The sequence below is a fragment of the Helicoverpa armigera genome, chromosome 2, assembly GCF_030705265.1.
Source record: "Helicoverpa armigera isolate CAAS_96S chromosome 2, ASM3070526v1, whole genome shotgun sequence".
Lineage (NCBI taxonomy): Eukaryota > Metazoa > Arthropoda > Insecta > Lepidoptera > Noctuidae > Helicoverpa > Helicoverpa armigera.
This window is the reverse complement of record NC_087121.1, coordinates 4,191,279-5,344,711: the sequence shown is the minus strand read 5'-3', so window position 1 is coordinate 5,344,711 and position 1,153,433 is coordinate 4,191,279. Positions and strand designations below refer to the sequence as shown.

General features: G+C 35.6%; 65 protein-coding genes, 4 long non-coding RNA genes and 1 other non-coding gene across 107 annotated transcripts; 33 read left to right on the top strand and 37 right to left on the bottom strand.

Moving 5' to 3' along the window:
• Positions 1-97,462: 97,462 nt before the first annotated feature.
• On the bottom strand, positions 97,463-140,451 carry LOC110377187 (uncharacterized). Its single transcript, XM_021335937.3, has 6 exons — positions 140,081-140,451; positions 112,190-112,356; positions 109,098-109,281; positions 105,394-105,533; positions 98,857-99,079; positions 97,463-97,825 (listed from the first exon to the last, which is right to left on the bottom strand). Exons 1-6 carry the CDS (start codon positions 140,133-140,135, stop codon positions 97,740-97,742), a joined length of 855 nt encoding a protein of 284 aa, XP_021191612.1. The 5' UTR covers positions 140,136-140,451; the 3' UTR covers positions 97,463-97,739.
• Positions 140,452-210,289: 69,838 nt separating this feature from the next.
• On the top strand, positions 210,290-211,324 carry LOC135118714 (craniofacial development protein 2-like). Its single transcript, XM_064041382.1, has one exon. It carries the CDS (start codon positions 210,290-210,292, stop codon positions 211,322-211,324), a length of 1,035 nt encoding a protein of 344 aa, XP_063897452.1.
• A 30,817-nt stretch (positions 211,325-242,141) lies between these two features.
• Positions 242,142-243,257, bottom strand: LOC110377432 (uncharacterized). The gene is made up of 2 exons (XM_021336330.3): positions 242,793-243,257; positions 242,142-242,271 (listed from the first exon to the last, which is right to left on the bottom strand). The coding sequence occupies exons 1-2, from the start codon at positions 243,088-243,090 to the stop codon at positions 242,264-242,266; spliced, it is 306 nt and encodes a 101-aa protein (XP_021192005.2). The 5' UTR covers positions 243,091-243,257; the 3' UTR covers positions 242,142-242,263.
• On the top strand, positions 242,566-312,253 carry LOC135117878 (uncharacterized). Of its 3 annotated transcripts, XR_010277218.1 has the most exons (6): positions 273,071-273,512; positions 275,765-275,948; positions 276,756-276,925; positions 277,426-277,498; positions 304,383-304,536; positions 312,115-312,253. It is a non-coding gene; the product is annotated as an uncharacterized LOC135117878 (long non-coding RNA). The 3 variants fall into 3 exon arrangements; XR_010277220.1 differs by lacking the exons at positions 273,071-273,512; positions 275,765-275,948 and adding an exon at positions 242,566-242,760; XR_010277219.1 differs by lacking the exons at positions 304,383-304,536; positions 312,115-312,253 and adding an exon at positions 278,328-282,221 and having other exon boundaries at positions 273,076-273,512.
• LOC110375314 (vivapain-1) lies at positions 248,371-250,097 on the bottom strand. Its single transcript, XM_021333387.3, has 2 exons — positions 249,745-250,097; positions 248,371-248,486 (listed from the first exon to the last, which is right to left on the bottom strand). The coding sequence occupies exons 1-2, from the start codon at positions 250,037-250,039 to the stop codon at positions 248,467-248,469; spliced, it is 315 nt and encodes a 104-aa protein (XP_021189062.3). The 5' UTR covers positions 250,040-250,097; the 3' UTR covers positions 248,371-248,466.
• LOC110375304 (uncharacterized) lies at positions 254,357-255,797 on the bottom strand. Its single transcript, XM_021333374.3, has 2 exons — positions 255,426-255,797; positions 254,357-254,466 (listed from the first exon to the last, which is right to left on the bottom strand). The coding sequence occupies exons 1-2, from the start codon at positions 255,718-255,720 to the stop codon at positions 254,447-254,449; spliced, it is 315 nt and encodes a 104-aa protein (XP_021189049.3). The 5' UTR covers positions 255,721-255,797; the 3' UTR covers positions 254,357-254,446.
• On the bottom strand, positions 265,285-298,127 carry LOC110375283 (sodium-independent sulfate anion transporter). 2 transcript variants are annotated; one of them, XM_064038265.1, is made up of 12 exons: positions 297,867-298,127; positions 296,262-296,445; positions 292,444-292,639; positions 291,910-292,130; positions 288,487-288,667; positions 284,921-285,085; positions 282,228-282,389; positions 277,377-277,517; positions 275,786-275,931; positions 273,675-273,989; positions 267,707-267,851; positions 265,285-266,487 (listed from the first exon to the last, which is right to left on the bottom strand). In XM_064038265.1, exons 2-12 carry the CDS (start codon positions 296,436-296,438, stop codon positions 266,441-266,443), a joined length of 1,896 nt encoding a protein of 631 aa, XP_063894335.1. In that variant the 5' UTR covers positions 296,439-296,445; positions 297,867-298,127; the 3' UTR covers positions 265,285-266,440. The 2 variants fall into 2 exon arrangements, with proteins under 2 accessions (XP_063894335.1, XP_021189016.3); XM_021333341.3 differs by lacking the exon at positions 297,867-298,127 and adding an exon at positions 296,768-296,914.
• LOC135117876 (uncharacterized) lies at positions 286,314-286,970 on the top strand. Its single transcript, XR_010277217.1, has 2 exons — positions 286,314-286,681; positions 286,835-286,970. It is a non-coding gene; the product is annotated as an uncharacterized LOC135117876 (long non-coding RNA).
• Positions 306,096-328,125, bottom strand: LOC110375320 (serine/threonine-protein kinase ATR). Its single transcript, XM_064038257.1, has 29 exons — positions 327,817-328,125; positions 327,528-327,653; positions 325,963-327,430; positions 325,318-325,884; positions 323,766-325,236; positions 323,418-323,620; positions 323,054-323,190; positions 322,856-322,945; positions 322,586-322,770; positions 322,252-322,370; positions 320,751-320,854; positions 320,121-320,311; positions 319,682-319,821; positions 319,186-319,344; positions 318,561-318,787; positions 315,700-315,853; positions 315,434-315,544; positions 315,003-315,169; positions 314,715-314,844; positions 314,183-314,343; positions 312,104-312,260; positions 311,523-311,762; positions 309,658-309,895; positions 309,015-309,260; positions 308,587-308,743; positions 308,447-308,511; positions 307,965-308,148; positions 306,726-306,912; positions 306,096-306,397 (listed from the first exon to the last, which is right to left on the bottom strand). Exons 1-29 carry the CDS (start codon positions 327,951-327,953, stop codon positions 306,269-306,271), a joined length of 7,650 nt encoding a protein of 2,549 aa, XP_063894327.1. The 5' UTR covers positions 327,954-328,125; the 3' UTR covers positions 306,096-306,268.
• A 1,458-nt stretch (positions 328,126-329,583) lies between these two features.
• Positions 329,584-343,306, bottom strand: LOC110377474 (hepatocyte growth factor-regulated tyrosine kinase substrate). The gene is made up of 13 exons (XM_021336398.3): positions 343,147-343,306; positions 342,796-342,880; positions 341,924-342,027; positions 340,957-341,117; positions 337,846-337,961; positions 337,480-337,600; positions 337,226-337,336; positions 333,359-333,512; positions 332,815-332,984; positions 332,422-332,552; positions 332,200-332,326; positions 331,901-332,098; positions 329,584-331,815 (listed from the first exon to the last, which is right to left on the bottom strand). Exons 1-13 carry the CDS (start codon positions 343,178-343,180, stop codon positions 330,271-330,273), a joined length of 3,057 nt encoding a protein of 1,018 aa, XP_021192073.3. The 5' UTR covers positions 343,181-343,306; the 3' UTR covers positions 329,584-330,270.
• On the bottom strand, positions 333,914-335,776 carry LOC110377485 (targeting protein for Xklp2). Its single transcript, XM_021336409.3, has one exon. The coding sequence runs from the start codon at positions 335,615-335,617 to the stop codon at positions 334,196-334,198; it is 1,422 nt and encodes a 473-aa protein (XP_021192084.3). The 5' UTR covers positions 335,618-335,776; the 3' UTR covers positions 333,914-334,195.
• LOC110377494 (U6 snRNA-associated Sm-like protein LSm5) lies at positions 336,562-337,037 on the top strand. The gene has a single exon (XM_021336422.3). It carries the CDS (start codon positions 336,702-336,704, stop codon positions 336,990-336,992), a length of 291 nt encoding a protein of 96 aa, XP_021192097.1. The 5' UTR covers positions 336,562-336,701; the 3' UTR covers positions 336,993-337,037.
• A 657-nt stretch (positions 343,307-343,963) lies between the features above and the next one.
• LOC110377439 (ATP-sensitive inward rectifier potassium channel 12) lies at positions 343,964-347,984 on the bottom strand. Its single transcript, XM_064038221.1, has 3 exons — positions 347,802-347,984; positions 347,299-347,733; positions 343,964-345,258 (listed from the first exon to the last, which is right to left on the bottom strand). Exons 1-3 carry the CDS (start codon positions 347,903-347,905, stop codon positions 344,649-344,651), a joined length of 1,149 nt encoding a protein of 382 aa, XP_063894291.1. The 5' UTR covers positions 347,906-347,984; the 3' UTR covers positions 343,964-344,648.
• A 3,015-nt stretch (positions 347,985-350,999) lies between these two features.
• Positions 351,000-376,342, top strand: LOC110376475 (G protein-activated inward rectifier potassium channel 3). Of its 8 annotated transcripts, none has more exons than XM_021334972.3 (4): positions 351,000-351,174; positions 357,083-357,521; positions 367,433-368,490; positions 374,375-376,342. In XM_021334972.3, exons 2-4 carry the CDS (start codon positions 357,220-357,222, stop codon positions 374,647-374,649), a joined length of 1,635 nt encoding a protein of 544 aa, XP_021190647.1. In that variant the 5' UTR covers positions 351,000-351,174; positions 357,083-357,219; the 3' UTR covers positions 374,650-376,342. The 8 variants fall into 8 exon arrangements, with proteins under 8 accessions (XP_021190647.1, XP_021190674.2, XP_063894257.1 ...); XM_021334999.3 differs by lacking the exon at positions 374,375-376,342 and adding an exon at positions 371,743-372,683; XM_064038187.1 differs by lacking the exons at positions 351,000-351,174; positions 357,083-357,521 and adding exons at positions 358,254-358,479; positions 366,894-367,152.
• Positions 375,265-419,027, bottom strand: LOC110376460 (G protein-activated inward rectifier potassium channel 3). 4 transcript variants are annotated; one of them, XM_021334943.3, is made up of 9 exons: positions 418,572-419,027; positions 406,386-406,921; positions 383,819-384,263; positions 383,032-383,211; positions 380,982-381,171; positions 378,954-379,078; positions 377,600-377,705; positions 377,000-377,393; positions 375,265-376,787 (listed from the first exon to the last, which is right to left on the bottom strand). In XM_021334943.3, the coding sequence occupies exons 2-9, from the start codon at positions 406,760-406,762 to the stop codon at positions 376,709-376,711; spliced, it is 1,896 nt and encodes a 631-aa protein (XP_021190618.3). In that variant the 5' UTR covers positions 406,763-406,921; positions 418,572-419,027; the 3' UTR covers positions 375,265-376,708. The 4 variants fall into 4 exon arrangements, with proteins under 4 accessions (XP_021190618.3, XP_021190627.3, XP_021190635.3 ...); XM_021334952.3 differs by lacking the exon at positions 383,032-383,211 and adding an exon at positions 382,629-382,808; XM_021334960.3 differs by lacking the exons at positions 406,386-406,921; positions 418,572-419,027 and adding an exon at positions 388,724-389,347.
• A 4,118-nt stretch (positions 419,028-423,145) lies between these two features.
• On the top strand, positions 423,146-426,618 carry LOC135117846 (uncharacterized). Its single transcript, XR_010277209.1, has 2 exons — positions 423,146-423,338; positions 426,116-426,618. It is a non-coding gene; the product is annotated as an uncharacterized LOC135117846 (long non-coding RNA).
• A 2,093-nt stretch (positions 426,619-428,711) lies between these two features.
• On the bottom strand, positions 428,712-428,783 carry Trnae-uuc (transfer RNA glutamic acid (anticodon UUC)). Its single transcript has one exon. It is a non-coding gene; the product is annotated as a tRNA-Glu (tRNA).
• Positions 428,784-434,140: 5,357 nt separating this feature from the next.
• Positions 434,141-436,275, top strand: LOC110375662 (protein yellow). The gene has a single exon (XM_021333876.3). The coding sequence runs from the start codon at positions 434,316-434,318 to the stop codon at positions 435,657-435,659; it is 1,344 nt and encodes a 447-aa protein (XP_021189551.2). The 5' UTR covers positions 434,141-434,315; the 3' UTR covers positions 435,660-436,275.
• A 20,963-nt stretch (positions 436,276-457,238) lies between these two features.
• On the top strand, positions 457,239-467,471 carry LOC135117843 (uncharacterized). 2 transcript variants are annotated; one of them, XM_064038168.1, is made up of 5 exons: positions 457,239-457,687; positions 463,077-465,339; positions 465,767-465,909; positions 466,015-466,407; positions 466,793-467,471. In XM_064038168.1, exons 1-2 carry the CDS (start codon positions 457,668-457,670, stop codon positions 464,632-464,634), a joined length of 1,578 nt encoding a protein of 525 aa, XP_063894238.1. In that variant the 5' UTR covers positions 457,239-457,667; the 3' UTR covers positions 464,635-465,339; positions 465,767-465,909; positions 466,015-466,407; positions 466,793-467,471. The 2 variants fall into 2 exon arrangements, with proteins under 2 accessions (XP_063894238.1, XP_063894235.1); XM_064038165.1 differs by lacking the exon at positions 465,767-465,909.
• Positions 467,472-487,703: 20,232 nt separating this feature from the next.
• LOC135117842 (uncharacterized) lies at positions 487,704-493,394 on the bottom strand. The gene is made up of 4 exons (XR_010277207.1): positions 492,702-493,394; positions 492,431-492,493; positions 491,812-492,353; positions 487,704-490,174 (listed from the first exon to the last, which is right to left on the bottom strand). It is a non-coding gene; the product is annotated as an uncharacterized LOC135117842 (long non-coding RNA).
• A 1,037-nt stretch (positions 493,395-494,431) lies between these two features.
• LOC135118713 (uncharacterized protein K02A2.6-like) lies at positions 494,432-497,772 on the bottom strand. The gene is made up of 2 exons (XM_064041375.1): positions 497,370-497,772; positions 494,432-497,229 (listed from the first exon to the last, which is right to left on the bottom strand). The coding sequence occupies exons 1-2, from the start codon at positions 497,770-497,772 to the stop codon at positions 494,432-494,434; spliced, it is 3,201 nt and encodes a 1,066-aa protein (XP_063897445.1).
• A 612-nt stretch (positions 497,773-498,384) lies between these two features.
• Step (steppke) lies at positions 498,385-542,352 on the bottom strand. Of its 4 annotated transcripts, none has more exons than XM_021335200.3 (9): positions 542,155-542,352; positions 541,955-542,028; positions 514,374-514,506; positions 507,697-507,895; positions 506,523-506,784; positions 504,766-504,884; positions 503,503-503,614; positions 502,492-502,622; positions 498,385-500,853 (listed from the first exon to the last, which is right to left on the bottom strand). In XM_021335200.3, the coding sequence occupies exons 1-9, from the start codon at positions 542,231-542,233 to the stop codon at positions 500,508-500,510; spliced, it is 1,455 nt and encodes a 484-aa protein (XP_021190875.2). In that variant the 5' UTR covers positions 542,234-542,352; the 3' UTR covers positions 498,385-500,507. The 4 variants fall into 4 exon arrangements, with proteins under 4 accessions (XP_021190875.2, XP_021190857.2, XP_021190865.2 ...); XM_021335182.3 differs by lacking the exons at positions 541,955-542,028; positions 542,155-542,352 and adding exons at positions 536,301-536,614; positions 538,355-538,556; XM_021335190.3 differs by lacking the exons at positions 541,955-542,028; positions 542,155-542,352 and adding exons at positions 536,301-536,614; positions 538,421-538,537.
• A 798-nt stretch (positions 542,353-543,150) lies between these two features.
• Positions 543,151-550,507, top strand: LOC110376617 (ubiquitin carboxyl-terminal hydrolase nonstop). The gene is made up of 7 exons (XM_021335170.3): positions 543,151-543,580; positions 544,742-544,977; positions 545,247-545,412; positions 546,968-547,078; positions 547,321-547,460; positions 547,542-548,180; positions 548,341-550,507. The coding sequence occupies exons 1-7, from the start codon at positions 543,461-543,463 to the stop codon at positions 548,393-548,395; spliced, it is 1,467 nt and encodes a 488-aa protein (XP_021190845.1). The 5' UTR covers positions 543,151-543,460; the 3' UTR covers positions 548,396-550,507.
• Positions 550,508-551,313: 806 nt separating this feature from the next.
• Positions 551,314-556,847, bottom strand: LOC110376580 (spermatogenesis-associated protein 20). Of its 3 annotated transcripts, none has more exons than XM_021335106.3 (6): positions 556,577-556,847; positions 553,986-555,611; positions 553,704-553,912; positions 553,244-553,464; positions 552,799-552,934; positions 551,314-552,292 (listed from the first exon to the last, which is right to left on the bottom strand). In XM_021335106.3, the coding sequence occupies exons 1-6, from the start codon at positions 556,723-556,725 to the stop codon at positions 552,147-552,149; spliced, it is 2,487 nt and encodes an 828-aa protein (XP_021190781.3). In that variant the 5' UTR covers positions 556,726-556,847; the 3' UTR covers positions 551,314-552,146. The 3 variants fall into 3 exon arrangements, with proteins under 3 accessions (XP_021190781.3, XP_021190790.3, XP_063894219.1); XM_021335115.3 differs by having other exon boundaries at positions 552,814-552,934; XM_064038149.1 differs by lacking the exon at positions 556,577-556,847 and adding an exon at positions 555,763-555,876.
• A 13-nt stretch (positions 556,848-556,860) lies between these two features.
• On the bottom strand, positions 556,861-561,994 carry LOC135118711 (uncharacterized). Its single transcript, XM_064041370.1, has 2 exons — positions 561,490-561,994; positions 556,861-557,858 (listed from the first exon to the last, which is right to left on the bottom strand). Exons 1-2 carry the CDS (start codon positions 561,992-561,994, stop codon positions 556,996-556,998), a joined length of 1,368 nt encoding a protein of 455 aa, XP_063897440.1. The 3' UTR covers positions 556,861-556,995.
• A 1,655-nt stretch (positions 561,995-563,649) lies between these two features.
• Positions 563,650-644,437, top strand: LOC110376738 (rhomboid-related protein 3). Of its 2 annotated transcripts, XM_021335319.3 has the most exons (10): positions 563,650-563,843; positions 564,919-565,459; positions 565,708-565,731; positions 566,998-567,096; positions 567,214-567,279; positions 639,937-640,049; positions 640,888-641,005; positions 641,926-642,111; positions 642,341-642,613; positions 642,825-644,437. In XM_021335319.3, exons 2-10 carry the CDS (start codon positions 565,205-565,207, stop codon positions 643,056-643,058), a joined length of 1,368 nt encoding a protein of 455 aa, XP_021190994.2. In that variant the 5' UTR covers positions 563,650-563,843; positions 564,919-565,204; the 3' UTR covers positions 643,059-644,437. The 2 variants fall into 2 exon arrangements, with proteins under 2 accessions (XP_021190994.2, XP_021191002.2); XM_021335327.3 differs by lacking the exons at positions 563,650-563,843; positions 564,919-565,459; positions 565,708-565,731; positions 566,998-567,096; positions 567,214-567,279 and adding an exon at positions 634,096-634,340.
• Positions 644,438-645,151: 714 nt separating this feature from the next.
• On the bottom strand, positions 645,152-647,795 carry LOC110376728 (CDP-diacylglycerol--glycerol-3-phosphate 3-phosphatidyltransferase, mitochondrial). Its single transcript, XM_021335307.3, has 7 exons — positions 647,046-647,795; positions 646,729-646,896; positions 646,314-646,522; positions 646,137-646,207; positions 645,918-646,013; positions 645,608-645,734; positions 645,152-645,387 (listed from the first exon to the last, which is right to left on the bottom strand). Exons 1-7 carry the CDS (start codon positions 647,638-647,640, stop codon positions 645,262-645,264), a joined length of 1,392 nt encoding a protein of 463 aa, XP_021190982.3. The 5' UTR covers positions 647,641-647,795; the 3' UTR covers positions 645,152-645,261.
• Positions 647,796-648,131: 336 nt separating this feature from the next.
• Positions 648,132-651,169, bottom strand: LOC110375785 (probable isoaspartyl peptidase/L-asparaginase GA20639). 2 transcript variants are annotated; one of them, XM_049843505.2, is made up of 7 exons: positions 651,064-651,169; positions 649,715-649,959; positions 649,444-649,640; positions 649,252-649,365; positions 648,986-649,154; positions 648,797-648,898; positions 648,132-648,533 (listed from the first exon to the last, which is right to left on the bottom strand). In XM_049843505.2, the coding sequence occupies exons 2-7, from the start codon at positions 649,899-649,901 to the stop codon at positions 648,352-648,354; spliced, it is 951 nt and encodes a 316-aa protein (XP_049699462.2). In that variant the 5' UTR covers positions 649,902-649,959; positions 651,064-651,169; the 3' UTR covers positions 648,132-648,351. The 2 variants fall into 2 exon arrangements, with proteins under 2 accessions (XP_049699462.2, XP_049699461.2); XM_049843504.2 differs by lacking the exon at positions 651,064-651,169 and adding an exon at positions 650,533-650,618.
• Positions 651,170-651,647: 478 nt separating this feature from the next.
• LOC110375412 (E3 ubiquitin-protein ligase SMURF2) lies at positions 651,648-660,866 on the top strand. The gene is made up of 12 exons (XM_049843562.2): positions 651,648-651,804; positions 651,910-651,948; positions 652,159-652,300; positions 653,129-653,229; positions 653,630-653,888; positions 654,136-654,348; positions 655,045-655,184; positions 656,348-656,580; positions 657,043-657,228; positions 657,615-657,854; positions 658,025-658,212; positions 658,461-660,866. Exons 1-12 carry the CDS (start codon positions 651,750-651,752, stop codon positions 659,107-659,109), a joined length of 2,445 nt encoding a protein of 814 aa, XP_049699519.2. The 5' UTR covers positions 651,648-651,749; the 3' UTR covers positions 659,110-660,866.
• A 631-nt stretch (positions 660,867-661,497) lies between these two features.
• LOC110376671 (uncharacterized) lies at positions 661,498-676,320 on the top strand. Its single transcript, XM_021335236.3, has 4 exons — positions 661,498-661,853; positions 671,386-671,517; positions 673,288-673,474; positions 674,620-676,320. Exons 1-4 carry the CDS (start codon positions 661,679-661,681, stop codon positions 674,675-674,677), a joined length of 552 nt encoding a protein of 183 aa, XP_021190911.1. The 5' UTR covers positions 661,498-661,678; the 3' UTR covers positions 674,678-676,320.
• Positions 676,321-677,803: 1,483 nt separating this feature from the next.
• LOC110377374 (uncharacterized) lies at positions 677,804-685,614 on the bottom strand. 2 transcript variants are annotated; one of them, XM_021336255.3, is made up of 7 exons: positions 685,335-685,614; positions 685,043-685,257; positions 684,521-684,841; positions 684,280-684,385; positions 679,315-679,430; positions 679,101-679,162; positions 677,804-677,989 (listed from the first exon to the last, which is right to left on the bottom strand). In XM_021336255.3, exons 2-7 carry the CDS (start codon positions 685,226-685,228, stop codon positions 677,917-677,919), a joined length of 864 nt encoding a protein of 287 aa, XP_021191930.1. In that variant the 5' UTR covers positions 685,229-685,257; positions 685,335-685,614; the 3' UTR covers positions 677,804-677,916. The 2 variants fall into 2 exon arrangements, with proteins under 2 accessions (XP_021191930.1, XP_021191919.1); XM_021336244.3 differs by having other exon boundaries at positions 685,043-685,246; positions 685,335-685,613.
• A 9,875-nt stretch (positions 685,615-695,489) lies between these two features.
• LOC135117821 (uncharacterized) lies at positions 695,490-698,190 on the bottom strand. The gene is made up of 4 exons (XM_064038050.1): positions 697,706-698,190; positions 696,074-696,166; positions 695,842-695,922; positions 695,490-695,554 (listed from the first exon to the last, which is right to left on the bottom strand). Exons 1-4 carry the CDS (start codon positions 697,992-697,994, stop codon positions 695,505-695,507), a joined length of 513 nt encoding a protein of 170 aa, XP_063894120.1. The 5' UTR covers positions 697,995-698,190; the 3' UTR covers positions 695,490-695,504.
• A 104-nt stretch (positions 698,191-698,294) lies between these two features.
• LOC110377343 (probable basic-leucine zipper transcription factor P) lies at positions 698,295-701,671 on the top strand. Its single transcript, XM_021336210.3, has one exon. The coding sequence runs from the start codon at positions 698,655-698,657 to the stop codon at positions 700,434-700,436; it is 1,782 nt and encodes a 593-aa protein (XP_021191885.3). The 5' UTR covers positions 698,295-698,654; the 3' UTR covers positions 700,437-701,671.
• A 64-nt stretch (positions 701,672-701,735) lies between these two features.
• LOC110377364 (uncharacterized) lies at positions 701,736-702,943 on the bottom strand. Its single transcript, XM_021336233.3, has 2 exons — positions 702,602-702,943; positions 701,736-702,405 (listed from the first exon to the last, which is right to left on the bottom strand). The coding sequence occupies exons 1-2, from the start codon at positions 702,876-702,878 to the stop codon at positions 701,798-701,800; spliced, it is 885 nt and encodes a 294-aa protein (XP_021191908.3). The 5' UTR covers positions 702,879-702,943; the 3' UTR covers positions 701,736-701,797.
• A 114-nt stretch (positions 702,944-703,057) lies between these two features.
• Positions 703,058-707,859, bottom strand: LOC110377354 (zinc finger protein 665). Its single transcript, XM_021336222.3, has 8 exons — positions 707,662-707,859; positions 707,378-707,507; positions 706,563-706,698; positions 705,929-706,086; positions 705,243-705,382; positions 704,536-704,737; positions 704,157-704,275; positions 703,058-704,076 (listed from the first exon to the last, which is right to left on the bottom strand). The coding sequence occupies exons 1-8, from the start codon at positions 707,751-707,753 to the stop codon at positions 703,926-703,928; spliced, it is 1,128 nt and encodes a 375-aa protein (XP_021191897.3). The 5' UTR covers positions 707,754-707,859; the 3' UTR covers positions 703,058-703,925.
• Positions 707,860-708,234: 375 nt separating this feature from the next.
• Positions 708,235-714,151, top strand: LOC110377381 (zinc finger protein 729). The gene is made up of 10 exons (XM_021336269.3): positions 708,235-708,477; positions 708,576-708,702; positions 709,021-709,150; positions 709,302-709,498; positions 709,885-710,063; positions 710,391-710,586; positions 710,926-711,041; positions 712,166-712,425; positions 713,740-713,767; positions 713,847-714,151. Exons 1-10 carry the CDS (start codon positions 708,347-708,349, stop codon positions 713,917-713,919), a joined length of 1,437 nt encoding a protein of 478 aa, XP_021191944.2. The 5' UTR covers positions 708,235-708,346; the 3' UTR covers positions 713,920-714,151.
• On the top strand, positions 712,835-848,971 carry LOC110376519 (serine hydroxymethyltransferase). 7 transcript variants are annotated; one of them, XM_064038062.1, is made up of 8 exons: positions 712,835-712,866; positions 840,781-840,996; positions 841,145-841,260; positions 842,225-842,385; positions 847,138-847,333; positions 847,562-847,833; positions 848,073-848,292; positions 848,580-848,971. In XM_064038062.1, exons 1-8 carry the CDS (start codon positions 712,844-712,846, stop codon positions 848,816-848,818), a joined length of 1,443 nt encoding a protein of 480 aa, XP_063894132.1. In that variant the 5' UTR covers positions 712,835-712,843; the 3' UTR covers positions 848,819-848,971. The 7 variants fall into 7 exon arrangements, with proteins under 7 accessions (XP_063894132.1, XP_021190693.3, XP_063894143.1 ...); XM_021335018.3 differs by lacking the exon at positions 712,835-712,866 and adding an exon at positions 839,879-840,246 and having other exon boundaries at positions 840,764-840,996; XM_064038073.1 differs by lacking the exon at positions 712,835-712,866 and adding an exon at positions 840,115-840,246.
• Positions 762,262-763,155, bottom strand: LOC110377030 (peroxiredoxin-5, mitochondrial). Its single transcript, XM_049843685.2, has one exon. The coding sequence runs from the start codon at positions 763,067-763,069 to the stop codon at positions 762,479-762,481; it is 591 nt and encodes a 196-aa protein (XP_049699642.1). The 5' UTR covers positions 763,070-763,155; the 3' UTR covers positions 762,262-762,478.
• LOC110376794 (uncharacterized) lies at positions 786,951-811,026 on the top strand. The gene is made up of 4 exons (XM_021335399.3): positions 786,951-787,242; positions 806,538-806,643; positions 807,280-807,378; positions 809,540-811,026. Exons 2-4 carry the CDS (start codon positions 806,628-806,630, stop codon positions 809,683-809,685), a joined length of 261 nt encoding a protein of 86 aa, XP_021191074.2. The 5' UTR covers positions 786,951-787,242; positions 806,538-806,627; the 3' UTR covers positions 809,686-811,026.
• Positions 791,448-797,879, top strand: LOC126056556 (uncharacterized). Its single transcript, XM_049849994.2, has 2 exons — positions 791,448-791,877; positions 792,455-797,879. Exon 2 carries the CDS (start codon positions 792,478-792,480, stop codon positions 797,683-797,685), a length of 5,208 nt encoding a protein of 1,735 aa, XP_049705951.2. The 5' UTR covers positions 791,448-791,877; positions 792,455-792,477; the 3' UTR covers positions 797,686-797,879.
• Positions 811,877-824,812, top strand: LOC110375425 (uncharacterized). The gene is made up of 13 exons (XM_064041236.1): positions 811,877-811,987; positions 812,305-812,462; positions 812,868-813,021; positions 821,465-821,658; positions 821,842-822,039; positions 822,150-822,302; positions 822,411-822,627; positions 822,706-822,881; positions 822,967-823,219; positions 823,434-823,585; positions 823,705-823,867; positions 824,152-824,255; positions 824,674-824,812. Exons 1-13 carry the CDS (start codon positions 811,979-811,981, stop codon positions 824,810-824,812), a joined length of 2,070 nt encoding a protein of 689 aa, XP_063897306.1. The 5' UTR covers positions 811,877-811,978.
• LOC110375418 (uncharacterized) lies at positions 816,404-819,737 on the top strand. Its single transcript, XM_049843723.2, has 9 exons — positions 816,404-816,620; positions 816,775-816,924; positions 817,188-817,386; positions 817,695-817,870; positions 817,955-818,207; positions 818,577-818,728; positions 819,008-819,161; positions 819,413-819,516; positions 819,601-819,737. Exons 1-9 carry the CDS (start codon positions 816,433-816,435, stop codon positions 819,689-819,691), a joined length of 1,467 nt encoding a protein of 488 aa, XP_049699680.2. The 5' UTR covers positions 816,404-816,432; the 3' UTR covers positions 819,692-819,737.
• LOC135117811 (lipase 3-like) lies at positions 830,225-831,844 on the bottom strand. The gene has a single exon (XM_064037980.1). It carries the CDS (start codon positions 831,733-831,735, stop codon positions 830,401-830,403), a length of 1,335 nt encoding a protein of 444 aa, XP_063894050.1. The 5' UTR covers positions 831,736-831,844; the 3' UTR covers positions 830,225-830,400.
• Positions 835,492-837,854, top strand: LOC110376843 (lipase 3). The gene has a single exon (XM_049843683.2). It carries the CDS (start codon positions 835,989-835,991, stop codon positions 837,363-837,365), a length of 1,377 nt encoding a protein of 458 aa, XP_049699640.2. The 5' UTR covers positions 835,492-835,988; the 3' UTR covers positions 837,366-837,854.
• A 562-nt stretch (positions 848,972-849,533) lies between the features above and the next one.
• On the top strand, positions 849,534-856,582 carry LOC110375589 (ras-related protein Rab-40C). Its single transcript, XM_021333751.3, has 5 exons — positions 849,534-850,055; positions 850,567-850,704; positions 853,458-853,651; positions 853,882-854,104; positions 854,380-856,582. Exons 1-5 carry the CDS (start codon positions 849,947-849,949, stop codon positions 854,589-854,591), a joined length of 876 nt encoding a protein of 291 aa, XP_021189426.2. The 5' UTR covers positions 849,534-849,946; the 3' UTR covers positions 854,592-856,582.
• A 98-nt stretch (positions 856,583-856,680) lies between these two features.
• LOC110375597 (uncharacterized) lies at positions 856,681-859,362 on the top strand. The gene is made up of 4 exons (XM_021333764.3): positions 856,681-856,900; positions 856,986-857,193; positions 857,666-857,881; positions 858,165-859,362. Exons 1-4 carry the CDS (start codon positions 856,784-856,786, stop codon positions 858,386-858,388), a joined length of 765 nt encoding a protein of 254 aa, XP_021189439.1. The 5' UTR covers positions 856,681-856,783; the 3' UTR covers positions 858,389-859,362.
• Positions 859,363-859,498: 136 nt separating this feature from the next.
• On the bottom strand, positions 859,499-861,063 carry LOC110375606 (rRNA methyltransferase 2, mitochondrial). The gene is made up of 3 exons (XM_021333775.3): positions 860,760-861,063; positions 860,481-860,682; positions 859,499-860,297 (listed from the first exon to the last, which is right to left on the bottom strand). The coding sequence occupies exons 1-3, from the start codon at positions 860,912-860,914 to the stop codon at positions 859,902-859,904; spliced, it is 753 nt and encodes a 250-aa protein (XP_021189450.2). The 5' UTR covers positions 860,915-861,063; the 3' UTR covers positions 859,499-859,901.
• A 138-nt stretch (positions 861,064-861,201) lies between these two features.
• LOC110375433 (DNA topoisomerase 3-alpha) lies at positions 861,202-869,093 on the top strand. The gene is made up of 15 exons (XM_064037978.1): positions 861,202-861,542; positions 861,627-861,836; positions 862,074-862,326; positions 862,557-862,727; positions 863,425-863,600; positions 863,672-863,954; positions 864,094-864,305; positions 864,381-864,492; positions 864,888-865,117; positions 865,464-865,602; positions 865,864-866,027; positions 866,414-866,891; positions 867,232-867,478; positions 867,779-867,897; positions 868,488-869,093. Exons 1-15 carry the CDS (start codon positions 861,369-861,371, stop codon positions 868,658-868,660), a joined length of 3,141 nt encoding a protein of 1,046 aa, XP_063894048.1. The 5' UTR covers positions 861,202-861,368; the 3' UTR covers positions 868,661-869,093.
• Positions 869,094-869,253: 160 nt separating this feature from the next.
• LOC135119054 (protein chibby homolog 1) lies at positions 869,254-870,033 on the bottom strand. The gene is made up of 2 exons (XM_064042489.1): positions 869,748-870,033; positions 869,254-869,477 (listed from the first exon to the last, which is right to left on the bottom strand). Exons 1-2 carry the CDS (start codon positions 869,929-869,931, stop codon positions 869,263-869,265), a joined length of 399 nt encoding a protein of 132 aa, XP_063898559.1. The 5' UTR covers positions 869,932-870,033; the 3' UTR covers positions 869,254-869,262.
• Positions 870,034-873,072: 3,039 nt separating this feature from the next.
• LOC110375462 (major facilitator superfamily domain-containing protein 10) lies at positions 873,073-878,593 on the bottom strand. The gene is made up of 8 exons (XM_049843924.2): positions 878,359-878,593; positions 877,863-878,270; positions 876,307-876,465; positions 875,746-875,928; positions 875,414-875,660; positions 874,847-875,038; positions 874,248-874,385; positions 873,073-873,355 (listed from the first exon to the last, which is right to left on the bottom strand). The coding sequence occupies exons 1-8, from the start codon at positions 878,359-878,361 to the stop codon at positions 873,264-873,266; spliced, it is 1,422 nt and encodes a 473-aa protein (XP_049699881.2). The 5' UTR covers positions 878,362-878,593; the 3' UTR covers positions 873,073-873,263.
• A 263-nt stretch (positions 878,594-878,856) lies between these two features.
• Positions 878,857-882,380, top strand: LOC110376347 (splicing factor U2AF 50 kDa subunit). The gene is made up of 8 exons (XM_021334800.3): positions 878,857-879,015; positions 879,093-879,671; positions 879,870-879,952; positions 881,157-881,279; positions 881,359-881,446; positions 881,561-881,714; positions 881,922-882,006; positions 882,092-882,380. The coding sequence occupies exons 1-8, from the start codon at positions 879,000-879,002 to the stop codon at positions 882,221-882,223; spliced, it is 1,260 nt and encodes a 419-aa protein (XP_021190475.1). The 5' UTR covers positions 878,857-878,999; the 3' UTR covers positions 882,224-882,380.
• Positions 882,358-883,972, bottom strand: LOC110376355 (uncharacterized). The gene is made up of 3 exons (XM_021334813.3): positions 883,813-883,972; positions 883,019-883,102; positions 882,358-882,897 (listed from the first exon to the last, which is right to left on the bottom strand). The coding sequence occupies exons 1-3, from the start codon at positions 883,856-883,858 to the stop codon at positions 882,740-882,742; spliced, it is 288 nt and encodes a 95-aa protein (XP_021190488.1). The 5' UTR covers positions 883,859-883,972; the 3' UTR covers positions 882,358-882,739.
• Positions 883,973-884,729: 757 nt separating this feature from the next.
• On the bottom strand, positions 884,730-886,840 carry Mrps23 (mitochondrial ribosomal protein S23). The gene is made up of 3 exons (XM_021336447.3): positions 886,656-886,840; positions 885,253-885,417; positions 884,730-885,086 (listed from the first exon to the last, which is right to left on the bottom strand). The coding sequence occupies exons 1-3, from the start codon at positions 886,697-886,699 to the stop codon at positions 884,810-884,812; spliced, it is 486 nt and encodes a 161-aa protein (XP_021192122.3). The 5' UTR covers positions 886,700-886,840; the 3' UTR covers positions 884,730-884,809.
• On the bottom strand, positions 885,461-886,647 carry LOC126053451 (uncharacterized). The gene is made up of 3 exons (XM_021336442.3): positions 886,192-886,647; positions 885,901-886,101; positions 885,461-885,787 (listed from the first exon to the last, which is right to left on the bottom strand). The coding sequence occupies exons 1-3, from the start codon at positions 886,458-886,460 to the stop codon at positions 885,622-885,624; spliced, it is 636 nt and encodes a 211-aa protein (XP_021192117.1). The 5' UTR covers positions 886,461-886,647; the 3' UTR covers positions 885,461-885,621.
• Positions 886,841-889,531: 2,691 nt separating the features above from the next.
• On the bottom strand, positions 889,532-895,564 carry LOC110377056 (uncharacterized). Of its 3 annotated transcripts, XM_064037953.1 has the most exons (12): positions 895,113-895,562; positions 894,560-894,935; positions 894,196-894,363; positions 893,662-893,817; positions 893,185-893,303; positions 892,591-892,789; positions 892,206-892,320; positions 891,731-891,913; positions 891,467-891,555; positions 890,713-890,900; positions 890,242-890,364; positions 889,532-890,074 (listed from the first exon to the last, which is right to left on the bottom strand). In XM_064037953.1, the coding sequence occupies exons 1-12, from the start codon at positions 895,350-895,352 to the stop codon at positions 889,922-889,924; spliced, it is 2,109 nt and encodes a 702-aa protein (XP_063894023.1). In that variant the 5' UTR covers positions 895,353-895,562; the 3' UTR covers positions 889,532-889,921. The 3 variants fall into 3 exon arrangements, with proteins under 3 accessions (XP_063894023.1, XP_063894024.1, XP_063894025.1); XM_064037954.1 differs by lacking the exon at positions 893,662-893,817 and having other exon boundaries at positions 895,113-895,563; XM_064037955.1 differs by lacking the exons at positions 889,532-890,074; positions 890,242-890,364; positions 890,713-890,900 and adding an exon at positions 890,981-891,264 and having other exon boundaries at positions 895,113-895,564.
• Positions 895,565-895,771: 207 nt separating this feature from the next.
• On the top strand, positions 895,772-897,218 carry LOC110377077 (BTB/POZ domain-containing protein KCTD5). The gene is made up of 2 exons (XM_021335774.3): positions 895,772-895,994; positions 896,079-897,218. Exons 1-2 carry the CDS (start codon positions 895,794-895,796, stop codon positions 896,529-896,531), a joined length of 654 nt encoding a protein of 217 aa, XP_021191449.1. The 5' UTR covers positions 895,772-895,793; the 3' UTR covers positions 896,532-897,218.
• A 53-nt stretch (positions 897,219-897,271) lies between these two features.
• Positions 897,272-901,789, bottom strand: Pkn (Protein kinase N). The gene is made up of 2 exons (XM_021335738.3): positions 900,202-901,789; positions 897,272-899,492 (listed from the first exon to the last, which is right to left on the bottom strand). Exons 1-2 carry the CDS (start codon positions 901,503-901,505, stop codon positions 897,668-897,670), a joined length of 3,129 nt encoding a protein of 1,042 aa, XP_021191413.3. The 5' UTR covers positions 901,506-901,789; the 3' UTR covers positions 897,272-897,667.
• Positions 901,790-903,069: 1,280 nt separating this feature from the next.
• LOC110375802 (glucose-induced degradation protein 4 homolog) lies at positions 903,070-905,440 on the top strand. Its single transcript, XM_021334062.3, has 4 exons — positions 903,070-903,505; positions 903,731-903,898; positions 903,978-904,210; positions 904,823-905,440. Exons 1-4 carry the CDS (start codon positions 903,359-903,361, stop codon positions 904,884-904,886), a joined length of 612 nt encoding a protein of 203 aa, XP_021189737.1. The 5' UTR covers positions 903,070-903,358; the 3' UTR covers positions 904,887-905,440.
• Positions 905,441-905,511: 71 nt separating this feature from the next.
• LOC110375793 (uncharacterized) lies at positions 905,512-943,457 on the bottom strand. Its single transcript, XM_021334050.3, has 5 exons — positions 943,130-943,457; positions 919,317-919,387; positions 909,427-909,714; positions 909,006-909,200; positions 905,512-908,891 (listed from the first exon to the last, which is right to left on the bottom strand). Exons 1-5 carry the CDS (start codon positions 943,440-943,442, stop codon positions 907,770-907,772), a joined length of 1,989 nt encoding a protein of 662 aa, XP_021189725.3. The 5' UTR covers positions 943,443-943,457; the 3' UTR covers positions 905,512-907,769.
• Positions 943,458-972,477: 29,020 nt separating this feature from the next.
• On the top strand, positions 972,478-975,741 carry LOC110377106 (pupal cuticle protein 20). The gene is made up of 4 exons (XM_049843895.2): positions 972,478-972,625; positions 973,728-973,879; positions 974,782-975,027; positions 975,500-975,741. Exons 1-4 carry the CDS (start codon positions 972,614-972,616, stop codon positions 975,543-975,545), a joined length of 456 nt encoding a protein of 151 aa, XP_049699852.1. The 5' UTR covers positions 972,478-972,613; the 3' UTR covers positions 975,546-975,741.
• A 1,826-nt stretch (positions 975,742-977,567) lies between these two features.
• On the top strand, positions 977,568-979,370 carry LOC110377202 (pupal cuticle protein 20). Its single transcript, XM_021335993.3, has 4 exons — positions 977,568-977,856; positions 978,032-978,249; positions 978,446-978,691; positions 979,170-979,370. The coding sequence occupies exons 1-4, from the start codon at positions 977,842-977,844 to the stop codon at positions 979,216-979,218; spliced, it is 528 nt and encodes a 175-aa protein (XP_021191668.3). The 5' UTR covers positions 977,568-977,841; the 3' UTR covers positions 979,219-979,370.
• Positions 979,371-981,506: 2,136 nt separating this feature from the next.
• Positions 981,507-983,029, bottom strand: LOC110377039 (pupal cuticle protein 20). The gene is made up of 4 exons (XM_021335725.3): positions 982,869-983,029; positions 982,493-982,689; positions 981,953-982,198; positions 981,507-981,691 (listed from the first exon to the last, which is right to left on the bottom strand). The coding sequence occupies exons 1-4, from the start codon at positions 982,881-982,883 to the stop codon at positions 981,643-981,645; spliced, it is 507 nt and encodes a 168-aa protein (XP_021191400.3). The 5' UTR covers positions 982,884-983,029; the 3' UTR covers positions 981,507-981,642.
• A 3,404-nt stretch (positions 983,030-986,433) lies between these two features.
• Positions 986,434-989,635, bottom strand: LOC110377618 (pupal cuticle protein 20). The gene is made up of 4 exons (XM_021336565.3): positions 989,475-989,635; positions 988,717-989,018; positions 987,906-988,151; positions 986,434-987,031 (listed from the first exon to the last, which is right to left on the bottom strand). The coding sequence occupies exons 1-4, from the start codon at positions 989,487-989,489 to the stop codon at positions 986,944-986,946; spliced, it is 651 nt and encodes a 216-aa protein (XP_021192240.2). The 5' UTR covers positions 989,490-989,635; the 3' UTR covers positions 986,434-986,943.
• An 8,885-nt stretch (positions 989,636-998,520) lies between these two features.
• Positions 998,521-1,000,965, top strand: LOC110377628 (uncharacterized). 2 transcript variants are annotated; one of them, XM_021336585.3, is made up of 4 exons: positions 998,521-998,660; positions 999,148-999,271; positions 1,000,029-1,000,286; positions 1,000,606-1,000,744. In XM_021336585.3, exons 1-3 carry the CDS (start codon positions 998,622-998,624, stop codon positions 1,000,280-1,000,282), a joined length of 417 nt encoding a protein of 138 aa, XP_021192260.1. In that variant the 5' UTR covers positions 998,521-998,621; the 3' UTR covers positions 1,000,283-1,000,286; positions 1,000,606-1,000,744. The 2 variants fall into 2 exon arrangements, with proteins under 2 accessions (XP_021192260.1, XP_021192251.1); XM_021336576.3 differs by lacking the exon at positions 1,000,029-1,000,286 and having other exon boundaries at positions 1,000,606-1,000,965.
• Positions 1,000,966-1,004,947: 3,982 nt separating this feature from the next.
• LOC110377649 (uncharacterized) lies at positions 1,004,948-1,016,502 on the top strand. The gene is made up of 4 exons (XM_021336604.3): positions 1,004,948-1,005,108; positions 1,015,291-1,015,411; positions 1,015,753-1,015,852; positions 1,016,220-1,016,502. Exons 1-4 carry the CDS (start codon positions 1,005,067-1,005,069, stop codon positions 1,016,335-1,016,337), a joined length of 381 nt encoding a protein of 126 aa, XP_021192279.1. The 5' UTR covers positions 1,004,948-1,005,066; the 3' UTR covers positions 1,016,338-1,016,502.
• A 1,402-nt stretch (positions 1,016,503-1,017,904) lies between these two features.
• Positions 1,017,905-1,019,653, top strand: LOC110377654 (uncharacterized). The gene has a single exon (XM_021336617.3). The coding sequence runs from the start codon at positions 1,017,905-1,017,907 to the stop codon at positions 1,019,651-1,019,653; it is 1,749 nt and encodes a 582-aa protein (XP_021192292.3).
• A 7,939-nt stretch (positions 1,019,654-1,027,592) lies between these two features.
• Positions 1,027,593-1,118,871, bottom strand: LOC110377663 (extracellular serine/threonine protein CG31145). Of its 2 annotated transcripts, none has more exons than XM_064037933.1 (12): positions 1,118,607-1,118,871; positions 1,091,630-1,091,662; positions 1,051,078-1,051,419; positions 1,039,025-1,039,273; positions 1,035,272-1,035,396; positions 1,034,291-1,034,369; positions 1,032,257-1,032,349; positions 1,031,662-1,031,905; positions 1,030,539-1,030,619; positions 1,029,754-1,029,866; positions 1,029,108-1,029,248; positions 1,027,593-1,028,980 (listed from the first exon to the last, which is right to left on the bottom strand). In XM_064037933.1, exons 3-12 carry the CDS (start codon positions 1,051,284-1,051,286, stop codon positions 1,028,791-1,028,793), a joined length of 1,524 nt encoding a protein of 507 aa, XP_063894003.1. In that variant the 5' UTR covers positions 1,051,287-1,051,419; positions 1,091,630-1,091,662; positions 1,118,607-1,118,871; the 3' UTR covers positions 1,027,593-1,028,790. The 2 variants fall into 2 exon arrangements, with proteins under 2 accessions (XP_063894003.1, XP_021192304.3); XM_021336629.3 differs by lacking the exon at positions 1,118,607-1,118,871 and adding an exon at positions 1,094,328-1,094,435.
• A 3,384-nt stretch (positions 1,118,872-1,122,255) lies between these two features.
• LOC110375613 (zinc finger protein 271) lies at positions 1,122,256-1,139,748 on the top strand. Of its 6 annotated transcripts, none has more exons than XM_021333808.3 (22): positions 1,122,257-1,122,705; positions 1,122,776-1,123,000; positions 1,123,789-1,123,942; positions 1,124,705-1,124,808; positions 1,125,495-1,125,569; positions 1,126,326-1,126,478; positions 1,126,914-1,127,120; positions 1,127,477-1,127,647; positions 1,128,127-1,128,263; positions 1,128,544-1,128,641; positions 1,128,819-1,128,957; positions 1,130,146-1,130,297; positions 1,131,203-1,131,370; positions 1,131,783-1,132,010; positions 1,132,410-1,132,590; positions 1,133,269-1,133,436; positions 1,133,790-1,133,957; positions 1,134,168-1,134,335; positions 1,134,684-1,134,847; positions 1,136,965-1,137,112; positions 1,137,336-1,137,420; positions 1,137,757-1,139,748. In XM_021333808.3, the coding sequence occupies exons 1-22, from the start codon at positions 1,122,646-1,122,648 to the stop codon at positions 1,137,883-1,137,885; spliced, it is 3,282 nt and encodes a 1,093-aa protein (XP_021189483.1). In that variant the 5' UTR covers positions 1,122,257-1,122,645; the 3' UTR covers positions 1,137,886-1,139,748. The 6 variants fall into 6 exon arrangements, with proteins under 6 accessions (XP_049699871.1, XP_021189506.1, XP_021189483.1 ...); XM_021333790.3 differs by having other exon boundaries at positions 1,124,705-1,124,856; XM_049843914.2 differs by lacking the exon at positions 1,133,790-1,133,957 and having other exon boundaries at positions 1,122,256-1,122,705; positions 1,124,705-1,124,856.
• A 3,707-nt stretch (positions 1,139,749-1,143,455) lies between these two features.
• LOC110377389 (charged multivesicular body protein 6-A) lies at positions 1,143,456-1,144,705 on the bottom strand. Its single transcript, XM_021336280.3, has 2 exons — positions 1,144,246-1,144,705; positions 1,143,456-1,143,944 (listed from the first exon to the last, which is right to left on the bottom strand). Exons 1-2 carry the CDS (start codon positions 1,144,546-1,144,548, stop codon positions 1,143,627-1,143,629), a joined length of 621 nt encoding a protein of 206 aa, XP_021191955.3. The 5' UTR covers positions 1,144,549-1,144,705; the 3' UTR covers positions 1,143,456-1,143,626.
• A 374-nt stretch (positions 1,144,706-1,145,079) lies between these two features.
• On the top strand, positions 1,145,080-1,149,889 carry LOC110376384 (luc7-like protein 3). Its single transcript, XM_049843915.2, has 9 exons — positions 1,145,080-1,145,363; positions 1,145,951-1,146,146; positions 1,146,277-1,146,374; positions 1,146,524-1,146,675; positions 1,146,879-1,147,016; positions 1,147,517-1,147,864; positions 1,147,956-1,148,065; positions 1,148,178-1,148,261; positions 1,149,407-1,149,889. The coding sequence occupies exons 1-8, from the start codon at positions 1,145,259-1,145,261 to the stop codon at positions 1,148,222-1,148,224; spliced, it is 1,194 nt and encodes a 397-aa protein (XP_049699872.2). The 5' UTR covers positions 1,145,080-1,145,258; the 3' UTR covers positions 1,148,225-1,148,261; positions 1,149,407-1,149,889.
• The last annotated feature ends 3,544 nt before the right edge of the window (positions 1,149,890-1,153,433 follow it).

The window sequence follows — 1,153,433 nt, the reverse complement described above, 5'->3', positions numbered from 1 at the left end:
ATACATACATGTCTTGAAATTAAGTTCCTGCGTTACTAGGTTACAGAATGACAACGTAGGACTCATCATTATAGGCACCGAATATTTCACAAGAATAATGTTAATTTGTTGCTCGTAAAGCCTCTTGAATGAGTGTTTGTCACCAGTAACAACGAAGAGCCCTTCACTCCACAGCTTCATTACCATACACCTGAACATTATTAGGAAAACACAACTTACATCTCGACGGGGATCACTTTCTCTTAAATGTGAACGTAAAGATTACCATACAGCCATAATAAGAAAAAGTCGCATTCGCTGCTATGTACGTAAATATGTTTTTGTATTAGTTATAGGTATTTCAGAAACTCTATTTGAAACCATCATGTGCAATCATAAAAGTTACATACCGGTTTAAGGTATAAAATTATACGTATATACCTCTATATTTGCAGCTGACTATAAACCGTTTTTGACCTAGGTCTGAAATTATACACGAATCCATTCATCCTGCAAATATGCACTAGAGGATATTAATTGACTACAATTCTAAGACCAATTATTGTTCAGAGGACACTTCTTAGATGTTTATTAAAACACGTGAAAGGTAAATACAGTATATTTTGCACAAACATTTTACAAAGGAATTACACGGAGATTTACGTGTCTCCGTAGAATCAGTATGCGTACCGCATATTCGTGCTTTCAGAGGTGAACAAACGATAAGTGCTAAGAAAACGACTGCTGTGAAAATGTATATGAAAATCATGCGAATTTCTTGAAGGCTTTAAAACTTTAAGGCTGCCTTGAGAGTTATAAATGTTTCGCCTTTTATCATTGGGTATAAACGTTAGCATTCGCAATATTATGATAATAACAATTTTTATTGTTTGTAAAATTTTCAACGGTTATTGCATGTAGTTTGAATACTGTAATAGTTGTTATGATTAAACTAGTTTTGTTGCTTATGTTTTTAAAATGAGTTTGGCAAACTTTATATTAATATTGAATAATTTATTTTACACTCCCTTGTAAGAGCATAAAACTTTAAATATATTTTTTTTATTCTTCACATTTTTACTTGAAATTCGAAAACAATGGTGATTTTTATAATTTCTGAAGGATGATTGGTGCTGAATCCAAAAACCTGTAAAGCAGAATAAAAAATGCCATTTTAAAATACATTGGAAAGATATTGCCATTAATGGCATGACTGGACTAATACCTATTGCATCAATTTTTTATTAGAGGGAGTTCCTACTTAGATACTACTTTACTAAAATTACTACTATACTATACTAAAAAAAGTGCGGAATTATATTCCTCTATTTTTGCCACCAAAAACGTCAATTCGAAACAGCTCATTAGCCAGTGCATCAATTAACTCGGGCCTGCACCTCCGTTGACAATTGCACCGCAACTGACGTCTGTTTAGTGACAGACCATAAACAACGTGGTGGGGATTGAGTCAGTGGCACGTGCGCCTAACTACGCCATCTGTTGGCAGTCGGCGTTATGATGCCGAGTCTAAACTGTTATTGTTAGGTACAAAAATATTTTGGACGCTGAAGTACAGTTGAAAGTAGAGTTGTTTTAATATGAAATAATAATATTTTTTGAATATATTGTCGTTACGACATAAGTATGTGTATTTTAAGAGATATAAATAATTATGTGATAGTCATTTCGAGTCATGGTGGTGGCTCAAACATTTTCATACATTTTTAAATTGGCAAGTTCGTCAAAACATCATAGCACGTATTTTCATGCGCTTTCCGTTTCACTCGATTACACCACTTGACGTAAAAGTTCAAACGTACTTCAGGATCGATTCAATTCAGTTTAAACCGTCGATTACAGCGGGCGCGTCGATGCGAAGCGCAATTTTAAATGCTTGCGGTTGGCACAACCAGTTTGTTCTATCTACTATTACTCTCCTACGATTTCGGCCCAAAATTCGGGAAAAGCGCTGGCGTCGACCAACGCTGCCCATTCATTTGGTCTTGCCATTAAAAGGGAGCTTTTAACTACAGCTAATTTATGCAGCGCACGGTTTGCCGGGACAGATTACAGAGTGGCGTGTCCATTCTGTGCACAGTTTGGGCCTGAATCACGCCTGTCGAATGTGTTACGTCTGGTGGAAAATTTCTGGCTGTTTATTCGTTTGATTTGTAGCCGTGAGCAGAATTTGTGCCAGTAGATATTACTTTGTCGAACGTAGGTGTGCCTGTTCTAGGTGTAATTACTGTTGTGTGTAACACGTCCATTCTCCGCTACACAATGACGTGTGAGAGCCTTTATAGAACATTTACGAGGTTTTAAAATAAATCAGAAAAGTTGAGTGGAATTTTGAAAGGCACCGAAGGCCGCGCGTTACATGATTCATCAATATTAGTTGCCGTTCACGGGACTAAGTTAAAATCGACAAAACGTCAAAAAAGTATGGCGTAATTGACTGATAGCTCCCAGTTTGAGTGTGGAAAAAAATAAAAATTAAGATCCTGAAAAATTTCGAGGCAATTAAGATTGATGTACGCCGCTAATTTGTATAAAAATAGTCGTAAATGATCAAATGATTTGTGATTTCTATGTAATATAATTAAGCTTCTAATTGTTTGACAATTAACAAGGGTTAATGTTAATAGTCAGGGGAAATAATCAGGTAGATGGTAATTTGTTTGATTAGTAAAGTTAAATATTTACTTGATATAATTCCCCTATTCAAAGGTTCTTCCTAGAATTTGATAGACGGTAGATGTTGTTAGATGTTAAATATTGGATTTTCAGTCTAATGGGATTTGCGTTATTATACCTAATTGTGAAATGATTACTTTATAATAAATTCATACACACTCAATTGGGTTACTATTTCAAAGTCGATACATACAACTTTTTTAGGTAAGCAAACTAGAATTCTGTACCTAGAATATTGAAAAAATAAACTAGCTTAAGGCATCAGAAAGGGTAGCGTAGCTTTGTTGTAGGCAATCGCAAAGGAACGAATGTTGGGGAAGGATAAATGGTAGTTTTTCCTAGATGCATGAAGAATAGTTTCTTCGGAGTACAAGTGAGAATGCGGCAAATAGCTGAACACTGAAGATTCGAATACTACCACTGAACACGCACGTCGCAAGCACGTCGTGGCTACTTCATTATAAATTGCTCCTTAATAAACGTATTATTGTTTCCTTCTTATTATATACGTATAGGTACTAATGAAAAGTCCCTAAATTGCCCGCACAAGGGTCTCCTACCGTAAAAGGTTGACATTAATCAAAGAAGTTTATCAAGTAAGTTTATAAATTACCTGTAACGACCAAGTTTCGTAAGCAAAATACTGAGTTCGGAATGAGAAATGGAAGTCTATTATTATTTTTGTTTGTGGTGGTGACCAAATTATGACTTAAAAAATACTTATGCGGATTTTGATTAAGTTCCTGTGTTTGTATAAATCTGTTGGATTCGAAATGAAATACGTTACTAGCTTACATATTGAAACAATAAACTACCAATATATAGACCACGTAACTCATTCCTAGTTGCACTGAAATAGCCAGCAGAAGGAAATAAATGCAAACAGAAAGCGCATAAAACAAAATTGGAATCTTACAAAGTTTATTTTTCGATTTATGCAGAATGAAGGAATAACAACTCGATTTGCGGTCACAATCGTTACTTACAATTTCATTCTTTGTTGAAAAAAAAGTTTAAAGGGGAAACAAGGCGGTGCCCGTGCGATCACCAGCCTTTCCGTCAAAAGCGATCCAATCGTTCTCTTTATTGAAACAGCCGTCTGCCGTCTTTGTTGCGGGAATTCCCTTGAATCCAATTTATGCAAAGTATTTACGAGTGACAAGAATTTATTTGACGTGCCAATTTTGCACCCCAACGTTCCAGCTCACGAGCCACATTTTAAAAGCGCTCGGCATGTTAGTGATTGAACGGTTTACATGATATTTCGTTACTAAAGCACGACGTGAGCGTACGTAGATTTTCTATCAAAGTACAAAGAACGTCAGCCATTAGAGAGGGTTTTAATTTGAAGCTAAACATTTTCGAATTTCGAATCTGTGGTGGAGACAGTGACAAATAACGTGAGTGTCATCTTTGAGGCTGCGATGTGATGGCGGAACGACAACGCGACGGCGAGTCGCCTTCATACTGATACAAACCCGTAAACAACAGATTTATGGCATCGTGTAGCCACGCGCTGACGAAGACAGATGGCCTTATTATGTAACTAGCCGTCCTTCAAACCAATTATGAACACTGTGATTGACCGCAGTAATTAAATTATGTATTTTTTTATTAAATTTTTGTAAGGAAACAAGCTGAAATGAATTTATTAAAGTTCTAATGTTTAGGAAAAGTTTTATACAATAAACAACACAGTCTAACCTTATCTAAAGACTATTTAAGTACAATAAGTACAATAATATCCATATTTGATAAATAAAAAACCTTTAGTCAGTATAGAAGCATAACGACATTGTCCTAAACTTCATGCGTATTCAGCTAGCTCTAAAATACTTTGTGTCAAAGATACTGCCGCTTGAGTAACAAACGTTAAAGTTATCTCAAAAAAAATATTATTATCTTTGGCGTTCCACATCGTACAGCGCTTAGAGGGTATTTGATTAACGATCCGTATTAATTTCATCCAAAATCCCCGTAACGAGGCGAGCGAAGGCAGGTACAGTCGGCTGGCGCAGAAATATCGTCATACCTATAATCCTCGTTATTAATGCTAGTCATTCACCGTCTGAGATGGCCATCAAAAACCTTCCAAGTTCCGCCCTATACGATATTATCATTAAGTGGATTGGTTCGGTGTTCATTGCGGCTGCGAACATTCGATTTGTGATTAAACACGATTTAATAACAGTGCTGACACTATTTGTTGTAGAAAATGAGTTGAAATTAATGTTTACGTTACACGTTTATTTGCGGCGGCGTCTGTTATCGGTGCGGTGGTAGGCTCGCCAGTAACCGCTGGAGTTCGTGCCGGCCGGCGAGTGAGCGAACAACGTTGTATAAAGTATGGTTTTAATTGTGCAAGATGTAATCCCTCTTCGATCGGCGAACGTTTTGGGAATAATTATGTTCGTATAATCCTGGCCGTGTCTCTGATGTCGGTGCTCCCCCCTCCTCTCCGATGTCCTCGCCCCCCTCCCCTGATTGATGGCGCCGGAGATTGCATGTCAGGATTACATCTGCGGAGGATGTACGGATTATTTAGTTGCTGGCAGCGGGTAAATAGAGCAAGCAATATTCTGATAAAAAAAACTTACACAACATGTCGGATAGACGGGTGCGAACGGCGCGGTAATCTCGTTTGTGTCTTTGGTGAAAATTTCATCTCTCTATTTCATCACAGATGACAGCGTACAAACTATTCTTTCATAAAACCCTTTTGACGTCTTTATTGTGTGTTTTTCATATTATTTTGTTGTTTGTGTTAAAATGTAAGATAAAGTAGGTAAGCTATGTTTGATATCTGTTGTTTGTTTTTAAAGCCTTTTGAAATTTATTCCCAGACAAAGTTTCTGGCTAAAACAACATTCGTTAATTCCGAAAACGTTTCCTAACCGTCTAAATTAAATGCATTTCCACGAAAACGTTCTAGAAATAACACAGCGCTCGTAATTTGTCACTAGTTCTTTGAAATCCCAGTATAAATAAACTTAAACCAAATAGGTGACGACAAAGAGAAATCTCGTGGGAGAAGAATAGCAAAGCGGCGGCAAAATTTAATTTCACTGCTGTATACACCGCGTCAAAGAAACACAACTTAAATATTCTTAAAATGTGATCTTTTATATAAAGAATCGAGAGTGCTGTAAACACGGCCGCGAGAGAGTACATCCTGTGTCTTTCAGTTTTGTTTGTTCACATGTACGTGTACTTATATAAAATGTTATTTTGCACTCACACAGCTAAATCCCTAGAGTTACAGATCTTCTAAAAGGCATTCTATACAAAGCGTGCCATAGATATGTAGGAGTGTTTAGAATGCTGACGGCACACGATACCAATGGCCTAAAATACAATCGGAACTACTCTGATCTAAGCTATATCGGCATTGAAGTCAGATGCCAGTGACTGCATATCCATTTCATCTGCATACGTGCTGAGATAGCCAGGAGGCTTGAAAAGCCCAACTTTGAAATTGAATAGAACCTTATACCTATTTATTTTACTTTTCAAAATGAATAATATTTTAGATTTTTTCTAGTACCACCCTTTATGATGACGGTCTTTGTCTCATTTTTATGAGAAATTTTATTCATATGTCCGACATTATTTCCGACTGAATAGAAATATTTCCAATAAGGACCGAGTCAGATTTTGCATTGTGTCGCCGCGATTTTCTTTCGAATATCAGTTGGGGAAAGTGTTGGTATTTGCTAGTAGGTATTGTATTGTATTCGTCCTTTGATGTTAGAAACAATTTCATTATATTTTATGGAAATGTAGCGGTCGGGTGTCTGCGAGAGTCGCGATAGTTCCGCAAAGCTTACGTGATATATGAGGGAACATTTTGATGTTTTATGTGTTAAGGAATATTAGGTTATGTTTGTTGCAAAATAGTTTTGTTATTGGTATCGTTTAATGTTGGAGGAAAGTGTTCTAAGAATATTATTTACTACGAAAATGTCAAGCGTAATCTGTGATCAGCTGATATGTTTCTGTATAGGGAGTGAGCTATTCTTATATTATTTACCTATGTATTTATTGAGATTTCCAAGAAGGTCTTTTAATGACCTTCTTTTCGTCGTAACCAAAATGAAGAAGATCGGTATAGTTACTTGGGAGGCAGGATACGAACCAATTATAAATAACTTTGTTTTGTTATCATGGAAGGCAATATCGGATGTATTACTTACATATTCTTCGTAAAATTATCCTGCTTACCTTAAAAAAAAAAAAAACAATGAATTTATAAATGTATTATTCCAACTGTTGCTTCGATAAATCAGAACATTATATTTTTTCTCCCTTGGTCATTTATACATAACTTGTAGTTTTATTTGTATTTCACACGAAATACTTACCGACACTGCGGAATCATTTATGTCTATGGGTCTTTAAGAGTTGAATTACTTAATTTGCAATCATGCAAATACAATTTTATAATCATTTACGGGACACACAGCACAGTATATTGTTCTAACAATTTATTTATTGTACATAGAGCTTTATGTAACGATACTAGAAGCTCGTACAGGGAAGTATTAAATTACCCGCACCACCATACCTATTCTGTCGTCAAGCAGATTTGCTACGTTCCGGTTTGAAGGCTTATTTATTAGTACCGACGTAATTACAGGACATATGAGACATTTCAGCGTTACCTTTCCCTTATTTACGTACATATAAATATGTGACTTCCGTAATATTTTATATACGTTCTTCTTAAGTCATGTTTCTAAAAAACTTTTGTCACATTAAATTAGGGAGTTCTGACATTAAGGCGTTTAAACAAAAACAAAGCATTCTAAGTCTGAAAAATTTCCTGTATAATTTTCTAAGTAACCAGCTTTCTAAGTAACGCGGCTGTAACTCTCTAGATCTTAACCCAATTTGAAGGCAAGACGTCAGCTAAACTTATTGCGGCGGTGTATTTCCTAAGTATTTGGATTTCTGTAGACTTCAATGGTGCGTTAAACGCAAAGTCTGCCTCGGATGCCTATTGTGTGGAAAACTGCTGCACGATGGATGATTTCAATTCAAATATAGGCAAAGAAATTTGAATGGAGTTTATTGGGTATAACTTCTATAAATATATTGTGGTTTTTAGATTGCCATATAGGAAGTAAAACACTCCATAATCCCAAAATTTCAAGTCAAAATATCTTTATTATTTCCTCCGGTGGCATTCAGAACACAATAGCTTCCGCACAATAAATAAAACAGTAACAATTATCACAATAATCCCATAAAAATTTGGAACAACAAAAACTGTTCGAAGTCGGCTAATAAATGCGTCTCTCTATTTAATAAATATACCATTATCCGGGCTCACCCCACTACAGTAAATAGAGGAATGGGCGATCATTCGCCTGAGAGAGAGGCCGCATCTGGCGTTTGCCAGATTATGTTGGTAAAATTCAATAATCTTTAGAGAGCCATCTGAGAAGGACGGCCATTGCAACTTTTTTTTTTCGACGGACGAAGGAGTTCTGACGACTTTGGTAATCAAATTTGTGTATGTACAGGCCCCCTACAATTGAGTTCAGTGAAGTTCGGCGGGACGTTTTTTGTATTCGAAATAAAAAGGCACCAAACATCAATTTGGACATTTATGTGCGTTTGGTGTCTGAGATCATAATACAGTACAGTATATTTTCATAAAAAAAACTATTGACTATCAACAGCTCGTGATTTTTTTAAAGATAAACAGGACCTATTTCCTTATACCTAAAAAACATAGGTTGCATCACAAACAACATAGAACCACGGAATAATTGTTCACGTTTGGCATATGACACGTTAAAGTTCTTTTTTCTTTCTAGTTTTCTTGAGAAAATTACTTTTTAATCTTCCTTTTTCTCATCAGCCTTAACAACAAAGTGCTCAGTATCGCTTACCATCCTCTTAGCACTAACATAACCTTAGCTAATCGATTAATAGTTCATCGGTGGTAAGTGTCGATCTGACCCATTTTCTTACACATAAAAACAATGAGGACCTCCTTATCTTTACCCGGAAGCTATAAGCTTTAAGTGGAGGAAAAGTTATTGTTAAGTATAGTTACATTGTGTGCTTAACAATATATTACATATTAGTTCCTTTTATGTCAGTTTAACGCAGTACTTGAAACCATTTTTGTAACATTTCTTTAAAATTAGCGTAAGAGCGAAAAATAATTTTAGCTTGTGACATACTTGATTATTGATATTGTCTCATAGGGAAACCTCTTAACAGTAAGTTTAAATTAATCTCCGCTCAAATCAGCTTTTTTCGGATTAAAAAACATTATTAAACTAAAATGTCTTCAAGAAGTCAAACAGTCCACATAATTTCACTATTCACAACACAAATCGAATACAGCAACTAGAAGGATGGGAACTAATTACGAATACGTCAGGCGAGCATATTAAATGAAATGCCACAGATGCATTCAATGACATTCATATCAAAGTGACGCCTATTCTATTGTGAGCTACTTGATCAAGTCAATCAAGCCGGCATGCCTCGCTCAATGATGATTTGATTGCTTGCTAAGCATTCGCCATTATTAATACACGGTATAACTTAGCCACCATATTACATTACATAGAGTGGGTCAAGTAGCCATTTTGTTGCTTTATAGACATAATAAGGAGGTTATCACAATATTGATAGCTTGGGCGTCTTGAGTGTCAATTATTTTTTATGAGTCGTGTATTTATTTTCGCGAAAATGTGGGAGCGTCATGCCATGTAATGGCTGTTTGTTTTTTGTGTAAACCGTACGTTAGTCTGAGGACGTCTGAATATTTTATATTTTCATTCATGTTTTAGGATTCGTTTGTGTTGTTTGTGCAAGTGTCAAATGAGTTTGTTTAGGTGTATCTTCTTAGATGTTAGTCGAATAGGAGATGAAATGTAATTTGACGAGATTAGCTCCGCTTCTCAATATTTATGAACGATAATCAGGTAACATGTATTCAGATACGCCTACGTATTACTCCAGTCTTTGTTTATATAAATAAGGACCTCAAAATAAAAAAAACAAACTCAAAAAATACAAAACCCACACAGCTAAGAAGCTTACACAGTTATTATGAAAATCACGATCCCCATACGTACATAATTTGAACATCAGTATTTCATCAATACATGCACTGGGGCTTCGAGGCTGGCCGCCGTCACTAAATCGTTGGCTCTACACATAATTCATATACCTATTACAAGCAGGGCATTGACCACAGCCCGGTCGAAAATTCGGTCTTGTATTTTATTAATAGGTATTGTGTACCGATGTATAGAACAAACGTCGACACCACAAAATACATAGGTACAGAAGTCAATCTCATGTATGTACTTCACTTTTCATGCCTAAACTCGGCGGTCGCGCTAGGGTCGTCAACTTTTTATGCGCATAAAACTAACGTGGTAGTGGTACTCGTATCTAATTATTTGATTTATTGTTGAGAATAAAACAGGAAAAATGAAATATAAACCAATAATAATAAAATATTTAATGTGGCATACATGAGGTTAATAAACACTTTCAACGGAAATTCGTTTGAACGAGATACCGAACTTTTTCAGAAACCGCAATTTATAATTTTGTTATTCATACATATACTTATAGGTACTTACTTATTACTCTTTACTTGTGAAAAAAATATTTTTGTATGTAATGGGTTGGTACAGTCCCTGATCTAAGCTTGCTTCTACCTACAGAAACCTTGATTTGCGAGTTTTATTTCGTCTACCTTACAACATACTCTCGCCATGAATTATCAACTCCTACTACTTAGTAATAATCTTTGAGGGTAGGTTGGGCGGTTCGCCTGGGCCGACACTAGCAAAACTTATGACGGCATTGGGCCAGAGGCCGCCAGGGCGCTTACCTACCCGCCTAACTGTACCTACCTACTGCGTTTATTAAAAGAACCATCGAAATATGAGAAAATAAGTAGGTCCATATTATAGGTAATACGGCAGGCTAAAAAACGACAGTTCACTGTTTATTGTTGTATTAAAAGAACCGTCCACTGAACAATTACATATTGGCTATGTGCGCGACGGTGGCGACGCGTAGCGTTTACAACATTTGCGGAAGCTGTCAAATAATAACCATGTAAACATTATAATTTTCTTTGCGAATATAAATAAAACCAAAGATTATAATAGTGTTGTTGACATTATTTAAGTGCAATTTATTCAATAGTTTTACTGTAAAATGAATATAATGATAAAAACCGGGTTTGAAACATCCGCATTTGTTTCCAATTTCTGCCGTGTTGTGCGCTGCGGTCGTTATTGTCCGCCGCTACTCGCTTTGCACATAGCCAATAATACGACTTTTTTTGTTACTCCATTATTACTTTTTCTTTTGTTATTAAAATTAAAAATATTACAGTCAAATTACAGTTAGGTAGGTATCAAAACGCGTGCACATTTATCTACCTTGTGTGTGACGCGCGTATCTCAAGAAAACGGCAGCCCCGCTCGCACTGTTTTGAGTTGTTTTGAGACAGCGCGTCTGTGAACACGCACACATAGACACCTATGTCTGCGTGACTCGAACGCGCTTTATATGTAGATTGACTTCTGTACCTATGTATTTTGTGTCGACACTAAAACTGTTAAGCTTAGAATGTGTCGTAAGTAGGTATTAGGAACTGTTCAACTTGTCCATGGTTCAACTGATAGCTATTTTACAGGAATGTCACACTTTTTAAGGTCTGATACAATATAAAGTTGAGCAAGCGTGGTGTTTTAGCTCGGACCTTCTCTGTGTGAGAGGAGGCCTGTGCCCAGCAGTGGAACGATATAAAGTTTGACGATGATGATGACAAAAAAGTTGAGTATTAAGCAATTTTTAGATGATTTTAACACATATGATTTCGTTACAATTTTGAGCCAACTAAACTACATTGTTTAATATTGGTTCTGAAATGTTTTTCCTACGCCTTTTGGATAAGTGATAACACGCCCTACACTCCATATATATAGTGTAAGCACTTTATTCGAAGTAAGTGTAATGCCACCTGTGCACTATAGAATATGATGTATTACTTCTCACACAGCTGTTACAGTTGTAGATAACAAAATGTAGACATGGTTGTCATTTGTAAGTGCCGACCGAATACGAGAATGTTTACGGAAAACGAAGATGTCCAATAGTTTTAAAGGATCAACCTTAGCATTCATATAAAAGCTGTAAGTAAGAAGATTTTCAACCTTGTTCTTCTAGTTTGACTCATACAATGTGGCACCACATTTTTCTGAAATGTATGCACAGTTACAATACAGGATTTGCAAATATGAAAAGATATCACATTTGAACGTGTAAATAATATAAGACATCCACTCACGTTGCGTTTTCTCGCGTTAACTTATACAAATGTGATTCATAAGCATACAGACATACACCATCCATCTGTCGGGTATACAAATATTTGCTCCATGTGGGAATCGGGCCTCTGCCTCAAAGTGCAGAAAGGCAATCACTCAGTTCCTACGCCAGTTGAATCGGCAGTTGCTACACTTATAACTTTTGACCGATTCCGAATCATTTTAGCGGTGAATGAGGTGCGAATGTAAGCTGCGTAACTTTTTTCTTTACTCGGGCGAGTTATGACTTAAATAATGTGATTTGTGGATGATTTGTGTGTTTGATTGTTTTTTGACACTTGAACATGTTGTTTGGGAAATAAAAAATGTATTCGAAAATTATAATTTTAAATCGGCAACAAGCATTATCAAGGGGGTCCATATGATTATGATTTTCTTAAGCTTTGTACCCATGTAAAATACCGTGCATCGAAATAATTTTTGATTTTGTTTTCACAACTTATTAAAAAGAGTGATACTATAACAATGAGCCCCGCATATCATTTTAGACTGTTATTAAGCTGTTATAAGCATTAATTTACATTTAAAAAAACCCAGTTAACAGCAATTTTTAATTACAATTAATATTAAAAAGAAAAATTGAAAATTTAATGCTACCATGAAAAATACATAGGTGTTCTCTTTACAAAAATATGATACTGGTACATTTTATTTGCTCTGTCATCAAAAAGTGTTTTGGCCTAACGACAGACCCCTGTAATCCGATTTACGATTCCGCGCGATTTCGTAATTTATAATATCGCGATAGCTGACTGTAATTTCAAAGAATTATCACATTTTGCATAAAAATAAATCTTTCGGCTCAGCGATATGGGGTGCGATTATAAATTACATAGATTGTTTGCCAAAAGTATCTCCCAGAATACCTACATAATTTTATTTTTCATTACGCTTGGTCAGTCAGGATTACGCGGAATCATACAAATCCTAGAATTACTCACTGATAAAAGTTGGTTGGCAGAATCCATAAGTGAACCAATATTTAAAATTAAACAATTCACAAAAGTTTTAGGACTTTCAATGTAACCGAATGTGAAAACCGAAAGTGCAGTCAACTTCAATTAACATTTTCAATGTAAGTGTTTATACGTATTCAAAACAGGATTTTGCTTCTAGGCAACTGCTAGCTCTAGAAACTTAAAATTGCGAACGAAAATCTTCATGAACCTGAATGCCTCAACTAGGAAATCCAAATTAAATCCTATTCAACCACTTCACTGTCCATTACGCAGACACAATAGTTAAACAATCAGTGTGTATCATACATGACTCATAGGACAGGGAAGTTATTAAAACAATTATTTGAGGATTAGAAACTGTGGTTAAGCAAAAAGCAAATTATTACAGTATATTATTTTATCAGTAGCATTTAATAACTTCATCAATGAACAGATTTATCACTGCAGCTGCCATATATTTTTCACAGAAAATAGATTCACCAAACTTTGTTTCAAAGTATCGATGCAATTTCAAGGAATACAGAATGTTCGCTTCAATCTCTTTTACGTGAATTCAATGTCTACTTTGGCTGCTTCAATAAACTGGTAAATGGTTCATATTACTTAATAGTGATGGAATTTCTCGTGAAACAGCAATACTTTGAATAATAGTGGAACGCCACTCAATTTTAAGGACCGTTCAAACAACATTCTACCTCCGTTGCGCTTAGAGTTTTCACACTGGTGGATTTTCCTCTTAGCTTTTAACGTCAATTGTTTGCTAGAGCAAGTAGACCAGAAGAGACACTTATAAGCGTCACATTGCCGCAAAGTGCCGCACAACGTCTGAATCTCACCTTAAGCTCGTCAAAACATACCTGCAAAATCATTAATCAGATTTCAACCCTGTTATTTCCTTTTACTCAGAAAATTTCCCAAAAGCGCCTTGTGATTATAGCACTGACGTCTACCACGCGTGCTCCGGTACCACTTTCAGGAGTCTCCAAAATTGACGGAGCGACCTATCAAAGCGACCATTGTACGCAGTATTGGAAACTTGATTGACACTTTAATTAATGTCTCTGTTATGTTCACCTTTGCCCCAAGCGATGTTTCTGTTAGTTAATTAGCTTTTGATGGCTTCCACTAAATTTAGAATGTAATCGCTTTAAATAAGATGCTCGTGTATTGTCTGTCATTAACTTGGTTTGAGAACTTGGTTGCCGCGAGGCTTTTGTTTTAACTTTCAGGTATTTGAGGCGAAAAATGAGATGCTTGTGTGTAATTTTAGCTTCATTATGTACCTATTATTTTTGTATACTTTGTTTGTGTATTTGCAACCTTATTATTTACACATTTGAGTATATTATGTACATTGTACATATTACTTCTGCACTATCTCTATCCTACCTATATCAATGAGACCTTTGCCTGAGGCTGCCATCAAATGGCAGTATATTCATAAATATTAATTCAGCTATGGGAAACATCATGCGTCACTTCAGTTCAGACGGTGTGTCTCAAAAGGCCAGCTAGGTCCACCCTAGCTAGAAAAGCTAAATGGAATTTGACAGACTTTTTCCTAAGCAAACATGGGACCTCGCCATGGCCGATAGCCCTATCAGCTGCTTATCTTCTTCTATCCTTATCTTAACAAGAAGACACCACACCAAGAACATTGTCACACCATCGTTGATAGCAAAGACGGTAAGCTGTAACGGCTATCTGCACCTCAATCAACTGAATTGCTAAATTCAAATTAGTATTCTAATCAGACCTTATCAGTATACTATAAACTAAACTACATGTACGAGATGAGCGGGATATAAACCAATAATAACAGGATTCAGATTCAATTTCGATTATATTAAATTCTATACATGTAATATCTTAAGCATGGCGTCTGATTAAATATTTATGGTTCCGTTAATAGACATATAAAATACGGTATCTTGATAGCAAATCAGCGTTGGTTAATATTCATGGGAAAAATATGTTTGTAATAAGTCCTCATGCATTATGGGATGTGTGTATCTTTTGATCTAAGACTCCTTGTTATGAGCATATGAGCAAACATTCTACCAGTTTTACAGTGAAGGAATCGTAAGTAACACATTTAGTTTTCTACGAGGTTCTTTTGTTTTGTAGCTTTTCTTTTGTTTGAATCAAAATTCAATTTATTTCTTTAAATTCGTGCATTAGGCTATAAGCTTTGCCACAGTTTCAAGGCACTTCGTGATATTAAGGCCTAATCTGTCCCCAGGTTGAAAGCTTGCATGACTGAATGCTAAGTGCTAATGCTAATTGTACTGTATACCCGCGATAACAGTTATTCGAACTAGGGTGTGTTGCAAAGTATTTTAAAATAATTACTGTAGAACTATATGGCTAGGTACTCTAGTTAAATGACTTTGTTACGTTTTTTTCCTAATGAATAGGCACATAATAAAATGAAATGTAACTGAGATAGATAAAAAGTAATTGGCATATTGATGAATTGAGTTTGATATAAGTTTTGTTTAGAGATCATCATCTGCCTAGCCTTTTCCTATGTTGTGCTCGGCCTCCAGTCTAATCGGATGCAGCAGAAAACCAATGTTTTACTTATAGTGAATGCCTTTCTGACCTCCACATACGGAATAATTTGAACACAAATGTCCCAAAATTCAAGGAGACATCAACAACATTAAAATCAAGGAACGTGTCATATTTAGCTGCAGTTAGTAACATGACATACCACAACTAATAGCCATGTTATTGATCCGCAAATCTCACTCAGCGAAGTAAAACGTACCACCATGCTTTACTGTAATAATTTATAAACCCGAGAACGGGTGATATAGAGCCATCGATCACTAAGACGCCAACATCGGCGCCACGTGGATACATCGACTGCCGAACACGACACGCGATTAATTACAATCTTACCTCCGATAAAATTACATGTCCCGCAAGATTTGTTGAGCCCAAAATAGCAAGTTGATGTCAAATTATAAGAGCAACGTACCGTAAATTTTTGAATAACGCACGTGTGAACGTCAAATCAACGGATGGTATACAATGTTCGCTTTGTTGTGAGAATTTCGAAGCTTCGGTAGATAAACAATAATATGTTGTTAATAATAATAAGAACATAAAATAAGGTCGAATGTTCTTGATTGAAAAACAGAATTACGTGTATCTAATGCCTGAATGCAACCATAGTGCTCTATTGAAATAGCCTTTAGGTGGTTGATTGAGACTCTAATCCAGTTTCTCAGGTCTACAACAATTTACATTGTAATAACAATACACGAGTTTTTACACTTACTGATCATCTAATATCCCTGTAAAAGCCATCCTGTTACAGCCTTATTATAATCCCAGGCCTCCTCTCACACGGGGTAATATTTTTATTGTAAAGGAAAATTATAAACAAAATTATGTAAAATTCTCAGTAACAAGAATATTATGTTTCGAAAATGAACGAGGAAACGTGTTTGTCTAATAATGTTTTTAATTAAATAAGTGTTACGCCTACCTCACGGGTGACGCACCTGGCAAATTATCTCGAGAACTTCTTAAAATATATCGCTTTATTATATTTATGAATTTTATAATATTTGACGCGAAAATTATGCTTTAAAATATGTTTTCTTTTTTTATTGAAAACCGGGGCAGTGACTTTTGCTATAAATAAAATAAGAAGACAAAACACATTTCTATCAATCCTAATAGATAAGAAAAATACTCAATAGGTACCTGTGCCCAATTGTCGGCTCTCCCTCAACGAAAATGATGATCCTTCATACTTACCTTATTTACAAAGCCAAAGAAACAATGTCGGAGTTATTAATAAATTACGACATTATAAAGCAGAGAATATTCATCGCTGGAAACCGAAACATTATAATATAAATCAAAAGCGATAATTCACCCCATCATCCATCACACAATGGCTTTTATATGCGGTGTACCTGACGCCATGACGCTCTCGGAATGTAACAAACCGGAGACGCCACTGTCGTGCCTCGTATTCATCATTTATTTCACTAACTTTTTTCGCGCGGTTTATCTCGTATCCTGACAAAATATAGCCTAATATGTTAATAAGGGATAATGTAGCTAGCTAATAGTGAAAGAGTTTTTCATATAGGTTCAGTAGCTTCGGAGCCTTTCGTGTACAAACTAAAGAACAATTTTTTTTTATTATATTTCTATAAGTATAGATGTGTGCGTCAAGTTCATGTTTGGTTTTGTCATTTTTTTCGCGTGCATCGATAACGATGTGACTGAAAATGTATAAGCGAACTATCACTATTTGTTGCGTTACCCCGCTCCACAAGCGTAAATTGTAATTTTTTTTTCACGTAAAAATTTGTGCTCATAGCGTATCCCGTTAGCTAAATGCTCTAAGCTGACGTATGATATAACAGGGAGTACTCGTTCGTAGAACGTCACACCGCTTTCGAGGCTTAGAGAGCTTAACTTGAAGACGCCTTTATATAATGATGGAAATATACCAGCTAACTGGTACATAAGAATATCGTTTTTCACCTTGTTATACGAAATCATGATTATGATAAATGAATTGTTTTGGTTTTATATCATAGAGGTGGTGTGATAGACTTATTAAATTATATTTGGTTTCGTCGGGATTTCCTGAGTCCTGAAGACAAGTAAGGGAAATGTTTTGGTATCGAGTAGCCATACAAAGGTATGTATTTACACTTATGTTCCTTGAAGACAAGTCTTGAAGAACAAGCTTTGTTACGGAGTTGAGGAAATCGGACCACCTAAAACCTCTTCTTTACACTATTATTAACTTCGCTTTCCAAAAATATATCTACTTACAGCAAAAAATACACGGTAGACCTGTATTGGCCCCACAAACTTCCTCTAGCCCTACACCGTTTTAATATTCCAAAGATTGATCCTTTAAGCCTGTAAATTTTAATTTACTTCCGTGTGCCTACGCGTGTAATTATTTCAAACGATTTAAGCCCGGTTTAGTACAGCGGTGTGTACTATGCTTTAGAGTGAGTCTACACGGTGAAAATAGCTTGTGCATGTTGAGATACATGCGCAGGTTACATGCATTTTAAAATATCTGCGGATCCAGCGACTCGCGCATGTACCAAAGCAATATACCCACAAGTGTGCTCAGTTGCGTGCGCGCGGGTCACTTGCGCATGTTAACTTGCTCCAGCTACATACACCGTGTACACGCACCCTTAGTAAAGCGATGTATTCTCCAGGGCATTATTGTATAATTTGAGGTCTGTGTTCCAGTAATTAATTATACATGTTTCATTTTCTTCGTTGTATGTACATAGATTGCTGTTAGTTATATTCTATGAGAGCAAATTCGATTTTGAAAGGTTATAACTACTTTCTAAATAGGATAATAGTCAGAGTATGTCTAACAGACAATGCCACACCAGTAAGGCATAGATAGTGTATATCAACACACAATTTAAATTGTTACTTTTGAAAGTTCAGGGCGTTTACTAAAAACGTCGGACAATAGCAATTTCTCATGCTCTCACAAAATCATGATGATCATAAACGGTTGGTTACATGAACACATTCATCAGGGATAAACATTATTCCAGTTAAGATTCATACCTATTTATTTTAGCATTCAAGTCAGTAGCGGCGGTGCCCTAGCGCAAAATGTTCAGTAGGACAACGCTGAAAGATTTTTTTCTTATTAAATACAATGTCAAAGCTGATGATTTCTTCCCGAGGGAACCTCTTCCCGTACACGGATAAAATATACCCTATGTCTTCCGAGGAAAGTGTAGCATCACAACAATTAAATAATTTTTCAAGTCGGTTCAATACTTTCAAGTATGGCAATCATGAAGAATCCCAAAATAAAGAGATGGATTTCATTAATGCAATATCCTCCCCACTCAGAGACATTTAATGATTACTTAAGTTACTCCTCAGTGACGGAATGTCATACAAATTCTTTACTAAGGAATGGCTTAAGTAACCATTAAATGTCTCTGAGTGGGGAGGTAAGTTTTAATTTCAATTAATTGTAACTCCTACGCATATGTAGATACTTAGACTGGATTTATATTTACCCTACCTGAAGGTATGATGTAAGAATATCTATCATCAGTGGTATTACTGCATAAAAACATACTGTGGCGTAACCGCGGCGTTCCATTTGAATCTCTAAAACTCTACAGTGAGTGTTTGCTGTAAATTGTAGCGGATGCATTTCGTGCATGTTCGTGGTTTATCTTCGCAGCCTGATGTCTTGAATATGTGATGCAAAACGTTATCATGCAAATGTCACTGGTTATTTGTTATATGCACTCGGTATGTTAGGGTTAGAAATGTTACGTAAGTTCTATATTCAGTATTTATGGAATCAGGCTACTAAAACGATGTTTTCAGTTAATGATCATTGCGTCAGATTCGCAGGTTCTATATAGAAATAAAAGTATGTTTAATACCGGCTTAAATAAAGTGCCATTTTTGTGGGAACTATCCAAAATGTTCATAAACAAGTGGAGAATAAAAATGCTAAAACACGTGAGACTTTTAAATCGTTTAAACGAAAGTCGTACGTAATTTCTTGTCCTGCAATAAGCGTTAAATAAAAATGTCCAGAGATATAATTTTGGCGTTCGCTGCTAGTTTTTTCAGTTCTGCAGCGTTTCGTTTCGCATACCGGCCAGTAACCACGCGGCGAGAGAAAAAACAATATTTTTGTACAATTTAAATGCAAAGTTAAATCAGAAAATGGTTTAGCATTTATGTTGCATTTTTGAGTGTAAAATGCATGCTCTCAGAATTTTGAACTTAGATACTTCTGGTGTAGAGGAAATTAGTTTCACGTTACGTTACGAAACCTAAAATTATTTTCATTTGGAGTAACTACCTAGCTTTTCATTTATTTTTGAGGTTTGATAGCCGTTATGCTCGATAGGATAAAACAATTTACGCAATGCTAACAAAATACAAATTCCACAATAATCTACCATGGGATTTCAAATGTTTAAATTGTTCGAACAATATAACAATAAGCCTTGAAACTGTTTAACCCTATCTACGGTCATAGTACGGAGTTTATACTACAATACATAGTCGTACCTATATTAATTTAGACAACAGTAACTTTCGTTGCTGAGGTGAATAAATAAATATTTAGGTATCCAAGCCCCCGCATGATTTTATAGCCTACATTTATATTAATTTTGTTTCCTTTATGGATAAAACGATTGCTTGGGTATTTTTTTTTATACTTACTGATTTCTTTATTTTTTCTGTCTGGTTTCTATGTAAGGTGAAGTTAAATCAGTTTTAAAATTTCTATTTAACTATCCAGCTTAATGATAAACCTTAATGTTTAAGTTAATTAACCATAAAAGTGACTCAAGAGAACGTTAAAATGTCTTTCAAAATCCGCGCAAGCGACATATCAGGTTTAAAGCAATAAAATCTAATCTCTGAAACCACTAAGTACTCGTACATTGTCTTTGAAACAATGAATGTTGATAACATAAGCAAGTATATATTAGTATTTAGACTTATACCTGAACGTTTACTATTAGTCGCAATCAGAGTAACGGCGAATCCATTAAATTGGATAAATGGATCCAATCGTGGAAGCGATACAATGGTATCTAGCATCGTGTTGTCAAAGAGACGGCTATATTGCTGACCGAGCATTCAGCCTGTTGCAATTAGCAATATTCTCATAGAAACTATAGAAAGGCAGTTGTGAGGCCCTTGGTGGTTATGCATCAGAGAACATTTTGTCAGTAACCTCGTCTTTTGATCTGCATCAGCTTTATCACAATGATTTCATAGAACGGCTTGTGTATCTATGCATTATACATCATCTATTATGTGACCAACGCTTATATTGTCACTTGAGATAGTTGTCTCATATTTCAAGAAACATTATATGTTATATGAGCTTCAAGTTTTGGCAGTAGATACTTGAGAATAATAATTATAGGTAAAACCCAAGAAACAGCTCAACATAACATTTTAGAACAAACACTTCTAGATATATAAATGGTATGTTTGATATTGTTACCAATAACTGCCGAATACAACTTTTACATATTCGGATGAAAATGCATACAATTCCTGATGGATACCTCGGCCCGTCGGCCATAGTATTGTAGATACCACCTCCGCAATACTCCAAATGCTGCATTGTGGCGACATTCTTTTGAAGGGTGGCATACCGTATATGTGAACTATTTCAAACTGCTGGTCAATTTTATCACATCTCTCTCTCACTCATACTCTCAGACATAGGTACTCATAGAACATTTGAAGGATATCTATTCTATAGGTTACAAATGTGACTAAAGTTTGATGAGATAATGAGTGAATATGATGGTCAGTCAACCGTCGAACTTACCCTTACAATTAGATTTGTTAGTCTTTGTATGAGTATATAAAATTGGTCATAGTATAATTATCGGCACGAATCTTGAGCTCTGACCTTCACCTGCGCAGAAGTAATTTATTGGGTCCCTTTTGTGGTATGAAGTGAGGCGCGGGGGCGGGCTAAAGCGGTGATTGGCCCGCAGTGCATCGTGTCATAGCTGTCACTCGGGATTGGTTCTTGCTAATAAATCACTTCTGCGCAAATGTAGGTCAGAGCTCAAGATTCGACGCCACCATCGTGGCGGTAAGTCCCCTCTTTGAGGAGTGGCTCGGGAGGAGTCACGGCGCCCTCACGTACCGCATGACGCAGGTCCTCACCGGACACGGTTGTTTCGGGAGGTACCTGCACCGCATCGGTCGTGAGGAGGCGCCCGGGTGTCACCATTGTGCGGACAGCCCCGAGGACACGGTGGACCACACAGTCCAGGTGTGCCCCGCATGGGAGGGGCACCGCCGGGTCCTCGCCGAGGCTTTGGGCGGCGGCGAACTCTCGCGTCCGGCCCTGGTTCAGGCCATGGTCCGGGGCGAGAGGGAATGGGATGCCGTCGCCTCCTTCTGCGAAGCGGTCATGCTCGAAAAGGAGGAGGCGGAACGCCAGAGAGTTCGCACCTCTCATCCCGGCCGCCGCGCTGGACCAGGTAGACACCATGGGCGCCGGGTGTCGCGAGATGACTCCCGGCCACCGTAGGCGTGGGTCTGTGGGCGGTGAGTTCGGGTGGCTCATCGTCCCTCTGTCTTTCTAGACGACAGACCCGTGTCGACGGCGCGCGTTGTTCCACGCGCTCCTCAAAGAGATGTCAGCAACCCAGCGGGCCCAGCAGGGCAAGGCCTGCCGGGGCTGCGGGTTGTTCGAAAGAGATACCGCGGCCCTGGTACATAAAGGGCCTATGACGGAACACGACGATTTTAGTCAGTAAGAGTCTGACACTCCCTCACCGCTGCTAACCCACAGCGGGAGGGGTCATTTGATGATTTTACGTCGATAAAAAAGCTCAAGATTCGTGCCGATAACTATAACAGAAAATATTAGAAAAACTTAATATAAAATGAGCGTTTTTCTCAATTTTGATGGGAATGCGTCATAAAGTAGATACACTCTACTTACAGCCAAAGCTAGGAGTGCAAATGAGATCATACTGCATACTGTATTCCTTTAGAAGACTTCAGCTTATCCTTTTCGCATTGGCATGCTTAGTGGGTGGAAAATATGCGAATATAGATGCGAGTTTTATATAAATGCTGGCCTTCTAAAATTTTGTTTCGTTTTTGAAGTATAGAATTAAGCAAGTGTATATTTTTATACATTTTGAACATCCTTGACAGTCGTTACGGGTAGTCAGAAGCCAGTAAGTCTGACACCAGTCTAACCAAAGGGTATCAGGTTGCCCGGGTAACTGGGTTGAGGAGGTCAGATAGGCAGTCGCTTCTTGTAAAGCACTGGTACTCAGCTGAATCCGGTTAGACTAGAAGCCGACCCCAACATAGTTGGGAAAAGGCTCGGAGGATGAGGATGATATTTTTATACATTTTACACTGTGGTTAAGATGGATCTTTGGTATGAACAAAAACTGGCTTCTGAACGACTAAGCATTGGTGCGACACATACATAGGTAAGCAATTGGTAAGTATAATAAACTTAGAGTTAATATAGCTTATTTCCTTCTATGGTTCTTCTTTAGTCAATGGATAAAGGAAAATGGCAGAAAACTTTGCTTATAAGTACGTAAGGCGATGGATATAACATTATTTTTATGACAGATAATGTATTTCTGATGCGCCTGGCTTCTAAAGCACCTATAGTAAAATGAAACTACTGCGGGGATAAGATAAAGTTTCCTCAGTAAATGTTGTCATAGATAACCTTTAGATTAGTACCATTACCTATTAGATATGTTTGTAAGTAAATCCGTAATCTGAAATTAAATAAGCATAAAGATACAAACTGAACTAATTTCACAAATATGTTGTATTATTGTAGTTTCATTTAACTATGTAAAGTTTCATCGATACAATTTTTTTGATAAATAAGTTCATAAATACGTAAGAAAACACAAAACTTTGTAAACATAAACTTTGTACGACAAGGCAGTTACTTCTACTCAAATATCATATTTTTGTAACTCATAGCAACACTTATTTTTACTTACTCCTCGATAATAATCGGAATTGGTTTTATTCGATACCTACTCGAAGAAAAGGTCAGATGTAATCGATTCGCCGTTGGTGCTGAAATTACACGAGCCTGCAATGTTATCAGAATATTTGAATTGAATTTGGTGGGTCTAGCTACCAATTATGTTTAGATATAGACTGTGAGAGCATACATTATGTACCTTCATATCAGATCTGGTTTTGGAACATCATGATACTTTGGGCGCAACTTGCAATGTGTAATCTGTTGACGATGAAGGAAATATTTGCACTAGTAATATGAGAGATATAATATACTCTATTTTTATCAATCACTTTTTATCGTATGGATACCTACATTATCGCATGACTCCTCTGGTAGTCTGTCCCGTCTTTGTGGGAGTATTTAGGGTTTAGAAGATTTACCACCCCTGCGCTGTAGTTACGTTCACGCATTGCGTTATTCTAAACGTTATGTTAATCGTGTTCAAAGTTACGTCATACTCATAAATTTTAAAACTCTTTTACATTTAAAGTCGGATAAAAATCGAGTTTCGGTAAAAAGCTCCAGTTATGATCCGTTAAAACTTACAAAGAGTTGCATATTCGAATTTCGTGTAAATACATGGTATTAAAAACAGAGACTATAAAAGCCAAATAGTGATGAGCTTACGTATATTTCTGATCTCCGATTTCGGTAAGGCCGGGTGCACACAAGCGGCTGCTGACCAAGGAAGTGTTGAGGTACCGCCGCATCTTTATCTCGGCCGTTTATCAAATAAATTCACAGTCCCCACTGAAATTTATTAGTTTTCGAATGGCCACCTCTGCAATGTGACTTGGCGTTATTGCGGGGAGAAGAAATCGCTCGTGAAATGCGACTTTCCTATCCTTAAAGTTAAGTTTTTGTGGGGTTATCTATGTGTCTGCATGGAAATGGAAATAAAAGGGCCTATCTTTATTTCGGGTTTCTTAGAAAATGTGGTATATTTAGGCGATATTTTTGTAAGTAGGTAAACTTGAAGTATGGTGACTATGTTTTGATATCAAATTGTGGCTTTTGTAACTGGAATATAATATAATACGTTCGTAATATTGAAGCTGCCGTAATATGCACGAAAATAAGTAATTTAAGAGACGTATATTGATAAATGTCTGTCTTTTTTTCCTGGAAATAATTATACCGTTCATCGTGAGGCGTATAATTAATGTCAATTTACACAATGTAAATGAGTAAAAAATAAACCGTACGTATATTTTGAAATTCGATTCTTCACCAACCGAATTTTACTTTTTGTAAAATTCACTTTACCCAGGTTATATGATAGCGTTCATATTATTTTAATGGATCCATATCCTTCCACATCGGTGGAGATGAAACATATGAACTGTACGTAGTGCAAAACAATTCTCTCAATTGGCCCGAAAAAAAAAAAAAGTTTATACTCCAATAGTTTTATACATTTTGGCTGTATTTCGAAATTGTTTAATATTCATAGAGGGTTTATGTTACAGTATTAATATAAACCGGATAAAAAGGTATCCGGGTAATAATAAAATGTGTTTGTGTTTTTTGATGATTGATTGTAATCATTTAGATTGGATTTTTTTGTACCTGTTGGGTTGATTTGTTTGATTCTATATTATTTCAGTTATATAAATGATGAATATTTACACATAAATGTAAAAGAGTAAGGAAAATTAAACAAAATCTAATTTTTTCGAAGGTTTACTTTTGTTAGCCTTATGATTAATATCACTCGATTCCAATTTTGAAGAGCACTATCTTTACGATCAACATCACTCGCCTTTAGTTTTGAAGAACACTGTCTGTCTAGCCATATTGTGCTCTTTTACTTAAAAATTAAAATATGACCTATTTTTCTCCTTTTTTAGTTATTTTTGTCCTTCAACGGTTAAATTACACTGTCAACACAACTACCATTACCATCACGGCTTCACTTCTACCGGCTCGCGATGACACATGATGCGTTGCGTTTTGGCGCGCAATGCAATGGCGGGCTGTCAGATTTGACAGCACTGTCACAGATTGATTACTGACCTAACGCACGGCGCACTCGCTCCTGCTAACATTTTGCACCATGTGTGTTCAATGAATATTGCAGGCATGTGAAGCTATGGAAGCTGTCGATTTCTGATCCTTGTGTCTTTTAATTTTTTGACACGCTTTGATACCTTACTCTTTAGTTATATGTAATTCTATGTGGCGATAATTTTTTGGTCGAAACTCTTTCAACTACGGACAAATAGGCGCTACAGATAAATACAACGTACCTAAGCACAGGCGTAAGCGCCTACTCCAAAATTCTTGGTGTAAGTATAAGAAAATATAATTTATGAAATGTGACTTTCACACGGAGATTTTATGGGTAGGCTTGACAAATCACAGGTATAGCACATAGCACACATCTACATATATTTGACATCGCGGGCATTCCAACGTAACCAAGATTTAGGTAGTACAGGTGTAATATAACAATATGACACCTAATGGCGGAGGAACGTAAAGGTGAGATGCAAATAACCTCTGGAGCTGAGACGTGCTTCGCAAAGTTTGAAAGCACGAGGTGAATACGAAAGTTACGGCGCCCGTGCACTAGGATAACTGGCACAAGTGACTACAATATACTTTAAAGTCAGTGTAAGCCAGGGAAGCGGTGGCCCTTATCGCACACGTGATTTGAATTCCTCACACACTTTTATTCGACCAATATGACAAAAATGTTTGCGACGACTGCGCTTTGAATACATAAACACACTGATTTTAAAAATTTTCTCCTCTTTATTTTAGTTGTTGGGGGAGTAAATTGCGACTATTGTCTCGTTTGGAGTCCTTTGGGGTACATTTTGTTGAGAGAGTAAGTATTTTCGTGGATGATATATTTGTATCGAGTTGCGAGACGTCTACCTGATACAAATAGCTTGGTACTTCGTATGCTGATCGAGACTCCGTGCTACACACTACACAGTCGGGACAGACAATTTTATTCTATAGTTTGACACAGACCCGGAATTTTATGTTTTTACTTAACCATGGTCATTACTCACTCAATCTACCAACCTAAAATTTAAGTTTTAACTATCAATTGTTCGGTAATTCAAAAGTAAAAACATCTGAGAAAAAGAGAAAACTTATTTTGAATTCGAAATTGTTTCACAAGATTTTATTTATTGATCAATCAAGTGATTAAAGTAGATTTTATTTTATCTAATTTATTTTAAAATAAGTATAATGTACAGATTTTGAGGTAAAATAAAGTGACTTCCCTTATTGTTTTGTACCTAAGGTTAGGTTAAAATCTGTAACTTACCTTGTATATTTTTAGAATATATGTAAGTAAACGGGCTATAATCATATACTTCCTCTCCCCTTTTCACTGCCTGACAGTAAAACAGCTTCAGAAGAATTTACTGTTGCCACTTTGTATGTTACAATTCCAAGTAAGCACCTTTGAAATACGAATCACCTAAAACACATTTCGAACCAGAATCCCTAAAGTATGGTAATAATCTTACGATAAATCATAAAACGAACGATAAAATAAAACAAATAGCTATAAAACCATAATAAAGTCAAAGTAGGGTTTCTGTATCAAAGAAAAAACAGTCCCAAGCGATGTTGAATGTAAACATCATACGTTTGAGGAGTGATGTATCTACGTAGGTTTCATACAGTGTGTTTGAATACAATGGCGGTCTCGAGGCGACGGGGGAGTGCCCAAGGCTTCACCGGTACTCTCCGAACAGAACTACCACCGTATCTTATAAGATATGGAATTCTTAAAACATGTTCAGATGTAGGTGAATTGGATTTTAAGATTACCTGTGTAGGGACAAGTTTTATGTTCGCGGCTTGTGTTTGAATTTTTATTAGATTATTTTTTTTTGCAATATAACAAGATTTTATCTTAAAAAGGTTTTACTGTAAATAAAGCAATAAAGTGAGCAAGTAATACTGTAGGTAAAACTGTAGCAAGTTGAAATAAAATATGGTTTTGGTTTACTTAGTTCTTTAATTAAAACTAGCCTTTGCACTCATGTTGTGTCATAAAATAAAATATGACATTTAAGCGCAACGATGTAGTTTATTCCTTACATTCATTTTGTAATGCACATAGAAATAAAGATAAGTACGTCGTAAAGTTCGTAGCAGCGACACAACTTTGGTACCTATCGTTAAATTTTCAGAAGAATAAAATTTTGTCTCCTATCCTTTAATTTATTACCAAACTACTATCTGCAAAGTAAATATAAATCCATAAATTTTAAATAAAGGTGACTCGGTGCTCGAAAACAAACAAACTAACGCTGCCAATTTTCCACGTAATATGAATGAACCGGATTAAACAAAGTTATATGATATTCTCATTTTCTAAAGCGAAACATGCAATCACGCTACGCCAATAAGCAATTTAACTTTCGAACTAATGAAACGCTTGATAGGTTAATTTGAACGAGCGGAGGGAACAGAATGAAGTGTCTTTCACAAAACGTCGGCATGCGAACAAATAGCTCTTGTGACGACAAGCCAAGAAACGCCATAGATTTACACTGGTATAGAGAGACGCATTTGCGTCCGCATGACGCGGGCGGCACAAGTTAAGGCAAGGATGACAAGTGATGTTTTGAACGCAGACAATGAAGACGAGTATCGTCGCACAGACGAACCACCGCATGATAACAAGACAAGTGTTCGCAAAATTGTGTGTACGTTTTTAGGCAAACTCCCCGAAGAAAAGGAGATACAACAATGCTTTTGTTTACTTTCATCAGCCACTGAGTGATGTTTTTATTTGGTATTATGAAATTTGTGTTAAGGAAACAACGTTAGTTGTGTCCCTTGTTATATAAAGCCTTGTAGTGGACAAAGTGGTAAGACAGGATCCATGTTTGCTATGAGATATTTTATTTGTTCATGGAAGTAGAGTTAATATTATTTGTGTACTTAATAAGGTCAAAGTATAGGTTGCTGAAATATAGCTTGTACCTACAATTACTGTAAACTTAAAAAAAATTTGAAACTGGTATTCAAACACCGTTTGAACACCGTTCGAAAAAGAACATTTTTCTAAGCTCGTATAAAATATTTTGACTTGATCAACTTAAAATTGTAATTGCTCCAAACACTCATAATTAGTACCGAAACCCTAAGGACACACGCAACAGCTACAAAATAATGTGCGAAAGAGTTATTACTTTTAATTAATCTCCAGAACATTGATAAAACAGATATATGTTTGTGGGAAGGAAAACCTTTACGCCGTCGGACCCTTTTGAAGAGCGTGCGAATCCCCGACAAGAAAGATTGGGGCCTATCTTTATAGAACCAAGGTGATATCGACCTTAGTGACTTTCGTATAGGGTATGTTTTCCTTTGTAAGGATATGTAGAAAGTTTCGAAAGTCCTTGCAAAACACACCATGTAACGTGACATTCTCAGAATTATGTTTCATTTTTTTCGTTGCAAATCCTAAAATAAAGGTGCGAAGTTGACTCCTAAACTGACCTTCGCATTTGTTATTTCTTTTGTGCCTTCACAGCTTTATAAACAATTTTAGGTGGTGTGTGACTTATTTTATCATACGTACGTGTGAGGTTTTCTTTATACGTTTTATGTTGTTTATTGTATTTGTATGATCCATAAGTTAGAGTGACTTAGATATTATATGTTGTTTTCTTTTAGCAAAAGGACCTGTGCTAGGTCTTGTGTTATTTAAAAAAACTATGTTTGTATGAGATATCTGCTAATTACCAAAACACACCAACTTTAATATTTAATAGCATAATAACAGAGTATTAAGCACATAGAATGGTAATGTTTCGTAGAAATTATTAAAATTACAATACCAAAAATATACTAAAAACTTTTTCGAATAAAAACATGGTAAATGCAAGAGTAGGTAAGCAAAGGGTTTTGTTTATGTTTAAATAATAATATAAAAGTGCTTTCAGTGGTCGTTATTCTGTAGTTATGCTTGCAGTGTAATGAATTTTAAGCATACATTTGATGGCTATATTAAAGTACTTTTATGAGTCTTTTTATTCATGATTTTTGACAGCATTACACTAATTACTGACAACATTTTCACACTGGCAACTTTTGTGAAGTTAAGTTTAAACGGACGGAAAAAAAGTGTGAACATTGCACAATTTTAGCTGTCCTATGTGCCTATTCTTAACACCAAAATTTAAACTATATTTTAAGCTTTGTGTTTATTTTCCAGTTATATGCAAATAAGAATAATTCTTATACGCTCGAATTTTTTATATTTTTCATTCATAAATTGTGTACTAAGAAAAATACAAGATTTATTTTATTTTTGATAAATAGTCTAAGTAGGTACTTACTTTAGAATTTCCAATCGATTTGAATCGTGAAATTAATTCGAGCGGGCATAGACGGTCATTATGTAATTTTGCATGCAAAATAGTCAAAGCAAAGTTTTCTTAACAGCAATAAGTTGTCCTCAACATGCCAAAAGAGCATTAGTTCATGCATTTTCAATGTTCAAGTAAATGTAAAATACTTATAAAATGGTATGAACATGCTTTAAGTTCAGTGATTTATATTTTAAGCCCTATTAAACATTAAATTATTTTTAGAATAATACTATGTTCAAGTTTATAAATTTCTAAGAATATTGCTTAAAAAATAAGGCTTATATTTTAATTTATTTGCAGACCTTTTTTTAGTAGAATGCGAAATCTGATGGCTTATGAGATCGAACACCTCCAAACCACCTTTAGTACAAAGAAACATAAAAAAATACATAGTAACTTCAGAACGACAGATATTGTAACTTTAACAGACACCATGTACCTAAATTAAGGAAAAATAATTATTATGTTATAAAAGTACTCAAAAATAAACAGAGATTAAAGTTTTTTTTTAAGTTAAGAATTAGTAAAAATGCAGATTTCAATTATCGCGCTATTAGTTCAAACAGCATATATATATCCTCAAACGAGCAGCGATTTTAAAATAGAATAATGTTTTCGTTTTTATGTATCTGTGTGTGTACAGAGAGCAGCAAAGCTTATAATAGCAGGAATGTTTGTGTTATTTTATTGGCAATACTAACACAGTTGCTCTTGACTGTGACCACGTATTTCGTAATAGTTTTACCTGTAGTCTGTATGCAACGTCCTTTGAAATCCTTAAAATTGTTTGTATAATTCTTGCTCAAAATTACTTTATTTCGCTATCTGTGAAATTATTGTTCAATTCAAACGTACCCAAACCTAAAAGCTTTTTCATATCAATAATTGAATTCCCACCGGCTTATTTGATTAGTTATGTTTGGTTATTCTGTATAATCGCTGAAGGTGATAAAACTTTTGATTGCCTGCATAATAATTTAGTTTTCAGTACATATTTAGATTTTAAGAGTAAGGTGAAAAAGGCCCGCCTTGACTGTCAAGACCTTGAAACATCCAAGACTATATATAAAATTTATAAAACTATAGCACAACAACATTATGAATATAATTGACTGCCCCAAGCTATCAGGCTTCGTACTATTATAAATTTTAATCACTAGCCATTACTTGTTACAAAGTTCTGAACAACAATCTTATTTGAAGCAAGCGAAGTTACCCTTATCTGAAGCGAGCGAAGTTACCCTTATCTGTTTGATGTCAATAAAATTTTTCTTCGTTAGAAATTCAGACATTCACTTTTATGAGAAAAGAGTTATGGGCACTTGTTCTTGAAACTTTGAAAAATTTTAACGAAGCAAAAATTTTATACCTAACGGTGTGTCGGGTGCGGAAAAGTGCTCTCGATCGAGAGACTATGAGATTTTATCTTACATTGTTGACCCATAGCGAAGTTTCTAGCGATATTAGCTTTGTAAGAAAATCATTTGAGCAGATTTTATTACCTAGGAATATATTTTTCTACACTTTTCTCTTTTAAGTAGCGAATCTTTATCCTTTTTTAAGTAGATAAGTTCCAAACGTGTATACTGTCTCCTCGTTAGTACTTTGAAGTTTTTTTTTTTCAAAAAATGTACTATTTATTTACTTATGCGCGAAGAATATCCGCGTTACTGGTGTTGTACCTACTGAAAAGAAGGAAGTATTGTTGCCTATTATGCATGAGCGTACAACCTCTATTGGTCAGAATACAAAAGCTCCTTTGTGAACGTTGACAACAGAATATTCCTATTATAATCTTGAAAGGCTTTTTAATCCTTCTTTTGTTGTCAGTTAAAATTATAAAAATATAGAGAAAATATATTGATAAAATTAAAAGGCACGTTGAGACCTTATTCTGAAGTTTTAATTATAAAGAACAAATGGGAGAAAGTAATAACAAGTCGTTTTAATGATAACGTAACGAGGAATGAACATTACTCGACCTTTTGCATCATGGGAAAATGTACACCTGATACCTACATTAACTGGTTTTAATTGATTCGTCTACTGACGTGTATATTTTTGGAGTTCGATGAGGAACGGGCTTTTATATCGGCTGTTACAGATTTTTTAGGTTATTTTCTGATCGTCATTTGTTTTTGTCTCGTGAAATGCACGGTGAGAGTACAGACCTAAAATGGTAGGTATACTAATAACTTTCATGTCAGCAACTCTCCGCATTATTGATGTAAGTATAGGTCAATATATGTACATTAACACCTTCACAGAAACAACATCTAATAACAAACTTATCATTGTTTCGTTTGGATATTATTCCTTCGTATTAACCTTACCTACCGAAACTTCCGCCTTTATTAATACTCTTGAACACACGTGCAACAATATTCCGTTCCATCTGAAGGGCCCTTAGATGAAGTGATAAGGAAATATAGCAATATCCGAATATCGGTTCGAATGATAATGACATCGGAACAACGCGGCGAGTTGCCATCGTAAAACTTAAACTAGTAGGGCTTGATGTCTATATGTGCCACGGGTACTTATTATGTAAAGTTGATATGGTCCGCCCATGGTTGACATTGCTGGTTGATTTTAAAAATGTACTGTAATTAAAATAACTGATGTTCGTAATTATCTTCATTACAGAAATAATATCTTAGTTAACTTAGATTGCAACATCGAGAAAAAGGCTTAACTGAATTGATTTCGGAGTATTATGTTTCATGTTTTGAAAAATTCGTTGCCCTTTCATATACCGTATCTTTCAGTATAAATTCGGCAAATCAGGATAACGCCAGCTCCACCCGCCTACCAGACGTTGTCTACCATATACATTACATATCTAGTTTACTGCACAGAAAGAAAAAGATAAAACTGCTTCAGGAAATGGGCCATTCGGCGCCCTTTCCCACAGCTATCGAGTACTAGCAATTTGCTTTGAATTAGACACTCGGCTCCTAAAAGTATTGGGGAAGATAAGGAAAGAGGACTTTGATAATTACCCCTCAAAGCGTTTACGGTAAACGCGAATAGAACGAGTGCGATGGGACAATTAACTGTATTCCTTGTGCAGTAGTTTGTAATTTGGCTTGTTTGGCACGAAATTGGAGGTAATTGCATTAAAGGTGGAAGATAAACAAGTTGTTTCCTATTTGCTATGTCTTCGGCCTTTAGGCTTCAAGGGCACGAGCTGCCACAAGACTCATTAATATTAGCGATTCAAACTTAAAGTAATCTAGTTGTATAGGCATTTAAAAGAAAGAAAAGATAAAGTTGAAATTAAGAAATTTAATAAAGCATAAATAATTTCATAGCCATTACTTTCAATGACCATCTTTCAACTCGAATCACCGAAACACCTCATTTAACATACGAGTTCCTTCTATTTTCTCCGATTCATCAATATACGGAAACAGAACCACTAATGCCGGGTAGGGTAACTGAAACTTTAACTGCCAGACCCGTATCAAAATACAGAGAAGGGTGCTTCTGACCCGACCTTATCAGTTTCGGTACTGAATACCGTATCATTATCACTGTTATGCAAAAACTGTGAGGTAACTTGTTGCTGGCCATATGGTTTTTACCCTAAAGTTCGTTCTATTTTTAAATACTGTTTGATTCAATAAAAAAAAAAAAAACACCAATTATGTTTTACATAGACTAGACGTAACAGAACTTTTTATAAAAAGTTAACTTTGGAATAAAAAGGTCGAATGGAATTCCTTTGCAGCGTATTCGACATTCTTGTATATGTTATGGGCCATGTGATTAATTCGGGCATTATTTATAATGCCCGAGCATTATGAATAATGTCTAGTTTTATCGGGCCAAGTGATTAATAACTATCTTAACTTCATTATTTATCACATTGCACGGGCATTATTATATTGCTACATGATAGTTGGGCAAAGCTATATTTTATGTGTTGCGAGGGTGGCAGTTGTTCTAATAAATAAATCCTGTTACTTGCTACATATTTTATGATTATTGTTTTAAATTATATGTTCTATTTTAATGAGAAATTATAAGTCTAGCCACAAAACTATTAATTTTACAATCGTCATCTAATTTACTAACTCGGCCTCGTTTTTCTAGATCTCATTTTTCTTGGCTCGTTTTTTTTATGGTAGAATTTAATTTGGATTCAAAACATTGTATTAAAAACTGAACTTAGTGACGAAAACGAATCGCTGCAAAACCGACTCCACGTAGTTTTGTCTGCCCTACCTAGTGCAATTCAAAACCGCGTAGGCACGGAGGGGCGAGGCGGCCTGCGAGCTGAGGCGCAGGTAGTTGGAGGCTGGCCGGCTGGGCCGGCCAGCAAGCCGAAGCTGCGGTGGTGAGCGTGAAAACCATCTGCGACGATAAGCTCGCATGGGACCGCCGGAGCCCCGCAGCGCCGGAGCCGTGACAGAAGCCATGCTTGCTGCATGTTGCATGCTTACTTCTATGCTCTGTCAATTGATATGGGATGTGTTATATTTAGTTCATTTTAAGTTAAATGTCAATAACAGTAAAAAAATGAAATTAAATATGTTTGTATTACTTTGCCCAAAAGGTCACGGGCAATATGTATAGTGCCCGGTCAATTTGATTGTTTGAGTAATTATTATCAAATTGCACTCTCATATTGGGCATTATTCATAATGACCGGGCATTATGTATACTGCCCAATTTATCACTTGGTCCATAACATATACATTTTGTAACGCCCCAGGATATTTAAAGTACTCATCATCCTCTCATCATCCTCTGAGCCTTTTTCCCAAACTATGTTGGGGTCGGCTTCCAGTCTAACCGGATTTAGCTGAGTACCAGTGCTTTACAAGAAGCGACTGCCTATCTGACCTCCTCAACCCAGTTACCTGGGCAACCCAATACCCCTTGGTTAGACTGGTGTCAGACTTACTGGCTTCTGACTACCCGTAACGACTGCCAAGGATGTTCAATGACAGCCGGGACCTACAGTTTAACGTGCCATCCGAAACACAGTCATTGGTGTCTAAGATATACTTAGAAAGTACATACAAACTTAGAAAAGTTGCATTGGTACTTGCCTGACCTGGAATCGAACCCGCGCCCTCATACTCGAGAGGTCGGTTCTTTGCCCACTAGGCCACCACGACTTTATAATTTTAGGATATTTAAAGTACTCATAATAAAAAATATAACATTTTCAAAGTAGAACTTGCTTCCCAGTTATTATATTTTTAAATGACTTACATGTTTTATTTATAATTTTTAATCTAGTCCAGCCGCTGGCTTATGTTTTGACCCCGTGTCCGGCAGCCAACTACTCGTATTATGCATTTATTCATTTGTTTCTAAAACTAGGACAGGCAACATAGGGGAAAAAATGCGTGCTGCTAAAATATTCTGTTTGTATGTGTCTATGTTAGTTACTAGTGCGCTGATTCGGTTTTTGAAAGCCAAACGCTGTTGTTTCAGAGAATTAAAATGTGCAAAGAAATATAGATATCGTAAATAATGTTTTTGCAACATGGTTCTGACTGTTATTTCAACTCTGTGAATGGATACCCAGCCCCCGTCTCTAAGAATCCAACAATACGTTTCATATATATTATATACCTACATATTTATTACAACTTTAAAAAGGAACAGGATGATTTCTGCATTACAGATACGACAACATGTATCACGCTTTTGATCAGCTAATTAGCGAAAACAGATATTCCATTTCCTCGAAAATTTCACACACCAATAGATGACGTCATAATTTGAAATCCTCACTCCGCTAACTCAGAAAATTTACGATTGCCTCACAGACTTTACCCATTGAAGTGAGTTAAGTGATATCTCGTTAATCAGGCAGCTTGGTTCATCACTGTGGATTCCTCTGTAACATACCATTTCGTCTGTAAGTGTACCAATGTCGTAATTAGAGTGCTTCTGAGCGAACGCGGCTTCAAAGGAGTTTATATATGGAAGATAATGTGAAGTTAAACTTCCTTCTATTTACACTACGTGTAAGGAAATGTGGGCGACAATGGGTAGTTGTTGTACTTGGTGTAATTTTGTTTTATTTATGACTTGTTTTGACTGTTATTATAATAATATCAAAAGAATACACATAATGCAAAAAAAAGTGTTACTAACTAGGTGCTGTCGGAATAACGTAAAATACATCTTCATTAATTTACGTGAGATAATAAGTTTAATCAATGCTGCGTTATTTTAATAACAAAGTTCGTTTATTGATTTTTCAACATATTTTTTACATTTTTGAATATTAAATTAAAAAAAAACATCATTATTTTGAGTTACAATAAAATATTAATAATGTTGCTCTAATAAGCATTAAAATTGAAAATTATTTGATCAGTTTCTTTGAAGAAACATGAATATAAAGAAGTGCCCATTTAAATGGACGTTCAAATTCTCTCGTAAACCCCTCTTGGTTTTGACAAATGAGGGCTCACTTCATTTATCTTCGTGCACTGAACTGACGAAACGGATATCTTTATAAAAAATCAAAAAGATTTACCAACATTTAGAAAATTGTTTACAAGTTTTATAAACTTTATTAAATGTTTTTTTAATAACTTACTTGTTACAATACATGAAACATTCCTTCATCTTACAAGATGACAAAACAATTCGATCATTTACAAAAATGTTAACTATGTAATTAAAAATATTTTGAATCGTTGTCTTCATTACAAACAAACTTTCACACCTGAAAACGACCATCATTAACGCCACTCTAGTTAATCAGAAAGCTACATCAACAAATCATAGTCGTTCAAAACCCTATAGAAAACAAAGAACTCCCATTCAAATGTATCAACATCAGAGAGAGAGACAAAAGCTTGACAATTTGTTAATAAATAGAAGAATAAAGGAAGCGGCCAAAACTGGCGCGGATTGATCACAGCCGTAGATTTGCGGCCAGCAAGAAACTTCCCTGACAGATTACATCGGACCATGAAGAACAAAATCACTAGCGGAGATGTCATAACGCCAAATCTCCTAAGAAAGTAATGCGGAGGACGAGGAACGTAACTAGCTACCGTTACACGCCTTACATGGAACTCGCTCATATTTAAATAAAAAAAAACATCAGTCAATCAAGATAAATCTGTGACAGATTCGTTTTGATTTGACAAGGAACCCGCACGTCTGGATAGTTCTAGTAGGATAGGTCACGCCTACAGCTCATTGGTCGACCTACAAGAAAGCGCCTGACCTACCTTCCACAAGGCATCTCCGCTAACTTTCCTTCCTCCGTGCATCGTACGAAATAAATCAAAATGTCTATAGTTTTTACGCTTCACCGACTTCCTCCGAAGTTCCAATAAAGAATGGTTTGTACATTTATGATTTGATTGAGTGCAGAATTGATATTTATTGAACAACTTGCCGGTTAATTGACGCTAAAGCTGTAAGCGTTGTTGATTGATTCACTGATCAAGTCTCTCAAGGCTGATCAGTGAATAGTTAATGCGATCAACGAAATTTAGTTACATAATCATTGTTTAGTTATTCAAGAGATAGTGACATACCTGTCTATGTCGCTTGTTTACATAATTCATCGTATAAATCGGGAATAGAATCTATTCTAAAGTCTACTTATACTAGTACTAGTATTTTAGTTCTATCCTTATTCTTCTAGTCTTATTTTAGTTTTCGAATCATATATTTGTAGAAAATGGTCAGGTTAGATTGTACTATAGGCAATAAATCATAAGACATTTGATTGTTATTGCTTACAAACGTGACATTTTAGTGATAGATTTGAAGGCGGATCTCTGTCCGCAGTAGTAACAGAATTTACCAATTTCACATGGCGAAACTCAGAAAAAAGTATACGACGAATGTACAAGATAATGGACAAAATACAGCTGATGGGCTCATAAACAGCGATATCACACTAGCGAATGTTTTCCCGCGTAAATGCTCGGTTTTCTAAACATAATGGAAGATCCGCTAGTGTGTAAAGCCCAATACTCTATGAGGCTCTCATTGATTGTCTGTGTTAGGTGCTTTTGTTTTATTCTAGAAAATTTACTATATTTTTAATAGGTCTTCAGTTGTTTACTACAGCTTCAGATAGTTTCAATGAAATGAATTTGTAAATAAGGTGAAGCAGTTCTAAAGAAAACAGTTTGCTTTATTCGCTATTGAGTAAGGTAAACTCGTCAAAACACTTAAGACTAGATTTAAACTTGCCTACTAATAGCCAATGGGATATAAAGGTAAGTTTATACTTAGCCGAACTTTCTATACCTAGGGCTGTTGAATTATTTGAATTTATCACTAAGTTAATGTAAGTGCTTGCGTTGTAAGATTAAGTGATTAGTTTTGGAAACATAGTGTAAATAGATATTTAAACATTTCCAGAAGAATATATTTGCACTTTTTACCTCGTTGATCGTTATGCGTGCATAAAGTTCTATACCACGCTAGGATGCCTTGATGGCCCTGGTTTTGCTTATTACAAAGTAACAGCACGTATTTTTAAGATTACATTTAGCAGTAAAATTGACAAAAGCGTACAATGAGCAGCAAGCTTTACCTCACCTGAAGTCACCAAGTAAAAGAAGATACCAAAAAAAACAAAAAAAAAAACGCTGGAAATTGTAAAGTAGCTTTCCCACATTACGTCAGAAATATGGAAGTAGCACAAGCCTGTATCCGCATTTAATCCAGCAATCAGTACTTCAAATATTGGCATTGGTAGCTCTCGGCTGCCGGCAACACTCGCACTTGGCCGATTGCGATTTCATTAACGTTTATTTACGTTGTTTATTTTAATTTAGCATTTCTATTTTGGGCTCAAGTATTATGAGGGATTACTTCCGTAAACAAAGTAATGTTACATTTTCAAAATTGAGTTTTTTTTTGTAAAGTTGAACCCCAAAATTAATGAGGTTTACAAAGGTAATGCAGCACATAAGCTTATAATATTCTGTTGAGGCAATAATCATCGTACTTACAGCATTGTAGCATACTCTAATTCTTTGTAAAGTATTTGAAGTGCCTAGGTACATAGGTACATTTCATAAGGGTATAAACAAAAAATGACAATGGTGTTGCAACATAAATTAACACGATTAAAAACAATTTACTTAAGTAAATCATATCCATATTTATTCACTCTGTCATTACATTGACGCGTACAAGAAATGCCAAAAATTAAAATGAAACAACCGGTAAAAAGGTACACAATATGCCACCGAATTAATATAATTGACAGCAGACAGACACGAGGTACATTTACGAAGTAATATTACAAGTACTATGGGATGGATTCTGGACAGATTGGACCGAAAGTGGTACAATTTCAAGCCCTGTCAGCATTTATGTAGGAGCTAAATAGAGTGGGCGAAGCATAGTATGATGGATCTGAGAATCCATTAGGAAGATTGAGGCAACTATACGTAGAGAATGTACCTACATGACGTACTATGAACGTAACCACTAGGTTGTTTTGGATTGATTTCCATTATAGAGTTAATGGAGCTTTTGGCAGCTTCCGAAAGAATGATCGGGTAATGTATTGTTTTTGTGCTGGAAATAATAAAGGTATCATTGTTAGATTACCTACGTATTTGGAGATTTGTGTGACCCATGTGCATGTTCCTGCTACTAAGAGGAGGTCTCTTTGTTCACCTTTAAAAGAAATGTAAGTCAAACGGTTTTTAATCTTGAAATCTCCGTGTGTATTAGAAATACGACTAGGTATACTTATTTAGAAATAAATGCTATTATATTATTTAGAGAAAGATAAAATGAGTGTAACCTCCGAATGAATGCACCAATCTTGCAACTTTTATTTTAATACTTAGTTTTTACCTTATATAATTTTGTCGTTTGTGAGTTTTTTTTTAATCTTCAAAAGAAACTAATATTGCCCTTGAAATGACATAGCCACAGGACATTAGAGAGGAAACAAAAGTCCTGAAATGTAAAACACGAAGTTACCATCAATACTGATATAAACAAAAAATAAATATAGTTATGTATAGTCGAAGCATCCCACACAGTTCCTTTTTCCTGGAATTCTTTTATTGATGAAAAAGGTCAGATCAAAATAACCCAGACCTATTTCTCTTAATGATTGCTTACAATTGAAACATATTCATTACTCAACTTAAATTTTCAATTTCGTTTTCGTACATAATGGTTTATAAAAAAATATTGCTCTTTTACTTTTATTTTGTTGTAAAAATTTAAGGATCACTTAAAAATGTTGTCCGATAAAAAGAGCACTCCCTTTGTATAACGGAGTGGTTTTGTATATGTACATATACGTAGGTATATATAAAATAGGTATTCAAGATATGTTATGGTAAATTCTTACTCTAATTTAGTAATATTAGAAACCAAATGATTCTACACTATCCGACTCGAATTATTGCCTTTTAATAAAAAGCCAGCTAAACTAAATAGACAAAGCTGCAGACCTTTACATTCTCAGTATAGGTATCATTGTTTAGAAAGGTTACTTCAAAGAAATTCTCAATCACAATATGGCCACCAAAATAGTTCTGTTATTACAGAAACCGTTTTTTATTGATGGATATTTGATATTTATAATACAAGATCATTGCATTGTTTGTAAACAATAGGCCAAATTAGGTCAAAGATATAAGTAACATCGATATAGATAACTTTATAACAGGTATGTGATGCTGAAAGGAACCCCAAATAATATCATCAAATTAATAACTATAAGAAATTGTATTGGGAATAAATAAAAACATTATGTGCAAAAAAAATAGATATTTTTCTCAAAAAACCTGCATTACCTATTCAAAACGTCGTACTTATAATAAAATCAATTTTTCGATCAATGTATAGTACAACATTATAACGCTTAGTAATCACCACGCCACGTGTTTTATTTGATCAAGCACGTATTTGTTCCCGCTGCGTCGACCAGAGACAAACATTTGTGTTCTACCCTCGTGCATTAAATTTCTTTCACTGCAAACATAATGACGGCTGACATTATTGGGTAACATTATACTTGGAAATTATTGGGTTTTAATTGTACGCTGTGTTTTTAAAAGGCGTGTGTTTCTCTCAAATATTTAAACGTGAAGTGATCAACGTGCATATAAAGAGACCAGATGTGTGACGAGATTTATAAGTGTGTTGAAATTCTAACATCTGCTATTTAAAGTAATATCTATTTAATTATTTAACAAATACAACTAGCTAATATTCGTATACAAAAAACAGATGTGCTTAGAGATACATTAAAGTAAAGGTTACTTCTGACATTTTCATTCCCTATTTAAAATTCAAGTTTAATTGCGCTAATGAGATAACTGGTTACTTATTCATGCTCTCGTCTTAAGTGCTAATAGATTTGCCTTTTGGAGTTATTTTCATGAATTTCTTAAGATGTTGAAGTGTTAGCTGTAGTTAATATTAACTTTACGGCCCATCTTCCGCCTACGCCTGCGAAAAACGTCATTCAATGAAGATGTTGGGAGACGAGAAAGTTCTAGAAGAAACAAACTCGGGTTTATAGTTTAATTGTCTTTTAAAGTTTTAAGAACATTAGAAACATTAGTTTTAGAAATTCAACACAAAAACTTAAATTGATATCAAATATTTGCATCAAAAAACTTGCTCAATTTTCTTCTGAAATAAATCAACAAAACAACCAACGAAAATCTTTGCAACACAATAAATTGTGGCCGTCAGCTGTCAGACAAACGAGCCCAAAAACTACGACCGCTAATTATCAAAACTGGGAATTATGAAAAACAAGACTGATACAATTTCTAACATCAGTCAAGTCACAAACAAGATTACAATGTAATCAATCAGGGAGTGGGACGAAGACGTCGACGGCAATTAATCAACAGCCGAGCATGGCGCAGTCTCCCCGAGCCGTTAAAAATGTAACAGACTGAAATGGCCGCTTTTGACGTAACTGCACTAATACAAGCGAACTAGTGTTGTGAAACTGTTAGCCTGCTGATGGCTTGTTGCAGTGCTGTACATAATTGACTGCTGATAGGATAAATGTCTCCGTAATTCTGCATATGGTCTATGAATTCGGGGTGATGTCGCTAGGCAGATTTTCTATGGAATTTGATACTTTCTCCGTATTGACAACAGCCTTATAATCGGATTAAAGTCTCCAGCCTTTTTGTCACGTACGTTGTGAAAAGAGTGACATTTTGGGAAGCAGCATTTTTTATCCATTTTATAAAAATATGGAAAATACGAGATATATCTAGAACCGAAGATTTTATTTGGAGCCCAAATAAGCCCGTTAAGAGAGAGCCTCCTGCAAACTAAACTGTCAGTCAATAGTTGTTCCGATGGTTGGTTGACAGTTTATTTTGAAGGTAATCGTGGATCCAATCAAACTATTTAGTATGCCGGATATCTAATACTGATTTATGAGCCAACTAAAACTTTGCTGTGTACAGAGCTCTCAATATAAACACGGACAAAGATAAACCACAATAATAAAGTTACGTCTCAGCGTTCACAAGAATTCCTGGATTTGATTTCACAAGTTTGTATTTTGGAATGTTTCGCAAAACTTCATTGGGAGTTGAGAAACTGTCGCAGCTAAATCAGTAAGTAGGTTACTGCCTTCCCTCGCCACATTTCATACTCGTAAAGCCTAAAATAGGGGCTGGCTTATTCATGACGTCATTCCATTTATATCGCCCTATGACTTTCGTTTTTGAGCTCTTTATAATAGAATCAGTTCCCGTTTACGTCATTCGCAACATGTAGGTATGTATGTCAACAAGTTGCGTCACACTTGTGATTAATTAATGAATGATAGCTTTTAGGGGTGGTATAGTGTTTGCAGTAACCTTTTACTGCTGAAAATATTACTCACATATTGGCAACACAAAAAATATCACGATAGTTTGTAAAATTATTATAAGGCGTTGAAAAACCTAAATTAATTAATCACAAAATTACAAAATGACAAAATAATTACATTACAGTCGCTGCTACTGACATCACGACAAAGTCAAACACATAGAAAGGCTAGAATTTCTCGAATTTAACCCTCGCAATTACAGCCTTAATTACAATTAAATGGCCCTCATTAACGGGCCTAAACAATACATTAATAAGAAAATGTTTAAGTTGAACAAACAAAGCTCTTCAACGCTTCTAAACGAAATTAAGGTTTCTCTTTCAATAAAATCTAAGAGTGAGTCTTAATGACGGCAGTCAGTCCAAACCCAGGCAATTTGACAAACAGAATTACTTCGTTTTATTTTTGTAAGGGTGAGCTTAAGATATCATGCGAACCACTTTATTACATAACAATTTGTTTTGCTAGATTTTCATTTTTTATTTAGACTTTAAGGAAATTTATTAAAAACTAGCTTCACATTTTGCTATCCATACGATAGCTGAGTATGAAATATAGATTTTATCTAAATAGAATGTATGAATATCAATTAAATTGCTGAATAAGAGGGGTATCAAAACAAAGCTTCGCAAATATTTCGAACAAACAGATAAATACCATTGCATTATAAAACAAAGATTCAATTACAAAGCTTGAAACAAACATTATATTATCTTAATAGGTTTCGGCGAATTTTCGCGAAAAAACGTTTATCTCCGTAATCTTGTTTAAGCTCATATAAACAGTTGTTCCATCTAAATTTTTTGCTCCATAACATGTTTAATTTAGTTTATTACTTAAATAAGTGCTAGATAAAAAGAAAAAAACAAATAAATGGTGACAGCAGTATTTTTTTGTAATGGCACTATATTTTTGTGTTACTACAAATGAGCTATTTACTTTATCATTTAAGTAAATTAGCCTGTTTAATAGCAAAATCTTGTGTTGAATACGAAATACTTTGTAATCTTAATATGTCATTATGTTTTTGAGGCACAAGACGGATTTTTCTATGAAAATAATAAGGATCAATTATGTAAAAAAGTGTATTGTTCAAAGGAAACTATATTAAGATTTTTCTCCATCTAAATCATTAAGATTAAGTAAGGCATAAATAGAATACAAGATACAAAGATCAAAAATCATATCATACGTATTAATATTTCAACTAAAGTCTCGTATCCCCAAAAGTCACATTATCTTCTTTGTCATTTACATAAAAGCAAGCCAAATACATTACAGAAAAATGGTTTCGCCCAAAACTAGGATTACCTGGGCCTCGACTATCCTAAGTACGGTGCCCAAAATAAACATGCTTATCAACGAATCGAACCCAACCTTTAACCCTTACTATCGCGTATAATGTAACTACAAACGTAAGAACGGCTTTATAATAAAAAGTATTATGTTTTTACCTTGTTTTATCATAGTTCGATAAAGTTGTTTGAGTTTTATACAAAAAGGTTTTTGAGTACATTTGCAGATTGTGCTGATACCATTTTATCTTTAATGCGAGATGATCGTGTTTTGTTTGTTTGAAAATAAACCATAATCCTATGTACTCAATTTTCTATTAAAAGATAAATCTAATGTCATTCAAAAGTTATTCTTAAAGTTCGCTTATACACTACATTATCACTGACAAGTAACCTAAATTATTTACGAAAACAAAACCTATTTTGCAAACAAGAAGTGACCTTTCCAACAGTTTGCGTCAAAAGTTTGTATCAAACTTAAAAATTCCCGCTTCCAAAGAACAAAGTTTAATTAACTCACCACGTTACAAAAAACAAATATGCTTTTAACAAGGTTTTCATAACAAGCAAATAACTAGGGTAAAGAGCGCTCGTATTCTTGTCAAACATTTTTCGAACGTCAGTCTTATGGCACGTTTAGACCGACGGCCAGAGAGGAAAAGAATAATAAATCCTCCTCCGTAAAACAGACTTAAAGTATACTCCGAGAAAACAGCCGACTTGAGAAAAATAGGTGGGTACTGCTCACGATAAAGCTACTGCAAAAGTTTAGAAAAAACAGTATCCTAAAAGACAATACAATATATTTTAAATAAACAAGTGAATTTTCTGTCACTTAATATGTTTAAAGTCTAAAATATACAAAAAGATAATAATAACATCGACATAGGTACACATATTTTCACCTATCTTCATACTAAGTTTGGTCTAAACGTTCCATTAGAGAGAGCAAGTTGCTCATTATCCTATTTCGTTCATTTCGGAACGCAGCTGCCTCGGGAACCACCATCTTGCATCTACGGAGTCGAGTAACGAACTTAAGTGAAGTTAATGACTACCAACTTCGCTATTCGCTTCTTCGGTCGAAGAAGGCGATACGAAGGAATTGGTCGGTAGAAAGTTAACCCGCAATCGGGGGATGTATTCGTGTGAATTGTTTTTTTATTGGATACTTTTTCTTGTTAGTGTTTTGTTTAAGATTTGTACTGGAAGCGATAGTGGGGATTGAACATTTGGCAGGTTAAAGGAGTGGTAGTCATGGATTTAGAGATACAACCCGATAATGTGAAGCCCTTTTCAACCTGGCCTTACTGACAGCCAACATACATCTACTGAACACCATTTTTGGAAATCGGTTAAATTAAATTCGAATGCATGCAAGACATTCAATGTAATACATTTAGTACCTGCATAAACTATCATAATTTCCATACAACATAGACGATAACACAATAAATTATTGTTGACTTTATGTGTCTTCAACAAAGTATAACAATATGATCTTTAGCCTTACTATAATCGCCAGGCAGCCGCAGTATAAAATACAAAGTTTATTCCAGTCAGCCGGGCAAAAGATGAACGTAACAATGCAGTAGCTTGCTCCCCGTTAATTAGCAAGGAAATGCCGCAATTGCGCTAACTTCCCCCGGCTTCAAAGTGAAAACTTTACTACTAAGTACGCGAAAAGTGATAGTCGGAATGAAGAGGTATTTCAACTATATAACAGCCAGTTTATTGGTCAGATAAGTCGGCTTCAATGGTTTGAGTTTTAATTAGGTTAGCAAGTAAACATGCATGAACATTTCGTGGTTAGCTCCAAATGTTTGTTTTGTAACATGCAATTTGTTCGTGCGTCGCGTCGTTTCGTTTTATATATTAAAGCGATGCTTCCTTGAGGCCACTTTAAAGTTTTCCTTTAGTTAAGACGTAGTATTGGTACACGGAAAGTTACTATTTTAGTTACGAACGTTGAGAGTACTTAAATTAAATGTTATTTGCAAGTACTACTTTACGACTTTACGTTTGTATCTTTTATGAAAGATATATAAATAATGATCATTCAACCATCTTGATTCTCGTTCAAAAAATGTGTTTCAAATTTTGCATCCTTGTTTGCAATCGAAAAATGAGTATGCGAAGGCGCGAGTAGGTACTAGTTTGTTTGCGCACAAAAGTTGCAATTTCGCGGACATTTCAGTAATGTTGCTATTTGCTATATCCCAATCATTTTATTTACTGAACCCTCATCTGAGTGTTTTTTCCTCAACCATACAAAAATGTCCGGAAGAATAGGTATACGTTTATCTGTTTTTGTGTACATATACTCTTTCTCAAATGGATTTAAGCCAGTGACAGACACGGGATTCCTAAAATTCCATTTTCACGCAATTCTTTTCAAGCGAGGCTGATGGGCGTCATTCTCGGAAAAGAAAAAGTTTATTTTTATTGCTTTATAAAGAAAACTACACTTATATGTCTCGAACCTACAGTTTCCCACACGTAAATAGATTTTGACTTTATAAAAGTATTATAATACAATTGACTTTAAGACACTATCAAAGAAACACAACATTTACATCAAAAAATCAGTCCTAGACTAAAATATAAAATACTTTAACAACCTCGAACAAGATGTGTTGCCGCATTCATGAATTCTTACTTTAAAAACATCTCACAATTTATTTTTCTGCGAAAAATATCAAGTAACTATCACGTACGATACTAACATACACATGTAATACTTTAACGTTATCTAATAGCATTCATAAAATATATATAAAATGAAAATTATTGTCTAATATAACGTACACATACATAAAATGTAAGCTGCCACTTATTCTTATTGTATGTAGTAAAAATTTTAAGTACTTTTACCGTGTCAACTATTTTCAGAGAACCATTTCATTTTAAACTTGATCGTTGAAACTTCAAGCATTCGAGTCTCGTCCATCAGCGGTGAAAGAAAGAAAGAAATTCATTGGCTTTTTGTCCACTTTCTTAATAAGTGGGTCGATGAATCAATAGGTATTTAAAGTACGCAAGTGAAACAATAACATTTATTGTAGATGGTAAATGTATTCTACGAAATAATTTGCTCTTATAAAGTGTCGATCATATGCATGTCGCAGTATACAAACATTATTCTTGTATTTCACTTAGACTGAAAGTGACAAGTTGCTCATATGGCATATAATTCTATATAAAATTGATTGATTGTTTTGTTTCATTTATTAAAAAAGTATTGTTTGCTCCTCTGTGTACTGCGTAACTTACAGACACATAGTTAAAATGTTAAGTCTTCTGTAATTAAGATTAAAAGCATGCTCTGGTGCCAAAAAAGGTATTACTATAAGCCTATGAGTGTAGGTACATATGTAGATATACATACCTTCTACAGAATATTGTAATCATTAGCAGACTCAGCATGTAATGAAAATAAATGAGGACTACGCTTTCAGTGGAAGATCTTTCCAAACACTACGAGATTTATTTCAACCCCAGAACGGTAAGGAAATGTAAACAGAATTTAAATCAAGGAATAATGGAATATTCATGAGGACGTCACCTTTTCTGATCGTCGAGTGTGGATCAATGTAACAGATTTTAAAGAGAAAGCATCATTGATTTTTGCTGTAACATGAGTTCTGCTGGTTCTTTTAGTTTGATTTATTTTCAACACGCTTATTCTCCTTTATGAGACAAAAAAAATGAGTAACTATAAATAATATGGATGTAGCTGTGTATGATCATATTGAACAAAACAGTTTATAACTCTACAATGGATGAGCAGATGAAACGGATCTAAAAACTGCCGCTGGTAACTCATCCAAATCGTATCCATATCGGTTCATCCGTTTAAGATCAGGGGATAAAAATCACTCTGATCCGATATAAGATCCACAATGAAGCTTATTAACATAAACGTATTATAAAGCCCAATTCGATAAAAGCCCACGAAAAACTAAAGTGAACACATGTACTTGAACCTGCGTTTTGAATAAACGTCAAGACCAACCCAAATATATTCACGAATGTCGTTTCATCGTCGAATATATCATTTTTAGACGTTAAAGGTTGATTTATATCTACATAGAAATAACATTTCAATAAAACGAACTCTAGGTAAAATATTACGTGTGTTGAAAAAACGTATTGACTTCCCAGTTCAAAAGGACAAAGATTTGATTTCTTTAGGCATGATTTCTTTCAATAAGCGTGACTTTTGGAAAGCAAACTTTCAATTTTGATTGTTTCTAAAAATATCCTGTTCCTGTTACAGCCTTTTTATCGTCCCACTGCTGGGCACAGGCCTCCTCTCACAAGGAGAAGGATTGAGCATTAATCTCAATTGATTGATTGATTGCGGATTGAGCTAAAAATATATTTTTTACAAGTAACTAGTCTCCTGATGATATCACGAATAATACATACTCCAAATGCAGGTAACTTATTACTTTATAATTGGTAGAAACATATTATAGTTTTGACCGAATACCAAAACAAACGAAGTCGAACTTACGCTTTCCTGGAATTTCCCTTGCCAAAAATAGAATATACCCGCCTACAACTCAACAGAGCAACTACCGATTTCCCTTCAACAAAATATATTCAGTAATGTACTTAGGAGTGAAACAGAGGAGCTAGTATGTATGATCCAATTAGTTATACCTACCAGCATCGATCATAACCGTGACGTCACACATGCAAGTCTTCTTGAGACTCTCAGGTCGCAAATTCAACACGAAACACGAAGTTCGTTATGTTTGTCTGTTCAATTCGGTGGCGTTTGCTTTACAATTTAAATGCAGGTTACGACGACGCTCTGGAGAATTCTAGGTTTATACTAGACATTTGTATGTATGTGTACCTGCTTGTAATCAACGAATGTACATAGATATGTACATATATTCGAAGCGACGCCTTTTGAGAATCAACTGGACTGAGTGCTCGACGGTATCGCGTTGAATTTACAATTTTTTGAACCCGGTTTCGTGTTTCTAAAGCATGAGCTGTGTTATAATGTGGAGAAACTTTTGCTATTGCGCTTTTGAGATGCGATAGTTTCGTATGGAGGTTATACTTATTGCACTGTCTTGAAATATGTATCTGTATAAAACTTAAATCAAGTCAGGCTATGTTTGAGTTGTAGCTTTAATTCAAGAAGTAGCCCTTAAAATGTGCTCTTTAGAAATAAAACAACAAATTAGAAACGTAAATCATTTTAGCTGCTTTGTTACATAACCACAATACTGTTTACTCTAACATAAAAACTATTCTGCGTTGGTAAATAGTACATAAAACGGTCGCCAGAACAAGATCGTTCCGAGGACAATTTGCTACTCACAATCGACTATTTGATAAATTGATCTCATAAAATTTGTCTGTGCCATCAAAGGAATGTCTCTCGCTACAAATGTGTTCACTACAGGGGCGTAAAAAGTGCCAATTCAGGGAAATGTAATTACAGTTTCGCTTTTTATTAAAGAGAAAAGGTAAGTTTTATCGTTGAGCAAAAGGAATGCTATTTCATAATCCTTTTGTTGAATTGCAACGTTATTTTGAAGCTAAACTGTAACTTTGATGAAAAACCGGTCAAGTTAAGCACTGTTGCGTTCCGGGAGTTCCGTACCTGCAAATATTACGAAAGATGGAGATGAACTGTACGGACGAATAAACTTAACCTGTTCTCGTGTCGATAAAAACGCGGCGCTAGTATAATACCTCATGTATATATCTGCTTTGTAATCGTAATAAGTACAATAGGTATATTGCCTTAACTTCAACTTTGTGGACCCGGGAACCCTAAAAAAATGAAATGTCATACATATTTTTCTCCATTTCGATTTCCTTTTAACTCTTTTTCATGAGTATCGATTCCAAAAGGAAGTGGTTCCATACTAATAGAGAATTCGGTTTCCAGTAAAAATATTATCGTCAAATTAATCCTGATTCGTCAAAGAGATATCCGTAGCTACAAACATGTTGGGTATACAGTTAGCGGCACTTGAAACGCCAATTCAGCTAAATGTAATTGCAATCTCGTCAGTCGCAGCCCGTCAGTCCCTATCTGTACCGAAAACAATATGGTCGAGAGGATAAAATAAAGATTTTCGTAAAAAACATTTTCGAGAATTCGCTGAACAAAATCGTTTTTTGATTAAAGAATTTATTTTTCGTTCGTGCTTTTTGGTGGAATGTTTTTTTGAGTCTTATTTTCGATTTACTAATAGTTTTTCTTAGTACTCTTTTTTAATTTTTTTATAAAATCTGCGTAGTTTTTCATAAGCTTTGGTCCTTACATTAAAATTTCAATATATTCATGGTACAGCGAGGCATGATATAGAGGTATGTATGTATAGCCGGCCGCATTTTTGTTTTTAGTCTGATGCTGTTCTGACTTCTTGTAGAAAATAATAGGGAAGAAAAATAATTGTCACCAATCTTTTTTCTCTTTAAAGTTTTGGAATGGTTTTGTTTTATGTTTTCGGTGGTCATTAAATTCCAGTGTTATGTCAAAGCTGTTCTGAATTTAGAAGCAAGGCATACAGTTCCGTACTCGGATTTCCTAAGGGAATATAATGAAACAAGCGTATATTTAGGGAAGCAAATATACTATTAACATTACAATCTCTACAGTGTATTCCCAAATAAATTCACACAGTTAAACTCTATTTTAATGAGGTAAAATCACAGTAAAATAAATATACTAGTGTCTACACAGCTGCATCATTCAGCACGCTAGCAAATACTGCAGGCAATAAACAACACTAAAAAATGTTCTATTTATTTTGTAGAAATGCAGCAAACATTTGTATGTACTTGTCTAGGTACCTACATAATATATTAAAATGGCGCATGTATGTAATAAGACTGCGCTTACGATATAAAACAAAAGAGAAGCGATCTAAATTCAAAAATATTCGGCGCACTAGTATTCCACGTATGTTTCTCAGTAGGTACCAACCTACAGAATTAAGAAACGTTTTTTTTATTAAAATTGTGAGCTCAGAGATGCGGCTACCATTAGATTCGGGAGAATTCACTCATAATACAAATAAGGTCTAATAAATTCGTAAAAACCTCCCGGTATCTAACATGAAAAGCCCAGTTTGGGAACTTTGGCACAGACACCTAATTTCTGGTTCAGTAAATGAGGCCATCCTTTTTTTTAATCCAGACTTTTTGATGCAAGACTTATTTATGGTTTCTTTGTATTTTTAAAGCCGATGAACCTTCTCATGTGCTCAATTAATATGAGTACAAAATTACCTTAATTTAAAATTAAAATTCTACGAATTATTAAAAAGTAAATTCTCATGAAAGATTTATTATGTTTGCTTAATTATTGTTCTTAATTAATTAATAATATGATATCAGTAAAAGTACTTTATAATATAAAAAAAAACCATTATATTATTACATGCGTCAAGACGTGACCAATCCCACATCCTCTTTTCCATATGCTTTTTTCAAAATCAGTTGGAATGATCCAATGTTTCTTTAACCGTAATTTATCATTGATGAACCCGCGTGGCTATTACTATGCTTAGTATACTACTTTACTTAGTTACAAATATAATAAAAAGAAAAATAAATTCAACCAGATTTTTGCTAGAACAAACGCGTCGTATCGTTAGACAAAAAACTGAAAAATCTAGATTTCAAAAACGGAACGTTAACGTATCTGTCAGTTAAAAAATACAAAAACCTACGTTCGCTTACAGAATAAATCGGAAGGGATGGATAAAACTACATCGCTTTCCCTTCGTGAATTTTCTCGTCAGTTTTTGGGACCAGTTTTGAAAAATCATTTTTTTGGATTTTACTTTTACTACCAGTACTTATCTAACTTTTCACCCGACTGTCAAGAAGGGTAATGGTTTGATTCTAAAGCTAAAATTCTGTATGAATTAAACATAATCAGTAATTCATACTACCAAAATACATAATCAAACTGCCGCTTTTCCATCTAATGTCAAAGCAATCTATATTAAATCCCATGAAATTATAAAAGGAAAAAAAAGATAAACAAGACGGTCCCAAAGCCGATATATTTTTGTCATAGCAACAAAATATGGCCGAACCAAATCCCACGTAATACGCAATAATCGGTTTCGAGATAAACCGACAATACCGTTTTTGAATCCGCACCGAAATTCTGAACGAAATTAAGCAATGAAATTTCAAACGCAATTGATATCGTGACCGTTTTATCGCGGTTTATGTTCATAGACATAACACCACGGATTAGGAGATATGCGCAGAGATGCCATAATGTACGTAGGTCAAGCGCCTTCTTCTAGGTCAAATACAGGACACACACAGGATTTGTTATGGTAACTAACAACAGTGAAATACTTATTTTTAAAAGTATATAAGATCGGGTCTTAAGGAGGCGTTTAAGGGAAAAGCCAGTCACGTTCCCTGTCCTCCGCACACCCGTATGTTCTGTATGTATCTTAGGAGATTTTACGTAATGGCACCTCCACTAGTCATTTTGTTCTCCATACACAAAACAGACCAGCAATGCATTTGTATCATTGACAAACAGATATATTGGTAAACAAAGCTACAATTGAAAATCAAATATTAACGACTTCTGATTCTGTGTAGCCAATCAAATAGTTCGATGGGTATTTGTTGTGTGTTGTAAATAATTTGTGTAGCAATTTGTGTTGGTAATAGTCTGATTGTCAATTTTAGTTCAGGGAAATTGATGTTCTAGAATTTTTTATTTTGTTTCACTGAAAAACGCTATTTACAGTGAACTAAAAAGCGTTATCTTAGATACAACTCGCTATACATTTGTGCACTCATGCTCAGTCTGAACTTCTGTTCTTATAATAATTTGATAATATTTAGCGTTGAACGCAAAGAAACTTAAAGTATTAGGTACACATGGAGTTCTCAAATATTTTAAATATGAGTGTAGTACTAAATGTTAGATCGTAACTAAAACAACTGAATCTGCTATTAGCAAGTACCTACCATTATCTTCAATTTACTTTACATCTATTACAGCATAATATCCATTTTTGTTATGATATCCAATATACGACCTTTCACGTATTATATCAGACAAGGAACCATATCCTCATTCTTTATTCTCTCTATATCAATATTCCTTTGTCCCTTCGTGTCGTGCGTCAGTCCTAAGCTAACCTGTCAAACATGTCCGCCACGAGACAGTTGACTTACCATATAGAATGCATTCGTGATTTGTTCCAGATTGAAAATGAAAAAATCTACATATTTTTATGTGTAATCTTACTGATTTCATATTTCATCTGTTCGCAAATCAATCTTGCGTAAGAAAATTTTGTACAGAATAGAAGCAGACATGCTACGGCGTAGCTGACGTAGCTATCAACCACAGCTACGGCGTAGTAGGTTAACTTGATAAATACATAGGTACAGCATAGGTGCACACTATCAACATATTCTATGTATGTCAGTGATTGTACACATTCCCTTTAAGAAAATAGGACTATTATAATTAAAATTAGATTACTAATATTTTATCAATACAGGGTTTATTTAACTCAATATTTTCCTTTCATTTCCACGATTTCCTATCTATAGAATTGACCTTATAATTTACTTTCCATAGAATTTCTTTCATTCCTTGGACGGCATAACAAATGAATACACCGTAAATTGAAGACCTGACCAGGACAGATAAAGAAGAGAAGTCGATTTGTGGAACGAGATAAGGAAATTCCCCGAAAAAAATACATCAGAATTAGCCGCGGGACAGAAAATTGTGTATGAAGAAGTTGACAATAATAATTGGAAACAAACATCTCCGAAGTATAAAGGGTTTGTCGGAAGAAACGCGAAGTTTACCATGATCGGCGAATTGTATTCCAATTAAACTTTATTATAAGGTATAACAGGGAACTCGGAGTGTTTAATTAAAATCAAGTTGGTTAATTTTGCCATCTGCCACGGATAAGCAAACTAGGATTAATTAAAAGTAAAACATGAGTGGTCGTCTGTTCGCCTGTTCGGTGATTAGTTTTGTATTGTTCCGATGCTAATTAATTTTCTGTTGTGACGATGTATATTTTAATACCAGACCTTATATTTTTGTTGGAGAGAATGTATAAATAGATATGGCTTGCTATCTACTGTGTTCTTCTTGGTAAACAGTAGGTATAAGTAATTGAGTTATGCACTTTGTAAGGTATCTTACGTTATGTGCAGTATAGTACATAATCTAATTACGCCTGTAAGTGGGCTAGTTGCATAACGGATCAGAGTGCGTAACATGCCTATTGGTTGCTTTAAAATATCAATCACATAGTCAACGTCACTGTATTACTGTTAACTATATGAAAAACTCGGTGGACACAAAAAACATTATCAACATTTTGCAAACAAACGTATCACTATAATCCTTCAAAAACCAGCAAAACGAACCTTCTAGCACACTATGCTTCTCGCACAAAAGATTGCCAAATTAACCCGGCACAGTATAAAACGACTATACATACCTATATACAATATACAGTGTAGGTACTTGTATATAGGCAGGATGCTCGTCAAAAAGAATAATCAAGACAATAGTTGTGTTAATGTAATGAGAGCCACCGCACAATTAACGAACCGAGGCGCGGGAACGAAGTAGGGCTGTCACTCGGAATTCGATTAAATGTAGCTGTTTTTTTTTTCTTTTTTGTGGAGTGCAAGTTCTGTTGTTTTCTTGGAGGTTGGTTGTTTTTTTTAATTCTGTTGAACGGGTAATTGTTGTAGGGAGGTAACAAAATGATGTAAAGGTTTTCTATCTTCAGAAGTCTCGCTGTATAAGATGATCCATTTTTCAAATGCGGGGAAAATATTCCCAATTTAGTAGAGAAAATATATAATGAGTCTGATAGTCCTGATATTTAGAAATAACTGATCATAAAACACCCTGTATCTCATCATGAAGCGGTAGCTATAGCGATCCTGTGTAACGATCCTGAAAAAAATAACACAACATTGCACAAAGCAACTTTTCAACCGCACCAAAGAAAAAACTACAGCCCGTCACTACAAATGCGGTATTTGACATCCCTAACGAGGGAGGGGACGAACTGGAATGTTGAATTAAACCAATCCGTTACAAAAACTTGGTCGGCTAGGTAAATAGTAGCGACAGATAAATGTGTCAGGCGTCCTCTTAAAGCGCATTGTTACGTGTCGCTGTGCTAAATTAGTAGCCAACACTAAATATTAGCGAGCACAATGCAATACTGACGATACTTGGCAAAGAGGTGGAACGACCATTCCTTGGCCAAGCGTTGCAGATTCCAAATTTAAACCCTGACATCAACATGTGTGCGCAAGTACCTAAGTCTGCGAATACGTAAGAAATGGGAAAGGTTTTTAATGTTCATTATATTTTATCATGATACTCAACTGTTCTTGTTCTTGGGTTATCTCCTCCTGATTGCTGTTTGATTTGACAGTTTTATCCTTCGAATCCCTTCCCTAAAGTCTCAAACTGTTATTTCGAGCATTGAACAATACACAATTCCGAAACGAAGTTACCCTTCCTGGTAATTATGAGCTTAAATACGCCTTTTAAACGACGCCTCCTCTTTGCACAAGGAAAGGAAAAGCTACACGACGAAAAAAACTGTTAAAGTTAAAACAACTGAAAGCATCAGTTTGTTAATTATTTTTGCCGTTTTTTCCTCATAAAGCAGCCTTTCCGAAAAATCTTTTAAAATTAAAAGTGCTAGTATTAACAAAGGAAGTACTTCGCCTTATATTCTGTTGAACGCAGAAAAATGAGTTGCTATTATAGTGGTCGCATTTTTTGCTCGATGGGGCAACATTCGATGAAAATGAGAGTGTTACCACATTATGTCGGACCAAGCGTGGTACTTACGGCAATGTAGGACAGAATTATGGATATTGCGTGCGAAAATGTTCGATAACCGTCTTATACGAAATCATTGTCATATAATAATATAGAGTGTAAAAAGTGCTTTTTGGGTCAAATCGAAAACGTAGTACATACTCACATGGATGGAGTAATATCACATATTCAGATATTCTAGTTTATAAATACAAAAACCTACTCTTAATGGTGTATAAATTTAATATTATTTTTACCGTTTGTAATGTTTTTACATAAAACATTCGTTAGTTTTGTTAGTGAACGAAACTTGCGACGTTTCGAAATGAAATTTTCGGGAAGTAAAGTTGCAATTTCTTTGAAATCTCAAATAAATTAAACTGAGATATAACTTTGAAATTAATGAAGTCGCTGCTAAAAGGTATTTGGGTGGAAAAGGAAGATAGAATTAAAAGATTATGAGAGTTGACTAAATGTGGCTTGCACAGGTTTCTTATGTTTTATTAAAAATACATCGCAACCAGTAAACAATGTACAAGCTATTAACACAAACTTATTTTTATTAATAAATAGAAACACAGTAGATAATACCTTTCTACTAGATAATTGTAGACTGCTAGAATGAATCGTATTAGAATCGGATTAGTGATCGAGCGAACGCCTCATTTAATATCTTCTTCATCAATTTCTAGGAAAGTAGGTAATCTACTTTCCGCTTCCGCTGGCCGAGTTTTTATTGATCTTAATGAAAAATAAAAATCGACTATTTTAATCGCTTTTGCAGCGTAAGAAACCAGAAAATATCTAATCCATCAGTTGTGTTGTTGTGATCACTCTTGTTGAAGGTTTTGCTTATGATTTGAATGAGTTCTTAAGTGTTTCGGAAGCCAGGGTAAGTCAAATAGGTGGGCAATATTGCTTATCCTGGCTACAATTTGAACAGTTTTGACTGTTGTTACGGGTATTTAGAAAGTCTGACAATCGGTTACTCGTCGGGTATTGGATTTCCCGGATAAGTCGGTTGAGAAGGTCAGATGGGCAGTCGCGTCATGTAAACTCTGGCTGAATATGCTTAAGACTGAAGCCGACCACAAATATAATTTGGGAAAAGGAAAGGCAGATGATTATGAAGTCGTGGCTAAGTAACAGCTGCACATGTCGGTTGCTTGAAAATAATGCTCATAGAACTCGTACAGATTAAAGAACAATAAAAGAGAATATCTGCAATAATTAGGGCTACTCAGTAGTATAGAGATATACTCCTCGTAGTAAAACCCCGCTTAGTAATATAATTAGGGAACTTGACTGTTAACTGTTAATTTGCTTTGTTAGCGCGCTCCAAGTTAGTGTTAGCAGCACTCAGGCTACAAATTAATAGTTGCTTAATGTGATGGCTAGGCCAAATACTCGCCGCTTCTACATAGTAGCTGTTTCTTGCTGTTCCAACTAAGTCCTGGGGGAACTTACTTTGTGAACTACAAAAAGTATACATATTATCCTCTCTCTATGGTTCGTTGATTCACCCTTGCTGTAGTAGGTTAAAGTAGAAGAATACATTTTATAAATACTTAAATTCATATTTATTACAAGCCACGGGCTAAAACTATCTAAAAGATATATTTTAGTTTAACTAACTTAAACCATTGTTGTTGGTAAGAGAAAAAAAAGCTGTCATATTCGCGTATCCATAAATAATAAGTTCTTAAACACAGTAAAGTCTATAGCCAAAAAAAAACAGTACCTAAATAAGATTTCGCACCCCATTTCAACTAAAGCAATTCACTAGATTTATCTAAACAATTCATTATGGCAACACTTTACTGCAAATTATTCCAGTAAATAAATAAATTAAGATGACACCATAGGGCTATGAAAACACAAAAGAATAAAACATACGCAGAACATTATTTTTAACATTTCTCATCCGCGATTCTTTACGAGGATAATGCAAATAAACATTATGTTAAGAAGATGAGTAAACGGCTTTAACGATACTGTCATGCATTATATTATATTTTTCAGACCATAAAATAATTTGAGGAGTCTGTTTTTTGTTACTTTTATTTTAAATGTATGAAGATATTTGAATAGCTTGTGATGAGCTACAAATATGATGCTATATTCTCGATAATAATTATATATCCAAGAAAAAACATATAAATCGATGTATGTACATGACAGCAAAGTGTATTTCTTTATCTTCAAAAAGACTTAATTTTCACATGACATAAAAAAATATGTGAGTTCTAGTATTGAATCCATCATATAATCGTTTTCAAAAGTGCTAAACACTATTGTAATATCTACAGTTCATCAGTTTAATCTACAGAACCATAACTTGTATACAAAGGACGGCAATATTTGCTACCGAAAGAACTCAAAGGCAGCAACATCTGACGAATTGTTTTGATGATTCAGGGACTCTTCGCTAATTGTGCCACATCTTTCTGCTCCATTAACGTTCTTAGGGAATCAATCACTTGATGGATTCGCCGAATTAATCTGTAATGTGAATGATTATGGTCGTTTGGTAAGCAGGGTAAATACAGGATAAAAAATATGGGAATATTTCACCTGCGACTTTGTCTGTCTTGGGACTTCATCCGGCTTGGGATTTCATGCACACTGAGAAGAAACAGTCGGCCTATAGTTGGCCGGAAGGTAGGACAAAAATATTTTTCTAAGAAAATCGTGAATTCAAGCGTCACCTGTCGACTTCAAGCAACAACGTTCTAACATCAGTTCGGACGAAAATAATGGCCGGCCGGCATCAGTAACTGCGCGCGCGGTTAAAAACTAATTAATCGGTTAATTATTTTATCTCTTAGCCTGTTTTTAACACGCTTTTATTAGCTGCTCAAATCAGTACTGAAAATCAATGATACACCTTAATTCAATGTCAAGGTCATCTATTTATATTTTATGCTTGTATATGTATTTCATTGTCACATAGTCTAGAAACGCAGGTGCTATGTTTGAATTGAAAAAGACTAAAAGTAAGACAAATGAATAATGTATGCCGTATTATGAATACCTTCGGGTTTTTAACCTATTGCATAGCTTCTATCGCAGGCCTTGAGCGCGGGGACCAAATCCAGAAATTCCGTAACGAAAAAACTTCACGCTCCCCACTCCGACGGGCACGGAGGTGTGGCTTGAAGGCCGTGCATCGTCTAACGTCGTGTCAGTTCGGCAGTCTTCGACACGGCGCTGTGTGTCGTGCGATTATACGGAACTCGCCCGAATCGAGACGAGCTGCTCCGAAATCGGACGAATACAATACAGAATGCTATGCAATAGCTTTACCGCGGCAGTGCCCGAGTGCCACACGTATTTTTTTACTATATTTTTTTATGCAGAAAACTTTTACAAATCGTAATAAGATTTTCCCAAATGACAACTCTATAATTTATATACAGAAGATTGATTTGAAATTATAAATTAAATAACAGTCACCCTTGCTAGAGAGCAATGTTCTTTTTAATATTTTAAAATAATAAATCTTTCACCTGTGTTTACTCTGAACATTAGAACAAAGCCTTAGTAAGCCTTGTATAATTAATATTTATTCTTATTATAAGGGCTCTGGTTAAGTAAAAATAAATATATCAACATACTTATAATTTTCTAGATCTACTGACAGAAATTGAACGATTACCCACGTTATACTTAGAAACAGGTCAAGGTTAATTTCTTTTGTATAGTAACTAACACAATAACAAAAGAAACTTCTTTGTTTGTGCAAATACCCACATGTATTTCTTTTATGTTTTACTTACAGAAGTAGGTACCTATGTAGTATCGCGTGCTATCGAGTTCAGTTTTACATATTTATAGGTACATCCCAACTAGCACACTAGAAATAGCAGCCTATTTTGCAACTGTTAGCTGTACAGTAGTGCTTTAGGGGTTCCGAAAGTATCTTTAAGTTCTACTATTGCTTCCGTAGCTGCTCATGGCTGTAAATATCACTAAAGGCAGCAGAAACTGAACTAAATGTCACTCTAGGTTTTACAAGAGATCATTCTACAACCCATTTGCAGCCTACATCTTAAAAAGAGAGTTCAAACAATTATGTTAAAGGTTAAAGCTGCTAAAAAGTTTCTATTGCCGCTGATGTACGCGTTAGAACTGCATAAAGACTCTAATTGTAGACTTTTTAACGGAACTGTATAAAAGATAAAAGATATAAAAGATATAAAAGTCGTGGTGGCCTAGTGGGCAAAGAACCAACCTCTCGAGTATGAGGGCGCGGGTTCGATCCCAGGTCAGGCAAGTACCAATGCAACTTTTCTAAGTTTGTATGTACTTTACTTTCTTAGACACCAATGACTGTGTTTCGGATGGCACGTTAAACTGTAGGTCCCGGCTGTCATTGAACATCCTTGGCAGTCGTCACGGGTAGTCAGAAGCCAGTAAGTCTGACACCAGTCTAACCAAGGGGTATCGGGTTGCCCGGGTAACTGGGTTGAGGAGGTCAGATAGGCAGTCGCTCCTTGTAAAGCACTGGTACTCAGCTGAATCCGGTTAGACTGGAAGCCGACCCCAACATAGTTTGGGAAAAAGGCTCGGAGGATGATGTATAAAAGATATATTTATCACTTTTCTGTCACTAAAGGTTTCATTGCAGAAGTGATTTGTTCTTTTGTGCAGGCTTAAGTAGGAATTTGATGGACAGATGCAAAGTTCTTGTTTATTTTGTTGTGCATTATAAGTTTGAATTATTTTGAACGGTACTCTGAAAACAAGGTAACACATAGTACTTAAGTGTTAAACAATTAACAATAATATATCATCGTATTATAGAGTTTCCAACGACTTCTACGGATCTCTAAACAAGTAGCCATTAATAGTATGGTTTGATATCTGCAGTATCACAGTGCAGACATGAACTGCAATAGTAGTACAGTTATTACTTGGACCTTCAGAAGAGTGAAGCTTAGCGCTATGACGCGCAGAGAGGAGTTTTTAAGGTTGAAGTTGCAACTTAAAGCTGCTTTCAATGGGCACCATGTTTATAAGATAATTATTTATTAGTAATGGAGAAATTTATAGGTTTTTATCGCATTCGTAGTAAAATATATCTAAATATCGAACAAGCAACTTACTAAAAACGAATGTAGTCCAGTATGTAATTTCAATATCGTGTAGGTATGTGATATAAAAATATTTATATAATAATAATATATTTATAATTTATATATTTTACGATATTCTGAGGTAATTATTGAGGCGCGTTAAAAATATTTCAACAATATCAACAATATGCACGATAAACTGATCTGCGTTTATAGCTACTTGCCATATAATACAAAATATAGCTCAAAAACACTTACCTTCACTTAATATTTATTTGTATTCAGTAATGTCTGACTCAGGAACAACAAATATATTTTATAAATGAGAGACAAGGTGAACGATCAGTAAATTTTTCTTCGTTCAGCTAAATTTGTCGTTCATTCAATAATCGCCATAAGAGCTTTAGTATGGTGTTAATTATTAGTTGCCGCTCCTGTATCACTTTTATGCCTCTACTATGAAGTTCTTATGGGACTATAGACTGCAAAAAGTTGTGCCCCTTTGGCTGCAAAGCTGCTGCATAAGGTCTGTAGAGCACGCTCTGGCGCTTGAGCTTGGCACCTTTGGTAATAATCGGATTGGCTCTAAAGCTCTTAAGCAACAGTTTTGTGCTACTTGGGATATTAAATAACTTACAAAGTGATGATTTTCTGCATTGAAATCAATAAATTATAGGTATTTATTAAAATACCTGCAAAATATATTTCGGAACTCTATTTTTACAACTTAGAACCGCCTACATTATACCTATACAGGTTTTTATCGAGTTTCCTCAGTTGATTCATCAAATGACTGACTAATTGCAAGATAAAATAGCACGTCAAAAGTGTTTTAACTTATAGGGACTTCAATATGTTTTCATTGGAAATCAAAGAATTATCTTTTAAATTACTTAGAAACCCTTCTCTTTTTTGAAAGTCAGTTAAAACTTATTACTGAAAGTGCAAAGGTAGCGTGCGTAAGTCTACGAAGTTAACTTAGCTTCTATTTAACCGATATCATGATTGTATTCTTCGTTAATTACAACTCACTTAATGGCTTCAACTTTAATGTTATTGCAAAAGTTATTTTATTATTGTTAAGTTAGGATTTTGTTTTAGAGTTACGTGAAATTGATTATATCCATAACTAGATGATCCACTCGGTTTCACTCACGTCCCGTGAGAACCATTTTTAGTATCCGAATTAAAAGTAGTTATACCTCTCAAGATCTTAACTAAGGTAAACGCGGGTGAAGTCGTCATGCCCCAATAGTCGTCAATTAATCTAAAAACTTTTATTTATTTTTTCTATTGAACTTAAAATGGGCCGGTTTACATGTCAACATATTGTTGATAACTTATAGCACAATTGAAATGACAATATGGGGTTTTAACAGTCATGGTATCGGAGATATGTTAGTCGAAACGTGTGTGCCCTAACAAAATCGTTTTTTCGTGAAGTTCAGCTGTCAAAAGTGAAGCTGAGCACGTGGTTTTGTGTTTTGATTTACATGACTCCAGTGGTGTCTGTGGTATGTTTCTTTGTTTAATTGGATAGTTAAGTTTATTTGCTAACGATGTAATATGCAATTTGGAATACTTTTAACATAGAAGATATATTTTTTTAATGTGACATCTATTGGTACTTTAAAACTCCCATTTGACCCAAAACTCGTCAATTTTAGAATTATTATGACGACTTCTGGGACATGCTCAATAGTTGCACCTAAACTCGTCATAATGAGGATATTTTGTGTTTTACAGTACAAAATGCGAATAAATAGCTAATATCGGGACTTTTACAAAATTGTTAACTCTCTAGGACAAACATATTTAAGGTTTAGACTACAATTGTTGATAATACTGTGTTTGACTTGACTGTTCTTATACTATGCTTTTTGTTCGAAATAACTGCATGTCGTCACGCGTATTGTACCGCGTCTCCCTAACGTGTCTTCGCCTGTATAAAAATTATGTCATTCAACTATCTAACTGTTTTGATGCAAAAAATATTAAAATCAGTTTTAAAACTAAGATGACATAGCTTCCAGCGCTGTCACTTCTTTGCTTGTCGTATTCGATATTGATGGGTAAAGAGTAATCTTAAGTAAAAAAAATAATATTTAAAGTTGTATGTACCTAGTGATTGCATCATCGTCATTTTAATAGCAGATCATGACAGTAAGAAACTACAAGCAAGAGGGCCTTTTAAAAGTCATAGAAGCTGTTTAGAATAGAATAATGAAATTCTAAACCGCCGTGGAACGCCGGCTTAGAATTGCGTTCCCCCAAATCATCTCGTGGGTGTCGTAAGAGGCGACTAAGGGACAAACCGGAGGTCGAGCAGCAGCGCCCTTCGTGTACCGCACACCCTCTCTGCGATCGCCAACCCGCCGAAAGAAAGAAAAGCGGGAAAGAAAAGCGGTGATGAGTTGAGAGAGGGGCAATTTGGGTATGGGCAACAGAACCCTAAGGGACAGAGGCTGGCCGACTTTCTTGAGAAAAAGGGACTCTTCATGATGAACTCTTACTTCCAGAAACCGCCTCACAGGAAATGGACCTGGTTAAGTCCCGATGGTTTCACGAGAAACGAGATAGACTTCTTCATGACCGACAAGAAACGGGTATTCAGCGACGTCTCTGTGATCAATAGGGTAAAAACCGGTAGCGATCACCGAATCGTAAGAGCCTAGCTGAATATTAATGTTAAACTTGAAAGGTCCAGTCTGATGAAGTCTACGCTCCGACCTACTCGGTCCCATATTCAAAACCCAGAAAGCTTTCTACTCGAGCTCGAGTCTAATCTAATCGCTTGGCTTGCCTTGAGAACCTAGCATCAGTGGACGAGATCAACGACGGGCCAGTGGAAACTGTCCGCCCGGTAGGGTCTAAGTTTTTTAGACCCTGCCTTAAAGATAGACCTCAAAAACTGACCGACCAAACCTTAAACCTCATGACTGAATGATGCTTGCTACAGTTGCAGTCTTCCAGCGACGCGAAGTCATATAGGCAGCTCAATAGACAAATATCTAAGTCCTTGCGACACGATCTGCGTCTCTTTAATATAAATCGTGTTAAAGAGACCATACAGCGAAACCAAGGCTCGACGCCTTCAAGCTCCTGGAATGGGATGGACTTGGCATCAACATCAACGGCGAATACATCACTCACCTTCGGTTTGCCGATGACATTGCAGTAATGGCAAAGTCGATGGAGGAACTCAGTATGATGCTCGATGGCCTCGACCAAGTTTCACAACGGGTGGGCCTGAAAATGAACATGGACAAGACGAAAATTATGGCAAATGTCCATGTTGAGCCCATCCCGGTCTCTGTTGGAAGCTCGGTACTCGAAGTTGTTGACTCATATATCCTACCTAGGACAAGTAGTCCAATTAGGTAGGTCCAACTTCGAGAAAGAGGTCAATCGCCGAATCCAACTTGACTGGGCAGCGTTCGGGAAACTACGCGTCCGACATACCTCACTGCCTCAAGACGAAAGTCTTCAATCAATGTGTATTACCAGTGCTGACTTACGGCACCGAACCGTGGTCTCTCACTATCGGCCTCATCTCAAAGCTCAAAGTCGCTCAACGAGCTATGGAGAGGGCTATGCTCGGGGTTTCTCTACGTGATCGAATCTGAAATGAGGAGTTCCGTAGACGAACTAAAGTCACCGATATAGCCCACCGGATTAGCAAGTTGAAGTGGCAATGGGCAGGCCATATTTCTCGCAGAGCAGATGGCCGATGGGGTCGAAAAGTGCTGGAGTGGTGACCACGGACTAGTAAGCGCACGCAGTGTCCACCAACAAGGTGGACAGACGACCTTATAAAGGTCGCCGGAAGACGCTGGATGCAGGTCGCCTCCAACAGATATCTGTGAAGATCCAAGGGGGAGGCCTATGTTCAGCAGTGGACGTCCTACGGCTGATATGATGATTAATGAATGTGGCGTTTATTTTTTGTGAAAACTGATTATTTTATTTTACAATTTAAAAATTTTAATAGTAATAATTTTACTCGTGCCACATATGCACATGACTGCACGGTTATCATGATTAAAAAATATATAGCTTTACAAATTCAACCACAAAAAAATGTACATAACTTGAACTTTATGTTCAAGAGCAGAGAGTTTACATTAGCATTAAAAGTTGACGAGTACTGGGAATATTTGACGAGTATCCGTACAAATCAGACGACTATTGGTACAAATCGCCCTTTTTTTACTTTTGCCTTAATAAGTATATAAACCCATCAAAATGATTAAAAAAACATTAGTTAATTAGAATAACGAATAAATACTCTATCACGTCATGCAAAAAATTTCATTTTCTATTGAGTATTTAACACACAGTAGCGCTTCAAAGTCAGTGATTTCCGAAATCCGACGACTATTGGTACGTTTACCTTATCTGTCTACCTGATGATTACAAAATTCTTCAATTCAAGTTAATGAATTGACTAAAGATTGCAAAAACAATATCTTTATCACGCCAAGCTTATAAGTAGGTACCTGGTAATTAACAAACGAACCACATTTGGTGCCAAACAAGGCACAGCCATACATCTCGTGATCTCACCCTAACACGGGTGCTAATGGAAAAGATGTAATTACAAACTTTCTACGATCGCGTGGGGGAACCTCTGTCAGAGGTGTTGAGGTTGAAATTAATTCTGTAAGAGACTCGTCAAATACCACTCGACGATTTAAGTATAGTGAACAGGCACATTCCGGGAAACCGGCTTTCCGCTACCGGATAAAAAGTGGCCTATATCTTCTCTAAGGCATCTCTAGACTATCTGTGTGACCTCTCACTTTGCATGAAAGCGCGACAGACAGACTTTAAGATGACCACGAGTATCATCATTTTATTCGAGAAAAATAATTGGCGACGCAATCTAAATATAATTCAGAAACCTAACTCGAGTCAGTCATAATTGAAGACATTCCTTGTTACATGTTCCAAAATAAACGTCGCTCGTTATAAATATCTAAATTTAGAAGATTTACAAAGGTTACTCACACTTTATTGTATAACTTCTATTTCAAATGTAGTTATTTTCGTGACACAGTACAAATTCCCGTTGACATCACGTCTTGAAGACTCGTTGTCACCGAAAAGCTTTGTTAGACAAACACAAGTCAGTCCAAGTTGACAAAACTCGTATCGAGACAAATATTTGTATAGAGCTATATGTGTGTAGGTGTATTATCCTCCAGGATCTGACACAATATTTACTATTCCTAACCTTTCTCTGTGGCATTATATAACACACATTCTACCAAGAAATGAGTAGGAACATAATAAAAGCATCTCAATATGTACATTGTACAAATGTTAGATACATGACAGCGACACTCCAAGGCGTTTCGGATCCTGACTGACAAAGACTAATTGTGAGAAAAGAAAAATAGGAATTTAATTTCGAGACTCGGGTGACGATATCAAGGAAAATACTCTCCGAAAAAAAGGATGATTTACGTTCTGGTTGAATTTGTTTTATTGGACTAGAAGCTTTGTATTGATTTCAACGTACTAATTTTAAGGCTCAAGTTAGACGACCTACTTTTGCTATTAAGATTTTATACGGGTATAGTACTTTGTCAAATTAAAAGATCAGTAAACGGGTTGTCAACTTCCTTTCTCCGTGCAGTCATTTACAGATAGTTTCTCAACTTTTCCCTATGTGCAAGTGATACCACATACTTGTCCCTATCCCTCAACGAACACACGTATGTCTGCTATCAAGAACACATCAATAACAAAACAGGTAACATAATCACAGCTCAAAAACACCATAAACAACGTTATTCTTTACGAGAATCTAAAAGATAAATTACGGCTGGCAATAGCACATAACAAATACAGAACGGAACACAACTACATTCTTCTAAAAGTCATTTAAAACCAAACTGTATCTGACCAGCGGGTCGGACCGTGGACGACGTAAAATAAGCGTTCCATTTTCTTCGCCCTTTGTTGCTGAAAAAGAATTGTTACCACATTGCACTAAGAAATGTCGTATATCATCGAGGAAATGCAATTTAAAACCTTGTGTTATCGGGACCAGGGTTAATAAAGCGAATTATTTTTCTTAGTGATCCAATCGATTCTGATTGGTGTTCTAATTAAAATGGTCCGTAAATGGGTCAGTTTAAGTGCCGTCGAATTTAGAATAAGGTCGTCGGGTAAACTATTTTCTGGTCTGTATAAATCTCATACGTGGGGTCAGTTTTTGTCAGCATCAATAATTTCAACTAAACAACACATTTCTAAGGATCGAGAGGTGTGGAAACAAAATGGGGAGGCCTTTGCCCAGCAGTGGGACAATAAGGGCTAAGAAAATAAAATAATTTCAACATACATTTTTCAACAAACATTATATTTATATAAAATAAACTACATTATAATGTTAGGTAAATAGGTTTCTTGTTATGAATATACCGTATTGCAACAGCATGTTTTTGGCACTCTGACTCCGACTCAAACCTTAACGAAAAAAAGAATACCTACTTGTTTTAGTTCCCAATGACCTAGAAAATAAAAACAAAAAAAAGCAAACAAACGTTTTCTTATCTACCTGTAGCGTTCATCTCCGCAGACAACAAAGCAAATTCAAGTTGTTGTAATAACACAATTTATTTATTTTCTCTTGTCACTTAAGAAATCGCTGAAAAGATTTCCGTTTATTTACTTAAGGTCCGTGTTTAAGCATGTCTACGCAGGATTTGAAGTTTAAAATCACAAAAAGCGATCTGTTTTTGAGGGCTGAAGTGTCAGTTTGTCAGTTTAAAGCGTTTGCAAATAACTCCGAAAATAGGTCAGCGACTAAGAAAATATAGATAACATTTCAAAATGTAGAAATTCTTAGTGACTTCGTATGTATGTACCTTCGTTCTCTTTCGTTCCGCTCGTCTCCTTTTGTAGACAGCCACTCTAAATCTGAGCCGAAAAGGGGTCCTGGCGTATGGCCAAGAACATGCAAGAATTACAGGAAAATACCTCTTCAAGTTATACGAAAATGTAAACAGATAAAGCATAATTTCCGATACATTTTAGAATTTAATGTGTGTAGTGCATTAAGGAATTTCTAGCGTTTCCAATATGATGTGTATTGCTCCCAGCTATGCGCGGCAATATCGTGGTTGGTAGAAATATTAGGTTCGTGCTCAGCGCGTGTTCAGCTGTTAGCACGGTGTTGGCACTCCATACATTGATCTTGTACCTACATTTTTGTAACTCACAGAAAAGACTGATCCTCTTTATTGGCAGTTTATTGGACTTTGATATTCGAATTCCACTTGTTTTTTTTATGTAAAACGTAACCCTTCTTGGATTAAAAAAGAGTAAGTAACTTAGTAGAAAGTAATAGGAGGTCGAAGGAAAGAAAGGCGTACGTAGTCGTGAATTAAAAAGAGGATTTTCCACTAACTTTGGCTTAGATGTTAAAAAACGCTACTGCTGAGTTTGACTTCGATATTTTAAAATTAGTTAAGCTTGTGAATTATGAGTTCTTCAATGGAATCCAAAACCGAGTAAAAACTCTATATAAATTAGAAAAATTGATTTCGTAGCGAGAGTGGTATATTTGAGAAGGTGCACTAACATTGCATATTGATATCATTTAGTCGATATCGTATCTCGATTGCATAAAGGCCAAGCAAAGGTTATGTAACCCGACCATTAGACAGGCTACTCCGCGATTCCACTCCATTTCAGCAGCGTAAAGTTAAGATAAAAAGGCAGTCAAAAAGGCAGTTTTGAATGAAATTAGATATTCAAAGTTCTTTCTACTCCGGTTACCTTGCAGAAAGCGATGCATTGAAAACTGGGCAATCGGTTATAAGCGGCAATTTTGCATAAAATTCTTGGGGAACTGCATCTTAAACCTCTTATACTGGTCGTTTTCCGATATCTACCGTACGGTCGTAGATTCAAATTGCCTTTGAATCAATAAATAGATTATGCAGTTGGCAAAGAGCGTTTTAAATAAGTTTTTAATCAAGACTTCGCTGCCGTGGCCTTTTGAGAGGTCGTTTGACTGTGATAGGTTAATTTTGTTTTTAAGGACTGGCGACGAGAGCGCAGCTTAATGTTCTGACCTTTACCTAGATGGAAGAATTTTTCTATTACAGAAATAAAACAGTATACAAGATTGAGTACACCTTTGCTGTCAAATCTAAGTTACAATTTTGGTGATGGAAAACTAAGTCAAAAATAGCTAAGCAAAGTTGTATGGTGTCAACAGAATAATATGTAGGTGTTGGTACGTAGAGAAAAGAACTTTTATTTTATCTTTTTACGTAAAAGATTACACACAAAGAAATGCTCAACTATTTTCGTCTGACGGAACAGAGAGTGTCGAATTCCTGGGTGACCAAGTGGAATTTGTCACTTAAGCCTGACAATGTTTTACCTTTTTCACGGCTTCACGCTGAATACAAATAAACATATCTTTACAGAAAATAATATTTCTACTGAAATAGAAGTAAAATAGGTGTTAGGTACTTCACATTATAATAACGCTAAAATATCAAATCCGGTTATAAACAAAATATAGGTATAGTTATTTTTGCTCTAATAATAGACAGAAATAATTTGACAACACTGTTAACCAATACAGGAATGGGTCAATTATTTGAATTCCACGGTAATGGATTTCCGAACATTTAAATATTCAGTAGGTATTTCTAAACGTTTTATTTACATAAATATTGTATTCAATATTACTGTATCACATAAATAATGGAATTTTAAACATGACAATAGTTTACAACAACGCTGCATGTGTGAGAAAAACGCCTTCGCAATCATCATTCCCCTTTTCTGATCCCAATTTTTCATGTTGGATTGGCACAGCAAAGTCTTCTCTCTATATTTCTATTTTACTAATGCCATTATTGCCTTCTAAACCTTCTTTCACACAGTCCATCTGATGTTTACTTGGTCGTCCTTTTCCTCTATGTCTATCCATATTCATGCTCAACAAAAAAACCTTCCTCTCAACATGATTTTTCTTTGATTCCTTTTCTAATAAAGATAGCCGGTTTCCACGCTGTACTCAATGCCACTTTCATCTTCTTCTTACACACACAGTTCTTACTCTGTTCACTGTCATAATACCATTTAATCACTAACACAAAACGTAAGCATTTATTGATAAACCTCAACCTGAAGTGTTGAACGATAATTCCTCTCGTTCCTTTTTATGCTAATTGACTTAAACAATTTTAAAGAGCGCTGCCTCTTATCAGGCTAAGAGTTGTCGTGCTACAGATTTCAATTAAAATTCGAGCTTGATTGACCTATCGCTTAACAACTGAGTAGTATTGACCCACTTATTATGTCGGAGCTACTACTTCCAACTGGATTTTATATCTGAATTTAAATTCCTTGATTGTGGGTGATTTTTTAGTATTCCAGTCATATTTCTTTCTGAACTCGTTAGGTGATATCTAGGTATTATCTGTTAGTTTATATTACACTAGTTTGCAGTTCAGCTTTGGCTACGTCCCTTGAGGTTTTTGCGCAGCTGGTTGAAAAGAAACCTTCCTTTCTAAATAGGCTATGTAATCCTAAAAAAAACATTAAATTTAGACCCTGTAGTTTCTGAGGTAAGCCCATTCATGCAATCAAACCAAAACCCTTATTAATATAGTTATAAATTCTGCAAGCTACTGCAAATTGCTCCTCAATTGTATTATTACTTCTTTGATAAGACGAATCAAACTGCAAAAAACAATTTAAAATCAATTTACTTGCAAATTGCTGCGACAGTAATTTAAATAATGTGATTGAAAATTATAATTACTTAATCTTTCAATCTTTAAGTAATTATAAAATAATTTACGTACTCTATTACTCAAAACATTAAAGTTAGCTCATGTAAGTATAAGCAAACATCAAAATTAGAACCTAAGAAGTAGTATTCCGAGAAAACGTTAATAACCATTTTAAATCGTACCTAACACAACCTTATTATTACAGTTTAAATATATTCTCTTGTATACAGTTGTGAAGCTACGTACCAACGTTCGTAACAATGTCACACACGCATGTGATCGATGCACGAAACTCAGTACTGACAGCACTGGTAGCGTCAGGTTAAGCTCGTCGATGCACATGAGTGTGTGAGTGTCATTTTTACGAACACTAGTAGACCTTCACAACTGTATAGCTTTTATTCTGTGTAATTATGTAATCTCCGCCATCTTTGTTCTGGGGATTGTAAAGTAAATTCTAAATTCTACCTACGAAGTACTAAACCTCATACGTTATTTAAAGTCTATTAACACTGAGTTGAAAACTGATCTTTTACAATGTTTGAAAAGGAGTCTGTATAAGTCAATCTGCTAATACGGCTTGCGTTACGTAAGCTCGTATAGAAATGTAGGTAAGTATTAGGTTTTACTTCGAATTGCTAAAAGACTGTCTCAGTTGGAGTTGGATACAATTGGCAGTTAGATAAGCTGGTATTTAGCTTCGTATTTTATACATTAAACGTTGTAGTTTCTATTTTGTGTCTCATTTATATAAAGCTGTTTCATTGTAAGTATACATTAGAGAACCTGACGGGATTCGAAAAGGAATTGAATTGAAAAAAGTACGTACCAAAGAATCTTACACAAACTAGTTTAAAAAGGCAAAGTGAGTTATTTAATAAGCCCTCCAAAGCTCTTGTATTGCAGTGTTATTACATTATCATATTTCTGAGCTATTTTCATGAATTAAAAGTTTGTAAAAACAACTGGAATAAACCGAGCTATCTCGTCGACTCGGACTTTCTCGTGTTCAACTGTTTTCGTTCAACATTTTTTAGCTTTATCAAAATTACTTTATGAAATTGCTCAGACTGCTCCTCGATTAAGACTTCTGGAAAGTAAAATGATTTCAGAAATGAGTTTCTCAATTAGTTAAATGTACTTCATGGCTTTGGTAATTATGTTTCTTAATTTGATTGATGTAATGCTGGGATTACAAATGGCTGATCTACTTTTGAAACTTTTACGTTTGACTTTTGGGTTATCTGTACTTTTAGATTTCTTATCATGTTTTAGTTTTATCACATAAAAATAAATTGAATAGTTTTTGAGAATACCTATTCTGAATATTCACAAGAATGGGTTGTTGTAAATCATTGTAACAAACTGCAACCAGGTACAGTAACAGTAACATACAGTTTGCTTACGTTACACATTTGAGACAATACGATCTCAGCTTCAGTGCAGTTGACCCGCCCGTCCAATCCGCCAACAATTTCCAGGAACATTGAAATTCTAAGCAAACTTTGCATAAACATAAGCTAGACAAAACGTCATGCAGCTTTTAATATCGCTACTACAGAAACAAAAGCAATGTTTATTTAATCGTATCGTCCGTAACAGCCCTTTGTTTGGAGAGGAAACACTACCTTCAAACGGTGAAATCTAATTTTAGTGAATGGAGCAATCGAATGGGCGGCCACTCGAGAACATTGGCGTTGCGGCATTGTTATGATTTCATACGCGTTTGCCAGTTCAACGCCATTACGGGATCACTCCGCGTAATTATTTCTCCACATACCTGTCAAGTACTCGACGGGATTATCTACATGTAAATTTTAGTGGTAGCTGCTCTTAATGGAATTATGTACTTTGCGAATGTAATGGAGTGCCTACTTCAAAATTATGTTCTATTTTAGGCGAATTTGTGTTATGAAACAAACTATTATTTACCGTTATCTCATATTAATTTAGTTATTTGTATATTGTAAAAGATTCTGCATCACATCATCATCACATCTTCACTTTTTTGATCTTACTCACTGTCAGTGCTTTGCAAATGATGATATTGCAAGAAAAAAACGAAAAACGTGTGAAGTTGCCTATATTTTTGTATCAAAAATCTATTTTATCACCACAGTTATATTAAGTAACTTTGGCAATATTTACTGACTGACTTACACCCCCAGTCAGCATAACATCTCAAACAATCAATGAACCGCAAGTCACACAAACAAAAGAAAAACACAACTAATAAGAAGTATTTCTTTGATCTTTTCCAATTCGAGGCAGAATCAGAATGTAATAAAACAATATCTGTTTGTCTTTCGACCTCATTAAAGTTGTCTTGTGAAGGACACAATAGTAGTTCGCGGTCTACTGGACCCAATCAATACAGTCTTTTGAGATAAAGTATATATTAATGACCAATGACTGGAGCGAAGAGCAAGCTATTGGGATTTCCGAACTGTCTTCTAACTAATAGCTTAACGTATATATCAGAGTATCTTTTATGTCTTTTATAGGTATGTACTCAGGTTTTTTCCAGCATGGATGGAGGTAAAATGCTTTTCAATTTAAATAACGTTGTCTACCTTGAGTTACTGCTCAAATAAATTACTTGATAACTGAACAGGGTTATAAATCTTAACCATTAAATAAAAAAAAACGTTAGCATTTTTTACAACTACTTCATTCATCTTGCACATTTTTCATCAATTCATTTTCACAATTTCATCTTGAAGCACACATTTGCGAGTCAGCATAACCCCACAATTCATACAAATATTATGCACAATGTAGTCCTCGTTAAACGAAGCATTGTCGAGCATAACCGTCCGTATATTATAGAAATAAACCCGCACCTTTGGGACTACGGCCCAACAAACAAACTACTCTTATAAAATTATATGTTTAAGGTCTAATTTCTTATAGTTGCTTTAAAATCGCTTTCATTATGTCAATGTTCCTTATTATGGCACAATATAAGAAGATTTGGCTAATATTACCTTTACTCTTATAATTTGGTTGGGTTAACCACAACAAGTCCAAATTACATGATTATAATAAGGATTGAAAATGTGTTATTCTCATAAGCGCATTTACAATGCTTTTAAGCCTTATAATATTCAAAACCCTATAAAAGCTTTTCATTTGGCTAACTGTTCTTATAATAGAAATACATAAGCTAACTATGATACTTTTAAACTCATAGGAGCATTTCATAAGATGTCTACCCAACAAACAATATTCTGCATTTTATATGGTCTTTACAAGAATGAACGCAATCCATAATCACTTACATAGTCATTAAATACTTATACTTATAGTCATAAACCCGATACCAACAAATAACTTGAGGGTTCCGTCAATGATTTTATGGAAGATGACAATGAAGTTAAGGAAATGAGTCAAGAAGAATATAACGGTAGTGGTAGTGAAGAAGACATAAATTTTCAACTAAATTTGAGTTGAATAAGATGGATATCGGTGGTGATGTCAAAAACTGGGCAGTAAAAAATAATATTTCACAATGGCTTTGAGTGAGATCTATTAAAAATATTACAATCTATTTATTAAAATATCTATTTATATACTTTTTTTATTAATTAATTAATTTAATTAGCCTATGCTGCCTTAATTAGCCTTATTTTTTATTACTATTGAGAAATGTGTAATAAAATTATGGATTACAATATTCACATTCATTTTCAATAAAGATCATAAATCAAATACTCTTTACAATTTTGACCAAAATAAGAAAGTGAATAGTAGCAAAACTTCTATTTTTTCACGACCAATCACAAAGTGTGAAGGGGTATGTTTGACAAAGTCTGATAATTATTTGCAATGAAAACATTTTCTTCGTACGATAAAATGTGTCAAATTCCATGGCCATCTCTTGTTTTGGACGTGAGATCTTCTCCGTAAATACGACCATTGTGATAATACCTAAAATGTAATATAGCTAATATTAATAGATACAGCTACGGAATGATGAAAGGAACCCTAACGGTAGATAAAATGGCGATAGCAGATGGAATAAATGTTGCCATTACAGAGCTTATAATCTTATAGATTTCTAATAGACGTTGTGAGAATGATATTACCCTTGTAAAAGCGTTATACAAAACATGCCTTAATAATTATTCACATTTTTACGTCAAAACTACTGAAATTTAAGGGCGCGTTGATATAATTACGCTTTTTGTACCACATTTTATCATACGTTTGAATTCCCACACAGTTTTCTCAATAAACAAGCACAATATACTCTCGGATTCAGGTACACAAAAAAAATAAAAGAAATTAATCATGGCTCTTGTTTTTCTTTAAAATACTCGTTGACGCTGCCAAACTGTGAAAAATCACTCAACAAAACACTTGTTGCAGAATCTCAAACACTGATTTTTAGGCGAATAGCTTTAAAATAGAATTTGTCTTGCCGCTATAAGTTTTACTCCCTTGTTGCTCGCCATTATAAAACATGTATAAGGTTGGTTGGCTTTTTAAGAGCAAATCCTTTTGCTTTTATTAGTTTGACTCCCTTATCGCTTGCTATAATAAAGTACATATAAGAAAAAGAAGCTGACAATAAAGCAAATACAAGGGGGGTTTGAGGTTATTGTTCTTGTAATTTGTGCCCAAACGCACCCTTATTAGCGTTAATACGGCTTTTATAAGAAATTTATTTTTGGCATTTTTAACCACTATGAGAGGATTTTTTGTTTGTTGGGGGGTGTCTATAAAACTATAGAATTAGTTATGTACAACCCACAGTTCCCTGCGTGTGTTAGAATCGAATTTGGAACTACAGCACATATAAATAAAACTTTTTTATTGCCCCTATAGAGCGGCAAGCGGAATACAGATATTAACTGGTGGCCTAAACTTTTTATGAGAACAGATATGTATGAAATAGTCAGTTAGAAATTGGTGCAACTCCAATTTATAACTGACTGTTTCATTCGTTATGAACAGTTTTCTGCTATGAGCAATTTTTTGATTAGGTGTTGTTTTTCAGTTTTAAAACTTCGAGCCGTGAATTCGGGATTTGTTCAATCACAAATCTGTGTTACTAATTCAAAAACCTCTTAGTAACCATAATGTATAGTATTCATTAATTTAAATGTCATCATTACAGCATGAATGCTAAATACACATGACTCAAACTCACCTTATTAATATTAAACCTTTGTTCTGACTTAATTTTATCATCCTTTAATATTTTGAGGTAGCTTAATTAAAATGTAGAATTAACCACTGCTTTTAGAGTTTCTAATTTCAGACTACTAAGATTTATAATCAAAATAAATGAGGACCTTGTTTTAGCCTACGCCTCTTTGTAGAAACTCTAAACATAGCCTAGGCTGAAATACGAAAGTAATGTTTTTTGTAAAAATCCTCACTCCAATATTTCTGTATTCACAGGCCGTAGTAAAACTATCTTCAAATTTCTAGGTCCTCATTCAAATATTTTCGTATTCCACAAAAACAGTTGCTCCCTTTATTCATGAACACTTTAAACCCTAGTAAAAGAATACCGAAGGGCGTTAAGCTTTTCAAGTTTACACACAAATAGCTTAGATTAGGAAGCGTTCGCACCCGCAAACCGGATAGTTCCGTCGTAAAGGCCGACTGAAATAGTTTCGGTATTCGGCCTATGTTTTGAATTGAATGCGACGTTCTTCGTGGCCATGATTCGTATCCGACCGTTTTTCCCTTGGAGCGTGGTCACCCTAATGTTAGTGACCAACCTTCTTGTTCTGACTAATTGTATTAAGTCTGCGGTTGTTGGGTTTCGGCTTTTACTGTGTCGTCGACGAGTGGACTCGTAAAATGGAGGAATTGGTTTCGTTTTATTTATTGGGTGTAGTCCTATTCTATGGGGAGCGAGGGCGTAGGTAATCATTTTCTATTCGCTATTAGGATACTAATGCGTTTCCCTAGATTAAAATCTAATCTGATAGGAATGATAATGAGTAGGGTTTTTCATTTAGATTTCTAATTATGTCGTAAAACATTTGGTAACATAATTAGCCTTTGTCAAGTCTGGTAGTTTGAAAGGAAAAAAATATATTAATAAAGTATACATATATAAATCCACATGCAATTATTTTAAATCCTGCAGCAAAATTTTTAATAACTTGAAAGTTGAATCCGACTCCACTTGTCAAGTTTTCTTTCATATGTCATATGCAATGTTCAAGTTAAATTGGGTTATGGAGGACTTTCTTGAGTATCAGAAAAACTGTTTGTTTTTATTTGATCTATTGAGAATTAAATATGGATTTTAGCAAGTAAAGAAATTCGCAAGAAAATGAATTACAAACTTTTGCACTGATATAAGTATAAACTCGACTAGGTACCTCTTTAAAATAAGTTTAAATTATTGAATTAACATGGATTTAATAGGTAGGTACTCTAAATAGCAATTATAATTTCTTAAAAAAATGAAATTTTTAAAACAACTTATCAAAAAGCAAACACACAACAAAGAATTATTATGACAGAAACAAAAAAAAATATCACGACAATTTAAACATCCGTGTTCCAACATAAAAAAAAGAAAAAAAACAAAAGACCCACTAATAAGCCAGTAGATAAGCCAACAAATAAATGAAAAAGCAAACGTACATTAAATCCCATTGCAACATAACGCTCATTTTAAACAGCATTTCCCTTAACAGTACTTAATTAGGTACAAACTGCGCTCATAACAGGAATAAAAGATTCACTACACATTGCAGTGAATTAGTAGTACAATCCGTGAGTACGTGCATTTGTTAATTACCAAGAATTTACCCCGCTTGCTACTCAGCCTTAATGTGAACACAGTTAACTTCAAGTACAAAGTTTTCTTTGCCTTGTAAATTGGTTAGGGTGGGCTCACATTGGTTTTGTTTTACTCTTGCGAGTGTGACTGCATTCTAGTCGTGTATGTTGTTTTGATTCTATAGAATATTTTATTTTTCCGCATTCGATATTCCGGGAAGTTAGCTTGTCGCTTTTCACCGATTCTCACAAAATATGACATTGTAATGTTATGAATTCATGGTTTTAGATGGCATGTCTGTTTTTTATATGTTCCAAAATATTTTTCAACTGTTCGGAAAAATGATTTCTATCTTTCTTGTATGGACGTAAATTGCCAAATTTCCTCATCTCTTCATTGAAACATCTGCTGCTAACGTAATAGTCCAATTACCTGTCGCCTGGACACGTTTACGCTCGCTAACTTGGCCATAACTTTACTTCGGACATATACCGTTAGTTGGAATTACTTTGTTAACAACAAGCCGGGTAACCGCCACTTTAGCAGCCTTAACTTTTGAGCCTTATTCCGAACTTGCTCATACCTATTAAGTGCAGAAACGCCTGTTTGCACGTAACTTTTATGCACAGAAATTAGTGTCAATGTTTTAGAAGGAAGGGGTACGTTTTATGACGTAGTGTTGTTCATTGTTTGAGGGCATAGTTATATATATTCTTATAGGACAGATCAGAAGGGGTAGACATACATTAAAAACACATAATTCAAAGACATACAACCGTGCAAGTTTTATTGCTTACAAACATTACTTTTATAAATGATTTAACGATATCAAAACGAAGTTATTAAAAATACAGCATTGAAGATAATTTGGAAATCATGTCAATTCTGAAGGTCTGTCATCGCAGTCGACGTCTTAACTTCTTCTTCTTGCCAGCCTGCTCGGTGCAGGTTGGGCGCAAGGAGGATTGACATCTAAAACGGCCGTTCCTGACGGCGTGGCGTCCTCGACCGCATCTTCATCCCCGTCGTTGACTGCACCTTCATCCACGCTTTCGGATGCACCATCATTCGCGTCATTAGCCTCAGGTCTTCCCCAAGGGAACCAGCATGAGGTTGCTCGTATTCTGAAACATATGTGGGAAACATATGAATATTCTGCCCGGCGTCGTGAATAAGACTGAAGCATACATCTTGAAGAAAATAAAATAAAACTTCTTTTTACTTTTATTTGTTACTCGTACGTACCATGGGCGCATGTGTGCACTTCAAGCGCCCACAGACAAAAATGTATAAAAAATTGTTAAAACAAAAAGAAAAAATAGCTTCAGACTTATCACAAATGGAAAAATATGATTCAGTGCATAGTGAATGACAGAATCCGGTTTTCCATCACTCCCCATACACCGCCGGGTGACAGAGGCTCCCAGTTTGCATGTCATTTTACGCCTTCATAGCATAGGCGCGCAATTAAGCCATTTAGGTTGCATACTATGACGACGTGAAACAGAGACAGAGGCTCCCAGTTTGCATGTCATTACACACGCTCATAGCATAGGCGCGCAATTAAGCCATTTAGGTTGCATACTATGACGACGTGAAAGAGAGACCCATGCCGTCGCATGTTCTCTCAGCGGCCTCCAGAATAACACCGCCACGGTAACAGAGACCCATACCGTCGTATGTTCTCTCAGCGGCCTCCAAAATAACACCGCCACGGTAACAGAGACCCATACCGTCGTATGTTCTCTCAGCGGCCTCCAAAATAACACCGCCACGGTATAAACAGAGACCCGTACATTCATACGTTCTCAAAGTGGTCTAGACAACTGGCACCACCAGTGTGTCAAAGTCAAAATCAAAGAAAAGACCATTTCCAAGCTTAAATTACAGTCAAGGTCAAAATCAGTCATTGAAAGTAGGTCCAATTAGATCAACACATCAATATTCATGCAACCTTTCATGGCACGCACACAGAGACTCATGTACATTCGAACGTCGTCAAAGTCCTTGTCCTTGTCAAATTGCCTCGCAGCTCTCAAAGAAAGCTGAGGAGGTGTCCACTTGCTTCGCCACAGCGGAAGCAGTGGCGTTCTAATAAACTTTTATGAGGGGTGCATTTCGCTCGGCCACTGCTGACCATTCATTTGAACGATTTAAGTTTTCAAAGAAATAAATCCATGACTTAATTATAACTTTGACATCATCACCATCATCATCATCATTGGCCACAGAGCATCTTGGTCAGATGATCGTGGCCAGCGCTTGTCTATGCGGTTATTAGTGCCGCAATCACTTTCTTTTATGGCTAAATAAGCCAATAGCTGCACGACACACATTACTTTGACACATAAAATCAAAATAGTAATCCAAAATATCATCGTTACTCATCGTTGATCACGTGCCAACAAACATAAGAGATCAACGGTTAAAATTGACACGTATGCAGTTTTAATCATCTTTTATAAAATAATGGTAAAAGGTCATGATGGGATGGGGTCAACAAATTGAAAGAATAAAAGATCAGACTCCCCTTAAGACTCCATATAAGGTTATTTCGATTGACGTTGCACCACCAACAAGGAATTAGCCAGCAATATTGGGCCGCGCCGACACGGCCATTCTGCGCTTTACACGTCCTCGTGTAAGTGCACTGTAACAGAAATAATACCAAGGAATATCTTTTCGTTCGGTCACTTCTGACCATAACAAAATATCGATTGGTTCATAGTCCCCAACAGTTCCCCATTCCGTGGACACACTAGAACAAACAAACGAGTACGTTTCCAGTTGTTCGAAAGAACCGTAAACACACGGTATTCACTAAGTAGTCAGCAAAAACGTAACTCTAAAGGTCGGACGTAGCGAGATATATCTTTAAAGCTACACAGGCACTCTTCGTCGCTTAACTACTAGTAACACTTGCAACTAACAGTAGTTTTTGCATGGGTACTTGCTGCTGAGCATTGATCCAATGTAACGCACAATATTTACCAGTGCCAGTACGAGCCACATGAGGAATTACGAGGACTTAACTACCAGGCCTACCTAAAACTTAGTGAATTTTAACTTAGTCTGTTCCATAATTGAGCTCGGCTCAATAAGTTTTATTCGTAAATGCATTATTATGTGACGTCATCTCACGGGTATCAGAATTCAAATACTTATTTCAGCTAAGAGAAAAATTGTCTCGGATGTATGACTGAATAGCGTCTAAACCAGTTGCTGGTCATAACAGCAATTCTCTCTAAGTTGATCAGCCAGCTGCGCAGAGCACACTATAGCTCACAAGCATTTGGGCAAACACAGATGCACTGTTACTCTCATATTTCGTTGAGACGGTAATCCAATACAACCGGAGAGATATCAAGCGCATGATCAACATTTATAAACTCACTGATGGATAGGTGTCTATCACGAACTTATAGATTTCGGGCTACTTTTGGGAGTTTCTCTAAACCCACAAAGTGATTTCCGCCCGACCCGGGGATCGAACCCGAAACTGGACAGCAGTCGTGCTGTGCGTCTGCCAGACAATGAGGCCAATGCGAACTCAACTTGAGAACCACATGGAAAATAAAACAGATCACCTGATCGCCTGAATGCATGATATACCAGGCATACTATCCACTCGCTCTCATCATTCGAGCAATGTCGTGCGATGTGCTGACCGTCGGCACTCCGTAAAGCATGCAGGAATAAAGCAAGTGCAAGTGAAACTGTAGCACATACGTCGTCAAATTATGTGCTTCTCACGTAGTAAATCTCATTGTTTTCTGGTTTCAGTTTATCTCCGATATCTGTAGACAGAAGGTTAAAGAAGTAGGCTTTGGGCCAGATTCAGGCATCTGAGTACTTAAACATGAATTGACGAACTCTCATGCATTATTAGTAAGGAGTATAAGTGAACATAATCATTTTAATAAGAAAGTGAAAACTAAGCTGTCATTGTTAGTCAGGCTTCCAGATTGTTAAGAATCATTGCCATTTACTAGGAGTAATCATTTCAATTAATGCCTTCCTCTAAACAAATCTTACATTAATGCTGTCTTCCATGCCTCAGCTATCAGTCCTCCAAACCTTCCAGGGACTTTCCCGGGAGGCACCAGAGCAAGAGTATTACAAATATGAAACAGCTCTATACTCAATACTCAATTCTTTAATACACACCATCATGTTTACAGTTGTTGTTCTATAGGTAATTTATGTCACAATTATGGACCCTGTTGCACATACAATAGTAGGAGAGAGGAGGAAGCGTACTGAGTGTTTAAAGCTAGCTCTATTCCCGGTCGCCGCGATGCCAATGCAAAGGCCTTACAGGGGTATATTCCGAGTCACTCCTTAATTAAACGTAGGTACACCAAAACATAATGTTAAGTAGATTTATGAGGTTAAATGTTAATAAAGTAAAAACTCGTAACAATTAGTAGTTGGTAATGTACTGGACGTGAGACTTATAAATTTGCTAGAAAATTAAGTTCCCAATTTCAATATTCCAGAATTCGCGCAACTTAGTGCACACTTCTGCTAAGGCCATTGACATTTTCCTTTGTCAAGTATAAAGTAATCTGTGGCTAAACGGTGAAGAACCAGTAAGGCTAAATTGTGAGCTTCCTAGCAAGTGATGTCGTAACAACAAACTTGTTTAGTGATTGTGAGTGTGTTACTGTGACTGAGTACTGAGAAGGTATAGGTAATTCTACACCACAATCTGAAGTCTGACGCACAATTTGAAGTATACTCAGCCAGTGTACGTTATAAATAATAGGTAAGCAATTGCTCAAAACTGGTAAGGAATTGGCTAAAACAACGTAGTTACACCATGGTAGCAGCAAACTGATATTTCTGTATTTAGTAGAAAGTGTCGTAAATGGGGTAGTATATGAAGCAAATTCATTGAGCTCTGTCTAGTCTAGCTTGCATGCAAAGACATTTAGTTAAATGTGAGAAGCCAAAACATTTCAAAAGCACATAGAAGATGTATCTCTTTGCTTCTACTATTTAGCCATCATTATTGCAGTTTCCACTGTCATGCAAACAATTTCGCAAACTTCAAAACATAGGTTTTGTATTAAGAACTAAAATTAATTGAGTATTTCTGGCGCATTTCGAGAATCGAACCCGAGTCGTCGCGCACTGCAAACCAATAAGAGGATTTACCATAGTTGCGTATGACTGAACATAAGAACATAAGAACTGGATTGATCTCACCAGGCATTATCACTCCATGCTTCTTGTAATATCTCTGCAAACAGCGCTAGGTCTTTGCGCTTTATAATCAGCAGGGAGTCACATTATGTGACACCACAGCGAGACAAGAGTAGAGGTTCCTTACACACGAAAAGCACGAGCGACCTCGCGATATCTTGATGAGCTGCTTCACTCGACAGACAGGATACATGTTCCCAGCTTACGTATTAGATACTATTCTCGCCTTAAGACAAATTAACCACATGAAACATAAAAACACAATAACTGGATAACGACTTTGATATGTCACCATGGAAACCGGTGATGTTTTTTTTTGTAGCTACAACCGGTCTTGTTATATAAGTAGAAATTATTTCCCATTATTTCTTAAAATGTATCCAAGAATAATGGAAACAACACCGATACTCTTCTTTCAACACAATTTTTAGTGCAGGAAATCATGCATCGCACAGAATATTCAATTTGTTTTAATAGTTGGCAGTTTTAGGGCTTTATGTTGAAATCATTTTCTAAAAGCGTGGTAAAAGGTAGCGACACGATACAGCGCTTCTTCCTTCCTTCTCAACGCTAGACATACTTGTACCTCGTACTATGATAAGTTGAAAAGTTTCAGCCCTATCTGCAAAATTCATAATCCAAAACTGTCCAAATCATAAAATATTGATCATAAATTTATTATGTGCAACTTGTAAAACTTCAACATGGCTTTTCAGGGCCACTGTCTTCGAGCTTCAGTGCTTTACACATCCTGAAAAAGAAATCCAAGAGGTTCACTCTAAAACAAAAATCTGCTGCTGTAAGGAATCTTCGTAAGATCGAACTGAGGCAGTTCCAGCTGGTGGGCTATCTTCAGTATCTCCAGCATTCGATCGCTTTTTGTTTTACAAACAAGACACAGCAGCTGTCACTTTTCCTCTCGCAATTTCTAGTCAAGACTTCGACCAGTTCTCTGCCATAATGTTGATGTTGTGGCTTCCAATGTGCTGTTGGTTATATCGTGGTTGTCTCACAGCACATGAGGATCATTCATAGAATCGCAACGGTATCGGAACTATAACTAGTTCATACTTTTTCTTCGGAATACTCTCGAATGTAAGAAATAAAACTTATTTACGGTTGAGATGTAGTTTCAATAACATAACAAATAATTACTGAATTTAGACGGCAAACGAAACGGTAAAGAACGCGTGGCTATCCCACTTCTGATCTTATAGGACAGATCAGAAGGGGTAGACATACATTAAAAACACATAATTCAAAGACATACAACCGTGCAAGTTTTATTGCTTACAAACATTACTTTTATAAATGATTTAACGATATCAAAACGAAGTTATTAAAAATACAGCATTGAAGATAATTTGGAAATCATGTCAATTCTGAAGGTCTGTCATCGCAGTCGACGTCTTAACTTCTTCTTCTTGCCAGCCTGCTCGGTGCAGGTTGGGCGCAAGGAGGATTGACATCTAAAAATATATATAGGTACTTACTACAAAGTACTGTCATATATTTTTCTACAAGCTTCTCAGAAATACCTTAATCTTTCCTCTTTTTTTAAGAAACTCGTATTGAATTGAAATGTTGAAATCTGTGTACCTAACTTATATCAGTCTGGCTTTAACTTTCTACATGAAAACGAGAATAAATAAATTTATGTCGCGAGAAGTGTCTCTAAAAACCGACTCATGAATAAATTCAAACCTAATATCCTTTTTAATAACAAACTCGTTATTTTTATGCTAATTTAAGACTGAGAGTCCCGTGTAATTTGTAGGGAGTCAAATTAATATTAAAGTCAAGGTTCATAGCTTATATAAACATATATTACGTATTTTCTTGTTTACATAAACTCAAAGCAATGACCTCGGTAAATTTTTTTGTAGAAAAAGAAATATAGGTTGGTGGGACGTTATACTATGTCTTATTATTTTCATCTTGATTGTATCCGGGAAAAAGAAAATAATATACTTGTTTGGTGAGTGATTGAAGTATGTTGGACTTTATTTGACAAAGGGAGGCTAACATTCAATATTACATTATTCATATTAGTTGTTATAAAAGAAGGAAAAAGCATTTATAAAATTGTCACCGACTTAAAGTAATACTTACTTAATTTTTCATTAATATTTTAACCTTTTTTCATAATAACAAAAATAAAGATTTGCACTAAAAATCCATTCACAACTACATTACAACATTCGTTAAAATTTATTAAACCGCAATTGCCTGCTACTGAACATTTACAAACGCCAACAAAAACATAAACGACTTGATGAACCCCCTCATTCAGACAAAGCAAATATAGTTCAACAAAAACAGATTATGGAATAAACAACAAAGCAAAATAAACACATAAATGTTTATCATCTAAACATAGTACCCAGTTAAGATCAAGGCGCGAATAACTTTCATGTCAGATTTCATTTCGTATGCAAACAAAATTAACAGTTCAAAAGGCTCTCATTTACCAGTGGGTCACCGCGAACCCTTGGCTCATTTTTTATGTAGATTGCGTCGAAGAAAAGTTTTACAATATCAGTCTGAGGGAGGCTTGCACCTCTTGGGACGCAGCTTCTATTAAATTCGGCTGTTCTTCTATCTTTCATTCGGATACTTTTCAAGATGTTGTAACGGCGTGATATCTTTGCAGTGGTCATAAAGGGAGGTTTACACTACTTTTTTGTAAAAACTCAAAAGTGGAGTTATTTTATCTGACTTTTGAAAAAGATTTCAGGCACTATTTAGGATATATTATGTACTTAAGGATCATTGAGTAAAATTTATGTTTTTCTTAAAAAATTAAACCGTTCCATGTCATGAAGGCTGAGTTTGAATCTCTCATTATTTTCGGTACAGCTACATTTATGAATAGCTGATTCAAATCACAACTATTGGTCACAATAATAAATTACAAAACGTTATTTATCACATCATTGTCGACATCTAACAGGAACATGGAACACGAATTTAAAAAAAAAGTACTAATAAATAAAACGAATACCTGTCAACGTGTTCGCTGAACACGCTAATGATTCCCATGCAACGTTGAGCTTTACCGTGATAGTGTTAATACAATTACAAACAACTTACAAACTATTTGTTTTTTTTTTTTACGATTTTGTATACATAAAAGATGTGTTATAAATAATTGGATTACTAACTTAAGCCTTTATAAAGTGAAGGAAGTAAATACAACGATACTTTAGTATGTCACTCTACGAATGCACGAGGAAGGCGGCCATCAAAGAGGAGTGGCGGCGGGTTGTAAAGCTTGCCACCAACACCTGAAGTGATGACCACGACCACTCTGTCAAGAGTGATAACGACAAAGAAGAACTTTAGTATGTGGAAGAAATCCCAATAGTTGGAGGTATCTCGTGCAAATTGTTATAAGGTTGTTGGACTTTCGCAATGTATTAATTAAAATTAAAAATTAATTACAGAAAGTTATTGATCCCATCAATGTCCAGCTTTAGCTAAAAAATAAAACGAATACCTGTCAACGTGTTCGTTGAACACGCTAATGATTCCCATGCAACGTTGAGCGTCATCAACGGACGACACGTCCTGTGTGTACTCGGCTTTACCGTGATATTGTAAATATCAAACTGTTGCTGTTTGTTTTTTTATAATTTTATAGAGGTAATTGTACCTTCAATGTTTGTATTGGGTAGTTAAAATTAAATTAAATATGCCTAACGATTCATATTCTATCAAATTAGATATTTAGGAAAGTTTTGCCTTTACAGCTTTTTTTATGTATTATTTCATTCATTCGTGTCGATACAATAAAAACCCAGTAGGTTAACCTCGTTATATCTTCATAAAGCACAAAGCGTAATTCAAAGAGTAACTTATTTTTTAAAGCAATAAAAAATGAGTTTGCCGTATCGGAACACAAGCCCGGCCAAAATGGAACACGTCCAAAAAGTCTTGAAGTCTCAGCTTACAGGAACTATACTAGTACTAGCGTTGTACAATGTTCGCCGTATATCATTTTATATGCTGTGTAATGAGCATAATTTAAATTACATACCATAATACAGCTAATTTTCAGCCAAGACTCAGTTTCAAGTAAAATACGGTTGGCCATTAGCCGTGAGCGGACAGTATGCATCGCATCGTACCAGGATTTTGCATTTCCATCTTATTGTTGCTCTGGCCTCGTTTGGATGCAAATATTTTATAGTTCAAGCCCGAGCGAGCCGTCCCGCATTTTAGTTTCTTTCGCTTCCTGTAATTTGCTTTCGCGATGTTTTTTCTCCTTTTCATCTCGCTTATTCCAATTTAAAATGGAACGTGCATAAAAACCTTGGATATTATTCGACGCATTTTGTGAATAGTGGACTATGGCGTTTATCGTTGTCGCAGTAGGACTCATATTCGTATGTTTCGCGGGACCGCGATGCTATTCTTGCGAAGCATGCCAGCGAATAACCACGCAACTGTCATTTTAATTATTCATTTGTAATTCTCAGTTAGGAAATATAGTAGCGTTAAAATGTTCATGTTTAAAAATGGATGTGGTCTGTTAGTGAGGCATGCATTATGTACAGTTGGGTTGAAAATGCAATAGGTAGTCAGTGACCTGTTTAATTTCAGTTACGATTACCAATTGGGATACCAATTGTCCCTATTGGAACAAAAAGGTATATTTACTAAATGTAGCATAAAATTTCGATTCGATCATCAAACTTTTCGCTTCAAAGTAAAAGCTGGAGCCACTCAACAAACGTTAATATTAGCGTGCTAATCTAGAATGAGAAATAGAGCAGCTTATCATCGGGCACAAGTGAGAGTCTGTAGCAAGTGGGTCAGTAGGTGACTGTGTGGCAATAGATTAACAAACTGCCTCCTCTCGTGGCCCACTGAGGTCTTTAAGCTCAACATTTGCTGACAAACTAGTTGTGAATTCGCTTGGAGTTCTGCTTATCTTAAAACAATCTTGCAGTAAAAAACTAGAGCATGAAATGTCAGAATTAAAAAGTTTTAAACTTGGAGCGGGATGTGTTTTCAAGGAGAATGAATTCTTATGTCAGATAAGCATAATTTTTGTCACTTTGACTAAAAAGGGTTTTTTAAATATTAGTGTACTCATACTGTGGATTAAAATAACCGACCCATCCGTTGTTTTTAGACACGAGATTGACATTAGGCATAATTTATATGAAGCTAAAATCAAAGTTCGATCCCCAATCGCAAAACAATATATTGGCTGTTGTGACACAATAGCCTTATGTTATCGTAAAATTATAAAAATAGTGTTGCTCTCAACGGTTTGTTATTACCAGTGAAAGCAATTAGTGTTAAAAAGTATGCACTTGAGGTACGCACCCGCCCCGTCACGGAAAACAGGGGTGAAGTTGTGAATGAAAACAATACTTTTGTTATCGGCTGTACATTTTGTTTTTACTGAAGTTAAATAAAAATTGTTTTATCATAACAGTATAATTAAGTAAGATGATTTCGCAAAGAAATGTCGTTTATGCCATTGCACCCTTTTGGCCTTAAGGCATCTTTCTTTACAATATTCCAATGATGTATTATTATTAAATTATTACATTATTTAATTGAGAAAATATTCGGAATAGTCATTAATGTTAATTTAATTATTTAGTTTAGTTTTTATTTATGGGTTCTCTAACAGTGCTTATTCATGTTTCAACGCTACACCTCACGAAATAAAAACATGAAACTTCTCATTTCATACATTTTCATTACAATTTGTTTTCATTTCCTTTAAGACAAGAAGGTAGCATTAATAGATTAAGGAGCATGTAATAATCATAATATAATGTTATTAAATTTGAATGAGCGGAAGATGATTTGTCAAATTCCGTTTGTTTATATGAATTTATGTCAAGGATTTTTGTAATGGAGTAACCCAAATAAACAAAATCAATTTCGAGATGTGCAAAGGATAATCGCTTGAGAAAGACTCGACCGATTTGGACGCTCTCGTTCTGTCCGTATTTGTAAGGAAAGAGCTTGTTTGATATCCTTTTTTTTATAATTCACCGGATAAGTCGGAAATTTGATTTCGTTTGTATTGTGGGTTGTTTTGCTATTATGACGGTTTTAAATATATAAAAATTATATTAAAATTCTTTTTTTCCGCGGGCTGCGGAACGGGATACCTATTAAAACCGACATAAAGTCGAGAAGGTCAAACCTACCATAATGTATTTAAAATTATATAAAATATTTCGATTATTAATTTTAATTTATCGGTCTAATAATAGTTACAACTTATTTATAGCCAGTTTAAGAACATAAATTCAAGTGAAGCACTATATACTTCATCAACGAACCTCAAGATAATTTACGCTGAATTATCACAAATTCTAAATTCATTTGAGAAACTTACAAAAAAGGTGTCAAGAATTACGTTTTCCAAACCCACAAATATTTTCTGAGCAAATGATTCAAATGTTTGGAACGCGTGTCAAAATAACGAACTGCTAAAACAATTTCTTTGTAAAACCTGTCAAAAGTTACAAACACCTGTCGGGGGCGACATTAGCATCGCATTACATTCGCATAAATGTTACACGTTAACTCGTTTGTTCCCTTTATGACGTGCACATTTACCCGCGTACCTAAATTAGGCGAAATTTCAGTCTCCCCTGCGGCGAATACGACCCTTTTATTTCGCCGCTGTAACAAGGAGTTGATAAAAATCTATCGTGTGGGTTCGTTGACAAGCCGCCAGCCTGGAGGCGCGCCAGACCATACCACGATGCAGTTTTTTATACACGCACCAAATTTCCTGCGCGAAGTATACTTCGTTTTAATTTACCCATTTTGGCACGTCCCGACGGAACTGCGGATCATTTGTATTAGAAATACGGATAATATGATCCGAGAGGCGACGACTAAATTACTCGACGCCCCTTGAGAGTTAGTCGTTTGCGTTATTACGAGCCTTCGCGAAAGCCTTTAGTTCCTCTGTAAACATAAAGCTACGGTATTTCGGAAAAATAATTACACAGTATGAATAAATTATCTTTATGGCCGATTCGTGTTGTATTATTTTGTACGATACGTTTTGACTTTTATTTTTATTTGCGACTGCCGTTCGATTATCGCGTATCTGTTTTATCTTTTCTCGCATTGAGTTGGCCCGATATACGGATATAGCTATAATTCAGAGTGATTGATTTCAATGTTTTGACATCGATCATACAGCTACGTAATTTAAATGTAAAATTGGGAATTAAAAGAGCTCGGAACCAAATTAAGGCATTTTGAACTTTAAGGTAAAGATATTTGTGATTGAATTCAGATATCCTTAAGCCATGTTAATTTTCATTTAGCAGACAGTTTTAACTTGTTACTTCAATATTTATACAGGTGAATAGGTATTATTTGTACAAATTGCTTAATTATGTCCAAGTACATCCTAAGTAGGTAAGCTATATCCATACACATTACAAACTTTCGCATTTGTAATATTACTTGGATTACGAGTTTATTCCTATCTTAATAACTTTTAGGACCAATTCACCTGAGTCCGGAATAAAAACCTAAATAAATAATGTCACCTCAATTCCTTGTAATGGTAGGAAGGCAGAGACTTTATAGTCCACTCGAAAATATCAATTTCTGTGGCTCTTTCAAAATAGAATAGATAAACCAATTTGCTACGGGTTTCAATATTACCTATAGGTACATATCTATCTGTCAATTTGCTCACTAAAGATAGGAATTTGAGATAACCAGCCTTTTTTTTTTGTTTCAGCTGAGGAAAATGCCTGACGCATACACACACCGCCCGGGGAGACGGTGAGGTTATGTGGGGCTTGCACCCACTAAAAACCTCAGCTTATGTGCCGTCTTCTGCTTTTTAGAGAGGGGCCGCGAGGACCAAAGACGACTTTCGTGACCATGAGATTACTAGCCTTTGTGGGGCTTATCAAACTCTAGTCTATCTAGCCAAAATTTTATCTTTAGTAAGCATAACAACAGAATAGATAGGTTATTGAAATCCACGGTTAGATAACATCGTCCAAATGCAGATCAAAACGTGTTGATAGAAACAAGGTCTTTTTATCCGCGAAAGGTACTTCGTCTTAAGCCACAAGAAACAGCTACATTAAAACAAAACAGAGAATTTCAGCCAAGAAACAGCCAGTACTATGTTAAGAGTGCGCGCACACTACCAACTTTTAGTCGGCCGATAGTTGATTTAGGCTCATAGATCAGTATGAAGTTGAATGGAAGTACCTACACACATAACAAAGATTGTTCGGTATTAGATTGTGTGAAATTTGTCTAGAAAGAATGTTACTTTCGAGATTACGATAGATTGAAGAGTACCTATGGAAGGAGAAAACAAGCTGCGCCGATCTCAAATTAAGTTGGGATAAGGGCAGGAGAGGTTTAGGAGAAGATGATGATTAGACCGGCTAAAAACTTTGATTATAAATAGTAGGAAATAAACCTACCAACAGGCCGACGAGCCGGAACGTCCGGGAGTCAGCCGACCAAACAGTCTGCAGTCTGCTAGCAAGTTAAGAAAAGGCACAACGGAATCCGCACAACACTGTTACACTAGGGACCGCTTCCTTATCCAGATAGCCGACAAACTGTAGCGAGATGTACACTTAATTTGATTCCGTAACGTATAGGCCGTTTAGAAGATTTCTTGGCGGAGTATAGCTCTGTAGTTTGCAGATTAAGCAATTGTTGGTGAGCGGGGATTAAGGAAGTAATAGGGTTTTGTGAAACATTTTTGAAATGGTTTGAATGGAATTTCAGATGGGCTGTTGTGGTTACTGTAACTGTTTGTTAATTTTAAGGATATTAATATGACCTGTAAATAGGATTGTACTAGTTAATAAAGACGAAATAAAAAGTTCTTAAGTTTCTATGGAAAATCTTTCTCAATATTAGATACGTTTCGTATATCAGCAGTGTGTTTCAAATGCATTATATGTAGATATGTCATACATACTGTTCAAATGTATGATAATTAATATTAAATCATTAATTGCCAAGGCTTCATACGCCATCATAAAATATGTATGTATACATAATGATACATTTCATGGTATTGTAACAATTACACAAATTTGAACTTTATCATAATTATCATCTTTATTTCAAGTCACGCAATAATCTAGAAACATACTAATATAAGTGCTTTCAGGAATTAATTATTTCAAATGTTTTGTGTAATAACACGAAGTAATTAATGTCACATGTTCAATTCCGCTGAAAAGTGGAAACCTGAAAAAACATTCTATGTAAAAATATTCAGTTATTGTCAGTTGGCATAATTTTGAATAAACATCTACTCAAATGTGAAGATGTAAGTATACATAGAATACAAAATTATCTACGAAGATGTTCAGCCTAAGTACAGTCTAAAGAGACTTAGAAAAAGTGTTCTTTTTAGTTTAAACTGTATCATGTAACAAGAACAAAAACCATACAAACCGATCTAATGACATAATCCTTTGTACCATAGGTATTCCATTAGCCTGACTTCTGCAATCCAACATCAATGGAATTCAATCGCCTTTAATTCTGCTCCAAACAGAACAATTATGACTAACCACATTGGCTTTCGTACTAGCTCGAAAATTGACATAATCTATTCAATTTCATAATCGAGGTAAACACCATAGCGATACCTCTTAAGTTCCCATTCACTGTTATAAACTAAGCTGTGTTGATTCTAAGGTCACTAAGAGCATGTTTATACTACAATCTTTTAGTCGGCCGATAGTTGGTTTCGGTTCATAAATCAGAATGAAGATGAATGAAAATACACACGTAATAACAATCAGGCAGTAATGCGGTATCATCATCATCCTCCTGCCGTTATCCCAATTTTTATATGGGGTCGGTGCAGCATGTTTTCTCCTTCCATAGGTACCTACTTTTCTGTCTGCCTTCATCTCGCAGGTAACGTTCTTTCTAGCCATGTCAACTTTTACACAATCCTTTCATCGTGTTTTTGGTCGTCCCCTTCCACTATATCACCATTGATCTACATTCATACTCATCACCTTCCTCACAACATGGTCTTCATTCCTCCGCATCACATACCTACCATGACAACTTGTTTCCACAACATAGATTTTCGGTTACCACTGCCACTTTCAAATGCAGCATATATCCGATGACAGTGACAGACTGAGTCAAAACTTTGATATCACGAATTTACAAAAAAAAAAATACAGCCACAGGGCCAACAGTCTGGCCGACTGTTTAGTCTCCAGTATGTAAAGCTACTATTAAGTTCCTATTCCCTGTTATGAACTATGTTGTAAGCTATGTTGAATCTAATGTCACAAAATGACAATGAACAACGCCGGGTCATCATAAATAACGCAGGGCAGAACCGTTCGTAGGGATTACTGGCTGCGAGTAGTAATTACAGCTAGGATTAACTAAGCTGCAATTGATTTCGGAGGCTTCCGTCCCGTAATCAGTATGTTTCGACTATTTGATTTTAGCGTAATGCTTTTATCATTTCGGGTTTAGAGCAGGATTATAATAGTGATGGAATGTTTGATTTTTAAACTTTAAGTTTTCTTAGATTTATTTTATTTGTTTTCGGTTTTAAAATAAATTTTTAGTATAATAGTCATACAGAGCATTACATTTTACACAATATGTACATTGGCGTTGTTTCTAGTATAGTGCCATTTTATCTACATTTATATCGTCAAATTCTTGGATTGCTTTCAATATAACGGTCATCTCTTCTGCCTTGTTATCAGGTCACCCATCCACAAACCGACAGCACCAAACGTTGCTTAACTTAATGACCAATACCCATGCATCTATAACTTAGCCACGAGCTCCTTTCTAAACACAGCAGTACAATATTCAAATATGAATCCAATAGTTTTGCAAATAATACAAAAACAAAACTTTGATACTAGGAAAACAAAATAGGAGCAAAACAAAAACGAAACTATTCTATGTACCTGCGAGGATTTTGTTGGTGTGAACGAAAGTGGAACGTGGACTAACTTTGTTCGCTCGGACATAATATCCTCGATGGATGAACAATGAGATAGCAAACTATATTGAGCGATGCTGATAATTCTATCTTACTTCTGAAACTCGGTTTTTAGGAGCTCGATAATGTTATCGGCGACTGAAAGGTCAATTTGCTTCGATACCGTCTTTATTTTTGTGCAATATTCTCTTTGGACGGATTTTTCTATCTTCTTTTAGTGAAGCATTTTTACTTTTTAAATAAAAGCTATGTTATGAAACAGAACAAAAGTTATGGTGAAGAATATATCAGTCAATTATCGGTTCATGAATAGGTTAAGGAATAAGTAGATTGTACATCGGTAATGCCTGAAATAACTGAAGTAATGGGATAAAACATTTCAAACAGGTTCCTATATCTCCATTAAATAAGATAGCTTTTAAAAAGAACATTAACCCGTAAAACAACTCAATCCATTTCAGTTTCGTTATATTGCTGTGGGTACTTACTTTCAGGTTTATTTTCAGCATAAACTGAAACGTCGGAAAATGTAAAAGATGTCAAGTTGCCTTTTTGTGAATCAGGCTTTTTGCTGTGGCCTAAAAACAAAATTAATGTATAGAATATTTTTAGTAGTTTTTCTTTTTCGATTTTCAGGCTTTAGAATATCTAGGAATAATAATGTTTAGCAACTAAGAGAAGCAATAGCTTTTATGCTTTCTTTCAGCAATTGCACGCACTTAACACTGTATAAGTTAAGTAGCGTACTGTACATAACTGCTTTTTCTCAAGCGGAGATTAAAATGCGAAAAAAAATGCGCGCGATTATTGTGTATCTTTCTATTCTATTTTCATTATTTCGAGATGACATCCCTAAACACCACTTTAAACGTTGCATGACGTGTCCTCGTGAAAATTGAATATATTATTTCAAACTATAGATATCAGTATCTATGCCTTATAGCCTGTCGGTGATACAACGTGATAATTGGATGGCGTGGATTAACGTCCCATGGGACTGGTACAATTGCAATCCATGTGTTATACAGATAGCAACAGAATCGATGCATGGGAAATTGTTTTAGTAAACAATGAAATTCGAATAATATTCTATTAAAATGGCGTGAATAATGCCCGGATTTCGTTTGAGGTTAAAATTTCCCTACATTTTAACGATTTTCGATTTTGCCTATTAATAAAGAGTTCCTATAGGCTACATTTAAAATAGTCCACAGTAGCTAGTAGTGGACATGCGCCGCCCCTAATTTTTTTTTGTATTCGCGAACTGTTTTGATGACAGCTTGTCCTAAGATCTCATCTCAAGACTTTAAGTGGCGTTTACAGCCAGCAGAGCAGATCAAAATATAAGAAGCATGTGGAGTATATAAATCAGTTTGCAAAGTTTTCGCGATTCTAAGTGGCACCTTTAACGACTTTACTTGGTCTGTGCGCAATATCAATGAGGGTTTAAAGTATAAAGGGTAACGTTTATAAAATTTCTGTGTGTAGTAATTTCCCAAAATACTGCCCAATGATTTTGGAGAAATTTTTATTTAAATTATATTAAATATTAATTCATACTTACTATTTCCATATATTAAGATATTAAAGAGAACTGTAGTATTTTAATCCATGAAATTCCAACGAAATTATGCATTTCTATAAAATTTTAAATTAAAACAATCTTTTTCAATAAAGTACGTGATGTTTTTTGAAATGAATGTAAGCAGTGCACTAACGTCCAGACGCGATTGAATTTTAAATACACGTAGTTTTTTCCAAGTGTTTGAATAAAGAATATATTTTAAATCGACCAAAACCTGCATAATTAACTGGCACTTAAATAAATTGCTGCATTCTAGCGAAGCAATCCATAACAAAATCAATTAGCAAAACAGATGTCTAGACTGAAATCACAGCTTTCATAGCTTCGAATTTAGAATCATATTTAATAGATCCATAGTTTGTACAGAATATTTTATTAGTCGTGGAGGCTAAAAATACCTCTCAAGTATGAGTGTGCCGATTCGACTTCAAGTCAGCAAAAATTAATGTAGCTTTTTATGCTACATGTACCTAAATACTTTCTAAGCCTATCATGGGCATGAAAAACTGAGTACCTAAAGATCAAGGAAAATATCTTGAGGAAAGCTGGATTTAAAGTCTAAAATTACCAATTCGACCAATTTTGAGAACTGGGTGGTGATTATCAAACTCCTTGTATGAGACACTAAAAGTGCTGCCTACTCGTAATTATTGTTTCGATTCATAAATTCGTGGACACTAAAACCCAAGAGACAGTGGTACACGAATACTTATTTATACATCAAATAGTTTAAAATTGCAAACGAATTTACATAGCTACGGACAAGTTGGAACGTTTGTTAACAGGTTAGTTAACTGTCCCAAGAGTTATTAAACTTGTTTTAGCACTTCAGCGCTCTGTTTACTCTTTCTGGGTTACCTACTATAAAATGGTAAGAGTAGATAGTTATAGTCAGGGCCAATTACTTCTGACTGCATATTGCCGTGGGAATTAAAGGACTGACATTTTTAAATTGTACACTTTTATTCCGCTTTCATCATTATTTGTACATGTTGCTGCAAAATTTAGCTTGAAAGAAATAAGATCTCAATTTGATTCTGACTTCAGGGAGAAAAGAAAAAAATGCAACTACAATTTGTATCATAACTTTATTTACGTATCCCAGTTAAAATTTACATTAATACAATGATAATAAAAATTATACCAAACTTAAAATGAAAACAACAATTCGTGTCACTGTACATTTATATTTAAAAAGATGATGTAGTGCAAAGAATTGACGTTACCTTAAGTGAAAACACAGCCATAGATTAACGACTATTTATTAAAACTATTAATTTTACTTTTTATGTAAAACTAATTAACTCATCAATAATTTTGAAAGTGTAAGGCCATACAAAATGAAAAGGTGCGTGACTCGAAAAAAAAAACGTAATTAATAAAGGTTTCAAAAAAACATGTTTTATTATATTTTTCAGTATTGAAAACTGCTGTGCTGAAGCTCTCAGGCCACTCACTGAAAAGGGTCACTGACCTTTCAAATTATTTTGATTACTTTCGAAACACAAATGCCTTTTAGTACTATCTAATAATATTTCGTAAGTACTCCTGAGCCACTTACATATTAAATTTTAAATAAATCGTCATTTTTATTTTCATTTTAAATAAATAACTATTATTTCAAAACAACATTTGTTTTCAATAACTTATCTTTATTTTAATATTTAGGTATCTATCAACTTATCAACAAATTCACTTTATACATTTTTGATGATTTCATTAACGTTTCAGAAACGTACAAAAAATAATTATATTTTTTTCGCGATACATCATGAATGAGGTCTATGGGTATATTTATTATTTACTTTTTATTTCTTTTTAGATTTTTCTACTGACTTATTCTAGCCATCGTAGCGACATCTTCTTTCTTCGTTTTTCTTTTTAGTCGAAAGCTGTTTTAGTAGATTATTTGTTTCGGAACGTGGTTATGATACAAACATAGGTTTCGTAAATTTTATGACTTTTATAGCAGTGATTTTTAATACGAACGTCAACATAATATAATTTTTTATATTATTTTCTCCTAAATTATAGACACAATATTGTTTTTTGGTATTCACTTTACAAAAGTTATAATACATACATAATTATGTAAAATTGTCTATAGGTATTCACAATGACACTGTTTCATATATGGCAATAACCAAATTGCAAAAAGATCTTTAAGAAAGTAAGTTATTTTTTTCAAAACTTAGGCAACTTAGTGACAGATTGTCAAAACTTTCATAATAGTGAATCAAATTCAGTCTGGTACAAAAAAAGTAATGAATTTCTATCATCATATCAATGAATGATTTTCACGATTTTCTTAATACATGATGGAGTTTTCGGTGCGAACAAAACCTGTATCCGCATGTTTTGTATACATAGTTACATTTTTTGTATGTTTATACAGGCCGTTCCAAATATTTTATCTACACTTAAAACTAATATCACCAAACAATATTACACACCGAATCTCATAAGCTCGTCAATCTTGATATTTCAATATAAGTCAATAATATAACTGTCGCTATTAACACGCCTGGATTGACTACTTTTGTACCTGGAACAAATGAAAAATGAAACAAATAAACATCAATATATTAAACATACAAAGCTGACATCCCTTTAGGTAAAAACGGTGTATACAATTTTTTGTTGTCTCGAGTACGAATCGAATCGAACATACACCATCTGATCTACAAGGCACAATCTCAAAAATAACATTCAAACTTCAAATTCCTTGAACACAAATCAAAGGTCGATATGTTTTCATTTCTAGGAATATCTACTACGGCATAATCGTAGAGTACTCGGTATTTGACTAGAGGTCAGATGGCAGACACTCCATTTAAAATATCGATATTCAGTTTCCACTCAAACCGGAATCCGACCTAACCTAGTTTGGGAAAGGCTATGAACTTTTATATGGACATTTAGACAATGTCTCTGAGATATATTTATAAACTTTGTTGAATAATTGCTCTTATTTTGAATGAAATATTGCATTAATAATTAAAAGCGTGAATCTAGGAGGCGAGAGGAATTTTAACACTTCTATGCTCAAAGTGCTTTCCAAAATTATTGTTTGGCGAATTTCAATGTTCAATGTGTTTTCAATGTATATTTCGGCTTCCAATAACTGCACTGTAAGAGCTCAGCTTAAATCATTTACTTAATTGCATTATTTCCGCGTAAATGTTAAATGACCTAAATAAAATTATATCGTTAAAGCGCTTATCGCTTTTTCCCACTTTAATCCCTTGTGGTGTAAACTGACACAGCTGAATGTAGCCATAAGCAGATATAAGCTGACTGAACATTTCAGCAGCCCACGATTTTGAAATCATTTTGTTAATACCCTGTAATCATAGTACAGTCAGTTAAAACCTACGAGTAATTTTGTACGAAGCAAAAAACTTCAGCCTTTGGTAGACCCGCTAGAAAAACCTAGAGCTTCAAGTAAAATATTTATGTAACGAAGTCTGTAGTAAAGTGGATCTCGTTCATAAATCATTCATCAGAATTAGTCCATAAAAATACCTGGAGTAAAAATAACAATTATTTTTAATCGTAAAAAAGTGTAAAACTTACCACTATTATTAGACACATATTTAGAAAGCTGCGTGAGCGAGTGTATAGTGATGACGGTGCTCGTATCCTTCACCACTGGCGGTTCCACTAGGAGTATGGACTCGCATCGCACGCGCATCGACCCACTCGCGGTGGGGGGGACGCGCACGCGTAGAACGCGCCATGAGCGACGCAGCCCGCCCGGCTGGTGGCCCGTCACTTCAGTCTTCTGCCATGCTTCGGGCTGCAAGCGCAGAATATTGTTAGTTATTTCGTATTGATGTAATCGAAAATGGAGTATTTTGAGACTCTTTTTGGATACATAATTAATTATTTTAAAGATTTTTGGACTAATAAGTAATTTCGCCAAGCTTGTCGATGCTCTACTGTTTTATTTTTACCTTCATTTCATCACGTGCAAGAAAACCAGTACACATAACACAGAAGTTTCAAAATTATTTAGTATGAGATCTAAGTAGCTTGGACTTGTAGGTACGTTTCTAGAACGTCATTATTATCAATTTTACAACTCGGTTTATACACCTGGAGCTTTTTAAGCAACAAACACACCAAATAATCGGCTTACCAAATCGAAAAAAGGTGCATTTCGCTTGTTTATAAAAATATGAATGCTAATAAACCCTTTTCCTAGTTATGCATTATAAACAACAATATTGTTATAGCAGATAAGTCGCTTTTAAGTCGATTAGACCTCTAATGGATTATCCTAGAGCAGTGGACACAGCCATTATTAAACTAATGAAATAATACCGTACTGCAATCTATTCGCCTACCATACGCCAGATTACAATTAAATTGAAGCGATGGATGTTCCAAATTTAATATACTGGTGGGCTATTTTGGTAATGACAAAGTTGTGTTATTATGTTTTACAATAATTTTATTTGAAACATGCATAATTGTCTAATTATTAGCAGTATATGGCCCATTTTTGGGATGTTGATATACCTATATTTAGAAAAAAAAAGTATTTCCATATCGATAACGCCACAATACCTATTACATGATACAATCAGAGTCTGTTACAATTCTATTTATATGCTTAGTTAAAGAAAATAAATTCAAGGAATATTACCTAGCTGCAATAAATAAAGGGATGTAAGCTACTTTTAATTATTTTCGTAAATAAACGGTTTAATTACGTGTTATAAAAATAAACTTGACGAGTAATTATCGTGGCACAAACAATGTTAACAGCACGTTTACTGAATTTAATATACGTACTACATTAAAACAAATTCTGAATTTATTGTTGCAAATATAAATAATTAAGTTATTCAATTACAAGGAGTTGTTAACGAGGCAATAATTATTACGAATATACCTATATGTTTACATAGAATTACCGAATAGGGCACAATTCTTTGGTGAAGCATTTTGCTCTAAGGAGCATCTTTTTCGTATTTGTACTCTAGTATGTAGGTACTTTCAATCTTTGGTTACTTCGGTGTAGATATATGAGGCGCAGGTCTCTTTCGACATCATAAACTTAGGTCATTAAAATTTTCAGTTAAAGGGCCATTGGATATTTAAATATTCGATGTTTTGAACGTTGGCATTTTACCCACAGTTATTTTAATGTTCGACGTTCATCAACAATCAACGTCGGGGAACACTAAGAATGAATAGTTACTGCTTTTAATTTATGCAACCTTTAGGGGATAGCACCTACCTAAAAGTGGACATATAAATACATAGGTGGACATATAAATATAAAGGGAAAGACGATGGAATATGGGCATGATTGAAAAACCATTAACGCAAACTGGAAAAGTGGCATCTTTGCTACAAGGTACAAATTATGTTTATTTAGTCAAAGCTTTATCTCGTCATTTTGAACTTTACTCTGTAATACTTGTTTGTAAACAAATCCACGAAACAATATTTTCCATTACCGAGACAGAATTATTGGAAAAAAATAAAATAAATAATGGATGATAAACATGAAAATGTATGAGAACTTTGATTGACATATTCATAACGAGATCAGATTCAGAATAATTATAATTCATGAATATTGATACCGTTCAATGCCTATGTAACTATTGCGTGTTTTTCTAAAATGATATTAGAATTTTGATATATGATCTTTATTGAAATTTTCGTAATTGCAATATAAAAGAGTCATAAAACACCAAAGTCATTTTCAATATAAAAATTTGAAACGAATTTTTTCATGTTTCAATTCAGCAAATAATGACAGTTGCAGTTTTACGAGTATTTACGTGTACGTAATTGCAAACATAGGTACTTGTGTGTGTGCAAACCGTTTTCTCATTGTAAATTACAAGTACTGAAGCTAAAATATAACAGCCATGCATATCCTTGGAGAAACGCTCCAAGACTGTAATTGGTTCCGTATCAAATAGAAACTGTGTGTCTGGAATGTTCACAGTTCAATCACAGACAAGCTATGCACTACAGATATTTAACGAACCAAAAATAAACTATTTCATTTGTACCGAACGGTTTTCAAATATGTTATTTTGGCATTGGCACGTACCTAATTCATCAATATTATATTTTCGACACACAAATGACTATTAAAGCATCACAAAAAAATGTTGTCGTTCCCAGTAACAACGATGTCATTATTAACAGCGACAAAAAACAGAAAAATAACGATCACTAATATAAGTTTGCTATTTTCTTCTCGGAATAATGAACCAGGTTTTCAAGTTAATTGATTCATAGCTTTTTAATTAGAACCTGGAAACGACGCCACACCGAGTTTACGTTTAATTTCGTTCATATTTTATGGAAAATCGAAAAATGTGCAAAAAACATTTATTTATGAGGTTTTCTGGTAGTTTGATAACACTACGCTGTATGGCGTATTTGGTTACTTAGTTTAAGTAATAAAACATTTGTTTAATTAACCCATTAGAGGTCAAACAAAAAGTGCTTATATTATTTTGGAATTTTCTTTATTTTCATATAGAATTGGGAACAGAAAAACACAAAATACAAGAAATTTAGAAATTCATAGTTTTCATGAAATTACAGGGGTGTACTCAACTGAGTACAATGACCCCCTGTGTATAAAGATGTTCGAATAATAATTTTTCGATACAAAGTGTTTTTAGATACGTCATACACTGCCAAAGAACTCTCGAATGACAAGTTACACGTCGTAGCTGTTTTTCTATTTTCACGGAATAGTGTTCAACTCCAACTTGATGAAGGCCATCGACTATTGATGCAGCATGGCGCGATTTTATTCGTTCGTTGTATCAGCCGAAAGAGGCCCACAGCTGGACAAAGGCCTCCCCTCACGTTTACCACATTGCTCGATCTTCAGCAACCCGCATCTAGTGCTTCCCGATGACCCTGGCCAGATGTTTCGTTTTTCTAGTCGAGGGATTGCCCATGCTGCGCCTTCCATGTTGTGGTTTCCACTAAAGAACAGCCCCATCGGTCATCTGTTCTGCAAGCTACATGCCTTACCCATTACCACTTCAGCTTTGCAATTCTTCGGGCCAAGTCGGACTTTGGTTCTTCTGCGGATCTCCTCATTTCAATCTCGCAGAGAAACTCCTGGCATAGCCTCTCGTTGCTCTTTTTTTTTGAGACTGAAACTTTGAGCTTCCTCTCGAGGCTCATAGTTTACCGGCGACTATTATTGGTTCACCTTGGCGAAAATGATATCGTGCGATATGACTGCGAAACTATATAGAACTACTATTACTCCTTGCATAAAAAGGCCACGCATTAGCAAATGCCATGTACAGTACAGCAATTCTGTCCAGTGAGACAGACTGGTAGAATTCATCCACACGTCCCATATTGTTATTGTTTGTTTGGAATAGCCCGATATCGCTATGGCTACCTTCTCCTTCTTTATTCACACCACACTATTACACCATCTTTTGATTGTCCTCTGTGGTTCAATAGTGTCATAGTTGATTGCCATGGTATCCAGATGATATCAATAGTACCAGCTACGTCTCACGGTTGTCGATATGCTGCTGTATCCTTATTAGGACTCTCCTCTTCATCAGGCAATGCACACGTGTACAATATAAAACGGCTTCAATAACTTCTTCGAACCCCTAAGTAGCTTTTTATTCAGGAAAATGTTGCTTCTAAACAGTAAGAAATTTGAATAAATAATAGTTATTTTACTTACCTATGTTGTCATTGTACTCAATCGAGTACAGTCGTTTTTATATGAACCTAGTTTCATTTGAGGTACGAATTACTTATTATATTGTTATTTATATATTTCTTTGACATGTATTTTGAAATAATCTTACGAAAAATACAACTAAAAAGTAGCAATAATAAAAAAAAAACTAAAAATGACAACATACCTCAACAACATTTCGGAAGCACAACTTCAACTGGATTTTTTGTGAAAAAAAAATCACGCTACGCACATAATATTTTTCATATAACAAAAGGGTGTTATAATCAAGTAAAATAAAAAGGTTAACTACATTAACTTTACGAGATCTGTTATTTACACTTAGGAATATGACTGTACTCAATCGAGTACAGTGACTTCTAATGGGTTAAAATGTTATACTTGTTCTCAGACTGTTCACTTTCATAAATAAAAAAGCGAGCAAAAAGTACTTTGTTTCAAAAAAAGAATTACACATTTTATGGCAACACAAAAACAGAATCGAACAGCCAGCATCCTTAAATTTTCCGAAATCTAATTATAAACATTTTAAGGTTTTATTGCTGGGAATAAAGGAAGAGCATTTCGGCGAAATATACTGGCCGTTTTAAAAGGCCATTAGCGAAGATTTAAAGAGTACCTCGGCTGCTTAGAGTCGCTTAACAATGAGCCAACGTAATGGCAAACAATGCAGGTCCACTTCATACAAAGGAGAACGTAAAGTGGGAAGTCATAATAATATGCAAGGATAAACCACCTGCATTATTATATTATTGCCGTATTTAGAGCTCAAGAGGTAATAATCTCGTAATATATTGCTTTTGTAATGACTTTCACATTTGATTTCAGGATTATGGAGTTTAAGTAGGTACTGTAAACAAGATTTGAGTACAGAGCTTAAGTGTTATAAGAAGTTGGCAATTGCTGTTACGGTAATTAGCACTGAAATATTAATTCTTAGCGAGTTACTCGTAAATAAACATGAACTCGATAGTAAAATCACTGCTTCGCATATGCTTTCGTGTAATAATTAACTACTAAATTACCTTTTATGACCTTGAATTTTTTTGGTTCCAGAAAAAAATACCTTAAACTAGCAACTTCATAAAACTTCTAGATTCCGACATATTTAAGAGATAAAAGTAATTAATATTCACATCATGAAGCTCACTAATATTCAATAATACAACATGAAATCCAAATAGATTTAAATCTCTCAAAAACACAAAATTCAATCAATGTTGATTATTATTTCTAAGAAACCCAATATAAAAGTAATCACAAGAGTAGTTTGCATTATAAGATTTCTTATAAATTCAGGATTTCATATTAAAAGTAATCTTCTTTCAGCCTACGTGAACCAGAAATATAGACTATTTACAAATCAAGACATTTCTGCTAAGGTAGAAAATGAAAATAGGTCGTTCGCTAAATTAAATCCGGGTCCATTTTGCGAAACTTAATAATAGTAGAAAAGTCTCAGCCTAATCATAAAAATATTTTGTGATACCGGCTTATTTTTATTTTCTCGCAGTTTCTTAACCATGCTATGGTCATGTATATACAAAGAAACTTATGTAAAATGATAAATTTAAAGTTTATATTTATTCTTACTTATAGAACATCTCCTAAGAACGTTGATTTACACTCTGAAAAAATAAAATAACTTGCACAACGAATGCCAATTAAGTATGGAAATAAATCTATTTCAGTAAATAAAACTTTTATATATATAATAACTTAATAAAGTAGGTACCTGTACAAAGTTGGGAGGTCTTTTATTTTATTATTCTGAACCTCAGGTTGAGAAACATAATCCTCTCAAATTGGATTCCTGTGTGACATGAGAACGAACATACCTATTCACTTCGGACTGTAGAGTATTGTTACATTACAATAGAGATATTGTACAATGTAAAATTCATTTTCGTGTCAGAATTATGTCAAATATATGACACTATAATGGATACGTGGAATAGTTGTATAGCTTGTAAAGTTTTAGTATAGAATTATTGTACTAAATGTGTAATTTGAATAGAAAGTGAATGTAATGGTATCTGACAGCTCGAATTCAATCGACTTATCAGCTATCTAAATAAATGAATTGTTTATGATATAATTAGTGTGTCTAGATGTTAATTTAATTAGTCAAATAATACGAAACACAAATTCATTAATAAGAACATACCAAAACAGGCAAAGCAAATGAATTCGCCTGTGCAATCTAAGTTATAGATAGCGATCGAAACACCATTGGCTTAGAGCCGATTTCGGGCTCGGTTCGACGAAACTATTAATGAATCTAAAATCGCATTGCAATCGCTATCTCCCTTTATGACTGGAATTCTGCCCGTAAACCCAATCTCGAACAAATTAAGCAAATCGATAGCTATGTCTGTTGTTGTACAAACCTTTTGTAGCTCCTCGTCGATGTACCAATTAATATCTGAGGGTGGCAACGAGAAATCGGACGTGCAGTTCAGGAACACCTGCTCCCCAGGTTTCAACACTTTCGGCGCTCCGATTATCACGGGATCCGCCTGTGGCATAGCTGAACACAAAATTGATTTGAATACATCGCACAACCCAACATCTAGGTGTCATAACTTCGTTACAAACTTACACTAACCAAATACGGCGATCGCCAAGGGGAATCGGGTATCACAAAGTCCTTTGCAATCGCAGACTTGGATGCTGAACTTAATTAAAAGCCTTAAATTCAAATTGTCGAGTTACGCTATTGTTAGGCTGAGGCCATATTGATGTCGGCGGCTGGCGGTTTGTGCTGTTCAGATAATTGCTCCGATAAAACTTGTGGTTTTAGAGGCGAGCGTGGTACGACTATTAACGGAAGCTCGAGCTAGACGCTATTAATGTCATCGATGTGCCTTCTACCTAAAAGCGAGCTATTTTACAATGCAGGTTTAGGAGTACTGTGAAACAATTAACCAAGTCCTGTGTTAATGAAGATAAAAGTCATCATGATGGATACCTTTGTGGCTTCTATCATTGTGAATGTATTTGTTATGGTTGGTAGCGTACATCACAAAGCTAATCAAAGCCCTTCCCTTTGTGTGGAATGAAGTGGGCGGGTATTTGAGTACTCGTGGAGTAAGCCACTTCACGGCAATAAACTAGTACAATACGAGTATGTGCTTCTAAATAAAGTAAACGTTTTCGTTATTTATTTTAGTAACAAGTTAAGGTAAATTTTTCAGGATTTATTTGATTACATGTCGTCACTAAAAGTGATAGTTATTTTTTCATCCATAGATATAATAAAATTCAAATTCTTTTCCTAGAATTTCCACAAAAAATAAGCGCGAGCCTGTTATTACGGTTAGTCTATATTCTATTAATTAAAGCCAGCTCACTACTAATCATTTTCAGATTTTTCTGAACAATTTAGTCGTTAACATCATTAATTGAAGAATTATCTAGAAGAAATGGGGATGATTTATCAGAGTTTCTGTTTTGAATTCGATAAGACATTTTCAGTGTCATAAAAAACCATAACTAATTTTGTCGAAAATTACTTTGAATATTATTTAAAAAAAAGTCCTTTTCACCATGTCAGTTTCTTGAAAGTGAACTCAATTACCAGACTTTAGTTAGCTCACACGAATCGGAACACAGAAAAGCCCGCGGTAAAGGCAAAAAAAAAAAAACGCTCAGCTACTTTTTGAAGGAAAACTGGCTTTTGGTTTCCCTCCAACGTCATTCCCTGTATTTTGTTTTTAAAAACAACAACACAGAGTAAATAAATCGTTCATCATCATTAGCATAGCACCGGATAATATTTTTATTTGACAGTTAAATGGATGGGACATGAATTATTTGGGTGTTAAATAATATTTTTAGAGTTTCGCATTTGCAAATGGAATGCCGAAACACTTCGTAGTATTGGGACGTCCCATCTGCGTGTAATTTATCCGTTTGTACGCTATTTTGAGAACCAACATACTTTTTCTCTGCTCTTTTCGTAACTACATGAAAAGTTCTTTTGAGCTGCAATCATATGGTAGACTGCATTGGGACCGATGCATTAATTAAGTCACGGAATTTCTGTACTTTTTAATTTTGTGCTTTTGCAGATAGCAAAATATCAGAATTATTAAGAAAGGGAGGATTAAAACTCTTAATGTTAAAAAAATGATATTATTAACTACTGATAAAAAGCAGGACTATAACTTGTAGTTTAAGGGGCTGAACTAGTAGAAGTAACTATATGTACGTTATTATTTAAAAGTCCATTGAATAAATCGTACTAATCATTTCTTTAACTAGCCATATAAAAAAAAAACTTGTTAGTGCATTTCACAACTCAAACAAATCCGTAGAATATAAATATTTTCATACAATTTCGTCATACAGTGCCTTAGTTACCGTCTGATGTCAGCCTCCGTTCGCGTACTAATTACTATAACGTACTCAAGGCACGTTTGATTGACTCTCCCAGTCTGTGGCTATTGGATCTGGTTACAGAGCCTTATGCGCAACCTGGATACCTAATGCCTTGTGGGCTTAAAGGAGGTCATGTGATACGCTTACTTGCTTCTGTTATGATGGAATGTTCGAATGGTATGGGAATCTATGGTTACGTAAATAGACATGAAAGGGACGTCCGACAGCATGCGTGTCTTTTGATCAGAACTTAACTAATGAAATTAAAATGTAAGCAAATAAATCGATACCACAATGTAAGAGTAAACATTTTTTGTTTCTTTGTACAAGGCTCCGAAACTATTGGATCGATTTAAAACATTCTTTAATTGTTGGGAAGCTAGACCATCTCCAAGTAACATAATTATTTTGTCTGGGTGCGAGGAGTAGTTCCCCCGGGCTACGGGTCTAATCGCGGGGAACTACTATCTAGTAATTCATAAACTAAAGGAGAGCTCATAGGTACGGTAGGCCGCACATCAGTGGTAACTCTCATGCACCTTAACTCAATAGTAATAAGTATGATTTTCCTATAAAACTGTTACCACTGACCTGAAGTTGACTGTACTCACTGCCATCCAAATACATAACCCTCAAGCATCTACAAAAAAATCCAACATCTCAACAGCACATTATTTGATACAAGAGTTGAATTTAGGACCTTATATTAAGTAAGCATACGGCTGTCGACACAAACAAGAAAAAATAATAAAACATTAAAAGGACATACACGTTCCCCTTGTCACAAATTGTGGCTTAACAGTGGACATGTGACATTAAAATAGAATTAAATACCGTTAAACCACCTTTTGTGCCTAATTAATACCGTAAATAATATAATAAGGATTATTTTCGTTGGGTTACGTAAGTATGATCCACTTTTAACGGAGCACGTTGTAATAAATTGAGTAATTTAGAATTATAATTGTTACAACAATAAATATTTGTCTGCTCTGAAGCGGATACTTTCGGTCAACGATTATACATCGATCACCTATTTAATTAAATTGGTGATTATAAATATTTAGGTACATATTATAATTTATATTTACATCATTGAGACTCAATCGCGATATAAATACATGTACTTATTAATATAAAGGTTTACATTTTTAAGCGTATATGTGTTTGACAAAGTGAATTAACTCCGTCATTATCAAGCTACATTAATGGAATATTTGGTTACTAGGTTTAAAGCTTCATACCTACTTTCATTAAAGGGAAGGTATATCGACCGCCAGTAAAGGAATTTGAAGTTCAGTTTGGTGAAGGAATTGAAACCTGAGCTAGAATTCAGACACCATGAAGGTTAGAATGGGCCATGCATATGCATGCATATCGAATCAAAATGGTAATATGATTGATGATGATAACTCTTGACCGTTTCAGTCAGGGCCTAAACTTCGTATAGACAATTTTACACTATCCCTAGTGCGCAAGGTGACTACAATTGATTGCCCAACACATACAAGTTATGAACCTTGTGCTTAAATAAACGTATATAGTGTAAATATAAGTACAACTTTAAGGTTTTAAAAGAGCTTTTATGTACGAGTGAGTATCTATTTGAAATAAAAAATATTAGTTTTGAGTTTTTTTCAATCTTTTAGTACCTATTGACCAACGTGCTCCATTAACAGTGAATCATACACAAAAACAGTTCTAATCTCACCAACAACAGTCATATGTTTCGTCTTCCTCGCTATCTGGAACCTTGGGCCTTCAGTCGACACCTCGCAGGTGTATGCTGCCCTGGTAGAAATGGGAGGGGGCATGACCCTCACCACGCAGTAGTCAGGTTGACACTCGCCGCCTTGCACCATCACGTCTGATATGTTGAAGAGACGGATTGAAGGCTGTTGGGAAAGTAATATGGGTTAGTTATATACAAGAAGGGGCATACAAAGAAATCTAAATTATGTAAATATGAATATCTTTCTGTTCAATTCGATTTTCGTTTACTTGGACAATAGTACTTCTGACTTGAAGATATTCAGGATTTTGTTCCTGTTTCAGATTGAAATACAGTGGGATCAGGAAAGATATTTAAATTCTTCATCAAATGATTATTTACACGATAGTTGTATAGTACCTAACAAAGTTGTAAAAACTTCAACTATGCACCCAAAGAAGAGATTTATCCTCCACATCGTTAGCCATCAAAAACGTCACCCTACAGACATTCACCATGTGACCTATTCAAAAGCGCCGTCCATTTTCATGTACCTACAGCATGTTTCTGTTTCTGTTTTCTATCGGATCGACTTCCATTATCCTCGAAAACAGATCGTATCGATAACTGCAACATCTGGTGATAACAACGCATTTCATATTGAATGTAGAACGCGATAGAAACGACCAGTCGAAATAGGGTCATATCTGTATCGAACGTTGACGATTTGAAATGAAACTTCTGTTAACGACGGCAGTTCAAAAGTGTTGCAACAAAAAAGTCCAATACTTAGAAGGTTTTAAATACCTATGTATTTTTTTCATATAAACTCATCCTAACGATAGATAGGTGACCATATCTGTACAGATATACATCTCGTATTCTCGAGTTTTCACGACTCACTTTTGTTTCTGTCGAAATGCACACATTTTTGACTGGTTTTGACAACCCTATGGATATAAAGCGATGTTTCTCGCACCATTAGGCGGACTTATGAAACTCCCAGGCTTCAAAATAATGAGTCACAGTACGAAAAGGTACCACGAATCTATGCCTCTTTTGAAAAAGGTAGGCGCTCGATAGTAATCGAAAGTTTTCAGAAATCTCATCATATTTTCGAAAAAAGTCTTCAGTTAGTGAAAAATATCGTAAGCCAAACTGATTCAGATAAATCCTTTTATCCAATGAAGATTTAAGAGGTATTGATATTTTTATTATATCTATCTACTTTACCTATTTACGAAGAATCCCATAATATGTTGGAAGGATGTATGAATAGTCTTATTAATACGAACAGGGACTTATCTAACTAAACCGACGATGGATATCTTAACTAAATTCAGAACTAAGTTACTAACTTCAGAGATGCTTATGCTCGGAATTGTAATGAACTTTGATAGGTTGAATTGATTGGTTTCAAGCAGACAACTCTATAACTTACTCAAGAATATTTTTTGACTATTATGTATACATAATATGTGTTCATCATTATAAAATAAAATTTGGTTTGGAAAAAAATAACAAAATATGCAGATTTTTTCGGTATTCCTACAAAAAATGCCGGTTTGAAAATATTTCAGTAATGTGCAAAAAATGTGGATGGGATAAAATAAGGATAAATAAAATAAAATTTTGAAAACAAATTGAGATTTCCTGTAGCCTATGTAGAATATCTTATGACTGAGTTGCAAGTTAGTAAACAGCAGTTATAATGCCATGCGAATGTCATGCAAATACATTTTCAAACCAAACTGAGTACCAATCTGTACCTATTTCCACGCAGTGACAACTTAATAAGTGCTTTATTGTGACGTCAAACAGTGTTCTATTACTTCTTCTTAAATATTCTGTATTTTACTCCCACCACATTTGAACGTATCTTTACTGTGTAGGCCAGGCCGCCAATAAAACGCGAAGTTTGTGCAATTTCCCAAAATCTACATAGATAAGGTGCTACGTAGGTGGGGTACTTGCGTTTAAACAAAATATATTCTCCAAAGCGAAATAAGATGGAAAGAAATACCTTCCAAAGTTCCTGTTTACTTTGCAAGGGACATGCGCCAGTTTAAGATTGCCGTGGGAAATCAAAATACGTTTAGTATCTTCTGGGGATAAATAAACGACTGGTATGGAATAATAAAACGTATTTTACGGCACAGTAAACAGCTTTTATATATATTTTTTCCATATAAACTGTGGAAGTAAACTGTCTTACTCCGTATCAGTGAGAACACTTTGGAAGCGGAATTATCTTTGTTTTCTTTTGTTTTTTATTACTATAATATCCAATATTTGGCAGTAAAGTTTTAATAATAGTCCGCCTGGAGCGAATGGAGGGTTGTATATAAGTATGAGTGAGTATATAGACTCTTACAGTACATACCTAGTTTATTTTACTGCCTGCCAGAACAGTACTCGCACATCACAAACATACTACATTTTAGTGCCTAGAAAATTCAATATTGCTTAGAAAGATAATAACAATCTCCTTACTGAACCTTGATATGATTTCTGCTATGTTTTTAATAGTATAAATGGATATAAGTACAAAGCATAAGAGTAATTGGGTTGCAAATCCATTATAGTTTCAATTAATTACGATCATAATTAGTAGTCAAACGTAACAAAATGAAATAATGATTAATACAGTCCATTGGCTTTTTGTGAAGCAGTATTGAATAAATGAGTAGAATAAAACCAGGTGTTAATTTATCCGAGAGCAAATTGGTAGGAAATAACTTTAATAATACATTGCTTTTATTAATGATGGTTGAGTGACGCAAATGATAAATAAATCTTTATATTTCTGATTAACAGCAACACCCACGAATTGGGTTCGATTTTGGCAGAGTTTTTCAAATAGGAATTAATATTAAAAACATAACCAAAACTAACTCAACCCGAAAACGGCTTTATGAATTTATAACGACGAATACATTAAACAAAAATCGTTAGCAAAACTGCGACCACAGAACACGAAGAAAATTCTCGCAAAAACTAAACGAGCGACGCCATTCCGCAAAAACGGTACGTAACTTTAAAACAAAACTGTATCGTGTACAAAACGAGTAAAGAGAGTGGAACAAACGCACCTGCTGTGTTGGATTATATCTGAATATCTCGTTAGTGTCGCGGTACCACTTGACAGAATGGAGTTTCTGTTCATCCATCTTGAAGTGGCAGCTGAGTTCCGCAGCGCGACGGGGGTCGGCGTACAATGGCACCTTTAGCTGCGATATATCGTGTGCTGATGTTATTGCTGGGGAAGAAAGAAAACATACTTTTATATTATGATCGACACATATACATCATCGTTTGAATAAGAAAATTGTCTTAAATTGGGTCAAACACATGAAACATAATACCTAATCGCTATATATTCGCGTTGCTTCAGGTACCTACCACTTTCGTATATTATTGATTGATCATTGAAGGTACATAGATCTCAGCAATTAGTGCTTCATGACAAAATAATACTCCTTATTATTGTAATTCTACCTATTCTACCGTTAGCTTAATATTCTCATAAATACGGCAATTGATGAGCCAGACAAATTATCTTCTCTAAACCCTATCTATAGCGATGAATATTAACCTCTTTTCCTAACACACATAATATTTACTTTCGATAGAGTGGTCAACAGGAATAGTGACTGTAAATACAACCTACATAGCCTGAAATAAAAAACTCCGTCGTTTTGTGAACAAATACGGGTATGTTTGCCTTCACCTTTACTACCTAGTCGACAGAATAAATAACTTTATAATTCAAATGTTTCTACAAACATTTGTGGTCTGCGGTAAACATGTCAAGTAGGAAGCAGTAGTTCTAAAAGTTATATAAAAAAAAAACCGGACAAGTGCGAGTCGGAATCGCGCACGAAGGATTCCGTACCATTATTTAGAAAATGAGCAAAAAAAATCAAGTTTGTTGTATGCCCCCCAAAATATTTATTTTATTCTAGTTTTCAGTATTTTTTGTTATAGCGGCAACAAAAATACATCATATGTGAAAATGTTACCCTTTGGGTACGGAACCCTAGAAAGAAGACTCTGTCTTTTCACAGGCTCTCCAAACTGGTACTCTACTTGTGTACGTATGGAAAGTTAATTTGCCATATGTAAGTAATAGTAAAATTATTCATTAGTGTCACTTTGTTACAATTTTCGTAGAATTCTTTCAATGAATAAAGCTTTGTTCACTTTATTATTAAAAGATTCTCAGAAATGTTATAGGATACATTGCATTGTATTTAAAATAGAAACAATAAACAATATTTCAACGAATTTTTATCGTTATTCATACGAAATGAAACAGTTTTATAGGCAGGGGCCTACGTTGCTAAGTCAGTAAGAACTTGAGCATCATGGAGAACGAAAATATATTAAAGAAGACCTTTAGTACCTACTTAATACTTCAATGTCGTGCTACATATATTTACTTTTAGTATGAATCGTATCGTATCAAGTGCTTATAAATTTAAATATGTCAATATTATTTCAGTTTAAAAATTAAAGGCACATGGAATATTTATTGAAATCCTCACCAATAGTTTTAACAACAGGGCTTCCCATGAGGGTATTTGCGGCTGAAAATAAATAGCAAACTGCAATATTATGCAAGAATTAAAACAAAACTTTACCAATATGATTTTTACTCGTTGAAACATAATAATATTCAAAAACGGATCCTTTATTTCTTTAATGTAGGTATTTCATATCATGGTTTTCCATTCAATGATGTTAAAATAATAATATTGTGAGGCAAATAATCAGAGACTGCGAGTATAAATGCAAATGAGTGCTGTAATTAAATAATATGAAGTCTGCCGATACGGGCGTGACAATTTATTTATTCGCCCGGATAATTCGTAGAAATGACTACGATTACGTGCTACGCGCTAGGACGTAGACGACTACGAAGCTAACACGATGGTTCAGGAACAATAAGCTTGCCTTATTGTTGGTGATATAAAGTAGGTTATTCATTTAGTGGAATATACTGTTTTCTGGTATGTAATTTTAAAATTTAATAAAAGTCATGGGATTTAGCTTGATGATAGTGTACCATGTACCTGCTTCTCGTTATTGAGATGTGATCTTTGACAGTTCATTACCCCCAAATTAGTAGAGTACTTTTCAATAACATATTTGTGTTGGAAAAGTTCAGTTTTCTCATTTATATTTTCTAATAGACAGTCTGTTTCATATCACTGTGCTGTTCATCATTACTATTGTCTTACTCACACCTAAGTTACATTGGATACCACAAAATTTTCCTAACTCCATAAGTAAGAAGGAAAGTGACATCATAAAATGTTCACAAAATGTAGAAAGCGAGGCAAACATGGTATGCCCAAGGGCGACCGTTTGAGAGGCTATCCTGCAAACATACAGCTGCGTATAATTTGTGTGAAAGCCGACGCAACGCCAGAAAAGTTTGAGCTCCTTTAAAAATGTTATTTTAGCCTCCCAACAGCCGAGCAAAGATACCCGGCTGTTTCTAATGTCACCTTATTTAATTTTCATGACGGATGAAAATAGCCCGTGTAAAAATAAATTTGGGAGTGTGATGTAAGTTTGCGTTATTTTTACATTGGGTTTTGAATTTGAGGCAGTCTTAGGATACACGGTTTTTCAGATTAACTAAAACAACAACGGTTTTTGAGAAAAATCTAATCCCAAACTAAACTGAATACTATGGGCACTAAGTTGTATCATGGGCACGAGGCAACTGATAGGTAAATGTATTTATATAATTTTAAACGCAGTATGTATTTACAAAATACCTACACTACTGCACCACATTATTGTTTCAAAATAAACAAACCTATTGCAAAATGTCACTTGTTCAAAATCATGACTAGTGTGCTATAATATAACCAGACATTTACATTCTATGTCGTTCATCTGTTGTGACGTCATGACTTAGTTGCCTTAAGAGGTTAAACTTGAGCGGTGCTTACGGTGGCGCAAGCAGTTTATTGCAAGAGCTTGTACTTGCAACTACAAGTAGATTAAACGCGGTTATCGCACACTCAGTGATATGGATGTGTGAATACTGCTTTATAGACACGCAATGCTTGAACTGGTGATAAAGATGTGATACGTACATATAGCTATTAAAAGAACTAGTGGTTAGTGTGACAGTTCAGATTGTCGTGATTCTGGTGCCGGGATCAATAGTCAAATTGATGAGCTTTTCATTAAACTTTAATTAAGATATAGTGCCCAAGGGCAATAACCTGTCTTTCTATTACAAAGTACCCACTCGAACATGACAGTTCAAATGTCAATGTAGGTGGATACATATTTTACCAGTAGGTACTGTAGCGCGTGGCGCGCTAGGGACCGGGGATCTTCAGGTTATTTAATTAAAAACATTCAATAATAACTTTAACTTTGCGTTTATTCGCTGACTCGGGGTGAAGTGACATACTTCAATATAAAAAAACTATTCTATTTCAAATCGAATCTATTTACATTATTGTCCGGCCAGGTATAAAATATAAAACACCAAAGAGTATCTAACTATGTAACTACCACAACTCTACAGTACATATTTTCATGACCTTTCAAACAAAACAAACGTGATGTTACATTACTAAATGTCACTCTGTATAAAAGCATTATTTACAGGTTGTTGTTTATTTAATTTTGTACGGAAAAATCCTCTAAACTTTATCAACATCGGTTGTAAATTGAATTGGACGGCCTACAGATGGCTGGACGAGGAAGCCGAAAAAAAACGTAATTCTATAAAGTCAGCATGTGGAGATTGTCCATTGCCCTTTGCCAGTTTTTTTTTGCTCACGTTGTAAAAAGCTTGACCCAAGTTCTACGATACAACTTTATGTGAAAGGATTTACTGTTGTCGGGTACAGATACTGTGCAATTTTCTTTCTTTTTAACACATGAAGATTATAGAAGAAAAATTGAGAATAAGAAAATAGCTGCTTATGCTGATGGCTGTAATTAGTTTAAATCTATATTTATCAATGGAGGTGAGTGAGATGTGCTAGGGATCAGTAGAAAATCCATATTGAATGTCGATTGCCGGTGTCATCAAAAGTGCAACAGTCACTATACTTTCTGGCTTTGACCGCCACACGAATAAAATTGAAATAAATGAAAGGAACCTCGAATATAACCATATCAACTGCAGCTCATCCTCGATACATTAGCTGTGATATATAAATTTAGGTAATAACAAGCCTTTCCTAACGCTGCCGATTACGACGTAAGCTTAAAGATATTCTGTTGATGAAGCCTCTCGCGTTAAGCATGACGACCTTGCTTAATGTAGCGTGTGTTATTAAGTAAAGCGCTCCACAGCGCTAACATCGATTTATGTGTGTAAGCAATTTTTACGTAAACGTGACGAGAAATCCCAAATAAAGTTCGATGTTTGTACAAAAAAACTAATGTGCACTAACATTTTAAATAAATTGTCAGCGAAGTTTCTATTAGATTTTTCGATTCGATCTTCAAATTTAGTTTTCTCTGAACTGAAATGAAATTCGAATAAAATGTTTTTTCGCTAAGTAAATGTTTAAGGTTAACAGAGTTTAGGAAAATATCACGTCTTGTACGTTCTTAGAAATTAACGTGGTATACCAAATTCTGGGAATTTGGTCTAACCACATTATTTATGAAAACATAAAAATATACATAGGTACCTATTATTATGCTAAGCTTTCAAGTTGAAATATCTAAATCCGACACTAATACATTTTCTAGGAAAAGAAGCCGCAACTAGTAGAAAATTAATAATGAAATAAAAATAGAAGAATTGGTCCAAAACTTATGAAATCAAATATTTAGTAAATATGAATGAATAGTGTTAAAATTTAGACTCAGCATAGTTTGACATGGAAACCAAAGTTAAATAGAATTATTCTCAATCGTTTTAATTACATTTCCAGTGAATATATATTATAAACTATTATTTGTGTTTACTAGTTAGAACGAACTCAAACAACCAGATATTTATAAACATCAAATAAAGCGTAAAGCTGCATAGTTTAATCACAATCAATACGGAATTGCAGTGTTTGCATTTACAATAGTTACATAATGTTTTGTTGGTTAGGGAGTATTAGATAAAATCATATCAATTGATATTTGGACATGGTGCATTTTTTTGACAGGCTTGGAAAAATACACTTTTTTATCGAGTGTATATTTAAACATTGATAATCTCCCAAGTTCATGATAGGGATATTTAAATTATAATTCTTAGCTTTATGGCTCTTTTGTGGCCAAAACACTTTTGTTTGCCGAAAAATATTGGTGGCTCCCCCGGATATTCATTTATCATCGTCTTAAAAGAGTTATTTACTATAATATTCTCATATAATTTATTCCCGAAACGGAAATTCCAGTCCATTTACTCTACTTTAGCACTTTGGTTCGTCGAAGGGAAAGAAATGCTTTTAATAAAAGTAATTTCGGAACAAATTTACTCGATTTGCGTCGGATAAAGGTTGAATAATAATTATGGCGGAGGGTTCGAACTAAGTAATTTGCTTAAGTTGCTTTGCTGTGCGCTTCGTCCTATCGACCTTACTGTCGCGACGCTCGCGCTCAAAACATCAAAAGTTTCCAGTGAACTCGCTCCTACTGAATATTCATTGTTGTAATTGTTTCATTAGTTCAACTAACGTTTTTATTAATCCACTGAGACAATAATTAATAAAGCCATTTGTATTATTATTAATGCCGACGCGTCGCTTTGAATTTGTGTTGAAACATAAGCAATTCCCTTAAGGCCTGTGACAAATTTTATTTTCACATTACCGAGATGAAGTTGTCAAAAGAATAAATCGATTTTGCGGGTGATAACGATTGAATTTTTTTGGGGATTGTTAAAAGAAATGACGCGTGATAAAATATTTTGTGATAGGTTGGCATTTTTTATTTTATATCGAAGAGGTCAGACATTCTTAAAAATACTTGGGTACCGCAATTTCTAAGCCTTAGTATTTTGTAATTTTAAAAGTGATGAAGTTCTTACAAAAATACATTAAAAAAAAAGGAAGCTAAAAATTTAAAATATCATTTCCATTCGTTGTCAGCAAGCAGGTAACATTTTTACACAAAAGTGCTTTTTGAAATAATTCCTGATTCCGCACGAGCTTATATTATACAACATTTACGTCCCTTCGTAGGAGGTTAAATCAACCAAATAAATATTACTTTTCATTAAAAAAAACGTCCCACACTTCAAATGACGTAACAGAGGCGCGTTTAAGTTACCAGGAAAAGTCATCGTCCTCTTCGCGTGTAAACACTCAGTGTCAGCATCCTCTGGGACCCTGATAAACTAATTTCGCAACAACTAGAACATACATACCTTATTGGTATGTATGTTCGCTTCGGTATTAACCTAATTAGTTTTTATATTAGCCTTTATTTATTTGTCGGTTTTGCAGTTGATTAATATTGTATTGGGGTGTCATGTGCGAAGTTTAATTGAGTTTAATGGTAATGGAATTGGAGGTGCGGTTTCGTGTAGTACTCTTTACAACATATTTGTTACCTATATGTATATTGTATGGTGTTGGCGTGGTGCTACTTCGTGGCGTAGATAAGAATTTTTATCATCTCTGGAGAATCATATACTTCTATATCCATGGTTTCATCAATCCGTTTATCTGATTTCCTATAAAAGCTTAACAAGCTGATTTGGTAATGGTTTTTGTTTACAATTTTCGATGTAATTAATAAAATTATTATTCAGGCTGGGTTTATAAATACACAGTTTATAATCGGTTCAGGTTTTCCTCTTGAATTGTCATTAACAAACATCCAAAATGAGAGTACGTAAAACAGAATTAAAAAGATAAAAAAACATATTCGGCTACCAAAACTAACTACTTTGGCGTTGATAAAAATTTTAAATGTTACAAACTGGCCACAAACGAAGTATGTAAAACGTTAAAAACTCTCGCATGTCCGACGTTGTGTCACGAATCCAACGACAAATTTTTATTTTATTTTACGTTGAAATATTAATGGTCACATTCAAATGGTTCGGCGTTTCGTTCTGGTTTTCAAAGATAAAAAAATACCTCTGAAAGATTCGACTCGCTTTGGTTTGCGCTTCATGGTCCTGCTTCTATGATACCCGTATATGTATAATTTTACAGTCACAGAAGTGTCAGTCAATGGCAGAAAATGATCTTGGGAAAAATACGCGAAAAGTAGGCTTTGCGAAAAAAACGAGCATAAAGCGCTGATTTAATTTGTTTGTCACGCATGTTAAGTACTCACTTTCCAAAAACAATACAATAAAAAAATTATGTTGAAATATAAATTATTTCGACCAGCGATACTTCGCAGCTTCTGTTTTTATTAAAAGTGTACTTCAAAATTCGCAGTATTCGAAATTCATTATGATTCAATGCAGCAAATCCTAGAAGACTAAGTGATAACTTAATTGTCACTTCAGCTGCTAGTCTGATTTATTATTCAATGATTGTTCACGCTGCCAAATATTTGCTTTGTAAGCTCCAATTCTGTTGAATATAAAATGAGTACCAATAGACCAACCCAGCTGTTTTGTTAAATAAACTTCGTGGAGAATACTTTTACATACCTACTCAGCTATATACCTACCTTTATTTAATAGGCGGAGTTATCAAATGACCCCTTCCCTAGTAAGTTTAGCAGAAGGGAGTATTAAACAGTTATAACAAAAGTTTTGATACCAAAAAGGCGTTAGTCACATGTTTAAGAAAATATCCACACAACATTTGTAAAACACGTGACGAACGTCACCTAAATCCATGTTCCTTCTAGAGCCCTTCGTCTTCCAAGGCAACTATTCCAAATAATTCTGCAGCCCCGGCAGGCACTTACACCTATACATGTGGGACTATCAAAGACCCAAAAGGGGATTGAAGAACAAGACTGCCCAAGAATTAGCAAGCGTGGCAGTTCATATAAAGCAAAAGCAAGCGTAGTTTACTACTATTTCAGTTACCTGCATTAAATTAGGATACACGTATTTGCATCGAAAATTATACAGGTATACTCATATACAGAAACTTGTGTATACCGATATCATATCAATTTGCATAAACCAATTAACTGATTTGAAGTTACGGTTCCAAATTATTCTACCTATTCTATTGTTTTGTTGTAGTAATTGGTTATAATGCAAAATTCCGACCTTAAATAACGATGTACTTACTCAAGTATAAAATCATTATTTTAGTTTAAGACTCCTCCGTCAGCTGTGAAAGAAAAACCCTCAGACATTGGATTAACTTGTGAAGAAACACGAAGAACTTTTCTATGACATAACGTTTGTAAGTTATAAGCTGAGCTAAATATAAGGTTGTCGCGCAACTGTCAAATTACTACAGCAGCACTGAAACGAAAACACGTTTCAGCAAGGCACGTGTATGTCTGGCTAAGGTAAGACGAGTGGAATCTATACTAATATCATAAAGCTGAAGAGTTTGTTTATTTGTTTCGTTTGATTCCTGGAAAAAATGTTTTAGTTTTAGATGGTCCATTTATAGGAAAAGTCTCTAAGCTACATTTTATACATCCCGATGTGGGTGAAACCAAGGGCAAAGGCTATTTTATAATGTTATGCAATCTGCAGAGTACTGAATATAGAAATCTATATACCTATGTAAAATAAAGTCGTGATTTGTGAAACTGCGGGAAGAAGCTAGTAGGTAATAAACAGAGAGGTTACGAAATGTCGTTAATTAATTGTGAGTCCTGCAAATTTTTATATAACAATCGCAATTGACTTCTGTTAAATCGATTCTAAATCGTTTCAAACATCGTCATTAGAGTATCTATAACGCCACGTTGCACTCGCCGTCCACTATCGGCACTGACCCACTTACTTACACAACTTACGTGCAATAAGATAAGCAGGCTAATGCACTTCTATTGCTTCCCCTGCATTCGTACCCGAGAAGCCAATGCAGGATGACGCTTCTAGAAATGTGGCTCGTTTAATCTTGTTACAGGAATATGTTCTAATCTCTTTTGTTTTACCTTGTTAGTGTTCTGTTTATAGAGCCTTTGAGACTATGGAAAATTTCCAAGCCACTTGGTTTTTGCTATAAGGAAACTTTTTGATAACGACCTTAAATCTGATTTGTATTTTTAGTGCTGTAATATAAACTCAAATTCAGATAAAATGTTTACATGTGGCAGCGGGATTCACGCAAAAAGGCAAACAACAAAAATATTTTCCATTCAAAACTAAAAAATTGTGTTCTACAAAACAATATGAAATGCATTGAAAATAAAACGAAAAAAAAATCGGATCATCGTCACTCCGCAACCAGATTCTATGCCAAGCGATATCGTTCCATGTTAAAAAAATAACGGTTACATCTAGTGTTATCGACAGGGGAAATATAGGAGTATTGTCGCTGGCTTTGGCATTCAGCCAGCGTCTAACTGTCATATCATTACGCTCATATTGTCCTTGTATTTCACCCTTCGTGGAACCAAGGACGACGGAGACAAATAGTTAATGATGTCTCTTCTATTATTGCGATTACGCTAATTATTTCGCCGAAACATTACGTGAAGACTTATTTCCCCAACGCAGAAATATATTTAAGAACGAAAATAAAGCAAGACGTCTTGGTACACCTACATTTAAGCTCGGTAGAAATAAATAATGCAGCATCTACGGCTAAGAGTGCTTTCAAACGTCTCGATTTCAGTCGAGTCCGAGAGGCTGCTTGAATCGATTTAAGGCGGGTCGTCCGAGTCCGTTGGGTCCATATATCGAGATGCTGCGTCCAATGATCCGTTACACAATTAATCGCGCCGGTTAGGTGTGAAATTGAGATGTAGGCACCTTTAGACGCCTAGGTACCTTTCCGTTTCCAATTACCTCGTTTTTGTGCTAGTAAGCAAAAAATATATTAGGGATTTTCTAGAGCCGCTGTGTATGTGATTTGTACGTGAAATAAAGAGCATTTTACCAACGTTACTACTATTATTACACATTAAGTTTATTGAACGTGGAGGAAAATTATACCCTTAAATAACTTTTTAGTATTCTGTAACAATATTTCCTGTTAGGGACCAGAATAAGAACTTTTCTCTTTTCTCGAACCTCTTGCAGTAACAATACATTTTGCAGCTACCGAAAAGCGTTCCGTTCTCCATTTCTTTGAGTAGTTTCATTCGATGGCTTATCTGACTGCTCACTTCTGAAAACCATGTTCGATATTTTCAATGACTGGTAACCTTTTTTGAAAATCCTTATAAATGTTAATAAAATGAGAATCCATCATACAACGTACGATGGCTTATGTTTTATCTGAAAACGGTAGATTAAAGGTGAACTGCATTAATTATTATATTGAACCCATTACACAAATTCGTTCTGTTTAAGTATGTTCAACAGTAAATTGCTGAGTGGAGATTCGAAAATGAAATAGTGGAAATAAAATGTTTGGAACCGAAATATCGAGGACTTATTTAATCCGTTAAAAATGTGTGTTTAATTACCTGGCAATAATGGAAAGTTTATTAAAGTAATTGAAACAAATACAATATTTAATATCATAGAGTATTTCTTAATTATCTGAAAGAATCTTGTTCATTCACCTATCAAAGATGCATAATCTATCAAATTACTAACACATTAGGAGATCTATCAGATTTTTATTCCTTGACTTTATTAAAAACTAAAATATGTAAAAGACAATAATTATGTAATGTCATAGGCAATAGAGGCACCCACTACCAAAAACAAAAATAATTGATACTCCACATATGCATTTACGATTCCATTAGTTAAAATTGCCGATACCTATATGAGCGGACTTGTCAAATGAATTTCACCGTATTTCACACGGACCCAAGTAATTACTACTACGTAGGTAATGGACGGAAAGATCTCGAAGGGTAAATGGTAATGAATCGACGTATCCGAACTGCGGCAGCTAAAGAATTCGGCGGTTCCATTGGCTACCGATTAAGGCGTAAGCTACACTTTCCGGGATTAATAGTTTAATTAATCTTTGTACGAGTTGAATAGGCATGGGTGAAGACTGGCCTTACCCTTGTGAAGGCTATTCCTGAGCCTGCGTCGTTTGTTCAAGCCATGGAGAACAAAATGACTAGCGGAGGTGCCAAACCGAAAACCGCTTAAGAAAGTAACGCGCGAAAATGCGGGTGAGCAGAGAAATGTTACTGACTTCCCCTTATTACGCCTTTGGACCCGACCATTTTTTGTAATACCAAAAATCGTAAACAATTATCTCAAAGAACCCGAACTCCTCGTTTGTTCCCCCTTTATTGACTTTTTGGTCAAGCCAACAACCGTACGAATTGTACCTAGAAGAAGGCGCCTAGGCTACCTGCATTATGGAATCTCCGTTTACCTTTCATTACTCCGTGGTTGGAGCTATCGTCTGACCCTAATTCCAGGGTTTATAGGTTTAAGATAAAGTGTGGTGAATTATGACGTTGTTGACTTTGAATGACCTTTTAGATAACGCTTTTGTATTTAGGTAGTATTGATATCTTAACTAATTATTGTACTATGTTAGCTTTATCAATTAATTGGTCAATTAAAATATTTGCAGTATCCATAGTTGAGCAACCAAATTACTGCCACGGTATTAATTCAAAGACATATTAGATGACGTATTACGTATCTATTAATTAATCATGTATGGTTTCAATCAAAATTAATTTGTCGACTAAATTGTGTTGATATAGAGCTGTTTTAAGAATAATCCTATAAGTTGTAATTAATTTTAATAAATAATTTAATCATAACGCGATAAAATAATTAAACATCTATTCACGTCCCAGTACGTACCTATATAATAACAACAAATTAACAAAACAAATATTTGAAAAGATATCATACATTTTCAAAACACGTAGGTACATATCTAGTAAGTCACAAATCAGTAAAACACACTCGCTGCCTACCCCCCGAGGCTGCAGGATAAATGCCCGCATCCCACTTATCTCTACACAACCTAAATTTAGAGCAACTACATAACAATAGAACTAAAAACTATGTCATCTTGTTAGTTGGATTGCCTTTTGTTTTAAAAATATAAAACGGTGGCTTCCCATTGTGTCTCTATCCGATAGTGTCCTATTTTCACTGTATTGTCCCAAAAAAGTAGTGTTCGCAGAAACACTTATGAAATTACCTGAATGTCTGGCTGTCGCACTGTTTTATCTCGGAATAGCACACTCGCTGTGACAAGACGTTGGACTGAATTATTATATAATATTGCTACACGGCATAGATGTCCGACGATATTACCGGATAGTTTGCGAAAAGCGAAATACTTACGTTAAGTTGTGTGGGGAGGAAAAATAAATTGAAGTACTTACGTTTTTTCCGTCAACATAACATCTTCGGAATTAATACATAATGTGACATTTTTTCATAGATACATAGATATATTTTTGTCATAGAAGAAAATTATTAAATTAAATGATTACATTACTTAACATACGAAAATCTGCATCTTACAATTAGTAAATTTTTATTATTAGTGCAACTCAGACAAAGCTAAAATATCGAAATATTAAAAAATGCTTGTAAGAAAACATTTCAGTTACCAATATTATAGAAGCTAATTATTATTTCCTACGTGTATGTTTGCTGTATTTTACACGGGAAATTCTTGTCAATAATCAGCTACAAACAATATTAAGTCCAAAACTAGGTTTATTTATTTATTCATATCATAGAAATGCTAGCTTTCTAACCTTCATATTATTATGTTAGTAACATTAGACATCTATTCCACGTGTACGTTTGGCATCAATACGACTCAGTCTAGCATAAATCATATTATATTAATAGCGGTCATTAATAACTTTCTGCTAGGACGACAGAACTTTGAGGGAGTTAACATTTTACAGAATAAAAACCTTTTCGTTGTTTTTTTCTTACACGTTTTAAGTTCAGGTCGTGATATTGGTAGGTAATATAGGTGATGGAGATTTGTATTGTAAATGGTAGTAAGTAATAAGAACTGGGATTTCTAATAAGTAAGTATGTAGTGCTATTTATATAAATAACACAATAAGAAGCAGACTTTTTGCAATTTTAAAATACTTTTTCTAGAGTTTTTAGAGGAAGCTTTGTATTAACGAGTATTCGCTTCTTTATTTCGAACTAACAAGTATTTTTTTTTAATATAGGGCAGGTTAATTACATCTCATCTTTACCCCTGCTAATTCTAATTATTCACCCCATCCTAAAAACATCATTTAATCAACCTTTTAATAATTAAAAATATAGCGCCTTTACACAGAATTTTAAATGACAAATTATTTTAATTATAATCCGTTCTCATTAGAGTTACGGCAAATCTCATGTGGGTAATCATCAGAGCATTGAGCTAGAATGGTGATTACCAGCGTCCCGGCTGATAACTTTTGGACCTTGGCGTAGATAGCACATTAATATTAATAGGTTTTTACTACGCTGGGATCGTACCCTACTTATTATGTCTTGTTCCTGCCCACTTTAGGTACTATGTTTTTTTTGTAGCTTCATGTTGGAATAGATTTTAAAAATAATTCTGGAAGTGTATAAGGTTTTTTCGGACTCTTTTTTAAGGGATAGCGTGTAATGCCAATGAAATATAAAGCCATAACGGTAATTATCATTACCGCAGTAATAACAATCTGTATATTATTATGGATCATATTAAACTGCATAAAAACAATTTTCAGCTTTTGAATGAATGAATTTTATGCGTATTAAAATACTTTTCAACCATAGAGCGTAATTGAGCTGTAATCTCTGGCCGCGACGTTTGTATTACAATTATTTTTATTCAAAAACATTAACATACATTTTTATTATTCAGTAGCAAAGGTAAAGTAAATATTAAAGTTTATGATCAGAGATCATATTTTTTACAATCATAATATAGTTTTTTTAGGGTTCAATCAACCTAAGTCCTCTAAACAAAAATCAAGCTTCCGTTTTTAAAATGTGAGATTCATGTGACTGATCTAAGTGCCTACGTACAACCGCATTGCTCAAGCATTGACATTCTATTATACATATAAAACGAAGTACGAACTGAATAATGTTGTTCAAGGCATCTCTGCACAGAGCTCTTATACCGACCATTTCTATATAAACCACATCGTTTGTTCGCTTGCGGACTTTGCATTGGCGCCTCCATATGGAATTCAAATAATGGAAATTCAACGCTGTCTATCCACAGTTTAGTTGAACATATCTCTGTATTTGGAATAGCATTCTCTTAGTTTAAAATAGGAATGATGGAAGCATTCAACCAATATGGAAAATTGAACAGCGAAACGAACGTTGTGTTATGTTTTCAATTTAAATGTGTGATGGGAGGAATAAAAATGATGCTAGCTCTTTCTGTGTTACTTGGAATAAGGTTTTACTGAGGCATTTTATACTAAGGTTTAAGGTCACGTTTCAATCAATATTATAAATTCGTCTGACTGATAAATCATTCATAACGATGTTTAATTAAGCTAATTACATTTGTGTCAAAAGGTAATATTACTTTATAAAGATAAAGTTATCATATTTTACTGTTTACTTACTCTTACACTGTTGAGCTATCAAGCTAGTAAATAACATGTATTTCCCAGAATAATAATGAGTCTTCGTACAAATCTATTTAACCCTCAGAAAAAAGGCCGATCTTTTATATTGTTAGTTAAGGATAACAATATTCAGTGTTCCTCATATTAATGTAACAAGTATGGTCACTTGTTTTCCCCTACGTTCTCACACTGTGTAGTCCTGTCACGTAACGGATCATGTTATTGTATACAACGAAACACGTCCTTCTGTATGTACCAACACCTATTTATATAGTAACGTATATGATGAGAAAACTATCTATTTTGCAAGCGACAATGTAGGGAGATTTATTGGCTGATGACATAAGGTACACGAACGACGTAAATATATTGAATATGTTATACGCGAATGATATGGTGTTTTGATTCAAGAAATCATTCTAATAGGTGTATTACTCACAGTTTATTTGGCACCTATGTGCTTATATGAATGGCCGACTTTTATCTTTCTTACTTATTTAGTTTATTTATGTGCAATATTTCATTGAAACTGTTAGGTGTGTGCTAGCTTCAACTTAGTACACAAATCACTGTTAAGTTAGTGTAAGTTATAATAATATTTTGCTAACCTTGTGCCGTGTCGGATGGAGGCATACTCAAAGAAGCGTATCTCTTATAGTGTAGAATTTCTTACCTATACAAAAACTAGTTTCGAGAGTTCAAAATTCCAAGAATTATTCTAAAACATATACTGCAAGAAACTATTCCACTTTTGAAAAACTCGTAATAAAACCCACTAGTTTAAACCTAGATATAAATAACAAAGGTGCTAGAACTGTCTAACATTTTTAAAGTCAGCGCTCAACCGCGCACGGTTCTGCAGCAAAAACGTATTGTATGTGCGGTTTTCAGGTTACAAATGAAACTCGCCAAAGCTCGCATATCAATATCGGAAGCTGTATGTTAACAGAAACCTCGCATAACTATGTCTAGGATACGCTATGTATTAAATTCTGAATAACGGAACTCCACTATAACATTTTATAGTGTATTGAATATCGGCACGTCGACCTCTTGAACGCTTATGACCATACACTCGTATTTTAATCGATCACATAAATAGGAGTAGGTTCGGAGTGCGCCAGTTTTATTATTATGTCTTTTGTGGGTGGTAGGTCCCTATAATCAAGTACAGGATGTCGTAAGAATCTACCAAAAACGTTTTTACTTTAATGAAATTCTGGCAGCTAACGTAACTCAACTCATACAGTGGAATAATACTATACAGGCCGACTTTTTAAGAAAATTTAAAACACAGTTGCCGTATTACAAACTTGTAGACAAAAGCGCTTGGAATACTCGTTTACTATAAAGATCAGCATATTTCATTAGTCCATATTGTAATTATCCAATAATTTATAGGTATATATTTGCACCGTTCGTGCAGTTTCCCATTGTTGACGTCATACGTCATATGTTTTATTCCCGTAGAGCTCAGAATTTGCATGCACGTAGATAGTGTTTCCAAGCCTGAATATTTTGTGAGGTTTGTGTTTGGAAACGCACCCACGATACAGGAAAAATCCAATTGGTAGGCAATTCTTTTTGAGCATTTTTTGGATTCCTGGCTTTTTGTTGAAGGTCTGATATCTGAATTGTGGCGGATTGTTGAGCTTCTCAAACAGGGTTGACCTACGTGATAAAGGACACACGGTTGCCATCTGCGTTGGGGTAGGTCAGTGGCAACAGGCATAATGAATAGAATATTTTAATACAATTTTATGTTATAAAATATTATGTGAGAGTGCGTATTTTAAAACAAATAACAAATACTTATGTACCTAGATAAAAACAAATTTGAATCATTCAATTTGGATGACGACTTAAATGCATCGGTTTTTTTAAAGTAAATCGCCCTTTTGCAAATGGCACAGCAAAAACTAAAAAACTAAAAATATCAAAGGTTTTAAATAAAAATATTCCAGTTTCTGTCGATGATTGTATTTCAAAAATGCATATCAGTGGTACTGGCGATTCTTGCATGCCAGTGAGGCATCAACTGGTCATTAAAAGCCGTCGGGCTGCCAAATAGTCAACATAAAAAATGCTCTTGGGGTACAGCCAATAAGCTGTGCTTGCGCCCTTAATTTTAATGTCAGCGTGACAATTCTAAAGATATTTTGCATAGTTTTGCAAGCAATTTTAATAGCAGTCATAGTTTATCGAAACTCGTGACGGCATTACAATATTTTGTTTAGGATTTTGAGTCTTTTGAATAGTTGAAATTTTGTTTCAGGATAATTAGTTACAGATATTTAGTGAACTTCGAATTATGTGCTTAAATAACCTTAAAACCTAATTTTGTATTATCTTATTCTACAAAACATAGTTTCAAGATTAATTCGCAGAAACATTCATCTTCAGAATTTTATAGTTAACAACTCGAAACTGTAGTATTTATATTTTATCTTGATACTGTGTTTAATTTGGAAACTGCTTAAATGTCACGTTTCTTGGAATAAACTGTGGCTGAGAATCGTCGAGTCGTGAATTTCCTTTTGAATGGGTACTAAGTAGATGCTTATAGACTAAAGCTTAAATCTTGATAGGGATGTTTGTTCTAGATTGTAGTGTATGTACTTATAGTGCTGGAAATACGTAACATATGTCATGTTCAAACCGAGGAATATCACAGCTGTTACAACCTCCGGCGGTGGTCGGTCAGTCTGTTGCAGTTTGTGTTTTTTACAGGTTAAAAATCGGTCGAATGTGAGTTGAACTCCTAGACGGTTTTAATGTTATAGAGGCAACACACATCGTCTGTGAACATTTCAACGATCCATTTCGACCAACGAACATACCAACTTAGTGAAAAGCCTTTTACCATTAATAAACGTAACTCGAAAAAGTAGTATACAATACACTATCACCAGGCATCTATCAAGAATTAACCAAAACAACGCCTCTTAATACTTAACCTTTTTAATAAACCCTCAAGAAAGCTAACCTTCATTTGTCACACGTTAAATTCGTGACGTTTGATGCACTTTCCAGCATCACTATTATTACGTCTTGGTTTGCCGTCGAACGGATAGGATCAGGCTCTGCTCGGAAGATGCGATGCGACGTCGTTTATTATGCCAAAGACTTAAACCTTTTTCCGACCGATTTAAGCCGATTCCTCGTCGATAAGTGTGGGTGTGGTGAGTAAAAACTTGGAAGAATAGCACTCCGATTAGAAGTTAGTTTGAGCTTCTGTTACGACCGTAATAAATTATGTGATTACCGAAGACGTTGAGCTACATTTGTAGGTACATATTTTGAATAACTCGGTAAAATAGGCATGGAACAACCTCGTTACTTTTTCACATCGGATGACCAATATCTAGTGCGTCAAGTTCTAGTCAATCATTAAGTATTAAAAATTGAAATCTCTGGAGAGCGTTCTTACAGATTCTATCGCAAGCCAAAGCAATGCTATAGCTTACTAAAAGTAACAAATGGTTTATTTTCCAAGCCCAGCTTATCCTGTCTCTTGAACATTGCACGACGTTTCCCATATACCATACAATAATGTCACTTTTGCCCAACAAAAGTATGTATAAAGTATGTATACATAAGATTATTGTGTCGCAAACACGATCCATCATTGTTGGTTTTTGTCCACAAAGCTGTACACAGTTACCATCCGAGTCTTTGTTGTGATGACATAACGATATGGGGCTGAGTACCTATGTACGTGCTAACTTATATAGGGAAAACAAAAGAATCAGGGTAAGGGTTTCCAATTGTATACAATGTATCTTTCTTCTTAATTACGGAAAATAATAGCTTTTTTTAAATCTAAAGCCGATTTAACTGCTAAGTAAAGAATTCTATTAAAATAATTGTATTTACTTTATCAGCGTATTTTGTTCGTTGTAGCTTCTCATCAAATTCTTATTCTGTACAAAATATTACTTTGTTTTCGTAAGAGTACAAAAACTATTCTGGGAACATGTTAAACGTTTTGTATGTACAATACTTTTATTTAACACAAGCTGTGCTCGACATGCAATGCATTGCAATGCCTCTTTTTGTCAGAAACATAGGCGAGGCACTACAAATTACAGTTGGTTTAGGCACGCATACGAAAAAGCATGCATTTTGCCCAATGTTTTAATGTTAAACATATAAAAAGGTTTAGGTAAAATAAGTTCGTGGTTTTGCCAGGTTATAATTTCCCGTATATAAAAGTCTGTATAATAGAATTATGAATAGTCAGCAAATAACATTCCCCGTGTACGAAAAATTACATAAAAGGAATAAAAGAAATCCAACTATATAAATCTTATAAGAAAAAATCTACAGTAAAAGCAGAGTCCGCTCTTTACAATGGATGGCCGATAATGAAAAAGGGATAATGGGTATGTCACGTGCTCACCGTAATTTCTCCACAAAATACCGCCGACCAACTTTACGTTCACGTTTGAGGGTATCTAATTTGGCTTCTAGCAAGGATTTATCATCAATGAGCCGCTTGGCACGATGCTCCGCCCAGTCTCATGCATCAAACTGTTATTTGGCTGAACCGACCCACTGGCTACTCTATTATAGCTTACACGATCGGACTATTACTTACTTTATCTAATTCTAGAACAAACCACACAGTTTTGCCATAGTTTGTACGGAATTAAACTTGAGTTTCCAAGTTCGCATTTCAATCAACTTATTTATAGATATAGCTCGTTACGAGTTGCTTAACGTATACTTTCATGAAAATCAAATAAATTATGTTATTTACAGTAACAAAATAAAAATAACATGAACGAATTCAGATTTGATCCTCCATTTTCGCGTAAATAAATCTTAGAAGACGTCGAATTTGGATTTTTTTTTTCGCTCAGCGGCTCGTAAAATAACAATTGTAAACATTTGAAAAGGGGCTCGAACGTCGCACCGGTACTTTATACCTATTTACGGATTTCCACCGAGCGTGTTTCAAAGAATAAACGGTCATTACAGTCGGTCGTTGCACACGAAAATTCTTTCGTGTCTATTCAGTCGTATTCCGAAGCAGTTTGAATAGTGCACCAGTGAAAATAATCGCCATAGTAAAGCACAATCGTTGACTGGAAGGGTGCCAAGTCGCAGCGTGCGCGGTGCTACGCTTCCTATGTGTTTCGCTCCAATAGAATTAACAATTTCCCATGCAATCGCCGGCGGGTAGCGGCCGCCCGCTGTCAATGAGTATCCGGTTATTTATAAAAAGATACCATGTTTTATTTACGAAATCTGCCTGCGCGCTCGCGGGAGGCTTCATAAAATACCTGCAGGATTGCGGCATTTAATACTTTATTTGTAGGTAGAAAAACGTAATATGATATTTTGTAATTATAAAATAATATATGTTAATACCAACTTTGAATATTATGATGTTTTACTTAATTTCAATTATCAGGCAATAAATCGTAGCTCTTAATTAATTCCTGCTCAAAGATAAGGGTTCTGTCTGAATTTTAATTGGATTTTCCTGAATTTGATGCTTCGGTCGTGTGTCAGTAACTCAAAATTTATGATATTTTCTTTGTATTCGCATTCACAAGCATGTTGCTGCGTCCACGTAGACAAAGAATAAAGTTCTGTATAAAATAGAGGCTGGCCGCGAGCCAGACATCCCGCGTTGTCAAGAAACGACAAACTTCGTTTAATTTCGTCGCCAATTGACAAATTTTAAATGAAAATTAATTTAAGACGTTAACGAACTTGTCAGCGGATGTTGTTTCAAGTTCCAGGCTTTGACGGGATTAAAATACCACGCCTTTGTAATTACGTCCACAATAACCCTCTTACATTTAATCCCTCTAGAAACCCAAAAGACGGAGCCGTGATGAATTATGCCTAATTTTAATGATACCGCCTCTTTTCTTATTTTGAGCTTCGTGTTGTTTCACACTTGACTTGGCATGTTTTTTCTGCACAATTTGATATGTGGGAGTACACACAACACATCTACACACATTGTACGTTTGCCGCGGTAGTTTTCCGATAGCTTTACGCTGCTCCAAATATCGGACGGAGAGCTGCCTCGTTTTAAGGCAAAACCTTTTTATGCTTCTCGAGGTACGCAGCAACATTTGCTCTTTGCCCATTTTCTTTCTAAAAAGGTTTTGTAATTTTGTTTCTGAGCCTTAGTTATGCTGGTCCGATTTTCTTTGAAACCCATAAAAGGTAAAAGAATAATTAGAAAGAAAATTACTTTATAACTGAACAGAGAATCGGTAAGTACTTAAATATGAGTGCTTCCAAGCTTATATTTACCAAAAGGTTAAAATTCCCTCATTAAAAATAAATACCTATAAGGGTATTCTTTGAGGCTTGATAAACATATTTTTTTCTGAATAAAATATTATAATATTACTTTCCCAGGTAATTGGACATCCGGTATGTTCCGTCAGTCGGCCCTGCTACCAGACAAAACATTGATTTTCTTTTAATATCCTAGTATCGAGTAAATCCCATACACTCCCTGTACAAGGGCCACCTAATTAACATGGCTAACGAATTCTCAATAAGCCCAAAATGACACGATCTTGAATTTTGTGGCATTGAACTCCATTAAAACTAGACTTCAAAACGAAATATCGTCATCAAAAAAATATTGACCCTTGATATGAATTGAACAAAAACATATGACCGTTATTAGAACAAATATCTGAACATTGAAAAGCGACCGCAGTCCTGTATTTTATATCCTTCCCTCATAATATAAGGCTACCCTTAAGTCACGTCACATAAGGAAAAAGAGCGCACACATAATTCAATAAACATCAAAACAGAAGTCGGCTTCCACTAAAGTTACAAACGTTACGACTTACATACGTATATACGTACCTATATATATGCTATATACGAACATACGAGAGTTCATGTGATGCCCTTTAATAATTAACTTAGTTGTAACTTACTATTACCCCTCAGCTTAGTCGTGTAGTGTTGAAATATAAACAAGAGTTTACATACCGTGTTCTGTTTCGTTAAGCAAAAGTTTCGCTTTACTCTTCGCATCAATCCGTTTTTGAACACTAATAGACTGAATTAGTTGAGGATTTACACTCGTGGTTTATGTAGCCCGCAGTACTTTTCTTTGCAGGTTATACCTAGATAGATTAGATAAGTTTCGTATATAAAACAAAAACAGTTTAAAAACTAAAAGCCCGTCATCTTGGGGAGGCCGCCATATTGGATTTGTAACGAGGTTTCTTCGCTAGTCATGTATAGTCATCAGAAATAAGAGCGTGTCCAAAATTGTATCCTAATCAAAGACCGAAATGTGGGGCAAATTAAGATTCCAAGATTTACTTACATACATAGTTAGTTACAAGTGAATCTAAAAATAACAACTTAAAAGTCCTTTAAATAGAATCAATATTTTATAAATAATAAAAAATACATTAGTAGAATCTATGTAAGTACGTCAAATCACCCAATTTGTCTTCTAGTAATATCCATCGCTCGAAAAATAATATATCAAAAACAGTTTGAAAGACATTGAAGGTCTTACGATAATCAAAAAAACTATCTTATTACGAATATTACCAAAGTTATATTTGATATTGAAATGTAGCTTTTTTAGTATAGTTATATGTTCAACTAGCCGCTTTCAAGTGGTTTTACTCGCGTTCCCTAAGAATTCTGCCCGTACCCAGATAAAATACAGCGCATGTTACTCGGGAACAATGTAGCTTCTCGAATAGTGAAAGAATTTTACAAATCGGTTCAGTAGTTTCGGAGCCTTAAGGGTTCAAACAAACACAAAACTGTTTCTCTTTATTACCTATATTAGTATAGATTAGATAATTGTTAGAAAATAAGTATTTTCTTCCTTGCTTTCTCAAAGAATCGAATACAATTTAGACGGACTGATGCCCAGTATCCAGTAGTTTGAAGCAATCAAACAGATAGATAAGTCAAACCCAGGAGTTAACGCGTTGGCTGGCTACCAAGTTCTGCTGCTGTAAATCGCGCTTGATTGAATCGTTTCATATCAATCAACTGGTCGGTTATGGTTATCAAGACTTTTAGGATTTTCATAACATAATCAAGTCATTTTCTTTTACAGATGTCGAGAATGTGAATCTCTGGACCGTGCAGTATAATTAGGTAAGTACATAAATATACTTTCTCTGGCAAATTTTAACAGACTAAATTATTTAAAAAATGGGTCAGTAAAAAAAGATGGTTCAAAACATGCTTTTTATATAAAAAAACTAGTGCACTCATAATTTATCTTATAACTATTTACAAACATATCCAAAAAGGCAACCATTTTACTCGCTCGTTTCAATTAAAAAAACAATACATTTAAAAAAAAACTATGACAGACATATTATAATTAGGGAGGTGCATCCGTTCCTGACACGGGGGTCAGTTGCATTGGGGCCGAGAAACAAGCATGACATATGTTAGATGACGTCATAACATTCCCGTCCCTATAAAAATTAATCAAGGTTACCTTTAGGGTTGTTACCGGTATATCGTTGCATGGGGTTGTACTAAAATTCAATTGATGAGCTGTGTTTAATCATTTTTTTTTTATTCTAATATCATGCCGGATGTCTGAGTACTGTATTAATCAGACAACATACTAAAATATGACTTTATCATTTTATTTTTTGGGTAACATTATCATTTTATTTTTCGGGTTACTTTATCAGCTTATTTTTTGTAATTTTATCAGTCTTCCTTTTACACCCTACTTCCGTTTACATAAATGATTAAAGAGTTATATAGCATTGGTCTGTGCTATTGCTCTCCCTATAAATGAAAAGTATTCTTTGAATAAATAATCTCCATTCATTGCCTTTGATTGCAGATATTAGATAGATAACTCAATCCTGATTACACAAAGAAACAGTAAAAGCGTCCGTAGTAAAACCATCGTTCACAAAAGTGAGTTTTAAAAGAGAGCTTTATAAATTTACCGAAAAAAATGAGGCTTCATTCTAAAAGCAGAGGTCAGGGAGGGTCTTCATAAAAATACTGCTTCCCTTATTACACGCTCTGTAACATTCTTCATTGCATATTTTCATGCTGAACTAGAAAATGTTGGATAAAAACAGTCTACGAGTCTAAAGACTTACGCAATAATGCTAAAGAATATTAATTCTGAAAGTATTTTTGTACTATGAACTTAGTTCTTTACAAAAGGTATTTTTTTGCTATAAAATCATGAATACTGTTTTGTACAAGTTTTTATAGTAAAAGTGAGGCCTTTTGTATAACAGCCTGTAATATAAATGAAAATGTTTACACACTATAATTGATCATTATGACATTACAAAATAATCGATGGATAATTTAACCAAAATATATGTAGCTACTAAATGCAAACGATAAATATAGGTCATTCGATAAGATAATTTTTGACTAACAATACTCCCAAACATATACATATGTATATTGTATACCTACTGCATCATAACACCAACATACATATAAAAATACGGATGATGACGAAAAAATTACAAAATGTAACTTGATCCGTAGGTAAAGATCGCCAAGATTGTTTTGATGGACAAGCAAATGAGCCGGTGTAACTAAGTATATTATAATATAACTAAGTATATTATGATACCCTGTGATGATGCTTGTACCCTTATTACCTGTTGTTGACATAATATTCCAATTATTATTTCTCTAACTTCTTCTTCTACATCAAAACATTTGTAAATGAATATTCGTTTTTCATTTCATAATCGTCAAATTCCATATTTTTATCAAGTCTTTTCTTGGTTTAAAAGTTTCAATCCAATACGTATCAAACATACAAAGTAATTAATTTCTAAATAAGTTTCTTAGCGATTTTCGTCTGTTTTTAATTTCAATTATTTATTTATTTATTTATTTATTTATTCTTAGGAAAGCTTACAGACTAATGACAATTTTAATAACTTACTATATTTCTAATTTGCTAACAACAAGCTTCCGCCAATAAAAGACATAATAGTACTTATAACTATCGTAGACCTCATATAACAACAGTTTTGGAAAAAAAAGGAGTAAACATTAACAATTAAGTGATACAATTTTTTTTTTTTTTTGTAACATTAAAGTATATATAATTATGTAGGTATAGTTTTTGGCAACGCATTAAGGATATTAAAGATCAACATTTATAGACGCGAGTCAATCTTTAAAAAAAAAAAATATTCGCTAATAAACGTTTCACTGTGAGAGCTTTTGTGCAAAAGAGATCTACATCCAAGTCTTCTGGCATATTATTGAATGCATGTGCTGCACGCAAGAGAAAGCTATTTTTTCTATAGTTAGTAGAAACAGAAGCAATCTGCATAAGTGGCCTACGCCTGAGCCCTAGAAGGTTAGTACGCAAGTGTAACTTGGATAATAGTTCAGGACAATCGATCGACCCATTGGCTATATTAATGAAACTCGTTTACTTACTTCTGTAAAGTTTCAAAATGTAACAAACAAATCCTGTCTTAAGACAAAAATACTGTTTTGTAAACAAAAGGAATCTTATAGCGTTGTGTTAAGGTAGAAAATCGAAAAAAACTGCTTGTGTTTTTAATTAATTGACACTTATTTTAAGATTCGTAGATAAGAAGCGAAGTTTTCTAACTAATAGTACAACATACAACTAACTTATTACCCAAATATATACACTTACTATAAATAAAAATATTTAAAAAATTGCATCAAAAAACTCCTCATCGCTGCCCACCGGGAGTGTACCCAAGAGGCTGGCAGCATTGCCACGTTGTATGGCAATGCTTACTTTTTGGCCAAAATAAAAACCAGCCCTTGGGTCACCTGAAGTGTCAGCAAGTCGCTTAGCGATATCCTTATATAGGAGATGAGCACTTGGACCCCACGGCCCGAGGGTTTCAACCCCAAACGGCTCAAAGGTATAGTTACCCACCAGGGTACTATATTTGTGCCGTTTGAGGTCCTCTGCAGCCGCAGCAGCGGAACCAGCACATCGCGCCGAGCTAGGAAGGTGAGATGGTGCAAGAGTATCGACACAGGTCGCGTCCCATACTAAAGACCTACCCATCTTCCACGGGAACAACGACATACCGTCTGGTCTCTTGCCATCGTCGCGTACCAGACCACTGGGTTCTAATATGGCTGGAACGCCGACGGCAACAAGAGCGCGACGGATTATGTCATTGATATTCGCATGCCGTGCAAAACGGCCGGCGCTGCGGCTACATGACAAGCCGTGGTGTCCAAGGCTGCTGACAGCTTCACCACATGGGCAGCGGTGAGGAGAGCAGCACGGAGCACCCAAACGCAAGCAAATAGCTAGCCGGAAAGTGGTGTCATCAAACAAGGTGCCTATGTTTGACGACGGAAGTGCCAGAAGCCATAAACCCGACTCCCATTCGCCCACAGCCAGAAGGCGCGCTCGCTCTGCAGAAGAAATTGACGTATTAATCAGATTATTCCGTGTAGCTCTGCAGAGCGGCTCATCCCACTGTCTCTGAGAGGATGGGTTGACGGTTTTAGTTGTATGTTGTATATATATTTATTATTAAGTTATTGTAAAAAGTTATTTGTAAATTAATGATTCATTCTTCTAAAAAAAAAATTAAATTTTTATACTAATAGTAGAATCGTTTCCAATAAGACTATTTGAATCTAGTATTACTTCAGTTAGGCTAGAGAGAATTTTGTATTTACACATTCTGAACCGATTGACAATATACCAAATCTAATGTAAAGTATAATAGTATCGCATACAAAAACGTACTATAGAATCGAAAAGGATAAAACTACCTAACTAGTTTTCCTAAATCTATAGGGACAACATACACGTGTTCGTACTTTTTCAACATTGTAACGTCGGACTATCTATTTACGGATTTCCCCTAAGGGCCGATCTATAGAATCGTCTCTAGGGAACACAATATTATGTATAACTTTGATGGTTTAATCTCATAACTTCGTCCCCTTGGACGATGACAAAGTGAATTCTCATCATTCTACAGTTAATTATCTACTGACTTGCGCATCGTACTTTTTGACTTTGATAAATATTGAGTAATGACTTAATTTATTCATGGAATTTTTATTAAGATTATGTTTTGATACAGTCACCTACTTTGTTTATTTTTTTCTCATCCGGATATTAAATGCCTATACAACGTGATATGGGTATTAACAATGAGTGATTATTTATCAAATATTTTTATTAGATACATACAGATATATTTTACCTATGTGAAAGTATTGGTATCCAGTTAGGAGCAATTGGTAAATAACCTCGTTCAAAGAAAAAGTTTGCAAATTAAAGAAGAACTCTTTACTTCGGAAGAAAACAATCCATTTCCACTTCAGTTACTAGATACTGAATCCTTTCGTAATCAAATAAATTTCCTTACCCTTCAATCAATGCGAAAACTATTACTGATTTAGAACATTTCTATAAAGAGACCGGAATAAATAACTATGCAAAATCTTGTAGCCTACTGTCCTAAATGTTTAATATTGTTTTGCTTATCATTATACTTTTGTATATCCCATTATTTAAGAATATAAAATTAGACTAGAGAGTGTACCTAAAGTACCGATTACTTTATATACTAAAGCAAAACATCTATACAACCTACTAATAAGAGTCCGATAACATGAAAAGAACGCTTTCCATTTATATTTTGTAGTCGGTGAAAATCATAAGGAAAATTGTTAACAAACTATGGGTAATCATAGCTTCACATACTACTAAAACAAGAACGTAGGTGTAGAAAACTCAACACTCTACGTAAATTAACGCTACCTACGTAACGAAATCAAAACGTTCACCACTTTAAAGGCACTGTAATTTCAGTGGCTCCTTTTGACTACGACCACTGATTTGAAACTCCGGCCGAAAACGTGGAATTCGAAGCCCAAATCTGTACGGTACCCTTTTACGACACACTGTAACGAGACCAACCTTTAACCTTTCATGTTCCCTTAGTCGGACTATTCCGCTGGTTGATTTACGTCCACAAAAGGGGTGTATTTTAGAAATATTTTATAATAGTAAATATGTGTAGTATTGACGGCGGGTTCGCACCCGGCTATCGGGACCCCTACTAAAACTTGGGCTCGTTTATTGTGGGTATAATCATAAATCTCACGCCACGTTATTGGCAACGGCCTAGGGGTTACGTGGGTGGATAATTATGATAACTTAGGGGTAGTTTATATTAGGGACCCGAAAAAATGTGTACCCAACATTATCTCGCGTAATGTTTGGATTATGTGTCATATTTCCTCTTTTGCCGTTTGTTTTAATAACTGCTTTGACTTAGTAAGTTTATAGATATTTTGTGTCTTTATTTTTTCATTGTTCTGTCTGTCAAATGTTATTGTTTGCACCATTGTTTCAGAACACAATTTAATTTAACTTATTTTAGAATAATGTGCACTTTTCTACTCACCACACAACGCAATAAACGCCAAAAACTTCATTTTTACGTAATCAGAAAATCTCATAATTACATAATTTATATAGTCTAATTCACAATAAAATTAAATAAAACTCAGTCACATCATATCATATACATTGACACTGTTAATCGTATCTTTAAAAACAACAAACACACAGTGGCACTTTTTCCATTTTATCCTGGACAAATTTTGAAACACAATTGTTGATATTGGGAATTGTCGAGTTAGTTTAGTAAGTTTACACTTGGCTTACACCACCGTTCGCGCGCGTATTCCATATTTGAGTGGCGCGGGCAACTGAGCCGTGCTCCCAGTCCGAAGGCTGTCCGCCTAATGTCCTTGGTGTTTCCCGCTAGGGCAGCGTCATGCGCACTGTGCACTCCCCTTTAAGGGCCCTTAAGTGGATTAAGTTTTAAAACTTTGACAATTGATAAAATGAGATCCAGTTTGTTTTGATGAAATCGTTAAGTGAAAAGTTGTAATGCCAGGTCTTTATTTGATAAATTAATGCATTCTGGTAAATTGTTAAGTCCGTGTGCCTGGAATATTTTACTACGCTGTTAACCCCTTGTTTCTGAACTGCTCTTAACTGTAAACTTTACAAAAGTCATCAAATATTTAAAAGATAATCATTTTTATTGGTAGCTAAAAGCATTTTAATTTGCGTAATTTACAATAATCATTTATTTTATCTTTTTTCGTAATGCTTAATAGTTATTTTATGTAACAAATCAAATGTTTGTTTGGGTGCTTCTGTAAATAGGTTCATCGTTCTATTTCCACCGTTTCTATAATATACCCTTGGGAGCGTTCATTGTTGGTTTATGAGGTGAAATTTCAGCAATGTGCGCGTTGCAGATTGGTGGTATAGTAAGTTCAACTCAGTCGTGCGCGCGGCCCTATGTGTGGGTAACCCTTGTACATATACAGTGACTTTGTGTGCGTGACAAGAGGTACAGTCGGGTACAAATACAGTTATATACGGCTGTTTAAAGTACAGTTATTACGTAATTTAGTTTATTTATTTATAATGATTCTGTATCGCTACTTGAAAAATCAAATGATGAATTTTCGGATTCGCTACTTTCACCAATATTAATTATAAATTCTGACTCCATGTCAAAATGTCTATAGCATTCTTCTTTTTTCTTTTGTACATGTCGACAAGTATTACCCAACATCCCTTCATCAATTTGACTTAAACGTTCATTTATGAGTTTCATTATTTCCGTCTTATTTTGGTCGACATTATGCGAAGCAATATAATTTTTTTAAATTCCCCACACATTTTGTTTCCATTATTATACTAAATTATAGGTCTTTTTATATTCTTAGTCCACACATTTATTTATTGTCCGCGTACCCCGAGCTAGAAAATATGTAAGGAGTATTTAATTCATCTTAGATATTTCACTTCATTTATTTATTAGATACTGTCAATGTCAATTTGAAAAGCCGTATGAGAAAATAATGATAAACTGTAAAATGTAATAATAAAAAGCTTTGAATGTTGTTTCATTTTTTGAAACGCTACCTGACTCCTTAAAACATTTTCTCCGTGAAGAACTAGACATTTTCGTAACTATACCCATAACAAAAAGCGATGAGAACACGTCATGCTCGGACGACGTCACCACAAAATACATAGGTACAGAAGTCAATCTCATGTATGTACTTCACTTTTCATGCCTAAACTCGGCGGTCGCGCTAGGGTCGTCAACTTTTTATGCGCATAAAACTAACGTGGTAGTGGTACTCGTATCTAATTATTTGATTTCTTGTTGAGAATAAAACAGGAAAAATGAAATATAAACCAATAATAATAAAATATTTAATGTGGCATACATGAGGTTAATAAACACTTTCAACGGAAATTCGTTTGAACGAGATACCGAACTTTTTCAGAAACCGCAATTTATAATTTTGTTATTCATACATATACTTATAGGTACTTACTTATTACTCTTTACTTGCGAAAAAAAATATTTTTGTATGTAATGGGTTGGTACAGTCCCTGATCTAAGCTTGCTTCTACCTACAGAAACCTTGATTTGCGAGTTTTATTTCGTCTACCTTACAACATACTCTCGCCATGAATTATCAACTCCTACTACTTAGTAATAATCTTTGAGGGTAGGTTGGGCGGTTCGCCTGGGCCGACACTAGCAAAACTTATTACGGCATTGGGCCAGAGGCCGCCAGGGCGCTTACCTACCCACCTAACTGTACCTACCTACTGCGTTTATTAAAAGAACCATCGAAATATGAGAAAATAAGTAGGTCCATACTATAGTAGGTAATACGGCAGGCTAAAAAACGACAGTTCACTGTTTATTGTTGTACTAGCTTTTGCCCGCGACTTCGTTCGCATGATATAGTGACTTCCGGCATATTTTTGGTTTGACCAATAGATGGCGCTATATGTCCGGAATAAATTTTATTTTCTATTTTTATATATTTTTTTTGAAATAAAAACTATCCTATGTCCTTTCTCAAGTTCCAAACTATGTCTGTACCAAATTTCACACAAATCGGTTCAGTAGTTTAGGCGTGAAGAAAAGACAGACAGACAGACAGACAGACAGACAGACAGACAGACAGACAGACAGAGTTACTTTCACATTTATAATATTAGTTAGGATTAAAACAACCGTCCACTGAACAATTACATATAATACGACTTTTTTTGTTGCTCCATTATTACTTTTTCTTTTGTTATTAAAATTAAAAATATTACAGTCAAATTACAGTTAGGTATGTATCAAAACGCGTGCACATTTATCTACCTTGTGTGTGACGCGCGTATCTCAAGAAAACGGCAGCCCCGCTCGCACTGTTTTGAGTTGTTTTGAGACAGCGCGTCTGTGAACACGCACACATAGACACCTATGTCTGCGTGACTCGAACGCGCTTTATATGTAGATTGACTTCTGTACCTATGTATTTTGTGACGTCACTGTCACAAGAATGAAAGTTGTATATTTACAAGCCGACGCACACATAGGGCCGCGCGCAAATCTGAGTTGAACTATCTATAATAATGACAGCTTATATCATGTTCTCGTATCGAAATTGAAATGCGACCAAAATCTCACAGATAGATATTTAGTGCACCTATTACCGTGACGAATAAGACGACTTAAATTGAAAGCGAAGATTTTATCTAGTTTCAAATAACTATGTTATTTTCGTTGTCATTATTATAACCATGACTAAGCATAACACATTTTCCAAAAAAAAACAAAACATTGTTTATTTTTATCAGTACAGCTTGTAAAATATAATAATAAGCTTTTTTTATACATTTATAGCCAATTAGGTTGATGGAAATCCTTTTCAGATCCCCATTGGCCAGCCAATAGCTGGTTGTTTCTCTCTTTGTCCTCAAAACCACGTCCCATCGGATATGGTGCATTCCGTACTACAAAGTTTCACGTAGTCGGGAGAGCTTAATTATTCTATGTAACTATGGGATATCTAGGATGATTAAACATCTAGGTGGTGGGATACCTAGGCTGATTATCGTGATCATGTATGATTTCTATTTATTTATTTATTTATGTTTTCTAGATTATGTTTTATAGTGAGTCGTTTTTGTTGAAATGAGACCTACCAGTTCTCCTTAAAATATAAAGCGACCTTATTTGTGACTTTATAAATATCACACTGTGCCTATTAATTGATCAACTTTTAATGCATTTTCACAACACGATTATAAATAATGGGGATGTCAATACGTTAGAAATCGACATTTTCTTTAAACTACACATAATTACTTCCTACGTCTGGCCTTGTCACTTTTTTCATGCCATTATCTGATAGAAATTTGACTTTCAAACCCTTATCACTTGGATTTTTCTATAGAAATTCCTATTATAATATTGTTATTACATCCTTGCGGGTTTATGTTAGCATAGATTTTGTATAAAACTCCAATCATATCTAATATTGGGTCGACCGTTAAAATTAAGTATGGACACGATTTTGTAAAAAATATCATGAGATTAGTGAACACAGTAATATTTTCGGATTTCGGCATACGTATTTGAAACATTTGTTAAAGTAACAACTTGCATGTATAAGTTATGTTCGACATTTTTGAAATGTCATTATTTACATAAGACCTATCAATGAAAAAAGTTGACGACTAATGAAATATGTTTGATTGATTAAATTTTGATATCGCTGAACAAAAATTGAATCATTTCTTATCTACATATGGTTTTTTTTTAATACATTAGTTGATTGATGAGCAAAAACTTTTGCATATACAAAAAATAAAGAAAAAATACAAGCAGTTTTATTTACGACATCGGATAGGTACATTATTCTTAAACAACAATATTCAAAAAACTTGAATATCAATCGTGTGTAAAAACTCCAATACGCGGGAGTGGCAAGCTATCAAACTACAATAACTCCTTGCAACACCCAAGTAAACAATCGGGGAAGGATGAAAAAAAATGTTCGAAAACTTTGAACAAACATTCGACGAGAAGAAAAAAGTAATTTATTCGTCGTACGTCATATTTTTCGCCCCGGGGCCCTCGTAAAGTTTGCGTACATAACGCGTCGGTGTAATAGTAGCATTATCTACGTGACAAAACATTGGTAGACTTCAATTTTGTATATATTTTATGTACTTACCTGCTCCTGTGTCCTTTTTATCTGATGCCTTCGTGGTAAGGCATAACGACGAAATCAGATGACTAGTACATAAATTCGTACGTGATCGAAGATACATTTTTCTTCTTTAATACATACCTATCTGACTGTCTCTCTGTCTATCTGTTTGCAATAGTTCATAAACGGCTGGCTAGGAAGATGGAAGTGTTTTCATCTGTTGATAACGTTGTTGACAATAATTTCATTTTAAAAATAAAACCCCTCCACGTTTGTAAATTTTTATTGCACACAGAGTAATTACTAAAAAGCAGAATTCAAAATAATAAAAATGCCGCGGGACATGAAATCAAACATTGATTTAATTTATAACTGAAGCAGATTTTTTTATTCAATTAATTTATGATACAAAAGAGATTGGATACAAAATGTATTGTTGATACAGTAAATAGCAGCCTAACAACTGCATGGAAGTCTGTAATCCCATTGTATCGATTGCATTCCAGTTTTATCTGGTATTTGCTTTGGGTCAGTGCAACGGCCCGGCCGCTGTTCGCCGATTGTCAATCACTAGGAAATGTGAATAGTTCTTCAATGGAGCCCTGTCAGGACTACTGGCAGTTACGCTCGGTAAAGCCTTGCTGAAAACCAAGAGCTATTTTTGTTTAAATTGTGCTAATTGGAAAGAGAAACGTTCGGTTTGACGTTAACACTCTCTTCAACTCTCCACTGTAGGTTTTATTCTTGACAGTTTTGAATTTTGTATGTTTATGTATAGCAGAAGTATGCTTGTATGCTGTTCTCAATTACATAGATATAAGTAGGTTATTGATTGCTTTAGCAATTAAACTTTTGATTTTGTGAATGCCTTCCTACTTTTTTGAGTACCTAGTCAGGCTCAATAATAGGTAGGTATCAGTACTCAACCCAATACAATTATCGGCTATCAAAAATTGCCACATAGAAAAACTCCAAACGCACTCCCTAGAGATAAGAATGAGTCCCACATTTCACCACAAAAAAAAAATACAAAGACAGAACCCCGTTGTATTATCAGGCTTTTCAAAATATTACTCACTGTATCTATATCAGAAAAAGTTTCCTCTAACTCCACGTGAAGGGGTTGGATTTAGCCGTGCCGGATGCGGCGCTCGGCGAGAACGGTCCGGTTATACGAGCACACTTTATTCGAATGTTAGTGGCCGTAAACCGTCAAGTGCCCTGGTCTAAATGAAGGCGATACATGCAGTATTACACCTGTCCGACTCGCTTTTTATATGCCGTAAAGTCGTGTCCATGGTTGGATTGGACACGAATTGCTTCTATAAGTAATGTTCATTGAAATGGTTGAAGTATTAATTCTATTTGTCTCCCGCGTTCCGTTTTGAGAGAACAATTTGACAAGTATCATATAATGTGTATAAATATGTACCTATACATTTTCTGACTCCCAAGATAAAGGACATAGTTTAGTTTTGGGAACAGTAAAAGTGTACGCTTATGCTATTTTTTAAAGTTTGATTTGAAGAATTATTTTATCTGACTTTCCCTATATAAATGCCCTTATTTGCGCATGTCAGTCCCAGAAACGGTCTTTGTATTCTAGTGTTAAAACACACTTTATTTAAAACTAATTTTTTTTGTAAATGATTGACGTAAGTAACCAAAAATTCGTCTTCTACGAATTTTGAAGTTGCATTTTTAAAGCTAGTAAATATGTGTGGCTGTGTATGTAGGTAGCTTTTAGTAAAAGAGCTTTTCCTAGGAATTGCTACCACGATTCATGCTTTGGCTGCCTCTACTTTGTCCAAATTCACATAGTATGGGCAATTAAGTTCCTGGAAACAGAAACATTTCAGCTTTGTACATGAATGGCAATAAATATGTTACGACTTTGATGACCATTTACTATGAAATTCTGTATTCACTTCACTAGAATTATTTTGTAATGATTTTTAAAAACGCGTACTTGCAGTCAGCTAAAGCCGACATTTGAAAAGTACTAAACTTGAACCCTGAAATGTTTTCCTAAAGTGTTATTACTCTTCTTAAGCCATATCTTATTACTTTCCTACAGATCAAACAGAATAGTGTCGATATCATCAAAAGATATAGCTTTAGCGTTGGGGCGTACATAAAATATTATAGGGGCACTTACTGATGCGGCATAAAAGGGAAATACACAGTCATAATATTTTAAAATTAAGTTTTATGGCCAGCCAGTACTATATAGTACTCATTTTATAAAGATTAACGAGAAGGACTTGCTCCGTCCATCCATTAGCAAACTTGCTTCGTAATTTTAAACTAAAAAGCGTATTTTTAAACTACCGGCCTTCGTGAATTCGATGCTATGCGACAAAAAAGTCTTACTGCTCTACTTATGAGTAAGTTTGGTTATTTTTTGAATTCTATTTTACTGCAAACTAATTGAAAAGTGAGTTTTAACTTGCGTTATAAGTTCACTCATTAAAAACTTCTTAGTGAAAGATCAACTGCCAGAGTGCTAAGTTGAGGAATCAGTCGAATTAGTTAATCAGTTTCTAGAAAGAAGGTTCTATTAGAATAGTATCCAACTTCTTTTTTTACTAGTCTTGTTTCAATATCCACACATGTCTCTTTCAACAACATACCTTAGGGTGCGTGTACGTACACGGTGCATGTAGCTGGAGCAAGTCAACATGCGCAAGTGACCTGCGCGCCGCGCACGCAACAGAACACGCGGTGGGTATTTTGCACGCTTTTAAAATGCATGTAACCTGCGCATTTGGCGCAAGCTACTTGCACAGTGTAGACGCACCCTTACTGTAACTATTATATTTCGTTAGACGATCGTAGTAGGGGTAATGTACTCGGACGTATTATAGACTCCGCAAATTAATGATATTATCAAGTGGTTTCCGAAGGGTTGGGTTGAAGTGCACGTACTATCGTAATTATATTCTATACAAAGGCCGCGTTAGTGACGAACCTACGCATATTGCTATCAATTCAAATTTTGATGGAAATTTTGTAACGTGAAAATCAAACTGTCTGCGCTATGAGGTAAACGTTTTGGTAACAATTTAAAACGAAATTCAAATTAATTTCTGGAGGTAAATTATTGTTAATTGCTGGCAAAAATTGAGTTGCCTATGAAACTTAATAGGGTAAGGTTCCTTAATTTTAATTGTGAGACAAAATTCGAAGACCAATAAATTTTTATTCGCTTAAAAAGTGATCGTGTCTCGTAGTCTAACCAAATCCCAGATCTGCGAATTCTACCAGATTCCTTTTTGGGGCACTATCGGAAGAGCGCGGCTGTTCGCTGATTTGAGCTCGACAAAAAAAGTCATTGGTGTATATATTCGAGCGAGTAAAGCCCAAAATCCAGGGTTAAACCTACCTAACTAGACGTATCAGAATCGGGCATCCTTTCGCACTGTGTTGTTTTATTGCCTACCACTGTACGTACACATGCGTGCAAATTATTCGACACACTTCACAAAACCTAATATATTATAGTGCCACTTAGACTGATTTTAGTACTTTGGTATTTTGTGATTTTAGTACCTAATATATTATGTAGTAAATATATATTTATTGATCCTTTCGTCGTTTGGGTTCTGTGACTTTCATAGCAGTAAATTGGCACACTTTACTCAGTTTATGAATCATTAATATGTTGATAAAATCTTTGACACGTTCTCAGGTTTTGTTCGAATTAACATTTAGTTAATCTAGAGCAAATATCTGAAAATGACAAATTTTTGCTCTACTTTCAGATGTTTGAATTAAACTATTCCAAGTATTTGTTTTTGAATTAACAATTTAGAATATTTTATTAATTTTGAAATCAAGTTACATCTACACTTCAAGTGTTTCTTAATTTTGTGTAAAAGTGCTTTTCGTACAGTTTAATCATAGGTATACTCGTACATTACTGCTATTACATGCATTGCTTAGCTATTTTTCGGTGGTTTCACGTCATATAAAAATTGAAAAGAGTCTTTACGTCATTGTATTTTCAACTTCCAGGTCCAAGTTACTTTTTAGGTATATTACAAGAACCAGCTAATAGAACCACGATTCTCAAGCACACAATAATTTCCTTAATCAATGACGACACACTCTCACTTTATTACGAATACCATCTTTAAAATCTGCATATACAACTCAGCATGTATAAGAATCTGTAACACGAACGCTAGATATTTCTTCGAACTGAACAAAACAGTTGCAATCGTAACGACGTTTGTACGTTGTTCAAGCCATCTATTTCGACATAGATTCATCCCAAGAGAAATTCCGTAGTGGCAGAATAACGCTCAGTGTAAAGCTTTCAATCCTAGCCCACTTGAATGGGATCAAACATAACTCCTGTCTGTATATGCTTTTCCAAGTTCTCTTGTATGTAAATCTGGAACGTTCGTCATTTGTTTACTGGGTCATTAATTGTTCTAATTTTAAAAATAAATTAGGTAGACAATACTGACAGTACCAAACCTCAGTTAAAAGTTAGTGGGGACTAAATTACCTATGTATTTAACAGCCGTTCAAAATATTATAGAATTTCGACATTAGCCCTATACAATATATAGTACCTATATAGAAAGCAAAACCAGCGATAGAACATAATTATTGAAATAATATTGGGAACAACCGTAACTGATAAATTTCAGATTGCATCGATGCAACTGCAAAACACGTAAGCGGCTTCTCATATTTCCCCTTCATTATGCGAAAGAAAATATTTTCCGCAAATACTCCTAGATTTTTATCGTCAATTGCTCTTTCTGCCGTATAATATCACCGTTCCTATCATGCGAAACACTGAATACGCAACCGTGGCTGTAACGAGTGGTTCATATTTTTTGTTTTTAAATGTTCACGTCGCTTCACGATTCAAATTCACGCCTTGTTTATTTGTCGATACACTGAAATACGAAATGTCCACAAGAAGGGCAGAATTTTTTTGTTTTTTAAACAACAATTTAGTACTGTTTTAGTGTATTGTTTTAGTAAGGTGCACTTTAGTACGTGATGCTTCACCAAAGACAGCTTGTACGATCCTTGTTTTTACTAGACAAGTTAGATAAGATAGATAAAGAGCTTTTTGATAAATCTGATAAATTCTCTTAACAGGAATCCTAACTAATATCCTAGTCTATAAATCTGACGGTTGTAATTTTCACGACAAAATCACTGAACTGATTTGTAAAGTTTACTATATCGTCTAGAGCTTGAGAAAGATCATAGGCGCCTTCTTTTTCGGGTGCGGAATATAATTCCCTTGAAAGGCCAGTAACCACTGGGAAAATATAGTAAAAAATTACTTTACTATTATTGGAAGTCAAACTGATAGATAATTGGATTTAATTAGGTACAATAACTATGACAGCTATGAAACTTTAGTGTCTTTAGGTATAATTTTATCTAATTACTCGGCTATGCGTCAAAACCCACTTCTTGAGCGCTACAAACTACTAAGCGCTCTAAATATGCATGTAATTTATCCTGTTTGACTTTATGAACCGAAACACACAGTTCACTATAACATTCTGCACGCATGATTTCTGATTTACCGCTCCCAGGCTAAATTACTAAGCATTGACTGAACTATGCTTAATTTTCATAATAAAGTTGTGTAGTCTGTAGTTTAGTGTAATATGAGAACATTCCTTTGTGTTTTCATAAGACTGAGAATATAAAGTGTATTACTTTCTCTACCTTCATATTTCTCGTATGTATCTCTGCATCATAAATAATTAGATATTTGTATTTTGGCCCAAACTGGTTCAAGTAAAATTGTAAATACACTATTGCATTAGGTTCCCCTGTAATAACACTTGTATTTTGTGATAAATAAATAAATAAATAAAATAAGTGCTATTTGAACAAAGTTACTTGTTTGCTTCAAAAAAAGTAAAACATTGTAAAACTTCAGCCCTTCCAACAAATACCCCAGCATTACATGCACAACATCAGACCTATAACATAAAACCGTCACAACATTTCACCCACAAAACATTAGTCTTCCCACTAACACTTAAAGTAACAAATTGCAAGTAAAACAGTACAATATAATCTTTGTTTACGCGGCGTCGTTTCTCTAAAAAGTCCGTAGAACGCTACCCGTGTTCGCTCGCATACTCCTTTAAATCCTTGGACTGAGAAAATAGGGGCAGACATATCGTACGTTACTTCCTTGTTTCTATTCGAGACAGGTTAAAGTGAAACGTGCTGTTATGCTTTATACTGGGGCACGATTTAAACTTTCATACGTATCATATTGTTTATGATTGTTTTATACTTGCTACTAAATAGATTAATATTGTGTGGCGAATATAGCCACTATTATTAGATTTCAATGATCGTCTTCTTCGTACATCTTCGTATTTACCGCGATTGATTCACGAAGAGAGATTTAAGTTAAGTTCTTGTCGTCTGTTTATTCGTATGATATTGTACGGTGGGATATGTATAAAATAAAAACCATTAACTTTTTTTTATTCCATAAAATGTTACCCATAGAAATATTGATCAGGTTCCTTAAGAACATCAGCGTCTGCACCAAGTTTTACATTTTGTCCCGCAAAATTCTTCTTATTGGCTTCAACAACAGTTTTCACAAACCTATAATAATGGATCGTTTGTTCCAATTTTTTGGTAAAATTAGCTTTTCCGAATCTTTTAACCCATTCTTCGTATAAATCTTCCACTTCGTTCAAGTCGTAGAGGTGCATTTCTTCCAAAAACTTGTGTTGCTTTTCTTTTCGTGCTATCGCTTCTTTCTCATCCTCTACGTGATCATCTACAATTAAAAATTATTTACTTATTGAAATAAAATTTTTCACCATGGTATTACTTTAACGCATAAACGACACTTTCAAGAAAAATATACTATTCAAATCATATCAATTTTATAATAAAAAGGGCCTATTTCATAATGTGATCAAAAGAAATCAAATTGAAACAGAAATCCATCGTAAAAATAGCCAAAAACAAAAATAAAAAAGCACTTACAAGGTAAAATATCTATCCCAAAATGCTCTTTAATATCAGCTGGGTCCAAATCTGCATACCGGTTCAATTGATAAGCAATAACTCTACCTGGATGTTCCTCGTTTAGTTTTTTAACTTCATTCATATTTTTAAGAAAATTGGCATACCCTTTCTGTTCACTATACGGATTAAAATACACACGGTGAAAATTGTTTTTGAATCTATTAAAGAATACTGTGGGGTCGTCCTCTAATTTCACAAGCTTTATTAGTAGAGTTATTTTAATTAACGCAGTTATAATAAAAACTATCATATTATTGAAATCCACTCTTTCCCGAATTTATTTTAAAGTGAACTACATTCAGCCTTCAAAATTTAACAAAACAAACGATTAGTCTAATTAGATACAGAATGGTGTTATATTGGTAAATATTTACAATACAATATCAACTGAAACTGATTATAAAAACAAAGAACCGTTTCATTGACCGAAAAATCAATAATGTTCAATGCTCAGAACTCAGTGTGTGCTATTTAATTAGGCGTGACACAGACGAATTGAAATTCTACACGGTTATAAGTGGCAAACAGTCGTCTTTATTAAATCTCTTGTTATCTGACATTGTATTGATACAAAAGGAGATTCCGAGAGTTCTCAACAGAATGAGGAAAATTTACATTACAAACAAAACGAGAAAAGGAACATCCCAGACGTGAAATTACAACCGTTGGGATCGTATCATGGTTCAGTGAAGCTGGCGCAAAATAATATGGCCTTAGAGGGCCTATTGAACATTTGGTACAGCAGCTTTATTTATCACTGACTTCACAGATCCACCGACCTTCCTGGAAAAAGATTTCATTGGAAACTATAAACAACAAATAGAATTCTTGGTAACATCGGTATTTGCTGTCTATCAATCCTTAATAATATTACAAAAGCAAACAATGAACTAAAATCAATGAAGAATCGGCTTTTTGTGTAAAATATGTTTGGAAAAGGGCAACGTTCTTATAACAATATGAACTTTCTATTCAGAGTACAATCGCATGAATTCTAGTGTGAACATAATCTATATGTAACTGTTAGCTCCAGTCTAGCCAGATGCTGTTGAATATCAATATTTCAGTCCGACAGATATCTGACCTCCCAAACCCCGGACTACACCTTTGTACATAGTAGACTTGTACGACAACCGACGTTCCCTAATGTATAGGTAGTCTTAATGTCTAAACATACTGTAACTGACAACCGTCAAGGTTAGCTTCAGAGTTTGATCAATAAGCACAACTGTTACTCATCCAGAAACAAGAACGCGACGTTGATCTACCTTTCAAGCCCTCACATTCTCGAAACAAAGTTACAAAAGTAGATAGAATGATCAAAGAGCAAACTTCTGAATTCCAAACGGTACACGTTACGATATTGTGCATACGGACATCAAAGCCGGTATAATCGAATTTATGCATACATAATATTCATAAGGAAGACCTATGCTATCAATAGTAAGGGCACGAATTTAATTTAGGCCCTTTGATCTAATATAATATTCAGGGGTCGAACTTTAAATGCGTTAGACCCAACGGTAATCTCTTCGTGTCCTTGCGATTAAAATTTTCCCATCGTTAGAGCCGCCTAGTTGATGGAATTTGATGAATTAATGGTGCTTTTATTAACGTTAATTTGTACGTCAACTAACGAACGTACTTAAAGGAATGACGCAATAAAACGCTCAAGTTCATCAATTTATATCCACAGAATTGAACAATTCATAAAAAGTAAAGTTATGGATCGTATAGATTCAGATAATAAATAAATATATTACCTACGCGACATTCGATACATCGATCATGTTGAAAACATGAACACAGGTAGAGGTATTCAATGAAATATACGACGGTATAAATCTACCTCAATGGAACATATTACTCAAATACCTTTTCCGATACAAATAAACGTTTCTAATGTAGGTTAAGATAATGTAAATAGCATCGGAATTTACTTTATCATACTAACAATAAAAGGCTGAATTACAGCAGATAACTGTCAATAAAACAAGTCGAAAACTTGTCGGACAAACATGACAATGTAGGCGATGTCACAACTAATAGTCAACTAATCAGATAACAGAACTTGTTCATCGCAACCGAACTTTGTATCAATATTTTCGCTCAATGTTATGTCCACGCCCGTATTGACTCCATTTTTTCATCCGACCGAACTTGTATACGACAGATTTTATGTTTACGTCCCTTTCCAAATACCATCAAGCTCAAACCAGAGATGATTTATTGTTGAAATATCGATGCACGTATCCGCCGCAAAACGATATGACGCCTAAAAATGTATTGCCAAATAATAGCACCTCATAAATCTCTGTATTTTATAACGCAAATGAGAAACCGCTATCGAATAAGCTCGTAAAGGGATCGCGCAACGGATGACGTCATCATAATTATTGAGCTTAACAAAACTGGGCCTATAATTGCGAATGTCCAACCGTAATCAGAATCCCTTTGGTAATCAAAAATTTTTGATCTCTGCAAATTAACAGAAGGATGAAAACGATTGGAATAACGATTGGATAGGTATGTTCTTACCTGTCGTTAACATGGCGTGTTTACGTTTAGGCGTACATAATATCATGACGTGATCGGGATCACCTATCTTATGACGCTATTATTCTTTTAGAAGCCGTTCAACGTACATAATACGTGACTTTTTTCACAGATGAGAAGACTGGAGCTCACGGCTAACACTCTATCGGCGAAAATTGATTTTCCAGAGGAAATATTGTAAATTTTCTAGCTGCGCCAAGATGAACGCAGTGTCAGCGAAACGTCACGGTATAGGTAGGATAGGTACTTTGTGACTCGGTAATAAATACTTCTCCTCTCGATTTAAGCTTGGTATCGGGACGTTAAATATCAAAGAGTAAATATCTGACCTATTTCTGGCATCATGGCATGAATCCTTTTTATTTCGATGATAGTATAAAGTTTCAAACAAAAAAGCCTCGCATTTGATCTCATCGCGTCCTCTTGTCTCTCACCATCGGTATTAAAATTTAGTTTAAACTATGGATATTGGAGGGTAACCAAAGTATAAACAGACTACTCTCAGTACCTATTTAAATGTTCCAACTTGGTACTGGCTACGTGAATAAGCTTCAATTAATTAGGATATTATCCACAAAACCGTCGCTCAGCTTTATAAGTATAATCATATTTTTAGGTTAAAAGGTTTTTACTTACTAATTGGATCAGCTCTTTAAGGCTTTACCTTGTAGGAATGTAAAAATTTTGTTTATGTACACTTGTTTAACTATCATTAACACACCTACCTACTGTCAAAAACACTAAACTTGCTTGATCTAAGATTTTAGTGCGCAAAACCTAACGCAGTCATCATCGGTCACAGACCAAAAAAAAGTAGACATCCCATGTCAGTTCGCTAATACGCGTTTGTATAAGAATAACTTACTCAGCTGAATCCGGTTAGACTGGAAGCCGACCCCAACATAGTTTGGGAAAAAGGCTCGGGAGATGATGATGCGTCTTTGTCTCCTAGAAGTATATTCTTAGTTGCGCCTCAAACTGTTTCTTATAAAGATATTATCAGGAACAATAGATCAGTTTACTGAATACACGAAACAGTATCGCAACAAATTCATTACCAGGCACGAGTGTTTGCCTCCCCAAATTACAAAGGAAGTTCTATAACATTATTAATACTTAATAACCATCTATTATAGAGATACATAAGCCGAGTAAAATTTACTAAGAACGGGATTTATTAGGATTCAAGTATGATGGGCTGATAATATACAGCTACAAGTTATGTATGTGAATGCTAAATATTCAAAAATGTCTGGTAATGTACCTAAGTATTAGTTAGTATTTATTTAGTCCTATTATCAGTCACTATCTTTCTATGTTAGTAGTTTCTCACCTCATTGCATCCAAACATCTTTCTTCGATTGAAAGACCTAAGAACTGTAAAATGTTATCAATGTAACTCGAAAAATCGAAGTTTAACACTGACAGAATAAAAGAATGATGACAAAAGCTATAAATTCAGACGACCCTCAAAATTTAACGATTTGAACTTTATACATCTTTCGGACTTCTCGTATCCTGCGGTTTGTAACTCCATGAATGCTCACTATCTCAAAAGTCGAACCCTAACATAAACAAGAGCAGTGTTCGGCCAAGCTGTAGATGGCAGCACTTTGACCGCTCGACTCCGTTCGCTACGTAATAAAAACGACAGATGTACACAGTTTCCTAGCAAACATGTTGATGCTTCTTGTTAAATCACCTTTCAAACTTGTAACCCAAGTTAACCCTAGGATACTTAACCCAACCAGCCGCAACATAGTACGGGAGACTAAGCAACTTAAGTGCTTTGTCTCTTGAATTCAAAGCTGAATTTAGAGTTCGTCAAGATAGTGTTACTTGTTAGTGTTACTTGGTAAATGTTTTACATGTGTTATTGATAAATTGTAGTCCTTTTCGAAGAAATTGGCATCAAACAATACACAATATTCTCTCTTCTATTTGTAACAGTAGGTAACAGCTTTCCCTAGCATAAAATTAAATACATTCATAATTTATTTAAAGGATTCCGGAAACTATGTTCAGTGACACATATTGACAGTATCAGTAGTACAATAGGTCGAGCATTCCTGGAATAATTTTTTGGGCGATGCATCAAAATATGCACCACAGAGCGGTATCCAATACAAAATATATTAACAGACCGCTCCAAATACCAAATTTATGTGTGTCTAGTGGCCATAATTTATTCCAAACAATGGCGATCTCAAAATAATATCTGGCGGCTATAAAAACATCACACAATAGCCGGCGGACGGGTGAGAACTAAGTCCCAAACAAAGTTGCACGTATTAAATAAAGCGTTGATGTATGGCCAACGTGATTAACCCTCGAATTTCGGCGCAGAATTACAGCAGTTACAGACGTCGCCAGAACTTTTCTTTAGGTGATAAACGTTCTCGCAAATTGCCCACATTTATTCGATGCGCCAGGAAACCGCCGCTAATGTGGACGAGAGAAATTCCTCTTTGTGAACCACCATACCTCTTTATACACTATGCCGTATTCATTCATACAACATTGAACTTTACTGAACACTCGTTGCAAATGAATTGAGTTGAAATTGCGCTTTAAAATCGTTTTATGGTTCAACGCGAGATTATCGGAAAATGTTTCCGTGGAATTAATTTAATTTCAATTATAATTATCGCGTGAACGATATGCTGTCGTTGTGGCACTGTGCTGTGTTATGGCGTGTTAATTGATTGTTTAAAGTACTTCGATGGGCTGCCACCGTTTGTAATAAAATTTTCCTCTAATTTAATTCGCTGTAAATTATTTCAAATTGCCTTATTTAAAAATGTAGCGTAATCTCTTTGTAATCATTCGTCCGAGTCTCTTTTTCAACTGAATCTGTTTTACTTTCACCGTAACAGGCTAGTTCCATTGCTTAAAATATAACAAATATCCCATTGGAAATAAAGGCACGGAGAAGCGCTAGTGTATCTCAGTAATAACCGTTCTCGTAAATGAATAAAATATTCTAGGTATTACACAACATTCACATGAAAAAGCAAATAAAACACCAATGTTAATTTAAATGTAAAGTAACCAACAACAAATAAAATAAATGAATATGACACTCGTATTTAAACTTATAAATGTACTTTGATAAACATTGATTAACAGTGGTGAACCGCATCCATAGCGACACGCAAGCAAATACCAATTGGTAGCAATATTATACACGGTTCAATGATTACATATCAATAACTGATCAAACAGAATTAACTTAATACACACTGAAACATCATCTAGGTACTAAATGAAGCTTTAGTACTCTATGACCCTAATAGACGTTTCAAGTCAAACATCCATCTATGTACCTACTTCAGTCTACGGACCAAGATTTCATGAGCTTAACCTTACAATTAATTATGCCATGCACTTCACGTATTATAATTTGAAGACTGTCTGGATTCATACAATGTATTTTACTTACCCTTCGTCCATATCGTAGCTTCATGTTTAGTACGAACTCTGAATTAGTCTACATTGTAAGGCTACCAGAAACATTTTGGCTTTGGCACGTTCCCGGGAAAACAAGCGGGAAAAATCACCTGATAATTCTAGACCAATTTTATTTAGCGTTTATTTCCATTTAGGTCAAGGCTTAGAATATTCGAGAGCTTCGAAGAAACGTAGGTCGGTCGGTAATCGGTTTTCGGCTGTTAAAGCAATTTTTTTATAATCTTGTTTTACCAATAAATTGTTCGTCTTGAAATCTGAGTATTCTCTCATTTATGTTGCGATTTACTGTCTTCAGTATTTTGTTAAAACGGTGTATGGAAATTGCCGGCCGATTTCAAAGTAACGTATTACAAGCATTTGCCCTAAAGAAACACGTATCGAACATTGACTTCGTATCAGTCAAGAGATCTATATTCTGTATGTAAAATATTTACGAAAAGCCAGATATTTGCATATAAATCTTAAGCAATGCAATAAGCGATCGCAATCTCACATGCCATAAAATGAGCGAAGCAATCAACTATAGAATATTTCTCAAGTCACCGGTACCCACCGCGTGTCGGTGCGCTGCAGAAATTTGCAATTTTTCCTCGCGTAAAATCTATTCCGGTGAAAAATGCATCGGGGGCTGCTTTTGTCTTCGTACGGAAAAAGTCACGTTCTATAGACAGTGATGGTTACCGAACGGTTATCGAGTAGCTGCGGCACGTAGACTTTGGAAAACTGGAACGTTCAAGATTTGAATATTAACGTTACTCATATTAGCTACCTAATAATCAGAGATCAGGCGATCGTGTTACCTTTGAAAATTTTGCATATCTCAACAATTTCTTTTTAAATTATTAAAAAGTCTCTTATAATAAATATTCTGAGTTTCCTTCTCCTTTTGAGAGGAGGCTTGTGCTCAGCAGTGGGACGATAAAAAAGATTGTAACGAATCCTGAGTTTGTATAGCATAGGGCCGTTAAGAGCGTGTACGTCAACCGCGCGCCATTTGGCCTAAAATGGTACTTTTCAAACCACTGTTTCTCAGTAACTACTTTTCCTATAACTATGTTATTTTTTAATAACGCAAGGTAATTTCACTGTTCATATAGTTAATTGAACATAAATTTCAATTTGTGTAGTTTATATACTTAAAACCCCTATAACGTAACAGATGTTTTATAAAATTCCCGTTCAGCGTCTATTTCGAAGCTTAAATTCATGTGAAAACAGTGGCAAATCTAATCATATTTATTTTTTTACTCATAGACGAAATCCCCATGCCTATAGTTAGTTGAAAACATTTTTTGATTTAGGTCTCTATCTTTCAGAAAAAAATATTTTAACAATGTGAAAAATTGTGATTTTCAAATGCTTTTTTTACCTATCTATCTTACTTAATTTAATATAACAATTATTTACTATAGTAATATAACTCTTTCTTTAAAACATAAACTTTATATTATAATTTAATCTCTCGTTTTATTTTTTATAAATTATTTAAAACTACTATAAAACCCTGCACGCGAGTCAACTCAAACCAGACCGCCGCAAGGCTTCACAGAGAGGACGTGTCGCTCCGTCACATCGCGTAGGGTGAATAACCTCTGCCGTGGATACCGAGAATAGAGTACATTTCAAGCGCGACCAACAAATCTTGATACATTACTATTTTATTTAAAGCTCAATTTTGAAGCATATTTTTTTTATCCATTGAGTTGAAATTTTGTTTGAATGTTCAGTTTTAATGACAATGTATGATTCTATATCCAATATGGCGGTATACCCAAGATGGAGAAAAAAATGTTTTTAATGCATTCCTACGATATGGGTATCAAATGAAAGGGCTTGCTATGAATAACTCGAAAAAAAATGTGTCGCGAGTCTAAATCCAATATGGCGGACTCCTTAGGCTAGAAATCACTTATTGCAGATGTCTGTTACCAATCGAGCGATAATTTTTTTTTTTCATTTTGGATGTACCCAAATTTTGACTTTTGATCTCGAATAACTTTTGAAGCATATAGGATAGATAACTTAAAACTTTATTTGCAATGGTAAACCCAAGCTCTTCACCAATATTTGGCTTTCCGGCAATTGTTGTTATTTGACCACAATTTTTCGGTCTGGATGGACTGGACCATTCATATAAACAATCAATTTTTCAAATCGGTCCAGGCGTCTTTGAGAAATCGAGAACAATCAAATTGAGAACAATCACAAAACAATCTTATTGAAACCTCCTCCTTTCTTTTTTTGAAATCGGTTAAAATACAGAAACTCTTAACATTGTCATTAATCATCAGTCGACTATTTAGTACAGTTGAAAATTGTATGTAATATACAGAAAGTCCTCAAAACCAAGGTTTGCATAGGTGCCCGATTTTTTTGCAAAAGAGTGTAAGTATTAACGACTTATTTTCATGCTTTTATATTTTAGACATCCATAGACTTACTCTATTTTCCCGCTATTAACTATTTACTAAATAATATATTTTTTGTTCTACCAATTTCACTCGAAAGGATCAAAATGGTTTGTGTGACTATACGTGAAGTATGATAGGCACGCACACAGCCGCGACGCTAGTCTGCGCGGTTTTTTGCGTTGAATTACCTAAAGTTGACATCGCGCGCCGAGCGTACACGCTCTTAATGCCCTATTGGAAATATCGAAAGAATTCATCATAACTATACTTAACTGTGCCGTTGCATAGCATCACGAATTCGATACTTTGTGTTCGCCAAATTGCTCAGTATTCCTTGAAGGTAGGTGCACAATTTTGAACACTATGTATCATGCAACGTAACTTTGTTCGCGAACGCTTACACGGCTTTCAACACAACTTGCTGAAGCCAAAAATATCTCATGCAGAGATGAAAATTCACAAGCAATTGTTTCAAATGTTGCATTGTGTTTTATTTATCATCCTCATGTTTCAATAAAAAAATACATGAATTAAAAAATAATAATGTTATCCATGTTTCGTAATGTCTATAGAAAGGCAGCTTTAGGTCGGCTAAATCTGTGGCGTGACCATTCACAAAGACATTCCGCAGACAAACCATCGTACGCGGATTATGTTTCTCCATTTCCAATAGAACAAAAGAATGCTTTAGAAGTTTTGACGCCTTTCGGATATTTCCAATTTCCAATATTATATCAATTCGAACATTCGTCATAGTGAAAATGATATTTTTATTAAATTCTCATGCTCTACATTGCGAATTTATTGTCTTTTTGATATCCCAAAAGTTTATATTGGAATGAATCGTAAAATTATGATCGAAAATCTTTGATTTTTAATCTATTTTTGCTTTGCTTGCTTTCCGATACCGATAGCGTGGATGGACGTTTATGAACTATATTTTAAGAAAACAAAAGAAAATCTGTGAAAAGCCTTTTCTCTTGATCGAAATGAATTTATCAGGAGTTGGCTATGGTGGGTAAGGAATAACGCGCTATTATCGTAAACAATTACTTGGTGCTCATAATCGCTCACTTTACGAGGAGCAGGATATTGAGCTGCCCAACTTTTGCGTCAACAAAGCAGTTTGATGTAGTTCACCCCAGTTAGACAAGCAGAGGCTCCAATATTTATGACAACTTCCCCGCTTGAATACAAACATGAAGTTCAAAACTAGCTTAACCCTTTGGGAGAACTCTCATCTAGCCGGAAATCCGAACAATTTGGTAGGAATTGAACAGTTCTGTTTCATCCTGAGTTCCACTAACTAATATAATAATTCGGCTGCTTCAAGTCCTACTGTTTCTTGCATTATGGTGAAATTCTAGGAACATACGAAAATTATGTAAAAAACTTAGAGTAAAGATGGAAGCTGTAGTTTGATCATGTGTGGTTTACTTTACACGACTACATATACAATCACATCAGAAATACTGCGTATCAAAAACAATTGAATTCAGTTAAGATCACACAACGTTTTGTTAATATAGTATAACTTAGGATAGTGATAAAAACCTACCAGGAGTTGACACAGACTAAAATTACTTGCTTGGTACACTTTGAATTTTATTCAGCTATAGTACATTAGCGTTTTCGACCATAGTCTCTTATACCATATCCAGTTGCTTTCTTTTTTGAAGTCTTCGAACGCAGCGGCTTGCGATGACGTCTGAAAAATAATGAGTACAATTTACTAACTGAAATTGTTATACAATGTGTTGGTTAGGTATTATATCTCATCTTTTTGTTCATAATAGGTATTAATGTATAACCATTTTGCGTAGCCAACCACGATCTTTCACAAATCACGTATAATAAAATAGTATAGCAAAAAAAAATATTAATTAAATGAATATGTAACGTACTTGGGCTCATCCTTCATTCTCAATATAATTTTTAGTTCGGGATCAATTTTTTTCTCAGTTTTCCTTAAATACGCTCTTCTTTCTTCGTCCGAAAAATCAGCATATTGATTTGGAAGAACCTTCTGTTGCGTAAATGATTGCGCGTTTATACTATTTATATATCTCAGAGTTTGCACAAAGTTCATATATCTCTGGTTGTAATCGTATTCACTGTCAAACGTTCTGTGATATCTCTTTATGAAATCTTTGTAAAGTTCGGGCGCATCCTTCAATTGGAATACAAAGTTGGTTCCCGTATGAATAGGCTTAAAATTAATTATGACTAGCCCCAGAATAAAATATTTCTCCATAATAAATATCTTCATTAGCAATAATAGTTTGTCCGTCTTCACTGACTTTTTCATCAAAACTGTATTGGTTATCTGAAACAAAGCGTAAGCGTGACATTTCAATAAAAACTCAATTTGCTGGTCTTATCTGCAAATGTCATCATAAAGAGTTAGGATAGTCGTAAAAACTATAGCTGAATGTGGGGAGTTTCTTTTGGGATGTCATAATTACCATGATAACACGCCTTCGGCTTCGTAGGTCGACCCTTTCCATGTCATGGGGCCGCTGGTCGACCAGCGACCTGGACCCGCCCACAAAAACCCGGGATTACTTGGCATTTTAACATATTTATCGACATTCAAAGGGCTCATGTCGATGTTAGATTAGTTCATCATTTCCTGATATCATGACTTTGCTGCTTTGAAAAAAAAGAATGATTTCCCTTGACTTGGATTAACAATACTGTAACTTCTGCTATGAATCTGTGTTCATTCATGAATGAGTTCATTGATCCTAAAATTTCAATAAAAATGAAATGTTATAAAACACTTGTATACACTCACTTACATACTTACAACCTTGTTAGGAGTTGAAAAATCTCATACAAAATACACTCATATAAACATATACGTCTTTACAGCGAAGGTCGTGAACAGTCAGGCACATTACTTCTATTGCTATAACATATCCCTACAAAGGACGAATTCAATGTTATGGACGCAATTTATTCCACACCAAGATTCGATCCCAATGACACTCAGGCATTCGCATTTGTAAAAGTCAATGAAATATCTCAAAGGCAATAGAAACGTACCCATCCGTTTGTTCCGTCGTTGGTGGCTCACAGCGAGGGATATTCGCCAAATAAATGGATATAAATGTATCGTCGTAAAGAGACTGAAGTTACTCGACTGTGACCGGAATATGCCCTCGAAAATAGTGTAATATGAAATTCAAACCGCACGATTTATAGCATTGTTATTAGGAATTTCAAGAATTTCATTCATACTTTCATTCTTTCACGAAAAAACTTATAATAGATCTGCATTGCTCTCATCTTTAGATTACTATATTGAGGTCATAGGTGTCATCATGCCACCAACGTTTTTAGTCAATGACATTCTTTACATATTTTAACTACATAAATTCTGCTTATCTTACTCAAATAGCTATCGCCGTCGTTCTTATATACTGTTCGGAAAATAGTCTCAATAACGATTCTTCCAACCAAAGTCCTTCTAACAAAGTTCCAATCAAATTCGCATATCGCCAAAAATACGGAGCCAAATACCGTTTGAAAGACATTACGTTTTACGAGACGCTGAAACAGCTCTGTAAGTGCAGTTCTGGCGGGTCAGTGTGAGTGGTGACCACTTAATGGGCTGTGTGTACCTCCCTTTTCTTGTACCTGAGAGAGAGACACCTAGCTTTCGGTTTTCTGTTCAACTCCTCGTTACGTTGGCTCACGTCTCCTCTTTTAACAGAGCGCTAGGAACTGTTGACTTTACTAAATATACGGAGACTGTGCTTCTACGTGTTTAAATGTATGTAAGTTGAATGTTAAGGTGGAAGATTGTTTGAATTCTAATGAAGGCTGCATTCACGGTTCGCTTGAAATGTTTGCGCTATAGGTAAATGAGAACTATCGATGCATTAACTTCTGAAGCTGAACTGCTTTTATTAAAATTAAAATGCAAAGTAGCTTTATCTAGAACGTTGACGCAATTTGTTTCTTGCTCACTTAGTTTTTTTAACACTGGAAAAAAATACATTTTCTAAACACTCTAGCCAACAGTCAGAAAAATAAAAACTCCGTAAGATCTACCAGATTTAATTTTCTAATTACGCTAACAGAAACCTGAAATAAATCCGAGATTTGATAGCAATAAACAACTTAGCGGGGGTCGACTCTTATCACCGTCTTGTACAAGACGTTATTTTTATGGGTCCTTGCAAAATGGAAGTTGAATTACGAATTCTGGCTGCGGCGAAGGGACATTTACACGATCTTTAGGTAGAACTTCGCTCGTTATCTAAAGAGTAACCCGGAAAGCGACTTACATGTCTTACCTAAGGTTCAAGGGATCGGTCTTCGCCGAGATTAAAATCAGTGGCCGAAACGAAAACCGATACCATTATTCTTAAGAAAACTTTGCCTTGGGAAAATAAGGTTTAATTAAGTCATATAATATAATATATGTTTTAGGAGATTCTTACTATACAATAGTTCATAAGGCAAGCAACAAAGCATCAACATAGGTGTAAGAAAACGTGGAATGTGTCTTGAAGACGAGTCTTTGTAGTTTAATTAAGCAAATTGCAATAAAGAAAATGAGAGATATGTCTGACGTGGAAAACTGTTTTCATAATGAACACTAGCTTTAAATATTTTCATGCTAACTAGAGTAGCTATTCTCAAATTTGGTTTAACAATTCACAACTTGCCACGTATCTAAATATTCGCTGCACATACTGCACATAAACCTACCTCAAACTGTCAAATTTCTTCTATAGATTTTCAAACTTATCACAACAGCAAAAGGTTGGTTTTTGATTGGTAAAATTTGACAGATTCAGATAGATTGACCTGCTGTTGTAACGATGATGTCAAAAAACAAAAGACGAAAATGAAATACTTTGAACAGAAAATAAACCAAATAGCTGCTTGGTCAATCCATACACAGTTGAAAGTCCAGATCGCCAAATATCAGTACCTTTCGAAAATCAATAGAGGTGAAGGAGCGCAATCTATCGATATGTCGATGTCGATAGCCGCTATCTTGTCGAGAACATGAAAGATGCGGGAAGGTATGGCTCCGAAACTTTGTATTGGATTCTTACCTACTCGTACCTTTTGATTCGTATTATATTGAGAATTTCGTGTTATTAGTTAAGATGTGTGTAGATCTTTTTATTTTGTTTTATTTTAATGTAACATTAGTGACGTGAAAGTTTATTTTTGCAGTCTGTAATTTTGTTTAAATAATAATGTTAATTTTTCATTACAAACACAAAGATCGATCATTTATCGTATTCAGTTTCATCATGACTAATTTCATTCAAAAACCGAATTCGATCTAAATATATCCAAAACAGAACGTTACACACGGTCTGCGTTGTTTTGCTCGTGAAATAAACGTATTATGACAACATCCATCCATTATTCCATTTCTCTTTATTATGAGTGATCACTTTAAAGTTGTTCCCTGTAACGTGTGTGACCACGTTTGTCGAATGAATTGAAGGATATCGTTTAATTTTAATCTGAATTATTTCATCAACACTACCTAATAAAATAAAATGGAAATATTATTTTGTTTGTTTGTGCCCTAAAGAAAGGCTCCGACACTACTGAACCGATTTAAAAATTATTTCAGTTAGAAAGCTACACTCGTCCCAGGTCTATACTTAATGTATATTTAGGTAGTCTATATTTAATACCGGTAATGACAGTAGTTCCCACGGAACGCGGGTAAAACCGCGTGGAAACGGTTACTCAATAATAAAAACATCGACATTTACTTATCTTTTTGTCGTACGAAATTTATTAAAACTTGTGCATTTGCTTTTCACAATTTGCAAGAGCTACAATTCGCAATAGCATACAATTTATCGAAGTCTGTCAGCAAGATGTTACTCGTATGTAAAATGAAGTTCATACATTGTTCAGATTAATTCTGGAAAGCAAATAACTTTTGTCTGTAGAAGCTCCTTGGTATACGTTTACCTAATATACGTTATAAATGTTACTTAGTATATACAATATAATAAATAATATGTCTTTCAGTTCCATTTTAATGTTTAATGTTGTCACTTAATGTAAAATGTCCTTTAAAAACTATAGCTTATGAACAAAGTCTCTAGAATGAAGACACAAAAAGAAGCGTAGCTGACCGATACTTGCTACGAAAGTGTAGCTAATTTCGTTTTGACAACATTGCGTAACAACACTGCGCCGTAACAACAGAGATAATAATTGTATATCAATATTCCCAAGGATTAATGTTTTAACATTATAGATAAGTTAATACTTCACATATTATTTCTGTTTCTCTGAATGCATTCTGTTTGGTTTATACCAAATTACAAGTTATTATGAATTGAAACATTATTGCGAAAAATCCTAGTGAATAATAATACCGTTATTTTTTAATGAATACACAAAAAATAATGTAACTATCATAAATTATTTCCATCATAAAAGCACCAACATTTACAAAAACACTCATAATTTGTAAATCAAACTTCATAAATAAATCCTTCATTAATTAAAATTGTTCTCCAGCTAAATAAAATTATAAATTAACACTATAACGGATTACCTAATTGCATGTACCTCTATACTTACAAAAATAAACATTAGTACTACGTACCTACTCTTGCGCTATAAATTCAAAACACAACATCTGTTCAACGCAACTTGTCGGGAATCGTACTCGAAGAATCGTGGCGGGAAGTTTTAGGTACCTAAGCATGCAATTATTTTAGGAACTGTCTTACAAACGACTTGCTTTTGTTTCGGTAGGTGTGCTCATGTACCTAATATTTTGTTGTAATCGTTTATCAAATTCTTGAGACGATATATTTGTTTTAGTAAGAGAGTGCATGTGTGATTGGAATTGGACCGGCTATGTGACATTTTTAACTTTAAGTAAAACTACTTAAACTTACCAATTTTAATGTTGATAGGAGTCAACAAATAAACTTACTTTAATGCCACCTGTAAGAGCAAATAATTATATTCGTTTAACTGAGGTAAGTTTATTCTTACATAAAGAACCTCTTTGCAACGAGTATTATTTGAACTCAAACCTCGATGTAACAAGCGGCAGGAATCAAAGCTGCCCTGTTCAAAAAAAGAACAAAAAAAACACGAAGCAGAAAAACGGCAACAGCAAAAATATTAGTACATTTTTATTCACTTGCACCTTATTTCGCTTTCCTTTGTAGACAATGCGCTTTACAACCAAGGCAATCTACGTAAATAATGACGTCTTTTCTTAAGTCCGCTACAACCTCTGGAAGTATCTCTAAAAGCTGCGTCGTATCTCGTTAGGTTGGTACTACTGCATACAGTTTTCTACCAAACTAGGTGTGAAAGGCCAGTGTTTTTCTTTAGCACGTCAGTTTACAAGTTGTTATTAGTTCCAACGCGTAGCTTTTAGTTTTTAGCAAGGTTGTCTTAAAATAGAGTTTATTATGCTTTTACGTACGGCCAGGCTTGCATCGTTGTTTTTGCTTCTTATTTATATTTTTTAACTAACGTGAATTTTATAGTCTTTATTCTATATTTTTTCTATGCTGCCAGATATTTGTCTCACACAATGTAAAGAGTGTTGTATACTCACAGGTTTTGACAAGAATGAATTTCTCGTACAAAATAAATTGCGCCATTCCTATTCTTACGCAAACATCATTGCGTAGTAATTTCCGTATACAGCATAATTTTATTCCAGTACACTCACTTAAATTTTAATAGACGTGTAATGTACACAGTTAACGGAGCTTGTCTTTATTCGCGCCCATTTTTATGTCCGCCATCTTAGAAAATAATAATATAAAGCACCACAACGACATTACACACGTTCTTGGGTAACTAGCCTTTCTTATTTACATAAAAGAAATCCTTTTACGTTAAAAATGGCGGGAGAAATTGTGAGAATGTTTTTACGGCGTTTGTAAGTGCATCATAAATATGTCTATATTCTATGGAAATGGAATGTATTGTCAGTCTGTGTTCTTTGGAATTATGTGGGGCTGGGTTCGAACTGCTTTACATAAAAATATAACGAGCCGGTAGCAAGAGAAAGCGGAGTGTTGTATTCAGAAAGCTTTTTGTATGTTTTCATGAACAAGAAAGAAAGGTTCTGAGTATTATTGTGAATGGTTTCAGAACTAGAAGGTTCGAAGAAGTGATGAATGGTTTTAGTAAAATGAGAACGAGTAAATAATGGAATATAGGCTGATTAATAGAAGTGTATGCACTGACCTAACCCAAATGGATTAAGAAAGGAATTTGAGGGTTTCAGCAATATTCAAAAAAACTATAATTCATAATACTGTCAGATTTTCAACAAAAACATAATTTCACTAGACAATACACAATTTTAATTACCAAATTATGTTGCCAACCCAAAATTCTTTTTACCCCAAAAACAGAGTCAAGCCACACAAAAACTCAAGTAAGTACAAAAAGGTTCTATGAAAATAAATGCCTACGTTCTGACATTACAGCTCTGTCGACTCATTAAGTTCCAAGTGAGAGCATTCGCCTTTGATAACTTTGCTTTTTACGAGGCCACAGCCGCGATAATGCTAATGCAAACTTTAGTCGCTACCAAGTAATGGATAGCATATTAACGAGGATTTAGAAACTTGGATTCGGATTCTTGGAGTTGATTAAAAACGTGGAATGGCCAGTTGATAATGTAGGGTGGTGAGGAGAGGCCACTGGCCTGAATAATTTATTCGACTATTACGTATACTTTATTTTGGTACCAGAATGTTTTTGTACGGCAATGAATGTAACATTATTAAACCCTTGGGATTTATTTTCCTTGATTTTTGTTACAAGTGCTTTTGGCTATAGTGATTTCAATACAACTTTGTTTCAAGAAGTCATGAGTAAAATTAATGCATGTCATTATCATCAACTTTGCATTCACTTTGACGCTTACCAAGAACTTGTAAAGGATAAAAGTTATTGTACACAATTTTATTATTTGTCAATAAAAGAAATACATTTTTCTTCATAATTTATTCACTATCTTTCCTCAAATCGAGCTAAAAGTCTCAGACTAAAATGAAATTTCCATGAAAATGCTCCAATTCGTTACCAACATTTGTATATAGATGAGCGCAATAATTGCTCTCACCTTGAAACAATATTTCCTCAGCAAACATTGGATGTATATCAAATTAAATTAAAGTCGACTAGTTCTGCGCAATATTCTAGTTATTAATTTTGGAATAAACATCAATATATCTTGAGGAATACTCAACGTTATATAGACAATACAAACAGTACACAAGAATGTTAGGATTATAGTAATAGAGTACTAAACTGCTTCATTTCCAAGAGTTTATTTTATATGATCAACGCAATATCTGCTTAAACAAAGTACAAAAACACCATAGACTTTATTCACAAACAAGGCACACAAAGCTCGCGTCTATATTTTAAGGAAAAGTTATAGTCAAAGGAGGGAAATTTTATTACACAGTTTTCCGGAGACACGTTAACTTTGTTATAAACTTATAGTGTGACAAAAAATAATGTGGATGGATGTTGAAAGCGAGGGACCGCCCGATAAGGGCCAACGTTAGAAGCTGATGAATTCTCGTCGAGGATTAGCCCTTACAATATGAGCACAATTTCACAAGTGCCAAGGGTCTAAGGGTGACAAATGCCGTCGTGAAAGTCGCACAATTTATTCGCGGTATCCTATCTCGTATATACCCCGTAAGTATATTTTCTAATAAAAATGGTAATATGTAGCATTTTTAACGATGTTATTTTTCCCGGCGTGTTACCGGCGGTACGTTTTGCCGCTGAATAAACATTTTAAATAGGTGAGATTGTTTGAGCCACGTACGTTTGCTACTTCTTCATTTGCTTCACCTTAAATTCTGTCTGAAGACAACTTGATAAACGGACGCTGGTAGAGTTTTCTCATATATTCTTTAAAAGTATTTTTGGTTGGAGCAACATAATTTGTTTTGTGCATGAGGGAGTTTCCCCAGTAGTATTACTTGCTCACGGACTAGAATACAAGTTACGTGTGAGACACATGGATTTCAAGTTTAGTTTTAATATTATTATTATAAATATACTTAACATATAGCAAGTATATAGTAGTAGCTCGTTCTATATAGTAGGTAAGAAGTTCTACTTTGCAGACAAGAACAAAACTAACAAGATTTTGCCTAAAAAGGCTGTAAAGCACAATTTATTTAAAGAAACACGCACACTGTTTCATAATAAGCTTTGAAAAATATTCAAACTGAACGTTCAAGACATAATTTACAAATGTGTTAATTAGATAATACTCCCACAGGAAATCTTAAAATGCGAAGTCATCTAATTTCTTTTAAAAACTCTTGACACGCGCTCCATTTCAAATGCTAATAATCTCCATACTAATTTGAAAATCTCTCAAGAAGATATTGTAGGTAAATGGCCAGAAATAATTCTTTACTCAAAACTGAAGAGGATAACTTCTTATGAAATTATTGGATCAGGGAAAATAGTGAAGAAAAATAACAGCATTATATTATTACGTTGGAAAGTTAAACAACGTCTACTTCTGCTCTAACAAAAGTGGTAATTGGTTTCCCTAAGGGTTGAAGAGGTCAGAGGCGGGTAGTGCGCATAAAACCATAGCCTTGGTGAAGTTAATCTTTAATGAAGAAAAGTTGACGAGAACATTGCAGTCACACAACAAAAGGCTGTAATCGAAAAGGATATAAAAATATCACTCAATAGTTACGTAAAGGGACAGAATCACATATGGTACGGACAAATCACTCGTTACAAATGTTAGAGGCCCATAAAAGTGGGCGGGTTCAATGCCATCAATTTGTCCAATGTCCAATCTAGATTTCGGGCTGATACTGAGAATCTAGATTGAACATTTTCGAACCAATAAAAATAGCGTGACCCTTAAATTGAAACCGAAATCTCGGTCCCAATGTAGTCAGAAATACTCAAAAGGCAACAAAAAATTGCTATGTTAGAAAATCTAGACTATGAATATGTACATATGTTACCCAGATAATGCTTGGCGTATTCATAGCAAAATTGTGGAGTCAGTACAGTAAGCAAAAAAAAAGGAAAATACTCGTAACAGGGTTGATGGAACGCGGTGTTTTTGCACCCCCGAGACCAGGCCGACTGTTGATCTAATTTGTCGATGTCCGTAAAGTAAGGCCGAAGCCTGACCAAAGGTTTAATTTATTAAAGAATTTTTTGACGCGAAAATATTTCGTTATGGTCCTGGAAAATGAGAAATGATTATGAAATGTAATATTAAAGTTGAAGTAGCGGTGGTGTTTTTGCACATTTAAATTATCAACTAGGAATGTTTATTCGCTTTTTATCATGAAGTTAGTATAAGTACCTGATACTTATCGTTGGTTAAATAACATTCCAGTTTATTTATATATTTTTTTTATTTATGTTTTACTCTCTTGATCTATAAATCCTTTAATTTACAGGTTCATTACGCAGAGCTATTGAAACAAAAAAATCTCTTTACTTACATAGGTAAAAGGAATTTTAAATAGCAATGGTATTTTTATATTGATAATAGGATACACGTGTAGCATATCTAAGCCTTTATGAAACATTGAGGATTACATGAAACATGAATCAGTAGGTATGTTCAAATAAAACGTAAGAACGAACAGTATTGTTAATTAGCTACGCCTAACCAACTGCGGATTCCTAAACTTATATAAAACATACACCACAACCTACTTTACATGGATCTAATGTCATTTAATTTCTTATCTCAATTTAACAGATATAAAAGAAACCTAACGTTATTCATATCTGAATATCTCCTTAAAAATGGCATGTGTATCTGTGTTCTAAGCTTTATTGCATTTGAATTTTGTATTTATCCATTATTCCAGCGTGTTTTCATTAAAGGATTAGAAAGCGCTAAATGGATTAGAATTTTATACCTATTCAAATCATCAATTGTAGTGGGTATAGTAAAACTGAATACACCAGAGAACTGACGCAGCTGCATCAGTTTAGACCGGAAGCCGACCCCAACATAGTTGGGAAAAGGCTAGGCAGATGATGAAATAGTATTGGGTATAGCGTGGTCATAGTTTTGGCTGTAGGTACTTTTATGTAAGTATTATGATTGATATGTACATTGACAAATACTTAACCATTTTAATATGGTCGGTCATGTATCACAGAGTAAATTGACCACTTTAATCTAAATTGCATTTCGCTACTTTACAACTAAGTACATTAAGCCGAATTAGATCTGCTTATGTAGGTCACGTGACCCATGCGGTTTTGGTTACTGGTATCGACGATATAACACAGTTATCGCTCTATAACAGCCCTTGACTAACATGAGTTCTGATACATAATATAGGTGAGTTAAGGGCCATAATAAATTATTATTTAAAATAAAAGATATGTAAAATAAAGGATTATATTATTAAAATCCTTTATTTCACATAGCTTGGAAGAATGTGTTAGGATAAGATATCCTGTAAAGATAGTTTAAGGTGCTTTTAAATAACTAAATAAAAAATAAAAATGGCTTTTTCACACAGTCATCTATTATATAATCGGAAAAAATATGGAAAATAAAACCAATTCATTTTAATAAAAAAAGACACAATAATAAACTTTTACTTAGCTCTGAGAAAAGAAAACTATAACGTTATTTCTTAGAAAAAGTAGCAAGTAATTACATTTCATTATGAAGTATACCTACAACAAAGAAAGCACATTTTCCCACCAGTTTTGAAACAAAACAGACTAGGTCATATTTTTTTGCTGTTCACGCTGAATATCGAAAAAAGGTGATGTAATTAAAAACAAGCCAATCTGAACGTGGAGACGACATGTTAATTAACGGCGCTTCGTAATAATCAATTAAGTGCCTCTTCAGCACAATTAAAATTAGCTCAGTAATTGGCAACAGTAATTACCTTTTTAAAACGTTCGCTCAAACGCTTTCCGTAGGGGATTGAATAAAATGCTACTGATTGATTTAATCGTTAAGCAATCGTCTGTTGTTTCAATTAATGAGCTTACTTTGGTATTTTTTTCATACCTGAAAATAAATATTTTTGCTTATGATTGTTTATTTTTAATACCCCTCCAAAATAAATAATAAAAGCGTGCCGATATAACTGAAAACTGAAAAAATATGTAACATAAATCTTGGAATACATGCTGTTAAAGTTAATTGAGTGAATCGAACTATAGTGTTCACAGTATTAACGAGAATATAAATGAATTTACAAATTGAAACGTCACTGCACCAATGAACCGAAATCCGAGAACAACATGACAAATAAAAACTTTCATTAACCAAGTTTAAAACCGAATTTAAGAAGTTTAAGTTTCTTCTAGAGAAGATAGTTGAAACAAAGAACTCTGAAATAAAGGAACTCAAAACAGTAAAACAATGATATAAAATAAATGTTAGGATCGTACGAGATGAAGCGAAATGATGGAACGACTGCCATTTACGTCGCTCGTATGAAAAATATTTCTACTGATCTTGTTTACATTGACACAGTAATCCGTACCGGGTGTAGGACGAACGTTTTTACGCTTTACCGAACAGCTGTGGCGCAGGGCTGCCTCAAAATTACGACACCAATTTATAATATTACGACGACATGTGCCTCACTAAGTTCCGGAGTTTACAAATACGGAAAACGTGCTAAATTATGTGTAATGTGTTTAACACTTTTTTTTGTAATGTTTTTAGGCTGGTCGTGTTTTTGGTTTCGGTGTTTCGCCTTTTGTTTTTAAGCTGATTTATGTTTGGGTCTAGAATTTCTTGTGTTGTATTTATCATAATCAGTTTTATGTACTACTTTTACTTTTGTATAAAGAACTGTGGTAATTTTAGCTTGCTACGAAGCAAAAGCTGTCTTTTACTGTCGGATGTTTTTTTTATGGTTTTTGTACTCAAACTTAAATTGAGGTCCAGGTTGTGTAAACGATTGTGCCGTAATATTTCCCTGAGCATCACCAACGAGATGAATCAGTAAATATCCACTTTTTTATGAAGCAATAGAGAGACTATTAGCTGGCGATTGTTTATCTTGCTTTGAGTAAAGGATTAGATGTTATAAATTTAAATGCAGTAGGTATTTCAAAATTATAATGTTGTCCCTAACTAAAACACATTGCAAATACAATAAATACATACATATAATATTTTTTTAAAGCCATTGTGATGTTTAAAGAAATTAAGTAATCAATTTCCAGTTCTTAATACAAATATAAATATTCCAATTTCTGAAGTGCATCGCAATATTTCGTACATAAAACACCGCTATTCTATACGTATACTTCCATTTACAACTGCCGTATCAGTTTAAAGTCTTACTCCGTATATTTAAATAAAAGGTAAAAAAGTCCATTACGGAGTAACAGCCCTGCATTTATTCGTAAAAACGGCACGCGGGAATCAAAATCCTCTTATCGGGCAGGAGCATAAAGCTTAAAATTGAAATTTAATAACTATACGCGGCAATCCTGACGTTTTTGAAACGCGTTCCGTACTCACCCTCGTGCATTTTCACACTTATGACGAATGAATTGAATAAAACCTTCATTTTTATACATTAATTTTTAATAATCTAGTCGATTTGCAGATTGAGATGCTTAATTATTTGAGAGAAAACAACTGGCAAAAAATAACTAAAAAATTATATTAAAGGAAATATTCCAGAAAATGTCGACACAATTACTGGTATTGTGCAAGCCATACTCTTCGGACTGTCAATCAGGCATTCTGCGGTACACTGAATTATAAATCTCAAGAAGAAACATCAAAAGGCGAACATCCATTTTTAATGGCCCAAGCCGGGACTGTGCCCCTTTGTATGAAGAATTCAGAGCCTAGAATATGGACACGAAATTGGTAAACTGAAACATGTTCCGGCCATATTTCTAGGAGGGCTATATGATTTGAAATATTGCTTCTTTTAAAAGCGTATGAGATTTCTACATGGTTTGGCTCTAGACTAGTTTTTGTCAACTGTTTCTGTCGGATGGTGGATGGATATAATATTCGTCAAAAAATCTTGCTTACTATTGCATTTATGACCTAGTAAGCAACTTAGAATAACAATACACAAAACTCGTCAACAATCAGAAATTAAATAATAGTGACGGAAAACTTTAGTTAGTAGAATAGAGCTCAAGAGGCTCTAATAACGCAATATCAACAACCAAAATAAAACCCGATGCTACTAAATATTATCATAAACTGTAAATAATCCGTCAATACGTAGCATTGAAAAGAACCAAAACAGTGCATACCCATACAAAGCGGAACACCAATATTGACATACACTCAGCTACATTGAATAAGGGTTACCAATAAACTGAAAAAAGTTTATTTACAAGGCAAACGGTTCGTTCAAAACCTTTTGTTGGTTATTTCGTGCGACCAAACTATTGTACCTATGCTTTTGCAGATCAATTTATGGTAGACTTTGGTCTCGAGTGCAATTAGATTGCTCCGTTTACGCTTTGCGCAAACTATATGGAGCTGGTAGTTGGTTCCTCCAGCTTTTAATATTGTAATGCTATTTCAAGATTGCCTACAGTATTGGGAATATTCGCTTTGCGTTTCCAGTGTTGAATGTTTTATGATAAGTTACTGAACAGAGGTAGGTACATATCCTAAAGGCACCTAAGAGAGTAAGGCCTATGTAAACACGTGGCGAAATATTGAAGGAAGAATTTCTCACGTGGTAAAATAAATTCGATATCAAAAACAAACAGCAAACACGTTGAATGGAATTAATTTGCCAAATTATTTTTAGAAACCGTCACCGTGATAAGTGAAAACTGCTTATAAAATGAACTCATTCATTTAACAAACTATGCTGTTGTTTAAAAAAATTTAGAATTGCTAATTAGCATGGTAAACTTCCATAATGAGAACATTATGAAAATAAAATATCAAAAGCAGACGTTGAAAGTGACACTGTTATTAATAAATTAAAAAAATAACAAGAAGTCCTAAGTTAGCCCGCGGCTGTTCAGTAGTAATTATTGTTTAAAACCTTTTTTGCAAAACTTCGCCGTAATATTCCTCGTCTCTTCATAAAGAAAATGGCTTCTAGGGTAATTAAATCATTGCATCGCAAATACGTCTGCTTGTATTTTTCATTATTTATTGGCAACGCGGAGTCCCAACGGAACACTCTTTCATTTATATGTACGTGTTTCCAAGAAAATTTCATGTTCCATTCATGCATTTATGTGGGGGATATGACAGATAGCTAGAACACGTATTTTGTAACTATGTAGGGTATAACTAGAAGTAGGTACATGCTCTACACGTATAAAGAGTAACTGCACATGTTTCTAAAGGTAAGTTGATAAATTACAAACTTCAGGGAAAACCTGTACCCTATTCGAATTAAACAAAATGCGTACTGATAAGGTGCAGTTAGACATAAATACTTATAAAGCACCTACGTAACTATCTTAAGCATCCACACGAATGTAACAGTCACACGATGCTTGTAATAAATTTACCGAAGCTTAGGTGCCGAGCTAACCCCAGCTCGCTTATTTTATTAATCAAAGTCAACCGAAATTTATGTCCGGTTTTATTCGAAACTACTTCTCGTCCTCCGGGATGTACCGGCTTTTTAATCCGGCTGGCCATTGTCTTTTTAGTGGATGTCCAACTTTTTAAATACAAAAGTTTTTTAAATAAAGTTCGGTCCTGTAATTGCTGTTTTCGTTGTTTGCAAATTGGATTGATGAATATACGACTATTGCTTTCCAATTTCTTTGGGTTTCTGTGCACTCAAAATTGCAAACACATAAGTATATAATTGACTGAATTACACATCAATTTAGACAAAATATACGTTAGACCTGCATATATTGCTCAATGGTTCGTGCAAAATTTTCCCAGAAAACGGTAAATGTTTCCAAGAAAATCTAGGTTCGTTGCTTGTAATTTTCCACCATCATGTACAGTCCTGAGAACACCTTAATAGGGTTCTCAAATTCCTCTACCTCCCTAGAATTTCAAGACAGGCAGGTAAGTAAAATCCTTATTCATGCTCTAACTAAATCTAAGACGAGGGTTTGAACTAAATATCAAGTTTCGAGTACCTTAGCAAATGCGGCTAAGTGACCGTATTTTTATGGATGAAAAATAAAGCGACCTTAAATAATTTTGGTTTTGAAAGAATTATGATAAAAAATAGTAGACATTTATCGAGAGTTTGACCGACATTTTATAGTGTGGTTATCAGATGATGGGTATCATCATAATATATTAACGAAGACGAAAATACATGAAAAGAAAACTCTCTGAGAGCTTACATTAAGGGCATAGTGCAGGCTAAACAGTCGGCCGACGGATTGGCCGATAAAGGAAAACATATTTTTATTAAGAAAATCGTGAAACCAATCAAGGTTTTCAGTCGGCTTGATTCTGGCTAAATCTCAATACTAGATCTTTGTAAAGTGCGTGCTTCTTTTCATCTTCATACTGATTTATGAGCCAACACAAACTATCGGCCGACTAAAAAATCTACAGTATGCTCTAAAAGTACCATACATCGTAACATCAAAAACACGTTTCAACAGTTTTACCAAAACTGCACTTCAGTACTTCGGAACTAGCCTCGAATATAATATGAATGGCAATTTTAAAACTGTAAGTTTGTTTTGTGTTGCTCTGATTACTTTACTTCGTTCAGTTGTTACTGAAAAACTATACTTGCCAGACTTTGTTATTGTTACGTACAAAACTGTAAACTTGTAACTAGCTTGCGGTTTGTATAGAAATGCTGTGTTTGCGTTTTATGTATTAATTTTCTCTAAATGAATGCTTGTTCGTTTTTAATGTCCGGTCGCTTATTACCTAAGTATAATAATTTTCCTCGGGTTTTAATTAAAGATCAATCAGCTTGACCTGTTTCTTATCCAAATTGTACTTCAAAATTGCCTCATATATAAGTAGCTACAACTAACAAAACTATAAAACTTAATTTGGAAAAATTAAAATAAAATTACTCCTTCTTACATCTGAATAAACCAAGGTACATGTACACATCTTCATAAATATAGCTCATCCTCCGAGCCTTTTTCCCAATCATGTTGAGGTCGGCTTCCAGTCTAACCGGATTCAGCTGAGTACCAGTGCTTTACAAGAAGCGACTGCCTATCTGCCCTCCTCAACCCAGTTACCCAGGCAACCCGATACCCCTTGGTTAGACTGGTGTCAGACTTACTGGCTTCTGACTACCCGTAACGACTGCCAAGGATGTTCAATGACAGCCGGGACCTACAGTTTAACGTGCCATCCGAAACACAGTCATTGGTGTCTAAGAAATACTTAGAAAGTACATACAAAGTTAGAAAAGTTGCATCGGTACTTGCCTGACCTGGGATCGAACCCGCGCCCTCATACTTGAGGTTGGTCCTTTACCCACTAGGCCACCACGACTCCACTAGGCCACCACGACTCTTCATAAATATAGCTACTACAAATTAAATCACAAGGAAACCAACCATTCAAAGCTCAAGTCTCAAATTTGAACATAGTAGGTAGTAAGTTGCAAAACTTATCTGTTTCACCGCAAGTCATAAACATACATATGTATCGCCTTAATCCTTCTCGAAGTAAACAGAGCATGAGACGAGCACTTCAAGAGACGGGGAGCAACTTTAACCAACGTACTACTGCGTGTTCGTACAACTTCGACGTTTCATCTTCTCACGCAACTTGTAATATTGCAATGAGTGAAATAATGTGGCTTGAAATGTGGCTTAAATGTTTTTTTAATTTGATTAATGTGCTTTTGGAATTAGTGTTTTTATTTATACTTTACTAATTTAAAACTATGTTTAGGCGTATGGTTTGAAAGATCTAGGTTAAGAAGTTTGCTGCGGTCAGTGACTTTATAAATCTGATACCTTTAACGTATCTGCCTATTATATTTATCTGCGAGCAACGATGTTGCTATTTAAAAACTTATATGCAGTTTTAAAGTCCCAAAACAATTTCCTTTAAAAGAAAATATAAGGAGTATGTAGCACCAAATAAACATCTTTTTAAACACAATTTAAGTTCGCAGAATCTTCTATTTACATCAGTAATGCTTCGTAAACACATTACGTACTTCACGGAAACGGCCGAATATTGACGAGTGTTTCCGAGCCGAGGTAACAGAGACAGGAGCACCAGAGATTGATTTTCATGAAATAAAAATAAACGAGTAGAGATAGGTACCTCTATCTGTAATCGAAAAAGTCGACCTTTCATAAAAGAGTTTCGCAATGATTGTTAATACTTTACGTTATGTTCGTCTATTCAACTATGACATTAATTTTGTCTTGTGATTTAGAAATAAACTCTCTGTCGAGTTCATGCTCTGTGGTCTAACACCAAAGCCTCAATGAAAGGGGAACTGAACGCTTTATGGGGGCTTAAAGTGGACTTTCGAAAAGTGTAATGGCCTGATGTAGTTAGGAGTCGGGTTGATTAATTACGACATATTTTGAGAAATGTATGCCAGGGTATGTTAACGAATACGTACCCTTTACGTAGGGTAATGGTGAACGCACATTTATATCGGAGCCGACCGCGCTAAAATTGCCCAACGAAATGATTTGAAAATTATTTCTGGGTCCGCCTATAAACCGTAAATATTTTTTTATATAAATAACTGGCCGTTTTCCCGCGGTTTTACCCGCGTCCCGTGGTAACTACTGCCCGTACCGGGATAAAATATAGCCGTTGTTACTCGTGGATAATGTAGCTTTCGAATGGTGAAAGAATTTTTAAAAACAGTCCTGTAGTTTTTGAGCCTATTCATTACAACCAAACAAACAAAGTTTTCCTCAATATAATATTAGTATAGACTAAAGCCCGGTCTATCTTCTAAATACGTCTATAAGAAATGTTCAATGGTAAGTCGTGCGAAAATTACGGATATTCCTGTGGTAGCATGCTAGGCAGTTGATTACAAAAGTTAAGATCGTGCAATCCTCCTCATTCCTCTCATCCATGATCGGCATGGTATGTAAAATTATGGTAAATTTCCAATCCGAGCCGAACAAACTGCAGTGTAAGCAAAACTTTCTTAATTTCACTAAAAACCTTATTTAGAGTCCAACTCACCATTCTAATTTCAATTTCCGAGTATAAAAACTTTAGTTGGGAAAATAAAAAAGTTTGCAATTGCTAAACATGGAATCTTGCGCTTCTTGGTACGGTTCTTGTTTTTAGAACTGCATTGCTGTACTGAATCGTTACACTAGCGTATTTACTTCACATACCTTGTACTTTTTTTAAATATGATAAATGGTTGCAGTATTTTTTTATTAAGGTTTTCACTGTAACTTTTTTTAATTGATGGAAACAGCTGTTACTTTGTGAAAGTCCATAACATGAAAAATACGTAGCGTTAAATACCGCAAGATAGACGCGTAAATGCGCCCGAGTGGTCTACTAGTCAACATCTTCTGAATATGCAATGTACATATGTAGTCTGAATATAAATAGTAATGTGGAAGGGCGAAACACGTGTCGAGTATCCAAAACGCGGAAATTAACGCTACATATTTTTCGCAATCTATTTCTGGTAACTAAGTAGTTGAGATTAACATTCGTTAGTTCTTTATACTTACCCAAATAATCGGGATATGAGATACACATCTATTCTTACTTATTACTCGATGCGGGTATTAGATATATCTTTACTTTTTAAGGAAAACGGTGAGCTACTTTAGGCAAGATTGTGGCCGCGCTTTTGAAAACGCAGGTAACATTGATATCTTTAATTTTAATACAATGCGGGATCTTTTGTATAGCTGTCCGAATTTTATCTTTATACGGTGCGGGCGATTTCCTTTTCCTCTTTGATATTTTCTTTTTCTTTTATTATGTTGTGTTTTTGTATTACAGTTTCCGTCAACCTTGGTTGTTTTTGTGTGGTTGTTCAATGGCGTATTTTATGTAATGAAGACCGCAATCACCAATGAAGGTTACTTTTAGGGACTAATTTTTCTTTTGTGGCAGGAACCTACATGTGTTTTACCTATATATTATCAAATTCTAACTAACTAATGGGATTAAAAACGCGATTGTTGTTCACTTTAAACTCCAAATTATGTAATTTGTGTCAAATAAAAAAAAAATCTTGACGACTTCCCCACCAAAAAAGTAATTCAAACTCCCTCAATATTTTTATACAATTAGTTACGCAAAAGCTTTGAAAGAGTGCTGAATACGAAATTTTGATACGATCTAAATCCAGTGGAAAGGTTTTTGCGATAAGTATTTTCCATTTCATTTGATAAATGGTGTTTCCTAAAACGAATAGTCTTTTTCAAATCAATAATAGAACGTTTTTGTATTTTAGTCCCGTATTTTGAACAGTCCTGAATTATATTTATAGCATTTAATTTATTAATAGTTTTTCGTTCACTGTACTAGTATTAGTACGTGTTTTGTTTCTTAATTGTGTAGTAACACAATTACTCGGTACAATATCTTACTGATCTACAAACAAAGTTTGTACTTAAAATGACTTCTAAACTAAATTAATTATAACTAAACAAACGAACCCACAACCTAGAGAAACTAGCTATCAAAGTCTTAATTATTATTGTATAGTCTAGTAAATCATTCTGGTGCATAACCAAACAAATCCTAAAAACAATAAGCCGAATTGTGGGCAGAAGCTATTTCAAAATTTTCCACCAACATTACGGTTTTCAAAATTCACTTTAAATGACTCATCTCGCAATACAAAGTTTGGGCGGTATCCTTTGAAAACGCGACGGTATAGCGCCTACTCCAAACTTCAGGTCACGCCATGAATTTCGAGTTAATTAACTTTTACTGGTCGAGAAAACTTACTTAATAATAATAAAATCGTTAGAAGAGTTTATCTGTACAAGAACAAACTTATCGAGAGTTTCTCTTGCGTCTTTGGAAAGTTACAAAAGATTTTTCGGTTTTGTATTTTTGTAGTAATTTTTCTGCAATATTTTATGGGGCCTTGTCTTTTTTGGCTACTTGTATATGAATAAAAAGCTGTTGTACATTCCTACCCAATGTCTTTTATCGTTATATATTTATTGTAGTAGGTACTTATTTATGGTGTTTTTTAAAGGGAATTTGCTATCATAAAAAACCCTATTCATTACATGTATACAGATTAAATACAATCTGACGTTGTTTGAAGAAAAAATGTTCAGTCACTCACACGCTGATTAATGCATAAAATCTTTTTTGAGCAAAGTATCGCAGTATTACAACAGATTATACCTAAATGTTCGGACGTAATATTTCCGTAAATAATAATTCAGCTATCATTACACGTTATAGTGCTTTCAATTCGACCTAACATTATTGATTGACTTCACCAAAACAGTCAAAAGAGCACTTCCCAACCAACAGTAAGAAATACATCAGCGACCCGTAACGACTACATGTCAGTTAAATTAGGAAAATACACGGCCGGTCACCGCTGCGGCTTGACTAACCGACTTTCATCAATCAACCGATGCTTATGTACCACTCACATCAATCACATGAACACACATACGTATTCTATATGTACAATAATATACGTTCAGATCGATCCGCAAAACTTTCTTAAAAAGGTGTTTCTCCTTTCGACGGAAGCCGGCTCTTAGTTGACATGACTTTGATAAATTATTTGCTTACCGAACGATTTGGAATTCTCGAAGTACGAAATGAACGTCTCCATTTGATCTTACGTATTCTCTTTTATACTCGTAACGTTACTTTTGTGGTGGTTTTCAGGTATTTATTGGGTTAAATTCCGGTGGATTTTGTATTCTTTGGAGGTGTTTTTGCTTTGAGTAATGTGAATAATAGAAGAAGTTTACGTTGATAAAATGTTAAGTCTTTTAATCCAGATTTAAGATGCCAATTCAGAGCCTTGACTTTTTTACTCTAATCTAAGACCAAGATTAAAAAAATATTCGAAAGAGTTACAGACACCCAATTAATTTGGTTTTTAATCACTTAGCAGCTTGATTTAATTAGAATTTAATGTAGAATATTTCAATAGGCTCTGACATACAAATTGATGAAATTATAATTGCATTAACAAAAATAAATAGCTGAAAACACGTGTTTAGTTACTCTTTTCAAGCTTTAATTAAAAGCTATCAATTTACTGTTAATTAATGACACTCGTTTTGTGTGAACAACATGATTAGTTAGTACAGGCCATTTATTTTACTCTTTAACAAATAAAGTATGTAAATAATTATATGTATTTAGAAGTAAATATATACTACTAAAATAATTTAACAAAAAGTGTGATAATAAATATTCCAAAATCGTATGAAAACTCAATATTTAAATAAGCTCAATTCTTTTAAAACTGGTTGAAAATAGTCATCACGTTAAAATATTCTAAATAAGCAAAACTTTTCAAGAAAAATATACAGCAAACATACAGTGACAACTTACCGCCCGCCATTTTGTCATAATATTTAACCGTTTCCCTTCCTTGTTGTGTCGCGTCTTATATTCAAGGCACGTTGCAGGCTATTTAACACGACACGTATAGTATAATAAATACGTGGTAATATTCACTTAATGCTATGTTTCTACCGCGCAAAGCTAAATAAGTGGTTTTCATGGACAATCATTTGTAAACAGTGTAGATATTTGGATGTCATGATGTATTAGGAAATTGCGCTTGGTATTCGGAGGTATGTGTTGTATGTTATTATAATTTATCCAAAAAAATATGAAAAGAGCCGTATTCTTAAGAAATAAAACTTATACACAAAGTAATGCACCGATGAAAATATAATTTGAACTCTATACATTGAAAAAAGGTAAACGTTAAAGACTAATATTTATAAACGTTAAAGATAATTATTTTTGTATCAACAGCCTTCGAAAACATATGAAACTACATTTGTGTTGCATCAGTTCGCGTCCTCTTGGAGTCCGATTTTAGGTTCCTACTACTATTGTTCTAGATGAAACTAGTTCGTCTGAATAAAGGGAATGGAATTCGGAAGGCTATCAATCACAGAGAGATGAGAGAACGATGCGGGTATACAAACACACACAGGTTAGCTGTTGATAAATGAATAGAATTGGCTGACGATACAGAGATATTCTATGAAAATGCCTAGAACTCAAATTCAGGCTCTGCGCATTGCATTGAATGATTTTGATAGCTGAAAGACTATGGCATAAGTCCGCCTTTGTACATGGTTCATGTTGCATAAGGTTTAAATAAATAAATAAATAAAGACATTCAATTAAATAAATAATATAATCTATAGATAAGTTTCACCAGCGAAGCCCACGTCCCATAAAAACTACATAATGCATGCGTGGATAAAAGTAGTCTAATGGCCTTACTATCTCACGCTGCAAGCAATTTTCAAATCAGGCCTTAAGTTTCTGAAATATGTTCAAACAATCAAAAGCTTTATAAAATAAACCTAAAATCTCTTTGAGAATTCCCAGAAGCACAATCCGTCGTAGTTGTCATTTGTTTTTTGACAGTAAAGTACGTATGTAGTAAGGTCGGAAAATACTGTGGTCTATGAAGGTAGATATAGTCACTAAGTCTGTGGTGCTCCGAACCCAAGGAGACTGGAAGCTAACTTTAACATTTCATGAAGTTGCGAAGAAACTAGGCACATGATCCATACTCAATGAAGACGCTAGTACGAAGCCCAACTGACCGAAACTTGGTATAACTGGTATAACTATCAACTTACTGAGTAAAGGAATGTTTGTTAGTATATTGTGTATGGAAGAGATGACTATAGTTTAAAACTAGCCTTATATTATTATTCTCGATCTACATGAGCTCTGAATAAATAAGGCGATAATTCTTGAATTCCTTTTTAACATGCGAACATGGGTGTGTCATTCTATCACAGGATTTTCTAAATATGGTTCACATAGGTGTATTTTGTACGTAAATACAATTGAGAAACGTAATGAAAATATTCGTCAATTTTGCCCTCTTAAAAAGAAAATGGGCCATATCTTACAAAAATATAAAAACTTATTTTATCATCGCTTTTTTCTCGGGTGCTGAGAAGCTATAAAGATTTTAACTCTTACAAGTTTATCAAACTCGTTTAGGGACCAAAATTTAGTATATTCGTTTACCAACAAGATTTTACGAAATATAAAAATATAGGAGACGTAAAGTAAGCCTGTAAAAGAAACAACTGAACAAGAATTTCAATTCCCGAATGTTCCAGAAAGTTGTAGAGCTTACGAACATACGTACTCATTTAGTGTCGTCGTTAACTCTAATTTCTTTTCCGCTATTGACCCTAGTTTTTTTAAAGGGTCTGTAGGGTGGTCACTAAGCGCCGAGCTAAGTGCCGCTTTGTGAGCGCACCGCGTGTAAACCGCCCGGCAAAGACCGGCTTGCATTTAATTTTTCTCATTTTTATTTCCTCTAAAAGCTTTTACACAGGAACTGGGCGTTCAATTAAAACTCCTCTTTTTTACCAAAGCGTCAATAGATGGAGCTGATTGCTCGATTCTTCTGTTTTGAATTTGGCGTTTATCCCTTTGTTTCTACACGAAATGAATATTTTAAAAACAATAAAATGTGTTCGATTTACAAAGGTTTGTTGCCAATGAAATCTATTTACAGAATGGGTTTCGAAGTAATTCAATTTGTGCTAAATGTTTTAAATTGCTAAAGAGGGTGACTCGTAACGGACGCTCCTTTTTAGCGTAAAGAACTCATTAAACAGTTCGCCCTAAATAGTTAGGGAAATAAAATGACTGTTGCTATACCGGGGAAAAACAAGTGAAACAATTTCTGTATTTGCCGAATTAATATGTACTTTAACTTTCGTCGGTTACTTTTATTGGCAAGATTATGTTATTTTTCTTTAAGTACCTATTACGTTTAACAGTAACTTCAAATTTCAGTGGCTACAAAAAAGTAACGTATGAACACTGAAAACTTACGGACTTTATACTACTTACGTTTGCTATATAGACTGCGGAGAGAAATGTTGTTGAATTTAAGCATCGGGCGAAAGTATCTCGTTTCGTTAGAGGCACTCAAGTCTTTACTTGTGGTTTCACGGTATCACATTTCTATGTGTTTGGTTTAAACTATAGTACTGTTTCATATTATGGTACTGCAAGTAGCTTTAAATAAATCAGTATAATAGTCAAAGAAAACCAAAAACTAGAAGCGTTTATTCAAAGCAGACTGGAAAATTAGCACTTTTCGAACGTCATCCATTCATTAAACAAAGGTATCCATACCAGCATTTTTTATCGCCTCGTAAAACACCCACGGGAAGTATTTACCTCAGTGAAAAAAAGTAAAAATTGCTAATCGAATATCAAAGTTGCATACTCGGTTCTTACTTCACACACATTCGTTAGCTATGCCCCGTTGATATGTCTATGGCAATGACATGGCACGTTTCATTTCGCCTTTTATTTTTGCAAATTTAATTTCTGAAACGCTTTTCACATGCGGCCGTGGCCAGTGTAAATATGCTTACCAAATGTTGGGGTCATTCGAATGCCATCTGTCTTTGTGGTTTGAAAAATCAGCAAGCTTATAGTATTCTTTTTTTGAATGCAAAAGAAAAAATATTGTTTTTTTAGGTTGCTTGATTACATTTTCGTCAATGCCAGTTACACATGCTTATTCAATTAAACCATCAATCATTGAAGATGATTTCGACTTAGTGATTTTGTAATAAAGAATGATAGTAATGGATAAAGAAGTCATTGATCAAAAGCTGATTGACTTAAGACTTACTTAGCACAAATAAATATTACTATGCCCTATGTATTTGACGATAAAGTGTAGTAACTATGTACTTATAAGTACGGGTATTACGTGGCGTTCGTAGATCCCAGTTAAGCCATGTGGTCGATGACGTCATTATGCTTATCGCGATGTGGAGCCACATTAGGTTAGAAGCAAATTATGCGATAGCTATACGTTTGTGTAACACCCCGGTTCGGACACAATTATGTTACTGTAATAGGTGTATGTTTAAGTAATAATAATGTTCATTTACGTCTCCTATATTTTTTATACAAGCAAGAAAAAATCCATATGAGTTTTATATATTGTGCATTTTTCGAAATAGCTCGAAATCAAATTCCTGAAAATAAAACATACACAAAAAGCACTCTAATTGAATCTCTGTCGCTAGAACATAAAAGCAGAGTTTTCATTTAACAATTTAGCTCATTCTTTTCATTTAACAGGTTTTTCAGTAAATTCTAGGAAAACGGTTAACATAACTCGCATAAAACGAGCTCTAAATATTCTCTGTAGCATTAAACAGCGCAACAAAGATCTGATACACCGAACCATTATATTCTCCTTAAGCTTGAGATTAACAGAAACGAACTTAACTTTTTCTTTAGAAAACCTTTTAAGCCACTTTAAAGGAAGCCAACAATAATAATAATTTCTTTGTCGCTCGGTCGACAGACAAGCACATAGTCAAGAATAAAATGTGGAGAAAAACTTTTTCACGCCAACCTTAGCATTCTATTTCCTCGCTTGAGATTTAAGTGGACTCTTAGCGAAAGAGATAGGCGGAATTTTGCTTTTAGCTGTAATTATAAAACAAAGATTGTACGCGAAAATAAAACAACTATATTGTGCGACATGATTGCCCCATGTCCCATGTAAGTCTAGTGGGCACAAAAGTTACTGCTAATGTAAATAACAATGTATGTATAATTCAATATTCAGGGTCACTTTTAATACCTCAGATTAGATGAGAGAGGCTATGCTACATGAAACTTACATGCTCGACAAAAATATATTATTATTTGCGTAGGTAATTCTAGTTTTTTGAAAATCAAACAGAAGTTATTTGGATATCAAGCGCGGTATTATGTTTTTTGCAAAATAATAAACTTTTTAATTCACAAAAGTTTTCTTAAACGTCCCATTATTAATTAAAGGGCTCTTAGCCACAAATAGCTTTGCTCACACAAGCAAGCCATTTGCACGCACACTAACACATATACCTCTCAGTTCACGTAGCTAAATGCATCCGCTTTTAAAATTCATGTTAATAGGGCGACTTTCATACAAATATAAGACGTTTTTGAATGAACAATTTTGATAAAAAGCGACGAGCTCAGAAATTTCTGCAGAATTGTTGAATAATGAAACTGCAGTTGTTCACTTGTTAATTAAAATATTAGAGATGCTAATTTAAAATGTGCACTTGATGGAAAGAAGCTTGTGAAAAAAAAAGTTTTTACTTCACATAAATGTTTATTTCAAGTTATTTTTCTTATCTTTCTGCTATCTAACAATGTATGTAAAATAAAATCAACTTACATGCCAACCGTTAAATTGACAATACTTAAAATAATCTCCGGATAATCAGCATTTGCTACGTTCAATTACTCACGCTTTACTCTGTATTGAATAAACAAGAAATAATACCTAACAATCGGATATAACGAGAGTAATCAGCATAAACAAAACAAATGACTGTTACGCAAAGAACAATAGCTGGCGTAACATTTCGACTAAACAAATTACCTTTCTCAAAGAAATTTATTTTAAACACCAAAAGGTGTAATGTCCTCCAACTCGAACAATAACAATACAATTATTTTTTTTACAACCAAACCATCCAGAAGGGATCTCGTGAAAAATAAAAGCCCGCTCCAGTTTTGTTTTGAGTGCTTTCTTCGAGATGGTTAAATGGCGCACCGTTTTAAAAGGAAGCAAATTTTCCCAAACTTGCCTGAATCTTATTGAAGCCAACGACTCGCTCTCGACAAAGTTAGCGTTTCGAAATCGAGTTAAGACCCATTAACTATTCGCGGTTTAATTTTCTTTGAGATGAGGTTTTAATTCCACTCTTACTTAAACTTGTTTCCTCTGAATCTTTACAAGCGGCGTGTTTATTAAAGATGAAAGCTTATTTATGATAGAAAAACGAAAACAACTTTAATGTCTTCAATCTTCACTTGAACTGAACAGAAAGTAGCAGCTCCGCAACGCCGTTCATAATGTAAGTAGTTTACATCAACAATTTCCTTTTCAATATTGAACAAACATGAAAACAATCAGTTCAGTTTATAATTGAATATTATTAAGTTACACAAAAAATTGTCGCCTGAACAACAAATATGGACCAAACTGCAAAAACATTCGACGATCGAAAAAAAACTAGTCATTGTCAGTATTATTTTTTTGATAACTTTTTTTTTCATTGCGCTGTCAAAATACACGTATTGAATAAAATATCCCCGGACAAGAACTGAAATAATATTACCACTGTACACCATACAAAAATAGGACGAACATTTTTAGTATAGGCGTTGAATTTTTACGGGTCGTCATAACAACGTGAAAACGCATCACAGTACATAAACCCGTGTTGATTGTGGCAGTTGACGCTGAAAACTAAATTATTACGCTACAAACATTCAATTTGACGAATAAATTCTGAATATTAAAATTAGTATGAAAGTCTGTGAAACGAGCTACTGAGTGCAGTAACTCGGTGATGCAGCTAATCCTTTTAGAGGATAAGTCTCGATTTGAACGAAAATGAAAATATTGCTTGATATTGAGTTATAGATGTTTTTCACGAGAATATCTGAGAAACATTTGACTGTTTGAATGAAGGTGGGTATGTGCCCATTTTCTTCATATGACTTGGTGACTCGGCTTCTAGGTACTTAAGCGCTCAAGAGCTTACGCATACCTACCTACATACATGTACATTTGCACCAGCTTTCGTGAAATTAAAAAATCTGAAACATATCAACTTACTGAATCTGAGATTTTCAAGCAATCAAAACCTGACAATCAGAATTAAGATAAACATATTTTTGTGTCTTCGTAAGTGTACTAAGTATTACTTACCTCTGATATTATGTTTAGTGAGTTCCTACTTTTTACGACCATATTTCAGGTACATAATTGATTTATTTATATTATATTAGTACTAATATATAAATACACTTGTTCTAATATATACAAAAAGAACAGTCAACCAAAATAATGCTGAGTGAACTAAGACATAAACTGTAAAAATAATGTAGCAACAGCTTCATTTGTAATTTTAAAATCTCCCCTCTTGTTGTTTGTTTGTCCGGGCAGCTTTGCAGAGGGAAAACATAGCGGTTCAGCTGTTTTCCTTCCGCGAAACTACGGAAAATATAAACCGTAAATCATCGTGTCACAATCACAAACCGACTATGAAGTTATCTCAAAATATAACCATTTTTAACAACCACTAAGCGATTTGCCTACTATTAATAAGGCATTTTTTTGTTTAGAGTGCATTGCGATGCAGAACAATAAACAATATCATTTTCAATTGTTTCATCCTTAAATAAAGGCAACGGCGTTCAAACGGTAAAAATAAAGTAATTTAAAAATGGAACGTTAAATCTACAAAGCTTGCCTATAGCACAATACGGGGTTTTCAATTGAAAGGCGATCGCTACAACATTTATTATCGACAAAGTCGAAAAGCCAACTCAATAAGCCTGTACTCAATTTATGCAAAAACGCCAGTTGATTTCAATAAAAATTCATTCGGCGTAAACAAGTTTGGCAACGAGCACGAAGTTCACGTACAGAATCATTTCAAACCGTTCGCGGAGCAAAACGGCATCAAATTTGTCGTGTACATAAATTTGTGTGTAGTATTATAACAGGGTCAACTGCAAATTTATGCAGATTGGGTTCGTTTCATAGCTGTGCTGTGCGTATACGTTTGCCACTGGAGATAACGCTGGATTTATGTTTAAGACTTTATTACTTGGTGTGATGCGCTGTTTTCGCTGAGTTAAGCGCTTGTTACTGTGATATGACGATGTATTCTGCGGTCTCACTAATTGTTTCGCTCCATTTTGCACTTTCCGAGTGACGTTGGACGCGAAATCATTTTCCGAGCCGTGGCAATTACTGGACTTGTCCTGTTTCTATTTTGAGAAAATAAATTGTTCGTTCTGATTTTTAAATACATATTTACGAGTATTACATAGAAAAAAATAAAAATTATTAAACAAAAAAATAACATACCCTGATATAAATTCAGTATGGAAATGAAGTTATATTTGGTTGGAACACCTGAAATATAATTTTGATTAAAAATCTTGTGTTCTTCTAATTATTTTATCTTTACTACTGAAACATACATTTTTACTTCAAAAAACAATAATATTAGTAAAATTATAATTCTAATAAACTACAGCTTATTTATTTCTTCCAAAATAAGCTGAAACAAAAGCTTTCCTCCTTTCTTTTTGCAATAATTTCCTTATTTCTTTTTATTCGCAAGTACACTCATTAGTGTTCAAAAGGCCCTCATGTATTCTGTCGTAAAAGGCATTAACGTCGTTAGTACGCACTTAATACAACACAATACATTCAAACACATTGCCAGATAAAAAAATAATTTCCTCCTCAAGTAACTCAACAAGCATAAAGGAGTTGTATATTGAATATCGCAGGGAATAATAACTCTTGCCACGAATAATATGAAATTGTGAGGAAAGGAAAAAACGCGGTTTATAATAAAATTTTCTTTTGGCGCGTTTGTCGTGACGACATCCCTTTCCGTCGGTAAATTTTCTTGATGGAACAACGTTTATTTCTGGGGGGAAGACAAACCGTGGCGCCGTGGGAACGCTCATATTTTAATCATTTCGTCATTATGCTGGATAGATAGAGCCAGATGCGAACTCGAACGAAATACATTTGGCGTCGAAATTCTTTAAATCAGTGAAAACGTTTTGTAAGTGCCAATTGAGTAGGGAGGGTGTTTTGTATTATATAAAATAGGTACTAATTTGGTTTAACTTTAGTTAGTTAGGTGCTCTATGAAATGCTCGTAGGTCAATAAAGCTGTTGTAAATACCGCCTATAGTTAAGTACAGCTACTGAATTTGTAGAAACAAGCTAAAAAATGTGAAGCTCCCTTTTTCCATCATTTATTTATCTAAAACATAATAAGAATATGAGGTATTAAATTTATAATGTGTGTACAATAATTCATATAATTAACACCGTTACCCGACAACAATGATAATTGACAAAACGTAGACAACAGTAAAACAATGCTTAGTAGTACTTACTTAAGTTATTTCTAAAATTGCCCTCCCTTTAACATACATTCAGCAATAGAAGTACTTAAGCCTTCGCTTAAGGAAAACAAGACGTACCTTAGCACCATACGTAATTCCAGCATACGACTCCCATCCATCAATCTCCAGGGCTTTAGAATTTTCTCAGGCTTAGCTATGTCGATTTCGATCTTCAGACGTTACATATATAGCTTATTCTATCTATTTATGCCATTTACCCGCGGTTTCACCCTCGGCCTGTGGGAACTATTGCCCCTACCGGAATAAAATATAGCCTATGCTACACGCAGATAATGTAGCTTTCTAATTGTGAAACAATTTTTAATATCGGTCCAATAGTTTTTGAGTTAATTCATTACAAACAAAAATATTTTCTTTTCCTATTTGTAATATTAGTATAGATGGGTAAAATAGGTAGGTATATCGGTACAATTTGTATTACGATACCGTAGAGAACTAGAACCGTATTGAAGATGGGTATGAAAATAATATGGTTTCAATATGCCATCTCGAAACGAACAGACCACTTTCAAATTGTGCTGGAAAGACATGTTTCTCGATTGGATTTTTTTCTTTGGGTAAACTGGTAATAGTTTGTATTGGGTTAGAATGGAATCCTACATAATAATAAACTTCAATAATAGTAAATAGATGGCATAATAGGTAGTTGTAACACATCTGTTTAAAATAACTTAGGTACCCAAAACATGTATCAATTTAATTCCATTATGATACAAAATTTTAATTAAAAGATAGATAGGGATTTAATAGATACTAATATTATTAAATTATTATATCAAATTAACCGTTTAACGGCATGCATGAGTGACCGCCAGAATTAATAGTTCATTAACATTAAATATTTGCATCAAAAACATTAGTCGCGGTGAATTTAATTTCTAATGACTGTATCATTAATCATATTTTCAACAAATAGCTCGATAGTTGGATTTTTAATTTGATCCGCTTTCAGTTAGGTACCTACTTATAAATTGTATCTGATAGGTACCTATATCTTTTAGGGCCGATTTTTCAATCTCCAGATATTTTTTTACTGAATAATATGTTTGAAGTTTTCACAGCTTTCTGATAGAGAATATGTCAAACTGACAGTTATTCCTCAGATAGAAGTTAACAGATGAAAACTCGGCCAGTCGGCCCTTAAGTAAGGATTATTTTTATTCATAAGCTTCCCGTAGAATTTTGATAGGAAAGCTTCCATACTTAGATAGCATACTGCAAATTATGCAATATAGAACAAAAAGAACTTGACCATAAACTCAAAACCGTACTTCTCAGAAGGGCTGGCGACATATCGCTGAACAATGAATGCCAAATATGAAATATATTAATACAATAATAATAAGTATATGCGAGCAAATGTGTATGCCAATATTTGGTGTAGCAAGGAAAACAAAGAAAATCATTTTAGTTTATCATGCCGTGCACGCTCCACGAGTCAACCAGAGGAAAATGGATTATTATGGTGCTCGGGACCCAAGGGTCTTGTCACTGCTTGCACGCTGCGATCTCTACTTATTAACAGTATTGCGTAACAGACAAAACTATTTTCATATAAGGCTTCGGAAATAAAGCAACAAATCCTTATTCAAAAGACAAAAAAAAACAGACGCGACCCGCGCTAAGTCGATTCACATGTTTGGGGACACGTCCAAAAAACTCGTTACAAAGCGGAATGTGGCGTGAAAATCACTTGGGAGCGAAACGACAGTAGGCATTGCAACGAAAGCCTAGTTTCTGTGTAAAATAATACCGCGGGTGCACATTCATTAACCCTGTAACTGCGGCATGCATCCGCTCTCCATACCAGCGTCTATTAGGATAATGGAATAGTGGTGTAAAGCTCAAAGAATGGGTGTCTGGCGCGAAGCCAGTGTGTGGACTGAACAAATCGCCGCTTTGTCTATGATGCCATTCTCCGTCAGCTGACGCGTGCTGCCAGACCTGCCGACGACGTCCTCATGTCAACACAAAAGAACAGCCCCCACAATGTATGTATAAATGGATTAAGTCTTCATATGCGTCAAGGAAAATTGAAATTCATGTATTCAGCTCAATTTCAATTTCATGATTGAAAACATGATACACGCTCGCTTAATAAGGCTACCTTATCCTTATTAGATATATTGTTGTTTATCTTTATGCTCATCCACAACATTTTACCCTCTTTCTATCTTACCTTTCCACTGCGGATTATATAAATTTAATACAGCTTTATATTAAATAATTATCTATCTTGAGCTCAATCAGAATTCCGCTAATATCGAACAATATTAATATTACAGAAGCTAGGTAACTAACCAGCAAATTCTCTAATTACATAATTTACTAGCAACTAAATTGCTTCGTTATACAATATTATTTTGTTGGTCGAATGAAGCGGCAAATCACCAAGTTTCTTGGAGTAACACAGATAATAAAGTAAAAATAATAATCAAGTGTGGAAAACAAAGCAAGGAAATCGATTTCTCTAGCTTTGCCCTAAGGGTTGTCATTCTTTAGATAGGGTAAATATTAGACCGGAGGTTTCCTTTGAAACCCTTCATAAACAAAAAGCTGCCTGATGAATCTTTGATACCAATTTAAAGTTGGAGGAATTCGTAGGGTTAACTCTTGTCTGATGTCCTGTGAGGGTATTTCAAGTTAAAACATAAAACAGAATTAAGTTGTGATTAATCGATATCCCTACCCAATACCTAAGCTTTAGGATAGTCTTAATTCAGACTTAAGCTTGGCATTGACCAGCTTATAAGTAAAGAATATGGAATATAACGTTTAATTATGAATTTTTCGAGTTCAGAAATAGTGATATAAAATTATGCCAAATGTATACTGAACCATACTTACTCTTATGATGTCTCTTGTGATATCAGCTGCAATTAAAATTTTTAATTACCCTTAACCCGTAAGAGCAGATACTATAACAGACATTTAAAAATAAACCTTCTTATAGTACTTTGATACATTACGGTGTTAATATCGCAATTAACATCACAGATTTTACACAAACTTTGAATTGACGCACTACAGATGGGCTACCGCTGTACCATCATAAAACTACAATCCATGTTCTGCGTTTTTATTCAAATTGGTTACGAACTAACAACGAAATAATAATCAAACTTTTGTTTCACGAAACCCTTTGTAAGGAACTTTTGTAGCCGCTTTTTCAAGTTGTTTGTTATAGAAATTAATTTGTTCCAAGTAAAACAATATTGAGAAACAAATACTTAATTTGCAATGTTTTCGATATAATGAATTGGATCTTTGATTAATTTCGATTTTGCAAATAATTTTCTCTATCTATTTTAGTTGTTTTGAGTTCAAGTCCATTTCTATAATAAACTTTTCTTGTCGACGAGAAATATTTCATAGACAGGTCTGAATCAAAGAGGTTGAACATTTTAATTCCATTAATGTAACTGGTCGAAAAAATCCGTGTCGCCGAGATAACTGATTAGTACCAACAAATACAGAAACACCCTTGACTGAAATACCCAAATTCGTATCTATTCAGTTGTATCGCGGTACACTTATCAGGGCCCAGACAGAGGCAGCATCCGCCGGAGATGTCGGATTTCCCGAGATAACTGTACGTACCATCACTAATACGCGTACTTACTAGAGTTGCGCCCTCGGAAAAAACGTTCGACCCGATTGTCTTAATGCGTTCCATCACGAAAGGGAAAAGGGTGCGAATGATAATAAAGAATACACGTTTTTCGCTGTTTTGGTTTCATTAGCACTGATTAAGCCGACATGCTGTTACGAGATATTAAGTTTTTGTTTCTGCAAAAATTTCATTTTGCATTCAGTAGCTTATGTTTTTTCAGCTGCGGAGTTCGAGGTACTTAAGTCATTATATCTTACTAATACGTATTTATTTAATTTTATTGCACTTCTTTCTGTAGCAAGGTCTAATGTAGATTTTCACGAGTTGATACTTATGTTCTTACAATGGTATCCCTTTGACACCGTACAGAAAATTGGTTAGCCCATATTTTGAATCAAATGAATGTCTGTGATTCCTACGTTGCTGTCATGTATTGAATTCCAAGAATCATATACCTATACGGTACTGTTTCTCTTTAAGGTGAGACATTGTTTTACGCCATCGTCAATCGTTGTCTTAAAAGCGACGTCAATGAGGATGTTACGTAGGTAGTACCTTCTACCCTCAGCCTACGTAACGGCTTATTTCGAATGATTCAATGTATTTTTGAACGCGTAGGAGGACAGCTAGATGGACCAACAATGTGAGTGAGGAAACAAAAGCACAAAAATGAAATTAAAACATTCAGTCTTAATATAAAAATGTTGGTGGGCGACTATGATACGTCAAACTGTTTTAGCTGGTAAAAGGACCTCACTATCTAAACATATGATTAATACCTACGACATTTGGTTCACTCTGATTTCAAATGTTCTTCATAAAACCCCCCACAATTCAATCCATTTAAAATAAAACGTCACGCCTTTTATCTTAAAAACTTTAAGTCATTTTCACATAAAATTAATTCATTAAGGTCCCGTTCTTTTAAACTAATTAATACCTCTGATATGAAAGCAGTGCAGTCACTCGTATTTCAAAAATGTATTTTGTGAAATTAAAATCACTGAAAGCTTCTTATTTCTATAATTTATATGACGTTGGATAACTTTTAAGCAGAATTCGACTATGAAGATAACGTAATTCTAATAACTATTCTTGTGTGACGATCATTTATCTCAAAACAGTTGAATTATATTTTTTTATTTCAAAATCAAATTGGAGGTAACAAATTCGATGTTGAATCAAATAACGTAACGTCCCTGAGCCTCGTTCAAACTATTGCAAGAATAAAATGGTCCTCAGGTGACAAAGAGCTGCAAGAGCGTAACCTGGTATGGAGTATCGTAAGTCTACTTGAAGCTCAGTTAACACAAACTATTGTGTGTTCGAAAGAATCACAGAGTGCTTGTTCTCGTTTTCAATATCAGTGGAGCGCGGTTGGCTTTTCTTTTTCCCTTACATTTTTGCTTGTTTTCACAGAGGCCTAGCTGTCGCTCCGGGGAGGAAAAATGGGCGAGTCACAGGTCACGAGCGACCGAAGTGCGGATCGTTGTATGCCGTTAACTTGAATGATTTTTGTGTGGTTTGTCAGTGATTTTTCACCTCTAGACCCAACCGTTATGGTTTATTTACTCGCTTTTTCACCTTTAGCGTTTGTAAGTCTCATTTTTTACCGGCTAGACAATAGCTGGTTATGACTGGACTCATTGTTGCCAAAATTTGGGCGATTTATTCGTCAGCTGTCGTACACGAAAAAGGCTTTACGTTTTTACGCCACACAAAAGGTAAATCTATGACTATTGCGAGATTTTTCGCTGTACACTTCTGATGTAATTTCATTGATATTAATGTGATTGTATAAGTATTTTGTTTACATCTTAATGTTCGATGTGCATTCTCACGTTTATTACACGATGTACAATAAATAAGATGCTTTGCATAAATAAACCTCATTACACACTTAAAGTCTTTAGAACAAATGTGATAACATCTATACCTTTCTCTCGTTTAAAACAAACAAGAAAATTGCAGAACGTTAAAGTGATTGTAACAACTGTAAACTTTGTAATACGAAAATGAGATAAACCATTTGTATTATATGACAGTAATAAATGTTTCGAAATGTTGATAAAATTACTTTGTTGAATGGCACACTTAGTTGGACAGTTTAGACGTACTGCGTACACAATTATGCAAAAGTTTGAGTCAACTCAAAGAGGAGACAGCGAGACTGCCAATCTAGTCCATCCGGAGTGGCACACATCTTACAAAACATGGAGGAGCAGGAAAGCGACACTTAATTAACTTTAAAGCTAGGTACAAACTTGGTCGTAGGCCGCGGGGAGGCGGGGCTAGGCTTTCCGACACATCGCGTTATTTGGCGGAGAGCGCCGACTGAGAGGTCAAATGCTGCGAACTTAGCTCCTTCAGTAAGTGTATTGCGAAGTTCCCTCCGACTCCACAACTCTTACATGTATATCATGTCGCGAAGTATGATGTTTGACTGCTCGTACTCTGTTTTTTTTCTTTATTTGCGAGCAGCGTGGCTAATGTCGCGTGTGTCGCTCGCCATCTCGAAACTTAGCTCCATATTGTTTATTCTTTATTATACACGAGCTCTTGTTTCAGTGCGTAAATATGTGGAGTTGTTACATTTGTCAAGCCAAGCATTTCAGTAAATATGTACTGTTCCAATATTCGCAGTAGACAAGTGAACCGTAATATTAACGATAAAAGGGATTAGTTTCATGTGCCGTAACTAATTGGAGCACAGACCTTTCATGAAGGATAGGTGTCGGGTTTATAAATGGTCACCCAATCCTAGTTTACGAGGCCTCCATAAAATTACATATATTGTGACACAAATAAATAACAAACACATTTATTGTTAAAAGTTTAATAATATTAACGAACAGAATCGCCTAATCCGATTATAATAGTTGGAATTAAATTGAGCTAAACGAGTAATGAAAATTGGATTGTAATCTACAAAATTTCATCGATTCATCCAATCAACTGATTACGTCATGACGTTAGGCTAAAAACAGGCTTTGGATTAATCCGATGATAGCGGGTGTGTCTATTACATAGTCGGGATTCTCCTTGGAAGCCCGCTGTATAGGAGGCATGTTTAATTAACAGCCGAATTAAAACCACAGCCACTGAGCGACTAGCTGTTTCTGTATTAGCTTTATTTATATCGCCGATGCGTCTCGTACGTGAAATGTCATGGTTAGAATTACGTGCTGTTAATAGCGTGATTATGTTATGTTTGTTATGGCATCGAAGTGTAAGTAGGCACTGATTAAACAATGGATGATTTTTAACTTATATTGTGTAAATTGTGTAATAAATTTTTATACCATACTGGACAATTAAGTATGAGTAGATAAATGACATTAATGAGTAAACAAATATAATGAACATGAGAATTTTTAGGAAAAATGTGACATAGCTTTCAGTAGCGGTCATTCAAACCCTTTTTGGATAAACACGCAGAAATTACGCTTTAGATATCGTATGTTTACAAACACGAAAGACAAATTACGTAAATGGGTAAGTAAACATATATTTACCAAAAATATTTGCCTAAATAACATCGTTGTGTTTCAATAGACACTTGGTACTTCTATTACAGTTGATTGGAACCCCGCCGGTCAAATTACGACCCCTGACTCTTGAAGGACAGTGGTCCCTGTGATTGATCCATTTTACAAAATATGATTGAGCATGAAATATCTTATTACTTATCGGTAAAAACGGATTAAATACAGCAGTATTTACACTGCGAAATAAATATTCGTTTTATTTATTGCAAATAAATTACAGAAGGTTTTCTCGTATCTCTGTTATTTACTACTTTTTTAATAGTGCTTGAAGGAGGCTCGAGATTACGAAAGGCTGTGGAAACAAACAAAGGATTTATTTGATTTCTGTAAACAGATCTATGTACAGCAAATATGTACAAATAATAAATAAGTAAACAGTGACTGTAATAAATTTCGTTATATTACGCCAGCACACCAAGTAAGATAATTAAATCCGTTTATGAGACAGTCGTAAAATGTGCCAAATGCCGATTTTATTGGGCCTCATAATTATATTCCGCTAATACTCGGTCCTCAGCTTTCATAAAATAGATATATTTTGTATTTAATGCTACACTTCAGTTTAATTCGATTCTGTGAGAAATACCACCCGTAGATATAAACAGTTATTCTATTAGGTACCATTGACTTGTTTCGTGCGGCACGTAGGTGTAAGTAATCATGGGCAATGGGATATATTAAAAAGAGCAGTGGACCAACGTAATAATCAATTATTTATTTTTGACCCGAGGGACGAATGAAGGCATCACATCACTACAAAATTTTAAATTAGATACTGTAGCGACATCTACAAATATTGAAATTACCCACGATTTGTACCGTGTAACCAATTTTCAGAAAATATAAGAATGAAGAATCATTTTGTTATCTAAAACAATACAGTAATTGAATTTTTCAGAATACCTATAGTGCTAATTAAAAACATTTCAAAACGAATTTACTAATTAAAATGTTATTTAAATGAAACCATATCGTGTGTTCAGTTAAAAACTTAATTAAAAATATATTTTTCTTTTGTTTTTCTTAACTCAATATTGTGTTCGGTTAGCTGTTTATGTAAGTTGAATAGAAAGCAGCGATATTTTTTAATAAAGACATGCATTTTTAGAAACCCTATAGTGCCAACACAGGTCAAAAAACTAAGGAATCTCTTCAAAAATGTGCTTGAACAGCTTTACATCGAAACTCAAAAAATGTGAAGGCAGCTTTATCATACAATTGACCCCACAATATATTATTGAACAAGATCAGTGATGGGAAAGCATTTGAATAAAACCAAAGAGTATCGTCATTGCATTGCGTTTGGCCTTTGTTTTTATTTTGGCCGCAAAATAGAGAGACCCGAAAAGGGTTTCAGCCCGATTCGGTTAATGTATAACGAACCTTTTCTTAAGCGAAAGAAGGGAAACATGAAAGGGAAGGATTTCCGCATGCCCAATTTTATTTTAAAATGCACTTAGAGTAAGCACTGATGGGTTTGCGGTCAGAGGTATTGGGACGGAATGGAATCGTCACCGATTTAATGTTGGGTTCACTGAAAATAGTTTCCAAGAAATTTGTTTGGGTCTTATTGAAGAAAAATACAAGAATCCGCGTTCTGCGTATCCGTATTCTTGGTTAAAGTAGGTGCAGAATAAACTTAGTTATACTTAGATATCATTGACTAAAACAAATAGCTTTATCGTGAGGTAATATGAGCTTATTGGTACGAATGTCTACAGAGTTGAGCGCAAATACACAGTAGGTACAATATTATGTCATACTAGCAAAGCTTGTTGTTGAGGAACCATTTCTGAAACCATACCTATTTATTTTCTGAACATTGTGGTATTGGGTACTAAGACGGACAGAAAATGGTACATTTCCTTAAGAGTTCTATTTTCAGGCTTCCTTGTATTTTAATTTAACAGATCCATCCAAAGCAAAATTTTATTTGAAAATTTTTCTTACGTTGTTTTGCCCGTAAACGCAATTAAAAATTATCCCAACTGAGGAAAGCTCCTCCTTTTTGGAACTCATTTTAAAAGCAACTCTGTACGTTAACTAGCATATAATGACATTCATACCCCAATGCAAGTTCAGGAACTAAAGCAAAAAGCGTGGATAGTGATAAAGATTTACGTGGCAATAAACTGGACCACGTTGGATCGGCTCCAGGCGTCAATTCTATTTGCACATGTAAGAGCGCGCCTACTACAAACTTTTAGTCGGCCGACTGTCAGTCTATTGGTAGGAAAAAAATATTTTTTTAGAAAATCGAGAGTTCAAACAAAGCTTTTAGTCTGTCTGATACCAAACCAAAACGTGGATCGTTTACTTTCACTCCTCTTCATACTGATTTCATCATCATCTTCTGAGCCTTTTCCCAACTATGTTGGGGTCGGCTTCCAGTCTAACCGAATACAGCTGTGTTTTACAAGGAACGACTGCCCTATCTGACCTCCTCAACCCAGTCACCCGTTCAATCTAATACCCACTAGGCCACCACGACTTCATACTGATTTAGGAGCCCAAATCAACTATCGGCCGACTAAAAGTTTTTAGTGTGCGCGCGCTTTTGAAGATTACAAGGATCTCCCAATCGGAGTTCGCACCCTGTGGAATTGTGCAATTTTTCCTAGTAAATTTCAATGTTTTTGCAAGTAATGGTGTGCTGTACTGTGACTCTGTGGCATTAGGTAATTACTGTAAAATATAGGGCAATCAACAATTGAATCCAAAGTTCAATATTTGGACGATATCTACGTTTTTCCAAACTTATGTCCCTAGGTGGTTTAAAAAAATCAATGTGCTTACGAAACATAAAGACGAAACCACTAATGATATTTATTTAATGGTAGGTATTTTTGAGACTTCTATATGCTTACCAGTGTATAAAGCGTCATCTGTTGTATCAATTCTGAACTAAATATTGATAAAGCTACTTGATGCAACAAATTATGGCTCTTTTTAGCAAAGTTTTCAAGAATTGTATCATCTTCTTGAGAGCTAAAGAGGAAAAATGGCAATTTTGCAATATGTCATACTCAAGTATAACTTTACCTAAAACAGAGTAAATTGTCTCCTAGAAACCCAAGCAGTTTTTACGCAGTTTTAAACAATTACCACGCTAAATGACTACGATGAATGGTCAACAAAACTTACTTACGTTTAGTTCGGCCCATAACCCCCTCGTATATCTTACTGAAATGACAAACAGCTGACGTTTTCATCATCTCTGTTTCACTAATAAATATAAATGAACTTAATTTACCCGCATTTAAATAAAAACGAGGTGCTAGAGAGCTATTTAGCTTTTAATAAAGCATTAAATGCGTGGGCTCTGTCATTTTGAATAATAATATCAGCATAAAATGAGGTTTTTGGAGCGCCGTGAAAATAAAGCTTTATTTGCTTAACGGTTATAATTATTATGTTATTATAAGTATAATGTTGAATATCAGCATGTTTCCCTAAAAAATAAATTCCGTTGTTTGGTGCATTTTTATATTAGAGAACAAAAATAAAAGCAGAAATTCATCGAAGAGTTAGGACTCATTCTACCTCGTAACCAGGATAATAGTACTTAATAAGATATTTCCTAGTCCTATATTTTTATTGTTAGTTACATTTTAATAATTGACTAATGACCGTTCGGTAATAAAAACTCACTGACCATAATATTGATTTCATCATACTATTTGAGAGTCCACGGAGGTATTAAAAAAATCAGGTGGCATAATTTCAAGTGATCCATTAATAAAATTGCAATCAATTCGTCAGACAGATTAAACTATATTATACCGCATAAAACTAGTGACTATGATTATATACGCAATCACACTATTGTTTCATGGTTGTATGACATACAAATGGACATAAATTCTTTAAACTATAGATATTTGTTGGTCGCGAATGAAATATTTGTTTTATTACCAATAGAATTTTATCATCACGCAGTTATTGCAGTAAACAATTCCACATTATACTTAGTGGTTTACTTTATGATTCACTTTGGTGCCAAGTTTCATAGAAATCGTCGCAGCCGTTTCAGCATGACTGAGTAACAAACTAGCAAATAAACTTTTAGATTTATTGCTATAAAAAATATCGTCTGCAGCTAGAAATCTCGGGGTTCTTTTTTAAAACTTTCCTTCGTCGGATCGAATGGGTTTTATTTTTCATTTTGTTTTCTTATAACGTGCCTAATTGGTTGCTCGGGGAGACACTTATATAAAGTGCTTATTAAATATGTATAGGTACCTCTAGTATTCAAGTATTAAAAGGTTGTGAACAATACATTTTTATAATGTTTTGGTTCATGTTTCGATGGTACATTAGGGGATTATTCTGAATATTTAGTTGGAACGGCGGCGCGTGCAGGTAATGCACATAACGCTTAAGCAAACGACCCACTGTTTTAAAGGTTTATTCCATTTTAATCTCACTTCGTATCTGCATAAAATTTGTCTAAACACGAGTGCACTGTAATGTTTCTATTTATTTTATGACTTGTTAAAGTGTAATTTTGAAGCGTGTAATTTTATGTTTTTCCGGTAATTAGTTGCATAGTTTGTTATGTTTGTTGTTGATAAAAAAGTATTTTAAAAGGTAAGGTTTACGGTTTAAGTATTAACGATAAGATTTACAGCTCTATATTCCAAGGGCAATGATAACTTATAAGTATTAGTAACATAATTTGAAATACATAATGCACCCTTTGTCATCCTACAAAGCTGCTGCATATAAAATACTTACTTCACTTACATACTCAAGACACAAAATCCAGCTTATTATCCACATAACTTCGGAAGAGACAATCTCGAGCACAATATTCCTTATTTATCCCCCCATAACACTCGCGGACCGCGACAACTTAATTCAGTAGCATCACATTATCGTTAGCATAATCAGGGGAGCTACACCTCAGTACAACCAACAACCAAATGAGAATTTAAAATGTGCCTTAATGGGTTTCTTTTCATCGAACACAACGGGCACCAACTTCCCACCAAAAAGGAAATAACCATTAAAGTTTCAGATGAAGAAATGTGAAGTTTCTTTAACGTTGTTATTGAGTTGTACGAGAATTTCTCGAAACATTGTTATTACGATATGGATTGAGCAAGATACCCCTTTTTTGCTTTCGTATTTGTATGCGGCACTTTGCTGAGCGATCGTTAGTAAGTGCAGGCGATAGTGCTACTAAAGACTCTGCTCTTGGAAATAGCTTAAGACTGCGCGTAAAGGATCGTAGGTACTGTAATGATTCTAGCACAGAACAGGTAAGTACCTAAGTATTATTCGCGTGCGATTTACCTACACTAAAATAGGTTTCTTTTTTATGCGGTTTAGTTTATAGACTTATCTTCATACTTTCTTTATGCACTTAAATTACTATTCATTTCAATTAGATACATATTATCGCCGCAACACAATAAATAAACACTGGGGACCCAAACTGATGCATTTCAACCCCTAATTAATAAGTCAAACCTTCGTTACAAGTCAATTATCTTAATTCTAATAATAAACACTTATTCAAAGCATTACTTAACTTAATTGACAAATCGTGTTAATACAAACACACTTTGAAAGACAACATTATTTCTGCAACAAAAAGATTTGTAAATTAAAAAATAAATTCAAATTACCACGTTGTACCTAAGTAAAAGTTTGGTACGAAGACGAAACCAAGAGTAATGTTCGTTTTAAGGTGTAATGGTGTACAGCACTTCGCTCTATGCCGTAATGAGAGCCATTTGGCTATAAATGAAAACAAGTGGCTTAACCGAGACACCGCATAACGATGTTATTACCCGACGGATGGCCCAGGGCAAACGTGGCAGGGTTGTATTGTATTTAATTGTGTTTTAGATATTGTTGTAATAGGATAAAATGTAGGTATATATTCATGTAAAATGTGAAGGTTTTAACGTGTTTAGGCTTTTGGTAAACAAAACTATTGTAGTCTTTAAAGCTAGTCTAAGCCTTATAATGTTGCAGATCGTGCTGATTTGAAATCTAGAAGTACGAATGTGCCCAATATGACCTACTTGTCTTTCGACCTTTTCATATCACATGAAGGTTAAAAGATCAAGTTGAAACTCATCCCACTAACTACACGTAATATACTCCAAAGAGCATGTAGACCTATATTATCTACACAAATAGTTAGCTGACGACAGTATTAAACTTTATGACATAGGTGTGGAGCATATCGCCCCTTTTTGGGCACTATTCCAAGTCACTACTACAAACGAAATAGATGTGAAATTAATTTTAAGTACTCACAAATACTAAGCTTTTAATAAGGCATAAAAAACCTGGAGAATTCTTAAAACTAAGTTAATTTACATTCACGCTCAAAGTAATTTTATTTATAAATTCTGTGTTTATTTTGTAAGACTTGAAATAATAATTAGCGAGATTTACAAAGTGTAGCAGGTGGCTGGAACACGGAATAACGACCTTTTAATTCACACAAGGAAGACAGGAATAGCTCCACCTACACCGATACACGGGGAACTTCACTTATTTGTGTTGCGCACAAACTTACTATTGCGTAAGTTAATTCTGTAGCGAAGTCCTGATTGCTGGCTCTTTGCCAAACTCATTGACTTCACAATAAACACAATCTTCAATTCTATATTTTAATCTCTCGCAAAGTTTAATATTTAGAGTTGGAATTAGTACTGTCATGATAACACCTACTATCATGTAAATGATGTCAAATCTAGCCTGACCTATTTGCCTAAACTTTACATAAAACAGTAAACAGCTCCACGCTACATTATGCACTATTAAAACATGATATTTATGACAACCAGCAACAGTCGATAAAATTCATACAATAGAGCCATTTGAAATTCTAATTAACCCGTAACCAATAACTAGTTATACGGCAATATACGAATACATGACATGATATACACTCGCATTATCTGGTCAATTTAATACAAATTGTCAACCTCCATAAATTAGAGTGGTATCTAGTCGCGCCATCGAAGCAAACATACTGATATAAAGGCCAGGAGTCGATATCATTACACATAAATTTCACTTATCTCTACATTCGGCACAATTTGGTCGGATGCCTCCGTTACCGGGCTTACAATAGCCCTCACATACCTAGCTCCACATTTAACTGGGGCTCGCATTTCACTCAATAGTTCTCAATCTAAATCAAGTCGAAATCGTGTGCAATCTTTAGGACTGTTCGCTTTATTGCGAGCACTAAACGCTGGGATTTGTTCGAGTGGTGATGAGTACTAGTGCTTGCGTACTTACCTATTTGTTACCAATATTATGAGTAGTTCTGAGTATTCATTCTGTTTATAGGTATAGGTAAATGAATGTTCTAGATAATGCTTTAGTACAAAGCGTTATTCACTACGGTAATTCACAGCTATAAAATAAGTGTTTTATTCTGTAGCTTAAACTTCATTGCTTACTAATATAATTACACATAGGGACATCATTTGTAATAGTAGGTACTTATATACACTCATCCTCCGAGCCTTTTCCCAATCATGTTGGGGTCGGCTTCCAGTCTAACCGGATTCAGCTGAGTACCAGTGCTTTACAAGAAGCGACTGCCTATCTGACCTCCTCAACCCAGTAACCCGGGCAACCCGATACCCCTTGGTTAGACTGGTGTCAGACTTACTGGCTTCTGACTACCCGTAACGACTGCCAAGGATGTTCAATGACAACCGGGACCTACAGTTTAGGTACTTATATACACTGTTTTTCTATTATTAATGAATTTCAAACAACAAGTATTTTTAGTTAAATTTTATTGTTTCATAATTATAAGGCTGTACAAAACTCTTTCATGTGTTTCAGACCCAATTTTGAAGTCTAAAATAAATTAGAAAAGTAAGATTCGGCTCGTGCCCAAAATAAAAGGTCGACTCTCTAGCTGCATTTACTCGAACGCGGCGTATTTCTGACGCTAATTTAGCCAAAACAAATTTACTTCAGGTACGATTGAATAATGCAATAAGATCTTTCAACTGATTTGACGGTAGTATAACGAAATAGTCTTTCAAGGCGTTTTTTCCATTGCTCTGATGGAATAAATAATATATGTTCTGAATTTCACATTTGGGAGGTAATTTTAAATTGGAGTGAATCAGCGACCCTAGAAAATCTAATCAATTTGCTAGCCCAGTAAATGCTTTTGTCAAATCAAAAATTAGCAAAGTTATGTCTAACACATTTTAGATATTTGTTGCTGATATTGAGTCTTCAATGTCACAACAAAAGGTGGGCCTTTGTATAGGAAAAAGTTTTTTTAGTATATCAGGTGACAAAGATAACACAACCTCCGCCCTCAACTTGTCTAAAACTGCTAAGCTCATTCGACTCCCAACATTTTAATTAGGACGTACCACCACAACTTTATATATAAAAACAACAACCCATCAAAAAACAAGGACCAGAATATTCTCAACTTTAAATCTATCCGTACAACAGAATCATTTTTCACACAACTTTTGAAAATGTAACATCGCACAAGTTCCAACTTAAACTTTAACTTAGTTTAATAATTTTGAAACGACACTGAACGCGACTCGACACGGTCTCGAATTTCATTAAAATCGTCCGCAGAGTCCACGGATCAGTTTGCTAACAAAAACTCAGTAGTTATAGAAATACCGGGTTTTTTAATAGCTCTAAAAACTTCAATTTGAATGCATTTCCATTAGGCAAGTGCGGGCCAGGCGTGAATTAATTGCTCGTAAGTTTGTATGAAACTATAATTACTTTTTCATATTCATTAAAAGCTTGTTAGTCCAGTTTTAGAGTGAACCGCTTGTGTGTACATAGCTGATATACTGTTCCGGGAGATTCGGGGAATTATCTAATTAAGTACTAGCTTTTGTTCACGGCGCCGCGCGTACCTACAGGTATTCATACGTAGCTTATATCTTATCTATTTACTTAATTTAAAACATAATCATTATCATGAGCAATTTGTTACAATTAATCACACAAGCAGCCTTATATACAAGCTTGTTTATACTGCTTCTTAGGTAAGTGCTAAAACATAAGTAGGTTCTATGAATCATAATGACAAACAACCTTGCTCTAACGACTAACTCTTAGCTAAGATATGTATTGTTTACATAAACGATGAGGAAAATAGTCTTTATATTCCGACATAAATGGAGAACATGTTTTATTCTTTTGTAATTTGTTAGTCTTAAAGTAACGCGTTGAATGGGACAAAGGATTGGTGACTTACAACTAATTACTAGTGATTGGAAATACCAATCATGCACTTACTCACCGTCCATAAATAAAAAAAATACTACCTATTTGCTCGCGGCATGTTTATTTGTCACAGTAATTAAGATTATATATTTAATGACCAAATAATCCATAGCGTTTTACTCTTAATCACATTTTAGGCATGCTAACATTATAATAATATCGGTGTAACAATAAAATGCATATCATTATTATAAACGTCATCGATACAGCCCCGTGGATGTTTGCTAAAAATAATTGGTAAGTATGATTAAAAAAGACTAGAAATCACAAACGTAATTTACGACAGGGTTAATAAAAGAACATGCTCATAAATAAAAAGGATTTATGTGAAAAAATCCCTAACCCGTCAAACGCTACTTTGGTAGAAAGCGGGTGACAAAAACCCGAAACCTCAAACTCGTTTAATTTTAATTAAAATTCCCACTGCAAAATGGGACGCATTAACAGCGAACCTTTGTGTTCCGACCAACAGAAAGTATCTATCGTTATTGTTATTTTTTAATTTCTCTAGCGGAGTTAACGGCTCTTATAAAGGGAAAATATAAATCTGTTACAATGAACAATAACCTCACTTTACCAGAAAAGGGTTCTTTAAGATAAAACGTTGCTTGCGAAATTATTTTCTTTTGTCTGCTCAAAATATTTTCATGTGGTTATGTAGTCTTTTAAATAGGCACTTAGACCCGTATTACGTATTGTGGTAAAAGAAAGAGAAAATATTGAATCCTTGAGCGAGATGGCAACAGCGATTTGAGAATAAAAAGACAAATACTCAGTGGTTTCAAGCTCGCTGGAGTTATGTGGAATAACTTTTTAAACTTTTTTAGTTAGGTAAATGCAATTTTCGATTCAGATTTTTGTTTGAGGATGTCGTGGTCTTCCTAATAACGCCATAACTATTGTACTTCAGAAGATTTTCGTATGATTTTCTTATTGCTAAGCGTTCATTGATTTCAAGGATAACTTTAGGTTCAAGCAAGTTGAATATACATAAAAGCTTTTATAATTTTCAATGTACCAACACTGGTCGTTGGCAATATTCGCTCCGAATGCTGTAATTAAAGCTAAAAGCCTGATAATCAAACTCCGAATGTATCGTAACCAGTTAATTAACTTCTGATGTGTTCAGCGTTTCCAATTTATCTTTTTAGTCTGTAATCGACTGTACATACGTACGAACTTATTATGCAATGTTAAGTCCTGAATATTCGATGTTGTTGGAAATTTTAAAACTATGGTCGTAATGAAATGTTTATGAACAAGTGCCTGATAATGAAAACGATATTAAAATTTTTTCATACTCGTCAAATATCCTTATTACGGTAATATATTTGGGGTCATAACCGTGACCCCGTCTATACGTATCCTTTTGCTTAAAGTGATCTTTTTACTTCTAGGTAATGGCAGATTTAATTAGGTACATAGTAAATTTAAAAAAATATTTTTATATTAATGCTGTGGGAAGTGGACAAGGGTTTTTGCACCAACCTGGGCGGGTGCAATGTAAGAAGCGAGTCCGGGAAGTAAGATTGAGGTATGCAAGTTGGAATGTAGGAACGATGACTGGAAGAGCCAGAGAGTTAGCGGATGTATTTAAGAGAAGACGAATAAATGTGGCATGTTTGCAAGAGACTAAATGGAAGGGCACGAAAGCTAGAGAAATTGGGGAAGGATACAAGTTTTATTATTGTGGAAGTGATGGGAAAAGGAATGGGGTAGGCATTGTGTTAGATAAGAACTTGAAAGAAAGTGTGATAGATGTAAAGAGAGTGAATGATAGAATAATAGTTGTTAAAATAATGTATGAAAGTTTGATAATAAATGTTATAAGTGTGTATGCTCCTCAAGTCGGTTGTGATGACAGGGTGAAAGAACAATTTTGGACGGATTTCGATGCAGTAATGATGAATGTGCCGACGAATGAACAGGTATTTGTGGGAGGAGACTTTAATGGCCATGTTGGCAGAATGAGAGGGAATTATGAAAGAGTGCATGGAGGGTGGGGGTTCGGTTGCCAGAACGACGAAGGTGAAGCCCTGCTACAGGCTGCTACTGCGTTTGACCTAGCAGTGGTAAATACGTGGTTTCAAAAGAACACCGAACATCTAATCACCTATAAAAGCGGTCACCACGTGACACAAATAGATTACTTTTTGGTCAGACGCAGTAGTTTAAAGAACATCAAAGACTGCAAGGTGATACCAGGCGAAGCTGTAGTCTCGCAGCACCGACCCCTAATTATGGATGTGATTTTAACTTCCCGGCCAAAAGCCAAAGAGAGACGGCCCCCCAAAATCAAATGGCATCTGTTGGGGAAGGCTGAGTTGGCCCGGGAATTTAGAAAAGTAGTGGTTGATAAGATGATTGAAATGGGAGAAATGAATGAAAAGAATGTGAATGAAGGCTGGAGTGGAATGGCGACGTGTATAAGGAAAGCGGCAAGAAGCATTCTAGGAGAATCAAAAGGGAATGGAGTGATAGAGAAGGAAACTTGGTGGTGGGCGGAAGAAGTGCAGAGTGTATTAAAGGAAAAGAAGATGAAATTCAAGGAATGGCAGCAGACGGAAGACAGTGATGAAAGTGAAAAAGGCTGAATATGATGAATGTAAGAAGAAAGAAGAAGGTTTCAAGGGCAAAAGCGCACGGAAGACTCAGATAGCCCAGCTGGTCAAAATGACTTTACCGATTGGTTAAATCTAGGAGAAAATGACAAGAGATGTATGCCAGATAAGGTGTGTAAAGAATGGAGACGGAACGGTCCTTTCGAATGATGTGGAGATTAAAGGTAGGTGGAAGGAATATTTTGAAAGACTGATGAATGAAGAAAATGAGTGGAGCGGTGTGCTCCATCATAAAGCGGTGAACGAGGGCCTTGTAAGAAATGTATGTGAGGATGAGGTCAGATTAGCAGTGAATGGAATGAAAAATGGAAAAGCGATAGGGCCAGATGGAATACCAGTGGAAGTGTGGAAATTATTAAAGATGGATGGATGGAAATGGCTGACTTTATTCTTCAATAAGTTGTTGCAAGAGGAAACCATACCAGACGAGTGGTGCAATAGTTTCCTGGTGCCCATTTTTAAGAACAAGGGTGATGTGTTGAATTGCAACAACTATAGAGGAATAAAGCTAATGTCACATAGTATGAAAGTGTGGGAGAAAGTTATTGAAAGGAGGCTGAGAGAAGAGAGTGATATCGCACGAAATCAATTCGGTTTTATGCCTGGTCGGAGTACAACGGACGCTATATTCTGTATTCGCCAATTGTGCGAAAAGTACAGGGGTGCACACAAAAACTTGCATATGGTGTTCGTTGACCTCGAGAAGGCATATGACCGGGTGCCTCGTGAGGTTTTGTGGTGGGCCCTTGAGGAGAAAGGTATACCAGGGAAGTATGTGCAGTTGATCCGAGCGATGTACGGCAGATGCCGTACAGAAGTCCGGTCCGCAGCGGGCACTACCACCAGCTTCAGTGTAGGTGTTGGCTTACATCAGGGGTCGGCCCTCAGCCCGTATCTCTTCCTGCTTGTAATGGACGCGCTTACGGCAGATATACGGGAGGAGGCACCCTGGTGTATGCTTTTCGCCGATGACATTGTTCTGGTGGGGGAGAGTGGGCCAGAGGTCCAGAGTAGACTGGAGGCATGGCGGCTGAGACTGGAGACAGTGGGTTTAAAGGTGAGCAGGAGTAAAACCGAATACCTTCATTGTGATTTTGGCGGTATTTCGGGACCCATGACCATAACCCTAGCCGGCATGCCCTACCAGTTTGCTCCGACTTCCGGTACCTTGGTTCACTCGTCCAAAGTGACGGTGAGGTGAACAGGGACGTTACGCATCGGATCAATACTGGATGGATGAAGTGGCGACAGGTAACTAGCGCTATTTGTGACCCGCGGATGCCCCTCAAACTGAAGGGCAAAATTTACAAATCCGTCATTAGACCTGTCGTCCTGTATGGATCGGAGTGTTGGGCATTGAAAAGAGGGACGAGAAGAGTGCATGTAACAGAAATGAGAATGCTGAGATGGATGTGTGGTGTTACAAGAATGGATAAAGTGAGGAATGATTACATTAGAGGAAGTCTGAAAGTAGCGCCAGTTACAGAAAAGATGAGAAGTAGAAGATTGTCGTGGTATGGACATGTAATGAGGAGGGATGATACGCATGCAACAAAGTGTGTGCTAAGTATGAATGTAGATGGATGGAGAGGAAGAGGAAGACCTAAGAAAAGATGGATGGATTGCCTGAAAGATGATATGAATAGGAAGGGAGTGAGTGTCAGTATGACGAGTGACAGGGGAAAATGGAAGAAAATGACATATTGCGCCGACCCCAAGTAACATTTGGGAACAGGGCAGGAGAAAGAAAGATTTTTATATTAATGCTATGAATTTGATCTATTTAAATTCACACGTGAATACACATATTTTATACATGTGGTCGACAATAATACATTTAATTTTACCTATTACAAATACATAAATATCGTAACTAAAGACTAAAAAAAATATAAGTCTACTTTTACGCTACCCAAACAAAATAAATCCAAACTAAGTAAGCTATGTCTGGCTCTTGAATAATTGGATCAAATATATCATTTTAGAGACAATAATACGACGATAAACACTACTTTGCTAACAATAAAACGTTATTACGAACATAAACGAATAACAAAAGTAGTATCCACCAATTTTTATTACATGTTGTAAAGAAATACCAATATTACGCCACTTGCAAACGCCGTAACATCATTGGTATTTCAACGATGCAATACCATTTGCGAACATTTTATTTGTACGTGGCATCTATCATAAAAATGTTAAATGGATGTGTTTATGATAAATAAACGAATGAACAACTACCTCGAATTGCGACAGCTATTTCAAGGCAGTAGGGTCCCATGTATCCTTAAAACAAATTTCACAAAACTTAATCCAACCAAATTAATGTATCATTATTTACTACTCATTTATTACATAGCGTTTTATTCTTAGCTAGTTATCACTTAGCAGAACCTTTATAATTGACACAATTCTAAATCTGTCTTTCAACCGATATGCGCGAGCCACGATTGATGTTCTATTGTCTTATAATTACCGGCACACGAGCTGTTTTTCCAGCTGTGGGAAAAGACTGTTGTTTTGACCTTGAACTTGACGGCTCATCCTTTTCGTAGACGTGACGTCGGATTAGCCGGTAATGCCGTAATCCCTGATTGAATGAGGTAACATACAGTTTCTAAAAATAGGTTCATATGTAGACATGTAGCTAATGCTAAATTGTATTGTGTAAAGTTTACTATCGTGCCTCCATTTGTGCATGACAATGATTTGAAGTGTACTTACAGATAATCACGAATGATTGCGAAAATAAAGTTTTTAAATATTTATATTAGGAAAGTTTTATATAAAAACAACTCCTTGACTTTGAAAACATCGTGAGATAAACGGTACATCGATAAACACTGACTTCTTAATCAAGCGCCAAGAATCAATTAATCTACATTTTAATCGAAACGTAATCTTCCAAAAGCCTTATTCTATAGAAACACAAAACTGCATTGAAAAGCTAAACAGAGACAGAAAAGTTAACAATACAAGCAAGGCAAGGGTATAAATCATTCACTTAGCACAGATTACAGGCCGTTGTAGCCCGGCCCCATTTTATATCTTTAATTCTTATACAAACGCGTAATCTTATAAAGAGATTGCTAGGAGCAATACATTTGCTAAATAATACTTATATACTTAATGGGCTATGACAATGCTATTGTGAGCGGGTATCTCACATCGGGGTTATTCGTTAAACTTGATTTATGAATTGGAGAAAACGAGGCAGCAGACGGACTGACGAGATAAGCGTACTTATTAGCCTAATCCATCTTTTTGTTGAGAATAACACATTTTTTGGAAAATACCTTAGCTATGATTACTCATACTGGAGCCTGAAATAACGTAATGGTTTTTCCGAAAAAGTCTTATTACAATGATTTTTGCGAGATCAAACTATGTGTGTTCAGTAACGACCTTCGAAATTGTTTTAATTTTATTCCATAGTACAGTAACAAAGCGTTATCATATTTATTTTGAAATATGTAAGTATATGTATACCCTTTTTGTCCGACATTTCATGTCTTGAAAAGTCGCTCGTGTGCAACTTCCCATAGTAAATTATGAAGGAAAATCGCAACAAAGACTATGTAAAGCAGTGTTTTGAATAGGATGTTTTATTTTCCTGAATTTAGTGGCCGCCGCCTGCAGTTTTTCTTTTCGTAAATCGTAAAATATGAACGGTGCATGCTAATGAATTTTAGTGGAGACTATCATAAATTTTGATAATTGATATTTATTTCTATCTTTAGTTTTTCTACTGATTTTTCCTTTACGGAAAACCCTCGTGGAAAGAAGACGGCCATATTCAAAATTGTATTTCAAACGACTTAAAAAAAAATTGATGTTAAACAGCCAGCATCCGATGTGGCTTTTACACTGGTAAAATTGCCTAAAAAACGCCGTTTTCCCTAAAATCATGGATCACCAAATTAATAACCGCAATTATATAACCCATAGTCATTTTGCACAATCACGAAATAATATTGAATAATTTATTTGATGATAAATTTTGATCTCTATTACAGAATTAAATAATATCTGCGTAGAAACGATCCCTTTTTAATAACCTCTAAAGGTTAATGACGTAAAATGAGTAATTAAATAAGCTTATAACGGTCTAATGACGAACAAAAACAGTTGTAAATAATTCCTTTGCTCACTGATACAGACTAATTACTTACATTTAGGGAACCGATTTAAATGAGAAATTGGTTTTATTTCATCAAAGCGGAAAAATACGTTTTGATTGCTTTCAAGGATGTTTGTATTTTAAAAAGGTTTTGCCAAATTGTAAACAGTTGGGTACTTGAAATATTTAGACTCAATATTATTAATTTCTATGCTTTAATGGGGGTTGATTTTTTATAATGTGGGTGGAAAATTCCTACAAATAAATAAATTATTTACGGTGAGGATAATGTAAATTTTATAACATAGTTATTTTTGAGAAACAATTTTATGGTATTTTTTAAATATTGATACTACAAACTTAGATAAAACTTCTGTAGAAATTACCAGAAACAAAATATAGTGTTACCAACTTTTTCAGTTATCACTCGTTTTCTCAAGTTTCTTAATTTTAAAATTCTCCGTATTTCAATTACACGAAGTACTCGCGATTTTATCTTGAAAATGGTAAGGTAATATTCAACTCTTTTCATCTTTTGCTTGGCAGGACCTGGAGGCAAAGGTGCTTCTCAAGCAGAAGTAATTGATTACGTAGGTCTCTGAAACTTGCCAACTACGAATATAGCGTTATCGGTCATGACCCTTATTACGAAAGAGACATGGCAAGGATATTCAATTCAATTGTTAAAATAATGATGACTGATATTGACGCCTTATCAACCCTTGTGTGTAGACGGCGTGACCACTGTCCAATGTTGAAACCTTCTTTGTGAGATGTAGCCGGACGATTCCTTCCTTCCGTAACCCTGTTGACAAGACGTCAACAAAACTTCTCCCAATTAATTAATTTAATTTAAATATAATTTTAGTGTTATTTATATAACTTATAATATTAATTCGCAATAATAACAAAATCTTATTGCTGGGACGGTAAATTTTGTGATATAATTGTGTTTTTACTGTGTAATTATAAATAACCAAATCTCGACCTGTCAAAGTTCGAAACTTGGTAACGATCTTTGAAAGTTTTGAATTAAAGTGCATTGTCATCGTGAAATCCTGTAAGTACTATCTTTTTCAACTTTATTTATTACTGAGAACTCCTATTCTTCATCAGTGATTACTGGAGAAAATAATTTTCATCATAATAGTGCATAGAAAATAGTTTCTCACACAAACTAAAATACTTTCGTAAACATCCACCTGAGTTATTGTTTTTTCTGTACAAAATGGAAAGAATAATGACCAGGAAAGCCACTGCACGTTTGGAGGAAGCTAAACTTCAACAAACATTAGTGGAACTTAAGAAATATAAGGATTTGTGTGGGGATCTACAGAGGGAACAGGATGACAATGAGAAGGAAGTACTTCAAATTTTAAACAATAATAGTAAACTCAAGAGTGAGATGGCAGAACTACATTGTCAATTAGTTAACATCACAGAAGAACGGGATAAGCTCCAACACATTGTTGACCAGTTTGACCGGTGCAGCGATGAGTTTGACACAACTCTCAAACACAACGCTGAACTGAAGTGTAGGTTGAGTGAAGCCCAGGATACTATTATCAGGATGGAAAGTACCAGCCAGAAACTTCAGACAGAGCAAACCAATGCACTGTTTGAGGAACTGGTTGGTACCACTCCGGTGCGGTCTGCTGACTCACTCTTGAATAATAGTTCTCAAATTGTAACCATTGACCTGACTACTGACAATAGTTTTGCATCAATATCTCAGGTAAAGCAAATCATTGGCAGCAAAAACAAAGTAAAGAAATATGTCAAAATAAATAAATTTATTAAAAGGACTCAAAAATTAATAAAAAGTAACAAAAATAATTTCACCAAAAACCACAAATCTTTTAACAGTTGTAAAAAATTACAATTAAATTTTAACAATAGTAGAAAAGAATATGAGGTTGATATACAGGATCTGCAGTCAAGGATTCTCCATTTACAAGAATCATTGATGGCAGTTACATGCAAATATCAAACCTCACAAAGAGAAATGGGTGAGTACATACTGGCAATGAACGGCTTGGTAGATCTGTGTAGTGAAAATGAGAAAATGTTTAATTCATTGACAAACAATCGAACACCAGGTTGTCAACAAGATCTGCCAGGCTGTTCAGGGTTAGATGATTCTCATCAATCTTCTCATTGTATTGAATTAGATGGTTATAAAAAAAGTACTTCCTTCGACACACAAAAAACAATAAAATTAATACAAAATGAAAATAATAATTGTAACAAAATAGTAATGTTTAGTGATGAAATTGGACAAAACATGTGTCACAAATTACATCAATATTTAGGTGACCAGGTAATAAACTATTGCATGCCTGAAGCTACTTATGAACAAATATTAGACAAAATATTAAGCAGTAGTTACTGTTCAACTACTACTTTAGTTGTACTAATTGGGAGAAGAGGAAATGCCACTGTTAAAACAGTAATTAAATACTTTGAGTGTTTATCGCAATTAAATGTAAATAAAATAGTTTTATATGCTTTTCCCTATGGTAAGGGCTTGTCGCAGACAGAAAATAACCATAGACATAAATGCAATCTTAAATTACAAACTATGACATTGTATAATGAAAAATTCAATTTTATTGACTCTAATGTACTCATTAGTAATAATTATTTTATGACAAATGATAATTTTTATATTTGTAATTTTTATAAAGGACAAATAGCAAAATCGCTATTTTATTGTATTTTGAACAAAGCCAAATGCTTGGCTAACGATACTGCTCCTATTGAGCAGTCTAGTTTATTTTTTTCACAGAACTTGGAATTAGTTCCAAGTGATTTAAACTCCACCACCAGACAATAGAGCCAATCTCTAGCAGTCAATCAATTATTTTGAATTGTGACATAAATGCAATTATATGTTCAAATATAAATACCACAAATAATGTTGTTACTTCTAATCCATCAAACCCTTTGAGTATAAATACTAGAAACAAACACAATCTGAATATATTCCATCAAAATATTCAAGGTTTGATTGGTAAAGAATTGGAATTGGAGTTGTTCATGAACTGTAATAATATAGATATTTTATGTTTAACTGAGCATTGGCTTAAAGAGCATCAGTTCATGTTTAGCTTCAAGAACCATTGTGTAGGCAGCTCGTACAGCAGAGTAAATATAATACGTGGTGGTTCTCTAATAATTCTTCGCAATACTATTAAATTCAAAGAACGGAAGGATATTGTGAACCTTTCTGTTGAGCGAGTAATTGAGATATCATGCGTTGAGCTTGAGCAGTTCATTGTAATGAGTGTATACAGGCCCCCATGTGCAACATATACAATTTTTGAGAAGCATCTGGAAGATGTATTATTCAAAATTTCTAACAATAATAAAACAGTTGTCGTCTGTGGAGACTTTAATATTAATATACTGGAAAATACTGCTATTGTTAATAATTTTATAACTCTCTTTCAATCATACAACTTGTACAGTACATTTCTCGAGCCGACTAGAATAACTAGCACTAGTGCTACATGTATAGATAACATTTTTACTAACTTAAAACCTTTAAACAAACATATTTTAAATGTGTTAGATTCTGATCACTCTGGTCAATTAGTTACCTTTCCCATGAAAACTATCAGAGCTCAGAGAAAAAATGTAAGTTTTATTCCTGTAAACAAACATCGGTTGGAACTTTTTAAAAATAACTTGATTGAAAAACTGCCTGAATTGCCCTATCATGATAATCCTGATCAAGCTTACACCCTTTTATTCAACTTAATTAATTGTGAATTTAAAAGTTTTACTACTAAGTCCATATCTGTTTGTGATCAGGTAACATTTAGTGATTGGGCAACGCCGGTATTTACAAAAGTAGACAGAAGTTATTTGAATTATACTATGAAAGATCATTCAATCAAGATGAAACATTTAAACAGTATGTTAAAACTATTCAAAAATATTTAAAAGAGCCTGCACCTCCGCTAAATCAATACACATAAAACATAAAATAAAAGCTTCTGGTAATAAAATAAAAACTACGTGGAATATAATCAATTCAGAAATAGGCCGATCCACTGTACGGAATCGAGACTTCCACTTAAAAATAAACAATGTAGACGTTAAGTCGGACTTGGGGTAGCATCTGAGTTTGAAAATTTTTCACCAATATCCCTATTTTAACAACCAGAACTCTTATGTCGTCTTCCAGTTCGGCTTTTACAATATTAAAAAATTGTGTTGCGGAATGTGACAAAGGTTTTGAATTCTCAGTTGTTAGCTCTAAGGATATTATTCAAGCGTATAAAGATCTCGATGTAAAAAAGACTGCTGACCTTTGGGGATTGTCAGTTCAGATAATCTCATCGATAATTGAAATAATTTCACCTTATTTAGCAACTGTGTTTAACTCTTGTGTTGCATCTGGTGTTTTTCCTGACTTAATGAAACTTAGTAAAGTAATTCCATTGTTTAAATCTGGTAGTACAACCGATCCATCAAATTTTCGGCCAATTTCAATTTTACCCACTTTGAGTAAGATTTTTGAGAAGTTAATATTACGTCAATTGTTGAGCCATTTTAATAGAAACAATTTGTTGCACACTAAACAATTTGGATTTACCAAGGGTCGTTCTACTACGGATGCGGGCGTGGAATTGCTTAAAATATATTCGAGGCCTGGGAGGATTCGCAGGATGCGCTCGGTATTTTCTGCGACTTGTCCAAGGCTTTTGATTGCGTGCACCATGATATACTCATCAGGAAACTTCACCACTATGGTATCAAAAATAGGCTCTTGACCTTCTGACTTCTTATTTGCATAATAGAATTCAGAAGGTAGATGTCAACGGTAAGAGGTCTTCTGGATCTACGGTCACCATGGGGTTCCGCAGGGTTCAATTCTAGGCCCTTTTTGTTCCTTATTTATATTAATGACCTTCCTTATCACATAAGGGATAATCACAAGATTGTGTTGTTTGCTGATGATACTTCACTCGTTTTTAAAATCAAGCGCCAACTCGACAATTTTGACGAAGTTAACAATGCACTCTCTAAGGTTGTTCATTGGTTTAATGTCAATAATCTTCTTTTAAATGAGTCTAAAACGAAGTTAATTAAATTCTCAACGCCCAACGTAAGGCAGTTACAAACTAATGTACAACTAAATGGAGTAGAGTTGAAGCCTGTTGAGTCAACGGTATTTCTTGGTTTGACCGTTGATTCCAAACTCCAATGGGGCCCACATATTGTTAAACTGTCAGGAAAACTTAGTTCCGCCGCCTATGCTATTAAAAAGATCCGTCTAATCACCGATGTGGACACAGCCAGAATAGTTTATTTTAGCTACTTTCATAGTTCAATGACGTATGGGATCCTCCTTTGGGGAAACTGTGCGGATGTTGAAACTATATTTATTTTACAGAAAAGAGCTGTTCGAGCCATTTATAATCTGGGTCCAAAAGTTTCTCTCAGAGAGAAATTCAAAGAAATAAATATTCTGACTGTTGCCTCTCAATACATTTTTGAAAATTTAATGTACGTTCATAAAAACATATCAGACTTTGTTCAAATGTCTGATGTTCATAGCATAAATACTAGGAATAAACATAATCTTGCTGTACATGCTACTCGCCTCCACAGAGTAAGCAACTCGTTCATGGGTCAATGTATACGCTTTTACAATAAACTTCCCAAAGCGGTTCGTGATTTGCCTATCAAGAAATTTAAAAATCATATAAAATCCAAACTTTTGAAAAAAGGATATTACAAAATATCTGATTATTTAAATGATAAAAAAGCTTGGGAATGAGCTGCTCGCTTAGTGAGTGATATCTTTTCAAATGCCTGTGTATTGTTACTTTTGACATTTAAATATATATTATCATCAGATAACATTTTATTAATGACATTGTTTATTGACATTTATATATTATAATTGTATTTTTTTTATATATTATTTTTTTTTTTATTATTATTATTGTGAATGTGAGTATCGTGTATGCGAGCAACATTAAATATTCTTATAACATAAACACTGTCTGGCGGGTTTGAGTATTTTTGAATGGCCTACGCAAATGTTCTGCAGATCTGGTATCGTCGTGTGACAGGTCGTTGAGCTCCCTAAGATATGGTTTGAGCTACACGACGACTGATGCATGCGTGCCGTCTGTTGGGACTGGTCAGCTCCAGCCTGATGTGGCTCTTTCCTCAAAAGGCCATTCCAGACCGCGTACATGGTGACGCTCACACATGATATTACTTGATTTATAACATGTTTGGACTTTAAAAGAGACTATGACCCTTGAGTTTGTTTCGGCGTTTCTTCTCAGGGATCAGTCAGTTAGGAAATGCCGACCTCAGCATTCTTAAAATGACGTGTAAAAGTGATGTAATGTCCAACTTGCAAAATAAACGATTTCATTTCATTTCATTTCGTAGCCATAAGAGTAGTTAGGACAACATTCCTTCAGTTTCAACGGAGGATTATTTATTAATATTTTCTTTAAACATGACTACCTAATTTATTAGGTCATTTTTGTACCCTTAATATCATTTGAGTGTGCCATCAATCAACCCACCTTAAATTTTTCCACATCTAGAGAAAACATATCTTAGCGATCTAAATCGAATGAATACGAATAGATGTGTTCCCGGTACACTTAACAACTCTATACGAAAAAGGGAAAATAATTGATGTCCCCTCGGAAAAACCGATGAGGCTCTTCAAGAGCCTAACAATATATTATGTGGTGATTAATGACCAGACCATCCAACATCGGGATAGCGTTCCAAAATAAACGAGAAATCGATTTGTTTAATTAAAAATAATGATATCGGAGTACGACTGTCGGATTTTTAGCGGTCAAGCCAAGTAATTGCTGTATGAGTACTAGTTGAGTGCTATGTATTTTGACAACCTAAGTTGATTGCGTTTTAAATTAGTTTTAATATAATTATGTACAAAACAAAATAGTATATTTAGTAGATGCTGTGATTGTTATTACATAATTATGTTTAAAACCCTCAGCAAAATACACTCAATTCTACAACATCACAAGTGAAAATAAAAATCGGAACTCAATAGTCCACATTTCCTTAATGACCATTATAGAAAAGTTACAAAGAACAACTGGTAACACAAAATGCAGAGATTAACAACATTTTCAATTTCATTTAACAAGATGGCAGCCCACTAAAATGATGTTATTTAAAGCGCTTCGTTACTAGTTACTGCTGCGTCTATTTTTAATACAAAACGACCATTGTAGCAGGAAGCTATTAAGTAAAAATCTTTGTAATAAGGAGCGCCGTTTTACATTTTACCTTTTTTTGCATCATTTCATGGCATCCGACAGCTCATTTTTACACAGAGGTTTTATAACTCTTTTTCCATAATGCCATTTATTTATAGTCTCTCAGAGAAAGGGCTATTAAGTTTGTTGCGGCGATGTTAGATCTATCTTTATGTAATAGTATTTAAGTGGTCTGGCAACACAGAAGCCAAGGGTTTGTTTTATGCGGAAATTGTTCTAACATCACGCTCTTTGGAATAGTAAACATAAGCGAGTGGATTTGCTGTGCACGTGTACGTTTTGAACGATTCCTTATTTTATAGCAGCGTTCGCACTAGTGGCTTTTCTTCTTGGCTTTTCATTTCTGTGCCGGTATACGGGTTTTGATAACACTGCCCGTACGAATCGGACGGTGTTGATAGGAAAAACCGAGCGGAAAATATGCCAGTGTGGAACTTGAGAACATAATAAATAAATAAATAAATAATTTTTCCATTTCTATCGAGACTTTTTGAAGTCAAAAAATATAATGAACTTGGTTTATACCAATTTACCTATAACAATGCTTAAATCTGTAGCTACATACTACACTTAATCAGAATCCCCATACTGAAACCGCTACTTAATTACCGTTAAGGTATTATGGTATAAAGGCATTTTTGAAAATTCCACGGAGATCAAACGGCAAACCTCAAGAATTTCCGCCTATTGATTCCTTATTATATAGGCAATTTCCGTTAGGCGTGTTTATGAATTCCCCGCTGTGTCAAGTGATTAACTTAGGGGGAACATGAATAAGTCTGTGTAGGGACGTTCCAAGTTTCTCAGTACATAAATTATTGGGAACAAGTCTCCCCCGAATTTATGGTCCCCGCTCTCCAATGCTAGCGTGTTTAGATAGTCATAATTCAATAATACGGCGCGGTATGGTGACAATTGACAACGGAAAATATTGTTCGCGCGAATATTGGGCTAAATGGATTTGTAAATAGACGTTGTAAGCGATCGTCGAGCTGTGTAGGTGTTTTGATACTCGCCTCTCTGTTATTACTTAGTGTTTGTAATTGCTGAAACGGGTGATATTGTGTTTGATGATTCATGGTAGTGTTTTTGTACTATTTAAACACCAAATACGTAAGCCAGATGAAGGAAAAATTTGGGAAACATTGGTGTAAACATCATAACAGCTGTTATGGAATATCTACCTCACTAAGAGATTCCAAACGGGTGAAGCAAAAACTTAAAATAGTCGATAAATGAAATTGTAAGCTAGTTAAATTTAGACCTTCAAAGAAGTAGGTACCATCTGAAAATCCCAATACAATCGAACACCTAATCAATAAAACAGCGATTAACCCTACTCCGAAAGCGGCAAACTAATCTATCAGTAGAAAACTTCACGACAACTCTATCCCATTTCTTGCCAGCTTTTCTAATTGTAACAAATGAGAAAACAAATACACAATCACAAAGTACGTAATAGAAAGGTTTCCTGTATTCGTCCCGCGGGACTGTAGAGAAGTAATAAATCTACGTTGTAGGTACTTCGCTCTTTCTGATTTACACTCGTTGCTTGAGCCCATTGAAAACGGCTGTAAATAATAAAGGGAACAACATCCCTGCTCGCTACTTATAAAAACAATTATCATAATTTATTGGCATGGACTGCTACTGGGAATTGATGATGCAAATTGTTTTATGATGTTCTTAAAGTGATTGGGAAGAGAATTATTTGTCTTCGTCGCGCTTTGGTTTCGTGTATTTAGCTTCCTGGTTGATTTCACTTTACTAAATAAATAGGTAATGATTTTTAATGTACCAAAACAGTAAGTATGAACGAACATATATTTATTTATAACCAAATGATTTCACTTTCGTTTAGAACTCTTCTTATTGCTCTTGTAAAAAATAAAATATTCTAAGAATTAAATGCTTTTAAATTGAGTGCACAAGTTGTGTAAAATCCACAGCTCAAGTTAAATAACCTTTTAGTTGAAATCCTACCTTAACAACTGTTCTCAAATAGTCTTAGCAAATAACTAATTACATTAAACTCTGTTAAACTATCAAAAACTCTTTTTATATCCAACCCTATTATTCAAGTTAAATTAAGTCTTCGCAAACTTTTCTGTACGAATAAAAGTACCGAGGAGTTGAAAAGAAAAAAAATATACTTATTGGAAAACATAATAATACTCATCTGTAATTGGATAAACATAAAGTCTCGCTCACAACCGAAAGCGTATTCATAAATACTCGTATCGTACGTGAATGCTTCAAGTTTTCTAAAGACGACGACATTTTTTAAGCTTCCAATAAAAGAAAACGATGGATAACATACTCGAAGAATTTTCTTTGGCACATAACATCACGTACGTTTTGTTTTACGGGTTCGGAAGATGTCTAGTTATAGCAGGATTCTCTTATTAGGACTTTTTTATGACCCAAATTCTTTAATTTTGATTCTGAGAAATCTCCTTTAAATTGAAGACTTTTCGGAACAGTCCAAACGTTACGATTTTATCGTGAAGCGGCAAAACTGAGTTCGATGTCATTTGATATTCTGGAGACGGATCAAGGTTCTTTTTCGCTTAGGATATGGGTAAACCGGTATATTATTACCATATTATTTTAAAAACAATACAAGTATCAAAATTCCAGTTCGAAAGCATCTTCGCTCGTTTCTCATCTCGATATTGTTATCTTCCTGTATTTAAGACAATTAGATCATAAATTCCATTATAAAGACCTCACTTGTAAAGCTTCTGGTTACGAAGATATTAGCTATTGTTTACTCCAACGTTGATTTTGCACGAAATTACGACGAAATTGCTCAGTTTTGTTATGTTGAAGAGCCCTGACTAAAACCTCCAATCTTCACTCTGTTGTTTATGGAAAATGGCGATACGATAAATTCTACAATTAAAGCTTGAATGACTTTTTAGCCAACTAAAGTAGAAAACGTAATCTTTATTTATTGTACTTCAAAATGTATGCACTTGCACCACCTAGACACATATGACACAAACCTTTAAAAAATCCTATTATGACCCCATGATATAGCTCAATATAAAAATAACATCCACTACCTCATTTTCTATTACGTAACCTTCCAAAAATATATTCTTCTACTAAAACCCATTAACACTTCATTGTTACACGCATTTTTCACTAACTCAATTATAGCGTACTAGGTACATCCATTGTTCACACGTACCCTATAATAAAATTACGTCGGCAACTAACGCCACTATGATTCTATCCAGGCTCGCAATTGTGTCCATTTATTCACGCAACCGGGTCCAACAGGGGCCGGCTACCTGGCAAATGTGTATCAGTAAAGTGGGCCCCACAATGTACCTAAGTGCGTAGATTAAACGCCGAAGCTCCACGTTACACCATACCTCCCATCTCTGTTCCTTATTATTCTTTTATTACACAAACGTAAGTAACATTATGAGGGTTTAAGAAAACGTATTATGTAGCGTTATGAACAAATGAAAGTATCTTTCGTAGAACCTTTGTGCAGACCTGTATAATTCAATTATTTGTCACTTAGATGAGAATTTCTGGGTTATTACGGAAGCGACGTTAAGACAGTGTTATGTAACCGAGTAATAAAGGGCTGCTACTATAATGTTTCACTTAGTGGAAACATCAAGTAAAAGCTAAAATATAAAAACGTTTTCGAAATGGAAAGCATTTGCATTACTTTATTTAAAAATAGCTCATTTTTCACTTTCGGTACATAAACCTAAACTATTTAAATTCCTAAAATATTCCTTTAAAAAAGAACCCTCGTCTCTGTACCGATATTTGAGTCAAATAAAGCCGCAGACACTGAAGTAAATTTTTATAACGCTAAAATATACTTGCCATAAAGAAAAATAGTAATAAATAAACAATTTTCCACATCATAAATCGTGTATAACAACAAGAAAACTGCAAATTTATGCAGATTTCATAGCGAAGCCGCGTGTCGCGCGCGTTTCGAGAGTCCGATGCCCCAAGATAAGACGGGACTCCTACGTATTTATGTAAATATGACTACATTATGTATATTAAACCGAGATTTTTCTGTTACATTCGCGTATGAATGCATAAAGCGTATCCCTGCTGCTTCTTGTTTACATTATCCGTGGACAAATTATTTTTTAAATTGTTACAGCATGCTTACAAAGCGGTAAGATAATTAAAGTTTTTGTATGCTCACGGGGTGCATTCAGCGGGGGCTAGTTTGGCTAACTAATTAGTTTGTACCCTACAAACGGAAGCATACTTTGCCGTTTTTGAATAAATTTTAGTGGCCAAGTAACTTGATAAGAATCTGTTACACTACAACTGAATGCCAGCCAATATATCGTCCTTGTCACATTGAGTATTCCCGAGGAAGCAGCAATGTGTCATCATTTGTTTCGTAACATCTGATTTAGGGCCCATATTGACAATTTATGCCTGGGCATAGTTCCAACCTTGAACTACCGCTTTTAATAATTTATACTATTTCTTGTATTTTGGCTTCAGCAGTAATCAAGAGAACAAAAAGCCTTTTTAATTGACTCTTCTGATCCTAAATTCTTCGATAGATCAAAGTTGATCTGACCAATTTTGATTCCCTGAATATTTTCTAATTCATCACTTTTTCCATTAAGCCATGAAATTTAAATTTATAATCGAATCTATTAAAGCTTTGTGTTCGCAAAATACTTAGAAGACAATCCCTTTGGAGTTGCGGGAAAGTGTTTTAATTAACCTCCACCCGATTCTGCCTTCAATTAATATTCCTGTTTGTATTTACTTATAAATCGGTATAAATGGAATCGGTATGTATATCTAAGTGGCATTGTTCCGGTGCGCTTAATCCTTTTATTTTTACTACCATAGGTAAAGATTATTTCAATTACCTACTTACTTCCAAATTATTCATTTCCTGAATAATTACAAATCTGGTTAAAATAAATTAAAATTTAATCAATTTAGCGTATAATCAACCAATTTTCAGCATAATCCTGCACGTGCAAATAAATAACAAAACTGGAGGTATAATAATGGAAAGAATCGAGGTATGAAAAAAACAAATATAGTCATAACATGGTAACAAAGTAAGATCTGAGCTTCCCAAAACCACATAATTTCACAGTAAAGGAAGCGATTACGGGAGCTAATATTTTTTCTACATAAAAGTTGAGAATATAACAACAATACTTACCTGGATGGAGTTTTCATGTTTATCTGGAAGTGGAAAAAATTGCCACAAAATACTGGCAGGTTTTGTAAAAAGTCGGATCGTTAAATTGGCCGTGGCACTCTGAATTTCAAGAGCACTGTCATGATTCGTTTGAGGTACTATTTTACAAATAAAGCGACGTTTTACAAAAGGTGACAATTCGTTAGTGTTTTGTTAATGGATCCATCATGGGTCTGCATCGCAGTAAAATATTTCGACAAAAATGCTTACACACAACAAATTTATACGTATACAGTGAAAGTATTCTTAGTAAAGAACAATTAAGTATTTCAAGTTCTTCCGCTGTTATCTTCTTCGGACATCTAAGTTATTTCATTTTAAGTAGTTACAAAAATCAACACTTACAAAATTAAAAGATAAACTATTTTTTCATTTTCTCATTATCATGTAGAGATGATTACCTATCTATTTGAATCACGAATAACCTACCTTTATAACCTCTAAACTATACCCACTTAACGTTTTACCAATTTACCCCATAGCCGCATAAGGACAAGTTATAATTTTGGCCCTATTTATTTGTTTGCACTGGTATAAATAACTCACATACCTAAATATAAAATAAACTGACATACCTACTAGAAAATCCAATTTAAAACCATAAACAAGAAAAAATCTTCCATATTCATATACAACTACCGTATTACCCTAAAGTTTTAGTCTTATTTTCGCGAAAATGTTCTACATTGTTGCCTTTTTAGAATGCACCAGATGTTCTTCTGTTCTAAGCATATCATAACAGCAGTATAGGTTACCTAACGAGCACCCCAGCTCGTCTAAGCAAACTAAACGCTGGCAATATGCCTGTAAATGGAAGAAAGAAAGAGATACGTACAGTTTTCAATATAAATCTTATCTAATAAATCTAGTAAATGCACGTCGGTACTTCAAACAGCGCGGTCCCCATTGGCAGGGATCCAGACTTTCGAAGGTGTTGGCGTGACGCGTGACGTGTGGAAGGTGAATGCAAAAGTTCGATTTTGGTTAGTGCATTGTATAGAGATAGAAAAATCACGGAACTTTAATTATGCTTTTGTTCATGCCTACATACATCGCATAGTACATAATTCCTATTCTAAGTTACTCTGTTTAACCGTCTGCCTGTCTGACCGAATTTCATGCCAACACTACTGAACCAATTTAAATGCAATTTCGTAAACTGATAGCCTGGAGCCTTAAAATGCATAGAATAGACCTAGGCATAGATTTTCTTATATCTTTTCGATGTATGTTTTTACTGGGTGTGCAGCGCACGCAATAATCATTGATCTTCTATCACACCTGTGTAGTGGAACAACTGTTCAAATACTACCAATCTTCTATTTGTAAGGTCTGACACTGATCCGAATTATGATTGAATCCAAACCTATTTGAATGGCTCCTTTGTTGGGAGAAACGCGCCATCATTACCTTATGTGAACGGTTTTAGCAAATATTATTTCTGTCGGAGTTCAGTTCTGAGTATTTTACAGAGTTTTTAGAAAATCCATGATAGGTTATATTTAATTACATATTCTGTGTGTGGTGCTTGTAGTTTTAGGTTCAATACTTTTACCTGGAAAAGTAAAAACACTGTATGCCTGCGTTTTTAGTCTCTGTTTTTACACACTAGTTGCACGATTAAAAAAACGGGATTCCTCGTCGGTTTTCTATACAAAAATAAAGATTAATATTGAAAGCACCTGTACAAACAAACATTTAAAGCTGTTTCCACAGGTGTAAAATTAGGACATTGACACTCTTCAATTTGTTGTTCATTCAATAGTAAAAATAAACACAGTTGTATCGATCACTTTACAAAGCAGAATGGTTCGCATCAGGAAACAGTTTGTTTCGATGTTTTGCGATGCACCGACAACCTGTTACTGTTCGTGTGATATTTAGAACGTTAAGCCGACAACGTTGTTTGCATGGCGTTTCTAACGCCCGTTTTATGGATATTGTGCACGAAAATTGGGAAAGATTTCGTTAAATGTGACCAATTTGCCGACATGACAAACGAATCTGCCGATGTTTGACAGTTTAATGAACCCTAACAGCCTTACTACAAAAACTTAAACATCTGGTGAACACTTGTCTTTAAAAAGTGTGGCTGCAAAACGGACGTTGTTTCAACTCATAATCTGCCATATTTTTAGACACGTGTTAAACACGTGTTAGACGTTTAAAAGTTTTTGTGATACGACAGTAAAAGTTTTCGAAAATGTAAACATTAACGAAAAATATTACGTTAAATCTACGAAAAACCAGAGGTAAGATAAATGTGTGACAAATTAAATATATGTGATGGAGGAACAATATGTAATTCATGAGCTTTTAAAGCTCCCAAAGCCATTTCCGATGCGGGCCTCGGTCACTCACTGGCTTACTGCAATGCAGTTCTTGTGAAGACCTTTCATTAATTATCGTCATTAAATGCTTTACAATTATTATATCAATAAGACCTTTTAACCATTAGGTAAGTAAATCATCTTTACACATGAAAATTGTTTTTTTACATCCCAACTAATATTATAAATGCTTTAGTAACTCTGTCTGTCTGTTACATTTTTACGTCTAAAACACTGAACTTATTTAAATAAAATTCGGTACAGACAAAGGGTTGACATTGAGAAAGAACATAGAATAGTTTTTATCCCGGACTTTTGAAGAATTGTCTTGGAATCGCGATATAACCGAAATCTACGCGGGCGAAGCCGCGGGAGGATGCTAAACTTATATACAAACAGCATACAGTCCGCAGACATACTCTAAAAATCTATACATAGTTTTAATATATTCTTACATTCGTGTCGGTCTGTATGAATTTTAAAATTCTACGTGAACTTATTCCGAAAACACTAACATTTGAATTCAAGAGTTCTGCAGACGGCATGGTGGCGTGAAAAGATCTATTGAAACGTGAATGCCAAGAACATGTGTAGACATTGATGGTTAAACTCGCCTTTGTACGAAATTCTGTGAAATCTACATATTGATATGATTAATAACATTTCTGCGGGAATTTTATTGCTGTTTAAATGGTTTTGTTTCGTTTGTAATAGGTGTTATTTTAATGGTATTGGTATTTTTGTGAGCAGAAAAATATAATCTGTGAGCTATAGCTACCTTATCAGCAACTCGTGGCCAAGTAAACATTTAAAAATTAATCAGCAATTTATGTAATTGCTAAATATTTAATTATGTGGTCTGTACTTTACAGTAAAAAATAATAACTTTCTTATCAGTAAAATGTTCCGTTAGATTATAATTTTTTACGTCCTAACAACATTCGAAGTGCCATAATATTATTTATGATTTTATGAAGCACTTTTGTCGTAATATTCAGTTACCAGTTATATCAAATGAACAGTGGGAAAAAACCTATAATGAATGCAATTGTTTTCAATACAATGTAAATACATTATGAGCTCACATAAGTTTCAGTTAGCTACATAACTGATAATCAAAACAATGCTAATACATAATGATGAAACCGAAAGATAACTAAATTAATTATTAATATGGAAAACGGATTCATAATTAAATTCATCCATGTTTTATCTAACATATTACTCATTCGTTTGAAGTAGGTGGAAAGATAATTTCCGACAGTTTAATAGGTTGAATTATTTTATAATGATAAGCTTTATTTAAAACAAACTCACGCTGTAATTAACAGCCGAAAATGATGTAGATTGAAGTAAACACCGCTTCGTAATTAAAAATGTTTCGCTCATAAAAGTCAAGTGTATCTAGGTTGGCCGATGGTTGGCCCCACTTTTTTTGAAAAAGAGATTTTTAATTTAGTTTAGGGCGGAATAATCTGAATTTTATCCTTTGAGGGATCTGAGTTTTATCATTTAAATTGGCGTCGCGCAGAGGCGGGGCTGTGCCAAAGGCAGTTGGCGTCAGCCACCAAGTACTCGCAGAAACTTCGATTAACGAGTTCCCAAGATTTAGTGGCGCCGTAATCGTACAAAAATTACGCTCTTCGAATAATTCACGCTACGTTGCTGCAAGTACGTTTGTTGTTTTCTTTCTAAAAGTAACATTTAATAACGAACTATCGCAGTGGTTTAATGTACTGTTAACATAACTAAACCACAAATTAGAAAAGTTTCGAAGTGTAATAAGAACGTTTTGTGTCAACAAAGCAAGTCTATGTCACCGTTATACTGGGTAAAACTAAACGCGGTCCCAGAGAATCTACAATTAAGTTGGAAACTTATTTGTTCAGTTACAATCGTGGAGATTCCTCGAGTGTTACACGAGGCTGCGGCAATATTACATCTGGCGACAAACTCCTATCTCTGCGGCTTGATCTTTGAATTAGCTCTCGCGACTCACTAATTATCATAAAGTTTTAACAGCGCCCAACTTTTGGCAACACTATCAGCGTTTCAGCAGAAATTCTTGAAATCTTTGAATATTTAGCAAAGCTTTTTTTGGCTCCGATAATCCTCATTAAAATTCTTGACCTTAATTAAACTTTAATACCGTAGGTTGTTTTCTTAAAGTAATATTCCTATATATATGTTATGGACCATGTGATTAATTCGGGCATTATTTATAATGCCCGAGCATTATGAATAATGTCTAGCTTTATCGGGCCAAATGATTAATAACTATCTTAACTTCATTATTTATCACATTGCACGGGCATTATTATATTGCTACATGACAGTTGGGCAATTTGATAATAAAGCTACATTTTATGCGGTGCGAGGGTGGCAGTTGTTCTCATAAATAAATCCTGTTACTTGCTACATATTTTATGATTATTGTTTTAAATTATATGTTCTATTTTAATGGGAAATTATAAGTCTAGCCACAAAATTATTTATTGGACAATTGTCATCTAATTTACTAACTCGGCCTCGTTTTTCTTGATCTAATTTTTCTTGGCTCGTTTTTTTTATGGTAGAATTTAATTTGAATTCAAAACATTGTATTAAAAACTGAACTTAGTGACGAAAACGAATCGCTGCAAAACCGACTCCACGTAGTCTTGTCTGCCCTATCCCTAGAGTGCAATTCAAAACCGCGTAGGCGCGGAGGGGCGAGGCGGCCTGCCGTGACAGAAACCATGCTTGCTGCATGTGGCATGCTTACTTCTATGCTCTGTCAATTGATAAGGGATGTGTTATATTTAGTTTATTTTAAGTTAAATGTCAACAACAATAAAAAAAATGAAATTAAATATGTTTGTATTACTTTGCCCAAAAGGTCACGGGCAATATGTATAGTGCCCGGTCAACTTGATTATTTGAATAATTATTATCAAATTGCACTCTCATATTGGGCATTATTCATAATGACCGGGCATTATGTATACTGCCCAATTTATCACTTGGTCCATAACATATACATACATCGTACCTTTACCAGTTTTAATACCAATGAAATTCCATGAAAGTTAAGCTCTCGTTTTTATAAAAAAATATTTAACTTACAAATTGGTAAAAGAATTCAGAACCTTGTGAATTCGTGATTGGTTTTCGTGTTGAAAAAAATATATTTATTCGTTAAAAAAACTACGTTTACATACCTACGCTATAATCTGTAATGCAGTTCTCATTTTTTGCTTATGCAAATATGATAAATACAGATATGTTTATTATATCTACACGGCTACCCAACATTAACATAGGTACATTTTTTATAAACAGTTCAGACGATAAGACGAACAAAAAGACTCATTGACATTGTCTATTGTCCTCAGTTTATATTAAAATACATCATAATGAATACTTAGACAACAGTTGTTGAGTAACTAAATTCTCGCGAAGCACTCTTGACTTCTCGTTGTAAATCAAAGTAAAACATGCAACGCTTATTTAATTAAATCAACGTAGACATCTCTCATTACACTTTAAAAAGTTCAAAGTTCTTAAAGAAATATTAATTTCACTGCACTTTAATAGTACCGTCAGCTATAAAACTTAGTAATTATTCTAGGTACCTAGTTCTATTAAAGAAAAGTTGTTAACAAATTATAATAAAGTGTAATACAAAACGTCTTATCATACTAATCAGTTCTTTGAAGTGACCTTCATATTTGTGACAGTTTATTCCAAAACAATGTTATTCAGTAAGGTCAGTTTATTTTTTATTTTGCTCATAGGCCGTTACTAATAGCTGGTATGACGTATGTGGAAATCACAGATCTGTGTTTAAGGTAAAGTACCTTATTTACATTATTTATCTGCAGTGACAATAGAAAAATGTTGCTTTTTCCCATGCTTGAAAACCGCAACAATTTTATTCAATTAGACAAACATCCTAGAAGTTCGCCTTTACAAATAACTAAACTATTAAATATGAGTCTTTTTGAAACTGTTTGAATACGCTCTATTATTTTTAAAGACCTATCTGTAAGAATGCAAAACAATCATTAACAACGTTATTTAAGTCGCTTGTACATAATATAGGTATCGTTAGTACCTACTCAGTGCAATAATATTAGTCAAACAAGTCATTAATGTTAGCTACTACTGACATAAAATATGCAAACAGGTAAACAAGTTTAAAGTTTTTATTTGATTGTGTTTGAGCAGCAAATAAATAACTGAAGTTTAGGCTACTAGAGTCTGCAGATTTGGGCTCATTCTTAATAGGTATAAATTAATTTTAAAATTAATTACCTATAAATTAATTTAAAAAAACTTTAGCAACTTAGCGTTAAAATCTTTTCTTTATTAGTGGGAACAAATTTACCAAGAAATTAATCCGGCATGAGCTAAAAGTCAATATGATTTCCTAAGAAATCGACTGCCTTTGCAAATGCAATCTGAATTAAGATTCTGCGAGCGTCAGGCCAAAAAGTCCATTAATTTCCTAAGAAAATAAGACTAGTTCACACTAGGCGTGCAGTGAAGCGTGGCGGGTGTCGGCTCATTATTATTTCTTCAGCAAACGCCCAAGTTCGAGGGCCGCGGCATCTTTGAAGTTAATTAAACGGCTCTCAGCGAGGCGTCTTCATTATTGCCAGACTGCACGTTTCTACAGACGTAGCCAACCTGCGAGTTGTGACGTACTCGCTATATGTGCTATGTGCTGCTTTTCTAATTTACTTCAACTTTGTGTGTTTCACGGAATGACGTCAGCTATATTATGTTTGTGCTAGACGAACTTTCCAGTTATAATTAGCTGGTTTTAATGAAAAACTTTTTACGAAATCTTTTTGTGTTGTATATTTTTCTACACCTCTTCTTTACGTAGCTTGGTTTTTGCTCCGAAATACGTCATCATTAGCATGCAGGTATCTTTCACCGTATATTAATTTCCCAATGAGCATTTAAATCACAGAACATGCTACATGAGACAGCACAAAGGCTACTCAGTGGTATGATCGCTGAACAAGCCCGCCCCGCGGCTGCGCCCCACTACAAGACTACAGAACGTATGACCCTTGTTAGTGAAACACGCGTCCCCGGTAGCGAGACTCCGACAATGATGCGTGAAGCATAGTTATATGAGCTTGAATGCAATACTGTTTATATTATTAGTAACTGTTTATTGGACAAGTTACGAGAGAACTACTGCCCGTACTGGGACAAAATACGGCCTAAGACGCTCACGAATAACGTGGTTTTCTCTTGTAGAAGAATAATCAAAGTCGGTTCAGTAGATATTGAGATTATCCCATACAATGTGGGAAACAACCTTTCTATAATATGAAGCAAAGCAGTTAATTAGCAGCTTAAACACAGCCGGATAGCGCTGCTAAGCGAACATGGTGGATTATTTTATATGGTGAATTATCATTTCTATTTATTATTCAATAAAGAAGACAGTTACGTATGTGAAGTCATACTTTTGGAAGTATTTTTGCACATCATAGATAGATGAGAATGTGATACAAGTTGTGTCAGCACTGCAGCGTACTATAATGCACTACTTAAACGTGTATTGTAAGACTTCAGCAATCGCCTGTTCTTTCTACAATAGGTATAGGAACAAAAGAAAGACTGTTCAGACCAGTGTCACGTGGAACCGTCATTACGTCGAGACGCACTGCCAAATCCCATTCCCGAATGTATTGTGAAATAGCACTCAAATAAAAATGAAGTGAACGAGAAATTGAGGTAAGACAAAAGAACACCGTCACTGTTGTATTACCTAGGTATTATTTTTAATGTATTTTTTGGAATATTTTTGTAGGTAAGTACGTTATCTAAGTTTCATTAATTATATGTCGGTACCTACAGTAGGTATTTTATTGCAGAAAATACTTTCAACTGCAATAAGAAATTACATGGCTCATAATAAAATAATCATGAGACTAATCCAATAACGTGAAGAATTTTAAACACTTAGGTAGATATTCTAATTAATTCGAATTTTATACCTATTGTACTTCGATATCGTCTACCGAATCCTTTTCTAAGGAAGGTTCATTATGCAAATTTTGAACCATAATCATTACTGTGTCAATAACCGTGTCAGATAGAAGCCATTATTAACTTAGCCGACGACTTAATAGGGTGCTCACATCGGAAGAATTTTCCATAACGCATTTTGAACGATCGCCAGTGTTCTCGTAAATGCCGCGTCATCTTTCCGTTCGGAGGCTTTTCAAAATAAGATAAACCTCCAGGAACTCAGCCCGTTTCCGAAGAGCATTTTACGAGGGTCCGACAAATCCCCGGAATGGTATAGCGTGGTGCTCAAACTTGCCGATTCGTGTCCCCCAACCCGCGTTTCAATTTACCCCGCGTACTCTTGTCGGCTCAAATAAAACGTAGCATTTTGTTTTTCAACAATCAACTAGGTCCTTGGTTGTTATTTTTATGGCTTACGTTGTATACTCGCCGGGAACATTACTTTTTTTGTAATATACGAAGAAAATGGAAAGTTTTTATGTTTTTATCTTCCGAACGCTTCAAAAGTACTTGACAGTTTTTCCTTATCCATATTCATTACTGCAAATCAATACAGCGTCCACTATAACAAGAGTCCCCCGACTTAACTAGAGCGAAGATTAAGCTCCAACTTTCTCTAACAAGAAATTTTCGAAGTCATAGTAAAAACCGCACCGGCATCAATCTATCTGGCTAATCTGTCATGTTGTTTAACAGACTTGTCCAGGATCCCGATTATCGAATTCATTGGATAAAAAGTATGAACTATCAAAGATAATCTAATGATTAGAATAAATTCATGGATCTGGAGTTACTTATATTCGTACTAGCTTCTGCCAGCGGTTTCACCCGCATCCCGTGGGAACTACTTCCCGTACCGGGATAAAAAGTAGCCTAGAGCCTTCCTCGATAAATGGGCTATCTAACACTGAAAGAAAATCAAATTCAAATCGGACCAGTAGTTCCTGAGATTAGCGCGTTCAAACAAACAAACTCTTCAGCTTTATAATATAAGTATAGATTAAAACAACTAACTTTACCAGCAGTTATTATTTCTACATGTAGAATTCTATAAAGAGGCCAACGCATAACACAGATACAATTATTATAAAATGCTATTCAACAAACACAAATACTATCTTATACCAGTATAATGTTACACAGCATATGTGTAGTGGCATATGTGTAGTGATTCGTTTAAAATAACTGATACCAAATTAATATAGTATTATGTTTGTCATACAAAGTGCATTCAGAAAACGATAAAAGTAACATTTAATATTGTTGAATAAACGATAAGGATAGTGATATCTTAGTTAGTGGCTCAACAGTGTAACTGTTAACTATGTAATATAATTCTCTGGCAATGATAAAAAAAAAGATGCGGTAATAATGAGTAAGAAAATCGAGTAAACGACATTAACAATGTATTTCAATTGACAAAATGCATTAGGAAATAATCGTTACTTAAGCAACCGTTGACAGTGAAACCTAATTATTTCTTATGGAAAATACCATTTAATTAAGTAGTAGATAAGTCACATCATACTAAATTTGAAATGTCCGTACAGTTTCGACCTATGTACATGGAGTAAGTATGTGGGCAAATAAAAGGTCTACTCTATTATTATTTTTTCAAATATATTATTATGATAGGATGACCGTATAACTTATAGAACTCCGGTAAGCTTAACCCTCTCGAATGATTCTCAACCTTTAACTGAAAATGAACTTGAAATTTTAGTTTTGAATATAGAACACGAAAGACGAATTCGCGACACAAATTGTCTACAAAAATATGCATTTGTTTGAAAAGTTCTCAAGCATTTCTTTTTCTTTTTGTATGAGAATCATCCAATATGTAAAATATGTATCCAAAAGTAATAATATATGATATAAAATAGAGTTCTAGTTTATATGAGGATGAAGACGAGTTGAGAAGAATTCCCGCGGGTCCCGAAGAGATCGTAACTACAAATTGCCAATAGATACGCGTATCCAAGGAGCGGTAAAAAACACGCTTTTTATAGAAAAACGAACTAAAAAATAGGAAATAAATTTTAATGAATTTAAATTAAGAAAACAGTGTTAAAAATTTCAATGAATATAAATTAATAATAGTGTGAATACAAAAAAAATATTTAAAAAAAAGCGTGGGGTGCATGGTGTCAATAGTTATAAATATTTTATTGACAGATATGAGTACAGTGATTTTCATTTCGATAATATCTTAAAAAGCACCCCACGCTTTTTTTAAATATATATTTTTTTGTATTCACACTATTATTAATTTATATTCATTGAAATTTTTAACACTGTTTTCTTAATTTAAATTCATTAAAATTTATTTCCTATTTTTTAGTTCGTTTTTCTATAAAAAGCGTGTTTTTTAGTTTTTTTAAACTATTATTTATTTTCTACTTTTTAGTTTGTTTTCAAACTATTATTTGTTTTGTAGAATTAAAATTCTCTTTAGTATACAAAAATTTGTCAATATTAGAGAAAACGGCTAAAGATTATAATTATTGGAAATAAAAATTAACATCGAGTCCTGCCTTATCGACTGTAGAGAAAAATTCTAGAAAATTTTAAATAATTTTCTTACCTTATCGACTATAGATGAAAATTATATAAATTAACAAAGATCATATTTTGCTAATTGAAAAGCCTTGAAGTCGGTGTCTAATGGATGTTACTAAGTTAATTTTGCCACCGACTTCTAGGCCGATGCACCTAAAATTAGTTTTTTTTAGCTTTTTAGTGTTTTGGGAACTCGGTTTAATTTTTTTGTAAAAAGGTTATTTATTTAAAGCTTTTCAGTGATACGAATAGTTGTCACTATCCATACAAGTGGGAAGTTCTCATCAATACAAAGAATATAAGTCCAAACGAGGTATTTTACATATTCAGTTGTCGAGTTCCCTTGACTTTCTCTGGTCTCCATCATCAGGTCAGCTCCAAACCTTCACTGTTGCATAGGTCTTGTCAATACGAATAATTTAAGCCCAAACACGAGGTAGTTTACATATTCAGTTGTCGAGTTCCCTCCATTTTCTCTGGTCTCTATCATCAGGTCAGCTCCAAACCTTCACTGTTGCAAAGGTCTTGTCAATACAAATAATTTAAGCCCAAACACGAGGTAGTTTACATATTCAGTTGTCGAGTTCCCTCGACCCTCTCTGGTCTCCATCATCAGGTCAGCTCCAAATCTTCACAGTTGAATAGTGCTTTTAGGCGTACACCTAAGTGTCAAGTTTTTACCCTATGTATGCCTACAAGTTTTGAAGGTTGCCCTCGATTTCTCAGGGTTTCCATCATCAGATCCTGACCAGATGAATATGGGACCATCTGGCAGCTATTCCAAGTCGAACAAAAAAAGAATCACGTAAATCGGTCTATAAACCTCGGAGTAATCGATGTGTATGTGTAACCTCCTCCTTTTTGGGAAGTCGGTTAAAATGGAATAATTTTATCAAATTAGTGTATTGTCATCGGTCCTCAATAAATCTACAAAGTTTGAACGAAATCTGGCCGTTTAAAGTGGGTCAAAATCGCGCCCAAAGAAGTCGGTTACAAACAAACATACAAACATACAAACCTACAAACATACAAACATACAGGTGAAGCTAATAAAAAGCGTGTAAAAAGCTGACAATCGTTCCGTGTTTCCCACTATATGATGATATTTCTTTACTATTTATTACCTATGAAGATGCAAAGTAAGGACAAAGCAGAGCAAATATCTATTCCAAGATCTAAACATCCTCCGAGCCTTTTCCCAACTATGTTGGGCTTGGCTTCCAGTGTTACCGGATTCAGCTGAGTACAAGAAGCGACTGCCTATCTGACCTCCTCAACCCAGTTACCCGGGCAACCCGATACCCCTTGGTTAGACTGGTGTCAGACTTACTGGCTTCTAACTTCCCGTAACGACTGCCAAGGATGTTCGATGACAGCCGGGACCTACAGTTTAACGTCTAAGATATACTTAGAAAGTACATACAAACTTAGAAAAGTTGCATTGGTACTTGCCTCACCTGGAATCGAACCCGCGCCCTCATACTTGAACCCGAACACCTCGTTAGTTCACTGGTAACCGTTCGTTTTGGTCATGCCCACCGAACGTATTTGACCTAGACCATGGTGAACAAAATGAGTAACGGAGGTGCCATAACGGAGAATGTCCTAACAAAGCAGCGCGCCCAAATACGGGACTGCAGGTGACGAAGAACGGTATCTACTACATTCGTCCTTTTACGAATTCTTTAGACCAGACTATTTTTTGTAATACCAAAAATCATTGACAGATATCTCATAGAACCCGAACGCCTCGTTAGTTCACTCGTAACTGATCGTTTAGGTCATGCCCATCGTATGAATTTGATCTAGGAGAAGGCTCCTGACCTAACTGCATTATGGTATGTCCACTCATCTTGCGTTACCGTGAATCCAACCATCATCTTTCCATTATTGACCCAGGTTATCTTTAATATTTAATGTATACTTCAAATATTTTATCAACGTCCTTACATTGAGATGACCAATTACCATATTTATCTCAGAACTAGCTACATTATACAGGGTTACTGGTAAGTAGACCGCATCCTTTCAGGAGGTGATAGTATAGGTCAATACGGACAAATTTGACCCCGGGATACACTGGGCAAAAGTTGACCCGTTTCAAGATAATCGAATTTCAAGATCTTTTCTTTACAAGTCATCTAGGTACACGAATACATTTTTATTAAGAGGACGAATTGGAATTTTTGGCGCCAAGGATGTCAATTTTTCTCAGTAAATACAAAACGGATCAAAATACAACTTGGTTACCTGAAAGTTCATGATATAAGCCTTATTTTGTTAGTTGTAGAAACATGATTAGGTAACTTTTATAACAGAGAAAAATATATCAAACATACCTCTTTTTAAAAAGAGATTCACATATTATGGGCAAACGGGACCGATTTAAGCTTCTTAACTTTTTTAGTAGTTGAGTATATACATACTCTTTAAAATGGTAGTAGGAATTTTTATTAAATTATCATTTCTAAATATTAAAATTACAAAACCATTTTGTCGCTTACGACTTTTAGTTATAAGCTAGCGCGCGTATTGTTATCCTCGCCCCGCTCAGACGCTCCGACCCCTTTTGGCGCCTTAGATGCGCGTGCCGGTTATGGAATTATTGTTGACCACTTCCTCGCCTTAATAGTTAAAAGTCTCGTTTTTGCGGATTTTTGTGTGTTTTGTGCCTTTTTGGATAGCTAGATAGATGTAGATGTTTTTTTAATATTCTGCACAAAAAAATGAAGAGTAACATTTTTGAGAAAATAACTACTAAAAAAGTAATTGCTGTTCGCTATAATTTCCTCTGTGATTTGTACAGTTTTATGTTTTGTTATTATGAAGTGATTCATCTTCTATCCAAAAACACACAAAAATCCACAAAAACGAAACTTTTGACTAATAATGAAAATTTATACGTATACCTAGACGACTGATCTTGAAATTCGATTATCTTGAAATGGGTTAACTTTTGCCCAGTGTATCCCAGGGTCAAATTTGTCCGTATTGACCTATACTATAACCTCCTGAAAGGATGCGGTCTACTTACCAGTAACCCTGTATACGCAACAGGTCCACTAATTGCTTAATGGAATATTAATCAGTATTTAATTACTTTGTTCATAATTACGAAGATGACGTAGATAATGTCCTATGTCCATTGACCCAATTTCGTGAATTAATTTTGAAATACAATTTGTTATTGCAACACTGGAGGTTAACAAAAATGCGGATATGCAGTATTAATGCATTTAATATCAATTTATCGAGTGCAAAACAATACACATATAATTTATTATTTGAATTTTTCCATTATAAAAATAAACTTAATTAATTTCACTCGCAGTGTATATAATCCTAGGGGCCTGAAACAAGAAAACAATAAGTATTAGACTTACAATCAAATTACTCCAATATCGGTTTTATTACAAAATACCCTAATTGAATGCCATTATTAACAGTAAAATATAACGCAGTATTAATAAATCAATCATAAAAGTCAATAACAAGTTCAGTACAATGTATTCACGGAAAATATAATCTAATTTCCTGTTATTTAAATCGTCAAAATAAAATAAGCTTAAAAGACACGGTTCCAAGGTCGTACGTCTATAAAAAGTTCATCTCTTTGTCTACAAACGTCAAACATTTAGGTTAGGATTGTGTTTATTTACCCAATGATACAAAACATATCGCTAATTTAATGATACGAGTCTTTGTTATCGTCGATGCATATAGTAAATTCAACTCTCGATACCAGTGATAAGGTGCATATTAATGAATCACAAAAGTGACGTCATCGCCGACATTAAACATTGAATGCGTAGTAGCTGGACAAGGGCTTTCTGAATTAGGTAGGTATGGAATTTAGCAAACTATAACTTACGTTTTAATCCAAACATATTCTTCCTCTCTTCTTCAGTGTAATCCGCGAATTTGTTGATTCCATATGTGGCACTGTCGCTTTCTGCGTTCAGCTTATTGATTTTTACCAAACTGTCGACAAAAGCACGGAAATGTGCTTCCCTGTCGGCGTCATCTTTGTACACTCTGTTGTTGTCCTTGATAAATTGTTCGAAATACACATGAGCATTTTGTACGTCGTAATGCGGTTTGTCACCAGCGGGGGTGGAGCTCGCCATTGCAACCAGCACGAGCATCAACACTATACTGACGGAACGCATCTCGATAACTTGTTTCTGAGTTCGCTCGGACGCTATTTGTTGTCAGTCGAGTACAATGTTGCTTATATATAGGGTCACTGAATGACTAAACAAGTATTATCGATGATTTTAGTCGCCTAATAAAAGTAGTATATAAAACGTAGGGACTGGTTTGCTCGTTATTACGAACGTCCGATGTTACCAGTGTCGAATATTTTGACCTACATTGAATGATTTTAATTTTTTTCATACTAAGCTAAGTATGTATGAAGTAGACATTTAATAAATTTACAGTACAAATATTTATCCGTCTGTGGCAAAGCCTAAAATAAGGAAAGTGATGAATTTGTCATGTACTGTTAGCATAATGAACGAATCGTAGCCCTATTTCCTACCCAGAAACTAAACGTGATATGTATAATGTTAATCCTGGCGCGTTTAGTAGTTCCTACGCCTCTTAAATGAAAACGATCGTAGCGCACGCCGATGTAAAAATGTACAACAAGTCAGTTAATCTAAGTAAGTCTCGTTTTTGGGGTTCCTTATCCCAAAAGGGTAAAACGGGACCCTATTACTAAGACTTGGCTATACGTCTGCCCAGTTTTTACAATGACAATGATGACCACGGTTTCTGTGCGAATCACTCGCCGTAATCGATAAAATAAGATCCTGACATTCACAAATAACAAAGATTTCCATTGATTCATTTTTCAAAATCGGCTCAGCGGGTCCAGAGATTACCAGCCTGCCAGCCCAAAATTTAAATAAATAACAGTTTAAGTAAACAATTCAATACACATAACACAACAGTTATTAATTTGTAGTTTAATTGTTTTGAACATCCATCCATATAAACTACGATGCGCAAGAAGGAGAGCACCGATTTGCATGACTCTAGCGCCGTCTTTCGTTTTGTCTTTCACGAAACGAAAGAAAAGGATCAGGGAATAATGATAGACTCACTTATTTCAGATACATTTTGTATTATAATTGGTTCTGTCAAGAGCAATCATCAGTTACAATTCTTATCACAATGATTACTTTTTAACACAGAAAATTATTTAAAAAATTTGTCATGGAACATAGTTCAAAACTTATTTACCGTAACCAAATTTTATTTAGTACCATCATCTCTGTTGACGATAGTCAGTACAGCAAATCTGACTTTTAATTAATTTCATCGACCTGGTCGATCCGTGTACACCGGTAGTAGTTTTTTCCATTCTTCTTCAGTAAAATCAGAGAAATGGTTGACACCAAAAGTATCAGTGTCGTTGTCCCCATTTAGCTGATTGATTTTCGCCAATGTCTTAACAAAAGCTTGGTAATGTACTTCTCTATCGGCATCATCTTTATACACCTTGTTGTAGTCCTTGATAAACTTCTCGAAGTACTCGGGAGCCTTGTCTAAGTCGTAATGTGGCTTGTCTTCGGCTGGCGCGGCGCTCGCTATGGCGACCAGCGCGAACACGAGCACTATACTGATGGAATGCATCTCTGAGGTAACCGTTTCTTTGTAAACTCAGCTCCTAATTGCTGAAAATCTAAGAAAACTTAGCTTATATGGTAAAATGAGTGACTAAACAATTATTTATGGATTGTTATAACGACTTAACAATAAACTGAATAATTACAATTTATATCCGTAATTAAAAATGAATGATTAGTAATTTGTTACACAAGAAAGCAATGTTATTTTTTAAACTTGCGCTGTCGTTACGAACAGCGCAAGCTAAGAAATCTGTTTGAATTTGTGTCTGTCTTTGAGTCAAAATTGTGAACAAATGAAAATAGGTCATCATCCTCCGAGCCTTTTCCCAACTATGTTGTGGTCGGCTTCCAGTCTAACCGGATTCAGCTGAGTACCAGTGCTTTACAAGAAGCGACTGCCTATCTGACCTTCTCAACCCAGTTACCCGGGCAACCCGATACCCCTTGGTTAGACTGGTGTCAGACTTACTGGCTTCTGACTACCTGTAACGACTGCCAGGGATGTTCAATGACAGCCGGGACATACAATTTAACGTGCCATTCGAAACACAGTCATTGGTGTCTAAGATATACTTAGAAAGTACATACAAACTAAGAAAAGTTGCATTGGTACTTGCCTGACCTGGAATCGAACCTGCGCCCGATCGAACTCGAGAGGTTGGTTCTTTGTCTACTAGGCCACCACGACTTAAAACAACTTAAACAAATTAAAATAGGTCATTCTGATAAAATGGGCACTTCTAAACTAACTTCAGAACATATGTATGTATGCGCAGGTGGTCAGACTCCAGGTCATCATGGCCAGTACTCAGGTCCAAAATTCCGGAAACCCAACATACATACTTAACCCATCTAGTTTATCCTCCAATTAGGTATGGGCTATACTCGGGAAACTGCGGAACCCTGCACTGAGCGTGGCCTGACTCGCTCTTGGATGGTTTTTAGGATTCCGTACCCAAAGGGTGGCCGTACAGTTACAGTCTTCCAGCGACGCGAAGTCATATAGGCAGCTCAATAGACGAATATCTAAGTCCTTGCGACACGATCTGCGTCTCTTTAATACGAATCGTGTTAAAGAGACCATACAGCGAAACCAAGGCTTCAAAGTGTTCGCAATGGACAAGTCTATAGGGCAAAGATAGATGACTAAGCTGAAACGGGAGGATGGCACCATAGCGTCGACCAAAGCAGAGGTTTTAGGCGGGATCGAGATTTTCTATGGTTTCTATGGTTATACACGTCGGTCGCAAAGTCCGTTGACAGCTTGGCAGGAGATCCAAGAGCCAAGCTGTCCCGACATTATATCGAAGATATCCCGGACATCAGTCTGTACGAGATTAGGATGGCCCTGAAGCAGCTTAAGAACAACAAGGCGCCGGGTGTGGACGGAATCACTTCAGAGCTTCTGAGAGCGGGTGGAACACCGGTACTTAAAGTCCTCCAGAAGCTCTTTAATTCCGTCCTGTCCGAGGGCAAAACGCCTGAAGCATGGAGCAGCGGTGGGGTGGTGTTGTTCTTCAAAAAAGGTGATAACAGCCTATTGATATTAAAAAACAACAACACATTAGATTATAAGATCCAGTACCTACTTACTCACCTATACACATAAAGTAAGTCGCAAGTTAGAGTCAGCGTTAGCCCGAAGTAACTATTCCACGCGGACAAAGTCACGGGCGGACGCCAGTTACTAGATAAGTTCATACATATAAAATGTTTAAACCTAAATACATATGAATATGTTTTACAATAGTTGCATACAAACCAACGCAAATCAAAAAAGTCCTTTGTTACATAGTTTTAAAAACCTAATCAAATACAAACAGCACATAACTGACCAGTAAGCGGCGACGGCGACATGATCACGAAATAAAAATGATAAATATTGGAATGCGCGCGGCGCGTGGGGCTGTTGAAAACCCTGAGTCGCTTCGGGGCCGCGGCGGACCAGCGAGCGGTAGGCCGTCGCGAGTACGTCGAGTGACAGAGGCCCTAACGCCTTCTTCGTTACACGTATTGATTCGCCTCAGTCTGACGGCGAAGGGTCGGTAGTGTGGCGTGATTTGTATGGTGCTAGCGCCGTCTTTCGTTTTGTGTAATGGCTCATAGAGGGATCAGGGAATAATGATAGATTCTCTTGTTTCAGATTAATTTTGTATTATAATTCGTTCCGTCAAGAGCAATCATAAGTTAAAATTCTTATCACAATGGTTACTTTTCAACACAGAAATTCAAAAAAGTTATTTTCATGGTTCAGAAATTATGGACTGTAACAAAATTGTATTTAACATCATGTCTGTTGAAGATACTTTACTGCAAATCTGACTTTTATTGATCTTGTGGGACAATCGGGAACGCCGATACCATTCTCTTCCATTCTTCTTCTGTATAATCTGAGAATTGGGTGATACCAAAAGTGGTTATGTCGCTCAATTCATTTAGCTTATTGCTTTTCGCCAATGCCTTAACAAAGGCTTGGTAATGTACTTCTCTATCGGCAGCATCTTTGTACTTTCTGTTGTAGTCCTTGATAAACTTCTCGAAGTACTCGGGAGCCTTGGCTAGGTCGTAATATTCCTTGTCTGGTCTGTCTGGCCCGGCGCTCGCTATGGCGACCAGCGCGAACAACAACACTATACTGATGGAATGCATATTTGAGGTAACCGTTTCTTTGTAAACTCAGCTCCTATTTGCTGAAAATCTAAGAAAACTTAGCTTATATAGGTAAAATGAGTGACTAAACAATTATTTACGGATTGTTATAAAGAATTAACAATAAACCGATTAGGTACAATTTATATCCGTAATTTGAAATGAATGATTCGTTATTTGTTTTACAAGAAAGCAATAAATAGCAATAAAATGCGTAGGTATGCGCAAGTGGTTAGACTCCTCACGCACGTCTCCTGACCGACTGACACCTACTCGGAAATGATGAGCGCTCTAACACTCATAGTACATGGCGCGAGGAAGTAGTGCAGTGGGGTGAGCGCCTCTTGCGTCGACAAGTTGAGGCGCGCAGAGCTCCACCAAGTGTTAATGGGGGAATGGGAGCAGCGACTTGCGCGACCCACGGCAGGGAACGCAGTTATCGCGGCGGTCAGGCCCGTTATGAAGGAGTGGCTGGAGAGAAACCACGGCACCCTCAGCTTCCGCCTGGCACAGGTTCGTAACCGGACATGGGTGTTCCTCAAAGTTCCTGTGTCGCATAAGCCAAAAGCCAACGTCCGAATCCCACCACTGTGGCATCTGCAGCGATGACTCGACGCTGCACACATTGGTGGAGTGCCCAGCATCGGTAACGCAGCGCCGTGACACGTCAGTGCACATGCAAAAATACACCTTACGCCAGATACCAAGTACCTGCCCGATTTTCAGTGTGTTAAGAATTTGCTCTCCTCTCCGAGCCGGTCTATCTGAACGGACTCTTAAAACTACGCAACTTTTTTTTAATAGATAGAGCGTGTGAAGAGGAAGGGTTATATTAATAAAAAATAAAAATAGTTTATTGACTCAAAAAAGGTACACACAAGGGAAAACACACGTCAGTTATAACACTCTTCATGTACAATAATTTTGTTGAACACTGGTACAAAAAGTAAGATTTAACTTGTGGTATATTGTAATAAAATGTCGCTAGTATTATAATAAATTACTTTTGACAAATCAAAAATATACTTAGTCCAAACTGCCCGTATCTGTACAACTACTACAGGCCATAAGCCTGTTAGATAAAAAATATATTAAAAAAATAAGGACATTAAATACCTAACAATATTAGGTATATAAGGGAATATAAAAAAAATCAAGACAATTTAATACCAATTGATTTTATTACATAGAATCTTAAAGACAATTTTAAGTCATTCATTTTCACTGATGCATCCATCCATAACCCCAGCGTTCATGTTACGTCGGTTTTGGAGTTACTGAAAACAACACACGTATGAAATAACAGCTAATGTCAGTAGTCCTACCTAAAATCAGTAACAAGTACTTGTAATGATTAGAATATTAGATGAACAATAAAAGATCATGCGGCCAACTTTATAAACAACAAAGCCCATCATGTTCCTTCCTAAGCCCTACGGCCCTACGTTCGTATTCCAAAAATCGGGAGTTATTTCATGATTTCCCATAAAAAAAAGCCAACACGCTAAAGCTCTTTTAAAGCAACATTTAAGTAATAGTGACACAAAACGACACTTATCAATATCAATGTACCCTAGGACAATCGCCGATTTGTGCAAAACTATTGCTAACTATGGAAAAATAGTTATTTGTTATACAAGAGTGCAAAGTTGCTTTTAACCGCGGGCTCAATTTTGATGACCGAGCAAGCGAAGGATTCTAAAATTGAAACACGAGCGTAGCGAGTGTTTCAATAATTAGAATCCTGAGCGATAGCGAGAGAATCAAAAGAGCACAAGGTGAAAAATCTTTGCACTCGAGTGCAACACGTAACTTTTAATACCACCTCATCGAGGAAATTACTAAATGCAATAAAACAAAATGGCGCGCACATGAAATCGCAACGATGCAGCGATGGGGCAACGGAGACATGAGCGGCTGAAGGGTGAGGTTACCTTGGCGGACTGTAAACGCAGATCACGCGCTCCGTGTGTGTTCAGCATCACCGACCCAATCTCCACTAATGACGAGCCATCTTCCGAGCAGGACTACTAACCCTCCTCTAGCGACTCAACTCTAGTCGGCCAATGAAGGCAAGCCAGAGGCGGGATAAAAATTAATAAATCGCAAGTTTTTTGTAGATTAGCTAGTGGTGCAGCACATAAATTATAGAACAGAAGCATTAAAAAGTATTTGAGACTATGCTCTGCTCCGGACTGCTGACCTGAGAGAGATCAAGCGTACGACCAAGAACTGCGTACTCCCAAAAGCACGGTTGTATGACCACAAACGTACAGACTCCGAGCTGCTTCGTAAAAGTTAATTACAACTTTCAAAGTAATTTCTCCAAACACGTAGTGATGTTTGACAAATAGTAAGGGCAAGCTCTTCTAATTGAAATTAACTTTTTTTTTTTTGTAGGACAGCTCATTTCCGCTTAAACGAGATCCCAGTGATGGCTTACAAGCTTCTTCTTAAGGCCCATAAAACTTAGGCTTGTGCAACTAGATTAGTAGCACTATATCTATTTATATCCGCGTTTAAGTAATTACTCACTGAGTCCGAATAAATTCTTCAGTTCTTCTACAGTATAATCAGCGAATTTGTTGACATCATAAGTGGCAGTTTTGCTCTCTGCGTTATATTTATTGATCTCCACCAATGATTTAACAAAGGCTTGGTAATGTACTTCTCTATCGGCAGCATCTTTGTACACCCTGTTGTAGTCCTTGATAAACTTCTCGAAGTACTCGGGAGCCTTGTCTAAGTCGTAGTGTGGCTTGTCTTCGGCTGGCGCGGAGCTCGCTATGGTGACCAGCGCGAACACGAGCACTATACTGATGGAATGCATCTTTGCAATAACCGTTTCTTTGTAAATTCAGCTCCTATTTGCTGAAAATCTAAGAAAACTTAGTTTATATAGGTAAAATGAGTGACTAAACAATTATTTATGGATTGTTATAATAAACTGATTAGGTACAATTTATATCCGTAATTAAAAATGAATGATTAGTAATTTGTTACACAAGAAAGCAAAAAACTACTCTTGTGCACATGGTCACCGCGTGGGTGATTGGTGTCGCCGTGGTCTTGCGACTGTTCGTCGGCCAGGTGCGGTCCGACGGGTGAGCTGTGACAGCGTGGCTGACCCCCCGTGGCGGCTACCGCCTCCACGCTCCTCGTTACATGAAGACGTCAGGTACCTTGTGTTGTGCGTGAGTGCTGTGAGACTTTTTTGACCTGTACGTTTACCCCGGAGGACACTATTTCCGTGTGGAAATAGTGTCCCCCGCAACTTACATAGCCATATACTTATACTACTTATATTTCACCGCAATCATTTTTTTTAGGTTAGTTTACTTTTACATATTTCTAACCATGTATTGTATCTTTAACATGTATTCTTTCAATTAAGAAAAAAAATATAAAATCGGTTCACGCAATCCAAAATTACCACGGAAAACCCAACATACATAGCCTATCTAGTTTGTCCACCTATTAAGTATGGGCTATACTCGGGAAACTACGAAACCCTACACTGAGCTTAGCCCGACACGCTCTTGGCCAGTTTTTACCGTTAGTTTTTTGTGTTAGTCACTTTCGTGGCCGATTATTTATTCACTGATTCATTTCACTATTTTTTATTACTCATGTTTGTTTGCATTACTGCTTAGTTTTATTTGCTGAACTAGTTATAAACGTGCAATTTATAATTTTTCATTTTTTGTATGTAAGGTACCTGGGGGTATTAAGGCCTAGCTAAGGGTGTAATAAAATGAAAAATGACCGTCATAATCAACAAGTTTTATTAGTAATCAGTCATTCACTTAAATAACTACAAAGTTTAAACAAAAAATAGCATCTTCTGCTTTAAATTAAAAGAATATTTAACCTTTTTTTAAAACTCTCTCTGAAGGCTTTATTATATATATCCTTCCTGTCTGATCATTCCTTTATTAATTTATTTTCATGCTTTTTATTTTTCTTGTAATTACTAACATTAGGATATAAGCTATATGTAATACTAACAACACTATGGATCTTTGTTGTCCGAAATAAATGTATTTTATTTATTATTATTTATTATACTAAGGGAAGGTAAAAAGGCCTATAGTTAAAACTATCTAAAAATCAACTTAAACTTTGTAAACTGGTATTTTTGATATTAATAATCATACAAATGAAGTAATAGGAACATAAATGGTCTTGGAATATTAAATAAATTGCCTCTATTCGTATCCACTAGGGTACAGAAAGTCATCAGTATGTTCTATCGACAAACCGACACACTGCTCATGATACCACTTGACGCATTGCGAGCATTGTTTCATTGCCAGTTCACAATGTCCGTTTGGGAGGCGTCGTGATTCTTAGAACTGAAAACAATCATAAATAAATTAGACATATATACATACCCATACACATACATGCATTCCAAAAATACAACCCTTATTTATAAGTAGTTTAAAAAAGTCGGAGTATAATAAGGCCTACAGTCAAATTTTATAGGCCTTAATATCTGCGAACCGCGTGTTTACAAAAAACAAAACAAATGTTTTTTTTAATACGATAAACCCCTTAATATGGTAAGGTAGGTGCAAGCATACAATAATTAACGAACAGACAGTCAATGCAGGTGTGTATCTGAGATATTACAAAATTTACTTACGTTTTTCTGGAGCCAATTTTTATAATTCCGGCCGCGCGACCACTCCTCAAAATGTTTTCGACGATACTGGCGCCGTGGCCAATGAAAGAGCGCGTCCGCCGCTTCGCAGCGACGTGTACACGCGCTGTGCATGTGTAAGTGTAACCTCGATCGTCAACTGTTATATTTCGTACGATTTTTTACATTTAGGCCTCATTAGGCACTTGTCTCACCGGCAACGATTAACGAGTAACGAGTAGAGCTAGAACTAGAAACGAGTTAGCGAGACGCGGGGAGCGAGTGCATAGTTCCGATATTTGTGTAGCTCGGCTATAAGCGAGTGCGCGAGTGAGGCGGGCGATTACTCGCATCACTCGCTCGCTAGATACGCACTGTAGAGAGAAATGACCACTGGTTGCTCTCTCGGCGTGAGTTCTAATCGCTTGGCGAGTATCGTCGAGCGAGTGTTATCTTTCATAGCTCTTGTCGCTCAGCGACAAACTAGTGAAGCGAGTGCTCGCCGGCAGTGTGAACAGTCAGCGATCAACTATTTGTATATGCATCTCTTTTATTCACACGGAAAGTATATCTATTGTACGTTTCTTGAGCGAGAAAATAGCCGATAGTTAGTCGTTTTCTCGTCTTTGGTGGGACAACTGCCTTATCCGACCGGCCTTAATACCCGCGGGTACCTTACTTTCTAAGTATATCTTAGACACTGTTTCGGATGGCACGTTAAACTGTAGCGGCTGTCAATGAACATCCTTGACCTTGACAGTCGTTACGGGTAGTCAGAAGCCAGTAAGTCTGACACCAGTCTAACCAAGGAGTATTGGGTTGCCCGGATAACTTTACTGATTAGTTCAGATAGGCAGTCGCTTCTTGTAAAGCACTGGTACTCAGCTGAATCCGGTTAGACTGGAAGCCGACCCAGACATAGTTGGGAAAAAGGCTCGGAGGATGATGAATTTATAATTTTTAACTTAGGTACCAAAACCGCTATTTATAACTGCCTCTTCAAATCGGTACGGTTCTCAAATAAAACCACGACAGTACAATCGCCCAGATGAATTGAAAAAACGTATTAGCATTTTTAATCTATACTCTTATTTAATATATATAATATAGTATAATAAAGGGGAACTTTTTTTTTGTTTATTTTGTACACTCTTCACATTTTTGCGGGACACAGGTGAAACCACGGGAAAACGGCCAGTTTCTTGTGTGTTTCTAGTTTATTTGTGACGGATTGATAAATTCAATTTCTCACCTATTACTCGCTTAGGAATCCGAATATTTCTTTCCTGTCTTCTTCTGTAGAATCGGTGAAAAAGGTTGAACCAAAAGTGACAATATCGCTTTCTTCGTTACACTTATTGATTCGCCTCAGCTTGTCGGCGAAGGCTCGGTAGTGTGGCGTGATTTGTATGGCGCTAGCGCCGTCTTTTTGTGTAATAGCTCATAAAAGGATCAGGGAATAATAATAGACTCACTTGTTTCAGATAAATGTTGTGTTATTATTAGTTTTGTCAAAAGCATTCACAAGGTTTTAATTCTTATCACATTAATTACTTTTTAAAACAGACAATCAAAAATATTTTTTTTCTTGGTTCAAAAATTATGGATTTTAAGAAATATCTAAAACCGTCATCTCTGATGATAATAGTTTAAGGATAAACGTTAATTAAACTATTAAATTTTGCCCATTCTTCTTTAGTGTAATCTGCGAATTTGGTGATACCAAAAGTGGCACCCTTGCCCTTAGCCCGTATAGTAGCTTCGTTATTGCTATTGATGGACTTCAAATTTTCAACAAAGGCAAGGAAATGTATTGCTTTATCTACGTCATCTTTGTAGACTCTGTGGTAATCCTTGATAAATTGTTCGAAATATACATATGCTTTGTCTAAATCGTAATACGGATAGGCTTTTGCAATATTCGCGGCACTCGCTATGGCGATCAGCGCAAGCACCAACACTATACTGATGGAACGCATATCTGCTGCGATGTCGATTTCTTTGTAACCTCAGCACCAACTACTGCTAGTAGAGACAAGCTTAGCTTATATACTCACCTAGATAAAGTGGGTGACTAAACAATTATTCATAGATGACTTGTAATGATTTAACTACGAACTGATAAGAAAATATTATAATTTATATTCGGAATTTATCAATAAAAACAATTGATTGAATCTGAAACTGAATTGGTTTTTAACTCACCCGCAATAAAAGTATTGAAATATACAATTGAAGTCAGTTGAAGAAATATAAAGAAAAGCTAATAAGTAGCTGACGTACCTACTTATCTACTGCTTTTTTAACAGTACCTGTTAGTTTCTGAAATGCGGCATTTCATTTAAACAAACTTTTCAGCTTTATAATATTAGCATAAATTACTTTTGAGAAAATCAAAAATACACTTCGCCCATACTTACTGTATGTGTGCGGCATTTGTATACCTAATGCAGGCAATATAAAAATATATGGGGGAATATTATTAAAAAAAACTCAAGAGAATTTAACACCAATTCACTGATTTTAATATATAGAATATTTCTACTCTATTTATGTCCACTGATGTATCCATCCATATTCCCGGCGTTCATGTTACGTCCGTTTCGGATCCCCTGAAATCAAAACACGTGTAAAATAACAGCTTATGTATATACCTACCGAGAATCATTAGCAAATATTATGATTAGGCCAACAACGAACGATCGTGCGGCCAACTTCTTAAAAACAATATATACCTATATATTTTTTAATTTTGTATGTGATCACCAGACAACTTTAAAGTCATGGTGACACAAAACATCGATAATCCCTGTAGGTATACTTACCCTATATCTATGCACCCAAGTACAATCCCCGGTTTGTGCTAAACTATTGCTAACTATGGAAGAAAACTATGTACGTGGGCTATTTAATAGGATGTAAGTGGGTTAGGATTTTGGATACACAGGGGACTATGTCCACACCAGCCGATCACATTGTCCCCCCTCGCTAATTCGGAACAAGGGGGCAACGGAGACATGAGCGGGTGAGGGTGAGGTTACCTTGGCGGACGCGACGCGCAAACGTAGATCACGCCCTCCCTGTGGGTTCAGCATCACCAACCCAACCACCAACTCCACTTATCACGAGCCACCTTCCTCTGGCGACTCCACTCTAGACTGCCAATGAAAGCAAGCCAGAGGCGGGATACAAATCCTACTAATATTATTATAAATCGCAAGTTTTTTGTACTTACGATGTTTGTTCCTCTTTTACGCAAAAACTTGTCGATGTTTTTGGCAGTTTTATAGACTAATATCAGAACGACCATTAAATATAATCAATTTTTGAGTAATTTTTGACAAGTAGTTAGGGCTCTTCTTAGGGTCTTCTTATTGATAATAACAATTCTTATGTAGGTACATAAGTAGAAGAGCTCATTGCCACTTAAACGAGATCCCAGAGATGGCTTTATAACCTTTCATCTTATGTAAAACTTAGGCCCATAAAACTTAGGCTTATACAACCAGACTACTATCACAAGCTAACACCTATAGCTATCTTTATCAGCGTTAAGAAAATAATTACTCACTTATTCCATTCATATGATTCCATTCTTCTTCAGTAAAATCAGCGAAATTGTTGATATCATAAGTGTCCCCGTCGTTCGAATTATTTAGCTCATTGATCTCCACCAATGATTTAACAAAGGCTTGGTAATGTACTTCTCTATCGGCAGCATCTTTATACACCCTGTTGTAGTCCTTGATAAACTTCTCGAAGTACTCGGGAGCCTTGTCTAAGTCGTAATGTGGCTTATCTCCGGCTGGCACGGCGCTCGCTATGGCGACCAGCGCGAACACGAGCACTATACTGATGGAATGCATCTTTGAGATAACCGTTTCTTTGTAAACTCAGCTCCTATTTGCTGAAAATCTAAGAAAACTTAGCTTATATAGGTAAATGAGTGACTAAACAATTATTTATGGATTATTGTAAAGACTTAACAACAACCGATAAGGTATAATTTATATCCGAATATAATTAAACGTCTAACGATGACAAATTAATGTAAAGTAATTTTTCAGGCACCAGCGTTTAACTCTAAACTTAACGTCTTGACCAAAAAGGGCGACTTGCAAAACTAACTTCCGAACATTATGTAGGTATGCGCAAGTGGTCAGACTCCTCACGCACGTCTCCTGACCGTCTGACACCTACTCGTAAATGACGAGCGTAGTAAATTAATTTTAGGTGCATCAGCCTAGAAGTCGGTGTCTAATGGATTTTCACCTAAAATTAGTTTTTTTTTGGCCCAAATACGAACTATTTTACATATTCAGTTGTCGAGTTCCCTCGACCTTCTCTGGTCTTCATCATTTATTTATTTATTCATTTATTCTTCAACCTTATCACTAACACCAAGATATACAATCCAATGCGTTAGTGAGGCACTTATCTAACTTTTTACAAAATCAAACAAACATTCAAGTCATAAAAAACACAAGATACACATTTACACAAAACAAAATTAAAAATTATAACAATCAAATAATAAAATTAAACAATAAAAACAAAAGTAGGTACTACAAGCCTAATCTAGATAACATAATATAAATAAAATCATCTTTGCGAATTCACTGAACTGGCTAGAAAAAATGACAATATTTTTCTGGATTTTGTTAATAGTATGGATCGCTCGCGTGAGAGGCGTTTTGGCCAGAAAGTTGGTCCTGGCGGTTGGCATTAACAGCAGTGGCGGGCGCCGTCGTCTCTCCACGTAGCGGACCGGCACAGCACCGAAGTACTCCGGGATTGTGTTCCTTGCCATGGAGTAATTTTACTAAATAATTCATATAAGATAATTTATATAAGTGCAAACTCTCGTCGCACCTTCAACTGGTTGTACCCGACCATACCCAGCACAAACAATGTGGGGTACATAAGCGGGTACAGCGGATACACCCCGTTCAGCCTTCAGTACAAGTGGCGCATGAACTTGTTCTGCACGCGCTCCAGCATGACAGAGTACTTGGCTTCGTGTGGAGCCCATATGACACCACCATACTTCAAATGACTTCTAACGTACGTTGTATAATACCCTTACTGTTATTATATTCGTAAAGCCCTGCGACTGGCTAAGTACAAAGCCTAGGTTTATGTACACCTTCTCAGATATATTAATAATATGCTCGCGAAAAGTGCGTTCTGGATGAACCCCCAGATCACGCACCTGCGCATTCGTGTCATGGGTGTTGCCTCTGCTTTGTACTCATAGCAGACAGGGCTTCGCGAAGTGTAAAGGATATTACCGAGCATTTGGATACATTGACGTATAGTTTATTGTCATGACTCCACTTCACCACTCTGTCAATGTCATCCTGGAGTCGCGTACAGTCCGACTCGTCCCTCACCTCGAGCAGCAACTTGAGGTCATCCGTGTACAATAAACACGAACCTTTTCTAAGCTTGTATGTACTTTCTAAGTATATCTTAGACACCAATGACTGTGTTTCGGATGGCACTTTAAACTGTAGGTCCAGGCTGTCATTGAACATCCTTGGCAGTCGTTACGGGTAGTCAGAAGCCAGTAAGTCTGACACCAGTCTAACCAAGGGTATTGGGTTGCCCGGATAACTGGGCTGAGGGGGTCAGATAGAGCAGCTGCTCCTTGTAAAGCACTGGTACTCAGCTCCATGCGGTTAGACTGGAAGCCGACCCCAATATAATGTAGTTAGGAAAACGGCTCGGAGGATGATGCCTTCGTTTAATACAAGCTATACATATAAAGAGTTTAATAAAGTTCGTAAATTTCATATACGACTTTCTCTTTTTCGGATAATTCTTCGAAATCCAACACCAAGGGTGTTGAGAGAGTCAGACAGGCAATCCCTCCATGATAAACACTTGTACTTAGCTCCAACCGGTAAGACGGAAAGCCGAGCCCAACAAAGTTGGGAAAAGCCTTTGCTGATGATGAATCTGGGAAAGATTGTGCAACGGGCATCCAGATTATTAGACTAGTTTGGATAATAAGGACTTATTATTTGTAGGAGCCCAATCAAAAAAACTCCGACTGTTGCTTCGCCTAAACGATTCACAGTCCAGTCAAGATTGCTCATTTTAGTGCAGTCATTGAAGCATTATTGCTACGATTTTTTTTACTGTGAACCGATTTGCATGAAATTTTGGAATTAGGTTCATCTTACCCTTAACTTCAAAAGTGAATATGATTTGAACTCCGCCACCCCCCCTGGGGGTGGTTGACACCCCTTCTTTGGGGTGAATATTTTTTTTGCAAATAACCTCGGATATCGATAGAAGACCTAATTTTAAACTAAAGTTGTCTTTAAAGTTTAAAAAAAAATCCAATACTTTTCAAGTTATTGGCAATTGAAAATTCGCAATTTTTTCACGTTTTTCATCGTTTTTTTGCAAATATCTCCAAAAATATAGGTTTTATCGAAAATTTATAAAGAACAAAATTGTAGCAGGTAAAACAACGAACAATTAGTTTTTTTATAAAAGGTCCTAAGTGCAATATTAAGCTAGATATTAAAGATCAAAGCCGTTTTTTATTTTGTCTGAAATTTAATCGTTGTGGTCAATGCCATGTAGCGGCGAGCAGGTGCATTTTATACATTCTAATACAAATGGGTTTTGTAGTGCTTGAAATAAGCTTTAAGATGAGCACTATTAAAAGTCTTTTGCACGTAAAATAAGTGAGCTGTATTGCAAATAAGGGGAGCATCTTATATTTTTTCTTTTAAATCAATGGGTTTCATAAGTGCCATTTCCACCAAAATTAAAATTAATCGTATTCCGCCTAGGATTAACTTTATTATGAAGAGTTTGATAGATAGTATCAGTTTGGCTGCTTCAGGACAGATATTTTTCAAAAAAGTCACGATTAACGAAAAGAACAAAATTTCAAATTAAAGAAAAACCCACTTGTTTTTCATAATATCTCAAAAATTACGACAGATACGTATAAAAGTGTACTGATAAAAAAATTAGGTATTTTTCTGACAAACAATTTGGTTTATTTGTTTTTTCTGTCGAACAAAAATTGACGGAGATATGATTGTTTAAAGAGCGCGTGGCAGCGCAATCACAGCCTCTCTTAAGCCCTTTAACCCTTCACCGTTTTAGAAAAAAGTTCTTTACTATATATTGCAATGATGGATGTTGTAGCTCTCTTAATTACTTTTACAGTGGTTTTTTATAAATTGTGATAGCATGAAAATTGAAGGAGTTACGGTCCAAAAACTTGTCATATTTTTTTCTACTTAGTAACTGAAAACTTCGGAGTGTCAATATTTGGAGCAATGTGAAAGTAGGCAGTATAATAAAGAGTCACAACTATTGTAATGTGTATATATGTCACCGGAAAATAATAAAACTGGTAAATTGATCAACTTACTAAAATAATAGATGGCATAAACTACGTCGACTAAATTTCAGACAAAATAAAAAACGGCTTTGATCTTTAATATCTAGCTTAATGCACTTAGGACCTTTTATAAAAAAAAAAACAAATTGTTCGTTGTTTTACCTGCTACAATTTTGTTCTTTATAAATTTTCGATAAAACCTATATTTTTGGAGATATTTGCAAAAAAACGATGAAAAACGTGAAAAAATTGCGAATTTTCAATTGCCAATAACTTGAAAAGTATTGGATTTTTTTTTAAACTTTAAAGACAACTTTAGCTTAAAATTAGGTCTTCTATCGATATCCGAGGTTATTTTGCAAAAAAAATATTCACCCCAAAGAAGGGGTGTCAACCACCCCCAGGGGGGGTGGCGGATTTCAAATCATATTCACTTTTGAAGTTAAGGGTAAGATGAACCTAATTCCAAAATTTCATGCAAATCGGTTCACAGTAAAAAAATTCGGAGGTTAGACCGTATTTTTCGCTTCAATGACTGCACTATTTATAGTAAACTAGCTTTTGCCCGCAACTTCGTTCGCGTGGAATAGTGACTACCAGCAGATTTTTGATTTGACCAATAGATGGCGCTATATGTCCGGAATATTTTTTTTTTTAATAAAAACTATCCTATGTCCTTTCTCAAGTTTCAAACTATGTCTGTACCAAATTTCACACAAATCGGTGCAGTAGTTTAGGCGTGAAGAAAAGACAGACAGACAGACAGAGTTACTTTCGCATTTATAATATTAGTTTGGATACGTAGTAGCCTATCCTCTTACAAAGTTAAGTATAAACGTATTAAATTATAATACGTTCCACCCCGTAACAAAAATATTTTGATTTCGATTTTCCCATGTTTCGTCATACCTCAAATCTTATTTACCTACTAATTTCTATAATGACTCTTATCGGCGCATACAATTGTAAGCATGAAATTGCTTTGAAAAATATTTTTATTTGGTTTTAACTTCATCATCATCATCAGATATCGCAGTCCACTGCTGGACACAAGCCTCTCTAACTTATTTAGCATAAAACCAAGTTTAACTCAAGGTTAAGTTTATAAAGAACTATGGCTTCCATTAAAAAAAAGTTAAACTTAAAAAAAGCGCGAGCGCATGTCAGGATCTATATATTTTTATGTTGTCTCACAGGTAGGTACAATAAAAAAATCTTAAGTTATATCTTAGATTTATTCAGTTCAGGCACGGAGAATATTTACCACAAACTAATTTCATATAGCTTCAAATGTAGTGTAGTGTAGTTCCACATCATGTTCAATAAATCTTTCAAAGCAACAATTATTATAATAAAACAAAAAACTGTTCGTAGTTTGTATGTGTGTTCTCAGGCATCTGAAAACCAATCATAATAATTGTATTAGTTCTCAAATAAAACCGAAATCAAATAAAAAATGAATGGAAGTAGAATAGCCGTATTAGCATTTTTAATTTATTCTTCTATAAAGAGGCAACATTTTTTTCTGTGATTTTTGTACCTACTCACTCTTCCCGAGTAACACAGGTTATATTATATCCCGATACGGGCAGTAGTTTCTACGGCTAGTATCTTCATATAATGGACTGTTGTATTCAATTTCTCACCTGTTACTCGCTTCGGAATCCGAACATTCTTTTCCTCTCTTCTTCTGTGAAATCGGTGAAATCGTTTACATCAAAAGTGGCACTATCGCTTTCTGCGTTATACTTATTGATTCGCTTCAAACTGTCGGCGAAGGCTCGGTAGTGTGCTTCTCTATCGGCATCATCTTTGTATACCTTGTGGAAATCTTTAATGTATTTTTCGAAGTACTCCTGAGTTTTGTTTAAGTCGTAATATGGTTTGTCTCCAACTGGAGCAGCACTCGCTATGGCGACCAGCGCAAGTATCAACACTATACTCATGGAACGCATGTTGACTGCGATATCTACGTATGTCTATTCTCTTGATGAGCTCACCGATATCTGTTCACAGACGAGTTCCATGTCGCTTATATACGAACAGTGAGTATCTAAATAATTAACGATAAATGGCTTTAAAACCACAACCTTGACTGCAATACTACAAACTTGGCAAAAACCAGACTGTTTTATAAAAAAAGTGTGATACGATGGTTAAACAGAAGCGTGGTATTATTACATCACTGTATGACTTTTGTAATGTAAAATGATAATTAATGTTTCCTTCTCCTAATATGTGGACATTTGACCATGTTTCTTGATCAGCTTACTTGAAAAAAGATGTTTCTTGTTCAGCTTACTTGCTCTCTGTATTCGTGCATTCATTTGAGAACATGGGTACCTACAGATATTTCATTTAAAATAGCGGATGTCCGGCTCGGTTTTTTTAGCGACATCGTTCGGTTCGTACGAGCAAGACTTATTGCTGTAAAAAGTGGCGAAGTTAACACATACTTTCCAATGTCACATTTTAAACAGTATTCCATTCGATACTACCTTTTATTATATCATAAACATGTATATGTTCTTCCTTATTATGTGCTCCCCTTATGTACTCCCTTTTTTACTTTATTATGTACTCCCCTTATATATTTTATTATGTGCTCGCCTTATGTACTTCCTTATATATTTTATTATGTGCTCCCCTTATGTTCTTCCTTGCATACGCCCCTTATATACTTCCTTTATCTTATGACTCCCTCTATGGACTTCCTTATGTACTCCATTATGGACTGTATACTGACTGGAATTCTTTTGAGTTGATATGTAAGTAAATGATAAATGCCCATTATCTTCTATTCACAAATTATGATGACAGGGAAACTAACACATTTTAAACGGTTGTACAGGACTCCCTCTAAAACGTAACAGTTCTCACGACTTTCTTAAATTGTAAATTGGTAGCAGAAGTTACGGGCGTTCCTCGTTCGAGGTCAATATTAAATTACATGTTTACATTTCGTAGTGAAATATATATTTTGATACTATTTAATCAACACTGTTGGACATAAGCCTCTTTCCATTTAACCACTTCAATCTTGTAGGTTCTTCAGTCTTGTAATCTACCTGTTTATTTTTCAGAAATGAACTAATTACCTATAATGCAAATAGCAATTAAAATATGGGAGTAGTTTTGCAAAGAAAATTAAAAAAACAATGAGTTTATCGAAAATATGTAGTCGATTTTAATGAAAGTTCATAAATATAATATGCAAACAAGTCAAAGTAACATTGTAGTTATCTGAAGATTTAACGCTGGATATATTTTGATAATTTTTCAACTAAGTGCTTCTGAAACAAAATAAATAAAATATTAGAAAGCTTTATAGGGATATTTGTGACTATAATAATATTAAGTGCTAGTTATTATGGGTCTTAATATTATTATACATACATATCTATGTTTCCTTATCTAAGACAGATGGGCGACCATTTCCTTAACCTTCCGAGAACCCGTGCCTCAGAAGGCAGGCTAGCCGTCAATCTCATGTCTGATTTTCTTAGTATTGTCGGATCGCCGTCAAATCGAAATAAAGGGATTATAGTACTTCTATTTCTGAGTTCCTTGAACTCCATAATACAATAGATTAAGTCAATATTTGGACTTATTAGCTAAACAATAATTAATACAAATGATATCGTACAATACTTTTTTTTAATACAATCTGTTTCCTGAAGCCCTTACTTTTTAGGTACTAGTACAGCCCCTAGGGTCATTTACAACCACGCTGAACATATGCAGCAGCTTAAGCGGGAAAGTGTGATAAACTGGCATTTGTAATATAAGTTAGTCTACTATAATAACATAAATTAGAGCAAGGAGTGTTAATATTAACCTTAAAAATCTGTGCTCATCTGTACTTACGTTCGTGCTAAATAAATGGGCGCTTGAATAAGTTTCATTTTATCGAGCTGAGCTGGCGTGTAATCTGCGTATCTTGTTATTTCAAACTCAGATGTAGTACTTTGACTATTCAATATGTTCATATCTATTAATGCTTGCTTAAAAGCTTCATAATGTATCAACAATTCATAAGGAGTCTTATAAGAAACCTTAAAATCGGTTAAGAATTTCTGATATAGTTGCGGTGCCTCTTTTAAATCGTAAAATATCTTTTTACAACTGCCTAAGCTGACTAAAACTGCGAGAATAATACCAAACTGAATAGCTTTCATGATTAACTAGCGACTGTAACTTCTCTTCGACAAATCCATATTAAGTTAAAAGTATGGATATTTATACAAAATGTAAGAATGTAAGATAATAAAATTGATTTTATCAGGATACCTAAATGGCGTGTATTTTTAATCATGACTCGTTGCGCCCGCGATTCTGGCCATATTTGGTTTCATCAGTTAGGAATTTACCTACGCAGTATATATCTAAGTAGATTATTTATAATCTAGAACTGAGATTAAACATATGAACAGAATGAACACAAGTTTTGAATATCAATAGTTACTATCAATACATTTGCTTTTTTTAAACAATTTTTTATGCTTAGTTAAGAAAATTATTTTTTGTATCAAAAGTATATTAAGATAAAGTCACATTGTATTATGTGTTTGCCATAATTTAATCTTATTTATAAATCAAAAGAGTCGAAGTAATCAAGTCTCAGAACATCGGTAATTTGTGGCACTTTCAGTGTGACAGCCACGAATAACTACCACAGTGATACCAAGGATAAATATTATATTATCCTTCGATATTGCAGTTCGGATTGTTCATATTTGATCCTTCTAGAATAAACCCACGTTTATATAAATCACATCATCATCATCATCATCCTCCGAGCCTTTTTCCCAATCATGTTGGGGTCGGCTTCCAGTCTAACCGGATTCAGCTGAGTACCAGTGCTTTATAAGAAGCGACTGCCTATCTGACCCCCTCAACCCAGTTACCCGGGAACCCGATACCCCTTGGTTAGACTGGTGTCAGACTTACTGGCTTCTGACTACCCGTAACGACTGCCTAGGATGTTCAATGACAGCCGGGACCTACAGTTTAACGTGCCATCCGAAACACAGCCAATGGTGTCTAAGATATACTTAGAAAGTACATACAAACTTAGAAAAGTTGCATTGGTACTTGCCTGACCTGGGATCGAACCCACGCCTTCATACTCGAGAGGTTGGTCTTTTACAAATCACATCATCACTCACTCGAAATATTGCCTGGTTCGTCAAAAGATACATATTATCAGTTTTTTTTTACTTCGATATATCATTACGATCTTGCATGTTCGTATGCAAGGCGTGATCGTACCGATGAGAAAATATACAGTTTTCCTTGTCATTAAAGTGAATTAAAGATATATATTTCAAACATTGATGAGGAGGTAAGGTTACGATACGTGTTTCTGTAGGTAGATTCGTATCTCAGTATGCTTATTTAAAATTAAAAAATAAAATTCTGAAAATTATGCAAATGTAAATACCTTGAGTTTCATGAAATTGTATTCGAATACCTCATTCGCTGTTATTTCATTAATAAAGCTTGTCTTTTAGCGTTATGTGTAGGCTAAAAAGCACCAAAGAATAACATTTGCGCAATTGGATTTCATTTTCAGAAAACCAGTAAACAGGGATAATTTAGTTTTCCACTGTCACAACGTAGTTATTTGTAATGTTTAATATACAATTATTCCTACAGCAATAAGCGTTGTACAAAGAGCTAAGTAAATAAAACAAAAGTTATGTACACATATTCTTTATTGGTAATTAAAACCTACTATTTACATACTTAATACAACATCTTAATTACATAACACAATTTATATCTCAAGCTATTAAAATGTATACTAATATTACAAGGTTTGACAGTTTATTTGCGCGCTTATCTCAGAAACTACTGAGCCTTCAGTGTTAGAAAGCCCATTTATCTAAGAAGGCTACATTTTCTCCTGGAATGCGAAGTTCCCAAGGGATGCGGGTTAACATCTTTTAAATTCAAAATTCCCTTAATCTAGGTACTATTAAGAATATCATAATGTAACTGCTAAACTAATCTATTGCAAAATCGATCACAGCTGTTAGCATTAAACATTTTTACAACAACGACATTATACAAAATATGGTAAACTACATACATTTATAAGTAAATATCACACTTACACATTGGCCATCATTTCAAAATTGTAACGGTAAACAAAAATTCAGACATCGTAGTCATCTCCTCCGAGCCTTTTTTCCCAATCATGTTGGGGTCAACTTCCAGTCTAACCGGATTCAGCTGAGTACCAGTGCTTTACAAGAAGCGACTGCCTAGCTGACCTCCTCAACCCAGTTACCCGGGTTGCCCGGGTTACTCGTAGTACAGTAGTACAGTAGACTGCACATCAGTGGTAACTATCATGCACCTTAACTCAATAGTAATAAGTACGATTTTCCTATAAAACTGTTACCACTGACCTGAAGTTGACTGTACCTACAATAAAATAATACCTGCCTATGTATAATGCATTAACAGTTTATTATGCATTGAACTGTATTTTTTCATCCTGGTCCCTCAATTATTTCGGATTTTGAATGTTATTTAAAGTTGCTTTAACAATGCACGAAGAGTAATCTAGGTATATTTGTTTATCTGTATCCATACTGACGATGTTGCCGGCAGCAGCTAGTACTACAAACTAGAAGTATAAAAAGCCTTAATATTCATAAATAAATATACCTAAATAATCATAATTTACATTTTGTTATCACTTTTCTTATTCATGTGTCTTCAACAAATTACATAGGCTTTAAGCTAATAGTTGCCCTTTGTATTATAGAAATACAATGCGATTACAATCATAATAGGGTTCAGTTAACCCTAACTCTAAATTGAGACAGTTTACTTGAATAGCTGTCAGACTAACTTCAGTTTAGTTACGTATGATAAGTTTTGAAAATGTTCTGAAATGCATGAATGTAAAGTTCGCTGTCAGACCATTCACATTTTCATTAGCATTTCTTATTTTTCAATTTTGAGAGACTATATATAAACAATTTATTTATGCATAAATAAATGGCTTTAGACAGAACTAAATAGCTTATCAGAAAAATCAAACTCCGAGGACATTTTAAAATAATCACTAAGAGCATTTAAGGTCCAGATATTTGTTCATAAAATCTAGTCTAAAACACCAGAAAAACCCAACAAATAAACATCAGGGATTTGTTCTTTATTGTCGCTATTAACACATACTTATTTTAAATATTTACAAACTAAAAGGCTGTATCATTATTGGTAGTCTGCATCTCTTCGCTGGGGCCTGCAACAATCACGACAGATTGAAAATTGAATGTCGCACTATATTGTGGGATGCAATCGAAATAATTTGTCCGCCAAACGAATTATTCTGATTGCATATTAAACCACCGATTGGCGTGATTCCAATAATGCTTAATAAACCATACTGTACTATCAATATGTCACGTTCAATTCAACTGACAAAATAATGAGTAATGCTTATTGAGCTTAAAGAGTTTCGTGTTATGGTTCGCGACTGTCCGTTTTTATGTGACCGTATAAAGGCAATCATTAAGTGTCGGTTTAAAATACCAGTAAACAAAAATAATATTAAGCAGCATTGGATTCGGAATTAAACGATAAAAAAGGATACTCATTTGGTTGGTCAGAATGCCACAATAAATATCAACTAAACAGAATATTGGTTGTATGGTTATAAGACATTCTTTTACGTTTGAAAAATAAATACATTTGATAAATAAAGTAACTACTCGAACTATCCCTAAACTGATCTCCAACCCCCATACAACCGATAGGTACTATAAGTTTCTCCATTATTTTTTACGACAGGACCATTGACTACTGATATAACTTCACAAGTATTAGCAATCATAGAAAAACAATTGAACAACACAACTCGAAAACAAAAGTAATCTGATTGAACTCGTTTGTATGGAAATACAATAATAATTATTATCCATAAGAGAAATACATTGGACATTTCATATAATCTTATACAAAGCAATTCCATAACGTATAGTGCTTCCATTTAACGTTTCACGCATTAATATTTGGAAACGCTACGTTTCATTTGTTAGATGAAATTCATGCGTAACTGATTAATAGTGGATGTTCTATTGAAATGCTAAACTATTTAAGCATACTAAATGGATCACAGGGCAAAACATGGCAAAACATGGCTAGGTATTTAAACACAATTGACTAGTTGACAAAATTAAACAATAATTCCAAAATGCGACTTCGCTAATTTTCGCACTTTGGCTCTGAAAAACCCTAAATCATTTAGCTGACTAAAAAATGTACCTTAGTTGTTTTACAATCATAAATAGATCATGAGAATCTTTTGTTCTAAACAAATCTCAAATTGGTGAATTTGATTTTTTCAGAAGTCCTTGAAATTGGGCCACTTAGTTCTATTTTAAATAAAAACCTTCGATTTTACAAGAGGAAGATATTCGGCTCATTTTCAAACTATAAAAGAAGTGTTGAATATGACTTACCACTTAATAAACTTTTCAACTGAACACTGTCACAGAAGATGGGATCCGTCAAGACTGAGCTCAGTTGATCTCTGACCGACTGTCGCGCGTCGCACCATATCACGCGACCCGTCCGGGACCAGTCCATTACTAACATTTTCATACTCTGAAAAATTTACAACATTTTAGATGAAAATATAGTCTGTAGGATTTATTATAATCGTATATTATAGTCGTATATTATAATCGTATATTATTTAACATTGAAAAAAGAACATTAAAACAGACAAAGAAAATCTGTATAAAAAAGAATGATCATTACATAACCGGTAAGAGTTTTCTTCAATAACTCGCCATTTCAAAACTTCTGCTAAGTAAAGAAAATACTAATCAGAAAAATCTAGTTACTGTAAAAAAGACTGCGCAGTACTCTAATAATCTGCTTCCATTCATAAGAAACGTACCGAATAGTTTTTATTTAATCCATCAATACTGAATGCGAGTAATCCTGAATTCTGTCTTCATAATCTAGCTAATGGCTTGCTGAATAAAATCACTCTGTAAACTAACGCTAAGAAAATATTTACATATAAAATGCAATAATGAGTTTTCCCCGGGACCCGCTTATTGTGTTGAATATTCAATGCCTTAACCCCTTTATTCACTTCCAAGATATTGTAAAAACCGATGTTGGTTAAATAACTGGTTGTTATAATGGCTATTCAAATATTGATCGGTCAAACATGAGAATTACCCACAAATTTCGCGAGTCATCTTTATATTCCTACCATATACAAATCTCAATGTCACTCGTTGCTATTTACTCACTCGTAGGTACATATTATTTAGATGTGACCATTTCTGGTTTAGGTATAAGTTTATAAAATGAACGGATAGCTATAGAAAGATAGTCATCAAAACAGTTTTTCTTTTAAACTTATCGTATGTATATGTCAATCTGATTGATACAAAAATAAGTTAAAATATTTGTGATGAAATGAACGAGCAGCTACCAACATTTTCAGATACTTTTAATCGATTCTGTTCACACGAACCGAGCATAATGACCCCATAAACCATCGCCGACCAACAAGTAACATTCATAAAAGTTGTAACAACTTTGTACATAAAATTATGAAATTAAATTATGCACATACGCAACGAATACAATAACCCCACACTGAACGTGCTTGCGGATAACATTCGACTTCAGCGAGAGGTGAAATTAAATGAAAACAAGCACTTTCGAAGCTTTCGCGTAAACAAAGAGTTAAACGTCCAAAAGATAAATAGTTACGAACGAATAACAATTAATTAATATTAATTATATCTGTTGCAAGTTGCGCGCCTATTGCACGTTTTAACTCGCGCTGTGGTCGCCACATCAACATTGCATATGATTTGACGTTGCGGTTTGCGGTCAATGGAATATTAAATTGACGCTAATTTTATACGCCCTGTTCTAGTTAGATATCCACTATTATTTTCTGTGCTTAAGTACCTACTTAGGGGTGATTTTTATACAATAAATAAATAAAGTCACTTCAAAGAGAGCAACATCTAACGATCACTTTAAATTCTATCTTCTCTTTAATTTTGACTTGAATTTTATACTTTGAAATAAACCCCTCGATAATGAGTAGGTACCCACTTCTAAATAATAAAATACCAATAAGTATCAGTTTTATTACTAAACAATGCTCTTACGTGCACTCGTGAAGCTTAAGTTACTGAGAAGTTGTAGTACTTACACGGTCCGTACCTAGGAGTAAAGTGACTTTACGTTACTTGGAATGGATGCTACAGGCTTTTTGGGTCCACTTTATAAGTTGAAAAGTCCGAAGTACCTGCCTACGAAAGTACGTGATACCGACCCCTTTATTCCCTATTTTCTTTCGTACACAAAGGGATAATTTCAATTTACGTAGGTAAACGAAAACATTTCGTAATTTAGTTGTTCAAGAACTTTGTTTTCCTATTTTAAATTGTTTTAGAACAATGACGATCCTACCATTATACGAGGCAGACTCGTAGGCTTTTTAAGTACCTATAGACGAATTACAGGAGTACTTAGGTACTATTACAGTCCAGATTTTGAGCTCTAATATGATTGCACTCTGAACACAAAAATAAACATTTGTTTTATTTTAATTGATATCAAAGTTAAAAGCGGTTTGATACTTCTAATAAACATTATAAGGGACACCTCACCTTTTACGTACTTAATTAATTGTTAATTTGTTATGTAGGGATAAAAATCTTATTATATTTTTAGAAGCCATAATTCAATCTCAAAAGGTTTTCATGGAAATATAAACTGTAACATGTCTCCTCAAAGGTCAATCAACCAAAGTCTATTCCTAAAGGGATAACTTCGTGATAACACTGCCCAAAATAGAATATGTAGGATCCGCTTGACCACCTACGATAGAAATGTAATATCGTCGGTGAACCTTACAGGGATCCCAGCTATCTAAACAATTTTTATATGCCGTCGGGTGGGTCCCATCAACCCTAAAGACTTTGTGATCGTACATCATAGATTTACGATACGATATATCATTTTACGACCCTTTGCTCTCAACTTTATATACGCTGTATTTAATATTATTCGTTTGATGTCAAATAGAATACCTAAATGGTTTATTTAAATAACTTAGCACTTTGAGGATGGGCAATAAAAACGTGGTTTACAAACGTCCATTCTATAATGTCCGTAATTCAAATCACTTTTTAAACGATTTGTTTTTTTTTTGTACAAATGAATCCACACATCACTTAATGTTTACCCTAATTTATTTACCATTATTTTGAAAACAGCTTCCCAAAGAGACACACTTTCACAAATACAACAATGAATTCCGCCCAAAGAGACGGTCTCTTAAATTAGATTTTCAAAACAATCAAGTCCCGTTTGTACTCCAAAGTAAATTGTACTAAATGCAATGTAATTCTTAATTCGACAAGCTACAGCCACCGGCCAGTTCATTAATTAAAATAAAACACAATTAATATTAACAATCATAATAATTTGCTTTTTGCTCCCTTGTTACGCGACATGGAAGATGTTTGCTCTTTAATATTATAAGGTCCTTTTAAGACAAATTAATTATGCTATGAGTGCTAGGCTACACGAACAGGATGAGGTTAAATAAAATACAAAAACGATGGAATTGCAGCAATCGCTCACAAAATGTTAGGTGCGTGAAACATTTTTGGTCGATTCGAAAGTAAAACTATCTGTACGGTTTTTATGGTTTAAACGCTGTTTCCATATAAAAAATCGGTAAAAAAACTTTTAAGTCAAACGGTTTTATCTTATGTGCACTGAAAACTAGAAAATAAAAAAATAGTTACTTACCTGTCAACCTACGTAGGTGGTCTTGGTCATATTAGACTAAAATAAAAACGTGGGGCCCATTAACTGTTGCTGTAGTACTTTCTTCTAGAGGTATAATAGGTGTGGATTGCATCGACTTACTATAATCGTAACTGGAGATTTTGACAATCAATAAATCAGCCGTAGCGGCTTCACCAGCGAACGCCGAGCTCATGATCTACCAAAGTATAAAGATATGCTTTGCCATAGGTAGGATTTCAGAGGGGCCCCACGTTTTTATTTTAGTCTAATATGACCAAGACCACCTACGTAGGTTGACAGGTAAGTAACTATTTTTTTATTTTCTAGTTTTCAGTGCACATAAGATAAAACCGTTTGACTTAAAAGTTTTTTTACCGATTTTTTATTTTCTAGTTTTTAGTATTTAATGAAAATGCCTACCGAACATTCCTCATTCTATCTAATTCATTTAGTGTATCATTATTACACGGTCTCTTACCTGATAATTTATTACAATCTAATTTAAAAAAAAAGTCATTTTTTTAACGACGCCGAAAATTATCAAGTGACCCCTCCCTGGGTCAGCAGTGGTGAGGGAGTGCCAGACTCTTACTGACTAAAAATAGTTGTTTCGTCGTAGGCCTTTTATGTACCAGGGCCACGGTAACTCTTTCGAACAATCCCGCAGCCCAGGCAGGCCTTGGCCCTGTTGGGCCCCGCTGGGGTTGCTAACAGTATTCTACTTGTGTAGCCCTTTCATTTGATACCCATATTGAGGGGGTGGTGGAAAAATATGTAATCTGCCATTTTGTACCGGCGGCCATATTAGATTTACAATGTTATTGATATTACTATATTGTATTGTCATCGGAATTAAAAGTGTATACAAAATTTCAGATTAATCGGTTGACAGGAAGAGGGTGAAATTTGAATTACTTTTGACCCAAGAATAAAACAAATGGGATCAGCTAAATAAAACCGTTTAAAAATTGTTATCAGCCATTTGGTAGCGGCTGCCATCTTAGATTTCAATTTTGCATAGTAAATTGTATTCTACTTGTTGAGACCTTTCATTTGATACCCATGTTGATGGTACTGATAAAACCTAAGTTATCCGCCATTTTGTAGAGGCCGCCATCTTGGATTTGAATTTTATATAGTACATTGTATACTACTGGTTGAGCACTTTCATTTGATACCCACATTGATGGGATTGATAAAACCTACGTTATCCGCCATTTTATAACGGCGGCCATCTTGGATTTGCAATGTTATTGATATTATTATATTGTATTGTCATCGGAAATACATGTGTGTACCAAATTTCAGATCAATCTGACAACAGGAAGGCACTGAAATTTCAATTTCTAAATTTGACCCAAGAATGAATAAATAATAAATAAAACAAACGGGGTGAGCTAAATAAAACCGTTTAAAAATAGGTCACATAGCTCAGAAGCTACAACAATATATTATCAGTGATACAAAATAATGGTAATTTATACATACAATGGTACCTATAACATAAAATAAGTTAAATCCAATCTTCAGTTTGTTCGCAAATTCGCTGTAACTTGCAATTTAATTTAAAAAAATGTTTGGTCAAAATAATAATGAAAAAAAAAGGATTCTAGTTAAACATTATGACAATTAGTAGTAAAACATGCGCTGTCCATTTACCCGTAATGAATGGCTAAATGATGCCTGGCCTAGCTACTGACCCAACACTGAACATTATGCGATCGTTACAGCTAACATGTTCAGCTAAACATGCGCTAAAATGGTACATTTGCGGCTTTTGTCAACTAATTATTTCATTAATCTAAATTAATATCATTAAACTGAACATTTAGAAAGTATATTCTAAAAAAAAATAAAAGGTTAAAGTGTTGTCATTTATGAAAAACCACGACAAGTTTTATCCCGCATCGAAATTACCGAAATGTTTTTGTTTTTTAATGATGTACAATTTAGGTAGGTTCAGGTTTTGATAAATAGTAAATTTTGTAAAAATGTATGTTATCCAGAAGTGGCTTTAATGACGGCAGATAGAAGAGTTTGGAAGAAGAAAACATGCTGCGCCGACCCCAAATAAAATTGGGATAAGGGCAGGAGGATGATGATGATGATCCAGAAGTGGGTTTAATAGGAAAGCAAACATGATCATTCATTTTAGCACAGTATACCTAATCGTATTATTCCTTATCAGAACTGAATCGTTAAAAGTTGCACATGTACACATACAGAAGTCATCATCGTTCCACCACCGTAATCAATCGATTATAATAAAAGTATTGTAATCAAAATGAATAACGTCATAAGTACTGAAACAAAACGTGAATAGTGTAACCAGTCACCAGTGTTATATTAAACTGCGCAATACACATTTTATACACATTAAACCTTTTTATGCAAACAGTTCTCTTAATTTAATTTCCTCTAAAAAAATATTTCGATGGGGGGAAAAGTGTCTAAACGAGCTTTAATGTAAGTTTTTTTTTTTTTATTATTGTAACAAATATATAAAAATAGTAAATATTCGTTCATCTCTCGTAAAAATGCATATTTTCTGTGCCTAGAAAACCAGGCATAAAAAAGCTAAAGTTAGAATAACACAAGACGCGTAAACCATAACAATAGAAAACATACCTGTAAGAAAGTGTAGTCCAATCTGTACAGCGCGTCACAGTATATGACAAGCAGGTGAGCTGGTCTGACTCCCAGAGCTTCCACATCATTCCTCCTGCTTTGTACCGACACAGCTGCCCCATTATGTGGTACACTCCATTGCAAACTTCTTCTTGTTTCGTTCTCTGGTATATTGTTAATAGTGTGTATGGTAGTGATCGGAGGGACGGGTTTGGATTTTTGTAGGGTGAACAGTTTGTGACGAACGCGTTCGGCGCCCGCAAAGTGGAGACCGCCTACGGGACGGATTGCGTAGTGAGGGGGAAGAATGCCGTCCTGTTGAAAAATTTTGTATTTAGTGCTTTACGTTTTAGTTTTAGCGAAGTATCCAAAAAAAACATTGATTTTGAATATAATATAATATTTATTATTCATCTAGGCATACCTACTTAAATCAAACTTTCACATTTTTAATTTTAAATCAAATGAAATATCGAACTTTAAAATTAACTACGATCATAAAGAAAAACGAAGAGAAACTTCCAGTGTGCATGCTTGACTCGCATTTGATAGAATTTTATTCAAACTTGCTGCAAAGTTGCACGTTACGTTCCGAGATGCCTTTTCACACCAAAACTAAGTTCAAACGCTTTAGCCGTTTATTCAGAGTTATTTAGTGGTAAAACTCTTTGTGGGAGAAGTGAGAAGATTTGGATAGCTTTACTGAAGATGGGGTTAATTTGTAAGTTTGTAATTAGGACATCAAATGCGGCGCTTGATGACGAACGGTTCGTGGTTGACCGCAAATCATTAGCATCTCAATACGCAGCAAAACGTGTCCAGTTGCGTCATCACTGTGTGGTACCTTCATCTACTGCCTATATTCTAGACTAACATGACTTGTGATCAGCTCTGTAATTTGGGTTTAGTCTACGACATAAACGTACCTAAATCATTGTTTTATAACGGAAGAAGCATTTTTCTGTTTCCATTGATAGAATGATCGTCAAACCCCGATGATCGCATCTCAAAAAGGTTTGACACGAATTTATGCCATCACTGTGAAAAGGCAACAAGAGCCTATAAAGTGAGCAAAGTGTTGCAACAACGAATACTGCTATTCTGTTTTTGCAGCGAGGCTAGTGTTGCAAAAAAAACGTTTTTTTTCTAGTGTGAAAAAAAACCTTGAAAAAAAACCAGATAAAAAACAGTTTTTTTTCTGGGCCTTGTTTTTTTCAAGAGTATAATAACTCTTAAATTGTTAGGGCATTTACCGTTAAAGATTAATACTTAAGGTTACATAATAGAGTCTTAGGTTTATTCTTGAATCTACGGTACTTTTCTGATAAAACAGAACCAAATTTCATGACAACATGGCAACATTCATTTATATTAACTCAACGAAAGGGAAATTTTGAAAATTGAACTAAAAAGTAGGCTAGAAAAAAAACCAAATTTAGAAAAAAAACAACGATGCAAAGTTTTTTTTCATGTTTTTTTTCAATAAAGTGAAAAAAAACAAATCGTTTTTTTTTCATTTTACATCACTAAGCGAGGCTATTACTGTTTTGACACTTGACGATCCTCTCTCCACTGCTTTATGAAGTTTTTAATGCCCAGTGAACGTTTTGAAAGGGTGCGTTTCATTGTTATAAGGATCTTGTGTCATCACTCTCCCTCAAGCGTTTTTGCAACGTAAGCTAGTGAAAAGACCACTGATAAAATAACCGAGCAATACGTAGTTGCTTCATAATCAGGCACTTTAGTATATTTTTCTTCATATCGTTACCACCTTTATTACTTGCATCCTGATAATTCTCCAAACTAGATTTTCATAAAAAATATCCTATAAAAAATTATCATGATCGAAGACTGCCATAAACATTTTGTATGCTTTGCACCGCACAGGACCGCACAGTGACATAGTGCATAGTGAAGTGATACTAACATAGTTTTAAGTTTTTTTATATACTACTTATCAATTTTGTATGTTAGTCATTAAGGTATATATCTATGGGCCAATGCAGCCTGAAAATAAAGGTATTTGATTTTGTTTTTTTTTCCATCAAAATTTTGGTTACACTTACGACGTTTTTTTTTATTTTAAATAGAAAAAGATAGTGAATACTTACATCAACATACTGTACGTCTAGCGGTGGACGGGAATGGTAGTAGAGTAGCAGAAGTGCGTCGATGCCAACTCCGCACACCAGACCGATCTCGATACCCAGGAATAGGCAGCACAGGAACGTGCCCAAAAGCGGGATGATGTCCAGCCCTGTTTAATTGTAAACTGTAAGTTCTTTTATGTACTTTGGAATTATCAAATTCTAAAGAGGTAACTTTATAGAGGGTTTGGTAATGAGGTGAAGAATCTGATGATTGGGTATATTAATTTTGCACATTATACAAAAAAAGCTTTTCCTCTCTTTACCGGAGAGATTGCGCTGCGCAAAGCTTCATCAGTATGTACAAACATGATACCAAGGATGTCAGAACGCAAATTTTGTAGAAAACCAGTTTATAAGTTAATAAGAGTGAACAGCTTATGCTTTGCATCAAATCCTTTGAACACACAAAGTAATAAGCATTATGAAAAAATATAATTAACATCACACATAAGCTTGTTCATTTTCTCCCACATTTTAATTAAAACAGCTTAAGCCTGTAGGCGTGACAACGAAGCATACTCCTATATTAAAAACTTCTTTCTGTTCGCTGACGGGGCCTTAATGAACTTAATTCCATCAGTTCCTTAATTTTGTAAGCTGCTTCCTAGGTTAAAACGTGTTGCGAGTACAAATTCGCGGTTAGGCGTAGGCTTTAGATTATAGCCACGCGACAATACCCTGGAAGCTACGAGGTTAATACTAATTGTTTGTCTTTGTAATATAGTCACAATTTCAAATTAACGTATTTTACAGTAACCCAGAAATTGGTGTGTTTGCAGTTTGATGAATAATTAAAACACAATGAAATTTTAAATTAGATTCACTTTGTGATCGCATCAACTGCCCCACAAGTTGTTTAATAAAAATTCTTAGCAGACCCAATTTAAATGTTTCAATACGAACGCTCTGATTGTTTTTCTTAAATTTCCAGAATGGGGAGACACGAAATAACAAAAGCAACAATGGATGAAACTTGGCAACTCTTGAACTTCGTCGTCTACCATCAAGTGGAATAACATTATAATCTTTAGTGGGATTACAAGGGGCCCTCCAAGTACCTGGCTGAATACGAAAATGGAATTTAATGGAATACTATAGTAGGTAAATATTTGATTTTCCTCTCATTCAAATTATTCCAAACGTTCTTAAGTTGCACGCTGAAAGCCGTTGCTGCGTAAATTATGTTTATTAATGTCGAATTATGCGTTGTTCTGAACATCTATAGTACATATCTAATATTTAGTTTAAATGATCTTAATAACATATGCTCATATGTTTCACGCAACATGTATTTGAAAGCTACACATTTTAAAGTTTTTAAAGAACAACTCAGGAAGTGAAAGCTTTGCGGAATCAGCTAGCTCATTTCAGAGACTTGCAACAAAATCATTGACGAAGGGTATGCACTCACGCCTGCTGACGTTGCGGGAGTGTTCGAAAGACCACGGGCCTAGTACCTCACGCTGCACTCACATCGGGGGAGGTCATTTCATATGATGATAGATGATTTCCCACCAAAAAAAAAAACGAAAAGAAAAGGGTATGTACTCACGGCTTGTCTTCCACATTTTCTTGATGATATTATAATCCACCATCTGCAGCACGGCGCACACGATGACGGAGGCCAGCGCGGCGCGAGGGATGAAGTAGAAGTATGGCGTCAGCAATACTAACGTCAGTATCACTATTATACCTGTTTTGTAGAAATAAATATACTGAATTTTGTATCAATGAATCAGTGATAATTTAATTCCCATACGGGCTAATATGATGGATTAACGCTCAAAAGGAGGCTTGAACCCAGCAGAGGAACAATTAAAAAGGCTGTAACTGTAACGTGCTAATGTGAAACAACAAAATGATCTGAAAGAAGGTTATTAAGATAATGTATCAGTAAACCAGATAATTATATCTGACATCTAAGAAAAATCCTAAAATTTGAATCAGTGGCTACAAAAAAAGTCTAACTCTAAAATCTCTTTGATAGTCAGAACATTACGAACTCGTAACGTTTAAATAAATCCTTTGAAAGCAATGACATATTTCTAGCAGTCTCAGTGAGCCAAAACTCGACGTGAGTTATTACATCTTTTAACCATAAAGATGAACTTCTGCATCAGATATTTGGAAGCAAAAGCACGTGCATTACCTAGAATCTCGTACTTTCAAACTTTTGGGAGAAACTGCATCGAAGGAAGTCACGCAGTAAATAAATTCAATCTAGCTTACAGCCAACGATCAACGGTACGCTTGTATGTAGATATAGAGCTTGATCCCTCTTCACATAATTTTATAAATAATTATATTGGTCGCAGTATGTTGAACCCCATTGTATAATATTGTTTGTGCAGGCTTTATACAGTAAATACATCGACGATACACGATAAATTAATACAAGTTTATAATGAAACCTATATTCCACCACGGGAATAACAATTATGGGAAAGCGTTCTATGTTCTTTGTTTATGATACCAAATCATAAATTATTGTTTCACATTTCAGAAGCAGAATGTACCCAGTTCTATTAAACGGAGCCACAAATGGTTGTAACAATTAATATCAATAATTCAGCTACTAATTCCGAGTGTCCCTATTTCAACACACCTGTATAGTACTCCTAATTAATACAGGATCTATTGAGAGATTAACACGAACGTTAATTGCATCGCTATTATTACGATTACAATCGAGACGTGACACTGAAGGAGAAATAATGGCTTGTTACGATGTGCTATAAATAAATAGTTCTCAAGATAAATCTGTTACTGATAATAATCTTCTTTGTGACATATAAATTAGTCTGGACTTGGTGACCTGTAATAATTACAGTAATTAATTACGAAGAATTACAAGCAATTGATATAAATTGATTTGAAAAGTTACGTTTTGAAGAAGTGAGGTTCCATCAAAAAAATATGAGTTATAAAGAACAATAACAACAGTGCAATGTGCATCATAACATACAAATCCAGATGGTGTTATGACAAAGGATAAGTCGAAACCAATCACACAAACTATAATAAAAACAATGAAATCGGCAAATCGCCATGAATACCCGAAAAGGTGAATGTATTCAACACAATAGAGTCACAAATTTACGTGACAGACAGATAAAGGGAGCCTCTTGATATTTCAGACGTGTATTTGAAATTGTAAAACAACACAAACTTGGCTATGACAGTAAACTACGATGCAAACTTTTAGATTTATGAAGTACCCACTACATAACTCCACCGCGCTGTTGTCGCACATGGTAAAAATGATTTATGTCGGTAGATTTACATTTGTCTTACTTCAACCACCCATTTCTGTTAAAACTAATCCTAAGATTAAACGGCGGAGATTTCGCGTCTCCAAAATTAAACAACCCACAAATCACCCGTGGTTGTTCGAAATTCAAAGAAGTTTCGAAGGATTTCACTGAACTGAATTTAAAACCCAAGCAGGCGATAATATTGCATCATTTATTGGATGTCTCTTTTAATGTATTAATTATTCAACCGATTAGAGAAACATTTCAATTCGTGCTCTTTGTTCGTTAATAAGCTAGATCATGACGCTTTAATGTTTCGTCGTTCTATTTTGTGAATCGAACTATAAACACATTTTGAATAATAGATAAGTGTTGTGATTAAATTCAATAACATAGAACTATGGGAGTGTAAAACATAATTGATTAATTACGCCTGTTATGGATACAATATAATTCACAACATGATAGTCATTATGTAAGGCAACATAAGATGTTGCTTCTACTTACATTAATACAAAAAAAGAGCTGTTTACCCAAGTCAAGGCTTACTCTGATTTCTCCAAATAATCCAAGCCACAATGTTAATGTCGGACTAACAAAACTCTATTGAGATTCAATTGGGGCGAGTAAATATTCATTGGGAACACCCTGAATAATGTAAAGTCGAAACAGACCAAGTTTGCAGGTTGACATAATGCGACACACGATCTTTGACCTAAGATACGCAGGAACAAGTTTATATATATTAGAGGATTTAGGATATTAAAACCAAAAATAAAATTGATAACAGATTATAATAAATGAAAATGTAAAATTGACTGTAAACTTTGGGTATGTTAACTACGTAGTAGAACCACATCACTATGTTCAAAAAGATGGCGAAATGAGTAAATCATGCCAAAACATTAAAAAAATAAACAGATGGTTTGTAATGAACACCTGTGTAGATACCAAAATGCTGCATGACACGTGATAATATAACACTGTCCGAAAGTGTAGAGTTTAACCGTAGAGTGTGCGTTGGTTTCACTTGAGTCAATATTAAAAGTGTGACTTTGGTTTTATCGCTTGGCTGCAGCCTATAAATGTAAACAATCGAATAAAGTGTAAACTAAAAAGTGAAAATTATATACACAATTAAATATTAATTATCAATGGACACGCACTACTGACTCATACGTGAGAAAGTCCCTGAACAGAAGACACATACAGTATACAATCACAATAGAACCCAATTAGGGAGGTACGTACAAAAGACAAAAACAAAACACTGTCAAAACAATGTTCCTAGAAAAACTAATCTTGAAGAAGGATCAAGTGTGATATAAAACGGCAACGATAAAGTTATCTTTTGTGTAAAGCGAATGCGATAGAAGTGGAAAGGAATGAAAAATTGCAAGTAGAATCGCTCCGGTATTAAGGTCTTTAGCGATTTATTCTATATCTTTTGGTGAGTATATTGTTAGACCTATTTACTTTTTAAATAATCTGGAAAGGAGTAGATCAGCAACTTATTTTCTTATTTACAAACATTTAAAACCAAAAATTATAGACATTGATCTAAATGAACTAACTATACTACACTTTTATGAGGGCAAATACACTTGGGCCTGCGTTCGTTATACAGAATACGATTATATCGAATTTGTGATAGGAAATTTTCAAGTAATAAATGCAAGTGCTATCGATAAAGACAGCCCCCTAGCATATTAGTACCTAACGCAATCACTGACGAGCGCGGACGTTGAATGCACGATGCATGAAATTACAATTCCACGAACAGTATTACATCCAAAGTTTTCCCCAACTTTGCTGTAAAACCACCGGGAAATGAAGTACGGTTCAATTTGAACGATGTTTTCATAAAAACAAAGTTGATTATTGCACTTAAAACAATCTCAAAAGTTAACAGGCTAACAAACACGGAATGGACCCGTCAAAATGACAAGTGCCAAAAGCCGTCGCATCGTCAAAACATTACAAAGTTAAACAGCTAACAAATTGTCACAAAATAAATTGAAACAAAGAAAGTCGTAAATAGCCAAAGATCGAGGAAGCAAGATTTATGTCGCGTTTTTATACATGTTCATCTGTTTTTCCAGAATACACGAGCTAAACGCTAGTACGATGTACCTAACTTATGTAGGCTGAGATTTAGTTTTGAGCCGGACGTGTGTGTAAGTTTTACGTATATAGCAACTTTAAACTTCGAATAGCAATAGATTTAACCGTCATAAAATCTAGTGTTAGTTCAAGTAAAATGCAAATTCAGCATAAATATTATAAATAGAAAAAAACCCCTTAAATACTAAAACTTTACTTTAAAGTCACACGTAAATCTCTTTCTCGCCGTGTATCGTTGTTTATCCTTTCTCGTTGTCGTAGAAATTTACGTTAAACGTCATGAGTGGCGTTTCAGTATTCGGCCATCATTATTTCAAAAGTCAAACTCATAAGGAATTGGATTCGTGTTCAGGATTTCTTTACAGATCAAACCTTTCATGCGTAAAGTGAAAGTTGTCAGATCCGTATCAAAAATAATGCCGTACAAAATAAATGTACCGAAAACCAATAAATCAACCGCACAAACCGGCTAATCACATAATCCCTCATAATCCTAAAGGTACGTACGTAATAAATGTAGCTACTAACATTGAACACGTTTATCCTTTCACACAAGCCGGTAGCGTATCTGGTGCAAAATTATACCAATTGGAGCAAAATGCTAGTCTTACAAATACTACATTTGACCTATTTCTAGATGCTGCGGGATCGAAAGAGTTACCGCGGCCCTGGTACATAAAAGGCCTACGAAGGAACACGATGGATTTTTATGGTCTCTGCACACAGCGGGCGCGGCGCGGCGCGGCGGGACGGGACGGCAACGCGACACAATGTACTAGATCGTCACGTCGCGTCGCGCCGAGCGGGACGGCTCTGTGTGGCGGCCTCCGTAATATCTAGTACATTACAACTGCTCAGCGTCGCGTCGCCGTACCGTCCCGCCGCGCCCCGCCCGCTGTGTGCAGAGACCTTTAGTCGGTAATAGCCTGACACTCCCTCACCGCTGCTAACCCACAGCGGGAGGGATCATTTGATGATTTTTGCCATCGCTAAAAAACCTATTTCTAGATTTAGTGAGTACGTACCCGTGTAGATCCCGGAGCCGGGCGTCTTGACCCCCGAGGCGTCGCTGACGGCGCTCCTGGAGAAGGAGCCGTTGACCGGCATGGACTGGAAGAACGCGCTCACTATGTTGCATACGCCCAGTGCTACTATCTCTTGGGTAGCGTCCACTGTTTTTCCTTTGGCTAAAATTATGAGAAAATAATTTATTTCATAAATGTTTTTCTAGAGCCTAAGCATGTCATGCTATCGTGATCTCAGAGTTCATCTTATAAATCTGATAACGATAATCCAATAGAACCTCTATACGCATTTTCTTCGTATGAACATAAATCGAGTTATTGTTGCCATAAACAAGTCAAGTTTCAAATTGAAGATACAAATTTGTTTATAAACTCAATTATCTTATCCAATTTGGAACATTAGTTTTATGAAGTTCGCTAAAGTTGATTTACAATATCATCCACTTATTTAAATGGTTACTATCGTTCTGACGTGACCAATCTATTGCCTATCTACTATCTGAAAATTAATTTAAACATTCAAAGTAATAAAACTATCAAAGCTATTAAACTCGTGTTAAATTTATGTCGATGGTACTTTTAACTTTATAACCGTTGTTGAAGGTTTTCTAAAACTTAATAAAATTATCAAGTAGCTACCAACAATATGGTTCTATAATGCTGATTCAGTCAGTTCTAAGACATGGCCGAGGGCTGTCTATAAATAGGTTCATGCTAAAACTAGATACGTTTACGGAGTGCTAACTTATTATAATGACGTAAACATATTTTGTTCCAAAATTGTATTGATATTACCCATCAAATCAGTTGTATCCATTGTTAAATGTAAAAATAAACTGAATAAACACTAACTACCCTGTACTCCCAGTTTGATGTTAAAAATCGGCAAATATTGACATCAAATCATACTGAAATGTTGGTAAATCTATCAGATCAGTACACGCCCGAACGTTTGCAGTAAAAACGAAACGTCACTGGATAAACAAGCTCGCATACATTTTTACTTGGCAGTTGAAATTGCATGGATTTTTGAATAAATTTCACATCGGCTTAACTGACATGAATCGACAGACATCTCTTTTGTTAAAATCGTATCAGCAAACATAATAATGCAATGTGTTTACTGTACTTTAAGATTTTAACGCTTTACGGGACGTATTGTCAAATTATTGAAATGTATTTATCTGAATTAAATACTCTCCGATTGGGGCGGAATTGTAAAATATTATGATGAATAATAAATATAATATTGAATTGCTCACTTGTAAATTGAACACAGATGTTTATATTTCATATAGGTACTCATCTCAGCTCCTCGTGCGCAAGTAACAAAAATACCATTATGTAATACGATGAGCCCAGTCATAATGCCCGAACAATTTTGTTTTACATTGAACGTATTTGGTAATGTATACGTCTTAATGATACCATTCATTGTTTCCCTTAATATGGGATAAGGCATACCAACATATCGAATGGCCCAATAATACTGCTACTTTTATTATTGCTCCGTAGCATAGGTATCTATTTAATAAACGATAGAACAATCATAAACCTCGAGTTAGAGAGATGAAATAAAATATTGAGATGTTTATTGGCTCGGGAAATTGGAATGTCCAGGTGACAATGAAAGCGCAACGGAGCAAATAAACGTACTTGGCTTGGAGAACACAAATAACAATAGAACAACGAAAAACAAGAACACTGATATTTAATTATCACCTGAAGGACACGGAGGAAACGAAAATTCATTATTGCTCTCGCTCGCCCGCGCTCGCTGTCATCGAACTCGAAAAGATATTGCTACAATACCTATTGTAAAACTAAGAATGCTCATCGGACTTCGACCCTTCTCGTTCATCGAAGATACGAAAGTAACTCGGTATTGTGAAAACAAAAGCAGTGAAAATATTTTTTATTTTGTTTTTATTATTAAATTCAGCACTTTTATTATAAGAACAGTGATTAGAAGTTCTTATAAATTCATTATTTTATGTCAAGCAAATATTTTTTAATTTATTTAGGTATAATAAATTCAAAAATATTTCCAAGCATTCTGCGTCCCACAACCATAGACTCTAGAATTAGTCATAGATTTAAACCTCTAGCTTAAAAGCTTTTTCACATATTTTAGACTAGGTACTAATCCATTATTTAATCTTTCACATAATGTAAAGTTAATACTTTGACCTAACAAAGATATGTAAAAGCTTTACTATTTCGAAGTTCCCCTCGGCATAAACTCGATTACGCGATATGTGTTCCATGATCCACGAAATATGAGTGTACAATAACGTACGTGCACGCGTCACAATGCAGCCGTGACGTGTGTATTTATTTAGGCACAGGTCGCCAGATTGCAGCTATTATTTTCTGTTACGTATGTATACTGTTGCTTGTAAAATATTGCATGGGAGATGCGCTGTAAAAGTTCGTTTCGAATAGAAGATTTTTTAGCGCTTTTAATTTAGACTTAAAAGGGCTATACTTAAATCAATATTCTGCACCGGCTCTCATACTAAGTTTTAGTATCTTCTGCGCTACGATATCATTGCTTAATGGACTCTTCGGGATTCTTTTGTCTCATTTATTTATCTTTTCGACTTATCCGACTTTTTCAATACAAATTATATCTTGTTGTACTGTATCTGTGTTTTCCAAAAAAACTTCATAGTTATCTAGTAGTTACTTACCAAAAGCCTTAGCAATAGCAACGTTGGACAGGATAGCGACAATGGGAACAACAGCCAATCCGGAGCCGAGATGTGAGAGCATATCGCCTCCCGTGTACGTTGTATTCCCGACTGTAGTTTCAAATGCCGGCGGACGGACGGCTGGCAAACCGGCAGTTATTGTCCCTGGAAAATTTATTAAAAAAAGGTTTTACATAGCTAGAAAGAAATAAAATAATCGTTTAATTGTTCTGCAAGGTTATACTGCGCTTGAATTGATTGAGTCATGGATGGGTGCATGTTTACGCATTGAGACTTCATCATGCTTCAGAGAGCATACAAGTTCATTATTAAATAAGGACTTAGCCACAATATGCTATGGTAGCTACATTTAAATTAGTAATGCCTAAAACAAGTTATTGTCGTTTTTTATTTGATACCCTACACTAAATGACTGTGTACTAATAAAATTGAATGGCACTTTGACGTCATACTCAATTACAGCTCTCTGAGGCAAATCCATTACCAGATTTATTGTTTCCTTAACAGGCTTCAGACTGACGCAAAAAAAAGATGCAAAAAAACGTTATAACAAAATCATTTATAAATGTATTCTTGCAATTTATATTTCTGCATTTCAAGGGCGGCCGGTTAGTTTCAAGTGCAAAACAAAAATGCATAAAAATGCGTCTCGTGTGTATGTCAATTAATTGCAAAACTAGGCCTGACCACAATCGCTACGTTTGCTCTTGAAAGGCCAAGGTCACGAAGGCAGTGGCCGAACACACCGACTATAGAACCAACTGAGAAGAAAAAAATATCGAATCTTTGCAGTAACTGCTGTACGAGAATTGATATAAAAAGCTATCAATAGCTGTATCGAGCATCCATAGTATACTTAATATGGCAATTCGTACAAGTCAACAAATAAAAATAAAAAACAGCCCTAAAAGAGATTTAGTTAACAAATTCTTCTAAGAATATTTGAAAAATCCCACTTAAGCCCTGAAATAGTTACTTAATTAAATTAACAGTTCAATGAATTCCGATAAGCCTTAAAAATAAATTCAGTCCCTTAATGCCATGTATTTGATAACTACATTTTGTTAAGCTCTTTGTACTGACGAAGGGCCAGTAAAACTACATATAATCTTATGCCCGTTTTCACCAACAACCTCTTACCGTTTCCCTATCTAAAAGCTACTTTTAATAAGGACCCCTCCCAATTTGACACCTACCTAAATTCATTTTCACCACACTTGTACATGGATCCCTTAAGTAAGTGACAGATTACTAGTTCTACAAACGATAATGCAAAGTCGATATTTTATCGATAAAATGATTTTTCTGTACTTCTTAAGAAATAAACGTCTATCGAGTATATATTACTAAAGCCTGTGAGTTTTTGTTCTTGTGATGTTATTTTAATTTAACTTAAACTACATTACGCTATGTTTTATGCAATAAAACAGTAAAGAGGTTTTCTATAGGTGAATTTTTACCTATGTCATTCGCGCGTTTGTCAAATTGACTGATGTGTATGTGTACATAGAGTGAGGTTAATTTTGGGTTTATTATTGTTGAATAGATAAGTTTATTTTGGCAGAGAAGAGAAAACGAGGATAAACCTTTCTTGCAGAAGAAAAAGACAAGCTAGTGAAATTGCTGACGTCTCATAGAGACACAATATTAATCAAAAAACGGATGGGACCACGAACGAAGCCAAAAACAAAGCTTGGATCCAGTTACAAATAGTTTTAATGCGATAGGAACCGATTACAGGTAAATGTGAATAATATCTGTGTATAATAATATAAGATATTGCCGTTCAACTATGTTCCTTGTTTTACTGTCGACTTCATTGTATTTTTGTTCTCCATGAGTTGATGGATTTAAGTATGGGGTTAAAATTATACATTTATTATATTTATTTAGTTTCAGGTGGTGCGAGAAATTGGAAAGACGTGTAAAAACATGCTGCGCCCAGCCCACCTCAAATTGAATTGGTGCAGGAGGATGATGATAATGTTTGGTACATCATATGAGGACTAATATTAAAATATTTGTTTACTATCTTTGTTTTAATTTATATATTTTATTATGTTCAATATTAGCCTACTTCTTACCTCCAGCGGGTATCCCCTATCACCTAGGAGATAGGCTCCTCCATATTCACCATTTTCGAATCATTGGTATCTACTGCAGTTTTGGTATTTAAGGCCAATTCAAACCTGAGCGATATTCGCTGCCGCTGTGGGTAGAGGTAGATACCGCACGGGTTTCGCTCAGGTATTTAGTATCAAGTATAGTTACCGGCACGGATATTGAGCTCTCGGCGGAAGAGTGGGGATCGCTTTGCGCACTGTACACAAGGCAATAAACCAATAAATGGCTTCTGCGCAGGTTAAGGTCAGGGCTCAATATCCGTGCCAATAACTATACCTACCGCTGCTAGAGCGACCTGAGCGATATTCACTGCCGCTGTGGGTAGTACATACCGCGCGGCAGCAGCGGCATACGTCCCGAACATCAACAGTAATATTATCGCATACCCACTGGGTTTTCTCTGTCGCAGGTGGTAGCGAATACCGCTTAGGTCTGAACAGTCATATTACCGCATACCCACAGGGTTTTCTCTGCCGTAGACGGTAGCGAATACCGCTTAGGTCTGAATAGGCCTATAGATGTCCCGATTACCAGATTTGCATCTGTTATGGTCTGTATATTTATGGACATGCAGGACTACCTATTTTTGAATAATTCAGCGACATCACGACCTAGCAAGTGCATTCATAGCAAGTGATAACCTATAATCTATATCTATACTAATATTATAAAGAGGAAAATGTTTGTTTGTTTGGTTGTAATGGATAAACTCAAAAACTACTGGACCGATTTTAAATATTCTTTCACCATTAGAAAGCTATATCATCTGCGAGTAACATAGGCTATTTTATCCCGGTGCAGGCAGTAGCTCCCACGGGACGCGGGTGAAACCGCGGGAAAACGGCTAGTCTTATAAAAAAGTCATGATCATCGTACTTATTTCTCAGTAATCTGCTCTTTCACGTAAGATAGGTACGTGGTCTTCTAATGATTATTATTTTACATATCCACAACCTCCACAGCTTCTAAACTTTCTAAAAGTTTACGTTTCATTTTTTTTTTGTATTTTTTTGCTTTTATAACATGGTATTTTTGGTGTTACATAACATATAAAGGTACATTTCACTATCCACGGTTCAAAATATGTTTGTATTCTGTAATGATAATGATAGGGGTTGTTTAAGCAGGCATCAATCGGGCCCCCAAGTTGAAGTCAAATTTTAAGGTTATAATTTGACACCTAGGCTTTGGTGAAAATGAAATTCTTATTAAGTGTTCCGTAAATGCTCCCTAAATTTAGGTATTCGTTGGTGAAAACGGGCATTAGTCTATTAGGCTATGGAATAGCTGAAAATAGATAACCCGAGGCTTAAAATGGCAGTGGGCAATAATAATTGAAGAAGTCTGAAATTTCCTCGTCGTCATTTGTCAATTTCCTTTATCTATTAAAAACGACTTCCTATAATGTGTGGGTAACTTACCAGTTAGAAGAAACGGGTCGTATTTATCTTCATGCAGGATGAAGGCTGTGACTGATGCTAAACACACCACAACAGCATTTCGAGCCACGCCGGTAAACCACAAGAACCTTTTCAATATTTTTGCTTTTCGGCTACCCTTTTCGTCAGCTGCCTTATCTTTGATTTTGATGTCTTTAAGTGCCTGAAAACAGAAAGATTTTAATCACACACTAACCAATATGAAAATTTATGTAGTACGTCTGCTTTTAGTAATTATTGATAGTATCATAATTTCTCCATACGGCATCTAGATTAAATACAATGTTACATTATACCCTAACTTCACTTATCGGTATGTTTACGTATAAGAAGACATTGTTATGTATATGAATGCCCGCATGGAATCTCATCGCGTGATATAGGCATATAATTTAAGCAACATATCGATAACATCGCGGATAGGCTTAAAATTGAAGCCCTATTTTATATCGCAAACTGTGTACAAGATTACTCCGAGATAGAGTAATCCGTGGCAGATGTGAAAATTAGTTGCCAAGTAAACTTAAGGTACATCGGTTGAAGTATATCTAAAGTAAATTATGTATTAATCTCAGCCGATGGAAGATTTTGGTTGAGTACGGCAACTTACGAGTTACAAGAGAGCTTGAATAAATCAGTTTTCAGTTGACTTTGATTTAATTTGATTGAAACAGCTACAAATATTGATTTATTTATGAACTCCAAATGCACGGTAGTGAACTATGATACAAGTTATGTAGTCGTATCATGGATTTAATAGTTCCCTCGTTGTTAATAGTTCGACTTAGGTGAGTTAGTGCAAAGTTAGAAGGGATTTAATCAGCCGTCGGTCCATCTTCCGTGAAAGTTTCTCTTTTGCGCTAAATAATAAAATAAAAGGCCTTCGTGGTTAACTATGATAAAAGTTTATCGGTTTTATTTGCACGAATGAATCTACCAGGCTATCTATCTACAGCGATGAATTTCAGACGATGCCCAGATAATTACTGCGGCTGAGAAAAAGGTTTCTCTCTATATTATATTATAGTATCTCAGATAAAGAAAATGCTCAGTGTCGCGGCAATGTACATATCCTTCTCGGGCATCTACAATAATATTCTCTAAGCTCAGTATATCTGGAAAAGTGTAAAATATTTTACGCTAAGACGTGTCACGTCTGACTGAACTGACTTGAGCGAGTAAGTAAAGGGAAAAAATATTTTTAGGTAATTATATTATATTATTACTACTTCAACCTATTAAGGGACTGTATTTAATGAGTTTATTGCTGTTAGCTAAGTATATTTATTTCTGTATCAATCCCTCATATAGAGAAATTGAATATCTAAACTATTGTTAAACTTTATGTACTTTTATTATTTGAATTGAATGACTTGTTGGGGGAAGTCACTTATTATTATCTTTATTTGTATTATCTCATAAACCAGGAACACAATATCAAAAAGAAAAAAGTAATTTTGACGAATCGTGTATAGAGTACAGTCTGAAGGACAATAAACAGTTGGCTGGGACACGACATAGCAACAATATATTATTTATATACGAGAAGCAAATACTGTCTGTTGTGAGATATTGAACAAAGACTATGCTAAATACTGCAGCCGATGTTCTTCTGTTTTAGATAAAGGAGTAAACAATAGCCACTTCTTCGTACAAAGGTATTATCACTACAGTGCATTGACAATGTTTACTATAATAAACTGCATGGTAACAAAACATATCCTCGTGGCGCTACGCGAGAGAGTATCGTAGCAACTCGCGTAGCACATTTTTTCGTCTTCATAATATCTATGAAAAAAATTGATGAACACTTTATTTTACGGCAACTATTACTGTACTCAACAACTCAAAAATTTATTAAAATGCTTCAACATTATTATCTGCAAATTTCAAAAAACAATATTTTGCAGATGCAACATAGAACAGTTTACAAGGTTTGCGTCAGGACATACTGGTCTTACCTAATACATAATTACATACAAGAAATGCTGGCCCAATTCTGTTTACAGTTAAGCATATATGTGCCGAGACGACAATCAGACTTAGTATTTACTTTGTAAGGGAGTTTGTCAAGTTGCGGCTACGTCGGTCGCTCACAGCTACCGAACGTGTCGTATTGAATTATCGACGAAATTAACAAATAAACAGTCCAACTTGCTCCTAAGTGAGTGAGCTCACGTAGTGTCTCATAATATATGGATTTAACTATAGGAAACCGTAATTAGTAGGCATTTAGGACTTAGTTGAGAATTTATAATGCTTGTACACGGTTTATTGGGTTCTAGAGATTAGCCACTAAATTATTAGGTACTTGTTAAACGTTGAACGTCTTGATAGGATGAAGTCAATAAAGACGTGTGGAATATTCAACAGAACAAATTACATGTTTGTAATGATACGATATTTACGTGAAATTGCTTATTTCATTTTAATTTACTACCTGATGAAACAGTGACCTGATTTACGTGATTTAAGTATATGATTTACCTAATTCCAAAAATATTCAGCCAGATTAGTTGGACAAAAAAATAAGTCCTCTTTTCCTACAAAATAACATAGAAACGTAAACGGTACGTATCTTACAACAATAAATATGTAACTAGATTGGTTTCCAATCTATAGGTATAAGGCTCTCTAGAAAACTTTTCTAAGTGACACGACAAAGCCTTGTAAACATGTTGTCGGATAATACAAGAGGATACATTTAGTTAGGCGACCGTCTACAAATGTTAGCTTTAGCGTTACTACTGTAACAAGTAATAAAATATTTGTTTTCTGACTAGAAAAGGTTAACGCTTGTGAAAGTTGCCACTTAGGATTATAGCAGCTGAACAACATAATTTTATATGTTGTGACCTATTTTATTACATTAAAATAAAAATTGTATTATCTATCCAATTATGGGTCGACAAAATAAGATTTAATTCACCTAGGACATAAAGGTACATAGGAACACGTGTACATAAAGGAATTTTGTATTAGACAAACCGTAAATAAATACGCGAAGACTTTATAACATTATGAAACAGAGTACGAGTAGGCGTAACGTGAGTAATAAATAAACCTATGTTATGGTAATATACGTACATTATCTTTAATAATGTTGCCAGCGCCCATAAAACCAGCAATCCCTTTCCTCAAAATCCTTCTACGCTGATGTGGATTTACCAATATACATAATATCGAAGCACCCTAACACCAACGTTCGTGTAATAGGCCCTTATTGGTAGACAAGTCACTAACATAAACATGATAAATATATAGCATACTGATATGATTTCACTTACAAAATATTGCGATATGAATGCCATGTTGAAGGCAGTTAGTTACCTAGAATTGACTTCAAAGCTCCTGAAATACAATTGAAATATTTGATTCACTCTTAAGAACTAAGTAAGTACTCACCCTCATTCCTATTAACACAAGGCAGCATCCCAAGCTGAGCATGGAATCAGTTAATCTCGTCTCATGCACGTGCTTGAAGAAGTTCGCCCAAGTCGTCACAAACGTGTCTGCGTTATACCGAAGACCCAGCAAGCCTTTTACTTGAGAAGACGCTATTGTGATCGCAGCTGCCGACGTGAAGCCCGATACTACAGGCAACGATATGAATTCCACTAGGAAACCTAGAATAAATACGTCATTTTAGTAGATAGATAGACTTTTAAATTAAATATTATACAAACTTATTATCTTTATACAAATCTAAAAATAAAATACTATATACAAAATATATTATAAACATAAAACATATATGTATAAAAGAACATCGATCAGGCGTAATAGGATTAATTAAGACCTTTCTAAATTGAAGACATGTGAACGTTTTGCAACATTGTTTGATTAGATAGAATTTCCTCCAACAAAACAAGGGGAACATTCAACTCTACATCAACAAACTCCAGCATTTCCACTAGACAAAGTATAAAGGGACCTTACCAAGTTGTGCAACTCCGGCCACGAGTTGCACGATACCAGCCATGAGACAAAGAAGTATGGCGAAGTCTGGATTAGTCCCATTTGTGTACGTGAACGTGAGCAGGGATATTAACGCTGACGGACCGAGGTTCACCTGGGGACTAGTTCCCATAATCGCATACACAAACGGACCCATGAAAGAAGAATAAAGGCCATACTGAAAGAAAAAGTACATAATTTTATGTACACAGTAAGTGAATTTCTAGAAATAATTTGCCTCAAAATCAAAATATAACAATGGATGCTCTACCTAATATAATCTAGAACGAGTAGTTTATCCTCATTTCAATTAAAATTAAATCTATTGTTTTATAATTTATTAGATAAAGATTTATTGCAAGGCTATTCTCGAGATGGCAACTGCTGTAAAACCATTTTTATAGGAATTCAAGCTAATGATATAATTCATAGAAATCAGAATATTAAATAGAGGGTTACAACCAAAACATAAAGTTGTTTGTGTTAAATAAAACCATCGGAACCTCTATCTAGTAATTATCAAAACATGAGTTATAATCAAATATTAAAATCATTTACATCCTCTAGTAAAAGTCGCCGACCATAATGATAAGATTATAATACACTTGAGTTCACAAAACAAAGTGGCATCAATCGTCGTTATGAATGTGTGGTGTTGTTAATATTTTTTATTATTTCTATATACAAGGCATCATTTACTAAAAATTTTTGTCTAGCTTCGTAAACACGTAGGTATGTATATGCAGTTAATGTGGGAAAGAGACATCGATAAATTATTTTGATTTAATATAGCTCATCTATTGATTTAATACCTATGTTTTATTATATTTTCAAAGAAAACAGCATAATTGTTAGGTACACGTGTAAATAAATTCAATGACCAGATATTTACCTACAAGCCTGCAGATTAATTTATTACAGTGAAAACCACAAAGAAAAATAACACTCAATGGTGAAAACAGTTTCAGTATAATTTGCCTATTGATTGTTTAAGTAGGTATGATTTCCACAAATGGCATGGTAACCAGATGGGTTACCGATATACCTTCCTTGTGGTAATAAAAATAACTGTCAAAGCCACCAACTAAAGATAATAATTAACCGGAAATCAATCCAATTTATTCTATAAGGATTCGGCCTCAGTTGAAAATAATTTTGGTAATCTTACAGCTGAGATTTACCTGTTTCTCTATTCAAATAATATAATCTGCTAATTCTACAAAGTAATTACCTTGTACCTGAAATTATTAATATTTAACTGTAAATTCCGTATTATTTAATAAGTATAAATACAAGTTTCTGTGAATCATAAATAACGAGATACCTACTTATTTCGCGTCGAGTGGTAATTAATCTCTGAAACGTACAGAAGATTACTTCGGGGAATTGAGTAGGTAGGCCAAAGTATCCGTTTCCTACAAGCGTAATAACAAAACTTTTACATTAGCCGCGATTACAAATACAGGTGCCGCGGTATGTACCACCAACAAAACAGATTTGTGTATTACTAAGAATAAGCACCTTTGCTCAATGTTGACTATATTCATTGTTATAGCGTTAGACGAAGATTATTGAAGATTTGTATGTACACAAATAATAAATAAAACGTGATCTGAAATCATGGATATAAGTATATTTTATTTACACCAAATACACACGTAATACAATAAAATATAAATATGTGTTTGTAATGATTCAAAGAAAAATATATTTGAACAAACTTGAGAGAAAATGAGCAGGAAAATTTCGGGTATCTAAAGAACTCGTTATCATTGGAATATTACGAAAACTTTAAATGCTCACTATTAAAGCACAGCTTGGGATTTAAATAATAATACTAGAGACAGCCCGCGCCCCTTGCATGTATAATTTCAAGATTAAGATTCACGTTGACGCCATCTGCATAGCAAATTCAAACTATACCTTAAAATTCAGCTCAACATTTTATTTTTATGACGTTGAGACATGATATTTGTATTTATATCTATCCATAATCAGATATCAAGAAATAATGACAGTTAAGTACTAACTAACTTGTTTTTTTACATAAAATGATATATTTTTGTTTTGAGCACAGGGAAGTGCTAATAATACTCGTAACAAATTTTTATTGGCTTTTCCTATGGAACACAGAAGCTATTTTTGGAATTTCAGTTCCAACAATAGACACAGGATAATTTTCTTGGAAATAGTACCTAACGTGTTCAATTTAAGTACTCTTCCGAGAGACCTTTTAGGAAAAGTTTTATTTTTTCAGGTTTCCATTGAATTAGTCATCTTTAAAAACAGTTTTCTTTAAAAAAATGCCCCCTAATAAAACTAAGAAATACGAATGGAAGAGTATTTTATAGAACTTCAAACTTTTAAAAACAAATGTGTGCTTCACTTTATTCTCGCCATTAGCACATTGAGTGAAGATCCCGTTACTAGCGCTAACCCTGTGTCTCTTCACCCCATACATAAATTCATCGGTGGCGATCTAGGGCGGTCCTTGAGAGAGAGAGGAACCAAGGCCGAATACGTTTAAAAACACGGAAAGAAGTCGCTAGCTTAAAGAAAATAATGCGTCTGCTGTCATAACTTGCAATTTTATTGCATACATTTTTCAATTGGGTCAAAGATATTTTAAAATTAATAAACAAAAACTAGGCACCTGTGAGAAATAAAAATTGCTTAGTCGATAACAGTCTTGTATTTAACTTATTTACTTAGTAGATATTGTTCATAATTAAAAGCATTAGAAATACCAAGATCGAAACGATTTCCTTACAAAATAGTTTCACGCATAAAGGAGAAGGACAATGAGTACATACTACACGCATTTTGAAACGGCGGATGTTATCAATGAATGAAAGTCCGTTATCGTATTATGAGAAGCCCTACAATGAGAATGATTCTCATCTCGGTAATATTTGTATAGGTTGTTTTTAGACTACTTTTACGATCGTCAATGGAGCGTGAACTGATATTTCTTTCGCGGTCAAACTCAAGAAACAACAACTCTGACAGACTTGTGATTGAATAGCGTTATTGTTTAGTCAAAAGGCTAGCTGTGCAATCAAACGTCTATTTCAAGCAGTCGGCTGCGATAGGTACAAAAATAGAAAAAAAACGTGAATTAAAGGCTAATAAAAATAATTAATTTCCTTTTAACTTTTCTTTCATCTTTAAATGCTTTCACGCTTCGCGATAGCGGCAACTCCGCTATCGCAATTATTTATCAATGGAAATTACTATGATATGATAATCAATATGATGCAACAATTAATTGATTGGAAATAAATCAAATCCTGATGACTTTTTGTTTACCAGATTTAAAAGGGTGATAATAATGTATCTCTCAAGTGTCCATGCGTCTACTTAATTAATGGAACACAACTTTATTCTACAAATACATAGGTAAGTACATTATGTATAATTAAAAATTATTTAGACAATGTTTTCTTAAAATTGTGACATTGGAAGAGGCCGGATCGCAATCTTCCGGAAAGGTCATAAATAATTTAAGGCCAAAGGAAATATCTCAGGGAAAATTTAACATCAACTCATTTTCCCGCATAAATTATTAAACGTAAAATGTAACTAATTAAGCGTCGTATTACTGTGTTTCTACTGAATTATGGTAACACATTTACCACCTCGTTAGGTATGTTAATTAAACGTAAACACAGCTTCCCTCCATAAATCCGATCATAACCTTGGACATGCCTTTGACGTGTTACATGTTCATTCATGTGGAACGATTGATGCCACTGTGCTCATGTGGAAATTTCGTCAACTATACAAGTGTGAGACGGTACCTGGGGTTCAAATCCTGCAAGGGATGCGTACGCAATAGACTGCGGTACCAATGTAAGTGCGATGGTGATACCGGCTATCAAGTCCCCAACCCCCGCTCTTGCGTCGTAAGTCCTCGACCATTGCAGTATGGGAAACACTCTGCGTATCAACTTCTTTGGATTCGGTACCTTCAACATGTTTGAGCTGCAACGAAGAAACAGCTTAATGCACATACTCGTCGTAATAAAACACGTACCTATTCTTATTTAATGAAAAGCATATTATTTAACATTACAACATGCATTTCGAAAGTTTAACTGACATTATTTGTCAAGCCAGAAATAATAATTCTATATTCTGTCTTTGAAGTTCTTAACAAAAAGATCGGCTTTTTTAATTTATGGATAATTTGCTAAATTGATCTAAAAATAATCTTCGCTTTTAAGCATTACCTACATACATCCCTATTTATTTTGATCGTCACATACGGTAACGCATATTTTGATAAATTTATAACAACACTTACAAGCATTTTTTAGGATGGAAAATCCTCATTTTCTCAATTAAATCACAAACCTTTAATACGACTGTAAATGTTAAAATAATTTATTGCACTGACGAAGGTAAGAAATAACATTATTAACTATAAATCGGTATCGGATCTTGATCTCCGATTATCACGATGTCCTGAGATATCGTAATGGAAAACTTGAATGATCAATTTGAGGCCATTAACATTGCACTGATAATGGAGGTTTTTATGTTACTGTGATACCACATACGAAGTAGAGGTTCTCAGCAATATATTATTGAATTAAGAAGCATCTTTTGTTTCAACTCTTTACCAGCAGCACTGTCTCTTGGATTCAATCTTCGACTGTAAGAACCATGTACTTATTAAATACGTAAGTATTTCTGTTGGAAATATACAACAGGTTCTACAATACTCGCTGGCACCGTCGGTTTCGCGCGTATCTCAAGGAAACAACTTAGCGCACCTGAATAAAAAATAGCCTAATGGAAGGCCTCACCAGACCAAAGCAGGTTTAAATATGTATTTAAAAAATCCCTAACAGTGAAGACTTTAATTTATATCATATTACCGGCCGATACGGTCAGAAAATATGTTAATCCCACGGACTAGTCCATTCCTCGGGTAGAACTTAAATGAGGATTGAAAAATCGGCCCCAGATGTGTAATGTAGTAGCAAATATACCTATAACACAAAATCCCAGTATTTCAAACAATGATTCACGTCATAAAACAAATATTTGGTTGTATGTTGTTGTAAGTTTACCGGTCTCAAATATTATGATCATCTTTGCTTGTCAATGTCTCACACTTTGATTAGTCTCACAGTGCTTGAAGAAAAACACAAAGACAATAATGTGCGGAAACATAAAAAACAAACTTCATAAAAAGCTAAACTCAAAAACTTGACAATAGATAGACACAAAAACACAATCATTAACCAGAATTACGTGGCTTCTACGACAATTATAGTGATTTGAATTCATTGCTCATTCCCATCTGGCAGGCAAATTACAGTCCGGCTATTTCCCTACTATGTCTACTTCTACATGAAAGTCAAGGACGCTCAGGTAAAAAAATACTTTTAACTCACCTTTCATAAACATATATTTTGTACAAATAACCACTAATAAATTAAATAACATATAAATAAAACAATAATATCACAGAACACCACTAAAAGCTGCAATCCATTCTCAAAAACAACATTCGAATTTCAAAAACGCACACCACAGACACGCAAACTACATAGGCAAACAAAGTTTTCCCGCCTTTATATCGGCAACCGCGCATGCGTCGCAAACTTTTTTAACCAGCGCATTCGACAACGACGTTATACAAACTGCCTCATGGCAGACTGACAACAATCTCGCAATCAGTTAATTTCCCTGTTACGGTTTGTAATTCCACTTAACGTAGTGACAAAATTAAAGCGCCATAAAAAGTTTGATCACTAATGAAGCGCTGAAATAATGTGCTAATTATATTAATCACTGTTCCACAGAATAGACGGGCTTTTGCATATAACTAGAATTAGAACGCTGATGCATCCATAGAGTTAGGTCCCTCCTTTTTCACGATTTTTTTTTCTTTTTTAACTTATTGAAAAAAGAGTTTCCGATTTATAGGGTAGTTCTCGTTCTATTAATTATCTTACTTTCTGAGAGTTTGGCAAGAGAGTTTTTTTTTCATAAAGGTGAAGTCGGAAAAGTCAAGAAGTCTCAACGCGTAAGCCTTCTCTCTATAGCAAAGTAAAGTGGAAGCGTAATATTAGCTGTAGATTAACTAGTTTTTTTTTTAATTCTGAGAGCTAATAGCATAAGTTTGCTTTAATTTAACCAAGTCAACTCAACTTTTCATACATTCGGAATCCTCAATACGTGATATTGCAGAAGGAAGTAACAAATCAGTCAATTTATTTCAAAGTCAATAAGTTATTATTATGTTTGAGGTTCTATTTTTAAAAGCATTATCAATTCGAACCGTGATTGTGTTGCAATTAATTTGTTTCGCGGTCAAATATCTTATGAAATCTTTTGTAATGTTAAATTCGATTTCTACGATTTTTTGTACTTTGAGAGAACAGGTCCGTTCTCGGTAATTTTTAAATGAACACTTAAGTACTTAGTTATTAACACATTCACTGCGGCAGCGTTAAATCTAAACTTTCTACTAGTGCGATACGAGACAAATGCTGCCCGTATCTATATTTCCTGATATGCGTTACGGCTTCTATTTTGCCGTACCAGAACCTGACTTTCAAAGCCTATACAGACGTGGAAACCACCTATATCAATGGTTTTTATCAACAAATCGATAGACTATATCCTTGTATACACCTAGCTGCAGTCGCCCCGGGTTCTCTGTTATACTTTGAAAGATACAGAGATTTTTCAAAATCTTTCATTCGCGGCAATATATATGCCGTACAGCGTAGAAGTGAAAAAATGCTAGGGATGGGGTTTACTTCTGGAATGATAGTCGATAGTTTAAAAATATTTTTTATTGTAGATAAAATATTCATATTTATCAGTGTTATATTATTATATAAATCAACATAATTATGTAACCTAATTATATAATATGTATTTATATTCTACCACAATCACACTATAGCGCCACCTAGTCCCAAATACATATAATGCATAGTATAGTTAGAAAATACACCCAGACCAAGACAACTAGACAAAGAATGTTTGATTTGTGTGGGAATCGAACCCACAACCACTACGCCAACAGACCAATTTTAAAAAAAACTAAAAACTATTAAAGGACGTGTATGAAACTTAGTAAGTAGGTAGTTATTCCACTGGATTATTTTCACACTTGACATCTTTGGCATCAAGATGATGATTTCCCCTCTCTCTCTCTACTCAAATCCAGTTTTTTATGTGAACGTCTCATTGTAGCAGAACCGCGTAATATTTTTCACAAAAAATATTGTTAATATTGTCTTGCTTACGGCCAGCACTAGCGCACACTGAACCGCCGCGCGGACGCATGCAGTGTGGTGCGGGGTTGGGGGGGTACGGCAAGATATTCGCCGTACCGCACTGAATGAAAATAATTATTTTACTGTGCGTTACGGCAACTATTTTGCCGTATATTGTTAGTGTACAATATTATTATATTAAAAGCAACAATATTGAAAATATCACTATCTCATTCCTACGCGCAAGGGAACTTAGATAAATCGCCCCCGCACAGTACGCAAAACAAGGACAACGAGCTACCGCACTGGCTGAGAGTCAAATACGGCCAAATACTTGCCGTAACGCAGTGAATGTGTTAACTCAGTTTGTTATCGGTAACACTTTCGGTATCGGAAATTGCATCGGTTGTCAAAATATATCCTTATTCAATTCTTTGAATTCTTTATGTGTCACCCTTAACAAAACTTCCAAGTTATTCTTGAAAGATAGAGTAGATGCAGATGTGTTTACAGCTCTTTACAATTTTGAATGTATGTGTAAAACGAACAGCATAATATGGGCTACGTATCTAGTCCCCAAAATGGCGTGGTCCGCGTCAGTCTCAGGGAATCTCTCGTTCTTCTCGAGCCATAAAGTTGACGCCATGTCAAAGTTGTCGAATGTCAATTATAGTTTGGCCGACTGACCTTATTTAAAATTATTTAGTTCCTGTGTCTTTTAGAAAATAGCCTTTGCTAATCAGCGGGATAATAAATTGGCCGAATAGAATAGTAGAGAAAACGATGGTTAATTGGTTTAATTGAAAGCCCTCTAATAGTGAATAAATACCTAGTTCCTCAAATTTATAAAGCACTAATTGTTTCTAACAGACCATTGTCTAGCTAGCTAGGTAATTGTCGAGTTTTCATCAAGGTTCACCTGTATTTTTCGCATTGAGATACGAAGTCAATACGGAAGTTTAAACTATAGGTACCTACTTATTAAGGTAGCAGTTAGTATAACCATTCTGAGAATTAATTTTACAAACATGCGTACTAAGTATATAAATTCTTGCATTTGTCGAATAGGTACCTAAGAGTTAGAGCCAACCTATTTTCGGCCATATATTTAGATAACTAACAGAGGTGCGTCTAATCAAGAATGGTCTAAAATATTTAATTGGCCGTGTGGAAAACAGCAATTAAACTAGCAAAAGCTTAAAATAGAACGAACAAAAATAAATCCATCCCTAATCCAAATCAATATAGGTAAACACACTAATGCATTTTTCGAAGTCCAACTGAAACCGCGTGTAGTACTAGTGCCTATACTATACAACTAACTCATGAATTACGTAAACAGACAAGGTCGAAGTTCTCTCAAGACGTTACATCACTGAAATAAATTATTTTTCCTATTATCTTTATAAGGATTCTCCAACTAACAGCCACAGCTCACTACTGCACTATAACACCAATCAAACAAACAAACGAATAAGTAGTTGTAACGTAGAACAGGCGGTAATTACAAAAATAAGTGTGAATTTCGTGGATTGGCCTTTATTGTTTGGGCAAAGTAATTATTTAGAAGACTCCTTATATTCATACCACTACAAAGTCCTCTTTTATCGATAAAGCTTTAATACGTAAAACATTCAAAGCTACTCAATATATAGTTTCACCCATATATCGTGTTAGTTGAACATGGTTTCTTAATAACTCGTGGACTGTTTATAATCTTTTATCTAAGACTTTTTTTTCAATATCCATCCTTCCTATGATTATCATGAAGATTATTTACCATCGGTAAATTAATGCCAGTCTGTCAGTTATAATACTTGAGCGCTTGGCATTTCACAAAAAAGTTATGGGAAAAACCGAATGTAGATAAAATGGTTGTAAGTATAAATAGAATAGCAAATGTTTTTCTGGCGCGCAAAATATTAAGTTACCTATACTTAACTTTTTCCTTATAAGCTCTTAACTTGCATAATAAGTAGGTGTGTGGCTTAAAGATGCTAATGAAAAGATATATATTTTTTTAAGACCATTTTAAATTATATTTGACTATATTGGGTTTTATTTATTTTCTTAACTATAAGAAGCAAGTCAAAATCAGCTCTTCAAAGTTCCTGGTTAAACACGGTTCGCTGTCCTTTCTTAAAGTTCATTCTTTCAGATATCCACCCATATCTTCTCCACATATTAATTCTCCTCATTCGTTTCCGAAATCAAATCTCACTAATGTATCAAACAATACCTATACAAGTAAGTACAAAAAAACATCAGTTAATATTTTCCTTTCTTAAGGATAAACGTATCTTTGAAAAGGAGCAAATGAATCCGACCCTCGAACAATAGGGGCTGAGTCAGCTCACGGGCAAATCGCATAACGCGTGAAGATTTAAAAAGGAGTGTCCAAAGGGAAGGTATCACTGTAGTATTATTTCTTTAGCTGAGCTGGTAAACACGCGATTTGTAATCGTAGAGAATAGACAACGACTAAAATATTCAATAGGCTTTGCTATGAATGTATCGAAAATCTCGAAAGGAAAGCCTATAGACGCTCCTAGGATATTTTTCCTTTTTTTATATCAAGACAAGACTAAACTAAGGGTTGACTGGTGACTTGACTTCTGTGTTACCTATACTTTTAATCTTGTTGACAATGAAGGAACCACGAAGGAACCCAGACCTAGTACAATTTAATTGTTCCTTCATATAGAAACACGCCAACGCAAGCGCAAATAGATTACAAATACAACCTAATCGAAAATTAGTGACGGGGTCTTAACATTTGCGTATGATGACGTACTTTGCGGTTATTCCGCAAACTTGTGATAACTTTTTTTGTAAATAAATATGAAATCCATTTAGAGCAACTGTAAAATCAATGAGCGTATATTTCCATCAAAACCCAAAATCGTCGGACGATGTAAAAATAATTTAATTTGTTTAAAAAAACTAATTGTAGACCCAAATTACTTCCTTAACATATCTACAGACTAAACTAGATGCAGCACGTGAAAGAGATATATACATAAGACATGCATACATATTACATAACAGATTAATGACATAATGATGCTAATTAATACTTTTTTACATTGTTTTCAATACTCGTGTGGGTTACAATCGATTCATAAATAACAACCTATTCAATGGGAATCCCCGACATCGTCACAAGTATCATTTGATTATGTATGTTGTTATAAAGTTACATCACCGATTTTTTTGAAGGAAATCGTGCAGAATGATATATAGTGTTATAATTTACAATATGTTATCTTTCTGACTAATTAACCTCATCTAAGAAACAATAGAGGTAGGTAGACTTCGTACTTTGATCTAGAATCTGGAGCATCAATGTTCTTTCTATGTCAGAAACGTAGGCACCAATCTGCGTACCAATCATCAACCAAACTTAGGTACAAGTCACAAGCCACCAGCCGCTAGGAGAAAATTGTAGCACGACAATCAAAAAATGATAATTAATGGAATGCATTTCTTGTCTGGAAAATTGAAATGATGCTGATATCTAGTACCTACCGATGTTCTCAGTCAATCAGTTTGTTGTTTATGTAGAGTAGGAAGCTGTTTTCCTAGCACCTACCTACCGGTAGCGATCTAGAAATTCTTTACAAGGCTTATATAAGGTAAATAGGTTAATAACCGAAGGAAGTATATATATTTACCTATTAAATCTACATCTTCGAGACATAAGATTCAAAACACTTTTTTGTATAAGTTGATTTACTATGAAAAACGGGTATTTCCGAATAGAATATTGTTAAAACCCGCTTAGCAAAAAACATTACACAACACATCAATTTTTTATCCGTAAAGCAATGAGTTAAGTTGAGCATCAATTACTTTGCTTACTTGTATAATGAATATGTATTATGAAATCAATTAGCTGGGTACCTACATACTTAGGGAGATAAAAAGTCGTCTGATTAGCCATAGGTACTTTGGAAATCAATAAACTGTTGAGAAAAATTGTATGATCCCTACAATAAATTATATAAATACCTAGACCTACGTACCTACATAATGGTGCGGTAATAGCAATGACCTGCATATAACTGACACACACCAGGCAATATAATAATAGGAGACAATACCTTCGACGTTTCCCGTGTGTTCGCCGCTTTACAATATGTTTTCATGTCTCTATAACTTATTGTGATAGTATATATTTATTTATTGTACCTGTAATATGAAACACGATGTATTCTGTTCACGTTCGAGCTAAGTAAAGACGGTTTCAGACGTCGTCGTATGTATGCACTTGCACATAGCTTAGAGACTTGTCTTTGATCTCTGATTGTCGACGGCAGAAACATGACTTCTGTTGTTATAAGTCTATTAAATAAATGAAATAATATTATTTCTTCATCATTATCGACCCGTTCATTTTGGTATAGTTATGCAATTTGAAGATGCTAGCAGCATAATCAGCGAGATGCCAGTTAAATATCAAATTTTCAGCAAAAAATAAAGGAAGAATACTTACGCCAGACAACTCACAAATAGTTTTATCGAATATCTGCGAAAAAGGGGCAGCTTTCGCCTGACCGGACCCCGATCAGTTTACAAGATACAGAAATTCTCTACAAATGGATTTTAACCTCTGTTATTCTATCCGGTTCGATCTAAAATGCGTTTCTCTTATTTGCAGTTTTTTTATTTCCTCAGCGCTGAAGCAGGAGCTGAATGAGAGAGGCCAGACCGCATCGCTGTTCAGAATCCGCAATGAGGTGAACAATGGATCATCCGGATATTGCCTGTCAACCGAGCTACCTACACGCGCAGCGCTAAACGATACTAGGTCGACCGCCGCCGGACCGAGGTAAAATGTTTCCATAAAACATGAAGCTAATACAAAGAGCTGTTTGATGTGCACATACTCTCCCTCTTTATTTCCCTTTTAAAATAATAGGCCAGTCTTTCATACATGTTTTAATATAATCACTCAAGAATAAAGAGAAGACTTCTTTTCATTTCGGATTAGGGGATGCTCACAATAGCCCATCTGTGCATATGGTTACATTATTACAACCCTTACATAATAGATGAATAATGTTCCTTAAATATTTACCTCGGCAAATATTTTGCTTCTGTCAAAGCCAAAGAAAGTGCGGTAGCTAGAAAATATTTTATTTATGTATCGGTATCGAGATGTTATAAAGGTTGACAAAAATAAATGATCCACAAAGCGTTGAGGACAATCCTAGAGGGAAGGGTCACCCAAAACGCGTGAAGAATTCACAATGAACGAGGTCGAATATTTATCATCCGTTCAGCTATCAGCGATTAGATTGCTCCGCACAAATACGTGCTCTATAAATGTATAGCGAAATTATTTCGATGGAAACCCCCCCACACTGTCTTTCATATCGAAGAACCAGTACACGCAATTTCGTAAAAAAAATACTGTAAATATCTAAACCTAGTGCCTAGGTAAACATCTCGGGAATTTTATGTAGATGAGCAGATAGATACTTAATTTTCCGTATGATGATGTCATAAATAATCTGCATGCAAAGTAGTGGTGTTAATTTAGAAATTTTATACCAGAAGAACAAAATTACACAGGCTACGTTTTGAATAAAACGTGATCTCCCTTCACGCGGAAATAAACCCAGGTATGGTAGATACTTATGACTTCTTATTTCATATCCACGTTTATTTTTATTGCAAAAGTAAATCTGTGCCTATGTAGGCTTATTACGATTACAATTCCTAAACGCCCTGAACATGGCATAAACCTATTACAAACAGCTTTTGTATGAAAAATAAATTATCTATATTTCTATGTAAGGAAAATAAATACGATATATTAATAAGTAATAAACTATGTAAAATAAATAATCACAATCACAACGACCTAGGAAACAAAACAAGGCTGCATTGACCGCGAAATAAATAATGAAGTTCATAACACGCAAAGAAAAAGTCATCGTGGATCCGATAGACCGAGAATGTACCACAATAGACAGTGAACAATGCTCTTTATTCGTCGCACCTGCCAAGTGATTTACTTATCTGGCGTTGGAAAACTCATTACTCAACTCGGGATGTCGGTATTTAAGTATGAAACATGTGTTTGTTGCCTTTTATGAAAATGACTGTAATGAAAAGGTATGGTAGCAGATTTAGCCTTATTCTCTAGGTCGAATATAAACCTGTTTTTACGAGGATGCGTAATTATTTTACTGTCTATAAGAATTTTCTTTTCAGAATTAATAATTGTTATCAAGGATGGTAATAAACATAAACATATTAAATATAAATTGTGCTACGTGGTTATAGAGGCACTATTTTTGGTTTGGATTTAGGAAAAAGTTCATAACTTCATTACACCAACCAATGAAACGAGTAAATGATAGTGAAAAAAAAACATCCGAGTAAGAAAATTATCATTTATTTTTCAACTTCCATTTTTGTACAAAATGTGATGTGTAATTTTATAGTCTTTTGACTTGACTGAACTTTACTCTTACAAATTATATTTAAGCTTAACAAAATATAACAATCACAGTTTTTGAGGCACTATTTTTGGTATCAAAGTAAGATTTTCTTCACAAGAAAGGTCCCCATCCGATATACATCTGGCAGAGATTGTGAATGCTGGTCGCTTCCACTATCAGGTGTTCCACTTGACCTTCAGGAGACAAGGACAGTGAAAGCTGCTTGTTCTTCGTCCTCACCTTGAAAATAAAAACATAATTATAACTTTTTCATCGTCGAGACACAATTCTAAGAATGGCGTCAAAATGAGATATCACTTTACAGTATACTTTTTCGAGTGTTTCAACAGGCTTGTTTTGAAAATTACTAGCGGTTTCCTGCGGTTTCACCCATGGTCCGTGGGAACTTTTTCTGTACCTGAACAAAATATACCCTATGTTACTCGAGTAAAGTGGAACTTTCTAACAGTGAAAGAAGTTTTCAAGGAAAAAAGATCCTCCTTTTTAATCAGTTCTTTTTATAACGCACATATAAGTATAGATGACCTATCACCAAGTTCTAGATTACCATTCCATTGAGCCGTTGCTTGATATGCAACAAATGCTGCAACGCTTGCTCGTTGGTCCGCTCGCCGCAGTCGACGGGCCGCACGCGTCCCCACGACACGAGCGGATCGTACACAAACGGCTCGATCACTGACATTAGTGCCGCGGTTTGCGCGCGAAGAGCACGCATTACTGCTTCGCAACTTTTCCTGTTGCAAATAAAGTTTTTTTACATCAGTTTATGGGGTGACATAGACGTTTATTCGTTTTTTTAAGGTGGACCCCTACGTATCTATCGGTCTACTATCGGACCGATTTTTTAAAGGACGTTCTTTAGAGGATTTTCTGACTGACTTTTTGTATAACGTGAGATGATCTATTGCTATCAGTGTGTTCTATTTTTCTCCTACAAAAAAAATCGGTCACCGATTGGACGTGGGAGGGCAGCCTAAACGTCACATATGCAAGAACAGTTAGGTAATCGAGTCGAATCCAGTGATACCCTGATCTGATGAATGGTAAGATATGAGCTAATAAAGATTACATGCATACAAGATACCGTTCTTGACAGTCGGGTAAACAAGAGACACGGGTAGAACAAAACTTTTTTAAGGTTGCCATTGCAAAGTTACAAGGAAAAAACAAAGAAACCCTTATAAGGTTCCTGTTTTGAAAGAGTTTTATATTGTTGACATTTCCGCTTAGAATTGTTAAGGTTGTTACCGTTTAGTCTTGAGGAAATCAAGATATTTGCTTGCAGGTCAAAAAATCGAAGAGGTTTGTTTTTATAATGTAAATACAAACAATGTATTTTTGTTATAAGCGATATATACAATCAAATGTAAGTTTTTTTTAAGATTAAAACCACCTACATTAAAAAAGAATTTAGCTTCCGTATATAAGGTACAAAGGTAATTTTGCGCAATCTCGTGAGAACTACATAATCACACCACTGAATTGTATTCATTTATAATGTAAGTAATTTTAAAATGCCCCGACTGTGACATAAGCGTAAAAACTTATTTAAAACTATGCTACCACAACACAAATTCGTGCTTGATTTAAAAGTGGCAAAGATCGGTCATAATTAATATTTTCAGCGATCAGGCATAACTATTTAGCTTTTATAAATGAAAGACTGAATGCAGTCCAAATTAAAATTCCTATTTAAAGAAAATTGTGTCTACCGTTCCTATACTTACCCCTTTATTGTATTACATAGAAGTGAAAATGACTTACGATAATATTTTTATGCACCTACCTGAACATCCCCTCATGTTTGAGCGGTCCCATAGCAGCTTCCATGTTATGGGTAAGTCGGAAAGGCACTCGCTCGGGCCACTCGAACGCTTCTCCCTTGTTGAACAAACAGTTGAAGTCCACATGTACCGTGTCGCCGTTCGTCGAGTCGAAGGAAATATTCTCGCCGTGACGGTCTCCCAAACCTGGTCCAATCCAAACAATTGTTTAAGAAATTTATGGATAAAGGCTAATATGAGAAGCCAAGTTAAAAGAAATAATTATGTGAAAACTGAAGCGATACCCTGGCGAGAAAAGGGATGCTTCATACGTTTAAGAGTTACGGTGCCACAGATACACATAGTGATCAAAGTTTACGGGGTTAAAAAAGGAAGACATTCAAACATATACTACCTAGTTTCAATTGCCAACACTCGTACACAACATGACTTGTAGTGACAAGACACATATTGGTGGCAACTGGGAAACAATGCTACAACTTACCTAAAATGTATCCAACCATAGACATCACAGCAGTAGTTCTGATGTAAGCAGATCTTGCCTGATACCTGCAGAGGTTAAGAATTACTATTTTGCTCGTGTTAAGTTAATACATATAGCTTAGAGATCAAGGTTTTACTTACCATCCATAAGGGTCGGAGAATGATCTTCGGAACCACTCTTGGAAGACAGGCGGGTGTCGCGGCAGCAGCTGTTTCTCGTAAATACGACGCTTCTTCTCGACCGGGTCCTTGTTGGCACACATCATCTCTTTTAGCTCACGATTACTTGTGTGGATTCCTGAGATAAAACAACAATTAAAACCGAAGTGTTTCTGGAAAGAACTTTAAGCAACAACATTGGTCTACAAAATCAAGTATGGAATTTTCAGTAAGAAAAAGTAGAACACAAGGGGCCTTGCGAATATGGGAACATGGAAATCTTATCCTGGTTAAAAAAGTTCAGGACAATCAAATATTCTGTAAATTCTTGTGTCTGAAATTGGTATGTCGACTTCAACAACTCAATTTCACTGTATTTCATATTTACATAGTTCGCAATTATTCCTTACCTTTCTGCTTATAAATATGCATCAATATTGGCCTGAGTCCTACCAAGTTGGGCACCCACTCTATAAGGCCACACTCTTCATTCAAAGGCAACACACTGTATGTTCGTATGTAAAGTCTTCTCCGTCTGGTCTCCGGCGCATCTTGTAGGAAACGATTCACAACCGCATTGAACTCCATGAGACGATAGTCTTTCCGGAGATCGTCGCGAGGTTTCAGCATTATTATGTAGGATTTGCCGTCGGAACCTAGAGGTAAAAGAGGGATATAAGAACTTGCTTAGCTCTGCTACTCTCAAGTTCATCAATTTAGAAAATATGTACATAGTTTCTTAAGTTAATTATTAGCCAAAGATAAAAAGAAGACAAGCAAAAGAACAGTGCCGAATATTTACTTCATTGCTTTAGCTTTTCTTTTTGATAGAACGAAGCTCTGCATCATAAAGAAAACCAAATTCCTGTATTGTGACCTGTACCAGATCTTAAAAGGATTTAATCAGGACCTCACAGGATACTACCTCTAATGCTCAAATGATGGTAACTACCAAAATCTCAATACTCAGTTCCTTATTAGCATTCCATGTGTTATACGAGTAGTCCATATTTATATGATTTTGGTATACTATCTTTATTTGATCTGTCTTACCTTTCAAAGTAACTTTTCTAGGCTTCTGCAAGGAAGGCAGTATACTAATCTGCTCTTCAATGCCAGCGATATACACCGGCGGTTCGGTGGGTATGTTAAAGTCTATCCTCTCTTGTCGCGCCGCCTTGGACGGTAGCACTATCTTACAGAACTCTTGGAATGGCATCATTATGTGACTGAAGTTCTCAGCAGCGAGGAGACGGGGCAATGACCGTACTAGTGCAGTCACTGTTGTAGTCTGCAAAGAAAGGCATATTGCAGAGATCCATGATTCGTGATGTAATGTGGTCATTGTATTTTTTTGTAGGAAGTTCTAACTAGGATTTTCTGACTGACTTTTTGTAGGACGCGTTGCACTATACATTGCTATAAATGTTTTATTTTTCCCCTTTTTAAAAAACCGGTCGCAGAGTAGGCGGGTAGCCTTAGTAACTCACTCCTTAATAGTATAATGGTCAATTTAACAAATAAGTTTTCCCAGTAAACCTATAAGAATATACATAAATTCGTAAGGAACATTCAACAACAAAGTACATATTACGCACTATGCATAAATATGGTCGTTATTTGCAGTTCGGTTTGACACCATCATGGTAAACCAAACATTATGGGCATTCCGACAACTCTAGTCTCGTCATAGATCAACATTATGAGGCGCACGTTAGCGTGTTTAGAATTATTGTATAAACAACATGATTAAATATAGAAATTCCAAAAGTACGTAACAGTATGTATTCGACACTGATGTACTTCACCAATAAATGCGCATTTTTACAATAGTACTGGTTCACAATACTACCAGGGAGCGAGTCCATTAGGAATCACCATGTACTTATAGTTCTTTAGAAGACTAAAGAACTGTGAGCAAATACATACTATAAGTACAAAACACACTTTGTTGTAAAATGTGCATGGTCCTTATTTAATAAGTTATCCGTGTTGGTAAATCTGTACCTACTAACGTTTGTGCGGACGGGATTGTTAGAAAACTAATTGTTTGGATAACGTCTGCCGATCATAAATATCAACGTGACAAAATGGTTCGTGACTTAAACCGCCGCGATAATGTGCAAGCCAGACGAAATTACGTTAACTACTTCTAATAAGTGACCATCATTCATTGATCAAACTTAGGAGACCCCACATAGCCTTGTAGACTACCACAAATTAGTTAGTCTCGTTTTTTCATACAAATATGTAGTGATAATAATCCAATAATCACTACTACTCTAATTTTGGAATTGAGGATTACCATAATGGCTATAGAGATAAGGAAAATCTAATAATGTTCACTTTTACTATTATCGAATCATATTCAATCAATTTTGGCAATGATATCTCTATAAATACTATAATTAATGACTGAATTAAAACATCGTAAAGATAACGATCAAAGATAGATAAAAGATTTTAATTTTTCTTTTGCTTCCACACCGCTATCAGTGTTATTGAAATAAATAGGGACCAAATTAAGAGCGGAAAATCATTACTGAGATTGTATCAAAAAGGACTTTAAACAGGTGACCAAAGTTCCTACCTATTACTCAAAGGAGATATCCTTTTCCTTACACTTGATATGGTAATCTACTGTAATGATAAGCATACCTACTCATTTATGAGTGTGAATAATTATACAGTCCCAGCTTTACGGTATTGTGATAGAGCTAATCATTGAACGTAATGCTGATATCTGGTGCAAGGCCATCGAGCTTGCTTCTCACAATCGAAAGGGGTGGAAAAACCTTTTGCGAACCCTATGTCCTTGATGTCATCGTATAGTAAGAGGATGTCATCACCATCAACATAGTTATGAGCAGTACATTATGATGAAAATTATACTCCTAGATAACGAATGTCGAACTTACCGAAGAACTCCCAGCAATCGGTTTATTGCACAATTCGATCAATTTCTCAGCCAGTTGAGTGAAATCACTGATCAGTTTGAGCATGCTAGGCTCTTTAAGCCTGGGGTCGGTGAACACATCGGCACAGCGTTTGATACGTTGAGGGTAACTGGATTTGATGACACTCATCATCATCCATAGAGTGTGTTGGGGGTACGCTAGGATTAGCTTCACTATAATCGCTTTTAGCTGTAGGTAGACCTGGAAGATAAGTGTTTTACTGAGAATCGTTTACTCATTATTGGGCACTTGGAAAAACCAAAAGTTAAGAAAACAATAATTCATGCATTAAAAACTTATAGCCTATAACAGGTTTCTATGGATAACCGTACAACAGTCTTGCTGTGTGTGATTAAGTAAAAATTATTTGTTTGTAACCCTTTACTCTAATTATTAAAAAATACTTATTATACAATGTATAAACCTCTTTGTAATTACATAATTTTTCACTAATGTATATTTGCTATATTATTTACATTTAAACTAAAATCCAAATAGTAAAAACCAAAAAAAAACTACCTTTATTTATTTATAATAATTACCTCTTTAACAGGATGGCAGATTCTGGACACGATTTGTGAAAACGCCGTCAGGTACAAATACAGAGGCAGTCTCTCCGAGTACGTCTTGATGATTTCCGTCATCTGAGCCAGCACCGAGTGAGCGCTTGTATCTGTTGATGTTACTTCTACTTCTAGCCTACAAATAAAATTATTAAAAGATCTTCAAAAGGTGAAAATCAGAAAAAAGCGAAAAATGCGGTAATGAGCATCAAAAGTTATTCTTTATTTACCCTATGATTTATTGATCTTTTAATTTTTTCGCCGAAGTTAATGGCGGATCGCAGCCAACTTCCGAGCATGGGTTCGCGTAGTTAACCTATGCGTACCTGCGTGTGAGGTGTACTTTCTACACCTGAGTAACCACTTTTATATCTATTTCTGCGCAGCTTCTTGTGCGATGTTCCGAGCCGCCGTAAAGTTTGACACGATAAGATCTTGTGTCGTGTTTATACTTACCATATAGAGAGCATCCTGGGCATGCTCTGGTAGAGATACTTGTGTCCGTACTGCAGCGCCTTGCCGTAGCTGTTGAGTTGGTGCTGACACTTACCATATAGAGAGCATCCTGGGCATGCTCTGGTAGAGATACTTGTGTCCGTACTGCAGCGCCTTGCCGTAGCTGTTGAGTTGGTGCTGACACTTACCATATAGAGAGCATCCTGGGCATGCTCTGGTAGAGATACTTGTGTCCGTACTGCAGCGCCTTGCCGTAGCTGTTGAGTTGGTGCTGACACTTACCATATAGAGAGCATCCTGGGCATGCTCTGGTAGAGATATGTACTTGTGTCCGTACTGCAGCGCCTTGCCGTAGCTGTTGAGTTGGTGCTGACACTTACCATATAGAGAGCATCCTGGGCATGCTCTGGTAGAGATACTTGTGTCCGTACTGCAGCGCCTTGCCGTAGCTGTTGAGTTGGTGCTGACACTTACCATATAGAGAGCATCCTGGGCATGCTCTGGTAGAGATACTTGTGTCCGTACTGCAGCGCCTTGCCGTAGCTGTTGAGTTGGTGCTGACACTTACCATATAGAGAGCATCCTGGGCATGCTCTGGTAGAGATACTTGTGTCCGTACTGCAGCGCCTTGCCGTAGCTGTTGAGTTGGTGCTGACACTTACCATATAGAGAGCATCCTGGGCATGCTCTGGTAGAGATACTTGTGTCCGTACTGCAGCGCCTTGCCGTAGCTGTTGAGTTGGTGCTGACACTTACCATATAGAGAGCATCCTGGGCATGCTCTGGTAGAGATACTTGTGTCCGTACTGCAGCGCCTTGCCGTAGCTGTTGAGTTGGTGCTGACACTTACCATATAGAGAGCATCCTGGGCATGCTCGGGTAGAGATACTTGTGTCCGTACTGCAGCGCCTTGCCGTAGCTGTTGAGTTGGTGCTGACACTTACCATATAGAGAGCATCCTGGGCATGCTCTGGTAGAGATACTTGTGTCCGTACTGCAGCGCCTTGCCGTAGCTGTTGAGTTGGTGCTGACACTTACCATATAGAGAGCATCCTGGGCATGCTCTGGTAGAGATACTTGTGTCCGTACTGCAGCGCCTTGCCGTAGCTGTTGAGTTGGTGCTGACACTTACCATATAGAGAGCATCCTGGGCATGCTCTGGTAGAGATACTTGTGTCCGTACTGCAGCGCCTTGCCGTAGCTGTTGAGTTGGTGCTGACACTTACCATATAGAGAGCATCCTGGGCATGCTCTGGTAGAGATACTTGTGTCCGTACTGCAGCGCCTTGCCGTAGCTGTTGAGTTGGTGCTGACACTTACCATATAGAGAGCATCCTGGGCATGCTCTGGTAGAGATACTTGTGTCCGTACTGCAGCGCCTTGCCGTAGCTGTTGAGTTGGTGCTGACACTTACCATATAGAGAGCATCCTGGGCATGCTCTGGTAGAGATACTTGTGTCCGTACTGCAGCGCCTTGCCGTAGCTGTTGAGTTGGTGCTGACACTTACCATATAGAGAGCATCCTGGGCATGCTCTGGTAGAGATACTTGTGTCCGTACTGCAGCGCCTTGCCGTAGCTGTTGAGTTGGTGCTGACACTTACCATATAGAGAGCATCCTGGGCATGCTCTGGTAGAGATACTTGTGTCCGTACTGCAGCGCCTTGCCGTAGCTGTTGAGTGCGTACAGGCGCCGCGACCACATCGTGTTGGTGCTGACACCATCGCCTGTGCTTACTTTCTCGTAGTAAGCTCCTAGGCATACCTGTGAAAAAAGTATTATAAAAGGAGTAAGTTATGTTTAAGAACAATTGTGCCTTAAACTGCCTTGAAAGATTATTGGCTCATAATTTTAATTCGTCAAAAATATTGTTGACAAACCCACCCTTAGGTGTAGCTCAGGCAGAACACAATGGCGGCTCGCAACTAACTTCAGAACACAAGTACTCGCATGTGGCCCATTCCCCTCTGCACCTTCGCCACCCGTTGAAAGCGTTGAAGTATGTTTCGTAGCAACTCGAGAAATTTTTCGATCCAACATAAAGTTTCGCTACTAAACTAGATACATCTCACACAAAGATGGTAAAATGTCACACCAGCCATAAATGTAAGTCTGAATGTTTATGAAGCACTTACCAAACTCTTCTCCCACTGTTTGAACACTTCTACAGACTCTTTGTAGTATCCGATATTGACGTCAACATCGACGTTTGTGGTCTCGTCATTATACTTGGCTATCAGTAGTTTTGCTTTAGCACATATTTTCCTGAAATTACAAGTCAAACATTGTACAAAGAAAAAATAAAGATGAGTCGATTTTGATACGGTTTTCAGCATAGTAGTTGTCAGACTTACGAAAAGGTTTTAGGTATATTATTGAATTTAGTATTTTTCTTTTACGTTTAAAATACAGTGGAGACATACCTCTGATCATTATTGAGCTGTTCCAACATCGGATACGTATCGTCCAAGCCTCGTCTCAGCGTAGTGAAGGCGTGCTCATGCTGTCCTCGCGCCCAGTACATCTTGGACTTCTCTATGAACAACTCCTCGGGCTGGTACTCTTCAGCATTCAGCACGTACATGTATGACTGGAAGAAATGTTATTGGTAACTGTATTCAAATTAAGAAACTGGGTAATTTAACTATGGTTATATAGTGATATACCTTCTAATATAAACCTACAAATCACCACGCTTTGTTAAAAATAAACTACATTTACTGGGTTTATAAATGAGGTTTACAACTTTCAAATAGCTGGTTCGATGTATGGCAAGCAATAGCGCGATTAGGGCCTTCCATAAATAATATAATATAGTTATGTATTTGTAATAATAGTTTAATTAATTAAGTACCTGTTGGAATATCCCAGCCTTCCTGGCGTGTTTCGCGCTTTGCAACCAGAGGTCCCCTATGCAGGCCTTCAATCGACCCGCTGTTAAAGGATGTGTTGGCTCCAATAATTGCTGAAATCATACACTTAAATAACAAAATAACCAGATTCCATAAAGTCAATGAAACAATAAAAGAATGAGGATAACGTCTTTTTCATAATAATTCATACAATTTAAAGGACCAGACCAACACATTAATAAAATTATTGAAATTATAATAATTGAACCTGTGTTTGTTGCAACAATATCCTCCTGAGTCTGAGCAGCGGTTCTATAGTTCTGACATCTGACTGCACAACTGACAGACGTCGTCTCCATTCATCCAGCAACTGATTCAACATCTCTGTACTTTGGCGATCACCATCATTGTGATCTTTTAATCTGTAAAACATGGGTTAGCTCTTATTGTGGTCCCGTTTTCCGACTGCCAAAAGTGAAAGATAAAGACGTTGGCAAAAAATTTATTTAGCTATGATTCAGATATTCCTGTCATTACCATAAAGATGATGACTGAACATTATGATACCAATACCAATCCCTTATCATATCAGATGCACTGCTATCTTGTGACTGTAAATTCTTAATATACACTCTTTTGCAAAAAAAACGGGCACCTATGCGAATCTTAGTTTTAAGGACTTTACGTGTATTTCAAAGGGTTTTAATGATTGTTATATGTTTCTAGCATCAAAAGGGTTAGCCAAGCATGCGTGAGAGTGTATTCTAAATTTGAATTTTGTATAATTGCTAAGAAATTGGTTAAACCTTGTTTTGGACTAATTGCTGGCAGAAAGTTCGTCGGGGTTTTGAAAAGTTTTTTTAAGCGATTTTCAGAAAAGTGATAATGCAGTTTTAATTAACGATTAATGTACCTTTTTGTTAGATCAAAACATTTTTGAAAAACTATGCGTACTTGATAAAATTTTCACCTGCTCTAAACGGGCTATACTGATGATTGATGGCAATGTTAAGAGTTTCGGTGTTTTAGTGTAAAGCGTTCTACTGTTTAGATATTGTACTCACGTGTTTTAAAATATCGCTTTTACATAATTAAACACTATTTAGAGGAGTATCAGTACATTGGGCTGCGACAAAACCAATTTAAAGTAAGCAGTGCCGATCACAACTCGTCTCCTTTCGGACTTTGACATTTAAAAAATACCAAATTTTGTAATAAATGTTAAAATTAACCACATGAAAAATTATGAGGAGGGTTTAAGCTATTTAAAAAGTCAAATTATTGCCGCGTTGAAGCTCTCGATAACTCCATAGGTATCGGGTTACTAAACGATTATTTAGCTGGAAGGGAGTCAAGAATTCAAAATTATTGGCCAAACGTATGTTTTCTTAAGAAATGAGCAGATAGCCAATTATTGTTATGATTTAAGCAGGAAAGTGCTGTAGATGCTAGAAAATCTCGGTGCAGGCAAGTTTATTTAATAAAATGTCAGTGGGATGAAAACACGCTATTTGAACGCTCAGACTCATAGATCTTCGGAGGTCTACGGAGTTTCCCAAGAGACGAGGTTGTTTGAAAATCAATGATTACGAGACCTTAAGACCTCGTGCTCACAGTCTATGTGCTATTTTCTGTATTTTGTAGAATTTCAAGACTTTTAAAAATGTCAAAGTCTGATAGGAGACGAGTTGTGATCGGCACTGCTTACTTTAAATTGGTTTTGTCGCAGCCCAATGTACTGATACTTCTCTAAATAGTGTTTAATTATGTAAAAGCGATATTTTAAAACACGTGGGTACAATATTTTAACAGTAGAACGCTTTACACTAAAATACCGAAACTCTTAACATTGCCATCAATCATCAGTATAGCCCATTTAGAGCAGGTGAAAATTTTATCAAGTACGCATAGTTTTTCAAAAATGTTTTGATCTAACAAAAAGGTACATTAATTGTTGATTAAAACTGCATTATCAGTTTTCTGAAAATCACTTAAAAAAACTTTTCAAAACCCCGACGAACTTTCTGCCAGTAATTAGTCCAAAACAAGTTTTAACCAATTTCTTAGCAATTGTACAAAATTCAAATTTAGAATACACTCTCACGCATGCTTGGCTAACCCTTTTGATGCTAGAAACATACTACTATCATTAAAACCCTTTGAAATACACGTAAAGTCCTTAAAACTCAGATTTCGCATAGGTGCCCGTTTTTTTTGCAAAAGAGTTTAGTAAGTTCAACTCAGTCGTGCGCGCGGCCTTTTGTGTGGGTAATCCTTGTACATATACAGTGACTTTGTGTGCGTGACAAGAGGTACAGTCAGGTACAAATACAGTTATTTAGGGGTTGTATACAGGTGTTTACAGAAAAATAGTTATTACGTAATTTAGTGTTAATTTTTTTATGATTCTGAATCGCGCTACTTGAAAAATCAAATGATGAATTTTCGGATTCGCTACTCTCCAAGGTGAATTATAAATTCTGACTCCATGTCAAAATGTCTATAGTATTCTTCTTTTTTCTTTTGTACATGTCGACAAGTATTACCCCAAATCACTTCATCAATTTGACTTAAACGTTCATTTATGAGTTTCATTATTTCCGTCTTATTTTGGCCGACATAATGCGAGGCAATATATTTTTTTTTAATTCCCCACACATTTTGTTTACATTATTATACACGATTACGTTTTTTTTTTACATTCTTAGTCCACACTTTTATTTATTGTCCGCGTACCCCGAGCTAGAAAATATGTAAGGAGTATTTAATTCATCTTAGATATTTCACCTCATTTATTTCTTAGACACTGTCAATGTAAATTTGAAAAGACGTATGAACTGTACTATAACTTATTAAATAATAAAGGGCTTTGAATGTTGTTTCATTGTTTGAAACGCTTTACCCGACTCCTTAATAATTTATCCGTGAATAACTAGTATTTTTGTAAACGACTGTACCCATAAAAAAAGCGATAAGAACACGTCATGCTCGGACGACGTCACTGTCACACAAATGAAAGTTGTATATTTACAAGCCGACGCACACATAGGGCCGCGCGCAAATCTGAGTTGAACTATCTATAATGTTATGTTAAATATTCTATACATAAGCGAAAGTAATCAAACATACCTCTGCAACACTTCTTCAGCATGACTAGTCTCCGTAATTATGTGTAGTCCAAGCACACTCTGGTACCCGCTTCTCAAAGCGTTCTCTCCTTTACTCTCGCAGTCCATCTGAGCTAGCAATCTACTGGTAGTGTCTCTACAAGATATGGTGAAGGCTTCGTGGTCTTGTTGACGATACGCGAGTAACGTACGACCCATGAGGAGGCCCCAGTTCTCTTTGGATGGTGGCTGTGGATAATAGAATTTGTATTAATAAAATCTGTGTTTGTAAGGTAGATGTTAATATAACTAGAATTAAAAACACCTTTAGGAATTTTGAATGGCTTCCCGAATACTACTGACACATTGCTGTGGTAAAAACAATTTTTGGTGGGGATTCGAACCCCTCCCGCTGTGGGTGCACTTTGAGGGAGAGTCAGACTTTTACTGACTAAAACCCATAGTGTTCCTTCTTAAGCCTTTTATGTACCAGAACCGCGGTAACTCTTTCGAACAATCCCACAGCCCCAGCAAGGCCATGACAAACTTCATGTAGAAAAGTTGCAATTTTAGTTTTGCATTATGGATCGTAGGCAGGTAAATAATAGGGATGGCAGGTCAACAATAAGGTCTTCAACTCAACTTACCACAGGTTTCTTACAAAGTTCATCAAGTTCCTCGAACCGTCCGAGACGCCACAGCGGTTCAGCTGACAACTCCTTCATACCGTCCTCGTCTTCATGTTCACTGAGGAGCCTGTATGCTGTGAACGGCTGGTCAAGGCCTAGGTAGCAGTCGATCATACCCTGATAGAAAGATATTTTAACAGTAAGTATTAAAAGTACTCGTAACGTTCCGGCTCCGAAAAACTGGAACGCGAAAATTAATAGAAAACAGATTTTTTAGAAAACTGACATTTATATCGTCGGTAAACTTGGGCGTTTAGGCGATCATTCTTTCACAGATATTGTAAGAGACAGACTGTGGAATTCGTGCGCAGCAATAGCTTAAAAATAATTATTAGAAAGGAAAAACTAATTAGCTTATTAATTATCATTCAAATAGCTATAATTTAGTACACACCGACCACTGGTGCAACAGTAAGAAAAAAATAGAATTTAATATTTTCTAATACGCAATTACCTGTAAACTATGTCTATCCAACTGGCCCTCTTGTGCCAATCGTTCGTAGCAAAGCGCTGCGTCTTGTAACCTGCCCGTCACCACTTGAGCCAAGATCAATTCCTTTAGAGATGGCTCAGATCTCTTCATTGACAATATACCTGGAAAATAGAAGATTTGCTAGCACTATAAAATACATATAGAATATGTATATGTAGTTCATAGTGTTACTTGACATATACATATACAATGACAAAAGGCACGTCTATTTTTTCTTCGAGTTAGAAAATCAGGTAAAATTATTATTATCAGGTAACAATTTTATGAATATCTAGGGAGTACAAGTTTAAATCCAGGTACTAATGGGTAGACCTCCCTTGCTTTTCAGTCTCACTGAATCGGATGGTCAGAACCTTATAGAATCTTGGAATAAATGCATATCAATAATACAATTTCATACCAGCAACAGAATCAGGTTCATCCAACAAGGCGTATATCTCCGCTAAGAATGGCAGTTGTTCCTGCATCTTATCTTTCCTCTCGTCCATATAGAACTCTAGGTACTGCAGAGCTCGCTCCAACTCGCCACAGACGAAGTTCCCGCGAGCTATCGTTAGTTTGTCGAATTTGTCTAGAAATGATGATATTGCTCTGAAAAATAACAATAAGTGTAATGTTACGATTAATCTATCTATACTAATCTATATAAATAAAAATGAATTGTTGTTCGTTAGTCTGATTAAAACTCGGGAACGGCTGGGCCGATTGAGCTGATTTTGGTTTTAAAATGTTTGTAGAGGTCCAGGGAAGGTTTGAACGATACGAAGTTCGCGGGATCAGCTAGTAGGAAATGTGTTTTTGTTTGTACCCTAAAGGCTCCGAAATTGTTGAACCGATTTGAAAAGATATTTCGCTGTTTGGAAGCAACAAACTGTTCTCCGAGAGGCATAGGTCATATTTAATCCGGGTACGAAACGAAGTTCCCCGTGACGCGGGGGAAATTGTAGGAAACAGCCCAATCAGCTAGTAAGTAGTAGGATATAATTAGTGTCTATATATTATTTGTAGATACTGTAACTTTTTAACGTACTTGTAGTTTTCATTTTCCATCGGACGCTGCTTTGAGTGACACCACTCCAGTAACCATCTATTTAAGAAATCCAGCAGCGTGTATATTGTCTTACTGCATTTGCTCTGAAAATAGAAAAAATACTCATCTAAGGCACATTCAATTTAAAATCAACCTACCCAAGTAGCATTCGGGGTTCTATATAAGATGTCTAGTCGTCCACATGTACTCTACAAGCTGTGTATGTCAGCTGTACATGAGCTGTATAGCTTGCTATAATGCTTTTATTGAACCAGTTTGGGCACAAATTAGACAGCCTTAAGTTCACTATGGCTGTACATTAGAAGTATAATAGCATTATAATAGCAGTCTAAGTAGTAACATCGGACTTAAGGCTAACTTACGGCATTATATGGAACGCAGTGTGAACCATTCAACGTGCATGAGTGTAATAAAGAGTAATAAGTGGCTAAATACACAGCCTTCACAGTTAAAATCGGACAAAAGTACTCCAGTAAGCTACCTTAAATTCACTTGTGTCCTAAATTATTTCCACATTTTAATATATTAGTTTGACAATTCTAAGCAAACTAACTCCAGCGGATTATTATTATAATATAACACGCGGTAGTACCTGTTTTATATACTATATCATGTTAATGCCATGGGAATGCAACTTTATCGTGAAATGTATACATATTGACAATTAAAATTTTCACGCGCCTCTGTAAAAACGCTTTATTCATTTTGAAATATTTAAAACTGGCTGAGAGGAAACTTTACATCTTCAGTTTTTGATATTTTATTGGCATTATAATTATACTACGGTAATTAATTTTAACATGAAACCAAAACTCATTCGCTCTATCTGCGTATTTTGTGATAAATCTGCATTAATCTTGTAGATTTATTTGGTAAATATTTTAGGTTAGGTAGAACAAAATGGTGGAAATGAAATACGGCTATGTGAACTGTTATATAGCCCTTCTAACAGCCTACAGTCCACATGTGAATCATTTAAACACCTCTGTACAGATAGTAAAAAAAAGGTTATTTTAAGTGTCACAAATAAGTCCTAATACAGCTACTGGCTGTATAACAGTCTAAGACAAGTAGACATAACAGCCTTTGGCTTTATAAATGACCAGAAGTGTTCTATTAAAATGCTAGCTCTATAACATCGAACAAGTAGGCCGTTAAACAGCGGTTGCCGTATCTCTACCCTACTATAATGCTCTTGGTCAGAAAGCTGACTGAAGGATAGTTTTTAGAGTATTATAACACCCATAACCGTATAAAAGTATTACTCTACACTCCTGTAAGTCCCTTAGACAGGCATAGGTATAATTAATTACAATAATGCAGCTAATACATCACGAGTGAACTGTAGTAATGCTTTAAGTTCACCTTGGAACTAAATGTGTACTCTTAAATGGAACAAAATGCTACTTGGGTAATGTCTATTGATAGTGAGTTGAAATTCGCACAGCCAAGTGAAGTTAAAAAGTTAAAGAAATGTTACCTGATTGCCTTCTTCAGTCTGTACGGAGTTGATGCTAGGAGTCATTCTGATATGTCGCAGCATTTTGTACTTGTATCTCTCTATGGATACTGCATTTTCAGTTTCGAAATTCTCTAGACCTGAAAGAATTTCATAAAATTTCAATTTCAATTGCAAAAATTACTCGATGGATTTTGATGACATTGGCAGTAATATAGCTTATATCGTATACATCAGAGTAACATACAGGTCATTTTTTATCTCGGGTCGGGAAGTAGTTTAACCAGGAAGCGGGTGAAACCACTGGAGAAAGCTAGTACACAATAAACAGTAAATGATTTTACAAATTACTTACCTATGACAGCTAAAATCTCCTCTTGTATGTACTGTGCATTATTCTTAGACTTGACCGCGTGCAGCAAAACGTAAGGTAGAAACAGAAACAGGGTTCTGACGTCACGACGCATGCTCGGGTGCACCGTGCGCAGGAGTTCCCGAATGCTTTCCGATTCTATTAGTGGAATTAATTGTCCAGCCCAACTGTAATAAAAAATAGGGTCATTTTTTATGTATTTTTGTATGAAAAAATTAAATAAAAATGGAATTTATTGAATAGTTTTCTTACTTATGTGCCCATTCTAAAAAGGTAGTTGCGTAAGTCGAACCAAATAATGGATGCGCTTTCTTTGGTTGAGATGGATATGCTAAAGTATACCTGAAAATTGAGATTAATTATATTTGAGAATGAAATTAGTTCACAATCACAGCTCATATTGAAAGAAGAATAAGCTGAAAGTTTAGCATTTTATAAGAAGGTAGGTACCTCGAACTAAGTAAAGGATGCATAATTTGATGCATGTGTTCAGGAAAACTCTCCCATACGTCTTTTTTGCTGCCAGTCGGTGATATGTCGTAAATCTTCAATATCTCCTGAATTGTTAGAGCGTAACAATCCATGTTCTGAAATTGTTTACAAAAACAATATTAAACTACAACTACAATAAATGTTCCATATGGTAAGGCAGTAAGTAGATTGATCATGCCAATGCAATTTTGCAATTCAGAAAAATAAATTGTTTACAAATATTCAGAAATTCACAACAATAACATTTAAAAGGATTATTTTTTTTTTTCAAAGATCTTGTATGGACCCTAATACACAACTATAATCTTCCTACACTACATACCATAGTATCCTTCTCATACTGGAAGGCTCTAGAAAGTTCCACTAACGCCGTGGCAGCAAAGCAATCATCGCCTATAGAGAAAGCGAAGGGCGAGCGATCGGGCTGCACATACTGCCGCGGCAAGTGACCTGCCTCTATGGCACCGAGTTGACCCAAACAAGCCCCGCTTGAGAGACTCACTTTAGCGTCCGGGTCTTTGCAACCTAGAATATAAAGCAACAGAAATTAACGAAACGCAATACTTAGAAAGGTGAATATCTTTAAAACTGTGAAATAAATGTAGAGGTACCTATAATATCTAGTCAAAATCTAGTAAAAATACATTTTGCTTAATTCAAATGTACCCACCTAATAGCAATGAGTCTATCAACTCCACAATAACAGGGTCTATATTTTTGCCACCAAATATAGCCTTATGTATCTCCGATCTATTACCCTTCAGCAACTTGTCCAGATGTGAGAACGCATACGCCTTTATACATGGTATATCATGATTCAAGTGCTGCAAATACCACTTGATCTTATCCAAAAAGCCATCAGGCTGAGTTCTCTTCACATGTCTCTTTATAACCATCTTTATTTTATCAGATATTTTCGTATCTTCTAAGAAGAAAAGGTCGGATATATGAGAACTCAATAAATTCTCATTGTTCAAAACAAGGTAGTGGAATATTTTATTTATTTCATGAGGTGCATATTCCAATTGCTGTAACAGTGATACTGCCAAGTTGGACATAAGAGGTCCTAGAGATATGGTATCAATGTTATGTATGAACGCGCCCCACGCTTCTGCCAGAATTTTTGGAAATTCCTTCGCCAAATGGAGAGCAGATCTCAGAGTAGCCAGCACCTTGAACCTCAGAGGCGTCAAGTATTTTACTCCCATCAGTTGCATTATATCCGGAAAGCTTTTTAATGCCTTTCGCTTCACTGACAATGCCACTTTCGCGTTAACTAACTTGTGGTCAAAATAAGCCAGGACTCCTAAAAACTTCGGGTTCAAAAAGTCCGCAATTTGTGATGTGCTCATAGTCATGCTTCCAGTTGGTGTTGACACATCAGGATCATGACAAGCCAAATATCTACAAGCTTTCAATACTTTTTCAGCATCACAGCAATATTGTAGCAAAAATTCCGTCAATATTACTCTAAAATGCCTCTTTATTAGGTTCAATACAGAAGTTTTGGTAAGCTTCGCAATAACTTCGAGGCATTTTTTCTGTACTTCGTTGGACTCGGTTAAAGAAACGTGAACATAAATGTGGGGGAATCTTTCAATCAAGAAATCTGAAACTGAGCATTGTACTAGGGATGCGATTTCTTCAATCATAGATGGAACTTCTTTTATAGTTACAGAATATGGCATCAAGTATGGCAGGAAGTGATGTACGTCTTTAGAAATGAAGTCTCTGTAGCCAACGAAGCCGAAAGCTCTCACAACTTTGAGGAGTGATATAGCAAAGTCTTTGCCACTGTACAAGCTACACTCAACAAACAGCTTACAGTAGTCTTTCTTATATCTGTGGTAAACTTGGTTAGGCGTATACCCGTGGAACTCACAGACATCTCTCAGACTAACCACAGCCTTTGGTCCAAGGGAACACTGCGGATGCATTATAAAATAAACAAATAGTTTTGTCACTGGCAAAATTACTTTGTCATTGGAACACAACCCAAAATCCTTTATGAGGTTCAGTGTGGTAGTCTGATGCATGTTATCATTATTTTCTAAACTAGCCCTTGTTGACTTTACCAGAACATTGACACATAGACTAAAAGCTGAGTCTTTGTGAGTATTCCATTCAGGGTCTTCTTCAACCTGAAACAAGATAAATTATTCAAACAAATCCTGTCAAACTGAAGAAATATTTCACAAATAACACAATGAACAGGTACTCACACAAGTATTATCAATAAATGGTCTGAAGGCTTTTAGAACTTGCTCACTGTTGTCCTCATTCAAAATCTCACCAGGTACTCCATAATTGAGTACATAGAAGTGATGACAAAGTCTGCCAAGCAAGTCCCAGTAGCCACTGCTTTCTAGTACCGCATACTGTTTCCAGTTCAAAAACTTTGCAAACAAACCTTTAAGACTTGTTATTGTTGAATGTTGATTTGGATTGTAAGTATTGCTCTCAGAGTAAACCTGAATTTTATGTTGATTGACTATAGCCAAAAAATCTTCCGAATATCTATTTTTGTCTAACATATGACATTTAGAACATATGAGTAGTAGATTTATTGCATTGTTTGTAAATATGCAATGTCCAAAACAGTCTTTTGGTATAGTTATGACAATTTCATAGGTTCCTAGTGACATGCAGACAATGGATGGTAGAACAGAGGCCACATCAGTCTGAATATCGCAGTCTTTTGTCAGAAATGCTGGCATTAATAGATCACCTATGAGCTTGCTTGCAGAAAACATTTTATTAAGCATCAGTAGTGGAGATAGTTGTATTACCTGTAAAACATAAAACATTAGTAAGTTACGTGTGTAATGAAAGATAAATTAGGTTCGAATTGATAAATAAATACTTACTTCTTTATACATGTATGTAGTCTTATTTTTAAGAAAACCATTTATTAAATTATGCGTTATACGGGTCCATGCATCACTTGGTTTAACTTTAAGAATCAATTGAACTATTAACATATATTTCAGGATCATTGATCTGATGTTGTCACTGTATCCTGAAGTTATTTCGGTTGTTGATGAACCAAAGTTATTGATGACCCTGTGTTCGGAGAACTGTGTGCTACTTTGTAAGCATATTAGTTGAAAAATTTTGTTATTATCTTCTCCAGACGGTGTTTCGTACAAAATAACAGTGCTCAATAGGATATCCATGTACAATTTGGTACAGTTAGTGTCTCCTAGAATAATGCTCTTGTTATGCCCAATCAGCTTTGATAATGCTCCCCAAATTGTATGAATATCTTCTTTTGCTAGCAGCTCAATCTTAGGTTTTTCTTGCAGTTGCTCACATTGAATTTTGACTTGTTGCAGTATCCCCAAACAAGAAAAGCACCTCTTCAAATGGTAACTTATTAAAAATATATCAATTTTACTGTCCTCACAGGCTTTTATTGATTTTATTACATTTAGTACTTGTTTGTAAAACCAACTCCCTTCTGAGTCAATAGGGGCATTTCCTTTTAAGTTAGATTTAACATGTGCCAGTATGTGTCTGCAGGAGTGCTCCCTCAAAACATCAATTTCACTAGCATCCATATTTGATACATTTATTAAATCTCTTGGAAAATCAACATTTCTGCTCAATGATAAACATTCTAATTTCAAATCATTACTGAATATTTTACTTCCTGGTGTCTTTAGAATGACTGTACAAATATTCAAAAGAACTTCTTTAATTTCATTATCAGGATTACTATTGCTTTTCATAAAGGTACACATTAGTTTATTTAAGCCATTCAAATACATGGCATCTATTTCTCCTTTTTCAAAATATATGCTTAATGACTTTAACAGGGTTTCTAAGCAGTAAAGCAGATCATGATAAACTGATGGAAAACATTGATAGAACTTGCAAATGCCAATTTGCTCATAATTACTTATCAAGGTTATGAAAAACCTGAGGGAGTACAATTTTAAATCAGCACTGTAATGTTCAAGCATGTACAGAATATCAGTGAACAGCTCGCTATACTCCTTCTTGTGTTTGTTGATATAAATTGAATTTGTTGCTAGAGTCTCTGCGAGAAGCTGTAATGTTAAATCTATTAAGGTTTTGCATGTTTGCAAGTCTTTTACATTGACATAAATAGGTTCCAAGTTGAGTTGTACATTAGGTATTTCTATTTGTTCAGATGTAAAGTTTTCTAGCAGCAGTTCATTTGGTTTTTCACCTTGATTCCTTTTGTAGTACTGAATTAGTTTTGTTAAAACAGAAACATACTCTGAGTGCAAACTATTATAAAACGATGCAGCATTCATGCACAGTATGTTTAAAATTTTCAATTGAGCGTCCTTGCTTGATGCATGAATCCTAGAAAATAAAAGTAAACACAAGAATATTAATGCTATATCAAACATCTATTATGTTGAATTAACATTTTAAAATTGAAAGTTACGGTAATATTTACCTATTTAATTCTTCAACAGACCACACATAAAATAATCTACCGACAAGCCATGTGTTGAATGCATGATAATAACTGTCTGGATATTTGGAGGATCCTGCTCGAGGAACTAACACTTCAGAAAAATCTCTGTAAGAACAACATGACAACTTAATTAAAGAGAAAAACATGTTCTCACTGTACTTGGAATTTAATTTTTGTGAAGCAGTTACAAAAGTTTTACTTTGGCATTTGTGTTCAAAAGGCACTGTGTTACATGTTCGCTCTGTAAAATCAAATTTAACTGACTTACCCTGATAATTTCAAGATAGAAGTAAGCAGCCTGTCCAAACCTTCAGCTGCATGCTCCAAGTTATTAAATAGAACCATTGTGGGAGCATTAAACATTTGCCACACTGCAAATGGGCCATCCTGATTGTCGTCCTCCATTTCAGCAATTACTTAAATAACTTCCACTCGCATGAATATAAATTATTTAATATAAGACTTCCAACTTTTTAATCAGCTTTTAAATTTTATTTAACAGGCAAAACAATAAAAATTGTGAAACAAACAACAACATTGATAAAGCTAAAGCATGACATTGATGACAGACACTCGCTGATATCAATTCGCGTTTCCCGCCAGTTTCCTTCAACATGTCGAAGCAAGTTTGTGTTTTTGTTCACGTTCGAAAATGTATGTGAAAAATAAAGATGATATTCTCGTTTACATACTTTTTGTGAACGTTTATAAAATTGTTTTGGAACATCATTTGAAAAAAGTGATTGTTTCTGAAAGAAGGAAAATAAATCGCAATAAAGATGGCTATGAAGCGGTAAATCTTCTATACAGAGAATCCTTCGTATGATTCATAGGCCGAAAAACCTTATAGGCAGCCTCCGATCACAAAGCGCGACTGAGAGTTAAAGGAATTTTGTTTGGAGTAGTGTGGAGAGTTCACACTTCACACATTAGCCGTGCGTCGCGGTGGACATGGTAGACACTAAAGGCGATAGGAATCGTTCACTAAAAAAATCGCTCGCGGCCATCATAGTGTGTGGTGGTGGTGAGTGAGATCCACAAAAAAATTGCAAATTCTCTTTCCTCTGCTCTACTTTGCACGATTAAGGGCTTATTACACTATACTAAATTCAATCGTCTAAATAATGCAGTTACGAAATTCAGACAAATGTAATTGCATTTAGGAAGGTAGGTTTCACTGAATTATTTAGAAACCTAATTAGGCTACTAAATTTAGTCAATGAGGGTTTTTGAAATTTTTTCTGCCACCGGGTGGCGCCACGTATGCGTCTGGTCCAAACAGCTGTCAAATAGTATGGAATTGTAGGTGCCGAACTTATTGTTTATTGAAATTCTGTTATATTGGAAGTGTTATTGATTTTATTATGGACTACGGTCAGAATAAGGTTTCCGAACTAAAAATTGAGCTAAGAGAGAGGGTGCAAAAGTCACTGGTACTAAGGAAAAGCTTGTTGAAAATTTTTTTAACACAATATGATTTAGTTTTTTTTATTTACTCAACCGCAATAGTAAAACAATAATGCAGTGCTTTAATTATAAAATAAAAAAAACACTAAAATCGTTCACTATTCATAGTAAAGATAAGCACTTTGACAGTTATTTGGACCTGACGACTCGGTGCTGCCACCTCGTGGACGCCATTTTACGAAACCCTCATTGTAATAAGCCCTTTAGCTTACACAGCTTTCTAGGGGTTCGATTCTGCTAATTTTTACTTAAGCGACATAAGATTCACATCCGACTGAGATCCAATCACGATTGAAGCGTGTGTGGCATTCCTTTATTTTATCTTCGTTTTTATTATTTTTCAATAATGAATCATATTGTCGGCAAATAATTTACGATGCAAATGATTGTTGAGCAAACTACCGTATAGTACTTATAGACCAAATGCCAGTCATTGGCAAACTGCGTCAGCTATACAAACTAAGCTAAACTAACTTAGCTCTATTGGTCTGCAATCCATTAAAAACTTATAGCCCCAAACGGATTCACTCTGAATGTATAAAATTATCAAAATAAAAATCCATCCAAATAATTTTCATGTTTTATTGGTACGTCGTATTTATACATCATATAACTTAAAATATTATAACAAAACAATTACCACATCAATGAAGATAATTAAAAATAAAATATTAGAATTTCTCATTTATATTAATATATCTAAATAAACTACGGTTTACGAACGACGAATATTTTATACATAATTATTTGCATTTACATAGATTACAAGGCCTTTCTAACTAAAAGAATGCTAACAACTACAGCAAATGATTTAATGGGACAGATTATTTTTATATTTTGTTTGATGGTGCCATATTTGTCGCGAATTGAAATCTGCATCTAGCTTAAACGGTAATATAAATAATTGCTAATCTATCTGTGACAATTAAAAGCATCAAATCTGCTTCACTTATAAAAGTTACAATATTAATTGTTTTCCGAAATGCAAGTCCTCTGTCCTTTTCAATAGAAACAAACTATAATTTACACACCATCCCACATTTACAACATTTATAAGTAAAGGCATTTAATTTTATCCTCTATAAATCTCAAATTTATCTATACATGACAATATTTTGGTTTTAAAACTCACAACATAGCACAATGTCTAAGTGCATAATAATTATTGCATATAGTTATATATTACGTAATATTAGAACAAGTATTATTATTTCCAGTCATTTGCAGAGATCACTCAGTGTTGGAACCATTCTCCTCAATCGAAACTAATCAGTTCCCCCGTGTTATTATTATGTTCGGGTTTCCCTGGTGACTGTGCTTGCTGATTGGTACTTTGTTGTGGTAACTGTCCTTGTGGCACATTAGGCTGCTGCATTTTCTGTTGGCCTGGAATGTTTTGTGCAGGCTGTCCTTGCTGTAGTTGCTGTTGCATCTGCTGCGGGATTCCCATTTGCTGAGGAATCTGCCCTTGCATTGGAGGGCCTTGCTGCATCTGCTGCACTGGACCCATTTGCATCTGATGACCCATGGGTATCTGACCGGGGTTTCCAGGTTGTATTTGACCTTGCATCATTTGTTGGTTTGGCAGACTAGTAGGAATTTGTCCTTGATTTACTTGCTGTTGACCAGGTATTTGGCCTTGTGGATTTTGTCCTGGGTTCATCATTGGGCCCTGAGACTGAATTTGTTGCCCTTGCATCATTTGCATTTGCTGGCCAGGCTGTTGCATTCCCTGGCCAGGCATTGTCATCGCTTGATTGAGAGGCATCTGTTGCTGATGGTGTTGTGGTGGCATCTGTTGAGCTTGGGTTTGGGGAACTTGTTGTCCAGGTCCAGGTGGTAAATTTTGCCCTACTTGTGACATATTGTTATTCATCTGCATTTGAGGCTGGCCAGGTATAGTTTGACCCTGCATCATTTGCTGCCCTTGCATTGGCATTTGTTGTCCAGGCATAGGCATTTGTGACTGTGCTTGAATATTTGGAGCTTGAGATCCTGGTTGTTGAGTATTGACTTGGTTCGGAATATTCATATTTTGATAGCCAGACACTGGGATCGGCTGATTAGGATTTGGTTGATTGCCTTGCATAAGAGGCATTCTCATGTTCTGCATTTGTAGTCCAAGCATAGGATTGCCTGTATTCATTAATGGTTGACCCATATTTTGCTGATTTATATTTTGTTGGCCTACAGACATTGGAGGCATCATAGCGTTAGGTTGCTGCTGAGGCTGGTTTGGCAAATTCTGCTTTGGTAACTGTGCATTTTGCCCATTTTGTTGTGGAATGTTTTGTCCTGGCATGCCATTAGCAATAGCCTGTGGTCCGATTTGATGCATACCAGATTGTACGGGCATGCGCATCTGATGCATTTGCTGTAACATCATTTGTTGTTGGATTGGTAATTGCTGAGATAGGTTGGGTCGTAAGTTAGACTGCGCCATTGACTGTTGAGCGCTGACTGATGTTTGGTTGACAGGGCCGGCGGAGGTCGACAATGCCGCGAAAGTGTTCGTTAGCTGTGGCATGGACTGAATAGTCGCCATTGGATTTATGTTCATCGGCATGTTAGCGGTGGATATTTGCGCTTGTCCGGGCACAGGGCCCGGTACATTGCTGTCGGTTGTTGCTTGTGGCATCATTTGTGGATGGAACTGTGGGTTTCCATAGATTGGTTGGTTTGGATAGCCACTTGGGAACTGTTGTTGTAAGGAAACACCCGGCATATAAAAGTTATTAGCATTCATCAAGTATTGATGCTTCTGTTGTTCTTGTCTCATCTGCATTTCTCTTTCTTGTTCCTGAAATTGGAAGTTACATACACAATTAATATCAACTGTATTATCATGATCATTTTAAATATGTTTATAAAATAAGATAAGTTACCTGAACTCTTTGCAAAGCTAGTTGTCTTTGGTACTGTAGGTATTCATGTTTCTTCTTCCTCATTGCCTGCAGTTTGGCAGCCATTTGCATTTGCCTCTGTCGCTCGGCTGCCTCCGCGGCGGCGGCCACTCGCGCCGTGTGCTCCGCGCGTAATGTGTCCAGAGCCGCGCGGCTGTCACGGATTTGAGTCACTTTGTCCTGTAAAACGTCAAAGATGCAGGTATTTATCATACAACATTTTAAAAGTGAGAATTTTACATGTGCATGTTTCTCGTTACTTAATAAGTATGCATGTTTACCTGTAAACTCTCTAGGTAGACGCGTTTATCATCTTGTTGTTGGATGTAACGTAGCAGACGTGAGTGCATAGCTGTGATGTTCATGAAAAGGGTCTGAACTGCGGTATCATTGGCGATCGACCGTCCTCTGTGGAATTATGAATAACGTTATTCTAATATTCAACATTTTGGATGGAAGCATGATGACAAAGGTATATAATATAAATAATAATAAATTCGTACCGCGAGGAGTTGCTCTTCATTCTGTTTACAAATATTTCTACTTGAGATTTCAGTGTTTCCACAAACTCATCAATTTCTTTGTCCTCTGCATCATCATCTTGGGCCTTTGTTGTAGAAGGCTTGGGGAATTCCTGCAAAATTAATAAATTATTTATAAACACTCGTCATTCTCTATTGCGGGGTTAGAAAAGCACTTTTTTCGTTACTATGTATTCATATTAACGTTTTTGTGTTGCTTCACTAGATATTTTAAACCATAGCATGATGTATGCTAGGATATGTCTATTATAAAAATGATACCTTCAAAAGGTACCTATTGATTTTCAGGAATCCCATCTTATTTCTAACATAAGAACTAAATTAAAATCCTTTTCTTATACGTAATATACATACTTCGGTAGTATCAGAGGCATGAGAGGCGGGTGCGGGCGCGGTGGGCGCGACGGTGTTATCTCGAGAGATGCGCTGCTCCCAGTAGTTGCGGTCCAGGTACCGCGACAGCTCAGAGTTCGCCTGCGTGCTGTGCTCCGGAGACGCAGACACTGAAGACGGTGTTGGTGACACTGCCGAGACACATATGACTCAAATGTTATTTAGTACTTGTAGTAGTTATTATTATAATTAAGTGTTTTTTTTTTGTTTGTACCCAATTCTTCTGAACCAATTTGAAATATTCTTTCATTGTTGGAGTGCTAGACTGTTCCCGAATAAAATAGGCCGTATATTATCCGAGTACGAGTTCCCCTGGAACACAGGTGACGTCGCAAATAAATTGAACCAAATTGTCAATGGATAGGTTACGTAGTTAATTGGCTATAGGTTAGGTAGCATACATAGGTAAGTAATATATTTATTTAAGTATGTTCCTAAATTAATGAATCATCACAACGTGGACTATTTTTTATTAATTAAGTACACACAAGTCCCATGTACTTACAAGTCGGATGCAGAGGCGCCGGGTCAGGCGCGATGTGGGAGCGCGACTTGCGTTCTTTCTCCTTCTGTTCGGCCTCAGACTGGCTGAGAGCGAGAGCCAACTGCAATTCCTCTTCCTCTTGTAACTCTTCGGCAGTCTTGCCTCCCGTACGTTTCTGGAGTTGCATATAAAATTGTGATTTTTGTGGTGAATTTTGATAAGTCTACAAACTGAGATACTGTGGGGCAATTCTTATGTAATACTTTTGAAATATAATGTTATGAATGCGAAAGTAGGTAAGTGTCTGATGCGTTTTCAGGCCAAAACCGATAAAAATTTGATTTGGTAGGTACACATATAATTTTTAGTAGTAGTAGACCCATGGAGTACAGCTAGTATCTAATATTTTGTAAGTATTCAGACATCAAACCAAATCTTACAAGTAGTGTTAAGATAACTTCATGGATCACAATTGAAATTGAATGTGACCCACATGATTCATGTTTCATTGAACTCAAGTCATATTTTATCTTTCAAGTAATCAATTTAGGTTATGAATACAAAAGAAAACAGCAATTACAATTAGATATTGTTTATTTTACAGAAAATCATACATCTACCAATCATTATCTAGCTAGGAGGATATAAATTTAAATAACATATAACTTCTAATGAGAAAATTAAAAATATCTTAATAATAATCATGTCAATTAAATGTCAGTACAGTAATGAAATAGAAATATAGGTTCTAAACATGATAACAGTCAAGTAAGAAATTACCTAGCACAAGGTATATTAAAAACTATTCCATAGAAATATTAAACTGGAAATTCACAGTATGTAGGAGGTAAAGTTAGGTTAGTTTTGTCTCATGCGCCTCACAAACTTAGGAGTTTCTGGCACAGTGAGGGGGGCAACAGACTTCTCTGGAACAAATGGTGCAACTACAGCTTTAGGGACAGGTTTTGCATGATGTATCAGTTTTGCTCTCAACTTAGCTCTTGCTAACTCCTCTGCTTCTTCCTGTTCCTTCTCATGCAACAGTCTCAATCTTTCCTGTTCCTCTTCTTTTTCTTTCAACAGCTTGTCAAACCTCTCTCTTTCAGCTGCACGCTTCTCTGTAGTGAGCTCAAATGGAGCAGACTTCAGTTGATGCACTGGCTGAAGCACCGGTTTAAATGGTTCCTTGTAAAGTACTACTGGTAGCTTAGCTTCAAACTTTATGTTCTCTTTGTTTTCTGAAGATGTGGAAGAGCCTCCTTTGGCAACAGTGCTCTGCATACATTTCTTGACAGCCCCTGGTACAGGTTGTGCTTTGAACGCAGTAGCTTGTTTGCGTTCCTCCTCAATCTGTCGCTTGATTCTTTCCTCCCTGCGGCGTTTCAGTTCCTCATCCCGCTTTTCAAATGAGAATGGCTCTGGTTTAACTGGGCCCATTCTAGGATGATGTTTTTCTTCAGGTTTTTGAGGTTTCATTATAAGTAAGTTATCACTTCGAAGTTGATCAGCAGAGTTTGCTCTTTTGTAGCGGAACTTAGGACTGATGGGTTTGGTTACATGTACTGGAGGTTTCACAGGTATATGGGGCTTCTCAAGAATGTGTTTTGGAGCTGGTCTAGCTTTAAATTGATGATTTTCATTAGATGTTTGAGCAGCTTTCTTTTGTATTTCTGTCAGTTTGAAAGGCTCTGGAACTGTGACAGGTTTCTTAGGTACCTCAGGAAGATTAGTGCCTTCTATGACAGACTTTGGAATTGGATTAGCTTTAATTTTATGTTTCCTGATTTCTTCAAGCTCCTTTTCTTCAATTTCCTTCTGAGATAATATATGTGTCGGTCTGTGGCGAGACTTAGATCGTAGCATAGGTGACTGAGGAACTGTCAGTCCTGATCGTCCATTCTGTCCTTGCGAACGGAATATTTGAGGACGCGTCGTATGGAACCGACCAGGAGTATCCTTTTGAAAATGGTAAATGGCTTCGGCCATTGAAACAAATTTCGTTCTGGATAACTCCTGTGGCGCACCCGATGGTTTACGATGTCTGTGATATACATCTTCACTATCATGGAATTCCATTTTCACGAGATCTTCTCGAAGTGCAGCAATATCATTCATTGACATGGATTTTCTTATATTACCAGAATCATTGTCGTAGTAATCCAAGCGATTGTGATCACCGAAATCCTCTTCAATTGGAGTAACAGGTTCGTCTTTTATATGTAACTTGCCATTTGGCGTGAAATAAATTTCACCACGAAAGTTCGTCACATTTTTGGCCATTGCTGTGCACTAATATTTAACAGAGTATGTATTATAAAACAAAACAATGTAATATTGAGTTCGTTTAAGATTCGTTATTTTCAAATGAAGGAGAACAAACTTCGAAACTTGACGTGTTTGGTGTTGCCATAAATAATTCTCAATTTCCCCACAAGACTGATGTTTTTTTTTACTCTGCACAATAAAATGTAATTCACGTGAAAAATATTTAATTGCTTGCTATGCTTTATGAGAGGACTCCTCAAATAAAATAGTTACCAATAAGTATAGAGGGCGTTAGTTCAAGCTTACTTTTACAGTAAAAATAAAAAGAAACTATTCAGTATCAAACCTACATAGAGGGCGTTGTACATACTACGCGAGTATACCTTTGCAAAGTTAAAATAAAACATTGCACCTACATAGAGGGCGTTGTACATACTACGCGAGTATACCTTTGCAAAGTTAAAAAAAAAAACATAGCACCGAGCCCTTTTACTCGAGACCCAAGAAACTCAGATTTCTTGACAATTTTATTGATTTTGAAATCTCTCGCGACATTCGGATAACAATCTGTCTGACTTCTTTTCTCCTTATTTTTTTTTTATTGTTGATGACAAAAACGTTTCGTTAAACCAGGAAATTATACGCTGTTACGTTCCTTGCATTCATGTTCAAATAATGAAAAGAAAATCCCTCATTAATCATCAAAAACGAAGTACCCTTTAATGAATATATATTTTTAGTATGGTAACATTTTATTTCATTCGTTCAGAAATCTGTTTTCATGCTACAGCACCAATATTTTTATGTGTACGTACAGAAATATCATCTTCATGTAAATCAGTACATAAAATAAAAAATATTTATGATAAAATATTAGACTTAAAATTATGTTTATTTCAAAGATTAAAAAAAAAGTGTCTATGTTTCTGTATCTGTTTCCGAACGAAACCGCATCTGTCAAACTCGAATTATTCTGGCCCCTGGCGTGATCATGTTTTTTCGGTGAATTCATGTAAAAGCCGTGGTTGTTGAAAACATAGAAATATTTGCTTATTACTTTGACTAACTGAGTTAAATTGGAAAATACGGATACACAAAAATGACACAAACTTCGTTACCGAATCCAAACACACTTTTACCTCTAGAACTTGTGGATAAGTGTATAGGTTCTCGGATCCATATTATTATGAAAAATGACAAAGAAATGGTTGGAACTCTACAAGGATTCGATGATTTTGTGAATATGCTGCTAGATGACGTCACGGAGTACGAATCAACGCCGGAAGGAAGGAAAATCACGAAACTAGATCAAATCCTATTGAATGGCAACAATATTGCGATGTTGGTGCCTGGTGGTGAAATGCCTGGTGATTCTTACGAAGGACAGTGATGTTATTCCTATGTAGTTTATAAATAAAGTATTTTTAAGCTCCAATTTTTGTTTATCATTTTATCAAATTCATGATTTAAACATTGCACAACAATAAAGAGAAATATTGGTAGTGATAACAGGTTAAGCTTGTCTGATTTCATTCAGTTTCTATTGTTGTCACCTAATCAAAATATTGCTTCCATCCTATATAATCTTGTCAGTTAAACTAAACAAAATGAGTGAAACCTTACCTGTGGTTGCGCAGCAGGTCCATAGTCACTGGAAGTGTCCACAATCTCCAGCTTGGAAGAAGATGGCGGCGGCCGGCTCACTTTATCATAGCAGGCGTCACAAACACGCACCTGTCAACAACTTATTATTGAAATAACCAATATAGATAAATTTCACTTATATGGTTTCTTTCTCAAACTCGCCTGAATAACATTAAAGACTGAGTTATATGTAATCTTTGTGTACTTGAGAGGATTCTCCTTATTACTCTTACCTCTTTTTCAATTCCGAACTTGGGCAATGTAGATTGCTTGGCACTACACTGTTGGCAGAAGACTTGGCCGCATGCACGACAATGATGCCGCCGTACCATCAATGAAAATGCCACGCGACATCTATCAGACAACAAAGGAAAACATAAGGCCTATGTTATCTCAAAAAGTACTGGTAAGATAGCCTCGGCCTTAAGGAAAATTAAGGTCACCATCACTTTGTATAAGGAAAAAGAAAGAATAACTTGTTTTCTTAACATTTACTCAACATTTTTTGATTTTACTCTACATTTTGAACTGAGAAATTAGTGTTGGTATTTGCATAAATATGCAACTCTTTTAAGGGCACAATAAAATAGAACACATACCTATGGCAAACTTCTCCGTCTGCCCACTCTGGTGCTGTGTCAGCAGAGAACATCGCGTCGGACTCCTTGAGTGGAGGGAACTTGTAACACTCAGCCTTCAGAATGTTCACAGTGTCCTATTCACAAAAGAACACATATACAACACCACACATAAACCACTATGACTAAGCAGATTCACTTGTTGTCCTAAATTGGTGTAAATTGACACAAACTATCATTATTTTTAGTTTTATCCTGTACTTCACAATTCTTTATTCAAATAATTTTAAAGTGAGGCTATAGAAAAAACTTCGACACCACAATAGAACGTCAGCACTAACTGTTTATGTTGTTTCATGAGATTATGAATCATACTGTGTCTGACTGATAACGTGACGCGTCATTCAAAGGTATAGCTATACCTACTACACAGGTATTATAATGTTTGTGTAGAGAGGTACTTGTTTATGTGAATGTATTCAGCATCTGTGCCCGCATGGAAACTGGTTGGAAAGCGGCTGTTTTGAATGTCCGATATGTAGGTAGGTATATTGAATCGAAAATAACTTTTATAACAGATAAACTTACGCATTGTTTTATGTAAAATACAGTAACAATGGGTACAGCTCACTATCGTTCCTACTTATATTTATGTAGTCGAGGTTTATTAAAACATATTGTACCCACGTATCGCGTAGGATGTATATTTATAGCGTTATACACAGATATAAAATCACTCCACAGGACATTGCTATCACAAACCGAACGCGTAGCGTAAGTAAACAGAACAATCATTCGAATTTGCCACCGCGAGCAGCCCGACTGATTAGATTCAATTAAATGAGCTCTTACGTGCATGGGCGTAAGTTCCTCTTATTCAAATCTTGGTAGAGTCGTGAGGTACAGTAAAATTATCACAATTAAAGTTATTTTTCGCTACTGACTATGTACTGTTCACTACAATGTGGCAATGACATGAAAGCCCGACGTAATTAAGTTACAGGTGCGGTTGGATAGATCAATATTGCAAAGAACGTTGTTTAACCTTGGCTGGGGCAAAAACGTTCAGTGAACTGTGGCAATTTTACATTTTATATTGTACAGGAGACATTTTTTTTACTTCGGTAGAAACCTATGTTTATCAAATATGTAGTTGTGAGAAGATATTTATTGAATAGTAATTCAAGAGATATATTTAGTTGAATCTTTAATTTTATGGCTTCAGGTGCCATCGGTTGGGGCTGCGGGATTGTTCGAAAGAGTTACTGCGGCCCTGGTACATAAAAGTCCTACGACGGATCACGACGGTTTTTAGTCAGTATGCGTCTGACACTTGTTGTTGGTCATTTGATAAATTTTTGACGTCGTTAAAAAAAGGTGCCATTGGTTACATCGATTCTATACATGTCAACAAATCCTATCTCTTTATAAATTATAACATTACATCAATAAATGGCTATGCATTTTACAGTCTTTCAATAGTTACCGACATTCTTGAGATAGGCCTAAGTATTAACCCAAATGGTTGTATTTTGATCAATGTTGTTGTGCAAAGATTTCACAGGGGATGCCTAATTAAGATCTCTTATGAGAACCTTCTCCTTTTTGGAAGTCGGTTAAAAATAAAGGTATTTGTGTTGCCACATACCCACAGCTGTGAGCTATACGGTGTGTGTAATTAACATTACCTTCATATTTACAATTTATTTACGCTTCTTCTATTTTGTTTGTTGCAGTTTTTCATATGTACAAATGAACACCTTTATGGGGGTTTGCACGGGTGATTAAAGCCGCCCGATTTTTGCCGCGCGGCCAAAGTCGGATGCTATCTTTGGGGCTTTAGTCTCTTGCGACTTAGCCGAATTGTCGTTCAGATGGTCGATTTATGCCGCGCGGCAGAAATCATGCGGCTTTAGTCACCCCAGTGGCGGATTTACCAATAGGCCAAGTAGGCCAGTGCCTAGAGCGGCAGATTTAGAGGGGCGGCAAAATTAAACCATAATTACCTAATAAAAATGTTTTTACTAAAAATAGATACGTAGATTAGCAATAAAATTTCAGAAAAAGCCGTCCTCGCTTTGGTCATGTCCTGTCAATTTTCAGGTTCACCCTTTGCAACCCCAAAAAAAAATACGCGCTCGCTGCGCTCGCGGCTCCATGTCAGGTTTCAAATTTTACCTTTGATGAGGCATTCAATTCCAGAAAACAACATTTTCCGCGCACGTCCGTTATGGCTTTTTGCACTTAATTTCTGCGCATATCTTACTTTTTGACTTTGCTTTGTTATTTTACAGTGGTTTTTATTTATTTTGTGTCCTTAGACTAAAATATTTTCGCACTCGCTTCGCTCGCGCTCCTTACATATGGACTATGTCTTATGCATTGACTTTCAACATCTTTTACTAAATTTAATCATAAATAAATAAAAATGTTTATTTGTCTCAAACAGTCAGAACAATTTTATAAATGAGACAACCCCAGTAAGTAATTAACATTGTTATAGATATTTAAGTTCGTTAGTTTGGGTTACCCATAAACAGTTCTAAGCACTTTAATATACATATTAATCACAATCTTTCAATACATAGGGACCAGTTGGGTAATGAATGCACAAGGGCGCTACATAAGCTCATTTACGAACATTAGCTAAAGACGCCTTTGGCTCTAATTACTTTTTCTGACCATAAACTATAAAAATTTCGCGCTCGCTTCGCTCGCGCTTATTTACAATTGCTTCTTTCTTCTCTCATCGCGCCAGCGAGCGCACTAAAATAATCAAAATCTGCTCAGTTCATCGGTTGTAGTGGTATTGGTAATGACAACTGTTAACCTGAAAACCAGATTCCCACAACCTTTTAAGGGCTGCATGCATGTGCCAATACATATAGCCAAAACTGGGGGGCGGCACACCATACTAATAACGGGATTACACTTACGCATTGAATTCAAAAGTCAGTAGGGGCGGCAGAAATTGAATGGCCTACTAGCGGCAAATTTGCAAATCCGCCACTGAGTCACCCGTGTAAACCCCCCATTACTTCTACCATTGCAAATTGAAGTTAAGGCTTATTATTATTGTGAGTGGAAGTCATACAACCAATAGTTATTAATTCCCAATAATAATCAAAATACCTGAACAGCTCTGTATTTGGGTGAGTTTCGAAACGCAAAGGCCCAAGCTTGAATCAGTTCAAGGATTTTGTTGCGAAGGTTTTCATGTTGTGTAGTCTTCACAAGATCTCGGAGCATTTCACAGAACGCTTTGGATGTAACTTCATCATGGACGCCAGAACCTGTTGATATGTGAACAATTTGAAACCAGTTGAATAACATATTTTAATGATTTTATTCCAATTAGAATTAAGAAATCAATGGAATGCTTATCTGCACCTATGTTGGCATCATTTTTAAAAAACTACTGAATTATTCCAGTTGAACAATTCATGCAAAGAAGGTATTAATGTTTTATTTTGCCACTTTGGTCATTTATTTATTTTTATATTGCTTTACCAGATTCTGGTAGGAATCTTATTCACTGGTAATCCTAGTTGCCATCTTATCACAAATACCTTTTATTTCATGAGAGCTCCTCTTGAAACAAAAGGTAACAAAGTCATATAACTTACTACATTTTCCCAGCAGTACTGAGCATCATAATTATTATATTTTACTGTTGAAACAATTACAGTGTCCATAAAGTCTCTTTTTCATCTTAATTTCAAGTATAGTACAATCTGTATGTATGGATATATGTACATAACAATTACGATGCTATTATCGATTTTGCTCTTGTTTACAATTTATGAAGTAGTGTACTATATGTACATGTAGGTGGAGAATTAAAATATTTGACACGCAAGAACCATTTACTCAGCCTAAATCCAGATTTAACAGATTACCAATAAGAATACTATTAGATATAACATGATCAATCTTTTCTTAGAAAACAACTCTTTGAAAACCACACATGAAACTACATAGTATGCTACAAAATATGATACTAACAAAAATCATTTTGCTCAACCCTCAGGTCTTAAGGTGGATAAATAGGTGCTATTATTTGTGTACTATAAAAAACCCTTGGAATACATGAACTTACCACAGTTTTTGACAATACTCTCAAGGGTGAGCAGTGCGAACATAGCCTGGTGTGGGTTTGATGAGTACAATTTCTTTTTGACTGCTGTCACTGCATATTTTGGTCTGCAACAAACATTGTTTGTCTTAAAACTACTTTATGGATAACCCACAACAATTTAACAGCTTTATTTTACTATGAAGACTAATTTATAAAAAATATATGTTCTGAATATGAGTAAAATAGTTTAACTTGGGATTTATATGACATCACAAGAGTAAGTATTGTTAACCAGTAAGTAAAAAATTTACAATACAGTGATAGTCAACCTCTGACACTACAGAAATATCTATTATAGTAGTAGAAAAAACAGGTAGGCATTGCATAATGCATATGACCATGTTCAAGGTCACATATATCCTCCTCTAGGATAATATATTGTTGTAACAGATCACAAACATGGTCCATTTTTTTCTCACTAATCTGTTATTATCTACAAACATTACTTGAATTAACTTGTAATTATTGAATACCTACTTAATGTTAATAAATATTGGGATTCAATATAATAGTGCCAAGCCTTTCATAAACAACCCAATTATATTACATGCAAGGCAGAGTAGATATTGATATAAAAATGAAATTCAATAACTAATGACATATTTATCTTCAAGTTGTGTACAAAATAGTGTCATTGACTGATTACTATTAGTCATTTAATTATGATATGACTAACCATGTACCACTTCAATTCTAGAGGGATTTTAATAATTCAAAGTGAAATGCATCTTCCAGCTCACAACTTAAGGGTCAACGATGCTTTAATACATAATTAGATAAACATTGTTTTGACCTTTTCTGTAACATTATGATGCTGGTCTAAAAATACTTACGAACAATCGTTCTGTCTAATCAAATCACATATTTGTAGGATTGTCGGCCAATCGGGGTCTAGGCGTAGATTACTTGTAGCTTTATCTAGAACAAATTATTTCACCATTTTAGAATGGTAATCACCAGAGGTAGGTATTGATAATGAATCGTGCTTTGTTGGCTACTGTAAAGCTTATTAGTCATATCCGGAAAGTGTACCGTTATTACTAAGACAATTTTGGAAGAAAAATAAAGAAAGCTAAATGCTAATCAGAGAAAACTGCCCAGTAAAATTATGACAACGAACTTAATTTCTGTTGTGATCGTAGGTGATGATGCGGCACAAAGGAAATTGTGTTTTCTAAACTTACCAAGCAACTTATCAAAATTATTAGCTCGAAACATCTTTTCCTATGGAAACGCAATAATAAACTTTTGTTTTAGAAAATCAACAGTGATTGATTCGATGGACAGAAAAATGACAGCACACTTTTGTCATTTTTTATTTTTGTTCTGAATGTTGGCACTACAATACAGTGTTGCCAGTATTCCTCTGTTTATGCAATGCACGTTCCACGAAAAAAATACAAAGGATTTCTTTTCTATTTTTTATTATTTTTGTTATGACTAGTACAGAGGTTTTTTTAAGTTATAAAAAATATACTACAATGTTTAGGCGTAAATATTTCCATAAAGTTTGATAACTGAAATAAGTCTTATTTCGACATATAGGTATGGTAAGGTCTTTAACTGATACATTGTCCGTGTGAACCGAGCGCTGTCGCTCGGCAAAACTAAGCCGAAAATCCGCTAGTATAAACTCTACGAGAAAATTGTAACTCTATCTGATAAGTAAGTATGAGGCATGTATTCACAATTTAGTTTCTTTTGAGGTTTCTTTAATTTATTACTAGAATTTAGAATGCTGACTATAAGAGGCCGCTCCAGAGTAGTTTCTCACCTATATCAATGCATTAGTCGAAACTGAATGTTACGTTACAAAAACTTTACATGTTAATTAAATTGCAAAATATTATGAGAAAAAGCTGCTCAGCTATAATCTATAAATGGCATGTTTAAAGTTGCATTTGAAAAGAGAATTTCGAAAGAATATACTGTAGGTAAAGTTTATTTTGCATAGGCATGGCGGCGTGGTAACAATACTCTTAACTCTTAGTATGAAATAGGACGTCGGAGAGTGTGCTGCATCTGGTATTAATTAATCTTTATTTACTCTGACCGTATAAAAAATATATGTACTTAAATTTGATTGCGAGGTCTTTGTCAACAGTTTCTTCATATACTTAATTAAAGGTATTTTTTATTTGCTATCTACTTTACCGATAAGATGGGAATCACAGAACATATGAATCACCTTGAAGTGTACCTAAAACGTATCTTTCAATTGTTAAGTCTTATCACAGAGCCGACACACCTTAGGTGACAGACTCATACTGCATAGAAGTGAGAAGGTGTGCGTATTCTACAAGACTATTGAGAGAAAATTTTATATTTCGTAAACAGACTTAACGTCATATTTGCACTAGAGTTTAATATGGATTTATATAGTCGCGTAGATAGTGTTTGTGGTGACTGTGATAAGTGAACAAAAATACATGAGACAATGACTGACTTTATAACAAAATACTTGCAAGAACAACATGAATTAAACACTAAGATACTTTCGAAATTGGACGCTGACTTACAGATCTGTCGAGCTCAGTTATCATTCATGAAAGTAATGCTGACAACAATGCAAAACAAACTGACAGCAATGAGGACAATGCACAATGATCTAATGGAACTCAGACAAATAATTGTATTTTTAAATCCACATCTAGAGAAGCCTGAAAATTTGAAAAGGAAAAAAAAATCAAGGAATAATGTAATTTAATTTTCTCAAATTATGTCTATAAAAAACGTGAAGGCGTTCAGCTGAACAGAGCGGTGTATTGACTGAATAAGTTTCGTCGAATTTGGCATAATCTATCACGAAACCTTGTTTATCTTTTCGATATTCAACCATATCGATAAAACGATGACCCCACAGAATTTCCTGGGTTGTGTAGCTTGACTTCACCTGGACTGGTTGCCCAGTTGATTCAATTGTGCCTTCGAAGACTACGAGAATTTCCATATCTGCCTTCAATAAATCAGAAGCTGACATTGAATAAAATGGGCTATTCTTGTCTATTGTGTGGACTGCACATACTGGAAACATAAAAGAAATGTTCTCACTTGAATCCATGGATAAATCTAATTTAATTTGGTCATCCAACACGTCGGAGGCACTACTCCTGATCAAATACGCGTGGACGCTGCCAGCTATGATTCTTGACTTCCTAGTGTTTCCAACTCTGAATATCATGCGCAAATTACGATCTCTCTGATTGATGATGGCATTCTTTGAGAATAAAAGCGTCTGTGCTCGATTCTTGGGCCGCGTTAATTTTGCAAATACAACACCGACTATGAAAGATTGTGTGATAGTTCATGGGCGTAGCCAGCTTTGGGCTCAGGGTGGGGCAGCAGTCAACCTATCCCCCGGGGAAGTGCGGGGGCCCTCCGATTTTTTGTCTCTTAATTTGAGAGGTTTATATTTTCAGGTACAGAAAATAAACAATCACACACAGGACAAAAGCCAAAAGTAAGGGCATGTAGCTTCTGAACACGCGAGCGAAGCGAGCGCGAAATTTTTATCGGACTTAAACCAAATATTACGTAAAATTTAGCCCAAACATACTTAACTTTTTGTTTGTTGACAAATGCAAAAATAAGGGGCATATAGTTTATGAATACGCGAGCGAAGCGAGCGCGTAATTTTTATCGGTCTTAAACCAAATATTACGTAAAATTTAGCCCAAACATACTTAACTTTTTGTTTGTTGACAAATGCAAAAATAAGGGGCATACAGTTTCTGAATACGCGAGCGAAGCGAGCGCGTAATTTTTATCGGTCTTGAACCAAATATTACGTAAAATTTAGCCCAAACGTACTTAACTTTTTGTTTGTTGACAAATGCAAAAATAGGGGCATATAGTTTCTGAATACGCGAGCGAAGCGAGCGTGAAATTTTTATCGGACTTAAACCAAACATTACGTAAAATTTAGCCCAAACGTAGGTACTTAACTTTTTGTTTGTTGACCAATGCAAAAATAAGGGCATATAGTTTCGGAATACGCCAGCGAAGCGAGCGCGAAATTTTTATCGGACTTAAACCAAACATTACGTAAAATTTAGCCCAAACATACTTAACTTTTTGTTTGTTGACAAATGCAAAAATAAGGGGCATATAGTTTATGAATACGCGAGCGAAGCGAGCGCGTAATTTTTATCGGTCTTAAACCAAATATTACGTAAAATTTAGCCCAAACATACTTAACTTTTTGTTTGTTGACAAATGCAAAAATAAGGGGCATACAGTTTCTGAATACGCGAGCGAAGCGAGCGCGTAATTTTTATCGGTCTTGAACCAAATATTACGTAAAATTTAGCCCAAACGTACTTAACTTTTTGTTTGTTGACCAATGCAAAAATAAGGGCATATAGTTTCGGAATACGCCAGCGAAGCGAGCGCGAAATTTTTATCGGACTTAAACCAAACATTACGTAAAATTTAGCCCAAACGTACTTAACTTTTTGTTTGTTAACAAATGCAAAAATGGGGGCATATAGTTTCCGAATACGCGAGCGAAGCGAGCGTGAAATTTTTATCGGACTTAAACCAAATAGGTATTACGTAAAATTTATCCCAAACGTACTTAACTTTTTGTTTCTTGACAAATACAAAAATAATATAGTTTCTGAATACGCGAACGAAGCGAGCGCGAAATTTCAATTATTTTTTAAGACTTAAAACCAAAAACTACGTAAAATGTCGCCCAAATATACATTTTCATGAATGGGGTCCCCCCATAGGTACGACACACCCGATTTACGTCCATACGAAAACCCCCTCGCTCGCATAGATAAGTCGATAAAAATAAAGTTAGATACCTAACGTATAGCAACGTCGCGCAGCTAAGCTTCGCGGACTACTCTGAATGCTTCCAGGGACCACCAGTGGTCCGCGGACCAGTGGTTAAGAACCACTGAACCACTATTGTACAGGTCGTACATGGCTAGGCAAACAAAATAGCGATCGCGGTTTTTACACTACGATAAAATTGCATTCCCGAAATTTTGATCACATCTACCAGTTCCATCTCCTTCAATGCGTTATTTTTTCGATTAGATGGACGCTACGCCACATAGCAACTGTTCTTTTAGGGAATACGGCTCGCTTTCAAATGACGCGCACCGCGCACGTTCGGGAACTCGAGCGTGTATTTTGTTTTGATCGCGCTCTTTTCAAAGTCGACAATTTTTTTGTGCAATAACTTACGGATAGTACATATGATTGTTGATGTTGTTAGTTAGAGTTAGTAAAAAAAACATTGTTTAATTAGACACCTTATAGGTCAGAGCCAGGGCCCAGGGTGGGGCAAGTGCCCCAGCTTGCCCCAGTGTGGCTACGCCCATGTGATAGTTCCAATTATGCTTTCAATGCACATTGTAAACATTGCTGACGGGCACTCGAGTGTGATGGCTCTGGTTCCGTAGCCGATTGTTGTGTGGATTTCAATGCTGAACAGAAATAAAGATGTGAAGCCGTAGATTTCTCTGACACAAGGAGACCATTCAGAGGAGTTGCTGACATGTGGCATGTGTTCAGGTTCAAGGTCTCCATGCAAGTCGAGGATGACCCACCAAACTCCTGTGAATGTTAGCCAAATGATGAGGTACGTGAGGATGCAGTAAAACAGCGTCCACCTCCACTGTGCATTGATGAAAGCCTGAACTATATCGGGGAACACGCGGTATTTGGACTTCTTCCACTTCTCGAAGTTAAACTGACCCGTTTTGAACACGACGCGATCATATTTTCTTCGGCCCGATTTTCTTTTATGACTGTTCCTGCAATGGAACCATAAAATTATTTTTTTATATAAACAATTAAACATAACAGTATCTGTTTTACTTACCTGCAAAATCGACCCTTTTTCTGCAAAGGCATTAGCGTCCCATTTTCCACTTGTTCCAATTGGTCAATTCCATTGATTAGTTTATTTTTTTCATTAAAATCCATTTTATATTTTAAATAACGCAAAAGTTGATATATTACTGCTTAATTATGTCATTGTTATGATGTGATTACTCTATGTCTCAACAGTAACTGATATAACAGTCCTTCCGCATAAATACCTTTGCGTATATTTGAATAAAAAGATAAAACATGAGAGATTTTCTCAAGATCGCTATGTAAGACTTTATAGTCAGTAAATTATGACTGTACGTTGTAGGTTTAACCAATTACTCATGCATTGCCTGATGGATATAGAGAAAGGCGCATTAACGATACAATATTTATTAATTAGTTAAATAACGATTATTATTTCAAATAGATATCTGTATTATGATTCCTAGATATCTGTATTATGTGTATTAAAAGATATACCTACGTACATTAATTGACACGGAGTAGTAAAATTAACTTAATAGGTACAAGACGATAATAAAAACTATGATGCATGGATACAATTTATTTCAATTTATGCTACATAATGGGTAATGCATTTAATACATAGAACATAAATCACTGTATAATAATATCTACCCACATATAATATGTTTTTAGTTGTAGTTTCGCTACTCGTTACTAGGTAGATGGCATCGATTTTACTACCCCTTGTCTGGCAAGGAATGGCAAGGAATATCTTATTAAAATTAAATACTCAATAATATATTAATAATAGCTAGCTGTTAATAAAAAACAATAAAACATCGGTAATATTCAATGTTGTGGAATATTTGTTAGGGTAGGTTTCTTAAACACAAATCCCAAAAATTTTTATTAACTTTCTCTGTAGCATCAACATAATGATCGAATGGTCCTTCGAATTCAGGTAAAGTTCAGATGGTTGCGTAAAAATTGCATAGTGACCTAAGTCTAGATTTTTCCAATTCCTGGCACTTCCATACCATCCTGATCGTTTTGTCACGGCCGGCAGGATGCAATGTATGGCCCGGACGGAGTGTTGCCAACGTGGAAGCTACTTGGTTTATTGTACTTTTTAATAGAGAGAGTATTTTGATAAATACTCAGCAGAAACATTGGGATGAATTAACGTTTTCGGAGGAATGAGGATGGACTGTCCATGTTTTGAGGCTGTGCATGTAGATAAATGTCGAAAGCAGTCATCATTTAAATAAAAATCTTCCTCATAATTTAGCACAAGAAATTAGGTACTACTGTATACTTTACTATTAGGTACAAACATCATCAACTGTTTTGGACAGTCGCAGAACATTATTATCAGTGACAATACTACCTCTAGTTTCTTAGTATTTGTATACCTGATACCTGGACTCAAAATTTGGGTAGAAGTCAGCTTTGCTCCAAGGGGTAAGCAGTCCTGGGAACGAGCATTGCTATATTGAGTTAGCAACAAAAATATATGTATGTACACATTTAAAAGTAGATACCTGAATCAACATCTGGCAACTCCCTCGAGGCGGAAAGAGCAGTGGCCATGACAGACGAAAGAGCAACGCAACACGCGGGGAACGTAATTCGATAATCGTCGTGCTCTTGAACGCTGAGCTGTCATCCATTTGTCATGTTGACTGACTCCGAGTCGAGGATGTTACACGTATTGCGAACACTCATCAACGATATGCTGATTGTTTAGTTCGCACCTGTGAGCATAGAAACGAAGGGGATGCGACAGATGTTGGGAGATTTTAGTAGATTGAACCTGCAAAATTTTGGGCCGAAATCCTGTGGGGACTGTTAGAAGCAAATGGGTTTTGTTTCAGAACCAAATCAAATTATGAAACCAACGAAATATGCAGGAGTAATTCAAGTCAGACTGTCTTGAAAAATGATGCGTATTTGTTGTTATTTGCAATGTTTACCACATATCTCTGCTTTTACTTCATCTACAACTTTGTAACGTCTTTTAAGCCCAGCATCTTATACGATCTCATGATTTCCTAGACATTATCTGTTGCAGTCATGATGCGAGCTGCGTCTTGATAGCTCAACAAAGGCATAAGGCAGCCTGGTTGCCTTGGTCGCCAATAGCCTACGCTTTGTTCGCTAATCTGTCTGTATTTTTGCTGCCAACAGTACCTACTGGCATGACAAAGAATACGAGCGAGGAAGCTTTAGATTACTGCAGTTGCTTTAGTACTGCAATTGCAACCGCTTATTTTGACGTGGATGCAGTTTCTTTATGAAAGGGCGGAGTTTTTGTATTGTTAAACATTTTTATTAATATTAGGGCCTGAACTTGAATGGGAACAAAAGGTTAGCTGAATTGACAAAATAATAAAATCACGAATGACCCAAGAATCAAGCAGACGATTTCGCAATTAAAACATGAATGCAACTCATACAAATGATTTCAATTATTCACGAGCTACTTACAAATTGTAATACATTAATCTTTGATTACGAGACTACTCGAAAAGGCACCAGAACCATTTTATCAAGATCTCAAGACGGTTCCATGAATGGGCATGATAAAGAAGGAGTGGAGGCTCGTCTTTCATTGGCTTTCATGTAAATGATTAACAGACATACAGGCGACAAATGAGACATGTCGTTGACGAGAAATGACGGTAACAATAGGAAGGTTAGGTGCGCCTTGCACAACTTTCTTTTGTCTTTTTCAAGTAGGCGGTTAAGTGCATACTACTAGTATTTAGAGTTTGAGTGAATAAACTTAGGTGGAATTAGGTGATATAACTAACTGCCCAAATGTTTTCTTATGGGCAAAGCTCTAGGAGAAGGATTAAAACAAAAAAAAAAAACAAATCTGTATTTGCGCTTTAGATACCGACCTCCATGGAGGTATATACAATGTTGGGTTCAAGCAGGTGCTAAAAAATGCAGGTATAACACTGATGGACCATTAAAATTATCATCCAAGGTGACTGAAAAGTTTAAAAAGACAAACATCCACGAAGGTATAACGAAGTTAATTTTCCTCCTATATTGGCTGACACAGGTTTTACCATAAAAGGATGCTAGATAAAACAAAACTGGCCATGCAAAATCTTATCTGCATACACTAAAAGCTAACGCAGTCAATTGTTTCCGAACGCGTGGACAGTTAAATAATCGCGGTTCACAATTGGACTAGGTACCAACGAGGTATACATGCTGCTAGCAGGCCAGTTCACGCTCTCCCGGCGTTCGAAGCGCACACGCAGAACGTATCAGTGACAACCCTAGCTAAACCCCGCCCCGAAAATATCGATGTTGCCAGCGTATGTGATAGTATTGATAGTATTTGTGAAAGTTGCAAGTGTAATGAAAAGCTCTGAAAATGTACCAGTTTAATATGCGCGGTAAGTTTTGAGACGAAGAGACGTAAATGTTTTTGACACTCACGAATATTGGGACATTGGATTGAGACTTAAAAAGAATAGTCCTTAGGGTTGTTAGTGTATTCTGAAATCGTTGACCATGCTGGAGAATTTATTTCTGATACTGTACATAATGAACTTCCCCATTTTTACTCTTTGACAACTTTATGGAGATTCGTTGCTGATTAAACACAAGATAAACATTGTTGATGCATTTGTACCTTTTAAATCTAACATTGCGTTTACAGCTTCGTTTAACGCCTGTTTGTTTATTTCGTTTAACAAATTGAAAATTGCTGTTTTTAACTAAGTACAAATCAAACTTTGTAAACCAAATCAAGATAACAACAGGTTTGGCGCCAACGTCACATAAAATTTGTATACAAAGAGGAAATATTCTATCAAATGTTGCGCATTTTCAAGGTGATACTCGCATAATATTTTTTTTATTAAAAGCACAGAATATCTGGTTTTGCTGCAAATGCTGCGCGAGTCTCATTTGAAATTCAAATATTAAAACAACGTACAACAATTAAGTATTGAGTTGATTTATCAGCTGATTCTTGTCAAATAATGATGAACTATCACATCTTTGGGCATTGTTAAAAAGGTTTTACTATATATGGTGGTACTAATTTTATATACCTGCCTAAGATACAAAGGAATCCCAATCAATTAAATCTGTTAATATATTTAAAGCTTATGAGGTAATCTTATCTCATGTACAAAATAGAATGGATTAGCATAATCAAATAATCAATGAACCTGTGATTTAGCAGTAGATTTAACGACATTTACGTAATTATATAAACAGCTGAGATATTTGGATTGCAAGCAACCTTCATTAGGATCAGGGTCCATTCTCGTATGTCTGCTAAGTTTTGCATTTGTTTAAACGACAATATTTTTAACATAAATATGTACGGTGTCGGAATCACCAGGTCTGTATTCTACATTGATCTTCTTTAGTAAATCCACGTGAAGTGGTAATACAGAAGTTTTATCAACACACAACTAATGTCATTAGGTTTTCTATGATGATGAAAAAAAACTCAATAATGCACTTAACTTATATGGAGTCCTTTTATTTGTTAGGGTAAAAAGATGAACTAAGTAATCAGAGTGTGGTATTGGCACTAAATTACCAGATTGGGCCAGTACTTAGATCTATGCCCGTGAATTATCACCTCTTTTGTCACTTCTGGAATAGAAGATTCAGGCCACGTAAGTCGAAGAGAATCACTCAAAAGAAAGTCTGTGTCCAATTCAATTGATTTATATTCGAGTTGAAATAAGTGCCAAATGCAGTCATTTGTACGCCACATGAGTCTTGTCGTGGTGTTCGAAGTAGATTAGGCTTAGTTGAATCATATGAGAAACGACGGCTACTTTATTAATTCAGCACAATGCATAATCTTTTATCCACGTAATTAATATTAAAGTATTTTTGGCCGCTTAGTTAAAGTGTTTTATAAAAATGGGTTTGAGAGAAATCCTGCAAACAATGTGTTGGGGAAAACCAGAAAAACAGAGTATAACAAAACTTTTTATTGGTAAATAAGGGACAAATGAACTAATTTGCACCATGCTTTAGAGAGCCTTTACCCTCAGAAAGCTTGAAGAAGACGAATCAGACGGTTCGGCTCCCTCCAAAGCAAAATGTAATTTTGCAGGACTAGCTTAAAAACTGCTACGTGCTTAACTCAACTCCCACAGCAAATAAAAGTGAACTTGTAAATAATACAGTGACATTAACACAGCGTATGATTAGCGCAAGTAAGTGGAGCATGTAGGTGAGATGTCAGGCACGCGCCGTTCGTCTAACGTTGAATCACGTGGACGTTATTAATTCGTGGGCTGAGCCGGTGCGCTGAACTAGACGTTCGGACAAGTTAACAGTTGCTACTTTATTGTTGTGTCATAGTATTTTGGCCTTTTTGGTAATCTGAAGACAGCTGTAGACAGGAGATGAACTTTCTCATAACTAAAGCTTCCTTATTTTGCAGATTTGTAGAGTGTAAAGTTTGACTGTTGACTTTCAAAAAACGGAGGCAACAATGTGGTTTTTCTCTATCCAAATCCAGACTTGTCCATATTTCATTGCTCATGTGGCTTCTTATATTGGCTATATAAGCCGGCTATGTTTGGAGACTCGCCTAATCAAATCAGAGATTGGCTAACCCATGCTATCTGTATGACAATTACTTTAATAGAGTTCTGTCCCAATATAGAACTTCCTGGCTGCAAATCGGCCACATCGTTACCTACTGGCAGTTACTATGCTTATTGAATCTTTCTAAAATGTACATCTATCTGCTACGTTTATATGTTAGTTAGGGTCCCATACAAAAAGTATATCACTAGTTGCATAATGTAATGGCATAAAAATTGCATGGGCATTTATTTGATCATGATTTAGTAAAATAATGATCGATTACCGACGATTAAATAATAAACAAAAATGTAAATCCAATAGTGACCAATCCAACTTCTTTTTTATCAGGAGCTCTCCCAGACATTCCTTTTTTGTAGTGGGAAATGATACCTTTCAACATTCATTTTTGTATGTTCTCAATTTGAAACTTATGAATAATTATAACCTCCAATTCCATAAAATTTTAAAACATAACCGCTACACTATGAGGGCGCACCTGCACCTGTGCGAGTATAACGCCTCCATACAACAAGTATCAATCGTTATTAGGTTAATTGTTTACTTGCAGACTTAAACAGCCAGCATTGACGAGAGCCTAACAAGTGATGAATGAACGTGGACGTAAAGGATTGCTTGATTGACGGTCGCTATTTATTAGATTTCATAACGACATTTATGAGATTTAAGCGGGCCTAATCAAACGGATTTAATTTTATATTATGTGACATTTGCGCAAGCATTAGGATTTATCAAAGTATTAGATTTAATTATTTTAACAGATAGATAAGGACTGTTCTGGTGTAAAGAGCTGAGCTAGTTAAACAGCTTGACAAGTTCTACAAACGGACAAAATAGCAGTCATCAATTTTTTATACAGGTGCAGTTTTTTTTCTATGTCGCTCTAAAACGAAACAATTTATCCAAGGCCCTTTACCTACAAAACAAATAAACATCCCATAACTCATAACAATAACGCTTTCTCTTGTCATAGCTGTCATAATTTCCTGTTATTAAATAAAAGATCAGCTGAACATATAATGGGCGGCACATACATAATACTCATTATTAGAGCACAATGTACTGCAATTCGACCATTTATCGTTTGTGGCGTGTGAAGGATCCTGAGTTTAGTTCAACCCATTTTGCCATTATGGACTATTATCGTTAAGTGATACTTATGGAACATTATGCTTAGGTCCTCGTGGTGTTTGCACAGTTAGTTCACACAATGACTGGCTGTGCAAAGTCTGTGGGACCTCAAAGCAAACGGATATCGAATATAATGTAGTCCAACATTCGTTAGGTGTGACATTTTTTGGTGATTAGTCAGGAGTGATTCACACTGCAAATAAAAGGAGACAATGTTTTGACAATGAACAGTATTCTCTGCAATAAGGCAAATAATTTAAGACGGTGACCATATTAAGCTTTTGTTCATTCATGCTTGGGATATCACCTAATATATTAAACAAGTTCCAAAAATTCTTGAGGCAAAAATATATTTACATAGACAGTTAACGTTGGGCCTTATCCAAAATCTCATTTAGTCATACAGCGGCGGTCAGCTGACTTCACATTATAAAGGACCTCACAACAATTTTACGACGTGATTAACCTCAACATAGTTGTATTTTCACATAGACTTTACTTAATAGCCTGCACATACATATATTTGCCAAGAGACCTAGACACGCCAGTATTAGATGACGGTAAATTTTATTTTATGATGGTCCTACGGTCTGCGAATAATGCTGCAATTTTCATATTTGGTTCTAGAATTAACAGACAGCTTAAGTACCTACCAGCTCTTTTGTGTTTATATCTGTTAAGTCCTATCTAATGTTGCTTTTAAAAAGACTGCTTCAAATATTTTAAAGTGAAATTACTTAAGTCTCTCATGCTTGAGATTGGCTCAATGATGTCATTCATGACTTTGTAACATTGCAAGTAATCATGAATGGCGTTTAACTAAACCATACTCTCCACATTTTAATAATGTGACGTAGTTTCATAAAAAAGACCTTAAAGTCATCTCTTTTCATACAGCACCATAGTTACGGTAACCAGTTCAAACTAAGACTGTTTGAAAAGGGCGTAAGCGCCACGCACATGGACCAAGGTACGGACAGGGTACTTTATTAATTACCGAACACACAGTGGCAATTGAGACCGACCTTCATCAATGGACAGGTATACATTTCGTAGTATGTCAGTTACCGGCGTAAGGCACGCTTTTGAATGGCGTATATTTCTCAGTTTATAAGATGTCAGGTCATGGATCGATGACGCTTTTCGTGAACTTTAATCTTGGGCACAATAATATACAAAAAACCATGAGTCATCGCTTATGTAAAGGGCAGTAATTTGCATGTAGAAAAACTAGACACCTCTTGAATGATACAAGGAAATGATTTATCTATGTATTAAAATGTCTTAATAGATTTATGTGTGTAGGTATAAACAGCAAAATCTATTAACTGCATTCATAAACTAAACACAGACTTTGGTCAAACGCAAACCTACATCACATTTATTTGCTATCGTATTGCTAAATACGAAATTATCCTGGAATCTTCAAAAGACTCACAATATTGTGTTGTTTTGTGAACTCCAGATAATAGCGGAATTCGCCTATTTTCGCATCATTGTCAGGTAATGAGTTCCGAACTCGCTCAAGGATCTCGCATCCTCTAAAACTAAAGAAGTTCGCGTGAACCAATAAAAGAAACATCATTATCAATTCCTAGCCTTCCTTGTAGCGAGGAACATGATAAATGCGGAATGTTATTTTACGACGTTTTCCGCAATAAGTGCTGTTCCTGTGGGAGGGATAAAGACATCCGACAGTTGGCACTTACCGTGTAAAGTGACCGACCACATCCTAATGAGTGCAAGGACGAAACGTGTCCATGTTAATGCCACTATTCCCGTAATATTGCTTGAAAAAAGTAACTATTATAGTAAGGGATTTCGAAAGGGATTCTGAAACACCTAATTTACCTTCTCAGTTGTTTTTATTTATTGTTTAATCTGCGCAACATTGTGCGACATTGAATACTAGGTAGGTACGTGCAAAAAATAGAAATCCACAAACATTAAGATAAGAATAATGACATTGTTTATTTCTACGAATCCTTACAATTCATTAATCATGATATACCTACACATTAATAATGAATGTACTATCAATGCTGTGCATAATGCGCTCTCAAGTTTTGCTACTCGATAACAGATGGCGGTAGAAGCCTCGTTTTGATCCACAACGTGTTAAAAAATGTCACCTAATTTTTGTTAGCATTAAATATATAAGGTACCTATTATGCAATTTTGCCTCACTGTGCTACATAGGCCGTGAACAGTTACATCATAGAGTTCTCAGTATTCTTCAGGTAATTAAGAGCGCAGTTGCCAAGCTAATTGAATTTGACATGACACTTATGAACTCTTGTGTTTAGACACCGACCTATGAGGATTATGTTTGGATAACCCATATTTTATTAGAACCATCTTAAATACCTAATGAAAAAGGATAACAAGGCTTGGTTTACAAATGTCTATCTATAGATTGGACATATCGTTTTATACGGCTATAACGTAATGTACAAGTATACTCAAGTTAGTTCAGCGCTTCTTGTATCCATGTGCCCACTCTGTAATGACTCAGTTTTAATGAGGACTGTGCGCTTGCTACTTTTAAAATAGGATCTCTTTTAAACCATTTGTTTTCTTCGCCAGGTACCTCTACAAACGCAGAAGAAGCGCCAATCCATTAAAACGAAACACATGATGAAGTCTAAGGACACGTTAACTAAAATGCCTGCTATTAGAAAATATGTGAGGACACTGTTGTGACAATAACTAACCTTAAAACAATGACGGAAGCGGCTTCGTCTTATGAAATGCAATCACGGAACGATGAACAAAAAGATGGGAAAACTAAACCAGGGCTGTCTGCTGGGAAGATATTCTACAAGCCTGGAGTTATTGAGGAAGAGACGGATGAAACGAGCGCGTTCGATAGTTCCGTGGTTGACACCCCTATGCTGGGCATAGGGCTGAGCAGTAGTGGGTTCCTGAGGCCTCCGCAAATATACCCCTCGAGCAGTCTTCATAGGATACCTACATACAGCAGCTCCATTGGACAGAGCACGGTGTACCGACAGGATACTTGCAGGTAAAGTATTCCAAAAATCTATGAATGTCAAATATTGTATTTACCTACCACTGACACATAGCACATGTCTCCAGAGTTGGGAAGTGTCCGCTTAGAGGTGATATTTTTCTCTAGAATGTGCCGGAATATCGTTTTGCAGTACCTACCTACGTAATGGGCTTGGAGATAACACTATTTCCTTTGTCCGCATTTTTATACTGATTAACGTATTAGGGGGCCTTACGTCATATTGCGATACCTACTTATGCATTTTGGTCAGTCAACTGTTTTCGCGAAAGTCAACCATATGGTTAGTTAGGGAGAATTTAGACTTCTCTTCCATGGCATAAGGAATTTGTTCATCTATAGAGTTGATACTATAATTCAAAATGACTGTTGAATGTATCTAGGCGAAGAGCCTTATCGTTACACATTATCTAACTATTCCGTAACTAATGATCCCTGTAACAAGATGCTATAGAAAACGGTGCTAACAATTTCCTCATTTGCTTGTTATTATAATTATAATAACTTCATAAATATGAAAATGATAAGTAACCATTTAGCCTTACACTTTCAGTTCTTTGGGTCAACAGATGCATTACTTTATAAATGGTCATTAATCACTGTATATTGTCACTAATTGCAATTATTATCGTGAATGCCGCCAGCTCAGCTGTTTGTACATGTTGTACGCCGTGAATCAATCCTTGAGTCTCTGATATCTAATCGTAAAGATAATAACTTGGACTTATCAAAATAGTTTTGTACAATAAGTTATTCGCGCGTGTATTTGCGACCGTATTGTGTCATATTTTAAAACGTTTTCTAAATAATTTTCGTGTTATCCCAATGTTTAAAGTCATGGTGTTCGTGAGATATTTATAAGGTTTCAGTGTAAAATGCGTCGTCGGCGTAAACAGTGTTAGAACATTGAAGTGCTAATAAGTGTTATATTTTCTTAATAAATCACTAAAAGGTATGTTACTGTAGTTTTAAGGCAGCGGTTCCATAGACAATCGTTGATAGAAGTTTACGAGTCGACTGGATTGCAAATATAGAGCCAATCTAGGGGTAGGCGCTTATGTCATTCCATTTAAGTTCTGAAATCATTGAAATATAACAAAAAAATAAAGAGTGTTAACTTATTAAATAAGAGATCATTTACAAATGCAAAATAGACTGTAGAGAAAATTAAAGAGATGAAGTAACAATAAAGAATGATTTGTAAACATCGTTTGTAAAAATACACTTAATGCATACCTACAATAGAATTGAATGACAGCTCATTATCCAAAATTCACAGCTCTAGTAATTTATTAATAAGCTTAAGGCAAACCCTAACTTCCGGCCCTAATCTGCATGACTCAAAACAAATAAAAAGTATAAGCAATCATGAAGGACTAAACACACAAAGACACACTGTAAAATTATATAACCTCTGTGTACTTGACCTATTTGGTATTATTATCTTTCCTTGTTTTATCATACGAAGTTAATACCTTGTCTTTGCTAATTAGCCAATGTTTACCGACCATGTTGAATTGTCATATGTCACATTTGTTCGTCATTCGTAAATTGGTTACCACTATTTTACATTTTGAAAACTCATAAAGAATTTATTTGAAAATTCACTTTGGAGTTTGGCAAATCTTCATTGCAATTGTAGGAATAAATGCAGGGATTAACGTCACTCGTTAGCAGTAAGATATTGGCAACAGACCTTTTTATGTAGGTACGAAAAGTTGAATCATTCAATCTGGGTGTTTCATAAAATTTCCTGAAAACAAGTAGAAATCCATAATAGGTACCATTAGGTGCCATAGCTATGAAATAACTTAAGTACATTATATGCTGACTAATCTACACTAATATTACAAAGACATATGATTGTTTGTCTGATTGATTGATAATAATAGGCGAAACTACTGAAAAAAAATGAAAAATTATTCCACTGTTGGAAAGTTATACTCTTCCCGAGTAACAGAGGCTATATTTTATGTTACGGACAGTAGTTCCCAAGGGACGCAGGTGAAACCACGGCAAAACGTCTAGTTACATATAAATTGGTAGTGACTAATCAGACAATTAGCCGTAATAAAAGACCCAAAATGCACGATTATCTGTAAGAATAATTCGTAATCCTTCGCGCAGCATAAACAAGATAATGCCGATTCGTATAATTTTGACAAATTATTTGACATTGTTATTGATATTGCCGCGAATGAATCGCCAGGTGAAGTAATCTTTACTTATCTGTGGCAAGGCAGGATTTCTTCGAATTTTACTTACCTAATCTTAAATAAGACCTTTAAGTATGTTCATAAGTTATTTCTGATTTTCTGTTCCTTGAAATGACGTAAACATGAAGCACGCAGAATGCTTCAACGTATTTTCATGATTATTTATCTTTCGTTAGAATTGCGGGAAATGTAACTGATTTTAATTTCAATGACTTTTGACTATGTTACCATGGTTTAACAAGGTAGAGAATTTTCACAAATCGTTCATGATGATCCAATACACAATGGCTTAAGCACCTATATTGATGACGAGTTTTTCAGAAATTGCTGGTGAAACTGTAAGAAATAAGTAAATACAAATATTGTGTTATCTCTGTGTATTTCATACTCGAAGAGAAAGACAGGATTATATAATTAACAAGTGAATTATTGTTTTAATCAAAGGAATTAGCGACTTATCGGTAGCGATTAACCTACCTTTATTTCGAATTAACAGTATTACCTACCTATTATTCTTCAAATGTTGAGGCAATCAGGAAAAAGCATAGATGTACTGAATAATTCCTTCTACCTATTTTCTTTCTCGATTTTACCTTATTTTTCAATCACATGTTAATTATATACTTACTTGTAGGTGGCTAACTAATTTGAATACTTAGCGTATATAATATGACTGATTTGAATATTTTTCCTGTGTAGTAAACTAGTAAACCGAAAGACTTCTGTAGTTAAAGATTTAAAACCTTATTCAAAGAAAAACACCAGTCACTGGCTTATTTTACGTCAAAAAACCATAAACTGCCATATTGTCAACAGAAAAAGAAATAAATTAAAAATAAAACTTACTGGCATTTTGTTTTTTTTTATACCAGTTCAGCCAATGCAGAAAAAAAAAACCGAATGCATCTATTAAACCTCTTTTTATTCTGTAACCAAATAACAATAAGATATACTGTTTTGAAAAAAGGTTTTGATGAATTTTTTGAATGTTAGTCTGTAGTAACAAATTATGTTTAGCGACGCCGTTTTTAATTTCGTAGACTAATATTAAATGTTGGACCTTAAAAGAAAATGAACATGTGGTGATTCAGTAACTTATCTGTATCAATTTTGGTCACTTTCAGCGCGTCCAAGGATTTCAAATAAAGCCGTAGACAACGAAAAGCCTATGGTTGATAGGTTAATCTTCTAAAATCCAGCGAAATCTGCAAACAGTGATACGTGTCTAGATAATCTTGATTAATGACGTCTAAAAACCTTTCCATCGCTAAACTTGTAGATTTTATAATAGTTAACGTACTCAAGTCATCATCTGCTTAGTCTTTTCAACTATCTTGGTGTCGGCTTCTCGTTCTCGTCAGATACAGCCGATTATTTTACGTACAGAGACTGCCCATCTCAGCACCTCTACCCAGTTAGTCGGGCAATACTTACGATAACCCTTGGTAAGAGGTATATCAGTAACGACCGCCGAAGATGTTTAAATAGCACCCATCCACGGATCGACCGTGACAAACGTTGCTTAATCTTATGATCGATTAATCCGTGCGGGTTTGACTTATGCAGGAGCTCTCTTTGTCACTAACGTGGTACCTAACTAAATTGCAAAAATTGTGCAATAGTACGTACCTAAAAATTTTGCAAATTTCTTTTTAATATTGTATACTCTAGGCTGTCACATTGTATTGTTATCATTAATTCTAGAAAATATGTACTCCACCACAGTCTAACCGCAAGCCCAGTAAACTATTTGTTGTAGAAGCAACAGTTAAGTATTTTGGAAAATATTTTTCGCGGATTGATCCAAAGTCGAACTATTTTGGTACAGTAACTTTATTGTAAATTATTATATTTTGATTTAGTACTGGGATAATCTGTAAAAATGATCCTAGAAAATCTCTTTAGGCATTGATTATGTGTAGCTTTACTACACATAATCAATGCCTAAAGAGATTTTATAATCACAATGCTATGAAATAACTAAAATACAGACGCGTTACACACCCCCAAAATTTAAGACGCAACTGAAAATTACGACAGCTAAAACCTGGTACTTATATAAGTCTTGGAACAATAATAACACTGTTTATCAAAGAATTATTTAAACAAGAAATGAAATATAACAATCGTAAAACATAAGATTTGAGTTAATTCGATGATCTTTGTTTGAACTGAAACGTCGCTGTGGTCTGACGTTTCAACAACATTGACAGAGTAAATTGTAAGATTAATTCATAAACAGCGAATTTGAGTAGGAAGTCTAACAATAGTTGTAGATTTGTTTTTTTTTGTTTTAGTCTTGATACCAAATCCAATAAATTGGAAATATCAATTCAATAAAAAAAATATGCCTCTTTCGTTACGATTTTTGTCAGTAGGTGCTGCAATACATAGGTAATATTGAATCCTCATCTATTAAAGCTTCTTTATAATATTGTAAGCAACGTAATACCTATAATGGAATTTAATGTTAATGTCAAGCCAATAGAATACTGAAGTCTAACATTTATTATTTCTACCATAACTTCATCACATTTTTGTTATTTGCCTTTTCCATACTTTGTCATTAAGCAGTTAACGCCAAAGGAAATATAATTTTAATCGGATTGTATCAAAAGACTGGCTTAAATTAAAGACTTGAGCATAAATCTTAGATCCAAATTACAACTAAAATTAAAAACGTCACAATTACACACAAGTCTTGTTATTTAATAAGATTTACTATTATTTGGTTAGTTTAACAGTAATCAAAATGGAGTCTGGGTAAACAGCGAAAAGTGTGCCCAGTGTATTAAGTAAATATTTCGATGGTAAACGTAATAATATGACGTGTAGAGCCGTTTAATCTTTGGTTTTACCAACTTTTAGCTACACACACCCCCTGAATGATTAAGTCGTAGACAGAAGATTCGTGTAAGCCAGAAATTCTATGAATGGTCTAGCCCAGGATCATGGGTTACGCTTTAGGCTGTTTGGGAAATCTGTTTATAATAATTCTTTTGCTTCCTGTAAAAACCGGCTTACTGTGAGACGGACACGTTTACGAAGGGTCCTGTATTGTCATCTATAAAGATTCCGACTTTATATAGGTACCTGTGTTACATAACCAGTACATAAAGTAGGAGGTGAGTGCCTCGTGCTAGCAATCACTCGTATCGTTTTGATGATTGGGGCGAATAGGGTTACCTGCCTCCTTGGTCAGGTACAAATCATACTCCTGTTATCACTATAAAATACCATAATCAAGTCAATGACGAACTGCGAGAAGAAATGGTTTGCAATATTTTAATGCGATATAAGTCTCTTTGTTCGTTAAGCTTTATCGGGGTAAACACTAAATCCAAAACTAGACTAACTAACACAAATAAAATAACACATTTTTTGTCTCCTTTGCACTGCCCTGCCTTTTGGTCTTCCCTATAGCAATTTAAATTAAGGTTTCGTAACGTAGGTTGGTTTCTAAGTTCTACCCTGTTGTTGACATCAGAAGCATAGCGGAAAATTGTTGTTGTTTATTTAAATATCAAGTTAACGTCTATGACGATAACCCTAACACTTAGCTAGTGACACGCGCACGCGTACGTACAAACTATTCAAGTGCATGATTGTTGCAACCGTGTTGAAGTGAATAAATGCAGGGGTGCTAGAAAAATCTTGTAGCACGCGACGGTTAAGCGCAAACGTCTTGCTTGGTTATGAGGAACAAAAAGATGTGTCCATTTTGAATGCTTAATAGAAATTGACTGCTTTGAATAATTTTCTTATTGACAAGTTATATTTTACCTTTGCCTATGTACCCTTGATTTAAATAATGTTTTTTAATTGTCTATTTTGTCGATAAAAGTAGAAGAGATGACTTTAACGAATGCTCATCACACATTAAACTAGGTACTAAGCATAATAATTCTTACCCGATTTCACTACGATCCGAATCGTCACGCGCTCTAAATACGTAAAAAGTAAAAACCCAATTACCAACAATGACAATTACATTATAGACCACTGGCGCCACAAACAGCCAGCAACAGCCACATCCCAGGAAAAATAACCAAATGTCACCTACACAGGTGTTTATTTTAATATCACGACTAATTTGTCGTTATTTACGACTCGATAATGTGTCGTGTTGAAATGTTTGCATGGAGGCGTGGTGTGAATTAATTCTACTTAAAATCACGACGTAAACAGCAGTCATCAATGATGGCGGTGCGCAGATTTAAATTCAGAACATGGTAATTGTGATTAATTTGTGTAAATAAACATTGTTATATAAAAGAGGCTTGGCTTCTAAAAAGGTTGGGTCTATTGCAAAATATGGAGGAGGCATTTTTAGATCTATTGGATTCAGAGTACTAGATCGTAACAGTCATTAAACTTTTAATTGTCACTTGAGATTTATTGCAGCAATTACTTGGAGAAAACATCGTTTAAAGGTTATCTATACGTGTTTCTGATTTAATGGATGCATAGACTGTGACCTAATGCACTGATCAATAGTATAGGTAGATACTAATAGTAGCACAGCATCTGAAATTATGTATTATTCTTATATGGAAATATGGACGTATTGTGTATTTACACACTGTTCTAAACAATAGGGTCAGGTCTTGCAGTAGAATAGAAATTAGACAATAGACAAAGTGTTTTATTTGAATTTTGAAGTTGAAGATTCAAATGCCGATAGTCATTTCAGTATTTTCAGTCAAGTTAAAAAGTCATCTCCATTTGTAACAAGCTTTTAATCATTATTTAACAATTCCAGTAGCCTTGGATCGGAAAATGATCAACAAATTAGTGTTGGGAAAAGATGCGTATTAGCATGTTACAATTTGCGCGCTGTCAAATTAGCTATTTTAATGAAAAGGCTGGGGTGTCCGCCATCTTACTTTAGAATACAGGGCGTTGCAAAAGCAATCGTCTTTGGTTTTATGCAGCCTGCTTTTTGAACGTCACATTTATTTTTGACAAAATATATTATAATCTGCTAATACATTTTAGTGGTATTCTAATATATTAGTAGTATTATGAAATCATTAACCGTGCCATAATGCCTTAATTCAGTTGTCCCAAACATATTGGGTGTATGGCTACGTTCCGTTTTTGCTTACTACAGCGTAGGCCGTAGCGCTCGTAACCTCTAGCACCCAATACGTGATTTACATTATGTCTCATTGTCAAGTGCGATCGGTACATTAAATAAAACTTTATCTAAGATTTTGTATATTGATTAAATTATAAGATAAAGTATGGACTTGATGACTCGATCGATTAAATAATTACGAAGGTCGAGGAAATAGTTTTGAAATTATAAGTATTAGAATTTGGCGTATTTTTACAAGATCGATTTTATATGAATTCCTATGATTTATGCCTGTATGCTAAAACTGTAATGGTTTTCAGAACGATTAGACTGAGGATACAGTAAATATGTATGTAGCAAATATAATTAAAAAAAATAGATAATCTTAAAATAGTATCACAGATTACTCCCTTAGGGATAATTCAGTAAGCTCAAAAGTTTAAAAGAGCAGTATGCTCTCACTTGAACCCTCTTGCCAAAAGAAAAACATTCGTCACACACTGACTAAATATACACTCGTATTAATGTCGTCGTAATTTTCAGTTGTCAATACAATAAAATAAAAACGTGACAAAACATTACTTTTATTGTTTATTGCAATAAGATTACGTGGATTCTTGTCAACATCTACGTACTTTAATCTGTTATTATTTGAATTTTGATCGAAAACTAAGATAATGAATTTAATATACGCAAATCTATGTGTCGCTTGTGTGTACGTATGTTTGATACTCTTTTGCGCATAAATCTCCTGAATGTACTTTGACGAAATTTGCATAGCAATCAAACAAACATAGCAATCAAAAATCAGAATAACATTAATGGTATTCTTTACCCATGTGGGATATATGTAATTTCATTGCGACTCAGGTAAAGCCGCGGGCCGAAGCTAAGTAGTTTAATATTAATTTTCAGAGACAGAGAGACATTCTGAAAGTCCTTTTCGTATGCTACTTGATGCTATCGTGGTCTATCTGATTTCCAAACCAAAAACCGATTTCCTGAATATTTGATTCACGCGGTCTTGGTTAAGAAGAGAATTTAACCGTTTCTGATCATTACTGAGACATTCTGTAGGAACACTTTTGCAATTGATGAATTTTCTTTAGAGGTTAAACCTATACCACGTGACAAGATTGACAAGGCCTAAATGTACATACTTGAAACTGTTCATACGCTTCAGAACCTGACAATCTAAATCCTTTGACCGATATCGAAACTGGGTCACCAGCTGCAATGCAAAAGAAATGTTTCTTTAAACTGTAGATAGCATGAAATATTGTGAAAACCTACATAGTGAATACTGGTAATTATCTACATTGCAAGCTATTAGTAGTTGCTACAAAAATTTAAATTATAATTCAATTACCCCTAATGGAAAAAAATCACGACACTTCCAGATGCATGCATTTGGATGCAATTTTAAAACACCTTATGAAGGCGGTGCGTTTCAACAATTACCTATTTAAAGGACAATGTTCATGATTTACGTACGTTACAATAACTGATCGAAAATATTGAAGTATAATATTAAAATAAATGTCGTGGTGGCCATGCAAACGAATGACGAACAAATGGACATAAATAATTATTATTACCAGTAAATATTAACTCGTTGCCTGCGCATCTCTAATGACGCTAATAACCACAGTCAGTGGCTTGTGCTCTGTTTGGATTTCATTACTTTATGTCACAATCTCCGTAATCTTATATCATAAACTGTCACACAGTATAAAAGGAAATACGGTGACAATGATGAGCTAGTTGCAAAAGTAATCCATACGCAGGAAACGTTAGTAAAACCATTTGCCTAAAACTCATGAACCTGAAATCTTCGTAGGATTTTTAGAGCCAAGCCTCCAGTAAAGAGAGAACTCAACTATCAAAATATCATCCTGTAGGTCTGATAACGTCAACGCAGACACTAACTAAAATTTGTTTTCCGTAGCAAGCTGATAATTTCCGATATAGAATCTCGCGATACAATTATACAACGTTTAGCGCGTCGTTGTGCGGGCGGGCACGAGAGAGTCAGTCGTGACCGAGACATTATCGCGCGCGATGCTTCAGGAGGCTGCCCACTGAGGGATGGTGGCGCAGACGGTCCGCTGCCAGTGAGTCGAGCGCACGACGCCGCACCAGCCATGCACGCCGACCCCGAGTCCCCCACGTGTCGCGAGGAGTCGCAGCTGCTCCCCGACGACTGGCTCAAAGTGAAGCCCGTGCCAGCCAATGGCAACCTCTCGCCTGGCGTCTACTACCCCACAACAGGCAGCAAGAGGTTCGTCGACGCCCGTCACCCCGTGCCGTCTCCGACAGATACTATCCCGTACTGTGTCGCTTTTGTCCGTTTATTTGCGTCCTAATGTCCACTCTATGTTTAATGTCGTGATTATTAGAAACGATTTATGTTAATTAGAAAGCCTATTCTCTATGTTAGTGGGAATACATTACCGGTATTAACATTGATGAAGGTCGTAGCCGCACCGAGGCGATGCAAGTGTGAACTAGGCATTCACACTTCCAGGACTGTACCGAATAGATGGTACTAGGTTAATTACAGTGCAACGTCAATTATCAAATTATTAAAGTGGGATATTTGGTTTTAGGAGCCGATCTCACAGACATGGTGCGACAAGAAGAACAAGACGACGAGCTATTCTCAAAAACGGAGAATGCAACATTCTCAAGTCCAAGATCTCGCAGCGGCGGCTGAGGTTCCTTCAGGATATGTTCACGACGCTCGTGGACGCTCAATGGCGATGGACGCTGCTAGTATTCACACTCTCATTCATCTTATCCTGGCTCGGATTTGCATTGATCTGGTGGCTAATAGCTTTCACACACGGAGACTTAGAGCTGGACCATCTCCCACCCATGCAGGAAGGATCTAATTGGAAGCCGTGTGTGTTTAACATTTACGACTTCACCTCCTGCTTCTTGTTCAGTATTGAAACACAACACACGATCGGTTACGGTTCACGTACGACCACGGAAGAATGTCCTGAGGCGATATTCATTATGTGTCTTCAAAGTATTGTGGGTGTGATGATTCAAGCTTTCATGGTCGGTATAGTGTTCGCTAAAATGACGCGGCCCAAGCACAGGACGCAAACACTTTTGTTCTCCAAGTATGCCGTAGTGTGCCAGCGAGACGGTGAGCTGAGCTTAATGTTTAGAGTGGGCGACTTGAGGAAGTCACACATTATAGGAGCCAGTGTGCGAGCCCAGCTGATACGATCAAGAACGACAAAGGAAGGCGAAGTACTGTCTCATTACCAAACGGAGCTTGAGTTAAACGCGGATGGATGTGACAGTAATCTTTTCTTCATTTGGCCGATAACGATGGTCCATAAAATCAATGCTGACAGTCCGTTCTACGGAGTATCAGCCGCTGATGTATTGCAAGAAAGGTTCGAGATTGTGGTTATTTTGGAGGGGACAATAGAATCTACTGGTCAGACGACCCAGGCGCGCTCCAGTTACACGACTAGTGAAATAATGTGGGGACACAGGTTTGTCCCGCTGGTGACGTACAACCGTGAGCGTCAGGGGTACGAGGTGGACTACTCCAAGTTCGAGGAGACGATGCAGGTGGACACCCCGCTGTGCTCGGCGAAGGAGCTGGACGAGTTCTACGGCAGCCAGGGTGATCGTAGATCGATCGGTGAGTTCCTTTTTCGAGTTAAATCTGGCCTTAGATGTGGTGGTGGTAAATGGTTATTTGTGCCTCATGTTAACTAACAAAGCTTTTCTTTCTATCTTGACTGTAACAGGAAATTCCAAAGATTGTGCATATACAATACATACATTGTAAGTAGGCTTTATTTTAATATTTTTTAAGTCTAAAAGAATATGATTTTCTGAAGAAGTGATGTCGTTTGGGTACATTTAGGAGGTTCAATAGAATATATTAACATACATCCATTCTGTAAAACTTTCTTTCAAAAGGACTACATTAATTTCAAAGAGCTTTTCTACACACCTATAATTGTATCTGTCTCATGTTATAAATCACATTTAATTATTTGTTGATAGGTTTCTTTCTTTGTTTGGAAACATTCAAGTCGACCTACATAATGTAATTTATATTTAAACGATAATTACAATACAACATGTACATATGCTATAAATGGTGCAGATGCAAGTTTCTTGCACTTACAATATTTCCTTTACGAGAGCATTGTATGAGATATGATATTAGCAATATTATTGTTTATCTCTGGTCAACAGACAGCTCCCGTCGCTCGAGATAATGTCTAATTTATAGTTGAAAAGGATTTGTTTGTGATTGTGACACACAAAGTACGTAATTAGTTCTTTAAACCCTATTAATGTTTATTATTTTAATGCTTTCCTGTTAATGGATTCTTCCTTAGGTAAAAGTAAACAAGATATAGAGTAAAAACATTGGAAATCAATCAGCTAATGATGACATTAACATGTTTATGAAAACACATTCTGAATTATCGTAATTAATTAGTAAAAATTCTCCGAAAGCTTTCACACAAGATTCCTCAGAAATATACTTCCTATATAGCGTATGAAAAGTAAAGGATATGTATATTATGTATTATAATATCGTTAATATTTATGGCTGGTTAGTTCTCGTGATCGCTTGTGAAGCGTGTCACATATCACATACAATGGTGATATATTAGAATACTAGAAGCATAACACATAGGTAAATACCTCTTACACATATGTAATATGACTGTGTTACCTATATACTTTTGTATGTAACTTTACTTCAGGTGTGAATAAGTGATGCATTTAATATACATAGGTGGGTAAGGTCGTGTCGTGACATATCATATCGATATTTTATTTCAGCTTCATTTAATTTATACACATGAGCATTCAAAGCGTAGGATGAAAAGTTGTAGGAACTTTATTTTATTCATGTGTTAATGTAGACTTTGATCTTAAGCGATTTCCTTAAAGAAAATAATGAGTAAAGGTACTACTTATGGATAAAGTTCTAAGAAAAACCATTGGAAAATTTTAAATCAGGAAAATATGCTAAGTCGCTAAAAATAAATTTTCCTTCTGTATGGTAAAAATCGAAAGCAGTGAAAATAAGACCCTGAAATTATTTAAAAGAGTAAATGAAAATGATGTAGTTGTAGATGTACCTAATTCTGAAAAGGAAAGAAAGATCAAGGTACAGTTCTGATTCAATAGGTAACTTGTAAAGCTACCCCTAACTGGGTTTTAGAAAATATATATGATGAAAAGAATATGTTATTCACAATTTACAATAATTCCTGCGTAACCTCAACCAACAGACGTAGGTAGTTATTGTAATTAGCAACAGCAAATAAGATCACAAGTTCCTACTTAGCACTGAACGTGTGAACAGTTATTCCGAGTATCATTTACTTAAATTACTTGTTTCGTACGTGGTTCTAAACAATTGTGTTTAAACATAACACTAATAAACTTTAAATAGGTGCTATAACCCAATCATTTGCATTTTGACGTCAGTCGGAATACCTTATTGTCAATAAGCGTTCAATAGGAAGCTTTATGAGTCACGTACGTAGAGGTACATATACCTATAGATATTTATATTGAATTTGTTCATGGCATAGGATAATTTTCAAGCTAAATTGAGTTTTATATTTCACAAATAATATTATCAGCATTAGAAATTTTCACACGACGTATTTATGCCTACATCACAGCCCCATCTTTGATACGTTCGATATTCTGTAGCTCGTCTCAGATGATTGTCGAGCAATTCCATTGCCCCTCGCATAGTAATGTGACTTCTGTCAGCGCAACTGATATTTGTGTGGTCTTCAGAACTCCTTTGGTTTTCCTACACCCGTCACCTCGGCCGTTACTCGTCGGAACCATGTTATTATCAAATCTCAGCAGGATGTACCATTTTGCCAATTTGTTGCCCCTTTTTGATACAGGATACATTTGTTTTGTCGATCGATTAAGATGATTAGCTTAACGGTCATTTGGAACACTCAATTTGAATTATGGCAAGATGGCGGCCTGCATTCGTTTTGACAGAATTTTAATATTTTTTAACGGTGTTATTAGTCAGTTATTTCTTTCGTTCCATTGCACTTAGAATTTCTATGAATTAGATGCGTCGTTAAACGACTTATTATTTATCTTTTGTGTCATCGACTCTTTAGTTGGTCGTGTTTGACATCACTATGTACTCGTATAAGTAAATAAGGTAATCAATCAAGGAAATCGTCATTAATCCTTGTGGTTTGGTAAAACCGACTATAAAAATGTTTTTCACCTATAATTAGACTTATGAATCATAGTAATTTACTAATTGAATATGTGTAAAACAGCTGTGTAATATCTGTTTCTCTATTCTTCTTAATTCTAGTCATGCTTTCTCATCAACCAAATGTGTGTAACCAAAGATGTTAAGATTTTCATTGTTACTAATTTAGTGTAAGATTGTAAGTTGATGATGTACAAAGATTGATACGATACGTAGATGTCTCTGTTTGCACCTCTTATCAACAAAAACATTTACGGCTGACCTTAAAACGCATCTTACCTTGTCTGGTGTATTTTCGTACTACTTTTAAATAGGTTAAGTGTAAAATATTTACAGAATTTTTAACAGCTTTAATAGAAATATACCTTGAATTATTGGACATATTTTACAGACTAAATAATTTAGTCGCTGTTAAATATTTTACGCTTAGATTAAGTATCTGTAATATCAGCATCTAAAATGAGACTGTCAATTTCTACAAGTGCCATAGTATCATTAAGAGTAATAACTGATATTTATATTCTTCTCTCTGCTCATGACTAAAATAGTCTTAGAATCTCTACCTACTAAACATAATGTCTGCACTGTGTGTCTCTTGCACATTGAAATACAATGTTTGTATGTGTGTGTAACTGTGGGTGTGTTTGTGATGTCGCACAGAGAGCGTGGACCCGCACCTGATGCTGAAGATGCCAGATCGCGAGCCTCACGAGCCCAAAGCAGAGCACAACGACGGCGACTTTACCGTCACTCTATAATTAAGCCATAGATAAACGAATAACTGTTGTGATACATAATACACCCCGAAGACTTGACGTTAGAAAGGGACAGTCGGAATTCGAAGTACGAAAATGTTCCGCTACGCGTCGTAGCCTATTATAATCCACAATCGTCGAAATCGAGTAACGAGGTTTTATCTGAGAGTAATTTTATTATTTAGATTATATTAATATTTAAGAGTAAAGTTGAGGATATGCCTGATATAAAGTATTGTATGCAAGGACTCAATAAGTGTTATGTAAAGATCTGAATTTCAATCAAGAGCTTACGTTGGGTATTATGTATAAGTAAGAGATTATTATGTACGATAAGAGTCTAGAATCATGAAAACAAAGATCTGGTTAATAATACGGATAAGTATTTGTTTATAATGTTTTACAAGTAACCCAGTGCCACTAGTCAGCTTTAAGAGTAAATCAACAAAATTATTTGGAGCAGAATTCTTGCAGGTTGTGTTATTGTCATTTATTGAAACATTCCAGTAGTAAAAAGTGCAATTTTATTATATTTTTTTAGATGTAAGTTAATTGTAATTCCTGCTTCAATATTATGGCCTAGAATGTGATAGTTAGGGCCCTGTTACGATACAACTTTTGCGAGTAGGTAGTCTATTGTTAAAATTGTGCTAATGTCAATTATTAGGCAAGAAAAGTAAATCGTAGGCTGTCTTGTAAGAAAACTGTGCATAATTAGTGTGTATTGTAATTACATCTTTGTTCAATATACTTGTATGTAGTTGTTACAATTTAAACGCATGTTTTGTCACGTTTTGTGTTGTTTTATGTAAATATTGAATGAATAATTATTTATGTTGTGACGTTGATTTGTGTTTGATTTATGATACCTTAGAAATTCTATCATTATATGCGAACTATCTTGTTCAAACGCGGTTGAGTTAGGCACACAGGCACATGATTTAGACGTGGTAACGTGATGAAAAATATTCAGTAAATTAATATTAAAAAAACTAATTACAAACTCTCCTTTTTTCTTCTACTCTATTCTTATGCCACAATCGAAGAATATGTAAAGCCTCTTTGAAAACTGCAGTTTGGGAACTTATTATTGTGCTTTCCAAATAACATTTTGTATAAGCATTATCTACAGTCCTGTAGGATTGAAGTGTACTTCAATCTATTTAAAGGAAATCAAACAACAATTGCCAAGAGCTACAAATTACAACCAAAATTTTTAGATCCTCTAATAATCCAGTTTACTTTCGACTGACATTGATCACGCATACAATGATAGAACATCACGCCCTGAAGGTCCGCTTGTGTTTGTCCTGTCTCGTTATAAGATAATCGCCTGCTTATCGTGTTTGTTGAAATTGTTTTGTGATGTCAGAGCGCTGTGACGTCACGCTACATCCAGGTGTGGTGCACCTTGGTGTTAGAAGTGCTTCAGGTGGGTATTGAAAGTGTGCGATAAAATTGAGTCTTCCAACTGTTACTAAGAATTTTCACAATTTTATATGATGTTGGATGGATAGTATAGTAAGTCCCATCAAATAAAGGATAAATAAGTTTAAAAAGTCATGGTGTATATATTTGTCGTTTACATAGAGTAGGTACCTCTTTCTAGAATTCCTACATGTGTGATTACTAAGAAAGTAAATGAAATCACTGATTATCCGATACACACCTTCTTCTTAATTGAGTACTAATTAAGGAAAAAGAAGACGGGAAAATCGCAGACGTGAGTTGCCTGTTAATTATAGAATGTGTTCCTTGAACCTAATTATTTATAACAAACAAACTCCCGTTATCTGCCTAAGGCCCATATCCACCGTCAACATAAACACCCCATTTTCTGAAAACGATTCTTTACTTAAAATGTAACGTGAAAATTGCTTGTGAATATGTTATATTAAGAAAACTGACGTTCAAGCGATCGATCAGTTACTGCCAAACTATGTTTTAACACCAACATAATTTCAATCAAAGGGTGGGCAGGATCTACTAGTTGGCTATAATTTAACCCAAAATCCTTGGAAGGACGTTAATTCCTTGAAATGAATAAGAATTGGAAACAAATGAAGTAAGAACAATTGATTCACGAGCTCTAATTGATAATTAAAGGCTCAAATGCAAAAACCATGAATGTTACTTATAAGTACCTATAGCAAAACATCTAGGGAGAAAAATATTTTTAAACAACTTATTTTGATTAATTGATGAGCATCATCAATTATTCATTTTACCTTAGAAAAAAATGGATACAGGTAATCCGTCTTCCAATTGACTTTTAAACCTGTTTTTCTTGAACTCATGGTTCATCTGTAAATCTGCTCATGCTTCTTCTCTCCTATTTTCTCTATTGATTATAGTTCTACCAGGATCATACAAATTGATTTTGTAGCTGATTCAAAGCTAAACACCATTTTCGCAAATCTACATCCATTTTAACAATCTTGTTCCTTCTTTAATCCTTGTTCTACACTTGACTTCACCTATTCGATGATAAACATATTCCGTTCAAATCTTTAATCAAACCTCCGTATCCATTCCAGGTTACATGGCAACCAGTTCTCCCTTACCAGGTGAAGTGAATCTACGAGAATCCATCAATTCGGCAATCTTACCGCCTTTCGCTGCAAATTCCCCGCTCGTGAACATGGCAGATCGACTCGTGATGGACGCCTTACGACGAACCAGCTTGACAAGACGACCATCATCAATCAAGTATCCTCCGAACTACTTCAGCAGTCCCACTGAAGAATCTTCTTCATCCAGTGAAGAAGAAACAAAAAAGAAACGCGGCAAGAAAAAGAAAGATAAAGTTTGAATTATTTCTAAAAATAGTTGTGTATGAATTCGTATCTACTTAAGCCAAAATCGACCTAGTATTCCATGATCGATCAATCTCTGCTTATCTACAATGAGACGAGAATGTTCGATATTTTATTATGCTGTAATGCAAATGTGTTTCAGTATTATAGTGCCGATAACGGCATCAGTACCTATAGCTATATAGGAAAACAAATGTGCTAATTATAGAGTATAAGTATATATTAATATAAGTAGTACAGCGACCTCTTGGAAAAATCTAGAAATATTTCCTCCGTAGTTCCTAGGCCATATTTTGTAAAAATTGTGTACGTATATACATACGTATTTTCTAATTATTTTTATGCTTTTGTTATTATTAACAGTGTCGTTGTTAATAAATGATCTACAAAATTCAGTCATATTGGTATAAATCAATGTGAGTACAGCGCCATCTCTTATCGAGTAGCTACACTAGATTTTATTTAAACTTTTGCCAATACTGTCACGCCTACCACGCATGATCGCAATCTACAGCACTATGTAAATGCGAATGCGGTTAATAATAATTACATCAAAACCAGTGCCAATTAACAATAAGATGTGTAGAGGGGGAAATAAAACTCGTGTATTGTTTAAACTAGCAACTATATTTGTTTATTCCGATATTCTATCAGGATAAGACAAAGCATTCGGCTAATTTAAAAAACGGCAGCGCCCGCGCCGCACAAGGCCCCTGAATTCCATAACATCTCAACGTATACAATAATACTATGATTTGTTTATATCACTTTAATAATAGAGTTGTTATTGTTTTATAATAATTAAATATTATAATCAGTACATATTGCAAGCATTAGCTATAAACTAACACTTAAATTTAAATTAGCTAGTCTAATTACACAAAGAAAATGTGTCGATAACAATGTGGGCCGTGCATGGCAGTGCACAGCCAAGTTCTAAGTACTTTTGTCCGAATAATTTAAGTATTAAGTATCCAAATATATCACATATTTGTTGTACATATAACAGTACTTTGTACGATATTTTTAATGTATAAAAGCGTTAGGTAGTAAGCTACTTGTACATTCACAACTCGTTACGTAGGTAGCAAGATACAATTTCAATACTTAAGTATAATATTTTGCACTATTAACATAGTTTTTGGATTTAATCCGAAAGCACAAGCTTAAGTTCATTTAATAACATTCTCTTTGGAATTTTGTCATACAATGATAATTAAAATTATAATTAACATCATTTTAATTCAAGCAGGGGCCATCTCTGCATCAATTTTGAATTAAATTCGTCATTGGAAATATAAATATTTCTTAAAAATAGAACTTATTCTATCTCTAGTCTGACTGTCGATAGAAAAGTGAAACTCCTACATTTTCGTATTCTTACACAAACTGTGGAGACATGACTAACTAAGATTTTAAAGCTTCATGTCATTTAACTTCTATAAGTTTGGTCTCCACTCTACGTTCACTAAATTATCTAAATAAATACTTGGTCTAAATACAACCCTATCTGGTACATCGATGTTTTGATGAAGTAGACGGTTGAGTAGAAAATTGTTGTCTGTTACAAAATAAATCTGTTCCTATAATTTAACAGGACTTGGCACAAACGGTAATACTAAGTACATGTTTACAATCTTATAACAATAAGCACCTCAAAGTTACAAAACGATTAAAACTTTAACATTATTGGCACGACTTTTATTTTTTATTTTTTTCTACCCTTAAGTACGCAATTTTGAACACTGGTATTACAAAGTGAATCACAGATTATAAATATACACAATACATATAAAATTGCATTGAGAAGCACATAGCTTAGATAGATTTTACCAGTCCACTCATCAACCACTACCGAGATTTGGGTACTTTGAATTTTTTAATACAGAATTATAAAAATGTCAGACTATATTTTCTACAGTAAAGTTCGTACTATTCACCTTGTAGATGTAAGTTCTCGATGCTGTGTGTGTGGGGAGAGAAGGTGACGTGCGGCTTCCTAAGGCGCGCGGCCCCGGAGGCGACGGCTGGCGGGTTGTGTTCGCGCAGCGGGGGTCAGGCGGGCTCGGGAGCAGGTGACGTCACCAGGATGGGGATCACTGGCGGCTTCGTTATGTTGTTCTCACTTGGGGATCTGGAAGTTAAGGAGATAAACATAAGCATGGTTGGTAGATTGAAATCGTCAGTTTTGAGCTCAGGATCAGTCAAGATTTCTTATAACACTATAACGGGTCCAAAATTAAATCATTTTACAATTACACATTTTCGAGTTCTTAAAGCTTACAACCTCGGATCTAAGATGATTAGTTGTAAATTAATAAGAAATAGGTACACGACAAAACTTACTTTATAATTTTCTTATGCTCATCATTTTTATGTTCATGATGACCGTTGCCCGCATGGCCGACGCCATTCGGGGTCAGTCCATGAACCTTCTTCATACTAGCGTGACTATGGCTTCTATGCATATGTTCCTTCACTTCAGGTTGTTTATGCTCCGACGGAATATGATTTCTATATTGCTCTTGGCCATTTTCGACAGCCAAGTGCGTGTGGCTTGGATTTCTGGACTTTTCGTTGATGTGGTGAATGAAGTTGTTTTGGGCCATCAGTCTGTTTTCTCGGGCCCTCGCTTCGGGGATCTTGATCTCAATGTGCTCATCTAAGGACATGGAGTCGACTGAACTGAGGTCTAAGGTATCAGCGGAGAATGTCTTCGGGATGGTGCCTAGCATACGATCTGTGAAAAAGAAAACAGATTTTAGCGTGACTGTTACTTAACCTTTTTTAATAAATGACTCAAAAAGGTAAGAGTTAAACATATCTTGATTATGTTAATGATTGGTCTCTTATCTTAGTTATCCTTATTTCTATATTTGTTTTGATTAGCCATGAAATTTGTATTTAACTTATATTTAAGTACATATCGATGGTTATGATCCATACCCAATTTTTGCGAGTTGGAAACTGTAGCTCTTAACTCGTCCAGTTGCTTCGAAGAACATAGCGGAGTGTCCACTTCATACGTGTTGTTAAATCTGGTATAATCAACCTGAAACGAAAGAAATAATAATGTAAGTATTCGAGAAGAGAATAAACCAGGTTTTGTAGATTGTTATACAACTGCTGCGAATTTTGGACTTGGCGTGTTTTTTACTCCTGTGAAGTTATACATAACAGTATGAAAATAAAGCCTTCGTTCTTTCATTAAATGAATACAATCTACTGTTAAATTAAACGTGTTTGTAAACACAGCAAAATAATAGAACAAGGAAAAACGTGATTAAAAAAACATTGTATGTGCCATGCGCCCACATGTACTAAATATGTAAACATTTACCAATTCTTGGAAATTCTGTATGTTCGATTAGTTGTTATGTTTGCATCTTGGTAGGTACGTATTTGTTTCTGGTAAGGTGTAAGATAGAAGGAAAAACAAAGGTAGAAAATCAGCCAAAAAAAAAATATTCCCTTCATCTGACATTAATCTAACCTCAGAAAATCACTCAAAGTTATTGTTATTTAGCCTCGGAAGTAAAAAGCAACTACTTTACTGTTGATTGTTTTATTTTTCAATTTGCATACCACATGTTGAGGTCATGGCAATGCATTTTAGATTATTTTTTTCCGGATTTTGGTATAATCCACTAGAGGGTCATTTAATTATCACGTCAGTTATAATTTAGATTCAGTAGCAAAACAAATTGATGAGGTCAAATCGAGGAATCTTATTATATAACTGCAGATATTTCTTTTATTAAATACCTCAATGTTTATTGTGTTTAAATAAATACCGTTAAATATGGAACTAATTTCTGTGGAATGAGTAGTAAAGTTTGTAATGTAGAACTAATTGTTCCTATTAAATAGCTGCCTATTAAATCTTTCATATGATTTATTATTGTAATTGCATGTTATGCAACAATAACGTATTCATTAATGAAATATGTTGGTAGCTATTTCCTATAAAACCACGATAAATGAAACATAGGTAAAGTTTTGAAACTCAATAGTCTTTTAAAATAAAATGATCAAAAGAAAGAACTCAATATGGATAAGCGTGGTGGATTGACGCTCTCACTATTTAGATGTGAGAAACGGCACATTTTCCCAACAATTGGCCATAAAAGAGACCTAAGATTATAAACATTATAAATTCTACGAATTTTGTATCATATCTTTCTTATAACCATATTACCTAATTTAAAACGAAATACACAACAAAACGGCCATGACCCACACCATAGACTCGAATCACATTTCCATAATGTCGTGATATAACAAGAAAAAGGTTACACACCTCATATTCACCAGTGTCCTTCCTGAACGTGACCATGGTCTCAAACCGGTGACCCCACAGGATCTCAGATGGCAAGAAACTGCTGCGCGCTTGGGTAGTCATACCCGTTGACTCTATCACTCCCTCTGGAAAAATACAGAAGAGCAATTACTATAGAGGATTAATTAAATAAATAGAATTCCAGCCAGTGACTATATGGTTCATAAAATATATCGAATTTCAGCCTGTGACTGAATCGAAGTATACTAGTATGATAGAGAGAAAATGGCTTTTTGTTTCTTTCCGGCTTTTGTTTCTATTTTGTTTCTAAACGGCGCGGGGTTGTTTGTTCGCGGGTAGCTAGATTATACCCGAGTAGCATTTGCTGTTTTGTAAGTAAGGAAAAAAGTTTTCCCGGGACGGATATAAAGCCACGGAAAACAGCTAGTGCGGAATAAGGAGATAGAACGCAGTCAGTCACATGAATCAGCTACAGTTTTTCTTTTCACGACTAATCGATTTATGTAGTCACCCTTTCAGACGACCTCAAAGTGAACTTGGCTTGAGAGTCGTGCAATAAAAACGCATTATGATTAGGACGATCTGGTATTTCTCACAATTACAGACTCGCTATTCAGTTCAAAGGGATTTTTAATCAAGAAATCTCATGTGATGTGATTTATATCGGTTATATGATTTTTGGCAGAGGTATTAATGATAATATATTTATGGTTGACAACACGTGGCCACGTGGTTTATTTAGACAAAAACAGCTACATTTTATTTATAAACGAATGCAGCTTTATCTAAATGCCGAATATCATGACAAGTTGGGTTTTTTCATTAATGAGTTCCAAGACACTTTAAATTCATATGAGTTATATTTAAATAATGTTGTAATCGGAGCTATTTCTTAATGGACGCTGACTCACAGTTCTAACAGACTTTCCTATGAACTGTGTCACTGATGGGGATTTCTGTTCAACATTAGCATAGAGAGTTTCCATTTATTCTAACTTTATATCCCAATAAAGGTCGTTGTAGAATAAACAGAACTGCTGATATTTCTGCAGATATTTCTATAGCGATATATTCATTGGATTTAGCCTTTTCTTGTCTTGGCCATCAAGTATACGCCCAAAATATACTCCAATTATAATAATACATGGAATCATATAAGATTATCATTGTGTAAAGTTCAGGGCAATCTACCAAAACTCTGTCAAGAAAGTGCCAACAGCGTGTGGTCATTACGTATAGGTCTAAATGTTTTCTGTGGAACTATCATAGACAATTAAGTGCTTTATGTTATTTAGTCTGTGTGCCAGCCAGACGGTTTAAAAAAAATCGTATGGAATGTCTATTTTAAAATTCTTGTTACGAAATATTTGCTGTAACTGTCGTATTTCTTCTATATCGTTTGTTTCAAAGAAGATGATAATTTATGTTCAGGTGCATTGTTTTACAAGTTATCTTCTGAAACTACGTGGCGTTGACGGGTGGTAGACATGTGCGATATTCTCGCAGTTGGATGTTGGCTTGCATCGCTCGAGTGCATTATATCACGCACTTGACAATCAGCATCAGAAGCTGGCTAGTACATACCTAGTTTATTTAGAATTGCTATTGTATGGGTTGGTTTTCTTTCCCACTAATTCTCATTTATCTAATCTACTTATTACCTATCATGTTACCCATATTTTCCCACTGTGCTTATTTAACATAACTAACAAAGCAAGAAAATGAAAATAAGACTAAATAATATTCCTAAACTCGTATCCTTTTAGATGTCAAAACTCTTATCTCATATCCCGAACCTTTTCCCAACTATGTTGGGGTCGGCTTCCAGTCTAACCAGATGTAGCTGAGTACAAGTGTTTTACTCAAGTATCGTTCTAAGGAGCGACTGAGGATTGAATGTCAAAACCATCACGACCGAAAACATTTTATCAAACCTAATAATGCTGGGAAAATACATTTTTTTTTTCAGTAACAATGGCAGGATTGTCCCAGCAATATGGGAAAGTAAGTTCATATTGCAACACTCACCTAACATAACAACGATTTCAAATCTCTCCCTCAGCATATCAGACGCGGAGAGATTATATAGCGGCGACTTTTCGTTGATCTTGTGCACGATCGTCATCGGCCATATGAACATCAGTCTGTCTTCCTCTCCGTCAGCGCCGACCTTCAACTCTTGCTGGTAGAATGGCAACACCTCGCCCTCTCTAGTTATCTATGGTTTGGAAACATTCAAATTATTAGAACATTTGTGATTGTCAGATGCTTTTGTAGTACATTGTTGTATGTATCTTGTCATAACGTTGAAAAGGGCGTATATGCTTGGATTTTGACTAAGTTAAATTGTGTTTGATGCCGTTTTTGCTATTGAGTGATGATAGTATACAAACAGCAACTTCTATTTTCTATGCAGGCTATATTTTCTACGTGTTCAGCTTGATTATATCATTATTTAAACTGGTTTTCTTTAGTGATGAAGCAGGAATAATTGTTACGATATAATAATTAACGCATATTGTTGCATTATGTATTGAACAATTTAATATAATGATATAATCCTTTGTAACACAGAGCCATAAGGTTATGTGGCATATATTTCGCTGAAGACAGAAAATAAAATAACAAAGTTCAAGACTTAGGCCTACATTAATATTTGCCATATAACCTTATGAAAATGTTATTAGCATCAAAAATGCAAAAAGTCATGAATATAACGAAGGGTGTGAATAAGGACTGTTTGGATGATGTATTGACCAGTAGAGTTGTCTGATTGTTTTACAGTCTCATGACGTAAGAACCGAGCTACGATAATTTCTACAAAAAGTGATACAATAATGTCTCTGTATACTAAAATAGGTAGTTGTAATTCACACTACCTTAATTTTCGATTCCTGTGACAGTTTGCATGGAAATTGAAATACATTTTCTTTTAGCGCAGTTATATAAAAAAAATCGCTATTTATCCATGCTTCTTTCTGATTATTGTTTGTATTCTAAGAAAAAAGAAAATTGGATATGATGCAGCTAGCTAAATTGCCGTTCCACGATAAAGTCAGTGTAACAAATGATTTGATTGGTTCCATAAGGTTAACATACCTATGTACTACTACGCAGTAAGCTTAATAATGTTATGTACTAGAACCACGTGTAGCTAACCAATAGGTAGTTATTTTTTACAAAATAATAATGATGCAAATTGATTAAACATTGGTATAATTTGATCAACGCGTAGCATTAATTGGTTATTATTTTTTAGCTGCAATCAAAAAACAAATTTATTTTAATTGTTCAGCTCGATGTTGAATTGTTCTCTAAAATATTTTATGCAAACAACAGTTTGCGGAAACAGTAATGAACATCAAGTACATGCTAATGGAAAGATTCAATAGTTTAGTTCCGATAGTTGCTGAATTGATTTGAATTCAAACAGATGTATATCAATATGTTACTAATAATTAACGTATGTGGAAAATAAGTAATGCAATGTGCAGGTACATAATACAAATAGCAGTTAGAGGTGAAATAAAGCAAACATAAAATAAAATCATGCTGTATCGTCCATAGATGGGTCGTATAAGATAGCAAACGTATGCAAATAAACGCGCAAGTAAATAAGTAGTTGCAACACTGAATGCATTTTACAAATAGCATATTGGAAGTACAACGAGATACCTTTTTCCTTATAAGCTGGGCGCGCACGTGCGCTTCCAGTATGTGCGACTTGCGGATATCTCCAACACGGAATAGCAGACAATATTCCCCGTCCCTCAGACATATAACCGCGTTTCGCGAGAACAGGAGCGTCGTGTTACGCTTTTTTGCACGTGCCAGCTTCGCAAATATAAGACCCACCTATGGACAAGAGAGAACTGTTTTGAAATTCATATTCCAAAACTTGGGGAATCGAAGTCTGAAGAGCACTGTATTGATTTCTAAATGGGGAGTTTACATTCAGAGTTCGACGCCCCACAAGTTAGAGAGAGGAGTCAGTGTGAACTCATGTTAGACGTAACTAAGCGTGCTGACTGAAGTCCCCAATCACTAACCAGTCTCCGTTTTTGGCGAAATAATATACCTTGCGGCGGATTATTTGTGCTCTTATATGCGCTTCGACAATATGGGATTTTCTCATGTCACCAACACGGAACATCAGACATAGTTGGCCATCGCGCAAGCAAATGACGGCGTTCCTGGAGTAGAGCAGGGTCTGGGCTCGCTTTTTAGGTCTAGAGAGCTTTGCGAACACGATTCCCACCTAAAATTAGAACAACATGGATGCAATGTTCGCCGCGTGATAAACCACATGTTCAAGATCGTCTTCGTCACTTGCACACAGCAGTACTTCCTGAACGTTAGGTGCTGCCAATGTCATACATTGACAGTTCAATGTTCTTGCACTCTACATTTGTTTTAGTAACGCTGATATTAACAGCCTAATGATAAAGCTATCTTTTAAATTTGTAATAATTTTTAAGAGAACATCTGGCTGGATCGTATAGTGTACGTTACGTTAATACATTTGGCGAGGTTCCAAGTTTATTTTAATATAAAATTATCATATTAGCTTCAGAGCAGGAAGGTTTTTTCAGTTTAATGTACTCCAAACCCTTTCATGAACACTTTATTTATAACACTGATTACATATTTAACAGATATAAAATAATCCAAGCCTGAATTGCTACAAAAATAGTTCCTTTTTATAGCAGTCTAGTTTAATGCTATTAGAATTTACTGCCAGTAAATGGAATTTGTTTTGACAGTCAGTATGTAGTCTTTCAGCGTTCATCTCTGTTTGTTTGTTTTGCTAATCAACTGAGTGAAATATGGGAGAGCTTATTAAACGTAAATAGTATAAATCTTACCATGAAAGCCTGGATAAAGACACCCACAATACTTTGTAAGCACATGACGAAGATAGCCTCGGGGCATTCCTCGTTAGTTGTTCTGGAGCCATAGCCAATGGTGTGTTGTGTCTCCACGGAGAAGAGGAAGCAGCCGGTGAAGGAGTTGACGTTGTTGAGGCAGGGGGTGAAGGTGACGTTTTCGTTGGGCGGGGGAGGGGTGAGGTCTCCGTGGGTGAAGATGATGAGCCACCAGATGAGAGCGAACAGCAGCCAGGAGAGGATGAAGGAGAGCGCGAACACGAGCAGCGTCCAGCGCCACTGCGCGTCCACGAGGGTCGTGAAGATGTCCTGAAGGTATCGGCGCCTGCGCTTGGCCACGTTCCATTGGACGACGTTACAGTCTCCGTGTTTGAAGATGACGCGTTTTCGGACGCGTCTTGCTGCGTAACGGGCTTGACGGTATCTGTAAATAAAGAAATGGAACTTGTAACTCTTTGCTTAGGAACCAATACTCAAACATTTCAGAAAAATTCAGTCATTTAAATTCCTACAACTTCAAAATTATATGGGGACCATTCTTTTATTCAAAAAATCCCCTTTTACATTACAGCATCACACATGTTAATGATGATTACAAATGATTGGATTGGTGTGTCAATATTTTGCGAACGGACAGATGAATTATTATGTTTGCGAGTTTTTTGAGTTAATGACATTAATCTTCATTGAGTGGAGCTCGTAATACCCGTGTCATTATTAATAAAAAAAAGTGATATCATCCATCGTTTTCTCACCTCTGGCAACTCATTTTATTACCTGAATGTCTAGAAAAACCGCATCGCATCTTGGGTTTAATTCTGATTAATTTGACTAAAGAATCGTTTTTTAATCTTATATGATTCCAGTGAATCGACTTCTTTTATGTTATTTTCCTGACGTTTCATTGACGTTCATAAAATAAATACCTATATTGTTCAGTTGGTTAAATAAGTGCAATTTATTAAATTATTCAAATTGTTGTGTGATTGACGGCAGTGCATTGCTAATGTTACTTGCATGTTTCTACAATAATAAACTATGGTATTTCCAGTAATATGATCAAGAAAGACGTACTTAATATCAATAATGTTAATGTACCTGGAAGCGTGGAGGATAATATTGTGTTTATAATTGCAGATATAATTATAACGTCATATTACCTACTATTGCAATTTTATAATCAACGTGAATAACTTCTACATTCTACTTTTAATTAGAATTTATTGCGGCGCCACCATTGTCTTTATAATCCACTTCTTTTATTTTTAATAAAAAAATCTTATAAATTCAATTAATTTACGAACTAATTGCAAGTAGGCATACATACATACAGTTTAATTCAAAGTCGGAAAACGTTAACTTATAATGTCAATAGGGTAGTTTCCTAAAAAATAATAATTAGTCCGTCTTGTAGATTGTCCAAAATTAAGCGATACGTATTTTTTCTTTTTTAAATTGGATCAGAACTTGTTAAGATATAGCGTGTTAAAGTTGAGTGTGACGTCACAAGTTGCTACAATTTTCAGGAGACTGTGACGTAAAAGGCCCCCACTCCTAATTTTTGAAGCGTATTATCTTTGTCATTTTATGTTTAATTAAAAAAAGAAAAAATACGTATCCAATATTTTTTGATTATCTAAAAAGCGGACTAAATATTATTTCATTATTTCGACCCTGGACACTACCCTATTCAAAGGCAACGATTCACATTTGTTTACATAATCGAACACTCATTTACTTATTTAAATGAAATCTACCTGATTGACAGTCTACGCATTTTGAAATTAAAATTCATTAAACAAATGACGATCACTACCGATATGTATGTCGAGTAGGCTCAACTAGGTTTAAATAAATGAATCAATCCATTTCACTTAGGATATTGAGTGCTTGCAGTTCATTTAATACTCTAGATAAGATGGTGTCACTATAAAGCTGCCATTTATTTCTATAGATAAAACAGATAATAAAATACGAGTGTTTTTATGGGGCTTACGTACGCGATATAAATTTTATCACCCGTTCTCCTAACTGCCAGTAATGCTATATGAAGTTAGCACTCTTATTAATCTTTTAAAAGCCTTTTTGAATAAATTGAAGGCTCTTATCATTGTTTGAAATTTGCTTTGATACCTAGATTATGATAAAACGAAACATTTGCTTATTTACTGAACCTTTCCTATATTTTTTATACAATACCGCCTACATACCTAGTTCCATAGCAAAGTTCATTGCAAAGGGCGACAAACCCGAAGATCATTACATTTTTTTGATGCCATAATTATATAGACATTACTTACTAGTTACTATCGTACCGTACGTTCTAAAAAACAGCGCAAATAATGTTACCGTAAATCGATTCAGAATCACAAATTTTGATGGTTGCGACCGTTTTACGGGACCATTACCTTAGTTTTTTGTTATACCTGAATTGGACGTAACGACTTCACTATCATAAAAACATATAAATAATAATAACAACCCAGTATCTACTCACGATTTTTTATAATGTACTCACGTGTAAGATTAATTATACATATTCATACAGTACAAAGAATAGGTGCTACTCTTAGAATTATAGATACTTGCCATACATCAGAACTTAATAATGCTTACATTAACGATTCAGTTTTTGCACGATGTGAATTATATCGACGCAGGTTATTGGAAAAACCGATTCTCATAATCTCTTTATTTTCACGTTGGAACTATTCGATGGGAACATTCTTCAGCCAAGAGAAACAATTTGAAATAATAAATAAGATAATGATGTGTGAAAATTAAACTGAAACTAAAACAAATGACTAATAAGACCAAAGGATGGTAACGATAAATTAATTCAGGGACACATACGTCTATATAAATGATGTCAAAAACGAATCAAGTAATGTATCATAATTAGATACGAAAGTTGAGAATGTCTGGATGGCTACAGTTTTACCACACCACGCTATTGAGACATATAAATTCATTAAAATGTCAAAACATTTCTTATTCTTTACAAATAGAAGTTCGAAATATGTATGTGTCTGGTTCTTGACAGATTTATAAATAAGTATCATATGAACAATTTTTACCGTCCATTCGCTTCCTAGTAACTGGATTTGCTATTTCAGTGAGATGACTGTATCATAAGTTTTAATGTGAAGCTAATTTCCATATAATTATCTCACTGGTTCAAAGAACAGAATTAAATGGATACATGGTTACTAGTTTAGTGCGTTATAATGCATTAGACAAATCAATACCTTGTAGTCATTTGAGTTTAATTTTGTTTGCTATCTCTTAACGCTTTGCAAATTATGACAGAGTAGCATTTACATGGGTTATTAAAAATCACCTTGAAAATGTATTATTGTCGTTGATGACTGGGTGTGCTACTGTAAATTCAAATTTACTAAATAATTCCATGGAAACCTATGAGAAATATATAAAAAAATTATGGTATGGTGCACGATCTGTCATAATTTAAAGCTACTGACATTTTTAATAACCTTTAAAAGAAAAAGTACCTACAATCAATATAAAGAAAACTGGTTTCCACGAGTGCAATGCACGTAAAGAGATCAGGGACCAAAACAAGATCCTTATTCGTGTAAATGCCACTAATCATTGAAATATATACGTTCCAAATAAACTTTTAAAAGGCGTCAACTATTTTGGTTTGAACCAAATTGAACGTTATAAGTGAACCTGGTGTGTTTTAATAAATATCAAGTAGAGACACTCAAGGCATAATTAAATGGCGTCTGGCTAATTATGATATAACGATTGCACATTATAATTGATTAATGGACCGTCTAATAGGCCCATTTATGGTGGTCTCCAATCAACTACATGCTTATTTAATTGACACCGATACCATTAAATATTCACGGCGATATCTCGATTTTCACAACCGATTAACAGTTTACAAGAAGTCTATTAAGGTAAACCGCACGACACGAAAATCGTGTGGCGGAATTGTAATTAATTGCAACATTTATTAGGTAGAAAACATAAAGTTTATGTTCGATTTAGACATTTCTTAGAAGGTAGGTTTCACTTCGACTGTGGGCGCGTGTTGACTTTGGTGACTGAATGGAAAGCTAACAATGACACATATTTATACACACTTAGTTCATCTGTTAAAAATACAATCTCAGTTACATTGTTTCTGTTATGGCTTGAATCATTTAACAATTTGCAAATGGTCTGCATATAATTTGATTCTCTCTTCTTTTCTAGAAGTTTTAGGTAGTTTTGCAAACTATCGCCAGACGTTACGTAGCGATCAGTTTTTACTATTTTAAAACTTGAACCTTTTTAATCACGGAGCATTGGCTGTGACTGAGTGTATGCGAAGTCGTGTGGACGCCCACTTTACGAACGAATGACATCAAGCGATGTGAAGGTCGCCTGGATTGAATTATCCAGACGAGAAAACACGTTTCTAAAGAGCATTTACTAACTCATGTTTAATGAAATCACCATGCACCAATGATATTGGTAAAGCAGACTTTTTTGATTACAGAGTTTTTGATCCCCATCACTGTTTTTGATCTGTTTTTGATAAGTATAGTGTAATTTCATCAAGTGTTCAGAATGTCATGAAACTTAAACAATAATCATGTTCTAATTAAGGATGAATAAGAAACAATGTTTTTTTTTATATTTCCTTTAAATAGGGGTAATTTCGAAGGGAAATGTTTTGTAAACATAAAGTGTTTTAGAAACCAGCAGTAACGTAATTAATTCGTCGCCAAGGGATTCTAAGAAACTTGCGGGAGCAATGAATTAGCGATACACTTGTTGCCAAAAATTCTGACACCTTACTACGTAGTCTCCCATTCTTTGCTTAACCATTATGACGTATTACTACATCCAGTAACAATATGGACTTACTTCTGTAATTCTTCGCTCCATGCTGATTCCGATGAGTTTATCGGCTTTCCAGTCATTAACATTGACACTTGACTTATACATCTCTTTAATCCAGACATTCTAGACTGATTGGAATACACTTTTGGCTTTTTAAAATTAATACTGAAGCAAATTCTTAACTTTTATAAATAACTCTCAAACACTCTTTGTAAATCCACTAGTAAAACTATCGTTATCAAATTCAAACGCGAGACCAGCGCACCTGAACTGTTGTATTAACCTTAAATTATTATCACACAGTCGAATACTTTATTTGTACAAATGTTACTACTCGATATACTTCACAGAGTTAAACGATTTTCTCCACTCTATCTTTCAAGAGAACGTTGATGAGGGATTCACTGAACACTTCTTTGATATCAAACAACAAAACCACGATTTTCCGCAACATCGTCAACATTATTTCGTACCAAAACAAAAAGGAGAAAACACAAAATGGCGTCTAAAGGAAAATTGCGTGTCTATTAGTACGTGGAAAGAACTTTTCACTCGCACCGATTGCGATGAGAATTGGTCCAATACTGAAACGCACGGATGTTTAATGAAACAGATGCGAAGATGTTCACAAACAAACACTATACAGGCGTCCCGTGCCAACGCTGCCAGTGGCGCCGTGGCGCGTCGCGACGTCGCCTTGCCTATTTTTTGAACAAAAAATCTCCTTGGTTCCATCTGCACGTGTACTTTATGGATCACGTTTTGGGTGGAGTGCTATTAAGATTTACGAATGATGTTCAGATAAATATTTGGACTCCACTTTTCCAGCGAACGGCATTAATGTCTGCTATTGAAACTTTATTTACTATGGATGTTGATTGACGACTTTTTTGACTTCGACGGCATTCATGTCCGTCACTCTGTTGATCATCAAACTTGAGCAAGATTTAATATGTTATGATGAATCATTGTTTTGAAGCTGAAAGTTTTTTTGCATTATGTTTGATCAGGGAATGTGTAGTAGGCATTATCTCGTGCGTATTTTCATTAGAGTAGGTAATGTGGTAATGGACGTGTTTATGGATCCGTCGACTGCTGCAATAACATTTTAAGCTGCAAACTTTATGCGCCGGCTCATTTAAAAGCAGTTAAACGACTCTAATGTTTAAAAGAAATGTGTCTTCATTTTATGTTATGCACGACACAATTCTTATTGGTGCATACCTAACGGATCTTGGAATTTAGAAGCATTCCGTGAACCCCGCAAATCGAGGTTACTATTTGCGTACTAAATACGATACGCTGGCGTCAATTAGAACGTAAAATTAGCATCCATTGCCACGCACCGAAAGGGCTCCATGGAATCACTGAAGCGGAGTCATGAATGATCGTGATGTCATTTATTACCGCGACGATGGTGGTCTGGCCACGAATAGATTTCCTACTGAGCGCTTAAAAGCCGATGGAGGAATTAGGTATGTATGCAGTATAATATATACTTCTTGTTACTAAGTATAAGTTTTTCACCACAAGAAATCGCTAATGACTTATTAGCGATATGTTACTGTATAAATGCTCTGATTTTTCAAAGAAAAGTCAGGAAAATTACTCTTACTAGTTGTAAGAGATTATGTTCTATGAGTAATTTGAACTTTTTTCTATCAGCTAAGTACGGACGCACTCAAATAAAATGTTAGATGGCGCAGGATGATTCATCAAGATCGCATTGGTTTTGTGATTTATCCGAGATTACTGTAAACTCATTAATTTATTCAATCCAGACATAAAACTGCAGTATCTACTTATTATTGTGACGTCAATCATTTACGACAAGAATGCCGTAATATCGTCCTTGCGATGCGTGATGCTAAATCTGGAGATGACAATAACGTCTGGACCGGTCAGACAAAAGATGACCGAACATTCAAATTTTAAAATTTGAATTCTACCGTTAAGAATTGGCAGAGAACGATGGTCATTTGTTTCCTGCAAAGAATGCGCTACATAAGTCTCCGTGTGGGTCCAACCGTCTGTTAAAAGTTTATTTAAAGACACCATATCGACCATGTTCAAAATCCTGGGTCACCATTTATGTCAGACCAATGCACACTAAGTTAGCTTCGGTATGAATGAATTATGCCGTTTCTCAGAAGTCAACATTGTTGTTGCGTACACTTACAACCATGTAATCAGTTTTGATTATTGTCAAAAATGTTTTCGTGACCTCATTAAAGAGTCTGCAGTAACAGACACTGAAAACGTGCGTATTCCAAAGCACGTGACACTTACACGTGCTGCGGTTAAATGAAGAACCACGTTGGGAAATTGATATATAGCATCAAATTTCGTATTTTGTCATACAAGACGTCACCGATGTCAATTTGAGTGCAGCTGTGTTAAAATACTTTGTTCTTAAGTCAGCTCCCTTCGATAGCAGGACAACGATTAAAACGTGACCTGTGTCTGGCCTTCGTGGATTTAATGCTGTCATTTATCGCACTGCGTTATCCTTAGGTATTTTAATGGCGCCATTCGACATATTGATTTAGTATGACCTTCCAGGGCTCTAAAGAAATGACCCTATCGCACGTTTGAGCTTCTTTGTAGTTTTAACAGTGTTGGGATAGTTGGAACTTTACGTCATCATCATTTTCAGTAGAAGATATTCATATTTTCCTTAAATAGCTTAATATATCATAGATTCTATCTTTTTCTTCAGCACAAAGGAAGGAAAAGTTTTATTGGATATTTCTTCCTTACTCCAAAATTCAAGATTTTCTGCAATTCCGCAATACAACCTTTCACGTACTTGACTAACTTTTATCAGCGATCTTGAGAGCTATTAAATATCGTTACTGGGTCATAAAGCAAATGTTTATTTATGTTCGTATCAATATAAGGCCAACACTTCACCTTCTAGTAGGTTCTATAGTTATAAACAATCAGGGCAGATAATTGTGACTAATTATAAGTCGGTAACATTGTAAAACAGTTAGGTACCTTTCAATATCCAATATTCTGATTGTGTGTGTGCAAATTAGAATATTTACCCGAGGTTTCAATATTTGTAATATTTTTACTTTGCCCCGTTCAATTCAACTTTGTCAAATTCGATGGCAGATATAATATGGTCAGTCGGGGCAGCTTCATCGTTCGAAAGAATTATAGCGGTCCTAGTACATAAAGAGTTTAAGAAGGAACATGGTGGGTTTTAGTACACGGTAAGTAAGAGTCTAACATTTCCTCACGCTGCACCCACAGCGGGAGGAGTCATTAGATGATTTTCCACAAAAATAAAAGGTATAGAGTATAAGTTAAGCTTCAGTGGAAACATACAAAGTGTGTCCTATGTGGGCGACGTGGGCGTCTTATAGCTTGTGAGATATCAGTAACATAGAATATTCAAAGCGAGGTGTCAACTCATTTTAATTTTAAAGTTAACTATTTCGATCGTCATATTTATAACGATACTAATATCTTTCCCAGCGATAGTTATTTGGCAAGCATACCAAAGCAAGTAATTTATTAAAATGTTCGCGCTAAACGATATCCAGTTACAAGTTGATACTAGGTACTTACTGCTGTTTTATTTAAATCACCGTTAAGAATAGACTGTTACTATCGACCACAGAATGTGGAGAGGTATTCACATGGCGGAAGTGAATAAACTGCGTGACCCTATGGCTGGCAACTTTCCTACAATTCCATAGGTACGTTACAAATGCCAAAGGACCCATCACTCATCAACGATTTTGTAGTAAATTAGTGCATCTTCCATGAAGAAGCGAAAATAAACCATTTTACCGACGCATTTTCTTCTATTTATTTTTGTTAGCCGATGAATAATTACTAGTTGTTTCAAGAACCACGCCAAGCCAGATAGCAATCGCATTGGCAAGATATCTAAGTGGCCAGTATTTAGATTATTGCAAAATATTGGCCATTCCATTTTCATATTTATGGTTATCCTATTCGTGTTCCAATTTGAACTGCGAACGAGATAAACTGTCACATTATGCATAATAGGTAACGGTTGTAAATCATTGTAAAATAATTTTGACAGGCGGAATTGTCTTTAATTGCAAATGGCACATTAAATTCTGCAATGTGTGAAGAGAGATTCGACCTCAGTACGATTTGTGAAGTTCGAACAAGAAGCAGACGGTCAACGCCTGCGCATTTGCAAAGACAGGTGTCGTTCCGTTTATTGTAAGTATTTTAATGTAATGACACTGAAACTGAAAATGGCCTTAACACTCTTCACTTCGCGAGTTATTTTTAAGCCAAATATTGAAGGATACCGTGCGTTTATTTACGTTTTGATTATGAAACAAAACACACCCTCTAAGATTAGCATATCTGTTTAATTTTAAAAATTGAGGTCGATAACATTTTAAATTAATTAGCAAGTTATTATTGTTTTTGTATTAATAGGGAAAAATGAAATTGGTAAATTCCCCATTAACCGAAATGTTTTCGTTACAAAGTAGATAAAGTTGCTCTGTTTACTGACTGTATAGGTACCTAGTGAAGTGCTTGACACTAATAAGTACTGCCCTGACATTTCATGTCGCAAGTACGTACAAACAACTCTAACTTGACTAAGAAGTCTGTTTACGACAACAAATTAATTATTCCGCGAATTGGAGCGTATTTTACTAGAATATCTTGTGTCACATCAGCTAATTGGAACTGGCGCTTGGATTCGCTTATTATTATTCACGTCATCAGAATACTTGTGCCAAAACGTTTAGGAGCAAAGTTCATGATAATATGTGTTTTCCCCCACAAACTGCTTATGTATTTTGCCATTTTATAACCAATTTCACGAAGATTTCCTACGTAGAGATGTTGCGCGTATGGGCCGGGCAAATAGGTAGTGTCTGATGACGTCAACGTAGTACAACGAACACCCACACATTGAAATTTTATTGTGTCGGCATTTTATAATGTAAAATATGCCATAGTGGACGATAAGACCTTAAATGCTTATTTATAGTACCCAAGCTTTGAAATGTAATCATTGAGGTAAAATATAGAACAGTTACTAGGTTTCTGAGAAGTGATCTTGAAAATTATTAATCTGCATTGTACTTATATTTATGGCATTTCCGCGTGCTGTTTGTATCATAAATTAGTTGCTAAGGAAGTTTATTTGATAATCCATAGTTTAGTTTACACATAAACATGTCTAAGTTATTTCCATTATAATGTAAAGTCTCGTGTTTCGACGCGAGACATCGAATAGGCTCTAGAATTTTAAATATACGAAGCTTAGTCAGCTGTTAAATAAAGACTGGAGTTTTATTTGTACTGCACGTTTTATTTCCTGCTTTCTATTTCTAGATGTTTGTATTATTAGTCAGTGCAATGCGACATCGTTCTGAGCCAAGGAAAATACGAATATTTGTTTCTTTTTTCGGGTTTTTTTTCAATTTTCCACACCTTGGAAATTTCCAGTAGACGCATCGTCTAAAGCATCTAACTAGCAACAATTTTAGCCGCCGGCAAAGATCTGACATTAGAGAATATTTGAACTTCGTTCTCAATGAAATAGAGCCGGGAACCGCTGCCAAGTCGGTCCGGCTGGTACCACGTCAGTCGGAAATAGCCGTTCTATACCCACTATCGTTTTACGTTGGGCAAACGACTACAGATTCTGAAGATTCTGCTACTCCCTGATAGATGGCATTGCAACCAAATTCTGAACAAACGGAACTAATATTTGGAGCAACCAGTAATTGTTGCATAGTTTTTCTTCAATGGCAGTACTCCAAGCGATGCCAATGCAAAGTACGTTGGGTATGACCCACGATCACGTGGCCACGTCCGAAGTTCACCAATCTCTTTAAAACGTGAACTAGTTTCTTAGAAATATTTTGGGACAGTCACTATATTCCAGGTTTGAGTCACTAAACGATAAACGGATGGTACATACTCCGCATATTGTACCGATTATGTACTAGAATTATGTCAGCTATGCTGATGACATGAGTGGGCAATTAAAAATAATACTGCGCTATTATTATACCTATATAAAGTTTGTGCAATACCATTAACATACAATGTAATGATGACAGGGTTGATCGTTGAGTAGGAAACATCAATTTCCGACCATTCGACTGATAGCGTTTTTTGTCCGCAAAATTTTGTTGTTTCAGTGTGTTTTAAACCTCCAGTTTTTAAAAGTCGTTTGAAAAGGATGTCTTACCTAATCTATAAAAATAACTTAGGTAATGATTAATGACGTCTTATCCTTTTTAATTAATTAATAATAAAAGGTTCGATATGGGTTGTAAAAACGTAAATAATATTAATAGGAACAGTCTTTAACGTCAGTTTCATCTTTCCAAATGTTTCCTCTTACGCGGAACCTTTTCCAGGTAAGTCTAAAAATAGATTTAAGGCTCATTGGAGCCAAAATACAGTGAATTTCATAAGGTCAACGTCTCGCCTAACCGCTATCTGACTCATGGTTATTCTGATAACTAGGTAGGTATATGTAGGTAGAAGTTAGTTGAGTCCCAAAAAACTAAAGGTAACGTATCATTTTGACTGGGTACTCAGTCTAATTGATTACTTCTAAGTTTTTCTATGAAGTGAGAATCTCAATTCATGCGGTCAAGTCATTATTACCTTTAAGATATAATATGCTTTTTTATTAATAATTTAATTAAAATAATTACTTTTATCTCTATTTAATGATACTTCTTTCTAAAAACCGCAACGAGTCACTTTTATCAAATTAAGAATTTCTAGATACCTTTATGATTTCGTAGAATTGATTTTATTAGTATTTCTTTTAACTGATATGATATTATGCTACAATACTTACCTACTGAAAAAACTCAGTACCTACAAACTGAGATTAAATTGAAACAAATATAGTTAATAGAAACATAACGGACCAATTGTGTCGGGTTCTATATACGGTATTACTGATACAAGGTACCTTTTAGTACCATTTGTCAGTTAACGCGGAACGAATTCACCAGCATGACTCATGACGCACCAGTTACACAATATTATAATTATTACTAACAGTTATTTCCAGTATATACACGTCATCTCCCACTTTTTGTTATACTTAATCATTCTAAAGTTAAACTATTCTGTGACTTCTATGAGACATTGGTTAAAGATTGCATAAGAACTTGAGAGTTAACATAAGCTCATGTCATGAGAAGACAAAATAACCCTTTTGTTATCATACATATGTTATGGACCATGTGATTAATTCGGGCATTATAAATAATGCCCGAGCATTATGAATAATGTCTAGCTTTATCGGGCCAAGTGATTAATAACTATCTTAACTTCATTATTTATCACATTGTACGGGCATTATTATATTGCTACATGATAGTTGGGCAATTTGATAATAAAGCTATATTTTTATGTGCGAGGGTGGCAGTTGTTCTAATAAATAAATCCTGTTACTTGCTACATATTTTATGATTATTGTTTTAAATTATATGTTTTATTTTAATGGAAAATTACAAGTCTAGATACAAAATTATTAATTGGACGATTGTCATCTTTTTTTTTTTTTTAGCGACGTAAAATCATCAAATGACCCCTCCCGCTGTGGGTTAGCAGCGGTGAGGGAGTGTCAGACTCTTACTGACTAAAATCGTCGTGTTCCGTCATAGGCCTTCTATGTACCAGGGCCGCGGTATCTCTTTCGAACAACCCGCAGCCCCGGCAGGCCTTGGCCCTGCTGGGCAGCAACCCCAGCGGGACGATTGTCATCTGATTTACTAATTCGGCCTCGTTTTTCTTGATCTCATTTTTCTTGGCTCGTTTTTTTTTATGGTAGAATTTAATTTGGATTCAAAACATTGTATTAAAAATTGAACTTAGTGACGAAAACGAATCGCTGCAAAACCGACTCCACGTAGTCTTGTCTGCCCTACCCCTAGAGTGCAATTCAAAACCGCGTAGGCGCGGAGGGGCGAGGCGGCCTGCGAGCTGAGGCGCAGGTAGTTGAAACGCTCGCCGCCGCGGCTGAGGCTGGCCGGCTGAGCCGGCCAGCAAGCCGAAGCTGCGGTGGTGAGCGTGAAAACCATCTGCGACGATAAGCTTGCATGGCACCGCCGGAGCCCCGCAGCGCCGGAGCCGTGACAGAAGCGATGCTTGCTGCATGTTGCATGCTTACTTCCATGCTGGGTCAATTAATATGGGATGTGTTATGTTAAGAAAATAAAATTAAATATGTTTGTATTACATTGCCCAAAAGGTCACGGGCAATATGTATAGTGCCCGGTCAATTTGATTATTTGAATAATTATTATCAAATTGCACTCTTATATTGGGCATTTTTCATAATGACCGGGCATTATGTATACTGCCCAATTTATCACTTGGTCCATAACACATATATCTGGATTAGATTGTATATTGAGTATCTGTATCCTGTTCAGCAATATCTACTTATTATAACTAACTAGGACCGAGACGTATTTTTTAGAATAAAAAAAAACACGATCGTTTTCTATTTTCAAATCTTGTCATAGATTCATTTTGTTTTTGTTTTCTCTGTGGCTATAGGTGTACTCATGCAAATTAAGAATGAAAAATTCTAATTTCAAAAACGTATGTTGGCCAAGTAAATCAAGCTAACAACAGTGCTAATGATCATGGCAGATTGATAGCTTCTATATTGAATTAATTAGTGATAAATGTATGTTTGTGTTATTTAAATTATGTAGGTACACAATCTGATTAAGTTTATCATTAATTTTAATTAGTTACTCATAATTAAACAGTCGATATCCATGCAGCAACTGCATAAATATCGACAACATAATACCTACTTTTTACAAAAGTTTATATTGAAATTGTACTATTTTGCTGCTGTTTTTCAGCAAACTATTCGTCTAGAAAAACGTATAAATTAAATCGGTTACTAGCTTATTGATGTTGATAAACATATACGTAGGTATTTAACCATTTACAAGTCATCTGTATTTACAATAAACAGCTGTGACGGTTCTGCGAAGTAGCATCATGGGGCCTGTTTTTATGAATTCCGAAACGACGTAGCTACAGTCAGACAGTGCATTCAGACCTCCAATTGCAAAAAATATTTAATTTATAATGTTAGTTACAATAACAATAAATTATGTATAAGCACAACATGTAACAACTCATTGCGTCTAACAAAGTAAAATTATAATAGGTAGTTAGTTAATAAGTAACTATAATGCAACATAATATCCTGATCATTTATAAATGTACGCAAGATTTATAATTGAAGGCGCCACAATATTTTCCTAGTAATGATTCATCGATAAATACTAACATAAACAAACCAAAGAAATGTTGAAGTGCTTACATTGATCACGATTTATAGAATAACACAATATATTAACATTATTTAATATATAGTTAACAGTAAATAAACTTTATAAAAACAGTCAATATAATAACCAGTAACTAAACTCCTGTTTTCTATTTTGAAACTGACTTTTAAAGTTGTGTACTTACTAATAAATAAACCGACTTCAATATACCTCAAACCTTTTCCTAAGTCTGATCAAATAAATATTAAGCAGAAAAATGCATCAAAATCGGCTCAGTAAAACGTGAGATACTCGCGTACTAACATACCTACATACATTTCAAGCTGAAAACTTTGGACAAGAGCCCGTTTTCCCCATAACATAATCATCTTCCTTCACTTTAACTTATCGTGTATCGTTAAGCTAGAAATAACCAATTAACTATCTTAGAGCTGTTAAGTATGTGAACCGGCTCCAAATAGAACTAATTAACATAGTGATCTAGTTCTACCTAATAGTTAGCCTCCTAACCAACCCAGTAGTGTGACTACCTATAGTCAATGTTTCCTTTTTAAAGACGGAAAAATACATTTCAATATCCTGAAGTCTCTACGTAGGGTAAAAAATAGTATTATCCTTGTATATTCCTATTTTCTAGTATTCAATAAAGCACGTAAATACATACATAGTACCTAATTGCAGGTAGAACGAAGAGAGTGATTCATTCGAATGAATAAGAAATAATGACGCTTCCTGCCAAAAAATATGTTTCTTTAGCCAAACATAGGGAAAGAAATAGAATTATCCTTATAATCCTGTGTTTAACAAAACACGTAAATTCATACCTAGTACCTAATAGTAGTTTGAAGATTCTAAGAGTGATTCATTCAAATGAATAAGAAGTAATGACGCTTCCTGACAAAAAATATGTTTCTTCAGCCAAACATATCTACGTACTATGTCGTATTTCAGTAAGCGGTAGTTTATGTAAATTTATACATAATTTCCTGGCCAATAATAGTGTTTTCATTTTAATAGCGTGTATTTTCAAAAAGAAACAGTTATGATTCAATTTGTATTTATTCAATGCATACTTGTCTAAGCCTATACGTCCTCTGAAAATAACCATTGAATATTGAAACCACGTCTCATTCAAGCAACAAGATGCACTCAGAAGAAAATTTAAACAAATGAATAACTCTAGGAGATTAGTGTGGTAAACAAAACAAAAGATTCTGACCATTAAAACGTATATAAAGTTTGTTAAGTGCAAATGACCATTGAAACAACATTAATAAAACCAAATTGAATATGAATTAAACATAAAAAACGTACATTTTACGACTCGTGAAAGTAACATTTATATACTCAGACGTGTCGAAACATAATGTGCTCAGTACATACAAATAATAAATTGAGAAAGCGGTCCTTTCATAACGCATACAAATTGTTGCCATTGAAACTAACTTAGGTATAAATAAACATTTCAATTGCAATGTGCGAATATCATGTTCAAAGTTCCTAATAATGTCGTCTGAAATATTCAGTCTAGTCTAGACTTGATTTAATTCTAAATTCGATATAGTCATTCAGGCGTTTAGCTAGCACACGAGTTCATACGTAATAGTTCATTAACCTCTTATTATTAATGCACCAATAATTAGTCAATAACAAGCGTTATTTATCTACTCTTCTATACTGTAGATACATTTACACCAAAAAGCCATAAAAATTACTGAGAAAGAGAAAAAAATAGTTGGTATAGATTCCATATGGTCCTGCACGAATTGTAAAAGTATCGACAGAAACGGGTTACGCGGCTCATAACCTGTACAATGCTACCTATACCTACTTATTTATATTGGGTACATACTCAGACTGCGAGTGGCGCCTACGCATATATCTCAGTTTCACCGTTCAGGATGTCGGCCTTTTTAAATAAAAGGGTTATTCACTAACTGGACACAAGAGGCCACACGTGAGGGTTAGTACCACTTATTATTTTGTCTTCTGGACAACTTTGAGACTTTAACTCTTTTCCGGCTAATTTTGAGTTTCAGCAACTGGACATAGGTTTGTCCAGACTCCTGTGTCCAGTTAGTGAATAACCCAAATAAAAGAACGTTTTGTTTCGATTGCAAAAAGATTTTGTGCATTATCCGAATCATATCTTTTCAATTATCTTCTTTAGCTTTTTAAGACAACCCATGTGGCAAATCTTTGCCAGAAATACCAATGCCAATAGCTTCATATCTATCTAAGATTTGTATTCCCAAAAAGTTCTGCTTCATTAGCCAATTCGATAAAGTCATTGAAACCGTTCTCTGTATCTATTATGTGCAGTCTTCTGTTTTATAACAAAATCATTAGCATATTGACTCATTCTGTGACGTCATATTAATATTGAGAACGAACATTTTTAATGATTTGATGCAAGTCAGGGTTCTAATGCGTTTACGTCATTTAGTTATTGGAAGTTTGAAAGTCTATCGGAATTCCTTAGCGCTACCTACGTAAATATAGACGTCAAGTTTCCTAATCCTTGCTATAAATAAAGTACCCGATCCTGTTTGTTTATTTAAGGAAACCACACCTTAACGAATTGAATGAATGTTTGGCTCGGATACCAGCTAATTTTAAAGTGCGTTTTTGTATGCTAGATAGATTTAATGACAGAAACTCTTCAAACTTTTACTTTGGAGCTACAATCTTAATTTAAATTCTGTTTATCATCAAATCATTCGTTATTATGTAAACTGCTTTGTATTAACGAGTTCCCCATCCTCATAGTTACCCGACATAGAAAAACCGAACAAGAGGTGAAGTTCAACTACTTCCTTGTACAACTATGAAACTAAGTATTATAAACGCAAATACTTATCAAGGATATACATATAATAATAACCGATTCAAAGAAGTACTCGATATTGACAAGTTTCTTTGACATCAGAACATAAGGAAAGACGAGAGACAAGAGACTCAAGTTACCAGTAAATAAAGGTGACTGACTTGAAGAACTATGGTTTCTTAATGCAAATCTAATGAGGAAAACTGTGTTTCCTGGTCATTTTGCCAAAGGATTTCTCCTGTCTAGGCCTTTCAAAATGCCAAAAATACTCGAGAATTTTTATAAGTAGGTACTTCATTCGATATCACGGCTGAAACAGTATTTATTTATCAGTGACATTGATGAATTCATGTGATGTTGTTATTGTGTGTTTGTTGTAGATGGTTTTCCCGGAAAAACACTGTTTTTGTTTATGTACTCTTGTCAAAAAGATATAAAATTTGAATACAGCGTTGAGGAAATTATTTGTTGCCATCGCCAAAATGACTGTTAATTTCAAAATATCGAATCATACACATGAAATCATATAATAATATAACGCTATCTGATTTTACAGCATAATTCTAGACCCTTCACAACTAACATAGTAGCTAAAATAGGTTACAGATAGGGGAGATGTTCCTAAAACGGGTACCCCTCCTAAAACGGGTAGGCCTTGCCATTCGAATATTATAGATCTTAGTGTGAACCTGTGAGTGTTCAGTGGCGCACTACCTCCCCGCCGATCACGGTCAGTCGGCTCGCGCACCTGGAGCGAGCGTGTTCGAGGTAAGACGTAAAAAAAGTTTTCTGCTGAACTTATTAAAAAAAATCGAATTATGCTAGTGCTAACTACTCAAATATGGTGTAAGATATGGTTTTCGTAGTTTTGTATTATCATTTTGCATGTTATATGTTTACTAATTGTGAATAATTAGTGGTCTCCTTGTTTACTATTGTATGGTTAAGGTAGTTGAAATTTAAAACGTGCTTTTGGGCAAAACGGGTAGGGGCATAACGGGTGACTATCCGATTTGCCCTGGAATAATTTATGATATGTATTAAGATGACCAGTGCCATTATTTATCTGACTCAAATGTAAAAAATACCTAATTTTTTTTTTTGTTTTTTTAATTGGGTGAATAAATATAAAAGAAAAACTTTAAATGCTTCGTGGGATGTTTAAGTTATGAAACTGGACCGCAACCTCTTGACGAAGCTATAAGTCCACCTCATACTCCAACACCAGTAGGCCAGTATATTGAAGAACTTTCAACACCTTGCAAGACTTTGTGTTTCTGCCGGTATACGGCAGGAACACAAATTCTCTAAGGATTTTATAACACCATGCAAGACTCCATCATCACAAACTACAATCCTTCTTCAACCTAAGGATCATCATGTAACACCAATAAAATAAGGGGCACTTCCTCAATTGATCCCACAGAAAGCTAATCGAAGACAAAGAAAGCCACAGAGAGCTGAAGAAGAACAGGAACAGCGTGAAAAAGAAATTTAAATATTTTTTCTTTGATTTTTAACAAAATTATCTATTGGTAGCATCATAATTTCAAATGTAACATTTAATGACGTAAAAGAGTAATCTAGACTGATCAAAATAAGATAACTGTTTAAAATAATTAAGGAGACTAATTAACAATTAAGATTTCCTGGATAATAGGAGGCTAAGATATTTTTTAAAATGTTTTTTAATTCATTTATCACATATATTCATTCATTACCTGCTTTGCCCAAAGGCGCTACCCGTTTTAGGACCCCCACTAGGGCAAAGCGGGTATTTCGAAGGGGTTTATTTTTTTTGATTTTTTTCAGAATATTGAAGAAGATTACTAAGACTATCTTATGTTTTCCAAAGTTTATTATATAAACAACCCTATGAGTACAAATAACAAGTCGCATGTAATGTTCTTGGTTATTTTATTTAACATCTTTTGTTAGCTTACCCGTTTTGGGAACATCTCCCCTAACGTCTTATCTTGCAAACAAAACAAAACAGAAATGTTAAAGGTAAACTGTACTGAGAAATGCAGAAAAAGACACGTAATTCATATTGTTGTATTTGGCTCACCTGAGATATACCTAACTAGTTTTAAGTTTAAGTACATTACGAGTACATTCCCAGAACTCATTGCATTAAAGAGAATACATATTGTATGCAACTAAGTTACTAAGAGGTTATTTTAACCTTGTTTGCACAGGTGACAGCTGGAGGTACGTCACTGTTTCGTAATTATAGCGTCATCTGCTGTTTTTAGTACGACTGCTAGGATATTTCGACATTTTGTCGGCAGTAAACAGAATGGGCGAAAGTAGTGCTGAAATTACCCGTTCACCTGTTGCAGAATTCCCAGAAATAAATGCCATAAAATTTGTGTTTTCGTATTTTCAATTAAGACTTTCGACCTACTTCGTTTGAAGTTAAACCAATATTGCTATTGCAACGCCCTCGGAATAATCTAGTTGAAACGTTCGCGTACTATTTACAAACCGCATGCTAAACAGAGGAAATATTTCACGTTGTAAAGCATGCACAGAAATCGTAACCAGGTCGGGTTAAAGTGATAAGGCATGCCAGGAAGCGTGTCCAATGTTGGTGTGCAAATATTGGCACCAACACATACACAGGTTCTGTGTACCAATACACCAACACATACGACTTTGAACACTTCGAAGGAAGTGAATGGCCTCGCGACGTTCTTGGTACAACCGTGCCGTGAATCCATGTATTTTTTTTCTCTTCTATATATACGTTCTGGATCAAAGGTATATTCAGGATGTTGTAATACTGTAGTGCTAATAAAATGTAAATAGGCACACGCTACCTACAATTTATGTTGGATGGAGCTATAAATCATTCTAAACGAGAGTTATACTGCCATAATCTAGACGAAATTACTTCATATAAATAAACAGAGCTATGCGTGGTCCATTATATTTTAGCGTTATTTATATTTCAAAGAACATTTGTTCTCAAAATAAGGTCTAGATACATAGTGGAGCAAACGTCAGAAAACTCATTATTTTAGGTTAGGAGCATTGACCTACTGTCCATGACCTAGCTATCAGTTGATAAACACAGTTACGTCTTAAGCCTGATAGCTTTAACTGTATCACTTATTATCTTATAGTAACTTGGCGGATTTTTTGGTACTTACATAGGTACATAAATCATGGTTTATGCGAAACGACATGTTTAAATAATTTTATTTCATACATTGAACATGCAAAGCTGTTACTATGGTCATTTTTCGAAGACCAACTCCAATAAAAGCAATTGAAATACATTTATTATTTTTTACTCTAGCTAGGGGCAGTGGCCTGAAAGTCAAATAAATGTTGACAAAAAATGAACAAAGCACCGTTTTTAACTGTTACTCTAAATCCATTATAGTTATTTGCGTCTTCTACTTTTTATGGCTACGGAAAAGTACGAGGAAACTACTTGCAATTACTCTACATGTTATGCCCTACAGAGATAATTTCATGATTCTAAGAAACAGTTGGTAAAACAAAAGAGAATGTCGATACCCCTTCAGGATATAAATATGACTAAATGTTTATTAGGAGGGACTCGTGTAAAACCATCATGTTATCAGACCAAGATATGGACCATATATCAAAAAGATAATGACGAAACTTCCGATGATGAAACATTGATAAAATGATGCTACTAAACTATAGATTTACATAAGCTTACTGTGTCAGTCAATTTCAACAAATTCGCTTATTTTGATTATCATGTACAAGATATGGGTTAAATCCCTGAAGGCCTCACTATTTGTGATAGTATGTTCTGAGTGGGTGGTCTAACCAATAAAAATAATAACAAATACCTCAACGCCATCATAAATCAAATAATTTGCCTAATAAACCCATTTCAAAATGGACCCCACGTAATGCGTATGTGAATACATTCATACATCGTGTTTCCGACGGCAACAAGCCCAAATCAATTGAAAAGTCATTTGTATTCACAACTAGCAACAAGGAGATAAAAATAAGAGGACACGGATTGCGCTAAACGGATGGCCCTGAATTGCTACTTCCAATCATTCAGCCTATTCATTGTGTTCTGGGCAAGGAGCATTGTTTTAGGCTGGCTGTCTACACGGGCGCCTTGTTTCCTGCAATTCGTATTTAAATAAGGACGTCCGCTTCCTTTGCAATTTTGCATATGAGAAAGTTATCGGTAAAAATCTTTTTATTAGGAACTGATGATCATTTATAAACGGAAGGTCCATTCTTTGACTTTTATGTCGTTTCATTATCGACGTGCAAATAAATAACTATCGAATTACATAGTGTTTTATAGCCCCATAATATTGAGAACGTGTGATGTAGATTTATTGATAGCTGGCTGATAGATTGACAGGCAATTGTTACGAGTGAAGAATAAAATGTTAGTCTCAAAGATATAAATCTTGATCGTCTATCAGTCTGAATAGTTATAACGAGCAGAAGACCTCTACCCGTTACACTAATTAGACCCTGACATTGTATCAGCAAATCAATTTTCCTTAAATGAGCGCAGAGACACAGACAATAGGTCAAGTAACATCTCTAAGAGCAATCAGCGCGAAGCCTCACGTAGTTCGGAGCATGAAGGTTGCAATTATGTGGAAAGGTTCTTGATGGTAATTATGACGGGCTCGATGAAGAGGTAATAAGGCGAAGCCAGACAAAGCCTTGTGGTCATGAGGCGCCGCTTGTTCTTGACCTGCCATGGATTTTCTAATGAAAATTCCTGCGTGGAGTCCTATGGCACGTGACGATAAACTGCAATTTCAAGGGCATGAGTTGTTAGAGGTCAGACGTGCATCGTTTCTGAATGTCGGTTGCATGCCGAAATGCACTGTGAGCGTTATTTGATAAATGATCTCAAATACAATGCTATATAAGGGTTTATATTTTCACCTATTTTGCATTTGTCTGTGTAAACCTTCTATCCCACTACTAGGTACTACTGCTAGCTATCTTTGTTCATGATCTATGATTGCTTCTGAATGAAAATGAAGACCTATTACTTACATCGTGAGCACATAAATCCTCTACTTTCAAACACCAAATCTGCTGGTTTTATGGACACGAGCTTGGTTTAACGATTTTATGGCCAAAGCTTTGTTTTGATTTATTAGTCCGAACTCACCACCAATGTTTCTACAATAGTATACAACTTCATATAGATCATAAGCAGCTATAATATCCCATATAGTAATATACTGTTTGCAGGAACACCGTAATGGAAAACAAGCCTATTTTTATCATTGTGATTGAGAATAATGTTGACACACATGAAAAATTATCTTACGTCATGTGAGCTATTGTGTATTGGATTACATTGTGTATTTCCCCTTTTAGTAACAGTCAGACATATCGAATTAAAATATGAAAGTATACTATACATTTGTATTTATAATTAGGTTACGATTCGTCGAATTGAATGGCGTGACGTCAGTGGTTTTCAAATCCCTTTACTTTCAAAAAATTAATAAGCATTAAATCCCTGAAGTGGTCGTTTTACCAAATTATTCAATGAAATGAAAATGTAACTCACCTAAGAAGAAGGTTGAGAGAGCTGTCATTCCTGGTCGCAGGCACGTCCTTGACACTAGAAGGTTCGCTCCGAACTCCTCGCAACGAAAGCCTCAGCTGCCTCGGGATCGTGCTGAGGAGGCCGCTACTATTTCTGCGCTGATTAAGGCTCTTGGATCGCGTCAACTTGTTCGCCTCCAGATCCTCGGCTTGAGGGTTCACCGACACCTCTTCACCGCTTCTAGAGATGGTTGTACTCGACACATTAGTCTTTATTATCGTAGGAACAGCAGTGTTCACCTCTCCCAACAGTTTCTCCCAGGGCGACGCAGTGAGGTCCTCTTCCGAAATCGTTTCGAAACTCCTCGGGCCGACCGACGAACAGGTCTTGTCAGACATATTGAGCACTAAATAGGTAAGGGGAAAGCAACGGAACGGAACCACAACAGACACCTACAGGGCACTTCGTCACTTTGGGTTTTTAGTTTCTTGACAACACTTCACTCTTATCATAATATCCATTTGTAAATCATAATGCTTGGGGTAGAAATGTTGACACTGAAACAAAGAGAAAACCAATGTTATTGCACTTCATATAAATGTTTTAAAAGCAGTAGCTAACACGCTAAGACATGAAACATATGTTCAGAGAATGTAAACGTTCAACAATGCAAGATGCTCTAAAAGCGAGCTCCAAAATACTTTCGTAAAATTTCTAAAAACTTTTACTTTTACTGAAATTAGTATTTATGGAATTATATGCAATAAACAGAATGTATGACGGACATTAAGACGCTTTCGAGCAACTGACTGCAACTGATTTGCAGAAATGCTGCTAAAACAACAAAAGATGCCTTTCTAAACAATTTTCTTAAGCAATATTGTATTATTGTTTAAAGAGAAAGGTGCTATGTCTCGTTAGCCAGACAAATGTAAATAAGCTGAGCTAGTCTTAATTAATAGGTACACAGGCTTTTTAAGCTAACTGTCAATTAAGTCAACATCGTTTGAAACTGAAATGCTAATTGCTTTTAAGAAGTTTTCACTTCACTCTTTAGAGTTCTTGTTCGAGAGTGTTTTAATGTAAGTAGGTATTTTTTGCGCTACCAAACTGTAAGTATAGGAGAGGCCGAGAAAGTTGGCACATAATAGTAGGGTTATCTGCCTCTATTTCGCAATCACCAGTACCATAAAAGTGCGCCAGCAATTTGATTTCGCGTGCAGAGGCCCCCGTTCAATCAAACGATTTCTATAGGATGATTGCAAATTCATTATGATAGACGCAAATTATAGATAATATGTTCCGGATTGTTCCCATGTGGACTTTGTCGCGTGTATTATTACTGAATGGGACAAACAATTTTGTTAGGATTACCTACTTATTGATGCTGAGGAAGTTCAATATATTTGCGTGTTGACATTTTCAGGGTCAATTTGGAGCGCAAAATGTCCGGAGCTCCATCAGAGTAACAATCATAATTGCTTCACGGCCTGTAGCCAGAAAAAAATGTATCGGTACAAATTACTAATATGATTTTCTCTCATCACCGAGCTCGAACAGTGATGCTATGTTAAGTATAATTTAACTGTTCTTATTGCGAGTGATTTTCGCGAAAGTGAAACATGTCCCTAATGCGTGGTTTAATATGTAAGTAGAGAAAGTGGAACACGAGTTGCAATTCTGCCGTTTGTATTTGTATGTACATCTTATTTAATGTAGAGCAGTAATCTCATACTAATTGAAGTATTCTTGCCGAATTAAATGAATGCTAAATAGGTAATAAGTTAAGTTTCCATATTAAAAAGAAACAGCGAATAAAACGGCTTACAATAAATAAAATATAATGTCAAGACCAATTGTTTCATTTGTGTAGTAAAGCGACCGATATACAAATGAAATGAAACAATTTGTCTTCAAAGTAATTCCTTATAAAAAGACTAGTTGCAAGAAGTTGAGTAAATGTGAATAATGAGCTGATGATGAATTTGTTTCTTTTAAAAACGAAGAAAAGAAGTGGCTATTTTAAGCAATACGTAGAACTAATTAATTTCGCATGCAGAATTATATTAACATGAATTATTTGAAAAACAATATGGCGATGGCAGAGACCAATTAAAAGTGAATTTATGTATAACGGAAAATTTTATTGTTGGCAAGTATAGTTAGTTGTACAACTCGTGGTATTGTGTTTAGACGTTACGTAACATGTAGGACAATTATTTATGAGTTCTTTCAAAATAAACCGGGAGTTTGCACGTGCGAAAATAAATAGAGGAGAACTGTAGGTGTTTGAAATAAATGCTTTGTATATCACCAGATCAGATTCAAATTTAGCGTAACCCTATACCGGTGGGTTGCGGCGTGTTCCCAACGGCCCGGTGTTCGTATTTAAACCGAATCGTTTGCCAAGTGTCCCGCGGTTCGCGAATATGGGTCAATGCTCCAGTCAGCCGCTGAATCATGGTGATATCACTGTGTTCTGACATCTAACGTCCAAATATTGCCCGAAATGTGATTGAGCTCTTTGATGTTGCAAAGAATTCCCTGAAACTGCCCGATTAATGTTCTTCCGGTGTAAGCTTTTACATCGTTTTTTCCACGTGAATTCTGAAAGATTTATATTTGAAATCAAGCCACTGTACCACTGTATTTCCTTCGCAGAATCCAGGTTGGGCATTTATTAATAGGTAGTTTTATGCCAAATGTCTGCAAAATTAATTTTGACAGATTTTCTCTAGTTATAAATATCGCAACAGTGCGCGCAAATATCAAATTTTGGCCATCCTTTTCCTAAATTGGTATCATTGGCTTCCTCTTACATCATGGTTAAAAGATATCCCTCAATATTTTCATCAGAACAAACTAAGCTTAACAGAAGAGTAACGAACACGAGCCAACTACATAATTGCAGCAAAAACTTGCAAAATGCTAAGTCTTTACCGCTTATGACAAGAGTAATAAATAGTGCAGGTGGGAACTTGGAACAATGCAGACCTTATCTACATTATTATTTATTATCAGATCCTTGTAGCGAACGGTATAATTTAGGGCAGCTATTTAATCCTTCGTGCTTCTATGAAATACAGGTTCAATTAATGTTTAACTATACTATACTATAAGAACTCGTCCAATTAAAACGTGTATCAAAAGACTGTTATTATGAACAATTAATTGACATTAATTAATTTTATTTTGCAAATGGGATGCATTTTTTTGCACGTGTGTATAAAATACTGAGGTCTGGGATGCATCTTACGTGAAGCATTCTTGAATTTTAAGCAAAGTAGGTTAAAGAATAAGTTGAAGTACATCTAGGTACTTACTTACGATAATTTAATCATCGCTGATGTGTTGGAATGCAGTCAATTTCATGATGTTAATTATTTATTTAATCAATACCTAACTTACGTAAGTTGTTACTGATTAAACTGCGCATGATTCAGTGGGATTTGAGTTATAGGTTTGTACCAATTATTTAGGTTTATTGCAATGGTTTGAATATTTAAGAACATTTACACAGCTTTGGACTTTCTCTTTAACTCACTGAAACAATAATAAGTATACCACCCACATTATTGCACCTAAAATTTATCACCGTTGCACTAGAATCTAGTTTCACAAAACATTCACTAACCTATTCTACATTGCGTAGGCAGTTAGACTAACAATGATACTTACTGCGAACTATAAAGGAAGTTAAGAAAAAGTTATGAATCAGTCAAGCCTTCTATTAGTATTCTTCTGCTTAACTATTCTGAACGCTTAGTTGTTATAATTTCTATTAAGGCTAGGCTTCCCGATTTACGCCATACAAACGTAGGAAGCTGATTGTCATCGCTTTTTTTTCTTCAGAAAAAAGTTTGACGTCATTCAATTCATCCTTCCTATGGTGTAATCATGAAAGAATATTAAGTGCATTCATAGCTATGAACTAAAAATATTTGCGGTGGTGACTGCTGCATCTGACTAAGTTGAACAGTCTAGGCAAAAAGTGTTCAGTTAATTTAAACCTTATTTATAGCTGTTCTTTGAGATGTAAAAAAAACTAGTCATTTATAAGAATTTGAATATTTGATGTTATTTTTAAGTCTTGCATTTGAGTAAGTAAACCCACGAATTGTAGCTAATTAGCAATTGTGGCCAAGTTCTTAATAGCATTTCTATTTGTCTGTAGGGATAGTATCGAAGTGTTACCTATCTTTAGTATTAAATTGTATGGACGTCACGTGTAACTATTAATGTTCTGCGAACGCATTTTGTTAGCTAATGTGGTAATTTCGAAGCAAGCTTATTGCTTCCCTAGACGAACTATTATAATTGTTAATTCTGTCCTGTCTGGACGTAAAAGGCTTAATTTCAATATTTAAATTAGGCCTACAACCGAAGTAACTATTAAGGTAATCTGTGCTACAACTCACGAGTTTTGCAGATATTAATCAACTTGAACTTCTTTTAAAAACATAATGATGGTTGCTGGTGTAAAACAGCTGGTTGAAATCTTTCAAAATTTAAGTATAATGAAGAATGTGAAGAAAACCAACATACGCGGTACTTAGACACACATCACGAGTCGTTGTTAATTATTCTTTGTTCACCTGTGGTTAGGTAATGATGAGGCATAAGGATGCAATTACACCTGCACTTACTGCAGTATTAACATAGCTATCTGCATACAGATCCAGATTACTCAGAACAATAATGCATTTTATGTGCACGAGGACTGTCAATCAAAGCTGCGGTCATGCTATGACAGAAAAAATATGTTTTGAAGCACGGTATTATTAAAGTGTGGAAATAGACCAGCGATTTGAATTTCGAAAAGAAAAAATTACAAACCACCTCTTACACTGCTTAAAAATATGAACTATTCCATACAATCACATTATGTTTTCCATCATTAAAATGATTGATGCGTCGAAAATATTCCAAAACATTACTTAATTAGTACAATTATTAGAAGAATTAGCAATTGTCGTGGTGTAATGTTACAATCAAAGAATCATAGTTTCAATTCCGTCTGTCCAAATTAGCAGCTCTTCAAGTTAGTATCGTCCAATTTGTTCAGTCATGTGCCTCTATTAACGAGATGTTTTGTTACGTTACAAAAAATATAGTCACATGTTTATGTAGACCAAAAAACTGCTCACTTTCACATGTTCAGTGGTACGAAACAAATTGACGTCCGTCACTCATTTCAGTAGGTGGTAACCTGAATTGCCAATTGGGTCCTTTCCGGCATCACTTTTTAATAAAATTCACTATTCACGTAAATAATGGATTCCAATTCATGCGTTCGTGTGATTTTCAAAAGACGGTCAAGTCAACATCCAACTCAAAGGAGTTTGAACGAAATGTGTAACGAGTAACGGTGGTCAGTTGGTCACAACGTGAGAGAATTTCAGTATTTTTAGCGTCTCCATCAATAACAAATAAAACCAATTTTTATTTGTGAATAAAAGTTTTATCGCAAACATTTGACAAGGAAATGAAATAAAAAAAATGTTTTTCGAGTTCTAAGAAATGGTTCGATATCTTTGTTCAATGTTGGCGTTTATGAGAAAAATGTTCAGCATTTTATGATTTAAACGACAATAGATTATGAGAAAAAACATTAAAGATAACATAAAAGTAAGACTAGTCTAGAAAACTATAGAAACAACCTACACTGTGACAAAACTAACTGGCAACTACCTATTCAACGTAAAGGTAGGGAAATGCAGCATCCTACCTACCAACTACTCCTCCCGTATTATTGAGACTGTTAATATTTTACAACTCATAAACTAGTTTTATGTGCTGATAAAAAATCATTATGTTGATAGTCAATATTTACGGCAAAGCCTTCAACAGTAATGCAATTTTTATTGTATTACGTGGCGAGTTATTTTTAAATCTGATTCTATGACTAGCTAACTCGCGACGAAGAAGTATTTTCTAGACAGTTGGCAAAATATTATTTATGTTAAATCCTGACTTGGGAAATTAATATCATGGTTGACACTAATTTTCTTTGGCAATGTATTTAATTGTCCACGTCATTGAACATGGGCAATGACGTTTGTTAGCAATATATCAGTCACTGTACCATGAGATCGTTCAACTACGATTTGAGTATAAGACAAATGTTGGCAGAAAACAGGAAAATTATACTTGAGAGCTGACGTATGTGGCCTTAATCAAAGGAAAATTCTGTTAATTTTACATGTTCTTGGAACATGATTTTCGGGAATCAGGGTACACAATATACTCACGATATCCATGAAGACGGAAGCCAACGAACTGCTTTATATTATTAGTGCAATTTCACTCTCTCTCATGTATTCCTGAATAAGGTCATTTCCGCAGAATCATGAACTCGTTCCACGAACACATATACCGACCGTTGGCTTCAGAATTAACTAGTTCACGATAAAGTGGTAAACTCATTCATAATTGAATAATCGATTCACTAATTACTGATTGAATTGGGGAAGTCATTAAAAGTTTACGTAGTAAATAAATCTGTCATTGGAATTTACTAAAGGAGTAGAAGGGCCTCAAGAAAGGCTGTGACACTTAAAAAAACATCTTATTGTTTCCTTAGTAAATGCACACCTTTATATATTTAGATTCTCTATTCGTTGCTATGGTGTCACCTAACAATCTTGACAATGAAAGGCTCTACTAATACAGTATTCGGGTTACAGTTCCAATATCGTCAGGCTAGCAACTACTCTCTGATAACTTATGGGAACCTTAACATGATTATTGTTGCTAAGTATACCGAAGTGTCGTTTTCTCACAGCTTTGCTTTGGTTGCTAAGCATGTAAGCAATAAATCTGCCTGTAGACTATATATTTGAATTTGATATCGTAAGGTAATCACGTAACTTATATATAGAGAAGACCAAAATTAGAGTTTTGAAAAGCCACTAGAATCATTTTGTGTTAGGTAACCTAGCTTCTTTCATCTTAGGACATGTATATCTGTTCTTCTACATACAAGTTTGTTCAAAAACGCCAAGCATCGTTAATGAGCAATCATTAGTAAGTATTGAACATTAATTATTAACATGACATTCAATTAACACTGCGTCTGCCATTATCAACATCATTTAGACTTATCAAACAACACGCGTTGATCTCTGACGCATGTAAACAGAAAATTAACCCGAAGATATTTTTATCAAAGTCAATTGAAACGTGATTGATTCCTCCGAACTGTTTAGCTTGTACTAGGTTTGTTTGGTAATATTACATACTACAACTAATGTATGAATGATCGAATGAAATAGACGTGAGGTCAAACGCTCGAGTGGCTGTGAATTGCCAAGAATATACTTGTAATTGTTATACCTACCAACTAATATAATAGACATTAATTGAAACGCCCGTTGTGATTGAACGATGGTATTGCATGCCAGAGTTAGAGCTAAATGCAGAAAGAATTGCGATAAAACGACTATACATCACTTTTATCAATACAGGGAGAATTGATGATAAGGTGACTAACGATCCAAAATATGCAAATTTGTGCGTAAATAATATCCACCACTTAACTAGGAAAATGGCAGGTCGCGATAAGGCAACCAATGTCAGAGGAAAATTTTACATATCAGATGTTTAACAAAGTTATAATAAATTGTATTAAAAATACTGACTGTATTGGGGCCTTGATAAACCATTAAATATTGTATAATAATCAGTTTGAACCATGCCATGGTGTGATGACATTTGAAGCAGAGTTTCCACTTAAATTCGAAACAAAACATTATAAATTATTTTTCTGCTATGTAACTTCTGTATATCTCTGCATATACAATGAGCTACCTCAGACTCGTCAATGTGTCAGTTTATGATAAATCTGTCGAGCAAAAACCGAAAGAATAGTGTGACTTCAAACTGTTCAAATAAATCTGACTTCAACTGACTCCCACGCGTGACTCACTTTAAAACTCGCTTAGGTTTAGAAAGAAATCTAGCATTTTGTCTGTCTTGTATGTCTTTTTATCTGTATTATAATTAATACAACATTGTCCTTCGCTATACAAAAGTCTTTGAATTTCAGCCTTTTGTCACTTTTGTAGTCTTTAGCAAAAATATTAATGGTAGTGGCAGACAGGTTTTTTCCAGACATACTGGTATTGTTTTTGTTAAAAGATTGCGTCAGACTATCGGCAGACTCTTTCGGCGCCATTCTTAATTAATTCATTAATTAAATAAATGACAGGCCGTAGTGATAGTATTTCTACCGTTATTTTTGTATCGTTTTGGGTCAATCACGTATTTCACGGAAGTAAACTACATTTGGAAAAGCAGTTAGCATTTGATGAATGAGAAATGTCAAGTAACTTCGCTAAATTAAATGAGGCAAATACAAATGAGGCTTTATTTTTTTTAACGATGTTGCCAGTATCTAATAATTTATTGGCATGGCAACTAGAGTGGTATTTAGATAGGAATGTTTCCTCACGAGTCATGCCTAAGCGGTTGCGTATTAAAAACTATAGTAAGTATATAATTTTATAATAATAACAATCGTATTAATAACACCAATTGTTCCCATCTATTTCGTTTACTTAACTAAGTCTTTTGTTTCATAATAATCCCAGAGTATTTTTTGTCTACGAAAAAAACCTTTTCAACGGCGGGATTGGGGATGATCGTGACAATTGGTGAGAAATTATTCACCTTTTCTTACATAAGTTTTGTTGTATCAACTAGCTGGCACAATAGAACGTGATAATCAAATGACTATAGTTTTAATAACCCTTGCAAGACGCGCCGTATGTGACACGTGCTTGTCAGCCATTTTGAAATTAATCATCGCCTAGGTATTAATTGTTACTTTAAACAACCTTGAAACAACATGGTGTTCATTGGTGTGATTTTTCATAATTGCATTTACTTATAGGTACCTTTTTTATATTGCAAGATTATAAATCGATAGATGGAGAGATACCTACATAGATGCATAAATAAATATCTTGATAAGATGGTTTTGATTTGCAATGCAAAATGAATGTAACCTACCTATCTATGTATAGAGAAAAAATATTTTTTCTCTATTATGTAGTTATTTGTTGAAAGAGTTTTTATATGAGCACACGAAGTACATGCAGAGCGATTTACAGTGGCCACAAACGACTGTCGAAATAATGATAATCATGTCTATTATTACCGCTTCCTACAAAACGTTGTGGGTGGCAGAGTTTCAAATAAAGTTAATTTGCGGTTCAGGGGCATCGGGCCATAGCAATAGCCATAGCCTTTACATTTATATCGACGTGTTATGTCAACGTTAAACACTGGTATTATGTCACAAGTGATTAGCTGGCCATTAATGTACGGAACGAGATAGCGTATGCAAAGCGTGATACGAATTATTACAACACAATGAGACTTGTTAGATTTTTAACAGTTAGATGACATTCAACCTTATTGTTAGAGAGTTAATGTTTTAAATTGATCTAGAGAGTATAAGTATTTTTTTTTAATTTAAAGTAGTTTTGCAATCATTACTAATTTTATCACTATTAGAAGTATTGAATCATTGCTCCTCCCTCAAAATTACGTTGATTCACAGTTTAAGCTTCAGTCTATTGTCTTAAGATTTATAGACTAGTTGAGTCACGGTTAAAGAAAAACTGAAGTAAATTATTGTATGTCATGGTAACAAAAATTTGACAAACGAACTGATTGCCCAATTGTTTTTGTGAAACAATGAAGAATCTAGTGAATGGCCATCCTAATTAGCTACAATGCATGAGACGAATCAACCGTTGAGTCTGATTTACGTTGATTAACTTTCGGTAGTTTTTACTTGTCTGTATTTCTCAGATTTGCCGAAAAAAGTTGTGATTGTCTACACTTTCCTCTAGACACTTCTCACCTTTATGTTGAATTTCGACTTTGATTGCCACAATAAGTAGCAATTACTTTTACTGATGATTTCTGATACCACACATGGCAAAACTATTATGTCCTATTATTGCTATTATTCTGAACTTCTGAGACAAAAATTAAATAAGATCCTTATTCCTTATTTGTCTACCACGACGTGTGTAATCAGCCGTCTCAAGTAAGTTATTATATTTTATTTGCATATTGAACATTGCCACTTAAATTATGCTTAAACCGAAGAAAAACTACAGAGCAAAGTCTAGAAGATGTTGTTTACTGTATTTTTATGCAAATTCTAAGAAAATCAAGATTTATGCAATGCAATCAAGTATGTATTTTTGTGGAAAAGACTAGAGACAATTATGAGCAGTAAAATGATTAAAACGAAGCAATATACGTAATTGGCACGCCCGTTTTACTACCTCCCTTAATTGTTGTTAAAGTACCGCTGGCCCATTGAGCTACAGTTATGTACCTACTTCCAAACTGCCCGTTACATGAAACATAATTAAATATGTTATATAACTTCCTGATTTGGTATTGTTGACGTAAATCAACAATTGCAATAACCCTGTATAGGTCTCTTGTCCTATTTGCGAGGAGACTATTAACTACCTATCCTATATACACAACCTTGCATACCATTTTCACCTTTACCACACAAACTATAGTGCTGATTTTCCTTCAAACCAATTTTAAGCTATAAAAATAAATGGCCCATTGTATATAGCAAATGGGCACATAGACGAATCAACGGTCAACTCGGCGAATATCGATATTATGAATCGATGATTCATGTAAGCAAAAAATCGATACTTGAACTTTTTCTGAGCGATTCTCTTCTCGAAAAATGTCTTTGACAGACGGTTGTTTTTTTTATGTGAAAATCGTGATGCAATATATTCGTTGGTCGTTTATAAGTAAATGCCATGGTGTTAAACGTAGGTCGTTAACTTTGAAAACTGATTTTACGACTACAAAAAAGTATGATTGTCATGTTTTTTTCATATATGTATAAGGAAAATTACCAATTCGTATAAAAAAGTATTTGGTATTAAATCATTGTAAAAATATATGGAAGTTTTAGGTAAATGTATTTATTTCTCATTTGTCCATTTTCAAGATGAGCCTGAATTAGCGAACCTACATGAAGGCTGTATTCTGTAGTCTTCGCAAATAAAATAGTAATCTGTTGTCTGTTTTAACATAAATGTTTAGCAATATGGTATGAAACTAGGTCTGCAGATAAGACCGTAAGGCGATGTTATATTTAGGCCTACGTTTTCAGATTGCTACAGAGATTGAGCAACTACCCTATAGCTAGAAACTAAACAAATCCATGAGTAATTTAAAATAGTTAACGGTAATAAATATTATTTATATAACTACGACTTAATCAACAGGATGCTGGGATCCTCTGCAACTGTACCTAATTAAACTTTATAGGTACCTAGATGGATGCACTAAGTCATCTTTATAACTTAGAATCCGGTTCATATACCTACTTAATTAAATGATGCCTTTACTGAAATTTAATAATATCTCTTAAACTAAAGATGTTAAGGTTCAAAAACCAACGGAGGCCCTTGAAAAGTTATTGGCCAGAAGAGTAAACCGAAACAAACATGATCAGCTGATTCTGTTTCATTTCACGCTCTCGTGTAAACCCGTGAATAATCGCCATGATTCATTTGCATGAAAAATTAAAAACTACAAGAAAACGTAAACTACGTTACGTTCAAGCAATAAAAACCGAACTCACTTTTATAAAGTATGAATAATTTCAGTTCCTAGAAATATACATTCTTATTAGATTTGAAAGATTTACTGTTTGTGCAAAAGATAAAAGACTGCCGTTTTATTTTTTTCTGTAAAGCAAATACCTAGGTATGTTACGTACCTACTTATAGTTTATCAGTAAGCGTTCCAATAACGTTCAATGCCGTCAGTTTCATTGAATAAATGTATAATAATAAACGCTCCTACAGAACAAGTTTGAGGTTAGTTAACGTATTCGATTCAGTTGTACAAACACCACTTAAATACTACCAAATAGATAAATTACTGGAAAATATCATATGATAATGATCTCTATTCTGTTACACTTAACATTTTAAGGGAACAAATCGTACCAATTAACGCTACATTAGCACATTCGCATATCCTAAATAGCTAGATCTAATGTGATATTTAAACAATCCGTAAGCAGACAACCCATGTTTGTTTTCCTACAGCAGACATGAAAACAAATGTACAGAGACCTCGTTTACAAGCCTTGAACAATTACACACATAATAAATCGAAATAACAAAATTGAAAACTCACCTTCATATATGGACCTATCATAAAGAATTTTTCTTTATTGTTTCGCGAAATAAAATTTCACGAAACCGCAAATATCGGGAAAGTTTTGACCCACTAGAGTTTATTACAACTAAAAATTTCACAGCTATTTAGTATCACAGGGTTTTTGTACGCGATAACACAGGCACTGTTAGCATGCGGTTCAAAAAGTCACAACTTTACACGTAATCCAGGTAAAATAATTTAAAAGAGAATTATTTATTTCTTCTTAGGCATATTTCAAAAGCTACCAATAGCTGGTGAGGAACTTTGAATTGAGAACGTGCGCTTTTCAATTTGCGGCGGGAAAAACTGTTCGCTTGCGCGCGGCGCGAATGTCTACCGTGTGTTGTCTGAGCAGTGACTGGCCGAAAGCCGCTAAACCCGCCACACTTGTATATTCGCGGACGTTAAAAAATAAATACGACGAGGTGCGATGATGGAAGAGTCGTGGCTCGTTTCATAGGAATTATCTAACTGGCGTTTCCAATACACGCTTCGGGCAAATTCAAATGGCGCCAGACGATTCCTTTCACGCTTTTCGATTCTCAAAAGTAAGGCAAAAAATTCTTGTTGAGTCCGTCCACCGCACCCAGCAGTCAGGCAGGAATTTAGATTAGTATTTAAGCCAAAGGAATTCTAACTAGTTCTTGCTCTATTTTATGGTTATACGAGAATTAGTTTCAATAAATATCTAAACCTATTATTGTCATATAATTTTTAATTTGTGAAGACTTAGAGCCTAAGGGGACTTAAACTTAATTGTTTATAAAACTGATCCACTAAACTGGTGCCTTAAGTATTACGGGATGGATAAGTTAATCATTATTTTCTCAGCGTATTGTCGTCCAACGAAAGCAGCGTAAAAGAAAATAAAGGTAAAACTGCCTCTTAACTGTGACAAAACTGCACCTTAAGAAATCACGATACTGCAGCCACACATAATTTTTCTCAAAAGAGTTTAGCACTGATTAAGGTCCGTCGTGCGTGGTACAAACGAAGGCATCGTACGTACATAAAAATGTACGGTTTATTTCGATCGAATTCAAACCAATAATCGTAAGTCGCTCTTCGCTAAAATAAATGTGAGAACGAGCAACTGTTCTGCGAAATTAACTTAGTATTAAGTATTCGATGACTATTCTACAGCCTTGCCGATAATTGCTGTTGCCGTCGTGAGAACTCTTAAAACGGCTAATTTTAGATGACACTGATTATTTTGCGGGAAAAGCGGAGAAAATTAACAGTTATAAGCTTTTTATAGATTGTTTCTTTAGAATTTTACTTTTTAATTTATTTAGGTAGAACTTTATGGAGAATTTTATTTCTGCTTGGGTTTATTATTTTTACGGACTTATTAAAAGTCGATGAGAGCAAAGACGTGACCACTTCAGGCACATCCCCTTTTTTTATTCCTCAATAAGAGCGGGGATGTGTTCCCATAACGTCAAAGTCACGAGCTCTGCGGGCATTACACTTTGACGTTACGAAGAACCCATGGAAGAATGGTAGGTTTTACACCTTAGAGTCCATTTTTGGTGAGAATGAGAATCCCTTTTGACGCAGCAATTTGACAAAAGCTTTACTCATCTATACCCATTACTATCCAGGGTGCTACTACGATCTTCTAGCAGAATGCCCTCGCATTGTATGCTGTAAATAAAACCTGCAAGGTATGCACTTTTCATGTAAACAAATACCTTTTCTATTGTTCTCAGAATTATCGCATCTCGTAAACTTACATGTGTATTATATAATTTAGCGGTCACTGAAAATAACGGTAAAAATCCTACGCGCAATGAAAACGTATGGAGTGTGATTGAAAGCAGACTTATCAGTCGTTCAACTGACTTTAATATACTTATTTACATGTATAGTAATATGTTTATGGATATGCAGAGGTGTCAGTGATTATTTCTTAGATATAGGGCGTTGATGACGTGTTTTAATTATGACCTGAAATCATATTTAGCTGCTTATCATTATTGGCTTAAGATATAATATTCAATTAGTGAATCCAGTATGGAAAAACGTGCTACTTACTTACAAGTAAGTACATAAATATGTATGACACATAACGGCTAAAAGCTGAGCTTAATTTTTATCAATGACCAATGGAACGTTCGTAGTACCTAGCTAGATATCAATGTTTATGCTTATAGCGTTTGAAAAATGAAACTCGTACTCATAATTTTTGAGCGTAAATCATCGCGCTTCAAATTATGAAAATAAACGGTCGCTTCGGTAACAAACAACGTGTGAAGAATAGAACACTGTTTTTGCTGACGTTATACTGATTGCTGGACAAGGACAAATAAACATCCACGTATTTTCTGGTAAACCTTTGTTCCAAAGTTCAAAGAAGCCGCGATCTCAGCGCTTTGTGAAGCACAAATAATATTAATTTGTTAATGCTTTTTGCATAAATACTACCTTGCATTTTTTTATTTCTTCGCTCAGTAGTAGTACTTAGTACTATTGAGCATAGAAATAAAAAATGCTATTCATACTGGGAGTTTAGATGACAACAAAACATAACATACATCTGAATTGAAAACGTCCTCCTTTTTGGGAAGTCGTTTTAAAATAAACTATGATTGTATGAGCGTGGTACGATGATGTAGCTGAAACCAACTATTGTAAGAAAATTGTAAGAAATCCTTACAATAACAATAAATAATCAACCTTTGTAAGAGTTGATTTACTTTGTGTAAGTACGCAAGTGTTTGCTATTAATCCCACAATCTATTCACTACTACTTTATATGCCAACATGATCTCAACTGGAGAAATGATTAATGAAAACAAAAACATTGTTCATTATAATCGTACATACATTATAAACGTACGTACTTTATCATATACGTTGTAAGTGATCCGATCCGAAAATAGGTAAACTGTTTGTTTAAAGATCAATAATAAAACGAACTCGTGTTTACTGTAATGCAGAGCGTTCACATCGGAAAATGGAAGTGTAGCAAAACAATAAAGTATTCAAACATTGTTAATTTTAGGATTAACTCAAGGTTATTTAGAGATGAAAATGGTCTGAAAAAAAATGTTTGAGGGCCTAAGGCAGTTGGTTTGTTAATACAACTAACTTTTGTTTCTTTTCCAAACGCTTGAATTACCTACTTGGAGAAATAGACATGAATCGTAAAGCCACCTTCTTTGGTGAGAACTTTCCCCTCGGAGTTATAAATCTTCATATACTTACTTAGTATTGGGTTGAGTTTGTTGGATTATATAAAGCAAAAACTAATACCCCTAACTTTCGATAACATTGTTCTTTGTTCTATCTGAACAATCTACTGTTTATTTAACTCTACACACACTGCGTCACGGGATCTTGTTAGACGGACGTATTGCTTCCAAGTACCATTTAAAGTATAGAATAAATATTTCAATATCAAATTAGTATATTATTTCTTTTAATCCCATACCTCCTATAGGTTATGGGCCCAGTGCGAAAAAGGACATTTAGTAGTGAGAACATTCAGTAGTGCGTAGTGACAGTAAAGTGCATAGTTGTAAATAAAAATAAAGTTGTGACAATGGAAAAAGTGAAAAGAAACATTAAGCCTTTTAATGGAGAAAAGTACAGTGTATGGAAATTTAGAATTCGTACACTGCTTTCAGAGTTAAACTTGCTCAGTGTTATTGACGAAGAAATTCCTGGAACGCGATCCGCTGAGTGGGAAAAGAATAATAAGGCAGCCAAAAGTATTATAGTCGAATATTTGGCGGACTCATATCTTAATTATATTAATGAAAATGGGACTGCTCAAGCAGTTTTAAACATTTTGACGCGATCTATGAAAGGAAAAGTGTAGCAACTCAATTAGCGCTGAGAAAACAATTATTGGGATTAAAATTAAAAGCCGATATACCCTTGATCAAACACTTCTCAACATTTGACGATCTGCTGACAGAATTATCAGCTGCTGGAGCTAAATTAGAGGAAACGGACAAAGTAGCTCATTTATTACTTACTCTCCCGAATACATATGATGGCGTTATCACTGCAATTGAGACACTATCTGAAGAAAATATCACTCTCGGTTTTGTAAAACTAGACTATTAGATCACGAAGTAAAATTAAAAACGAGAGTCGTGATACCAGTTTAAAGATACTCCATGTTGAAGAAAAATATAATAAAACAGATACAATCGCACAAAACAAAACTATTTGAAGAATACAACATTCAAGAAAACAAACAAACAAAAATTTGTGAAATGTCATTACTGTGGACGCAAAGGACACAAGAAACAGGATTGTTTCTATTTCAAAAGACAGACAAATATACAAAACAATGCCCCAGAAAGGACAAGACAAGTCCAAACTATTGCCCTGCAAGAGGAACGACCTCGAATTCTTCTTTTTCAGGATTTGCGTTCATGACAAGCGCATACCATTATGAAAAAGACCACTCGACAATTAAATTCCTATTAGATTCAGGAGCGTCTGATCACATCACAAATAGAGATGATCTCTTCACATCGTTTGAATGTTTAAATCCTCCTTTAAAATTTCAGTAGCTAAAACAATACATTTATTTCAGCAACTAAAAGGGAAACATAAATCTTATCAGTCAAACAGGAGTGCAAGGAATACTTACAAATGTATTGTTCTGTGCCGAAGTACCATATAATTTAATATCGGTATCAAAGATGCAGCAAGCAGGATTCACCATAATATTTGATGACAAAGGCACACAAATTACAAAGGAAGGTAAAATCATCATGAAAGGTAAGACATTGAATAATCTTATAGTTCTAGAGTTTAAAATACCAGTAATAAAAGGGAATCCGCTTCCCAAGCATGTTATGTTAATGAAAATAAATATGAATTATGGCATCAACGCCTAGGACATATAAGTAAAACTAAATTCCTGCAGTTAAAATGTCATAATATGATTGATGACTTAGATGAAATAAATACCGTAACTCCAAATGATAAGTTGTGTGAAGCATGCATAAATGGGAAGCAGACTCGCCTGCCTTTTAATAAAGTTAAAGACAAAAGTTACATTAAACGCCCTCTGTTTATTGTGCATTCAGATGTTTGTGGTCCTATAACACCTCCAACAATAGATAACAGAAATTATTTTGTTTTATTTGTTGATGAATACACACATTATTGTGTGGTGTATATGTTAACTTACAAATCAGAAGTGTTTACAGCTTTTAAAGACTATGTCGCTAAAAGTGAGGCTAAATTCAATTTCAAAGTAGTAAATCTTTATAGTGATAACGGTGGTGAATACTTATCCACCGAAATGAAAAACTACTGTAGAGAAAGAGGCATAAGCTATCATTTAACAGTTCCTAGGACCCCACAGTTAAATGGTGTTGCAGAACGTATGGTTCGCACAATAACAGAAAAAGCTCGTGCTATGTTAAATGGCACTAAAGCATCAAAACGTTTTGGGGAAATGCAGTTTTAACTGCAGTTTATTTAATAAATATTACGCCTACGAAAGCTTTAAGTCAATCAAAGACACCATACGAGATGTGGCATGATAGGAAACCAAGCGTTAAAAATCTCAGAGTTTTCGGTTCAACTGTATATGTTCATAATAAAACCAGTAAAACAAATTTGACAATAGGTCGTGGAAAGGAATACTGGTAGGTTATGAACCCAATGGTTATAAAGTTTGGAATACAGAATTCGAAAAATATGAAACTGTAAGGGACGTTGTAATTGATGAGACTAATTTTATCGAATCTAGGCCTTCATTACGACCTGAACGGAGTAATAATACATATTCCCAAGACGAAACTGATAATGACTCCGTAACAAAATCAGTGTCTTATAAGTCTCATAGTTCTGGCCCTAAATCAGATAGCTCTCAATCTGATGAATGCAGTACAAGTAAAATTCGAAAAATCGGTAGTCATGAAATACCGAATGAACCTGAAAATGAATCTGAGAGTAGTTTGAAACACAAAAATCAGGATAAACCTGATGAATTTTTAAATTTACGAAGAAGTGAAAGACTGAAAACATGTTCGCGTAAATCATATAATGAAAATGACTATGATGTCTATAGTGCGTTATCCATCACAAGTAATATACCAAAATCATTAAATGAAATTAAATCTCTGAACGATAGGAATCAGTGGGAAAAAGCAGTCAGAGAAGAACTCAATTCTCTTAAGAAAAATAATACATGGACATTAGTACCAAAACCATTAAATAAAAATATTGTAGACTGTAAATGGATATTCACTATTAAAAATGACGTTTCAGGTCAACCTTCAAGATATAAGGCACGTCTTGTCGCTAGAGGTTTCAGTCAAGAATATCTTAGTGATTATAATGAAACATTTGCACCAGTTGCTAGAATAGCAAGCTTTAGATTCTTAATTAGCTACGCAAATCAATATAATTTACTGATTCATCATATGGATGTAAAACAGCATTTCTAAATGGTACACTAAAGGAAGAAATCTACATGAAAGTTCCTGAAGGTGTAAAATGTAAAGATAATTACGTATGCAAATTAAACAAAGCTCTTTATGGCTTAAAACAATCAGCTAGATGTTGGTACGAAACATTTGAACAATGTCTCAAAGAAATAGGTTTTCAGAACTCCCCAGTAGATAGGTGTATATATATGAAAGGTAAAGGAGACATTTCTAAAAATATTTACGTAATCTTGTACGTCGATGATTTAGTTATAGCATGTGCAGATTTGCAAACAATGAATAATTTCAAAGCATATTTAATGACTAAATTCGAAATGACCGACTTACACGATATCAAATTATTTTTGGGCATTAAAATAGAGACACCATGATAAAATTACTTTAGACCAAAGTGCTTACATTAAAACCGTTTTGAATAAATTTAATATGAGTGATTGCAATCCTATAAACACACCGATGGAGCTTAAATTAAACTATGAAGCTCTTAACGCTGATAAGAAGTGTGACGCACCATGCCGTCACCTGATCGGTTGTTTAATGTACATTATGCTTTGTACGCGTCCGGACTTAAGTACATGCGTAAATATTTTAAGTCGGTACACAAATAAGAACAATAAAGAATTGTGGTTATGCTTAAAGCGAGTTTTAAGATATATCAAAGGCACAATTGATTTGAAGTTAACATATACAAGAAATAATTACAATAACATCCTAAGTGGATATGTCGACTCAGATTGGGGTGGCCACGATTGTAATGATAGGAAAAGCACTACTGGATATGTGTTTAAATTATTTGATCAAAATACAATTACATGGTGTACAAAGAGACAAACATCAGTAGCGGTCTCGTCTACTGAATCCGAATATATGGCTTTATATGAAGCTGTTAAAGAAGCATTATGGCTTAAGTCTCTGGCAGAAAGCATAAACTTAAAATTAATAAGCCCATTATTTTATATGAAGATAATAACGGATGTATTAGCATAGCTAATAATCCAACAAGTCATAAAAGGTCCAAACACATAGATATAAAATATCATTTCTCTAGAGAACAAGTTGAGAAAAATGTAATAAAATTAAATTATATTTCCACAGGTAACCAGTTGGCAGACTTGTTGACAAAACCTTTACCAGTCGTGTCTTTTATAAGACTGAGAAAAGGATTGGGTATAGAATAAGTTTTAATTTAAGTACAATTTCATTATGAAATGGTCTGATCAGGTTTTCTGGGTTTCCCTGATCCTGTGCAGCAAATGTTGGACCATTATTGTACAGTTGTCCCAGACCTTACTTGGAAGTATAATATGTTACGTCGTATTTATAAGTTGGTATTCACTTTGTAATGTTGAATTGTAGACTAGATACTGTATAGTAAACTAACGAATGACTAAAAGTTAGGGATTAATTTTTGAGGGGGCGTGTTGGATTATATAAAGCAAAAACTAATACCCCTAACTTTCGATAACATTGTTCTTTGTTCTATCTGAACAATCTACTGTTTATTTAACTCTACACACACTGCGTCACGGGATCTTGTTAGACGGACGTATTGCTTCCAAGTACCATTTAAAGTATAGAATAAATATTTCAATATCAAATTAGTATATTATTTCTTTTAATCCCATACCTCCTATAGAGTTCATACCTAGAGCTCAGTGCTCTCTTGATAGGAAGTTTTTTCATCACCGCTTCTGTATTCGGTTTGGGGGTACTGCCTTCTTTCTTAACTACGGCTTAACTAAGTATATCTATGAATGCAGCTTCACAAACAATTTCTATATTATTTACGAAAGTGCAACAGTTCTAGTATCATTTACGTAAACCGTGTGGGATGGTCATGCAAGCGTCAGAAATAGGGCACTTATTTCTAAGCCCATGAATACATGTTTTTAGAGCAGCGCCGAGAAAATAGCCATGGAATGTAAATTATGAATTCTAAACATGAAAACAATTAGAGGTAAGTATACCGTCGTCACATACCTATTTCAAAATTGAGACGTTTTACCTGACTTTTTCATACTAGGTAATGTAAAAAATGGTTTTCACACAAGCATAAAAACAACTTCTCATCCCATCGTCTTTCTCTGATACATCATGCCAACTTTATGATATAGTAAGTATACAATGTATGTATAAAATGTGTATGTATGTATAAAATGCCTATTGGTCATTTTTTTAGGTTTTTGAAGAAACTGCCTGAAAAAGCTTCTACATTGATTGCTAATGCAAAAATAAGCCCTTATTACCTCTATGTAGCTTCCACTGAGTTTTGATGGGCGTTATTACTATAATCAGCACTAGCAAAAAATAGTTTGGTTGGAACCAAATTATTCATTTTAAATCGGTCTTATTAGAGCCCAGAATGACTTGTCAAAATAATACTAATTACGTTGCAAAAAAAGGAACTTATGCTACTTCATTTACTTCTAAGAAAAAAAAAACGTCATTGTGTACCCATGATTACAAAAACAATGTTCGAATAGGTAGATATGTATCTCAAATTCAGTAGGTAAGTACTTACCTAAAAGGTAGTTTCTAGAACTTGGCCAGATACTAAAGGGCTTATTGAACGACCTTCGTAGCGGAAATCTGCGCAATTTCAAACAAAAACCAATCCAAGTGATGAAGTATGATGAAGTTATATTTATCTGTTCATTGTTTGGATTCGTATTATTTTTGTACTTGTAGGTATATAATTGTAAAAACATAACAACACAGTAGGTATATCCTAGTGGAATTTTCTGTACGGAAGGCCGAAGTTACCATATTATTTTATTTTAATTAATTAATCCATACCTATCCATATAGAGTGAAGACATGCGTTAAGGAGGGATTTTACGAAAATATTCTTATTAGGGGGTTAAACGGAGGTTGGTAGCATGGAAGTCCTGTTTTTTTAAGAAGTGAAATTGTTAATATTTTGGCAGAATTAGCCGCTTACGATAAAAAAAAGAAAAGTGCAGGATTGGAGACCACGGAACAGCAAGCGCAGCGTAGGGCGGCCACCAACAAGGTGGACAGATGACCTTATAAAGGTCGCCGGAAGCTGGATGCAGGTCGCCTCCAACAGGTATCTGTGGAGATCTAAGGGGGAGGCCTATGTTGAGCAGTGGACGTCCTATGATTGAGATGATGATAAAAAAAATTGTTCGCGGACGTAGTTAATCAATATATTAACACGTGTTTCCTTCATAGTGTTATGTATTTCTCATAGTATGCTATGTTGAAATGATTAATCAGTCAGTATGTATATTTGAGCTATGTTTAATGTAGTTCGCTATGGGTTTCCAGATGCTTCTTGAGCACATTTAACTACACATGTTATAGTTTCATAAATAAACGTGAAGAAGTTTGAAAACGTGCAGTCTAAAGAAACGCTACTGGACCCCTCTGAGAGGTCCTGGTACCTACGAATATTATATTATATATTTTCAGGTAAGAAACCCATAGTAACGAGAGATTATACAAATAAATTATTAAATTACATTAACTTATAATATGGCTGATAAGTTTTTAACCGCTTATATCTTCGATGGAAACTCCTCGAGATGTGGGCTTCAGAGCGGAAACTAGGTATACAAATCGATTTAAAAAAGCCAGAAGTTATAATAAATTTAAAAAAATTAAATGCAATAAAAGCAAATTAAAACTATTTGCCAACCGAGCTAAAAACACAAAAGCAAAAAGGTACTTCCCGTACCGGGAATCGAACCCGAGCCTCCTGGGTGAAAGCCAGGTATCCTAGCCACTAGACCATACGGGATATGTAAGAGCAATAAAAATACTCGTTCATAAGCACATGCACTATGTTAAATTAATTATTACACATTAAAGACTTCTTATTTAATTAAATTGCAAAAGTTTCTCAAAATAAAACAAATAACGCCACAAAATATCTATTTTATTATTTTTTTAAGGTAAAATTAATACTTTTTTGTTTATTGCGAATTGAATTATTTTGGATTTGTGCATGTTACGGAAGATTTTTTTATTTTTGGGCATTTTTATTACATTGTTAGGGTAATTTATCAATAAATCACCCAATCAAATATACCACCAAGTTAATAAGTGACATCTGTCCGACTTGCATAGTACTTATTATTTTCACAACTAGAAGTCTCTCTTAGTAGTATGACTACTGCCCACTAGATGGCAATGCTTCAAATATTAATACAATTCACTGATAGATGGCAGCACCAGTAACATCACTACAATACAACGTTGTTTTAGTTTTTTTTTCAGTAATAAGAATGTCATTCATTATTAAATTAAATTTCACTCCAGTGATAATAACATTATCCTTCATGCTCTTGTCATCAGATTGGATAGCAGCCGTTTTGGCTGGCCAGACATGATATGATATGGGAAATCGGGGTGGCAATCCCCAGTACCTAGTAAATGCAACCAGTCTTTTGAAAACGATTCCCGGTGCCAGCTTGATACGAACGAACTTTTAGATAGGAACTTAATTTATTTTAATGACCTTTTCGTACATTAGGTCATCATCCTCTGAGCCTTTTTCCCAACTATGTTGGGGTCGGCTTCCAGTCTAACCGGATTCAGCTGAGTACCAGTGCTTTACAAGGAGCGACTACCTATCCTTCTCAACACAGTTACCCGGGCGGGGGGGGAGGAACTATATAGGTAGGTAAATCAGTATTAAAATAATAACTTATATCAAGCTCCTAGTTTTATGTTCAACTAAATCAATACTTTGAAGATTTAAACTTAGCTTTTCATTAGTCAACTCGTGCGCATACACGGAACAACCTTCTGACGTGACAGCTAGTGGCTGTTTGAATTTAGAATAACACACATTTGTCATCGCTTACTCATTACCGCTGATTGTCTATTAAGAATTCTGCCGAAGTATAACCTAGTTGTTATAGAACTGCTGTTTATTTTTTTAATTTGTGTTGCTGTTTTTTCATAAGTGACTAGCCGATTTCCCGCGTTTTCGGTGGGATATACCGTCCATATTGATATAAAATATAACCTATGCTATGTTACTTGAAGAGAGTGTAGCTTTCCAAATGTGAAAGATTTTTCACAATTATTGGTTCAGTGAAAAAACTAAATCTTAAAACATGATGATACCAGAGACTTCCCAAATTAATTCTGCTTTTAGAAACCTTACTAGATAATATCAGCCTTATGCATTTCAAAATTAGAATTAATTTCATATCAAAAGAATCTAGACTTATGTCTTTCCTGAAAATCGCTTCAAATATCTAGTTATCTCTGTGTTATTTTAAAATCTATCCCTTTCATTTCGTGTGTGACGTCATTGACCTGTCTTTTGTTTCATAAGAATAATATAGGTGCCTAGAATGTAACTTGTTACTTAAAAAAAAATCTATTTTGAATTGTCGGTATCTATGGTGGACGACTTCTAGACCGATGTACGTAAAATCAAGATCTGAATGAATCTCAGGTACTGGAATGATACAGGTATCTCAGTAAATACGTGTTAGAGTAGCTAATCAATCAAGAATGATAGTGCTACTTGGGTACTGGTTTATAGAGAAGAAAAATACCAAAGACATATACAGAGAGCTAGTCTTTATGTGCCTGCTCTATGAACCTACCTACGTGCCTAGATATAGAATACTTATGGGTTCCATCGAGTCATATAATACCACAAAACAAAAGCCATGCAGGCTTTTGTTTTTTTTTTTGTCATTTTGTTTTCAATTTGTCACAATACAAAGGGCGCTTTATTGCTTCCTCATTGAAGCATCCTCACGTTTCTATAAACTAAGATTCATCTAAATAAGTGCTAACAACAGTCGTATTCATACATACCTATGTACATAAATACCTATACTTATGTAAATATCATACGCGACAAGGATTCGTATAATATAACTCAATCCCAGCATCTGAAAATTATAATTTATTGTAATACGAAAAGGATGATTGTTGCAATTTCAATGAGTCATCTGGCGCCCTCATTCCCGATTGACTCATGTTTTACACGACGAATATCAATGTTGAACTTTTGACCGTATTATATTTAATACCTAATTTAACAGATTACATTATTATCTGCCAAATATATTTTAACTATTGTATATGAGACATTACCAAAATATTTAATAAAAGAGAAACACTGCATGAAGAGCAAAGAAATAATTTGATCTCAACATCCCTTGAAGTGTGTACTCAAAGAAAGTCTTTAATAGATACTTACACAATTTTTAGTTTTGATTTTGAAACTTATGGTTTTTTTATCAAATTATTATTTTGTAAGCTCAAAAGAGAATTCTTATTTAATTTTAAAATCAATTATTCAATGCATTACTGAGTAATTTCGCCCCAAAATATCAGTTGATCACTAAAGGGATAACATGGCGTTGACTTGACAACGAGATAAAATTGAAACTGTCGCACGATAATCGAAAACGAAAGGCTCGTCCTGCAGTGACAAAAGAAAGGTTTGGGGATAATAGCATGTCGGCACATACGTACATAACTGTACATACTCCCTATGTACAATATCTTCTTACCCTTTCTATAACGTACCTAGGTATATGCATTTTGAATGTACGTGTCTTGAAAATCTGAAAGCAGCTCCGGACATCTGAACTAAAAAATGTTTTAAAACTAAAAGTAAAAAACTAATGAAGACAACGTCTTCAGGGTTTCATTTGTCTTCTTACTTTTCAGTATGTTCCTTAGAACGGTTCAGTCTTGAAACAATTGTTTAGTTTTTGGAGTAACTCTTTACCTAGAGAGAAAGTCACATATTTTATTACGACATATGAAGTATAATTTTTTCAATAAAAATATGATTAATTTTATATGAGGCGATGTACATGAATGTATAGATACATGGACGGACAGACATACATGATAAGGGTACCTCAACTGTAGAACCCAAAAAACAATTGGGGATCGCCCGAGGGATTGAAATTGGAGCACTCAAATGGAACACGTAACTTTGTGACAAGTCCCCTTGGCCGGTACAAATTGTATGAATGAAATACAATTAAAAGTAATAATAGCTATACAATTATGGAACATGTACTGTTGTTACCAGAAGGGTGACACGTAATCCTGGGGACTGAACGTTGAGCTCGACACGGAAACACGTTTGACTCACCAACGACCCTTTCGTATTGATGTTTTGATTGGCTCTCAAATATTGATGAATACATATTTTATGCTACCTACGTCTCCTTTTTTAGGGGTTCAAATTTAATAAAGTCATCAGTTATGTTATCAATAAGTTTCAACAGCTACAAAAGTATAACGTTATTCTAAAATGGAAAATATAACAAAATATTCGTTACCCATTTGTCTGTTTGTAAAAAATTATTGCAAACAAATAATTTGTTACAAACAGACAAATGGATAACGAATATTTTGTGAAAAAATATAAGTAACTCAAACTGTAGACAATCGTATAGAGTTAACTAAATGAGTCATAAAAACATATATTACTGAAACGCATACCTAGGTCTACATTGAATACTCTCAAATATTGCGTTTTCACACATACATTTTCTACATATATTTTCTTATGATTTTATATGTCCTTGCGTAGCCACAGGCGCTCCAAAAGCGTAGCAAACCAGCTACGCTCCCGCCCACAATTTGCGTCCGTAGAAAACGCCTACGCCTACCAAATTACCGGGATTACCAATGTTACTCATCATCTACCCAGCCTTTTCTCAACTACATTGGTATCGTTTTCTTATTAAACTATGCAGACGTTTGCGCTGAATAGAACCAGTGTTTTATCAAAGCGACTGCTAATCTGACCTCCTTAACCTAGTTACCTGAGCAGCCCCCGGGATTACTATCGGTAACTAAATAATAATTTAAATATCCGAAGCACGCTTGAATAAATCCGGAGTCTGTTTTACTGAATATTAAGGTCAGTCCCCGGTGAAACCCTTGTGGTTAGCAAAGTTAAGCTATTAGGTGGGACGTCGGTATTTGAGTGACAGGTTAATAAGTAAATCGAATTCTACCTGATTTCGACGATGAAAGGGTCGGTTTAGGGACTTTATATCGAGAATCACTTTGTAAAATGCGGGAGTGTTTTAATAGAACCTATTGTTATTTTATTATATATTTTATTATAATTTTAAATCAATGTTTTGCTCTCAATTGTAGTAGTACATATTTAAGTTTTCTGTAATTGGGGAAGGAACTGTCTCCTGAGATACAGGCTAACCACCTAGTTCAGGGGACAGAGCTTCGGTGTATTGTGTCATATTGTGGTTTCAATAAAGAGATATTATTATTATATTATTATAGAATAGTTATTTTTTCTGGATCGAGGAAATAAGTTGGCCAGAGAATAGGGTGAAATCTACGTAGTTAGTATGGAAATCGAATCCATCTCGTACAGTTGAGTGCAAAAGTAATGTCAACCAACCAGTGCTCCTAACCTTCTGTTAAACCATTGTTTGATAGAGAAGTAATAAATTTAAAAGTACACGTGTACCTCTAGTTTCTTGAAAAAATTGTCACAATACATAATAAAAAATTCTGATTTGTATTTTAATAAGCATCAAGAGGCATTCTGTTAAGTTATAACCTTTAATCGGCTAAACTATGGTTAACTCGCACCTCACAGAATACGCTCTTTTAAGTTAGTTAGTATCTCTGATTAATTTCTATGTTTACTTCATTTTGATATCAAGATTGAAGTGTTAATAGCATTTGAACGTTATCAGACCGGAGCTGTGTTAGTTATTTCTGCTACTTGCCAATCAGCATGACATGTTTTTAATCTTATTGTTTTTGTTTTAATGTCGATACTTCTTGCTTATCAAATCGATGTGCTTAGCAATACTTGTGAACGTGAATGTTGTCTAATATTTGCTCATTTAAGATTACCAAAATTGGAATATCTTTAGTATACACAAATGGCAGTTTAACGAAGTCTACTTGATCGTACCGGTAGTTATGTAGTTACGACTGAATCGATTATCTGAACCGTTAACAACACATCTAACAGACGGCGGACCCTCCGTCTAGCCGAGGGCGAGATTTGCGACCTTGGCTCACCCCATCCGAGCCACTTCTACATTTATACCGCTCGACACGGCTATAAGCCGCTTCCTAATGTAAATCGTGTGTTTATATTTACGTACACCGTCTTAATAAATTTTGTTTGAAGATAAGACGCGCTGGGCCGGATTGTATTGTATGTAGGGTGACGTCGTGGGCACACGCGTGCTACCGCTGTGCAGAAGTGTCGGCGGCAGAGTTGGTCCGGCGTCAGTCACATCGGCCGCGTCGTCCGCGCCACACGCTCCCCGCCGCGCACCCACCGACGATGTTAGCACTGCTGCTCCTCGCCGCCGTCGCTGCCGCGGCCGCGCAAAACGACACATTCCCGCGACCGCCCGCGCCAAGACGCGAACAGTTCAGAGTTATATACGAATGGAACGCAATCGATTTCGAATGGAAATCCCCGGAAGACCGCGAGGTCTCCCTCAATACAAGCCGATACATCCCCCAAAACGTTTTAATCTCTGGCATAAACTTCTACCAAGACGATTTGTACCTGACAATGCCGAGAATGTTGGACGGAGTGCCGGCGACACTGGCGACCATCCCCGTGCAGCCGGTGGACACGGCCCCCAAGCTGCGCCCCTTCCCTAGCTGGAGCCAGAACGCTGTTGGGGACTGCAACGCGTTGCAATTCGTGCAAAACATAGAGATTGACAAAAATGGAATTATGTGGATCCTGGATAACGGACGTGTGGGCACTCTAACCCAAAACCCGGACCCCAAGTGCCCGCCATCGCTTGTGCTCATCGACCTCAAGAGTGATACCAAAGAAATGGAACGCATACCGTTCCCCGCTGACTCGGTCAATCCTAACACTACGTATCTGAACGATCTCGTCGTGGATAATCGTAATGGTGATTACGCGTACATCACGGACAACAGTGCTGTCGATCCCGGTATTATAGTTTTTCGTCGCAGTGACAAAAAATCGTGGAAAATTCGTGATAACCAATCAATGTCTTCTGTCGCCGAAGCTACATTTTTCCGCATCAATGGCACCACGGTCAACCTTCCCGTTAACATTGATGGGATAGCCCTTGGACCCCAGTACTTGAATGAGGAGGGTAAAGTTGATAGAAAAGTGTATTACTGTCCGTTGTCTAGTTTTCACCTGTACGCTATAAACGCATCGGTGCTGCAAAATGAAACACTTGCCCAAAGGGGTGATAATGCTATACGCCCATACGTCGTCGATCTCGGTAACAAAGCCTCTCAGACTGACGGCATGAAGATGGATTCATCTGGAGTACTTTTCTATGGTTTGATTGGAAACTCTACAATCGCTGAATGGAACACCACCGTCGACTTCCGTGTCGGCCAACGCACCATCGCCCGGGATCCAAACTACATTCAGTGGGTAGACAGATTCACATTCGACAGCAAGGGAAATGTATATGTTGTTATAAACAGACTGTACAACTTCGTCAAAAATCAGGTATCCCTGAATGAAGTTAACTACAGGATTTTGAAGTCGCATACTGGATCAAAGAGTTACGTGTTCAGCGAGGACTTGGCGGAGGCGACGACGGGCCCGCAGAGCGCGGCGGCGGCGCCCGCGCTCGCCTGCTCGCTTGCGCTGCTGGCGCTGGCGCACCTGCTCGCCTAGTCTTCACAACTGTTTCGGTCGCGGTCCACGGTGACCGTGACCCTGATACTAGTGCTTGTCATTTTGCGACGCTCGGACTGATGCGTAACATTACCAAAAATATTTAAAGTTACCTTGACCTCGTGGTCCAACCAGTGATATGCGCATGTAAAAATGCTTTGTATAATTATATTCTAGAATATAGTAGATACTACGTAGGTATAGAATACCACAAGAAGATCATGGGTGACCTTTCTAGGAGAGGTCGTAACGAAGACGAGCCATGTCGGTTCAAAACGAAAGGTCGGGGACGTATTGCCAAATGCCGTGGCTCGGCTCAACAATAAACATTCCAACTATTTCTATAAGGTGCATCTCGGCACCATATTTATTTATATCTTTGTAATACTTAGGAACATACATACAACAAGAGAAAATTGTGTTAGCGTCTCAAATATCTGTGAAACGATATAATATCAAAATTGAGTTGTGTACGCAAACGCGTGTAGTGTTCGATCTAATTAAGATCTGTTAAGGTAATCTGTATAATATACATTATTGTAACTAATCTGTACGAATGCATGTTGCGTGAACGCGGCTGTGTGTGACTATGAATAAACGTGTTTATCATATTATACTGTTTGTAGTTTTTATTTGCATGTGAACAACTGGTCGTGCTTAAAGCGTTAAATCGCTAACTTGATGTCACTGAGGAATCTTGTAAATGTTCGTATTCGCAAGGCCGACTTGAAAACAAGGAGGTGACGTTAACCTTAAATATAGGATAAGTCTAAAAATAAATTGTACTTGCATTATTGCATATTAAATCAATTAATTTAAATTACATTCTAGCCTTTTAGTAGTGTAGTAATGAGTTAATCAATGTGGCATTCCAATCAGTTGTTGGTCAATGCGATTAGATGCAGATAGCCGACTCTATACATACTTAACAAGTGCGATAGATACATAAAACTCTTGTTCTAAACTTCTTTTTAACTACTGCACAATCTGACACGGAAAGATTGCTAAACTTAATAGAAAAAAATACAAAACGGACAACAAGCACGCAATAACTGCACATTGCGTAGTATTTTTTCCGTTCCCGAGTTGAGTCACTAAAATATTGTTTTGTAACTAGTTACAGGGAGCCTCATCTAATTTTTCATGGTTATTATTTTATAGTGCTCTCCTGTATCACATTTCTCCCATATAATTACTTAGAAATATCACTTATTGACTATGTTTTTTGCAGTAGTAAGAAAGTAGAAAACCAATTCCACTATACAAATACGTGATACACCTAATTAAGCGTACTTAAATATAATCTAATCTAAATGCCTATAAATTGATGATACTGGCGTTGCTGAGAGATAAACGTTATAAGTACCGTAGAAACAGTATAAACTCATTACTTCTCTATTCCATACCTATAAAGGCTTAAACAGACATATTTTCACTTTTTGAGTTTTTTTTTAATGTGATTTTCTGTTCATCCGAAAAAACTCACATATTTTTCATATATTGTTTCTGAATTTTCAATATCCTCTTTACCCATTTAACCGTTTAATATAGGACTTATAGTTGGGAGATCGATTCTCAAGGTAAGTTCGTACTCCGCATATAAAGCTGCTAGCATATAGAGTAGCTGCTGAAGCCCTGTGTAATTTATTGCCTAAACGTGTTGTGTTTACAAAATAAAACTTATGTTTTGATTATAAACATGCTTCTCTATAGTTTCTTATGAACTGTTATGTGGTTTTCAACTAAGAACGAAATCCTTTACCTTGTTCTAATCAGATATTTTTTTAGTTTTGTAATTGTTGCTGCCTAACTAGTCATTCTTTTTGGGTAAAAAGACTGATAGGATAAAGAGTATTGTAGACCTGTCCATCCCTTTGTGAAATATCCAGACATAAAGAATGTAGGCCCATTTATTCTGCGATGGCCTTCACCATTACAAAAGCCATATTTTTCTACCATAACATTCCATCATGGTATTTATATGTGTACCTAAACAATTAACATAAACATTATGAGCCATAAGCATGGTCAATAAATACTACAGGTATGACTGCGCAAATCTGACTCTAAGATCAATGGAAAAATATGATGTTTACCGCATACAATCGTTATTAGAATATTTATGTGAGATCTATTATAATGATGGTCATATGTACCTACGTGCCTGACTAAACATGATGTTGCATTGAGCTATCAATTAATTGATCACTTGAAATCTCCATAACATGTGATGGAATGACGTGATAAAGAAGTTACGGATTTTACAACGTAACTACCAGTTAGGTACACTTTACATTTGCCACGGTATTGTAGAAGTGTGAAAAATCTGTAAGTACATATTTGACATTTAATACATGGCGTTTCTTCGGTACGTTAATAATTTTAGTACGCGTTGATCAGTGGGTCACAGCCCTTAGAGAAGAATATATCTAAAACTTCAATCATCATGTGTGTGTTTAAATAGTTGCGAGACCCATTCATAATCTGTTTGATGAATAAACAATCAGCATTGTGTTATTTGTTATTATGCGGTACGTAAATACCATTGGTATAGATGCATTCTTAGACTATAGGTACCTGCACGTACAGGGGAAATAATTTGAATTTAGCGCATATCTCAATGACCATATTTCAAGCAAATAAATAAATTCTAATTCTTATTCTAATTGTATCTCTACTTTTTAAAAAACGTCGGAAATTATCCATGAGATACTTATTTAAAACAGATTGATGATTTCAACTTTTACAATAACATTTTTTTAGTATTTACTTTTAAGTAGACCTTTGACCTGAAAAAATTAACACAACAACATTATTAAGATACTTCGTCACAATAAGAAGATAACGTAGTTGAAATTCAAAACTCCTCACTACAAACTGACGCGAATGACTCACTTATTTTTAACCCCCGACGCAAAAACGACGGGGTGTTATAAGTTTGACGTGTCTGTGTGTGTGTGTGTGTGTGTGTGTGTATGTGGCATCGTAGCTCCCAAACGGATGATCCGATTGTAATGCGGTTTTTTTTGTTTAAAAGGTATGTCAGTCGGGAGTGTTCTTAGCTATGTTTGGTGGAACTCGGTTCAGGTCTTCAAGGTCATCAGCTCGTTTGCTAGATGTGATAGGAATGTTTACTAGTTTACTTGCAAGTATATGTGGGATCTGAAATTTGAAACACTAATGTCTTTTGGAACCACTGAGCTGGTCTGCTGTTAGGGCACGAAGGTAGGAGACGTAACCCTGAACTGCCTTTTAGTAAACCTATCGAGTTTGGGCTCGTTGAATTTGTCTTGACGAGTTCTCTTTATGTTTCTGATTGACGAGAACCTGATGCTGGAAATGGGATGTGGCGGATGAAACCCTGGAATGCCGGAATGAAACGGATAAACCGATTTATATTTTTGCTGAAAATCTAGAATGTCCAAAGGTTAATCTTTATTGTTTCTCAATCTGTGCAATTCTCCCAGAGCCAGTTTGTCATGAGGATTGTTAAACAGCTTCCTTTGGCCGAGATCGCATATAGCGACCCCTTCTTAAGATAAAATAAATTAAATGAAAGCAGGAAAAATTAAGGAGCTCCTTTAAAAAGCATGAAATAAAATTAAATTATAAATTTAAAAACCCCCGACCAAAAAGTACGCAATAATTATGACAAAAGTTTAAAACGCTAAACCCTATAAAAGCAAAAATAACTTTTAACACTACGTAAACTAAATTTTGACGTGTCGGGGGACCGCTTTTTACCTTCATAAATACTTACATAAAACAAATGATACCTACCTAATTACAACATTCATTTAAAAAAAAACACGTATCTAAAGTAATGAATTAGAGCGGTCCCCCGACACGACAAAATTTAGTTTACGTAGTGTTAAAAGTTATTTTTTGCTTTTTATAGGGTTTAGCGTTTTTAAACTTTTGTCATAATTATTGCGTACTTTTTTGGGTCGGGGGTTTTTTTAAATTTATAATTTAATTTTATAACCTTTATATCCTGGAGTGTTTATTATTGTTGTCACATCACAAATAGGTATCTACACCAAGTTATTTCCTAGTAGGTATACCTTGCTCATACTAGCCGAATTAAAATATTATTTAGAAGAGGAACCAAAGTAAGCCAAATTCTGTGTACATTAATATTTAAATGATGCAAAAATGATCTCTTATAACCACGCAATATGCACGCACGTTTTATTCTCCATACTTATTCATTAAGGCCAGGATCATAAAACTACGCATAAACTTATTTATGAAACGTATTTTCCTACTACATTGTGTTTTAAGAAAACAACATGAAACTTAAACATCTATTACAGATTCATCACGTGTTCTAAATAGGTCCTTTGTTTTAGTAAATTACATTTGTCATGTCCACATGACAATAATAATAGTTTATTAGTAGTAGCAACTTCTAAATCCAATAAGTGAAATGTTAAAGAATATATAGCGGCTTTACTAACGCTTTCTAAAGACAGTGATATTATGCAAAATAATAAATATACTAAAGTTTGAAATGTGGTTCTGTGCGTGCATGTCACCTGTCTGCGTGTTATTGAACGATGGCTATCGATAATTACCAGCCTTGCACCGAGAGCCAGCGACGCGATGTCAACTCTATAAACTCGTTTTGATTCGATCCGGAACAGAGAGCAAACGATTTTCACCAATCATTTTTTATACTCTTTGCTTAGAGGATTAATATAGAAAGTACTCGTCTGCTATCAATGAAAGTTCGGTAAGTAATTCGAAGAACGGTTTCTAGATTAATTAATGAATTCTTTCTTGTAATGAATTATTACCTGACTATAAGTAGATGTGTAATGGTTTCACTGAACGCGGTTGCATGTTTAGTCAAGTTGAATAATCTATGGCATGCGCGAATGAATGGTCGATGTTAATTCAAAATCGATAGTTTAACCATTTGTTTCCGCATAAAAAATACTTCAGTACCTATTTAAAGAATTTGTTTTGTTTATGGAGAATAGTCGATTATGTACTCAACATCTATATACTTATTTAAGTAGAGGACAATGCTAATACTTACTTCCAGAAGTGTTAACAAACTTTCGCTATGTCACCAACCTTTATAATAACCGTCAAGACGTACATTCTTACATATTACATAGGTACAGACACCATCATCACCAGAGTACCCGACCTCTAATTTGTAATTATTAATCTATAAACAAAAAAAACAAAAAGGTCAACAACCTACGTCACCAACATCATAATGTTCAGGTACCTAACTATATTTTTTCTTTTTTCGAGGTAACATAATGTCATCATTTTTCTATTATACATATCATGAACCAAAGAGTTAATAACATGTCTCCGTGCGCGCTGACAAGCTGGCGAGGTAATGTGACAGAAAGGCATACAAATGGTGGTCATATAGCATGTAACTCATCATGTCCTCTATAACCATATTAGCGAGGAGATGCGCCGTACATCGTAATTAAAACGTTTTTGCATTTAAAATGGTAATTTACGGTTATTTAAGATGCTGGGCCTTCATATACTTATGCGTTAGCTTAGAAGTTAAATACTTAGCTACATATACCATGAGTTAGAATGACAACAGATAAAGTAGACCTGATTAAAATTGCGATCCCTGATTTAATATTCATGGGGCACTTGCTGCTGTTTTCAATATTATATCTATCTACTGAGTGGTCTACTAGAGGTAGAGTTTTGGCGTAAATACTCCATACATGTCAAATTCCTATTTCTTGTAACCGAAACCATAGATCAATAGAACATTGGATCGTTAGAGAGTAACGCAAGGAAAAACGAAGACAATTTCCAAATCTAAAATTATTTGCATCGTAGCTTCGTTCCTGCCAGGAAAATTATCAATTTTAATGCAAGTGCCGTGAGCTCATTAAGGCTGCGCAAGTAATATAAGGTAAGTTAGAACTTCTGCCCCCACTGCACTTCCTAGTCGGCTAGGCCACGCTGCATAAAACAGAAGACTCAAGGTATTTTCCTGTTCTTTACTTAAAGCTCTATTACTTTAACGAGAATATTTTACTTCCTGTAGTTTTTAAAAGTGGTTTTTTGACATGATTTATACTTAATTGGCAGTCTAAAGGCGATACTTAAAATGCAAAACAAAAATACAACACACTGATTTTCACAATTTATTGGTCGTATTTTACTAAATTATGCAAACTTTTAACAGTAAAACGTTCATAAGTCAACTTATATGAATTATAACTGTTCTAAGTATTCTAGTGTCCAGAATATAAACAAAGGCTATAATGAAATACCAACTTTCTAACAAATAATTATATCACTTTAGAAAAATATCGCTACAAAAATTAATAATGACGTGTTAAAAGTTCGGAAAGAAAAAGATGAAACATAATATTGGTTTTCTTAAAACTTTTAGTAAGAAGGCTTAATTCTTTTTGTTTTAATATACACAAAGATGAACATTATAATTAATGTTATTTAATGTAAATTAGTGGGGTTCAGGACACATATTACATTTTACAAAGATATCATACAAAGTACATACCTGTGTTTGTTGTCTTAAATAATTTATTCGTGTATCATATTAATGAGTAGCTATGTTCTTGCTGGTCATAGATATTAAAAGCACAGGTGACGCCATACAATTAGATATTCAATTCCATACCACAAGTTCTATAGTAGTAAGTATAGTGTCATTTGAACATCTTCTGCAGTCGTTACGGGTAGTCAGAAGCCAGCAAGTCTGATAACCAGTCTTACGTAGGGATATTGGGTTGCCCGGGAAACGGGGCTGAGTAGCGACTGCTTCGCTCCTTATAAAAACACTGGTACTCAGCTGCATCTGGTTAGACTGGAAGCCGACCCCAATATACTTAGTTAAGAAAAGACTGGACAGATGATGAAGTTCTGTGGTAATCTGAACCTCTTCGTATTGTATCTAAATCAAATGTATGAATCATATTATGTGAATAATCATTATGATAGATAACATACATATATCCGTTTTAATTGTTTAAATATTTTCGCAAAATAGAACGTAAATATTATGCACATACCTACCGGACATCCAGATCCGATGAACTTGGTCTCTCATATAAGTCATATATTATGTCAGTCCTGCGCCTGATCTCTCCATTTTTAAGATTCAACTTTTGCTGTAAATGGTCCTAAAAATATTAGACTGAATGTCGTCACTAGATTCTGATACCGACTAAGATACTAGCATCAAAATTAGGGCTTAGTCTAGATGTTGTCCATGTATATTTAAATTGTGGAGCATATTTAAATACACTCCACTTCCAGTACTTACTTAATGTTATGACTTATCATGTAAGTGGACTACACTAAATTAGTATGGAACATGCGATAATGCGCATTGCATACATACTCGCAGTAGATTTCATCAGCAAGTGCAATATGGAATCTCATTAACAATTATAGTTCGTCAGCACTTACTTATGCACATGCATACATCTCTAGAGAGCGGTCTACGAACCATATATAGTTGTGTATACAGATACACAACTTTAAAAAGAAATATTTTCATAGAGATCTTGCGATGAACATAATTTATAAGTTACCGACTCGTTTAGAAAAAAAAAAAATCACGAATTGTGTCTCTTTTAAGGTAGATACTTAAACTTTTTCATTTTTTTTATATAATTGCACATTCATCTACTTATTCAGTTTTTTTTTTTTTGGTAAAAATAAATAGACTGGATACACTTCTGAAATCATCTACGACATGTTTTAAAGTCATGTTAAAACGGAAAAAAGCTTCATATATGTGGAGGCTTCATTAAAACACTAGTAACGAACCTCGGTACAGCATCAGGTACTTAGGTAATGATGACGTCAGTAAGATTATTTATATCGATGGTATGAATAAGTTCCGTGTGTGTCATCTGTGTGTTTGTAGTTGAGGGCCATGCATGAGGTGCCTGCATTATTGTAACTGCCTAAATATAAACTCATCTTATATACGAGATTGAATTTAATAAAAGCTAAGTATCGTAGCCTGATTTAACAGAAACCCGTAAGCATTTAACAGAAACCCGTAAGCATTTAACAGAAATCCGTAATTAGGTACTGTAGATTTTGTATTTACGAATAATATATCACTTTAGTAGTAGGTCATTATATAACTATATAACAAAAAACATTATAAAAATATTTTATAATGTTTTTTGTAGACTTACATCATCATCCCCAAGATTTCATTTAGGTATTCAGGCCAACCTTTGTACAAATAACGAAAAATGCATTAATGTTTTTTCCTTAGAAATTAATAACACATATGGCCGTAAGGTACCATTATTTTCATAAGTATCAATTCAGTACTTCTAGTATAAAAAAGTGAAACATTTCCACATAGGTACGTACATTTTTAATATTGGTAACTGGGATTTAAAAACCCCAGTAAGTGGGCCTAAATACGAGTCCAATGAATATTCTATTTAAACGAATTTAATTCTAGAAGTGTGCGCAGGTCAAAGTCTGATTGATCTATTATCCTATTAGGTTGGCAATAAAACCTTATTGGCTACTCAGCCCTTCGTAATTCCAGTAATAAATAAATCAAGGATAAGCTCTGTCTGAATGTTTTTTTTTTAACCACGAACTACTTAGTTTCAAAACGAAATGTACCTATGTGGTACTTGTCTTATTTTTTCAGGAATTTCGCATATCTAAAAATCTTATTTTTTAAATAGGTAAAATTAATTTAATTGAGTTATTTATTGAAGTAAGTTTAAATAAGAAATCAACAGAAGCATATTATGAAAATGAAAGACCATTCCGTTTCATTGAATCTAAACTCCAACAATATCTTTTTAGAGAAACAAATGAAGTGGTACAATAAAACTACGTAAACAATACTTACGAACAGCCACATAATAACCGGTAGTTGATTGCACAAGTTTACCTAAGTATCTTACAGTAAAATACATTATTAATTTTTAGGGTTCCGTACCAAAAGGGTAAAATGGGACCATATTGTTTTTGCTCCTCTGTCCATCCGTCCGTCTGTCACCAGGCTGTATCTCATGAACCGTGATAGTTAGAGAGTTGAAATTTTCACAGATGATGTATTTCTGTTGAAGCTATAACAACAAATACTGAAAACTAGAATATAATAAATATATTGGGGGGCTCCGGCTCCGATACAACAATCGTGGTTTTTTTGCTCATTTTCTAAATAATGGTACGGAACCCTTCGTGCGATTCCTACTCACACTTGGCCAGTTATTACTCTATAACAGTTTGAGCATTCTACGGCCAATTAATCAGTAGGTAATGGTTTAATATCGCTGGTTCCGCAAATTATATTAGTACAGGAACCTGTTGTATAGTTTTATAATTGTTTATAGTAAACGGATACTGTAGGTACATCTTGAACAACCTGTTTCCCACGGTTTCACTTGCATCCTGAAGGAACTTTGTCTACTAGGAAAAATGAAGCAATAGGTATATCCTGAATGTTACTTTAATTTGATTAGAAGTTAAGCTATAATAACTTTACTATGTATTAGGTTAGAAGACTGACTACAGGTCAGGATATATTATATATATATTATTTACCTTCCTACTAGTAAGAATGATAAAAAATAAGTTTCTTAGCCCAACAATCCAACTGAAGACTTTTTACAAACATACTTGACATTACAAGAAGAAGCTCTGCGTGCTTTAAACCCATAAAAGAATACAAATTAAAGTTGTTACAACGTCACAGATAAGAACTACTTATTACTTAAAACTCTACAATCAGTGATACTGCACTATACAAGTGTTGTTCCTTAGAAATAAATGTAGTATAATCACCTTTAGATAGGCACACAACTGAATAAATTGCTTAGAAAAAAGACAAAAGAAAGTGTATAATAAAACACGGAATGTATAAATGGGGAAAATAGAACAGTGGGTCGCGTGAAATAAATAATCAGCAAGCTGAAGTGTCAGTGGGCTGGCCATATTAGCCGAAGAACCGATAACCGTTGGGGTAAACGAGTTCTAGAGTGGAGACCACGCCTCGGCAAGCGTAGTGTAGGACGTCCTCAGGCACGGTGGAGTGATGACTTGCGCAAGACGGCTGGCAGGAGCTGGATGCGAGTAGCCGAAAATCGATCTCAGTGGCGTGCACTTGGAGAGGCCTATGTCCAGCAGTGGACTGCGATAGGCTGATGATGATGATGAAGTCAGGCTATTCGAAGTAGATACCAGTACTGTAGTAAAACGACTATTTGCATGTAGTATTGCTATTTACGACATAGGTAACTGCATGTCTATAAAGTAGACATAAACTGTCAAACAGTTAGCATTTGTTTCCAGAACCATCTTTTGCTGTATTCTGTCTGTACCTTATTATATAGATGCACGTAAACATCATTCCTTCCGACTAAAACCTGCTGTTTATCGAAAAAACTGGTTTCGATCTCGTAATACGAACTCGGTGTTATTATTTCGTAAATAAAAAACAACAATGCATCTGTTTCTCAATAATTTATTTATTTATTGTGTGCAACAAAGTCTTGCCACTTTCTTGTTTCATTGCTTATGTTATACGCCAATTTGCTGCTCACTTAAAATGCAAAAAAAAAGAATTTGTATTAGAACTTGCTCAACGGAGTCAATTAAATTGTTTGTTGGATCATGGATTAAAAAATAAATTGGGTTAGTTTTTATAAAGTGCAAAACGTTTCCTAAACAAAATCTAGAATTAATCTATTTAGTTTTTAACTTAGTTAATAGGTTGTAGTTTTTATGAACGTTATCGTTAGTTCTCGATACGGGATTGTTCGAAAGAGTTTCAGCGACCCTAGTACACAAAAGGCTTCAGATGAACTTTTAACTGAAAGAAGTTTTAACTATAAGTCTGACACTCCGATCCGCTGCACTCACAGGATATCCTCGTCTATTGTTAGAGTGATGGAGAATACGGTAATTCAGAACTTGCACATAATTTTCAAAATCCTTTCTTCTGGTTCATCGTAATAAATTGTCCCGCTATCCATCTAATCTTCATCATTGTGGTTCATCATTTTAAATCATGACGCACAGCACAGTTATTTTTATATCTATGACATGATTTCAAGTACCTAAGGATTATATGTACAAACGATTAGTATAACTAAAGCCTTCGTGTGTAATATGAGTCGATAATAGATTCCTAGTGTACACTTAAATCGCAGAAGTAAAAACAAACATGATTGTTTGTGTTGATTTATGTGGCATGTCAATTATAAGGCTTTAGCTAAGCAATTGTCCAAGCAGTTTGATTACAACCAGTCAGGTGACGCCTTTTAACCGTGAAGGTCGGATTTAAGGTGCAGACTCCTCAGTCTTGCCTGACAACGTAAATGTTTAAGCACGTACAAATGATTGCGTTAGATTGCTTAGAATTATAATTATTTTAGTAATCATAGTTTAATTGCGAGAGGTCTGTTTTTATGATTTAAAATAAATAAAGTAGAAATATTTTAGTCTAGGTCTTATGCAATGCTAAATTCAGCTAGTTGGTACATTGACATTTTAGCTGACGGTTTAGAGCCATATCGGATGGCTATTCGCCACAAAGAAGCAATACTTGGTTTAATTATTTAAATAGAGTCTATTAGAACAACAATTTATTCAAATTACTAACTAAATGCTATAAATAATATACTACAAACTATTTTATTTATTTTACGGGTAAAATATTTCCATTCAAAAACGAGTCTCGCTACTACGCTGCAAGTTTGCATAAAACCGGTAATATGTAAACAATACGTAAGTTTGGGCCGCTCACCTGGCACGAGTCATGAATATTTGAGCCTTAATATAAATCTATAAATCTAAATCCACGGTGACGATCTTGTTTTGTTTTTGTTAGCAAATCAATGAGCGAACGATCCTAACCTCATGAATTATGTAGTACGACGTTTCCTTGAACATGAACGACCAATAACAATGTTTTAATGTTTACTAACAGTCGATTAGAACTGTTATAAATGATTATTTGATCGGCCTCTTCATCTGGCATATCGAGATTTGTGCTAGAAATAAACATTACACATTTAATTAATCTATTTATAAATAACAGATGAAAAATTATAACTACGTAACAAAAATTTATCCGCATCGCTGTAAGCGGGTATCGTGCCCAAAAGAGTGGCTTCTTTGCCACTCTGGATGGCAAATTCTTGTTATGATTTTTAGAGCGAATTGTAAGGAAATCATACAAAAACGGGACACTGTTTACCAAAGTTAAATTAATTTACTTCCCAAGACCAACGATGACAAAATGTTAGCGAAATTTTAATCAAAACTTCTGGAGCAAATTGCATTTGAATTTCGCTAAGTGTATGTATAATTTAACTTGTGGCTGCTTCACATTTTCAAGAAATGGTATGGTGACATTTAGTGGATGTAAAACTGAGGAAATGTTGAAAATGTAACCTAGTTACTTTTTCTAGTAGCTAGTATTTAGGTAGGTAATCAGTACTACCATACTTCTCAATAGAATACAGTGAGAGGTATTATTTAAGATTCCTTATTGGACTAAATACTTAATCAAAACAAATACCTTCGCAATTTTAGTTTAATTTACTGTTGTAAATATTTTAGTAGCGAGCGTATGTATCACACCATTAGGAGGACTTATTCCTACACAATCACAGCGACAATTGCTATCTCCATAAAACAGAATACACATTGTAACATTTAAGGTATGCTGAAAATGTGTCATAGTGTTCTCTTACCGTATAAAACTGCTCTCATCTGTTCCAGTTTTATCACAAACTCGGTAAAGGTGACAAAGGCGGATACGACGCCTCGCGACGTAAAACTCCTTTGTCTAAATTCCTGCATTCAACACTTTAAAGTATGCTCAACTTTTATGAAACATACCGCGTACATAATAAATCATTGTGCAAATATTGGCGAACAATATACATACCTGCCTGTTTATGTTTGTTTAGGGAAATAATTCAGAGAAAATGAACATATCGTTCAGGTATGTCCCTTTGTTTGACAACGCTGAAATATGCATAGAAAGATCTAGAATAAACATTGTTTTCTAAACAGATACGTAAACTTTATTCTTAATACGACTTCAAACAATTATAAACAAGCGTAACAATAATCTTTAAATCATGTGCAATAATCATAAAATATGTGTAAATCGTAGTACGTAGCACATTAATGTGAGTTGTTACAAGATACGAGCGTCCTGTAGCGGCTACGGCGTAGCAAACTGATAATATCTAATGGTCATCGCGTGTTTCTTTACATAAACATGCATTTTCAGTTTGTGAACAGAAGTGTTTTATCACGCTTCTACAGGAAAATATGACTTTTTTTTTAATTTATTCAACAAATATAACTACGTAGCTCATAATTTATGTTATGTACCTATAAAAAAAAATACCATTTAAATAAAAGTTATCTTTATAGTTTATCAAACGATAAAAAATCTCTCTCATATACCTACGCAAGAGTAGGTAATGCAGTAACGAGAACCATTGGCCCATTAACTTGGAGGTATCAAAAGTACAAGCAGTCTTACATTCTTAATTCTTCATACCTACATATAAATTGTAAAGGTAAACTGTGCAACTTTTTATTTAGTAGATACATTGTACATACATACTTCCAAATAATACAAACCAAAATGTTTTGCCAGCTAGAGCACACCAGAAAAACTAACCCTATATTGATAAACATTGAAAATGACGCTGCCTTAAAACATGTACCGATTACAGCATCCGATACATTTTGTTTGAATCTGTTTACAGTCGCTGTAAAGATCTCAGACGCATTGTGTCGACACAGTTGATCTAAGCATTGTTTGTCATTTTCCTATAAACAATGTGTTGCTCATTTTACACTCATTGTTTTATTTAGATTGCGCCGTGTATTTAAGAGATTATCTTTTGTGAACATCATTCTTCAGATGTTACTGAGATAAATTGTAGGCGAAATTGTAGAAAGAAGCAAATTATTTCAGTACAAAGTATATATGTTTGTAAACTTATTTGTGTTAAATACATAGTTACGTGATGCAAAAAAAAAACACTTTTTATTGAATTAATCACTAAAGAATTGTATATGCAGCAGAGATAGGAACCTGCTTGTCTTTGCGTACCTGGATCACTTGATCACTAACTTGGATCAACAGTCTAAGTATTAACAATATTGTCTCAATATTACCTCTATAGCAAGTAAACGTAGCTTGTTTTGTTATCAAGATGAAGTAACAAAACGATTTCTTTTTACGAAACAGTCTTCAAAGTTTCTTTAAGAAAAAAAAGCAAATCTACTTTGTAGGAAAACAAAGAGGTATCTATCTGTAGCGATTCCTACCGGAGATGCGTTGTTTCCTCTTCAGTTTCAGTTAATTAGTAATCTCCTACTTAGTGAACGTTTAATTACTTTTTTTGTGGCACAATTTGTCGCAGCCAAGCAGGTCATTGTTTATAACATAGCCTTCATCGAACATTACTCATCAGTGCTAATTAATTTGTTTTTTTCATTACTGAAAAATATAATTATTATGTATTTAAGTGTATTTAAAGTATAAAGTGCAATTTATTAATACTTATATTGCGGTTAGGAAAGAATTGTTTGTCGTGAAAAACAATTATAAAGTATGTAGGTACTTATGTAGATTAAATGAGTAATATTCCATTAAAATCCGACTTTTATTGTACCTAACTGACCGTTTTATTGGGTTAAAGGTAATTGTATTGAAAAAGTATCTAACACAATGTAGTTATTGTATTTACTTGTGACAAAGAGTTACCAACAAAAAAGGTATTGTTGTAGTTCTTTAACACAAATAGGTATAGCCGACCACCAAATAGGTATAGTGTAGGTATGTTAATTGTTCCAACAAAAGATTTCCTTTAGACTAGCGTTCAGCCCATGGTATATTATTTTGACAAATTACAAAAATGAAAACCCTATTGCAAAGACTGATGTACGAATGTTCATCCGGCAGTAAAGGCCTACTCAATGCCATGACTACGCCATGATGATTTACGCAAAAAATACCTGTTTGAGCCGATACCATTGTTATTTCAATGCCATATAATTGTCATGTTTTTTGTAGCGATAAATATAATTAATGGAACTGCCATCATTGGAGCAACCTCGATATTATTTATTTGAAATAAGGACAATAATTTACATTACACGCTTCGACTGTTTTAACCATTTTAAGGTTCTAACTTATAAGAACCCAATTATTTTACTAGTAATATGCAATATGAAAATTGTTGGTACTTAGGTATGGTTTAATAGTTGGAAGTAAACGGCACGTCAATTTTAGAAATCACCAGTTAGGGAGTAATGGCATATTACAATTTATAGTAATTAGGTACCTATACGTAGAAATAAATATTAATATTAATGCATGACATTATAGAACCGTTTTAAAAATAAAAAATAATGATTATTACGTAATTTATTTTTTCGATTGCATATTTTTTATTATTCAGTTATCACAAAATGTCTTTATATGACCGACTATAACTATAAACAATGAGGAAAATAACAATAAAATAAAGTTAATATAGTATTATTTCATGTTCAATAGTAGGTACGTCTTATCAATGACGTCACGAAATATTGCATCTCTCTTGCTAACGAGTGCGAAAGTGAATTGTTGATAAGTTACGTCGGTCGATACACTTGACTTGTTATAAGTGGAATCTTGCACTCAGTGAAAATGCTCAGGTTACAAAAACTGACAGTGATTGAATGAAGTTACGAGAAAGACAATAATCATTGAGCGCTTCGTATCAATCACTGTGAATATGATCGGTTACATTTACACGAGTTACGAACATAATACTGCATTAATTTTGGTCCGATAAGGTGAACAATCGCTGTACCTAGTATGCATGCACTAATTTACCTGCACTTCAATCATTTCCAGAAACTTTCAGTACACCTAAATCATGTTTAACTGAATTAAAAGGTGTTTAATTCTTATTTCCTTTGATCGCCATTGCATAAGAGCTCCGCTGTGAAAATGTTCCAAGTTGGTTATTGCACACGTTTGCGACCATTGAACTGTAACCAGCCAACTACTTTGAAACTGTTGTTATTTACAAACTTAATAAAACCAATACAAAACCTTTTTGTGGAACTTTCACCCTTTATTTAGTTCATACTTTATACCCTTTTTTACGGTGTTGTGCATCTTTGAAAGTTGGAAACTACACTAGTTCTTGTTTCTGTCAGATACTGGAAAAAATGTTTTGTGTTAAAATTAATTCCTGTAAATATTCGATCAATATGAAATAATCGAGTAGAAAGGTAGATTACTTGAGTTCTGAGTTATATCTTTATGTACACAGGTTATTTATACTTTATGTAAACAGGCAAATGAAACGTACTACGTTTACGTCTTTTTATAAGACATATATTATTATATGAATATGAATTCCTGTAAATATTCGACCAGTATGAGATAATCGAATAGAAAGAAAGATTACAGAATTCTGAGTTATATCTTTATGTAGGTACACAGGTTATTTATACTTTATGTAAACAGGCAAATGAAACGTACAAAGACGGATTAACAGAAGCACTTGTAAAGTGATAAAAATCTGCAGCTACTAAGTAGCTATAATCATAACACTATAAAATTAAGTGCACCAGCGACGTCGTAAATATAATTTCCAAGTGTCAGTTAAGTTTTATTTATTACCACGATTGCATAATTACTTGTATATAAATGCAAAAATAAATCTTTATGATTTATGTACTTCCATTGTATTCGTCAAACGTGATAGATATGAGAAACTTTTATTATGGTAAATCATCAATTGATTCCTGCCGCTGTGGGTTAGCAGTTAGCAGCGTGAGGGAGTGCCAGACTCTTACTGAATGAAACCCATCATGTTCCTCCTTAACCCCTTCATGTACAACCCTCTTTCGAAGAATCCGGAGCAAGGTAAGAGATACAGCTTGCTACAATTTTACGGTTTTCGTAGTCCGTAGCAAGTAAAGTTCCAAAAAGTAACGACTATAGGAAGATATTTAATTAAATACGAAGTAAATATCATACATATTGCGTATTAATAAACTTTAAGGTACGGTAACAACATGTCCTGTAATAAATTTTATACAAATTGATACCTAAATTGGATAATTTCCGATCCAATCAATCTAAAGTGTTTCAGTGTTATTAAAGTAATGAAAAGCGTCGTCTTATGTGTTACTTATGCAAATATGTTAGTTTTCACTGTCGGACTCAACTGTTAGTGTTTGTAGATATTTAATATTTATAGGAAGGTTGCTAAAGGTTACCTTTACTACCTAAAGTGAAAATAAATTTTCTTATTAATGACTACTGCAGTTTTTTTTATTTATTTTCAGTATACTTACACACTAAAATGTTTCATACGTCCTCTGCGTAAAACCAGCCAGTCATAGATTCGCTGACAGATAACAAAAACGTACCTACACTCTTTTGCAAAAAAAACGGGCACCTATGCGAAATCTTAGTTTCAAGGACTTTACGTGTATTCCAAAGGGTTTTAATGATTGTAGTATGTTTCTAGCATCAAAAGAGTTAGCCGAGCAGGCGTGAGAGTGTATTCTAAATTTGAATTTTGTACAATTGCTAAGAAATTGGTTAAACCTTGTTTTGGACTAATTGCTGGCAGAAAGTTCGTCGGTGTTTTGAAAAGTTTTTGAAGTGATTTTCACGAAAATGATAATGCAGTTTTAATCAATGATTAATGTACTTTTTTGTTAGATCAAAACATTTTTGAAAAACTATGCGTATTTGATAAAATTTTCACCTGCTCCAAATGGTTTATACTGATGATTGTTGGCAATGTTAAGAGTTTCGGTATTTTAGTGTAAAGCGTTCTATTGTTTAGATATTGTACCCACGTGTTTTAAAATATCGCTTTTTCATAAATAAACACTATTTAGAAGAGTATCAGTACCTTTGGCTGCGACAAAACCAATTTAAAGTAAGCAGTGCCCATCACAAATCGTCTCCTTTCGGACTTTGACATTTAAAAAATACCAAATTTTGTGATAAATGTTAAAATTAACCACTTGAAAAATGATGAGAAGGGTTAAAGCTATCTAAAAAGTCAAATTATTGCCTCGTTGAAGCTCTCGATAACTCCATAGGTATCGGGTTACTAAACGACGATTTAGCTGAAAGGGAGTCAAGAATTCAAAATTATTGGCCAAACGTATGTTTCTTAAGAAATGAGCAGATAGCCAATTATTGTTATGATTTAAGCAGGAAAGTGCTGCAGATGCCAGAAAATCTCGGTGTAGGCAAGTTTATTTAATAAAATGTCCGTGCGATGAAAACACGCTATTTGAACGCTCAGACTCATAGATCTTCAGAGGTCTACGGAGTTTCCCAAGAGACGAGGTTGTTTTAAAATCAGTGATAACGAGACCTTAAGACCTTGTGCTCACAGTCTATGCGCTATTTTCTGTATTTTGTAGAATTTCAAGACTTTTAAAAATGTCAAAGTCCGATAGGAGACGAGTTGTGATGGGCACTGCTTACTTTAAATTGGTTTTGTCGCAGCCAAAGGTACTGATACTCTTCTAAATAGTGTTTATTTATGAAAAAGCGATATTTTAAAACACGTGGGTACAATATCTAAACAATAGAACGCTTTCCACTAAAATACCGAAACTCTTAACATTGCCATCAATCATCAGTATAGACCATTTGGAGCAGGTGAAAATTTTATCAAATACGCATAGTTTTTCAAAAATGTTTTGATCTAACAAAAAAGTACATTAATCATTAATTAAAACTGCATTATCATTTTCGTGAAAATCACTTCAAAAACTTTTCAAAACACCGACGAACTTTCTGCCAGCAATTAGTCCAAAACAAGGTTTAACCAATTTCTTAGCAATTGTACAAAATTCAAATTTAGAATACACTCTCACGCATGCTCGGCTAACTCTTTTGATGCTAGAAACATACTACAATCATTAAAACCCTTTGAAATACACGTAGAGTCCTTAAAACTAAGATTTCGCATAGGTGCCCGTTTTTTTTGCAAAAGAGTTTATATGTATAACGTAACATAAGACTGGCAGCACAAAGCATTTAGTTGGCCAGCTCCACAGAGTACAGTAAGCAGTGTAATAACACACATTATATCACCGGTGGGTAAAAATAAAGTGTTGTGGACGTAAACGCTGTGGCATTGCGTGACCGTCTTCAACTGCGATATAAACGCGATATAATTCACCCGTTGCGGGCTCTGAACTACGGTCAGCATTTAAAAAAGAAATATGTAGGAATTTTGGAATGTAATTATGGATTTGTTAAGACATTCTCTTTTTTAGGCACATAATTGAAGTGTAAAGTGTAAAAGCCTTTTCACATTCGCGTTTCTTCAAACAATTGACAACTACTGCTACAAAAATTACGATATTCCGCCAAAGTGAAAAGGTTGTAATGCCATAGAATTTTTGATAGATAATTTACGAAAAGAAGAAGCAAGAAAATACCTCTAGGTTGCACCAACTTCTAATAAAAAATGGGATAACGTGGTAAGTAGTACCTAGATGCTACAACTAGAACCGTTTTTAGTAAATATCGTCTACTTACCATTCGTCTCTTCAGTATCAACGTCTTACTACTGTTAGGATATACGAAAACAAAACGCCTATTTAGGTACCTATATCAGTCATGTATCATTCATAAGTAATCAAAAAAGTTACTTAAATACCAACAAAAACCACTGTGTGTTATATCTTGGCATTTAATTCTATCGACCGTAACAGTAACCTACAAAAAAACATTTGGTGTCATATTCTTACATGCTGTACGTGTCATGGATATGCGTGAGATCATAAGCCGATGGAGGTTACTATCAATTTTTCACACATCCAAGAATAAACAAGACGTCGAATGTCAATGTTGCTTTCATTTCCTGATTAAAACTCATTGCGTGCAGCCCACGCTATTGATAAATGAATAAAAACTGTAAACTGCGCCAGCAAAAACCGTGTAAAAAGTGATTACGCGATCATTTCATTGAAAGAGATTGCGGAATGCGAAATTCCCATGGTTTTTATGTCGACTGTACGCAGCGACTCCACTTTTACTTTACTTTTATAGCGCATGACAAACACAGATCTTTGTACTGAAACACCAGGTATTTAACCCTGTATGTACATATGTACAGGGTAAATAACTACTTCTTATAGAAAATATATACGTTTACATACAGAAATATTTGTTAAGTTTAGAAATATCAAGGCGACACTAATTATAAATAATTTATTTACGTTACAGTGCTAGAGTTTTCTGCTTTTTCAAATAGTTGCAGTTTTCACAGGTCATATGCATCGTAAACTAGTGTAATATTTTACCCAGTAGGTCATGATACCAATTAGAAAAATTAGGAAGGACTTTTAGCTAAATAACTTAGTGCTAATCGACCTGCTTGCTGCGGTCAGTGCACAGGTAGGTGACTGAAGTGACCAAACGTTTCATATCGAGACGAGCCGAGATGCTTCTCTCGGAGAGCACGTTACACAATTGACCCCGATTGTCATTCAAGTATCTCGAGACTAGACTGAAATCTGAAGTCGAAGGAAAATCTCATTAAAACCCAGTGATGAGCAAAAGCTTCTCAGCATAAATAGGTGAAACCAATTCGTCACCTAAGTTCTCCTCGACGATGACAATATAAATATTTATGAAGCCAAAACCTCTAAAACATGAATTTCTAAGTAGAGCAGTAGAGTGTTTTGAATAACGAGTGTACAATTTTGCTGAAATTATTTGCGCAGTTCATTGACCGAATAAACAAGCTTAATCCAATGCTGAATTAGGTTCATAATGCATACTGAAGTGGAAGAAAATTGTATTTGATTTCATAAAATGTAACACGCAAGTGACGCAAGTGATGTTCTTAATAATGATATTGACCAGTACTGGGCTACTTTTGTAAACACTTTTGCAAATTATCATTTCATCTTAATTGTGGTTTCTTCGGGCCTTATGAGAACTGCCGAAAAGTCTGAAAGTACACGCAGAGAAATTGGTGACAAACAAAAGTACTGAATCGAATAGTAAAATGAAGTTACAAAGTTTCTAGTTTGAAATACTTGACCCTTGTTATCTTTACGACTAATTACTCATTCCTACTAATCGTATGTTTCATTATATTATTTGATTAATGTAGCTTACAAAAAAATATAATTGAACAAAAACATCAATAATTTATGTATCATGAACAAGAATTCTGTTAATATTTATATAATGTATTGTAAGTAATAAGAAACAGAGATTCGCAATTACTAAATGATCCAATTACGGTTAATGATTTACAATGTTACTGGTAGACTACGAGTGTGTTTGTAATCAAAACAATAATATTTTTATTACAACTACATTATTGTTTGCAGTACATATCGTTCGTAGCGTCACTTAAAAATCGTTTAGTTTGGTTTACCCTTTATGTAGTGTTAGGCCTTAACAAGACTATTATAGTAAAAACCGCACCGGAAACAGTAAACGGTACAATGCATGTATTACTCCGTGCTATTTGTTAGTGTGTTTTAAAATATTATAAAATAATAATGTTACAATAACAATCGAGGCGGTAGCTATGGTGACCACCCAGCCTTCGGCCCTAGATTAAGTCTGTACGCACACATGTATAATGTGCTGACTATAATTTTAAGAACTTAGGTAGATAAGTCGCCCCACCGGAGATGTCGCGCCGAGATGGGTCAGACAGTAGATTAGTTTTTTTACAATTAAAAGTACCTCAGAATCGGTAACACGCTTTTAATTTGTCTCCCGAAATTCCTTAGTAGTAATACTTAGTAATTTCAATAGTTTCCCCGCTCCGGAAACAAGAGTGGCGCAGCCGGTAGGATTTCGCTGTTATATTCCTAAATTCTTCGCGGTTTTAAATTCGTCGCGTGTCTCGAGGACGAGCTGCACGATAGCTGTGGGAATTTAAGGACGAGTGAAATCCGACGAACCAAATAAATTACTCTTGGTGCGTGTGGGCAAACAAAGGAATACCAAGGATGAGAGTAGCAGCTGGCTGGTGAGTGATTTTTCGCCAATCCATGTTCCTCTATCCCCCAATACTTAATACCTACATTATTTTGAGATTAAACCTCTCTCATTATAACGTGTTCATTTAGATTATTGGCTTATCTCATTGTGTTCTATAAATAGAACCGACATAGAGTAGTTAAACTTTCAGAGACGCCAATTAATTGTTATCTCAAGTGTATTCTTTGCATTGATATTTTTATAAATGTGTTTTATTAAAAGTAATAAGTAAAGTGTATGTAATTCTACACCTAATATAAAAAAAATATATATTTTATACATTAATATTTTTAATTTTATTACCTAAACTATTACATACATTTTGCGTCTAATTATTTTCTGATTTACGTGTGTTATGTTTGAATTGTGTTATCTTGTGTGTTTCATAGCATAGTCAATTGTACTCTCACGAATTGTTTTATCTGTTCCGTTCTCTACTCTGTGAACATGATGACTTCAGTGACTATTGAACAAATACCCAAAGAAATTATTCAATTAATACCTTTGTATAATGGTGATAAAAGACAGTTAAATCTTTATTTGCGAAAGTGTCAGTATGTCCTTGACCGATATAAGGGTAGCCACGAACAAAATCTTTACGTTTATAATGTTTTAACTAGTCGATTGAGAGATGACGCCGCAGCGCTCTTATCAGAACGTGAAGATATTGTGACATGGTCTGCTTTTAAAGATCTACTTATTCAACATTTTGGAGACCCGCGTAGCGAAGCGTGCATTAATATCGAATTAGAATCCTTAAAAATTAAATCCGGTGAAAGTTATTTAGAATTTTGTAATAGAATCCAAAGTGTTCGATCATTATTGATGTCCAAGGTCAACATGATTGAGGATACTGATTTGAAGAGTGCAAAGACAATTATTTATAACAATACGGCCTTGAATGTGTTCTTATACAATCTCCCAGAGAATATGGTTCGTATTGTAAGGCTTAAGGCACCCTCTAGTTTAGAAGCGGCCTTGAGTATAGTACTTGAGGAAGTTAATTTCTTAGAGCAGTATAATACTAGGAATCGCATTTACGGTCAATCTAGCAGTTTCGGATCAAAATTGGTAATGACGCCAGCGGATACAAACCTTTATTGCCAAATAATATTACCACACCTAAATTTAATTTCGGTATTCCACAGAATAAATTCAATCAGCCCCAAGGTCAATTACCAAATGCATTAACATCACGCCCCAAGCCTGGGTACTTACCCCAATCTCAACAATTTGGGTACAGGCCACCCCAACAATTCGGGTACAGGCCACCTCAACAATTCGGGTATAGGCCACCTCAACCATTTGGGTACAGGCCACCCCAACAATTAGGATACAGGCCACCGCCACAGTTTGGCTATAAACCGTTGCAACCTCAGCAGTTTGGTTACAAATCCCCCAATAATTCTAATACCCCACAAATACTAAAACCTCAAACGCAAACTACTGATGTGTCTATGCGAACAGCCCAACCTAAATCGAATGTACCACAAGGTTTCAATTTAAATGAATTGTCTGCTGACGACTATGAGCCTTATTACAATAACTATTACTCTAACTATGACGATGACTATTATGGTGACTCAAATGAAATTAATTATCATGACGAGACTCATGTTGACTATGAATTACAATCAGAAAATGAAATTCAGGCACTGGATTTTCAGGAGAGTGCCTCGACGGACAAGAAATCTTAGAATTAAATTTTGACTCTAATTTAGAGCTACCGTATATTTATGTAGAAGAGATAGACGCAAAATGATGATAGATACTGGTAGTATGAGATCGTTCATTGGTCCTACAAAAGCATATGAGTATTTTTACGACTATATACGTAATGAAAATTTTCAGGTGGTTAGTACTCATGCTACTAGTAGACATAATGAAGTAATAGAAATTCCTCTTCTACCTACCTTTGTTAGTGACGATTGGCATAAGTTCTATGTATACGAAGTAGATCCACGGTATGACGGGCTTATAGGTAACGACCTTTTACAGCAATTAGGTGCAATTATTGATCTAAAAGAACGAATCTTAAAACGAATTCCACTTGTATTCCAATAATCAATAATAATTTAAATTATAAAATTACTGTACAGCCACGTTCAGAACAACGATTTAAATTGCCAGTAGATCAATATTCAGGTGACGCTATTCTTGACTACCAAGAATTTCGAAATGGACTACGAATGCCTAGTGCTTTAGTAAACTGTGATAGTGGATACGCATTTACAGTAATTCAAAACACTTCAGATTGCCCAAAACAACTGACTATTTGCCAACCTTTCACAGTAACGCCATATGAAAATACAGAATACAACATTAATTTTACTACGACCAATACTCCTCTAGAAATTGACAAATTACTTGAAGAAAATTTAGATAAATTAAGACTCGATCATACCAATGGCGAAGAACGTGAGAAAATTTATGCACTTTGTAGGGAATATAAGGACATATTCTACTGTGACCAAATCCCCCTTACGTTTACTAATCAGGTTAAACATCACATACGTACCAAAATGAAGATCCTATATACATTAAACCCTATAGACAGGCACCTTTCATCCAAAACGAAATAAATAATCAGGTAGAAAAATTACTTCATGAAAATGTTATACAAGAATCTCATTCCCTTGGAGTGCTCCAGTTCACCTTGTCCCTAAAAAGAAGGATGCGTCTGGTGAAATTAAATACAGGATGGTAATAGACTACAGACGACTGAATGACATAACCATAGACGACAAATACCCCCTACCTAATATTAATGACCTTTTCGACAAACTAGGAAAGAGTGTGTACTTCACCACATTGGATCTAGCAAGCGGATACCACCAAATAGAAGTAGAAGAGAAGGATAGACAGAAGACAGCTTTTTCGACGCAAAATGGCCATTTTGAGTTTCTCAGAATGCCGTTTGGACTTAAAACCGCTCCTGCTACCTTCCAACGGACCATGGATAATATTTTGCGTGGTCTGCAAGGACTCCACTGCATGGTATACTTGGATGACATAATAATTTACGGAAATAGCCTTGACGAAATGATAAATAAATTAAGAATTGTATTTGACCGACTTAGAACAACTAACATGAAAATTCAATTAGACAAATCTGAATTTTACGCAAAGAAGTGCTCTACCTTGGACACACTATAACTAAAGACGGGCTAAAGCCTAATGACGACAAAATAAACGCTGTATTGAATTACCCGTTACCAAAGACAACGACAGAGATTAAGAGCTTTCTTGGACTTGTAGGTTACTACAGACGTTTTATAAAAGATTTTGCAAAAATTACTCAACCATTGACAGCCTGCTTAAAAAAGCGCAACAAAATTGTTATTGACCAGAAATACATAGACGCATTTAACAAATGCAAGGAACTCCTGACACATGCCCCACTGTTACAATACCCTGACTATGACAAAACATTTATACTGACGACCGACGCATCCAATGTCGCTCTAGGCGCTGTGCTGTCACAAGGACAGATTGGCAGTGACAAGCCCATTGCGTATGCTAGTCGTACCCTCAGTGATACAGAATCACGTTATAGTACCATCGAACGTGAACTGCTCGCTATAGTGTGGGCAGTAAAGCATTTTAGGCCCTATCTGTACGGTAGAAAATTCTATATATATACTGACCACCGTCCCTTAACTTGGCTCCAATCTCTTAAAGACCCTAGTAGCAAACTCACACGTTGGCGGTTACGTTTGCAAGATTACGACTTTGATTTAATTCACAAAACGGCAAACAAAATACAAATGCAGACGCTCTGTCCAGAATAAAAATCAATGCCTTACTCACAGACGACGAAAATCAGTCTCTAGCAGTTAATATTGATGAGAAGGAAGATAAAAATCTAAATGAATGTGCAGATAGTAAAGGTTCATCAACAGTAACGATATCTGATTCTAGTCGAACTATGACCTGTAGTCCTATAGATTTTTCCGACAATATTAGAGAAGTTCACTACGATACAAATGAGTATCCAATACGATCAGTGTCCAGTAAGTCGAACGAAACCGTTCATTCCGCTGTAGAATTAGAATCAACCGGTATACCTATTTTACATGAGGCGATCGACACCAAGCCGAATCAAATCTTAATATTTTCATGGTTTAAAAATCAAATGCATGTTAAGAACCTGTCACGTGACAAACAAAAGATATTAGAAGTTTTCCTGCCAAAAGATAATCCGCAATTAGTAAAGGACTTTTTAAAGGAATACATACAGCCAAAATTAAAATATTTCATTTATTTTGAGGAGAATGAACATCGGAAACTATTTAGCAATATAATAATTGAACTATTCAGAAAGGGAACTATTAACCTATTTGAATGTACAGAAAGAGTTATTTTGTAGAAGATGAAGGAGAGCAAAAGGCACTTATACTTAAACACCATGAAGGAAAGACCTGTCATAGAGGCATAAAAGAAACGCTAGTTAGGCTCCGTAGAAATTATTATTGGAATAGAATGCAGGAAACTGTAACAGCCGTCATAAACAGTTGCGATGGGTGCCGTAGAATGAAATATGATAGGAAACCCATCAAACCTATATTACAACTAACACAAACCCAAGACGCGCCTTTTCAAGAGCTATTTATAGATCTTTTTAGTATAGAAGGTAAAACTTATTTAACTATAATTGACGCATTTAGCAAATTAGGTCAGGCAATCGAAACTCAGGGAAAATCAACTCCCGAAGTAACTAGAGCACTGATGAAATATTTTTCGTATTACGGTACACCCAGAAGAATAAGCTCAGACCCCGGAACCGAATTTAATAATGAACTAATTAAGGAATTTTGAATTTACATAAAATTGATTTCCACATTGGAACCCTAATAACCCCAATTCAATGGGTCTTATTGAGAGGTTCCACTCCACTATAATAGAAATTTACAGACTGGCCAAATACGAAAACAATGTACTGATGCGGCTTCGGTTATGACTTATTCTGTTCTGGCATACAATCACACTATTCACTCAGTCACTGAACTTGCACCATTTGAAGTTGTCTTCGGACATACCGACTCAAGCAGTCCGTTTAGCATAGAATTAGAAAAACGTTATTTCCAAAAATTAGTAAAAGATCATGCAAAAGAATAAAAACATTATACGAACACTTAGCAGACAAAATGGTTAATATTAAAGAAAAGAATAGAGAGAGTAAGGGTGGTGAAGGTGAAATAAAGTTTAAAAAAGGAGAAATTGTTTTCGGTAAAGACATAAATAAGCGTAAAAGTAAGGATAAGCCCCGATATATAAAAGCTGTAGTAACAGGCAAAGCAGATAAAAATATTTTACCTATAAAAATAGGAGAAAGGGATACCAAAATTCCTATTAAAAATATAAAACGTCCTCCACAGGTGCGGCATATTATTGATGACAGTCACGATGCTGTCGCTGGCCCTTCATCTGCAAAATCTTGAAGGTAATCCAGGAGTTTTACCGGTGAAACAAGGTCATGCATATTTCCAAACTGATCAGTGGACTATTGTAAAGATCATCAGCCTAGATCAAATTTATACTGACCTTAACTACATCTCTACCAACTATCAAGCGCTTTGTAATTTAATTGATTGGAATGCATCATACTCACAAGAAATTATGACTATTAAAATGCATACAGATTCCATACGTGATTTAACTGTAGAAAAATACCAACAGCTTATACCATCCAAACGATCTAAACGAGGACTCATTAATCCACTGGGCTCTATTATAAAAATTGTTACCGGTAATTTGGATCATGATGATGCGTTGAAGTATGATAATCTCATTTCTAAATTGAATCAAGGTCAAATCACTATATCTAAAAGGTTAACATTGGTCTCTAAAATGTTTGACAGTTTTATTAATGCCACTGAAACTATTGAACAGAATACAATTAACTTCCATAACAGGTTAACTAAAATTGAAACATTAATTAAAGATTTAACTGCTCAGCAAAATAGTTGGATTTTTCTGACGTACTTAACTGGGTTGTTCAATGTTTTCATGAGTAACTTTCGTACCATATTTATTAGATTAAGTGAAATCGAAACTGCACTTGCATTAAGCAGAGTCTCTATTTTACATCAATCAATTGTTAATTCTTCAGAACTTTTATATCATCTTAAATTAATATCCGAATATGAAAGCTTAATATATCCTCCCGCCGAAGCGAACTTGTTAAAAATAGAAGAGATTATATGTGTTAAATCATTTATTAAAAGTAATCAAATAACGTTTATAATGGAGATACCACTTACCGATAATGTTACTTATAACTATTATAAGATTTACTCCCTACCAATTTTCCATGACACCGAAAATAAGACCCTAGCTATTTTCCCCAAATACCCTTACCTATTGGCGAAAGAAAATAGATACTCACCAATCGCAATACCGTGTAGACCATTCTCTGCCGGTGCTCGCTTCCTCTGCACTGCAGACAACAGGATCCCCTTCTATGAACTTACCTGTGTCGAACAGCTTATGAATTTCGAAAACGACCTTACCCTTTGCAAACAACATCCAATAGAAATCGAACAGGTCAGAGTCCAACAAGTCGCTAACAACAACTGGATCCTGTATAGTGAAGAGAAGACCACACTAACAGAACGATGCAAGGATGAGACCAGTAGACAATTGGTATTTGGTACTTACCTGATGACCATCGAAGAACCCTGTGAGGTGGAGATTCATGGCATACACATTAATCATCGTATCTTCATAGAGTCCGATGTGGTGAAAAGAGTACCAATCATCGCCTTACCTCAGTTACGCACTAACGCACAGCTATCCAGTACACGTGCACTTGATATGAAGGGCATAAATCTAGACGAAGTGAAATATATGGCGTATTCGTTAAAACATAGTGAAGTGATCGAAAGTGTTTTGATAAAAGGGACAGTAGCTTCAGTGCGTCCTTGGTGTACGTGACCTTAGGTTTAGTTATTTTAAGTATTTTTGTATTTTCCGTTTATGTTGTTCGGCTCAAATTGCTGAAATACACGTGTTTCAAGAAAAATTATCGGAACCAATCTAAAATCGATTCTCCCGATAATTTTCCTCTTAAGGTCGGAGGAGCTATGGTGACCACCCAGCCTTCGGCCCTAGATTAAGTCTGTACGCACACATGTATAATGTGCTGACTATAATTTTAAGAACTTAGGTAGATAAGTCGCCCCACCGGAGATGTCGCGCCGAGATGGGTCAGACAGTAGATTAGTTTTTTTACAATTAAAAGTACCTCAGAATCGGTAACACGCTTTTAATTTGTCTCCCGAAATTCCTTAGTAGTAATACTTAGTAATTTCAATAGTTTCCCCGCTCCGGAAACAAGAGTCGGTATTCATAGCAAAGTATCTTGTACTGTTTATCGAAAACTGTGTTTTTGTAAACAAACTCGCGCGCTCGCATCCCGCCCCGCCACCGCCACCCGCACCCGAGCCGGCGTCCGGCTTGGCGGCCATTGTGTTTTTGACCAGCGAGCGAGCGCAGTATTGCAGATTGAATTTGAAGTGTTTTTCGCCTTTTTGGGTTATTATTACAAAACCAGTGACGAGATGGATGATGACATTGACCAAGACGTCCCTCAGTTATTAAAGCAGTGGGGTTTACCCCAATATATTCATACTTTTCAAGGTAAGTTGTACCATTGTCTTAGTATCAGGATGCCATGTGTTCTATGAATTTTATTGTAACAACTGTACATTTACCATGGTTCGCTTGGTTCGCATTAAAGTATTCTATTTTATTTAAATAAGCGATTTGATCGATTGTTGTTCCGGCTGTTTTTGGCCACGCAGTAAGAGTGTTGGCGTTCTTGTATTCGCATAATGGCTGATGTAGGTCTTCTTATTGTTGTAGTATTCATATTCAATTTATACAAGTATATTCTATATAAGCTATTATTCAATTTAAACAAGTAAGTGGTGTAACTATATAATGACTTTATAAGTTTACAACAAAAAGTCTTAAAGTTATTCATGGAATTTCATTATATACTTACGCGATAAAATTAGTTGATACACAGTCATCTCATCTTAAACTTAATGGGTTTGGCACACAGGACACCCAGAGTCAGCTCAGCTTCAAAACATGCGAAAAGGATAACTAGTCAATAGGCTTGTTTTATACAATTTAGGTTCCCAAGCCAAGTATTCGATTCCCCTAGACCAGAAAATTATGCCTTAGGCGTTGGGACTTTCTTGTGTAAGTTATACAATTATGTTTAACTATCGCGCTAACCGAAGACAATATTATATCATAATAACCTACTCAATTATTTTAATAATTAATTTTATTTTTGTATTTCAGCCGTTGAAAAATCTACTCTTAAAATCGAATGAAGGACAAGGCCTGCTAAATTTATATTCAGAACAAGGCAAATTATCAAATAATGGGCGAAGAAAAGTTTGCAATATAATAATAAAAGACCTAATGCAATCAGACCCAAATAAAAGAATAGACAGTTCTCTACTTCTTACAAAAGCACAAGAAATAACTGAAGTATTCAAAAAGGAAAATATAAGTACTTACTTTATTCCATACATTAATGATACTAAACTTAAAATAAAAAGATGTGCAAAAGGCAAATTATATGACTGTCTACAAAACAGGCGCCGCGAATTAAGGGAGGCTAAGGTTATTAAAAGAAAAATGGCAGCAACATCAACAATAACAGCAACGAGCCAGAAGTCGTCGAAGAAGGCAAGTTTTAAGTTATCTACCTGGGTTTTTATTTTTTTTAATAGCCAAATGTGATCCCACTGTTGGATTAGAGCATCTCCCAAATAGGTTATTAATTGTATTCAAACCTCAAAAGGAAAAAAGGACAACTGTGTTGTTTGTCTGACTGCCTTTCCTTGGCCTCTTTCTAGCAACTTTAATAACTTGCATTTTCATCATCCTCCTAACGTTTGGCCCACCTTTCTGACACGGTTCAATTGAACCTGGGGTCCGCTTGACAACCTAATCCCATGATTTGGCATGACACTAGTTAATTACATTAATAACTTGCAACTTATTTTACTAAATTAAATTATTTTGAAGTCTTTATTTCATGATTTTTTTATGAGTCCATGTATCTTTCCAGATGGTGGTGCAGATGAAGATATCCAGTGGCTCCAAAACTGTACAGAACCCTGGCATTTAGTGATAGAGAAGTGGCAAAAAACTTCCAAAAATAGATTGAAGGAAATAGAGACTTCAGAAATGACCATCGGAGCATACATTAATAAATATCCAGTGTTAAAACGCCACGCGGGCATGAGCTTCTTATTGAAGATTTAAGAAGGGCCCTATTAGAGCCTGTTCACACTAGCATTAATATCGCCGCGAGCACGCGGCGAGCAAGCTGCGATATCACACACATATAAAGTTGCTCGCGGCGATATTATTGCGATAAAATAATCGCCGCGATACCGCGACGACCCGCGGCGAGCTCGTTGCGTGCACGCCGCGATCTCGCATCGCCGAAAAGAATCGCTAGTGTGAACAGGCTCTAATAGGGCCCCATACTTTACAAGTTGAATGTAGAAATGATAAGTATAAGGGACGTCGACGCTGAAAAGACGCCTGAACGGGTAGCATGATCGCGCGAAAAGTGATAAAACATCTCCCTATCGCACTATTAGTAAGTGCGATAGGGACGGATGTTTTATCGCGCGATCATGCTACCAATGCAGATGTGAGGGGCCGTAATGTGTAAGTGTAATTTCTACGGACCAATGATTGTGATGATTATATTAAAATAAATGTCATTTTTCTCTGTACGTAATATTTTTATTTTTGATTCCAGGGATCCTAAACATATAGAGCCGTAGCGCGTGGGACGTCGTAAAAAATGCCGATAATCTCAAATTCTATGATTCTAATCTAACACTTGATGACACTTATGATACAAGATAGTCGGAGTCTTTAGATAATGTATTGAAAAAGGCATTGTTTTACTACGTCACACATACTGCTGGCTCTATATATGAACTGCGTTTTGATGGAGCGCCTGCAATCCAGTGGACTGACAGCACCAACAACGGATCCCTTTTAGGCTTTCAGTGGAGAAAATACAGTTTTATTTACTTATAGACAAATAAAATTGGATTTTCGTCTACTAAAAGCCTGTGAGGACCCGTTAGTAGGTACTATAAGTGCACTAGATTGCAGGTTTCATCTAAACCAGTAGGTACTACATACGAGATAATAGCTATAACAATACCTAGGATGCTAGCATTACAATATGTATTGTACTTGTTACAATAAACATAAAGCTAGCATTGCAATACGAATAGTTATCATTACAGTTCAGGTCGTTATGTTACATAAATTGATTAGTAGATACAGCAAAATATTTAGTAAACCCAAAAAAAAAAGTGTTTATGTATACAAGATCGCATAGTAGTCCTTACGATCGATTTAGTAATGTAAATTAGTGACGTATGGTTCTAATTACATTGGTATTGTAACAGGCGCGTTATTTGCACTGTATTGAGTACTATGTTGGTTGGTCAGTTAAACTTAACGTCTAGTTGTCCTTAATAAAACGATAGGTAAAAATAATAACAAAACGGTTTTTGTAAAGTCAACAACGAGTCTTGCTGTCACGGTTGTTAACAGAAGTTCTAGTTACAGTAGCATTTTTTCTCGTATAGATAGCCAGATATTTCTCTGCGTGTAGGTACATAAGTTACGGTCATGGTGAATGCGCCATGACGAAGTGAAGAATGATCGTATATTTAACAATATAGTGTGTACCTAAATTGGAATTAAAATACATCATTGCAATGAAACTCCTTTAGAAGTGGCTTTATCTCTACATTTACGAAGTCAATGAACGATACGACTGTTGACGCAGGTTCAAAGGGCTGTAGAAGCAATTTGCTGACTCAGAACTTAAATAACTTCCCACCAATTCGTAGAAAAGGGGATTTTCTTTTATTACACCCAAACTTAGCTAAAGTGGTTATTACATTATGTAGTAGCATGGTTGTTCAACGGCACCGCACGCCATTACTTCGCCACGAGGGAAAAATCAATATACCTACGAGTACATTATACAGGTGTTCTTGAAAACCTTCTAAGCTATTACACAAATAGTACTAATGTACTGAAAATGTTTGCTTTACATTTGTCACGAAGCTAGTGCAAAACAGCTTTAGCTTACCGATATGTTAAGTATGACGCATATTTATTTTTGTACTTAGTAAAAACATAATGAGACTACATTATTCCCATAGTTGGAAAACTTTATAATGTGGAATTCAGAGTGACTGTAGTCAGTTAATGCAAATTAGTGTAAAATTACGTCTAATACCTTAGAACTTAAAACCAATGTTTTTGAGGTGGAAACTTTTCTTAAAATGTGTCATTATTGTAAGAAGCGCTCTTCATCAATCATTTTTCCAAGTGAAGGGAATAACAAAGTTTTGACGTGGCAATAAATAGAACCTCAGATTTTCTTGGAAAATAAACTAGTTTAAATGTCTAGGCAATGAGACTTAGCAGTAATTACGAGTTTAAGGTCCCTTTCTGAGTCATTGTGACACACATAAAGTACTGACCCGTACTACAAAAAATGTCTTATGAATCACGGTGATACAACTCATCCGAAATATAAATAACGAATGACATTATTCATTTTTTTGGTAATAATAATTATGTTTATCCTATTAAAGAGAAAATTGGATTTAAATATTTAAAATATGAAAATATGCTGCACCTATGTAAGAACAGGTAACTTAGCGTGGAGCTGAGAAAAGTACAGATTTCCCTTAGGAAATGTGGAAAATGAATAAAAAGGGCCAGAGATTACATACATACATACATATATTAATTTCCTCACAATCCCAGATAAATGATAATAGATAAAATCTTAATATAAATGTTAATGGCAAGCATTTGCAATCTTAAATGCCTTTAAACTGTGTCATGATTATCGCATTGTTTGTGAGTAAATGATTATGTAGAGTTATGCAATCGTTGCTAGATAGAGGAAGTTGAGATATCAATCTTTACATGAATACATATAATATTTCTCAAGTTTTTTATATTGCATGCTGTCTGCAACTTTCGTTTTTGTATTTTGGACAGCATTTTACTTTTTATTATATTTCTGCTTGTCAATAAATCAAAAACAAAAGAGGAAGTAAGCATTTTATAGTGCACCGGTATGCCGCATGCAACTTAAACGAAAACTTATAAAATGATTCCAAAGATGAAATTACTCAGCCAAATTAAACTATTGGTAATATGATAATCCTTTGACTTATAGTGTAGGAAAAACATAGAAAACATTCAATTAATTAAAAGCCAAACCGCATTGAGCAAGCCTGGTGATTAACGCTCATCCCTTCCCTGTATGACAAGAAGCCCATACTCGCACTGATGATGATTAATAAGGGTGATGGTGATAATGACACATACATAACACTGGAAAAATCCATAATCATGCATCCTTACCTACTTGTTTATATCAGATATTATTGTGTGAAATTATAATAATTCAGTTTTTTTATGTAAAATGATAAGAGATCGTGTCGTCGGTCATAATGTACAATAGGCAGTCGCCATTGAATCGTATCGACTCGCTAACTGTCTGCTAACCACTTAACATTGGGAATCGGCAACCGTGAAGCGTGAAACCTCAGAATCTAAACCATGACAACCATTTATTACACTAATATAAGTCAAGAAAAAATCTGACCTCATCGCTTGCGAAAATATCTACTTGATACTATTTATAATTTTGTAGGTACAGTACAGTTTTATGTTAAACGGAAACCAATGTATTTGTAGGTCATTTGACATCCGTTTTAGGCAAACGTTCCCGACAAAAATACAAGAAATCCTGAAAGATCTTGTAATAACGCAACTTAATCTAGACTTAAATTACCTCTAAAGACTGTTGTCGTTGGGTGTTTTAAAATCTTAAGTAGTCAGTGACCAAGATGAGAAAAGCAGATTCATTAACTATATTACCTATCCTTAATAAAAAAAATAACTGAATACTAGACATACCTACACAAAGTTTATATCGCGATCAAAATCAAAACGTTGAACCCTGACTACATTAGCATTAATGAATGAGCTGTATTTCGGTACAACGTGTAAATATTATGATAGTCATTACTTATATTTTATGCATTGAATGGAACCATGCAACAATAGAAATAAAACATACTATGGTTTAATTCATACTAAACCATAGGTACTCATGTTAATGACACATTGGGCATTAGCGGTATTTAAAATAAGTGTACAAAAATTTTGGACTGATTTTCAGCTCGTCAAAACTTGAATCGGAAGGTTTTTCGTTTGTAAAGCTCCATACGTATGTAAACGATACAGCTATTCCTATAGTAAAAAAATATATGAATGGGTTTTTTACTTTATGGTTGTACGAATCACACTATTACACATGTAAGCTATACTTACTTGTCATATAAATGAGCACACACCGTGAGAAAAAATATTGGACTGTCTGCAAGGCGTTACAAGAGAAGCATGCAATGTAGCAATCGTTGTTGATAAGTAATGGTATTTTGTACATACCGAACAAATAGAGAAAGAACAAAGATCTGAACAAAAGCAGTAAAAAAGCAAAATGTCCAAAGTTGCAATAAGTCATGAATTTAACCGATAAATATAGCTTGAAAATGCTGAATTCTGAGTAACGATGGATTACGAAAAATATTCAAAATTATTATGAAGAAATCAAGAGTATAGTGTGTAATTTATTAATTTTCAAAAATTATTCACAAAATCGCCGTCTGCCTTATTAACATTCCCATTGTTACAGTCATGGATGACATTAGCTATGGAAGTGAGTTAATAGATCTGTATGTAAATGATGGCATACAGACTATCAGCACAGATGTCTGTCTCCAATCCAGACGGTGCGTGTCAATTCTGTGTCTAGATTTCGCTACGGACACAATAATAACTACAGAGTCATTATTGATTTTATTTTTAAGCCGCTTCAATTCAAAAAACTTAGAATACTCTGCAATATATTTTGCAATTTTTTTTAAATCTTACCTATATGTAAAAATGATTTGCTGTTCATTAGTTTGACCAAAACTCGAGAATGGCTGGACCGATTTGGCTTTTTTTGTTTTTAAAATGTTTATAGAGGTCCAGGGATAGTTTAATTAAACTATACGAAGTTTGCGGGATCAGCTACGGTTAAGGATAATTAAATCAGTTAAGGATAATTAAAGTTACTAAAATATATGCCTTATCTTTTAAAGACAATGAGGGTTTTCGATACTTTTTCTGCCGCCAGGCGGCGCTTCGTATGCGTCAGGTCCAAACAGCTGTCAAATAGTATGGAATTGTAGGGTCCGAACTTATTGTTTATTGAAATTCTGTTATATTGGAAGTGTTATTGATTTTATTATGGACTACGGTCTACGGTAGAGAGGGTGCAAAAGTCACTGGTACTAAGGAAAAGCTTGTTGAAAAATTTGTTAACACAATATGATTTAGTTTTTTTTATTTACTCAACCTCAATAGTAAAACAATAATGCAGTGCTTTAATTATAAAATAAAAAAAAACACTAAAATCGTTCACTATTCATAGTAAAGATAAGCACTTTGACAGTTACCTGGACCTGACGACTCGGTGCTGCCACCTCGTGGACGCCATTTTAGAAAACCCTCATTACCTCCGAATTATTCCAATGAATTTTCTGATAGGCACATCATTTTGTTCTATACTGTAATCTAAATCATATTAAACCATACCATTACCATTATAAACTATGTGATCGACATAGTTTCTCACATTATCATCATCGTTATCGAGATTAATCGTCAAGGTATGCACCTACGTCCTACACACATACCTACCTATATGTACGGTACCTATAGCTATAATGCATATACCTACAGCAGTATGCTTTTAATACTGACTAACTGACCAGTAAACTGACACCAAGGTTATTATCAAAAAATACAGACTTTATGAAGTGTTTTCTTCACCTCAGGTCAATAAACAAGGTTAAAACATCTTGGTTTTTGTCCAACTTGCATTTGATTTAACGAGCAAAAAATACGTTTTGTGAACTGAAAAAAGATTCAATTAGGTAATTTTCCTTCTCGATTTTGTACGTCGCTTCATGAATCCGCGCATGAATCAGCAATCATAATTATCAAAGAGTTATTTACAGTGTTATTGGGTACCTAAAGGTGCTTAAATTTATTAATCATAGATTTGACAAAGGATATTCTTGCCTCCTATTAAATCTTTCATATCGGTTATCGTTTCAAAACTTTGTTGGTCATCATTTGCCACCCTAAAAGGATTGTTCATTAGCAAACAACAATTAAAATACCTAAAAAGCGAAAATGGCACCGCAATATTCTACGTTTTGTCCTTGAATGTTTTAGAAATCGCCATATTATTATGAAACAAAATAGTAAAATGATTGAAAGTCTAGTTTATTCAGTAAAAACGTTTATAAGAGCCGCTAGAATTGTGGTTCTGAATGCAATCAGTTTTATTACACATCATAAAGATAATTTAATTACTCACTGCGTACCGTGATAGGATGCTGTCTCTGTTTCAGGTGCTTGAGCCAGCCGTCAACGTATCGGCCCAACGACTGTCGGATCAGGTGCGGGTTATCCAGCGCAATCACAGACTGGACGACGCCGCACTTGATCGGCTGCGCTTAGAGATGCTGAGCAGCCCTATGGTCACCACCTCGTCACAGGCCGCGGTGCCACCGCCACCTTCAGGCGGAGCCACGCCCAACGGCGGATCCAGGGGGTAGGTCACAAGGTCATGACCCCCCCCTGGGCCAGGTTCAAGACCTAACAGGACCAATAATTGAAGTGGCTTTGTTGGATTGATTATTTTTAACTTTTAACATCCTCAAACTACGTGAAAAAATTCTAGCTCGCTACGCTCGCGAGTAAATGACTATGCCTGTGCTGTATTTCTGATTGTTTATTATTTTTATTGACGCACCGAATCAACGAACACAATTGGCACTCGCTCTAATTACGGTTCCTTTTTATTTTTACGTAATTCCCAGTCTGATTTGTGAGTCTTCAAACAAATAATTTTAAAAAGTTCGCGCTCGCTGCGTTCGCGGCTACTTGTTGTTTTACAATGTACTTAATCAGGTGCTTTTGTGTCGTATGTTATGTCTTACCTTGATAACTTCATATGTCAAATACATATAGCAAAAAAAAATATTAATGGAGTCCTCAAAAACAAAACGGTTTGCGCTTCCGACTGCTTGTTACTTTACAGCGCTTTTTAAAACTTATGAACTTTTTGTGTCCCAAAATTAAAAAATTTGCGCGCTCGCGCTAATTTTTACAATAACGTTGTCCTGTTTTTAGTTTTTTAAGTCCTTTACCTACCAAAAAAGTGACTTTCGTTCGAACGTTCTTATTTATATTCCTTGTAAAGTACTTCGATCAATATGTAGTACTCAACATCGTTCAATAGATACATAGGTGGCGCTTGGATGATGATTGCAACCAGGCGCTACATGAGCTAGAGACGGCCCTGATCTCATGAACCCTTACCAATAGTAAGACAATTGAAGAAAATGTTTTACTGTATAAAAAAACGTACGCACCCTTTTCTGCGTACACAATAGTTTTCTAACGTTTAGTCTTCAACCTGAAAAAAATCTCGCGCTTGCTATGATCGCGCTTTCTTGTATTTGTGCTGTATATTAGTTATACAGCAAGAAAGTGTTTTTATCTACTTTTAGTCCTCGAACTGAATAAAAAATTTCGCGCTCGCTTCGCTCGCGCTTTTTTCAATTTCGCATCTGTGAGTCCAAGTTTCGATGTCCAAGAAATTGCGTTCGCTCAACTCGGACCATTTTCTACATAAAAACACTTTTTTAACCTTAGTCCTCGACCTGGACAAAAATTTTCGCGCTCGCTTCGCTCGCGCTTTTTTGTTTGGCGCTTGTGTGTGGAGTTGATACGAGAAATTGCGCTCACTCTGCTCGCTTATTGTATTTATACTACTACTTTTAATATTAAAAGAAGCATACGCTACAATATAATATTTTTTATGACTTGACCACGACTGTGTGACCCCCCCCTGGCGCCGAAGCTGGATCCGCCCTTGGCCACGCCGCGGTCCAATCTCGTTGAACGGGATGAGGACGATAGGGTTGTAACGGTAAGTACTCAGTGCAACGAACGCTTGAGGAGTGCTCTGGAAGATGCGATTCAGGAGTTTAGGTACTCACCCGTCGAAAACCGACCGCGACTACCTCGCTTGCCTATGCACAGACAGAATAGGGCGTTGGTGTGTGCTCTGGATTCGCTGTTGGAAAAATATTTTGAAAAGAGCGAAGACCTCCTTGATACACACTCAATTGTGTATTGCGCGGCTGTTGCTGCATGTCGTGTAGCTAATGTCAAATTCCCTGACAGTAACAGAGCTACACGACCAAAATCAGCGGTACCAGCTTGGCAGTGCAGGATTGAGCGTCGTATCGAGGGGGCCAGAGTACTCATTGGCAAACTATATTGCTTCAGGGAGGGTAATACCCGACCACGGGTGATGCGCTTTGTGAGGCGTGCATTCATGGGGACTGGACTCAGTTCTCATGAATATATGCCGCGTGTCACGGAGCGCATCGACTTCCTGAAGCAAAAAGTCTGTGCATGGGCGAGCCGTATTCGAAGGTATAAACGACGGGTAGAACGTTACACCCAGAATCGTATGTTCCAGAGTGATCAAAGATGGGTATATAGAACTTGGGAGCAACCTGAGCAATGCGTGATGGACGGGAGCCGACCGGATGATGGTGCCACAAACATATTTTGGCGCAACCTCTGGTCGACGCCCGTATTTCACGAGGAGGGTGACTGGACACGTGATGTTGAACGGAAGTGTGAACAAATACCAGAAATGGAGGAGGTCAATATTACCTCCTCCGACGTAGCCTGTGCAGCTCGTCCGATGCAAAACTGGAAATCACCAGGACCGGATGGACTGCACAATTTCTGGTTAAAGTGGCTGCAAAGTTCGCACCCCTGTTTAGCATCACAGTTTCAGTCATCCTTAGAAGCCGGGTCGCTCCCACAGTTTCTAACAACAGGAGTTACCCATCTGCTCCATAAATCAGGCAGTACCGCGGAACCCAAAAATTATAGACCGATCACTTGTTTACCGACGGTCTATAAACTTCTTACATCTATTTTGAGATTAAAAATAAACCAACATATTGAAAAGTATTCAATTATGTCAGTTTCTCAAAATGGATGTAGGAAGGGGTCCCGTGCTACTAAGGAGCTGCTCCTCACTGATATGGTCATCAGCCAACAGGTTCGGCGATCCCGAAAGAATTTGTCGACATGTTGGATAGACTATAAGAAGGCCTACGACTCGGTCCCCCATACATGGCTTAAGAGGGTACTGGAGTTGTATAAAATAAATACAACTCTACGCGCCTTTCTTGCGTCATGTATGGAGCAATGGAGAACGGTTCTTCACTATCCAGGATGTAGACAAATTGAAGGGACCAGCGACCCTATTAAGATCGAGCGGGGAATATTCCAAGGTGACAGTTTGAGTCCACTTTGGTTTTGCCTGGCCTTGAACCCTTTAAGCACATTGCTAGAGGATTCGGAGCTGGGCTATCCTTTGCGGAGAGGGGGTCAGGTTATATCCCATTTGCTTTATATGGATGATCTGAAACTATTTGCCACCACGGAACTGCAGCTGATGAAGCTACTGAAGATCACTGAAAATTTCAGTAGTTGCATCAGGATGGAGTTCGGTGTGGACAAATGTGCAGTCATGCATGTAAAGCGAGGGGGAATTGTGGAATCTGAGGGAGTACAACTCTCAGATTCTATAAACCTGAGATCACTCTCCGCAAACGATACATATAAATACTTGGGTATGGCGGAGGGGTTAGGCATCAATGTGGCTGTCATGAAACAGTCATTGCGGGAGCGTTTCTTTGGCCGCCTGAATAAGGTTCTAAAAAGTTCCTTATCAGGCGGCAACAAGGTTCGCGCCTATAATGGTTGGGTCATGCCAGTCCTGATGTACTCCTTCGGCATACTCAAATGGACTCAAACTGAATTGGATGCCTCGGATAGGAGAGTCCGCACACTGCTGATCGCAGAGCGAATGCATCACCCACGATCGTCGGTGATGAGACTGTACATCCCACGGAAATGTGGAGGCCGAGGCTTTTTAAATGCAAAGACGCTCCACAACCGTGAGGTGTGCAGTCTCAGAGAATATCTTCTCAAAAGCGACGTGGGTATGCATCGTGATATGGTAGCAGTGGACAAAGGACTCACCCCGCTATCGTTGGCAAATGAGAACTGGCGCAGACCTGTGGTACTATCTACCCATGATCGCAAGGGGGTATGGCAGAGCAAACAGCTACACGGACGCTTCTTCGGGGCTCTTCATGGCCCCGATGTAGACTTCAATGCGTCCGTAGCTTGGCTACGCTTCGGTGACCTATTTGGAGAAACCGAAGGGTTTGTATGTGCAATTATGGACGAAGTTATCCTGACGAATAACTACCGGAGGTATATTATGAAAGACGGGACGGTTGACATATGTCGGGCATGTCACCATCCGGGTGAGTCTATCAGACATATTATATCTGGTTGTTCTCGTTTGGCTAACGGTGAATATTTGCACAGGCATAACCAAGTGGCCAAGATCATCCACCAGCAGCTTGCTCTGCAATACAACCTTGTAGACCTTGAGGTACCGTACTACAAGTATGCGCCCGACCCAGTTCTCGAAAAGGATCATATCACGTTGTACTGGGATCGGTCTATCATCACTGATAGGACTATTGTAGCCAATAAGCCTGATATTGTGGTGATAGATCGATTAGCGCGCCGCGCGATGATAGTCGATGTCGCCGTTCCGCATGACGAGAACCTTGTGAAAGCTGAGAAAGAGAAACAAATAAAGTATCTCGACTTAGCGCACGAGGTTGTCGCCATGTGGAGTGTCGACACGGCTGTTGTTGTGCCGATTGTCGTTACGGCCAATGGTTTAATAGCCAAGAGCCTCGACGAACACCTCAGGAGGCTCTCGTTGGGCGGCTGGATCAAGGGACTGATTCAGAAGGCAGTACTCCTTGATACGGCACGTATTGTGAGGAGGTTTCTGTCTCTGGGACCCTAACCACCGGTACCTTGGACCCTGTGCCCGATATCGGTGGCAACCTATTTTTTATATTTTTAAATGTTTTTTATTTTTATATTTAATATTTAAAAATGTAAATTATATGTTCTAAATAAATAATAATAATTTAATACAACTACTACCTACAGTTACATTAACATTTCGGTTGGCTAAATACATAATTTCTTAATTGTAATAATCTTAGCTCTGCTTATTGCAACTAGATATACTGTGAGATTTTGCACTTTTATTTCAGACGTCTGTGAACAGATCAAGTCAAAAGTATAATCACATCATAAAACGCTTTTTCTTTTATTCATTCAAAAATCATTAATTATTAGATAAGCATTTTTCATGTCAGAATTACAAACGGACAACACTCCCAAAAACCCTTTATCACCAGGTGATCGATATTTATATCCAAGTAATTACGACAAAGTAAATCTATGTAAACAATAAGTTAGTACAGAATAGCGATGCCCAAACATACACGTATTGATAATATTGAGTCGCTATTGACATACATTGCATTGTAAGTAGGGTAACAATGCTTCGTTCCATCTGCGTACCGAATTCATTATACGCTACATTTCAATCTACAACATATTAGCGCTGGACTTTGAGATTTCGTTTATATGCCGGGATCAATAAACGTCTATTGAGTGAAACAATTACCTACAATAAATGCTAAAGTAAGTCTATCTGTCTGGCTTCAAAACTTCTAGTGCAAAAAACGGTAGTTTTTCTTCATACATATAATAGAAACTAGTAAGCATATTTCAGTTTTCAGTAAGAAAACCCGTTCCATAAATATAACACTCCCACACATCCCAGAGGTATCGTTAAAACACTGGTGCAATTCATGGAACTTAAATCCGTCTCCCGCTATACGCTTATAGCACTTATAGTAGGTATAGGTCTTGTATTTATCTATGTACCTATGTCCCTCTGTCTACGGAATATTTAATTGCGTCTACGTAAGTTTTTCCCAGTCAAATAATTAGCTGAAATGAGTTAAAGGAACATCTTTTCCTCTCTGATTTAAGAAACATACCCATAAAAACCCATACCTGCAACGTATGCACAAAATGTTTTCAGTCATACATAATTATGATTTATAATTACATAATAACTATCTATGTTTACTTTAAAGTTTTGTATGGTTTGCCAGACCAGCAAAAGTTTCTCAATTCTATATGCACGCTACTACAGCTACGGTGCAGCAGATGTTACCTTAATATCATAATGCTACCCTCAAAGGTCAAGTGTTTCCAACAATCCGTGTCGTACAATAGTTGCAAAATATGTTTGTACAAATCTGCGTGTTCTACGTATGGGACAAACATGCGTGTGAACATGGATTACTCAATACTTGAATTACATTCCAAAAAGGTTAATGTTAAGCTTGTTGTAAAAAGTATTGCTGCAATATGTCCTCTGATAATTGTAAAATGTACATCATCTTCGACAGTCTTTTTATCGTCCTTATGCTGGGCACAGAGAAGGATTAAGCTTTTATCATCACGCTTGATCAGTGCATGTTGGTGATTTCAATTTGTAAGACTTTTTAGAAGGCATAATTACAATATTAATAGGAAACCATTATTAAGGCGTAACACTGATACGACTATTAAGCCTGTCGATAACGAAACCAAAGTAACAAAAGCTGGGATAAGGTGTTACTTTAAAGTACCCAGTTCGAAACTAAATGATTATGACTCTAGCTCACCGAAGCTTTACCATATTTACTATCCTCAGTAGCGGCGTAAGGGGGGGGCGGAGGGGGCGGTCCGCCCCGGGTGCCACATCTCGGGGGGTGCCATCTCGGTCGGCACATATCTGCACGACCAGGATGGCGCGGGCAGAAGAGACAAGTCACTAAGGGTGCCATTCTAATCTGCGAAGCCTAGGTTCACTACCATTTACTATATTCACGCGATATTCACATTTTAAACAAAACTACAACAGTGCATGTGCGAGACATCGAGGCGGTCACCCCTCTCAGTCCGACTGTCACCCTTCTCTTGTATTTTTGCTTTTGTATTTCTTAAATTAATTCCTCGAAGTTAGAAAAAAATTTCTAAATTGTTCTGCGCTTACTTTTTAAGCCCTCAAAAGCAAAAAGTTAAACCACCGAAATAGCAAAAACAACTGACACTCGCTTTAGTTACGCCTAAATAGCTTTTAATTTATGCTTAATTCTGAGTTACCTCAAAAATAACTATAAAAAAATTCACTTAACAGTGGATATTTCTAAGCTATTTAGGCGCTATTTGTAAGCGGAGGTGAAGGACTTTGTGTCCCAAATCTCAAAAAAATTTCAGCTCGCTACGCTCGCAGCTGCTTCACTTTCCGGTCTTTTTTTTTCAAACATGTTTGAGTACTTTTGTGTTCCAAAACTCGAAAATTTCGCGCTCGCTGCGCTCGCGCCTTACACTTAACAGTAATTTCTTTGCATAGGTATCTTTTTGCATCCCAAATATCAAAAATTACGCGCTCGCTACGCTCGCGCCTTCTTTACTTTACAGTGCTTCTTTCAAACTTGTTTGAGTACTTTTGTGTCCCAAATCTCACAAAATTTTCAGCTCGCTACGCTCGCAGCTGCTTCACTTTCCGGTCTTTTTTTTCAAACATGTTTGAGTACTTTTGTGTTCCAAAACTCGAAAATTTCGCGCTCGCTGCGCTCGCGCCTTACACTTTACAGTAATTTCTTTACATAGGTATCTTTTTGCGTTTCAAATATCTAAAATTTCGCGCTCGCTACGCTCGCGGCTTCTATACTATACGGTGCTTTTTCCAAACTTGTTTGGGTACTTTCTTGTTAATTCTGTATGATTCTTTTTACTACGTAATTATATTTTGTCGTTTTTTGGGGCAGCCAGGGTGCTCAATAAGTAGTGCGCCCCGGGTGCCGCCCGATGCTACGCCGCCACTGACTATCCTTAAGCTTGCTTAGAGGAAGATTAAGAAGCAGTTACGATGAGAAAATAAAATCTGATTACTAATAACTTAATAACAACAATTGTAACGATTATCTTCATTATCTCCCCACCTTGGCTAGGATTTCCTTATCTTGCCATTATAACTAGGACACAGCATTCAGGTAACAATAAAATTGATTACTCAGAAATATATATTTTTTATCTTATTATGTAAGCCCGAAAGCACGAAACTCTGTATTGTTACGTCATGATAATGTCTTTCAAAAGTTTACAATATGGCTACCCCAATGATGAATGGCCAAACCGGTTCGTGGACAGTGGCAGCAATAACTTACCATCTATGCACCTTGCGAAGATATTTGCTATCTTGGCGGACCTTGACCCAGTCACATCGTCGTTATATATGAGTTCCGATGTAGATCGTGGATTATTGTAGAATGTTGTTTTATTAGATATATGCACCCATATTTTATTTGTAAAAGGCATTGGCCGCCAACCGGGGCGCATGTCCCATACAATAGAACTTTTAAACGCTTAGTTAAAATAATAATATTTTCAGTAAGTATGTGTATCAATTGCTAAGCTATTATTTGTATTAAAATAGCATTTGTATGCGGTCCAAGGAACTACATACATATCTATGTGCCTAGCCCTGACTCATGAACTAATAACAACAATAAATATTCTTCTATAAAAATAAATGTATAACATTATGTTGATAGTGCTAATTAATTGCTATATTGACTCACAATAATTAATTACTTATGGTCACTTTTATAGTAGAACGGAAACATTATGATACTTTGTTCCTTAACCTATCACTGACTTATATTAAAATGAACATGCCTTTTCCCAATGTTGGGGTCGGCTTGCAGTCTAACCAAATGCAGCTGAGTACCAGTGTTTTACATGGGACGACTGCCTATCTGACCCCCTCAACTCAGTTACCCGCGCAACCTGATACCCCTTTATGTAACTGGTTGTCAGAATTACCATCTGATTATCCCTAACGACTGCCAAAATTATCCAAATGACAGCCAGGACCCACCAATTTAAGATGGCTTCCGAAACACGGTATAACTCGGACATACGCACGGAAGATCGGTCGTTCGGCTTTGACTTAGGCACGAGCTCTTCTAAATGATCATAGAAATATAATAATGAACTAATCTAATACATAAACGTGTGCACTTTCTTTCCTTATAATTCTTCGTTAAAACCGCCACGAAGATCAACGGTGCATTGATCCATAGTTAGCGCTGATAACGTTAATGGCACTATTGTTCTAAACCTCGTCATAAACCCTCTTTGCATCCATTTGACTAACACTAAGCATAAACAATCAAGACTTATGATACTTAACTTTGTAATAAATAGCAGTGAAAAAATATATTATAAACGGTACGCCCCCTATTAAATATTACTATTACTTAAGAATATAAATTGATTTGTTTTTCTAGATAAGTAAATGTCGGTATCACTAGCTTTTTATCTTTACTGTTATAGTAGCATTAACAGGAACGCTCATTAACATTAGAAATTTAATTAAGTGCAATAAGGAGAAATGTACGTACGATGAACTTATTTTACTTCTAAGATATATGAGGATAGAATGTACCTACTTTAAGGATAGTTCACAAGGGGACTACGTACCTCAGGGATTATAAAAGGGGATTACTTAGAGTGTAAAGACCCCGGGACTTTTTCATAGAATACCTATTCATCTCCTTAGCTCGGAAACAAGACATTTTGATAGTTGATATTAGGTACTAGGTACGCGTATTTCAAATGGCACAATCCAAACTAATATTATAAATGCGAAAGTAACTCTCTCTGTCTCTGTCTGTCTGTCTGTCTGTCTTTTCTTCACGCCTAAACTACTGAACCGATTTGTGTAAAATTTGGTACAGACATAGTTTGAAACTTGAGAAAGGACATAGGATAGTTTTTATTACAAAAAATAAAAATAAAAAATAAAATTTATTACGGACATATAGCGCAATCTATTGGTCAAATCAAAAATCTGCTGGTAGTCACTATTCCACGCGAACGAAGTTGCGGGCAAAAGCTAGTTTAGGTTTATAAATAAAGAATGATGAACTTTCTTACTTTCGATACGTTACTGAGCCCACAATCATTTGTTTTTATTAACACGATACAGTGGGCATGGAAAGTGGTGCGGAAAATTGCTATGATCAGTAGAGAAAGCTTCAAGACAAGTGTTGACAATCCACCGTAAAGGTAGACGTAAGTAAATGTTCTTATTTCTGCTTTGTGTGAAATTACATGTTAGTTTCGTATTAAGTAACAATCTACAACGGTTCCGTTTCGCGTGTTAGGTAATAAATAATAATTTTCATTTCAGATTGTTTGTGAGCTGGTAAAGTCCCCTTATTGCAAAGACATTAAACATATGGCTAGTTCTCATAATCAAGGAATTTTGGTTGGCTCGAATCATAGCTCATTAGTTTTTAAATATTTTTGATTTATTTTAAATCTAGAATAACTAAGCAATTGGATTTTATATGGGCACTGAAATTCAGATAGATTCGAAAATATCTTTTTGTAGAAAAATGCCTCAACATGAGCAAAAATGTCACTTTCCTGTGGGGCGATTTTCCAAAACGCAAGTTTTCTACCGACATAATGCGTAAAGTAAATACATAAATAAATCAATCAATACCTAATCACAGTAACAATTAGTAAAACTTTGCTAAAACCGAAAAAAAAGTTTTGTAGCTCCCTATTTTTTGACGATTTTTATTCATAGAATAGGGGCGACAAGAATTGTGTATCACATTCCTGTCAGCTAAAAACGTGTCAAGAATACCTATAAATTGAATTTTGATAGCTGTTGCCAGATTTCTATGACAAAGTAGGTAGTTAGGTAAGCTCATTGCCGCTCATAGTTCCGCGTAAAAGCCAATCAGATAGTCGCAACGAAGCTCTGATCGACCGCAGACGCGTTCGGGACAGACAACTTCTCACTTGTATGGTAAGTATTTACGTAAACAATATTTAGATTTCATATATAATTTTTATTATTTTAAATAATACACCAAGGATAAATATTCAATGAAGTAGTGAAATGTCATTCAAAGACAACGTTTTTGTGTTTTTTGAGAATAACATCAAAATTATCACTTTTCTGTATATCACTTGTCTGGATTTGTGTACACAGGAAAGTGATAACATTACAGGATAGTGATAGATTTCCTTGGATTTCTATTTTTTTTCTTAACATTTTATATTTTTATCCGTTGAGGCCTTGTTTCCACAGAAACCAAAATGTCACAACCTAAGAAAAAAAAGACCAGGGAAGAAGTACTAGCACAAAAGCAAAAAAAATAAAGAAAACATTATGACAGAATGAAAAATGATCCAGAGAAGTTAGGTACTTTGAAAGAAAAGAAAAAAACAGTATTAGGTAATTAAAGTCAAGCAGTACATATAGGAAAGATAAAAACAATATCCGAGATGACTGAACGATGAAGAAAGACACGAAACTGATTCTGATGATTGTTATTGTATTATCTGTGGATTGTTATACAAAGAATACACAACAGGTCAAGATTGGATCAAATGCATCATATGTCATCAATGGCGCAATGTAACTGCATCAAAACGGATATAGTATCGTTCAAGTGTCCTGCCTGGTTATCGGATAAAGACTATGCAATGCAAACTTAAACTGACCTATGTATTTAGAGAATTTTCGACTGATTATTATTAAAAAAAACACTGAAATTATATATGCCCTTCTAATAATTAAGTTTCTTTAAAGTTAGTACCTGAAAAAAGGCAGCTGATTATTTTGTGTAACGTATTCATTTCATAGAATGGGTTGATTTTATTGATCTCTTTAAGACAAATTTAGACTATTAAGTTACAGACTTGTATAAAACAGACTATCATTATTTATTGTGACTTGCTATTAAAATTTTGTAATTCATTGTTTTTAAATAAAGAATAAATCAGGTAATTTGTGTTTAATAATCTCACTTTCCTGGTTATTTCTCACTTTTCAGGCAGTTAAATAACATTCACATCTTAAAATTGTTAACGGTTTTTAATAAATATATAAAATATTATATAGTGAATAATTTACATGTCACTTATTATGCATTTTTATACATATTTCATGTTTATTTTCATTTTCCTGTGCCATATATCATTTGCCTGCCTTATTATTTTTTTAAAAGACCTATAATTTAATTATTTACCAATATTTTGTCTGACCCGCAAAACTTGTGCTTATTTATGTTACAATCTTGACTTCTAGCCACTTAGCATACTCAATTTTAGAAAAAAAAGCATGGGACTAATAATGTTCCGTTAAAATTCCTTCATAATGAGAACTACCCATATAGGTAACTAGCCTTATTGTCGATTCGAGCCCTAACCGCAAAATAAATAAACTTTGAACTACCTATTTATGTTTATTTACCGAACCGACCAAGAAACATTAATTAATTAATTCGTAAATTACTGTGTAAAAATATATCAATAATTGTGAAAGAATCTCCACCTTGGTGACCTTTCTACGCGTCAGGCAAACATGAAGTAAAAACACGTACCTACATAAATTATGAATATTAATACCTACGTAAATGCAAAACCAGTCGCTTCACCACACTGGGTAAGCAGGCTAATCACAGTTAAACAAGTTCCTACCACCATGATGCTACTGACCATCATCTTATTTCTGCACTAGCTGGTGCCCGCGACTTCGTCTGCGCAGGTTTAGTATTTCGAACAATTATGTTTACAAATTGTAGCCTATGTGTTATTCTGATGTATAAGCTATATTATTGTAAAGTTTCATTAAAATCCATCCAGTAGTTTTTGCGTGAAAGAGTAACAAACATCCATACATCCATACATACAAACTTTCGCGTTTATAATATTAGTAGGATTACATAAACACCGTATCAATTAGATAACTTCATTATATATTCATTGGTTAAGTCTTAGAAGGGCCATAGTTTTAGAGGGAGAAGAGACTGTGATTGTATTGCCTTGTAGTTTTTATAAGGCGCACCCACCCCAAGCAATTAAGTGATTTGTCCTTCTGAACTGTGAACAACCTTCATAGATAGTTCATGTTTGGTCGCACATATTTTCAGATCCTCCTATTCTCTACCATACTTGTAATATATATTTGGCTCTATTCAAACCAACGGCCTTCTCTCCTACAGTAGGATACAACTTGATCAAGGAGCACCTGCGAATCAATAGTGCAATTTAATCACAATAATAATCGTCCTCATTAATGTTTGAGTGCGGTCGACGAACGTGACGAGCCTAAATACTCTGTCCAATGTTGGTTCGACGACCAACGTATTACAAAGCAATTGTTACGTGACCGATTGAAATCATACAATTGACTCAAGTACACCTCTATTTGATTGAAATTTTGGTGCTCATGATATATTATATGCGGTGCAGACTATATTAAACTTGAGGCATCTATTGTTCAGATGTTTTTAATTCCTTGTGTGGGTTGTTTTGTACCTTGATGCATCGCATTGTATTGAACAAGTCGCCTAGCGTATTATTAAGCTCAGATAGTTATTAGGTACAGCTATGCTAACATTGCGTCTATGTTTGTTACACCATTTGTTTGTTGTGGAGCAATTTAGTGAACTGCCTTGCTACTAAGATTGTGAACTTAATGCCTTTATCAATTTGAAACAAAACTCCTGCTGAAATCCGTCCGCAAGTAACAGGTAACTTATAGGCCTCCTTCTTTTGCCTATGGGTAATGAACTGGTTCCAACACTTAAGATGACATTTAATTAATAACTGAATGTAGAGACAGGACTTAACAACATATTCTATTAGCCTTCACTTTTGTAGGAAAGCACATCATCGATCATCCGTGCGTGTTAGCACTTACTTCATCTGATCAGGGGCCCGATTCTCCTAATTTTACTTAAGCGCCATTCGATTGACGTTCGACTCGATTCGACTAAGATCCAATCCCGACTCGATTACGATTGAAGCGTATGTGGCATTCCGCTATTTTTTCTTTGAAATAAACGTTTTATCCTTTTCTGCCATTCAATAATGAATCATTTTGTCTGCAAATGATTTACGATTGCAAAATGATTGTACAGGAAACTACCGTATAGACCAAAATCATCAAAATAGCAGACCAATCGCACACCAATCAAAAGTCAATCGAATACGATTGGTCTTTTATTAGTAGCAGAATGCCCGATATGGTTAAAACTGCTATTGGGATCATATTGCGATTCGATTTCTATTCGATTTTGACATTATTAACTTAGGAGAATCGGGGCCCTGAGCAACTACGTAGGTATACGCAAGCAAAGGTTAATCCACGCAATTAATGCAAATCGGCCAATATATTTCGTAATAATATATCATTGATACGACGATTGCATGTATAAACTAGTACTATAGTCTCGATAGCGTCAGTAGGTGCATAATATCATAATTTCAGCATTACTTTGCGCAACACACGTTTCACCAACGGAAAAGGAAGGCGGACGCGTCATGGTCGGTCGAATTAAACAAGTGTTCAGGAAAATTAGTACATGTTACTGGTTCTTTGAGTATTGCAATTCGCGTGGGGAACGATAAGCATTTATCGTAATCGTGTAGGTGCTTCTGTTACTCGTCACTTAATTATATTCACTATCGATTATCGAGTTCTGCTATTAGAACATGCCTTCACATCGTTGTAACAAACTTGTTTTTACTAAGATATTTTCCTTGTGTGAGATCAAGGTGGCCACTCGCGAGATAATAAACAAATCTTGTGGTTTTTAATCTCAGCATGAATTAAATTAACGTCCGAAAAAATATAGACATTGACATTGGTACCCCACTAGTGTAGGGCTTATTTACTATCATCGATATTAATAGATGTGAAAATAAAAGCCAATTAGTAAATAAACATATTTTATGTATATCCATTTTCTTACAAAATTATTTACAACACCATTATTATGCACATATCCGCTGTCATATAAAACATTACATTGATAAATTAACGTTTCTAAAAGCGAATTTACAGCGCATTATAAGTAGGTACACTAATACTACTATAGTAAGCTTAACTAGTTGCAGATCAATACTAGGCACCATTCCATAAAAAATAATTACAAAACAGAATATTTACCTCCCCTAATATCATTATTAAATAATTGAGTTTTATGACATTTGAATTATGAACAATAAAAATAAAATTGTTTCTAAAAACCGATTATTCACATAAATAGGGATTAATATTGTCAGTAGTACAGCCACACCTGTGATCGTAGCTCGTTAAAAATTAAATAAAAATTATGGCACCTTGTGAACATTGTTCTTACTGGTCGTACAAGGCGCTATACTGACCGATTACTTTGAGAATAACAATACAGAGTGGCTGTTCTACTGTTTCTAAAATGTATACTACTATAATCATACGTATGTATACAGATAACAAGAGATCTTTTGACACAAGACCACGATATATTGTATTCTATTAAATCATTAAAGAAATATTATCAGAATAATTGAAATGAAATATTGAATTCGAATTACATTGGAAAAAATACTTGAAATTATTTACAGAACAAGAATTTAGTGATAGAGACAGTTTAAGAAAACATGAAAATGCTTACGAAGAGAACGATAATTCCTCACATTCTTTTGAGATTATTTAGGTTAAAGAGCAGGAATGTAAACTAAAATTTTGTTGCCCAATTTAAATTAATTATACTATACGGCAACAGCCAACTTCTGAAATACTAATAAAACTAATGACATGATGATGTTAGGCCACATAAAGGCTACTCTAAATACCTAATGTTTATATCTATGTTTATGGGCGGAAATGACGATGAGTTGTGTCGATAACAAGCATAACCTTTGTTTCATTTATTGACTAAAACATAAATAAAACCGATTCGCTGTAGTTCCATGAAATTATTTGTCCATAAATTAGTTTTTCAAAAATTGGTTGTTGTGCCTTCCTTATTTTCTGTTTTCCAGCCATATTTACATTCTCATTCTCATAAGAAGTAGTAATACCGATGGCTTTCACACACTAAGTTAGGCTAATTAACCTATTTACACATGTATTACTTTACATTATCTTCACATAATATGTTACATTACAATATTATCAAAGTAATACTTTTCATTGAATACAATTCCGCCACGGTTTATTAGGCTAAACCAGCAATGTATTTGCCGATACAATTAAACAAACTTATTGTCAATCCTGAGATGTGATGCGGATGTCCAACATTTAAACAATGTTTGAAATCAATTTACTTTAGCAAACTATAAAAATTTGGCAGTATGCGCTCATAACTAATCTCACGGTATGAACTCAAGAATGAGTTTAGCAAGCTGCATCCTTAAGCCGACGATTTCATCACTTCCGTATTTAATTTCATTGCAGTTTTAATCGATGTACGGATGCAGTATGGATGTGAGACGTGAGATACGGACTTCCTCACTAATATATTATTCTTTTAAGTCTACAGTGATAATTTGAAAAGTAAATTATTACGCACGCGACTAACAGTTCCAATTTCGAATAGGCGATGTTTAAAAAGCACAATTTTCAGTCTTTCCTTCGTTTATATACATGGACCAACAGCCATGAAATGATGCGCAATTATTGTGTTTCGATATGTACAACACAATACATTCCGTACGTCGTTATCATGGCTAAATATCACATATTCATTGGAGTTATGACTAATGGCTATTGTCAAGTCACCAGCTGACTCTTGACGGACGTTACCTCGGGGTTAAGCTCACTTATGAATTTGTTAAAATAACATGATAAATAAAACTTATTTCGCAATCAATGTCGATTAGACGTTACATCAGATGCATGACTTATCACTCGTTATGCATATAACATTCTATAACTCTTTAGGTACACTGTATTTATAAAAATTCTACTATATTCTCTACAATAAATTATGATTAATGTCAATAATAAGAGTTGAAGAAAACGACTTCGTTCAATAGGCTATACCCCTAAAACAAACATTACTTATGTTTACTATTATTGGGCAGAAGTTGTAAAAACCACATTTAAAATTAAGGCTCGTTTACTGAGGTGGTTTGATGTCGTTAAATTGCACTTATTGTTGATCATTACTCGTGTAACCTTAGATTGTTTTGCGAACACTGTTCTTCGGGGAGCTTGTATCACTGGCACATCACGACACCAGTAGACAGACGAAGATGTAGTTGTGTTCAGAGAGTATGCTGTGCTCAGTGCGCGGAGTGCAGGTTGTGCTGCGCCTTCTTCTTGCGCTGCGCGAGCATGTCGTAGAAGGGGTTGTGGCTGATGGAGCGGCGCAGGCACTCGATCCACTCGTCGCGCTCCTCCGCCGTAGCTGCCGACATTCTGGAAAAACGACACATTATATTAATAATCTTCAAACACCTTTATGTACTAATTACACATATAAATCTGAAGAGTTTGTTTGAACGCGCTTATCGAAGGAGATTCCGATTTGAATAGTTCCTGAAACCTCGGGAAAACAATTTGTCTTTTATACAAAGTAAGCAAAGCATGTGTACTTTTTGAACGTGCAACGTCCGAGAAACAAAATATCCAAAATGTCCAGATTCCCTCTCACTTACTGAATATATCTAATTTCGAACTAAAATTCCCAATAATCACACTACGACTCCGTTAGCGGTTAACTTTAGTCAACAGTTAGACAGAAATATATTCGAGGATGAAAAAATATCTTATATATAACTGAAATCTTATTTACAAACAATGAATAATAATCAAATTGTGTTAGGTAAGTACACATTGTAATACGCTCTTTGGATAACATTTATCATTTCCTTTTATGTCTTTTATTATTGGAGACAAAAGCAAGCGAAACAAAGCACATAGAATGCACTACAATGTTGTCACGGTGCTATTGAGGTGAAATGCACACATGGCATACATTTTACTTGCATAAGAATTAACTTTACTCACAACAACTATTGTATACCTCTGGGACAACATACTGAATCTTTTGCGTTCAGAACAAATTTATAAAGGGAGGAATATTTCAGGAACAGCAAAGTTTGTGTGAATAAGTCTGCATTTTAAGAAAAAAAGCATAAGAATAAGAACAAAATATAGTCGTTAAAAATCCCAAAAAGGGGTAAAACAAATGTTTTATAAAGGTGTATATTACTGTTTCCACTGTCTGTAATTTTTGTGGTTCCGTAAAGCTGAACAGTCAGTCAGTATAACATTAAGCGCCTTTATTCATAAACCTTTGCGCTTTCATTCATCTATATGCGTCATGAGCTGACTGTTTTTTTGTCATGACCCTTACCCAGGTATAATATACTTATGACACTATGAATAACGTGGCTTTTTATTGGAGTTTCTCTAATTTACATAAGCTTCGCAAACCCTTATGAGACAGCGATTGTTCCTACTTAAATGATGGTTATTAAAAGGTAGATCATTTCCATGAGTGAGAAGCCGTGGTGGCCTAGTGGGTAAAGGACCAACCTCTCAAGTATGAGGGCGCGGGTTCGATCCCAGGACAGGCAAGTACCAATGCAACTTTTCTAAGTTTGTATGTACTTTCTAAGTATATCTTAGACATCATTGACTGTGTTTCGGATGGCACGTTAAACTGTCATTGAACATCCTTGGCAGTCGTTACGGGTAGTCAGAAGCCAGTAAGTCTGACACCAGTCTAGCCAGGGGTATCGGGTTGCCCGGGTAACTGGGTTGAGGAGGTCAGATAGGCAGTCGCTTCTTGTAAAGCACTGGTACTCAGCTGAATCCGGTTAGACTGGAAGCCGACCCCAACATGATTGGGAAAAAGGCTCGGAGGATGATCATTTCCATGAGTAAAATATTATAATAATAAAGGTGTGTGTGTGTGTGTATTTTGGGTACTTTCACGAGCAAACAACTAAATGGATTTGGATTCTTGGAAGTAATGTAGCTTATACATGTACATCAGAATAACATGTAGCCTACTTTTATTTGTAAGTATATAATAAAGCTATTGTTACCTGTAAACAGTATGTTTTCCCTCGACGACCTTCCCCTCGGAGTCAGTCTTGCAGGCCTTGATGAGATCAGCGCCGCCGCTCGCGTACAGTTCTAAACAGTGCGGTCGTTGTCTGTCGCTCGCTGGTCTCACCTGGAAATATTGCAATTTATTTATTATTTAAGAGCGCTATTACAAAATCGAATCGCTCAGGTTTAGGTAAATTAGACGATAGCCGGCAGCACTTGCGCGCGTGTGCGTCTAGTGAAATACGCAACGCACACCTGCGGACCGCCACGCGGCACAAACAAACTTGAGACTTTGCCACTTTTATTTTCGAAATAGTTTATTGGTTTTATAGTTTATGAAATATTATTTGTACCGATGAATTTTATAACCTAGAATAGCTCGATTGAGTTACAATAAACAAATAATCGTTTACAATTTTTAAATTATTTAATCGACAACCAAACTTCACCATGTTTATCAATTAGGTATAAGTAATTGATTTATAAAAAAACTAAAATCTATAATTCGTCTTCCATGTATTGTATCTTCATTTTCCTGCAACAATAAAAACTAGGAATGTAAATAGTTTATTAAAACAAATATGTCTGTTGCGAGTGACAAAAAATACTTACCATATTATTTGTACTGGTATCCGATTGAGTCTGATAATCTGAATTAAATATGCTTTCATTATCCTGCAAGAATCAAAGATATCCAATAATATTATTATGCAACAGCGAAACTAACGACGATGACATTTACTTACATATTTCTATATAACCAACATCAAAAAAAAGAGAACCCAATCTATAACATTTTCGCATTAGAATATCATGGGTTAATACTTGTGTATATTACATTTCAATCAGATCATTATAACTAATAAATAAAATAAAAACTCACTAGTATCAAAACGAGTTCGTTGCGCAGGTTGCGCTATATTTTTCGAGCTCCGGCGAGTTTGCGCGGCGCAACAGCGAGCGATACGTCCTCCCTCGATAAGCGCCTGGCGCTGACTAAAGTTGAACACCGCGCGTCACAAGATTTATATTGATTTTTGCATTGCAAACAAAAATTATTTTAAAATATTGTTTTACTTTTAAATAGACCAATTTTTTTTTTCAAGCTTTATAACAATACCACCTTAATTATTAAATATGTTTTATTTGAATTTGGATTATACTTTCATAGATAAAAAATATAGTTTTGTACGGAAAATTGTCAGTAACTCTCAGTTTTATAGAATTATTTTTGGTGTATTACTGTATGAATTGTAATAAATTGGTGTAAGCAAGCACAAGTACAAGATATAGTTGTATCTTGAACATTTTTATAAATGGTTAAATTGCTATATCCTCGGAGTACTGAAGCATCAAAAGATCCCCAAAAGCAACATTTTATGAAACATCCTTTGCAGAGACAAAGATTTTACTGATGTACGTGGACAAATTAAAATATTTATTGAAAACAGCCCCAAGATAAATGATCAAACTTTCTTAATCTTATTTTTGTTTTTTTTTTGTGACTATATCCAAAGCATAATGACGCATCAAAACTCGTATAAAACTCGAAAATTTGTGATAGCCCTCTTAACTGCGAGAAAAGAAGATAAAATTTGGAATTAATGATGATGGATGAGAAAATATAATAAATAACAGCATTCAGCACCGATAAACAGCTGTTCAGGCGTTGTGTGTGCATTTTAACAAATACACTCACTGAAGAATATAATTACATACTGCCTATGATATGTCTCAATTTTGTGTTGATACACAGTTTTTAAACTATACATATATATATTTTTTTCAGTTGGATGCCTATGTCTAATCATATTTATCCTGATATTTAGCAAACGAGACTCCTTCCAGACTTTTGACCTACATACATACTTCCCTGAACATTTTAAGGGTAAAAAAATAGTCCTTATCAAGCCGACTGACAAAGATTGGCGAACAGACTACCTTCATTGAAAGTACTTAAATTGTTATCAACACGTGTGCCAACAAGTACCACATCCTCTTGACATACATAACGACAGTTTTTGATCGCCAGTATCTTGAATCAACTATTATGTTTTGTCAACACATTACTTAATTATTTGACTACATATTTTCTGATGAGACAAGAATTTAACTGCTTCTGATTGTTTTTCTCTTGTCATTAGTCGTAATGTTGGCAAATAATGGAAGATAACTTAATCATAATAGTTTAAAAGTACTCATCACTACTAATATTTTATTTACGTCTCGGACTTCCTTGTCCTCAAAACACCAATGTACTTACTAAGGGGGTTTTGCCTTATTTCTTTTCTCACACCTCCAATCCCAGGTTTAATATTAAAATAGTCAAATCATTGTTGTATCATTTTGAACATAATTTTAGGCGATGCTTATTAACCTTTGGACATATCTTTCTTGTATAAATCCTCTATGGTATATAAAAGATACAACGTGGTCGAGATCAGAAAGCAAAACTGTTTTATTTCGAATACCAACATTACAAAATATTATTCTTGACATCTAACAAAACAAATCACAAAGGAGGTGCAAACATAACATACCTTTCCCTCATAATGATTGATAAAGACTAATTAATTCAATTACAACTAAAATCTACTTCTAACATAAATTAACTTAATCATTAGGAATTCCTACAACATCCGGCCATAATTCGGGCGGTGGAATCACAATCGGCGGATCCTGTGATAGTTCAGAATCCGTCTCGTTGCCTGGCTGGCTGTCAATGACAGGTGAACCCTTATCAGACGTGTCTTGCGATCTGGCCAGTATTTGATCTGCATGTCGCCGATGCAGCTCGCCATCTTCCGTCCTTACCAAATAAGTGGTCGGACCCTCTACCGTCTCCACGGTGGCCCGGCACCACTTGTTCCCGGGCCCGTACATGCGTATTAGCACGGGCTGCAGCAGCGTAAAAGTCCGCGTCGGCGTGCGCTGCGCCGCCGCCTCCAATTGCTGCTCGGTGCGGCTCGGCATCGAGTCGGGATGTAGGCTCGACACGGCCGTCCTGTATCTTCGCCCATTCAGTAGCTCGGCAGGTGTCTTGTTCGTGGAACTATTTGGTAACGTCCGTAAATAATATAAAACTTTGCACAGTCTCTCTTGCCACTGCATGTCCAAATTCCCTAACTTCTTCATTTTATTTTTAAATGTTTGAATCGTGCGTTCAATTTGCCCGTTAGTCTCTGGGTGATAGGGCGGTGAATACAAATGTTTAATACCATTCCTTTTCAGAAAATTATTAAATTCATCCGAGGTGAATGCACGTCCATTATCAGACACCAAAACTTCGGGCAGCCCTTGTGATGAGAAAATTTTTCTTAGAACAGCTATCACCGTACTACTATTCATTCCTGGTACGATTTCAGCCTCAAACCATTTGCTGTAGCTGTCTACTAGTACTAAAAAAGTTTTTCCTTGAAAGGGCCCCGCGAAATCCACATGCACACGGCTCCACGGCTTCTCTGGAACTATCCATATCTGCGGATCTTTTGGTGGGTTATTTCTTACAAGCTGACATTGCTGACAGTTGGCCACCACTCTCTCAATCTGCCGATCCATGTCGACCCACCACACGTAACCTCTTGCATACGTTTTTGTTTGGACAATGCCCGCATGAGGGTCATGTAACAACTTTAACACTTTGTCCTGTAAGGACGTAGGTATTATGACTCTGTTGCTCCACAATAAACAACCTTTATTATGTGAAAGAGCCTCTCTCCGTGTCCAATAAGCTTGTAGGCTCGGGTCCATGTTCCTTCGCGGCCATCCGTGCAATACATGAAACATTACTTTTTGTAATACTAAATCTCTATTGGTCTCCGCGGCTATCTTACTAGCATCCAGCTCCCAGCCACTCGGCTGCTCCTCCAGCAGCAGCACGTCGCGCAGCACCTCCTCCTGCACGCTCGACGTGTCCGGAGCAGTCCACCTGCTCAATGCGTCCGCGTTGCCGATTAATTTACCAGGCCTGTATTTAATGCTGTAATTATAACTGGACAGTTTCAATGACCAGCGCAACATTCTCGGTGAAATCTGGTCTGGAATTGGTTTCGCAGGGTTAAATAAACCCACCAACGGCTTATGATCTGTCACAATAGAAAATCTGCGACCCGCCAAGAATTCGTGAAACTTAGTCACTCCAAATATAATGGCAAGGGCCTCTTTATCAATCTGCCCATATCGTCTCTCATGCGGCTGAAGTGTCCGTGAGGCCATCATCACCGGCCTCTCAGAGCCGTCGTCCATGACGTGAGCAATAATCGCTCCGAGACCATATTCCGATGAATCACAAATGAGAAGTAGTTCTTTTTGCAAATCATAGCCTACCAATGTTCGCTCTGAAGAGAGTAATCGCTTCGCCTCCACAAATGCTTCTTGTTCCTTCTCACCCCACCTCCAAGGTCTTTTTGATTCTAAAAGTCGATATAGTGGTTCCAACACCGTGCTCTTGTCAGGCAAGAACTTTTCATAGAAATTATATAAGCCCAGGAAGGCACGTAAGGTCTCTCTGTTCGTTGGGGCTGACTTTTCCTGAATCTCTTTGACTTTCGCTGGTGCTGGGTGAAGTCCTTCTGCATCAATCATGTGTCCCAGGAATGTAATGCTGTTCGCAGCGAACACACATTTCCTTACGTTCAGGCGGAGTCCCATCTGTTGCAGCTTGTTCAGCACTTCTCTAAGTCTCCAGTTGTGTTCATCCATCGTGGCTCCAGTGACAGCAATGTCATCTAACAGACACGCCACTCCATCCATACCCGCTAACGCTGTTGACATTAGGCGTTGAAAAATTGCTGGCGCCGCGCTCACACCAAATGGCAAGCGATTCACTTTCATTAGGCCGATCGGAGTGTTCAGCGTGAGCATCATCGCTGTCTCGTCGTCTACCTTCAATTGTGTGTACGCGTTTTTCAAGTCCAGCTTACTAAATATTCTGCCGCCACTAAGTCTTACAAACGCTTCCACAGACGTCGGTAGCGGATAGATGTCTGTATCTATAGCGGCGTTCACCGTGGCACGATAATCGCCACATATACGTATTGTTGTGTCCTGTTTTATTACCGGCGTGATTGGCGTCGCCCACTCAGAATAACGAACAGGTGTCAGTACACCCGCCTTCACCATCTCGTTCAATTGTCTAATTACTTTTTCTTTAAGCGGGTAGGGCACAACGCGAGCCTTTAAGAAACGGGGCGTAGCTTCGCGCCGTACGTGAAGTTTTACCTCAGGACCTTTGTACTCGCCAAGGCCTTCTCTAAATAGTTCAGGAAAGTCTCTTCTGTATGGTTCTATCTCCTCTTCAGTCCAGCACAAACCTGATACCTGAAGGCCTAGTGCATGGAACCAGTTCCTTCCCAGCAGATTTGGTCCATTCCCGGATACCACAACCAGTTCACATTGTGCTTCCTTATTAGCTAGCACAACACGCACATCTGCTAGCCCTAATACTTTCAAAGGGTCTTGAGTCCATGTCACAAGCTTAAGATTGGTAGCCCGGAGGGGGGCGACCAAAGCCTCTTGTATGTCGCTTCCGACATAATGGTCCGAGATGCACCCGAGTCCACTTCCATAGATATTTGAACGCCGTCTATCATAACGTCTGTGGTAATAGGTGGTGAGTAATTTTCTACACAGACATATACGCCCATCATCTTCTCAATCGAAGTGTTACTCGCGTTGGCTTCTCTGATATCGTCGACCTGGTGTTCCCGACCTGGCTTCTTGGAGCAGGCCGCCGCAATGTGCCCAAACTTCTTGCAGTAGAAACATTTCGCCTTAACAAACGGACAGCGCTCCCCCGGCCGGTGTGCACGTACGCACCGCCGACACTCGTTCGATTTAACAATACCAATATCCATCGGCTCAGCCTCTGTGACACTAGACGGAGTTTGCTTAGACTCACTAGCCACACACGCAGGGTACAAATCAGGGAACGTCACTTGATAGTCCAGACACATTTGTAACGCGACCTCGTAGGTCAAGTCTTTCTTTTTCAATAAGTCGCGTCGCAAGCGATCGTCCCGCACCCCCAGTACTAGTCGGTCTCTCAACTGGCGTTTTAAGTCTATGAAATTGCACTTTGCACCAAGCAGACTTATAGCCGCCACAAAGTCTTGCACGCTTTCACCTTGCACTTGTTGACGTTTATAAAATTTTCCCGCTTGCAAAATTTCGTTAACCTCGGGTTCATAAAACTGATCCAAAACCGTAAAAAATAAAAAACAAGTGTTCAGGAAAATTAGTACATGTAACTGGTTCTTTGAGTATTGCAATTCGCGTGGGGAACGATAAGCATTTATCGTAATCATGTAGGTGCTTCTGTTATTCGTCATTTAATTATGTTCACTATTGATTATCGAGTTCTGCTGTTAGAACATGCCTTCACATCGTTGTAACAAACTTGTTTTTTACTAGGATATTTTCCTTGTGTGGGATCAAGGTGAACACTTAGAGATAATAAACAAATCTTGTAGTTTTTAATCTTAGCATGAATTAAATTAACGTAGGGAAAAAGTGTAGTGATTATTTACTATTCGAAATCAATAGATGCGAAAATAAAAGCCAATTAGTAAATAAACATATTTTATGTATATCCATTTTCTTACAAAATTATTTACAACACCATTATTATGCACATATCCGCTGTCATATAAAACATTACATTGATAAATTAACGTTTCTAAAAGCGAATTTACAGCGCATTATAAGTAGGTACACTAATACTACTATAGTAAGCTTAACTAGTTGCAGATCAATACTAGGCACCATTCCATAAAAAATAATTACAAAACAGAATATTTACCTCCCCTAATATCATTATTAAATAATTGAGTTTTATGACATTTGAATTATGAACAATAAAAATAAAATTGTTTCTAAAAACCGATTATTCACATAAATAGGGATTAATATTGTCAGTAGTACAGCCACACCTGTGATCGTAGCTCGTTAAAAATTAAATAAAAATTATGGCACCTTGTGAACATTGTTCTTACTGGTCGTACAAGGCGCTATACTGACCGATTACTTTGAGAATAACAATACAGAGTGGCTGTTCTACTGTTTCTAAAATGTATACTACTATAATCATACGTATGTATACAGATAACAAGAGATCTTTTGACACAAGACCACGATATATTGTATTCTATTAAATCATTAAAGAAATATTATCAGAATAATTGAAATGAAATATTGAATTCGAATTACATTGGAAAAAATACTTGAAATTATTTACAGAACAAGAATTTAGTGATAGAGACAGTTTAAGAAAACATGAAAATGCTTACGAAGAGAACGATAATTCCTCACATTCTTTTGAGATTATTTAGGTTAAAGAGCAGGAATGTAAACTAAAATTTTGTTGCCCAATTTAAATTAATTATACTATACGGCAACAGCCAACTTCTGAAATACTAATAAAACTAATGACATGATGATGTTAGGCCACATAAAGGCTACTCTAAATACCTAATGTTTATATCTATGTTTATGGGCGGAAATGACGATGAGTTGTGTCGATAACAAGCATAACCTTTGTTTCATTTATTGACTAAAACATAAATAAAACCGATTCGCTGTAGTTCCATGAAATTATTTGTCCATAAATTAGTTTTTCAAAAATTGGTTGTTGTGCCTTCCTTATTTTCTGTTTTCCAGCCATATTTACATTCTCATTCTCATAAGAAGTAGTAATACCGATGGCTTTCACACACTAAGTTAGGCTAATTAACCTATTTACACATGTATTACTTTACATTATCTTCACATAATATGTTACATTACAATATTATCAAAGTAATACTTTTCATTGAATACAATTCCGCCACGGTTTATTAGGCTAAACCAGCAATGTATTTGCCGATACAATTAAACAAACTTATTGTCAATCCTGAGATGTGATGCGGATGTCCAACATTTAAACAATGTTTGAAATCAATTTACTTTAGCAAACTATAAAAATTTGGCAGTATGCGCTCATAACTAATCTCACGGTATGAACTCAAGAATGAGTTTAGCAAGCTGCATCCTTAAGCCGACGATTTCATCACTTCCGTATTTAATTTCATTGCAGTTTTAATCGATGTACGGATGCAGTATGGATGTGAGACGTGAGATACGGACTTCCTCACTAATATATTATTCTTTTAAGTCTACAGTGATAATTTGAAAAGTAAATTATTACGCACGCGACTAACAGTTCCAATTTCGAATAGGCGATGTTTAAAAAGCACAATTTTCAGTCTTTCCTTCGTTTATATACATGGACCAACAGCCATGAAATGATGCGCAATTATTGTGTTTCGATATGTACAACACAATACATTCCGTACGTCGTTATCATGGCTAAATATCACATATTCATTGGAGTTATGACTAATGGCTATTGTCAAGTCACCAGCTGACTCTTGACGGACGTTACCTCGGGGTTAAGCTCACTTATGAATTTGTTAAAATAACATGATAAATAAAACTTATTTCGCAATCAATGTCGATTAGACGTTACATCAGATGCATGACTTATCACTCGTTATGCATATAACATTCTATAACTCTTTAGGTACACTGTATTTATAAAAATTCTACTATATTCTCTACAATAAATTATGATTAATGTCAATAATAAGAGTTGAAGAAAACGACTTCGTTCAATAGGCTATACCCCTAAAACAAACATTACTTATGTTTACTATTATTGGGCAGAAGTTGTAAAAACCACATTTAAAATTAAGGCTCGTTTACTGAGGTGGTTTGATGTCGTTAAATTGCACTTATTGTTGATCATTACTCGTGTAACCTTAGATTGTTTTGCGAACACTGTTCTTCGGGGAGCTTGTATCACTGGCACATCACGACACCAGTAGACAGACGAAGATGTAGTTGTGTTCAGAGAGTATGCTGTGCTCAGTGCGCGGAGTGCAGGTTGTGCTGCGCCTTCTTCTTGCTGCGCGAGCATGTCGTAGAAGGGGTTGTGGCTGATGGAGCGGCGCAGGCACTCGATCCACTCGTCGCGCTCCTCCGCCGTAGCTGCCGACATTCTGGAAAAACGACACATTATATTAATAATCTTCAAACACCTTTATGTACTAATTACACATATAAATCTGAAGAGTTTGTTTGAACGCGCTTATCGAAGGAGATTCCGATTTGAATAGTTCCTGAAACCTCGGGAAAACAATTTGTCTTTTATACAAAGTAAGCAAAGCATGTGTACTTTTTGAACGTGCAACGTCCGAGAAACAAAATATCCAAAATGTCCAGATTCCCTCTCACTTACTGAATATATCTAATTTCGAACTAAAATTCCCAATAATCACACTACGACTCCGTTAGCGGTTAACTTTAGTCAACAGTTAGACAGAAATATATTCGAGGATGAAAAAATATCTTATATATAACTGAAATCTTATTTACAAACAATGAATAATAATCAAATTGTGTTAGGTAAGTACACATTGTAATACGCTCTTTGGATAACATTTATCATTTCCTTTTATGTCTTTTATTATTGGAGACAAAAGCAAGCGAAACAAAGCACATAGAATGCACTACAATGTTGTCACGGTGCTATTGAGGTGAAATGCACACATGGCATACATTTTACTTGCATAAGAATTAACTTTTACTCACAACAACTATTGTATACCTCTGGGACAACATACTGAATCTTTTGCGTTCAGAACAAATTTATAAAGGGAGGAATATTTCAGGAACAGCAAAGTTTGTGTGAATAAGTCTGCATTTTAAGAAAAAAAGCATAAGAATAAGAACAAAATATAGTCGTTAAAAATCCCAAAAAGGGGTAAAACAAATGTTTTATAAAGGTGTATATTACTGTTTCCACTGTCTGTAATTTTTGTGGTTCCGTAAAGCTGAACAGTCAGTCAGTATAACATTAAGCGCCTTTATTCATAAACCTTTGCGCTTTCATTCATCTATATGCGTCATGAGCTGACTGTTTTTTTGTCATGACCCTTACCCAGGTATAATATACTTATGACACTATGAATAACGTGGCTTTTTATTGGAGTTTCTCTAATTTACATAAGCTTCGCAAACCCTTATGAGACAGCGATTGTTCCTACTTAAATGATGGTTATTAAAAGGTAGATCATTTCCATGAGTGAGAAGCCGTGGTGGCCTAGTGGGTAAAGGACCAACCTCTCAAGTATGAGGGCGCGGGTTCGATCCCAGGACAGGCAAGTACCAATGCAACTTTTCTAAGTTTGTATGTACTTTCTAAGTATATCTTAGACATCATTGACTGTGTTTCGGATGGCACGTTAAACTGTCATTGAACATCCTTGGCAGTCGTTACGGGTAGTCAGAAGCCAGTAAGTCCGACACCAGTCTAGCCAGGGGTATCGGGTTGCCCGGGTAACTGGGTTGAGGAGGTCAGATAGGCAGTCGCTTCTTGTAAAGCACTGGTACTCAGCTGAATCCGGTTAGACTGGAAGCCGACCCCAACATGATTGGGAAAAAGGCTCGGAGGATGATCATTTCCATGAGTAAAATATTATAATAATAAAGGTGTGTGTGTGTGTGTATTTTGGGTACTTTCACGAGCAAACAACTAAATGGATTTGGATTCTTGGAAGTAATGTAGCTTATACATGTACATCAGAATAACATGTAGCCTACTTTTATTTGTAAGTATATAATAAAGCTATTGTTACCTGTAAACAGTATGTTTTCCCTCGACGACCTTCCCCTCGGAGTCAGTCTTGCAGGCCTTGATGAGATCAGCGCCGCCGCTCGCGTACAGTTCTAAACAGTGCGGTCGTTGTCTGTCGCTCGCTGGTCTCACCTGGAAATATTGCAATTTATTTATTATTTAACTGCGAGAAAAGAAGATAAAATTTGGAATTAATGATGATGGATGAGAAAATATAATAAATAACAGCATTCAGCACCGATAAACAGCTGTTCAGGCGTTGTGTGTGCATTTTAACAAATACACTCACTGAAGAATATAATTACATACTGCCTATGATATGTCTCAATTTTGTGTTGATACACAGTTTTTAAACTATACATATATATATTTTTTTCAGTTGGATGCCTATGTCTAATCATATTTATCCTGATATTTAGCAAACGAGACTCCTTCCAGACTTTTGACCTACATACATACTTCCCTGAACATTTTAAGGGTAAAAAAATAGTCCTTATCAAGCCGACTGACAAAGATTGGCGAACAGACTACCTTCATTGAAAGTACTTAAATTGTTATCAACACGTGTGCCAACAAGTACCACATCCTCTTGACATACATAACGACAGTTTTTGATCGCCAGTATCTTGAATCAACTATTATGTTTTGTCAACACATTACTTAATTATTTGACTACATATTTTCTGATGAGACAAGAATTTAACTGCTTCTGATTGTTTTTCTCTTGTCATTAGTCGTAATGTTGGCAAATAATGGAAGATAACTTAATCATAATAGTTTAAAAGTACTCATCACTACTAATATTTTATTTACGTCTCGGACTTCCTTGTCCTCAAAACACCAATGTACTTACTAAGGGGGTTTTGCCTTATTTCTTTTCTCACACCTCCAATCCCAGGTTTAATATTAAAATAGTCAAATCATTGTTGTATCATTTTGAACATAATTTTAGGCGATGCTTATTAACCTTTGGACATATCTTTCTTGTATAAATCCTCTATGGTATACTTACAGAAATATTCTCTAATGGAATGATGCCCCTAGGTTCTTTGTCCGTCGTGTATTCGAAGTAGTACAGGCAGTTATCGTTCAATATAAACCACCGTCTCTTCCACGACTTATATCTGAAAGCAAACAAAAAACCAGTATAAGTGGACAGGTAGATGTTTTAAAATAGAAAAAATGATAGAATTTGTTCTCTAAAGACACAGTCTATTGACCGTTGGAGTTATTTAGTTTTTTCTCGGTTTAGAATAGATCTATTGTTACGTCAAATTGATTTCGTCGAGTAACCTTTCTGTGATGGAATTATCCAATGGTTTTATATAGCAAATAGAACTAATACACGGCACATGATCGCATGGTGTCGAAATATCGAAGTACAAAGGTAAAATAATGAAGTCATATGTGATGTCATATTATGATGTTGTTTACGAGTTTATTTTTGATGCCAAAAAAAGTGAAATAACAGGTATTGATGCGAATCGTTTTAGCAAAACATTCTGGTGTTAGGTATACTTTTTCATTGAATGCAGAATGTGACCTTCAACAGTGGTGAGTAGGTACATGATATTGATCGCTCGCTATCGCAGTTATGCACTCTCATTAGAGCAGATTATTGAGTCACATGGATGGAAACATGCAGAGCCAACTTATCCATTTTAATAATACACATGAATAATCAGAAACACGCCTAAGTGACTTCACGTTACCCGCGTGTTTTTTAATGACGTGTAATAATAATGAGCACGTGGTAATTATAAAACGTCTAACCTACTCACGTTTTAACGAGGTTCAGAACCATAGCAACACGCTACCCAAAATATTACAAATATTTTAAATAAGGCGTAATTTTATATTAGTGTTAAAATAATCAGAACAAACGGTCTTTCTCATTAAAATGTCATTGACCAGTTATTCAAAGGCGATGCTCGAAATAACATTCCTTCCAGCAGACTCCGCAAAGTGACGTAACAAATGAAAACGTAGGTTGTTGGATATTCATCTCAATGACATTTTGGTACGGAAAAAGAAAGTGTAACGTGCGATCCTACATCTTTCCGCGGTTATTTCTGTTACCAAGAGAACAAAGCTCGAATGTTTAGAACGCGAAGTGAGCCAGAACAGGTCAGCTGTCAAATATGCGTGTAAGTGTGTGAGGTTAAAGTTCGCAGTCATGAAAAGCCAAATCTGACAGGCACGTTTCTGTACAAAAAAAGGTTAATGTTTCGCTGTCGTGTGTTGAAGTATAGGTAGTAAAAAATAAGGTGTTTACCTTCCTCCCTGTTTCCACAGCCATCCTTCTTTGTCCGGATTGAAGAAGGTATGCATGAGATCGTTGCCGTCGTCCTCCGGAATTTTAAATGGCTCTGTTTTTATCGACTCGTACAGCGACTGGAAACAGCAATAAAAAGACTTAATAAAAAGTATTACCAAGTAAACATTGTAAACATCACTTACGATGCGTGAACCAAAAAAGCTCGCCAGTTTAGGGGAAAATGGGCACGAAAATAAACGAAATTAAAAGTTCCATTTAAATACTTTTACCGTTCGTTGATGGGACATAAAAGCACCAGTTTAAACAGAAACTCGCATTCAACTGTGACATTAAGATACCAATATTTATCACGCAGTTACTTCACAGATAACGCCGCTAATGATTTCAGATTGTTTACAAAGTTATTTACGTCAACTCCGGCTATTACCATTAGCGATTGTGGTTTATCGTGATTGTTTAAAAACTAATTATTTTGAATTATTTATAGACATAAGCAAGAACAACAAGAATAATGAGGTGTTGGAACAAAAAATATAGGAAAACATTATAATGTGATTATTATACAGTAAACATACAATATGTGTGATGTGTAGTGCCAACTAATGTCGCCATAAAGATAGAATCGACGGAAGTAAACGTGTTGTTAAATACCTATTGCATTATTTACCACTTGTTTATTAATATATTTGTAATACGTTCACAACGGAAAGGCAATGTTAAAAACTATGCGATTGTATCTCGATTAATATGATATGATTTCGATTAAGCAAGTGAACAACGCAATCGGGAAATGGCATTTCCCAGTGTTTCGATACGTATTGTTAGATTTGTTAGTACCTTCATGCATATGTAGATACGAACAAAACATATCATACGCTAGAATTAATTCGCGATAACACATTGCGTTGTGTTAACCGAGTTAGAAACGCAATTAGGAAACCCACTTCCCTTGGAAATATTTAAACGTAACTTTATTCTAAAATGTACGTTAGATACCTACATGAAAATGTTATTCCATTCTCTGCAGATTAAATTATAACGTGGTACATATATTCATTGATTTTATCAAAATAAAATTATTTCTAAGAATTGTTATGAGGATAGTGGCATAATATTATGAGTAATTCTATAATTATACGCATTATTCATATTATAATTTATCAAAACAGTTAATGCACTGTCGGTTATTAAGAGGTATTAAGTTACCATTATATTAAAGGTTTATTAAACATAATTATACCTACTGAAACGTGTAAAATTTTAGTGAATAAAATATGTCGCAGGAAAGCAGTTATAAAATATTGTTAGTTAAAATAAAAATGTATGTTCATTAACCTCGCATGCTAAACTGTAGTAGGTAACTAAAAGGCACGCAGAGGCGACCTAAATATGACCTACACCTAACGCTATGTTCTAATTCTACTACAATGACGTCAGTACTACAACAATCGTGGGCGGAGGAGATGGAGACACACAGTCTACATCGGAGACAATCAATGCCCATTCCATACTAATCCGAAATGTCATTACCCTGTTTGTAGAACCGTTGTTCAATCTTAATGAAAATATAATTACTAAATGACACCTTGCTTGCAAGCAATAGTTCTGTTTCAAGACATAAAACATTATGCGAGACAAGTCTCCCATCGTATCAATGCCGCTATTAGTAAACAGAAAATACAACCAGTTGTGTGAACTGCCGTCACAAAGCGGAGAGAAGGAGGTAAGGTTTAATAAACATCGTAAGTACTTACTAAGAGTAACTCCTGCGGTAGATCTCCGCCGTTGTTGATCCCCCGGTTCATGGCAACAAACTGTTCCGGTAAAGGCTTGTCTTTAACGCTGGGGTTGTGTAGTGAAGTGTTCAACATAATTATCGCAAAACTTAGCACGTAACACGTATCCGCGTTGGTGAAGATGTCCGGGTTTAGTTGGCAATATCTTTGAGCGAAACACTCCATCATACGATCGATCTTCTGCGCCTCGCCCGGTAGACGGAAACTCCACAAGAATTGTCTGTAACAGATAAGACAAACACTCAAGCATCGGTTCATTACACTTGGACTAATAGAAGCTCATTAGGCTTCGATTTTATACGTTCTACAGTAGGGACAGAGCTATCATTTTTCTGCAAACCGTCAGTAACAGACGGAGTGTGAATGACCTTAGTGCAAAATGGTATGTCTGCCAACTGAAACGTTTCCGAATGCCAAGTGAAGACACTTGATGCGAAAGCGATCTATTTGTTTCCGTCGTTGTTTTTTTTAAATGTATTTAACTATCGAAGACGGAAAAAGAAACGAATGATTCAGAGTAAGTTGAAAATAATCAGTAATACCATATCTAAATAAAAACTTCCGTTCATTCGGGTTTCCCCAAAACGTTCGGTTTTTCGTAGATAAAAATAAATAAACAAAAGCCTGTATTTGTTTCAAATATCAAAATATTTATACTTCACAAGTTATTTTTCAGAAATAACCCGTAATCGTCGTGTTTGGCTATAAAATTTAGAGGAAAACCAAAGCAATTAAAAATAAAACGTTAACAGAGATAACAATTTCCTTTAGTTCTGATCATTTATTTTTTATTTCAGTACCTACGCAGTATTCGCACGTCATGCAACCATAATATTATAGTAGTTGCTGGGACTAGATTTAGTCCGAACCGTTGGCACTTTACTTATGCATTGAATAATCTTGAGACATAAACTATTCCCGTTGGCGAATTTATAATATTTGACTGAAATGGAATCGAGCTATTTGATCCAATTTCGAAGCAAAGGTTTCGCTTGCCAGCCAGGTAAGGGGCGTTCAACTCGTTTATATTTCGCTAAAGCCTGCTATATTAAAATGATTTTCTGATCAAAGAAGACCTTCACGTACTGCCGTATATATTAGCTGATAAATGTTCAGACTTTCTACAACTCACCTGAGTGCTTGAACTAGTATTAGGTCCGTAAAGTCGTGTAATTCAACGAACGCTTTGAGCACCGCCTCATTGAATTCTGAACGTTCGCCGAGGTAGTCGCCTATCGCCGTCTTACTTAGACCTTCGCCTTTGTGAAGAAACTGCGCTACATCTTCGGGCGTTCTCTGCAGCAGACCGTTCTCGTACAGGTATTCAATGCCTAAAAAAGAAATTTGTACATGTTACAAACGTTTGTGTAATGTGTGCTCAGTATTGTATATTAGTAAAACAGTGAGAAATTTATTCGCCTTCCCAAGCATTGTCACTTGGCAAATGTGGTACAAAGAGAAAATCTAAACGCTTTGACAGTGTTCAAATTCAGATCACGTATAAACTACGAGAGAGAAAACCTTTAAACTCGAAACGCACATGACATCTTGCTTGCCAAGAACTTTTCCAACCTGTACCTATACAAAACCAAATGGCGAATACAAAGGCATAAGAAGTTAAAGAGCCGAATGGCTGACGTTGGCGATATACTAAGAGTCGTGAAAGCGCACGGTGACCGTGCCTGCACCCATTAGAACTAGAGTCGTAGGAGCAATGGAATGCAACTTCCATTCAAACAATGCCCGCCTGTACGAACGTTAAATGGCGACCTTTCAATATAAAGCTAAGCATTTGTAACAGCAAGTTTTAATTAAGTACTGGATTATCCAAATGGATTCTGAAGAATTATTTTACGCCCATCATATTTTCGTAGCAAAAATAATCATATAGCCAAGAGTTGGTAATATACAGCCACATATAAAATACGAAGACGATATTATAATAAGGTCATGACGAGATCTAATAAATATGTACGTGATTCGTTTAATTTTCCCCATAAAAGCCCTACCAATGCGCTACATAAATTATACTATTACGTCACAGTGATGATGGCTGCGTGCAAAATCCTAATGGTCTGCGTCTCCAATGACGTCAACCGCCTCCACACAAAGCCAGGAGTTTCAATAGGGGGTAATAAGCGTGGGTTGTGGATTCAGAATTTACTTGTAAGTGAATGCTGAAAGTTTCACACGAAAATAAATAATTTTACGCTAGCAAAATTTCGATCATAACTTTTGTGTTACGAAGATTTTTCAGTATTAAAAATTGGTTTGCACAGGAGCTCGCCTAAAGTACCCAACAGACGATAAATATAAGCAATTTATCTTCCGTATCGCATACGTCGAGTGAGTGTGCACTTTGGTTGTTTTATAAATCTCAGTGTCGACTGAAGCTTCTATCTTGCGGCATGCAAAATTGCAGATAGCAGCATGACGGATCGTTGGCGCTAAGTGGGCGAGAAGAGGAGCAAACTGTGACGCTTGCAACAATAACAAGCTTGTTAGCGATAGTCTACGGATATACGAAACCAGATCGATATTTTGATTCAGCGACCTTTGTGTATTTGTACAAGCTGAGATGTCACAGAATAAGATACAAAATCATGTTTGAAATTCCTCGACTTCTCAGTTGACGAGTAGAGAAAACTTCTCTAATGGACTACGTTACAGGCTATGAAAATATATAATCTACGTCATATGTACGCGGGGTATAAAGCAGGAAATGAAGACGTTACATTATTCTTAAATGAAGATCAAAATTAGAGAAAATGTCGAATCACGTAAGACCCGCTTCATGGCTGGCTGATTTTTTACAAGATTTTTAGCTGTACTAGTCATAAAATTTCCTTACGAACGATTTTATCGGTTGAATTTTACATAATTGATCAAGTGTTTCAGATTTCAGTCGTTTAACTTGTTATGGAAACTCTGCCAATGACACAAATATACAAATTGACACGACTTTTACGTAAGCAAGTAACCAAGCGATTATGCTGATAAACAACATGATTAATGATAATGGATGCACGGCAGTATTTACGGTCGCCTTACAGTGGGCTAATGCCCATTTTCCTTGTATACTAACGAAACAAACAGGAAAGTATGCACGAAATGAAAAAGAACCTGGACAGTCTAGTTGTCGAGAACAATGAAAGAACGTTGAATTATTTCCCGAGGGAAAGAAGCCATTGGAGTCACGTATTTTACGTAATTTGAATTATGAATGCGTATGCAGTGAATAGGGCTAGCGTTATGCAATTACTGGACACATCAAGCCTATGTCGCGACATAACAGTTGTTGCTTCACAAATAAATATTTAATATGATCAGGTATTTTCAGTACTTGCACTGGTTTATAACCTCGCCTGCATTTGTGATCATGATTTTCAATCGGACTACCTGGCATATACTTGATGATAATGTGATCAAATACTTAAGTTTCTGTCTATATTTTTGCAGCGATCCAATTTGGGTCAAGAGTCGGAAGTGCCTCGTCGATACGAATGTTTTTCTTTTTTTAATATTTTTCGATATGCAGATATTCTATCAGATTAAACTATGCAGATTGGATAGGTATTAATTCGCCCGTATCAGCGTCCACACATACATAAACATATTTCATAAATCAACGATCCCAGTTTCATTTGAAATATCATTGCAGATTCAGTTTCATTACTGTAATACATACTACAATGGATTCAAATAGCACTTATTCACGGATTGTTGGAATCATGTATTGTGAAACGTTACTCAATGCAAAACCCAGCTGCAATTACTGCTGATCTGTTATATTAGCACTCGTGCAGTAAGAATGTACCGTTTCATCATAAGATAATAATGGTGTGAGATTTATTATTTACTTCATAAAACTCTATCTTTATTATACGTAAGCACTTCAATTTTCTTTTCTTTCATCTTTGTTACAATCTTAATAACTGTGTGTGAAGTGCAGAAGCTCAGCACAGCTATCAAGTTCTTATAAACACCTACTTTATTTATAAGTTTGTAAGAGCGATTACCCTTTACCGTAATGTCGCCGACATAATCCACCATGGCTAATCCTGATGCGAAGCCAGCTTACCGCGCAGAAATAATGTTACCGCGTAAAGCCGGTCACAAAATGCTATGAATTATAAACAAACGGTACTGCACATGTTCAAGCTTAGATTGTTGATTTTAAACTGTAATTTACTGCTATAAATTATTCAAAAATAAACTGGAAACATATGAAAATTAATGAAGTATTTTTAAATAGAAATCGACGACCTAGATTGACGGGTTTCCGACAAATTAACTTAGAAAAGGATAATAGTAGTGTGAAGTCGTGTTTCTATTCAGCAGTTGACGTCATTAGGAAGTTGTGCAACCAGGTGTACATACGACTACATCCCATTACGCTGGCTCTTGAGAATAGGAGCACTCGAGCGCCTGTCGAGCTTGGAGCATGTATTCAGAAGACCTCGTGCCTTGCATCCAACCTCTCGCGAAGCTAGTTGCTACTGTCAACATGACCTAATTAGTACTGGAACACTGGCCGGGGTATCATCAAACAAACGAGACACGAAAAACATTTTGCTTTTAACTATGCACCCATACGAAAAAAAAACTTATGTATGAAGCCCGTTAATATTATGTAAAAATTCTTCGTAAACCTCTAATGCGGGCAGATGATTTATTACCATATCGAAAGCGTTCTTGATCGCAGTAATTTGTACCGTTACTTGCAGAAAACTAACCTATATCAAGTCCACCTATCGGAGTTAATTACAGGATGGGGAATACTGTTACCGATTACATCTAATGTAGTAGCAGATATAAGTGGTCTACTAGACAAGATCACGAGCAATGAGGCTTGACATGAAGTTTAAATATAAATAGTTAACCTATGTATTTTAGAGGTGAAAATTTATGAAGAAACCACGCAGCTTAAAAGTCTTGTTTGGTTATCGATTAGCTGAACAAACACATTTGCCCTGCCAAGATTAAAGCGGATCAAGGTCTCACTCCAGTTTGGTAAGTAAATTCTTAAAAAAACTGTATAAAATTAAGATGATGTTTAAACTACATAATCGTATTTAATATCGGATGATGCATTTGATTACGCTAATGTAATGGAACATGGTTATATCGAAGTGACGTGACTATTTCAAACTAGAACGTGCTTCAATAAGTATTTCAAGGATTATATGCGCACGAAATAATAAAGACCTGGGCAAAATACTTTGCATAGTGTTCATTACTTTTACACAGACTGGCATCTAGATCATAACTTATAAATTTTAAACTCTCTGCATGATATTATTTACGGGGCAGGATTTTAGTCTAATTAACGATAATAAATAAATAAATGATGGGAGTCGGCCGTTGGACAGGTGTAAAAGTGCAGGAATAGAACAATTTGCAGAATATGTCGTTCCACCGGCCGTGGGAACGCAGCACCTGCCGCATCGAATAGCATTGTACCAAGAATTCTACTCCTTTTACCACCATTATTTTAATGATATCAACCACATAAAGAAACACTTATTATTTTATTCCATTATATATTTTTTTAAACCACCGTGCCATAGCCGTAGTATTTAAGAAGTAAATTTTATCTGCAATAGGGATTTTGGAACCTTGATGTCAAGCCAAGAAACATAACGCATGTCGACATTGTCTCCCATATAAAAAGCCTAGCCAACACATACAATAAAAGTGTCTGGACCGTTAAACATTCCGAGATAACGGAGCCTAGAGCTATATCTGAGCTTTATATTGTTTTCTCATTTGCATTTTAAATATCTATCTATATCCAGGGTAAGTAAGAAATCTTTATGCTTTTCCGAAAGCAACGTATTTCTTTCAAGAAACGGATGAAACTCCAACAAATATCAATTCAACGGCAAAAAAGATATATCCTATTTATAATAAAATCGCCGAGCCACAGGAATTTGTCGACAGAATGTATGAAATTCTTCAGCGCGAGCCAGTTATTTCATTCCACGAGCTCTTAAATACATATCTGTCTATCCACCACACGTACAGCCTTGGCCAAAAGTATTGAGCACCTTACAAATTTCGCTAGATCACGGTAATTATGGGAGAAACCCGAATCTATCGTTGAAGTATTATTTTATAGGTTATCTACAAAGATTTTAAAACAATGACTTATGCCGCAGCTGACAATAAAACACCTGGGTGCAAAGGAATGTGTCTTTTACAATTTTTGAATTTATTTTTTAGTTCGCTACCATCGCTCGTTGTGACAACATCCAGTGATGTGGTGCGCCTTTGGTATTTTATTTCAAAGTTTTAAGTGTTATAATTGCGATATGCCAAAACGAAACGATCTTTCTTTAGAATAACGAGTGCAGATACAGCTTCTGCATGAGCAAGGGAAATCACAAGTAGAGATTTCCAAAACTGAAATGTTCGCGCCGATCAGTGCATTATGCTATTCAGTGATTCTCTGATACCGGATCACATCAAAATAGACCGAAAACCGGGCGCAAACGCATCACCATAGGCCGTCAAGATCGTCAGTTACTCAGAGAGTCATTAAGAAATAGGGAAAAAAACATCTTCAGAGCTCGCTGCTGAGTTTTCAGAACAAATGAAGAAAACAATTTCTGCTCGAACTACTCGTAGAAGGCTTCAGGAAGCTGGTCTGAAAGGCTGTAAAGCTAGGAAGAAGCCATGGTTCTCCGAGAGCAACAAAAAGCTCGGTACAAATGGGCCTTACAACACCGAACTTTCACCGCTGAAGATTGGTCAAATGTTGTGAGGTCAGACGAATCAAACTTTGAGGTGAGTTAGTCAATTTAATGCCCTCACAAAATAATATAAAATGATTTAAATTCTAAACGCGTAGAGGAAGTTCTTTTAATTTCGGGAACTCAATATTTTTCTCTTTATTGCAGATTTTTGGTACACCTGGTGTGACCCTTGTGCGTCGCCGGGTGGGCGAAGAATTTAAGCCAGAGTGTGTGGTCCCAACCGTAAAACACGGCGGCGGCAGTATAATGGTCTGGGGTTGCATGACCGATTCTGGAGTTAGCGAATTGTTTGTGTGTGAGGGCCGCATGGACTCTTCTAAGTGCATAAATGTGCTAGAAACTGCGTTGCTGCCTTCATTCACGAAACTTTTCGGTGTCACGAACATGGATATTGATAAATTCCAGCACGATAACGCGCCTTGCCACAAATTTGCCCGCACTATGACATGGTTTTGGGAAAATAGCATAGAGCTTCTTGACTGGCCTGCCCAGTCGCCAGATCTGAACCCCATAGAACATTTATGGGGTTTATTAAAGCGTCAAGTTAGGCGCCACACAATCAACAACAGAGAAAAATTGAAACGCTACCTGCGCCTAGAATGGAACGCGATTACTGCTGAAGACTGTAAAAATCTTGTTAGCTGTTTACCAAAAAGAATTTCTGCTGTAATGAAGGCAAAGGGTGGACCCACAAAATATTAATTTTCAATTAATAAATAGTAAATTACAAATAAAAAAAAAGTTTTGTTTTATTTCTATTTGATACTCCGCATAAAACTGAAAGATGTCATGGGTGCTCAATACTTTTGGCCAAGGCTGTATATTCGAGTTAAACGAGAAAACACGTCCCAACGTAGCCGATGTGTCGAGAAGAAAGATCGGAGAGTTGTTCATATAAAAAACCTACTTCGATACTTTCTCTATACCAGCAATTGATATACGGCTATACTGCTAGTTTTTGTGCACTATACAGATCTCGCCCTACAGGCCACGGCCCTTAATCAGAAAGGCTTTTCATACTCTCTCTGGATGCTATTTGGTTTTTGCTTACCTTTCTTTGGGTCCATGTTGAATTTCTTCCTCCCTATACTCATCTGCTTGGCTTTACTGTTTTGCTTACACTCCTCCTGCCCATCCAGAGCCTCCAGCTCCGCGACCACTTCACCGAGCTCATCTTTAAGTTGCTGTAACAAAAACAAATAAGAGTCATGAAATTATTTTCAACTCTAAATTATTGAATTATTATTTTATTCAGAATGAAGATCCACAAAACCGTTGGAATACATAATGGAACTACTTGCTATTTATTTAAAAACGTGGTGAGGTCAGGCGACAGATCAGACTGGTGATCTTAATTGTATCGGCAGCATTCCTACCGCGGATCATGTATTAAATAAACACTTTGGTGTCAGTGCCGTGAGTGGCGACTGGGCCGCCGCCAGCCACAAGGCGAACCGCAAGACGCAGCGCATTCTACGCTGCAGCCGCAAGCGCAGCGCGGTGTTAGATTCGGAATACGAACCGGATCGTATCGCAAATACGAGGCCTTCTGATGTCATTTGCATATTACTGTCGTCAATATCCTTATTCCTTTTCATTTTTATTTTATCGAGAGCCAAAGTATTTTCCTTGAATTCTTTACAGTACAGTCATGTTATTTTGTGTGTCCTTGCCAAGAACAACGTTTATACTTAAACCATTAAGTCGATTATTTCTTGTAAGATGTGACATAATAAGATTAAAACATCACTGATTTCGATATTGTTACAAATTCTCTATCCTCATCATTTTAGCTGAAGCTGCCTTAATTACGCATTGGTCATAATTTTAATGAGCCATTTTGTTTAACAGACTTCATTATAATAAAATAAATCTTCTTTTCTGTCGTAGGAATTACAAATGAAGTCGTCCAGCTCAGTACGAAGATTAATTACACAAAATGGTAAGGAATAATAAGCAGCTACTTATTACCTCCACGAGCCAGAACAAACGTAAGCCCAGTTGAAAATCACAAAGACAAACGAACTGGGGAACAATGACCGAAAGTAGGTAGCTAGTTTCGTTAGTTCTTCGCGTTTGCATCGGTCTTTTTGCTGTACAACCCTGTGCCTTTCGGGGAACCGCTTTGTTGTCGTGTGCATGCAATTTGCTCGTGTAGTGCTCGATATTTCGATTTCAACGACCTTGAGTTATACCGCCTGCATGCAATTACCGGTCTATGTTTAGAACTTTCATGTAAATCAATAATATTACTTTGATGAAGTACTGGCATTGATTATGCAAATTTATGGTTGAACATTGTATGTGTTCTTATTTTTTAACAAAAGTTACAATAACTTTTCTTCCTCTCACAGTTGCTCAATGTAGAGGCAATACTCTATACAGCATTTACTGCCCATAAATATTTAGTTAATCGACTGTCAGCATTGTGAAAAGAAACCACAGAAATCAAATCAATAGACGTTTCATTGCATCGGCAGACGCAGCCGGCAATCGGGCTGGTGAATAAGCCATAATAGAAGCTCAAACAAGCACACAATAGCCGTTCGTCGCCACGGTCTGGCAACGCTAACATTATTTGCGGTCCGCTACCTATTCCCCCAGGAGACATGATACTGGTCTTCCTTGTCTAGACGATGAAATAATCTCATAGGGAGCTAAATTCCTAGAAATGCAAGTAATACTCTATTTTGAGTAAGGTTCATTCGATTTTCTCATCAAGTACCCAAATATCAAAAACAGCATTAATCTGCTAATGGTTTGCAGTACCCGAATTATTATTTGAAATAAGGAGATAATAAGCCATTGTGCATCCAGTACAATTAAGGGGAGAGCCCTACAGTACCAAAACAGCGTTGCGGTAATAATGCCGTAATTATTTAAAGCTAATTAGCACCCAGGCTGATAAATTAGCACCCAGTCGTTCACGCAGAACAAAAGCTTAAGTATGTTTAAATATGCATGGCAACAAGGTCAAAGTTCGGATAATAGAACGCGAGTGTAGCGTATTGAACTTGGCACAATGGACGTGTGAAGTAAACAATAAGCTGCTGACGAAGTTATAGAACTGCAATACACATTATATTTGCATGCAAGTCAACAAGTACTTAGAAACTAACAACGAGAATAAATTAGTTTACTCATAAATAAACAAAGCTCCTAACAAGGTTAATTTCAGGCAAAATTATTTCAATGTTTTGCTGTTAGTCGATGCCAAGCTTTTATGCTTCAAATAATGAGATTGACAATAACTTGATTCTCATTACAGTGGTTCGAAGTGTAGGCCTGCACTCTAGCTTAATGCCGTCTAGACGAGTTTTTGCCCTGCAAATGCAGGTAGCAGGTGACTGAATTCCTAAGAGTAGGAAAAAGCCAGAAGCACTAAAGGCACATTTCGTATGAAAGGTTTCAAGAGAAAGAGTGAACTTTTATAGTGACTTAAATCGAATGGTTATAATGGAACTGAGAAGCATTATTTTTCAAATGTTCTGGTTCTAAATGTAGTTTGGAAAAGTTAAAAATCTACATAAGGAAAATTTTTTTGAACACAATACAGTGTGAATTAAACTGGAAATAACAAGTCTTTGCTCCACTGGTTGGGGTTAATGAAAGTCCTGTTGTTTATGAGGATAAAATATAAATCTCGAATAATTGAAGACCAAACAATGACACAACGCGTGATTCATCCCAATTTATGCGTCTGAATAATTGAATATTACAGATTCTGGGTACAGCGGACTAAATCAAGTAAATAATACCTAAACAGATGATGCTCTTTTAGTCATGCTTTTATAGTTTATACAGAAGTTTATATTCTCATTTATGCAAGAGCTTTATCTATAATAGGAATTTATGTTTCAGAATGAATATCCGCTTTTTTATTCAATCTAACACAGCTACCTCTTATTCACTTTCGCAAACGAACCTTTCACCGATACCATATCATCTAAAAGTGAATGCTGTGAATTCGCTATAGGTTACATTAGTCAACACCTGCTGTTTGCAGATTGCCAATTTAATTTGCTGAACCGTTTTAATCCAATCTGTAGGGTTCGAAAATATTCTTCATGTTTGATACGGATTTTTACGCCAGAGTATAAACAATAAAAACTACGTGTGCAGTGTTAGACTTCAGCAGAAATTACTTACGGAGTTTGATCAAAGGTTATATTTATTAATCTAACCGTAGTTAGTCAAGGAAAGGTGTGTTTTAATTGGAATTATTTTCGAGGATTCACTTGGAGGAATTCTCAACGCCAGACTCTAAATCGTATGCCTAAATCCACATAACGTCCTGATCTCAGAGATTTGTTATTGCGTCGGCTCATTTGGATGCGATGTGAGCTGAACCCGTAATGGATGGCGATTAAGTCTCGCGCCGTATAAATAGCTAGGGACAAGAATACCCTGGTGTTGCAGCAATTGTGAACAAAATAGCGACAACACGTGGTCTGACTGTAAATACGCACGTCATAAATTGACGCGTTGTAAAGGCAAATCCTAATAATTATGTGCAAACGCATCATTGTAATGGACGTGACTCAAAACTAAGATGACTCACATGTGTTTTGACTCCAATTAAAATTTAACCATTTATTTCACAATTTTATAATCGGAGCCCTTGTTTTATTTCCGCTGTATGTTCAAACAATAGCTGAGAAAAATATATATTTCAAAATGAGCTTCAGGATCAACAAGAAGTTTGAACAACATCAATTTTGAGTTTCTAAAGGCAGATGGGTTTTATGTAATGTTATTTAACATGCAAGCTATAATTTTATACATGTTTGATAATTTGAACATTATATTTCATGTCCAAAGGTTATATAAAGTAAATTAGTCACAGTTACATGCAGAGATAAATATAACCATTTTGGTAATAACGGTCGAGTGCGCCATATCCGTTTATTATAAACAATTGAACTGTTGAAAGTGTGACCCCAGCCGACCGTATTATATAATAATGATTTGGTCACTAACTTTCTATGATTAAAATATCTAAATGTAACAAGCTAACATCACGACACAATTCCACAAGCGTACCGTAAGATATTAGCTTTTAAAATGCGATTTCATTATCCATTACATTGATGAAACGTTACAAATTCATCTCAATTGGACTTGAATAACGAGTTCACCAATACCAAGAGCTCGACGTAGCTTGATTGAAACACAATATAACCGAAATGTGATCAATGGAAACGGTACAAAAAGGCCCCCATCGATCAGGGCTTCAAAAGTTAAACCAGTGCATGCCGCTATTGATATTATTAACCCCAACGATCGTACATCAGTTTAATAAGTCAATAAAAAAATATATCAGGGGGATATTTTAAGCTCTGTTATTTAACTTGACTGATGTTCACCATTATGACGCGAGTGCAACATGTGACTAATTACTCAATGTTTAAAATACATCTCGACAAACGAGAAGCACATATGGCATTAGTTCCTCAAGTTACTCGTACAAAGTAACAAACTATTTATAGTTAATTAATAAAACAAATCAATGAACTTCTAGCTAGACAACCATAATAATTTTAAAAACTTTATTGTAAAATAGTGTTGTTTTTAAAAATTGATGTCTTCATGAAAACCTAGCGAGGCAAAAGGAAAAAAATAGCCACCGTTTTTTTAAATAATCACACTCAAGGAAACAATATGTACAATACCAGGTTCGAATTAGTCACACAAAATCACTTCTTCACAAACGACTTCAATTGTATTATTTGTGCAATCATCTATTGAGAGTGGACTATAAATCTAAATCAAGTAACCATGCAGCGAGCAATCATGTAATTCAAACTGCAAAGGTCTATTTGCAATTTCATCAATTGCTTATATGCCTTTTATATAGAGACTGTTATCTAATTATGGACTTGGGACGTATTCTGTTAGTCTTAGGTATGTGTCAGGTACAGTTTAGATCCTTCACGTGACATTGGCGGCACGTAATGAAAGCGAGCACGCGAATCCTTAGAGACTTTCCCCTATTAATTCACTTTCCCGACGCTGTTTGACTCCAATTTCGTAGAGAGATCGATTCGATGTTGTTATCTTTTGAGTGCCAATATTCAAAACATGTACTTAACGTTACAGACTGAAACATGAAGATGCTTAGAATTTAAGTTGTGCCAAAGTTTAAATTGCATGATGTTGGAAAAAGAAAGGTTTTATGCCAGAATGTTGGTAATTAGCCGCAAGTATTGTTAAAAAGGCAAAGTTCAGAATAACTTCATAAGCCGCATTAGGTTGACGGACGGTCAGAGGAACGTGAGTCACGTGAACAAATACAAACAGTACCCTCGACAAATGAACGCAGGGGCGGATGCATATTTACAAACTTTGCTTCCGCGTCCCTTCCAAAATATTATCTTACGAAGGTAACGACAGAAATAGACCAAAGCATAATGTGGCGTGTACGTTATGGTCACCAAAGTGTTAAAAATGTGTTTGACTAAAATACAGCCACTTTTAACAGGCATTTATTTTTGAGCCCAGACTCAGAAAGTGAACAAAAATAGCCTGAAAACCGACGAAAATATATGCATGAGAAAAAATAACGGTGAGGAGCAAGAGCGTCGCCAGTTCTTTAACAACTACGCCAGGTATAAGGCGAAAAAAACTTGGGATTAATAAAAAATATACATATTTAATACAAAAATTACTACTAGACTAGTAAACATTTCTAACAATAGCTTTCAGGTCAATACTTAGCGCTTAACGACACGATTCATCGAGTAATGGGGCGTGGTCTGGTGGCTAATGTATGCCAAGCTATAAATAAACATATAGCCTACATTATTAGGGTGCAGGAATTTTCTGCTAATTTTCATAAGAAAGCTATGCAACGTTTTCACTGTCTAAACAATTTTTTTATCAATACAATAATTAGATTTACAAGTTTACCTAATGAGCAACGTTAATTCAGACTTAACATTTTTCTACAAATGTGATTGACCATAATAAGGATTATCTTCATTACAAGACTATTGCTAATGGAGTTTTAATCTATACATATAATAAAATGATAGGAAAGTCAAAACTGTACATTGAATATTTTTTTAAAAGAATACTTGGGGGGTGATCTATTATCGATTCTGAACCCAAATATATAGTTTTTAGAATTTTTGTCTGTTTGTCTGTTTGTCTGTATGTTTGGTCTCACTGAACTCGAAAAGTACTGCATAGATTTAAATCAAATTTTGCATGAATATTACCTGGGGGCCGGTTCAACATATAGGATATATATTATCACGCTATCACCTACGGGGGATGAGCAATGAACGATAATTTCTGTTAACGTTTCTGCAACAGCGGGTGCAATAATGACACATATTTGAATGTTGAACTTTGTAAGTTTATCGGCCTATTATCAATCTTTACATAGAAAATAACGCTTTTATAAGTAACTTGAGCAAAAAACTGAATTTAAAGAAATGATATCCTAAAATTATAGATGAAGAAAATCATGCAGAAACAGATGTGCCATAAAACTGGTAGTAGGTAAAATATCAATGAAAACAGACTTCACTTTGTCATGGTATGTTCTTACTTTCAAGAAAAAATTATATGACGACGTGTGTTTTTCGCTACTATTAAAACACTACAAGAAATATCAGCGCATCATCAGGGACATTTTTATAATTCTTTCACCATTAGAAAGCTACATTATCTGCGAGTAACATAGGGTATATTTTATCCCGGTGCGGGCAGTAGTTCCCATGGGAAGCGGCACCCACGTCCCGAAGAAATTATGAACTTCCCCACATTCTTAAAAAGTCTACATATGTTGTTCTGACATAATATAAGCTATACCTCTCATAAACATGATTATCCATTCATTTCATCTAATAACAAACATGCATCACACTGAAAGTGCATTGCGAGTCTAAGATTTTATTATTATATAAAAAACATTGTAATTAATATTCAAACATCCTTAAAAATAAGTTCCTGGTTTTAATATATTACATTATTTTGAATTCACTTACATATAAATAGAAGTTCCTTATTAATATACTTTTTGAGTAATGAAGAATGTAGGTAAAATACGACCAAAAACATTGTGTCACTTCTAAATTTAACATCAATGGGAATAACTACCTGTCACAATACGTCAACAAGATGTCAACAGAAGACAAGAGTTTGTTCGTTCTGAAAACGTACAAATTACGCGTCGCAGGCTAGAGACATACTTGCTTTCAACTTCTGATCACAAATCATCGAGCTAAGAATTATATCACAAATACACCGTTTACAATTACGAACAGTCACAGTCAGACCCACGGACTGAGTCTAAAAAAACACCTTTTATATAGCTACGTTTATATCATTTACATTATTCAGTTACAAAGACAGAATTACTATCAAATGTGCTTTCGCTAAATGTTCTATTAGTTTTTGCAAACATACATTCCCAACTCTGATCTCATGGAGGTGGCGCCCGGGTGTCACCACTGTGCGGACTGTGCGACCTATCGCACCCGGCCCCGGTTTAAACCATGATCTGGAGCAAGAAGAAATGGGATGACAAAGAACGACTGAAAATTCCCAACTCTCATCCCAGCCACTGCGGTAAGACACCACGAAAGCCGGATGTCGAGAGACGACTCCCGGCCACCGTAGGCGGGAGCGATTAGTTTTGAGTGAGTCATCGACCTTCCGGCTTCTGGGAGGCCCGTTATTTCACGCGCCCCTCAAGGAGATTCAGCAAACCCCTGTGAGGCCCACTAGGGCCAAAGCCTGACACGCCCTCACGCTGCTCAAACTGATGGCTGAGAATTACGTAACTTTCCAGGATGCCATGCAACGTGTTGCAAATGCCCAGGCCTTTGGGAGCTTGGTAATCCTTTTCTCCACCTTAACTTGAGTTTTGTGGTACATTAACAAATTAGAATAGTAATGAATTAGGTCATCTTCATCACGTATTTACCAACTCTTTATGTTCATCATGCACACCCGCTTCTCTAACTTTATTGAAGGATCACTAAAATTGTTTCAGTTACTTTAACTACTATAGCCCGTTGTCAAACCTTTTAATATCAATTCTGTAGACGTGTGAATATCGAATGTGTAATATATCGAATTTCCGTTTGTGCATTGCACAAAAACCAACGTTATGATTTTCGAGAAGTCAAAAGAGTCGTCCGGCTAAGAATTATATTCATCATTGGTTAATTGAATACATTTTCAGAAACCACAATAACAGTAGGAACCAAAGCGAATGGTCGCTTCATACAGCTCTGATTTTCTCGAGGCGATCAAGTCAGTTCTGGTCTGTTCGCTCATCAGATCTTTGAAAGCGGTTCGATGATAATATACTTTTGTCCTGTTTACCTACGTGTGACACATAATATGGTATTTAAACGTCCTCCGCAAGAGAGCGAACGTTTGTGCTATTTATAAAGACGAAATTTTACCGTTGTGCAGTAGTGACGCACAGTATACACAGCACTTATGTTTCTTCTGATCTGCTGGCTCCACCAAGATATGACAAATTGCGAGCGTACATTTTGAAAATCTTGGAAGAACTGCAGGCTTCAAGTGCCAACACACGAATTGGACTCTCGGACGTATACTTTACCTGATCGTGAACTAATGCAAACATTTCGGTGGATTTCCAACATAACATAGTGAGTGAGTGCACAGAAAATCCCCGAAATACAAGTAGTGAACCTATGCGCTTGCCTGATGACTCAGTCATCATCCACCCAGCTATTCCTCAATTGTGTGGGTGTTGGCTTCCAGTCAAACCGAATCTTTTTGAGTACCAATGTTTACTTGGAGTGCCTATCTGATCTCTTCAACCCAGTGAACTAGACACCAGTGAGTTATCCATGGTAAGTAAAACTGTTTGACAGACTTTCTGGCTCCTGATTTGTCGCAGCTGCTGCAGAAAATGTACAAATGACAACTTTGTCAGACCTTTGTTTTATGTGAGAATTACGTAATAATTTTCCAAATCGGTTGACTAGATCCAGAGATTTCCTCAACGTCACAAACTTTACTTCTTTTGTTTAGATAAATAGTCACACATCGTCGACACCACCTTGATTGATCAACCCGTGCTGCTGCTTAGTGGTAATCCTAATTATATTGTTATGTAAAAGAATACACCTACGCTACGGCATAAGTAGAATTTTGACAATTCCAAATTGCCCACGCAGACGAAGTCGCGGGCAACAGCTAGTGTAATGATAATTTCATAACATAATGTTTTACTACGCCGCATTAGATTGGACCGGTTTAAACTGCATGCAGCCGAGGTGAATCGCCTCAGAACGTAATGTGAACAGTTCCTGGCAATGTTCCCAACCGCAGCAACAAATTATAGTATTGTCATTGCACAGACGTACTGCCACAACGACCTTCACACCGATACTAACTGGAGAACTACAGTTCCGTTAATATCATACTGATGCTATAAATTAATTCAATTCACGCTCCGAGTCTGATAGAACAAATATTTAGCAAAGAATATTTGCAGCAAATAGTTTCATCAACAAATCAAGTAAGGACGATGATGAGGTCAAGGAAAATTAAAAAGATCAATTGAAAGCAACGACGTTGCAGCCCATCATTAATATGGACCCTGAGTGATCATTATGAAAATATTTAAATCATGCCAATACACGCACTCGATATTTCTGTAAGATTTTCTTTAAGTGGAGCATAAAAAGTACTCATAATTATAAGGTATGTTCTAACTATAATACAAGTTCTTAATAAGTCACGCAGGCTTTGCTACGATCTCCAAATAAAAAAACGCCCACTTAAATTCTCAATTACAGCCCAAAGAGGTCTTTCAGCACTTCAACTAGAACCTTCATCATCGACGGATTTTTCTCAATTTATTATATAAAATTAAAACAGCCGGAGTTGTTTTATGAGGTGTATTTTCGTTATTTTTAAATGAGTAGATTGGCCCACTGATATTTGCCATCCAGCATTGTCTGCCAGCTCAACTATTATTGGAGTTTCCATTTTTGAATGAACTATGATCTTTTAGCAGGAAGACGGTATTGCGTTCACTGTGCCGCATTCTTGAAGTGCAACATACTCATGTCACCTCATGTTTACAACACATGAATGACCCCCAAGGATGTGATTACAACTATCACAAGGATGTGATAGTCTGTAATATAAAAATCATAAAGTATTGAAAATGTGAAAGTATGATTATGCGGGTAAAAATCTTATGTTTTCTTCCCCAATTTTAATAATATTTAGCGTCCTATTTTGAATATCGGATACTGTCTTCATTTCCAGCTACCTGCAGTAGACAACTATTTTAAACAATGCATTAAAAAGTTGCATTCAAACATATTTCATTACTATCTAAAGAGAACGAGGCCAAGAACAGTATTGAAACATGCTGAGCGCAGCAGCCGCGGCGAAAGGAGGATGAACTTAATCTTCTTTAAACTACTTTCAAGGATACGATGGATAACAATAGTTGCATGGAAACAATTACGTATTTATCAGCTATCACCGAACTTTAACTATTTTACAACAAAAAAGCAGGAGCATAAAATTTTACTGCAGAACCAAGTATTGATATCGACGTTAAATAACCCGGTAGACTTGCATTAGCGTTGTGAAAGTAATTAATTACTGACAACTTATCATTGACACGAAATCTAAGTGCGATTTCTATAGTTTTTCATGTCAACCGTTTAATACGGGTAATAAGTGTATCGATGTAGAATACGGACATCACGGGTAGATTAGTATTTAATAATTATGGTTGTAAGATTAAAATTTTCGTAGTCAGGCAGTATTTTATAACTAGTTTGAAATACTTTATTATGATTTTATTCATAGCTCCAGCACATTTGCACGAGCCGCTCCAGTTCACGCAGACTTTGCTTATTTTTTCACGTTAGTTGTGTAATCATGTAACGCTATTGTATACTATGTTAATGATGTGTCTTCAACTTTGTTTCATTAATCAATAATTATATCATGTGCTTCTTTCACGTCCTAGTTTTGTCTTCACATAGTTTCAATTTTATATCTTGTCGTGTTATCCTTATCGCTTATTATCGATGTCAAAAGTTTCACAATCACCATAGTCATACAGTAACTAATCAACGTCCATACCATAAGGTAATCTTATGATTTTATGGAACTTTCTTGCGTCCTTCAAATAGTAGAGAAACTTAATCAAGAACTTGGCTTGAAGAGGACCATACGATTTTACGCGAGATATCCGTAATAACTTTTGCAATCTCTTCCGCAACGTAGAAACTTTGTTTGCAGACAAACTTGACTGTTTCTTGGGACTTAATTGAATCACGAATAGTTCATCAAAAATAATACAGCCACTTTTGATTTTGTGTAAAACTTGCTACATCATACGAGTTTTCGTGCTTTTTACAATTGACTTATTTAACAACAAAAGGCAGACAGATTACATTCGAAACTGTTGTTGCCTAAAGTGGTTATCATCTTACATCGCAGTTCAACAGACACTTCTTTATGAACAGATGCTAGTGGCTACATTGACTGGGTTATAAATAGAACGATCACAAAAGAAATAAGAACCATTTCATTTCAATATGATGTAATCAAGGTATACGTGGGCAAATCTATCTATGGAAATATGGCTATTTAAGGATATCTTTTAAAGTAGATGTTACATCTAGAGCTTTATTTCCCAGAGTAGAATTCCTGTTTATTTCGCAGCTGATGTGGTAATGACTTAAGAATTCTCTAACGCAAATGACATCAGTTGAATGCGACTTCGCAGAACTCGACCTTCAGGTGTGGCCGGTGAAGTGAATAACAACGTGTCGCAGACTTTGTTTAAGCGATTGTTACATTACTGTTTGACGCAATGAGATGATATGTCTTTGTGCAGACACGGTTACTAGATTAACCTTAGTCCAGCTTCTTTAAATAGCACGTGAAAGACTAAGACATACAAAAAAGCATTTTCTGACTTTAGATAACCCACAAACTATTAATTTTCAGTAGCACATAATTTGATTGAAAACCTATGCGCGAAAAGATAAAAGAAAGATAGAAGTTGAGAAACATAGAGTCTGCAGAAAACCTAGCACAGTCGGTTAATGACCCCAAACTACGTCGTAGCCGGGTTAAAAAATATTCATTTTTAATTCTTCTATACTTGGTTGTTTTAACCCACAACTCAGCGAGCGTGTTTCCTGCGAGTTAAGTACCAACATGTAAAAATAATAAAGTGATTCACTGGTTTCCACACACAAATGAAAGGGTACTTCGACCTTACTTTTCCCTCTTGAACTCTCAATAACCCCGAACTCGTTATCATGAATATTGAAACTACTAATCCGATCAGTCACCTCCCAATTTATTTTTCTTTTTAATTCTTCTCTACAGCCGGTATTCGCGTGCCTGTAAACCTGCCCATCATGTAGGTATGTAGCATACCTAACGGCCAAAAATAAGCGCGCACATTTATACTTATACATATTCCTTACACCGCCTACATCTTGTTGCTAATTATCTACGTGTAGCTGGTAAACAACACGTTTAAGTGGGTAATGTACGACCAAAGTTCACAGAAATTCTGTTAGAAGTTCTCATTTTAGAAATATTACTAGGTATGCACCCACAATGTAATACAAACGGCGTTGTCTACGCAAGTGACTCAGCCAGCAGGCTACTGGAAGGAACGTTATTATAATTAATTTGCTTGCGACGGGCATTCATTCTTTCTAAGAAAGGTAGCGTGGTCATAGGCGCTGATTATTGTTTGTAAACGTAAGATGCCTTTTAACTTCCAAATGTCTGGCCTGGCATTGTATTCATAACTGCAGCAGCACATTTTAGTTGCAGTTTGCAGTGACTTTATCCATAGAGCATTGACGTATTGACCTACACGACCTCCAATCGCCGCCACCGCATTCTTGACCCACACACTCACTCGCGCAGATATTAAGCGACAAACGTGAAAAGTAACGTTATCTCGATAAAATACCACATACTTCAACTTCAGTTCATTTGACAGTCCATCCGTGAGACTTAATATTCTTACCACAAAAACCTTAGAAGCATGCGGGACGAAAAACTATGCTTACCTGAAAAAAAAAGAAAAAATACATTAATATGGAAGTGATGACGCTGTTTGTGTTCGGGTTTTTATCTCTGAGTCATAAAAATCCCGCTTTATCATTATCATATCAGACGGATGCTTTCAGAATAACGGGAACCCGTTGTTGAGATAATATTGGGTATCACAAAAGTCATTTATCATTGTGCAATTTTTGTATGTAGCCTATCTGTATCGTAAGCTTTAGAATTATATCAACAAAAACGACCAGCAAGTGATAAGCCTAACAAAAACATGCAATGTAAGTACAGCACATCGGGGTGCCCTCGGTCTGGGATACAAAAAGACGAAGCTGCACAATGGGTTCATATTTCCGGCCCGCGGTCACGAAGTGAGTCCCACTACCGTGCAACTTCCAAAGATTTTCGTTTCGCACAGGCTCCAACAATCCGCGCGTAAATTAAGGCCGATTGTAAAACTGGCAAACTGCCAAAAATGGAAGAAACGTAGAGACATTAGTGATTTAACTACTTGGCCAGCGAAACCGCTTTATGTACGTTTTCAATAAATACTTTGTTCAGCTAAGCATTTTTGCACTTTTGCTATTTTAAACTTTATGACTTTCAATTAGATCTACATGCGTCTAAAATATTTGAAAGCCCGATAATTAATGAACATACCAGAGGAAAATTATAAACACAATATGTGTAGCAAATATAAATGGGAATGAATCAACTGTTGTCATTACTAATGTGTGGGTAAGGCGCGATGCTTGGAATTCTCAACGACTTCAATGCTAACACAAATAAAAGATGCGACAAATTCATTTCAATTAAACCAACATACGCGACTTCCTACAAATAAAACAACTGCTATGTCCGTCGCCTTTATGCTTTGATAACGAACGAGGGTAATACAGGAGTATGAGCAAAAAATATTGGCAAAGGGGTCTAATGAGGCTGTTAGTATGGGAGCGGTGGTCCGTGGAACATGCAAGCTCGAATGCCGACGGCCAACGCCCCCACAAAATTTATCGACGCCCGCGCCATTGACATCGGACTACGATGGGATTTGAAACGCTAATCAAATATACCCCTCAAAACTCCGACAACAATGACGCGAGCTTACGAATATCAATTATTTTATGGAGAGACGTTTGGAATTTTAAATCACTAAAAATGTAGCTACGTCTATGTCAGAAGTTTCAATTACAAGGTCCATAACCAGTATTTTATAAGTCACAAGGAGGTTAACTGTGAATGATTAGATAGTAAGAACTTGGAGTTTTCCTTTGATGTGCACATGTAAAGCAATTAGACATATTAGTAATTAAGTTGTCATGTAGAGTTCACATGCTATCTTTAATACAGTACTCGTTTGAACTTAAATGAATATTATGTAACATGAACAAAGACTGGAAACATGTCTGAAACTTAATTCGAATTTCTAATCTTACAATTGTTTATGCAATTTGCTGTTGAGCAGGATTTCACATCCTTTACATGCGTGTAGGTAAGACAATTACGTAACAACGACTTCTTTAATTAACTTATATGCATAAATACTTTTTGATGAATTAATTAATACTTTATCAAGGTGAACTGAAACTGTCGTTACAGTATGACAATTTTAAAGGAACAAAAATTAATTAATTTCTTTAAATCTGTTACGCAACTGAAAAGTGTTAATTAATGTAATCATTGTCTGCGATGTAACTGCTCTAGTTTCATGATGCTTGGCGTTTCAACACGGTTCATTATAAGATCACAATGTTATTGTTCCTCAACACTGATCTGCCGGCAGCATTCTCAAGTTCGAAAACCTAGCTGTATTGTCCATTGCTCAGTGCAGAAATCTCATAACATCGATCAAATATTTCGTCTAGCTTTTTTATTGCTTTCATTTAAAATAATAAACTATCTGCGAACTCAGGTATCTAAGACCTTATCCTTACGTGCAATATTAAAACAAACAGAAACGAATGGCAAGCGGATAACTGTGTTTAGTAACTTCGGTGGTTGCTTTTCTTTCAAGAGAGAAATAAATATGATAAAGAAGCCATATGGCGGGGCACATGTTGAATAACTATACGTAGTCATTTTTACGTTGGCCGTGACCGTGAGTATTGAACTTCTGGAGAGCTTAACGATCTGATTTTAATTGGTTTATACTTAGTTCACAATTATTGTATCTGGTTACGTATACGTAAATACTTTCAGAACTCAAAGGTGTTTAATGTAAGCATAACAAATTATTCAACGCATACTGCAAATCCAGAAGGACTCAAAACTCACACTGACAAAACTGGTGAAAACCAGAATAAAAATACCTCTAGCTGTAAAGACATAAAAAGCATTGTATTTCAAGAGCAAGGCCAAAGCACAAAATAGAACATTGACATAAAACATGTGGCACCACACAATATAGTTGAACGTAACTGCTAGGGCGGTTCCCCATTCGTACCATTCAACCTATTAATTTATTACCACTTTGTCCTATTATAAGTTTTAAAAGATATCTGTATCCCAAAATGCATTGAGATAATTATTTAAACTAATTCTTTTAAATTAAAAATACTTATGTAAGTACATAGGGTCATTTTATTTTTCACGTAAAATAATACTGGCAGACAAATTCGTCTACAAACTTGTGTTGGATTATGACAGATGAAGGACGGTCAAGGACTTAGCATTTGGGAATTTTTGGCAAAAAAATTAAGCCAGCAAAAAGATGAAGTAAACAAATATATTTCGGGTGTTTTTTTTTTTTGCATAAGCAATTACGTCTTTAGCGGGGCTTTAACGCACATTATACACCCCATGGGAACATTACAAGTGTTCCCCGCCCCACAAAAGACGACATTTCGAGTAGCTCACTTTCGCTTCGCATCAGTGACGCGGTTTTTTTTCAAACATTATTTCAAAGGTTAGGTACATTAGATTTTATCTTTCTTCACTATAATTTTAGGAGACCCTAATTAACACTCAACTCGACATTATTTTGTAAAAAAAATAACGTCGTATGTTTGGAATAACATCTAGAAAGATGACAAAAGTAAGCTATGAACAAGTAAATTATAATTATGAACTGTGAGATAGTTCGTCGATCATCTAGTCAAGCAGAACTCGTAAAGACGAAAACACGAGATGTGGACTATGTTGTAACGGGGCACGATTGCGACACAGATCCGGTCTTTGCCGAATTAAACTACAATAATCGCAAAACCAGTCCAACAAAACAACACATAGTAGGATGTTTCGATAAACATAACAATATTTTGAACTGCGTAATTATCAACTTGCGTATCGACGATTTAGTTTCTAATAAACATGACAATGGTAGCAATGGTTCTAAAAAACTTCAGGTGCCGCGAAGGTTTGCAGCATTTGCTGATGATGCCTGCATCTCCAGTCATTACAAACCTACACTAGTAAATAAAATACTAATAAAGGTAAATCAAGATGTTTTACAACCGGTTTAATCCTTAAAGTATTTTAGATTTACGATGGAGTTAACCACTGCACCACTGTTTGTGTAACAACAGATTTGTGGTTAACTCCATTTCTAAGATAGATTTTATAGCAGACTTGTTATAGTGTGTGGTTCTTTAATCATTCTTAAAATGGGTATACTTCGAAAGTAAGATATGTACTCGGGAGCGATGCTACCGGAAAACGTTGGTGCTACTAACAAGTAGTGGGATACACACAGACACAAAATGTAATAAAAGCATGGTGAATGAGTGAGAAGTAATTAAAGAGTTTATGGTGGATGCTCATTATTTCATTATACTGTGAATTAAATTAAACATACTGTGGGTTTTATAGTTGTTCCTATTGGAGCAGTAATCAAAACGTTAAATTTCGGGCCCAGGAATACATTTTGTACTTTATAACATGCCACGACAAGTATAAGTAAAACGACTCAATATTATTGGAAATAATGAGAAAGTTTAGGTAGTAGCAAAATTTAGAACAAACATGTTTGTTTACACATAATATTAATTGCAGATATGTTGGTGGAATAACTGTATTTTTAACGTTTCCCAGAACAAGGTGGTAGCACTTAGGGCCATCACTTTAGTTTACTAGACCAGTTCCATCAATGTTTACTGTAATGGTAACAAGAGAAATCACTTAGAACTCAAAGTTTCTTCTAAAGTTAACATTACAATGTGGACGATTACCTACAGTTGGACACTGGGTATAGAGAAAACGACCTCAATAGGATGAGTCAGTTGCCAAAAATCCAAAAAATCTGCGATACCGTCAACATGTGTTGTCCGCGTGTCAGTCATGGATTTGTTCAAATAAAAGTGCATTTCGAACACAACTTCTCGGTTCTCTCTAATAAAATGAGACCTACTTTTCGGGAGTTTCATTTTAATAGAGGCAACAAACAGCAAAATTTAATTTATTCAAGAACGAAGCTCCAAACGATCGAAGCGATTAAAAAACATCTTAATTTTTTAATTGATTGACGATTGCAAGCTCTCGACAAATCTTCCAAAAAATCCAGCTAGAGTCATGTTCCACGAAATCTGCAAATATTTTCGTAGCACCTCGAGCGTCAAAAATAGAAGAGAGATAATTACTATGTAAACGTAAAGTTCTAAGTAAATACATTTAGTTTTACGGAGCACCACACTAAAATTGTTTGGTAGAGCCACATAAAGTCAGACTAAGCGCAACATACCAGTAACAAGAACTGCACTTAGTGTGACATCTCATTTAAAGTTTCACACATTACTGCACCCTGTAATGCCCCGTACTATTCGATGTGACCCGGTTTTAGCACCAGGCAGGGATGAGGCTTAGAAAATCAGACAACATTATGCATCGTATGCTAGACTCTAGCAAATACTACTCATACGATGCACACTAGACCTTACAATTATTGGTTTACGCTCTTGAATAACTTTATTTAGATTCGTAGAGTAGCCTAACATAGCCTCGGTCTCAATGTTTTAGCAAATGTTAGTACACGGATCTCACTATTTAATTTGCGTACGAGTTTCATTATCAGTGGCTGTATCCTTGTTAGAACTATGATAATTGCTATGCTTTTATGGCAACAGCAATGAGTTCTAAATAAATTGTTTTAGGAGATCAACTTAATTAAGCTAATTGGACTAAAGTGGATTAAATGAACCTAATGAAACAGATTTCTGGAATTTACATGCATAAATGAAGTAAAAATTCAATCTATTTCATTTATACATTTATATACCAGGTAAATGTTTATTATGTAGTTCGTTTTTGTAAATGTTTACCTCGTATTTTATGAATCATTAGAAACACCAACGTATACCTACCTAAACAGTGAAAATATTTGTACGATTAATTTAAAAAGTAGCTCACTTAGCTGTTGTTGTACAAACAAATACCTGACGTGTACACTATAAATCTAATTGTAAAGAATCTTTGAAGTTTGTTTTCGATTCAAAACAAGATCGACCCAGGTTGCTGCCAACTAGTTGGCGGATATTCTATACAAAGTATTTGCATTCTTTCAAAACACGTAAACAAAAGATAGCATCTCCCAAATTAAAATATCCGTCCTTGGGTATTTCATCGATGGAAGATCCCTTCGTGATTAGCGTTGCAAGTAAAACTGGTCTTACGAGTCAGTGACCGCGTGCGTGCAGTTCGCGGACCCCTGCCCCCCACCGCCCCGGCAAGGTCAAGGCACCCCTCTCCGTAAGTCTGTAGGTACGCGATTCCTTGAACACTATCCCATTCAACGGATATCGTCGCGGTCAATATAAAGAATACGCCGCTGGGCAGGTGTTCCAATTTATGATGTTCACCCTTCACCTTCCTTGTAATGATTATTCCACAAATATGTACGTACAGTTGTTTTAATGGAAAATCGTGGCTTTTTAATACCTAAAAATCAATTGATTAAACCTAACCATCAAACAATATTTTTATTGAAACAATTATAAGAAAATATATAATTTTCTTAACTATTGTGATACAAAATGAATGACGTTGACCCGAGCGAGCCAGATCATCCTCATTGTCATTAATTACCAACAATATAAATTAAAAGACGAGTATAATAGGCATAGTTAATAAACGAGAATAGTTCTAACTGATATTTTAAATAGAGCAAGGATTTGGATCGCGAGAAAAGTCACAACGTCGTGTGAATGTGCGAGTCATGTCGGCGTTGTCGCACAAGGTACTGCTAATAAACATCATTATCGCTTGGTGACGTAAAGACTGAAAAGGTCATCCTAATTGTACGCAAACACGACAATCTTCCTCGGAAGTGGGTACTACAAATTGGCAAAACGTTGTTTACATAACAGCTTCGAGAAACGTATTTGACCTTAAGAATGGAGCAAAACTATGTCATGTTAAAATTTGCGAATCGGCACACGAATCTTCTGTAACTGACTCTTCCATTGTATGGGACAAGTCGGGTCTGCTGATTTATTTAACCAATCCTGGCCAGCAAGTATTGACATTGACAAAGTCTGTTTTTCGCAGTTCGCCCCGAACATTTGACAAACGAGTTTATTTATAGTTCAAATTGTCCGAATGGTTTTTCTCATATAGATTTTTCCGTATAAACCAATCTTAATCTCTTTCGGTTTGTCACACGAAAGATCTTGGACTTAGACTTGCTCTTCGAAGCCAATAAAAAGAAGTGGCTGACAGAGGTACAAATAATTTAGATTACTAACATCTATACCTGATCTTTCATGTCTGGACAATGCTTGTTTTCAAACAACGTTGGTTTTTCACACGGTTTTATAAAAAACGCAATGTTCAAATTCCAAATGAACCCGATGCACTTTGGACGCTATGGTATAGAAAGAAATACTGTGTGTCATGCATGGCCGGATCTTTATACAGTTTTTTATTCGGACCAGTCACGGCAGGTGAATAAAATACATCACTGTACGTAATATAATTTGTTCCAAATTGAGAATACCGTGTGAAACAAAATCTAACAATAAGTAACTGGACCAGATAAAATGCAATATCTAAATCTATGCTAACGTTACATAATACAACCATCTGAATTTGTTTGGCGGGAAATAAAAGTTAAGTTATGATGATGGTATCCTCCACTTTATCGTGATCTTTTCCCGAATTACAAATATGTAAAAGTATTTGGCTCAAATCTACTCTGAATTGATAATCTGAGGCGTCGATTTTTGTTCACTTATTAACATTACTCGTGATTGTAATTAACTTGTGTTACGTGTATAAGAAATCTTAATTTTGTGTGATAACATTATCGCGCTAATCGATCATTCATGCTCCGCTCACGCGTCTGTAGCTAAAACACGTACAAATTGAGCTATCCGATTTTGTAAATCTAATATTATCTAAATAACCGTCATTCCGCTGGTAGGTTTATCAATGTGACATCACTAACCAAACAATTCAGTATGTTTGCCTATAACAATGTTTGTACGACCTACTAGATCGCATGTGTAGCCTGAGAACAATGGACATATGGCGCTTGTCTCGAATACCCCTCGTTTCTACTACGTTTTACGAGCTGACCGTTCCAAGTCTGTGTAAATTAGCTTTTAACTTCTCTTTGTGGTCTAAATTGAAAAAGTTACCAGGCAATTTTATCATGTAATAAATTTTATTGAATACATTTTTAACTTTGAGGATTTATTCTATGTGGTAAAATTAGGTACCGATAAATTCCATCAATGTTAATAATTCATCCTTGTCAAACACCAACACGTCCAACACCCTTCAAATCGAGCACTAACATTTGTTTGGAGGTTGATTGATCTCCTTAGCAATATGTCGGTGTGCTGAAAACCTTAAGACGGTTGACCTTTTTAGAGTTTTTAGGTGAGCTTGTTCAACCTACAATAATTCAACGAAATCATCGATATTTACATCGTGATCGAGCTTTATTGACATTCATACGCGTCGCCACTCTATGCAAATGTGCCTTTTGTTCAAGCGGTCCGCTTTGCTGCTCCACTGCTCAAAGCTCTCTACCTGATAGAATTTCCTCAACAGTCACTCAGCTTGACTCACAGTATATATCATCAATTGACAGGCGCTCTTGAATACCAATGAATATAGGACAACAGGGCTATTACTGCGGTCAGAAAGTAGAACATTTTTAAATGTTATTTCGAGGGTGTTTTCTATATTTTTCTGTCACAAAACAGTATGGGAATTAATTAGGTATGTAGTTATTGTGTTGCGGTTTTTGTACGGCAATTAGCCATAATTCATAGAAACAATAAGGGAAAGAATACTCTTAATAACCTACAGTTAGTAAATTATAGAGAAACTTAATGAAAACATACTTCAAATTGTCAGTAATTAACCAATCATTGGAGTGCAAGCAACGCATAATTTCTGGATGTTATGTTTGATTGAAGCCTTGTCCGCCGCGAGCTACTTGTGACGATATATTCCATAAATTAGAATATTGACTTAACTATTTACCTTATTGTGTCAAATCGTATAATGAATCATACTATTGTTTTGTTTGAGGAACCACATTCATCGTGCTGAGTACACGCTGTAGTAGTCATTCAGAGATAACTTGCAGTGAATCATTTGGAATTTGACAAAACACTGCCATTTGAATGCCCTAGTATATTGAAAGTAATTTATCGTTATCAACCGATAACACTCGTGAAAACAAAAGCGCTGTCGATAAACCTCAAACAAGTTTGTTTTGCGCACAAAATAACAAAAACTAGAACTACACAGCGCAATAAAATGCAAGCATGTTCTGTTACAAACACGAACTTTTTACTATATTAGGCGATAATAAACCATTTAGTGAAAATAAAATATTGTTTATCATAATTTCGCACGCAGACGCAGAGCGTGATCGATCCAGCGCATTTGGATACCAGCCAAATGCGGTCTCCAGCACAGTATGTCATCGCTTGATGACATTTTACGTAAATACGATCGAAGATAAGATACAGACCAGTCTAGTGACGGTTGTAAGATCCCAGGCGGAGCGGGTCTTGCCCCGCGGCTGCGACCCATCCTTCCGCCTGCCCAGCGAACCGTAACCTGAGGGCACGGCAGTTTCCTCGCGTTTGCGTCGCCCGCCACCGCGTCTCAAAGACGAGAACCAGTTGGAGACAGATCCACGACGCTCTGGTTCGGCCGCTCCCGGCCCGGCCTTGATGAACATTACTTCACAAGTGCCAACGCACCACGCACATTACACTCTCACACACCGCGGGCCTTGACCACACGAACACCAATATTAGGAAGCTAGCAGCCACAGGATATCTATTAAGCCCACAACACATTTTAAAATAAATTGCGGAGTTTTAAATAAGCAAATAAAGTGGAAAAGTGGATGACTGCGCGTCGCCGGCCGTATGTATCGAAACATTCAAGTACTTGCCAAAAAAGAAGTGAAGCTACACAACAAAGAAGTATATTTGCGAAGTGCACAGTAAGCGGCAACGATGACACACCTGATCATAGTCGTCGTCGTAGGTGCGGGTTGCGCGGGCGCAACGTACCAGCAGTGGCCACCACAGCGCGCCGCACAGCAGGCGAACATGCAAACACATCGCGCGCCATACACTTCCCTCTAAGGAACGCACTAAACTGAAGATAGTCGCGGGCGCCGGTCTTTGGCACCGTGACAATTACATATACCTACATACATAGGTATATCTTTATCTTTCTGCACGTCTGTGACAAGGCCGACGTCACAAACAATTTATTTTCTAAAGCAACATTTGATTTCATAATAGCATGTCTTTCATTACGCCATCTTTCAATGTTAAGTATCTAAGTACCCGCAGATTGTAAACAAACTTAATCACCTATTTGTTTACTGTAATTATTCCAGGGCTGTATGAAGTTTTTGACTTGCAAACCAGTGTCTTAATAACCCTTTATCAGATATTTCGTGGGGACACAGAAAAAAGTGAAACTGTTTATCTCGATCCACAAACAAGGATGGCAAATATCATTGCAATATTGTGAACACAGACGAGTCTGTTATCGAAGCCAGCAGCCACGCTGCGGAAGTGGTAAAGGAAATATGATAAATCCATTGCAACCGTTGACCAGTTTGAAATTCGAGTAAATTTTACACTCCGCTTCAAAAGAAGCTATCAAAAAAATATTTTTTTCCAGCAATTTCAGTGTCTGTTCAATATGCGTTTAGGAATTCATTAATATCAGAAGTCTAGCTAAATATTAGATCGTATGTGTATCTGGGGTTCTTGTTTAGAACAAGATCCTGGTCTTGATCAAAGGAACACAGTTATCCATTAACCTTTCGTGTGTTTTAGACGTGGATCCACGCGAGACACAATTAATTTTCTATTGTTCTCTAATTAGCGGCATTCAATAGGTTAAGGCACATGAATTTGATTAATAAATGAAGTTTACCACAAGAGTGCAATTAATGTATCACAACGTGATGAAGCAGTGTGGATTAATCTATGAGTCAAGTCTCTTACAATGCGAAAGAGTAGAAAGTAAGTTGCTGAATAGGTTCTCCTATACAGCCTAAGAGATTTGAAAGTATTTGTGAAAAAAAATATGGTATTATCTCAAAGCACATAGGGTCTTATACGAAATGGGCCGACAGAAAACTCAACATAGGTTGAAGAACATTTTCCGCATACATCAAATTTTATTTTGCACGTTCTTTTTTAATATGTATTAGTTATTGCGCAAATATCTTGTTTTTTATTTGCCGATATTGTGATTAGATACTATACGTTAGTTAGAACATGATTTGTTTATTATGTGGAGATAAATATTAATGAAGGTTAACCAGCTTAAGGAATTTTACAGTAAACAACGATCTGTGATTGGCAAATATTTTGTTGACTTGATTTTTACTGTACCGCTATTGACCCAGCGTCACCTATGGCTATTAAGAAATAGAAAGACCATTCTAAACCACAATGACATAAATCATGGAATAATAACAAAACCCCCGGTGTCCGGCGACGTAGTCATAGCAATTTCCACTTATCCACCTTATCACTATCAACTTACGGGTGATATCACTATTCAAACTCGAAGTTGTGTATAAAATTTTCACTAAATAATATTAACATTCACCAATATTAAAACAGAACTAGTACGTTTATCACAGCACTGAAAGTCAAAAGTGATAGTGACATAAATAATAAACCGACGGAGGGCGACACGTAACGCCCGCGTCGCGGCCCGCCTCGCACTGTCTACTACCAGGCTGCGTGTAGTAAGCCCAACCCAAGCATTGACGGCTTACGTCAGACCGGTCCGAGTGCCGTATTGAATGAAATTTGTTAGGAAAAGGATGGGGTGCTCCGACATGTGCGCAAAAAGGATCAAAAAGATCTACGCAACTTACTCCAGAGCTCCCAATCACTTAAAATTAAATACATCCCAAGAGCTTTTAGATACCCGTAACGCATTTAGCTCTGCTCCAAATCCTTAACACAGGAATAAAAAAGGAAAAGGTTTTGTATGAAAAATTCACTTATTTCATATAGGTAACCCTTAAGCTACTCACATGATTTAATTGAACATATTTTTTTTTTATTACATTAAACATATTACATGTAATACAATAATATTACGTGTAAACTCTGTACTATGATAGATAGGTGTTTAATGGAGAATTTCTATTGATTAAAGTTGTGAATATTTTTATAGGTTTGGCCCAGTGGCTCGATGTCGTCTGTGATGTAATCGTCTGAAACTAATATTTATTTGACCTACAGACAATTCTCCCTAATTAAGCTTATCAAAGGATTCTTTGTGTGACCAGTATCAGAGCCAGAGCTTAGAAGAATCCTAACGGCAGTTTAGGAGTCTCACGAAGTCAAAAACACCATGTGCAGATTTTGAAAATAATTGCCATTCAGTTTATGTTTTGTATGACTTACGTAACTAATTTTAGTACTTGTACGAGTACTTTGCGTAACTAATTTGATGTAGCTTAATTGAAAGTGCCTTCTTAATTTGCACGCCAAATAATTACGAGAAAAGCTCAAAGTTACAATGGAATCGAAATTGTGCGCAGATGCATAAATAGGATTAATAAGCTTACACACAGTGAGTTTTGAATCAGTCAAAATATTTGACAGACACCATCTTAGTGCAGCCAAAAATATAAAGGGTTCTCTCATCTCTCTCCTCATGTTCACAAAATTCCTAGGGTCCTTTGTCTTTGCTATTGGCTTCCCTTCCCTTGGCTTTTGGAGGCAGTAGGCACTGTTACAGTACCCAGGTGTCCCACCTTCTTTATATATGACAATTAATTTCAAAGTTACTGGCAGTAAGGTGTCCACTGGTAGTAATAGGGGGATAGATCGTGAGCATGCAAGTACTCACAGTGCTCGATACTAGATTCGAAGTCTATTCTTCTGAAGTAATATTTTTCTTTTAATCTCTAATGGCAAATATTCATTTTCTTCGCGATGTCTTGTGCGTCTTTTTGGACTCAAGATATTGCCCTTTACCATTTCATTGCTTTTAATATTTATTGCACTTTTCGGGAAGAAGACTTTTACTTCTTCCTGTCCTGTTCTCAATTTTATTTGGTGTCGATGCTATGTCTTTTCAACTTCAATACATTTCTACCACTAGCCCTACTAGCATAATCCACTTCTTATTCACATCATCTCTCAAACCATCCGTATTTTCTTCGGCCTTTCTATTCCTCTCCCTCAACAACCGTTTGCCTCTCTTCTTTTCGCTAGCTGGAGCTACTTTCAACTACCACTTGATCCCTCACTTTGTTTAGTCTTCTCACACAACACACCCAACTCAAAGTTCTCATTTCTGCTGCATGTGCTCTCTTCTCAAGGATACAATTCCAACAAATTAAAGACCACGAAAATAGGTCCAGCTGGTCCCAATGTATACAAATGAATGCGAAATTGTTTTTTAGATTTAGAGGTTCTATTTCTTTCCTGCTGTGTATCCCACATAGTGGTCTGGTCAGCTTTCCTCTAAACTTTGCTCTCTGCAAAATCTCTCTCGAAACACCTGGCACTCCTGGCGAAAGATGAACTTTCGCTGCTACATCCCTCCATATAGAATTGTTTAGATGTAGATATTAGTAATTAAAATAGGTATTGCTAACACACACATCCAGAGGTGCACTGCAATTTTTCATTAATTTGAGCCTTGCCCCACGTATGTATGTATGGTGGTGCTCATATTGATAGTCTGCTTTTGGACCCTTATTGTAATGTTTTGTAAACATTTTTAAAGAGCAGTTAACACAACAGATTATAGAATTGGTAAGACCAAATGAGTTATTTATGGATTATACCTATATGTACCTATAATACTTTTTGGGAGACATATTTATAAACATTGCTTGTTTCTGCAGTTCAATAAATGGAATATGCTATTTTGGATATGAACAAAATACATAATAAAAAATTATTTTAAAGACAAAATGAGAAACAAAAGACTTTTAAAAAAAAGCAAAACGTAGTCTGAATAGCCAAACCTCATAGTAGTTTTCAGTTTTTATTGTGTCCTCGGAAAAGGCAAAAAGACACGTTGAGACGACAATGCAGACTTAACTTCAGTACCTATGCATTAAAAAGCAACATGATGCCGACTGAAGCTATCAATACCAATACAAAATGGTGTATACTTATGAACATTTTTCACCAATACGAATTAATCTCTGCTATAATTTTAACTTTTTACCGAATTCCAATGAGAAATTACTAGTTGGTCCTATCATAGGCTAGGATAACTCGGCTATTGAGTAAATGCTCGGATACATCAGCTTCTGAGTAAAAATAAAATATTCTATAAAGGATTCTTCTTTGATAAATGGACTAGCAATCGGCTTAGAGGAAGGCTGTTTTTATCTGTGCGCAGTAGTTCCCAAGGGAGACTTGTAAAACTGCTGACAGAAGCTAGTTTATAATACAAGTAGACGTATAAGAGTGCTGTCACTACCTCAACAGAAAATACTAAATAATAATATGTTTAGGCACTGTAGGGTATGTGAGAAATTCAATTGAGAAACTCGCATCTAAAATAGACACTTGAATCGTCTTCATTATCATTACCAAAATAATGAATAAGATTCAATAGTTTAAACTTCTTTATACTATAAAATATGATAGTGGAAGCATTTCCTACTTCATTTTAATGCATTATAGGAAATTGTAGTGAACCCTCTTAAAGTAAGAAAGATTAGATAACTGATATGTGATTGTACACAGTTTTTGATAACACAATATTCAATCTGAATTATTGACTTAAATAAATCTGTGTATTGTATTACATCTGCTGATGTCACAGCACCTCATGACACCATATTATAAACTTTGCTGTTGTTCCAATACTTAGAACCATTTAATGAATCATCTTTGAGATAAAAACCTTTGTATTTACAAACAGTAAGTATTTAATATATTTCTATTATCGAAAACAACAGCTTTGCGTCAAACCACACAAACTTCACGTACATCCGATTTCTTTATCAGACCCTACCTAAACTCCTTTCAACTTAATCATACAGTGATAAAGATCTACGCAATTTCTGCGTTCCGAGTATTACTTGTTCATAGTCGAGGCAATTATCAAATTCCCAAGGAAAGTGAAGCCAAGCAGTTCGATGTATGATGAGCTCACCTGTATTTCTAACAGCAATTCTGTTTTCCGACGCCGTATATCTATCAATGTCTTTTGCTGCTCAGGTGTCAACTCTGAAAACAACGGTACGATAACCATATATATCCTGCAGTAATAAAAACTAGCCATTGAGGTCATGTTAGTTATAATTGGAAAACAACTTGTTCTACGTCTACAATAGAAATAAGTGTTTCAATTACCGGTATGAGTGAATGGATCACCATGATTACTTGCAGCATTGTTTCCTCCAAGGGACAAGTTTTCAAATTCACTTATCATGTCTCAAAATATTTTTAAAACAGTAAACAAAAGTTTACATCGTTGTGAACTGAGTGGCCGCCATATTTATTTACTACACTACAGCGCCACCGCGATTGTATTTTGTGTGTTGCTAACTAAAACTTACGCCACGCTCACTCCGCTCACTAAAGTTTCAAACTGACATAAGTCAAAATATTCTGGTCTATCTGTTTTAGACGTTAGAATTATTTTATTATTCTAAGATTATTCTATTATAGTATGAAAAATAAAAGTTTGTGAAAAAAATAATATTACTCCTAGTCATTAAGGTACCAATGCCTCAGGCCTCAGATACGAATGAGAATTATCAATCCCAGATTCCCAGGTCAGACTTGTGCCAATGTTTACAGCGTTATAACACGTAATTTGTATCTCGGACGGTAATAAAAGAAAGAGTAAAAAATGTGAAAGAAAGCATTAGATTCTAGAGTCTACAGGAAACCTAGAGTTTTTGTCAACATGTCCAAAGTTAGGCTAACGCGTGGCGCATAGAATACAAAAAAATGTTGTTGAAAATGAACGAGAATATCATTCAGTACGGTCCAAACTCTTATAAAAATTAATAATACTCCTTGCTTTAATATAAAAAATATATGTGTCTTGCAACGTACGTCTAGAGGTTAATTTTTCGTCTGTTTATGCAAGTAATATTGAGAGAACTAGTTTAAAATTTTCTACCCAAAGGCACATCTTGCTTATGGACCATACCTGAAGATTAAGCTTAGAACATACTTTACATCTGTCAGGCATAGCGTCAATGACAGTTGCTGTCTTGACAATGCAGCTGTTTCATTGGTCTATATCGTTGGAGTATTGTGCGTAATAACATGATTCGACCAATGAACAAACGAATATATTTTTAATGTTTTAAACACACGAAAAGCCTATACATGTCTGCTACGGTGATAAAAGTGCGTTCTCTGCTTTAATCACAATAGTCAGCTGCGCTTCGAGTTGCGTTGTTGCGTATTTTACGGTGAACACGCCCCCATCCATTGCTCTATTTCAATCTGTTTAATTTTTATTACATTCAATTTTTTATTCGGAGATACAAGGAATCAAGGAACTTCATTCGTGGCGTTCCTTTTAATTTTGGCAAATTCAAATTAAATTAGTGTTTGAGTGCTATAGAATGCTTATAATTTAATTTTGTGGCGTCTGAAGAAGACATCATTTGCCTAGCCGGTGTATTTCACAAGCCAAATAATGAATGACAATGGTTGCATTCACCTAAATAATTTTAAGGCTGCGAAGGGTACAAACCCTTATAAAATCGTGCATGCATTTTTTGTGTCATGTACTTCTTTCGAAGCTAGGAGATACAAGGTAAGTTTTGATGTAATATTATTATATCTTCATCGATGTAGGTACTTTGTGCGTTTATGACCTTTTTACGCGACGCAAATTGTTGAAGGCAAACATTGATTTTGATTACAAAAGTATGAAGATGTGAACTAGGCAGTGTACATGTTTTACTGGGAAACCGTAGATTTGTTTTTCGCAAGGCTGATCGCTATTCGTGATCAGCTGATTAGTGATCTTTGACCTCATAACAGCTGTTTTGTAGCGTTGCATTGTCGTCGCGTTATTGAATCATGACTCTGATTGGGTACATGTTTGCACTCAATCAATATCAATTTTGTGTATTTAGATATACTATGTTTTTTATGACAGTCATTTTATCTTTAAGCCATGTTTGTATGATATGAACAAATGGTTTTGGATAGTAATGAAAACAACTGTTTATTTTGTTGTGTTAAATTACTGTAAAAGTTGTGCACTGTCAATATAATACAATTTAATGTTTATCATTTTCTTGTAATCTGCACTATTGAAAATGGAAAGAGTTACAAACCCGAGAAAAATCCCCAATCATTAAAATGATCTATTGTCCCTAATTTGCGAAGGCTATAATACTATTTTATCCCAATGCTGAAGGTAGTACACTTGGGACAAGTAATGTGTGATAAACAGCCGGCTTTAGTGCAGTTCATTGATTAAGTTATTGATCAAGTACATAATTACTTTGGATGAATAGAAAATAAACTCTGAAGCAACATTTAATCAGACACAAATTGCACTACAATTCACTTAAACAATAGATTGTACAGTTATTAAACTATTCAACAGATTTTAACTTCAATAAATTAAGTTTATTAATAATTTGGTGAATTGTTATGAGACGTATGCTGTAAATTCTTGTTGTTTATTTTGACTTGAAAAGCTATCTAAAGAAAAACAGTTTTTTTCTTTATTAGGGTTAGGTATTACAACTATGAATTTTTCATTAGTACCATGGAATGCTATTAAAGCTATAAAATTTTATCAAGATGCATAAAAAGATTGCTATTTAAGTATTTTAATAACAATGGAGTTGTTAAACTAAGTAGGTATCAATCTAAACTCAAATAAAGGTCACTAATCAGAGGTTATGTATGTAATGTAACAATATTGAAGAGCCCGTACAAATGCCACCGTATATTTCAGGCTACATCATGCCTGTGCTTCACGTGTGGCCTGCCGGGCCCCCGCATGCATTCATGCCTGCATTGCATCTATTTTGCCTGCTATGCGGGCCACATTCAAGACCACTCAAAGACTAAAAAGCATTTCCTGTATGTGGATCTTAGCTATGGAAACATCTATTGCGCTCAGTGCCAAGATTACATATATGATCGAGAACTTACTGAGATTGGTGTGACTCACCGACTCAAAGAAGCTAAGTATGTACCTACTCACTGGAATCATTATTTACTATGTTTAATATATATATATGGTCTTCTCAAAATTAACTAGCAGCCAAGGAATATGCATCAAAGAAAACTCCATATTCTTGTGTTTCAAAACTTGGCCCATTGCAAACCCTTATGAGTTGCATGGCTGCACCAAGTGGGTACTGTAGACTTGACCTTGGCAGCTTCCTAGACAATCTCATTAGCAGTTAATGCTGTTCTTTGTATGGATGATTAGCTAACAAACACGTTTTGTCCAGGTCTCTCGGCATCAGCATGCCCTTCATGCCATGGCTACCTAACAGCAACGAAGCTATGGCGCTCCGTCGTCTGCGCAAACGTCGGCTCATCAGCCCACATACCACCATCGGGTTGCGCGGCTTGCAGAACTTGGGCTCCACTTGCTTTATGAACTGCATTGTCCAGGTTAGTACAAGATATGTAACAATTTAGGTAATGGTTTTTCTCCAAAATCTGTCTATCATTTGGTATGTCTTTGAAGAAGTGAAGTCAAAATGTGGATGGAAAGGCAATCTGACGGAATGAATCATTTTAAAGTTACATTTACTTATGACCTAGATATAAGATTGCTTCGCTCTAGTATTATGTGTGGTGTCATTCCTCCTATCGTAAATAAAGTGGCTTTAGTAGTTTGATTCTTCTGGGATTAAGATTTCCGGCGAAGGATCTCTGAATGTGGGCTAGTTGAAAACTGCATCGCACTGCGCAGTATTGAGCTCATGACAGTTACAGAGTTCTCAATATGGGCGCAAACAGAAATGCGTTTCATATTCAGCTAAACCAATATTTATCGATCTTGCTGATGGTTGAATGAATATTCAATGGCAGTCTGTAATCTTTATGGAGCTTTAAACGTCTTGTTCGATACATTCAATTAGCACTACAGAACAATCAAGGTGGTGAAGCGTGAACAGCAACAGTCTTTGAATTGTTTGCTTCTAATAACTCCAATTAGCTGGGATAAATGTGAGATACATCCATTTCTCAGAAAACAAGGTGTACGGTCAGCAACAGAAGCCAATTAACACAATCAAAATTTCGAATAACCAGAACACTAAAATTTAGTCAAAGAGCATCACAAAAGCCACTATAGAAATCTTTTTTTTTTTTTGAGTTCGAATAGGTTTATTAAAATATACACACTATACATATATACAAACTTAAACTACTTATCTTTATACAAAACTAAAAATAAAATACTATATACAAAATATATATAAACATAAAACATAAAATATAAAAGAGCATCGATCAGGCGTCGAAGTATTCCTCCGCATCACTGTCCTCCGGAAACGTGCAAATCTTTTGAATTTGAGATTTTAATGTTGAGGTAAATTTTAGATTCAGTTCTTCTAAACGGGTGTCTACATGGGGTAAAGTTGCTTGGACCCTAAACAAAAAGGAAACAAATTCCCCAGTCAGGTAGTTTAGCGAAGCAGGTACCTCAGTATCTGCCATAGAATGCGAATTAAACGAGCTTATGTTTTGAAGATCAGAATATCAAGATAATACCTAATTATGAAGCCATCTTTAACACATTTTATATGAATAGCAAATACGTCTTTCATGTGCAATTTAGCATCGTAAATGTCTTACAGTATAGCTTAGAGCCAATATGACATTTCCTCAATTAACTTTGTTGTGACGATGACACAGGAAAATATAATAATTATTTTGTATATGTATTTACATTGGTTTCCTATTTATAGATTGAGGATGGTGAACCAGATTGTTTTCTGCTAAGTGTTTGATAAATAGGGACTCATTTTTCACACTTGCAATTCCAATTCTTATACATTTTTTAAGTTAACTTGACACAATTTGTGTAAATCTTGTTTATCGGATAAGCACCCAAGAACTGGAAAATTAGGACTAATGTGTGGACAATTTGAATTGTAACAATTTAGAGGCGATACGCCTTTACTAAAAGTACGAATAGTAACTTATAAAATATTTACAGACATTGATCCACACTCCACTGTTACGTGACTATTTCCTGGGAGAGAAACACAAATGTAAAGCTCAAGGTTCAGGGAAATGCCTCGTTTGCGAGGTTTCCAAACTTTTCCAGGTAAGCTTTTGTAAAATATATTTTAATTATGAATTAAAAACGTGACCGCTTCGTGGAAAATTTATATAACGAAGCCACCCACCCCTCCCGATTTTCCTAGAACTTTCCGCTTTCATACAACTGCGTATCTCGGTGGTGCATTTATTTATAGACACTCCCACTGGGAAATCAATAACGATGTTGACTGAGTCTTCGTTTTATAAGAGAATCTTTTTGTTTATTTATTTAATTTTGTTCTTTAGGAGTTCTACTCCGGTGCTAAGACACCTCTAACCCTCCATCGTCTCTTGCATCTGATATGGACACATGCTCGGCATCTAGCTGGATATGAGCAACAAGATGCTCATGAATTTTTCATCGCAACCCTAGATGTGCTGCATAGGTAGGTGCAACTACAAAGCATTACAAAATCTTTTATCGCTATCAAGAGTCGAATCTATATTATTTATGTTCGGGTTTTCAGACATTGCATGAACGGCGTCGACGAGAATGGCGAGAAAAAAGAAAATGGTCGCTGCAACTGCATCATTGACCAGATATTTACTGGCGGGCTTCAGAGCGACGTGGTTTGCACTTCATGCCACGGAGTATCCACCACCATCGATCCGTTCTGGGATATCAGTCTCGACGTGGCCGGGCCGGGATCTCTCGCTGCCTGCCTCGAGCGCTTCACACGGGCCGAACATCTGGGCTCAGGGGCTAAGATCAAGTGCTCCAACTGCCGAGCTTACCGCGAGTCTACGAAACAGCTGACTTTGGAGACGTTGCCTATCGTGGCTAGTTTCCATCTCAAACGCTTTGAGCACTCGTCTCAGATCGACAGGAAGATCAATGCTTTCGTGTCGTTCCCGGCGGAGCTGGACATGACTCCGTTCATGTCGTCGCACCGTCGCGCGGTGGACGTGGGCGCGGACAACAACAACGCTCCCGAAGGCGTGTTTGAGGACAACCGGTACTCGTTGTTCGCGGTGGTGAACCACGTGGGCTCGCTGGACGCGGGACACTACACGGCGTATGTGCGCCAGATGAAGGGCAGCTGGTTCAAGTGCGACGACCACATGATCACCCGCGCATCACTGCGCGAGGTTTTGGATAGCGAAGGGTAAGTTATACAATATGTATGTTCGCATATAATACCTATGTATATACTAGCTGTTCATATTAATTTCCTCTTTATAATATGTATGTATTAAAATTTTTAGAAAACTTGTTTTGTTAACATTATAGACAAAGTTATTAAAGCATTATTTTCTCATTTCCAGGTACCTGCTCTTCTATCACAAGACTGTTCTGGAGTATGACTGCGATGCTTCTTAAGCGATCCAAGTAAATCACTTTACAAAATATTTAGTCATTGATTTGTATCAGATGCTAATGCATCACATCCCTTACATTTTCCTATATGTATGTATCATGTATACAAAAAAGTTAGAAGTTTTTGTTTTGAAACAAAATAAAATATAAGTCATCTCCCCTCGTGATATTAGTGTAGATGTTTGAAAGATGTCTCAATGATCATCATGTTCGATGTTTTCTTCGGAATCATTCACGAATTTGTTAGTTTTAAGCTTTAATGTAATATTAACATTGTAAACACTCAATAGTTATGTGCAAAATTGTTCAAAACATTATCACTATACATAAACTTGGAAGACTTCTCGATTTAATGTTTATGTGTGCTTTATTGAGCTGCAAACAGGTTATCTATTAGTACCTTATCTCAGCAAGTTTAGTTGGACTCTTCGAATTAATGGTTCACTTTTGATTACAAGTTTTTACACTTAACTTCTAATATGAAGTATTGAATGTTTAGGCGTTAGTATTTATAAATTATAAATACTATGATCTTGATCTAAGTACCTCTTGTCATATACGAGAAATTATTTAGTCGCTTATCCATTAAATTACATATATCATAATTATTCTTAAAAACTATAATCAATTGTCATTTAAGAAGATACATATTTCTGTGACTATGAATTGTAACTACAAACGCGTATATGCGTATTTATAGTAGTTTATAATCATTTTTTGTTTGTGTATGTAAAATATTTCAAATAGGTACTATTCAGATGTATGGAACAAACATTTCAATCTACCTCGCTGTATACCTATCTCTAATTTGCATTTCACTGGGTCCCGTAAAGAAATGTTTGGTAATAGAAAATCTGATGTGTTAATGTTGCTTGTATTTTTGTAAGGCTAAATATACATGAGCGTAACCTATTCGAAATATACAAGTAACTTATTGTAGAAGTAATAATAATACCACCGAAGCAACGTCCCCCACCACGGGTTATATAAACAAAGTTATATTATGGGTCGTGTAGCCTATTTTATAGCACGTAAAATTTCATTCAATGTTATTATTTATATAACTTTATGTTTAACAATTTTGAGCACATGTGGTAGCATGTGTGTGCGGAGTGTTTTATTTTTTTGTTATTTTTCGCTCATGTGTAAGTAGCATAGGTGGATTTAAGTAGTTCGTAACCTATGACTGGACTGACATTAGCTTAATGTGATATTTAATATTTATGACTTGTATTAAATGTAGTTAGTTGTATGGATTTACATTTCTGAAAAGTAGGTATAATTTTGTTTGATTTAATCTAATGCTTGGGAGTACTAGCAAATGATGAAAAACAATAGCTCGACTCTAATATACTTTTTTATTGCAACGATATTTTTCCTAAGATAGATGACATTCCCTTAATTTTATATCCCATTACCTTCTTCTCCACAATCGTATTCTTGAAGTAAGAATATATTTTAGGTAGTTAATTAACCTCTCGTTTTTCATAATTTGCTAGTATTATGAAACAGTTTTATTTGCATTTAATATTAATTTAGTGATTTGGATCCGAGCCTAATCAAGTATCTGGAATATTAGTCCATAATTATTATGGTAATGTGATAGACAAAATGTCATTACTCTATTATAATGATTTTTATTTGTAAATCATTTAAATATGTATGTATAACACTCGAACAAAAAATATACATAGTTTTAGGCGTCATTTATAACCGCTGAATATTGAAAAACAATACAGGTAGACTTAAATCAAAATTATGTAAACTTGTCTTTACAAGCGATGGAGGGATTTATTCATATAGAAATTTGATTTCCTCTTTTGTCTTGGATATGTAATTATTTATAATAATTTAATTATTACCTTGTCATGCTTATTCTTAGTCGATCTTATTATAGTATTGAAGTGTATGAACAAACAAATTAATCAATAGACATTATTATATTATGTAATAACTTCTCCAGTCTGTGAACACATGTAAACCATGTAGACCGAGTCCCCATATTTAAAGAATTGGTGTCTAAATGTTCAAGTAATCTTTACTGTAACGTCTGAACTGGCGTCGTACACATAATGTATGAACTATCTATTCATTGTGAAATAAATAAAAAAAGGATATTGTCGTATTTTTTTCCTGATTTATTTTGATAAAAATAACCTTGCGCAAGTTCTTCAATTTAAATGTTCTGATAGAAAACTCCTGAATTGTAATAATAAATTTCAAAAGGGTATATTATTATTATAGATTTGGTTATACACAGATAATAAAAAAGAAATATTATTGAAAAAACCCCAATGCATCAAAAAGAAACAACAGAATTTCTCTCTTAAATAACTCAAAGGAGTCGTAATTAAGCAACGCTTCTCTCATTCAGACTGTCATTTGAACGTCTTTGACAGTCGTTGCGGATAGTCAGAGCCAGGAAGCCGGACAATCATTCTTACTAAGGGGTATCGGCTTGCCCGTTTAACTGGGTTGAGACTGGAAGCCGATTCCAACATAGTTGGGGAAAGTCTACACAGGTGGCGATTGCTTAAGTAATTTTTTGCCATATTAGCCAGTAGCACCATATCAATTTCACACTGGGTTGGAAAGAATTACAAAAGTTGACTTACTTGACGCGGTGCAGACTTGCAGTCACGGGTAGTAAGGGCGCATCTACACGGTGCAAGTAGCTTGCGCATGTTGAGGTACATGCGCAGGTTACATACATTTTAAAACCTGCGGGACCAGTGACTCGCGCATGTACCAAAGCAAAATAGGTACCCACCCGCGAGCTCTTGTCACGTGCACATCTTGACTTGCTTGGGTTACTTGCACCTTGTGAAGATGCACCCTAACGTTTTCATCGGATTTTTCGTTTCGTAATGCATAGATCTCAATAGAATTTCCATTGGATTTTTTAAATAACAAGAAGAGTATTCATAACATTATTTATTACATAAAAATATCACAACTTCAACAAAAGATTTTACTTCCAGCGACGACTATACAATTTTTCCAATAAATAAGTATAACAACGAATAAATTACCAATCGTATAATTAACAATATTAAGTTACTGTGTAACTGCACAAATATCCAAGTATTTTTTTTTATAACGTAGCTTCTAAAATCTATTTTAGTGCTGCTAATGATTTTGCTGCCTATAAAACGTATCAAGTTTCAGACAAAATTACACTATCACATACATCAGACTAAACATTTCAGATCTCTCTTAAGAGATTTCTTTCGTCATAACTTCCATTGAGACTTTAAACTTCACATACTTTTAATTCCTAAAAAATACACTACATCATACTACGTAGTAATATACTGTTAGTAATGAACGATTATCTACTAAACGCCTAATACTAATGTCATGAGACTCGTACAAACATTAGTTGAACAACTAATATAATAACAATTGACGTTATCTGCCGTAAGTGTTACACGATGACTAGGTTAATAAGCTTGGATTTGTAATGTTAATGAGTACTTGATAAGTAGCAGAGTAACAATAACTATAACCATTCCACTGTACTGAGTACTGTCCACTTAAAATTTTATTCAATGTCCATTTTTGCCTGTTTTTATAGCATTCCCATTCAGTACACAAGGCAAGCTGAAAATATGCCACTAAATTTTCCTATCACTACTATTATAAACTGGTAACTTTTATTAAGCTATTTCTTTGCGTATGTGGTGATGAAATAGTTGACGAGTAGTATAGTGAATGGGTATACTATGCAGAACAGTATGATTTTCTTTGCAGTTCATTTGTTGTTGGTAGAGGGCGCGGCGGGAGGCTCGTCGAGTAAGTTCTCGAGCTGCTTGACGTCGGTGACGGGCAGCGAGCACGCGTAGCGCCGGCACACGTATGCCGTCGGCACGTCGCCCACTGACCTGATGCGGCTCAGCACTGGAAAACAATATTTAGATTGTAACCACTACACTGCCATTCATTATTTTCTATAGCTCTATCTATAAGAAAGCTTCAAATGACTATTGAGTATACATAATTAAAGGCATGGCACTAACATAATTAAAGGTGTATAAGCCTAAAAGCAAAACAATGGACACGATGCTTGATTTCAGTCTAAGCCTTATGTGGCAATGCAGTTTCTTCGATACAGTCTCAGTTGATAGGTTAGGGCCAATATTCCATCGTGTCCATTGTTTTGCTTACTAGATAAAGGGATTTGACAGTACTTAAATCAGACATATACCATAATTATAATGTCAAAATTCTAGCTCCAATAAGCTAATCAACAGATACATATTGAATATTGGGAGAGGCCCTTATTGAGATAGTTAGATCGTTTCCCTCTCAAACTTACTATGCGATATAATACTCAAGCGAAATTCTCTACGACACTAAACAGGTTAGCTAAGCTAAGCAGGGGTGTTATCATGAGACGAACTCACGTATGTCGGACATACCGGCGGGCGACTCAGCGGCAGGGTCGGCCACAGCCAGCACTCGGCCGGGCAGTAGCCGCGACCTCACTACACGCACTAGTTCTAATGTACGAGGGTCTGAGCAACCGCCTGCTATCAGCACCTGCAATAAATAATATAATGTTTGTTTATCATTAATATAATTTTTCGTGGAGTCACAATTCCGCAACCAAACTTTTCTGATCAAAATATTGCCCTATTGCAAGCTGTCTGCGGAGTCTAGTTGTAGTTGTACTTACCAGCTTTCATAAAAGCTCTTTTTGCTTATCACTTCCATAGCTTAGGTGGCCTGTATTTTAAGTGCTAATCTTACAAGATATTAAAAGACCTGTACTTTTTATATGGTCAGTACAAAACAACGGTCAAAACTCACCAACACCACCAAACCAAATTAATAAAATAACCAACAGACCTGCGTAGGAGAATCATTGAAGAACATGAGAGCGGACATCATCTCGGGCAGCGAGGTGGGTGAATCAATCAGCCGCTTAGAGAAAGTCTTGAGGAGTTTCATAGCCATGTCACGTTCTCGCTCACCACCCTCCGGCGCCGCGCTCTTGTCGGCGTACGCGGCGAGACGCTGTAAGTTGTGACAAGATACGCTGTTGCCTGAAGGCTCGGCACCGTCTTGGTCTGAAAGAGGTAGTTTCTAAATTAATTTAGGAATTTTATATGGTTAAATTCTCTATTATTCTACGACATCGACAAATAATATAGTCTTATGTTCAGGATTGAGAAAAAGACCTTTAGACAGTCACGGGATTTTTCAGGATTTTTCTGACTAGAACCATTTTTTAAGGACTAAAGCTTGTAGCAGTAAAATTACAAAATGTTTTATATAAAAATACTATGGTTAATACTTCAACATTTACCTTCTTTCAGTCGCAGTACCACGCTAGTATCGTCTGCAGAACAGGTATAATAGCCACCATTAACAGAGTCCCAGAACAAGTCGTTCTGTTTGTGTTGCAGGTCACGCGCCCACTTCAACCAACGATAGTCCAGAGAAGCCTCGTACAAGTCCAGCAGGCCCTTGATCAAGAACGCGTAATCGTCTAGGAAGCCCTTAATAGGTTCGTCCCTGTAACCAAATTGAAATGATAAATATGTGTATCACGCTGCGCAATATCAATCTAATACTTATGTCTACATACGTTTGAGCAATCGATCCATCCTCAGCTCTGTAACAAGAATGCAATAATATTTTCTTCGTATCATCATACAGATACTTCTGAATAAACTCGGCAGTTTTGATGGCGTCTTCCACAAATTGTTTGTCCCCCAGCCCTTGTCCGGCTTGCGCTAGACCAGCTATCATCAAACCGTTCCAAGAGCAGAGTATTTTAGTATCCAAATGAGGACGAGGTCTCTTTTGGCGCACATTATGTAGTATCTCCACACATTCCGATATAACTTGATTGAATTGCTCCATTGTCAATTCGTACTTCTGTGCTGTCTCCTCCTTAGTACCGTAAATAATCAATACGTTTTGATTGGCAAGTTCTCCATGCGGATCGCTCCCAGGCGAAATATTGCCACTCTCTTCTACGCTGAAGTAATCGCAGAATACATCTAAATATGAGACGGAATTAATTTTCTTGTCCTGTAGAAGGGACTTGAGTTCTTTGTATTCCCAAGTGCAAAACGCCCCTTCCTTCTTATGAGCAGCTCCATGCACTGGGTACGAATCAGCATCCTCGGCACTGTAGTACCCGCCGGATTCGTGGCGCAGATCTCTGTTCACATACTTTATAATATCTCGAACAACGTCCGCATAAAATTCGTCTTTTGTGGCAAGATAAGCGTCTGTGTAAGCAACAGTCAACTGGGCCTGATCATAAAGCATTTTTTCGAAGTGAGGGACGTGCCAGTCATTATCGACTGAATATCGAGCAAACCCACTAGATACATGGTCATGAATACCACCCTTAGCGATCTTGGTTAACGTGTACAGACACATGTCCAAGCATTTTTTACCTTCTGCATTGTTTTTGTCACGAGCGTAATAATGGAAGAGAAAGTTAAATATGGAAGACTGTGGAAATTTAGGAGCTGTTCCGAATCCACCAAATTCTGGTTCATAAATCGTCATGTATCTGCGAAGACATTTCTCCCAAGTTGCTTCTCCAGGAACTGAATTGGAACTGTCTGCATCTACCAAAGAAATTTTTTGCAGTGCCTCCATTATATTCAAGCTTGCTTCCAAGAATTGTTCGCGATTTTCTTTCCACTTTTTGGCAAGGGACAGTAAAATCGTTTTGAAACCTGGTCTCCCCCAGCGGTCCTCAGGAGGAAAATATGTTCCGCCAGTCACAGGGCGTAAGTCGGGCGTGAGGAAAACAGACATGGGCCAGCCACCACCGCCACTTGTCGCCAGAATAAACAACATGTAAACACGGTCAATATCAGGTCTCTCTTCGCGATCTACTTTGATGTTGATGAAGTGTTCATTCATTATTTTTGCAGTCTCCTCACTTTCAAATGATTCTTTCTCCATTACATGGCACCAATGGCATGTAGAATATCCTACCGATAGGAAGATCAGCTTGTTTTCCTTCTTAGCCTTGTCAATGGCTTCCTGACACCATGGGTACCACTGCACAGGATTGTGAGCATGTTGAAGTAAATAAGGAGACTTTTCAGTGATCAAGCGATTGGTATGCTTTGGTTGTTCTACAGGAGGAGCTTCAGTACTTGAAGTTGCCATTATTATCTTATTGTCACTGAAACTTCTTGTAAGTTGAGGGACGGCAATACTGTTAGGTCCAAATGTTGATAATCTGCAACAATGGTTTAAATAAATTATTATATTTACATAGATCTCATGTCAGGATCTTTATGCAGAAATGTTCTAAAGTTTTACTATGAAAGTGTATCAAACTCACAATATGTACTAAATAATAATAGTATCACTTTTAACTTTTTACTTACAGACTTTGACAACAAACTTGTTTGCCAATCAAGGTTTGTACAAACTTGACTGAAAAAATATTATTCTTACGTTTAGATTATATTTTTAATCACCTTTAACAATTTTGCTCTAAATGAGGTTATGCTGTCTCAAACACCAATCTAAGTTTGATTAACAAGTTTGGTTACTATACCATAAAAAAGAAAGTTGATCATTAGCTACATTTAAATGTTAATGGTGTATATTTTTTAACTAATTAAAAATGTTTCTGAACACAACGTTAGCATCTTGGAACTGGATTTATAAGTAGAATTTAGAATGCATATTTATTAAGTAAAGCAGAAATATTATTTCTATATATAACTAGCTTCTGCCAGATATTTCACCCGCGTCTCATGGGATCTTGTTCTCACAAAAAAATCGCCTAGAGCATTCTTTGCCAAACCTAACACTGAAATATTTTTCTATTCGTAACTATAGTTTCCGAAAATAGCGTGTTGAAACAATAAAATTCTTCCACTTTATAAAATTTATATAAATAGATTACACTTGTACTTGTTATCACAACTAAATAAATCCTGTGACAGTAAACACTTAACTAACCCAGATGACAGGCATTATTGTATAATCTAATTAACTATGTATGGGCAAAGACAAGCCCCAATACATTATGTATGACTAGCGACAAAGGTACCCTTCCCTTCTCTCTAAAAGTCTTAAACACGGCATGTAAACAAAAACAAGGTCATGTAACAGTAATTTATTTTCTGGAGTTGTTGAAAGGATTCCTCCGGTCAGTGCATCAATTGTAATGTAAGAATAATCATACTATACCTTTTTGGCAAGCCTAAATCCCTGTGATTGCAAACCTGGTTAGCAACCAGCGGCTCTTTCGTAGTATTTTGATTCAAGTTAAGACTTTTGAACCTATTATCACCCGTCGATAGACGCCGCAACAACAGAGCAGCACGCCCAGTAGGCATAATAATATACAGATTAGAGATAAACAGTGTTTACAACATGGAATTTCGCTTTATTTTTGTTTTTCTTACATAATTTTGACTGCGCGATATCCACGAAGAAACCAAATATTATGACGTTAATGACGTTTTTTTTTTTAATTTATTCTTGGCCATAGATACAAGTCTTTCAGCCGAAAACATGGATAATTTTTAAAATATTTCTAAATTACAAAGAAAAAATAATCTTATACCTACTTATTTGCAATACAATACTCTTAACTTAACACCTTTTTATATTTTTTCTACCGTGTTACATATATATTTATACAATGTCTTATAAAACTTCTTGTTGGCAAGTAGTTCCTGAACTTGGCGGGGAACACTTTGTTGAATTTCTTCACATTCACATATTTCAGTTACTAAAATTAAACGTTGGATATTAAAATTTGCACATTTCAGAACAATATGATCCAGATCAGCAACTTCAGCATCACAGTATTTACATCGGCTATCGTTATATACATTTATTCTGTTCAAGTGAGCTGGCGTTAAGCAGTGTCCTAATCGCATGCGAGATATAGTTGTTATAAATCTTCTATTAATATATTCACAATTATTAAACCATGGTTTTCTTCGTAATTCTTTTTGGATATCTGCATACCACTTGCCTTTATTTTCTAGGGTTAGTGTCCAGTAGTCATTCCACAATTTACGGTTGATCTCTTTGATGTGGCTGTGGTAATCTGAAAATGGAACCTTCACAAGCTCTGTCTGGTCATCATAATGTTCCCAATGTGTTGCAGCGTCAGCAATTTCATTTCCGGTTATGCCACTGTGCGAAGGCACCCATACGAACTCTACATTAATAAACTTATCCAGTAACTGTTTGGTCTTAACTCTAATTTCATATAATATATAATTAAGCTTAAAAGACATATTTACATTGTTTAAAGCAGATAGTACACTCTTAGAATCCGAAACTATGAGAATTGTATGTACATTATTTACAGAAATTGCATGTTGTAATGCACAATAAATAGCATAGCTTTCTGCAGTGAAAACGCTACATGCTGCATTTAATTTTATACATTTAGTAAAGTCCAGTTGTGGATCATAAAATGCTGCTCTTACATTATGATCTGTTTTAGAGCCATCTGTGTATATAATATAATTATATGGTTTATTATCAATAAACATTGAGAAATCAAATTTATTGTGCACTACATCTAAATGAACTGTAAAATTGTTAATTAAACTAGGAAAAGGAATTTTATACATAGGCCAAATATCATGAACAGCAATATCTTTTGAATTCTTATTTACATAGTAAAATATTGTTGTAATTCCAGGTAGACTTCCACCTATCAAGGAAGAAGCAGAAATATTACATGAAATTGACTGAGAGACCCTGTGATCTACTACCAGTTTCTTATGTAAATGACTATTTGATGAAATGATCTTCAAGAAAAATCTCTCAGCCAACATCAACCTACGTAACATCAAGGGTGGTATACATGTCTCAACTTCCAATGAGTTAATTGGTGTGGAACGCATGGCTCCACAAATAAGTCTCAGTCCCATATTTTGGATTACATCCAATTTTCTTAGTAAGGTGGTACTGGCATTCATATAAGCTAAACTGCTGTAATCAAAATGACTTCTTACTATACTTTTGTATAACATACTCATAACTTTGGGGTCAGATCCCCAAAAACTACCTGCTAAATAGCGCAATATGTTTATGCCATTCAGTGCTTTGCTGCATATATGTTTGATATGATCATCAAACTTTAATTGATCATCAATAATAATCCCTAGGAATTTATGTTGTTTAACAATAGGAATTTCTACATTGTTGTACAAAATTTTCACATTAAAATTAGTGTTTCGATTTTTACTAACAATTAGAACTGAACTTTTTCCAGGACTTATTTCTAACTTAAGTTTATTGTGGTAATAGTAATACAATTGATTCAAAGCAGTATTTATTTTGACCTTAGCTATTTCTATATTTTGATGTATGCTATACAAAAGTAAGTCATCTGCAAATTGTAATATTTTAACATCTGGTACATTTACAAATTTTAATATTTCAGAGGTGTATAAATTATAAAGTAAAGGAGACAGAGTGGCTCCTTGCATTGTGCCCTTATTAACAGTCTTAGGGCCATGTAATTTATTGTTGTATTTTACAAACACAGTTCTATTGTTCAAAAAGTTGTAAAGCCATTTAAGTATATGACCTGGGATACCAATATCATGGGATATTTGAATAAGTTCCTCTATATTTACATTGTCAAAAGCCCCTTTTATGTCTTAAAATACACAAATTGCATTGGAGTGACTTAATTTAACCTGACCTATATCTGATAATAAAGAAACAAAGCTTTCAGAGCAACTTTTACCTTTTCTGAAGCCAAACTGAATAGAAGGGATTAAATTTTGTGATTCAACAAAATAATCTAGTCTTGTCTTTAACATATTTTCAAAAAGCTTACCTAAACAAGATGATAAAGAAATAGGTCTATAAGAAGATGCATTGTTTAAAGGTTTATTCGGTTTTAAAATTGGAATGACACATTGTGTCTTCCAAGGCTCTGGTATAGTTAATTCAAGCCATAATTTATTATAAATATTAAGTAACGTAGTCTGTGCATTTAAATGTAACTGTTTGATTAAAATGTAAGGTATATCATCCAATCCGGGTGTAGTATCTCTCCTAGACTTTAAAGATGTTTGTAATTCCTCCATAGTAAAATTGTTCTTGAGAAAAATATTTAAACTGCTATCTGTAGCATTTTTAAACAAATATTCAAGCCTACTCTCATCTGTTTCAGTAGAATCTGCTAAGTTATTTAAAAAACTGGGAACCCACTCATCATTAAAGTTTCGATTTCGATCAGTACCTATTTTTTTAAATCTTTTGATGTATCCCCATATTCTAGACACTGGTGTTAACCTATTAAAGCTACTGCATAAATTGTGCCAAGAAGAATTTCTTTCCTCCTGCAAAATTCTCTTTTATTTGCATCTAACTTCTTGTACATAATCCAATTTTCTATATTTGGGTTAGAAAAATAATATTTTAGTGCATCTTTTGATTTTTCTACAGCTTCACTACATTTTTTATTCCACCATGGTACTGGCTTTCGTATAACTGTATTTGAAGCTAATTTTCGTTTCGGAATAGTTTTATCCTTTAAATCATGTAAAGTTTCTACAAACTTATTATATGAGTTGATAGGGGAATCTTTAATTAAATCAATATGAGAGAAACAAGTTTCTGATAAACTGTTATATTTGGACCAATCTGCTTTACTGTAAATATATTTTTCTTGGTCCACAGGAGGAGACACGTCATATGCTGATGGTTTGATGTTAACGTCAAGCAATGTTGGAAGATGATAGCTACCCATAGGGTCATCATGAACATACCAGTTACATAAATGAGCGATTGAAGAGCTAACAAGGGCAAGATCTATAGCTGAGGCTTGTCTATTGGGATAAGGAACAGTTGTCGGTGATCCATCATTCAAAATACATAAGTCAAATTCATCAATAATATTAAGCAAACATCTACCTCTATTGTTATCACTTTGGCATCCAAAAGCTATGTTATGAGCATTAAAATCACCCATGATAATACAAGGTTTGGGTATATTATTGATTAGTTCCCTTAACTTTACTAAATCGAATCTGATACTTGGTGGACTATATACACAAAGTATTGCCATAGACCCATATTGTGTTTCCATAGTAATACATACATTTTGTATAGATTCTGAGAAGTGTGTGTGAATGACTTGGTACTTTAAACGATGACTTACCAAAATAGCTACTCCATTATGGGAATTCTGTGAATTTTTGTGAATTAAATTATATGAGGGAAAGTGGGGAATTATGGAAGTAGATTTGAACCACGTTTCGTTAAGTAGACAGACATCTATATTTTTTTCAATAAGTAAATTTTGTAAAAGGCTCTTTTTACTCTGCAAACTTTGTATCATCTGCCTAGCCTTTTTCCCAACTATGTTGGGGTCGGCTTCCAGTCAAACCGGATGCAGCTGAGTACCAGGGCTTTACAAGGAGCGACTGCCTATCTGACCTCCTCAACCCAGTTACCTGGGCAACCCAATACCCCTTGGTAAGACTGGTTGTCAGACTGTATATTGTACTGTAAAATATGTATGTAATTATCCATAAATTAAATTAAATTAGATAAAAATATTTCTTTTATTCTCTTATGTGTGAGAGGCCCATCAGAGTCACTCTTATTTCCTAAGGCTACCAACGATTTTACAATTGCATTTATAATTATATCATTATTTGCTATTTTGTTCATATCCAGGGCGTCATTTACTTTCGGTTTATCTGCGACTTTAGGTAAAGAAGGGAATGACTTATTAGTAAAGGTAGGGGGTGTGTTCACAACAGTGGCATATGATTGCTGCATTTGCTGTCTAAGGTATTTGGCTTTTCTTTCTTCTATTTTTTGTTTTTTAATGGGACATTCTCGAGAAATGGCAAGGTGATTACCTGAACAGTTTATGCATACAACTTCTTCGACATCACAATCTCGGTAGGAGTGGCGACCAGCACACGAAGAGCAGTGCTGTTCACCTCTGCAGACTTTTGCTGAGTGGTTAAATTTTAGGCATTTGTAACATTGTAGTAATGGTGGTATATAAGTTTTAACTTCATATCTGAACAGTTTAATATAGGCATACTGTGGTAGAGTTGTAGAGGCGAAAGTTACTGAAATAGTGTTTAGAGGCACGAGTTTACCTTCTACTTTCCTCATAAATCTTTTGATAGATACGACTTCGGCGTCGCACACCATACTTTTGTAAATCTCTTCGTTGGATAAGTCCTTCGGTACATACCTCAACACACCAACTCTTTCAGTGAGGTTTGATGGGATAAATGCTTTCATCTTATGTATCCATAAAAAGTCCTCCATTTTCAGGAAATTATTTGCTGCTGCAGCTTTTCGAAATGTAATCCCTATTTTATGCGCATTAATTCTATGAACCCCTATAACATCTTTCACCTGATCTGTGATCAGGTTGGTGAGTGTTATGGGGTTCTTGTTCCCTAACTTTTCATCTTCTGTGGATTGTACGTAGACTGTGAACTCGGTGTTATTGTTTTCTATGAATAAACGCTTATAGTTAGGCTTCGTAAACATTTTATACTTATGCGAATCGGCATTCCCGCCTGAAGTGTGTATTCTTCTTCGCTTTTCTCCGGGTTCCGGCGGCGGTTCTTCACCGCCACTATGCACACTCATTCTTGGTTGTTTTAAGTACTTACTATGCTGACTTTTAAGGTATTTTATCAATAGTTTTTTATTAATTCAAAAACTTATAAAACAAAGGACAATGGGCGATTCCGGTCCAAATGTCCACCACGAACGAGACCTATATGGCTAGATAGCCCGTTAAATATAGAACATTTTTTGTTATGAAAGTAAAAAAAAATATAATGCCAGAAAAAAGTTATAGCAAAATCAAATAAACCATTTTATAGATTTTTTCAATTTCATATTTTCAATTACTTTTCGTGATGTTCGATTTTCGTACTTTCTGTAACTTCTGACAAAATAGAATTGTTCATTATTATAGAGAAGACACCACCAGTTACTTCGAACTTTCTTAGATCCAGGAATTGCTGAGTATAATCAAGCACTTCTGGCGCCTCAAATGGTTAGTGATTCGTACATCCATCGGGCAAAAAAATATGGGCTATTTATATGCAAATGTGTCTTACTCATCTTAGTTTTAGATAAAATGCAGAAATGGAAGTGGAATAAAATAAAAAATAATAATGATAACATACAAAAAGTACCGAAAATTAAGAACACATTTTGGCTATAACTTTTTTTTGGCATTGTTTTTTTTTTTACTTTCTTAGTAAAAGTTACTCTAAATTAAGTGGACTATTTAATTATTTAGGTCTCGTTCGTGGTGGACATTTGGACCAAACTTCATACATTCTTGCCCAATCTCCTTTGCCGCCTTGTTTGACTTCCCGCCAAAAAGTCTTAATGACGTTTCTAATGAATGTGTTGCAAGCTCGGAAAAAGAAAGCCTTTGTCAAAAGTGGCAAAACACGAGCACGATGAAATAAAATGTAATAGAATTCTTTCTACATTCATTTTGAGATTCAATAAAATTAATTGAAAATAACTTTTACCTAACAAATTAAATACAAAAACCCGTCGCCTTCTTGTGATGTTCTCGTAATTCGAGCGCCTCATTTAAAACTGTTTTCGCAGTAGTTGCTACTTGCTCACGCTAGATTTTTAGGCGCTTACTCTCCGCTTACGTTAATGTTTTGATATTTTATTAATTAACATTTAAACTATTTATTTTCAAATTTTGATAACAACTGCGCTCTCGTCAAATCACTTTGCCGCTCTGAAGTTGGCTATTAGTGACTACGCCGCTTAATTGTGCACTTTTATACTAATGGTAGAAAATCCGCTGGTGTGAAAGAGCTATTAGAGAACAAGCACCCGTGAAAGTTAACTTATTCATAGTAAACAGAGGCAGTAGACCTCATGTAGTCGAATATTACCTACTGCTTTCCAAAACTTTCCACAGGAACTTTTTTTACCGATCTAGTGGCTAATTTTCATTATTAAAGTATCTTCAAAGTTTCATATTATCAGAAACAAATAAGATAAACCTAGGCCGATTTCTCTTTCTAAGCAGAGTCAAGCCTTCACTTTTGTTTTATATTGGCTACTAAGTTTTTTATAGGTAGGTACCCTAATCTTATCAGCAATTGAATCCTCAGTTAGGTACTAAACTTCGCGTAGGAAAAACATTACTGTTCTTGGGTTTCTAAATCGCTCTCTCACGTGCGGTAAAACGCAACGTTTAAAAGGGCCCATGCATATTTCATAGCGAACATCCCCTTGTGATTGTAAGCAGCACGCATGCGCTGAAATCTGGACGCCATTCTCACTTTCACTAGCATACGAAATGTTTTGACATGTAACTAAATGTCCACCGCGTTTGGAAGTCTAATGTGTTCTTGACACGAAACATAGTAATAAGTGGAATTTTGGAAATGGAGCAACGTGTGAAGTATCCCTTATGATAGTGGTGTGAACGATTTGTAAGGAAAGGAAGGTAAGTGACCGATTTTGGTTATGTTTATTATGGGGAAACAATTGACTGAATTATTTATTTATTTTTAATTTACCTATGTCATGTTAAAAATGTTATTAGGTATATTGTAGATTCTTCAGGTTGTTTAATTTAAATAAGAATAACAATAGCTAATTATGAATAATCAGAGAGAAAAATACTCATAGTTAGGACAGAATAATTTATCGTGGGCTAAGCTTGTGAGTAAACAGTACCTGGGTAGAATAACCAAAACAAAAACACTAGTAACTGGATAACACAACCGACTGTAGTAGTTAAGTTAAACAAGAAAAAATGTTTACAAAACACGTGCTCGGCAAATAAGCCTAGTGTTAAGCGGGGTATGAAATTGCGGCTCGTTGCTATGGCAACGTCTAGAGGGTTGTAGCCCTCTGGCCCGCAGCGTTCGGTTGTCGGTCGTTTCCCTCCCTCAGCTGATTGGCTATCTCGGTGCTGCGAAAATTTGATTTCATGTCGTAAATTGCACCAGACGTAACTTTGTAGACAAAATTAATAAATCTGTGCTAATTTATGCATTTTTGACGTAATTATTTTCTTGCTTGTTTTATTTAAGATTTATTCGACGTAGGTATTATGTGTTATTAATACTTATTAATTTGGGTGCTAAGGCAGATTTCATTCTTATTCTTACGTAGTTAACCTGGGTACTAGGTATTTAAATGGGCCACAAAGATTATATATTGGCGGTGGCCGAAAAACTAAAGAAACAGTAAATTAAACATCTTTTTTTACAACAATAAGACCTATATAAGGAACTAAAGTTTTATTACATACGGATGGTTGAAGTTGTAAAAAGTATAAAAGCTTTTCAATGTCGAAATTCCCAAGGTCTACGTACCTACTTATAACGGAAGAATTTAAATGGGTCAAGTTCATGTTATTTGTATGAAATAAGGGTAAGGGTTAGCATTCAAAGAAGTTAGGTACCTACGTACTGTGGTGAATGACCATGGTAGGGACCTTATTTATTTTTTTCAGAAACATAAATCATTAACGCACATATTCATAATTAAGATCTTCATTTACCTTGTTTCAGGTGCATCATCAAGGCAAAAGATACAAATCAACGTGCCTTATAATCTTCTTCCACTCATAGAATCTAGTTACTTGTTATTAACTGATTTCTGTCCATAAACCTCTAAGTCCAAAATTAAAAGCGTCCAGCAATAAAATTTTCGGTCCCATCGTCTGTCCAAGGAAGTTTAATATTATACAAATCGAAGTTGCTGAAAAAGTTGTTTGTTTAGTTAGTCTAGTATGATATCGAGAGAGTTATTGTAATAGAGAGCCAGCGCAGTAGTGTGGATGGTGTTGCAAGCAGCATGTCTGTGTGGGTGGGAAGTGGCGCAGGCGGCGAGATGCGCGCGCCGCCCGCCGCCACTATCCTCTCAACTAACACCTCCATGGAGTCCGGGATCGAAGCCGGGGTGCTGCCCACAGTCACGGGATCGCTCGCTTCAGCCCGGGACTCCCTTGGCTCGATATCCCGTGCAGCAGAACCCCTCTACGACACTGACCACACGGACCTCGGTTCGGAGTTGGACGAGGCGGAAATACGGCGGGAGTTGATGCACGATGTAAGTATATCTAAAATAAAGTTATTTATCGAAAACAATAGCCTAACGTCATAGAAGAAGAATTTGCGTCATTGTGTTACAGTTAGTTTTAAGGTTAATAAACGTTAAGTACAGCGTATTTTAGTTCCCACTGTTTTGAATAGCATGGTAATGTATTAATTAGACAGAGTTTTGCACTAATTTGGTTAGAAACGTCCTTTAATTCTTGCGATGTCAGATCATTAATGAATACTGTTTGTTTCTTACAGAAATGGCGCCTCTTATTTGATAGGGTGAGTATCTATCAAGCAAATGAATCTATACATATGTATAATAAATCTGTAGAAAAGTAATCTTAAAAATAGACATTATCGTCCTTTACTTTCAGCTATCATCTATCCATGGTATCAGGTAGATAGTATTTAGTTTACGTGGTATTACTTATGAATACTTACTTTTGTATGCTCCCAACACAAGGAAGTACCTACGCACCTGAATCAAAGTCATGGCATTGACGAGATGTGTTGATGCTGCACCGTAATATTTCATTTAGTTGACAATGCGATAACGTTAGTATCATCAAACCTTCGTTGTATTTCGCTACCTGTTCACTTTTGTCTGTATACAAAAACATATTTTGTAATCTTTCAGTAAATTAGTCATGACAATAACTTATCTAACATATCGAAAAGATAATTCAATTAGTATAATGACAAAGTTTTGCAGCGTCCTATTACAAAAACCACAATGAATTTAATTTCATTAAAGCACAGAATCTACTGCAGTTCTTAGATATGCTTAAGTATTTGTTTGTTCCGTGAATTAAGAAACAATCTATTAGAAGCTGCCTCTATGAATATGAAATGACAATCATGATTTACAACGCTCGTAAATGTGGCAACTCTATCACATAAAGGCTAAAGTTAGAGCCCGCGTATTTCATAAAAACTGTCGTTTAGGATACGGAAACAAATTTCAAAGAATATCCTTTGTTTTTGACTGATTAAAATGTACAGAAGCGGGATATAAAATGTTTTATAAGTGGATAAAGGAGGCGGTGGCGCGCGGATCAAACGATGTTTCATCACGTACGGCACATTGAGATAGTGCGATACTTGAGATAGGGGCGCTTCTTATTTTTTGTGCCACTGTTTTGGGAAACACATGAAAATATAACTGAAGGCACATGTGTGAAGTGCCAGTGACGCGTGTTATGACATTCGGGGTGCCACTGTGAAATCATAATCGAGGGGTCTCGTACGTGACCGTATCGGAATGGAGCTAAATTAATGAGCATATCTACGTAGAGGTGTGAACCTCTACCTGATCGTTCAACAGGTTCTTTTCACTTCAGATTTGAACTACAGTAATAATCCTTATGCTGAAAGAATATCAGAATCATATCTATTTATGGTTGTTATTTCGGGTCTTGCAGACCAATTGTTTTCGATTGATTTGCTGTGAAGTAGGCTAGAGAGGAAAGAGCTATTGTAATTTTACATGATAAATACATTTTATATGATTTTGCTATTTACAATTTTCCCTTTTGTTGTATGCAGTTCGATCCGGAGGGTTTCGGTGAAATCCCGTGGCCAGATTTCATACAAACCCTTCAAAATCCGGATTTTATAGCACAGGTGCCACCTCATAAACGTGAGGTGAGTTAATTTGGACATCTCTTGTTTCATAAGTCAGTTGGTCTACATTCCCTATTGCAAGTTTCGTCAAACAATAATCATTCTTCCCGACTGACTTGAGATGTTATTCCATTCCAGATTCTCCTTGATAAGGCACAGAGTGCGACGAGCAACGCAATCACATTTCAGGAGTTCGTCAATGTGGTAAGTGTTACATTAATAATTTTAAACTTCGATTGTCGTCGTAATTTGACCTAGCTAGATGATCTACGGATCCCAATTAAGTCAGTAAAATCATTCGTTTTTATACTTGTGCGTAATAAATGTAGAGATATATGCGTCAGTCGGGCACGGCGTCCTTTACCTCCAGTGGGTTAGGTTATGTCCCACAACGCGCTCGCCGCCGCCTCCCACAATACAAGACAACTAAATTAAGATGCAACGCCGATTACGCTCAGCTCGCGCCCGTTCCCAAACTACACGAGTCACTAAAAGCAAATTCGACACATATGAAGTTCCACTATACAGAGGTAAAAGGAAACTTAACGTAAACCAAAAAGTTACGTGTTCCGAAACCCTCACACCGAATGGACCCACATCCTTATCGAGTCCTTACTGTCGCGTCTCGAAAGTCGATAAGGTCCGGCACGATTTATTAGGTGGACATTTATTTTTGTATGGTTAAATATATTATCTTAAATGCGTATTAACACTGAGCACCGTCGTTTATTATTTTATTTATTTGGATTTGGGATTTAAATTGATTGGATCATAGCACACTTTAGATGATTCAAGATAAATAATTGTATTTTTTTTGTAATTGGTTGCGACCACAGTTTGTACTCTTTGTTTATAAATTAGCTACACTTTATAGCAAGTTAAAATTTATTGTGCCTAATCTTAAACGTAACTCTATTTTTTGCTGACATCGTCTTGGCAAGTTCACCGCTGTTCTTTTTGTTTTAGGCAAACTTTCAAGGTCTTCCCAAGCTATCTCTAAATATAATTTTGAATCATCGAGCCCCAATTACAAACGAATCCGCAGAGATAAGCATTAATTAAACGAATGCCCGACGATGTTGTTTATGAGCTGTTTAAAATAATTAGGTAGATGATCTGATTAACCCTCATTTATCAAATTAATACTCGAATATGCCAAATGCAAGTATTACCTCAATTAATTTAATCGCCAGAGGTAGGCGATATTTTTAACAATATTTGCATAAAGGAATCTTAAGAAGCACTTTAATTCGTCCTAATGTGCGATCGTAAATTATATTCCCAGACATTTTTTATTAAGTTATTTAAAAGGGTTTCAGATGAAATCAAATGCTGTTGGAATTGAAACGTTTTATAGATTTAGAATTGGAAATAAAATTATGTCTCTGGGTTGTTTGGTTTGCATTTTTAACACGCTTTTATTATTAGGACGTAGTCGTAACTAATTCAACCATCTTCCAATGATCGTCGCGTCATGTAAATTCGCAGCTCTATGTAGTTTCGATGACAATGCATTTAGGTATGGTACGGTCGAACTGATGATGCAGTCGGAAGATAGGAACTTGAAATCTTCTAGACGGCAACAGAAATGCCATGACCACTTGGCGTTACCGCTTTTTGAAATTCATTTTCATCGAAAAATGTTTTACTTACAATATGTGTGGAGGATCGTAAATCAAAATTAAATTCGACGTATAAACAGACAACGAGGGACAGTGTAGGGTCGTGGGCGTTCATGATGCGGCATTCTTATGCTAATCCGAGCGAACCACATTCGAACGGGGTGGGCCAAATTGTTATTTATATTGTCACCTCGCGCTTTTTTGTTCGAACCTACCAAAACTCCCAACTAAATTACTGACTTCATTGCGGTAAGATATCGTGGCCGGTGATATATGTATGCTGCCCAGTGATGGGTTATACGAAAACAAGTTATTAAAAAGCCTCGAAATAATTCCATATACTTATCTTTATTTGGTCCTTGGCACGGGCATGGTTTTGGTCGGTCATGCCGTTGTAATGCAAAAGAAGATGCGTTTTTCAGCTACTTCTTTCAGGCTAGTCCTTCCGCTTCGCTGTCTCATTTTTCACCAGTCTTCAAGTTTGTCATCAACTACTCTGGTGGCCGGATGTCTAGCAGATGAAAGGAAGTTATTCTGGGATTAAAATCTTTGAATGGACGAACGGTCCAAATAACTTTCATTCATGACACAAAAGCAAAATATTTTAGTCGTTTCTCTATTTTTTTTTTGTCTATTATAAAATACGATGTCTTCTGTATGACTAGTGTAAGTTTTTGCTTATCACTGAAGACGATCATCAACTGTCCAATTCTGATATTATTTTCTTTTATGTATCTTCTATTTAGGACCAGGTCAAATTAAAAGTCAAAAGCTTTTTCAAGTATAAGGAAAATCTATTGACACTAACCTCACAAAGGATTTAAATAATATTACTTCCCAATCAAAATTTCATCTAAAAAAAACACTTAAGTAGCGATATTCTGTGTGCAGTGTGTATCATATCTATTGTGTGATATGTAGGTTTAAGTTCATTAAATAAAAGCGATTTGCTAACTGTACCTAAGTACACACCGCCGCATACTTAGCGACTCGCAATTGGGAATAATCTTGACAGTTTTAAAGAACTCCAATAAAAGAAAGCGCCTAGACAAGCTAGTAATGTATACGAATTCAAACGATGCACAACAGAACGATTGGCGTATTTTTAAAAGCTTGTTACCCTTTGTTATGAAAATGATTTCACTTTGGCGAACCCGAATGATTGATGTAAGAGAGGTGACTGGAACAGAAGCTTTTAGGGAAATCGTACTAGCTCCCCACAGCAATATCCTGACAGGAAATTAGTTCACTCCATTATGTTGATTTAACACCAAAATGTATTAAAGATTTATAGCTTCCACAAACCGCTATTCCTTTACTTTAATCTTCAAAATGTCTTGTGTTGATATAAGGTCGCTTATGTAAGCGTGCTAGTGCTAGGATGGCAGCAGTTAAGGATTACCTGTCTTGCGTCACAAAAAACTTTTGTGAGTCGCCGCTGACCCTTAATCAATTTATGGGGCGCTAACTGGAACATGGAAAATGTATTAAAGCTCACTGTGGGAACGAGCCATACAGTAAACATAGTTCCACAACACTCATAATATTTTATTATAACTTTAAAAAGTTTTCACTAACACCCCGCATGCCGTGGAATCATAAGTGCGATACATTATGATAAAACTTTTTAAACAAATCTCTTTGTTTGAGACATCATTGCTCTTTTAAGTTTTATAGAGCGCAGTGTTTTTCTTTCACAATACTTTAAAAACATTGCTGAAAAAACTTACCAACAACAAATCACAAGTTCATGGTGCGTTTCAAATCCACATTGGGAACAAAAACAATTACTTAATAAAACACACCTCAATCAAAATTAATTGCTTTACGCATTAATCTCTTTATCTTCCCTTACCTACAAAACAACGTGTCCGTTCTCCAAGGTAATGGAAGCAATCATTCCAGATAAGATCCCTCTAATGTGAGAAAAGGTAGACGTTCCGTTCGGATCGTTAATTTAATTTGAAATAATAAAAGTTATATCCATCATTTATCACTTTCGACAAATTTATTTTTAAATGCCCACTTTGACGTCCTTCTTATCTGTGACTGGCCAGTGGGGTGGGAGCAAAAAGACAAAAAGGTCTGTTATAAATAGGCGTAGGCGTGCCGCTGTCGGCGAGGCGTCAAGCCGTCATTAATTCAAGGTGGCGCAGACGCGACGAGCTGGTCAGCGCCGGTACTGCACATCCTCGCACCTTCACGTACCTACCGCGCACCGAACCTCATACTATAGGATAGGGTTTGAGAAGGTTTAACAATACCGATAGCCATACATCAACTGGAAAAATATTTGCTAAGTTTTCCTCAGTCATTAAGTTTAAATACGATAAAAAATAAATTAAATTAGACGTGTCAAAGAAAAAACTTGTGAGTACCTAATTCGTTAGCTGGTCCTGTCACGGGCACATTCCATCGTCGAGTAAGTTTTCGTGTTCGGTCTGACTGTCCGTCCGTAACTCACACGGTATCGGTGCCATCTAAATTGAGATTTTATTGACGATTACTGTTCTAGCGACGATATCGTTGCGATCTTGGCGCCCGGCCGGACCGCGCCGCCTGCCGACCGCCACACTTTGATCCCACCCTTGATGTAATGCTTTTCGAACCCTTCATTTATAATATGGATGTGTGACTTTATAATGTCAACTTTTAAGTAAACAGCACAAGCGGAGGTGAGAGCTTTGGTGATGTCATTGTTCTTGCATTAAAATACCTAATAATTTTTGCTTTATTGTGAGATATAGGTCCACGGTAAAAACAAGAAACCAAGCATCCATTTAACGTTGGCATTTTTATTGCTCCTCGGTAATTAATGTCTTACTTACTAAATGAAAATTCTTGCTCGTTCCAATCGCAGTTGTGCTGACCATTGAAAACATTTTATCGTTATTCGTTGACATTGATCAGAACATTAATTTCTATATAACCTATTGTTTCGTTTTCGTACTATGTAAGGTATTCTAGTGATCTCAATCTACCGGATGCTTTGATTTTGTTCAAATTGTCAATAATATGGTTTGCAGTGTTTCTTGCGTTGATGACAGTCTTGAATTTGTCGTTCTAGATATGATTAACAAAACAGGATATTTCTTTATGTGTGTTAGGAACTACCTAACTCTTTAAAAGTAAAATGGACAAAAAGGCCATCCCTCTGAGGGCTAATGTAATCATGAGGGGCAAATGATGATCTCGCACGGAGGTCACCGTAGTAAATCGTCCGTGGGGGTTGATGGATCGTGTAATCGTAACAGATTTTTTTAAAGACCACACCGAAGCAAATTTACAATAACTTCACGCGCGGCAAGTTCACACGCACCTGTGCCCTTAAGATAGCTTTGTTTACGTACATAACTAATAAAAGGGATGAATAAAACATCTAAATTTAACGCTTCAGACCGATGAAATAGAACCATTTCAAAATATTTTCAAATCAAGATATTTATTGGCAGGAGGGATCCTTTGTGACGGCCTACAAATTGTATTTAACAATAGCTTCGATAAGGTTACATAACAACAGGTGATGATATCATAAGTCCATAAAGGTATGCTATTTAGAATATAAAATATTGTTTTGGTGCGTAAGTATGTGGTCATAGCCGGAAAACCCAAAAAGAATACTACGTAAGAACTAGGTAACAATTTAGTTCCTTATGACAATTATTAGTAGAGCTCATCTAGTTAGTATTTAAAATTTTAATCATCGAATAATAATCGGGTCTACCTATGTACTTAGAGTTAGTACATGCATCTTCTCCGCCCGACCTACGTAATTGACTTTCCTATAAGATGGAACAGTCATCACAGAGATATTATAGATTTTTATTGGAATACCATAACAATCAATTCTACTTTCAAAACGCTTTTTTTTGCAAAAAAATGCAATATTTATATTTTTTACCATTCTGTTAGAGTTTAACTTATTTTTTTACATATTTACAGTCATATTTTGTCTATTTTAGAATGATTATCTTGATAGCATCTGTTGTAAAGAAAAGTGGTTTGTACCTTTTGACCCCTGTTCTTTTTTTTGCTTTTTCTTGTAATTCACTTTTATGAACACTTGCAGTAAGTAATATCTTAGATACGCATGAGTAAAAGCGAATGTGTTTATCTGCAATCAACTGAAAAAAAAAACATAAACAACGTTATAAGTGTGTACATATGTACATTTGTAACAAGAAAATAAATACAACAATTAAGGAAGAAAATGTAAACGGAGTAGGTAACTAGTAGTCACTCAGTCAGTTCACACACGCACATACTTAGGCTTTTTATTCAGAGACCAGCATTGTTGATCTCAAAGCTTTCCAAAGGTTTCATGAAACTTCATCAATTCATGTCAATCTAAATGCAGTAGTCAATTAAAACACGGATATGCTCATCAGATCAAAAATAGATAAATGTAAGTTGACAATGACATTCACATTCGCGTCGGTGAATGAACTGTTGCGAATATGTGGAGGTGTCGATCGTAAAGATTCCAAAACGGGCCCCCTCATGATGATGGCATGGCACGGTGACATCAGCACGGCTACAACAAACACTGCTCCAAATAGGAGCCAGCCATCCTCAGTCGCCGCGAACAACTGACATTTAAAATAAGAAATTGTAATCGAAAAAGGATAATAAAACAATTGGACAGTTACCCGAGAACAAGGCGCGTTGTCCATGGAATGCCGCTCTCTATATTTAGCGAGCTCGTTTGCGTTGTGTCGAAATGAATAATATTATATGAGAGAACAGAAGTTGAGCGGCGCGTATAAATTAGCAGATAATCGACCGACATCACCTGTCGATGCCCACGCGCACGCGACTCGCGCGCCGATCGCAGCGCGCACCGTTGCTTGATTTACTGCGCTATCTCCGCTATGATACCACGCCACGTGTCTACTAGCTAACATCCACGCTCCACTAAATAAACTTCCTGATTATCTGCGTAACGAAGTTTTCAAGGACCGCTCGTTGAGGTGCCACTTTCTAATCAGTATTTACAAACCTGTATCCTGTACGTTGTCGGCGCTGCAGGCGCACTCAATGTTGCCCATGAAATGGTTCACGCGCCCGATGAAGAGATAAGGTGAGGGCGATGCCAGACGCCTCCCGGACTAAATATTTACAGTGCGACTGTGAGGAAACATAAATACTGGCCGTCCGACGGAATATGTTAGTGCTGTTAATTGGATTCGTCATATGGCCCCGGGGATCGAACCAAGACGAATTGTGTCGTTGACAATAACAACAACAAGCTTTACTGAATTATTTGCAACTCCAACTGTAAACAAGTAACTGACTCCACAGTTCTGAAAGTCTAAAAAGGAAGGAACTAAATAAGTCATTATTTGATAAAATAAAATAGGAAAGCATCGGCATCATTACACAAGCATGCATTCATATACATTCACCCATAGGAGTGGGAACGCGTATAAGCGCGAATTATCATTCAAAGCTATGCACATACAAATATAGGGTAAACGCCCCTAATGCTGGCGTTACCATGTGTTTGACGTCCAGATAATAACACAGGTGGCGGCTTTAGTACTAATTAACTGCCGTTCTCAGGGAGCTGCTATTAAAAGAAGCAGCGGAATCGAACCTCGACCCACGAGAAATGTCCGATGAGATGTTGTTTACTGCATTAGGATATAATGAGGAACGTGATGGAAGAACACTAGTTATTTGTCACGGTCGCTGGAAACCTTTACTAGCAGAATTACATTAAAGTATCCTTAGTACACGCTGAGGTAGGTGCGTTCTATTTATATAAGTAAGCGATAAAAATAAAACTGCAAAAGCGAACACCATGCATGTGAACTGCGACTGTATTCAATTCACTCACATACAAACATTTTAGTCGTTATTAAATAAAAAAGTGGCAATTCGTTTTTAATTTATCATAGTTTTGGATTATTGTTTTGAAATATATGTATTTAAATGGTGTAATTTCACGGTGGGTGAGCGAGTGCAATTAGTCACTGCGGCGACGTGAGAGTAGAGAGAGCTGATAAGGATCACATGAGCCGAGAGCCACCACTCCGTCACACCTCTTGCCTCCACTCAGTTCACACGAGATTTTTCAAGTCGGATTAACAACAAAACTGAATTAAATATGTTCTCTTATTGTACTCCCGTTCACATAGTAAAAACAATAGTCCAGATTGCCGTTAACCGATTGCATATCATAAGAAAAATTGAATTAGTTACATTAATTAAAAGCAGTGACGTTACATTTTTCCTCATTTCCTAAACACTGTTGATACTTGGTAATATTGGTAACTAACATGACTAATTGAGAAATAATTAAAGTTTCAGCACCAATTTTCTACATTTATGTGACCTAGCGAGATGATGTGACTGTTGAGAGCGCCGATTGTGAGGGCTGCTTCTTCAGCTTCAATTTGAATTTTGACAAATAAGTATTCACAATTAAAGTTATCTACAATTTAACTAGGTACTAATAATATTATTATATTGTTTGTTTGCCTAGTGATGTGAAGAACAGTGATAGGCTGGAAGTAGTGCGGCATGCGTGTTTGACCAGTGCATTAGCAGCGACTCGGCGCGGCACGGACCCGCCCGCGCGCCATTCTCACGCCCACGAACAAACTTACTTGCCTTTCTTCTTTATTGCTCACTATCAGCCTTTGTTCTAACACTAAAATATTGTATGGATCTTTTTATACAATATATTCATAAAGACGTATTGGCAATAACTTTTGAACTTCGTTTCTAAATAATTTCGGGTATAAGGTAGCTTTAGGTTATGGCTTCAGCATATTATCGTGTAAAATGTACATAAAAACCTCATCCAACAAAGGCACATTATATTAAATAAAATAAAAGTTTTATTTCACACCTAAACGGAACTAAGCTGAGTGCGTGCGATCCTTGCCACACAAGTCGTTTCTTTCCCGCGTTACCGAGAAAATGACAGAAATAAGCCACGGCGTAGGCGGCGGTACGGACACTATAATCAATTGTTACAGTCCGCTAATGTGCTGTTTACCTTACATTAGCAGCTAAAGGAATAGACTCCTTTGTGACACATTTTGTAAAAGGAAATAATAATAGCATTTTGAATAAGACTCCTTGCTAAATACCGCGCAAGTCCGTTGGCACCCTAATCCGTTAATACCAAGGATTATGGCGATTACTATTATGCGAACAGGAATATATTCCGGAACTTATTTTTTTATATATCTTGAATTTGTAAGCTTAAATTTATTATAATAATTGTCACAAAACAATAAAATGTATCCCATTTTGCTCTCTTGTTTGTGAGTTTAGTGGACCGCAAACATTGCTTTAATTGGCGTTCGCGTTACATGTTTCGCAATCGAACCAATCAAATTGCATTCACTTTAATTAGATACGTATATATCTGTTGATAACGTGACATCACGTGTGGTGGACGTCTCGTCCACACGTGGGCAGACAATCAGACAATAGGTTATGTATTCGTGGGCGGCCGCGGCCAAAACGCGATCCTACGCGGTCACGCCACTCTCGCGCCGCCCTGACCCCGCCAAGACATTTAAACTTTACATATATGTAGGTATACTTACCTACTTACTTATTTTTTGTTGATTAGTTTGAATCGGATAAAGCCAATGATTCACATAAGAAAAATAGGTACAGTATTTACATAGTATGTCTTATTGGAGTTTTCACCGTTTTCATATGGAAATATAAATGGCTTCTGAAATTACATATTTAATTGAATTGTTAACTATTAAGCAGAAGATGTCTTAGTCATTCAAGTCAAGTTATTTCTTCAGTGTTCCTACAAAACAACAAACCTCGTCAAATTAATATAAAATGAAAACGTCAAACATTTTATAAGAACATAATTTTCCAGCAACATATTTGTATAGGAGCGGTAATTCTAAATGTGTCATGTTATTATCAAATCACAGTTTGGTATGCGCAGACGCAGTTGGAATCGGTGGCCGCCCCCCGGGGCAGCAGCTTTGTCGGCGCCCCCCGCTGCTCCACGCTCCCACTTACGTGAAAAATTACACTAAACATACAAACAAGCAACACTATTCCAAACCATACACCGAACACATAAAATACACTATCCCTTCCAGTCACTTATGATTGTTTCGAATGAGACAACTTAATGCGGTTGTTTTGTCACATACACCAAAAGGTAACTTATATTTTACAAATGAACCAAAACTTTCATGCCATTTTTATCTTTATTGTTCGGGGTTTACTGATTATATTAGCATGATGTACCTAGGAAGAATACATTTGGCAGGTTGTATGCGAGCCGGGCAAAGTGGTACATCTTAATAAAATCTGGTGGAACGTCCTGTGGCGTCCTCGGTGGCCCATACATGATATATCATAATGGACACAAGTAAATATAGAACTACCTCTCGTTATGGATACTCATTTATTGATATTTTCTTTTTATGTCTTTATGAATCAGAATATTAATCACGGACTTGTTTATTATTAGAATGCCATGTACCTACACTGTAATTTATGCAATTTGAAGTCATAAATGCCAGTAGCGCCGTTATATTACCTTGCAAGTCGGGATTTTTATACGGAAGTACACAAGGATATCCGGCGGCGGTAAGTTAGCCTTTGCGCCACGACACGGGAATACCACGACTTAATCGCGTTCCAAATCGAGTTCACAAAACTTATTCGGTTTCCTGGGAAAAATGTCTACAGGATCGACGTGTAATAAATTCGTGTATCAAGCTAATCGGTGTGTCGACACAATTCCGATAAAGTCGTCAACGTTACGAAATCGATTCGTCACCGGTCAACCGATGTGATCTACCGTCGTGACGGCAGGTGCGCGGGACACCGATGTAACGCTTCGAATCGGTAGCGATCAACAATTCTTCCGATTATTTACAAATAATCCGATACCGAGTTATCGAACGCTATCCGTAGTTCGGTCACGTCTTTCGACAAAAAATCGATTGTAAAAGTCGTGCGGAAAGGTGTGATCGATTACGTAGTGTATATAGATAGATACATAAAGCAATACCGGTATCAACTCTTTTTTCCTATTATTAGATTTAATATTCAATATTCCATGTCCGGATCGAAGATAAAAGGAGGTAAACAACTTATTCGTGGTGCATCAGTATGCAATGCAAAAGCTCTCACTGGACCGATAAATCACAGAATTAGAGGCAGGTAACAGGATTCTAGGGAGGAGACAGCCCTTATCGATAACGTTGAATACAAATATCAAACACAATATTAGGCTTACTTAAATACCTTCATGTATCGAAGTCGATTCCACTGCAGTTAGATTACTTATAGAAGTATGAAGTATATTAAATAGTATGGAATATGAATCAGCTTATAATAACAGAGGTATAACTTAAGAGAGCCGATAAATAACCCTTCATAAACCCTTGCTGAGATTGAAAACATCAATTGAAGGTTAGCAAAAAATACATCCTTAGATATCGATAACAGTCTCGCTCGCCGCCACCTTTGCTAAGCTCCATTTATAATTTATAATAAGTTAATTTTTGACAAGGTCTGTAAACCGATTATTACTAACAAGGTGGTCCATGCCGACGTTTGCGTCTCTTTCTTTCTCACGTTTCGTATAAATTGTCTCCTTTTGTAAAACGTGATGATGCACAGTAAACACACAGCAAGATCTCAGAGATTGCCACCTTCCACCCATTTCTATAATAAAGGTGTCTCTGAGCCCTCACATTTATTTATTATTCTTTACGTTTTGATCCGCCGCGCTTTAACAATGTTTTGTACAAAACAATTGTGTTTCTTTAAAAGATTCCTTAGACGGAATGTTCACACTGCCAAACATATTTACGGTCATTTTGTAGAGATTTATGGCCGGCTTGATAATTGTGTAAATGTACTACAGCTACAACGGAGGTTCTTTATGAAATTTTACCGTTTTCAGAAAGTGACGTTTGCTAACACTGCAACATGTTCCCGCACAAATTAGTAGACATGTTTTATAAGGCAAACTTCCTAAGCTTTCACTCAGACTTAATATCAAGTGCGGTATGTTGCGTTGATTGCCATTTATATGTTGAACGGAGTATCACCGGTGCTATTCCTGTCTTGTCCCGGGATAGCGGTTCTCGGAATGCAGCGGAAGTCCCGGGCGGATCCCGCGAGCCGCCTCCTTATTAATGGCCTGTTTAGACGAGCTCCTTTGTTACTCGCTCACGTCCTGCCACTTCAATACACTACGTACTAATGGCTGCACTAAAACATGTACAGCATCACATACCGAGTCTGTTTCATCTATCTGAACCATGTTCCATGTTTAAAAAGAAAGCTACGACGTTCAATGTAAAGTTGTCGGGGTAAAGAACAATAGATCGAAGGTGCACTTTGGCATATTTGGTCTCAGTTTCGACTAGTTTAAATTGACGTATCCTGTTGTCAGATTTCCTGGCGTTAATCCTGTAGATCGGGTGTTTAAATTAGTTACGAGCGGTTTGACTGTTTCTTTTGATGTTTGATTGGGTATCTTCGGGGGGATATTTTTAAGGCTGGGTGTAATGTATCGTATTTAAGTTGCTTGGTGTCGATGGTGATATTAAAGTTACGAAAGGAGGGATAATAATCGTTGAGGTGTTCTAAAAAAAATGATTATGGCATGAATCATAGGGGCCGCGGCGCATGAGTCAAATCCGCATCAAGTCCGGCGACATTCGCAAGGTCGTGCTATTGCCCCTCGCACCCAGTCGCGCTGCCTACATCCTGTCTCGTATCATTAGTAAACACACCTATTAGTTCATCATAACTTTGTATAAAATTCATTATTGTTAATCTGCCACCAATTTAAGGCATGCAAATAACAATGATTGAGTCTGCATACTACGGACAAAGAGCCTTTAAGATCCACAGGAAGACTAAATAAAAAAAAACGAGCAATTTACTTAGCAAAAATCATTTAGTTCTATATCAATAAGAAGCGTTAAGCCAAACTATAATAGGTGCTAGGTTGTACAATAGGCGGCGCGGGCGCTCCTCCGTCGCGGTCGGCGCCGGCAATCACAGACGCGATCAATGACTGCCCATTCACGTCATCCCACGTGCTTCTATGTTGGGGGCCGGTTAAATAGCTGAATCAATTATCAATAATAACAACATTTTAGAGACACTGCTACGAGACAGCTTACTCTACTTACTTTCCTGTGTGGTGTAAGCTTGCAATTTGACTTGATTGTTGTTTTGGCTGGTGATTCATTACTTGGCGTAGTCATTTTTTGCGGCGAATTGTACTTATCAATAGCATAGTTTGCATTTCCATAATATCATCGTTTGATTCAGCTCAGCTCACAATTGACTTCACAATATTGTATCGGGAAAGTCTCATTTATTTCGTTCGGGACGATGAAAAATGATGGATGACTGTCTGTTTGCGAATGATTGCATGCTTAATCAAATCGAATATCCCTATAGATACGATATTAGGGGAATCGTTACGAGCAATTTGGGAATTGCTACATCAGAGGCCTTCCCTTCCTACATATTGCTTATAGGCTGTATTGGAAACTCAACCATAGTTTTATAGCTTTCATTTACCTTCATAACTAGCTATTATGCAGCTAACAGCCTAAACGTTTTACCAAACAAGGAAGTAGACTAATTTCCTCACGATATTAAACAGAACATAGTTCAGAAACAAACAAAACAAATAATAAATTTCATTTATTTTCGATGCGTCGCTTACCGCAACGGACTAGAGTAGATGATTGCTCAATTACCAGGACCTCCTTAGTCGAAACACTAACAGCAATCTCGGATTGACTACACTTTCGACTTTACGACATTAAAAATAAACGCTTTTTTGTATCGCTCCATTAGTAATCTCGTCGGCTTTACACAAAAGGTGGCTTGGAGTCCGCGCCTTGTCATTAGAGCACAATCAAACATTATGTTTAGGAATCGCCGACAGCTTAACCTGAGTTTTTCATCCATTTCATAATTTGTTATTTGGGATTATAGGGAGCGTGCCGCAAGAGACAAAGTAAACATTACCACCGTTAGGTCGTCGGCGAGCGGCGAGCGGCCAGCGGCCTATCAACAAACAATGCGGAGTGATAATTGAACGTCATCAACGTTTTTGTGTTTTATATTGTGCGGTAGGTGGAGCTTAATGTGAATATGATTTAGTGCGACGACGACACGCCGCCGCCAGACGCCGCGCAAACACCCGAGCAACTTTGGACGAAGAATTTAGCAAAATCCAGTACCACAATAGTTTTCTTTAATCAACTTGATCTTGCAATCTGCTCTCATTGCTAAAACCTGCAATTACAACGCCAGTTCCCACACTGAGGTTGGATCACATAATCAAAAGCAATTAACATTTTTAATTCGTCTGAAAACAATTTTCATTCATAGAATAGGTACCTACTAAGTTTACAGTTAAGTTCAGGTTACTGACTCTTCGAGTGTTGAGTTAATATCTTAATTACGTTAACTGCTTTAATTGAGTTTGTCTAAAACAGATGTATAACAAAGTCCACCAGGTATATTTATGAACTAGTAGTCAAACTGTGATCACGTATTAATTCTAACAATGTCTTCCATTCGCGGGCTGGTAAACAAAACAGCTAGAGTCCCCAACAACTTCGATGTACCACGATGGAACTTAATAACGATGTCTCAATGCCGGCCACGCTTGATCAGAGCTGGCCAGATAGAAATAATCGCGCATTACCTACATTAGCAACAGCAGAATCTGCATAACGATTGCGTAGCATGCGTGTTTCAGTGGTGCTCGGTTTTACGGTACACTACGGTAAATGTTAATGGGCCTTATTAGTTCCGCCACATGCCGCCAGCGCTCAACTTCCACGCAACGGTCATGCTTGGTGACACCCCACCACTTCTGTTTGTTTCCATTTTTTTTTAATCTTGTTAAATTTGCACTGGTTTATGTTTTAGTTGGAACGTTAGAACTGTAAAAAGTAAACGTAGTGTTGTAAACGGGTTCCGCAAACTTTAGGAACATGTGTTGTCTGTTTTTGGTAAGGTTTTTTGTTTACGGAAAAACTCCTCTTTTAATAGGCAAAAAAGACCAATCCACGGTTAAGTAATTAATACATACATACCTATGTTTTAACCATATTTCCATATTATCACTATACGATAACTCACTGATCTGTGACAACATTATAAGATAACAATATAATCCGGGTTTAGTAGCAGGAATAATACGTAATGATATAAACGGTAAAGTAAATCTATTGTTGGAAATCTTTTACGGTCAAGTAAATTTCATGCCGCTAACCCTTTCAAATCGTTAGCTATGGATCACGAAAATACACAATTACACAATTATGTTCATTGCCATTTTAAATGGCAAGTTCACTATAGTTACCAAGTGATGTGATGCACGAAATGCAGAAACACAATACGGCTCTGAAGAATGCATCCAAAAACACTCGGAATTTTATTATTACCTTTATATTTATGTGCATCAAATAAAATGCAATATAAAAAGTGGCCCGCGCTTGTACACAAGCTGTAAACAGCGTAAATAATGTCGACATCATGTAAAGTGGAGCTCGTTGAGTGCAACCCAATTGGTCGAGTGACGCAGCTGATTCCTTCTGACAATTATTACTTCCCAAATTGCGAATTTGTAAATATTAGTAAATCACAAGAATAGCGAAACACAAAGACGGACCCGGATCTAGCCCTCTTACCTGCGGCTTCCGAAATCCGCGAACAAAAAACGCAAAATTGATTCAGTGGAACTGCACAAAAAGCCTTACATTGTGTCCCCTGTATTTAGCGATGCCGATCGGACTCGACAAATAAAGTTATATCGTTTGGAAAAAAATATGGATTATTGGTTTGAGAGCGTCCTATTGCTACCAAGTTGGACGGATAGACGTTATTTGTATAGGATGGTAACAATGCGAGAACTAGATCAATACGGTCGATGCTTTTTAATTGACTATCGACCTGATTATCCACGTTCCCGGAATGTGTGTCAGTGTTAGATAGCATCTAGTAAGCAGGCGGGAATTGGACGCAGGATGCAGGTAATGAGAGTTGGCCGTACTGAGCACACAATTGAGATGACGAATCCTACACAGTATCACTTCATATGATATTACAATGCATTATGTAACCCGTAAGAACATCGTTCCAAGATTTATCAGACGTGGCAGCATACATTTTTTGCTGTCCATTTTCCTTGTAATCCAGTTTCTTTTGCACAAAAGCTTATACTGAAAATTTATAATTTCGGATCGTTATCGGAGTAAATTAAATTGATTTCTACATAATATTGTAATCATAGGGGAAAACTCTTGACTTTCCATCCAGTAAAGTACCTATTGCCTTTATAAATAACAATATTGAATCAACATTTAAGATAGGTATATATGAGTCGTTTATTCCAAACCATTTAATAAACGTTACAAATAATAAAGAATGTTGTCGACATCCAGCTAAACAAGTGAACTCACAAAGTTTGAGTATGCAGGAAGCGAACCATGATGCTCATCAATGTTAATATGTACTTGCACAGTTAAGACAAAAAGAAACCGTTGACGCGTGCGCGTGCGACAATGAGGAAATGCTTCGGATGTCCCGGCTGACGACATGCGATATAAACTACAAGTATAAGCCAACTGACTTCACAAATACCTTCATACTGTTACCGACTGCAGTTTTTGAACGAGACAGTTTTATTTGCAGTTTAGATTGCACTTGTTTCTTATTAATATAGGAGAGGAGAGATACAGATATAATTGCTGCCCTAAAGTCACTTGTATCTCGAATATACATTTCCAAGAATACGACATTTATGTAGCTCGGTTGAAATGTTCCCTCACTAGCATCTTAAAGGCAAATGATGACTGCAGACATGCGTCTCACGCAGAATTAGCTACGTAGTAAAGTTATTTTCTGCCTGTTTTAAGAGAGAGCAAACGTCGTTACTTTGCTAACTATAGCGACACTAAGCTCTACATTTCACAGACTGAAATATTTGGACTTCAGAGAAGACTTGAATACCAGAACAAATTGTTTTGCAGTGGTTTCGTGGAATGTGCGTCTTGCTAAAATTCAGCAGAAGACATTTATGTTTTACATCTAGGCCCAACTGCGAACGAAGATTGAAAACAATCTTTCAAAATCAGAAATCGCTAATTTGCCAAGAAGCCTCTGCTCAGGTGCGAAATCGATACCTGCGATCATCACACGATAGGAGTCCGGCTATCGAATTATATCGAGTAATTGTGGTGTTTATGTCGGCAGCGTCGCGTCGGCGCCACAAAACATTCACATTATAAAACATAGAGCTGTCAATATTATTTACCAACTTTTATGACCATCCGATTTTGTATGGGAACGTTAATGTTAATGCGTTCTTCGTAATGCCTTTATTGGTGTCCGGCCTTCATAGAGTTGACGTCAGTGAGAAAGTGCTTGCGTTTGGAGAATTGTATATCGTGACGTATACCGTGAAGTAATTACCTGCAGGCTACAACAACTTGTGTATTATAATTTTTTAAATACTAAGAATTTCTCTGACGCCAGCTTGTTCAATGTCACCAATACTGGTAAGTTTGCGGGGCACGTGCAAAAACCCAATCAGTTTCAATAACCAGTATTGAACCTCATAGATAGGGTCAGGCGATTCTAAAAAGGAAACTATATTAACATTTGACCTTCTACCTCATCTGTGGCATTATTGAAAGCAGCCGAGATCGGGCGCCGTGTGTTTATTGGATAATGAGGCAATCCCGCGGCGTCCCGCCTCGATCAATTGAATGATTGGCCGCAGTAGTCATAGCTACGTGGAACGCCACACGCTGCCACTTGCCGCCAACTACACTACTATCTAAATCAGAATTCATTTCGCATTGCAACATCCCTAGTAATTTTTCCAATAGCAAAAGCTACACAAAGTGGTCGAACACTTACCTATATGCTGAAGAAGCTCTTCTTTACATACCTACCTAGTTTTAATTTTATTCAGGCATATAAAGTCTTTCTGGAAATATCAATGTTTTTCCGTGTATACAGAAAAACCCAAAAACTAAGAAAGTAGGTACTATGAGTTAACATTAAAGATTTTTTATTTATGGTGAGAATCATGCGAGATTAATGTTTACCTTAGTAACGCTTACGACGACCTTAGGAACAACAAGTAATTACGGTAATCAATCACTGATAAAAGTAGGCAACCACGGTCTACATACATTGATTTGTAATAAGTAAACACCAACTAATTATGTAAGAGAATATATCTTCTTATAGTCACGATGAAAAATTCCTAGAGCATGTAACTCCGCTGTGTTTCAAGAATTTCACAATTAAATGTAACTGTTCCAATTAACTTACTTATAGAGAATATTTATTGGTTAACAGTCAAGTGGTTAATTAGGGGAAAATAGCAAATCCGTGGTTCCGCAAAAAACCAATACAATTTGCTGGGGCATACCGCAAATTCAGCGGGTAACCGTAAAACAACAAACTAGCGAGTTTCCCATCGAATTGCATCGGTAACGAGAAGGGAACGCTTTTCCGCGTTTTTTGAACAAGTGCAGTGATTTTGAGTCGGCCACGGTGGCTGGGCGCACGTGAACTAGCCCAATTAGCTCGGCACGCTTAATTAATGGATTAGCAAGCGCGGATTAGATGCCGCGCGCTCGTTACTGCTGAGAATCACCGCGGGTGTCGCATTATGTACAAACCTACTGTAAACTAGAGTGGATTCCGGGAAACTAAATTAACTTGGCTCATTGTTACTGTGCCCGTTATTGTTGTTTCGGTGTCATCTTTATTGTTATTTGAGCAAAACTTTCATCAAATTCACGTCCATGGGCAATTTCTTCAGGCAATTTACCAGTTCCGAGATAATTACTAAAATTATCAGCTGATTTCACAACACGAAAAGGAATGCCTTACATGCTGACTCCTCACTTTTTATTCTGTTTTGATAAGGAGGGAAGCATATTGAGCAGCTATCGACAGTGGTGGTTGATTTGACTTGTCCATTGTTTTGTCTGATAGTTCCGAACGGACACGGCAGTAACGGACTGCACAGTTGATCGATCTGAACTAGATCCACGGCACCTATTGCCGATCGTGCGTAACAAACAATTAGGGCAAATGCAATCAAACATTCACATCGTTCTCAAATAAAAGAGGAATGCGTTTTTGTAGTCTTCATGTGAACTTGAATTGGCCGAATTTATCGCACGATATTCTTTTTGTTATGTTTAATTTTGATTCCGCCTTCTGTAATATTTCTAAGCGAGTTGATAAATAACAGAATAAAAAGCCTTCAAAATAAAACTAATTTAGTGTATCAATAACAGTCCCAGACATCTCGAGAGACTCTCATAAAGAACAAAGTTCGGCAATCAACTTAAAGGTTACGTCAGTTCTCGAAGCGATCAAACACAAAATATTGACCTTACCCCGGCTCATGGCTTTCGAACTTTTCCCATAAACTTTGTAAAGCAGTCGTCGACACGTCGCTGTTGTCCGTATTTGTTGGGAGCGGCAAACTGCCAATGCAAACAACTAGTGGTCAAATCCCTTAAGTAGGCAGCGAGTCAATATTTTTGTTAATAATTTAGTGTGCGGTGATTCCCACGGGCCGTGGAAACGTAAGAGAGGGCTCGCTTACAGATCACACCCTCCCTAACTAGGATCCATGTTTGAGCAGTGTTCGGTGACCTGTACGACATCATACACTCCATCGGATCCAAATTTAAATATTGAGCACCACGTATCGCTTACCCAAAAGCCCATCATGAATATTAGGTTCATATTACATGAACCTAATATTCGAACGTGTGAATATTTACTATTCACAAAAACAGCGTATCCAATCTCCCAAACAATTACCTTTTAAATAATAATAAAAATTACTGCAGAAGAGCATTTAATAACTTTTTTATCTCATCGGAGTATTCATATAATGGAAGCAAGAAGTTGGTCAATGAACAAATTAACAATACGCGGCTCAAACAAAAGATAATTAAGACGTGATGCAATAAAACCGTTTGCTAATGTGCGGGAACAAAGGAGAGCCGAAAAACTGCAAATCGGATAAGCAACGACGTCCAACTTTCATAGAATTGCAATGAGATAAAATGGCTATTAGCTAACCATGCGTGGAAAGACGTGTGTGCTAACAATGTATGTCTCTTCTCATGCAATCTAGTTAAAGGTCGTGGAATAGTTTGCACACCTCCACAATTAGGTATTCCCTGCTTAGTCATTCCTGATTGGAATGATTCAGCCACTCTCAAAAATATTTGAGGTGCATTAGCAGAAATTTAGTCACATCATGGTTAATGTAGACCACCGAATCACTTAACACGGTCATTCATCCGTGGATGTTAGCAACAAATTATTATTTATTTAGAGTACTTCGTGGTTTTTTGATTACCCTGACATTAAGTTTATAAAATTCTGTGCACATACTTAAATGTCAAGTTTACAAATAATAAGGCGAATCAAAACATTCGTGAAATTCATAATTAAGAGATTTGCAACGGTCACACGTTTCGTTAAGAACCTTCACGTTTCTCAAGACTTGCAGTTTATTTAATGAAAGGGAAAATTGTTCTAAAGAAATGGGAGGTCGGTGTGAAGTAGCAAAGCGAGCACGTGGTGCAAATTGCAAACACTACTCTCTATACATTTCCTACTAACTACAGTCATTTTCCCACACCAAGTTATGTAATGCATACCTTCGTCCATTAGATCATTTTGTTTTATAATCAAATGTGAGTAATAGCTAAATTATTCTGCTCCCCACGCGTCAATGTAAATTATCCAACTTGTTATATTTCAGCGTCAAAGCGTTAATGGAATAAGTAACTAGATCAAAACTGCCAACTTGCATAAATACATATTTAACAGGTACATAATGGGGAGTAAATATCGTTAACACGCAAATGCTAGTTAAATAGATAAGATAAATTAGGATAAACTGCGTCATTCCGCAATATAAAGAAAACTCGTTTAGTTTTCAGAAAATAAGTTTTTAAGTTCGATGTAAGTAAGTGAGAAGTTTTTTTCATTTTGGATGATGTTGTTCTGCTTAGATTGGATCATAAGAGATGAGATGTCCTTTTTGCGGATTATTTTTCTTAAAGCATAATAAATAATGCAAGTTACACAGTCATTTAAAATGGATATGGTTACCGAAGCACTCGAAGCAGCTACCCTACATAGAACAGTGTTTGTTTTAGACTAAATGTATAATTTTTGAATAAGTTAAGACAGCAACCCATCGCCTATTCGTGTAATCAAAGGTCTGTTGAACTCTTATTGAACTTACTACTTTATTATATTTATTGACTCATAGCTCTCCGTAGGACCAAGTTATGCGATTAATTAGAGTATTATTTAATTCACCAGTGAAACAAATCGCCTCCATCAACGAGTTAGCAAATACGGATTTTGTTAGAGCGCAGGTTTCGCATGATACGATAAATTGCGTGTCGAAATTGCTACCTGAAAATAGGGAATCGTGTTAACTGCACTGTGGTACGTTGATGTAAGAATTCCAAGCACAAATTGATGCAAGGCTATTGTGTGAACATCGAGTGCGAAATGTGGAGCACTAATATGAGAACAGCAAACATTTGTGGCTTACACACAAGCCGTTCTTATTGAAAAAATAATTACCACTTAGTCGGCGGACAGTTCATTGTAATTCTACAACTGAGAGCTAATAGCTTCGGTAAATAATAAAAAAAACTCAAATTCCTTGGCGCCTTCTGATTTGCCCAGAAGTCGACCTCATTTTTTGAGTCGCGGGTCTCAGTACTGGGTTCGACCCAAGGACGACTTCATATAATGTTTTGATCATGACTTTGAGAATGGAAAAATATCCAAAACATATCTATTTTAAACAAATAAATCATAATCAAACCCCAGCAACATAGGTTCTAACAATGAACGGACATGGAAACATTGAATGAATATGTGCAACAATGCGACACAGCTCTTGATTCCGTAGATGACAGTATTATGTACACAAGGCTGGCATTACGGATGGTCTCTCATGAACGGTGCAGTCTTGACAAAGGGCGCGACGCACCAAAACAATAACAATGTCGGCGCGTGCGCGGCCTCCGTAAGTCTAACAAATTGTTTCACATTTCCTATAACAATGCAGTATGTACCTAGTGCTGTGTTGATTGCACCTTTAACGGTAATTTTGTGTCAATTACTGAAAAAATTGTTAAATTAGGGAAAGCTTTTGCAGGTAATCAAATTATCTGTAATTAAATATTTACCAGGCATAAAATTAATATCACTCATGATTTTATGAGATGACCCTGACGGTTTCTTTGCCAAGGATATGTATTTCATTCATTGATGAAATATGTATTTATTTTAGTGGGCTTTGGATCATCTTGAAAATTGATAAACACATACTTAGATTATAGATGATGCAGTCTTTTAATTTATTTAGTTACATGAGGTTACAGCTATAGGATCGGGTGCACTTATAAATGCGTCATTTTGTAGTACGATAAGCGACAGCGGTTTACTATAAAGTGAAAATCAATGAATCATACATAGAATCAAGAACAGGTACATTTGATATGCAAGAAACGGTTGCTAAGCTAACAGAGTTTAACGTAATGAATATTAATTAATTAAGTTACTATATCATTGAAAATTCCTTTGAACAGTGATTCACTATCTCAGGTCAAGTTCCATTGAAAAGGCCGTCTCATTAGATTTTCAGTGAGTTTATGAATCACGGCGGGTGAGTGGAAACGCGCCGCATTCCGGAAGGTAAGCGGACGGACGTGAATGACGTCGCTGCGCTTGCGACGGCTGGTGTACTGCGCGCAGTGCACCTGGTCATAGAGTATGGTGCATGCGCGCTTCTAGTGTGTAGGTAGAAATGTCGAATTAGAGTAACTTACCCAGAAATGAACAAAAAATAAAATTTAACTTTGTTAGTGTTTCATTAGATGAGGAGCTTAAATTAACGCCGCCTCCAAAAATAAGTCTTAGTCGTAATACTTTTTGCAGATCATTAAACTGAACTAACTACGACGTTCTCAGATGACGCCTTCTAGTTTGATTTTGTATGTAGAATACCTATGCAAAATCTGTCACCATTTACAATATACAGCCATATAAATTGTACCGCCAAAGAGGCCAAAATTCATTCTCAATTAAATATTCACGCTAGTAGCGCCTAACGTTAGAACAATGAACTGACATTTCCGCAATAAATAGACGTGTCTATAAATCTCAAGGCTTGGTCTATGGCATCAATATTGTTGAACGAATTGAGAAGGCAACCGGGCGTCTTGTACGTGAGGTAACTGCATGATACGCGAAGCGACTGCAGAATGAAATCGTTCATTCATTACTACGCGCCAGGTACAATGACATCGGTTCAAAGAGATTTTTTGTTACCAATTTCATTAGCCAACTACTTGTAATTACGATCAAGGTAACAAGTGGGCAATGTAGTACAACTGTTTCGACAACAGTTGTTTTTAGCATACACGTATCTTTTTTGATCAATCACTGTCAATTGAATTTGATTTAAATAAAAAATATAATTGTAATTTTTTTGCTTGGGATTGCAATACAATCCTAGTTATAGTAATACGGGTAAATTGTATCTGTACGAAAAAGTTTTATTTGAGTTTTGAACGCTTGTTTACTTTTCACAAGCTCATATAATAGAACAATAAGCGCAGTAAACGAAACGTAACGGGTGTCCCGGTGTTTAGTGTTTACAATGGATACAGAACGTGAGAATTTTGTTCTAAACCAACATTATCCGGGACTTAGGAGGTGCCCTACGTGCCAGTACAAAGAAGGCACACGACAGTCCAAATTTTACATTTTATTGAGTAGGCGGCTTTACAAAAGGTGTCATAAACAATGAATATCTATTGGCTGGTGTAACACATTAAGCCGTAGAACCTACATAGAGTCACGTAATTATTTTTGGATGAAATAAAGCAATTGTTAGCTTTGGAACTCGTGGGAAAGGCTTTTTTTGTTTAACTTCCCAGCGATACTTCCTGTTTAAAGAAAAGGCGAGGATGAAAGAATTTAAAGCTTTCAAAAAGGACATTGCGACTGGCTGAATGACATTGCTAAAACAAAAAATAAAACTAATTGCTTTACTTATACTACACGAATCCTTTAAATACTTTTAAGCACGAAGTTACTCATTAAAACATAGATATTGTAGCAAACTTTCTATAGCTCTATAATGATAATTTTGATAATAACTTCACTCAGCTCTCGAGTGTAAGTACAGTATGATCGATGGTGGGCCAACATCCTGCGGACACGCTTCCGCCCCTCCATTGTCCTCCAACCTCGTTACCTCGCAATGAGTCCTCTAAGTGCGTCCCGTGCACCGCTCGCTTCAAGCATGGCAATGAGCTCCGTCATACGTGTATTAGCTATCAAATCGTTGAACTTTAATTAACTTTTGTTCACCTTTGTTTATGTTTTTCCTGTTTGTAGTACATTTTGTTATGTGTCCTTATGTAACTCTTTAGGTAAAGGATTCAGCCAACCGCCATTGAATATGAACTAACATTGTCTATGATCCCATCAAATAAAAATACGTAAAAAATTGTTTCACAGTCACGTCGTTACGAATTGCTCTAGGAAAATTATTTTATTACTTCACAAATAAAGACATTTTATAAACCACGGTTTAAAATCGCAAAACAATTGTTATTTTCATTCCCACTTTAAACGGAGCTCACTCAATATTTAAGTATTCCAATTTAATAGCACTTCAACATGAAAAGGGAAGTCCGATAAATGCTAATTGGTGCTTAACAACTGCTTAAACGGCCGTAAAAAAGACTTTAATCGCTTGCGCAAGCGATCAAGCAAAATGGTTCGGTGTCCCCAAACGTTACGCGAGTGTCGACTGTGTTCTTTACTACGATAATGGTGTTTGCTGTAATTTTATGTAGAACAGTTTTTGAAACGGCTTTTAGCAATTAGCCATGCGTTGACTGTTATTAAAGCTATTATGTTGGTTTGTTTAGGTAAGCAATTATGATTGTTTTCCTCTTTGAGCATATTGGCAAATTAAACAGCATTTATTTTAATATGTGGTGTTATATTAGGTACCTACTTATTTAATTTCAGCAAACATTAATTGAAATTCATATTTATTGACATTGCCACTTTTCCTCTAACTACTTAAGTATATATTTGTTTTCATTTTTGTACATACAATAATTTAAACAAAGAGATTGCTTTAAAATCTGAAAAAAATCGGAACTTTTTGGACTAGTTTATCGACGTCACCCCTCAGGCGCAGGGGTGGTGCCGGCAGGTGCGCCGACGCACGTGCGGCGCAGCTTTGACGCCGCCTAGGATTAACTCATATGATTTCTATTACAAAACCACCAATTTGAGAATTTGGGTTATGAGGCCAGAAAAGATTTTTGTAAATTTGGTTTCGAATGCGTGGCTAAACAAATGATTTCAGTCAAAGCAGAAAATATGAGAAAGTTTGAACAAAGAACGTTCTAACTAGAATATATAGCTGTACCTACGGTCCACAGAAATAGTCAATGATACGATTGTGTTTGTGAATGATTCCATCATTACCACACACGAATTCGTGAATTAAAACAACACGTTTATGAATGGTTTCCTTCATATGACAATGTTCGTCTGCGTAAGTATTATGTACATTTTTGTTTCTGAAAAAGGGCACGTTAATGCGCCGAGTTAACAGATTTCATGCCCTTATTAGTTTCAAGACGAAAGAATGCAGTTTTTACCTTGCGGTCGCTGGCGCATACCTAATCAATTTATAGTCAGGTAGCTATAAAATAGAGCATTCCTTAAAGTAATGTCCATTTACCGAAACTTGAAGAAAATGCCCGTCCGACCACAATAAAATTACCAGTAGTCAACATGGTCAAGCTGTATAAAATAATTGATGAACAACTAGAGTGCATTAAAAGTAAAAAAAATCAAAAGAATGACTGCGGTTTACAATACATTTTTGAGTCCACCTGTTTGAGCACATTATTTAACGCTCCGATAACAATGTTGAAAATATAATAGTAGTAGTCCGGCCATTACTGGGATGATGAGGCACCTACACAATTCAAATTAACGCGCGTGCCCACTCTGAGTATTGTAAGTTGGACTTAAGTATAGTGCACATGGGAAGCATTTAAAGTCAAGTATTAAATTACAACGTATAACGTAACTTTTGGTCCACATAGAACTAAAAGAAAAAGTGAGACGAAATGGAAGAGAAACCCTGGAGATTTGGAAACATTTACTTTTCATTTTTTCAGTCTTCACACCAGTTTCCTTATCAACAGGAAAATTTCACAAACGGTAAAAACCACAAAGCAAATAATTTTGTACTCACGTTGGGAATTTAAGCTCACGTTTTTCAAGTTAAACAAATGTAAACAAGTCCTAAGTCACGGTGAAGGCGTAACTAGTTCGCTACCAGACAATGGCTGGCGACAATGGTGGCAAGTCACCGTGGACGGAGCAAGTAGCATGTTGCCACAATGTCACTCGACACTGCAGCTCAAACCTGTCCTCCATAGACTTGGTTACTCTGCTTTGAGATATTTATTACAGTTTGCACCGAAATAGGAACCTTCCTGTTGTGTTGCTCAAGTATTTAGACGCCTACATTGTCATCAAAATTTGAATCAGTTTGGAAAGCATGCAAGGGATTTTCCTCTTCATTTAACAATGAAACTGCATTTTGATGTGTACTCTGAGTTATGTTCCATATGTGCGTCATACAAAGGCGGTGTTACCTATATCAACAATTGAAAACATAGGATTACCACTCCCCTAATTGCGGTGAATGAGACTGCACACATGCCTCACGGCAGCGGCAGAGGCATGTTAATCCTTGTCCACCCCTAAGGACACTCAACTTAAAGAACGCGCAAGTACAATCGGCCGGAAACGGAAGGCGCGCGTTTCGCGATCTCTCGGCGAAATTCGGGCGGCAGCTGCGCGCGCGCCGCCACCAGCTGCTATCTAATAGGTCATTTCCGCTTTGTTTACCGTACTGAGCAGACGTCCAGTTCAATGAGGCTAGAATAACACAGGTCAACAGCATTTTTGGTGCAAAGGTGAAATATACAATTTCTTGTAGGATATTAGATACGTAATCGAAGTCCAGAACATAGAGTTGCACTAGCACGTAGGGATTTAGAGATATACCCCTCCTAAAGTACCAAAAACGCGATTTTAACGATATTTGACGATTTTTTTGAAGTACAGCAAAATAGTTTTTTTTGTTTCTATCTATAGCATTATATAGTACCACTCTTCCCGATTGAAATTCATTTTTATTTCCAACGTTAAGAGTTTAAATTTTCATGAAATATGTATACAGCTACGATAGTTCGATCTTCCCTATATTTCATTTGGCCTGTTAGTATGAAAAAACTCCACTTTAGTTATAAAATGGTATATATCGGGAAATAAAACTCGCAAAAATATAAATTAAAATGGGGTTAATGCGGGGAAAGTAGTACTATATGATGCTTTAGTTAGAAATTCCTATAAAATTCTGCTGTCCCCAAAAAATGACATCAAATTTCATAAAAAAACGCGTTTTTGGTACTTTAGGAGGGGTATATCTCTAAATCCCTGCGTGCTAGTGCAACTTTATGTTCTGGACTTCGATTACGTATCTAATATCCTACAAGAAATTGTATATTTCACCTTTGCACCAAAAAAAAAATTATAATTTGTTGACCAGTGTAATTACTCAATAAAATAAGATTGCTTTCTATGGCTGTAATGGCCCTGAGCTATAAACAAGGGGAGAGCTATGAAAGCCTTAGCTAGACTTACTCTAGACGGTGTTATGTGGGGTCGGACTTTTGTTTAGAAACGGTTAATTGTGATGACTGAATTGCTTAACTTAGCCCCCGCAAAGACTCCACATTCAATTCATTTGCATTTCATATTAAGATTTATATTTAGTATGAAATGAAAAAATGCAAGCCGATGATTATTTTTAGTCAGTCTTGGGGGAGGTACCGAGCGCTTCCGTCAATTTATCACCTGGATTAGAAAAAATGATCTCGGGGGACGGTTGATAGCATAAGGGAATCCTCAAACAAATTAAAAAATGTTTTTCTATTTTTGGAACAGGCAAAAAGTGTCGTGTGCTTAAAATAAATATGTACCTATTCATCTATTGCTATAATTTTTGTTTTATGAACTTCAGTTAAAACGGAGCATATAAACAGATGTCCTTTCATATTGCTTTCCTTTCTAAAAATATCATTAGAAGCGTGAAGCTTTTTTGGTCGATGACAAATATCTGTTGTAGCTGTCAGGCATCATTAATTCCGCGTGTTTGCGACAAAAGGAAATTTAATAAAGCCCCACGATTTATGGACTGTCCTGACGACCACAGGAAGTATCACTAACGCAAGCTAGACATTAAGTGGTTTCCTCCTCGTCGAGTTCAGTTTGCGGCGATTTTTAATTGACACTTAACCTTATTTCTGCTCTTTGTCAGTAAGCAGAAGTTTTCATAGCGTATTTGCACTTAAATATGTTACGTAATGTTATAGTCAATAAAACTCCTGTAGAACTGCAGTAAACGAGCGGATGAGGTTTTTGACTGGTTTTCTATTTAATGTTTTCTTGACAGAACACATTCTAAAGAAAGGGGAAGCCTCAAGTAGTCATCGAGGTTTTTTTGCTGAATCACTTGAAGTTAACCCCTCGGCTGCGAAGTGCATATGTCAGTAAAAAGTAATTCGATTACCGAAGAGCACCTTTCCATCTGTCGAGTGTGTGGAGCCCCTCGGTCGCGGGGGCCGCAAAAAGCCACGCGCCCAAATACCTTCTTCCGCCAACCTGCTTCCGCTGCACAAACATTGCTATCACTGTTTATAATTGCTGATATCGGCTTTCTTATGTGCATCTGCTCCTTTGTCTCGCGTTCATTGATTTACTTATACGAATTTTATCTGAAATAACTTATGAAACATTTAATATCATCTGGTTAGCGTACAACTATTGAAGATTCTGCTCTTAAAGGCGTATTTATTTATACCTGTGTAAAAAGGCAGACATTGAGTCTCAAAGTAAACCTTTCTTCTTCAAGAAGCCGCACAAAAACACTTTATTTACGGATGTACGATATCGATAACAGCGTTTTTGAGTGAAAACATCCGAAAAAGCTAGTAATGTGTACATCTGCTGAGCTGCGCACGGGCGGTGTTGAAATATCGCATCGACAAGATACGCGGCGAGCTACCGTAGCCCGGCCTTCTAACTGCACCGATATGTTGATGTTATTTTTATCTAAACACGCACATCGTAACTCTTAAGTATGTTTATATCGTAGTAAACATGAATGAAAGTGTAATATGTGAGCTTTATTGACTTTTTATCTCGTCATATTTTATTTATCGTTCTTGTAAGGGTCATTGAGTAAATTATGTTCTTGTCAGTTCCAAAATGATTATTACGGATAATCTTTTATGGCATTACCTATCTATGAACATAGTGAATTCAATAATAGAGATGACATCTCCTCCTTAAATTTTGTTCCCTAAATATCCCACAATAACTGACCTACTTCTCTTTGTTGCAGGTATGTACGCATCTCCAATTCCACGGGCAAGTAACAAATGCCAGCGAAACATTAATTACCGGGAGCACCGTGTAATCTTATTACAACGTTTGTGTAAAACGAGATTACGCTCATAACGCGTTCCGACTGCCATGATCTATTGTGTTCGTCTGTAATCCTATTGTCCCAACACGGGGTAACGCCTGGCAAAACCACCTTATCTCTCACTTATCTGTCTACGGTAGCAGGAATAACAGATTAAGTCATCTATTCAGTTATTTTGTTACCTCGCTATCAGGTTCATCGCGTTTGTCTCCTAACACGTAAGGGATGGTATCAATTTGCAATACAGTAACATTATCGAGTTTATGGAAACTCCCTATCTGAATGAAGAGCTTTTTATCCGGGGACTATCTTCTATCGTCCCTTGGGTGTCGTATATTCGCCCTTTAAGGTTAATAGGCTTTAAAGGTTCTTTTGAATGGGCAATCTTACATTGTACTTATTGTGATAGTGGCGATAGCCCTTCTAATAAAGGGCACGATAAGCAGATGTTTTCATTAAAAGTTTTCCTGTTGTTTAAAACAAGTGATTTTATTAAGGCAAGATTATTCGTGTTACCTTAAATTTAAATAATATTCAATCGTTACCTTTTTCAAAGGTGCAAAAGCTTTGATGTCCATCGTATACAAATATAATAACCACAAAATGTGTTCTGTAGTGATCACATTATTATTCATATTATCCAGTGGCGGCTGACAAAGCCAATCCATCAGTATTTGGGCCAAATCTCTAACATCTGTTAGGCAAGGTGTCTTTACTTGCAATGTTACCATTCAATTATATTGCCACACGTGTGCCCGAAATTATAGTTTTTTCTACAATAAGTTAGCTATTTATATCTACTTTCTTGATTGAAACTTAGTTTGCTAAGTAAATTGGATAAAATAACGTTTTTAGGAAATGAAGGGATAGTGAATTCGTAGACCAACTTCTTTAACACGAAAATCAAATTACTCTTTACCTCTTCATTTAGCTTCACTTATTTTTTTTAACCTAATATTATGCCTACAAATTATAAGTAACCTTTGAAAGTTCACGTACATAGCCGGCGTCGGGCGCAGCAAGGGGTGCGCCATCACGGGCCACCATTAGCCGGCTGCTAATGTATTTTTTCTGAGACATGTGCTACTATACTGCTAATTTACCAATAGCAAAGGTGTTCACCCGCCGAGCCGCACAGATTTTAACATGTGTCGACATCCGAACATCACATTTGTAACCAATCTTTGCAAAATCTATTCTTGTAAACTTTTATCTGATTTGATTTTAACTTTGGAACATTGATTAACCTGAACTAGGTGGTCCTTTAAAAGGAAAGTAAGCAGAAACAAAATTGAAGTGTCTTAGGCATTGATACATTTCCATATATTAAAGAAAGAAGTAAGTTAAGATAAGAAAACTGTTATCTAGATCAGGACAACTGATAAGCAAGAGAAAAAAAACAATCTAATAAGTTTATTACAAGCTTTTAACGCGCCCCGTGGCGTCGATATCGTAAAGTTTCTAAGTCGCACTACACTTATGGTGAAACCCCATGACGCAGCGGTCATAAATACCGACCACTACCCCAAGCAATGGGTCCCGGAGTTAATATCGTACCTGAGCTCTGAGGGGAGTTCGCAAGCTTTATTAGGAAAAACAATTCGCGAATTGAATTCGTCCAAAGGGACGGAAGCCTCTTACCGTACATTCAAGCTACCGTATGTAGCAATTATTTTTATTACCGGCATTAGAGTAAATACTTGGCTCGTGCCATTATTTCGATTGTGGCTTCAACCCGTCTTTACCGCTTCGTAGAATAAATGGAGTAAATGCGGCATATTGGATTTTCATCGGCCTTGAATGTGTTACGGATCTCGGTGAATTGTTTTGTATGTATTGTTTTATGGCCGTAAAGCCATAAAGTTTTCATTTGGTATTAGGAATCGAACAGAAGTCAGTCAAGCTGGAGTGGAGGCGTGGAATTCAAGTCGTAGTACTCTTTGGGTTGTCGTTTTCTTCTTTTTAGTTATTTGACTATTAACACTAAGTAATAATTAACGTTACCTGACCTTATTACCTTTGAAATCAAATGAATGACTTACCTACCACTAATTAAACAATTACACAAAGAAAGAAAGTAACATTTGACCGCTGAACAGTCTAATTTTCACATTGGGGAAGATAATCTTCTAAAAGCTCTCGTCATTTCGTTAATAAAGACACTATTCAGTTGTACGTATTTAAGTCGTACAGCGGAAATGTTATTCTGATTCGTATAATTGCCAGCGTTGCCTCAGTGATTACACGGCACACGTAATCGAGCCAAAATCGCCCCAAATTTTTGTAGCACAATAGTTCGGACACAATCGTACTATGTAATGCCATTTAATTGGTCGTGTCGCATTCATGTAGGACATTTTGCTTTGAATACAAAATTGGGACACGAAACCTTTATTTTCAGCCCAATTGGAGTCTCTATATTATTTTATGATTCCTCTTGTATGTAGGTGAGTTCAATTTGATTTCGTTCAAAGAACTTAAGCATAAATTGGGAAAATTAGGCATAGGTTGAGATAGAAACTTAAAAAGTTATGCATCTTCTATGGTGTCGGGGTCAAGTTTCGGAACTTGTAACGTTATTCATTTGCAAAAAAGAACGTTTTTAGCATAATAAAGTAAGCTGGTTTTGGGACAAAAAACAGGACGGCGCCACCAGGCCTGACATGTCTCAACAACATAGATCATTCTCGCCTCCTAGATAGAAAGTAGATAAAATATATTTATGAGGGAATATTGCCTATCACTCTGCTCTAACAGCACATAACTACGCACGTTTGACTCAACCTATTTTCGTAATGTTTTCTTCCAACTTGCAAGTTTGCGTAGCGATCCATTTCCCTAAAATATAGTCATGCTATTGTTCTTAACCCTTATTTGCCGTCTTGCGTGAGTATCCCGATTACTTCCCTTCCATGTTTTATGCATGAGATGAGAACAAATGGCAAATGTATTCAGGCGGTGGTCAGAAGCCAAGTTTTTGTTTATTAGCAAAAATAAAGGCTAGCTGCAGCTATCAAACATGAATTACTCAGACGGAGTGGCGCCGGCGCGCTCTAGAATGCTAGGCATCATCACTATGTAAATGTTATCTTGTTATGATATTTTTTGTCGCGTGTTTGTGGCGCGATGATCGTTGATATAAATTCGACGATAAAAACCTCTTAAGTGTGACTGATGTGGTTCATTCGTGAAAATATGCAAATAGTTGGAGAAGACTTGCTTATTTCGAGACATTTGCTTGGGGCTGACTGTATCCTCAAGCTTAAGCTTGTTTAACAAATTGGGTGATGCTAAATCATTGCACAACCATTCCATAATACCAAGTATTGCTTACAATGTCACAATAAATAGCAAACTGAATAACAGAAAAACTCAAGCAAGTCCATAATAGTTGGCAGTAAGTTTGAAGTACCCACTACCCACATGAAGCCCATCAAAAGCGGAAGACGTTAGTCGCGACGGCGGCGGCTGCCCCGGCTTTTTACCCTCCCGAATATTTATTGCAATCCGATACACGCGCACCAAGTCTCGCAGACGAAGGGGAGCAAATCGTTCTACTATTCAACCAACCAGTTTTCTACTGGTACGATGTCAATCTGTGATTTTTCATCCTCAAGTAAATTTTCGATAAATGGCCCCTTTGTCGTATTTTTTGTCTTATTTATGGTTATCGTTCGTGACTAGGGTGAGTTAGTAACTAATAAGCAATAGCGGTTCTATTTTATTTGGACGAGCTGAGATCAGACGTCTGACCTCGTTTCGTGCAAAATTAATGAGGGACATGGAATTATGGCGTAGCGTAGTCTGTTTTTGTCCTTCTATAGTACTTAATGTAACTTGAAGTAAAATTTGAGATCCCTAAATATTTTGACTGTAGATACGACACATAAGTGTAGTTTTTTAAACATAAGTACCTACCAACCTAAAAACGCTTTAGTTCAAAGTTACTAAAAGTCACATGAAACTTATGGTAATTTCCACGAATTAAAATTAACGGCGTCATGACCTGAAAAAAGGTCTTGCATGTTGAAACGACTCTTTAGTACACGTCATATTTTCCATCGACAAAATATAATGTACGGGAAAATGAGAAAAACGCGTGTCGACGCGGTCAATGCCTCGTCGCGCCTGCCCTGCCTAGCGCTCAGTCGGTGCTGATAAAACATAACTTATTGCTGGTTTTATTTCATTCCAAATTAATGAGGTTAATTAGTGCGCAAACATTCACCTTCGTTTAGTTTTGATGTTTAAGGATTAATAGTTTGTTATAATGGTAAGCTTAGTATTACAAGTATGTAGGTACCGTACCTAGATATTAAAAACCACTTCTCCCAACAAATTTATGCCCTCGAGAGTAAACCTCTATTCGATTAAAATTAATATCCTTCGCAATTTTCTATTTCAATATCCTTCAGCAAATAAACGTTCGAATATATTGTAAAAATAATTGCAGAATATTCGTACTTATTATTATAATTGTTACATGATTCCAAAGATTTTTATCGCTTTTCAATTTTCTGTGCTATAAAAATAATGTTGTTTAATTTATATAATTTGGATGTAATCTCAATGGGTTCTGTTGTTACGACTACTTAATTGCTATGGTGGTCACATAAATATTGCGGATAAGCGATAGAAGGGAAGTCGGCTTGATTAGCTATGCGGGCTTCTTATATTACCACATAAACATAAAACACGTAATGAGTACAACCAAACAAATAAATGTTTAATTTAACTAACTATAAAGTGAACAAAAAAAGTATGAAAATAATTAAACATTATAGTTGTTGTATTTAAAAAGAATCATATTTTTTATTCAATTCATCCAATAAGTGAAGAGCCATTAAAGGATTAGCAATTTTATGTACATAATTAAAAATTCTCATATCTGAAATCTATGTAGTTCTAATTAAAATAGGTACTGGAATGAAGAAATAAAGTTTTAAAATAAATAAACTTTAATAGGATGGAACTCGCTGTGTAAGTGCCATGTTGTTTCGCATGTGTGGAACGTATAGAAACCATTTTCCAGGAGATTTATTAAGTTGATTTTAACACTGGAATACTTAACTTTTCCTAAAGCTAAGGTATGTTTTCTGTGAAATACATATCTATGTTTTGGAAATGAGGATCAAATCATACTATGCATACTATTTTTCTTGCCTATTCTGAGGCTAGTTTTTCAACTTTTCTCGTCATTTCCCCGGCTTGTTTGCAACGAGCATTCTGCTCAAAGGAAGTGGTCGTGTGCTTACTAATGAGCGCATAATGAAAATATAATGAGCACCCTTTCTTCTTCTCAGACATGGCGAGTTTCTTGTAGCTTTATGTGGACCAAAAGAACTTACTTCAAACTGAAATTTTAAAGAAAGTTTTCTTTAGGTTATAATGTAGCACTAGATCTAGCTGTCGGTTTAATAAACCTCAAAACCTTTCTAGTCTTGCGAAAATTGCCTTCACTTAGGCAATTAATTTTGGCTATTAAAAACCTACGCTTAGCCTTGGAGTCCTATAGTATACACGCATTTATGCCTTATTATTTCCATATTAGAAAGGAAGAGTAAAATCGTTAAAATCTATAAATAGCTTACTTACATAAAAGATACGGAAACTGTCGTGTTTACAGCATTTTGCCATCTAAGTAAGTATTGACTAAAACGTAAACTTTCTTCGATTATGCGCTATTATTGTCAATTCGTTCTTATCTGACAGAGAAAGCTTCCGATAAAAGAAAACGTGGGAGTCTGCTACAGAAAGTTTCATACAAAACGTCAACATTACAATACTGCAATACAATTATATGCCACGTTTCTAGTGCCATATTGTTTTTTGACGTAATTAGTTCAGCACAATTGAGCGGCAATTGAAAGAAACTATATCGCCACATTGTTTGTAATTTCCATTTTTGTTTGTTTCACTTTGATTTCATATTACACACCATATAAGAATGAAAATTGATAGTCTACTTTTGTCCGATTGTTCACGGCCCACTTCTTGCATGTCTTCGGTATTTCGGGTACCGTTGACATTCAACAATGTTGTAAATCCGGTACATTCATAATTATTTATTTTAAGTAAAAACATCAGTATGTGGGATGTGTGGCGCGCACTGCATGTGTATGGGCATTGCGTCCACCTGCGCATGCGCGGCGCGGCCGGGCGGTCGCGTGCGGTCACTAACGTTACAAAACCTCCTCGCGACTTATCCATGAATTATTCAACTTAACATCTCGTTATTTTATCAATTAAATCAACGCGATAAACACTCTGAATTAAGTTGTGGAAACACTGGCCACATTACCGTCGTTAGTTCACCTCCGAGACTAGTTTCCACATGTAACAGACGATAAAAGTTGTAAGTTTTTCTTGAATGGTATCAGATTATGTCGTATGGGAAGAAACTTTGTCAAATCATATAACCATAACCAGTTTGAAAAAAACTACATAATTCAATATTCATAAAAACGTGCAGGAGTGCTGTCATAAAGGAAGCATGCCTACACGAGCATGTTGTATGAACGGCCACATTAATAACTGCGATGCGACAAGAAGCGGTCCGCACCACGTCGCCTCCGGTGTCCTCTCGATCCTGCCCAGTTTTTGTCCTCACATGCCAGCAGAGTTCGCTGAGCGCCTCATGCGTATGAAAGAACACCCACACATAGCCTTCAAAAAATAGAAATAGGTATTTTATTTAATTGCCTTTTTCAATAACATATTTATTAGTATTGTACATCATCAAAACTTAGTGCTCTAAAATATAAGAACAGCCTATGAAAATTCTTCTAAAAGAGAGCAAGTACCTACCTATATGTTGAAAAATTTGTAAAAGTTTACCTTTGTTGTTAGGTTCAGATAATTAGAATGTCGTTGGAATGTTCCTCTGTATAATCCTTCAACATGTATTATGAAGTAAAACAAGGGAGTGTGGCAGTAATTACACAGAGAGCTCGGCTACTCTACATGCTACGAGCGTGTACACGCCGCTCGTTACGCTTTCTGAACATTATTTTGTTGCTACGCTTTTATTGTTATAATTTTAACTAAGTATAGTAATGAAATTATTTCGGGTTTTAATTACGCAATGTGGCCCACCCACATTACATTAAACAGTTAACGTTTATTAGACTAATCTCTTAGCAGTACCTTTATATTAAGTATTCATTCAAGTAGAATACGCCTAATACATATTTAGGTCAGGTCCTCGATTTTTTTACCGTTGATTAGAATAAGGTAAGTCAACAGTTAGTGATATTTAAGTAACAACGAAAACCGACCGCCAACGCATTGCTTTATAAAGATTTTGGCGAAAAAAGAAAGTCTGTTTGCAAACTTCGCATTGTGGCTTGCCACCTGAATTTATATTTTGTGGGTACCTAAAGAACACAAATCACATAAACTTTCTATTTCGCTTCTTATTTGCAGACTTCCTTATTTCTGTGATTTTATCTGCCTAAAATACCAATACCAATTCGGTTTACAATAAAAGAAAGCCGCCAGTCAGTAACGGGAAACATAAAATAAAATGTTTCAGAGATTTTCCACGTTATTCACACAGTTTGATATAAGTACAATCAGATCAACACTGGCAACAATTGTAATTCTGATGTACCTAGGAAGTGTTTCTCTGGATCGGACAAGAGTTAAAACGTAGTGTCAAACGGATCCGTGGGAGCATTTTAGTGAGTGCGTGTGAACTGAGCGCGACAATAGGCCGGGTACACACATGATGCACAGAGGAGCTCTGATTTAGAGGAGACATTACGTCGAACAATGCCGGATCGCTGTGGCGCAATCTTACGATAATTACGTGCCATTGCGTAGGACGCATGGGAACCTTCGACCTCCGTCGCACTAAAGCCATCCTTGTACTTGAACTAACAATACTTGCCATTCATATATTTATAGCACCAATTTTCTAAACTTATCTAGAAACAAAGACATGTAACATATTGTATTGTTTTAATAATTGTCTACGTGGGTATCAAATTGCCATCTTTATGGCATGTTGCCATACGAGTTAACTAATGACTGTCCAAAATCAGTTTTAGGTTATTGTTATAGAAATCCTTAAGTCTTTTTATAGCATCATATACATAGAAATTAGGCGCTGATATAAATTGCTGGCATCATCTCACAATTAACAAAAACCTATCATTAGACTACCATACAACGAAAAAACGTGTAACCAATTCTGCACCAACAATACGATTCACAGGCACAATAAAATCGATAACATAATATACGAATATCTAAATGATCATTTCTTCAAAAGATTTCTCATAATTATCTCCAGCCAGATAAAAGTTGCAATAATTTTCGTAACAATTCAAATGTAATCTGAGAGTATTGTAACAGCTAAGTCTTAGTTACAATGTGTAGCTACGTGTCTGCTATCCTGATATACATCTCTACGGTTCGATCCATCATACCTGTCTGAAACCTAGTCATTGTGACGTAACGGCGAATTAAACCTCCTTCTGATTGGTTGAGAAGGTTTCTCAATCAAGATGCAGCATGCAGCAGGCACGCTCGGCACTTCCTGAAATAAAGCCACTCCGTTGCCTTGGGGAGCTTTCCATTTTAAGTAGGACGACACTTTGAATAGTCGACATTCTGCTTAATTAAATTATGAACATACGAGAAGATTGATAGTGTGCTCTTGTTACATAAATCAAAAATCTTCGCCTAATTCTCCAAGGCGAGGACAAATATATTAATCTTACTAACAATAATTTAGATATATTAGGTCAATTTCTTACTACTGGTATATCTTTTCATAAGCGATCCTTCAAAAGGTCAGAGCTTTGATGGAATTGTTTAAAGTTAATTTCAGTGATTCTGAACCATTGCTTTTTTCATGAAAGACAAAGCGATAGATGCAATAGATGATAGATAGCAATAGATAGCAATAGATGATGCGATTATATTCAACCTTAACTAAAAAAATATTTATTTATATGGAAGTACCAAGTCACTTATGAAACAGCCGCTTACCCTTGTCACAGCATGTTTGCTATATGAGTGCTTATTTACTTGTGTCATCAATCACAGTGCAATGGCCAGTGGCCGACGGCCCGCCCTGCGCTAATTCGACAGGCTTGTGCCGCAACCTAGCGTGATACACGCCACGAACAACTGCCCGCAATGTTACAGTAAAATGGATTACGTATGAAAATGAATCCAACACAAAATATCCCAGACACGAACTGTCAGCGACGTACCGACCGTACCGACGTCGTACCACTGATAAAGCTATTCTATAAACATCAGCAATAAAAAATCTGATAAAGCTCTGAAATAAACTTTGATGTTCCATCTGATAGGACAGTTTATTCTATTTATAAAATCTGTCTTTAATATTTTTGTAAAGATAAATGGCTACAATGTGTACCTATGTTATTCCTATAGCTATTGCTGTTTGCTGACTAATAACTCCAGAACTTATCAAATCACCCGTGGTCACGCAAGTCTTGCTATGTTATTAGGATAAAAATGGCACCAGTGCTGGTAATTAGGGACAATCAGTATTATTTACATATCGTAAACATGGAAAAAAGGGCAGAAAATATGGTCTCCGATAAAAATGCTATGGTATCGGATACTCGATCAGCATCAAAACAGTATTCATAATTATTCGCGCGTGGCCTAAAATGACGCGAAGAGAAATAAAATGGCGACCCAAACAAACAATCGAATGAATAACAAACAACATCTCACATTTAAACGCAATAACAGTGTTTTAGGGTCGTACGTATCCAATGTTTATGGTAAAGACAACATTAGGCGGAAAGACGCTCCGAAAATAAATTTTAAGAAGCCCCTTTATCCAACAGCGCGCAAAATTGCAAGGTTAATTCATTTCATTATGATTGGCGTAAATTCTCATACATGAAGTTAAATAAATAATTTCATTTCATTCACCAAAATAACTTCACACGGTTTCCTTTTAAAACACGTATCAAGTCAACTTGCTGCTACCTCGATTCTATCATTACTCGCGGACGTCCTAATGTTTCCAAGTGCGATTTTGGTTAAACGTCGCGACGCCGACGACGCCTGCAAAGAGAACAGAGCGACAAGACCGTCGGGCGACGCGGATGTCGACAGATTTAGACGCAGCCAAGCCGTCGCAAAGGATTTGCAAAAAGGGTTACCATGTATGTATCTCACACTCATCTCTGTCAAAACAAGCTAAAGTGACAAAAAATATCCATCTATCAGTCTGAGAATCCTTTCAGTGACATCGGGTGTGAGGAAAACTTTTGCGTTTTCAGCTATTTATATTGACGCCAAAAGGCAAACCTTTTTCCTATTCTTTCATTTCTTCACGTCTGAAAAAGTTGTTATCGATTTCATGTTGAATTCCACATTGCGAAACGAAAAAGAAATACGAATAATATACGGTCTCCCTAGTTGTGTCTGTTTTGTACTGAGCTCCGAGCGTGCCCCTCGTGTTGCGAATTGTTTGAACTAATTCTGGTCTTAATGTCTACGTAATAGGTGCATAAATTTCCACCTTAAGGGTAACTGGGCGGATGTGTGAACGTACATACATAAGCTTCCGTCCATATACACTGTAACGTATTCATTCTGCTCTAGATTCAATTTAAATAAACCTACATGAATTTGCGCCGTCTGTTCTACTAGTTTCAAACATAATATGCGTCTTCATGAATGTTGAAGAGTCTCTGCTATCTCATTCCTTTTGAACAAAATTGCTAACGGGTTTACAGGGTGTTATCTGCAATTCTTTACCCGATGCAAAAAGTTTGAATAAGGTAATATAGAACCAGTCCTAAGCAGCTGAAACATTAGGCCTTGAAGTGGCGCGTGCGCTAGCGGGCCGGCCTCCTGACCTATTCCGCGGCCTTGCAGATGTATCCAAGCAGGTGCTAACTAAATAAGTGCAGCATTCTTTCTTCGTGCGAATTCCCGCGTCAATAGCAGTTAAACGAGGTGTAGGTAGAGGTGCTCTGGAATGCGATGCCATGCGTTTTCTATCACTTTGGATAATTTAACTATGTCGCTCTCATTTAAAGATAGAAGAAAGTAAGCGACCTACAGAAAACATTTGAGAGGAATTCAATTTTAAAGGCCTACAAGAATCTGGATGTCACATTGTAATTGTAATCAATGCACTTAGCACTGAATAATCGTATAAAAGTGCATAGATCCTTTTTCTTTGTTACACAACAAAAACGACAATTGTTCAAAAAAGCTTTTGATTTTCTTATCTTTATCTATATTGGAACTAGTTACAAAAGATATCGAAGCACAACAGTGACACTTGTCGATATACAAACACAAACAGTGAGTGACGCGCGACTTCACTTGAAAATTTCAATAGATAAGTCGCGTGTCTGGCCGAAGAAGGCTACAGTCTAAAATATACTTAGTATAGCGGTGCAAACATAGTTATGCTGCTTCAGAACTGGATTACCGCCTTATGGTAAATGGCATAAGGATGAATACTGCATGGTTTGAGTGTTTTTGTTAAGATGGACAGGTAGTGTCGGCTGAGGCTCAAACAAGAGGTGTTTGCAAGAGATAGCAGCTATCGCCTGGGAACGTCAAACAGGCGGGCCTGTCCCGCGTGCCACTGCCTCCCGCCACTTGCACAACAGACTCACTGTACCGAGGAAATACCAACTCGCTAATGCGATTTCGTATTCAATATGAACTAGAAAACTGCACAATATTCAAATATCGATTATGCCAAAATCTTAAAATTCTTCATTTTCGTACTTGAAGTTTTGGAAGCTAGATATGAAGAATTTTGGGAATCATCGTAAGTAGCCTTTCTTCGGCTATGAGTGTGTAAACGTGATGCAAATTCAATGAGTTAAAAGACATAGCTCTTCTCGGAAAACTCATAAATCTATCTAAGCGCTGCTCATCTATTTGTGTCGGTCAAACTTAGCCTTACATGTTAGCTAAATTCACGGATAAATAGGATTTAGTAGGGCATGCGTGAAAATCACTGCACCAGAACTCTACCGTGCGAATCTGTACACGCGATTATATCTCTGTTCTATCCAAAAGGGAACACTGTCGGCGTTTATGGGTTGCATAAATAGCTCGAAACTTACGAGCCGGAACGAACAGTAGTACTTGTGTACGCCGCGTAACAACTTTACATACTCAATTTTTGTCCTGTCTCTATTTATAATAATATAGTTGGAAAAGGAGGGAGAATATTTTGAGTAATGCCGCCGAGTGCTGAAGCACCGGTTGTAGAATTATTAATTTGACGAGTGTCGGAACTACGGGCACTCGGTATTCAAGCGGCGAGGGCACGTCCGTCCGCGCGTCCGTCGGCGCCAAGGATCTGTGACGTACAACTTTACTATGCCGACCGTTTCTATATTTGTGATCTCCATTCATGACACCAACCAAGTCCGTTGATTATACATTGCAAATTATTAGATGAATTTTCAATGTAACCTTTCGCACGATTTATAGTGTGGGAAAGGTAGCAAAGAATTAATAGGCAGGCACTACTCTTTTCTCATTTGCATAATAACTTAAAGAACTTATAACCCTTAAAAGGTTCATCAAAGAATTCAGTTACAAGTTGATCGATATGTGTATAAACGAAGCCTCTTAAGAAAACTGCGTCTGCAATCAGTTAGTCTTAATTGCAACGGCATGAAAACATGGATCCGCTACGATCGGACACACAGTTTACTGTCCACTACACGCTCATTACTTATAATCTAAAGTGTTTGCTGATTGAAGAAGAATCCGAGTAGATAATCAGGAGTGATCAGTCGACGGGCGGAGGCTCGAGGAATGTAACAATCGAGCACAGGTGCAGGGAGTGCACCTGCCGCGGCTGCCGCGCTCGGCCCGGGCCGCGCCGCTCCCGGTGACAATTCGCGGCCGCTAGATATCGATACTCGATAAACGAACTGCAAACGATGCTATCCACGTAAATGTATGTGAACTTAAAATATTACGCGTCATTTAATTGATGTAATAGGTGATGGAATAACACGATTTTATTCAATTAATTCCAACTCTTTGCAGAGTCATCTTTGAATGAAAAGCTGTTGCATACAGCAGATTGGAAGACGTTTTATGTGTTTGATGGAGTACATTTGGAAGTTTCCGGAATCTTATAAGAAAGCTAACAATTTCAATGATGACATCAGTTTACCACGCCCACGGTGATATCCTTACTCGTCGATACATCGCAATCACTAATAAAATATTTGTATAATGTTACCTAAAGTCGCATATTTGAATAAAAAACAAATAAAACTGACAAAAAGCTTAAATACCAATCCTAAATTTTTTGTTGTCTAATGGGAAGCTTATCTTAATCGTTTATAAAATGCAATAAAAGAACACTAAAGTTGGTACGCAATAGGGGTCTTTTGCGACCTCTCCAAAGCTTTTGATTGCGTTCAACATGACACACTTTTACGCAAGTTGCGTTATTACGGCGTTCAAAACGGAGCTTTAAACGTCATAGAATCATATTTAAATAATAGATTGCAATGCGTAGACATCAACGGTGTCAAATCTTCAGGCCTACCAGTTCAATTAGGCGTGCCGCAGGGTTCTATTTTAGGTCCTTTCTTATTCTTAGTATATATAAATGATTTACCGTTCCATTTGAAAAATATATGTGATATAGTATTATTTGCAGACGATACATCTCTCATTTTCAAAGTTGATAGGAATAGAGAGCAATTTGATGACGTGAATAGTGCACTCTCCTTAGTTACGCACTGGTTTACAACAAATAATTTAGTTCTTAATGCTAAAAAAACTAAATGTGTTAAGTTCACTTTGCCTAATGTGAAACACTTAGGACCTAATATTATCCTAAATAATGAAGTTCTTGAAACTGTGAAGTCAACAGTGTTTCTGGGAATAACAGTTGATGCAAAGCTACAGTGGGGCTCGCATATATCCAGCCTCGCGGGAAGGCTTAGTTCTGCTGCCTACGCCGTCAGAAAAGTAAGACAATTCACTGACGTAGATACAGCTCGCCTAGTCTATTTTAGTTACTTTCATTGCGTTATGTCCTATGGTATTCTACTGTGGGGCAAAGCTGCAGATATCGAAAACATTTTCGTACTACAGAAACGAGCCGTTCGTGCAATATATCAGCTAGGTAGCAAGCATTCCTTAAGGGAGCTTTTCAAAGAAATAGGTATCCTTACTGTGGCATCTCAATTCATCCTTGCCAACATACTATATATTAGACAGAATATTCATCTGTACACTAAGAAAAGTGATGTCCACAGTATCAACACTAGGAACAAGCATAAACTGTGCGTACCCATTCACAGGCTTCACAAGGTGCATGGAACATTTAAGGGGCTAGGTATACGATTTTATAATAAACTTCCTCAGTCGTTGTTAGAATTGCCATTTGATAAATTTAAAGTCCAAGTCAAATCTATTCTGTCGAAGAAAGCCTACTATACTGTTAATGATTACTTAAACGATAAGAGTAGTTGGTCCTCATGTTAAACACCGGACAGCTTCAAGAGTTATCATTGATGTGATTTATTTTAATTTTATACGTGACATTTTCCATTTTTGTATGTATTCTGACAGATTACCACCATCGTACTGTTTTCACGATGGGTTGTTTCGCAATTTTGTAAATGGTTTACTAGCGACTGTGAATCTATTAGTATTAACTGTTTTCTTGTTATGTGGTTGCAAGTCGTCATGCTCCCTTAGACGGTATTGCTTGCGGTAGCGTCGGTGGTCGGGTTGCCTCCCTCCCTCAAAAATGTGCGAGGGGGGCGATGGCTGATCCTCGCGTTATGCTCGTGAACGGGTGCTGCTTGTGGTACCAGGTCGTCTTGCTGACTACATATTTCTTGACCCGTAATATAATGTGTATGACTTTTGATTTGAACAGTAGTCCTAGTTCACCGTTTTCATTGTTTATGTTGTAAATTTGTTTAATTTTTTTTATATATATAAAAACACGTCGTGTTTCACATGTCGGTAGGTACGCCCAAAAACTATACCTATTTTCACTGAATGGAGGCCTTATGTTCTCTCTTTTTTTTGTTTTTTTTACACATTATATATATTTTTTTTTTGTAGCTGCTTGAGCAATAGGTATGGGTAAGGTGTGTACTAGCTAACATGATTACATGTTTACTTGCTTTTTTTTATACAAATTTATGTGTATAATTTTGAGTGATATTTTTATTTATTTTTTTTGTATACGGTTCTTCAAACCATACAGACAGAATTGTGTTGCTGGGGAGTTTGTTCCACCACTTCTTCTTCCCAGCAAAAACACATAGGAAGTGGTGAAGGGCGGGCGTTTTGGGGGCTGTCTTTTGTAGATTTGACGTTCAAAAAGTGCTGATTTTCAGCCTACTTTGAATAAATGACTTTTGATTTTGATTTTGATTTTGGTAAAAAAACGCGTAGAATGTGCATGGAAGCATCTCTTTATCGAGAAGATTTGCGTCATTGTTGATGAAAGGTACAAGTGCATAATTAATTTTATATGTGCACATAATAGAATCTATGCTGTTGCAGAAATAATTAAAAGTAAAAAAGGTTCCTAAGTTTCACTCCTGTAAATATGAGCGAAGTACAAAGTGTCATGTACAGTAGCCCCGTTATTCCCGGAGAGGAGACGAGACGCGACCCATTCATACACAGTCCGCGAAGGGACACCGTCCCTACCCGTCACCGGCACAGGCAGACGCTATAAATAAACATTCATTTTATTCTCCTTTCTCGTATTCGCAAACAAAAGATATTATAAATAGATTTTAAATAATTCAATGGAATCACTTAATCGATACAAAGTGTATCGATTTGGAGAAGCTTAACGTAGATATTGAAACCAAAAGAACAAGTATTCTAAAACCGAAATTTTTCTAAAGTTTTTTTTTTTTAAACAGGCACCTGATTAAGGTTGTCGTTAATTTTTTCTATGATTTCTGTCGTGTTTTCCATCTACTTCGGTTCTGAAAACTCATCTCTACCTCTGTCATAAGTTCTAAAAATTGCCAAAAACTTTCTTTCGTCCTATCATTATCCTGTTCGAAATCTTGTTCAGCTTATAATAATAATCGCCTCTTGGCTTGCCTTCATCGGCCGGTCAGAGTGGAGTCGCTAGAGCAAGGTTAGTCCTGCTCGGAGGGTAGGTGCCTCGTGGTAAGTGGCGAGTGGGCCGGTGATGCTGGACCCACAGGGAGCGCGTGATCTGCGTTTAAAGTCCGCCGAGGTATCCTCACCCTTCTCAGCCGCTCATGTCCCTGTTGCCCTCTTGTTGCTTTTCAGTGACTGATTCCCGGGGGCCCAGTAAGTGAGTTGGCGAGTCTCCACCTGCCATTTTAACATGTATTTAATACATTGTCATCGGCAGGTGCCATAGTTCCCGTAGTTTCCCCATTCCTAGTCCATTAGCATCCCATCACAATAGCCCAAGTAGTTTTCATCCATAGTTAGCAATAGTTTAGCACAGAACCGGGGATTGTCCTTGGGTACATTTCTATAGTGTATACAGGGATAATCGTCGGTTTTGTGTCACCATTTCATTAAAGTTGTCTCAAAAGGGCTTCAGCGTGTTGGCTTCGGCCCCACGTTCGCCTCCCAAAAATCCGGGACTCTATAGTCCCGAGGTCTGGAAGAGACATACATTTATAATAATAATAAATCATTTATTTCGGATTCATCCTAAAATTACATCCATATTTGTTAGTAAAATTACAAGCTTATAAACTAGTGTTAGTAACTACTAATACCTAAAACATTTAAATCACAATAAATAATGAACTGGCAGGTTCGGTTGGACAGCTAGACGATTGCATGCAACCGTATCCAGCGTGCCAGTATCGGAGAGTCCCACCGATCCACCAGCGCGCGCAGAATGCTGTTGGGACTGTCGCGCGTGCGGCGCATGATAGAAGCGCACCGCTTGCGCATAATGGCAGCAAAGCCGTCTGTGCCAGCCGCCGCAAACATCGCGGAGGCGCTGCAGTGGCGCGGCAGCCCCATCAGCACCCGGAACGCGTTATTGTATTGAACGCGCAGATCGCTGTACGTCCGCTGCGTATAGTTAACCCACAGGGTACAGGTGTAAAAGGACTGACAGTATGCTTTAAAAGCGCAACTTTGACAGTCCCTGTGCACCGTGAAACCTGCGGGCCAACATGTTACAACGGACGGACAGCGCTCTGCGCTCCCTTTCAATATCCTCACTGTCCTTAAGATCCTCGGTGACCCAGTGGCCCAAATACTTAAATTTTTCAACTTTATTTAGAGCTGTTCCACTTAGAGTGAACTTCGGAACGAATGTGTATCGCTTGTTGTCCGGTCTGAAAATCATTATTTCACTCTTTTTTGCGTTATATTTGAGCCCATGAGCCACCGCATAGGACTCACAAATTTTTAGGAGCTTTCGTAAGGCACCAATCGATGGACTCAGCAGCACCATATCGTCTGCGTAGCTGATGTTATTCACGCATACTCCATCTATATGACACCCTATTCCGGTGCTGCTGAGCTCATCGATCAGCCCATTGACGTACAGGCTGAACAACGTGGGAGAGGTCAGCCCCCCCTGCCTCACCCCGCAATCCAGCCTATATTCCTCCGAAAGAGAGCCTGCCCATCTTACACAATTCTTTTGCTTATTATACCAATACATAAATAATAGCACAAATTCCCTAGGTAAACAAGTTTCGTCCTTTAATTTATCCCATAGAATATCGTACGATACTAGATCGAATGCTTTCGATAAATCTAGGTAGCATGCATAGACTGGGGTCTTTCTACTCGTGTAGTATTGTACAGTCTGCTTGAGGCACAGGATAGCACTCTCGGTGGAAAGCCCAGGCCTGAATCCAAACTGCGCATCATTTAGCGAGACGTGTTTATCCAGGTGCTGACCAAGCAGACTGTCCAACACTTTGGCTATCACTGTGGCTAGTGAGATCGGTCTATAGTTGTTTACATCCGATGTATCACCAGTTTTATTTTTAATGACAGGTACAACTATAGTGCGCATTAGATTATCAGGCAGATGAGCGTGGCCTAAACACAGAGTAAAAAACATAGCAAGCACTCTGGGTAAGTGTACACCTGCGTGCTGCAGGTGCTCGATGCTGAGGCTGTCGTGACCCGGGATTTACCCTCACCATGCCTTTGATCACCGAACGCACTTCCTTCGCAGTAAAATAAACACTACGTTCACCACCTTCCTCAGCATCGGGCTCCTGCCGCGCTGGCCCCAGAGGCGAGACCACTCTGAAATGGTGGGAGAACATAGTGGCGATCTCACTAGGCTCGTGCATTCCCGCCACGCTGACGGGGAGGCCCGGCTTATGATTCATTTTATTGGTATTTTTCCAGAACTGACCGAATTTTTATTTGAGTGAAGTTCGGCAATAATATCCATTTTATCTGTTCTTGGTTCTTTTGACACCACTTTAATTTTGATTTAAAAGCGCGCCTTGTTGCACACATATCATCATAAAGACGTCCCGCCTCAGGCTTACCCCCATACAGCCAAGCCAGAAACATATCCGAGCCCTCTCATGAGCGCCTCGGACATGCCTATTCCACCCAGTAATGTGTTTACCTCTACGCTTTTCAGTAACATTATAACTACTTAAAGCGGCCTCCGACATTATACAAATAATCTCGTCATACATGTTATCTAACAGGATTTTATGACTTTTGTTACAACACATATTATCTGAGCAACTTCTTAATTCTGAGGGAAAATCAATTTCACGAAGTCTAGAGTGACATACACTATTATATTTCGCTATTTGAGTCGAGTCACGTTCGCCCCAGACTATTCCATTTATACAAACAGTGGGTATACAAATCTTAGGCTTAATCAAATTAAAATTACAACGTATAGATATGGGGTAATGATCAGACCAATAAGTATTATATAACACGCAGGCTGCGGACACGGACTGCCGCGCATCACCTGTCACAAGACAGTGATCGAGCCAGCGCCGACAACCGTGCGCATCACTGACAAACGTATGACTGTCCGACGGCATAAGTTCTAGGTCTACACAGTACCACGATTGTTCTGCACAAAAAGATAAAAGTTCGGTAGCAAATGACTCACCGGGGTGCGCATTGTAGTCCCCTAACATGAACACTGACTGTACATTGTGACTGTCAATTATAGCTGTCATTTCACTAAGACACTCTGTGAATTCCACTAAGTTATCATTGGATTCGGTAGGCATATACACAGAAAATATTAAGATGGAACGATCACTGAGCTCGATTTTTATCGCGGCGAGACGCACACTATCGCACTTTACTACGGTTACCGTCGGAAACGCAACCTTTCTCCACAGTAGGGCAACTCCGCCATAGGGCCTGCCGCGTAACACTCCTGCCGCTGTATCCACTGCAGAGGTACCCGTGCAGGCGAAGTCGTTGTCTATCGTGGCCAGGTATCCAAGGTCGTGCGGCATAAGCCACGTCTCCTGCAGCGCCACAACATCTGCCGAGCGACAAAGCTGCCGCACGCATTCCACTGACCTCGTCACATTTTTGCAGTTAAAACTTATCAAGTTGATATTATTCATAAATTATTCGATTTGCCTATATTCTCGCTAGTCACACGGACATTTTCCTTATCACGTTTGATAATGTTAACAAATCGACGATAGGCTACCCCCTTTGGCCAGAAGTCATCATTAAGGAAATTTATTAAGGAATGTTTTGGTACGAATATTTTGTATGATTCGTAATCCTTCGCTAACTTCATGTCCATTTTTTCAATTTTAACATCCATGTTAGTTTTTTTCTTTATGTAGGTATGGATATCACACACAGACACGCCCTTTGCCACATTATAAATGTACATGGGAACCTTAGTTTCCGCTGCCATAAAATTACATCCAGGCTCAGGCTCCGCTTTTCCTCGCTTCCCAACGAAACGGTTTCGAAACCTTTTGTTTTGAACACGAATCCACTGTTCACTCGGGGCCTGTGTCTTCCAATTCCCTTCTTTAACAATCTCCGCTAAGGATTTAGGCGCCATAGGGCTGGATCCATTTCTATCGACTGGTGGTGGTAGCGGCGCAGTACTGGTGGCCGGACTAGATAATGTCGGCAGCTGAGCGGGGGACAGGGGACCGCGGCCGCCGGTCGCCGCGGGGACGGCGTCAGGGCCATGCCCAGCGACCGCCTCGCGCACCGGCGCGGGCGGTAGAACGGGCGCCGACTGCGCGTGCGGAGCCGCAAGCGACTCGATCAGCTGACCAGCGACATGCGTCATCGTAGCCGTTGCTCGTCGTTCGACGGTAGACTCGCCTTGATGACTTTGACTATTACCCTCCAATATTTTATTATCGATAATAACGGTTTTTAATGCTGATTCCAACGTAGATTGTTGTTGATAACATTCACTACTGCCTTCATTGCACTCTGGCGGCAACCCGATGGGACCACTATCGCACTCAAAGTTTGCAAGTCTTGCGACATTTGCACCTCTTTTGGTGTTTACATTGCGCCATCCTGATGAAAGATTTTGCACCTCAGTTCTCAACTGGTTCATCTGTTTAACTGTAGCATAATCTTCTTTCATCATGTCGAGATCCTGCCGCAGCTTAACAATATCTTTCAGTAGCCTCGTCACGTCAACATGATCGAACAGAACCGGGGGTAACTTCTCAAGATCGCGGGCCACGAAGACGGGGATATCCTCGGAGTCGGTATCGCGAATAACACAGATGATGTCGTCTATGTTTCGAACACTTTTACCGGCCTTCCTCCTCGTTATCTTACGTTTCTTTGTCGGCAACGATTCGAACAACAGATTCTTCGCCGCTACTATTTCACTCTCAGAGAAAGCGCTCACACAGATTCTGCTAATACTTTCATCGTCCATAACAGCAATCTTATTATGGACGAAGGCCAAAACTTCGTTGATCACTACACAGTTCTAATTAATATTATCATTGTCATAACAACAGTTCGCATTAAATTCGAAATTCAATCACATAGAAAAAGATCCTCACACGTCTAATGAGGCGTGACGAACTAAGCTTTGGTTTTAGTGAGCTTTTCAAATCCTAAGTACGTACATAGAAAGGTCATTGGCTTGATGCACAAATAAAACACCAATCATATATAAACAATAGTGAGATCGCGTTGAAGATTACGGATATGATGACCCGTTACGGGCGGGGGCGAGCAAACTCGGCCGACCCATATACGACGCTCAAGTGTTGACCGACCGTCGGCGTCGCTTGCGGTCACTGTGGTAGACTATGAGATGCTATTGCGAATATCATTTCATTAGAATAAGGCTCTTGCGATGCTTTTTCTCGACAGTCTGTTCTCCATATGCTGTTTTATTATGACACGAACTGTACGTGTACCTCCGTACGTGTATGCCATTGTGTTTTCAGAGACTTACTTTTTACAAGCTGATTTTGTATACAGTTGTCGTTTGGTTCTAATTTGCGATTAGCGCTTGCCAATAAAAAAGTTTACGAGACTAATTTAGTTTTTTTTGTGATATTTATAGAAAATAACTTTTACCTACATTGTGGATTTATTATGTGTAAACACGACCACCTTGTTTCAGAAAAGAAAAAAAATGCGACATTGAATTTTAATGTACCGTAATTTAATAAACGAGCATTATAATTACAATTTAAATTAATTGGAATTAACTATGCGAGAGATTAAAATAGCTTTTTGCTGAAATAAAAAATTGTTTCATGCTCAATTGGTTTATTCATGGCAGTTTTTTGAAGCGCTTGTTTAATAAGCAATGTTTGCGAAAACTGTTATATTCTTAGATTTATGGCAAACTTTTCATTATATAAATTCCGGTCGATATAAATTAGCTTATATTAAAGATTTATTTAAGGTTCTTTCTATTTAATTATGTTAAAGGGCGACTTATTACAAAAGTTGCAACGAGAAATATGTATTCTAGCTTGTCATCATTAATTAGATAGGCGTAAAAAGGTAAATATTAAAACTGGCTGCTGTTTAAGTACTTACGTACAATACACACCGATCGAAATATTATTATATGAAGCTGATATTTTATAGGCAATAAACGTGCGGCTCACGCTTTCATCCTTGTTAAACAGTTGTAAAATAAGGTCTGGTATTTTAATCTTACTGATTTGAAATGCAAAAGATCTGAAATAAATTCGTCAAAAAAATTAGAGATAAAATATAGTTATCATTTATTGTTCAACAATTCAACGTAAACGTCGGTTTTTCTTAAAAGATTTACATACTTTAAAACTTGAACGTGAAAATTCTCAGTAGACAGTTATTTATGAAAACTGAAGGTTATGTTATCGATGAAGTTGAACCTAAGTTGCATAAGCTGTTAAGCTAGTTTTGTATTAGTACAGGGCTCTATCACATTTTTACGTACCGCCTAACATCATAGTCATGCCAATTACTCATGTATCTGTGGTAATTACAGCCATCACCGACCTCGGCTTAACTTATGACATCCTCTTGTATAAAAACTGTCTAAAGGTTAACGTACCAACACCTACTCGTAAACGTACACAGTAACAGTATAATTATCTCGATATAAATTATTTTTGCAGTACCCATAATCGAATGAGATGAAAATACGCAATATTTAGGAAAATTGCTTCATCTATTTCACCACTGTAAATTGCACCAGTATTTAATGTTTTCTTTGGGTCTTTCATCATTGGTATGTGTTATTTATGTAAGAACGTAATTAACATAGATATCAATTATGAACATCGAGATCTGATCAGAAGCCAATAACCGACATTTGCACATTCACCTTGCCAACCTCGTTTTTCTGACCATAACATTTGTCATACATACAATTCGTCAGTCTTTAGTATGGATTTGGATAGATAGATTTTCATCTGTCAGAATTAAGTGACCGCATCCACTATTGTTAAAATATTGATGGAAGTATAAGAAGGTAGGCAATAAACGTCTAAAATTATGACTCTTCATAGTGCCTGTTCATTACAGCAATAAATTCCGTGAAATTCTGCGGAGTGACATGAAACCGTCGCAAGCGTCGGCATGTCGGCGGCCTAGCGACGGCATATAATCGGCGCTGCATTGTGCTTCCGACTCGGAAACCGCAAGCATTCTCACGAACAGGTTAAGCCGCGTCTACACCGAACCACGCTATTATATCCACCTGTGGTTTGTTGCTACACTTAGCTGCCAATGGCTTGTGCTTAAATATAATATGCATATACGATGCTGAAATATTTATGAAATGCTGCCGCTTTTACCGGTTATTTAAGTGCTAAAATGGTTTGTAATGTCCATTGTAAGTTCGGAATATAGGTCCAAACTTTGAACGAAGCTTCGGTTTTGATCAATTACTGGTTGTGACTATTTTATTTCGTCTTAAGATTTAAATTTATTTTTTTGGTCATAAAAGATTTAACATCTTTATAATAATAAAGTACCGCTACCTATCTAATTTAATCTATGATCGTAAATTCATAACCCATCCCATAGCGCCGGCCGTTTGGCGCCGCCAGTGTGAGAATTGGACTCATTGACACGTCAGCCGTGACTGGCTCCTCACCCGCGGGATGTAGCGCAAAAAACCTGTCACGGGAATCACCAAATCGATTCTCATCGATAGCAATGACAATTCTTATCGATCAATAAATAAGTTCCCTTTTAATCGATCTCGAATCACGTCGATTTGATGTTCAATTAGATATGCAACGTAGATATAAAAAGTATTGAATGCGTAATATCCGGCGGTCAGGTTGAAGATGAGGTTGGGAGAGTGGATGCGAGTGGGTATAATGGGCGCGGACGCAGGCCGGGCGCGGCCGTGGCGCCTGCGTCGGCGGCGGCTTGCCTTCTTCGTTTCGGTAGTGTTTTAACAGCAGTTAAGTTAGGGTTAAGGTGATTAAAACCGCCCGAGCGCGTGCCCCCGGGCCACTCGCCGCCCGCACATATATCACATTCCAATATAAATTAGTTTTGGACGGACGCTGGTTTATGTGCCGAAATAAGCTCTCCGGGTAACCCAGATAATTAGCCGGTGCTTAACGTAACAGCTCTCGACATAAAAATATTAATAAATTAATAGAAACAGGTGCTGTACATGATTAGACAATAGCTCGGTTTGGACTTACGTAGGCAGTCATTGTTAGAGTAGAAAAACTTGCTTTCAGATTCGATTTGAAAAAAAAACAACAATGCATTGCATTACAATAGGCCACTAAACGACAGACGTTTTACTGTTTAATGGATAATTGTCTAAAACATAGTGACAACATGTTAATCAATTAAGAAATACCACCTGCACAAAAATATTGTTTGATGTGTCAACCAACCGTGTCATATCACGCTACTCTAATAAACCTGACATCATCCAGAAACTGTATATAAAATAAATAAGGCTGTATTCTACGATTATACAGCAACTTGAAAATTTTAATTTGAATTGGAAATCTGGAAAAGATATTGTAATTAACATTCTTCGAGGTACAATAAACAGAAGTAGGTCTCAGCAAGTGTCGAGTAAAAATAAGCCAGTAATAATCGCACGCGGGTATCATTCATTTAGTCGCGTTTACGATTGGTAATTGGGGAGTGCATTCAAGTGGCCGCGGCTTGCGGTCGGCGGGCGCTTGTCTGACGCGCACCGCACGCGATGCCCTAGTGTTTTAGTCTGCAAAGGTGCACTGCTGAAACTGAGCGCAATTTCTGAGTTTCGCCCGCGGCCGTCGCCAAATTACAACACACGCCGCCAGCGTAATTGCGAGCGAGTCTGCCTCAGTCCAGCCGACGGACGCGTGTGGGAACACCGACCGATTTATTAAGATTTAATCGCGCCCAATTAAAATACGCACCACATTATTACCGAATACAAAAAGCTTATGCAAATTCCCCGAGTTGGCGTTCGACGGCGCCACGCAACCCGCGCGCTACGAGAACCCTTGCTACGAAACCGTAGCGCGTAGACGATGGAAAACATTATGTACGCTTACACACTGATGTATTATATTATGCACTGGATATATAGGAATATTTACGTTCTATGGTAAATTACCTATAAAATGTTGGCAATATGATTTCATATTTCAATGCCTCAAATTAAGAATGAAGACGAAGATTTTCAGATAAAATAAAAATAATCCGATTTTAGATGGATTTTAGTCAACTGTGTGCAACTAAAACGACTTTATATGACCAGGGCAAGTGTGGCACGTGTAGGTACTCACATAAGTACTTATAAGGGTTTATGTAGGAGAGGCAGATCGCGACGATAACGTCTTCCCACGACACAGCGAGGACCTCCCCGGCGCGCATACATTACCACAGCACGCATTGTCGTCGTTGCGCCCGCGTCGCCCGCCCGGCCACACGCATGCGCACCAGCCCTCACCATTCACTCGATATTCACCTGCACTCGTCCTAACAATCAACCCAATTTGCCTTTTTTATTTCGCAAATTACATATTGTATCACTCCGCGATTATAAACTTGAGACTGGACTTACGAACATAATCTTGAGATAACTCTATAACCAAGAATTTCTAAAGACATTCTGAAAACACAATACAAAATCTTAGCTTATAGACGAGAACTTGCAAACATTTCTTGCAAGACGCTAGCGTGAGTTACCCACTGAAGCTTGCAAAGCCATACCCATATTAAAACGTGTGCTCTTTATAAATCCTGTTTTGTCCGAACCACTAACATTAGCTACGTGTAACGATCAGTAACGCTAGTGACCCAGTGAGAGTCCCTATTCCTCCAGAATCGGCATTAGCATGTTAATGAAGGGGCGTGTCCTGCGCGCGCGGCGGTTCCACACAAATCACGTCGTGTGTCTCCCACGCGACCCAGTGTGCCTCGGCCGTACCGTGATATATGCGCTTTTTAATAACCAATTACATTGTCCACTAAACCTTTTTATTTTGAATGTGTCTATTGAATTGTTCAGACGTGAATGATATACAGGTTGAAAATATTAGTACCTACATCTTTAAATGTGAATAAGATGCTCTGTAATGTCTAGGCCAACAGTCATATTAAGTTCACAGTTAGTTCGTACATTACAAGTATCACACATCAAACATAATTATGACACAGATCAAACCAACAATGTCCCACTGCATGAGAATATCAACAAACAATAAATTCCACAAAACTAGAACACTACTCCAAATTACATTCCAAAAGGCTTTGTTGTACATTAGAAGAGCAGATATGTAGGTAGCAGGAATTAACATAGTAACGAAGGGGCGGGTCGGCCGGTAACTCACGCCCCGCACAAAATAAATAATTTGACTCGAGGAATGTGGCCCGATAATGGACTGAGGATACCTCCGCGTTGATGTTTGATCTTACTGTACATACATACGTATCATACCTTCATACATACGGACCGCTGCAGGTTCGTGTTCACCATTTATACTTGTATCGGTGGGATTAGGTATTTATTAAATACGAGTAGGGTATCTACATACCTACAAGACCCTAATAAATTCAAATAAAGGTAGGCGCATTGTGACAAATTAATCAGCAATTCTAATAAGAAATATGAACACGTTATCTTAAGATATATATCACACACAAACCGAAGCCATAATGGAAACTTTAAGATATTAGGATGCCTGTAGGTACTTTTAAGATTGCTGAAATAAGCATGGCCGACCATCTGCCATAAACAGTCCTAAATCTACATAGAGACAAACAAGATATGGGAATGAAGCAAATTAAAACCTACACAGAATCAGTCACCTCTATTATCTAAAGTTTTTGCCGGCCGACCTTAATCCTTATAAAGATTAAAGTCAAGATCCTCGGACGTCCTCTGAACCTCGAACATTTTTATATTATCCTCTAATTTACACGTGCCGGCCAATTAAGTATCGCAATAAAAAGCATTATATCGGAATTTGCTTAACATTTATAACAAGAATTTTAAGTGGGTCAGAAATAATACGCAAGGTTGATTTTAATCGAGTTTTGTGTGTATTTAAGTTTAACGATATCCAGTGCATTGTTTTATGTTAAGTTTTTAATTCTCAAACGTTGTTAACAAGAATTAATTTGCCCTTTGCATGTAGCGTCTGCTGAAGGATAGTTTTTATAGTCGTTCAATCTCTCCTTAATTACTTTACAATAAAATGATGACCAGGGACTTAACGAGCTTGTAAGCATAGCAAATTCTGTTTGTACTAAAAATTTAGTTTAAAGTAAATAAACTTTCTTGGGATTAAATGAAATAAAAGGCAGATATATTTATATGTGTTGTATTTATTGGATCGTCTCGGTACCGGCGTACCATCGGGGTCGTGCGTGCAGTGGGTGGCATCGACATTTGTCACCGGCCACCAGAATCTACGACACCATTGAGCGTAGTCTGTGAGCTCAGAGCTCACTTTAACTAGTAAAGTGTGTCGTCCAGCCCACGTGTTGGAGCTATCGATGCGAAAGTCTATTGTGAACGTGTGTTAGAATAGAAATATAGAGGTATAACTTGGACACGTCCCTGTAAATGACAACATAAGTAGATACTCGAGGCAGAAGAATAAGAAAACAATAATATCCTGGTATTTCGTAAATGTATTATTGGAATTAAATTAATTTAGCCCAGTATTATGAAGTTAATATCTCCACATTCGCAAGCCTTCTATAAAATAAAACAAAAGAAATTTAAACGTCATACATCTATGTGACTAAAAATAAATATGTAGTCATATCTACAGTTTCGTAGATCTACGAAGGTAGAGCTCGCGGTGGCCACTATCGCGGCAAGCATCGAGCACTATGCAAATGCAGTTTTTGCCAGCTACCAATTGAAGAGCACAGTCGAAGGTGCATCTCCCAGTACTGGGTGGCCGAACGTTCACTACGAGAATTCAAGGGAATAATATGAAATTGCCAAGTAACTGTTTGTAGAATGTTTCATTGTTGAATCCAACTGGACTTGGGAATTCACGTTTACCTTGCTCACTATGTGGCTATGGTTAGCTGGTTATCCAAAAATATGGATGGTAATAGAAAGGCATTCGTTAATCATTATGAACTATCCGTAACACCTGTCTATATTACTTTAGAAGTAGATGATACGGCATGCGTCTACAATCTACGATCGTGTTAACACGGTTGAGCAGCTTGACCAATCAATTCTTCACATCGTTACACTACTCTGTTACGTAAATAGGAAAAGAAATTAGGCTGGGAATCCCCGCAATTCTTCGAAATTGAAAATTATTCAATGTTTCCTTGATAAGTATATCCTTTTAGGGCAATAAACAGACCCGCAGCACATACTTTGCAGACGAATCTGGATATTTCCACTGCAAAAGTATCATCTGACCTTTTCATTGTTGGGCCTGTACGGTTACTTTGAATCAACAGTAAATAATGTTTTGGGCTTCTGACGGCCTTTAGTTACCTACTTAATTGTAATTTATAAGTGCCTTGTTACGAATGCGATACATACAATGAAAGATACAGAATGTCACCTCCCCGCCCGTACACAATCGTTGTACTAATAAATGTCACTAATTGTATAGAGGCAGAACAGACAACTCCACCGAACAACAACTAGTTTACATATTATAATATTCAAAATTGCTCTCAACGACTGAGTCATCCTTCGTCGAGATTTTATATTCAATCTTGTTTAAGACCTCGTTCCGTCGCGGAGACAAGCGACACATCATTTGTAGGATAAAATAAATTCGTCTGCGCTTTAAGATGAACATAACTTTTGATTCCTTCGACTTTTCAGGACCACGTTCAGGATATAGACAACTTTTCCAGGTTGGAAATTCTGTAAGCATGTCATGCAAAACAGAAAATGCTTCTTAATCAATTTTCCATCCTATGAACATTCAGAGCAACGTGAGTGAGAACAACACAGGCAATGTGTGTTGGATTCCTAAATGAGTTGAAGTTATATCTCCCTTAGGTCTGAAAAATAAGTCATAAAATATCCACAATTCCTTAAAAATAATAAAAGAGTTGCGACTTTTGCCGTAGCAGCACTGCACCTTAACACAATATTTTTTGCGTGCCGCGGCTCGGTGCGACACGACAATAAATTAGATGCGTTGAAATGTTTGTGTTGTGGCTCTGTGGCCGCTGTCGGCGACACCGCGTGCGCATACATTAGCGCACAATACCGCGGGGGGCGCCCATTGTGTCCTCACACTTATACAACCCCACACCCCGCCACCCGCAACCCGCCCCTAATAAAGGATTCAACACCAGACCTGCAATTACCAGATAAAAATCTATTTTTGTACCCCAAATATAAATACACTAAGCAGCTTTGCAATCTAAAGCTGTGTTAATACACTTCAGTCATTATTGCCCAGTTTACATACCTAATCGACAGTTCTACGAAGGGCTTCATGACCACCTAGTGCATTTCAACTGCAATATTAGATATTGATCATGATTGTGCATTTTTTCAAATACCCCCTTTGTCGGAATTCATACGAAAGAACATATCTGAAAAATATTTATAATCAGTCAGTAAATGAATGAGGCTGTTACGTTTTCATGTCCAATCTGATAAAAATATGAACCAAAGCTTTATAATCCAGGCACATGACTTCAAAGGGCCAATAGATTGTTAAGTAGCCAGCGATAAAGGAAACAAACGAAACCTTTACTTACCTTTTAAAGTCTTCTTAGGACAACATACTGCAAGAGTTTTAGAGTTGCACACACTAATTTCGGGTCTTCGCGGGTTCCGTGCCGACTAATGACCGGATAATTGTACGGCAGGTGCGCAAACGCCGAGGGCTGCACGCTAAGCGCACACGCCAAGCGCCAAACGCCTCCCGAAGCCTTTTCAACTTTTTCGACGATCCGACGATAAAATTGTAAGAATAACAGCCCGTACTAAAATGGGATCCTAATCAAACAGATTTGAATAAATTAATGTTCTGCTTCCGTTCTCCACTTCATGCGTGCTTATTTTTGTAATTTATGGCGCTTGTCATTCTATTAAGCAGATAATTAGTAGTTGTAAACATAAATCAACGTTTTAACTAATTATTTTTTGTTAAAATGGCTTTCAGTTTCATAGCACTTAAAGCTTTATAATATTTCTTTGTTAACGCACTAAGTCTCCGGTGTAAAAATTTCGCTTTTTTATCATGGAATTCTTATAAGTTTGTCATCATCCACTTATTGATCAATGAACACAGCAGCTGTTGGCGAAATTGAGAACACAATTTTTTTTAATCTTTTTCTGAGTTCTTCTTTATTATTTTCTTTATTATTATTTATTTCGTTCTATTTAATCTGAGTACATATATTGGCGTTTTAAGGAGTACAAGCTGTACCCTGCAGTTCCACCCGCGTCCCGAGTGAACGAGTTCTCGCAGCCTGAAAAACTATGTCTTGCTAACTATAATTTCATTTACATAAATAAGTTCAGAAATTCTTGCGTGAAAGTGTGATAGACAGGCAGAGTTACTGTCGGCATTTGTAACATAGGCAGGGTTTCGTGATTCACTCAGAAACTCAGAAACAGAAACTCAGTTTCTTTTCCAAAACATTCATGTCATGATCGACTTTTTTGTTTCTGCCACATTTTCTTATTTCCCGTAGAAAATCATAACAAAAATCATCAAATTAGTGTCGACTTGTTGACAAAAAAGTTTTATTAGGTTATAACGAAAAATGTTTACAGTTTCAGTGAAGTTTTAATGAGAAAAACTTTGCTTTTCCGTCTTATACATAATCCCCCGAATGTTTTAAGGATAATAATGATTGGTATCATATTATATAAGTTTTTTTAGTAAATAACTGTATCAGTCTCTTAGCAACGGCTGTTACGGCGAAAGAAATAGATTTTTTTTCGAGACCACCTGGTACGCCACCCGCGCCAGAGTCTAACACAAAAACGCTAAGAAAAAACGTCATAATATTTGAATATTATTACAAAAAACAATTAAGGGTGCCGCACGTCACCTGTCGCGGGCACGAGATACGCATTTGCATAGAGAATTCAATTTGTAAGGCTGCGACTTTGTGAACGTGACTAGCGATTTCGGGGACGAAAACTGTCATAGACTCAGCGTTGTTCATCATTTTTGTTGATATTTTTTAGTAAGCTTAATTTTAATTAATAAAACTATGTTTTGCATTAAAAACAAATAAAAGATGGCACCAAATCTATTACTGTTTTTTCAACACTCGGGACATAAACTATAAAACAAATGCTACTCGTTTGATTGCTACAATTCTTTACTTGATTGAAATGTTAAATCTGATCTGATTAACTAGCTATGACTAGGTAAATATTATGCCTCGTTATTCCTACATATTACCTGAGTAAGTAATATATCTACATCAAACTGTAAAGAAAAATATTTCTCGTTTGTACTCACTGTTCTGTGCTCACAGCCTAAAACCAATTTAACGACACATTTTTTAAACAATATTTTTATATTGTTTAAAAAATTGTTTTGTTGTATCCGAGACGCACTTTGCGATACTATCTAACGTATATCTAACAAAATAAAAAGCTCCTTTGTTGCATCACTTTCCATTTTATTTATATACGAGACGTTTTTGTGCTGTTTTTGAAACACATGTCTACGTAAGTAATGTAATGTGATTGTAATTTGTTTTCGAACTTGTCCAAATATTGCCTAATAGCATTAATCTAGCCTAATAGAAACCGCGTGTTAGTCTAAACTGAATTAAATCTGTTATTTTTCACATTAAAAAATCTGGCCTACACAGGCGTAGAAATATAAAAAAACTTATTTCTTATATCCACCTATGACCTAAACTGAATAAACCCATTCAATGTCTTTCCAGAATAATCTAAACAAGAAAAACAAAAACAAAATTCCAAATCTCTTTTGGTAACAATCGTGTTTATGAATACTGAGACACATGTCATTGTCTATTGAAAGCATCCAATCATCGGGCTGTCAGTGGGTAATGTAAACGGTCGCGTCTAGTCTATTGTGACCGGTAACAATTCCGTGTTATTGATGCCCCGGTGCTGACTAAACTAGATTCATCTATGCTAAGTCTTCACATGTTTAGTATCACTCGCAAACAGCGTTTTGATGAATAGATCTAAAGCGATGATAACAACAATCGTTGTCGATGTCGGAATGCAATTTAAGAAAAAAGCCGTGCCATTTACTAATACTTAATACTTTTTACTGGTCACGTAAAGCCTCGTGTTTAAACTCGGTAGTTTATAGACACGGTCCAGTGTGTAACCCGCCCTCTGTTGCATAACTTTCATAAAAAATAGTTTTCTTAAGCTGCACTGTAACTGCCGCGCGCGCCGCACATTCCGCGGTTTGCCGCTGAAAATTATGGTCTTTATTTCAAAACGCCTTTTATCCCGCAAGCGGGTTTTATCGAAAATGTGCACTAACAATTGCGAGGCAAAGACCTAAATTGATTGCGTAATATTTGAATGGAAGCGCTATTAAACGATATTTACGGATAAGCAGGTGCGGCGGCGGCTTTGAAATCTCTTATGACTGCTGATCTGCGCATTGATACAAATTGCCTCGTTATACATACTTGGCCATCGGCTACCGACTATCGACACTCCAATGCGTAAAAATTGTACGCTTCTGCACTTCTTTTATCCATTTGGTTAAATTACTGTCTATTTGTAACGAAAAATACCCATAGACTCCATAGCCTCAGATTCTATCACATTTTTTTATGTCGAGCTTTGTAGTTTGTTTTCAGATCTGACTCAAACATAAGTTTCCTTGTAGTTATGTATACTAAATCTTGAGATGTCACAATTAAGATGTCATATAAGAGTAATAATAGAGAGCTTCAAAGTGATTAAAAATAAACTACTAACAATTCAAACTCTTACTTTTCTAATAATAATATGAACTCTCCTAATAAAGCCTTAATTTATTTTATACAAATAATTGATTTCGTCTTCTATTGGATTGTTCTCAAAATTCCTGAAATTATTTTATAGCATTCTGAAACCCCTACGACACACGTTTGTTTTAAGTTGACACTGCGTTGCTCCGAGCGACCGCACGCAAACTTCGATAAACTGCCCCATAACGACTTTTACGCCGATGACGACCTACCCTAAGGGGACAGTCCACTAAACGGTGTTATATTTATCTCGTCGCTTATAATTTAAGACACCGGTAAATATGAAACGATTACTGCGTTAAAAAGTGAGATATCAATTACTTCAACATTAAATTTAATGTTAAGAGTATTAAAGAACTCTACCGAAGCAACGGTACAGCAGTTTCGAATAAATGCCCATTTCCTTTGATTGTAGCGTTGCATGCGGTTCTAGTTTATTTTTTACCTTAAAGAACTAAATGAAGGTAATATGGAATTATGAAAATTGCAAAAAATCTGCGTGAGCGCGTGCATTGTGCAGTCGGTAGCGCGCCGCCCGAGGCGCTCGTGCCACTCGCGTTCCAATTTCGAATGCAAATTTTGTTTTTGGAAAACAGAACGATGGCGTTATGACCACTCATATTCATATCGTGCCAGGATTTTGACCGCTTGCGTGTCGGGAACATTGCACTTTGGTAGCTCCGACTCAGGCATGCATCCATTTCCCTTCTAGCATTATGTAAACTAAATTAACTAAGTAGGCAAATATAAAATGAAAACAAAAATGAAAATGATGGCAAACATGCGAATGCCAAATGCAGTTATGCTCAATTTATTTTTTAAATATAGGTAACTGTAGATAATTCCGATTTGCCATTGTAATGTTCATACTTACTAGTAACGAACAGGTTAACTTTCCCAAAATTGACGGAATTAAAGTCTCTGATCAATTACATTAATAAAGCAAAGCACAAAGCCGAAACGCCCACATTTTTCAAATGTTCGCACTGTCAGTGAAGTAGGTTAATGCCGTCAAGCTAACGCCCTGCAAAAGTCCTAAATGGAAATTAATATATTATACTGGCGCTATGAAATATTTGAGCACAACTAGGCCAGGTCACGCACATACTCAACCCCTATTAACTATTTAACTCACGAATCATTTTTGTGTTTGATTATATTTTAGGTCATATTCCATTTAATCTTCATACATGAGTAACTACAGCTTTCGTGGTAAAGAGTTTATATATATAAAAGACGCAAAGATATAAAAAAACTCAGCTGATATACATACAGAACACATGTGTCTCACCTAACGCGAACCGAAAACCAGCTGTTCAAGAACGCAGCGCATTTTTCAGCGATGTTTACAAGGTCGGTCACTCACACGCGCATAAACTTACATACTATATTCTTAGACAACATGCACTTTTGACTCACGACGATGCGCGTTCGACGTGTGTAATGTGTTGTAGAAATGATTCACCTTCGTAAGTGAATCACAGCGTCCGAGGCGCCGAAACATCTCTAACTCAGTATCACACTAAGTACCAGCTAACCGGAATTAGTCAATCGTAGCTGATGATATAAAAGCAGGTTATGATTCAATGAGTCGAAACACTGATTTCGTAAACAGTTTAAATTCGGTTCTAGGAAAGTCAATTAATTTACAGTGAAGAACAGAGAACAGTAACGGGCCCTAGATACAGAATCGTTGAATCAGAACCAGAAATACAATTAATTGAATCACTTTATTGCAGTTAGGTGTTCAAATATTTCAGAACAATTGCAAACAGTTGCGCAGACTTGTGAAAAGATGATACACTATGCAAATCGATATAGGAGTTCTTTTCTTAACATGAAAAGATTGTGCAATAATAATTAGGGCTACTATACTTTACTAACACGTTAAGTATTTATTTTATAAGATTTATGCATCAATTGTTTTATAACTTTAATAATGCAGTGAAAATTGTACGCAAACATTTAGATTATTGTCAGCTTTTCCGCGACTATGTACCAAATTTTTTACATTAAACCAGCCTAAACATAATTATGTAGGTATGTATGTACACTGTAGTACATATTGCATCTCTGAGATGACTTTAATAATTGACTGCGCCAGATTGAATGAACGAAATTACGGATCGTTTACTTTCAAGTCGTTGTAATTGGTAACCGCTTCAACATCCACATTACGTGCGCATACGCAGTGTATCAATCATGGATCGATGTGGAAGGCCCAATTTGTCTGTGCTACTAAATCATGGAACAAACGCGCCGCTCGATCTAAATCGATTTGTCCAAATTATGAGATGGCGGTAAAATGAACGATGGTGGCTTCTCTTGATATCCTTTTTAAATATTGGCCCTCAGAACACCTGCGCTTTTGCTAACCGTGGACAGATGGAATCAAGTACCAGTTCAAATACAGATGTATAAATTAACACGGACATAGATCTACAACATGATTTTCAAAGTTAAGAATTCTGGACATACCCAAATATGCGGAAAAACGTTGCTCAATACTGTGAAATACCAACTGATAGCTGGGCTGGCACATATTTTTAATAGGTACGTATTTGTATTCACACAAAACTTTCGTCGTGTGCATTGCTAAGCAAACATACAGAAAAGGAACATTTCAAATAGGAAACTCAAAACTGTTGCATCACTTACATCACACGTTCAAAGTTATTTTTCTTTTGGCATACATGTGTGAAAATTCGAAATTGGAATCATAAGGTTTGACATGTTTATTTTTTTTAATCTGCCCTGCCCATTACGCAAAGGTTTTATTCTAATCGATTAGGGATTGGGACTGGTTTCACTATACGAGGGATTTGTAAAGCATCGTAGGTAGCAGCCGGGATGACTGGCTGTTTTGAGTGGAATTAACAAATTTTTGATAACACAACAGCCGCGGTTCTCTGGCACACCATATGCCAGGGTCGTTAAGTAATATACGAGAAATTTACTTCAAATCGTTAAACTTGGGGACCCTCAATGTTAGCTTAATGTCAGTATGATCACGTTTCTTTATTTTCATTCTTTTTTATGGAAAATTACCACGAGTTACTTGGCATATACATAGGTAAAATGATACCTTCACATAAACATTTAATTGCTCATATTATAAACATAGATCTGTTTCTAAATAAACACTCGTAGGCACCTACTCGTTAGCTTATTAGCGAGCATCAAAGGCGCCGCTGAACACCAAATGGTGCATTATAATGACCCTCGATTTGTGTCGGCGGCATCTTGCGAATAAATATTGGGCAAATTAGCAGATCCCTCTGTCAGTGACGTAGGGTCCACCTGTCATTGTTGTACGTATCGCCAACAGTCCATGTGTTGACGTATCGAGACCGTAAAGTTTCAGTCGAGCCCAATGAGCGTGAAATGTCATTATGTCGGGACTCGGGAATAAACATCTGCTTTATTTTTTTTTAATAGGAAGGACAGTTAGGCCATATCTTTTTGATAGTTTTTTTAATTATCAGTCACAGTTCATGTGTAATGAACTATTAAAATCAGTTCCTAGTCTAATAGAAATTACGGTAATTTCAAGTTTTTTAAGTATTTTTTTTTCTACTTATGATATAGCTAGGTAAGAACTCTTTTATTTTATTAAAATTAATATGCTACTACAGCAGTACATGTGTTAATAATAGTGGGTTCATCTTAGGTAGATTTTTTGAACTTCACTTACACGTACCTTTGTAGTAAAATAACAAAACATCTGGCAATTTTATTATTATTGTAGAGAAATATTTCAAACTGTAAACAATGCCACAATTATCTACTCGGTCAATAGAAAAATGCACAGCTGAAAAAGATTAACTAGTTCGACAAATAATGCATCCTAAAGTTTATCTGTCATTGCAGGTATTAAGTTTTGGCATTTGGCCAACAGGTGTGCGGGTTTATTAAAACAATGGCGATAATTTTCTTTAAGGCAGTAAAATATTTTATAGTAACCTTGCCTACAAAATTAGGCAAAATAGCCATATGCCGAACATTTGTCCTAATCATGAGTACCTATTACAGTCTGTTCGTCTAAGTACCTGCCTAATAGGCCTTTGAAACGCCTAATTTATGGAAGTGGTAAGCTAAAGATAAATAAATATTTTGTAGGGTAGTAGTAAACTCGCAAGCAATTAGGTACAAGTGCTTGCGAGTTTACTTCTAATCTTATTAACTGCAACCCATGTGCCATAAGATTCTAGATATAATATACCTATTCAAAATTAGCAATTGATGATGATGTCCTCCTAGCCGATTATCGGCTACGGCGGCTGTTCTCATGTAAGGAGATTAACCAACTGCGCAGGACATATTATAGTGCACGAGCATTTGCGCAGACACAGGTGCACTCACTATTCCTTCACTCTCATAACCCGATGGGACGGCAATCCGACACGACCGGTAAGAGATCAGGCGCAGGACCGACATTTACGTGCTCTCCGATGCACGGGTGAATCAATCACCAGCTTCCAGGCTCCGGGCTGCTTTGTGAAAGTCTTCTAAAACCCACAAAGCGATTTCGGCCCGACTCGGGAATCGAACCCGAGACCTCGTGCTCAGCAGCCGCACTTGCGACAGCTAGACCAACGAGCAATTAATACTAGGTCAAACCTAGCTAAATGCTACATAATTTATAATTCTGCACCGCTATTGAGTCTATAGTTCAAGTTTTCATAAACTATTAGTTTATCGGGTGGCGTAAACCTAACTACCTATAAAAAATATTCTATTCCGGTCGGAAATGGAACCACCCCTTTAGAAATATAACAATGCAGTACATTACATACCCAGCCACAAGTCGACCCAAACCGCAAAAAAAAAACACCCGTGCATTCGACAACCGGACGAAAACGAAACGCAAGTACGGGAGCGGACGGAACGAAACGTCAGTCTGTAGGGAGCGCTGTTGAGAGTAGTTCGTGTCGCTCTGCGCTCTCAGCTCAGCTGATTCCGCACGCGTCTTTATAAACGCTTACGAAAACTTAACAAAATAAACAATAATCTACCTCATGCATACAAACTTTGTGACTTTTAGTGACGTGAATATCTTTTAAATAAATTATAAGAAGATAAATTATTGTTTTGAAGTGGGAATACACACTTCAGGAAAATGATGGGTAAGTCCTTTAATAAATAAGTCTTGTAGTGAAAAACAAATTTTACCGCAATATAAATTATACAAACAAAATAAATTGTGACATAATAGTCATAATATTGATTATTCATCATTACATTCAGCAGAAAATCAAAAGTACATAATAGTTTATAGGTTATGTTTACATTTCAATAACAATATGTGTAGCGTTTTATTTATCTACTTTCACTATAATTATTGTAATTATATAGAAGAATATTGTTAAAATTTTAAGTTATTATTAATTAATTACCTCTTTACGACAGTGTTAACGTCTTTTACCTGTATATTATTATTTGACAATATTTCAAAATGACAAGTGACTAAATAGAACGACCAATAAGTCTTGATCGTAAAAGAATATGTTTCGACAAATCCGAAAAAGTATAGGTAAGATATTTCGATTCTTAGACCAATAATGAACTAAGTTTGTATTTAGGGTTAAGTTTTAATTTATTTTTATACAATTTTGCATAGGTACAATTGAACATGAGTCACAAACATATAGCAAAAACAATGCACATTTATTTCTTCGCGAAAATAATATCATATTTTATTTAAATGTCGGAACCACTATTATTTGATATTATACAAATAAATTTGGCAGTAGACAGACGCCGTAGGCAGTGGTCTTCCTACGCATAGTGGGCGCGACTAGAGCTATAAAATCGTTTTGATTAACAATATATTTTTAATTAGTATTTGCCTGTTCTTTTCTCAACTAACACTCAATATTTTTAGAATATCATCGGAACCATAAATCAACATGAGACACAACTTTTTCACATTGTCGTAAAATAGGGACTACGTGTACCCACACATTGAGCTGGTGTTTACTCATAATAATAGCAATATAGTTTATAATTTGTTACTAAAATTAAAATATTTCGAAATCGTGATCAAAAATTACATTTCTCCGTTACAATTCATTCGAAATGATCAGTGTCGCACGATTTTCGGATTTATAGAAATGATACAAAAGAAATTGAATTGATATCCGTGAATACTAGAAAATTGTTGCTCTTAACTTATAAATTGATGCTTTGAATCATAAAAGTGTTTAAACAGCAAATATGAGTCAAAGATTATAATACCATGTTATTAAAAAATCCAAATAAAACTAACTAAAATGGAAAAGTCGATAGTACTACTAATACGGCAAAAACTTGATTTTGACACAGTTGCGGATAGTGTATAATAATACCTTCAAAAATACAATAGTAGGTATTAAACAATTATATTTTCATGAATGAATATGATTAATCGACTTAATATAATTTGATTGCTTTATGGGGGTTCCCTACTCTCATACAACAAGTATTATACTTATCAACGTTTAATAACACATTTTAGCACTAATGTGTATTGTCAAATATTTAAAAACCATGTTACACATTATGTGCATCATAGTTTTCTGACTCAGTTTGATTTCATCATTTTCATTTACATAGTTGAATTACCAGATTGCCAATACATAATAGATTATCATGATTACGTAATAGGTAGGCATGAACTTATTAGTTAGATTATAGTAAGGTTTGGGTATACGTACTATATTTTACGAGATGGATCCAGGAAATATTTTTGCTCAGCCTTAGGAACTAATTAATAAATGTAATAAGTAATTAATAAATAAATATATTTATCAACCTATTTTTTTCCGACGGCGTCTTACCTTTCCTGACCCACCTACCTACATCAAATACCCATTCAAAGTAACTAACGTCTTCAGAGAAATGCTGATCTTGCACTTTCCTGCCAAAAGTCACCTTTTATTCAGATATTTTCATTTTACGCTTTAAACGATCTTTTAATAAATGATCCATTTTTATTAATACGACATGATAACGGATCTCAAAACTTCCTGAATGAAAGCATATACGTTTGTCCATTTAATAATAGTATTTTTAAGTATCAAAGAGTAGGTTAGCAGTGACGTGTACGAACATGTTGCGACCAGGATAAGTGAGTGCGTCGCACCGTGTTTTCAAGGGCGCAAACCGTTGCAAAACATTAAATCAGTAATATTTTACTTATTTGTGTATGTGTATGCCATAGCACAACACAAATAAGAAATAAATGTGTAGTTTATTCATAAAGTTTTATAATTCGATCAATTTATTCAATCCATACCCAAAAAATAATTAAGTACTGTAGCCGCCGCCGGAAGTACTGACAGGAAATCGCGGGTACGCACACCGGGCCGGGCATGGTGCCAGTCACCGCTAGAATCAATTCACATTACCCCTATGTAAGTACCGCGTAACAATAATATTTAAGCACACGTGGAGCAGATCAATAGTCTAATTACTTTACTAGTAATTAACAAATAACTTTGGCAGTTTTATTTTATTCTTTAATTAATCTTTTTAGCAGCCTCTCATCGCAGTCGAATTCCGCAATGTTAATTTATTACCCTTCCCACTTGCAAAACGAATAGCGTACTTTCACGGCTTCGTAATAATGGAAAGAGACTACAAGAGATTAGAACATAATGGTGCGGAGGTGGGTGCGTGGGAACGCTCCCAGAGTTCACGTGCCCGGCACATCGCTCTACCATACCAAATCTTGCATTAATATGCTAGATTTTGATAAAATCGCCCCTTTTCATTCACTTAAAGAAGTTATTATTTGCATTGAGAGCAGTATCAAATCGGTCTACCATATCTTTATCTATGGTGGAAGTACCGACTACCTTATTAAATTCATTCTAGGCATTTACCTTCATAACCATGTGTTTCCTTTTCATAACGCAAAGATTTCACTAAAATGAAGCTACACTATACCCACTGGACTTGTAACAATAAATAAGTGTTTTGTTAAGAAGTAAAGATGACCCATTTTTGTTTGCATACATTTAAAGAAATAATTTTTGAACATAACAACACTAAGCATTGACTGGTCTAATAATAAATATGTATAAATTTACCTATATGAATAATACGAGTGAATGAACTACACATGAAAATCAATTATACTTCCATTCATAAAGCCGTAATAATTCCAGCGTAGGTGTCCATACATAAGTCACCGTCTAATAAATCTGTATCTCCTAAGTTACTTCGTTGAAATGAATGAATTTGTTAAACAATGAATGAAGCGCACAGTCTTAAGTATTATTTTATACCATTTAAACTTAGATTTTTGTGAAAAAAACTCGATAAGATAAACATAAAGAATGGAAAAATGCACAGCAAACTGCTTTATTGCCTGCTCCTGATATAAAGTGAACGTCGCAATTTTTGGTACGAGGATAATAATATTATTACAATTCATATAATTAGTTATGTATATGGTAATGTGGGTTATTGAAATGACTGTTGTGTCGCGTAGGCTCGTGCGCTCGTTTGACTGGCAACGGCAATAGGTGCCTAGTTAGTGGTTCCGGATACGGATCGGACGTGTCGGATGTCGGCGTGAGTCACGCGGCGCCCACGCCGCCGCGCCGCTCCGCCGGTGCGCCCACTGGCGCCCAAGTTGCACAGCAAAACTACAATAAAACTTTTTTTAAATTCAAGAAGTAAACTCTTGTCAATAATATTGGCGAATTCAAAAAAGGATCAAGATTGTTTTATCCGACATTGCAACCCTATGAACTATTGACAGTAAAATTGATGTTGCCACAGTTAACATGAAAAAAGGCAATATTTTACATGTTATTAAAAAAATCAGGTAATCCTAGTATTGAGCACACAAATAATAATTACCTCTCTGAAAATAAACGTCGGACAATCTGTACTAAAACGTTAAAGATTTATTAGCCGTATTTTATGATAAAGTAGTTGGATTTCTTACGCTTGGTTCTTCTTAACTAAGCTGACTTGCTGAAAATAATAGATTTTATGGATACTATTTAATCGGCATGACGAGCTTACAAGCGTAACGCTATCATGACAATGACTGCGGACAATCTTACACGCACAGTCTTCTAAATGAACGCGGTCGCTGTTGCCGATACAGATTTAGCAGTGTCTGCGACGCGTCTAGGCTATTTGTATTTGGGTTTTGGCATTGGACAATTCGCAGTCTCGTGGGAAACTGAGTTGAACGACTGCGGAGACAATGCGGCTGTCTGGTATCGCGACCAGTCGTTCACCGGACCACCGCCCACCCGTGCGCCATCGCCGACTGCCGAGTGCCGCGGCTGCACCTCACGTTCCGCATTACATCTTCAGCCATCTTCTATTAATACACCAAACTTGATTTATTCACATTGCTTTACATTCAAAGCACGTATATAGGAAGCTTAACGTGGGAAGGTGGAAGGTATGCAATGAGAGGATAGGTAGGCAGAATTCCTTTAGCTTTCACTAGTGTTCAATCGACATAATATCGAGGTATGTTATGGGTATAGGTAGCCATAAACCGGGATAGAACTATGTAGGACATCAGATACATTTAGTGAATTGCAAGGATCACAATCTGAAATAGAAACTTTCTGATAATGTTATACTCAGGTACCTAATGCTTACACACAGACACCTAAAGCTTGGGTAATCAGGAACACACAATGCAACCCTTTTTTGAACTTTGCACCTGGCTAGAACTTAAAGGGCATCTTTGTAATTTACCTTACATATACATGCAGAAATTGTAATACATACGCGTCCTAGTTCTTCTTTAGAGGTAAATTATGTTACCTTTATCTACTAAAAAAATTAAGACCTAGGTGTAAAGGTTTAGTTGAAACATTGAAATGTAAAAGCTTGTCTCAAGGGCGGGTGGGGGTTCGCCGCGGGGTCGATAAGCGCTGGCCGCGAGCCAGCCGCCACTGCCGCGACACATAAATACACCCTCGCCACTCTAAAGTAGAAGTTCTCACCGTTTATTTTATTGAACGTCGCATTTATAATTTCCGCGATATGACATTTCCTTGGTCTTTAAATTTTGTCGGTTTTAAAGTTATAACCGTTTTCAATATTTGTAAGTTCATAAGTAGGTAATGATATTTTGTTATATTGTCATTAATTTATATTAATTCTGTTGCTGGAATGCATATAGAATGGTTTTCTATGAATCTTGAAAACTTGGTTGACTCTAGGCTGTAAGTCGATCGGTATAACACAATGCATAAAGTTAAGAAAGTTAGGAGATAAGGAACATTTAAACTATCTTTTACATCAGTACATCGGCCTACATTGAGGCTGCACTTTAATTAATTAGAAGCATGAATAAATCTGCATAGCATATCTTGGCTGGAGCAAGATTATTTAGCCCCAACTTATTTTTAGCCATACATTCCTAAAAGAGACTTACAAGACATTTCGCACATTGATTCACTTTCATTCACAAAATAATCATGTGCGGCGTATATTTGGCCTTAACAGAATTACAACGGTAGGGAATCAACTGGCTGTGACTGAACAGGGGAAACACGCGTAATGTTTTATTGTCTTTCCGGGAACGGATTAAATTTTGAACGGGCGTTCATTTAAACATATGATACATACCTATGTAGGACACAAAATGGAACCGAAACCCCAATCTTCGAGCCACTTGAACCTCTACCATTCAGATACGTATTTATTTCATATTTTTTTAAGATTTATTGTACTTACATACGCTTATAATTGTTTCAGATGAGCGGCAAGCGCACACGCAGCTATAGATGCGCAGTACACCACCGCGACCGTGAGGTCAGCTCCGAGAACGACTTCCATCTGCTCCTAGAGGATCCCACGTTATTCGCCAGGTATTTATGTGAAACCAATCACAACACCATGATACAACGCCAAAATACACCAATGTAATGCTCCAAAGTACACCAAACACCATCCATTACATGAAAGCGCAGAGACATATTTACTACCCTCTATTAGCCGACTGACTGTTTCAAAACAATTTTCAAATAAATCGAGTATGCCGTGACTGGTCTGTCATCCTCCGGAATACATAAATCCTTTATCGATGTAAAACTTGTAAATTTCTAGTAAAATGTAACTTTATGTGAACTTAATCAAAATTTCAGTTAAACTAAATTATGTAGTGTAGTATTTTCTTTAATTCCAATGAAATAACCTGAAATAACGGTCGGTGTATCGATTGCCGTCGCTAAAAATATTTTTTATGTTCACTTGTCGTGTCACGTTGACATGTGGTGTGCTTTCGTACAATAAAACTGTTAATAAATTACGTTTATATAGATCTAGAAAATAGTGAGCGTCTAGCAAGTTGATTGAATGCTTCCAATACGGTTTTGAAAGAATATAAAGTTTATTTCATCATTGAAAATACAGGTCGGTTAACTGTCGACTGTTCGGAGTCACACACTTCTAAACTTCTACCCACTCTATCCTAGAGTTCCATGGAATATAATTTTCCTACAATGTAAGCTGCTCTTTTATTGAAGGCAACGCATGAGTGCTGCACAAATTCAAGATCAAGAAACGTAAAGATTAAAAAAAATATTATAATGCCACCCTGCCAGGCTATCAGTTTGATCATCATTATGCAGAACAGTTCATCACTATTAGAACAGTTTCCTTAGCAAATAGTATTTATTCAGCCCCTAACGAGTGTTCCTATTTCAGGATGGTGCACCTTGTAGCGATGGAGATGCTCCCGGAGGAGCGAGACCGCAAGTACTACCAGGAGAGGTATACTTGCTGTCCTCCGCCTTTCTTCATCATCTGCGTCACATTACTAGAGGTAAGCATTTATTGATTAGTCTTATTATGTGTAAATAGCTCCATTTCTATCGCGGAACGGGTATTACGATAGTGAAAAATATCGATTTTATGCAACCGCTATTGGACATAAATCTTTCGTGTACTCACGGTACCGGCAGCGTGCAAAGTCATCACTTTCTTCGTGCCTAGTGCCGCTTCAATCCCCGCTCCAGTTACTTCGGTTAATTAAAAATTATAATAGCGGATTTCACATCCGTGCAAACAAGCGGTTTACGTGAATCATAACAATCGGAGCTATGCTCAGCGCTGGGCGCTCTCGTCACATGTTGATTCACCTCGGGCCGCAAGCCGCACGCTTGCACAAGTGCGCGGCTCCGCTGTACCGCACGCAGCTATCTTGCTAACGGTTTTCCCCTCTATGATGATTAACGTTATAAAACTTCACTATTAATGTAAATAATACTTTAATTATTATGTATCCTCATTTTGGTTTAATAAGACATGAACCAGATCCTCTCATAAATTAATTAGTTATTTGTATTGATTTATAACAAATATTGTCACTTTATAAACTGTAGATTTAAACCTATCTGATGAGAAATAAAAATAAAGTGATAGACTTAATTAGGCAACACTGAGGAGTCCCTGAGGGTTCAATTCCCGGGTTGGGCAGAAATCGCTTATTGGGTTTTAAGAAACTTTCACAAAGCAACCCTTCAACGCTCAAAGTCCCCTTTTTCTCTTTCAGCGCTCAGGACCCCCAAGGTTCCATTTGGGCCAGTAAATAATAGATATCTAAACAACTTGGATACCAAGACAGTTCTTCCACTGACTCAAACGCCAATGTCTAACCTATTTGCATAATTCTTTCAAGTGCTATCATGGACTGTACTTGGTAACTCTTTGACTTGCATAACAATGTCGTTTCCTTGTCCTCAGTTGGGCGTGTTCGCGTGGTACGCGTGGGGCGCCGGTGGCGTGGCGGCGGCGGCGGGCCCCGTGCCCGTGGACTCGCCGCTCGTGTACCGCTCCGACCGACGCCGCGAGCTGTGGCGCTTCCTCACCTACAGCGTCGTGCACGCCGGCTGGCTGCACCTCGCCTTCAATCTGCTGGTCCAGCTTGCGGTAAGTTCGAACTCTATGGAAACATTCGACCTCGATGAGACTTGTGTCTGTACAAAAATACACACACCTTGAATTGGTCATCATAACTGATTGTCTTACCGCTCGCCAAAACTCATAAACGTGGCTTAACACAGCAGTAAATAATCTTCATCATCTGTCTATCTTTTCTACAACGTTCGATGATAGTTAGCCACTCTTACAGCAACTAATCGTCATAATAATATTGCAGGTGGGTCTCCCACTAGAGATGGTGCACGGAGCCGTGCGGTGCGCGGCAGTGTACCTAGCAGGTGTGCTGGGCGGTTCGCTGGCGGCGTCGGTGCTGGACCCCGACGTGTGTCTCGCGGGAGCGTCGGGCGGGGTCTACGCTCTCCTCGCCGCGCACCTCGCGAATGCGCTGCTCAACTTCCACACCATGCGATATGGCGCCGTGAGGCTGGTTGCCGCGCTCGCAGTCGCGTCCTGCGATGTGGGCTTTGCAGTACACGCTAGGTATACTAAGGTAAGTTTCGTTATTTATCCAAATTATATATGCGAATATGAGTTGGTTTGTTGTACCGATTTATGGAACCCAGGGGAATGTCATAGGTTACTTTTTATCCGGGTACGCGAAGTCCTTCAGGACTTTGTGGAAACCAAGCAAGTTATTTGTAAAAAAGACGATACCTAAGTCAGCAAATGCAATGTAGTAATAAGTATTGTTTGTTGTTTAGGAGGCGCCGCCGGTATCGTACGCGGCGCACGTGGCGGGCGCGCTGGCGGGACTCACGATCGGGCTGCTGGTGCTGAAGCACGCGCAGCAGCGGCTGTGGGAGCGGCTGCTGTGGTGGGCGGCGCTGGGCGCGTACGCCGCCTGCACGCTGTTCGCGGTGCTGTACAACGTGTGCAGCGCGCCCGTCGACGAGCTGCACTACCTGCCGCCCGACCCGCCGCCCGATGCCTTCTGACGCCCCACTACACAACACTAATGCCACCAACTACTCCTATGCTGCGGCTGCAATAGTTACCTAAGAGTCTTTGTGCAACGCATGATGAATCTTCGCCCGCTAATGAAGCCCCAGCATTATAGCTCGATGTCAAGAACTTTGCCTCTTTGAAGTCAGCCATTTGATTCCTTGTGCATAGTTTTTTTTTTCAGTACTGTTTCCTTCGTTGGATTTGAACGTTGCGCAGTAGTAGCCAACCTCAAAGTGGCAAAGTTATTTGACGAGCTACAGGAGCATCGTTTGGCCGACCGAGCCTAAGCTTATGTTCGCGGACAGTGCGATCCACTCACAACACGCCTAGTCAATTTACCTTAGTGTGATTTGCTATAAGTAGTATTATATTCGAGGAGGCCCCCTGATGTCAGTGTCCATACATTTTGTATCGTGCCTACCGAGTCATTTCTTATATTCCTTGAGATTATTTTGTCCATTTTCGTAATTTCGTTACTAATTGCCTCCTCGCGATACTTAATTGTTAAGTAGTCTTAATTATATTAAATAGGTGAACTATTTTTGTACCTACTATCAGCGTCGGTAGTGTATAGATTGAAGGCGTTACCGCGACACAACAGTTCAATGTTCCCGTGTGGACTGGCCGACTTTACTAAACGCAGTGTTACCTAATTTATTCACTAAACCAGTAATCGCTTCTTAATAAACTGCACTAGGTTTAGTAAAGCCAGTCAGCGTAGTTATGCCCAGCACACCAAAGATTAGGATAAACGGCATCCATGCTCGAGTAGTGGAAGTTTCCTTACTCTCTCCATGTTTCAAATTTGATTGAATATGAATACATATAGATTTTTAATTAAATTGCTCACTGTTAAACAAATACTATAAGTATGCCTCAGTAACTGATTTCAACGTAAATAATGATTGTTATTTAAGTATTTGTGTAAATTGCTCAATTGCAATGATTATTTTAATCAGAATTGATTATATGCTCAAAAGTGAGTTTTTTTATTTTATTGGATCAATTATTTGCTGATATATTATTATAACAAATAATATAGTTTATTGTGATTTCGTCCATTTCCATTCGTCTCTCGCATTCGTCCTGTTTCCTAGGTATGATCCAACGATTAACAAGTTGTCTTGCTACTCACTAGTGAATAGTTTTATTATTAATAATGTGCCTGATTCCTATTATTGTAAATTTAATCGTATACTTTAATTCTAATCAAATAATGTCAGGAAACGACTGAGTTTTGTATTAATTATTGCAGAATATTTTCTTGTTTAATTTATTTTAAAATTATTTTAAGTGTGAATCAGAATAATTATGATTATGTGATTATATAAATGAAAATAAGAGTGAATATAATTGAGAATTATTAAAACTTTCCTCGTTTTATTTAGTCTACCCTTTCAATAATAAAACACGAAATTGATTTAAAAAACTTCATTATATCTTTCAGCAACATGTAACAAGTTAGTTTTCCACTAAAAATATTGACTAATTACATAAAAACGCTTTGGTTGATATTTGTTCAAAATTAACAATGTTGCATCATCTTCCGAGTCATTATCATATAATAACAGCCCACTACTACTATTCTAATACTGCATTAATTATTCCTTGCATACATATTGCATTATGCTCTCAAAATGCAATAAAAATTATAATTTTTAACAATTTAATGGTAAAGTTACTATTGCCTATGCATTGTCTTTTATAATTATTTGCAAAAATAAATTCGTCTTTGAATAATAAATAACAATACTATTAAAATCAATAGCTCACAAGCATAAAATTGTGATGACCTTAGTTAAAAACAATGAAGCCTATTTACTGTTATCGAGCTTACAAAAAATTTGATATTATTCAAAATTTTAGAACTCCATAATGTTCGTTGTATTACTTGTATTGTTAAATAAAAATTACTATAAATAAAGTTTTAACAAAAAAGTTATTACCTTATAGTCAATAACTTAAATAACAAAAATAAATACATGGACCCTCGCCTTTTTTTAGAGGGTAGGCACAACCTGTATGTAGTCACTAGCAACATCATATTATTATGTAATAAAAAAATGTTTACGATGGTAATATATTTCGCTCTATTTTTAGAAAGCATCTCGTATTTATTGTAAGTACGAAACTCCACGGTTTATTCACAATCACAATGCTCAACAGACTCCATGGCTTTATGATAGCTTTAATTTAAAAATACGTTCTAAATAGACCAACCGTGGCTCGAACCCATAATGGCGTCTCTCTGTTCTGTAACTCACCGCTGCACTCTGAAGCATACTGATGTAACTGTTCCGACTCTTGATGTAGTTTGAGCTAGAAAAGAAATTATCAAAATCATTTATTCAAACTTAGATGCAATACAGCACTTTTTGAACGTCAAAATTTATAAAAGACAGCCCCGAAACGAAACACCCACCCTTTAAAGATCTTTTAAAACTGTAAGAATTGTGTGTAAAATGTAATGGGACATCATTACAACAATACTAACATTCAGGAACTCTACTGCTTTTAGCAAGATTAAATCTTATCTTACCTGTAACTCTGGTGACACAGTGAAGATAGCAGCCTGTGCTTCGAGGTCTCGACGAACCGACCGTTCGCCTAAGTTCGCTGAACCGACTATTGTGGCCCACGGCACTCCACAGCCAGGGGGATAATACCTGCAAATTAAATCAAAAGTATATAATATCTTGTACTGATGTAACATAAGGCGCTCCTTGGACGATCAATTAAATTGCGCAATTAATATTTAGTGACTACTTTAATTACAGAATATTGCTACTGTTTAAGCAATTTGAAGGAGCATGTTAGAACTGCATAAGATTATTCCTAGATATGCTTACCATAATCCTTTAGCATGAAATGTCCACCCGGGCCGCTCATACTCTAACATTTCAACTCTGTTTATCTGCCTGTAGTTTACTACCCTTTGCCAGAACCTGCAATCAAATTGTAATTATTGAGTAGTCATCATGTAATATAGAAGTACTGGACGAGAAGAAGAAAGACAAAGCAGATATTTTGATTTCAAAAATTACTAAAATTAACAAGAGTTTACTCACTTTCTTGCAATTAAAGAATAAGCATGCGGAATTCCCCCAGCAGGTCCTGATGCCCCCAAGAATCCATTTGCCTGAAAATATAATTGTAATAATAATAAGACCTTGATGCTGATTAAGTAAAGTAGTATAAAATGATCATCTTTTGTGCTGAGCTATAAATAAAAAACTACAACTTACATTGGGATGTGCCATCAGTAAGCTGATATTTGCCTTGCAGTCTTTCAACAAAGTCTTAGCATACTCGTCAGTAAGATTAAAGTACCCAGTGGCTAGTCGGATTATGGAACCTTCAGGTACTGAAGCCAGAATATTTGTTGTGACCTGCTCATCTTGAGTGATGCCAAACTCACCCATTTGTATCAGAGGGAATATCCAAGTATCTTTAGCTGGAAATAAACAGGTTTATGATTAACTTGGTATCTTTATATAGCGATGTAGAGTGATTAATTTGAAGCAAAAGAGCTTTTACTATGTCTATGACCAAGTATGGTCCTCATAGCCAACAGAAAGAATTAAGAATAAGGTCATAAAAGTTTGTCATATAATTAAATCACAGTTAAAATATTACAACATGGTTTTTGTTTAAACTTACCATCACTATCTCCCGATGCGGATAATTTAGATAACTGCCGTTCCTGCCATCGTGCCATAAAAGCATCAATCTTTGTCTTCATTTCTTTATTGAATATTTCCCTTGAGGAGTACCTCCTTTCTATGATTCCATTCTTTGTACAGTGCTTACTAAAGTTGCTCACTTCATCTAGAATGAAAATATCAAGTACTGTGTGGATTTTAGGCATTTAAAAAACAAAAAATGCACTGGAACCATTAACTGACTAAATTGGCTTTCATTAAAAACAAAAAAAACATCAAATAAAAACAGATACTAATAACTTACAGCCATCATACCTATGAGTTCACTATAAAAATTTGCCAATTCTGCATCCTGTATTTCTATATATCGATCCTGCCTCTGTTGGAAGTAGTCATTGGAATAATTAGCTCCACTCAGCATCACAGAGTCATCAGCTATGTACAGCTTCATGTGCTGCAGGCCCACGAGCTCGTTATACCGTGACGGTAGAGCTTTAGACCATGAACCATGTAGTCTGGGTGTCTGGTACAAACTGACTGAACACTGCTTAGGTGCATCGTTTACAAAATCTCGCAACAGAGTTACTGAGTTTACCTCACCACGTGTACCCCGCTGATAATCTAATAGAACTTTAAAATTTAAACATTTGTTGTCATTCAAATTCCTTTTGGTAATTTCTAGTAACTTCTTCTCCATGTGCCCAGTTCCTAAATATAGACTTGCAACCGATATCCTCTGGTTAGCTTTTTGAAATCTCTCGCATAGAGTATCATAAAAGTGTTTGGGATCATTTATAATATTAACTTTACTAGCATTCACAGGAAAACATGGTGCTGCGCTGTATATCCAGTTGAAACAATTAAACTCCAAAGACTTAAACCTTAGAGGCATATTACTGGGAAACAACATATTCGGTTTCTATTTACAAGCCTAAAAACCATTCAACGATATAGAATATCGGAAAGAAACGACACCAAAATGAAAATTAAAAATCACAATAAATTCAAGATTTCATCAGTAGAAGTAAATTGTCACATTGTAATCAAGTGTCATGTGTCACTGTCACTTCTACATTTTCATCCAAGCGCGTTCCAAATCATGGAAATCTATAGATAGCTAAAGCAGTTTCATAGTATCTTCAGTAAAGTAAATACTTTCCGATAAAACACTTGACTTTTTTTGGTTTCCTTCCTCATTATTTCGGATCCATCATACCCGAATAGCTCTCCGAGGAACTTCGTACAGTAGGGAACCTCCCCCTTTTGGCTTATTGTTTTATTAAGATTTCAGATTACATTTATTTACATATTTGATGAATTAATCATAATACTTATATAATATGCACCGCCCTATGCTTGGCGTAAACTAATTTCATATATTAGTAGTAAATAAATAAACACTTTCAAATGCATCATTTATTACGGACTGTAAGCCGTATATAAAAAAAATATTCTGAAAGTATATATATAAATAGGTAATGTTAACATTATATTTGTTAACACTTTTGTTAGTAACGTTGTCTCTACCGCTTGTTAATAAAGCGGCATTGCTACATGACATTTTAACTAACAGTTACATTTTTTACTTGTTTAGTAACAATAGGCAGGTAATTATGGCTGACTAGCAGTTATTTCCAGGATTATATTCCTCCTTGAGAACCTCGTCGGGATTAATGCCGTAAAATATGTGGCCGTCTTTGACATATGCCCACGACATTCTTTTTGAGCTAAAGTGTATGCCCACATCACCATTCTTCGATAACGTAATCGCTCCCGCAGTATTCTTTAAACGAGCAGTCATACCTAGAATAATAAAAACATGCTGACTTTCTTATATTAGGTACTCAATATCCAAAAAGGCTTTGCTTAGAGGATCTAAGCTTCGCGTCTAAAAAACCTTGCACAGGTACTCTGAAAAAGATGATGCCTGCAAGTACTTGTTCAATGCAAAAATTAATTTGCTCTACATTCAAATATATAGATGCTCAAATGAACACTTCAGATTCACATCATGATAAGATAATGTTAATTAGTTAAGTAAGTAATAAATAAACTAGGTAACGCACCATTCACTGCAATAGTTGTAGCAGTTTGTGCATCTTTGCCACTTTCCATTAGCTTGATTATGCTGTGAGCCAAACAATATCTCAGTATAGACTCCCCATGTCCTGTAAAATAAATAAGTTATTATATTATTAAACGAAGTACTACAGTCTATTGCTTATTTCTACATAAAAATTCAATATGAAAAGTACCTGTTGTGGAAACTGCGCCTATGTGGTCATCGGCGTAAGTACCGCTGCCAATTTGTGGCGTATCCCCGATTCTGCCAACAGCCTTGCCACTCATACCACCAGTACTAGTGGCAGCTGCTATGTGCCCATTGCGGTCTATTGCTACAGCACCAACTGTGCCCACTCCACCCTAGAATCATAGGTTTGAACCACTATATATAATTATATACAAATTATTAAAAGTTTACGTTTTCGAAGTAAAATACTAGTAGGTATGTTCTTCTTACTTCATCTTTAGGTCCAATTTCCGTCCTCCCAAACTCTCCATGTTCCAAAAAGTGCTGAAGCGCTTTTTTCGCATGTTCGCTTATCAAAGACTCGGATGGAATTGTTTTAAAACCCTGTAGTAGAGAAAAATAATATGAGGAATATCTCAGATGTAGCCACCATTCGAAGCAAAATAAAATTCTTCTACCCACCTTCTCTAAAGCGAATATTTTAGCACCCTCCCCACCCAAAAGGGAATGTGGCGAATCCGTGAGGACTTTATGGGCAATACTGATAGGATGAAGAAACTCTTTGACTAGGGTAACTCCACCCGTATTCAGGTCTGAACCACGCATTATACTTGCTTCCATTTCTACTTCACCTCGTAAAGTTAAAACTGATCCGTAACCTGAACAAAAACAATTTCCATATTAAGGCTTAGGCATCCAATTTTTAATTAACACATAATGTTCAGATATTTACCAGCATTAAAGTTTTCATCTTCCTCCATTGTCATAACGGCTGCTTCGACTGCGTCCAGTGCACTGCCTCCCTTCATCAGACACTCGTGGCCTGCTGTGACGGCAACTTTCATGCCGTCCAACTTCCCTTTCACTCGGCTTTGAGGAATATCTCCAGCTCCTCCGTGAACGATTATAATCGGCTCCATTTCAGCTACCGATCTTTCTCCAAGACAACGTGCGCTCAGCGTGTGTGCCTTGTAGACACTGAATATACAAAGTAGGACAGTAAGCGCTTACGCATACACGCAGCATTATCAAGTACACAGTCGTACATTATCAATTTAATATACACAAGGCGTATTTACTTTAGCTGTATGTTTAATTTTATTATACCTATAAATATAGATATGCATGCATAGCTGTCTTAGCTATATTTATTGCATGTTATTATAATATAAAATTAGATTATTATCACTTATGGTCAGGCAATATCATGATTCCTACACAATAAGATACGAGCATTGACTTTTAATGATTATGAAATTTTATCTATAGGTAGGTACAATGAACCTAAACAGAAAACTGCAAATAAGGTACCTGCTGCAAAATAATGCAATACTGAAATAATTAATTTACACTGACTTTCTCGAAACTTGCAAACAGAATCTATTTAGGTAGATATAATTGTAATTAACTGAGGGTAGGTGAACCCAATACATACTGCTATAGTACAGATATGCTATAGTATAGATATTTTTCAGATATAGATGTAAGTGTAAACAAAGTATACTGGAGAAATACTAGGCATACATACACCTTCACTTAGAATTCACTCACATCAAACAAATAAGTTTCAAATGAATGTTTTGGAAGACACTGTAAAAGTTAGATTGTTTCCAGTAAATCATACTATATCAATAGTTATTTACGACTTAAGAAACTTTATTTCTTCTTATGGTTTACAAAAAAAGTGTATTTGTAAAAACGTTAAAAAATAGTATGTGTCAAGTTTGATGGGTAGGTAACAGAAAAAAATAGTAGCGGATAGTTGAGAAACTCGTCTAATTTGGAAGTCGGTTTATTTTGGATTCAATCAATTACATGCTATATGGTTAAGAACGCTTTCGTTAAATAGTAAATTTAAAGAAATAGGGGCATCTACAGTAGAAACAGAGATGCATGTATTAGGTAGGTAGGTATATGTTTGTATATGCATCCACGCACTTAGGTACTATGTGTGGTAAATGCTATTACCTATATCAGAAGATTTGTAAATATTTTCCTTTCATTTCTTTTGGAGCTTAATGATTGCTTTGAAAGTAACTTTACAAATTGCTTATCTGCGTTTAGCCTAGTAGGTCAACCTACCGGCTTAATTTATACGCCACAAATAAATATCGACATGTCAAGCAAGTCTTAAAAAAACAAGAGAAATCTAATTAAATGCGATCCGTTTCTCCCAATAAAATTACCAATATCCTTATTATCATACATTGAATTTGTTGGAGTTTTGTGGCTTTATAATGAAATGTAAATCGACTCTCAAAGAAGTTTCATTAGGTTTCATAAAGTGTGAAGTCAGCCACAGTCTTGATTTAAGAAAGTGACCTATATTTTGTTGTTGTTGTTGCTTTTCCTAGGTTTAGGTGTTCGGTTATAATATAATTGAGGGTAAAGTAAAGAATATTTTGATCATCAATTGAATAAAGTAGTATGGAGACTATCCCTACTTATTAACAGCTTTTTTTCGAAAAGGGTTTTATAATATTTTTTTTAGTCCCTGATTAATTAAGATGATTCCTTATCTCTACCTTCCATAAAATCAAGCCACAGATTAAAATGAAAAGGAAAAACAATCGTTCATGTGCTACCCTAGCTGAAAAGACATTGTATCAAACCGTTAATAAAATTAAGTCTGCGAAAAAATTAGGACCATAATAATTTAGTTCATTCATTCAACGAAATAAAAATGGTGGTCGAAAGTTTATGTGAAAATCGTATGAAATCATTTTGAAATTTATTTTATCCAGATGTTTATTCCATAGTTATAAAAGATGTCCACTCCCGTTTCAAACCGCAAATACGGAGCACAAAAAATACGCCTGACTAGTTAGTATCTGGTTATCCAACCATTTCCGCTACTTGGTGTGAATATTTTGCTACGAGTATGTAATGCATTCTTTGTAATTAACTCACTTATTAATTTGTTTTTAGTTCTATGTGCCAGGAATTTGGTCAGGAGGGATCTTTTCCGTAAGTACTGTTTAGCTTATGTACTAGTGTAAAATAATTAAAATTCAATTGAGTATGTTTTCAAGGTGAGCACCACACGACCTGCTATGAATTTATATGAAAATAATAAGTTTAGAGGGATTACATTGAAAATTCAATTAAATCCAACTATAAGCGTGCATTTAATAACCCAGCCTTAATACAGTATTAATCATTACTTATTAATTTTAGGTTTGCCAGACCCCTTTGCAAAAATCTCAGTTGATGGCAGTGGACAGGTGTATTCCACCAATACTGTGAAAGCAACCCTCGACCCAAAATGGAATACACACTATGATCTATACCTAACCAAAGGAGACGGCATTACAATAAGGTACGCTATAGTTAGCATTTAACATGTTTATGAATGTGTTGATGAGTCCTCAAGCAATTAAGAGCTTCATGTTGTCCTTAATTAGAAACGAAATGTTTTAGTATTTAGTATCTTACTCAGAATTGAATGACACACATTCCTTTATTGAGTATGATGGCCTGTGGTATTATTATTTGTCTTGACAAACAACGTTACATTATTACATGAAGTAGGCAGTTTTAATGTAACACAAATATAGCGTTAGTCTTGTGACTAATATTGTAACATGTTATTCTTAGTAGCTAAGTGTATCTGTTCAAATAATATCTGTGTAGTGAGTTGACCTATATGTAGAGTTTCATTGCTTATCTCACATGATTCTTATCAACTTGTAACATTGCACATCATGTACTGAAACTGAAGTGAAAGTATCATAAGACTGCAATGTGATTATCAATTTACATGAAAGCAGGAACTGATGACAAGCATGATAATTATTTTCATACTAAGCTTGTACTTTCACTACTGTAGGATCATTAAACTAAATAAGGAAGTACATATTTTGTTTGTAATAAAATGTTGAGCTCTATAATTACAAGTAACAGTAATTAATCCTAAGAAATGATAATCTTAAATCAACTTGTAAGATTGCATTCTTATACTGTTGTTGGCCAGAAGATAAATAGATAGCTTTTTATGATAAAAAAGAAACTGGGTATAAGAGCACATTTTACTCACTTTTCACTTTCTGGGTATTAAAAGAACTTTCCACAGGACAGAAACTAGTCTATTATATTGGTTACCTTCATGAACCCAAATAAGGTATAATAGCATAATGTCTTCTTACAGTGTATGGAATCAACGCAAAGTCCACAAAAGACAGGGTTCAGGATTTCTGGGATGTGTAAGAATACAACCGTCTACAGTACACAAGTTGAAGGATACAGGATGTAAGTCAAAACAATTATGTAATTTGTGTGTACTATCCTATCATGTTCATATCTTTATTAACCAATTTTGATTTTACTGTGTGTTTGTATTACCCAGAATTTAATTTTTGTTCAACCAATGCAACACAATAGTTTGACCTGTTTAATAGGCAGCGATAAAAAGCTTGTTACTACAAAGTCAATTTCCACTACCATATGATTTTAGGTAATTTCCGTTGCATGCATTACATGCAAAATTAAATTACAGAATGGTTAACCTTCACATTTAAAATGACCTCTTAGAATCTTTTTAAAAGAAGACTTTATTATTGTATGTACTTGGCACTGGTACATTACAATGTTATAGCATCTTAAATGTGACTATTATCTTTATCACTGTTTAAATGGTTGGCCTTAACAGACCAATGTCTGGAGTTATGCGAAGAGGGTTCGGGCGAGACTTGCGGCGTTCGGGGCCAAGTGATAGTGTCACTAGTGTCCCGAGACGCGGCGAGAGGTGAGCCGGCGACAGCGGCCGGGGAAGGGTCCCCGCTAGCGGTTGTGGGCCCCGCCGGCGATGTTCGCACACCCAGGGACCCACGTGACCAGCCGCCGCCACAGAATGGAACGAGGAATCCACTGCCACAGCACTGGGAGGAGCGATTTACGTCTAGTGGCAGGTTATTATTATTTTTTATTTTAATGGAACTCCTTACTGTTGTATTCCAAGTTTTAATGTGAAAGTGTAACAAACAAGCACTTCTTTAAAATATTCATAAAAATGTAATGTTTTGCCAGTCATAATGTAAGAATTAAATACAAGGAAATAGTTTGCAAAGCCATACCATATTTCTATGTTAATTTATAAAATTCGGAATGCTCATCTTTCTGTTCTGACTCATTTGTTATTTCATCGTACATTTAAAGACCGTACTACGTGAACCACGCGTCCCGGCGCACTCAATGGGAACGGCCGACATGCGAGGGTTCGGCGCCTGTCTCGCCGGCGGCTTCCTCCCCTCCCTCCTCCCCGACCCCGGCCGCCACCCCTTCCACGCCCGCGTCACCGGCTTCACCATCCTCACCAGTGTCACCGGCTTCCGATACAGATGTCAATCATGCGACTTCCATTTCTCTAAGGTTTGTATTCTGGATATTGTTCTTTGATTGAATATTGTGGTACAGATGTTATGAACTTAGTAAAAGACGAGATGATAGGGATATTGGAATTTAGAACTTTTACTTACTTTGTAATCATTCATAATTCATAAAGTTTGTAGTATTGTTTTCGAACCCAGAAAAAAATTCATGTAGCAGCATACAATGCACACATGCTGGTAGTGTTCGATGTTTAGTTGAAAGCATAATAAACAAGCATTCATACATACCTATGATGATATTATGATGCACGTCAACATAGTCGCTGAAATTCTATGTAGTGCGATGTTACTTCTATTCAATGTGACAGAGTAATAAAGTAAACACTTTTAGAAATACACACGAAACACTTTAATAAAGTTAACACTGTTTTGAAGAGTTTCATCTATGGAGTTTTGATGCCAGTTCTTCTCTTTGAAACCGGGGGGGGACCTAGATATTGATGTTTCATAAGAACTATATGAAATACCCGCCGTTTACCCGCGGTATCACCCGCGTCCCGTGAGAATTACCGCTTATACCGGGATAAAATATAGCCTATGTTACTCGCAGATAATTTAGCTTTCTAATGGTGAAAGAATTTTAAAAATTCGGCCAGTAGAGTTTATCCATTACAAACAAATAAAGTTTTCCTCTTAGCATAGACAAACCCTTGACTGTGTATACTTTATGTTTCAGGCCAGAACCACAGCCGCAGACAGCGGTAAGATCCCGCATCCCTACCGCGGCGTCTCCGCCCTCGAGCTCGGCCGCTAATCCCACGACGCCTACCACGCCCTCGACGCCTATAGCCGCCACTGACTTACCACCTGGTTACGGTAAGTTTCGTTATACAAGAGGAGTATATAAGTAAAAAAGTCTAGTATATAAATAACTAGCTTTCGTCAGCGGTGTCACCTGCATCTCGAGGGAAATACTTCCCGGTACTGGATAAAAAGAAGAACATACTTTATTCTGTTGTAAAGGCTTTCCGTAAAAAAGGAGCAAATATTCATACAAAGTTGTATTAGTAAGGATGGTTTTCCCGACCTTCCCATGACTCACAATTACTAAGGTCAATGTAAGTTAAGGAAATGACATGTTGTATTTTTTGTCTCCAACTAGTTGCAATTCAGACTTGCAAAAACCTATTATTATACAAACATATGATTTGCTTATGTCATTATGAGTGTTGAATAGTGTTCATATCCAAAACAAGGTTATTTATTGTTAGAGACTGACAATAATGACCTAGCAGAATAACAATGTTCCTGTCATACATATAGTTGCGAGCTGTTTTTACATTCTTTTCATAATCATGTAAAATCTACACTTATAGTATTGACCATGAGATGTCTTTAATATATTCATGGCCTACGGCTTATCTTTCTGACAATAATCTAATGCTTTTTCAATGAAACAGCGGCCATATATATTTGAACAATAATTGTTACACGGTCCTATCGAATCCTCTACATGGTCTGACGAAGGACGTAATATGTAACGTGGTCATTACAACGCTTATTTGTATTCAATTCATACGCGCTTGGTGACTGCCTAACAATGTGTAACGATACATTGTTACCGGCACATCGGTCTAGTTGTCGCAAATGTAACTTCCAAGTAAAGAGGCCTTGAGTATGGTTCAAAACTCAGACAATTTATGTTATCATTTTTTTTCCAATGCTTTAATTTGAATATGTATGCTTTATGTCTCTGACGAATGAATTTCATCGAAATTGATTCAACCATTTTCAAAGTTCTCGTCACATTTGTATCTTATCCACTCTGAAAATGCATACCTTCTCTTTATAAGAAGGGTCTACTGTTTTGTTAGGAGTGACCAATAAATGGCAGATGATGTTAACAACTGTCTCCAGTATTTATCTCGAAACCAAGTTACATCCATGTTTGTTGTTTTTACTACATACTTTTGATAGCTTTGTTGTTTTTACCCTCCTTATTTTACCACATGTGTAAAAAGATTATTTGTCCATTCCAGAGATGCGAACAACAGCCCAAGGCCAGGTATACTTCTACAACTCTGGCACGGGCGCGTCGACGTGGCACGACCCGCGCGTGCCGCAGCACCTGCGCCACTGCGCCGCCGCCGCCGGCCCGCTGCCGCCCGGCTGGGAGATGCGACATGCGCCATCTGGCAGACCATACTTTGTGGACCACAATAATAGGACTACGCAGTTCACTGATCCTAGGTTGGCGCTGTCGGCTAGACTTGTGAGTTGTGTTCTGTATTTGAGATATGAATTCTATTGGACTTATGTGTTCCCTTTTGAGTATTTAGTACTTTTTGTGATGGTCTCTGTGTATGAGTTTTGGGATATGAAAGCCATAGCTCGTTTGTTACCGCTCATACCATCTGCCTGCCCTTTTCCCAACTATGTTGGGGTTGGCTTCCAGTCTACCCATATGCAACTGGAAACCAGTGTTTTACATGTAGCCTATCTAACTACCACAGCCCAGTTAGTTGGGCAACCCGATATCCGTTGCTAAACCTGGCATCTGACTACCCGTAGTGACTGCCAAAGATGTTCAAATGACAGCCGCTTGTGCCATGGAGGAATATACGAGCGATAACAAACACACCAGGAATATATAGTGCATAGCTCAAGTGATATCACACTTTTCGCTATTAATAATTCGTTCTAACTATCCTGAAATCTATAATACAATTTGCAGCCACAACCGGACCCCGTGACAGTGGCGCCTCCAACTCCTGCCGCAGCCACTCCAGCACAATCAGCAACTGAACCTTTAGACCCCGACGCATTGCCGAAATACAAACGAGACTTAGCTGCTAAGGCCAGGGTGCTTAGAGCTGAGCTGCAAGCATTGCAACCGCAGACTGGACATTGTAGGATAGAGGTATGTATCCTTCGATATGACATAACAGTGTGTCCTGATAAAAAGTTTGTAGCCATATCATATATATATATATATATATATATATCCATGTATTTAATAAAAAAGTAACATTATAGAACTGTTTGATAGTTCCGCTATGTATGTTGAAATATTTTTTCAAATTGATCTAATTGTTGAGATGATAATGCATTTGGCTGAATAAATATGTTTGTGATCTTGTAGAATACATTCAACTGATAAATTCAAGAGTGCAAATATATTCACTCAACAGAAAATTATTTGGTACTAGACACATATAATATATAACCAATATTTCTCGGGAGATGCACATAATTTCGATATTTACCACTTATGTACTTTCTTTATATTTTGTTACAAACCGTCAGGTATCACGTAACGAAATACTAGAAGAATCGTACCGGCTCGTAATGAAGTTACGAGGCAAGGAGCTGCGAAAACGTTTGCTGGTGAAGTTTCGCGGCGAAGAGGGACTCGACTACGGCGGCGTGGCGCGGGAGTGGCTACATCTGTTAGGCAGAGAATTGTTCAACCCGCACTATGGGTTGTTCCAATATGCGAACGCGGGCGACGATCGATATGCACTGCAGATTAATGCCGATTCTGGGGTAAATATTGAGTACACTTATTAAATTAATAAAAAATATCTAACAGTACACACAAACAACCCAATTTTATTTCGCTGTCAGATATAAACTTTTGCTATTGCCCTGGACTTAAAATAAATACACAAATCAAGACTTCTCATTTCTTATTTTCTCTTTTATTTTTTTTTTAGGTGAACCCAGAACATCTGTCATACTTCCACTTTGCCGGGCGGATTCTCGGCGTGGCTCTGTTTCACGGGCACCAACTGGACGCGGCCTTCACTGCGCCATTTTATAAGCAATTGCTCGGCAGACCGATCACATTGCGCGATATTCGTGACGTAGACCCGGAGTTACATCGCTCACTGTCCTGGATGTTGTAAGTAAATTGAAAATGTTATGATTGAAAATTAAATCACGTATGAGTTTGGATGGTTGTGTTCACGGTAAAAAATTGTTGGATCATCTGTGCAGAACTTTTATCCAGATAAATAGGTATTTTATTTAAGGAACTTAATCTTGATCGATAGTCGGGTATCTTTATAAATATCTTACTTATTTGTCAGCCAAGTTTATTGTATGCAAAATAAATGGAATCAGAATAAATTATTTTGTATATAATTTCAGGGAAAACAGTATTGCCGGCGTGATAGACACAACATTTTCGGTAGAATGCTCTTCATTTGGGGCAGTCCGCAGCGTAGAGCTACGTCCAGGCGGCGCCAACGAAGCCGTGACGGACGCCAACAAGCGCGAGTACGTGCGGCTGTACGTGGCGCATCGCTTCACACGCGGCGCCGAGCGGCAGTGGCTGGCGCTGCAGCGCGGGCTCGCCGACGTCATCCCGCCGCAGCTGCTGCGTCCACTCTCGCCCCGCGACCTGCCGCCGCTGCTGGCCGGCCGCGCCGACCTCGACCCCGCCGACTGGCGCCGCCACACCCGCCTCAAGCACGTCACCCCAGACGCACCCATCGTGGCCTGGTTCTGGGAAATCGTAGAAGAATTCGATGCCGAGATGAGAGCCAGGCTGCTACAGTTCGTCACCGGCTCCCGACGAGTGCCCTTGGCTGGCTTCAGAGCTTTACAGGGATCGACCGGAGCGGCAGCTCCGCGACTGTTCACACTACACCTGGTAGCCGACGCGTCTCCCGACTCACTGCCAAAAGCGCACACTTGCTTCAATCGTCTCGATTTACCTCCCTACCCGAACAAAGAGAAACTTCACGATAAACTCAAACAGGCAGTGCTCGAAACGGCTGGTTTTGCCGTCGAGTGATACAGATATTATAAATACGTGGTCTTGCTTACTATCGGATAAAAAAGGATATTTAAGAATTTAATTCAAAATGTGTTCATATAAAGCCTATCAGAATTTATGTATTTCGGGGATTGTACGTGTAAATATGTTGGAGATTAGGTTGGGTACTAAAGAAACTAGTCCGGATTGTTTTGGGTATAGATAAAGACAGTGATAATGAGACTGAGGAATTTCTAGATGAGATGTCATGACAAAAACTGCCATTGAAAGCTCCACTGAAGACAGTTAGTTTCACACGAAATCTTTATTGTTGATTGATACATGTTAAACCAGGCCATGTGCGCGACTCATTTATTTAAATTACTAACATATTTTTATTTAGTTAGGCCTTATTCTTTGTCTTCTGCTGCTAAAATAAAAAATAAAAACTATTAATTATTTACAAGGATAAGTGGATCTTCAGTAAGGTGTTGGTTGCACATACGAGGAATTTATGCACATTTAATCGCTTTATGGCTAGCTATAATAACGCTCAAATTTACGTTGTTTATTTACTTTTCTTTTTTAATTTAGTATTAACTCCGTCAGATTGTATGATCTATTTATTTACACCAATATTTCCAGTGAAGCAAACATTTATTGGGCTTCCGTATATTTCAATTTTAAATAATTTAAATAAAGCAATAGCAATGTTACAACTATAGTTTTCGTGTCTAAGTCGAATTATAAATATAACGGCATAATAACATAAGTTCTATTTTGCATGTACAAAATAGATGGTAATGAATTAGGTATTTGAAATATTTTTGTAGAATATATTTGTATATAATTTTAATAAATCAGTACAAATGGAAAAGTATGCTGACGTTATGCATGTACACATACTTTAGCATTGTAATTCCTTTGATTTTCGAAATTACGTAAAGGCGAATGCTCATGCTTTGGTGCCTTATTATGTTATTAGAAACATAAGTATCGTATTTCGATGTCAAAACGTGATGGTTTTTATTGTTTATGACTGAATATTCCGCTGTATTCGACTTCGAGCATATAACTTCCAATTTGTATGAAATGTGTATGATAATAATCTTGTATTTTAAGGATAGAACTCGAAAAATCTTCATTTTAATCAAGCTATGTATTATTTATGTATTGGATGTTTTTTACAATTGTTTATTATTTTGATCAAATACGATATTCCATGTGAGAGTCACGTCTATTCTATTGATGTCTTTTGCTGAAAATAGATAACTCAATTCCATAATAGTATAGTATGCAATTATATGAATTTATAAGGCTCAATGTATACTAACGCAGAGTTGAAATGTGTCACCTATCTGTATGATAGCATGTATTTTATCTCCACTATGTATGATCATTACTTGGGTGTACAATGAGACAATGCTTCGACTGTGTCAATATTTTCGTGTTACATTTTATTTCGACATAGCGACTTACAATGCATTTACACACTGAAAAAAACATGCGATTATGTAAATGTGCCTTAATAATTTAAAGGCTTGTATCAAAGATAATGTGATTTTATATCTCTGAAAAGTCCTATGTCGAATAAAAGAAATGCGTTGAGCCTCTGACGTGACTGTAGCTTATTAGGCCTAGATATTATTATTATAGTGTATTAAGAGGATCAGTGCCTTTACCTGTTAAAATAAATGACTCTAATTATAAATCAGCGACTGTCTAGTGATATAAAACTATTTATTAGTGATAATGAATATTTAAAATTATAACTATTACATTATTTTTGCAAAATATATTGATTTTCATTTCACACCCGCATTAGCTTTCTGAAGGAACTACTTCCTGCACCAAGATATGTAAATGTCGAATTACACACGTCGGGCTACACAACAATTATTTACCCTAACGAGTAAGCTATATTATTACTGCAAAAAATTATCAAACTATGTTCAGCAGTTTGCATAGACACACACACTCACATACTTTCGCCTTTGTAATATTATTTCAATTGATATCATTAATACCATCATTATAATTCAATCAATCAATTAATTTAATTGATTGAAGTGTTTATAAAAGTGTCCCTATTTTAGATAGAAGGGAAATATTGTTTTTTTTTTTATATCAAGAATGGATTTACCGTCGACATCTCTCGAAGATGTTGCAAGTCTATTTATTTTATTATCTGTGAACGAATGAATGGAACAAAACTTTCATTCAGTTAGTCAAACGAGAATATAATGTTTGATGTACAAAAATACGTTTAGTACTGTCCTCCAGGTATTTCACAATTTTCAACAGCATTATATACTGATTTTTACAAATCGTTTTCAATTCTTCAATTTTCAAATGCAATTTCCTGAATATCAACGACCTTCCTCTTCGTTTGACAACAAATATAAAGTACAGCACTAATCCAGATAAACCACTCTTATTAGTCTGTGCAGATAAATAAATCGTTGCTCACGCATGCATCACGCTACTCTGTAGCGCTGCTAGTAGTCTGTTGTGTTTACTTGCTTGATCTGCGCATAGTCCTGTGAAGTGCTTTTAGTTATTTTATTACCGAAATCTTTGTTTGCGTGGTGATAATATTGCTTTGAAAATGCCTACGAGTGCAGTTTATCAGCCTACCACAGTGACCTATGAACAGCAACCTACGGATCAGCGATGGAACTGTCCCATCAGTTACTTCTCTCGGCGTATGGCTTCTAGTTGGAACCGAGCCGTATGCATGCGAGTTGGATTATGTTTGGCGGGCAGCACGCTATTTATTATCGGTATGTATAAATCCTCTACTACTGGAGATAATTATTTTGTTGCACACAAGCTTATATTTTGTAAAATAAACGTAAGCAGTCGTCAACGATTGCATAAAAGTGCAACAAACCAAGCGCATTTCATTAAATTCGTGACGTTATTTGGTTTTCATTAATTAAGTTTATTTATATATCCACTGTTATCAATTAAAAATACTATTGTTCTCATAATTTCGTAAAGTATTCCGAGAATATCTTAAACATTAAATTTCTTATAATCTTTGAAATTCTTATTCAATTTTGAAAAATTCTAATAAGTTTCCAGTTATAAACAATTCATACTTTAAAGTAAGATAAGGTTATAGAAATAATTAGTTTTGCTTGTTTATCCAATCTATATATTTTTTTTATTGATGTCCATATCAATAAACATGGTATTGTAGTTACTAATCTACAAGCTACACTATCATCTTTTTATGTCTAAATAATTATCCAATAAAACCTTTTGTGAATAAGCAACTAGAAACCTAGTAAACCACTCATTTATCTAAATAACAATCAGTACAATTCATTTATATCTAAAACTATTTGATGTTTAATTTTTTAAGAAAAGGCAGCACAAAAACTCCTTCAGCACTTTCTATGAAAAAAAAAAAACAGAAAATTACTTCAGGAATCCTTAAATGCACTTTATTTATCAAACTCTAATAATGCAACTTAAAATAATAACATCAGCATTATTACCCACTTTCTGAGGGGAATACTTCCATAACCCGTTGATACGGGTTATGGATAAATCATCATCATCATCAGCATCAGCCTATGGCAGTCCACTGCTGGACATAGGCCTCTCCAAGTGCACGCCACTGAGATCGATTTTCGGCATAACCCGTATAAACAGTAGCATATGTGTTATTCCAATGTACTGCATAAGTTTCACCAGAATACATTCATTAAGTATTAGTACAAATGTGGGTTTACACTAATTAATATCAGAGATAATGTTATAAGTATCGTAAATCGAAATGTACCTACCTATTAATAGTTACATTTTAACTGTAATAATTTAAATGAACTGGTTATTAAGTCATACTTTAACCACAATGTGTTAATAGCTATAGATTGAAGCCAGTATTATTTATGTTTAAAAGTAAACTAACAGATGTCTTGTATGATTAATCATGCAATCATTATTGTCATGCGTATATATAGACTAGAAGAACTGTCTAGTTAGTGTCTACTTTGTTTTAATTGTAAAGCATATTTATGACAGATGTAATTTAAATACTTTAATAGGTTACATCTCTCTACTACTGATTGTTAAATAGGAATCAATATAGCCATGAAATATTTGGTACCTTGTACCTACATTCTTTATTCATTGCTCCCAATCTTGGTTGATTCAATTCAATAATTCAGTGCTCAAAGTAGGCCAGTCATCACTCAGAAGAGTGGTAAACATATCACTTTATAATATTAATACTAGCTGAATTCCCCGACTCTGTCCACCTTTGCCCCAGTGGACTTCTTCCTGCAACTTTCCTGAAAAAAAAATTGCTTTCTCAGGCTCTAGTCTCGATTATCTGTGCAACAACTTTAGTTTCATTTAGTTCAGTACTTATCGCATGAAAGAGCAATAGACAAACATAAATAGTTGCTTAATCTCAGGAACTACTGGCATAGATTCTACTGTTCCAATTTAAGTGTTCAATGACCCATTTATCCGGAAGCGTGAAATAGTTCCCTAGGGACACGCATTTATCAGCCAGTTACAATAAATATTTGCGTCCGTCGTTAATTATTACGAAAATACTGTATTGCTGAAATGAATGACAGCCTTTTCATTCTCACTTGTAGTAAATTATTACCGGTCATAACCAATTCTACTTTCGTGCCTCCTTACTTATTTATTCGAGAGCCGTAACTAGGTACTCCTTACTATGTACCTACTTGAGTACCCACATTGTACTCACGTACTGAATCATTATGTATTACCACGGCCACTATTACTACAACAGATTTTATTTCCTCCGTGCTATTATGACTGACGGACAATTTCCGTATTATAACAGTACGTTGTTCACAAAAGGCGCATGTAGCCATACGAGGATTCGATTCGATACGCAGATAAAGGTGCAGAACTATACGGTTTCACGATTAGTATTCTTTGGATGAACCTTGAATAGCGATTAAATTTATCTGTTACTAGCTGTTGCCCGCGACTTCGTCTGCGTGAGCAATATAGAATTTCCAATTTCGTTTATTTAATCATTCATTGCTCAACTCCCGTAGGTGATAGCGTGATAATATATAGCCTATGTGTTGAACCGGCCCCCAGGTAATAGTCTTGCAAAATTTGATTTAATTCCATGCAGTACTTTTGAGTTTATCCGGGACAAACATACAGACAAACAGATAAACAGACATACAGACAAAAATTCTAAAAACTACATATTTGGGTTCAGAATCGATTATGGATCACCCCCCAAGTATTCTTTACAAAAAATATTCAATGTACAGTTTTGACTTTCCTATCATTTTATTATATGTATAGATGGTAAGGCGCGGCGCAATTACCGTAACGTGTGGTAATATTACCTTCTTCCCAGTTTCCCGAACTCCTAATCCTACGTCCTTCATATGTATGAACCTATATAACGTAAGCCGTCGACCTGTAACCACACGAGTAAAAAACGATTTTACTCATTTGTCTGTACCATTTAAATATTATGACGTAATTTTGCCAAAACTCGTTTCCTATAAGATCAACGGTTGCCAGGTGGTAACTGGTAATCGCCCCTCCGAGTAATTGCACCACCTACTTGTAATTTGTCTAATTTGTAATTTTACAGTTAAATAAAAAAAAACGGTAGTAGGTTACCTAAAACATTAAACAATTAAAAGATAACCACGATGAAATTAATTTTAATTACAATCTAATTGCGCTATCTTCAATCGATTACAAAAAGAAATTCTCACAATCGTGCTGCTGCATTGAAAATGCATCTTAACCGGCCTCATCGTTCCTGTTAATACCTACCTACTATTATTGAGCTTCGTGTGAGGGAGGGGTATTTTTTATCTGGTGGCGCACGCTACGGGTGCACGAGTAGCATCGATAAGCGTCGATTGCGTAGAGTACACATACACAATGAGCGGTGGTAGTCGTAAAAGGTATCGGGTGTCCGGTGTGCGCGGCGCTTGCGCCGGTCGCCGGTGACGGTGACTCATCCGGTGGCTGCGTGCGCCGTGATCTGATCACGACGAACCATAGAAAGCGAAAATATAGACAGCACTTTGAACCTTTTTTTTGGTCTTAAGAGCAATCACACTGTATGTGGTAGATAATTGCCGTGATTGGTAAGTGTGATGAAGCTTTTACGATTGCGTGAACGAGGCAATTTGTGAGCGAGCTTTTAGAAAGGTTAAAAAAAAAATTAAACTATTATTGCGCAAGAGGACGCAGCTATCATCTCTACTTATTTTTTTATTGACAGCCACCCAGCGTACATTATAATTCCACTAATTAACATCTATTGTCTATTCATTACATAAACGTTTTATAAAAACTGCAGATCTAGTAGCATTCGATGTCTATGTTGTTTAATGGAACAGGCATTGCAAACGAAGGTCGACAAACTCCACTGAGGCTCGACTGCCATGACGTTTCCGTAATAGGTGCTTTATTCACTTCCACTTTGGTCCTTGAACACGCCACACACGTACATGGTCAAGAGAATGTACCAAACGATTCTGTCTGATAAAAGTAAAGATAAAAATGGACATCAGCAGAGTCTCATTTGTAAAAGCTAAATATCTTTTTAGAAAATCAAGTTTGTAATAATTATCTTCAGAAACATGGTGAACGAAGAAAGGTTATTTCTTGGTCCTGGATAGGGCTGCCATCCGTCCGGGTTTCCCCGGATTTGTCCTCGTTTGGAGGCCGTCCGGGGGCCGTCCGGGCGGGGTTTCAAGAAGTGTCCGGGGAAAACCCGGACACTTTTAACAGGGACGTCTTGACCTATGGTGCTGGGTCCCAAAACTCAAAAATTTTCGCCCTCGCTTCGCTCGCGGCTTCTTTTCTTAACAGGGTTATTTTTTGTTTCGTTTAGCTACCTTAATATCCCAATATTAAAAAAAAAAATTGCGCTCGCTTCGCTCGCGGATTTTTCACTCTGCGGATTACTTTTATTATACAAGTTTAGGTGCTTTAGTGACGCAAAACTCATTTTTTTTTGCTACTTTCAACATTTTTTTGTCTAACCTATCAAAAAGGGAGCACCATTTTAAATTCCTTTTATTAACAAGAAATTAACTCCTAGTTTCCATATGAGCTTTCTTATTTATGATCTTCGAAGTAGGTACTCATACTAGTCATAATCTTTCAATACCTACTACTACATGAGCTAGAGACGGCCCTGACTTTTCATGTAAAGAAGCACCTCATTGAATTTAAGTATATGGTAAATGTATAAGGTAAATTTAAGTAAATGGATAAAAAATTAGGTCTTGTTTTGTTTACAAAAAAACACACTCGTCCGGGGAAAAAATACGATTTACGCCAAATGTCCGGGTTTTTTTTCATGTTTGTCCGGGTTTGGCGAAATTCGAGATGGCAGCCCTAGTCCTGGACATAATAGAAATCAGCTGTAAAAGTGGTTCTCTATTATATCCAGCAAAGAGTGTTATGTGAGTGACGTATAAATACGTCTCTCCCTGTTGACCAAAAGATTTCTTGTAAACCTTTCGCCCGCAAATAGCATTTGGTTCTATAAAAAATCGTACATACAACACTTTGACTATATTTTTTATCAAACCATTTTCACTAAAATTCCTTTCTTTCATTATCACAACGCTGTGGGACGTATGAAGAAATTGCGTAAAAAGTTAAACGACAAAAAAGGCTTTTGTAAGAAGCGACGAATCGAGAGTTTCGGCCATCGAATGACTCCACAGCACTCGTAACTTAAACGTGAAGCGGAGGAAAGTAATGACTTTCCTCGCCCGTGAGCGAATACGAGCCCCGCTGTCGTAATACACCAACATTCAAGATCTAACAATAAAACTTTTAATAGATTTCAAGCTTCAATGTTAACAGGTAGTCGCCAGGTAGTAAATTTATTCTTAGTCAGATATTATTATTATTATCCAAACAGCAGCTAATACAATCTTGTGAATCTCATAAACTTTGCTGCTATATCGAATCGCGGCACGAGGAATCCAAATTGGGGTACTCCATGGGGAAATTTCTACTGGCTCCTAGCAATAAGATTACCATAATTATGGGAGTATCTTCACCGGCGTTTGTATTTTAAATAATACCCCTCGGTCCTCTGCCTTCCTTTTCGGTCCATAAATGCGTGATGTTGTGTTAGAAATCACAATAGAGCCTTTAGAACCATTATGTTGCGTAGGTCTCATTTGAGGACTGAGCATAAACCGTTGCGACAAAAACTGGATTGTGTCAGTGGGTATGGTAGACAATGCAAATGGAATATGAAATTGTTTCTAAGTAGCTATGGATTACTGCGCGGGTGTGTATTGTTCTAGTTCCATAGCGGGTGAAAGCCGTCGAGTGCTAATGAATCACTAATGTGCAAGCTGCCCACTGCCTTAACCTACTCCTTCCGCTGCAGTGGCCCATTTTCGCAACACTCCGGGCGCAGTAGAACCTCGATCGAAACCAGTTTTAAAACGCTTCGATTCGTGTCCGACAGTTTTGTATCTAATAGAATAAGAGCACGGTTACGTCATGTCTCTGTTTTTTTGCATCCTCAAGTTTATTTAACTTCAGATTGCTATCAAACTTAATAGGACTTATGTATGTCGGTATATGATACAAGTTGTTTCTTAATCTCGTCTTTTTATACAGCAATTGGGACCTTCGATTCCCTTATTTACAATGTTTAGTACCAATATAATATGCACAGCTTGACCGTTCACCACAATCCACCTGTTTATTTCCGTAGGATGTCGTCCCACGCCAGCAACAAACCGCTTACTTGATTCAGAATAATTCAAAACAAACCAGCACAAATAATATCATTAAAATCATTTAAGACTTGTATGCATACTTCTATGTATGCATCCACATATTTCGTTAGTTAGATCTATCTATCAGATGAATTATTTTTTAACTTCATCAAGCATTGAAACTACACATATTTTTATAGTCTTTTATTTATTTAAAAGCAATAAAGACCCGGTATCAGTTAAAAAAGAAATACTGTGTGTTCGTGCACGTGCACTACCTATAAGACACATAATGACATAACTTTACTAATAGACTTACATCATAGTTTTGTCAAGCCATTCGCTGCTAAAAATTAAACAATGTTTTTATATTCTAAGATTTTCTTATATACGCTTCTTTCCCTTAATTTTATTAGCTTGCAGAGCAAATATTGTTTCTTGATAGGTTTCCGTCAAAGTACTTAGATAATGTTATTGTTGATAGTTTCAACATGATTAATATCCATAATGTGCATGAAAATGAGTAGGCATAGGCAACAACAAGTTTCTCTTTCTATTATAATGTAAACTTGCTCTCGATTTTGCTCGTCCAAAGCCCACACGAGCTTCGGTACCTTATAAAGGTAAAGTTTTGCAGTAAGAGCTAAAGTCGTCGACCTTTAAGTATGCTAAAGTTTAAATAAACAAAGCAACGACTGGAGATTAAGCTTTAATAAGTAAATACCATGACAGTATTTTCTCTTACATCGCATTTTGCAATCTGCACATTTGTGCCATGAAATGGTGAATGTACCAGTTTAATTTAATGATACTAATTACCATAATTACAGGAACTGCATTATTAACAAAGGAAATGAAACTTAATTTGGTCAATAACCAATGTATTACAGAGTACCTAGTCTAAATGACCTACAGACCGCACATGACCACCTATCTTTACTTTTGAAATTATTTTCTCCGTGAGTCTGCGTTTTGGTGAATCCTGAGCAGTTATAGAAACTAAAGGAATCTCACACGATAACCTTCCATGTAATTTATGCTAAGGAAAAATTCATCAGTTTCCCTGAAAATACTACCTAAGCAAGTTTTCAATAACACGATTCTGCAAATTGTTCTATAAATTATAACCTTGCCTTGTCACCGTTTAATCTGATGTTATAGTCTAATTCGCAACATGACCTAGCCGTAATTTTACTTTAGCAATCAACTATTTTAAGGAAGATAAAAGTACCTAAATTATCAGAGGATCTTTCGTAGTTTCCTTCAATAAGGACATTGGGAAAACCCAAAAAAGGGCGCCGTTGAGTCATTGGCGAAAACAGTTCATCGATTCATGCCTCATCGTAATATTAAGAATATTTCTACATTTCCTTAGGGTTTACAAGAAAATCAGCACGTTCTTAATAATTAACAGGAAATTAATTGTCCGAATAATTTGATATACCAAATTAAATTATATTCAAGCAATCAAGATTGACGACATTTGTACGGATTTTCATTGAGCTCTTTAGACCAAAACTAGTTGAGATTGAAACGAGTCTGTCATCAGGCCTATGATTAACTTCATACAAGTAAATGGTCTACGTCCGGTGAACAGACTTGTCAAGGTGAATCGGTTCCTTATGCGATATTTTAATATCATTATCATTTTAACATAGCTGAATTATACTTAAATTACTAGCACTGGCCTTATGTTTAAAACATTTTATCAGCAGCGGGCCGTAACTAATCCACATGTTTTGTGAGTGTACCTGTTGTATAATGTTTTAATCGATTTCAAATACAGTTGCACATGCACATGATAAATTCAAAAAATATATTAAAACTACAATGAATTGTTGGATGTCTAAAGGTTCTATCTGCAAATTAAAGTCAATTGTCCCTAAATTCTCTGAAATGATCTAATGAGGTCCTTCCTAATATTGAAGAATCCGTATACAAGAATCCCCAGTGCAAAAGAAAAGTTCTGAGTTACATCTCCATAATAATATCTGAGTTGTGTTGTACGCAGGTATATAAGGCTTGCGTTATTTTGTGGTTCAGTGTACATTATTGCCAAGACTGGTATTATAGTGGGTCTCGTGTTTCTCGTTTTGCGCAAGTCCCAGGTGCGGTTGCAGCCACGAGATGCGGTCGTTGATATTCCTATCTGTGTCGGTTTCGACTATCGATTCCTATACTTATTCACATGTATCTGTTGTCATGTTGTATCTCAGTTAGATCTTGTATAAATGAGGACATTGTGTGAACAAAATTTGCGGATGGTGGTTAGCTGTTTTCCTTCCGCGATTATACAATATAGCGATTGCAAAGTATCATGAGTGCAAAATATCATGATAGGTAAAACGGATACAAACTGACCCAGAATACAATGCAGTATATATAAATAAATCAGTAAATAAATATTCCTACTTATCTCTGCCAGTTTTAATTAGCATAGAGTATGTACAATACAGTGATTCATTGTATGTACTCATATCACAAGTACATTGACCTGGCCATTTGATTGAGTCTCGTTATATAAAACTGGTTACATGAGCGTGATGCAGGTGTGTCGATAAATAATTTGCGTCAATTCCGCTTAGCCGAACAGCAAAAAAACGTTTAAATACTTTAGGTAGGGACTGGCATATACTATTAAATGTGATTCAGAATCAATAAAGTCAGCCACTTCTTAAGCTAATAAAATAACCTTTAACAAATCGTAACTAATCTGACGACAATAGGATACTTTAATATATAAAGAAATGTATTACGTATTAATCATACAAAGAAAGGAAATCGGGTATGGTCTATTCTTAGCTGAACAAATACCAATCGAACATCTAACGCTTATGGCCATACGGGTGACCCTATCACAACTAAATCTTAGCTCGTCCTTTCTTATACTTATGAGCAACATTCGTGGTCACGTGAAATCATAATATTTTTTAACAGATTTTTTATCTCATTTGCCAGTGCAGCATAGAGAATTCACATAGTAAATGATGTGGTCAGGAATGGATTACATTGCTAAACATAGACCTCAACTGAATTTTATCTATGCATGCCAAACACGTCTACTAAATAGTATTTTATTTGATTCTTCATCTTCGTTTTGTGCTTTTATTTATAAAGGCTGGCTATCGCGACCATCACCTACATTTCTTTGCTCATATATACATGTTTATTTATTAACTAATAATCAAGCCAAAATCAATATTCTTACTCATTTAAGATGCCAAGAGCGTAGTTTTATTTGGCTAAATATTAGTGGTATGGTAATAAATGCCAATAAATAAGGTATTGATGGTCACATGACTGTATTCGTTGTCTTTAAACGCCATTAAAGAAAAAATCTCTTCATCGATAAAACGTTGAACAAGCTTGCTCTAAAATTCTGGAATAGTAGTTAAGCCAGATCCCTAATCTAATATCTGGCAATGGAGATTTCAACACCTCTAATAAGTTTGTTGTATTACAGCTATACGCGAACATTGTTGAAAATTATCCTTAGTTATGTATGTTTAAATTAATAAAATAATTAGGGGCTCCCATCGTTCTTTCATATTCTTCATTAATTTCATTTATCTATTACCAGGTTTGGTGCTGATCATAGTGGGAGGTGTGAAATTCTCCAATGCCTCTGAACCGGACCCTCACAGCTTCGAAAATGGCGTCGGCGAACTGGTTGCAGGCAGCGTCTTAATATGCTTAGGAATGGTGGCCGGCTGTGAGTATAATAATATCCTTTAGTTTACTAGTTGAGGCTTACGAACCGCCTTAGATAAATCTGAAACATGTTATATAGTGTTGTTGGACAAGTTTCTAACACAGCGCAACTGGATTGCATTTGGTTCCAAGCATGTTTCCCTAAACAATTTGTTTCCAAAATTACCTGACTCGATTTTCCCAATGGCATTGACAAGGAAAACGAAATTATGAGATGTTTGTATTTTCCCAAAAACTGGTATCCAGAATTAGGTCATTCTATTATTAGGTATTCGTTCAACATTTCCGCTACATGAAATAACGAGGGGACTCATTATCAGTCATTAGGCTCGCTCATTACAAATGCATTTCAAAGAATTTCTTTTGTGTCGAGTTAATTTGCCTTACTCGTTACGTGGTCATCTATCAGTTTTGTTTCGATATAGGGGCTCCAATTACTTATCAGTCGTACCTGCAATAAAGATTACGAGTGGAGATAACTCTGCAGTTAATATTTTATCAACTGCAGTTATTGGCATAGCCAATTCAGACTCAAATATGGACATCAATGTAACATATCATATTACTGACTGAATTTGAATTTATTTCTTGACAGCTGTACGTTTTAAAGATGAGATGATTTATAAGACCAGAAATAAAAAAAAATACCTTGAAATTTTCCTTAAAATACCCCTATTCTCTGTATTCCGAGAATAACTTTGAATAAACTACTTATACAAATTTTCTGCGCCACGTATTCGAGCCTGGCCAAGCCTCAGCTGACCTTTACGTAAGCATAGATAAAGTCATGATAAGGTGCATTTAAAGAATGATGGCCCACACCTACCAGGTGTTTATTTTTCTAGCTAAGTTAAAAATATGCAGGGTCCTACACGTGATCCATATCAGATAATGAATACTATGATCCTTAAGAGATGCTGAAATGAATCCTCGTCTAGTTTAGTCAAACAACTGCATTAATATCTCTAGATGTCCTTAGTAGTTACCATCTTGGTAATTTTCCTTCTTGCAATTAATGGGCGGCAAAAGATACCACGGGACTATGCGAAAATAATAAAACTCAACTTATGGTATATTTCGATATTATACAACCTCAGTCTAACTTTTTGGATGTAACCTTTGCATAGGAAATGATATGTAATGACTTATGACGACACAAGGTATTAAAATTGTTAATGAGTATATTGAATGTATTCTAAACTCGTTTAACTTGGCTACCTCTGATGTCATAGTCCAAAAACGGCTATTGCACAACCAATCTCCGTTGATATTTAAGTTGCATAAAATAGGTTTTACTGTTTTCGCAGGAAACATAATAATAATGTTCTCCACTGTTGCTCTGAACAAAAAGCCCTTTGTATTTCTAATATTAGATACATTCCGCACCATGTGACAATTATGGACGTAGCGAATTCAAGGTAACTGCTTATGTAGCTTCATGATTTCAATTGAATATCTTTGTGCCTATTTGAAGCAAGATCTTCGGAGATGAAACAATATTATTTCATGCTTGCTGTTTCCCCGCGGTTTTATCCACATCCAACGGAAACTTCTTCCCTATCCCGACAAAATATATCTTACCCTTTGTTACTCGGGAATAGTCTAGCTTTCTAACAGTCAAAGAATTTTTCAAATCGTTCCAGTAGTTTCAGAGTCTAGGGTACAAACAAAATCGTGTTTCCTCTTTATATTAGCTTTATATCTTTTTATTATCTTTCTATATTAGTGTAGATGTAACCTTAGGTAGTAAAAATGCTACGATATCTTTCAGTATTGGGCATATCGCAATATTCGTCGAGATGGGGCAATGGCAAGGAAGCGCCGACGAGTGGTGCCGCTGCGCTTACGGCTCTCAACCCTTCGACGGATCCCCTGGTGGCTGCGCAGTACGCGCCGGTCCGTGACGCACCTCCCGCGCCTGATGACGAGATGCGCAATCTAATGGACAACAAAGACTGGTGAGCAATTTGTATTTTAGAACGATGATTCCGTTTTGCATGTTCGCGTAATTGGAATAGAACTGTGGTTCAGGTTTAGACAGCTCGATGCCTGTTAATTACCATAAAATAAGATAAGGCACCGATTGCAAGAATTATGTATTGAATCAAGCCTTTCTGCTGTCATAAGAAACTGTTTTAAGAAAACTGACATTTATGATGTCGCTGAACTTCGGCCTTAGTTGGATTTACTCATCATAAGCCTTCCACATGAATGTTCAGTTTGATGGCACGTTGTATGTTTTGGCAACATATCTTAGCATGTTATTCATTAGCAAACGATGGCGCCACGTCGCTACGCTCTGTGCTAATCTCCTCATTTCGCGTGACACTCATCAAGATGTATTTATAGTTTTACTATTGGGCAGCAGCGTTAGTGCCAATCTGAATTAAACTGGCTGAGAAGGTTAACCTCTCTATAAAGAACATTTAAACAATACATTTTCAATAAAACAATAAGATGTTGCAACTGTTGAAAGTATTCGAATCTAAAGGTGAATCACATTGAGTCACCCCTTAACGGTAGTTAGCGGGCTTGTTAGGGTCGTGATGCTAATGCAACAATAATGACTACCAGCTTATTGTTATAACAGCAGCGGATTTCTTTTGTCAGTATAACTGTGTATTGCGTAGGATCTAATATGCAATTATGTATTTCAAAATCGTGACTCATCAACGCGGTCAGTCACATACTGGTCTAAATCCAAACTACTGAATAAACACAACAAAACTAGTTTAGTTTGTTTATGAGGTTTACGCCTACGTTTCTCTATTACAGTAAAATATACATCACATTGAGCTACTTATTACTGAAGTGACTTCTACTGCAAAAAGACACTAATTTGCATGTGAACTTAATAAGATGTTTACTAAAATTATATCAGCACGTTCGCCTGTCTATTGTTACCGATCGGCGCCGTGTTGCGTCGCGGGCCGATGTTAAAGTTCGCGCCATTGTCTTCGCTTGTTTACCTCACGATTCCTAGGGTGTAACGAGACTGATCACACCGACGTATTTGTTCTGGAAACATACCTAACTCGTGTGAGACTAAGCGATTTGTTCAACTTGTACGCTCTATTGTAACAACGTTGTTTATTGTTTCCAGCCTGAGCAGTGCAGAGGAGAGCGATAAGATGCTGGATGGCAGGCCATCAGTTGCGTAAATACGAATATTTTTTATTATATACGAGATTATTATTACGAGCTTAGGCTAGTCCTAATGTCCCCCTAATTATGTAATGAACGGTGTTAGAGATGCGTTACAAGTTCTTAGCTAAGCATAAGTAACATAGAATTTATTTTTATGATATTTCATCGCAATGTTTAATGTAATCCGAATACAGTAATGTATCTTTAACGCCGCTCTGTTTCGTGTCCATAATCCATGTTATCTTAAGGTTGCATTTTGGTACAAAGTAAAGAAGTACTTTACAATAAAACACTTTAGCGAATAATTATTTCTGTTATTCGAAAATAACGTGTGCTTGTTTGTGTGGTATCTAAGTTTATATTATTTTATGGTGCACTGTAATTCACATTTGGATAATTTTGATATTTTAATTCGACTTATCATACTATCGCGATAGTATTTAATTATTAAGCGGAATGTAATCCTTAAGAAATATTTTTTGTAATGTTAACTTGTCTTTATGATGCAACGGTTAATAAGCATGACAATTTACTTATAATACGTATTGTAAGACGACCCTAAACCCTGACCTTTGTCAGAGAATAAGACTTGGGAACATTGCAAACTAATGTTTTTACCATTACCTACATACAATGTATGTAAATGTGTATTTTTATTTATGAGGTCACTTTAATATTTAAGATGTGTTTACTAAGTATTCTTTAAAGTGTTCAGATTGAATATAATCTCACATTATAATCATATGCATTTAAGCGCAGCTACCGTTTATATCATCAGACCCTCAACATTATTATGTACTTACCTAGAACTACACTTTTTTGCAAAATTGTATCAAGCTTGATAAAATTCGCCCTTATTTTTATGATATATTTAATAAATGACAAGAGGCCAAATTACTGTCCAGATTTATCAAAGTAAGATTAATGATGAGACAAATGTATTTGATAAATACATTTTAAGGTATCAAATATAACAATTTGAAAGTCCAAAGTATTAAAGATTAAATATATATTCGAGCAGGATTTAAGAAATCTCAAAATAAGTATTATTTTTGTCAGAAAAATATTGTATAATTCTGTTTTAGAATTTATATGTCATAGGTATTGTATTAGAAAATAATGTCTTTGCTACGGCTGACGTCCTGTACGAACTTATTTTCCACATCTCATCTATATGCAATTTCATCATTTTTTCCTGCATATATTTTATAAAATTATAATTATGTAGATACTAAAAATACAATAAAAAACTGTTTGGAATCGTAAGAGTAGCTTTGTAAATTTAAATGTTCTCAATATTTCTCAAATAGATTGGCAGCATTTGTCTTACGTAATACGTTAATAATGTAGGTACGTTAAATTATTTTTATACCAGGCAAATAGATTTTCTGTGTTAAAAGCATGTAAAAGCAATTTATAAACATGTAGCATATATAGGGCTTTAATGTAGAATAAAAATCGTATTTTATATTACTTTTTGAACCTGAATTGTTTTAGTTATTAATTTCGCGATTATATTGGTCAACATACATAAAAGACATTTTAGTAATAGGTAGACTCAAACAATAAAATGTGCCGGTTTATAACATTAATGTATAATATTTTAGGTCGTAAAATACATAAAAATCGTCGCGAGCTGTATTTCGGGAGCCACAAAAATGTCTATATTAGGTACACGTTTACTTCTAAAAGAATAAAAAAAACATTTTTATAGGATTGATGTTGAAGTAAAAGTACCGAGTAGCTGCAACGCAAAAACGACACATAAATCTTCAGCCTCTAGCTAGAAAATAATTGTCATCATAACTCTACGGTGGGTTACACCATTTAAGTATAATAGCGATAACCTAACCGTTTTGTTGTTCAAATCGCCAATTTAAACAACGGGTGGCGAGTACGCGGCTGGTTATGGTTTGGTTATGGTTATAATGGTGCAACTCATCCTTAAATTATTATTGTTTAATCCATTTATTTTTTGACCGTCCTTAGAGTTAAGTGAGTGGGCCGTGAGGTACTTAGAAGTTAAGTTTGTCCTAAAATGCATTGTCAAATAGGATGGATGCATAGCATTTAAATGTTTAATTTCTTACAAATTAAGATATTAATTTATATTGAGCTCTCTCTAAAAATATGTAAATTTTGTCTTGAAATTGCAATATAATTACATCACTTATTTACCACTGCTAAATAATCAATTCCTGTAAGTTTATAGTACCTATCGATTTAAGTATTATGAAGTACTTAGTGTTAAGAAGCAAGATTTTTTTTCACTTTACATGATTTGTTTCTTAATTTTTTCTTGACACTCATGTCTCCAACCATGTATAAATAACATACTTCCGTTTGCAATTATCTGATTGATACATATTTTATAAATTAAATGAATCTATTTTGTTGCTTATTTTTTGTATGTTAGAATTTTATTGATATTATATAAAAAAACACTTTTGTATTTATTTTTCACCGTGAAGAACGGCTTGTTTGTGTCCAACAAATGATTAATTGAATTGTTTTTAAATTGTGTAAAGGCATGCAACACAAGCGTTGTTAATTATTTAACGATCATAAATATGGTTTGATAAAATAATTACAGAAATATGAATGACCGCCTTTATTGACATTGCTTGCGTGGCTATCTTTATTTGCAGGTAACTTTCCGAAATATTATATATTTTATATTATGTACTTATCAATGTTTCGAAGAATCCTGAATAAAGTTATATACTTGAACATTTTAGTTTTATTGGATTATGCCTATATCAACATCGGAAGTAGCTGGAATATTTTGGGTCGAGGCAATAATTTTCAACCGACTTCCCAATTAGGAAGTTGTTGTGAGTTTATGTTGTCATTACACTCAGAGGCGTGGACATGGTGGTCTCATTATATGAGGAACGATAGATTGCGATGACGCTATAACATAATGAAGAGATAGATGAGACAGTCAAGGGAATTCGTAAGCGGTATGAAAGAAGTACCACTTTTGCACTTTATGATTTAGTTTTCATGAGAACCTTCACCATCCTGGCCATTCATTTGTAAAATGACTGCCACTGTGGGTATTGAACTACCAAAATGGTTTTTGGTTACAGGAGATGTTTCCAGGATACTTTTTACAGCAAATAAATAAAAAATAAAGATTATATCAATTCACTTCATTATATTGTAAAAATAACAATCATGGTATTATTTGTATATGCTTATGTAAACAAAATTATAATTAAATACACATGTGTATATAACTTAAATCTAATCAGTCTCTGTTATTTCGACGCCACCAAGGAACTCCGGTCACATCTTCTTCTGAACATATATTTACGGTAGGTCTGAAAATAAATAAATGATGATGAGTGAGAGAAGAATTTCTATAATCAAAGCGTTTTAGTAATAGGGGTTAAAGTATGAAATTGCCGATTTGTACTGAAAACCTAAATTGTATTTTTTTAAAATTTTTAACAAACTTATTTAATCAAAATAGTTGCCATTATTATCTATACATTGCGGTCATCTAATAAGAAGGTCATTTATGCCTTTACGATAGAACTCTGAGGATCTAGACTGCACAAACAGTGTGAAAGAATTTTGTTCTGCCTCCTGGGAAGAAACTTCTTGTGACGTAGATAATTGTCCAAATCACAAAAAAAATGGTCGTCCGTTAGAGCAAGGTCTGGCGAATATGGAGGAAGACGAATAGTTTCCAACTGCAGTTCCTGAAGAGTTAAAACGGTTTATTTTGCTGTATGAGGCCTCGCGTTGTCATGGAGCAATAGCGGTGAAGGTCGATTCATGAGTCGTGGCTGTTTTACTGCTAATTTTTTCAACATTATTCGGTGTTCGGCTGGGTATCTGGGTAGTTTGACTAGGATCGGCGTTCACCGTCTCTCTTAATTTCTCGTTAATCACCTGTCAGGCGGTCTTTCTCATGGCTCGTTCTTCAAGTCGAAGTTTCCACCACGAAAGCGTTTAATCCAAAATCGCACGGCGCGTTCTTTAGCAGACACCTCTTCAAATGCAGCATTGATATTGCGGGCTGTTTCTGCCGTTCAATCCCGCGTCGGAACTCATATTCAAAAATTACTCAAATTTTCGCAGTATCCATCTTTCTTGTTTAAGTTGAATAACAAAAACAATTGAACATCGATAATCAAAAGTTTCACATTTTTTAAAAGAAGAACATCACAGAAACCACGTGAAAAAAGTTCCATTCGAAAACCTCAAACCATGAAGACTCTATGGCAATTCAAAAACCTACTAGAATAAAACGGCAATTTCATACTTTAACCCCTAATATTATGCAGTCACAGCGCGGTGGTCACAATATTGTGATGATCGAAAGCAACCATCGCAATTAACGAAAGCAATGGGACACCTTTATAATGATTCCCTAGTTAATCAGCTGAGAATGGCCTCGAAATTATATTATTTGCTAGGACCTACCTATATACTTGACTATGAGGTAATGTGGACGTCAACAGTGGGCAAGCTTGGGCAGGAGGTTCCTGAAACATATCATAAAGTGGGTTATTGCAGTTCATACACCAGCTAATCAATTTTTAAATTACAGACTCCATTGTATTATTTGGAGATGATTTCATTTTAAGGTCATATTCTCAGAATACCAGTAAATACTATTAAACCCTTCAAAACATACCTGAATGGATTGCATTGGTATATGCATATTGGCACGCAGTTTCCTTTGTCTTATCTCGCGGCGAACGCAGCACTGAACGCCAAGCAACACGCCGCAAACACAAGAAGATAAGCATCCTGTTGACAAAGATTTTGGGATAAATTACACACCACATATAGCAGGGCTGATCAACCTTGTTGGACCTCAAGGTCAAGTTAAGTTGAGATCGATTTTACTACTTAAGGCCTATTTGCAACCCTGCTTCTTGTTTTTTAACTTTTGCTTCTAGATTAGAGGCTTTAACTAATTGGCTTATTATTTTCCGGGTGACTAATAACTTAAAAGGCGACAAATGTTTGCAACAAATAAAATAACTTGGCAGCGATTAAATATTTTCGCGACTATTATATTATGTAAGGTTAAAAATTGAGGGTGTTATAAAAACTAAAAACTAGCAGCTGCGTTTGGGTAGCAAATAAACTATACCAGTCAATTGAAATATTAGGTGAGGAGCTATTTATAATGACTTGGCGACTAATAATGTTAGTAGGGTAGCAAAGAAAATATAAAACCAACTATTTCGTGCCGACTAAAAACCCAGTTTCTGGCTTCGCTTTGTGGATAGCTCTAAATATTAAAAGGAGTACAATAAAAAGGAATAAGAGTTAATTATTAATATTTTGGTTATTATAATTTCATGAAAACGGCGGAAGGTGCGATGGTTAGATACGAGTGTAGTGGGAGGTGGCGGGGAGCGTGCGGGTGCACTGCTAGCAAGCGGCGCTCGTGCGGTAGTTAGATATTGTTATTGTTTTCATTATTCACCAGTACATAATGTGTGCAACTAAGTAACACGTTAATGTTTAGTTTTGTTTATTTGGTGTAATATTTTAGTGAGTTACCTTTATTTAGTGATTTATATATGAAGATGAGTCATTTAGAGTTAGCTGGACCAAGTCGTGAAATAAATTGTAATGAAGGAGTGCCGGATTACTATTCAAGCGGAGCAGAATCAGATGATCAAGGACCGACGAATCCCAAACGTGGACGAAACAAACTTTGGGTTTTTAAATCTAAATTTTCAAATTTGAAAGAGGCGGAAGATTTCGTGAATTCAAAAAATACTTGGTCTCGGAAAGTTACGCGAATGACAGAAGAGGGGCAAAAACGTTTTTACAGGTGTAATAAAGTTCGGAAGATGGGAACACAGTGTGCGGCGGAACTTTATGGTTTGTTCCCACTAGTTCTACTGCTTAGTTCTACCGTAGGACTAATGGGAACTTTTTTTCCCACTAGTTCTACTAATTGTGGTATAACAAAATAGTAGAACTAGTGGGAATTATGGTTTTTATTGGTATTCCTACTAGTTCCACTGAACATTGGCAGTAGAACTAATGGGACATAATTTTGTTCTACTAGACAGAAGAAGTACAGTCGACGGCCGATAGTTGTGATTTTTTTTAGAGCTCAAAATCGATAGCAGTCAGAATAACTTAGATTTTTTTCATTACTTTCAACAAAAATTAAATGTTTTTCTTTATAAAAGTACTAGGATAGCAGAAATAAAGAGGAGCTAGTTAATCTTTTTGTTCTTCTAATTTTTAAACAGGTGGAGGTGTTATCAAATTTTATAACACCTCTATGGTGGTATTTGACACATTGATTAAAAAAAACACACACTAAAGTTAGTTTAGTAAAAAGGTTCTTCTAACCTACAGACAGACATGTGTTGCTGGGGAGTTTGTTGCGCCACTTCTTCTTCCCAGCAGAAACACATAGGAAATGGTGAAGGGTGGGCGCTGTGTATTGTAAATTCCTGACGTTCATAAAGTGCTGTCCTGCAGCCAAGTTTGAATAAATGATTTTTGATTTTTTTATTTAGATTTTTGATTTTGTTAGTTTGATGTGAGTGTTGTGTTTGAAACTAACAGTCTTAATACAAAAAGTTAAACATCTGTTGAACACTTGTCTAAAAAAGTGTGGCTACAAAAGGGACCTTAGTTCAACGTCGTTTGACATTTTTTTGACAAGTGTTCAACAGACGTTTAAAAGTTTTTGTGGTACGACGGTTTTCGTATAGTTACATTCCTATTCAATGTGTATTATTATAAGCAATGTCTTTTAATTAGTAGTGTTGTAGATGAATATCAATGTCTGATTTTAAACACCACCTAGCTCCTCTTCATTTCTGCTGTCCTAGTACTTTTATAAAGAAAAACATTTAATTTTTGTTGAAATTCATGATAAAAAACTAAGTTATTCTGACTGCTATCGATTTTGAGCTCTGAAAAAAATCACAACTACAGATAACCACCCAGGCCGTCGACTGTACTTCTTCTGTCTAGTAGAACAAAATGTCCCATTAGTTCTACTGCAAATGTTCATGGAACTAGTGGGAATACCAATAAAAACCATAATTCCCACTAGTTCTACTATTTGAGGTGTAACAAAATAGTAGAACTAGTGGGAAAAAAAGTTCCCATTAGTTCTACGGTAGAACTAAGCAGTAGAACTAGTGGGAACAAACCAACTTTATTTAGCTTACCCTGTTTGTTTTTTGTTATTATATTTTCGCAGATTTTAGGTTTGACCAATAGATGGCGCTATACGTCCGGAATAAAATTTATTTTTCTATTTTTTTTGTAATAAAAACTATCCTATGTCCTTTCTCAAGTTCCAAACTATGTCAGTACCAAATTTCAAACAAATCAGTTCTGTAGTTTAGGCGTGAAGAAAGGACAGACAGACAGACAGACAGACAGAGTTACTTTCGTATTTATAATATTAGTTAGGATTTGAGAATGGAACCGACAATGTTCATGCATATCATGCAGACGCTGAACATAATCACGAAGATATTGGCAGTCGAGGCGAAACGGCATCGACGCTCGTACGAAAACCGAAATCAACAGGCTGTTTGACTTACATTTGAAGCCTAAAGCTATATTAGATTCTCTTAAAAAAAATAATGATCTAAAGTTGCCTACAAAAATTCAACTAAATAATTATTTAAGTGATAGGCGGCGCGTGAAATTTGGACACCATACTATTCACTTAGGTGAATTAGAAAAGTGTATACATGATCATGAAGCTATTCCTGAAGATGAGGATTTATCCTCATCTTCAGGAATATCCAGTACTTCATAACAAATGGTTTACCATTTGTTATGAAGTACTGGATATTAGAGCGTGACCAACCGATCTTCAGATTTGTTTTGACAACAAGAAAATTATTAAAGTTTGTATGTTCTTCTGACGTTTTTCACGCTGATGCAACCTACAAATTGATATGGCAAGGCTTTCCTGTTTTTATTGTTGGAACCACAAATAAAGATAGAAAATTTTATCCCCATTGCTTAGGAGTTTCTACTAATGAACAAGAAGAAGACTTTGAGATGATTTTTAGTGGATTAAAGGAGAAAGTTCATTCACTGTTTGATCATGATTTACAACCAAAAGTATTGGTGTGTGACGCAGCTCAAGCAATAAAAAATGCTTTTTTCCATGTTTTTGGTTCTGATAATAATACTGTGCGTATGTGTTGGGCGCAGGCTAAAAAAAATATGCAAAAGTCTGTTGAAAAGTTATTAGAAAAAAATACAGAAAAGATATTCTACAAGATATAGACGCTTTGCATAATGCATCATCAGTTGATGTTTTCAATGCTGCTGCCCATGCTTTTGTTGCCAAACATGCTACTAAGACAGCATTCATACAATACTTTAAAAGGGAATGGCTAGTCAAAAACCCTAACTGGTACCTTGGGGCTGCAGCAACCTTTTCACCGACCACAAACAACGCCTTAGAAGCATTTAACAAGACTATCAAAGATAATACTACGATGCGGGAACGTTTTCCACTTTCACGTTTTCTTGTTGTGGCGAGTAATATGGTCACCCAGTGGTCAAACCAAATCTCTGAAGACTTATTCCCAGAGACATACAACATTGTACTCAAAGAATGGACAGAAGGATATTGTTGGGCAAAGCAGAACATTAAAGTAAAGACTTTAGCATCGAATTCTACAAACAATGTATATGTAGTACCTAGTGAGAAAGCTAGGGCTACGGATATGACATATAACGAAACATGGCATACATTTGATGAGTATAAAGAAAAAAACTTTGCGTACTGGAAAGTTGTACTGCCAAAAACAGAATGGAAGAAAGGCATGTGCAATTGCCCTCAATTTTTTAAAATATATGTTTGTAAACATATAATAGGCCTTGCCATAAGGTTGAAACTAGCCACTCCGCCTTTAGAGGCCAAATTGACGAAAGCGAGGGCGTCCTGCCAAATCTAAACTTGCCCTAATAATACAGTAATAATATATTTTTTTATGTCATTATGTCTACCTCCGTAACTTTTTACTGTGTAACATTAATACTCAGGTATAACTACTGTCTTCTATGTTTTTTTTTTTTAATAAATAAAAGTTATTACTCTTTTTATGTTTTTAATTTTATCACCTATAGTTTTGAAAATAAAAGCCAGAAAATATTTTTCTGTATGCCATTTTAGAGTTTATTTAAAGCTATTAAAAAGTCGCACAATATATATATAATATAACCTCGTTTATATTTATTCTTCACCCAAACAATTTTAAATAGAACCTGATTTGTATTATTTATGAATGCCCATTTTCTATTTTATTGTCATCATTAAGTTTTCGCTTAGATATTAATTCAGTTGCCAAAAGAAAAACTTGATGCCAGTTTAAATTAAAACGGACCTCATAACGGATATATTAATATGCTACCTTTTACTTATTATGATACTCCTTATTAGCTGCCAACCTATTATAAATGGTACCCACTCTATTATTTTTTTAAACCTATTTTCGTTTTACTTTGTCGCCGCGTTAAATACATGCCTAACTAATTTAATGTAACAACATAGTATGTTATTTTCAAAATTAATTGGACAAGGGAATTAGAGCAGGAGCTTAGCTTTAGTGGTATGGTGACTAGACTGTTGTTAACTTACCTATGTATACTAATACTCCGAGATCTCCATTACGATTTGTACGCCTCAATACTATTCCAGCAATACATAGAGATATTCCAGTTAATATACCTACTACAAAAATAACCTGAAAGAGAACAATTAAAATTAATAGTGTGCAAAACATGTGTTATGAAAAATTGCAGTTTTTGCTAATGTAAAAAGCATGAATATAATATTTGTATTAATCTTTAAAATTAACAAGGTAATTAAAGTATCTCACCTGTAGAATATAATAGCAAACATATTCAAATCCAGGGCAATGGCCACCACAAGCCCCTATAATGGGTACCTCGGGGCTTATGGAGGGTACCGGCGGCACCGGTGATCTGTTAGCAGTCTGCGAATGGGGCTCCACATCACACAGTGGCAGGGAGAATGCAGAAGCACACTGTGGAAATGAATAAGCTTCTGCTGGCAGACGGTGAGTAGGAACTTTCTCTACATTCTTGTAATTACGCCAAGTTCCGCCACCGTACGGCGACTGATATACAGGGGATGGAGGCCCATATTCTCTCACAGTACCATTATAGTAATGAGGCATCTGAAAAACACAATGAAGAAAATAAGTATGTATAATACCACTATTCAGTTTTAACACTTGTAAATCAGATATTGGCTTAATATAATAATGACTTAAGTAGGTATCATCTTTTGTAGTTGATGAGAAAACTGATTTATTGTTTACAAAAAAAAAATACAGCTGGAGTACATAGGTAGTGTTTTTAAGCACAGGTGCACATACTTGATAGGCATTGTCGGATGTGGAGCTGTCGGTTCCAGGAACTTGGTAAACTGGGGTATTAATATCTTCCGCCCACGGGTACTTCGCCCTTTGTTGTGCAGCCGAGGCGAACTGCTGTTCACTTCGGGGCACCACCGTCGTTTGGTACGGATGCACAGTTCGTGGCGATATTTGTTGCTTAAACATCTTTCTTTCCAATGTTACCTAACAAAGAACTTATAAAATACACAAAATAAACAGAAACAATAAATAATGCAACGTGGGAAAGATTTTTACAGGGTGTAGGACTTACCTCATTATGTGTTGACTATTATGAAAGATGTATTTTCTGTAACTTATGTAGTTTTTACATACTCGTAAAAAGCAATACACCAAGTAATACTTTTCAACAAAGATGAACAGTGTTTACTTTTTTGTCAAACATAAACTCATTCCGCAAGACCCTCCGCCATGTTTTGTACAATTTTGTTTGTCTGCAGTCTGCACAGACTATATAGGCAGGTTTTTTTTGTCTGACTCTGACTGACAGTTATTTCGTTCAGTTCATTCTAAAATCAACGGATGGGAACTACTGCAACTACACGAAAGAGGGCGTCTAATCGACTTTACTATTTTTTACTGAGGCATCCACAGACTAAATATTGTATTTTCGTGAAGATCGTAGAACAAAAACAACGAGCATTCTCAACACAGATTACTATATGTAGCAAGCTACAGATGGGACAGTCAAATTGTACGAGATTAGTTCCACTTTGTCGGCTCTGGCGCTGCAATCGTTCTGTCCTAGTAATGCGACATTTTCAATATAACGTGTTACCGATATCGAGGTTATAGTGCTGTGCTTTTGTCGACGTCGCGTACAGTAGGGTGGCTTAATGTTTTTTTTTTTTTTTTGAATAAAACAAACTGTAGTTGGGATTATCATTTATTAATTTTCGATGTTCTTAGTTTGTGTTTTTTATACTTATTAAATGCCATTATTTGCATATCACTCATTTTGTTTATATATTTCTCCTCTAGCTTGCCTTCCAATATTTTATTTATAATGTTGCACCAATTGTGGCATTGGAGGCGTATTATTAATGTAATAAAATATTCTGAAATATTTAACTTATGCAGATTGCACCCAAGCCAGGAAATATTTTTTTTATTGAGTATTACTTTTAAGTTTTTTTTTATATTTCCCTTATGACCTTTAATATTTAAATAATCATGAATTGCTTGGGCGCATTCTCGATATAAAATAAGCAAATTTTCTTTGGGATATGCCAAATTATTATTTTTTAATCTTTTGTACTCTCTGTATTGTACATATTTGTGTATCCCTTGGATTTCAGTTGTTGTGTAACTTTTAATACACTCTTTGCAATTAAATTTTTTTGTCATTTTCCTGCATATGTACCCCGCAGTATACGCTGACACCTGTACTCTCACTTTTTCTTCTACAGCTCTTTCGACGCTATTTCGTCTGCTAATATTTCTCAAAATATTTTCTTGGCTAATATCTCTTGAAATATTAGCAGACGTAGAAGACAATGGCGACATTGCGTTTGGTGAAACATTTTCGTCTTGTGACTTCAATGAACTAAATAAATAATTTAAATCTATTAGCAAATCGCCATTGTCTTCTTCACAATTAGAAAATTTGGAGTTAGGACTTAAAATATTGCCCAAAACTAAAGATTTAAAAGTGTATATGAATGTATGTACATCAGGATTTACATTCCTATAATTAATGGACCTAATGCGACCAAAAAAATTTTCCAAGGGATCTTGATTTAAATGTCGGGGGTAAAAATATTCTACCCCAAATTTATTAAATAATAATTTAGCTAATCCCAAGAAGCTCTCCAATGTCACAATCCATCCGTCTAGCGACGGAACACGCACAGTTCTAGGTTTTCCGGCTTGAACCGAACGTTTACTATTTGTGTCCAAAAACCTCATATTTTTTATTTCTATTAAAGCTTTTCGCCAAAAATCTTCATGTGGGGATTTATTTTTCACTGCACACCTCAATTTTCCTTTGGATCCCCCTGGCGATCCATTGACGCTGTCGAAGAGATCGTCAAAAAACAGGACTACTGCTGCTGTGGTCTCCATAGTATCCAAGGAACTGTTGAGATCCTTATCTGAAAAATTAATAATGAAATACTATAGTTTATTCTTATCAGTCACATTTTTAGTATTTAGACAGTTTCCTTTTTATTTCATCCTACTATTATTTCGTATGAACACTATGATATGCACAATATAGCAGTTGTGGTAGCCTAGTGGATGAAGAATCAACCACTCAAGTATGACTGTGGTTTCGATTCCAGGTCAGGTAAATGTGAATGAAACTTTTCTAAGTTACAGACCCAACATACATAGTTGGGAAAAAGGCTAGGCAGATGATGGTGTGGATACTCAATATAAGGAAGGAATTATACTTACGAACAGAAAGTGTATACTCAACATTGCTGCAGTGCGAGCACTCAAAACTTGGGCAGCTGCCTTCACCTTCATTTTCTTTATTTTTTTTGGGTCAACATGTTCTGTCGTCAATCTTGGTAATGCTCTTGTGTGCCCTGATCTGTTATCTATATCATAAATATACATAATGTCCTTCCAAGTTGCTCGTTTGTTATGGTATATTATATCCTTTTCAACAAAATTGTTCCTTATCCCTTTTAATAAATGTGGAGGGTCAAAAAATAAAAACAAATCACATCCACCTATATGAACGGTATTATCTGAAACAAAAAAAAAGTAGTAATGATTAAACACAAGGAATTATCATCCTCATCCTCCGAGCCAACTATGTTGAGGTCAGCTTCCAGTCTAACTGGATGCAGCTAAATACCAGAGATTATGTTGCTCAATTTTGTTTCATTAAATCTATATAAATAAAAATGAATTGTAGTTCGTTAGTCTGATTAAAACTCGAGAACAGCTGGGCTGATTGAGCTGATTTTGGTTTTAAAATGTTTGTAGAGGTCCAGGGAAGGTTTGAACGATACGAAGTTCGCGGGATTAGCTAGTTAAATATATTTTTAAATCAATGCATAAATAGTGTAAGATGGAACTTTTGATGCATACCTCCATATCTTTCTTTTGTGCTTCTGAGTCGTGCAGACTCTTCTTTTAATGCTTTAAAACATGACCGAAATGTTGATCCTTGATCACAGAGTATAGCAAGAGGAACTAGACCTGAATCACGAATGCGAGGAATAATTACTTTTAAAATTTTTTGTAATTCTGCTGTTGATATTGTTCCAGAGATAAAATAATATGCAATGCTCTGTCTCCATGAAGAGCATATTCCACGTATCATAAATACCAAAGCATGATCAGCCAGTTTCTGCTTTCGTTCCTCTGCTATCTCTACAAAGCCATTGATTTTGTCCTTCCTTTCATTGTATATGAGTCGTGGGGTGAGAGCAACTTCATCAAATACCAATGTACATAATTTCTTCTTTATATCCCACCCCCGGGATACTTCCTTAATGTGATCAAAGATCTTATCATTTATACCACACTCGAATTCAATGTTTTCGGAAAGCCTTTGAAGTGTCCTCTTATTGGGTAAGGCAAACATATTTTCCAACAATTTATACCCTTTTGGACTGTGCTTCCATAAGGTGAGGGCAATTAATTTTTCATTTACAGAGAATCGTCTCGCCATTTTATTCTTTCCAGCAAGTTTAAGTTGCATTAGTAAAAATGTTTTGGCTCTGTTGCCAAGTTTTTCAAAATCTTTCATAAGGTTTGTGTCTGTGATGAGGTTTTGTGCACTTTGCAGTCTTTGACCGCTTGTATCACCAATACTCTTTTTTGCACGTTTTATGCAATTTTTAATACATCTGCGAGTTTTGCTTGACATTTCTGTCGTCGGTTTGCCTGAAAATACATAGAATATGATTAAAATTGATTTACTAAAAAAAAACATACATATATTACAATTTAAAATAGAGCCCCATCATACCTATTTGGACATGACTTGCTGATTTAAGTTGGGAAGTAGCCATTCTTGTATTGACATCATTCAAATTAACGGGTTTGCCACCTGAAACATTGATAAGAGTCAGAAATACTTTTTTATGTTGCAAACAAAGCAATGATTTTATGAGCACTATAATTCAATAGGTAAGCATCTATTTTCATTTGTCTTACTAACCTTTAATCTGTGATTCTGAAGCTATTGCTATTTGGCTGGTTGACGGGAGCGATGGCTGATGGTCTTGAAGATAAACATCTGTAATGAATAGTAAAATAAAAGTTATTATATGTGCTGCAGTATTTGTGAGGTTGTATACATTCTGATGTTTTTTCATCATACATACATTTTCAATGATTAAAAATTTTAAATGTGTATTACAATATCAAATTATAAAAAAAGAAGAAAACATCTAATGTTGTCTAAATATGTTTGATTACATACATTATTTACATTTACGATTGATTATAAACATTTAAGAAACAGAAATAATTTATGCTTAGTCACTTGTAAATATGTCATAATTATTAAATTGAGATACTAACCTTCACTCTGAATTTTTAAAGTAATTGTTGTTCCACTTGTTGATGGTAGTGAATATGAATGATCAATTAAATGAACATCACCTGTAAAAAATATACAACACTTATTTATATTGTTTGTATATATGTATAGCTGTATGATGTATCAAAATTCTATGAAAGATTTTCATGATATGAGAAAACTATAGAAGTTTCATCTAAAATGCTGTATGAATGATAATAACACACACACACCTTGCATGCCCTTAACAATGTTTATAGTTTGAGTATGATTGTCATCCTCAATTTGGGCCCCACAGTAGTTGTGCTCCTTTTCCACTCTGTACTCTGGAATTATAAGATGAATTTATTAAAATAAAAGATACATTTGTAAGATAGGTGACAAAGGCACATGCTAAGTAGCACCAACTGTTCTTAAAAAAACTGTTAATATTAAAATCTTTCAGTCTTAGTCACTTTATCAGAATTATGCTACATACATACACTCTATGTATACTAAATTGGTGGTATTAAGAATTAAGATCATACCACCATACTCAATGGAAATCAATTAACTTCAGAATCTGTATAAATTAATCACAAGCTTATTACCCCGCTGTGTACATAGTAACAATTCACTGTCCCCACCAAATAACATCGTAATCGATTATTATGATAGAAGTGCTTTTATAGGGAATTATTGTTCTAGAGGTACGATTACACCCTGTGAATTTTTTTCACGTGATTCATGCTATTACTTTTTGAGTTACACATTTTGTAATGAATTTACCCATAGTATTCTACTCTAAATATTTCAGTAAACCGTTATTACAAACTTATTCAAGTAGAAAAAATAAAACTGATTTTGGTAAAGCATGTTACCATATTATTTGCATTTACTGTTACCACAATAGATTGTTATGAACAGTGAATACTATGGCAATAATAAGTTACCATTATAATGAACATCGCTACTTTACAGTCAAGACAATCGCAATGGACTATTGCTGTGTAGGTTGTCATTGTCAACAATTTACATTAATAAAATCGTATTGTGCATTATGGTTCAAAATTGTGTTCCATTTCTGGTAATATATATTTTTAGCTATAACTTAATGAGAATAAATCCAATATTTATTTATATGACAAATAAATATTTAAGAAAAAAATGCCATTTTTTGATATACCAATGATGTTGCTATGTAAATCTGTTAAGAAGTTATAAGCAAAAAACGGTTTTTTATTTTTCCTGTAAAATTTTAAGTTTTTGGTTACGATATTATTCGTTGGGGACAGCGAATTGATTTTTATAATTAAAAGTAAGCAAAAGAAAACATCTGAACATCAAACAAAAATAATGTTTAAAGGAGATTTATTACTCTGAATGTTACTCTGGGTATTTATAAAATCCTTAATATTAATTCAGTGAATAATAAAATAACTGTGAAAAAAACAGAAATGAAATAATTTTTTCTCTTTAAAGATGACAAAATGAAGACATGAAAACATATTTAATCTGCTATAACATTTTCAGGCTGTTCTTGTCTGTTCATAATGGAAACTATATAAAACGGCACTTCTAATCTTTAGGTACCCCAACCTAACAATTGAAAGTTTGCTATGAAACTGAAAGCAACTTCTGTAAGTTATGTTGTGCAAAACCTTTTTTTATGATACTTTTGATATGATAGAAATCAAAAACGGTGTAAGGCCGGCCTTACTAACTAATACTTTCACGCTTAAACTCCTGAACCGATTAAGATAAAATTTGTCATGATGACATGTACAGAAGATAGACATTAACTACTTTCATGAAGAGACATTTTATAGACTAATCCTGATAAATATAGTTGGAGAAACTTACCCTCAGTACTAAGTGGAACGCCGTGCAGTATCTCTGTCCGCGTAAACAGACAGGGATATGAATAACGATTCCTGACTCCACGATCATCAAACTGTGTTCTATCAAAATGCTTGTCACAAACAAACTTGTTTATAACTGATTTTTAGTGAGTCCAAGTAAGTTAGGGTTTGTAGGAATTAGGAATGACAACCACAAGTTCCTTAAATTATCGTTTAGGGGCATGTAAAACAGTTTATGAGAGTTACTTGTAGATTCGCAATCACCAACACAACACTTTCGAAATGCCATGATTGATGACCAATCACTAAAGTAACTAGGACTATTGCACTGTATGACCCGAGGAGTATGGCTTCTCAAGAACCTCAACTCAACCAAAATTGGGAGGAGAAAACAAGATAACCGGCACTCAACTCAAATCAAAACAACACAATGATATTAAAATGGCGGCAGGTAACCTAGCATAGAGGCATACAGCCACACATAGAGTGCTTATTTGTCTATGTTAACCACAGATATTAAAAATCTAATCTGCGACTGCAGCGCCACAGCAGACAAAGTGGAACTAATCACCGTAAGCTCTGTCGTACCCCTGATTCTCAATCACAGATTACTATATGTAGCAAGCTACAGATGGGACAGTCAAATTGTACGAGATTAGTTCCACTTTGTCGGCTCTGGCGCTGCAATCGTTCTGTCCTAGTAATGCGACATTTTCAATATAACGTGTTACCGATATCGAGGTTATAGTGCTGTGCTTTTGTCGACGTCGCGTACAGTAGGGTGGCTTAATGTTTTTTTTTTTTTTTTGAATAAAACAAACTGTAGTTGGGATTATCATTTATTAATTTTCGATGTTCTTAGTTTGTGTTTTTTATACTTATTAAATGCCATTATTTGCATATCACTCATTTTGTTTATATATTTCTCCTCTAGCTTGCCTTCCAATATTTTATTTATAATGTTGCACCAATTGTGGCATTGGAGGCGTATTATTAATGTAATAAAATATTCTGAAATATTTAACTTATGCAGATTGCACCCAAGCCAGGAAATATTTTTTTTATTGAGTATTACTTTTAAGTTTTTTTTTATATTTCCCTTATGACCTTTAATATTTAAATAATCATGAATTGCTTGGGCGCATTCTCGATATAAAATAAGCAAATTTTCTTTGGGATATGCCAAATTATTATTTTTTAATCTTTTGTACTCTCTGTATTGTACATATTTGTGTATCCCTTGGATTTCAGTTGTTGTGTAACTTTTAATACACTCTTTGCAATTAAATTTTTTTGTCATTTTCCTGCATATGTACCCCGCAGTATACGCTGACACCTGTACTCTCACTTTTTCTTCTACAGCTCTTTCGACGCTATTTCGTCTGCTAATATTTCTCAAAATATTTTCTTGGCTAATATCTCTTGAAATATTAGCAGACGTAGAAGACAATGGCGACATTGCGTTTGGTGAAACATTTTCGTCTTGTGACTTCAATGAACTAAATAAATAATTTAAATCTATTAGCAAATCGCCATTGTCTTCTTCACAATTAGAAAATTTGGAGTTAGGACTTAAAATATTGCCCAAAACTAAAGATTTAAAAGTGTATATGAATGTATGTACATCAGGATTTACATTCCTATAATTAATGGACCTAATGCGACCAAAAAAATTTTCCAAGGGATCTTGATTTAAATGTCGGGGGTAAAAATATTCTACCCCAAATTTATTAAATAATAATTTAGCTAATCCCAAGAAGCTCTCCAATGTCACAATCCATCCGTCTAGCGACGGAACACGCACAGTTCTAGGTTTTCCGGCTTGAACCGAACGTTTACTATTTGTGTCCAAAAACCTCATATTTTTTATTTCTATTAAAGCTTTTCGCCAAAAATCTTCATGTGGGGATTTATTTTTCACTGCACACCTCAATTTTCCTTTGGATCCCCCTGGCGATCCATTGACGCTGTCGAAGAGATCGTCAAAAAACAGGACTACTGCTGCTGTGGTCTCCATAGTATCCAAGGAACTGTTGAGATCCTTATCTGAAAAATTAATAATGAAATACTATAGTTTATTCTTATCAGTCACATTTTTAGTATTTAGACAGTTTCCTTTTTATTTCATCCTACTATTATTTCGTATGAACACTATGATATGCACAATATAGCAGTTGTGGTAGCCTAGTGGATGAAGAATCAACCACTCAAGTATGACTGTGGTTTCGATTCCAGGTCAGGTAAATGTGAATGAAACTTTTCTAAGTTACAGACCCAACATACATAGTTGGGAAAAAGGCTAGGCAGATGATGGTGTGGATACTCAATATAAGGAAGGAATTATACTTACGAACAGAAAGTGTATACTCCAACATTGCTGCAGTGCGAGCACTCAAAACTTGGGCAGCTGCCTTCACCTTCATTTTCTTTATTTTTTTTGGGTCAACATGTTCTGCCGTCAATCTTGGTAATGCTCTTGTGTGCCCTGATCTGTTATCTATATCATAAATATACATAATGTCCTTCCAAGTTGCTCGTTTGTTATGGTATATTATATCCTTTTCAACAAAATTGTTCCTTATCCCTTTTAATAAATGTGGAGGGTCAAAAAATAAAAACAAATCACATCCACCTATATGAACGGTATTATCTGAAACAAAAAAAAAGTAGTAATGATTAAACACAAGGAATTATCATCCTCATCCTCCGAGCCAACTATGTTGAGGTCAGCTTCCAGTCTAACTGGATGCAGCTAAATACCAGAGATTATGTTGCTCAATTTTGTTTCATTAAATCTATATAAATAAAAATGAATTGTAGTTCGTTAGTCTGATTAAAACTCGAGAACAGCTGGGCTGATTGAGCTGATTTTGGTTTTAAAATGTTTGTAGAGGTCCAGGGAAGGTTTGAACGATACGAAGTTCGCGGGATTAGCTAGTTAAATATATTTTTTAAATCAATGCATAAATAGTGTAAGATGGAACTTTTGATGCATACCTCCATATCTTTCTTTTGTGCTTCTGAGTCGTGCAGACTCTTCTTTTAATGCTTTAAAACATGACCGAAATGTTGATCCTTGATCACAGAGTATAGCAAGAGGAACTAGACCTGATTCACGAATGCGAGGAATAATTACTTTTAAAATTTTTTGTAATTCTGCTGTTGATATTGTTCCAGAGATAAAATAATATGCAATGCTCTGTCTCCATGAAGAGCATATTCCACGTATCATAAATACCAAAGCATGATCAGCCAGTTTCTGCTTTCGTTCCTCTGCTATCTCTACAAAGCCATTGATTTTGTCCTTCCTTTCATTGTATATGAGTCGTGGGGTGAGAGCAACTTCATCAAATACCAATGTACATAATTTCTTCTTTATATCCCACCCCCGGGATACTTCCTTAATGTGATCAAAGATCTTATCATTTATACCACACTCGAATTCAATGTTTTCGGAAAGCCTTTGAAGTGTCCTCTTATTGGGTAAGGCAAACATATTTTCCAACAATTTATACCCTTTTGGACTGTGCTTCCATAAGGTGAGGGCAATTAATTTTTCATTTACAGAGAATCGTCTCGCCATTTTATTCTTTCCAGCAAGTTTAAGTTGCATTAGTAAAAATGTTTTGGCTCTGTTGCCAAGTTTTTCAAAATCTTTCATAAGGTTTGTGTCTGTGATGAGGTTTTGTGCACTTTGCAGTCTTTGACCGCTTGTATCACCAATACTCTTTTTTGCACGTTTTATGCAATTTTTAATACATCTGCGAGTTTTGCTTGACATTTCTGTCGTCGGTTTGCCTGAAAATACATAGAATATGATTAAAATTGATTTACTAAAAAACATACATATATTACAATTTAAAATAGAGCCCCATCATACCTATTTGGACATGACTTGCTGATTTAAGTTGGGAAGTAGCCATTCTTGTATTGACATCATTCAAATTAACGGGTTTGCCACCTGAAACATTGATAAGAGTCAGAAATACTTTTTTATGTTGCAAACAAAGCAATGATTTTATGAGCACTATAATTCAATAGGTAAGCATCTATTTTCATTTGTCTTACTAACCTTTAATCTGTGATTCTGAAGCTATTGCTATTTGGCTGGTTGACGGGGCGATGGCTGATGGTCTTGAAGATAAACATCTGTAATGAATAGTAAAATAAAAGTTATTATATGTGCTGCAGTATTTGTGAGGTTGTATACATTCTGATGTTTTTTCATCATACATACATTTTCAATGATTAAAAATTTTAAATGTGTATTACAATATCAAATTATAAAAAAAGAAGAAAACATCTAATGTTGTCTAAATATGTTTGATTACATACATTATTTACATTTACGATTGATTATAAACATTTAAGAAACAGAAATAATTTATGCTTAGTCACTTGTAAATATGTCATAATTATTAAATTGAGATACTAACCTTCACTCTGAATTTTTAAAGTAATTGTTGTTCCACTTGTTGATGGTAGTGAATATGAATGATCAATTAAATGAACATCACCTGTAAAAAAATATACAACACTTATTTATATTGTTTGTATATATGTATAGCTGTATGATGTATCAAAATTCTATGAAAGATTTTCATGATATGAGAAAACTATAGAAGTTTCATCTAAAATGCTGTATGAATGATAATAACACACACACACCTTGCATGCCCTTAACAATGTTTATAGTTTGAGTATGATTGTCATCCTCAATTTGGGCCCCACAGTAGTTGTGCTCCTTTTCCACTCTGTACTCTGGAATTATAAGATGAATTTATTAAAATAAAAAGATACATTTGTAAGATAGGTGACAAAGGCACATGCTAAGTAGCACCAACTGTTCTTAAAAAAACTGTTAATATTAAAATCTTTCAGTCTTAGTCACTTTATCAGAATTATGCTACATACATACACTCTATGTATACTAAATTGGTGGTATTAAGAATTAAGATCATACCACCATACTCAATGGAAATCCAATTAACTTCAGAATCTGTATAAATTAATCACAAGCTTATTACCCCGCTGTGTACATAGTAACAATTCACTGTCCCCACCAAATAACATCGTAATCGATTATTATGATAGAAGTGCTTTTATAGGGAATTATTGTTCTAGAGGTACGATTACACCCTGTGAATTTTTTTCACGTGATTCATGCTATTACTTTTTGAGTTACACATTTTGTAATGAATTTACCCATAGTATTCTACTCTAAATATTTCAGTAAACCGTTATTACAAACTTATTCAAGTAGAAAAAATAAAACTGATTTTGGTAAAGCATGTTACCATATTATTTGCATTTACTGTTACCACAATAGATTGTTATGAACAGTGAATACTATGGCAATAATAAGTTACCATTATAATGAACATCGCTACTTTACAGTCAAGACAATCGCAATGGACTATTGCTGTGTAGGTTGTCATTGTCAACAATTTACATTAATAAAATCGTATTGTGCATTATGGTTCAAAATTGTGTTCCATTTCTGGTAATATATATTTTTAGCTATAACTTAATGAGAATAAATCCAATATTTATTTATATGACAAATAAATATTTAAGAAAAAAATGCCATTTTTTGATATACCAATGATGTTGCTATGTAAATCTGTTAAGAAGTTATAAGCAAAAAACGGTTTTTTATTTTTCCTGTAAAATTTTAAGTTTTTGGTTACGATATTATTCGTTGGGGACAGCGAATTGATTTTTATAATTAAAAGTAAGCAAAAGAAAACATCTGAACATCAAACAAAAATAATGTTTAAAGGAGATTTATTACTCTGAATGTTACTCTGGGTATTTATAAAATCCTTAATATTAATTCAGTGAATAATAAAATAACTGTGAAAAAAACAGAAATGAAATAATTTTTTCTCTTTAAAGATGACAAAATGAAGACATGAAAACATATTTAATCTGCTATAACATTTTCAGGCTGTTCTTGTCTGTTCATAATGGAAACTATATAAAACGGCACTTCTAATCTTTAGGTACCCCAACCTAACAATTGAAAGTTTGCTATGAAACTGAAAGCAACTTCTGTAAGTTATGTTGTGCAAAACCTTTTTTTATGATACTTTTGATATGATAGAAATCAAAAACGGTGTAAGGCCGGCCTTACTAACACTATACCCCTGAAGTGTTTATAATACTTTCACGCTTAAACTCCTGAACCGATTAAGATAAAATTTGTCATGATGACATGTACAGAAGATAGACATTAACTACTTTCATGAAGAGACATTTTATAGACTAATCCTGATAAATATAGTTGGAGAAACTTACCCTCAGTACTAAGTGGAACGCCGTGCAGTATCTCTGTCCGCGTAAACAGACAGGGATATGAATAACGATTCCTGACTCCACGATCATCAAACTGTGTTCTATCAAAATGCTTGTCACAAACAAACTTGTTCCTTAACTGATTTTTAGTGAGTCCAAGTAAGTTAGGGTTTGTAGGAATTAGGAATGACAACCACAAGTTCCTTAAATTATCGTTTAGGGGCATGTAAAACAGTTTATGAGAGTTACTTGTAGATTCGCAATCACCAACACAACACTTTCGAAATGCCATGATTGATGACCAATCACTAAAGTAACTAGGACTATTGCACTGTATGACCCGAGGAGTATGGCTTCTCAAGAACCTCAACTCAACCAAAATTGGGAGGAGAAAACAAGATAACCGGCACTCAACTCAAATCAAAACAACACAATGATATTAAAATGGCGGCAGGTAACCTAGCATAGAGGCATACAGCCACACATAGAGTGCTTATTTGTCTATGTTAACCACAGATATTAAAAATCTAATCTGCGACTGCAGCGCCACAGCAGACAAAGTGGAACTAATCACCGTAAGCTCTGTCGTACCCCTGTTCTCAATCTCGAGTTCACACTACAGAATTATTATTGTTAATTTTCATTTCATTCAGAAAAATGTCAGCTTCGCAATAAAATTTGCGTTCAATGACAAGATTTGTTCATTGGTTGAGTTTTTCAGTGGAATTAAATCAAAGTGAATTATATAGCATCACTCATGCTTGAAACTTTTCTTTGGTGGCTTTAGTTAAATGGTTTTATATTGAAGTGTTATGTATCGTGTGACTTTATACATTCTTTGTTTATTACTAAAAGAAATGCAAACTGATGGTGACAAAAAACGTTTGGCTTAATCAACGAGTCAAGCAAATAATGAAAACAAGTGATTTTCTAACACGACTATTAAATTAGAATGGTCGTGACATCAAACGTGGAAGGTGCAATGAGCGCCACCGACGGCGCCGAAAAGTCGGTTCTAGCCGCCAACTGCTATTGCAGAGATTACATTCGTGGATTTTGTGCACGGGAAAACTGCAGATTTATTCATGATGTGCCTCCTAAGTCCTGCTTGAAGGAACTGTTTCGGTTCTGTCACGATTTTCAGAATAAAGGCTGTTTCAGAACAAATTGCAAATTTATACACAGCACTGTAGAAGATGAGGACAAATTCTATGCCACAGGCATGTTTCCACGGAACACACGTAATACACCAGTTTGCCAAGCTTATGTAGCCAATGCTTGTTCTAATCAAGACTGTCAATATGTACATCCACCTGATGTACCCGGGAATGAGATTGTGTCCGTACTGAATATGCCACCTCCACTGCAATACAGTCGCCCACCACCTCCAATTCGAGATGACGATTCCCCTCCAGAGGCTAAATTACGCCGCTTTGCATTTGAAGAAAATAGTTTAGATAACCAAGTGTTAACCACATCAAACCTATGCGGTAATTGTGAGGCAATGGACCATAAAATAAAATTACTTCATGATAATATTAGTGTACTCTTGAAAAAAGTTGGAGATTTGACTGAAAAGAATGTGCAGTTGACTTCTATGAATGAATTTTTACTAGAACAAACAGCTGCTGTGAGAACTGGCCAGCCTTGTGTTATCACTTCTAGACACGGCACGTCAGCACCTGTATCTCTGGCCACAGTCAGTGTCACTCCTGTTGTGAGTCTTGCTGGTGCTCTTCCAGCCTTAGTCCCTGCAGCAGCTACACCAAATTTGGCATTAGCTCCAGCTGCTTCTCGAGCTCAATTATTAACACCTGCACCACAAATCCTAACAGTGAGCACAACTCAACAGTTGATGGGTAACTCTGGTGCCCTTATAGTTACTAGTGCTGGTGCCCAACAATTGATGCAAGTTAGTGATTCAGGAACATTGATGGGTGGAGGACAAACTGTCGTAGCAGTTCCTGCTCAGTTGACTTTAGCACAGCCTGCACAACAGCTCATGAGTAATGCATCTCAAACTGCTGTACAACAACTTGTGCAGCAATCAGCATTACAACCTCAACTAGGACCTCAACATCAAGCTACCCAGTATGCTACTCAGCAATCTGTACAACATTTAGCTGCTCAGCAAAATGCTCAACATCTAGCTCAACAATCTGCACAACATTTGGCAGCTCAGCAGTCTGCCCAACATTTAGCAGCCCAACAATCAGCACAGCACTTGGCAGCCCAACAATCAGCTCAACATATGGCTGCTCAACAGTCTGCACAACATCTAGCAGCACAGCAATCTGCACAGCATTTAGCTGTTCAGCAATCTGCTCAACACTTAGCAGCACAACAATCTGCACAGCACTTGGCGGCACAACAATCAGCACAGCACTTGGCTCAACAATCTGCTCAGCACTTAGCTGCACAGCAATCTGCTCAGCATCTAGCAGCTCAACAATCTGCGCAGCATTTGGCCGCAGCGGCGCAACAGTCGGCACAGCAGCTTGCAGCCGCCGCACAGCAGTCTGCTCAACAAATGGTAGCTCAGCAGTCTGCACAACAGTTAGCTGCTCAGCAGTCAGCACAGCAGCAGCTTGTTCCCTCTGCTCAACAGCTTGTACATCAAACATCCACCCAGCAAATTACTATCTCTAGCACTAGTCAGCCTATGGCACTTACTAATTCTCAGGCTCAGCCAATTACATTCCCTATGATATCACAAAGTATACTACCACATTGACACATTTACACACCCATTGTTATAACTGAATGAATCTGACTTAATGAATGAAATGAATAAAAATTATTAGAAGTTGATTAATCATCACGGTATAATAGAAATCTAAGTAATAATTTAAGCAATATTGATATTCAAGAGGGAAGTGTTATTAAACACAGATCTAACAGTGTTAATTAAGAATTCATTATGCTTTTAAATAATACATGAAGCAGTATTTTTATGATATTATTGTACTTGCTGTGGTATATGTACACTCAATTAGGTAATTTGCAAAGACCACTGCATTCTATGTTTAGTTAGTTATTAAGATGTTATGAAGAGTAGGCATAGCTGCCTTATTCATAAACAGTTATTTTTCGCCTAATAATTAGCTATTAAACTTTTTGTCCAACTCTCTCAAACTATCTTTAAACTTGAAAGAAAGGGACCATACAGTTTAATAGCTAAATGAGTTTTTTACGCGAATTGTAGATGGCAGTATATGAATAAGACAATTATACCTAAAAACAAATATCTTGTCGGAGTTGATAGTCATTTGCGGGCCCACCGTGGCGCATGCTGTGCACGGGCACGCGGCCTATTTTAGCTGCGTGTATTAATTTGTTTGACAACGTGGGTGTACGTGTATCAGTGACGTGAATTTATGCGTAGCTTCTCCGTGGGTTGCAGTGCACACACACATACATTTTCTTCCAAAGCGAAGTTTTGTACACATGCCTCTGCACCGGTGTGCCCGGTGTGCACACTGCAGTGTGCCCGCGCCTTAATGTTGATTTTTAAGCACTCCACCGACAAAAGAACTGTGGTTTAATCTCGCTTGGCTGCCAAACTCGATTCAAAGTCTTTGGGCCATCTCCACAGGGCGAAAGGCAGAATTGTTGCTGTATCGGTATCACAAAATCGCCCACAGAGATGGCGCCTTTAGATCCAAAGAAAAAATTACAGTAATTTTGAATCAAGTGTGAATGATGACTTAATTTAAGTTTGATACTATTCAATGTATACGATCAATAAGAACACGTGTTTGCTTATTTTGCATTCACTGCGAGTCTGTAAATTAATACATTTCAGTTATACAAATAGACTCGAGTGGCATAGTAAATTCTATGGGTATAAAATAATATCCACTTTTCTAGAATTGGTTAAAAATGTTTGGCTATCTATTTGTGGGCTATAAGAAATGAGGTAGCTATGCCATTTATTTTTCATAAGAAATTAAAAGGAAGTTTGAAATACATCGACTTTTATTTTTATACTATTGATAATAACAAAAAAATTAGTAGCTACACATTAATAGATTTTATTGTAATGTGTCATATAAACATGAGAGTAAGATAGATATGTAACTGGATGAGTACCTACTATTGCGATTGCGATTTTCTGATAAGGCATTCATTTTTCTTATATTTTAAAATTTTCCCAGGAACTCCAAGTATAAAATCACCAGATAAATCAAAAGCTATTGCTGTAACATTTCCGGGAGCATTGTTGACGACCTTTAAATTTCCCGTATCATTTTCGTGAAAATATAGTAAATCATCACTGGCTACAAAGACGTTATCGTTATGAACGGCTATTTGCGCCATGCCATCGTAGCTGATATTACCAATACAAATTGGTGACGAAAGAGTTGATTTCAAAACAAACAATTTTTCTTGTTTTATGTAGTAGAAGTTGTTTTTGTCATCAATTGTCAATTCATTTAAAGCTTCGAGAGTGTTGAAGCGAATTTTCTTCATCATTTCTCCATCTAATAGGTACAATTCTTCTATACCATCATTGTTTTCAGTTACATATTTATTGCTGTCCTTATCTATAAATATCATATTAAGCTTGAAGGTGCTGCTAGAAACAGGCGTGGCTTCGTGAGTCTCATAATTATACTTGAAGATGCCCCTGCCAGTGCCAAAATATACTTTCTTTTGGCCGTTATCTATTGCAATCGAGTAACTAGCATCCTCTGGTAAACCTACGGCAAGTAAACAATGGCAAAGTAAATTATGATACGAATTTATTAGTTACATAAGTTCGCATCCCTTATCACATATTCTATGGGTGCCATCCACTTCAGCTGTCTTCATAATCGGAAAGAGCTCAGGCGCAGTTTTTATCTAACCTTAACCCTCCTAGCTTTCTTTCCTGATAGATAAATAAGGTAGACTTACCTGGTATTTTTTGCGGAGCAGCAGTTTTGAATTTAATAACGTTAACATTAAAATAATAGCCCTTTTCGTTTTGTCCAGTTTCCACATAGAACAGGTTGCCATATACGTCATAGTGTGCATCGGTTGGGTAAACATCGCCCACTTGATACGTATTCGTCACATTGTAGAGATTGTTGTTGATTTTTAAGTCTGATTGGCACCCATCTCTAGGCAGGTCGAACGCGGTACATAGCCGAAAACATAACAAAACTGCTATAGCTATGTTAAAGTTACTCATTATATCGAACACTATGAAAAGAGTATTCTAATAGAACCGTTTCTTTTCCTTGCTTCTCACAGATTGAAAGTGCGACACCCGCAAAGAGCCACAACTAATGAGTTTAATTGTATTGTTGCCCTTAAGTTATCAACGACAATTACACATATAGAAAGGTTCACAACATCAATAAATTAAAATTGCGATCATTATTATGTATTTGTAAAAAGAAGATACATAAAGTATATCGTAAATAATAATGATTAACAGTAACCAGCTTATGTTTCTACATTCTGCAATCTTATGCTATATATACTCACTCACTATATGTATAAATAATATAATCTTTAACTTTAATGAAAAAGAGTTCAAATATATAAAATCGTCTATGCTTATAACATTATTTGACTGTAAAATAATACTTCCAATCGATAAATTAAGTATTACAAGCTATTATAAAATAAAGTTTTATATATTAAAGAAAATGTTGCTCTAGCTAGTCTCACACGATTTTGAGTTCGATATCTAAATGTTAATTGTCTGCATGAGTGCAAAAATACAGATTTTCATCTAACCTGCTTTTAGTAGAGTATTTTTCTGCAAAGTCTACATAGCCTTTGTTTCATCTAATTTCTATTCCACAGCTGACAATCGCAAAAACATATTTATGTAGAGATCTGTAAAGCATTTATTGCCCTAAATGCATACAACGATTTCTTTTGTTTATTTTTACAGTATAATTTTGTGTAATATGAAGAAAGGCTTATTAAATAATTTATATTAATAGTGGCTGTTACAAAAATGGGCGTCGCTTATTATATTACAGCTATTCAATTGAACACAGTAATCAAGTTATATCCAAGATGTACTTATAAGTACTTCAAATTATATTACCCTTTCGCGTTAAATGTTGTTTTGAGTCTAAAAACATATCAGGCTATGACATTAAACAAGTTTTAGATTTCTGTGTACTACAGGCTACACTCAAGACTGAAAAAAGAGATTTTAACTCTTACTCATACTTGTCTATAGACTGGATACTGAATCTACAGAATAGGCAATCGTACATTAGTAGTTGGGAACACAATTGTTTATGTTTTCATTAACATTGTTCTCGTTATTAGGTTCTTCCATTTGGCACTGTAAGTACGAAGGTAGTCGGCCTTGCCTTTCGCCTTTAATTTTGTGAATTTTCCATCTGTGGCCTTGTAATATTTTTCTGTAATGATAATATGATCAGTTTTAGTTAGAAAATATTATCAGTACCTAATATATCTTTCTTTGTTTTGGTCCACTTACCTTGTATTGAATTTCTTATAGCAGATATCACATTCAACTGTTCCTTGTCTTAAGTGTATGTCTTTTACGTGCCTTTTCATATCATGTTGGTATGAGAATGCCTTGTCACAGTATGTACACTGAAAATTATAAATAATTTTGTTATTAGGTTATTGTCATCTACATATGCCATATAACAAAGATAAAACTTTTATTTGTTTGTAAAAAGGATTCGAAACATATTTGAAAAATTCTGTCACTGCTAGTAGGCTAGAGAAGCTCAAGCTATATTTTATCCAGGCACGGTAAGAAATTCTCACGGGATGCGGATGACATCGCGCGAAGAGCTAGTTCAACATGTAATTTTTTGCACTGTTCATACTGAAGACGGAAAATATACCTTAAATGGTCTTGTAGTGCTATGAACATGTCGCATGTGTTTAGCAAGGTTACTGGATGTTGTTGTTGACTTAGGACATTGTGTACATTTGTATGGTTTGTCCGCTAAGTGAGATCTCTTGTGCACTTTTAGCAGATCCATTGTTCTGCCTTGATATGGACAAACGTCACATTTGTATGGGAACACATTTTCGTGGATGGCCCTGTGAACATACATAATGTAAAGTAAGAAAATAATATACTTACGGTGCGTCCTATGCGAGCGATCACTATGTGAAAGCGAAACGGCGCGGAAGGTGGTTCGCTCGGAGTTCGCGTTGATTCGATCATATAGGACGCATCCTAAGGCTTGTATGCATTATGCATACTATCAGTTAGTAGATTACTTTTTTTTTAACGACGTCAAAAATCATCAAATGACCCCTCCCGCTGTGGGTTAGCAGCGGCGAGGGAGACTTTTACTGACTAAAAACCGTCGTGTTCCGTCGTAGGCCTTTTATGTGCCAGGGCCGCGGTATCTCTTTCGAACAACCCGCAGCTCCGGCAGGCCTTGGCCCTACTGGGCCCCGCTGGGGTAGTTAGTAGACTACTGCCACAGGCTTTTATGTTGGAACATTGCACTTGATGTTATTAAAATTAGCTGAGTAACTGGGTAAACCCATGCTCTCATTGTTTATATTAAAAATATATAGGTATATTTATGCTTACATATGAACAAGGAGGCTGGCATTGGAGTAAGCAGTCTTACCACAGATATCACAAAGGAATTTCCTCTTTTCCTCTGGAGCTTTTGTTGGCACTTCTGTTGATTGTGCATTGCACTTTGCTATATGTTTGGTGTATGTACTCTGTCGAAATATAGAAGAGATACTTTAATAACTTGATTAAATATTTTTTGTTGAAAGATTAGAACGAATGAAGAAATAAATTAATATCCTTACGTTTTGAAAATAATCTTAATGACTGAAGCCTATTTTTAAAAGCTTATCTATACTTTTATAATAAAGAGGACAAATTATTTGTTTGTCTGTACCCTAGCTAGAGGGTCTGAAATTTCTGAACCTATTTGAAAAATTTCTTCATTGTTGGGTAGCAGGGCTATCCCTGAGTGACATTTATTATATTATATTTAAAGCCTTTTTATTTCCATTTCTTTACAATAGTATGTTAATTACTATTTGTCTTAGTTTTTGATTTAAATAAATGGATCCCATATGGGTATAGGCCTCCTCCATCTATCTCTATTGAGGGCAACAGTCTGCCAACTGGGCCCTGCAATCCCAGCTATGTCACCCTGAGTGACAATAGGCCATATTTTATCCGAGTATGGAAAGAATTTCCTCAGGGTCAGGTGAAAGCTAGCGAAACAGCTATTTTAAGATTTAAATACTAACCATGGCATGGAACTCCTCTCCACATGTGGAGCATCCCCACATAGGGAACAGTTCATTATCATCAGAGAATGTGGGTGATGGAATGTTATAGGAGTCCTCACTATCTGCTTTAGCATCACTGGTCACTTTATCTTCATTCTGGCACTCTTGATTTTGTTCTGTATAAGGAATTTTTAATATAATATAATGCAAAGAGTTTGTTTGTTATGCTGATGACGCTAGTACTTTGATATTGGATATGAAGATAGTTGGTACCCTTGACATACAGGCAGACATGCATCGCTAGGGCATTCATTGTGTGAGTTCTTCCCAGCAAAAACACTATTTTTTTTATTAGCCTATGCTGTCCCACTGCTGGGCAAAGGCCTCCCCCACTTTTCTCTATCCATCGCTGCTTGAGGCCAGTCCGAAAGAAAGCTGTCCAAGTCTTCTCTCCAGCGTTTCCTTGGTCTCCCTCTCGGCCACCTTCCTTCCTCGGGGATCCACTTTGTAGCAAAAACACTTAGGCAGTAGTAAAGGGTAGGTGTTTTGGGGACAGTCTTTTATAAATGTTATTTAAAACAGTGATGTTTTGAGTTTGATAGAGCCAAAAATTATTTATCCTGTGGCAACAAGTGTTAAATGTTTTACAAACCTTTTTTTATAGATACTCCAACATCATTGAGCAGTTTGTTATTCCTTTGACACATGTCTCTGAACATAATACAGCCATTTAACAAGTCTAAGCAGCTCTGGCACATATGTTTTGATAGGTTGTCTGAATTATTTAACTGAAAATAAAGAATTCAATAATGTTGAGTAAGGCATGAACTGGGTATATGAAGAACAAAGTATTTCGATAAACTAAATCTATGCTGATATTGTAAAGCTATGCCGTTTGTTTTTTTTGCTTGAACATGCTAGGTTCAGCTACTTATAGTCCAATTTGAAAAGTTTTTTCAGTATTTATAGAGTATTTTCAGTGCATTTTTCAAAGAATTTTATACAGGGTTACTGGTAAGTAGACCGCATCCTTTCATGAGGTGATAGTATAGGTCAATACGGACAAATTTGACCATGGGATACACTGGGCAAAAGTAAACCCGTTTCAAGATAATCGAATTTCAAGATCTTTTCTTAACAAGTTGTCTAGGTACACGTATAAATTTTTATTATTAGTTAAAAGTCTCGTTTTTGCAGATTTGCGGATATATAGGTACACCTAGACAGCTGATCTTGAAATTCGATTATCTTGAAATGGGTTAACTTTTGCACAGTGTATGCCATGGTCAAATTGGTTCGTATTGACCTATAGGTCAAATTTGTTCGTATTGACCTATAGGTCAATTATGAACAAATCACCTCATGAAAGGATGCGGTCTACTTACAAGTAACCCTGTATAGGCTACTTTTTAATAAAAAGTTTTTATCATTTATCAATTTTGTAATAAATAAAATGTGAAAACTTACTGTAATACCAGAAAAGTTGTGTATTTCTTCAGGAATATTGGGTTGTACAAAATTATTGAATATTGGTATGTCTCCTTTTTCGTTATTGCATATTCTGCACATATTTAAGCGTAGGATCTTTACTTTACGACTGAAAATAAAACAGGTATATTTCATTAATGCTTTACAACAGTAATCAGTAATAGTATACGCCCACAAACTATGTTGCAATTTAGTATGAAAAAGCTTGTAAACTCGCTGAACAGAAAGAAATTATACTATAATTATTACGAAGCTGTACGTACACTTTCTTGATTTTGTTCTTCTTCTTCTTTTTACCAGTCTTTTGAAGAGCATTTGCAAAGAGCATAGACTTAAGTAATAAAAGAGAAGTCATGTTTTAATGTTTATGTAAAGTATTTAACAACAAATAAAGCGGAATTACTGTTTTTTCAACAATCACACACTATCCGTGTCCAAAACGTCAATCGTTTAATTTTCTATAGCATAATATTTATTTGTATTGCTAGTGCATTTACACTTGTAGCACTATCATAGTACTGTCCCTCTTTTATGCTCATTATGTCTATAGGTAACCTATATTAAAATGTCACTGTCATTCTGATGGAAATTCCAGAATTTAGAAAAGTTCCGAAATTAAATAAAAAATCACACAGTGAGTGTCGTGTTAAGAATTTCATGAAAATCATGAAATGGTTTTAAAAAGATTACCTCCGTTTATAGTATGCAAGAGTTACATTATCCTTTCTTGTGGCTAGCCACAAGAAAGCTAGCTAGCTAGCTGTGTTAGCAAATTATTTATCGTCCAGAAATGTAGTATGGTGTTTGTTGGACATGTTGTCAGATGCTTCATCACAAAGAAAAGTCAATAGTGTCATTTATATGAACTGTCAGTAGGCAAATGTTAATAAAATAATAGAGAAATGAACGAAATATCAAGCTAGCTGTGTGAAAATTAACGCTAAAACAATGGCAGTCTATTTAACTAAGAAAATGCTGTCTAAAATGAACAAGATAAAATATCCTTGTGGTCCGTCAACCGAGATTCCGTCTAACAGTTTCGATGATCCTTGGTCTAGCCTGCTAATGGATGGGACCAAGTAAGTTTATCTAAACATAATAATATATATGATTATAATATATGATTGTGTCCTCGGTACTGGGACCATTAGATTTATTATGTGTTGTTTGATTACAGTAAAAAAATGCCGTTGGCTAAGCAGATGATATGTAGAGTTTGTGCGCGGGCCGCCCAGCATCCTCTGAGTGATCGAATTGATGAATACGATATCATGAGCGCTCTTCGAAGTATCACTAACATTACAGTAAGTAGTAAACAAAAGTACTTTCTTCTAAAAGCATATTTACTATCACTTCTGTGTATTGATAAGATATTTATCAGTTTATGTACAAGTTAGCCAAGAACGTAAACATCCGGTTTTCTTTGAACAATTGCTCATGGTTTAAAGTAAAAATTGATCATAAAAATTCATAATAAACAATTATTTTAAGAAAACTGCGGTTTATATTCTTGGTGAACTTAGGTTTTAATCAAACAAAATAACCATCAATAGTAAGATCTTTCTCTTTTGCCGTGTGAGAATAATACTTTCAATAAAATTTACGTTTGTGTTCTATTGCAGATAGAAGTTGATGATTCACTTCCAAAGTTCATCTGTACTGAATGTTTTAATAATCTCAAGAACGCCATGCAATTTAAAAGAACTTGCGAGGCCTCTGATAAGAAATTCAAGAAAATACTTAATCCAACAGGTAATCTATATTTTCAACACTTAACTGATCTTTAGTCCATAATTTTATTTTACAAAAAAAAAATGTTAATTTTGAATTGAATAACAACATTTACATATTAAATCACCATGCAATGTTTTGATCCACTTCATAAAATACATTTTTCTTTCAGGCAGTCCTAGCACACCACTATACCCATATTCAAAGCATGACTTCCAGCTGATTCTGCACCAAATCAAGCAGAAGAGAATGAAAATAGAAGAGAAGATAGCTAAGGAACAAATGAGGAGAGAAAGACTGCAAGAAAAGAAGTCACCAAAAGTGAAACAGTTCAAATGTTCACCCTGTGATTTGACATTCCCCAATAAGGTATTTGTCAAAATATTTTAACCTACACTAAAGGTATGGTATATTTGTGGTGATCTCTGAAAACCAACCCATGACTGCTATATAATTGTTATACACAACTATTGTACCACATATGATGTTCCAAAACACAGATATAAATATTATAAATAAAATAAATATGATTTTTAGAAGAAATCTTCAACACTGAATCAACACAACTACCTTGCCAGATTTATGTAAATTGATGCAACAGGTAGAGCATTCAGTAACATTTAAAGTTGAGTAAATTTTTGATTGTTTCAAGATAATGTTTATTCCATATAAAAGCTCACAATTTACTGTAGGTGCTATAATTAATATGATTTATTTCTTGTAACAAGTCTTTTAGTCTTCATGATCTTGTTCAGGAAAAGCTGATGGCTCACCGTCGTGAACGCCAGTGCATGCGCCGCGCGTGCGACATCTGTGGGCAACTCGTGCTCAGCATCGCGCAACACATGCGCCACATACACAAGCAGTCTGTGCCCCACCAGTGTCCCACCTGCGGCAAGGAGTTCCCCATCATTGCTAGACTGAAGAACCATATGTGAGTGGTTTTTTAATTTGCTTTTATTTTTTAATTATTCTTTAAAGGTTCTAAATAGTCTACCTATAAAAAATAGTAGCTGATACATATACCCAGTTGTCTAATTTATGTAGAAATCTGCCTATTTGTTGTTTAAATATACATATAGCTGCAAAAGGCTCTTTCTCACAAAAGGAGGCATTGGCGTTCATGCATCTGTGGTTTGGCTATTAAACAACTGACAACCCCCGGTTCGAACGTTTGGGCGTATATACGCGAAATATAATTTATCTGCACATAGGTCAATGACTCTTAGGTAGTGATTTAATACCCTAGTTCTGTTAACAGGTTGGTTCACACAAACACGTTCAACTTCTTCTGTGACCTCTGTCCGTACAAATGCAAGCACAAGTACTACCTAGTGATGCATATGCGCACCCACACCGGGGAGAAACCCCACAAGTGCACCCAGTGCCCCGCCACCTTTGTCAACCAGTCGAATCTCAACAAGCATAAGCTGACGCACCAGGAAAAACAATTCAAAGTAAGTTGTTAAACAGTTTTTATACAATAAACTCTACAAATAAATGACTACTTTTATCCGAATCCGCTCATCAAAGCTGCCGCAGGCCCTTAGTTGTTTATGCAAAAGTCTTTAATGAACTGAACACGAAACTTCATTATTGTCTATGAAAAAGGGGCATATGGAACACGCACATATTAAAGAGACTGTCTTTACTGCTTCACAAATATAGAATTAAATAAAATGAGTTTCATAAAAATGACATATTTTTCTGGTTAATCTCACAAAACTTAAATTCAACTTTTCTAAAAAAACAATACTACATATTTTTTTTATACAAATTCAACTGTTTTTCCCTAGTGTATGCTGTGCGAGAAAGCTTTCCGTACCAACACGGTGCTGCGAGAACACCACGAGGCAACTCATATGAACATCAAACACACGTGTAACTACTGCGGACGTGACTTCTGTTACAAGTGAGTACCACTATATGTCTGGATAACTCTTTTTATTGTCCATTTTGAAGGTAGCACCTGTTTTTCTTAGTGGTGGAGAACCAACACGTTTTATGATCAGACTTTTTTTATCGTCCCACTGACTTCTGGGCACAGCCTCCTCTCAGACAAAAGGATTGAGCGTTAAAGGGTCCAGCGGGTGGGTGATTTCAAGCTCTATAGTCCAGGTTTCCTCGATTTGTCGACCAATATGTACTAAGTGGATATAAAAAACAAAAATGCACTAATGGTTAGTAGTACTGTTATCTGAAGTCTTTGTATGATCGTAAATCATTTTTTATTCAAGACAAAATTTTGTTATATGTAGGTATTTTTTAACATTCAAATTCAATTGATAATTTGGACATTAAAAATAATAGAAAACAACAGAATCATTTGAACCTTTTACTTAATTACTAAGGTAATATATGAAGTAAGCAGTATGTCTCAAAAGACTAAACAAAGTCAAAGAGATACAAAACATTGTATTTAGTATAATGCATTTACTTAATACCAAGTTTTCTTCCATCAGACTGCATTAAAGTCTGGTTTAAATTGAAGACTCCCATTAAGCGACACTCGCTTTGTTCTTGTGCATTAGCAGTTACGAGATCACTGACGTTTTATAGGATCAGTTTTAAATGTATTCGAGGTCAATTCGAAAACTTGCACTCTTGAAATAATTAAACAACAAAAGCTTATTGTTAACCTTGCCAAACATTTTCTTAAGAAATTCAAAGTCAAAAGTTGTATGTACATAAATATGTGTATAAATATGTATGTACTTATTAACTCGCATCGTAGGCTTCGCTGTATTTATTAAGAAGAACAGAAAATGAAAAAGAATTCTGTATAATAAATCTGATCACGCCTGGTAGTCGGTTTGTAATGCAGTTAGTTCGAAGTTGCCTGTGGTTCCGATAAAATCATCTTCGCGTAGCTACTCTTATATAAAGAAAGATATGTGTTTTGAAACTGAAATCTCACCTAAATAAAAAGGTAATTGAGTTGTTGGCCATAAAAGCTAATAGTCTATAGTTCTTCCAATTTCTAACTCATTTGCTTTACACACCTTCGTACACATTTCAACCAAAATTTATCTTTAGGTCGGACCTCCGCAAGCATGAGATCCGCAACCACAACCGTATGAAACGCGACTACATCGGCGGCGAGCCTACATACAAGCAGGTTGAAAGACTGCAGAAAATGCAGGAAACTGAAGAAATGGACAAATGGCGCGTTCAAGAGATGACTATCACGCAGCTGCCAGTTGTACAAGCTACGTATGTGGACCCGCCCAAGGAGTTTATAAGCAATCATGCGATGTTTTATCCTGATGTTGGCATGATACAGCAGCAGCAGATGGGTGAGTGTTTTTCTTTATTTGAGTAAAAAGGTTCATCTGGACTTACATAAGTTCGATTAGCATCTATATTTCAGTAAAATAATAAAAGCGTATACTCCACTTGAGTATACAAACGATCATAACGCACTTTATTTTTAATCGGAGGTTTTAACTAAAAAGTCATATCAAGATTGTTGCTTTATCTCTAGTTAGTGCTTACTCAAATTGGAGTATATACTGTCTCTTCCTTCTCTTAAAATACGTGTGAGGAGAGAAGTCCATCATAAAAAATAAATGTTTCAATACATATGTTAAGGTTTTTTTGACAGTGCAGAAAAAGTTCAAAAACCGTCAGATCCAGTGTCTGTAGAGAAATGTCGTTACAGCTTTAATAGGTTTCTGAGCGACAGACATCGATTTACTACAATTGGACGTAGTTATGCAGAAACGTTCCAACCCACTGTACGCGTAAATGCTTATATCTCAAATTAAACTTGAATTTGAGATATAAGCATTTACGCGTTTCAGTTGTATTCTTTTTTATTCTAACTAGTAAAGGTACTAGAGGTTTTATTGTTGAATTATATTGAGTTTAGATAACCATATGCTAAATTTTAGGCCGTTCAATCACAATAACTCGATTTCGGGTGACTTGTGGGTTGGAACGTTTCTGCATAACTACGTCCAATTTATCGCGATACATTTATATAGATTAATGAATTGTTGAACTTTGTCCTTTGTGACCGATGTTTTTTTGTGACTAGAACAATATTACTCTAGTCTGTATTCATTGAGTGTTTTATGTATGTTTCATTGTTGGACGGTTTTCGAATTAAATTAATCTGACTTTACGTAGGAATGTCAGGCATTCTGTAATTTGTATTTTTTTGGCAATATGTCACGTGTCTCAAATAACACCTTTTATTCTAAATTCGAATAGATTCGCAAAGTTTTTACTAATGTTTTAGATTGGAAATAATTGGAGCGCAGTGTGTCGATAAATATATTTCAAAAATGTAAAGAAACTCGTTCATAATAAACTCAATATTTCCCATAATCATTACACAAAAGTTATTAAACTTTTGAATTAATCCGTTGATTGAAAATGAAGTTATAATCGCATTCAGGAAAAGTACGAGTTAAATGTTATCTGGCGGGCCACTCATTGTACGAAGTGGTTGCCAACCGACATCATACCTACTCTTTGTTATTCATGATGGTTCGACCTCTTCATAATTGGAAAACTTATTTCATTGAACACATTTTCTGCGCTCCATGGAATACGACCTCATTATGTTTTAACTTTTTTAAACCTATTTTGTTTTTTTTTTTCAGTTCAACAACAGACTGTGGAGTTGACTTTGTAAGTAGAATTTAATTTAGTAAAATTTTTATGTGGGTTTTAGTCTAAGTTTTGTTCTGATAATATTCGTTTATTTTAGACCCGAGTTGACGATGAAAAAGGACGAAGTGAAAATGTACGAGACCCAGCAGACAATTACAGAATATTTTTAGAAATCAACGCATTTATATTAATAATTATGAATTAGCATTTTACAATTATACATTTACCTTTTAAATCACAAAATATCAATGATTCAATGTATTATTTAACTAACATTTACATTAGTGACATCGATGTATTTTAAGGATTATTTTAATTTTTACTATAAAAATCATATGAATTATTTTAATCGTGGTAATCATAGTATGCCTATTAAGTAATAAACGGATATTATTAGTATTATTCAACGTATTTTATTTCACCCTTAAATTAGAGCTAAATTCAAAGTTATCTTGTCACTTAGTTGGGGTTTAAATTAAGCTTAGGCGATTTATATTCGTAAACGCCGAGACTGACTGGCAACTGTCGATTAAACCGCCACTAATCACTGCCGCCTACTTCGGGCGTGACTGTTTATCTCGGCCTAAATATTTCGTAGTCGCTCGTAGCAGTTCCGCTACGCTAACCTGGCGTAGCTACTACGCTCTGCAAACGTAGCACGGTATAACAAAGCCAGCTGAAATTTATTCAACCGGCTAAAAAGATAATCACATAATAAATATCAATTTAATTTTATACAAAAGAAGGGGAAAGGTCGTCAAAATTATTGATAGGGACAAGATTGGACTGTTCAAAACCATTTACGAGGAAACTTCGTTTAATAAAGCCACCGGTCGACCAGCCTTTCGCTACGGTCGAACTTTATTGAAATTGTTCGAATATTCATATCGTAATATGCTTATATCGTCGTTGATGACGTCATTACCCGGCGACCTGAAATTGTAAGCTCAGTTACAAGTTAATGAACGTGTGACCGAGGTGCTAATTACTATGCCATCGTGTTCTGACGCTATATGTATGGAATTTAATATAAACGCTTGCCATATTGATCCTTTTAATAAACTGTCGGATTAATGATATGAATACAGAGTAGGTGAATTAATCAATTTTGTTAACATGATTTTGTACAGCAATGAATTTTGCTCATGTTTGAAATATAATAATGTGTCCATTATACGAGTTAAATGATTGATGTTGGATAATAATGGCTGGGGTATGTAATTGTTTTTGTAACCTGATAATAATGAAGCGACAGTACGTTTATAAATGAAAGAATGTTATTTAGTTCAGTAAATACAAATATTTCGTGATGTACAAAACCAGAGCTAAAACAAAATTCAAAATTACCTTTGGCCTTGCACATGTTGTTCGTAAACTATTTGAAATCCCGTTCGTAAACTAGTGAGTCACTAAACTTTGCTTACCAACTATTCAAACCACTGTAATTTTGATCACTAGTTGACAATGTGTTCGTGTATTACTTACTGCTGTCGTTTATAAGCAGTACCACTTAACCCGTAGTATGCATTTATTTTTTCTATAAAGTTCAAATACTGTCAAATTGAGTTGGTTTAACCACTTCACTGTCAAAGATGCAGATACAATAGTTAAACAATCAGTGTGTATCACATATGACTTATGGGAAAGGGAGTGTCTACAGGTGCTGAAAAATAATTCATTCAACCACTCAACCAGTTACTATTCTCAGGGATGTAACTTCTGTTAAGTTCTATTCACTGCCTAGTCGACACGAACTCGTAGATAATTCATGGGTTTGCAGGTGCCTATATGTCTACCTACATATTTGATTTAGTGATTGGTTTCTTTGAAAAAGTTTCTATTGTTAAAAGCCAAATCTATTTTGAGCCAGTCACCAATATATCAACAGGTCTTTGTAGACGAGACAGTACCAGATGGACTTTCCAAAATTACTGCTATTGTTGTAAAGATCTTGAATAGTCTCTGCAGATCAAGGAGAAGTAATGGAGATAAAGTAATTTACTTAAGGAAGATCAATGACATTCATGAAAGATACTTCTTTCATCCAAAGTATTTTTAAAACTTGTATCCATCCATCTAGAAAGAGTTTCAGACTCAATACTTCTTTTGTGCATTGGAATTTAAAACTTACACGGGGTTCTGTTTAACTTAATTTACTGGCAACTAAATAACATCAGGATACAGGTTTTCTCTCCAATAGTAATAAATTAGTTTTAGTGCATCTAATTTTATATAACTATCTATACCAATTATGTACTATTGAAACATTTTGTTTGCGTTTTTGTTTTAGTCTGCAAATGTATAGATGTGTTCTTTTCTCCTTCAGTTTGCAAAAAATCTATTACACTGTCGATGTTTGAATTCTCCTGTGGCCCACGATTCCGTCAGTTCCATAGTTTTTTCTTCGGCTGTCGACAGTTTTTCTTCGTGGAGTTTTGAAACTATATCACATAATGAGATCTTAGATGATATCGCATGTGGAACTTCTCAAGGGACCATAATTTATGTCATTGGAACTTCCAAGCGAGTAGATAAATGTTGTATACAAGTAACTGCCTATTTAGATGTGAGATTATGTTTCCCAAATCTTATCTACAGGGACCAATAACATGGCATCCCGTGTAGGGCATGCAATACCGGTTAACCGGTTTCGTTTTTACCGGTAAATCGCCCATTTTTGCGAGTTTTAAATTACCGGTAAAAATAATATGAAACCGGTAATTTACCCGTTTTTACGTTTTTCTGATAAAATATAGCAATTGTTCATTTAACGTCAAATCTTTGTTATGTAGCCTGAATAAGATGTAATGTTGCATACATTACGTATTGTAAGAGTGTTAAAGTTGCTGTTTTTTAGGAAAGTAAACTTGTGTGTCCTTAACTATCTCTAGGTTAGATACAAATCTTCTTTCTCATCATAATTTATAAAATCTAAACAAATTGTATTCATTCGGTTATTCTGTTTTTCCTCATAGCTGTCAGCTCATACTAGGTACAAATGTAGCTAATGCTTATTTTACCTACTTTATGACCTAACTGAGCAAGGGCTTTTACTTCACCACCATGCGGACAGCTCTGAGGACACAGTGGAGCACACAGTCCAGGTGTGCACTACCTGGGAAGGGTACCGCCGCGCCGTATTGTCGTCAGCGGCGACCTTTCGCGTTCTTCCCTGGTTCAAACCATGGTCCGGAGAGAGAGGGAATGGGAAGTCGTCGCCTCCTTCTGCGAAGCAGTCATGCTCGAGAAGGAGACGGCGGAGCGACTGCGAGTAGCATCTCTCATCCCAGCCGCTGTAGTGGACCAGGAAGACACCACGGGCGCCAAGGGTCGAGATACGACTCCCGGCCACCATAGGCGTCGGTCTGTGGGCGGTGAGTTCGGGTGGCTCATCGTTCCACCGTCTGCACATAGACAACAGACCCGTGTCAGCGGACCGCTTTGTTCCACGGGCTCCTTAGGGAGATGTCAGCAAACCCAGTGGGGCCCAGCAGCGCCAAGGCCTGCCGGGGCCGCGGGATTGTACGATAGAGTTACCGCGACCCTGGTCCATAAAACGCCTACTAAACAACATGGGTAGACGGAAAGAGTCTGTCATTTGATGATTTACCACAAAAACTTAAATGAAAAATATATATTTTTTTCGGTAATTCTTAACGTTTATCCCGTCTTGTGACGGGGTCGGTTTTCCGTATCTTCCTTCTTCCACTTCGTTCTATCCTCCTGAATAGACATCTTCCTCTTCGAGTTCGCAGATTTTCATGTCATTCATTACGACACTCAACCACCACCGTTTCGGCCTGCCTTTGCGCCTTTGACCGGGTATATTGAGATTGAGTACTTATCACATTCACACTGCCGATGTCCTCAGGTGTCACTCCTTTTTACATGTCCGTACCATCGCAGCCGTTTCTCTTGCATTTTGTCGGCGACATCGCGTACGGATGATACTGACATGTTTTTTGTTACGGCCCACGTCACAAAAAACGTTTACCACCTTATACTTTGCATATTTATTTAGTTTTTGCTTTAGGACTACCCAATCTTATTGTTATAATATTACATTTAAACAAAATACAAAAATTACCGTTTTACCGGTTTACCGGTAAAAATATTTTTATTACCGAATTTTTACCGGTAATTTTTGTTTTACCGAAATTGCATGCCCTAATCCCGTGTTATAGAAAGGGCATCATATTTTAATTAAATCGCATGTTGAAACATTAACGAATGAATCTCTTAAACATAATTATTTTTAGCTACTTAGGAAATAATTAAGCGCTAAAGAAATAAGGATGATTTTAGCAAATAAAAAATATATCCGAAGCCAAATTAGGTTTTCGCTTTGCGCCTACGCGAGGCTAGGTGAGAATAAAAACTTCTAATAAATATGTATAGAGTAGGAGATCTCGTTACCTAGAGCCTAAGTTTACTCAGGCAGTAACTCGAAGCCTATTAATCTTACTACTTTGTGAGCTAGCTAATGAGCCAGTCTACAGTGCTTAGAAATGGAAATTATTTAGGTACTCTAAGTGAGTCTGCTGGATTAAGTGGGAAATTATTATGCAAATAGTCGTTAATTTCAATTTGCTCTTGCTTAATATTCGTCGTCGTCGTGTTCCTTTATTAGCATTGTTAAGGAATCATAATGAATGAAGTGGACTGGGTTTATTTCGGTTTTTATGGGCACTTAGGAAGAATTAGCTTCGTAAAATATACCTTCTTTTTTAATTTTCTGCAATTTTTTGCTTATAATATTTTGTCAATGTTTGTAGGAGAGTCAAAATCTCACTTTACGTAGCTACTCGTACAGTTACTGGAACATCTGCGCGTTTTGATTTACAATTCCAAACAATTCTTGAATATCCGCATGTAAAACAGAAACCTTGCCTGTGAACGATTCTGTTTGAATTATTCAGAATAACAATGTATCAACGTTATCGTGTTCAATGTTGTTCATCACAATATTTTGACTGCTCAAGTGGAAGGTATTTTTTGTTTCCATTAATTTTGCTTGAAGTTGTTTTATCAGATTTTCCGGTTGAAGCCCCAAAGGTGATTTTTCTAATCATTGCTTTGGTTCATTTTATCTCAGTTTTTGCAGGATTTAATGAGTGTAGGCAGACTGAATGATGAAAAGGTTGTACTCAAGATGTTACGTCATCAATTCCTTTGGCTTGAACGCCATTACCTAGTGAGTCGTCAAATTTTAATAGACCCAGCTAGGTCAGGCATATTCATTCATTAAGAAGCGGCAGATTCCCGGAGGGTTGGTAGGAGTAAGCAAATCCATTACCGATCGATGCTGAACAGTTTGAGAGGTAGCATTATGTGTGATATGCTGTTCTTAATGTTGTTTAGTAAAAAAGATTAGGTGGTAGAAATAGTATAGGTACACTTTACAACAATACTTACAATTATTATTCTCTTTTATTTTTATGATGTTTAGGACTGTAAAAGTAGAACAAAAAGTCTTGTAGCTCAGTTCACACTGAATGATGTAGCAGTCGAGTAAAATAACTCTGAGCGAGAAGGATCTCATTATTATGAATCGTTTCGCGTTCTTAGTGGTCGTCGGGTTAAATATTCTTTTTTGTGACGAATTTACTTTTCTTTGTCTACCATGGCCCTTTTAATTTAGGTCATGTTGAAAAAAGGAAGAAAGTACACAATACAAGATGTGGAACATTTCATTACAAACTTCGGTTATTTGAATTGTGTTTAATTTTGTCAAAGAAAAAAACCTTTGTGTAGTCAAAAAATATTATTATTTTACTTGTCCTAGTTTGCAGCATAGGCAGCGTTCAGCACAATTAATTTAAAGAATCTAGTTGCTCAAACTAAATTCTCTTTGTTGGAAACCCGTGAAACATTTTTCGGACGCCATTGAACTCCACAACAGCATAAACAAACCATCGAACATTCTCGCATCACTTCATTTCATCGATTAGGTTGAAGTGTTTCAATAAATCGCGATATAAATTCACTGGGTAGGAAAAAACCCTCGTTACTCAAAGAAAATAAAACCACATGTTTATTACACTTTGAGCGAATAAAAAACTGTGGTTGTGAAGATAGTGGATTACCTATCTAGGGCAGCTGGAGTTATTTCTGTCGTGGGTTACATTGACTATATGTAAGCAGAGTAGCTTGTAGGTACAGGTAGCTAATAATGGAATTACCTAGTCGACTGAACGTCGTGCCCCCGGGGATAACATAGCTTCGGTACATTGTTTGTGGTGCTCCGCAGAATAATATTAATCAACGAGATGACTACAAGGAATCGAATGTACCCTATTATTTCTATCATGCTGCTTGTTCAGTGATGCTTACTTAGAAAATCCCTTTGCTACACTCCAAGCAATCTCTTCAGTAGGTATATGTAGGTAGGTACATAAAACAAACTTATAAATTCCGAGCAAATATTTTACTTTTTGTGATTGGTTATTTTATTTTTCTAAACCATTGGGCAAATAAAATTGTGAACACAAGAGACAGCCCAAAAACTCCGAATACACTCAGCGGCACGGAATCTGGCCCAAGCACATTTGGGCCTTATAACCATTATTTAAATGAAAAATCGGAATTTTTATTTTAAAATTGTTTAATTTACTCATTTTCCAAAAGAAAATGACTAACAAACAACAGAATTGTGAGGATTTTCACTAAGTTTCATTGAGTTACAAAACAGAGTCCTTTACCGCAATAATCACCATAAACTTTTAAATTCAACATTTTTAACAAAACAGAAAGTTATCGAATTTTAATAATGGGTGTTTCTTCCTCTTGATCTGATGACTGCCTGCATACGATCTGGCATGCTCTGGATGATGTTTTTTATCTCCACCTGAGAGATCTCCTCACAGGCAGCTACCTGCGCCGTTTTCAGTTCACTGAGAGTTCGTGGTGGTTTACGACTTGCTCGGACCTGTTTTTTAGGCATGTTCCAGACATGTCCTACAGGATTCAAAGCTGGGTTTCTTGCAGGCCAGTCCAATTTTTGAATACCGACCTCGAACAAGTAATCGATTACGCAAAGAGCTGTGTGAGGTCGAGCATTGTCCTGTATTAAACGAAATTCTTCACTTCCTATGAATCCCTGACAGGGTAAAACATGATTTTGAAGGATCTCTTCAATATACCGCACTGTTGTTAGACGACTTTCGACAACCAATAATTCAGTACGGGCTTCTGAACTTATGCCTCGCCAAACCAAGATGGACCCACCATGAAAACCGACTGTTTGCTTGGTAGTGGTGGGAAGAAACCATTCTCCGCGCATTCTCCATTCACATTTACGGCCGTTTGGAGCTCTTAAGACGACTCTGCATTCATCGGTCCATAAAATTTTACTCCATTGGTCATGCGTCCAATTTGCATTTTCTCTTACAAACCTAAGTCTGGCTATGCGATGGTGCGGGAGAAGTTCCGGGCCTCGAGTTGGTCTTTGAGCACGCAGATCCCGTTCCTCCATCCTTCTTCTTATTGTGTGCTTACGGACGTTGACTTCTCTTGCTGTTTGCAAAGGCTGGCGTATCTCTAACGCAGTGAGAAACCGAGTTTTCATTATTGCACGTACGATAAATCGGTCGTCGTGCGCCGACGAACACCTTACACTGCCACTTTCTGGTCTTTTTGTGTAAAGGCTAGTCTGGTCATACATTTTCTATGCATATTTTTTACATGTACGCGGTGCACTTAAAGTTTCAACCATCTTCCGCTGCGTACGCCCTTGGCGTCTTAGCAACACTACTTGAGCAACTTGAGCTGCAGTAAGGGTAATTTTCAGATCAAATTGTGAATAAAAGAGAAACAAAAAACGATCATTCATTAGTTTTTTTGGAACGTGCTTAGTTCTTCGGTAATTTCTATCTGAATTTAAACTTAACTTTCTGCTTTGTGTTCCAACAACGTAATCTGTTTCTAGTGTTATAAAAGTTAAACAGATACACATTTTTCTGTATTTTAATTAACAATTACGAAATTACTGACAATATGTCATATGAAATTAGAATTTACAACGGCTATCTGGGCTGATATCTACTTATGTTTGTTTGGGCCAAATTCCGTGCCGCTGAGTGTAGATAGGAACAAGAGCGTTTTATGTTTACCTGTATCTATAGCCTACTTATTATTTTTGATAAATTTTCACGCACGAGTACCTCCTCTCATCGAAGCGGAATGTAAATATTTTTGTATGTAAGTACCTAATATAATTTCAGCGATAGCAATATTGTGAAGAGATATCGAAAATAAATTCTGGCCGAAAAATATAACATTTGCAGCTCATATAGGTAGAACTTAATTTGTACAAAGATATTCTGGTGCTCTTAAAAGTAAGGCTTACTTCGGAATACACAGAAACGATACGTTTTAGTTCTTTTAGTTCTAAAACCAATTGGGTAATAATAACATCAATTTGAAATAAGTTATTTTCTTAAATGATTTCCCTAGTACCGTTTTTCTTAAAGACAAACCGTTTTCTTAAGTCGGTAGCGGCATTTATAAAGCCCCACCCCAATAAATCAATTCTAAAAGCTTTTCGCAAAGTTAGAACAAGTAAATTCTTCGATATTATTCTAATTCGTTATTTTTAGTATCCCTTGAGAGTTGTAAGCCGGGAGAGGTCAGGAGGAAGGTACGAAGTGTTCTTTATACAGTGTGCATTAAAGCGGAAGATATATCGAGGACTACATATGTCGGCAAAACGACCTTTCCCGGAGCTCTAGCCCAAGCACGAATATTTGCGAAAAGTTATTCGTATCGAAATCGAGTAACATTTGTATGAGAATTGTACAGCGCCCCTATCGGGCGTAAAAGGAAACAAAAAATGGCAGCACGAACATTGTTTTGACGTACGGTAACGTAAACTCTCGAAGGCTGGCTATCGAGTATGGTCGAAACATTATTCACTTGAAAAAAGTCGGTGAGAAAAGTTTCGAGAAGTGTAAAAATAAAGTTTTAACCGTGTTTATGTTTTGTTTAGAGTTAGTTTTGTGAATAGAAGTGTTTTAAAATTATTGTTAAGTTATTGGAACAATTAGTAATAGCTTCAATATACTTTAAAATGCAAAGACCGCCACTGTATGAACGTAGTACCGCATATTATTTTTTAGCTTCAAATTTACTAGAAAATTATGGATATCAATCACGAGAAACAAGGTACCTAAGTAATTAAATCATATTTTATTTATTTGCGTAGATACCTATAGAATTAATGTGTTTGAAAAAAAAAATGTTATTTATATGTTTATTTTTAATCATTGTAGAGCAAAACTTAGGAATAGAATTAACCCACTGGACACAAATGAAACCGAATTTAAAAATATAGAATATAGAATATAGAAATAGCATTGCACTTAAAATACTTCACACTAAAGTTTATGCCACTCAAACTTATTAAAACTGTTTACTCACGCTTCCATGAATTCAACCATCATTTCATATTGCGTGCGTCTGACTGGTTCTCATAATTATTTATTATATTGAAAGCACTTAATTATTTGTAGCAAAAAAAAACCAGAAATACTTTTGTTGTGGACGTGTAGCAAAACATAAACAAATTTGGCGCCCTTACGCGCGTCGGATGTCAAGTGGGTGCGTTCGGTACCCGTCATTTTTAAAAAATAAAATCTCCGTAACTATGTTATATTGCTAAAGATAATGCCATTTTATAATGTCTAATAATTAACTTTGGGTCTCTTTTTTATATTACATTCAGTTTTTATTATAATTTAATAATAATAAAACGTTTAATCAAAGGTAAAAAAAATATTAACAACTAGAGTTAGTTTTCGAACGCACCATTCATTCAACAATCGTTCATTTTGCTCACTATGGCGCGTCCCTATTTACATTTGCATGACGTCACATTAGAATTCGAATCGAGTGTTCGATAGTGCTTCGAATGTGGTTCGTGCTGCCTACTATCGACAGACTCCGTTTTCGAATCGAGGCCTCGATACATTGTCGATACGAATACGTTAGATATTCGTGCTTGGCCTAGAACTCAAGTGATAAAGTGCCTCTGTTATTGCACCCGCAAGCGTAACTAAATAGGCACTCGTATGTAAAACTGGATTTGTTTGGGCTCAGAGTACATCCACGGTATAAAGGACTTGGCCGTGTTTTAGTTTTCCTATTTGTCGGTACTTAGCGAGCGTGTTCTGTATTCCAGCTACGTGCTAATGTTTATGCATTTATTTTTTGTAAACAACGCCGGCTGGTGGGTCAAAAGTTCCAATAGAACATTAATATTAAATCTATTTCAGAATCTTTATTTAAATAGTTAAGTACTCATCATAACTTAGGTACTTTAAAGAACATGAAGTTAATTTTGTAGTTGGGTCAATAATTTTCGTCGTAGGCTTAAAACTTTTGGGCCTAATTGATTTTATATTATTCCTTAAGTGTTTTTCAACTCTACATAAAGATATATTTTTCTCTAAGAATATTCCTTGAGTTTTTAGTAAGCTCGTAGATATGATGATGTTTCTTCTATTCTTCTTTCAGGGTTATCTCAAGGAAAATATTATACAAGTTCATTCCTCAAAGAGCGTCGTGACTGCAGACCTTGTCAACTTAAGTTCTTTATCGCCCACTTGAGGTGATACGGGTTAGAGGATCCTTTGTATCGCCCCTCGTGGAGTGAATATTAAGCGGCATTGTTGCGGTTCTTAGCGTCTTAGCTACAAATGAACTCACGTTCAATTTGTATGCCAAGTCTTTGTTCTACATACTTACGTGCGAGGAATAGAACGCGAATCAAAGAAGCTTAATCAGGATCCCAGAATGCAGCGAAAATCCGCAGTTCACTCTCGTCAGCTGAACATACCTATTACGTTTCACATTTCCGAGTGTAACTGCGCAAACGAGAGTGCAAAGGACCGCAGAATCACGTTTAATACAGAAGTTATTTTACGTTTTAACAATTATTACTGTCACGGCCTTGACGGTTCAAAGATTTTGAATAAATTTACATTTAATAAGCTTTAGCAATTGAAGTGAAATGACAGTCGTTTTCCCTAAATTATTCCTCACAAAATGAAAAGATTTTCTCTCGTATTATTATTTGATTAGAAAAAGATTCTGCCTTCATATTTTTTTGGGTAAAAAGAGGTATGGCTTTTGTCACTCAGCCAATAGAATCGCCGATGCTTACATCCGTATCGTGGCCGTAATAATAATTTCCTAGTGTTGAAACTTTTTATATTGGCCATACCCTTGCGAGAAGCTTGTCGGAATTGATTTATTGGGTTGTAAAGCTTAGTCGATGCGGCTTGCGGCTTCGGATAATGCCCACGCCTTTTATTTATCTTGTTGCAAGTTGTTTGAAAACATTTTTATTTTTACTTTGTTTATTGTTGTTTCGCAAAGTTTGAAAAGTTAATTTCGTGCTAGGATAGAGATCTGCAATTGTAGAAACCGAACATAAACTACCTACTCGTAAAAACGGTAGGTACCTTATATTTAGACGAGAAAATTTCGGAATGCAAATGAGATAATCCCGCGAAATTCTAATTTAAAATGTTTTTGTGGTAAAGCTGTACAAGTACCGAAGCTCTGGGAAGTTATTAACTACGTCGTCTGGTTCGTTACGTACGGCTCGGCGCGAATTTAATTTTTGTCAAGTGACATCGTGGCCTGCATTTATTTCGTCGTAAAACGTGGTGCTTGCATTTGAGTGACATAACCATTAACTGATAATGAAAATGAACAGAGATTTTGTTGTAATTGAATTTTCCACTCTTAATATTCATTAATAAGTTTAACTTTATATAAAAACATACAAAAGGTATATAGGTTTTAATATGTAAAAACTACGAGTTTTAGAAACCGTCATGGTACCTGCACAAAGGCGTCACTTTTACCTTAAAGTAAAAGCAACCAGGTACGTCCTAAAAATAACGTTGCTTTATGGACTATTTCTTTTACAACTCCAGTAAACCAACAATAGAAATAAAAACGTGACCAGTTTTAGCCGGTGAAAACCCATTTTCAGACGAAAATCAACAGAAAAATGTGCGGAAAAGTCAGCGCACGTTTTTACACACATTTTAATTTAATTTTCCATGGAAAGTAATTCCCTAAAATAACAAATCTATTTTTGCGCCTTCGAGACCGCACCCATGTTTTTGGGTGTAAAAGTCCCTTCTCCATGTAGTCCGCAAACATGTTTTTGGTTGTAAAAGCCTCAAGTCCTAATGTATCATACGAGACTGTTGTTTTGATAAATTAGGGGAACGAGATAACAAGTAACCCCATTACGAGATTAGCTCAAAGTTCGTGTCACAACAGCCATACATTAACACACGTACGTTTTACACGGCGATTTTATTCCGCTGTTTCTTATGAACATTCGCTGTAGATTTATTATGATTGTCGGCGATGTATTTAGCAGGCGTATTTCATTGTTTGCGTCGGCCTTTTATGTGCGTGTTAATTTAATTTATGTTTTATGGCCTTACACCCAGGGGCAAGGGAAATATTAAATACTTTGACACCTACCTTAAAATAATACCAATTTCGTCCCTTGTCAAATGCTGAGCCAAACTTTAGTTTGAGGTAATTATTTGAAAGTCTATCTAAAATTTATAAACTCTCTTTACCAAATGCATTTCGGCAACTTTAACCTTAAGAAAGTTTCCTCCTTGATTAAATAAAATAAATAAAGTGTTGCTATTACAAAGTTAATTACGCGGTCGGTAAAAACAAGACAAATGTACTTGACTGCGTTTATTGTCTCTGCCAAGTCTTGCTGCCTGCGCCCGACTCGCACTTGGCTGTTTTATCTTCAATTATTTTCTTTCAGGGATATAATTAGGTACATGTTGCAAACTCAATTTTTCAGACTTAATTAATTCAAAAGCTAATTCTAAATAAAATAAAACGTTGTTGAAACTTTTCAAAAAAACCCCAACATTTTTACAAGTGGCTCACTACTCTTCACGATTTATACAAAATCCCCAAGCCCAAAAAATCTTTACGACGCAGTCATAAATTAAACATAACAGTGCCATGAATATTTGAAGTTTATTTTGGGGACAGATAAGGGTGTTTTACGTCGACATTACATGCATCACATCGGCTCCAGCTCGCTATAAAGAACGTACATAACTGTTCAACCTTGGCGTTATATGTCGATAATGCTATTAACGATTTGATGGGTGTGTATGACACGGTAAAGTATCGATGTTACATAAATATTGGTCATCAAGACGTAATCTACAGCTACTTACTCCAATAAGAAGATTTAACGAGGATAAGTCAGTCTTAGACGATAGTGTCTGTCCGGATTAGTGCGACCATAACTTTGGGATAAAAGCCACTTCAGTTTACGTAAACATTAACTATGATCTACTACCCAGCAGAAGCGATGTTTAAACTGGATTTAAAAGTTTTGCTTCTACCTACTTAGTTCCACCCGTTTTGAGTTTTAAAAAACGTTGGTGTTTTCCTTTTTTTTCGTATAAGCCAGATTTGTATATGAATAGGCGTAGTTGTTCATCAAACTAATTGACTGGTATGGGCTTTACAGGAATACTCAGGCTGATTGATAGATCGGCTGAAGCTTATCCCACTAAATCAGCATTGTAAATTTTGATGATGGCTTTCGTTGATACGTAGTAATTTATAAAACAAAAAGGCAGAATAGAAAAAGAACCATTAAAATTCAGTTACTTCTCAAAAGTAGAAGATCCCAATGTCTTAACAGAAGAAACCTGCAGTTTAATCAGTAAACTGCCATAGCTATATCGTTATTGAGATAAGGAAATAAACTGAAAATACCATGAAAACGGTTCTCTCCTCCACTTTCGTCAACCTGTGAATTTGTTTTCTTTCATTCCCCAAGGAAGACAATTTAGTTAAATGTTCTGTTTTCTTAATTGTATTAGGTTGCGTCACATTTAGTGAGATTTATTTTAAAGCATCACCATTTTGTTCTGAAGGGCTCTTATTGCGCGGAGGGTGTTGGGATTTTTCCCGGTCCATCTATAAATAGCCAGTTAGTGAGTTGATCCTCAGGGACACGATTCCTTGCAGATCTTGGCGCTATCTGAGCCCGTTATTTACCCCTTGAGTGCTGCCTCGCATGGCCTCTGAGGGAATCCGAGCCGAACCAAATGAGAATACGTTTCTTTGTAGGTAATTTATTCGCCATAAAGTTCCTACTTGCGGATAAATTGCGGATTGTATGTGGGTAAATGTTCTATCTGTTACATTTTATATGAGGTGCTGTATTAAAGTAAAACTACGCGTGGGATGAAATTACTCCTTTATAGAGGAACATGTATGAATTTAACATTGTTTCTCGTAAATGATAATATTATTGCGGGTATTCCATAGAGTTGGTTAGGCTGTATGAAATTTAAGGTTTCACATATTATGTTTAGGGTTATTATACAATGTGTCCCGGGGATAAGTGACCGCCCGAAACTTTTTGAATATTTGTACAAAATTAAGGATAATTTCCTTTATATTTGGGACTTACCGCCTTTGGTTTTTTTTTAATGATTTTTTTAATTTTTTTAGTAAATACTGTGACGTGCTGCAGTTTTTTTAAGATATTTCCTAAGTTTTACATCTTTTAAATTCTTTTTTCTTTATTGACTAGCCGACATCATAGTTTATCAATTAAAATTATCAAACATAACAAAAATGTAATAAAACATTTATTAGAAAAAAAAGAAAATACAAATTCAAAGAAAATAACGCCTTTTTTTCAGTTTTTTCAAAATAAGTCCAATAAATGCCCCCTTAATATCACTTTCTTTTAATTTATTAATAAACTACATGATATTTCCTACAATAGCTCAGAACAATGTTTGCTGCTATTTCAAACAAATGCAAAAATACAGTCAGTTGAACTCGGTAAAAAAAGAGCAAAGCCTGTTATTAACAGGCATGACAATAAAATTTTTTGAATGATTTTTTTTCAAAAATATAAAAGAAATTATCCTTAATTTTGTGCAAATATTCAAAAAATTTCGGGCGGTCACTTATCTCCGGGACACATTGTATTGCTTCTAGTGGCAAATTGACAATGCCTTAAATTCTTCATCAAGGGCACTTTATATAAATTATTTATTTATAAATATATGTTATGTTTTATCCCTAAAGGATCGGTCTATGTTGATTTCACGGAGAGATATTCAGTACCGTACGTTATTCTCTATCTACGTTAGACTGATTCTCAAGAGAAATCGTATTCTCCAGATAAATGCATACTCAATGGAACTGGTTCTTGAATATGTTTAGTTGTTATTGTATTGTTTATAGTAAAATCCAAATTCAAATACATTCAAAATATCATCTGATTTATGAAGAAGTATATTAAACTCTCTATTAGACGCGGCTTAAACAGCATGAAATTGCAAAAGTACCAAGGGTGACTTTGTTTACGCAGAAGAAAGTTTATTAAGGGACTTTATAAAAGGGAACAAAATTGACTCGAAGTGTTTTCATGCCGCTTCAGCGCTCCCGAAGCGCCACTTGTTTACCTTTGATCTGTTGTAAGACATAGGAATTTGTTCTATATTAAAATTCTGCTTATCATGTACATTTTTTCCACATAACGCATTTTTGGAATATCCAATCTCAGTATGAAATTGTGATCTTGTAGCTCTATATTTCGTTCTAAATTATGTACAAGATATTACATATATTACTCTCTAGGGGAGTATCAGATGTGCAGGGCTATCAAATACCAACTGTCCGGGAGGGTTGCAACTACACAAATCATTCTATCATACATCATGATTGTAAACAAGCTTATATACGTATGGCTTTAGCTGTTGAATAATATTAACCCTACTAAGTGCTTCAATTAAGTACCTAATCAATTTCTAATTTATCGTTGATTATATACCAAAGGGAATGATTGCCTGCGGCATAGGTATAGGATTGAAGTTTATCTACATGAAATTACATGATGTTATGATGTAAATGGTTTATCAACGATAAATGATTTCTTACATAATACATAGAAAGAAAACCCACTGAGTGTTACACCTTCAATGGTAGCATAAAAGGGGGAAATTAATCGAAGGCGCCGATACAAAGTTATTTCAATATATAACAATGTTGCGTCGACTTGTGACATTCATTTCACGGTGCATACACGTTATACAGAGTTCTTTCCGGGCACCATCTGTGCCGTTTATAACACCACTACCGCAACAATTTAGTGAAAAACAGACAATTTGTCGAGGTAATGTCTCATAAGGCAAAATAACCACCCGTAAATTATCTTTAATGAATACTAAACAAGAAAAATGTTTTTGTTGTAACATTACGCTATGTGGATATTCACAATCTGTGGATTACGCTTATAAAGGGAATTTAGTTTTTAGGTATTTTTTGTGTACCCATATTACCTTTGTATGACTCGTAGCCGTAGCAAAAAACAACCTAGAGATTTAAGAGAAAGAAATATAGGTAGATATTAAAACTATTTCCCGTCGTTATTTTGCAAAAACGTAAATTACAAGAACTGTGGAACTTTAAGAATCTGCCTTCAGTTTACCGATTCTATTTTGCACCGGCATACCTAATTCATTACCTATTTCTTGTTTGCGTTAGGTATTAATTAATTTTCGTTGTAATACTGCTATGTAGGTACCTATATCATTACTGGTAGGTATAATATTGATCACAACCGTCACTTATGTAATCTAGACACACGGCAGTGTGTCCGCCAAGTTCGAGCAAAAAAAGCGACACACCGGCCGTGGGTTATATTACACGAACCATTTCCGGCCAAATTCGACCCCCCTGTAACTCAAAATCTATTTTATTTACGCATATCAAATTTCTAGTATCTGTTGAGACCCCCTCACTTATCTAAAATACAAAATTTCATTAATATACCTATTGTAGGTCTTGAGATATTGACGTCAGAAAATCGCTATTTTTACTATACACTCACTGACTGATTGACTCACTCATCAAAAACCTAGACCACTTCCACTGGTCGTATTGACTTGAAATTTGGCATGGAGGTAGGTCTTTATGTCAAGGTAAAGGGAAAAATCTGAAAATGGCCAAGTGTGAGTCGGTTTCAAAATAATGAAGGTGTTTTATACCCGGTGTAAATTTATACCCCTAAGGAACTAAAACGAACTAAATTGATCTATATTTATATAATATATCTTCGAATGGTCGTACCGATCTGAAATTTGTTACAAAGGTTTATATTTAGTCAAAGTAAAGTAAAAATCTGAAAACGGCCAAGTGTGAATCACTTTAGAAAATAACGAATGTGTAACTTTGATCCACGAACATAATATATGATGACATGTCATGTCAGTCAGTTGGTAAATCTAGTCCATTTAGTTAATCTAGTTCATTTCTTTGTAAGAAACATAGTGCATATTAAAAAATCTGAAAGATAGTATAAATGAGACATTTCTTTAACTAACTTCATCATAAGAAAAAAATAAAATATACAACCTTACAAAAATAAATGAAATCCCACCCAAAACAAAAATGTGAAAGACTGCCAAGTTCGGTAATATGGGAATGCTTCGCCTATAAAAGAAGTGAGATCTGAATAAGTACCAAGTTCCATACACATACCTCAGTTAAAAATAGTTACTTTTTAATAATGTTACTTGGCAAGTTTTAATAGAAAATTAAATACTTGATTCATTGCGCTTAGTAGGTTTATAACAAGGTGTATGAAAACTTGCCAAGTAAAATCATTAAAAAGTAACTATTTTTAACTGAGGTATGTGTATGGAACTTGGTACTTATTCAGATCTCACTTCTTTTATAGGCGAAGCATTCCCATATTACCGAACTTGGCAGTCTTTCACATTTTTGTTTTGGGTGGTTATATTAACAGCGTTTAGCATAATTGCTAACCTACGCATATAACGATAACTTGTTAATGTGTGCTAAATACGTTAGCCAGCCAGTAATATCAGATTTTGCAACCATGCGCGGTAATTGCTTATCGAATAATATTCAATCGCAAAATCGCTCACACCTGAATACCAAGTAAGTATGTATATGTACCTATACCTATCTTGGTTTGAATTTTCAACGTGTTTATTATACAAAATGTCGTCTCGAATGTGAGAAACTTCACCCTTTCATTTCCTCAAGCTTCATTAATTAGACATTCTTTACACGAAACGTAATGAAAAGGTACGTAACTCGAGAGGTGAGAGTCAAGGAGGTTCGTGCCATTTTAATGATGCTTGCAATTCCGCGTATGTGGAACAGAGGACAGTAAATCTGAATGAACATACAGATGATCATGTTTGTTATATTCATATGTCCTTGGAATATATTGAATTGGCACGATGTTGTAAGGTGTGCTGCATTTTGAATCAAGTTTTGAAATATCTTCGATGTCTTCTTGCGAGAAGGCGATGGGCTAGGTATTTTAGCACCTAAAAATCGAATAAAAGAGAGTGCGTGATTTTTCTAAGTCGTGGATGAGACTAACGAAACCTGATACTGACCAAATGTAGTGCATCATTGAATGTAAATATATAAATATATCTAAAGACACATAGATCGTCTTCCAAGGCTAGCCTACTTGCAACAATGCTTTCCGCAAGAATTGTACCTCATTCAAGAATTAATTACAGAGATATACCATTTAGATACACAACCGAGACCAACAACTAAGATAAACATAAATACCAGAAGCGCTCTCCTAAATACTCTAATCTAAATAAGTACTTATGAAAATGTTAAACATTTTGGAACCGAAATTTCTGGGAACACTAACTTATCTGGTAGCTCTAGGTTAGATTTAAACGAACAGTGAATCTTTTTACAATAGAACTCGAAGCGTTTGATCGAAGACTGATAGGAAGCAAAGTTTTAATAGCTTTTTATTGTTGCGGGAAAATGCCATTTTCTCACAAACATTGTACAATGTAATGGTAGTTTGTGGCTTACTGGGGGAAGCTCGAGGAAAAACGGTTTTATCTTTCACTTCACAAGACCAAAACCACTAAAATAAGATTGAATCAAAAATAATACGAGATGTCACATTAATTGTATGTACCTAAGTTTAAAGTATACCAATTAATTTATAACACCTAGCTCTATAACAAACTTCACTCAAAACTGAATCTGTAGACTTCCAACAAGCTAATTTATATAAATGTTTTACATGGCAACGTAAACGTTCTTTGTTCAGTTATGTTACAATACAGCATAACTCACGTGCCGCACACAGAGGCATCTCAGACACGTTGACGTCACAACTGAGCGGCTGAAGTTGTTCTGTGTAACGCATCCATTTACACAATACGGGAATATAATCGTTCCGATTAGAACACTCAATATGAGAGCAGTATTGTTCGACATGGCCGCCATTCTTCAGTTAGCTCGATAACGCTTGTTGGGGATTTTTCCGTTGAACAAAAAGAAGGCATGGATTATATTGATGTCGATCCTACGTAAGCTTGTTGTTCAAAAAGGTAGCTCCAACAATCTCGAGTAAATAAACCCTTTCTTAGAGAACAAAGTGAGCAAAGTTTTGTCGTTGACACAACAAGTGAGATCAGTCGTATCTACATTGCCGAGGCTAACGAGGTAGGTATTAGCCTCCGGCAAAATATTTTCAAGGCAAAACTGAAATCAAGGAAAGGCGAAAATAACAACAAGGTAAGAACTTCAAATTGTATGGATTAAAACTTTTATATTTATTCCTCCAACTAAATCTTATTTCTTTGGATAAAACTTGTGCAATGGATTATGAAGTTTTAAAAGCCGTTTGCTGAAGCTGTAGCAAGATATTGTTGCTATTGTTTATTTTTTTCATTTCTAGCATTGAGAAATATTGGTTAGAGTTATCATTTCAAAATTATATAATTAAGTTAATTGAAGGAGCTTTAACACAAAATTATGCAGTGAAATAATACTTCACGCTGTTATTGCGCAATTAATTTCCATAATGTGTTTTAACGCAGTAAAACGATGATTGTAAACTGTGGGCTAAATTATGAGTGAAGAATTGTTAAAACTTGAGTGAGCTCTTGAACGGAGTCGAGTGTTCCGATCGCGACCGCCTTTTCTGCTCGTTTCACCTCTCAACAACCGCTTCACTAGTGTTGAGCATTCTGAAACTAGGCTACAACTTTATTAATTGGACGACGACTAACGAGGCCGACACTTTCTATTAATCAATATAAGCCTATGTTATTTGTTGTAGTGGGTAAACTTGTAACTGATAAAGTCTCTTATAATTAATGGAAAGGATTAGGCATCCTTATTTTACACGACTGCGTCAGAATTAGGGTTTACACCGAATTTCCAAACTACACAATATACCAGTGTTATATGTATATGTCATCATAAGAGTAAACATTATAGATATTATTCGCACTAACTTGGGCAAGAAATAAAATGCAAGCTATCTCTATCAATGCAAGTACATAAACAATAATGAACATATTTACACTCGTGCTAGTTTCGTAAGCACATTAGACCACACGTTTACCATTTTAAGCAGATAAGTTCATATGCAATGCAAATTGCTTTATCCGTAGCGCCACCACGACAAATGGACCCCGAGTTGTCAAAGAGTAATTTGTGTTCTGCTACTGTACTTGTTTCCATGAAATTATCTTGAGTACGGTGCATATACTCGCATTTATAGAGTATCTGCTCCCCGCAGTTTCACTAGCGTCCCGAGTGAGTTTTTTTATTAAAGAAAAAGTGTCCTATGTTCATTGTAGTACCACCAAGAATGTGTGTACAAAGATTCATGATGATCAGTTAAGTAGTTTTTGCGCATTCATAATACCTATTAGTAGGATAGTAGCATTTAACATTAGCTGTTTTTCCCAGCGTTTATTAAGTGTAGTTTCCCAAAGGAGAAATAATTTTTCAAATCAATTCAGTAGTTTTGGAGCTTTTAGGGTACAAACAAAATAAATCTCTTAATTGTGTTTATAGGTATAGATAACTTCTTATTGTCCTCTTCTAACCTAATGAAATTGTTTGAGCTTCAATCTGTTTTTTCAATAAAAAGTGTTTTGTTTTCGTTAGCTTTAGTAGGATTAGTTTCAGAGTTTACGAGATCCGAAGCTTTATGATTCACAAGTATTTACGGCCCTCCTTTACTTTGTATTTATGTCACGTCTTCTTGAACTTGGCTGTGTACTTTATAACTTTAAGTATGAATTGGATACAACGTCAAGTCTTTGTACCAATTAATGTTTACATCAACATTATGGTAACCTCTTTATAAAACAACAAGTAACTGATTATATGGAGATTTTGTTTTATTTTTGGCCTTGATTGTCAAACAGCGTAAATTTATATTTAAATCATAAAACCTTATTTACTTGTCGCTGTTTTGGGTACAAGTATTGTGGTTGAAGTGAAGACTTTTTTATATCCGATAACGCCACAACATCCACACATAACAAAATATCACATTTCCACGAAAAATCTCATGTGTGTTTTCCTGCTTACTTCAGCGAAGTCATAAAATTGGTAAAATATTTCACTTGTTTGAATTACTTTGCTCTCGTGCGCGTGTAGACAAACTGATGACAGACATTGATATAACGTGTCTACACAACACGATGTTGTGGAGGCATATCCTTATGTTGGACAATATTTCTCCAATATTCGACCATTTAGAAGAAAAGACTTCTATTAAATCCAGCAATTCCCACGTAAAAATCTACTGTTGTCATTATATGTACATACTATGCTACTATACTTAGGAATATTTATGTTAAACTGTACACAGATAGACCATAAAATAAATAACATCTACAAAAAAGAACTGACGCTAACTAAACGTTGGAACAGAAAACGCATTACCACATCAGACGACTCGTCTTGTTTTTAATTAGCGTCTGCCTCAATCAATTTAGTTGCTGTTCAAAGCGAAAAAAAAACAAACGGAACTGAGAAGTTAATTAATTTACTTCGCGGTTAAAATGGATGCAGAAATTCAACATCAGACTGATTGCAGTATCCCCTGGCCGCCGACTAAGATTGCGAAGTGGGACGCTTGCCTTATTTCCCTCCAATTGTTTCTGTCGGGTTTTAGGCAAGGCTTTACTAGCTTCTGCCAAACTCAATTTGACTTCACGAGTTTGTTCGCCGCCTGTTTATCGTCGCTGGCTTTTTCGTTTCTCGCGAGGATAGAGAAGTTTGATGTAATTGAATTACTTCATTCGACGCGTAATCAGTCGGTGAACGTATTCAAATATTATGTGATCGATGTTTCATAAGTATACTGCCTGTAAACTTAAATCGTTCAATGAACACTGAACTTTGTTGATTGGGCCCAATTTGGCTGCTGTTGCCATGCGTAGTGTGCGATTATCATATAATAAGTATTATATATGCATACCTACCTAATAATATTTGTGTTAGTACGTACTAGAGTCAACATGTTGTGCACAAACAATAATATTCGGTGGCGCGGCGTGTTATAGCCTCTGGCATACAATATGATGATGATAAACGTGTAGTAACTAAAACACACAGACTGCCTGTTAAACACACAAATTATCAAGAGATATAATTCTGTATGTGTGATCCCCAGGATATACAAACGAATATATATTAACGTTAAAATATAACGCTTCAACACCGCTTTTGTGTACACAGAATTCTCTAGAGAAGTGGAACAATCGCGGGCGGGAACTATGCACACACTTTGTCAACATTTTAAAAATTTCAAATGTGGAATTTTTGCTGTCGCAAAGGACGCGCTTGACTCAAAAAATAAAAAGTTTTGAATGTGAAGCACGCTTTTCAAATGCAAGTAGAATAAAATTATGAGAATTTTCTACAAATGCTGAATGAATGAGCATCTCTTGGACGTGTTGTTAATCTGTATGACACAGCAATTACCGTGTGCAAGTCGGTCCCAGATCGGCGCAGGGCTACATGGCAGGCAAGTAATTAGACCAACGTCAAAGGCCACAAATTCCCGGTAAAGCCGACATATTGTGTGACGTGAAACGCCAACAGGTCATCATAACACATTTCAGATACGCCCCTTATGTGCTTTGCTTAATTGGAAGGAATTACATGGGTGTATATTCAGTGTGTAATGTGGTATGTAATGGCATATTCAGTGACCTTCAAAAATCTAAAGTAGATTATAAGGACTTTATTGCTTCATATAATATCTTATGTTGCTTAGCTTCCATTGCAAGTTTTATTCCCATGGCTTTGGCTATTAAATTTTGTAACGGGCCCCATAAGACCAAGTTATTTAAATATTAATTCTTAATTGGACATTGGACATTAAGTAGTCCATTTTTGTGGCACTTCCAACCATAATGGAACTATTTTTCAGCTCATAAAGTGTGGCAACGACGCTGTTTTTTAAAGAAGGTTCCTTTCAGTTACTTTTTAACCGGAGCACGTTGTAAGTCAGCTCATGCGAAATGACTGCCGGTGCTGTCACTACGTGAGTACTTTACCCATCGTATTACTGCTACTTTGTTGGTACCTACCGACACGTTTACATTAAAAATGTGTTTTTGACATCTTGTTTAAGATAGAAAGTTTTTGCTAAGATCAAGACCATTTTGAATCTCTGTATATTATTAATATTTCATGATGAAATGTTTTAGTTGTTGTAGTGACTAGGGACCCTGTAACAGATGTTCCAGCTTATTTCGTCGACCCTGGATATTCATTATTCATGCCGTTTTCTCTTATACAAAATCTTTATAGTACTTTCCTACAAAAACACAGCTTTTGAGGTCTCGTTTAGCCGCTAAAAGTAACGCTACAATTGAATTATAGAACAAAGTTAGCGACCGCGTCTGCCGTTCACATGTGCGAACTATTCGAAAACTATAAACTGAATTATTTCGGTTAGGTTTTCACCACTACTGCGTAAAAAGGGCAAAGATTATATGTTTATCACTCGTTTTCAACTTTAACTATGTTAAAAGAAAATATTGTACTTTTAAACATTTATTGAATTTTTTTTTTCAGTTGGATATGCAGTTTTTGTCTATTCTACATACATTTTATGAAAATATCTGGTTTGTCGCTCGAAAACACAATCCGTTTTCCAGGGACTCCGGATTAATCAAATGCGATGGATGGGCCATCAACAACACAACCCTAACATTAGTAAGGACAGGACATAAAGTTAAGTAAATACATTTTCATAGCCCCTCAGCGGCGAATGATTCCTCTCTTTTATTTGGAATCGGAGTGGAGTCTCGTAAAAAGTGAATAAACATTCTGTCACATTTCCTTGAATTATATGCGCATTGGTATTTTATATGGATATGGGTTTTACATGGCGACTATCAAATATTGGTGCTGGTATACAATGAAATGTTGAAGAAATTTTACACAGAGTCGACGTAAGTGACTCTTTTCCCAATTAAAATGGATTTAGGTTTTACTATTAATCGTAATACCTCGTAGTACGTTAAAAACAAAACAATAATGGGTATAATCCGCTTTGCTGTGCTTCTGAATAAATCAAAAAAGTTTTGTTATTTTTAGTAAAAATGTGTACCTTAATCCTGTATATCCATTGGAGAGTATTATAATACCTACCCACGCGTGTATAGATAAGCAGCTTACAGAATGTCAATTATATGATGGATGGCTGTTTGACGATGCGTCACTCTGAGGTTTACTCAATTTAACCTTGACTTCACTTCATATATCTTCATTTAGAATTTCACATGATTTTGTATTTCATAAAATTATAATAACATAACTGTGAATAATAACGTTTCTTGTACATTTTTAGGCGATGAATACAACGTCAAAGACAAATGGGTAGATTATAACAAGGTTAAACTTATTATAATAAAAGGCTTATTATTATGTAAGGTAAAGACTTTAGAGGTAAGGCTTATGTGCTCATATTAATTACCTCTAGGTATTACATTAGTAGTGCTTAAGAACTACTACATAGTAGAGAGCACCCCTCAAATCAAATTATAGCAAAGTCACCGAGTAGTTTATTCCCGAAGAAGTTCCTACACGTACTTAGTACATATTTCTTCGCAATTGATAACAATAAGAACTATTTTCCAGTACTAGTTCAGTTCCTAACTATATTTCAAACTTCTTCACGTGCTATCGTGCTACCCGATAACCTTTTCCTAATGAGAATAGCTTCCAAACTGGTGAAACTTGTGAACTATTCACCGAAACCGCAGCGGTATCACGCAGTCACCGTGTTATTCAATCATTGTAAACTTTGTAGTCACTTGTAACCAGACTTTGGCTATAGTTTGGGACTAACTTGTAAAATATAAGTTCTCGTTTGAGCGGGGAACAAGCGCAGTTAGATTGATGTGAATATTGAACACGACTGGAGTTGGCAGCGCATTAGGTTCCATTACTCATAGTTCACGATATATGGTATGTAGTGAAGCATTTGCTAAAGAAGTTAATAATCTTGACAAAATAAAAGGCAACAAACTTTTCGTCCTCGACTCTACTTATAGTTTGTATTTTTGGCTTCAATTTCTTATTACTCTTTCACAAATTAATAGGTAAGGCATGTTAGGACGCATAATTAAAGAGACAGTTTCGAATATTATAAATCTTCGCAAAGTAACGCCTGAATACATTTTTTCACTAAAACTTTATTGGCGTTCCGCCAGCGTCCACTTTGTGAATTTATCGTTGGCTTGGTTCCTAGAGTTCCTACTTCAGCGACATGGATTTATTAGTTTTAGGTGGCGACAATGTGTAACGTTCCTTATTTGAGAAGTATCCCAATGCCTTTAGTAGGTTGATCCTCTTACATTTTTCTCGCTGTATGAAATGATGAGCTCAAAGTCTAACATAACCTCGACGAGCTCGGGAAATGTGACCATATTTCGTGACAGTAATATGTCGGTAACGACGCTCGCTGTCTGGGAAGGATATGAGCGAAAGTGAGGACTCAGTAAAGCTTCAGATTTAATGGACTGTATGATACGAGTACGACGTTGTGAAAGTGGCGTGACGTGTTCTCGGGAACACTTGAACATTGAACATTCAAGAAGATAACGCTGAAACAAACTTACTAAACTAGAATTAATTTGAGCACGTGCGTATGCAAATGTGTAAATATTTACGGGACCCTCGTTATCATTATTATTACATTTGAATCCTGAATTTCCATATTTTGTGGAATTTCAAAATGAGGTTATATTCGCAGTCATGGTTATAATAGCATTCTGTAAGTTGGTTTAACGGAAATACGAGGATTGTGTTTTCTGCTTTATGACTTCTTATATCCTGTGTGTTCACTTATTGCAGTTATTTACACGTTGATTTTCAAAGCTTTTGATTAGGTACAGATCTTTATGCCTTAGGCCTTGGGCTGACTGACGGATGTTACAAAGCTTTATATAGAAATGACGTTTACAAAGCAGAAAATATTTTGAGAACTTTTAATTGGAAATGTTTAAAAATAAATTATGACTGTAACAAGTTGTCACCCAACTGATAAGACTTTTCTGGAGAAGGGTACGTGCCACAAACTTTTGTAATGGCTTCATATTATGAGCTTATCTTCACGCCCGATATTAAATAATTTATGGGCACTTAAAAGGATGACATTTTTGCCAACCTTCATACTTTGAAACCCTTTAAACTGAGCACAACTGAGCGATACTTTATACAAAAAAAATTACAACATAACAATCTAAAATAAATAATCCTACATTTTAGATTGTTATGTTGTAATTCGTGGCAAACACATAAAAATGTAGAAATTCTGAGCTTACTATCAAAGCGAACTAAGTAGTTAGATCCTACATACAATTCTCAACGCGGCTTACTACTCTATAGCTAATTGTAACTACATAAAAAGGTACGTACCTACACATAATACGGCTTAACCAGGTAATGTGACCCTTCAATTATAATTTATTTCCTAAAGATAATTACGCTGTCGACCCTCGTCAATACAGGGGGATTCATTAATGAAGTTCACGCAGTATACAGTCGGTGTTGATAAATCGACGGTTCGACATCTAAAGTGAACAACAAATTGGTACTCTGAAGGAGAAACACGAGGCTCCCTCGCACTCGTAATTCACTCACAATTTTCTTAGTATATTGTCTTGTATTTTTCTTTAGCTTTATGAGGTCTTGAAATAGAAAATGTGTGAGCTGGCGGCGAACGTAATGATAGCTTATTATTTAAGCTAGGCAACAATATTTATGTTATAGTGCAATTTAAACAACGGTTTAGTGTACAAAATAAAAGCAGGTATGTATAAGGCTTTGTAAAAACAAATACAGTCTGCGATGAGTTGACTTTTATGCCCGGCGTTCCATTACAAAGCTTTCGTACCCTCGTCGCGCACGACACTGACTTGACAACACAACACTACGGACCGGAACGCTCACACAACTGTTTGTTTTACTTCGCAAGAAATAGATCGAGCCAAAGATATCATACACATTTGTAAGTAAACAAAAACACAGTCACAAAATAAAATACACGATTTCACCTTCAAAGAGAAATAACTATATTACATAAGCTTCAAAGCTTTGCCAACTTCCTTCGTAGAAAGTTTTTGATTGCTTCCTGTCTTAATAAATTCAAACCCTTTTGTGTCTAATCAAAATGGGGGTAAACGTTATTGCGACCTAAATAAGGTAAATCATTTTATAAAAAAATAAAATAACAATTCTTCTTTCCTTTCATGATTACAAGGACGAACAACGAATTTATAAAATCAGCGAATACATTCTTTCATCTCCATAAAATCACGAATCGCCATAAAAAATGTTTTACCGCGGCTTCCAACAGCGCTTCCCAAATCACTGGGCATTACTCACAAACACAGTATGTAGCCCAATCATGCGAAAAAGCCATCACCAATGGCAAACCTCCATTCCATGAGTAACACTTTGAGTTGTGAAAGCAATAACCGAGCTGTACTCTGATTAATTATGTTATCGAATGTTCTGAAACACCAGGAAACGTGCGCTAACGAGACAATAAATTGTACAATGCGCTGAGCACAGTAATAATGAAAATGTTAGTTCGGACCTCGACTTCCAATCTGTACTCATAAAAGTGACGTTTATTTTCATGTGTTATTTAGGTTATTGGTTCACTAGCTGCCTCCCGCAAGTTCACAATCACTAAGAATAAAAAGTATTGGTACTGTAACCCCGTCCAGAGTTCCATAAACTAAACCAGTTCATTCGTTTGAATGTGACCGTCACAAAAATATAAAACAAGTATTAAGCATTACTAGGATAAACTGGTACGTATTTTATTTAAAGTTCTACATAACGGATAATAGGTATAAAATTGTATTTTTAGTTTTAAATTCGCTAACTACATTATCTAAGGCAGCTTAGCAAAGGATTAAGGTTGACGAGCTTTTCTTGTCACGCACCAGACACCGTACGTGACGAGGAAAGTTTTAGCCATTAAAGAATTAAGAAGAATAAAATATTTAAGAACCATGGAGGTATCTAAATATATAAAACTCAAAGGTGACTGACTGACTGACTGATTGACTGACATAGTGATCTATCAACGCACAGCTGAAACCACTGGACGGATCGGGCTGATATTTGGCATGCAGGTAGATGTTATGACGTAGGCATCCGCTAAGAAAGGATTTTGATCAATTCTACCCCCAAGGAGATAAAATAGGGGATGAAAGTTTGTATGAAACTTGCCCACGCAGACGAAGTTGCGGGCAATAGCTAGTTATAGTATACAAACCTATATATTATGGTAGGTAGCTAAACATGTTACTGTTGCAAATTCCACTAACGGTTTTGGCTGTAAAATCTTATTCCATACAAGGAATTGAGTATGGTTTCCATGTTCATGAAAATTCTTTGAAAGAAAATTGAAATGTTTGTATTATGTTCGCTGTTCGACGCTTTGAAGGTTTGTATTTAAAAGTTTTCTGTTGCTATAAGGTGCTTGATGTTGCTTCTTTGACTTTTCACAGCATTTCACATATGTTACATATTGCATGCACGTTTATATTTCAAAAACTTATACGTAGGTATAGAGCGGAAACTCTGTATTAAGTATATCTTTATAGGCAATAATTTGAATCAATGTCACCTATTTTATTCGCTCGTAAATATTCATCATCATATTTTAGATAATCAAAACACTTTAATAATTCCGAACCATAAAGAAAACAGCAATGGGACGTTAATATAATTTCGTAGTTAATGTTTCTTATCTGAGACTCAGCTTTGGCTGAATAATTAAAACAATATTGCTGGCACTCGCTGGAACTTTGAGGAAAATAATTAAAAATGAATGTTCATTAAAATTCATCTTTTGCTTTCGTTCCCAGCCTTATTTCGACTTTATTGTTTAATTTATTAATTCTTTTAAATATTCCATATCTCATAGAAAGATTGCTAAATATGAATATTATTATTTTATGAACGACAGCCTGAACTTCAAAAATTCTGAGAAGCACTACAGGCCTTACTTTGCTTTACAGATTATCCAGCTGTTCCCAAGTGACTGAATTTTCGTTGTTTTATTTTCTTGTTTACTAGTATTTTCCCAGATTTACTTACGAATACATTTGTCGAGTTTTCTAACAGTAAAACCTTTTGTGTCCCGAGCCGCTGTTTGCATGAGGACGGATAATTTAAGCATTAAATTGTACGTTTTCTTGTAAATCGTGCAAATATTGGACAGTTAGTTGTTATTGGATGGCTCTCGAGACTCCTTCGCGTAAACATAAGTGCCCACTTGACGCTGAATATCTGAGGTAAACATCGTTTTAACTTAATGTAAACTCAGCGATAAGAGTTTGCTGTCCCAAGTAAATTGCACTTATGTTGTCTAAGTAAAAGATTGGTGGATTCAAGTACCTATTGGTTTTTAATATGATTATTTGGAATTTAGACCAATATTTAATAATACATGCACGAAGGAAAGACGAATCACATCAGTATCTGACGTATGAAGGCATCTACCAATTTTGGGCGAACTTAGAACAGCCTGAATAATCAAAAAGTCAGTACCTACATCCATCCTAAAATAATATAAAAGCTAAAGTAAAAGCGAAGCGAATAACATCAGAGAAGTAACAAGTTCAATTCCAATTACCTTAAAAATACTCAAGGCAGACATTTGGAATTAAAAACATTATTCAGGTAAGTACGAGTAGTTGGGAGCGAGCCAGTCGCGCTCGAACTAATTAGTTTGTTCCACATTTATTGCTGAACCCAACTATTGCGAAACAATGAGGAACGGAAAAATGTGGATCTAGAACATAGATATGAAGCAAGCAATGTTCACCAACAAAAGTTTTAAATTGCAACAACAATGACAGTTTAAAAGAACTTTACGTAAATAATATAGAATATTATACAACGGACAGTCCGTTTTATTAAAACTTTCTACTTTCATTTATTTCTAGTAAAGGTACAGTTTTATAAAGCGTTTTAGTGTGCGTTGAGTTTAGTGTTTGGCTTACGTTAAAGTTACACCCTTTCTTTAACTTGATAGGGTAATAAAGTAAAAAGGGTAAGAAATTGGTCTTTAATCTACAAAAATAAAACACGTCTAAGGTTAAACGTAAAAAAGAGGTTTTAATGAGCTAGTTTCACAATAAATCCTTTTGTTTACAAACTCCAATACTCGCATTACCAGTGTGTATATACATATACGATGTTAACTCATCAGATGAACGTGCATACGTGTAACCACAATCCATTAATGTAATTAATATCCATTAGCCAAAATCTCATTTGATTCAATACCACACGGATTATACCGTGCTCACTGGGCGCACGTTATGTGAAATAAAAAACAACTAGAGGTAGTAGCTTACCAAATAATATATTTATGTACCCGCCGCCATTATTCTTTTCCACTACACTAGTGTCGAGGACGAGGCGTAGCGGCGTAGCAGTGTAGCATCTACATTCGTAGCTCGTAGCTCAAGGGTCTCTATTCCTGATTGTACGACCTTCTAGCACCCAAAACGAGAACGTAAAAGATTTAGACTAGCTGATCCCTGCCAAAACAATAAAACACTGCGGCTGTTGACTGATAATAGATCCAACCGTATTTTTTTATTTGCGACTCATGAAAACCTTTGAATCCGCTCTGAGAACGATCATTATTATTTTATTGTTTTCAAAATATGGATGCAGAAAATAATTGGTTCGATACTTTCGATACGTAGATTGAATGGTAATGAGTGAAGCGAGAGTTGTAGAGCTGTGTCATTCCCTTTATTTACTTTAACCACAGACGAGGTAAACGTTAAGTGGGGTAATACAGACGCGAGATCGGATGATCACACAACATGAATAATGAAACAGCTGACTGTATCTAATACATACAATTTGTAAAGAGCATTGAGTTGAGAATTGCTTCCAGGAGTTTTTGTAGCTTTTGTTAGCTATTCTCTCTTATCTACATAGTCAATCTTTATGATACCATACATTTCACGTTCATACAAGAAAGCTGTGCCAACACAAACCAAGTTACAGTAAGCAATATACAGTCTTTGCTCAACGTTTTATTTTCTCGCACCGCGTATGGAGTAAAGTAGTTTATACTCCCGGCGAACGTACATTGTACAAGCGACCTCAAAATTAAGTTGTTTCATATTTCAAGCTGCGAAAATAGCTCACGAAGTTTTCATTTAATTTTTGTAATGAATTCTCTGAATGCGAAAATGTAAACATTTTATGTCGGTTCGTAGTTTTTCTCTCACAATAATATACTATTACAATCTCGGTGTCCGTAACATAGGAAGCAAATTGCGGTGAAGTTCTAGCCGAGCTCGCCGGCAATCTGTTTGCTCTCTTCAGCTCATGAAAGTTTTATCAGAAGATCCGTAAAGACACTCAACGACTGACCTAGCCGAGATAGTTTGTATTACTGATGGATGACTGAATCTTTATTACACGTTTTAGAGATTAGGACAAAGTTCAATTCATGGAAAATTACTATCGATCGAAATACCGAAAAGAATAGCTGGCTCCGAAATAAAATACTTCGGTAACAATGAGGCCGTTAGTCAGCAAATTGGTGTTTCTTATAAAAGCTGTATAAAACATAGGTTTATTTTGAAAGCTAAAAAAAGGGTTGTGGTCCAATAAATACTGCGAATTGTGGGACGGAAAACAATGTTTACGCTGAATTGACACACGTATTTGTATTTGCTGACATAGTTCGATAATAAAAGGACGGAGCGGAGATATATTGGGATATTTTGCCGACGCGAACTTTTGCTAGGTGCGCTCATAGTAACGCAAATCGAAAATATCGATGAGCGGGCATTGGCATCGAGAGCTCTCCAGGTACCAGGCCACGGTAAGTGTATTAAGCTATCAATTTTTTCATCATATCCCTGTTATGAGTACCTGAACGGAATATGCGTATGATAATTGGAAATGTCGAAATATTTGGTATTCTGGTCATGATTCGTGTTATATTGTTGAGTGAGTTTTGTTTTATTTAATTCTTTGTTCTTTATTTTAGTTCGGAGCAAATTATCTGCGAATTCTTTAGACTGTTTTATCGCCTTTGTTTTGTGTTACCTACTAATTAAATATTCTACTTCCCTGAAATATGCACTCAGCGCAAAATAAAACATCTTCCTTCAAAGAGTTATGCAGGTATACATTATTATTAGTACAACAAAACAGTTCCGATAAATGTTTCTGCAGCAATAATTTATAACAGTTCGCTTGGTGCCGGAGCGTGGTGTGGTGTAAGCCATAGCTCATAAGTTTGCCAGAACATTGTCTCGAAGCGGCGACGCCGTCGGAATTCTATTCAGCAGCGGTGCACCGCTCTGATTCCGAAGAGGAACGACAACTATGCAGCCAGATACATCTTTAGAATGCTGCTTATTTTTCCATTATGATTTATCAAATACCGTCTTTAATATCACTTTATTAAGATTGGATTTTCACGTTATATTATTGTTTACGAAGATTGTCTGTATTTTGGAAATTTACGCCCACAAAACAATTCGATTGAAAAATATAAATGGCACCCTTAGCAACCAATACTGTGGTCTTGGTATAAATTTTATTGTTTGGCACGACTCCAAATCGCGGGACGATTCAATCGATGAAAGATTTTCAGGTATTAACTTAGTAAGACTGGAAAATGGCTGTGTTTATATATTTAACGACATTTAAATCACGAATTAACAATGTCAACAAACAATTTGGATTGCCCTAATTGAATATTAAATTAATTTATATAGCGGAGCGAGGCAAAATTGCGAATATAAGGTTCGGTGGATGTTATACCGTTTGCACGTAAGACCAGCGCTCAGCACAATATATTACAATGGACTGTGGTCGCTTGTGCTAAACAAGCATGAGAGCCAGTTCCGAGACTGTATGAAACATGGGTTTTATTAAGTGAACCGTTTATTCCGTTCATATTCATCTTGACTGATAGAACAACAAGAGGAATCGAGATACCGTCGTCCTGTGTGGAAGATAGGTATGCTGACGTTCTGTGTACTTTATGAGTTTCTAAAGTAATATTCATTCTGACAGCCATTAAAACTTCTCCGCCATGGTTGGTTAACCAGAAGCATAGTAAAACTTCCTCACTTACAAATAAAAGTTTTGATTTATGCATCCCGCAATAAATAAACAGCAAACCGCTGTCTGATAAATTATTGTTTTATGTTTTATCTTTGTGGTTTGGACCGCCGCCAGGAGTTAACTTAAATAAATACGCGATCAATCTGTAACCAATTTTACAGGTCAAATATTGTCATTCATCAATAATGGTGGAATGGTAAAGATTATTCGCGTAATGTTGAAGGACAGGACGTTTGATATTCGTTGTATGTGTAATTGACCGAACAGTCCTTTTGGTCCCATTCAATGGGACGAACTTCGCCACTTTATTGAATATTCTTTTTCTGGAAAATTTGCCTACGTAAAAAAACTTATAGAAGGTGTATTTACTTACGCTTACGTTTTATAACTTGAGAGGTATTTAAAAAGAGATAAGGAAACTGAAATGTACGTAAATTTACGAATTGAAATTAGTTAAAATTCTATTCTGAACTCCTGAACTCGTAGAATATGACAGCAGAGTTTCAGGCGCCTGGCTGAAGGCCAACTACTGTTAAATATGATTATGTGTACAATTTTAATGAATCAACTTCTCCGTCTGATTGACGACGACACCATTTATGTATTTTCAAATAAGAGTTTTAATGTAAGATTTTTTTAATAATAATATTATAAAGTTTTTTCTTGTTTTTTTTTTTGTTTGTTTGTAATGGAAAATAAAAATTCTTTCACTGTTAGAAAGCCACACTCTTCTCGAATAACATAGGCTTTATTTTATTTCACGGGATGCGGGTGAAACCGCGGGAAAAAGGTTAGTGTTATAATAAGATGAAACCTTTCGCTTCAACGCGTACATCGACTAGTCATGTTGATGAGGGTGAGGTAACAATGGTCTAGAGTACAAAGCCCTTACTTCGTCCATCCGACACTTTTTGTTATTAATGTGGTTTCTGTTAAGCGATCCCTCTTTTTGTTCCACGTAATCACACCTGGCTGAGAGTAAAAAGCAGTATATAATCAGAACTTGTGAAAAAGACGTGGTGGCCTAGTGGGTAAAGAGCCAACCTCTCAAGAATGAGGGCGTGGGTTCGATTCCAGGTCAGGCAAGTACCAATGCAACTTTTCTAAGTTTGTATGTACTTTCCAAGCATATCTTGGACACCAACGACTGTGTTTCGGATGACACGTTAAACTGTAGGTCCCGGCTGTCATTGAACATCTTTGGCAGTCGTTACGGGTAGTCAGAAACCAGTAATTCTGACGCCAGTCTAACCAAGGGGTCGGGTCGCCCGGGTAACTAGAGAAGGTCAGATAGGCAGTCGCTCCTTGTAAAACACTGGTACTCAGCTGAATCCAGTTAGAGTGGAAGCCGATCTCAACATAGTTTGGAAAAGGCTCGGGAGATGATGACAATTTAATTTAACGCAATTGTGGCACTATTATTAAGGTAGTTGATTGAAAGTTTAAATTAACTGACATTTGAATTCACTTTTGCTCACCTTGGAAAATTGCAAAGCGCAGCTAAGTTTTCAAGAAACATTATCTATCTGTATAAAGTTCGGTCTGACTCTATTAGTTCTGAGTCAGACGCAAAGTAATTACTGCAATAAATATAAAGCTTTTAAACTGTGAATTGATTGGTTCGTTTTGAACGAATGAGTTAACTTAATTTAAATGAATGTTAGCTGAATGAATGTTTGATTTGATATTTGGCATATAATATAGAACATTGGTTTATGTCATTTGTCCATACTGACATTTGAATCAAAGCCTCGCTGTTCATTTAGCCTCAATTTCTAATATTCTATACTAGCTTCCGCTCGCGGCTTCGCCCGCATGCTGTGTTGATAAAAAGTAGCCTATGTGTTACTCCAGGTTATTACCTACATACCAAATTTCAACCAAATCGGTCCAGCCGTTTTGCGTGAAAGAATAACAAACATACATCCATACATTCTCACAAACTTTCATATTTATAATATTAGTAGGATATCTGTTGATTTGCTTACTATAGGCATTATTTTGACATTAGCCCCATACAAGTAATATCAAATACCTATCGTTAGTAGTAAAACGACACATAGAACAATGTTTTAAATCAACTCATGGCCATTCATTGGGAACGCAATGGTACATTGTTCTGTGCAATATGGAAGTTTATAATGTGCAATGGTTTCAGGTACGTGCCTCCGGCAGTGTACTCACTAAGCCCTCGAAATGCTAGTGATTGCTGCAAATGGACTGATTTAGCATATTTATGAGGGACAGGTTACGCTCGCTTTGTCTCTCGCTGTATGGCCGGTTTGTATACTAAAAGCCTTTGTGGTTTGCCAACCATATTCTGTTTGGTTTGTAAGTGTCATCAAATCAATAGTGGTTTGATTTATCTAGTTTACAGTTCTAAATTGCAACGGTATAGTGGTACATATTGAAGCAAGGAAACCAAAGCTATCTATGCCATGAAAATGTACTGTTATCAATCATCTTCAAATTATGTATGCAACAATTAAGTAAAAGCTTTTAAACTAAATGCGAGAAAACTCATATTTGGGAAACCGTTAACGTATTGCGTTAGAGCACCCACACAATTTTCACTGGGTTCTATTCGGTAATGCACTGCTTTGAACTCCATTAAGCGAACTTAGAGCATGCAGTCTAACATTAATATATAAAATGTTTTATATTCTCGTTATAATAATGTTTCACAAAACGCGATTGATTCTCATTAATTAACACAATAATGTTTGAATTTTCCACTAGTGTATATTAAGTTAAAACCCAGCGCATTATACAGTATTATTCGTATCAGAATTAATAAAAGCTACGTAGTTTTAACTAGTACTGTAAAGCTTAATTAATATTTTATCCTGTTTTAATGATGATAATTGATAACTATGAGAGTTTGTGTTTTACTGCGAATTATGTAGGTTTTCATTCTGATCATATTTTAAAACTATCTGCTCCCTGTAGCATTGTAAGGATAAAGTGAAAATTCAGGTTAATATATGTGAATAGATTTGTTACATTTAGAGTTCCACTTTTCGAACTGCGAGCGTATTTTTAAAAGTAGTCAGAAACACATTGAGAGAAGCTATTTTTGTAAGACCTAATTGTAAAAAAATGTTAAATATATAATAGTAAAATTACTAAAGTGAATAAACTCGACCATATAATTTTAGTTCGTAAGTCTCTTATCCCGTTTTTAATTCAAAAGAATTTCGGTTTTATTATTTATCTCATGTTGGGAACAGGATTAAAAAAATCGTGTTCGTATTTCATTACAACCGTATCAGTTCAGAATTTTAACGAAGCCTTTATTGTCATATTATGTTAACGTTGATTTACTGGAAATCTTTACGAGTATGTCGACCAATAAAACCTACTATTCACATATTTATAATCGGTTTAATAGGTCATATGATGAATCGGTAAAAAATTGAGATTACTTTAACACTCACGGCTAGAAAATAAAATCAGTTCACCCGTAGAATAATTTGGCGGAACTTTTCTCAGAGTTTACTAACAAGATTTTCTTGCGTATCAATACCATACATACTACATTTTAGTATGTAATAAAAACCCTATTTTTAGCGCCAGACCTAAGTTAATACTATTTTTCCAATTACCTACACATGTAGGCAGGTAATAAGAGAACGGAGCCGTAATGTAAAAGTTCGAGATTCGGCCACGGGATCAGAAAATGGCCGAGAATAACAGAAGTGAGGCCAAAGCTATCAACATTACCATTATGTGAAGAACATATATTACGTGTGAGGCCCTTTAACCTCGTAACGCCGGTGAATGGGAATCAAGGAAGGATGCCTATGGTTTCCTGCTCACTTTATTTACATCTTCCGAGCACTGTGAGTTCCTAATATTTATTATATGTACATTAGATGATTTCCCGCGGTTCCACCCGCATCCCGTGGGAACCCGTACCAAGTTAAAATATAGCTTATGTTACTCGAGCAAAAGTGTAGCTTGAAAAAAGTGAAAGAGTGTTGAAAATCGGTACAGTGATTTCTGCGTTGATCCATTACGAACAAACAAAAATATATTTTTTTCCTCTTTATGATATTTGTATAGACGAATTTAAATAACAATTGCTAACAATGGATCAGAATTTTCCATTGTTAGCAATTACGCGATTCATATTTATTTGGTTTTCTTCGAACATTTTCCTTGTTTTGAGAGGATTTGCGGATTTTGTAGATCAATGGTAAGACGCAAGAAACGTCACAGTCCGGTAATATTTTATAAGATAATATTCAATATTCTGAGCGACTGTTCAAGGTTGGTTTCAGAATTTCGATTATTAAAATTATAAGGATAGAATTTCTATTCTTATTCTTTCCTTGTCTGTGCTAACAATGGCCGAAAAATCATATAACTTTCGTGATTGTTCAGTTAAGCGTAATTTAATTTATTTTCTCCGTACCTGTCCGTGAGAAAATAGGCCACGCAGTCAATTGTTTCGTGGGAAGGAAAATTAAGAGCCCATATCATTTGAGTTATCATAAACGTGAACATTGGTATTGCATTGTCTAAACGACTCGCGAACATAGTTTCCAGTAATGTTCTTTCTGCAATCATACTCCTTGGTTGAACGAGCTCGCCTCACAATGCAACTGTTATAATTGAACAAACGTGTATATTTGAAAACCTTCATAATTCAGCATAATACAATACTCAACAGAATATTATTTTAATATCTGAATAAGATTGGAGTTTTCAATTACGCTTCAAAGTTTAATTTTGAATTGTAATTGGTGCGTGAAATGAAACGGAGTGGACTTTTTCTAGTTAAAGAGATTTTTAATTGAATTCATTTTTGTTACTAGAAGTAATAATACTTGAAAGATTGAAAGTGATGCGCAATTGAATTAATGTCTCTCTGTAATTGAAATAAGAAAACAGAGTAAAAATATATCAAAAACGTAATAGGTGTAAACATATACATAAATGTAGTAAATAATATAAACGTTTCTATTCCGTATTTTATTACACACAAACACAAGTCTGTGTGTAATGCATGTTTTATTATGATGCATGTCAACGAGGCAAGTCGCCAACGTGGCGGGTGACGGAAGCTACGCTCGCTACGAGGACTGCTACGCCGTAGCAACTTGCTACGTATATTTGTAGAGGCAAGGGTAATTTTCTACGAGCTTTAACTTGTAATGGAAAAATGGTGTCGGTTTCAAGGAACCTTTGTTAGCAAACATATAATGTTTCGTAAGTAAAACATTACAAAGATGTAACAGCAATCAAGAATCGCGCGAGTTGTTAAACAGTCATTATAGTCTAGCTACTTTTGAGAATTAGAACTTCAACAAAGTTTCAGACATTTTGAAAATCGATTTATTATAAACCGCTTTTTGCTTTTGTTATGACAACAGCGGCAGTAGGTATGGAATTTATTTAAACCACAGGTGTTATACGGGACATGCAGGTATACCAAACGAAGCGTTACTTTCTGGATCAACGGTGGCTTAATTTGGACAGGTGATTGGCAACAAAACCCCGAACACACAGCTTTTATAAAATACTAGCCGTTTTACCGCGGTTTCACCTGCGTCCCGTGGGAGCTACTGCCCGCACTGGGATAACATATAGCCTATGTTACTCGCAGATAATATAGCTTTCTAATGGTGAAAGAATATTTAAAATCGGTCCAGTAGTTTTTGAGTTTATCCATTACAATCAAACAAACAAACAAACAAAGTTTTCCTCTTTATAATATTAATATAGATTTATACAGCGATGACATGCATGACCGTCATGTGAAAATTTTTACTTTATGAAAACAATTTGGTTAAATCTTTGTCAAAATTGCACAGTTCATTCTAAGTACGTGATTCATGAATACTGAGTGCTAGCTATCATCGTACGACGAGTCGCTATTATTCATACAAATTGAAACGTCAATATTAAAATAACAAAATTGTTGAAGCCATTAGAAGAGATATAAAGTTAAACAAAAAATTATTGCAAAAAAATGTGGCTTTTTTGGCGACATGTATTTGCAAAATTAATCTAAATTCGTGAGCAAAGTAAAGAATGTTGGTGTTCACGTCGAGACATCTTCAAATTCCCAGCTTTTAATTTTGGCATATTATTGCCATTGAAGGAAGGCACTTTATTATGAGGAACGTTTTTAGAATTATTCGAAGGACGGAATTCTATCGGCGCCCTCTTTTATTAATGGCATTTACAGGCGGATTGGAGCACGCACAATCTTTATTTTATTTATTTTGAAATAACTCCCTTTGACACGCCTTTATCTCGTAATGGGCGGGAACTGGTTTATTATTTATTTTATTATACAAGTGCTTGGTTTGATTTGCAAATAAAGCTAGCTTCAAACTATTGCGCCATAGAATTTTATCATAATGTTCTTTGTCATCAAGGTACCATTTTTATAAGCACTCAGGCAAAATGAAACTTTGATGACTTCAATATAAAAAAATAAAACCTAAAAATGCGATTTGCATTAAATTGTAAGTTTCAGACTCACTCTCAAGCCATTAAAGAACGTTTTTATTTCGAACTATGAAAGTGAAAGGCTTCTGAATGAAGGTTCTATTCAAAAAGGTTCGCTTACGTGTGAAGTTGATGGTAGCTGTCGAGTTCATGAGTCAGTGAATGTAGTCTTTGGAGGCTTTGTGGACGTGACACTGTTACTCCAATGCCTCTGATTGTCGCTCGAAATTTTGATGTCTTTTCAATTCTTAACGGGTTTAGGTATTTAAAGCTGTAATTTGACAAAGAAGGAATATGCTGTTTGGAGTATTAGGTAAGTACATCTGCTGGTAAAACTAGCAAAAGAAGAGAGGAATAAATATAACTAACAATAAGATAATTTACAAACAACGGCATATATCTTTTGTGTTTTGTCTCCTACCAGTTTGTGTATTCCCATATAAAAGTTTTATGAGTACAATACACCGGAGTAGGTACTTACATACATGCTCAACATAATTTACTTGCTCATAAATGTTGGTGTAGTCTAATAACTTTGGACTAAATGATAACTCCCGCCCAGGTCAGGCTAGTAATTGTTTTGCTGCGGGAGACATCGCGCCTAACTGGCTGGCAAACTTCCAATTTCACGTGATTCCACAGGTCCATAAAAAAATTGCCATTTTTTAAACATAATCCTCAATACACCGGTACAGTACTCATACTTATTATACTTGTACATGAAAATCCGTAAAAGCCTATCAATGTAAAGCCTCTCGCGTCTACCTGAAAACGCGATCAACCGAATCTAATTTTGAGTGGGTACCTTTGCCGGTCAATAAGTACCGAGTTTTATTTTTGGGGTAGTCACTGAGTTGGGTTCACGCCAGATAATATAATTTTCCGAAGCTAAGTTTCTCTTGTTCTCAACTTTTCGGATACTATCAGGTAAGTATATTTACCTACCTATATTTGCAAAATAAAGTGTTATCAGATAAAATGATATATTTTCATCATCATACTTAAGTATCTGTGATCGTAAAGTACCTGCTCATTTATTACTTTTTCTCTACATTCACAAACAAGGGCGCAACGGAATCCGCCAGACACAGTTAGTATGATCAAAATAGCTCGTCCTTCTTGAAAAAGCTATAATAATGTCGATAATTCTTCTTACATTTAGTGAAAGATATTTAACCTTGTATCTTTCATTAATTTATTGGAGAATATGTACGAGTGCCAGAACATTTGCGTGGCACAAAATATAATAGAGCAGAACATGTATTATGATTCCAGCCCACACATGATATCTAATAACTCTGAATATGATATATCACACAATGTAAATGAAGGCATAAATTGTACGCGAACGCCGATAATTTCGCAGATACGTGGTAGTAATAGCATGGTTGGCCTGGAATTTCCAGAAATCATATATTTCATTATTGCCAGCCTAAAATACGTAATACATAGTTTTCTTGGCTTGAGAAACTTTCACCAAACTTAAACTTAATATGATAAGGTATCACTTATAACCTTGTTAAAATCATTCGAGCGGCAATTTTGCAGGGTTCGAATTACCAAATATATGAACCAGAAACGATAAAATTTTATTATACCAAAAATCCCGAATTAAGTCATAACCGACTGTGGATAAGGGACATTTCTACCACAGCATTAAAGTCATTGAGTATGACTGTAATACCGTAATGGAAAGCTTACTTCTTTCCGTTTATTAAGTGAGGAATTCTTTAATGCTTAGGATCCACGGAGTAAAGAAAGATTCGCGGAGATGCCATAATGGTAGGTCAGGCGCCTTCTTCTAGGTCAAATAGGTACAGTAAGCATGACCAAAGCGATCAGTTACGAGTGAACTAACAAAGCGTTCGGACTTTTTGAGGCATCTATCAACGATTTTTTGTATTACACAAATGGTCGGGTCCAACGAAGGCGTGTAAGGGTGAAAACAGTAACGTTCCTCGTCTCCCGCACACCCGCATTTTAGCGCGCTAATTTCTCAAGAGTTTTCCGTTATGCCATCTCCGCTAGTCATTTTGTTCTCCATGTTAGGATCATTGTGGCGCGGGTACAGTGGGTGGAGCAGTAGTGAGTCACGTGTAATCGAATCCCGGCTTGTGTGAGACGCACATCGAACGCGAGCCCTCCCTATAATTGATTCTTGCCGGTTTATAAATAGGGCAGCTCCTATTGTATGCGTGAAAAGAAATACCTACGTATGTTTTTCAAGCATTTAATGAAAGGTCAGAATCTTAAGAATACAATCTGTAGGTAGATATATATGTGGGATTTTGGAATTTATACTCTAAATTCTCTCCTATAATTTTACAGAATTGACCTGCATAATAGTAGGGGAGGCCTAGAAGGGATTTCGGGATTTACTCAAGCGCGGCAGATTAGTATATAGGGAGGTACCTATTACCCCAGTTAACACCTCCACCAAATATAAGCCCTGTATATGCAGCCGCGCGTCTAGAATAAAGGATTAGAATAGAGGGAGATGGAATAGAGGATCAGATTAGTAAAAAAAAAATTATCATCTGACATTCTCCAGCGCGTCAGATTGAGTTAGGATAAGTTAGTTATATGCTAAAAAGTGTATATTCCACTAATCTGACAATTTGCGATTGACGATAAGAAGTAGGAAGGTTACAAACTTGTAAAAAAAAAACGTCATCTTGACTTTCTCGAGCGCGGCTATTTTTTTTTTTATTTTGAAGGGAGTAATTCAACGTTCACGAAAAATATAAAATCTGACGATTCCCGTAAGCCGAAGTAAGGAAAATTAATCAATAAAGTTTAAAGCGTGCAGCTACGTGATGCCGGTATTCTCCTTCCAAGTTTCTATTCCTCTCTCTTTTTTCAATTCAATTCATTTGCAGTAAGTGTTAGTAACTAATAATAAAAAACTAATATTATAAAGCTGAAGAGTTTTTTGTTTGAACTCGCTAATCTCAGGAAGTTACTGGTCATGGTATGCAGATATATTGTTTTTAACGAAGACGATTCATTTTATTGCATACTTTTGTTAAATACGTGTGCCTTCCAGTTGCATTGTTTGTCTATCGTGATACCGAGAAATGCCGTTTCGTATACTTCGCCTTTTTTATACAGGTCGTGGTGGCCTGGTCATCCGGTTAACATTGGCTCTACTCTGCATAACGTGGTTCACAAATTACGCGCATAGTGTCGCTTCATCAATGAAAGCAACTGCTATCTCTTTCTATCTGTTCTGCAAGAGTGGCAACGCGCAACTCTACTGGATGGTTTTAATTAAACTAATAAATTAAGTCTTTATACGTATTTTTTTGTATCTATGAAAATAGCTGGGAAAAAGGCTGGGCAGATTATTTAGATTTTAGATTTATCTATGGGTATTAAATTGAATAAAATTAGTTTTTGTAAGATTTACGCGTAGATTATTTCCGTCAAGCCATGTTATTATAGATTCTATTGTATTGTTTATGACACATGTATATTTATCAATGTCATTATAATTAAATGTACCTAATTATTATAGAAATTTATGTAATGTATGAGCAGATTGATACACTCCGCTAATAGCAATGTCATATATATCATTGTATTATGTGCCTTCTTATCGAGAACAACCTTTATTATAACAGCTTTGTTGAAATGTTTGTCCGTTCTGAGATATATCTCAAAAAGTGTCTTTTTGATCCATAGATCAAAAAGTGTGTAAAAGTTGATAGTACTTAGAAGACATACTCGTAGTAGCACTTAGATATTCCTTTAAAAACTTGAGATATCAATGGATTATTTAGTTTTAACTTTTACACACTTTTTGATCTATATCTCAGGACGGGCAAACGTTAACAAAGCTGTCATATTAAAGGTTGTTCTAGATAAAAAGGCCTATACAATGATATGTATGACATTGCTATTGGTGGAGTGTACGAGGTTCCGTATATTTGTGTCCATTGTCCTTTATGTTTTTCATACTTATTTGCTTATAAATAAAAGTTTTGTACTTCAAAGAATAGGTACATACTGGTTTATTTACTTGCAATTTTTTCAGTTCTTCAATTTGTTAAAAGGTTTGCAAAAAAACTTTCCATTGTCAGATTAAGCGAATTCCTCCAGATAATCGTCAGATTATAAGATGATTACGTTAAGGGTACATAAATGAACCATATATATCTTAATCTGACGCGCTCGAGTATTTCAAAATGGCGATTTTTTTTGCAATTTCAAGTAATGGCCACGAGTTTAGGTCACGTCTAAATCGTCAGATTATTGCATAAGAGCCTTCGTTTTGGTTCACTTAACACCCCTTTTGATAATCTGACACGCTCGATAAAATTATTTTTTTTCCCATTTTTAACCCTTACCTACTACCACCCCCACCATGGAAACAGTCAGATTAATATACGTATGTTTTCAAAATGACGTAGGACGTGCATGCTATTAATATCTGACGCGCTCGAGTATGTCCATGCAACTGTTTTTTTTACATTTTTGAAAGTTTATAGCCGCTCCACCCACCGATGAAAGTGTGTGTATGTCAGGACATTTTTTTCTTCTTATCATCTAAGCTTCGCAATCTAATAGGTCTCATTGACGCTCGAGTCACTCCCGATTTAGCACTCTCGCCTCCCCTACTATAAAGTATTGGAAAGACGAGCGAATACTCCCTAAGGTGAAACAAATTCAAATAATTTATGAACACGAAATAAGCTTATTCAATTTACAAAATATATAAGCTGACCTGCGGAGTGCTCCGTGATTCTTTTCACACCTTTCGATAAAATTTCTATTAATGTCAGAACCAATATTTCTTCGATGTTGTAAAATATGTATGTATTGACTTCTTTATTTGTTTAGTGTCGACGGACATGTGTCTCAAACGTGACAAGGGCTACGGTCAACCGCCCTCAGACGCCCTCCGTAGCCTACAAATTGTGGGCGAAGTGAAAACAGGTTGACGAGAGGCGAGTACGCAAGCAATCCTTTTCTTCCAAAACCCTTTCGGCCCGTATTTAAAAGAAACCCTTTTAGTGAACGCTTGCGTAACTTGGGTTCCTAAGAAAGCCGTTAAAGCGTTTCGATCCGCAAGAACATGAATAGCTTATTGAAACTGCTAATGATTTTTGTTCACGAAAATATTGTTTCTCTCTTTTGGGCTTTATAACAATGGCTATGGTTTGTACATCTTTTGGTGGATGCGAACAATAATCCATCTTGCCTACCTACGTAAAAGTATGTACGAAAGAAAAAGGTGTAAACACTAAACAACTCATAAAATTCGGTGAAGAGTAAATGCGTACTTACGAAGTCCCATTTCGTCACTGTGACCTTCGGATAAAATAGCTGTGTCCTTCCATAAATATTATATTGCCTATTTATATTTTTATTACTTTATTTAACTTTTTTATTACAGTTTCGCAGTTCGAATCGATCGCAGTTGTTAAAAAGTTAATTGTTTTACTATTTTATCTAGACACATGTGCTTATCTGGTAAATTACGAATACCTATGAATCAACTAAAACAAGGAGCGATATTTTATAGTAAAATAAAATATTTTGGTTGTTCAACTTTTTAGGTCGCTTTTACCATAATATGTCTTATGAATTTGTTTTATGTGAACAGATTTCTTTTAACAGTTTGCGGATTGTAAATCTATGTATAAAATATGAAACGATTCGGTTTAAAAAGAACAAGATTTTTTCCAGCTACACGTGGTTCTTTCATGGTGACAAGTAATACAATAAGTAGTTTAACATTTGAAAAATTACAAGCAGAAAACATAATCGGGCGTCGCCCCCGTGCTACTAACTAAAAAACAAACACAACAAAACAAACTACTTTAGCAGACCATCACCATCCGGTCACTGGATAAACAAACAAAACATTTCATTGGCATCCTCAGTAATGTTCAATTTATTGTCTCATCAACACTCATTGCCATCGTTTCGGACATTAATGTCGCATGTAATCAAAGTTCGGTTATTGCTTTCACAATTCTGTGTGCTTCGGCTTTGTAGAATGCAGGAATGTTTCGGCTGAATAGATTGCTCTATGCTGCGAACTTTGCCGGTCATTAATGAACAGTGGGTGCGAGAGGATTAAATTAGAGATTGGATTGTCAATTTCTCTGTGAATTCTACGGCCGAATACTCAAACAGTAGGTATTCTATATTAAGTACTGCAAAACACCAGTCTGACACTGTCATAATAACGTAAATTGCTAACACAGAAAGACATTTATGAAGGACTACAAGTTAAATAACGTTTGTGTATTTCCAGGTAAGTCGCGTGGATTACATTTCTCAGAAGATCACGTTTGAAAGTAAAGTTCTAAATAATAGTGGTAATAAACAGCAACAATAGTTCAAATGCTTCTTCGTAGACTTGTTAAAATACACTCCTTTTACTTATCCCTATCATCGTCTGCATTAGTGGAAGTTTCCAACGGGTAAGCAATCTAAACTTTTCTGAACAAAGTTTGCGGAAGGGACGTGACGCACAAACAACTTAAATAAATAATTTCAGTCAAGCGTTGAATTTCTCACGTTAAGTATTTGTAGCTAAGAGGTTTTAGTTAAGGAGAATCTTATCTTAGGCTCGATCTATTTCTGGTCATGAACAACAAACGTAGGCGTTCCGGCTCGTAGTTTCATTGACCGACCCGTGACCCTTTGTATAATTATTAGAGGTATATTGTAGGTAAATTATTAATGTTTCTCATTAATGTTAAGCTGTAATTTTAATTGGTGCCTTTTTAATAAAATATCTATTAGCTAAAAACTTAAGTTTCTAACTTAGGTCTTAAATAAATTGTATAATTTGAAATGTATTATTCTTTATTTAGTTAAACATACATTTATATGAAACTTACTAACTGCGTATTTTATTAGTTAATATTTGTTTTATTTTAGCGGGTAACTGGGTTGAGGAGGTCAGATAGGCAGTCGTTTCTTATAGAGCACTGGTACTCAACTGAATCCGGTTAGACTGGAAGGCGATCCCAACATAGTTGGGAAAAAGGCTCGGAGGATGATTTGTTTTATTTTAACTTATCTTTATTCAACTTATATTTGGCACAACATTGAGCTAATTTTAAAGCGTAAAGCAGCACATTTAATAAAAGTGCTTCGAATATTTTCCGCTTTAATTTATTTTTAGAATTCATTACAGCCATCGTTGAGCAGAATTCCGGAAATTCCGTACAATGACTGCGAGTCTTAAGTGCTGAAGTTTCGTATTTCCTCAGCGGAGTACGGATTTGTTGTACATAGGCGTCAAATTGTCGGCAGTATAGTGAATAATAATATATAATCGATTCTCATAATATTGGCAAAGGTCATAGCTATAACCATCGCTTCTCATATTGTTTCTAGAGGTACCTACTCCTCTAATGGGTATTTGGGTATACTCACGAAATAAAAGTATCTACGAGTGAAAGAGCCCTTGTTCTTTAATTCGGTATAAAAAATATTTTTTATTCTCATGAATGTAGCAAGATTCTTCTAGAAAAGATTCAGCTCGGTAGAATACGGTGCGCTTGTAATTACAACGCTTTCATGAAAGTCCAAGCCGTTTGAAGAAAACGACTGCGAATGTAACGTGCATTCATGTACCTTACCTACTACTGAAATACCGTCGGTTGGTACGGATTTGGGTTGCTCTTTATATTTTTCTCAAATATCGATTACGAGTGGTTATGTAAAGTGTAAGAGAATATATTAAATGTACTGTAATTGACAATACAAAATATTTCGTTATAGAATGTATTTAAAAAAATGTTACAAACAAATAAGCAGAATAAATTCTCGGCAAAACTATTGCGTATAATGTTTTAATCTGAATTGCTCACAAATATATTAAAGTTTCTTTAACGACCTGCCAAAACAAATGGGAAATCTTATCTCGGTTTATTCACAAGCGCCCACAAAATCGAGTTCAATTTTCTTGTTTGAATAAAATATCAACAAAAACACAAATTGGAAAACTAATATATTCAGTCAGAATATATATTATTTTGCGACCCTTATTTCTACGCTATTATCTGCACGGATTTATCCAATCATATGAATAATGGTAGTGGAAATATCAGTACCAATACAGACTTCAATAATCCATTATTCTTTGACTGATATTCCACTATCTCGGAATAGCGAAATGATAAATAACGTCAGTCGAAGATTCAACGAGAACTGTTTTGAATTTTAAAGTAGAAGATATCAAGCAATCGGATGAAGCTGCGCGCTGTTTCAGAGCTATTTATAGGGCAAACAGAATACTTTATGACGGTTCTTCCTGACACCAAGTTTTCCTACATCACTGGAAAGCCGCCCGCTTCATAAATAAATAACAATATATCCAACCGCTAGGTCCTTCCATTGATATGATTAACTATGCAGTTGAGCTATCTTCATGAGATATGCGGGATGAAAGGAGTATGACGAAAAATAATAAACTAGCCCAATACTATATTTAATCGTCGTTTGTTGATAAATTATGATATTTACCTGCATGTTGAGTGTTATGTAAAAATGATTGAAATATTAAAGTAGGACTGATGAACTTTATTAAATAAATTAAAATACACAATAAAATTTAAACGCCATAGAAAAATACAAAAAACTCAAAAAACGTCAAAAACGTACGGGCTGCCTTTAGTGTCAACTCCAATTACACACGCAATGGTTGGCTGTGAAGCTTCTCATTGCTTATTGTTCTTAACTCAATGTCGTCATGGTGAAAAGGAGTCAAAATAGAGCATCGACAGACGCTTATTCTAAAGCATCATCATCTCTTCCAATATGCTTTTTGTAAAACAGTTGTGTTGCGAGTGAGCACTTGAGACCGGTGGAATCTGGTTCTATGTTTAACTCTCTAATTATATTATTTGTGATAAACATTGAAAAACGCTTTGCTCGATACCCGCCAAGCGTTGCAATGTGTGTGCCGAGACCCATCGCTCCGATGAAGGAGCCGCTGGGATCTGCAAGCATTCGTATTTTCCCTCTCGTCTCATGTTTGGACGCCCATGCACCCATCACGTATGGATCATTGACCGAAACGCATACTATTTCATTAATACCATCTTTTTTCATTTGTGAAGCGAGTTTTATATATCCTGGCAAGTGTGTTCTCGAGCAGCCGGGGGTGAAAGCGCCAGGCACGGCGAACATGACTACATTTTTTCCTAACACTAAATCCGGCATACGTACTGTGTTGGTGGGGAAGTTCTCGTACAATTCACTTTGCGGCAGACCATCGCCAATTTGTATGAGTTGACCACGCGTGTGAACTCCATGACCCGCTGTATTCTGTGCCAACAATTTTGTTTTAAGAGAAGCTATTTTTTTTGCGAGGAACATTTTTAAAATGATTTATTGTTTACAGATTTTTTTTAATATTTCATCAGAAAATAAAGTTTATTGACCGAAACGTCTAAAATGACAGTTCGGCACATATTTCTTCGAAACTCTTTGTAAGTGGCCTGTATAATCTGATGTCATGAATTTCCAGAATAAAAACTCTAGAATAGAGTTGAGTCTTAAAATAACCATTCGTGGTACAATTATGTATATCATTTAACAAAACGCTAAATATGAATATGAGTTTATACTATTATACTAAAAAAATGCAATCCGATTTCTTAGAGTCACGTATTTCCAAGCTTACCTAATTAGGAGATATCTACACAGGTGCACTAAGGACTTATGAAGACTAAGATTTCACGTACCTACATAATTAAGATTTGCGAGCTATAAGCGCTTCACTTTGTGGAATATTTCACGGTATACTCGTGTGACGATCAGACCTTTGACGTGGCCTAATTAATAGAGTCTGGTCTGTAGCAGTTGTCGGCCGGGTGATCATGTATGGCAAAGTAGAGGTAGGTGCGATCCATTTCTTTCTATTCACAGTAGTTGGCAAGTTCTGTTTTTGTGTCTTTATGAATACTGGTACCTCTTGTACACAGTAATAGACCCCGTCAGTAAAATTACCTACTCTAAAAGTACTCGTAAGTAGTTCATAGGTTTCTTAACACATTCTCTAAAGTCTAAAACTAGCTTGTTGATAACTTCCTCATTTGTTACCATGGCGAAGGCGACATTCAATTATACGATCCTTGTAACTATAACTATATCATATATGGTTACATGTGACGTGTTGGAAGTTAGTTCCGTTTATATTGGCCTAATCCATATATTACATGTTTCACGCACATATTAACGCTCTCCAATTAATTGTTGCTAACGTACCTACGTTATATGGTTTAAGGTACCTACCTATTCGCAGGTATTATTGATTTCGCGATTAGTATGAAGTTATTCAATGATGTGGGTAAAGCCAGGTACTCTAGAAGTAAATCTTTTATAGGCAAAAGTGTTGAAAAGCACATTGGTCAGGCACAGGTGGAAAACAAACTTGGTGACGTCTTGAGTTGTATTTGGCAGAAGCTAGCCACAAAACAAAAGGCGCTAAGAGAAGCTCGTTTGGAGAAGTGAAAATGATGCATTCGCATATTACATTCGGTGAGTTTGTTGAATCAGTACTGTGTTAAAGGGAGCAAGTTGGTCAGTAATTAACAGATTAAGGTTGAACGTTGGAATACCAGTGCAATAGCGCTTTCATGCTGGTGTTTAGCCACACGTATACGTCCGATTTTGTACATGCACGAATCTTCTAAAAAGAGTGTCTGTGGAGTTTCTTGCCTCTCCATGACACCCAGTCCTTGTACTGTGGAACTAGTTTGACGTTTCGAAAGAGCTTTGATAGGTCTATTAAAAAATTATTCGTTTGAGACGGAATCATTCCACGCGATGACTGGCGAAAATCTGGCGCACGCGTTTTTTGTCGTCGCACGTTACGCGCGGAAAATACGTACGGTAGTTTAACAGAGCTGCATCTCCGTTCATATTTGCTCTCGAATACCTGGAGAAGGCCTCATAGTTAAACAACCAAGTCCAACACAGGTGTAAGTAGGTTACCAAGAACATTGCGTAACCAGAACACCTTCGTGTAAATACTGGCTCTGTATCATTATTGATTTCTGCATTCCATGCGACGTCAAAGGAATATTTACTGTTTCTGTGAAACCGAAATAAAATGACAACGACAAAGTCAACTTGTTTTATTTTCAGTATATTGTCGTGCGTGCATTTTAATCAAAAATAGTCAGTAAGGCAGAGGCTTTATAAAAATGCCAAATATGAAAAATGTCATAGGATTATGAAAATGAAATGGATAAGAGATAAAACTAAAAATAATGACAATCCTTAGGTATTGAATTAAAAAATTGCCCCAGATTTTGGTGAAAATGTTTGCGCTTGTTTTTTAAATTACTGCCGCCCAATTCGTAATATTGCTATACCCTATTCATGACCAAAAGAGATAAAATGCTTTTGCGCTGTTGTTTAAAATTATTTTATTATCTTAGGTAATTGTTTAAAAGTCGTTTGTACTTGAAACCAATTACGTTCATTTTACGAAAACAGATATTTCTAAATTACTTTTTCGAGTTTTCGTGTCATTGTTCGCTGTGGCGCGCCAAGTCTGAGAATGACAATGCCGTTGTCAACAATTGTTGAACACAGCGGGGACGCGTGTATGAGTGAGTGGAATGTTCTCCTTATTTCATTTCTACCGAATCGCGCTAAAATAAACATCATATGTTTTCCGTTTATTCTTGCTTCGAGGAAGCTTCGGAAATGCTGATATTATATTGCTGGCTGTTTTCACTCGGTTTCACTCGTCCTGGAGCAACTTCTTCTAGCATCATATATAAGGGATAAAATATAGCCCTATCTTACTTTACGTAGCTTTCCAACAATTACAAAATTTTCATGTCAGTAGGTAAAAAAAGAAAATCATGTTTCCTCTTCATTATACATTTGTATTAGTAAATATATAGATAGTATACGAGGAGAATCTAATCTAAATATTGGCGTTATTTGAAGTTTGGAAGCTGCTATTAATATAATATGAAACTTTGTAATTATTTTAAGAGAAGCTATTTTAATAATTATTTTCCTTACAAAGTAAATCTTTGTACCTAAATATTCTTGCTAGCCTAATTTCCCAGAGGATCGAGACTTATTTTATTAATGAGCACGTTAGCAGTAGACAAGTTCTCAAGTCCCATTACACATCTACAGATTATTCCCGAGAGATCCACATTTATCCAGTGACAGTCGGATCAGGCAATTTGCATCCTATATGAACTGTTGTACCTAAAATTCTACCTAAATGAATCTGAATTTGAATAGGTTTCATCCCGTTTCATTGTTTGTGTTTTCTACGAAATGTATAATTTGGAAATGTGGAAACTAAATGATAATAGGCATAATGAGTCTATCATTTCCTGGAAAATCCATACATTTACTATTCAATCAATCAGCAATTAGAAATGTAGCTAATATGCATATTCGCGATATCAGTGCATTATAAGACTTCGTAGACTTTTTAAAACAAAACAACCCAGGGAGCTCCTGGTTTTATATATTTGAAATAAAATTTTGCTCATTTTTTCGTAATTTAATGAAAATTAGGCATGCATCAAGTTTGCAACCTTATCTTCAGAATTCGCTTTGCAAAAAAGTTGAATTAAAAATAATTTGTGCTCTGAATATTTCCACGTTACTTCCGCATTAGCCTGGTTTCGGAATGTTTAATTACTGTAAAGCAGTTTTCGAGAGGTGAAGAGCAAAAAGCGGTTGTGAATAAAACGCTCCACTCTCGGGAGATCACTTCAGTTTCCAGCAATTTTCATCTTTTTTAACGAATTTTCTGATTCCTTTAAATGATTCTTAAGCCCAAAATACTTTGTTTTATAAGTTTCAAGCAAAGAGCCAGAAGATATAGCGATGGAACTCTTTTTTTTATATTTGAATCTAAGTACTTACCGCTGTGTATTAGATCGCGCCTTGATTGAAAATACATACGTTGGTTGCAAGCAGGCACATAATACCTACCTATTTATTAGATACTACTTTCAATACTTACGGTTAAACAAGAACCCTATAATATGGTACATAACATGGTGGTGATATAACAAATGTAGATCAAGACCTTGCTCATGAAGATGTAATTTGATGCAGTCTATGCGTATTAATGTGCCCAAGCTACGTGACTGCCAACGCAAATAGTTCTCATCTTCAGCTTCACGGTATAATGCATATATTTCTATTCATAGCGAGTCGGCTAACAGCGTAATGACGTATGCACATTGCGCCCTTAATTAATGTAGCTGCGTAGGAAGTGTGTTAATATGGGTGTACGTCGTGATTACTAATTTATATTGTGTGTAATATGTAACCTATTTTTGGCCGACTTAAAAAAGAAGTTTCTTAGTTTCACTTGTATATAGGAACATGTATAAGTATACCGATTTTGGTGCTTTTTTCAGTATACTTAGTATCTGTCAGACTTAGGAGAAAGTTTTAGGGTACATTTACTACTGAAGATGGTTTCTTTTTGTAAAAATGTTTTTCATACCATTAAGGCCATAAAGCAACAAAAAAGTAAAACACATACATAACAGTTTGGGGTGGGAATCAAATGAGGTAAAGAAACATTTTAATAAATAACACACAATATATGGCTGCAGACGTGGAAAAACATCGGTTGTTATAAGTTTCGCGCTTATGTCTGTAGCTCAGTGGCTCCCTAAGGTACGGACCGCTGCGTTTTTGTTTCAACATCTATGTAGATTTTTATAACATAACTCTCTTTGTGTATGTCCACACAAACAGTTATTATTATGAGAATAAACTATTGTTTTGATGATTGTAGCTACTCTGACTCAAACCGATAAGCATTTTATAATTACTGCTAACAATATCAACTTTAAACATAACATAAACAAGCCTAATTAATGTTTGTTTAAGCGATGGCCACATAATATGTAAGTGGATCCATTACAGTGAATAGTTGGCCCGTTAGTTGTGACGTCACCGCGTCTATGAGATAACTTTGTGTTTGGCACGCGAGTTATGTTGAAGTACGAACACGAACAAACAACGTTGCTCGTTTTAATGTCAAAAGGGAACAAGTTATAACTTGTTTTCATAGCGTTATGTCGAGAGAAGTTCAATAATAAGGACACTAGACAACGTCTGAAGGGCAGACATCTCTATTATCAAAATGTTGTCCTTAACGAAAGGCATATCCATCGTAAACTTTTCTATGGTAACAATGGACGATGTTTATTGTAAAGGTTGGGCTCGAAATGAATTGAATCGATTTTGGTACTATTTCCTATCCCTATACTTCAGTATGAAAGATATTAAGTTTTGTATCTCTCATTTCGAGTTCGGTCAACACTGAGATGGTTTTCGCGAGTATCATAGAGCCACTCGGGCAAGTAAACATTCCGAAATCTTTGGATAGCTTAGACTATGTGGCAGCGCGCTGCTGGTATTAATTACAACTCCTATCGTTTCTACAGTGGCTGTATTGCAAAAGTATTGAAGATCATTGATTTTTGAAACCTCCATTTCATTAATTATTGCAATTCTGAGGTCAAAAACACGTAAGCATCAACAGTTCTCATGCATAACTGCGCGTTGGAGGTCAAGGCATAGGAATAATCGAGATTATTTTTATAGTAATTTCATCCTCTCATCTCTTACCGCTGTAGCTGCCAAATATAAAAAAAAGCCGTTAACACTAGATAAGTATATACTCGAAAACCCGATATAAATATCTTAAATCTTTTCTATAGTTACTTTTAGTTGTACATTTTTCTTATTGCAAAGGGGAAAACGTTCGCCGGAGGAGGAAAGTTATAAGTTCGTTACCGTCCCCAATGGATTGAATTTTATTGTGCTATTCATTTATTGCGAGTGAAGACCGGCGGCCGGATTTGTGGTTCCGGGGCAGACCACGTCTTTAGTTGTAGTGGGAAGTTAGTTTTGAGAGGGATTTGTTTTGAAATGTTAACTATTTATTTTTGTACTAAATAGAATATGCTCAGCTGCAAGGGCATGATTAATAAATAAATACTGAGGACATTTTGGTACCAAAAGGGTGTTAGACCGTTTCAAAATACTTGTTGAAAAAAAACTTTTAAAATTTTATTTACTTTAAATGTATGTTATTAACTGTACTGTAACATAGATTTTTAAAGTGCTGGTGGTTCAACAAATTAATTAATTACATCGAAAAATGTTTGTGGAGATAAACGAGTCATCATCCTCCGAGCCTTTTTCCCAATCATGTTGGGGTCGGCTTCCAGTCTAACCGGATTCAGCTGAGTACCAGTGCTTTACAAGAAGCGACTGCCTATCTGACCTCCTCAACCCAGTAACCCGGGCAACCCGATACCCCTTGGTTAGACTGGTGTCAGACTTACTGGCTTCTGACTACCCGTAACGACTGCCAAGGATATTCAATGACAGCCGGGACCTACAGTTTAACGTGCCATCCGAAACACAGCCAATGGTGTCTAAGATATACTTAGAAAGTACATACAAACTTAGAAAAGTTGCATTGGTACTTGCCTGACCTGGGATCGAACCCGCGCCCTCGTACTTGAGGTTGGTCCTTTACCCACTAGACCACCACCTTATTTAAATATTTTTCTTCGGTGTACTTTTTCTCTATCAAAGGTATCCAATCAATTTGTAAAATAAACTCCGAAGTTTTAAATCAGTCTCGTAATTGAAAAGTTTTTGTAAATTTTGAACCGACTTTAATGGAGATCGAACCTTATTTTGTACTTTATAAGGTTTGAAATTGTTTCGTGTAACTTGAGGTAATTATTTTTCGTGGTAATATGTCCTGAGGGTACGTTCAATCCAAAGATAATTAAATTCATTTTGCCCAACGTTTTTGGTTTATGGCTAATGTTAATTTAATTTAGGATATATGTACTTATACGAATGTCTAATAGGTACCATCTTACTTTGTACATATTTGGAGGTTCTTCAATCATACTTTAACGGTTAAATGGTTTTTTTTTTCATGAAACTTTTCAGTAATTTAACTTTAACATTAGAATAACACCATTTTTTCGTTTCCTCGGTAAACACGTGCGGAACTTCTACAAATACCTACATAGACGTAAATAAATACATACACGTACAAAAATAAGAGTGAAATTAATCACAAATTACAAGGCCAACGTAAAATTGTTTCATAATTTTCTCATTTATACAATGAAAAACCACTGTCGTGCTTTACAAACTAAACCCGGATCTTAAACTCATCCGGATCAAATATTCATTTTATAATGGTCCGTTCTACTTTTCCGTCCTTCCTACTGAGTGTTTTACATTCAGCGCTGTGCTGATTGCAGAATCCTTTTTATAGTGTAGTTTACCCAATCTATGTAAATTTTATTCTACGTTTTAAAATGGTAATTGTCAACTGCGTGGTTGTACGGAGGGTTCTATTGTGGAATAGCATGATTTTTCAGCTTCACAAAGGCACGTTTTTACAGCGACGCTCTATAAAAATACCAAGTTATTTACTGCTTTGTTCTACGCGTCCATATTTTTTTTACAATGTAAATAAGTCCACAAAAGAGTACTAAAAAGAGTCTCTTAAATCAAAACATAGTCAAATAATAGTAAACATTCAATCTGTAAGTAGGTACAGTTCCAATCTTGAAACGTGTGAAAGTTACAGATTTGGAAACGACTGCAGTCGAAAGCTTGCTACTTTAATAAATATTGAATGTGACAAACGGCTCCGACGTGCAGGAAGAAGCAGCACTTGACTGGTTTACTGTAAAATGTAAAAGTTGTCGCAAGTAGCAAGTCGTTAGCGCGACAGTGACGCGATATTAAATCAACTTTGACCCGGCGCCGGCGGCGTGCAATTTGTTGAATTCAGCGCAAGTTTGCTGGCGTAAAGCCAACTTCACAAACAAACAGTTGCTCAGACAGTATCCTAAATAAAACTTGGCGCTCGTTGATCGAATGGAGCCACTCAAAGTGATATTTCTCGCTGAAATTTCAGGTAAACGCAGATGTTATGCATCGGCAGTCTCGAGTATTTGCATTTATCCAATTTACATGTTAAACTGGATTTGGCGTTCTGTATGGACGCAATCAGGATTCTGTTTGAAAACGCTTTTATTCGCGATCACCTGTGGAGTCGCAGCACTTTATTGGCAGTTTGCCAGCGAGGCGGGTAACCTGCCGCTACAAACAATTATCTGGTAATCTGACCTGGAAGTAATTTACCGGGAAACTATTAATTTTGCACTCGAGTATTATAATAAGTAACAGCTTATTAGCATGAGGGGTGAGAAATTATGCTAACGATAAATTATGCAAATCAAATTATGTACCAGCAACCATTTACTAACCTAATTAAGGATCATACATCATATATATTTCGGGTAATAGGTTTAACCAAACCCTCCAATCGTGTATACCTTATCCCACCCAAAACAAAAATGTGAAAGACTGCCAAGTTCGATAATATGGGAATGCTTCGCCTATAAAAGAAGTGAGATCTGAATAAGTACCAAGTTCCATACACATACCTCAGTTAAAAATAGTTACTTTTTAATGATGTTACATGGCAAGTTTTCATACATCGTGTTATAAACCTACTAAACGCAATGAATCAAGTATTTAATTTTCTATTAAAACTTGCCAAGTAACATCATTAAAAAGTAACTATTTTTAACTGAGGTATGTGTATGGAACTTGGTACTTATTCAGATCTCACTTCTTTTATAGGCGAAGCATTCCCATATTATCGAACTTGGCAGTCTTTCACATTTTTGTTTTGGGTGGGATTTCATTTATTTTTGTAAGGTTGTTTATTTTTATTTTTTCTTATGATGAAGTTAGTTAAAGAAATGTCTCATTTATACTATCTTTTAGATTTTTTAATATGCACTATGTTTCTTACAAAGAAATGAAGTAGATTAACTAAATGGACTAGATTTACCAACTGACTGACATGACATGTTATCACATATTATGTTCGTGGATCAAAGTTACACATTCGTTATTTTCGAAAGAGATTCACACTTGGCCGTTTTCAGATTTTTATTTTACTTTGACTAAATACAAACCTTTGTACCATTCGAAGATATATTATATAAATATAGATAAATTTAGTTCGTTTTAGTTCCTTAGTGGTATAAATTTACACCGGGTATAAAACACCTTCATTATTTTGAAACCGACTCACACTTGGCCATTTTCAGATTTTTCCCTTTACCTTGACATGAAGACCTACCTCCATGCCAAATTTCAAGTCAATACGAGCATTGGAAGTGGTCTAGGTTTTTGATGAGTGAGTCAGTCAGTCAGTCAGTCAATCAGTGAGTGTATAGTAAAAATAGCGATTTTCTGACGTCAATATCTCAAGACCTACAATAGGTATATTAGTGAAATTTTGTATTTTAGATAAGTGAGGGGGTCTCAACAGATACTAGAAATTTGATATGCGTGAATAAAATATATTTTGAGTTACAGGGGGGTCGAATTTGGCCCGAAATGGTTCGTGTAATATAACCCACGGCCGGTGTGTCGCTTTTTTTGCTCGAACTTGGCGGACACACTGCCGTGTGTCTAGATATTACGTTATGGTAAATCAGATTCAAGGAAATTTAGTACAAGTACATACTTACTACATAACTGATTAATTGATTAATTCCCGGAGGACGATCACTTCATCCAATTATGCTCACATTTTGTATTGGAGCAAGATTTGGGTTGACATACCCAGTCACTGGCAACAGACATCTACTTAATTAATTTGAGCTCAACGGTATTAAAGCAATTTCACTTAAATCTTATACAGAGCAGAGTATTTTTATGTCATTATTCAAAGTATGAAAGTTAACGACTGTCTGCATCAAAGTACAAAATGGAAGAAAATAACAAGGCTCTCCAACAATTTTTAAGTCGATACGAAAAAGTTATGAAGTATCGGAAAAAACGTTTCTTTCTCCCGAAGTTTTAGGTGTATAATAAAAGTCAGCCATTCGGCTTAAATGATCGAACGTTCAGTTAATGACAAAGTGAAACGTTATTTGATAAAGAAATTGAGTTGTTGTCACTGAAGTGAGAGAGATATTTTAAATATCATAAGCGACAGAGTAGAATGAGTAATCAGCGTTTATTTTTGATACCATGTGGGTAATTTTTACGATTAGGTACCTACTAGAATATTTTTTCAAGTAGTAGTATAGATACATATTGGGTAAACATTTATGTATCACCTTATTTAGAAAAAGTATACAAGCGAAAGTTGTAGTGAGAAAAATATAAATTACACTAAACTCCAATGATTTATTGAAAAAAAAAACAACTGCTTTTGTAGAACACCTTAGCTAAAATGAAAAACATTTGTTGTTAAACAGAATGTGTACACGCAGACAAAGAATTTCAGTGTCGGCAAGCATTTATCATAAAACGATGACCACAACAGACAAGCTCCCGGTATGCAGTAGAGGATGAAATGAGATACGCTAACACCGCGGGCAGTCCGTAACATAGGTACATAAATAAAGGCGTGTCTTTTATAGTATGAAGGTAAGCATAAATACCTAACAACTTCTGTAATAAGCTTGGTAGTTTGATATGACCTATGTAATAAGATTGAAACGAATGCCTGGCAATTTATCGTGCGCTCAAGCTCTAAACGTGTACCATAGACAGATTTCATTAACTAGCTTTCACCGGCGGTTTCACCTGCGTCCCAGGTAAAAGTCCACGCTGGATAAAAAGTAGCCACTCGCTTTTTTGGATAGAGGGGCTAATTTTTCAAAGCGGTAAAGCGGTTTCCTGAGAATAGTTCCTGCGCTCAAGAAAACAAACAAACGCTCTATAATATAAATACTGAGTAAAAAATCCGTTGCAGTTTGTTACACATTTATAGAATTTTCAAAGATTCTTCACTATTGTAACAGAATGTAGGGCCATTAGGAAATGAAAACGTTTCTAAGGTCTCTTCTGACAATCAGTAGCTATTGCAGTGCGAGCTCATTCACAAAGACTTTCGCTTCGGCGACGACACTCACTGCCTCATGAAAGAAACTACAAACAACTTTACGAGTGTGCCAACCTTTTTGAATAGAACCTTCGTGTTCATTTCGAAGTGTTTGCTAAAGAGGGTTTATTCTTTATAGCATGGAATTAAAAAGTTTAGATTTAGTTTATGGTCTATTAATGTTTGTTGCAATTATATGCAAACGTGTGTAATAAAAAAGTGCACGGTAGATATAAAGTGCATCGTCAAAGTACAATTGAAGATAGTTTCAAATTATTTACTTAAATCATAAAAATCACTAATATAATCGCAGAGAATGACAAATCTCATTACCAAGTTCGTAAAAGTCTTGAAGAGTTCTTCATTAAATGATCGCTGGACACGACTCGCTCACCGGAACCCTTTACTCCATTAACTGCAAAACATCGACAAGGATTTATGTTTAAATTCCACGAACATATGATGTGTTCTCTCACTCATAATTTTTCTTTACGACCCATTTCGTTCCATCCACATCCGTTATCGAGGACAAATTTTAAATGATTGTCTTGTTTTTGTAAAAGTCTACCTATGGACCTTGTAAACTTTATGATTGATGATAGCACTTCTTTTTTCTCGCCGAGTGGTTTTTATTGTAATTGTTCTCTCCATTTATTTATGTATTGTATCTTTATTATTTCTAAAATTATGCTTGCGTTCGTCAAAGCTGGCGTCAAAACAAACTTATTTGACCTAAGCTTTGTACAAGAATATGTTGGCGTTACAAGTTTAGGTCGTAAGGCAGTAAATCTGCCATGAAACTAAAACTCCGAGAGTGACCAAATTTCCTAACTTTCACTAACATTCTGACGAGGCTTAAATAAATTGGGTTAAGGAAGTTTATCTTCTTATATTATTACATTATCTGCGTCTGCCTGCCAAAATACCTTTCTAGCGTGTAATAAGCTAATCCCCGAACGTGGTTCACGAGCGGGAATTACCTTCCCTCGTCAAATATACGTAGCTAGTTGCTACGCCGTAGCGACGTAGCGGTTACTCGTAGCGGGCGTAGCTTCCGTCGCTCGCCACGGATGCGGCCGCGTAGCGTTGACATGCATCGTGACATAATTCGCATTAGATTGAAACTGTCGGCAGTAGCGAAGTTTAAATAGAAAATAGATTTAATTTTACATACTCATTAGTAATTGTATACGTCTTTAAAGGAAATTTCTCTCTTTGTGGTGAGGTTTAAATCCTTACAATCATTTTAATCCCTCTTTACCATTGAACCTGATATCTTAAGCTTCGTTGTTCTTTGAAATCATTCAAGTGAAACGGGAGCTGCTTCTAAAGACAAGGACTAAAGCCAAGAATTATGAAGTTCGAGATTTTTGGCAACAAAAGTTTTTGAGAAAGGGATGACTCAATTCCACAGAGATTGAAATTACAGAACTGTTTAATTGAGTTCGATAGCACTGTGAAAGAAAATAATTGAGATAAAATTGTCAACTATCTAACTAAATTAGTATTATGAAAAAGTTAATTTAGCGAGCGACCACATAACTGAAAAGTTTTGGGTGTTTGAAAACTTTGATTAATTATTTTGTATGATTGAAAATTAGATTGGGTTCTAACTTTAATTTTCTTTCAAGTACTGTTTGTATTATTAATAAGTAAATATTTTTGTGAAACTTTATGTTTATTAAGGCATATAATAAACAGTAATTATTCAGAAATCCTGAAAATTTTAATTGGTAAAATACACCTTGGTGTATGTGAACTATCAAAACATCTCTCAACCACAAATATACCTCATTACTGTTCATAAAAATACTTTCTATCAACCCAATTATGTTATCAACAAATCACATTTATGGCCTTATCCCACTATCAAAATAGGGCAATCCGCAAATCCTCGGATAAGCAAGTTTTAGATAGACAGGATAAACAGTAATGCATACAGATTGCGTAATTGAAACCAACCCTTTCCTGATCCATTGTTACCCTCGAGGACGTACCACGAATATATATGACGTCCTTTATGAAGTATAATACCACTTTTGTTAGACTGGGGAAATTTAATTTTGTACTGTAAGAATGTAAATTTTTCAATGTGTTAGTTGTTTTACAATATGATTGAATGAAACGCTTTTATAGAAGTCCTCAACTGTTTAAGCTGTGGTTTGATAGTTACAGTTAGGCTGCTTACATAAAGAAACAGGTTGCCGGTACAGACAAACCTGTACGGGTAGGTACCGATCAGTGCAGGTATAATATTTCAATACAATCGTATTCACTCACTTATAAAGAAACAGGTAAGTTGAAACAGGTAAACAATAAAAATACAGGTCAAACAATATCGTAAACTATAAAAAAAGAGGATTGAGTGAGTTAATCATTACTCTATTTATTTATTTGATTGAAACAGATTTAAAAGCCAATTACATAAATTAAAGAACTTGAATGTAAGAATTACTTTGTCTCAAAAATTCAACTCTAGCTTATGCTACAAGATATTTGGTATTCAATATAAAAGGGAATGTCGAAACAAAATGTTCGACGCGGTTCGCAACATTACACAAAGGAATAAACTTGGAACGGGGAATAGATCAACCGTGTCCTCAAAAACAAGTGAAGTGGAAACTGTAAAACAAGGGTGGAAAAAAGGCTTATATAGGTACATATATGAATTCTTGTATCACTCCGGTAATATTTTTTTTATATGACTAGTAAACTCAAAACTCAAAAACGTTTATTCAAATTAAGCTGATAAATCAGCACTTTTCGAACGGCAAAAACAAAAGACATCCCCCAAAACGCCTGCCCTTCACCACTTCCTATGTGTTTTTGCTGGTAAGAAAAAGTGGCGCAACAAACTCCCCAGCAACACATGTCTGTCTGTTAGGTTAGGTTAGTAGCAAACAATACCAAAATAAATATAAAAATATTACCTATTCAGCCTGTTGATAAATAAAACCAATGTATAGGGAAACAACGCATTTATATATAACCCAACACGCGGTTGAGTTTGAAACTAAACTCGTTAAAACTATACACAAATATACCCTTGCATCCATTTTCCACGACTACGATATGCTTTATTTAAAATAATAACCATTATTTAAAACTGAATTATTAAAACAATAGCTTATAGTTAGTTTACAGTTGTTTTTTCATTTCATTTATTTAATGTATTTAAGTATTTCACTCCAAATGAATTGAATGTGACTGTCATTTTTTTATTAGCAAAACTAGAACGTATAGTCTATCTTCTCATAATAAATTAAAAATGCTTGTGTGGTTGTGTAGTTATAAATGGACTTACGCGATAAGAGTTTCAAACAAGTGAGGAGTTTAGTAACAAATATGAAACTAACCCATAACTACTGCTAAGGTATGTATCCACAACTTCAATAATTACTATTCGCTTTCTTATAAGATTGCACCCACATTCATATCATATATCATCATATAAAAACTGTATTACATACATAGCTTCCCCACCTGGGTTAGATTACGGCGGGGCAGGTTCAATTCATCTCCATATCAAATTTCATCTGAGTCAATCTATCTATGATGTATTTTACCGTAAAAGCGTATCAGACGCATGTATTTATGTAGAGTTACTTTTGTATTAATAATATTTGTAGGATCCGATAGCCGTTCGAAGTAAGCTTGACTTGCATGTCAGCAGAATTAATATGATAATCATATTCTTGGCCTGAGGTGATCAATGACCTACTTCATTAAGTTGAGTAAGTATATGGTATGGTTATAGCGTTACATATCTCTGGAGTAAAGTGCGTTTAATACATATTAGATTATATTTATATAATGAAAATAATGTGAATTTGATCAAAAATGGTAGGTATTTTGATTTTTGATGAATTTTTCTAAACGTTTATTTTTTTAAACAGGGATGGTTGAGATACTAGTATTTTTTGTTAGTGTCATAATCGTTCGTGGTTTTATGATTTTTTTAGAGGACAGGGTGAGGTACAATCGTATAACACAAATCATTTTATGGTATTTAATATAATTACCGTACGGTATGGAGGATAATCATTTTTTTAACTTTTTACTTGATTACTTCATTTTCTAGAAGCTCTAGAAGCTCTCGGCATTTCGTTGTGTTACTTGAAGTAGCACCACACAATAAACTTTAATAAGATTATCAAATTGCTTATTCCACAGTTTAAAATAAAATCTAAACTCCCAGTCAGCCAACATTACATCTATGAAGAATTTCATTTTGCTATTCTGAGGTTGAAGCTGGAGGTTGGTACACATCACTGTTGTGCTACTTTATTAAATGGAATTGCGTCGGACGTCAGAACGTTACCTATAAATTCTTTATTAAAGAACTAAGAGTACAATATGTTATATTTCTTTATTTACAATAATGATAAAAAACGACCCTATAAAAAAAAAACGAAAACTGAAAAGAATCATAACTTAGATTATAAAATCATATATATATATAGAGAATTCAAATTAGTATAATTAGTGTTTAATATGATGTCGATGAGATCCTGGTATCCCTTATCATGGACATAAAGCTCGCAGGAGAATTTAGATAGAATAGTTAAATATCATTTTATAAATTATATCTCCATGTATTTTCACTGTACACTAAGCTCACACTGAACTCGTTTAATCCCTCATTTCATAATACCGTTCGCTCAGGTATCGCAGGGAAAGATAATTTATCTAGCTTATTCATACATCAATTTACTAATATTTTCCTTAACATACAAATAAAGCACACAAATCGACTGTTTTTCTATCAGTCGTCGTCGAATCGAGTCGCTTAAAGTCGAGCAAAGATTTAACATGTTTGATGTAAATACAGCAAAGTTGAAGTTTCCTCTGGTTTAAACTAATTGCGTTTCTGTGAAGACCTCTTCTAAGTAATTATCAATCATGGGGATCATGTGCACATGTTAACATATTGGATAATTGTATCTTAGTAAAAAATCTATGTGCAATATTTGCTGCAAGAGTTTTATAGAACAAGTTACCCGAGACACTGGGGCGAACGTATTTTCTCCAAAAATAATGCCTTAATCCGACCCCATACTTCGTGGAATACGCGGGTTAAACGAAATTGAACTCTGAAAACATTGATTTACATATTCCGCGTTTCACGCTCAAAGTCATCGCAAACATTTATCGAACTTAGACTCGCCCTTAATCCTTTATATTAAAGTTAATTAAGACTGATATTCAAATCAGAGAACATAGTGGGTTAATTGCTTCGTATCTCAGTTTGAATTAATCTAGTCAGACTGAACTGGATTGATTTATGGCCTTTTGAAGCTTGCCTGTTTATCGTTAACTAGATGAATAAACTGGTTTATATTTTCAGTATTTACTTATCACTGTTTAAAACCACATCAAAGCTTTGTTGCAAAATGCAATTCAACTTTCCTACATTGCGTTAAAAAATAAATTAACGTTTCACTCAAAATATATTCCAGGTTTTGAAACACTTCGAAACTCATGAGTAAAATATGAGTTTTATTTTTTTGTCTGCGGCGGCAGGTGTGGCTCCCAGCCGCGGGGCTGTTGAAAAAATAATTAGGCAAACGAAAATCCTCTTGTACGTTGGACAAGTACGCTGACAAGCAAGATTGCGTTAATGGAAATGGGGATACAGACCTACAGTCCCTAACTAACTGAATCTTTGTATAGAATGTTGTGATACATTCACCCTCGTCACACACACAGCGCTGTACGGCCCGCCGGTGACACTATTCAATTAACAAAAGATACAATAGCAAAGCTCGCGTTTTCATTAATCACACGGAAAGGTTGCAACGTTATGACTTTGTAATTAGTTTTCATGAAACACCAAAAAACTATTACGTTGCAATCTAATTTACAATAGTAAAACTTATGTTTGTTAATCAACATTAGTGTTATTAGAAAACAAACTAACATTAGTGTCAAAAACTGGTGCCTTACTTTAAAACATTGCAGTATCCATCTGCTGATTTGAAGATGAGATATAACTTTTTACTGCCATATTTCAAAATGTAGTCGAACTTTTGAAAGCAATTCTCATAAGTTTCATTCACTCTCCTTCGCTCCAAATTGGCTGAGTAGTCACTTGTTTAAGTTAGCATATACCGGCCGCAGCACATTGTGATATAAAGCGCCGAGACACGAGTCTTGTGCACATATTGCGAAATCTCGTATGTAATCTCTTACTATACGAATATTCTGGTTTATCACATCTAAAAGCTACAAACCTGATATCTTGCTTACTGATAACACGTGAAAATCTTCCTCCGATTGGATCTTTTAAGCTGTGCTAGTTAGAGTTGGAGCACCGCCAGCCAATAAATCTTTAGGTGGAAATATATCATTATTGGGATTTCTTTAAATAGACCGATTCCAGTTTAAAAATTTCTGAAGAAACTGAGATTTGAGTTCGATAAAAATCTGCTTATATTTTCATGTAAATTAATAAAACTTTTAAGTGTCAGGTTTGCACCTAGATGAGTGAAACTTACTTCTGGCACAAACACATTCCATTTGTTGGTACTTAGAACTACTAAACGCGGTCGGAATTCCGCTGTCTCTCGACTCTACGAAACAATCTGAGATGAACTTAGAATAGATACAGAAGCAAGGTTTCGAATACTGCTTTCAAATAATACCTTTAACAGACACGTTATTGCTTACTTCAAAGAAATGTATTCTTTCTCACATTTTATATTGAGCTCCACTTTGCAAATGTACAAAATGTGAGTGAGACAAACAACTTCACTAAACAAGTTTCGAGATAATGGCTGAACGACTTTCGCTCGACATATTGGAATTGGTTACCGAGTCTATTTTTTACACATTGCTACCAGTTTCATCGAAGCGAGAGAAATACGAATACGTATATTTAAGTTGAAGCAGAGCCATTTGTTTGCTTGGGAACGGTTATTCATAAATAATATCGATATAGTGTAAATATTGACGGGATAATACACTCGTGACCGGGTCACTTCGACCCAAAGGACTCGATATCGCGTGCATAACGCCCCGCTCGGCAATATCCACGATTTGCGTAACTATGAACATTTGAACGCTCACGTCGGAAAAATATTCCAATATATCTTCGCTGCGGTCCTAACTTTTCTTTTTATTGGACCTTATAAGGACAAATAGTTGTATACATGTTGTTCCGGAGTAAACAACGTGTGACCTTTGCTTAGTTTTGTTTTTTTTATCGAAGCAAATATTACGATTCGTATTTTTTAGAAGATACTTTAGTACGATACAACTGTACGTTTATTCCCTCCAATTTATAGCTTAGGTTCGCTATAAAATGTAAATCCCGGGATTAGCAGTTTTTGTAACAAGATCGTAAAAAGCGGCTTAATGTAAGTACGAAGCTGAAAGTGAATCGGAAAATGTATTTTTAATAATATTCAAAAGTTAATTTTACGCGGAGGCGACTTGAGTAAAACAGGTAATTACGACAGGTATCCAGAGTATCTCAGTCAGGTCAGTCGCTGAGTGGCTCCACGGATCGTCTGATAAAACTTTCATGAGGTGAAGAGGGAGGAATCTGTGTGAGATTTGCGGCGAGCTCGGCAAGACTCGACGCAATTTACTTCGCTATGCTGGTAGAACCGGGGTTTTTAGGATCCTGTAATCGAGAAGCCCCGATCATCTGCGCTTATCGAATCTGTGCGATCATATGGAAACCCGTATTGCCGCTTCCAGTGAATTGGCTCCGGATGTCAATAAAAAAAGATATCATTGTACATTTCATTCGTTCGGCAGCAGCGATAAAAACAAACAGCCGTTTGGTTTATATTGATTCCCGTTTGTGTATTCAATACTAGTTGTACATACACTGGATTATGTTTAAACTGCAATGTACTGATTGCTCTGTACGAGGATTGGAAAGTAAATACAACATTCGATACTTTATTGGTAATTTTAATGTTTGGAATTTTAACCAAAACTATTTCAACAAAAGAAGTAGACAATACCATCTTTCGCGTGAAAATGGGTGTGTGTAATATTTTTGCACTACATTTTTTCACGTTATTTCTAGGCTGTTATTTTAAGCGAGGACTTCTGATTGGGTCTCGGTCGTTTATGACTTCGCTCTATTGTTAGGTTGTTATATGGCTGTAAGTCTTCCAAAGTGTATTAAATAAAAATAAAAAAGTGTGAAAATTATATAAAATGCAAGACTCGCACTTGACCAATTGACGGTAATTGGAGCTGTTTCATTATTCATGTTGTGTGATTATCCGATCGCATCGTTCCCTCCTACTTAACGCTTAGCTCGTCTGTGGTTAATGTAAATATAGGGAGCGACAATGTTCGGCGCAGTGCCGCCACTGTCATTAATATACTATAGCTTATTGAGTTTCGCACTAATTACTGTTCTGTTGGAAACCAATAAGGGTTCTCGTTTAAATATTAATTTATAAAAAACTGTTTTGGTAATAAAAAATCATATACCTATTGTTGGTGAGGAATTTACTTGAGTTCGAAAGGTTTATCTCAAGAATTTTCTTTAATGTAATTAAAATATAATAATAATCTTAAACATAATGTTAAATCATCCGAGAAGATTCATAATTTAACTCGTACTTACCAAAGTTTTTTTTAATACATTGTGCGTTCTAACACCTGAACTGACGATCACAGTTTGACCGTCCTTGGGCTACGAACACGACTATGAATGTAGGCTACGCCGCTTCGGCGCTACGAAGCTACGTGGCTACGCCGCTACGCAAAAGAAAAATGGCCACGGCTATTTATCATTCGGTTTGTTCTGCCTTAAGGTATTTTGTGACGCAAGCGGTCCGTCGGTGACGTTTCGCCGTGTGACGAATTACGCAAAATGGTATGGTTTGAGCTGATGGATGAGATTATGTTAATGGGAAACCGTTAAGCTGATTATTTCCTTAGTGGTTTCTAACGTGGTTTTTCTTTCTTTTAGGAAAGACTTTTTCACGCACGGATAATTAAAAACTAGCGGTATCCATTGGTGTAGTCTGACAAAATGTTATTAATTATGGAACGTAATCTAAGTTGTAAACAAAAAGAACATGATCCTTTCAAAGTAATTATGTTGTGGAAACTACTTCATAATTTACTGTGAATTTGATTATGTTCGTATAAAAAAAACTTGTTTTGCTGGCATGACGTGAAAACATTGATTGAGCACAGACACGTATGTAGGGGAATTGCGGACGCTGAAGGGAAATAACGCACAACATTCGTCCTATTAGTAATAATCAGTCTGTCTTTATTAATTATCAATCTTTAGTTATTTGTCTACAAAATCAATTATACTTTTTATACGAGACCAATCAATAAATATAATATTTTTAGCAAAAACAAAACCTTGTCAGTCCGTATTTACCCGTAGCCCTCGGGGTAAATTCGGACTGACCAGCATGGGCATTTACGGACTAGGACTAGGTGGACCTCACTGGCAAAAGTCTTTAGAAGAACTTCCTGCAGTGCAGTTCTCATGAGCCCACTTGTTACCCACACTTTCAACACATAATCCAGTCTTCGGTGGGAGGATCACTTCCTGACAATAAATGCAAAAGTAATCAACATTTCAACATCAACATTCTAATCAAGATTTTAAGTTAGTTTTCTTGCATTTCGTTAAAACGGATTTTATCCTCTCTTTGGTATTGTAGAAACACTGCCCTTTTCACTTTGTCAAACAAATACCCAGCTCTGGGAATACCATATTTTTCTTCCGCCTGACGAAAAGTTATCCACGGGTTTTTTATTTCTTGTACAGCTTTTTGTAATGATTCGATATTTTTCTTATAACATATATTTCCGAGGCATTTAAAAATGAGTAGTTATTGATTAATTTCATAATAGTTTATCGAATTAGGGGTAATTGCGGACGTACGTATTTACCCCACGAGGCTTGTCCGCAATTAACCTAACTGGGTATTTTTAAATCAAAGAGAGAAATTTGTAAGTTATGAAAACGTTCCATAAAAACAAACATTGGCGCTGCAAACCCCATTGACAAAGCTATCCATAGAAAATATAACTTTTTACCATCACTTAGTATACAGACTTGTCCCTTGAATTGAAAAACACTGAAAATTAGATCATTATGCACTTTTTTAAAAAAAATTACCTACCGTTCAAACTGTGCGCAGCCGGCTGTCGTAAGTTTTTGCGTGGCACTAAAATGGCTTAAAGAAACAGATGACAGCACCGGGCTGCCGCGGGGGGAAGGAGTGAGTAGATACATGCTAGTCCGTTTTTACCCCGCGTCCGCAATTCCCCCACTCTCCCCTACACGAGAATAAAAAAAATATGAAAACGAGCCGCCGCTGTTGTACAGAATTCATGGAAGTTCTAGCACTCCCACTTCTGTTGAAATTCCAAAACTTTTGCCTGAATACTGAGTAATCTCTCGTCCAACTCGTCTTAGGCCCAAATTCACTAACTACGTAAACCTCAGTTTAATTAAAACAACAGTTACAACACATCTTTACGTTCAACTTTCTTAGTAAGAAGTTGGTTTAAGAAAAACGGCCGTTTATTCTGTAGGTGAACTTTTGCCTTGCTCAACATATTTTTCCGTCTCTCATTGTTTCGCAATCAGTAGACGAGGAGCACTAAGTTGGACGCTGGATCGCTTCCAACTGCCTGATTAATGTTTTTAATTTCAAACGTCGTTCATTTCATCAATCTCAATCCTTTTTATTCATCCGTGTCTCCTAACATTAAGTTCAGGAAAATAAACTTTTTACTCGATCTAAGTAATTATGTTGAAGTGTCTCCTTCGTTCCAAGGCTTCCGCGGCCTACTTCTAAGGTCTGGTGTAATTAAAATAATTGTTCTCCATCACAATTATAAGATGTTTAACTTGAATTCGTTGTTTGCTGCGCGCTTTATTTTTATTTAGACTTAGTAGAATGTATCTATCTAGTAGTAAGTCGTGGTGGCCTAGTGGGCAAAGAACCAACCTCTCGAGTATGAGGGCGCGGGTTCGATTCCAGGTCAGGCAAGTACCAATGCAACTTTTCTAAGTTTGTATGTACTTTCTAAGTATATCTTAGACGCCAATGACTGTGTTTCGGATGGCACGTTAAACTGTAGGTCCCGGCTGTCATTGAACATCCTTGGCAGTCGTTACGGGTAGTCAGAAGCCAGTAAGTCTGACACCAGTCTAACCAAGGGGTATTGGGTTGCCCGGGTAACTGGGTTGAGGGGGTCAGATAGGGCAGTCGCTCCTTGTAAAGCACTGGTACTCAGCTACATCCGGTTAGACTGGAAGCCGACCCCAACGTAGTTTGGGAAAAAGGCTCGGAGGATGAGAATGTATCTATCTAATGCTCCTTATACATACCTATATCAGAAACACGATGACTTAATATATGTACATTGGGTTTGTATATGATGTTCGGGGCTTCAAAGTATTCCCAATAACGACTTACCGAGTAATATCCCCTCTGCCTACGGTCTAAAGCTAAAATTATCCGCTTTATGTAAACGAGGGGACAAAAGGTTTGAATACAAGAGGCCTTTTCATTCAAAATCTAACTTAATTTCGGTGCTAGACATCAAAAATAATATTTACTCAAATTACAGGCTGAGGCGCTGACTTGATTAGGGTTGACAATACCTTGAAATTTCGATCAAACAGACTATAAAATAGAGCATGAAAGGAATTTATAATTATGTTGGAAGCTGGCTTTGTTTGTAGAAAATTTGATATTATGAGCACCTTAATTGACGACTTTGGTAACAGTAGATATATTGCTACATAATTCTGATGAACGAGTTGGTACCACGCTGTACAGGAAGGTACATGCATATAATAAATGAGAGTCTTAACAGTTAAGTGCGGATCGGTTGCCGGAAAATCGGTATTGGTGAACGTGAAAGCTTTATACCTCTGAAATGTTCGAAAATGTAATCGATTTCCATCAAAAGCTGTATTCAAGTTTATCCTATCGAAACATAGTTCAATGAACTGTGAAAACTAAAATGCTGGACTGTAATTTAAAATTTATAGAATTAGTGAACGCGAATCGTAAATGAAATAGCAAGTAATGTCATTGTTCTTACACAAAGAGAATGTAATATCACGGTGCACGACTTAACAAAAGCTTATTGTATTCATTACGACAACGTGAAGTGCACGAACAAATATATCTGGAACGTGATATAATTAGCAAGCAAAGTGCAGCATAACTTAGCAATATGAATATTAGACATTGTAAAGAAAAAGAAATATTCTATGAATTATTCTTTATTGTACACCATATTATTACAGAACGCTGGAAATTATAAACACAAAGGCACAATTCGCGGTATTATCGCTAAAGAGCAATTTTTTCGGACAGCCTTTGGATGGAGTTAGACAAAAATATGACGGGCAGCTTACGGTATACATACATCACAATATGTTAACTGATATAGGTAACAAAATAAGAAGAAAGTAATAAAAATACGTTTAGTTCACACGTTCATTGAATAGGGAAAAAAATCATTAGAATACGGTACAATGGATGACACAGTTATTTGGGTTCAGTACATATAATACCTACATGTCAAACATCTCTTTGAATTCATTCGCCTTTGATATCTGTTTTCACACCTGGCTGGACTTTATATTGCAAAGAGGTCCAATAACAAACAGTTTTCATGTTATTACTTGTTAATTCGGGAATGGAGCCATAAGACGGTCCCAGTCTCCCAGTCTAGTTATGAAATTATTTTGTTGGACTTACAGCACTTAAATTAAGTTTGCGACTCTAATTTTGCGAAAGATATTTAATTAAACTATTATACAGTTGACTATTTCTGATATAACTTTGTAAGTGATATTCTGAAATAATTGCTATAGGTATTATGTTTAAAGAGCACTAGTTTTATGTATCTACTTAATAATTAGAATGTGAAGCATAAGTAGTGTTATTTCTTTTATTTCATGGATATTCAGGATATCATATTAATGTCGAGATTTGAATTTAGGCTTGTATAGGCCCAAGGTAACTGTGTATCTAGAAATGTGGCGTGGGGTGATATTGTGGCCAATTTCTAAAATCGGCAATAATTAGTGTAGTCAAAATCATTTTATAGTTAGATCTCATCCTACTCTACAAACTGATTTCCTCGAGGAAGGGAATGAACTCTTACATACCTTGCTCAAGTAACACTGAAGTCGACTTCACTTTGTGGGAAACCACTCAATAGTTCACATGGCATTCCTTTTAAAACCGTGTCAGAGTACCCGCTTAATGTTGGAGTTACAAGGGTTGCCGCTCACAGCACGGGAGTGTTGTGAGCGAGGCGGGCGCGGCTGAGGCCCCGGGTCGCAGGCATTCGCTAGCCCAGTACTCCCCCGGCCGTGGCCAAGAGCGCACGAGTCCCCGGCCCCGCAGCCACCGCGATCTAACTTCGTCACTCGTCAACAATCGTCGTCCACGACAATGGAAACAATCACCATCGTTGCTTCTGATGGCGCTCGATCGAAAATATGAAGTGATCCGATAGTGCAGTTGTGTCCTGTTGTGTGTGCTTTGAACGATTGTTTCATGTTGGTGTTTTGATCATGTAGATGGCTGGATTTGAGATTGATTTAATGGTATGTTAATTTTTTTTTTATTAAATTATTATATTAGGCGTTTTTGGGCTTTTTGATAAAACAATTTGAGAATCAAATACAAATTGTAAGGGTGAGTTACAATACTTATTTAGATATAACGAAAACTAAGCCATAAACAGCATATACTTGCCGGCGATTAGACAAATCGGTAATTCGAAAACTTCACATGGTGCGGTTATCATTATAGTAAAATGATGCAACTCATCGAAATCGAACTTAGAAATATGGAATGCTTCAAGGTAAAGTAAGGTAATAAGGTTGAATTTTTACTTTAGAGAACCCTCACTTTTTGAAATTCTGCAAATAGGTACCGCAAACTCATAGATTTGCTAATTTTACATTTTAATGAAATCAGAAACACAATGCATTCTAGTTATAACTATCTTGTTACTATCTCTAAGACTTTAATAAAAAAATATCTAGAAATGCAAAATGATATTTAAGGTCATAAATCTTTTTGCTTACCCTACTCAGTCAAGACGAAAGACCTAGTCCGTGATATGTACCTACATTATAATTGTGTTAGTTCTTGTCTCGAAAGGACCTCTTGAATAGAAATGACGAACGTTGAAATGATATGATAATTTATAATAAGACCGTATCCCTTGAAAAAAGTGTCTTGACTCTTAGTTTAATATCTGCTGTTAGATTGAATTTTTAAATAACTACATACATTTTCATGGGCAAAGCAAATATACATACAGACAATACCATCATCTATAAACCTAATCTGAACTTCACAACCTATCTACCGGCTAACTCTAAAGAAAGAAATACACGTGACCCTTGGCAAGAATGGCTGACAAACTTTCTGACTTCAGACTGCTAGTAATCAGCACCACGGATTCTGGGACCCACAGAATGAGTGAAGAATACTAAACTACCTACAATAACTACTAACTACTAACTACTAATAATAAGTATACCTACAATAATATATCTATTTAACACCACATTTAGTACACAATCAATGCATAATAAAAATTTCGATTCTGGCCAATTCTGGCATATTCCAAGTTGGTATGTACAAACACAAAAACATTTCAAATTTATGCATTTCATGTATATTTTGAAACTTTAATTGAACATGTAATAAAGAATATGTATTTGGATACAATTCTGAAGGAAATTATGAAAAAGTGCCGTTTGATCACTCATAATTTCAATGTTCCTTCTGGTTGGTCCTAAACACACTTAAATTCTTAACGATCCTTCGCAACAATGTGAACAAACATATGGTTAATCAAGGAGCTTTACAAAGAAAGTAGGTTCGTACTTATATTTTAATTTGCTGAACAAATGAAGCATTCGTTTCGATGTTTACTTCGTTTTAACGCGTTATTAGCTTTCCCTATTTACGTCAGAGCTTACAGTTTTCTAAACTAATTATTGCATTATCTCTTGTTTTCCCCCGTACTCATTTCTCATTACAACTCACTCGTATCATTCTTTGATCCTGTATAGAGGAGTAAACAAAGGAAAATCCCTGACAAAACATCTACCAACTAATTTGTAACTCCAATTCATGCTCCTTTTAATCTAAGGTAAAAAGAACAGTATGTTTCCAAGATCTCATTGAAAGTAGACGTGATATTATTTATGTTGTTGATCCAAAGGCTTTTTATATTACACCTTTATCTCTCTGACTAATATTCCCCATTAATCTCCAGTATTGGTCTGTTGGTTTTATAGCTCAGCTTACGCAAACTTGATACTTTTATAAGACAAATGTCTTATTCTTTTAAGCTGAATTCCAAACTATTATTTTTCAAATGCAATCTTGCAATGAGGTATCATTTGTTACTTGAATAATAACTAATTAAGACAAAAGTAAAATGAAAAATAATTGAATAGAACACTGATTTGTTTTGCTGAGAAAGTAATCTAATTTCACGGAAACCTGCATAAAAACAAGAGAAAATGTACTCAACCCGTCGCAGCGTACTTATATACACAGGCATAGCTAGAAGTAAAAACAATACATAATATGATTGACTGGACTATCTAAAAAAGAAAATAACCACGTATAATATCCATACTAACGTGAATTTATAAGCTTAGTTACCTCGTTACAATGCCTAAATCGTCGCAGCGTAAACTCCTCACATTTTTTAACCGACTGCAAACGTAATTTGCTTGTTAGCAAACATTCTTTGTGGTAAAGAACCTGCTGAACTATATAAAACGTAATAACGAGAGGTATGCATATACTACATATTTACTTATCTATAGATAGATAGGTATGCCTCGTCAGCTACATTACGAATAAAACATATGAAGCGTGAACACATCAGACGAGATGCGAGGGAATGACGTATTTTTAAACGTAAAGGGATGAGAGGAGAGCAAAATAATGTCAAACGGCAAAGCTTGCCTTTGGCTAAAATACGCATCAATACCTATATGATGAAATCATAATCCTTTGTTTGTTTGTTCGTTAAGCTTTAAAGGGAAATGGTTGTAAAGCGTTCAAATATACACAAGATTCATGTCCAATTTCAATAACAAAAAATATAGCCGGGTAAAGCCGAGAGAAGTTTGTTGTTACATATAATGTTAAGCAGAATACAAATGCTGCTTTGATTGATAACACCTATTTTTCTTATAAATCAAAGAAGCTTTTAACAAAATTATAAATTTCATTCTGTTCGCTCATCTAGAACAAAACTCGTGATTATAAGGTAATGAATTAGATTAATGGATTACGGTTTTTAAAGATTCTTTTTTTTAAGTAAGATTTATTTTTCTTTGTGTCTTAGTATTTTTTCAATGGTAATTTAAGATTAGGCTATCTCATCGATGTTTTAAATAAAGACCTTGTGAAAATCTTTTTTATAGAAATAGGTACTGAATGGTTTTTAATCTCTAACGTCTAGAGATAGTCAGGAGTACGTCTATTGTATGTACCTAAACAATCCGCAAAGCCTTGTTAAGTTTAGTCTTTTACTAGAATGGAAGACAAAAATATATATTGTTATGTCTTCTTTCAACTCACCGTTACATTTTGAACACGCAATAGAGAACGTTATATAGCCCATATTTCATAAAAGCAACTATCATTGTTTCTTTCATTGCCATTTCTGAGACAAAGATAATACAAGATATAGTCACAAATCGCTATTCGGTTGTCATTTGGCAGTCATTTATTATTTATATAATATTTGTAGCATGAGTACCTATACTTATATTATTTTATTTTTTTTCACTCACGTATAATTTATCAACAAGTAGTATAATTTTACGATATAGAAGTCTATATAGATATAGAAGCTGCTTCAAACTACAACTATATGACAATATACAATAGCAAAAAGCTGGTGTTAATTACCTACGTACACAGTATTGCTCTGTTTCTATAGCCGTGTGGCTACACTGCTACAGCACAAATCAGTATAATGATTTAAGTTTATATCTAATATCTACTTTACAAATAAAACCTAATATTTACTTTACAACTACACAAAACTCATTATTTTATCCATTTCTCCGTGCCACCACGTTGTAGGAACGAAAGAAAAGAGATAGTTGTAGGGAGACAGCGAAAGTTTTATAAATGTAGGAATTCTTTGAAAACATTAGCAAATCGGTTCTCAATATCAAAAAAAATGTTTAAAAATCTGATATCTGCTTATTGGTTTTCTATACAAATATAATAAAGAGAAAACGGTTTTTTGCTTGTAGCCTAAAGCTTTGGTTTCCTAGGAAAGCGGTGCCGTCATATAGCGGCCGTAATACAACGGTGAATGACGTCACTAGAACATTGTCTATGTAAACAAAATGGGGCGGTTTCCTAGAGAGCGGTAACTGACGCCGTTACTTCAAAAAGCGGTGCCGCCATTTGCATGACGGCCGTCTTGATGGTGTCAGATAGTTTGGTGAACGTTTTATTGAAAGCGGTGAAGCTTTTTTAATATGTATTTGTGTTTTTTTTTCGGTACAACGTCAAAAATTAGTTACAACTCATGGAGCAGCGAGGACGACGAAATTTTAATGGATTTCGTTCGTAACCACGAAGCAATATATAATATAAAAAGTAAAGATTATAGAAAAAGTCAACTAAAACAGAATTGGTGTCGTGAAATTTGAGAAATATTAAATAAAACAGGTTAGTAAGTATGATACAACTAACAAAAAGTTTATGACGGTGTGTTAAAACGGCCGTGGAACTTTTGTTGAAGCGCCTAGCCGTTGCTTCATAGCAACACGTTTCCGACGGCCTAATGAAGTTCGTAATTTTTAAGCAGGCGCATTAATGCACCGTTGTCGTCACTTGCTTGTGATGCATTGTACTGTGTGCACCAAAATTATATTTCTCCGTTGCTTGAGTATTTCTACAGTTCTTTTATTCCTGCAAAACCTCGTAATCCTCAACATGGCCCATTACGAGCAGGATATATGAAGATCAGCGCTTAAAATTGAAGGAAGAAATAATTAAGGATCGTCAATTAGCCGGGCGTGACAATTAGCCGGCGTGACTTGCAGGTTTTGTGCAGGACAATTATTTGGACTGATCTCAAGCAATTTAATTGCGGTGTATTGCATTTATTGTTATTAATATCATCACCCAACACTCAGGTAATATAAATAAAAGTATATCGTCAAGAAATATCACAGGTTAGTGTATTTTCTTAGTATTATATTACATTAGTGCATTGTGTTAGATTGAAATCATTTGGTACTTTGTTACATTGTGATTAGTATTTTTAACAGTAAAAGTTTAAATTCATATTTACTATAGTATAGTTAGCTATTTGCTACATAATTTAAACTTTATTTATACAAAACTGTAACTAATTCACATAATTATTTTTATGTTAGTAGGTACCTAGACATAATCGGCATAGTTTTGAGTGTTAGATATTAATGCAAGTCATTGTTAAATATCAATTAACTTAATGTTATTTTGAGTTCGTTTCAATTGGTGTATTTAATTAGAATAGTGTTTATTAATTTATTTGCTTCGTTAATTGGTTTGCAGTAAAGTTTTATAACATAATATTGTGAGTAGGTAACTGAACATATTGCATCATTAACTATAACTTAAAGTTAACGAACGTTAAATCATAGTTAAATTATATTGTGTTTTACATTGTTGGTTTAGTAATTATTAACTGTACCAATTTTAAAGCTTGTAGAAGCGTCTCAAGTACTTATTGTTCATAGCTTAATAGTATTCCTGTATCAATTCCAGGTTGAATACACTTGTCTCCCAGCATGTCCGAGGAAAGGGAATTAGTTAAGAAGCGAGGAAGCTTCAAAGGTCGATTGACTGCTTTCGTTAACTTTCTGGATTCACTCAAGGACAGAACCCTAACCAGTTGTGACACGGCTGAGCTGCAGCTGCGCATAGGCAAGATGGAGTCGTTGTATGAGCAGTATGATGAGGTACAGTTACGTCTGGAATGCATTGTCGAGGACATTAAATTACAATTTTCCGAACGTGCGGATTTTGAGTCTCTTTATTATAAATCCTTGTCTAGGGCACAGAATATTATCAGTGAATATAATAAAGATAATGGGTCGATGGAAAGCTGTAAAAGTACTCACACGAATGTGCATAAGCCAGTTAAGTTGCCAACAATTCAGTTACCTAAGTTCAGCGGTTTATATACGAATTGGCTGGAATTCCGTGACACCTTTAGTAGTCTTGTCCATTGCAATGATAGCATTGACGATATTAATAAATTCCACTACTTGAGAGCATCTCTTGAAGGGTCGGCTGCGGTAGTTATTAATTCTATTGAATGTTCTTCGAGTAATTATTCTGTGGCATGGCAGTTGTTATGTGATCGGTTTGATAACAGAAGATTACTAATACAAAATCATGTGTCTGCTTTATTTAATGTTGAAAGTATCACAAAGGAGTCTTCTGTTGTATTAAAGTCTTTAATTGATTTAATAAATAAAAACTTGCGAGCATTAGAGTCGTTAGGTGAGCCTGTTAAGCAGTGGGACACGTTATTGATTTATATTGTGACTCGCAAGCTTGATCAAAAGACCTATCGTGAGTGGGAAGAGTGCAAAGGTAAGATAGATAAGGACAGCCCTATAACATTCGACGACTTCATGAAGTTCCTGCGTAATCGAGCTGATCTTATTGAAACCTTAGAATTATCACGCAATAATTGTTCCCAAACACCTAATAAATCATGTCCTAAGATAAAATCTATGGTAGCTACACAGGCTCTTAATCACAACTTAAATAACAACGAAATATCTCGCAAAGTGTGTCCTAATTGTAACAATGATCACTCGTTAAATAATTGTCCACAGTTTCTCGCACTCAGCAATGACGCTCGACTACAACTATTGCCCACCTTTAAGATTTGTTTTAACTGCTTTCGGTCCGGTCATTATGCCAATAAATGTAAAAAACCAGGTTGTAAACTATGCAAACGCAGGCATAATACCCTAGTTCACACCGATAGGAAATGCACTGAGGTGAATACAGTTAGTGCTAATTCAAATAACTCGTCAGCATCTTCGTCTGTATCGCCTGCTTCCACGGACACGAGTAACGTAGCATTGTCAGCAAACATTGCATCATCCCGTGAGCATAAGCAGCGTGATGTGTTGTTATCCACCGCACAGGTTAAACTGCGGGACCACAATGGCGTAGTGCACGTCGCTCGCGCGGTTCTGGATAGTGGCAGCACATCGTCATTCATCACAGACCGGTTATGCAGACAATTGAAGTTAGCAACAACACAAGTAAATAAGTCTATACTCGGCATTAATAATGTTACGTCGCACGTAGGTAAATTGTGTCGTGTAAGGATAACACCGATGGACGATAGTGTTACTTTCGATCTCAATTGTTTTGTTTTGCCATACATTACAAGTAATGTTCCGTGCCGTGAAATTAATTATGCCGAATTAAATATTCCGCTAAATATAACTTTAGCAGGTCCTACATTTTGCACGCCCGCTGAGGTAGATATTCTCATCGGTGCTGATCTCTTTTGGGATTTGTTAGGATCACAGAGAATAAAGCTAGGTACCGGAAAACCTGTTTTGTATGAAACTAGTTTAGGGTGGATAGTTTCCGGTCCAGTTAGTCAGAATTCTATTTCATTGTTATGTAATGATTTAAAATGTAATTTTTCTAAAACTGCTTCTGATAATAATGCTAAATTGGAACACCTTAGATCAGATTTGACAAAGTTTTGGCAGTTGGAGGAGGTGAATGCGAAGTATACTGCTGCTTATATGCCCGAAGAGAAATTATGTGAAGATCATTTTGTCAAAAATACGACGCGAATGTCGGATGGTCGTTTTTGTGTTCGGATCCCTCTCAAGAAAGATTCTTCAGTGTTAGGTGACTCTTACAAGAAAGCTACACATTGTTTACAGTCAGTAGAGCGTAGGCTAAAGGTTAAGCCTGATTTTAGTAGAATGTATCACGAGTTCATGTTAGAATATGAGACACTTGGTCATATGAGTCTTATTAATGAATCAAAGTGTATTGGTTATTTCATTCCGCATCACGGTATACTGCGTGAGTCAAGTAGTACGACCAAACTTCGCGTTGTGTTCAACGCAAGTTGTCCTACTTCGACGGGAGTGTCCATCAACGATTTACAGATGGTCGGGCCCACTGTACAGGACGACCTATTGTCTATACTTCTTCGGTTTAGATGCCACAAGTATGTCTTATCTGCAGACGTGGAGAAGATGTATAGGCAAGTGAGCGTACACCCGTCGGATAGACACTTGCAGCGGATAGTTTGGCGTGACAATGTTGCTGACCCTATTAAAGTATATGAACTGAACACCGTCACGTATGGTACGGCTAGTGCTCCATTTCTTGCTACGCGTTGTCTTAGGCAAATAGGACTCGACTGCAGTGACCCTAAAATAAGTGAAATCATCTCACACGACTTCTACGTCGATGATTTGCTTACTGGCTGTGATGATTTAGATGCAGCTAAATTTATTCGCGCTCAGGTGACCAAAGAATTGGCATCGGCATGTATGCCATTGCGAAAGTGGAAGTCGAATGAACCACAACTAGTTTCAGACACTGTTTCTCATTCATTTGACTTAAATATTGGATCGAATGAGCCTGACAAATTACTTGGTCTTAGTTGGTATGTCAGATCAGATGAATTAGGGTTCCCAATAAAATTGAGTCAGCCATCAGCCGGGTCTACTAAACGTGATTTGTTATCCGTGATTGCGCGAATCTTTGATCCTTTAGGTCTATTAGGCCCTATTGTTGTCTCCATGAAAATGCTGTTACAAAAAATGTGGTTAGATAAATTGTCATGGGATCAACCCTTACCTAGTGAAATTAGTGAACGTTGGAATAATATACTGAAGTCACTACCCCTTTTAAATCATTTAAGAATTCCGCGTATTGTAGTTTGCACTTTACATACGGAGGTAGAACTCCACATTTTCACAGATGCGTCTGAGGCTGCATACGGTGCTTGTGCTTACATTCGCAGTGTTAATGATAAGGGTGACTATTTTGTTCGTTTGTTGATGGCTAAAAGTCGTGTAGCTCCCATAAAGCCCACAACGATTCCTCGGCTCGAGCTGTGTGGTGCAGTAGTCGGTTCTCGTCTTTATGAGAAAGTGATGAGGTCACTCCGGTTGACTATCAGTCGGGCCTACTGTTGGACTGACTCGACCATCGTGTTGGGCTGGTTACAGATGTTGCCTGCCAAACTTCAGCCGTTTGTGCGAAATCGCGTCGCTGAAGTTTTGGATAAGGCCGGTAACTGTACCTGGAGGCACGTCCCAACCGATAAAAACCCCGCAGACCTAATATCTCGTGGTGTGGATATTGGTGCTCTGCAGGATTTAGATCTATGGTGGTCAGGACCGGAGTTTTTACGACTGGACCGGTCTGAGTGGCCGACTCAAATCAAATGTTCAGAGCCGTTACTGGAGACTAAACCTAATATATCGTTAAATGCAGTAACATTCGAATCTAAAGGTAAGGCATTAATTGAATTTAACCGATTTTCTAATTATTCACGGCTTATACGCTCTGTAGCTTATGTGTTAAGATTTATAAAGTCATGCCAGAAGCAGTATCCTAAAACTAATTATTTGACACAGGATGAATTGAAAGACTCACTCACTGTTGTCATTCGTAGATGTCAATATGAATCATTTCCCGAGTATGAAATACTTTTAAATAAAAAAAGCATACCTCAGAAGAGTGCCCTTTTAAAATTTAATGTTTATTTAGATGAAGACAATATAATGCGAGTAGGAGGACGACTCAATAATTCAGAATTTTTATATAATAAAAAACATCCTTGTCTATTACAGTCCACTCATCAATTTACCAAATTATTATTTTATTTTGAGCATAAAAGGCTTTTGCACGCTGGCCCGCAATTATTACTAGCATCGATAAGGGAATCTTATTGGCCGATAGGGGGCCGCAACTTGGCGAAGGCTTGTTATCATAAGTGCGTTCTGTGTCGGCGCATGAAGGGTAAGGTGGTAGCACCTATTATGGGTAACTTACCGCAAGAACGGCTTCGTCCAGGTTATCCCTTCGAGAGTACAGGCGTTGATTACGCCGGCCCTATCTTGTGTGCCAGTCGTCAAGGCCGTGGATGCAGGCTGGTAAAGGTGTACATTGCCATTTTTATATGTTTCACCACTAAAGCTATTCATTTGGAACTTGTTGGCGACTTAACGGGTAAAAGTTACTTACTGGCTTTGCATCGATTTATTGCTCGTCGAGGAAAACCCGTTGATATCTTTTCCGACAACGGTACCTCATTTGTCGGTGCATACAACGAACTATCTAAGTTTTTAAAATCGACTAGTTCGTCATTGAGTGAAGATGCAGCGAAAGATGGTATCAGGTTCCATTTTATACCCGCGTATACCCCACATTTCGGAGGACTTTGGGAGGCAGGTGTAAAGTCAACAAAGTACCACCTTAATCGAGTGTTGGGAAATTGTAATTTGACGTTTGAAGAGCTTTACACCGCACTAACTAAAATTGAAGCCGTCCTGAATTCTCGTCCACTGACGCCGTTATCTTCAGATCCTGCTGATTACACTCCGCTCACGCCAGGACATTTTCTTGTTGGGCGACCTCTGACTTCCATCAAGCAACCTGACTTCAGTGATTACTCTGCCAACCGCCTATCTCGCTTTCAACGGATTGAGCAGCTGCGTCAGCATTTCTGGCACAGATGGAGTAGAGAGTACGTTGCAGAGTTACAGCTGCGGACCAAGTGGCGTTCCTCGAAGGATGAATTACGGGTGAACACATTGGTCGTGATAAAGGAAGATAATCTTCCTCCCTTGAAGTGGAGCTTGGGACGGATTGTGGCCGTCTACCCAGGGAAGGATGGCATCGCTCGAGTAGCCGACATAAAGACATCCACCGGAGTTGTGAGACGCGCATTTAACAGGATCTGTCCGCTGCCGGTGTCCTCGGATTAATTTGGTTGAAACCGTTGCTTTCAACGCCCGGGGGCATGTTGAAGCGCCTAGCCGTTGCTTCATAGCAACACGTTTCCGACGGCCTAATGAAGTTCGTAATTTTTAAGCAGGCGCATTAATGCACCGTTGTCGTCACTTGCTTGTGATGCATTGTACTGTGTGCACCAAAATTATATTTCTCCGTTGCTTGAGTATTTCTACAGTTCTTTTATTCCTGCAAAACCTCGTAATCCTCAACAACTTTCCACATGTCATCACCGTAAAGACGACCGTCTATTTGCGTCCGTAATATGACGGCACCGCTTTCCTAGGAAACCCAAGCTTAAGAGCTCTGAAACTACTGAACCGATTTGAAAAATTCTTCCACTGTTGGGAAGCTACATTTTTCCCGAGTAACGTAAGAAATGACGAGTAAGAAAACGGCTAGCCGTTAATAAAGTGCCAAACCTCAAATGAAATCCTACAAACGTGTATTATGCCCGTGGGAGCATTCTACATCATAGAAATGTGCTTCCTCTTAACACAACGAATAAGTTTCCCTTCTTGTTTTGTTATTCTTGTTTGGTGTACTTTTGTTTTAACTAACTATATTCTCCGCTGAGATTTTCCTGTTTCTTCCTACTCAATGTATATGGATAAACTTGTTAACGTGATAGCGAAATGCACTCTGCTCAAATATCTACGGGTAGGTATCACTTCTTGTGATCCGAACTACATATTCGAGTAATGTTAGAATATTGAAATTAACACAGATTTTTTAAAGAGTATTTTATTTTCAAGCTTGTTTGATTCTCGCTCCTACAAAATACCTTAGTAAATAATTTCAATAGAAATACAACACAGATTATTTAATATCTGTGTCCACTCACAGTTCTTTATGAACCCCGTCTTAAACATTCTTTCAAAATTTAAATGAGAGGTGCGAAATTCCTACGTACTTGTTCTGAATATAAATATCGCTATTACCCTAGAGGTGTAAGGTAACCAATTTTAATAAAATTGAACTTTCGATATGATGGCACAGTTAGGAAAAGGGAAAATATAGGTAAAATGGACGTCAGTAAGAAATGGAATTTATGATTTTCATAAAGTTGCACAAATTTGAGCGGGATCTGGAATCTAACTAAAAGCTGAGTAGGTACGTACCTATACTGATCCATTTTTAAAATAAATGAAATTTTGTGTGATAATATTAATTTTGTTCCTAATATTAATTAATTTGTTCTTCAAATTGCTCTATTAAAATATGAAACTAAATTCCCTAACTACTAAGATTTAAACATAACAAGCTCAAAATGCGCGATACAAAGTTTTGTACAAAGTTGTACAATCCATCACAGAAGTCAATCGCGGAGACGGTGGGTAGCACCTAATGGATTGTATAATGAAACCCTAAACTTTAAGTATTCGATCTTCGTGGAAAGAGCCCATTATGAATCACTTCACGTCTGTATCTCAATATTTTAGCGTCAAGTTTAACTCAAACTCAGGGTGTTGGCAAACTGTTTGTTATTAACTCAAGCAACTATTTATATTGTAACAACGAGTATTTAATAATACACGACTAAGTAGACAAATAACGACAACGTTAACGCACTATTTATTACTGTGAAAGGGTTGGGCAACGATTTGGAGTTTAAACGTACCAAATAGAGGGAACCAGGTAGGCGGAACCTTTTGTGGGTAGTAAATGGGTCATTATTAACACTATCTAGCTAACCTAATGCCCGGGCGTGGGTCGTACTGAGACATCGGCCCAACTATTAATTCAACATCATGTCTCTACGTAGCTACCGACTGGAATGACCTTCACGAGAACTCGGGCTACCTTATAAACATATAGGCTCATGCATATTATAAAGAAAACGTATGCCTGCCTACTTACTCTATAGGGACGGCTAATCTCTGTAGGTACGTCCAAAATAAACATACAGACAAGTTTCTCACAACAATTTTTACCATTTATAATTACAGTTTCAGTTATAGTGTAGGTACTTACTCAAAGCCGTTTTAAGATATATCTGCATTAAGCTATACCATTGCGGGAAGCTGTCTCTTATGATTTACTGGACCGCAGTTTTAATCGAAGATAAACGTTCTAAGTTCGATAGTTTTGGCAAATGCAATTTGATGTAGCATCTCGAGAATTGTAACGCTGCCAAGTCCATAACTTGTAAAAGAATACACGTCCAAGTTAATCCGAGGTTATTGCTCAGACAAAGAGAGCGACGATCCCCGAATCTAATAAGGTTAAACCACAATATAAATGGTTTGGTTTCACTTTTTTAATAACGTTAATTGACAAATCATAAATGGGTAACTTACAGGCACTCAAAGTGCTCAATGTTCAATAATGCCCTTTTAACTAAAATGATTAGTCGCATCTGTGCCAATTCATTTGTGGGGAATCCAATAATCGATTCGAAGGCAATTTAACAGTCTCAAGCCTTTTATTAGTGTAATTACATTATTGATTCTGTTAAATGTATCAGCTACCACATATTTTGTATGACTTTCACAGAATGAGATAGTCCATCCTCCTTAATAAACGCCCCTATCTCTCTGATCTTAGTTTACTCAACCGCTATTTTTCTTCCACAAATTTCACCAACTTCTAAGTTTTATTCTTTTATCCGTGCTCGGTTTTCGTATCCTAAACTGAGTTGGGCTAAATTAAGTTTTGGAGAAAACTTTTATCAGAACACATTGCTACTTTTTGGAATTAATGAGTTTTTCCTACTGGAATTATAATTAAAGCAACGTTGGCAAAAAGTTTTTTACTGAAAGAATCTATGCAGCATATTATCCGCATTTAGACTAGCAAAGCAAATAATCCGAGACACGGTTGCTAAATGCAGTTGGCAGGAGTTCAACTAAGATCCTCCGTGAACTATTTTTAATTTAGATATTTGAATCGGGACACTTTAAATAGAAACCGTTTACTGTTGGCGGTCTGCGATACCAGAAGTAACGTCCAAAACGAATGTTTTCAAGAGTTTGCCTTAAATGATATCGATTTTTTAATCCAATGATACTTCTATGTGTGCCTCATTTTCCATAAAATTGGCTTTATCCCTTTTCATGATTATTCTCATTATCAATTTTGTCATTCGTAAAAGACACTTAAATTGCCGAGTCTGAATTGTCAGTTAGTAGAAGTGGATTAAGACCTCAAACGTCCCTTATTTGATTTGGTGGTCGAGTGTCCAAATCGCGGTAATGCCGCTGTGTTGTTGACTGGCCAGTACAACTCTCTGGTCGATCACCGCAAACCGCGGGTTCGAGCTGACAACGCGTCTTACTATTGTTTTACATATTCGTTCCACTTTCTTTTGAATTATCGGTAGAGCCTTACAGCTGTCTGCACCATCATTGACCAAAATATAAGCAATTGCCGAAGTCTTTAGTAGGTAGCTGTGAGATATCATCAAACTCTCTCATTTCCAATTTAATTATTTATAATCCGTTCTATATTTAGGGACTTAAGTAACTTTTTGTTTACCTAGTGGGTTAACGTTTTTGCACTTCTTACGCCAACGCGTATCTCTCCCACGCTGAGCCCGGTTACGAATAACTAACCAAATAAAGCCCAAAAGAGAACGGGTAACTTGATTACTGCATCGAATATTTTTCCACGTTAGCTTTTTTCACATAATACGGCCTAAAACTGGAAGGTTCGGAAAATCGAATAACGATATTCATACATATTAGCTATACCAGTTTTTGACGGCTTAACTAGCTTTTATTTTCAGAAAACATGTACATGTATGTTTACAGATACGTTCTAATGAGTATTGTAATACTTTATGAATGGATACAAAACCAATGTAGTGGTATTTAAAATATTTGTTATACCTTTACTTACTTGTGTAAGTAAAGGTATAACAACACATGGTAGTTTGCTGGGGTCCAAATTTTAGGATTTTTAATTTATTGTATTTTCTTTGTGTATTTTTGTAACACCATGTATGTAGGGTCCTCCAAATTCCCTTCTAGTATACTTATTCACGTTTTTTACGCACTGCTATACTTAAGGGGTTGTCTTATGTATTTAACTAAATAAAAATATATTGGCACATCGTATGAATTTAGTGTCATGTTGACTGTCTTTCATGGGAACATTTTAATAAAAGCTTGTCGGGACATCTGCGTGTGTGACTGTAAGCGATTGGACAGAAAAATGAAATTATTTTATATAGAAATATTGAACGAATATTTATCTGAATACATGACGCGTTACGCTTGACTGCACCTACCCACATTTCTGAAATACGTTTTTAGCTAGAATCATTTTTGAACTGTAATTTTAGTTTCGCTGGTTTTCGAACAAGAGCATTGTTTTTGACACGTTCGAATTAAAATTTTATTCAGAGAGAAACAGCTCGTGTGTTTTCCACAAACTAGTGTTACGTGTGAATGACGTTTTCAAATTAATAATAAATTGTCGAGGCTGAACAATTTCCGTTAGGCGAAGGACTACCAATATCTGTACTCATTAGGAGGACCTACACATAATATATCTGGTATGAGGTATATTTAGTGTGACATAAGAATTTACATTTGTCTGTCTAAGAAAATATCATCATAGAATGGAACTTAATATTATTAGTTAGACATGATAATTGTAGGTATGGCAGTATTATCCAGTCGTGTATATAAAAGTCTATTATTCCACATATTAATAACAATACTTATTCCAATATCCCTGTTTGCATCAGCGACTAATATTAAATGCAACAAACCACAATCAATATGTACTAAATGGCACATCCAATGCTCTCATTGTGGTAACAGCTCTGGCATGTATCGCTTTTGTATATAATTGCAAAAAGTACATAATTAATTGCGATAAACCGCCGTATTAATTAAGCTTGTTGGAAACAATTGCTGCAACATTTTGTTTTCAAAAATAAAACCTTGAGTAACTTTGATACTGGTGTACCTTTAAAACTACTACCTTCGTCGTAAAAAATACTGACAGCCAGTAACAATGAAGAGTACGGGAGAGTGTGAAAAGCCTTTTCTGTTTGTATTAGCGTCAGACGTGAGGGTGCGCCGGAACGATATTCATGTGAGAAACAAAAGTTTGAAGCAAACCTTTTTGCTTTATTAGGGTTCGGCTGCGAACAAGGGATAACAAATTTCACAGGCCGCCCGCCACCTATGTGCGTGCGTGCTCACAAAACTATACCTGTCTGTATGTAAGTTATGTATATAAGAATTGAATTGCAAAATGCAACGTCCCCGAAAATAGTTCTCTTTTCAGAGAAACTAAGCCTAAACTCGCTCTATTCAGCAATGTAGTTAAATCAAAATAATGCACATGAGAACGACGTATCTACGTACATACCTTCATCATTTATTCTATTCCGTGAATTAATCAATCATCAAACAGTGAAGCGAATATTTCATACAAGCAATACTATAAGTATTTCGAAGTTAGTGAGTTATTAGCAATATCAATTAAGTGATTTGCCTTTTTTTCAATACATGTACACTGTATAGTGTTGATAAGAATGTTTGATGTTGTGTCTCTCCAATAAAATCATTTATCTCATAAAGAAGCAGATGGTACCATAATTCCGGGAAACCGTCCTCACACAACGTAAGGCACACAACGTACGTACACTCATCTTACTCATGACAAGAAGACGAATATGTATATGTTAACCGACATACTTACTCAGTTTTATATTACGAGCAAGCATCTCGGCTTGCAACTTGGTTTCTTCAATTTCCTTATTATGTCTAAAAAGAACAAATTATGTACTCTTCCATTGGATATGGTCACACATGAAACTAAAAAGAAATTTTACTCACTTAAGGTTAATTTAGGGTTCTGAATGAATATGAAACTGTGTTAAATAATCATGTGTGATATATATGTGATAACCAATAATAAAATGCAAACTAAATAAACCATAATGAGAAATAACGTCGTTAAGAGGACGAATTGGAATTTTTGGCGCCAAGGATGTCAATTTTTCTCAGTAAATACAAAACGGATCAAAATACAACTTGGTTACCTGAAAAGTTCATGATATAAACCTTATTTTGTTAGTTGTAGAAACATGATTAGGTAACTTTTATAACAGAGAAATATATATCAAACATACCTCTTTTTAAAAAGAGATTCACATATTATGGGCAAACGGGACCGATTAAAGCCTCTTAACTTTTTTAGTAGTTGAGTATATACATACTCTTTAAAATTGTAGTAGGATTTTTTATCAAATTATCATTTCTAAATAATAAAATTACAAAACCATTTTGTTGCTTACGACTTTTAGTTATAAGCTAGCGCGCGTATTGTTATCCTCGCCCCGCTCAGACGCTCCGACCCCTTTTGGCGCCTTAGATGCGCGTGCCGGTTATGGAATTATTGTTGACCACTTCCTCGCCTTAAGAAAGATTACTTCAAAAATAAATACTACAGTTGTCGAACCTACGAGAAATGAACGTTATAACATATTAAAACACTTGAATAGCCAGTTATCGATAAAATAAAATCCAACACATCACTAGAGTGTACTGTACGTGCTCTCGTTCAACAACAACACTACAAACACTAGGCAGGTCGATAATAATGTTTGAACAAAGACATCGCTATCGTTTTATTTCTTGTGTCGCAAATCAACTCTTTTTTGTACAAGAAGTCAGCAATATTTCAAGGCAAATAACATCTATAAAAAAAAACCATTGTCTGTAAAGTCGTTTTACTGACGATAGTTGAACGTGACAACGTGAGTAGCTGCCGATTGTGCCTCTTTGTCGCTCGCTGCGTACTCTCGCTTGCATTTCAAGCCTTAAACGGAACGCCTCAGAGCGAGGTAACGCCGCATGAGTCATGTTTTTTCGTGCGTGCAGCCGGCTCCATCGATTTATAAGACGTTGTCACGTCAAAAAAGTTTTTTTATGTAGGTATAGTTGAAATACATAGTAAAATATAAGGTAACACCACGGTAACACCCTTAAGTCATCCATTAAGCACTTCTCAATTATTACTGATCTCAATTTAGTAGGTATTTTAATTCCAGAAAGTTTTCTCTGCTATTATTTATTGCAAATTGTGTAAGAACGTACATTATTTAGGCTACTGGCAAGTGCGAGTCTGGGTTTCTTTTCAAATCTTTTATAAAATATAGAAAAGAGACTAATTATAGCTCCTCGAGTCGAGGCTTTTAATCGTGACCGACTTTTTGCCGGGAACGAGTAGGGCAGCAATTATACGCAAGCGTCGAGAGATGGCCGTATACAATATACATGAAAACACTAATACCTACACACCACTGGAAGTTAAATAGGCATTCAATGCTCTCGGATTGTTTTTGAGTCTATTCACATGAATAGTTAATTGACTTTTTTGAGAAACTATACGCAGTTTATTTATTGCTGAATTTATGTCTCTGGAATACATGTTACAAAAAACACAATTACTTAGGTCTGCTACTGCTTGAAAAGCTCTTGGCAAATACTAAAGTTTTATCATTCCAACAAATACACTTTCTCACCATCATACATCACTTTGACAAAAAATGACGCCATTTGTTCCTTTTATTGTTATTTGGCACGAGTTTTCTTTCCTAATGGCAGTAAAAACAAACCGAATATCGACTATCTATCAATCTTCTTGTAAGACTAGAAACGCGAGGGTTTTAATGACGTGTGTCTATTTTCAGTAATAATAAATAAAATAACGGTGCTATTTTTAAACTAAACTTATTTAATAATCCTTAAACTTCTTGTCCAAAGGTGTTAATTAATATTAACACCTCCCACAAACTTCTGTTTAGGCAATATTTATTCATCCAGTTGAGTCAAGGTTAACGTTATTAAACCAGGACATCATAACATTTTACACAGCTTATCCAAAATATAGTATGACTGCAAATAAATTAGGTACCTATTTATTGTTAAAGTCACTGATGATTAATATCGTATAAAATATCACATTTCATCACACCCTCAGTTTTAGTTTTAAAAGTCTCGAAAAATAATACTACACTATAACACCATAAGGCGCAAGTTTAAAGAGTTCTGTTGCAGTATCACCTTTGGGACACGGAAAAAGTTGTAAACACAAACTTTACTCGCGAAACAATTTTGCTTCGCTAAAAAAGCCCCGCAGTTTCAGAAAAGTAATTTACACATAACACAAGGCGAAAGTTTTATGAACAGAGAGGAAATGATAACGTGCTACGCCGCCATTTTTGTGGAAAAAACGTTTTCTTGTTTGTAAGATTTGTATAGCTCAGTTAGCGTAAAGCGGAATGCTTACGCCCTCAATTTACTTGATTGACGACATCAATCTTGGCTGCGAGTAATTCCACGATATACATTATGCGGCCAGCGTAAGCACTTCGCCATTAATTGTGATCAACTGCAAGTTATATCTAATGCTGTAAGCGGTTCCTTTTTATCCAAACGAAAGGAAGCCTACACAGAAATCAACCATCTGCTTAAATAATATAATATTACACCATACTTAATTGCAACAATCTTCTTGTAAACTATGATCGTTATTTCAATACTGAATTTCGGTGATAAAAGTTCACGGCTCAGATTAGAACGCTAATTTATCACTAAAAATCTTTGTTAAAAGGCAAATATTTTTTAATAACGCGTTATGTAATATTTGTTAGTAAATATTTATCTAGAATAATCTATAAGACGAAAAGCTATTTAAACACCGCACACAGTCAAACAAATCTTCCCAAAGAAAGACTGGAAACTCTACCCGCTACTAAGTGAAAACGAAGTGCTATTACGGGATACGTTATAAGTATAGTACGCGATTTTCCACAGTTATGTTTCTAAAATGTTTGCCCTTTTAAGTCGTTTCCTTGTTTCAGGTGCTGCTTCGAGTTATAAAGGAGAGACACTATCTTCATCAATGTAAATAAAGACTTCGCTTTCTATTCGTCCTTCTGGAGGCAGGCAAAATGGCGATCATGATACGTAAGTGTTTTGAACAAGATTATACGAACTTTATAATAACGGTCACTATACTTTAACCGATCGAGATCATTCGCTTTCATAATGATCCTTTTATTTTTATTCGAAACTTCATTGAAATATTATTGATAGTGGTTAATCTGAAAGTAAACGAAGATGAGAGTTTAAAACATTATCCACATATTCACTGGGCGTAATCTCTGTCCAATGTCCACTTCAGAAAAATATTACGCTATCGTCAATTTAAAAACAATAGAAACGGAATCTCCTTGTCTGTCCTCTTTTATTGAAAGTTTGTGCGTTACATGCTTTGGTCAAATTAGGGTTACCGTCACATAGCTGTCACTCCTCACCAATCCCCTCGAAATACATATAGAGAGTTGCTACCTAATTGCTACCAACTACCACTAGTACCTTTAGTACCAATACCAATTGCGACCCTCGTGGATTTGAAGATATTCAGCATCTAAAGGTGAAAGCTATCCTTATAACAGAATGGCAGTCACCTTTAGGTGCTGAACTTACTGAAATGCTGCCGTTAACAAATTAGGAACAGTTACATCTATATTGTGAGTATACCCGTCTAAAGCAGTAGGCGCTAATAATATTGTTTTACTGTAAATTACTGATATTGTGCAGGTCACTCGGTGCACACCAGCGCCATCGTGCTGGTGATGGCAGGCGGAGCCTCCGCCAGGGTCGCCGGCAAGATGGGTGGCTACTCCAACAAGAAGGGTGGTAAGTATCACTATAGCTTTCTTTAATTCTTAAGCTTTCTCCTCGTCAAATAACTGGAACTAATTGAAAGGATCTATTGCATTTTGTGTTGCCAATTTTGATATTCAAAAGATTTTCTGTCATATTAATGTCAGGACCAGACTCCTTACACACGTTTGGTTATCCCCATGGTAAGTTATTAATTAGCTTGTGTTATGGGTGCTAATACAATTGACAAACTACGTATAACACCAAGCATGCTTATCACACAATGTCGACCAAACCCGGGACCTCAGGTCCAGCAGTCCCGCATGGTGACCATCAAGCCACCGAGGCCGTCAGATTACCTTAATAGAAGTAGTAAGATAGTACAGATTATTAATTTCCTGTTTCACAACTCACTAGAATAGATTCAGTTCCGCTGTTTATAGGTTATCTAAAATTGAATTTCGATTTCCAACCAATCGACGCACATATCTGTGGCTGCGGTTTGGATCCGACAGATCTCTATCGCGAAATCTTCTTGGTATCCCCTTCCTCTATTGTCTTGACTATTGGAATCTATGATACAGCAAGAGATACTTCGATACCTACATTTGATTTCAAAGCTATTGAAGAATAACCAGCACGTTTTATTTCTAGAAGAGTACGTTTGTTTAACTAGTAGAAGGTGATTGAATCTTTCTACATTTTATGAAATTAGTAAAGCCTTTTCTGTTTCCTTAAAAAGTCGTGTGAACCGCGATGCTGTAATGTTTGGCAGTTGCATAATAAAAGTTGTTTGAAAGTTTCAGTAAGTTAAACGTGAAAACTTTGGTAAGCAGCATAAGTACATTAACGTTTTCACCTTGGGTTCTGTTCATTCGTCACGTCACGTTCGCTTCAAAAGTCCACTGTTGGACAATGGCCTCCTCTGATACTCAGGGCTCTGGTCATAAGTGTTGGTGAGCGCAATGAGGTATATTTTTAGCTTTGGACATGCTCTTTGATTGATTGATTGATCAATACAAATGGGTAGTAATATTGATTGTATAGTATCCTATCCTAATTTAATTTTACTCATGTGCCATGCCACGAGTCTTAAACCAATTTTGTATCAAGGGTTTGGCTCGATATCCGATTGGTCTGATAATATCGGTAGATAGCAAATAAATATGAAGAACTTTTTGCCTAGGAATATTAATAACTATAGATATTTTAGCCGATTCCCAATAAGGCTAATTAGGAAAAATAAGCTTTTTCCGACTAATACGACGCTATTAGTACTGAGCAGATAATCTCTTTATCGTTATATTATTCAGTATTCGATTTTATCATATCTCCGGTTTCGATTCCCGGTATGGTCAACATTTATGTTATGAGCATATTAGTTGGCTGTGGTCTGGGTGTTGCGTGGTAAATAAGGTGTACAGATAATTATTATTCAAGAGTCATTTAGATAAACATGATTATTAGGTTTCTTAACTAATACTTATAAATGTTCGATCCTTTATTCCTTTCTATCTACGTGTGACACCGAACACAAAGTACTCAAGTTTCCTTTAAGTGCTGTTACGCAATTTATTTGAAATGTACAAGGAGCCAATTTTCTCTGTTATCTCATGTTGTGTGCTTAAGCTGGGATGACCGCAAACAATACAGAGGACTGACGACGGAACAAGCAAATAGACTATCACGAACAAACATTTACACAGCAGTCTTAAGATCTCCTTATCTTGCTTACTTTTATGTATTGATTAATATTCTCCATTCATATTTTTATGAGACATATGTTAGTAAGTATGTCTTACGCGTCTTTTATGTCAAAAAAGTCAAATATTACATGATTTCAATCGGAATGTTGAAATGTCGAAAATGTGTTCGGCTGACTGCAGAAATGTCATGCAGACACTGATATTCACGTATTGAGCTGATTGTGCAAAAACTTTCACGAAAAATATTTCATATCACGGTCCTCCTCGGTTCTTGTCACCGACAGCGACATCGTAATTAAACACTCAAGAGCGAACTAATTTCTCATTCGTTAAATCGATTTTAAATCGTGCAGATTATTTATATGAATAAAAAATATTGATACAACTACTGCTGGTACTAATAGGTACTGCTTATCAATTATATGTTTGAACCCTAACATTCAGCAATGACTATGAACATTATAATAAAATGATATATTTGCCTGCAGGGAAGTCGACAAGCGGCATCAACGAGGAGATCATTTGGATTAGCATAAGTATGGCAATCGCTATAGCTGTGCTGATAGCCATAGCGCTGTGTTACATATTGAAGGAGAAATGTATGAAACGGAAAGCGTACCGAGAGCAGTCATGACGATACCAGGAGGAGTTCGCGAAGCACGCGCTCGCGGACTCCCTCACTGACCTGGACTTCGAGCTGCCAGCCTACACCCTCTACCCACAATACTCTCCCGACGGCAAAGAGTACTTCTACAACTTCCATCGCTTCTCATACATAAGAAACAGCTTCAAATTACCCCCCAAAGACTACCCAATCAAAAATAAAGAAGACATTTACATTAATGCGTGATAATGTGTCGAGTTTAGAAACTGATAATTGTGTATTTTAACCTAATGTACCATATAGTTAATGTGAATGTTATGTCTGTTTAGATTATATGTATAAACATCGAATGATAGTGGAATGGATATAATGATATTTGTATGAGCTCACTACAGAAATATGAAATCTAAAAAAGCTACTGTATACTTTTATAAGTTTGTGAAATCTGTTTAACTTTTTTGATAACTAATTTCATCAGTAACAAAAATAAATATAACTTACTTGTTTCACAGACCAATTCCGTTTGTTCCGCGAAAGTATGTCTGCACGTCAATTGACATAAATATTCAAACTAGTTTAATGAAAAAGAAACCAGTGGAATGTACTTGTAGATTAATAAAATACATATTTATATTTAATGGTTCGTACACAAAAAGGGTACTGAAATTGTATCTAACTGTGATAGAATACTGGTTTAGTTAATAGACAGTTTCTTTTGTTTAATTTTCTTATGTACGTTAAGTAGATAGATGCTCATAGTTTATTTTGACTAAATTATTATACATACTTACAAAGTTTTTGTATGGCAATCTATTACCTATGTGTACCTATTATGTATTGTGGGGTTAACACACTTTATTTTTAAATAATACTTTTAAAACATCCATTATTCACGACAATTTTAGATATTTTAATTAATACAGGAATTTTATAATGCAAAATATTGTAAAGCTATTAATATACCTAGATGCCCCGTTTATTTTAGTATAAAAATATTGGGTCGGAATTTTTTGTGGAAGTGGAACTCTGTGTGCTAAATTAAATAATAACTAAATGAATATGCAGAAATACTGAAGATCGGAAACGATTAATGTATTTTTATTTTAGCCTCTTTCAGCTCAATTTCCAACGTAAGATAAAAATTTCGAGACGCAGAGAAACACCAATTGCGCAGTGTTTTTGAAAACCAAGCGTTTGCTTTATTTAAAAGAATTACCTGTCTGTGTTTATAACTGTTTAGCTCCGATACAATTATAGTAATAGGTGTATATGCTACTCATATTTGTCTGAAAACATTCATTGACCAAACGTAATTTTTATGCCATAACTAAATGTTTTCTAGAAAACAAAAATAAATGAGATCGAAGTTCGTTTGTGGTGTTTTATTTTTAACTAACTTTTTCAGTTTTTTTTTTTCTTACAAAAACCTGTCTAAAATTTAGGTGCCTCTAAATTATTGTCCTCTTACTTCTGATTTCTGTATGCACATTTCAACGGGTTCCTTTGTTTAAAGACTCGCTAGCTGTCGGTAGTGTCAATCTAACAGCGGATTCTACTTTGGCGCCATAAGGGTCACATAGTCGTGGTCCAATATTTTTTTTTATTGTGGAAATCTATACACAAAGCTAAAGATGCTGGCATTTGTGTCATGAAGCACCGAAAAGGAAATAAGTAAACATGAATGTGCGAACAAAGGCGACCTCCAATTTTTTTTTATTCGAATAATCTGAGATCCACCCTTGAGGCTACCAAGAAATACTTAAGTAGTTGCAAATACTTAGATTTCGGGTCACGCGCGTGTGCAATTAAGAGCACGTGGGTGGGTATTTTGCTTTGGTTCATACTCGAGTCGCACGTATTTAAAATGCATGTAACCTGCGCATGTGCCTCAACATGTGCAAGCTACTTGCGCCGTGTAGATACACCCTTAGTATCCCACTTATAATTTACTGAGCCTTGTAATAAAAGAGTGAAAATGACTCCTCCTTGGTAATAAAAAAAAGTTATAATTTTTGTTAGCCTGTCAGTGGAGGTTTTCTTATTGGAAATTAAAAAAACTCAACTTACCATGGAGGTTTCTTCAAAGACAATTTTGCGCATCTGAAAAATTCATGAACGCCAGTTGACAACAGTTGACAATATTGTTCGTCTGTAAACCATTGACATACTGTAAACTAATTTGCTAAAAATCGACATCGAGGAATCACTTGCCAAAATAACACCAAGAATAGAATAGAATAGGATTACAAGTGATTACTAAATGTATTTCTAAGGTTTCTAAGATTTAGCTATTGTTCTTAAATATTATTGTTTGAAAACAACAATGTTCAAGGTAAGACCAAAGCACAATTGCCGTTTGAAAACTATGCTTATGAAACTGATATTTAATTACATAGTTCATTTTCATACATTTGAAGCGGTTTTTATTCATTTATCATTATCATCTCCCGACTATTTTCGAAATTGAAATGCCATACCTAAATGATAGGACAAGGACAAGATGTTATTACCTACACCATAAGTTCACATGATCCACAAGACACAAGCAACGATTAATTATTGGCTCATATGTATTTTTTTCATATACATGCTTCTTCCTTGTATGCTTCTTCTCCGGTTTGCAACCGAACGATTTCATATTATTTCCAGGTGCCTGCTCGATGGAGGAGGCTGAAGACGAAGCGCCGGAGAGCTGCCTTCCGACTCGTGTTCTTCACTCTTTTTGTTTATTGTTGTTATTCTATATATGAACTCTTCACCACGAAAGATAGCTCTGAACCCATAGTTAGCTTGAACGATACGTATAGGTACCACACTAATTATCGATTTCCTTACTTTATGTAATACTAGCTGGTGCCCGCGACTTCGTCTGCGCAGGTTTAGTATTTCGAACAATATGTTTACAAATTGTAGCCTATGTGTTATTCTGATGTATAAGCTATATTATTGTAAAGTTTCATTAAAATCCATTCAGTTGTTTTTGCGTGAAAGAGTAACAAACATCCATACATCCATACATACAAACTTTCGCGTTTATAATATTAGTAGGATAAATTAACTTTAACTCATCGCACGTGTATATACTTTAGTAATAACTTCAGATACCTACCTATCTCCCTGAAGATTCGCAGAGAAGAAATGATTTTTTCAGTCTCTTCTTATTCCAGACTAGATTATTAAAGTTTCCTCCATATAATATTATCTTATTACAGACAAGTACAACTCCGCCTAGCGCAGGATTTAAAACAAGAGAAAGGCATGGGATGCCGAAAACCAGATATTGACCCTTTCTCTGAAGAAGCTATGAAAGCATCACTGGATTTACCTAAAATTATTTGCAAGGGCATCGACTGGGTGACATGTAATGTATGTAAATAAATAAAAAAAAAATTAAAAAGGTATTTTTTCAAAGGGCTATTTTAGCAGCCCTCTGAGAAAAACTGTCATTTATTACCTCTACATCACTACTTGAACAACATTCTTGCTCTACCAAAATCAATTAAATCAAAACTCATTTATTTTAGTAGGGGAGGCCTAGAAGGGATTTCGGGATTTACTCAAGCGCGGCAGATTAGTATATAGGGAGGTACCTATTACCCCATTTAACACCTCCACCAAATATAAGCCCTGTATATGCAGCCGCGCGTCTAGAATAAAGGATCAGATTAGTAAAAAAAAATTTATCATCTGACATTCTCCAGCGCGTCAGATTAAGATAGGGTAAGTTAGTTATATGCTAAAAAGTGTATATTCGACTAATCTGACAATTTGCGATTGACGATAAGAAGTAGGAAGGTTACAAACTTGTAAAAAAAAAACGTCATCTTGACTTTCTCGAGCGCGGCTATTTTTGTTTTTATTTTGAAGGGAGTAATTCAACGTTCACGAAAAATATAAAATCTGACGATTCCCGTAAGCCGAAGTAAGGAAAATTAATCAATAAAGTTTAAAGCGTGCAGCTACGTGATGCCGGTATTCTCCTCCCAAGTTTCTATTCCTCTCTCTCTTTTTTCAATTCAATTCATTTGCAATAAGTGTTAGTACATTTTGGGTCTTAAATAATCTACACTAATATTATAAAACTGAAGAGTTTTTTTGTTTGAACTCGCTAATCTCAGGAAGTTACTGGTCATGGTATGCAGATATATTGTTTTTAACGAAGACGATTCATTTTATTGGATACTTTTGTTAAATACGTGTGCCTTCCAGTTGCATTGTTTGTCTATCGTGATAACGAGAAATACCGTTTCGTATACTTCGCCTTTTTATACAGGTCGTGGTGGTCTAGTCATCCGGTTAACATTGGCTCTACTCTGCATAACGTGGTTCACAAATTACGCGCGTAGTGTCGCTTCATCAATGAAAGCAACTGCTATCTCTTTCTATCTGTTCTGCAAGAGTGGCAACGCGCAGCTCTAGTGGATGGTTTTAAACTAATAAATTAAGTCAAAATACGTATTTTTTTTTGTATGAAAATAGCTGGGAAAAAGGCTGGGCAGATTATTTAGATTTTAGATTTATCTATGGGTATTAAATTGAATAAAATTAGTTTTTGTAAGATTTACGCACGTTTTTAAGATATACACTCCACCAATAGCAATGTCATACATATCATTGTATAGGCCTTTTTATCTAGAACAACCTTTAATATGACAGCTTTGTTGAAATGTTTGTCCGTTCTGAGATATAGATCAAAAAGTGTGTAAAAGTTGATAGTACTTAGATTAGAAGACATACTCGTAGTAGCACTTAGATATTCCTTTAAAAACTTGAGATATCAATGGATTATTTAGTTTTAACTTTTACACACTTTTTGATCTATATCTCAGGACGGGCAAACGTCAACAAAGCTGTCATATTAAAGGTTGTTCTAGATAAAAAGGCCTATACAATGATATGTATGACATTGCTATTGGTGGAGTGTACGAGGTTCCGTATATTTGTGTCCATTGTCCTTTATGTTTTTCATACTTATTTGCTTATAAGTAAAAGTTTTGTACTATAAAGAATAGGTACATACTGGTTTATTTACTTGCAATTTTTTCAGTTCTTCAATTTGTTAAAAGGTTTGCAAAAAAACTTTCCATTGTCAGATTAAGCGAATTCCTCCAGATAATCGTCAGATTATAAGATGATTACGTTAAGGGTACATAAATGAACCATATATATCTTAATCTGACGCGCTCGAGTATTTCAAAATGGCGATTTTTTTTTGCAATTTCAAGTAATGGCCACGAGTTTAGGTCACGTCTAAATCGTCAGATTATTGCATAAGAGCCTTCGTTTTGGTTCACTTAACACCCCTTTTGATAATCTGACGCGCTCGATAAAATTATTTTTTTTCCCATTTTTAACCCTTACCTACTACCACCCCCACCATGAAAACAGTCAGATTAATATACGTATGTTTTCAAAATGACGTAGGACGTGCATGCTATTAATATCTGACGCGCTCGAGTATGTCCATGCAACTGTTTTTTTTTACATTTTTGAAAGTTTATAGCTGCTCCACCCACCGATGAAAGTGTGTGTATGTCAGGACATTTTTTTCTTCTTATCATCTAAGCTTCGCAATCTAATAGGTCTCATTGACGCTCGAGTCACTCCCGATTTAGCACTCTCGCCTCCCCTACTATTTATTCAAACTTGGCTGCAAAACAGCACTTTTCGAACGTAAAAAACATTTTTTTTTGTCACCTAAAACGCCCACCCTTCACCATTTCCTACGTGTTATTGCTGGGAAGAAGAAGTGGCGTAACACACTCAAGAAAAGAGAACTTTTTCAAGCTAAAGAAACCTTTTAACTAATGAAATCGGTAAAAGGTTAATAACAAAATAATCTATGTAACTCCATGAACCTCCTAGGTTCCTCCATAATTTATTTTATTTTCGTTACCTATATATTTTTGTTTCGCTACGTTTCTGCTAACTTATAAAAACAATTATCGCCTCATTAAATTGCCCTTTTTTACCTTGCAGAAGTCTGAATGCTACGTCAAGGAAGAAATATTACAAAATATGCAAGACATCCGGTGTACCTACCGGGATATAATGTATGTGAATGACAATATATACTTTTTATCAGACCCTATCCGACTGCATGGAGAGCATAAGTATATTTTAGAAAAGAGTGATCATGTTAAAGTATCGTGCACCGCTAGGAAAAAGGATAGGTCAGTCTTATTTTTTGGATATCTTTTAACTTGTTTAGTAAGACATGAAAAAGATTGGACGTTCTTTGGACTTTATGAGAAAATCCAACCTTTTTTTTATCATTTTTAAACAAGGGGACAAAGGGGGGGATATAAAGGCGAAAATTCTTGAAGGCACACTTAATTATGTACATCGTTAAATCGACGCCGATGTGAACCCCTCCTACCAACACCTGGGATGCCGTAAGTGGCGCTTTCTGAGCACATGGCTTTGTACTTGAGTTCAGACTTCTAGACTTCGAACCCTAATTGCCGGTATCTTCGCTCTTTTAAGCCGGACCTGTGAAAAAAATCAAATCATATATTGTATAACACAATAAATTATATTTGAAAAAAGAGGTCATACCAAGAAGCTAAGCTAAATAAACTAACTGCGGCCTACATCAATAACGAGACAAATAAATGGCAAACTTAAGTTGGGCTTCAGCTTTTAATATTTTGTACGCATTATAACCCTTAACCCTAATCCAACATTTGTACCGCGAGTTCACCAAGCACCTAATCAGTTTCTAATTTTATATTCTTTCATTTGTTAATAAATTATCGTTCTATCAGTTTCAGTTTAATGTCTTCACGATGGCATAGCTTTCTAATAGGCTTCCGACCTGTAGAGACTCAGCCTGTTCCCCCTCATCGTAAGAATCCCTATAACATCTTGATTCTCGGTTTTGATTCTACATCCCATTATGGATTCATGAGGAAAATGCCCAAGAGTTACAAGTTTCTGTCCGAAAAAGCAGTCATCATGGAAAGGTAAGAATAGATGATCGATATAACATGTTTCAAGTATGATAACTTATCATTGAAACTTTCGTGCTACTACGTTAACAACGTGACTTGTGTAATTAAGGAAGGAAATAAACCACACTGTTTGCAGTCGCTTTTTAATGTTATTTTTAATTTCTAGCTACAACATCGTGGGAAGCGGTACACCAGGAGCGTTGTTTCCGCTACTTACAGGCAAGCCAGTAGAAGAACACCCAGATACTAGAAAAAGTATAACGGAAACAAAAGTTGATGATAAATCTTTCATTTTCCATCTGGTTAAGCAATATGGGTGAGCGGTCACGGTTTTATTCGCATATTTCTCACTCATTTTCCAATTATTCCAAAAGACTCTATTTAGGAAAAATTGAATCCACTATGAGTGATACTCTCGGATAAAGTAAAGTAGTATATGTATAATAACATACATACTATAATAGAAAGACGCTCCAATGGGCTTCGACTCTACGCTAGTATAAATTTACCCTAATATACTATACTAAAATCACCTACCAAATACCTAGTAGGTAATCATTTAGATTTTCTACTTCTCAGGTATCGCACGGCGTACTTCGAAGACTCGCCAGAAATAGGAACTTTTCAGTACAAGTATAATGGGTTTCAGCATCAACCTGCAGACCACTATCTCCGAGCGCTTCTATTAGAGAAGGCATATCATGATCCACATCGGTACCAATACCACTGCCTAGGTGCTATTCCGCAATATCAGGCCTATCTGAATCTCGCTAATGAGGTCCTTAAACTGATATTCTATCGATACTAGATAATATCGTATAAAGGGGAAAAAATTGTTTGTCATAGAAAAACTAATAGTTTGATATTAAAATGGTTTTTACCATTTGGAGAGTTACATTATGTGCGAGTAATATAGGCTATAGTTTATCCCGGTACGAGCAATAGTTCCCACAGGACAAGGGTGGAACCGTGGGCAAACGGCTAGTACATAAATCCTTAAGAAACTGCGGCATACAGCTAGTCTAGTGTATAATTGAAACATGATTGATATCTCTCCTCGAGTCTCTCAAAGTATTGTCTTTCCAGTGCATACAGCTAGATGGCAACAAGTTTTGCTTTACGTTTATCTCAGACATCAGTCATGACGACTTCAACCTGATCTCAACTGCAGATGAAGCAGTTCTCGCGTTCTTGGAAACTTTAAATGGAAGGAAGGTTTTTGAAGACACTCTCGTTATAGTAATGGCAGACCATGGACATCGGTAATGAATTATTATTCTACAGTCGTCACTATTTCAATTTTCTCTCATATTTAACTTTTATAAGTTTTTCATCATTAATTTCAGGCACTCAGCATTCCGTTCAACGTATCAAGGAAAAATTGAGGAACGTACGCCTCTAATGGCTATCATCTTACCAGAAAAGCTAAAACAACGTAGGCCGAATGCCCTGAAAGCGCTTAGACAAAATAAGGACGTGCTGACCACACACTATGATCTACATACGACACTACTTGACGTGTTAGACTTGAAGGACTACAGCAATAAGTACAAAGTGCCCGGCGCTGATATACCGAGAGCTATGACTTTATTAGAACCGGTAAGCTGTTTCACAGTTGTCATTGTAGTTGAAAACAAACAGTACAACTATTTCTTAAATACTATACTAGAATATAATATGAGCTCTTTTTCATCGACCTACCTCTCGAATTGAGGCTTATACTTATTATTCGGATTGACGAGAACATTGCACCGATATTTGTTTTAACTGCCATTGCGGGTGTGGTTGTGGTGACGAAATACTTTTGAGGGAACTCCTTAACTCAGCTTATGATATGCTTTCTGCTGATGTGGGTAGTGTCAGCTTTTGCTAGTCACATAAGACCTAAAATTAGAGAAGTTTTTTGATTAAAGCCAATGGTTAAAGAAGATATAGATAGAAAATATGCTCATATTATCCCTACTTCAGATACCTAGCAATAGGACATGCAGCGAGGCGGGTGTCATGCAGCACTGGTGCGCGTGCGCCGTGTGGGTCAACGTGACGCGCGCGTCGCCCATGTACGCGCGCGTCGCCAACGTGCTGGCAGACTATATCGACAGCCTCACTCTACAACAACGGTACATTTTTCACCTTCATTTGCTTGTTTCTAACTTTAGCTGCTGTTCTTTTTTCTTCTTCTTCTTCCTCCTGCCCTGTTCACTCACTCCCTTCCTATTCATGTCATCTTTCAGGCAATCCATCCATCTTTTCTTAGGTCTTCCTCTTCCTCTCCATCCGTCTACATTCATACTTAGCAATATGTTGAGTGAAGCAGCTGTTCTTGTTTATTCTTCACTAAATATTTTGTCTAACTTACATATTAGTTCGAAGAATAACTAAAACTAAAAATATTGCAGGTCTAAGTGCGCAAGACGTAAACTTCAATCCATAGTAACCGTGTTGCAGCGTACCGTTAACAATCACCTTTTAAAATATGGAATTGACGCGTCAGATCTTACAAATCCTACATTCGAACCACCAAGAGCACCCATGGAATACTATCAAGCGCAGGTAAATTTAATGTGACAAACTTAATAATCATCAATCAAAAGCGTTTTTACCATGTTCCTAGTACGGTAGACCGCACATCAGTGGTAACTGTCATGCACCTTAACTCAATAGTAATAAGTACGATTTTCCTATAAAACTGTTACCACTGACCTGAAGTTGACTGTACTTCAAACACCCTGGTCTGCAACAAACTTATTTAGTTGGATAGGCATAGATTGACAGGAGTTATATAAGTTGTGCCTATGTTTCAGATTATATTAAGTCCTGCTCGCGCTGTGTTCGAAGGTACACTAACGTATAATACGAGGGCGGATGCCTTCACGATGTCAACTAACTATATTTCTAGAATAAGCACGTAAGACCAACTAAATCTTTTCCATAATCATAATATGTAATGTAAATGTATTTTAAATCAAATAATTTTCACATAATTTAACAGGTACGGAGATGAGTCGAAATGTATAACGGCCTCACATCCCCACCTGGGGCCATTTTGTTATTGTAACGATAGGAAAACACCACAAGCATGAGGTAGCTCCTGCAGCAATTATTTTGAATTTGGTATATTATTCTGATACTTAAGTAGCCTTTAGTACTTAAAGTAACTTCATTAATTTCAGATGTCTATGATAGATAAAAGAACTAGGAAAGAGATTTTGCCGCAAACCTCAGTTCAGATTGAGGTAGAAGTCGAGAATATAAAAGTGAAAAAGACTTCATACATGGCAGAAATGTTTAATACAATTTCCATGTTCTACTCTACCTAAAATTTTAAGTTTCAAAAATGTATTTTTTTAAATAGTTAGTAGTTAGTTAGCGTTAATACAATAAACTTTATATCAACTAAGTAAAATAGAGGTTTCTTTAACAATCCTATTTTTAACACCTTTTATCTATTTTTTTTTTTATGTCGTGTTATGCCTAGTTTCAATTTTTTCTGGTATTTCAACATAAGGTTGTACTGTGTCTTCATTACGCATTCGCGCGCACCATATCCAGTGCTTTGAAGATAAACAACAGCATGTATTTTCACTGTTTTAAAAAGAAACAGACGTTTCACAAACACGTCAAAAGTTCGAAAACTGATCTGACCTGATGTTCTCCTAGCCGATTATCGGCTACGGCGGCTGTTCTCATATAAGGAGACCAACTGCGCAGGCAATCCAATGCGACCGGGGAGAGATCAGGCATAGGACCGACATTTACTTGCTCTCCGATGCACGGGTGTATCAATCACCAACTTCCAGGCTCTGGGCTGCTTTGTGTATAGTTTTGTAAGCCTGTAGTCTCTCATAGACAATTATGAGTGTTGACAGTTACAGCTCTGTTGAAAGTTCTGTCAGTGAGTACAAAAGTTAGTCAGTCACACGGCTGTCAACTGCACAAAACATTCCCTGTATCCACCTGTATCTGTAAAAATATTCTGAGGCATCTGAAAAACACATGAAATATTTTATAAAATGCTAAATATAAAGTGCTAGTGACATGGTCGGTATTTCTAAGTTTCCGAGATTACTATGATATTATATTAATAATATTGTTTGTAAAACACAATGTCGATGACGACATCCAAGGTATGAAAAACTTTTGTTGTTATTAAATATACCTTTCCATCTTCTTCTCCAGTATGCAACCGAACAAACTGATATTATTTTCAGGTGCTTACTCGTTGGAAGAAGCTGTGTCAAAATAAGCGTCGAATTTGTTCCGTACTAATCATGTTCTTAATTATTTTGGCTTATAATCAGTATCCTTTATACAAGCACATCATCACGCGGAAGCCCAAATCCATTCTCAGCTTGAAAGATACACATAGGTACCACAATATGTTCCGATTTATTTTCTTTATTAAATCGTTACAGTTACGTTAAGTTACCTTTTTTATCGTCCCACTGCTGGGCACAGGCCTCCTCTCACACGGAGAAGGATTGAGCGTTAATCACCACGCTTGCTCAATGCGGGCGCTTATTAATACTTTGGCGACAGCACACTACAAACATCATGCTGAGAGTTCAAGGAGAAGTAAAGTTTTCAGTCTCTTCATATTACAGACTAGTAGAAATCCGCCTAACGCAGGATCTTATACAAGAGAAAGGCATGGGATGCAAAAAGCCAGATATTGATCCTTTCTCTGAAGAAGCTATGAAGACATTATTGTATTTGCCAAAAATAAGTTGCAAAGGCATCAACTGGGTGGCATGTAATGTATGTAAATAAATCTTTGAATCTTCATTTTGATCTTTGAGCATTGTTGGTGTGCATAATAAGATCCACCTAAAAATATCGTAATTTTCCGGTTACAGCGATCTGAATGCTCTATCACAGAAGAAGTAGCAAAAAACATGTCTGACATCAGTTGCATCTATCGAGATATAATATATGTACATGATCACCGATACTTCTTGTCTGGATGTACCAAAGTTGATGGGTTTAAGAAATACATTCTCAACAAAAGTGACCATGTCAAAATAGCCTGCACCGGCACCATTTTGAATGGGTTCGTTTTTGTTATATCGAAGAACTTTTAAATGAAAGTATGTACTGTAATAAAAGAATTGTAAGCTCACAAAATGTCAACGAATTTTGCATCGGATATTGCAAAAGACTGAAAAAGTTTTTCTTTCAAAATTGTGTCCAGTCTTTGATTATAATAATTAAATATTAGATTTTAACTTTCCAGTAATAATACACTATATCCTCGTTGGCAAGGGCTTCAAGTAGGTTTCCGACCTGTAAAGTCCAAACCAATTCCTGCAGATCGCAGGGACTCCTACAACGTCATGATACTTGCATTTGACTCTGCGTCACACAATGGTTTTATGAGAAAAATGACGAAAACTTATAAATATCTAGTTGATAGAGGGGTCATTTTGAACGGGTAAGAATCTTTGTCTCTGTCTTGGTTCACTGCAAATGGATCATAATATGAGTCATGAATGATGATGATCATGAATAAGATCATATTCTCCTATCATATTATGATTTCAGTCTGAATGTCGTGGGAGACGGTACACCCGCCGCTTTGTTTGCATTACTTACAGGCAAACCAGAAGAAGAACACCCAGATGCAAGGAAAGCAATCTCAAATAATGTATACGTTGACGAAACATCATTTATTTTTCATTTGTTGAAACAGTGCGGGTTAGTGTTTTTCTTAATAGAAGTAATCTTAGTTCATAGATTGTTTTGAATGACAATTATCATCTACCGCATCTTATAAGATCGTTTATTGTTTTAATTCTTGACCAGGTACCGCACGGCATATTTCGAAGACTTGCCAGCAATAGGAACTTTTCAGTACAGGTTCAATGGCTTTCGTCGCCAACCAGCAGATCACTACCTGCGAGCCCTGCTAACGGAGAAGGCACATGAGAATAGATTATTAAGTCTTGTTCATAAAAACAATTCTGACTTCTGCCTGGGAGCCATTCCACAATATCAGTTGTTTCTAAATCTAACTGATGAGGTCTCTGTTAATATTTTGTATACATGAAAACATAATTTGCCTCCCTAATCATGTCTTATAATATTTCGTTCGTGACAGTTCTTACAGTTTGATGGAAAAAAGTTTTGCTTTACGTTTATAGCAGACATCAGTCATGACAACTTCAACCTGATCTCAACTGCAGATGATGCAGTCCTCTCTTTCTTGGAAACTTTGAAAAGAAAGAAAGTTTTTGAAGACACTCTTGTTATAGTTATGGGAGACCATGGAAGTCGGTAGGTATCTTTATCCAAATGATGACAGTTTATTTCAACTGCACACTTTAATAGAAATTCCAACGATAATGTATGAACATTTTAGGTATTCAAAGTACCGTTCAACGTATCAAGGAAAGATCGAAGAACGAATGCCTTTAACAGCTATCTTCTTACCGGAAAAGCTAAAACAACGTAGACCCAGTGCCCTGAAAGCGCTTAGACAAAATAAAGCCGTGCTGACCACACACTTTGATCTACATACGACACTACTTGACGTGTTAGACTTGAAGGACTACAGCAATAAGTACAAAGTGCCCGGCTCTGATATACCGAGAGCTATGACTTTATTAGAACCGGTAAATACTTTTCTATGTATTTTATTTTGAGCTTACCTAAGGCTAAGGCATGACCAATTAAGTTTAAGTTATATTAAGGTTAAGTTTAAGTTTAATTAAGTTCTTGTTTTAAAAATCTAAGCATACAGAGGGTAAGACAGACATCAAGAAGCTTTTTTTATACTATGTAGTAATGAAGGTATGGTATAAGGTTAATCTAAGCTCGTTGCCTCAGATACCTAGCAATAGAACATGCAGCGAGGCAGGTATCATGCAGCACTGGTGCGCGTGCGCCGTGTGGGTCAACGTGACGCGCGCGTCGCCCATGTACGCGCGCGTCGCCAACGTGCTGGCAGGCTATATCGACAGCCTCACTCTACAACAACGGTTAGTTTGAAATTGGAACATAAATTGTTTCTCTTCATTCATAAAACACCGTTTGCTTATCGATGGATTTAAAGCGTACGGTTCAGTAAATAGGTATGGTTCCTGATTTTACATTACAGATCGAAATGCGCGAAACGACGTCTCATATCCATAGAGTCGGTGTTACACAAAACCCTCAACGATCGCCTTTTGAAGCATGGTTACGATAAGTACGAGGACTCTTTCCTCGGGAATCCTAAACACGCAGCACCGAGAGCCGCCAGAGAATACTATCAAGCGCAGGTAAACAATATACTACTACTATATATCGATGACAATTTTTTTACGATGGCAAAAATCATCAAATGACCCCTCCCGCTGAGCGGTGAGCACATTTACCTACATATGTCAGTCCTGCCCCTGATCTCTCTTCAATCGTGTCGGATTTCCGTCTCATCGGGCTTTGAGAGTGATGGAATAAAGAGTGCGCCTGTTTCTGCTCAAGTCTTGTGCACTATGACACGAGAACATTATTATTACTTGCATTAACTACTACTGTTGGTATTTAATAATTCTGCTTATTTCAGATAATATTAGATCCTGGTCGAGGTGTGTATGAAGGAACAATAATTTTCGATACGAAATTGAATTCTTTTAAAATATCAACAAAAGATATTTCTAGAATCAGCGCGTAAGTACTCTTATTTAACCTTTAGAAGTGAGAATTTAGAGTTCTGATGTAAGAGGTCAATACTGTATGGATAAAGAAATAGACAGGTGTGACCCTAAATATGTACGTGTAAGTACGTAGTAACGAGTAAGTTAAAATTGCCTGTCCGATGCATCAGTCGCCGCAGTGACTCACGACCAACCATTCTGTAGTGACCTTCTAACCACGTTAATAACCAGGCACATCCAAACTGCGTGTTAAAAACAACCGAACCGATTGGGATACAGTTTGGCACGGAGATTGGTGATAGGTATCTAGAAGATGATGAGACCTTATGTACGAGCCCGGGAAACAGCTAGTCTTATTTAAGTTTTTTACCTTACCTAGCGCTTTATGAGTCATTAGTTAATTACTTGCTTATTTTTTGTTAATATTTTAGATACGGAGATGAGCCGCGTTGCATAAGCGCGACACACCCCCACCTCAATCCATTTTGTTACTGCAAAGACGGTCTTCCAAAGCGGCTTTGGTATCCAAAAATGAAGAAAATAAATGTCACTTTTAACAAACGAAAATAATTCCTGTTTTTGGATCAATAAACCATGTGCTGGTAACAATTAAACATTTTTTAAAAGAAAGCGGATGTATCAATAATCTACCAAGTTTATTTTAGGTCTTTATCCACAAAAATTCAAAATTCCAGATTTAAACAAACCTTACTTAAAAAAGAGATAAAGACTTTCTTTAGATGGTACCTACATAAAGTCCAAAATTATCATAAAATTCACACAAATCATCTGATATTGGCGTACACAAACATTTATATCACTGCCATGAGAACGTGATCAGAATAAGTGTAGAAAAAGCGATTCTTCATTCAACCATTTCTCGAACAAACGAGCTTTTTTTCTTAAAGTAAGACAGCTTTGTTCTAAGTAGCTTTTTACCCGGGTAAAACGCAGAGGGTAATGCAAAAACGATAAGGTTTGCAATTTGGATCGTCAAGCCCCTAAGTATGAAGAGCGAACCATTTGCCCTCATTTCCTTTAACAAAGAGTGACGGTAAATAAATTGTATTAGCTTCTTCTCCTTATCTTTTACCAGATAAAAGAGAGATCAATTTGTTAATCCGCGGATTACAATAACTCATCCATCTGTTGTTTTTGAGATAGACATTTAACATTAGCTACATATAATTTCAATCTCCAGTCAAACAACAAGGGATCGGTTATTCAATTCCGCAGTAAGACGCCTATTGTATATTGTTGTAACAGCTCCATCTGCGTAGATAATGAACATCTATCAAGGCGCTATCTCGGCGCCATATCTTGATTTATTTATCTACTAACTTAGTTATTGCATTTATTTATGAAAATGTAAGTGAGGCTGTCTCAAAATGCATTCTACCCTCAAATATTTTTTGCATTCTACACTCAATTTATATTTTAGAATGTCGTTCCTGGAATCGATAACGCGAAAATATAGTTCACTACATACGGAGACTCAGTGACAAACACCTCTATTATAATTGAAATAATAATAGTCAACCCATATCTATAATAGAAATTGTAAGTCCACACAATACTACATAGTTCATTATTTCGAGCGCAAAATTTCGACTGTCCCAGTCGCATTCCCGAAATCTATTAAACGAAAGCGCTTGGGATCCAGGCTATCTATTCTCTCGTAGATGTCGTGATGTATTGGTGAAATTCGAGATTTAGTACCTTTGCTGACCGTTGAAGGTGAAAATAATCACACAGGTCCACAGAAAAGGTTCCAGGACTCTATTTTTGTCATGAAATTTATGATTGTACAGTTGCGGTAAAGCAACGTTACTGTCAAGCATTAGTTTGTTAGGGGAAAAATGTCAATCAATAACTTCAACCGAACAAAAACCTTCAACATTAACAAATCCAGTATCATAACGAATTCATTCATACTTGATACAGTAGGTATTATAACTTACAATCTCGCATAGGCATGAATACGCAGCGCAGTGAGCGAGAGCCAATTCATTGTTATCTTTTACAATGGACTCCTGTTTGAGATGAGGACAATTCAACCTGGGAATTGTATTGTCATAGGCTTAACAAAACCCAGAATATTATAGAGCTATGTTATGCGATTGCGAAACTACTAATTCAACATACTGTGATTATTATCGGTCTAAATGCTGGTGAAAAATCATGATATCAATTATCGGTTAATATGGTGTCACTGTGAGCATACAACCCTGATTTAGGAACTTGTGGAATGAAATCACACTTACTTACTCCCTACGTATTGGCTGACAAGCTGTCTCATGCTAATCTACTATGTATTATAATCTACAAGCTCGTTTGATTCTTCATTTTCGGTTGGAAAACCCTCAAAGGGATTTATAAAACTGAAGAGACAATATGAAAAGACAATTTGATCTTTTCTCTTTGAAATGCTGCGACCGCAGACAGAAATCTTAAGTCTTTGAACGGAAAGCCGCTAATAAAAGATTTTCAGTTGCATGCAGCGCACAATATCACGATATTTCGCTGTAATTGTCTTTGAAAATGCCGTGAAAAGTTTGAACTCTTTTGGTGAAATTACTTTTAGCTTATTTTGTAATGACAATTACATTATAAGCGATTTTATTCAGATCCATTAATTAAACCCCCGATTACCTATTATTCTTTGCAACCTGTGTTGGTTTGATCTCACTAAACTGAACTAACAGTTCATGAAATAAATGTGTATGAGAATGGCCACTGAAATTAATTCGCGAAATGAAACTAAAGGTATATAGAGTGCATCAAAGAACCTATAGGTAAGGTATATGTATTGCGTACATGAAAGAACTCGAAACTATTTTAAAATTGACTCCGAATTATCCAAAGGTATTTATAGTTTCAACTTTCCGCATGAATTAACCGAACCAATATGAGAGGAAATATTGGTTTTAAAATATTCTTAGCCTAACTATCGATTTTGCTCACAAAAACTTAGACGTTATTTCATGACTAAAATATGCTTTGCAAATATTAAAATTACTTACTACTTATGTCAAATAAAGTCGTACGTTTTTAGCTTTTAGATATTCAATTACAAGGTTTACGTTCGTTCGTTTCCACTTACGTACCTCTACCATTTCTAGAATTTATCAAAGGTTCCAGGCTTTTATCAATATTACGTTCTCCTTTTTAATTAATGTTACATAAATATACCGCGACGAAAATACGAATGCAGTGACAAGTCCAACCAAAGGTTTTAGCTTCACGAAGCGTTAAATGAAGGTATGGATGAACAAATTCACATTACACAAAAATCTGTTTGTTTACCTATGCCATCCGCTCGCCTCCCCTGAAAATAAAAAAATCGTTGCATTCAGATATTGGTACTTTCATCATTTGCTTCTACGTAATCTCTTCAACCGGACTATGATATTGAGCATGTAGAGATTTTGGTTTCTCATATGCTACAAATAGTTTAAAAAAAAAAAAAAACAAAAAAGATGTTGTTAAGTAAAACCAAAACATTTAATACATAATATACCAGTAATCTTCTAAGGCTTTCGTAAATAGTCAAAGGTGAGTTTTCCCTGTCCTTAAGCTGATATTGTAGTAAAGTCGAAAAGGAAGTCAATGAAAGGCAACACTAACTCACTCCGGAACGAGGTCAGCTTGAGATGTTCACACGTATACAGTTCATGCCCTCGTACCGGTGAATGCTAGTACAAATCCAAAGAATAGTCTTGTATTGTAGTTTTGCAGAAATTGGAAATGCAGGGAGGTCAGTTATTCTTTGTGGTGGCTTTTGTATTTTATTTTCTTACTCTTAAAGGCGTCTGTGAAATTATAATCAGACACTATCATTTGAAATCAGTTTGTATCCTCTCTAGATGAATAAGATTAGGTACTTTCGATTGGGTAGATTCCACATACAATACCCATGATTTTGAAAATTTACATTTAGCATTTCGTTCTAGTTTCCCACTCAAGCAATATCATTTTGATTTATTTGTTAACGTTAGTTATTTCTACCTGATAAATCCCCAATGGCGCATGTTTTCAGGAATATTTATTTGCCGCGCCGTCAATTTCTCCAAGCGGTTTCCCTAAGGATTTAATGGACGGAAAAATCATCGGAAATTATTTTATGAGAAAACTGCAAACTTGGAATTCTGTTTATGGATCTACTCTTGTAAAGTTTATTATTAACAGTAGGTGGGTACAAACAGTATATTGAGAGTTTATTTGTTCAGTGATAGTTTTCATCTTCATATACATATTTTTGGCTGTGTTATAAAATGACAAATTCGGTATCTATTAATTACTCATTTTCCTATTATCATTAACAGCTATATGAGGTTCGCAGAAGACTTTCCTCCATACGATCTTTTAATAAAATTATTCTTTTTTCAAATATGTATGTAGATCCTTACTTAAAACACCATAAATGCATATTATGTCAGCTGTTGTTGATCTCATACCAAGAGGCATATCTACCTTTGATATTAACAGAAATGATCTGAACGGAAATTACATCGATTCAATTTCCGTAGATAAAATCCGAACGCTTTTGTGTAAATAGTTTGTGAAGTTTGTAAAGTAATCAGACTATGTATAAGTGTGTTAATATTTACAAATGCTTAAGCTAAGCAGTTATAAGTGAAGAGCCCTTAGAGCACCCACTTGCATTCTAATCTATGGCGAAGATATTTATTAACTTTCATCATATCATATCAACTCAATGACTACTTATTTTAGGGTTTATTTTTCCAAATCACTGCAATAACTACATTTTAAATGACTCCACTAGCTTAACCGATTACACACTACATTAATTTGAAGTACCTACATTAATTATTCCTAACGTGACTGATCAACTCCTTTTTTATTTAAAACACGGTTATTTATACTTATAATATGATGTGATGTGATTCATAATAATGCAAATTAAGATATCAACTAAGAAAAAGTCAATGACCCCATCACATTAGAATCGATGGACAAATACATATGTTATTTCTTTTATCTGAGTTAACGTTGATATGAGGCGTGATCCTATCACTCATGGTAATAATACTTACCTATACCTCAAAGGAATTTATTTCTTTACAGTTAGGTATACAAATTCAAAACGTTTTTAACAACTTAGTATTGCTCATAATATACCTAGGAATTCATAAACTTTTGGCTAAGACAAGATATTCTTCAGATAAAGATTATGTACGAAACATGTAAGGAGTGACAAAATTTATTTTTTAGAGAAGATACCAACATTAGTATATATTCGTTTCTAATGGAAGCAGATCAGACAGAGACGTCCCGGTACCATCATAGGGACAGTGATAAATTGCAGACGTATCTTCGGCAAGTGAATCTCGGCATGTAATCCATCTTCGTCTTTTTCTACTTGATATAAAACATAGATGTGGCCTTGAGTAAATTCAGTTTTTGTATGCGGTTGTAAGAACGGCGGCGCCAACTATACGTATCAAGATCTTCGTGCCTAAACTTCTACGACAGAACAATGAATTCTAAATGGCTTTCTTATTAGAAATCCGTCAAGCTTCGGATGTTATGACGAGATTTCTGATACAATTGCCAAATGTTCTTTAATAGTTATGTATTAGAATCAAAACAAGTAGGTATGTCTTTACATATTTAGACCTATTTTAATGGAGCTCTATTGATAATCGTAAGTCGCTGGATAAATAGTAACTTCTTTAAGTGCCCCTTTATACTAGTCGGGTCGTTAAGCTCTGCATGTGCACTCTCAACGTCTAATAAAAGGACAAAATAGAAAATGCATTTGTTATAGTCTTACCTACAGAGCTATAGCTACTTACTGAATTTTTATTGTTACATTACAGCACTTTATTAAAGGATAAATTACATTATTTCTTCTTTAATAAATTGCTGTTCAACTTGTCATATATTATTGTGTTTCTCGACGCAACATTTTACTCCGCCTACGCCGCAAGCTGCCAGGGGAAAATAAAACGATTTTCAACGAATTGAATTCCTTTATACAGACAGATTCTGATTAAAAAAAAAAACATAATTGTAATGTGCACATACATTTCCTTTTTCTTAAAGAGATCCAATTACTTTCTTAACATTTTCCTACAAATCTAAGTTTTGAAGCACAAATACATACTTTCAGTTTTTAACTTTTAAATATGACACTATTGTTTATTATTGTATTGTTTAATCACTGACGACAATTTTGTGAACACCAACTGTTTTAAATCCTTAGCAAACAAATAATCGATATGATTGAAATGTCGATAAGGCACTGTATACACATCCACTACATTTATCAGTCGCCTACGCAATGCGTCTGCATCATCGAACGACACTAACCAGTCGTTTTCACCATGAAATATAACGACAGGCGCAGTCACCTTCTCTAGCGGATACTCGGGAGGCAGCTTAGAACCATATACTTGTATGTTTTGGGTATCTCCGTAGTCAAACCTTCGGAATATACCCGAAATTATAGTTTGCGAATAATGTTCCAATTGTTTTGTGGCTGCTCCAGATGGCGCGTGAGAAAAAATCACTGGCAAATTGGTAACGTTCAGCTGATCAGCGTCAAAGCCACATACCAAAAACAAGAGGTTGCTACAAACTAGTTGAGCAAGGTCTTCTCTTCCGCAGACGGGTATAAAGTTCTGCACCAAGGTAGAAGTTGGCACAAATTCGTAGAACCCCAATTCTTTCGCAAGTGCAAATAACAGCTCAGGGTGAGAAAGTGTCACGATTTTTAAAAAGTTTAGAAAAGGACTTTTCATATTAGGTATTGCTGTTGGAGCAGATAACGCTACCATTAAAGATATTTTATCGTTGTATTCAGGTACTTCAGAAGTCATGACGAAGAAAGCTGTACTGCCCTGAGAGTGGCCTATGTAAACTAACTCTGTTTCATTCTTCTTATCTAAAACATAGTCAATCATAGCCGGCAAGTCGTAACGCCCAATCTCGTCCCAACTGAAGTTCCAGAATTGGTACGTGGGGATCGAAAGGGTCGCATGTTTCTTCGAATGTTTGGTGCCTCGAGCGTTGCCCATCCATACATCATACCCTTCATTAGCGAGTAGATAGGCGATCCCAGTCTGCGGGCCCGCGGTCACCCAGTCGTCGGCGCTGGCTAACAAGCCGTGCATTAGAAATACCGCTGGGCCTTCACTACGAATTCTAATCATGGTCAGAATATACCCATCTTCAGTTGTGACTTCGTGTTCCTCCACGGAGTGTCCATATTTGTGAATAAGTTGAGACACGTTTAAATGAACGTCTTCATTATAAAGCCCAGCATTGAACAATTTTATATCACCTGTGACCCTCGTACTGGCGAACAGGTCGGATTCCTGGCTGAGTTTGAGGTAATTCTGAAATTCCTGAATGTCCAATAATTCACGATCACGTATTTCGGAGCTGCGTGACCAGCATTGCAAACAAATAACACTTATTGTAATACACAACACTACTTTGTACATATTGAACACTGTTTCTGACATAAAATTTCTAAAATGAAATTCTATATAATAGGAATATCCACAAACTTTTTATTAAGCTCCATATCTAGCAACAGAGTCAAGGCAAATGATAATTTTGTAGCTAACAACATAGACTGTGTTTCGGCAGTAAATTATTCTTAATCCCATAAAATGCTAATTTTAGATTTTATTTACCATATAATACAGTTATGGAGTCAAAATTTATGTAAATAAATATAAGTATATTATAATTTATGAATGGAATAATATAAAAGCGTTCATGTCTAACCTAAACCAATTTATTTTATACAAAAGCAAAAATCTCAGCCATAGGACGTCTACTGCTGAACATAGGCCTCCCCCTTAGATCTCCACAGATAGGTACCTGTTGGAGGCGACCTGCATCCAGCGTCTTCCGGCGACCTTTATAAGGTCTTCTGTCCACCTTGTTGGTGGACGTCCTACGCTGCGCTTGCTAGTCCGTGGTCTTCAAAAAGGTCTAAGTGCATTTAACTGATTTCAATGATAGGTTCTATATTTTCTTTGGTTGGGCAAGTTGAATAAAACGTATGTGACATACCAATTTTTTCTAATCTTATATTATAAAATTATTGTGTATGGGGGTCATTTAAAACCAGGAAAAGGTGGTGTAGGGTGAAGCCGAAAGGCTTCACTAGTATTTTAGTAACAACATACAACTATGACACAAAGTCCACTAGAACGGTAGGTCGGTACTTATTAGCATTTTTTAAAGATATAGATATAGATTCAATAATTTACATAATATACAAAACTAACAGTTACCACTATTATTTGTAAATTATGAACCTATGTAACGTTCATTGACCGAATGAATAAAAAATAAGCAGATATTATTTTGTACGTATCACGTCCTCGATGTGACACGTCCTGTTTCATAATTTACCTAGTTACATAGGCTAACAGTTTTTTTCACAATACATAAATCATTTTTAGACACAACGGTTGGTTAGCCTTTTACCTACATAGCTTATGTGAGCTGTGAGCTATCTTTGTGGGAACACGGATGAACGATTGACTTGTCCTTTGTTGACCCTAAATCCTATCTCATGTACAACATTTTATAACGACATTATAAACAGCCAACGATTGGGTGACAGCGAGCTTGCAGCTACCTAACAACAGATGTGTCCTACCGTTCATGTGTGCTTGAAACTTTTGAACTACGATGCATTATAAAATCAATCGCTAAGCCATAGATACATAAGAATTGCACTCGTACTCGTAGCCGAGTATCCGCTACGTGAACAGTTAAGTAGCATAAACTCACTGAATAATAAAAAAAACAAATGGCATCGTATGTCGAAGTGTCGTTACGACTTGCCGCCGGCTTTTATTTTATTGGCGGCCCCCATAAATAGCCTGCTTTTATCTGCTATGCACCATAAAGCTGTTTCTATCTTCCCACGTCGCTATCGTGAACATTTGAATAAATTACATACGTATGGGTAGTTAGGTACCTACTCTGAATGCAGATCACTTAACACTTGCTAAAATAAAAACGCGTAAAATGATTATAAAAAAAAATATTATTCTTCTTAATTTTGATACTGATAAGATAGGTACTGATGGTGATATAAGGGCCCATAAATTAAAACCAAGGAAAGCCAACACGGTAAGATAGTTCTTGGGTGTTGGTTTCCAACCAATCAAGGGACGAGCATGGCCAGCACTACCTATCCCGTGCGTCTGAGTCACGCGCTATCCCGACCTCCGTTCATAGCGCATACATAGCATAGTAGCATAGAGGTCCCCATCTATAATCTCATTATTTTTACGACCAGGGATCAAGTGTGACAGGGCACTCAAGTTAATTGAGCGGTGTCCAGTAGCGCGTAAGGTATACAGTTACACGGCAGGCTATCTAGTTTCAATCTCTTATCTTCTTTTGATCACCTAACTGTTATGTAGCTAGAAAGAAAAATAAAACGCTCCGACTCTTGATGCAATCTTTTTGCTAAATACATATATCTTAATACAGCCATATTTAGCAGATGACGTGTTCGTGTTTTTGATTCCAGATAAAATCCAGTCTTTTCTTGTTTCATCGCGAATGTGTCTAAAAACAACAGTTAGCTTAATGGTGTTTGTTTTAACCATGAGTGACCGTTTCAAAATATGTTTATCGATTGATAAGTTATAATTACGGTAACCTAACTACAAGCCATGCCCGCGATTTCGTCCGCTTGGTATAATGTGTTTAAGAACATTGTTTAATTAAAGAAACAAAAAAGCAAATCCAATGTAATTAAATTATAATAGATAATGAATTTGTAGAGAGCAATCAGTATTCACATGCTCATGGCACATTCGTCTACCCTCACCCAGTACAGTACAGTTAGTAAAAGTAAACTTAACTTAAACTGCCTAAAAATACGCTCTTACCTCTATAAGTGTCAATGCTTCCATACCACTTTTCATCCTCTTTCCACTGAAAAGCATCAAAAAGTATCCTTCCCTTCTGGCCTTTATCCTTTTGAAAGAATTACGAAGGATTTGGAGAACCATCTATCATTCATGAATTAACATTCCCAGATATTAGTCAAACACTATTGTTAATCTTCACAATAATGGTTGATAAAGTCAGAAACACAAATTCCTAAGTTTAATTGTTATCTTGAATTATGAATACCCTATAGGTAAGTTGTTGCTTGCTATTTATTTATCTATATTTGATATCTTTGAGGTCAACTCACGGACACGAAATCTTGTTCACAACCAAACTTAACTCGTTTTTATTATAGTTTATCTGGATGTCAGTTTTCAAACTCTGACCCACGAAATGTTTTTATGCATTACACAACCGTGTTATAAATAAAAAAAACCTTCAGCTTCAACTAGCTTTCATATTTGATGTTATCTACCCATCCTCGAAATTTGAAACTGGATCTACTAGTCCAATGTAATATTTTGGCACGGCCCGCGGTGGGTGAGCCCGACATTCACTTATCCTATTTATATTACCCAATTTTAAACATATCTAAATATATACACTTAGTGCTAGATGCCGAGTTCCTAGGTAGACGATCGCTTCCAGCACTACTTATTTCATTTACTTACTCAAATAGATTTAAAACAGAATCTCTGCCTTCCGACCTACTTTTCAGTGAATCTAGATACTTTGAAGTCAAAAGCGAGCAAACTTTCCGCCTAGATAGGTGAATATGTTCCACCTTTGGCCGCATCTTCGCTTACCGTCTCGAAATGAGACCGAACTAACACCATTCTCACTGCAAACTTCGCAACCAGTTCGATTTTAAAACTTCCAAGAATAAGTATGTCATTGACTCGTTGTACTCAACCCATTTATGTAGCAAGACTTTTCAAACATTACTGATTGAAACCCCGCCGTAAAATCAGTCGACCCGTTCAGGGTTAATTACAGAAAAACGCTTTGATCCTTCTCTCAATCGGCCATAATATTACGTACTTATCTACAGGTATGGAGTTGTATGAAATTACCTTTGTTTACCTCGTTTACCTACTTTATAATTAAGGGATCCCCATTCTAAATGGTTCTTTACGCTCAACTCCTGTTGGATTATTAATTCACAGGAATAATTGAAATAAAATTAAATATAGGTACACATATTATACTTACTATACATATAAATATTTATTACAAAGAACGGCACACAACAGAGTATGCAATGAAGTTTTTTAATTTCTTCATTGAATTATTAGATAAAATTTACAAGGTAAAAGAAAATTAGAGCAAAAACATCAGTTTCTTCAATATTTTATATACCTGCAGTTATATCTTACAATCGTTTTCTTTGGTAATTGGTACGATAAGTAAGGAAATTATACATACTTTACCCACATGTTGTAATTTGTTTTGCTGAAGTGCAGAGACGCTGAACGTACTCAAAACTTAAATTGTACCTAATTATTAGTACCTACTGTATTGTAGGAAGTTATATCTATCTAAATAAAATCAATCGATTGATTTGAAAAGGGATATATCCACTGATAGATACCATTCGAAATCTCCTCATACCTTTACCGAAAAAAAACCGATCCTAATGTATTCTGTGAATGTTGGTGCTATTGGTGCCCAATGCTTAATTTGGGGAGAAGATAAACATTTTTTTAAAATAATGTAACCGATTTAATTTGATTTCTTTTAATTACAGTATGACAAAATTATTTATCTCTAAATCTTTAGGAATAATAAGTAATATACCAAAGGTTGACATTATCTGCTTACGAGATTTAAAAAAACACTATTCCGTATGCCATTTATTATACCTATAGGTAGTGCAATTCACTTTAGCACAATGAAAAAACGTTATCGGAATTCCATTATTTTACTAACCGTTTTGAACTTCATTCATTGCATTTGCTACGAAATAGTATTTCATGAAATAAAAATTAACCCAGTGGCATTAATAAACGAATTTGCGGCAGTGATTGATATTTTATCTAGTGAAAAAGCACCTGACAATGAAGATGTCCATTTAAATATTACCGATTTGATTGTAAAATATGGCTATCCAGTGGAACAACATCACGCGAAAACAGACGACGATTACATTCTTACAATGTTTAGGATCCCGAGAAGCGGTCCTGCGGTTTTTCTTATGCATGGTATGTTACTTAGTTCTGATGACTGGGTGACCAACGGACCTCATAACAGCTTGCCATATCTACTAGCAATGGCCGGATACGACGTTTGGTTGGGAAATGCTCGAGGTAATAAACACTCTAGACAACATGCCAAAATATCACCAGATACGCCCGAATTTTGGAATTTCAGCTGGGATGAGATTGGTCGCTATGACTTACCCACCATGATCGACTATGTACTTTCAACTGCAAAGACGGAAACATTGGCATACGTGGGGTATTCCCAGGGCACCACAAATTTCTTTGTTATGGGATCTGAGAGACCAGAATATAATGATAAAGTTTCGACTATGATCGCACTAGCACCAGTAGCCTGGTCGTCGCACATGAAGAGCCCGTTTGCAAGAATGGCAGCTCCATTGAGTTATTACGCAACGATAATTATCAAAATGTTGCAAATGTACGAAATCCTGCCGAAGCCAATCAATTACCTTTATAAAAATACCCCGCTGTGTAATATAGGGAATGGTATAGTTTGCAGCACAATTTTATTCATCCTCGGTGGATTTGACTATGAACAAATTAACCAAAGGAATTTGCCAGTGATTTTCGGACACATGCCTTCTGGTGCTTCTATAAATCAAATTACACATTATTTACAAAATATGATGTCAGGAAAATTCCAGAAATTCGATCATGGCGAGGACAAGAATCTACAACTATATGGGACTCGCAAGCCCCCTTCATACGCAGTAGACAAAATCAGAACGCCTGTTGCCTTGTTCTACGGTGAAAATGATTGGTTTTCTGATGTCAAAGACGTCAAAATTTTGAACAAGAAGTTACCAAATGTTGTAGATTTGTATCACGTCCCTTTGGCAAAATGTAATCACGTTGACTTTCTATGGGCGAAGGATGCCACACGTCTTATATATGCCAGAGTCCTGGAATTACTCAGATTTGGGAATAAAACTAATGGTCTGTCGTGTTTTTCTGAAACTTGTAAAAATATAAACGGCGTGGACCATCACCTAGATAGTTAAAAGCTCGCGGCACACAAAGGCGCCTATAGATTGTAGGTTGGTTGACCCTACTCAACTGCTGCAGGTTTTCTTATGCAAATATAATTTTAGAACAAAGTGCGGTAACAGGTCATTCGCTATTCCGTCTTGATTGCCAAGTGGACTATCGCCATCAACATCTCTGAGACTTTTCAGGGAGTAGCGAAATATACAAACATGAACCTGGTCTTCGACCGGGTGTGTAATACCGCAGATAACACAATTTAACTACCGACGGTAATTTTAAGTGTACGGCAAATTATGTTGGAATGCAAGAGCACACACTCTTCACAGCAATATCAAATATAATGTTTATTGTAAATGGAAACCATTGATGGAAACCATTTCAAATAAAAAGAAGAAACATAGCAACCTAGATTTAAATTCCTCTCACACGTTGGGAACAGGAAATGGTTTGTTACGGAATTAGGTACCTTAACGACATTCAAACCTCGGAACATAATATAAGCATCGTTTACTTAGGCATTTCGAAAGCATTTCCGAATTAAACTACAGAATTACAATTTCATTATTCAGAACTGTCGTAAATCAAACCTAATTTGATTTTGATATTTAACTCAAATCTTGGTGCTCGTTGTGACTCAATTACGTTGTACCGTCTCAATAATGGCACTCATGGTTAGGTCTAAACTTCTAACGAAACTTGTGTGTGCATGTTAATTACCTTACCTTTGTCAACGAACCCTTCTCAATAACTTTATATCTACACAAGTAGGCACCTTCGTTACTCTTCGTGATAGGTTCAGTCATTGGCAGCTTCCAAACACCCTTCCTACATAATTAATAACAACCAACTGTCAACTTATCAAGCAAATTAATTATCCTTTCTGCATTTCTGTGACTGACAGCCCGAATATTGAAATTGTGTCAACGTTTGTGGCGAACGGCGCTGTCAATTTCTGGCTGCCGTCAATGTTTGGTAAACTTTTCCTACAAAGCGCAAACTACGAAACAGTAGACCGGTAGGTACAATAGCGGAGTAATAAAACATCAATAACGTACATGTGTAGTGTATCATAACAGGACGACCTACCTATACTGGAAACAAAGCAAACTGGAACTAGGTTAGTACTACATGACTACATTTTCGAGTGATTCTGGAACCGACCTACCTTAGACGAAAAATGTTCAGTGTACCTACAAATTAAAGGCCTCCTATAACTAATGTGTTTTGATGATAATTTAAATGATATTCGTTTTTTTTAAAATGGAATAGGTTTTTTACATTTGATATGTCAATTCTGCCACCATTCACACAAGACCAAATAAATATAAGATTAAAAGTTCTTGAGGAATTTTATTTAAATAAATCCAAGATGCCAGTCCCGGGCGCACTACGCGCTATAATACACACATGTGATTTTTTATTAGGTAGGTACCTACTCGTGTGTTTTATCTTTCTGTCGACGTAGTAATTGGCTATTTCGATACGAATAGTAGGTACATACACCAGTAGGTATGCCCCTTTTGTATTTTGAAGAGCAAGTGCAAATGAAAGTTAGCGGCGCGACGGCGCCAGGCGCTTGCGGTCATACCTTCTTTCTTAGAAAGTATAACACACTGCATGTCACACATGTAGACATTTATTTCATGTCATGCTCTTGCTTACAACCTCTAGTGTATGCAAGCCCTAATGGAACCTATATAATTAGATCCCTTCGTCTATACATCACGTTGAAACGTAGAGTCAAAATGGTATTATCGGTATATATTCTGAACATAATAACATTTGAATACGCAATTTAGTTGGACGTATGACGTAGAAATTAATCTGATATGAGGTTGCAGGAGTCAATTTTTTTTAATGATCTGAATTTCTCAATTTTAATTGTATGATAAGGTTTTTTTTATGTTGATCTGGTCCCTGCAATAAACCGTGACAGTCTGACAAGACTCACCTACGTAACATAGATGTACCTCAGCAAAGTGAAAATGACGGCGGATTTAACTTCAAAATATTTAAAGAAATTAGGTACCTCCTTACAGCAGTCAGACTACTAAGAAGTCTAGAAATAATTTTACAGAAACACACCTCTTGCATCTCCAAAATAAAACGAAAAATTACTTAACAACATAAAGTATGTGTTACCTAAATGTTAGCTAGGTATAGGAATTAAGTGAAGGTGAAGTATGTAGGTATCGCAATTCATGAGATACAGCGTTACAGACAGACAGACAGACGGATTTCGAAGTTTTAATTACATGAATCCCTTTGCGTACAGAACCCTAAAAAGTAGGTAGGTAGGCTACTTTTAAATTAAATATTACCTCTGCTACTCGATATGTAAAAAGAAAAAAGACAACACAATTCTTATGCTCTTATTGATATCCTTCACCCAACTAGGTACTACCTAATGATGTAAGCACACAAACTTGTTTAATGAGATTGATAAACATTTACATTATAATGCCAAACTGCTTATTGCAACAATCGCATGCACTCGGTTTTTCAATTCCGAAGAAAGCACTCGAGCAGTGTAGCTCGTCTAGCTGTAACCCGTGCATCAAATTGTTCGCCAGATTATATCATAAAGAGACCTCTGTGTTGTTCACTCTCCCGATTCGTGAATGTAGCCATCTGTCAGTGTCAGAAACGTCAAGTTACGTACATCTGCAGAGTTCATAATGGGTTATCAAAAGTGATAAAATTAAGTCATGTTTGCGCAAATAAAAACATATTGTATAGTGTAATCGCGGGTATAGTTGGCTTTAAAATAAATTTATAATGTCCAAACTACTAGTCAATACGTTTTTTTCCACATTACCTCAAAAATTTGCCAGATTTTCATCATACTGTATTGTGAATCCAGCGCAAGCAGTTCACGGGAATATCCGCTCTAAGGTACTGTAATTGATAAGTTTAAATTGTTTGTTAACTACATTGGCGCGTAAAAAAATTGTAAACGTGCTTCAATCAAGCAAGACCCGAGTGGAGAATAACCTCAGTGTAAAATTAAGGTCCAAATCAAGACAGTAGCTCGAAATATTTTTTTTTCTTTTAAAATATATATTACTATTTATCCAAAACATTCCGTGAGTATACTTTTTGACGTGTAGTAGTTTTGTAATATTATTTGAAGCGCTGTTACGAAACACGCGTGGTTTGGTACGTAGATGCAATAGTTGTACAGAAAACAACCAACTTTTGTTTTTGATTGCATTATCGTACTTATCAGTTTAAGGTCAGCGTTTCTCCTTTATATTACACTATGATCTTAGATACTGTTCAGTTTATATTCTTGTTTAGTGAGGTTAAAGTGTCTCTTATTTATACCAACATTAGCCAAATAATTTATTTTTAAACTAAGTAGTCATAGACTTCTGCCAAATATTTTTTAAAGGCTGTGATAATATTTCAGAATTCCAATTTTAATAGACAAATACATAGCAGCTCAACAATGAGTAGTTCACTTCTCAATGGAAACCTGTGGGACACAGACCCTGAGCTTTATGCCATCATCAAAAATGAGAAGGAACGTCAGAGAGCTGGACTTGAGATGATTGCTTCGGAGAACTTCACCTCCATACCAGTACTTCAGTGCCTGAGCACATGTCTCCACAACAAATATTCTGAGGGCATGCCCAACCAAAGGTATGATTAGTGCTATAACATCTAAATTTTGAGAAATTAATATTTATAAAATAAATACCACATGGTATTTTTTTACTCTGATTTTTTACTGGAAAAAACAAAACTACTTTCTTTGAGATGATCTTGCTAAGAAATCATATTTTTATAGGTACTATGGAGGCAATGAGTTTATTGATGAAATTGAAATCCTGGCACAAAAGAGGTCACTTGAGGCCTACAGGCTGAATGGAGATGAATGGGGTGTCAACGTGCAGCCATATTCAGGTAAATCTCTAGTAAATTAGACCTTATTAAAACAATATGAAGTTTCAAAATCGAATACACAAAATTTTGGCTAGGAATTTCCCTATGAAATACAGTAGGTACCACTTTTTCTGACCCAGGAATCAAACTCACTGCTTATTTTGTCAGCGAGCACTTGTAATTGTTACTTATATAAAGTCCCATGCTTCCATGTAATAATTTAAATATAAAATTATAGCCAGCTTATCAATCAAGTAGGTATATGATGATTAGTCAGCCTGGCGTTTTCCTTAATATTTTGTGGCTAGCTTCCGGTCTCAGCAAATATGTATAGCCACTACCAGTAACTGAAACTGAAGTTGGTTTATTTGTAAACCAGAACTTGAAAATGTACATACTGGCACTGAATGATCAGCAATCTTAAATAAAAATTATTAACAGCATTTTATTACATCGTGATTTTTAGTATGCATCATCAGTTCATCACGATAAAATATTTAATGAGTATTGTATAATGACCCAATATAAAATTTCCATTCAGTTACTAACATTGCTTCACAGTAAAGAATAATGAAAAGGTTCCATGCATTTTAATTAATGATATCTTAAACAGTTGCCTTATCAAATGTCGTAAGAATAGTTGACATTAGATACATACCTACATAATAGTTATGAAACATGAACTTTGTGTTGGGACTTAAATCCATTATTTTTAACGGACTTAAAAAAGGAGGTTCTCAGTTTGAACTGTATGTATATGTATATTTTTGCGAAATTATCACATGTTTGGCTGAACCGATTGTGACGCGGTTGTCAGCATAGTATTTGCCAGACTTGGACTAGGAGAAAGTTTTATACTGAAGTTGGTGTATATTTTTTTTTATTTTATCCACTGAGTAACATATTTCAGAAAGTTGGAAGTTTTGCTCGTTCATATTTTTTAAATATATGTATTGTTATTATAATATTATATTCTTTTTTATAGGTTCTCCGGCCAACTTCGCAGTGTACACGGGTGTTGTAGAGCCCCATGGCAGAATCATGGGATTAGACCTGCCTGATGGCGGACATCTCACTCACGGTTTCTTCACTGCCACCAAGAAAATATCTGCCACATCAATTTTCTTTGAAAGCATGCCGTATAAGGTAAGCACATTTATAAGATACTAGCTGGTGCCCGCGACTTCGTCTGCGCAGGTTTAGTATTTCGAACAATATGTTTACAAATTGTAGCCTATGTGTTATTCTGATGTATAAGCTATATTATTGTAAAGTTTCATTAAAATCCGTTCAGTAGTTTTTGCGTGAAAGAGTAACAAACATCCATACATCCATACATACAAACTTTCGCGTTTATAATATTGTTTGTCAATTTGATAGGCAATGTGTCACAAAAAATAAGTGGAATGAGTCCAAACACAGGCACGTAGGGGCCCGAAGAACCTCCTCATAACTTTATTTTTAAGACATCTAAAATATAAACCATTAACACAATAACATTATAAAATAGGCTAATGTCACACTCAATTTGAACACGACCAATTTGGCGCGCGACTTTGTATTGTTAAATAGGTACCTTCCACGATTTGGATGGAAACAAAAGCGTTTGATTTACGAACTAACTGAAATACCACTCAACGGGAATTATAAAAATAATACCAGAAAATTATGATTCAAAAATAGTTTTTCAAGAAAATGGTGCGACTAGCAAAATATTCCATTTCGTAGCATATTTTCAACAAAACCCGCAATATTTTGAAAAATACTTAGGTACCTAATAATATAATTGTTTGAATTATCATAATTTAGGTACTTACTATGGTTTCATGGGCAGTACGTGCCTGGATTTGACTCAACTGACTCATCAAGGAAAACGGTCATGGATCGTTTAATCGATAAATATGCATTTAATAAACACTGTTTTAGTACTGACACCAAAGATTAGTACACAAATGACTAAAAATCATATTTGACTTCACCACATTAATATTCTGCATGTTAAAGTATTGTTTTCTTTTTTAATGTAACAAGTGTGTGTTTTCCGCTATCTCTTAGCTGAATGAGTAATTTACGATAACTCAAGGAAGTGCAATGTTGCACATCTGTCAATAATTGACAACTTGCAGTTAGCCTACTTCATTCCTAATATGCTCAGATAATACCCAAGTAGGTACTGTTTTCCATTTTCCACCAATTTAAAAAACAAATTCTTAATTGTTACCTCAGAGTCTCGTAAATTGTAAAAGAGTTACTTGCATCCCCTTACACATTGTAGGCTTATTATTTTTCAAGGAAAATATGGAAAATCAGATTTTTGATAACCACGTTAAAATACGTCAATTTAAAATTAGGCGAGACAGGACTTATCTATATTCAAATTGCGGAAGAGAGATGACGTGAACAACTCACGCACACTGACCTAACTATTTACGATTTAGTTAGACTCATTTCAATTACTCGATTGCCAATCAATCTTCTATTCTACATAAGGGTGCTTCTACACCCACAGCAAATATCCACCCGCGTGCTCTTGTCACTTATAACTTGCGCATGTCATTTCAACTTGTTACAACTACATGCACCGTGAATAGACGCACCCTTAGTTCTACAAGTTATTTTTTTTCGTTGAGGCTCAGAATGTCAACTTCCCAAAATGTCCCCTGGTACCAAAATGTCAACTTCCCATAATGTCCCTTTCCCATAAAGTCCATTTCCCAAAATGTCCCTTTCCCAAAATGCCCATTTCCCATAATGTCCCTTTCCCAAAATGTCCTCCATTCTTAGAATTAGGCGTTATAACTCAACTAAGATATAAAATACAAATAATCGTTACGTTCAAGTACACAGTAATTCAATAGGATTTCAATAGTCAGATACAGACTGACACAATTAAGCGTTAAATTATTATCAAATTTAGAAAGAATATCAATTAAATAAAGTAAGTCTCAAAAGATTATCCGTCGTGCTCTTTCCACCGCCGGCGTACCAGCCGTGTTAGAGCCTAATGGACTGGTACGTGACGATGGAAAGAGGCCTGATGGTATGACGTTGTTGCCATGGAAGTTGGGTAGGCCCTTGGTGTGGGATGCAACGTGCGTCGACACCCTGGCGCCATCGCATCTTCCCTACACGGCAGGTCATGCTGGTGCGGCTGCGGCTTCTGCAGAGACCACCAAGCGACGCAAGTATAGTAACCTTATTGGGAACTATACTTTTGAGCCGTTTGGGGTCGAAACGCTCGGACCGTGGGGCCCGAGTTCGCGGTTACTTTACAAGGACATCGCGAAAAGGCTTGTCGACGCTTCGCGTGACCAGAGGGCTGGCTTATTCTTTGGACAAAGAATTAGCATTGCCATTCAACGTCGCCTCTTTCCATCGTCACGTACCAGTCCATTAGGCTCTAACACGGCTGGTACGCCGGCGGTGGAAAGAGCACGACGGATAATCTTTTGAGACTTACTTTATTTAATTGATATTCTTTCTAAATTTGATAATAATTTAACGCTTAATTGTGTCAGTCTGTATCTGACTATTGAAATCCTATTGAATTACAGTGTACTTGAACGTAACGATTATTTGTATTTTATTTCTTAGTTGGGTTATAACGCCTAATCAGTGGCGTAGCGTGGGTATCTGCCGCCCGGGGCAGTTGTCGATTTTGCCGCCCCTTCCCGTGTATTTTTTTTAACAAGTGTTACTGGCCGTTTGTCATTTTTAACCGACTTCAAAAAAAGGTTTTTTTTTGTATCGACGTTAAAAATCATCAAATGACCCATCCCGCTGTTAGCAGCGGTGAGGGAGTGTCAGACTCTTACTGATTAAAAACCGTCGTGTTTTGTCGAAGGCCTTTTATGTTTTATGGTAACTCTTTCGAACAACCCGCAGCCCCGGCAGAAGGGGGAGGTTCTCAAGTAGACTTTTCTTTTATATCTATGTTACTTGATTTCTGGAAGGTTTTAAATTTCCAGATGCGGGAATTTTTTATCGGACTTAAACCAAAAATTACGTAAAATTTAAGCCAAACGTACTTAACTTTTCGTTTGTTGACAGATGCAAAAATCAGGGCATATCGTTTTTGAATACGCGAGCGAAGCGAGCGGGAATTTTTTTTCGGACTTAAAACAAAAGATACTTAAAATTTAGCCCAAACATACTTAACGTTTTGTTTGTTGATAAATGCAAAAATAAGGGCCATAATACAGTTTCTGAATACGCGAGCGAAGCGAGCGCGAAATTTTTATGGGACTTAAACCAAATATTACGTAAAATTTAGCCCAAACGTACTTAACTTTTTGTTCGTACTTAACTTTTTGTTTGTTGACAGATGCAAAAATAAGGGCATATCGTTTTTGAATACGCGAGCGAAGCGAGCGCTAAATTTTTATCGGACTTAAAACAAAAATTACGTAAAATTTTGCCCAAACGTACTTAACTTTTTGTTCGTACTTTTAACTTTTTGTTTGTTGACAGATGCAAAAATTAGGGCATATCGTTTTTGAATACGCGAGCGAAGGGAGCGGGAAATTTTTATCGGACTTAAAACAAAAGATACTTAAAATTTAGCCCAAACATACTTAACGTTTTGTTTGTTGACAAATGCAAAAATAAGGGCCATAATACAGTTTCCAAATGCGCGAGCGAAGCGAGCGCGAAATTTTTATGGGACTTAAACCAAATATTACGTAAAATTTAGCCCAAACGTACTTAACTTTTTGTTTGATGACAAATGCAAAATCAAGCGCATACAGTTTCTAAATACGCGAGCGAAGCGAGCGCGAACATTTTATTATTTGTAATTTAAGACTCAAAACCAAAATTACGTAAAATGTAGTGTCACGTGTGTTTTAAGTACCAAATTTTAACAATAATTAATTTTAAGTTTCAAAATTTTAACTTGTTTAATGTTTTGTTATTGTTAGACAGTTTCATGTAGCGGCGCAGATACTAGTTGCGAACAATTTTTTTAATTGCCGCCCCTAAAAGCTGCCGCCCGGGGAATGTGCCCCCCCTGCCCCCCCCCACGCTACGCCACTGCGCCTAATTCTAAGAATGGAGGACATTTTGGGAAAGGGACATTATGGGAAATGGGCATTTTGGGAAAGGGACATTTTGGGAAATGGACTTTATGGGAAAGGGACATTATGGGAAGTTGACATTTTGGTACCAGGGGACATTTTGGGAAGTTGACATTCTGAGCCTCAACGTTTTTTTTGATAGCAACAGCTATCGAAGTCTTGAAGACTTCAAGACTTCAAGTTGAAGTAGCTGTAATTTACCTACCATAATCAGTAACTACTGCTCAATTACCCAACTAGGTACTTACTTACCAACCGATATCAAGACTCTCATTAACTACACAATAATACTTTCAATTTCTACTTAAAATGAAGTCACGCTAAGTAATGAACTGTTGTTGTTATTGAACTATTTGCACTGATAAGTAATTGTAATAAGCAACAGTTGTCGGTCACACCCGCTTGACGTAATCTGTATATACAATTTCTTTTGATCATGACGGAGATACTTTGACCCCTGATCTTGGGCCCCAGTTCAATTGTTGTTTGCGTTCTGTTGATAAAAATAACGTAATGATGTGACCCTGGGCAGCGAGAAAACAGATACGTACCTACAATTGAGATCAAGGCGAATAAATAAGTGATACTTTTAAAGTTACTTTGCAGCCAGCAACTATTTAAAATTAAAAATCGAACTTCTTTTATTTTTATAGAATATATTTTCTATAGTAGCGAGTTACAGATAGTCTGACACACTTTCGCAGTCATAATTATGGACGCAGCCATGAACCAACTACGCTATCTTAGAATAATTTACTATGAATAAATTGTAATCACGCGACAATATTGTATTAAAATTCCTATATTTTATATTCTTTTCAAGGTGGATCCTAAGACTGGTTTAATAGACTATGACAAGCTGGCTGAAAGTGCGAGGCTGTTCAAACCTCGTTTGATTATCGCTGGTATTAGCTGCTACTCCCGATGCTTGGACTACAAGCGGTTCCGTCAGATCGCTGACGAAAATGGAGCGTTGTTGATGGCCGATATGGCGCATATTTCTGGCCTGGTTGCCGCAGGTTTGTTAACTTACCTTAAAAGATCAACAGTCCACAAAGTTTAATTTAAGAGAAGTAATTTCATAGATAGCAGTAAGAAGAACACATATTAATTTTAGAATAATTTCTTGCTTTAATTTTTTTACCACCAGACAATTATGGCAACAAAAATGTACCACCTTCTAGTGTCAGACTAGATAAACTATGCCCCTGGGATTTCTCTACTAAAACATGAATCATTATTTTCAGGCGTCATCCCTAGCCCATTCGAATACTGTGATATTGTAACGACCACCACCCACAAGACGCTGCGTGGTCCCCGCGCCGGTGTCATCTTCTACCGCAAGGGAGTTCGCTCCGTGAAGGCCAACGGTACGAAGGTCATGTATGATCTGGAGAACAAGATCAACCAATCCGTCTTCCCTGGACTGCAAGGCGGCCCACATAACCATGCCATCGCTGCCATCGCCACCGCTATGAAACAAGCCACCACCCCTGAATTTGTTGAATACCAGACCCAAGTAAGTGACTCGTGTAAACTCAATGCATCAACTAAAATCCTCCTTATCATTTTTCAATGTGGTAATTCCGCGACTGGGTCGGCAGTCCAACTGTTTTGTAGGTCGCCACTGTTGTAAAAATAAAATGCGCATTTATTACAATTTGACATGCACTATTAATCTAACTGATTCTCCTCGCTCTTAAGTACATACTTCATGATTTAATAATAGATTATTAAAAATAATTGTCTTATTTTCAGGTGGTGAAAAACGCCCAGCGCCTCTGCAAAGGTCTGATGTCCCGTGGCTACGAGGTCGCGACCGGTGGCACAGAGGTGCACTTGATCCTCGTCGACATGCGCAGTGCTGGCCTCACCGGCGCCCCCGCCGAACGTATCCTAGAACTGTGCAGCATCGCCTGCAACAAGAACACGGTTCCCGGAGACAAGAGCGCACTTCATCCAAGTGGCATTAGGCTTGGTAAGATCTCTCTACTTTTATATTAAAAAAAAAAACTAGTTTAAGTGAAGGTAATGAATAAAGATGCTATTAACGCCCGGTCAAGTAACCTGTTGATTTATGAAAGTTGGCTGCAGAAACATGAAAACCGGCTGATAAGAGTTGACAACGTTAAAAGAGGATAACAGCTTAACATTTAAAGTGTCAAGAGTGTCTTGACAAAACAATTGATACGTATTAAATTTGAGTATGTACTTAACTAATTTTGATAAGTTATACTATATTTTTTTTTTATTTGTTGTTCACAGGAACCCCAGCGTTGACGACAAGAGGCATGAAGGAAGCCGACATTGACAGAGTTGTGGACTACATCGACAAAGCTCTGAAACTTGCCCAAGAGATTACGAAGGTATCTGGCCCCAAAGTAGCCGACTTCAACAAGACTATCGAAGAAAACGCAGAGTTCAAAACTAAAATCAATAAACTCAAGGAAGAAATTGAAAACTACAGCAGGACGTTCCCACTTCCCGGCTTCGAAACATATTAATTTATTAACTATGTATTGTATTGCACTTTCGCATTTAATATAGCTTTTTATAGGACTTATAAAAGTCTTATGTTTAAGTGCCTTGTGAGCCTAGCATAAGTTAATTTTAAGAATCTCCTACTATCTTTAATAAATGTTGACATTATTACTGTATTAGTTTTATTTTTATTATGCAATCCAAACCACCAAAGGCACAGAAAGAAAACAATAGCTGGCCAGAACCAAATAATTCAGTTCCATATTGCAAAGTTCACTTTCTGGTTCAACTAAAAATGTAATCGCAAAATTAAAATTCCCTTCAAGTTCTCGTCAAATAACTTGGCACCTTGAATCCAAAAATCCATTTGTGCCTCAAGCAGTACTGGGGATAATTTGCTTTCCAGAGGACTGACAAAACCATTCAAATCGGTTCAGTATTTCGGAGCCTATTTGATTCCTCATATTATAGAATAGATGTCAAGTATTTTGTACACCTACGCAAGTGTTCCACTCGATAAGAAAGAATTCGGTTTCTATGAAATCCCTAATGCATCCTTAGATTGAGAGTGCTTTCAAACCAAACCCGCTAGTGTGTAAGTGCTCTTAGATTTAAAGGCAACTTGAATTAAGTCAATATGTCGAGAATGTCAAGCTAATACTTAAAATACTAGATTTCAAACTATAAAAAAACTTGAAATGATTGTCTATGTCAATCATTCATTCATTGACCGATTGAATTCGTTCATTAGTCGTCATTCATTCATATTTTGTGAAAATTGGGTTGTTTTTGTGTCGATACGATATCGCAATTTATAGTAATTGAGATCCCAATTAAAAGGTGCAAATAATATATTACGACCATTTAGAGTGAGCATATAACGGAATAATTGAGTAAATTCATTTGAAAGCCTGGATAAGCGGCGACCTTGTCCACAAGAACGTATGTTATTTTGGTTGGCAGATTGAAGAAAAAGTGGATTATTTCTTGTTTTGATAAACAGATTATTGCTTGTTGCGTGAATGGCCCGTAGTATTTTATGAAAGTTTGTCTAGATGGATCATCGGAAGGGCTAGTTCGAGCAGTATTATGTATAAACTTGCGTGTGGTAAATACCACCTGGAGTTCAGGCGAGCTACTCCGACCTCACCATGACTATGTATCCATCGTCTGCAATGGTAGCAACACCACAACAAGGGACTAGTCAAGTCACGCAAAATGGAAGTACTACGTTACCTCGATCACATCATCAAAGAACAGGTAAATAGTAGACATTATTGTAACAGATGAAGTTACCTGACACTTCCTCCTATTTATCAATATCTACATGTCCAAATTATATTAAAATCGAAACTGTGACCTAAATATTTAAGAAAATCCAACATCTTAAAGTACTTCAACCAACATAGCAGTTTTCAGTGACAGCCCATTTCTGTATGTTAAAACTGACTTCTTACACCCAATTTTCAATCCATATAGGCTGATAATCCATAGGTACTCCTTAATAAATAAATTTAATTCTATAAATGAGTTTGATTACATTTCTGACCTCACTATGGGAATTCAAGTTAAGACCAAAACACAGTTGGTAAACAAAGCTTACTTTCTAATCCATTTAACTAATTTGCCTTTTATCTCAACAAACAAATTAGTAAAGTAGCTCCTACATAATGCATTATCATAACAAATCAATCTTCCATTTATTGTTAAGAAGAATTCTTGTAAATAAAATAGACTGTTTTTATTTATAAATCAATAATGTTTTTTTCAGGACGGCCCCCAGCAGCACCTAAGTCATATGACTACTTATTAAAAGTACTGCTGGTTGGAGACTCTGATGTAGGGAAACAAGAAATCCTTCAAGACTTAGAGGATGGATCAGCTGACTCACCTTTCTGCAGTGGCAGTGGTAAGCTAATTTACCTATTCTACTTTTTTTTTCATTTTCTTAGCTCAAAATGTCCCAATGCTAGTCAAAGGCCATTTAATCTCTACATATTTCGATCCTTTGATTGTTCCCACCAATTGGGGTTGTAGGAGTCCAGGTCATCCCATCTATTGGTATCCGTCATACCTAATGATCTATTAATATTTATTCACTATTGTTTTGATGCTTATGTAGTCACATGGCCCTATTGAGTAACATTATTATGGCTCTGTGCCATAACCAAGCGCTTAAACAAGAAGTTTAGGCCTGCCTATGTACCATAATATTTATTATCTCTATAGGTTCATGGTTTTATAAATGGAGACCATTAGCAGATATTGAAATTAATTTTGAGTTGAACAGCATTATTCTAAAAATGTATGTAAAAATGAGTATAATAAATGGTCATCAAATTAAGATAGTGGTCATCATCACTGATAGTTGTGGTATGATGAATAAATAATTACTATTGTCTATTGACCTCTCGTTAAATGGAAATATACAAAATTGAAAAAAAAATGGTTGATAATTCATAAATCATAGTTTTATAATGGTATATGTATTAAAATCTCACTCTATAATAATTTTACAAAAATACAGTAACTTATTATAATCATGACAGTAAAAAATCTGGAGATGCAAGGTGATGCAAGGATGCATACACATGAGTTTGTCAGAATCATAAAAACAATTATTATCATTTAAAATAATTACTTTACGAATTTGATTGCTACATTACAAGCTTATCTAATGAGTAACCTTTTGTTATTAATAAAGTGGCTTAGCAACATTATGTGTGATTTAAAAATACCAAGAATGATTCAATCATAAGAACTTTACTATCAGAAATCTCAGGAGTATGACCTTGCCTGATAACTTGTAATTGAAGACTCATAATATAATGAAAGTACTGAGTAATAATAATGTCACACTAATCATATATTGCCGTTGAAAAATGTAGGTTTTATTTACATATATTGATACTAATATAATAAGGAAGAAATTTTTGTTTGTACCATAAACGCTCCAAAACTACTGAGCCAATTTGAAAATATTTATCTCCGTTGGAAAGCTGCACTCTTGGGTAACAGGCTATGTTTTATCCGGGTTTGGGACGAACTTCTGCTATGAGATACGGGTGAATCAGCAGGAAAATAGCTAGTGTGCATATAATTTGAACTATGAACTTAAAAATAAAAGAGGTATTTAGTAATATGATGCATTGAAATGTAACAATAACAGCACAAGTATTGTTTGTTTATATTACAACATAAATTACTTTCCTTCCTTATTTGTTCAATAAATATAAATAAATACAAAACTATCCAGAATTGTTATGGAATTGAATTATTAATTACATATTTAAAATTGTGGTCATTGCGAAAACATACATTCAAAAGATGTCAAAAGTATAAATTGTCACAAACAGTGTTTTGTATGTAGTGTGGCTATTATGTTTTGTCAAACATAGTTTACGAGTTTAGGAATGTAAACAATTGTTTAATGAATCACCTGTTTGTCTTTCTTTGCTATTTATAACAATCCAATCAAGATGGCGGGTTATGAAATTATGCATTGTATACAGGATAATTGATTTTGTGTCCAGACAGATTTATCTCTAATCCTTCAATGAATTATGTATCATTTCCCAGCACCAATCAATTTCGAAAAGTCTCTACTCACGCTAATTCACATAAATATTTTAATGAAATTAATGTGCACAAGTTATTTTCATAAAATACTAGCTTCCGTCCGTAGTTTTTACCGCGTATCGAGGAAACTACTACCCGTAACCGGATGGGGATAAAACGTCCTATGTTATTTTTCCAGGTCTAAACTACATTCCCACCAATTTTCAGCCAAGTCAAACAACAAAACGTTAGCAACAGTTAAAAGCCAGTTGCAATTCACAATAAAGGACAATGGGCAGATTGGTATACCCCACCAATAGCAATGTCATATATATCATTGGATAGGCCTTTTTATGTAGAACAATATTTACTATGACAGCTTTGCTGAAATGTTTGTCCGTTCTGAGATATAGATCAAAAACTGTGCAAAAGTTAGAACTAAGTAATCTATTGATAACTCAAGTTTTTAAAGGAAAATCTAAGAACTACTAAGTGTAAGTCTTGTATGAAAGAAAATCAGATACAGTATTGATTAGCATCAGTTTTAAGATTGTTTGTTATCTATACCTCAGAACGGACAAACAATAGAACAAAGCTGTCAGAGTAAATGTTGTTCCAGTTAAAAAGACCTATCCAATGATATGTATGACTTTCCTATTGGTGCGGTTTCTCACTACGCCCAACATCCAGTTGGTACAATAAAAGGTTGAAATGCTACATAATAGTAACAATTATGGATCCTAACGGGCATAGTAGTACTTACAAGACTTAAAGTTATTAGTACTTAGATTTTCCTTTAAAAACTTGAGGTATCAATAGATTACTTAGTTCTAACTTTTGCACAGTTTTTGATCTATATCTCAGAACGGACAAACATTTCAGCAAAGCTGTCATAGTAAATATTGTTCTACATAAAAAGGCCTATCCAATGATATATTATGACATTCCTATTGGTGGGGTATACCAGGTCCCATATATTTGTGCCCATTGTCCTTTAAACACAATAATAAAATAAAACTACTATTTTTAAACGCCTTGATTTCGCGCTGAAAAGAAAGTGAAAGGAAGATTAGACAATTTCTTCATACTATTTTTATTTCACAGCGTACAAAACAACGACAATCTTGTTGGACGGCAAGAGAGTGAAGCTTCAGCTATGGGACACGTCGGGGCAGGGCCGGTTCTGCACCATCATACGGTCGTACTCCCGAGGTGCTCAGGGCATTCTGCTCGTTTATGACATCACCAACAAATGGTCTTTCGACAGTATTGACAGGTGGCTTGAGGAAGTCGAAAAGGTGTGTATTTCTTTGCTACTTCACGTTAAGTAATTAATACAAATTAACAGAATCTTGTAAAACCGAATGTACCTAAGTCTACAGAATACCTAAGATCGTATCACTGCAAAACTTGTTGTACGAAAGCTTTTCTTTTGTACAAGAAGCGGTTCTCAAGACCGCGAAAAACATTCATACTTTTTTTTTTAATTCTTTTACAAAAATGATGACGTCATTGTTCCGTATTCTAGCATGCACCCGGAGTACCGAAAGTGCTCGTGGGTAATCGTCTTCACCTCGCCTTTAAGCGGCAAGTTCAGGAGCGCGATGCGGAACTCTATGCCGCGAAAAACCACATGGCGTTCTTCGAAGTGAGCCCGCTATGCGACTTTAACATCAGAGAGAGTTTCTGTGAACTGTCGCGGATGGCCCTGCACCGGAATGGCATGGAGAGACTATGGAGAAGCAATAAAGGTAAATATTATGCCGTATTCGAAAATGTAGTATCTTACCTAAAAATCATGAGCTGATGCAAAGTTAACATGGGTCCCTAATTTTATCATCATAAACTCAATATGTACGATACTTAATTTTTATTGCGATAGGCGGAATCGAAGACTTACCTATTCTAGTTTACGAAGGACAGTTACAGCTATAGTTTTCTTTTCTGACCCATGTATTAGAACATTAACCAACTTAGAGAATGTATAAGTAAATAATATTAATTATCAAACAAATCTTGTCCACAGTACTAAGCCTCCAAGAGCTGTGTTGTCGTGCAATAGTAGCCCGTACATCAGTATACGGCCTAGAGCGGCTGCCGCTACCCACCACGTTGAAGTCCCACCTCAAGTCGTACGCGATATCCGCGGCGCCGTCCCGCCACCGAGCGCGAACACACAAGCATTCGCACCACACCCGCCTCAACTGCACCGGGAGAAACTCCTGTACCATCGCCTGAATTCATAAATGACTTATTAAATGTGGCTCAACTCTTATAATGCTGTAGAATAGAAGCTCGATTATTCGAATGTTTGGCGAATTGGTTTAAACTGCCACAGCCTGATTGTCAATTGTTCGGAAATGCGTCTCGGGTCATCGAGTTTTCCGAACGTTTTGTGAGAAATATTCATGCATGTAATATTCACATTTCGACTATCCAAACTAAGCTCGGTACGAATTAGTTCGCCTAATCGAGATTCTATTGTACTAATCATGAAATCTAATCAGATTTTAATATACCTGACGTTATATAACTTGACCCTAAAAATTAACATTACTGGCCCTAAATTCCTCTAAGTATTTCTCGATAAATATTTCAAAGTCAACGCGACTTATTCCTGCCAACGTTTACACAAGTTAAGTATTAAAACGCTAGGAACCTGCGCCACATTTATGATAATCTGTTTCTGACTGCCAATGGTAATCGTTAAGAATATTAGAGATATGACATAGAACATAGATGACCTAATCATTGTCGCGAAGTTCGACTACATTATAATTGAAACTTTGAAACTTCGAACAATATATTGTCCAAACACTGAATGATCCTAACACAAAATACAGGCTGTAACTGACAACGGATTTGTGACTAGTTTGTAGAGACTAGGCTAAGATATTGTTACTTAACAGAATATAATGTGAATATTGTGTTATTTAATTGTAATATGTGAATATTTTGACGCGGCATCTAGCCCTATGTTTGTCCATCGTGTAATACCTACATTAACTTTGTATCGACTAACATTATTAGTGCCTAGTGATATCATAGAACTATTGTTATACTGTGGTGATAATTAAATAAGGTTTAAATACAATGTGTGTGCCATCGACACTTTCGGCACTACATAATTTACGTAATATATCTTTGAATGTGTCAACACTAACCGTTTTGAGTGTAGTTTGATCACTTATTGAAAGGAAAGCGAATGTATCTATTTCAAGTAACATCGGTAAAGTTTCTTGTAGTATGTTACATAAGTACAGTTTTTTCTATTTCGGCGTATGTAATAATATCAGTCTTGGATAATATAACTTTCGAATTGTACAAGTATCTTATTGTCCATTATTTGTAAGGTATTATACTTCATAAGGTCTCATAACGTGTAAATATTTTGGCTATATTTGTATCGACTACGAGAGTTCACTGCATACCAAATGTTCATTCTAAATTATAAAATCGTAAAAATATTAGCTATTTTCAGATATACATATTATATTATTTACTGTAACTTATTGTTTAGGATGTTAGTCAATGTAACTGCGACATTTCATTTAAGATACCAATATTTTCAACATTAGATGGTTGTGTATGTTTAGCTTGTAATATACATAGTTTACTTTGCATTTAATATTTCTGTTTCCATCACGTCCCAACATGCTAACAACGAAAACAGTGTGTCTATGAATACTTGTTTGGTCCAGTCCGTCCTTAGAAAATAATTCAAACCTAATGGAAATTCAATGTCAGTTGAGTTCATATTATAATTATGTTGGTTTTGATTTATATTGTTGTGTTCTTTCACTTATTGTTATTTTTTTGCAAACACTCATTGTAATACAGTCTACCATTCTATCACAATGTATTTTTCGGAAACATACTTAAAACTACGGCAGAACATTATGATTTCTATTTATATTGATCTTTTTGGAAAAGTTATTTAAATTGTATATACAGCATCAATTACCTGATCTATCATTAAATACAAATACTTTTTAAACGAATAAAATGAAGTGACGTGATTATACTTTTGTACATAAATATATACATATTTTGTTTCTATAACGAGTTAATTATGATTTGTCTACTTGTGATAGCTATAGTGGATAATATAACAATCCAAATAAACTAATACCGACTAAAAGTTTGGTTTAGGTTGATTACAGTCATAATTTTATTATTGCTATTATTCATTACGTAAGTCTTGAAATAAAACTAATTTATAATAAAAACATTGCTTTTACTTTGTACCATAAACCTATTTCCCATGTTAGTACCGACAACAAATTCATGCGCATTACGCACAAGTCACAAAAAATAATCAATAGAACACAACATGCGCGCCGCAGTCGCTATGTAGTTTCTGACTTGGGCTATGTCCAAACAATGTTTGTAATTCGTACTGGCAATGCTTTAGCTGTACAATAACACAAATGTTTGATAGAACTAAGCAATGTAATTTGTCACACAAAATGATGATTCGCCTAAACAATTTTTTGTACGTTTTCAATTTACGCCAAGGGACAATTCTTATTGCCGTCCATCAAATTGTAAGTATGGAAATTGTTTCATTGCTTTGTGATGGGGGGTGATTAAAAATTCATGAAAAGTGAGAATGTGAATTTTGTTTTGCAGGCACTTTCTTCTTTCATATTAATAATATTGCTAGTTGGTATATCCCATGTCGGGGAGATGCTGTCAATGTTGCACAACGATATGGAAGATGATGCCGATAGACGCGGGCTATATGAAATGGCCTACGGAGACCACAGCTACCATAACGGAGAAGTGATAACCACTAACAACCAGCGTAGATTCGCTAAAGCACGGCATCTAGCATCAGGTATCTACTTAATTGTTTCGTAACTTTAAAGTACTTGCGCAAGTTTTCTCCGAGTCTCTATTCACTCAAAATAATAGATTTTCCGGTGCCTATTTATAACAATGTGGAAGGAAAACGACAGTGTGGAAGGAAAAAACGCAGTTTAAATTTAATGTGGAACATTAAAATCTAAATCACGATTAGATTTTCAGGAAAACTGAGCTGTAGAGACTGCAATCGAACCTAGGATTGGAACCTAAAGTTTTGATTAATTATATGTTCCGACAGCCTCTAATATTAGCTAAAACTAGAGGTAATGTGGTAACAAGTTTACAAAAGATACTTAGAGCTTTTCGATGTCCGCTCATCATATTGTTGATACTAGAGCAGCAAACTAAAATAGGAGCTCATAGTTAAGATAATAAGTACCTACCTAAGTCAAAACAACTACGTACATATAGTTCTAATTACTTAAGTTTACTTTTAATTTCAGTGACAGTAATATTTCTGTACACAAGCACGATGCTGACATCGATCTACTTGATGTGTTGTATCTCGTTGCTGCACGGTGCCGTCAAATACAAGCGCGAGTACGTACTGCCGTGGATCATGGCGGCATGCATTGGAGTAGTTCTGCTCATTGTGGCAATCGTGGTCGGAGACGGCTATCCTTGCGTCGTCAACCTCTTTGGAGGACACAATCTTTATCGTAAGTATGCATTACATATTTCTTTTAACTCGCTCCTAAGCGGCATCTATTTACGGTAGTAGGTATCCTATTTTATCGGCCGATTATTGACGTAGAATATACATTGAGAAGTAGATAGGTATTATGTGAGATTGATTGAGACGTTAGATGCAAAAAGCTATAGAATGGTACCTAGTACCTAAGTGCATCAATTCCTTATGTATTCATAAGGACCAACATATGATAGACTTTGAGATGATAGAGAGATTTGAACCTATACCTAATTGTCTTTTATTATTTTCAGATTTCGGCTGCGCGCTTTTCGTGCTAACGTTTATCTACGCTATTTGTGCTGTGAGCAGTTTTGCCTTGGAGACGGGCAGCGGTCGCTGTGCCCGCACGCTCCGCGCCGCCAGCGACGAGAGGGGCGAACGCCTGCTTCTGCTCGACCACGTCGCTCACTCCAGCCTTCTGTCCGCCGCACAACTCAACAAACTCAACAGTGGAACTCGAACGCAGTTCGTCTAGAACCTTCGCTACATTATCCTTATGGCTGCTACTTATACTTACCTAGATCATAGACGCACCACGCTAATTGAAATTGCAAAGATACCAACGTCACATTATTTTGTATAACTGTTAATTTGATATGTTGTTTACATGTTAGAGTAGTTTATAAAGTTTTAAGTGTTTTCTATTCTAATGTTGGGTTACCATTGTATTTGGTGTGTTATATAGTTATGTGCTAACGCCGACTAGGTGGGATTCTGTATGACATGTGATCTCTTTTGTGATTTTAATGTCTTGTTTCTACATAATAATAACATTAGTTGTGTTCATGCACAAATTAATAAATGTTAGCATGAGAAACACCAGCTGCAACCTTTGTTCAGCTTGCTTTTCATGTTTACGTAAATAATATGAATATATTTTCCTTATATTAAAAAAAAAAGTAAGGAAATAAGATTTTATGATCGATTAAAGATCCATTTTACGTCCGAAAAATCATCAAGTGCATAAAATAAGGCTGTGATTTAAAAAGCGCAACTCTAGTGGTATTTAGAGACGAGTCTAATAAGATTCATTAGAGCTAATTAAACTAGGCAAAGTTTACTTATGTATTTTAAAACTTAGCCGTTTAATGATAGTCTAGTCTTAGTGCGCTTTTAGATCTCAGCCTTTGGAATCAGTTCACACTAAGGCGGCGGAGGAAGCTGGCTTGAAAGGAATTTTCGAGCAACTCATGTTTTTGAGATTTAGTAATCATGTAATGTGATGTATCCTGCAACTAGACCAGAAGTTCCTCTTTGGTGTGAATTGATTCTTTGTGTTAAGTGTTACTGCATTGCATTTAACTCATTGTGATATTATAATATGTATTGATATTTTGTTATAAATGTGAAATTTTAATTACAAATTATTATTAAAACTTGTTGGTACAAAAATCAGAGTTTACGACTTGCAAATTGAAAGCCTCTTTGATTTTAGTTCATTGACAATATGTAACATGTCAATTTTAAAATTGTTTTAAAAACCAATTTAAGTAACTGTAGTAATCTAACAGCCGTAACTTGAGCATGACTCTATTAAAATGCTTCATAATATATGCTATTGTATAAAAAATAAAGAAAACATTAATCTTTTAATAAACAAGTTTTTTTTTATTCCTCAGTTAACCATAATATCATAGGTACAATAACATAGTTTATAATGATCTTTTAAATCTTATGACAATAGTTTTGAGTTATCTAAATGACAATAATTAACTACATTATGATTCGATAAGACTACACTTGACTCTTATAAAGTAAAATCTATGACAATAATTATGTGGAAGACTCGTTTCTTGCTACACTTACAACATAGTATGGCATTATTTACAAATTATGCTGTTTTCTTAATGAATACATAACAGTAAATACTGCTTCAAGTCACAACAACACTATAATCTCAAGCCCATTATCCTGCACCTTTTAAAATCCTTATCATTCTTCAAATATTATGCTTATTGTTTACATTTGCAGAGCAAAGTGTCGTTATTTTACTCCCCCCATCTGCCATTCCTTAATGGTTGCTGTATACCTTTAAAACCTCTTGCGAGTATAAACTTTTCTGAGGACTCAGACCTGCTTGCTTGTGGCTTCATGATCTTAATTTGTTTGTAAAATTTCTCTAAATCCATGAGTAATATGGGAACTTCTTTGCCATCCCATACTTTGAATAGCAAGCTCCCTTCAACTTTGCTGACTAGGGCTGCAAACCTTATGGCCATGTAACAAAGACCAATTATTCTGTCTTTGTCAAGCTCCTTGACACCAGTAGCACTGGGGGCCATGTCTGATAGAACCAGGTCCACTTTTGTGCCATCGAGTGCTGCTATGACTTTATCATGAGCATCTATAGTAGAAAAGTCCATGTTGCTCATTATTGATGCTCCCTGTAAAAGAAAAAAATCTTACATAAGTGAAACACAAAATAACAAGAGGGTTTACAATTGTGCAATATACCTATATTTAGCGTAAAAATGTTTTATTTTTATTAAAAATACAACAGTTCAGAAGACTGTTGGCAACTAAACTGCTTACAAAAAAGTGTTTTCGAAAAACAAATCAATAAGTACCTCTATGGGGAATATTTGTAGTTTATCAATGGCCAACACTCTCCCTTTAGGTTTATTTGGCTCTGCACCATCAGAGTTAGTTTTCTGAACTGCAACTTGCGTCCATGACCCTGGCGAAGCACCAAGGTCAATGACTGTTAGACCTGGAGTTAAGATGTTTGCTTTCTCGTTCATTTCTAGTAATTTGAAGGCACTCCGACATCTGAAAATCAATGAAACGTTATAAAGTGCAGTGCCAATCTAACACACAATCAATGTTTAAACGAGCCAAATAATCACCTGTAATTATATATTTTTGCCTTTTCAACATATGGATCAGCTTTTTGGCGACTCAACCACTGTTGAGAACTCTTAAATCTTTTGAGGCAGTTTACAAGAAAACACATCTTTGTGTAGGTTAAGGGCTTCTGCGCAAATGAATGCGACAGCACCATTGTCTTTAATTTATAATAAAGGTTTCTTCTAACCGCAAATAGAGATAACCTATTTATAAACTTGTCATTTTACTGCATTATTTGAAAGTTTTGAAAACAACAAAATACAAAGGATGAACATGGACAAATTCATTACTTGACAATGACATTCGTGACATAAATGGAAATGAAATTATTTATTTACAGATTAAAAATGTCTAAATGAGAATGAAGAAAAGGAGCAAAAAAACATGTTGTGCACATAATTTTCTGTGGCTAATCATCATCAGCTGTCAGCAGTTGTCATTTCAAATGTCAATTGTATCGGAATGGCGGGATGATTTGTTTATTTACTATTGAAAGATTGTTAAACGTTATTTAGAAGCAAATAATATGATAAAGTATTAAAAATTTCAAACTACCAGTAAATGCAGTAACAGTTTTAAAGTACTGTAAAATGATAAACCTGTGAAATATGATTTGTTTATTTCGTACTAGACTTAACCTTAAAAAGATATTTGTTGTTAAAAACTACATTAGAACAGTAAGTTGTAGCAATATCGTAAGTATGAAGTATTTAAATGTCGCCGAGAAGAACGATGCTGCTAAAAATATTGCGCAACACCTGTCTCGAGGTACTTCACGAAGAGTAAGTAATTGTGGACAGTTTCCGGCTTTCTGTTAGTGATACCCATGTATGTCATACAATGAAAAATACTGCGTTTCATTGCAGCGTGAAGGATTTTCACAATACAATAAAATATATGAGTTCGAGGCCGATGTAATGGGACAAAAATGCCAGATGGTTATGACCTCAGTGTCCGGTCATCTGCTGGCACTAGAATTTGTTGGTGCTTATAAACACTGGCAGTCTTGTAGCCCTTTAGCGCTTTTCGACGCACCCGTCTTCAAATACTGCCCTGAGAACTATGAAAAAATTAAGGTAATAAACATGGTATTTTCGAGCAGATCCTAAAGTCTGTCATATCCTTAATTCTCAAGATTTTAACACTTAAATTATGTTACATTACTGTTATGAAAATCCAGCATTTTTATTAGTGAATAAACTTGTTGTTAATGTTTGATATGCAATTGATAAATTCGAACTGTAAACCATACGTAATGAATAAGAATCATGAAATAAAACTTCATTCTCTACTTTCCAATATGTTTTTTACAGAAAACATTAGAAAGAGAAGTAAGGGGTTGTGCTGGTTTAATCATCTGGACAGATTGTGACAGAGAGGGTGAAAACATTGGTTTTGAAATCATTGAGGTTTGCACAGCAGTGAAGAGCAATCTCAGAATATTCAGAGCTAAGTTCTCCGAGATTACTGGTGTGTCTGTGTGGAGAGCTCTGCAGAACTTAGAACAACCAAACAAGAATATTAGTGATGCTGTTGATGTTAGACAGGAGCTGGATTTGAGGATAGGTAGATAATTAAGTTTGTGTATAAAACATATTGAAGACCTTATATTTATATGGGGTGAATATGAAATAAAGCCTACAATGGCTAAAATATCACTTTGATTAAACATGTGATATATAATACCTACTGTCTTAAATCCTATTAATTCAAGATAAGCCATAACATTTTTATTGTAGCCTCTAAATAATACAGTTGTCCTTTTATTTAATAAAATTTGTATGATTGATTTACAGGGGCAGCATTCACTAGATTTCAGACATTACGCTTACAAAAAGTATTTCCTAGGAAGCTAGCAGAAAGTTTAGTGAGCTATGGTTCCTGCCAGTTTCCAACACTAGGCTTTGTTGTTGAGAGGTATAGAGCTGTTGAAAACTTTGTTTCTGAACCTTTTTGGAAGTTAAGAGGTGAGAAAATGCTGCAATTATTTTGAATCTCTTTTAGATAAAAAAAAAATATACAATGTGTCCCGGGGATAAGTGACCGCCCGAAATTTTTTGAATATTTGTACAAAATTAAGGATAATTTCATTTATATTTTTGAAAAAAATCATTAAAAAATTTTTATTGTCAGGCCTGTTAATAACAGGCTTTGCTCTTTTTTTTTCAAATTTCAACTGACTGTATTTTTGCATTTGTTTGAAATAGCAGCAAACATTGATGTGAGCTATTGTAGGAAATATCATGTAGTTTATTAATAAATTAAAAGAAAGTGATATTATCGGGGCATTTATTGGACTTATTTTGAAAAAACTGAAAAAAGGCGTTATTTTCTTTGAATTTTTATTTTCTTTTTTTTCTAATAAATGTTTTATTACATTTTTGTTATGTTTGATAATTTTAATTGATAAACTATGATGTCGGCTAGTCAATAAAGAAAAAAGAATTTAAAAAGATGTAAAAACTTAGGAAATATCTTAAAAAAACTGCAGCACGTCACAGTATTTACTAAAAATCATTAAAAAAAAACCAAAGGCGGTAAGTCCCAAATATAAAGGAAATTATCCTTAATTTTGTACAAATATTCAAAAAATTTCGGGCGGTCACTTATCCCCGGGACACATTGTATAACTGGCTATAATGTCTTTATTTTATTGGATTCCAGTAAATCATACAATGAATAATCTAAGTGTGGATTTTGCATGGGAAAGAGTTCGACTTTTTGACAAAAATGCATGCCAGGTTTTCCATGATATTTGTCTAGAAAACCCACAAGCAAAAGTTTGTGATGTCAAGACAAAACCTAAGTCCAAATGGAGACCTTTGCCTTTAGACACAGTGGTGAGTAAAAAGTTTATAAGTCAAGTTGCTGACCTTTATGGAATGCAAAATAAATGGCCATACTTTTTCAGGAACTAGAAAAACTTGCTTCAAGAAAACTTAAAATTAATGCAAAGGAAACTATGAGGTTGGCTGAAAAATTGTACACGCAAGGTTTTATCAGTTATCCACGTACTGAAACGAATGAGTTTCCTAAAGAGATGAATTTGGCACAACTAGTGGGGCAACAAACTGGTGACCCCAATTGGGGGGCGTTTGCACAGAATATTCTAGATAGTGGGGGTCCGACGCCAAGGCAAGGCAACAAGAGTGATAAAGCTCATCCACCGATACATCCCACTAAATATTCAAACAGTAAGAATACATTACATTTTTTATGACGATTTTGAAAGATTAAATATTTTTAATTATTCATTAATTTTAAGATGTGCATATTTCTATTCTCAAATTACATTGAGTTTCTTGTCATTCATGTAGCTAAATATTTAAACAGGTTTATCGGGCAATGAAGCGCGGCTATACGAATTCATAGTGCGGTCTTTCCTCGCGTGCTGCTCCAAGGACGCTCAAGGGTCAGAAACTACAGTCTCAATAGAAGTAGCCAATGAAAAGTTCAGTGCAAGCGGTCTTATGATCTTAGCGAGAAATTATCTAGAAGTCTACCCTTACGACAAATGGTCGTCAAAGGAAATTCACGTTTATGAAGTTGGTATTAAAGTCCATTATTGCATAAAATCGAAATTTAGCGAAAATGAAATTAAAAGGTTTGTCTTCTTTCAGAATGGACAAACATTTAATCCAACGAGTATTGATATGTTGGATGGCAACACTTCACCACCAAATCTGTTAACTGAAGCTGATCTTATTGCTCTAATGGAAAAACATGGAATCGGTAAGATCTTCTACATACACCTATGTTTAGTGTCTACACAAAAAAAGTGTGTTTTGCAGGATAAAATTTTTTATGCATTTGTTTCTTGCCAAAACTTATCATTCACCTAAAGGGGCCCCAAAGAAAACGACTGTTTTTTGTTTTTTGTGCCGCTTGGCGTTCGCATCCAGATCACTCACTCAGGACATACCGTAATTGATCCAACTTACAATGCCATAATACTCTAGTCTACAACTTATTTTTTTATTCATCGTATTAGCCACTGCTGAAAACTCTCGAATACCCCCCATGATGGTCAACATATAATAAGCTATATTACTATATGTATAATGCATCCTATATTGCACCTACTGCTACATATAAATCAAATCCAATAAACGAATATATCTCTCCAGGAACGGACGCAACTCACGCTGAACACATAGAGACTATAAAGAACAGATCATATGTAGCTTTAGCCGATGCCATACATTTCGTGCCCGGCCTACTTGGCATGGGTCTAGTAGAAGGCTACGATGCTATGGGCCTCACTATATCTAAACCTCATTTGAGAGCTCAGTTGGAAGCAGATTTGAAGGCAATTAGTGAAGGCAGGAAGCAGCCCCAGCAAGTACTGGCTGAGCAAGTAAGGAGGTTTTACTATAAACGTTATACCATTTTGTACATAAAGATTTTATCACATACAGTATATGCTTTATACTAACAAATGACGCAAGGTTGAATCCGTATCCCGAGAGAACTACTTCCCGCTAGATATTAAGTAGCCTTGCTGTTATGCTGATGAATAAACTATATTATTGCCAAGTTTCGTCAAAATCTATTGAGTAGTTTTTGCGTGAAAGTCGGTGAAAGAGTAACAAACATTGCAAGCATATGTAGATACAATGTCATAAACTTTCGTGTTTTTAAATTAAAAATGAATGTAAACACCCCCAGACTTTAACGGCGCATAAAAAGGAGTTTTTTTACAGGTAGCAAAATATAAGGAAGTATATCAGACTGTAGCTCAGGAAGCGAATAAAATCGATGCAGCTCTCGCTGAAAGGTTTAGTGAGCAGCCCACTGAGTATGTACCTTCGGCTGAGAATTTACCCGTCAGTATGCCTTCAGGTAACACGATCTTCACTAACTAATAAATCTTCGAAACACAGACAAATGTCGACTTTATACATAGAGACTAAATAAAGTCTAAATTTTAATTAGCTTTTGCCAGCTCTTTCATTCGCTTTCTGAGGAAACCACTTTCGGCGCCGGTATAAAAAGTAGCCTCTATGTCATTCTGGTGTATATAGCTACGTTACTGCCAAGTTCATGAAAATCCGTTCAGCAATTATAAAATTACTGTGGTACATTATTTAATTATTTTTTCAGCTCTAAAATGCCCTAAATGTGGTACAGACATGGTTGTGCGACAGAAAAAGAACAATGTAGAAGATTTGTACATCAGTTGTCTTTCATACCCGAATTGTAAGAACGCGGTCTGGTTGCCGTCTCTAGTCAAATCCGTACAAGTATTGCCTGAAACTTGTAATGTTGTAAGTACATATAATTAATTTAGTTTATCGAGAAAAAAATGACGAGTGGAGGTGTCATAATGGAATGTCTCCTAAGAAAGCAGTGTCTCCAAAATGGGAGTGTTCGGGGGATGCGGAATATTGCGGAACATTACCATCTCCGTCCTTATACGCCTTCTTTAGAACTCGCCATTTTTTGTAAAACCAAAATTTGTAAAACCTCGTTGACAGATGGCTCTAATAAACCGAACGCCTCGTTGGTAACGGATCTTTTTGATCGTATTGATTTGACTTAGCCTGCCTACTACCTACCTGCCCTATGGCATCTCCGCTCATCTTTCCTTACTCCGTGCTTTAGTTCTTCATAATGGTATATATCTAATTAAACCTCTTTTGTGTCTTCACAGTGTGGTCCAAATTATCAAATGCTGAAATTTGAATGGAAAAACAATCAAATAAGTCATTTATTTCCCCCACCGTACACTGGCTGTATCGGTGGTTGCGATTCACGGTTCCTCGAAATGCTCAGTATAAACCCTTCGAGTGTCAGGCCTGGGGTCAGCAGACCTCAAGCACCTAGTAACACAATACAACAGAATGTTAATACAAATAGGACAAACACAAATAATAGAACGAATAGTAATAACAATAGCCCGGTTAACACAATTCCCGTCGCACCAGCGAGACAAAATGTACAGAGGAATAACACAGCGCCGCCAAGGCAATTTGTACCGCCACCTACTGCAAATAGAGCTCAAAATACAATGAACAATCAGCCACGGATGCCGGTCCCAAGGAGTGGGGATGGTGACGATAATAATGTACTCTGTGGTTGTAATAAACCAGCGATTTTGTTGACTGTGAGGAAACAAACTGCGAACCATGGTAAGTTGTGGAAAATCAGAATCTTTTATCTTGAGGATTTTTTGATCATAAATGTTGTTTGTGGAAAAAATTAGGTCGATATCGTCATCACATCATCGACCTATTTTACATTAGCCTACTGTTGGGTCCTCCTAAGTTGCATCATGTATCCCAGTAGGTACATAATAGTTTTGACTCATCCTACCAATATCTTAATTACAAAAAAATTAAACCGACTTTAGTACTAATAGGCACTATGCTGAAAACCGCATCAAAGTCAGTTCAGCCAAACGTGAGATAATCACGCACAAACATACATACATGCAGGTGAAATTGAGAATCTTCTTTTTTCAAATTCCAGGTAAACAATTCTACAAATGCCAAGTGGGCAGAGAAAACGGAGGTTGCGACTTCTTCCTTTGGGCTCCGGAAAATGGCACCACAGTTCAGAACCCTTACGATACTCCTCCCACCAGTTCTTGGGGTACTGATGACCAGAGCAGTAGTAGTAATACTACTAGGGGTTGGGGCATAACGCCTAGTAATTCTAGGGTTAGTGCTGATGGCGGTGAAACTGTGATGTGCAATTGTGGACAGCCTTGTAAACAGTGAGTATGATTCTCGTTAAACTTTTTGTCGTCACGTAACACCGTATATAGGGGATAGTAGGGAGTAGTGGAACGCGATGAGCCACATGCACGAACTTGTGTTCGGAATTTAATTGTCGCCCGCCATTTATTTTTGCGAAAACTGCGTGAAAATAATTGACCGAAATCCACGTAGTAAATAAGGTCTTAGTTTTTGTTCGAGTCATTTTATAACCTTAAAAAGTATTTAGTACTTACATTCTTCTTAAGCTACATTATGTACTCCGTCAATCTTTTAGTAACTAACTACTTTTATTTCAGAATAACGGTGCAAAAAGACGGGCCGAATAAAGGTCGTCCTTTCTATTGCTGCGTAAAGGACATGAATTCAAGATGTAATTTCTTTCAATGGGCTGACAGTGCACCTACCGCAGTTACAGGTAACGACTTTTTTCAAATCTCACTTTCTAGATAACTTGTCCCCTACAAAGTCTGACCTTATTCCGCCCCGGCTTAATTCCATTTGTAAATGTGGTCACGATACTTTTACGATTTGAATAGTACCTTGTTATTTGCCTCTATCGATTCTTCTTCTTTTTTTTTATTATTATTTTTGTTATGCATAGTTTGGTTTAGTTTAATTTAAGTTATTTTTAATTTGAACATTGTGCGCACCTGTAATTAACATATTTACGCAGGACTTATTACAATTGTAAACTTATATTATGTGAAAGTATTTGTAAATAAATAAATACTCTATTTTGTAACAAACGTATTTTGATCTCCGTAAACAACATAAAGTTCGACTTAAACGAGAGAGCTCATCTTAATCCATTTCAGTAGGCACTTATAATTAAATGTAAACAGTCTTGATAGGACCTTTTACGCATACACATATTAAACATATTATGGTTACGAAATGTCTCAAATCAACTGTAGGCCGTTATCTCGCTCGATACCCATATACAAAATGCCCATGATGCAGAGAAAACCACGTTTTACAAAGCCATTGCATTTTTAATCCTTGTAGATTGGGGCAGCAGTAGTACCAGCAGCAACAGCAATCGCGGCCGAGGGCGTGGTCGGGGAGGAGGGGGTGCGGGTCGCGGTGGAGGCGGCGCGGGGAGAGGAGGTGGCCAGCGCCTGTGTGGCAACTGTCGACAGCCCGGACATACTAGGGGTCGATGCCCTAATACCGAATAGGTGACTCCCAACTGGTCAGTGTTACGTTTCAGTAACAAAAGCCTAGTCGATCAATGAAATTGTGCAATTTTGCTGTCTAATGTTGCATAACATAATATGTAAGTAATGTTGAGCAATTTTTAGGGACTTATGTTGCATAATTGTAATATTGCGCAATTTATTTCATCGTCTAGGCTGCGTCCAAGTAAATAGTTAGTCATTATAATTGGTTTTAAGCTGCCACTATGATATTATTATAATATAATATACATTGTATCTTATTTGTACAGTAACTTTAGTTGGGGGTGAAATAAACTCCTCTTATCTGTATTATTCCTGAAGAAATGCTGCTTATAGAATATTTAATAGTCAGGTTGTTTGTGAAAAAGCTGTTCATATGTATATTGTGTTGTGATGATTTTATTTTTATAAGGAAAGTGTTAAACATATTACTATTTAAGTAAAATTATTTAAGTTTTAACTTTGTTATTTTATTTTTATAACTCTTTTGACTTAATTCAACACAAAGGCAATTATAGAAAGTCTACCACAAGTTTATTTGATAAAAACGTTTATTTTATTTACATCAAACAAATGTTAATAGCTATTCGTTTTAATACTAACTACCATTTCTTTTTACTACTCTTCTGCTTCAAATTGCCTAAACTCTGTGCTCTCTGCAACTCAGCTTGTTGTTCCGCCTCTACAGTCTTATCAGTCATCATGTCGAGTAATATTTCGAACTTTAATCTTAACATATTATTTTCTTCTTCTAATCTCTCTAACTCATTCTTGAGGCGAATGTTCTCTTTGTGGGCGGCTCCAGCTTTGCCAGAAGCTGTAACATGGTTATAACTTATAAGGTTTTTATGTGTTAAGTGAACCTAAGGGAGTGAGTGATGGTGTATGTAAAAGTATACACTTTTACAATAATGTATAATATGGATATTCATATTTGGGGGCGCAAACAGCAAATGTTCGCACAATCAGGAACTTTATACGAATAATCCCTTAGGAGCCACATAATGAAAATAATAAACTTTGGTGTTTTTGTTTTCCTATGTTTCTTCTGTTGATTTTATTATCACGGGTTTATATCAACATTTACCTGGAATCCACTGTCCATCTTCAAAAGATATTTCAAAGTCTCCTAACTTTAATTTCAACTGGCCGACATCAAGCGATAATTCCTTTGATGCATAATCGCTGCCTAACTCCTTTTTGAGCACAGAAGTATCCTGTTTTCTCACCGGAATAGTTTTTGGTGAGAATTTATTACTGAACAGTGGCATTTTCTTTCACATTGAAATCTAACTTAGCCTGTCATAACATAAACGGTTGCCTAGCAACGCAAACACAAACAAACTTTTTGGCATTGATTAAAGCTGGAACCATATCTATTTAACCACAGATTACCTACTATTACAAGCTAATTATTACGTGTCGACATCCTACGTGCACCCTGCACATAACCAACACGCCTGTCGTATGTATGTAGGTAGCAATTTCAAATACCGATGCGAATAATCTCATTTATAATCAACTAGCTTTCCGCCCGCGGCTTCGCCCGCGTGGAATTCGGTTATATTGCGGTTACATATACCAATTAGTGAGGTGATCTTCACACTGCCCCGCATCACGCTGCATCTTGCGTGTCGACGCACCTACGCGCGTTCCTGCGGGAGAGCAGATCTGCATCATCGTGCGGGTTTTTAAATTCACGCACGGCGGTTTCCATTTTCAAATATACACGTCACGCCCATTCAAAATCACGCGCGGCACTGCGGGATTCAGTGTGCCATACCTTGCGTTTCGCCCGCACCTACGCGCGGGGGTGCGTGTTTCTCCGCATGTATGTGCGTGATCCGTATGAAGTGTGCGTTCGCGCAGCGGAATGTTGTTGAATTTAAAGATTTTAATTATGCAAATAATTAGTGTAAGACATCCTATAATTGTGTATGGTAAATAAAAAATTGTGTATGCAGCCATTGTGGAGAAATTCACCAAAAACAGATTCCGCTGGGCGAACGTTGGCGAACGTTGTCCTGGCGGAACTTTTTTTAATCCATAGACTTTAGAAGAAAAGAGATCTCTCCGAAAATTTGTGTGTATTTGTGTATAATTGATTATGTATGAATGAAATCAGTGCATGCATAAACTTCGGAGAAATTCAAGTTTCCGCTCCGCGAACGTTTGGCCATTAGCTAGTTTTCATATAAAGCGCTTACATAGGGAGCTGTAGATTTTTACATACGTTGTTTTGAATTTGTTTATATTTGTTTAAAAAACAGATTTAGAAAAAGTCGTAGGGTTTAAAAGGTAAAAATATAAACGTAAAATACACTTATTAGGTCTTAGTTCTTAAAGTATCCAGTTTGGGGTCTAGATTTTCACGTTTACACAAACCTTGTAAGTGTCTCCAACATGTTGCCAAGTATCAATGATGTTCCGTTAGTAATTAAAAAGTTATAGGATATTTTACCATGAACAGATCACTGTTTACAAAGCAGTCGAATATCACTACAAAAAAGCGGCCGTTCCATATGTCTAAGCAACGTTCTTAACTTGGAAGGTTAGTATATTTATTAATATGGTACAATTGCGTACACAAGCGTTAGGAAAAAATAAAACAATTGCATATCTTGAATGAAAAATATTTTTTTAATAATAATGCCACTATCTGCGACATTTTCGTTAAAAAACGTAACGTTTATTAACGTTATTTTTAATCACGTAGTCAAGTAATTTATGTAAGTAATAATAATAAAAATATTTTTGTACACGGATATTTAAATCGAGAAGTACTTGTTAATTGAAGATTTATTTTTATCGTAGATAGTGGCATTATTATTAAAAAAATAGTTTTCAATCAAGAAATACAATTGTTTTATTTTTTCCTAACGCTTGTGTACGCAACTGTGCCATATTAATAAATACTAACCTACCAAGTTAAGAACGTTGCTTAGACAATGGCACGGCCGCTTTTTTGTAGCTATCCGAACTTGGTCGGATTATGTAGGGTTTCGATGCTCCGTCAGTATTATAATTGTCTTTCTTTAATTACTGAATTTAATGACATGAAATTTTGCAAGTGAATAGTTGAATGATTAAACTAATTATTGGCATACATTTTACCATGCAATTCCTTTAGAACGTCATGATATTCGACTGCTTTGTAAACAGTGACCTGTTCATGGTAAAATATCCTATAACTTTTTAATTACTAACGGAACATCATTGATACTTGGCAACATGTTGGAGACACTTACAAGGTTTGTGTAAACGTGAAAAATCTAGACCCCAAACTGCATACTTTAAGAACTAAGACCTAATAAGTGTATTTTACGTTTATATTTTTATCTTTTAAACCCTACGACTTTTTCTAAATCTGTTTTTTAAACAAATATAAACAAATTCAAAACAACGTATGTAAAAATCTACAGCTCTCTATGTAAGCGCTTTATATGAAAACTAGCTAATGGCCAAACGTTCGCGTAGCGGAAACTTGAATTTCCCGGAAGTTTATGCATGCACTGATTTCATTCATACGTAATCAATTATACACAAATACACACTAATTTTCGGAGAGATCTCTTTTCTTCTAAAGTCTATGGATTAAAAAAAGTTCCGCCAGGACAACGTTCGCCCAGCGGAATCTGTTTTTGGTGAATTTCTCCACAATGGCTGCATACACAAATTTTTATTTACCATACACAATAATAGGACGTCTTACACTAATTATCTGCATAATTAAAATCTTTAAATTCAACAACATTCCGCTGCGCGAACGCACACCCGTATGAACGCGCGTGGATGCATTTTCAGTGTGTTGGACTATGCGTGTTTTCCATACAAACGGAGTTATTTCCATACAACGGAAAAAAACGCATCCACGCACCACGCTGCATCATGCGGGGCAGTATGATAATCGCCTAATTCGTTGAATTATAGTTATTTCAGGATAAGAAGATGTAAAAAAAACAGTTAAGACGATAAAACAAATTGTACGTCATCCCTGGGGAATTCCTCATTTTCGAGGATTCATTATCGTATCATTTTTTAAACGACACACAGCGCCATCTACAATCCATCCATCAAGCAAACAATATTTTTGTTTTCCCTCGGGAATATCTATTTTTTTCGGGATAAAAAGTACCCTATTATTTAATCCGGACTTCTAACTTTATGTCTGCAAAATTTTAAAGCAATCGGTTCAGTAGTTACGGCGTGAAAGCGGAACAAACAAACAAACAAACAAACAAACTCACTTTCCGATTTATAATATTAGTAAGGATAGTAAGGATATGTGCATGGAGTATAATCACGTAGACATAATCGCCTTTTAAGTTTTTGCTGTGACTAGTGCTTTATTCATTATTTCTTGATATTAAAGAAAACGGAACTTACTGAGGAGCATATTAAACAAAATGCTAAAGGACTTAATACTGTTTATTCGAGAAAAATAAAAAAGTTTTTTTACAAAAATACTCAAACAAAATAAGTATAAATAATACAGAACAGTTGTAAAACACTAATAAATAATGGAATTCTTAAAAATTATTCGTAAGTGAATAGGTTATTGCTTGTTCTTATTGTACACGTATGCAGTGTAAAAGCTGCATTATTATGTTTTCAGTCTAATTAACATCACAGCAGGAATGATTAGAATTAGGGATCCGATGGTGTACGTGATCATTGCGCCTGAACACCAGTATACTGCAACAAAAAAACATTAATGGATATTTACAATGAAGATCTCGTGGCTCACACGCGATGGATCGATAAGTCAATGTGTGTGTGTTGTAAGAGGCACGTTTTTGTGGGTCGCAGTCGTTACGGGTTATCAGATGCTAGAAAGTCTGACTACCAGTAGGTACCTAATAAGCACTCTAGAGCTGCCCAGGTAACTGGGTTGAACTGTTACTCAGGTGCTTGTGATAAACCCGGAAACCGAACTACTGTCAATGCTTTTCCCAACTTTGTTTGACAGATGATGAAGCCTATTTATTTACTCCCAAAAAACAAGATAGCTATGCTAATGATGACCTCATTAATTGTTGTATCATACATGACTACATGAGAATATCGATAGCGGTAGTAAATTCCAGTACCATGATTAGGCACTACACAATAGATAAGACGATAACATGTATCGATAGCTCTACTAAATTATGAATCGAAATAAGGAGGTCAGGAGCTGGTATGGTGGCATTTTATCTTTCACAGATAAATCGAATCTTGAATACCAAGATAATAGAAAATAGCTGAAAACTAAGTCTGTCTCCTTAAATAATTGTTTACTTTCGGTTTCATAAGCTTGCTATTTGTTATGAAGATACCTACTGAGCGAAAATTATTTTATTTTCTGCGGTATTTATTTTGGTAAACTATTTCCCCTATCAATTGTCTTTCTCTTTGATGCAGGGACTTTCGACTCGTCCGGCTGCGTACTGGGTATAGATATAGTTGTATCAACCTAAGCCTTCCTCATCAATCACTCTCTATACTTATGTGATAATCGTATGGAAATCCGTGCAGAATTTTTTGAGTTCGAAGAGATCAGAAATTTTTACTCTGACAATTATACAGTTGACCTGATTCCACATACCTGATGACGCAAGCAAAGGTCCAGCGGCTCTGGCGAGCGCTCCGAGCGACCGCAGCGTCCCGAGTACTGCACCCCGAGCTTCCTCCGGCGCCTTACCGGCCGCCATTGATGTCATGCACGACACCGCGAATGCAGTCGCTGAGGAACGATTGTGAGCTCTAAGTATTACAGTATAAGGTTCAATTTCGAGGATACCTAAGGAATGCGTGGTAATTCGTTGCGAGTTGCGTCCGATAAACCGACTTCTTATCGAGTGAGTTGCAGGTTTTAATCAACTAACAAGCCCTATAGTGTCAGAGTTATCTGAAATCTGCTTTAAGGCCTTTGAAGTGGAATTACAACGTCTACAATTGAGCATTAGGGGTCACCGGCTTTACGTGCCCTCCCAGAGACATCTACCTACCAATGATCATAATGTTAAGGATCTGCCCATGAAACATTTTTTTTTCAATTGTTCTGGCTATATGGCGGTAGGTGTCTGTATATCTGTGTACTGTATGAATGGGGCGTACTCATTGCGGGTTTTCCGACCGATTACGCCATCAAAAACTTTACACTTTGAGAGCATGCAATATTTCTCAACTAAACATTATACTCACACAACGCAAACAAAACGAGTCCAATCCAGAGCCAGTAAATAGGCGCAAGTAGTGGGGGGTGCGACATTGCTGCAAATGCCACGCTCAGGAACGAAGCTGGGGTTAAAGCTAGTGCACCGCGGGCCGCCACTTCAGCCCCACGAGCGCCGAGCCTGCGGGCCGCACCGCCTTGTAACACTGCCATTATTAGGCCTGAAAAACGAAGAAGATAATTAACTTGTTGAGAATATCAGGTAAAAATATAATGGAGTCCAAGGCGGCTGTTCTCATATAAGGAGATCAGCCAGCTGCACAGGACATGATATGTATAGTGTACGAGCATTTGCGCAGACATAGTTGCACTGACTAATTCTTCACTTCAAAGCCCGGTGGGACGGAAAAACCGACACGACCGGAGAGATATCAGGCCCAAGAAGGACATTTATGTCTCAAATCGCAAATATGTACGAGAACGTACTTAATTACGCTTGATGATGATGATGATCGGTTATTTCCAATAAAATGTAAACAACCATTTGAGATTGGGTTAAAAAATACTGAATAATAATAACATACAAAAGCACTTACCCATAACTAAGAACATTTTGCCCTGTTGCATGGCAGTGTACTGGAAGGTGTGATGCGTTAAGAACGTAAGGGTGAACTCAAGTCCCGAGTATATAAATAAATATAGAAAATAGATCAGTCCCAACTTCGATAATACTGTACTTTGATGATGCGATAGGTTTTTAACAGCAGTAAACCTTAGTAGATGCCAAGGGGAGACGAAATCCACTGATTTGGAAAGAGTGAACGATAAAGGTGCTCTTTTGTCCTGAAAAATATTTTGTGTTAAAGCAGAAAGAATTATATAAATACAAAAATAACTAAATACTTAAGGTGTCTATATTTTGACTTACTTTCGTCAGTGTTTCTGGAATGAATAGTAAAACTAGAAGTATGTTGGCAAGAGATAGAATTAGGGCATAGAGTGCGGGGCGCTCTCCCCAGCCGCCTGACGATGGGTCACTGTTCTTGGCAAACCATGCACCAGTGACAGGACCAACGATAAATCCGATGGAAAACGCCAAACCTACGAGAGCCTGAAACAAACAGATTTATAGTAAACAATTTCAGTTTTGGATTCCCAGCAATTTATCAGCATTGATGTAGGAAACTTCTTCCAAAGTATCGCCCATTTTCAGTGCTGATGCTGCCTACTTTCTAATAATCATTTTTTATTGGGCGCATTTATCTTTTCTCTTCGATATAGGCTTCGATCTCATAACACCAATGTATTTAGGTACTCCAAGAATAAATTCAAGCAATAACTTTGACTTGCGTAACTATTCGCATTACGCACACTACTACTTCCCGTATACACAGGTGCGATAAATTTTAACAACTATATTTTAATTAAAAACACAGCCATTATTTAAGCAAATATGTAGATAATACAAATTATTTAAATATATTCTTACCATTCCTTTGGCCCTGGTTTTCTCATTTGATGCATCAGTGACTACGGCCATACTTAAGCTCACATTAGCTTTGCTTAGGCCTCCAATGAATCTGGCAAGTACAAATATGCTGAATGTACTTGCACAACTCCATAGTCCGTGAGATATTGTTATTCCCACCTAGAAAATAAAGTTTAAACCAGAAATTTTATTATTTTCTCATCTTCATTCCAATTTCAAAGAGTGAGTATCGTATTCTAATTAGTATGTGTATAAACAGTTCTCTTTGTACCTATTTCTTAAAATTAATCAGTCTGTCTACAGATTGTCTAGGCTTTTACAGTGTGAAAAAGGACTATTTTTTTATCTGGGTGAGGGAAAGAGTTCCTTTGGGGTACAGGTAGCTAAAGAAAAATAGATTTGCTTTTTAAATTAAGTTTTTCAGTTATCATTATTGTTGCTAATAATGAAAGAATTGTATGACAATATAAGTGAGAGATAACAGAAACCTGTTTGTTAATTAATACTCTATCCATATCAGTGTGTGAATGCTAAGTATGAATTTTATCCATTCCTGTGTACCAACGTTTAAATAAACTGCATTGACGCACATTATTTAATGGTCATATTGCTGCATACCACCAATTTCTTATTCTGATTGCTACACCAATTACCTATAGTATTATAATCCTACATAGATAAATAATAGATAATCAAAGCATATAAATTATGCTGAACACATAATTGAGGATATTACATGATGTTTCATGAAGGAAATACAATTTCTATTCATAGCCTTGATGTCATTATAATTATACCAACACTTGAACAAATACTACTTTCAGGAAACTTGGTAAATTCAATAATAGTGGGGGTTTTCATTTACTTGGCTACTTATGTTTTCTTAATATGTATTATTTTTTTATGTTGTATATTAAATGTAATTGCACAATACAAGATTATAGTCTAGTCTTGAAGTTTTTATCAAGTACCTAGGTTTATTTTATTATCTTTGATATTGATATCCAATAGATTTTATCATGATCCAATACTGACAGCATCTCTAGTAAGAGCAAGATTTGATAAAGCAACACGAGTTTGTTGGACAGATTCTTTAAAATCTATTCTATATGAATGCTATTAGTTTTTAAACCTCATACATTTTTATTTGTTACTAGCTTTCGTCCGTGGTTTCACACGAGTCCCTTAGCCGGATGGTGGTGGAAAACCTGGATGGTAAAACCTTCTCCCGGGTCTAAGTTACCTCCCCTCTAATTTTCAAATTGGTCAAGCCGTTTTCATGTTATGTCGTGACAATGGAAAGCGTGTTTCATTTTTATATATATAGATAGATTTCTATTAAATAGATTTATGAACACAGGATAACAAGTATTATAGAGTAGATATTTCTTATTGGTAGAATATGTTGACTCAAAAAAGGTTTCTAAAAACGATTTCTAAAAAATATTTATAATCAAAAGTTTAGCGAACTTTAAGCTTATAAACACAGCCATAAAATAAACAATTTTTTATTCTGTTCAAGTAGCTTAATACCAAAGTTTAATATAGAAACTTACCAAACAAATTAGAAGCATAGGCTTCCTTCCATATGCATCTGAAAGGCTTCCCACTATAGGACTAGTCAGAAATTGGAGGAAGCTGTACATAGATCCAAGTGCTCCTCCAAATAAAACCGACGCGAATTGATCAGGAGCTCCTGTAATTTTCTGAAAACCTTGTACTCCTCTCAATAAGGATGCATATAAACTATTTCCTTTGCCTTCTTCTCTGTTATAATAATCCAACAGCGACGGTAGAAGAGGAAGAATCATCGTGAAGGCCAATAAATCTAGAAGTAATGACACGAAAACCAGTCCAATAGTTTTCGTATTTCCTTTCGTGTTTTTACTCTCATTTTTAATCTCGTCAACTTTATCCACTCCATTTGTAATTCTTTTTCTAAGTTCTCCATTTCCCTGGTTCATCTAAAATAAATTTTACAGCAAAATTAACACAGAAACTGCTTATAGTAAATTGAAATTAAAGTACTTGAATATACTAAACGCTACACACCATTTTTCATTTATTATAAAAAAGTACACAACAGGTAATAAGTTTTATCGAATAGCAACAAGCCATCGAGTTAAATAACAATTTCGGTGTGCGGGGAAGATTCGTAAACTTTCACTTTTCTGAACAAGTTGTTGACACATACATTATAATCCACCAATATAAAGTTGTAACCAGTAGACATATTCTATTAAATTATCTAAAAGTATTTCAATATTAGTCGTATAAACTAACATCAAATCATCAAAGTAATGTCATTGTTGACATTGACATTTGATCAAATTTGATGTCATATTGCCTACAGTGCGTCCAGTATAACACCTGAGTTGATTTATTCGTTCAAGTTTAGTTCTATGCTTTGTTTTTACTGTGTTTTATGTATAAAACAGGTTCTCTTTTATACACTGAACACAATAGCAGATAATCTTTTTATTTCCTATTTTTCTTTTTGTGAAAAATGTAAAGGCACTGTGTAAAGGAAATAACGAGATGAAATACTTAGGTTCCAAGGTTGATTTTTTATACACATGTTTTTTTTTTAACAATTCCGATCGACGCCATTTTGCGAAGACGTATTTTTGCTTTGGCTTGAATAAACTCTGCAGATATTATTAAGCTTTGAAAGTAGGGAATAATCAGAAAATATGGGCGAAGATAAAGGTAAGTTATTTTGACCATGTTCCTTACGTTATTTTTAAGCTCTCTTTGCTATATTAATTGTATTTCCTTGGTCACAGACCGCCGACGCAGGTCTCGTTCAAGGGAGAGGCGGCGTTCTAGATCTCGTTCTAGAGAACGTCGTGAGAAGCCAGCGAGAAGAAGTAGATCTAGGTCTCAGAGTAAAAGGTCCCGCAGACGCAAGCCTTCTCTTTACTGGGATGTCCCGCCGCCAGGCTTCGAGCATATCACGCCGCTGCAGTACAAAGCCATGCAAGCGGCAGGACAAATACCAGCAAACATCGTCGCAGACACACCGCAAGCAGCTGTACCCGTCGTAGGGTCCACTATCACTCGTCAAGCCCGACGTCTGTATGTCGGCAACATACCTTTCGGCGTCACAGAAGAGGAAACAATGGAGTTCTTCAACCAACAGATGCATCTTTCGGGTTTGGCTCAAGCCGCAGGAAATCCTGTGTTGGCTTGTCAAATCAATTTGGACAAAAACTTTGCATTCCTTGAATTTAGATCTATAGATGAGACTACACAGGCCATGGCTTTTGATGGAATCAACTTCAAAGGGCAGAGCTTGAAGATTCGACGGCCGCACGACTACCAGCCCATGCCTGGCACTGAAAATCCAGCTATTAATGTGCCAGGTAAGACTTTTTATTTACAAAATATTATAAATTATAAATCTGCTTACACCATTAATGAGAATTGTTTTCGAAGTGAAAATAACATAAAACAACCTATCTGATTATATTTGAAAATATGTAATACCTATAAAGTAAATAATTAAATATTCTAAATGATGTATTCAGAATACTTAGATTGTAACTTATTATTTTTTTCAGCTGGTGTGATTAGCACAGTAGTTCCAGACTCTCCACACAAAATATTCATTGGGGGTTTGCCCAACTATCTTAATGAGGATCAAGTAAGTTGCTGCAATATTGTAATTAGAGTTAAATATTTATTTATGTGTCACATTGATTCAGTAGAATAATGCTTGCTAACCTGGATTAGCCCTTCAAATCAATGTTTCACATATATTATATTACTGTGAAAAATATGTATATTTTTCCTCATGATAATATTTGAGCAAAGGCTGATATTTGTAAACGTTAAGTAGAATTTTTTGCAAAAGCTGTAGAAGCAACTTATTCTAGTTAGCTTTTGCTTTGCTTATGTTTATATATATCAGCCTTTTGATTAATGTTACACTCAATGCATTAAAAGATATTACATGACATCATAAATTCCTGAGTGTTAAAAATTAACTATGAAAGCACAATATATTCATAAATTCATACTGATTATACAAAATTATGTTTTGCAGGTCTATACTGCGTCTGCCTCTTGTATTCTTATTCTTACACACAGATTCTTAGGATTTCTCAAGTGTACTAAATCAACACCACCCATCTCTCCTTTATTTTTTTTGAACCCAATCATTTTTAGCGCTTTAGGTCTATAAACATGAAGCATGTTTATTATTTCAATATCACTTTGGTGTAATGAAAACTAAAAGCAAACTTACGTAAGTCATTCATAGCAATAATATCGAGCAAGCTACCATGTATATTGCACACATGAGTGTAGATGTTCCCATTAGGAGATAGTATTAGGTGCCGCAGCCATTTCAGGGCGAGATTCAACAGTTGACAGGGCTACGGTGGAGCCAGCAGTGAGCCGCGTTATGTTTTGGTCAGTTTCAGGTATTTTCAGGTACCCTAGCGGGGATGAGCGTGCGCTTCACGCTCGATATATTCTGAAACAACTCACTGATATAGTTTGCTTTCTGCCCCTCCCTAGCTTAGATTTGGCACATTCGCGGCCCGCGTGTCACTGTTGTCTCTCATTCTCACCTATACGTCTTGTACTTGAATGAGACGTCGGCACTTCAAGGCAAGTCTCCTCCATTCACATCTGATTCTAACATGCGGCTAGACACAGGTCAGATAACATTCATTTAAATATTTGCTGCCTTCTGCTAAGCAAATGTATCGGGAACACTAAAAAATTGTGTGTAATGAATGTACAAATGCATAATAGACCAATCATGTACCTAAATATCTATTCAGTGTAAAGAAAACTTTGTTCAAACAACTCGCTTTCTAATTGAACTTTGTGTGAAACAGGTAAAAGAACTGCTGATGTCATTTGGACAACTTCGAGCTTTCAATTTGGTGAAGGACTCATCAACTGGACTGAGCAAAGGCTATGCATTTGCTGAATATGTTGATATCTCAATGACTGATCAGGTATGTGATATAACAACACACTCATTCTAAATATCCTTCATAAAATTTCATTACTAACCTTTATTACATATTTTGTCAGGCTATTGCAGGTCTAAATGGAATGCAGCTGGGTGACAAGAAGCTCATTGTTCAACGGGCCAGCATTGGAGCAAAGAATTCTACCTTAGGTATGAAATATTTACGAATAAAAAAATTAAATAAAAAATAAAATACAAATCATACAAAAGTGTCAATTTTAAATACTAGGTAAATAATGAATTTAATATTTAATAATTTCATAGCAATGACGGGTGCGGCGCCAGTGCAGCTGCAAGTGGCAGGCTTGACGTTGGCGGGAGCCGGGCCGCCCACGGAAGTGCTGTGTCTCCTCAACATGGTCACACCAGACGAGCTCCGCGACGAAGAGGAATATGAAGACATTCTCGAAGATATTAAGTTCGTCTAATTTATATCTAAACGTCTTCTTCAATCAACTTAAATCAATTAATCAACTAAAGTTTATATAGCCTCATTATATTGTCGTCATTCATATTTTGCTCAGAATATGGGTTAGAAGATCAAAATGACAGTCCAGAAATTACATATGTATTGATAGAGACTGCAATACTTAGATTCCACTAATGCTGCATCTTTTATTTACAGAGAGGAATGCAACAAGTATGGTTGTGTACGCAGTATAGAGATCCCAAGACCTATAGAGGGAGTTGAAGTACCTGGATGTGGAAAAGTATGATCAATTACATATATAAAAATATATATAATGTTTATATAGAAACATTCAATGAATTAACTTACCTTCTGTTTGTTTCCAGGTGTTTGTCGAATTTAACAGTATTGCTGATTGTCAAAAGGCTCAGCAAACCCTAACCGGTCGCAAATTCAGCAACCGTGTTGTCGTCACTTCATACTTTGACCCTGACAAATATCATCGCAGAGAATTTTAATTTTTAACTTTAACTTGTCAAGTAATTCCCTTGTCTAATAAAATACAATCTCAAAAATGACTATGAACTATCATTAAGATGAATATGAACTTCATATAATCATTGAACTCGATTGTATAATTAAAAGATACAAATAAATTATAATAATATCTTATAAGTTTTTATTATTAAAAAAAAAAACACATCTAAATCATGACATCAGAACAAATCGTCTGCAAATAATATAATTATAAAATAACAATAAAACTAAATTAGGTGGAATACATGGATATCTTCAAAACGTCTATTCTAGTCATTAGCTATGACAAGAACAGAACAATTTCTTACACCATTTGCTGAAAATGAATTTGCTGTGCAACTGTAGAGAGAGTAGAGGTACTTGAAATCTAGTCTTTGTCTTAGATATTAGTTTCATAAAATTAAAAACAAAGAATTATATCGTTCGTTTCGACTTTTCATGGCTCGAAGTTCGGAACTTAACATTAAAAAAAATATAAACTAGATTTAGTATGCAGCTCAAACATCCTGCTGCATAGCTGGTTGGTACGTGTTCAAAGATCCAGTCTCTGAAGAAAGAACAATTTTCCTCATAACCACGTACAATACTCCGCCAATGAGCAGCATGCCGATACCAGCCATCAGACTGATTGCCCAAGCAGGAACAGCATTACCACCTGAAATTATGAAAAAATCGAATTAATATTAAATTTATCTTGTTACAACTTCGCTAATAACGAAAAACGTTATTTGTAGACTGAAAATTCTGAAGCCAAGAAAACAACTACAACAACTTACGATAGTAAGTACGCGTCATAACACGCCTTCCTCGGAGAATTTTTCGCCTGGCTTCGGTTTCTTGAGTCAGTGTGCTCAAAATAACTGAAAAAAAAACAAACATGCGTGAGACATCATTCACAAGACGAGCTGTGTATAGGTCAATCATGTCACATTTGGATAAATTGCTATTGAATTCATTTTGATGAAACTCGATTAACAGATAGGCTGGGTCCAGGAATTAGTTCATTTGAGACGGAATCATGTTCATAATAAGATTAAGTTGCAGTTATCCGTGATTCTACTGTAAACGAGTTTATGATGTAAACCGCTAATCTCAGGAACTCTTCAGTCTTGAAAATAATCGACCTACCCACGTATGTATTCGAATTTCATCCATTCAGTCCATTTGTGTGAAAAAAGTCCCGGGAAATTAACGACTAGGCCCACGTGTATCTCCAAACCATTAGCAAGAATAATGTTTACCTACTTATGCATATAAAAAACTGTCTGCGAATTCATTGTGACAATTAACACATTGTCACAACTAGTGATTTTAAATGGTTAGGCACCTACTCTTAATCTTTGTCCTAACGTAAAGCCCTGAAGGTACTTGCGATTGATAACAGGATTAAATAAATAAATATGTAAGGACCTCTATTAAATACACATGTAAACTTCAACTAAGGTACAGGAAAAACCTTTAGGGCAAACATAGATTTGCACAACTAGTGATAACAAAGAAGTAGCTATACCTACCTATTGTCGTTTTTATTATTGTGTGGTCATTATTTGAAGAAAAACACTGTACTCACCCAGGATAACGGCAAAATAAAACCACAGGGACCTTTTTTGTGCCATTTTAACGATTTATCCTGTAATTAGGACACTAACTGTAAATTAAACAACTCGCAATAAAGCGTTGCTGATGACACACTAAAACATTGGAACATAGGTGTGTTCTCGGCGCAGGTTCTTATCAGGCTTAGATAAGATAGTGCGATTCTGATTAGTAATGCGAGGTACATACACACACAAACAATCTTGTGCTGAAAACGCTTGAATAGGTACCTGCTGAAAGCGTGAGTCAAAACGGATGTTCATCACTATTTCCTAAAATTGCTACCAGTAAGAATGCGACGACGGATAATAAGTAGATAAGGTAGTTCGGTTGGCAGGCTTAGGAAGCTAACCGACACTTAGCATCTTTGATCTGGTTAATTGAAATGTCTGCGCTTATTAATTTGTCGAACCCGAATGATGAAGGGAAATAGATAACGGGCGAAGGCAAAGGGAGGCACCAAGCAGGCAACGGGTAATTGGGAGCGCCACGCGTGCCAATTCAGGGTGCAGAATCAGGCGCGGCGCAGATCAATCACTCTTTGCTCCTCAGTAGGTATATTTTTCACATAAAAAGCTACGAAGGTACCTATTAAAGGTTATTTGGTTTTTCAGTAAAAAGCTGAACCGATTGATTTGATTTTTTATAGAGATCGTTTATAGGGGAACAACAATGGCAAAGCGTGGACTACTCTTGTAATGAAAACGCTTTAGTGTCCACTTCAGTGAGGTTTTTTTTAGATGGAACTTGCATCATAAAAAGGCACCTATGGTAGATCGATTGCGTGAACTACTGAAACTCGCTTCTTGCAAAGCCTCTTTAAGCGGGTGCGAGGATGTGAGTTACGCGAGGCTAATAATTTTAGTCCAATAAAATTAAAACAAAAGGATATTAATTAACAAAAAATCTTTATTAACTAATCTAATAACTAATAACAGATATCTAAGTATATTCTAGGTAGATAATTTTATTTATTCTATTTTCTTTTCAGAGAAAATATTCTTGAGGTCAGCATCAGCCAAAACCTGAGCTGTAACTGAATTAGGAGATTGGATATTAACTTTGGCTTTTGTTGCTTCTAGTTGTCTTTCACTGCCGACTACTGCCGCAGATTTCTCGATAAGTTCGTTTTCTGGCACGCCTTCAGATTTGAGCTTTTCATACTGTTGAATGAGTTTCTTGGTTTGGGTTTCTGTTTGACTTATCATGTTTACTGCTCCTAAGCCATGGCCTTTTGAGTGGAACTTCCTGTAAATTGGACATTATGATATTAGTTTATTTTATTTAAAATAACTAAACACTGTTGTCATCTTTCATTTATTTCTTCCTTTCATGACTTATTTATCTTTTACAAATATACAAAAGAAAAAGTTTAAAATAACTATTAACTTAGGCGTCATAAACATAAACTTACGCTCTGACAGCATCCTCAGAGTACAGAATTTGTCTGATAGGTTTAATTTCAGGCTTAGGCTTGGCGAATTTTGGTTCTGTAAGGGGTGGAAACGCTCTATACACATCAAACCACAGTGGTCTATCATCAGGTCTCATTGCCCCTTTTGTCAGTAATCCCTCCACTCTGTAAGATATAAACAATAATATTTATAAGTATTTTTCATAGTAACACAGCAACATGCAGGCATCAACCAAGTCAATAATAACATAGGGAAAATTCAACCTTCCTAACAAGATAATTAGTTAAATGAAACAAAAATGTATTAAAATTTTAAATTTTTATTGAACAAAATAGTTGTACTAGTGAAATCAAAAAAATCAAAAACAATTAGAAATCATTTTGCATAGCATGAAATATTGTTCTACGTAAATTCTCCCAGCCGCTTCTTTTAGTCTCAGATATTAACTTCTGTTGAAGTTTTCTAATATCATCCTCTAATTCTTCTGCTAATTTATCTGTTTCGGTTTTATGATCAAATTCCATTTCTTCACATCTGAAAGTGTAAATGTTTATTAGAAGCTTTAATTGCAATAAGTGCCATGAACAAATTTTTAATTTGCTTTATATCAGGGTATATGTAGTTACAATAAAGATATATTGTATTACTGTTTTTTGAATGAAGCATAAATGTCTTTCAAAGCTTTCAGTTTTTGTTTATGAGCTGTGGAAGCTTGTTGCATGCATTTAACAACAGCGGCCGTTAAATGTTCCAACTTTTTCTCATTGTCTTTCATTGCATTACTGTCTGCTTCCAATTGTGTCATAACTTCGGACAGATTTTTGAGCAGATTATCACACTTTTCTTTTCTGTAAACAGTCAAAGAGAGATTAGATTCATGAAGGTATGAAGGCATAAAATTTGTGCCTTGCTAATTTAAAATAAGATATCATATTTACCTTGTTTCTAGTTGATTGCTCATAACATTCAGTATTTTCTGCCGCGATTCTTTACAGGCTTCAACGTTAACCTCCAATTTCTTTTTCTTGGAATTAGTTTGATATTGCCCAATCAATTTGGCTATTCCCTCTTCCTCAGAAATTTCAGTTCTCTGCCGCTTTGGTACCTTTTTCTTAGTTGGCGAATCTTTTAAAAACTGGGATTCATTGAGCAAATCATTTAGATCTTCCGACAAAAACTTGGCTTTACTTGCTTTTTTAGAAGTCATATTTGGTAAAAACAATAAATGGAATTAACACAACCAACTCAACTGTAAGTAGCCGCGAACCGACGAAAACAATTTCCCGCTAAATTTTCCCGCGTGAAAATCATATTTCAATTTCAATTCCAAATTTAAATAAAATCAAAGACATTCAGACAACTTTATTTAATTTGAAATGGGAAATAAAGTATTCGTCCTTACCGTGTGAAAATAGTTCCAATTCTTTCCAATCGGCTACTTGCCATTTTAGTTTATTTTATTGGAAAATCTACAACTATTGAATTACCACTATGTTTTTGAATGTAATTTTTACGAAAGCAAATTAGAAAATATTTCAGTAAAGTTAGGTTATAATTATATTTTTATTCATTGGGTGACTGACTGAATGAACAGTGTTGCTAGATGATGATCTAGCATTCTCCCCAAATCTCACCCAAAATCCCCCCAAAATGCTAGTGTTTTGAGAAAAAACCCCCAGTAATAAAAAAAAAAAAAAATTTAAATACAATCATTTATATTAATTTAGCAATTGCTTCCATGACTGATTTAGCGTCCTCACTTGCGTCGTCGGCTGCAGTTCCATACATTTTCTCCGAGTTAAATCTCTTGAGCAGCTTTGAAGTTACATTAAAATTAACACATCCTTCCGGCATTGAATATCTTACCCTTTTTTTTTTTTCCGACGTCAAAAATCATCAAATGACCCCTCCCGCTGTGGGTTAGCAGCGGTGAGGGAGTGTCAGACTCTTACTGACTAAAAACCGTCGTGTTCCGTCATAGGCCTTTTATGTACCAGGGCCGCGGTATCTCTTTCGAACAACCCGCAGCCCCGGCAAGAATATCTTACCCTCAAAATAGATTCGGCCGTGTTGATAGCTAATCTGTTTCTCAGTTTGTCTTTAACAAAATTAAAAATTTTGAAAAAACCCCCGACGGTAAAAATCTTATTGAAAAATAATAAAATAACTCAAAACCCCCGACTTAACCCAATTATATAGGAATATCCGTCGGGGGCTACCATTAACCCAGGTAAAGGATTTCTAGTGTCGCGAATACAATTATTAAAGAATTGTAGATGTTTAACGATGACATAAAATACACTCAATTAATTGTTGAAATTTCATATAGAAAAGGCAGCCCCCGACGGTTATTCCTATATAATGGGGTTAAGTCGGGGGTTTTGAGTTATTTTATTATTTTTCAATAAGATTTTTACCGTCGGGGGTTTTTTCAAAATTTTCAATTTTGCTTAATTTTATTTCAGACTTTTTTCAATAAGATTTTTACCGTCGGGGGTTTTTTCAAAATTTTTAATTTTGCTTAATTTTATTTCAGACTTTTTAGAGAGCATATACGAATTATAGTCTATATAATAACGTTATTGCAATATTATTTTGCACCGATATTGTAGCGCCCTCTAGTGAGTTACAGGCGTAATTTTTATTATTTGGGAACATGCATTATGCACGTACACATTGCTGATGAAAACAGAATTGTAATCGGACGTTTTGATTATATTGCAACATTATTTGGCACTAATATTGTGGCGCCCCCTAGTGAGTAATAGCCATGACACCTATCTAAGAACATGAACTCATCGAACACAAAACCGTTATTGAAAACCGCATCAAAATCGGATCATTAGTTTAGAAGGTAGGTGGGAACATTACTTTGCTCTTTTGCACTAATATTGTGGCGCCCCCTAGTGAGTAATAGCCATGACACCTATCTAAGAACATGAACTCATCGAACACAAAACCGTTATTGAAAACCGCATCAAAATCGGATCATTAGTTTAGAAGGTAGGTGGGAACATTACTTTGCTCTTTTGCACTAATATTGTGGCGCCCCCTAGTGAGTTACAGCCATGACACCTATCTAAGAACATGAACTCATTGAACACAAAAACGATATTGAAAACCGCATCAAAATCGGATCATTAGTTTAGAAGGTACGTGGGAACATTACTTTGCTGTTTGGACTAATATTGTGGCGCCCCCTAGTGAGTTACAGCCATGACACCTGTCTAAGAACATGAACTGATCGAACACAAACCCTTTATTGAAAACCGCATCAAAATCAGATCATTAGTTTAGAAGATATGTGGGAACATTACTTTGCACAAACGCACACACAAACACACAAACGCACATCTCTCACCCTAAACGCAGCTCCGTTCCGTCGTGGGTAAAAATCGCAACTTGCGAGAAAGCTCTTTCCACAACCGCGTTAGAAAAAGGCAACGACAAAATTTCTGTGCCAATTTGCTTACATGTCCGTAAGTTCTCTATCATCGTTCATCGTTGTTTCTCCGCACGCAGCATTATTGTGGTAGTGTGTGTGGTTCTATGGTGCGTTCAAATTAAGTAGTGAGTATTTGGTCGAGTTCAGTCATAAAACTTTTTCAAAAAATCCTCCAACTCCCTCCAAGCCAATTTTTAATCCCCCCGCTGATCCCCCCAAAGGATTTCTCCCCCCGAAAATTCCCACGTGGGCAGAAAATACCCCCAAATTTGGGGGGAATCCCCCCTCATCTGGCATCACTGTGAATGAATGAGAATGAGGTAATTTGACATTGACAACTGCAGGCACAGATTACATTAAAATTTGCAATTCCTGAGCGAGTGTTCTGCATTGAATGGCATTGAAGGATTCAAAGTGAATGAATATTATCAAGATAATATATTAAAGTTCGGGTTATGCTATACCATTAATAGAATACCGCATCAGCATCTATTTGAGGTCGTGGATGCAATCAAATAATACTTCTGAATTTCGTTGATCAATGAACGGCCCTCCACTTCAAGTTGGTGTTTGGACCAAGGCAAGGATAAAAAGATAAAGACCTCAATAAAATTTAACCTATTTTATCATTTCGCTATCGCAAGCAAACGGTATTTCGATCGAGTTCGGTTTTGGTCAAAAATGTGCGTATTAAACGCATATTGCACACCACCACAATAATTGTGGTTATGAATTTTACTTTCGATATGCAAGTTATCGTGACTGTGTGATTTCACATCTTAAAAGACCAAAAACATAAACCGCAAAAATATGGATCAAATAAACAAAACATATTATTATATAATTATAAATCATGTATTTTTCAAAATTAAGTCCCCAAAACAACACAACTCATTCAAGGCATTCTTTTCTCAACTTAAATATTTTTCATTGCTTAATATAAACTTAAATCTATTTACAGTTTAGAACCTCATATATTTTATCAAGAATCACTTTTATTAAATACTCCAGTACAAGTCATAATATTGCACTTGCAGCCTCACTCAACCTCACTAAATCTTCTATTTCATAGTGATCTTTCCATAATTTACCCGCGATTATTATGCTATCTTTATATCTAGGAAGATATAATAGTGATTTTGAGTAAGGCGAAAGTTCGTGTGAGACTTATACAATCACAAGAAAATACTGACTATTTTCCGTGTGTGAGATTCTACAGCCGGCTATGATTGCGACCGGTGCTTCCTGAAGCATCTCTTATCCGCTTGCCGAGTCAAAATGTCGGACACAAAGTTCCTGTGCGTAAACACTCGTAGTATGTCCTCGCGGGCTTCTTGGATGCCTTCACATACGATTTTACTCCTTTGTATGTTACCCTGAAATAATAATGAGTTTAGTATTGAAATATTTCCCTAAGCAATATATGGTGAAAGCTAACTTGTTAATAAGCAAAATCCTGTTATTAGAGTAAAGATTTCACATTAAGGTATCACATAATTGCGATCCATAAATGTGGTGACAGTGTAGTAATATTTTTACATACCTTTAATAACTCGAGTAGCGTGTGTGAATGTGGCTGCAGGGCGGACAGAGCGCGTCCTGACGCAGTTTCTAATGCACGCAGGAGCCCTGCCAACTGTTCGCCGACGTCCGACTCTAAAGACATCTAGAGAACATAAAACATGTAATAAGAATATGAGATTATTATGTAGTTGAAGATACTTTGTTCACTTGTTAATGGGAGGATGGGAAACTCAGATCTCTTGTAATATTAACATAAGTTAATATCAGATGTGATCTTATCACTCGCGATAAAAATATATCTCAAAGTGATTTTTGATGTCTCTGAAAGTTATTTCAAACCAACGTTTTATCTAAATATTATTACATTAAAAAGTTTTAAGTGAAACATTTGACTTGAAAGAACTTTCAAAGATCCATTCTAAACTTCAACCTTAAAGCTACTGCTATTTATAAAACACCTTCAAAAGGTTAACAGCTCAACCAAAATTACCAAGTCATCCATCTGAGCGGTAAGATGGTGCACCTTCCAGCCTTCGGCGCTAGTGAGCACGTGCTTCTGGCTGGCGATAGCGACGATGTCACGTGACCGCGGCTCCCTTCGCCGCACGTCGGACGGCCGCGTGAAGTGTAGCGCTGTGCTCCGCCAACCGCACACGTAACTTGAACTTAGGAGAGGACCTGTGTGATGTAGAATAGTTTTTAGTTTTTATAACCTCAAATAAGTGTCAAAGTCGGTCTTTGAACCATTAGGATAGGGTTTTATGAAAGGTTGAATTTTTATGTATAAAAATGTTCGAGATAGAACTGTTGATTTCCCAAAATTTCATTTATAAGGTTGTATTTTCTTGTTGTTCCAGAAACTATTTTTTGTGACTATATCCTGTGCTCTTTTATCTGCACTATATTTTTGGTACGTGATATTATTCTTCCTAGTCAACTCTTGCGGTCGACAGCATTTTCTGATCGATAAATATCTAACCCTTAACAGCCGCGGGAACTGCCTTCTTTATTCTTTTCTTCCACTTTGGTTTATCTTCAATATCTGCATCGGAAACGTTGTTTTTCAAATCTTTGTCGAATAAAAGGCACAAGTTGTACCACAAGATGCATCCATTGATGGAGAGTAGAAATATCAATTAATATTTTCAGTCATTTAGTGAGTTTGTTTTCAGTTGTTTTATACATAATTGGCATATACTCGTTGTACATAGTAAGGTTGTGTGAAACTAAGTACTAATACTCACGTTTTGGGGGAGGGTTAAACGTGACGGGTGGTGGAGTGGGCGGGGGTTCTTCACCTTGATAGTCACACTGTCTGACTTCGTTGCTTAATCTATAACATAGAAATTGATAATTTTATACATATTTGTGAATAAAATCGTACTTCATGTACAAAAGGTACTACTATATTACAAAGTATAATATAAACAGATTGAGGACCACATTGGGTGGTGACAACAAAGTTATTTCTACTTTTTATGTTGGTACTCTCCTGCTATTATACTTACATTTGTTTCCGGGGCTTCTTGCGCGGACTGAGGTCGGGGTCAGGCCGCGGCGGGTCGGGCTCGGTGTCGGGCGCTGGCGACGACGATGCGCTGATGGTGGTGGAACCTGACGCCGGCCCGCCCGCGCCTACTGGCACGTCCTCCCATCCCGAACGACCGTAGCCGACTGACTTGCTTGGCGAACTAAGAGAAACAAAAGAGTTTTTGTTAGCCTGTGTCGATCTACTGCTGGGCAAAGGACTGTAATATAATATTCCTTCATTTACATTATATCTAGAGGAGTTTGCATGTCTGAAGAAAGAAATGAGTGATTGATCCACAGAACATATAGTTCATCCTTGTGAGGTAAAAGCGTGATTTTTTTACGGATACAAATAGGATGTTTCTTGGGTTTCACATATAACAGCAATATCTTCTTTATTTTAAACAGTGCAAATATTTGCGTTCTTGAAATACATTGTAAATGAAGTCTTACCCATCAAGATCCCTTTTCCTAAGTATGGATGGTCTCGGCAACACCGCTTGAGTGGGGACGGAGGATACAGGCACGCGGGACTCAGGCGATGCCGACACTGCATTCACAACTGTTACTGTAAATGAAATAAGATTATTAATTTGTTCAAACCAATTCTTGATATCAGTGGTTCGCGATGCGGGGGAATATCTTATGGGGTATGGACACACGCGTTTACTTTAGTTTTGGAACGAATTTGAGTAACGGCCGTTTAGAATTATTTTTTTAGAATTTTGACATACAAGTAATGTCAAATTGCTATCTTTAGTAAGAAAAACAACAGATAGATAGAATATTGGGAACGGCCGATGCACGAGAACCGTAATAACTTGTGTATGGTACAAACCCTGTGTCTGCGACTGCGCGGGCTGGTGCAGATACGGCGCGAGTGCACGGGGCACGGGTTGATGAGGCGCATGCGCGGGGTGCGCGGGCGGCGGCGCCGCCAGCGACGCGTGCGAGCCGCGTGGCACCTCGTAGTACAGCTGCGTCGGCGCGCTGTTGCCCACTACGCCGCGGACGCCTACGCTAGCTACGCCGACCACCTGAACAATCATGGTTGCAAGAATTAAGGAATGAATGTAAATAAGTCGTGTTGGTCTAGAGTAGACTCTAGTAGGTGAAGAATCAACCTCTCGAGTATGAGTGCGTGGGTTCGATTCCGGGTGGGGCAAGTACCAATGCAACTTTTCTAAGTTTGTATGTACTCTTTAAGTATATCTTGGACACCAATGAATGACTGTGTTTCGGATGGCACGTTAAACTGTAGGTCCCGGCTGTCATTGAATATCCTTGGCAGTAGTTACGGGTAGTCAGAAACCAGTAAGTCTGTAAAACACTGCTATTCAGGATATATATAAAGACTTGGAAGATGGTAAATAAATTAATGAAATAAAAAGAACGAAAAAAACGCTTGTAGCAAGATTATAAGTTTTCATACCTTAGCAGGTTGATAATTCCTTTGCAACAGAGGTAATGGTCGCGGCGCGGTGGCGACAGGCGTTGGTGTCGGTGCACGAGGCGGTATAGCTCGCCCAGCTCCTGATATTACACCACTCGCTACAAATAATAATCGTATTGTTACATATTCTCAATGTTACAGTTTATGTATTCCCAGTGAAAATAGTTAGTAACATTTTTGGCAGGGACTTAGGACAATTATGAGAGGAATGAGATGAAATTTAGTTCCGGGTGTAAGTGGGATTGGCTACTTATAACTCTCTCTCTCAGGTAAGGAACTAAGTCCAAAGTTCACATACAACATACACAGATTTCTTCTTAGAACAACTGTTGACTTTGAAACTTGTAAACAGTTATTTTAAGGAAACTGATATTTATGTGGTCAGTGAACTTGAGCCAAAGTATTGTAGACTATATTTTATACAGTGTTAAGGTAATGTTTAGCAAAGCTACTTACAAGTGAGCACAGATGTAGTGGGCAAGGTAACAACAGTGGAGTGTATTGGCTGGGTGGGCTGTGCGGGTGATGACGTAGGCGCGGGCGCTCGGGCTCCTCTCTGACCGTAAACTAACGTACTGCGCGGCCCGCGAGACGCCCCCGACCAGGCACCACCTAGTGGGTAGGTCATTAGATGTTGCAGTACATTGTGATGTTAACAAAACAGTTGAATGAAGGAAGAGTCTTATTGAATGTTATAGAAGTGTCATATATACATGAATACATATTATTGGAGTAGGCACTTTACCATGATAAACAATCTTGGTAGAACTTTTTACATACATACATATTAAGCAAATAAATGAATGATCAAATAATTGTTTTCATAATATTGAAATTCATTTTTAAAACAGAGTTTTTAAATAAAAAGTTATACCAACATTGTTTAGGTCTAATTTAGTGCCTACTCAAATGGAGTATAAAAGGAATTGGCGAAACTCCATACCATACTTTTATGGATTTGTTTTTTTCTAATAAGATTAATGTTATTACCTGAAGCTGCCTGAGAATTGGATGCAGGGGTGACAGGGCGAACGGCAAGTGAGGCACCAGCTGCGAGGCCTCGAGGCACATGGCTCACATGACTTGTGACTCCAACTCCCACACTCTTGCTCACCAGCACACCACTTGTGCTGCTCACATTCACACTTGATAAAACAGCTGCAAATGATTTTATACAAAGTTTGTTAAAAGAAATATGGATAAATGCAGGAAATTTATAGAACAGTTTATTAATTTTTTATTTTAGAAATATAGGTATAAATAAAAAATTGACTTGTTAAAATCAAGGAATGGTTGTTTTCAGAAAAATGAATACTTATTTATATAAATTAATTTCATATCACAATTGTATTACCTGGCCTATTATTATGGTGTGGCAATGGAGGTAGCACCCTCACTGTAGGTGGCAGAGTACGCACAGATGAGTTCACCACTAGGTTGCCAGAACCACTGACCAGCTGCCCTCCAACATTCAACACTTGAGTCCCACTCACTGTAGAGGTCACATTGGCCTGAACATTTGTTGAACCTGCATTATTCGAACTGGACACTTGCGCAGACAACTGGGTTCCCTGACTTATGATCTGTGTGCCAGGACTTATGATAGGCCCACTAGGAGAAATCAATTGTGACTGGGACATGATTTGTGTGTTCTGATTTATGAGCTGTGAGCCCTGGCTAACAATCTGAGCACCCTGCAAGATTGGTGATCCACTTATTATCATTTGAGGCTGAAATATGACAAGGATTGTGTTAGAAATAAGCAATTACCACTGGCCAAACATATTGTACAAGTTTTAATAAGTTCAATGTGTTATGAGTAACAGTCATTCATGCTATGTCAATGCATTAAATAATCGGTTTATGATTAACATAAAACAATTAATTAGGATTGTGTAAAACCTTACCTGGGACGCAACATTTGAAGAAATTATTTGTGCAAGTCCAGGACGCATCAAGCCAGTTCCCGGGCTTGCATGGGCTATTATTTGACTTGAACCTGTTGTTTTAGCTTGACCCGGAATTAAATGAGCCATTTTCATCTCTGAATTCGTAACACTTTTAACGATAGTGATCTTTTGGGGCGCTAAATCTATTGGATGCATTTTATTTGTGAGCGATCTATCATTGTCCAAATTGCTACTCATTGTGACACTTCTATAAATTCAATTGCGCATGATATTATTATCGTACATTTACTAACTAAATTTACAGAAAACTTAGCACCTAAGAAGTATGTGTAGCGCATGAAAAACTTGCAAAACCTCAATAAATATTAGATCGTAAATGACACAAACAACAGTGGATGAAACGAAACCACAAACAAGGTACAGACTAGAGAAGAGTAGAAAAAAGAAAGTTGTCAAAAAAAATTGTTGTCGGGATTCAAAATTGTAGCTTGAAATATTTTGAGATAGTTATTGAGTGATTTCATGTTAATCACAGTCCATTGATTTTATATAATTAAGAAGGTTGTAGATGTGCATCGAACTATTGCCCATGCATGATGTCCAAATTGACCGTATGCCTGGCACCGTCAAAAATGAATGAAACGAACAAAAAGTTGTTTGTTTTGTTTATGGTACGCCATGGCGGATCGAGTTGGTGACGGTGATTTTTTGGACGAAAATATACAGAAATTTAACAATGAAAGGCGGAGCAGTAAACAGTGGGTTAAACTCAATGTTGGCGGAACATATTTCCTGACTACAAAAACAACGTTATCTAGAGACCCTAATTCATTTTTGTATCGATTAGTTCAAGAGGACAGCGATTTGATTTCAGACAGGGTTTGTAGAATTTCCTATTGTCTTTTTGTATGTAAATGAGTCTCAACTTTATTTGTGTCATCAACAATGTTCGTTTACTTCCAGGACGAAACTGGCGCTTATTTAATAGACAGAGATCCCACGTATTTTTCACCAGTTCTCAATTATCTTCGTCACGGTAAACTGGTTATTAACAATGACATCGCCGAAGAGGGTGTGTTGGAAGAAGCAGAGTTTTATAATATTACTGAACTTATAAGATTAGTTAAGGAAAGAATATGTTTAAGAGAAAGGAGGCCCTTGAAAGATTCCAAGAAGCATGTGTACAGAGTGCTACAGTTTCATGAAGAAGAGTTGACGCAAATGGTGTCTACTATGTCAGATGGCTGGAAATTTGAGCAGCTCATCAATATTGGCTCTCAATATAATTATGGGAATGATGAACATGCAGAGTTCCTTTGTGTTGTTAGCCGAGAATGTGGCAGTTCCCTCAACAGCAATGACATAGAACCTACAGACCGTGCCAAGGTGCTTCAACAAAAAGGCTCACGCATGTGAGCTCACCATGTAATGATTTAAATATTTTTTGAGACTGTCAGCTCTGTGTGAGAAATGTGTACATATTTTTAGAGTGTAAACAGTCTGTATTACTTCTTTTTAATGTAAAAAATTGTCATGAGTCCTAACAATAACATTTGTATTAGTCAATTGAGTGGTAACTGTATCTTTGGTCTTCTACTTCAGTAAATTATTAATATTAGACAAATACTCAATTTGATATGAAGTGTGAAAATTTAAATAGATTAGAAATTGTTAACTTACAAATGAATGCACCAAAAGCAATGAAGTTTAATATCAACAAAATATGCAATGTTTTTTGGCTTTACCCACTAATTTATCCTCTCACTACAACTACTGCCAGAGGCATTTTTTTTTATTACAATTTGGTGCATTCAAATGTATCTGATTCAATAAAGTATTTTTTTTATTATTTGATCCTGGAGTATACATGATCCTCATAAATAGTGAATGCTAATAATCTCGTTTTATGATTGTGGAAACTGATTATTATAATGCTAAGCATATGCATAACATTGAGTTTTTTAAGGCTTAGATTTCTAGTCTATCAGACTTATTAAAACCACATTTTGTAAATATAAAATGTTGTTGTCCTTTGGATCAGTAATCAATTCCAGATATTATGCTCATTTACCAAATGTAATATTAGAAACTTACAATTCCAAAGCAGTTGTTTTATTTTTCATAAATACTCAAAATGTTGTAGATAAATAAAGATGTATGTTGGTGATACCTTTATTTTACTGAATACAATTGACTGAAAACGTAATATGATTTGACACGCCTTCACTTAAAAGTAATTATTAGTATCTAAGTTAATTTCATAACTACACAATATATAAATCTATAACACGTCGTTTTAAAAAAATAAACATTAGCACTATTTAAGAACATTAAATTATACAGCTTATTATAAAATATTGCATTTAACTGCATTAAATACAAGTTAACAAGAGAATCTCTATTATCAGATACTCTTTTGTATAGATAACAGTGTTATTATCAAAATACAGAAATCTTCACACGCTTTGTAAGGCAATGGGGGTTTTTACTAGTTTTCTATTAAATATCATGAAATTATCATCTAAATTGAAATTGGTTGAAACAATTCTAAACTAGCACCAATCTGCCATGTAGGTAAAGTCATGGAACAACTTGTGATCTGTGGCAGAGAGCGGCCGCGGTTCTTTGGGTGGTGTCAGCACAGCTGCCTCAGACGTGAATTCACTATCAAAGTTGCTGACATCTTCTAAATTATTTATTGTTGGCACAAATGGTGGTTTCACTTTACGCAGAAGTAGCTGTTCCCAGTTCACATTGCGGAAGAATGCTTGTTTCTTAACATCTTCGGCATCCCTCTCAGAAGATCCCAAACGTCTCTCAGGATTTTTTCGTAACAGACGGCGCATAAGTGCGATGGCTTCTAATGACAAAGTTCTAGGGTAACGAACTTCATCATTGACAATAGAATCAAAAACTTCTCCCTCATCCTCTCCCGGAAAAGGCGATTCACCAACTAACATTTCAAATATTAAAACCCCAAGACCCCACCAATCAACAGCGCGAGTGTAAGAAGTTTCAGTTAAAACTTCAGGAGCAAGAAATTCAGGAGTGCCACAAAATGTACCAGTTCTGTCTCCCCAGCCCATGCCTTCTTTACAGAGACCAAAATCAGCTATCTTGACATATCCCTCAGTGTCTAAAAGTAAGTTATCCAACTTTAAATCTCTATATATTATGTTATTTTCATGTAAATACTGTAGGCCTAATACTACACAAGCTGCATAAAAAACTGCTCTAGGTTCAGTGAACACATCAGCATGTATGTGCATCATCAGATCACCCCCAGCTGCATATTCCATCACAAAACAAACATGTTGTTCAGTCTGGAAACATGCAAACAAGTTTACCAAGAATGGATGTCTGATTGCATTAGCTACCTCAAAAATTCTCTTTTCAGATAGCAAAGAGTCCACTTCATCCCTTGCTATAATATCACCTTTCTTTAAAGCTTTTATTGCAAAATATTCATTAGTGGGTCTGTATTGAGCAAGAATTACTTTGCCAAAATGTCCCCTCCCAAGAACACTTAACAATCTGAAACTTTCCATGGACATTTCACCAGACTGTCTCCTATTATCTTGATCTTTACCTAAAGTATCTATTACTGATGATGAGCGAGAAGAGGATATTCTCATGTTGCTAGTAATCTCAACTATTTGATCTTCATTACTTGGGAATTCAAGAACCAATTTAGGAGATGGTGAAGGTGGATATTCCACCAATGGGGTATCACATGATGGGGTTTGTGGTTCTTTTGTGACATAGTTATCCCTGGTATAAGAGTCTTCTAAGAATGCAAAGGCTTCCTGAAGTTCTTTCTCCATCCTTAAAGTAGAAACATTTGGAGGTGGCTGAAGAGGCAATGTTGGCTGAGGTGGGGGTGTGCTTGGCAATTGAGGTGTAGCAGGTGTGGAAGGTAAACCTAAAGGTCTTATACCAGCCATACCACCCAGAGTAACATTTGGATTTTCAATTTCTCTGTTATCAATAGAAGCTGATTCAAAGCTATGTTGCTGAGACTGATTCATATGAGCAGTTTGAATGTTTTGGATAGAGGGAGAAGAACGCTTAAGCAGTCTGCCAAGCACAACAGCTGGAATGTGCATATCTCCATAAGAAGGCCTGGGTATGTTCTTGCCTTGTTGTTTTATAATTTTTCTTTGACGCTGTAGCTTAGGTTTTCTTGAAATAATAGGATTTAAGAATTTAATCTCAGCAAACAATAGTCCCTGTGGCTCCAGTTCCAATGCCATCCCGTGTCTTATATCATCAATGAATTCTTCCAATCTCAGAAATTTTACAGCACACAAGCCACGCCAATCTTTCCAATGAATACCAATTTCCAGTTCTCTTGATTTGTCTAGCTTGATGGTGAATCTGAAATTGTGAAAACAAAAATTAGAAGAGATGTAAGGATTTTATTGTAATGTATTAAAATGGCTGAGTCAATTGTCATTTTTGCAAATAAGCATTTCCCTTGAAAATTCTTTTTTTCCTATTGTGTGTTTACAAAAATTCATAAAATAAATAAATTCCTATTGTTTTCTCTGACTAACTGTGCCATTGCAAGACTCTTCCCAATTAAATCATCTATACAGTAGGCAATTTTGTACTTTTTCTGAAACATTCTGAAACAGCCACCTGAAACCCTATACTAATTAAGATATTATTTAAATTACATTCTTAGGTAAGGTAGTTCATCTTATTTATACACATGATGAAATTTCTAGGCAACTAAAAATCTAGTTTAAAAAAGCATATTGTTTACATAGTAACTTTTGTATACTGATAGAAGAGTACAGCAATATTATTGTAAAGTAGAACTTTTTAGTCACACTACAAATATGTGTACGGCATGTAGATAAGATATGAGTAATAGCATGGAATTATAAAGATTATAATTCAAGGAAATCAAGATACAAAGATAAATTCAATTAGTATTTTAGTTTGTTATATAATTTCAGAATTTATCTTATAACTGCTAAGTACTATGTGAAATGAAGTTTTGTGACTGACATACTAAATTAGCCTGCTTGTACAAATTTTAGTAAAAAGTACTGAAAAATTGTAATCAGCAACAACTCACCTTTGATCCCATGCTTGTTGGGAACATGGCCTCCAACTGGTCTGAGCAACGTTATGGTTGTCTAGCTTTAAAACTGCCATAATTTCATTGCTTGTATCTTCCTTAATGCTGTATGTGTACTTCATAGAATTACGTATAGTAACTCCCTTAACAAATGACTTTAAGTCTGAAGGGCTTGCAGTAGGATCCCGGCGACTTCTTCCAGGAACATCCTCGAGAAGGTCCTGACAGCCCATTAATCTTACTTCTAATGTACCAGTCACTTGAACACAAGGACTGATCAAAGGAGCTGGAGATAGAAACTGAGCCCTTGACCCGCTACTACCTGATAAGCTTACGTATCCAGGGCTGGAGCCAGTACTACGCAATTCATGTCCTAATTCTATAAATGCAGGACTCTCAGAAGGCAGCTCCTGTCTACGCATATCTAGAGATCTGCGCAGCAAATCTAGCTTCTGCGATGATTCTAAAAGGTTTGTTTGCGCTTCTTGTAAAGCTTTTTTGTCAGTTACTTTCTTGTCACTTTGTAAGAGTCTTATGGCATTCTTCGAACCCTCCACAACAGCTGCCTCAATTCTAAGACGGTTCCTCAACTCTGCAATTCTCTCATCTAATAAGGCAGCTACTCCACTATCAGAACCTTTGCCATCACCATTAGCTCCTGCATTATCACCCTTTTGTTGTTTAGTCAGCTTAGAAATACGTAATTTTAAATATTCAATTTTGTCTTTAGAATCAGCTAACATTTGATGAGCTTCAGCAAGCAACTTTTTATCTCTTGATTGATTGCTGCTGCTGATACTTTGTATCATATTTTCAGCTCCTTGCTTGACTTTGAGTTCAATATTCAACTGCTTTTCAAGTGATGCCAGTTTTCGGTCTGTTGTTGCTTCACCCAGCTGTCTTTGCTGCTGGGCTGCTTCAGATGCAAGAATGATCTCTTCATCATAGGACAAGTCTTCAGGTGAAGTAGGAGTTGACTGGCCACGAGACAAAAGAAGTTGCGATTCCAATTCTTGGAGATCTGATTTAAGTTCATTAAGCTTGATGTTGGCTTGTTTTACAATATTAGCAACATCGGCCAGCGATCTCCGATCCGTGGCCACCTCTCGTAATTTCTCGGCTCCTTCTTTTATTTTAAGTTCTTTACGTATTTCTCTACGTATGACATCCTTGAGCTCCTCCAACTTAGACGGTAATGCTATTTCTGGAATACACTCAGTTTTAATTCCATACTTCAACCCGAGCTCGTGGAGAACTGGGTGTCGAACGTAATCACTGTGGTAATAACCTGGCTCTGCCATAATTGAGGATGCACAGTCTAACGTCAGTTAACCATAATTATGTGGGAAAATAACACTACTATTGCTTGAGTATCACAAAACGCAGATCGAACTACAATGTTTGTCAGCGGGAATGGCGCTCGACAGTTTAAACGAAATCATGATATAAATCTGACTTGATCGTTTTTATTAAATTAATCACAAAACAAAACAATCTATACAAGTGAATCGGTCAACGAAACCAACGAAACGATGAAATCCTACCATTATTCCATAGACAAGTGATGAATAATAATAAAAAAAAATACCATAGAGTTATGCTGTTTTGGCTTGAGCTTATGGCATTCAAGCATTTAGTAATATTAATAAAGATTGGGTAGTTTTGTATGTATGCGGTTTTCTATGTATTGTCCTTCATAGCTTCATGTTTTCTAGTGGTTGAGTTAAAAGCAACTATATAGTTTAATAACAATAGCAACTCCGCTCCTAAGACGACCCACTGATACAAACAGGTGCTCCTGACTATTCTACTGAAACGGTTGCCAAAAACAATGGTTCTCCTTCTTTCACCTTTTCATTTGACTAAGGATTTTTGTAAAATCTATAAGTTAATTTACAAAATCTGTTTTCAAATTTCGTGATAAGACTATTATCCGTCTAGCCTTTTCTCAACTATGTTGGGGCCTGGTTGTCTCAACCCGTTACTCCTTGCTTTGGTAAAAACGGATTGGCCGACCAGTAGCCTTATTCGCTAACTCCACTGACAGCTCGCAGATATCATCAATTGGTAAAGTGTACATTAGTAAATTGTCAAACAGCTATTTTCTTATTCGCTAACGCCAGTTACCAAATGAGATGACGTCATCAGGCTGATATCCACCATGACTCATTTTGACAGCTGTTTCTGTATCGATAAACGTTATATTGCGATTCCGTAAGCCCAGTGGACATAATGGATAATGGATATAAAAATAGAGCTGTCAAATTGTCATCGTAGTTTTGGCGTCAAGATACAAGATACTTTATTTGTAAAAAACATGGGTGTACATACAGTTATGCAGGTTGTTAGATAAGAAAATAAACGTTACCATTCATGTTTGGCCTCTTAGGCGTACAAATATTTAAGAAAATAAAATTTGAAATAAAATTTAAAATATGGAACATCGTATGGAACAGCGTCAGCAACCGTGTAACGATATCCACCGATATCCACTTCATGCGATACAGAATACCAATGTTTTGAACTTATCGGTTGACATCAAAGTTCCGACGACAACTGAGGCCAGTTGACATCTGAGAATTCGAAAGTTAGCGAATAAGCCAGCAGTAACGAACGACTGTTGTTCATACGGCAGTTAGAACCCCTACAATTTAACATGCCTTCTGGAACATGGCGGAACTCGTTATAACAAAACGGTCACTCATCCATGGGCTGACTGTACCATACATCGATATTGTATGTCAATGGTACCTACCATATAAATCTTATGATCAATCCGTGATAAAAATTAGAAACGGTAAAATAAACTTAGGTAATCTGTGCACAAAAAGATCTCAAAACTCAAAACGCTCTGTCAATGTCACGCGTTGCCAAATGGATATTTTTTATCTGTTTGTGTGTTCCAAAAACCAAGCTTTCACTTCCTTTTTACAAAAATCTAATAGTAAAGGAAAATTATTTTCAAACATTATAAACCATTTGATTTAGAAAAGTATTTTGTATCTGAAAATATAGGAGGCTTTCGTTTAAGTTTTAATTCATAGAATTTACTGGAAAACTACGAACTGTCAAAAGGCGCCAGTTGTTGAAGAAAGAACCATCATCTGTCTGTCATACTTACGAAAGCTTGGTCATCCGTTTTAATGGAAAAATAATGCCCGTTAAAGTTGATATAACTCCACCACCTCCAGCAAATTCCAAACAGCCTGGAGTTACAAAGTCTTTGCTTTATAACGGTTCCAAATTTCAAGGGCACCAAAAAAGCAAAGGCAACTCATATGAGGTCGAAGTGGTTTTACAGGTTAGTAACAAAAACAAAGTACGCAATTTTTATAAAATTAGAAATTGAAGCACAATTATGAGTGTACGTATGAATTCTTGATCTATAAATACATTTCCCTTATATTTGAGACGTAGACCGACACAAAGCAAGGGTCATATAGTGATGTTTTACGAAGAAGTTACGTGAGATAGTTGTATAATGAAACACGTATGATTAGAAATGTATTAACGTTTTTAATTCCAGCATGTAGACGAAGAAAATTCATACCTATGCGGGTATTTAAAAATAAAAGGTTTAACGGAGGAGTTTCCAACATTAACAACTTTTTTCGATGGAGAAATCATTTCTGCCAAATATCCCTTTCTTACAAGAAAGTGGGATGCCGATGAAGATGTTGATAGGAAACACTGGGTAAGTGGGTTCATTATCGTTATATTTTCTCATAACATTCTATCATGCTGTGTACTTAAAATAATATAATTATTTTCAGAGCAAGTTTGATTTGTTTGTACCTTACTTAAAAACATTCAACTCAGATTCCTTTGACTATGACTCTCTTGAAAAGGCTGATTATGTGTTTATGAGGTGGAAAGAACACTTCTTAGTGCCAGATCATACAATAAAGGACATAAATGGTGCTTCTTTTGCTGGTTTTTACTATATATGCTTCCATAAGTCTGCGGCCACAATAGAAGGCTATTATTATCACCGGAGTTCTGAATGGTGAGTGTTTCTTTGCTTTATTATAGAATTTGATTGAAATTATCAACTTTAAAATGTCAGTTTAAATAATAAGAAATTGATTGCATATTTTAATGTATTGGGCAAGCTATTTACTAAATAAATATGCTTTAGGAGTCAAAGAACTCTGTTATTAAACAAAGACTGATATCATTCCCTCAGGTTAAATTGTTATTCTTGCTTTTGGGTACTTGTGTTATTATCTTATAATGTAATTAAACTGCATAGATCATTGCAGGTTTTAAACACCAAAAATAGTAATATTGGAAGACTATAGTGGCTATAGTACTGCTTTTTAAATTAATAGAACTTGTAGATAGGACTGACAGTTTCACTTATCTCCTAGATTGGGGTTATAGGTCACATTAGGTCCAAGAGATTAGTGATACTTTATAGTTTCTGCATTTAAAAGAACTAGCACCCACAATGCCCTGTATATACAGATGTAAACCTCCTGTATTCACACAGCTCCAATCTGGCTTATCGCTTAGTTATAAGCTGTAAGATTAGAATAGATCTTGTACATAATTCTACTTTGTACATTTTGGTGATTTTGATAAAATAATAACTAGTGAATTTTGTGTTGTATTTCAGGTATCAATCTTTGACTTTAAGTCATGTACCGGAACACAGCATCCAAATTTATGAGTTTAGATGAAATCACCATGTGAAAACTTAAAAATTTGGATTGGTATTTTTGTGTCCGCTAGTACTTACTTGTTCATTAAGTGTTAACTTCAGTCAGTATCCAAAATGTGTAAAGATTGCCAATGTTGTGTTTCTTCAGTAATTTAAGATAAAGATGTCAGGGCTAATAATAGATATTCATTCAGAACAAAGTAATTCAGAAATGTAATTTTACATAATGATTCATGAACAACATTGTGTCATATTCTGTTTTTGCACATACTTCAGTGCCGAGGAGCTCCAAATGTTGTGTAGTATAATAGGAATTATTATTGTGATATTTTGTACAAATGACTTGCATGTAAGTTGTTTCTATTATTTGATCATCATTTTTGTTATGAATTTTATGTACAATAGTCAGTTAAAGTTACCTACTTACTTCATGTTTATTGAAGTGTGTGCAAGTACAGGGAATCTCGTATTACTGAACAAGTTATTATATCATTTGGCACTTACTAGTAGGAACTATTATCAATGTTATTGATAAAATTGAATATTTTTTTTCAATAAAACATCTTACAGTTATATTTGGTTTTGTTATTGATAAATTGAAATAAAAATGCACTTATCAATTTGATTTCCTTTTTAATGTAACACATTTACTATTTACAATAAAATACTGGCATTGATAAATTTTAAGTTTTATATTTCATCAAATATCATCCAGTGAATAAGCAAATTTCTTTAATTTTAAATATATTGTATTAAGACATTTTGATGATATATATTCTATTGACTAAAATCTTATATTATTTGTACATAAGTAGTCCTCTTGAAATATTTTTAATTTTAAATTGATGTTAATCTTAGAAGTTACACATTTTATAAGCATTTCGCATAGTACAAAAACTGGCGTTTATAATATATCTGGATAATTTTAGATAGGAATATGTTATTTGAGGTTTACATCAATACCTCCAGTTTTAGATAGTTAAAATTTTAATTATCAAGTTCAGGCCGTTTTTGTACTTTATACAATAATACATTGTTATGGTTAGTTTCAGTGTTAAAAATACATCTAACCATCTTTTTTTATTTAAACACTGGTTTTTAGATAATGAAATATGTATGTGTTAAGTATTGTAGTCAAAAGTTTATCATAGTAATGATTAGTTACAATCACTTAAAATTAAATAATCGTTGTTTTTGAATACACATCTGATAGGATAATTAAATAACTTTTTTGAAAAAAAAAAATGGTTTAACATAGATTAAAATCAGATATTTAAAGCAAAAGGCAGTCATGTTTGATAAACCTCTGACTTGCTAGCAAGCATTCAGATATAAAGAATGTTAGGCTCAAAGTTTAAAACCTCCTTGAGTGAAATTAACATAAATACACATTGAGTTTTCTTAAATATTCCAGCAGATACTTGTTAACTCCACTTGTGTTTTTCTTATAAATCAATTAAAATGAATTAATAGGCTTGAAATAACCTTATAAAACTCGAAAATTACTTTTTAATTACACAGTAAGAGAACTAAATAGTAACGGAATTGAAGTTTGGTCGAAACATTAAAATCCATATTTTTAGATGTAACAAAAAATATTACTAAGGCAAGCAAATAGAAACACCCAAATTAAGCTTATTACTAATAAAAAAGTCAAATTCAAGTCAGAGAAAAATATAAAGTTGTGAAACACATATTGCGATGTGGTCGCGGTTATGCCCGGCCGTAACCACCACCTTGAGCCCAACACATACAATTTCTAAATAAACTTCTTCTATTATTGTTATTGGATTATAAAAATACATTAATTCGTCTACTCTCTATATAGTTTCAAATACATAGTAAATTATTATGTGACAAAAACTAAATACTTATACTAAGCTTTGGTGGGATCGTTAATATGTAATAACGTAATAGTTCGGTAATGCAGGTTTAAGGCCTTTACGAAAGCACAGAAATGTGAATGTATTTCGAAATGCGAGTACTCTCGAATCGTGGCTTTCACTTAGCAATAGGTAGATATGTCGTAATTTACTCTGTAGTCCTGTAGATTCGAGATATGAAAACTTATACATATTAATTGATTATACATACTCCTAAAGTGGCAAGTATACACGTGGTCAAATAAAGATTAACATATACTAATACATTTTGCGGAAGTAATTGTTTTTGGTGGGTTTCAAGTGTCCGATTTTGCATTAAGATTGTTTGGAACTAATAATACGAACAAATACCTACTAGCTATATCTACACACATCGTAAACACAAAACATTGAGTAAGGTTACAAGTATCAACCGCAAAGAATACTTAGTTTCTTGAAACCATTTGGCAAGCCCGTGCCTCATTGTTGCGATTTCTTAAAATAATAATTATAGTTTGCGATACTTATTACAAAACATCAAACGCCTAAAGACAAATACATTCACAACGAAAAAATTATATAAAAATATACATCAAATAAATATAAATCGAAAATTATCATCAATAGAACGATTTACATTAACATAATATAAAACAACGATAATACTATGTGAACAATTTATCAGTAGCAAAATAAAACACTTAAATTAGAAGATATTTACAGAACTTAAAATTCCTAACAAAAAAATAATAACTTAATTATGACTGTAATATTTGGCTTTGAAATAAATAGGCTAATATATTGAAAGCTATGGACAGAAATGACTTGAAACGGAATAAGAATCAAACGTTATACATTACCTACAATTGTTACTGCCCTTGTTACGTCCTAACTATTTGATTAAGTTTAAAGATAGGCAGTTACCTAATGAAGATGTATTTGATGTTAATTCTACAATTATAGTGCATGTTCATTTTTCCCATAGCTTCCATTATACGTCGTCGGGTAACATCGAATTGTCTAATATAGCAGAAAGCAAGCTATCTTTTTGAAGTCCCTTCACTACTGAACCAATGTCTCAAGCCGAGGAGGCTGTAGAGGTCCTGGTTATTGCCGTGAGCTCGCATCGGGTCGGCGTGGTGTTGGACCACACGGTGAATGTAACTCTTTAGTTGATCTGGGTACGCAGGAGGTCCGCCCGCGTATCCTGCATGAGGGTAGTTATGTAGCCGAAAGTTATGGGGATAAGAATGATGGTGTCGCCGAGGATTCTCGTGTGTGTTGTACACACCTCCAATTTGGTTACGACCAGGCCAGTAGTCCTGTAAATGGCGGAACGGGTAGTCAGGAGGACGGGTCTGCGAGTGTTGACTCTGCCAGGGATATCTGTAGTAAACCTCGTACTTCGGATACGGATTATTAGGAGCGGTTTTATCAGTACCTAATCCAAGAGAAGTATGAGCTGGCATCGTAGCGATTTTTTGGTCTTTCGGTTTGTTTCGACGGTACTGAAGTTTAGTTCGTGTACCCAAAAAGCTGTCTTCTTTCATGCCGTTATTATTTTGTTCTTTGGTAAAGTTGTCGTCTGTAGTAACGTCAGCATATCTGCTTATTAATTTAATAGCTTCCCCGATGTCAGAGTAATCGTTTTCTGGATTAAGTTTACTTTGATCTCCATCTTTTTTCAACATTTCTGTAGTTGAATTAGAGGTGGTTTCAGTCTCCGAACTAGATATTGAAGACGAATTCTTTTGTGCTTCATTAACAGAGGTTGCACTGTTTTCAAGCTCTGTTAAGCTGCTGGATTCTGAATCGTCTTTATCCGATTGAGTTTGATTTTCCAAATTGTAAAGAACGGGGTCAACATTAACATGTCCAAAAACTAATTCTTTTTGTCCTTCGTCGGTGATATTACTCGTCGATTCTGTTTCAGTTAAATTTGCGACGGGACTATCACGCTTAGGTTTGTCGGGATAATTTTGTGTATTAGTCAGAATATTCTGGTTCACCATATACGAACCATCAACTGCAGCCGTGTTGTTCGGATTCAATGTATTTTGAAGCTTTAATAGTTCTAGTTCAGCTTCTATGCTTGCGTCACCATCTGGTTTATTGGTATCTTTCTTGTCAACTTTCACGTAATTTGGTTGCAGCTCTTGAGCCTAGAATAAAAATAAGACATCTGAGTAATGCAGAAATACTAAATTAAAGAAAATTCAGTTTTAATACCATAATATCGTACACCAATTTATGTCAGTATTTATTCATTTGCTTACCTGTGAAGATGGCTCTTGTCCCTGAAGTGGCGCTGCTTGGGGATCAAAGCCTATGGGTATAGAGAGTTGTAGCGGTCCGGGCTCAGCATCGCCGTAGTCGTACAATACGTCTCCGCTAGGAGCTGAAGTCACGAACCAAGCATTCAAGTGCTCCAGCAGAATCCGTTCGTGCTCGTCTTTGTTTACTGTTACCACCTGGAATTAAACGAAACACAATTAAGATAGTTGACACCTTTTAGCTAGATCTACTCTCGAGAAAATATTAAAAGATTACATCAGATTATCCCGCTTCTTTAAATAGGTATTAAGTTAAAATAAGAATTATTGGTAATTGATTGGGCTTCCATCCATGAGTATTTTATGTAAAAATATATATTTTTTGATTATATTTTGTATAAGTATTCAATGGTATTGGACCTACCTGAACGCATCCATTGCGATCGAGTCTTTGTCCTTCAGGACAATTCAGCGGCGTAATGAAAAGGGATTTGGTGGTGATTCTACGTGGTGGTGCATTCTGGTTGCCGCTTTCCGGGCTCTGTAGCCAGGATTTCCATGCAAGCTCAGCGGCCTGTCGGTCGAGGGTTTGTGGCGGCGCGCGCGTGGTCGCCACGGGCGCCGGCGCCGGACCCTCCGCCCCGGTCTCCGCCTTCACTAGTGCACACGACACCAGCAGTAACGTCGTCCACGTGTACCACATCGCAAACACCTGCAAAATAGATAAAGGCTAATTACTATTTTGATTATGATCAAAAGGAAAAGGTCACACACACATATACTCGTAAATTATGCATAGAAACTTGAAATTTGCATTATTGTAAAGTAAATTTTGTTTAGTTTCGCCTGACCACTCAGGTCATCTTATGGCAGTCCATTGACATATCTACCACAAAAAAGGTAGCTAAAGTCGGCGGTAACCATGCCGGTCGAGCGGGTTGCTGACCGTAAAGTTAGGCCTCTCCCACCAGTGACGCACTAATAACTGATTATTCTTAAAGCAAGTAGGAAATGCTGTAGCGTTTCATTATTCATTACACGAAGATTAATTACAGTTTCCTTAATCAAATCAAGCGTTACATTTTAACACTATGTGTATCACATTCAACATTAGTTTGCAACTTTGCTGGTATCGCACCTACGTGGTTTAAAGTAAGTACGAGACTTGCATTGGAACAGCTGCTCACGGTCAACAAATGCAGGTAACGATTTCTCTAACGTAGGATCTAAGAGATTGCTCATGGAACCAGATTCGATGTGATGTCAAGTGGATCAAGGTACGACCTCATCTATTAGTTCAATAGCTCGAGCACGAATCGACAGTTTCCATTGGGTACTTTGCATAATACGTTTCTGCTTCTATCTGGATCATGCTATATAGGCACGTATTCTGACTACGAGAGGAATGCATAAATAGGTAAATATTGATCTTATAATTCCTCTTAAGTAGTTCCTTTGTATTTATCTGATGTTTATGTTATGGTTAGGTACTATTGTCCGCATACAACATTTATTGCTGTTCTAGTTTTATTACGATAAACTAACATAAATAAATTGTAACTGGGTTGTAGGTTGATTTGCAGGAGTCTCGTAGGCCCAGATTTCGAGAAATTACGATTCGTTATGATAGAAATTCAACGAGAAATTTTGGCGTCAATAATCAACAGCAATCCATCAACCTTAATTAATGTCTGATCCGAACGTATTTGTATGTGGTTCGAATTCGGAGTACCACCTGACGATGACGACCTTGAAGCCCTTTATCATTGGGAAAGTGAAAGTATGTTAATCATAGACTATTGTGTGTGAGCACTTTATGTTACCTTCACTTTTGACTGGCATTAAATTTATCGATGGGTGTACCTACATCCCTTCATAAGTTGACGTTAAATGCATAATTATTCCAATCCGATAAGTTGTGAATAATTGTATAGGCACTAATGAGCTGTGGTCACTACATTTTATTGTTGCTAGCCGTTAAACTAAATTGGGTTGGAGATAATAACAACTAAATAGGTAATAGGTACTTATTGATTGCGATGGGCCACTTGAACTGTCTAATGTCCGGTACCTATCAAGTAGGCCAATCCTCTTTCTGAGAGGTATTGGATATTAAGAAATTATAGTGACATCATCCGATTATCGTGATTTGATGTTAGTGGTGGTATTTGTTTACTAGAGAGTCTGATAACGATAACAAGGTTAGGAGCCTTTGCTACGTTGCGTATGTTGGGACAAAGGTGATACCTATTTATTTCGTCTATACCTAGGTAAGTACCTACCACCAAGAGATTTATAAAACCTGTCTGCTTGTTCACGCCTATGACGTTAGAGAAAAGTTTTAGTCGACTTCCCTACGTAGGTAGGTATTATTACCATGGTAACGAGAAAGTGGCAGAAATTACATGTTTCATGGTGAGGTTGAAAGCCACGTAAAAAAGGTAGGCAAAATTTCTAAGCAAATAATTCCTAATAACTCAAGTGTTTGAACATCCTACTCGTATGTTATTTATGTAAGCACCTATTATGATCTTTTAAGTTGTTTAAATTATGGCTTTATTTACTCAATACTTTGGTAATCTATTAGATGCACTCTAAAACATATTACCTTTTTAGGGTTCCGTAGCCAAAATGGCAAAAACGGAACCCTTATAGTTTCGTCATGTCCGTCTGTCCGTCTGTCCGTCTGTCCGTCTGTCACAGCCGATTTACTCGGAAACTATAAGTACTACAGTGATGAAATTTGATGGGAATATGTGTTGTATGAACCGCTACAAAAATATGACACTAAATAGTAAAAAAAAGAATTGGGGGTGGGGCCCCCCATACATGTAACTGAGGGATGACATTTTTTTTTTCGATGTACATACCCGTGTGGGGTATCAATGGAAAGGTCTTTTAAAATGATATAAAGTTTTCTAAAAAACATTTTTCTTAAAGTGAACGGTTTTTGAGATATCAGCTCTCAAAGTCGTAAAAAGTATGTCCCCCCCCCTCTATTTTTATAACTACGGGGTATAAAATTCTAAAAAAAATAGAGGTGATGCATGCTAATTAACTCTTTCAACGATTTTTGGTTTGATCAAAGTATCTCTTATAGTTTTTGAGATAGGTTGATTTAACTGTAATTTACGGAACCCTTCGTGCACGAGTCCGACTCGCACTTGGCCGGTTTTTTATATTTAAAACAAATAAATGCCAGATATGCGATAAATCACTTATACGCAGGTAATATATCTAAACAAATAAGTATTTAAGTGTATTTAATGTCGATAAGAATGACAGGTATTATAAACAATATAATTTATTTACAAACACATTTGATGATGTTTCATGTTCACTTCTTCTACAAAGGCGCCCAGATGCGTTAGTATATTTTTACATGACAAGACAAGATTTTGTTTACATTTTGGATAAAATATGACCGTTAAAACGAGTGGAACTAAGTATCTAATAAAAAAACAAACATCCAAATTGAGAACCTCCTTCTTTTTGGGAAGTCGGTTGAAAAAAAAACACTTAATAAAAGAATGGATACCTACCGGTGCTACATAATTCTACCAGATGTGGTCGAAAATGTCTTAAATAATAATACTTTTATTAAAGTTTAAAAGTAATTTACCAAAGAGTGCAATCAATTTTATTTTCACAATGATTAGCATTGTGAAAATTGATTTGTTAATTAGGCATTGTGTTCAATATAGAACGCTTGATAAGTCTCATTGTGTTTGTGGGATGGGAACTTGTAAAGTAATGCCTCTTTAGCTTGTATACTACAAGTTGGCCGCAGTGGTTGCAAGCGCTACTGCCGTGCTTGGGGTCTTGGTTTCCATTCCTGGGTCGGGCCGAAATTGCTTTGTGGGTTTTAGAAACTCAAGACAGCCCGGAGTCTGGAAGTTTGGTGGGTTTACACCATATGCCTATGGCATTATTTTTTATGCATATGGCAAGTAAAGCCGATGTCCCCCCAAGCTAAGCGTACTAGCTCAGTCATTACAATTCCATGTCAGAGTCCATCAAGGGGATTTGAAAATACTCTGACACTACTTAAGTCTTGTAATAGGTGGTTAAAACCCTCCAGCTTTCCTAGCTACAACAAGTTCGCGAAATGTTGTCATCTAGCTAGGCACCTAACTACTTACTAGAAAAGCTACGTTTAAGCGTGCTCTTACTATTGCAGCATTGTGCTGTCGTTCCAGAGTCAACGGACGCGTCCTTTGATGCTGTAACTTGTTTGCATTATATTATGCGCAGTTTAATTACTCGTTTGTTTTGAAAGAATAACACGTGCGGCTAAGGAAGTCGTGTTTGGATGGAAGATAACTTCAAAGCTCATTTCAACATAGGTACAATAATAAACTCGTAATTATTTCTCCATTTTAATTTACTGCCGTTCTAAGTTGTCGTTTAAACGCTGGGAAATTAACCTTTACCTTCTACGTATGCTACACATGTTTCATTATATAATTACATAATATTACGTATTCGTATGTAGATAATTCTCATTGTTTCTTGTATCTGTCAACGACAATGTTGCACGCAGTGTTAGTTCCCTTGACCCCTGTTGAGTGAAACGCGTTTATGGTGGATCTGTTGTACACTCGAGTAAATAATTTAGTGCGCAAAACAAGGGCAATGGCTGTTGACCCCGTCGCGATCTATTGGCGGCATCTGGCAATGATCTCGCATCAGGCGCCGCACGCGCACGCGGAAGCTTCTCGCGGGAATTGACCGTGTTTCAATGGTGCTTGATTGAAGCATACTTTATACTGCATTCTCTAGTGTGAAAAGGATTAGAAAGCGGGATTAAACTCGTTGAAAGCTACTTGGGATTTTCTCCCGACAAATCTTCGGCTCGGCTAAAGAATGCCGAGTGTGTCTGGGATAATGAAGTAATGTGCGTCTCTGACTGCGTCTGACTTAATGAGAACATTTTGTTTACATAAAACAGATACACGTTGGGTATTCCGTTTGGATGTATTATTATCTGCTCGGACCAAATCCTCGAATGTTGAACCCTACCTTGACATGCATGCGAGAGCGAGACAAGGTAGTTGCGGAACAGAGGTGCGTCGGCGCAGGGTTGCACACAAATAGCTTTCCAGTCAGAACTCGAGTCAAGTGTTTCTCTCGTCTGACAAAGATTCGTGTGTGTATGTATGGATGAATTGATTTTTTATCGTGATAATAACTCAAAATAGAGCCCATTTCTTGAAGAACCCATGAACAGTTTTTGTCCGTATTAAAACCAACAGCTAAGGATGTAGGATTTGTAAGAGGAAGTGGGTATCTGTCACGGTTGGTACACCACCCTCCAAATAAACGGCAGGTGTTTCTTTGAAACGCATTCGTAAAGCTGACTAACGAAAAAAGTGAAGATTTGAAATCGTGATAACTGCTTACTAAATAATAAAACATTGTTACCTATTCGTCTTTAAAAAGAAACAGGTGTGTTATCTACACCTGCGGTTTTGACAGGTCTTTGGTTACTAAAATAAGAAATAGGTGTGATAGGTATGTATCTACCTCGATGACGGAAACATAATACTCTCATTAAAATAAATGCATGAATTGTAGAGCTCATTTAATTTCAATCATATAATATATGTAGTACATTTTCCAAGTAAGTAAGTGTTGAGAGATTCGAATTTGCAGGTCTCGAAATCTTCGCCACGTTTAATGAACTTTCATCACGATTACTATTCCAGCGGTAACTCCATAATTACGACTAGGCAAGGCCTTTAGCTCGTATTCGTGACAGACAGACCACGTGTTATTTCATATTATCCATTTATGTCCATTGTTTGGTAATGGCCATCGCGCCGCCGAGAAAGTGTCCCCGCTAACTGGTCAGACACGATGTCGGCCAAATTTGCATATTAGGTAACTGATTGATATTCTTCGTGAACAGGATATAGGGATAATGATAGATATCTGACATTTAAAGCGAATTTTATATGAGACAAATGACCTATGGTGATAAATATGAATCGTGTGAAATGAATCCAGTTTAATGGAAACAGAGCCTATTCAGAGATGTAATTATATTTATTGGAAATTAGTTAATGTTCCGTCCGATTGAATGGCAGTTAATATGAGCTGGTTATTAAATGTTCCTATGCCACAATCGTGCCGAACTAAAAACAGGCTTTGATGTTAATTACTACAGAGGAGGTTTCTTGTTGGTGAGGCCTCAGGTTAAGTAGTGTTGTACTCAATGCGCCGACACTACTTAGTGGGTTAAACTTTAAGTGTGAACCCGATGATTACTTTCAATATTATCTGTTTAACACAAATGACAGTTAAATTGTTACGTGTTAGTGACCGTCTTCGTCATTATTGTTTTAACAATTTTCTTGCCCCAATCGACAATCGTTTGTTTAAGGTAAATTCAAAGACTTCCGGAGGTTGAAAACGTCGAATCGTTTTTGTTGGCAAAATACCGCCAAAGTAGCTTCACGGAACATCGGTCAATTTAATGTGGAGACCCGATTGCTGCCAAATTGTTAGACTTAGAGATATAAACACCACCTAAACAGGTAAAATATATTTTATAACGTCGCTATCTATCACAGTTTCAAGTAGGTACTCGTACCTACATATGTATCGTACCTGTATATCTTGCCCATTATTGTGTAAATATGTTTCTTTTGAGATTACAACGTTACTTTGTCAGGCGTGTGGTTATCCTATGTTACGTGATTATTTCTTATAATACCTACCTCTTTTGTTCACGCGAGGAAGCTTTTGACACCACGAACTAACCGTTATAGTCGTACGAGTTAAACTGTTACCAGTCACGACTAAGTAGCTAACTAATACTAATGAGCATGAGTTTGCTACGGGTCTTAATGACCATGTCAACTGTGAACAATGACAGAAATATTTAGTTCTGGTAACGCTTGGACGGTGGGAACAATTCATAGATCTTGGGAATTTTCCTAAAGCTTATTGAAGACAGTACTTATCGAAGTATGTTGTAGTCGTTTTACGTTTTTTAATTATTTTTATGACGATATTAACACAGAGGTCAGAATAAACACTTTCAAATGTATGGTATTCAATGTCAATGTAACTATTAATCTTATTTAAATGTAGCGTTAACATAACACGCGTAAAGAATTGATATAATTGTTTATATGCACATTGAGTCAGGTCATGTGAATTGGGTAGTTAATTATCCAATCAAACAAGAACAGGAAACCAGTATTTTGAAACCAATGAATCCACCCAATTTGTAATGGCGATTATATAGAAATTGAGCTTCCTTAGTGGTCTCATCTTTGCTTTCGTTGTGTAAAGAGAAGAGATCAGATACCTATTCTTAGTGTTCCTGCGCCAATTTAATACTACAATATCAGTTAAATTCTGGTTCCAAAATTATTATTTTAGTCCAGAGTTCTAGCGTTTAGTAATGTTGAGATATTTCTGTTGCTAAGAACTTATCAGTTTCCTTATCTTGGTTTTTCTTATTTCTTACCGCTTCCGAATTACTGAATCATCTTTCAATCACGAGATCGGTTATTTTTATAAAGTAAGTGAGATTTTTAGATATTTTTGCAAAAATAGTAGAAGCTCCTAGGAGATAATATCCATCGTACCTAAGTCCATATGTGTCAGCATCAATATTATCGTTGAATATATGTATTATTACTCTACGATCCATGTATGCATTAAAGTGTTCCGTCCAGTCTTGTTAGATTTTCTTATTCAGTTTTCTGGGACTCTTGAGCATATTTTAGTAAAAAAGATTGCCTGCAAAAACTAAAACTTCATTGAACCGTTCATGGCCTAGCACGCGTATTCGCGTATCTTTATAAACGAGCATTATCCGTTCTGGGTTAGCGTTCTACCGCACAACAATGTACTCGGCAACAATATCCATTCATCTCGATCCTTTTTTGCAATTAAATGTGTACGGTCACGCTCAATCGTTTGGCCTATAAAGTCAGTTCGTAATAATCGTGGTTCGGTCTGCAGCTGCAAGTTTTGTCACTCTCATGGGCAAGTGTGTCGCTAGTTGAGAGCGACCTACTGACTGCGTGGTTAGCATGTGGCGCGACATTTCACTATCATTCCTACATCTCGGCTACATTTCGGATATTGCTGCAAGGTCAACGTATCTATTTTACGTGACCGTATATTGATGTAGTTTTTGTATTGTGTTGGTGCTGCTGTTGGGTTTGTTGCCAGGTGCGCAAGATTATGTTGTATCGTCGATGTTATCAGGTGTGTTTAACGTGCTTACGTCAGAGAACTCTGCTCTAAGGTTAGAACCGTTATTATCATGTCTACCTATGCAATTGAATTGACTTCTTCTATCTGTCTTTAGATAACCAATACCAGATTATTGACTAGATTTCCTCTGTTTCACAGTTCAGTAGGTATTAGATTTATGTTTATTTCATTTTATTGCTAACAGGTCACATGAACAATTTGCCATGCGATACTAGCTATCAAATACTGTAAATGGCATATTTTATTGTAGATTAATTGTGAAAGGTCTACTTATTGATTGAAATGTAGATAATATTACCAATAAAAAGTTCATTCTACTGCAAGTATGGTACCCAGGATTAGAACTACATAGGGCCTGAAACTAATTTTATAACATTTAAGAAGCATACTGGCATCCTGTGTGCTATTTTTAAAAGATCGTTCTAATTGAAATTAAAAGTTTCAATAAGACGTGAGTCTATCCAAAAGGAACGTTAATTTGTTTCTACATTCCGTATTAAGAGGCAAATGTAGCTCATCAATGTTCAAAAACAATTAAGTGCAACTAATCTCGCTGCGTAGTACGGTACGGCCTCAGTCGCGCACCCGGCGGCTGGTGTTTATTTATAAAAACGGCCCATTCATCTCCCTTTAATTTCAACTCTTAGTGAGTGGTTATGAACGGCGGCTCACGATTCTTCATTATTTTACACACAAATATACATTTGGCGCGGTCTGCTACGCCAACTGTTTCTTAATTAAAGATGATTTTAATTATATTGGAGTCTACGCACTTATTGACACTGATACCATCCTATTTTAACTCCTATAATCGACCTCTTTCAAAAAATATCTGATTCATATCGGCCCTTAGCCGATTCTCGAATTAATTCGGCAAGTTGAAAGTGTTGAAAACATTGCATGTATCACTGATCTTATTTTATGTAAAAAATAAGCTTGTAATGAGGCACTTGTATAGCTTAAGACTTTTACAACTTTCTCTGTCGGACTCCAGGATTTAAAGGGCGTACAACAAGTTTCATTATTAAAGTCGCTTCTACTCGACGCTCTAATTTTTCTTCCGCCATCCATTATCCGCTATATTAGTGTTCAGATCAGCTTTTTATACTAGTTCTAAGCAGTGTAGGGCAGCATAGCCCTAGTGCGACATAGCGCTCTAATTAGTGGTACTTACTGAATTTCTTAAACGGTCGGATGGTCGTTGTTAACGAGCGCGTACGATACGAAATCGCATTCAGCGTACTGAGACGGATGCGTTCGGAATATAATCTTAGTATATTTGGAAGGGAAACGGTCTGCTTTGACGGAAGCCGACGGCGACAGACAAATAATATATCACGCTCGGATTCATGGCCGTCGGTGATGGCGCGCCCTGCACAATGAGTATGCAGACACAGTCGGGCCCGTAAAGGTTACCCGAATGCGTTGCCATAAGACTCGTTTTAATAATATCATCTTGATAAGTGTTTTTGGTGGGGCTAGCTATATTTAAAACCCCTTTAGTGTTGGTCTTTATGCATACAATATCCATAAATTATAAAATGGAAGCAAGTGAATTGAATATATAATTATTTTGTAGAATTAAAATGTGATTTACGGCCAACTTTATAAACATTTAATATGAATTTTAAATTAATTAAAAATGCATTTAATTATCAACAACTGAAGACGTTGAAGCGCCTTTTCTTGCAATTTCTACTGTACCTCCCTGTATTGTACTCAATGAATTGAGGGCCAGGTCAATTCATAGGTTACCTTGAGCGTAATATTAATCACTTCTAATTTCATTGAACATTTGTTCTTACATAAAAATTTTGGTATTGCAAAGGACCCTTCCTCATTAATAAACAGGTAACAGCGAGCAGACCATCAAATCAACTGGTCCAAAATGTGTGCTTGCAAGCACACATTTTGGACCAGTTGATTTGATGAGAGCCTTGTGACTTTAGACCGCGAATCCAAAAGACACTTAAAGCTTATATCAATGCTACATTTACTACTAGCTACTGTAGTAGTAAACTCGGTGGTAAAGTAATACGGAGTAGAGGTGTCGGCTGCAGGAGAGAGGAAGCTTACCTTGAGGAGAGACGCGCGTCGTCGTGCGCCGGTCACATTATAACGGGCGCTCCAACTCGCCAGCCGCAGCCCTGCAATGAGGAAACAGGTTAAATGATGCTCCTTTAAATACTTCAAAATCTTAAGAGGTACGAAAAAAATGGCAATAAAGTTGAGTATTAAAGTCCAATTTGACTAAAGCAATAATGGCTATGACTTTAGTGCCCGTAGGGCTCCAGGACCGTACGGGGTCGTACATACCTATGAACGCAGATTAAAGAGCTTTGACTTTGGTCAAATTAGCTGCACTGAAGCCATTTGCCCTGGTCTCGAAGATAGAAGACGACTGCGTAAGAAAGAGGTAGCATAGGTTTGCCAAAATGGAGTTAAAATAAACATGTACAGTATAAAATGTCATGGTTAAACTTTACTGCACAGTGTCATTACACTGACTTAACTTTTAGTGCATCTTTTTTCAAGTTCATCTTATTCTTTTATCTGATTACTAAACATGGGCTTTTCAAAGTAAACGCAAAACGAGCTGATAAATACGAGCATACTTGTTGCTGGGTTTATATTGGGAACGGTTTCGTACTTTCAGTTTAATTCAGCAAAGTCGCGATAAAAGCTCATCACTAAGTGTAGCAATAAATTCGATGATACGGTGCCGGGTGTTGCCGTATTATGAAGATAATAATGTTGTTTAATTTCCCACTGACATTTTGCTGTTAAAATCTGTTAAGATCAAAGAATACATGCTGAGTGTTTTAATATCGCAGTGAAGTTATCCTGTCATCAATAGTAAATATGTCATCAATGAACATAACATCTTTGAAGTCTCTTTTTAACACCCCACTCAACGAAGTCCATATACAAGAAAGCTTTCATAATTACATTAAAATATATTGCGAAAATTAATTAAGGTGTAGGTACTCTAACATATTCATTCATTCCAACGGGTATTTATAGGCAGACGTTCCGTATTGAAGACAGGATCGGTTTTTATGGTATAGGTAACTGTAGTTTGACATTTGGAATTCGTGTTACCTCTTACTACGATATATTATAACTACGTGAGTAGGATCTATTGATAAGTTGAGCAGCAACAGGCTTTGAAAGGACCAAATCACCGAAGTTATCTGTTGTTTGGAAGTTATTCCAGAGCGGTTCCTATTGCCGTGAGCAATGGATCGGCTGGGAAGCTTTCTAGCAATATCTGCGATGTACGCTGGGCAGAATGTCGCCGCGCAACAATGTCGGTGCGCTGGCGCCGCCGCTCGGCACACAAACTGCATGAAAGTGGTCCGGCCGAGCCCACGTCCAGTACTTCTTAAGTAGGTATAGCCCAAACTAGTCCCTTTATGAGTTTTATGAAATATTGTTCTGTTAAACATGATCATTGCCATGAATCAAAGTGGTCGGCTTACTTAAACGTATCAAGTTTCCAAGTTTCTAACTAATATTAGGCTAATGGTTTAGCTTGGACAAGTGACCTATTCAAAACCACAGTGAAACTATTCTTGTTTCCACTGTTGTTGTTTTGCTGAAGATTTCCATGTGAATGGGGATATAAACTCTTAAGAATATGCGCAGTAAACTAAAACCATAGGTGCCTCTCCCGTTGATATGGAGTACACAAAAGAATATCCCATACAAAGAGATTAGTCGTCAGTTAGTAGACAAAGAGAATGTCAATATTGGTTTGTATGGACGGTAAACACTGGACGTCTCGGGCGACCGAGTCCCGAGAATCCGACTATGTTCTGTAATGCGCTCATTTATTATGGTCTCTCAATTGTTTCAGGAACAAAGACTCCATTTCTTTAACCTTTATACTTGTGTGGAAACATGATCAAATTAATCATTAATAAAATACAATGAATAAGAAGATAACGAATACAATGTACGACTATAACCGAGGTATCTTTTAGACAGGTGCACGTCTTTTCAATAATTTCTATAACCTTTTGATCCCTCGCCGAACAATAATCAAATGATTGACTCTCAACATTCCTGGAGAATAAAAATAAGTGAATAAATAAAGTAAGTAATAACAGTACAATGATTCTCAGGCATGAGTCGTGAAAGCAAAACATCGATGCCGTTTGTTTCTAAACATTGTGTGCAAATTTCTGTCGATAAAACCAAATACGCGAGCGCCGGTCGCGCTGGCAGTATATGCGGTTTGTAGGATCATTGTTAATGTCTCATACCTGGAGCATTTCTTTTGTTTTTGTGACGTCACTTATAAATTCAAGCGTTGAATCCGTAAGCACTCCGCGTTCGTGACATTCATATAAAATAAGTTCAATTTAATTGCTATCATTACAAAGCTTACGCCGAGCTACAGAATTAAACCACTTGCTTAGACACGACGCCAAATACAGAACAAGAAGGGAATGAGGTACATATAAAGTAAGATTATGCTAATAAATATCTGCACAATTACTCACGTTTGTTTACAGTGGAATACATTTTGTATCACGTACTGTTGGAAGTAATCAAAGCACGTACCATTGGAAGAAAACATCCACAACGTTAATATTTTGGTGAAATGGAACGCATTCACTTCACTATAGAGATGCTTTTATTAAATAAATCTGATGGTAGAACATTAGTTCTGTCTTCTTGATTTTAAACAGTAACCCAAGTATTTGCAATAGCAATTTGTCACGTCCACTTTGAGTAAATAGTTCCTTCCGTTACACAAACACATGTAGACACTAGTGTTTATCCTTTTTATCATTGTAAGTATAAAAACAGTGTATTTTTTCACTTCGATTTCTAACAATTTACTGTATAACCGACTAATGTCCGCACACGTCACGCTGAGGACCGCTGTATGGGTGGCGTTGTGATACAAAATTTTAATTGTCACAAAATAATTAATTGAATGATAAGACTTTATGAGAGCAAAAGGTTGCAAGATAAAGAGGTTATTGAATAAATCAAGAAAAATATGTACGAGTAAAACTGAACGAGTATTGTATTGAAATGAATGCACTTATGTACGGTAATGATGCGTAGTGGGGAAGCTCTAACGTTGCCTTAAACGCAGTATCTATGGCACTGTATGATTGACTCCATATTCTACGACTGTGTATCTACAACCTTCGATACATGATAACTAACCGTGTTTTCCAATAATGTACTTAAATTAATTAGTGGCAACAATATTAGGACTTTATCAGAAGACCCAATCGTTCATGTCTCATGTTATTGTCGTTTTGCTATCATTGTGGTTTCTTTAAATTAAAAACTACTTACAGTCAAATAACTTTCTATGTACATGAGCATTACTTAGTAACTATTACGATCATGTTGAGCTACATCATAAAAAGATCTTATAAAACTTTAGTAGTGTGGGCGCGTTTTACGAAGTGACACTTACAAGATAAATAAAAATTGAGATTATTATAGGTACGCTATGTTTAATGTCAGTGCTTACTCTTGAACTCATGAAAGTTAAATGCTATTGCAGAAATATGAAACAATAGCTGATAATATTAGTCTAGACACATAAAATGTCTTGAATGCAAGTTCAATGTTTTATAGCATAACAAAATTATACGATATACATCTGGTTGCTCCGTAAACGTTTCTAAAACAACAGTTACTGTGTTCGACATCGTGTACAATTGATTGTTGAGTTAATTGTGATCTTGTACGACAGCACGCTAAGTAAACTTAGTGCAGTTACTTGGTCGAGCCATTGAGCAGTGTGGGTTTGCACCTCGAACAGATTAGGTTTCATTATTAATCATCCTACTTGGAAAATATAACCTAAAACACTAACACACTGTCAACAAATTAAAAGTACATGTCTTTATGTTAACATGTTCATTAACAAAATACAATGAATCATCCCTGTTGCTTCAACACTTCAGCGCATGCGTAATAGAATCCTAGATTTTCCAGTAAGTTTGAGGAAAAGTTGCCGCTTGGCTGGTCACAGATTTAGGGCATTTCTCACGGCCCTTGAGTTTGTATGTTTGTAAGGAGAACCTCGTATATGAATCAAACATTGTTTATCTACATTCCAAACAGATACGTAAAGTGCTGCATGTTTATTTAAAACGCGACGTTGTATCGAACAGTGTTTACTTTGCAAAGCGCGATCCTAGGCTAGAACTAAAACTAGTCAGTTAACTATTCATGAAAGTTGCTCCTGGCCGAGACAAGAATGCCAGCTGGCGCCACCTCGCTCCGCTAAGGACTTGCTACAAATACTAACTATATAAAATCTCGTCTAGCATTACACCGTATCTGCACTTTTCGAAGAAATGAACTGGCTTTGTGTTTCTTCGAAAAGTTATCTTTTATCGAATTGATGTTTTATTGAAAGTACATGCCTTCGCTGTGATAGTAGATCCTAAAAAAAGAACTTACAAGGTGCGAATTGTAGTTACACGCACATTTACAGCTATAAACATGGACCTAAAGGTTATGGCTGCATACGCACGAAAATGCGAAATAAAACGCACTTTATTACTGCTGTCACGTCACCTATCACGTTGATGTCATAAAGATGGCAACATTTTTCGTCGGCGTTTACGATTCTAGCGTGATTATGTTAAAATAGTTGGAAACAAACTATATATAAATCACCATTGTCAAGGTAATGTTTGAGGGGTAGCTCAGCCAGCTAAACATAGAACATCATGGTGACGTAGTTTACATAGTTTCTGTCGATCATAGAGCCACTGAAGCGTTTTATTTATCTTTTAAAAAAGGAAACTCTGTAATATGATGTTATTAAAAATTGCGATCAAAGGAAACAATGATAATAACAGGAAGATTGCAATTAAAAGGAATAATGAAATCTCAAGCATCCCGTAGAGCGATTTTGTGGCACAATGTTGCAATTTGATTGGAAAAAGTAGGTAATTATTATAACAGAATAAGTAGGTGCATTACTGTTTTCTCTTCACAGAATACACGTGTACCTAATTACATCGAACTTGTGAATAGTAAATGTTACAATACAAACTATGAATTGTAAAATAACTGTTTCGTTTCATGCTTGTCCATAGATAATCATGTTAATTTTTGTTAGTGATAAAAATCTGCATTGTTCAACATACTCAATTATTTGTATGATTCATGTATCACTAGAAATTACTCGTGGAACCAACCTACTTACGAAAGTCAGCATCCTCATTGAAAATATTTTTAAAGGTAAATTGAAAGATTTTTTTTTCATTTGATTGTATGTAGTTTTACGCAGTTCTAGTAATTTTGCATCGTTTGCACTGATTAGTGAAGTAAACTGGTCCTTAACCACACCAATCAACTAAGACTGTTTAAAATAAAGTAAAGATTTTGTAAGTGCTTCATAATTAAATACTTGACGACTTGAAATGTGGTGAGGTTTCGCAAGCAGTAGCCAAATACTTTAATGATTAAATAAATAAATGATGCTTATCACTCACAGTTTTTATTGTATCTAATTAGTATTTTTTTATGAATATTGACTAAAATAAACTTACTACCTATATTAATTTATTTTTGGAATTATTATGACTTGAATAAATGGTATTACCTACGCATGAGACAGTTTACCGAGTTTTATAAGTTAATTTGAGAATAAGGTCTGAATATAATATTTAATTGCCCGTTGACAACTTTGTGGCTTGTTGTAATTATGTCAAGTAAAATTAGACACTGTACATCTACTGAGATACAAAATTTCTCCCAGATTATATCTCGACATAAGGATTTATAGTGCGCATGGGAATAGAATTAATGTTATAAAACTAACTGCTGGTCTTTTTCGGACTCCTTCGTGATTTATGTTTGTCTCTGGCACTTTCCCACGGCCATGGCCAGCACGCAAAATGAACGAAGTAAAAATTGCGTTCTTTTTTCAAATGCATTCTTATTAAAAGTGTCATTAGAATGACAGTCACGTCAAGAACTGCTCCATGGCTGGATCCATTAGAGGCGGAGCTATTACCGCACATCAGATACAATGGAGTTCACTTTTACTAGTCCATGTTGCGAACGTTGCCACACAATGCTAATGTTATGTCACAATTTAATATTACAATCGCTGATGATATCGTTATTACATTGTCACTTCTATTATGTTTAAAAACTCTCCATATATCACGATGTTATGTAGTTACCATACCTAATAAAACTATTGCCTGTTAGACTGTTACCAGTCTTCTGCTACTAACAATATACTTGCCTGTATAAAAAAGGTACCTAATGGAATTCCAATATATTTTGCAATACTATTAATACAATTCAATTTAGATACCTACCTAATTAAATAATAGTTTGCAAACGAGAAAAAAACTTGAACAAAACATCTATCGATAGCTTGTTTTATTGTATTGTGCGGACACAATGTAGCGAAAGAATAAAGATGCATTCACAATAGTATTTACACAGTAGCTGTTTTCACTTTCGTCTGCGATGATAAATGAGGCGATTAACAATTCTGGCCGCGGGCAGGACGGCACGTCGCTGGCTCAGCTTCCGCATTAGCATCGAAGCCTGCGTCCCCCGAGCGCGGGACAATGCTGTGTGCACGAGCCTTTACTTTCTATTCTTTCTGCAAACATCATGACTGCACTGCGACACTAATTAATGTTTGGTGCTTATTTTAATGTTGAATATTTTATGCCATTACCTACGGCGAGTGGGAGGCACTTTCACTTAATTTTGTCATCGCATGATCTAATGGTATGCAAATTATTTATTATCTGCACAAAGAGCATTATTAAAACACCGTTAAGGAAGTGTCTTGGTTGTGTTTTAAAATTATCGTTATATTACGTGCTTAGTGTGTTAGGTACTATAATATCTATTTCAATCATTATGTACTTATTTAGTATTCTGCAGTGGAACAATACTTCCTTCCTCGCTCTGTTCCGGGCACAGCGTGGTAACTTCAAAGTGGTATAAAAGTATTAACAAGACTCTATTATTCGAATATCGCCATATGCTTAAGATCGAAGAAGTTTTGACATTATCTACTTTCTTAGTTATGTTCCAAGACGGAACCTCCTTTTAAATACCTTCCAGCATCTAACGCATAATATGTAAGCACTTTGTTACAAAATATGCAGCGTCTGTGGCGTTCTTTTTAAACTTGTGAAAGCTTTTTGAAAAAGGAGGTAAAGTAATAAAAGTTTTTATCATAAAATATTAAGCACTATGTAGGTAACTGTTTTATGCCTGAGACACGGCAAAACACAGTCGATTCATAAGTCAATGAAGATGAATGAGACTCTAACAACGTAAATTAAGACGGAAAATTTTGTCTAATAGTATCGGGTACACAATTGCCGCAATAACATTAAGATAAGATATGAGTAACTACGTCGCTTGGAATCTCTAGGAACTACCAACTAGTCAATAAAAATATCAATGAATAAAAACAAATGCTATCAAAACAAACAAAAGATGTAATACTGTTCACGTAGTACAGTTCACCGAGGCTCGAGAACCAAAGCAGATAATACCTATTATAGTACCTATCGATGTTGTCAACTTTGATGTCAGTTGTAACTGTAACTCTGCCTAGCTCAAAATACGGCTGATGACGTCACACATGTCTTTAATCCTTCGAAGTCGGAGGTAACAAGGAGGTAGCAACAAGTAAGACTGATAGTATGCAAGCGTACTAATGAAAGCACTCCTAGTTAGCGCTGTTTGTGTCATTAGAGATAGCACTGAGTTTGTTTAAGAGCACTTGTCATTAGGAGAAATTGTTTCTCGGAACGACAGGTACTGATGACTGACAGTGCACTACATAACTCATTACAAATAAATCTGTACACTGAGTTTAATTAATGTAATAGAATATTAATATTTTCTTTCAAGTGTGACTTGCAGGGAATGTTTATTTGGAGATGTGACAACATGCTTGTTGTTTTATGTTTCAATAAATCTGTCATGTTGTTTGGTCTTGCGAATGACTAATTACATTAATTAAAGCTGAAGAATGTTAGTTTTCTTGATAAGCAATGATTATTATATCGATTCGTCATGTGATTTCAATGCGCGCAATATTTACACATTTCTTCATCTCGACCATGATCCGTGACTCCAATAAATTAAAATAATCACAATTCTTTGTCTTTCACTTGATTATTCTAAATTGCATGTGCAACTCCTTCTTATTAAACGTCTATTTATCGGTTTTTAAACAAGGTAAAAACAGCTTGCAATAGAATGAATTGATTGATTGATATCTTGTCACCCAAGAGACAGTACGCGACTGTACACTGACTTCGTAGATATTCCTTAGGGGATGACAGACGTCTCGGAACAAGCTGACATCGTGGTCATCATACTTATAGTAAGTGGAAAGTTTCCTTTTATTTTCTGGTTGATACAAAAACCGCGAAGGGCCTATTGGCAGCAAGATTACGAGCATTAAGGAGCGGTCATACAGTAGCCGAACCGCATTCATTAATATTGCATTAGATCGATAAGGCAGCCGGTTTCTTGACCGCACACGTAAAACTTTTACGTCTTTATGTGCTCTTACATTAAGTGTGTTTGCTTTGTAATTATCGTGAAGTATTTACAAAAACCAATACTGTATGCTAAAGATATAACAGCCAAAGTTACTATAAAACATGAGTTTTTTATTCCGAGAAATAGACAAACATGAATTCCTTGACATATTGATGAGTATTATGATTTCAAGAAAAAAATCAATGCCAAGGACGTTTTACCTATAATAATTAACATAAAAAGAAGGAAAAGGTACATCTAATAGGTCAACGTAAGATACAAAAAACCCAAATCACTGCATTGAACAAAACGGTACAAATTAGTCACGTTGGATATTTAGGGCGAAGGTAATTATCAAAGTGGTGGGTAATGACAATCTAAGTACAGCGAGCGTAGAACCCATAGATTAAGTAGTTGGAAATGATTACTTGGTGACCACACGACACAGTAAACGAAATAGGACAAATAATTAAGATAGCGCCAGGCTACAAGATACGGTAACGATTGTAGATAAATTTTAAATTAGTTGCGGGTGCAATCATAGGTAAGGCGTAAAGATGTCAAGGTTTGCAGCCCGTCAAATATTAATGAACATTAGACGATGACTTTATAAATAGTTACACGAAAATCCACAAGTGGTTTACAAATTAGTAACGTGATAGAAACACATGCTACCAGAATAAACAACTGAAAACTACTTGTAATTAATCAACACACAGTGGTCGGACGTATGTCGTTTCGTTCTAGATTTTCGTTCAAGATTGTTTAAACGAGACGTTCACAATAACAAAACATTTTATTAGACAGACAGTCGCCTGGATTTAATGATTCGATGCTCAACTTTTTAACAGAAAATAAAATCATGACGTCACTATAGTAAACTATAGCTTTGTATTATTAGCAGTTTGACGCAGTTATCGCGAAAGTTGGTATTTTTGGCAACAATCCACGTTAATGAGATCGTCGTTATAATGTCCCATAATAAACGAATAAGCGTTTTGAACCGCCATTTAAACATTATCATATTACCTTTTATCGTAGAACATTATTTTACTTGTCTATTGGCATTTGATGCTCGATGTGATCTCATCGGGGTAGTGGTAAACATCAGCGCTAGTTCTGGTGACATCATATGTTATCTGTTGTCAATGCGTTTTCCTACAGCACGGTGATTGAGACAATATATTATTGTCTTCTTTTAACTTCAGCATCACCTGAAGAAGCGGGGATCATCTGTAAAACTTTCTTTACTTCACTTTGCTTATACCTAATTAGTTACGTATTCAGATATCAACGTCGGTATATTGATTTGTAGATCTTTACATATTATTTGCTGAGACTAAATTAATATCCAAGTTCGTGTAATAAGAGCTTCTGCTTAGGTAGAGGAGTATACTTAGTGCACCAGTACGGCCAGTCTACTGTAATACATGTATTTGTAAGCAAACTTAGTATCTGCAGCTACCGGTACACTACAATCTCCAGAGCAAATACCGCTAACTAACTGCTGTAAAGCATTTACATCTATTTCGATATTTGTTTTACATTACACAACACAGGGTTAACCCTTAGCATCGATATCTTATTACTTGCTGTTATGTTATTGTGGTCGAAAATAGGCTAGATATCAACTTACTTCCACTTACTGTCGGACATTAAACCAAAATGGAATGTTTGAACTTCGTAATTACAATCTTAATTAGTCGACATTTTGATGGCTACCCTCTACTTTAATTTCAAGTATTTGATAATTAAGGAGTCATGAAATCCTAATCTGATCCTGTTTATAAAATTGATGATGCTACTAGCGATGTTCTTGTTGCTGTTAGTTGAGAGCTTTGCGCATATTTTACTCGCTCTCTGTTCTACACGTTACAAAGAGAATTCGTTCTAAGTGATACCGACTGTTGTTCAAACTGTCTTCAGAGTTTGTGAATAGCATTTACATTATTATAGTTATAGTACCTGCCTAGTTGCGTACTTTACCGGAACAGAGGTATTATGAAAATTCGCTCAAGCACACCATTCGACAAAAGGGAAAGCACGGAATCAAATAGGCATCGATTCCATTGTTTGCTGGCACTTTTACCTCGCGAAACACGTTTGCACTATTGTCGTGTCGCTCCTTGGCATTCGGAACAATGGTGGCGATTGTTTGAACTCGCCTCTCGGTGGACAATTAGTAAGAAGCTGATCACGAGATAATGTCGCGCACATCGCGATGTGCACTTCAATAGCGGCTGAATACCACAGCTCTGAAAGAATATATTTATTATTGTTTTTCTTATTTATGTGGTATTTATGTTTACTAAACAAAACGTAGGCAGATACTTTATAAACAATACATCCATTGGGTTGGAAAATACCGGATTGTTTGGATTATCCGATGACGATGATGATGCTTTAAATTATAAAAATTATAAATAAATTCTGCATGCAATTGTTAAATACCTTGATTCTAATTTACTTATGTTGTCACCGTTAAATTGTTGGTAGGCTTTATTGCATTCGAGTTATAACTTGTTCTAGACCTCTAGACCGACAGTAATCAATTAATAATGTAAACTACAAACGGTTGTCATCTCTATAACTGATCAATCCGTGGGCTCATCGCAGTATGGCCATAAAGATGTAATAAATTTTAAAATTACATTTGATAATTTCTTGTGCGAGCCACCTGCAGGTCGAAACTAAGGATTGCATAATTCATGACACCCAAATTGTTTATCACGTTCATACATAAATTATTTGTTCTGTTTAATAAAATAACTAAACAAACAACAATACTTTTTAATTCCACTGATTACTTCATTATCTCGCTTTACAATTAGTAGTCGCTGGCTTCATGGCCACAGCATGAGACGCGAAGTGGGTGTACTTGCATGAATGTAAGATGACAACAAACATGTCTTTGTATTGATGAAGGTCCAACGTGGGCTTAGACAGTACACTCCACAGATATCAAATTTGTTCTGACTACTGCCAACCAAAACAATCTGATGTCCTCTAAATAACTTTCTCTTGTCAATTGGTCAGTGTACTTAGTGATTGAAATACTTCCACTTTGTTTGACTATCGAGACAAAATTAGCCTTGTCGGAACAAAATGATTAGTTTACCGATATTTAGTTTCACTTGACTTTTTTAATATGATATAGGTTGTGCCTGAAAATAGAAGCGTACTTAAAGAGCTAAGATATTGTCATAGCTGATTTGTGTCATGGCTACTGCGAATAATTATTTTCTAAATATAGTAGGTAATAAATTAGTTTTTTAAATGTCAAGCATATAAACAGGACTTTATTGCTTGTCTTAAAATGCAGTTGATTGCTTGACATTATAAAATATGTCTTTAACAATACAAATGTTTTATACACACTACTGATAAATTGTTTATATTTAATTAACTGTCTTATAATCTGAATAATAAACCATTTGCCTGCTTTTCTATGCTCATTATAACCAAGATTGGAAGCTAATAAGTGGTTGCTATACCATACGCAGTCCCAGGTTTCCTTGTACGGTCAACATCGCATTTATTGAAAGGTTACGAAGAATACCGGACTTTGATCTCTGTGCGGACTGCATGCACTATATCCGTGTAACTTAGTTTACTTCACAAAGGACTTTCAAGGTAGTCTCATTAAACGTACAAACTGACAAATCTCTGTTGGCATTCTGAGATGTCGAACCTTCTTTTTCCATTAACCAAAACAACAATTCGTTCAGCTTTTCGTAAATGGTAATTAAGCAATGCATTTGTCAAGAATGTCTTATGTTTATACTGAGGCCGAGTTTACCACGTCCAAAATAAACAAATTCCGACGAATTCTACAACTGAAAACTGATCTCGTTAACTTTACACGGCTTTGAGTTAATCGTTACATAAACAAGTGAATTTATGAATTTATCCGATTCCATGGTTCGAATTAACTTGTTCGTTTTAATTGGCTGAATACTGATCGAATTTTACTATTAAATTAAAAAGTTTATTTTGTTCGAAGCTTATGTCAAGAATGGTGGTCGTTCCCAATATTCTTTTGTTTTGCTTATACTAGAGCAATTTGACATTACTTGTATGGGGCTAGCGTCAAACCATTATCTCTGGTAAAAGATAGATAGAATATTAGAACAGCCGTTAGTGAATTTCAGCGAAGTAATGATTACAAGCGATGTATGGTAGTAGGTGCGCGAGAATGAAATGTGAGACCATTGTTAGCACAGCCGATATAACGGCGGCCGGATATTTGCAATTCAATTGCAAATTGAACTATCGCGTAATTTCGATACGAAAGTTCCGACTATTCAATGGGCCATTTGGAAGAATGATGTGTTAATTTTGCATATCAAGCTAAATAAAATTTTCAATATGCGTAGAACATAGTAAGCTACCAGGGACAAAAGATATCATACCTGCCATCGTGAGACCGATAGACTTAAAGCAATCACGTGCGTTTAGGAACAATGCTTTAGTGCATTAGACATATCAGATATTGTAAATGTCTGCCAGACAGCAGAACTTTTTTATTCGTTATTGGCCAGGGTCCATTCAAAAGTGGCCATCATTATTTATGTTTAGCTATTCACGTTCGAATATACGCGACAGCAGTCGATACTTGATTGAATTTGAAATGTATGAACAACAAATCAATTTTGCCGCATGAAAGGGAATTTCAAATATTCGATTTAGATAGCCAATAGTAGATATCACAACAATGGTAGAATATTTACCTATGTTTGACAGTAGCGATAGTGACGGTACGTTCGTATTTTCACGTGCAAATGTTTTTACTGTCGGCAATTACAGTGTATTCACCTTACCTTAGATGTTTTCCTGTCTCGTTGGTTGCCCCGTCGCCCATTAACTGAAGGGAAGCATCTCGGTTGGGGGAGAACTGAGGAATGTCCCCCTAGGGAGGGCGGGCATGTACGTACCCACATGTTAGTTGTTGCATTTGGTTTTGTTTACAAATAAATTGAAATTATTTCCGAAGGCATGGCATTTTTAATGTAAAATGAAAACAGCTTGCCAAATCTGTATTTCCAAAGGTCCTGAATCCCATGTTCCTGTGCCAGCATCAGCCCATTTGTTGAGTTACAAATTCAATAAAATCAACTGCTAATAAATAATTGCACCAAGTAGGATAGTACTTCTTCCGTTTCGTCTATTCCTAATAATTTATCATTACGTCAATTCTAAAGAGGTTTGTATTCGGGATTTTATTTGCGTGGGATCAGTACATGCACCTGCGACCCGACCCTTCATGACAGGTAGCAACTTACGTAAATATAGGTATGTATACCAAAGAGGGTGGCATTGCATTCACAGAGTCTAAAAATTAAAGCTGAACCTTCTTATTATATTTACATGTATGTCAGTAGCTTGTGGCAGTCCTATAGAGCCCTGAATCTCACCTCAGATCAGATTTGCTTTACGATAACATCGATAGTGCAAGGATTTTCTTTGTCGAACAAAAGTGCCAATAAAGGCCAACCTGGTTGAAACCGGTAATTTTATTTTGCTTTAATTATTCATTATGTTTACTTTAATATGACAGCAGGTGGTATAGCTATAGGTGCACGTGTTTTGGAAAAATATATAAAACAGTTTAAATACACGTCCCTCTTGTAGTACCGATTTTCGGATTATTCACTCATTTATTTTACGAGTATATTAATTTTAGTAACGCATGTTCCACGAGTTCTAGTGTGCCAGTAAGGAAATACTGGCAGACGATGACGAGGCATGTGTACAGATGCCGTATTTTTATTTTATGAATAAAGTTGAATACACCATACGTACTCGTCACCGCCGTCGTCGACAGACGAACACGTTTATAATGATTAAAAACATTCGTACTCATTTATTTTAGAAGTCAAGAAGGAACTGTTAATTAATCTGTTCCGTGTACCATGCCGCCATAAAATTGAATGGGTTGCGTTCAAAATTACTTTTATTGAGTTTCTGACTAATATTATGATTGAGAACAACTCCGGGTCTTTCTTTCAACCGATACGTGCTGTAGGTAGATAATATTTAATATCACGTAGAAGAATGTATATTGATTCAAATAAAACTATTGCGAGTGCTCTCAGACATATCATAATATTTTATAAAACCATAGTCTACACTATATAAACGCTGGATATAAAAGATTGATTTGAAACTATACATCTACATCATAAAGAGTCCGTTTTAACTGTAGCCGACGAGTTCATTGAGCACACACATAATAATAACTTCAATTGTTTGTCATAAGATTCGCCGTACCAGCTTTATGTTTTTCCTTTATTCTGAGATCAGTGGTTTGTAGGAGCTATTCTTATAATGCACCGACTCTCTGTAGCAACACTGTAGATATATTATATTACGGTGTTGGATACATTTTAATTGTTCCTGGGATGTCATCTTCCGCGTTTGTATGTTCGATATCATTAGCTAAACAACAAGCAGCTCTGGTTACGCCATTGTCAAGGTGTCAAGAGTTCGCGAGCCGAGAGACGTTCTTGTTACTCCTGTTTTTATTCCATAACAAACTTATCGTGTGTACTGATGTTCGTTTATCGTTATCGGAAACCAACAAACTCTTGAAGCCACGTGCGGCTAAATCGATTAACTGGGTTGCCACTTCAAACAAAAGCATTTAAAAGCAAGCGGGTTAAACATTTGCGATAATGCATTATTTTACCTTAACCTTTAATCAACCTGAGCTCGGTGCATGTTATTTCTTTTATTGTGGTTAAGTTATGCGTTGCATGACATATAATTTTAAAGTTTCATATGGAATGGGTATTTAGTTGCGTTTTAATGTAAGGTCATGTTTCTAGAAAGTGTCGTGACAGATACGGAACTGCGACCTATGGTGCGCATGTAGGCCTCTGTAATAAGTCAGGCGCGCCACTAATCGCAGCCTCACCGGAGTGGCGAACAGGTTCCCGGGTGAAGCAGCATCAGCAACTTGTTAACATCACCGCTATACCACCTATCGAAACATTCTTACTTTCTATAAAAGGAAATCGAAATTATCTCACTACTTGGGACATTCCATTTCTCTCTCGGTAGTTTTGATAATTGAACCTCGCTCATTCGTTTTTACTTTTATCGAGCAGCAGTTGAAGAAATACTATAATCAACATTCTTTACATATAGTTATATCAACAAGTTCCCTTTACGAATGTTACACGTAATAGAACTTAACCGTCAATCACATTTGTTGCATTTCGATATCGAGAATATTTTTCGTTCGGATCGCCCCTTCCATCATATTGAGTGCCATATCCGATTGTATTAGGTACACACTCAATTGGGCGCTCTCACTCGCTGGCGCGACTCAATCACTGAATCATTACTAGCTGCTCCATTTACAGGGTTATTGTTTCGAGTCTGACCTGACTTGAGCATCCCACTTTATCGGGTTCGGTTATATGGCGGGTCACACACGCGCGAAATTCGATTTCCTGTTTCTATTAGTGTCATGTGGGCTGACTGCTCAGACCAGGCCCTTTCATCTTGGCCATGCACATAAAAAGTAACGGAACAAGAATTGGTTTTGTAAATGTGTAAACTATCACCACACATACACTGAAACCCTTAAATCTTGTGGCATTGTTTACGCACCCACGGAACATTAAAAGGTTCGACGACCTCACGTAAAACGAATTGTACGTCATGTAAGACTTTAGAAAAAAGTACGAAACGGTGACCAGCAATTAATTCGAAGCAAAGAAATGGAATAAAAATGTCTCAATGGACAAAACACGCGGTTAATTGGCGTGTTGTGCTGAGCACATTCTAGTTTGCCATAGAAGGAGGCAGATCTCCGCCTGGAGCGATATAAATAGCGAAGCGGACGGGGCCACAGACGTAAAGTGGACACCAGTTTTAGAAGTGATCGCGTCTATTTCGAACAAGTGTAAATAAATCTAGCGAGTCACTTTCGTACACACAGTTGTCACTTTCATTGCCCGCGCCCGCCTCGCCTCGTCCTGCGGCGAGTGGCCGGCGCGGCTCCTATGTGCACTCGAATTGTACCTAGTGCGGAACACTGTCAATATTAGACGCCGACACTTCTCCGTGATATGACTAAGCCGTACAATGCCTGTTTCGCAAATTTGCATATGCATACCACGCGCAGTTATTAAAAGCTTTGACTTCCCAAAATATCAAGCGATTGTTGGTTAAGTAGGTACGTACTATGTCATAATAGCAATTAAATAATAAACATCTGCTGGATGGGTGGGTGGTCGGTTCTTATGATTCATGTATCATAATTAATGCGATAGATAATGATTAGTGGGTTTGATTTATAAAGGAAAACTTAGATTCTGCGGAATTCTGGAACGTATCTTGAAAACAGTCTTTCTTTCAAATGGAATGTAATTCTAATAGTATAGATAACCTCAGCAAATGTTAATGAGATGTAAGACTTTCTTAGTCGTGTGCAATTTATTCTTTGTTCGGGATATTATAATTTTATCTCGTCCTACTTAAATAAATACGGATTTAACGTTGTTTAGATCTAACATGTAACAACAACTTGTTTTTAATGAATTAACTACCTATTTCGTCAATATATTTTTCGGTTATCAATTTTACGTCAATAGCTGCCTCAATCATTGCCCTGTTGGGAGAGGAAAACTTCTGTTGTCTCGTATAGTAAGGTCACATGCTTACGTCTCAATATGTATCAGAACTATTGCATTCAAAGTTATACGAGATAAAGTGGATTTGGTAAAGTAATTGGCTCAGAGACGACGCAAATACATTACGATGAATGAAAACCAAGTAAATCATGGGAGTACGAGTTTAGACTTCACACACTAAAGCACATTGTGTCTGTGTGAGTACAGCACCACACAATAGGAAAATTGATTATATTTATAACATGCGAAATAGGCATGAGTTTGTGCATGTTCATATTTTATACGGGAATTATTTATTTATGCCTACACTACAAGTATCTAGGCACGCACGTGTTGTGGACAGGTCAAATTTCACTTGCGTTGGTCCATTCCTCACGCGTTACACTAATCTTTTCCCACGATGTTGCATTCTTTGCTTAGTAATTAAAAATAAATTGTTCCACTTTGAACATAATGTTACTAAGTGGGAATTATTTCACTATCAAGAGCAAATTAAGATAACAATACTGATCTGTTTTCGTGGAACGTTGTAACGAACATTTGAAATTGTATGCATTGGATGTCGCCATTGAAACAACAAAAGTGACTACATGCTTGCATCAGTTAAGTGACGAGTGATGATATAAGACATGGTTTATCCAAGGTAACGCGACCACTCGGGACTCGGGCGCACGTCGCGCTGCGCCGAACCAAAACAAATGGAGGCGACACCGTTACACCACTTCGCGGAATTAAATAAAGTAAAAAATGACAGTAACCAACGGTAATCTTTGTTCGTGTAAGGTCGAAACCCTGTCTTCACGGTAAAGCACCATCGTCTCCAAGTCTTAGAACGAAGCAATAATTCGTCGGCAATTAAAATCACACTGAGCCGAGCTGATGTCGTTGTCCAATGATAAACACTCTGCCACATCCGCAACTATCTGCCAAGTAAACTGAGGGAACATGTGCGCAAAAACCCAGCCGAGTATACTGCGTGTTTTAAAAGGGCAATAAATAAGTCCAAGTCGGCCGGTTGTCACCTTTAGTGCACCCAGATGGCACAGTTCCCAGTGAAAACAGTTTGGGATTCTCTAACAGAATATAAAAAACGCCGCATGAGACACACGAAGTCGACACTTATGAACGCTACTTATACCATGATATCTTCGTAAGCCATTAGCACGAAAGTGCATCTTGTAAGCGGTTGTAACTCTATCTTAGTGTTCCACATTTGAATTGGAACAGATCGACGCCGTTCCCAAAGGACTGGTATCGGTATCGTATAGGAGTTAATGGCAAAAAATGTATACGCGGAAGCCATCTCGCTTCTACAAAACATCAGAAAAAGACAAGTTTCTCTTCCAGGAATGCCTGATGCACGTTAACGATTAATGTAAACAACAAAGCTGGAGAAAAAATAAGCAGTAATGTAGCTATTGTATGTCCATGAGGTGAAGACGGAAGACTGGTGGCGTGGGAGTGAGCGCGGGAGCCGACCTGCTCAGCCGCGGGAAAATGTCGCTCCGTGCGCGCGTTCACATCAACGACAATATGCACAAAAACAATTAACTTGTACGCGGTCTTAGTAACACTGATAAATTAAACATACACATAGGTGAGGCTCACAGGCGCCCACATCTCACAGCTGTCCATATAGTATGCAAATCTATTGAATATAATGTTAAAAGCTTTGATACAGGCGAACGTGTTTATTGCTATTCGATACTATTAGCGAGCGAATTAATTAAAGGAAGTATGTTTTCATGTGAATCGGGGCAATCGTAGCGTGCGATGTCTTTTACGCGGCTTTGATGCTATATCAGTTTACGACTCGTTTCCAAACGTTATTGGGAGGTGGGAGGATAATTAAACACGAGTTGATGCACATGCTTGCGCCGACGTGGAAGTTCAACCTATTTATATGTAAAGAAGTACAGAACACGAAAGAACAGAGAAAGAAAAACAAGAAGCTATATAGATTTTAGTAGGTTTTGAACAGAACATAATGTGGCTTTTCTCATCATTAATAACTTCTACTATAGAAATAGGAAATTACTTAATAACTTGACTGAATATAACTGAATTAAGTTATTTAGGATACTTTTAAATCGCTGACTCATAAGCAACAACGCGTGTCCAAGCCGACGGTGAATTTAACGTTAATGATAGTAACTGGTAGAAATTTAGATATAATCTCACTTTTTTCGCAAGGCTGCTTTTGTTATAATGTAGGTATCATCGTAACCTGTTTGATATTTCACGTAATACAAAACTGGGTTTCTTTTTTTTAAACAACTAGTTTGTATTGACCTTTCAGGTTTTCATTTCATCATCGACATAATTCAGCTTTATCTATTTGTTTGTTATACCTTTTAAGTTGGTAACAAGGTGACAATGGATGCTGTAAAGGATCCGAAACGTCGGAATTAAATAATAATAATATAACCGCGATAAAATACGTAAAAGTTTAAAGTTTAATATTCGCGCAAGTGTCAGAAATCTACAAGGTTCTCGATCGGATATAAGTAGTACAGGTATTTCTGTAGATTTCTCATTATTTTCAAAGTGCAAACGTTAACCGGAATTGTCCGCGAACAATGTCCGTATTCTCATTTATCTGGTAAGTTACTGTAACCTAATCTGCGATTATGCGCCGGCGGCACGCACGTGAGTTTACATTACGGGCCTCGGTAGACGCCATTGTGTCCGCTGAGAATCGTACTAAACATCACATATAGGTGCATAAATACATGCACTAGTCCACTATATTGGATGGATGATCTCAAGTTTCCACGAATCATAATAGATAGGTACAGTTCACAACGAAAGTTTCAAATTATCCGGAATCAATATAAATTCTACATAGTCAAGAGGATCTGCCACGTTCTGCTTTTAAAGATCCAAATTCTATTGATGACCCCTAAATCAAAATCAAAATCAAAATCAAAAATCGTTTATTCAAACTTGGCTGCAAGACAGCACTTTTTGAACGTCAGGAATTAACAATAGACAGCCCCCAAAACGCCCACCCTTCACCACTTCCTATGTGTTTTTGCTGGGAAGAAGAAGTGGCGCAACAAACTCCCCAGCAACACATGTCTGTCTGTAGGTTAGAAGAACCTTAAACAATGTTTGATATGTACATTTGTATACAATGTAATTTGTATTCCACAATAGAGGACAATATGCAATATTGACACAAAATTACAGTAAAAAATTATTTATACACCACATGCTAGCTAGCACTCACCCTACATACCTTAACTAACTCAAGCATTTAATAAGTTTGATGAAAATAAAATTATAGCCTCCAATTATTTACACTGAATAGGATTTAAGGGAGTGCCCACCTACATGTGCTATTCTTTTGTAAACTAGTAAATTAGTAAATTAGACCGCTCAGCCAGAACATAAGCAAAATAAAATGAGTTTACAAAATTAAAAAAAAAAACTAATATATAGTCAGTAAGACGACCTGGCACCACAAGCAGCACCCGTTCACGAGCATAACGCGAGGATCAGCCATCGCCCCCCTCGCGCATTTTTGAGGGAGGGAGGCAACCCGACCGCCGACGCTACCGCAAGCAGTGATGACGTACTCACTGCTACACAACTAATCTCACATTTTCTAGGAACCGATTCTGACACTAAATCTTTCTATCGAAATTGAAGAATCGTATAACAAGAAGATTCATTTGTTTCATTCCAAGATTCACGAGAAATCTTCAACAATGCAAAAAGCAGAAACTGATTAAACAAACGACGAACGGTGATAGTGTGACCAATGGCCTTAGCGTGAGGGAGGATTACGAATTTATGGAATGCAAAGTTGTGATTAGTCGCCGACCAAGACTTGCTGTAAATTACCAGCTTGCTAATCAATTTATAAGGTCTTGCTTTGAACCTTTAATAGGGAATTTGCATTTTGACTTTCATAAAATTACAGTGTTAGTCAAAATTTTAGTATATTAGCTGATAAGTAATATAATCAAATAAGGTTCGATTCAAATTAGAGACATTTCGATTGAACACGCTGAAGGTAACATTTCTTCGAAGGGATCATCGTTTCAATTGTATCAATAATGAAGGCTGATTCAATAATACAAGGCAAAATTCATTTCGAATACAAAAATTGACACAGCAATATCATTGTTCAGATTATAATTAACAATTAATAAAGGATTAAATCGGCACGTGGCGAAATCAGTTCCTCTTTCCTACCAGTTATTTAATCGACTGGCCAGCGGTTTCACCCTCATTTCGTGAGAACATCTCCACGAACCCAGATAAAAAAGTAGCCTATAGCCTTCCTCGATAAATGGGCTATCTAACGTTCAAGCTAACAAGCAAACTCTTCAGCTTTATAATATTAGTAAAGATATTACAAAATGTAGTCTGTCACACAAAATGTTGTCCAGTATGATAACAGGAGCTAAGCCGTGACAAACTGTGGACTGCATGTCAGAACAACATGATTAGGTGTTTACCCGACACTGCAGAAACAGGTCACCACGACACAGAGTATGTTGGTATTCGTAACTAACGCGGTAATTAAGATTTATACGCGAAATGGAGATGTAATTCCTTTGCGTAGATGAAGTGTAAGGATGGAACGAGTATATATGAAGATTGATAGGAAATTCCAACGTTGTGTTGTGAAGTAGGTACTGTCCGTGATATGTGGGGAATTCTAAAGATCCGTACAATAAAATAGGTTCTTAACACAATGTTTTACAACCTAGTTAAAGAGGAAATCCTCTATGGTATACAAATAACAAATGGTGAGTTAAATCATCGTGCAAAACGGAATCAGAAATACCGTGCGGCAGTTTATAGTGACTATACTTGGATCAAAAGGAAGGAACGATGGAGCTTGTTCGAAGCGAATCGAGAATGTTACATGTGATGTGCGCGTACTAGCAAAATAAACAAGTTAACGCAATACCTTTATACTTTGGCCCAAGTTCACCGACAACATAAACTTTTTTTTTTTCTAAAAATAACTGTTTATAGTGAGTTTGAGTAATACGTTCCATAGACAATTTTTGAGGGATGACAGCGTTTTTGTTGAAATTGACAGCAACAGTCAACTACTACTATGGAACTAAAACATCAACTAAAAACGTTCAGATTTTGAAAATAGAACGTGAAAATTCATAGTGAACAGTTGATTTTAGAAAAAAAAAATAAGTTTAAGTTGTCAGTGAACTTGGGCCGTAGTCGAGTAAAGGAATTACATACTTTATAATTTATCATGGCAACAATGTAGTGGAGCACATGTTTGTAGGAATCGTAGGGCCACAGTTTGTAAACAATAATTGATAACTCTTATCATATTGCGGACAATAATAAATAAATTGTTAACTGGACCTGGTTATAAGAGTATTACAACATTTTTCTGATTGACAACAGTTATGCGTGTTAACATAATATGTATGTTGCTTTGAATTATTTTGATTACTGTCGTAATGTAATGAAGTATTCTGCCCTGCTAAGCCGAAAGGCGCTATCTCTGAGATACGCCCTTTTAGTTTTTTTTATACCATTCAATAGCTAGAATAATTTCGCATCTAATGGTATATCTAGGGTCAAAAATACGTTTATATAAGTTTTGACAGTTTTAAAAATATTAGTTTTAACCCCCGTTTGAAGGTGGGAAAATCCATTCACAAAAAGTCGTTTTTCTCAAAACTTACTCTGATTGAGTTAGCGCTTTTCGGCTTATCAGGGCAGTATTTTGGTCTTAACTACGGAATATCTAACAATTTTTTCGAAATGTTTTAAGTATTTATTTTTGTATTTTTTCTTCTTATCATATCGCTATCACTTACATAATTTAATGCGACTTCTGTTAATTCCGAGTACTGGTTTAAGTCTGAGTGTTAATATTATGAAATTCACAAAGGATTATTATTAAGAGAAAGTTACTGGTTGTAAATCCTGGCTGCAATATGAAGGTATATAATATACTGTTTGGTAATTCTTTGTTGTGCTAATGTAAAACAAAGACATGATTTCTTTGCTTTTTCCTCAGATGATCGGGGTGGACTTGACCAAATGAAAACATATGATAAGAGTGAACACAATGAATAAACAAAGAAGACATATTCGTTAAGGAAAATTGCGATTCATTTTGATTTCGTCAGATTTTTTGTTTCTTGTATTTGCTTGTAAAAGACTTCAACGCACGGTTTTATTGGACTCACTATGTGATTATAAAACTTGTTTGTTTTTATAATGATATTGGTACAGCCCATTTGTGCCATGACATCCCATTTACTTAACTTAATTAATAACTCATACATTTTGTAATTAACAAGGCCTGTTCATTAAGCACTCACAGGTGATTGCTTATTGATCAATAGAAGGTACTTATTGCCCAAATAGTGCAGTTCTGGGTAAAAACCGTAATTATTAGTTTTGCATGCGGATATTGACCTAATCAGCTAACCGCATTAAACCGTAACTCTTTGTATCATGGTATTCGTGCGTAATAAATTAAGTAATTAGCTGAGTGGTGAATCAATCGATTCTGAATGTCGATACACAAGGATGGCTTGATGAAGAAAACTTTTAAGTCTAATTAATGGCTAAGATAATGAATAGAATGTGAACGGGTACCGGCTATACGACCTTAGTACAGTAATCTGCGTTCATGGCGCGATCTCCTCTCGTCGCATAAATCAGCTGTGCGAGGCTCCTACGTAAATAAATTAAAACACAACGCGTACTCACCGTAAACAGACGGCCGTATTGCAAATAAACCGATCACCTCCAATGTGGACACAAAAACAAACATAAACAACACAAAACCAAAACTGTCAGTTTTCAAAGTGCATAAACGCTGCGTTGGGAACACACTGATCACTGCGTGGAACGAGTAAAGTTTCGCTGCGGGAGCGAGCGCGGTGCGTGCGACGTGCTCCGAGGGCTCGAGTCGAGTGCGGCGCTGGGCGCGCTCGCCGCTCGCCGCGCCGGCCGCTTCCGTGCACCACTCATATCGTATGCGTTCGTGCCAATATGCATATAATCGCTGATCTGTCCACATCCTGCGGATCCTGCTGTTCAACAATAAAGCACGAGGACGATATGCCACTTTGATTTAATTTGGCAGGATGTGTATTTTTAGCGCAGAATTTGAATTCGGGCTTGAGAAAGCTCGGGTGATGTCTCATGGTAGGGACCACGTCGGCTTATTACTTTAATTGATTTGTCATTCGCAATTTAAACTTAAATACATATAAACAAACCAGAAATATGAATCAAAATGAATCGCATAGAAATCGTTCCAATTCAAGATTTGCTCGAGAGCAATGGAACGCACGTCTATGCATCGGTCTAAAGTTATTAATGGAGACAATACCGTCATACTGAAATCAAGCACATAATTTGATTCGCTTGAACGCACACGGACAAATGGACGACATAGATTTTCATTCATGAGACATTTGACGGAGATCGCTTTTGACTTAGAATGAATAAAAGGACACGGCGAAAGAGATCAGGTGCACTTCCTTGTGATATAAGGGTGGAACACCAACTTCCAGACTCCGGGCTGCTTCGTAAAAGTTATATAAAACCTACAAATAGATTTTACATCGATCTGGGAATCCCGAGCTTGTCGGGTGACCACTAGACTAACAAGGAAGTCACAGGGCACATATGGTCAAAATCGTACCGAATAGAGGAGTTAGAAAGCAAAAAGTTTTAAATATGCTAGAGAAAGAAATTAATCAAGTTAAAGAGGAGTAGATGCTTACATTGTTTCGCAGCTATTAAGGACCTTTGAATGACGGCGGCAGCTTTTTAAATGAAATTGCTACAAAGTCTTCACGTACCGCAACTACTTAAAACAATATTAACAATGATCAACAATGAACTCATTGAGTTTGTTGTGTCTGGTCAAATCAATTAAATAGGACAGCGGTGGAGTAAAATGGGAAATGTACCTAATAGTTATTATGTTTCTTTTGAAACAAGAAATAAGCGACTTTGAAGCGTAAAGGGATGATGCAAAGTAAACTTAACATTTCATAAAACTTAAATCTTCCCAACGCAATTTAATGAAACTAAGTGAAAAGTTTTTGAAACTATAAAATAGAATACCTAAGTGTTTGTATTGTAGTTAACTATTGTCTCTTTAAAGTGGTCTAACTGAACTGGTACCATTTCACGTTAGTTAATACAAAAAGACAGCTCCCCAAAAGCGCCCTTTTCACCACATACCAGAGGTTAGTTCTTTACAAAGAAGAAAAGATGATAAAAAAACTTTCCAGCACCAAAATTGTCTATTAAAATTAAATTATTTGATTACAACATATATTATTTAACAACATATTATACTAGTTACACAAGTATTAAATCATTTTGTTTAAAACGTCGGTTATGCACCGAACTATCCTAAATTGCTTATTGCGACTTCCTCAATTGCTGAATTGGTTTGTCGCCCGATAAATATGATCTTAGTCGGTGATTCACGCTAACTGCTATTATATTCTAGAATATATTGCCGGATTCATAAATTAAATCTTAACTTATATGTAACGGGCAACGAGCGAATAGTTTGTTTCTTAGTTGCTTTTTACGCTAAGGCAATTGAGAAGTTTTATGGTGATCATTTTACGGTTGCGTGAACTATTTTTGCCGATGACACGATGTGCCCTGGGAATGATTATGTAGGTACTGAGTCAAACAAACACAAGGCTCTATGATAATATAGTATGTGGTTCGATTTTACTAAACGTATCTTTTGGTGTAGTAACAATATAGTCAAATATTTACAACAAGCTATGTACCATGAATATGTACCTAAGTGCAATGAAGTTATGCCATTCCAAGAAGTGATCGCATGTAAGTTCAGTACGGCGTTCAATGGATTTGTATTAAAACTTTTAATGGTCTGCATGCAGCGGAAACACCTCCTACGTAGTTGGCACTGCGTTACGTTGTGCATTTATGGCCGATCAAAAAACATTACTTAGGCACTTACTTAAATTGTAAACTTCCTAGAGTATAATGTACCTGTGTGTAGGCGGCTTTTAATCAGCTTGTAAATGAAGAATTACATTTTAATTCTGAGTTGATCTTAAGTTGGTTTCGACTGATATCCTAAAGTATTCAACGCATTTTCGTAAATAAACAAACGCATTTATATAAAGAAGTTTTAGAAAATAATTATCAAAACATTAGTAACGTGGGTGTGCGTGTACTCTGAAAAGCCTTCGGCAAAACACGTAATGTTATGCTGTTTTTGACGGAACTTTGTTACAACATAACATAGTGCGTGTTCCAATAAATAATTTAGGGATGTAGGTACTTAAATATCTATTCCGCTTTTAAATCTCATAACAATATCATGACTTTACTAATTCTATATATACTTTAGTTAGACCTGCAAATCGAGCCAGCTATCCGCTCAGTACTTAGCACATTACTGTTTTACCTATTACAGCGGTTATAAGAAAGTTTGCCAGCAAAAAATCCAACTTATCTGATATTCCTGGTCCCCCAGATTTGCACCCTTCGAAAGCATTTAAAATAATTGATAGCTTAAAATAGATCCGTAATTGAGGTCCTACTTTTAACTGTCCGAAAATATATTTACATCGCTATATTAAATTCATAATTAATGTTTAATTTACCCGCCGAAATGAGAAAATATGTGAGTATGCAGACTAAATTAATAATTAACACATTCGTTACCGCAATTATTATAATTTTAACTAAGCAATGCCACACAGAATACTAGTTGTTTTTAATTTCGCAGTTCCATAGATTTACAAACATTAAAAAAATGTTTAGTTTCATTCTATTGTATCGATAAAACAAGTATAGCATTATCTCCATTAGATAGATGAGGAACTTGCCGCTCATTGTAGAACGCATATGTGCATCCAGCGGTGGACGGCTAAGTGCTGATATAACACCATGGAATTTCTACCACACAGGCCACGGGAATTAAGTATACCATAGTTTTTTCATTCAATGGTATACCACCTCGGTGGTCTAGGCCCACCGCTGGTTTCGTGGCGTCATATTTCCGCGCCATAAGTAACATTTACGTCAAACACGAAGCTTTCGTTGCCACTGAAATGAAAATTGAAATATCGAATGCACACACGTTGACCAATATGCAATTGGTATTTCTTGGCATATTTTGTTGAATATAAAAAAAAAAACAATAAAAATACTAAAAGGGGTGGGTTTTTTAAATTATACTATTGATTAATGATGATGTTATGCCAGCATTTCTGCTTGAAAAAAAAATTAAATAAGACAAAGATTTGTTGAATATAATGTTAGGCATGTACCTAACACCGAAATTAAAAATGTGCTGAAACTGGTCAAAATTCCTCACGCAATAAAAAAAATCTATAACGTCATTCAGTATAAATGCAGTTTGCAAAATACTGCACACACATAATAATGCAGTTCCTTTCATTCAGTTTTCCGTTACAGTTAGGGTGAATAAACCGTCACCTCTAATCACGTGTTTACAAACGTCTAGTAGTTCGGCACGTGGCTTGACGCGGCCTTACCGCGCGTGCGGTATTGTGCGCGCACGCATATCCTTTCAGCTGACTTCATACTTAAGCACTTAAACTTATTCATACATAACGTACTCATACTTATGAGTTACGAATGGCTTTTCATCTCGTGCATAGAACGAAAAGGAAAATATATTTTTTACAGGTGATTTTAGGACAATACGCGTTCAAACTTCCGTTCAAAGGTTGTCTAAAAGAGATCGCTTTTAACGACAGGACCACCCATTGTAACACCAAAAATTTTAAATATTTCTGTTTGTTTTTGTAATTTATCTCGATAATTTAGTTTAGACGGACAATGACAACAACAGTTTCCTTGAAAAATGAAAACTTCATTTCATCCAACATTGTATTTACCAAGAAACACCACCTGCATACAACTAGATTCAAAGTATTTTCTAGAAGCTATTGAGAAATTACATGCAATTACTATATATCAATCACAAGTAAAGTAAATTATTCAGTTTCAGTCAGACCGTATACAATAAACTTTTCAAATCGGTGTAGATTGAAGAGCGACAGATGATTCAGCGATCATAGACTTTACTCTGAACCAGAGACATGTAAACAGTGCTGTGAAAACTCTCCGTCACTAATGTGTGTGAAGTTAAACAAAAACTGAGGAGATTGATACTTGTAAGTCTTGTATCTGATATTTTCTTGTTAATTTTGTTTAAATTATTGTTTTACTGTTTTTTGTAAGAACGTCTAGAGCTCTCAAAATTATTGTTTACCATGAGAATATAATTCTCCATGTGAGAGGAGGCCTGTGCCCAGCAGTGGGACTATAAAAAGACTATAAACTTACTTATGGGAATAAATAATAGAAATGTCTGGGAGAGATCGCTTTTAGTGATAAGACCGCCCATTACGTCACCTACTATAATTAATTCTAAGAACAAAAATGTAAAAATCGGTGTACCTAATAAAGCATATCTATCTATTTATTTGTCTTAAGGCTCAGGTGTATGTACAATAAAAGTACTTATAGGAGTTCACGTGAGTTCTGCGCACTGACTACGAGTCGCTTACGCAACGCCTACGCGGCGTCTACGCGTTGTCTATTCCACCGATTCTTTTTTTTTTCAGTCTACGCCTTTGTGAATGAAGTTTGATATTTTATAAACCTAGTCTTGTTTCTGAGTAACTTTATTGTGGTTAAGGTGTCCAGAAACTGTGGATCACCTGAGCAAAATATTAAATCGCATTGAAACAATTTCGCTAACTCTTCTTAATAACTGATATATGACTATACTAAATGTACACAATTAAATGATTTCAAACTTGATTTATGAACACAATAGTTAATTCCCGGGACATTAATTGGAAATAAATGTATGAATGTTTATTTTCGATAAGTACATAAATATTGGATGATTAACAAGTTTAATTAAAATATCCTAAAGGTTATATTTGACTTTATACTCGTGACTTATTAATTTTGATACAATGTAAATACTCGTATTATGCATTTTTAGTGCATGTAAAAATCACGAGTTTTACTGGAAAACAAAAACGTAACCTAAAATACTGTGGATAAGCCGGGTTCTTAAGTAAAGATTCCAAAACAAGGTGCGAACGTGCAAGCCAGAGAGATTATACCCACTAAGCGGATGAAACGGGGTTAAAGTTTGAATTCACCTTCGTATTTTTCTCGTACTTAGGTGTTTTACGCATGTTACATCAAAGACACCTTTCAGAAACTAAGAAGACAAGTAGCCTTATTTATGCTTAACAGTATCAGCGACAAGTACAAGAAAGTCCTTAAAACAAAATAACAAGTATTAGCCAAGCAATTTCAACCCTATACCACAGAAAATAACTTCCAATTAAGTCACTTCATATCGTCTTAAACAATCACACGCAAATGTATACTTCCGAAATGAACGAGTGAAGTTATCGCGAAACAGCTTACAGGTCCATTAACAAATCATTTTCACATTTCTTTACGAGTGTTTGGTGTAACAGTAATAACACCGGAATTCTCGTAGGTAATAAATTATTAACACGCTTAGCACACGAGTTAAGCCCTACAGTTGTCGCGTGACCGATGTTTGTTAAACACTAGTTCTAACCCTTTGGCTGCGACCGTACCGAGTAACAGGAAATGATCGAAAATCGTGCCTCTGAGAAGTGTAGTGTGAAGCTTCAACTTTATTATTTTTTTTAGTTTAGAGTTTAACAACATGTTTTGTGTTACACATCAAGTGCTTCTATCCTTTCACATTATTAGAGTTGACAAATCGACGCTGAAAAAAAATAAGCAAACAGCAAGCTAAGTAGACTAACGGAAGTATTCTTCAAAGGAAATTGAACAAAAGTGTTTGAATGAATTCAGCATGAAGGCAGGATTAAGATGGGTACTAAAGGGTTGTATTAAAAAAAAGTAATCATCAGATTTCATAGGGTTAACAAACGTGACGCGGGCGTGGCTAAATCGCGTGCTAGCATCTTATTCTTTACGACTGTGTTTTCTTTCAAAATGCTATAAACAGTTTATGATTTCAAATCCTCTATTTCGGTTCTAGAAATTGTTTGATCTTAAAACGTAAACACACTCAGAGTCATTAGCGATACGTCATAATAAAGGGATGTTGTGACGAATCTGTAATGGTGGTCGAGTAGTGAAACATTGCAATGTATCTTCGTAGTTTCAAGAATTTTAATTAAAATAATAACTGCGGCTATAAATATGAGTTGTTAAATGAAACCTCCTTTTATATTGTTTGTGTTTGTGGTAAGAAATGTGTGTGTTTATGGTGGGTAAAATAACAATGAATCAAATAATAATAAAAATGTATAATAATATGTTTATGTTGGGTAGAATGTGAATGAATGTTTGCTTAATAGATAACATTTTCCTCGGAATTAATTTACCATAAAACTTTCATCATTTTTGATGTTATCGTTATTACTTAGGAACCCATATGCACAAAGGCAAGTTGCGGAAAACCGCGAATTTATTACATTAGGCGATTACAGTTTTCATGATTTACATAACTGTTTTGCGTCATCACATGACTAAAATTTAATGAAAATTATATCTAACGAAATAAAAAAGCTTTTATAAAATACATACCATCAAAATAATATCACTTACAATGTCGATATAAAATCCAAGTATATAACGTCTTTCTACTGAAAGGTAAGTACCTAAACGTCTTCCGCAGCCACAACCGCGGTGCGCTGACACAGGTGGGTTCGCCACGTGACTACGAAGCCACGTGACCACTTCAGATGCACCTCAAGATGAGCCCCGAGCCACGGAACTGACCTCTTTTACTGTTCTAGAAAGTTCTGTTCCAGTACCATCAAGTGGCTCAAGGGCCGGGCCGAGATATTATATAACTTTGTCGTTGAATTGGATTTTTGCGTATAGGATGTCATATTTGGGAAGTAATGTGCTCTGTGGTTTAATACAAGTTTTGAAGTTTAAAAAGAAAATGATATTGCTTTCTGCTTTCGAAGAGTAATTCATTAGATATGGATGAAAAAAAAAGTTGTTCTCTCTTTGTGAGTTTTTGGAAATATTCTATTTTTCAGGGACATGCTTGACCTTTTTCCGAAACCGTCTGTACACGATACTAAAAATGTACCCACACATGAACTTGACATAAATCAGATGGCACGATACAATTTCGTAACAACCTTCGTGTAATTAAAGAATGACTAACAAGGTACCGTTAGATAAATATGTTTATGAAAAGATTAGGGCTCGTGCGACTATCGTATTACACTTGTTAATACGAGAGGGCGATAAATCAACACGGTGGTCTGAACTGGGTCAGGGGCTCGGCCCAAGAGATCCTAAGCTCACCTGTTGCCAAAATTTCGGTACATAGATAATAGGGACGTTGTGGCTGCGAGAAGTTCGGTCTCACAGGTTGCGCCTTACTTAGGTTAGTTAGGATGATTAATAGATCTATCGGTATTACGTTACATCTTGTTGGATACTAATTAGGATTCATATTGAATGTGGAAGAAGAACTATTCAGAAAATAGGTACCTTAAAATTATTATCAAAGTAAGTACGTATAGCTAATCAAGTTCAAGGGACGACAAAAGTGCGAAATGACATCAGCATTTCGGCCATAAAAGCTCAATCCAACACACGTTCCCGTCACATTTCACACAACAAAGCACGTGTCTAAAGAATATGATTAGCCGGCTGATCGGAGAAGGCTGGCGTGTAACCACATTACGACAGGGTGACGTGTCGCTGCCCAATCGCAGGTGACTCGGGTGACGCATCTCACGAGGTCCTTACCTTCGCAGCGGCATCAAGTTATTAAACAGCAGATAAGAAATATAGAAAGTGATAGCGAGAAATCGCCATTTCTAATTAACATATGTACTCGAATCTGCAAGAGCTTTGTGCTTCTAACTGGGATCTTATAAAATGAGGGTATATGGGAATTTGGCAAAATATTTGATTTGATGTGTCATTATGTGGTTTACTTTGATTCATAACTTAGAATAACACAGTTTCTATATTTTTATCATCTATCTTACAGAGCATTGATGCCGTGCCTGCCAAAATTTGACCAGGCCTCCAACATAGACCACAGAATAGACTTATTTGTTCCTTGTACTCTTTGAGGAAATTCGTATATTTTAGAACTGTAGGTGTACGTCTAACCTACATTAAGCCTGAGTTGATTCCAAAGTAATTTATTTTACATATCACTTTTCTGAGGAGATTACGATTCCATTTTGGTAGGTACGTGGACAAATGTTACTCCATATTTACAAAATATTGTTAAAAGATTAATTTCATAATGTTGAAATATGCATGTGTCACCTTATGGCAAAACCTGTTAATTGAGGTCAAGAAGAAAGTGTTGGTGGACGTCACACTAAGCTCAAGTTTATACAACTAAAAACCTTAGGTCTTAGTTCGGCACTGCATGACGATAAAAAATCATCAGAGAGGCGAATTATTGATGTAGCTCCGATGGAAGGAATGTTAAGAAGAGTGTAAGTACATACTGTTACAGCCTTTTTATCGTCCCACTGCTGGGCACAGGCCTCACACGGAGAAGGATTGAGCATTAATCACCACGCTTGCTCAATGCGGGTTGGTGATTTCAGACTATATAGTCCAGGTTTCCTCAAGATCTTTTCCTTCACCTTTTTATCAGCCATTGGTGTCCAAGATATACTTAGAAAGTACATACAAACTTAGAAAAGTTGCATTGGTACTTGCCTGAACTGGAATCGAACCCACACCCTCATACTCGAGAGGTTAGTTCTTTACCCACTAAGCCACCACGACTTTAAGTAAGACAAACACTGAAATAATCTTCAAATGTTTCCTTTACGAAAGTGTTTCCTTTGTCAACAGAGAACAGTGAGTCAGAATTTTCTGCGATGCACAATATTAATAGCGAACCATAAATTAGTTTTACCGGGAGGAGCTAGCAAATGTCAGATGCGTCTTAGTGACTGGGATCGAGGACGAAACATTCGACGAATTGGCGACAGCTGATATGTCATCGCAAATGTGTTTGTACTCACTAGGCTATCTAACTAAGTATAAGGTATCAGGGAATATTTAGTCAAGTGCTAGTCTGATTCTCTAAACGAAACCGAGAGTTCGCGGTGTCACCGTAAAAGTTAAGTTATAGGCGATTCTAATTTCATCACAAATTAAATATGTTTTTGTTATGATCTGCAATTTTAAGTGGTTTCGTCCTTACGGAAAGCCTGATAACTCATAAACAATAAATCGTGACATAAATACTTTTCTTATTTTCCTTGACTGCTACCTAAGAACCTTGCTTTGTGCCAAATTTAATGACCGTAGGTCACCAGGAAATGCTCTATTATGGTTCCGTCTTTTACTTTTAATGTGCAGAACCCTAAAAATTTAGGTAAACAGACAATACAATTTCAATATCACTACTATCAACAGTTTACGTAACCTGTTAGCGTTCAGAAAAATATAAACACCATGTTTGATGGTAATTCTCACCGTTCACAGTAACAAATTAGCATATCTTTATTTTAATGTCAGTCAGTGGCCAGGTATTCTTTATAGTGTTTATTTTCTCCATCAATAAGTTCTCCGAGGCTGAGTCACCGACGATGGTGTGTTGCAGACATTTCTTTCGTGCGGCTCCTAATTCTGCGAACAGCTAGGAAATTATTAGAAAAAAAATAAGTATTGTTTTGGAAAAAGTAGATATTAGAATTTGATACAATGATCAAATATTGTTTTAATTTGCCTTCGTTATTCATACTTATGTATACTTACTTTTATGATGATTGTGGTTGAGTGTTGTGGTTGGCCGAATTGTCATTTTGATTATAATAATTTTTCATAATGCCCCTCTTTATGGTTGCAATCATCGTGTCATATTTGGCAATCAGAAGATGACGTCATTATTACTCATTTTGATACTTAGAGCATAAAATTAAGGTACCTATGTCTCATCGTAGTTTTTCAGGCCTATCCTCGCCTCCTAGCTACTAATGATATTAAGCTAAAGAGAAAAAAACTTTTCCACTGACTCACGACCGTATAACCGCAAATCGGTGTACAAAACTCGTTATAACCAAATAGCCATTTATTCAATACCTGAATCCTGAGTCATGATCTTCGTGATTTTAGATCGTCTTCAATAAATATGCTCAAAACTTTACATTGTTCTAAACCTTTGTAGTTTTTTAGAAAGTTCACGTAAACAATGAGTGAAAATGAGAGCGAATTAACGTTGCATAATTTTGTGGTTCCATTAAAGTTCTACTTATCACGACCTTCTATCTTGGATATTCACATAGGCCATGTTCTGATATAGGCAAATTCTTTGCTGGTGTAATTTTTGAGTATTGAGTAAAGCTCTGCTAAATGTTTTTCCATTTACGGTGAGTTGCATTTTTTAACTAAAACCATAACTGAACCATTTTAAGCTGTCAAATCACTGATTTGGCCAATGGACGGTATTTATACGGCTGGTTATGGTTTGGTTATCGTCTCAGTTAAATGGTGCAACTCATCCTTAGACTTTTTATTAAAATGTAAAAGTGTAGATAATGAAGCTCTGAATAAGAGATGTGAACTGAAAAGGCAAGAAATGCGAATAACACAAAAGCCGTAATAAATAACTCAAGTGAAAAATTGAGTGAAAAGTCTATGCACAACATTTTGTAATTTTATTAAAAACATGATTAATATGGTAAAATAAGCGAGATTTATGTTACAGAATGCTCTACTGACCTAAATAGTATTGAGGTCACCAGAGCATCGGTGCTATGTGCATTAATATTGTGACATAATACTAATAGTCTCTATTAACGAATCGGAGCAATTGGCTCCTATCAACACAGATTTGGTAAAATGACGCGCAGAGCGGTTGAAGCTGCAAAGTGACATCGTCAGCCATGATGAACTTTGGCGCATAACATTATGCTAATTATGAGTTAACCAAAGTCTGTAAAAATAGGAAAATGGAAAATATAAATTGAGAATGTAAATTGGAAAATTGTAGAATATGTAGTCGAAATAATATAAGATATAGATGAGGTAATATATGAAATGTGGTAGTGGAAAAATAGTATAAAAGAACATCGAAGATAGAGTGCAGGGAAGAAAAAATATAATGAAAGCAAAAAAATATCATACAGGTAGTGTAAGTAAGCAAGAAGGTCCCTTGCAGGATACTTGGAAAGGAACAGAAATATATCAGGTATTACTTAATATTGTGAGGCCTATGGTTATGTGCATTCTACAATAATACATACAGAGTAACTCAAAATTAGCAACCAGTTACGATAAAGGATCTAACTCTTGCAGCCCAAGGCAGTGGCGGCGTAGCATCGGGTGGCACCCGGGGCGGACTACCTATTGAGCACTCCCCCCCCCCAAATACGACAAAAATAATCACGTAGTAACTAGAATTTTTTGGGTTTTAGAACACAATTGAACCCAAACATGCCTTTGTTATTTAAGCCGCGAGCGTAGCGAGCGCGAAATTTTTGATTTTTGGAACTCAACACTACCCAAAGAAGTTGGAAAAAAAACCGTAAAGTGAAGAAGCCGCGAGCAGAGCGAGCGCGAAATTTTAGATTTTTGGGGCGCAAAGATACTTAAAGAAATAAGAAAAAAAACAGTGTAAAGTGAAAGGCGCGAGCGCAGCGAGCGCGAAATTTTTGGAGTTTTTGACCACAACAGTACTCAAACATGTCTGAAAAAAATTACTGCAAAGTGAAGAAGCTGCGAGCGTAGCGAGCGCGAAATTTTTCAGTTTTGGAACCCTAGGTACTCAAACAAGTTTGAAAAAAAAGCACTGTAGAGTGAAGAAGCTGCGAGCGTATAGCGAGCGCGAAATTTTTTTAGTTTTGGGGCACAAAAGTCCTCCGCAGCTTACAAATAGCACCTAAACTGCTTAGAAATATCCACCGTAAAGAGAATTTTCTAATTGTTGGTTTGGGAACTCTCTTTAACTCAGAATTAAGCACATATAAAAAGAAACCGTGACCGAAGCGAGCGTCAGTTGTTTTTGCTACTTCGGGGCTTTAGCTTTTTGTTAGATCGAGGACTCAAAAAATAAGCGCAGAAGAAATTATAAATTAATAAAAAACACAAGATTTTTTTTCTAACTTTGAGAAATTAATGTAAGTAATCAGGTAAAAGAAAAAATACAAGAGAGGGGTGACAGTCGGATTGAGAAGGGTGACACCCCTGCCAGTACTGTTGTAGTTTTGTTTAAAATTTGTATAACGCGCAGTAAATGGTAGCGAATCTAGGCTTGACTAGTCCCTTCTGCCAGCACCATCCTGGTCATGCAGATATGTGCCGACCAAGATGGCACCCCCCGAGACGTGGCACCCGGGGCGGACCGCCCCCTCCGCCCCCCCCTTACGCCGCTACTGGCCCAAGGTCCCCCAAATAATTCTAGTTATTCATGGCCAAGGCAATTAATATACCACCTGTCCATAGTAACAAAAGCTCTGGCCACTATTTAGATGATTAATACGGGGTCTTAACCACATGCGTCAGAGAGGTTGACTCACTCAAAGAACTGTATCGACATGTAAACCGGTTAGAGGCAGTGTGTTCACTACTTCCGCCGAAGTCATTTCCCTTCTGTGCAAAGGTTTTATAGGAGTATAGGGCTGTGTTGAAGTGGTGTTCCTTTTTCAAAATGTGGTTTGGTGACAAAGGTTGGATTAAAACTGCTTTTTCGACTCCTTTGACTGTTTTCCTGATCTATTTAAATTAAGTTATTCTTATTTTGAATATGGTTTTATTTGGCTACCATTTCTTTACTGTTTTCAATTTAAATTCCTACATGGATCTGAGTAAATATATTTTATTTTTCATAGACTTTCTTTCCACATACTTAATGTTTTTAGTACGGAAACTACGAAGAACAATGTGTTCAGAAACTTTAACTGTCAAATATTTCTTCAAAAACTTATTTACTTACTTAATGGATAAACCTTAGGTTTTTGTCTCTTTATGGAATTAATTTCCGCAAATGAATATAAAGAGCTTATATGTACTGGGAAGTTTCATTAAAGTCCTTTCAGACGTTTCCATTTCGTTACGTCCTTGAAGAGGTAAAAAATCACATAAGTATGTACACTCACAAACTTTCGCTTTTACAAAGATGCATTAGTAGCAACCCTATGTAAGTTATCTTCTAACGCCATAATACCACCCATACAATCCATAAAGTGAACTCCATCTATAAATTATAGGCATATAAAAGGTTTATCTTATTAGATTGATGCACCATAAATATTATCCTTTTTATAGAATTTGCAAACAGATGACGCATATGCCGATTTTATTTGCGATGGTTTATTTATGTGTATTTATTACTTTGCAGTAAGTAGATATTTGATTTAAACGTAAGTACAATTCAGCACTTTATAGTTTTGGATGAATTTCGTTAATTAGATTTATGATTAATATTCAAATAAATACATTTCGTATAGTAAAAGTAGGCAATTTCTAAACGCACTTTTCCAAAAATGAATCATCTTAATTATTGAAAAAAAAAAAACACTGAACTTTCTAAGTATATATCACCTTATCAAAATGCGTCTTAACCAAATATCTACCTAATTGGGATAACCGATTCCAAATGTTTGTCCGCTCTTATACAATGTTGACCGACGAGAATTCCACACCGCATTCCAGAGCACTGGAAGTGTTCGGATCCATCACTTCCGTTCATACAGGTATAGAATGCATAATCTACGTGCATCTGGCGCCAAGATATTTGGACCAACATTCCAATACGCGTTGGACGAAGATCAGATGCTTACATACCCAGATAATGTTCCTGTGGTTCATCAGGGCCAATGCCAACTGTTTGGTGGTAAACAGTCGTGACGTCATCACAACAAGGCATGCGACCTCTTTGCTAGAGGACTGAAGATACGCGTTAATTGTAATCGTCAGTTCCTTGACCTAGAAGAATTTTCCTTTTGTTACGTATTGGGTTTAGCCAGTTAGTACTTCTAAGCACATTACTTTGTATGCACAGGTTTAACATTATAGAACATGCAATGCATAGAAAAGCAATAGCAATACTCGTTAAATGCGCAGATTCGAGTAGGTTCTAGTAAATATTATTTCTTTCAGCTAATATGTGGAATAATACCATAGCAAACATGTTTACAAAAACACCATTAGGGGTTTTCTAATGCTCCTTAATGCACATGCCAAAAATGACATAGAGATTAGCATGTTATGCTGAACCGAAGATAAAACCCATCATCCGATAAGTGCCCTTGAATTTATATCGACACGCACACTTGTATGAAATAACTTATTTGTTAAAGCATGCGGCAAATATTCCTCATTTGTCAGGTTTTAAGTCTCGCCAATATTATATGGTGGTTTACTGCAGTATAATTTGCCGCTTCCGACGCTAGCGTGCGGCTGTTCCGAACCATTTCGAACATGAAATGGCCATATTCCGCAGTTGATTTATACAGGAAACGAGGTGTTTCGTGTGATCAATGGATTCTGCATTATGCAAATCAAGCGGATGAATTGACGGGAGCTGTGATCGAACTTCCGCCGATTAACAGTTGTAAACTTGATGGATTTATCCAATTATCAGGCGATTTAACAGGCAACTTATATCATTCACGTAACGAGCTCGCTCTGTTTATGTTTTTGTTTACGTTTTGATCGGCGTGGTTATCAAGTAGTCGCTGATTTGGAAGCTTTGATTGGACGAATTACCATTATTACATCTTAAGGGGTTGTATGGTAATGTAGAAATTTTTCGCACGGAACGGCCGGATACGGTTGTTATGCAATTTGTATTTTGTAAACATGTTAAATAATCCTTTTGAGTGGAATATTTAAAGTTGATTGTCAAACATAATCTTTTGAAGGAACAAGATTTGTTTAGCGTTAAGCTTGATTAAACGTGCATTACGGAGTAGGAAGCATGTTAGATGCAAGTAATCTTCAGGATCTGGGTCGGGCGAGATGGCCCGCGTGAGCGCACGGGAGTGGCGACGCCTTCCTGGCGCCTGCGCATGATGTGCTCATAGCTACGTCATACACAATACAAATATATGTTTCTTCTACGAACAATACAGTAGTAGTATTTACAGAGGTATTGTTAGAGTAACATAAAAGTCTATTTTCTGCATATAATTTTCTGGAAAATATGTTATTGCAGCTTAATTATTGCTACTTACCTAAAGAAAGTTTACTCACGGTTGAAAACACACTAAAGCAACAGATAGGCTAAAATGCATAGGAGGAAACGTGTTCTTAAAGTAATTAACAATCGATTAAAAGACTCATTAAACCACAAGGACTAAAAACGGTACCATTTAACCACCTCCAAAACCGGGAGAAAATTGATTTACTGTTAACCGCCACAAAGTTATTATTTAAAGCTGGATATGAGCAATTTATCTTCTTTAATTTATAAATAATGGTTGCATTACACCGTGACGAACGATGACTTATTCGAACATTATGCCTGTAATATTCTATTAACGGTACTTCAGTACAGATGTAATAAGTTATCCCAATTTATGGGCGCTGGTCTATTTGCATAGATGTTCCGTTTCTGATTCGGTTTGCAGTTGAGATCCAATTGACCAGATAGGGCGAATTGTGTGCATGATAATTGCGGTGCAGGAATTAAACGCGTATCGTGTGGTCATATCTGAATGCAGTTTATTGGCTGGGAATATGTACGTGGATTTCAAATTTAAATTCATTTGTTTTTTTGAGAATTTGGGTATTTCGTTGCTGTAATGTTTGATCAATATGTATGTATGTAATCAATAGGTTAATTGTGTTATTTAATTGATATTTGTGTCTTCATCTATGTCAAAAATAAATTATTTTTCTAATATGTAGGTGCTACTGTACCTAATTGTAGATATGTTTTGTGGCATGGTGTATTTACCTTCAAAAGGAGAAACCCTTTAAAGAACATCCACACACACACAACAAGAACATTTTTGTCATTGTTTCCTATTGGCGTAACTTACGTTCCTACACGCGGTAAGTCTGAAAGCTATCCGCAAATTAGGTGTGAAAGCTAAACGACTATGGGTCAGACTGATTTACGTTTTAAAAGGTAATAACATAATAGTATTGTGGTGAAAATTAATACTAGTGCAGGCGCTGATTGTAAAGCAAGACTTGCTAATACTTATTGGTCTACTGTCGACCCAAATGGGTGCATCGAAAATTAATATTACGATATCAAACAGAATTAACGCTAAAGTGTCAAAGGTTATAAATAGATAGCCATTATCAGATTATTAACATCGAATGGACGACATATTAATAAATATAATGAAAGCAATAAAAGCGTTAAAATCCATTTATCACGTGAAGATACAAATCGAAAAATCATTTTAATCCAATAGATTGGCATCGTAGAAAGTTTTACCCCGTTGGCCCGGGGGCCGTATTTCGGCATTATTCCGAGTGTTTCTGAGTACTCATTAGTGAAATTGGTCAGTGCGTTCGTTTGAATCGGACCTGTAGGCGGGAGATATTGACGTGCCTTGACCAAGTGGTCCTCTCATCACGGAGGAATATGAAGCCACTTGACTTAATGACGTCAAGGGTTATCAAATATCTGACAGTTTATAGTGGTATGCTGTGATTGGTTGATATGAGAACCTGTAAGTCTATCTTTAAATATCTAATGAGGACTCATACCTAACTAGAGGTAAATAAAACCCACTTACTCTTCAGCCTTCGGAAATTACAGGTATAGTTTTTTCCTTAAGAAATTATTATAGGTCATGGTTGTCTTCTTTATATAAATAAAGTCTAGGATGTAAGTACAGGCACAAAATAAAGGTAGGAGTATCGTGTGATGAATGCATTCTTAATTACAAACCTACGCGGCTACTAAATATTCAACATTTCGACTTAATTAGGGGCTATTCACACGGGACGTTTAGCGGTACCGAGATCACGGTCAATTTTTATTATTGAAATTAATCAAAAATGCACAACGGTCGACCTTCGACGGCCAACAAATGTGTGTCTGAGATGAGGCAATGCGCGTCAAATCGCCGGCATTCCGGATCGTTCGCGCACCGTTACGGTACCCGGAAATTGCGTTTGCGCAACGCAACGCATTCGCTCGGTTATGTAACACTGCATCGTCGGCTCACACTATGTGACGTCCAAATTGGAAGGTCACGGCAAGGATTATGAAGTTAAAATCCGGTTCGTAATGATAATTTTTAAGAAAGTAGGCTAAAGTCTCGTTTGTAAAATAACAAATGTTAAAACTATAACTTATGCTGCGGATGTCCCTAATGCCCCTAATTTAAGTCTCTAATTAACAGCATGTGGTTTTTTAAATTAATTAATTGGTTTTAGCTGTTATAATAATATCTATTTGTATAACTAGTTCAATTTCATAATAACGCCTTTGCAGTTCAAATTATTCATACATATTTAATAAGTAAAAATATACAAGTGTTAGTAAAGAAATAGCGGTGTGTGTACCGAGTCTCCAGTGCGTGCAGAAGAGGTGCGCACGCGCTCGCCTCGCGCGGCCTTGACAATGTCGTTGGTGGCGCCGCGACTGCACCAATGGGCGCCTTTCATTTTGTTACATATCAACAAATGAAGGCATTCGGTGGCGAAATCTTGTCATGATGACATCTTTCGAATCAGAAAGTTTGTAGGGAATCCCGAAAAATTATATGAGTAAGTAAAGACATGCTTGTAGAGGAAGTGAAGCATATTTGGAATACCAGTTTGTTTTTTGAAAATAAATTGAAGGAAAAACGGGATAGCTCAATAAAAAATACATTAAATTATTTTCAAAACATTAAACTTTAATAATGAGAACAATCAAATATAAAAAATACCAGATATATTATCAAAATGCCTATCAAACTAAAAATACTCCAAAAACGTGATTTGACTTAGGGTGCAGATAATTTGGAATACTATATTCCAAATTATATTCATTTTTTTTTCTTTGAAAATTGCTAACACTTTTTCTTAGAAACTAATAGAATTCTAATATTTTTATAGTCATTGGCTCAAAAAAAAAAAACAAAAAATAAAACCGACTCCCAAAAATACTGAAAAGCAAAAAAAACATGGTATACCAAATTAACAACACACCAACCTAACTTAAAATTGCATGTCAAATTTTTTATTCTAGAAATATTCACAAAATCATAGTAATATCTTAAACTAACAAGGTCACTCCGCAATTAAAATAATTACAATAAAGATTTAGAGTATTACAGCAAATGATTACCACTGATTGCATTCTTACCGAAAAAGTTTTCAAATCAGGCGTCTCGTTCGCTGGGGGCTGGTAGCCGAAATGTCAAGATGGCGTCATGTTTTTAATGCTGTATGGCTTTGTGTATCGTTTGACGTTATGTTTACGGCATAAAAACTCAGATGGCGTTTATATATATTTAGATATCGAAGTATTCCAAGTTACCTGCAGTATTCCAAATATGCTGCAGTTCCTCTACCTATATAGCTGTGATTGATTAAAGAAGCTGTAAATGAGTATCTCTTAAGTTAGTTAGAGAAGTTCTTTGATAAAAATTCAAAAGAACGAGGTTTTAATATCCTACCTATGTATTTCGGATTTGTCGCAATGTTCGAATTATCCATACTACTGACAACCCATATTCAATGCGAACTTCGTCAAAATTAAAAATAGATTTCACATAAAACATAATGTAGTAATATGATGTACTGTTTATCAAAAATGAGATAGTAACGTGCTAATTGGTGGATGTAAACCGTGGGCGTGGTTTAGACTATCAAGAAAAGTAGCCGTCCAAGAATTTGCACATGATTGGCTGTGCATAATCATATTAGCTTCAGCCATTTTAATTAATGTGCGAAACGAAATTTTGATATGTCAAACATTTTATAAGGTGTTCAAGATTAATATGGTGTACTATATCCATCAATTCCTTATCTAATGTAGTTTATATACTGGTCATAAATTACCCATGATTAGGCACTGAAGAAACCTGTTTTTGAACTTATTTCCCTACTAAGTGTTCAACTGAGATATCGTCAGTTCAAGTCGTCATTAATGCGTAAGCAATAAAAGTATACTTTCTTCTACTAAAAGTAAGTGGTGACTGCGGTGAGAAAGTTTCGTAAATTTAATATTTACACATCAATAAGTGACGGAATAGCGTGTTCACAAGTTTATTATACTACGTATTTTTATGGATTATGCAAAATGATGGTAATTCTCACTGAAAATGCAGGCTTTTTATTACGATTTTTAATCATAATGAACTTGAATAAATGTCTTAAGATATTGCATAGTTCTTAAATAATGTAAGACAAGCACTGCATATCGGTTTAAAGAATGGAAAATCACTATCGTTCAATAACAATGCAATTCCGTAAACACTTGATGATCGGTTATTTTCGCATACGTTGTTATATTATTATCGTGTCAATGCATAAAACAGAGGTGTCAAGGAGAGCCTGATCACGAGCATATAGTTGTCATCACTCATTGTTCTCGTTCTTCGTTTATAACATAAATGATGATTGTCGATTGTTTTGAAAATGTTACCGTTCTCATTGTACTGAGATAGATCAAACGGCCATTACAATATCGAATAGATCAGAGAAAAACATTAAAGAAGGTATTGTTTTAAACTATTAAAAGACTATAAAGTTTTCAGGTTTGCTGACACTGAAAAAAACTATTCTTTCAGTGGCAGAAAATCTGAAAGTTTTATAGTCTTTTGAGCTGTTTTTAAAATATGCGAGCATGTTTTCATAATGATAGCATTTATTGTTAGTGTTTTACATATTGTTTTCAGTAGCTTATGAAGTCGATTCTCAAGTGAATTGATTCTAAGTTGAATGCAGTATTTTAGATTTCCTTACAGTGAAATAGAAAAAAGTCTTATGTCTCTAATTGTTGGGAATTGTCCGAGAAGCAAAGTCAACGTACAAAAAATAATTGGAAAATGAAATTGGTTATTTTTGCAAAAACTTCTAGAAAGTTCGTCGACTCAAACATGAAATTTCGATGTTTTTTCTCCAACAAAATAATCAATCGCATTAAACATATTCAGTGGAAGCTTGCGATATTAATATATTTGTCTAAACTAACGTTGCCAACGTTAGTCTCAAAACAAAAAGACTGGATAGTTAATCCATACCGCTTCATCAATGTCTAAAACTTATTAAAATACTTAATTAAAGTCTTAAAACCAATAACTTATGTCAATATGTTTAAAATATAAGCTGAGATTAAAATCGGTCGTCCTTCTCTGTCGAGTACATATTGTATGTACATTGTTAACAAGAGCACATAACAACATAATACGCGTTCAAACAAACAGAGCAGAAGAAACAGAGTTATACATTAAATGAAATACGAACTGGACATAAAAAAGCAGTCTGGATATGTTTCAATAAATTTTACATGTGTTTATATACTTTAATTCGTTATGCCTGATTGTTTTATTGGAGATGCGCCAAAAAGCCCGGTACTATACTACTCCACTATAATAACCATTTGTCGGTACTCCTTATACATATATCTGTAAAGGTTACGTATGGAAAGTTTGTAGTATTTGGCTACTGTTCGGTTTAAACTGCAGAGATATACAACCTTTGTTTTATCAGGTCGCGTACAATGGCGGAATGCAGTTCGAAGGAGTGCGTTGATTTCTTTTTATGCTGCTAAAATAAGTTATCCTTGAAAGCAAGAACTTTGGCTTATTTTTGTTGTTTTCTGCGAGTGCTGGTGAGCATAATACTGCGGTTCTTTTTGAAAAGCTGGTGCCGCATTTTTATCTGTGCCGCACTCGACCTGCCTGAAACATCGCATTACCCATGTAGGTTGAGCACCAATGGTTGCGTTCAACCGTGTATCTTTTGGTAGACAGATAGAGAATAACAAACTGTACCGCCTGGTTTTACCGCGCAATTCGCTTTTATTAATTCTGCACTATTGCGATCTTGAAATCTGATACGTAAACGTTGTTCGTGTAAGCAAGATTTTCCTACGCCGTAAATTAAAAATTGTGGCATGGAAAATCCATGCACTGTTTCCTACATTATAAATGATTAAAGTGCAATAAATCTCAGTTTTTTTCACAAAATCTTTAAGCTGCTTTTTATGCCTAGGCCTTTTTAGATAACAAAATATGAATGATGAAATTGGATATAATATATTTATTACATTTTTTTTCTAAAGAAATAAAAATACTAGCTGAAGCAGGGAAACTGAAAGATAAAAATTAAAAGCCTGCAAGATACGAGTTAAACAGAATTGGTTTCAGTTCCAAGCCAATAAATTGGACTGAGGTTAATTAAAGACCCAAAGTGAAAATGTCGGTAAAAGTCCAACGCTATTTTTTTCAGATGTTCACTACACATAGCCTTTAGCTTTTTTCGGTTACAGAATGTTGGACGTCAAAGTGAAAAGCTTTTTTTCTTTTGTGAAACTTTGAAACATATGTTGAACATGATTGTCAAGTGTTTCTATAAAACTATAGCGTCGTATGAAAGCGCATGTTATGTAATATTTAAATGTAACATTTCATTAACTTGTTTTATTGCTGAGATATCTTTTGTTTTACTTTAGAGCACTAGGAAGAAGCTTGGTGATTTCAGACTAAAACTGAAGTATAATGTATGTATTCCTAGACTATTCGTAAAATATACTTTCTTTGCACCAAGGAGTCTCTTAGTTAAATAGAAATTTAGATTGTGATAAAGCGGAGAAGATCGACACTACCTGAGAAATTCCTATTTATTAATATAATTATTAAATAAAAGCAGTTTAATATTTCAACAGACAACAACTATTTATTCACAAGACTAGGTTTCATAGTTCAAGCTATCTAGGAACAAAATATAGGTTCACATCTCTGGCACCGAGCGCAGTGTTCAGTAGTATTTCATATTCCTGATAGTAGTATTGTATGAATCACGTTAGACGTAACGTTTGGAGATAACGTCTTGTTTAGAGACAAGTGTTACTGTGATGCTAAGCAGCTCCGACGATAGACAGACAGGTTTGAGAAGAACAACGTTTGGAAGTTTCGTTAAATATTGATTGAAAGAAGTGACTGCAGAGTAAGCAATGATAAGATCGGATCATTTACTAGATTGGAACGAATCATCAACCGTCAACCATCAGTAGTCACCTGATAGTTGATCCAATGGTTGTCAAAAGTTTTTTTGTAAGTATATAAAATCTCGATTAAATAAAAGATTCTGTCTGTTATGGCTAAATATAAAATACCTGATCTTTGCAAGGTGCGTTCTACCATTCATCTTCTTACTGATTTATAAGCCCAAGCAATCTATCGGCCGCCTTAAAGTTTGCAGTGTACTCTACATGTTATCATGACAAGTAAACAGCAATCAATTAATTTACAATTGTAGGAAGAGTCGCTCCAGAAGGACATTCACTGACCTTTTCAGTGTATACTGATCAATATCAGCAAGCAACAGTCCAAAATATACGTAACGTATACAGTGAAATACTTCTTGTGTACGTAGAATTGAGCGTATCGATGGATTAGCGAGGCCGACTGACTCAGAACAGAATATGGCAAATCTTTGTGGCATTAAATGTGTCATCGCAATATTTCAGTGGGGCGGTCATAATGACTTGACGTATGGTTTCGAGGCATCAATTTAGGTCGGCGGTAGTAGCGATATGCGTGCGCGCACACTCGCACACTGGGTCGAAGGTCGTCGCTCGATCCTACTGGACAGCGTGTCGGCTATGCGAAATGTTTGCCCGCCATTATGACTAGGGGAAAAAGTACCTCTTTCTTCTTTTCAGTCGATTGCAACGAAATTGGCTACTTGAAATTGAATATTTATTTTGTTAATGTGAAATGTTTTATTAAACTGCATATTTTCGTTAATCGCTGGTTGGTGGGTGCAACTTCGCAAAAATATCTGTAAAGATTAAAGAGATTAAGATTAAAGAGCTTTGACTTTGACTTTGAAAAAAGGAACCTTGGGTTTGGGTTTTGACAAAATAATTCGTGTTGCTTTTCAAAAGATTCTTCTCATAAGGGGAATAATAGAGGATTATTAAGCAACCGTAGGTCGTTCGCGTGTTTATAGAGATGTACTTAATTATTTTCTGTAGCAATTGCTTTAATCTACTAGTTGACATTTGCCATTAAACTGAATAATTTCAATTACCTGCGTTGTAAACGAAGTAGGCCGTTACTTGCGGTACTAAGCTGAGCCTGTTACATAAGTAGGTACATAGTACTGACGTTGATAGCCATAGAAGTTGTTATACTAACTTTATCGTCTAACATTAATTGAATTGAAGATAATGTTACTTTGGAAATTAAAATTGTGCTTAAACTGGACTGCTTCTATGTGGTAATTTGAACTAAACTAAATTATCAAGTTTATTTGCAATGGGCAGTAAGCAGTCTGTTTTTGGTATGTCTATTGAGACTGTCAATCATACCATAATATTTTTTGAAAAAGAAAACGTACTAAGTATAGTTTATCGATAATACCGGGAAAAGGTTCTAAGATAACTTGGATGGATAAGGTTCCAGAGAGATGAACTTCATAACTATACACGCCTCACCAAGGAGTACTTACTGCCTTCTGAAATTCTGAATCAGCTCCTTGACCCAGCTTCTTAATGAAAGCCTCAGAAGTCTATTCCTATTGATGATGAAGTAATAGAAATCCCCAATTGTTAATTCTGATACAACAAAAAAAAAAACATCTATCGGAAGAAAAGTCTTGCTTTAACATATCTCTTGTCTCTTAATTCCCGTATAGATTTATAGTAGTAAAACCAGATTGATGTTAGCTTAAGCTTGAGGTTTCATTGTATCCGACCGCATCCGGTTTCTGACGCTGTCGGATGCGGTCGGGATATATTTGAAGGTCTGTCATGTTAGGTCCTAAATAGAGAAAGTGCGTGCTGTCTATGTCTTGTTAGATAAATGTAGTCTTTTATACATATACATTATTTTTTTATTATTATTGGTTATATTTTATTCATAACATAAGGTACTTAAATTTTCAATAATTAAAATCATAGAGTATAAATAATATTCATTTTATTCTAGTATTCAGTCTTTGCTGTATTAATTTATTGCTACCACTACAGTGGCAACAGATACATCGCCTGTAAAAGAATTAACTATCTCACGTACAGCCAAGTCTTAAAACGTCCCGTTTTTCTCTTTAGGTACGGAACCCTGAAAATACACAAATGATTTGCGATTCTTAGTACGCTCGAACTAACAGAAGCAACGAAAGCTTCGAAGTACCCACTTACCTATCGTACCTCGTAAACACAATCTGATTTGTTTTTTCCGTACATGATACTACATCTACCGAATGATCATGTGCGTCAGACAACAACTCTTGTCCGCCGTTAAAACTTCCACAAACACGATGTTCGATTAGCAATTTTATTTTATTACCTAGTTGTTTAGTTTTGGCAAAGTGCCTAGCGAATATATTCGCATCAACAAAGATGTACTCTAAGCCTCAATAAGTTAGTTTGGTTCGGTTTGTACTTGTTACTGAATCATGATGATATCACTGTTGAATAGAAGAATATAGAAAGCCAATACTATTTAGCTTTAAAAAGATGCTTGCTTTTAAATTTGTCAGATTTTAGTTGCGCGTAGGAACAAAGTGACACCGGGTGGAAGAAATCTATCGCGTGGGTTAGGCTTGTTGAGACCAGTATTTGTTTACAATTGTTTTTTTATTAATCGTATACGCATGAACCCGCTTGAACGAACGAAGCTTTATTGCTCAGAAAAACCGAGAGGAAAATCCGCTTGTATGAAATGCTGTAACTGTGTGCGGCAGGCGGAAATAGGAAATTGAATTGAAATGGACTGAATTTCTGATATTGTTGAGATCATACCTAAAGCTACAGGTTTGCCCTGAAAATTGACGTGAAGTAGATACTTTTGCTTGAAAGTTAAGGGATTTCCTAACGCGATTGTTTCGGCCCGACCAGTTTACAACTTAAACTTATCTCTTAATCATCAGTTTACCTGTGGGAAAAGCTCAACCTTGTTTGCTTCGTACATATTTAAATAAAATTAGAAGTTGAAATGAGTTTCACACTGAAAGCGATTCAGCCGCTATAGCTGCAAATAGTTTACATTCTAATCATGTAAAAAATCAAGTATGAATAAAATTAAATGTGGGTTCATGAGCATGATGTTTATAGAACGTTCTGTATTTGAAAACAGTTCATACATAATACATATTGAAAGAATAAGAAATGCTATTGAAAACAAGAACAAAACCTACTTTACCTTCTATTCCATAGACTTGTTCGTAGATAATATTATGTGACGAGATAGTAGATTCATTGTCAACATATATCTTGATATCGACAACCATTGACGGCTATTCTAAACACAGTTTTGACGGAGGTACTATGAAGTTTCTATTAATAACACGAACATGTCACCTTAATGCTGATTCTCTGAATTATATTGTTATAAGTTAACGACTGTCCTTTGTTTTTGGCAATATGTCCGCCATTCGTTCCGCCATATTGGTGCTACTGCCAAGATTTGAAGGTTGGTAATCAAATAACAGAGAGTAAAGATGTTAAAGAGTTAAATAATACTCAAAGGCCGATAAATACCTAAATGTTTATTCATAGTGCCTAAAATAGAAAACATGAAAAGCTTTAAAAATAAATATAGCATCACAACAACGAAAAAAGGTTTGCGTATCATGTCTATCATTTCCAATGACCTACTGCGGTGCCACCCAACACCTCAACCTTTTATAACACCAACCGTGATTCCGTTACACGCATAAAATATTGCCAAACATCCCTCGTGACGCCTGTAATATTTCCCAAACATATCCAAACGTTTCACATTCCATTACACGATAAGGATAAACGCCTATAAACAAACAGATACAAATATTCAGCGAATGTTAAATTATACAAGATCCAAATCGTTGGCATGAGCGGCGCATTAATATTGCGTTTTGAATTCAACTCTCGATATTGTGTGAGTTCGACAAATGTGTTTCTAAAGGTAAACGATCCTTTGTATTGTGAACGCCTCCGCTATTAAGATGTTAGGCTTTATTTATTTTCCTTTGCCCTGGATAGAGCTAAAGTTATGTCTGTCTGTTTTGAGAGTCTTTGTCATAATCTGTCTTCAAGAAAAAGGTTATGTAATTTATATCTCCTGCTTTCTCCGATACCATTCCGTTAACAGTCTTTTCAATATGTTGCCACTGTAATCAAATGGATGTAAATTGACATAAGTATAAAAATGATGTAGTAAAATGTTTCATATTAATTTATTCAATGTCATTATGCAAATGGCCACATATTGGTTTCATTCAGTCATTCAATCAACCCTCCTTACACCACCTTTGAAACTCTTCTGAAACTCGTTTTGAAAAAAGCACTTTGATTTCCTATCTAATTGGGTTGCATGCATCTGATGTCCTGTGGGTTTACATCGGTCAATGTAAAAGAAAGACAATTAATTTTCCAATCTCAGAGTGCAGCGTACCTATTTGTTTCTAGATTTTCGCGATTTTTCGTGTTGCCTCGCTCGACCATTTAATAAGGCCTAAAAAATGTCGTAGAATCGTATAATCGAATAAGTTGATAATCGAATTCGGTTTCTTATATCAATAGGTAGGCGTTATATTTGAGGAATGTCCGTGGATGTAGGTACTTAAGTAGGTTTATTGCTCTGCTAGTACCATATACGTAATGTTTAGAATTAATTAAGGACATTAGCTTTCGAGTACTTAAGAAAAAATAATAGTTTTATCTGTAAAGTGTCTTATTCGAACAGACCTGAAATACAACTGATAAAATCGCATTTATCGAAAATCCTTGAATCACATAGTTCAGTTTGGTACCGCACCTAAAAATAAGTAAGTAGCATTTAAATATTAATAGTTTTGATTTTTTTTTAGTTCTGTTATAAATCTTATTACAGTGAAACTACAACGATAGCAATTTTATAATATTTTGATATAGTTAACATCGTCACCTTGCATTGTTGGGGGCGTGGTGGACCATCTCGGCACTTTGTTCGCAAAATATTTTGCAACAGTGCAATTCATAAGCGATAGCGATTTGTTTTAAAAACATCTTAAACGGATATTTTATTTCACGAAAGCTGGTGAGCCTGTGCATGTAATTGTACAGTAGACCGCACATCAATGGTAACTGTCATGCACCTTAAACTGGTACCACTGATCTGAAGTTGACTGTACAACCTGTCAATTGGACTCAGTGACTCGGCCAATGCTAAAAGCTTCCGAGTTAATACATACAAAGACTATGTGCAATGTGCATGTAACTATGTTCACATACTCAAGTATGGCTTACAAACGGGTACAAAATAAAACATCTATACATGCATAGTAGAGTAAATTACGATACCATAAATGCCTGCCATAAGCTACCATAAAATTCACGGAATTAGGATGTTATCCTAGTTTACTACGCAGTACACATATTTATTGTATACTGGATTTATCATCTGGGATTTATGCAGATAAAATCGAGCGCTAAATTGGTATTGTTATCTAAATCCTGTCACATTATTCTAAATTGCAGGATTATCATCGTATCATGAATTAGCGGATCTATGAAAGTGCGATGATTTTCCGTAAACCATTGCAGTTTTCCTGCTACAAAATTCCTGTTACCATTTTAGTTAAATCCTGATTTGCAGAACTTTTTTTTAATGACTGCTTCTTCCGTATTTATTGGACTTTTTAAAAAGATAATCATCAATCAATTTAAAAAAGAAGTTTTAACAAAGAATAATTCAGTAGATATACCTACTTCCTGAAATTCTTCAGAAAAAGGCCCTTCTTTATTTAGTGAATAGGGTCTTATGTTAAGTATTACAGGAAAACCCCATCTAGGCCCGATATTATATATCGTTAGCAATGTCAATAACCCCAACGTTTCATACATTTCCCGACATTTACTCAATTCGTGGCCATTTATATTTGTTAGGAAAAATATTTGCTCGTCCAATCAACTATCTTTTCAAATAGCTATCAAATTATTGTATGTAATAAGGAAAATGAAATAGAAACTGATACCTACGTAGTTATATAGAAAGAATCATATTTGAGATCGACAATTACTTATTTAATGACATTAATTGAAAACACGTATTGATAGCACGGTTGTATACAACATTTTTGGTAAATATTAAAACTTAAAAAATAACTTGTAGTAACTTACTGCATGTAACAGCTTCCTAAACATTATTTAACAGCTTAGGCAAGCTCTAAACGTAATTGCTTCTATAATTAAATTTAGATTTTCGTCTTAATCAAAATCACAAATTACTCTGACATTTCTGATAATTACATTGCATTGTTTGGTAATGTATGCGACGTTATATGTACTCAATATACATATATGTATATAATGTCTTACACAGTGCGTGGGCGAACTATTCTAGATGACCAGGAATAGGATAATCTAGGTAGATATGTATGTATGTAGGTAGGTATGTATGGTCTTGGAGGAAGCCAGGACGTTGATTGAGATCTATATAAACTGGATTAGTGGGTCATTGACTTGTATGTATGTGTGGTTATGTATCATGAATACAGATGGATATTGCTTTTGCGTTTTGGTTGGTTAGGTATAACTTGTTAGGGGTTATTGGAAAATACAAAGAACTTTAAACGTTAGTTTAGTTGTATGAAATAAAATACTCTTTTCATTTACGTTAATATTATAAAGCTGAACAGTTTGTTTGTTTACTTAAACTTGCTTATATTAGGAACTACAGGATTGATTGTTGTTTTTCAGTTTCATATAGACCATTTATCGTGGATACTTTTTAATCTGGCCGCGAAATAGCTTCCCCAGGACACTGGTGGCGGCCCGGGGACCAGCTAGTGAATCACACTATTCAACCAGCTCTACATAATGTACCGTAAATAAATTATGACATAGTCCTTATTTCAATACTGCTATGCCATAGACCGCGTTCAACATCTGACAAGCACCACAGATCATACATAGCACACAGCTGACCTCTCGTAATTTGCGCCCGCCTAAACTACAATACGAGCAAGGTGAGGCAACCTGCGCAAAGGGCAAACTACGCAGATATAAAACGTGAACATCCCTGCGATCCGTATTCCGACGCCGGCGCCGCTATAGACAATATCTACACGAATATCTTGAACACTATGACGAAATTGGTAAGGAATTGTTTTATTAAGGCTTTTGTTCAGCTTTTAGTTCTTCGTGAGGGCGGCATTGTTTTGAGGCTTCACCTTTAATGGTCCTGATAAGAGAGTCCTTTTGTGGGTTATCAGATGATATGCAGAAATTATGCTGAATATGGACTTTGGCGGTTTTAGTTTTCGGTGTGCTTTGTTGTGGAGCTTTTTTTTATAACCACTTTGGATTAAAGAGGTTTTTAAGTTGTTCCGTGCACTTGAAAAACAAAAATTGCATTAGATATACCTAAAATATTTAAGAAAAAATATTTTATAGTCGAAAAAAAATATGTGCATCAAAAATGCGAGCAGAATAACAATGTACAAAAAGCTTTGTTATTTAACTTTCTTCTTGACTCTTATCATTGTAAAAAAGTAAAGCTGATAAAAAAATTAAAACAGGCCAAATAAATTTTATGCAGGATTGTACTGATGTTATTCCTAAAGAAATGATGAGTAAGCTGTCCAGAAAATTCTCACATATTCTAATTTTAGCTATGACGATATAGGGTTATTAATTAAATTGCTATCACTTATACCTTCAGTAAACTTCAGCCCAGATATTAATATCTATGTTTCCTAGTGTCAGCTCGAATTGGGGCCACTTTGGAATAACACTTTAATTTATTGTTCACCATTTAGCCCTAATTTAACCAGTGTTATGTCCTTTTGCAATGACTATACTCCAACTTGTACAAAGTTGTAATCCTGAAAAGAATGTTATACCCCCTTACCGAGATGTAAAAAAGATAACCTACCTGTAATATCCATCCCATACCTATAATATTGAAATACCAGACTTTCTCTGTGACTTGGGAATATTTCAACTAATATTAGGAATTGTAAAAATAGCGAGTAATTTTCCTGTCTTAGACCTAAAGCAATTAAGGATAAAGTAAAACGATTTATTGTTGTTTGCTATCCCACAAAAATCGCGTACCCTAAAAAAAGCTATCAAACATTATTTTCCATAACCTGGATTATCTGACTATCCTAACACCCAACCTCATCATGTTCATCATAACATGACAAAGAAAAAACAAACAAAAGCCCTCACATTCGAATTTCAAAATGATTTCAGTTGCTCGTTTGCATAGCAGCAGTAAGCTGCGTACACGCCGCTCGGCTAGACCACCTAGTGCCCACGGGCTACGGCGGCGCCCGCGCAGGCTACGATGCCACGCCCTTCCACTTCGAAAATGTTAACAACGGCGATGGGAACTATCGCTTCAGGTAATGTCAAATTTGTTGCCTAAATGTCTGAATAGCGTTTATCTAAATATCTATTGCTATTGTATTGGTTTGTTGTAATTGGATTTGTAGGTCTTAAGTGGTTTGCAGATATTATTATGTTATTGCATAGTTTATACACGATACTCCTATATGGCAATCGTTGTCGTAGGTAATGTGTAAATAGGATACCTAAGTTTAGACATTGAACTTTAAAATTTCTCTTCGATCAGTCTTATAAAACTGAACGCTATTAAAAAGGCAGTTACTGAAAAAAGTTAATGTTTTCACCCATTTAAAAAAAATACTTGGACAGTCTGAAAAATTAGCTCAGATGCAAGATAAGGCTTATACGTATAGATGGCAGTCTAACCTAAGCCTTACCTATAGCGATCTTCTTGATAATGGCAGATATAGATAGCATTCCTAGGTAACCGTGGGAAACTTTTAACTTATGTGTTATCATTAAAATTCTAGTACACCGCGTGCGACTGACGATTTGTGAGAAGTGCCTATAAATTGTGATAGAGAGTTTAATTCAATACCATGTTTTATTGGAACAGGAGGTTAACGATCTGCAAATATTAGAGTGTGGCGCTTTTTTTACACATTTTGAGTACATAGCTACATGTGTACTTGTACATAAACTTTATGTAATTTGTACCATAACGATGTCACAATCCGAATTGAACCTTTTAACTGAATGGTTTATCAAAACTATGTAGCCTTTTATTCACTAGTTAGTTCGTATGATTATTACCTTTACATGCCTTTTTTAAACCCTTTGTGTATTAGAGCAGTGTAACTTTCAACTATCCTCTATATTCGCAGCCCCGGAAAAATACCCCAGCCCCAATTGATGATATAACTACATCGATATTGATTGACTATGATTTCAATTCCAGCTACGACACACCAGAAGGCACATCAGCTCACGAGAGTGGCTCCCCTCGGGCCCAGGGGCCCGAAGGCCCCGCAGTGACAGCTGAAGGAGGGTTCTCGTTCCGCACCCCTGACGGCCAGCAGGTGTCGCTCACCTACACCGCGGACGAGAACGGCTTCCACCCCACCGGCTCCCACATCCCCACCCCGCCACCCATCCCTGAAGCCATCCTCCGCTCCATTGAGTTCAACAGGCAGCATCCTTCATCGTGAGTACAAAGATATCTAGACATGCGGTAGCATGTCAAGTGATTAATAGTCAGGTACAACATAAATTTATTGCGATATAAACTTATTCTAATCGAAACTTTATATTGTTATGTACCTAAGTAGAATATGATATTTTTTGGCAAAATAAATAAATAAATGCTTTTTTGATGCAAAACCTTACAAAAAAATTACAATTTTATTTATAAGCTACTATGTCTTTAAAAACATTTAGTTTTCGGTTTTCCTAATGCTCACAATATGGACATTGGACAGCCGAGAATAGAATTTCTCAGGACCTTATCTGCTATTGTCGGGAAATAAAGATACCTTTCATATAAAATCTTTATTTATGTGTAGGGTTATCCACTTATGGATCCACAAGGTATGCTGAAGTAATAAAGAATCATAAAGCTTTTATGTAAAAATCGAACACTGAATTCACATAACAATCAAGTATTTTTTCATTTTCAGTGACGGAGGTTCTTACAACGGCGGCGGTAGGAACAACTACTACTGAAAACGTACTATGAAACCCGGTGCATAAGAATAATGTTGTATCTGACATCTTTCTTATGCTGTACCTCAAGCCATGGACTGTGATATCAAGATTATGTACAATTACGTAAACAATGTTGCTATTTATTGAATGGTATATTTTATCTCACTGTTATTATACTTATGAAAAGATGTACTTTACTAATGAATAAAGAAAGTGATGCTCTGATTTGGTAGTTTTTTTTGTATTTGACAAATATTTAGACTTACAACTTACTTGTAACAGTTAGGTGCAGGTATGTATTGTAACACCAAGTTATCAGTATAGGTACAAGTTCAGTATTTGTAGTTTCTATGAGAATTGAAACACGTTTTAAAGAAAATTTTGCAAAACACTGCAAGGGAAAAATAAACTATTGATATTGCTCTGGAAGTGTCTGCAGATCTACTGAGTGTGTTTGTTTATCACCAACTTATAGAGCTACATCTGAAGTTCATAATTTACGTACGTATGTAACTATTTATTAGTGCTCACATGCTACAGAGCTGCAAACTCAGAAGGCAATAATGTGAAAATGGTAATTGATGTAGGAAGAGATATTGTTATCCTTCAAATACAAAACTTTTTGTCAAAGACAAAAATGCATGCACTTCTGTTCAGATGAGTTATTTTATGAAATAGGTGCTTTTTTTGGATCCGCTAACGTCCTACAAATCGATAGTTCCAGCAGCAACTAGGGCGTTAAAGCCTTTCCAAAAATATTTCTATAATAGAAATTAATATCTGTGGCAGAACTTTAGGCTAGTTATTTTATCAACCCGGTTCAAAACTTTCACGAGAAACTATACGCTTGAACAATAAATACATTGAATGAAATTGAAAAAAAATAACGCAATAAATACAATCAATAAACGTACTGAAAAATCAACCCGAAACAAATTCTGCATATTTGATTGACTGAATAATTCATCATTTTATATTTCCAAAATGAACGTTATGATTTTAAGTTAATAAATACTGTGTGTTTGCATGTACCGAAATTCTAGTAACCGAGTGTAACACAATACAATAGTTGAATAATTTGAGTGCCTAATATTTTGTATTTTGATAGGCTAGTTTTATTGTTTGTGCAATATCGCAATATGACGTAAACCTACTATTCATAATTTACGTCATTATTATCTTCCGGGCCTTTTACCAACTATGTTGGGGTCGGATTCCAGGCAAAACAGATGAACCTGAGTAACCGTGTTTTACAAGGAACGACTGTCCTGACCAACCCAGTTACCCGGCAACACATTATCCCTAGGTAGGATTCAGTAGTCATTTACGTTTGTAAAACTAACGTCTTCCTAGAGGAAAATGATTAACTACACGGGTAATCACAGACAATCAGCATCTTGTAACGGCAAAATTGCAAATTTATATCTCAAAGATTCGAGAAGCCAAAAATATCTATATTGACGATTGTTTTCTGACAAATTCGTTGAAGGCTGACAAGCCCGATTCTCTGAAATGCTTGTAAGACAGACAAATAATAATATTTGTGCAATGAATTTGTAGAAATTCATATTATTATGAATTGAGATATGCATTTCCATGATATAAAAACTACTTAACGAATAGAGCTTATAAAACTTTGCTACAAAAGTTGTCGAGGCTTAAGTCAAACTTAACCAATACCCATACCTTCTTTAGAAGACTTCAACTTGGATCTAATGATTGTAATCTTAATGACTGAAATACATTAAGTTATTGACTTAGAAGACTACTTATTCGTGACGTTTTGTAATCAAGTTCAGCCCGAGCTTCATTTTTGGGATTCAACGTTGAATCTTATAATTCGTTTTTTTAAGTGTATATGTTATCAAAAACAGTTGTCAAGGCCACAATTGTTAAGGGTAAATGATAAAACGTGCTGTCTGAGATTCTCTAAATTGCGATGCTCTGGTCGTGTTTGTAGAAAGAGTAATCTGGTTCGTACAAGTCTTCAATTGTAACAAACATCCAATAAAGGTCGTAACAACAAAGAGTGTTGACAGTGTCAGAGTTCAGCTCACACTAGCATTATCGACCTCCTTGCTCATATTTATAACAATGATGACGACGCCCCAGCGGGAGGTAGCCTCAATGAAATGCCAAATACCTGTGTCAAAAACTCTTCACACTAGATACGCCCTGGCTCATATCAAAGCAAGGTTCTTGAAAGGGTATCATCCATATAAAAAGGCTGCAAATCAAAGAAGAATTATCATTCAAACAATACCATTCTAAGGTTAAGCATCACTGTTCTAAAAAATATATTTAGACAATCGACATGGCTGGCCTAAAGGTGAGTTATTTGATCTAGTAATTTCGTTTTGCAATTTGATCTGAAACAATAAATTACTTTTTGTTCTTGAAATTATTTTGAAGAAACAATTCTTTTATAATATAAAAGATTAATGTATTTACGATCCTATTTTTAGAAAGAAGGTTACAGTTTCCATTTACTCTTTTGTTCCCAGATTGTTTCAACCCTTGCTTTACTGTCCGCGGTCTCAGCGGGTCACCTGGGTCACTTCCAACCTGCTGCCGGGTACACCGCATTCGGCACTAATGCCTACAGCAGTGCTGCTGTTGCTGCTTCGGCTTCGGCCTACCAGCAGAGCAGGACTTTTGGCGCCCACATACCTATATTGAGTTACGAGAATGTGAACAATGGTGATGGGAACTATAGATACAGGTTAGTAGAAAAAAGAAACGAAAGCTGAATTGTTAGTAATCCCGGAAGAGACTAAATATCATACATTCATATAAAGAAGTTTATCGATAAAAGTATATTCTTCTTTGGGGAAAGCTTTTATCTGTTATCCTTCAAATGGAATGTCACTATTTTTGTGAGATTCCCGCTTAAAATTTAAATAAATAATTTTCTACAGCTACGAGACTGGCAACGGCATCTCAGCTCATGAGAGTGGAGCTCCCCGTGCGCCTGGACCCGAGGGTCTTGCGGTGACAGCTGAGGGAGGCTTCTCATACCGCGCCCCCGACGGCCAGCAGGTGTCGCTCACGTACACCGCGGACGAGAACGGCTTCCACCCCACCGGCTCCCACATCCCCACCCCACCTCCCATCCCAGAAGCCATACTCCGCTCTCTCCAGCTGAACAGGCAACATCCTTCATCGTAAGTTGTAACTTTTCACTTCAAAGTTTATTGCAGAAAACAATGGTATAAAAGCTCCTCAATTTCCAGATATGACTATCACCAAAATTCTGTGAAAATGATTCATGATGGAGGAAAAAAATTGCATTACTTTATTCTATTGATTTTAATCTCGAAATTCGCTTATGACTTTTATATTAGAATTCAAACACATCTGTTGCAAGTGGCGTTACAGCCGCAGGCTCTGATTACCCCGTAAGGCATGTGATGTGCATACCATGCCATATTTGTCAAGATATAAAGTAGTTTCACTATTTTCAGCCTTTCATTCTCACACGTTGAAGTATCTATACTTGCTTGCATCTCATATTAAAGGATCTTCTTTTTCCAAGCCTTTTCCATATATGTTTAAGAATCTGAAAAATAAGTTAAAAGTGTTGTGTAGTTTGATATGCTATTAAATTGTATCTTGTTTTATATACTTCTCTGCCATTTTCAGGAACGACGGCTCATACAACGGTCACTTCAACAACGGTTACCACTACTAAACTTCATCAGTTGACGACAAATAGTATTACCTACCCTCGCGCGACTATGGACCACGAATTTCGGCATTGTTTGAATAATTTTAAGAGCATCACTAATTTATTTCAGTGCATAATGTTATTTTTTATAAGCTGTAAATAAAGTATTTAAATACAAAAAATATGTTTTGTGTCGTAAAATATCCTTTTCGAATGATTCATGATGTTTCAATTTGACACACGGTGTAAACGAATAATATTTCAGTAATTAAAAATACTTTCCTTATAAAACACACATTAATTTGTGAAAAATGTTACCTCAGGCCATTTTTAAAATCATGAGTGAATATTATGCACCTTTTATTCGTACATTGTAACTTAAAAGGGATGCAAAAACTTAAGTTATCATTGATAAGTTTGAATTGTGACATGATAAAGAAAAGAGAACTGAAGTTAATAAAAACAATAGTTCCTACTACAGATGAAAAATTATTTTCAAAAAATGATTTCTAAACCAGATAAATCGAAGCTCGACTTTTGTCACGTGTGTACGTGACTTAAGTTCACAAACGTTAAAAAAAACATTTTCACCTGCTCCCAATTCATTTGTAGCTTTTTCCCAAATTCTGAGAACCGATTTCAGAGTAAGAGTACTCGCTCACTACACAGTACAGTTGGCACGATGGTTGCATTTTTTTTTTAAAGAAAATCGATTCGATAATAATTTTGACCTTTTACCACTTTCGAAATGTAAAACTTAAACTATATGACTATTTATTTATTTATTATTCGTTTATACATTTTGAGACATATTGTTTACATTTTTATACTAATATTATAAAGCAGAAGAGTTTGTTTGTTTGAACGCGCTAATCTCAGGAACTACTGGTCTGATTTGAAAATTTCTTTCAGTGTTAGATAGCCCATTTATCGAGGACGGCTATAGGCTACTTTTTATCCCGGTACGTTAAATAGTTCCCACGGGATGCGGGTGAAACCGCTGGCAGAAACTAGTTAGATATAAAATACATTATTGTGTATTATTACAATCACGTTTTCTTATAAACCATATCTTAAGTGGATGCTCCACAAAACTGTTTACACGGTTTGTCTGCGGAAACGGAACATACTTTTGTTACTAGACGTTTAGCCAATAATAATGTAAAATCTTAAAAGACATAAATCTACTTTTATTTTATTTAAAGGAATATAAAAGTGAAGGAAAATTGGCTTTCTCCTTTGGTACGATATTTGGTCAGAATCTTCATGTCATATCTGCTGAAGTTCTGGCTTCGGATTTTCCGTTTAGTTTTTCCGAGCGACAGCGCTGGTGGGCTTGTACGGGCTTCACAACTGACGGTTTTAGCTGCCCCTCGGAAATGTCGCGTATATACGCCCAGTTTTGCCACGCGCCGAAAATCTATGAAAAATTTTGACATTGATTTCAGCTTCGACCAAACGATGTCCAAGGTAAAGAACCAACCGCTCGAGTATGAGGGTGAGAGTTTGATTCCAGGTCAGGCAAATAACAATGCAACTTTTCTAAGTTTGTATGTACTTTCTAAGGGTATCTTGGACACCAATGGCTGATAAAAAGGTAAAGGAAAACATCTTGAGGAAACCTGGACTATAAAGTCTGAAATCACCAACCCGCATTCAGCCAGCGTGGTGATTAATGGTCAATCCTTCTACGTGTGAGAGGAGATCCGTGCCCAGCAGTGGAACGATAGAAAAGGCTGTAACAGGAACAATATTTACATAATGGAACGTTGATCATTTATTTGACCATCCAACTATCCAAACCAAATAAATAACATATTAATACCTAACGTAATAGGAATTAAAATATTGAACGACGTTAAATTAATGTTAATACTATTTATTTAAGTTCTCACAAACACAAATAGAACGCTAAAATTGTATTTGACGTTTCGAATTTAGAATTCTGTTATTGCAAAGGATAAACAAAGTTTCGATTAGAACTGCGACAGTGTTTTGTTTGTACAATTCAAACTGTTTGTTAAAAATCCGTATAGTATTCTGCCAAAAATACTGGAAAGTTGGTCTAACTCACAGGGCTCGCTCAAGTTTCACTGCGCTGTTCAATTTTGAGTTCCAGGAAGCGTATATAGGGCTTTACATAATACGTAGGTATATTATAGAATATGGGATATTAAATTTAAGAACGAAGATTATTGAAAATTGATATAAGGAAGTATTAAAAAGAAGAACAGTTTAAAATATGTGATGAAATTCAGTTTAAAATGTGGTGGAATTTGCATGGTCGAAAAATTCTAAAAAAAGACATTGGGTACATTCTTATAACTTTATTTAAAGCCTATAAAAATAACATTTAATACTGGAATAAATAGCGATGTTTATTAAACAACAAGTGTATGTTAATGCTGGATCGGTCCGTTGATAGCCGCAGTCAGTCGTTGATGTCACTCAGTAGTTGTACCCGTGGTGGTAGCGGCCATTGTAAGAACCCTCACCGCTGAAAAAGAAAAAAAAGTAAATATACATAAGCCGAAAACTGATTGGAAAAATAAGACTACTTGCGATAGGTTTGTTCGTTAGAATGAGATACTTAGGATAGCCTCTTGGCATTCATCATCGGATAGCATTTACATTTTAAAATAAATGAAGGATTAGGGAAAATGGAGTTTACAAATATGAATCGAATTATTTCTTTTGTCTTAAGATTCAGTTTTGGAAGATTCGGTGGTTAGAATAATATATTTCAGTGCCAACTTACGATGAAGGATGCTGCCTGTTGAACTCAATGGAGCGGAGGATGGCTTCTGGGATGGGTGGCGGGGTGGGGATGTGGGAGCCGGTGGGGTGGAAGCCGTTCTCGTCCGCGGTATACGTGAGCGACACCTGCTGGCCGTCGGGGGCGCGGTATGAGAACCCTCCTTCAGCTGTCACTGCAAGACCTTCGGGTCCAGGGGCGCGGGGGGCTCCACTCTCATGAGCTGAGATGCCGTTCCCAGTCTCGTAGCTGTAATAAAATTTGAATGCTTAACAAGTTTTTTTGAGGGAGAAAATGTCTCCTGAAATATAGGCTAGCCACCTACTTCAGGGGACAGAGCCTCTATGTATTTGTGTCATATTATGGTATCAATAAAGAATTATTATAGTTTATTTTTGACTTAGAAAATAAATAATAGTATAGTATGTCTGAATGAAGTTAAAGTACATCAGCTGAAGACTGGCCGATATGGCACATTTTTCAAAAGGGTTTACCAATAAAGCATCAATTTTAAATTAGTATATTAGATATTAGTTTGCTCACTTGTATCTATAAGTTCCATCTCCATTGTTGACGTTCTCGTATCTCAGTATGGGGATGTGCGCCCCATAGCCACCGGTGTAAGCTGAAGCCGAGCCGGCCGTGTATGCGTTGGCACCGAATGCGTTGTAGCCAGGGGCTTGCAGGTGGCCCAGGTGACCTGCTGATACAACTGACAGCAGTGCAAGGGTTGACACGATCTGGGAATGCGAATTCGATTATTGAATTTAGTTTGTAATTAGAGGTTAATATTTTATTAAAACTGTAACTGATCATTGATGAAAAGGATGTAGAAGAATATTATAATAAGACGTCATATTGAATTTTCAAGTTCGAATTTAGTCTCTAATATTTGGATGCACCTTATTGTTACACTTACCTTTAAACCAGCCATTTCTTTAATTGTATTATTTTTCTATGAGATGCTATTCCTCAGGATGCTATTCACTGAATGATATCTGCTTAGAGTAACAGTGTTTTTATATTGATGTTACCCTTCCAAGAACCTTGCACGATATCAGTCAGGGCGTATTCAGATTTGTGAAGAGTGTATCAAACATTCGGCATTCCAATGAGGCCACCCCCCGCCGATGCGATGATTGTACCAACACCAAATTCAGACAATGATTTTATTTGACGTTTATGTCAGTCTCAAGGATGGATCGGTTACACATGTAATTTAGAACTCTGAGGCGAGAGCACAAGGTCAGAGTTCGAATGGCTAGACAGTCGGACGCTATGCATTTGACCTGTAACAAATGTTAGTTAGGATGCTTGATGCATAGGCTAGACCAATTTTTGGCATTTAAAGTATAACATCGAGACCAATTATTGTAAGTGGGGATATACGAGTATAAAGCTATTGCCATCAAATGTTTTCTTTAATAATAAGTAAGCAAGTAAGTCCGCAGGTTAGTCTTAGTCCTCCGATGAGTTCAGTGCAGTAGCACTAAGTATTGGATAAATATTTGTGCTCCTTTGATTTTTTTCTGGATGTTTGGACACGAAACGAATCTGTGTCAGTTAACAGAGTACACGAAACAGGAGAAATTCAATTTAAAATAGCAGTGTGTCTGTGTGTGTAGGTGATCGGAAAGCCTGGTTTATTTATAACTCATATTTCTAGATGTCTGCCATAGATAACAGCTACTTAGTGCTAAGTATCAACACCTGACGCCACTTAATAGCTTCAGCCGGTTTACTCTCCCTGGGGCACAAAAAAGCATCTCACGTCAGCACCGATCTAACGAGCCGATGCTTGCATTTGCAATACGCTTTGCTTAATCACAAACATCGAACTACTATGCAGAAAACTAATCTAGGATCCCTCGCCTAAATTACAACTAAACGTACGTCTAAAGTGTATCTTACAAAATAACAGACTACTGAAGATTAGCCCACAGATACTGTATAATCAGATTACATAATGAGCCGCAATCAACAATGCCTGATGCTCTAGCGGGCGCCATATTCCGCAGAATCGCGCCATTTCACAAGATAAAAACATTTTAATGTGCAGTTTACGGGTATGATCGTTCTGGACCATTTAGGAAATGTTTCTAACAGCGAGAAATTTACAAAATATTCACGTATTCATTTCGAGAAGTGTGCAATCTCTTAATTTACTATGTACGCACCGCCGTGAAGTAGGTACTTATTTATGCAAAATGAATGAGTTGCTATGTAAATATTTTTTGTAGATTCGGTTGTAGCTTAATTTTATAATTAAACATATAATTTTACTAGGCAATGTATGGGCCGATTGTGAAGCTTAGATAATTTTATGTTATTTTATCTTCAACTTTTGTCACTAACCTTCATACTGAGGCCCTCCGTAGTGATCGCATTTAAACATTAAGTATGCCAATGAAAGGTCTTAGGCCTAAAACACCATCTAAGAATATGATACTCTTGAAATGCTATATTATTTTAAAGCTAAAAAGTTTGTTAGAACTTTAATCACTCTGGTCCTATTTTAAGGATTTGATCTAAATAAATATTCTCAGCTAAAATCACAAAACTTTTCGTGCGATTGAAGTTTCCACCGTGAAAAGTTTTCATGCTTTCTATGAAAATTTATACCTAATTTTAATTTAGGTTAAATTATTTGAACAGTCATTGCCCTTTGAGGCTAAGCTATTGTTTATGTGTTTTTGTACTTATTTAAAGACATAGGTAGCTAATCTTATAATTGTCGTTGTATAATCGTGATAGCATTCTTGCAGAAAATCAGTCCAGAATGAAAACTGTAGTGGTTTCAAATATAGATTGAGTGAGAAGGTTGGAACTCAATTAAAAAATCTAACAGTTCGTTACTTTTCCGTAAGCTTTTCAGTATACTTTCGACAGTTGGACGGATCGAAACGATTGTTCTGAAAACTACTCCTACCTAGTTCGTATGTTCAAATACAGATGTCGTTATTTTGTGTAAAGACTTGGATGGCTTGAATTTTCCGCCCATAATAAACAAATTATATTATTTAGAAGCTGGTCACCGTTTCACTGATTATTAGCTAAGCTTCGCTTGTCGATGAGAACTACGTACACAACCATTTATTACTGGGTAAATCGCAACTATATACAATCCAAAGGATATTTTATTTATTGCAACTAAAATATCCTTTGGATTGATTTGGTGGTACCAATAACTCCCACAGTATTTGATAACAGAAAATGACATTTACGTTCTAAACACTCATTTTATGATGTTGGTGTTTTTCTTTAAGGACTATGTGCATTTCTAATTTAACAAAGATATATAATTTCAATCTATAATTTCATTTTATGTGCAAAGTGAAAACAGTAATCCTATCGATCGTTTTCCATTCCCAAGAAATCATGAAAATGGGTCAGCATTATAATGGGTTCATAAACTATTATTAGGTGCTTTCTATGAAATTACCTATTGTTACATTTACGACATAACTAGAAATTGCCAATAGATTTCCAAATTTTATACCGATCCTGAAATATAATTTCCCAAATATAATAGGTAGGAGGTAAACCACTGTTATCTGACAATAGCTAATAGTATTAAAGATATAGTCGTTTTAGAACTTGTAATAAATGTAGATTATCTAAACTCTTAACCTTCTTGAGTTAAGTGTGACATTTATGTTATAATTGTGGTAAAATATAGCTTTTAAACTGGTACACTGAATTTAAAGTAAGACAGTTTTAGTACTAAAGTGAGAGGCTTCTTGTTCGACCTATTTGCTTATGCAAAATGAACTTTAAGATAACATACTTTCAATTTAAATGATGTGTACTACACTTAGTTAACAGTTAGAGAATCGCATAATTCTTTGTAAGTTATAAGAATGTTATGATACCTCCGAAAATTTAATTTTTCATGATGCAAAGACGCGGCAAAGCTCGTCGTGGTACATTTTTCTCCCAACTATGTATTGTATGTACCTAGGTATATTTTCGACCACTATTTAATTGATATTAATAACAAACCTCATTACCCATTATCTATTTGTCTAACATGTACAGCCGATGGACACACAGTCACATTCACCAATTCACTCACGAATCAAATATCTCTGAATACAACTGAAATAGTCAGCATTTCAGGTTCATTCATAGAAGTTTGATTCATATTTGAATCGGTATCATATCACCTGTTGATTTTCAATAGGCTGGCAGCGAGGGGTGAAGCGTCGCTCGCTCCATTCAATCGGGTAGCTTAGACTTGAACCCTTGACCTTTCGTATTATGGAGTAAAGTAGGTTACTATTGATTTATTACGATATTTTTTTTCTTAACGATTTGTGTAACCTATACTGTTTATAGTAAACACAATTGTTTTAAACGGCTTGAAATGCCTCAACCGTATTATAGACAAAATTCTTGTAAATTACTGGAAAAATAGTTAAGGAATTGCTTGTTATGTACAAACAAAAGAAACCAAAACAATTCACATATAAACATACGTTTATTCATACACCATGCCTATTTACATTGACAGACTACAATTATTTACTAAATAAATAAACAGTGCGAGTTTCGTCGTGGTATCACAGTCCTCCCCGGTTCAGCAGTCATTATCGTCGGTCCGATGTCTCATTAGCTAAAATTGCTTTGAAATCGCAGGCAAATGCACTACATGTAATTGCGGTCAAGCGACCCTTCTAAAGGCGACCTTTAACATTCCTTACACGAGTTTTCATATCATCCATTGGCTACTTTCAATAGTAACTGTGGCTTTTGTGAGCCTTTTCTGCTGGTCATCATATGTGACCTATCAAATCGATTATATTCTTGCATGCAGGCCTGTCACAAACACTATTCTTCTTTTCAATTCCAGCTTATTTCGAATCCAATTCGAGACAGCAACGTCGTCTACTTTTGTACATTTATAATCCCTTACATTATTACGAAGGCTAGTGTTGTGCCTTCCTGCGTTTGCTTGCGAGTTCTAAGGTTAGCTGAGTGAGTTGCGAGTGAGATCAGTAGTGGTAGCCGTTTCCATTCCCGCCCGAGCCGGATCCCTTGCCGGAACCGCCACCGCCGCCGCCACCATTGTACGAGCCCTCGCTGAAAATAGAAGAAAAAAAACAATAGAATTAGTCTGTGCTAAAGGTCGCGTGCATTTTACTGAAGTATTTCTGTAGAGGTGCACGTGTATGTGAGTTTTATATCACACTAGAAAAATATTTTTTTATAACACAGCATATTGCAAACTTTTTGTCGGCCCATAGATTAATTGAGCTCTAAAATCAGTATGCAGATGTGTGGCATACATTACAACAATCAGTTACTAAGCGGAACAACGGCAAATTTTTTTATCGGATTCGGATGAATCGGGTCAACTATTCCTGGGCTCTTAAAGTTTGTTTATTCTTATGTTCATTGGAGGTGCAATAACATAATGACTTTTACTACATGTTCTAACAAAAACAAGAACTAAATGCATCGACTGACGTTGTGGTAGTAAGTTTTTTTTCAATGGCAGCTCTTCGACCATTCATTCTATTTTAAAGACGGAACTTTCGAGTCCAGTGAAGTTTTCTAGCCCTTGCCAAAGTTATAGGAGTTTCTTTGTAACTGATAGAGCCTTAGTTCTTATTACAGAAGTTAGTCTTCCTTTCTTGAATAGCCTTTTGTTATAAAAAAGTACGTATCTTCATTTATGACATGACGTTGCGATACTTTAGATGAAATTGTATTAGAGTTAAGTCTTAAATTCCTCGTTAATAACTTCATACATTATAGGTATGCTGCTATTTATTGATTATTTAATCCACAGCATATGAAGTTCAACTATAAGTTTTCTTTCTCCAATTCGGAGAACCACCGAGTAGGCGGATTTGAGCTCGGAGCTACACGTGCAAGCAAAATACCTACTTAGAGCAAAAAGCATTTCCTATACAAGCCATTAGATTTAGCAACGTGATTAGAGACTACTTACGACGAGGGGTTTTGCTTGTTGAACTCAATGGAGCGGAGGATCTCTTCGGGGATTGGCGGAGGGGTGGGGAGGTGGGGTCCTACGGGATGGAACCCGTTCTCGTCTGCGGTGTAGGTGAGCGAGATCTGCTGCCCGTCAGGGGTCTTGAAGGAGAAGCCTCCTTCTGCTGTGACTGCGAGGCCTTCGGGGCCCTGAGCACGCGGGGCCCCGCTCTCGTGCGCTGATATCCCGTTGCCGGTTTCATAGCTGGAAAAGACAAAGATTACAATTAATATTTTCATAAGTTTTTATAAATGTTTTGCGCTGGTAATCGAGTTGTCAGCGTTATGCGAATATACATAGTTTGCAGTTTCACTGCTGTTAATGAAATCGGTGAAACCTTAGAGCGATAACTAATGGATTAGTCCCTAGCATTAAATGCTAGAGAGATCTTATGTATAATTCCTTGAGGCGTTTTAAAGATTTATGGGTCTTTGTGCTATCGGAAATATTGAGGTTAAACTTTCGTATTGATTTGCACTTGCGTTAAAAGTAAAATCAGTTAGATAGAAATCTGAATAAATATTTTATCCGATTCAGTATTGGTTACGGAGATTAATGTCAATAATTTCGTTTTGGAAAGCTATTCTAGACTTCTGGCAGACAGAGAAAAGACCAGGACGTAATAAATTAGGTTCTGCCTGTCAAGCTTTGAATTCATTGGCGCCAATATTATCTGCTAATATGATATGATCGGATGACAGCCGAACCATCTTGCAACTGATCTTCCCCTTGTAATTCAATAAGCTCATATGAGTCTGAACAATCATACTCGAAATGGTAAGTTCCATCGCCGTTGTTGACATTCTCGAACTTGGTGATCGGTATCTGGTTGCCGCCGCCGCTGCCACCGCCAAAAGATCCTGATCCTCCTCCGAATCCTCCTCCCGAGCCACCGCCGGCTCCTCCGCCGAAGCCGCTCCCTGCACCCCCGCCCGATCCTCCCCCGGCCCCTCCGCCCAAGCCCCCATTGCCGAAGCCGCCACTACCACCACCACCGGGCCTTGGTGGCAAGTACTGAGGCTCAAGACGTCCACATGATCCGACCGCTATCAGCGCCAAAGAGAAGATCAACTGAAAATAATATTAGTTCTATATTAATTGCTGGGAAATTATTTTAATTAACATGTTCTGTTTGTGTCATTAATATACTGTTTTGGTAAATATTTTTGGTTATATTATGCTGCAATGTCGGATACACATAATTGTTTAAACAGTTTTGTGGTTCAATTTAAACATACTGTTTAGAACTACATATGTGAGATATAAAATTAGAATATTATAGACCTATGGACGTTTAACAAAATATTCACTTGATTTTGAATGAAAATAATGATTAAGTAGGTATATATTAATTGTATTTTTTTTTAAATGAGCTGCTTAACCCCATGACTACTAAATCTCCCGAGATGTTTCAGGCAAAAGGGCTCGTGAATTAATTACTTGGGGTTGAATCCAGAAAAAAATATTTAATCAGGGAGTACTGAGAATCTACCGCTACAAACAAGCACCGTGACTTCATGGACTTACCAGTGAAGTAGTCATGTCGTGTTTAGTTTGTACCAGTGGACAGGCGCTGTTTGCTGTTCAGCTGTCTGCTGAATACTGTTTGCGAGGATGTGCCTCGTTTTATATTGCTCCGATTTGCCCTTTCTCGGTTGCTTCACCTTGTGCGTGCTCCGCCGATATCGCGAGTGCATCCGCGCCTCGTTGCCCCACGCCTAGCTCACAAACATTTAGTTAACCTGGAATTCCCTATACGGATGTATTCCTTCACGAAATCCAATTTCGATTTCCCCTAAGGGGTTCACATAAATCTAGCTTCCTCCACGTGCATATATGGGTCATTATTGTGTGCTAACTCGTTTCGCCACCCACTACTTGGCACTTGCGAAAGCTTACAACTTCATGATTAAGTTGCGTTAGCTATTTCCATTAAAGTTTTCTTAATGATGCATATTGGACTAATACATATATGATGTGTGAGTCTTCTAATAAGTTTGATCGACTGCATGTTAACATGGGAAAATGTGTTATGCCACGATTTATGTCGAACGTCATAATGTGCCGATTAACTGTGTGATCCTCGATACTCTAACATTTCTATGTTTTGCATACAAATGCTAGTGTATCGGTGAGCTTAGATCTAGTTCCCAGTTAAACTTGACTGCGATGCAAACAAACATTCCTTTGGATGAACTTAACTTTTGCAATAAGGACTGCAGGGCAAAGTTAATGCCTTATCTGATTGTCAAGTCTATAAAACTTGTTTAATGAATCCAGTGTCTTACCTTCATCTTCATTATATCTCTATTATTTTCTTTGAAAGCTTTTCTTGGTTGATAAACTGTATTCTTAACTTAGTAGCGGTAGGTAATTAATAAGATAACACCAGCTCCTGCTTGCCGTCTTAAGTTAGTCCTACAACAATAATAATTTATGTAACTAATTTATAAAGCCGACGATTGAAGGTAGTAGCCACTGCCAGCAATTTCACAGCTCAAGAACCAATTAAAAATGCTTTTACGGAAAATAATTTCACCTAGCAAACGTAGAAAGCCAGTAGCTTAATAAGTAAACTATTGTTGTGTATTATTTATTGCCTATAATAAAACACAATATCGTAATTCAATAGTCATAAAATTAAAACTCAATAATTCAGCTATAATGTTCGCGAAGTCTAGCGAACTTTAAGCTGAGCTGTACCTTGATTCCCATTTCCCAATAAATGAAAGTATTCATTGTTGGTTTTGCCGATGGGAACTTTCAATTTCAAACTAGTGGGTGGTAAAACGTTGGTTTTGTGTAAATGTCACATAGCATTGAAGTTCGAGTCCGTGACCGCTGCGCGCCTGCGCTCCTCTCGCGTCAACGACTATTACTTGAAAATGATCTTGTTCCGATCCCGCGGTGCAGTCGGTAGCGTCTTGTGAAATAATTACCCTTTTTTGTATACAATGTGAAATAAATGACAAGGATTATTATAATAGGTCCTGTAAGTAGGTTCTTTTGTATATTATGAGTGTTGAGTATCAAATTGCTTTTATGAGTGTGGAAGTTTACATAAGGTGGTAACTCAGACACTATTTTAATTGAATGTTCAGAAAGTTCATCTTTAATTTTTACATTGAAGTAGGTCTTTCGGTTTAAATGCAAATGCAACTTATTTGTATGTCTCTCTTTATGTTCTTCTGTTTGAAAAAGTCAATAAATGGGATCCTGGATGTAGATCTCGGAATGAATTTCCTCCGGGTTGAGGTAAAACTGTGGGAGTACCTAGTTTACGTAAGATAAATTGGCACAAAATATAAATTGAAATTGATTTTAACGGAGAATTTCTATGTTGCTTACTACATGATTACAGTACAGCTAAACGCTACGCTGTCTAGGTTATAATTATTAATTGGATAAACTCGTGACCAGGCGCCGGTATCAACGAAGCTAAACATGATAGATTATGATGAGGATTCCAGCTTACTAATTAACGTGACATAATAGATGACTTATATGATGAAGCCTGGGAATATCTTGGAGTATAACTTTTGGTACGTTATATTTTTGTTTACGTCTTTATATTAAATTGGCCTTTTGGGGCCTGCTGTCTTCTGTTATTTATGATTTCAGGAGCACTAGGAATACGAGGAGTCTTATCTTAGGTGTAACAGATGAGTCTCTCATCCTCATCAGCTACCTTATTTTTTCCCAAAAGATTGAGTTATTCCTTATAGGTTTTAACTCAGTGAAGAGTTACAGAAGCCTTACCTAACCTGACTAAAAATATTTAACTAATCTTCCCCCGATTGAGCTCTGAGTCACACAAACAGATATAAATTGAAAAATCCTATTGATGGTACCTATCAACAAGCCATCAACTTGGTGATACTTAGGTATTATTTCCAACTAGACCTAGGTAGCGGAAAATAAGTATTCGTCCAAATAGCCTCAGGTTATGATTCACCTATTGAATCATAAGTACCTGAAAATGGTCGAGCGTCTAATATCGGCGAGATAATAATATCGGCCTCGATCATCGACATGCTCTGTTATATGATGGACTATGATTGACAAAGTGGGAAACTAGCGAGGTTAAACCATGCAGGACTTATTTATGTACAAAAAAAATATTGCATGTAAAAATATTGTCTGCACATTACTGAAAAGATGAGGTGAGACTACGGGTAGAGATAAATCTGTCAACTTCGTTCGGAATGAAAGTAAAAACCAACTAGAAAGAAAGTAGTCCAAGCGGATTGCTTTTACGATAGCTAATAACTGAAAACCGAATGTCATATATAGATATCAACGAGTAATAACTATTACTTTCATATATACTTATTACAATAAAAACCTCTCTTTAGAATAACTTAACCACATCAAATAATAAAAGCTCAATCGATTAAAGGTCTCTAATATGTCTTGCAGATACAATCGTTGAAACCGATGGAACATAAAATATTAGGTTCATCATTACATCTTATCGTATTGTAATATATCATTTTGTGGAGTCTATGAAATATCCATGGAGAACAAAATGAGTAACGGAGGTGCCATAACAGAAAATCTCCTAAGAAAATAGCGCTACAAGATGCAGGTGTGCGGGGGACGACGAACGTTACTGTCTTCGCCCTTATACGCCGTCTTTGGACCCGATCATTTGTTGGAATACCAAAATCGTTGACAGATGTCTGAAAGAACCAGAACGCCTTGTTAGTTCATTCGTAATTAAGTGATCGCTTTGGTCATGTCCACCGTACGTATTTGACCTAGAAGAAGGCGCCTGACCTACCGATATCAAAAATCATCAAATGACTCCTCCCGCCGTGGGTTAGCAGCGGTGAGGGAGTGTCAGGCTCTTACTGACTAAAAACCGTCGTGTTCTGTCGTAGGCCTTTTATGTACCAGGGTGCATTGTGGCATCTCCGCTCATCTTTCCTTGCTCCGTGGAAATATCTGAGGTGAGCGGGTTGCATCGCTCGCGGCTGCTCACTACTTGTGCACTTCTGCGATCTTTAAATGTAATGTGAAATATCTAATATCAATCGATAAATCTATATGTTGTTATATTGTAATCTATATGGGTTAATTATAGTTCTTTTGATTTGTTTTCAAATGACCCCTCCCGTTGAGAGTGCAGCGGGAGATGACATATTTTACCTTTAAGGAAATGGCTAAATTAAAAAAAAACCAGAGTCGACAGCAATTAAATTTTTACCAATGGGTTCATTATGATAGACCTTTATAGGTCTACTTTACACCATCATCGTTGTTTTATTTCAACTTTACCTGCATTGCTGCTACAGTGCTAAAAAGAACGGCTTGAAATCCATGGGGTATAGAAGCTACCTATATCATATTATCACAAAAATAGGTTATGTTGAATTTTAAAGATTATTTACGTCAAGGAACATAAAAACAAGGTATACTAACATTATACAAGCCAGTCCATAGTTACAGAGTTGGCCTGGCGATTCATAGGTCTTCTATTTAACCACTCCAGATACTATTAAGCACCGACCTTACCTACTTGGAGAGGTTTCGCAGTTATATGCAACCTTCACAACTGGGTATGATACGTTTTTGGAGAAATTGTCCATGAAAATCGCGCCATGTGACATTGCCCATTACAAATATAACAAATAACTTAACGATTCAAAACGGTCCAATCACGATTCAACTTCTAATGAACATGAAACGGTGAAAGTAAACTTTTCTGTGAACTAAAATAATGATCGAAAAAACGTTATTAAAAGAGAACCCCATGGTTTTTAGGTGATATATACTGAATCCAATCATACCTACATATGAAATTTCTTTCGACTTTGGGTGTCTTTTGGCCATCTCCTTTGACAAAATATAGGTCTCTATGTCTTTCCTTCTACCTCAAATACCTATAAAGATTTGATGATGAACATATTAGCAGATAATCATCAACATCATCATATTAGCCAATTGCCGTGCACTGCTGAACACAGGCCTTGTACTGTCTAACTATGTAGGTTTGTATACCTCTGTTAAAATAATGGACTCACTATACCTAAGTCTCTAATATATTCCGTCGGCAGTTACACGTGCATAAATAAACCGATATGAATCACAACCGGAATCACAGATGACATTCCCAGATCCAATAAACCTAGATCAAAATAAAATAAAAATAAGAACAAAAGACAATCGGGTAACCTGAGACTTACACGGCTCGGCTCGATCAAGCGTGCCTCTGAGAATGCAATCACTGATGCTCTCGACGCGACGAATTAGATTTCAAATAATAATTGGTATTAATGATAACTAGGATTCTAGGAACTTGAATTTGTAATCGTGTTTACATTTTAAATGAGTATGGGGTTGTTAATTAGCCAATTTTGTGAAAACGAGGTTTATGTTAGTTTTCAGTGGCACCCCAGATTTTTGACTTTAGCAGCGCTAGGATAATCCAGTTTGTACGGGATTTAAAAATAAATGGAAACTTCTACTTCTCGTGTAAAACCTTTCGAGAAAAGTCAGCGGGATTTGTACATAAAATATTAATTTTGGCAACTGTAATCTTGTGGAAATGACGAGACCATTTTCTAAGCCGTAAATACATCTTAGAACGTTAAACCCTGTTATTGTAATCCATCAGTCGCTGGGAACGTTATTGTAATTTCGTTGTATTGTATCTCCGCAGCTTCCTTTAAGGGTAAACTCACAATTAAACGTTGATTGGCAAAAAGACAGCCGCCACTGAAACAATGGGATTCTATTATCATATGATCGGTGGCTTGCGATTACTGATATCAAACGATTTTAATTACTTTCCAGAATGTTCGCAAAAACAAGCTCTTGTATAGAATTGTTAATTAATACACAAGTACCTTTATATGTTCTGGTTCCTATAGAGTTGTTGACTGTTGTACCTTTTTAAGAGCTATTGAAATTAATTGGCAATCTACTACAGATCAAAGTAGGTAATTTAACTATCATTGTTAACGACAGATTTTGAAATGAGGTTCGGAAAACTACTATCTGATCCGGAAAATAACTGGGAAATTGAATTTGAATATTGTTAAAACTTTTTTCAAATTCAATAAAAGTTGCAAAATCAATGCCCGTTAACATTTTACGAATATATTTTTTTGTTATGTGAGGTTTATCTTTTGGGAATATAACTGATTTTTATTTCCGTGCAATTTTATGGAAATATAAATGCGCAAAAAATCAAAAGAAAGCTATGTCGTCAGAGGCTTTATTCATCATTCCGTAGAACTCATAAAAAGTTTTCATTTGATTGTTCCGATATATTTTCACATCGGAACCATTCAAGAAGGGTCGGAAATACGCATGTTTTTTTAGACAAGTGATTTTATGTATTTGACCTCTTGGGATCTTGTTCCCGAATAGTCCTTTTTCCATTCACAGTTGTAACCTCAGTGATATTCCAAATTCAAATAAAAGTTAGCTTTATTGTTTTACTATTAAGGTTTGCTAAAATAATAATTTCCCTTTTAATGTTTAGCTTACACCCACATTCCTAAGTGTGATATCCCAATGTCTTTTCTATGCAAATCGCATTAACTTGCCGGTCTCTTGTGGGCTTTTGACGACCAGCCTAATCTGCGGCCAAATGAAAAATTAAAAATGTAATACCTCATTTCATGGTCGACCTCATTGCAAAAATGAAAATATAAGCTGCGAAAGTATGTATTAGAGGTATAATGGCTGAAAACTTTTTCACTCGACCCGAACACACACTTAATTTAACTTTGCTGCTGTTTTTGGAAAAGCTGAGTATGTAAAATTTATCAAAATATGTAAATAGACATAGCTTTAGTACAAACTTGTAGTTTGAAACCAACTATATTCTAATTTTCCTCCCCTCAAAGTGAGAGTGTTCTAAGGACTGACAGCAACTACAGCTTAATACTTGTTTTATTTGGCGACGGTCATTAATTAGCAAAGTAATCATCATTTAGCTTAATAAAGCAACAATTGTCTTCTTATGAAATTGCTCCAATGGATAGCAGGACTCGTAAAATCTACGCAATAACATAATAAATAATGTTAGCTAATGTTGAAGAATCATGGATGGACCAAATGGATGTAATCAATGAACCAAAATTGATGGTTTTCCTTTCCCTGATCAATGTGAACCGGCAGTAAACGTTTCTTAGATGCATTCCAACATAGGCCTGCATTCTCTGAAATAGGTGTTTCCATATATTTACCTATATACAGCCTGGAAAGTTATTAAAGCTAAAACACATTTCCGAAGTTTAGGCTATTACTGAGAAATTCTCGAAGCTTGAAGTTCTGGCTTCGGTCGGCGATCAATTCCAGAACAATATGGCTATCGGCCAATAGGTAAGTGAGGTGTAGGTAGGGTATTGATGGATAACTAACATACAAATATGTATGTGTAAAACGTCCATATTTTTCCATCTATAGTGCAAATTACTGAAAGACTATCTGATACGTGAGACCCAAGAGCCGTGGTCTTATGAATTTTAAGTCATATGCAGCAAGTTGCAGCTCAATTTGAATATTTTAGACACACGAGGTGATTGCCATCTGCAGTCCATCAACCTACCCTTTTTGGTAATACAATCTCGTATCTAAATAAGAATTAGCTAACCATTTACTTAGTACTTTTCATTTCCTACAACCAACGAAACCATACAGTTAAATTCTTTAACATTGTTCACTTTTGAAAATGTGTTTATTTTTTCTACAGTTTATTTAATCGAGCTACTACAATTAATTACTATTTAAATAACATTTAATTATACATGCGTGCTAATGATTATTTATGATTATTTCTTAGATCAAGTGGAAATTAAAAGGATATTGATTAAGTTAGTATTCTGCTCAAGTAGTATTAATTAACTTAAGGTAATTTATAATTTAAACGCAATTTATTTGTATTATACATCAGAGCACTGGCCGAGTGATTGACATCAGTGGGTAGGCACTAAATCTTCTCTAACTACTGCCATAGTTAACTTTAATGAATAGGTACTCATCTAAATATTCTGCAGATTTTATAGGCATAATAAAAAAGGGCGTCTTTGGCGCCTTCACCCAAAGAGATTCTTGTAGATTAGTTTTTCTTGGTGCAATTTTATTTATATTTTGTTTACATATTTAATTTACAAGAAATAACAAGACTTTTTTATTTATTTGTTTATGAAAAAAAAAAACAATTTACAAAGAAATACTTTCACATTTACTAGGATTATCTTTAAGCACGAGGTTTCGTCAGTCATTACTCGACACAGATTAGCTTCCCACGCGGTGAAACAAAGAACCGTAAAAATTCACGTTTCGCCTTGTACAGGATAGACTGAAAGCAAGGAATGCGTGGGCGAGAGAACAGAAGGGGTAAGTAGCTTACTGAAAAGCTCTTGTTTACATAATATGCAGTGAAAGCTTGTTTAGAGTGTAAACATGTTTTTTTTAAGACCAAACCACACTCCTAGGATGAACATGATAACTATGGATGGGGCCATTTCAATAGGCTAGTTTCCTAAAAAATAATAATTAGTCCGTCTTGTAGATTGTCCAAAATTAAGCGATACGTATTTTTCATTTTTTAAATTGGATCAGAACTTGTTAAGATATAGCGTGTTAAAGTTGAGTGTGACGTCACAAGTTGCTACAATTTTCAGGACACTGTGACGTAAAAGGCCCCACTCTAATTTTGAAGCGTATTATCTTTGTCATTTTATGTTTAATTAAAAAAAGAAAAAATACTTATCCAATATTTTTTGATTATCTAAAAAGCGGACTAAATATTATTTCATTATTTCGACCCTGGACACTACCCTATTGTCACCAGAGACAACTTTTAAAATAAAAAAAAACCTGGGTGAATAAAAATCTTAACGGAAATAAAGTAAACTGTATTTAAGATTTCCAACCTCAGATATCAAAAGTAACCCCAAATACGACAGCAGAATTCCATTGAACAAAAACAAATAACCTCAAATAACATAGAATTACATAAACATTTGTGTACTTTTGAGAATACTACTTTTATTTTTCGTTTCAAACTTTTATTGTTTTACAAATACCAAGGGACGATTGCTTCTTTGTTTGCATCGCTATAAAGTTAATGAAATCGAAATAAAAGCAATTCTTACTTACCGCAGACTCCTTGAACTTTCGATAGTCACGGAATGGGATATCTCTGTACAAATTAGTATTTAATATCCACAAAATGCGATTCAATACTTCGACATTCTGTGTTTTTGATGCCGATGTTGGTATGATGCTTTTTATGCTGGCTTGGTGCCAAGTTTTAGCATGCATTCATCAGTATGCTAGACTTGGTTGTTAATTAATTTGATATACCTACTGAACTTGTAGGTAGGCTCTGATTTTATATGGTTGACTGGTACGGGTTGTATTTCGAAAACCAAAACTATCAACGGCTCTCCACAGCTCTCCATATAATAATTTACGTTTGCCGTTCAACTCCATATAATAATTTAAAAAGAGTTTACGTTCGTTTTTTAAATGGACATAAACAACAAACTTGAATTATCAGGCCTCCTTGCATAGTTGCCTGAAGTTTGCAGATCATAAAATGTCACAGTTACAGCTGTCAAGTTTGGGTGTCATGTAATTTAAATAATCGTGTAATTGTTATTATAGAAAATTTTCTTACAAGTTTACATTTTCATACAAAAGTATATTAAAATGTTAATACCGACGTGTTTGATAAAACTCTGTGAGTTGGTAAGTGTTCCAAGCTTACGTCAACTTAAGCCCAAATGTGATTTTTCCATACTTGTATGTCCTCAACATGGACTAACTCTTGAATATAAATGTATTGAACTTGAACTACGGTTACAAAATAATTAGAAACCGAGAGTTGGAGCAGGTATTAGCATATGCAATGTGTCATCAAAGGAAAGCTTAGGTGGTGTACCTCGGGGAGTTTATACATGCAGTCTCTCGGGCATCCATTCTAGTTCTAACTAGCATTTTAATTTTAGTCAGACTACAAATTACCCACTTTTGATTTTGTTCTTCATGTATTTTCCAAAACACAAACCGTATTTTGTTGGTGGCCCACTAGATGATATTAGGAAGGAAGAAAACATATTTTTCTACTAGCTAGAATATCTATTTTTTTTTCTTCGCTAAATAAGAATTGGTTTCTTGTACTACACAATATTTTTGAGTTTAATCAAACAGATTTTTTATTTTATCTCATTTTCAGATGTTAACAGTGGCATGTCTAACACTGCACCACTACAGTTATGACCTGACAGACGTGCCAACACTCATGCTATGCTCAGGCACATACGTCGGCTATGTAGTCGTGCTCTCCGGGGAGATTGTCGGTGAGAATGACGTTCCTTACCCGTTGTCCTGGTTGAACGAATTTGCCAACGCGATGCTATGCGACCAATACGTAACGTGACGTAACATGTGTCCATGTATTCTGCAATGTATATCATACAGTGGCTTCTTTATATCACCGCATCGAGTCGCGTTTGTCGGTCACCTAGGACAATGCCTTAGATAGCGCCTTACATTGTTCATGTAGCTATGCTTTGGCTTAAGATGCCTTGCATATTTCGGATGATCCGTGTATGCTGTTCTAAATTTTTAATAGAGATTGACGCAAGTTTTGTACTGAACTTATTTGGTTTTGTGCTGAAAAGTTCACACACAATATCATGGCTCATTTAGATGTTAGTAGAATTTGTTCGAGTGCCGCATTTATACTGGATTAAATGTTATTTTATTTGTAATGTTATAATGCTTGATCTTTTACTATATACTTAAGTAACTATAAAATAAAAACACTGCACTGTCGCTTTCTCTCAAAGGAGGAAGCGTGGGTTACTAGAACTTCTTTGTGTATCTTTAATTAGCCATGTTTATGAAATGTTGACCAAAAAACAAGAACGCAGTTCCGTCAGCAACATCAAAAGCTTGGACGGAAGTTCAACGGCGCATTAGTTAAATTCACAAACAGTTTGCTAAAGCGACGGAGATAGCGAAAGAAGTTTAGTTTGTTTATTGACGCGTCGGTCCGCCGCTCGTGTATCCCGCGGCTAATGTATCTCAGTCTCAGCAACTTGAACGTTCTAGGGGAGATGTTATTCGCGCCGCTCGACCTCGTACAAGACATGTACTTTGGCATGCTGGGGGTCGCCTTGTTCTCCGTGAGCGGAGGCCTCGTGTTATCCGCCAGAGTCAAAGGCTCCGTGTTCCCGAGGACCGGCGACTCCAACGCAGCACTGCTGGCCGCCTCCCTGGCCATCCTCAACGCGGTTTTCATGCTGTTTGACCTGAGCCTGGCGTATTTGGACTCTGAGGAGTACGATGAAGAGGCCAGCGTGTAACGAGGTGAATATCTCGTCGATTGCTTGTAGAATGTGTTCAGTATAAATGCGGCTTTTTGTGTCATCTCAAAGTAGGCGCACCATTAATTGATTAATTTCTCGTTTCAACAGTTATGTCGTTTATTTTTTTACATCTAGATGAGCTTGCTTGTAGTTAACTTATTTTTAATCTCTCTCTCCCACACTTCATTTCAGTACTTAGAATCAAATTGCTTATTAAGCCACCTTTTAGTAGTCTTCTTTCAAAAAAGGTTTATTTACGTTTGATATCCAACCTACGCCGACAAACCTACTTCTTAAAAGATTGAACTCGTTGATACCAGGAGAGGCGGTTTCAGCGGCGGCGGACGCCTACGTGGACGCGTGGTGGTCGTCAAGCGGCAGCGTGCTCTTCGCAGCCTGCGGGGGCCTCACGCTACACTCCTGGAAAGAGGTGCCAGTCCACAACCGCAAGAGCTATGCCCAAGCCGCCGCCATATGCGCCCTCGCGAACGCCTCGTTGCTTCTCATTGACGCGCTCATCGCGATCTGCTCGGCGCACAAGGAAGAAGGCAGCACGCGCACCAAATGTCCCAAGAGTGCTACTCCGTGTTAATTTGTCCATGAAGTTATGTTTAAGGGTGCTGTTTTGTCTTCATAATGTTAAGTTAGGATGTATTCGCTACCTGTTTCACAATACAGCTGCAGAATATTTAAAAAACTTTTATTTCGGTCCTCACGTCACGATACTATCGTTATTATTAGGTAAGTTTCCTGAGATGAAACATCTATTTTTGGGTCTTGAATTGTCCTATTTTCGACAAGTTTTTTCTAACTCCTGACGTAGATCACGGGGCTTTCATTGCAGTAGGTACTGGGCTACTCAATTCACGTGACTTGGATAAAGCGCTATTATGACGCATTTTGTACAGTAAGTAGGTAGGTACATATTATATAAACGAGATCGCTTGTCACCTGCCACTATTTAATGGGGTCTGATGGAAATGTGATTCTATTATCAATTTTGGACGGCACATTATCTAATGTCGTTAGCGATATTACTTACATCGAACATCAGAAGTTCATAGAAAACACATGAATAAGACTGAAAGACAGCACAGCTGAACTGACACAGCTTAATTCTTTAATAGCGTTCTGAAAACAAACTACGAATGGCCGACACTTCTTCAGTTATAAAAACAATAGATTGTTTCATTCTTCATCAGATGTATGAATGGATATTGATTCGAACCCGCTAGTAAACATTATGTACTTCATTCATGACCCCGCAACAGGTGCTTAGTTGAATTTGGTTTAGGCGACATCTAGCGGATTCGTGTTGAACTAACATGAATACTTGCTAGGTACTGTTGCTTATTCTAGTTATTGTTCTTTGTGGTTCACATGTTAATCAATAGATGGACTTAGTAGGATAAATGAAAGAAAAATAAGTCTTTATGGCGTGTGGTTTTATAAAGCTACGTTCACACGGAGACATGAACTTCGTAGCTGGATCAGATTTTTATAGGATGGACATCTACACAACGGGCTCCTGAAAGAACGAATGTGGGTTTTAGGTAATAAATGCTTGACAGTCTCTCCCGTTGTACTCAAAGCTCATCTGATTATTATTTTGATGATATCCCATCTCAAGAAAAATTACATAAAAGGCATGACGTGGTGGAATAAACGGAGATAAAAGAAGCCGTAAGCCACATCTTGTCGCTTCAGGGCCAAAATTTGTACCTAGGTGCATTCGACTTGCAAAGCATATGTGTGAGGATTAAATACAACCTGATGTACAAATTCACCGAGTCTGAAAAAAGCAAACTATTGTAAATACAATATACGGACACATCCCACACTAACAAATTACTTAAACAACACATTACAAAGTTGCCGTCATTGAATGCCTTAGCAAGTTAGCTTTAATTAAAAGAGTACTTCGTAGGCACGAAAATATAGACGTTAAGTCAGACTTGAGTTAACTGTAGAACAAATAACACATATGTATGTATGTAACATACACACAAGGATGGTTTGTTTAGAGCTTGCGTAAGATGAAGTTACTCGTAGTTTTTAATTAGCTGAATTAGAAACATTTGGGTGCATTGACTGATCAATGGTCTATTGGTATGCGGGCTTCAAATCTTCTTTACATTTATTATAAAATCTAAAAGTTGTTTTGTTATATGCCCTTGGTTTTGAAAATAAGACTTAAAACACAGAATTTCGGCACAAAGCAGGTGGTTTTATGCACCTGTTCCCAGTTAAGAAAAGGGACAACAAATCTCAAGCAGCAGGCAGTCAGGTAGCCTTCCCAATTTCTAACGGATTTTGGGACAACATTTTTACTCTGTGTCGTATAGGTACTTTCTTAATAATCATGATATGAGCAACTTTATGGTATATTTCTAAATGAGCAATGGTAGATATCGTGAATGAATAGCATACTGAATGAATTAGTCAGCCAATAACAATAGGTTGTGATCCCATTCTTAGTCGCAAAACTGTGTCATTGCGGTTAATTCGTAAAGCCAAATAATGCAATTATTATTTGAATTAAAAGATAGTACTTAAATCAAATAACAGTGTAAAATCCAATACCATTATGTATTTAAGTTAAAGGAATTGGAAATACAAGTATGTTGCGACTTGTGTTTTATTGTAAATACAAAAAAAAAATCTTTTAATCAAATATTAATTGAATATTGACTGCCAATGACAGCTGGAACTGTTCTCAGGGATATGCATCAGCTTATAATAAGCGGAGGAAGACGACCATCAAATATGACATTGAAAGTTTAATCGACTACTCGTACATTTGTAAGATCGATTTATCGATAGATAGACTTACATTTAAAGTAAGTAGGTAAATATAATATGTTACTTCTAAATGCAAGTCTAAATGCCCGGTTGTACCATTTAAATATGAATGGTGCGGTTATCGTAAAATTAAATGGTGCAAATCGAAGTAAATACAACTATGTATCAAAATGAGATCTTTCTTAATTTGCCACAACTATAACACTAGGTAATCATGAGCAACAATTTTCTTTAATATTCAAAGAAATCGAACTTTATTATTGTCACAATTTTTTAGTAGAATTTAGTCTTTAAATATATCAGAACCTAATGCTATGGACTCTTTTAACTTGTATGGCATACCGCGGCACCGACACGAAACGTTTGAAAGAACAGTTTGAAAGAAACCTATTTACAGTGTTCAAGAGGAAACTATAAAGGATTAACGAGCATAGTATTAATCATTTTTATTTTAAGAATTTACGTGTTTGTATCGTAAATGATAAAAATAACATAACGATTAACACGGAACCTCTGGTCTATTTTTTATGTGGAGGCACAAACATTTTCGTGGAATAATTTACGAAGTTGTGATGTCATATATGTTAATGACCATCTAATCTAAGCTATAATGATTTATGCGATCATGTAGGTTCATACAAAGTTCCTAAAGTAGGTGCTGACTGAACGTAGTACGCAATATTTATTATACTGTTTTTATAGAATTTTCAAGTTAGGAAAAATATGTAAATAGTATAGTAGTGTTGTATTCAGAAGATAATTAGAGAAAAGGCTTTCTACTTATTGCATGGTACCTTATTTAAAAATATGTGTCTAATTAAGAAGAGGCGTGGAGAAACAAAATTAATCGAATGTTAAGCGACACATGTAGTAACTGACAATATGAAGTTCAAATCATTTTATTTTCAAAACAACACTGTATACCGGGGTATAGCACTTGTTGATAGAGATGTTCCCACAATATCGACAAATGAACGATTTTTTTCCGGACTAAAGTTATAACGTTTCTCTTAGTCATTATCTTAATCATTTGAAAATAAAGAATAACTAACTGAATGTTTTTATCAACAAGGACTCAAATAAGTTGATCTTTTTTCAATATTTACTAAATACGAGACTAAAATAGAAGCTTATCGTGTTTAAAAGCAACATCGTTATTGATTTGAGAAGTGTTTACTAACTGCATTATTTACTCAATACATAAGCACGTAGGTAGTCACACAGTACCTAAGTGACAATATTTTTTACTTTTTTTTTTTTATTAACTAGCTTCTGCCTAATCTGTGTTGAATTAGAAATGCTTTATTTATTAAACTTTCTGATATTGGTATAGATAGATTGACGAATCCGACCTCGAATTCAAGAATTAATATACAAATTGAAAAGGGTCCGTATAGGTAATTCCCGGAGCCGAGAAGTCGTTACGCCCAACACTAGTAGGTAGATGATGTCATTCATGGGGGACGACGAGTAAGGCCGCATGTACACTGACGACGTCGTGCACATTGACTACGTAGAGTAAGATTGTGAGAAAAGGATTCTTTTTTTGAATAGAATGAGAATAAGTAAGTATTTATGTGTAGTTCCAAATAAAGTTTTTCCAAAAATATAATTTGATGAAGCTTTAGACAAGTATGCACAATTTCTTGTTACATATACTATTTATAAATGTGTGCGAAAGTTACTATTACTTTGAAGGAGTTTATCACACCTACAATTAAAATAAACAATTGTTCGCAAAATTTTAACATCTTAAAATATCCTCCACACAAAATCGGAGTACCACAAGGTTCAATATTTGGTCACGTATTATGTTTGTACCTTTTTTATAGTCGCACCACCAGTATGAAATCATCGCTACAATCCACGACTCAGTTGCGCAGTCTCAGTGGCAACTTTACGCAGCTCACTCGTGTGCCAGTGGTAAATTGTAAACATATACAAACTTCGTAGTATTTTGAATCGTTCAGTGACTCAACATGGCCATCAGCAGATTGTCTATTGTCAAGTTTTTGGAGCTGGTAATATTTTATTTTATTTAATCTATAGCGTCTCTTTTCAAATTTGGAATCTCTTTCTCCTTGAAAGGTTAGACGGGGACATGTGTTTTTGTTTGTAAACGGATTTTTTTGTAGCTGACCTTGACTTTACCAGTGTGATGATAAATAAATATTTTTGGACGCTAGGTCACAGATTAAAATTACCTAGTTATTCTATTTCTAAAATAATGCTGTAGTTTATTTATAAAATAATGATAAAGCAGACTTTGAATTGAAAATGTTTATTGTTGTAGATTACAGTGCTTGAGAGTCGAGTAGTTATTTATTTGTTTTTATTTCTAAATCGAAAGTGCGTCACCTTATCATAAAACAATCAAGCTACTGGCCCTGCACGTAATGTTGCTACTATGTAATAGCTTATTTACATACAATGTTAATTCTATTACTACTTACGCATACCTTATAGATAGATACGTGTATATGAAAAGAGAGTACAAGTAGAAGTACCAAATAAAAAATATAATCGTTTTACAAAGAAGGTCTATCAAAATACAAAGGGCCATTGACTCACGTTACACTTTCGTAAACATTACGAGTTGGTGAGAGGGCAGTGAGCTTACTGAGCATTCATATAAACACAAAAGTGTGCCCAATACAGGCATAGCTTATTATAACACTATCTTAATACGGATTTAAAAAGGAATTAGCTTATTGTTAAGATGAGGAAGGAATAGTAAAGTAGTTTTATTATTCGTTGACGTAAAGTTCCTGCTTGTGGTTGGGATGTACATTTTGTGAAGTTATTTTAGCTTCTATATATAGGTAGCTATTTATCCTTAAAATTAACTTGAGCAATTGTTTTGGTGAATAAATCATTTCCCACTCTACATACACTTTATTGTTGTAGGATTTTTTCAATACATTTTAAACTCATCATGCTGTAGCTCATGATGAGGATTAAAGACTTACTGCAACTCTCGCCAAATAAGTCTTCTACTTAGAATTTGCAAAAACAGTAAAACTATAAGATTAAAACATTATTGCGCATGTGCGGAAAAGGGCTGACTCAGGGCGACAAAGTTATTTGATGACAGTATTAGTGTTTTTTTTTCGAATATTTTACCTTATGAAGGTAAATTAGGAGAAGAAATTGTATTTGACGAGGATTGTACTTCAGCTCATAATGCGACTCCCATACTAGAGCTAGGTACTCCTTGGTCTCAAATGCTAACGCCTGCTGTTTTCTGTCAAACAAATTTTCGTCAGCTATTCATACAATTTACTTATCAGAGGATTACATCAGTGTCCATCAGCTATTCTTAGCTTCCTGACCTAAGCGTACGTTACACATCAACACGATTGTTATACCATTCTCCTCAATCCTTCTACAATTGAGCGTAAATTGAATCATTCTTGTACTAGAGAGCCAAGTCATTATTGTATTTTTATGAGGAAAACTAGCTTTTGCCCGCGACTTCGTTCGCATGGAATAGTGACTTCGGGCATATTTTTGGTTTGACCAATAGATGGCGCTATATGTCCGGAATAATTTTTTTTTTTTTTTAAATAAAAACTATCCTATGTCCTTTCTCAAGTTCCAAACTATGTCTGTACCAAATTTCACACAAATCGGTTCAGTAGATTAGGCGTGAAGAAAAGACAGACAGACAGACAGAGTTACTTTCACATTTATAATATTAGTTAGGATTAGGATAAGACTTTTTGTTGCCTTTCCTAAGTATTTTATTTGCATGTTTCTTTTTTGTAAACTAAATCTACAAATTGGTTTTCAATTCAACAGCCCCCAAAACAAAAGAGTGGGCTGGAAGATCGGTCACTAAGTACCAGTCACCCTATGTATCTGTCTATTACATTTAAACAAAACTATAATAAAAGAATTATTATTAAAAAAACAAAATACCCGACTGCACACTAAAAAAAGAGTAAAACAAGCCCCACAATAATATTGATCAATACAACTTTACTGAATATAATTTATAAATATTGATGGAAAGCATCGCAGGCGGGGACCAACAGAGGCTTATTTATAGTCATTTCGGTTGTGCACCATTTAGCAGAATTTTCGTTGGTGGCGGTCAAGGTGGTCCCCGCCTGCGATGCTTTCCATCAATATTTATAAATTATATTCAGTATAAAGTTGTATTGATCAATATTATTGTGGGGCTTGTTTTACTCTTTTTTTAGTGTGCAGTCGGGTATTTTGTTTTTTTAATAATAATTCTTTTATTTATAACTTTTTAGCTGTTTTTATTTAACGAAAATGTTGTAGATGTAGAAGACTATGTATATGTAAGTACCATTTTAAATTATTTCGACGACATTTGGCTTTAGATTACGAGTGATGTTACTCCGCAACATAAATTTACCGCCAATGCGACGTTCAAGACGATCAAGACGACGTTCATGCATTTGATCAAGACGACGTGATTGTATCGCCCAAAGAATCGCTTTTTGCTTGCTAACGCATGAGTTGCTTTGCGTTGACGCAGAATTAACATGTTCCCGTGGGAATTTTGAGAAAAAACGTATCCTATATTAATTACTCCCGTGATTGAAATGGATCTAATGATACCGCATACATATTTTTTTAAAGGGAAATTTAGAAAAAATATCCCGTGGGACTTTTAGGATAAAATGTATCCTATGACACTCCCGTAATCAAGACAAATCTAACGATACCTCATACATCAAAATCCATCAAGCCGTTTAGGCTACAGGAGGTCACAAAGGAACAGACATACATACATACTTACATACACTCGAAAAACATTACCCTCCTTCTTTGGCAGTCGGGTAAAAAATGAAGATATCCCAGTGAATGCTGTTATCATAAGTTCACCGGATAAAATAGTCACTGTAGTTGAGGTCAGTATAGTACAAATACCATATTATTTGACTCATAAATAATTTTATAATATTATGAAATCATTCGATAGATTGTTTACGAATTCATGATGAGTAACACATCGGACCACTCACAGAATACATATTTAGTAGGAATCTATCATAAATATGACAGTTGTTTGTTTCTTTTTTACTCATCATACAAAAACTGCTGTACAGAATCGGTAATTGGTGATGAAGTTGAAAAGACAGAAGACAGTTTTATTTGGATGGTCAGAAGAAATTCTAAAGTTAAAACAGAAGTTGCTTCTTACCGTCTATCTTGGAAAATATTTTAAGTAGGTAGCTAATTACACCAAAAACATATGGAGATTGCTAGAAGATTGTTTGACTCTTCGTTTGTTCTTACTATTTTGGTCATTGTTCAATTTGAATGCCCTCCGGTTTATTTGGAATAGCGTAAACAAACGACTGACGCCCACGGACCCTTCGAAACGGGTCATGGTCGGAATGGAGTTAATTAAAACTACTCGGTTCCACTCGGTTATATAAAATCTACTATATCATACGCATACACTTTTCATAAGTTAATGCATGGATATACGGTATTTAGTCTATAGAAGAAGAAAATATAAAAATAATATAAATTAGATTACTAAAGCCTAGACAGATGAGGAGGCAACAACCACAATATAAACTAGAAAGATACTTTTACGTTACTGGATAGTAAAACTCTGTTATGTAAACATAGAGATTTCCTACACTCGTTTGTTTATCTGCTATGGAATTATAGATGTAGGAACAGATCTTTATAATCTGCCAGGAAACATATTTCATATTTACCGGTAGTTCATTAATAGCATTGTATTGCTTCTAATATGACTGTGCCCCTTATTGTTTAAAAGTTACAATGAATGACTGAATGAATGAACAGATTTCCGACTGCAAAGATTGGATTGTAAGCAAATATACGATGCATTTTTACTTTTCTTGTTCTTGAAGAAATTAGTTCAAGTAGAATAAATAGGAACTTTTAAAATGCCAGGGACAGAATAAGTGCCATGTCATAGAAATATTATCTAGGTATCCATTTTGTCACGGTCCAGTCAGACGCTTCGCAGTAAAAACTTAGCAGACAGACATAATATTTCGAATATCCCCTAGCTAGTATACATACATAGTATATACCAACTACTTAGGGAACAGGGGTGGATCTGTGACGCATGCAATGACGTCACAAATTCTTTTGATCGATCTACGAAGTGCGTTGTTATAATAGGGTGTTATACTAGCATTTTTCTGATGTGTTTATATTGTGAATATTAAATGTTTTTTCCACGTACACACTTGCATGCAAGGAGTTATACAATTGTTGTTTTGTAAATGCAGTTTTAAAACCACGGTCGCATTCATTAAATCGTAGTGAGTAGGTGTTTAGTTTTAATTGCTCATTATGAAAAATACCGTTTATGATATTTAAACATTATTAACATAACGAGTACTTAGGTGATAATGCAAATGAAAATGTTTGTCACGTAAAACACATCATATTTAATTTTGTCACATACCTGTTTAGCGTGTTTGATATTTTTTATTATTCTAGCCTACTTGTTTAATATTTTTATACAAACTTTTTTCTAGCCAGTTAAATAGCGAAATGTGGATCGCTTTCTACCGTACCCTGTAGGACAGGTTCGAATGACGAAAGTCCGACCAGCACCCATTACATGACCAAAGAAGGGCTAAGGCTGCCATACTGCATTCCCATATGGCTGCCATGCTTCCTAATTTAGAAGGTTTATCGACAACACTCGTTCCTTGACTTACTAGTACTTCATACGAAAGCAACTTGTGGGTAATAACCTCTGTTCTGTTTATGCTATAGTCTCGTAAAATATATGAAAAATATTTTCTCCGACCACCTGTGGCTTGGCAGTTCATTTATTTGCTTTGAACTCGTCTGTATTTACAACTGAAAGTATTTTAAACTGTGTACGGATATTACAAATTCCTTTTGCAATGTACCGCAAGTTTATGTAGAAGTGAAAAATGTTATGAGCTTCTTATTGATGAATGGTTTATCTAGCGCAAATGTTACTGCCTAGATCACACTAAGTGCCGACGAATTTTTATCGTAAGTTATTTATCAGGAGGATTCTAGTTAAAGTTGCCTTTTTGTATTTTCAGCGAAAAGTGCCCCACCTTTCAGTAAAAACAGGCGTGATGTCACTTTAAAGTTATCAGTACCTGAGCTATAAAAAATTCCATTGTTCTGTGAAATCATATCCGCACCTATCTAAAATTTGGATGTCCTATACAGTTATCATAAGTAAATAACAGACGCGATGATAAATAGCATTTTTTCAGAACCATGACTGTAATTGTTTTCTAGAAATTAGAGCATTCGTCATTTGTCGAGTTAATCCTTAGGGTCAGACTTATCACGAGTTGTGACGTGTAGTCATATGATGCAGCGAGACACGGTTTGAAGATTATCCAGATAAAGTGACATACTTACTTCCTAATTTCTTATTAAGTGCTTGAAATAATGAAAAGAGATAACATCATCTCATAATGATTTTCGAATTACAATACTAATCAATCAAATTAATATTGATGACTTTTTGACTATTTCAATGACCTCAGATAATCTTGTTGATGTTTTGAAGATATTCCTACTATTTTAATTTTATTTCATGATAAAACAACAACAAAGCATGATGGATAAGTTTATGACAGTGAGTGAGCTATAAGATAGTACCTAATAGGGTTGATCACTTAGGGCGCGGCAAACGAAAGTGTATGCAGAGTCGATTACTCCATACAATCTAATCGTATCCCATTTAATCAAGTCAGTTTTAGCTCTACTTTATAATAACCTACAGACTTTCATATCAAAGCATCATACAGAAAAATAGTAGGTAATAAAAGTATCCATAAATTAAAAGAAAATGTACAATCTCTTTCCTCAAATCCATGACTTCATAACCAAGTAAACAGTGTAGTAATTATAGTACTAACTGCTTCCGTTAATAAGTGCGAAACGTACATAATAGTAGCTAATGAACTATGAATGATGACTATTATGCTAGCAATGTGCGTTATATAAAGACTGGTAGGCTATGCATTAGAGTTATTAAGCTGTTTAGCGCTTGGAGCAATATGGAACTGGTGATTGATTCGATGGGTGATGGAGCGTATCCGAATGATGGCTGCAAAAATGTATTGAGTATTATGTGATCTTGCCTATCTGCATCAAAGGGTTTGGAATGCTGAAGTGCTTAGTTTTTGAGAATAATTGACATTGTTATAAATTACTTTATATTTTTTTTATGATCTTACCCACTGGACATTATTTATAATGACATATGAGGCACAGTTAGGCTGACATTAAAGTTTTGGCAAGCTCATTTGTTGAGTAGTGCTGGCTAAATTCACTAATTTGTAAAACTACGTCTTTATATCAACTCAGACGGAATATGATTTCCTATTGGTATTACAATCTATACATAGCTGAAAGATGAATCTTTGCTCATAATGGATCGTTCTTAACGAATAAAAGACAACGGGTGCATATCAAATTCATACACTTTAGTAAACAACAAGTAAGTTTCCTTTCATAAATATATGAGTTTATATGCTGAGTTTAAATGGTTTTAAAGACAATAGTCATATTATTGTTTCTTTGTCTTTAATGTGCAATTGTATATTCATCTACTTCATGGTAAATCGTCAGTCAGTTGTTTTCACTCCTGTTTCAATGCAAGTTATTCGCAGCACGCAGTTTACGCTTACTTGTATAATGAAATCGATAGCTTTCACTATCGATACCGTAACGATTATTGTAACTAGTTTATTATGAGGAATTACCGGTACCTATAGTAACTAGGCATCTACTCAATGCGTTAGAGCGCCGACATTTTACTTTTGTTGTTAAAGTACCTGCTATATATAAATAAATACAGGCGAAAGTTGCTCTTTAATCTAGTTCAATAGGTTCGCTTACCTTTAACACTTGGTACTTGCCATTAACCTCATTGTAGTAAAAGTTAACGACCGTATAATTGGTAACTTGTTCAATATACCTACTTGAATATACACTTATTACGATAACACAAGAACATACCTATCTAAGCTAAATTGCTTTTAAATAATGATGTAATGAGGGAGTGGTAGACAAACATTTTCATGGCATTTTCATAATTTTAACAAAGTTAACTAGGAAGTGTTTTTAACATTACATAGCCATATTTCCTCTGTAAGGTGTGGCAACGCTAATTGAGTTTTGGTGTTAATAACACTCCTTCATTACTAGCAATATTGTCATTACTAACTTACTACGTCTAATGAAGAAGGAATCATTTTATTGTCTGTACCCTAAAGGCTCAGAAACGACTGAAAAAAATTAAAATGCCTTTAATTGTGAGAAAGCTACACTCTTCCCGATTAACATAGGCTATATTTTCTCTCGATACGGGTAGTAGATGCTATTGAAACCGCGGGAAAACGGCTAGTTTCCTAATGTCAGCAGGATTGATTCTAGAAGACTCCAAAGCCTACGACTCTATTACATCAAAACACCGAAAAACAACTTTTGCACGAACGTAAGTGAATTGGCGGAAAATGCTTACTGAGTCAAGGTCAAACGTAGCAACCTTGTTCTCATATTAATGTGTTTCGTGTTTACAAATCGGATGTATTAAATGTTACATCTAAAGGTTATCTATCTGTCACATGGTTATCATATTATTTAGTTTTATTTTTAGTTCTGATTCATGACATAATATATTAGCGACAAAACAGATGTTTAAGTTATGAGTAGGTATACTTATCGGCACGAATCTTGAGCGCTGACCTTCATCTGCGCAGAAGTGATTTATTAGCAAAGAACCAATCCCGAGTGACGACGATAACGCGATGCGCAGCGGGCCAATCACCGCTTTAGCCCGCCCCCGCTCCTCACTTCATACCACAAAAGGGACCCAAGAAATTACTTCTGCGCAGGTGAAGGTCAGCGCTCAAGATTCGTGCCGATGATTATATATCAGTGAGTAGATGCTTAATGAAGTAGTCCTCAGGAATAACCAAAGGTCAGTTACAATAACAATAACATCTTTTTCCTTGTTTTTCTTACCTAATTGGTCGTTTTAATTGGTACCAGTAATTGTGGTTTATGATACGTATAATTTGACATTGACATTGATGATTTGTACTTACATAAGCTTGTATTATTATACTTCTCGTTTTTAGATTTTTTACTAAAGTCGGTTGTAAGTAAGATGTAAATTAAAGTTGAATATTCTTCTTAAATGTTCTTGAAAACGGCTAGTACCTATTTATGTTTATAGTCTTAAGTGCATTTTTCCATATAATTAGGTATATCATTTGTAAATGTAATATAACACGGAGTTGCATTCTTATCTTGATACCTAATTGACATTTCATACACTTCATGAAACATTCATGTAGTTTCAATGTTCCTATGAGTCATAAGTTTAATTAAAATTATTTGCGACACTTTAACACTCATAATGACTCACTGCACATGTACAATGTACATAGAATTTCAAGAGCACCGTTCCTTCGTAACAGCTATAAAAATATTAAGTTAACTAAGTATATATATTTTAACCACCTTACAACTGCGATAACTTTGACAAAATAAAATACACTAACAAAATAAATTGTGGCCGATAGTGTTAACATAATGAAAAACAAACCATCCAAAACTCAACAAAAAAACTCTGGTATCCACTTATTGCAATGTAAACTTGAAAAAGTCTATTCACTGAATCGCTCAACCATTCACTGACTCATTGTGATATCTCAACACCTACAAGTGTCTAGCACTAGCTACAAGTGTCTAGCACTAGCTGCTAGGCACTTGTAGCTAGACTGCTTGATTGTTCGAGAGTTTCCGCGGTCTTGATACATAAAGGGCTTAAGAATCAACGTTGTGAGTTTTAGTCAGTAAGAGTCTGACACTTCCTCACGCTGCACCCACAGCGGGAGGGGTCATTTGATGATTTCCCACAAAAAGCTCTTGTAGAGGCTCTTGTAGTTCCTGACTACTCCTGAGATATTACGGGATTTGAGTCTTAGGCTACGAGCTGGTATTCCCCGGCCATCCTCGCATCGATTTTAGTGTTAAAATAAATTGATTCCAGTTATTATTGATCTGAATATACCTTGAAGCGAGAAACAATTATTGTAAAATATGTTCAACTAGGAAGATATCTTGTTTAATGTTTTAAATGAACAATGAAGTCATTTGAGGATTATATGATTCAATATAAATGGCACGGGTACATACTTCCTATTGTACGGAAATTGATTGCTATAATAAAATTAATGAGCGCTGTATATAGAGGTGACACGTGCCTAAACGTTTCTTAACCGTGACGCGAATACATTGTATCATCGTGTCATAATACGTGAAGATAAAAATAGTTTTTTGTAGGCTGTAGTAGGATGGCTAAACATAGAAAAAGACGAAAAAAATAAGTGAATTCTACACTAGGACACACACTAAAAGTATATTTTTCTAAGGGGCATTTATTCTCCCCCCAACACGTTTATTAGGAGGGTTATATTTTTCCGTTTAGGTTAAAGGAACTACTAAGTGGTTTGCCTTCAATTTTGTCTTGTAAACAGAATGAGTTCGTATTCTAAAAATTAATATTTCCGACGCGCAAAACTAAGAAATTAAGTGCGGTATGACCTTATTTAATGTTCATCCTGAAGACTTGGCCTCAAGGTGGCGAGCAGTTGGCCTCGGTATCATATAGCGTGGTCAGTATGACATCATCCCCTAACCTGTTCGTCACTAGATGAGTTCAGAACTGACGTCATTCGTGTGTACCACGCCTTTTGAGAATCGCGTAGTGTGACGGTTTAGTCATGAATGAAATGGTCTTATAGTTGTTTGTTTCGAACGAAAAAAGATGACAGGTACATACGGTGATAGGTATGTTTGAAATAAATGTAAGGTTCACAGGGCAGATACTAACTTTTTCAAGTGGTTTAAAATACTACTGCCATAACTATGAACTCTATAATAAATATTACGATGGATAGAGCTACTGTCGTTCTGAATAGTATTAATAGACATATTTATAAACAGTAGGTAATCAGCATGTCCCACGGATGCGGGTTACAAACCTCAGTTACGGTTGTGGGTTAGAGTTCCGGTGCTAATATGTATATCATTAAAAATGTTTACGATACATGAAGTATCTATTTTTAAACATTGACATGTTTAGTTTACTCTTTGAATCTTTAGTATTTTTTTCGAAGCAATAAGTATGTCATCTACATAGAAGATTTTCTCAATTTCAGGCGCTGACTTGCTCATGCGTGGCACTCCACTACCACAGCTACAATGCTGAAGCTGACACTGGTATGCTGGTGACCGGCACCTTCGTCGGCTACCTCATCATCTTCGCTGGAGCCGCTGCCGGTGGGTCCTTTCATTCAACTTATATTCGATGAAAACCTTTGCTTAGGTCAATTAAACGTAAAATTTTGATTTTGACATGTATTAAGATCGGAGAGTATGATTTGATAAACAGTTTGAGAAAATGGTCGACTTTAATACCAATCTAGAAGACTTTTTCAGCTATGACCACATCTTCTGTCCATGTATTCATTCAACAATAGTCACTTGACTATTTTGGCTTGGATTTTCTCAAATATAATCATGAGACCGCTTGTTTCTTGTTTGTGGTCTACATACCTACGCGTTCTATTAAGTACTTTACAAAATTGCAAGGTCTAACAAATTATGACGTCACTTTCCAGGTTACGTCATGCAGACACCTTCGCACAAACGAATTGACATATTCTATTCTCTGGTGGGAGTAGCCTTGTTCGTTGCCAGCGGTGCTATCATCATCGACAGGTAATCATTACTTACTATTAATAAATCTAGTGATTTATAATCTTTGTGGTACCAAAGGGGCCTCACTCTATAACCCTAAAAATAACATTAAACATTGATTCACATTAGCCAAAGCCCATGAGGAAGGAAACCTGAGTAAAAAAACATACCAAGAAACAAAAAATACCCAACTAGGATTCAGCAGTCTTATCTAATGATTCTGGTACCTACTATTACTATATCCTGTACCACACTTTTAGACTACCAAACAATAGCAAAACGTATTTAATAACCATGATTTGACTTCAGTACGGACAACAGGCTCAACACACCTTTTTGGTTTGTTGATCGTTGATAGGTTTTATGATATCCAAATTCTATCTTCCAGATACCAGCACAGCAGTAAGAGCGACTGGAGGGACAAGAACTTGGCTAAAGCTTCCCTGGCCATCATCAACGGAGCCGTCTTATTGGTAGACGCTGTTCTTACGCAGCGCGGAGGCTAAACTCCTCACTTATATTAGGTATGGCCACAGTATCAGTGCCTGGAATCTCAAGTCTGTTGTAATTTTTGAGACATTTAATACCAAAGTAATCGAACGCACAAAAGATTAAACCCACAAACATTATTATGTTTTCTAGTGTAGCAGAACTTGATAGTAGACTAGCAAGCACATGAAAATTAAGTATTGTCTTTCTTTGCGGTTCAATAGACGGTGTTAATAGGTTTTCTTTCTTATCATCGAAGAAGATCTTATCACTGTCAATAATAATGTTCATCTGCATTTCTTAAACGCTAGCTCTAAACATAACCAAAGTTTTTAACTGATATTCGTCCGTGGCCATGCCGATTATTGTATTTACGTTAATATAATATTGTGGTTCAATATTGAAACTGTTTTTAAGTCAGTTTTTTTTTATAGAATACGCTAGAATTCATTGTAGTTTTGAAACTGCATCTTCATGCTTCAATATTTAGCCACAGTGCTTAATTAAGTAAATTATTTTTAGGCTTTAATTTCACATATGTGAACTTTGTTGTTGTCACGTGTTTTAGTACATATTCCACAGTAAATCGATATTATAGATATATGAATATATTCGTCTGCATAGTATTTTTATATGCTTGAAAAATTGGATCCTCTGTGATTCGTGTAGTAATCATTACGTACATTCTGATGGTACCAAATTATTTGATTTTCATCATAAAACACGATTATACATGTGAATTAATAGTGCCTTTCTAGTTTCACGTAATGAACTGAATCATAAAATCTGAGAAGTACTATCCCGTTCAATGTTTTATGAGATTATGAACAACTCTTTTAACTCTTGTTTTATAAACAAAATAATATTATTCCATTGATATTCTATATAGATATTAATCTTAAATATTAGTATTTGTATTAAGCTGATGATACGCTGCCTAAGTCAAAATATAATATTATACAAGAATATAAAAAATATATACATCAAGGAAATACTATTATACAGTTGTATACTGTATTATACTACTATTATACAGTTGTATACTGTATAATAGTATTTCCTTGATAACCGATTATATTTTTCGAGCTCTTAAAACAATTGTTATATTTTATAACACATATAATATTTGCATTTTATATACACGTTGTACAGTTTTTGTTTCTACAATAAATCACTTGAAAACAAAATCGACTTTGAATTCAAAGAAGCTATATTTAAATTATATGCTTTTAAGCTAATTAGAGTAAAGTATGAACAAAAGTATAAGGTAACTATCAATCTTTATGTATCAGTATCTATATATAATATTTACTTTTGAGTGTCGTCACCATTAGACTGTTTGCTAACCATTAACACCATCACACTAAGGTCGAAAGTAATGTCTTCTGTGTATTGATTACTGATATTAAAGAAAGCGTAAATAAAGCTTGAGTAACCCAAAGTAATAGAAAATTCTGATCCGGTGACAAATTAAATTACACCCTTCTCCTTCATAATTGTATGAAAGTAATGAAGTAGACAAGATAAAGCAAACTTTAGTAGCTTTCTTGCCGCAAAACAGTGCTGTAAATCCCTTTTGATATAATGTTACGGGTTTTAAGAATTATAGTAATTTTACAGTTAATGCTAAGAAATTGTTCTGCATCATCAAGCCTGATAGAAACAGCTGTGAATATTTCAACTACAACCTTCAACCTTCATTTTACAACTACGGTTATTTGGAAGCAGAATGAATCTGAATGTGTTACTGGCTTCCTACAAAGCTACCCTGGGTCTGTCGTCCTCAGTCCCTGGGCTACCTACAATGATAGTAAGGTTCGCGACATCAATGAAACAATTGGATTCAAACAAACAATATATTTTGCAACTAACTTGCTTGAATATGAAATTATAATGGAGCTCATAAATGAAGTCATACGATTTCCAATTCGTTTCATACTTGTGTTGGAAAATCCTGTCAAGTCAATTTCTGAGTTATCAGCTTTTATCGAAGTGACCGCAAGGAATGATCAAGCAGATCTAATCCTGATAAGTGAAAACGATGCAGGTGAGGTATCTCTATCAACTTTTTTTCCATACAGTGAGGGACTGTGTGGAAATTATACACCTGTATTTTTAAAATATGGCGACGACCTGTGGCCTAAAAAATTCAGCAACTTCTACCAATGTCCAATCAGAACAGCTTTATTAGAATATTTTCCTTACGTCACAGTACACTTTGAAAAGGGCAAAATTACTTCTGTTGGTGGTTATGATGGTAAAATACTTATGATTATTCTGAAGAAGTTAAATGCATCTCTAGAAGTAACATCTGCGTACAACAACGTATTTGGAACGTACGTGAATGGAACAGCAACTGGCTCCATCGGTGACCTGGCGACTGAGAAAGCTGATATACTTATTCCAGCTGACATTCTTACAGAGAAAAGGTATACCGTGACTTTACCGTCTCATACTTATCACACTGTAGACATCCGCTGGGTTGGACCTAAGCAGCGGGAAGTTTATGATTGGCTTAAATTCATAATTCCAGATAAAACCAACTTTACTTATCTTCACTTGTTGGTATACATATTATTTGTTCTTGTAGCCATGTTGGTAAGAAAATGTAAGCCACATATGACTAGTGCTACCAACCGTATCCTCTACCAATCATTTATCATACTTCTGGGGCAGTCAGCAAGATTTGTAACTAAGTCTTGGCTTCTCAATTCTCTTTTCGTTCTCTGGATTTGGTTTTGCTTCTTTTTTCGTATTGATTACCAAGCAGATCTCGTGGATGCCTTACAGACTCTGGATTTAGAACCTCCATTTGAATCGATTGAAGAAGCAGTAACGAAAGTAGATGGTTACGGCGGCGTTGAAGTGGTGGTTGATTATTATAAAGATACACCTTTAGAACGTAACTATAAAGTGATACCAATGAATGAACTGAAAAATTATATTCGACGTATCGTTGAAGGTGAGAATTTTATTCTAGCTACAGACATAGCGTTGGTTAAACTTTTGGAGCCCTATGTTCAGATTTTGAAGAAACGAATAAGTGCGACTGGTGCTTGTTTTTACATGCGTCCCGGTTGGCCGGCAGCTAAAGATGTTGATGACGTAATTTTTAGCCTGGTTGAAGCTGGATTCATAGAAAACCTCCTTAGCGATAATAACAACCATAGATGGATTGTAAATAGGATGAATGCTGATGATGTATTGCAACCAAAAAGCTTAAGTGTGGAGAAATTGAGCACGTGCTTCTATGGGTTAGGGATTATGTGGCTCATTTGTTTTATTATATTATTAATTGAAATTGTGCATCACAACAAACACAATAATAAGTAAATCAAAATATTCACCGATTAAATTAAAATAGGAGATTGGTATATTGCACTTTAACTGCACGTGGTTTATCCTTCATTAAATTATTGTAATAAATAAAGGAATATTAAGCCAAAAAAAATTATCAATGTTTTTTACTAGCATTTCACATAATATTCCACTAATGATGACAACTCGATACGGTACAGAAATAACTATAGGAGATCGCGCACCTATTGAGGGACATGGACAATTAGTGCGATGCCTGCTAGCAGTGTGATCCGATCGCACCTGGTTAATTATTCCTCATTACAGAAAATAGAGAGATCGAACTATCACATACCATTTTGAGTCCGAGGTCAATACCTACTGCCATATTTCCTGAAAAAGTCATAACATAGTAGAGGAAGACAAGCTACTTAACCCTCAAATAACATTTGGATTAGTGCAATAGGTGACGATACACTTTAGCCATTAAATCGACGAGTTTTCTTTGTTTGAGGGTTTAATTGATACTAAATGGGATGTAGGTACCTACTCCATCATTATCTGGTTGACTTTTCCTACGATCGCTTTCAGCCATAGCTATTGCGGATAGTGTATTTTTTCGATCAAACGGTTCTAAGGGTCAAGAAATTATAATTAGAAGTTATAATTTTTAGCATACGAAATATTGTCTTTTTTATCATTAGTATTTTCTATTGTTACTTAGATACCAAATATCGTAGAACCTATTGTTTGTATGGCACTGTTTTCACCCATTCTCAAATATTCAGCACCGGCACAGACGGCTAGCGAGCCTTCACCAAATGAACATAATTCTATTCCGGCTGTATTCTGACAGCTATAATAATTTATTGGATTTTATTCGACTCCGGTTTGAAGGGAAGACGAGTTATCTTGGATTACTTAAGGTATTTTGAGAATCATGTGTCATACTATATTCTCTTTCTCATTATAAATATCTTATTCATCAGTATTAATCAGATCCATTATAGTATTGGTATTTAAATAGTTAGGTTCCTGCTTACATAAAAATCTTCTATATCCTTAGTTTTCTTTGATAAATTATTATCCCTTTTTTTATTATAATTAGTTGTAAGATAGGCCGAGCTTAGTTTTTAAAAGATCAACATCTCAACATCATCTCAACAGATTAAAGTTCCAACTAAAAACAGATACTCGCAATCTTGCACTCAATTACAAATATTGCATCCAGAAACCATAACATTTCAGCATAAGGACGAGGATCTATACCCTAAAATAATTATCGATATTATATCAGAAGCTGAGGTGGAAATGGCAAACAGTGCGGCCAAGTACCAATTCCATTTGCCAATGAAATGCAAACATAGGTAGCCCACATTTGATCAAACCAATCCGAACTTGCCCTCAGCACCGTGCATAATTTAATTGCGTCATGAATATCTTCGGTGAGAACTAGTGCCTTCTGCAATGTACTTGCTACTTGTGAATTTGGATTCAATATACCTTTGGTGGGGAGACCGAATATTATTTTTGGGAATTGATTTGCTCTCGGAGTCAAAGTGGGGATGGTAAAATATAGTGTGTTAAGAGAAGATTCATACTCAGAAAGAAAATCGATTGAAAGGCTCTTCTTATTGGTTAAGCGTACTTTCAAAGGTAAAAAGAAGCTCTGAAGCTGTAAATGATGGTGTGAATGAAAATGATGCTGTCGTAAGATATTTGAGAAGTTCTGTATTGGAGATGGCTTTACAGAAAAGCGTTTGACCTCGAAGGCTTGGTGGTTATGAATCAAATAAGAGGTAGTATGATGAACGCAAATTATTTGTGATTGACATAAAACGATTTAGGAAGTTAACTTCTAGCTACCAATAAAATGCTTGTACTTCAGGGTTTTCCTGAGAATTTTAATGTTGAAAAACAATTAGCATTTTCCAGTAAATCAATGTGGAAGTCAAAATTATATTGCAAATTCACGTTTTGGCATCAACCTGTAGAATAGCGCCCCTGTCTGCGGAACTAATTGGACTGAAATATATATTAAACGCTTCCCAACCTCTTAGCTTCACCTTCAGGTCTTACCATGTAACATTTAATGATACGAAATATTTCATTATTAAAGCGAATGTCATTTACTATCATCGAAGTACAATTTCTTTCCCTTTTCATTATCAAATACAAACAAACATAAAACAAAGATAAGTGAATTATAACCAATTTCAATTTGTCAATGCTGAATATAAAATCTTCATCGCATTTGTTTTGCAGTTTCCATTTATACTACTATTCTTATTTTAGGGTGACTGCAAAGCAGAAAATATCAAGTTTACATTTTGACCAAGAAAATCTATGTAAATGTTTATCCATATTGTTAGCGATTTATATGCGACGGCATATATTATCTCCATCTCGAGAATTCTGTATCTATGTATTTATTTGGTTATAGATATGATATTATACATATATGCATGATTTGGTCATATATTAGACATTTTTATTCAAACGTGTCAACTTTTGAAGAGAAAAATATCAGCGGAATATCCTTTAAAAATATTGCATAAAACGTAAGTGGTGGTTTAGAAACGTCGTAGGCGTGTTTTGTTATCTTTAGTTTAGTCATTTGAATCAATTTGAATCCGTTAAGTAAGTCAAAGTTAATCACATTATGTGTACCGTGTACCCAATATTATATTTTCTTATTGTCGAGACAAAAAAAACATAAAGGGTGATAATTGAACAAAAGGAATCCGATGAATTTACCAAAATAAGTTACACAAACTATGGACTAATATTCTTTCTATTCAAAATTTAAAAAAGATTCGCAATTTACAGTTCGATATGGAGCATACCTAATTACCTTCATCCGATGCCATTACTCATAAATGTTTTAATCGTAAAACGCTAGTTTGACAAATACGTAGTCTAATTTGGAATATGCTCAAAGAATAATGCATGCGCCCGTTTGGTCCGACACTCATCCGTTTCCCGGCTATCTGCAACGGGCCCGATAACCGTAAATTGCCGGCCGGCGCTACCGGACCGGGGAACTTTTGTCTCCGAACGATTTTTGTGCCCAATGAATATACATCATTATCTTTATAGCTCATAATTTTTTATGAATAATGGTTTCGAATAAATCGAATTTTTGAATGACGAATGATTTTTATATTTTTAATTTTCATATTGCTGCCAGTGTAGTTGTGTTTTGTAGAAAAAGGTTTTAATAGATTGGATTAAGCACTATTGTGACGGGCTTAATTTTAAATGTGAAAAGGTGAAGAGTATAGTATAGCACTTGAAAGCATTCATATGTCAGGATATTTTACTACTAAAATGCTTCAAAGTTCCAATAGCTACAAATATAACTATACAATTTGAGGTTCGCAATTACAATACCCATAATTTCGATGAGGGGTCCACATTTCCATGTAAATGAATTTTGAAACCGTGCGTGTTATCACTGGAACATATCTTTAATAACCATAAATCAACAAATCGAAGCGGCCAATTATTATTTATGGCATAGAAAAAATCCATAGCGTTTCAGTTCCAACTGTGAGTCTAGATAGACTGAAATGGACTGATAGGTGCTGTACGAAAATACCTCTGTTGTATTTTGTGCTTTTAGGTCTTTTATAAAACCTGGAGGCGAAATAAGAATGGGTGTGTGCGTTTGTATTGTGTATTTGTATAGGAAAAAGTGAACTGTTCATGGATGTGGTATCCAGCCAATAACTTACTTAGTCATTGATGTGTTTTTCGATGCTTATTTGATTAAGTCGATGTTTCATTTCCGTTTGCGCGTTTGATTGTTATTATTCCCAATTAGTTCACAATTCTAACATTGAATTTGCACTTTAACAGAAGATTAAATTCAAACGACCATAAACAGTAAAGTTTAACTTGTATTTTCTATTCAATGCAACGAGAATGCAATAAAATGCTTTAGTCGTTTATAAATAAGGAAGTTAGGTCTCAATGAGTCCTGTTTCTATTTCCTAGTCCGGAATTGCAAGTATGCCTGAGAAATGCTTTCAATGTTAGGTACTGTTGCTTTGAACATGTATGTACGTAAAGTATAATTGGGTATAAGAAATCCTTTATCATATAGTAAAGCGTTTTAAAATAGGGACAATTTTGTTTATCGTTTTGATTTGCGGTAAAAAAGGCTGATGATGAAAGATTACCAGAAAAAAATGCCGAGACATAGGATTTAGATCTCTTATGGGAACTTCATACTGCTCTCTGGAAGCTTATGTTTAGTAAGCAACGCAACTAAAATGGGAACGAAACTAATTATGATTTGGGAAAAGAGAATGTTTTAGCTGAATACATATTATATTTCGCATCGCAGTTTATGTTCTATTCCTTATGCCCTTTACTTGACAAGCGTAACTAAAGTAAGAAGGTATGTTTGTGTCTAGGGTGGCGCCTGAGGGCCCTGGCATTATCGTGCTCTGTTTAAAGGTTAGATACCACTTAAACCGTTAACAAAATATCGAGCAACACAAACCATATTTTGTTCCTAATCTCACAGTGGGAATCAGAATTCACTTCCAATGAAGTTACACTAGAAGAATTTTACGTGGCTGAAATATAAATGAAAAATTGCCTCGATTGTGTTTAAAATATAACCTTTGTCTCTTTAGTTCTTTGTTAATCCTCTCATTCATATTAACTTTAAAAGCGTTACTAAAACAATACGAACCAAAATTGACAGGCTTCATTAAAAATAACCATCCTTCAATGACAAACAGGCATACATGTCACTCCCAGCTCTGGCTCATTTGTAATAGCTGACAACACGAAGCCAACAATAGGTGGTGGACGTCAATGCACGTTGTTGTCCATGAATTGTTGTCCCGGAGCCTGGAGTGCGGGCACTCGCGATAAATCCCGGAGAAACAATAGCGCAGTAGGTGCAGCGCCTAGTGCCGTCGAACCATCGGACACGCATAAATCAGTCGATTTAGTAACGTAGACCATGTTGTATGGACAAGCCAGCAGCTGTAATAAAAGCGATGTCGCTGCGTGTGATAATGCCTATCTGTTGTTGCATAAATCTGGCTGTCGGCTTGCTTGTTTTGTGTAGAGGGAATCATTATATTTTTTTGTTCAAAGATTAGTCTTGTACAACAATAATCCTGAATTTAATCAAACTTTCTAAGAAAAGGTTATAAAATTAGTTAATTTAAAATTTTTACATAATATTTACATTAATTTTAAAAATTAAAAATAAACTTATATATACAACTTAAAACTAATACATAGCATCAAAAAATTGCTCCTCATCGCTGTCACCGGGTAATGTACCCAGAAGGCTGGCAGCATTGCCACGTTGGATGGCAATGCTCAATAGTTGTACTTTTAAATCTACAATTAACACAATCAGTTTTATTCGTTACAGTTAAAATAGAGCGCAGAAAGTAGCACCCACTCTTATCCTTGCCTATTGTAATTAAGGATACACCTACCATTCAGAATTCTATAACATACCTAAAGCAAAACCAATAGCTAATTGATAGGTACTTACTAGTTAACAAGCGTGTGATATGTTCCAACAAGAGCAGACGCAAGCTTTCCTCCAGTTAAACAGTTCGACAGGTTACAGACTAGTAAAACACAGTAACTAGCAGTAGTCCAATGTCTAGCACCGCCCTGGTGCATGTTACAGATAGCCCGGAGCTCGCCAAACAACCAAACTTTGTGTTCGTTGTTCCCTGTTATTGTGAATTAAATGTTCAATGTTCATCGAACTAGTGAGACGCTATTGTAAGACCGGACTGTAGTCCCTATTAATGTCAACACTTCTACCAATTAGTTATATTGATGACGCCGTATCATAAACTTTTTAATATTATAAACGTTAATAAGTAGTATAAACGTTAATATTATGCAGAAATAAAGCTACTGATTTTCTTTATTGGGTTCCTGATTGAGTTATTTAGGCAATTGAAAACGCCTATCTAAAAGCGAATGGTTGTTTCAATTGAAACAGGATTTTACAGTATAAACATCTTTTCCTCAAGTCATGACACAAAACGTTATTCAATTATTTGCAGCTGCGTCTACGCTTATTTTAATTAAGAAAAAACAAACGCAAACACTTCTAGCCATTAACTTCTTAACAGAGATGTCGGGATTCAAAGAAACGGAACAATTCAAAATTAATTTATATGAAATGTTCACAATGCTTCCAACGCTATTTTAATTCAATGTTCTCAAGTAATTTGAAAGCTCATTATGTAAATGAATATTAATTGTTAAAAATATCGCGGTCCCGGGTGGCTGGTGAGGTCTAATACTTCTGGAAGTCGAGGGAAATTCCTAATTGTAGGTAAAGTGTCGACAACTGTCGTCCAATTTCACGATAATTCCCTTCGGCCGTTGATGGCGCCTTTCAATTATGAAAATATTCCTTTAATATAGCTGTTTCGCTTAAAGAAATTTCGCGAGACGATAATGTTTGTTCTTAATTAGAAAATCAGATTTATTTCTCACAGAAAGGGTTTATTAGAGTGAGCCGACAAAGAAAAGCCGTAATTAAAATTTCCTTCTACTTACTGAGAAATAGCTATTTGTTGAGTGTCTAGATAATATAATTATGCGTGTACCGGGAGAAATAATGCCATTACAGATATACATTGTTCATTGATTGAAAACTATTTGTAATAAAATATAGCTGCACTATTTGTTATTCAAAGAATAAGGTGTTCATAGCTGTAGTGGGAAAACTTGATGTGAGAATACAATTTCGTAGATTGCTTCGTAAGGCTCACGAATAGTAATAGTTACCTCACAAGTAAAATCGAAGTGTACTGTTCACTTTTAGTTTCCCCATTTATTCTTCTTGTCTGTTTTATTGGCTATTTTTTAAATAATTAAATAAAAAACTCGTTCTATTATTACTAAATTCTCTGAAATTAGTAAAACCTCCCTCAACGATTTTACAATTTATTCCATTTTAATTATTTCATTTCTATGAACAACTTTTTACGTATATGCCACATGTAACTTTATATGTTTGATCTGAATTATTACAATTTTCCACTCTAAAAAATATTTCATACACTGCGGTTTTTCATAACGGGTCATACATAGCTTTTCATATATCACGTTTTTATTTATTTACGCTGTCAATATTTCAAATCGGATAAACGTAGATTTTTAGATAACTGCGAAAACTGTCGGATTTTCGTTCATTCCATAAAAAATGTGACTTCAAAAATATGTGTAACTGTAACTATAATTTCCAAAAATACAATGTCGTTTTGAAATAACGCTAAGGCATATTTGTCATATCTTTAGTTTTCACAGTAGTTACCTACACAGATTGCGATAAGATTTCGTATATATTTTCTTTAAACGTGTGAGAGAGCACGAAACATACCTCTATCTACGTGACCTATTCTATTTTTTTAATATTTTCTATCACGAAAAGATATTTCTTCCAGAAACAAAAGACAATCAGAGCTAATCACATCATCATCATCATCAGCCTATCGCAGTCCACTGCTGGACATAGGCCTCTCCAAGTGCACGCCACTGAGATCGATTTTCGGCTTCTCACTAATCACACATTATGCTACAATGATAAAGAGCTCCACATTTAAAGACAGTGGACACAGATATTGAATAAACAACAAACTGCCGTAAAGTCGTAAACCGTTGTATCAAATATCCGTACTATTCATATTCCAGTTTTTATGAGGGACGGACGTATCTACGTTTCGAGTTTTATGTGATCTTTATGATACGACGACGGGCACGCTGACCCCAGATTTTCTTTTATATTTTACATGTTTATAATTTGGTTTTGTCGGTTCGAGGTTAGGGAGCACGTTTGTTTCGTGACAAAGTACGCTACTATTGTTTAGCTTGTTGATTTTTTTGTCAACTTCTTCAATGCAAAAAATCTACCATTCACACATTTTATGTCTTCTAGGTAAGAATATATATATTAAATTAAACACAGAAATTCGAATCATGTAACCTTTTAATTTATAAACAATCAACAGAAACATTCAAGCATCACAATTTGCTATACAACACGTTTTTACATAAATTTTTAGGTACGTCTTTGGCAAGTCGACTCCTTGTAACCCCCATATGTAACAGTCACACCCCATATTATACACTAAATTACGCTAAAACCACTATTAAAATAAATATAGGTCTCATCTTAACTGCCAGTATTATCGTAACTATCGGGTTCAAATTAACTAATACACTATCTAATCAAAGTAAAAGCAACTCGCCAAGTAAAAGCTACGTAGGATTTCATATTTTCGCCACTGAAATAGTACGTAGAGTTTATAATTAAACGAAATGATGACCATTCAGTGAAATTATGAAACATGAGATCAGCTACGAGAAATATGTTAGTAGGAAACTTATTAGTACAAAGTAGAAAAGCATGTACGTTTGCATTGATATATAGCCTCAAATAAAAAACTTAACAAATACAATCAGACGACGTCTGTGCTTATCACACGGAGCTTATTTATGATATGTCTCTTCTTGAGCCTTCAGCTATGGTAACGGAGTTCACAACAAAAGTAGTAAAGTAGCAGATGATATTACAACTAAACTTATAAAATATAAACTGCATTTCACTAATATTATGTACAGTAACATTGCACACCCTTTTACATATATCTCGTCTGAGCTCAGAAGCACTCATTATAATATTATCCAAAATATACAGAAAGAACAAATAAAATATATTACCTACGTACACTAATTCTTCAATACTGTTAAATTTTAAACAACGAAACCGTTCACCGCCGATATAATGGTAAGCAAAATGAATTTACAATTCTTTTATATATTTGGCATACAATGGCTTATCAAAATCCAGTGGAATGGTTCTAAAATATATTCTGCATATCTCAAAAATTCATTTGGACAATCTTTGGCACTAAAATCTTACGTCTAATAAAAGTCTTGTAGACAACCAAAGACCAGGATGATAACGATACGTTTGCATTGATTACAACTGTTCTTACATCTAAGTTTGTCTTAAGTCACGGATTATGAGAGAGTTCGACTAGCAAGTCATTTTCACAGATTGCACCATCCCTTTTGTAGTCCGTACAATCATATATCACATTGACACTTCAACTCATGAGACCGTTTCTATGAGTCCCGTAGCATTTAATAGGTAGCGTGACCGGTCATACGAAATCGTTCACCTCATTCTGTAGGGGCGTGTCGATTTTGTCGATGCACTTCCTAATCGCATCGAGTATGATGACGATGCGCCGGTCGAGGGCGGCGAGGTGCGGCTCCCAAAGTATGGGGTTCACCGGATCCTTCTTCAAGGATTCACGGAGAACTTTTGATAAAGGAACTCCGTTGTGGTATCTGTAAAATTTAAATGGGTTTTAATTTACAGCAAATGACAGGATACTGCTAGGTAAACAATGCACAAAATAAAGTAAACGGTCTCCAATTATTTTACAGAAATCTTTCAACTGACAAATATACTCACTTTAGTAACGAAGCGAGGGTAGTATGCCTCACGAGGCAGCACTGCAGCAGCGGTGCCAAAATGCTCAGTTCGTCATGGAACGCCTTGCCGAACGCACGCCCTTGATCCAGATGCAGCGTGAACGTCTCGTTCCCGAACATTCTGCATTAATGAGATTCGTTAAACCACAAGATCAATTTGGCTATGTCCTTACAAAACTTGAAAATCTGCATTACAATGACAAGGCATATTTTAACTATAAATAGTTGGCTACTTCCAGTTTCAACGGAAAGTTATTGGGCCACAATAATTTAAGGAAACGGCCTTTACGCTCGATGTTCCGGCAGTGCCGTAATAATGCAGATTTATATGCAATGTAAGTGCGGCTGATCACAAGAATGCTATTTGTACCTCTCAGATACAATTGCCAGTGCAAACTATTGACCTTGAACATTGCAATTTGCAAACGCTTTACACGTTTATTTCAAAATCGGATTAGCATGAAATTCTTATGGCAAAATTATTTCATTGCAATAATTGGCATGGCATTTTTTTGCACTAGATTTCTTTAGATCACTGTCAAAATACGTTAATGAAAAGAAAAGTAAGGTCACCAATAAAATGGATACCATAAAAACACTAAAGACACTTTAAGAGGTATACGTACTTGAATGTTTCATAATGATGTCTGTCCATATTCCCAGAGAGGAAATCGAAGATTGACATGTCCATGAGGTCGAGCATTCGACGCCCGGAGTCATAGGGAGGGGTTGTGCGAACCTAGAACAAAATTCAACTATGAATATCAAAATTGTTCCCTTCAGTTGTCTTCTCATCATCATCATTTCAGCCAATAGCCGTCCACTGCTGAACATAGGCCTTCGAAATCGACAAAATGTCTTAAGCCTATCATAAAAAATTACATGCCAAGTAACAAAAAAAAAACAACAGTGTGCAATTGTGCATATTAAATTACCCCACTATAATAACAAGGAAATGCATGGGGAATGACTATTCAAACTAAATATTATGATTATCGTAGTGGCACTGTGAGACTTGATAAAGTCTGCAGTTATGTCATGTTTATAAATCACTTGTTATGTAGCGTTTTGTTGTGAATGCTCAATAAATAAATAATTGACACAATTTTTATCATCCACAATTCTTTCGTCGTTTTGTGTACTCTGCATACTTTCCCTATGTATTGCGGTATGTCCTCCCTAATGTACGCTTTCTGTGTCCTCCCATGTACATATATTCTCTTATTCACTACACCATAAGCACCCATTTCCACAATATACTCCTTTATGTACTTTCACTATATATACTCCTCAAAACGCCCTCCTCTCACCTACAATTAATTTAACAACGGGAGTACGTCAATACGTCAACAGAAATACTTATTTTATCGATTTATAAGAACGGTTACGCATATAGGTACTGCAAACTTACCGTATCACAATAATCAGATTGGAGTTCCCACTGCGCTTTTCTTCGCTTATGGTAGGATCTTCTCCAAGGATGCCGCCACACCTGCAGATGTTACAAATTATTTGAAAAAGGAATTGATCACCATAGACAAACTACGTATTTAGGCCAGAGACACAAGAATGTAGTATGATCATCAAAGTTCTCACATGAGGAAATAATATTTCGAAATGACACCAAATTACAACGTGTGTTCCCAAGATCTCAATATAGAAGCCAGCATTTAGACCTCACAAGTTGAAATAACTTAAGCCTAATGAAGTGATGTTAAATATCAAGGTTACGTCATTAATGTCGGTTACCTGATACATGTCACCGTTCTCTGCATACAACTTTACATTCATTCTACATTCAACATTAACTATTAAATTCCTTTTAGTTAGATAGTACTAAGAATATACGAGCAGAGATTAGACCGAAATGGAACAGAAACTACAATTTTAATTTATAATTATTTGGCAATAAACCCTTCCTTTAGGCGCAAAGTGCGAAACTCTGTACCGTATCGTCGTCCTAAAATGTAAAGTTTACACGAGATTACCTTGTGCCCAAAATAGTAAAAGAAACATATTGTAGGTTCTTTTCCTTTTTTAGAAGTACAGGATATTCATGTATAAGCTAATATAATATTCCATGTTGCGTTGCTGTTAAAATTTTGGAGATTTTTGCGTTAGAAGTAGGTATACTTCTAGTTGGAACGAAAACAGATTTTTATGTAAAAGCGTTTTTTCTGATGTTCCAGCCAAATAGAATTTCCAAGTCTAACGAATCCAATTCAGTGAAAAGACTGTTAATGAGAAACCGTACACGTCAATCGTTTACGTTGAATTATGTACACAGTGCGGTAGGTGTAAACAGTGATTCGATCGCCCGTATGAAGTGCACGCGGTTACAGCAAGGAACGGTGAATTATGTGCGAGGAATTACGTCGCGCCGACGCAACTACATGATAATTTGCTACCAACAACCACGCTGCATTTGATAATCACAGCATTCATAATCACAAATACCTCATGTGTTGCAAGAAATTAATTGATAATGGGGTACACAGGTTCTTGTTCAAAATGTTTTCAATTAAAATACCAACCTTTCGTTCAGCTATATCGGAGGATGGTAAGAACGCGGCGAAACTCCCTTCGAGCATGTCAGGGTTGCCACAAATAGCGTGTCCGGTGTCACAGTAGTACGAACACTTTCCGTGGAAGCAGAAGTTATTCGCAGGAGACACGAAGAACGTCTTGAGGATGTCACCTTCAGTCACATCGTAGATCTCTGTAGTCATATTGAGGACTCGGCCCACGACCGGCATCGCGCGACGGAAACCGAGTATCCTGGATAACACATAATTTAGATTAGCGTCACATCTATTCGTGTACATTGTGTCGAGCAAATAGGGATGTAAGATCCAGATTGTTGATTGCGGTCAAATCTTTGTTTCAATAGGTCGAGATACACGAATAAACTAACTTTGCCTCCACATAAGGAGGATTTTAACACAGAAGTATGTACATAATAAAAAAAACATTGTTATCAAATATTTCCAATTACGTAAAGTGTTGTGTTAATGATGTCTAACCCCACGCATAAGTTAAATTCCTTACGAATGAGTCTTGCGGATGAGTCAATCAAAAGGCCCTAAGTTCATCATATATAAATCATAGGCAAGGACTTCTCCCACATACCTGTCTAGATGGAAAGCGGCAATTTCAGCATTGTGCCTCTCATAGTCGGAAAAATAAAAATGATTTGGTAAAGTCTGCACATCACGTGCAAATCTGCGAACAAAAACATACGTTACATTCAAATTCGTACAACTCGTAAAAATTCAATGGAGGATTTGTATTACAAAACAGCCGATTTATCTTTAATGTTATGCTCGTGTCAAGATATTATAGGCGACGATTTAAGAAGATTTGAATAGATAAAGCACGGAGCTGGCGCGACTCCTACTTTACTGGCAATTGACGGCTATCTGCATTCATCAGTTTGCTGCATAAGCTTGATATGAAAAACCAGACTTAGGCATGGAAGAACTTCCTAAAATTGACATTAATCGTGAAAAGTTTATTATTCACTTTAAGGTTAATATTACTTGTCTTTTCAATGAAATATAACTTTCAATTAATTTAAATTCCACGGACAAAAAAGCATAAAACACCAAGGTAAAATTTTATCATAATATCACCAAAAATTCTTGGCAGGTACTTATTCATGACGTAAATTGAAACCGAGTAATATAAATCCATTAAAGAGAAATATCAAATATCGACTCCCGGAGATAAGAGGACCCTGTCCTTTAAAATAAATTTATAACGTCGAAAAATGTTAAATTACGTACTAAAATGGAAAAATTACTCATTCGCAGTAACAAATGGAGGTATAATTTCTTTTGGTGTCTAATGAGTCGAATGTAGGTGCTTAATCAATTTCTCGGAAACAAAACGATTAAAGTGGCTCTTAAATCGTGAATCTGGTTAGATAGGAGCAATCCCGGGAATATACTGCACCGAGTGTCTTCCAATTTATTGTCCTCAGTGCGACTCGTAAGTGAGATAGTACAATTTAAAAAGTCTACTAACAAATGGTTTAGATTCTGTGTCCTCTTTACCTTTTCGACATTAAATACATGCTACTAATTTAGAATGTTTTTTTACGAATCTAGATTAGGATGTCGATACTATATCACGTATACAAAAGTGGCAGTCAAGGTGATAAAACTAATAGCTACTCGTACAGGGAAGGGTTACCACCGACTGTCGCGTAATTTATCGCGCCCTTGTGAATCGTGAAAGATCCACGAGGGCCTCTTGATATGTCGTCGGGGTAACCCCTCGAGTCTATAATTTTCTTGGAAAAGTTATCCAGTCCTCTAGAAAAGTTAGTTGGCTGCCTATTTTCAAGTGTTTCAAGGCAAGAATAATTTATATTGTTTTGTTTTTTTAACGCCTCCGAAATTTCAAGAACGATTTAGTAACAGATGTAAAACTATGTGCATACGTAACTCGCTTATGAAACGCCTCGCTTTGACATCTTCAATATTATTATGATCTTTTATTTTATATGGCATCCATATTTTAAAAATAAAAGCGAAGTGCTAAGACGCCTGATACTCGATATACAGGCCTGCCGGGAGGTTCGTGAAATTCCCGCGAGTACATTTTTGGGAATGCTCTTTGTATTCTTTGTCACGTCAAAATTGTATCAGATAGCATTACAGAATATTGAATATGCAATGCGGTGCGTATGTAGGTGGCTTTACATATATGGAACAGAAATACATTCAAAGAGGTTGTAAAGTCGACTTTCCATAAGTTCACTGCAACAGTTAGGTCTAAAAGCTTTCGTAAATATATAAGCAATGTGCGCGGTATTCAATAGAAAACACAATCAACTTTAACAATGGTACGCAAGTAACAGGACTTGGCAAACTCTGTGCTTCAATAGCACTTGTAGTTGGGAAGAGTGTGGGCAAGCCGCTAAGCCGATCGCACGAAAGAACAATCTCAGAGTTTTGTGAATAGAACGAACACACCCAACAAGGTGACAGGAAAGTTGCACCAACTCCTTCAGGAGCGTGCACGGACACTTCAAACTAGTCTCAACACAACTTGCCTTCCAAACAAAATAAAACTTACGTGTCTGTGAAAGACATGACAGCTGATAGACAGACACTCAAGCCAAAACTATAAATTATGGACCCTCGGCGTCGCACTCACCTCATCGGCTTGAAGAGAGCTTGGACGCCATTAGGATAGTCGATGATAAGTTTCAACTGCGTCCCGCCCTCCTTTTGCTCTGTACAGAAATAAATTATTGTTAGATAAAATAGTACCTACTAAGTAACCAGCCGAATTTAAATTCAGCCTTCAAGCTAGCAATTTAGATGATTTTAGAATGTCTGTATCTGTATCGCAGCTATCGAGTGGGGGTGACACCAAAAATAAATGTAGGATATACTATAAAGTCGGATCAACAATGAAATCCATTTAAGTGGTTTAAATATTTAAGTCCAATTCGAAGTAAAGGGCGAGATTGTTGTAGCACTATTGTCCGACGGACCGCTAACCCCGCACTGATTGCAGACCCGCCCTCATCTAATATACATACCTGCCTGCCTTAGCTTGTATATATTCAAATCTTACTTATTTTTCATTCAGACATAAGATTTAGTTTTGTCTCTGTGCACTAGTTTATAGAGCAAGGACATTCTTTTTCGTTTATTTTTGCCATAACAATTGGAGTCAACGTATGAATATAGTAGCAATTTTATTCTAAGTGTAATAAAATGTTGATAGGAAAACTGGATTGTATTCGGAAATAAACCTAAAGCAATCGATAGTGATACATTTAACTGTAGGCATCGAATGTCCAGTCCTAGAGCGAGGGTGGCGTAAAGGTTGTCTGTCCAAACGTAATTGCTTTTCTAAGTCCGATCAACGGTGCACGGAATATTTTATGGCGATACATACTTAAATTGAGATCAGGGCCCACTCAATAGTTAAATTGATTTTAGTTATGTCGAATGTTGAATAATGTAAATAAGGCGAATAATAACAACTTCAATTTTAAACACAAAATTGCCTGTGCCCTCAAAATTAGTAAGCTACAATCTTGCACAACCAATTTGCATATCTAAATTTTGTTTAAATGATTTTAATCTATGATGTTTATAGAATTTAAGTGGTAGGCAAACTTACCTACATGTAGGATGGGTGAAGTAGCCATGTCTTTGAGCAGCTCGTCAATTAGCGGCTCCCCATCCTCATACAATTCGTGTTGAGCTATCTTCAGTTGGAACCTTTCCAAATTAGAAGCGTTTATGCTGCAATAGAAATTGATTGGTATTATTATACGACATTAATTTCCATTGATTATCTATTATGCGGTATTCTGCCTTTTGTTTGGGTTTTGTATTGTGGAACAAACCACTAAACTGAACTATATGACAGCTACATGGCTCGGATATAAGCCTAACAATAACGTAGGTATATCTATCAGATTTACCAGCCCAAAATACATAAATATTTTTCGAAGATAAACATAGAGACAATAGGGATGCGTAGTACGTCATCGATGAAGTTACTTGAAATTTTTCGCACACGCCCGTAAACCTGGTCGTTAACGTCAAGATTTACATGGAAGATTTTCCGTTGGCGGCGCGGCGCGCGGCAGCGTGTTGGTTTTGGCTGCGTGGAACACATAAGTGGACGTGATTTGCCTACTAGCGGGAGGTGTGAGACTCCAGGCGACACGACGCAGCACGGAACTGAATACTAAGGAGCGTACGTGTAACGTTTTCGATTTGTGGCATGCTCCGATAACCTGCATTTAGAAATCAAGCCGGCAGCTATTCTAAAATTTATTGACTCTCTTTCGGTGTCAATTGTGCCGCCGGCGACTGGGAATTCAAAAAACTGGATTGTTCCGGCCGGCGACAAGTGGACGTTCATGATTCTAAACGAACACCTACCCAATTTACTTCCACGTTCTTTTTGAGTTTATTACGAAGCCCGAAAAATATAAAAATCATAACAAAAGAAAACGTTCACGTTAAACAATGAATTTTCATCTCCTTTCATATTTACGTAGATGATCCCAATGTTAAAGAAAATTATGCCAATTTTTTTCATGTATCAACGCAACCCTTTTTACATGATACATGAATTTGGTCATAACAGGTCCCGTCATATCACGAGCAGCGTTTTAAGGAAGCCATCATGCATTCATTCCATTTAGTTTTATTGTCAAAGACCCGCGCCTATCTCGACGGGACCCCCTAACTGGATTTTAAATAAGATTCCTTGTAGGTCTTGTGAAATTTGCCTCACAAGATAAAGAAAGGTCGCTTGTCTGTTTCATATTATAGAATCATTCCACGCTGGAAGTATGATATGATCCTTTTTTATAGTCTTGTATCAAACGAAATCCTGTTGATAGTGTACCTAAAAGCGAAAGAAATGTTATATTCTTTTCATTTCTTTCACGTAGCCCTATGAGATTTGGCCTAATATTTGCTTTGGTGAAATTACCTGAAGCAGCGGAGGCCGGCCGCGACCTACCTGTTTGATTTTGATGCATACTTCAGTGGTCTGCGGGGGCAGTCGTGTTGGATGAAAGGCGATCGCCTTTACAACGTACTACATAGAAGGTTACAATGTGGCGCAGAGGCACATTCAGAGCCAGAACCACTCGGAAATATGTAAACAGTTGTTCCCGCAATGTTCGTGTTATCAAAGTTTAATTGCGGTAATAACGAAGAAACTAACAATTTAATTTGGCGACTCGCGGCGTGCTACATAAATCGTACTTGTGGATGTCAGCTGTCGGCAACTTTAGAGAATTTTCCTTGTAATGTCCTTTTCGCGTCGTTTTTCGCAGAACGTTTTAATTAATATTTCTTAACCAACTAAATATTTCTTTTATTTTGGTATTTACGTTGTGCGCAATTTTCTAAACGATTAAAATGTTAAGTTGATTACTTTTTTCTGAGAATGCTGTAGGACAGTTGATAACAGACGTGATTAGAATAATCAATTTGTCTGATAGGGTTTTTGCTGAGAGTTTTCATAGCAATTACATTATTACTCATAAAGCCGTAATAACCGTAATATCTTTACTTCATAGGCTACCATTTTGACTTATTATAAAAGGAGAACGATCTTCTTCATACGATTAAGGTTACGTTTGGGTATAATACTTTGTAATCCTAGATTTTTTTTTATAGGTATTCATAGAGTTATGTATTGAGAGAGATTTATCTAATCCTTCTATAATTTCGCCAGTTATGCTTTAGTTAGACTACATATTTTATGCTCCAAACATGTACCTATGTTGAATTTTGTAGTACTGATAACAGTATTTTTAGGAGCGACAGATTTGCACCAAATACTCCAAAAATACGTTTAGTTTGTATTAAATGATTGATCAAAGACGACAAACATATGTATTTTGGCGAACAGTCATTAAGTATGCAAAAAAGTTAAAATATTTTTGTTAGTATCGCAAATACTCAGAAGACAAAACAAAACATCGAATTATCTTGACCTCAATGACATTCCTGAGCTTTATCGATACATAGGTACCCACCGACAAATTATTATGACACCCTAACCTATGTATTAATAAATAGTAAAAACCAAATTAATTTAGGCACTTATTTGCATTCCGTATGTTGAATTAGCACTTAAAGGAATTGATTCAGGTACAGTGGATAAAAGAAAAAAAAGATCTCGACGAATTGAGAACCAAAAATACTCTTCAGATGCAACCATTTCAAAAAGTACTTAATTTTTTGATAATTATATTTTATGCCTATGAATAAGCGAGAGCGTAGCTTGGCTCATACGTCCATAATAATGACTAACGTTGTCATCTCATTCATCCTAATGGCTGATGACATGTATATGCAGCTGTGGGAAACTGAACAATCCCAAATACGTGTACGAGTTCATTTTATTCGTAGTCAAAAACCATTAAAGAATGTTTAATACCGCGTTGGAAAACTCCATCGTCAACTTTTGAACTTTAGTAGGTAAATGGAAAAGATCATCTGAAATGATTTAGCAATACTACATTTGATAATATTTACAAATTGTTTTAAAATTAGCAAAATTTTGAAAATTGTATTGCTGTATTTTTTCCAAAGAATCCTATCTGATATGTTTTACAAACTCAGCAGGGCAAAGGTTAGGCAGTCGATGACACATTAACTCTTTCTCAGTTAACAGAAGTGTTGTAGCAAGAAATGATTTTCCGATACCTCCAAAATGTATTGGCTATATCAAAATACTATTTCAATAATTACCCGAGGTGGACTACATCTTCACTATCCAACTCTCTGTAAAAGATTATTAAAGGGTTACTCTGATGAAATTAAATTTCCTCCTGTACCAAAGTAGCCTATAAAGTAATTTAATTGATTCAGAAAAAGAAAAACAAACTAAAAATTTATATAAATTCAGAATCATTGAAGGCTTTTGATTTAATCCGTTCGAGAAACATATAAAACTCACATACAGTTTGCAAAAAAGGTGAAAAGAGTAGAATGGCACAGGGCAGCATTTTAGGTCCTACTTTGTTATAAAACTTTTTTAGCGAGTTCGGAAATTCCGATACGGACACACCCATAAGTAATAGTCGCAACTTTCTTTAACAGAACATGTTACTTACATGCTGCTAAAATAATAATTTGCAATCGTTAATTAACTATGTGGAATTAATATAAAGAGTCTGCTTCGTAAGGTAAAATGGCTTGGTCTGCATTTGTGGTCCTTAAACATAACTGGCGAAATGTAGGATATGAAATGTAGGAAATGTTAGATCCTGTAATAAGTACGTTCTAAAAAGTACGCCGAGACATGAATTGATTGAATGTAGAGCTTAAGGGGCCTTTATTGTTAGGTTACAATATAATTGGCTAAATAGAACAAAAACTCCATAGTATTTAGTACCTTGGTTCTAAGTCTTCCATCTCCCCAATAGTCGGGTTCTCTGGCCTCAGGATGTTGAGATCCCGATGTGGGGGTATAATGACCGTGTGGTCCTCAGCCTTGCCCTGGATCTGCGCGAATATAATCCTCTGCAGGTCCTCATATCTGTCGGTTGGAGGTGCGGGGGTGCGGGGTTCGGCGTCTGTCCCTCCACCACTCGTCTCGCTCGGAGCTGACTGCTCGTATTCTCGAGACCCGTTGCTGCCATTGCTGTCGAAGAAAGAAACAATTGAGCATTGATCTTTTAATGTTGGTAAGGACGATGTTACGTGAAAACGCAACTAAATAGTTTCACATATAAAAGAGCTAGTTTAAACAAAGTAGCAAACATATTTAAAACAGACATACAAAGCTTAAAGGAACTAATATTGGACTGTTAAAATCACTCGCTCGAGCTAAGCATTCACAAGTTGAATGGGTAGAATACTTCAAGGAATGTGTCGGACATTCCTTTCACATGAACGCGCAAAGCTTCATCTGAACAATCTCTTCGAGCTAACTTTAACTTCCACAGTGTGGGAATTACTTGCAGGAAAAAGTGATTCTGCAACTGCTGTAACCACAAATGCGAGGTAACTGTCCTGCAATTTACTGCAAGGTGCATAATACGTACCGCTTAGTGTGAGAGCTTTTGGTCACAACATCATTTACCTAACGCGGACTCTTCGTCAAGCTGATTTATTTATATTGCCAATTATATATGCGGGGATAAAATATACAGAAAAGGAGTGATAAAAACCTGACAGATAATTAAGTAAGTAACTTATTTAATTTTGTTTGTACCAAGACGTGTAAATAAGACAAAGTAAGCAGAAGGAATCAAACGACCAAAAATATATTTAAACGAAGACTGCCTAAAATATGAACAATACTTTTTCAAGTGATTTCAGCTTTATCATTAAGTACTGCTATGATATTATTTGGACTTAAATAAATGCTTTTAATGGAACACAATTTAATTGAAACTTTACAAAAACAAGTGCTCTTCGAAAATAATTATTTGTATTCTGGTATCGGCTTATTGTTAGACTTATCAATTACGTTTGAAAATGTTATTAATTGAAAGGTATTAAGAAATTAAGCTTGTCTATTATACAATATTATGACTGTTACAATTACTGTTTATTGATTTATTTAAATTCTGAGAATCCATCAACTTCGTATTATTAATTTCTAAGTAGATTTATGTCATTTTTAAAAGGCTTAAAAATAAGTACAATTCTACTCGTGGTCCAATATAATTCTTGAGTGGTGCAAATGTAACAAGGTTTGGTGATATTTAGAGATAAGATAAATCAACTAATTGGAGCTGCGCCTACATGAACTCTTTTGAAAGGATTATACTAATATGTAGCTTTTGTACCGAATATATTAAACTCATGAACTCTTTATTTATTTACACGATTTTCCCAGTCTTTTTCATTCACACATCTTCGTCATGGTCAATCAGTTGTTGTATAGTTTTTGTTAATTGGCTGTCCCTATATACCCAGCAACATATAATATCTTAATCATTAGCCGATTTCAGCCATACCTAAGCCAATTTACCTCCACTGCCTAACGTTTAAACAGAACATAGTAAAGACTAGCTTACATACTCGTTTGTGGGTAGTAGGCAATCCGTCACGTTTTGACTGACCCACTGGCGTGGCGGCACATCGGACGCCATATATTCCTCACTGTTTGGCATACCCAGCGGGCGTTGACGGCCTGACAATCACGCCTGATTATATTTTTTAAATCAACTCTTTCAATTAACTTCTACTAATACTTACTATTAATTTGGCGGCGTTTTTAAAAACTTATCGAGTTTATTTTTAAGATTTGCTTAAAAGTGACATTTCCTTAATTATGCTCTATGCTATCAAAGTATCGTTCATTGGATTTAACATACAGAAGGAATTTCTAAGGAGCACATGTACAGTAGGTACATACTTTTCCTTTCGATTTTTGGCATGTATTCAGTTGAGATTGCCTTGCATGAACGGAAAATCTTCCCTACCTAGTACTAGAACTGAGGTATTTTATTGATAGCGTCAACATTCTTATTTCATCATTAATCCTCATCTATCCAACCATCTTTATCATTTACTAGGCAATTGCCTAGCGGTCTACAAGAACGGTCCTCTTCATAGACCGCTACGAATTTTCATTTATCTATAGTTACTATCTACCAAAAAGTATGAAATACCTTTCTATTGTCTATTTAATGAAATTTATTTTCAGTCCTTTGTTTTGCGACTATAATTACTTAATTTTATCTTTTCATTATGACTCAGGTACTGAACTAAATTCACTTCAACAGCTATTAAGTGTCTACAAATTGCTTTTGCGGTCAAAGTAAATACTTGACTTTTCCAAATCACACTTCAACATTTAGGTTATTGTAGAGTGTATTGTTTCGGTGTATCGATAGCACTAAGCCTGCGCACACTACAAAATGTTTGTCGGCTGATAGTTGATTTGGGCTCATACATCAGTATGAAGATGAATGTACCTACACACTTAACACCCCAGCAAGGCCCACCGGGGCCAAGGCCTGCTGGGGCTGCAGGATTGTTTGAAAGAGTTACCGCTGCCTTGGTACATAAAAGGCCTACGAAGGAACATGATGGGTTTCAGTCAGAAAGAGTCTGACATCATGTCTAATGATTTTTAATAAAAAAAGTACACAGGTAACAACGAGCAGGTATTTGTTCGACCAAAAACTTTGATTGAATTCAAGATTTAAAAAAAAAATCTTCAGTGTGCGCGCAGGCTGAGGTTTGACTCCAGTCTAAATCACTCGGTAACGTTGACTCGAGTGTTTGCGATAGCGTTGCCAATTGTTTACAGATCTAATCATTACGAACTTGCTGTTCGACAACATAGGTGAAATTGTAATCAATAAAGTAGAAGGTACCTGAGTAGTTTTGTTACCCTTTTTTAACTAAGAGGCATTCATGACTTGACAATAATTTAGGTAATTGTTATTCCTACAGAGTGTTTATACGTTAGAACTAAAGTTAGCCATTATGCATATGCATATATCAAACCTAGGTATACCTATATCTTTACAAACAAACGTGAGTCAGAAAAATGGAAATCATTCAAATGACGTAGGTGTATGCATTGTAATGTGACCACAAAGGTCTCTAAATAACGGGACTCTTTTATAAATTATTATAAAATTCCGATTGATTAAAAAATAAGTATTATTAAACGAGTATAAAATTATTTATGCAATAGTCTTTAACGACTTCATTGCTCTAATTAAGAACGTGTAGCGGTCATGTTCAGGTAAATGTACGTCTAGCTATTTCTACATTGATTTTTGTACAACAAAAGATAAAAAAATACATTGACAACAAAACCTACTACTTTAAGGTCAAGTATTATTGGTTATGCAGGGTATATTTAATATTATTTCATTGAATCAGTTAATACACTATTTATCAGTGGACTTTAAGTTATTCCCCTGTGACTCTTTCAAGCTTCGAAGTGACCTGGCAGTCAAAGTTCAGTTCAATAGACTGCCCATTAAAAACAATACCTCTTTATTATTCCGTAACTCATTACAATTATGTTATTACACCGAAAACATTAGAGATAATATCATAACTATCTGTTTATAAGTGCTCTGATAATAATGAGATCAATCATTTATTTTGGGTCGCTGCCAGCAAATGTTCTTGCAAATAGTTTCAGGTCTCGTAATATTTAATAATTGTTTTGCGTAATTTTAATATAACTTATTGTCATTATTTTTACAAAGAATGAGTATGTAAATGTCAAAAAGGTAATTTTAACTCAATTATGCCTATACTTGAAAATAATTAAGGGTTAAAATGAAAGTGTTGCCAGTAAGATCATTGAGGTTAAGTTGTTAAAATTGAATGTCTGAGAATCATAATTATAATTGATTTGTTATTTCCATTTATTCTGCAAACAAATCTTTTCGAAACAATAATTAAATAAAAAATACATTCCCAATAATAAAAACTACAACATGTTAAAAACGCTAAGACGATCGGCTGAAATATCTAAAATTATAAGTCTTACTTAGCTATTTTTAAACCCAAGTATTTTTAGCAAAGATAATCACGCAACTAAAATTACCAAATTGCTCAGTTTTTGTATGTACGTATTCGCTTTAATAAGACAATATAATCGTGATATATCCTATTGTAAGAGGTTTTTACAAACCGCAAGCCCGCACATTGTCTCAAAAGGTATGTTTGCGAAACAACGTTACTTGGCAGCACATTTTATACTTTCATTGGTTTGTGGTTAACGGAAAAGGTAAATTTATATCGCTGTGATGTCAATTTTTAATGACAGACGCTTATTTTTTCCTATTTATTGCTCAACAGGTAGAGAGGGTTGAGGCAACTGGGTTGAAGAGATCAGATAGGCAGGCGCTCCATGTTAAGCACTGGCACCCAGCTACATTCAGATAGTCTGGAAGCCGACCTCAAACTTTAGCATTCGGATAAAATTTACATACCATATGTTTAAAACAAATGAGTCCAGTATGTATAGAAATGAAGTAATGTTTTTCTTTTACATCTGAAGCGCTAAAGGTACTAATGAAATAAACCATCTTCATGTACTATTTATTTTTCACACTTGTCCCGATATTGTGACATTCGGTGAACTTGTCATGAAGGTTGCCATAAACAAGAAAAAATGTTTACCTATTGATTTTTGTAATATCACCCATTTATTTATTTATTTTTATACACCCACATAAAAAAGAAGACAGGAAGACAAGAAGATATAAAAAAGAAGACAGGAAAGCAAGAATTTACAAAGGTAATGCTTATTTCTAAAGAAATATCTTCCAGCATACCTGCGAACGGAAATTGATTCATAGATTTATTTGTGTTCGATTATATTTTTTAATTTTTTACCAATGCAATGGCTTGACTTAGTTCTATGAATTTTAAGACACAGTAGGGCAACGTTATTTTCTACATAACTAGTCCTATTAATGCAAAAAAAATACAATTGAAAACTTTACGTACAAGTTGTAACTTATATTTTTAATAGGTAAATGTCTGTTACCTACTAACATAAACATATAAATAAGTAATGCATTGTGTATTAATTTGGCCTTAGTTCTACCAAATCTAGCTAGTGTAAATTGTCACTGTTGTAATATTTTTCGCAACATTCTAAATATAAGAGGACAGCGAAGGACACCCTAAACTTGTGCCCACGCGTTTTGTTTTAGAAACCACAACAGTTTTGTGGTTACCCTAGTCATATCCTCACCTTTTATGAAGAAACAAATAAATATATGTAAAATCCCTTACTTACCTACAGCTCAAATAAAACCCTTTAAAGTAACACCTAACTATTGTGATTATTTGTATCTCTAGTAGTGTCGTTCGCCAACCACCTCTAAAGAAAACTTGAACTCAAAGAAACATAAAAAACAAAAAACTGGAAAATATACTGATGCCTGAAGCAGTGGGATGACTAACCTAGCCTACACCAGTTTTCTCGATACGATGACGCAAGTAAAATGAACGCTTAGACTGAAACTGCGATGCATTGCCCATACGTAACAATAAAAATACCAGAGAGCCACAACTCAAAAGGAATCCATATTTTGAAAATCCCAACATACATAGGTCCAGGAACGCTTTTAAAAACTTTTTTTCTATTTACTAACTTTAAATAAAGCTCTACGATAGGTTTGCATGTAAGGTAGTCATATCTCTAGGTAATTAGTAACCAACACCAATCATATAATGAATGCGAATACTAGGCTTATAATATTCATTATCTAATAATGTAATTAGTTGTTGCTATTGAAAGTAGCAAGGGATCGATTTACATGATACACGTATTGCACGTACCGGACATACATACGTATTATTTAGGTTCAGCATTATGGTTTTAAAATAAACATTTGGTGGAAGAATATTGTTATTTAACCAAAGGTTTTTTGGCATATTCTGGTTGATATAGAACTGACTTCATTTTTTATGTCTCCCGTATTTACACCCTTAAGCGCAATTCTCACTACATCCCAGCATCCGCAGTTTCAAAGACCATTGGTTAAGCCAAATATGTGACGAAAAATTTCACAGAGTTTCAAGAGCCTTTGCAATATGTTATTCCATACAATAGTTTTTTTTTTTTTTTATTTGAATGTTGCTCAGAACAACTACGCAATTGCACATGCCAACTCAATACGCATCAGAGTGCATCATTTTGAATAAATTCCTGCTAGTTGTCATTATTGTTACACTTAAATACAATATAGTAGGTAAATACATAAAAATAACAATAACTTTTGTTTCTCTTTGTCGGTTTGCATGTATCTTTTAATACTTGAATGCATTTGAAATAGCATCACGGTCATACTACGATTGAAATGTTAAAAATAAATGGGGAAAAACGGATAAAAATATTGCTAAAAATAACTACATACGATAATGTAGTCAATAAAAATCAGATTTATTCATCAAGGTTTATAAATAGGCATAGCTATAATAGTGGGTAGAGCTTTAATTAGTAATCAGCGGCAAAATAAATTTTATGATTAAAATAGGTAAACAAAAATAGTCTACCAAATTAAAAAAAAGATTGTGCATGTTTTATATTTAGTTTACAATTTAAATTATTTTGTGTTGAAATGATCTGTCTGACATAGTAACATATAGTCAGAAGCCACGAACATTAATACCGTTTAATAACCAATAAGATTCTAAAAACTAACTTATCTTCGTCTTAAATTGAAAAAATCAAGCTTTCTTATTTCTCTGACGCATGTTAATCTATTTATTTTGCCCACGATATAAGTTCATGTTACTTGACTACTATGTTTGCTAAGTATATTTACATTTTCACGTATCTGCATTGTTTTTCACTGTACAAACAAAAACTAGAGTGCCAGAATCATATTTCATTTGTTTAAATCCCTATTTGCGCAGCCGAAGTGACAAATTAATTAGTGCATTGTTTTCTATAACAAAAGCTGTCAACTTTTAATAATAGAACCTTCTTCGTGGGTACGCAGAACAAAAAAAAATTGCATTGATACAACGGTGAATATGCGTAATTATGTTTTCTATAGACTTCCAGAAGGTAGATGTAGAAAAACAACTTTGAAATTGGAAATGGGAAAATGGGTTCATTTTTTTAGTATGATATTTTTATACAGGTAGAATATGTAATAAGTATGTAAGTCCTGTTATAGTACACGATGATTCAATGATAGTTGATAAATTGAAATATTTTTCACCACAGGTAAAAATTCACAATATGTACATTCATTTTCATTCAAAAATACAAAGAACTTAAGTTGGATAGGTAGGTGCTTTAAAATATCTACCTTTGTATCTGGTATATCTACTTATATTCAAGACTCTTAGATTTGACCGATATTCTTATCTAGAACCACAAGATAAGGTCTCAATAAGTAGCACTTTAGTGTTACATCAGAACACGATTATTATATCAATCCGGCTTCAAGTTTTAACTATAAAATTACTAGCAAAAATATATTTGGTCTTGATATTTTTAAGGCCAATGACTTTAGACGCATTTATATGTTAATACACTAAAATATACAATACTTTTTGTTGTAACATTCCACATATTGTTATAGTATAAGCCTTTTTAATGACCCACTGCCAGGCAATGGCCTCTTAAATAGAAAAAGAAATAAAAAGTTTTGGTAATCATTGAGCATATGGACTTATTTATAAACACAAATCGAAGTACATTTTCTATACTTGAATCGGTATTTTTGAAGATGCTTTATAGTCTAAGCTATAGGTATTATTATACAGAGCTTTTCTTTTCTATATAAAGCGTGGAGAAAATATAAGGTACCTAATATCAGAACTAAGTGTACATTGTTCGTTGATTTTTGCGATACTTACTGCAACTAAAACATTTCACATGTGTTTTTTTTAATAATATTTGAAAAGGCATTATAAGTCCAAGCTTTCTCTCTTTGTTTCTCTAGTTTCGTCAACTCTTAATTTTAGGACATCTTCAGACCGGTCTAGTGACCAAAGTATTAGCTCATCGCCTTTATTAATTCTACTTTGTATCTATTTAGTAAGCCAAGCCTCATGTTGACGTGTCCTTCGATACACTTGAACAGAATTGATTATAAGCTGACAAGCACGTTCACTAACAAGAGATGCTGGGACAGATTGTACAATTGAAAAAGACATTATTTTTTTCTAAGTAACAATTTTTGTTATCAAAAAATATTATTAGGCATACGTAGGGAATTTTAGGCTTCGGCACCCAATGTCAAAAAAAAATGATTTTATCTGTTAAATGTTTCATTTTTCAAAACAAATTTAATGATATCATGTACCTTCTAATTAAAAAAAATGATGATATAGTAATTATGGCAGTAAGGTTACTGGAAAAGGTTTCTTGAACCAATTAAAATATACATAGTTTTATAACTTAGATGACCTATAAAAAGCAGTCAAATGGGTGTTAGGCCAGCGAACTGTTTTAAAGGCTAATAACAATGATGGCTTCCACTAGACAACTAAACGACCTAGGAAAGGTCGCGAGCGCCGTTGGATGCAAATGACCGGGAACCTTTCGTTATAGATAAACTTTATATGGAATGTTTTACACAGGAAAATATAGACACATTAAATCCTTATCATTACCATAAATGAGAAAGTAATGCTCTATGTTCGGCTTTCACGAAAAAAACACTGGACATAGGCTACTTTTTATGCGATAGCGGGATATTCTTTCCTTGGGAACGCGGGTAGAACCGCGGGAAACAGCTTGTAAAGAAAGACGTAACTGCTAAAAGTTTGAAGGAAACAAATGACAACTGAGATGTAGGCTGCTACACTATAATTTTACAGGTTCAATGACCCCAGAACAAATATTTGCATCACCTACGCATTGATGTTTTGGGACAAAATGTTTATCTTTTTAGAATGTGGACTAATGTATTTGTAAGCCACACCTACGATGTCAGTTTTTTTTTCTATGCGTCACAATTTCTTACAATAAAGGATTTGTAATTTCTTTCTCAATATTCGTGTAAATAATTAAAATAAACTTCAAAAAATAAGTTTCGCGGCGAAAAATCTATTTTGATTTTATTTTATTTAAACTTTTGTACAATGATGTCTCGCTTAAAACCTTACAATATACTATAATATAACAGGAAATTCCGTCTATGGCCTTTAGGAAAGAATATAGAGGAAAGTAAATAAGCATATTAGGTTTACGAAGAATTTTTTGATAAGTATATCGATTTTAGAGATAAGTTGATAATGTCCGAATTACTAAAGTTATCTTTTCATCTAGAATGTGCTGATAAGCTTATGTTATGTACACAAGCGATAGACTTGTTTGCACTTAGATAATTGTACAAAATTATGTTATTGAACTCGTACAACATAATATTGCAACAGGTTTCATAATTTATAGTACCGTGGTTTGGTTGTTGCAGACCTTATATCAGTGTGTTCAAACCCTGAAAAGGAATTTATGTATGTTTAGGAATACAGAAATGGTCTGACCATGGTCTGACCGATTTTTGGTGCAGTTGACAGCTCTGTCAGTCAGTACAAAATGCAATTTTTTCTTGAAATTGACAGCTGTCAACGACACAAAACATTCGGTACCACTTTAGTTAAATTTTTGTTCCTAAAAACTTCAAAATTAAAATTCGGCCAAAACAAACTATGTAAGCAGAATTCGGTAATTACCGTAATTAGTGTATATTATAAGACATTTAACTAAATAGTCACATCGGCCTATTGTAGGTATATGACCCATTACTATACCAATGACTTATTGTCTAAATATTGCTTGTTCTAATCTGCATTGACGGAATAAATGGAGTTCAATTGCTTTTCAATTATTTTCACCTCATTTAAGAGAGTTTGACATATTGAGACAAATTGTAGTTTTGTGAATAATAATTCATGTGCAATTTATATGTAGGTAATGTATATTATTTCGAGGAAGCAGTTGGTGAAAAGTAATTGAGAGAAATAGAAGTGATGGATTGCCAAAGCTAGAAGTTATTATAATTTATCTTAGTAAAAAAGTTAGTAGGAACATTAGCAGATTGGCAATTAAATAAATTATTTTATATAGAGTTTGATAACAATTATTGTGATGCTATTTTATTTGTAAAAAAGTCAATTTACAATATCACAAGTCCGCCACACCACAAGACACTTCTAGGATTTGAAAACTTAAGATTAATTAGGTCATTACTTTACTAATGTCATTTTTTTGTTTAGGGCTTAGCCTAAATTACGTCGCTTTATTTATTTACAAACTTAACACATAAGTATAACAAACAGCATTTACAGGTTCGTAAAATATTCCTTTTTCATGGAATCGACTATGAATGCTAGAAGTATGCAAAGCAGAAGTATCTTCACAGCCATAATATCAATAAGAATTTATCGATTCCAGGAAAACAATCACAGTAAATAATGGCGATGTTTTCAATTGCATTGTTTTGTGGTCAAAGCCAATGATGCTGTGGTAGGTACCTATTTAGCGGGTTCGAGTTTCTGAATAAATCGAAACGGGAAGATCATAGGTATTAGGCCGATCGGCTGATATGATTTGCCTAGCCTTTCCTGTACCTTTGGAATTAAACTCGTAGACATAAAGAACAGCTTTATACTTTCAGGGCCTTACTACAAAAACTTTAAACCCTGTTTTACACTTGTCTAATAAAATTTTGGCTGCAAAATGAACCATATGTCAACGTCATAATTTGAAATTTTTTTAGACAAGGCATAAACTGACGTTAAAAAGTTTTTGTGGTAAGACGGTCAGTGTTTAGTGATTTATAATATTTATATTGTATAATGTTTTTTTTTTAACCAATGTTTCTGGTCAAAGTTTAAGAGATTGATAGTCATCATGACTAATGGCAAAACTAAGGGAAATGTGTAGATAACTGATAAAAACTTTATCATAATTAGATATGCATTTCAGACTTTTTCGGATAACACCTATTTTTATTTCATAGCGCGGGAATAAAATATTGAAAATAAAATTTTATATTCTCAGAAAGGTTCAGCTACAAAATATCCAAGTTCTGTAGCATACTTTTATGTAAACTAATACCTTTTAACAATGAGTGGATGCTGTCCATGAACTATGATGTCCGTAATAAATTAACACAAAATATTTTCAGATTTTATTTATAGCATAATCTCCAATTATCTCTGTCGATTATTGCTTACGTAAAGAATTAAAATCCTCACTAAATCGATCATACCTTAATCACTCAAATTGTTATCTATAATTTTGTCTTAATCGTCCTTATAAAAATATAATGTCGACTGGTTTTTATTACGCTATTTGATCTAGTTTACGGATTATAAATATTTTATTTTAAATATCTGGCATACTGTCCCGTGTGACACAGCCCGTGTTATCTGTAAAGACGCTGTCAAACCAGTAAACATGACGATAACATACGATAACAATGCGCATAAATAACTCATAGAATGCTCTCAAGCTAAACACAAAACATAAATAAGATCACAAGTTTAAATTTACCACTCGTCATTATAAACAACAACCTAGGCCGTGAAGGCTGCACATTCTAGCCTCAATATTAGTTCGTGTCAAAGTCATCATAATTAGGTTCCGAAATAAATTCATATTTATAATGTTATACAGTAATTGTCTACAAAGAAATGATATTGATGCGGAGTGCGCTCTAGTCATCTGCCGACGCAATCAAAGGGTCACCGTTGTATTTGATAAGATAAATTTTGATTGAGAAGTCTGTGTGGAAATTACCTAACTGTGACTATAAACGTATCTAAAGCATAAGATATGAATGTGTATTTAAAGCTTAAAAAATAACTAACACGATGTTTTCATTCATAAAATATGTGAACGCGAAGTAGTTACAAACCAAACACTGTACGTACCAACTCGTAGATTTCACGGCAACAAAAAAACGTTCCGTTCAGATGTTGTCACATAACACACAGAAAGCAAAACAATTCTCTGAAATGCCACTAAATCACAACACCAACCTTTTCTGTAGGAACCGCTTCCGAAACTCTATGTACGCTGACCGGCCTTTATCTTCTGCGTCTCCTAGACGCACGCGCGCGTGGAGAGGTACTCTATGGCCGGAGATGCCATAGTCCATTTGTAGGTCTACGACGAGCATTAGCGTGAAGAGTACGAGGAAGGCGCTGATGGCGAGCGCCAAGCGCTCCTTGAGCTTCATGTTGAGCATAATGCGCGCGGTCTGGCTGCGCGGCGCGATGGGACTGCGCGCATGATCCTCGGGCGTCGGCGACCGCTTACACTCGCGCGCGCTCGCGCCGCGCCGCCGCCGCCGCCACCGTGCGCGCGCCCACCCGCTTACGCTGCAAACAATAACATTAGTTAGGGGTGCACGTGGCCAACGAAAATTGGGGGAAAACGCTAAAAGAAAATTTTAAATGAGCAGTTGGTTTTTCTTGCCGATTTTGGTGATTTTTTTATTGTAACGTTGGCAATAAGAATGTTATCAGGTGCTTCTTATGCCCGCATTTCGAACTTAGAATATTTTTAATTCAACACAAAGTTGAATGTTGTACAAATGATGATCAATTTAAAAAATCTTTGCATTATTTCAACCGTCAAAAAATCGGCCTCTAAACTCCTAACCATCCTTCCATGTATCGACTCAACTCATCGAGATAGATGCACAACAAAAAGTCAACATCGTGATTTTATCTCCCATTCAACATTTTTCTCAATCACTGCCTTTATTTCATATTCAGACTAGATGTTGACCTCGACTAGGCACGCATACAAAATGCCACCCTGCATCCTACTTTAGCCTATAAACCCTAGAATAACATTCTTACATTTTAGGCTTTCTATCCTGAGTGATCTAGGCTCAAGGTTCTGTAATATAGTCGTGACCCTGATCTATATGTAGACTCCGGCAAAGGATTGGAAGCCAAACAAGTGCGCACTTTACTTATTACGATTTGTTTGTTCAAACAACTGCAAGAAAGGTGAAGGAAAACATCTCCGGTTAACTGTACCATAGCACAAAATCAGAGCAGGGTTTTTGACATTACGCAAATATGAATTTTATCTGCCAAGGCTTTTTATGATTCATCTTTTACACAAATATCGGTTACCTACATAATAGTGCTACGTCGGTATCTTTTAAAACAACATTACGTGTAAAAGAAAAGCCTTTTAGTAAGACATGTCTAATAATATACCTAATAGCGGATTGCTTAATACATTGTCGGCAGATAGGCTATGATTGCAAAACTTGCTAGTTTGCGGTGTCATGTGGAACGCATGCAAAATAGAACATTTTAGAAACATGACGCCTCTACGTCGAGAACAAAGTTCAATGCTTGCGTATTTTGTAGTTTCCTCGACTTATGTTTTAGGTTAGCACTATCTATGTTTGTGCTGCAAAAGATATTTAATTGAAGAGTAAACACGAGGCTAAAGTAATGTAATAAAATGTTTTTTTTTTTTATAATCCAAAAAGGTTTTCTGTGTCATGTACATTTCGGCTGTAGCCCTTTTAAAGTCACATTTTACTCAGTTCGAAATGCAATAAGTAAAAACCACATATTGGGGTTAATTCATCCGCAATTTTCAATAACATAATTAGAAAATGCACCTACTTTAGAGCTAATTTAACTTCACTCTTAATTTCAATAGAGGACAAGTATAGTTTCTAAGTAATAAAGTCATTAATCAGAAGAAAATAATATTGATATATAATGAGTTTCTTTACGCGCTAGTCATTGAACTAAGTACGAGAAAGTCACTGCCAATGTGGCTAGGAGCTGGGAGGAAAATCATGGAAAAGCTACTTATTACCATACTTGCACGTGAAAGCTGTCATAATTGTTAACCGAATTACAAAAAAGGGGATGTACCCGATTCGGTTGTCTGTACCTCTCTTTTTGTGGAATATTTTTAAGTTGGTATTTGTAGAATATAAATATTTTCATCATGTCAACTACGCAGTAGGCCACATAAATATGTTGTGTTCTTTGAATACGTAAATAAGACCCGTTCTAAATTGTCTCCATCTTATCTTTTAATAGATGTTGACAAAAAATGAGCCGATAATAATAACTTACTAAATAGTTTTTGTCTATACGAGTGTTGTCTATACCAGTGGCAGCTCTTTCTTTTAAATAAGGGACAATGAATTCAGACTTCATTCAATTAGTACCTAGGTTTTCTCACAGCGCATGACTTATAAACAGCATGATCTAGAATTATAGAGTAGGATATAGTCTTTGGTCAGAATGAAGGCATTCAAAGCCAAGGATTCAGTTAACATCGCATAATAAATAATTCAAAACAAAACACACTCATGTCATGTTTATCGGAAATTATACAGTGAGAAATAATAATGAACATATTGTAACATTGTCACTTTTTATGTGAAACTAAACACAGATGTGACATAGAAAAAAAAAACGGTCGATTGAAAGAAAAAGAAAAGTCATTGCAGAGTCTGCGTCAACGGTAAGTGAGAGTACCGAGCATGTACTTGGTAAGTAAATCAGACGGATATACATACAAACAAATGTAACCTTTTAACATAAACTGTAGGTAGGTATATAGTCTGGGAAAGTTAGTCGGTATTCCTCGAAAGTGCTGCACGTCTGACTAACATATTCAATCTGTGAGAGTTTAGGTTCATGGAGGTTGTCTATCAGATGTTTGGGTTGAATACTGGCTGGAAATTACTGCCCAAATATCATAGATCTTTAAATGTGAAATAAAAATCATTTAAACAATTCCCCATAATTAAAAATTGTCATTATTTTTAAATCTGGGTTAGGACACAGCGCCTTACTGTAATTTTACACACATAAACAATATTAATATGGTTGAACATCGTTAATCGCTTAATTATCATAAATATTTTAATATTCAAGGAGTAATAAAGTCGACAGGTAAGATTTTTCTTTCAAGCTTTCATATTTTTCAGACAGCTTGACAAAATACGTACAGGAATCCTATTTAAAGTACAAATAACTAGGTATGTCTTATTATCACTGTTGCCTTTTACGTCACCATCATCTGCCTGTGTGAATCTAAAACCAAATACTAATATTTAAATAGTTATTTCTACGAAATAAGCCTAAAGCCGTTAAAATTACCGTTACCCTGTTATCAGGCACGCAGCTCTGATAAGGAAACATCAACTTCTTGTTTAGGACAGCAGGTATCAGCTAGCAAAATTTGATAACAACGATAATGATAATCATGTTAAATCACATTTTATATTTCCATATCCCGTTGTAAAAAGTATGAATTAAATTAACATAAATGATATGGAAATCATTTGTAACTTCAATTGTGTAGCAGATCTCAAATATTTTCTTCATTACTATAACTTAAGTAAGTTTTTCCAGTAACATGGCTATATGAAAAGCATACATGATTGATAGACAAAAAACAAGTGAGTAGCGACCCAATATTAACTACTGCCTAAGCAATAAAAAGCATAAAGGTATATTTTGGAAGGTAGCTGCCGACTGCAACTGCCGACCGCACATTCCGCAGCTGAAGTTTGTACCTATGTATTTACATGAAATCATCTTGATTCGAATCGGTAGATACTTCGCCTTCAGATATTTCATAGAGTCGGCAGCTCGCTTCCAAAACATAACTTTGGCCATCAAAAGAACATTATAAGTATCCCTTTTTTACCGCCACTAGCTGGATGAAGACTCGCGACTTCATTAAATGTGTGATTATTATGAATATGCAGCTTGACCACCATTCTTTTGTTTGTACAACCGCCGAAGGACAAAGAATGAATTGAGATACCTAAGTTACTGACCCAAAAGAGCGTAGATACACAACGTGCGTACATTGAAAATATTTTTGTCAGTTTCATTGATAGAAATTGGGAGAAGAATGAAACTTGTAGTAGGTGTTTCATTTCATTCATGCCCTTGCTCTGGCTTTCCTTATATTTAGGGGGACTTTAAGTAATGTTAATATTATATTGTACGTTCATGTTTATGTTTACACTTATGTTCCTGAAGGTGACAATATCAGATAGATCAACTGGAACAATCGCTCTTGCGAACTTTAATGATGTTTTTAAGCTCATTGACTAAGGTGGTTACTGTAAGACACCTGAAACTGTAATCTTTCAAAAATTATATGCAGATTAACCATATCATAATGAATGACGGATTTTTTCCACAATTCATCATTATTTTCATCTTAAAGTAAAGCAGGTGCTCATTTAGTGACCTTAAGGGCAGAAACTCTAAACAATCATAGATACCAATACTAAAACTTCTCTGAGATCAATTTCAAATAAGTAGACGAATCTAAAGTGTTTATGTTCTACATTGTATTAGTAAGTGTCAATGCAATGATGACCTGTAATGACCCTGTTACACGAGTTCTGATGACGCTCATGTACCTACTAAGACTGCTTAATAGGAAAATTTTTGACACCTATTTAAAACCTATTTGTGTGATCACTTTTTTATCAATATTTGTTATTAACCGTTAGATGTTGATCAATTAATAGACAGACCTATTTAGCATGTTCAGTTTATCTGTAATATTTGTAGGTGTGTGTGTGAATAAATTGGACATTGATGCAGTTTATTAAGGAGAATGAAGACAGGACTATTTCGTAATAAAATATGCGTCTAGGTAGGTATCACTATCCAGAAAGTACACATACGTACCTACTTACTATATGTAGATAGCAGCATTTCTAAATCCGGTTTATGTTTTTCACCACATACAAAAAAACAGTAAAAAACTCCTGTCCTTGAGCAAGTTAACATAACTTGATCAGATTAAATAGTCCATTTTTATCAAGAAAAGTAATAATTACCATTAATCATTAATCAATACCGAATATTACCTGGTACGGTACGATTAGATTTACAATTAACATACGGCAATAAAAAGTCAGTAGTTGATTAATTAATAAAGGCTTGACTATCTTTTTCAAATGATCGCCGAAAAATAGGTATTATCTTTACCATCTCGCACGAGGAGACAAAAAGTGTTTTAATGAATTACATTTTTTGTTTAACGAGCATTTATTTTACAAAGCGTGTAAACTATCTATTAAAACATAGACATAACGTTCAATGGATATGAATACACTAAGCTAACGGCTTACGCTCTCCTTAGCACTTCTTGCAATGTAACTGTGATCTTCTCTAAATAGTAGTATCAGAACAAATGAAAATCACACAAGATATAGTCTTCTACGATTGATGTATTCATAACAAAATAACACAATATTTGTACTGAATGACATCTGCTAATAAATAACTATAAAATACAAACTCGTCGCCCCTACTAATTTCATACAGAATACTTATATAAAATTTTACAACATCAATTTCAAGGAGTTGCTACTCAATATTCTTTTAACGCTATTAAAAAAATTTAAAAATAAAATCACAATTTCTGCACTGCTTGAAAGCATTTCTATTGGCAACAGATGCGAAATTCATATATTTCGGAAATACTTGTGTATTTTTAACAAAACTCCATAAAGTTGTTCAAGTAACGAGTACCGAATGTATGAAACAATCAGTTTTGATACAGCCACCTGGTGCCTGCGAAGTTAATTCTAAAAATAACAACGTTCATTCAAACAAAAATTTAAGAAAACAAGAAATCTGAAAAACTGAAAGTTTTACAACTGACCTAGCTGATCGTAAAACTATTGCGCTTTAGCCAAGATGAATGAAATCTAGTCATTCATAAAAACGTTTGTATCAAAGCTAATTTTAAATGGTGTTCTAGCGTAATAAAGACTTTTTGTACTCTATATTTGACTGACGTAGTAAGACGTGTGTATTCTGCAGAATAAATATCACTCGCGAAATCTAATGTCCGATTCAATTTGATAAACCGTTTGTAAATCCGAAAGCAAACGTAACGTTTACTTTTATAGTATAACTATCAAACGGGTTATCAGAATAGGACCGCTATTCGCTGAAGTTCAAACGTAAAATAATTATAGTTGAAACGTTTACCTTACTAGCTTTTGAATCTGAACTAAACGTAAATATAAATATTAATACGAGGTAGATACAGTAATGCAAATGAAAACTCATTTATGAATGTAAACGGACAAGTTCATCCATCCGCTATTAGGATTTGCGTTTGAGGGAATTAGAATCGCGAGTCAAAGAAATATGATGCTTTGACCTAATGGGAATATTGCTAGATGTAATAACTCTTTTACACAAGATAAACATTCATTTACGTAACAAAACCAAAATAATATTTTAATTTAGAGTAATCACAAACTACATGCTTACATGCAATCAATACATTGGCATACTCAAGCCAGATTATAGGTAGATTACATGTTGATTTTCACCTTGAAAAGTAACTATGGAAACAATAATTTTTATATCATTCTCACATTGAAAATATCCAAGCTTTATTTTTATTGTGAAAAATAGGCCCTTAGCCTTAAAGCAAATAATCACGCTCAATTTATTTTCGCTTGAAATGTAACACATTCGTTTTGCTGCGCGAGCGCACAATAAGCGCACTTTAACGATCTTTACCATTGATTAAACAATTTGATTCGTAATTATTGATTTCTTGTTAAAAATAAGTACATGTAACATCATAGCAATTAAGTTTCTAGAACTCAGATTTTAATGGGATCATTTCTAATGATATATTGGGATATGCTCTTTGAAATCCGTTTTCCAATAAAATTGAAAATGACTTTATATTATTTAAAAGGGATTTATGGTGTGATTATAAGTATTGGAGAATAGGTAATAATCAAAGTAAAGCATAAACCATAAAGCTATAAGGCGTCGTCCTAATTGGCAGCGATCTCGCGATGGCGGGATGCGTTTTTCATCTAAGTCGTCGTCCCAATTGACAGCGATCGCACGATGACACGATGCGTTCTCGTCATGCGACGAGTTCAAACATACAGATTTCATCAGAGTGTCCTATTTGAAACTCGGAACCTTGCAAGTGAGATCGTGAGATGAAAAACGCATCGCGCCATCGCGCGATCGCTGCCAATTAGGACGACGCCTAAACCTATCTATTCTCAGCTCTTTGTATGAAATCTTTCATTGTCTTCATAATGTCTATAGATTTAATTTATCTCGTTTTACAAGCAGAAAAGGGTCACGCGATCACATCACCTTTTCTTTAAGATGTTTTTATCTACTCCGATCCTTAAATGTGTTTTTGTGAAAACCGTCAAAACATATTTTTCTCTCCCTATTCTCAAAGATGGAGCTTCATTGAAGTGAATATTTGTGCCATATATTTGAAGGAAACTTATTATTTTCGCCTTCACTATACTGCAAAGGTGAATTTCCAAGCCCCGTTGTCGCGTCTTCAGGCAAAACTTATCCTTCAGTATATGACCATTTCAATAATCTTTAACTTTTCAAACTATTTTATTTCTCAGTGAACTGTACTCCAATCACGCTATGAAGGCATTCCGTCCTGCTTCCCTGCACATGGCAAACTGATTACATAAACAAACAACAATTACGAACATTTCTTCCTCACTACACAGACTTAATAATGGTGACTAAACTGAAAACTAGTGCGTAGCTAATTAAAAAACAGGTTGGATTGTACGTCAAGGGTTGAGCCCCTCACTCGAGACTTGCAGCGAACAAAAAGGCTCCAATTATCCAAGTTGTGTATAGAGGTGCGCTGGCTTCATTTATATAAGTTTACAACTTCAACCTTAATTAACGTATTGACATAAAGTGAACATTACACTCACATACCTAAATCTCTGAAGTGGATGCACGAATTGTTATTGTCTAGTAAAATTGCTTAGGTATAATAAATTCTCGAGCTGCAAAAGATAAAAATCTTTTGATAAACATAAATACTGAACAGCAGGAAAAAATACTCAATCTGAAGCTAATCATCAGCCGTCATAAAATACGTAAAACAAATTACTATTTTACACCTCGTTGGACAGATATAAAAATCTTTGCAGTGTTTGACATGCAACTCACTATGCGCTTGAGAGAGTTAGGATTTACCTACGTTTTTTCTTAATAAACAAGTTAGTGAAGATAATATTGTATTACATTATTTTACAGTAAGTACACATTAACATTGTATTACATTGATGAATATTATGAAAACTAGCTCGCGCCAGCGGTTTTAGTCGCGGCCCGTGGGAACTTCCCCGCGCATAATGATAAATGTTATCCTTCCTCGATAAATTATTTATCGAAGTATTAAACACTGAAAGATTTTTTCAAATCAGTAGTAGTCGATCCTAAGATTAGCACTTTCTATTAAACAAAAATAACCTTCAGCTTTATAACATTAAGTAAGGTATTAAAAATTCTTTCTCCCATTTAGTTCGATTATGACTCGCATCAAATCACGATTCTATCAAAAAGCCATTTAAGATAACGCGTTAATTGAACGATTGATCAAAGTTTTCCTCAGTCGTGAAATGTGCGATAAGAAGGCTACTGTTAACTGATAAATCTTTCACTTATTCAGATATTATACTCCCAAAAGGCATAAAAATTATCCCAATGTACTGAAACCCCAACGATTTTGACTAATTATGTACTAAACTTAATGTAGTCTACATCACTTTTTGGCCAACATTTTATATTATTTTTAGATTCTGGCAAGCTTATCTCCTATATTATGGTATCCCAATAAGGCTCCTAATCTCATTTTAAGTCCCCGTATCGCAAAACTGGGCTTTGCTGTGAATAGAGCTCTACCGAACAGAATAGACTGACACTGTTGTCCGTCAAAATGGCTAATGTATCATAGAGAGGAGATTTACTGACAGAAACACGCGGACGGACGGTTTCCTGACATCTAACTGGTAGTTACTGACAACTATATCAGATAACATGTCTATGGAAATATTGCATCAAAGTCAATAAACTTGTTCGTATTTTATTTTGTGTTTAATGGTGGGAAAATGATGAAGCAATAAACAAGATAACAAAATTACACAAACGCATTATTTTAGTACAAAAAATCTCATAATCTTAGTTCGCGCACATCCTTAGGTAATGCTAAGTCTATGGGAAGCGATTTGCACAACTGCGAGCGATTATTACGACGCACGGGGTAGGTACGGCGTCACTATTACGCGGATGGGTGGCCATACACCTGCGTATTATGGGCAACCATTGTCCCCGATAACTCGGTTACAACAGACGGGTAAATTAGTTGCAAATTATGGGAGATTATGTTATATTTGAGGAACACAATGAGAGGTGATTACACTTTTTCTGCTCTGGATATTTTTAGATTGGGTGTTGTTGGAAAACCTCCTTTTGTAAGCCGTGTAAACGATGTGTTTTTCCTATTTAAATAGCTTTAAACTTTATTTACAGAGTAAATAAATCATGCAAAATCAGAACCATGCCACGTGAACATAGTGACCAGATAAATGACTCACACAAGAGATACAGAAAGTATTATAAAAAAGAAACATTACAACACTAAAAAACAACACCTATTCATAATTAAAACAAAACACAAAGAGCTGGAACATTTTATCAAACAAGATATCAAATATTTACAAGGATATGTTGATAATAGGAGCATGTAATATAAAAGAGTAACAGAAATTCTCGTGTTTCGAACAATGTGAGGCTGGATTGAAACATATAAGCATTTGGAACACGCAACGACCACCTTAGGCATTCGGATAAACAATAGCAAACTACCGACGCTGATAACATCGTGATCGTGGTTTTCATTAGTCAACGGTTGCGTTTTAGAGATCTCTGCTTTTTATGGCCAGCATTTTGTGGGCATTTTCTTCACAAAAAACATGCTAGTTTTGTTGTTTTCCTGTGGCGTGGGTACTCGTGTTCCACTAATAAGTAATTTGTGAGTTTTGCAATATATCGCGCAATCATACGTGTAATTTCTTAGACATTAATTCACATAGGAACTGAGTTGTCTCGCAACCAACTGACAATTTCTAAATTGATACTATCTCATTTCCCATTCTAATTTCACGAAACAAAAGGAACTTTTTACTATAGTAACCCATTTCTGTCAATATTTAAGCAACATTGTCACTTAGTACAGCCATTACTGGCAAAGCAATTTACAGTCAAAGACTGGTAGCGTGCAAAGTCCGTGATTCCGCAAATGATGGGATGTTACCATTGCAGACCGGTACATACTGTCATTTTGATAATGACAACTATTACCATTTTCCTGTTATGATCATTACTTTGTATCGTTCTGATAACAGAACAAGTTCGAAACGTGTGATTGTGGTTTGTGGTAATTAGACCACCTATCTATACATTGTTGTACCAAATATTAGGTACATAAAACTTTACACAAGACAGTAAATAAGGTAACAGATTTATAAATAGATTTTCTAAAAATAGTACGCAGAGTAAATTGCTTTACGAATAAAGATTACTTTGCGGCGATCCAACGCATAATTGTGATGTCATTCATATTAAATTACTTAGGTACTTCAAAACTGGAAGTCGCATAACATTTGTTACCTACGTAAAATGTACTAGAACAAAAACTACAATTCATATCAAAATGACATTTACGAGGGTCATTTGTTAATGCAATAAACGATCTTCAATGTAATTCAATATAAATTGATGTTCCTAATCGTATGTCAATTATTCAATTGTGGTTTGATTGCTTTACGAGCGCAAACATTTAAATAAACGATATGGTAACGAGCGATTTTTCGCTGATATCACTCGATTCCTGTAATCGTGATATCGATTATATTGAAGGACAAGTTTATTTTGATGACTGATTTATAATAAATAAAACTGTTCACTTTTTATTGTGTTTATTCAGATTTTTATGTTTGATTTTATGATTAAGGTCGTAACTCACGATTCAATGGCTGAATTCATTTAATTATTTATCTGATTTACAGTGTTGAATATTGCATGCGAATTCTAGATATGCCAATTAAGCGGCAGGCTCCAAATAACACCGTACAAAACACGTTACTGGATATAACGACAGCGTGGTTTACATACGCTAAACTGCTTACCCACAGTCATCTTTGGTCATCATTACCACATCAAGGCCCAGGTTTGGAACTTCTGCTGTCGGTAAAGGGCCTAAGTATGCTATCTGTTGAGTGATATGTCTGGATTATTTAACAGTTCTGAACAACAATAAATAACATCATACATTTTTCAAAATAGAACTGCTAACTCTCTTAACTCAATAAAAAACCATTTCGAAAAGAAAGGTAGAATGACCAGTTACGCCAAGTGAACATTTACAATACACATTTCTTTTGCCATTAGCAGTACAAACACATAGTATTATGTACACCACATGCAAGTACTTATCTAGAATAAACAATAACGAGGAAAATCTCCGGTGTGAAATGGGACACTTTTTCATGGCGTGCATGTCACAATTATACTTACGGATACGGCGGAAAACTATACGGATTATGTGCTAAGTTTAAGAACATAAGAAGGAAAGTAAAAACTATATAACCTTCATGAGTATCACAAGACATTCTTATCGAATTAATCGTACTCATTCGGTTACATAGTAGGGAAACGGCTAGGCAGATGAATCATAGTGAATACTTTGAAACAGTGATTTTACCGGAAAATTCCAATACGATTGTGGAATGTTCGGGAACTAGAAAAAGCATATTGATCAATATGCCTGACGTATAAAATCTGGCGTAAGTTTGCACAAGTCCTTTTCTTCTCATTATATTGTAATGAAACGTGATACTAATGATTGTCACTTTACACCTTTTTCTTTACATTCCCACGTCAACTAATAAAATTAACAAAAAAAAAACTAACTTTGCGTGTAATGGAGTAATAAAGTTTTTTGTTAAACAAACAATACTATTTATAATTTAAGTACGTAGATATCAATTGGATTACGTAATGAGATCATGCGATTATACTTATCGGAGTTCCCATTAAACAGGATTTACTTTCCTACAAATTCATTTAACGTGATAAAGTATTTTGTTGTAGCTATTAAAACTACTATTATAAACATACATACTTATTATAAACTTCGTTACGTCTATTTTTGCCACGTTTGAAACTGCACTACATTATCAGTTAAAAATAAATATTTTTTATACTAACAAACTTAATTAAATCATTAATATGTACGACAGGTCGACTATTCATTGAATTAATGAACAATGCGCTCTATATTCGACACTTACAGTCTGAAAATACAAACTAGCGGAGCACTCTTCAGTTTGAAAATAATCGCATATTGGGAATACGGCATTACTTGCTACTGAATAAAGTAACCTAGTTTCCGAACGCCTATAATTACCCAGGATATGAATAAATAAATGCGCTCTCTCTACGATCCCTAAATAATACGTATACTTATTGATTGTTATTAATGCACCACCACATGCTTAACTGTGTCAATATTTAATAGGTCTTCTAGGTCTTGTCTGCAAATGTAATATCTAACCGTTTTAATCCTTTTTACATGTGGAAAACTCGCTTAGCCTTGTCATCGTCGTCATGTCCTCCACTGCTGGGCAATGGCCTCCCCAAACGTTCGTCAATTTGTTCGATCTTCGGCAATTATCAATATCGGTAAGCCCTAGCCCTAAAATTAAAATGAAAAAATATAAATAATTTTCCCATAGAACCTGAAATGATCTCGTTAAAAAGTACTGGCTGCACAATTGCTGCCAGTTGTCAACCCTTAAAAAGAGGTTCATTATAATTCAATTACCATCGTACATCAACATGCCTGACAGTTGCATCCAGGTAAATTGATTAACAATATGCAGCTAATAAAGCAATTTGCTGCAAACCTGTGTAACGGCCGACAGCTGACGGCAGTTAGCATTCCTGCGCTTGCGACCACCAACAGCGTGTAGGAAACTGCAGAAATATTACTATGACACTAATATAATATGAATTTATAAGATCAAAGATTATGATATTATGATAGTTTTTACATACGAGCATTATAAATAGGACAAATTAAGATACATAAGCGGGGATTTTTCTATGACCTACAATAGCTATACCTAGTTATCTTTTCTGATTTAAAATAGGACATAAAGCCTTGATTCTCATTGAGTGCATATTTTCAGAGATGTTGCTTGAATCGAAGCTTTTGGATACCTCACAATTCTCTGTAATTTGGTCCTTGAGAAGACTTTTCAGTTCTGTGTGTTAAATTAACACTGATTTAACTCCTTTACTTTGTTAAATTAATCTCATTTATTTTAAGTCGATTACAAATTAAATACGAAATTGTTCTTCTGTATTCATTGACATAGTAATACCGCTAAGTAAATGACAAATTGTTTCCTGCGCGAGAACAACGGCCGGTGGTTTTTAGTTCCCTCGCCGTTGATTGTGATTGGTCGCATGATTGTTGATCAACAGTGAACAGTTCCACTGAATAGCTTGTAAGTCGTAATTCATTCATTAGTTTTCTATATGATCATACTAGCTGTCTTAGCTTATCTATACATCTATATTAATATATGTAATAAAGATGAAAATGTTCTTGTTTGTTTGCACTCTAAAGGCTACGAAACTACTGTACCAATTTGTGAATTCTTTCTCTATTGGAAAGCTAGACTATTCCTTAATAACATAGACTATGTATTATTTCGTTACGGGAATTAGTTCACACGGTACTTATGCGTGTGAAACCGCGGAAAAACGGCTAGTCTTTTATATTTTAATATTTTGGAATCCGCTGTGGTATAGTTCCGACATTAATTTTATGTAATAAAAGATAATAAAAACTAGGACTCCAATTCAGAATTCTACGAAATAAATTGATAGATTATTCTCAGAAATATCCTGAACGAAGATTACTTTCCAAGAATTTAGTTTAAAATATCTTGCGAGGTAAAACAAAATATTTTGTGGATATTCGACGTGAATATTTTACAGCTCAGTACCAGTTTATAACATTTTATAGCAATATTAAGCAATCATAAACACGACATAACTAGAACTTAATAACTTGCACCTTAACTTAAGTTAGTCATAAGATAAGCAATAATTAACCACAACAAATACCAAAGAAGTGCGTAGCAGAAACTGAATAAAATAATTTCGTAGCACGTGGCGTAGCAACGCATGCGCGGTTACCGTAGATGCCTATGCGCACGGAAAAAGAATTACTTCTTATAAATATGGATATAACCTGTAATAGGTATCTATGCTGTATAGGTAGGTATTTTTTAACGATAGCAAAAATCATCAAATTACCCGATCCCGCTGTGGGTTAGCAGCGGTGAGGGAATGTCAGACTTTTACTGACTAAAAATATATCGTGTTCCTTCGTAGGCCTTTTATGTACCAGGGCCGCGGTAACTCTTCAGGTATGTATGTCTTAACTGTAGAAATATAAGAATTAAAAATTAAAACGATTTCAAAAGTAAAAGCAATTGATATGCGAAAGGAAATGAATAATGATAGCCGAAAATTATCAAAGAAATCAGCTAGATTAAGTGATAATTGCTATCTTTCTTAGATAGTAAATACCCAGTAGCATATTTTCTGTGTAGGTATAAGACAATTTATCTTCAGTTATGTTTTAAACATACATTTTTATATTTATAAAAACAGCTGAATCGGCGATAACGTCCAAATCACTGTTTTATTTCAAAAATGAAGCTGTTATTTATTAGTTGTAAAAATAATGATTATTGCAGCAACATTGCATTTTATTGACCACGGATTAGTTAAATAAATGGTCGCCTACAATACTGTATAATATTCAATATTTCTCGATGACTTAGTGTTTTAGTTAAAGTAGACTCTTGCAGGTTGTCTTTGAGTTTTATTATTCTTATGCATCTAAACTTTCCTAGAAACAGAAAGAGCTATTTCATTGACAACTCTGTATGTATTTTGTAAACAGTAATATTTATAATCTAGTGTAACAATGATTCATGGATTTCTTTCATCCGTAACAATTATGAGCATGATTTCATTCAACAATCGGCCAGCATTTCCTATGGTATAAAAAGTAATAGAATCACTGTAATATGCACTTTATTTGTAATTACCTATGTAAGTCTGAGTAATTGTTCTTTGTAATCAATCAATGTTTATGAAGAATTGAAAAATATAATTGAATCTTCGTAATTCATTTTTATCTGGGTATTCTTTTCCCAACAATGTAGGCAGTTTTCTTAACACAGTTCCCTAGGTAATATAATATGTCCTTTTGCCGTGACGTAAAGACTGCGAAGGATAAACAAATGACACTCGGGTTTTATGCCTTTACATGATTCTGGTACATGGGGGAACTTGCTATAATATAGATTTTCAATGTCCACATCAAGCATAGTTGAACCTGTAATCACTGCTTATAATTTAAAATTATAACAATGACATATAAATATACAGTCTCTTACTATTTTATTAAATCGCTCGTTAAACTATACGTCATCAGGTGTAATTAAAAACTTAGTTAAACTAATCCTTTGACGACTTAATTGTTCCAAAATTGATCAATTATTATGTTCTTAGAATTGAAGTGTTAATGACCAAATTAGTATTGTTTAACTAGTTCAAATATGGAATATATAGATTGTTAGGAAAGGAGGTTAAATTATTAATAAGGTGGGCAAGGACTTTCACTGTCATTGAAATGTAACTACCGAAATTAGTAGTAATTTATTTGCGACCAGCACAATATTACTTGATTGAAATAATTTGTAAAATATCCCAATATTTTTTAATCTTAAGTTTTTTTTAATGTAAATATAGATCTAGTTTATTTTAAAATATAATGAACACTCCTAATATTCAATTTGTAAATGCATTAATATAAAGATTCCAATATTACATGTAGACATCCATTCACGGACTAAAATGTATAATTGTCTTACTTAGCTACCTAGAGTTAGCAAAACTTTGTGTTTGCATATTATCTAGATTAAACAGCAATTTAATAACCCCAGAATTATCAATACCTACCAGTTTCTGTAATTATACTTGTTTTATAATTAACAATTATAATGTTGGTGAATGTAGGTAATATTATCACCGGCCTTGATATTAGACATTACCGCTTTTTGTGCATCAAGGCGAGCCAGATGCACGGAAACCAGACAAATATATTACTATGAATATATTAATAGAAGAAATACTATTAAATGCAACCACCCATTACTAATTCAAATTACAAACCAATGATTAATTCAAAGTAAAGCCAAGAACCTCGACCAACACCTCAGGAGGCTCTCGTTAGGCGGCTGGATCAAGGGACTGATTCAGAAGGCAGTACTCCTTGATACGGCGCGTATTGTGAGGAGGTTTCTGTCTCTGGGCCCTAACCACCGGTACCTTAGACCCTGTGTCCGATATCGGTGAACACCTATCTTTTTTATATTTAATATTAAAAAAATGAAAAAAGTTTGGCATAAAATAAATAAATGGAATAATAATTGAATAATACACAACGCTGTATTATTACAACGTGGCTTACATCATAAAAACATATTTGGGTAGACAATACAAATATTTCATTTGTCACATGATCAAGATAATTATGTAAATACCTGACATTTTCAGGAATTCCAAGTTTTTATATAAGTACGATTTATGTAAATGCTTGTTTAAAATAGATTGTTATTATACGGATTAAATGATTCAGGGCCGATTTTTCAATCATCAGATAAAATGCCTAATAACTATTCTAAGGAATAACGTTATTGGACTGTTTATACAGACGAATAGATGCTCGTCGATTTTTCATTAGTAATTTATTGCATGAATAACGTTTTGATCCAATATTTCAACTCTAGCATTTTAAGCTTTTGAGAAGTGAAACAAATATATCGCTAAGCAATGCATTAGACAGAGACAGACTTTTTTCTATCCTGTCAAATTATCCGTCTATAATTTTTAGGTTAAAAATAGCCAGTTCAGTTTGAGTTGTTTTTGATTTTGTGAAAAACATAAAGTAAAATAATGGAAAACAAAAAACGAGAGCGCTCAGCCAATTTTGATTCTGCTGAAATTCAGCTCCTAATTAATTTAGTGGCAAAATTTAAAAATATTGTTGAAAATAAAAAAACTGATGCCGTTACTAATAAGGATAAGGAGGCAGCCTGGAGGCAAATAGAAGAGAATTTTAACTCCTGTGGAGTGTCCACAAATGCCCGATCGTGGAAGACCCTCAAATTGAAATACGAGGGTATAAAAAAAAACACAAAAAAGAAATCTTCTCTGCAAAGGCAAGAGATGTACAAAACTGGAGGAGGGCCTTCAAAAGCTCCAGAATTCAGTGAAATCGATGAAAAGGTGCTTAGCATCTGCTCGAACATAACAGGACTTGAGCCACGTCACGACAGTGACACTATTTCAAGTAAGTATTGGCATGTTTTTGGTTACCAGTTACTATTTAAAGTGCAAAAGCTCACATGTAATAATATTTTTCAGAATCTACTCCTCTGGAAGAAGTTGAAGATAGTAATATTATTTTTGAAATAGAAGAAATACCAGAAAATTCATTCCAACCCCATCCAGTAGTTGATTTGGCCATCGGGGAAATTGTTGTACCTTTTTGATTGTTGACAATCAAAAAGGTATATGTCTATAAAAGTCAGATGTTCTTAAATTCAGTTATTTTATTTTAAGGAGCATTCTATGAGGCCATAATTTATAATTTATGCTTGCAGGCAGGTTGTAAGATTATAGTAGGGTACTACAGATTGTGTTTTGATATCTAATAATAAACCAAACAAATGAAACATGTTATGTTTAATTAGCCCATAAGCCCATACTAAATGTAGGTATACTTTCATGTAATGTATTGTATGTAATTGTTGTTGTATTACTTTCAGAAAATAATTGGGACAAATGGCACCCAAAGGCTTTAAAATCAAGGGTGTCCAATGTATTAAAACCAAATGTCTCCAAAGCTAGTGTCACCGCCAAACTAGACAAATTAAGCGAAGCTCGACTGGAGCTAGTACAGCTCCAAATGAAGACTGCCAAACTTGAGCACCAGTTTATGGAGGAGGAGCATAAACTGAAAATGTTGCATTTAGCTAATGATGAGAGAAGAAAAGAAGAATTACACTCATTACAATTAAAACAAAATGGGTGTAATTGTGGAGCAGTTCCAAATACCATGACTTAGATTTTTGTTCATTATTTTGAAAAATAAAAACTTGACTTTAATAAAATACCAATGTTTTTATTATGTAACATTAATTGAAAAGAAATTGCACATATGATAAACATAAATTTCTATTGAATGAATATAAAGATTATATGTAGTAAAACTGTTGAAAAATTGAGCTTGGCTGCCCTAGATTATTCAGTAGGTAAGGCATGAAAATAATTTATTAAGATTAAGTTCCTAGTATGGCACCTTTCATCACCAGTAAAATCGGCTATAGCGGGTGGAAATATAGGCTGTGGTGGAATATGCAATTCTGGGTCCACTGGAGGTTCCTCCTCATTTTTTGATCTTGCCAAGTTGTGTAGTACAGCACAGGCTACAATCACATCTTGTGCAAGCGGCAGCCTACACCTTAATCCTATACTTAGGACTGGAAACCGTCTTTTCCAAACTCCAAAGCACCTTTCAATAACATTCCGTGTTCGAATTTGTGATTCATTATATAAAGTCTTAGTTGGTGTGTCTGGATTTTGAAAAGGAGTGAGTAGGTAATTAGTTAGTTCATAACCACTATCTCCAAGTATAATTCCATTGCCAAATTCACCATTCTCAAAGTGGTATTTCACATGTGAATTGGCAAATATCATGCAATCATGGGTAGAGCCAGGCCAACGTGCAACTATATCTTGAAACATCAAGTCTGCTGAACACATTGCTTGAACATTAAACGAAAAGAATCCTTTTCTATTCCTGAATTCTTCTGCAGTGTTACCACCAGGCGACTGAATCCTAATATGGGTGCCATCTATAGCCGATACTACTCTAGGAATCTGGCTATTTTATAAAATTCTAGTTGAGTGCTTCTGATGTCTTCGTCACTTCTTGGCAAGTTTATGAATATTGTTCTTAAAGATGCTATAGCTTCAGTAACTTTTTTAATAATACGGCACATAGTGGAACTATGAATACCACCAAAATCACCAACAGTTATGTAAAAACTTCCAGTGGCATAAAATCGCAGTGCAATTAATAACTGCAACATGGGTGAAATACACTGATTTCTGAAACAAATAAAAGCCCTTATTTTAACTGATATTGTAAGTACATACATAGGTAAGCACTATCTTACATCACGGAAAGTGCGATATAACAGCTTACCGCTTACGTACCTTTCTGTTTGGTGCTTGATTTTATTTTCAATTAGGAAAGTAAATATTGCACCGACTCTTTCCGAAGTCTGAATCTGCGATGAAATTCTTTTGAATCCCAAATCCTAAAGTGATCAGGCCTTGGGCGGATTATTCTTTCTTTTCTTTCGGGTGGATTTATATATTCATTTATTATAGTCTCTTCTTCGATAGCCAAGTCATCAATATTATCGAAAATATCCATAATAAATTGTTAATAGCGCAAGAAATAACTTTCAGGCCTTGGGCGGATTATTCTTTCTTTTCTTTCGGGTGGATTTATATATTCATTTATTAAAGTCTCTTCTTCGATAGCCAAGTCATCAATATTATCGAAAATATCCATAATAAATTGATAAATTGTTAATAGCGCAAGAAATAACTTCAAACTAAAACGTCATCTGCGTCAAATTATCAATCGAATAGTACTTACCTGGCGGTCAAGGCGGCAAATAAATTAATTCCTCAGATAAGGATTTATTCGTCCAATAGGTCTTACTCGACCATTGAAAAATTCATCAACTTCGCTATCTCTCGAATATACCCTATCTGTTTGTTTATCTGACAATTGAAAAATCGGCCCTTAGTATTATAAAATATCAATAATTTTATCTAAAAACAGAATAAGAATTTTAAATCATTATAGGGTATAGAATAGACAGACACTCAATATCAAGCGAATTGTATTTTTTTAGTTACACTTCAACTCTACAGTTGGAACAAATCGAAGCGAAATAATTAAGGTACAAAAATGTAACTGCATACTACATAATACAATCAATTTGTAAGAACAGCTCACATGAACAAAATAAGGCATAAAGTGTAATCATGTGCACAAATGTTTGCGCAATTCGCTTGCTCACCTAATACGCAACGCACTAGCACGATTAATTGCTATCACTAATCAACGTGTTAACTAGCCTTCTCATGTAAAACTTTGCACAACATAGCCAATTGTTAGTAGCTTGACTTAATTAAATCGAACACTCGAACGAATCTTGGAGGTAATGTAAATCGTAGACTCTACAGGTGGTTCAGAAGTGAAGGGCTCATACTTATAGCTTGATGTAATTTTATGTTACGTCAATTAAGTAATATGTAGATACAATAAAGGGATGACATTATTTGTTTGTACCATTGTAGCTCCGAAACTAATGAATCTATTTGAAAAATTCTGTCACTTGGGAAGCCATGACTATCTGAATAGCTAGCAAAATAAGAAAATAGATTTAACATCTTAACTAACCAAACCTCAAATTGAGGAAGAGCTTATAACCCCACGTCTATGACTGGACAAGTCACCAAGAAACCAAGCCATTTACCACTAATAAAGTTGAGCAAACTCTAAAATCCAGCATCGCACTGGTCCGCAATGAAACCGCAAGCAGGTTGGCATCTGAATGGGCAAGCGGAGAGCGTTTCCTTGTCTCACCTCGCATGAGATAGCGACGTGCGAAATTAAAACCACTCACCGTTTAGTCTAAGAAAAACGTATTTAAATGAAATGTATTGAGAAACTCGCTGGCGGAAATGAGGTTCTTTCAGCGTCACCTCATTCCCACTTTTGAGCGACTGTTTTAAAAGTCCGAGCGAACTTTTTAAGATTTTCTTTATCTAAGTGTTTTTCTTTTTACCGTCTTGCGCTTGACTTTTAATTTGACTACCAAACAGCCAATATTGTGAATGGATTGCAAATCGCTCAATTTGTTGAACGCAGACTCGTAAATCATAGATTTTATCGATAAATGTAAATCATTTGCTTTTTAAAATGCAATTTGAATAGAATTCTAGTTTTAGAGCTCTTATTTCACCAGTAATAAATAACGTTATTAACCGCCTTATTTAAGTAGCTATTCTGGGACTAAACTCCCACAATACTTATCATATACTGAGCAATCAATATTAACATATTTAATTCACATTTATACATTTTTAACGACAATTTAGCAATAAAACTTTTAGAATTACCTAATAAATTAAACAGTAGCAATCCACAATTTCGTCGTGGTCGTGGCAGAAGACTTCAAAAAACGTAAATATAAACTTGTACTACTGACCAACATCTCAAAACAAACATTAACATAATCGATTTATAATACATGAATCCGTCACGTACGTATTTGTGTCGATTTGTGCGTAACTAAACTAGAACAAGATCAAAAGGGGCAGAATGAATGGCTGACATTGGCCGGACATTTACACAATACAATACACCGAACTCCAGTACATATCGTCACAAAAGTAATTGTTAAATCAAAGCCGAATTTGTTAGCGGAGTACAAACCTTCGTATTATTTTGACATCTCACTCATTGACAATGTCAAGTTTCTTAATAAAGGACAATGTGTATGCAAATCATTGGTCACGGTTTAAGAAGAGTATTAATGTAAAGAATCTTTTGTTTTTATGTTAGCCTGGTACTTTTTTGTCATGTTACTTGTTATTTAAATGTCGTCCCTTTTCAATTTGTTTTACACTCGCACGGCGCACCTTAAAAATATCGTACTTTGCTTAGTCCTTGTAAGTACACCAGGGCCCCGATTCTCCTAAGTTAATAATGTCAAAATCGAATCGCAATATGATCGCAATAGCAGTTTTAATCATATCGGGCATTATGCTACTGATGAAAGACCAATCGTATTCGATTGACATTTGATTGGTGTGCGATTGGTCTGCTATTTTGGTAATTTTGGTCTATACGGTAGTTTGTTCTACAATCATATTGCACTCGTAAATCATTTGCAGATAAAATGATTCATTATTGAATGCCAGAAAAGGATAAAAACGTTTATTTCAAAGAAAAAATAGCGGAATGCCACATACGCGTCAATCGTAATCGAGTCGGGATCGGATCTCAGTCGAATCGAGTCGAACGTGAATCGTATGTCGCTTAAGTAAAATTAGGAGAATCGGGCCCCAGTATTGGCACAGTTCCTACTACCAACTTGCCCGGTGTAATGGCTAGAGTTAGGACCGTCCCCTATTGAACGGGACTAAAGCCTAGTTGTTTGCGATTAGTGGTGACACGAAACCAGGTACTTACAAAATTATGCAGGCGCAGTGGAATACTTTTAATATAACTACATATGTAACTCATAACCTTACGCAATAACAATAGTCTACTATAGGCTGAGAATAATTGATGAAAAAAATATATGAACACACTAATTGGACTGACTTCTCAAACTATCAATTTAAACACACGTTCCTCCTAGAACCCTGTATTTCGTTAATTACTGATACAAAAACAAACAATATAACATATGAGCAACAATATACAAATACCTTCTCTTTTACTAGGCATTGAACATTTTCACTTCATTGAAACTCACGTGGGTGACTCAAAACAATAGCACGTGTAAGCAGATTTTAATTTGTCTAACTAACCGTAGTTAAGGCTGTTCCACCAGTTAATTAAACCTCTTAGCGATGATTAGCTACTGATGAATTTAGTCATGAATGCTCAAAATAACTTTAAGGGTGTCAATTGTTTCTTACAGGTTTTATCGTGTGTTTGTACGTAGAGTTTTGTTCCCTTTTGTTTTTTTAAGGGTACTTTCTAAGATGCTCCTTATTTTGGATCTAAGTGGGTGTCACCGCTTTTGTTTTATAAAATAAAGAAAGGAATAGGTACCTACATAATATAAATAACATATACCTATAGTGTAATGATGTTTACAAAACTGATCTGAATCATACAAGATTTAAACGGGACAGTACCTATTATCGCAAATTGAAAGAGTCATAGGGTCACCGTTGTATATCTAATTTTAGCACTATACCTATCAAGTAGTAGGTATGTCACTACTTTATTTAGGCATTACATTTGTATACAAAGGTCAAAGATACAACCAATAGACTTTGTGCTACTCTTGTAAACACTTTCATCTAGATAATCAGCTTATCAAATTAATTGTTTGCAAATCCCTTTTATGTAAATGTGCTTTAAGCTACAATGAAAAACCATGGCAGGTACAACACAATTCCTGTATTTTTGGACTTAAAAGGCTATACGGTAGCAAAGAATTCGCGCTCCATTAATAAGTCCAAATTACTACTAGCTTCTAGTCAATGATAGACTAGCATCATACCGTGATTTGCATCGCAATTACGTTCAGATGTTTGTAACCCACAAGTATGTCAGACGGTTAATAAGCCGGGTAGTCACTGCCGGCGTGCCACGCATTCTAATGTGCACTACTGTCACGGATGCGCACATGTGAAACGATCTTTATCAATGTCACGATGTGTGTTCTTAAATTTTGGTTAAATGGCTTCTATTTGTGACCAGGAAATACTCGTATAGAGCAATAAATACAGTACGATTTTGGAAGTAAAGACTGCTAGGTGAAGATTAGGGTAAACAAGGGTCATTGGGTTGCCCGGGTAACTGGGTTGAGGAGGTCGGGTAGGCAGTCGCTTCTTGTAAAGCACTGGTATTCAGCTGAATCCGGTTAGACTGGAAGCCGACTCCAACATAGTTGGGAAAAAGGCTCGGAGGATGATGATGATGAATGCTAGGTGAAGATAGTAATAGTTTCTTTAAGTGTCTGTATTATTTCGCGACTTTTGAATATCTTCCGTATTGATAAATGAAGTCATTCATAGTGAAGTTTGTTAGCTGACTGACCCATATTCAATACTGCTGATTTGATGTGTATTTCTATTCATGTATATACTTACAGTGTGAAACAAATACCACAGCGGCTTAAAGCGGAAAAAATACGTACTTACTTATCAGTAAGCAATCATGCTTCACGAATTATTATTGGTAGTAAAACACAATTCGACATACTAATTCGAGCGCTCCTTCTATAGACTAATTAAATTCAGAGTTTATGGTAGCACGGATGCTATTCCTGAGTATTAATAAAAACTTTTTTAAGAAGGAAGAACCCATTTAACGTCTATGACATCACTAATAGGGAATGACAAGGTCTGTCTGTACTTGGAAGTCGGTTACTCGGTTTACAACGATCTAAAGAGGTTGGCTGGCTTTTTAAGAACTGGAAATGTTTACAATAATTATTTTAAGATTAGGAGTAAAAAACCAAATCTAACGCTTTAATACTTCAATTATACGAACTTTATTAAGGAACGTTTTATTTTAAGCCCAGCCCATAGATTACTACCTACTTAAAACATTAAACATCAAAACGATTGAAAGGCAAAATTAATTGTATAAACCAAAAAATCGGTGTATGATCTAGGGAGGAATTTCTGTACGTAAATAATATACTTTGTAGTATACATGCTTTATTTTCACTGTAACTTTCAAGAACAACGAAAGTATCAGCCATTAGGTCATACGTGTTCCGGCGCTTGTCCGTTGTTTACCTTTCTTGTCGGAAAACTTAGAACATTCAGAACTAAGAATCGCCATTAGTAGAATCAGGTTAATTAGGTTACTTTACTTGATCAAATTATCATAACAGCCACTTATAAATATTCAAATGAAGATAGGATAACAAATATTAAATTGATCACTTACTTACCTAATGTGTCATCTAAATACTAAATCTACATATTTGCTAAAATTGCACTTGAGAATTCTTAGTTAAGAGCGTGTACGTCAACCGCGCGCCATCATCATTAATTTAAGAGCCCAGCTCTTGTCGGTGCAGCTCCTTCCATTTACACCTATCTAGCGCCAACTCCTGAACTTCCTTATACGTCACAACCTTCACCTTTTCTTTAATTTGCTTGATGTAGCTATATCTTGGACGACCCCTTCCTCTCTTTCCTTCGACCTTCCCTTCCACGATGTTTTTGATAAAATCGTCGTGACGTATAAGGTGTCCTATCATTCTTCCTCTCCTATTCTCTATATTTTGCAATAGTTGCCTCTTAGTTCCTACTCTATTTAGTACTTCCTCGTTAGTAACTCTTTCCGTCCAGCTAATTCTCTCCATCCTCCTCCAGCACCACATCTCAAAAGCCTCCAGTCTGCTAATATCCTTCTTAGTTAGCGTCCAAGTTTCACAACCGTATAACGCAATGCTCCAGATGTATGTCCTTATGAAATTTTTGCGAATTTTTTTGTTTATATTAGATCTAAATAAACATTTTTTGTTGTAAAAGGCTTGTTTGGCCATTGCTATTCGGCATCTGATATCAGCGGAACACCGAACACCAACCGCGCGCCATTTGGCCTAAAATGGTACTTTTCAAACCACTGTTTCTCAGTAACTACTTATCCTATAACTATGTTATTTTTTAATAACGCAAGGTAATTTCACTGTCTATATAGTTAATTGAACATAAATTTCAATTTGTGTAGTTTAAATACTTAAAACCCCTATAACGTAACAGATGTTTTATAAAATTCCCGTTCAGCGTCTATTTCGAAGCTTAAATTCATGTGAAAACAGTGGCAAATCTAATCATATTTATTTTTTTACTCATAGACGAAATCCCCATGCCTATAGTTAGTTGAAAACATTTTTTGATTTAGGTCTCTATCTTTCAGAAAAAAATATTTTAACAATGTGAAAAATTGTGAATTTCAAATGCTTTTTTTACCTATCTATCTTACTTAATTTAATATAACAATTATTTACTATAGTAATATAACTCTTTCTTTAAAACATAAACTTTATATTATAATTTAATCTCTCGTTTTATTTTTTATAAATTATTTAAAACTACTATAAAACGCTGCACGCGAGTCAACTCAAACCAGACCGCCGCAAGGCTTCACAGAGAGGACGTGTCGCTCCGTCACATCGCGTAGGGTGAATAACCTCTGCCGTGGATACCGAGAATAGAGTACATTTCAAGCGCGACCAACAAATCTTGATACATTACTATTTTATTTAAAGCTCAATTTTGAAGCATATTTTTTTTATCGATTGAGTTGAGATTTTGTTTGAATGTTCAGTTTTAATGACAATGTATGATTCTATATCCAATATGGCGGTATACCCAAGATGGAGAAAAAAATGTTTTTAATACATTCCTACGATATGGGTGTCAAATGAAAGGGCTTGCTAAGAATAACTCGAAAAAAAATGTGTCGCGAGTCTAAATCCAATATGGCGGACTCCTTAGGCTAGAAATCACTTATTGCAGATGTCTGTTACCAATCGAGCTATAATTTTTTTTTTCATTTTGGATGTACCCAAATTTTGACTTTTGATCTCGAATAACTTTTGAAGCATATAGGATAGATAACTTAAAACTTTATTTGCAATGGTAAACCCAAGCTCTTCACCAATATTTGGCTTTCCGGCAATTGTTGTTATTTGACCACAATTTTTCGGTCTGAATGGACTGGACCATTCATATAAACAATCAATTTTTCAAATCGGTCCAGGCGTCTTTGAGAAATCGAGAACAATCAAATTGAGAACAATCACAAACAATCTAATTGAAACCTCCTCCTTTCTTTTTTTAAAATCGGTTAAAATACAGAAACTCTTAACATTGTCATTAATCATCAGTCGACTATTTAGTACTGTTGAAAATTGTATGTAATATATAGAAAGTCCTCAAAACCAAGGTTTTCATAGGTGCCCGATTTTTTTGCAAAAGAGTGTAAGTATTAACGACTTATTTTCATGCTTTTATATTTTAGACATCCATCACACACTTACACTATTTTCCCGCTATTAACTATTTACTAAATAATATATTTTTTGTTCTACCAATTTCACTCGAAAGGATCAAAATGGTTTGTGTGACTATACGTGAAGTATGATAGGCACGCACACAGCCGCGACGCTAGTCTGCGCGGTTTTTTGCGTTGAATTACCTAAAGTTGACATCGCGCGGCGAGCGTACACGCTCTTAACAAAAGTTTAAAGAAACCTGACATTTATGTTATCAATGAACCTGAGCGTTATTAGTTAGAATGTATTTTAAGACGAAAAAATGTATTCGAATGTTCCACCAATAGACCAATGATAAAGAAGTCGTGCCCAGACAATCGGAGGCGGTATTATCCACGCTTGTACTAACAACCGCATTCATTGCTTTATTACTTTTGTACGTGTAACATCCACAGACTGTACCAAATGACCATTCTCTTATCTATACAATCCTTTTATTAAGAAACATGTCCGAAACTAATGTTTTGAGTTTTAAGCGACAAAAGATTTTTTTCTTGCAAACAGCGAATTTTTCGCGGTAATACAATAACCTATTATGTTAGATACGTGTAAACGAATATTTTAGACGGATAATATGAAGCAGAAAATGGTTGCTAAGTTAAACATAAGACTTTTCGTTTATTAGGCTTGAAAATTTAAAAATATTCATATTTACCAAATGGGTTGGAAATAGCATTCCTCCTAGGCTTGCAGAGCTTCTGATATAGTATTTTCCGGGTCCCTTTAGAGCAAAAGCATGCCCACCAAAAAAACCACGGCCCTGGTACACAAAGGGCTTCAGAAGGAACATGGTGGGTTTTAGTCAGTAAGAGTCGGACACTCCCTCACGCTGCACCCACGGCAGAAGGGGATCTTTTGAGGATTCCCTACTAAAAACAGGGCGTAGGTATCATAAACATCATAACATCCATACATATAATAAACACATTAACGAGTAAAACCGCAAGGTACTTCTATGTCATGATAATTAGTGTAGAAAAATATTAGTTCATCATAAAATAGTGATAAATAAATGGTCGTAAGAGCCACAATAAACGGAACATTAAACTTATGGCAGCTCCATTTCGCGGTAACTAATAAAAATTTATATGGCAAGGTTGCATTTACTTTGAAATAGGTCACAGTGACCAACCTAGCTTTAAATGACCCAAATATCTTTTCCTAAGATAGCGGCACTTTTCTCAAAAAATGTCCTTAAAAGATTTGTAAGGGTCTATATTTTTCTTCACTACATAGTATAAAACAAAGTCGCTTATTCTACCCTATGTCCCTTTGTACGCTTAAATCTTCGAAACTGCGCTACGGATTGTAATGCGGTTTTAATAATAAGTAGATAGAGTGATTGAAGAGGAAGGTTTATATGTATAATAACATCCATTAAATAGTGGGGAAACACTGTTATAACGTGCGAAGTATTTGTTAAAATGTTAATTATTTGAAAATTATAATTTTAAAACCATTAGTGATGTTATTCCCAATAATTCCCCGATACAACGAACATTATTCAACCATTCAATTAATGTCATAACACGCAGATATGCATACCATTACAAATATAGACAGGCGCAACTAGAAACGTCAAAAGATTTCAAGTAAGTATACGAGATGGATTTTCATGATAATTTATAATAGCCTTACATACATTCAACATAGACAGGGACGTGCGTGTGCATTCAATTTTTAGATGGTAATGCTAGAGCCAGCTTACATTAGGTCAGAAACACCTATTTGAATTTGTAATTATTCGACTGTGGACTGTTAACGTTGACTTTTAGAAAAAACGTTTGCACTACATTGGAAGGACAAAGAGAAGAGAAATAAACATAGGTACATAGAAATACAAAAATAAATAAAACAGAAGCTGTTATAGAACCAATAGAACTTCAATTTAATCTGCCGTTCAAAACACCCAAAGCAACAATATTATAAACATAGTCGACGCCCGACGGACATGTAAACCTGCCTGTAAAGGCGCGTACGCACGTACGAACACGAACATAGTGAACACAAACACCAGACCCGAACATTTGGTTCGTACGTATGGACGGCATATTCGAACACGAACGCAAACATAGTTCGAGTCGAGTTCGCGAACAACATTCGTGAACTCTATCTTAGTAGCCATGACGGCCCGCACCCCGCCCAGATCTAGGTATACGAACAGTTTTGTTGCGTAACATTTATTAAAGCTCTTCGAACACCGTCCATACAGAACACACTACAAGGATCGCCGCGAACATGTTTGACGAACAGAGTGTTCGATGTTCGATAGTGGTACGCACGTGCGAACCAAGTTGTTGCATATCATGTAACGCAACAAATTTGTTCGTACGTGCGTACGCGGCTTAACGTAATGATGATGACTGCGCTTGACTATCACACAGTCAAATCAAAAGATAATAATACCTTTATTTCAAGTGTCATTATTAATTTTGGCTAAGTCATTCAAGACTAAATACCTAACTCTATTAATGAGTTTACACTGTACAATACTATAACGTTCCTGGAATGTTACTATTAAGTAATCTGTGATACCACTATAATCTGCCTACATTGATTTAAAAATGTTTTTCCCGCATCGGGACTTTTTGTATATCGTGTGTGTAGGTATGTGTGCTTAAAGATGTGTTAACGACATTTATATTTTTGTTAACAAAAGGGTATGATGGTTCCTGACGTAGGTGAATCCCTAGAAAATATCTAGATTCATAATTTTCTCTATTTCTTATTCGCCTATATTTTATTTATATAGGAACTCCTCCGTCACGACCTTGTGGTTTCCAAAGATTGTTTGCGGTTGAGGGTTGGCCAATATCACCAATGTTGGTGATTTATATTGGTGTTACATACCTACTTGAACGCAGGCCATAGTAATGCTAGAGCACCTTATGCTCTAGCATCAATTACTATTGATTCATTTACTTTAGTTGATTATTCATTGTATCCTAAGTAGATACTTTTGCTTAAAGGATCAATGCGTCCTATTCTGACGCAGATTGTTAAAGTTGTAATCGTACATTTTTTGTTTGTTACACATTAAATGTATTGTAGATTGGTACAACTTCTATGAATAGCTCGTAGTTATGAAATTGCAACTAGGTCCCCAATTCAAAGTCTAGATAAAACTGGTTTAACTCTTTGTCAAAGTCGAAGCGTTTATTTCATTAGGCCATTTACAGGCGCGGTTGAATTCAGGGAGTGGGCGGTTTGTGAAGCAAAAATGTGATTTGCTAGTTTGCTTTACAATAGTATAATAATTGCATTGTAATCTCGGAGCTACTATTATGTACCTACTGAATCTATTCGAAATAGATTGGTCTGACTTTGTTGAACAAAAAAGTCACAAGAGTCAATGTTAAAAAAAATGCATTTCAAATTCCTCTTATGTTAACTTCTAGCGCTATTTTCATCTTTGGAAATTAAGTGACCATTTACTACGCTAATTATAAGAGAGAGAAAATGTTTGCTAGAAAACATTTGGCGCCAATGCTCCAATGTTTGTGTTAGTCGACCAATAAACAAATGAAGGGTTCGATGTCACAATTCTAACCACTAGTACCACGACCAGTACTTAAGTACCAGACATTTGACCCCTTCCTTACTTTACGGTTAATAAACTTATCACCGTCTATTAGTTTATAATTAGTAGCATATAAGTAGTCCTATTCATCTGCGGAGATGAGATTGGCAAATATTATAATTTTATTGCAATGTAATCGGTTATGTTGTAATCTAACCATGTTTGCATTGAAATATGATAGTTTTTTGGAGCCTTGATACAGACTTTAAGAAATTGCGATATTCAAAAAAATATTTTTCTTTAAAAAAGTACTCACTTAGAATTGTATTTTAAAACAATTTGGTTGTGAAATTAAACGGTTAACAATTTTTTATGCACACGTATAAGGAGGTCGTGTGCATTCTTCAAACTTTTCAAAATCTAGAGACTATAAAATACATAATTTCAGTATAGCATGTAATCCAATTCCTTCGCTCAGCCCACTGGGAGTCATGTCAGACGGCTGCAGCTTGCGTGGGGCCCACAACTGCAATAATGTTATGCATAACCTAACCCGCTTCGCGTAACATTGCTACCAAAGTCAACACGTTCAAATCTCTTGTATTACAAAATAACTTTGAATGACGCCTGTTAATGAGGTTCAAAACTAGAAAATATACTATCTCTTTCACGCTATCAAAATCACGTAGAGAAAAAAGAGATAGTTATACGAAGTGTAGGTCGCGGTATGGCGTGAAGCCAAATCGTGTTATCGTGAAGCTCTTGACCTAGAGTTACATTTATAAACAGTAAAAGTATTCGCGTGTTGACGGAATAGTTGAACTACAATAACAAACGTGAAGAATTGACAAAACAGATGTTTTTGCCGCGAATAGAACACGCCTCCTCATTCAGTCGGGAACGGGTGTTTTCTTTTTCCCAAATCATTATGCCATACCTATTGATTGGGTGTGAAAACACACCTATGAAAAACATCTTTTATTTCGAATATGACAAATAGTTCAATTGCGTAACGAAATTCTAGGAATGTGCTGAAAAAAAAAGAATATCTATGTACGCATTATTGTACTACGTAATTTGCTTAATAATAAATTATTTTATTTACGCTTCACGGTCAGTATTTGTGCAAACACCCGTCACCAATCTGTAACGTCTTCAGTGTTTTTATAAAACCAAACTATGAAAATTACGTGCTCTATTGTATATTTTTTTTTGTATTGCTAAGCTGAATCTAAAGTTGTCCAGAAATAATACAGGCTTAGAACTGTGTGTCGAATTGCTAATTGTTATAATTACTTGTTTTGAAACAAAAAGGCAGCAAGAAGGCTTGAAAAATGTCCTGTATATATGTTATGGACCAAGTGATAAATTGGGCAGTATACATAATGCCCGGTCATTATGAAAAATGCCCAATATGAGAGTGCAATTTGATAATAATTATTCAAATAATCAAATTGACCGGGCCCTATACATATTGCCCGTGACCTTTTGGGAAAAGTAATATAAACATATTTAATTTCATTTTTTTATTGTTATTGACATTTAACTTAAACTAAATATTAATAGCATGCAACATGCAGCAAGCACGGCTTCTGTCACGGCTCCGGCGCTGCGGGGCTCCGGCGGTCCCATGCGAGCTTATCGCTTCTTCGGCTTGCTGGCCGGCTCTGACGGCCAGCCACAGCCCCGGCGGCGAGCGTTAAAACTACCTGCGCCTCAGCTCGCAGGCCGCCTCGCCCCTCCGCGCCTACGCGGTTTTGAATTGCACTCTAGGGGTAGGGCAGACAAGACCACGTGGAGTCGGGTTTGCAGCGATTCGTTTTCGTCACTGACTTCAATTTTAAATACAATGTTTTGAATCCAAATTAAATTCTACCATAAAAAAACGAGCCAAGAAAAATGAGATCAAGAAAAACGATGCCGAGTAAGTAAATTAGATGACAATTGTCCAATAAATAATTTTGTGGTTAGACTTATAATTTCCCATTAAAAAAGAACATATAATTTTCGAAACAATAATCATAAAATATGTAGCAAGTAACCGCCGCATAAAATATAGCTTTATTATCAAATTGCCCAACTGTCATGTAGCAATATAATAATGCCCGTGCAATGTGATAAATAATGAAGTTAAGATAGTTATTAATCACTTGGCCCGATAAAGCTAGACATTATTTATAATGCTCGGGCATTATAAATAATGCCCGAATTAATCACATGGTCCATAACATATATAAATAGTTTGAGAACGATAACTGAAGTAAAATATATTTCATGAATGCTTTATTCTAGTAAGTCTCAAATAAAATTATTGCTTAATATAACATTTGTCACAACAACATGCTTAATTAAAATTGGCATTATTATTCGGAGCTTTGACATACTACAGGTAGATACTAATCCTATCAATACCCAATATGACAGACTCGACATTTACTCTGATCAACAATCCGCAACACGTTACTGAATCAAGACGACATCTCAACAGATTTCAACCTTATTTCTAAGAGTACAAGGTTTATATCTAATAATATTTATGACAAATTACTATATATGCCTATCAAAACAAGAGAAGCGACAATACAACTGTCTGAACAAATTACGGACTCGATAGACGGTGAGATCTTAACTGACAATGCTCGGTGCCTATAACCGCGTGGTATTGGCACGCAACGCCACAGGTGTCACTTGTAGGGCCATTCCCGAAGACATTAGTAGATAAATATGATATAATTTCATATCATATTATTGTTTGCTATTTGTTCTGTGAATTGTTGTTATTGTTCTGTTGGTCTTGGATTAGATTATGAGATATGAGGCGTGAACTGTTGCGTGTGGTTGGCTGTTTATTAAAAGTTCGGATTAGATTACCAGACTTTTAAGTGTCACCTATACGATTATTTAGGGAAGTTTCGAAAGCGATTTGGCTAACAAATATTGAAGCATTCTCCCGTAACTTGTTGATATAAATGTTATAATTCATAAGTGGCATAAAAACGTAGGTTTCTATGTCAATAAAAATATGAATAACTACGGCTGCTCGTGCGTAATATTTTTCATTCACCAGTCGCCCCTTCTATTCACGTGTAGAAGGTCGAACACTATGTAATAATAGGGACATGGTTGGCGTATTTTTACTTCTATATGTTGAGAATTTAGCGAAAAGGTTACTATACTCTAGTGGTCTGTAAAATGCCTACCAAAGGTTTGTCTGGATGTAGGCTAAGTCCTGTTCTTTTGGCTTTGACAGATTTATTATGTCATTAAATTTGTTCTACTAGAATTTTAGCTGTGTGCAGCTTAAAGGTAAGTTCTTACGTTCCTTTTCTTCATATTCTGTAATGTTAACTACATTTTCTTGGCATTATCATATTATTTAAAGCTTCCTGTTTTTCAAAGTTGTTCCTTATTGTGCTAAGATTTCCTAGATTAGTGAGGTGGCCAAGGCTCTCAGCTGTTGAGCCATTGGCCGTAACGACTACCGGCACAATGACTGCTGAGAACGCTTTCCATAAGTCGACAACCTTTTGTACTAAGTCAGGATGCTTGCAAACCATATACCTAATCTGGTTTTAAAAGATGTTCAAGTTAACAGCATAAAGGACTATAAAGATGTTGAGCATGAATGTGGATTGATTTAGAAGTACAAGATAGCCAAAAAAACACTGGATCAATTGTGTTAAAACAATACATTGGTATATATTATACAATGCGTATTACTTATGAGTAAATGTCAGACAGGAAGGAAGAAGACGCATGTATTCTTATTCCATACCTTTCTAAAGGCGCTGACTCCAAATAATAAATTGGGATTAAGGCCGGGAAATGATGATGATGACTATAGAGATTAAATTAGGTTTTATGACTTCTTCATTTCAATGCCACATATTGTAATTTGGTGTTTTTGTCTTCAAAATGTGATCAGGTGTTTATTCAGTCTATTTATAGTCCAGATTTATTAACCAAACTGATTAAACATATTTAAACATTACACGCATGTTTCTCAACGACAAATAAAAAATCATTGTTACGCTTCTAGAGCCAAGAATAATATGATATCGATTTATTGTTTGGATACAAATAACGCGGTCGGTGTTGCGAATAAACTCGACTAAATATAAACACGAGATCGCACTTATTTATCATCTTGTTCGTGATTAAGCGCTAGATAAAGGCGTGGCTACACTGAAGGGCGTTAAAAGCGGTTTGGATTTTACAGGTTTAATTGGTGTTAGGAACTCCTTAGAGTCGTATCAGCTACGTCTGAGAGTTATCAATATAAAGAACAATGTGCTTAGCCATAGTTTCTGGATGTTTACTACTAAAATAGAAAATCATTAAATTAATATTCTTTTTATTCGTTCGGGAGGTTTCGAGGACCACTTTGCAAATATCTTTATCATTTTTTTACTTGACTTATGACTTTTTTTAACACTGAAATATCGAATGTCTAATATAAATAAGTTTCCAACAATAGCTTTTGACATTTTATATAGACCTTGAAATAGTCGCAAAAATACTCTCCTACCTTGAAGTGCCATAATGTCAGCTTTTGTTGCGCTCGCGCTGAAATAGCATAACGGTGTGACAAAGATTTTAATATCTTCGAATATGATTGTCCCACGGAGTAAGGAAAGATGCGCGGAGATACCATAATGCAGGTAGGTCAGGTGCCTTCTTCTAGGTCAAATGTGTACGATGGGTATGACGAAAACTATCAGTTGCGAGTGAACTAACGAGGTGTTCGGGTTCTTTGAAACATCTGTCGATTTTCGGTTTTACATAAGGTGATCTAGTCCAAGACAGTAACGTTCCTCGTCACCCGGTAGGTATACCTACACCCACTTTTCGCTTCAATTAGGCGCGTTACTTTATTAGCAGATTTTCCGTTGTGGCACCTCCGCTAATCATTTGGTTCTCTATGGATTGTCCCTTCTGAATGTCATACATTATGTAAGTATAGAATTTGGCAGAACATACCATGACCGTTGTGACGACAAGTTATAATCGCTAAAATGTGAATTACGCTTTCTATTAATTTTAACAAGTCTAAGTCTTATTTAAATAAATTAAAAAACAAAATGATAATCCAACTCCTATTCCTTCAATCTGAGGTAGTTAAACCATAAATTATATTGTAATATTTTCAAAATAATCTGCGTCATTTCTCCGAATTTCTATTTAAGTTTCACTAAATTTTCTGAAAAAAATACTCTTTTTTCCAAATACCTATATTGGTTTCGTCCACAGCTAAAAAACAGTATTTTGTGAAGAGCATTTGACTTGACATCCACGGCTGATTCCTATGGACACTTCTGCCTATTTAATTGAATTTTCTATCTATCCGTCGGACTAGAATATAGATAGACTAGAATCAACACAATGTCTTGTCGTGTTAGTTTTGAATAATATTTGTTATTCGACTTTAAAGTGTAAAAATGTAGAAAAACGGCGCACTGAAAGAAGTTGGGGTATTATTAATATCCTAACACTCACACTAGCGGATTTTTCGCGAACAGAAAAAGTGTATACGCGCGGCTTTTAACGTCATTTTTGTACTAGTAGTTGTCAATTGTTTGACACGAACCGATCTCTGTGGCTCGAAAAAATCTAGCGGAAAGTCCGCTAGTGTGAAAACTCTGTAATATTTGCAATAGGTATTTTTAAACAAAATGTATTTTTAAAACAAAATATTAAATTTTCAGTATCATGTGAAGCAGAAAGTAATAACACAATATTTTACGAGCCACACTGATATCAGTTCATACGGTCCACGGGAAAGAAATAATACGGTCATATAATTTTGATTAGTTCCGATAAAATACTAGTCCATAGATTTACGAGAAGAGTCAGTAACTGTGTAGATTTTATAACTTTGTATAAACGAACTAACTCTTTACTCTCTTCTGCTCTTTAGATAATGTGGTTATTATTGACCCTATACATCACCCTGGAACGATGCAAGAGATAAATACTTTTGGCGAATTTAATTTGAACAACAGCTAAGTTCAGTATTGTTTGTTAGCAAACGTACTGCCTAACATACTAAACTAAAGAATCTTCACACCTATCAAAAACCTAAACGTAAAAATCGTATTTCGATTCGCAAAACCAATAAATAAAAAATGTAATAATTCACGCACACAACCGAAGAAAATTCGAGACAAATTAAAGTCTGATAAAAGCATATTTCGAACATTTGAATGATTTAAACATGGAATAACTTGTAATAACGTTCACACGTGCGCTACTCTTGCGCATCTAAGGAAGCGGAACGAGCGCATGCGCGTTACATCCTCGTTTTGTACGTTCATTGTTACGTCAGTCGGTATATGCTTCATTGAATTAACTTAGGTAATATCGAATGTTCTGTGTTCGATGTAGCTTAGCTGTAGGTGTATAAAGTTTCGCTCGAATAGGTCCAATCGAATTTATGTAAACAATAGTTATTTATGGGCTCAGATGCAAATTGCACAAGCCTTAATCCATGTTAGCGTTAAAAAGTGTGTTTCTCCGCCATTAAAAAATGTACGCAATCCCCAGGGTAGAAAATTAAAACGATCCTTTAAAAATATAACAAAACATCCGTCCTAATGGAAAGTTATTTTCGAAAAACCGTTACGTAAAAGCAAATAATTGAATTCTATTGCAACACTGTACCGAAACTATTGAAACGGTAGCCATGTATTAAATAAAAGTAATAACATGTAAACAATGTTAAGGTGAATAGCATAGAGGTCAGTTTCTATCTAATTATATACTTTTGGGAGCCATTCACCTGAACTTGAAATATAATTAGCCAAGCTTATCATAATTGAAGGCTACTGTCCATAAATTACGTGACTTTAAAAATAATTCACATACGCAATATTTTTTTCATGCATAGTTTGTTATAATGGCTTTTTTTATTACCTATTTATTTAATCAGGCTTCGAATGCGGCCAAGTCAACCTCGTAAGATCTAACAAATACAAAAAGCATAAGTTAAATGATAACAAAAAATGGCTAAATTCAATTAATAATTTCATCAACCAATTAAAGTTGATTACTTTTTGACATACTATTTGAACACCGATTGAATGAGTAGCGCCAAATTAAAATAATATTGCAAAGAAAACTGTCATTTCACCATGTTATTACTTACGCACCTACGTATTTATCTACCTATATTCTTCGCTAACAAGACAAAAAGTGAAAACAAAAGAATGATGACAGGTAGCCTAGAAAATGTACGCCATACTTACTAAAAAGGCAAATAAAAGTGTTTTATTATAATTTGAAAAATATTATTTTGCGCGTTATGAAACATGCGATAAAACATTTTAGTTTCAAAACTTACGCAAATATTTTAAAAGATCAAATACGGATTTTAAGGTAGCTCTTAGGCAAATGTATTGTAATGTCAAAAGATGTGAATACAATTAAATTAGCATGAAAGCAAAGTTAAATCATGACATTATGCAGATTCATATCTGTGTTTGTTTATCGCGTATAGTTTATCAATATGACTATTCATATGAAATACTGAGTATTCATATGAAGTTATCACAGAGACGTTATAGTGAATTATGCTTTGATCATTTTATTAAGCAATGTCACAGTTTAAAATGTTGACACTAACGTCATTAAACTTTAGTGAATTTATTATATTTGCATGCTTTCGCAATGCCTTTGAATCATAGTTAATTTAGTGATTTTGTTAAAGTTGACACAACCAGCGCCTTAGCGACCAGAATGTTCTATGTAGACATTACGTACATCAGTCTTGGATCTCCAGGAGATAGGTATCTATTTTATTCCCTTTCCTTTTGTTTGTTCATTAAAATCACTACAATGCAGGTTGATACCTATTTGTAAAACCCTTAATAGAACTTTGTTTCTATAGCGTTTAGCGTTGAATCCATTATTTGCTTTCAAAGCATCAAAGATGGCTGCTGCATTGTGACAGCACTCAAAACCCGTTCATTTGAATACAGCCATGGAAAGTCGTAGTTTCATAGCGCACTCATACGTGTAATTGTTGACTTTCCATAATATGTGGGCAATTTGTGGCTGTTTTATGTAGTCATGTCGATGGCCAGAGATGTATTACCGGGATTTCACAATAACATCCTATCTGCTGTTATTAAATTGCGCTACATGTGAATGATTCTGTGTATTGCCATTTGTTCTGCTTTATTGTCATTTGTTCTTGTATTACTATTCATTTTACCTATTCACCTACAATTGTGTTGTGAGTCTTTGTTGTTCGTAGTTTCATATTGCAGAACCTAACTAAAGCTGGGACACAGCTTACAACAAGTTTGATCCATTTAAATCTACATTATGACAGATTCCTTTTTCAATAATGTTCCGGAACATTCTCATTAGAATAACAATCACTGATCACGTGAACGTGAGTTTGGAGTTTGACATTTAAATGTCAAAAATATCACGTATTCCTACATAATGCCATATCATGTATGTTGATTTATCGTAACTAGTTAGGGGACTTTAATGTATTATAAATATTTTTAAATATATGTGACCTATTCCTGAAACCTAAAACCGTGGGTGAATGTAAGCGAACTCCTGCCTTCTCCCACGTTCATTCCTGACTGACGCAAACCGATGATCCATTTTCCAATTGGCCTCAAGATATTTTAAGCTGTAATTTCTGAACCTCTAGGAATAACTTGAAACTGTAAGTAGGTGATGCATCTGGGTAATGAAATGTCATAGGGTTACGCTAGGGCCAAGGGTTAAAGAACCTCTTTCTTAAGCACGATTCGAAATCCGGTGCCATAGTGACTTTCTGAGTACTACTTTCGAGGTTTATCATGGGCACTACTAATTAAGGAAAATGCCTCTGGCAACCTAAATTACTAAAAGTTTCAGAAGCTCTGTGAACCCATGAAAATGGTTAACAACAATTGTGTCATTATAAATGAAAGTGGAAATCATAGTAGATGGGTTTCAGAATTTTGAAGACTCCGTTCTAAAAGCTACGTTATTGGTGAGTGTTCTGACACCATAGCTAATGGGTCGTCCACAACTGAGTATGGAAGATAGTTTCCTCGGCTGAAACCGCGGGTATCTGCTGGGTACAATCATGACGGCAACACTTCGAGGCTGTTTTCTAATCTCCGCTTTATACCTACCTACGCAATCTTCTGACTAAAAACTACAAACATCCTTCGACGTATAATTCACACGTCTAAATGTACGCTGTATGTTTGTGCCACTAAAACTATTTTAGCATAATTTATTGCCATCACGCGGCTTCAGTTTGGGAAAGACGTAAGCTGTTTAACGGCTAAAACAACAACGATAATGAGCTTATTGATGTCGAAAATAAGATACGAATCCATAGACAAAGTTTTAGACACACGTATAATCTATTCATTCATTCTTGTAATAAGTTCACTTATTTAAATGTGGCATTTGATTTGATCACACGGATAAAACATCTTTAAAACGAAAAGCAGTCACTGGTTTATAAGCCTAATAGATCTTTTAAACAGGATCACGACAGATCACAGGGTCGTTGCAGAGCCCAAGAATTCTGTATTATCTAGTCTTCGCTGTAATATCTGAACTGAATAAGCATGATCAATAATTCTCCGAAATACGGAAACTTTATATGGCATATTCATTTTCTAGAATAGTTACTTTATAAAATGAAAAGTATGCTCAAGTTGGAATGCTGAAGAATGAAAACTTTTATAAGTATTTATATTAACTGCATACAAACTCACTATAACTGCAATCTAGACCTTATCGATGAGTAAGATGCTCATGTGAATGTGACAGTAATGAGGCCGATACGTCTCCCTGGTGGAACAATCAGCCAGTCTCACGGCACGACCCTAACTGTATCACTTACGATCAATTTATTGCCATCGAACTTGCCATTACTTGACTAGGCAGACTATGGAACAGACTAGATTATAGAGTATCTTAAGAAGTTTCTACTACAACCTTTTTACAAATAATGCTCAATGTGTAATTTTAAAACGTTCATAATTGCATTTTTTTCTGTCATTGGTCATCGGTTGTACCGTGCAGAAATGGGACCGAGAGTTCGAACCGATTGATTTATAATTGGTAAACTTTATGTGAAAAACTTAAGAAAAAAAGGAACACATATCCAACTTAAAATTACAAATTCACAGTCATTACTCACCTACAGAAAAAATTTAGAGCTGACCCCAAATTTCTGAAAAAAAGAAAACGTCATATAAATAAGGTGCATTTTATTTCAGGAAAAGAGTACATATAAGAGCTTTTTGCAAATAATCAAAGGAATATTTAATATATAATTGCCATTAATAATTTATTCTAAAATTCTTAAAGAATCATTCCTAGGTCATTGATTTCAAAAATGAAGTCACTTCAATAAATATTTCGGAAATAACGTTGTATCTTGTATAGCCATTCTCATTCATTACAAGAAATCTATTTAAAATGAATCTTAAAACGTTTACACCTGTTGTCCTATAACGTGCCATAAATTAAAGAAAGCTTATTGGTCACAATTCTAATTTTATTACTTGGGAAGCAACAGGTAAGACTATAAGCTCTACCGGATCTACCATCTTTTATTCGATTTTTTAGAACATCATTTGACAGTGACCTCTTTTATCACATATTGTCATAGACAACGCCATCTCAATGCACTATTCAGAGATTGTGTCACATTCTTTATTCGAAAATGACACCTTAATAAAACCTCTAACATCCAAGCTAACTATGACGCAACAGCATTTTAAAAATGGAACGTCTAATAGCTTCAGCAAATATTGGGTGCCAGTACTAAAACTCAGTATACATTTTAGTGAAATGTCAATAAGTCGGGCCATCAACCGCCATTAAAGAGAGGCTCGGGAACTGAATCGGTCATTAGAGGGAAAAACATTTCAAAATCAAACACCAAGTTGTTCCACTGACAGTGCTGGAAAGTTCCTCCTAATTGCTACACTCCTTTGAGTTACTTAAGTGCTTCGCAAAATAAAATATGCAAGGAAATGTAAACACTGTGGTAAATATACAGCCATCTCGATATAAATGGATTGTTAATTAGTCGAAATATTGCAGAGAAAAAATTAATACTGGACACCATTTTGTTTTTTACTATCAAGTAATACGATCTCTTAATACGCTGTGTAGCATAATTTAATTAATGTGTAATTTAATTGCGCTAATTACGCTGCAGTTGAACGGTGTAATTTATTCATAATTAACATCAAGGTATACCTACTACCAATAATATTATTTGTTAGGTATTTATAAGTTATCATCTAAAATTTTTGAATTTTTAATATTTTTAAAAGACCTTGCTCTGAATAGTTGGTAAAATTGTATGAGAGATAAATGAATTGATCACATTCCTACGCACACTAACCTTAGAGATCAAGGTTACAAATGCATTAGTATGTTGATTATTTATTATAATCTAATTCCCTTAAAAAGGGAAAGTCATTGAATTGTAATTAGCTAAAGGTGTTACCTATTATTTTAACAAATTAGTTTAACAATCTTATGAAAAACAGACACCATTCAAGATGACGTTGGTCTTAGGACCAAAAGAGGACACGCATATTTTGCTGTCCAATAACTTAGTTGTATTGGTTTGAAAGTAAATTGTATTAAAGACGAATTCAAACTAACTACACAACCTCAAAAAATAAGAATATGCTGGGCCTAAAAAAGCTGCTCTTATTAGCCCCTAGGAAGCATGCGTTTCTTACTGCAATCAATTTCACCACTGCCCTAAAAACTTTATAATTAAACTGGCGTAAAGAAACCAAGCATGACATCCTGAATCATGAAATACGAAGAACTGTGTCTTTTTGCACTCTATTAAATTATATGCAATTAAAGCAATTTACAATATTAATAGCTTCAGTGAGCATCACTCTCTTCCTCTAAGAACTACTCTGAGCACCCGGATAAAATGTCTACACCTTTCTCGATAAATGGGCTATCTAACACTGAAAGATTTTTTCAATTCGATCTAGTAGTTCAAACTAATTCTTCAGCTCATTATTTATAAATATCTTTAATAATATGAAAAAAAAACTTTATTTTTGTTTGTTACTGAAACGATTTGAAAAATTCTTTCACTGTTGCGAACCTAGACTATCCCTGAGTAACATAGGTTATCTGGTACAGAGAGTAGTTTCCCCTGGACGCAGGTGAAACCTCGAGGAAACTAGTGATACATAATATAGATATGGATAAATACTGGTTATTTGAAGAAAACTGCAAACTAGAACAAATATCAAATAGCCGTAGTGTTAAGTAATGTAATAATACCGGTCCGGTGCCGGCTCGCTTGCAAGGTCGGTAACGGGTTTGAAATGCACGTCACCACAACTTCGTAACTTATTGAAATATCATGTTATATGCATAAATTACTGTGATCACTAGAATGAGATAGACCAGTTTTAAGTAATAATGTTAAATATAGAATATATGTAGTAAGTTGTGTACAACAAACAGATTTGATGTTTAGATAAAGAAAAATGTGTTACGCTTTTCCGGTATTTCCATATTTACAAATTCAATAAGAACTTAAGTAGGTAAGCACATACATCTTTGTCACACAACCTACTTGCTACCATCTCAAAGGAATACTAACTGATAAAAAACGCAAATATTAGTGTAACAGATAGTTACTGTTTCTCACTGACTACATAACGTTTGTCACGCTTGTTGTTATTTGATCACCCGACGTTTTGACATAACAATATGTCACCTGATAAACATTGCAACTATACATAAACAAATAAACATTGCACAAACACTTTCTAATACATACTTATAGCGTAACTAAATGATAACGATAAGTAGAATAACAGTTATAAATATTTCTGACTAACCTAAAGAGTATCACTAAACAAAATTGGAAGAACTTCATCACTGCACTTAACACTAACACTTCACAAGATCACGTAAACACAGGCACATAGTGAGAAAAAAACAAAAAAGGGCGGTGAAAACCGATCCGCGGGCGCGCATTCGTAGAGTGTTTTGAGCAAACCGCGTGAGCAGAGAAAGATCGCGCGCCCACGCACGGCGCGAGTCTATAACGAGATGCCGATTGTCGCCGGCCCTGGGGCAAGGTTGCCTGGAACGCCTGTCAAATCTAATGTTTCTAAAATCTAAAATCCGAAATTGTCACTTTCGATCTGATATATATACCTACTTCCGTGAATTGTTGAAAGTTGAAAGAGTTTGTGCTGAAATGTGTCTAAGAATTGATCATTTGTTAGCTTTGCAAATTCTTATGTATAAGAACATTTTAATAGTCGAATGAAATAGAAATGACCAGCTATCCATTATAAGAAGGTATGATCGTAGGTGAAAACTAAGACCCTAAATTCAGAAAATTTATAACCAATCGGAATAAAATAATAAACAGTTAACTCCACAATCAATTAGGTAATTTAGCATGGTCATTCATTACTTAATTGCTTTCAGCTGTAAATACTAATACATTCTATTCTAAAGGTAAGAGAACCAGTAATATCTACTTATGTAATTCAATGTAAAGTTCCTGCTGATCAAGATAATTGTTTAGACATAACAATAGCTCATAATATGTATAATTATTATTTAAAGGCAATAAGATTGAAACATTTATTTGTTGAAATTAGATTTAATGCCTTTTGAAACTGAAAATAATAAGACTTTTTTTGTAAAGACAAGACAGGTCTTGCATTTTTCATTTTCGTGAAAATCCAATTAGGTTCCTATAAACCATAACTACATTATGAAGTATAAGGCAATGACCTGCAGCGCGTATTCCATGTCCATCTCAAAAAAACAAAAAGCGAACTTTTCTGCAGTTTTCGCCAATAGAGGAACATTCGTTGATTGTAGAAAAGTAATTTTGTTTATTGATTTTTCACTTAAGTATTGTAAAAAAGAAAATGATAACTCAGACAACCAAAGAGCTAATTTAATAAAACAATGTAAGCGAAAGGAATACAATAATTATATTTAAATGTAAAGCAATCTGTTAATGTTATTAATTATTATAATACCACAACATGTAATTACTTATGATAATCACTTAGGTATTTATGAACACATTTCTGTTAACACGATAATGTACCTTTACCCATGTTTGAGTAAAACCCAGCTGCACAAACAACTTCATTAAATACTTAGGTTTGTAGAAAAATATCAATTTTAATGGTTCTGTATTCAATAAAAATCCCACACAATTATTACTGAATTTACGTCATGGAGATCGTCTTTTGTTAGAAAGACTTTCAAGCTTCGAGCTTTCTGATGTATCTCATATGAAAGAGAAGGCTAAAAAAATCCTTTCTCAGAAAGACTCTAAATATATACCACGTACATTAAAACACCGATCACCTACAATGGTAAACATAGTTTAACCTTGATCGATCGACCCATGCGGTCGTTGCTGTCTATAGTTTTTTATGCCATTAAATTAAAACCTAAAATGAACTTTGAAAATCCGGGGTCAGTTCAATACCACCGTCCACTACGAGCAGTATTGAAGTAAAAAACTACCAGTGTATCGAGTACCCATATATTAAATATAAATCGTTTCAAAAGCGTTGAGCTCGCACATAAAATTATAAAACTTTATCGCAGAACGGCAATAGAAATTTTGCAAGTGAACATCATAAAGTTGGATCGTAAACGAACTATTTCTGATTAGGTTGTACGCTATTCACTAGCTTCATAAAACTAAAAAATGTAAATGTAATGCATTCCCTCAAGGTTCCTTTGAAGGTTCACATTCAATCCGCATTTTAACAAAAAATAGACTGTTTATTCGGATGCTTTTTAACCTCACCTTCTAATCAAGATAGTGGTTGTTCAAGGAAAATATCTGTTTCTATTAAATAGGAAACAATTTTGTAATAATTCCCACGATGGTAATTGATATGGGTGTATAGTTAGTGGAATTATCCACTTCTCATCGGTCTCCGATTATAATAATAAATAATTTCAACTTTAAAATGTTCAATAAAGTTTCATTAACAATTAATAAAAGATCTGGCTAGGGTACCGTGTCAAAGGGCTCATATTTACCTACACTAGAGTCATTTCTTTACAGTAAAATTCAGATGAATCGTGCAAAAAGTCCGCAATACTCGTCTTACATATTCGATAATTCATTCAGTATGTTTATTTAGACACAATAAATATTATGCAACTTGGTATGATTAAATACGATGTTCGGTGTAACTGTGCACGTGTACTTTATAGCCATGTGGATATATACGATTTACTTTATCGCCTTCTGCCAAAACCATAAAGTTTTAAACAAATCAGTTGGATTCGCATTTTATTTCAGTCTTTTAGACATCTACTTACAAAGTACGGATTTAAACTAATGTTAACAAAAATCTACATTACTAGGTATCTCTCCGTATTAGGTACTTTGTTATTTTAACGAAAGTTTAACTAGCAAATACTACTGAAAATGGAAAACTCTTTTCTTAATTTTTCTAGTCTACAAATCCCTGAAAAAAGGTAACCTGAAGACACTATTACTAACTGAGTATTAGAGGCCTAAAAATTAGCCAGCTATAATTTAAATATCGAATAAATAATCCAGTATTTAAAGAAGAAACAAAAAACTTTGTCATTTAAAATTCGAATAGAAAATAAAAGAACAACATTGAAACCGGATCGCTTAACGATACCCATTACACGGCACACTTCTTTTTTTTACTTTAAAAACTAAAAGAGTTCATACGATATTGTTTGTGAACTAATATTAATACACAGGCAGATGTGAATGACGTAAAAGTTCACGAATCCACGACATTACTGGGACGAGCCGACGACTCGCGAAAGTTGTTCGCCCGGTTCGCGACGGTGAATACCATTGCTTAAGGATGTCACTTTACGTGCTTTTGTGTTTACTTTCAATTTTTAAAGTATGAGTAATAGAATGTTTTATTGAAGTAAACACCTGCTATGCTTAAATATGCTTAGGTTGTTGTAATTAAGTACTTTTTACAGAAGAAGGAGAAAACGGGACTTCGGGTGGCATGTGTTCCTATAAAAAACATATCCCTTTCAATGAAAACAGTATTAACAATAAAACGACTATGGTAAGGCAAGTAGAATAAGAAGGTTAGAATCCGGTACACCCCTTCACCGACCGCACGTGAAGCCCACGAAGATTTTACTCTTGAAAAAAAATTCAGAAAAAAATGTTGTTTTCAGCCAGAGTCACCCCTAACGCATGACGCACCTGAGACGATCGAGTCGACTGGCCACTGTGTCATCAGAGCAAGGCGAAGCAACCGCGCGTAATCGATAATTACTTACTATTACGTTAACCAACTAATTCCGATTCACAATTGTATAATTTTCTTCTGTTTCTGTTCATAATCTTATAAAAAACGTTGTCCTTATCTTTGGGTACTTGATTCTTAATCCAATTTCAAAATAGGAAGTATGTACAGTCATTCCTTTTATTATGCACCAAATGTATTCACTATTTAGGACCATTGTAAGAGCGTCAAGATTGCGCCTCTCCAAAGTGGACAAACGAAGCGGCCTAGTTTCACTAATTTATGCACTAAAAACAATCAAATATGGACCCGGTAGAATTACTAGACAAGCTATTCATAAAACGCTGCAACTGCATGCTTGCACGACATTTGCATTGCATGACTTTACACTGGCGTGGGAACATTGTCACTTACCTACGCCTTTGATTGTATTCATCAGATTAGCATAGATCGACCTACAAAAGTTTTTATTGTAAACATAATAGTCACACCAGAACCCGGAAGACTATACATTATTACATCGTAGGAGTACTGGTTGCATGACTTAACTGTAGCGCCATAGGGTCAAATACACGTTCATAGATCAAGTCTATCGGTAATGCTTGTCGGACGCTCTATACATACTATTACTTCATAATGAATTTGATATTTTTGCTTTGTTGTCACAATGCCGCTGACTTTAAGGTATTTGACACTGGGTTTTGTATCGTTACGTGCAAATCTGACGACTATCGTGCGTGATCCCTATCGTCAGAACAGTTCGACTTAATAACTGTAAAGTAAACAATCTTAGAGTGCATTCACATATTTCTCGGAACGATGACCGCTGCTAACAATGAAAGGTTCCTTAACCGTCAATTATTAAGAGGTAATTGACGTAATCAGTTAACTTGGCGACAGATTGGTGGTCTGTCTGTTGATAGTAAGAATGACCCCTCTGCTCCTGGGTTCTTAAACTGACGTCTATTACTTGAATCTGATTTCTTCTGACAATTCTATCCTCTTGCTTGAATGCCTCGATACAGACCTAGTATAAAATGACGTGATGAACATATGAATGTCATAGTTTTATTTCGAAAAGGGATGGAAAAGTAAAGTTATCTATCTGTCCTGTCGTAGATCTTACAATAAAACAAATCTCTCAACTCTACGGCCATATGTTTACCTAGTATCTAATCCTTTTCAGAAATTATTGAGTACTCCTTTCGCTCGACCTGCAAGCTTAAGCAATGTAACCGCGGGCAGTCTGTGGGAATAGACGGACATTATTAACATAACCAGACATTTTATTGCCTCAAAGACGTATGACACTAAAACTGGTGGAAGCCTGAAATATTACATTAGAAAATTAAACACAAAAAATAAACAAAAGACTACAGGGTCGAGAAGAAGTAACTACGAAAAATAATAAGTAACCAGTCATAGAAATTAAAAAAAGTATTCTAATATCTATGGAGTGAGTTAATAAACAAAACAACATCAAGTTATTCGGAAACCGTATTTTTTTATATCCATTGATGTCGAATTACACAATGGGCCTAACCGCAATGCTCTCCGTTCACGAACTGATTATTTTCTTAATAATTTACATTTCGTGTTTGTTTTATTTGGAACAAACTGTCATGGTTTTTATTATTCTTTACTAGGTAGTCACGATTGACAACAAGTAGCTTTGCCACTAGATGAACTAGTTTTTTTAGCTATATTGGGGGCAAAACAGGTACCTCATTTATTGTAAGAAGAGCAACTTAATAATTCTTAGGGACGACAAAAAATATGATTTGGTTTTAATTGGGATATAAATAAATTCAGGACACTTCCATGACCTTCAAAACATTGTTTTAAAGAAGTGTTCAAAAAAGACGTTATTAGATAGAGTAGCCAGATAGCCCAACTGAAACAAAGATTCACAAAACTACTATCTAAAAGTTCAATAAACTACGAAGAAACATAAAATTAATATTTCACACCAATCCACGGCTCAGCCAGTTTATTATTACGTAGCATGACTAATCAATAGTTACAATTTAATATTACACCATTAACTGGTAACCTTTTCTCTAGCTAGCTTGTTGCACCTTTCGGTGAATCGTGAGGTTAAGGTGTGCACCTCTTTGGACTTTAGAAACGTACGTACTTACTGTTTACAATAGACTTTGTATAACAAACCTATGGTTGTCAAGTTTAAATTTATGACAAAGTTAAAACAGAGCGAGGATCCCCACATTTTTTCAATCTTCGTACCTACCCGAGGTTTGATGCTACACGCATCTTTGCAAACTGTCCCATGTCTTTCCAAAGTTTTCCACGTATCCATATGTCTTGTAAATCAATCCAACCTTTGCCGTGACCGTACTCATTTCAAATAAGGTCGCGTTTAAAAAGGGTTTTCTACTATTTACGGAAATTACATAGTGGCCTGTTATGGCTGAAAATAACTTTTTTTTGTTTTTACCTGTTCTTGACCTTTATATATATATACTTTCTCTTCCACGAACATCATTAGTAACCTGCCAGTCACAGTATCACCTGCTTCTCATATGAGTTTCCTGTGATAAACGTAGTACAACTTAATGAAGCACTAATTATGACTGGCTTGCAAGCTGTTGAGAGTGAGGGCAAAGAGTTATTAGGCTTTGCTATGGAAAATTATACCTTGTATTTTATTAAAATATGTTTTCCTTGGGTACATTTCTAGTGTTTACAGGGATAATTGTCGGTTTTGAGTCATCATTTAATTAAAGTTATCTCAAAAAGGCTTTAATGTGTTGGCTTCAGGAGCTACGTTTGCCTCCCAAAAATCAGGGACTTTATAGTCCCGTGGTCTGATAGAGACATACAAATAAAAATAGGTGGATACTTAATAATGTTTGTAAGTAGCTGCACGTAAGCTTAATTTTTCCGAGAAAGAGTGCGCTATTAGGTATTAATTAAAACGTTTTCTTTCACACTTAATCATACTAATTACTGCGTAGTATTTTAATAACGTACTAATCAAGAGCGTGATTATATGCATGTAAAATCAGTTATTTCCAATTACGCAAGTTAACCAAATGTATGACCTTGAGACGGCAAACGTACTTCCTACATACAAAAATAATAACAGCGATTCCACAAATATTCGGCTGAAAAATTAAGTGACACACGTAGAATAAGAAAAACGTGTGATAAACAATTCAACGACTGATGCTAATTGCTCAGGTTAAAAGAGTATATTTTTAGCCTATGTCAGTTATGTGGCAGTACATTGAAATGTACGAAGTTTACCTCACAAACTTTAAACAGCATACAATACTAACTTCTCCGTGACATTTTTAAAAGTGAGGCCACGTTAATTGAAAATGTATCTAATTGTACAGTGAATAAGACTTTAAATGCAACAATCATATAGTCCACTTAAAGTTCGAGAGGTCGTAGACGATGTGAGGAAAGACCGCTTATATAACCGCTAAAATATTTTTGATGTGTTGTGAAATATAAGAGAGGACAATTGTAGGCTCGCATAAATAAATAAATATTCGACACTTTTGATTTCTAAACATGAGGTCAATCTATTGTCCTAATCACTGCACGAGCAAAAACATTCCATTTTCAAAAGAATCCCAAAACAAGCCATAGACAAAACATCTCTTCAAATCGACCTACATAGAGCAAAGAGGCTAAATAAATACTCCCGCCAATATTAACACATTAACACGACCCTTCAATGGCTACTCAAACAAGATCTCGCATTCATTGGCCATCCACTCATTAGCTCCACATCAATCATGGCAATCGAGACTGAGTGACCCAATAAACAGCGCTAACTTGCACTCCAGTTAAAATCTCATTAACGTAGTAAGGTAACGTACGGTTTCATTTAAGGTCAGCATCGTTTGACCCTGAACTGTGGAATTGTAATGTTGTTTTTTTTTATATTGTGTTTACTTTTTCTGCTAGTCTGACTGTCATTTGTCTTGTAAATTGTATTAGAATGGATGGCTAGGTAAGGGAAACAAGATTACATACGTGAATCGCATGTCTATGGTAGGTGTCTGGTTTTGCACGTGTAGTATCCAAAAAGACGGTTTAATAATGAATGGTGTGGGTGTTTCTACCACGACTGTGTTTTTCAACGAAGGAACGGAGAAAGGAGTTTAGCTTACGAACTTTTAAACCAGCAAGATCTGCAAATCGGTACCCAATTATATAAGATGTCCATAAAACAAATGGGTGAAGACTTAAATATCATTAAGCTTTAGAAAGTAAAGTTCTAGACAGACTATGACTAAGCTCTGCATAATGGACTCCGTGCATTGCATGTCGAATGCATATTCTTTTATTCATATTACAAGTGATTTGTATTACAATATCTGCGTCAGCCAACAAACAGGATATCACAATACTTGTTCTTGTTTGTTAAGCAACATTATTTGAAACATTTAACATTTTCAACCTAATGCAAGTACCTGTTTGAATGTACTAACTTACTTGATTAATTTAGTGACCAGCTACAAAACTAGATTGTCTAATCTAGACTTGATTCTGTATCAGATAAATCGATTTATTTGTATTCGCTACGTCATCGAGTTAAAAAACGATTCGATTGCAGTTTTGAGATTAAGATGTTGAGTTGTCAAGATTCATTAATCAATTACTTTTTTCGATTTCAATCTGTTTACGACATAATTGAGTTACTACTCTTTTCAAGGTTAGGTACTGGTTAAGCCGGATGTTGATACTTTAGATATTACCATCAGTAGAAGAAAATTTAAACCGGTAGAAGCAAAAACTCAGCTATCAATGTCTATTGTTTATGAAGCTTTTTCTTAGTATCATAAATCGTCATTATAAACACATTATGAAGCGTGATCTCGTTACAGTTTACTAACACTATAATTTGATAATGGCTTGTAAGAACTCGAGAGAGGTGCGCCAATTCTACTGACATGAGACATCAAATTGTGTATAAGCAATGCCACGTTTGTGTAATCATCCACTGACCGCCAGTTAATAGATGTCAGAGAATCATACAGTCATTGAGCGTCACTGTAAACCTACACAAGTGCATAATCACCTGTTTTTTCCGCTATTGGAAATGTAAAACAAACATTTTCCAATTAATTTCATTCGATCCGCACGTGATAGTTGATAAGCAAAAGAAACGATTAATGTTTTTATTAATGCAAGATTTTTTATTTAATCTAATTTGTATTAGGAATATAAGATTGTAGTTTTATGATGTTATGTCCAATGCAAGGCTGTAGAAAATATACGCCGTTTAGGACTTTTCCTTCTCAAGCTGGATCATTTACAGAGTAGCTTTTGCAGTTAAAGTTTGGAACAATGTTTGTTTATGCAGTTTAGTATAAACTTCTTCAGGTCAAGGATAAGAATACCTGGCTATTCCAAATGTTGAGCAAAGTACACGTTATGGGTAATTGAACAATGGTATGCGTTACCAAATGACGTTGCTTACTTCACCTTACATGAATACATTAACTTAAAATAAACACCGAGAAAGATCATTGCTCTCTAACGTATCAATAGAGATATTAAAATAGCTAAAATGACTGGCTAATTATATCTGTTAATAATGAATACTGCGTATATTTTACCATTATCAAATAAAGTTTGCGGTTAGGAATCTTATTATCAAACATTGATTTAGGAATATCGATACCTTCTTTGTGTAGAATTTCACATGCCAAAGCGAATATTTTACGATGTCTTTGTACATAATAATGTCAAAATTACCTCTTTAAATCAGTAGCAGAATATGCGGTTTCTATTTTTAAGCCTTCGATCAAAACAGTTGGGATTTCCCGAAAAGAAAGAATACTCTTAATCATCCATAGACAAAATAGGTACCTATGGAACTTTTCCTCATATATATACCAGTCTATGCCACTCCGGAACAGGTTATCGCAAAAATAGTTCAAGTTCCACGCCACATCTAATCTTGAAAACCACAGAGCTATTTTCGTACATTTATGCTGACGTAAAGGCAATATGGATGACGACATCAGTAAGTCAATATAAACACTGTCATTAATGGTGCGTGCGTTCAAAATATACATGTAATGAACCTCCGAAAAAAAGGTAGATTAGCGTTTCATGTGTCATTATTATAACAGAAATATTTAAGTAGGTGCTTACTGCCTAACTCTATTTTAGCAAAGTAAAGCTTTTCACCAATCATCAGCTTTAAGGTAACATTTCTAGATAAACACCTAATTAGCCATTTGCACATTGAGTCATAAGTCATAGTCCACTATAATTTTACTGCCAGCATGGTCTTGACCGGTTTTAATGTAAAAACACACTGTGTTACTGAACATCGCCTCATTATGCAGACCGACGCGTGCGCAACTAGCAATATGCAAATAAAACGAGTAAGTTACGAGGCCCTATTCATTTGCAAATTACTATATTCATATGAGCATTCAATTTCCTTTGGGACGTAATAAAAGAACTGAAGCGCAGAAAAATAGACCCGATCCTGGCTCTGTTTATCACATGTTTAAATTATTCTAGTGTTTTATATATTTTTAAAAATATATAAATTATAATACAGGGATTCGGAAAATGTCTTAGTAATGTCGAAACAACTTGTATTGGACGCAACCAACTTACTGTAAAGTAAAAGCTTACTCACCACGCGAAAAAATCTGAAATCAGTTAACATTGTAAACAAAAACGTAAAAGTTCCTTCAATTTTTTAAAAGAAGAAGAATTTTTGTTGGTGAATCAGGGAATCTTGTTATACTGACTATGAAAAATCTAGAATACTAAGCTTCATTTCTGATATTTTACGAGTACCCAAGCTATTATATTGCAAATTGTATTCCTAGAAGTAGTTTTATGTTAGTAAGTAATTTTGTTTCAATAGAAGAGTGGTATTTCCTCTTATTTTAATAAATAACTGCCGGTCTTGAGTTCTTATAAGCATAGTTTCTAAGAAGGTTTGTACTTTTACCTGGACTATTTGTTGTTGGAAAATAATTTCAATACATTTTCCCTAAACGGTTATCGTATTACTTCTACTACTAAATTGGCCTCTTAGCATCTTGTCTTGATTATGTAAAGTTCACATATAGACATATTTTATAGTTTGGTATCTACATAATATGTACAGTTTCTTATATCATAAATAAGAATGTGATATTCTTTACCTTATTGCGAGCCCAAAAGAGATCATAACATTCAATTTTTTAAAATTAAAAAAAGTTTGCCGCCACAGTAGTTGCCTCTGCCAACTCCTTAAAAACTCACCACAATAAACAACAATAAACCACACAAACCGGAACCACACACATAGACAACCAAACACAACACACCAAAACAGGATACCTAGTTAGTATTCCGCAAAAATGATAGGTGAACAATCGAGAGGACATTAACTATGTCTCGATGAATCAATTGTATCGAAATGACCCCGTGCTTGGACTCACAAATAGTTGTACTCATTACAGGGAGACACCACAGACACTGGCAGTAGTGCCAGTAAAGAGTTTTGTAAGCTACGCGCTTATTACGACAGTTTTAAGTGCGATTGCGTTTGCAAAGATTGTTAAGCTAATATCGATAGTTTAAATGCTGTGTTGCAGTTTGTCTTAATAGGTTGGTGCGGCTGTGAGATTTGACGCGTTTGTTGATTCATGTCATGTTTGCAGACATGCTTGTTTTAGCTGAAACCTTCAACTGCGGAAAAACGCAAACACTTTAGACTTTAGATGCGTCAATTGTTCTATTTTAGGACTATCTCAAACTCCCAATTTTGACAGTAGCGTAAAGAAGTTTAGCCAAAACAAATACAAACGTATAAAAATAATATCCTTTATGTATGTCTTTTACACATTCCTCATTCAAGTTCCTAGTGTCCCACAAAAATCCAATCGCTGCATAAAATGAGACAGATAGTTGAAGTATTTTAATACCATTGTTTACACGAGTGGAAATACTATCTCCTCTTTGCATACTGGCGTCAGTAATTTGTAGCTTCCCAGAACTACTTAGAAATGCTTTCCGCTGTGATTTAGCAGTGAGAATTCAACTTCTATCCAATAAACGATCACTTTGATTTCGCTAAACCACGTGAAGTATGTGCATACAGAGTGGGAGTTTTCTTTAACAAAGCTTAGATTGTTAGATAGGTAATTAGTTCTTTATTTTTGCTGTGTAGTAAAGTCTTAGGTATTTGTTCGGTCACAGGGTTACCACTATTCAATATATCTATAGATAGGTTATCCTTAACCACATTCTCTATTTCCAAGAAATAGTTTTAATCGAAAAATTTGGATAGTGTTGATTCATCTTTTCTCCGAAATTGGATGACTGTTAGCACTTTCTACTATTAAATCTTGTGCCTAAGTATCTTAACTCTAAATCTCAACGACACACATGAACGTCAAAAGTTATTTATTTAACAATATCTACATATATGATGACAGTCATTTTACATGGTAAACCACGACAAGCAGTGGTAACTATCGTAGATATTTCCCCTACTATCGTTATGCAATTCACGGCTAAATCTTTTTACATTGTTCTCGAACCGAGACTGAGACAAAAACGTGGTCAATAAAAAGTTTCGCATCTTATTTCGCGATCACTATCGTGTTTCGACATGGTCGTGAGAAATTAATCTTAGTTAACCTACGCACTTATGTATGCTGTACTTTATTGTTGATGCTTGGAACAAAACTTTACGGGGAACTTGAAGGGCCGTGACTCCTTCCAAACAAATTGCTCTTTTACCTGTGAGAATTTTGTCTGTATATGCAATAAAAGTACATGTGTCACCGTTTATTGCAACTTATTTTTCTAGTGTCATTTTTATTCTTTGGATTAGCATACTCTGTTGTGAAAACATAACTAACTACTAGGCCATCGCTGGTAGAAGAATTACCAGCTAATTCTTTATTTACTTAAGAAATACTATATTTAATACGAAATATAGCTACAAAGATGTTTGGCTTTCGCATCGGCGTTCGATTAGTTACATCAGACATCAATGTCAATATTATTTTTATAAGTTAAAGAGTGTTTGTGATCAAAGTTTAAATTTCGTCATGGTAAAGATGAGTCGACTGCCGGATTATAACACTAATCTATTTAAACTTGACACTTCTATGACGTGACTGGCGCAGTGATTGAGTTGAAAATTAATGATTTATTAATCATATTCACAAAGTAGCAGATGATTAAAGACATTAAAAATGATTGACGTTGCATTTTAACAGCCAAATAAACACGCACTTCCAATATAAATAAATCTAACACCTATTGTAAGACAGTTGAGTCTTTCAATAATATGCGGAATCAAAAATGAATTTTTATTCATGTTCGTGAATTCAGAAAGAGGTAATAGCCGTAGCAGTCGAACTATTTTAAATGATTCTATATTATGACGGCAGACGGAAGAGCATGGAAGAAGAAAACATGCTGCGCCGAGCCCAAATAAAATGGGATAAGGACAGGAGCATGATCATCAATGATGATGATAATCAATTTGAAATCAATAGTATTAGTATTGTGACACAATTTTCCAATACGTGACATAAAAATAGATATCCATTGTTATTTTTTCCCTACCATGAATTATGTTTTTTTTTTCTAGATTGTGTGTGGTTTAATTAAAAACTTAATTCCTTGTAACACGAAGGAATCTTCCTGTATTTACAGTTGGAAAACTATTCGTTGTTTGTTTGTTTTTGCTTCGTATTACCAGTCATTGTTATTACCTATCGAGAAAGAATTTATTTCATTGGAATCCTATGTTCTGAAGACGTAACTGTTTACGTTATTGAATGTCACACATTTCTTGTATCATTCAGTGTTTACTTATCTGTACATATTTTTTTGTACTGAAGTCTGTCGGTATTTTTACCAGTCATAAACAATGTTTAATGAAACTTTATATAAATTGCCAAGATACTGAAAAAAATATCTGATAAAAGCTATGCAGGAACTTACTTACTTAAATATTTAGAACAACATACATCTTGCAAAAAGCCATTGCAAAATGCTGAATAGAATGTGAACTCCAACTATTGTGAACTTAGAGCACACAACCAACTGGAACCAAAACCGGAAAAAATACATTTACGCCAATAGCTTATCAAATTACGTGTGGCGTCCAAGACAAGCAACAAGTAGTGTGTAGTTCCATAGAACGCGCCTGTAAGGTCGGAGCTAGTAACGTTCCTCGTCCCCCGAACTACCGCATTTAGGCGCGCTACTTTCTTAGGAAATTTTGCGTTATGACATCTCCTCTAGTCATTTTGTTATCTATGGTGTATTATAGAAGTATGAACAGTGGTCTCGTAGCTTTAGCAGCAGACAAGGAAATGGAAGTGGCGACTTCTGTCTCTTGGTCAAATGCTCTAAGTTTGTGACGGATGAATCCCAGTCAACAATGTCATTGTCGTTGACTTTGACCATTGTCATGGGGTGTGATTCGGAACAAAGGGTATGTACAATGTACTCATAACAGGTAAGTAAAGATATCTTGGTAGTATAAGACATTTCTTTCAACTATAGAGCAAAATATAAGTACAAATTCTCGAAATTAAAAAAACTATATCCGTATTTCCCGACTTTTGTGTTGACTATATCAACAGTCATTTATTCAGTTCCGTTTTTTTTTTAAACTAAACGGACTATGTATTACTATTACCAATTAAGTACCGATACTGACATTTTAATTCTCATGCATATTAAAATTGTAGATATTTGTTTCTTGTGTGGAGCACTTTTTATCATTAACAATACTAGAATAGGAAAAATACTAGTAAATAAAAGTGGTAAAAACAATTTTAAAAATCTCCAAGAGTTACCCAATATTCCTCGATTTATTGGAAATTTAACAGTTTATTTAATATTCAATTTAGAAATGTCGTGTTTGTTCGTGTTGTGGCTTATTCATTACTATTTCTATTTCGGAGAAGCAGCGCCACTCACTCTAAAATTCAGATTACTGAGAAGCCTGTAAATTTTGCGTTTGCTGGATACTACATAAATTGCTTAATCCAGTTTTTTTATCCAAGTTCTAATTTAGTGTTTCCCACACGCTGTGAGCAGACAATCCATTTGAAACAACCGTAAAGTCTAGCAGAATATTGAAGCCTCTAAAAAGAGACTGTGGCCGATTCATTAACTGCCTCTTTGCTTATTACGTGATTTGTTACGGACATCGTAATGGGATTTTTGTTTCTAAGACGTTTTTGTTCAGGAAAAAACAACCGTGTAACTAGACTTTATAGAACCAGTTTGAGAAGACAAGAACACAATTTTACTAATTTACGCAAATTGGCTTCGGTTATAGAGCTTGCGAATAAAACTCAATTCTGACTTCCCGTTGTGGTCTTGTGGCATATTCTTGCCATAATATTGGAGTAAAAAAATATCATGACTATAAGTAACTGGGTAAATATGAAATATCTTTAGAACGTTTATTAAGCTGAAGTGATAACACTACTTACATCATCTTCAAAATATCAAGGACGCATGTCGTCAACGAATCAAAAACCCCAATAAGTACTTTGAAACCCACAACAATTAAAATCGTTCATTCGCACCACTCGTGCGTTCGCATTACAACCAAGCTCTTTGACTTACGTGCTATTTCATACCAAGTTAACTTCGAGGGCAAATGCTTCGCATATCTCACACTATAGTAACTAAAAATACAGACACAAATGAACTAAAATAATGTCACGTACGTAAACAGGTTTAAAACAGCCTAAACACGTAACGTATAGCGATTAACTTAATGGAGGCCACACTTTATGATGTGTCTCTGACAACGGGGCTGAGGTTTTTGAGATTCGTCTTGTTTAGCAAATGTTTTGGGCTTTTTCTTAGAGCTCTGCCTCATTGAGACGCAATGGCGACGTCGTCAGTGCGCTGGCCTGGCAACTTCTTGGCATCCATAGGGCGCCAAGTCGAGGGGCCATGGCGGCTCGACAGTCAATTTTTTACATTGTCGCCATTGGGTTTTTGTATATCAATGATCGTAGCTGAAGAAATCCCACGCTGACTGGCGACCACACTAGCGACTGAGCGAGCGAGGTGCACTGTACCGTGTACATTGTAGTGGCAATCGTGGCATCTTCACCAAGCTGCCAGAGTGTCCAGTAGCCACGTAGAGAACTGTAGCTCGTGGCCACGCTTCCAATTTGGTGACGTTGCCAAACCGTGGCCAAGTGGGTTAGGTACCATACATTTCAATATTAACTGCTTGGCTACGTCGCCATTGGCGTCCTAATGAGGCAGAGCTCTTTTTTGTTGTGGAAACATCTCGGTATGTGACACTCATTGATAGTTTACTTAGCAATATGATTGACGTCTGCCATACAAATGCAACAGTACAACAATGAAACAGGTGATGTCAATTACCAGGCATCCAGAATTGACGGAAGTTCATTATGATACTTTCTACCTACTGATATTTTTGAATTGCGTCATCCTTTGCAAATCCCAGTTTTAAAGTTCCGATTGTAATATATTCGACTGATAAAGAAAACCATTATGTAAATACTGTAATTTTCGATATTGACATCTTATCCGATTGCGTTGTCAATTTTGGTAGGTTTCTTTAAGAAAATACAAATATTACAACATTCCTAACTAGAGATACTTTCGTTGCGTGTTGCTGACATATCAATACTACAGCCTGATGAAGGCTCAAAAATATTAGCCAGCACCTATGGGCCCTCGATTACAAAGCGATCAAAAACCCGTCATAAAACACCGTTCTTATAATCATTACATCTGATGTAAGAGCCGATTAGTCCTAAAATTGAAGCATCGCGTTATACTGCGGAAGAGCCCGCAATCCACGAGGCGTTAACGTAATCGACGCACGCGATGTTCAGCGTAAAAACGTCAGTTCAATGAATTGACATAAAGACGAACGTTGACGTATATAAACATTATTGTAATCGTTACTACCTATTACAGCTGGTTAAGGTAATGTTGATAACTTCGTAGATCATAGTTAAGTAATATAAAATGTGTCACATTTATTTCCCAGAATCTGTTGCAGTAACAAACAAAATAATCTGTGCAAGCAACCAATCGTGACGACTATTGTAAGGGCTAAAACGATTAAGCAATACAATACAAACGAAATGAAAGAAAAAGATACTATAGACAAGTAATTGCAATGATGACTGAAAGTTTAAATAAATCGAATGATTGCCTAACAGATCATAGTAAATCTTTTCATAAACATTTGCTCATTAAAGTAACTTATTATTAGCCAGCAAAGCCGCGGGCAATACTAGTCTATCACCAACCAGTTGACCGTGACCACAAAATTCGTACCGAATCTGACCCAATGAAACTTTCTTTTTGTCAATTTACGCTACTATTGTATAATAGAGAAATACCTACCTAAGTTATTGCCTTTTTTGTTAAATAATAGTTATTTTATTTCAGCTAGGCTGAATCAAATCTTTTTTATGGCTATGATTACAACTGCGAATCTTTTCATCGGTTTTAAGGTTTTAAGCTACTCTATGGAAACATTGCACACCCATGAATTTGGCAACAGATATTTATCATTGCAGATTTATAAGTCGATGAATATCGAAACTAACAACTATCGAATGATTAAAATCTTTAGAATTCTCAAGTAATTTGACATTAAAATATTAAACATAAACAATTTTAGATAAGGAAATAGCCCTTAACCAGTTGGTTGGTAATTTTATAATGGTTGAGCAATCATCGTGCAATTTGCAGCTACCTACGATGTCTTGCCACTTGGCAGTCGACGTCTGACTACTTTTCGCTATTTACTACTTACACAATAACACTATTTTGTTGTTGATATGCGTGACTTCTAACTTTAGAGTAGCTGGCATAATCCTGCCAGTTGCTAAGAGGTACATAAGTAGGTAGCTATTCAAAGAAATTATGATTAGATCGTTAGGCGATTAGTCTCGACGCGGAAACAAAAGAATGAACGTTCTATCGTCACGTGTCAAATAAAGACGAACCAATCATAAAAAAAACAAAAGAAGAAAATCGCTACTAAGTAATACAATAATCACATTTATTTGACTTCACAATGTCCGGTATTGCTAGGTTTTTAGCATACATACACGCGCTCTTAGAAACCGCGTAACAAACGGGTGTGACAAAACCCTTGCAGTTCGCACATTGTCGTTCATTGTTAAGTCAAACACCTGCCTGCTAATTGTGTAAGTAGTATCGTAATCGCTTTCGTCTAACTTTTAACGTGTAGCTCGACAACTTTGCCTAGAATACCAGTTTTGGTCTGTGTTTGACTGTTTGCTAAATCTGGACAGATACAAATGGAAGACATTTATCATATTCTGCAAAAATATTGCAACATCCTTATAGAGTTTTTTAGTAAAATAAAAGTTTTGGAGAATTCATGTCAAACGGTTTCCTGGAAAACTACTTACAAAGTAAAAACTACCTGAAAGAAAATCCAGAAAATCGAGTAGCCTTTAAAAACAAAAACGAAATGTATACTTATATAAAAGCAACCGAATATAAATCCGTATTCAAATAAGTGCAGCGCCTGCCAGATGGAGCGTTAATTAAAATCAATCATGCATCAACAAAAACAAGAATTAATATTTTACGTCATGAAAACGTATACTTTAATATTAATTTATTATTAAATAAAAGCTGCTTATGTAGCAAACTTTATTGAGATGAAATTATAGTCAACTTGCAGACAGTGTGTCAATCAGACGGAAAAATCTTTATAGCACTTACAGCTACGTAAAGTTATCGGCAGGGATATTGAGCCCTGACCTTCACCTTATGTGTACAGTGCGCAAAGCGATCCCCACTCTTCCACCGAGAGCTCAATATCCATGCCGATAACTATAGTTGGAAAACCATCGTTAATCTTTACAGATAATCAGTAGTAACATTTTCCTAAGATTAAGATATCTTAAATTAGGCATAGAAAGAAATGAGTCCCAACTTAAATAGTTAGCAACAGACAAAGGAGTATTTATTGGTGTACCCAGTTCATGGCATCATACTTGAAACGAGATACCATTAAACATTGATGACTGTAATGCCGTTCGCAATCAATGAGTAACATGAGCTGTTGACTCGAACACGATCTTTTGAAGCCAAGAGTTCATTAACAACAAGTTATTGTTAATTTTTGTTGAAGTTTATGAAAAGAGGTTGTCATTTGGACCATGGACAAGACACTTGCTCATAAACTATAAGCTATGCTAACGGTTGCCATGGTAACCAGAAGTATGTACTGTTTGTAATTTGTGATACCGAAATGACGTACAAGCTGGTATTTACTGAGCAAATCAGCGGCATACACTGTTCATCAGCTGTGACAGAACAAATAATGAACAGCAGGTTTATAACAACATGTCGAAAACTACATACTGGAAAAAAAACCCAAGCCTTGTTTAACATTGAGCGAAATTAAACGTTACCTCAAATACACCCACATCCGGTAGCCGAGCGCCAACGATCAAGTGTAATTATGCCCTAACATGGCCTTACCCGCGAATAGTGTCAAGCTTACCTCGTTTGTAATAATAAACTGTACAAAACAAAATAACACCTTTTTACATGTTCCAATTCAGAAACCAGGAATAATCGGACTTACTAGATAATTAAAACCTCTTTTCTCCTCCTCAATGTAGCTTGTCATCCGATACTAAGTGGCCAGCTACCAAGGAGGTCTAATTGTACCATAGACACCACAATTTTCTCAGCGGAAATAGAACATGAAAAAAATAGTCAGTTTTCTTTGCAACCCCATTATTACCGCTTTGTCATTATGCACAGTTAATGATACATACAGAGTGATTAGGGATTCATTTGTTTTGTCACGTTTGACGAGCTTGTGTGTTTCTATTGCGAAAAAATTACATTCTTACCAAGATATTTTTTTATAGTTAAGGACATGCACTAAGCGATTAAATCCATCACTTCAATTTAGCTTTGGAACCTAAAACTCCTAAATTATTAATTGCCAGTATAATTTAACAATACCGGCGTACTGTAAGGTTTCAGATATTACCGTGTAACCTCTTTTTATAAAAACAACAGAGAAATTATATGAGTAGAAGAGCTACTCATATCATTTCTCTTGAATCGTGGGTGCCTTCACAAACACACATCTCGCAAGCATCAAGCACTGACAATATATGTAGTTAAACATAATAATACTTGAACTCAACCGTCAATATAGGGAGATGAAACACTAATTAAGAGCATAATGAAAGAAAATCCCAATAATTAGAACAATCAAAATGTATCGAACGATCGTGAAATTGCTAGTAATGCAACAATTTGTAAACAACAAGCTATCGTGTTTATAAGTGCGCCAGAGTGCCATTGTAACCAGCTATATGCTTTTCATTACGCAATGGCATTACTGAAACAAACGAAGCTAGCTTATAAACTAAAACCAATTATTCTTACGGTATTATACGTCGGAATAGTCGGCCGATGAAATTGCAATGCATTAATGAATTTTTCATTCGTTTCAATCGAAAAACCATTTAGTTCGTTTGATAATTTCTTACATGTAGATATATGTATACTTACAGTAAGTTATATATTCAGGCATAGTCCGATTCATATGCCGCAAACTGTCGATAAAGTTATCAAAATTCAATTATATGTTTATTGTTGAATTCGATTTATTATTATTATTAAATTGAATTTGTTAAGTTACAAATTCTAATATCACGCTCCGTTATATGCAACATGACATATTGTTTTGTGTGACGAAACTCCGTATTTCTATTGTATTATGGGTAATACTGCGTATTATGAATATTATATTATACTGTATCCTTATTAGTAGTTTCCTTGACATCATGATTATAGCAAATCTACAACTTAACTAATTTAATTCGAATCTAGTTTATAACTTTACTCAGCCGCCGATTTCAGTATTTAACCTGAAGTGACTGACTAGTCGACGTACACATCCTGGGTATCCCAATACTTGTTATAGGTTCTGGGATCTGAATACATTTTTCAGGCCACCAAGGAGGAGTTTGCTATAGATGCCACTACAGCTTGCTTGCTTAGCCACCCAATAAGCACTCTATTAACCTTTTACTTTATAAATATCTACGTACCTACTTAAGAATTTAAATGTAGCATCAATATAGGTACAGCAACAGAAAATTAACTTCAAATGAACTTTCAGGGAAAATCTTTAGGTACTTACGGCAAGCGATGAGTTTATGTAATATAGGTAAGTTACTTCAATAGCTTAAGAAAATACCATGAGAAAAATAAATCTATGAAGATGATAAGTCAGTAAGACAATGTATTTTCCCATCGTTCAAAATGCACCTTGTAACCTATTGAATTGGTTATTGACACACTTTACTATAAACATAATAGGTATAGGAGGTTTCTTTGTAACTGGTGGGTCTTAAAACTATTTCTGAAGCTATGACTGGACACAAATATTTTCATCAAAGGAAAGTACCTTAAAATTAACAAGGCTTTTCTGTATCTGTATGAGTCTTAGCTTTCGCCAACGTTTTAACCCACGTGTCGTGGGAACCACTCTACACACGTTTATAAAAATTAGCCTATACCGTTACTGAATACATGGGATATCGAAAGAAAGAATTTTTCATATCGGTCCAGTATCTAGTTAATGAGATTAGCGCGATCAAGGTAACAAACAGATTCTTCAGCTTTATAAGTAGGTAGAGAGTTTTTACTATTTAGGTAAACAGTAGGTATCCTTCATACACACAAATTCAAGGAAATAACTTTGTTCAGCTGCACCGACTTTTAACTACGAATACATTGTACCTATATACCTACATTTTATTTTCTGAAAATTCATTGCTTTTCCTGCACATGCTCTTGTATTCCAAACTGTTTCAGGGGTGCTAAATATTACCCAATTAAAAACAACATAGGATCAACTTTTGAAAATGTTATCCTTTCTCTTAAAACAATAAGTATTAGAAAATATATCCCCGAGTTTTATTTTAAACGAGATTTAAAATCATAACCCTTCTTGTTAGTCGGGTAAAAAGTTAGTTTTATTTAAAAAACAATGTCGAATTTGAACAAGTTCTGTTTAATTGAGCTATTTCCTGTTCTTTACTGCAAGGCCAGACATTCTTGAAATTATGTCTTCCACGTTATTTATGGTAGTCATTTTAGATCTCCTGTGGTGATCAGGACAAAATATAGAAGTTGAAATAGCTGGATATTGAAAAGGCCAGTGCAGAAGCCAATTATTACTATCGTATGTTCAGAGAAAGTAGGGAAAATGACAAACTATAAGATAAAGACAAGAAATCAATAATTCTCCTTTAGAAAAATAAATAAATCGGTATGCTGTGATGAGTCCCCAAGAAGGTAACACATGCAAAACTTTGTAAAAAATCTCTCTTACTTTTCCAGGAAACAGCCATATGGACATTGTTCTCTCGAATATTTTTTTTTCAACCGTTAGTTCAGGGCAGCCTAATCGACAAAGGTTTGTAAAACTTTATCTATCTCCATCGATGTTCAGTTTTTCAATGGAAAATACCTGACCGGACTATTCTATCAAGTACCTATCTTATAAAATATTGCAACCATTCCTGATATCCTTATAACAGCTTACCTTCGTAAATACCCGATAATTGTAGTTCTAAGTTATATTACACTTGTTGATATGCAAATAAATGAATAAATATTATTAGTTCCTACGTACCTGTCTTGACTAAAGTACATTGCATTTAGATATAAAACCAGTGTCTACATGGGTATTAAATTCGAACAGGTTATTTGTGTTACATTATTTTGCAATTTGATTCGCTCAATGTTATTAGATTGTCCACACGCAAGTTCTGCGAAATGTAGTTCGGTTTTCCCATAGAATTAAAAAAAAACCTGACACTATTTATGCTACAAAAAAGTTTTGATACCTCTTTTTAAAGTTTATAAATACACAAATACTGACTTTGTTTTAAGCAAAATGGTAGTAAAATATTCACACGATTCATGAGATTGATCTTTGCAAACAATTTTGCAATCAACACAGCTTTTTAGTAGATCTTAGTGCAACATACCTTCTTAAGTCGAAAGATGCGAGTAAGGAATGTAGACCACTAAACTGGCTAGTTGCGAAATCTTAAAAGATTAGAACGATCTGTCAGATCAGTACTCTTGCAAATTTTAATGTTAGTTTATTTCTTAATGGATTGCTGTCGTTATTAATTTCATTTTATTATAGGTAGAGATATAATATATTTTCGAGCATTTAGTATATTCTATTTTTTTAGTTTCTTTCGTGGACTTCGTCAACTTATGAATTAACTTTCTGTCAGTGTTACTAATCAAAGGTTTGCCACCTTTGTTAGGTAATTGATTGACGATTTTAACTGCATATTAGGTTTTTTACTATCCTGATAATGCATGATTTCTTTAAGGCTACTACTACTAGTACTACAAAACTTAGGCCACAATTTAAGAGGGGCAACAAATAACTTCTAAGCACGAATATTTTGTAAAAGATTCCAAACAATTAACATTTGTGTAATGTAATTTAGTAGGTACTTCGTGTCAATAAATCTAAATGACGTAATTATACGTCTTTTAAAAGTTGTTTCAGGTTCAAGTTGTAACGAAAATATCTGTTTGTGGCCGCGTTATTTACTCTTATTAATAAATTTAAAAACAGCTGGTAAAATACGAGTGGATATACTATCAAAAGTAAACACAAACTGTGTGATTTATTAGTACCTAATTTTTAAATGCCACATAACTTGCTGGTTTTACTGGTAACCTTACTTATACATAGAGAATAGAATATTATGAAACTTTTGCGCGGGAACTTGTCCCTATATGTAGGTGTTATCGATAGAAAAATATCAGGAGGAAAACAGGTTTAATAAATTATTCTAATTGTCAATGGTTTGCTATTTTTATAAAACAGTTTGTACCTAATTACGTTTGTACAGGAATTTATCGTTAATTATTCATTCGATTGTTTTAATTCCTTACATAGGTTAAAAACTTCATTTGAATTACTGGTTACTCAAACAAAATTCAGTTAATAGCGTTTTGTCGATAAATAGCAGATAATACCTGACCTGCAACGATCCTACAATTAATTATTTAGTGTAATTTGTGTGAATGCTGCCCGGACAATGACCTAGTCAAAGTTTAAACACACGAGCGAAGTTTTCACAGAACTTACAATTTATCAGTTTTCGTTTTGCCGCATAAAATGGGCCTGATTAATGAAGAAATCAAGAAGTAAATAATCTTCGTAAAATAGATTCTGTAGTTTTTTAGACTTAATTTTTAAGAGCAGGGCAAGAAGAAGAAGAGTTTTTATTGTTTCATTTTAGATGTAGAACTTATATCGTAAATATCAATGGAAAAAAAACCATTATTTACAGACGTTCGGAATTAATGCACGTGCCTACATTATCAATACAATAGAATAAAATATCTCGTGCATAGAAAGCGTAAGTTTATTTAACAAATAAATAAATAGGTACCTACATATTTATTGCAGAATACTCTATGCTATTTATTGTTGCTAGAGCCGATTTACAAAATGCGTTTTACTGTTTGAAATGCCGTAAAATTGTTTTATAATGTTTTCAATTTATTTTAACTTAGGCGCTACACCGGTAATAATACCAAAGCAAACTCAGAAAAACGTGTAAAAATATACAACAACGGTTACATAAATAACTTTTAAGAACCACAATAATTTCTGGAGATTTCATCTGAGTACTTTTCAAAGGATTTTCCTTTGAAATCAAGTTATAACTAAGTTATTACTTCGATTATGAGTTGTCAACATTTTCCGTATTTCAGTATTATTGTACCTGGCACTTTTTCTGAACAATACATATTTTAACAGTTTGCACATACCTGATATGGATGACCGGCCGGCAACGCACGTTGGCGTTTCCTAATCAAAACAAATGACAGCTGAGTGAATTATCGAATTAAGCTGAGAGATAACAGCTGTATATACGTAGAGTTCCTTTATATATTTTAATACAACACTTCCACGGTACAGTCTGCGATAATAAACTGGTTACGATTTTTTAAAAGTTTTTCTAAGTTAACGTAAACGTTTACGCGGCACGCGAGAGGAAAGGCGCGCGGTCCGTGTAGCTTCACTGTTATTACTGAGTAAAAACGTATTTTGCTTCGTTCCGACGTATACCACTACGTTGAGCGGAGACGTATTCACACAGCACTATCGAGGGGCTATCGTATTATCCTTGCTCCAGGATTTCCTACGTAATGCACTAGTAGTCAAGGTCTAAAATGACTCATCCAGGGTAAGCGCCTACGGAAGTCCTAAATCGGTTCCTATTGGTGACAAAATAGTAAATAAAAGGTACATAAGTGATTCTGTGAACTTAATTGAGAAATGACCCTTATGATCTTTGATTTGGTTTTATTTGATTGCGGACAAATTAAAGTGTTTGGATAATTAGATTGAAGCCGTTAGTAATTAAGTTGTATAACTTGTTTTACTGAACCACACAATTTTTTACATCTAATTAATTATTTTCAGATAAAAAAGTACTTTAAAAGTATAAAAAAGTACTTTTAAAAGTACTTCAGCTCTATTTTTACCGCATGTTAAGTAGTTGTTGATGTCTAAATAAAAACATATTTTAGAAAAAAAAAATAAGATAGGTATGCTTTGTTCGTTTAGTGATCAGATGTTAGATAATTACGTTTGACTCTCAGGTAGAGTAGATTTTAAGTGTTAGATATATCGGGTGTGTCGTTCATAATCACTTTAAATTAAATGCGTTAATATACTGGTTAATATATGTCGATTAACACAAAGATAAAAGAAAAATACGTAAAAATAAAAAAATGTTTTTTTCAAACAAAGTAAATGGAATAAAAATGTGCAAAAATTAGAACACCATATAAAAGTCAGTCATTACAAACAACTGAAATTCTCCCTTGAAAACTGACAGCTGTCAACTGATCAAAACATACGATACTCCTAACTTTATCTCTGCTTTACACATAATGTTGTAAATTATAAAAACGAAAAATGACTCCTGTGGTTAAACCACTGAATGGATTAGGTTATTTTTTTTACAATGCGCCATAGAATATCATAAAGTATATGCGATATGATTTAATGTGATTGTGAACGACACACCCGATATAAGAACTTGTATATCAAGAGAAAGACATGATTGTTTATTATATTATTAGGTAAGTACCTGCTAGCTACTGGAATTTAATTAAGTAGTTTTTTATTATTAGCTATACCTAAGATATCTGTAATGTTCCTCTTTTCTCAATGCGTAGGTATCACAGTTTGATTCCTGGATCAGGCTGTTTTGGTAGGTGCCTATTTTCTCTTTGAGTTTTCTCAGTAGCCATGTTTCTGTAACTATTAGAACCTGCCAAAGGTGGAAAGTCAAGCGTGATAATGATTTCTTATGACTAAAAATTTGTCTCATATAAATCTTCGTCATGTGCATAGATTTTTTTTCTTTGGTCATGGGTATGCAAGGTGAATAGTCTAAATATAATAAGTACACGGATGAATGAATATAGGTACGTAGTAAAGTAGGTAGCTACATAGAGTACCTTCTTGAATCTTGAGACAGGTAGGTAGGAGTACATACGTAAATAACCTACAAAGACATGTCAGGTGTAGAATTTAATTACCAAAAGACCTATTTAGGAATGACTGCACACCCACAATGAATGTGTTAAATACATGTTACATTGTATTAATTATTACAGTTTGATCATTTTCCCGCCTACTTATTGTCATAGTAATTATAGAAAGAGGTTTAATGCTCTATGCTTTCCGTCATAGAGCACACCTCCACTTTCCGCAGGTGACGCACGAGGGAATTTTTTGGAGCAAATGTCCCCTTTATTTGATTTGCTACAAAACACCCCCTGTTATCGATCTTAATCTTCAACTTTGGGAGCTGACTAATACATTAGGGTTGCAGACATGACTAACCAAAATTCTATTGAAGTACTTACCTACTTACCTAAACGAGTATTACAAAAAAAAACAGTATTTAGTTTAGTTTTTTAAAATCACACATTACCTACATCCAGGACTATTTAGATCGGGCTCCTCCCGGACGGTTCGGGTAACTCCGGAACAAACCCAAAAGTAGATATGTTCACTCTAAACGCGCATAAGACATTGTTTAATTTGAGACAATGTCTAAAGTGTGTTTAACTCTAACCATTGCCTAAAATAGGTATAATTTGCAACACTGAAGTCTGAAAACACGAAAGTAAACAACGTTAATTTCCAATGCATGAATTATAAGCAGGTAAGTACCTAATTGAATGTACCTACTTACAATTAGGAATTACATACTCAATCATTTTTGCTTCCGGAAAATCGAAAATAGCTTTTCACGCCGCTTGAGCCGCACGCGCATGTACCTACCTAGATATTTCTCTATGCACCTAACTACTATGAATATCTTGAACTTTCACACACGTACTAAGTTGTTGGTTACCCACTAACAAATTATAGGAAGGAAAAAATATAAACAGGCGCTAGCTACGCGACCTACTTTCCAAACACGCAAAATTTTCTTCTTTGCGGTTTCCGGAATCTCTATCCAGAAATATCTGCATTATATACTGCTATAGTTAAGATTGGATTAGGGCGAATAATATTATTTCTTTTAAAACTCACGCTTCGCACTATTATATACCTTTATTTAAAGTATGTTTGTAACGTGTTAGAAGGTAGGTACTTAACTCTTTTTCTTATATTCTTTACAAAATCGTACACACTTGCCCACGCCGAATGGTCTAAATCAGAAGATCCCCAAAACTTCTAAAAGAATTAAGAAGACATCGTCATCATCAAAAGTGTGAATAAAGCACTAGGTATACATGAAGGGTGTCAAGAAAATGATGGTAAATAAACGCATTTTCTCTTATATTAATGGCATTATGTACCTATATATTAGTATTTATTACAGCTGTCCTAATACCACGCCGAAGAAGTATCTTAAAATCGTGAGAGAGATATAGAGGGTCGTGAGACGATCAACATGCTTGTTACACAAATGTATTTACCATATTATTATTTCTATATAAACAATACATTTCAGTTCAACCATGGATATAATGGTATAAAAAAATATACGATAGGCAAAAAACTGTTTTAAATCAAACTAAAAAAAATTGGCAGCATAGAAATAAAACTACAACGTTATTATCCGACTGCCATGAAGGCTTATTAAATACCTTATTATATTACTAATAATGAACGTAGATTTTCTGAACGCATTGTTCATTGTTACAATCTGATTATGTTGCCAGAACTGCGAGACTCATATTTGGTGATAACGCCATCTATCGAGAAATATCTGCTAGTAGAAATAATACTGAATTAAATATCATCATATTTTCATAAATTTAATCGCATTTCTGCAGTTTTTGAATAATCCTAATGCTGATACAGTACTGGTATCGATGAAGTGGGCGAAATTATTAAGATACGCCGCATTTCTTTGTTTCAAAATAATTTCCCGTATTCGTTAATTACTTTATGCTTACGTTGGCACCACTGTGACCGTGACAAAACTTTCGTTCGTTCGTTGATGTGCAAGATGGAAATGTGTGTTTCGTCGCAAACTTTTATTTCAAATTGATCAAAAGTATATTTAATTAATTTCACTGGTGATTGACAATTTGTTTTTTCCTATTCTATAACGAGATAAATGTTTTAAACAAACAAATCTAGCATAAGAGACCGTCGAACAAAATGTTTTTGTGTGCTAAGTTTCATAATGGCGGCCCGTCGCGTCCCCCGCGCCTCCATTTCGATGACAGTCAAATTATGACAATGCCGATACGTAAAGTTTAGAAAATGTTGTGTATTTGTAAATAATTTAGCGAAAGTTTAATAATTACGGTTAGAAAAGGACTAAATATGAATCAAGAACACCACAATATGAACACGGGTGGTGGCCAGCCTCCGGGAAGTTCTGAGGTGCGAGTGGTTTGATAGTTTTTATCGTTGTTTTTTTTCTAGTTGGGATACTAATTGTGCTTAATTGCAGTCACAGGCACAAAGAGTTCAGGCCTCACAGCAGCAACAGCAAAATAACTTGCCTGCCACGACATCCGCAACTGATTTACGAGTGAACTCAGCTGCAGTGAACGTCGCTTTGTCTAGTGTCGCGAAATATTGGGTGTTTACAAATTTATTCCCCGGACCTATCCCCCAAGTGTCTGTGTATGGATTACCAGCCGGTGCCAGGATTGAAAATGGGAAACCTGTCCAAGTAAGAATTGTGTTATTTATTAAAAATAATATGAATATCAAAAGTGAACAAAAAATGCTGCTGGTTAGGTGACTGCTAAAGGTCATAGTGTCGTCATGGGATCATTGCATGAGAATATAGTACAAAAAAATGCCAGTACCTTATTGAAAGGCTGAGTATATCTGTCTGGCAAAGCTAATTTATGCAAATTGTCTTGTTGACTTACTTGAATCACTATTTATTTTGGCCTCCTACAAGTTCTGTATGGCTTGGACTAATGGTTATAGTTGCTGTGACCACTTATTTATAGCACTATTAATATTTTTGTGCTATATAGTTTATGTAAAATAGTAGTGAAAACTGTTACCTACCAAATAAGACTGGATTGTTGTGTCCATATAAACAGCTCCAGTTTTTTTTTTAATGAAGATTTGAATACTGAAGCCCGTAATGTTAGTGAGAAAAGATTATCAGTAGATTGCACATTAATAAGTGTTTAAATTGTTTATAAAATCTTGCATTGTTACTTACTTTATCTTGAAATCAGTCAGGTATAAACTTAATTCATTATTCTCCCTCAAAGTATAACATGTAATTACAAAAGAATTATTAACTTCTATTGTTTTTTAGTAAAATTACTTGGTTTCATAAACATGTTGAAAATTCATTGAAAAAAACCACTGTAACTAAAGAAACATCATTAAAAGCAAACAAAATAATAAATACATTTTCTCAAAGGTACTTATTGCATGGGAAATGCTGAATAACTAATCTAACGTAAACAGTTACTAAATCAAAGGTGTTTTCAGGATCTTGGTCAAGCTCATGCAAGTATATTAAATGGAGATCCTAATATTATTCTGGGCCACCATGCCGGCCAGTCACAAGTCACAGTATCTGCCCCCGGTGGCCAGCAGATACCTGTGTCACAAATCATTGCCACACAGTCTGGACAAACCCATGGTAAGTAATATCTAAGTACTTAAATATCACCCATTAAATATTTTGCTCTCAAAGACTGTGTTTCGGATGGCATGTTAAACTGTAGGTCCCGGCTGTCATTGATCATCCTTGGCAGTCATTACGGGTAGTCAGAAGCCAGTAAGTCTGACACCAGTCTAACCAAGGGGTATCAGGTTGCCTGGGTAACTGGGTTGAGGAGGTGAGATAGGCAGTCACTTCTTGTAAAGCACTGGTACTCAGCTGCTTCCGGTTAGACTGGAAGCGGACCCTAACATAGTTGGGACAAAGCCTCGGAGGATGATGATGATGAAATATTTTGCTCTCAAATCGACAACAATGTAGCATGAATATTCAACTCATTTATGTAGGAAGTTAACTCCCATCTCTGTTTGTAATATGACCTTCATTTGGAAATGTGACATTACAATTGATAAGTTTTTTGCTGTTATCTAAACAGATAAAGCTGAACAATAACAAAGGATGACTATGGTTTGCAATTAAAAAGGCTTTTAATTAACTTTATCTTTAAGTTTGTATTATCTTTGGATTCACAGCTGATTTGACCTAATTGATGATTATATTTATTTTATCTTTTAAATTGTATACAATTTCACATGTGTACATAATTTCTGTATGATATAAAATATGTTACCAGAACTTGTTACTACAGTTTTTATAATAGTACATATTTCCCTGTACAATATCAAACCAGAATTGTTGTTTGACACTGGTGCCTTTACCTAACGTATTAATTGTTCGCAGAAGCGCTTGTGGCCCATAGTCAGCAAGCCGAGCTGGCAGCGGCCCAGGGCTCCGGCAACAACGCTCAAGTGTCAGTTAGTGCTGGCCAGGCCACTCATCAGCAGGTACCCAATAACCGGGTCGAGTTTGTACAACACCATAACATTGATATGGTAAATCACGTGGTAACACTCCGTTTATTAGCGGGAATGCAAACCGTACATTGCTGTTGTGTAGTACATAGTTTTATAGTGTAGTTTGATTAGGATAAGGCTGTCATGACTCAAATATTAATTGTAAGTTCAATAGATGTATAAATCCAGCATGCTTTGGAGACATAGATATTCATAGGTACTGTTTTGTCAAGGCTCAATTTGCATGAAAAAGTACAAGGGTCAAATGATGTCATAATGGTTATAAAAACAATGAAGCCTTCTTAAAACTTCTAGTGTGTTGAGTCATCCAATTTTGTTATCTTTTCTTTCTAACTCCATAGTGTAGAAGAGTAGATCATTATAATAAAAGATAATCACCGTATTCTTCACTTGATTTAGATGCATGTATTACTTACTGTTTCTCAAGAGAATTCATTGTTGTGGCATGATAAACGAAATAATATAACAACAGTATTATTCATTTAATTCTTAGAAAAGGTTTTTAGGGATCATTTTGGTAATAGCGTATAATTAAAGACTAATAGTGGTATTATTTCTTTCCTTAATTGGTGTACTGCATACTTTATATTCAAATAACAAATGCATGTGTTGGCCATGTCATATCATATTCTAGCTAAGAATTTCTTTTTCTACAGGGCCACCATTCACAACAACACATAATGCAGCAACAACTGATGGCTACGGCCAGGCCTGAACACAGCAACCAACAGGTTTGTTCATCTACATACTAAATATACTATATCTGGCTAACCCAAACTCGCTTCCTTGTATAATACGCACATAATACTAAATATTCCTGTACTTCACGCTGCTTTAAATTATCATCATCAGCAAGTCAGTGAGGTAAGTTTTATCAAGATTTTGTTCACACACATGCACATTGCTACAGCTAGAATATAGCCTAATTATGACAATACATATTTATAATGTATATGCATAGAATTTGTACATTTTAAGCTTCTTTTTGTTATAATTCCTGTTCAGTTACGTAAGCCGATTATATTTATCTATTTCTATTGTATTATAATTTAGTTCCATGACAACACTAGAAACAAAACAATGATCATTATATTTAGTTTAATTAGCATTCTTTGGAATAGTGTTACTTTGTATCAAAACAAGTTATAAAAATAGAATCAAAACTCACATCAGTTGTGTAATGAAACTAACGTATATACTTCAATCGTAATATGTTTAAAATCTGAAATACTAAAATGGTTTACAATTTAATTTATATGGCACCAGTTATTGATCAATCAATCTCTTATTGATCAATTTCATTTTTGCCACAACAGTTTTGTAAATACTTTGTTATACCATACCTACTATTCCAGGTTGCCATAACTTTACAAAATGATCTCTATTCCACTATGAATAGGGTGCATTCTGTATGAGGCAAAAAACACATACTTGAACAAAATTTATTTTCAATACAGCCTTTAAAACCACAATAATTTCTGTAACAGATTCAACTGACGGTAAGCGAAGACGGTATAGTGACGGTGGTTGAACCAGCAGGAACCAAGATGGTGGATAAGGAAGAATTACATGAAGCCATCAAGATGCCAAATGATCATACACTGACGGTGCATCAGCTGCAACAGATTGTGGGACAACAGGTATACTTGCTGTAATGTTGATTCTCATTGATGTTACATTTTGTAATAGATATTGTGTAGACTTTCAGTCTCATAGAAGAAAGAAAAACTATTTATTTTCACAAAAATCGGTATATCGGCACATGTTGCGTTGAACTTAATAAAAAACTTATTTATCCTGTAATTCAACAAAATAGAATATATATTATATAGATTCAGAAATCTCGACAATTCATGTAATTACGACTACCATATCACATCCAATTGTCTTAAGTACCTACAGTTGTCACAAAACTCGACGTTAGTCCACAAGTAAATTCCGAACACAAGAACATGCATGTGGCCCATACTCTTTCGCCACCCGCTTCTGCGCAGTGTTCCGTGGCGAGAAAGAGTTCTATATAAGCAACTAAAACAGTAAAATCTCATTTCTCTCTCTCCTCCTTTGTTCACCAGGTAATAGACAGCGTAGTTCGCATAGAACAAGCGACGGGTGAGCCGGCGAATATTCTAGTGACCCACAACCCTGACGGCACTACGTCTATAGAAGCCAGTGCTGCTGACCCTCTCATTGTGAAGGACGAGAATAAAGCAAACAAGATTGAAACCGCACAGTTCGCGATACCTGCTGAAATAAAGGATATTAAAGGGATAGATTTAAAGGTAACAGATTTCATGAAAATTGTTTTTTTTTTACATTTATTTCTAGCACTTGTATCCAATATGAAATTGATGATATTCTTACTCGCATAGTCCATTGGTACAGCAATCCGAATCTAACATGATTACATTGGCAGTCGATAGATATTGCATATAAAGGACGCCGGAAGACACTGGATGCAGGTCGCTTCCAACCGGTATTTGTGGAGATCTAAGGGAGAGGCCTATGTTCAGCAGTGGACGTCATATGGCTGAGATGATGATGATAATGATGAAATGCATATTAACTCTAGGAAAGAGGCAGACCATTTATACATATTCCAATAATTTTATACTTATTCTTATTTCTAACTCAACAGAGTGTAGGCGCCATGGGAATGGAAGGTGCTGTAGTGAAAATATCAGCCGGGGCTTCTGAACATGACCTCCATGCTATGTACAAAGTTAACGTAGAAGATCTCTCACAGTTGCTAGCTTACCATGAAGTTTTCGGAAAACTTAATTCGGAAGGCCAGCAACAACAAGCAAAGGTATGTTCTTACAACAGTCGTAGAACTAATGTAGTAAACAAACCTCATTGTATGTTTTTGTCTCTTAATTATTCAAAAGTCGATTTTTTTGTGTATACCTTATTTTTAATCTTTGCTACCTGATTGCCTAATTTGTTGTTATTAAATCAATGTTGTCGTAAATTCAGTGTTTTTGTAATTTTTTAACGGTGACTTTTTTACACTGGTGGATGTTCCTCTCGGTTTTTCTGCGGGTAACAAAACCAAGTGTAAACACGCGCCAGATTCTAAGCCTAAAAAATCTGTTCTTCGGATTCTGAAGTCATTTTACCGGGAGTTGTCATTTGTTTGTTTTCACCATAGTTCCTCGTACGAACTGCGCTGTGTAGTTCGGAAAAACCGAGCAGAAAATCTGCTAGTTTGATAAGGCTGTTAAAGTAATAGAAAACTATACTTTAAAGTATACATTTCACTACACATTAAAATAATTGCGTTTCTAGGTTATAAACGAAGTGGAAGTGGAAGTCGAAGCCGGCACCAGCGCAGCCATGTCAGAAGCGGAGTCCTCGCCCGGCCACCACTCTTGTGATATCTGCGGCAAAATATTCCAGTTCCGATACCAACTTATCGTTCATAGGTATTGTGTAACTTATCGATAAGCATGACCGGCTTAGAGAGAATAATTAGTCCGTCTTTTAGATTAATGGTTACGTTAAAGCGCATTAAAGTTAAGTACCGTGGAAAAATCTTACCTAAAACTGATGATTTACAACATTTTTACGTTGTAATTTTCTTGATAATATATTGTGGGAAAACATTGAAAAATTATTGGACTAGTTACTTTTTTCGTCGTCATGCCTATTTGTACACGACTAATTTCCTATGTTTACATATTCTAACATTACAATTTTATGCAGGCGTTACCACGGTGAAAGTAAACCATTTACGTGTCAAGTTTGCGGTTCCGCGTTTGCTAATCCTGTCGAATTATCGAGGCATGGAAAATGTCATCTTGGTAAGGAAACAACCTAATTCTTATAAGGCCTGAATTTTCAAATGCTTTGTGTGGAAAATATGTCAAACCGCTATATTTATTCTCTAGATAGAAGTTAATTGATGATTGAAAAATCGGCCCTAAATAAAATATAATTTGTCTTATGGTTCTCCTAATTATAAACTAAATATTTTTTAGCTGGGGACCCGAACGAAAGACACGCGAAAAGGATGGCTACAGACAAGCCTTATGCCTGCACAACTTGCCACAAAACATTCTCCCGTAAAGAACATTTGGACAATCATGTTCGAAGTCACACTGGAGAAACTCCTTACAGGTAAATAATAATACAGAAACTCTTGTTTCGATTTGAGAAATTATTCCAGTGTTGGATAGATAGCCCATTTGACGAGGAACGCTTATGTTTATAAGGATTAGCAGAGTGGCTATGTCGGGACATGGAAAACCCTCGGGAAACTGCTTATAACAATTCATTTGAGTCAATGAAGCCAGTAAATACTACAATTCATATTTTGTCACTAGCTAGGCAGATGCAGCTAAACACGATAACAGTAATGTTAACTGCTGTGATAATTTTCGCATGAGTGTGCCTGACAACCCACTGTTCGTCATATTCGTGACTCACTGACTGCCGTTCCCAATACTCTAATGTATCTGTTGTTTTATTTCCTCAAATTCTCACTCTATACCTGGCGCGGCGAATGATGATCCCTATGACAGTCCGTTAGCGTTCAACATTGTAGTGACGTCCTGTCACAACAAATCCCTTACAGGCCCATTAAAAATTCGAAAAAATCATAATTGTGTACATTTTTAAATTATAAAAATGAATATTAAGAAATTATTACGTAATGTTCGGAAATAATGGAAAAAAACTCAATGCAAATGTACATCGTACGTGCTGCAAAATTTACGTCGCCAAGCTGTTATCGAAAAAAAGGGACACATCGATAAACAAAATATCGATAATTTGTAGGAAAAAAATTACAAATGCTTTGAGTAAAGAAAAACACAGTATATTTGTATTTTATTTCATCAATCTGAATCTGACATGACTGAATTAAAAAAATACGGTAGGTCTGTGGCCTCCTTTTAAATATTTTTCCCTTAAGCTGGAAATTATGAATTCTTTAAAACTAAATTCAAAAAGAATTATAAACTCTTTAAATTAAGCAATTTTAATAAAAAATAATGTATAGGAAAATAAAATATAATAAAGCCGTTGAATGACTTGGCTGATGACCTTTGCATAACAGAATTTTATCGAAGTTTCGCATCACTATTACTACTGTCAGTTGAAACGTCATACGGATCATGATTCGCCGCGCGGGGTATAGTAAGCAAATAAACGGATAGATGGATTGAATACTGGGAATCTAACAACAGGGAACAGTAAACTAAGCATGAAATGAACTTTGAATAACATGAACAATATTATATTCCTTCTTTACATTCAAGATTCATAAAAAACAACAAATAGTAACCCTTATTGTAACGTACACAGGTGCGAATTTTGCGCGAAGACTTTCACCCGCAAAGAGCACATGGTGAACCACGTGAGGAAACATACGGGTGAAACTCCGCACAGATGTGATATATGCAAGAAAAGCTTTACAAGGAAAGAGCACTTTATGAACCACGTTATGTGGCACACAGGTACGTTTAACTATCAAAATCTTGATAAATATTTTCCTAAAATATTGATTTTCAAAGCTGATATGGTTTTTGTTCTGACCTTCTAAATACTTTTATCAGTGGCATGTGGTTTTAAAGTCGAGATTGGTCACCTTTGCGCCGTTTTAGAGCGATTTCAGACTAGCGTATTTTCCGCGCATTAAAAAAAACTGAACTAAACCATTGAAATGGTATATAGTACGCAGTTATACGTTCTGTCAGTCTTCAGAAAATAATTTCGTTTGTGGCTATTTTAACAATTTACTATCTTTCTCTATGGTAGGATGTATGGCATGGCATCAGAGCTTTTTAAAGTTTGGCTCCATTAACTTTCTATCTAAAACTTCCATCTAAAATTGTTTCAAATAGTAATTACAAATTTTATTATTGTTCTGTTATGTGCCCTGTATAGCTTTATATCGAACACAGCGAGCCCAGATTCTACGATTCTTAATCACGTTATAAAACAATACATATTTGAAACAAGGAATTTCGCCTTTCTTTGTTTTGAGTATGTATGTCGATAATAATATTCTGGAATGATAATAAAATGTAATGTCTTCGGAATTTTTAGTTTGTAACATTTCTTTTCTTTGTACGGAATACCCAAGCCTGCACCAGTACCATGGGCGATCCTGGGGTGCAGAAAGTAGAATAATGATTGAATGATTCAACTATCTATCCAATACTTTTGATGTGTAACTTTGTAACTAATTGAAATTAACAAAACAATCTCCCTGAAATTCCACCAGTAATCTAAGCTTGTTACTAACATTAATATGGGGAGATTACAATTCATTTCAAAGTAAAGAGACAAACTAAATGTTTCGAGCAATATAGTTGCATCATTGAATGTTAACGTTTTATTTTCTGCTCCACCCAAATAGGTGAAACGCCGCACCATTGTACAATTTGCGGCAAGAAGTATACTAGGAAGGAGCATTTAGTGAACCATATGCGATCTCACACAAACGATACGCCCTTCCGATGTGAACTGTGCGGCAAGTCTTTTACAAGAAAGGAGCACTTCACCAACCACATACTGTGGCATACGGGTTAGTATCGTTTTCCCATCAGATTCAGCGATGCAGGTACTGTTCACATGAAACTGATACGTCACCTGTGTTGCTGACTGTACGGCCCTGTGGAACGGTTCTGGTGTTAGGCTTGGTATTACCTGATGTGTATTTATCCTAACTTTTCATCCATATTTGTGTGACTAACACGAATTATATAGTTCTGTCTGGATATTCCGTGAAATTCAGCGTGTTTGTGTGTGTCATCAACTAAAAACATATTTTTTCAGTATTGAAACGACAATTGTCCCGCATATTTAACACGCAACTTGCTCACATACGTACACGATTCCTATACCATAAGTTGGAGTTACGCAAAGCATGACTGTTCATCCCTAAATACTATGATATCATAATGACATCCTCTAATTAAAATACTTTTAAATTCCAGGAGAAACTCCACACCGCTGCGACTTTTGTTCGAAGACGTTTACTCGTAAAGAGCACCTTTTAAACCACGTTCGTCAGCATACGGGCGAATCCCCTCACCGCTGTAACTTCTGCAGCAAATCCTTCACGCGCCGAGAGCATCTCGTCAATCATGTGCGACAACATACAGGAGAAACACCCTTCCAGTGCGGATACTGTCCTAAAGCGTTTACAAGGAAGGACCACCTCGGTAATAGGTTTTGTTTGTTTCGACTTGGTGGTGGTAATATGAGTAAACCCTTTGAATGCCTGAATTTTGAACTGAAATAGACCTTGCAGCTTCAATCTCCACAAATATTATAATGAGGAAAGATTTGATTGTTTGTTTGTTTGACATGAATAAGCTCCGAAACTACCTGAACGATTTGGATAAATCTCATTGTTGGAAAGCTACATTATTCCCGAGTAAGATAGGCTGTATTTCATCAGGAGCAGTAGTCCTCACGAGATGCGAGTGAAACCGCGGAAAAACCGCTAGTAACTTAAAAAAAAATATGAATGAAGCTCGAAGTTAGGCAATACAAATGCTTGAAAATTCTGTCTACTCTCATAAGCTAGGCTTCCCTACAACATTGTACTTATATTTCAGTGAATCACGTACGTCAACATACTGGCGAATCTCCACATAAGTGCTCGTTTTGCACAAAATCGTTCACCCGCAAGGAACACTTGACGAACCATGTGCGACAACACACGGGCGAGTCGCCGCATCGCTGTACTTACTGCGCCAAGTCTTTCACCAGGAAAGAACATCTTACTAACCATATCAGGTACGATTTATGTTCTTGGGCTCATGTCGATGTTGTACTTTGTGTCAAGAGTCACGTCATTTAACTATACGCTTTGGGTTATGGTCGAATGTACGTCAAACAGACTCTTATGTAGTTAGAATTTTTGTGATGAAATCTGCTTTTACTGTTATTGTTTTTAAGTTATACGTATACTCTCGGCGCAAAGTACTATAAATGTTATTATTATACTATTTTCGTATTATATATGCCAATTTCTGTGGATTTTGTTTTATCTAAATATTATTTCGTAGTTAACATACAATGCTGTGCTACAGTCTACTGGCCATGTTGCCACAGTAAGCAGTACTATAGACCGTCTGTTGTAGATTAATTACCCCCACCCGCCGTAGACGCATGTCTCTTTAACTTAGTCGCATGAATCTTCTTTCTTTTTTTATTACCTACTCTTTAAAAGGTAAGGAGATTAATATTTGATACATAAAATCTGTGGAACGAACCTTACGAGTCACTATTTGGCGACTAAACAATCTCAGACGGCAATTGTGTGAGGTTTCCCTCGCAGAATGTAGCACAGCATTGTGCATTCCGATTGGGTTGTACAGGATAATGTTGTCGTATCCGATCCCTCCCTCTTGCGACGGTAGCACTGATTGGCATGTTGTTAATGTTGGAATCGGAATGTACTTTGTTGCGCAGACAGCACACGGGAGAAACGCCACACAAGTGCACGTTCTGTCCGCGAGCCTTCGCGCGCAAGGAGCATCTCAACAACCACATCCGCCAACACACCGGCGTCACGCCGCATGCCTGCTCCTACTGCAGCAAGAGCTTCACCAGGAAAGAGCATCTCGTCAACCACACACGGTACGTATTGCTGGCCCGACCAACCAGGGAACCGAGTCATCAGCGAGAACAGCATCCTCACTTCACCTCATCAGTGCTTCCATCGTGACGTCTCATCGCAAACTCGTCGTTAAAAAATGCCGCAACGCGACGTACTGTAATTGTAAATTCTAGAACGCTTGAACGAAGTCTGTCTGCAGTAATCCCGAATGGATTACATTATCGTACTTTTATTCAAGGCTAACAATAACAATGTCTCATATTATGATCATAGCCACAAAAGAAAATATTTTAACATCATTATGTACTTGTAACAAGTCATCAATCACCCACATAATATTGGTTCGGGGAGCTAATACTGTCGTTGTTTGCAGGCAACACACGGGCGAGACTCCGTTCAAGTGTACGTACTGTTCAAAGTCGTTCTCTCGTAAGGAGCATCTAACGAACCATGTACACCTGCACACCGGCGAGACGCCGCACAAGTGTCCCTTCTGTACCAAGACCTTCTCTAGGAAAGAGCATCTCACCAACCATGTCAGGTATGGCCTTTTCTTCACTGTCTTTGAGAATGATTGTCGACTGTAAAAAAACTTGTAAAGTTGTCTGTAATGCACAGTTTGTAGATTCCCTTAGTAGCTTTCGTCAAAGCACAGCATTGAATGTCGAATATATTTTTGTTTATTTTTATAATTTAAATTCGAAATTTAAACGTATTGCACTAAACTGTATGCTATATTGTTAACGATTAGAATTCACACGGGCGAGTCCCCGCACCGCTGCGACTTCTGCCAGAAGACTTTCACGCGTAAGGAACACTTGACGAACCACTTGAAGCAGCACACGGGAGACACGGCGCATGTCTGCAAGGTCTGCTCCAAGCACTTCACAAGGAAAGAACATCTGGTTACGCATATGAGGTAAGATAATAATCTTCTTTATTTCAACTGTCAATATGTATTTAACATCTGTAAAATACCTTAACATGCAAATGAATATTTTGAGTTTATTAATGTAAGATCTTAAGGCCGATCTTACATCTGGTAGTTTTGCTCAAGTGTATCTCTTACAAGTTACGGAAGTTATTTACGTAATTATAAAACAACTTACAATTTCAAGCTTGGGGTACTTCAGAAAACTAAAGCAAAAAAATAATATGAATAGGTAATCATTTAAATTAAAACATTTCCACCAAGCAAGTGGTTTGCCACATCCACATATATCAGTTTTTTTTTATATATTTTTCTAACATATATAAACTTTCCCAGGTCACACAGTTGTGGTGAGCGTCCATACAGCTGCGGTGAATGCGGCAAGTCTTTCCCGTTGAAGGGTAACCTCTTATTCCACGAACGATCACACAACAAGAACAATGCAAATGCAAATAAGCCTTACCGATGTGAAATTTGCTCTAAGGAGTTCCTCTGTAAAGGTATGTTAAATCTGACTTAGTATATATCTCTACTAGTGCAGTCATTGAAGCGAAAAATACGGTCTAACCTCCGAATTTTTTTACTGTGAACCGATTTGCATGAAATTTTGGAATTAGGTTCATCTTACCCTTAACTTCAAAAGTGAATATGATTTGAACTCCGCCACCCCCCCTGGGGGTGGTTGCCACCCCTTCTTTGGGGTGAATATTTTTTTTGCAAAATAACCTCGGATATCGATAGAAGACCTAATTTTAAGCTAAAGTTGTCTTCAAAGTTTTTAAAAAAATCCAATACTTTCAAGTTATTGGCAATTGAAAATTCGCAATTTTTTCACGTTTTTCATCGGTTTTTTGCAAATATCTCCAAAAATATACGTTTTATCGAAAATGTATAAAGAACAAAATTGTAGCAGGTAAAACAACGAACAATTTGTTTTTTTATAAAGTGTTCTAAGTGCAATATTAAGCTAGATATTAAAGATCAAAGCCGTTTTTTATTTTGTCTGAAATTTAATCGACGTAGTTTATGCCATCTATTATTTTAGTAAGTTGATCAATTTACGAGTTTTATTATTTTCCGGTGACATATATACACATTACAATAGTTGTGACCCTTTATTATACTGCCTACTTTCACATTGCTCCAAATATTGACACTCCGAAGTTTTCAGTTACTAAGTAGAAAAAAATATGACAAGTTCTTGGACCATAACTCCTTCAATTTTCATGCTATCACAATTTATAAACAACCACTGTAAAAGTAATTAAGAGAGCTACAACATCCATCATTGCAATATATAGTAAAGAACTTTTTTCTAAAACGGTGAAGGGTTAAAGGGCTTAAGAGAGGCTGTGATTGCGCTGCCACGCGCTCTTTAAACAATCATATCTCCGTCAATTTTTGTTCGACAGAAAAAACAAACAAACCAAATTGTTTGTCAGAAAAATACCTAATTTTTTTTCAGTACACTTATAGACGTATCTGTCGTAATTTTTGAGATATTATGAAAAACAAGTGGGTTTTTCTTTAATTTGAAATTTTGTTATTTTCGTTAATCGTGACTTTTTTGAAAAATATCTGTCCTGAAGCAGCCAAACTGATACTATCTATCAAACTCTTCATAATAAAGTTAATCCTAGGCGGAATACGATTAATTTTAATTTTGGTGGAAATGGCACTTATGAAACCCATTGATTTAAAAGAAAAAATATAAGATGCTCCCCTTATTTGCAATACAGCTCACTTATTTTACGTGCAAAAGACTTTTAATAGTGCTCATCTTAAAGCTTATTTCAAGCACTACAAAACCCATTTGTATTAGAATGTATAAAATGCATCTACTCGCCGCTACATGGCATTGACCACAACGATTAAATTTCAGACAAATTAAAAAACGGCTTTGATCTTTAATATCTAGCTTAATATTGCACTTAGGACATTTTATAAAAAAAACAAATTGTTCGTTGTTTTACCTGCTACAATTTTGTTCTTTATACATTTTCGATAAAACGTATATTTTTGGAGATATTTGCAAAAAACCGATGAAAAACGTGAAAAAATTGCGAATTTTCAATTGCCAATAACTTGAAAAGTATTGGATTTTTTAAAAAACTTTGAAGACAACTTTAGCTTAAAATTAGGTCTTCTATCGATATCCGAGGTTATTTTGCAAAAAAAATATTCACCCCAAAGAAGGGGTGGCAACCACCCCCAGGGGGGGTGGCGGAGTTCAAATCATATTCACTTTTGAAGTTAAGGGTAAGATGAACCTAATTCCAAAATTTCATGCAAATCGGTTCACAGTAAAAAAAATCGTAGCAATAATGCTTCAATGACTGCACTATACCTCATATCATCACCTATACCGTTTTCCAAACTATGTTGGGGTCGGATTTTTGTCACACACAGTTAACGGATTCTGTTTTACATAGCAATCCCTCCTCTGGTTAACACGATATCCCATGGTACAAATGGCGCTCAGACTTGCTGGCTTCTGATTACCCGTTCCGATTACTGGGAAATATATACAAAATGACAGCCGGGACCCATAATTTAAACGCGCCTTCCGAATAATAGCCCAAATAATAGTTTGTCTATATGAAACGTTTAAACGCAGGTCATTTGGTATCACATCGGCGGACACACGCGGATTGGACGGACAACGCTCCGGCTAGTGAAACTCCGGCCGACACTGAAGAGTGCTCCGACGCCACTAAGTGTATCAAAGTTGAACCTGATAGGACAGAAAGGAAACATGAAGTTAGGTGCGTATAAATTCAATTATAAAAAAAGCTAAAAAGTCGCATTTTGATTATCAAGAGTTACGGTTCTATTTTCTTTACAGTGTTTATTTATTTATTGATGTAACATGGAAGACTTACAGCTAAAATAACTAGAAATAACACGAGTTTAGTTAACAGGGAGCCAATGACAAGTCTTCACTTATAGCAATAGTGTGTTGATAGAATGATTCATGTTGTTCCACAGGACTAGTGTAGAAACGAGACCGGCTGAGAACAATGTCGCACAAACGCAACAAAACACTGCTACTGTGATGATAACCAATAATCAAGTAAGTTTTACGCATATTTATGTTTTGGCAAAGTTATTTATTTTATCCTAAAATGAAAGAGTCTTGTTTGACACAAACTTTTTTTTTCTCAAACCATTAAAACTTTATTGAAAGTGCTGAACATCGTAACTACAGTACTTCTAGATTAACTTTATCTGGATTAGTAGACAGTATCATTTACAGGATTTGTGCCACAATAAGTGACTTCACTGTATTAAAATTTATGAACAAAACACTACCGCACATGCAGGAAGCTTCAACTGGCTAACGACTCAGGAGCATAGTTATAAATAGGTAGTATAGAACATTTTCTAAATATGAGTATTTCGTTTGCAGCAAGTCCGCGCGGCCAGCGTGGGCACGGTGGGCGCGGGCGGCGCAGGCGTGGGCGGCGCCTTCAGCCTGCCCGCGCAGCACCACGCCGCCGCCGGCCTCGCGCACCACCCCGTCACCGTCAACTACTAGCACGCCGCCCTCGCCCTGCCCGCGCCCGACGCGCCGCACTGCCTCTGACACACGTAGCGCGGACAGCGTCCAACCGCCTCTACACAGCACGTCAAACTACAAAAATGTACCAACAAAAAACTACGTCACATGCGCGTCCCAGCAGGCTGATTTCAATAGGATAAAAGCCGAGCATATGCGTAAATCTGTCCGCTGAATCTGCTTGACAACTTGCCTACCAGTCACCTGTCGGGCACGTTTTTCATTCCGCCTGCATGAGTATGATTAGGTAATGGGATTTGACGTGTACTGTACAAAGGACAGTGAGAGCCCCAACTTCGAGTGTCAAATGAACTTGTTGACGACTTTAAAATTGACATTACGTGATATTGAGTTTGGTTGGTTGATTAACCGCAACTGTGTAGTTATTTTGGTGCATAATCATTATCCATTATAACGTTCATAGTGATAAGAGAGACTTTCAAATACAAAAGAGTTTAGACTTGAGTATTATATTTATGTCCATCGCAAAAACATATATATAGAAAATATATATTTTGTATATTATAGAACTAGAGCCATGTAAAAATAATGTTATGTTATATTCATACTTCACAGTTACTAATTATGTATACAGCCATGTTTAAATAGATTTCAAAGTATTTTTTAATCCCACTTGTTATTTAAATCAATGTAGTGCAACATAGTATACTTATTTTAATGTTTTATTAAATTTCCATACTTAATCTTAGGCAAATACATTTTTCAGTCAGTAATTTTAATATCACAACTGGTACGCATCTTAATTAATTTTAATTTGTTAGATTTTAGTGGTTACCAGATCCATATTTGATTTAATGGAAAGGCACATAATAGATACTAGCTTCCTTTGAATCATTATGCCTATTACGTCATGAGTTTTAAAATCGTAATTAACTTACAAGTTATGAAAATAGTTACATTCCTTTTTGATTGATCATACCAAAAGCTATGGAATATTATGTGCAGGAAACATACTTAACATACTCGTGATGTTCTATTCAGTTCATTACCTAAAGTAGCAGCTCTTAGTTACTTCCCCAGGCGGGGTTTTTATGCATCATGTGTAATAATGTTTATAAATAATTATTAAAGTTGGTTACTCGAATTACGAATCAGGGACCAGAGATCGAGGCGAGAGTATAAATTACAGTAAATGCTAACCCTCTTGCAGCTTCCCAAGTTTTTATATTCACTTTTGTTTATATGAACTGACTAATCATGATAACTTATTGTTTTGCGGGCAATGATTTGCAATGGATATGTCCAATATGAAAATATTAAATGTGTCCAGCTTAGGTAATAATTATTCTTTGCCATGTATGTACAGTACAAGTGTGATAAATCTGTTATAACGTTTTTTTATAAGAATGTGTATAGAGTAATATGGTGATTGTATCGCTTAGCTTAGTGCAACTACGGGCACGCGAAGTGGTGTTATAATCACTTCCGTGGTTATTGTAAACACGCCGCTTGTAATAAATATTATAATATAGCCTGTATTTACCTGTAAATAGTTAGCTCTAATTACATAGATGTATTTGGTAGCAAAGTTAAGACTAATAAATATCATTTATGTTAATATTTGGCTGGATTGATAACTGTTATCTTATGGAAAGCTGGGAATATACGATTCAGAATCGTATGTTGTAGAAAGAGTTTCATTATAAGGTGCGATGAATCATTGAGATAATTTATATCAACGCCAAAGAGTAACTTATCTTCAATGGTGCCACGCTAATTTATATTTTATAGGAAATTTAAATCCTTAGACACATTAGTATGTACTAAAATCTAAATTATGTTCAGTAATTTGATATGAATGAGATTAAAAAATGAAACTAATTTTGTCTTTTTTTGACGATTTCAATCTCTTGCCCACTTACGTTTCAGCTGCAGAGTGAGAAAAGATGAGCGTAGATGCCACAATTTTTTTCACAATTAATTATGAAGTTTGTGACCTTAAAATACTAATATAGGCTTTTAATAATGACAGACAGATTTTTTGTATTTTTGCTTCACATATAGACTTCTGAGCCATTTTAATATCGCCTTTCTACATTTTTTTTGGGAAGCTATAACAATAGTACAACAGTTTTAAAATCCATCACATCACCCTAGTTGTTTGAGTTACGAAAATGTTATTATTAGCTTATCTGTGGAACGATATATTGCCACCACCATAGAATTCACTTTCACAAGTATAAAAGCAACACTTTTTCACCATTTTAATAGCTTAAATTGATTTAATACAAAAAAAAATTGAACAAAATTTTAAATGCTGATTACGCGCCAAGAATGTTCAGGGTTACCGCTAGAAAATAAAAAAAAGCAAAATAGAAATTTATGTTGTTTATGTTTTAAGAATAAATACGAATAAATTAATGCGATTGTTCTTAATTTGTTGACTTACAATTGTTAAAATAAGATAAAAAAAGTGATTCAATTGTTTTTTTGGGAAAACAAAACTGTTGATCACAACATTTTTTTATGCTGGCAAGGTGTTAGAAAGAGACAAACGGCTTCCATTCTAACTATCCCTCTCGGCTCGGATTTGCCTCTGTTTATTATGCAACCAATTTAGTACCTTATTGCGTTGGAATAGAGTTCATTTTCGTAAATGTATATTTTGAATGTATATTTTTCGCACTATGGTTATCTATGGTTGCGAGTGAACTAACGAGGCGTTCAGGTTCGTTCCTCGTCCCCGCTCACGCCATAGATGTAATATAATAAACAAGATTGCGCACGCTCAAAATATATATTTACGAAAATGAACTCTATTCCAACGCAATAAGGTACTAAATTTGTTGCATAATACACAGAGGCAAATCCGAGCCGAGAGGGATAGTTAGAACGGAGGCCGTTTGTCTCCTTCTATCACCTTGCCAGCATAAAAAAATGTTGTGATCAACAGTTTTGTCTTCCCAAAAAGACAATTGAATCACATATATTTTTATCTTATTTTAACAATTGTAAGTCAACAAATTAATAAAAATCGCATCAATTTATTATACGAATAAATTATTTATATAAATTATTATTCTTAAAACATAAACACCATAAATTTTTATTTTGCTTTTTTTTATTTTCTAGCGGTAACCCTGAACATTCTTGCCGCGTAATCAGCATTTAAAATTTTGTTTATATTTTTTGTATTAAATCAATTTAAACTATTTAAATGGTGAAAAACTGTAGCGTTTATACTTGTAAAAGTGAATCCTATGGTGGTTGCAATATATCGTTCCACAGGTAAGCTAATAATAACATTTTCGTAAACCAAACAACTACGGTGCCCATGAATTCTTGTAATGAGTCAAAATATGGGTGATGGATTTTAAAACTGTTGTACTATTGTTATAGCTTCCCAAAAAATGAAGATAGGCGACATAAATGACTTTATATGAAGTAGAAATACAAAAAAACAGTCTTCACTTCGAATCTTCCTGCTTTTATACTGCTAATTCCCGCTAATTATTAAAAGCTTTTATTAGTATCTTAAGGTCACAAACTGCGTAAGTTAAAACTTCAATACCAATCTGTGTTTAATAACACTAGTTTACATGACTTTTGTTCATGAAATTGAATACATACGGTTACATTACTTTGGGTATCTACATCTCGGAAAAAATATTTAAAAAAATCCAGCACGTCAGGTTTTTGAAATATTTATTAAGAAGATTTTTACAAAAAACACATCTAAATAAACGATAGACAGTTAAAAATGGGTATTTTTTGCTCTTTTTTTATAAATATTTTCATCTGTATCTCTCACAACAGACCAACAATAGTCCCCTAGCATGTTTTCGTCCCAAAAACCTTGATAATTTTGCTCAAATAATTTTAAATCTTGGTGAAATCGCTCACCGTGTTCATCACTCACACTACCAAGATTTTCTGGAAAAAAATCTAAGTGGGAATGCAAAAAATGAATTTTTAGTGACATATTTACACCTATACGCTCATAATTATGCAATAAATTTTCAACGATCTCTTTGTAATGATCACTTTTTTTATTGTCTAAAAAAATTTTAACGATACTTTTGAAAGAGTTCCAGGCTGCTTTTTCTACATCGGTTAAAAGGCTCTCGAATTTTGTATCGTCCAATATTCTCCTGATTTGAGGCTTGGTTACTGATGGAACGTCCGCATATTTTATACTATCTTTATTTTTTGAGTTAAAACCAAAAGTTTTTGTTAAACAAAAGTAACAATCGGTTACGTGGTTAGTTGGCTCTCTCCAGATCATTGGTTTACCAAATTTCAGTGATCTATTTTTACCTGAATACCAGGAGCTGAGGACCAATCTGCAATTAGTGCAAATCACATGAGGAACCCAATTTTTATCTTGATTTGACACCGGAAATCCAAAATATTGTAAATAGGCTTCTTGCAATGGTTTTGTTAAAGGGAAACCACGATTTAACTGAACAATTTTCCCACAAACATAACAAAATCGATCTGGATGTAGTTTACACACTCTAGATGACATTTTTATATAAAAATGAGACTTTTGATTCACACAGTTTTTTACAAAACAGAACGATATACGCATTTAAACAATTGCGGGTAGATAAAAAAAAAGTCATCGATATCTCCGAATTGTGACGTGCTACGAAAAATAAAAAAATATTTTTTTAGTAACCGTCCATAGCCTACTTAAATAATATAGGTTTCATTTCATGAACAAAAAAAAAATATTTTTTTGTAAACTAGTGTAATCTTAGCAAATTCGGATTTGTCTCACATAGCTTAATCTCATAGTCACCCTATTAGAAAGGGACAGACAGCCTCCGTACTAACTGTTTCACTCGGCTCGTTTTTTGGGTTTATATGCGCAGTCCTGTTTACTAATATTATGTCTATGGCTCACGCTCACTCGCATTTTGGCGCGCTAGTAGCGCGTAGCGCGGCGCTACCTACTTGAGTAGCGCGCCAAAATGGCACTTGAGCGATTTTCCTTTATGGCAAATCAGCTCTATGGTTTCAGCCCATGCATGAAGACGCAAAATAGAAGTAGCATCGCCGAGAAAACATGCGCAACGACTTCGCGATTAGGATTGTCAGTCTTACTTTTTAATGTACTGAAATTATACATCTGCCTGCAGTAGCGTGGTGTTTGCATTGCACATCTGCGATGCTAACGCCTACATATTTTTACATTATATTCCTTGAATGCTTACGCAGGACCAATGCTTGTTTGTAGGAGGGCACTCTGTAATCCGCCATCGACTGTTAAGTTTTTTTTCAGAGTAGTATCATGCAACCGTTAGCTGGACAAAATATAAGTGGTACCGCGCGCACGACGTTCTCTATACTCTATATCAAACCATCAATCTATACCCAACTTAATCAGTTCAGCCGTTCTTAGTGTGAAAGTGTGATAAACTGACTTTCACATTATTTTATGACCTCTGTGATATACCTATCTGCTCAATTTTGATAATACATAATATGTACCTGTATAAATATGAAGCCACATTGAGAATAGGCTATATTTATTAGGGTTGGTACAGAAAATTGTCCTGTTAATAAATAAGACAAGCATAATATATTATTCAATTATTATAATATGCACATTTTGTAAAATAACCAGTTTCCTTACATTATTAAATTAAAATATTTTGTATTTACAGTAACTTTAAATGAAAAATCTATTAAAAGTGGACTGATTCAAAAATATATTATATATTAAAGCTTATGTACATAATGCACAGGTTGACTTAGGCCTCCGCAGCTATTTTTACTGGAGTCTTCTTGACTCTCTGAGGTTTTTCTGGTTCTCTTTCTTTTGCAACTTCAGGCAAGTCCTCTGTGGGCACATCTGGGAGCTGGTCTCCCACATCCAGTATGGCCTCCAGTTCAGCTTCAACTGCATCATCATCCTCTTCAGTCAGTTGTCCAGAAATAAGTTCGTCTATCTCCTTCTGTTTCTCTATGCCTTCCCTGGTTTCATCCAAAATCTTTTCAATTTCATCAATATTCAGGATTTCGTTCACCTTTTTCAGTGCTTCATTTCCAACTCTCAAGCCATCAAGAACCTTAAAAAGAATATCAATATTAAAAATAGATGTAAAATAAGTCTTTGTTCTAATCTTCCGCCTCATAAAATAATCTTTATCATTATAGAACTGAGTGTCATTTTAGTATGGCATTGCTTTTTGGCAGTGCATAGAAGAACTTATAATTAAATAAATTACTGCTTTTGAACTTATAACAAATTAACTAATCTAACAAGTCATGTTTAACTAGGGTTGAAACTACTCCATACTACATGGATGGTACGGATTATTTACTTGATGTTTTTGTAATATGGATTTCTATGTCATATAAGATACATACCTGGACTTCAACTTGTGCGAATTCCAAATCATGAGTAAGCTGTTCTAATTTCTCCAATTGATTATCAGTGTTTTGTAACAGTTTCTCTTGATATTTCTTCTTTCTCAAAAGCAATTTTGCTCTATCACGTTTTCCTTCATCTAAAAGTTTCTTAGCTAATTGCCTATCTCTCTCGAGATTGAGTTCTATTTTCTTCTGATATTGTTTTAACTTATCTCTCTGTTGCTTTAACTGAAGAACAGCCTTATCTTGTTCAGTCACTCTGCTTGCAGGTTTTTTATGCTTACCGAATAAAGAACCCATTGTTCCGATGCTTAAATACTAGGCATATATGAAATCAATTTGTTGTCTACCTAAAACTAGGAACTCAACTTTTTTAATTATAATTTTATTATATCTCTTGCTAAACAAACACCTTCAATTAAATTCGTGTTTTAATGACAGTGACGGAACTAACTGACTGACTTTGACAGGACGTAAGTACCTGTGTGGTACGGACTGACAAAAACTTGGAGAAAAAACTGAATGCAACTTTAGTACTCAACAGGGGGTGGTCCAATTTACTATTTTGGACCATCATTGAACTTAGGCACCACCTAGAATTTAGATAAAGCATAGTATTAGGCACTTACAAGGAGGATGAAGCCGTGGGAAATCGACTAGTAATTTAATAAGATAGAACCAAGAGAGAACTGTTATACCTACACAACAAACAAGTAAACTGATGAAATTTTCGATAACTGCTAATCTCTGGTAATTTCAATGTTTTCTTTTCTGTGGAATACATCAATTTTTCATGATTTCAGATTTCGACTGTCGTTCAGTCGTTCATTCATTTCATTCGGTCATTTTGCGTTGCATGCGCTGTTGAAGGGCAAGATTGTTTTGTCATTTCGTTGTAAAAATCTTAAAATTTAAATAATTTTATCAAGTGTACAATTGTATGCATTATCAATAAAGTGTGTTGTAAGATTTTGTGTTAATTTAGTCTTCTAGTTATTTAGGTTGGCACAATGGCGGTGCTGGCGGCAGCTCAGCTGCTTGATGAATTGATGGGCAGACATCGGAATACAAATCCGAATGAAAAAATCAAAAAGCCGAATTGGGAGGATCCCGAGGTACGTTTTTATTTAACTATACAAGTTATCTCCCACTTTCACACATTGATGTTTAAATGTTAGGTACGCGGTACGCCGCTCGATAACGTTTTGACAAGTCGATAAAAAATGTATAAGAGAACCTCTATAAGAACACGATACGGTAGATTTGGTTGGTTGGTTTCCTATTATTTCGCTTTATTTATTTAGGGAGAAGTTAAGTGAATTTTTTTGAAGTTTGTGTTATATTTCTACACATATTTCCTTTGAAGACTTCTTAATTTGCTGCTGTAGGTCATCTTCATAGTTTTATACCACTTCAGCATTATAACATGAGATAATTCATGGCAAACCTATCGAAATGAGGTCATCTTATTATCAAAATACAAATATCACAAGTTCAAAGTCATAAATCTATAATTTTAGAGAACATAAACTCCCAAAAATCAATAATGCATCTATTTTTACATCCATTGTTCTGTCTAACATATTATTTAAATATAAACTGCAAAAACATTGTATTTACATACATCCAGCGCTGGGCAACTCCATAGTTTTAAAATAGAATTTATCAACATAAGTGAATAATAAAATATCTTGTTTTCCAGTACTGCAAATATTACATGGTGAAGTTCTGTCCACATGATTTGTTTGTAAACACCAGAGCAGATCTCGGTGCCTGTCCGAAGGTCCATGACGATGAAGTCAAAGAGCTGTTTGAGAAGGCAGAGTCCTCATACAAGAAGGCACAATATGTGGAAGAGTTCTTACGTTTCTGCCGTCACATGATCAACGATGTTGAACGTAAGTACTTTTAACAGCCACACTTCTTTCAATAACAAACTGATCACTCACAACTGATTTCTTAAATCTGCCTCATGGCCTTTCACTTTAGATTTCATTGTATTGTAGTGATAATTTTGTTTATTTTCAGGAAAAATCCAAAAGGGTAAACAAAGGTTAGAGTTAATGAACTCGAAACCCGATGGTCCACCCATGACTCAAGCGCAGACTGAGAAAAACCAGGAACAGGTACGTACCTTTCTATCCTTGCTGCTAATTATAAAGCAATAGAAAATCAATTATTTGTCACGTGAATCTGCACACTTGCATACAACAGGTTTAAAACGGTTTACATTTCTTCATGGTCTTATTTTTAAATTCCTTTGTTATTTGTTCAGGTTCAATTGCTATCAGAAAAGATAACATCATTAGTACAAGAAGCAGAGGAGGCAGGAACACGCGGTGATGTCGAACAAGCTCAAGGCCTTATGAAACTCTGTGATAGATTGAAAGAAGAGAAAGAACAACTATTGAAACAACAAGAGAACAGGTATAGTTTTCACATCATTTGAAGTTGCCAAGCAACCAAATTGCAACCCTCTATTTATTTTTGAATCCAAAAAGTATAAAAATCCGCCATTGAATATGTTCACCATTTTTTATTCAACCTTAGGCGTTTTCTACCAGTCTACCTTGAGGGTTGGAGAAATAGCACTGGACTTATTCTAAATTATTTTAACCTTTATTTTCCAGTCACTGGTCCATGACGGCTGAGTTAGCGGCAGCACAGGAGAAGCAGATGGAAGTGTGTCCTGTGTGCGGCGCGTTCTTGATCGTTGGTGACGCACAACAGCGCATTGACGACCATTTGTCTGGGAAACAACATGTCGGGTGAGATATATAAATAAGCAAACTTCACTGAGATCATCATCCTCCGAGCCTTTTCCCAATCATGTTGGGGTCGGCTTCCAGTCTAACCGGATTCAGCTGAGTACCAGTGCTTTACAAGAAGCGACTGCCCTGCCTGACCTCCTCACCCCAGTTACCCGGGCAACCCGATACCCCTTGGTTAGACTGGTGTCAGACTTACTGGCTTCTGACTACTACAGCCGGGACCTACAGTTTAACGTGCCATCCGAAACACAGTCATTGGTGTCTAAGATATACTTAGAAAGTACATACAAACTTAGAAAAGTTGCATTGGTACTTGCCTGACCTGGGATCGAACCCGCGCCCTCATACTTGAGAGGTTGGTCCTTTACCCACTAGGCCACCACGACATTTTTCACTTCACTGAGATACATGGTGAAAATATGAAATAGATAACTTTTTATTTTAAGAAGGTTAGTTAAATTATGTCAGCTTTTCTTATTTTCCCGTTCGGACTACAGCTACTTCAAACTGCGGCAAGCTTACGAAGAAATGAACGAAGCACGCGAGAAGGAACAACAAGAGAAAGAGCGAAAACGTCGGGAAGAGAGAGAAAAGGAGCGCAGTGCTCGTAGCGGAGGCCTCGGCTCCGACCGACGCGACAGGGAACGTATGGAACGCGACCGGGAACGCGACAGGGACAGGAGTGAGCGAGGAAGCGACCGCGGGGACCGCAGCGAGCGAGCCGATCGCGACCGGGAAAGGGACACTGATAAGAAAGAACGCGAAAAGGAGCCCAAGGATAAGGAGAGGGAACGGGATAGGGATAAGGAGCGTGAGAAAGATAGGGAACAACGGGATCGTCATAGGCAAGTTCTAACAATAATTAAACATAGGAAATTCTTTTGAATAATCGTATGTATGACATTTTGTAATGTGAACTTATGATGGGTGATTCAGGACGAGCCGTGAGAAGACCAACCGCCACGAGGACCGGGAGCGGGAGCGCGAGCGAGATCGTGATAAGGAGCGAGACCGGGAACGTGACCGCAAACACCGCAAGGACCGAAGTTAGTATTATTTTACACTAAAAATGTTTGACACTATCTGCATAACAGAAGTAAGAATATACCAAAATGAGTGCCCTACACAGAAGTTGTAAAGATTTTTCCTCTGTTAAAGGATCACCTCACGAGCGCTCGCGGCGACGTTCCCGCGACCGCCACTAGCAAAATGTCTGAGGTATCACAAATGCGCCTGAAATCGGTAAGTATACAGCGACTCGCTACACTCCCTACCAAAGCGAAACGTCCAGGTACCCGCTACAATGTACACTACCCCATTCTCATTCACTACTACCTGACGACAGTTAACCAACATTCTGATCTCAATGTTAACCCACACTGACACTACTCAACCCTCTCCCCGAAAGATGAGAAAATTAAAAGTAATAAAGTGAACACTGTTGTTTTACAGCTTATATGTAGCATACCAAAATATTACTTCGGTATATGGCAAACATAATGGGGAGTAATGACACCCATTGCACTCTCGATTCGATAGTTGTCGTCACACCGACGGACTTGGCAGGTATTTGATTGGAATTTTGAATAGTTGCCGAGAGCCAACAAGGGAGAAGACTTATTTGTTGATCGCTGTACATTTGTCTATCACAACGAATGCATCAGTTGTGTGTTAAGAGTACGATAGCGATCTTCCAATAAGATCCCTTCAGACGAGCAGTACGCCTCGACGTCGTTTTGAGGTATTTCACCATGTTATGTTTCGCCGTCGTCATTTGTCGCCAGTCGACTCGTGCCGATCGCACTTGCCAGGTATTTGTTAGGCTATGCGTTCTTCTGATAAAGGCTTTTGATGGGGAGATGTAAATGTCATTAGTAATGAAATGTTTTTATTTTGATATCGTGTCTGTGATATTAGGTCATGTAAAAGCAATTGATTAAATGTAAAGTTTTAAATTATTTCTTATTGTCGTTGCATTGCAAACACATTCAATGCCATGTTACGAAGACTTTACGGAGCTTACACATTGGTGCTCTTTGTATCACATGGATGCTGTTATCACATCATCTACTGTGTATTTCCAGGTACCCGAATAATGTTACGCGAGACATCAAGTTTTATTTTGTCTAAATTTGTACATTTTCCTTGACATTGGTTTAATCTTTCCAAGTGCACTTAATTACATTGAAAAACTTTATGTCATGCAATCAATTAACCTGAACCCCGACATCCACAAGGAAATGAATTGTCAATGATTATCTAGCGTTTATTAAATTATTATTAAGGCCAACTGTGATTTCATTATAAGAAAAACATTATTGACAAGTCAGTTCCGTATTATCCTGCTGCTAAGTACCCGTTACTAGCTTGCTCCATGGACTTTTCAGTTGGAAAGCCATAGACGAAGAACTCCGGATCGCGCTGCAACCACCATCACTGTCAAAGAGGTACTTTTGAAATTAAGCACCCGTACAGAAGAGGCGAGGCGCGACGCTGTTCCAGAAAATTCTACATTCGGCCATCGGTTTCGAGGTGACATAGAATAGTCACACGTAATATTTAAGAATTTCAATGTTAGCACCAAAAGTATTGGTTTATAAAATGCATGTAGCCGAAAGTCCCGCGTTACAACGGACTTGATATAATTTACGAATAGATATTAAATGTTTGTAACAGTGTAGACACCACTGATATTCGATCTTTAGGAAGGTCACTGTTCTTTTCTGTAAACCAGTTTCCTCTGAGGAGTCATTCAGGTATTTATCAAATTATTTTTTATCTTTATCGTAATAATGTTAACATTTAATTGTGTATGTTTGGGATTGAGCTGATAGCGTATGTCTTGAAGGAATAAACCATGAATTTAAAAACTTTAGTTTTATTTTGAAGAATACCCTATCCCCCAAATTCTACAAGCAGTAGTAAAAGGTCCTCTACTGACAAAAATAAATTGGCGACAGTTTGCGCAAAGTAAGAAAATCTTCTGAAGACTCGATTAATTTAAGAGAGTACCTAGCCTACATGGGGCATTTAGGAAGTAGGGACACACCTATAAGGTAAGGAGGTATGCGTACGGAAAGCATATAAGGAAGGAGAGAACACGTTAGAAGCTTGTTACAAGAGTGTAAAGGAGTACATAAAAAGAGTACTTGGGAGATGTTCTTGAGGGAAGTATTTAGAGAAGTACAGCAGAGTGAAAGTAAAGAACGGAGTGTAAGGAAATTAAGTACATAGTAGGAGTATACCTTGGAGAAGGTTAGGTACCTACTCCAATAAATGACGTCATAAGTAATTAGGGAGGGATGTAGGTACGCGCAGCAATGCCCGCTACGGCAGATTCGCCTTTGGTCGGAGTGAATGGGATCCGATTGGCGAAAGACAGGGGAAGTGGAGGTCTATGTCGAAAGACAATCTGTGAACAGAGCGCATATGAAAGAAATTATACACAAAGTAAGAAAATACAATATTAAATAAAAATGTTTTCTTATATTTATTTTATAGTAGCAACCTTTTGTATATTCTATGGCAATACAATACGATTAACTGTCAATGTCAATAATGTCAAATTGCAATGTTTTGTAAACACAGTCGAAACTTTCTTAGAAATTAAGAATTTCCTTAGTTTTCGTGATAAAAGTATTCTTTTTAAAACTTCACCATGATTGATGCTGCTGAAGGGGGAGAGATTGATTTGAAAGAACAGCAAGAAGCCGCAGCTACTCTTCGGGAACTTTTTCTGAAAGCTCTCGGTGAACTAAACGGTACATAACCTTTTTTATTTGTATCATAGTATATTAGGTTATAGTCTGGACAGTTAGTCTTATCACAAAGTGTTGTCCCGTAGTTACATCGTGAAAGACACAAGAAAGCATCTTAACACCAATCAAAGGTTATTGTTTCTTTGATGCTGTTTTATTAATTTTCAATTCAAGACTTTTCATAGATATATTAAAACAAAAAGAAACTCCAATTTCATTTTCACTTTTATGAAGAATAGTCTCTTCTCTTAGATTATATTATATTAGGTTTTGTCGTGTGAAGTGAGGCATAACATTAGTTTAACATTTAGGTACAGTAAGAGCCAAACGCCAATCTAATACTGCTTTAAACTTTTGTAGGTAAACCATGCAGTATTGTGACATATGAAAAAACGTCACTAAATGCAGTATTTGTGGCATGGCATCCTGATGGCTCCGAGATCATAGTGCGGGATCTAGAAACTCCTGCTTCCTTTAAAATGACAACTGCACTGCTAAGAACTCCTGACTTATTAGCCATTAAATTTGATCAACCTGTGGAGCTGCCATAGATAACATACTATTTAAATCAATTGAGCATTTATTAATTTATAATAAGGCAGAATAAAACTGTAACAACTGTTTCCATTTACAATTTATGGCAATTAACATCTATATAGGTATGATTGTTGCCATAGAGTTATATATAATGTAATAATACTTTCTAAAGTATGTAATAAATAAGATTTTTTAATTGAGGAAGGTCTTTTTACTCATATTACATAGTACAGCTGATAAATGATCTCAGAGACAATCTTATCTAATTTAGACACTGTCACAATCTAAACTATTAATTAAATAATTAGTTATATCTGCTAACTTGTTGGGTAATGTATCAGTAGCTACATAAAAATTGGGAATATCTATATAATACTTGAAAAAATCTGATTCATGATGGTTAGGGTTATATATTTAAGTAAACACTTAATTGTTTATGCATATTATGATTAATATTTTTAAAAACAAAAAAAAACAAGAACTTAAAACATCGTCAATTTTGCCTACTAATTAGAGGCGTGACGTCACACTATATCGTGACACTTTTTTATTTTATTGCATTGTGAAACGAAATTCTGTGTAGGTATTTGAGGTACCTATAGGTATGTAATTGTGCATATTACTTGTGTAGGTATGTTTTAGATTTTGCCAATCACTGCACAAGTCATTAAGCGGATTCGGGAAACCTCGCAAATATAGCCACAATATATCGGATTGTCGATAAATGAATGTGCGCGAATAGATGGCGACCAGGGATGATCATTAGTTTCAACCGTAAGTGCTGTTGAGTGCACTATGTAGTTACCCGAATCAATATAGGTACCGATATTGATCTATTAAGTATAGATATAGGTACTTACTTAATACATTCACTCGCAAGATTGAACAATCTGAAAAAGTAGTTAAGGAATACATAGGTAGGCCTATGTATTCTTATACATATTATGTAGATAATAGTTCCTAGTTAGAGCGATTTTTCGACACCCTTCGTCTAGAAAATCTTTGCAAGTGGAGTTCGAGGAAACCAATCACCATTCCTATTTTACCATCGCCAAAAAGCGTTGAAGAAGTTCCCATTCTGTTGGTATGCGTGCTTTCAGTCTCTCGGAAAATTTCACAATATTCTAAGATTTTCCATTTTCCGATGCTAAAGCTTCAGTAATACAGCGTAGTTAGGATGAAGCTAGCTTTAAAATAACAAGCGCTTTGCACGTGTGTACATCGAGTCTAGGAGCTGCTTTCAATATAGGATAAAGTTAAACAATTTATATTTCCCTATTTAACGCTAAAAGGTGAACTGAAGCAGAATTCAATTTACAATGCACAATTCAACGAGTTTGCGAATGATTTACAAAGGCAGCGTCGAAAAGCCGCTGCATACGCTAGGTATACGTATATACAAGGTTTGTGAAAGCCCGGTACAGACCTGTTGCTCAATCGATTCGCTGAGGTCGCTTTGTGGCGCATACTCAAGCGAAGGCTTTTTATGTGCCCCGGCCTTTATTTTGACGGCCTGTACTCAATATTAGCGATTATGGATTATTTTGTAAAAAGTTTAAATACAGCGTCCTCCATTTGGCGTGATTTACCCATCAGCAATGGGCGATGATTTCACGGTTCATGGGATGACGAAATAGGTTACTGAATTTGAATTTTCCGTTCGTAATTTTTATTCATTTCCAATAACAGTGTCGGTAAGTCTTATTAGGTATGCTGTTTGTTACTTACCGTTTTCTGCAGCATGTTTTAGGGATTGCTTACTATTTAAGGCCTAGTAGTAGGTTTAATAAGTACATACCTACAGAAAAACAAACGTGGGATTCACGAAGTTAGCAAAGTTTTTTTTTTTAAATAAACTGACTAAAAACTGGAGTTGCATATTGCAACAGACCCCTATTTCTAGATTCAATATAAAAAAGAGCACTTCAGCTAGCACGTTAACGTAATAACATTTCTAGTCGATCGGTGTTAGTCGAGGCACGCAGCGAATTCAACGTAATTCTATTAAAAAGGCTTGAAGCAGGAAAAATCGATATAGCTCGGATTATGGTAATGCATGCAGCCCAGTCAAGCTTAGCCGATCACGTTTGCCTTCTCGTTTATGCTTCATAGCGTTTCG

Bases quoted from the DNA above. Each gene is read 5' to 3' on its own strand.
- LOC110377187 (XM_021335937.3), bottom strand. From the start codon at position 140,135: ATGAGATTTTCTGATTACGTAAAAATGAAGTTTTTGGCGTTTATTGCG. The intron at 112,357-140,080 runs GTGAGTAGAAAA...TTTCTTCCCCAG, and splicing joins GGCGTTTATTGCGTTGTGTG to CAATAACATCAGCACACGAT. The intron at 99,080-105,393 runs GTTTGTACAACA...CTGCGCTTGCAG, and splicing joins TCGACGAGGAGCTACAAAAG to CCCGAAGCATGGCAGAAGAC.
- LOC135118714 (XM_064041382.1), top strand. From the start codon at position 210,290: ATGACTGGAAGAGCCAGAGAGTTAGCGGATGTATTTAAGAGAAGACGA.
- LOC110377432 (XM_021336330.3), bottom strand. From the start codon at position 243,090: ATGCGTTCCGTCAGTATAGTGTTGATGCTCGTGCTGGTTGCAATGGCG.
- LOC110375314 (XM_021333387.3), bottom strand. From the start codon at position 250,039: ATGCATTCCATCAGTATAGTGCTCGTGTTCGCGCTGGTCACCATAGCG. The intron at 248,487-249,744 runs GTGAGTAATTAC...TGTTGTTTTCAG, and splicing joins GAAGAATTTATTCGGACTCA to TAACTCCAAAACCGACGTAA.
- LOC110375304 (XM_021333374.3), bottom strand. From the start codon at position 255,720: ATGCATTCCATCAGTATAGTGCTCGTGTTCGCGCTGGTCGCCATAGCG. The intron at 254,467-255,425 runs GTGAGTAATTAT...TTTTGATTTCAG, and splicing joins GAATCATATGAATGGAATAA to GGGATCCGAAACGGACGTAA.
- LOC110375283 (XM_021333341.3), bottom strand. From the start codon at position 296,796: ATGAGGATTTTCCATCCTAAAAAATGCTT. The intron at 292,640-296,261 runs GTACCGTCTCAC...TTTTTCTTTCAG, and splicing joins TTGCAGGATTTGAACCCCAG to TATGGCCTTTATTCTTCTTT. The intron at 292,131-292,443 runs GTAAGGTCCCTT...TATTTATTCTAG, and splicing joins GGCCGGAGTTGCACAACTTG to GTTTCCTAGTGGAATTCATA.
- LOC110375320 (XM_064038257.1), bottom strand. From the start codon at position 327,953: ATGGAGGACGACAATCAGGATGGCCCATTTGCAGTGTGGCAAATGTTT. The intron at 322,946-323,053 runs GTACCTACCTTC...CTCAATTTTCAG, and splicing joins CATCCTTTACTTAGTTCGAG to GTATACTTTAGCATATCCAT. The intron at 315,854-318,560 runs GTATGTTTGATT...CATGTTTTACAG, and splicing joins GCTGAAGAAGTGTTGCAGAG to ATTAAAAGATCACAATGATG.
- LOC110377485 (XM_021336409.3), bottom strand. From the start codon at position 335,617: ATGGCCAAAAATGTGACGAACTTTCGTGGTGAAATTTATTTCACGCCA.
- LOC110377494 (XM_021336422.3), top strand. From the start codon at position 336,702: ATGACACAAACTTCGTTACCGAATCCAAACACACTTTTACCTCTAGAA.
- LOC110377474 (XM_021336398.3), bottom strand. From the start codon at position 343,180: ATGTTTCGAGCTAATAATTTTGATAAGTTGCTTG. The intron at 342,028-342,795 runs GTAAGTATTTTT...TGTTTGTTGCAG, and splicing joins ATTAGACAGAACGATTGTTC to ACCAAAATATGCAGTGACAG. The intron at 337,601-337,845 runs GTATGTGTTCTA...GTTGTCTGATAG, and splicing joins GACGGAGAAGTTTGCCATAG to ATGTCGCGTGGCATTTTCAT.
- LOC110377439 (XM_064038221.1), bottom strand. From the start codon at position 347,905: ATGGATTTTAATGAAAAAAATAAACTAATCAATGGAATTGACCAATTG. The intron at 347,734-347,801 runs GTAAGTAAAACA...GTTCCATTGCAG, and splicing joins AAAAAGGGTCGATTTTGCAG to GAACAGTCATAAAAGAAAAT. The intron at 345,259-347,298 runs ATGGGCGTAGCC...ATGAACTATCAC, and splicing joins AGCATAATTGGAACTATCAC to ACAATCTTTCATAGTCGGTG.
- LOC110376475 (XM_021334972.3), top strand. From the start codon at position 357,220: ATGACGGAAGCGGCTTCGTCTTATGAAATGCAATCACGGAACGATGAA. The intron at 357,522-367,432 runs GTAAAGTATTCC...ATTTGGTTTTAG, and splicing joins TACCGACAGGATACTTGCAG to GAGCCGATCTCACAGACATG. The intron at 368,491-374,374 runs GTGAGTTCCTTT...TATCCATTCCAG, and splicing joins GGGTGATCGTAGATCGATCG to GTTACATGGCAACCAGTTCT.
- LOC110376460 (XM_021334943.3), bottom strand. From the start codon at position 406,762: ATGTCTGACAAGACCTGTTCGTCGGTCGGCCCGAGGAGTTTCGAAACG. The intron at 383,212-383,818 runs GTAAGATTTATA...TTCTAATTTTAG, and splicing joins TCTTTATCCAGGCTTTCATG to GTGGGAATCGTGTTCGCAAA. The intron at 376,788-376,999 runs GTAAGTTTTGTC...CTTAACTTCCAG, and splicing joins GAGCATAAGAAAATTATAAA to ATCCCCAAGTGAGAACAACA.
- LOC110375662 (XM_021333876.3), top strand. From the start codon at position 434,316: ATGTTAGCACTGCTGCTCCTCGCCGCCGTCGCTGCCGCGGCCGCGCAA.
- LOC135117843 (XM_064038165.1), top strand. From the start codon at position 457,668: ATGAGAGTAGCAGCTGGCTG. The intron at 457,688-463,076 runs GTGAGTGATTTT...CGTCCTCCACAG, and splicing joins ATGAGAGTAGCAGCTGGCTG to GTGCGGCATATTATTGATGA.
- LOC135118713 (XM_064041375.1), bottom strand. From the start codon at position 497,772: ATGTGTCTGGACTATCAAGTGACGTTCCCTGATTTGTACCCTGCGTGT. The intron at 497,230-497,369 runs GTGCATCTCGGA...GTGTTGTGCTAG, and splicing joins ATCTATGGAAGTGGACTCGG to CTAATAAGGAAGCACAATGT.
- Step (XM_021335182.3), bottom strand. From the start codon at position 536,513: ATGTTCATCAAGGCCGGGCCGGGAGCGGCCGAACCAGAGCGTCGTGGA. The intron at 514,507-536,300 runs GTCTGTATCTTA...TTTTTGTTACAG, and splicing joins TTACAACCGTCACTAGACTG to CAACTTAAAGATGAGCTCGG. The intron at 503,615-504,765 runs GTAAACACCTTA...GTTTGCTTTCAG, and splicing joins CTGTGGAAACAGGGAGGAAG to ATATAAGTCGTGGAAGAGAC.
- LOC110376617 (XM_021335170.3), top strand. From the start codon at position 543,461: ATGAATGACAATGGTTGCATTCACCTAAATAATTTTAAGGCTGCGAAG. The intron at 547,079-547,320 runs GTAAGCTTTTGT...TTTGTTCTTTAG, and splicing joins AGGTTTCCAAACTTTTCCAG to GAGTTCTACTCCGGTGCTAA. The intron at 548,181-548,340 runs GTAAGTTATACA...TCTCATTTCCAG, and splicing joins GAGGTTTTGGATAGCGAAGG to GTACCTGCTCTTCTATCACA.
- LOC110376580 (XM_021335106.3), bottom strand. From the start codon at position 556,725: ATGCCTACTGGGCGTGCTGCTCTGTTGTTGCGGCGTCTATCGACGGGT. The intron at 555,612-556,576 runs GTATAGTATGAT...CCATTGTTGCAG, and splicing joins GATTTAGGCTTGCCAAAAAG to ATTATCAACATTTGGACCTA. The intron at 553,465-553,703 runs GTAAATGTTGAA...TACCTCTTTCAG, and splicing joins GGTACTGCGACTGAAAGAAG to ACCAAGACGGTGCCGAGCCT.
- LOC135118711 (XM_064041370.1), bottom strand. From the start codon at position 561,994: ATGAGTGTGCATAGTGGCGGTGAAGAACCGCCGCCGGAACCCGGAGAA. The intron at 557,859-561,489 runs GTAAACTCGTGC...TTATATACACAG, and splicing joins ATTTATGAGGAAAGTAGAAG to ATGGCTCTAAAACAGATCAT.
- LOC110376738 (XM_021335319.3), top strand. From the start codon at position 565,205: ATGTCTGTGTGGGTGGGAAGTGGCGCAGGCGGCGAGATGCGCGCGCCG. The intron at 565,460-565,707 runs GTAAGTATATCT...TGTTTCTTACAG, and splicing joins GGCGGGAGTTGATGCACGAT to AAATGGCGCCTCTTATTTGA. The intron at 641,006-641,925 runs GTAAGCATTTAT...CCTTGTCCTCAG, and splicing joins TCTGCGTCACATTACTAGAG to TTGGGCGTGTTCGCGTGGTA.
- LOC110376728 (XM_021335307.3), bottom strand. From the start codon at position 647,640: ATGTTGTTTCCCAGTAATATGCCTCTAAGGTTTAAGTCTTTGGAGTTT. The intron at 646,897-647,045 runs GTATGATGGCTG...TTTTCATTCTAG, and splicing joins TTTTTATAGTGAACTCATAG to ATGAAGTGAGCAACTTTAGT. The intron at 646,523-646,728 runs GTAAGTTTAAAC...GTTTATTTCCAG, and splicing joins CGCATCGGGAGATAGTGATG to CTAAAGATACTTGGATATTC.
- LOC110375785 (XM_049843504.2), bottom strand. From the start codon at position 650,603: ATGATTTACTGGAAACAATCTAACTTTTACAGTGTCTTCCAAAACATT. The intron at 649,366-649,443 runs GTGGGTAGAAGA...TCTCTACTACAG, and splicing joins AAATATTCGCTTTAGAGAAG to GGTTTTAAAACAATTCCATC. The intron at 648,899-648,985 runs GTACTTTTCATA...TTTATTTTACAG, and splicing joins AGGCGCAGTTTCCACAACAG to GACATGGGGAGTCTATACTG.
- LOC110375412 (XM_049843562.2), top strand. From the start codon at position 651,750: ATGTCCACTCCCGTTTCAAACCGCAAATACGGAGCACAAAAAATACGC. The intron at 651,805-651,909 runs GTTAGTATCTGG...ATTTGTTTTTAG, and splicing joins ACAAAAAATACGCCTGACTA to TTCTATGTGCCAGGAATTTG. The intron at 653,230-653,629 runs GTAAGTCAAAAC...TGGCCTTAACAG, and splicing joins CAAGTTGAAGGATACAGGAT to ACCAATGTCTGGAGTTATGC.
- LOC110376671 (XM_021335236.3), top strand. From the start codon at position 661,679: ATGCCTACGAGTGCAGTTTATCAGCCTACCACAGTGACCTATGAACAG. The intron at 671,518-673,287 runs GTGAGTATAATA...GATATCTTTCAG, and splicing joins CTTAGGAATGGTGGCCGGCT to TATTGGGCATATCGCAATAT. The intron at 673,475-674,619 runs GTGAGCAATTTG...TATTGTTTCCAG, and splicing joins CTAATGGACAACAAAGACTG to CCTGAGCAGTGCAGAGGAGA.
- LOC110377374 (XM_021336255.3), bottom strand. From the start codon at position 685,228: ATGTTTAAGCAACAAATATCGCCACGAACTGTGCATCCGTACCAAACG. The intron at 684,386-684,520 runs GTGAGATACTTT...GTTCTCTTTCAG, and splicing joins TTTGCTATTATATTCTACAG to GTTATTTTTGTAGTAGGTAT. The intron at 677,990-679,100 runs GTAGGTCCTAGC...ATTTATTTTCAG, and splicing joins CCTCATAGTCAAGTATATAG to ACCTACCGTAAATATATGTT.
- LOC135117821 (XM_064038050.1), bottom strand. From the start codon at position 697,994: ATGGCATTTCGAAAGTGTTGTGTTGGTGATTGCGAATCTACAAGTAAC. The intron at 696,167-697,705 runs GTAAGTTTCTCC...TTATAATTCCAG, and splicing joins CGTTCCACTTAGTACTGAGG to AGTACAGAGTGGAAAAGGAG. The intron at 695,555-695,841 runs GTTAGTATCTCA...TATTCATTACAG, and splicing joins TTTAAAAATTCAGAGTGAAG to ATGTTTATCTTCAAGACCAT.
- LOC110377343 (XM_021336210.3), top strand. From the start codon at position 698,655: ATGGTCGTGACATCAAACGTGGAAGGTGCAATGAGCGCCACCGACGGC.
- LOC110377364 (XM_021336233.3), bottom strand. From the start codon at position 702,878: ATGAGTAACTTTAACATAGCTATAGCAGTTTTGTTATGTTTTCGGCTA. The intron at 702,406-702,601 runs GTAAGTCTACCT...TACTTGCCGTAG, and splicing joins TGCTCCGCAAAAAATACCAG to GTTTACCAGAGGATGCTAGT.
- LOC110377354 (XM_021336222.3), bottom strand. From the start codon at position 707,753: ATGACTTCTCTTTTATTACTTAAGTCTATGCTCTTTGCAAATGCTCTT. The intron at 704,276-704,535 runs GTATATTTTCCG...TATAATTTTCAG, and splicing joins GCACTACAAGACCATTTAAG to TGTACATACTGTGACAAGGC. The intron at 704,077-704,156 runs GTAAGTGGACCA...TTATCATTACAG, and splicing joins TATAAGAAATTCAATACAAG to AAAAATATTACAAGGCCACA.
- LOC110377381 (XM_021336269.3), top strand. From the start codon at position 708,347: ATGGCAGTCTATTTAACTAAGAAAATGCTGTCTAAAATGAACAAGATA. The intron at 708,478-708,575 runs GTAAGTTTATCT...GTTTGATTACAG, and splicing joins CTGCTAATGGATGGGACCAA to TAAAAAAATGCCGTTGGCTA. The intron at 713,768-713,846 runs GTAAGTAGAATT...CGTTTATTTTAG, and splicing joins CAGACTGTGGAGTTGACTTT to ACCCGAGTTGACGATGAAAA.
- LOC110377030 (XM_049843685.2), bottom strand. From the start codon at position 763,069: ATGTTCCTCGCAAAAAAAATAGCTTCTCTTAAAACAAAATTGTTGGCA.
- LOC126056556 (XM_049849994.2), top strand. From the start codon at position 792,478: ATGTCCGAGGAAAGGGAATTAGTTAAGAAGCGAGGAAGCTTCAAAGGT.
- LOC110376794 (XM_021335399.3), top strand. The intron at 807,379-809,539 runs GTAAGTATCACT...ATTTGCCTGCAG, and splicing joins CTACTCCAACAAGAAGGGTG to GGAAGTCGACAAGCGGCATC.
- LOC110375425 (XM_064041236.1), top strand. The intron at 812,463-812,867 runs GTACCACACTAA...ATCTTATTACAG, and splicing joins AGCTTGAACGATACGTATAG to ACAAGTACAACTCCGCCTAG. The intron at 822,040-822,149 runs GTAAGAATCTTT...TTATGATTTCAG, and splicing joins AGAGGGGTCATTTTGAACGG to TCTGAATGTCGTGGGAGACG.
- LOC110375418 (XM_049843723.2), top strand. From the start codon at position 816,433: ATGTCTTCACGATGGCATAGCTTTCTAATAGGCTTCCGACCTGTAGAG. The intron at 819,162-819,412 runs GTAAATTTAATG...CCTATGTTTCAG, and splicing joins TGGAATACTATCAAGCGCAG to ATTATATTAAGTCCTGCTCG. The intron at 819,517-819,600 runs GTAAGACCAACT...ATAATTTAACAG, and splicing joins TATATTTCTAGAATAAGCAC to GTACGGAGATGAGTCGAAAT.
- LOC135117811 (XM_064037980.1), bottom strand. From the start codon at position 831,735: ATGTCAGAAACAGTGTTCAATATGTACAAAGTAGTGTTGTGTATTACA.
- LOC110376843 (XM_049843683.2), top strand. From the start codon at position 835,989: ATGCCATTTATTATACCTATAGGTAGTGCAATTCACTTTAGCACAATG.
- LOC110376519 (XM_021335018.3), top strand. From the start codon at position 840,130: ATGTCCAAACTACTAGTCAATACGTTTTTTTCCACATTACCTCAAAAA. The intron at 840,247-840,763 runs GTACTGTAATTG...ATAATATTTCAG, and splicing joins ACGGGAATATCCGCTCTAAG to AATTCCAATTTTAATAGACA. The intron at 842,386-847,137 runs GTAAGCACATTT...ATTCTTTTCAAG, and splicing joins TTGAAAGCATGCCGTATAAG to GTGGATCCTAAGACTGGTTT.
- LOC110375589 (XM_021333751.3), top strand. From the start codon at position 849,947: ATGACTATGTATCCATCGTCTGCAATGGTAGCAACACCACAACAAGGG. The intron at 850,056-850,566 runs GTAAATAGTAGA...TGTTTTTTTCAG, and splicing joins ATCACATCATCAAAGAACAG to GACGGCCCCCAGCAGCACCT. The intron at 850,705-853,457 runs GTAAGCTAATTT...TTTATTTCACAG, and splicing joins ACCTTTCTGCAGTGGCAGTG to CGTACAAAACAACGACAATC.
- LOC110375597 (XM_021333764.3), top strand. From the start codon at position 856,784: ATGTTTGATAGAACTAAGCAATGTAATTTGTCACACAAAATGATGATT. The intron at 856,901-856,985 runs GTAAGTATGGAA...TTTGTTTTGCAG, and splicing joins TTATTGCCGTCCATCAAATT to GCACTTTCTTCTTTCATATT. The intron at 857,194-857,665 runs GTATCTACTTAA...TTTTAATTTCAG, and splicing joins AGCACGGCATCTAGCATCAG to TGACAGTAATATTTCTGTAC.
- LOC110375606 (XM_021333775.3), bottom strand. From the start codon at position 860,914: ATGGTGCTGTCGCATTCATTTGCGCAGAAGCCCTTAACCTACACAAAG. The intron at 860,683-860,759 runs GTGATTATTTGG...ATTGATTTTCAG, and splicing joins GCAAAAATATATAATTACAG to ATGTCGGAGTGCCTTCAAAT. The intron at 860,298-860,480 runs GTACTTATTGAT...TTTCTTTTACAG, and splicing joins TACAAATATTCCCCATAGAG to GGAGCATCAATAATGAGCAA.
- LOC110375433 (XM_064037978.1), top strand. From the start codon at position 861,369: ATGATTTGTTTATTTCGTACTAGACTTAACCTTAAAAAGATATTTGTT. The intron at 863,601-863,671 runs GTGAGTAAAAAG...ATACTTTTTCAG, and splicing joins CTTTGCCTTTAGACACAGTG to GAACTAGAAAAACTTGCTTC. The intron at 865,603-865,863 runs GTAACACGATCT...TTATTTTTTCAG, and splicing joins ACCCGTCAGTATGCCTTCAG to CTCTAAAATGCCCTAAATGT.
- LOC135119054 (XM_064042489.1), bottom strand. From the start codon at position 869,931: ATGCCACTGTTCAGTAATAAATTCTCACCAAAAACTATTCCGGTGAGA. The intron at 869,478-869,747 runs GTAAATGTTGAT...ACCATGTTACAG, and splicing joins AGATGGACAGTGGATTCCAG to CTTCTGGCAAAGCTGGAGCC.
- LOC110375462 (XM_049843924.2), bottom strand. The intron at 875,929-876,306 runs GTAAGAATATAT...TGTTTGTTTCAG, and splicing joins AAACCAGGGCCAAAGGAATG to GCTCTCGTAGGTTTGGCGTT. The intron at 874,386-874,846 runs GTGAGTATAATG...ATCGTTCCTCAG, and splicing joins ACTCGTTTTGTTTGCGTTGT to CGACTGCATTCGCGGTGTCG.
- LOC110376347 (XM_021334800.3), top strand. The intron at 881,280-881,358 runs GTATGTGATATA...ATATTTTGTCAG, and splicing joins ATATCTCAATGACTGATCAG to GCTATTGCAGGTCTAAATGG. The intron at 882,007-882,091 runs GTATGATCAATT...GTTTGTTTCCAG, and splicing joins AAGTACCTGGATGTGGAAAA to GTGTTTGTCGAATTTAACAG.
- LOC110376355 (XM_021334813.3), bottom strand. From the start codon at position 883,858: ATGGCACAAAAAAGGTCCCTGTGGTTTTATTTTGCCGTTATCCTGG. The intron at 883,103-883,812 runs GTGAGTACAGTG...TTTTTTTTTCAG, and splicing joins TTATTTTGCCGTTATCCTGG to TTATTTTGAGCACACTGACT. The intron at 882,898-883,018 runs GTAAGTTGTTGT...TCATAATTTCAG, and splicing joins TATGACGCGTACTTACTATC to GTGGTAATGCTGTTCCTGCT.
- LOC126053451 (XM_021336442.3), bottom strand. From the start codon at position 886,460: ATGACTTCTAAAAAAGCAAGTAAAGCCAAGTTTTTGTCGGAAGATCTA. The intron at 886,102-886,191 runs GTAAATATGATA...GACTGTTTACAG, and splicing joins AGCAATCAACTAGAAACAAG to AAAAGAAAAGTGTGATAATC. The intron at 885,788-885,900 runs GTAATACAATAT...TTACACTTTCAG, and splicing joins TATGCTTCATTCAAAAAACA to ATGTGAAGAAATGGAATTTG.
- Mrps23 (XM_021336447.3), bottom strand. From the start codon at position 886,699: ATGGCAAGTAGCCGATTGGAAAGAATTGGAACTATTTTCACACG. The intron at 885,418-886,655 runs GTAAGGACGAAT...TATATCTTACAG, and splicing joins ATTGGAACTATTTTCACACG to AGTGGAGGGATTACTGACAA. The intron at 885,087-885,252 runs GTAAGTTTATGT...TCCAATTTACAG, and splicing joins TCTGAGGATGCTGTCAGAGC to GAAGTTCCACTCAAAAGGCC.
- LOC110377056 (XM_064037953.1), bottom strand. From the start codon at position 895,352: ATGAGTAGCAATTTGGACAATGATAGATCGCTCACAAATAAAATGCAT. The intron at 892,790-893,184 runs GTATGAAAACTT...ATGATTGTTCAG, and splicing joins GGAATTATCAACCTGCTAAG to GTGGTCGGCGTAGCTAGCGT. The intron at 890,365-890,712 runs GTAATTTTGGTT...TATGTTCTCTAG, and splicing joins CCGCTCAGATGGATGACTTG to ATGTCTTTAGAGTCGGACGT.
- LOC110377077 (XM_021335774.3), top strand. From the start codon at position 895,794: ATGGCGGATCGAGTTGGTGACGGTGATTTTTTGGACGAAAATATACAG. The intron at 895,995-896,078 runs GTTTGTAGAATT...GTTTACTTCCAG, and splicing joins GCGATTTGATTTCAGACAGG to GACGAAACTGGCGCTTATTT.
- Pkn (XM_021335738.3), bottom strand. From the start codon at position 901,505: ATGGCAGAGCCAGGTTATTACCACAGTGATTACGTTCGACACCCAGTT. The intron at 899,493-900,201 runs GTGAGTTGTTGC...TCACAATTTCAG, and splicing joins CAACAAGCATGGGATCAAAG to ATTCACCATCAAGCTAGACA.
- LOC110375802 (XM_021334062.3), top strand. From the start codon at position 903,359: ATGCCCGTTAAAGTTGATATAACTCCACCACCTCCAGCAAATTCCAAA. The intron at 903,899-903,977 runs GTAAGTGGGTTC...AATTATTTTCAG, and splicing joins ATGTTGATAGGAAACACTGG to AGCAAGTTTGATTTGTTTGT. The intron at 904,211-904,822 runs GTGAGTGTTTCT...GTTGTATTTCAG, and splicing joins TATCACCGGAGTTCTGAATG to GTATCAATCTTTGACTTTAA.
- LOC110375793 (XM_021334050.3), bottom strand. From the start codon at position 943,442: ATGTGGACAGATCAGCGATTATATGCATATTGGCACGAACGCATACGA. The intron at 919,388-943,129 runs GTGAGTACGCGT...TCCTCATTGCAG, and splicing joins AATACGGCCGTCTGTTTACG to GGCTGCGGCTGGCGAGTTGG. The intron at 908,892-909,005 runs GTAAGCAAATGA...TTTTTATTCTAG, and splicing joins GACAAGAGCCATCTTCACAG to GCTCAAGAGCTGCAACCAAA.
- LOC110377106 (XM_049843895.2), top strand. The intron at 973,880-974,781 runs GTAATGTCAAAT...TTTCAATTCCAG, and splicing joins GATGGGAACTATCGCTTCAG to CTACGACACACCAGAAGGCA. The intron at 975,028-975,499 runs GTGAGTACAAAG...TTTCATTTTCAG, and splicing joins AACAGGCAGCATCCTTCATC to TGACGGAGGTTCTTACAACG.
- LOC110377202 (XM_021335993.3), top strand. The intron at 978,250-978,445 runs GTTAGTAGAAAA...AATTTTCTACAG, and splicing joins GATGGGAACTATAGATACAG to CTACGAGACTGGCAACGGCA. The intron at 978,692-979,169 runs GTAAGTTGTAAC...TGCCATTTTCAG, and splicing joins AACAGGCAACATCCTTCATC to GAACGACGGCTCATACAACG.
- LOC110377039 (XM_021335725.3), bottom strand. The intron at 982,199-982,492 runs GTGAGCAAACTA...ATTTTATTACAG, and splicing joins GATGGAACTTATAGATACAA to CTACGAGACTGGGAACGGCA. The intron at 981,692-981,952 runs GTAAGTTGGCAC...TTTCTTTTTCAG, and splicing joins AACAGGCAGCATCCTTCATC to CGGTGAGGGTTCTTACAATG.
- LOC110377618 (XM_021336565.3), bottom strand. The intron at 988,152-988,716 runs GTATGATTGTTC...TGTCTTTTCCAG, and splicing joins GATGGAACTTACCATTTCGA to CTATGAAACCGGCAACGGGA. The intron at 987,032-987,905 runs GTAAGTAGTCTC...TTCTATTTTCAG, and splicing joins AACAAGCAAAACCCCTCGTC to CGAGGGCTCGTACAATGGTG.
- LOC110377628 (XM_021336576.3), top strand. From the start codon at position 998,622: ATGTTAATACCGACGTGTTTGATAAAACTCTGTGAGTTG. The intron at 998,661-999,147 runs GTAAGTGTTCCA...TCTCATTTTCAG, and splicing joins TGATAAAACTCTGTGAGTTG to ATGTTAACAGTGGCATGTCT. The intron at 999,272-1,000,605 runs GTGAGAATGACG...CGTTGATACCAG, and splicing joins GCTCTCCGGGGAGATTGTCG to GAGAGGCGGTTTCAGCGGCG.
- LOC110377649 (XM_021336604.3), top strand. From the start codon at position 1,005,067: ATGGCCATCAGCAGATTGTCTATTGTCAAGTTTTTGGAGCTG. The intron at 1,005,109-1,015,290 runs GTAATATTTTAT...TCTCAATTTCAG, and splicing joins TTGTCAAGTTTTTGGAGCTG to GCGCTGACTTGCTCATGCGT. The intron at 1,015,853-1,016,219 runs GTAATCATTACT...TCTATCTTCCAG, and splicing joins GGTGCTATCATCATCGACAG to ATACCAGCACAGCAGTAAGA.
- LOC110377654 (XM_021336617.3), top strand. From the start codon at position 1,017,905: ATGTTACGGGTTTTAAGAATTATAGTAATTTTACAGTTAATGCTAAGA.
- LOC110377663 (XM_021336629.3), bottom strand. From the start codon at position 1,094,365: ATGAAGTTCTTCCAATTTTGTTTAGTGATACTCTTTAG. The intron at 1,031,906-1,032,256 runs GTATGTGGGAGA...TGTGTTATCCAG, and splicing joins GCCGCTTTCCATCTAGACAG to GATACTCGGTTTCCGTCGCG. The intron at 1,029,249-1,029,753 runs GTACGTATACCT...TCATTAATGCAG, and splicing joins CATCATTATGAAACATTCAA to AATGTTCGGGAACGAGACGT.
- LOC110375613 (XM_021333790.3), top strand. From the start codon at position 1,122,646: ATGAATCAAGAACACCACAATATGAACACGGGTGGTGGCCAGCCTCCG. The intron at 1,123,001-1,123,788 runs GTAAGAATTGTG...AGGTGTTTTCAG, and splicing joins AAAATGGGAAACCTGTCCAA to GATCTTGGTCAAGCTCATGC. The intron at 1,130,298-1,131,202 runs GTACGTTTAACT...CCACCCAAATAG, and splicing joins CCACGTTATGTGGCACACAG to GTGAAACGCCGCACCATTGT.
- LOC110377389 (XM_021336280.3), bottom strand. From the start codon at position 1,144,548: ATGGGTTCTTTATTCGGTAAGCATAAAAAACCTGCAAGCAGAGTGACT. The intron at 1,143,945-1,144,245 runs GTATGTATCTTA...ATTCTTTTTAAG, and splicing joins TCGCACAAGTTGAAGTCCAG to GTTCTTGATGGCTTGAGAGT.
- LOC110376384 (XM_049843915.2), top strand. From the start codon at position 1,145,259: ATGGCGGTGCTGGCGGCAGCTCAGCTGCTTGATGAATTGATGGGCAGA. The intron at 1,146,147-1,146,276 runs GTAAGTACTTTT...GTTTATTTTCAG, and splicing joins CATGATCAACGATGTTGAAC to GAAAAATCCAAAAGGGTAAA. The intron at 1,147,865-1,147,955 runs GCAAGTTCTAAC...TGGGTGATTCAG, and splicing joins GAACAACGGGATCGTCATAG to GACGAGCCGTGAGAAGACCA.